Genomic DNA, 1102996 nt, shown 5'->3' with positions numbered 1-1102996 from the left:
ACGAGAATAGAAAGCGTAAAATGGGGAAACCAAGGATTCATATATAGAACTTGCTTTAAAGTCTCACTTAGCAATTAACTTTTAATGGTTAAATTCAGTTTCCAAATGAGTTCCCTCTTAAAACTTATTCAGAAACACTTGATAATAGCAGGGTAGTTCTCTTGAATCCTTGTACTGGAAAAACTGGCTGTGCAAACTATTATGATTATTTGATGACTCATTATCACTAAGACAATCTTAAGCCATTTAAATCAACAGGATTCCATTTCTTCATCAGAGAACCATCTCTAAACACATACACACACATTTACTTCTGTGTTTTCCTTTATTCCTGCAACTGAAGAGAGAATATTGTCAAAATTAACAAATGCGGAATTGTACAAGTGTAACGTTGTTCATGTGACAGAATCAAAGCCTCTCTTAAGTTCCCTTTTGGCTTTCTTTTCCCACACTTGAGATGTGTTATACTAATTTCTGCCACACCCCCCAAAACACACCCAGATACTTACTAGAATTGAGAAATCCAGGACAATGCACTGGAAAGGTGACAAGCCAAGCCAAGCTCACTGAAGAATGATTTCTAAAAGCAAAGGGCTCTGATCATCCACCAATGGGTCCCAAGTCCAGCCTGTCTCCAGGAATTTTAAAACTGAACCACTCCACAGAGATAAGATAAAGCTATCTTTTGCCCCTAAGAGACCTGTTTTTAAAATGTGGCTGGAGTTCCCATTGTGGCTCAGTGGTAACAAACCCAACTAGCATCCAGGAGGACACTGGTTCGATCCCTGGCCTCTCTCGGTGGGTTAAGTATCCAGCATTGCAAGAGCTGCAGTGTACTGTGGTATAGCTCTCAGACTTGGCTTGGATCCTGCGTGGCTGTGGCTGTGGCTGTGGTGTAGGCCAGCAGCTACAGCTCCAATTAGACCCCTAGCCTGGGAACATCCATATGCCATGAGTGCAGCCCTAACAAGACAAAAAATAAAATAAAATAAAATTAAATTAAATTAAAACAAGGCTGCAAAAATCACGGTTGCAGAGGCATTGGCCACGGTTCCAATTATCTTCTCACTGCATAATTACAGGAAATATTCTTTTTTTTTTTTTTTTTTTTTTGTCTTTTGTTGTTGTTGTTGCTATTTCTTGGGCCGCTCCCGCGGCATATGGAGGTTCCCAGGCTAGGGGTTGAATCGGAGCTGTAGCCACCGTCCTACGCCAGAGCCACAGCAACGCAGGATCCGAGCCGCGTCTGCAACCTACACCATAGCTCACGGCAACGCCGGATCCTTAACCCACTGAGCAAGGGCAGGGACCGAACCCGCAACCTCATGGTTCCTAGTCGGATTCGTTAACCACTGCACCACAACGGGAACGCCCGCATTTCTTTTTTCTGATCAGGAATATTCCACAAAAGATGAGATACGGTGTGTCTATAATTACGTTCTCTAAGTTCTATGTGAATGTCATGTGTTCACTGTAGGTTATTTTTTCCTGTTACACATATTTCAAAATAGCACAACAATGAGGACACGCAACAGTCTATATGTGTACAGATGATTCTCCTGTCTTTCTAAAACTTGTACTTCAGTTAGGACCAGTAATCTGTAATATCAAAAGCAGTACATTTTAGAAAGTCTAAAAATTAGTGCTTTGGGGGTTCTCTGGTGACCTAGCGGTTAAGCATCTGTCATTATCACTGCTGCAGTGGTTTGATCCCTGGCTTGAGAATGTCCACGTCTTGTAGAAGGGGCCAAAAAAATAAAAAATAAAAACAATTTATTAAAAAAATTAGTGCCTCAGAAATAAAGGAATTTTTCTTTTTTTTTTTTTTTTTATTTATTTTCCCACTGTACAGCAAGGGGGTCAGGTTATCCTTACATGTATACATTGCAATTACATTTTTCCCCCACCCTTTCTTCTGTTGCAACATGAGTATCTAGACATAGTTCTCAATGCTATTCAGCAGGATCTCCTTGTAAATCTATTCTAGGTTGTGTCTGATAAGCCCAAGCTCCCAATCCCTCCCACTCCCTCCCCCTCCCATCAGGCAACCACTAGTCTCTTCTCCAAGTCCATGATTTTCTTTTCTAAGGAGATGTTCATTTGTGCTGGATATTAGATTCCAGTTATAAGTGATATCATATGGTATTTGTCTTTGTCTTTCTGGCTCATTTCACTCAGTATGAGATTCTCTAGTTCCATCCATGTTGCTGCAAATGGCATGATGTCATCCTTTTTTATGGCTGAGTAGTATTCCATTGTGTATATATACCACATCTTCCGAATCCAATCATCTGTCAATGGACATTTGGATTGTTTCCATGTCCTGGCTATTGTGAATAGTGCTGCAATGAACATGCGGGTGCACGTGTCTCTTTTAAGTAGAGCTTTGTCCGGATAGATGCCCAAGAGTGGGATTGTAGGGTCATATGGAAGTTCTATGGATAGATTTCTAAGGTATCTCCAAACTGTTCTCCATAGTGGCTGTACCAGTTTACATTCCCACCAGCAGTGCAGGAGGGTTCCCTTTTCTCCACAGCCCCTCCAGCACTTGTAGGAATTTTTCTTTATGATGCCCTGTCCATCGGGACCAGACCCACCTGCTAATGTAACCACGCCCCTGGGATGATTTGGAAAATAGCTCATACTTGTGATGCTTATGAAGTCATGACTCAGGAAGTAAGGGTCTAAGCCAGAGGAGTTCTCTGAAGGAAGACAGTCCAACCGTGAAAACTCAACACAGTATAAACTGTGCTTCTCGAACATGGTGCAGTGAACTATAGAGTTCCTAGGTTTGGGGGAGTTTTTTGGCTTTTTTTTAGGGTTGCACCTGCAGCATATGGAAGTTCCCAGACTAGGGGTTGAATCAGAGCTGCAGCTGCCAGATCTACACCACCACCATGCAAATGCAGGATCTGAGCAGCATCTGTGACCTACACTACAGCTCACAGCAACGCTGGATCCCCAACCCACTGAGCGTGGCCAGGGATCAAATCCACGTCCTCATGGATGCCAGTTGGGTTTGTAACCTGCTGAGCTACAATGAGAACTCCCAGGTCCTAGATTTTTTAAATTCCTTTCTTCTCTTTCCCATTACTTTCCTTCATCTTCCTCTCTCACCCCCAATTCTGAGGAACCAGGAACCCTCATCCTTTACCCTCTGGCCCCCGCACCTTTGTTCTCCATACTTCTCCACAGCAAAAATGCCCAGAACTCAGAGGCCAGGCAGAAGCCTCCCTGGAGTGTGGAGAAGTGGAAGAGGTTGAGAGACCCACACTGATACAGTGGGAGCAGGGGAAGCCTGGAATCCTCATACGGTATCAAGGCCTGTTAGACTGTGCCCTACACACCGCCACAGGGTGTGTTTTGTGTCTATTATTACTGCTGTCATTTACTAGCTGTCTGACCTTGAGAAAAGTACTTCACATTTCTGTGCTTCCATTTCCTCTCTGAACAATTAAGATAATTAAGTTCCTATCAGAGGCTCCAGATGAGGTTTATATGGGATAGTATTTACGTGGAAAGCACTCAGAGCACGCAGGTTAGGAAGCATGGCCATCACCTTTGGGTCCTTCCACTGGACATTTCAGGTGGGATTCTGGTATTGTAAAGGGGGCCAGGGCCAGCTGGCAAGCTCCTCACGGAGCAGACCTCTATCCAGTTCTCCCGATTTACACCCTCCTCCTCTCCCAGCCCTACTATTCCCTGCCAACCCAAGCTTGGCACTTCTTTGGCACTTATCAAGCAGCACAGCTGTGACTTCCCTGACAGCCAGCTTGCGTTTATTCTGGGCAGCAGCCATGAATATGTAGACAATGTCATTCACTTTCCAGCTTCCAAAAATTTGACAAAATCTCTGGTCAGCTGATGTACCCTTCTTTGGTTATGGATTTATTTCCTCTGGTCCTTGTTTACTCTTCTACTCTTTATTCTGTCCTGGTCAGAACTGAGATTATTTAAGAGCGTCCATTCCATCTTGACTCAGAAGCTCCTCAGAATATAAAGATTTTCTTCTAGGCTTCAGGGCTACTTACGCTCATGATAGAGTCTACATGCACCACCTATAGCAGGTCTTCCAATGAAAGGAATATTCTTTAATTCTCAATTAAAGAAAAAAATTCCATCACAATATTAAGAAGGTATTAATTCTTGTCTCTTAAGTGATGAAAATCAACTTGAAATGACATACCAAGAAATAATATCATTTTACCCTTTTTCTTTTTCCCAAGAAAATTTGAGTAAACTAGCAAATGAGCAGTTACACATACAACTCAGAGAACTCTGAGAACTCTGAAGGACAAAGGATCACTGGAATCATTTTTACAGATGAGGTTATGAGACACATGGAATGATAAACCACCCAAGCTATAAACTCCTGCATAGCTAGTAAGAGCCAACGATGGGATGAGACTCAAATATGCTCTTTTTGGGAGTTCCCACTGGGGAACAGTGGGTTAAGAATCCAACTGAAGAGGCTCAGATTGCTGCAGAGGCATGGGTTCAATCCCCAGCCCAGCTTAGTGGGTTAAAGGATCTGGGGATGCCATGACTGTGATATAGGTCACCGCTGCAGCTCAGATTCAATCCCTGGCCTAGGGAACGCCCATATGTCATGGGTGCAGCCATATACACTTTTGGGATATTTCTAGGGAATAAAAACAAGTCAATTCAGCATTTGTGCTTATTGTATTAACAGGACTGTCAGAAGGAATTTGTAGCAAAAAATCAACCTACATTATTAGGACTCTATTTTTCCATTGTTTTCATTCCCTTAAGAAAGGAGAACCTATCAAATGTTGTCAGTCCTACAGTCTGGTTTTGAAGAAAAGTAATTATACTCCATAGTTACCTGTGGGACAACTGAAAGTCCTTGGCATGTTACCTCTTTGTGACATTCAACAGTAAATGGCACTGGGTGTATCCGACTGCTTATAGTGTGACCATGTAATTGTTTGGGAACTTAGAACTGCTTGTTTAAAGGGTAGGGACGCAATATAATTACAGAGTCAGAAACCTCCTCAGCTTTATCTTGGGAAATGGCATGCAATGCATTGTTAGTCTTCATATGGCATCTCAGTCAAATTCTCCATGACTCTCCAGAATTCCCTGGAATTCTCCTGCTCTGTTTATGACGTAAAGGTTCCTGTGCAAATGAATGTGAACTAACAAGGAATGAGGAGCTCTAAGCCAGAACAGGGCTGAAAGAAGCAGAACATTTTAACCAAACTCATGATGCGTTGTGTGTGTCTGTCACAAACACTTTAGGTGAAATGCTTCTGTTGATACAGAAGATTGGGTCCAGGAAATCTGTACTTTTCCTAAATGTGTATCATTAGGACCTAGTGTGTTATTATTGAGAAGAAGAAGAAAGTAGGACAGGAGAACATCCAAAGACAAGATTGCTGTATCTGAGAGTCATTGTCATGTCTAATGGGAAGCCCCAGTTACTGAATCTCTAGATATCCACTATCTTCTTGAATTAGCTGCGCTATTATTTTAGAAGATTTCAACATTACTAATGATCACTTCAAATCCAAAGACTTTTTTTTTTAATTTTGGTGTAAATAATCACCGAGGCAAGATGCTTATGGATTTATGATGAGAAACATTCACCTCAAATTTTGAAAAGCATAGAAGAAAAAGTCACAGCCAAGGACCAACTGGCCAACAGAAGCACTAAGAGAAATTTCCTCATTCTCTTCACATGTATATACAACAGAGTGAAATTAGCCTATGAGCCATGGTGGGTGGAAAAAAAAACTATCAGCTGGAAGATGAAGGATAGACAAGAGGAAAAGAAGTAGAGAAACTGCTTGTGGCCCCATGACCTGAATGGAAGAAGATGGCCTCTCAAGCAGGAAGTTGTGTCATTGAAGACAGGAGAAGGAGGAACTGCCAGCTAAACCACACTAGTGGTCCCTGGCATCTGGACCTACCAGAGAGCTCTGAGTCTGTTCCCTCTGGTGGCAGCACTGGATAAATACCATTTGATGCCTGTGTCCCCGGTAGTGGTCTTGGAGGAAGAAATTCAAGGAGTTGACTACTAGAATCCATTAAAGTTCATGCAACAATTTTTTTTTTTTTAATGCTCACCTAAAATCAACAAGACCCTTAAAACTAAGAAAAAGCAATTTTTCATTTTATCCAATATTCTTACTACTCCACTCAAAACATGTTTTTAAAATTCCCCTTCCCCAGATTTGGGGGGAAAGAAAAAATTAAAACCAAAAAACTACAAACTGGAAACAAGATTAAAACACCTGGTTTATTGGGAAAAAATTCATAAAGAAAACTGCAACTGCTTATTTTTACAACTTACAAAATAATAATTTGATGTATAAAATGAATTGGTTTTCACTGTGTAACTACAAATAGTAAAAAAATAATAATAATAATCCATGGATATATCATATTTGCCATTCAGAGAAATCCCACCTCCCTGAATTCTCCTGTTGCATGTTTTACATAAGATATTTTTACTCTGTTTCTCAAGGAAAACCAGGTTTTTGACTATATTTAAGTTTTTGCTTACAGTTGCAATCTATCAGAAGCTGTGTCTATATGATTAGAGCTGGTCAAGCCTATAATGAAAAATTCAAGCCATTTCTTCCCTTTAGGCTTTTTAGTGTTACTTTTATGACAGGAATGGCCCTCCTAATGCTGTTCTGAACAAGCTAGTCATAGCATCAGGCGTGATGACTGAGACCAGTCCATCTTTCAATCCAATCTACTCTGGTCTAGAGCATATAGACAACGAACAGCACAGAATTACTACTAGAGCATTTTACCACACCCAACCCTACAAACCACTTTAAAGGAGAACACTTCACCTTAAGATTTCACGACTTAAGGAGGCCGTTACTACTGCAACAGGCTTGGGCCAAGAAAGTATACTTTCCTAGATGTCATATCAAGTTCACGGGAAGCTTAGCCCCAAACCAATTATTCACAATGTGATTTGGAAATATGCACAAATGATATGCATTTAGGAAATGATTTTGCTTCTTTAAAGAACTGAAGGCTTGAAAAAATATTTATTTTTTGTATTTCTTTCAGAATATTTGGTCACTGAATTTTTTTTTTTTTTTTTTTTTTTAACCAATATCGCCCTTTTCTCCTTAGTCCTGAATAGACCCAGTCCATTCCATCTGAGAAAAACAGAAACCTGATCGGGTTACTTAAATCTTTGGAAGCCTTCTCATTTTTACCTTATAAATTATATGGTACATTTCATACTCATATTCTTTTACAAATGCATTATACATGGTATGGGTAGATATAAGGAAACGCTGGCATGTTAGTCACTAGGTCATTAGTTCAAAGTAAGTCTTGTTTATCACTACAAAACATATATAAAAGATGAATATGAAACTATAACACCATTTAAGAAATATTATTTTAGCATTTTGACTCTAGTTTAATAACATGAACAGTGCCCCCCAAATAGGTATTCAAGGTATTGTGGGGAAAACAGTTTTTTTCTCTGGACTCCATCTGGGCAGCAGCGATTTTCTTCTGCTCCTTTCCCACTTTAGGCAGATGTGTAGAAGTACCGGGGCTTGGCGTTGCCCAGGAGGTCATCTTCGTAGTTGGGGAGGCAACAGAAGAAGAAGGCACAGCCGATCAGGATAATTGTGGCCGCCCACCCGAAGCCATAGGCCCAGTTATAGATGTAAGTGACAGCAGTGTTGGCATGAAGGTTGAAGGTCTGGGTGTACTTCACAGGGTAAATGACCAAGGAGATGATCTGGAACACAGCTAAAGGGAAGAAAGAACAGTCCCAAAGTATGAATGCATGAATGAATGCATGCATGGTAAAGATTAACTTCCCCTCTCACAACATTTTTGCCTTAAAATAAGTGTTAAATCCACCTAAATAATGCTGATCAAAGGGGCTGGGGGAATCTGGTTAATCATGAGCCAAAAGAGATTACTGAATATTGTGTGTCAGAGATACCTGGCACTGAGCAGAATACTAAATACATGAAATACAGAAAATTAGGACATCACTCCACAGCAACTGGGTAAGCATTATATACCTACTAACAGAAGGCGTGCCAAATTGTGAGGTGCGATGGAAAGCAAGAGGACAGAGAAGAGCCTACTTTTTCATCTTTGCATTTCCTGTGCCAAAGACAGAAGATGATATTTTCAATGTGTGTGCACACACAGACACAGATGTAGGATGCCATATTGACATTCAACAACACACCATTGGAATATTCATTCAGTAAATGAATGAAGAAAGGAAACAGTGAACCTGTGATGCAAACAACCAATGGGAGAATCACCAGAAGCTTTCAAAGAATGAGGGAGTCTGAAGGAAGAATAAACAGAAAGGCAGAGATGGAGGGCGGGGTGGGGAGAGCATTCCAGGCTGGGGATATAGAAGTAAAAGAGGGGAATAATCACTTTGAAAAAGTGAAAGGGAAGATATGGGAAGAAAGCATATGTCCAAAAGATTTCTGAACTCTTTGAAATGAGTCACACTATTACAATGATTAATCATTAATATAATATTAATTACATTATATTAATATTAATGACTGATCATTAAGCGTTCACATTGCTTAAAAGTAAAAGGAGCTTTTATAAATCCACTTTGTAGTCTTTTTCAATGAACGTGCATAATTCTATAGTGCTCTAGTGAGTTTACATATGCTATGCTATGTTATGCATTTTTGTACATAGTATTTCATGTGCAGATGGCCATGACTTAAGAGTACAATCGTATTTTAGCTCTGTGACACTCAGATGCTACTCTTGGCAAAAAGGGGCCAGCTAGCTATGCTCCCAGGATATGTCAGGGAGTGTTTAGCCCTCACTGCCTCTTTTATTTTCACCATAACTTTTTTTCTACCAGCTCCACAAACACATCCTAAACTAGTTTTGTTTCCTTTTTCCCTTTTTTAATAGCTAGAAAGGTTTTTTGATGTTTCCACATCTTGATGTGCTGCTGCTATTTCCCAACTTAAAATGTTCTTCTTTAAAAAAAAAAAAAAAAAAGTTCCCCTGTGGCACAGCAGGTTAAGGATCCAGCATTATCACTGCAGGGGCTTGGGTCACTGCTGTGGCGCAGGTTCAGCCCCTGGCCTGGGAACTTCCCACATGCTCTGGGCACAGCCAAAAAGAAATGTTCTTTGACAATATATGAAGGGAAGTCTCAGTGCAGATCTTAAATATTTGTCTGCTTCTTATCTACTTTAAATGACAAACTCTGACTAGTTAAGTTCGTCATTTACTGCAAATTACTGTGTAAGACACGAAAGTAACCCTTCTCTCATATGCCTAGTAAAAGTATTTGTTATTTACCCATTTGGGTTCATCCCACATGAAGTTCTTATAATGGTTTGGATCAATTTCTATAAAATCTAAAATGTATCAGTGCTCAATTTTTCTGATGTTAACCCAATAATATATACACATCAAATTAAAAATCATCATTGCTGTGAATTACACCTTATAAACCAGGTAGGCCTTATTCAACATCATTACCCCTAAACATGTATTGCGATTTCTAGGCTTTTTATGTTTCCATTAAACACTGACCATTCTACTTGTCAAACTCTGAAGGAGAAGAGGAGAATTAAATTATAAAATGAGAACCCAGGATTAAGCAGGACTGTTCAGCTGTTTATCTATTGAAACTCACCAGAAGGACTTTTCTTTATAACAACTCCTACAACCCTTTCAGTTATAGATGGCAATCACTAGATCTTAATATTTTAATGCCAAGGTGGTCAAAAGAGTCTCACTAGGATTTTTGTTTTAACTGTGGCAAAATATACACAACACAGTATTTATCATTTTAACCACTTGCTAAGGGTATAATTCAGTGGCATTAGCTGTGTAACCATCACCACTATCTATACCTAAAACTTTATCAACATCTGTAATATGTATCCCATTAAATTACCACTGGTAACCTCTAATATACTTTCTGTCCCTGTGAATTTGCTTATTCCGGGTACTTCATATGATAGTATGATTGTATGATCATAAAATGCTTGTCCTTTTGTGACCGCCTTATCTCAGCATAATGTTTTCAGGGTCCATCCATGTTGTAGGATATGTTAAAACTTTACTCCTTTTTATGGCTGAATAATATTCCATTGTATGTGTACACTACATTTTATTTAGCTATTTGTCTGTCGATGAAGACAGGTTGTTTCCTCCTTTCGGCTGTTGTGAATAATGCTGCTACGAACATGGTATACAAATATCTGCTCAAATCCCTGCTTTTCGTTCTGTGTATATATATCTGGAAGTGAAACTGATGGGTCCTATGATATTTACAAGGATTTTTCAATGAATGTTTTAATGTCCTAGTAGTGATTTATATAGGCATCCACCTCGTCTTCTAAGACACGATAGGAAGCTATATCAAATTATTTCTTTGATAAGATCTGATAAATTTGAACTACAAAATACCAAATAAAAATGGAGATGGGATTCAACATTCTTCATATGTTTTGTGATTCCTAGGCATTTCTGATTTTAAAATATTATTTCAGGAGTTCCCATCGTGGCGCAGCAGAAACGAATCCAACTAGGAACATGAGGTTTCAGGTTCGATCCCTGGCCTCGCTCAGTGGGTTGGGGATCTGGCATTGCCACGAGCTGTGGTGTAGGTCGCAGACGTGGCTCAGATCCCGCGTTGCTGTGGCTCTGGCGTAGGCCAGCGGCTACAGCTCCGATTGGACCCCTAGTCTGGGAACCTCCACAAGCTGCAGGTGCAGCCCAAAAAAGACAAAAATATAAATAAATAAATAAATAAATAAAATGAAATAAAATATTATTCCAAGAGTCTCTTGGGGCAGGGGTGTCATGGACATGGGGTCATCTACGAGAGACAGCAGCAGGTAGACTGACAACCTTCCTCACTTGGATGGGGGGGGGGGTCTCCAACACTACCTGAGGCAAAGGAGGAAAGGGATCCAGATCTTAAAACACATCTCTCCTCTCTCACTTCTGCCTTTGGGAACACATTTTCTGAGAACAGATCAGGAACGGTATTGCCCGGGATCTTCTTTGTGGATTGGACATGACCATATGACGTCTACTGCAGATAGGAATAAAGAATCGCTGGGAGTGTCCTGGTGGTCTAGTGGCTAAGATTTGGCACTTTCACTGCTACAGCTGGGTTCAATCCCTGGTCTGAGAATGCAGATCTCACATCAAACCTCTGCATACCACAGGAAACAAACAAACAAACACAAGAATTGCAGACACACAGTCTTACCAGCCAGGGCCAGGAGGCCTCCGATCACTCGCAGGAAGACAAGCATTTGGGGTCCACAGAGGGCAAAGAAGGAGAGGATGAAACAGATCACCAGGATGATAAAGCCACAGAAGAGCATGGCAGCGGCTGCCCTTCCCCAGGCTGCAAGGAAAAAGAAACAGCAATTAAAATAAGACGGACATGCCAACTTTAAAAACAACTTATCAAAGCATCAATAGAAGTTTCTTTCCTTTTCACTACTTATATTTGGGTGGAAGGACAGTTTTTCTTTTGATGATACTTAAGACTTAAAGCATCTCCATATTTTAAGGGAAGAATAAGCAATTCATAGGTAGGACTTTTTTTTTTTTTTTTTTTTGTCTTTTTGTCTTTTCTAGGGCCGCACCCGTGGCATATGGAGGTTCCCAGGCTAGCAGTCTAGTGGGAGCTGCAGCCACCAGCCTACACGACAGCCACAGCAACGCAGGATCCGAGTTGCATCTGTGACCCACACCACAGCTCACAGCAACGCCGGATCCTTAATCCACTGAGCAAGGCCAGGGACCAAACCTGCAACCTCATGGTTGCTAGTCAGATTCGTTAACCACTGAGCCAAGAGGGAACTCCAGGGTAGGACATTATTATACTGATAGAAAGTAATGCCTTATCTCCTCAGCTTGGGGGAAAATGTTTATATTTGCCAAATGAAAGTTAAATCTCATTAAACTAGAGTTCCCACTGTGGCTCAGCAGGTTAAGGACACAATGTTGTCACCATGATGATGTGGGTTCACTCCCTGGCTTGTCTCAGTGGGTTAAGGATCCAGCATTGCCACAAGATGGCACCTTTCACCCCAGCCCAGGAACTTCCATATGATGCACGTGCAGCCATAAAAAGGAAAAAAGATTTCTCAATTACTGACACGAGCCCTAAAAACAATCAGGATGAAGTGGGAACTGAGTTCCAGGTTTGAAGATCTCTAAGGGTAGCTCCAGCTCTGGGTCACGCTGCTCTGCCCGTTGGGAACAGAAGAGCCATGACTCCCAAGCGAAGGATTCCAGCCAATAATTCTAATTGTTCAACCTGCACTGATTTGTAAATCTCTTCCCACCAACCTCTCCAAGGCAGTAATTGACACGCATGGAGTAATAGCTCTGAGACAGGTGCGGGGCTAAGAACCTTCCAAGCCTTAGCTCCCTGAATCCTCACAATAACTTTTTAAGGTTCATATTCTGTTGTCAGTTCTATTTTAGAAGTGAAGTGATAGTAGGGCTTTGAGAGTTCAAATAACCTGCCCAGAGCTACACAGCTGGCAAGCTGATATGACTTCCAGCCTGTCTGAATCTAGAACGTGACTTTTTTTAGACATAATTTAATACTAGAAAACGCATTCATTTAAAGCACACAGTTCGCTAGTTTTCACTATAGTCACAAGGTTGTATAACCATCACCACTTACAATACCAAAATTTTCAGCATTCCCCCCAAAAAAACCCCATGACCATTAACAGTCACCTCCTTCCTTCAGCTTCCAGCAACCACTAATCTACTTTCTGTCTCTGTAAATTTGTTTATTCTGGACATTTCATATACATGGAATTATTTATATACAATGTGGCCCTTGTGACTGTCTTATGCTTTCACTTCGCATGTTTCAAGGTTCACCCGTGTCGTAGCAGCATGGATTAGGACTTCATTGCTTTTTATGACCAATAATTATCCTCTTGTATGGACAGCCCACGTTATATTTATCCACTCATTCCTTAATGGATGACCAGGCACTCCTAACCAATTCTCTTGCTTGCATTTGAAAAGGAGAGTTGTGTTAGAGATGGTTTTACCCTCCTCTGACACAGCTCAGCTGGCAAACACATCCTTGCTTAATTTTTGGTTCTTGGACTGGTCAATGTTACACAAAGACAAGGGCCAGCAGAAAGAACAAGGGCTTGGGAGCCAGCTGGACCTGGTTTATACCCTGCTTCGACCGCCTATCAGCCACTGTCAGGCTGCACACGTCAGCCTTAACCAAGGCTAACATGCCTTATTTCAAGTTTATTATGAGGATGAGAACGCTCGCGTGAAAAGTTACAGAGCTATTAATTCTCCAGCTCTCAGTGTTCAAAAACGTTCTCATGTATGGCTATGCCTTTCTCCAGCACCTCAAGTTTTCATTTTATTCCACGCTCGCAAGGTTTTACACTGTCACTCAGTTCTCCACTGCATAGTTACAGCTTCAACTATTAGAGACAAACTTAATCCAGTGCCCCTGTTCCCTTCTCCAGCCCCCCATCCTCCTTCCACATTTTCCTCTAGATTTATGAATAACAGGGGCATACAGGTAAATTAAGAAGAAACATGCTCAGTTTTGTTTTTTTTTAACCTGCTCAAATCTTATGTTTTTATACAAATTACCCTTTATTGGCACTGGTCAGGATGGGGGTGTGACAGGCCATGAGTGGACCTGGTTTTATATTTATAATTTGTATTACTTTCCTCCAAGCCTTGCTCTTCCTGTGAGATCAGTGAGATTTTAGGACCAAGGTAAAATAGAAATGTTTCTTTTAAAATAGACACGGATAGAGCCAAAATAGGAAACTAAGTCCCTTTTCCTCACTTTCGCCTTATTCTTTGAGTAAGGTAACTTTCCGAAGAAGACCATGCATTGAAAAGAACATTAATTAATCAGATCATCTCAAAGTCTAGCCCACAGACCACTGGCTCAAAGTCATCAGTGATGCTTATAAAAAATACAGATTCTTACGCATCACTCCAGACATGTTGAATCCAAGCTGGAAAGGTAATGCCCAGGAATCTGCCTTTTACTAGTATTTCTTACATTTATACTAAAGTTTGAGAACTACTAAGATAGATGATTAATCCCTTTATAAAAATAGATGAATGGAGTTCCCGTCGTGGCACAGTGGTTAATGAATCCGACTAGGAACCATGAGGTTTGGGGTTCAATCCCTGGCCTTGCTCAGTGGGTTAAGGATCTGGCGTTGCCATGAGCTGTGGTGTAGGTGGCAGACGCAGCTTGGATCCCGAGTTGCTGTGGCTCTGGTGTAGTCCGGTGGCTACAACTCCGTATTAGACCCCTAACCTGGGAACCTTTATATGCTGTGGGAGCAGCCCTAGAAAAAAGGCAAAAAGACAAAAAAAAAAAAAAAGATGAAAAACAGATGCAGCATTGCCAAAAAGAAGAATATGCTTTTCAGTATGCGATCCACCATCACTATAGTCTATAGGTTTTTATGGCTACTGCCAATCATTAGATTCAATTAAATATAAAATCATTAAATTCAAATAAGCAGACATTGATTTTTTTTTTGAGTTCACAGGTTTGAAACTCTTCAATGAAAAGGCAATATAGCTGTATAAGCATGCAGAGGAATGCAAACATAATGAAAATCAATTGTATAGCAGAATGTGAATTTTCAATAAAAACAGGAAAACCATCCTAAGAAGGAGCATATTTGTAATCAAAATCTGTCAATCACAGATTAATGTTTTAAAAGTATAGCTGAATGAATTATGTATGATGTTGCCATAAAGAGTGGTATCAATCCTTTTACCTGTTTATTTGAGGAAGATTAATACAAAGTTAGATTAGTGCTACTACCATTTCCTCTGACATTACAGCTGAGGTGTAATTTCAAGTACTTGAAAGGAATTGAATGAAATAGTAAGCCAGAGTTCTCTTGTGTCCAAGTGGGTTAAGGATCCAGAACTGCCACTATAGCATCTTGGGTAGCTGCTGTGGCATGGGATCAATCCCTGGCCTGGGAGATTCCACATGCTGTGGGCATGGCTGGAAAAAAAAAAAAAAAAAAAAAGCCAATTCATCTAACCTAAAACCAACAGAAGTATGTAAATGAAAAAAGATCATTTAAAGAACTTGTCCTATGCTATGTTAAATCAACTTAATCAGCATCTTGCTTATTTAAAATGCTGAGTCTAAAGGAAATCAAAATTAAGCAACACTTTGTCTGGAGAAAGGGTGCCTTGTAAGTAGAACATGTTAAACCTGTTCCTTGCAGCATGGAAACACCCAAATTGAATCATTTAACTATCATTTAAGAGAGAAACCGTGACATGGTTTTGAAGGTTCTGACTGATGGATAACATTTGTCACATGGCAATGACTACTTTGTTGTAAGATGATGAGATGGATTCTACCAGGTCTGAACAGGGTCCTCCCAGCTTAATATTCTGCCTGAGATGGAGACCAACAGCCAGGAAGACTTACAACATGGCATTTCTCCATGACATACATTTTGAAAAACTAAGCCTATATGCTAAGTACCTTTGGTCTCCCTTAATTACCCAGGATGAGTCTATATCTACAAATTTATCCAACCCTTTGGGAACTGCCTATATTTTTATATTATACTTTGTTCTAAATTAGACCCTACTTACCAAGCCCAATGGAAAAACATCAATTTCTAAAACTTACCCTAAAGCTCTTTCTTTCATGATTCAACAGATGATCCTCAGTTCTTCAAAGGGACAGTCCATCTTCACCTATTCCGTCTGTCCTTCATTAATATTTTAACACTAACTTCTATGGCCTTTCCTAATCTTTATTTTACTGGTATTTCTTACATCCATACTAAAATGTAAGAACTAAGATGACTGATCTCCTTATAAAAACAGCCATAGCATTGTCAAAAAAGAAGCATGTAACTTTCAATATGTGACACACTGTCAACTGTAGTCTCAATTCTAAAGATTTTTTTCATGCTACTGCCAATCATTAAATTCAATTAAATATAATCATTAAATTCAAACGAGCAGAATGTGTGTGTGTGAGTGTGTGTGTATAGGGGAGTGGGGGAAGCTTCTCATTGTCAATTACCTTTCTCTGAATTAAACCACAAAAGCATGCTATACTCCAGATAAACCAAGTTTCTATATAGGAATGTTTTGTTTGTCTTTTTTGTTCCCTTAAGGGAAGCTAAATTTGATGTCTTGCATATATATATTTTTATAATTATATATATAATGTATTCTATAATTATATATATATATATAAAATGTATTCTGTCATAAGTTTATTTTCTAAGTACCACATGGAGAAATCCATGTTATCAAAGAAACCAGCAACATTATAAATCCACTTTTAAATAAGATTCATTAAAGATCCATTTAGATGAAGAAAGGCTTATCTAATTTTACCATCACTTGCAAAGATTCAACATTACATCAGCAATACAGAAGCCATTCACTGGCCACTAATGAAACTCTGAGTTTTTCCTAGGAAACATTTTTTTAAGTTTTCTGTACGAGGAAGAACACTCTAACTTTTTTTTCCAGAGATTACATACAAAAACCCAAAGTTACAAGGCAAATATAGCTAAGAAAGATCAGTAAGATCAACTGATAGGAAAAAAAGAGTAAAAATAAATAAATACCTTGAATATCAAGCTAGAAACCATAAATCAAACTTAAGCTTGGAAAAAGAAAAAAAATACTTTTATTTTAAGATAGGAAGACCATGACTAATATTGTGGATGATATTTTGGAGACTGTAATCTTTCACCCCAAATTAGTATTTCTTTTAATGGACTTGCTGCATTCTTCAACAGTTTTACACGTGGGTACCAAACATTAACCAAAACAGTCTGTGGCTCAGCCCCTTACTCAGTGCCCTGCAGACACCAAACTGTCACCCAACTAAAAGTACGGTCCCTTCCCAGAACAAAGGACTCATCTATTAACAATACAGAAAGCCCCACCTAGTGATTCTGAGATTGTGTCAGATTTCTTCCTATAGTATCTATAGCATTCTTATGTCATCCACAAGCAGAACTGAAAACTGGATAAGCCCATAATTGGAAAAATTTTTTAAAAAGATGCTATCTACAAATAAACGTCAGCATGGGTGGATGATATATTCAAAAAGACTGTTGCATATTCAATGAGGAAGTGACCTGCTGCAATATAGGCTAGAGTTTCTGAAACATAAATGTACTTATGGGAGTTCCCGTCTTGGCGCAGTGGTTAACGAATCCGACTAGGAACCATGAGGTTGCGGGTTCGGTCCCTGTCCTTGCTCAGTGGGTTAACGATCCGGCGTTGCCGTGAGCTGTGGTGTAGGCTGCAGACGCGGCTCGGATCCCGCGTTGCTGTGGCTCTGGCGTAGGCCGGTGGCTACAGCTCCGATTCGACCCCTAGCCTGGGAACCTCCATATGCCGCGGGAGCGGCCCAAGAAATAGCAAAAAAAAAAAAAAAAAAAAAAAAAAAAGACCAAAAAAAAAAATGTGCTTATGAATCACCCGGTGGTGACCTTGTTAAAATACAGATTCCAACTCAGTAGGTGGGGCCCTAGACCCTGAGTGTCCAGGACCTTCCCAGATAACGCTCATGCTGCTGGTCCACAACACATTTGCAGCAAATATCTAGAGGATGACTCGTGACAGGCCTCCAAAAAAAATCGGATATAGTTAGAAGCAACTCTGCAGAACTTTTGGAAGGCAGGCAAAGATGGGCGCAAAGGGAGAAGGATGGCAGGGTCGCTGGGGAGAGATGCCACAGTAGGTGTGAGATTCTTCACATGCTCTACATTTTCTCCTGAAACTGAGCCAGATGATAACTCCTTCCCCTTGGTTTTTACAGAACAGTGATATTCTACCCCTTTATGGTCTTGTAAAGTCCGAGTGGGGAAACCAGACTACACAGGAAGATGCGGAAGTACAGGGAATTGTATGTGAACTCAGACAACATAACCAGCATCAAATCGGGGATCGACCCTCAAATGTTTGAAAGTCTGCCCCCTGGAGGAAGGCTGGAAAGACGAATTTACAAAGAAGTACTTTTCAGCCCTGCCGTGTCAGAGAGGTACTTTTATTTATTTTTTTTTTATTACTCCATGAATTTATTACATTTATAGTTGTACAATGATCATCCCAGTCCAATTTTATAGGATTTCCATCCCACAACCCCAGTGCATCCCACCACCCCCCAAACTGTCTCCTGGGGAAACCATAAGCTTTTCAAAGTCTGTGAGTCAGTATCTGTTCTGCAAAGAATTCCATTGTGTCCTTTTTTCAGACTCCATGTCAGTGATAGCATTTGATGTTTGTACTTTTAAACAAACAGCATCATAAAGAGAACAAATTTAAGTTGCTGAACAAAGATTAGAAGCTTAGGAGTTTCCGTCGTGGCACAGCGGAAACAAATCCTACTAGGAACCATGAGGTTGCAGGTTCAATCCCTGACCTCACTCAGTGGGTTAAGGATTGGGCATTGTGGTGAGCTGTGGTATAGGTCACAGATGTGCCTCGGATCCTGCATGGCTGTGGCTGTGGCTGTGGCTGGCAGTTGTAGCTCCAATTTGACCCTTAGCCTGGGAAGCTCCATATGCCCCAGGTGCAGCCCTAAAAAGCAAAAAAAAAAAACAAAAAAACAAAGAGAAGAAGCTTAGATCAGTCATGGGTGATGTTGATGGGTCGGCTTTGGAGAAAGCTTGAGTGGGTGTGCTCTAAGCCCTCCTAACTCTAATGGCCTAGGAGTCTGTGCCCCTTTACAGGGAGAAAAGACAAGTGATGTCACTAAAAAAAGGATCTGAGGCTCTCCTGTGGTTACTGCTAAGCACAGCAAATGTGGAGTAAACTGGGCAAGATCACTGGTGCAGAGACTTCTATACTTTATAAATCAAAATATATATATTTATTATGAAAATCAGTTGAGGGGCCAACTTTTTGTTTTACTGTGTAAGAATGTGAACACATGCCTGCAAAGATTCATCTATCTACTAACGCCCAATTTCATAAAATAAGAATATATGAATACCTCACCCTGCCCCCCCAAAAGGCCACAAGAACGTAATCCCAAAATGAAATCCTTTAAATTGAATTTAGCCTCATGTAAACCTACTAACTTTGTACTTATCCTTCTCCTTTCCTGTGCATTTAAGAACCACAGGGCTAGATGATCTAAAAGTATTTCATATAATAATCTGATTCTTTGACGTATCCAAGGCTGATTTTATGCAAGAAAACATTCAGTGCCTGCTATGGTAAAAATGAGTACTTGTGAGCTGAGATCTAAGGCAAAGGCTCTCCAAGGCCGCCTCTCTGATCCCCACTGTCTTTCCTGGAGCAGAAATTCATCTCTCTTATCCCAGTAATTTATCCACAAACTTATTTCCATTCGTCTCCACCCTGAGTCAGAGCTTGCTTAGGACTTGAAATCTACATCCCTGATGCTGAAAATATCCTCTTGAGGTACACTTTCCTAAAACTGGAAAAGAAAGTGCCGGCAGTACACAAATGGTATGTGAGAGCATGGATTCAGATTTAATTTTGCATTTTATTTATACATGAAATTTGCATGATCATTTTAGTGTTTAAATGTAGATTTTTCTTTTCCTGTTTTGAGAAATGGAAACCATGATTTTTTTTTAATTCAAACAAGTATTTGTATTTATTCAGTTGTTACGATTATGTAAAAGGAAATATTCAGTGTATAATTTGGCTCATTGATGAGGAAAATGAGGTGATATGGTAATCTGAAATTCTTTAAAAAAAAACTGTTAACAACAGCGAAGAATATAACATTCTGCTTTTTACATAATTCTAAGGAACTAGTTATCTTTATTAAAAACATTGATATTATTGAGCATTATCGCCAGTACCTGCCAGGAGTAAACTACCTATGTCTTTGATACCAAAATGAACATATTAATATCATAAATATCAGGTAATAAAAGAGAGCAGAGCACTTTGTAATCAAAAGGTATACTTTCTTCATAGTTACAATGGTAAATCGCAAGGTTTATTTTCTAGTACATAGAGGAAGTTTTTAAAAAGTGGATATATACACTTAATTCTCTATATTGAGATATAATTTTAATTAGAGTCACACTTAATTCTCTATATTGAGATATAATTTTAATTAGAGTCATCCACCTTACTCCTTGTTGTGTCTGTATATACGTGGGAGTATGTGTCAACTGCTCTGAGATAAAGTATGACCTCATGTGAAGGTACTGTTTTCGGCAAGACCTAACTGAAGCTATCTGAAAATCTCAAGAGTTCAGAGACGCCTAGATAATCGTTCCATGGTGTAGGAACACACAATTTCTACACCTGTAGAGGCAAAAGTAGCCACGAGTCCAGGGCAGGAGACAGAGCAGAAGTGTAATAACCACTCCACCTCATCTCTGACTTTAAGAGCCTGGAATGGACCGCTGCTGCTGAGTTCATGGCCATTTTCTTCTTCCCACGGTCACCTAATGACAGTGACTGCGAGGTTCACGATCTGACTCTAGGGCTTGAGCAAAAGCCATGTCTAGCACATAATTCGCACTTGATTATCTTTGTAAAGGTCACAGGAATAACTAAATTGCAATGCAAAGGCCACCACCCATTTATGAAAATCAGAAAGGTAGTCCTAGATTCCTGGAGATTTACCTGGCAAACCAAACTTTGGAAAAGACTAATTTCTATATCAAACTGAAACATCAACTATATGCTGGATCCGTGTTTTCTTTACAATTAAAAAAAAAGTTAAGGCTTTAGACTCCTGTCTAATTAAAAAATTAAACTGAGAAAAAAAAACCTGCCTACTCCCTTCTATATACAAAGCACTCTATCAGCCTGAGGTTGGAAGAGCCACACCCTTGGAAGGTGAGTTCATCCTGCACCTCAAGAAAAATAGAAACTGCATTGTGTGTGTTTCCCAAGAGGGCTGTGGTCACAGCCAGAGCCTTGCAGGCCAGATCATGTCCCAGCAAAAGTGCTGATGGAGGTTCTGCCTGCATCCCTCTCCCCTCCGGCAGGGCACTAACCTTCCTAATTCATATGCTGAGGATCGCTAAATAGTCTTTGAATCTATATTATATTAGTCTTTGCAGTGAGATATGATTATCAAAGTCTGTTTAAAACCACACTTATTTTAAGCAGGCCTATGAAGTCCCATACAAGATACTGAACTCCAATGCATTTTAACCTGAAGATAGAAACAGTATTTCAAAGGAATTCCCTTCAAAAACCTAAAAGCCTTGGGGTAACACAAACCCTGTCATGCATGATGTTTGGGTTTTAAGAGAGGGAAAACAGACTTTAAGTAAACTAGGAATCCCATTTACTCCTTATACTTTGCCTCCTTTGGGGGGAAAATTCCTTGTGCGAACTTCCAAATAATTCCACAGTGGATAAAATAAAGCACCAAGCCCCCGGTACTGGGCCCCACAAATAGAGTTTGGTTCGAAGCCCTGGGCCACTTCCGGGGGTGAGGGGCAAGTCAAAAGGTCCTAGCAGAGAAAGGAAGAAAGCAAGGTCCCCTTCTTTGTCGGTTCAACACTGTTAAACTCAGGTGGTAAGGCCCCATTCAGCAGTAGGGGGCTTCAAGCTTCCGATTACGGCTCTTCCTTAAACTACCCCCCGCCCCAACCCCACCCCCACCCCCACACGTCGCGAATCACTATGGACCCCCCAGCTGTTCTTCCCAACCCCCAGGGAGCAGGAGGTGGCCACAGACCAGAGCAAGCTCCTCTCCAGCCACTTCTACTAACAACTTAGGCACTGAGGCTTCCTCCACGCTGGAAAAATAACACTCTGCAACAGATCAAATTTATCAACTCTGCTTCATTTCGCTGGCGTAGAAGCTACGTTTGCTTTTTAGATTTTCAAATCAGATTACAATAAAGTTTTCTAAACAGCAAGGCCGGGTTTCAACCAAAAAGACACTCCCTAATGAGAACTACCCTGAGGCGTTAAACACTGCATAACTGCTGAAATTATCACTGCTAAAACTTTAACCGAAAAGGCTTTTTCAAAGGACGAGCAGCTTTCTCTTAGTTCAAGTTAAACGAATATTATAGCAATATTAGGGAAGGTACGCGTTTTGAATACTTAAATTTTAATGATGAAAAAAGAACCAGAGGAGGCTGAATGGGAAGAAATTTCAGTAGATCTCCAAGAAAAGTATACTTTGTTCATTACGTCTACTCAAACTCTTTTCAAATGGCTGAAATCTTTTTTTTTTTCCTCTGTACCCACAAATCCTACGAAAAAAACATAGTTTGAACAAGGGCTGTTTTCTTCCAGTGTCGAGCCTTGATCACTCAAGGCTTTATTTTGTTCGGGTCGGATGATGAACCTAAACTCTAAAGAGATTTCTGTCGAATCGGCCATGAACCCGACTCTGTTTAGTCCCTTCTCCTGGGGCGGCTTTCGCAGGCCGCGCACTCCTAAGGCGCTGGCGCTTCCCCAGCGGCAGCCAGGAGGACTTCCCGGAGGCGGCGGCACTCACCGTAATCCATGAGACTCTGGCAGCCTTCCTCGTAGGACCCGCTGCCGCCGCCCTCCTGAGAACACTTCCACCACAGCGAGGACGTCTGGACATGGTCGCTTGACTGCAGCCAGCCGCGGCCGGCCAGCGCGATAATGTCGAAGGCAATGGCGCTGAGCAGCAGCAGGGGCAGGATCCACCTGCAGCGCTCGCAGGCCAGGCCGCAGCGCAGCATCTCGACGGTGGTGGCGCGGAGGAGAGGAACGCGCGTGGCTCGGATGCAGGCAGAGAGTGGCCCCGGAGCGCGGGGAGCGCGACAAAAGGGAAGAAGCCGCGGGGAGGCGGCTCCGGGAGGACGCGACTCCCGGCTGGCCGCGGGGGCGCGGCGCCGGCCCCACCTAGATTCCGGTGACTCAGAGCGCGCCGCCCCGACCTGCCCGGCCGGCCCAGGCGCGCGCGGGGGAGGCGGGGCCGGGCTCGGGTTACACCGGGTGGGTGAGTTAACCCTGCCCTGGAGCTGCGGGGAGCTAAGGCCAGCGGCCGCACAGCCTCGTTTTCCCCTTACTTGTGTCCTTTTCCCACCCAACGCTTTTCTTCTCAGCGCTTCAACGTGTACACATTTTAATCTGAGCCATATCAGCTAAACACTTAATCCCAAAAGTGGAATCATGGTCTGATTTTCAACTGTACTGTATTTAAGTTTCGAGCCCTTTGAGATGGGTATTCAAATTGCACCTGGGTCATTGCCGCACTCCTTTTGGATGCGTGTACCGAACCCGGGAGCGGGTCCCTGACCCTCCCCGGCAGAGGTGGGCACTTCCTGCTGGGCTCCACCTTTGTACCTTGTACCTTGGCTGCTTCAGACTCGTAACTGTTTACATCCCCGCCTTCCCTACTGTGTTGCCAGCCCTTTGACAGAAAGACCATGTTTTATTTATCAGCATATTCCTGCTGCCTAGCACCGTGTCTGGGTCTTAAGGAGGACGCAATAAGCACTTTATGCGTGAACACGCTGAAATTAACAAACGGTCATTTTGATCTTGGAAGTGCTTCTTCCCCAGATAAATTCACGTCCTGTCTGCGGCAGTCCCTACCACAGATCTCTACCTATTTAAGCCCACTTCATCTGCCTTTTTCATTTACTACTTTGAGGTTTCTCCAAATAAAAACCATATGTTAGCATGCAGCCCGCACCTAAAGTCCCGCTTGCAGTGTCCTGGCCCTGCTGTTGTCACTGCCATGAATCCTCAGGTGTGGCAGGGTGGGTGGGGTGGCAGCCGGGAGTGGCACTGAGGAAGAAACAAGTTCTCAGTGTCTGCACCACGGCCTTGGGAGAATCATAAAGAACATTCAGTGAGGGTCATATCTTACCTTGTACCTCCAAGGATTTACTCTGAATCACTCACTTTTTCTTTCTTTTTTTTTTATTGCAGATTTAAAATATTAGTTTTAGTGATTCAATACTTTTATAGCTGTTACTCCATTAAAAGTTATTATAAAACATTGGCAATATTCCCTGTGCTGTGCAATGTATGTAGCTTATTTATTTGACACATAGAAGTTTGTGCCTCTTAACTCCTTGCAGGGAGTATGTATCCCTGTCTTGCCCCTCCCTGCTTCCCTCTCCTTAGTGGTAGGTAACCCCTAGTTTGTTCTCTATGTCAGTGAGTCTGTTTCTGTTTTGTTATATTTATTTATTTATTTATGTTAATTTCACATATGTTATAGTATATAATATTTCTCTGCCTTATTTTGCTAAGCATGATAACCTGCAAGTTCATCCAAGTTGTTACAAATGGCAAAATCCATTGCCATTGGTATATATATTGTGTGATATATAGATACATATATATATCGATATATATATATATATCGCATCTTCTTTATCCATTCGTCTATTGTTTCCACATCTTGACTATTGTTAATTATGCTGCTATGAATATTGGGTGCATGTTTCTTTTCAAATTATGTTTTCATTTTCCTTGGATATAGTCCTAGGAGTGGAATTGCTGGATCATATGATAGTTCTATCTTAAGTTTTTTGAAAGGAACATCCAAACCGTTTTCTATAGTGGCTACACCAATCTACATTCTCACCAACAGTGTAGGAAGGTTCCCTTTTCTCCACATCCTTGCCAACATTTGTTATTTGTGGTCTTTTTGATGATAGCCCTTCTGACAGGTATGAGGAAATATTTCTTTGTGGGTTTGATTTGTGTTTCTCAAATGTATCTCTTCCTTTTCCCGTTAATTTAATAGGAAAGACGTGGGAGGAATTCCCTTCATGGCTCAATGATAAACAAACCCGACTGGGAACCATGAGGATGCCATTCAATCCCTGGCCTGCTCAGTGGGTTAAGGATCTGTCGTTGCTGTGGCTGTGGTGTAGGCCAGCAGCTACAGCTCAGATTTGACCCCTAGCCTGGGAACTTCCACATGCAGCGGGTGCGGCCTTAAAAAAAAAAAAGGAAAGAAGTGGGAAATACTTAGCAGTGTTTAAAATTTAGTCCCCTGTATTTCAGTTTGGTATTCTTAACAGAAACAGAATACTATTTTGGGTCTGAAGCCACTAGAAGTAATTTCCCCAGCTTTCATTTTACATAAACCAAATTTGCATATTTCTATTAAGGGCAAATATTTTCACTTTCAAAATAGCACAAGAGAGTAGTCTGCTGAGAGTTAACTGCACATGGTGTAGACTGTGTAAAGAAAATACTCTCGAGGTTTTCAAAAGTAGTGAAAAATATTTAATTAGCTGTATAATATTTGAGAGGAAAAATCAAATTCTTACAAATTAAAGTGCTGATCTTGGGCAAAACGGTTTCAGACAAATTGAGAGTTTCAGGGGTGTCACTATCTCTGAATAATTTAGGAGTAGATATAACTTCTTTCTCTTGTTTCAGTAGAGTTGAGGAAGAGAGCTCATTAATGCTGAAGTAAAAGCAAAGAAAGTAGCTCTTCAGAATTTCTGGAAGAGACCCAAACCAACCTTGGCTGAGTTCCTCGCACATGATTCCCCACCAATGGAACCAGATAGCTCTGCTTCACATCTTTCACACTGGCCGGGTGACCTTGGGCCCCTTAACTTCTTTATGCCTCACTTTCCTCATCTATAAAATGGATAGTGCTCGCCCCACTATGTTGTAATGAGTATTAAGGGCTAATGCACGTAAAATGCTCAGGATAATGCCTGCAGAGATAAAGCCACAAAAAAAGCGTCATCGAGGATGAGGAAGGTTTTCACATACGTTTTCCACTTTAATAAGATTGAAAGTGGGACTTTTCCTGTTCATGAGGAGTAAATTCTACGAATATTAAACATAAATCATGAAATTATCTTTGACAATGCATTCATTCTAGCCTTGCAGATGAAATGATGGATTATATGGATAGTAGATGGTTAAATAGTTCCCCCTACTGGATAACAGATGGATTGCAGAACATGCACCAAAATAAATTGTACCTGAAAAAAAGTTTTTATTTTTATAAATTTGGGGGGTTTAGGGTTATAAAAGCAACGACTATGACAGACAAAAATATATAAATGTATCATTTTAAAATAAGTTTTATGGAGTTCCCACTTGGTGCATGGGTTAATGATCTTGTCTCCGTGGAGGTGCTGGTTAGAAGCCCAGACTGGTGCAGTGGGTTAAAGATCTGGCATTGCCGCAGCTGTGGGGTAGGTCGCAACTCTGGCTCAGATCTAGTACCTGACCTGGGAACTTCAGATGTAGTGGTTGCAGCTGAAAAAGGAAAAAATAAAATAAAATTTAAAAGTAAATAAAGTAAAAAGTTTTACTTGGTTTATCCTCCTGTCCAAGAAAAGTCATAGTAATGATAATAGTAACAGCTAACTCCCATATGCTGGCAGTTTGCTATGTGCCAGTAAGTGTTCTCCATCTGCCTTATGAGTGTACCCTATCACCTTCATGCCCATGAGAACACTGGGGCACAGAGAAGTTAGATAGCTTTTCAGGACCGCCTCCCCCTGAGTGCACACTCCACCCTAAGCAGTTTGACACCAGAGACAGTTATGCTTACCATAGCCACTCATGAGCGTTTGGGAGATATTCCTCCAGAAGTTTCCTTCTTTCTCTGCTTTCTCTGTGCTCACAAACACCCAAGCCATTGCCAGTTCTCTTGCAAGCTGTAATGAAATGACCTCCAAGTAAGCTGCCATGTTCTCACTAATAAACTGAACTGACAGCAGCACATGAAAAGGGGTGATACAAAATCAAGTAGTCTGAGTTCTCACTGTTGCCAACTCTGTATTCCCCCCTGCTTTTTTTGTTGTTGTTGTTTTTGGTTTTTTTGCTCTTTAGGGCCCCACTCATTGCACATTGAGGTTCATTGAATAGGAGCTGTAGCCACCGGCCTATGCCACAGCTGCAGATCTTAGCCAGGTCTGCGACCTACACCACAGCTCATGGCAATGCCAGATCCTTTAGCCCATCGAGGCCAAGGATTGAACCTGGGTCCTCATGGATACTAGGCAGATTCGTTTCTGCTGAGCCACAACAGGAATTCCTCCCCTCTAATCTTTATCCAATCTCTTCTCCCTGCTTTTGCAAACTTAATTATCTCTACTCTCTCACCCCCTTGTCCTTCCTCAGTGGACCACAATCCTCTCTTCTACTCAGTGATGTGGTAGCCAAAATTTAAAAACCAAATTTCTGAAGAAAAAAACTTCTCGATATATAATATTTGCCAACTTCTGTGGTGTAGCTCCTTGCCTGTGGTTGATCTCCAGCTATCAATTTGATGTCACCAAACAGAGTGAGGAAAACTATATATAACCATCTATCTCCAGCCAGGAAGAGTACCCACTGCATTTACCCCCAATATCCTACAAAAATTGCTCTCACAAAGGTCACCAGTAAGCCATTTGCTAAATTCAGTGGATATCACTGGCCTCTTTATTCCTTTAGATACTTTGATATCTCCCTCCATGAAACTCTTCTCTCTGGGCTCCCATAAAGATGCTAAAGTCCAGTGCCCAAAGGCCACTGGGGAAAGACCTATGGTCACATTAAGTTAGATTTATTCATTCACTGCAGCAAGAGTGACTGCACACCCTGGGGATATCTCAGCGAGGGCAACCTAGTAATATGATTTAGGCTATATTGGATGATTTTGAGGAGGATTCAAGGAAGTAGGTGTTTTGTTCTGAGTTACATTATGTCAGGAAGAGATGTGTGGTGTTTTTGTTTTCTGTGTTGGAATCTGATTATGGAGTGGTCTTGCTTTTGTCTTGGTCTGCCACAACTACAGAGTAACCTTGTTTGACATTACTAGTCTGTGAAAATAGTTATGCTTAGCATTGGATCATCATGGCCTCACTATTGGTTGCTGTACCAACTACCAGCTGTCAGAGATGTGTTTTTCCTTCATACTGCTTCTCCATTGGCTCACTCCATCCATCTCTCCCTTTCGCCTTAATATGCTAGTCTTCCTCTGCCTCACCTCCATCCAGGGTTGGGTTCTCTGGGTTTCTTACCTCGTACCACTCTTCTGTTCTTTCTATACATTTTCCTGGTGTTATATCATCCACTTTCATAATTTCAAGCCCTTCCTACATACTTGTGTCTTGAAAATATACATCTCCAGGCCATACTTTTCCTCTGTACTTCAGACTTTTATACCAGCTTCCAAAAGATGGCACCACCTGGATTCTTCCTTAAACACTTTAACCTCAATCTGTAAAGAATTCGAATTGCCCTCTTTTCCCGAGACCATGAGCTTCTTTCTGTAACACTTCCACCCTCTGGGTTACCAAAATTAAAACTCCAAGGTCATCCTTGACTCTTTCTTTTATATTCAATATAAAAGAAAGATTTGCCACCTACTTTACATGCTGAATATTTCTATAGCGCAGACCCTGCTCCATCCCTGCTACTCCTGCACTGGTTTATTGGCCTTCACCGCCACAGCTACCTCCTCACTGCTCTCTCCTCCTCCAATTCTGAACACTCCCTCCGCCCTGCAATGCATCTTTCACAAGACTACTAAGATGATGCAGCTAATGGGAACATACCTTAACATAATAAAAGCCATTTATGACAAACCCACAGCCAATAAAATACTCACTGGAGAAAAAGCTGAAAAATTTCTGCTAAAATCTGGAACAAGGCAAGGATTCCCAGTCTCACCACTTTTATTCAACATAGCTTTGGAAGTCCTAGCCACAGCAATCAAACAAACAAAAGAAATAAAAAGTATCCAAGATGGAAGAGAAGAGGTAAAATTGTCACTGTATGCAGATGACATGATACTATATGTAAAAAACCTTAAGGACTCCACACAAAACTATTCCAATTGATCAACAAATTCAGCAAAGTAGCAGGATACAAGATTAACATTCAGAAATTGGATGCATTTCTGTATAATAACAATAAAATATTGGGAAAGGGATATAAAAATACAATACCTTTTATAATCACATCCCCAAAAATTAAATACTTAGGAATAAACCTGACTACACATGTGAACTATTTATATGCTGAGAACTATAATGCATTAATCAAGGAAATTAAAGCAGATTCAAAGAAATGGAAAGATATCCTGGGTTGAAAGAATTAATACTGTTAAAATGGCCATAGTACCCAAAGCAATCTACAGATTAAACACAATCCCTATCAAATTACCCATGACATTTTCCACAGAACTAGAACAAACAATCCAAAACTTATATGGAACCATAAAAGGCCCAGCATTGCCAAAGCAATCCTGAGGGGGGCGGGGGGACAAGCAGGAGGCATAACTCTCCCAGACTTCAGATGGTATTACAAAGCTGCAGTAATCAAGACAGTGTGGTACTGGCAAACAGACATATGGACCAACGGAACAAAAGAGGGAACCCAGAAATAAACCCAGACACCTAGTCAATTAATCTTCAATGAGGGAGGCAAGAATATAAAATGGGGAAAAGACAGTCTTTTCAGTAGGTGATGCTGGGAAAACTGGACAGCCGTACATACATCAATGAAACTGGACAGCCATACATACATCAATGAATACACCCTCACAGCATCCACAGAAATAAACTCAAACTGGTTTAAAGACTTAAACATAAGACAAGACACCATAAAACTCCTAGAAGAGAACATAGGCAAAACATTCTCTAACATCAATCGTGCAAATGTTTTCTTATGTCAGTCTCCTAAGGCAATAGAAACAAAAACAAAAATAAATGAATGGGACCTAATCAAACTTACAAGGTTTGCACAGCAAAGGAAACCATAAACAAACATACAAAAAAAAAAAAAAAAAACTAGGGAATGGGAGAAAATAGTTTCAAACGACGCAACTGATGAAGGCTTAATCTCTAAAATATACAAACAACTTACACAACTCAACAGCAAAAAAATACAACCCAATTGAAAAATGGGCAAAAGACCTTTATAGACATTTCTCCAAGGAAAATATACAGATGGCCAGTAGGCAGGTGAAAAAATGTTCAACATCGCTAACTAGAGAAATGCAAATCAAAACTACAATGAGGTACCACTTCACACTGGTGAAAAGGGCCATCATTATTAGTATGTCTACAAATAGCAAATGCTGGAGAGGGTGTGGAGAAAGGCAACCCTCCTTCACTGTTGGTGAGGATATAAATTGGTACAACCACTATGGAAAACAGAAGAGAGGTACCACAGAAAACTAAATATAGAACTACCATATGACCCAGCAATCCTACTCTTGGGCATTTAACCAGACAAAACTTTCCTTGAGAAAGACATATGGACCCCTATGTTCATTGCACTGTTCACAATAGCCAAGACATGGAAACAACCTAAATGTCCATCAACAGATAATGGATTAAGAAGATGTGTTATATATACACAATGGAATACTACTTAGCCATGAAAAACGACAAACTAATACCATTTGCAGCAACACAGATGAAAATAGAGGCTCTCATACTAAGTGAAGTAAGTCAGAAAGAGAAAGACAAATACCATGTGCTATCACATATCTGGAATCTAATGTGTGGCACAAATGAACCTATCTACAGAAAAGAAACAAACTCACGGACTTGGAGAAAAGACTTGTGCTTGCCAAGGGGGAGGGGGAGGGAGTGAGATGGACTGGGAGTTTGGGGTTATAAGATGCAAAGTATTGCATTTGGAGTGGATAAACAATAAGGTCCTGCTGTGTAACACAGGGAACTATATCTAGTCACTTGCGATGGAACATGATGGAGGATAATGTGAGAAAAAAGAATGTACATATTTATGTATGACTGGGTCTCTTCGCTGTGCAGCAGAAATTGACAGAACATTGTAAATAAACTATAATATAAAAAACTTTAACCCATAGTAAAAAAAGATAATGCGCTAAATGGGAACCTGACCCTGACATCACCTCACCACTTCTCCATCACCTCTGCCATCAAGAATGAGATCTCTAGGAGTTCTCATCTTTGGCTCAGCAGAAACAAATCTGACTAGCATCCATAAGGACGCAGGTTTGATCCCTGGCCTCACTCACTGGGTTAAGGATCCGGCATTGCCTTGAGCTATGGTGTAGGTCGCAGATGAACCTTGGATCTGGTGTTGCTGTGGCTGTGGCATGGGCTGGCAGCTGTAGCTCCAATTAGACCCCTAGCCTGGGAACCTCAATATGCTGCAAGTGCAGCCCTAAAAAAGCAAAAAAAAAAAAAAAAAAAAATGAGATTTCTAAAAGTGACATACAAATTCCTCCATGGTCTGGCCCCTGTGAGCCTCTCCAGCTTCAACTGTCATCTTTGCTGACCATATACTTTCTTTCTGTCTTTTTTTAAATTTCTCACATATAATTAATATTTTTGCCTTTATTTTTAATTTTATTTTTTTATTTTTTGTCTTTTTGCCTTTTCTAGGGCCACTCTCACAGCATATGGAGGTTCCCAGTCCAGAGCTGTTGCTGCCAGCCTACACCAGAGCCACAGCAATGCCAGAGCCAAGCCAAGCCACGTCTGTGACCTACACCACAGCTCACGGCAACACTGGATCCTTAACCCACTGAGCAAGGCCAGGGATCAAACCCGCAACCTCATGGTTCCTAGTTGGATTCATTAACCACTGAGCCACAATGGGAACTCCCATATTTTTGCCTTTATTTCTGATGCTATTTCTGGAATACCTTTCCTCCCAGTCCCCACCGTATTCACCTATTTAATTCCTGCTGATCTTTTAAGTTCTGCTTCCAACAACATTGTCCAAGAAAATGTCCCTAAATCTCGGTATATTCCCTATATTCCTAGCTCCGATCTAAGTTAACCATGTGCTCTTTCCTCCTGCTCCCAGAAGATCTGAAGCATACATACTAATCACATTGTTCTAAAATCATCTTTTTTGTATCCCCACTAGACCATGAAATTCTTGAGAAAATTGACCATTATCCTATTTGTCTTTGTACCGTAGCATTTTTCTTTTTAAAAAATTTGTTTGGAAGTTCCCTGGTGGTCTAGTGGTTAAGGACTCAGTGTTGTCACTGCTGTGGCTTGGGTTACTGTTATGGCTAGAGTTTTATCCCCGAGTCAGGAACTGCATGCCAAAGGCATGTTAAAAAATAAAAGCAAAATTTATTTTATTGAAGTATAGTTGTTTTACAATGTTTGTGTTAATTCTGCTGTACTGCAAAGTGATTCAGTTACACAGATATGTATACATATTCCACTTTATATTCTTCCATTATGGCTTATCAAATTACATTAAAATATAATTCCCTGGAGTTCCCGTCGTGGCGCAGTGGTTAACGAATCCGACTAGGAACCATGAGGTTGCGGGTTCAGTCCCTGCCCTTGCTCAGTGGGTTAAGGATCTGGCATTGCCGTGAGCTGTGGTGTAGGTTGCAGACGCGGCTCGGATCCCGGCGTTGCTGTGGCTCTGGCATAGGCCTGCGGCTACAGCTCCGATTTGACCCCTGGCCTGGGAACCTCCATATGCCGCGGGAGCGGCCCAAGAAATAGCTAAAAAGACCAAAAAAAAAAAAAATATATATATATATATATATAATTCCCTGATCTATATAGTAGGCTCTTTCTATTTATCCATCTTGTATATAATAGCTTGCATCTACTAATCCCAAACTCCCAATCCATCCTTCCTTCACCCTCTTTCCCCCTTGGCAACTACAAATCTGTTCTTTATGTCTGTGAGTCTGTTTCTCTTTCATAGATAAGTTCATTTGTGTCATATTTTAGATTCCACGTATAATTGACGTGCTATTTATCTTTCTCTGTCTGACTGACTTCACTTCGTATGAGAATCTCTAGGTCCATCCGTGTTGCTGCAAATGCATTATTTCTTTCTTTTATGGCTGAGCAGCATTCCACTGTATATATGTACCACATCTTCTTTATCCATTCATCTGTTGATAGACATTTGTGTTGTTTCTATGTCTTGGGTATTGTAAATAGTGTTTCTATGAACATAGGGGTATATCTTTTAGAATTATGGTTTTGTCTGAATATATGCCCAGGAATGGGCTTGCTGATCATGTGGCAACTCTATTTTTAGTTTTTTTTTGAGGAACCTCCATACTGTTTTCCATGGTGGCTATACCAATTTACTTTCCTTCCAAAAATGTAGGAGGGTTCCCTTTTCTCCACATCCTCTATCCTCTCTAGCATTTGCTATTTATAGACTTATTAATGATGGCCATTCTGCCCAGTCTGAGGTGGTATCTCCTTGCAGTTTTGATTTGCATTTTTCTAATAGTTAGTAATGATGAGCATTTTTTCATATGCCTATTGGCCATCTGTATGTCCTCTTTGGAGAAATATCCATTTATATCTTCTACTCATTTTTTGACTGTTTTTGTTATTGAGTTGTATGAGCTATCTGTATATTTTGGAAATTAAGCTCTTGTCAGTGATATCATTTGCAAATATTTTCTCCCAGTCCATAGGTTGTTTTTTCACTTTGTTTATGGTTTCCTTTGCTGTGCAAAAGCTTGTAAGTTTGATTAGATCCCATTTGTTTGTTTTTGCTTTTATATCTATTGCCTTGGGAGACTGACCTAAGAAAACACTGGTGTAATTTATATCAGAGAATGTTTTGACTATGTTCTCTTCTAGGAGCTTTCTGGTGTCAAGTTTAATATTTAAGTCTGTAAACCATTTTGAGTTTATTTTTGTGTATGGTGTGTAGAAATGTTTTAACTTCATTGATTTACATGTGGCTGTCCAACTGTTCCACCACCACTTGCTGAAGAGACTGTCTTTTCTCCATGGTATATTCTTACCTCCTTTGTTAAAGATTAATTAAACTGTGGGTTTATTTCTGGGCTCTCTGGTCTGTTCCATGTGTCTGGTTTTGTGCCAATACCATACTGTTTTGATTATTGTAGCTTTGTAGTATTGTCTGAAGTCCCCAGTGCCTTTTCCAATACAGGTGTTAAGTAATTGTTTGATGAATATATAAATGGATGAATGGCTATGTCAACAACTACCTGTGAGCCTTGTCTCTCTGAACCTCAATATAATCATTTATTTGTAGAGGTGGTTAAAAAATAAACTATAAGGGGAGTTCTGGAGTTCCCATCGTGGTGCAGTGGTTAATGAATCCAACTAGAAAGCATGAGGTTGAGTGTTCAATCTCTGGCCTTGCTCAGTGGGTTAAGGATCCAGCGTTGCTGTGAACTGTGGTGTAGGTCACAGACGCGGCTTGAATCCCACGTTGCTGTGGCTGTGGTGTAGGCCGTTGGCTACAGCTCCTATTTGACCCCTAGCCTGGGAACCTCCATATGCCATGGGAGTGGCCCTAGGAAAGGCAAAAAGACAAAAAAATAAAAATAAGGGGAGTTCTCTTCTGATGCAATGGGTTAAGGATCTGGCATTGTCATTGCAGAGGCTTGGGTTACTGCTATGGTGAGGGTTCAGTCCCTGGCCTGGGAACTTCCACATACTGTAGGCATAGCCCAAAAAAAGCCCAAAACTATAAGGAAATTTATAGTTCTAAAAGGCTATGAAAGCATAGATAAATGAAAAATTCTGAATCAAATTGAATAAAGTATATTTATTTAGAACAGTAGATGGCAGTAGAACATTGTTTTTCAGCATAGCATGTGCAAGCCTTAAAACTGACCAACTAGCTGCAGAAAAGCTTATAGTCATAGTATGATTTTAAAGTTGACTCTGTAACTTCAGTTAATAAAAGTATATCCATATTGATTCATTAAATGAGGACTTCCCTTGTGGCTCACGCCATATTGATTCATTAAATATAGCAAATGTAGCAAACTGATTAAAATGTTAATGACAGAGGAAAACGTGGGGGTTTATGGTAACTCTGTACTGTTGCAAGTTTTCTGTAAATGTGAAGTTCTAAAAAATTATTTTAGTGCCTCTATATTGCTTTATAAATAAATTTCCTCATACTAAAAAAGAAAATGAAAGCTCCAATAGCAGTCATTTTTCTCATATAAAATTAATGAAAACCCCCAAATCAATAATTAATCTTCAAATTTAAAAAATATTTTTAGGGAGTTCCTGCTGTGGCACAATAGGTTAAGAATCCAACTGTAGTGGCTTGGGTGGCTGCAGAGGTGCTGGTTTGATTCCCAGATTGACACAGCAGGTTAAGGATCCAGTGTTGTTGCAGCTGTGGCATAGGTTGCAGCGGGGGCTCAGATTCAGTCCCTGGCCCTGGAATTTCCATATGCAGTGGGTATAGCCATACATAGATAGATAGATAGATATCCAGTGTCAACTGAAAAAAAATACACAGTCTAAAAGTTGAGAATTATGTTTTATTTGGGGGCATTACTGAGGACTTAAGGCAGGGTACATCCTCTCAGATAGTCTGAGGTACTGTTCTGAAGAGGTAAAGGAGGAGCCAGAATATATATATACAAGAGTTTTTATCAACAAAACAAAGCAAAACAAAAGATTACTGATAATTTTTTTTTAATCTAAGAATATAGAAATTATTTCAAGTGTCTTCTCTGACAACAATGGCATGAAACTAGAAATCATACTACAGGAAAAGAAATGAGAAGAAACTTACTACATGGAGACTAAACAACATGCTACTAAAAAAACCAATGGGTCAATGATGAAATCAAGAAGGAAATTAAAAAATACCTTGAGACAAATGATAATGAAGATACACCCACTCAAAATCTATGGGATTCCACAAAAGCAGTGCTCAGAGGAAAATTCATAGCAATACAGGCCATCCTCAAAAAAGAAGAAAAATCTCAAATTGACAACTTAACCCAACACCTAAATGAATTAGAAAAAGAAGAACAAACAAAACCTAAAGTCAGCAGAAGGAAGGAAATCATAAAGATCAAAGAGGAAATCAATAAAATAGAGATTTAAAAAATTTGAAGAAATCAATAAAAGCAAGATCTGGTTCTTTTTTTTTTTTTTTTTTTTGTCTCTTTGTCTTTTTGCCTTTTCTAGGGTTGCTCTCATGGCATATGGAGGTTCCCAGGCTAGGGGATAATCAGAACCATAGCCACTGGCCTACACCAGAGCCACAGCAATGTGGGCTCCAAGCCGCATCTGCAACCTACACCACAGCTCACAGCAATGCCAGATCCTTAACACACTGAGCAAGGCCAGGGATCGAACCCACAACCTCATGGTTCCTAGTCGGATTCGTTAAACACTGAGCCACGACGGGAACTCCAAGAGCTGGTTCTTTGAAAAGGTAAACAAAATTGACAAACCTCTGGCTAGACTCACCAAAAAGAGGAGAGAAAGAACTCAAATAAACAAAATCAAAAATGAAAAAGGAGAAGTCACAACAGATACTACAGAAATACAAAAAACCATGAGAGAATACTATGAACAATTGTATGCCAACAAATTTGACAACCTGAAAGAAATGGACAACTTTTTAGAGACTTACAGCCTCCCAAAACTGAATCAAGAAGAAATAGATCAACTGAACAGACCGATCACTAAAAATGAAATTGAATATGTCATAAAAACACTCCCTACAAATAAAAGTCCAAGACCAGAAGGCTTCACAGGCAAATTCTACCAAACATACAAAGAGGAACTTATACTCATCCTCCTTAAACTTTTTCAAAAGGTTGAAGAAGAAGGAACACTCCAAAAGACATTCTATGATGCCACCATCACCCTAATTCCAAAACCAGAAAAGAAAACTATAGGCCAATATCTTTGATTAATATAGACACAAAAATTCTCAACAAAATTTTAGCCATGGGAATCCAACAACATATAAAAAAGATCATATACCATGACCAAGTGGGATTCATCCCAGGTGCACAAGGGTGGTTTGACATATGCAAATCAATCAATGTCAAACACCACATTAACAAAAGAAAAGTCAAAAACCACATGATCATCCCAATAGATGCAGAAAAAGCATCTGACAAAGTCCAACATCCATTCATAATAAAAAACTCTTACCAAAGTGGGTACAGAGGGAACATACATTAACATAATCAAAGCCATTTATGACAAACCCACAGCAAATATAATCCTCAATGGAGAAAAGCTGAATGCCTTTCCACTAAAATCTAGAGCAAGACAAGGATGCCCAGTCTCACCACGGTTATTCAACATAGTCCTGGAAGTCCTATCCACAGCAATCAGACAAACAATAGAAATAAAAGGCATCCAAATAGGAAGAGAAGAGGTAAAACTGTCACTGTATGCAGATATATATATATATATATATAATGTATTTCTATACTATATATAGAAAACCCTAAGGACTCAACCCAAAAACTGATTGAACTGATCAACAAATTCAGCAAAGTAGCAGGATATAAGATTAACATTCAGAAATCAGTCACATTTCTGTATAGTAACAATGAAATATTAGGAAGAAATACAAAAATACAATACCTTTTAAAATTACACCCCAAAAAATCAAATACCTTGAGATACACCAGACCAAGGAGGTAAAGGACTTATATGCTGAGAACTATAAAACTTTAATAAAGGAAATTAAAGAAGATGTAAAGAAATGAAAAGATATTCCATGCTCCTGGGTTGGAAAAATTAATATTGTAAAAATGGCTATACTACCTAAAGCAATCTACAGATTCAATACAATCCCAATTAAATTACCCATGACATTTTTCACAGAACTAGAACAAATAATCCAAAAATTTATATGGAACCACAAAAGACCCAGAATTACCAAAGCAATTCTGAAGAACAAAAACCAAACAGGAGGAACAACTCCCCCAGACTTCAGGCAATATTACAAAGCCACAGTCATCAAGACAATGTGGTATTGGTATCAAAACAGACAGACAGACCAATGGAACAGAACAGAGAAGCCAGAAATAAACCCTGACACCTATGGTCAATTAATCTTTGACAAATGAGGCAAGAACATAAAATGGGGAAAAGACAGTCTTTTCAGTAAGTCTTGCTGGGAAACCTGGACAGCTGCATGTAAATCAATGAAACTAGAACACATCCTCACACCACACACAAAAATAAACTCAAAATGGCTTAAAGACTTAAATATAAGACAAGACACCATCAAACTCCTGGAGGAGAACATAGGCAAAACATTCTCTGACATCAACCTCATGAATATTTTCTCAGGTCATTCTCCCAAAGCAACAGAAATAAGAGCAAAAATAAACCAGAGGGACCTAATCAAACTGACAAGTTTTGCACAGCAAAGGAAACCAAAAAGAAAACTTAACAGAATGGGAGAAAATAGTTTCAAATGATGCAACTGACAAGGGCTTAATCTCTAAAATATACAATCAACTTATACAATTCAACAGCAAAAAAGCCAACAACCCAATGGAAAAATGAGCAAAAGACCTGAATAGACATTTTTCCAAGGAAGATGTACAGATGGCCAACAAGCACATGAAAAAAAATGGTCAACATCATTGATTATTAGAGAAATGCAAATCAAAACTTCTATGAGATACCACCTCACACCAGTCAGAATGGCCATCATTAATAAGACCATAAATAACAAATGCTGGAGGGGGTGTGGAGAAAAGGGAAGCCTCCTGCACTGTTGGTGGGAATGTAAGCTGGTACAACCACTGTGGAGAACAGTATGGAGATACTGTAGAAATCTATACATAGAACTACCATATGACCCAGCAATCGCACTCTTGGGCATATATCTGGACAAAACTTCCCTTAAGAAAGACACATCCACCTGCATGTACATTGCAGCTCTGTTCACAATAGCCAAGACATGGAAAGAACCCAAATGTCCATCAACAGATGATTGGATTAGGAAGATGTGGTATATATACACAATGGAATACTACTTAGCCATAAAAAAGAACAAAATAATGCCATTTGCAGCAACATGGATGGAACTAGAGACTCTCATCCTGAGTGAAGTAAGTCGGAAAGAGAAAGACAAATACCATATGATATCACTTAGATCTGGGATCTAATATAAGGCATGAATGAACCTTTCCACAGAAAAGAAAATCATGGACTTGCAGAATAGACTTGGGGTTGCCAAGGGGGAGGGGGAGGGAATGGAGTGGTTGGGGAGCTTGGGGTTAATAGGTACAAAGTATTGCCTTTGGGATGGATTAGCAATGAGATCCTGCTGTGTAGCACTGAGAACTATGTCTAGTCACTTATGATGGAACATGATAATGTGCGAAAATAGAATGTGTACATGTATGTGTAACTAGGTCACCATGCTGCACAGTAGAAAAAAAAAACTGTATTGGGGAAATAACTATATATATATATATATATATATATATATATATATTTATATATAAATCTCAAGTTAATGAATTCTGAGCTTTCGTGTGTATTCAAGATGCAGGAGTCTGGGTTTAATGAAGTCATTCCTTTGACATGCACATGAAATATCTCGGGCCACTATCCTGTTCTTTCCCATTCTAAATCTCCATGGGGGGAGCTGCAGTAGCTGATGGCTTGATGTCCACAACATCCTCTACTTACTGATATGACATTCTTTGTCCAGATAACCCATCAGAAAATCTTTGGCTGCTACTTGCAAAAATATATCTCGAATCCATGCAGCTTTCCCAGTTCATTATCACTACCCTCCTTCAAACCACTACCGTTTCCCACCTGGACTATAGTACCCGCCTCCTGACTGATTTCTAACTTCCACTCTTACTCTTCCACTCTTCCATATCTTAGAGCAGCCAGAGAGGTGTTTAAAGGAACAAATCACTACCCTACCTAAGGTTTTGACAATACAACAGTACCCATGGCACCTAGATGAAAACCTACAATTTGCTGTGATCTCCAGGAGCTGGTTGGCCCCTGCTCATCCCTGTGAAAAGAATTGGTGTGGCTTTTGTCTACCGAAAGAACCCCGATACAATGTTCAATTATTGAAAAATATAAGAAAGAAATAAAAAGTCCTCAAGATCCCAATACCTACTCATAGATAAGCATACTTAATATTTTGATCGATCCCTTTCTCCTTCCTACTCTTTTTTTCCTGTATGGATACACACACACTCATACATATACATTGTATTATTTCATATACTTTGGTTTTTTCAAAATTAGGATTAAACTCTAAATACAACTTTGTATCCTTTTTTTCACTTGATAATTGAAATATGAATATTTTGAAGTTCTTGATAAACATCGTTGTGGTCAGTGGGCACAGGCTGGAAAAAGAATTTTCCAGACTCAGAGCAGAGTGAAGAAGACAAGTTTATTGAGTCAAGAAATGCTGTTAATACAGGGCTGACTTCCTGCCGATCAGGGAGAGTTGACCCTCAGCATGGGGTCGCATTTATTTCTATAATCCAGGGAAAGAGGCGAGGTCTTACATACGCCTGCTGATGTGCTGACTGGTTGGAGAAAGAGGGGTCTTTCAATACATTTGCTGATTATTTGGGGCATATAAGGCCCCTATAGGGGTGGGATGAGGAGTGAGCCACATACCTTTCCTAGTAGGAGGTAGGAAGGAGTAGGACAGGTTACTCAAGGTAGGGGAGGGGGCATTACAATGAGATGGGTGGGGAGATGATAAAGGTCTGGTAATTCTTGTCTGGACCGGAGCCTTTGAGTTCTATCTCTTTGAAGAGGCCTTCATGTCCCACACACATTGCCAAGTGACTTTGCCATTTACACTTGCCATAGCAGTATTTAACACCTGACTTGTACTGCCTTTGTGACCTTTGATTATCGCCCCTGTTTGGAACAACATTTCCATGTAATACTGCTTATGACATTCATTTCTCCAGGAAACATTTATTGAGTTCCTCTCACACACACAGCACTGTGCCAGGAAATAGTCTAGGGGTTGGGAGAGAACAGTGCCCTGTAGCCACTCCCTCGATCCTCGGGGTTGGCGGAAGATGCTGCCACCAAGTGATGCTGCTGATGCCAGTGCCCTAGCGTAGTGCGCTGTCCTGGCACAGGGCTGATGCCAGTGCCCTAGTGCAGTGCGCTGTACTAGCACAGGGCTGTGCCTGGGGCTGTGGGGCTAGAGAGGAGGGTGTACCTCTGTTGGCTCTGGAGCAATCAGCCTACTATTAAGAGTGGTAGACAGGGCTGGTTTCAGGTCTATTTTTTTCCTCTATTCCTCAATTCCAGTTCTCAAAGCCTCCTTGGTGTGCCAACATTCCAAAAGGAACTCCTTGACAGCCTTCCAGTGGGTAGGAACAACAACATTTGCTATGTTCTGAGGACTCCACTAGGTTCTATCACAAATAATGTCTCTTTAAAATCTCACAACTATCTGTGAGTTCAAAACTGTTATGCCCATTCTACAGATGAAGAAAACTGAGCTATTAATTAATCACTTTAGTAAGTGAGGGGATTCAAACTCTGATCTACTTGTGCAATGTCTGTGCCATGTCCGTCCATATCCATTCCATTGCACTAATGGCATGATCTCTGAGTTGAGCTAAAAATCGTTCTTAGGTAAGCACAGCATTTGGAACCAATAAGTAAACAGAGTTAATAAAGTGTCAGCATAGGCATATACTAGGTATAGATAATGGTTAAGTCTCAGCAGCACTTCCAAGCTTTGAAAGTCATTAAACAAAGAGAGACTAAAATACTGAGCTGAAAAAATTGTCATCTGGAACCCCAAAGTTTAACTAGAGATAATAAATGCTAACATTTATTGAGTGTTTCAAGGTATGTGGCCCTATTCTTAATATATGATAAAGAAATAAATTTCTTTATTCTCAGAACAGCTCCATGAGGTAAACACAGATAAGGATGCTGAAACACAAATTGTTTAAATTACTTATAATCACTCAGCAGCTTGGTGTTAGACCTGGGAAAAGCCCAGACTAACCTTCTTGGTCTAAAGCCTCAGCACCTAACCACTGTGCAAATAATAATAGCAACTAACCCTTCTATAATACTTGCTATGTGCCAGCCCTTATTTTAAGAACACATTAATTTCTCTTATTCTCAGACTATTATGAGGATATATATATATATATATATGTATATATATATATATATATAAACCTCAATATTACAGATGAGGAAACTGAGGCATAGCTAACTGACTTTTTGCAGGTAACACAGCTGGTAAGTGGCAGAGCTGGACTTCAAGCCCAGACATTTGGCTGCAGAATTTGCACCGTTAACTCCTAGAACTCAGTTTTAGTGTGCATATTCTTAAATGTATTGGATCACATTTGAAATTTGTAGAGCATCCCATTGTGAGTATACTGTCAGTATATATTTTAAGACTTTAGTTATGTCTGGAAAACAATTTCAGAGTTTGTGCTCTCCCCACCCCCGCCTCAGTCTCTCTCTCCCCCTCTCCTTCTTTCTCTCCCTCTCTTCTCCCTCTCTCACACAAAGATGATTATTGTGCTCCTGGGACAATCACTAAAATGCAGGTTGTAGAGTCCAGGTTTCTTTCAGCCTGGAAAATTTCCAATAAATATTCAGCTAAGATCTCAATGTGTAATACATGCCCTTAACATACACTTTTTAAAAATACATTTGCCTAGTTCCCATTATGGCACAGCAGAAGCGAACCCAACCAGTATCCATGAGGATGTGGGTTTGATCCCTGGCCTCGCTCAGTGGGTCAAGGATCCGGCGTTGCCAGGAGCTGTGGTGTAGGTCACAGATGTGGCTCTGATCCTGTGTTGCTGTGGCTGTGGTGTAGGCCAGCAGCTGCAGCTCTGATTCGACCCCTAGCCTGGGAACTTCCATATGCCACATGTACACCCTAAAGAGGAAAACAAAACCAAAAAAAAAACATTTGCAGGAGAGGGAAGAGAGTGAGAAAGCACAGACCCAGGCTGTGTAGGTTTGTATTAAAAATTACATAGACTAGCTTCTTTTTTTTTTTTTTTAATCATTTTGTGGCCACACATATGGCATATGGAAGTTCCCAGGCCACCCTACACCACAGCTACAGCAATGCCAGATCCAAGCCACATCTACAAACTACGCCATAGCTCCCAGACAATGCCGGATCCTTAACCTGCTGAGCAAGGCCAGGGATAGAACCTGCATCCTCAAGGACACTAGTCAGATTCTTAATCCGATGAGCCATAACAGGAACTCCCCAGACTTGCTTCTTTAATGAACTGAAGTCATATCAGAGTTGCATTAAAAACTACACAAACTTGGGAGTTCCCGTTGTGGTGCAGTGAAAATGAATCCAACTAGGAACCATGAGGTTTCGGGTTCGATCCCTAGCCTTACTCAGTGGGTTGAGGATCCGGCGTTGCCGTGAGCTATTGTGTAGGTCACAGACCTGCTGGGATCCCACGATGCTGTAGCTCTGGCATAGGCTGGTAGCTGTAACTCTGATTAGACCCCTAGCCTGGGAATCTCCATATGCCTCGGGTGCGGCCTGAAAAAGCAAGCAAACAAACAAAAATACACAAACTTGTTACTTTAACCAACCAAAGGGATCATCAATGTTAGGAAGACTTTGTATTTAAATTCTCCACATTTTACTCTGTTTCTGATATGGACAGTTTGTTTCATTGAGGATTTCTGTGAGTTCTTTCCTGCTTATGTTTGACAATGTGAAGTCACCCCAGCCCAGCACATAATGACCTCTCAGAGTCCACTTGGTCTTGTCTGCTGCCTCTACACAGACGTCCACGTCACCTTCCAAACTGATCTTAAAAACCCCCAAGAAAAGTTTTTATACTTCTCTGTATTCCTACAGTGTCCACTTAACCTGCCAGGTTCCATATCTCTTGATTTCAGGAATAAAACCACCAAACAATCAACTGGATCTCCATATGGACAAAGATGAGAAAGAGAAAAATATTCAATATATAAATGTTATATAATACTTAGCACCCCTAAATATTAGAGATATCTTGGTTCCCCTTTCCTTGTTTGAGGAAGAGTATTCTGCTACCATTGCTTAGTTATCTTTTTATTGGGGATGGGCATGTTTTCTGAATTTTGTTAAAAATTCAAAGTAGGGAGTTTCTGTCATGGCGCAGTGGTTAACGAATCCGACTAGGAGCCATGAGGTTGAGGGTTCGGTCCCTGCCCTTGCTCAGTGGGTTAACGATCTGGCGTTGCCGTGAGCTGTGGTGTAGGTTGCAGACACGGCTCGGATCCCGCATTGCTGTGGTTCTGGTGTAGGCCGGTGGCTGCAGCTCTGATTGGACCCCTAGCCTGGGAACCTCCATATGCCACGGGAGCAGCCCAAGAAAAGGCAAAAAGACCAAAAAAAAAGAAAAAAATTCAAAGTAGAAGTTCCATGGTGGCCTAACGGCTCAGGATTCAGGCTTATCACTACCGTAGCTCAGGTTGGATTCCTGGCCCAGAAACTTCTATGTGCTGCAGAAGCAATCCCCTCAAAAAATTCAGAGCAATATCTTTTTATGCCTGAAAAAAACTGGAAGGATGTAGAATAAGTTAATACTTTATATTTATAGGTGGTAAATTACAAGTGTGTTTTTGTCTGTCTTTTTATGGATGCACACAAGGCATATGGAAGTTCCTGGGACCGGGGGATTGAATCTGCGTTGCAGCAGCAGCTTATGCCACAACTGCAGCAACACTGGACCATTTAACCCACAGCCCTGGGCTGGGTATGGAGGCCCCACCCCACCCCTTGACAGAGACGATGCCAGACCTGTAACTTGTAGTGCCACGGTGGGAACTCCCACAAGTAATTTTTATTCTCACTTTTCAAATAAATTTATATTTTCTACAATGAAGGTACTAATTTCTTTAAGAGAAAGAAATACAAGTTCTGTGATTCCTTCTAAAGATTATTTAGGCACATACAAGTACAGGACACGCAAATGGTGTGATACAGTCATGAAGCTTGGCTTTTGTGACAATTTTTTCAATGCTTGCAGACATTGTTTTCCTTATTCACTTTTCATTATGCATCAGAATTACATGGTATAAAGAAACCACAGTTAAATCAACCATTCACCTATTGATGGGTATTTAGGTTGTTGCCAGCTTTTTGCCACAACAAAATCCTCTTGTAAGTATTCCTTGGGATAAATCTATATCAGTGGAAATAATGGGTCAAAGATGATATGCAAACTGATCAATATTAATAAATCATCCTCCCACAACGTGGCACCCATTTTTCTTTGTACTAAAAGCACATGGGAGTTCTGACAAGTGCTTGCCAACATCATGTTTTATAAATGTTGTCGTTTTTGCCAGTTGGATAAATGAAAAAATATAATATCTCTGATTTGACATTCAGCTCATTTTGAGTGAATTGGAACATGTGTGTTGGACATTTGTGTTTCTTAGTTATTTAAAATTCTACATAGCATGAAAATTAGGGTAACTGCTACTCAGAGCAGAAAATATGGAGGAGTAATTTCTCCTTTCTCTGAACTGGTGTTTAGTGCCCTAAGACCCACTGCCTTTCCAGTGTTGTTTGCTAGCTATTTCCTGGAAGATTTGAAGTCATCCTTCAGTATCCAGTAAATTGGTTCTAGGACCCCCACAGATGCCAAAATCCATGGATGCTCAAGTAGCTTATGTAAAATGGTCTAGTGCAGTCAGACCTCTGTATCTGTGGATGCAGAACCTGGGAATACGGAAAGGCAGCAATAAGTGAGGCTCGGCCTGATGTGAACCCCTTCACAAAATGACTTCACATGGCTCAAGTGATGAAGGTGGTCAAAAAGCACCAGAACTGGGTATAACCTCACCCCGTCAAGACCCATTTGCTTTCAACAAAATCCAAACTCCTTTCTGAGGCCAGAAAGCCTTGCATCATCTGACCCTCGCTGATCTTACCAACCTCACCTGCTGCCACGTTGCCTCTCCTCCCCAGGGTCCTTCCTGACCTTCTTACTGTCCCTCCAACGTCAAACACTTCACTGCCCCAAAGCCTTTGTAATTACTGTTCCCTCTGCCTGCAGCACACCTCCCTAAGCTCTTCACATGCTCAGCACACTCATCCCTCAGGCTTTACTTTATTCCCCATCTTAACGAGGCTCCTCCCACCCCAACCAATTACACTAACACATCACCTTGTTTATTTCATTAACATGATCTGTGTGTAGAGAGGCCCCAAGATGATGCTCAGACTTGATGATTCACTAGAAGGCATCACAGGGCTCGGAATAGCTCTCATAGTCACAGTTGTGGTTTATTACAGGGAAAAGATGCAGATCAAAATCAGCAAGGGAAAAAAGCACATGAGTGAAGAGCAAGAGAAGCTGGGTGCATGCTTCCAGCTCCCTTCCCAGCAGAGTTACACGGAGATGTCCTTAATTCTCCTGTAACAATGTGTGACAACATGTGTGAAGCATTACCAACCAGGGAAGTGCGCCTGAGCCAAGGTGTCCAGGGTTTTTATTGAAGGTCCGTCACATAGGCTTGCAATGTCCGTGTGGCTGACATTACTACTCAATTTCTAGCCACTTCCACCCAGAGGTCAAACTGACACAGCATGGCCCAAGGCCTCAGGCATCTGAAAACACTCTCACTAGGCAGGATATTTCGAGGGCTCAGAAATGGTCAAGGGCCCCTGAAAAGAGGAGTTTCTTTGGAACATGTAGGGTTTGAACAATCTGAGCCAGTTAAGCTAACCCTTTACAGCATTAGTCTGAAATGTCCTTGTTCATTTATTTGTTGCTTGTGGACTATCTTCCTCATTAGACGATGGATCCATGAAAGCTTAGAAAGGGCTTGTCTGTGTCCTCTTGTGCCACACACCTGGAAATTCACCCAGAACCTAGGCGAGTTGGACAATCAGGCTGAATGAATAAATGAATGAGTAAATGCAGCATTTGAAGTATTTACAAATTCCTCTTACCTAAGCTTCTTAAAGGAATTTTGTCATGCTGATACACATTGAGAGCTCAGAAGAAAGTCATAAAACATAATATTTTCACAAAGAAAAACAAGCTTCTAAAGTTAAGCCCTCATTAGCATAAAATTCTAAGCATTTTTTCAAGTAATTTTTTAATTCCATAATTATTTGACTTGGCATGAGAATTCTATCTAAATATGTCAGAGGTTTAAACAATAATTTTGGCTTTGTAATGAATCTCACTTTATTGCAGAGCCTGCCTTTCTCAAATTATAGTAATAATTCTACTATAATGTTTTCTGAAACATTTATGAATTCCTTTAACTTACATTTCAGTAGCATCTTAATCTTTTGTACTTCCTGATGTGGAAATACCCTTTTATCTGATGTCATAATTTCTTGCAATGTATTCCAGTAGAGCCAAAAAAAAAAAATCCTTCAATAAATGAAATGTTTCCAATTTAGAACATTTCTGCTTTGGAGGGAGGAGTATTTGATGATTACATCCCCTGACGCTCAGTTTTACCATCTGCTCTGCCCACTAATTATAAATGGCGGGAGAATTCACAAACAAGTAGCAGATCAAAATGATTTAAAACCCCTGTATCTGTTTCTTTCCATGTTGCTAAGAAGACATTTATGAGTATTCATGATTCAGGCACAAACCATAGAGTGGTTCTGGTCATACATGACAGAACAATTTGTTTCCTGCATTAAAGATTTCCTAAGGCTAATATGATGCTGGACTATGACTATATGGAAAAGTTCATAGCTTCTTCAGCATTAAGGCACGATAGAAAGTGAGTTATTTAAGGGGTAAAGCTTATGGTAGGGCTGATGACACAGAGATAAGTAGTTTCAACTGCATTTACTTTGCGGAAATCTGTGTTTTGAGATGAAAGGGATTCTTAGAAAAAGGAAAACAAGATGAGAGTACACTGTACACTCTAGAGATTTGTGTAATCAGAATAATACAGCCTGCTAGAACAGAATAAAACCTACTGTGAACAATAAATGTAAGCCCTAACAAAGCCACAGTCTCATGGTAAGTTGCCCTGTTTCTATTTAGTCAAGTATAGTCCTTTGCTTTAGGAAAAATGATTGTTCTACTCTTGGAAACCAGTACTGATGTAGTAGACTCTATACTAACCATAGACTTCGCTAATAATAAAAATCACCTGAGTGCCTATTAAAATCACAACTTTCTAGGCTCCATGCCTATAGAGTACGTTCCTGTAGGAAGAGGCAGGTGTGTAAAATTTATCTTCCGGGAGTTCCCGTTGTGGCGCAGTGGTTAACAAATCCGACTAGGAATCATGAGGTTGCGTGTTCGATCCCTGGCTTAGCTCAGTGGGTTAAGGATCCGGCATTGCCGTGAGCTGTGGTGTAGGTCACAGATGTGGCTTGGATCCTGCGTTGCTGTGGCTCTGGTGTAGGCCGGTGGCTACAGCTCCTATTCGACCCTAGCCTGGGAGCCTCCATATGCCACGGGAACAGCCCTAGAAATGGCAAAAAGACAAAAAGACCAAAAAAAAAAAAAAAATTTATCTTCCAAATGGCATGCTGGGCCAACAGGAAATATCCTGGACAAACTAGACCATATGGTCACTAACAGTCTGGGTGTATATTTACCAAGAATTCCATGTGATTCTTGTGGAGAGAGAGTGGGAATGCTCCCATCTCCCTCTGTTTCTTGGGACCTGTAGCACTTCTAGGAGGAGTTTCTGTCTGGAGGGAACCATCTAGACAGAAGGGCCTTTCAAGAAGAGTGAGCAAATGTTGGGGCTTACTTGCATCCCAGGGAAAGGGGCCTTTCAGCGCTAAAACCAAGTCCTGGGCAAACAGGGATCTTACCACCCTCTCATGGAGACCCAAGCAAAGCAGCCTTTCCAGAGACTTAGTGAAGGGAGAAGTCAATAGAAGGAAAAGTAGGTGACATATTGGGTCCAGCCTCCCACTGGTCTCTCTACTCAAGGCTGTTTTAATAGAAGATGGGCCAGAGGGAGTTCCCATTGTGGTCAGTGAAAACAACCTGACTGGTATCCATAAGGATGGAGGTTTGATCCCTGGCCTCACCAGTGGGTTAAGGATTCCACATTGCTGTGTGCTGTGGTATAGGTCACAGACATGGCTCAGATCTGGTGTTGCTATGGCTGTGGTATGGCAGCTGCAGCTCCGATTAGACCCTAGCCTGGAAACTTCCATGTGCCAGGGTTTGGCCCTTAAAAGACAGACAGACAGACAGACAGAAAGAAAGAAAGAGGGGCTGCAGTTCTCATGAATTAATTTAGTCCCAAGACCTCCTTGGAGGTTAGCAGGAATGGGTTACTATCTGCTCGGGCATTTTATCTCACTTAGAAGGTGATAGTTTAGTAAAACATAGGAATTGGGGTATTTGATGGACTGACACATTATCCAAACACTTTACTCTTAGCACCGGCTTCAGCGAATCCCACTCAGTTCTCCTGTCTGGCTGGATCAGGAGTTTGCAAACAACCTCCTCTCTCCCTCCCCGCTCCACTCCCAATTGACACCTGCTCTCCTCTCTGGAAGGAGTTGAATATCAGTTCTACTTTAAGACCTGTCCTGCACAGCTCAATTCCAAAACCCTCACTGCCTAATACGGAGCAGAAGAGAAAGAGAGCCTGGTGTTTGAGGGACCTCACACAACTGGGAGTTTGCATTGGGAGAGGATGGAAAAATTGCCTATTTAACAAAGGTCCCCAGAGGTCAAGGCTCCAGAGATGTGCTGGGGGCATACATAGCCAGACCACCGATGGGGATTCAGAGAGCAGTCAGAGGGAACAAGTGTGTGACTCGAGTGGTGCAGATGGGGTTTAAGGGCTCAGGAGGGGAGACATCACAAGAGCAAGAGTCAAGAGGGAGATACAGGACTTAGGCAGTGCAAGTTAAAATCAACTAGGAGCCCGTCTGCACTGCGCACATGCACCTGAGAAAGAGTTGTCAAAAAGAGCTCTTTTGCGTCACGATGGGGTGGCAGCTCTTAGCTGCTACAGACTGCACAAGCAGGGATTTCCACCCCTGCCTGGCTCCCAAGGGGCAAGAACAGCAGCAGTCACCATCTGAAATACTACATTAACTCAACAGCTTGTGTCTCATAGATTGTTGCACTTTGTAAGTCGTACTGAATGAGGCAGAGTGAACTTTCTTTTAGCCTTTCAAATGGCTTATCTGTATTTTATCCCAGATTGCAAAAGATATTCTCCTTAATGTATGGAATGAAAATGTTCACAAAATCACAGTCGATTTAACTTCTTGTAAGGACATTATAATAGCTCATTCTGACATATCTTTATGTGACTCGCAGGAAAAATAGATCAAGTCTGAGGTGTTTCTAATCATTCATATATTTATATATGCAGATGGGGTTTAAGGGCTCTTAGTCTCTCTCTATATATATATATAGACTAAGTCATGGTTTTCAGAATGGAATTTATAAGGGATTGCATTAAGCTGGCTTCTAAGATACCTAAGAAATAGGAGTTCTCCTGTGATGCCGTGGGTTAAGGATCTGGCATTGTCAATGCAGTGGCTTGGGTCACTCTGTGGCATGGTTTTGATCCTTGGCCTGGGAACTTCCACATGATATGCACGCAGCCAAAAAAAAAACCAAAAAAAAAAAAAAACAAAAACAAACAAACCCTAAGAAACAGACATTTCCTAAGACCTTTTCAGTTTTATCATGTGTGGCAATAATTTCTTCACTAAAACATTTTTGAAGGAAGGACAACTGTACGGATGTGAATTTGTATAAACTTTAGGTCCCAAGCATATTAATATTTGAGAGATGACAATAACAGAACTTTCTAGGGTGAGAACATTGGTTCAAAAAGTCAGGATTCCTGGGTTCTCATTCAGATTATCCAGTAACTAACCATGTAAACTGAAACTCTCCTAACATGCTTGTGCCTTAGAAGTCTTTTCTATAAAATAAATGTATTCAACAAAGTTCGTTGTTTCCAAAATGTGTCTTCTCGCCCCCAAACCCCGGCTGAATTTTCCTTCCAACTTTTCTCATTCCTTCTAGCTGGAAATCGCAAAAGATGATAAACAACTGTACTTGATCCCTTTCTGAGTTTCGAAATAGTTGAGTGATCAATGCCAGAGTCAGATAGATGGAGAAGAGCAAAGTGTAGGTTGGATTACTGATAGAAGCTGGGCTAGTGAAGGTAACTTGTTCTAAGTACTGCACCAATGGGCCTCCCAGGATACCCATCACTTAAGTCACTGGCCCAGCTGGGCCACCTCAGACTTTGCTACACAGATGACAGAGGATGTATGTTGTCCTGAAAAGGAAACAGGGTCCAAAGAGAAAAGAAACCCAGAAGAGTTTAACCCAAAACTTTCAGTCCCTTTTTAAAATGTACCAACCACTTAAGTCATCCTCTCACTGCAGGGAGAAGGGAGAAAGCAGAGAGAAACTGAACAGGTTCCATCCATATTTCTCCCTTTTAGGAAGTAGAATTAAGCATTTTTTAAAATGACTGTAGCTGAGAATTGCATAACTTAGTGAATATATGAAAAATCAATACATTTTACATATTAAATGAGTAAATTGCATATGAAATGTGAACCAAATCTTGATAAAACTGTTACCAAAAAACAATTATACGAAGCATATAATCTACTCTCATGAATTGATATAAATGAAATTCATTGAAAAGTCTAAGTTAATAAAGTTCACTCAATAAGAAATCATCTGGGGGAGTTCCCCTAGGGGCTCAGCTGTAATGAACCCAACTAGTATCCATGAGGACGCAGGTTTGGTTCCTGGCCTTGCTCAGTGCATTAAGAATGAGGTATTGCCGTGAGCTGTGGTCTAGGTTGCAGATGTAGCTTGGATCTGGTGTTGCTGTGCCTGTGCCGTAGGCTGGCAGCTCCAGCTCTAATTTAACTCCTAGCCTGGGAACCTCCATATTCCATGTGTGCGGCCCTAAAAAGCAAAAAAGAAAAAAGAAAAAAGAGGAAGAAATCATCTGGAGTGCTAGCAGCTGAGGATCTGGCATTGTCACTTTTGTGGCTTGGGTCACAGCTATGGTCCAGTTAGATCCCTGGCCCAGAAACTTCCACATGCCATTAGTGTGGCCAAAAAAAAAATAATAGAAGAAATAATCTCAATAGCCCTCATATTTACTAAAGACATAATAGTTAAAAATCCACAAAAAGACCAGGCCCAGACAAATTCAATTGTAAATTGAACCAAAGAAGAATTCAAGAAGAAATAATCCTAATTCTATATAAACTTTTCTAGAAAGAAGGAAAACTTGCCAACTTATTTTATGAGGGTAGCATTACCTTGATACCAAATCCAGAGAAGACATTATAATAAAACTACAGACCAATATCTTTTATGCATATAGACACAAAACCCCTTAACAAACTATTAACACATCAAATTGAACAATACATAGAAAGGATAATACATCATGATCAAAGCAGATTTATCCCAAGAATGCAGGATTAGATTAAACTTTTGAAAATCAGTCATTGTAATGTCTTATACTAAAGGCTAAAAAGAGGAATTCCCTGGTGGCACACTAAGGATCCAGAGTTGTCACTACTGTTGCTTGGGTCATAGCTGTGATGTGTTTGATTCCTGACCTCAGAACTTTTGCATGCTGTGGCCAAAAAATAAAATAAATAAATAAATTTTTCAAAGCTCAAAAGAAAAAAAAAACATGATTATTTCAATGAGCGAAAAACAAATGAAAAAAATAGAATCGCCATTTATGATAAAAATTTTAAGAATATTAGGAACAGAAGGGAGAGATCTTCCTCAATCCAAAATAGGGCATCTACACAAACCCTCGACTAACACCAATGGGGAAAAACTGAATGTATTACCCTATGATAAAGAAAAAGACAGGGATATCAGTCCTTACTTTTTTATGTGTTCAGATATGAGTATGTATGCAGCTTGAATAACTTTTCATAGGTTTTCTGATTATTTTTATTTCTTCTTATATGACCCCCTATTGCCCAATTAGGGGGTGGTACTCTTATCCATATAACACTCTCTTATTAGGGGTAGTAAATCTTCTTCATATATATTGCAAATGTTTTTCTCAGTTCATCATACAATTTTTGGTCATTTGCTTTTTAATTTTGTTTATTATTTTCAGTAGAAATAAACATTTTATAAAGTCTGAACATTATCCATCTGTTTATTGCCTTTTAATGCTTGAAATTAAGCTACGGACATTACAGAAGATTGAACTGTAATTGCTAGTCAGAATCTTCATCCTAGGAAGCCATATTTTTTCAATCTTCTCTGTAAAGTTAGGAACAAAGAGCTTACTTCAGTGAAGATGTGGCTAACCTTGATAAGAAGGTGAAGAAACTGAGTTTTCACGGCAAATGTCAACTTTGTCATTTTTTTCATGTGGTATTTAATATACATGGATCACTTTCCAATAAAAAAGCTAGGGTTCCCCTATTTTTCCAGATCAGGTATTTACCCAAGTCCTTAGAGTCAAATTATCTGCTCTACAATACCTGTCAAATGCTGCTATTTGAAAGAAGTTGTCTATACCACACGGGTGGCTCTGAAGACCACCCATGCCTTTTTATCTTGGCATCTGTAGAATTCAATATGGTTCTTGTCAAATGAATTAACAAACATTGCCAGTTAGAATAATTAGATTGAAATGTTTAGGAACTGATGTGTGCAAAGATCCCTTGACTTACAGACACTCGACTTCATGTATTATGAACTGAATGACTACTCCTCCTTGCCCACAAGTCCTCTTCTGTCACTGATACCCTCTTTTCCAAGGATATCAAGAACAGTCCCCTGCTATTGACACTCGGAGCCCTTTCCCCTCTTACTGTGGAGACCAATAGTTGCCCTTTTTAGGGCTTTTCCAAACAATGGCACCTCCACCCACTCTTCCCATTGCCAAAATCATCAGGACTTCTGAGTCTTGGGACTCATCAGTCTCAGGGCTCAGAATTGAGAGTGTGAGGTAGAGGTCAGTTCTCTCTTCCTGGAAATACTAAGAACTACATGCAGGAATAGTTCATCCCCATGATGGATTAAATGAGATTTTGTGAGTTTGGCCAAGAACATAGTCACAGCTTATAGTCAGTTCCAAGCACAGACTTATCAAAATACTTTTTGAGTTCATAGGTTGGGGTTGTCTATAGGATGAACATTAAAAGTTATAGTAATTTGAATGGCCATCATTAATAAGTCCACAAACAACAAATGTTGGAGGGGTTGAGGAGAAAAGGGAACCCTCCTGCACTGTTGGTGGGAATATAAACTGATACAGCCACCATGGAGAACAGTTTGGAGATACCTTAGAAATCTGTACATAGAACTTCCACATGACCCCGCAATCCCACTCTTGGGCATATATCTGGACAAAACTCTACTTAAAAGAGACACATGCACCCGCATGTTCATTGCAGCACTATTCACAATAGCCAGGACATGGAAACAACCCAAATGTCCATCGACAGATGATTGGATTTGGAAGATGGGGTATATATACACAATGGAATACTACTCAGCCATAAAAAAGAATGACATCATGCCATTTGCAGCAACATGGATGGAACTAGAGAATCTCATACTGAGTGAAATGAGCCAGAAAGACAAAGGCAAATACCATATGATATCACTTATAACTGGAATCTAATATCCAGCACAAATGAACATCTCAGAAAAGAAAATCATGGACTTGGAAAATAGACTTGTGGCTGCCTGATGGGAGAGGGAGGGAGTAGGAGGGGATCCGGAGCTTGGGCTTATCAGACACAACTTAGAATAGATTTACAAGGAGATCCTGCTGAGTAGCATTGAGAACTATGTCTAGATACTCATGTTGCAACAAAACAAAGGGTGGGGGAAAAATGTAATGTATACATGTAAGGATAACTTGATTCCCTTGCTGTACAGTGGGAAAATAAATTTTTTTAAAAAGTTGTAGTAATTTGATTTTTCTTTTTATTTGATACAGTATTAAATGCACATTTTATCTTTAATATTAAAACCCAGTCCAATTGTAAAGATAAAAAGAGAAGTGTTCCTTTCCAGGCCTGCCTGCAGCTAGCTCAAGGAATCTACCAGCCATAAAGGCAAGCAGAATTTATTTCCCCTTCAACATGGCTTGTCAATTCCCTTCTACATTTGTTTGTGTGTCAAAACCCCCAAGCTTCTAAGGGGACATGATCTATGCCTGTAAAACTGTATATGTAGTTCCCCTTAAATGAAAAAAATAACTGAATCACAGAGGAGAAACATTCGGCCTTTCTCACTTCTGAATTTCTTCCAAAATCTCTTTAGGGTTTGTTAAAACAGAACATTTTTGCTGTGTAAATTTTCAAGTGTGACAAAGGCAGATCAGAGGAGAGCTCTAGAGAAGAGTCTGCATTGTTTTACTGTCCCAAAGGCAATTTCATTTCTTTCTATTTCCAGGAGCAAATGTTTCTTCTCCAATAAAGCAAGGCCCAGGATTAGGGGTCTTCTCTTTCAGCACCTGTCCTGCCCCTCCAGCCTGATAGCTCCATCAGCCAGACCGCACATGCTGTTTCACCATATGTCCGGCATTCCTAGACTCTAAAGCACACCCCGAAGGGTAGTAATCAAGGGGTAGCATATTGCCACCCAGGTCATGTATGTCTGGTTGATTCTAGTGCTTTTTTCCAGCTCCCTGGACTTCCATTCCCACCCATAAGTTAGATTTGAGATTACAGAGGTGAAATCATTTTGTTTGGTTCTTGCATCCACTCCTAAGTCCCAAGAGAAAACTACTTTTCTTCCAACCACTGAATTGTTGTCTTAGTGAGTTTCTTGGAGTTAGCTAATAAAATGCAATCCCTTATCTAAAAGTATGTCTAATTCCGAGTTCCCATTGTGGCTCAGTGGAAATGAATCCGATTAGGAACCAGGAGGTTGCCGGTTCGATTCCTGGCCTCGCTCAGTGGGTCAAGGATCCCATGTTGCCATGAGCTGTGTTGCAGGTCGCAGACACAGCTTGGATCCCATGTTGCTGTGGCTGTGGCGTAGGCCGGCGGCTACAACTCTGATTAGACCCTTAGCCTGGGAACCTCCATATGCTGCAGGTGCAGCCCTAGAAAAGAAAAAAAAAAGTATGTCTAATTCCAAAAAGATTTGAAATTGTTTGTTCCCTTAGTAAATGGACAGTTAAGGTTTAAATATAAGCCAGAACAGCGCATAAAAACATAAAGACAGGTATTTCCAGACATCTAATGTAATATTATACAAGTATAATTGTTAATATAAGTATAATTGTTCACTCAAACATTGGTGTATTTTTACTGAATAACCACTGTGTGCCAGGCACCACATTAGGCACCGGGCATTCAACCATGAGCAAAACAGGCACAGTTACTGCCTGGTTCTTAAACTACTTGCACCTGGAAGAGATGGCTGAGCTGGAGAGTGATCAGCACAATGATGGCTCTGAGAGTGGGTGTAATAGCCTGAGGAGGTAGGAGGGAGAGAGAGAGAACTGTCAGAAAAAGAGAGCTAGGATGGAGGTGTGAGGTTACTCTGAGAACCAGTAAACAGAAGTACAGTTAGAAAGTACAGCTGGAATAATAGAACGACAACAGGGAAGTGCACTTTCACGGAATCCAACAAAGGAGTGTCTTTTAAAGAAAAGTAGTCAATGATGTCAAACAATATCAATAAAGAGATACAATAAAATGAAAGGGTTGCCTAAGGTGTTTAAAGAAGAGAACTGGCAGGAGGGGCAGGGCAGGAACTGGCAGTAAAACAAGCCACTTGGCAGAGGAGGCGTCGGGAGAGACATAAGACAAGGAGCCTGGAATCCCTGGCCTCCCCTCTGATCACCTGGTTCTCTTCTACTCACGTTCAGATCAAAGTTTAGATGGTGCTGCTTGGGGAAAGGCTCCCCACCCCACGTCTTGGTTAGGCGCCCCTTCTACCTGCTTCTGTAAGCAGGGTTTACCTCCCCTCATGGCCCGGCCAGATTTCTTCCTTGACTGTGAACGGCAGCCAACAACTCCAATGAACTTAAGCAGAAAGACAATTTTTCAGAAGGATATTTGGGAGTTCACAGAATTTTAATGGAAAGGCTGCAAAATGAAGCTGAGAAAACAGGACAAATCCAAAGGAGACTGAGCAGTGTGAGATACAGTGTCAAGGTCAAGTCTCCAGGTGGGGGGTAGGTTAGCCAGCCACCCCCATCTGGCTCCTTCACCAGATGCTGGGTGCCACGGCCATTGTATCACTGCAGAAATGATTTCCAAACTGTCCCCTGGCCCTTCACTTTATTAAACTGTGGGGCAAAATCATGTATATATCAAAGGAGGTATAACACGTACAGTTTAAAGAATAGAGTGGACACTTCTGCAGCTACTGCTGAGTCAGAATTCAGGAGCCCCTTGAGAAGTCTCATGATTTCTCCCTCATTTCCCAGAGCTGGATAAGTCTTGGTTTCCGGTAGGACATGCCCCTTGTTTCTTCCTCCACAATAGGTTAGCTCTTCTTGACCTTTGCTTTTTCAAATGAATTTTATTTTATTCTATTATTTTTTAATAGCATAACTTTTTTTAAAGAAATATTTGTAGAAATGCCTAATACCTGCAGTTCCTGCCATGGCGCAGCGGAAACAAATCCGACTAGGAACCATGAGGTTGCGGGTTCGATCCCTGGCCTCACTTAGTGGGTTAAGGATCTGGCATTGCCATGAGCTGAGGTGTAGTTCGCAGACACGGCTCGGATCTGGCATTGCTGTGGCTGTGGTGTAGGCTGGAGGCTTCAGCTCTGATTCAGCCCCTAGCCTGTGAACCTCCATATGCTGTGGGTGCAGCCCTAAAAAGCAGAAACAAACAAACGAACAAACAAAAAATGCCTAATACCTAGGGGGAGCTCAGTACATTCTTTGGTCTTTCTTCTCTCATCTCCTGTAGAAGTCAAATTGTGATCCTTGAATAAACGACTTAGAGTCTCAGAAAATAATACAGTTTAAGATATGCTGCGAGAGGAGAATTATTTTTCAGTGGAACATTTAGTCTCTTTTGCCCACACATTTACCAAAGCTCCCTTTAACTTCGGGAGTCTTCCAAGCATTCATCAAAAATAACAATAGAATTAGGCCAAGAGAATGGTAGCAGCATAAAGGGGAAACAAGAATCATTAAAAGTGTTATGGGTTTCAAGACTGATTTCTTTTTGATTTTGGTTGTTATAGCAATATGCATAACTAATTAAACTTAAGAAAACATTTTTCTTTAATTTGATCATAGGATATCACAAATTCCTTTTACTTTCTTTTTTTAAACTTATTTTTATTTTTTAAAATTTTCAGAGTTCCCATTGTGGTATAGAGGAAACAAATCCCACTAGTATCCATGAGGATGCAGGCTCAATCCCTGGTCTTGCTCAGTGGGTCAGGGAACCAGATCTGGCATTGCCATGAACTGTGGTGTAGGTCGCAGATGTGGCTTGGATCTGACATTGCTGTGGCTGTGGTGTAGGCCGGCAGCTATAGCTGCGATTCAACTTCTAGCCTGGGAACTTCCATATGCCGCTAGTTCGGTCCTAAAAAAAAACAAAAAACAAATAAATAAAAATTTTTCACTCATTTCTTCTATCTCCCACCCCCTGCCTCTGGCAACCACCAGTCTGTACCTATATCTGTAAGCTTGGTCATTTTAGGGTTTTCGGTTTTTTAGATCTCATAAGTGCGTGAGATCATATGGTATTTGTCTTTCTCTGCCTGACTTATTTTACTTAGGGTGATACCCTTGAGGTTCATCCATATTGTCACAAACAGCAAATTTCATTCTTTTTATGGCTGAATAATATTCCATTGTGTATACATACCACATCTTCTTTATTCTTTCATCCATTGGTAGATACTTAGGTTGTTTACATGTCTTGACTGTTGTAAACAATGCTGCGATGAACATGAGGATTCATATATCTTTTTGTATTAGTGTTTTCGTTTTCTTCAGATAACTTCCCAAAAGTGGAATTGCTGGATCATATGGTAGTTCTATTTTTACTTTCTTAAAATATATATAGATAGATAGATAGATATAATGATTTTTATTTTCTTCCATTATAGCTGGTTTACAGTGTTCTGTCAATTTTCTACTGTACAGCAAGGTGACCCAGTCACACATGCATGTATACATTCATTTTTTTCACATTATCATGCTCCATCATAAGTGACTAGACATAGTTCCCAGTGCTACACAGCAGGATCTCATTGCTACTCCATTCCAAAGGCAATAGGTTGCCAAGGGGGAGGGAATGGGATGGATTGGGAGCGTGGAGTTGGTAGTTCAATTTTTAAACTTCTAAGGAGACACTGTCCTGTTTTCCATAGAGGCTGCACCAATTTACTTTCCCATCAACAATGCACAAGGGTTACCTTTCCCCACATTCTAGTTAGCACTTATTATTTCCTGTCTTTTTGATAATAGCCATTCTAACAAGTGTAAGGTGGTTTGATTTGCATTTTCCTGATTATCAGGGATGTTGAGCATCTTTTCATCTACGTGTTAGCCATCTGTATATCTTCTTTGGAAAAAATACTCAGATCTTCTGCTTATTTTTTTATTTTTTTAATTTCATTTATTTATTTATTTATTTTAAATGAGAGTTGCAATGTTTATTTCAGGTTCTCTCTTGTTTGTCTGTTTTTGTTTTTGGGGTTTTTTTGTATTTTTTTTTTTTATTTTTTGCCACACAGGCAGTATGTGGGTATTCCTGGGCCAGGGATTGAACCTACACCATACAGTAGCAACCAGAGCCGCAGCGGTGAGAACGCAGGAGCCTCAAACCTCTGGGCCATCAGAGAATTCCCTATTTTTTTTTAAATTTTTTAAATGATTTTTATTTTTCCATTATAGCTGGTTTACAGTGTTCTGTCAATTTTCTACTATACAGCAAGGTGGCCCAGTCACGAATACACATACATTCTTTTCTCACATTATCATGCTCCATCATAAGTGACTAGATATAGTTCTTAGTGCTATACAACAGGTTCTCATTGCCTATCCATTCCAAAGGTAATAGTTTGTCTATTTTTTAATTTAATTTTTTTTCCTATTGAGTGGTATGAGTTTTTATATATATTGAATAGCAACCCCCTAGCAGATATATAATTTGCAAATTTTTTCTTCCATTCAGTAAATTATCTTTTCATTTTGTTGATATTTTCCTTTGCTGGGTCAAAGGTTTTAGCTTGATTTAGTCCTACTTTATTTTTGCTTTTGTTGCTTTTGCTTTTGGTGACAGATTTTTTTAAAAAAATCATTGCCAATATCTACTTTAAGGAGCTTACTGCCTATGTTTTCTTCTAGGAGATTTATGGCTTCAGGTCTTTTCTTATAAATTATAGTTGATTATGATGTTGTGCCAATCTTTTTGTATAGCAAAGTGACTCTGTCATATACATACATACATTCTTTTTTTTTTTTTTTTGTCTTCCCTGTGGCACATGGGGTTCCTGGGCCAAGGATCAGATCCAAGCACAGTTGTAACCTATGTTGCAGCTGTGGCAACACCAGATCCTTAACCCACTCTGCTGGGGTTGGAATTGAACCTGCATCACTTCAGAGACAACACACCAATCCTGTTGTGCCCCAGCAGGAATTCCCTTTTTTTTTTTTTTCCTCCATCGTGGTCTGTTCTAGGATATTGGATATGGTTCCCTGGGCTCTACAGTAGGACCTCATTGCTTATCCATTCTAAAAGTGATAGCTTGCATCTACTAACCCTCCACTTTCAGCCCATCCCACCCCTTCCCCCCTCCCCCTTGGCAACCACGAGTCTGTTCTCTATTTCTGTGAGTCTCTTTCAGTTTTGTAGGTAAGTTCAGTTGTGCCATATTTTAGATGCCACATGTGAGTGATCTCATATGGTATTTGTCCTTCTCTTTCTGACTTACTTCACTTGGTATGAGAATCTTTAGTTTCATCCATGTTTCTGCAAGTGGGATTATTTCACTCTTTTTTATAGCTGAGTAGTATTCCATTGTATATATGTACCACTTCTTTTTAATCTATTCATCTGTCAATGGACATCTAGGTTGTTTCCATGTCTTGGATATTGTAAATAGTGCTGCTGTGAACATAGGAGTCCATGTACCTTTTTGAATTATAGCTTTGTCCAGATATATGACCAAGAGAAGGATTGCTGGATCCTATGGCAGTTCTATATTTAGTTTTCTGAGGAACCTCTATACTGTTTTCCATAATGGTTGCACAAATTTACATCTCCACCAACAGTGTAGGAGGGTTCCCTTTTCTCCACACCCTCTCCAGCTTTTGTTATTTGTAGATTTATTAAAGAAGGCCATTCTGACCAGTGTGAGGTGGTACCTCATTGTAGTTTTGATTCGCATTTCTCTAATAATTAGTGATACTAAGCATCTTTTCTTGTACCTATTGGTCATCCATATGTCTTCTTTAGAGAAATGTCTATTTGGGTCTTCTGCCCATTTTTCAGTTGGTTATTTGTTATATTTAGTGTTGAATTATATGCATTGTTTAGCCCTTATCAATTGCATCACTTGCAACTATTTTCTCCCATTCTGTGGGTTGTCTTTTTCTGTTTATTGTTTCCTTTGCTGTGCAAAAGCTTGTAAGCTTGATTACATCCCATTGGCTTAATTTTTGTTTTTATTTCTATTACCTTCAGAGAATGGCCTAAGAAAACATTGGTATGATTTATATCAGAGAATGTTTTTCTTATGTCCTCTTTTAGCAGTTTTATGGTATCATGTATCTGTTTAAGTCTTTATGCCATTTTGAGTTTACTTTTGTGCACGATGTGAAGGTGTGTTCTAATTCCATTGATTTACATGCATCTATCCAGTTTTGCTGGCACTACTGCCTAAAAAGACTGTCTTTTTCTCAGGTTATATTCTTGCCTCCTTTGCTGAAAATTAATTAGCTGTAGGTGTTTGGGTTTATTTATGAGTTCTCTATTCTTTTCCATTGGTCCATATGTCTGTTTTTGTACCAGTACCACACTGTCTTGATTACTGTAGCTTTGTAATATTGTCTGAAGTCTGGGAGAGTTATGCCTCCTGCTTTGTTTTTCTTTTCTCAGGATTGCTTTGGCAATTCTGGGTCTTTTATGTTTCCATATAAATTTTTGGATTATTTGTACCAGTTCTGTGAAAAATGTCATGGGTAATTTGATAGGGATTACATTAAATCTGTAGATTGCATTGGGTAGTATGGCCGTTTTAACAATATTAATTCTTTCAATCCAGGAGCATGGGATATCTTTCCATTTTTTAATTCTCTTCAATTTCCTTGATTAATGTTTTATAGTTCTTAGCATATGTCTTTCACCTCCTTGGCCAGGTTTATTCTGAGATATTTAATTTTGGGGAGTGCAATTTTAAAAAGTATTTTTTTACATTCCTTTTTTGGTATTTCATTGTTAATATACAAAAATTCAACCAATTTCTGAATGTTAATCTTGTATCCTGCTACTTTGCTGAATTTGTTTATTAAATCGAGCAGTTTTTGTGCAGAGTCCTTAGGATTTTCCATACATAGTATCCTGTCATCTGCATATAGTGACAGTTTTACTTCTTCTCTTCCAATTTGGATACCTTTTATTTCTTTTTTGGGTCTGATTGCTGTGGCTAGGACTTCCAGTACTATATTGAATAAAATGGTGAGAGTGGGCATCCTTGTCCAGATTTAGCAGGAAGGCTTTCAAAGCTTTTCTCCATTATTATTATATTAGTTGTAGGCCTTTTATTATGTTGAGATATGTTCCCTCTATATCCACTTTGGTAAGAATTTTTTATCATGAATGGATGTTGGATTTTGTCAAATGCTTTTTCTGCATCTAAGACAATCACATGTTTTCTGACTTTTCTTTTGTTAATGTGGCATATGACATTGGATTGCTTTGCATATGTTGAACCATCCTTGTGAACCTGGGATGAATCCCACTTGGTCATGATGTATGATCATTTTTATATGTTGTTGGATTCAGTTGGCTAAAATTTTGTTGAGAATTTTTGGTGTCTATATTCAGCAAAGATGTTGGCTTACAATTTTCTTTTTTGGTACTAAATTTGTCTGGTTTTGGTATTAAGGTGATGGTACATTCATAGAACATCTTTGGGAGTGTTACCTCCTCTTCGGTCTTTTGGAAGAGTTTAAGAAGGATTGGTATAAGTTCTTTGTATATTTGGTAGAATTTTCCTGTGAGTGGCTTCAGGTCTTATGTTCAAATCTTCAATTCATTTTTAGTTAATTTTTGTGTATAGTGTAAGACAGTTGTTAAGTTTCATTCTTTTAAAAATGGCACTGTTCAGTTTTCCCAACATCATTTTTTGAAGAGACTGTCCTTTCCCCATTGTGTATTCTTGGCTATATTAAATTAGCTATGTGAAAAAGCTATAGTACTTAAAGCAATATGGTGTTGGCATTAAAACAGACACATAGAACAATGGAACACACTATAGAGCCCAGAAATAAACCTACATATATGTGGTCAATTATTTCACAACCAGGGAGCCAAATGAATTTTAAATTCATCCTTTTCTGCTCTACGAAAACACCTGTTGGGAATGTCACTAGAATTGCTTATTATACAGTATTTCATTTTCTTTACACAAATGAGATACATCTCTCCATTTACTTCAATCTCCTCAAAATTCTTCAATAAAGATTTGGAGTATTAGGTACAAAGGACTTACACATTTTCTTACATTTATTCCTAGATGCTTTATATTATTTTATGCAACTAATTTTTTGGGTTTTTTTTGGTTTTTTGCTGGTGAATAGAAATGCAATTGTCTTTTTATATTAATACTACATCTAGAAACCTTGCTAAAGTCTTACTGACAATTTATCTGTAGATTCCTTGTAAGTAATTCTGTCATCTAGAATAATGGTTATTTCATTTATTCCTAATTCTTGTACTTTTTTTCTTGTTTTATTGTGCTGCCTGAGATCTTTAGTCAGTAATTGGGAAAACTGAGCTGAATGGCAGCTGGTAGAGGGGATGTAATGACTAAATGCATTGGCTGGGAGCCAGCTGGCCATTTACCCTTCTGCTCACTGGCATCTCACTTGATTTTCTGGATTTGACCATAATTATATCGGGAAGTTAAAGTTTTATAGTTTAATGTATGTTAATGTAGTTTACAGTTAATTATGAAGTGAAATTTAGAAAAAAATTATTCACTGTTGTCAAAAGCAATAAGCCTTCCCATCAAGTTTTGGTTATGTATTTTTTGGATTAGGCATTTTTTGGCTTTTCAATAGTTGTGTGTGTTAATCAAACTTTTAATCAAAAGGAAATCTGAAATACCAAGGAAAAAGCATTCAGATAAAAAAAAAGACCCATTTATTTGTTAAATGCTGAATCCATATTTGAATTAAAGTTGATGCCCAAAGAAAAAACTAGTTACTAATGCTTTATTATTTAAATATATTGAAGAGTGATTATAGATTTATCACCATTTTAGAATATGATTGAAGAATTCACTGAAATTTGCAGTATAAGTAGAGTGGGTTTTTTTTTTTTTGTTTTTTTGGGTTTTTGTTTGTTTGTTTGGCTACACCTGTGGCATGTGGAATTTCCTGGTCCAGGGATGAAACCCAAGGCACAGCAGTGACAACAGCAATTCCTTAACCACTAGGCCACCAGGGAACTCCTAAGTATATTCTTATTAATAGTATCCATACCACTTACTTATTTTTGTGTGAACTAGAATTTTTTAACCAACATAACTAAAAACAGCAGGAAGGAGTTCCCACTGAAGCACAGTGGGTTAAGTATCTGGCTATAGTGGCTCAAATCGCTGCAGAGGAGCAAGTTCCATCCCCTGCCCAGTGCAGTAGGTTAAAATATCCCATGTTCTCACAGCTGAGGCATAAGTCACAGCTATGACTCAGATTTAATGCCCAGCCCAGGAACTTCCATGTGCTGTGGGTGTGGCCATAAAATTAAAAAACAACAAAACAAAACAGTGTGACATCAAAACACAAAGCACCTGTGTTGTGCATGTAACATTATCCTCATATCTCCAGCAGCCTGGACTGAATTTCCAAACAAGCAGGTGTGTCTGCAACCATGAATAAAATCATATTTAATAGTAATTTTATTTTATTTAACAGTAAGTATTGTTTTAGAAATAAAACTTCCAGTTATTTAATCTAGGTATATGTTACCTAGGTGTGTACTGGGTGGCAACGCAAAGCGCATTTTCTACGGTGAGTTGACGTTAAAAGGGGGGGGATTCTTTTAACTCTCTACTCTTACTTTCCTCCAACGTTTTGAGCCAACATTTTGAGCAGGTTGTTTATATGTGTGCTTCTACCTGCCCTTAATCCACTGCAACCAGACCTTGTCCTCATTAACCTTCTGGGGCAGGGCTCCTGACTGAATTCACACATCCATTTGCTCCTTTGCTGTGTTTGTCTTTGTCCTCTCTGTGGCCATTTACCCTGTTGCCTGGATACTACTTTTATGTCATTTTCCCACCACTTAAAAAAAAAACCCTTTGCAATCACAAAAGTAAAAATGTTCAAGGAAAAAATTAACTCACCTGTAACCCCATCACAGATAAACACTGTTAATAGCTAATGTTTATTTTCTATTTATATACATGAATGTATTTTAAAACTTATGTGTACAACCACATCAAATATTTAAATAATAAAACTGGTCTCATTTCGTGCAAAGAAGTACACAGCATTTTATGACCATCTATTTAATGTAACTGTTTAGGAGAAAGTACTTTTCATGTCATTCAGGACTCCTCTTCCACATGTGGAAGTTCCCTGGCCAGGGATTGAAATTGTGCCACAGCAGCAACCTAAGTAGATGAAGTGACAATGCCAGATCCTTACCCTGCTGCACCAGGAGAGAACTCCCTCCCACGTTAAGCTTAAGGGCTATGTAGTGTGCTGCTTTATGGATATATATATATCATGAATTATTCATCCCTTACTCAGTTGTTGGACATTTAGATAGTTTCCAATTTTTAAAAAAATAATTGAACGAGGAGTTCCTGCCATGGCTCAGCCGTAATGAACCTGATTAGTATCCATGATGATGCAGGTTCCATCCTTGGCCTCATTCAGTGGGTTAAGGATCCAGCGTTGCTGTGAGCTCTGATGTAGGTCACAGACAGAGCTCAGATCTGGTGTTGCTGTGGCTGTGGTATAGGCTGGCAGCTGCAGCTCTTATTGGCCCCCTACTCTGGGAACCTCCATGTGCTGCAGGTGTGGCCCCTAAAAGACAAAAAAAAATAAATTATTGAATGACACATTGAAATCCTTGTATAAAGAAATCTTTATCCTCTTCCATAATCACCTACTTAAGACAAACTCCTAGAAGTGGGATTGCTGGGTTGGAGCCATAACTATGCTGTACACACATCCAGAATCTTCTAGGAATGGGTACCAGTTACCCTCCCACCAGCACCGACAACACGAGAGGATCCAATTGACCAGCTCCTTATTAATACCAGGCAATAGTATTTAAAATCTCTTAGCCAATTTAATTTATAAGAAAAGCACCTTTTATTTAAAAGTTTGTGCTCGTTTGCTTGAACAGTTTTCATGGTTATAATCATTTGTATTTATTGCTCTGTGAACTGACTTCATATTGTAGCCTTTTGCTTTAAAAGGGTGCAAAAGCTTTTTAATGCTTTGTAAAAGCTTTTTTTTAACAATGCTATCAAATCACTATATCTCTGAAATGTTATACTTTTTCTACTGTATAGCTTAAGTTAATTTGTTTTTAATTATACATATGACAAATAATCTTAAAAATTAAAAAAAATAAATACATGTAAAATTAAAAGATGAGTTACTCTTTTTTCTCTTCTATCCACTCCTCAGTGTGTCCTTTGCTTTTTATTTTTCACATGGAAATTTTGACATAAAGCTTCTACATACTGAAACAGTCAAATCTGTTTACCTTTCCTTTTTGTCCACTTCTGCTTTAGAAATAACCTAATGCATTAAGAGAAGTATATTCATTTACGTTTTCTTCTAAACCTTTTATGGATCAATTCTTAAATTTAACTCTAACACATATGTAATCTGAACTTTTTTTTTTAAGCACTAGAAACCTTTCTTCAAATGATGGCTTTATGTGGTGTATGGATAGTGAGCAGCTTGGTCCCTGGGGGCTAGGACTTTACAAGCTTTGCCTCCTCAATACCATCTTTTGGACACCGTCCTGTGACACTCTTTCCTGGCTACCCTTCCGCACAACAGGTTCCTGAAGGCTGCTTCTCAGCCTCCTCTGTGGGCACTTGCTCCTCTGCCCATCATTTGAAGGTAGGAGGCCCTCCTCCCAGCTTCCTCCCTGGCATCCTGTTCTTCCCATTTTATCCGCTGTCTCCCGCCCACCTTTGCCAAATCCTAGGCATCAACAACTTTCAACACTTGATGGCTTCAAATCTTCCTTTTTCTTTTTTCTTTCTTTTTTTTTTTTTTTTGGCTTTTTGTCTTTTTGCCTTTTCTAGGGCCCAACCCAAGGCCTATGGAGGTTCCCAGGCTAGGGGTCCAAGTGGAGCTGTAGCCTCCAGCCTACACCACAGCCCAAGGCAACGCCGGATCCTCAACCTACTGAGCAAGGCCAGGGATCGAACATGCAACCTCAGGGTTCCTAGTTGGAAAAGTCAACCACTGAGCCATGAAGGGAACTCCCAAATCTTTATTTCTATTAGAGCCCTGTCCTAAGTGTCTGCCCTTAAGTAAAACGCCCTATGGGTAGCTCATTGCCATTTCAATCTGAACATGTTCAAAACTGAACTCATACACTCCCTGGCTTCCAAACTTTTCTCTTCCTCTCTTCTTTCACTTGGAGGATGGGGCTACCATCCTCCCATTTTCCCAAACAAGAAAACTGGAAGTCATCCCATTTGCTACCACCCCAGTCAGTAAATGCTACTACTTCGGCTCCTTAAATAGCTCTTGCTATATTTTCCTTTATTCCTATCCACCTACCATTGGTTTAACTCATTTCTAGATCACTGCAGAATCTTCTTACTCTTCTCCCAGCTGCCAGCTTACTCCTCTGCATTGTATCCGCCTCACTACCACTACAGTTACAGTTCTAAAGAAAAAACGAAAATGCTTAAAATCGTTCATAGCGCCCAATCAAGGCTTTCACAACAGGGGAAAAAAATGAGACTCCGAACAAGACTCCTGCTTGCCCCTCCCTTTTCTCCAACAACCATCCTAGGGTCCCCATCGGGGACTTACTGAAACACAAGTGTTCTTCCAAGATTTGAGGCCCTGCCTCACCCTGCCTTCCCCATCCGGCCGCCCACAGCCTGAGGGCTGTTCACTGCTGAAGCTCTGTCCACCCTCTGCCACCTCGGCTGCGTGGGCCCCTGCGCGCCCCCTGTTATTTGTTTTCCGATGGAAAACGATTCAGATCAATTGGGAAGGAAAAGGGAGGGGAGTAAGGTTTTGGATTCAAGAGTGTCCGTCTTTTTGATCTGGGAAGTAACAACCTCTCCGGGCTTGGTTTCCTCGTGTATATGATGGGGAGTTAACCCTACACCAGCACCCTCCGCAACACACCCAGGAGACGTGTGAAATACGTGGTCGGGCAGAATAGCAGTCTATTCACAGGTAGGGCCCGAGCCCGGCACCAAGCCGGGTACCCAGTCTGGCCTAGAAGGGCTGTTCACTGACTAGTGGGCGCCTGGACAGCGGGATGCTGCGAGCGCTTCGTCAACCGGTGATGAGGGCTCCTCGAGCCTGGGCCAGATCGCGCCAACTCCGCCCGCCCCGGAGCAGGGAGGGGGCGTGGCAGGGAGAGGGGGACAGCGACTAGGCCCCTCCCCGCCCGCTGCCCGCCGCCACCCGACGCTCTCTCGGGCCGAGCCTGGTCAACGCCCGGCCGGCTAGCCAGCCCAGCACATCCGCCTCCACCTTTCCGCGAGCCTCGGTGCCCCAGGGGCCGCCTCGGAGACCTGGGCCCAGCCGCGGCCTCCAATCCCCATCCGGCGTCGCCGTAGCCGCGCGCGGGGCGCACCTGACCCGGCGGGAGGGGCGGCGGGCGGGGCGCGGGCCTGACGTGGCCGCCGCATGGAGCGGGCGTGATTCATCAGCCGCCGTGCGCGGTGGGAGCCGGGCGAGTGCAGCGGCTGCCTAGGCACCCAGGGCCGGGCTGCGGTGGCGGCGACGTCCCCCAGCGTCCCCTCGCTGTTGGCGGCCGGCTCCCGGCGAAGGTCAAGATGGAAGAGATCCTGAGGAAGCTGCAGAAGGAAGCGTCCGGGAGCAAGTACAAAGCCATCAAAGAGAGCTGCACCTGGGCCCTGGGTAAGCGCACCGAGCGGGGCGCGGGCGTAGAGCACCTGCCGGTGGGTCCTGCTCGCCGCCGCCGCTGCCGCCGGAGGGCCGCGAGGGCAGGGGCTGCAATGGCCACTCTGCGTGGGGGCTTTCGCTGAGCATCTGTGACCAATGCAATTGCGAGAGTTGCCTCGGTGAATTGATGTGTGATGTGCGAATTTGGGTTCGGCGGTTGACATCCATCCGCCTCCCCTTCGCTCTCTTTATCTTCTCTCAAACCGTAGCGGGGAACCGCTGTCCTTCCCTTCCCGCGGCCCCTTTCTTCAGATCCGCAGCACGGTGGACGGTGGACACCCGTCTCCGAGTTAGGACCACAAGCCGGTGGGAATCCAGTGGCCTGACTACGAAGCGCCTGTGGGCAAGAGGGAAGTTAAACCGTCAACCCTGATCTCAAAACCTTGGCGAGTGTAACCAGGAAGGAATGGCTTGTTTAATTTGGTTTTCCTGATAGAGGCCAGCTTGTTAAGTATTAGCTTTCATAATTATCGTACATGAAAAATAACATACAAGTGGGATCGTGTTACCTCTGCTATTCTAGTATGGTCTACCTTTCAGACAGGTGGGATTTTAGATTTGTGAACTATGCAAGCATTGAAATAAGTTCCAGGTAGCAAATGTGTTTCCTATCAGATTCAGGTTGCAGAACTCAACCTGGGAGAAAATTGAAAGACATTCCAATTAGGCAAGAATGTGGGCAATTGAAATTGTCAGGATGTGGATGCGGAGAGATGGGGAGCATACTTTGGGTGATAGTGATGCTTTAGAAAAAGAAAAAAGAAAAAGCAAAGGCCAAGAAGAAACCCGGGGCAGCTCTGTGGGCCCCTGGCCTTGCCCAAGCCTGCCTGTGATTCCTCAGTTGCCACTCAATTAAAACAAAAAATTGAATCCCTTTCCCTCGCAACCAAAAAGCTATTAGTGCTTGTCATGACAGCCTAAAAAGAGGTAGAGAAGGGCTGTTAGCAGTTGTTTCACTAAATGGAGAATTCTGATGGTGTTTTAGGTGACTCGGTTAATATTTAGAAGGTCTGAGTCCACATATGTTAGAATGTGTGTGTACAATCATAGCCACATCATTTTTTTTTTTTTTTTAACATCTGCCTATCACAAGATTTTCTAGAATGTTGTCTAGGAAGTTTATCTTGTAGGCAGAATCAGAACTTGGCTGTTTGTTTACTGTTAGAGGGAAAAAAAATGGATCAGATGCAGAAGTGAGCAGCAAGGCTCTTAAAGCCACAGTACTATTTTTGCATTGCTATTGTCATTCAGCAGAGTGATCCTGGAGCTAGATTCCCAAATGCCTCTAATGAAGGGTCACAGATGGCTGGGTAACATAATAAAGCAGGGCGCAACCATGCTCTAAACATGCCATTTCTTGTACACGTTATTATTTTGCTGTAAGTTAAACAGATTTAGATAACAGGGAGGAAGAGCTCAATCTAGTATTTTTAATACTTGGATTTTGACACTCAGCATCTTGTTAAGTTAAAGGGCAGTGTTGCCTAGTTTAGGTCCTTAAAGCTACCGGGAAGCCTGGAGCTGAGGCAGGTAGATGATCTGAGTGGAGCCTGGAGTCCAGCCTGACTGGAAGAATAGATGTGATTCCTAGAGTGGCTGTTCTCTAGTTAGCAAGAGGTGCCGGCAGTGCGGGGAAATGGTTAAATAACAATGCAGGGTGTTCACTGTGCAGGTTGGAAGGAGTAAACCCTGAAAACAGATCAAAGAGGGGCTGAATGTGTAGTCGGGGATGTGTGTGTGGTACAGGGTGGGAGGGGGCGTGCAATTGGTGTGAGCTGCTGGGGCTTTGGAAGTAAATTTGGCTTGAGGAATGGGTAAGCTGTGGGGTTCTTCTCTTCTTCGAGAAGAGCAAAGATTTATGAAGCCCTTCCCCGTACTAAGCAGTGGGGATAGGAGATGACTAAAATGCTTCCTCCTGTAATTAGTTTCTTAGCAGGGCATATTAGAGGGAGGATGCCGCAGAAACAAAGGCACAGAGGTTTGGTTTCCTGTTTTCTTGAGCACTCCAGTTCATTTCCCACTGTTCCATCAATTTTTTTTTTTTTTATTTAAACCACAAAATACTCTTCACTCTTCAATCCCATACTTTTTTTTTTTTTTTAAATAAAGTGTTAATTCCTTAGAATGCTCTTCAGAATCTAGCCTCAACCTTCTTTCTTCCCTTTTATTTTCTGGCTGCCCCATGGCATGTGGAGTCCCTGGGGCCAGGGATCAGGGCTGAGCTGCAGTTGCAACCTACGCTGCTGTGGCAATGTCGGATCCTTAACCCACTACACCTGTCCAGGGATCGAACCTATGTCCCAGCAATCCGGAGATACTGCCGATCCCATTGGGCTCCAGCAGGAACTCCCCAGCCTTCTTTCTCATCACCCTCACAGCAAGGGTTCATGGTCTCAGTGAGCCTTGTACTTTCTTGAACATACTGTGGGCTGCAGGCATCTCTGCCTGGGCTCTGCTAGTCCTTCTGCCAGAACTTCCCTTCCAGACTCCCAAGGTCCAGCTCATATAAGACGCGCTGCCTGAGCTCCACAATTGAATCCCCTGGGCTCGGGGCACCTGCTGCCAGAGATGATGGTTGGTTGTGTGCACAGCTACTCTTCTAAGGGTGGGGTAGGGATACTTGGGAAATATAGTGGATTCAGGAGACCAATAAATAAATAAATAAATAAATAATGAATTCAACCAGACCTAAGCAAAACAGAATTTATTCACTCTGCTAACTACATATCCCTTGGAAGGCTAGGTGTGGGTGAAGTTTGGCTCAGGAATTACATACTATTTCACAAACCTTGCTCAGCTCTTTTGGGCTGATGAACATGCTCGGTGTGAGTCAGCACACTTAGCCCCTCGCAGGAGAGAGGGATCATCTCCCACAAAGACCGTCATGGGCGAGAGGGGTCATTTCCACTCTTGGTCCATCTCAGAAGAGAGAGGTCATCGCCCACTTGGACAATTATAAGAGAAAGACATCTAGGCCCTCCCAGGAGACAGGAGTCATCTCCCACTAAAACCGTCTCGGGAGAGAGAGGGAGCATCCCCTCATTTAGGCCATTACAGCGGAAAGAGGTTATTTCTCACCTGGCCCATCATGTGATCATCTCAAGAGCACGGGCCTCTTCCAATCACTCCCACCCAGTCCTTGGTGTCACTCCTTCTCTCTCTGTCCTGATGGGTTGAGTGTGTACCCCTGAACCAGTCCTCTAGCTAAGGAGTGGAATGGGGTAACTGGTTAAGGCCAAGGCTACAAGGCTCACTGAAGTCCCAGAGTCAAGGAATTTCCTCAAAACAACATTAGGGTGCTGCTCCAGAAGGCATTAGGATGCTGGTCAACAGGAACAGCAAATGTTGACAGTGTAGACATGGGCTTTTTCAGTATAGGGACTGTCCCTTATGTTCGTTTGTGGCTTCCGTACTTACATTATGAGAGGCCTGTGTCCAACACATAAATAAATCAACATGCTAATGACTTACTTGGGTTTTACGTGATACTCCTCTTTTGCTCCCGTTATGAAAGTTAGATGTGCTCATTTTACGATATTGAAAAGTATTCAAACGCTATAAAGAAAAAAATTAAAATCCACTGTAATCTCACCACCCAGAGAAAGCCCTAATTACATTTCGGAGGATTTCCCTTCTGCAAAGGGTTATCCTGGATTGTGACTTGGCTTTTAACTTTAGCATGTTCTTCTACTTTGTTATTAATATGGCTCTGAAAGTCAGTTTTCTTAATGGCTGCTTAATAACTGGCAGGGGAGGAGTTCCCATTGTGGCGCAGTGGAAACGAATCCGACTAGAAACCATGAGGACATGGGTTCGATTGCTGGCTTCACTTGATGGGTTAAAGATCTGGCATCGCTGTCAGCTGTGGTGTAGGTCGCAGATGTGGCTCTGATCCTGCGTTGCTGTGGCTGTGGTGTAGGCCGGCAGCTACAGCTCCTATTTGCTCCCTTGCCTGGGAACCTCCACATGCCGTGGGAATGACCCTAAAAAGCAAAAAAAATAAATAATTGGCAAGGGATATATGTGGCCTCTTCCTCTCTTTTGAGCTATCTAGTTTACTCTCTTGTCAGTGAGGAAATAGTCTAAGGAATAGAAAAGAACAAGGGACTGTGCCAGTTTGTGGAAAGCCTGAAAGAATAGTCTTCTCCTTTAAGGACTGGCAGGACTGGAGGCTTCGGATGTGGGAACAGCAGGATGAAATTGAATGGCAGAACGTTAGAACTGGACCCTTTTAGAAACTTCAAGTGTTTTGCATATATCAGAAGCTCCTGTAGAATGGACGTGGGAAATGGAGGTGATGAGAAAGAAAATTAGAGGCTGGAATGCTAAGTAAGGGAAAAAGGAGGATCTGTCCAACCACCACCTCTAGTCCTACCCACTTTCCATTCCCACCACAGTGTCTGTTACCTTCACAGCCAAACTTCTTCAAGAGTGAATGTAGGGAGTTCCTGTCATGGTTCAGTGGAAATGAATCCGACTAGTATCCACGAGGACACAGGTTCGATCTCTGGCCTCCCTCAGTGGGTCAGGGATCTAGCATTACCGTGAGTTGAGGTGTAGGTCACAGACACGGTTCGGATCCTGCATTGCCGTGGCTGTGGCATAGGCTGACTGCTGTAGCTCCGATTAGACCCCTAGCCTGGGATCCTCTATACGCCTTGGGTGCAGCCCTAAAAAAAGACCAAAAAAAAAAAAAAAGTGAATGTAGTGATTGCATTGAGAACTCTACCCAGTATTCTGTGATAATCTATGTGGGAAAAGATTCTTTTTTTTTTTTTAATTACTCAGTGAATTTTATTACATTTATAGGTGTACAACAATCATCACAACCAAATTTTACAGCATTTCTATCCCAAATCCTCAGTGCATCCCGCCGCCCCCCAACCTGTCTCCTTTGGAAACCATAAATTTTTCAAAGTCTGTGAGTCAGTATCTGTTCTACAAAGAAGCTCATTGTGTCCTTTTTTTAGATTCCACATGTAAGTGATAGCATCTGATGTCGGTGTCTCATTGTCTGACTGACTTCACTTAGCATGATAATTCCTAGGTCCATCCATGGTGCTGCAAATGCAGTTGTTTCTTTCCTTTTAATGGCTGAGTGATATTCCATCATGTATATGTACCACATCTTCTTTATCCACTCTTCTCTGGGTAGACATTTAGGTTGTTTCCATGTCTTGGCTATTGTATATAGTGGTGCCATGAACATTGGGTACATGTATCTTTTTGAGTCACTATTTTTCTCTGGATAGATGCCCAGGAGTGGGATTGCTGGATGAAATGGTAATTCTATTTTTAGTTTTCTGAGGATTCTCCATACTGTTTTCTACAGTGGTTGCACCAATTTACATTCTATGTAGGAGAAGATTCTGAGGGAGAAAGGATATGTGTATGTGTATGACTGGGTCACTTTGTTGTACAGCAGAAATTATCACAACCTTGTAAATCAGCTATACTTCAATAAAATTTAAAAAAAACCTAATAGTGGGACCACAAAACAAACAAACAAAAAACGAATGTAGTGATTGTGTCCACATTCTCACTTTATTTTTTTGCCTTTTCTAGGGCTACACCCATGGCATATGGAGGTTCCCAGGCTAGGGGTCTAATTGGAGCTGTAGCCACCGGCCTACGCCAGAGCCACAGCAACTCAGGATCTGAGCTGCATCTGCAACCTACACCACAGCTCACGGCAATGCCAGATCCTTAACCTACTGAGTGGGACCTGGGATCAAACCCACAACCTCATGTTTCCTAGTCAGACTCGTTAACCACTGAGCCACGACAGGAACTCCAACATATCCTCACTTTCTGCTCACCCTTCAACTCACTCTCATCTTTCTCCTCCACCTCTCAGTGAAGAATAATGTACCAAGACCTCAGTCTAACAGACCTCCTCACATCCCTCTTACCAGTCCTCTTGGTGACACTGAACCTCCTGGGAGCCCGCATGACCTTGGCTTCATGCCCACACCCTGCCTGATTTGATCCTGCCTCTTGAGCTGCTCTGTCTCCTTTGCAGCTCCAGCTCCTCCTCAGCCTAAAAGTTTGCATTTCCCAAGAGTTAGCCCAAGCCCTCTTTTCCGACTCCCAGCCCGACTGGAGTAGAACACATTCAGACCCGCAGCCCCAGTGCGGTTTCTGAGAGTGTGATGCCCACATTTGTATCCCAGGGATGGGATGGGCTCCTTGTGGCTGCTCTGTGACTGCCTTTCCCTGTTCCCTTTCTTCTAGCTCCCTGTCAGCACTTGTAGAGTTGGGCACTGTTGCACGTCCTGAGTTGAATGTAAACTTTTCTGCCTGATGAGGAAAACTACAGTGGTTTGGTTGTTCAGTGTCAAGCCCTCTTGGGAAGCAGCATCAAGTTGTCGGGACACTGGCTCTGCCCTGCCCCCTGCTGGGCCGGACTGACCCACGTGGCCCTGGAGCTGCTCCAGCACCTGCTTCTCAGGGTCCGTTTTCTCATTATCCTGTGTCATTTTAAGAACTGACATCAAGTCCTACTTCTTCCCTTGGCCGTGTGGCCACTGCACCACCGACTCTTCTGATGCATCTTTCTATTTTGCTGACTGCCTTGCTTACCCCCTCTGTTTTGCCCCGTGGACCACAGCAGGCCCAGATCCTATCATATTTTGGCCTTTTTCACTCCTGAGTCTCAGGGGTACATTTAGTGTCCACTGTTCCTCTGATCTCTTAGCAGGGTGGGGAGGGACATTTCTCCTTCCCCAATACAACGAGTTCAGATTAGCAGGGCTTCTTGACTCTATAAACAGTGAAGAGAGGAATCAGGAGTTTGAACTGAAAAACTAGAGACAAGTTGAAGTGTGTGATGTCGTGATTTATAATAACAAATGTATATTTAGTCCTGGTCCCAGTTTCTGGCTCAGAGCTCCTAAAAGCCTTGGAATTTCCAAAGGGAAGAGAGCAAGGAAGCATCATTTGTTATGTTAATGAAGTTGTTTTTGGACCGCAGCTAAGGATGGGGGCTGGTTGCCAGGAGAACCAAACTTTTCTTCGGTGCCACCCTCCTGACCTCCTCAGAGGGGAAAGGAGTTGAAGATTGAGAGGAGGTCTTGTGGACGAGCCAAAGGAGGATTTTTAAGTATGGATGACTTGCATGTAAATAATTGAGTCGACTCGTTTATAATTACAGTAATTAAAAAAAAGGAACCACCAATGAAATTTATGTATAATTTAGATTCTCGGTCTTCACATATTTATTTTTAACTTTGTAATTTTCCTTTTGCAGAAACCCTGGATGGTGTGGATACCATTGTCAAGATCCCTCCACACTTACTAAGGTAAGGAGACTGGAGTTGTGTAATATAGTGGAAGCAAAAATTGCCCACTGTGTTTTCCTGAAGGCTCAGATAACCTCAGTGGGTTATTGCCTCTTATTTGCTGACTGATGGCTTTTTCACACCCGTGAACTGGGATATTTCATGCGGTTAGCAATAATGAGAACCTGAAAACACTGATTTCTCCCTATCCTGAAGTGGGTGAAGTCAGTAATCCAAAGGAACCTGCTGTGGAAGTTAGGGATGAAAGGACAAAATTGTTCAAAAAGAGAAAGGACCAAAACCTAAGTGACCATGTGGACAGTGAGCAGTATCTGCCACTGTGGGTTAGGAAATGGCGCCCCCTCTGGAGGGAGGCAGCCCTACACCATACCGAGTGGATTTATGCTCTCTCTGGCCTCTTGGTTGGACACCTTCTCTCGAACTCTGTAGCCACTGGCAGCAGCCCTGAGAGAATGAATCCCATTTCCCCATTTCCTCAGCTCACCCTTTCCCCTCCCCGCCTCCACCATCATGAGAGAAATGCATGCCTTTTGTGGAAGATTTGGAACCAATAAGAAAGTTGTCCATGATTACACCACCTTAAGGATGACCTTTGAAAATAGCTTAAAAGATTCCCGCCATACATATTTTTACAAGTTGATATGACGTTTTATTAACAAGTGTGTTTCCTGCTTGGTTTTTTGGTCAGTACCATATGAAGAACATTTTTTAATGAGAATAAATGGTTTTCAAATTAAAATATTGCATATGCTTCCCTTGTATGGCAGCTGTAACATAAATTATTTAGAAGTTTTCTTTTTTTTTTTTCTTTTGTCTTTTTAGGGCTGCACCTGTAGCATATGAAGATTCCCAGGCTAGGGGTCTAATTGGAGCTGTTGCTGCCAGCCTACGCCAGAGCCACAGCAACGCCAGATCTGAGCCGAGTCTGCGAACTACACCACAGCTTACAGCAACGCCAGATCCTTAACCCACTGAGCAAGGCCAGGGATTGAACCCGCACCCTCATGGTTCCTAGTCAGATTCATTTCCGGTGTGCCACGACCGGAACGCCTACTTAGGAGTTTTCTTATTATTAGGTATTTGGATTGTTTCCAGATTTTTTTTGAGATTGTTAAAAACTTAGTCTTTTGTTGAGTATAGTTTCTATATTGTCAAGATACTATGATTTATTAGGTATTTTCTCTCGTTTCAAGTAGATTGAACAAGAATTATGTTTCTGTCTTTTTTAAAAATGTATTACTTCTCCTGTAGTGTCAGCTCCAGGCTTGATGTATTAGAAGAGAATTCAGCTGTTAATCAAACCAAGTGTATTTTTGTAGGTATTAAGCTTCTAGGTGGATAGACTATCTGGCAGCAACATTCTTGCCCAGAAGAGGGGTGTTCCAGCTTGATATTATTGCACACAAAGGAATGTGAAAACTCTCCAAGTGGCACCAAAACAGAGATGGTTTAAGGGAGATGATTTCCTAGTCGCCAACTTCTGTAGGTCCCCTGTCTTAAAATTACTTGCTTTGGAACTGATTTTGCCACGTTTTCTTTCTCATTTCACTTCTTACAGTCACCCCCTCCCTCTTGTCTAAGGACAGCTGTCTCCCATCCCATCCTGACTTTAATTAAGGCGTGTTGTCCTGGGTTGCAAAACTCTTCCCACCAGTAAAGGACTATGGAAATATCAGTGTCTGTACTGATAAAGGGGATGGATATAATGACCAGGGCACACATCTTTTTGCAAGTTAGTTTTTACTTCTTGGCTTTCAGCAAAATTGGAGGAGAACCGAATCTAGTTATGGGATAATAGACAAAAAGATTTTTTTGATGATAAATCTCCTTCATTCATTTCTTACTTATGTAAACAAGGTTTCTTATTGCTTACATCTTTAAACGTGAAAAAAAAGTATGTTAAACCCCACCCCCACCTTATTAGAGCACTAGAGAATATTCGTCCATAGTGTATGAACTAATTGAGGAGAAAAAGAAACAAGCCCTGTCCATTTCTTTAGAAATACAGTTCTAATAAAATTATACTTGCTGTGTTAACTATATTAACATTCTTAATATTAAGTAATTATTAGTGTTGTTTGGATGAGTTGTATGCATTATTAATGATTGCGCAAACCAGAAGAAGATGGAACATTTGTAAGCCTACGGCCACAGGAAATTTAAACAAAAATCACTTTATTCACTTTTTTTTACAAAGAAATAGGGAGATTAATAAAATCAAGTATTAAAATATGTTATAATGAGAGAAAATTCAGGGGGGGTACTAAAATGGAAATACAAGTTCGAGGAGACAAGAGAACAATGCAGCTTCTATTTACTGTTAAAGCAGAGTTTGTGTATTTTTTGATGAAGGCAGTTTTAAAAATGGTGTGGTATTTGGATTTCATTAGATGCATTTAAATGAGTGATATGTTTTCATTAAAATTTTGCTAATTCCCATATTACAGCCTTTGCAATTCAAATTATGGGTGAGAATTTAAATGTCAACTTAAGATGTGTGAAAAATGGAATTTTCCTTTTTTCTTAGTGGCTATAGGAGCAAAAATATTTGATGACACTGTTCTGAAAGTTGTTTCTCAATCCAAAGTGCTGTTGAAGCTGTGTGAGATTTTCTGTGGTTTGTGGTCTGTGATAAAAGGTCTGCCTTCACTGTGAGGGGTGAGAAGGTGATACTGATGCCAGAAGAGGCTCCTGGTACAAAAATTGGGAATGTTCATGAAAAGACAACTGGCATTTCCCAGCTCTTGGTGCATGTGTGGCCAGATGAGTTGCAGAAAATACAGTGTTAATGGGCCGAAGGACCATGTTTGAGCCCCTGTTTAACCACCGAGCTTTATTTTTGTCCATGATATTGAGATTTGTCCCAGAGCTAGCTGGCTACTTTGCACAACTGTAGAAGGTAGCCACAAAATTGGCGGGAAGGATGCTGGGTGAGAAACTGTGGATGAATGTTTTATATCAGTGTTTTTACATATCTTCACCATCACTAGAAATATAATTCAGAGTGTTTGTCTGAATGATATAGAGCTGATGATGTCATCCTGTATACAGAGGAATGTGCCTTATTCTATTCCAGATGTGCAGTGGGGTATATCAAGCGTTCTTGTACAGAGAACTGAACTCTATGAATAAGACTTAGCAGATGTGAACCTTGCATTCAAAAGTTTTATATTTCGAGAGAGGAGAATGAAGACAAGTAGCTGGAAAACAGTTAAGAAGTAGCAAGCGTTAACTTTATTGTAGAATTTTATGCAAATCAGAAGGTTTCAGGAGTTCCCGTCGTGGTGCAGTGGAAATGAATTGGACTAGGAACCATGAGGTTGTGGGTTCAATCTCTGGCCTCGTTCAGTGTGTTAAGGATCCAGTGTTGCTGTGAGCTGTGACATAGGCCAGCAGCTGTAGCTCTGATTAGACCCCCTAGCCTGGGAACCTCCATATGCTGAGGGTGCGGCCCTAAAAAAGCAAAAAAAAAAAACCCAAAAAACTGAAGGTTTCAGTTTGACTGTGATCTACAATAGCTGGGAGCCTTTTAATGCCTCTTTTAGGGTATAGGAATATGCCATAATTTGAAGAAAAATGAGCTATTGAATCAATAATAGTCTTATTGGCTGTTTCACTTTGGTGTCGGGGAGGTGATATAATGAGAAGATACACCCTAATGGACTTTCCCTCCCCTCTGTTGTGAATCAGTTTTCTTTAATCTTCTTATTCATCTTCCAGGCATTTTTAAACCCACAGGACACTTACTCTGTCTAGTCATTATATTTAACATGGCATCTTAATATTTGAGCACAATAAATCAAAAAAATTTTTTTTAATTTAAGCATTGTAAATATTTGTCTACTTTTAAGAAAGAATTTGGGCATATTAATTACTTTTCTTCAGTTGTACTTCCATTTTAATGATTCTTTTCTTGAATTGTATTTAATATATAAGAAGGCAGATTCATAAATTATTTCTTGGCATTCTCCTGATTTTGTATTCAGATTCAGTTTCCATGTCTGTTGCATAATCACCTAGAAGTGATTATTTGCAGATTTTTTTGTTGTTTCAGGTTTTGGAAAGGGCTACCTGGACTAAATCAATCTCAAATACTTTTGCTGTGCTGTTTTTCTTTTCCATTGATTGCTTTTCAAGTTAAATATATTAACATTCTGGTTAATAATTATTAATACTATTCTGGTCAATTGTGTGCATTAGTAATGATAGCTCAAACCTAACGAAAATTACAAAACAAAAAGATGACCCACAGAATGGGAGAAAATATTTGCAAATGAAGCGACTGACAAGGGATTAATCTCTAAAATTTATAAATACCTCCTGTGCTCAATACCCAAAAAACAAACAACCCCATCAGAAAATAGGCAGAATATCTAAATAGACACTTCTCCCAAGAAGACATACCGATGGCCAAAAAACACATGAAAAGATGTTCAACATTACTCATTATTAGAGGAATGCAAATCAAAGCTACTATGAGGTACCACTTTACACCAGCCAGAATGGCTGACATCAAAAAGTCTACAAACAATAAATGCTGGAGAGGGTGTGGAGAAAAGGGAACCCTGTGACACTGTGAAATGTAAATTGGTGCAACCACTTTGGAAAAAAGTATGGAGAATCCTCAGAAAACTAAAAATAGAATTACCATTTGATACAGTAATCCCACTCCTGGGCATCTATCCAGAGAAAAACCATGACTCGAAAAGATACATGTACTCCAGTGTTCATTTCAGCACTATTTACAATAGCAAGACATGGAAACAACCTAAATGTCCAACCACAGAGGAGTGGATAAAGAATGTGGTACATATACACAATGGAATATTACTCAGCCATTAAAAAGAAAGAAAGAATGGCATTTGCAGTAACATGGATGGACTAGAAATTATCATGCTAAGTGAAGTTAGTAACACAGTGAGATACCAATGTCATATGCTATAACTTACATGTGGAATCTAAAAAAAGGACACAATGAGCTTCTTTGTAGAACAGATACTGACTCACAGACTTTGAAAAACTTATGGTTTCCAAAGGAGACAGGTTGGGGGATGGGGGGATGGGAGGGGGTTGTGGGATGGAAATGCTATAAAATTTGGTTGTGATGATTGTTGTACAACTATAAATGTAATAAAATTCATTGAGTTTTTTTTTAAAGAAAGGAAAAAAGAAAAAGAAAATTGAAGCCTTTTTTTCTTTTGCCATTGATTGCTCTGAGGACTTCTTATGCAAACAGAAGTCCACATGAATGATTTTAGTGACTCTAGTGATGGGATTTGGTCATGCATAGGGAACTGTAGGGGAGAAACCCACCAGAAAACATTTCAGATGGAATTAAGGATGGAGAGAGGCATTGCTTATTTCTTCCCAGGCTTGTTCACTGAGCAAATGCCTATTCTTATTGTTGATACAGTGAGCATGAGCAGCCTTAGCAACCAGGATAGGGGTTCAGGTAGAGTGTCCAGTGAGATTCAATGTCGGGAATGGAGAAAGGTCCAGGGAACCCATCTGGTAGAATACTTCCTGAGTTTGTCAGGTGATAAATATGTGAAAATCCTTCCGCCTTCCTGGAAAAAAATGTTTTGCTTTTGATCTTGGGGGTGAAATTTCCTTATCTTCCTCCATAAGGAGCCTGGACCTCACTGCCTTTGCTCTTTTTTCACCTTTTTTATTTTTTTTTACCCACACCTGCGACATTACTGCAGCATATGGAAGTACCTGGGCCAGGGATCAAAGCCAAGCCAGAGCTGCAAGCTGTGCCACAGCTGCAGCAGCACTGGATCCTTAACCCACTGTGCCAGGCCAGGGATTGAACCAGTGCCTCCACAGAGACAAGCCAGATCATTAACCCACTGCACCACAGCAGGAACTCCATCTTCCCCCTCTTCTTTCAGATCTTGCATGTTTTCAAGGGTTGATAAAACCTGTGAATTGGTGGGCCTTTGCAGTATGCTCACACTCAAGAAAGAATCCAGCCATAGCTCAGGCTCTCCCAGGTTGGGGTTCCCATCTCTATGGCCTCCTTGTTTAACTAGCAAAAGGCAGCTTAGGATGTTTCCTTTGAATGACAGACTCTGTAGAATATCTCTGACCAAGTCAGGGGAATAGGTAGTTACTGACTCCATCATTATTTGCTGCTGGTTTTTCAACCAAGTAATCAATAAAACCTGGAAGCCACTGATTAAGAACTATTAGTAGTAAATAGTGTTAAATATTTCCTCTTCCCTGACATCTTTCTGCGTTACCTTCTCACCCCTATACCTCTTGCTTTTTCCCTATGGTTTGGGAATCAGGTGGGATAACTCAGATAACCCGATGGTTTATGGAATTTTCAGGGCTGCTGTGGGTTTTGTTATGAATATCCAGAGCTGATGTCTGTGTTTCGTGAGGCCATCACCAGCTTTCTTTCGTGAGACCCACCTGGAGTACCTCTGTGTCTCATAACTTCAGTAATATTTAGTTTCTTGCATTGAACTTCCTCTTCCATGACCCACTGTCTTTGTGTTGGCTTGGTTATGATAGGAGCTAAATCTGTCTGATGTTTTCTCTCTAAAATGTTGAGAGCTTTTATTTTATCTAACCCTATGTGTTAAAAGGAAAAGGGCTTCTGCCACTTCTATGGCCGGTTCAGTACCATGGCTGTTTGCACTCTTTGGCTCTTCTGGATTGTTCTTGACCTGCTGGCATATTTCCAGGGAATGTGCTTCCCTTTCTAATGGACTCCAGCAGGGTTCTGCTTCTGAGTCTTTGTTGGAAATGGTCAGTCCCTCTGCTGGCATCTGGCGGAATGCCCTGCCTGCTGTTTTCCCCAGTGGATGTGAAACTCCAAATTTTGGAGCCTTGAGTTTGGATGCTCTGACCTGGTTCTTTGTCCATCCGCAAGGATGGTGCTTTTCAGCCCATGCCAAGACCCACAGACCTTCAGCCTCTACCACTTTGGACATCATGGCTGAGCTGCCTGCTCTCTTAAAACTCTTCCATTGTCCCTACCAGATTCCCAAGAGGCTCACTTCCCCAGGGCTGGGACCAGGGGGAAGTGAATGAGACCAGGTTGTGCATAAACATGCCAGATCCTACCTTCCTTTACAATTTTGATATTTTGCTCATCATGGAATTTTTGCATGAATTTGGAGTTTTTAAAATGTGGTCTTAAAATATATCTTGATGACCGAGTTTCTAGTTCTCCCTTAAATTTTGTTCCCAAGGCCAATGCCTCACTCCCTCACCCTAGTTCTGGCCCTGCGATCCCCATTCTTTGAGAAAGTTCTCACGGCTGCTAAGATGATCCATATTCAAATCAAGCTTTCTTCTGCCTCCTCCAGATTCTGTAGACTGTGTGGGTCTGTCCTGCTTTTATTTTTTTTTTGTCTTTTGTCTTTTTTTTTTGTTGTTGTTGTTGTTGCTATTTCTTGGGCCGCTCCCGCGGCATATGGAGGTTCCCAGGCTAGGGGTCGAATCGGAGCTGTAGCCACCGGCCTACGCCAGAGCCACAGCAACGCGGGATCCGAGCCGCATCTGCAACCTACACCACAGCTCACGGCAACGCCGGATCGTTAACCCGCTGAGCAAGGGCAGGGACCGAACCCGCAACCTCATGGTTCCTAGTCGGATTCGTTAACCACTGCGCCACGACGGGAACTGCCGTCTGTCCTGTTTTGAGTGGAACCTCTGTGGCATTTGCCATCAGAGAAGCAAGCTCTTTCCCATGACCAAGGCCATGTTTAGCGAGAGCCCCCCTTCTAGGATACTCTCTCCCACGTGCACAATGTTTTACTGAAGGCATTTCCCAATCTCTGCTCCTCTCCCTCTGGAGATCATCTCATGTTGAAATAGAGCTTCTGCCCACCAAAGCTTAGACCAAAACAGTAGGTCTGGAAGTCTTTGGTTAGCAATCCAATGCTCCCTTTTCTATGGGACACTAAAATACTAGGGGGACATTCTGAGCTGCTCTCTTCATCAGGATTATTCACTGTGCATCTTATAACATGCCTCCTTTCTCACTTCCTCATCCTACCCATCCTTCTCTCCTTTGTGCCCTCGCTGTACTCTTCACACGATTCTGCCATGGCACTTGTCAATCAGGTTGGCAGTTGTTTAAGGGGTCTATTCTGAGACCTTGTCTTCAAGGAGTTCATATGTATAAATTACAGATCTTTTCAGCCCCTAGTTCAGTGCCCTCTATGTGTTCATAGGATGAAACTGCCAGACTCTGCCCTGTGCATCTCAGCAATCTTGAGTCCTGATCTCTTACATTTTTGGAAAACATAATATTTGGAAGAATCTGTGCCACAATGGAAATCTCAACTTTGGCAAAAGAACCTGTATTATGTCACTGACTGAAAGGGTAAGTCCCAAAGAGTAGACCACAAACCCAACACCCAATCCATTGACCTCAGCTAATTTAGTCTTTAATCCCTTACTCTCTACTCAAGCAAAGCCCTGGCTAAATCTAATGAGTATTATTAGACTGAGGTTGAGGGAGGTGGTAGTCATCAAGACCTTGATTAATTTTTTTTAAAGTCACACACATTTATTACATTTTAATTTTACGTGCATAGAGACATCACAGAAAGCAGTGAATGCCCTAAGGATTGGAGAAATGGAGAGTTTATAGACCATCTTAACAGGGAAAAGGGAGGGGGAGAATGGCCACTTATGGGAGAACAGATGATGTTTAGGAAAGATCAGTGGGCACTTAGGAAAGTGGATGGGGATATGGTGGTTGTGACAACGTCTGTGGTGTGCTGTTAACTCCTCGCCTTTTCTCCTGTGATGAGAGCCGTCTTCCCTGCATGATAAAACCCCTGGCGAGGGGATTTATGACAGTCGAGTTCTTTTTGGGGGGAAGATCTGTTTAGGCAGAAAAGGGGAATTCAGAGACAGCCCCTTCCTGCACTGGTTGCTTCTCAAATGTCTTCAGCTCAAAATAACCTTTGTGTTAGAGTGGCAAGTTTGGGGTGGGGTATTTTGACTTCCCAAACTAGTTAATGGTGGAGCTGGACTTAGCCCAAGTTGGCTATTTTATTGTTGTTTTCTCCTAAGCCCTTGCCGTTTGCTGAGAGTATTTTGGTAGTCGTTTTGTAAATGAAGAAAAAGAGGTTGTAGCTAATAGCACTCTTATGTGTTGGCACTGTTTTAAGTGCTCTATATGTATTATTTACTCCCCTGCAGCAACCCTATGTAAGACCTTCATTAATGTTCTATGCCAAAGAACAGTGACTATACAAGGGTTCAGCTCTCCCTGGGTTCCCATGAAGAGTCCTTGGCCCACCTGCAAAGCTATGCTGGCTGCGCTTTACTGCCCCCAACATGAATTTGACTTGGAGTATTTCTGTTCTAAAGAACTAAAGAATTCCCACCTCCATCCCTCTCTGACCCAGGATGTGACCTTTCTCTAAATCCAAGTAATTTACAATAGGACCGGTCCAGATGAGATTAAACTGTCCAGGGAATCCTCGAGCCATCTTGTTAAAAGGCAGCCATTGGCAACAACTGTCTTGTTGGCATTTCTCAATACCCTTTGGGAACAATCCCAGACGTTACTCCAGCCATGGCCAGGCTGCCGTTTTCCTTACCTTCTCTGTGATTCTTCAGATTCTTCAGAGCCAACCTCAGCCTAATTACTTTTCTCCTGCCAGTTGTCTTTCCCAGAAAGACTCCAACAGTCCTACTTCCCATTTGTCCTTTAAGTGTCCCCCCCACCCCATCCCCACCCTGGCTGGGCCTCCGCTCAGCCTTCTAAAGGCTTCATTTTGCCTGCCTGGTCCAGACACTTCTTTCAACTCAGATGCTGACGTGTTCCTCCTTGTTTTGATTTGGGGACCTCCTGATCTTTCATGTAGGATGGGAGCACATTCATTAGCATTTATGCTTAGTGTGAATAGCTTCCTATTCTTTGTGTGGTTTTATTTTATTGCTTTTCTGCTGCTTTTATCTCTTTTTTAGTGTTTTAGTTCTGTGCTTTGAACCCTGGAGCAGCTTCTACAAGATGTGCAAATTTTTAGTTTTTTAACTGAGGAAATAAGCATCTCCACATCAACTGAGAAGGGCTGTGTGTGATTTCAAATGGATGCATGGGTTTGGCAGGCAGTTTCAGGCTGATCATTGTTGTTTCCACCTTTCTTATGTCACAGGGAGGTACTTTCTTAGGTCATGGAAAAGTGTCATGGAGAAGTTGGAAGGGGGCTCCCCTTGCTAAGTCCTGGTGTTAGGAGGAGGGAGCAAAGGATACCTGTGTAGCATCCCCAGGCCCTGTCCTCAGCTTGTGTCAACCGAAAGGAGGATGTTAGCATAAATGCGGGACAGATGCTTCTAATGAGGCTTCTGTGTCATTCCAGGTGAATTACAAAGAGCTGTGCTTCTCCTGGATCTAAACTCATCTTGAGGGCTCATCTCTTGGTAGTTGCTGCATTTCTTCCCTACTGTGGCTGATTTCTCTTTGCAGAGTCATGCAAATGTAAGGAAGTTTTGACTCTCTTGATTTTTTTGTTTGTTCTGCATCAGGAAACAAACAAACAAAAAAGACCTGTAGGCTCAAGACACTTTAGTCTAAGCCTAGCTCCGTTTCAGTTTTTGAGAAGTCTTTATCTTGCGGAGCCATGAAAGGAAATATAGAAGGAGAGGTCGGCCTTGCCCTGGGTCAGTGGGAATCATTTAAGTGAACAAGGGCTTGCCTTGGAGTTGACCTAAACTGTTCCAGCTTCTGAGATCTAGCTTCCCCTAAACAGGTGAGCAGTTTGCCACAACGACCAGCCCGCAGGAAGAAAGTGGCATGTGGAGTAGCCCTTAAGGACTGTAAGCCAACCCTTTAGCATTCCGTCTAATGGGGGTGCTGAAATCCATGGTAGAAATCAAGGTGCCCCAAAGATCTAGTTTCTCTTTTTCCTTATCCTACTGCTGTGGGAACCAAGAGTGTTCCTGTCACATTTCAACATAGTATAAGCGATAACACTGTGTATATTTCCAAACTTAGAAACAGCTGCTTCTGTGTATCTGCCAGCCTGGAAAGTCAGTTCTAATGGTTTTTGTGTTCTAACCTCTTTAATAAGGAAGACCTACGGCTAACTCTCAATTATAAAGCTTCTTCTTGTTAATAGCCCTGGACCTAAAAGCACTTTTAAATGATGCATTCAATTAAAGCAGTGCATGACTGACGAGGCTAAGAGGTAGGGGTTATTGGGATTGAGTGATATTTTGGGGTGTGAGCAATATATTAATGACCAAAACCAACCATGGCCACTCATCCTTCCTTTAGAACAAGTACTTGATGTCTTTATTTTATGGCACTTGGCTCTAAAGAGAAGCGTTAGAAGGAAACATACACCATTTTGAAAAAGTCTAAAATTGCTTTCTTAGGTCTTTTTATTTCTTTCGAGTGAGGATTTTTGCTGTGTGGGTTATTCTGTGCATGCTTTTTATAATTAAGCTGTGTCTTACAGGCATGTTAGGTCCAAATTTCCTGCTTTAATCTCAAAGTATGCCTCTGAGAAATTGCTTATATTGAGGGGTTATAAAAATGGATTCCAAGGGACCTGAGCTCATCGATTCAGTGATGTAAATGGCTTAGAGGTGTTTGTCTCTCTCTTACTCACCCTCTAGGACCTTTCTACTGGGGACAGTGCAAAGACTCAAATGGTATTTAGTTTCTTTGGAAATCTTTGTGTATTACAAATTTCATATTTGTATTTTTTGCCCATTTATGTATAGTTGAACTGTTTATAACTCAGTAGGACTATGTAATTACACAATGCCCTGATGTATATTCTTTTCAAGTGAAGTCCAATAAATTTGACCTAGGAGAGCTCCATTTACCTGTTTTATAGTTCAGTACTGTTATGACTCTTAGCATGCTTAATTACCCGTAATTCATGTTTCTCCGACTAAATTTGAGATGCTAGAGATTAAGTTAACATTTTTCAACCTTTATTCGGTGCCAGGGACTCTGATGTGTTACCCATGCCATCTCCATCCTGCCTCCTCTTCTATGAGGTGGGGGAAGCCTTGAGGCTTGGAAAGTCTCCTTGAGCCAGCCTGGAACAGAGGCAGGACTGCTGCAGTCAGAGTTTGCCTTCTTAACCCAGGATGGAATGTTACCTCTCCCATTATGACCGTAACACAGAAGTTCAGTTTTTCTTATTTGTAGTTTGTAGGAAAGCTGAGATATAGAAGGCTGAATTTCATGCAGTAAATTATTTGGTGAAGCACCATGATTGAAAAGAACTCTTGGGAAACAAGTGGTAGTGAGCCACTGCTCATTCATGAGAACTCACTAATGTAGGAATATCAATATCTTGCAATTTCCAAGAAGCCAGAGCTTTTAAGAGAGGGAGTGTCCCATATGCAGACTGAGGGGTGAGCCATGAATTATTAGAGCTTTGGAGATTAATGTGTAGACGTGACTTTGCCAAGAAATGACCTAAATTGACTTTTCCTCTCTGTAAGATATTAGGAGACTCAAGATGAAGGAGACACTAGCCTGGGATTGATGTGTGAATACCCACTGGGAAGCCTGGGTAATTATGTAATTAAATAATTAACCCTTAGCTCTCCTTGTTTCTGCTCACTTGACTGAGAGAACAGTCTTAAGTAACGACTAAGGTGCTTTCTTTAGGGATGCTTAAGATGGGTGAACCTGCAAAATCACCAAGAGAAGACTTATGGCAGGGCTCACTTTTAGGCCTAAACTAAAGGAATGTATCTAGAATAGGTTGTGTTTTGAGTGGGAGCAGACCAAGGCTCATTTTTAATTTAATGACAACCAGGAGAACTGCTGCATTTCAGAGATTATTTTTCCCCCCTAAAATTGTAATTTCCCTATTGCTTGTTTTGTTTTGTAAGCCCCATTTTGTTTTTCTGTATTTACCAGCTGGGAGGAAAGTCCTACAGAAACAAAAGGGGTTTTGTATGCTTATTTCAGAGACCTTGCTCCAGAAGCCAGGAAACAGAGTCCAGCTGTGCCTGAGTCCTGGGGGAGGGAGGGGGAGGGAGAAGGGAGAGGCGGGGGAGGTGAGGGGCCAAGCACAGAGGCTGCCCAGGTTGAGCCAGTAGGGGCTGGCCGTAGAAGATAAGGCCAGTAGTAGAACATTTGCTGAAGAGGGGGAGGGGAGCATTCGTGTGTTTCAGAAATAGTAAAAATATAGATGTAATTTAAAGTCAGTAGGATATTTGATTAAGAAAGAAAGCCATTGTTAGTTTAAGGTGTGTGCACCCAAGCCCTCACTACAGTGGACGCCTTTATAAATATTTGTTCGTGCTAATTGCCTTGCAGTTCTGGGTCTTGAATGTCCACATCTCTGTTGGCAGCATCTGGAGCTATGATCAGTAGTAGGAAGACAGTTGGAGGGGGATCTGGGCTCTGGCGGAAGAGGCAGTGGTTGAGGGGACAGGTGGCCCGAGATTGGAGTCAGGGCCAAGGGAGCAGCCTTCTCTGCTGGGAGCATAGTGGGAAACAAGACACAAATGCTCTCCTCCAGGAGCACACCACCTGCCAAGGGGAAAGTAAACAGATCATCGTCATACACCAAGTCCGGGTCCAAGTCCTGCTTCTCTCATGTATGACCACTGGGACGCTGAGCTAGTTATTTTGCCTGGCAGCTTCTATGAATGGCGATGGACCCTGGTGAGGTGCCTTTGTTTCCCCCTTGTGATCATCAGCCAAGCAGTAGATACAGAGGAGACAGATCTGGAGGGACCCCACTGAGGCCACAGAGGCCGACTGGGTCCCCCCGCAAGGGCTCAGCATGCCCGCATGCCGCCTCCTGTGTGGGGGAGAGCCTCTCTTTTACCTTCTCCATCCTTCAGGTCTCCTCAACATCCGTGCAGAGAGCAGCTGCCAGCCCATAAGGCCTATCTCAGCACCCTCCCTGTCACTGGTATATTTTATATATATATATATATATATATATATATATATTTTCCCCCAGCTTTATTGAGATATAATTGACATATAACATTATGTAAGTTTAAGGTATAAAACATCATATAAGGTAAGTTTATACTATGAAATGATTACTGCAATAAGATTAGTTATCCTGAGACATGGAAGCAACTTACAAGTCCATCAACAGAGGACTGGATAAAGAAGATGTGATCCATATAAACAACGGAATATTGGCCATAAAAAAGAATGAAATAATACCATTTGCAACAACATGGATGGACCTAGAGATCATCATACTAAGTGAAGTCAGACAAACATCATATGACTTCACTTATGGAATCTAAAAAAAAGGGATACAAATGAACTTATTTGTGGGACAGAAATAGGCTCACAGACTTTGAAAAAGTTATGGTTACCAAAGGGGACAGGTGTGGGAGGGGATGGACTGGGGGGTTGGGATTGGCATATGCACACTGTGTGGTATATGGCATGACTGGCCAACCTGTTGTATAGCACAGAAACTGCCCAATATTCTGTGATCATCTATGTGGGGAAAGAATCTGATAGAGAATGGATGTGTGTACATGTATAACTGAATCCCTTTGTTGTACAGCAGAAATTATTACATTGTAAATCAACAATACTTCCATACCACTTTAAAAGATAATTAAAACATAAATAGGGCTGGTTATCATAGCCAACCCCTCACACAGTCACCATTGTGGGTGTCTGTGGTGAGAGTTTTAAGATTTACTCTCTTAGCAGCTTTCAGTCATGCAGCACAGGATAATGACTAATAGTCATCGTGCTGTACATTAGATGGCCAGAACCTACACATCGTGTAAGTGGAAGTTTGTACCCTTTGACCTCTTTCCCCCGTTCCCCACCCATGTCTGTTATTACCACCAATCAGTCTACTCTCTGTATTGATGTGTTCAGGGTGTCTTGAAATCTTTTTCTGACTGTTTTCACTTCGCGTAATGCCCTCAAGTCTCATCATGTTATTTGTAAATGGCAGGATTTCCTTCTTTTTGTAGCTGAGTAATTTAATTTTACATTTTGTTTGTGTGTGTGTTGTATATATATATGCAAATATATATCACTGTGAAATGGTGATTTATAATAAGAAATATATGTATATATTTTTATAGTTGACCCTTGACCAACACAAGACGGGATTGAACCTTGAGGGCCTATTCATACACAGCCATTTCACCCAGTGCGTACCACAGCACCACACGGCTGGAGGTCGGTGGAGTCCCCCAGTGGAGAACTGAAGATCTCAGGGGCCCACTGTAAAGTTATACTGGGATATTTGTCAGGGCAGGCGGTCACCATCCCAGGTGTATTTGGTCTTCATCCCATTTCCAGCCCCAGAGCTCCTAAAACTTGGAATTGCCTAAGTACTTAGAGGTTGAAAGGTGTTTTTTGTTATGTTAATGAGATGACTTTGGACGGGCACCTAAGGGTGGGGGCTGGTTGCCTGGGGAGCCAACCACTGATTAGAGGGTGTGAACTTTCAGCCCGGCTCTCCAACCTCTGCCGAGAAGAGAGGGGCTGGAAATTAAATCATTGGCCCTTGGCTGTTGAGCTGGAGCAATGAGGTCTACGTAAGGAAGCCTCCAGCAATTGGAGGGCTTCCAGGTTGGGGAAGGCGGGAGACTTGCAGAGGCTGGTGCGCTCTGCAGCGAGCGGGGCCGCTCCTTCCCACGCATCTCGCCCTAAGCATCTCTCCCATCTGGCTGTTCGTGAGTTCTGTCCTTACATAATGAGCCCGCAATCTAGTAAGTAAATAGTTTCTGAAGTTCTCGGAACTGCTCCTGCAAGTTAATCCCACCCGTTAGGAGGGTGTTCTTGGAGCGTCTGATCTGTAGCTGGTTCGTCAGAAGCACAGGTGACAACCTAGGCCAGTGACTGGCATCTGAACTGAGGAGACAGGAGGTGGTGGAGCCTGGGGGAGGGGGGGGTGAGCCTTTTGGGACTGAAAAGTGGAATTTGATGCCGTCTCCGAGTGGATAGTGTTTTGGGTTGGATTGTAGGACACCCCAAGGATGTTCCTTGTTAGAGAATTGCTTGGTGTGGGGCGGGGACGCCCCTTCCCCATTGCAATTGGGTGCAGAGTCCCCTTAATTACAGGTATTTATACATCCGTCACATTAATGCAGCAGTTCTCAGGCATTTCGGTCTCAAGACATTTTATGCTTTTAAAAACTATTGAGGACTCCAAAGGGGTCTTTTGAAGGTTTGGTTTTTTTGTTTGTTTTTTACCATATTAGACATTAAAGTAGAAATTTTAAAATATTTAATTAAAAATAGTAAGCCCTGGAACTCCTGTCATGGCTCAGTGGTTAACGAACCCGACTAAGATCCATGAGGATTCGGGTTTGATCCCTGGTCTCGCTCAGTGGGTTAAGGATCTGGCGTGGCTGTGATGTAGGCTGGCAGCTAAAGCTCCAGTTCAGCCTCTAGACTGGGAACCTCCACATGCCATGGATGGGCCCTAAAAAGACAAAAAAATAAATAAAGTAAAAAAAAAAAAAAAACCCTATCATGTTAATATAAAGACTTTAGAAGAAACGGAAACTTTCAAAACAAACTTAGGAGCAGTTTACATTTTTTGCAAATCTTTACTACCTGGCTTAATAGAAAACAGCTGGATTCTGAGCTCGCTTCTCGATTCTCGGTTCAGTCTGTTACAATCTGTTGCTTTGGTTGAAGTAGAGAAAGCAGGTCCAGCCTCTACAGGGAAGTGATTTAAAACAGGAGGGGGGAATTTTAATTACCTTTTCAAATCATTGTGGCTATTCTTTTTTGATGAGCTCCACTATGTACTCCAGAGAGATTTGAGATTGGAAAGTTGTGACCGAGTGGGCCTTCTGCAAGGGTCTCAGGTATCCAGGCTGTACTTGGAGAACCATTTCTTCCCATTTTCAACACTGGAATCCTTCATTCTTCAGTCACCAGCTCTTCCTCTTACCTGCAAACAGCAGGGGCTCCCAGCCCTGCCTCCTCTGAGAGGAGCCTTGGCCTTTGGAGGGAGCTTGCTCCCCCTTCTCCTGCCTCACAGGCCCGTGGGGTGGGTCTTGTTAGGCTTCTACCATTCTTCTGGCTGTGGAAATTACCCTCTCACAGTCCTGTGAACAATATCCTCCTTATAGGAGTCTTATCTTATATAAGATAGCAAATAAACCTGTACTTTGCAGAATCTGCAGCAAGTCATAAGTGAATGTCTCTCTGATAACATCAGCTCACAGTGTTTTGGCTGCTTGCAGCATGATTAAGGTTTTGTGTTTTTGTGTGTCGTCCTGAGTTTTAAATGGTGATTTTAGATTGGAGAACAAAGGAGCAGATAAGAATCTGGATTGGAAAAAAAAAAATCTGGATTTAAGCAAGTGTTATTTCCGATTCCTAAGAATGCAAAAAAAAATGCAAAGAGGCCCAACTGGGAATTACAAACAAATCCGCCTGAGCTGGCAAGACCTGGAAAACACCAGATCTTTAAAAGTGTTCTTTAAAATACACACTGGCATCTGAAATAGGGAACTGGAACCCTTGGTTTTCTCCGGAACAGAAACCTTTGGGTGCCTCCAACGTCATCGTGTCCCCCCCCCCCTTTCCTGCAGCCTCAACAGGAATCAGGAATTTCCTTCATTATCAGCCCTGTGCTTCAGTGGAGGCTGCCCCATTGCAGGCCTGACTTGGGCGGGCTGGCCACGCGTTTGCCGTGTCTCCCATGCATCAGAATAGAGTGTGAGAGGGTTGCTGGTTCAGTCCTGTGAAGACGAAGTTCTTCCTCTGAGACTTGTCACACTCGAATGATGCTTGCAGCAATGACAGCTGCTTTGCCTCTGTAGGGGAGCCAGCCAGGAGATAAGGCTGACACATCAAGGCTGGGTCAGCAGAAGGCTGGAAAGAACCTGGGTTCTTTACTGTGCCATAGGAGCACAGAGTTACCCCAGTCTGGAGGCAGCCTGCCTCCTTGGTTAAACCTCATAGGGAGTGGGGTTTCCTGTCACTTGCAGCTGAAGGCACCTTCACCAGTACCCTCCCTAAAGGAATCCACTTGACCCTCAGGGACCCCAGGGTAGGAGGATAGCCCTGGCGGGTGGGGCAGCTGGAACAAATCTGCAGCTGTATTGGTGGGTTCCTTTTCTTCTTTTCTGGCAGTCATTGGACCACTTTGTTGTCCCTTTTCTTTGTTCTGTAGGTTAAGCTGAAATTCTGAGTATCCCATAGAATAGGAGAGCTGAAATGTCCAGGGCATTTACGAGGTGTGGGGGCTTGGAGATGGGGCCTTGCCTTTCTTTCCCCCCCACCCCCAGGCACACAGGTGGATGTCATGGCCTTATCCCACTGCCATAAATAACCAGTTTACTTTTGCGCTTCCCCAGCAAGACCCTCAACTCCATTGTTTTAAAATTCAGGGCCCCTGGTATATATAATGTACCTGCCCCCACAATATTGAAGGCTACCAATTGTGGAGTATTGATCTATGCCAGGAATTGTACTAATGACTTTGTGCATTGTCTTATTAACCTTTATAATACAATAGGTTCTAGTCTATATTTTAATGATACAAAAACAGACTGGCGCGATAACATTTGCTCAAAGCAAACAGCTAATATATGCTAGAGGTTCAAATATAGATCTGACTTGAAATTTCTTTTTACTAATATATTCTATATTTTCAATGCATATTTGCTGAATACTTACCATTTAGATGCTTTAGAATAGGAGTGAATATTGTACCTCTCTCTTCCTTCATTTCCCCTTTCACCCTTGGAAAATGTATCGACAGAAGGCACATATTACTTGAATATTGGCTCTTCTCTAGGAATAAGCTTTATCAGAGTGTATAGGTTATGAATGCATTTGGTGGTAAGTAATGGAAAACCTGACTGGTTTAAATGAGGTGGGGCTTATTTTCCCTCGCATCGAATGGAGGTAGGCCAAAACACTAAGGTGTGTCCAGGATTCTGTTGACTTTCCATTACAGAAAAGTTGCCTTTTCCTAGCACAAAAAGGCTGTTACAGCTCCAGTCATCACATCCCCATTCAAGGCAGAAGGCAAGAAGACAAAAGGCTGAAGGGCAGTGCCCGCTAAACAGGTCTGGCCCTGTATATCAGGAAAGCAGAAGGTTTTCCAGAGCCAAGAAGAAGGCTGAAAAAGTGGGAGATGGGATTACTGGGAAAGGTTTAGACCAATCTTGACCTACCAGTTAGGGCTGACCACACTGTCAGCCAAAACAAAGTTGGAATCTAGTTTCTAAGGAGAAGCCTGCTAAAACTGCTAGGCACACATTTCCAAGAGGCAGAGGCTGATAGCATTTGAAGAGGTGATGGAAGTACCCCCATCCTCCAGATAAGACAGCTGAGACTTAAAAAGAACACAGGTGCCTGAGCCATGACGAAAGCAGAGGATTTCCTTAGATTCTACTGCTCTCCTCACTATGCCTTCCTGATATTCCCGTAAAGTGTTTTGCTTTCAAAGCCCTTTCCTATCCCCTGCTCAGTGTATCCTTCTCATCCTTGTGGAGGGGGCTGGGAAGGGCAGAACCGTCCTAGTGTCTTGTGAGTAGAAGCCACATTCCAGCGTGAGCTCAGAGACATTCCCAAGGTTTACCTTATCGATGGTTGGCCAAAATCGAAACCATGAATCTCCAGATTGGGCCAGAGTTCTTTTAACAGACTGCATTGCTGCCCATGACGCTGGGATCTTCCCTGTAGCCTTCATGCTTAGACCAGAGCGCGGGGCGGGGGGCGCACCTCCCTGCTCTGAGCTTTCAGTTGGGCAGGTCTGACGGCCTTGACTTTCTAGCAAAAAGGGCCGCAGCTCTCAAGGGAAGACTGGGTGGACCTCAGCCTGCATAGGGGCATGGGTTCCTTCTGTTCCCAGGGAGAGAGAACCTCTTGTGGCTATGAAGAGTGGCAATGAGTGAGGCCTGTAAACTTGAGTCTGAGTGTATATTTCCTGGGTTGCTTTGACCTTGTCTTTCAGCAGCAGGGTTCCTGGTCATTTTGATCTTGTTCAGTATGTTCCCGCCTTCCCAGGCTGGGACTCAGTGTGCTGAGGATGGCTTCTGACACACTGGGCCAAACACTGATGTGAACGGCATGTCCCATCGCCCTAGTAACGAGGGCATCTTCTGCAGCTGGAAGAGTCTTGACATGGAATCAGTGACTCTGAGTTTTCTGAGTGGAGGTCCTTTCATTACCTTGGAAAAGGAGCGATCCCTTTCTTTAGCTTGAAGAGTCTATGCAGTGTTTTTATTTTATCAGTCAAAATAGTCATCATAGCAGAATCATAATTACAGTGTTTCAAATATGTGAACACTTGATAAGTTGATTGACACATTGCTCGTCTACCATGTGAATATCGTTATCAGCCTTTGGGACCTTAGCTTGTTTTCACTTTTTTCTTTTATTTATTTATTTTTTTTTTTGTCTTTTTGTCTTTTTGTTGTTGTTGTTGCTATCTCTTGGGCCGCTTCCGCGGCATATGGAGGTTCCCAGGCTAGGGGTTGAATCGGAGCTGTAGCCACCGGCCTACGCCACAGCCACAGCAACGCAGGATCCGAGCCGCGTCTGCAACCTACACCACAGCTCACGGCAACGCCGGATCGTTAACCCACTGAGCAAGGGCAGGGACCGAACCCGAGACCTCATGGTTCCTAGTCGGATTCGTTAACCATTGCGCCACGACGGGAACTCCCACTTTTTTCTTTTTAGGGCCACACTCCTCCCAGGCTAGGAGTCGAATTGGAGCAGCAGCTGCCAGCTACGCCACAGCCACAGCAACGCAGGATCTGAGCCACATTTGTGACCTACACCACAGCTTGTGGTAACACCAGATCCTTAACTCATGAAAGAGGCCAAGGATCAAACCCACATCCTCACAGACACTATGTCAAGTTCTTAACCTGCTGAGCCACAATGGGAACTCCTTTTTTTTTTTTCTAAGTTTACAGTTTATTTTTAAAATTCTGAAAGACACTGCAAGTTCTAAACTTGTAGTAGCTGCTCCCACATGCACCGTCTATGTGGTCAAGAAACCAGCAGAAGAGCCCCCTTTCCAGGAAGCTTTGCAACAGCAGAGTTGTGCAGCATGGATGTTACTACAAGAAAAAATAATACATGACACATTCGTATTCATATTTTGTAATGTAAAAAAGTTCCAAAGTAGTTTCAAAGTGTCACTTGATGTTGAGGGAACTCAGATACCTACTTTTGCAAACTCTCTCAGTCTCAATTTGGATTTAAGGCATTTACAGTCAAGCCTCTTGCAATTGGCCATGCCGCATTTGTCCTTTCTGACCCCTGGATGGGGACGCATGCCAAGAATAATATCACCAGGAAGACTTAGGTGAACGCCCAGGAGAAGGAGGATCTGGACACCCCCCCCCCTTGGCTTAGTCATAGCTCAGTCCTATGCCATCCCATTTTCATGCCCTGGACGGGGATTGTTGTCAGGCAGCTCTCACTGTCTGGGTTTACTGTCATCTGGCCTTTAAAAATTTCACTTAGAGGACAGCCTGCTACTGTTTTTTCTCTTCAGTGCGTAAAAAAATTACTGGGCATTTGTTTTTCTTCTAGGGCATGTTGCATTTAGGAAGATCCCACAGTAAGAGAATCAATTAGATGTTACCTTGAGTGGAATAAAGCAGCCCATGGCTGAAGTATGGTAAATACAACTGCCTGCGAGATGACTGTGTTTAAGGCAGTTTAAAAGCAAGCTGAAAGGTAATTTCCCAAAGTTTGAAAATTTCAGCTTTGAAATTGCTATTTATGCCTGACACAAACCAACTTTTAAAAATGAATGTAATCCCAGGAAACAGTCTTGTCTTCACATCGGGTAGGGCCAGACCTGAGGCTCTTGAATGGCAGATTAATGCAGATCTTATTCAGCTGACTTCACAGGCTGGGAGAGGCAAGTATAGCGTCTATAAGGTGTTAAAGCAGGCAGCTAATAAGGAACCAAATCAACCTTTTCAGCTTTCACCCAAGACCTATTTTTAAAAAGTGCTTGCAGTGCAGAATCTATTGGGATATTCCGTTGTCAAAGAACCACAAACATATTACTGCTGGGAGAAGCTGCTGTTTGTGGGAGAATAAAATTTAGCATCACTGTTCTCTGTCTGATGCTTATTACCAAAATGAATTGCTTAAGGGGCGTTATCTCTGTACATGGTTGGCTGAAAGTGATTTTTGATGCTGATGGAGAAAAGAACTGCAGAGCTTCTAACAGGGAGCAGGGACTGTAACTTCAACATATAAAAAAGTGTCATTTCCCCCCCAGCTTTATTGAGGTGTAATTGACACATAAGCTTGTATATATTTAGAGTGTACAGTATATTGATTTGATATATGTATACATTGTGAAATGATTACCATAATCAAGTTAATTAACACATCCATCACCTCATAGTTATGGTTTTTGTGTGGGTGTTGAGAACAATTAAGATCTACTTGCTTAGCAAAATTCCGCCATACATGCAGTATTACTGAGGGTAGTCACCACACTGTACAGATCACCAGAACCAATTCAACTCATAACAAGAAGTTTGTATCCTTTGACCTCATCTCCCTGTTCCTCCTGCCTCTAGCAACCACCATTCTGTTCTTTGTTTCTCTAAGTTTGACTTTTCTAGATTCACATATAAGTGAGGTCATGGAGTATTTGTCTTTCTGCCTCTGGCTTATTTCATTTAGCCCTGTGCTCTCTAGCTTCTTCCATGTTGCTGCAAATGGCAGGATTGCCTTCCTTCTATGGCTGAGTAATATTCTATTGTGTATCTATAGCTACATAAATATCACGTTTTCTTTATCCATTCATCTACTGATAAACATTTAGGTCTCTGTAAGTTGGCTATTGTGAATAATACTGCAGTGAACGTAGGAATGCAAATATTTTTTCAAGATACTGCTTTCATTCTTTGGATATATACCCAGAGATAGGATTGCAGGAGCGGATGGGTAATTCTGTATTTGATTTTTGGAGGACTCTCCATGCTGCTAACTGTAGTGGCTGCACCAGTTTATATTCCCAGCAACAGCACATAAGTTTCCCTTTTCTCCACATTCTTGCCAATACTTATCTCTATTCATAGAGAAACAATTCTTAATTGTACTTGTCCTGAAAGAAGTGGGGATTATTGTACTGGCTGGGTTGCTTTAGGGTTCTCCATAAAGACAGCTGAAAGATGAAAATTTTGTATTGCTTGAGTTAATTTCCTGCTGTGTCTGTGCTTATTTCCATGTTGCAGATGCTTTTAACTTCCCTTTTAGCCTCTATTCCCTAGTGATGGAGAGGTACCATGTTGCTATGGAAAGAGTGTAGACTTTTGTGTCGTATAGTCCGTAATTTGAATCTGGACTTATCCAATTACCAGAACCAATTCAGCTGTCCATGGGCAAAGTGACTCTGGGGGCTTCCATGTCTTGAACTGCAAAATGGACTTGATAATGTCCATTGACCCATTTTTCATGAAGAGTAAATGAGTTAAAATTATGAAAAAGTTCCTAGCTCACAGCCTCTTCCAATGGATGGGCTCAATGAGTGATTAAAGTGAGTATTGAAGAGGTTAAATACTCAGCACACAGGCTGTAATTGGCAGAGCCTGAATTTGACCCAGATTAATTTGACTCCACATTTTTTTCCATGATGTTCTACTTTTTATCCATTCTCTGCACTGTAGCCAGAGGTCCATTTTGTAGGAAATGTCTGAGATCACATTAGTCCCTTAATTAAAAAATCTTATATTAGCTCTTCATTTTCAGTTGGCTTAAGGCCAGTGTCTCTGGCATCACATGCAAGACCCTTCCAAACCTGGCTCAGATCTACTTTGTCAAATTCATTTCTCGCCAGTCTTGTGACTTGCTGGGTCACGGTTGTTCTTGGGCTGTTCGGTGAATCCACTCTGCCTCTGCCCTCACTACCTAAGCTCTGCCTGTCCTTTCCCTCTTTACCTGGGTGGCCAAGGTCCGCACTGTCCCCCTCTGTTTCAGGGCCAAATGAATATTACGTGGTCCATGAAGACACTTGAATCTCCCTGCCCCTGTTACACTTGAATGGTTGTGTATCACTTTATTATTATTATAGTTGATGTACAGTGTTTCAAGTTCTGTTGTCTAGCAAAGTGACCCAGTCCCACGCATTTCCCTGCTGTACAGTAGGATCTCACTGGCCATCCATTCCAGATATAACAGTTTGGTTGTGTATAACTTAATACAAGGGCTTATTACCTCGTACCTGTGTGTGCAGGTTATCCCACGTCCTTTCTCTCCCTTAGACGGTGAGTTCCACGTGACAGGAGCTCTGTCTCATTCATCATTCTATGTCGAACACTTCATGCAGAGCCCGGACATCCTGTAGGCCACATAAATGTTTATTAAAATAAAAATCTTTCTTTGATCCTAAAAGTCATGTGTATGTCTCAAAAATAGGTTGTTAGCCACTGAGGAGTACAAATTTGATGTCTGACATTGGTGTTGATTGGCCAATAGACTGGTTTTCTAGGCGTTTTGACATCACGATGAAATTTCTCTCTCACAGAAATGTTGCTTTACATTTAATCCTTTCGTTTTGCTGTCATTATACGTAAGTGGTGAGAAGTCCTTATGATAAATGTAGACGTGTATTATTTGTGAGCTTTCCTAGGCCAGTGAGTTCTGAATAGAAGGTAAAGAAATCACAGTTCTGTCTCAAAGGGATGAGTTTGTTTTTCTAAGCTACCTATCTTTGGCTATCTAGACATTTCTGAATGATGTTTACACCAAAAACTTACTTTTCAAAAGGTAACTATAGATTTGCATAAGTTATCAGCACACACACACACAAAAGGATGGCGCTAAAAGGTATTTATCATGCAGCTTATTTTTTCTTCCCCCCTAAGATTTGAGAATTTGAGTTAGAAATATTGTTTATTCTGCTGGTTTATCTCTACTTGCCACTCCGTGGCAGATACTGGGCAAAGTCTTTGCTCTGCATTGCCAACTGGAGCATTTTCATGGAGGAAAAAAAAAAGAAAAATTAAGTAACAGAACGCATGTGGTTCTATGTTACAGGGAAGGGCACCATAATTCCCATAGGCATGTTTCATGCTGTTGGCATGTTCACATTTTAAGCCTGAAAGCTCGATTTGGGCGGAAAACACGTCTTAGAAAGAAGCAAAATTAAATTAAGCATACTGATTTTAGATACATATGACTACGGTAATTATATTTAAGGGTCATAAGCAAGTTTATTTTTAATCAAAAAAGCTTTAGGGAGAAAGACTTTTAGTAACTGCTTGAAAGATGCTAAGGAATGGTCTTTGGGGAGAGGGAAACTATTCCTGGAATATTGCCCAGCTTTTGAAAAAGCCTCTGTCTCTTGATTGAAGGATGAAGTTAGCACAGAGCAAATTCAGGAAGGATTAGATCAAAGGCATTACTGGAAACACAGATATTCAGGACTCTGGGACAAAGCTTTGACAGAAGGGAGTGTGTGTTTATGCACAGGGAGGAGGGGGCTAGCGTCGCTTCTCAATCTCTAAAGGTCAAATATTTATTATTGAAAGATTTAAATGTTTAACCATATAAACAATAAAGCCCAAACCATCCATGTTCCCAAAGGGCAAGAGATAGATTCTGGAAGGATTTTGAGGCATTTTTCAGCCTCCTTCCCTCCCTCCCGTCTTCACTCATTTCATTTGTGTATGTTAACTTTTGAATCAAGCGTAGGACCACAGTATGGTATATTTTCTACATTATATTCTCACTTTTAACTTCTTTGACCTAACATCTTCAAAGCATTTTCTGTCTCAATAAAAGCTTTTCAAAATATTTAAAATCATTGCTTATTATTCCATTACAGAGAGGTACCAAGATTTATTTAACTTTATATTATAAATAAAGCCACAGATAAATATTTGCACCTAAAACTCTGGTATATGTGTGATGATTTCTATAAAAAGCTTCATAGAATAGAAAACCCTAGGTCAAAGCATATTAATATATTTAAGCTCTTGAGATAAATGGATTTTTTTTTTCTTTGGTCTTTTTAGGGCCACACTCGTGGCATATCGAGGTTCCCAGGCTAGGGGTTGAATTGGAGCTACAGTTGCCAGCCTACACCACAGCCACAGCAATGCAGGATCCAAGCTGTGTCTGTGACCTACACCACAACTCACGGCAACGCCTGGTCCTTAACCCACTGAGCAAGGCCAGGGATCAAACCCAAAACCTCGTGGTTCCTAGTCGGGTTCGTTTCTGCTGAGCCGCGACGGGAACTCCAGATTTACTTATCTTTATAAGCTCAACCAACCTTTATTATTTTTTTAAACTTTATTTTTATTGATTAGCATTTCTTTTTTAATTGAAGTATAGATGATATACAGTGTTGTGTTTCAGATATAGAGCAAAGTGATTCAGTTACATGAACATATATATTCTTTTCATCTTCTGTATATTCTTGTTCATATTTTCCCCTTACGTAGGTTATTACAAGATATTGAGTATAGTTCCCTGTGCTATTCAGTAGGTCCTTGTTAATCTCTTTTATATATAGTGGTGTGTGTATGTTAATCCCAAACTCCCAATTTATCCCTCCCTCTCCTTTCCCTTTTGGCAACCATAAGTTCATTTTCTGTGTCTGTGGTTCTATTTCTATTTTTTAAACAGAAATATTTCATTCGTATCTTTTTTTAGATTCCATATCAAGTGATATATGATATTTGCCTTTGGCTTACTTCATTTTGTATGATAATGTCTGGGTCCATCCATGTTGCCCCAAATGGCATTATTCTTTTTTATGCTGAGTAATATATATATATATATATATAATATATATATGTATTTATGTCTCACATCACACACATATATGTATATTATCATTTTTATCCATTCCTCTGTCAATGGATATTTAGGTTGTTTTCATGTTTTGGCTATTTTAAATAGTGCTATTATGAACACAGGGATGCATGTAATTCTCCAGACATTTAACCAGGAGTGGAATTGCTGGGTCATATGGTAACTATTATTATTTTTGAAGGAGCCTCCATACTTAAAATAGCCTTGGTGTTAACACTTCTTAGGCATTTTCTATTTGTATGTTTGTTTATTCATTCATACATTCAGAAGGTGAATTGATGCATTTATACTTACCTCCGTCTTGACCAGAAATGATATTTGTTTTCCTCTGTTCTATAAACAATGCCAAGTACAGTGCCTTGAACATAATAGATGCTCAGTAATTATAAAAAATAAAATTCTTTTATTTCCTTTTGTTAAATCTGAAAAAAATTTTTAAAATGTTAATATTTTTCCCCAATTACGTAGAATTTATACCTTCTGATAGATGTATTAATATCAATCCTAGGTTACAGGTGAAAATACCAAGCCATTTTTAGTTATTTTCAAAGATAAATAAGTTGTGTGGACATAATGTATAGCATAGTGACGATAATAGTACCATATTATATATTTGAAAGTTTCTAAGAGAATAGATCTTCAAAGTTCTCATCACAAGAAAACATTATAACTATGTGAGGTAATGCATATTAACTAAATGTATTCACTTAGTTTGAGAATCTCTAGTTGCATCCATGTTGCTGCAAATGGCATTAGTTTGTCTTTTTTATGGCTGAGTAATATTCCATCTTAATCCATTCATCTGTTGATGGACATTTAGGTTGTTTCCATGTCTTGCTATTGTGAATAGTGCTGCAATGAACATAGGGGTGCATGTATCTTTTTCAGTGGAAGTTTTGTCTGGATATATGCCCTGCAGTGGGATTGCTGGATCATATGGTAGTTCTGTATGTAGTTTTCTGAGGCGCCTCCATACTGTTTGACATTGTGGTTGTACCAATTTACATTCCCACCAACAGTGAAGGAGGTTGTACCAATTTACATTCCCATCAACTTACAGCAGTTGATGTAAGTTCCAGAAAGGAAGAAGAGGATTCCATGTTTGAAATTTTCTGTGTATGTGCAGATTCACTCATCTTTTTGAGTTGAACATTAGGAGGAAATGCAGTGATTTTTAAAAATTTTTATTTTATTGAAATATAGTAGATTTATAGCACAGTGTTAATTTCTACTCTACAGCAAAGTGACTCAGTTTTATATATATATATATATATATATATGTTCTTTTTCATGTTTTTTATGATTTATTACAGAATATTGAATATGGTTTTCTGTGCTATACAGTAGGACCTTGTTGTTTATCCATTCTGTGTAATAATTTGTATCTGTTGGTTCTAAACTCCCAGTACTTCTCCCCTCATCCCACCCCTGGCAACCACAAGTCTATTCTCTATGAGTTTGTTTCTGTTTCAGAGGTAAGTTCATTTGTGTCATATTTTAGATTCCAAATATAAGTGATATATGTTGTTTTTCTCTTTCTGACTTCACTTAGTATGAGAATCTCTAGCATGTCCATCCATGATGCTGCAAGTGGAATTATTTCATTCTTTTTTATGGTTGAGTAGTATTCCATTATATATATACCACATCTTCACAATCCATTCATCTGTCAGTGGACATTTAGGTTGTTTCCATGTCTTGGCTATTGTGAATAGTGCTGTTGTGAACATAGGGGTGCATGTACCTTTTTGAATTATAGCTTTGTCTAGATATATGCCCAAGAGAAGGATTGCTGGATCCTATGGCAACTCGAGTTTTTTTTGAGGAATCTCCCTTCTGTCTTCCATAGTGGCTGCACCAATTTACATTCCCATCAGCAGTGTAGGAGGGTTTGCTTTTCTCCACACCCTCTCCAGCATTTGTTATTTGTAGATTTTCTAGTGATGGCCATTCTGACTGGTGTCATGTGGTACCTCATTGCAGTTTTATTTTGTAGGAAATGCTATGGTGTTCATCTTTGTGAGGCGCCAGTAACTTTGTGGCTTTACAAATACTTTCTTGGGAGTTCCTGTCGTGGTTCAGTGGTTAACAAACCTAACTAGTAACCATGAGGTTTGTAGGTTCAACCCCTGGCCTTGCTTGGTGGGTTAAGTATCTGGCGTTGCTATGGTGTAGGTTGCAGACACAGCTCGGATCCCGAGTTGCTGTAGCTGTGGCGAAGGCTGGCAGCTACAGATACGATTAGACCCCTAGCCCGGGAACTTCCATATGCCCCGGGTTCGACCCTAAAAAAAATAAAATAAAAATATTTTCTTCAGGTTTTTGTCAGTATACTGTAGAGTTATTCTATAAAAATTAATATAAATAGAAAGTATAAATACAAAGAAATTAAAGATCCCCATCCACTATCTGGACATTCTTGTTATCAGCATTCAGCCCACCTCTGATTTTCATGGCTGTGTATCTCTCTGTACCATGTGAATTTTTTTTAAAGTATATGCCTTTTATAACAAAATATAATAAGTATATGTATTTTGAAGGAAAATATGAGCATAACTGTATTAAACTATTTAGGATTCTTTTAAACATTGAATTATATATAGTTACAGATATTCAACCCTTTCTCATATACAAAAATGGCAGTTTTATATGTTCTACTTAGTAATTGTAGTAGGCTAGCTACGGCATCTTGAAATCCTACAGGGGAAATAGGATTTTTGTGTTGTTCACAGCTGTATCCTTAAGACCTATAGCAGTTTCTGAAGGCGAACCTAGTCTTGTTGTGAAATGTATAGGAAAAGGATTGATAGTGATAATTGCATTAAAATAGGAGTGAAAATGGAAATAAAATGGAAACAATTTAACTGCACCGCAGATAAATCAATTAAGGAACCAATTCAGTTCCAGTTGGCTCAGTGAGTTGGGTCTGGCAAAAGCTTAGTCAATGAAAATTCATCAGTGTTGGTGCAAACTGTTTAAAGCATCGGTATTCATACACACGAATAATAACATCCCAAGCATCACAAGAGGCTGAAAAACCTTCTGTACTCAAACTAGGAAAGGTCATGATTACTAGGAAAAGTGATAGCTGTTCTTGAACCCAGTAAGTAGCTGTGTCCAAAGGCACACTTAGCCCACTCATCCAAATGCATATACTTCTTCATATCTACACACCACCTGTCAAATATAACACATGCTTCATGAATGACCACTCACAATTAGATGATTTACTTATTTGATGCCTGTCCCATTCTTTTAACCTGGTAGACATCTGGATGGCTGTTGGTAAAGCAGTGTGACATAGCGCACAGTTGGCGGGGAACTGGGCTGGCACAGGCCTCGTGGCAGAGGCTTAGGAACAGTGGTTTTGAAGACAGATGGTCTAAATTCAGATCTCGGCTTGTCATTTACAAACATGTGACCTTGGACAGGTAATCCAATCTCCCTTTGTTTCTTTTGTCAGCAATTAAATCTCTGCATAATAAAATGAAATAGTAAATATGACCTTGTGAGTGTGGTACTTGGGACATACAGGCCACTGATGTTCAGTCAATCAGGTTATCTTGTGAAGGAATCTAGACAGTGATTGAATAAATGGCTTAGAGCATAGAATCCTAGAAATACAGCGTAAGCAGACCTCAGACATCTAAGGTATTGTGCTTCATCTCAGGCAGTGCCTCAAAGAGGAATCAACTTAAAATTCAGAAATATATTTAGTTTTACGTGAAGTTGATTTTTGTGCTCATATTGAAAGGTAATTTTTAGTAAATCCTACCTTGTCCTCTCTTCACCTACTTTAAATTCCCTTTGTTCCTTGTCATCCTCCAGCCCAGTAAAGCCAGTCTGTGAACCATGACAACAGAGATAAGGAGATATGCGCCATCCCCTTGACACGACCCCGTCACCCCCACGGGGATGGTGTCTTCCTCATGCGTTTGCAGAACTGCTGATTATTCTTCTTTAAGAAATAATGACATGTCAGGGCATGAAACCTGGGGCCGCTGATTTATTTAATTAAGTAAGAGTGAACCTGCACATGCCTGCACATAAAAAGTAATCGCTTTCTGTAACGGGAATCTTGGCTTAGGTATGTCCTTTCCTCGACGAGACAGCATCTAGAAAGATCGGAAGATGATGTATTCCAATAGAGTGTGTGCCAAGGGGACTGAGGTGTGTGCAATGTTGCATCTTCATTATAAATTTCACCCTGAGACTCAATTAACAGGCCTCTTATTCTCTTTCATTAAAATCACTTAAAAAAATTAAGGCAGCAGGGTTTTTAATGAGACCACAGAGCCAGCGGCGGTGCAATCCATTGTGCCCCATGAACTTCATTCATTTCCCACGTGTGTTTGTTTCCTGTCGGAGTCGTGACTTGAGGCTTGTGACACTGATATGGGGATGTGGTGGCTGGGGGGCTGAGAATCCTTGGATCCTAAACTATCTCTCTCTGCTTTTTCAGGGCACAGGGTAACATCACTTCAAAGCTCCTAACCCTAGTGGGAAACCCTGAGCCTAGCCAGGGAACGTGGCCCTCTTCTCTGGTGCAGACACCAAAGGTTTCCATCGTGTTGGGCATGTCCTTTCTCCTGAAGGCAGGGGCTCTTAACTTGGGCTCCATATGATGCTAGGGTCTGGGGAGCCTGTGAATTCCCTGAAATGATTTGTATGTACTTTCTAGGAAGAGGATCTTTTTGTATTCATGATCCAAAAACAGTTAAGAAACATTTACTATAGCTTTGCTCTGATCCTTTGAGACCGAAAGTATTGGAAGAAACTTGGTTCTGGGAGTCAGAAGGATTTCCATTTGAATTGTCTCCAGTGGATTTTAGCCACATAAACCTTGGGCAAGCTGCAAAACTTCTCTGAACCTCCATTTTTCTCAAATGTAAAACAAAGGTAAGAATGTCCATTTTAAGGTTGAAGTGACAGGTAGACTAAATAGAGAAATAAGAAGTAATTTTCTTTTTCTCCCTCTTTGATCCCATGAATGAAATGAAGCAATTTGTCCTATTTTGTTCCTTGTCAGATTTTTCCAGACACCCATAGCAGTGCCATGTACACAGCAGTCACTCGAATGTTGGTTGAATGGATTGTTGGATAGATGGAATGTCTTGGTTTAAGTACCTACCTGGGATCTCTCAGTATGGTACCTCAAAGCATTGACTTTCTAAGAGAAATTTTGGTGCTAAATTGGTCTTGCCAAGACCTTCCCAGGACATGTGCTCCACGGCCTGTGCAAAATCTTTCAGGATACTATGACACAATTAGATCTTCTTCTTCTCTGCTGAAAACCATGGTCTGCTAGGCCTTGGTCTGTATCAGGGCTGGGCAAACTATAGCCTGCAGGCTAAATCTGGTGTTGCCTGTTTTTGTAAATGAAGTTTTATTGGAACGTGGCCATGCTTATCGACTTACATATTGCCTCTGACTGCTTTTGTGCTATGGCAGGGTTGAGTAGTTAGCACAGAGACCATATGGTCTTCAAAGCCTAAAATATTTATCTGCCTCCTTTTGGAAAAAGTTTTGCAACCCCTGATACATATTTTCTGTCATCTTTGCTATAACTCTGTAGGCTTGGTCTAAAGATGCTCTTTTTAGACCAAAGACTGGGAAGCTGAGACTTAACGGAGTTAAGTATCTTGACTGAGACTGCACAACTTAAAATTGTGAGGGTTGGAATCCAGGCGTGTGTGATTCCACAGCCTGCCAAACACTGATGCCTCTCAATTAAACCCAAACCTAGCTTAACCAGTTTCATCTTCCAGTCCTTTCTGATGACCATAATGGGCACGGGGAGCAGATCAGAGATTCCCCTGGAGTCGTGGTGGGACCTGGCATTTGTCAGCAATCTCGTTCCAGGCTGCAGTAGACATTGTGTGAATGCACAAGTGGGTAAGAGGGTGGAATGAGGATCTCAGGGACTCCTAATGTGGATGGCAGAGCAATGTGGGAGACTGTTGTTTATGTGCAAACAAAATACTGCTCCCGGGGCCAGGGGACTCGGCGTTCCAGGAACGTCTTTGTTGATGCTGAATGTGGCATCCACTCTTGTTTGGTTGCCTTTGGTGAGAAATGTGTAATACATGTGCATTTTCAGCGCACAGCCACTCGACAGAGCCTTGCCTGCTCTGGGATATGAGACCATAAGAGTTTTTGACCTACACCCTTTCTCCCTGCTGCCAGGCCCTCATTGGCAGATCTGACTCCAAAAATTCAACACGAAAGTTCTTTCACAGTGAATTAATCCTGGTGGAAATTGGATTGTTTCAAGGGTTTACAGATGAAGTTCTGTGCTGCTTCTGTTAATACTCCATCAGCCCATTATTGCTCATTCTCACCTGACTTTCACCCTTCAGTTAATCTTTCTAAGCTGATAAACTGGTTAAACAAAATTGGGGAAATGAGCTATTCCTGCTTTAATTGACTGCATAGCAGCATTTGGCTTGAAACTGAGACAAGCTGATGATAATAATGGCGACAAAATTATAGCCACCTGACTGGAAATCACACAGTTGGGTAATTTATCCACCTGTCAAAGAATGTATTATATGAAAAATGGCTGTAATGTTAATCCATTGTTACATGAAAGTGGGTTAGTGACGGGAGAGGTGAGAAGGATTAAGAAGGCTAAGACGTCGAATGTTCTTTCTGATAGTCAGCATTTGTTCTTTGCGGCCGGCCTCAGGGGGAGTGTCTGGGACTCTGTCTCCATCTGTCATGGAGCTGCTGATGGACGATTCCATGGAAAAGCTGCAGGCTGGACAGGAAGCAATCAGAGCTATAATTAACCTTCTGTTTCATTGTGTTCTCCACCAGTGACCCTTATTTCTCTAAGGACGAAATCCTCTAGTCTTACCTTGTGGCTTTCACATTCTCTAAAGTTAATGAAATCTTTCAGTTTATGCTGAAAATATAAAAGAGATAAAAATGGGGCTGCTCTAATTTCAGTGAGGGTGGAGGAACCTGATAAGATTAAGTAACATTTCAGCTGTGGTGCCAGGGTAACTCTGCAGGGAAATAATGGGTTGATTAAAAGTCTTGGTCTCTTGTTTAATTATTTAGCATGAACGCTTCTTGCAGAAAATTACATTTCTCTTTACAGCCCTTTTGGTTTATTCCTAATATAATTTAGTGCCCAGTTATTTTTCCTTCAAGCTTCAAAATATGCAAGTAGCTCTCAAAATCAAGCTTTTTTTTTTTTTTTTTTTTTTTTGGTCTTTGACATGATGCCAGGTACTTCTCATGGGTCAACGTTGTTGACAGTTTGTATGCTTTAAAAAAATGTTTATTAAGAACTCATTACAAAATTTAGGGCTACCGGATGGAACCTAAAGGGTAAAGTCAAAAGTTATAAATGATTATTGAAAACTTTGGGGAGAAATTGATATTTCCATTTATATCGAAGAGGCAGAGTAGTGGTGGTGCCCTCACTTGCCAGATGAGGAAGAAGTGTAAGACATAGAAATCTATGAAGGTGGTGCTTCCTAATGCTGGACAACCCAGGTGTACTAAATGCAGGCAATTATATTACTTTGGGAAAAAGCAAAGCATGTTCATGGACTGGTAAGGGATTTACCATGTAAAAATTCACCAAAACAGCTGTTGGCGATTTCTGGTGTGTTTTCCCTGTAGCTCACCATCTCGCTATGCTGTTATTCCTGCACAGTTTCTTTTGCTGAGTTGTTTTCAAATGTGCATTTTCATTATTGAGCATGGTTTTGTGTATGTGTGTGGCTGTATTTGGGGGTGGATGTACATAAGGCTTGTATCACTTGACTGCCAGCCTTGCTGAGCTCACATGTTGTCCTTGTTTATGTGTTTGCCAGGGAGAAATGCCTGCTGCCTCTCCAGTTGGCTTTGGAATCCAAGAATGTGAAGCTGGCCCAGCATGCTTTGGCAGGGATACAGGTACGGTTCTCACGGATGCAGCAGGATGACAGAAATGGACAGACCTCTTTGGCAGCCAAGAGCAAATAGTTAATATTTTAAATGCCAGCTGTTTAAAGATCCAGATAGAAACTTGTTGGAACTGGGTAATCATCAGAGAGGATAACAGGATTTTCTTATATTTACTGACATCTCTCTGTGCACAGCCTTTGTCATCAGACAGTGACTCATGGAAACTCAGCTAAGCCCACACTAACGTGAAATATTTTTTGTGACATCCGACTTTGAGGAGAGTAAGGGATCCCAAGGGAGATACCTCGAGTTCTATACCAACTCAGATCTTATCTGCTTTCAACATATGTGGTTCCAGGAGTTCCTGTTGTGGTGCAGCAGGATCAGCGCGTCCTGGGAGCGCTGGGACGAGGGTTCGAACCCCAGCCCAGCACTTTGGGTTAAGGATCTGGCATTGCCGCAGCTGTGGCTTAGGTCACAACTGCAGCTCGGATCTGATCCCTGGCCCAGGAACTCCACATGCCACTGGGAAATCAAAAAATGAAAAAAAAAAAAATCCGTAGTTCTGTGTCATGAGCAATGATAGCACGCTGGAAAGATTTTGTTTTGTTTTCTGTTCTAGTCAGGTTGGTAAATGGATTAATGTGTTTTGTTTCCAGAATAAGATTGGGAAGAAAAAAGAAATTTGGTCTAATCAGAAAAGTCAGATTGTGCAAATGCATTTCCTTCCCTGAGCATTTGTTTTGTTTTACTCATGCATAATAGGTCTAATTTCAAAGGTGCAAAGGTGATGGCTATGTAACTATATTGATTTTTTTTTAAGTGGTTTGGTATCTAAGTGACAGGCACTGTGAAATTCAAGCCTGCGGGGAGTCCTTCAGTGTGCCCAAGGATTAGGGACTTTTATTGGCTGTCTTTGCACCTCAGTATGTACTATCTCATCCTTAATTCTTTAAGTTCAGAGAGGACCCTAATACCTTCTAAGAATTAATACATATGAAAGAGTAAGAAAATTATTACTATCCCCAGTGGATTGGAATTAGATAATGTATATTTCAATATGCAATAACATTACAATTTAACATTGTCAACAGTGTGGTTAAAAACTTTTAGAGGTCCCCTTGTGGCTCAGCAGGTTAAGAAACTGACATAGTATCTGTGAGGATTCGGGTTTGATCCCTGGCCTCACTAAGTGGGTTAAGGATCCAGTGTTGCCATATGCTGCAGTGTAGGTCCAAGATGTGGCTCAGATCTAGTGTTGCTGTGGCTGTGGCGTAGGTTAGCAGCTGCAGCTCCAATTCGATATCTAACCTGGGAACCTCCATATGCTGCAGGTATGTCCCCCCACCCCCCAAAAAAGTGAAAACAAAAAACTCTTTGCTTTATTCCAAAGTAATTGGGCTAACCATAAAAATGAGTGGGAGTTTGTTTTGACCTGCCACTCAGGTTCCCTCCTCTCTAGTAGTGTATAGATTTTCTGTTTAGTTACTTTTTAAAAATCTTCAGTCTTTAAGTTATAGTCCCTTGTTTTCAGAGGCTCACGTAATCAGGGGGACTTCACTGACCCAGTGGGAATTGAGTCTTCCTCTCAGCATCCCTTGTGACCCATCTCCCATTAACTTAAGGTGTTTTTGTTTGTTTTAAGAGCTTTCTAGACGTTATCACTTTAAGTAAAAACAGGTTTGTATGTAAACTAACTCCGGGCTGGCCCTGCATGCACTGCGTGATCGTCAAAATTCCCTTTTGAGAGAATATCTCGGAGATATGGTGGGATCAGTTCCAGACCACCATAATATAGCCAATATTACAATAGAGTGAACAACATGATTTTTAAAATTTTCCAGTGCATGTAAAAGTCCTGTTTACACTATACTGTAGTTTCAAGTGTGCAGTAGCACTATGTCTGAAAAATTGTACATAGCTTGATGAACAAATACTTCATTGATAAAAAATGTTCATGATCATTGAGCCTTTAGCCAGCTGTAGCAGTAACATCAAAGATCACTGATCATAGATGATCAAAACAAATAGTTATGTGAAAAATTTGAAATATTTTAAGAACTACCAAAATGTGACACAAAAGACAGGAGGTGAGCAAATTCTATTGGAAAAATGGTGCCTGTAGCCCTGATTGATACCCAGTTGGCCAACACTTTCATTTTGCGAAAAACACAGTACCTGCAAAGCACAGTAAAGTGAAGTGCAATAAAGCGAGGTATGGCTGTGTAGGCAAAATATCAGGGAGTCCTAAGAAAAAGGTTTGAAATACTGGTTTCCTGAATCTGCAGTGGCATTCAGCTAAAACAGGACGTCATTACCCTGGATGAATCAGCGTTCCAAAAATTCTTCATGCCTGCAACCCTATGCTGCACTGGACAAGGAAGAATTTGACAGGGATAAATATAAAACCTATCCTACACTGGGGTCTCAAAAGCCAACTGCCCCAGGACAGAATGGGAAAGAACAGCTTAATTGCAGCCCTTGTGAGTGAGAATTAGGGGATTCTAGGTGAGTCAGTGGAGACTGTGCTGAGCTAATTTGATCTGAGAATGGGATTAAATTTAGGCATTGCTGTTTCTTGTTCGGTTTTAGGCAATAAACACATTTAATTATAGAACTAGAATTCTAGAGGTGGGCATTGCTAGGTTTGGTGCAGGAGTTGCAGAGGGGCCACCAGAGATCCCCTTTCTTTCTTTCCCCTCTGCCATTTTTCAATTTTTATCATTTTAAAAAGACTAATTTTTTTTTTAGAGCAGTTTTAGGTTCACAATAAAGAAAGGACGCTACAGCACATGTGAAGCACCCCTCCCCATCATCAACATCATTCAGGATGGTACTTTTTTTTTTTTTCTTTTTTTCGGCGATACCCATGGCTTGTGGAAGTTCCTGGGCCAGGGACTGAACCCCTGGCACAGCAGTGACCCAAACTGCTTCAGTGACAATGCTGAATCCTTAACTGGCTACACCACCAAGGAACTCCAATCCTTTTTTTTTCTTTTCTTTTTTTTTTTTTAACCAAGGATGAGCCTACATTAACACATCATAACAAAAGCCTGTAAGTTTACCTTAGCACACACTCTTGGCTGCTCCTGCGTTTACCCTCAGACCTTTGAAGTGTCACATTCATTCTGGAGGCTACATGTTAAGGAGGAGACTGTGAAACCATATCACGCAGAGAACGTTTGATGGTGCCTGAGAAGTTTTTGCTTGGAGAAGAAGAGAGCTAGGTGGACTTCACAGCTGACTTCGGACACTTGAGAAGTTTAATCTGCTTGGGAAGGATGAGGGCATAGATGTTGGAGGCAGGAGGGTTTGGGTACAATCTCAGAATTTGATGAAATGTAAGAATTGTCCTCAAACAGAGGAGAGCTGTTCTGTGAGATGGAATAACCTCTGGGAAACTTGAGGAAAGTGACTGTCTTCTTGTTTAGGTTTTTGTGGGATTGATTTTCTGATGAAAATGTATTAAGATTTGTGGATTTCATGACTAATTCCTGAGTAAATGACAGCTCATGTCAGGAAGGACAAAGATAAATATGTGAAAAATCGAACTTGGCTGCCAGACCTTCTCCTTTCCTGTGACAAAGATACATTCACAACGGGCGCTGTGAGTGTGACCCTTGTGAGCTGCTGGATTCCCCTTGACACCTTCGTCTTCCATCCCCACCAACCAAATGACCTATATGGCTGCCATGTTAGAATCTCGCTTTGTAGAATTTAGAGTGAATTATCTAATAGCAGGAAAAAGTCTTTGCCAAAAAACGTTTGCCGAAGCAAGCTTGATGTGGTTTTCTTTTGAGTGGCACATAGCAGGAGTTCTTTCCTAGCGGCCTCCGGAGTAAAAACATTATCCTCAGCACATATTAAGATACAGCAGAATAAGGCAGCAGGGGAAAGCCTCTCTGTGATCACTGCCTTGTGCCTCTTTACAGAAGCTTCTGGCGGAAGAGAGGTTTGTATCCATGGAAACGGACTCTGATGAGAAGCAGCTGCTCAATCAGATCCTGAACGCTGTGAAGGTGACGCCTTCCCTCCACGAAGACCTGCAGGTGGAAGTGATGAAGGTTGGTTTGACGTGGCTCCCGGTTTGCGTCATTGGGACGGGAACACACACTGCCCTCCCGCCGTCATTGTTATCCTTAAAATGCCTCTGCCTTGTGGTCATTTGGAATATAGGGTTATTATCCTTGCTTATGTGTGCTCCAGAATTACCTGGATTATTGAACAGCAATGACAGCTAAGTGAAAAGGTACAACTTCAATGAATCGGTAAGGTTTTTGGCCTCATCCCGCTTATCAGATGTTGTTAGGAAATGTATTTATGACTTTTTGAGAGAATGTGTGTATGTAGCCGGCTTGGGGTAGATTTGATCATTTTGGGTTTCTGCCTGCCTGTATATGTTAAAAGAAAGCAAAGACCTAATGATGTTCTGACATATACTAGGGTTTTAGAGGAGTCCCTGTAGGAGAAGAAGGTGTAGGAGTTCCTTGGGAGCCATATCAGAATCACATCTTTATTTCCATCCTCATGTTACCTCATCCTTACCTCCTGCATTCTAATTGCTGTCTTCCTTTGGGGGATGGTGTCTCTTCTTCCCCCTTTCCCTTGTTTTCCTCCCTTGAGAATCACCATAATTAGGAGCCCCTTATACCATATAGAGGGTATTGTATTCTGTGGCAGAAAAGGAAAGAGATCTCTATCCCAGAACAGAACCTTGGGTCAAGTAGCATGGCCAGAACCCATGAACTGGCTTATTGGTAACGTGATCTGTCCATAGAGAAATGTTTAAGGGTAGTTGGTGTCGTGTGATGGCTGATTTCTTCCTGGAAGTGCACCGAACGATTTTTGTCTTCAGTAAGAAACGTCACTTATTTGTCTTCTCCATTCAGAAAAGAAAAGATCGACTTCAATCATGACATTTTCTCAAGGCCCTGGCCTCACCTTAGTCCTGTGGGTGGGTAATTTAGTGCAGCGATTAAGTGCTCAGACTTGGAAGGCATCCTGTCTGGGTTTGAAGCTTTGAATTCGCTTCCTAGTTGAACGTCCTTGGACAGCTTTCTTAACCACTCTGTGTTTTAGTCTCCTCATCTGGAGAAGAGGACTGTTGTGAGGGTTAATCAGGAATTTAGCATGGTATCTGCACAAAGCACGTGCTTTCAAAGTGTTGTGCGTTACTCCTCCTCTTCCTGAGGTTTTGGCCACCACTGTCTGTTACTACAGAGTCTTAATCTCAGTGGGTGCGTCTCAGAATGTTCTTACACACAGTAAACATTGAGAATCCCTGAGCTCACTGATTTTTAAGATCTCATCACCTTGAACTCTCTTTGCTTCTGGAACGTCCATTTCTGCCTTATTCTCTGACATACCTTGAGCATCCGTGCATTCCTAGCTGCCAAAGAATCTAGACCTGTCTTCCTTCTCTGCTACCCCTGTGCCGGCCTCAAGAGGGGCAAGGTCAGCTGCCATGTTCATCACTTTCCCGACTTTCAAGTCTAGTCTGTTGATTTTTCTTCTACCAATAGGTCTCCAAATACTGCAGGGTGAGCACTGATGTCCCACTAAGAGACACCTCACAGATTTCATATTATTCTGGAAATTCTCCCAGGAATACAGCTTTTTGCAGAATTACAGCAACTTGTATTAAAAATTAAAATGAGAAAGTACCCATTCTTCCAGGAACTGTGGAGGAGCAGGATGTTTGATGGTTGTGTCAACAGTAACACCTGTTTTGAAAACTTATACTTGCTTTCTAATTCCAGCCCAGTGGTGCCTTCTGCTAGCCTTGCTGAGGACAGGAGTTGACACATGTTAGCTCTACTGGAAGCCCTAGAAAGCCTGTCTTAATGGACTTTGTAATGACACCATAATAGACCATAGTAGTTGTAGTTAAGGTCTGGGAATAGATCAGACATTTTCAGCAAAAACAAAAATAATACTCTGGGTTGCCATTCTTCACAATTAGATTTCCCAAAGTTTTTAGATGATAAGGGCCTTTGGTACATGCAGCTTTTTTTTTTTTTTTTTTTTTTAATGAAAGTAGGGTTGATTTGCCATGTTGTGCAAGTTTCTGCTGTACAGCGAAGTGACCCCGTCATACATAGATTTCCCCTTCTTATATTATCTTACATCATGGTCTGTCCCAAGAGAGACATATTGTTATTTTTTAAAATTTAAACATTGGAATTAGGAAAAAAAAAATTTCAATGCACAGTAAACCTAGCCTTGAGCTAGGTTTTTTTGTGGGTTTGTTTTTGTTTGTTCGTTTTTTGTTTTTTTTTTTTTTTGTATACCTTTATTTTAGACAAACATTTTCAGCCAGGCAGCTAGAAAATTAATGATGAGATACCTACACTTTAGAGTTTTAGTATTATTAGCATCAAATGAAACTTGGGAGACAGTGGTGTGGTGGTGTATGATAGCCCACGGGGGGGGGGGGCCTCCATGATCATTTGCGACTTCTGGGACTTAAATTACTTGTTTGAGTGCAAAGATATATACAAGTTAAAGCATTGCGGTCTTAGAAGTAAGTTTTATAACCGTTCTCCATAAGTGGGGAATTTCTGTAGCAACTGCAGGCATCCTCGGGGGTTCACCCTTTTTTTGTTTTTTTGTTTTTGTTTTTTTACCATTTCTTGGGCCGCTGCCACAGCAGATGGAGGTTCCCAGGCTCGGGGTCTAATTGGAGCCGTAGCCACTGGCCTATGCTAGAGCCACAGCAGCGAGGGATCTGAGCCGCGTCTGCAACCTACACCACAGCTCACGGCAACACCGGATCCTTAACCCACTGAACAAGACCAGGGACTGAACCTGAAACCTCATGGTTCCTAGTAGGATTCGTTAACCACTGAGCCACGACGGGAACTCCCACCCTTTTATCTTGTGATTCTGTAGTGCTTGTTGTGACTCAAGTGAAAGTCCTTGTGCTCAGTTACCACATTTAAAATGCTTTACCACTTTTTCTCCCCAAAACTAGAGAGACAGACAGAGAGAGGGGGAGGGAGAGAATGAATTGGGTGAATCTTCAGAGGGAAAGACTGGATTCCCATTACATATATAGGAAGTGTATACTCATTTATTCTTGGTGCTTCTACATAACTCATTCTGATCATAAATTCTCTAAGGTAGGCATTACTTGTAAAAATTCTCCAGTCATTTTATAGAAATATTTTGTAGGAAGATCTTTTAAAATGAGATATGGTAGGCTCATTTTCAAACATCGTTCTGAGTATACGATTCAGAAGAGATAGAGCCACACACTGCAGCTTTTATTTATGTCTGTCCAGCCACAGCATAGTACATCTTTATAACACATCCTGAGTGCTGTTTTTGACAAAGCTGTGTTGTACATTTGACTCATATTTTGCTATCTGCTAGTGTTTATAAACATGAGAAATTGAGCCATGTCACATTCTTAGGCATGTGTAGCAACTGTATTAAATTCCTGGAGAGAAAATAATACAGTTCCCTCTTTTAGAGATTTCCCTGAGATTAAATAGAAAGTAGTTAATAATGAAACCCAACATTCTGATGGTAGTGTTCTCATTAATAAAGTCCCTAGACTTAAGGGTTAAAAAAAAAAAGTCAGTGATGCTTCTGACAAGTTAAATAGGGATGAGGTTAGACCACTTAGTCCAGGACTGCTGTTCATGCTAATACTGTCTAACAGGAGGTGGGAGAAAGGCAACTTTGATTTATGGAAATGGCCATGGAATCCAAATTAAAATTTTATCACTGAGCAAATAGAGTGACAGACTGTAGATGATCAGGAAGAAGGTTTCTCTGAAGATGCATTACCTTTGAAATGGATTAGTTGATGGCAGGGAGCCGCTTGATATTTAGGTTAAATACTTGTTTGCTTTGGTAACATTTTTCCATGGTGTGTGCCATTTCCGTAAATGCCATGCAGACTTCATAGGAGCCGGGTACCTAACTAATGACATCTCTAAGCAATTATGACCACCCCCCTTCTTTCTCATGGACAATCTTGAGTGAGGTTATTAACTGATACAGCTGGCTGAGTCTTCAAAGACTGAAGGGAATTGAGGCAGGCCTTGTGCCTCCGTAAGCGTGTTAAGAGATGTGAGCATTCTATCCAGGGGCAGGTCTGCTTTGTGGATAAGGATATGATACTGAATACTGAGCAAGCATTTAATGAACGTTCTGCTCTTGAACATCTTCTGTGCATCTTTACAGGATAGAAATGAATATTGGTGGAGCGCCTTCCATTTTCAAAGGAGAAATAACAGTGACCAATTATTTAACATTTATTAGTGTTAGATACTCTGGTAAATACAGTCAGACCAAGATCGCACAGCTAATGAAATGGCAGGACCGGTATTTGAACTGTAATTCAGCCTGGGGTCAAACCTGTGATCTTAATGGGTTACCTTGTCTTCTAAGTCCATCCTGAAGGACGTAGGTGGTGGTCATTAGCATCCCCATTTTACAGATGACGAAACAGAAAGGGTAATTCATGGGCTAATAAGGGGCAAAGCTAGGAGTGGCTCAAAGTCCTGTGTGTTTTGCATATCCTTCCACGACAGTGTATTCCCTCATTAGTTACACAAGCTAGGTTCAAATATGAAGAAAGAAAGTCTCTTTCTTTTTTTTTTTTTATTTTATTTTTTTATTTATTTTTTATTTTTATTTTTTTTTTAGAAAGTCTCTTTCTCATCAAATTAGCTCATGAGTTTGTGTATGAGAGAGAAAGAAAGGGAGAAGGAGATCGAGTTAGCTGGGGAAAGGGAGAGAGTATCATTTTCCATTGAGGCATTTTTATATTCTGTAGCCAAAGCCAACCAAACATCTACAGAAAATATAAAGGTGAATGACTCATGGAGAAGGAGCCTACTCTGGGTAGGGCTGGTAGACTTAAGCTTCGGGATTTCCATGTAGAACTATGGTCTTACAATGTATAAGCCTGGCAGTGTGCACCTTGGATGAGAATAAGAATCAGAAAAATAACAAAACAAAAACGGAGTTCCCAATGTGGCACAGTGGAAACAAACCTGACAAGTAACCCCGAGGTTTCGGATTCGATCCCTGGCTTTGTTCGGTGCCTTAAGGATCCGGTGTTGCCATGAGCTGTCGTGTAGGTCACAGATTCGACTCAGCTCAGATCCTGATTTGCTGTGGTTGTGGCATAGGCCAGCAGCTGCAGCTCCAGTTCAACCCCTAGCCTGGGAACTTCCATATGCCACAAGTGTGGCACTAAAAAGCAAAAAAACAAAAGCAAAAAAGAAAACCCAAAAGAATAACAATTAGGTCAAATGGAAAGATCATTTCTTTTTTTTTTTTTTTTTTTTTTGTCTTTTTGCTATTTCTTGGGCCGCTCCCACGGCATATGGAGGTTCCCAGGCTAGGGGTCCAATTGGAGCTGTAGCCACCGGCCTATGCCAGAGCCACAGCAACACGGGATCCGAGCCGCGTCTGCAACCTGCACCACAGCTCACGGCAACGCCGGATCCTTAACCCACTGAGCAAGGGCAGGGACCGAACCCGCAACCTCATGGTTCCTAGTCGGATTCGTTAACCACTGCGCCACGACGGGAACTCCGGAAAGATCATTTCTAAATCTCCTCTCAACAATGTTTTAATAGCAGAGTCTGATTATTTGGGTCGTTTATCCAAATGGTTAGTTTCCTATTCTAATTCTGGGCATTTGGCCTTCCCAGAATCCATTATGGAAGGAATGATCATTAGCAAAGTTTGAGGGTTAAATGGCTAAATTCTCTTGCCTTCTTATAAACAAGGAGAAATCCCTTCTTAGTCTAAAGCTACTAAAATACTTTGGAAGATTTGCAGCAATCTCTAGTATGAACAAAAAGTCCAGTGTTTGAGGAAAACTGTCTCATTAGGAACGTACTCTTATTGAGGGTTGAGCTGACAGGCTTACAGACATATTATTTCTGCCCTTAATGCAGGGAAGTGTCTAAAATATGTGGTTCTGTGAAGTAAATGGTTCTCAGATAGCCCGCCCTCTTCCTGCTGCTAAGGTCAAATGATGATGGTCTTTTTCCTTTCACGCATATTGAGAAAATTCTAAGTTTTCCTCCCAGGCTTCTTTACCCTTTGGTATGACTGCATTAGACGGGCAATAAAAACACGTGAAAAAGTTGTGGCTCAGCGGTAACAAGTCCGACTAGTATCCATGAGGACGAGGGTTCAGTCCCTGGCCTTGTTCAGTGGGTTAAGGATCCGCTATTGCCGTGAGCTGTGGTGTAGTTGGAGACTCAGATCTGGTGTTGCTGTGGCTGTGGTATAGGCCAGCAGCTACATCTCTGATTAAACCCCTAGCCTGGGAACTTCCATATGCCAAGGTGCAGCCCTGAAAAGCAAAAAAAAAAAAAAAAAAAAAAAAAGTGAAAAAGTAGAAGCAAACATTGAAAACTGAGAAATGTGATTTTTCCGTTAAATACTCTATGCATTATTTGTTGAGATGAAGATATTTTCATATTACCCATTAATTTCTTAAGCAAACACCACCCTTGCCACATGCCATGCTCTTTGAATACATTTGAGAGCTAGTCAGCTAGATATTTTTAAACTTTTCCCAATGATTTGTTATATAGAGGCCTTCAGTATTTACTGTGGATATTCTAAAGTTCCTAATAGAGTAATGAGATCCTCTAATTTCCTTTTTCTTTTTTCTTTCTTTCTTTCTTTTTTTTTTTTTTTTTTTTTTTGTGGCTGCCCCACAGCATATGGAGGTTCCTAGACTAGGGATTGAATCCAGGCCTGTGCTGTAACCTGTGCTGCAGCTGTAGCAACACCGGATCCTTTAACACACTGTGCTGAGCCAGGGATCGAACGCGCACCTCTGTAGCTGCAGTTGGGTTCTTAACTCACTGCACCACAGTGGGAACTCCTCAATCATTTATTCTACAAAGACCTGATTGCTTCGTATGTGTCAGGCCCTGTGCTAGGTGCAGAAGATCCTGTTTGTGAAGAAAACAAAACCAAACAAAATCTTTGCTTGGAGGCTAGTAATGGAGATAGAAATCAATGAAATAGGTAAATACACCTAAGCTGTAATAAATACAATGAAACAAAACCCTAGGAAACTAAATGTGTATTTATGATATGGCCTAATGGAGGGCAGATGAAGAGGCCAGAGAAGATTGTTCTTAAGTGACATTTAAAGCAATTAAAACTTAAAGCACGAGTAAGAATCCAGTAGACAGGAGGATAGGGTTGGAGAAAGGGAAGGAAGGCTATATTAGGATTCATTATAGCCAGGAAAAGGCAGAAGTTTTCTTTTCTTTTGCATTAACTTAGGTCAGTTTGGGCTGAACCCCATTATCAGAGACCCTTTTATCTTAAAGTTCGTGCCTCCACTTTGTGATCTGCAAAAGGGCTCCCCGATTCCTGCCAAAAAACGTCCACATTCCAGCCAACCGGGAAGAGGAAGGGGAAGGAAACACTTCTGCTTCTTTCCCATTGGCCAGGACTCAGTCATAGGTCATATGGCAGCAGCTGTAAGGAAGGCTGGGAAGTGTAGTCTTTATTTGGAGCAGCCATGTGCCCAGAATTCTAGTCTTGAAAGAGACAGGGATAGTGTTAAGAGAGAGCTGGCAGTCGGCCACAATCACTTATTGCACCAGCATCATCGTCTGGCTTCCTTCCCCTGCTAGAGGCAGCTGGTGCTTCATCTCCTCCAGCACCTCCGGCTGGTTGTTGCTATTGGTTTTTTTCCCCCCACTATACACTTGACTCAGAGGGGAAGGGATGATGATGTATCAGAGAGGTGTGAGGTTAGCTCAGGCTGGGGACTACCTGCCTTGGCTTATTCGGGGAAACTGCATTTGTAATTTCTCCAACTAGCCAGTCCTAAATTCTTGATTGCGGCATGGTGGAAAATTTCCCTAATTACATACTGTTAGTATTGTCTTTATTCCTTTGGTGCCTACCAGAGCATCTGGCCCATGGCTTACTAATTGCTTGCTAATTTAGTTATTGACTAATGGAGGAAATGAAACACATGGGGTAGTTTTCAGTGGCCCCACCAGGATAAATGACGAACAAAACACCTGAAGTTGTGATTATAGATAATCTGAGTTCAAAGATAAGAAAGATGGAGTTCCTGTCATGGCACGGTGGAAACGAATCCAACTAAGAACCATGAGGTTCAGATCTGGTGTTGCTGTGGCTGTGGTCTAGGCTGGCGGCTTCAGCTCTGATTAGACCCCCTATCCTGCGAACCTCCATATGCCGCGGGTGTGGCCCTAAAAAGACAGACAAAAAAACAAAAACAACAATAAGAAAGATCAACATGGATTCATACTTTAGAATTAAAGTAACCTCATACATCGTCAGATCCATCTTTTTATAGGTAAATTGGTGTGGTTCAGCTGCTTGGCTGGGTTTACACATTTGTTGATAGCAGAATTGCTTTTTCAGCCATTTGTGTTTTTCCATAAAGGCTTTGTAGCAAGGCTGGGAGTTGATCTGGTATTTGGATGTGTGGTTTTTGATAGGTGGAGAAGAAAACTGTGCATATTTCTGTTTGCAAGGCTAATGTGAGTAATATGTCTTCTGAAAAAGAGTGAAACATAATGAGAGGAAAGAAATCTCTTCTTAAAGTAGGACTTCATTGAGGAACGTTTAAGTGGTCAAGTGTGCTTGCAAGAGTGAAAGAATGGCCTGGTGTAACTGTCCTATGAAACGATCTTGTTACTTTTCTTTTCAAAATACCCAGTAGCAGAGTGGTAAGAGAGTCCTTCTCGAGCTAGAATGCCTGGTGACCTTGGGAAAGTTGTTTATCTGTGCATCAATTTTCTGATCTGTAAAATGCAAACTATATTAATATATTATTATTTTATAGTCAGTCTTTAATAAGTTAATAGAAAAGAAGTACCTAGAACAGTGCATGGTATAGCAGTCAGTGTTAGCTTTCATTTTTCATTTTCATTTTTGCACTTTCATTTTTTCATTTTCATTTACTTTTATTAGAAAAGAATAAATGTAGCATCATGATAAAAGCAACACCTCGGAACTCACTCAAATTATGGTCTAGAACACTAGAAATACCACTGCTTTATGCATTTCTTCATATCTCTTTTCTTCTTAGCCTCCTCCTATACAGTCTATAATAGGGTAATTTTTTTCTATAGTTAAGGGAGTAAAAAAGCCATGTTTATTTATGATTCCTAAAAAAGGACCTCATCATTTTTACTACTGCTGAATTGTAGCTTCTTTGCCCAAAAGAAGAATTTTGTAAATTATTATGTGTAAATTATACACCTAGATATTTTTAGGATCCTAACCATTAGCCATGATCCCACAGTCTGCAGGAAACACCCACCATTTATCTGTGCCAATAAGTTCCTTTTTTGTCCTACTAGGCGTAGTTCATATCATTTGGATATTCTAGATGAGTTTTATAATTATTAAATATTTAGCATGTAGGGAATCAAGTTGTCTTTAGCCCTTTATAAACTGTTTTGAGGGTCTTGATTGGTCATGTCTATAAGCATTGAGTATAAAACTATCAAAAGCGCCATATGTATATGGGTCTGAGATGACACACCCATTCTACAGAGGCTCAGAGGGAAAGAGGAGGTATAAAGGTGCTATCTGAAATACACAGGTGAAATCTACTTCTTAAAAATCTAGCTGTGAGATCAGGTCCAAATAAATTTGTTATAGTTAAACTAGAAAAGATAATTCATTGGACTTTTTTTTTTTTTTTTTTTTTTTTTGCCTTTTAGGGCTGCACCTGAGGCGCATGGAAGTTTCCAGGCTAGGGGGTGAGTCGGAGCTACAGCTGCTGGCCTACCCCACGGCCACAGCAACGTGGGATCCAAGCCACGCCTGCGACCTATACCACAGCTCACGGCAATGCCGGATCCCCGACCCACTAAGCAAGGCCAGGGATCAAACCTGCAAACGTTATGGATGCTGGTCAGGTTCCTTACCACTGAGCAATGACGGGAACTCTCCATTGGACTTTTTTTTTTTTTTTTTTTTTAAGACTTTATTTCATTGACTGTGAATATATTTTCATTACCAACAATATGTGAAACTTTATGGAACTAAAGGCAAAACCAAGACAAGGATTTATAATCTAATAGGGAAAAGATAAAGATATACACTGTTACCCTAATTCAAGCGAGTTGTGTACGTTGTAGCAGAAGAAAAGTTTACGGGAAAATTCAGAAGGAGAAACCACATTCAGCTGGGCAGATCACCATTTCAAGGAGGGGATCCTATTTGAGTTAGATTTTGAAAGCTGTTTGGAATTCAACTAATTCTATTGGGAGGGAGGCCATTCTTTTCTTGAAAGAAAAGTCTTGGAGATGCAAAAGCACAGGTGGAAACTGGGAATAGTGAGGAATAACAAACGCTGAGCCAGAAGGGGAGGGTGAAGCAGATTCTTCAGGGCCTGGTCAGGGGAAGCAGGTGGGAGGCCGGAGAGACTGGGGAGTCTTCAGCGTGAGCAGAAAAGTGTTCAGAGCTGAGACCATGAAGGTGCAGGGAAGGGGGAGGGTTTTCGAAGGATACTTGGGGAATCAGCAGAACCGAGGCAGAGGCACCGGTGAAATGGCTTATTGTGAAAGCCAGGTCCGTGGCCCCAGGAGGGGTGCCCTGCAGCTGAGTGCAGAAAAGGGCAGCTGAGGGCACTGAGCAGATTCCCAGCAGCTGGTGACTGGCAGTGGGGTAGGCAGGGAATGGGTGAGAAGGGGAGAATCCAAGATGATTACACAACTTGGAGCTGGAGATTCTGCTGAATGATGGGTTTCAAGGGGCTAACTTAGGGAGCGGGTGAGTGTGTATTGTCAGATATCAAAGAATTATAATAATTGAAAGGAATAATTTAAAGAAATACAAGAAGCTTCACATTACAGGCTTTCCAGAATAGGAAAAAGTTGGGAGTTGCTGTCATGGCTCAGTGGAAACAAATCTGACTAGTATCCATGAGGAGGCAGGTTCCATCCCTGTACCCACTCCATGGTTTAAGGACCCAGTGTTGCTCTGAGGTGTGGTGTAGGTCGAAGACGCAGCTTGGGTCTGACGTTGCTATGGCTCTGGCGTAGGCCGGCAGCTACAGCTCCGATTCGACCCCTAGCCTGGGAACTTCCATATGCCATGGGGGTGGCCCTAAAAAGCAAAAATAAATAATAATTTAAAAAGAAAAAGTTCTTTGTAAATCCCATCACTCTGATTTTTGTATATTTGTTCCTAGTCATATCTATTTATATGTTTACAGTCATATTCATTGTGTATCTGGGATTTTATTTCTTGCTTTTCACTTAACTATAGATTATAAGCATTTCTCACATGGCTGTATTTATCCCTTTAAAGATTTTTTTTTTTTTAAACCTTTTGGTCGCGCCCACGGCATGTGGAAGTTCCTGGGCTAGGGATTGAACCTGCACTACGGCAGTGACGTGAGCCACTGCAGTGACAGTGCCAGATTCTTAACCCACCGTACCACAAGAGACCTCATAAGGATCATTTTAATGGTTGCATATTTAAGAATTTTAGAGCAAGAAGAAGTGTTAGCTGTTTACCATAGTAAAGACTTAGTATGGTTAATGTGATTTTCATGAAATTGCATATACTGATTTCTCATGTTTATAAAATGAAATTAGGGATTGACTTGGGAGAAACATCAACTCTAGAAATACTCGTGAGATCTCTAGTTAGAGGTTAAGTGTTACGCAAGTTTGCCGAGAGAGAATTTAGAGGAGAAAGAATAAGAATAAGAACAGGTTGTTTATTTGTTTAAGTGAATTGGCTAAGTTCATTACAATTTAATATTTATGTATTTTTTTCTGTGGATCTCACTGGTATAGTATTTCCTAGAATTAGGTGCTAAGGGCACAGGCAATGCATGTAATGAATATTAAGCTTATTACTAGTGGCAAAAAATAAAGGCCGGAGAAGAACCTGAGGCAGGGCCATAAACCAATAAATAATTTGAATTGTTTTCCAAAATGGGGACTCATGAGCTCTAGAAAAATCTTCTCTTGACTTAAAAAAAAACTCAGAATAGCTATTTGCCAGAATTTGGGCAAGTTAAGCCAGAAAGTGATTTTTGTAATGACATCACCTCAGCTGAGATAAATCAGTTTAAGTCATGAGGTAGATGTTTCATGCCCTAAAATAATTTGACTCATTTTGGGGAATCCAAATAAAGATTGGGGTTGTGACTCAACCACTCATTGTTAACCCCAGTCCAAGATCCATGAATCACAGTGAAGGGTCAGTGGCTCACCCTGGGTCCCGGCTGGAAGTCCTGCATCCCAGCTGGGAGGACTTTTGGAAGCAGTGTGATGTCCAAAGTCTCATTTCTATCCACAACTGTGGTTATATGGGTTGTAAATGACCTCAGAGTAGTTCTCAGCAGGGGAGAATTGTCTCCCAGGGAATATTTGACGATTTCTGGAGACATTTTTGGTTGTCACCCTGGACAAAGGGAGGGCCGCTGCCATCTAGAGGGTTCAGGCCAGGCATGCTGCTCAACACCCTGCAGCCCACAGGACAGTCCCCATGAAAAGAGCTATTTTGAGCTGGCAGGACTTTGATCACAGTAGGAAAAGAATGCTTACCTTTGGCACCTACATTTTTAATGTAGACAACAGGGCGAATTCCTGTTGTGGCTCATCGGTAATGAACCCAAATAGTAACCATGAGGATGTGGGTTCAATCCCTGGCCTCGCTCCGTGGGTTAAGGATCCGGCGTTGCCATGAGCTGTGGTGTAGGTTGCAGACAAGGCTCAGATCTGGTGTTGCTGTGGCTGTGGCGTAGGCTGGCACCTGCAGCTCTGACTCAACCCCTAGCCTGGGAACTTCCATATGCCACACATGTGGCCCTAAAAAGCAAAAAATAAATTAAAAATAAATAAAATATTAAAAAATAAATATAGCCAATAGGAAGATGTCCTCTGAAATTCTCTGTTGACTTTGTGATACGCCACCCGCTCTCACTCTAAGGATATGTATTCTGCCCTTCTGCGTCTTCAGAAGACAGAACTGCTTTATTGTTTGTACGTGGACCGTGAGGGAAAGAACCCCTGTTTCTATTTCCTGGCCGAGGTACACTTTCCGCAGTTCACGCTCAAGGCTGCACTCCCAGGAGGTAGGTAAGCCCTGCACCCAAGAGAAGGGCATTTCAGTAGTCCCCTCCTCATCACTGAATTTTCCGTCCTGATTTTTGCTGAATTTGACAGAGTTAAGAAAAGAACTGGGCTCTTTCCAAAGCGAAGGAATCATGCAAACACATTGAAGTGTATGAATTTTCAAGGCAGTATACATGAGAGGCCAGAAGGAACGGTGTGTTACATCACAAAGCTCAATTTTCAGCCAGAACCAGAGCCCGGGTTTGAAACGCCCCTGAGGTCAAGGATTTCCAGAGGCGCTGCTCCTCTCCAAGCACCAGGAAAGACGAGGCCTTCTGTGGGCTGTACTCACATTTTGAGTTACTTTTTGGAACTATAGTAGATTGTTTGGTTTGATTTATAAACAAAATCTGATATTTGGAAAAATGAAGCTGCAGTCACCTTACGAAGCACTTATGTGTAAATTAAGACAATTTTACTTACTTTTAATTAATTAGCTTAAGAAAGAAGAAAAGAAGAATTCCATGTTCATTTCATATACCTTCCTGTCCCTCATGTGCCTTAGGGTTGGTTCATTCATTCCCCCAAGCTCACTTCTTAATGGCCTCCTTGTCATCATCCCTGGGTTTCATTCCTTAATTATAAGTGAATGACACCCAGGTTTCATATTTACATGACCTTCGCCTCCTATTTTGTGAATTTCCCACATCCTTTCACCAAATTCACCCCAGTCAGTCCATTGCCACTGGAATGACTAGATCTGTCTTTAATTTCTTCTTTTTTTGTCTTTTTGTCTTTTCTAGGGCCCCTCCCTCGGCATTTGGAGGTTCCCAGGCCAGGGGTCGAATCAGAGCTGCAGCCACCGGCCTATGCCAGAGCCACAGCAATGCGGGATCCAAGCCGCATCTGCGACCTACACCACAGCTCACGGCAATGCCGGATCCTTAACCCACTGAGCAAGGCCAGGGATTGAACCCACAACCTCACGGTTCCTAGTCGGATTCGTTAACCACTGAGCCACAACGGGAACTCCTGTCTTTAGTTTCATCTACATCATATTGTCTGCTTTATCACTCTGCTTTCCAGTTTATCTCAGTACGTCTAGTTTTACTTGCGATTTGTTGCCCTCACTGGGCCTAAAATAAGGCATGTGTGATAAGGTTCCAGCCAATGTGTTTGGCATCATCTCCATCCTCTGTCTTTATACCTCACGTCTTTCCTCATGACAGTTCCTTTCCTTGGTACATCTGTCCCTTTTCTCTGCTGTATCAGTGCTTTGGTCAAGTGTCATCTCCACTTCTCTGTCTCCCAAAGTTGGGGTGTGTTTTAACCTTCAAAATTATTATGGCGGTAGCACTTACTACAATGGGCTGTAGAGTATAGTTGTGCAGGCATTTATTTCTCCAATAGGGAGTGAGTCTTATGGTAAAGATTTTGTTTGCTTGGTATTTGTGGACCCCCCCCCAGCCCCAACCCCAGCAGATAGAACTTTGGTGAATAATGGCTTAAATTGATCTTGGGCCTGAAAAGGAGAACACCAAGGAGAGAGGAAGTGGAGCTGGGTCACGATAATGAGGATTATGGACAGTAGGAATCGGGGGCAGTGATATACAGTAGGATGAAGACTTTGAAAGATTTATGCTTTTGAATATGGATGATCTGATTTTTTTTTTTTTTTTTTTTTTTTTTGCTTAAAATGTGTCTAATCATTTACATTGGAAGGGCTGCCATGAGTTGCGTTAAATAAGACTTGTTTAATCTCTATATGAAGACAGGCTAGAAATAGAGGCCTTGCATGAATTCTTATTTTATTTATTTTTTTATTTTATTTATTTATTTGTCTTTTTACCATGTCTTGGGCCACTCCCGCGGCATATGGAGGTTCCCAGGCTAGGGGTCCAATCGGAGCTGTAGCTGCCAGCCTACGCCAGAGCCACAGCAATGTGGGATCTGAGCCGTGTCTGCGACCTACACCACAGCTGATGGCAACGCCGGATCCTTAATCCACCGAGCAAGGGCAGGGACCGAACCCGCAACCTCATGGTTCCTAGTCAGATTCTTTAACCATTGTGCCACGACGGGAACTCCGTGAATTCTTTTTTTAAAGAAAACTGTCATTTAATTGATTTTGCCTTGAATATCCTTGTGAGGTGAGATAAAGGGAGAGAGGACATAGGCAAAGCCACAGCAATTAAGTAGTCACAGGCCACAGTCACGTTAGTAACACACTTGTGTTTTAGCCCTGACATCAGAGCCCCTGCTCTGTCATGGTTATCATCAGAGGGTGGAACATGCCTGATGGCGAGACCCCAGTCAGGATGCTAAGGTGCCCTTGAGAGGGGGTTAATCTAGGGTGTTCCTGATCACAAGCACACACCTGTCATCTGGTTCATGTCATCATTTTCTGTCCACATCCCTCTCTCTCTGTCCCTAACCAGATTCTTATCGCTTGTGCCCAGTTCTTAAAATAAATCAGCTTCTCTCTCCCCTTTCCAGTCTCATCTTTATTATTGAGTGTTTCTTTCTTTACATGTTTTTAACGGAGGGGTTTTTTCTTATACATGGCCACTGTTCAGTTGTTGTTTTTTAATACTGGGGACTTTTGCTAGCCTTTGTAATGATCTTTCCCTGTTCATGGGAGGTTCTGCGCCTCTTTCCCCCATCCTCTTAGCTCATTTGTGAAGACGGTACCAGCAGGCTAGATTACAAGATGCTGCCTATCGCTCAGGTTCCTGCTGTGCAGTAATAATGTCGTCAATATGCTTTAATGACCCTGTGAGGAATGTATTTTTAATGGAATTGCCCTCAATATTTAGGTGCTCCTGTTTTCCTTGAGGCCAACGTGCTCAGAATACGAATCTAAACGTCTTACCCTTTCATTATGCAGTGGAAGTCAGACACTTTAAATTAATTTGCTGTCGCCCTAAATTTCCTGCACCCGGTCTGTGTTTTAATCCAGCGAATTAATGCTTACCAGGCACTGGGCACATTAATTGTTTCTCATTTTTGACAAGTCATCTCTGTCTGCTGCATCACCCTTACTAGACACTGGGGGCCCTTTATATGGCTTGTGAATCATGGCGGTGGGGGATGGGCACCCCATGCTTCCAGCAAAACAAACTGCATGTGCTTAAGGAGCCAGCTTCATTGATATGCTTCATTTTAAGGTTTTGTTTTGTTTTTTTTTTTTTTTTGGTCTTTTTTTGCTATTTCTTTGGGCCGCTCTCGCGGCATATGGAGGTTCCCAGGCTAGGGGTCCAATCGGAGCTGTAGCCACTGGCCTACGCCAGAGCCACAGCAACTCGGGATCCGAGCCGCGTCTGCAACCTACACCACAGCTCACGGCAATGCCGGATCGTTAACCCACTGAGCAAGGGCAGGGACCGAACCTGCAACCTCATGGTTCCTAGTCAGATTCGATAACCACTGCGCCACGACGGGAACTCCTTGTTTGTTTTTGCATAGAGCTGAGTGAGTCTTTTGATCTTAGGGACCAGGCATGAGGTATGGAGAGCCATGTTTACAAAGATCTTTTGAACAGGATCAGCATTGGCTGGGTGCAGAGACCCTCAGTTTCCTTCAGACTGTTGCTAAGAGGCCTCCCTCTACACTTGCTGGCTTCCCTCCGGCAGGGGGAGCCGAGCCTTTTCTGTTCCTTCAGAAGCTTGACTGCTAAGTACAGCAACTCAACGCCCTTCCAAGATCTCACGACAGACACCGCTCCCACTTCCTCCAGCCACTGCTGCCCCAAAGCAGCTCTTGCTCACAGAAACCTGGGTTGGTTTGGAAACTTCTTTTCAAACTTGTTCCTGGGTATGAATGCATGGAGTGATGGAAATCAGGAAGTCAATCGTTGATCCTATAAGTGAGGTTGTTAATTAGCTACTTCAGACTAATATTTGCCATTATTAGTTCCATATTATAAAGTATTGTCAGTTGCCATCTTTATTGTCAGTACCTAAAAAACCAAGAGCCCAGAAGGGCCACGTCCTCTCCCCACCTCCCCAGACCACCTCCTCCACCAGCCTCTCACACCCTCTACCTGCCTGCCATGAAACATGGCATAGAAAAAAGAACGAATTCAAGAAAGAGAAGCCATGCAAGGTAGCAGGAAATCACAGTCAGAAAGCCTCATGAGAGGAATCCTTGAGGACCAGTCAGATGCCCTGTGGATATTATTGTCTGATGGGAAGATTAGGAATGAGCAAATAAAAAAGCCATTATGAGATAGGTGCTTGCTCTGAGGTAAGTGACACAAGCAGCTGTGATCGAGGCCATTTTAGAGAGGGGTTCAGGGAGGGCCACACGCCTCCCTGAGGGGGGGAGCATTTGAGTTGAGGCCAGAAGGAGGAGCCATGTGAAGGAACGCGGGGAGAGCCAAGGACAGGAAGGTGTCAGGCAGAGGGAGCACCGAGTACAGACGCATTAGAAGACATGGCTGCTCCCCAGGCCAAATTAGGAATGGGCGACCCAGTTGTCCTCAGCTTTCATCCCTCCTTGAGTTCCAGACCGCAACCCCCAAAGATAAGTTGACAAAAGAAAGCCTTTTCCCGTGAGGCTCTGGGGTGGTTGTTCCCATAGTTCCTCTCTTTTGGCCAGCGTGGCAGTTAGAGGATTTTTATGAAGAGTCAGCTCTTGGCTGTCAGGCAACTTGAGAGTGGACCCACAATGAATTTGTCTAACCTTGTGACTAAAATTGGCAAAGATCCCCTTTTCCTTCAGGTACTCGTATATTTGCTTTCCCTGAAGTCTTGACCATTCCTAGGACTGGCCTGGCTGGTAACCAAGATTGAGCAATTAAGAGAGGCCCCTTGTGCCATCAGATAGTTGTGCCTCTTGGTGTGTGGATTAGGTGTATGTCCAGGGTCAGTGCATTTGCTGGGCTTCAATGCTCTTTTATGCGTTGGGCGGGACCAGAAGAGAAACATTCTCAGAAGGCTGCCGCACAGTGGCAGGCCGGGCTGCAGGCAGGCCATGGCTGTGGGCTTTGGGGACTGAGGAGCAGACACCAGCCAGCTTCACATCTGGGACTACCAGCAAGATAAGTTGCAGTGTTAGGGGCCAAATGGACAGAGAAGAGTCTAGCCTCTTATCGACAAAATTAGAAGCAATTCTTGAAATGTCCTGGGCTTTTATTGATCTATTCCCTAGTAGCTCTGCAAGTAGAAAGCAGAATTTTTAATGGTCTTCAAAGATCTTGTAACTGTCACTGATTCATTGTCTCTATAACTTGGAGAATAATGGAAACTAGGAATTAATATACAAGTGGCAGGCAGTGTTCTGGGGAAGTAACAGGAGGAAGAGGGAAGTGCCTATAAAAGAACATCTAATCCTATATGGATCCAGGAAAGCGATGGGAACAGGAAATTACAGTGATGCTTGGGTCTAGTAAGTCGTAGGGACGGTATTGCATAGTTGGTCAGGGCAGGGAGTCCGATGACTTGGCTTCGGATCTCAGCTCCACAATTTGTACCTGTGTGACTTTGGGCAGCTTATTTAATCATCCTGAGCTTCAGTTTTCTCATCAATAAAATGAAGCCAATAATAATGACACTTACCAGAACTGTGCAGCTGGCTGAGCCTGGCCATTCCGTTTTCCTTATTATTGGACAGACCTCCTGGAATAGTTGAGGAACTAGCCAGTCTTAACAATGGTCCTTCCTTCAGGAAGAAGGTAGCCTTTATAAGTATTCATCTCTGTTTTCTTGGGCAATGTGTGGCCACGAATTGAAGAAACATACCAACCACAGCAAAGGGCAAAAGCCTCATAAGACAGGACTGCACAAATGGCATGTGTGAAATGGAAATTTCTTTCTAAATTTTTAACCCCTTCTCTCTTCCTTCCCCCTCCACCTCTTGGTGAAAGGTTTTACTCTGCATAACCTACACCCCGACCTTTGACCTGAATGGGAGTGCAGTGCTGAAGATCGCCGAGGTGAGTGCCCGCTTTTCCCAGCCTCAAGTGCGGGCCTCAAGTGCTGCTTGTTTGTGCTGCTTGCTCACAGCTGCTTTGCTGTCATGCGGGATAGGTGTTGGGGTGGAGCTGAGCCACAGCGGTGGGGTGAGCCTTCTCGCATCATTACTGAGGGGCATCTCCACTAAGGAGGTGGTCTGTGGGAAGCAGGCTGCGTGGACCACCACTCTCCATCTGAGCGCTCTGCATGCTTTCTTTGCTTAACTTGAGGCTTTAACCATGGAAATAACAGTACTGGTTCTCCTGATTCTGCTGCACCTGGGTATCATACTTACTGTTCTTCCTAAGATTAATTGGAGAGAATTTGATTTTTTTTTTAATGGTTTTTAAGAAACCGAGTATGACATTTAGGGAGATGTGTATGGATTAAATTCCATGCCTGTCTCCTAAACCATGATGAATGCATTTTGTAGTGATCATTGGAAAACCTTCTCTTTTCCATCTGTATTGCAGCCTGGAGTAATAGGTACCTTGGGTGTTCCCAAGAGTAGGTCCAACAGAAAACTTGGCTTCCTGAATGTCTGGCATATATATGCCTGGGGCTTTTGGAAACATCATCATTCCAGAGCTGTACTTTAATCTACTTAGAATAAATTTCCTTCCATTTCTTGAAAAGAATATCTTCACCAGTTGTGTGTTTTGACATGAGTACATGTGCAGACCTCAAGGAGCCAATGATACTCTGAAATTACAGAGAAAAAGAAAGCCTAACTATCAGCAGTCATGGTTATTTTCGAACAGCATTCATCACCATTTATTGAGTGGTCCAGATACATGCTTAGCACTTCAGGCATGTTTTCTTTTTTTCTTCTTTTTCTCATCATTGTTGAGGTGTGATCAACAAATAAAATGTTTCCTGTTTGCCTATATACATACATTGTGAAATAATCACCACAATAAGCTGATTAAAATATCCATCACCTTATGTAGTTGACATTATGATTAGCATTTATATTGGCTGATACATGTGCTTTTACAGTACTGTGTAGCATTCAAGAGTGAAAATTAAGAGAAAATTATTCCAAAAGCAGTAGTTTGCATCCATTAACCCCAAGCTCCCAATCCATCCCACTCCCTCCCCCTCCCCCCAGGCAACCACAAGTCTATTCTCCAAGTCCATGATTTTCTTTTCTGTGGAAAGGTTCATTTGTGCTGTATATTAGATACCGATATAAGTGATATCATAGGATATTTGTCTTTCTCTTTCTGACTTCCTTCACTCAGTATGAGAGTCTCCAGTTCCATCCATGGTGCTGCAAATGTGCTATGTCTAGATACTTACGATGGAGCATGATAATGGGAGAACAAAGTATGTATACATGTATGTGTAACTGGGTCCCCATGCTGTAAGTAGAAAAAAAATTGTGTTGGAGAAATAACAATTAAAAAAAATGAGAAAACAACAATGATCATCCAGTTAGCGACCCTCATATCTAAAAAAAAAAAGAAAATTATTTTTGAACACATAGAACATTTTTATGGGTCTGTTAAAAGGACAAGCAGCAGATAGCTGATCCCTTACCACAGAATAAATCAGTTCTCAAATGAGTATTTATGTAGGTGGAAAGAACACTTTACCACATTGTGTGTTTCACTTTATATAGAGTAAAAGTAGAATAGCTATCAGTATTTTTAGATGAATATTAAGAGATAGCTGTGAGTGATCTTATCATTTGTAGGTCTGCTTTTTTTTTTTAACTAAAGTAAGAATACTTAACGTGAGATCTTAAACTTTTTTTCTATATTTTATTTTTTTATTACTCAAATGAATTTATCACATCTGTCATTGTATAATGATCATTACAATCCAATTTCACAGGATTTCCATCCCACAGTCCAAGCACATCCCCCCACCCCCCAAACTGTCTCCTCTGGAGACCATAAGTTTTTCAGTGTCTGTGAGTCAGCATCTGTTCTGCAAAGAAGTTCATTCTGTCCTTTTTTCAGATTCCACATGTCAGTGAAAGCATTTGATGTTGGTGTCTCATTGTATGGCTGACTTCACTTAGCATGATCATTTCTAGGTCCATCCATGTTGCTAAAAATGCTGGTATTTCTTTCCTTTTAATGGCTGAGTTATATTCCATTGTGTATATGTACCACCTCTTCTTATCCACTCCTCTGTTGATGGACATTTAGGTTGTTTCCATGTCTTGGCTATTGAAAAGAGTGCGGCAATGAACATCAGAGTACATGTCTTTCAGAGTACATGTCTTTGCGAGTCATGGTTTTCTCTGGATAGATGCCCAGGAGTGGGATTGCTGGATCAAATGGTGGTTCTATGTTTAATTTTCTGAGAAATCTCCATACTGCTTTCCACAGTGGTTGCACCAATTGACAATCCCACCAACAGTGTACTAGGGTTCCTTTTCCTCCACACCCTCTCCAGCACTTATGGTTTGTAGACTTTTGGATGATGGCCGTTCTGGCTGGTGTAAGGTGGAACCTCAGAGTGGTTTTGATGTGCATTTCTCTAATAATGAGTGATGTTGAACATCTTTTCATGTGTTTTTTGGCCATCTGTATGTCTTCTTTGGAGAACTGTCTGTTTAGATCTTCTGCCCATTTTTTGATGGGGTTGTTTGCTTTTTTGGTATGGAGCTGCAGAAGATGTTTATAAATTTTGGAGATTAATCCCTTGTCAGTCACTTCACTTGCAAAGATGTTCTTGCATTCTGTGGGTTGTCTTCTTTTTGTTTAGGGTTTCCTTTGCTGTGCAGAAACTTTTAAGTTTGATTAGGTCCCATTTGTTTTTGTTTTTATTGTTAATACTCTAAGAGGCAGATCTGAGAAGATGTTGCTGTTGTTTATGTCAGAGAGTGTTTGGCCTGTGTTTTCCTCTAAGAGTTTTATAGTGCCTAGGTGTTTCATCCATTTTGAGTTTATTTTTATACATGGTGTTAGGGAGTGTTCTCATTTCATTCTTTTCCATGTGGCTGTCCAGTTTTCCCAGCACCACTTATTGAACAAGCCATCCTTTCTCCATTGTATATCCTTGCCTCCTTTGTCATAGATGAGTTGGCTATAGGTGCGTGGGTTTAATTCTGGGCTTTCTATGCTCTTCCACTGATCTATATTTTGTCTTTGTGCCAGTACTATACAGTTTTGATGATTGTTGCTCTGTAGTATAGTCTGAAGTCTGGGAGCCTGATTCCTCCAGCTCCATTTTTCTTTTTCAGGATCTTAAACTTTTTAAGTGTAGAAGTTCCTGTCATGGCACAGTGGAAACAAATCTGACTAGGAACCATGAGGTTGTGGGTTCGATCCCTGGCCTCGTTCAGTGGGTCAAGGATCTGGCATTGACATGAGCTGTGGTATAGGTCGCAGACACGGCTCAAATCTGGCGCGGCTGTGGCTGTGGTGTAGGCCAGTGGCTACAGCTCTGATTGGACCCCTAGCCTGGAAACCTTCATATGCTGCTGGTACAACCCTAAAAAAGACGAAAGACAAAAAAAAAAACCAAACTTTTAAGTGTACAATTCAGCAATATTAACCATAGGGCAATTTTGCACAGCAGATCTCTAAAACATACTCATTTTGTATAACTGAAACTTTATACCCATTGAATAGGAGCTATACTCACTGCCCCACCACCACCCCACTGCCACCCAGCAACCACCATTCTACTCTGTTTCTCTGAGTTTGACTATTTTAGATTCCCCATGCTGGTTTGCTTTTTAAGTGACAAATACAGTTTCTGATCAGAGCAAGAAGCAGGACTGGTGCATAAAAGGCTTGTTAGTTCTGTGCCATGGGAAGGACATGAAGGGAAACGAGAGAAAGGAAATGCTTGTCTCTGCCTGGCCACCTCTTAGCCCCACCCCCTTCTGAGGAGGGGTGGGTAGAGGGACAGATTGTTGCAGGACCCTCAGGACTAGGGAGGGCCACTAAGGATCCCCGGGCTGCCTCCAAGAGAAGGATGCCTTTATCATCCTCACAGGACCAGGTTTTGAATGATAATCTGAAAGATTGAGATGTTATTCCTAAACAGGGGGCCAGCCTCATCAAGGGTGTTTCCTGAGGGTATCTGGAAGCTGGAGTAAACACTCAGCAAGCCTCTCTGGACAGGATGAAACATCAAAACACAATGGTCTCTACCAAACCCTATAAAGAGAAGATGAAACTTTGTTTTTGGAGAAAAAAAAAAAAAAAACAACAACCTCAGCCTAAGAGCCATATAAAAATAAGGGCATTCACACTCTCAGTGGTGACAGCATGGGCTCTGAGTCACACTCCTTGGCTGTAAATCCTGCCCCCTCTCAAGGTGTTGGCTTGGATCCCTCTCTGTGCTTTGTGTTGTTCTCTGTGTCAAAGCCGAGCTCACAGCACCTGTCTCCTTATCTTGTGGTGTGGTGTGCCGATTAGATAAGAGAAATAGAACCCATGTGAAGAGCTTTTAGTGCAGGTCCTGCTACATGGTAAACAATGGGTCAAGGTTGGCTGCTGCTCTTGTGGAGCTGCAGATGGCTGATGACGTCTAGACTCCCACTAAATAATGGGGGTCTGGCTGGGACCCTGAAAGGAGGTGCCATTGATGGGGCCAGCTTCCTAGGACAACAGAACAAGCTTATGCCCCATCCTGTCCACCTGTGACCCACGGAGATCCCTGAGCTGGAAAAGAGTTTAAAGCAGAACATCAGAGTGAAGGTCATGAGGCAGAGGTCAGACCATCCCAGAAACATGCGTTACCTCCCATGGCAGCTTTGACATGTTGTGCAGGATGGAAGCGTGGGACTGTGTTCTTCGGAAAGAAGGACCTGGTAAAGAGCTGAACATTTCCTCCCGTATTTGATAGTAGGGGCCTTCCCTTGACACTGTTCAGATTCCCAGAAGATGTTTTTAAGCCCTGCCTGTCCCACTGTTCTGTAAGAAGACCCTCCTAGCTCCCTATCTATGGCAGAACTTGAGGCTACAGTTTCCCCAGGCCCCACTTACATGCACCACTCTGCTCTGCTGAGTGGGCACATGGGCAGATGCTCCAGCTCAGCAGGGGGCTGGGGACCACTTTGTAAGGACCAGAGTAGCCACCACTTCAAAGTGCTTTTGCCAAAAGGTAGTGTGTGGAATCGCTTCTCCCTGACAGCTTGGACCTGGCATGGGTACCACGTTCAAAGGAATAAGAATAAGAGCTCTTCCAGCTGGCCATCCAGGGGTGGGGACATCTACATGCAGTCTGCTGAGAGAGGCAGAGTGATCCCAGGATGAGCATATGCTAGTCCAGGGGCTCCCTCTATCCAGCAGCACTGATCAAAAAGCCAGTGAGGGAGTTCCCATTGTGGCTCAGGCAGGTTACAAACCTGACTAGTATCCATGAGGACTCGGGTTCCATACCTTCCTGGCCCCGCTCAGTGGGTTAAGAATTAGGCGTTGCCGGGGAGTTCCCGTCGTGGCGCAGTGGTTAACGAATCCGACTAGGAACCATGAGGTTGCGGGTTCGGTCCCTGCCCTTGCTCAGTGGGTTAACGATCCGGCGTTGCCGTGAGCTGTGGTGTAGGTTGCAGACTCGGCTCGGATCCCGCGTTGCTGTGGCTGTGGCATAGGCCAGTGGCTACAGCTCCGATTCAACCCCTAGCCTGGGAACCTCCATATGCCACGGGAGCGGCCTAAGAAATAGAAACAACAACAACAACAAAAAAAAGACAAAAGACAAAAAAAAAAAAAAAGAATTAGGTGTTGCCATGAGCTGTGCTGTAGGTCGCAGATGTGGCTTGGATCCGCCATGGCTGTGGCTGGTGGCTGCAGCTCTGAAATGACCCCCTAGCTACTTCCATGTGCCACATGTGCAGCCCTAAAAAGCAAAAAGAAAAAGAAAAAGAAAAAGAAAAAAAGGCCAGTGAGATCATCACCCTGGAGAGTGCTGTCCTGCTGACAATAGTAGATCTTCATCCACCAGGCTTGGCTGCAGCGGGGCATACTTCCACCAGATGGGGGCTAGAGTTCTGGGCTCACTGTGGCCATTCCCTCTCAGAGTTGGTCCTTCCGAGGAGCTCGTTGTGGCAAGAGTTGGGTACATATACTCAATGACAATGGTACATAGCTGTCCCTAATTCTTTATTTTACTTTTCAGGGCCGCACCCTCAGCATATGGAAGTTCCCAGTCTAGGGCTTGAATTGGAGCTGTAGCCACTGGCCACAGCAGCACAGAATCCAAGCCATATCTGCAGCCTACACCACAGCTCATGGCAACACCGGATCCTTAACCCCCTGAGCGAGGCCAAGGATTGAACCCGAATCCTCATGGATACTCGTCAGATTCCTTTACACTGCACCACAACTCCCTGTCCCCAATTCTCACTTAGCACTTAACTCTCTGCCTGGTGCCATTCTACAAACTTTCCCTGTACTAACTCATATAATCTGCACAGCAGTACAGTGAGGCAGGAGCTCCTATTACCCATCTCTTACAGACAAGGAAACTGGGCATGGAAAGGGGTCCAGCAACTTGCCACGTCACACAGCTAGGAAGTGATGGAACCAGGAAGCAAGACTAATCCATATGACAGAGCTTTTGGTCTCTAGACCCTGTAGCATGTACTGTCATATTTTGGTTCTCAAAGGACCACTTTCAGGGCCCTTAGGCTTGCCCTTGTAGGAACTGATTGATGGTCATCCTCAAAGGGCCTACCCCTCCCCTCATCCAGATCATTCACAGGCCTGAGCACCTTGCAGACACCCTGTGTTGAAATTAAACTAAATATTGCCTTTTATCTTTAAAATGAATCATTCTGTTAAGAGACTAGCATGCCTCAGTTAACTGCCAACAGTGATTAAAGATCCGAACAAGAGACCGGCAAGGTCACATAGGTCGTTATATAAAGGCTGACTATTTTCAGTAGCTGCTTGATTAACCTTTGACTTCTCTTTACCATCCTGAAGTTAAACCCTCTCACCTATGGGATTCTTATCATTGCAAAGTATTGGAGGCCTACGTTTATGTTGGTGGTTCTCATCAAAGGCTGCACATTTGAATCACCTGGGAAGTGTTAGCAAAAACAAGAGGCCTAGAAATTCTGAGTTTTTGGTTCTTAGAGGAACCTGGACATACAAAATCTGTAAAAGGTCCCTGGTTAATTTTTACTGGAGAACAAGTTGAGAATCACTGCTCTGATAGTTACTGTTCTCTCCAACAAGCTGTGTTGTAGAACCATATTGAAAGGAATTGTTGTGCTTTAAAGCCTCACTGTGGTCCCACTATAATCAGATGCATGGCAGCACCTGGGACCTTGTTAGAAATTTAGAATCTCAGGCCCCAACCCGGACCTTTGAATAAGACTGCTTTGTAATAAGGTCCCCCATATAATTCATAAGTGTATTAAAGTTTGAGAAGCACTGTTGTTACCAAACTCAGGTCTGCTGCTTATAGCTCAGTAATCCAGTACTGGAGTTCCCTAATGGCTCAGCAGGTTAAGGATCCATCATTGTCCCTGCTGTAGCTCTAGTTATTGCTGTGGCACAGGTTTAATCCCTGGCCCAGGAACTTCTACATGCCATAAGCACAGCCAAAAAAAAAAAAAAAAAAAAAAAAAATATCCAGTACTGAGATATAAGTGTTGGGTAAAAGGAAAGATAGCTTTATTGAGGAAGCCAGCAATCCTGGGGAGAAGGCAGCCTCATGTCCCAAAGAGCCACCTCCCCACTCCCCAGATTTTGCTCAAAGATTTTAAAGGGAGAAGAAGAAAGGGCTGAAGAGGGAGTAAACTTCTATTTGCAGAGATGATTGTGTCCATCATGTGGTTCCAAGTAGATGTCATGTCTCACTTGTGATCAGAGCCATAAATCTCTGGTCAGCTCGTCCTTCTGGTTCCAACTAGAGTCTGGGGTCTACATGTTTGTGGGCATCATACAGTAAACTTATTCTATCTGGTAGGGGTTTCAGTATCTGCAAATCAGGTCAAAGGATATGGTTTGAAATATCATCTACAATCGCTTCTCGGCCTTTTGGCTAAGATCAAGTGAAATATCATCTACAGGCCTTGAGAAACTAAAGGCCCTTGATTTTGTTTAATGGCTGAACTACTATTACTTTGTCTTGCTCGACTGTTTTCCTTTTTGCTTCATTATCTCATTTCTTTGGTTAAATTTCTTCTTTGGAACATTGAGCATACTCTCAGTGGTGATCTCTAATAAGGAAGGCCTACAGGGCTAAGTTTTTCTACAAACAAGAGGCCCCTTGGGGTCCTGCTCCTTTATACTACCACAAGTAAATATTGGTATAATCACCTTAAAATAAAATTTAAAGGTAGTGTTCTGCTGGGTTTTTAGACCTAAAACCCAGGCGAGGGCTGCCATCTCTCTTTGCCATACCAGTCCAACCACCCCCACAAAGCAGGGACCCCCACATGGCAGCAGTATCCTCTCAGTGGTGATCCCCAATAAGGGCAAGATTTCGATTCTTCTAATCTCCCTTGTCTTTCATCTCTTCTCCTGCCAGATCATTTCCACATTTTCTCTTTCCCGCTTGTCATTGCCTGATACGTATTTCTTAAATGCTTTGTCAATTTAACCTTCTACAGAGCTGTCCCACTGTTGCTTTTGAATGTGTGTTTTTGACACTAAGGCCCACTGTCAACTTTTAAAAGGGTGGGAGAGATGTCTCTCACCCCAATCCATATTTATGTAATCTGGCATAAGACGAGCATGGAATAGATTTACTTGTGTGAAAAGCATAGTAGCAATTTATAAATATAAGCATATGGACTAGTAGTTAGAGATATTCGATGAAAAATGTATAGGTGATTTCAGAAAAGATAGTAGAATCATTTAAAATCATTGTTTACATCAGGGACACAGGATAGGAGTAAACATTTTTTCTTACATTGCTTTCATTTTATATTTCCTCAAATTTGCAAAATAGCTTAGAGCCTTTCAGTTTTTCCACCAACCACAGAAATTGCTTAAGAAATAACTTTTTCATAAACAGAAAGAATTAACCACAAAAGAGAGTTATACCACCACAAAAAAATAATCGTATTCTGTAGACTTAATGAAACCCAGTGATTTTGCAGGTTCTCAAGTGCTTTCCATCTGCTAATTTAGCCTTTCCAAAGTTTGCATCTCTATTTTTAGAGCAGGACATTTCAGCCTAAGATTACCACTTACCTCCTGGAAGCTTTCTTTTCTTTTTTTTTTTTTTCAATAATGATTCTTATTTTTTCCATTATAGCTGGTTTACAGTGTTCTGTCAATTTTCTACTGTACAGCAAGGTGATCTAATCACACATACATGTATACATTCTTTTTCTCACATTATTCTCCATCATGTTCCATCATAAGTGACTAGATACAATTCCCAGGGCTATACAGCAGGATCTCATTGCTTCTCCATTCCAAAGGCAATAGCTTGCATCTATTAACCCCAAATTTCCAATCCATCCCACTCCCTCCCCCTGCTTTGGCAACCACAAGTCTACCTGGAAGCCTTCTTGGTTATAGCTGAATTGCTCATAAAAATAAGTCTTTAACTTAAAACTTTTTTTTTCTATTGTCACTTTTGATATAGCTATGAAAACAATTGATAAAACACCTTAAAATAAATCATATAAAGTTCCTGTAGAAATGTTGGGAAAGAATCCAGACACTCTCTTCTTTCTTACTCTGGGCTGCACTGACTGTTACTCAAGAATAGTGTTTACTCTGAAACCTGTTGATCAGGAAATGGGATGTGTACTTAAGTATGAAAAACGAGGCAGTTTTCCCAAGGTACTGCTGAAACTATCAAAGGATCATTAAGCGCTAAAAATATAAATAAGAGGGCAGCTTTGTTGGTGTATCTAACTTTAATTTGCTCAATTAAACTGCAGTAGTGACAATTATTCCAGAATAACATCTTCCACGATGCAGGAGGAATAAGAAATGTCAACCAAATTTAGAATCGAACCGTTATGAAATATCCATCATGTGTTTTCTATTGAATTTCATGTACTATCATTACTAAAGCTCCATTTGGATACATAGGTCTCTTCATTGGTTGAAAGCTGGAGTCTTAGTATTTTTCTTGCTATTATGTCCAAACTAGCAGATATGTCCAGTGTTCCTATAGTATAGGAAAAAGCTGTGGGAGTAAAAATCTCCACTTTCTTGGGGTTAAAGAGGAGGTGGTGCCATAACCAGAAGCCCTATGAAGCTGATTGAAAGATGATGAATGATACTGTTTCTATGGTAAGATTTGGGGCATATTCTCATGCTTGCTTGGCAGCTGCTCTATGGGATTTTTCAAAGTGATTAAGCCTTGTTTGTAGATGTGTATTTGCTGGTTTGATCTTAGTCATCAGAAACTTCTTCCAAGTCTTTGACCTGTAGCATGTTATCAAGTTCAAACAGAGTCTATCTCAAAGACCTTTTTTTATTTTCTCTAAGATTTTTACTTTCAGAAACCTCCCCCTTTTTCCCCCACCATGCCCACAGCATGTGGACGTTCCCGGGTCAGGAATTGAACCTAAGCCACAGCAGTGACAATGCCACATCCTTAACCACTAGACCACCAGGGAACTCCCTTTTTTATGCCATCCATTCACCATCCCTCAATTCCAAAACAGTGGTCAATAATGGTAGCTACTGATGGTTAAGTTCCTAGGGCATGTCAATACATTGTATTTTATATACATTCTCTTTTAATCTTTACCACAACCAAGAATATATAAAGAATCTCAAAGAAAGGGAGGTATATTTGCTTGCCTAGTGATTTTAGGCCAAGAAAGCCCCCAGGTGGATGGGAGGGAGGGGTCTCTAAGGTGGAGTCTGATTGCACCCACCTCACCACATGCTTCCTTTATAAGCAACTCAGCAGGACAGCTGTTCCCACTGCCATCTGGGCTTGTTTTTTTCTACTTATAGAAAAAATACTTTTTTAGTTACCAAATCTTGGCTTTCTGTATTTCAAATATGTGCTCTTAACCTCTCTATATATTGCTTCCTGGCTACTCTCACTCTTAGAAAATGTCAATTGAATCTTGCCATATTAACATAGCAACTGACAGAAATTCTTGGGATTCTTATCCACCTTGGACCTTTACCAGGCATTTAGTTAGGGAATGCCTGCATAGTGCTTTTACATGTGAAGCACAAGTACTGATGCATTTTACTTTTTTTGTGACCATAGATTTACTTGACCATTAGGCATATGCCACTTTCTTGGGTATCTTTACGTATCGATACTCAGGTTTATCTTTTCCAAACATTATGCTACCATCAGAGGATATGGAATTTAGCAGTCAATAGTCCCACTTGTTACTCCAGGAGCTTAAAAACACTGAGGCTCAAGACCTGCGGCCAAAGATTCTGTTTCAGTGGTTCTAGTTGTCAACTAAATTATTTTTTAATTGGACTCATCTTGAAATATTCAGGGATGCTTTTTTAAAAAATTCTAATATGTTAGCATTTTTCCTGAGCCATAGCTCAAATAAAATAGTTTACAATGAAAGAGCAGATATAATCTAGAAGAAAAGTACACAGATGACTTGGTCCATTCATCTTAGAAGCATCTTATTTATCATGTTTTCTTTAAGAGGTGATGAGGGGAAAGGATAGCCCACCTAGGGGCAAGAGAACCAGCCAAGTGAGCTAGCCCATGCCTTAAGACCAGCCGAGGTTACTGGAGCTGTGGAAATCCCATTCCAAGGAGCTTCTCCACTTTTCTTTCCAGAAACTCTTTCGTTCCTTCCTCGTGGGCCTGTCTCTTTACTCACTCTGGTTTGACTGCTCTTGGGATGGGCTTTGAGCAAACCAGTCCTCTGCAAGAAATTCACCACTTTCCTTTAACCTCTGATGTGCATAGCTCTTGAAGAACTTACTGAGAATAAGGCACAGTGAGCAATGCAGAGATCTTTCTGCTTCATTTTGGGCTTGTTCATTGGGCAGAGGCTAGAGTTCTGTATACCAAGCAGAAGGCTCTGCCTGAGAAGGTGTAGGAACCAAGGGACTGAGGTGCTTTAAGCCCTTTAATATGCCAGCTGAAGCCAAGAAGAACACGGAAGAGGAAGAGGAAAGTCACAATCAGTTTTCTGTGGCTGCCTGGGCACTTTAAGAATTTCCTTGTACGTTGAGATCCAAAAGGAAACCAACAAATTTCCCTACCCAAACATGGTAATTACTTATACAGATATTTCTTAGGAATAGTAAAACAGCTTCAGTTCACTCTGGATGTATGTGTGGGTGTGCCCGGGTGTTTACATCAGCAAGTGCCTCCTGTTGCATACCCACCTGTTACTGCTGTTCACCTGGGAACAGCTGAGCCACTGAGCTGTCTTTGTGATTTGACATAAAGTTTAGATTTAAAGCGATAATCAGAATTTCCTTTGGTTCTAATGTGATCACTAAGCATTCATCATCTTCCATATATGAGACTTTTCTGCTTTCTTGCAGCTTTCTTACTCTCTGATCCTCTCTATTTTTTTCACCATAAATTGTCATCTCCATAAAATTTTTCCAATTGGAAACCCACTAGCTCTTCTCTTTGTATAGGATCATTAGTCCATACCACACACTGTTTTAGCAAAGCTGTGCCACTAACAGCATTCAGATAGGAAAGAGAAGGTAAATGCACAGTTCAACAAAGTGAAGGTTTTACGTACTTTACAAAGTTAAGCAAACTTGCACTGCAGTAGCTTCTTGAAAATTTATTATCACTTTGGACAATATGTATTGAATATCTGCTACATTCTACTATAATTTAATAGTAGTGATTCCACCATGGTTGTAACCAGGTACTGTTATTTATCAGTCTACAGACTTGGTGCTATATAAAACTTGCATTGCTTATGTACTGGCTTGCAGACTTGCGTTATCTTGTTCTTTTTCCTTCTGCTCTTGGGGTTTGTTTTGCTTCATTAACAATGTATGTTTCTGCCCTCAGTTGTGTCTAGCATGCTGTAAAGCTGGATGTCCACAAATGCATGAAATGCTCACAATGTTCTCAGGCACCTCCTCACTGCCCTGTGTCTTCGTGCGTTCCCTGGAGATCAGGGGCCTGTGGCTTTTCATAAGGTATTTGACTTGCCCTTTGAGCCTCCGGCAGAGGTGCCCAACTGAGGCTTTTTAAGAGTTCTTCTGCACCATGAAAGCAAAGGGCATGGGGAGGTGGAATTGATATTGGAAGTACGAAAAGAACAAATTGATGAGCCCCTTTCCCGGAAACTCAGCCTGACTTTTGGACCTGGTGTTCTCTGAGGTTCTCTGAGTCTTTGTGCTCATCTCAGCACTGGCCAGGGTAGAGGAAGACAGACATTCACAATGGGAGAAATCACTGGCCTTGAGTTACAGTGGTCAGGCTTATCATGGAAATCCTAGTTCTGCAAACCTTACTGATATAGCAATTTATTATTAGTATAGCAAGTATAAGAAATTTTTCTTTAGAAAACATCAGGATAGCTGATAATTTCTTTCTGGCTACCTAAAGAGAGCGATATTATCAGATGCATGGTTTTTTTTTGTTTTTTGTTTTGGTTTGGTTTGGTTTTTTGGGGTTTTGTTTTTTGTTTTTTTTGTTTGTTTGTTTGTTTGTTTTTTTTGTCTTTTTCGGTCCATACGTGCTGCATATGGAAGTTCCTAGGCTAGGGATTGAATCGGAGCTATAGCTGCCAGCCTGCAGCACAGCCACAGTAATGCCAGAGCCAAGCTGCATCTGTGACCTGCACCACAGCTTGCGGCAGCACCGGATCCTCAACCCAATGAGCAAGGCCAGGGATTGAACCTGCATCCTCATGGATACTCGTTGGGTTCTTAACCCGCTGACTCACAACGGGAATTCCTAAGCCGTTTTTTAAAGCAGGCCAAACTCACCTGCCTTTTCCCTTCATAAAATATCTCTTTTAATCAGTCATTTGCAGTTTTATACTTTTAGTATAAAACTCAACATTAAAAATGGTGGTGACTTGGGATGGAAATGCTATAAAATTGGGTTGTGATGATTGTTGTACAACTATAAGTGTAGAACAATTCATTGGGTAATTTAAAAAAATGGTGGTGACATTAGAATTCCAAGAAATGCATTGGTATTTGCAGAGTTCATCTGTTTACAGCACTGTTTGTATTGCTTCAAATCCAGTTCTTCATGTGTGCTTTCTTTCTTGGATCTTAAGTGACTGGTAGAATTTTTAAGGGAGCCTGTATATGGCTCTCAATACATGTTTCTGTTAAGTGTGTAATTCAGCTCTCAAAATAGCTACTTTTTCATTTTTAATGCTTCTAAGGCTTAAAATTCCCCCTTAAATTTATAATGTCAGAGCTTAGCGGTCTTAAAGATCAGCCAGTTATAAAAATTTCTTGGGAGAGTATAAGATTTAAGGAAAACCATTAGATCTTAAGGTATAAGTAATACAAGTGGTCCTAATTCACACTGAAGAATTTGGTTGCATCGAAGTGGAACATCAAACTCAGATTATTTTCGCAGTTTTTTGTTTGTTTGTTTTTGTCTTTTTGCTATTTCTTGGGCTGCTCCCACGGCATATGGAGGTTCCCAGGCTGGGAGTCTAATCGGAGCTGTAGCCGCCGGCCTACGCCAGAGCCACAGCAACGCGGGATCTGAGCCGCGTCTGCAACCTACACCACAGCTCACTGCAATGCCGGATCGTTAACCCACCGAGCAAGGGCAGGGACTGAATCCGCAACCTCATGGTTCCTAGTGGGATTCGTTAACCACTGCGCCACGACAGGAACTCCCCCCCCCCCTTTTTTTTTTTTATATTCACAGTTTTTAAACTGTTTCATTGTATGCAAAATTAAAAGCCTTGCAGGGTTAAAACACCCTTTTTCCTAAGTATGTATAAAGTGTACTGTTAAGGACATTATATTCCATGATTGTTTGAGAAGATGAATTTAAAACTGACATGCCCTAAATGGTAGTTTGAAAAATAAATATTTTGGAACTTACTCCTATTTTTTTTTTTTGCTCCTTTTTTTAAATAATGAATTAATCTAAGCCAACTTCCAAATATATTTTTGAGTTTTCAATGCTCATTTGAAATATTAAGCATTCAATAGGAGATAAATTAGACCATTAGAAATTATTTAGCCTGTTAATGTCACCGAAAAGGTTATCGTAATGAGGCCTGGCAGAAAGGTCTCGCTTAAGCAGTAGCAGCAGCAAAGGTTAACATTGAGATTCTCTCCCGTCTTAGTTATCAGTCATCAAATTAAATGTGTTCATTTAGGTGAGAATCTTGTATTTTCATTGTAGATAGTCTTGGAGTTATTCTTAGAAAAGTAGTTTAGGTACATTAATCCCTTTTTTTTTCTTTTTGTGGGACTAAATAAGCCTGGAAAATGGAAAGGATAGCATACCTTGTGGAGAGGAAAAAGTGGGCAGATTTAAAGCACGTGTTTATTCTTATGCTCATCCCTTTAGCTTCCAAAGAATTAGAAGTAATAAAATCTGAAAAGTCATGACATGTGACGTCATCATCATATGAGGGATTTCTTTTTTCCCTCAGACTGGGGTTTTCCATGCTCAACTAGACAGACTCGCAAGATCCAAATAGGCCACGTCTGGCATTATGTCCACTTAGCAGGGTGTAGGAGAGGGAACAGAGCATTTATCTTTCACAGGAGTCCTTGCTGCACTCCAGAGGCCAGTCTCTAGCTCTCAAATAGCAGCTTAGGAGCAAAAAGATGCGTGCCACCTCTACGGGTCCAGAGTCACCTTGGGGATCCCCAAGTTTCAACTGTGTAGGAACCAATATTCTCTAACAATCCCATGAGCTGAGCTGGCAGTTCCCTCAGAGGATGTGATCAATGACAAGTGTCAGTCACTCAAGGAAACTTCTTGCCAGGTTTGTATAGTTTGATCACAGTTTTCTGAATTCTAATTCTGAATGCAGCTTAGTAATTGGGAGATATTTTTATCCTAAACTAGGCTGCCTGGTAACATAGCTGACGTGTCCTACGCTTTTATCATGTTTTCAGAAGAACACAGCTAGAGAGTTAATCCAAGGTCAAACTTGTTTATAGAATAGGAGAAAGTGTTTTAATAATCCTTTCTCCATACTTCATTACTCGGGAGGTGATAAATTCCATTCCTGTTTTGCATGAAGAGAACTTTTCCTCATTACTTACCAGCCACTTGAGTTTGTTCTAGATAGAATTATTTGTCATATCTAAAAATATTTGTTTTCTTCTGTGATTCTCAGAATAATAAGCTTCTAAGAGTGAGAATCTTAAGGGAAATACTACTTGTCCTATATGATTAAAAGCAAATACATAGTAGGGATTTTAAAATATTTAATAGGACTCATGGATAACTAGTCCTAAATCAGGCTGACTTTCTGTTGGAAACGATTTAACATCCTCTCTGATTAATTCTAAAGCGTGTTGGTAATGAACTGATATCTACAGAGCGTGTATGTTGCTATCTTATTTCTTTACTAGGTGTGCATTGAAACATACATATGTAGCTGTCACCAGCGTAGTATAAACACTGCTGTGCGGGCAACTCTCAGTCAGATGCTGAGTGACTTGACTTTACAGTTACGACAGAGGCAGGAGAATACGGTGAGCCTCCCAGTACCCATACATTCATCCTGGTCTTGCCAGTGACTACCTGTGACTGTATGCGGAGTGTCCCACATCCTGTGTGCTCTCCCCTCCCTGGCCAGGGCTGCTTCCTACCAAAACATTAGGAAGGGCTGGCTTGGTTTAGAAGAGTATTTACTTATATAAATTACGCTCTTTAAATGTATTTCTGCCTGTTGTACTCCCAGTCTTGGAGAGTTATTTTTCCTTATGGTTTCTGTCATTTTTCTTTTTTCTTTTGTCTTTTTAGAGCTGCACTCGCAGCATATGGAGGTTCCCAGGCTAGGGGTCTAATCGGAGCTGTATCCACCAGCCTACACCAGAGCCACAGCAATGCCAAATCCGAGCTGCATCTTCGACCTACACCACAGCTCATGGCAACGCCAGATCCTTAACGCACTAAATCGAGGCCAGGAATCGGAACCTGCAACCTCATGGTTCTTAGTCGGATTCATTTCTGCTGCGCCATGATGGGAACTCCGGTTTCTGTCATTTTTCAATAATTATTTTAAAATTCACTATTCTTTTAAAATCATTTTTTTGAAAACTTCTCAGACTGAAATATTTTCTGTAAAAATATTACCATATTAATAATTTGAAATTAAGAACAATTTCTAGCAGTCAACTACACACTTTGAGGTTTGGTGTATGTGTTTCTTTCTGTGAAATGAAAGGCTGTGGCAGGAGGTCCCCTTCACCTGCTGGTGCCATCAGGGGAAAGCTGAATTTGTCTCCTCTCTGTCATCAAAGCCCACTTGGCGCTTTTGGCTCAAAACTGGAATAGATTGTTTAAAATGAGCCTTCCTGGGGAAAATGTAAATGTAATCAGCTTCCTGTATATAATATCTTTTGGGAATGTGAATGAGGAGATGATTCCTTTCAAAAATGTTATTTTATTTTTGCTTTTTAGGGTCACATTCGCAACATATGGAGGTTCCCAGGCTAGGGGTTGAATCAAACCTACAGCTGCTGGCCACAGCCACAGCAACTTGGAATCCTAGCTGCATCTGCGACCTATACCACAGCTCACAGCAATGCCGGATCCTTAACCCACTGAGCAAGGCCAGGGATTGAACCCACATCCTCATGGATAATGGTCTTGTTACCACTGAGCCACAACGGGAACTTCCAAAAAAAAAATTTTTATTTTAAATCTGCCTCTCTAATAATCCATTTTAAAATTCTTTTAAAATATGTGGGTATTCTGAAATGGACACTGTATTAGTTTTGGTTTTTTTTTTTTCAGAATAGGAAGTCTCAATTGCAATCCAAATATCTCAGAAATTAATTTTTACAGAAATTGAGTTCATGTTTAACATTTCTTTTTTTTGAACTTCAATTATTTCCCATTTTTAACTTCAGCTATTTTCTAATTTTTAGAAAATCCCACAGTTGAGTGGAACCTTAGAGATTATCTAGTCAGGCTCTTTTATTCCTCATAAAAACAGATGGGGAAGATGAAGCCCAAAGAGGTAAAATGGAAATCTAAAATTAATGAGTTTATCAATGAAAGAGTCAGAACGAAACCCCTAGTCTCCTTACTGACTCCCAGTCCAGGTTATTAATATGTCGACTGTGTTGATAAAAACAGCACTAATGTGAAGAAACAAATATTGATTTTCTTTTGGGTTTTTCGTATGTCTACAGCCCAGTTCTATTTTTAAAAATGCTTTAACTTGAGATATTTTCATTTCATTAGCTTTTTATTGAAAATGATTCCATTTTTACTAGGCTTTTGAATATGGTGGACTGGGAACATTAGTTTAAAAGAAAATCAGATCTTTAAAAAAGAGACCACTAGTAGGGGAAAAAAATGTTTTGAATGGAAATAAACCTAAGAGGTTGAAAATCCTTATGTTAAAATATGCAATCATAATTCAGCCTTGCAGAATGGCATCATGATGGGAAATACGATATTGACAATAAAGTTCTGAGATGAAGCATTTGTGGAAATTTTGTAGTTTCAAAATGATTGCAGTTAATTATTTAATACATTTTAAAATTTTTAAATAGGAGAGTTCTAGATTTTAAGTAATGTGACTCAGCTTTTTAGTTCCTCTTGCCCTTCTGTAAGAATGGTAATGGTATTATTTGTTGAGGTCTGAATAAAGCTGGAGGGTTATCTGCCTCTGACCTGTGCACTGTATGGCTGATCAGCCTTCTGGTCCTGCTCATCACTGACCATCTGGACTCACCCCAACCGGAGGCAAGATCCCAAATTAGAAGGAAAATTAGTGTTTCCTGTTAATTTCCTTTCTTTTACTCATGAGGTCCCAGGAGATGTTTTTGTGTCCCAGAAAAACAGGATTCTCAGGATGCTAACATTTGAAGCAGGGGTGATGTCTGCTAAAGGGAGACATACGTTTTGCCACCTAAGAATAAAGAATAGTTATTTATTAAAGGTATTAAAGAGGAATGGTCCCTAGGAATGGTGAGGCTCTCTCTAAAGAGGCAGGCTGTCTGTTCTCCCATGAGACACATAGCATTATCTGGGGAAGGTGTGGATAGTGCTTAGCATCACTGGAAAGACATCCTGAAGCATCTCAGATTTAGCAAGTCGTAAATACAATGGAAAGAAAATAAATCTAGAATGCCAAAAGCATTAGCATGAAATGTTATGTTCAACCTGATGTCTAGCCCCACCCCCACCCCCAACTCCCAGGATAGATTGTGCAGTTTGATTTTGTGGCCTCAAAAATCCTGAGTTATTACCAAACTTTATTATTGAATTGTTTAAACAGACAAAAGTCATTGTCAGATTGTTGTTACTATTTTTAAAAAGAAAAAAATGCCACATGTAAGTACTCGGGGAGTAGGTAGTAGTAGTTCTTCTGTCCTTAAAAATGATTCAGATGTATTTCCTCCAGAAAATACTGTTCTGTACTTAATATTTAGCCATGTGCTGAGCTCCAGGCACTGACAGAGCAGTTCTCAAAAATGCCATGGAAGCTGCTGAGCTTGCAAATTTATGAACAGAGACTAGTAGAAATATGTGCCTGTAACAAGTTTTTTTAAATTATCACCAACGCGTGATTTATATGTCTGGTAATTGACGTGAAAATGCCCTTTTCTTATCTCCCAGTGCTCAGAGGCCACCTTCCTTCTCAGCTCAGTAGTCACTGAATTCTCCCTGCAGCGGGGAGTAAGCCTTCCTACTAGTAAATGTCTTTTCCTTCCTGTTCTCCTTTCCCTCAAGGTTCTGTCTCTACCCTCATAGTTCTGGATCTACCTAGCAACAGCCTAGAGAGGCTAGTCTGGTCAGATAGTCGGAAGTTAATATGCATCTGACCAGCAAACACCTTGGACCCGTATGTCCAGGAACCTGATCCTTCTCAAAAACGTGCAGTCTGTGACCTTGGAACAAATTGTTCTTGGTGCACAGAGAACACACCTGTTTAGGCAGGTATTGCCCCAGGAAGGAAGGCTCAAGTGCACCATGGGGCTTAAATTTCCAGGGGGTGGTGGACTCTTGAATGGATTATTTTTGGAACCGATAAACGGCACTTCCAGACCTCATAGCCTTTTCTTGAGTACCATGAGTAATGGACTGCTGTCAAGAGCTGGAGGGTGTGCCTGGTAAGTTAGCAGAGCCCAGAGCTCTCAGATGATATTTGTTTCCTAGAACTTGCCATTGTTTAAGAGTAAGGGTATTTCTTGCCTGAATCTCCTAATGGTCCTGCGTGTGTCTCCCTTACCAGATAATTGAAAACCCGGACATCCCACAGGAATTCAGGAGTCAAGGTACTGGATTTGATTTTTGCATGTTCAGCTTAACAAGCAGGTGGAAGTACGCCTGCTGTGTGTTTGGTGCGCGGATGTAAAGCTGAGTCAAAGCTCTCGGGTTGGTTCACTGTTCTCCTTGGAGGTTCTGCTTAGCTCTAGTCAGCCATTGTTTCCGTCTGTTCCTACACTATGCCATCCATACCTATCCCTGTTCCAACTCTGCCAGGGAAATTAACTCTTCACACACCTGCCTATTGGGCTGGGTTTTGTAGTTACTCTGCTCTTCAGGAAGTCAGGTTTATTAATTGTTCAAGTGAGAGCTGGAATAGAGAACTGCAGAAAGCTGCTTGGTATAAAGTGCAATGGCACCTGAAGTATGTTTGTGAAATACCGATTTTTTGATATGAAAAATGAGTCATTGCACAGGGGATCCTGTGGAAGGACAGACAGCCCAGTTTAAGTAGCGGATGAAATCAAGGTAAGGATTTTGTTCTGACCCAAAGGAAAGGAAAAAATAGAGATCCACGTATAATGGACAAATATTTTGATTTCTTAAAAATGTCCGATGGTATTGTTTTCTGAAAGAGAGATGAAAAAATCAAATCATCTGATGAAAAATTGCAATACAAGTTTTCAGATTTTATTCAGTCACTTATTTATTTATTTATTTATTGTCTTTTGTCTTTTGTCTTTTTAGGGCCACACCCGAGGGATATGGAGGTTCCCAGGCTAGGGGTCTGATAGGAGCTGTTGCTGCTGGCCTACACCACAGCTACAGCAATGCCGGATCCTTAACGCACTGAGCAAGGCCAGGGATCGAACCCACAACCTCATGGTTCCTAGTCGGATTCATTTCCACTGCGCCATGACGGGAACTCCCCAGTCACTTTTTTAAATGTTAAGGAAAATCTGCTTTTCTTTCATATTTTTGCCAGTTAATCCATGGGGAGATGGAGGCGGGTAGAGAGAAAATGAAAGAGAAGGAATGAAAGGGAGAGGAAGAGGTAGCCGAACAGACAGAATTAGAAAAAAAAGTTAAAGAAATGAGGAAGAGTGATGCTTTAAGTCATTTTCTAAAGCCTGGCTCGAGCGCAGTGTTTTAATCACATCTTGCTGTGTTCTTGGGCTGCAAGTACTGAAGCATCTTTTCACCTTTTGAAGCTCTCAATGGTATGTTCCAAGATTTTCCACCTGTTTTTTCCTCTTTTGGCTTTTACAAGTCCCATAATATCTTCATTTTAATACAGGATGTTTTTATAAACTAAAAAGGAGGTCAAAATCCTCTTGATTAAGGATGCATCTTTAAAAACTATATCAGTAAAAAATTGATGGGCTCATTTGAAATTAACCCAAACTTTGAGTTTCAGAACTACTTATGGGTTTTATTTAAACTGTCTTTTTTTGTTGTTGTTGTTGTTGTTGTTGTTGTTGTTGTTGCTATTTCTTGGGCCGCTCCCGCGGCATATGGAGGTTCCCAGGCTAGGGGTGGAATCGGAGCTGTAGCCACCGGCCTACGCCAGAGCCACAGCAACGCGGGATCCGAGCTGCGTCTGCAACCTACACCACAGCTCACGGCAATGCCGGATCGTTAACCCACTGAGCAAGGGCAGGGACCGAACCCGCAACTTCATGGTTCCTAGTCAGATTCATTAACCACTGTGCCACGACGGGAACTCCTAAACTGTCTTTTATCATTTTACTTGATCATTTCTCAATGTATTTCTTGCATTTAAAATCTTAAATTCTGAGAATCAGCTATTTCTTGCTCTCCTGTCCTCTTCCAATTTGATTTTTATTTTTCTTCTTACACTCTTGCCATTTTTGCTCCATCTTCTTTGACCTGGTGGTCATTCACTCATTCATTACACATTCATCAAATACATGGCCACATTTGCATGGATCTTCATAGGTTTTTATTTTTAAAGAAGCAAGTGCTTCCACTCGTGACTTCCCTTGGCCCAACAGATCTGGAACTTTGTTCTTATCTATCCCATCTTGCCGAAGGGAAAATGAGCTTACCCACCCACGCTCATGCAGTCAGCAGGCTGTGGACCATGACTTCCCCAGATTCCACATTTCAGCCTTTTCCCAGTACACTTCAGTGCTTCTGTGGGAGCTTTGGTGTTAGATTCCAGACATGAACATGCCTGGAGGGAAATTTTTTTTTTTTCCTGATGTTGGTTATTGCTCCTTTATCAACAAAGATGATGTACCCTTAGGATGCTGGACAAATAGCTAAAACAGGTGAAGATGGTGACTAAGTTATTTTGCACCCTTTTCCTAGTTTCTTAGTTTGAAAAGCCCATCTTGCTTCCATGTTGCTGTGTTCTGTCTCTCTGGGATACAACTCAAGTCTGCTCAGAAGACCCAGAAATTCAAGAGGTCAGAATAGGGGAGATATGAATCATCTACTGGCTTAAATATGGAGAAAATTGTTATCAATTGTATAGTTTCTTAAACTAACCAAGTCTTTTTTGGTTAAGTGGGAATGGATTTTATTTATAATAAATAGTCTATTATTTCCTTTCTGGACTATCTTTTGAGTGTTTTATTTTGGAAAGGGGTGATTACATTCAGTTCACTTCTGTGACCCTTTTGGTGGCCTACGGAAGCCTCAGCCTCTGAAAATCATCTTTGCAGTCCTGGAAGTATCAAAAGCAGAAGATGGGAAGGACTGTCGAGGAAACCGTGGTGCCCCCCCACCAGTGTCTAATACCTGTAACCTCCTCTGTTTGCAGGGTCAACAGTTGAGTCCCTCTGTGATGACCTTGTCTCTGTGCTCACTGTTCTGTGTGAGAAGCTCCAAGCGTCTATCAAGTAAGTGCCCTCAACATCGGTGCTCTTATTCGCTAATGGCCTATTTCCGAAGTAACTTGTCCACAGCATCACTTAAAATTGCAGCGTACAGGGAGGATGGTTCCCCCCCACACCCCCATTGGTACTCACCTGCCATTCCTGAGAAATACATTCAGTGATTTTGGACAAGCCTATGTTACCAAATATGATTACGGATCTAATTTTCTGATGAAAAAACAGGAAAATAGTACTTTGCGAAGAAGAGTTAATCCCTTAAGCATGGAGATGAGTAAAAAGAATGTTAGCCAAGTTGATGTGAGGGCTGGTCCTCACCTGGCATGTCCCAGGTGTGGGACTCCCAATGAGTCTTCTCACTGAACAGTCGCACCTTCCTCTTCTGTCAACTGGAGACCTTGGACTGTGTTGTCTTTCTCTGTTTCATCTTATCTCCTGAGCCTGTGAGCTCACACACCTATCTTTAAAAAGAATGCGTTGCTCTGACTTTTCCATACTTGTTGTTTATTTGCATGTCAGTTTAATCAGTAGTAGTAGTTCATCTGTCATGTCCACAGCTCAGCTCTTGGTGCAGTAAGTTGATGACATGTATCTATAGTAAAGCCAAAGCATAAGAAAGCCAGGTTTTCTAAGATGAAATAAAAAGTCTCTACCAGCTACATATAGTTAACTGCAAAATTCTACAACACAGCAGGAATCTGAAGTGCCCTTTGAGTTGGGAAAGACATAAACTACTGTTTACTGTAACGACAACTTCTGATTATCCAGAAAAATTCTGCTTGTGGCATTTTATGTACATTTATGAGATGGGCACAGCATTCCAGTTTGCGGACGTGAATAAGCTTTCACACTTTTCTAGAAACACTATAAAAGTTTGCTTTTGTCATTTTTTTTTTTCATAAATTCAGGATTTTTTAAGCTAGGCTTAGAATTACTTTTAAGTTGTTGCCAAATAGTCTCTATATTGATTTATCTATCATTCCTCTGTGTCACCTGCATATTTCGAACAAACTAAGCTCAGTTTATATCAGGCACTTTAAATATTTTAGAGACCAATTTAAAATATCAATGGTAGAAACCAAAAAGAAATACGTTTAACTTCGTCCACACCCTACTGTCAAGTTTCTTGTACCCTAGAACCTTCATCGGGCTGCAGGTCTGGGCATTACGGTGCAGTGGGGCAGGGCGGGGGGAGTGGAGCGTTCGTGGAACGTGCCTGGCCACGCCTGTGCTCTGCTCAGGTCCCCTTCTTCCTGACCATGGACTGATGGAGCAGGTAGGGCTGGGACTCAGATTATCCTAACCCGAGGGCTCTAACACTAACTGTGGTGACTCCCATCTACAGGGACCCCCTGCTTCTTGATTTCCTTGGTACAGTCCCAGGTTATGCCTGTTGTGTATGATTATAATCACCCTCCTTCGCTCTCAACAATGTCCAGGCTGGAATAGGTTATATATTCACTCGGTCCATCCCGGGTTTATATCTCTTCTAGGGCTAACTCCTCCCACCCGCGCCCAGGTCCTCTCCATCGTGACAGAGCCAGCTGTTAAATCAGAGGTGGAATATGTTGCTCATCAGCTTGTTTTCTCCTAAGATACAATCATAATTTAAAACCATTGGCTCAACTGCATTATCTTTGTTAGATTACTTGAGTTAAAAATCCCTGTTCTGCCACTTAGTAGCTTACGACTTTGGGCAAAGATCTCAACCACCCTAGGCGTATGTATCCTTTAGTTAATTATTATTATCATGTTATATGATTTCATATTAATAATGTATGTTATAATAATCATAATAATTAGGCATATCAGTATATTTAATAGTAATATAATTTTAATATTAATATGCTTAATCAGTATAATATTAGTATATTATTACTTTGCATTATAATTGTTATAATAGTAATATATAATATTAGTAACATAAAATATGTTAGGCTTTTTGCAAGAATAGAATTAGAAAATTTACCTAAAAGGCTCTCAGTGCCCAGCCACTGAGGTCACCAGGAACATCTGAGGTTAGCATAACTAGGTTTATTGACATGGTCCAGCAAGGGACCAAAGGGCATTTAGTGAAAGTTGGATATTAAGAGGAATTGTTATGATGTTTGAACCTGAGTTGGGTAATTTGGGGGACGGGTTAAAGGAATTTGGGGTTCTGTTCAAAGATTGGGTACTGTTAGAAAGAGGGGGGGGAATTATAGCACTGAGCATCTTAGTTTTTATCTAGCCAACGAGAGGACCAGAGGGGAGCCAGAGTTGTCACTGGAGAAGCAGCAGGAGTCACTTAGAGGGGAGAATAATATTTGGTCATTTTTGAAATTATACAGAATTGTTTTAAAGTCTCTGTTCAGGTATGGTTGTAGATTGGCTTTCATCTTGTTCCATCACCATTTCTTTTTTAGAAGTTTATTTTTTTTTAATTTTTTTGTCTTTTTGTATGTTTAGGGCCACATCTGCGGCATATAGAGGTTCCCAGGCTATGGATCGAATTGGAGCTACAGCTGCCAGCCTACCTGACAGCCTCAGCAACACCAGATCCAAGCTGCGTCTGCGACCTACACACAGCAATGTTGGATCCTTAACCTACTGAGCGAGGCCAGGGATCGAACCTGCAACCTCATGATTTCTAGTCAGATTCATTTCCGCTGCACCACAATGGGAACTCCCTTATTCCATCACCATTGTGGAGAGTCCTCGTTGGATGTTAACATTCCATACAATTATTTATAGTCCCCAGGGGAACACCTAGCTGTCTGGTAGCAGTGAGGCAGTTCTTAGCTGTCAAAGATGCTGCTTCTGGAGTTCCCATCATGGCTCAGCAGTAACAAACCCAGCTAGTATCCATGAGGACTTGGATTCAATCTCTGAGCCTTGCTCAGCAGGTTAAGGATCTGGTGTTGCAGTGAGCTGTGGTGTAGGTCGAAGATGCAGCTTGAATCTGACATTGCTGTGGCTGTGGGGTAGGCTGGCAGCTATAGCTCCAATTCAACCCCTAGCCTTGAAACTTGCATGCGGCCCTTAAAAAAAAAAAAAAAAAAAGCTGCTTCTTGACCCACCCCACTCAGGTCTTAGCATTGCCAGGGAATAAAACAAAGACCACCAAAACTTTGAAAAATATGTTCATTACTGTACTGGCAAGAGAAAACAAATAAGCTAAACTTTTTCTTTCTAAGTGGTTTGCTAAAGGAAAACTCTAAAATTTTTAAGTGCTAGAAAAGTGCTAGTAATGGCTTATGATAATTATGCCATTGATAACTTCTAAATAGCCATCAGGGTAAGTTAGAATGAGTCTGTAGATCTGTAAATGAGACCATTGTTCACTGGTTCAGAAAGAGTCTTTAGCAAAGTCCAATATGGGCCTGCCTGGCATCTGGGTTTCAAGTTCCTGCTTCTTTAAAACCTGGATGACTCTAACATCAGCTACAGGGACTTCTATCTATGAGGCAACCGTATGTCCTGGTTTACCTTTAACAGTCCAAAGTTAGGCCTGTTGTGTAATAATAATAATAATAATAATAATAATAATAATGTCTTTTGTCTTTTTAGGGCCATTCCCACGGCATGTGGAGGTTCCCAGGCTAGGGGTCCAATTCGAGCCACAGCTGCTGGGCCTATACCACAGCCACAGCAACACCAGATCCGAGCTATATCTGCGACCTACACCACAGCTCATGGCAACGCTGGATCCTTAACTCACTGAGTGAGGCCAGGGATCGAACCCACAACCTCATAGTCAGATTCGTTTCTGCTGCTCCAAGACAGGACTCCTATTGTGTAATTACTACTAAAGATACTTGTATTGCTATCTTCTGGGAAGTACTGGTATAAGTGGAATTTTTTTTACTGCACAGCACACAATAAATAGTTGAGATAAACATGAGCTTTAAAATTGTTTGCTTTCAGAATTATCAATGCTAATTCTAGTTCATGATTGCGTTTAGGAACCCTGAATTTTTTACAACAGAAATTTGACCACAGATTTCTAGGAAAATATACATTGCACAAATGTACATCACAAGTGCATATATGTGTGCATATACATCACAATTCCCATTGTGGCTCAGTGGTAACGAACTGAACTAGGTATCCATGGGGATGGGGGTTTGATCCCTGGCCTCCTTCAGTGGGTTAAGGGTCCAGCATTGCAGCAAGCTGCAGTATAGGTTGTGGACACAGCTTCGATCTGGTGTGGCTGTGGCTGGCAGCTGTAGCTCCTATTCGACCCCTAGCCTGGGAACTTCCCTCTGCAACATATCTGGCCCAAAAAAAAAAAAAAAAAAAATGGAAGAAAAGAAAAAAGAAATTAAAGGTCATACATTTCTATCAATCACTGAAAAAAATGAAAACATTCTGAACCATATGATTCAGGGATAGGCTTTAAATGGAAAAAAAAATAATTCATGTGACACAATATGGTTTTCTAGTGTTTCTCCTTGGACATTGGATCAAAGATGCCTTTAAGCATATTGTTATAGAGCTAAATGATTTTTATAGGATTCTCATAGTCTTGCTTGGTTTTTCAGTGCAGTTTCCCTGTCACAATACTACCTCTAGAGACTGTTTACTTTGGTTATGTCCTGCCCCATCCTGATCCCACTGTCCTAAGATGGGGGTTCTATTGCCGTGGAAGCTGGGGTGCAAAAGGCTTAGTGCAGCTTCACTGGGAGTCTTTAAGTCTGTCTGGTCAGATGATGCCATGTCTTTAGCTGCTCTCACTCTGGTGGTTCTGTTAATTTCCTTGTTACATTTTCACTTCTGTATAGTTTCTTCTGATTTTACTCCCTTAACTCCTTTTATTTCTATTGGCTCAGCTTGACACCTCTCCTACATTCCGAATAGGTTCTTACTCTGAAATCACACTATGGTCTTTAATTCCTCTCAACAGTCGGTTCTAAAATCAGCGCCCACATACCTCATAGAGCTTTAGCTCCATAGAGGCATGTACTCATAACATGTTCAGGCTTTTGGGCAAATTCAGAAAATGCATTCAGGTATGCAGATTAACTCACATGCCTTGGAGATGTGGTATTAATAGAAGTCTATGTTAGGCAAGTTGAGTTATATGATGCTGTTTAAATCCAAGAATTTTTGGAAGCGTAATTGGGCTTGGGAAGATATTTATCATTCTCTCCCTATTGGTCTCCTGCCACCTTCTCCCCACTTTCTTCTCTTCCCAGTGCAGAATGTCAGAGACGAATCTGTACTGATGCATCTTGGAATTACTAAGGCAAGGCTGAGCATTCATATTGTGTATTCTGTCTTTTTTTTTTTTTTTTTTTTTTTTTTTTGCTATTTCTTGGGCCGCTCCCGCGGCATATGGAGGTTCCCAGGCTAGGGGTTGAATCAGAGCTGTAGCCACCAGCCTACGCCAGAGCCACAGCAACGCAGGATCCAAGCCTCGTCTGCAACCTACACCACAGCTCACGGCAACGCCGGATCGTTAACCCACTGAGCAAGGGCAGGGACCGAACCCGCAACCTCATGGTTCCCAGTCGGATTCACCAACCACTGCGCCACGATGGGAACTCCCATATTGTGTGTTCTAATTACATTCCACCCCCTGTGCAATTAACTCCCTCTCTCCTCTTTCTAACTAAATGTGAATCTGTATCTAAGGGGGAAAGTCAGTACAGTTGAAACAAAACAAAGTTGAAAGGACTCCAGAGAGCAAGGACGTGCCATCTTACAGCACCCTGGCCAGGTGCACCCTGGCCACCCACAAGAGTTGTTCTCTGTGAATTAAGAGTCTGGGGGGAAATCCAGAGATGAGCAGAGTGTGAGACTAGTAGGTCCTCAACCTGCCAGCCATGAAATGCTCAAACAAAAGTCTAGGCAAAATGACTCACCAGCCTCCTAAGTGGGCAGATTTTCCCTCGTGTGTTTTGAAAGAGCTGATTGGCTGCTAGGTTCTTTTCTGCCCTGTACATCCCATAGATGTGTTTGTCTACAGTCAGGCAAATAGAAGATATACACACCAGGCACACACATGTGTGCATCTAGTGAGGGGCATGGGTGGAGGGTGCTTACATTTCAAACAGCTTTCTAATGACATGACTCACGCCAGACCAGGGGCACTCATTTTTCCAGACTACAGCAGCCCACAGAAATCTGCCATATTCAGTCTCCAAGGAGACTTCTCAGGCCAGTTTCCTTGGCAATATATTCTCTCTGTCATCGAGTCTGATGCCTTGGGGTGGCCGTGTTGCCTCAGCATGCTTTGCTGCTATGTACTCGTAGGAGCCTTGACAGCTTGTCTCTTTTCTCTGGGTTTATTTCCAGTGATTTCAGAAGTTGAGACTCTTTATTGTCTATAGCTATTTTAGTTTTGGGATGTTCGACTGGCAGTTTGAAAGATAAACATCTTTTAACAAAGGGCATTTAATAATTATTTATCTTAATAATAAGTCAAGTGATTGGTCAGAAAGACCACCCACCTGGATTTTAATACGTCCTGATTTAAAAAAAAAAAAAAGGGGGGAATTCCCATCGTGGCTCAGTGGAAATGAATCTGGCAAGCATCCATGAGGAGGCAGGTTCGATCCCTGGCCTCACTGAGTAGGTTAAGGATCCTGCATTGCTGTGAGCTGTGGTGTAAGTCGCAGAAACAGCTCGGATCTCGCATTGTTGTGGCTGTGCTGTAGGCCAGAGACTACACCTCCAACTGGACCCCTAGCCTGGGAACCTCCATATGCCATGGGTGTGGCCCTTAAAATACAAATAATAATAATAATAATAATAATTTATGGTGGATTAGGCAGAAAACTTAATCCAGGTTTAAAAGTGTGCATCCCATAAAGTCATCAGGTTTTTTAAAATCTGGTTTTATTGAGGGACCCCATAATATTAATTATGAGAAAAATAATTTGTCCATTGAAAAACCATGTTGCTCTCAAAAAATAAAGAAGAAAAGCCAAATTTAAGTTAGTAAAGCATCAATCCTCTAAAAGATAGCATGGTCAATAGTCTCTTGAAAAATTTTGACCAAATATATTAGAAATTAATATCTCTGGGAAAAGCTGTGGACTTTACAGTATACCAGTAGTTGTTCATTGATGACAGTTTTCAGTTTGTTCGTTAATGGTAAGATGTCAGTAACAGGATAAACATGTGCTTGGGGGGTAAAATATCATCCATTCCATACCATGCTCAGTTTTTCAGTGAATCTAAAACTGTTTTGAAAAGAAAAGTCTATTACAGAAAAGTCACCCTAACTGTATGAGTTTGCTTGGGCTGCCATGACAAAGTACCACGAACTGAGAGGCTTAAACAACAGAAGTGTGTTGTCTCACTGATCTGGAGTCTGCAGACCATGCTGTCAGCAAAGCTGCTCCTTCTCAGGCCAGGAGGGCAGCATCTGCTCCAGGGCTTTCTCCGCAGCTGATAGACGGCCATTCTCTCCCCATGGCCCTTCACGTGTCTTCACTCCATATGCATCTCTGGGTCCGAGTTTCCCTGTTTTATCAGGATACCAGTCCTACTGGATTAGGATCCACCGAGTGACTTCACTTTAATTTGGTTACTTATGTAAAAACCCCACCTCCCAGTAAGACCACATATAAGGTACCAGGGGTGAGGGCTTCAACATGTGAATTGGAGGGGAGGGCACGAGTCAGTCCTCCCTAAAAATAAAACAAACTGCTTTGGTGATGCTTAACATTTTCCCTAGTGTTTTCTACATGTCAGCTCTTTAATTTTACCTTGACTCGGTGTGCATTTGTGCCTTGGTTCCGCCCCTCTGCAGTGACAGCCAGCAGCTGCAGCTTCTGTACCTGGAGTGCGTGCTGTCTGTGCTCAGCAGCTCCTCCGCCGCCATGCAGCTGCACAGAGGCTTCACGGACCTCATCTGGTGAGCGCGCCTCCAGTGGCGGACCCCATTCCCCCGACACCAACTCGGTGGCTGGGCTTGCTCCTTCCAGCTAAGTCTAGAGTCCCTTCCCAAGACATCCATGACCCGCTGGTCATTTCATCTGTGAGTAAATGTATTAGAGGGAAGTAAGGTAAATGCTTTGCTTATTATATGCACCACACCAAAGTGTGGAGAGGAGCCAGATAATCATTGTAACAAACTGTACCTCCCAAGGCCCCCTTGCATTTTGTTGACATCATGGGATCATGAGAGCCTCTGTTCTAAAGGCACCAGAGAGCACAGGGGAGGCAGTTGACCTTTGCCAAAACTGAACCTTATTCTCAGCCTGCCACTGCCACTTTGTCCATTCAACCTGAATACTAGTCTCTCAGTCCCAGTCAGAGATTCACGCAAATGACAGGACCCTTAGGCAGTCAGCTAGCGGCTCTGGGTTCCTGGGCTTAGCAACAGGGAGAAGTCATATGCCGTATCAGTATGATATATGTCAGAATTTTAAATTAACTTCTCAAATGAGGAGTATAAATACTTCTGTTATTTATAGCAAAATGAAACTTTATAGGATTATGAGTTCATTTTCTTCCCATAAGATAACTTCTAAGACTTCTCTTGATATTTTATTTAGTTAACCCCAGCTTGAGTTACGAGGAAAATAATCCTGTTGATATCCCCAGGAGTGATGAAGAGACATGAACACTGGGCAGAAGGTAGCCAGGAGGAGGAGCAGTAAGGAGCCCAGCTCTTACTTGTCATTTTTCTGGCACCTGGTATTTACCCTCTGGACATTATTAGTATTTTATTGATTGGCTTATAGTGAAACTTATTTTTCCTCTCATCTCTTCTCAGGAAAAACCTTTGCCCTGCTCTGATTGTGATCCTGGGGAATCCGATTCATGACAAAACCATCACCTCGGCTCACAGCAGTGGCACAAGTACCAGTGTGGAGTCGGACTCTGCGTCCCCCGGGATCTCCGACCATGGCCGGGGCTCAGGCTGCTCCTCCACGGCACCAGCCCTGAGTGGGCCGGTGGCTCGGACTATCTATTACATCGCAGCTGAGCTGGTGCGGCTGGTGGGGTCGGTGGACTCCATGAAGCCGGTGCTGCAGTCCCTCTATCACCGTGTGCTGCTTTACCCCCCAGCCCAGCACCGGGTGGAAGCCATCAAAGTAATGAAAGAGGTAGGGAGGCACTGCCACTGGCTTTTCCAGGGGGGCTGGGCAAGTGTCTTGCACACAGGAAGAACTTAGAAACTGTTTTCCAGGGGCCTGCTGGAACTTCATTGCCACCATGTGGGATTCATGAATAGGCAGCATCTTTAGCATCAGGGGCTGTATGTTGGGAGCTGGGCAAGGGGGGGGGGGGCAGGTTGATAAGTGCTCATTGAAACAAAGCCATCTGATAATTTCAGCTACATGCCTCTGAGCTTTCATCCTGGTCCCTCAGGTCCTGTCTGTGCAGATATATTTGTTTATTCACCTTGGCTAAAATTGGACTTCAAAATGATTTTACGCTCGGGCCGTGCATTATCCAACAAAGAGCTTTACTGATCTCATTGCTAAAAGGAATCCCACTGCCCCATTCCTTCTTGTGCCTCATTTCTCCCGTATGTCTGAGACAAAGGTTGTCCATCCATCCCAGTATGCTACTTCATGATTTTGAGGAGGAATTGGGGTGATTTTGAAGATGTTTCAAATAAGGATTCCTCTGCTTCCTTCTCAACCAGAAAGGAAAGTGATCAACGTATTCATATCTATGACCTTGTTCCTGAAGGTTAAATCACATTGGCCTTGGGTACCTAACACCAAAAAATCAGACTAACAAAACTCTCTTTCTGAGGACTCATTTATTTTAAGCAGTATTTGCTACTTGCCAGTTTCTAAAAAGCTTAATTTGAATTGCTTGTTGACGTTTCCATGAGGTTTGACTGTAATCAATAAGGGCAGGTTCTGACCCCCCAGCACTTCTAGAAATGAAGAAACCATCCGATGTAATTGCTGATTAAAAATATCTTTGAGCCCACAATAATAATTACCATTTTGTCTTATCTACTCAATGCTAGGCATTTCACATATATTATCTTTCATATTCATAATAACTTCATGAGGTTATATATAAACCTTCACCAATGAGGAATGTTACTTCTCCCCATCAGAGCATCAGGCAGTGGAGATCAAAGGGGCAGTTTTACTATCTAATCACTGCTAGGTTGCTGAACACAATACAGCTTTTTGTTTTGTTTTGTCTTTTTGCCATTTCTTGGGCCGCTCCCTCGGCATATGGAAGTTCCCAGGCTAGGGGTCTAATTGGAGCTGAAGCCACTGGCCTATGCTAGAGCCACAGCAGCGAGGGATCCGAGCCATGTCTGCAACCTACACCACAGCTCACGGCAACGCCGGATCGTTAACCCACTGAGCAAGGGCAGGGATCAAACCCGCAACCTCATTGTTCCTAGTTGGATTCGTTAACCACTGCGCCCCAACAGGAACTCCCAGAACACAATACAGCTTTGGAGGTGCGTGAAGCTACTTCAGCACCACCCAGACGGCCCCGCCGCCAGAGAGCAGAGCCCCCCAGACAACCGTGCTCCCCCCACCCCAGGGCCTGCCCCTTTAAAGTTTGCAGCCTGGAGGAGCCAGAATGAGCTTTCTCTGAATAAGCCACCTCTAGGAAGAGGAGGGTGGAAGGGGCCACTGGAATGCTCATCTCTGGCTCCTACATTCACCAGTTAGATCAGCCAGTCTCCCTCCACTGGAGAGAAGTGAAGGATAGGGGAAAGGACCCAGAATTTCATTCCACTAGGTGTCCCTGCCCATGGAAACATGATGCCAAGTGAAAGTTTTCCCTCCAGCAAAGAGGCTGCGACTTCAAGGGGTCACGTGATTTGCCCAGGGTCACAAAGAAAGGGATGTAAACCCCCACCGTAAGCCCATCGTCTTTGCCTACCCACACTTAGCACTGGACTTGACTTCCGTATTGCGAATATAGATGATTCTAGCATCTTCTTTCCTAGCACTGGTTCAGCTTCCCCTTTCATCTAACTCTGAATTTAGGATTTTCTCATCATAACATAATAACAATATTCCGAAGATTGCCACTTCAAAATGCAATAAAGTTTGAATAAGTACTTTGTGCATATAAAGCAATAGATAAATACTTGGTGCACTTCCTGCTACTCTAAGGAAGGGGAAGGAAGACAGAGGGAGCGAATAGCTGATCCTCACTTCTTCCTGCCTGGAGCAGTGCACCATTTGAGCTGGTCTCCTTGTCTCTTGCCTGTCTTTTTTCTTCCTCTTATTTTCCTGCACTTACGTTCATAAACTGCCACTGTTCATGTTTCCGCTCTCTAATGGCTCCTGTTGCCTCTCCCATCAAGGCTGAAATATTCTTCCCAGTTTCTAGACCCTTCTGTCATCATTCCCATTTCCCATCATTTCCCAGGATACACCCTCATTCCATCTCACTGACCCTGCTGTGTTCAGTGTCTACTTTCCTGCCTCTGTTCTTACCCCCTTGTCTGATTCCCATCGGCCACTTCCAGTTAACAGAGTTAAGTGATCACAAGAGGCTAGACCGACACTGCTGGCACTTTATATTAGCTTATTTCCAAACTCCTTGAGGAAGAAAAAGGAGTTTACCCGTTTTCCAGATGGGACACTAAGGCTCCATAAGGAGTGGTTTACTTGCCCACAGTCATTGTGAGCAGTGTGACTAAGACATGAACCCAGATGTTCTAAGTACAGCTGCCTTTGCTGTCAAAATCCTCCTCCTTCATGGCTCTGCTTTCTCAGAGCACTGATTTTGCTCTTCAATCCCATCCCACCATTTAGCCATTGATTATAATTGACTGTATGTCTCACCACACTGATTGTTTCATGGTGCCATGTGGAGCAAGCTTCTTGTCACCTTATTTTTGTATACCTTGTTTTTGTGTATTTCCCCTGGTGTCTAATACTATAGTACTTGAATCAGAATAAGTGTTTAACACATTGATTTGAGTGACAGATAAGCCTGAGGACAGCATGTCTTCCAACATATTTTGTAAGCAGTGGCATCTTTCTTTCCCCCTCAGAGTTGGCAGGCACTGGCATGGTTCCTGCCCACGGGTAGAGCCACTTGATGCCTGAATGCTAAGTAAATACTTTGCCTACAGGATATGTAGGTCTCAATGTCCTTAGTATTGCAAAGGAAATCAGTCGTGTTTTCCCCTTTTTCATAGATTTGCTAGCTTCCCAAGATCAGTTTGCAGGGCGAGCCTGGAATTGACATCAGTGCTGAGTAGCATGTCCAGGCTGTGCTGCCCCACAGAGCACAGCCCACTCTCATGGGCCACTTGGTTCTCAAAGCATCGCCTCCACTTACTGTGGCAACGTCAATAATTTGGGAAGGTTGGTAACCTAGAAACCAGAATGTGTAGGGCTTATGCACACAAAGAAAACCACTGGGCACCCCAGGATGTTTGTTTACCCTTTTGGAGTTTGAATGCTTGGTGGGTTATTTCCCTGTTCATTTGTCACTCTGCCCTGTGTGCTGTGTGCCTATTAATCAAAGCAGGACATTTTGTTCTTCAAAGTACATTTCTTTTCTGCTTCCACTTCCCATTCCATAATCACAAAGTACACCTTGCCTTTTTTCTCTCCTCCACAATTGGGCTTTAGAAGGAAGTCCTAGTCCTTATTAGACCCGTGCCACTCTCGCCACTAATACCACATCCCTCATTCCCAACGAAAGAAGCTGTGGTTAAACAGTTCTTGCTTTTTTTCAAGTACTTATTAAGAGTTCTTCAGAAGCCTAATCACTCAATCGCTTTTCCCTCCAGATTCTGAAGCACTTGAGAAATAAATACAAGATTAATGTGGAAATTAAAATGTCTTCTAATTTATTATTAGTGAAACTGGATTAGAGGATGTAATGGGATTCCAAGAGAAAGTGAGATTTCCCACTCCTTTGCCCCTAAAATGCACCTATCCCTTGAAAAAGAGATAGGACAGCTAGAGGCCCAGAGGCCTGGCCACTTCACTTGGATGCAGGTCTGGCAGGCGGGCAGACAGGCAGAGGGAGAGAGATGGGGGAGAAAGAAAGAGACTGTCTTGATCGCAGGCATTGTCACTCCTCTTTTGAGGCCAAAGAGAAAAAGTGGAAGCTTCATCTTTGTGCCTCCAATAGAGCAGAAGTGTCCAGTTTCTGGTATAAGAAAGCAATATGGAAAGAGAAAAATGTGAAACTTTTTAAAATTAATAATACCTTTTCTTGCAAGTTTAAATCACTTTGAAAATAATGGATGTAGCAATAGAATGTCTGCTTCAGTATACTTAATCTTTCCTTAAATTAATTTAACCTCATGTTGAAATTTTCTGTGCAGATGCCTACAATATGGAAAAGAAATTAGTTTGAACTGAAAAATATGAAAATTCTATATATGAAAACTTGTGAGATGCAGCCAAAGCAGTGTATAAAAGGATATTTATAGCTTCATGACTTATATCAAAAAATGGAAAGCCTAAAATTAATTTTCTAATTCTCCAACTTAAAGTAGTTGGAAAAAGAAGAGCAGATTAAATTCAAAGAAAGTAGAAAGGAGGAAAAATATGGATAAAAGCAGAAAGTAATGTGATAAAAGGCAAATATAATATAGTGAATCAATTAAGTGAAAAATAGCAGGACTCTGAAAAGACTAAGAAAATTGAACTCCTGGAAAAGCAATTGAAAAACTCTAGACTAGATAAAAACAAATGAACAGAAATAAGAATGAAAAAAGGCATATAACCATAGGTGTTTCAAATATTAAAGAAATTAAAGAAGGTATTAAGGCAACTTTAGGCTGGTACATTTTAAAACTTAAGATAAAATAGATAAATCCCTAAGAAATTACACAGCCTTTAAAAAAATTGACTCAAGAAGAAATTGAGGACCTACAGAGTCCTATAGTGTTTAAAGAAACTGAATCAGTAGTTTAAATTTTTTCCATTGAGAAAAAAGTTACTAGCCCTATACAGCTTTAGAAACAAGTTATACTAACATTCAAAGAATGGGTAGTTCTAACAATATACAATCTTTGCCAGGGAATAGAGAGTATTTCCCTATCCAGTTTTTGAAGCTAGCCAATTCAATAGCCAAGTAAGACAGAAAGATGATTAGAAAGTTAAATTACAGGCCAGTCTTATTAAAAAAAAAAAAAAACCCGAAAAACATAGCTGGAGGTGCTTTCTAGTTCTTCGCTGTAAAACATTTTGAAACTGAGGATCTCCTTTGTCTAAGCCAGTCCTGAACTGGGCAGCTGGAAACCCAGGGTGTGTTCCATGTCAAGAAGAACACCCTAGCTCAGATTGATTAAGATCTGAGTTCTAGATAGTTGGATTTCTCCTTAGACTGTACCACTCAGTAGAGAAAGCACATGTTTATTTGATGTCATGGTTCTTGTGCCTTTTTTTTTAATTTTATTTTTTATTTCTTTGTCTTTTTGGGACCTCACCCACAGCATATGGAGGTTCCAAGGCTAGGGGTCAAATCAGAGCTGTAGCCACCAGCCAACGCCACAGCCATAGCAAGGCCAGATCCGAACCAGTCTGTGACCTATGCCACAACTCATGGCAATGCCTGATCCTTAACCCACTGAGAGAGGCCAGGGATCAAACCTGCATCCTCATGGATACTAGTCAGATCATTTCCACTGAGCCATGATGGGAAGTCCCTCTTGTGCTTTTTTATGATGTTCTTTTCTTTTCTTTTTTTCCTCACTCTTAAAGCTACTTGGGAGCCCACAGCGCCTCTGTGATTTGGCAGGACCCAGCTCCACTGAACCCGAATCTAGAAAAAGATCAATTTCAAAAAGGAAATCTCATCTGGATCTTCTCAAACTGTATGATACATTTTCCTTTGGGGTCTCTATTGCTTGGTGAAGATGACTGCTTCTCTGAATATTCTTAACCTTGTTTCTAAAACCATGAAATTGTATGAATCTACATTATGTGAAACATACCATGTAATGATGTACCTGCAAGCCATAGAAGTCTTGCCTTAAATTATTACAATCATGTTAACTTACCACAGTTTCATATTGTCTTAAAAGCCAATATACAAAATAAGCAAAAATTCTTCACTAGGGTTATTTTAGGGAAAAACTTTGATTTATATAATATAGTAGCTATAGGATTCCTTTACATGTAGCATTTCTTAGGCATGTTTATTTTATTGAGGAAGGTCCATATTATCCTTTAGCCATTGTAAGTATTTTCTCTTTGGAAAACTGAACATAATACAAAAGTGAGATTGTTCTATGTCCGTCCTTGTGAAGATTATAAATTCCCATCTGAAATCGTTATTTGTATTGAAATAAACTAACCAATGGAGAGAGTGTGATTCAAGGTGGGCCCCTTTCCAGCCTAGGCATGCTTATTTCATGCATTGTTCACTTTATTTTTTGACCAGATCATTTGATTTCATGTAAATTCAAGTATCTGTTTGGAATACTATCCTGTTCATCAGTCTAACACTTCTTGTTCATTTTGGAGCATGTTTCCAGGTTTTGTGTATTGATGCCATTTTCTCTTTGGAACACTTTCAGCATCATGGATGGCATGACCGAGGCGTGCATCCGGGGCGGCATCGAAGCCTGCTATGCCGCCGTGTCTTGTGTCTGCACCTTGCTTGGGGCCTTAGATGAGCTCAGCCAGGGCAGGGGCTTGAGCGAAGGTCAGGTGCAGCTGCTGCTCCTGCGCCTCGAGGAGCTGAAGGATGGGGCTGAGTCCAGCCGCGACTCCATGGAGATCAATGAGGCAGACTTCCGCTGGCAGCGGCGAGTCCTGTCCTCAGAACACACGCCCTGGGAGTCAGGGAACGAGCGGAGCCCTGACATCAGCATCAGCGTTACCACGGACACGGGCCAGACCACTTTGGAGGGAGAGTTGGGTCAGACCACACCCGAGGACCACTCTGAAAACCACAAGAATGGCCTCAAGTCACCAGCCATCCAGGAGAGCAAGGAGACTCTGAGTAAAGTGTCCGAACCAGAAGCTGTGGACCAGCCAGATGTGGTTCAAAGGAGCCACACGGTTGCTTATCCTGATATAACCAACTTCCTGTCTGTGGACTGCAGGATGAGGTCCTATGGATCCAGGTACAGTGAGAGCAATTTCAGCGTAGACGACCAAGACCTCTCCAGGACGGAATTTGACTCCTGTGATCAGTACTCGATGGCAGCAGAAAAGGACTCGGGGAGATCCGACGTGTCGGACATTGGGTCTGACAACTGTTCTCTGGCTGATGAGGAGCAGACCCCCCGGGACTGCCTGGGCCACAGGTCCCTGCGGACCGCTGCTCTGTCTCTCAAACTACTGAAGAACCAGGAAGCCGATCAGCACAGCGCCCGGCTCTTCGTGCAGTCCCTGGAAGGCCTCCTGCCTCGCCTCCTGGCGCTGCCCAGCGTGGAAGAGGTGGACTCGGCCCTGCAGAACTTTGCCTCTACCTTCTGCTCAGGTTGGTAAATCACTTCTTCCTACCTAGTCCACGGGACTACACAGAGCATTTTGCTTAATGGGCAATGGCCAGCATGTGTAAAGTTTGAAGCCCTCAGAGCCTCTTAATGAATCTTTGGCTTTCTTATATTTAAAGAGAGCAAAGGAATGTAACTTACTGGTGGTGGTTTGTTTGAACTACGCAGCGGTCGATGGCCGGAATACCCTGAGGTTGATAGACGTGTATAGTGTGCAGTAAAGGCTAAGAGGTGACCACATTCTTGAAAGCTGCTGCTGAGTCTGTGAGTCACAAAGGGCTGCATTCTTCTATGCTTCTATACCTTTTCGTCTAAAAGTTATAGAGCACTGCTAGGATTTTGGCAGAGAAGGGAGATAAAGAATACAAGGGCTAGAGTTCCCTTTGTGGCTCAGCGGTTAAGAACCTGACATGGTGTTCATGAGGATGTGGGTTCCTTCCCTGGCCTTTCTCAGTGGGATAAGGATCCAGTGTCGCTGCGAGCTGCAGTGGAAGTCCCAGATGCCCTTGAAATGATCCTGCATTTCTGTGGCTGTGATGTAGGCCGGCAGCTGCAGCTCTGATTCAGTCCCTAGCCCTATGGCAGGTGTGGCTATAAAAAGAAAAAGAACACAGAGAAGCAGCGTTCTGCACAGGGAATAATGAGTTTAAAAACCTTTTCTTGAAAGGTACCTGTAAAGGGAGAACCCAGCTTTTCCCTTTCTATGTAGGGAAAACTCCAACTCTTCCCTACTGTGTTTCTTCTCTTTTACGAGTCACACTAAACACTGTACTTCTGACCCTTCTGGACACCAAATATGTAGAAAATCCCCCTAAAACAACAAGCAAGGACACCAGCTGGGTGTCCTACAATTTAACTCAATTCTTTTTTTAAATTTAACTTTTATTTATTTTATTACCATTTATATATATATATATGTATATATATATGTGTATATATATATACATATACATTTTTCTACTATACAGCATGGTGACCCAGTTACACTTACATGTATACATTCTTTTTTCTCACATTACATGTTCCATCATAAGTGACTAGACAGAGTTCCCAGTGTTATACAGAAGAATCCCACTGCTAATTCATCCTGAAGGCAACACTCTGCATCTATTTACCCCAAGCTCCCAGTCCCTCCCACTCCCTCCCCTTCCTCCTTGGCAACCACAAGTCTGTTCTCCAAGTCCATGATTTTCTTTCCTGTGGAAAGGTTTCTTTGTGCAGTATATTATATTCCAGATGTAAGTGATATCATATGGTATTTGTCTTTCTCTTTTTGACTTACTTCACTCAGGATGAGAGTCTCTAGTTCCATCCTGAAAATGATACTACTTTGTTCTTTTTTATGGCTGAGTAGTATTCCATTGTGTGTGTGTGTGTGTGTGTGTGTGTGTGTGTGTGTGTGTGTACACAACACATCTTCCTAATCCAATCATCTATCAGTGGATATTTGGGTTGATTCCATGTCTTGGCTATTGTGAATAGTGCTGCAATGAACACGCAGGTGCATGTGTCTTTTTTAAGGAGAGTTTTGTCTGGATATATGCCCGAGAGTGGGATTGCTGGGTCATATGGTAGTTCTATGTATAGTTTTCTAAGATATCTCCATATTGGAGTATAGTTGATTTACCATGTTGTGTTAGTTTCAGGTGTACAGCAAAGTGATTCAGTTATACATATCCATAGAGCCATTCTTTTTCAGATTCTTTACCCATGTATGTTGTTACAGACTATTGAGTAGAATTCTATGTGCTATACAGTAGGTCCTTGTATATTATCTGTTTTATATGTAATCGTATCTGTATGTTAATCCCAAACTCCTAATTTAGCCCTCCTCCCTGCTTTCCCGTTTGATAATCATAAGTTTGTTTTCAAAGTCTGTGAGTCTATTTCTGTTTTGTAAATAAATTCATTTGTATCCTTTTTTTTTTTTTTTGTCTTTTGTCTTTTTAGGGCCACACCAGTGGCATATGGAGGTTCCCAGGCTAGGGGTCGAATCAGAGCTACAGCTGCCAGCCTATGCCACAGCCACAGCAACATGGCATCTGAGCCGTGTCTGTGACCTACACCACAGCTCACAGCAACGCCAGATCCTTGACCCACTGAATGAGGCCAGGGATCGAACCCGTGACCTCATGGTTCCTAGTCAGATTTGTTTCCACTGTGCCATGATGGGAACTCCTTTTTTTTTAGATTACGCATGTAAGGAAGATCATATGATATTTGCCTTTCCCTTTCTGACTTACTTCACTTCATGTGATAATCTCTAGGTCTATCCATGTTGTTATAAATGGCATTATTTCATTCTTTATTATGGCTGAGTAATATTCCATTGTATATATGTACCACATCTTCCTTGTCCACTCCTCTGTAGATGGACATTTATGTTGCTTCCACATCTTGGCTATTGTAAATAGTGCTGCATTGAACATTGGGGTGCATGTATCTTTTTGAATTATGTTTTTCTCTAGATATACACATAGGAATGGGATTGCTGAATCATATGGTAGTTCTATATTTAGTGTTTTAAGGAACCTCCATACTGTTCTCCATTTTTATTTTTATTTATTTATTATTATTATTATTATTATTATTTGTCTTTTCTAGGCTGCACCCATGACATACGGAGGTTCCCAGGCTAGGGGTCGAATCAGAGCTGTAGCCACTGGCCTACACCACAGCCACAGCAATGCAGGATCCAAGCTGCATCTTCAACCTACACCACAGCTCACGGCAACGCCGGATCTTTAACCCACTGAGTGAGGCCAGGGATCGAACCCACAACCTCATGGTTCCTAGTTGGATTCGTTAACCACTGAGCCATGATGGTAACTCCAGTGTGTGTGTGTGTGTGTGTGTGTGTGTGTGTGTGTGTGTTATCCATTTTAAAATCAATTCTGACACTATCTACCCGATGCCAGTTGCAAACCTAGACTGTTATCTGTGTTTCTGACTGAGTGATTATAAATCAGAGTTTCCCAGGACCCTCACCTTGGGTTTTCCTAATTTCCTAGAATGAATGGTTCACAGAACTCAGGGAAACAATTATATTTTCCAGTTTATTAAAGGATATTATAAAGGATACAGATGAATGGCCAGATGAAGAGATACATAGGGTGAGGTCTGGAAAAGTCCTGAGTGCAGGAGCTTCTGTCCCCATGGAGTTGGGACGTGTCACCCTTCTGGTGTGGATGTTTCCACCAGTTGCGAAGCTCCTGAACCTCATACTGCTGGGATTTTATGGACAGTTCCTCATGTAGGCGTGATCAATTATTACCTCCATTTCCAGCCCCTCTCCCCTCTCTTAAGGATGGGGAAGTAAGGGTGGAGCCAAAAATTCTGTGCTTCCATCCAGGAGCCTACCCAGAGTCACCTCATTAAAACAAAAGCTGCTCTTACTGTTCTTATTACTTAGGAGTTTATAATAGTTGTAGGAGCCCTGGGTCATGGATGAGATCAAAGACATATTACTACAACAAGCGATGTTCCTGGTGCCCTTATCACTTAGGAAATTACAAGGGTATTAGGACCTCTGTGCCAGGAACCGAAGGCAGAGACTAATATATATATTTTCTGTTATCTCACAGTGCTACAGAAAGAAAGCAGGTAGTGGGTACAAAACCTTTATGGCAAGAATAAATGGCAGTTCCTCTTGTGGTTCAGTGATAGTGAACCCAACTAGTACTCATGAGAACATGGATTTGATCCCTGGCCTTGCTCAGTGGGTTAATGATCCAGCGTTGCTGTGAGCTGTGACATAGGTCTCAGACCCGGCTTGGATCCTGTGTTGCTGTGGCTGTGGTGTAGACCAGCAGCTCTACCTCCCATTCCACCCCTAGCCTGGGAACTTCCATATGCCACAGATGCGGCCCTAAAAAGCAAAAAAAAAAAAAAAAAAAAAAAAACAACACACACACACACAAAAGAATAAATGATTGCTTGACCCCAGGATGGTCAACTGTGCCTTCCCCTGAAATGTAAGGATCTCTTGACCCCAGAATATTGAGGTGGCTGGACCTCTCTGAGCCTGTGCTCAGGACTAGAAAGGATTGACCTTGAGGGACCAACAGGTCTGTCAAAAGCCAAGATCACCCTTGTTCTTCCACCACCGGGCCTTGAACACGTGTTTGTCATGGTGCTTCCTCCATTTATCATATTAGATAAGTTATTGTGTCCACATTTCCCATTCTAGACTTTCAGCTCCTTGAGAACTGCAAACATGTTTACCCTATTTTGATCTTCCAACAAGTAACCTCACACACATACGCAGAAAAATTCTAGCCCAGTTGCTGGAACTTGGTAGAAGCTGGCTGCCGTGTTTTTAAGACAGGTCTTATTAACTATCTTTAAGAAGCTGACCAGCTTTTCCTTAGTCAAAAAGATGAGAAATAGATACTTCGATCCAGGTTTATTTACAGAAGAAGCTTTTTTGACATGAGAATGATCTGAAGTTGTGGCCAGTGGCAGCAGAAATACAGTATTTCTAATCCTGGATTTCTCAGTAACTCTCTGACCTACCTAGTGGAAAGAAGGAGATGCACTGTCCTAACTGCACTGTCACTCTTTTGAAGGCATGAAAATGCCAATTTTTAAGGCTACCCAACATTTTTTATCAGTGTTTTTCTTTTTGAAATTAGATATAAAATAGATTTTGGATATTTGATTTGTGTAAAGAAACATACACACATACCTAAAATTCATGTTTCACCAAAACATACACACATACCTAAAATTCATGTTTCACTAGAAAAACTGTATAAATACTCTTCTTAAAAATTGTATTTCTCCCTAACATCTCTTAAAACACCATCATTAAATTGAATATGCTTTTACTGAGCATTCCTAGTGTATGTATTGTGTGTATGTCCTTCTCTTTTCTGTCTCTCTGTATTTCTCTTTTTTTTTTTCTCTCTCTCTCACACACACACATAGATACACACACACACACATACTTCTTTAGTCAATATTTATAGAGAAACCTTATGTGTTCTGTGCCAAGGATGCAAGATATACATGGTTTATTCTCAATAAATATTTATTAATGCTAGATTGATGAACTTGTTCCTTAGTCCCTAAGAATGTGGATAGTTCCTGGACTGAAGGAGTCAAGTGTAAACAGCCTGAGTTGGAAAGCCTTCACCACCCTTTAGAAGAGGGTAGGTGGGGCCTCTGAGCCTGTGCCTCTTCCCAGATGGAAGCTGATGGGAGAAGCTTGGCAGCCTGTTCTGACCAGCTTGGTGTCCCTGGTGTGCAGACTGAGGGTCCCAAAACAGCTGTGTGTCAGATCACAGAGCTGCCCTTGGTTGTAGTAATGATAGGTCATCAAGAAATGGTAAAATAGGAGTTCTCTTGTGGTACAGTGGGTTAAAGATCCGGCATTGTCACTGCAGCAGCTAGGGTTGCTGCTGTGGCGTGAGTTTGATCCCTGGCCTGGGAACTTCCATATGCCCCGGTTTCGGCCAAGGAAGGAAGGAGGGAGGGAGGAAGAGAGGAAAGGGGAGGAAGGGAGGTAGGAAGGAAGGAAGGGTAAAATTATATTTAGGTCCTTCTATTTAAAATTAAAAGTATCATACAAAATAACTCAGCAACAGAAGTTTCAGCATTTAAGTGTGTAAGATTTAGCTCTCAGATAAATTCCTGTTTATAAACATCATCCCCCAGTACCTCCAGATTAAATGAGTTGTCACCGTGGTAAGGAGTGACTTCCAAAGGCCCTGTGAGACTTAAGAAATATAATCCTAGCAAAGCTTTGCAGCAAATTTGAAGCTGAAGGAAACCTTCACATTTGTGTTTTGTTTTTAAGTCAGTGCTTATTTGTAGCATATGTGAAACAGCTCTTGTGAGAAGGTTTTACGTGGCGAGAATGTGGCCCCATGAATATTGCAGACGACTCGAATTTTAGAGGTCTGTAAAATGTCCCATCAGACCCAGTGTGTTGTGACATTACGTATAGAAATTAATACATTGAAAAGAGACTTCAGAATGTTTTGGTTGTTTCCAAACGTAGTTTTTAGTGATTGTCTGTGGCTAAGTTAGTCGTTTGTTTTTTGTTTTTTTTTTTTAATTCTCATGACATCCATGTGCTTTTACCAATTAGAAGTTGGCCTCTGTATCTGAATTACAGACCCATCACTCTGTGGTCCTGCTGTCAATAAACTGATTCTCTTCCGTCGCCACTGTGGTTTAGTGGTTTAATGGATCACGCTGACTGTCCCTTGGGGCAGCCGAAGCTTCTGGCTACTGGCCTGAGGCACGGCTCTCCCTCCCTTGGAAGTGTCACCTCCAAGGTGTAAGATGAGTGAAAGAGAAACACCTGTACCCTGTGAGGGCAGGGGGGTGGCAGATTTCCTTTGGTCACCCCAGAGAAAGGTATGAAAGCAAAACAGGAGAAGAGGAGACGAGAAAGCGTCTTTTGGAAGCATAACCCAGATATTTTACTCATTTTTTTATTCTTCTGTCAAATGCTTCAAACTTTATTTTGCCACAGACTCCCATCGAGCGTTTGTCCCTGACTTGTTAGCAGGGTCTGCCCTCCCGGCCGAGCTCAGCCTGCCTCGGCCTTTCTCAGGGGCTCTGGTCCTCAGACAACGAACACAGTTGAAACCAGCCTCTTCAGTTCCACACCATTCGAGGGAGCCGTTCCTTTGAAAGCAGTTAAAGTTCCTTCTGGTAGCGGAGTTTGAAGACATTCAGACAAATGCAGGTTTTATGAACATGCTCTTGGAGGTGAGCCATGCTAGCTGCTGCCGAAATGCCCCTGATCCTGCATAGAACAGAGTGGCATCTGTGTAAGGTGCTACCTTACGTTGGGGACCAAAATGTAAGAGCCAGCCTTGTGCAACCATTGATGGAGGGCACAGGCCCGTGGCTTTGGGATTGCTGTTCCTTAGATGAGTGGTGTTTGGTTAGGATCTTGAGACTGACTGTGACCTAGTATGAGGCTTGTTACAGCAACTTGATATTTATAAAGTACCAAATTTCATCAAGATAACATAGCTGGGGGTTCCCGTCGTGGCGCAGTGGTTAACGAATCCGACTAAGAACCATGAGGTTGCGGGTTCGGTCCCTGCCCTTGCTCAGTGGGTTAACGATCCGGCGTTGCCGTGAGCTGTGGTGTAGGTTGCAGACGCGGCTCGGATCCCGCGTTGCTGTGGCTCTGGCGTAGGCCAGTGGCTACAGCTCCGATTCGACCCCTAGCCTGGGAACCTCCATATGCCGCGGGAGTGGCCCAAAGAAATAGCAAAAAGACAAAAAAAAAAAAAAAAAAAAAAGATAACATAGCTAGTATGAATCACCGCTGTGCCAGAAATATCTATGTCTTGCCATTAAAACACACATGACTCCAGACCCCCCAGCCTGCCCAGCTGGGCAGACATTTGATCTCTGCTGGCCCTCAGGTCCCCATCCCAGGGTAAAACCAGAAGGTGGAGCTTATGTGAGATCTGGGTAGGGAGACCCTTCACTTTTCACGCCACCAGGGTGCCCCCATTGTCCCACTTCACAGGCTTTTGGAGGTGCCATCATTTCACCACCTCCCTGCCAATGTGGGGCCTAGAGTGTTCTAGCAAGGGTGGGAGCCCCCTTGCACATCCTATGTCTTCTTGGGTCCTGCCAACCCTCAAGGTGCTGCCAGGCAGCAGGAGCCACAGACCCCCAACCTCTGCCCAGCCAGGGCATCCCCTTTCTGTCTCGCTGCCTCCTTCTTCCTCTCATCACCTCCTGGGAATGGACCACGTCTGTGGAAGAAGCTCTGGCTTTGTGAATACAGAACCAGAAGGCATGTATGTTGCTGCCAGCTTCAGGTTTTGGTCCTGGGATTTAAACACCCCCAAGGGTGATGGTACAGTTGGATCTCAGTGTCTTGGTGAAATTCAGGCAGAGAACCTCAGCTCTACCACTAAAGGTTAGGTTTGTTTGTATAGAGTAGGAAACTCAAATGATTCCTTAGGAAAGAAAGATCAAATCAAGGCTGAGGTAGGCGGTCAAGGGCTCTGTGATGATCTGGGATCCCGGCCCTCCTGTCTTTCTGCTCCACCCTTGTTACCACGTGACTCTCATCCTGAGGTTTCCTCATGTACCACGATGGCTGCTGCTGCTGGAGTGGCAGGCTTCTCATCTATGTCCAAGCAAGAAGGAGTTCAAGAAGGCTGCTCTAAGGAGCTCTCTAGAAGCTCCACACAACACCTTCGACTTCATTAGCCTCTTTCAGCTACAAGGGAGACTGGGTACATTGCAACCCCAAGTATATCTGGATTCTGCTACTAAGAAAGAGAATGGTTTTGAGTAGCTACTGGGCGTTTCTAATCAGCACCATATTTTGTTTGAAAAACTGAGTATGGATTTCGAGTTATCCTTACAATAACGTCATTAGTCACTTCCATTCTCAAACATTGCCTCGAGTAGAAAGAGGTAGAATTAAAGCAACTTTGCCAGGAATTTTACGTAGACATAAATACAGATGAAACCATCAAGGTATGTTGTCAAGAGCTTAGGTTCTGGTCACGATTATCTAACTTTAAATTCCAGCTCTACCACTTACCAGCTCTGTGACCAAGGGCAAGTACTGACCCATTTTTTTTATATCAAATTCTGTATCTGTGATGTAAGTTTAGGAATATTTTCTTTATTTATCATGAGAATTAAATGAGCCAGTACCTGTGAAAGGAAGATGAGGATGCATCAAAATCTGGCTAGTGGGAGTGGCTGGAAAAGCAAACAGGAAGAGTGGGTCATCTGAATGAGTGACCTCAGAGGGAGAACTTTGGTTGGGGTGACTTGATCCAGAGTGTCACTATGGGAGTGGATATGGACAGTGTTGCCAAACTTGGCCTCTGTGCACTAATGCTGAATCAAAATCTGGAAACAGAGTTTTAGGGAAGTAGAAAAGAATAGTTGGGAGTTCCTGTCGTGGCGCAACAGAAACGAATCCAACAAGGAACCATAAGGTTGTGGGTTTGATCCATGGCCTCGCTCAGTGGGTTGAGGATCCAGTGTTGCCATGAGCTGTGGTGTAGGTCACAGACACGGCTCAAATCTGATGTTGCTGTGGCTGTGGTGTAGTCCTGCAGCTGTAGCTCCGATTGGACCCCTAGCCTAGGAACCTCCATATGCCATGGGTGTGACCCTAAAAAGCAAAAAAAGAAAAAAATAGTTTTGTTGCTTTGCCAGACAAAGGCGGGCCACAGCAGGCTGTGCCCTCAAAACTGTGTCCCACCCTGGAGGGGGTAATGAGGGGTCTTCAGTGTTCAAGGGGCAAGGAGTGGTTATTCTTCTGATTGACTGGCAGTGAGGTAACTGGGAGTCAGCATGGTCAACCTTCTGATTCCAGTCAGTCTCTGTGCTTGTGGGCAGCATACAGTTAACTTCTTCCACCTGGTGGGAGTTTCAGTCTCTGTAAAACTGCTCAAAAGACATGGGTCACAGTATTATCTATAGTCCCTGAGGAAGAACTAAAGGTCCTTGACTCTGTTGAATGGCTAAACTATTATTATTCTGACTTGCTTGACTGTTTTCCTTCCTTTCTGTGTTTTCTCACTTCTCTGCTTAAATTTATTCTTTAATGAAACGTTTTCTACAGACAAGGGGCAAACTGAGGATATGGGGAGGTTCTATCCCGGAAAGGCCCTATAGGGTCCTGCGGTTATGGTGGGAGGAGGCGGGATGGAGGGGATGACACGGTTGTCAAGGATCTAAGGGGACGTGTCGTGGATGAGTTGTCCATCCAGAGACAGGATATCGGCAGGGGTGTCAGGTGAAGAGGAGACCAGAGCCACCAGTGAATACAGGTGTGTCACATGTCACAAGTGAGGACTTGAAGAAAGAGTGGGAAATGTGGCCAGATGGCCTGAGCCTCAAAGGATGAGGATTTGTTTGCTTGTTTATTTGCTTTAATACAAGAAGAAAGAGAAGTATTCTGGAAACCAGGGCTAGGGAAGAAGTATCTTAATAAAATCCTCCAATATCCTAGCACTTGTAAAATATGAATTTTAGAGAATATAAGGCTATAAAGACAAAAAATAAACACCATCACATCATCCAGAGATTGTCTCTGAAATATCTTGCTATCTTTTCTTAGAGTCATTTTTCAGCATATAAATATGCTCATTTAGGGAGTTCCTGTTGTGGTGTAGCAAAAACAAATCTGACTAGTATCAGTGAAGATACAGGTTCTATCCCTGGTCTCACTCAGTGGGTCAGGGATCCAGCGTTGCCGTGAGCTGTGGTGTAAGAGGCAGACACGGCTCGGATCCTGAGCTGCTGTGGTGTAGGCCGGCAGCTGTAGCTCCAATTTGACCCCTAGCCTGGGAACCTCCAGATGCCACAAGTGCAGCCCTAAAAAGCAAAAAACAAAACAAAACAAAAAATCAAAATTCATTATATGTATCTATATATAAACACTAACAGTACAAACACTGTTTGTATGTATCTACATATAAACTCTAACAGTAATTCTGTTTGCCCTGCATTATCTGAGAGCTTTACGTATATTAATTCATTTAATACTCAAAACAACCCCATAGAGTTGGTAGTATTTTTTTTTATGGCCACACCCACAGCATATGGAAGTTCCTGGGCCAGGAATTAAATCTGAGCTGCAGCTGTGACCTGCACCATGCCAGATCCTTTAACCCACTGCACCAGGCCAGCGATTGAACCTGCACTTCCACAGTGACCCAAGCTGCCCCAGTCAGATTCTTAGCACACTGTGTTGCAGTGGGAACTCCTGTGTGGGTAGTGTTGTTATTCTCATTTTACAAATAAGAAAACTGAGGCACAGAGAGGTTAAGTAATAACTAACCAAAGCACACAGCTCCGAAGTGGTGATGCCAGGATCCCAGGAGGTGACCCTAAGCAGTCTGGCTCCAGAGACCACCCTCTTAATCATCACCGTACCATGTGTACTAGGGTGGAGGGCCGGAGGCATGGATGGAGGGGTGGGTAGATCGGAGATGCTGTTCAAGAGCACAGAAACCTCTAACGTTGATTTACCCTGGTGGAAAACTGACCACAGATGGAAAAACCATAGCCCAGCAAATGTGTGACAGTTTTCCAGTCCTGACAGATGGAGCCCCATAGAAACCTGGCATCTCAGTGGCTCCTGGGAATCTATACTAAGGGCACAGAAACCCAAGCAGAGATGTATATATTGAAACATATATGACCGCATTATTTCATGGAAAATATTAAATACTCTAAATGCTCCCAAATAAGGAAGAAGTTAAATGAATTAGAGTACATCTATGATGTAGCCATTTAAAATGTTTTCAAATAATATTTAATGGTATAGATAATGGTTGCAATGTAATTTTAAAAAGGATTCAAAACTAATGTTGAAATATTCTACTTAGAAGGGTGTGATTACAGATTTTCATTTTCTTCTTTGTACCTTTTCCCAAATTGCTAAAAAAAATTCTTAAAACTTCTATCAGAAAATAAAACAGTAATGTTATGTAAAAATGAGAACCATGAACTTCATTAAAGAAATGTGTTACTAGGCAAAATCATGTAATCTTATTACAAGGTTTAAAGAGTTGATAATGCCCAGAATTGCTGAGTGGGTTTAAGAGTGTTCTTAGGCACAGATGGTAGGAGGAAAAATTGGCATAAGACTATCTGGAAGATAACTTGGCTACATTTATCAAACTTATTATATCAAGACTTATAGATACCCTTGCAGTACTGTTAAAAGTGATTCCATCATTTCATCCTTTTCATAAATGAAAATACATAAATGCCCACCAATAAAGCATTAATTAAATAAATCACAGTACAACCATGCACTGGTACATGCACAGTTTTTGTTTTGTTTTGTTTTGTTTGTGTTTTTAAAGAATAAGGCCTGGAGTTCCCATCATGGCTCAGTGGTTAACGAATCCGACTAAGAACCATGAGGTTGTGGGTTCGCTCTCTGGCCTTGCTCAGTGGGTTAAGGAGCTGTGGTGTAGGTTGCAGATGTGGCTCAGATCCCGTGTTGCTGTGGCTCTGGTGTAGGCCGGCGGCTACAGCTCTGATTTGACCCCTAGCCTGGGACCCTCCATATGTCATGGGTATGGCCCTGAAAAGCAAAAAAAAAAAAAAAAAAAATTTATATTGGAGTATAGTTGATTTACGATGTTGTATTAGTTTCAGGTGTACGCAAAGTGATTCAATTATACATATACATATATCTATTCTTTTTCAGATTCTGACCTTCCTTTATACACATACATATATGTATATGTTGGGTTTTTTTTGGGGGGGGGGAGCTGTACCTTCAGCATACAGAAGTTCCCAGGCTAGGGATCGGACCTGTGCCACAGCAGTGACCAGAGCCACTACAGTGACAAGGCCAGGTCCTTAACCACTAGGCCACCAGGGAATTCCTTCTAATCTTTTTGTAAGTACATCTCAGCCCACGATTGCAAAGTACTCTTAGTAAAGGAATCTCTTAAGGCAGCTGCAAAGTTCTTACATAACTGCAAAAAAGGCAAAGGGAATGCCTAACCTTTACCCACCTTGAGTGGTTTTATTGGAATAATAGACATATTACTCCCACCAGAAAATGTTTACACTGTTCTCATATAGAGCCGAGGTCTTAAAGTTGGCTCAACTTTGAAAGCTGCTTCTGATCCATAGCCTCTTACGAGAATATTCATTAAGTTCACAGGTAGATAAGTAAACATTCTAGTTGGGAATTTGAATTTCTCTCTTATTTGACCGCTAATTTTTGAGAATTTTTACACTTCATGTAAGGGGCACATTTTTTAAATTAAAGAACAAGTTCAAGACATGCTCTGAAGGGTATATGGGTGGGTGTCATGCACATATTCACGATGGGCTCTTTCACCTACTTCCTAAATCCAGCAGAGTGTTTGCAGGAGCAAGTGTAACACTGGGGTGGACGTGGTACCAGATGAGGAGTGATTTGGGTAATTTTTGTCACCCCAAGCTGTCTGAAAGTGACCTAGGTACCAACTCTCTGGATGAATGAGGCTATCTTTAGAGCATGAGATATCATTTTTGTTTTTCCAGTTATTTTGCAGATAACACAGAAAAATAGTTGGGGGGGACTGATAACATATATAAGTTTCCTCATTTATTAACAGCTTTATTGAGATACAGTTCACATACCATGCAATGCACCCATTTAAAATGCACGATTCAGAGGATTCGGGCATATTACATCACCATTTGTTTTAGCTGCTGCAGTGAACCTTGGTGTACAAGTATCTGTGTAGATTCCTGCTTCCAGTTCTTTGGGGATTATTCCTAAGAGTGCGAGTGCTGGGTCACATGATAATTCTGTGTTTAGCTTTTCGAGGAACATTATTGCATTTAGAAAAGTTTGTACTTATATGAGTTAACTGCACAAAGCATCTTAAATGTGTTATTGCATCTATAGCATGAAATTAGATGGAATTAAAGGGGAACCTCTCTAAAAAGCTGGTGCTTGAGCAAAGCCCTAAAAGAATTGAGGTGGTAAGTCATCCAAAGGTCTTAGAAGACCCTTCTGGGGAGAGGGAAAAGCAAATGCAAAGGCCCTGAGGCAGGTCCTGGCTTGGTGAAGTCAAGGAACAGTAGGCAGGTCAGGGTTGGTTGCAGAGGACTGTGGTGGGGTCAGGTTATTTCCTATTGTGATGAGAAGCCATTGGAGAGTTTAAGCAGGAGAGTCAATTCTGCTTATTTCTAGGTAGAGAGGAGGGGTTTAAGTGATCTTACCAAAGCACCTGGTGAGTGAAACCTGAGTAGATTCACTCTCGAGCACCAGCTAGTGCATACACCTGTCCCTAAGGCTTGTCCTTGCTGGCTGTTGTTGCTTCTACAGGAATGTGTCAGGAGATGTTCCTGCCCCTCAAATTGCTTCATGGCTCTCCCACAGCCAGTCTTACCGAGCCCATTGCTTGGGGTCTCTGGATTCTCTCCCACAGGCATGATGCACTCTCCAGCATTTGACGGGAACAGCAGCCTGGGCTTGCAGATGCTGATGAACGCAGACAGCCTGTACTCAGCCGCACACTACGCCCTACTGCTCAACCTGAAGCTCTCCCACGGTGACTACTACCGGAAGCGGCCCGCCCTGGCTCCGGGCACCATGGTGAGTGTGCATTCCACCCAGCCACGTGGAACACCCTTGGATGGCCGGTGTGTCCTGGCCCGCATTGCTCTGGAATGGTTGATGCCCGCAGGGCTGTGGAGGGCAGACAGATGTGATGCACAGCAACTGTTGTGCAGTTGGCACAGCTTGGTGAGCCATAGGAGCCACCTTGCTCTAGGAGTGAAGAACCCTGTGTGCCCAGCTGTGGCTCCCTGCCACTGGCCCAGTAACTTCATCTGGTGGCATTAAACACATCTGTGAGACACATTTAAAAATGTGATCAAGACACAGAAAACAAAGTTAGGGTTTCCAAAGAGGAAAGAAGCAGGGATAAATTAGGAGTTTGGGATTAACATGTACATACTACTGTATACAAAGTAGCTAATCAACAAAGACCTACTGTATAGCAGAGGGAACAATACTCAATATTTTATAATGACCTATAAGGAAAGAATAAATATCTATGTATGTATAACTGAATCACTTTTGCTATACCCCTGAAACTAACATGTTATAAATCAACTATACTTCAATTAAAAAAAAATTTTTTAAACCCATGCTCAGCATGTTAAGTAACATCAGGAGATGCACAGAGAATGGTCCCCTTTGCTGAAAACGAAGATGCTGCTTACAAAAACCCTTCACTGGGTTTCAAAAGTACCAAGACCTACTCGAGACCCAGAGCTAAGTGTACTGATGTCAATAGCAAAGCACCTGTCATGAGATGATGGGAATGATGGGCCCTCCAGTGGCTGGCTCCCTTGCATGAGCAGATCTCTCTACAGCAGGCCCTGGTACCAGTTCCTAGGCCTGAATCCATGGAGCCGCGTGAAGGGATCAGCAATCGTTAGTTTGATAAATGATTGACACATTGTACATTTCCGAGGGTAAGTGGTGGCTTCATGAATATAAGTCAAGTATCTTGGGCCACAGATGTCCTTCAGGGCGCACATGCCAGTTCTGCTGCTGATGGGACAGGAAGAAGGAGGTGCTCTAGCAAATAGTTCTGTGCAGTTTCTAATCCTCCCACACAGCAAAGAGGAAAAGTAAAATGCAGTATCCCTATCCTTCTTCAGAGTTTCTTAAAAAAACCACATAGGAGTTCCCGTCGTGGCGCAGTGGTTAATGAATCCGCCTAGGAACCATGGAGGTTGCGGGTTCGATCCCTGGCCTTGCTCAGTGGGTTAAAGATCCGGCGTTGCCATGAGCTGTGGTGTAGGTTGTAAACGCGGCTCGGGTCCTGCGTTGCTGCGGCTCTGGCGTAGGCCAGTGGCTACAGCTCTGATTCGACCCTAGCTTGGGAAACTCCATATGCCACGGGAGCAGCCCAAGAAATGGCAAAAAGACCAAAAAAAAAAAAAAAAAAGTTAAAAAAAAAAAATAAAATAAATAAATAAATCACATAGATGAAAGGACCTTCCTGAAGTTTGGGGCTTTTCCCTCACAATTTTCCCCTCCCTTGCCACCCCTGCTGCTAATCAGCATGTTGTCTTCCCCTAAGCAGTGACTCAGAGATGGGAGGAGGTGGCGGAGGAACATGGGAGCCTGCTCATTGGCAGGGCATCGTATTCAGTCACCTTCCCTGTGCTCTTCTCTGCAGAAAGAGTTCATGAAGCAGGTCCAGACCAGCGGGGTGCTGATGGTCTTCTCCCAGACCTGGATCGAGGAGCTTTACAACCAGGTTCTCGACAGAAACATGCTGGGAGAGGCTGGCTACTGGGGCAGCCCTGAGGACAACAGCCTTCCCCTCATCACCATGCTAACCGGTCAGGGCTCCATGGCGCTCGGTGGGGTGGGAGGGCTTCTGCTTCAAAGGATTTCTCTTGTGGCGCAGCAGTTTAGTTATCTGGCATCGTCATTGCCATGGCTTGGCTTGTTGCTGTGGTGCAAGTTCGATCCCTGGCCTGGGAACATCCACCCACCTCAGGTGCAGCCCAACGAACCAAGCCAAACCAAACCAAAACCCAAAGCCCCTTCCGGAGAAGTGACAGTGTTTCAAGTAGACTTTGAAACAGCACCCACAGAGCCTCCCTGGCAGCGGGGGACAGTTTTAGGGAGGTGTCATGAATTCACCTCACAAGACCTTTCTGCCCTGTGCTCCATGTGGGCCTCTGCAGGCTGGCGCCCTGTTAGATTAGGAATTACTTAGCACCTATGTCCGTCGAGATAAAATCCTAGACCTCTTCCGGGAATATGAAGTACTGTTTGGGTGTGAAGCCCAAAATTGTTCCTAATAATTCTCATATGCTCATAGATAACCTCATATCATTCGGTGCTCCTGGGAACTCGCCAGTGATATAAAAGGATTGATTTTAAACTCGGCTTCATCCCCATTTATTTTCCATATTGGAGGGCCTCCCTTCCCTTCCCAGCTGTCCAGAGTTGAAAAGAATGCCAGGTAGATGCCCAGGATCTTTGTCTTCAGTGTCCAGAGTTTTTAAAATCCTATTTAACTATTAGAAATTTTGTATGAAAGCATAAAGAGAAGTACAGGGTGTGGTCATGAGGCAGCATGTTGGCAAAGGCAGTCATTCGTGGCTTTGCATGGCTTAGCCGTGATGCAAAAGATCAGAGAATGCTCAAAAATGTGGACTAGTCATCAGGAGCCTTAATAAACTAGATTTCCAGACTCCTATATAGGATCTGAGTTCCTGGACTGGTTTCTGGTCTAAGTGATCTCATGGCTCCTGCTGACAGGGTAAGTGGAGCACAGCCCTGTACTGACACCTTCCCTGCCTCTCTGTGGTGCCATACGTCAACTCACACAGCTCTGCATGGCTCTGCACCAGACAGGGCTCCCTGGCAGGAACAGCAATGGCCTGGGGCAGATGGTCTAGCTGGGAGGCAGAATCTGTTGTCCAAAGAATATGCTGTGCTGCCTATGGTTGGTACTGGAGGCTTTCCAAAGGTGGCAGAGTAGGCCATTGGCAAGTGGAACTCAACACTGAGAAACTAGGGGGAAGGTGCTAGTTCAGAACCGGTCAGGGAGTTAAGACCTACAGCGAGGTCTGCCCACAGCAGGCAGCATCCTGGTCATTGTCTGGCATTTGGAGTCTTGGTTCCAGAACTGGGATGGAGTTGAGGGAAGTGAGACTGGGTCCCAAGCCTTGGGATTCAGGATCACCAGACCAGTGGCCAATTTGTACTTTTTTAACCATCACGATACCATTTACATCCATGTGAAAAATAGGAACTTATAAACGTGTGCGACATGTGTTTTGCTTACTTTGAAGTAATGCTTGGTTTCCATCAGTCTCCACAAATGCCCTCAGTAAAGATTAAAGGCACTGCCCAGGGCTTCTAAGTGCCCTGGAATTTAGATGAGGGTCCTAACTATGCCAGCTTTAATTATTAAATACCACAGTTTCTGCCAAAATTAATCTCTGCATTTCTTACCTGAACCTTAATACAAAGAGTCATTCTGTAAATATAAAAATGAGCAAAAAACAGGCTAATCACAGGAGCCATATTCATCAGTCATCACTGTAAATCAGCCATGTCTTTTGTAATGGAACAGTGAGTTCAATTGTTTCATCCAAAAGGAAGTTATCTAACTTCCAGATTCCTGGTAGAAAAACATAGCCTTTTTGTAAGAATTGGACAGAATTGAGTTCTGTGACTCTTTGTAGCAAATGTTAGGTGTGAAGTGACAAGTGAATTTGAGCAGGAGTTAACCTAGAGCTGGGAAACTTCCATCTGACCTTTTCATGACGTGCACACAGAAGCAGTAACAGTGGTCTGATCACTAACACTGTACTCTGCCATTCCTCACGTCATGTTGTGTCCAAGTGTAGAACTATGGAATTTCAGCGCTTAGATAAGCTTTGCGTTACTTGAATTCATCAATCCTTTACCTACCATATGGGAAACATAACTTTGATAAATGGCAATTTCTGACGAATGTCATTAGACCAACTTGACCATAAGTCAAATTAATTTTAGTGAACCCCGTCTATTTCCACTTTAGTAGCCATATAGATTTGTCCCTGCTAACCCCCCACCCCCTGCTAGTTTTACTGAGATGTAATTGACATATAACATTAATCCAAGGTACACAATGAAATGACTTGATATATGCATATATTGTAAAATGATCATCACCGTAAGTTTAGTTAACATCCGTCACCTCCCAAAGTTATGAATTTTTTTCTCCCCGAGATGAAAACTTTAAGATCCACTCCCTTAGCAACTTAGAAGATGTGTTGCCGGAAGTCTCTGTGCTCCTCGGAGTTTCTGTAAGAATCAATGATATACTGAAATAATTTTCTAAACACCATGCAAAGAGGTCTCGTCCTGTTCTGGTAAAGGTGAAGTTATAAAGTCAAGGAATAAGCATGTTGCCTCTTCTCCCATCCCCTCTGCATGTTGCATCCAGCTACATCAGTTGCACTCAAGTACATGAGCCACAGCTCCATGGTCGCTCCTCCAATGGTTACTTGCTTTTTACTGAGGGACTTGGGGCTCAGAGAATGGAGTCCCTGGCCCAGGGCTACCAGGTTAATTAATTCAGAGGCAAGGCTAAATCGAAGCCCAGTCCTCTCAACCCCAGGCAGTCTTTTCTTGCTAACATGTTAAGAAGTGGTTCACTGAACTAATTCTATAGATGAGAGTTTTAGTAAAATCTTAAGATGAATTAGAATCCTGTATTAAGCTGGAGTTTGGTGTCATGGAAAGAGGCCTGAATGGGTGTCAGAAGACTTGCATACTAAGTCTCATTCCTTCCTTTACCAACCTCATGACCTTGGGCAGTTTACCTACTCTCAATTCTTATTTCCTCCTGGAAATAATACCTACTCTGTCTACCTATGTGGAGTTGTTGGGAAGCACTAATGAAAAAAAAAGTTACATGGAAACACTATGAAAATTTTACGATATTAGTATTATTTAAGATATTGTGCTTTGGAATCAGATTATATGATTATCCAACCAAAGAGGCTTATCCTCTTCTTAATTCTTATGAGGAAGCTCTGAAAGACAGATCCATGTTGGAGGAACCTGTACATATAAAATGCGTGAATAATGGCACTGTTTTGAATAAAAGGGAGTATTCAAAGATTAGACTATTCTAAATCATTAGATTTTCTAACAACAGGAGTGAAATTTATCTTTGATTTTCAAATAAGAAAAAAATACGCAGTAGCCTAATAGAAGAATGTTCCAGCAGTGAAAGAAAACTGTACTGAGGGAATAAAACAAAAATTGTAATATTCTGATAACAGATGGCTACATACTTGGAACAAATAAATCTAATGGCTGTTTGGGGGAGAAAAGAATATTGTGGTGGCTGTTCTTGACCAGAGTATTCTAATCAAGGATAACATTGTCCTTTTTTCCTTGACAGATATCGATGGTTTAGAGAGCAGTGCAATTGGAGGGCAGCTGATGGCCTCAGCTTCTACAGAGTCTCCTTTCACCCAGAGCAGGAGAATTGATGACTCCACAGTGGCAGGTGGTGACTTGGTCTTGAGTTTATGAATATACATCTATTGCATATGTCACCAGCAATTAAATTATTATGTGGCAGCTTTCTGTGCTGACCTAAATGAATTAAGATTTTTTTCTTGGCAGAAAAAGTAGCTAATGGAAGGTATTAGCATCATCTGGTTGCTGATACAGCATTCATTATTTATAAGCACAAAGTGAAACACAATCCAGTATAATCCATTCCATTGTCTTTCCTGTCATGGAAGTGCACACAACATATGCTCATACCGTGGTCAGAGAACCACGTGCCACTCATTATCAGGTTGTTTCTGTCTCCTAAAGGTGACCACACCCCTTCACGTTCTAGGTGTGGCATTTGCTCGCTACATTCTGGTTGGCTGCTGGAAGAACCTGATTGACACCTTGTCAACCCCCCTGACGGGCCGAATGGCGGGGAGTTCCAAAGGGCTGGCCTTTATTCTCGGAGCCGAAGGCATCAAAGAACAGAACCAAAAAGAACGCGATGCCATCTGCATGAGCCTTGATGGGCTGCGGAAAGCAGCACGCCTGAGCTGTGCTCTAGGTACCAGAAGGCATGGCATTGCTGACCTGTGACTTGAGGGTTGTCCCCGTGGAACACGTTGGGAATGGTCCTAGTGGGCAACAAGTCTTTTAAAAGTGGTTCTGGGACTTCCCCCTGTGGTACAGTAGGATTGGTGGTGTCTCTGCTGAGCCAGGACACAGGTTCAATCCCCAGCCTGCACGGTGGGCTAAAGGATCCAGCACTGTGGCAGCTGCCGTGTAGGTCACAACTGTGGCTTGGATCTGATCCCTGGCCAGGGAACTCAATATGTCCCTGTGCAGCGGAAAAAAAAGAATCAAATCAATCAATCCTATAAAGAAATTCTCCATTAAATAAGAAGTGGTTCTGCCAGGCGAATGGTTAGAGAATAGACTCGGTTAGGGGTGATTGTCTGTTTCCTCTAAAGGAGTTGCAGCTAACTGTGCGTCAGCCCTCGCCCAGATGGCAGCTGCCTCCTGTGTCCAGGAAGAGAAAGAGGAAAAGGAAATCCAGGAACCCGGCGATGCCATAGCACAAGGTAACAGCAGAAGGGCCAGAATCCACCTGGTGCTGTATATGAGGTCTGCACACACCCACACACTAGCAGACACACTAGTCCCCGCTGCATGTGTGTCACACAGCATATTACACACCACGGACGATGAGATCCCGCTGGACCACAGGCTTGGGTCAGCTTTACCTGGCTCACAATTGATCTCCCTGGAGACCAGAGACATACTGGCCCCTGGCGACTAGGAAAGTGCACTTAACTGCCAGCCGGAGGCCCACTTGGCTCAGCTATTCACGCCTCTGGCTTTGGCATTTCCCAGAGCGCACATTCGAGGACCCCTCGGGCTACCGTGGGAAAGGCAGAATGACTAGTGTTCTGAAGAGGGCAATCAAAGCAATGGAAGAATCCCTGAGAGGAGGCTAGGAGAACTTCGCTCTTGTCGGAGAAAAACCTGAGCTTTATGAACTTGGGAAAGAGTTGATTTTTAACTTGTTAAAATCAGTCAATGAAGTGACTGATTATCTAGATATAAGAGAATGGCCTTTCCAATAGCAATGGCAGATAGCAATGCAGGCAGCAAACAAGGAAAAATTGGAAGTGTGGTTCAACTTGTGCTAACAACATATCAGGTGTATAAAATAAGTAGTCACAGAAGGAGTTGGCACAGTCTTAGCCAAGAAACACAGGTTAGGTCGCTGTTCCTCAAATTTAAGTAATATAGAGGAAAGCAAAGCAACTCTCACACATCCCCAGGGTGACCTGAAAAGGGGTGTCTCACTTTTAATTCATGTGTACAACCAGAAGTTACATAAAAATACATTAAAATTCTTCAAATCTATTAAGCCAGAGCTAATATTTCAAATTATAGTCAAGAAATGGTAAGATCATTATGACATCCTTGAGACAAATGATGCTTTGCTAAAAAATCAGTTTGCCCTTTACAGCAGGAGCTTGGCATATCTTCCTCCAAAGTGTTTCTGGTTCTGGACCGTCGTCACTTAGCCTTCTAGACCCACCTTCCAGTGACCTTGACTCATGGAGGATGCTGTCCTTTGGCCTCGCTCGGCATTCTGCATTCGTTCTCATTCATTATCTGCAATTTTAAAAGTGGTGTTTGCAGATCACAAGTGTAGGTGTAGACTCAGGGAGTGAAGTGATGGGGGAATTTTCAGTCATAACGCAGTCACCATGGTGTTCAGAGTGAGTCTGCAAATGTGGGTTGTTTTAGATGATCGTTGTCATGAACGTCTAACACTAGTTAAACCTCACAGGGGACCTGCAGACTGCCAGGAATTCTTTCTTATCGTTAGTATGAGTACACAGAGGCAGAGGAAGGGTCTGGACACAGCTGGCTTGATCTGGGACTGGCACACGAAGCCCCTCCGCGCGGCAGTGACTGACCCAGATCCCAGGGTGGGGGCCCACAGGAACTGCACCTGCCAGCTCAGAACCCATCAACTTCTGAAACTGCAGAGCTGGGGCCACCAATGTCTGTGGGGGGGTCCGGGGGCTGAGTAGTTTGCAGGATGCGTCTCAGGGACCTGACATCGAGGGGCTCGATGCCAGTGACATCTCCCGTTGTCCTTATGCCCTTGCACAAGGACGCATTCTTTTCCATCCTTCCCCCCTCCCCTCTGTTGCCCTCACTTGGACTGTTCCTTTAATGAACGTCTTTCTGGTGCAGTGAAACTCAAAGTGGAGCAGAAACTGGAGCAGATCGGGAAGCTGCAGGGCGTGTGGCTGCACACGGCCCATGTCCTGTGCATGGACGCCATCCTCAGCGTAGGCCTGGAGATGGGCAGCCACAACCCGGACTGCTGGCCACACGTGTTCAGGTGCATGATGGGATTCCCCACCCCCACAGGCCTGGCTCCAGCTGCCTGGGGCTCGGGGTGGGGACGGGGGAGGTGTGGAAGCAATGGACCCTAGAACTTAAATAGATGACAGCAATTCACAGAGTTTGGATGAACTCCAAATGAGTTATTAAAAAGAGAAGAGGGAATAGGGATAAGGGCCCAAGAGAAGGTATATTTGGGGGAGCAGAGTGACAGACCTGAATTTAGGAACTTGTGAATTATCCATTGATATTGTCTCTGAGAGGCTGCTATGTTTATCCCAGGGAAGAAAAACTGGTTCTTAAATAGAGGCTGGTAGACAATCACAAAAGTTAGGTGAATACTATGCATATCTAGGAGTTCCCGTCGTGGCGCAGTGGTTAACGAATCCGACTAGGAACCATGAGGTTGCGGGTTCGGTCCCTGCCTTTGCTCAGTGGGTTAACGATCCGGCGTTGCTGTGAGCTGTGGTGTAGATTGCAGATGCGGCTCGGATCCCGCGTTGCTGTGGCTCTGGCGTAGGCCGGTGGCTACAGCTCCGATTTGACCCCTAGCCTGGGAACCTCCATATGCCGTGGGAGCGGCCCAAGAAATAGCAACAACAACAACAACAACAAAAGACAAAAGACAAAAAAAAAAAAAAAAAATACTGTGCATATCTAAAAGCTGGTCATGTGCCAGCAACGTAACCTTGCTGTGTGTTTATTAATGTCCTCTTCATTTAAAGGAAATTTGATAGCTTACATAGACACATAAATAAAGTATAAGAGGCCTGCTTTTAATTTGGCTGGACAAAGGAAAAAATGCAATAGTACATTGTCCCAAAGACAGCCAAAAAATTGGCACTTAGGTTTGTAGTATCAGAGTGAAAGGAATCTCCCAATCAGTTACATAGTTTACAGCACCTGTAAAATAAAAGTGAGAGCTCCTCAGCCCTCCTGTGACCAAGAAGAAAATCCTGCCTCCCCAGGCTCTGGCATTGGGCAGACCCCAGACAGGAAGCAGCACTGTCCACATGCAGCAGGCACAGGGCGGCCACCAGCTTTCTCACCCCTCTGTGCACATGCCCTACCCTCTCACCAACTCAGTTCAGGCCAAGCAGCGGCGAGGTGGTCAGGAGCCAGATGACTGCTCAGGCATCCAGGTCTTGCCCACGGCACTGGCCAGATCTAGGTTCTGCTTAACATGCTCCAAGCAAATACGGCCATGAGTACTGGTCAACTTTCAAAAAGGGAAGCACACATATCTTTCTAGGGCTGGAAACTCACCTCGGGAGGAGCGTATGAAAGGGTCAGGATGCAGAGTGGTTTTATGTGTAGGCAGGTGACCGCTGTTCTCCATTCTTCTCACAAGCAAAACGGGGAGTGGGGGGGACTTGAACTGCGCCTGAGCAGTTTATATGGAATCAAAAAATTACCTGAGGAGTTCCCGTCATGGCGCAGTGGAAACGAATCCAACTAGGAACCATGAGGTTGCGGGTTCGATCCCTGGCCTTGCTCAGTGGGTTAAGGATCCGGCGTTGCTGTAGCTCTGGCATAGGCTGGCGGCTACAGCTCTGATTGGACCCCTGGCCTGGGAACCTCCATGTGCCGCGGGAGCGGCCCTAGAAAAAGGCAAAAAGACAAAAAAAAAAAAAATTACCTGATTATGGAACAATAGAGTGAGTTATCCAGGACAGTTTTTACTAGTAACTGGGCTTCTTCTGGGACAAGGGATCTTCTTGGGAACAAACAGTCTGGAAGCTGGCAGCTGGACTGTATGTATTACTCCTCTCTGAGGGCACCCTAATTAGGTGACTGCCCTACTCCCCCGGCCCCCCGCAGTGGTGACTGAGAGCTCTCAGGACAAGGCCAGGCATGGCTGGACAGAACCCCTGAATGAGGGCCAGGCCGCCACAGGCACACTTATTCTAAGATCTCAAAGTAAGGAGGTGCTTCACCAGGCCTGACTAGACTAGAGAGGGGGAAAAGGACCCCTCAGGAAAACTCCCTCAAACAGCCAGAGTCCAGATAAGCTAGTCTGCTGGGCAGGAGGGACCAGGAGGTACAGCACTTTGTTACCAAGCTTTCTCTGAGGAGTCCTCCCCCCGCCCCCGACTATCTGATCCATCACAGAGTGACTGTGTATTGTGAGTAGAGAGGGAGGGAGGGAGGAAGGAGGCGGAGGGGTGGCAGTCACTAGCGGAACGGGGAACGCGGAGGAGCGGGGGGTTGGCCAGGCTCCTTTGCATCCTACCTTGGGGTCAACCAGCTGGCCCGGCTGAGCTGCCGCTTACAACCGCTCTTGTGTGATTCTGCAGGGTATGCGAGTACGTGGGCACACTGGAGCACACCCACTTCAGTGATGGCACCTCACAGCCCCCGCTGGCCATCAGCCAGCCCCAGAAGACACCCCGAGGCGGACTCATCAGGGACCCGGAGAGTGAGGGCTCGCCCCCGGAGCAGAGCCTGGAGCCAGAGAGCTCCCTGAGCGCAGCCCCTATCATCCAGCCGCTCTCCATCCAGGAGCTTGTCCGGGAAGGCAGCCGGGGCAGGGCCTCTGACTTCCGCGGGGGTGGACTCATGACTGGCAGCAGTGCCGCCAAGGTCGTGCTCACGCTCTCCACCCAGGCCGACAGGTGCGCCAGGTTCCCACTGCGCCCCTGAGCGTGTGTTCTATGCGGGCCCCACCCCATCCATCTCTCTGCTCTCAGAATTATTTCCAGGACGATTTGATTTGTTAGCTGGTCATAAAAGCCTCTTGTAATTTTTTTCAGGCACACCTCTGTCTCCCATCACACCCCACACTCAGAATGACTCTAGTCTGGTGATTAAGGCTGGAAGCTCTGCACTTACTCCATGGCTACAGGCAACTTCCCCTCCCTGGGCCCTGGTTTTTCCTCATAAAAGAGGGTCATAAAGTAGCTCCGACAGAGCAGCCATAAGGTTAGATTCATTAGTGTGCTGGAAGCAGTTAGGACAGAGCTTGGCAAATAGTGAACATTGGCTGTTTTAATGCTAATATTTTAAAACCCTACACCAGGGAGTATGATCTATTCTTAATTGATGCCCAGCAACCGCACTAGGATGGAGAGGGAGAAATCAACAGGAATTCCAACTGTTTGGTGGCCTTTCTCGATGTGGAAAGTGCTTTTGGTCCCCTTCACATGGAGCCCAGCCCACTTCACTCTCCACACTTGATGGTTGTCCCCCAGACCACCCTGAACCAGGGCAGCGAAGTTCACACTGCAGGATGGACAGCACGGGGTTAGGGGCATGGGAAGAACATGGCTGGGCTCAGAAGTCCCGAGTTCTCTCCTGGCTTTGACACCAACCAGCTGCAAGGTCGTGTCTGTGTAAATAGTTGCACCGAGACTCAGTTTCTTCATCTACTAACTCAGTGCAATAATCCCTTTTTCCTGTTTATCCATCAAGGGGGCCAGGAAAGTGTTTGGGAATCTGGAAAGTGGGGTACGGGTATCAGATGGAATGTAATATTCACTACTATTTTCTTACTAGGAAAGAGGGAAAAGAAATGATTAATGGACCCCAGAAACCAAATGGTGTTAAAATTGGAATTACAAACTACAAGAAATATATATTTGTTTTGAGAATTTGTGAATGATTAATCCACTGATTCCTGCCTTAAAACTTGTGTGCCTCATGTTACCCCTTCAGAAGGGCGTTGTTGTGGTTAAGGATCCAATGTTGTCACTGTCGTGGTCCAGATCCCTGGCCCAGGAATTTCTGCATGTCACAGGTGCAGCCAAAAAGGAGGCGGGGCATTATTCCATTTCTATTAGAGACATCCTCCCTTAGCCAGCACATGGCACCCCCCGGGGCTGCTTCCTTTGTGGTGTCACCATGGATTTGAAGGGTAGATGCCAAGATGACCCAAGAGCAGAGGGTGGCTGCCTTGCCTCCTTCCTAATGAGCCACATAAACTGATGTTTGACCCCACATTCCAAGTTCCAGGTGGCCTCTAACCCTCCTCTAAGCCCTACTACCTGTGCTCACCTCCTTCTCTCTAACTCCTTGGAGAAATGTCTATGCCCAGCAGAGTGGAAATCGAAAAGAATCTGCAGAGGCCACTGCGTTGGGGAATATTCATTATTCCAGGAGACACTTGAGCTCCGCCACATCCAGGGTACAGAGTGTTAGGAGTCAGAAGCGGGGAAGCCAGTCCTTGGGGGCATGCAGGGCGAGTTTCCTCTGCTTCTGTATCCTTCTCAGAATGGACCCCAGCGTTATGCTTATCAGTTGTAGCCCAACAAAAGCCTTGATTAATGTACTGGTTTTTCTTTGAAATACCTTATGAAATTGGAGATAATTGTAAGGATTCCATTCACAGTTACTCAGTTTCTGGAAGTGATGCTTTGCTATCTTTCAGCTTCTTGCCAAGCCTTTTATGAGCATCTGACTTGGCTGAGTGAGGTCACGGGGCTACAGAGATTTTTTTTTTTTTAAATCAGGTTCTGTGCCCTTTCAATTAAAATCTCATAGAGCAGACTTGTACTCAGTAATAATAGATAAAACACCATACACTTTATAGTGTTTACACATTTTCATTAATCGCATCTAAGAAAATTACCATAATCATTCTGCCTTAAAGACTGCTGAATTGTTTCCAAGTAACAAGTCTTTTTTGTTTCATCCAGGCTCTTCGAAGATGCTACAGACAAGTTAAACCTCACGGCTCTGGGAGGTTTTCTTTACCAGCTGAAGAAAGCATCGCAATCCCAGCTTTTCCGTTCTGTTACAGAAACAGTTGATTACTCTCTGGCAATGCCAGGTAATTCTTTCCCTGTAGAAACTGTGCCACGAGGTGCGCAAGAAACAGCCCAGATCTCTGATACCAACAGCCTGCCTGAAGACTTGAACCCACATTCCCTTCACACACAGTCACCCTGGCTAAGTTCAAGTGCAGATTTGTCATCTGGTGTTGAGACATGATCTGTTGGTTGGGGGCAAGGGAAGGTGGGGGGTAAGAGTGTTGTTCTTTGCGAATGGAAATGTTGCATGGCCACCATTGCAGGTATTGCAGCTGGGTCTGGGTTAGGCGGTTCCGCTCAGTTTTGTGCCTGTGATGTAGACATGATGTGGCTGCTCAGGGTGCAGAGAGCTTCACGTGAAGGTAGGAACGCTTCATGTCACAAGGCACAACCTGCCTTAGTCCAGTCGACTTGCAGAAGCAGCTTCTCATTCCAGAAGGTCCAGAGAGAGAAGAGTGGAAGCCACAGGAGCTTCTCACCATTCTTAAGGATGGCTCTCGGGCTGTATCCGTTTAACAGTGGGTCAGGATCGCTGTCTTCACGGGTGAGCCCAGGTGAGGGCCCTCTTGAAGGCTAACATGTGGAAGACAGAATAGAGTTGTACCGAATTGCCCAAGGATCCCACATGGGTGGCAGGTTGCTCACAAAGGCAAGTGTCCATTCATAGCCAGGGTGGTTTTGCTGTAACGGGTGCCTTGTCCCCGTGAATGCAGGTGGAGGCACAGAGCCATGCACCAGGATCACCCCATGGTGGCGGGTTGAATTGCACAACCTCTGAGGTCCCTCCCTCATGAGGAATCTGAAATTCCAAGTGTAATATGTTTGGCCTTTTGATTCTTTCTTTAGAGTCTAATTTGAGACCCATAATCCTTTCCTATGAACTTTTAATAGACTTTAAAAACCTTAGCTGTATAAAGCCAACCTCCCAGACCCAGCCGACGTCCACAGCATCTCTGAGCCCAGGGGCAACCTTCAAAGTCTTCTGCGTGGAGAAATCAGTAGGCTCTGAGCTTACAGAAAGCAATGAGCAGGGTCAGGAAGAGGCAGCAGACCCAGAAGGAAGAAGCCTTGGCTTTGGAATCCATCAGATCCCAGTTTAAATGCTGCCTTTACCACTTAGCAGCTGTGTTGTTTTAGGCACGTCAGTTCACTTTTCTGGCCTTCAGTTTTCTAGTCTGTAAATGGCAATAATTATAGTTACTTCTTAAGATTTGCTCTTATTTTTTTTTACATTTTTATTGCATTTTTTATTAAAATACATTTGGTTTACAACATTGTGCCAATTTCTGCTGTACAGCAAAGTGACTCAGTCATACATATATATATGTTCCCTTTCTTATACTATTTTTCATCATGTCTATCCTGGGAGACTAGCTATGGTTCCTTGCGCTATACAGTAGGAACGTGTTTATCCGTTCTAAATATATTAGTTTATGGGAGTTCCCCTTGTGGCTCAGCAGTAACAAATCCGACTAGTATCCGTGAGGATGCAGGTTTAATCCCTGACCCTGCTCAATGGGTTAAAGATCCAGCGTTGCAGTGAGCTGTGGTGTAGGTCGCAGATGGGGCTTGGATCCTCTGTGGATGTGGCATAGGTCAGCAGCTGCAGTTCCAATTTGACCCCGAGCCTGGGAACTTCCATTTGCAACTGGTGTGGCCCTAAAAACACAATCCATCAATGTAATAGTTTGCATCTACTAACACCTCCCCCTTGGCGACCACACATCTGTTCTCTATGCCTGTGAATCTGTTTCTGCTTTGTAGATAGGTTCATTTGTGCTACATTTTAGACGCGCCTATAAGTGATTGATATGGTATTTGTCTTTCTCTTTATGACTTCACTTAGTATAAGAATCTCTAGTTGCATAGCTTTTAAAATTAAGGAGATTAAAGACACAAAGGATCAGCGCAATGTCTGATGCAGAGTAAACATTCAGTAAATGTCAGTGGTTTTCTTTACTGTCATTTTGAAGTTTATTTGATGTGGCAAGACTAAGTAGAAAGGCAAGTTCTAGGTGGAAGAGCCTGATCATAGTCAGCATTTTGGAGGTAGGATAGGAGAAGCAAGAGCATGTAAGCAGTAAGGGAGGGAAGAAAACTCAGATGAGAGTGGCAGAGAAAGTAGTAAGAGAACAGAGGAGGCAAGGATTGTACTGAAGCAAGACTGAGCAGCTTAGATCACATGTTACTGGGCAGCAAAGGGGCCTGACCTGCTTGGCAGGGGCTTCAGAGGTGCCATCAAGGCCTGACAAAGTGGATGATGGCTGTGAAAGATAATGGTAACGACAGTAATGCTACAGCTAAGAGCGTGGGGCACATAGTCAGTGCCAAGTCTTGTGTTACATACTTTATGAAGATTATCACATTTCATCCCTGAAGTAACTTTAAGAAGTAGGTACTCTTATCCCCACTTTGAAAACTGGATCTCAGATGTAAATCTCTGGTCCATCATAACCCAGGTACTAAATGATGGAGTCAGAATTTGAGCCCAGGCAGCCTGACTCCCCAGCCCTCCTCCTTAACCACTGCGTCATTCCTCTTATCAGCAAGCATTGCCCACACTGGTTCACAGCTATAGGGAGCAGGAGAGGTAGACCCTGGTTTTGCTGAGTGAACTACCTGGTCTTTCCAGAATCCAGACTCCTTTCCTATCTTGGTGAATTCAAAGCAAATAATCCTGCTAGTCCAAGTATGGCTCTTTGATTTTTGTCCTCTCTCTATGCTTGAACAAGTCAAACTATTTCTGAGTTTGGGCTTTATGGCTATTATGGTCTTGCCTTCCTGTAGGAGAAGTTAAATCCACCCAAGACCGAAAAAGTGCCCTCCACCTGTTTCGCCTCGGGGATGCCATGCTGAGGATCGTGCGGAGCAAGTCAAGGCCCCTGCTCCACGTGATGCGCTGCTGGAGCCTGGTGGCACCGCACCTGGTGGAGGTGAGCGCCTGGGAGGTGGGAGTCCCGGAGGACTCCGGCAGCAGAGCCAGCACTGGAGTCTTCAGTCAATGTGGGGAAAGGGCCCTGTAGTCACAGCACAAGAAGGCTCCCATCACCTGGTCACAAGCTTCAGTGTTCTCTGATTATACCTTACGGCATCTAAAGAATCACCCCAGGAGTTCTCTTGTGGCTCAGCAGCCTAAAGATCTGGTGTTGTCACTGCAGTGGCTCGAGTTTGATCCTGGCTTGGGAATTTTTGCATGCCACAGTGTGGCCAAAAAGCAAAAAAAAAAAAAAAAAAAAATCACTCCAATGAGCAGCACCATCCTGGTCTCACTCTGACACCCTTTCTTTGCAGTTATATGACTCAGCTCCGTACCTCACACAAAGCTGTTCTTCATGGTTTGGTCTCAGCTTGAGTTTAGAGCTTCATTTTTATATATGGATATAACAATGTCTTTTTTTTCCTGCCAGATACTGTTCTAATGGCTCAGTGTAATCTGGGCAGTGCCCTCTAAGTAGGGGAACCATGTATCCTGGTTTTCCCCTCAGAATTAACTAGGACCCCTTTGACTCTCCAAAGGAAAGCAGTTAAGATGAAAAATTACATAGTAACCCCATCTGAGCATCTCAGAACATGATGCCTGGCTAATTCTAAGTTGATGGGAAAATTTGCTGTGATAACTGTTCTGAATAGCCCTTTAACACTTACCTGGTAGAGCTACGTCATAAAGTATTTTTTGGAAATAAATTTACTAACCTGAGAATGTTCTAATAAGGAAAGTGGGTTAAAAAAAAAACTTAGTTATGGATAAACGGTATATCACTAATCTATTATACTGCAATAAACCACCCCCCAAACCTGGTGACTTAAGACAACAACCATTTATTTAGCTCATGATCCCCTAAATCAGAAAATCTGAGCTGAGCTGGGCAGCTCTGCCAGTCTGGACCAGGCTCAGCTGATCTGAGCTGGCCTTGTGTGTGCACCTGTGGTCAGATGCTGCAAAGACTGGGGCCAACGGGTTCATGATGGTGTTGACAGGAAAGACTGGATAAATGGGCCTCTCTACATGGTGTCTCCTTCTCCAGGAGACTAGCTCTGGCTTGTTCCCAGGACATGCTTAGATTCCAAAGGAAAGCAAGAGGGAAAAGCCCGAGTCAGAATTATCTTTCAGTGCTCTACTTAAAATATTTGCTACCATTCCATTGCCCAAAGCCAGTTACGCCTCTAAACCCAGGGTCAGTGTGGGAGAGGACTACTGAAGGGCATGGATCCAAAGATGTGAGCCAGTTAAAGCTTTATTGGTGTGGCCAGCCCACACCCCTGAGGGACAATTGACTCACCCCATCTTCATGTTTGGGGCACCGCTTATAATGAGACCATGGGCAGTTTCCAGGCTGGCTTCTGGTGTCTTTATAGTCGGCATGTCCTGTACTGCCCAAGAAAACTGTCATGTGACAAGAAAAGAAATTATTAGAAACTCTTCTTTTTCCAGAAACTTCGAAGTAAAATTAGAGTTGTGTCTGATCAGTTGGTTCAACTATGTAAACTGTAATTTAGTGTGCTGTTCATTGATACTTATCCCTTGAAATCTTTTGCTTTAACAGAATCCTTGCTTCCACCTCCCTACAACAAAGTGGGTTAGGAAAACCTTCAGAAGCCAGATTCTTAGCTGCCTGCAGCCCTGATGGTGCTTGACTCTCTCATGAATTTTGCAGGCGGCCTGCCACAAGGAAAGGCATGTGTCTCAGAAGGCGGTTTCCTTCATCCATGATATACTGACGGAGGTTCTCACTGACTGGAACGAGCCACCTCATTTTCACTTTAATGAAGCACTCTTCCGACCTTTTGAGCGGATCATGCAGCTGGAGTTGTGTGATGAGGATGTCCAAGACCAGGTCAGTGTGTCATGGCAGCAGTGTGGCCTGCTTGCTCTATTGAATGCACTGACAGGCACTATTCTATGAGCACTGCGTGTTTCATCTTTCCAATAATCCTATGTGGAATCTGTGACCAAAAAAGGGGTTAAGCAGTTTAGCTAAGGTTGCATGATTAGTGATTGGTGGAACTGGGATTTGAATGAGGTAGTCTGGCTGTACTAGTCTATACCATACGGTCATACCTAACCTATGCTCTCTCGTGCGTGCGCTCTCTCTCTCTCTCTTTTTTTTTTTTTTTAAATCTTTTTTTTAATCTTTTTAGGGCCATGCCCTATGGCATATGGAAGTTCCCAGGCTAGGGGCTGAATCAGAACTATAGATGCTGGCCTACACCACAGCCACAGCAATGCCAGATCTGAGCTTCATCTGCAGTCTACACCACAGCTCATGGCAATGCTAGATCCCCAACCCACCAAGCAAGGCCAGGGATTGAACTCACATCCTTATGGATACTAGTCAAGTTCATTACTGTGGAGCCACAATGGGAACACCCCTAGCCTATGCTCTTAACCACTTGTCATACCGTCTGCTGAGAGACAAATGGTAAAGAAACTAGGTAAAGGAGTTCGCCTGTGGCACAGTGGGGTAAGAATCTGGCATTGTCACTGCAGCAGCTTGGGCCCTGGCCCAAGAATGTCCACATACTGCGGGCATGAGCAAAAAAAAAGAAAAGAAAGAAACTAGCTGGAGGCTCCATATCTATCATGATGGTGAGCTAGGAACACAGATCCTCTGTCTCTGAAATCTACTAAAAATGTTAGATAAGGGTTAAAATTTTTATTTTAAATACACTGACACACTGGCAAGAAAGTAAGAAATACTAAGATGCCCCAAACTAAGTAACAATGGGAAGCTGAAGAAGTAAGCCAAGCTCTAAGACTGGATTCGCCATGAGGGAATTTGCCATCAGGTGAAACTGAATGTCTGCATTCAATCAAAAATAATTGGCTGATTAGGAAATAACCTGTCATGAACACATAAAGAAAAGCAAACAATAAAAATAGACACACACACACCCTCCCTAACTCCCTACCAAGGATCCAGATATTGGAGTGATCAGAGACTGACTTTAAAATAACTGTGCTTATTAAGTTCTGAATTATGTTCAAAAAGATTTAAGACAGAAGGGATTTTGGCTTTGGCAGCATGAGGAAGTTCGTGAATCCTCTCCACAAAAATCAAGTACACAAAAAGAAAAAATTGTCAAAAGCAACCATTTCAGAGCTTTTGAAACTGACCAGGGGCAGACAACAAATTGAGCAGCATCTCTGCTTAAAATAGTTCTTGCCAGAACTTTGATTAAGAACAGTGGGAGCCTGTGACCTTCTTGCCGAAGCCTGAATTTATCACTCTCAAGAATAATAATTTGACCAGTGTGGGACTGACTGGGAAAATGAGCTTTTCTGCTATAAAGGACAGACTTAGTTTGGAGAAGAGCAAAAAGACCATTGGTTTGTCAACTAAAAGTGGTCAATCCTTTAGGAAGTGGACAAGAGAATACTACAGCTTTGCTAGCCTAAGGTTGCAGTGGTGAACCAGTAAGAAATGTAACTGAGTCTCTGGAAACCAGAGATTCATAGAAGGACTAGGAAAGCTCCTCAAGCATCTCTGGCTGACTGAACCATCAGCATATATAGGATAGACCACACAGATCGTATCAGAAAGTAGAAGACCAGAGAGACTAAAGAACTAGCTGAACTTTGAATATTCTCCCCAGCCTGCACACACAGATTGGTTGGCAGAGGGTGAAAGTCTTAAAGACGCAAGGTATTGGAGCAGAATCTGCCCACTTACTCAGCTGACCACTAACCTATTGCAGACATGGGGACACCACTAGAAGGTCAGGCTGAAAAATAATAAAGAAATTGAGCAGACGCATTGGTGCCTCATGCCATAGGAAGAGCAGAGACAGATTCTACAGTATAAGTCCAAGCATCTTAGTTTTTAAAAAATAAACTCAAAAATAAATCAGAATCCAGCATTGCTACAATTTTATATTATCTAAAATGTCCAATGTTTAGAAAAAAGTGAGACTTGCAAAGAAAGAAGAATGATGTATACTCAGGGGACAGACAATAAATAGAAATTGACTTAGAATGAGACCAGATGTTGGATTAGGCTAAAGCCAGGATTATTCAGACCCAAAACGTAGATTTGGAGAGTGAAGACAAACGGACAGCATCTAGAGGAGCTGGTGATCTCTACCAATGATGCCATCATGGTGAAATTACAGTGTTTAGTCAGAGAAATCCAGTGCACATGATGGGAAGATAGTTCTGTTCATTGGGTCTTGGCTCTAGTTTAGGATGTTGGATTAGGGGACAGAGACTTTAAAGAAGCTATTATAAATAGGTTCAAAGAATTAAAGGAGGAGGTCTCATCATGGTGCAGTGGAAACGAATCCAACTAGTATCCATGAGGACGTGTGTTCAATTCCTGGCCTGGCTCAGAGGACCGGGGATCCAGTGTTGCCCTGAGCTGTGGTGTGGGTCACAGTCTCGGCTCGGGTCCTGTGTTGCTGTGGTGTAGGCTGGCAGCTGGAGCTCCAATTCAACCCCTAGCCTGGGAACCTCCATATGCCATAGGTGTGGCCCTAAAAAGCAAAAAAAAAAAAAAAAAAAAAAAAAAAAAAAAAAGCAGTGCCTCAAAATAAGGAATCTTTTCTTTTTTTGAATTTTTTTAGGGTCGCACCCATGGCATATGGAGATTCCCAGGCTAGGGGTCTAATCAGAGCTGTAGCCACTGGCCTAGGCCAGAGCCACAGCAACTCGGGATCTGAGCCGTATCTGCAACCTACACCACAGCTCACGGTAACGCCGAATCCTTAACCCACTGAGCGAGGCCAGGGATTGAACCTGCAACCTCATGGTTCCTAGTCGAATTAATTAACCACTGAGCCATGACGGGAACTCCAAAATAAGGAATCTAATTAGAGAAATGGAAACTGAAATAAGGCAAATTCTTTAGACTTTAGAGTTGGACAATAACTGAAATGAAAAATCCACTAAATGGGCTTACCAGCAAGATTTGAGAAGGCAGCAGAGAGAATCAGTGTAAGACTGGTTGAACAGCTCAAAAACAATTAACATCACATATCTTATTAGTAGAATAAAGGATTGAAACCCTATGGTCATCGTAATAGACACAGAGAAAACATTTTACCAAATCCAACACCCATTTTTAATGAAACACTTTCAGGAATCAAGGAGTAGAATGGATTTCCCTAATTGGATAAAGGGCATATCTGAGAATCTTACATTAGCATCACATATAAAGGTCAAGGACTGAATGCCTTTTCCCACTAATCAGGAACAAGGCAAAGATTTCCATCTTCAGTTCAATTCAACAATATAACCTTTACTCATTGTACCAAAAATTTAAAGACATCCAGTTTTGAAAAGTGTCTTAGTTCAAGGACAGCATGGTTTTATATATAGAAAATCCTAATGAATTTATTTTTAAAATTACGGAATATTTTAGCAAGGTTACTAAATATAAAAACAACGTATTAAAATCAATTAAGGAGTTCCTGTCATGGCTCAGTGGTTAACAAATCGGACTAGGAAGCATTAATTTTCTGGTTCGATCCCCGGCCTCGCTCAGTGGGTTAAGGATCCGGCATTGCCGTGAGCTGTGGTGTAGGTTGAAGATGCAGCTCAGATCCCGAGTTGCTGTGGCTGTGGAGAAGGCCGGCAGCTACAGCTCCGATTCGACCCCTAACCTGGGAACCTCCATATGCCATGGGTGTGGCCCTAGGAAATACAAAAAAATAAAAATAAAATCAAATTCCTATATCCAAGATGTAAGTTATCAAAAATTGAAATGAAGAGAATAGTTCTATTCACAAGAGCATCAAAAATAAAATATTTAAGAATAAATGTAGCAATAGATGTTAAATATTTGTACACTGAAAGCTACAAAACCTTGCTAAGAAAAAAATAAGGAATATTCAAATAAATTATGAGCTATGTTAATTCATGGATTGAAAGACAGTATTTTTTTAATAGCAGATTTCCCCAAGTTGATGTAGAGATTCAGTGTAATTTCTATCAAAATCCCAGGAGACTTTTTCAAAGGAATTGAAAAGATGATTCTCAAATTGATATGCAAGTGTAAAGGATATAGAATAGAGAAAACACATTTGAGGAAGAAGAACAAGTTTGGAGAATTTATGGCACCTGATTTCAAAACTTCAGTGATCAACACAGTGTGGTGTTTGTGTAGGGGTAGACCTAGAGACCAATGGAACTGAATAGAAGGTATGAAATAAATTCTCGTGTTTATGGTCAATTTTTGACGAGGATGTCATTGCAATTCAGTAAAGGGACAGGAATTACTTTCGCAAATGGTGCTTGAGCATCTGCAATAAAAATGAACTTACACTCTTCCTTTTACCATACGAAAAAGAACTCAAAATGGCTCGTAGGGCTTAAATAAGAGCAAAAACTATAAATATTTCTACAAGAAAGCATAGGAGATAATCTTTGAGTCCTTGGGTCAGACAGAGATTCTTTAGAAATGACACCAACAGGATCATTAAAAAGAAAAAAATTAATGGTTTGGTCTTCATCAAAATTTCAAACTTTTGCTCTTAAAAAGACACCGTTTAAAAATAAAAATTAGGCAGTTCCTGTCGTGGCTTAGCGGAATCAAGTCTGACTAGCATCCATGAGGATGCAGGTTTGATCCCTGGCCTTGCTCAGTGGGTTAAGGATCCAATGTTGTCATGAACTGTGGTGCAGGTCACAGATGTAGTTGCTATGGCTGTGGTGTAGGCCAGTGGCGACAGATCCGATTCCACCCCTAGCCTGGGAACCTCCACATGCCGTAGCTGTGGTGCTAAAAAGAGAAAAAAAAAAAATTGAAAGAGAACCCTGGGGAAGGGGGGAGAAGGACAGACTAGGAGTTTGGGGTTAGTGGATGCAAACTATTACATTTAGAATGGATAAGCAATGAGGTCCTGCTGTATAGCACAGGGAACTATATCCAGTCTCTTGGGATAGACCATGATGGACAATAATGTAAGAAAAAGAATGTATACATATGTATGACTGCGTCACTCTTCTGTACAGCAGAAATTGGCACAACATCGTAAATCAAGTATGATTTTAAAAATTAAAAAATAAATAAGAGGCCTAAAGCTGTGAAAAAAATATTTGCAAAGCATATATCTCAGGAAGCACTTAATCTAGAATGCAGAAAGAAAACAATAATGAGAAGACAAAAACTTTGAGAACAGCAAAATATTTACAAATGGCATATGGAAAGTTGCTTAGCAACATTCATCATTAGTAAAATGCAAACTAACGATGTATGGCTGCTTATTTAGAAGGCTTTTTTTTTTTTTTTTGTCTTTTTGCTATTTCTCTGGGCCACTCCCGCGGCATATGGAGGTTCCCAGGCTAGGGGTCTAATCGGAGCTGCAGCCACTGTCCTACGCCAGAGCCACAGCAACGCGGGATCCGAGCCGCATCTGCAACCTACACCACAGCTCACGGCAACGCCGGATTGTTAACCCACTGAGCAAGGGCAGGGACCGAACCCGCGACCTCATGGTTCCTAGTCGGATTCGCTAACCACTGCGCCACGACGGGAACTCCTAGAAGGCTTTTGAGTTTGTTTAGGTCCTGATTTTTCTCTTTCACTAAAATGAACCCAGAAGTAAGGGAGCAGAGAAGCACATCATTCTGCCCAGAAATGTGCCTGGTTCTTTGAAGAAAAGGGGGTTAAGTGCCACCTCCTTTGCCCTGCAGGTCGTCACGTCCATCGGTGAGCTGGTTGAAGTGTGTTCCATCCAAATCCAGTCGGGATGGAGGCCGTTGTTCAGTGCCCTGGAAACAGTGCACAGCGGGAACAAGTCTGAGGTGAAGGAGTACCTGGTTGGTGACTACTCCATGGGTAAGCCTGGGTGTTGAGTTTGTATCTTGAAACCACTGAATTTGTCTGTTAGTTCCAAATTATAATTACTGCACTTCTAAGCTTGTGGGTGGAGTTTTAAAGATTCTGTTTATAAGATCATGTCATTACCAAAAAGAGGCAGTGTTGGAGTTCCTGCTATGGCACAGTAGGCTAAGGACCTGGTGTTGTCTCTGTGGTGGCTTGGGTTGCTGCTGAGTCACAGGTTCAATCCCCAGCCTGGCACATGTTACTGCTTCCTTTCCAATTTGGGTGCATTTTATTTCATCTCTTGCTCTGGCCAGGGTTTCAGCATTGTGTTAACTAGGAGCAGCGACAGTGAGAGGAATGTATGGTTGATTCTTGTTCTAAAACATTAGTTCTTTATGCCAAGCCTCACACTTTCAAAAGTAGTTGGACAGTAGGGAAGGCTGACATTCGGCTGTGTTTCATCTGCAGGAAATGAGCTTTCGTAGCAGGAATGCAAGTTCTGAGTTCTGCCAACAGGCTGGGAAGCCTGAACATCACCAGGCCCTGCTGTCAATGGACAAAAGGCCAAGAGACATCCATTGTTTCACTTATCCATATCTTTGTTGAGTTCATTCATAAGGCCAAAAAGAAAACTGTTAACCCACTTGCCAGCAAGAAACAGAAATGTATCCAAATGAGGGAGACTGGGTCTTGCTGGAAATGCAGCCACACAGCAGGCCCAGTGACCAGGGCCTGCATTCAGACCTGCATTCAGAGACCCACCATAAGGACTCCTTGGACTCAGCATATACTTATGCCAAGATTTACCCCACAGCTCAGATTTGTTGCATGGCTTACAGCCAAGATTTATCAGGGCATCAGAGTAAGGACAAGCCAGATTATAAGGGGAAAACACAGAATCCCTGAGCAGGCTTCCCTGAGCTCTCACCCGCCCATGAGGGGGTCCCACTGAGCACTCTTCCTCCAGCAGGGAAAATGCAGCAATGTGTGTCTGACCACAGGTCTTTGTGCCCAGGGAAGCCTATTAGGGACCCAGCTGAGGGCTGGTCACTTAGGTACCCTCTGCCTAGCACGCACCAAAATCCATACTCCCTAAAAAAAAAGCAGGTGTTCCTATAAAACCATATTGTTTGCACCAACAGTCCAGATCTAGTTAACTATTGCCTGGGAATATTCTGAGCCAATTTCCCAAACTCAAGCCAAGGGCCAATCTTGCAAGCAGGCCTCAAGTCTTCTATGTTAACTCTTTTTAGCAAAGGTATGAATAAATTAGTATGTACCATCAGGGGGGTATCTAAACCTTCCCTCCCCTATAATCATGTGTGCAGGAGAATTCCAGAGGCCCACATGTTTCACTGCCCTAAACATTGCCTCAGTCCTGCATTCAGCTGGCTTTGCACTCATCCCTCTGCCAAGCTCTCTTCATAGCCTTCCTACAGCTCCCCCTGCAGGCAAAGCTGAGAAGGACACCATGGGAGCCAAGCCGAAAGACCCTTACTTTTCTCCAAATAGATCTTTTTTAAGGCTCTGTGGAAGATGTTGGGAGTATGGGTTACCTGAAGGGTAAAGACTTAACTTTTTTAAAAACCTATAATCTTCCCCCCTCAGGAAAAGGCCAGGCTCCGGTGTTTGATGTATTTGAAGCTTTTCTCAATACCGACAACATCCAGGTCTTTGCTAATGCAGCCACTAGTTACATCATGTGCCTTATGAAGTTTGTCAAAGGACTCGGTAAGTAGAGCCCTCCTTTCATACCTCCCGACCTATGGGGACCCTTTCCTGTATGGCTTTGTGGGGACTGGCTGCAGTAGGCAAGCAGGCATCCTGGGATAGAAGTAGATGATGCTGGGCTCTATGCTCAGAGCACCAAGCTTACCGCAGACACAGCTTGGATTCTGTCCAGGGCTGATATTTTTCATTGTGTTCATGGAGTAGTTTTTCACAAAGAATATTTTCAAGGTATATATTAGTTTACTCCATCTTCTTTTTGAATCTTAAAATATTCAATATCATATTTAGTCATTGCCTTTAGGCAGGAAACTGCTATCCTGTGTCACATAGTCAGCAACCTGAGTTTGAATTCCCAGCTCTTAGGCAAAAATTAAGGCCACCTCCCAGACCTTACTGATGATAAGATGTATTTTGAAAGTATACCTGTCACTCTTCTTTGAGGCCTCGTGTGTCTCAGGAACTACCTAGCTGGTTTTAGGCTTGGTTTAGGAATCCTTTAACACAGGAGAGTCCTGGGGTACATCATGGCCCACTGGGGCAGATGTTTGTATAGCACAGGTTATCTGGGCTGAAATGAAGGGAGTGGCAATAGTTAAGCCAAAAGTTTAAAAGGAACTCAAGTTTTGAGAGTTTCACCCTGAAATGCTCTGCGATCTGGAAGCTTGAGAACCTTTTAAATAGAGAAAACAGAGGTTTATAATATTCTTTTGTATTCTTGCTAAATAACTGACAATTTCTTTGTAAAAGAAAACTGGACACAGTGAAGTTAGGCGACTTTACTCATGTTCCCCTTATGTTGGAGCAGGAATAAAACACAAGTTTCAAGATGGAGGCTGGAGACCACAGGTCTGATTCTAAACCATCCATGTTATTTTCTGTTGTTCTATCTGCCCTGGGAAATAGAGGGCTGAGCTGAGGGGTAACCATGGAAACCCCTTACTTATCAAATTTACATACTAGTCTTCAGAGGAACATTTCTTTTGAAAGATGGAGTAAGATTTTATTCTTTTTAATCTCTGTTCCACAGCAAAATAATTTAGTATCTTAATCATAAGAATACCTTAAAGGAAGTTCCCCTTTGAGGCTCAGTGAGTTAAGAACCCGACATAGGCTCTCTGAAGATGTGGGTTTGATCCTTGGCTTGTTCAGTGGATTAAGGATCCGGCGTTGCTGTGGCTGTGATGTAGGCCAGCAGCTGTAGCTTCAATTCGACCCCCAGCCTGGAAACTTCCATATCCCACGGGTGTAGCTGTAAAAAAGAAAAAGAGTAACTTAAAGTATGAATCTCTACATTAGATCGTAAAAAAAAAAAGAAAGAAAAAAATCCAGTCCTTTGGAGTTCCCCTGTGGCACAGTGGGTTTAGGACCTGGCACTGTCAGCACAGTGTCTTGGGTCACTGCTCTGGCACAGGTCTGATCCCTGGAACTTCCATATGTTACAGAAATGGCAAAAAAAAAAAATTCAGTCCTTGTTTAGAAAAAGACTCTTCCACTGTGTTTCTCCTTTACTCTCTCAACTACTACCTCACTCACAACTGTTCTGACACCAGATGTGTGGGGCTTATGCCACACCGAGCAGCTCTCTGTGACAGCAGCTCCGTGTCCTACTAGTCAGTTCAGTGCCGGCACTAACCAGAGTTAGCGCAGACCCCACAGGTTAAGATGGGCCCCCTTTCTAAGACCAATTACAAGTAGTAGGTTCCCATGACACCCCCACTCCTTGGATTCAATTGTTAGAACAGCTCACAGAACTCAGGGAAATGCTTACATGTACAACAATAGGTGATGATAAAGAATCCAGATGAACAGCCAAAGTGATACATAGCATGAGGTCGAGGGAGTGCCAAACCCAGGAATCTTTGTCCCCATTGAGTTGGGTACCCCCTCCTCCCAGCATGTAATCGTGTTCACTAACCCAGAAGATCTCCACACACTGTACTTTGGGGATTTTTTTTTTTACAGAGGCTTCATCCTGTAGGTATGATCAATCACTGACTCAGTTTCCAGCCCCTCTCTTCTTCCTGAAACACAGGGGGGACAGTGCTGAAACTCCCGAACCTCTTATGGCATGACTAGCCCCCATCCAGCTCACCAAGCGTTGCCTCATTAGAGCAAAAAGACCATTGCCCAGGAAATGGCCAGAGTTTTAGGAACGGAGTTGAAGACCAAATATCGGAACAAAAGATGCCCCTAATATTCTTATCACTTAGGAAATTACAGGGGTTTTAGGAGCCCTGTGCCAGGACCAGGGGCAGAGAGCAAAATATGATTTTCTATTATTTCCCTGTCTTATGTTTTATTTAAGCACCATTATGATTGGTACCCTATTGTTCAGTGCCTGCTGTGTGGGCGTAGTAGCCTGTCTGCACTGTGAGGTACACAGATAAATAAAACATGTTTCCTGCCCAAGAGAGGCTCTCAGCCTCTTCTGGAAAACAGACATAAATCAAGAATCCCAATTCAGTAAGATGAATGCTTTCTTAGAGGCTAGTAAAAAAAAAAGAAAAGAAAAGAAAAAAGAAAAAGCCATTTAAGCTGAAATGAATAGGCAGCTGAGATGGGGTGTTTGGGAGTGGGGGCCCATCCAGACTTCAAAAGGGAGGTGACATTTGAATTTTGTGGGGGAAGCTTTAGGTTTACTTTTCTAAGAGTAGGGTGCATTGGAGGGACCCACCAAGTAGAGTTACTGGCTGATGAGTTGGAAAGAAAAGAAGGGGCCAGGCTGTGAAGGGCCCTGCATGCCACATCAGGGAATCTAGAATGTGTGGGGAAGGTTTGTAAGCTAAAGAGTGGTGCGTCAGATGTGACATTAGAAACAACTCTGGCAGGCTCGTGTCCCTGCAGGTGAGGACAAGAGGCTGCCATCAGGGACCAGTGCTGCGGTAGTTTGGGGGAGAGCGGAGAGGATGGAACTTGAGCCATTGTAGAGGTGGGATTGATCGGGCTTGCACTGCTCTGATGCGGGCCCTGGGAGAGGAGAAGATGCCCCACCTCTCAAGTTTCATACCAGGATCGAGGTCACCCAGACTTAGGCTACCGAAAAGGACTGAAGGAGAGGAAAAAGTAGTGAATTCTATCTTTGGACCTTTGGACATGTTAAGTCACTGTGAAATATCCAGGTGGAGATGCTTAGCAGTATCTTAAAAATGTTAAAATTTGAGATTTTATCTTGCAGAGAGAGTTGCCGAATTACCAGGGCACAGTTGAGGATATTTAAAACAGATTCTATTTTTTCTGTGTATTATAAGGTGGAGTTATTTTTATGTGGCTTGGTGTGGACAGGAACACCGGAGCCTCAAGGATAGCCTCACTGGCTGTGTCCTGCTGGCTCCAGGGGGCACCATGTGCCCAGCCTTTGATGTGGAACACAGCAGCCTCAGTAAAAAACTTGGGCACCCTTACTGTGATGAACAGGATAGGAAATGGATGTATTTTTTCATTCCCAGCTGGTGGTTTCAACGTGAATTTGAACTGCTCAGTGTTTTTATGGTGGAAAGTATATTCATCTAAACCAGGGGTTGGCAAACTATGGCCCACAAGCCGATGACCACCCACTCATAGTTTTCATACATAAAGTTTTATTGAAACACAGCCATGGTCCTTTGTCTATGGCTGTTTTTGTGCTACAATGACAACGTTGAGAAGTTGCAACACAGGGAGTGTGACCTGCAAAGCCTAAAATAGTTACCATCCGGCCCTATAATATAAAAGTTTGCCAGACCCTGATCTAAAACATAACAAATGGTTATCTTTTATCTTCTTTTCTAAGGAGAAGCATGCCTCTTTGTCTTCTAAATTTTAACTAATGCCTAGTAATTATGTCTGTTTACCCACAAGGGAGGATGCAAGTTGCTACAATTGTAGACAGAAACAATCACAGTACTGTGAGGTGATTTTATTAAAAGTGTAGAAGTAGGTTCTTTACATGAGAAGAAAAATGATACTTCTCAACTACTATTCACCTATAGACTGTCTAGATGCCCTCTACAGATCTGTTAAATTACTAGGTATATACCCAAAAAGTGGAAGTCACTTCAGTTCAATGTCAGTAGTCTGCATTCTCAAACCCCAGATGTTTCAGATCTTCCAGAGCCTTCACTTTATCATCACTGCTTAGTGCTGAGCCCTGGCCGCAAAGGAGGTCCTTTTCCATAAAGAGGGAAGCTAGTTTTTCACTCCCACCGAGCACATGGCTGGTCTCCAGGGTCTTCCTCTGCCATCAAAGCTTCATAAGTCAGGCCATCAACAGCAGAGCCCAGGACAGTGAGTCACAATGAATTGCCCAGGGATAAAAATACCATCCACCCACTGAAAGTATGGTGGTAGGATATGGAAAACGTATTCATTATTTAGTGAAACAGGAAGTTACCAAACAGTATTTTCAATAAGATAAGATGTATAGTCTGATCCCAACTGGATTTAGCATGTATATGTGTGGGGGGAAATTCGAAGGGGTTTTCCTCCGGGTTGTACAATTTGGAGTCATGTTTCTTTTCTACCTTAGTGGACATTTGGAGAACTGATGGCTATGACTAAGTGGGTCTTCTGTTCTAAGGGGATAAACAAGGGAACTTTTGTCTCTGTCTCCCCCACCAGGGGAGGTGGACTGCAAAGAGATTGGAGACTGTGTCCCAGGACCAGGAGCCACGTCCCCAGACCTGTGCCTCCCCGCCCTGGATTATCTCAGGCGCTGTTCTCAGGTACCCAGACCCCGACACCGCCCCCCCCCCGAAGATGCTTGTAAAACATGCACAGATGTCTTTTGCTGAAACCCAAGAGAAATACTTCCTGCTGTCTCTGAGGAGGTTGGGGCTTAGGTTTGGAGTATAAAGTTGGGTCCCCCACCCCCTTCTACAAAGCAGAGAAAGTAGTAAAAATGTTCTAGAACACACAATTGGATTTTGAGACCCCTGATACCTCTTGTTTATATTCCAATGCACAAGCTACCATAATTTCGGTATTGTGTGAGACTAAAAGGTCATGCGCAATCTTCCTACTGGTACCAAAACGTGGACAGTGGGCTGCACACAGCGAAGAGACAAAAAACAAGTAAAAAGGGTGTATGTAGGGAGTTCCTGTTGTGGCGCAGCAGAAACAAATCCGACTAGTATCCATGAGGACACGGATTTCATCCCTGGCCCCGATCAGTGGGTTGGGGATTTGGCATTGCCATGAGCTGTGGTGTAGGCAGCAGATGCAGCTTGGATCCCATGTTGCTGTGGTTGTGGTGCAGGCCGGCAGCTGTAACTCTTGATTCAACCCCTAGCCTGGGAACTTCCATATACCACGGGTGCAGCCCTAAAAAGACAACAACAAAAAGGTCTAGTGAAGAAATCCAATGAAACATCACCTGTCAATGTCAACAGTGACCTTCCTTGTGCTACATCCAGTGACTCTGTCCTTATCCGTGTCACATGGCAGAGGAACAAGATGGTGCACCCTCCTCAAAGCCCTTTCTCCTCTAGGCTTCAGTGACACCCATTCTCCTTAGCTTCCCCCTGTCTTCTAAGGCTGTTTTCCTGGGCCTCCTCTTGTCTGTCTGTAGCCACTCCCTCAGTGACCGTGGTGATAGCATTAAGCCCCACAGCTTTGGAAAGGATGCATGGCCCTGACTTCCTCCTGCAGCAGCCTCCACAAGGCCTGACCCCCTCCCTTTCCAGCCTCAGATCCTTCCCTCTTACTCTCTGTCCCTCAGACACACCTACCTGTTGCTGTTCCAGGCTGTTGCTGTTCCTCCCGCCTGGCGTTTTCTCTCCTTACGTCTCTGTCTGACTCCTCCTCCTCCAGATCCCATCTGAAACATCACCTCCTCAGAGAGACCAGGGCTTGGGTATCTACCAGCTCCCAGCCAACTTGCCCCACCCACCCAGGTCACTCTTACTTAGGACCACCTGTCTAATTTTTCCTGTAACATTTATGTCAGAAATGTTATTCATTATTTGCGAAAGGAGTGTGTCTATAAAAGGCACAGGACAGGATTTTTGTCTGTCTCACGCACAGCTGTTTCCCTAGTTTCTAAAATAGTGCACAGGGCACAGCAGGCGCAATTCTAATCCATGAAGATACAAGGCTCCTTGGGAGTTTGTCCCAGTAAGATCCCGGGGAGATGAGGCTGTAGCAGTGAGATGGGCGTAAAGAGCCCAGGGCAGCCTGTTGGCTCTGCTTCTCACACCTTCGTTTCACCCACCCTGCCCTCGGCGTTGAGTCGGGGAAGGGGAATTAGAGTCTGCTGTCTCATTTGCCTACAGATCTTTTCTTAACAATCCCCATAATGCACCTTCCCCCATAGGCAAAATTCCTTGACATTTCATGGTTCCCTTTTCAGGCTGATAAAAGTTTCTAAAACTCCTCTGCAATTGTGATGCTGAAAAAGTAGCCCCTGAGTCTTCTCCCCCTACCTTCCCATTACCGTTGAAAGCTGTTCCATCTGCTTCATGGGTTAAATACTTCTTAGGAGCTGCCTTTTGAATCCACGTCATGACCAAGTTTAAAACTTTCATACAGTGGGAGCTTTTCTGGCTTTTCTCTTTACCTTCTCTTACTGGCCTACAGTTTTATTGTTATTGAATACTCAGAGTGAAGCTTTTTCCAATACATAATTGCAATTTGGTATTTTCTTTATTTAGCTACTAGCCAAAATCTACAAAATGCCCTTGAAGCCAATATTCCTTAGTGGACGACTTGCTAGTTTGCCCCGAAGACTTCAGGAGCAGTCTGCGAGCAGTGAGGATGGAATGGAATCAGTCCTGTCTGATTTTGATGATGACACTGGTAAGTTAATTGATTGGGCTAAACCATGTTATTTGCTATGTGTGTATGCCCAGAAGCCTAAGCCATGAATTAAGCACATATAGGCCATGAGTGATCATCCATTTATGTTGTAATCATTTATAATTCTTACAGAACAAGCCTACCTGAAGTTTCTGTGGACTCTCCAAAAACATTTTACAATTGGTGTCTCTAAACTCATCTTTTTTTAGATGGATGCCTCCATCTAAAACCAGTGTGGTTTTGAAGATTCCACTAAATATAGTTTCTAACTTTGAATTTTCTTGAATTTAGCAAATTAGATTGTGGTTGCGTTTGGTGCCTTGGTACTTAAATTGGCTGGTAATTGTCTTTAATACCCTCTAGGAAACACAATCATTATATAATTACTTCCTGCAGGACTATTTGGTTAGAGACTGGGGAAATTAAGCCCTTACTGAAGAGAGAACCTGTTTGTGACTAGTGAAAACTGAAGCCTCATTAAAAAAATGCATTTAAAGAACATGTTTCAGGTTACTTCCTGTGTAATTTCCTGTGGATTCAAGTTCAATCTAGTAACTTTTGATAATTTTCAGATGGACTAAATCATGTTCATGTTTGCTATCTTCTGATTCAGACAACCCTGTCCTACTTCTAGACCTAGAAATGGAACTTATATCCTTAAAGCTGGGCAGAGGTGTTGCAAACCCTTGCAAAAGGACTTTGGGGTTAAGGATTTTTAACATGTTTTTTTTTGTTTGTTTTTAATTATTCTATTTTATTTTTCTGATACAAATTCATTTATGAAGATAGCTAGACAGTTTCCAGTTTTCTGTAGGGATTATAAGCAATAAAACTTTACTAATTCAGACTGGTTGCTAGGAAAAACTGTAGATAAGAATAAGTATCTAATGTAGAGAACAATTAAATACTAGAAATTGGCTAGATGTTGCCTAATAGAGGTTTCATTTTAATGATTAGATAAGAATAATTTTACTTAGCATCTTAAATCCCTAATCCAGATAATTATAAGCAGAAGCTAATGCTGCTTAAATATATAATATAGTCTTTAAAACAGTTGTAAACAGGAGTTCCCTGTTGTGGCACAGTGGAAATGAATCTGACCAGGAACCACAAGGTTGCCGATTCAATCCCTGGCCTCCCTCAGCAGGTCAAGGATCTGTCATTGCCATGAGCTGTAGTGTAGGTTGCAGACGTGGCTCAGATCCTGCATTGCTATGGCTCTGGTGTAGGCCGGCAGCCGGAGCTCTGATTCAACCCCTAGCCTGAGAACCTCCACATGCTGCAGGTGTGGCCCTAAAAAGACAGAAAAAAACAAAACAAAAAAACAAAAAACAGTTGTAAACAGCTTGTATATGTAAGAGTGAGCATTGCCTTCCCGTTTGCGCAAATCACTAATCTATTTTTTTTTTTTTTTTTGTAGGCAGCCTATGTCTCATGTGTAGAGTTTAAGCAAGCATCTAAGGTTTCCCACAATATAAATTCACTAAGCGCTTTCAAGTTACATGTGAAACACAGCTAGATCAGAGAAAAGAATACAAGCAAAAGCTTTAAGTTAGTATTAAAAATTGCTTCTCACCATTAATATACTTAGATATTCCTCTGGTTTCCAAAGCCAAATAACTACTTTTCCACTTCTATGGAAATTTCAAACATAACATAAAACTAGACATAATGATATAATGACCCTTTATGTACCCATCACCCAGCTTCAACTATTATTAACTTATGGCCAATCTCCTACATGTCTACACACATGGACGTGCACACATGTACCCTTGCTCTCCCGGTCTCCCTCTCCCCCTCCCCACTTCCTCCTTTCCATATTATTTTAAAGCAACTCCTAGACATTGTAGCATTTCATCTGTAAAGGCTTCAGTAGGTGTTCTTTGAAGACAACAAATATAACCATGATGTTCTTGTCACACCCCCCAAAATTAATAATCTGTAATAATATCAAATATTCATTGTGTTAAATGTCCCCATTTTCTTATAAATATCAGTTGATTTTCAGGATTCATGTAAGATCTACACTACAGGCTTGGCTGCTCTCTCGCAAGTCCTTTTCAATCGATGGATTTTCTTCTCCAATTCTTTTACTCCTTTGCAGTTTACTTGTTAAAGAAATTGTCGTGTAGAGTTTTCCATTTGGCTGTTAATTGGTTGCACCCCCTATAGTGCTATGTAACATGTTTTTCTGTCCTCGCATTTTCTGAAAATTAGCTTTTCTACACTTGTTTATATTTTGAGGTTCCTGAGGATTTCTTTCACCTAGTTTTACTATATTTCTTGTCTATGACTTTGGTTATGCCTCCTATTAATGGAGCTATTCAAAACTGAGAAGGTAGGTTTTTTAATGGTAGTATTTTAAAACTGCCGTCTTCTGATAGTTTTCTTTTGTAAGAAAACTCGAGATATTTAAATTAAAATGTAGTGTGGGCTATTTTGTGTATTCCCCTCTAGATACTTTTGTACCTCCACAAACAAAATATGGTATATACATACAATGGAATATAATTCATCCATGAAAAGTAATGAAGTTATGACACATGCTACAACATGGATGTACCTTGAAAACACTGTGCGAAGTGAAATAGACCAGACACAAAAAGACAAATGCTTTTATGAGTCTGCTTATATGAAATATCTAGAATAGGCAAATTGATAGAAAATAGAAGTTATCAGGGGCTGGAGTGAGGGGAGAATGCAGAGCTGTTGCTTAACAAAATTTCTATTGGAGGCAATTAAAATGTTTTGAACATTGATGATAATGATGGTTGCACAACATTGTGTATGTAATTAATACCACTGAATTACACATATAAAAATGGTTAAACTGATAATCTTATTTATAATAAAATAATAAAATGTAATATAATTAAATAATTTTAAAGGTGATGGAACAAAAAGGATATTATTACTTTGCTACCATCAACTCCCAAGAAAGCTAACAATTATTTCATATAGTGGAATATACATACCCTATCATCTTCTTCCTGAAGGAAAATAAGGAAGAAATTTAAACAGTTTTTTTTCCCTTTGACTCTGTCAGACTGTGTCAATCATAATTTGTCCATGCTTATAGGCACCGAGGGCTGTCTTACATCTATATAGCACTTACTGGTTTATAGAAGTCTTTTACATACAGTGTTTCGTTTGATCTTGCGATGGGTCTGTGTTATGTTTGAGTGAATTTCACAGAGGTGTGATTTGGTCTCTAGGTCTGATAGAAGTCTGGATCATCCTACTGGAGCAGCTAACGGCAGCTGTGTCCAACTGTCCACGCCAGCACCAACCACCAACCTTGGATTTACTCTTCGAGCTGTTGAGAGATGTTACCAAAACACCTGGTAAATATTTCTATGTCTATCTTTTAGGGGAGTTGTTGTGCATAGAAATTTTTTCAAGAAGGTATTGCTGTGAGTGTATACCTGTTGCAGGGCTATAACCCTGGACCACATAATAGATGCTTGATACATGTTGGTTGAAGTTTACAACATGACCTCGTATTGTTTACCGGTTTCTCGCCAGTCCATTTATAAATAATGGGTGGTGGCCAGTTAGTTAAATGTGTAGAACCCCAGAGTATTCAGTCCAAGGCTGTGGTATCAATGTCTCCTTGAGCCAATAGACTTTGTTCTGTTCCATGGTGGATCTCACATCTCTTTGCCCCGGGGCTGTCAGCAGGGCTCACTAAGTCTACCACTGTCATGAACCAACCGCTTAGAGGTAGAGATAGTATTAAGACAGCAACATCTTGTGGGTTCCTGCTGTGGCTCAGTGGAAATGAACCCAAGTAGTATCCATGAGGATGCAGCTTTGATCCCTGGCACCACTCAGTGGCTAAGGATCCAAGAGCTGAGATGTATGGGTCACAGACGCAACTCGGACCTGGCGTTGCTGTGGCTGTGGCATAGGCTGGCAGCTGCAGCTCTGATTCAAACCCTAGCACAGGAACTTCCATATGCTGCACCTGCAGCCCTGAAAAGAAAAAGAAAAAAGAGTAACGTCTTAAGGCTCATGGGTGATTAGATTTGGGGAAAGACATTTAATGATTTCTCTGATCCTACAGGGGAAAGATGGCCCTTAGGAATTTATTTCTTTTTCTGAATTAATCAAGGTTAGCATTCACACTTAACTCATCCAAATTTTCCCAAGATCAAAGAAATTTTCACTCATGCAAATTTTTCCAAGATCAAAGAAATTTTCACTCACCCAAATTTTCCCAAGATCAAAGAAATGTTTTATAGAAGTTTTAGTTTTCACTAACAGAATCAGAACCACAAATGAAACCACTAGTTAATTCCATAGTAATAAAAGGAGTTTTGTATTCAGCATAAACTGATGAAGACTTGGTGATACTGTTTTAAGATCCACAGCAAAATTTATTTTAGAATTTTTTTCAGGAAAACCATTATAGTTACTTCTACACATTAAAAAATTAAAGGCTTTCTAAGAATAAGCAGGTATTTTATAGAATATATTATATGCCACTTTTTCTAAATCTCTCTTACTAGTCATTACCATTTTCTGCTACTAAGTGTGTATGAACAGCATTTAGCCCAATAATTCTACTCCTAGAAATTTGTCAAAGGAAATGAATGGTAATGAAGATAAAAATCTAAATACAATGATGTTTGCTGAAGCATACTGAATACCAAAAAAATTATGAACACCCTAAATGGGTTAAGTAAATTATGGTAAAAACATGTAAATATTCTATAGGCATTAAAATGAATATTTGTGAATAATATTTAATGACATGAATAATTTGTTTGTTTGTATGTCTTTTTAGGGCTGCACCCACAGCATATGGAGGTTCCCAGGCGAGGGGTCTAATCGGATCTGTAGCCGCCGGCCACAGCCACAGCCACGTGGGATCCGAGACACGTATGTGACTCACACCACAGCTCACAGCAACGCCAGATCCTTAACCCACCAAGCAAGGCCAGGGATTGAACCCGCAACCTCTTGGTTCCTAGTCAGATTCGTTAACCACTGCGCCATGACGGGAACTCCATGAATAATTGTTTATAAGGCATTTTGTTAAAAATACATAGTGTAGAGTAAAATCTCAACTTGATGAGCATTTATAAATATACGCACACTCTTATATATATTCAAAAAGTACTAGAAGGAAATACATTAAAGTATTGTTTTCTTCTTTGTGTTCTCATGTGTTTTCTGTGTTTATTATTAAAAGGATATCTTGCTTTCATAATCAGAATTTTTTTAATCTATCCACATTTCCACATAGATTTTTATTATGCCATTGTTCATAAAGCAAAATACAGAAGCTCCTTAAATGCCCATCAGTAAGGGAATGGGTAAGTAAATGAATGCATATACAGTTTGAATTGTTTGGAACAGTAAGTGGTAATAAAAATGAAGAGTATCTAAATGTGCTGGCACAGAATGATTTTTAACACATACTGTTAAGGGAAAAAAATCAACATGCAGACCAAGGTTTACGTTAACCTATTTATAAACAGTAATAACAAACAATTAAAACTATATTTGTCTATGTTTCATATAAATATATGTACTTACAGTCTTACATTCTAAAGGATCTTTTCTTTTTGGCTTTTTAGGGCTACCCTGCAGCATATGGAAGCTCCCAGGCTACGGGCTGAATCAGAGCTACGGCTTCCTGTCTACCCTACACCCACAGCAACACTGAGATCTAAGCTGCGTCTGCAACCTAAACCATAGCTCATGGCAACGATGACTCCTCAACCCAGGGAGGAGCAAGGCCAGGGATCGAACCTGAATCCTCATGGATACTAGTCAGATTCATTTCCACTGCACCATAAGGGGAACTCCCTAAAGGGTGTTTTCTTATATGCATATATGTATCTGTATGTTTATATCTGGCGACTAAGAAATTGATCAAGTGATACTTTAGCTTTATCAGTACTATTTGAATCTTCAGTGGGTATATTTATATTATAGCTTGCATAATTAAAATCATGCAGAGGAGTTCCCATCGTGGCACAGTGGTTAACGCATCCGACTAGGAACCATGAGGTTGCGGGTTCAATCCCTGGCCTTGCTCAGCGGGTTAAGGATCTGGCGTTGCTGTGAGCTGTGGTGTAGGTTGCTGACGAGGCTCAGATCCCGAGTTGCTGTGACTGGGGTGTAGGCTGGCGGCTACAGCTCCGATTAGACCCCTAGCCTGTGAACTTCCATATGCCCCGGGAGCGGCCCTAGAAATGGCAAAAAGACAAAAAAAAAAAAAAAAAAAAAAAAAAAAAGAGCTTTTGGAGTTCCCGTCGTGGCGCAGTGGTTAACGAATCCGACTAGGAACCATGAGGTTGCGGGTTCGGTCCCTGCCCTTGCTCAGTGGGTTAAGGATCCGGCGTTGCCGTGAGCTGTGGTGTAGGTCGAAGACGCGGCTCGGATCCCGCGTTGCTGTGGCTCTGGTGTAGGCCGGTGGCTACAGCTCCGATTCCACCCCCAGCCTGGGAACCTCCATATGCCGTGGGAGTCGGCCCAAGAAATAGCGAAAAGACAAAAAAAAAATAAAATCATGCAGAAACAAAAAAGAAAAATGTCACCAAAGACCATACATTCCCCAATCGGTGATAAATTCTTTCCTTACTCTTCTCAGAAAATGGGGAGCTCCTTCGAAAGAGATGGGCAGTGCCCAGTGACGGCAGAGAGCTTCCTTTTTGTTGCAGGAGAGGTGCTGAGATCCCAGTTCTAATGCTGACTTTCCTTTTTCAGGACCAGGATTTGGTATCTATGCAGTTGTACACCTTCTCCTTCCTGTGATGTCCCTTTGGCTCCGCCGAAGCCATAAAGACCATTCTTACTGGGACGTGGCCTCTGCTAACTTCAAGCACGCCATTGGTCTGTCCTGTGAGCTGGTGGTGGAGCACATTCAGAGCTTTATCCACTCAGGTATCTATGGTAACAGAGCAGCTGCATGCTGAGTGATTCTTTAGTGGACAGCATCATTGCCTAAAAGTGCTTAGTAAATACCTAATGCAAGTACCAGGGCATGATTTTTGTCCTGGGAATTATTCAAATAGAATTACAGGGTCAGTATCAGCCTTCTAATAGCAGCTTGTCAGAAAAAAAATTAGAACCCATATGTCCGCTACAAAATTATCAATACTTACAGCACATGCGTGCCTAAAAATAAAACACCTAGTAAGGTCTAGGGTATCTATGCATCAGAAGAGGGGAGGCAAGTTCAAGTATATAATAAATTTAAAAAGGAAAAATACCCCTATAGCTTAGGGATGAAGGAGGGGGTGTAGCCCATTGTATGCTGCCTCTGGGGAGGCTAAATTGAGGGTGTAGGGTTTTAGAAAAGGCTCAAATTATGGACAAGAAGTTATTTAACAGATTAAGGCTGAAGAGAGGGGTCTTAATGTCTGCGCACTTTGCAAAAGATTTGCAAGTGTAGGGTGGATAGTCTGTTGAAGGCAGCAGATGGAGAGGGACCTGGAGGTGAAATATGTCAGCCGTGGTACTGGGGTAGAGCAACATTTGTGAAATATAGATTCCTGTTCATGATTCTTTCCATGGGGAGATTGGAAATTTGAGAGCAGAAGTCTTGCTGCTAGCCCTAGAGGTTATAAAGGGAAAGGTTAAAGAAACTAATGAAACTAATGAAAATTTGACCTCAAGGGAGAGTTAAAAAGCAAAGATAAGAAATGGGGTCTCACTAAGCTTAGTAAGGACCGTTTGCCCTGCAACAAACACACCAATTGAGAAAGAAATGTATGTTTCCACATGCAAGTGCAGACACCACCCCTAGGGGGAGACGTTCCCTTCCGGGTCAGGGTTTTACACAACCTGGGACCATTGAGGATGCTCCTGAGAACTGGTTCTGTGGTATCACAAGGACTTTGTGAAAAAGAATACTAATGTATCCCTTGAATTGAACAGAATGTGATTTTTGGAGGACTTATTTTCTTTACTCTGGGGACAGTATACAGACTGAAGCCCCAATGAAAGTGTTTGAGAAGTAGCAGTACTAGAAGATTTTTTGTTTACTAAGAGCATTTAATTCAAATTCATTGAACTGTCAGCAGTCAGGAAAGTTAGTTTTATCTTTTTTTAAGAATTAAAATTTTGTACTAGCTAGTATTCAAATTATATAATATTATATATTCTATTCTGCTTCAGTAGATGAATTACATACTTTGAAAAGTGGACATTAACACATAAAAGTAAGCCATGCATTTCATCTTGATATATCTAGAAATAAAGGAAACAAGCTAAAATTAGGTAAAATCCAAGAAAATTTTCATTGTAATGGGTGTTTTATTCAGGGTATTTTATTTTGTTGTTGTTGTTACAGGCATTTCCCCCAATGTCCTCTTCCTTTTCCCCAGATACTTATATATATTTTTCTGTCACTCTGACTTTCCTCTTTTGCTGTACATGCCATTTCAGCCATTCCTTTGCAATACAGTTGAGTGCAGTCTCACTCTGTTTTCCCTGCAGACATCAGGTATGAGGGCATGATCAACACCATGCTGAAGGAACTCTTTGAGTTGCTGGTGGCGTGTGTGGCCAAGCCCACAGAAACCATCTCCCGAGTGGGTTGCTCATGTATTAGGTGAGAAAAAGCTTCCCTGGCTCTCTACACAACTGAAGTTTTTATTATGAGAGCCAAGGGAATTAAATTCTTTTGCAGTAGCCATCCACTTTTTGTAAATAAAAATGACTGTGTTCCTAATTCTTCATTTCACTCCATCAGCAAATACTTTGTTTTTATTGAAATTTAGTTCATTTACAGTTGTGTTGGTTTGTGGTGTACATACTGCAAGATATTAAAAATAGTTCCCTAGGAGTTGCCGTGGTGGCGCAGTGGTTAACGAATCAGACTAGGAACCATGACGTTGAGGGTTTGATCCCTGGCCTTGCCCAGTGGGTTAAGGATCCGGTGTTGCTGTGAGCTGTGCCGTAGGTTGCAGACACGGCTCAGATCCCGCATTGCTGTGGCTCTGGCGTAGGCCAGTGACTACAGCTCTGATTCGACCCCTAGCCTGGGAACCTCCATATGCCGTGGGAAGTAGCCCGCAAAAAGACAAAAAAAAAAAAAAATAGTTCCCTAGGCTATACAGAAGGACCTTGTTGTTTATTTTATATAAGAGTGTCTTACTCATGTAAGCATGACATTGTTGATACTGGCATTAGGTCCCTTTTGTTTATTTCTGTTTTTATTTTCATTACTCTAGGAGGTGGATCTGAAAAGATATTCCTGTGGTTTACATCAAAGAGTGTTCTGCCTGTGTTTTCCTTTAAGAGCTTCATAGTATCTGGTTTTACATTTTATAGTATCTGGTCTTTAATCTATTTTGAGTTTGTTTTTGTATATGGTATTAGAGAGTGTTCTAATTTCATTCTTTTACATGTACCTGTTCAGTTTTCCAAGCACCACTTATTGAAGAGACTTTCTTTTCTCTGTTGTATGTTCTTGCCTCCTTTGTCACAGATTAGTTGACCATGGGTGCTAACTGTGGATTTATTTCTGGCTTTCTATCCTGTTTCATTGATCTGTATTTCTGTTTTTGTGTCAGTACCATACTGTTTTGATGGCTGTAGCTTTGTAGTATAGTCTGAAGTCAGGGAGCCCGATACCTCCAGCTCTGTTTTTCTTTCTTGGGATCACTTGGGCTATTTGCGGTCTTTTTTGTTTTCATAAAAATTAAAAAAAAAATGTGTGCTAGTTCTTTGAAAAATACCATTGGTAATTTAATAGGGATTGCACTGAATCTGTAGATTGCCTTGGAGAGTACATTTTGACAATATTGCTTCTTCCAAGCCAAGAACGTGTTATATCTTTCCATCTATTTGTGTCATCTTCAATTTCTTTCAACAACATCTTATAGTTTTCTGAATACAATCTTTTGCCTCTTTAGGTAGGTTTATTCCTAGGTATTTTATTCTTTTTGATGCCATGGTAAATGGGATTGTTTCCTTAATTTCTCTTTATGATTTTTTTATTGTTAGTGTGTAGAAATGTGAGAGATTTTTGTATTTTTGTATCCTTCAACTTTACTGAATTCCTTGATGAGCTCTAATTGTTTTCTTGATAGTGTCTTTGGTATTTTCTAGGTATAATATCATGCCATCTGCAAACAGTGACAGTTTTACTTCTTCTTTTCAAATTTGGATTCCTTTTATTTATTTTTCTGATTGCTGTGACTAGGACTTCCAAAATTATGTTGAATAAAAGTGGTGAGAGTGGACATCTTTGTCTTGTTCCTGACCTTAGCAGTAGTTTAGCTTTTCACTGTTGAGAATGATATTAGATGGGGGTTTGTCATATGTGGCCTTTATTTTGACAAGGAGATTCCCTCTATGCCCACTTTCTGGAAGGTTTTTTTTATTATAAATGGGTGTTGGATTTTGGTCAAAAGCTTTCTCTGCATCTATTGAGATGATCATATGGTTTTTATTTTTCCATTTGTTCATGTGGTGTATCATACTGATTGATTTGCAGATATTGAAAAATCCTTGCATCCCTGGGTAGTATCATGTTAAGGGTTTTTGCATCTATATTCATCAGTCATATTGGCCTGTAATTTTCTTTTGTTTTATCTTAATCTGGTTTTGATATTAGGGTGATAGTGGTCTCGTAGAATTACTTCGGGAATGTTCCTTCTTCTGCAATCTTTTGGAATAGTTTCAGAAGGATAGGTGTTAATGCTTCTCTGGAAGTTTGATAGAATTCACCTGTGAAGCCATCCAGTTCTTTTGTTTGTTGGAAGTTTTTTAATCCATTTGTAATTTCAGTGCTTGTGATTGGTCTGTTGATATTTTCTATTTCTTCCTTGGCCAGTTTCAGAAAAGTGTATCTTTCTAAGAATTTGTCCATTTCTTCTAAATTGTGCATTTGTTTGCCATATAGTTGCTTATAGTAGTCTCTTGTAATCTTTTGTATTTCTGTGGTGCCAGTTGTAACTTCTCCTTTTTCATTTCTAATTTTATTGATTTGAGCCCTCTTCCTTTTTTTCTTGATGAATTTGGCTAAAAGTTTATCAATTTTGTTGATCTTTTCATAGAACCAGCTTTTAGTTTCATTGAACTTTTCTGTTTTCTTCATCTCTATTTCATTTATTTCCACTCTGATCTTTATGATTTCTTGCCTTCTACCAACTCTGGGTTTTGTTTGTTCTTCTTTCTGTAGTTGCTTTAGCTACGAGGTTAGATTGTTTGAGATTTTTCTTGTTTTTTAAGGTAAGCTTGTATTGCTACAAACTTCTCCCTTAGGACTGCTTTTGCTGCATCCCATAGGTTTTGGCCATAGTGTTTTAATTTTTATCTGCCTCTAGGTATTTTTTATTTCCTCTTTGATTTCATCATTGAAATCATGAAGTAGTTGCTTAGTAGCATACTGTTTAGTGTCCACGTGTTTTTTGTTGGATTGGTTTTGGGCGGGGGGGCTTTTATGGGGATTTTTTGGCAGCTTTTTTCCTGCAGTTGATTTCTAGTCTTAGATTGCTAAGATGTTTGATATGATTTCAATATTCTTGAATTTACTGAGGCTTGATTTGTGGCCTAGCATGTGATCTATCCTGGAGAATGTTCCATGTGCACTGGAGAAGAATGTGTATGTGTATTCTGATGCTTTCAAGTGGAATGTTCTAGAAATATCAATTAAGTCCATGTGGTCTAATGTGTCATTTAATGCCCATATTTCCTTACTGATTTTCTGTCTGAATGATCTGTCCAGTGTTTTAAGTGGGGTGTTAAAGTCCCTTACTATTATTGTGTCATTGTCAATGTCTCCTTTTATGACTGCTAGCAGTTGCCTTATATATTGAAATGTACCTATGTTGGGTGTATATATAATTACAATTGTTATATCTTCTTCTTAGATTGATCCTTTGATCATTATGTAATGTCCTTCTTTGTCTCTTGTAACTGTCTTTTTCTTTTTTCTTTTTTTCTTTTTAGGGCTGCGCACATGGCATATGGAAGTTCCCAGGCTAGGTGTTGAATCAGAGCTTCAGCTGCCGGCCTACACCACAGCCACAGCAATGCCAGATCCAAGCCGCATCTGTGACCTATACCATGCTCATGACAATGCTGGATCCTTAACCCACTGAGCAAGGCCAGGGATTGAACCTGCATCCTTATGGATACTAGTCAGATTTGTTTCTGCTGAGCCACAGTGGGAACTCCCAACTGTCTTTATTTTAAAGTTTATTTTGTCTGATATGAATATTGTTACCCCAGCTTTCTTTTGACTTGCCTAGAATAACTTTTTCCATCCTCTCACGTTCAGTCTATATGTGTTCTTATATCTGAAGTGAGTCTCTTGTAGACAGCATGTATATGGGTCTTGTTTTTATATCCATTCAACCAGTCTGTGTCTTTTGGTTGGAGTGTTTAATTCATTAACATTTAAGGTAATTATGTATGATCTTATTGCCATTTTGTTAATTGTTTTGGATTAGGGGGGTTTTTGTTATTTTTTTGTTTCAGTCTTTTTTTTTTTTTTTTCCTTCCTTCCTGTGTTTTAGTTTCTTATGGTTTGATGACTATCTTTAGTGTTGTCTTTGGATTTTTCTTTTTTGTGTGTGTATCTATTGTAGATTTTTGGTTTGTGGTTGCCATGAGGTTTTGATATAGCAGTCTATATATGCACAATACACACAAGATTGTTTTAGGTTGCTGGTCTCTTAATTTCAAATGCCTTTCCAAAATCCTGCAATCATATTCTCCTCTTCTCAAGATTGTTGCTTTCAATATCATATTTGTATATAGGTGTTTCCTATATTTACTCTGTTATATAGGAGCTGCCCAGGTGATACAACCAAGGTCCCTACTCTCAGGGAACATATGGCCTATTGTAAAGTACAGGACAGTGTCGTGGGAAAAGTGATCATAGTAAGGAGGAACTCGAAATGCCATGAAAAGAACAAGAGTCTTGGGGAGTAGGGCAGTCAGCAGGAGTTCTTTGTGGTAATGATACTTGCTCAGTTCTCCAAAACGAGGGAAGCTTCTGACAGGTGGGGACTTTGTAAGCAGAACAGCATGAACAAATACATGAAGATAAGAATTACAAGAGGGGTGAGTTCCCGTTGTGGTGCAGCAGAAACAAATCCGACTAGGAGCCATGAAGTTGCGGGTTTGATCCCTGGCCTTGCTCAGTGGGTTGAGGATCCGGCATTGCCATGAGCTGTGGTGTAGGTCACAGATGTGGCTCAGATCTGGCATTGCTGTTTCTCTGGTGTAGGCCAGCAGCTGTAGCTCCCCTTTGACCCCTAGCCTGGGAACCTCCATATGCCGCAAGTACAGCCCTAAAAAGCAAAAATGAAAAAAAAGAAAATTAAAAATAATAAATAAAAAAGAATTACAAGAGGGTTTTATTTTGCTAGGTGTAAAGGAGTAGTGGGAAAATGGCTAGAATGGGCAAATCAATATAAAATATATACAGTCTTGCAGGCAAGCCCAAGTTGAAACATTGGCCTATTTATAATGGGGATCCATTGATATTTTTATCCCAAATGGGTTTGGAAATAGTATTAGGACAGTGGAATGCCAGATGGACTGAAGGCAAGAGAGAGAAAAGACAGCAAGATTTGCAAAGAAACTACAGATTAATCTAGGCGTGTGTTGAGAAGGGCCTGCAGTTTGTGGCAATAAAATATATGGATTTAAGTCTTCCTCGTTTCTCCTGGCAGGTACGTCCTTGTCACAGCGGGCCCCGTGTTCACTGAGGAGATGTGGCGGCTGGCCTGCTGTGCCCTGCAGGATGCCTTCTCAGCCACACTCAAGCCAGTGAAGGTAAGCTGCCTGGAGGAGAGCCCAGAGCACCTCCAGCCTGCCTCAGCTCCCTGGTGCCTCCTCAGGTAGGCCTCTGGACTCTGTCTCCGTCCTCCTAGGGGATGTTAAAATCTTACAGAGGGTGAGAACCAGGTTGTAGGATCAGTATCGTATCCCACACACAGTGACAATGTGAGGTCCAAGACACTCTCAGGAGCCATGAAGCTGCACCCACTGAACAACTGCTGTGCTTCTCCCTAGGATCTTCTGGGTTGCTTCCACAGTGGCACTGAGAGCTTTAGCGGGGAAGGCTGCCAGGTGAGGGTGGCAGCCCCATCCTCCTCCCCCAGTGCTGAAGCGGAGTACTGGCGCATCCGAGCCATGGCTCAGCAGGTAAGGGCAGAGGCTTTTGATCCCAGGGGCTCTGGAAGCTTCATCTATGGCTGGGGGTCCTTCCCGAATGTCTTGCATCACCAAACTGCCTTTCATGCTCTTAGGAACATATACCTCCTGGCTTTGACCTTTGGCCAATGCCAGTCTTTACCAGAAATCGATAGCATTGTGGTCCCCTCCCATCTCTTGCTTGTTGCTTCCTTCAGCACCCTAATCAAATAGAATCCTTTTCCACCTGGCCACTAAACCTCACTCAGAACCTTATTTGCTTGCACTACTTATAAATGTTTGCTGAAATATTGTTGTTAATGCTAGACTATGAATGCCTAAGGATGACAAACTTATTTCATTTCTTATCTTTCATACAGAGCACAGAGCTTAACATTTACAAGTTGCTTGATGAATTTGAGTTGAATGTTAACTAACCAGTCAAATTAAAATGTACTTATCAGAGTTCCCATTGTGGCTCAGCAGGTTAAGAGCCTGATATAGTGTCCATGAGGATGTGGGTTTGATCTCTGGCCTTGCTCAGTGGGTTAAAGATCTGGTGTTGCCACAAGCTATAGTGTATGTTGTAGATGCAACTTGGATGCGGTGTTCTGTGGCTGTGGTGTAGACCAGCAGCTGCAGTTCCGATTCAACCCTTAGCCCCAGGAACGTCCATATGCCACAGGTGCAGCTGTAAAAAGAAAAAGGATTTGTTTATGTAGGAGACACCATGTACACAAGTCAGAAGTCACAAAAGTTGTTTGTAATCTGCTGAGTTAGGAGCTGAGAAGACATTCTGTATATTTACCTTGGTATTCCTAGAGCGGGGCATATAGAAGGCACTTTTTTGGCCATTTCTTGGGCCGCTCCCGCGGCACAGGGAGGTTCCCAGGCTAGGGGTCTAATCGGAGCTGTAGCCACCGACCTACGCCAGAGCCACAGCAATGCGGGATCTGAGCCGCGTCTGCAACCTACACCACAGCTCACGGCAACGCCGGATCGTTAACCCACTGAGCAAGGGCAGGGACCAAACCCGCAACCTTATGGTTCCTAGTCGGATTTGTTAACCACTGCGCCACGACGAGAACTCCTAGAAGGCACTTTTTAAATGTTTGTTGAGTCAATGAATCACCAAATCACAGAAGGTCTTTCAGCTTTAGCACAGGCTACAGATATGCCCTTAAACACGTAAGCGACCTGTCAGTCTGCCTCTAAGAAAACCTGCAGGGGGCTTTCATCAGCACCACCCCTAAAATTCACACATATTCATAACAGTGCTATTCATAATAGGGGGGAAATGGACTAAATTCCCAACCACCCATCAATTGACTGGCTAAACACTATCATGCAATAGCAACAGACATATTTGACCATTTTTTTCATATGCAGAAGATAATCAGCATATATATGTGTATGTGGTAGGTATTGAAGATATTAAGCAATTTTTATAAATGTATATGCACAGGCAGAAATATGCACTAGCAAAATGAAGTGAGTTTGGGTCGCTCTTCACAGTCTCCATTTCTCTACAAAATCTATTTAAATTCTTTTTTTTGTTGTTGTTGTTGTTGTTGTTATTGTTGCTATTTCTTGGGCCGCTCCTGTGGCATATGGAGGTTCCCAGGCTAGGGGTCTAATCGGAGCTGTAGCCACCGGCCTACGCCAGAGCCACAGCAACGCGGGATCCGAGCCGTGTCTGCAACCTACACCACAGCTCACGGCAACGCCAGATCGTTAACCCACGGAGCAAGGGCAGGGACCGAACCTGCAACCTCATGGTTCCCAGTCAGATTCGTTAACCACTGTGCCACGACGGGAGCTCCTATTTAAATTCTTAATAGAATTTCCCCTTAGCACACTGATAACCCGGGATGCTCTGACTATTAACATAAAGAACTCAATCAAGTTCATGGTGTCACTTGAGAAGTTTCCTACCAAGTCTGGCTTCCAAAGGGCTTTCCCCAGCTCTCCTCAAAGACAAGAACCTGGAGTTCCCATCGTGGCTCAGTGGTTAAGGAATCCGACTAGGAACCATGAGGTTGCGGGTTCAATCCCTGGCCTTGCTCATTGAGTTAAAGATCCAGCATTGCCGTGAGCTGTGGTGTAGGTCGCAGACTTGGCTCAGATCCCACATTGCTGTGGCTCTGGCGTAGGCCAGCAGCTACAGCTCCGATTAGACCCCTAGCCTGGGAACCTCCATATGCCATGGGAGCGACCCTAGAAAAGGCAGAAAAAAAGAAAAAAAAAAAGACAAAAACAAACAAACAGAAAAAGAACCTCCCACCTTCAGCCTCTCACATCATCTGCTGAGCACACTCCTAACATTGCAGGACATGATGGTTCTGCTTTTCTGAAAGGAGCAAGCACGCCCCTTCCCTCAGCACAGTGGTGGTGGATAGCTCCCTGCAGCAGTAAGTCTGGCAGGAACCATAGCACAGAAGGCAACAGGCTGGTCCTCGGAAGGGCTGGCTTCTCCAAGCAGGAAGCCATCACAGCTGGCTGGATGAGGAATTTCCCCCTGCGCAGCCATGCCACCCCCCACTGAGAACACGAGAACAGAATTCTGTTCTGACATGGCTTGCTAATGGAGTCCAAGGCAGAGAACATTTTAGTGAATCTTTTTTTTTTTTTTTTTTTTTTTTTTTTGGTCCACACCTGCAGCATGTGAAGGGTCCGAGGCTAGCAGTCAAATCAGAGCTATAGCTGCTGGCCTAGTCCACAGACATAGCCTCTCGGGATCCGAGCTTCATCTGCGACCTACACCACAGCTCACGGCAACACTGGATCCTTAACCCACTGAGTGAGGCCAGGGATCAAGCCTGCATCCTCACAGATGCTAGTCTGATTCATTACCGCTAAGCCACCACAGGAACTCCGAATCTTTTGTTTCTTAATATTCCTCTTTTTTCTTTAGTCCCAAACCTTCCTCCTATATTTTCTCTTCCTACACCCCAGTATTCAATTATCTGATAATTCAACAAGATTTGGAAAAGAAAAGCTCCTTAAAAATACACATATTTCTAAAGGGAGGTTGGGAAGAGATGTTAAATCATGTCAGATAAAATCTTTCAGATCGGAATTCAGGAAGTCATTGCTCTTCTAAGTCACCCCTCTCGGGGTCTGATAGAGTAGCACGACCGCATTCGAAGTCCTGACAGACGTCCCGGTTAATTCCCCTGCATTGGCTACAACAGGAACCAAATAGATGTCTAAAACAGAGAAGATCTTTTACAAACATAGCACCTTTTTAATTAACCTTAATGAATATTAAATGTCAGTCCTTGCCATTGGGAGCATAATGACTTATCAGAGAAGCAGTCCAGCAGCCAAGATTTATTGGATATTCTGAATATTTGCTCTTCTCTTCTAATGCTTTGCCTATGTTAATGCACACATTAATTCATGTAATTCTCTCAACAAACATACTGGGTAGGAAACCTTTACCAACCTTGTTTTAGGGGTGAGAAAATGAGTCGAAAGAGTAAGCAACTTGCTGGAGGGCCAGCCAACTGATCCCTGGCAGAGGCGGTTGGGGATGGTAGTGCTCTAACTGTGCCTTTGTGTCCTGTGCAGGTGTTTATGTTGGACACCCAGTGCTCACCAAAGACTCCAAACAACTTCGATCATGCTCAGTCTTGTCAACTTATTATTGAACTGCCTCCTGATGAGAAGCCAAACGGACACACCAAGAAAAGGTATGCGGCTAAGCTTAAACATGGAGGCTGCTTGTAAATAGGAAAGTCCATTTATTTCTTATCTATTTTTTATTTTTGTCTTTTTGCCATTTCTAGGGCTGCTTCTACAGCATATGGAAGTTCCCACGCTGGGGTCGAATCAGAGCTGTAGCCACCAGCCTGTGCCAGAGCCACAGCAACGTGGGATCCAAGCCGCACCTGCAACCTATACCACAGCTCTTGGCAACGCCGGATCCTTAACCCACTGGGCAAGGCCAGGGATCAAACTCGCAACCTCAAGGTTCCTAGTTGGATTCGTTAACCACTGAGCCACGACAGGAACTCCCAGAAAGTCCATTTATTCCCAGTGCTTGCTCATTATAATTCAGTCTTCAGCCAAAAATACTGAAAACAATTATGGAGTCACTTAGCAGAGATTTTCACATAAAATTGGTAGCCTTTTAAACAAATTTCCCACATTTCACATGTATTAGTTTGCATGGGCTACCATACAAAAATACCATAGACTGGGTGGCTTAAATAACAGGACTTTAATTTCTCACAGTTCCAGAGGCTGGAAGTCCAAGATCAAGGCATTGGCAGTATTGGTTTCTTCTGAGGCCTCTCTCCTTGGCTTGTAGATGAGTGTCTGCTCTCTGTGTCTTCACATGGTCTTTTCTCTGTGTATGTCTTTGTCCAAATTTCCTTCTCTCATAAAGACTCAAGTCAATGGATTACGGCCCATCCTAATGTTCTCATTTTAACCAAATTATTTCTTTAAAGATCTTTTTTCCAAGTATGAGTTTGGGGAGGATGCAACTCAATGTATCTATAGCATCATACATATTATAATCCTTTTTTCAAAAAATAACTTGAGGCATGATTCATATTGTTTCAGGGAGAAATACATCAGCTTCTCAGGAGCCATATAGCTATTAGGATACAGAAAGATCTGTGCCATGCCACAAGAAACTTGCCTTTTTCAATGCTGTCATCCTGCCTGAAAACCATTGTTCCTAGAGTTTAAGGTGGAGGCAGTGACTGAAAGTTCCCATGTTTAAGCTTCTGACACACTAATAGGAATGATGATAGGTATTTGAGCACCACATAAGAAGTACAGGGGATAGATAACCCACTTCCAACTGTCCGTGAGGAAACATCCAGGGAGGATGTGAAAGTGTGAGAGTGGGAATCAGGTCTGTCTGAGCACAATGCCTGTATCCTTGAGCATTTCCATTGTAAAGAGAGAGTGGGATTGTTTTCACAGCTTGATACACCTATTGGTGTGAGATTTCCAGGTACCGATTTTTGTAGTCCAGTGTGTATGATACATACAGAAGACTATGTAGGTTTAAAAGTTAAAAAGCATGAATAGTCACTGAAATAACTATGAGCCTGCCCCTGAACTTCAGAAGGAGTGCTTGACCAACATCCCACAAGCTTCTCACCAATTCATTGCCCTTCTTCCCTCCACTGATGGGTCCTCGTCTTTCAGTGTTGGTCATTTTTATTTCTTTTGGTACCAGTGATTTTGCACTCCTCTCTACAGCTTTGAGCATTGATCTGTTTTTGAATTTCAGTTCTTTTCTTACCCGTTTTCCTTTTTTTATATTTGTAATCTTTCCAGCCAATTATTCTTGCTGAAATAATTTTTGAAATAAAAGTAGGAGAAAAGGTGGGAAAGGAATAAATAGGCTGAATTCACATTATCAATAAAACATAGGATCACCTCATATTCCTGTTGGTTTAAAGGTTTGAAACGGTTATGATTTAAAAATTTACCACCATAGTTCCATCAGTTTACATGGTACTTTGAATAGACAGTTACCCCTGCAAATACAGTAAAACAGGAAAAGCATGTTAAGTTCTTTAGAAGAAGCCACTATGCCTAAAAAAAATCCCCTGAAATTCTTTTAAGTATTTTTGCGTTCTTGGATTTGACTCATTTACAGGGGCAATACTCAACTTAGCACAGAAAAGTAGTGGAAGATGAGTTAGACACAGCAAAATTTGTGTGTCTGCTGATCAGGTGCATCCTCAGAGGTCACATTGAAATCACCCTTGGAAAAAAAGACTAGAACTAAAACCAGATTACAACATTTCAATGTTTAAATGTAAAATGTTGCAACATTTAAATGTAAAAGAAATCTGGGGAGTTCCCGTGGTGGCTCAGTGGTTAATGAATCCAAATAAGAACCATGAGGTTGCGGGTTCGAACCCTGGCCTTGCTCAGTGGGTTAAGGATCTGGCATTGCCATGAGCTGTGGTGTAAGTCACAGATGTGGCTCGGATCCCGTGTTGCTGTGACTCTGGCATAGGCCAGCGGCTACAGCTCTGATTCGACCCCTAGCCTGGGAACCTCTATATGCCGCGGGAGCGACCCAAGAAATGGCAAAAAAAAAAAAAAAAAAAAAAGCCCTATATCTGATACTGACATTAGCATGTTTTAAATCAGCCACTTAAGCACTTAACTCTCAATGATCCAGTCTGGAGGCTTGCTTGCCTATGCACTTTGCATCAGAAGCAGAGAGGAAAGCTAAGTTTCTTCACTGAAAGGTCCCTTTCTTAAAGGGTAAGGGTTGAAACACTTGGGTAAAACAAATTGAAAAATTGTTGATTTTCATCTATTTCTTACCTTTCTTGCTTCCTGTCAACACTGATGATGAAGAGTTTGCAGATCTATAGTTATTTCACTTTTTCGGTATCTTTCTGAAAGTTTGATCTCTTTAGTATTTCTGCTTCTTCCCTTTTGTTTTCCTACTGCTGTGTTATTTGGCTTGAACCTAAAGTAAGGAGGGTTTTCTGTTTTCTTTTACATACACAAGTAGCAATTTTATATCCTAAAGCATCAAAGGGAATATCTTAATTGAGAAGATGCTCCATGGTTCAGACATGGCTTTGACCAGCCCTCTCTTTAGGCTTTCCATTTCTCAGGGAAGGTAACAAAAAATAGCCTTCTGAGCTAGGCTGCTTATGCCTTCGGAAATCACTCCCCTGGTTGTGCTTCCTGCTACAGGAGTCCAGGCTGCCAATGCAATGGGGTTGATGTGTTTCCTCCAGGCAGTTGTCTGTTCAGGTGCCTGCACTTAGAACTAATCTGGTTTTTGTTGTTTTGGAGACATAACTGAGTGCGACTCTAACCAGACATTTGCCCCGGGGACAAGAAGATGAAGAAGGCATGACCCCGTCCCTTGAGGACTTTACGGTGTAGTGGGGATCCCAGAGCAGTGATGGGATTTCCCTTCTTCATTAGGGTCCTGTTGTTGGGGACATGAAACACACTAGACCAAATGGGTGGTCTTTACAGCCTGCTTCTTCAAAAGAATGCATATTCAGGAGTTCCCGTTGTGGCTCAGAGGTTAGCAAACCTGATTAGCATCCATGAGGATGGGGGTTCAATCTCTGGCCTTGTTCAGTGGGTTAAGGACCCAGCATTGCCATGAGCTATGGTACAGGTTGCAGACACAGCTCGGATCCCACATTGCTGTGGCTCTGGCATAGGCCAGCAGCTGTAGTTCTGATTCGACTCCTAGCCTGGGAACCACCATATGCCACGGGTGCAGCCCTAAAAATAAATAAATAAAAATTTTAAAATGAATGCATAGTCAGGTCTCCTAATAACTTAACTTGTAAGTTCCTTCTTTGGTAGGGAAGTTGGGGGAGGGGGTGAAACAGGGATGTTATTATTTAGTGGGTTCAGAGTTTTTGTTTGAGGTGATGAAAAAGTTCTACAAATAGATAGTGGTGATGGTTACACAACATGATAACATATCCATGCTACCAAATTGAACTTTTAAAAGTGGTTAAAATAGTAACTTTGTGTTATATATATTTTACCATAAAAAAAGTTGCTTAAGTTATTTATTAGAAGGGGTTACTCTTCATGAGTGGCAATTCTTTGTACTTATTCCATTTTTGCTGAAAGTACAGTATTTTCCCTGAGATACCACTGCATGAAAGGCTAGGTCAGTCTTTAAAACAATGTGCGAGAAGATTTTTGTTCTTTTCTGCTAAAGACTTTCCCTGCTAGTTATAAAAGTAATTTTCATGGACTTTTGAACTCAGTAGTGTGAATGAGTTGTCATAATCTTGTAATGATCCGGTTGTGGGAATAGCTTGCCACATCATGGCATAAGCTATTTTCATGAAATTCTAAGAGCAATGAAAAGAATGGGAAACCATAAATCCAAAACCACACTGGTAAATCAAAATACTGAAATTGGAATTGAAAATGTTTTCTTTGTACAAGAATCCAACCAAACAAAAGGAGTCAAATCACCAAATATTTGAGTATTCATGTTTAATGCTTCTTTATCAGGAGTGGGCCCCAGTTGGGAAGTTGTCACCACTAGTGGGTGCACCTGCTTCTCAACCAGATCTGGCCAGATGTCTAGGGAGCATTTGCCCTCCTCCAAAGGTACTGAGAGAATGCTGCTTTCTCTCCTAGGTTTGTTTTAGAAGGCTGTGGATTAAATTATCAGTTTCTGTCTTTGAAAATGTTAGCCTCTAAAGTTAAAACTTCAGTGTTCGGATCTCCTCTGTCTTATAAAACACTAACAGTTTTATATACATGCACCTAAAGCATTAACATTTAATCCTGGAAAACTGGTTTGGTGCCTACAAACCAACTTTAGTAAAATTCTACAAGCTTTGGGTATAAGAAAAAATGGCAATTAAAATTAGTATAATTCAATGGCTAAAAAGATGTTCAACATCACTAATTAATAGAGAAATGCAAATCAAAACTTCGATGAGGTATGACTTCACACCAGTCAAAATGCTCATCATCAAAAACTGCAAACAATAAATGCTGGAATGTGTGTGAAGGAAAGGGAACCCTCCTACACCATTGGTGGGAATGTAAATTGGTGCAACCACAAGGAGAACAATGTAAGTTTCCTTAAAAAACTAAAAATAGGAGTTCCCATCATGGCTCAGTGGTTAACAATTCCGACTGGGAACGACGAGGTTTCGGGTTCAATCCCTGGCCTTGCTCAGTGGGTTAAGGATCCGGCGTTGCCATGAGCTGTGCTGTAGGTTGCAGACACGGCTCAGATCCTGTATTGCTGTGGCTCTGGTGTAGGCTGGGGGCTACAGCTCCGATTCGACCCCTAGCCTGGGAACCTCCATATGCCGTGGGAGCGGCCTAGAAATGGCAAAAATACAAAAAAAAAAAAAAAAAAAAAACCTAAAAATAGAACTACCATATGATCCAGCACTCCCACTCCAGGGCATATATCCAATGAAAACTATACTTTGAAAAGATACACACATCCTAATGTTCATTGCAGCACTATTTACAATTCCCAAGACATGGAAACAACTTAAATGTCCATCAGCAGAGGAGTGGAAAAAGACGACGTGGTATTTTATAAAATGGAATATTACTCAGCCATAGCAAAGAATTACAATAATGCCATTTGCAGTAACATGAATGGATCTAGAGATTATCATACTAAGTGAAGTAAGTCAGAGAATATGAGATCACTTATATGTGGAATCTAATAAAAAATGATACAAAAGAACTTATTCACAAAACAGAAACAGACTTAAAGATACCAAAACCAAACTTATGGTTACCGAAAGGGAAACATTGAGGGGAGGGATAAATTAGGAGTTTGGGATTAACATATCCACACTACTATATATAAAATAGATAAGTAACAAAGACCTACTGTCTAGCACAAGGTAATCTACTTAATACTCTGTAATAATCTACATGGGAAAAGAAATGGATATAAGTATATGCATAACTGATTTACTTTGTTGTACACCTGAAACTAATATAACATTGTAAGTCAACTATATGCCAGTAATTTTTTAAAGTAAAAAATAATATAATTCAATGGAAATTGTTGCTTTCCTGATTTATTTTATTGCTCATAACTATTTTATTGCCTATGTTAAAAATTTTTGTAAAACCATTCTATTTATTTCCTGTCTCATTGAGAATTAACTCACTATTGTAACATTAATTCTATAGCTCCTCAATTTGTTCTATAGCTCCTAGATTTTAAAAAGTGTCAAGAATTCCATTAATCATGATTAAACTTGTTACCATATAATGCCCCAAGAAGTTTGTCTCTTTCAAAGAAAGACATTGAAATAGAAATAGTTCAGTTTGTAATTAGGCCTGGTAGTTTTGTTTGTGTAAGGTCTGAACTGCTGCAGGCAGCAGGCTACTAATCATGCCTTTCTTTTCATTTGAAGTGTTTCATTCAGGGAAATTGTGGTGAGTTTACTATCCCATCAAGTGTTACTCCAGAACTTGTATGATATCTTGTTAGAAGAGTTTGTCAAAGGTCCCTCTCCTGGGGAGGAGAAGATGCAGGTGCCAGAACCCAAGCTGGCCGGCTTCCTCAGATACATCTCCATGCAGAACCTGGCCGTCATATTTGACCTGCTGCTGGACTCCTACAGGACAGCCCGAGAGTTTGACACCAGCCCCGGGCTGAAGTGCCTGCTGAAGAAAGTGTCTGGCATAGGGGGTGCTGCCAACCTCTACCGCCAGTCTGCCATGAGTTTTAATATTTATTTCCACGCGCTGGTCTGCGCTGTTCTCAGCAATCAGGAAACCATCACTGCAGAGCAAGTCAAGAAGGTGCTTTTCGAGGATGATGAGAGGAGCACAGATTCCTCGCAGCAGTGTTCATCGGAAGATGAAGACATTTTTGAGGAGACCGCCCAGGTGAGCCCCCCAAGAGGCAAGGAGAAGAGGCAATGGAGGGCCCGGCTGCCCTCACTCAGTGTCCAGCCCATTAGCAACGCGGACTGGGTGTGGCTGGTCAAGAGGCTTCACAAGCTGTGCATGGAGCTGTGTAATAACTACATCCAGATGCACTTGGACCTGGAAAACAGCATGGAGGAGGCGCCGATCTTCAAGAGCGACCCCTTCTTCATCCTTCCCTCCTTCCAGTCGGAGTCGTCCACCCCGTCCACCGGCGGCTTCTCGGGGAAAGACACGCCCTCCGAGGACGACCGCAGTCAGAACCGGGATCACGCAGGTGAACCCCTGAGCCTAAGGGGGCCCAGCGGGGAGATGCTGCTGCTGCCCCCGAGCCCCAAGGTGGAGAAGAAGGACCACAGCCGAAAGAAGGAGTGGTGGGAGAATGCCGGCAACAAAATCTACACCATGGCAGCTGACAAGACCATCTCTAAGTTGATGACCGAGTACAAGAAGAGGAAACAGCAGCATAACCTATCCGCCTTCCCCAAAGAGGTCAAGGTAGAGAAGAAGGGAGAGCCACTGGGTCCCAGGGGCCAAGGCTCCCCGCTGCTGCAGCGGCCCCAGCACCTGATGGACCAGGGGCAGATGCGGCACTCCTTCAGCGCTGGCCCCGAGCTGCTGCGCCAGGAGAAGAGGCCCCGCTCAGGCTCCACCGGCAGCTCCCGCAGTGTCTCTGCGAGGGACGCCGAAGCCCAGATCCAGGTGGGTTCCCGCCGGAGGAGGAGGCAAGGTGCGGTACCCGGCCATGCAGGAGGGAGGCTGGGTACCTGTGATGCACCTGTCCCCTTCACGGAGCACAGCATGTCCTAAGCCTCCAAAGCCGTGGACTGCCTGACCATAAGATGTACAATCTGTCAGTGTAGCAGCGTAAAACTAAAAATCTTATTCTCAGATAATTTCAGGAATTTTTTATGGGTTAAATACTATTGAGAATTAAGAGCCCACCTGTGTAAACAAAATGATGCCAAAACTTAGAAAACGGATGGGCTTTAAGTCCTGAGTTTATCATTTGAAGATAGCACCAAAGCAATTCTGTAGTTGTGAAGAATTATGCAAAGGGAAAAGGCAAAGCGCATGAACTGTGGTTATGCCGGTGAATTGCCTTTCTAGCCCATCCTGGGCACACAAAAATGATCATTTTTCAAAGTATTCTTATTCCTTTATATATTCAATATTTACAATTATATGATACATCCCAAAAATGAGCTTGAGAAGTAAAGAACAGTGGCGCTGTTTCGTTCAATTTAAGAAGAGATGAGATGGGAAAAGGGAAATAGAGAGGGACCTAGATGTGGAGAGTTCCTTTAAAAAAAAATTATCTTAAATTGTAGACTCCTGGAGTTCCCGTCGTGGCGCAGTGGTTGACAAATCCGACTAGGAACCATGAGGTTGCGGGTTCGGTCCCTGCCCTTGCTCAGTGGGTTAATGATCCGGCATTGCCGTGAGCTGTGGTGTAGGTTGCAGACACGGCTCGGATCCCGCGTTGCTGCGGCTCTGGCGTAGGCCGGTGGCTACAGCTCCGATTCAACCCCTAGCCTGGGAACCTCCATATGCCGCGGGAGCAGCCCAAGAAATAGCAACAACAACAACAACAACAACAACAAAAGACAAAAAAAAAAAAAAAATTGTAGACTCCTGTCGCTGGCAAAAGCTAGGAGCTCTTAGGTGTGAGGATTCTGGGACCCCAAACAGGAGTATATTCTTAGAGTGAACACAAAACTTGGAATTAGTATGAATCTTGCAAGATCCTTTTCTTCACTTCTGACGTATCTTGAACATAGAACTATCTTGAACTAAAGTTCAGAATTTGGAATCCACAAAAATCATCTTAGATGAGATTTGCAAAAGCATCCATCCAAACTGGGATATAGGGTTATTCTTTAGAAGAAGAACTTGAAAATAACAAATTTCAATCGTTTTTTCATGTCTTGGAGATTTTCTTACAATTTTAAAACTTTCCTTAAATTAAGGTAGACCTTATCCTAAATTAAGGTAGACCTATTCCAAGTTTTTGAGGCATTATAGAGTGTCATATGGCCTATGAGAAGGCACGAGAGTTTTTTGAAATCTGAAGAATAAGATTTGTGTATTTTGTAAAGGCTGACAATGAGATATTCCTAAAGTTATATGATCCTCTACTATTCCTTATATATATAAACTTAAACTGATGTTTTCTTGTGAGAGGACATTAAATTAGTAAAGACTGGAATTCCCATCGTGGCACAGCAGAAACAAATCCGACTAGGAACCATGAGGTTGCAGGTTCGATCCCTGGCCTCACTTAGCGGGTTAAGGACCCTGCATTGTTATAAGCTGTGGTGTAGGCCACAGAGGTGGCTTTTATCCCTCATTGCTGTGGCTCTGGAATAGGCCGGCAGCTACAGCTCCAATTAGACCCCTAGCCTGGGAACCTCCATATGCCATGGGTGCGGCCCTAAAAGGACAAAAAAAAACAAAAAAAAAATTAGTGAAGCCTAATTTATTGAAACCTAAAGTCTGAGAAAACTCATTTGCAGATTGGCACTTAAGAGTACCAATGAAACCACTGGAGAAAACTGCGACTTCTCTTCATTCCTTTCTCTTAGGCATGGACCAACATGGTGCTAACAGTTCTCAATCAGATTCAGATCCTTCCAGACCAGACCTTCACAGCCCTCCAGCCAGCAGTGTTCCCGTGCATCAGCCAGCTGACCTGTCACGTGACTGACATCAGAGTTCGCCAGGCGGTGAGGGAATGGCTCGGCAGAGTGGGCCGTGTCTATGACATCATTGTGTAGAAGACTCGCGTTCCATTCGCAAGGGAGTACACTAGGAGAGTTAGAGTGTGTCTGCCAATCCAGCTGATAGCGTTTTCCCCACCACCAGCCCCAGTATCTCAGAGAACTTTCGAGGTCTCTCCCTAACTAACCCACATCGAGGCCATTCTGGATACGAAGGTTGTATCTGGATGATGCAAGCGATACTCTAATTTCGCACATAATTTCGGAAGAGTCTGCATTCCTTGACACATTTCTAAATCTTGTTTATTTCCCAGTGCTTTTGCCTGCAATGTTATCCCCAACTGGGTCACGTTCAAGGACCACTCCTTCAAAAACACTATGTTGATCCATCCTTTTTTAAAAATGCAATTGCTAAAGAAATATCTGCTGGTAAGTCAAGCTGATGTACATGTAGACATCTCGTACCAGGCGTTATTAATTGGAGGAGGATTTATACTCTGATTATGAGTTTGGCAGAGAAGGAAAGAGTTGGAAAAATGTATTCTTGGGTGTCGTAATCAAGAAAGAGATGAGTTGCTTCCTCTGTGAAATATTCCAGAATATTTCAAAGTTGTTCCTGAGTTGTCAAGGTATTCTGGTTGGTATTCACCAACTTCCTTGTGTAAGGTACTGTTGTGCCTTCATTTCCCTACTTTTAAAGGAAGGAAATTCTTTCCTGTCAGGGCTCTAAGTCTGAGGCATGGCAGCCTTTGACACAAAGTGCCCGATAGTATTGGCTGATACAGATAGTGCCAAAAGACGTAAGACTGGCCACCCTGGCTGTCCCATTAGTCTTTGCTTTTGCTTCCAAGGCAAAAAATGAAAAGGGAAAGAAAAAAATGGTGCCTTAGTTCCTTGTTCCACAGACATTTCTACGCTCCACAATTATCTGAACCATAAAGTATAACATTGGGTTTTTAAGTAAACAAAACAACTGGTTTTATATCCACACTCTTGGAAGAAAGGAACTCAAGAGTTCGCTGTCCAGTGAGCAGACTTCTCAGGGAAGGGGGCAGGAAGTGGGGGGTGGGTATGGAGACAGCTGGAATGGGTGGGAAAGGGGGATGATGATGAAATCATTTTAAATTTGAAAATATTAGACAACAATCATATGAAATTATGGTGTTATTCATACACACTCTAATCTCAGAAGAAAATAAAACTACAGGAGAAAAGGATACAGAATGAAGTTTAAGAAATGAAGTTTTTCAGTTTAAAATATTTCTCCTCTCTGGCAAGTAGATTTGCCCTCTGTTTGAGTCTTTTGTTCAAGCCACTATTTTAAATGGACATTTCTTTTTCTAATTATTACTAGAAAATACATTTGGAGTCTTTACCTTATTTACAGTAGATTTAATATTTCTTATAATAATGATTGAAACTCCTCCATCAATCCTACTTGTACACATTCTAGAAAGTTAGTTGCTGAAATATACATTATAAGTTTCCCAGTTCCTTAAAATTATTCATAATTGAAAATGTTATCCTTAAAACGTCAGCTCTTCAGTGGGGAAGTAAGGATTTGAACATGACAGCTTTATTCAGTGCTGGTTTTGTAAACTTTGTCTTCCTTGAGAATATGTAACTATCTACAAAAAGGAAGACAGGGCTGCTTTATTTAGGCACTCTAAAAGAACAAACCTATCATTCACTATGCCATTTAGAGATCACCATAGAATTCAGAAGACATTTTTCCAGTTTCACAAAATACTCTTTGCGGAATGTAAGTTTAGAAACTGATCAACTATTTGAGCTCACCAAGCAATGAATTGTTGGAATAGCAATGAATTATTTTGACTTTTGACTTATTATATTTTGTAAGTAGAATTGAAAGTTGGGTACTTTTTTTTTTTTTGAAAATGGTACACCATGGTGTACACCCTGGTAATTTTGTTTCTTATTGTAGCTTATTGGAAATCCATTTCCTTGTGAGCCTGTGAGTGTCTACAATTTATGGGAGGAGTTAGGGAGCCTCAGCAAAGCAGAGTATTATCAAAGCAGAGTAATTATGAAATGTTTATATTATCAAATCAGAGTAATTATGAAATGTTTATATCTAGCAACTTTTTATAAAGTATAAAAATTCAAAGAAGCCAGTCTTAATTTATGAATGTCAAGTCCTAGAAGTTGTTAACTGTTTAGAAGTCAGAATTCATTCTCTGACAAGATTCTCTGTGATGGGATCCATGACTAGGTTATGAAAGTAAGTTTTTCTCACACTGTATCCAAACACTGCTCTAGGACCATCCTAATTATAGGTCCCAAGAATAAAAGATGAGAGAATGAATGTATATCATTCTTTACCTGCAAGAGAGTTTATAAGGGGGGTTTGGTCCCTTCCCATCATCTTTTCTATAGACCACCCCCCAGGCCCACATTCTTGAGCCCACCTCCATTCCCAACACGTCTGTGTGCCACATCCATTCTGATTTCAACTGGAAAATCAGCAAAGTCACAGTAATCCTTCCCAGAGATATTTGCAGGTTTCAAAAAGGACATTGCTTGATGCAAATGATTTCCAAGGAATAGTACTTCAGGTCACAGTGAAGTCAGTCAGCTTTTCCCAGGGGTGGAGAAGAAAGGGAGGTAATTAAAAACCCTTAGCAGAAGCATGGCCCCTCCCCAGATGGCCTGTCAGCCCCTCATTGTGTCTCTGTTTCTGCCTTTCCCTTTTTCTTTCACTTCCTTCCATGGTCTCTCAAAGACCAAGGTCAAGACAGCCTTTGTAGTTAGAACAGTTTATAGCACATATTTTCGTATCTAAACAGAATAAGATTTTACACATTGCTTTTAGTTGCCTGTATTTACTGCCAAAAGTGTGTTACCCTAAGGTTGACACATTTATTCTCTTTCTCATATTTTGGTAAATTGTTCATCTTTACCAAAGTGAAGAAGCACCTGGAAAACTCAAAGTGCAAAAGAATTCCTGACCGAACAGCCCTGTCAAGGACGCCACAATCGATAGCAGATTTCTCCTTGTCATTGAAGTCCTTAGATTTGTTGGAGGGCTAATAAATTGTTCACAGGACGCCTCCTATCCGCCACAGCTCCTGCCCTGCTTTTAGAGATGCTTAGGCTGCCTTTTTCTAGCCCATCGTCGTCTTTCCCCTTACTGTTTTCCTGCCTTCTCCATCATCACAAAACTTGGGCACCTTTTACCATTTTTAGGCTATTTCAGTGGCTGACCAAGGCAGAGTCTAACATACATAACAGCGCAGACTAAAGCAAACATGACAAAATGTTAATATAATTCAAAAGTACCTTTAAATGGAAACTTCTTGGTACAGTGATCACTATGATTCTTTGTTGTTCTTGTTGTTTTTAGGAGAGGGCTTATACAGAGTCAGTTGAGGAAGTCAAATGGCCTTAACTGTAAGAAGGTAATGCAGTTATATAATAGATACTTTTTTGTTTGGGCCATGCCCATGGCATGCAGAAGTTCCCAGGCCAGGGATCAAACCTGAGCCACCGCACTGACAACATCAAATCCTTAACTGCTTGGCCACCAGGGAACTCCTTTAATAGATATTTTTGACTTCCCCAAATATATCACAGTATTCCTCATGTAGAAAGAAAATTTTTATATTGTTCTCAGAAGGAAAAATCCTTTCATATCAGTCCCATCAAACTAAACAAAATGAAAAGCTCTGTTTAGAAATGATAACAATAGCAAGAGGTTACAAACAGCAAGGGAGAGGTGACATCATTGAGTGCCTCTGAGAATGTGAACCTTTATCTATTTCACCAGATTTAATCCCCACAGTAACCTTGTGAAACAGGCACTGCTATCCTCATTTTTGCAGATGAGGATGGAGACCCAGGCAAGTTCAGAAACTTGCCCAAGAGAACCAATAAATGGCAAAGTTGGTTGCAAAAGAGGTGTTCCGTCATGCAAAGGCCAGGCTCTCTGTATAATACCATGGTCCCATGGTCTAAGTACATAGAGTAAAAGCTAATGTTTCAAGGAATTAAACAGTCAAATGAGTTGGAAATATTTCATTGATGTCTCTATCTATGATGTTATAGGGATTATTCAGATTTCTAAAAAAAGATAGTTTCTAGGCCTAGCAAGATCATGTATAACATAATGTTTTGTGTTCGAAAATAAAACTAAATTTTAATCCTAAAGCAGATCCTCAGTGGTAATTTAAAAAACTCACCAAATTAGGTGGAAGCGATGGAACAGTATTGTCCATGGCCAGCTGTTTATACAGAAAAATGTGAGAGTCTGTGTCTGAAATGACGGGAACGATCAATTGGTTGACATTTCACAATTACCACTTAATCACTCAGAATAAAGTGCCCTGTAGCCAACAGTGCCTCTCTGCTTACTTCTCTAGGAAGTGTATAGGAATAAATTGTTGGTCATCATCAAACTTTGGGAATATGCAAAACAAATGACCATCTTTTAAAAGGCACATTCTCTGAAAAGGAAGCAACTGGTCAGACAAATGGCTTAAAGATGCAGGTACTGAGGGCATCAGGTCAGTATCCATAGTAACCATGTGCCGTAAGGCCTAAATATTTCTTCTTGCTTTATACACAAGGAAACAGGCAGAAGGAAAATCCAACACGTTGCTTTAAATGGATGACAGAACTTCCATCTGGTTGGGTACCATTTAGGGAGATATAGTGTGGCCTTAAAAAAAAGCAAAGACTTATTTTTAAGCACTTTTTATTGGATATATGAGCCTGTTATATGGCAAGATCTATGAAACTGAGTAAAGAACCATATATAATTATGCCTCATCCCCCACAAAATGTGTTCTCCTCATTCACTAGTGGAGCAGTCTAGAAAAAATTTGTCTCTGTCTTTCTGTGAGATCTCTTTTCTCTGGCTGTATTATAATATGTGTATTTGATGTGGAAGTAACTAATAATGAAGGTTTTGGATTATAACACCATCTAAATTTCCAAAACATAATGAATACTTCAGGGAAGATAGACCAAAAAACAAACAAACAAACAATTATTCTCTAGGATAGTATAGGTGAAATTCACTTGAGAACAATGCCTAATTTCCTTTAAAAAGAGTGGTACTAGTTATTAGTTGAAGAACCACTACCACATACTCGCACCCTACAAAAATCTTTCCCCTCTATCTTTGTGTAATAATGCAAGGGGCGGGGGGGGTCCCAAGAAGAAGAGACTGGTTGGCCATCTTAGTGACAAAACTACAGTCAGCTGCTGGTAAATGCCATCCAACTGTGGTCCTTCCAGCCTTTTCAAGCACCAAGAATTGTTTGTACAGTTAATTCCTATCTTGAAGGTTCAAGTAGTGGTTGTCTAGTATCTTTTGACTTTAAAACTTTGGACTTTTGACTTTAAAGTGGTTCTCAAACTTTAGCACACATCAGAATCATCTGGAGGGCTTGTTAAGACATAGGTAGCTGGGCCAATGCCCGGAGTGTCTGACTCATTAAGCCTAGAAATTTGCATTTCTAACAAGGTCCCGGATGAGACCAGTGCTGCTGGTCTGGGGACCATATTTGGAGAACCACTGCCTGGAAAAGGTTTCCAACTACTCCTTTTAAAATCAGCCTGACTTATCAAGCACTAGAGAAAAACTGAACTTCACCTTGAGCAGACAACTTGGAATTGGATTCTCTGCAACATTCCTGTTCAATCTTCCCCATTTCCAGGTTTATCATGCCAACAGTTGATTTTTACAAGCTAGAAGACAATGAATGTATAAGTTCTATGGAACAGTGAGATCAGTGTAAGCGTCTCGTCTTTGTATTTATAAACCTTAACTTGATGGATGACCTTTTGTATCATGTTGATCCTTCGACTTGTACTGAGGTGATTTTAAACTTAAGTATGTAGTGTTTTAATTTCTTCTGTCCATACGGTTTTAATGAGATGTTTCCATGTTGATTCCATTACAGCCTTGGCTCCTGGCTTCCAGAAATTTGAGTAGTTGCTCACTTGCCAGTAGTTTTATGTCCCTCATTAGTCACCAAAATATCAGCACACCAAGATAATATACTACTTGATGTGCCTTCATCTTTCATGTAACTGGTGAAAATTAATATTCTAATTTCCTGCATATCTGTAAAGAGTCTACCAATTGGCTTCATGGGAATTTGCAAGCTGAACCAACTCCCTTCTGAGCAGTACACGTGCCTATTTTAAGGATGTTTCAGTACATGAGTTGTGTTTGTGCACCTGTCTACAGAATTAAGACCATGTACATTTTCTCATCTTCCCAATGATGAGAAAAATGTGAAAGTGCATCAGTATGCTTTGGGAAATCATGTTAAATATAGATGGGGCCTTGGTTTATCTCTTAAATCTTTATATTCAGTTAATTATTATCTTTGAAAATTCTTTTTCCATTAAAAAATGAAAAGTATTACCATTGAGGTAATAATTTGAGAAAAAAATTAAGTACCTTAAAATCCTCTCCCTTGTATAAATTATATTGATTTTTATTGATTTCTAAGTTTCTCTAAAGACTTCTGCTTAAGTAATCTTCACATTATTTAAATTAAATGGTTGTATGAATAGCAAGTAATGACTAGAATTAGATAAGAAAGCATACATATCAGTATTAATGATGTCAAGGATTCGAGTCCTTGCCTCTGTAGGTGGACATAAGTGAAGCTTTTCTACTTCAGTTTTATTTTCCATAGTCATTTTTGGAAATTATATGTGCATTTGTTCTTTTAATAACTGATGTTGAATTAAATTTTTAAAATTAATCCCTAGGAATAATTTATTTTCATTTTACCAACTGGTGCCAAAAAGGGGAGGGAGGAATCTAAAAGCCAATCTTTTCAACTAACACATAAAATATGTTTTCTCTTAAAGATGGGAAGCTCACTGCCTTGGCTCTCCCAGCCACCAGTGGCCACCACAGCTGCCTCATGCCTAAAGGCAGGCTCCTTTTATGTTCCTCCTTCTACAAGTCTTTCATCTGATTTTTGTTAGAAGTGCTTCTCTCTAATAAAAATTAGTTTCCCGCCAAATGGGCAAAACTGGACAAAAATGAATGCTTTTGATATTTTGGGTTTCACTTCCGTTGAAGCCATGTGGCAGAATTTCCAGGTTTGGCATGAGCCAGGCAGGAGCAGGTGCCTAGAGGGAAAGGCTGGTTTGTATGGTTTTGTTTCTTTGTTTTGAGTGGATGACTAGTCAGGGCGGGGGGAGAGGTGGGGAGCTCAGAACGAGAAGTTCATTGCCCTAATCGTGCCAGAAGACTATGATTCAAGATGATTTTCCTGCTGTTCTCAGAGAAATAGGCTTAATTAGATTACAGCTCCCCTGCTGCCATCTCCCAGACTAAATAAAGCCAAGGGGTGGTTAGGGTCCTTTTATTCTTTCTTGTATTATGCCAAAGACTAGACTTGTTTTCATGGAGAATTATAAATAAAGGAAGCTTGGTATAGCCATAATGATTTGAGTCAGTATACCATCTTACCCACAGAATGCAAAAGTCATCCTTGCAACCCCATTCACCAGGAGCCTTGAAGCATTTTGTTTACTCCAAAGGACTTGTCAAGCAAGTACAGTTTTTGTTTTGCCTTCTTCTCTAGTCAGTTTAGTCACATTTCTTTTTCATAAACGAAAACCAACCTTCTTTATATGTTGATCCAGCTATTTGATTTGATATAATCTGTCTGTTGTTTAACAGGTTCCTGTAAGCAAGCTTGCAAGTGAATTTTGTGTACATTTTATCTGAGGTGAAAATGAAAATTCTAAAGAGAAAGTATTTTAAAAGATATTGTATTTATGTTGCTTGTGTTGTAGAATAAAAATTCATATGCATTAAAAATCTGATGTGTGAAATAATTTTCTTTACTGAATAAATATATCAACAGAATTATATAAATATCCTGTTTACAGAATTCAGCTAAATGAACTAGGTTTCTTTCCTTGGCATGTTTTCACTCTGAAGAAATGCCTCTTCCAATTCTATCACAAAGAGACAGTCCCTGTTATCAATTTGGTGAATGTCTAGAAAATACACTTGAAAAATATATACTACAGTATATTATATACGTGTTATACTATATCATATATAATAGTATGTATATCAACTACATACATACCATTGGTTCCTTTTTTAAAAAGAGGGCTATTTTACAGTATTATTTTGATGTTTTTCTTGATGGATATCAAATTCATATTATCAGTAGCTACTGATATAACTTATTTGTTTAAAAAACTAAATGAATGTGTTACCTTGTTCACAACCAAATCCCGAAACTAATAGGAATAGTGTTACTAAAAGGTAATATTGAAAAGAAATAGAACCACTTTTAACTTTATTACAGTATCAGATGTCAGTCTTTAAACTGGCTCTTTCAAAAATTTATTTACAGTATAAGCCTAGGAATCATTATGCCCAAATTGTGGAAAACTGCTATTTGGCCACTAGAGGGATAAAAGCCGTACTAAATGGATGGTATCTGTGTATATGATCATTCTGTCCTACACTCTGGTAATCTCACCATTGTACCCCTAAAACTCCTTCACTTCCCCTATGAGAGCACAATAAAACTAAAACAGACACTAATGTACTTTGCATAAGGACACCACCAACAAAGGGCCAACCATGTTCGTGGGTAGAGACAGCTGTGCCAGAGTAGAGAAGGCCTTGGACCTTAGCCAGGAAACTTGAGTTCGCATCCTAAGCTATGCCCCTGCCCAAAAGTAGCAAGAGCAGACAACACTTGCGTGAAGAACTCAAGTTTCCTGCTCTGTAAAATGAACATAAACTCTTATCTCAAAGGGCTGTTTCAAGAAAATATGAAAGCCCCAGTGCTGCAGTACTTTGTAAATGCTAATACTTAATAAATACTAACTACTATGTATTAGAGAATACCCCATTTCATAACCAGCCCCACTATTTTGCAAGATGATTTATTCTTGAGATCTAATATGTGTACATATCCTTGACATTCACATCCATGAATGCACTACAAGACAGGAAGCTTAATATTTCGTGCCATTTTATATGAGGAGGTCAGCAGCTCAGATGCAAATGTCTTTAACCAAATATTTTGGAAATGAATTCTAGGTCAACAATTTTTCCATTATTCATATCTGATAATAAATGTAATATGTGCATAAATCTATATGTATTTTTAAGGTATTTCTTTACAAATTTGATATGCTTCAACTATTGGGCTTATGATCAAAACTTGTCTTATGATTTATCTTTGATAAATATTTCATAGCACTCATTAGAAAATTCACTTTCCCATCCAGCTTAAAGATAGGTTCAATATGCAAGCAAAAATAAAAATTGAAGTGTAATGCAATATTGTGGCTTTCACATATTGACCAACATTATATTATCTCGAGGCTTTGGGAGAGTACCTAAGCATGGCTTTTATCTATCTCTTGTTTGTTTTTATTTATTGATTCCCAGTTACAATAGCAAGTCATTTGTGCCCTGAGTCTGTCCTGCTAACTTAATCTGGTTGCACAAAATATTTTGTTGTCAGAGAAACAAACTATCCCATTTAATGATCTCATCCAAACTCAGATTGTATCAGCATAATTAAATCCTAGAGAAATTAATAAGCCATTTCCAAATCATAAAAAAGTGCTATTTTAACATGCAGGGATCAGATTTATATCAGTTTAGAGCAGAGAACTTATATATTGAACTGTAATTGATTTTGCTATGGTTTCTTAGTCTTCCTTACATCAGTATATTAATTACTTGCTATATTGAGCTTGTGTTGTAACCAGTGCAAATGATGTAAGGAAGTAAAACACCCTTCTGTCAGTCTCTCCAGCAGAGAGGACATTAAAGAAAATAAACTAGATGTTAAATACTGGGATGCGGAAGGCTGCATTATAACTTAACTTGAAAAAAATGGGTATGGAAGTTAATTTAACAATTAAAAAGGAAAATATACTGTTATCTATATTGTAGCTAAAAGTTCAGCATTCTAAGGTTTGTTTTCATCTGCTGCTAAGATGGCCATCAGATAGTAAATATTCATGGATTTTCTAATAATAACTTGTAAAAACATTCTAACATACTAGAATAGATTCGTTTTTGAAGTACAACTATTACAAACCTCTTGGATAAAAACCATTCAGAAATGGGTTTCTTAGAAAACAGTGTAGCTGATATCTATTCAAGTAGATAGTTGGCTAGGGGTTCACTGTTTCAGGGGAGGGATATGATGGGGCAAAATGACCAAAAAAAAAAAAAAATGCCTTTGAGTTTCTCTGGCTCTTATATTCAAAGAGAGAATGTGTGTGGGTGTATGTATATGTGTGTGTTTGTGGATTTTGAGGGAAGGGTGTTAGGGGAAGGGAGAGTGTAGACAAACTCTCTAGGGTAGAGGGAAAAGAATTCCCTTTAACTAGAACTGACCCCAGGCTGGAAAGAAGAGGAAAAAGAGGTTTAATGGCAGAAAGGCTGCAGGTCAGGGAGGACCCCTGCACTGGTAAGACTCCAAGAACCCATAAAAACAGAGTCCTGTGAGGTATTCCTTGGTTGCAGTCTGGCCAGATAGCCTGGGGGGAAAGTCCCAGTCTCTGGGCATGGCACAGAGTAGCAGAAAGAACTCCACACCCCAACTCATACCGTAGAAGTGGCAGAGTGATCAGCCATCCTGGAAGAATGGAGGATCAGAACACTTTTAAGAGGAAAATAACGAAAATTGAAATTTGATATGTGAAGTTGTAGACGGAGATTTACGCCAGCTTTTGTAGTGAGTAATCTAAAATTACCACATATCTGCTTTTAATTTTATGGCCACACCTATGGTATATGGAAGTTCCCAGGCCAGAGACTGAATCCAAGCAACATCTGCATTCTACACCTTAGCTGTGGCAACACTGGGTCCTTTAACCCACTGTGCTGGGCCAGGGATCAAACCCACACCTCTTTAGCAACTGAGCCACTGCAGTCAGATTCTTAAGCCACCGTTCTACAGCAGGAATTCACAGCATATCTGGTTTTGCAAGATAAAATTGGGGTGGTGGGACCCCTACAGAAACACAGTTATTTCCAAGGAAGTGCCAAGAGAGTTGGCAACTGACTAGACCTCCCAAGTCCAATGTTGTTGGCCCTTGCAGCATCTGGAAGGTTTTCTGCCCATTTGGGGAGCAAAGCTGCCTCATCAGATCATCTTCCACTATAGACCCAAACCCTCTCCTCTCAGATGCATGAGCTGTTTTGACAAAATGGAGTTTGGTTCCTCCCACTGGAGACCCTATATGCTGCAGGAAAATCAAATGTGCCCACCACCACCACCACTTGATTCCATAGCCTCCCTTCTTCTTGATTCTGGGTAAACTTGGGCATCTCACCTCCCCTTTTGGCAGAGGCTCCAATAGTCCCACTTCGTGTTTTAGCTGACCAGCAAAGACACCTCCCTCTCTGAACTCAGCCAAATTCAGTCTTAAAACTGTAAATTATGTCTTTGCAGAATCTTTATAAGGAACATAACAGGATGAAACCTTACTGAGCAACACAACCTCTATCAAAAACATACCTCCCCTCACCTACGACTGCTACTTACACACCTGTACTAGCTCAGCTACCCTGGACAGTCTCAATTGGTAACGTACATAAGAACCATTCAATTGATTGTTGAACTTGCAAGGTATCCAGGCCTTACCTCAGAAATTCTCACAGAATAGTGGAGGGCTCAGGGATCTGCATTTTGACATGTTTGCAAAAGGATTCTGATAGCCTCTGGATCACTCTTCAAAAGTTATTTGATAGATGAATAGATTAAGAAGATGTGGTACATAATATACAATGGAATATTAGCCATTGAAAGGACAAAATAATGCCATTTGCAGCAATATGTATGGAACTAGAAATTTTCATATCAAGCGAAGTAAGTCAGAAAGAGAAAGACAAAAACCATACTATATCATTTATGTGTAGAATCTAAAATATGGCACAAAGATTCTATCTACAAAACAGAAACAGATCATGGACATGGAGAGCAGACTTGTGTTTGTCGGGGTGAGAGGGGAGAGAAGGGGATGGACAGGGAGTTTGCGGTTGGCAGATATAAACTATTACATTAAGAATGGAGAAGCAATGAAGTCCTACTATATGGCACAGGGCACTGTGTCCATCTCTTGGGTTAGAACATGACAGAATATTTTTAAAAAGAATATAATATATATATGGCTGGGTCACTGCTGTACAGAAATTAAAGGAAGACTGTAAATCAACTATAATAAAATTTTTTAAAGTTATTCTACGTTTAGTCTCATTCTGAGAATCTAGTTTTAAGAATCTGATACATAATCTGACCTAAAATTAAAAGGCTGTAAGTTTGGCCCCTCAATGGAATAGTGTAGGTGGAGGCCTAGCAGTGGTTTATTCAAGCATTCAACTCCCCAGGTAGATTCAATTTAGAGTGGAGATCTGTAACTTGGGATATGCAAAGAATTAACAGATTCATAAACAAGGAAGGGGAACGTTATAACCTTATTTTTACTAACTTCTTACTGAAATTTATCATGTCCTTCAATTTGGAATGTGGGCAACCAACTTCAGGTGATGGCAGGTACAGTGACTTGCTACCTACAAAGTCACAGATCTTTTCCTACTGCAGCTCCCTCCAAATTCTCATATTGGGAAGCACTGGAGTTGCCATTAGAACCACTGCTAGATCTTGTTACTTAATGTGTTAAGGGGAGGTTATATACATATATTACTGTTTCAACGCTTGAGCAATTTTTTTTTTTTGTCTTTTTTTTTTTTGCTATTTCTTTGGGCTGCTCCCACAGCATATGGAGGTTCCCAGGCTAGGGGTCGAATCAGAGCTGTAGCCACCGGCCTACGCCAGAGCCACAGCAATGTGGGATCCGAGCTGCGTCTGCAACCTACACCACAGCTCATGGCAACGCCGGATCGTTAACCCACTGAGCAAGGGCAGGGACCGAACCTGCAACCTCATGGTTCCTAGTCGGATTCATTAACCACTGCGCCACGACGGGAACTCCGCTTGAGTATTTTGATAACTACATTAGTTTCCTTCATATTAAAATGTATTTTACTGTATGCATTTAAAGCCACTTAAAATATTTAAAACTCCTTCCTAATTCCTTCTAGGAAGGATAAATCCTGTCCTAGGATTATCATGAAGAAGGATGTCTGTACATCTACGGTCAACTCATTGAGTTACGTTGGGGACAGGTACCTTTTCTCTTCTGTCACCTTATATTCTAACAGAATCACCTGGGAATCAGGAGCCCTAACTCCCAGTCCTACATCAACGCAATGTATTTGTAAGCAAGTTACTTTATCTCTTTGAGTCTCATCCCCTCATTTCCCAAGTGACACACTCAGGAAGTGATGGCCAACATCCATTACAATATAAATAACTCAGTTTCCCTGGACAAAATTCAGACAGCAAGGCAGCTCCTATAAATTCTCACAAAGGCTCCTGCTTTTAGAAGTATTCAAGTGAGGAATAGTGGGCACAGATTTTTTTTCCTACTAAGAAGTATCATCCTGCTGTAAAGTTTACTAAAAATATAGTTCTCTATGTATTCATGAATTTCATCCACTTTTTAAAATTCCTGTTGGTTTGGGTTTTGAAACAGTGTTTTAAAAAACATTGTTATAAAAAAACATTTGAAGCATTGTTTTAAAAAATGTTAACATTTAAAAATGGAAAAATTCAATGTTTTAATGTCAGGATTGGCCCTTTAAAAGAAATACTAGTCTCATGTAAATATTTTAAATTGTTTTGAATTACAAATATTTCAAAAATTAAAATAAAGCGAACAATGTTTAAAGATGAAACGGGTGCAGTATAAATTAAAAGAATGAATTTTAAATTCTGATCCAGATTCAGCACCATATTAATGAATAGACTAATGCTTAGATGTCTGGCACCAACGTGACTGCTAATTACTAAGCTAATATTCATTCTGAAATATTCAACAACTAATATTGTCAATGACTTTACTAAGGAAACCTGATGGCTAAGTGGTCAAACCCTTTGTCTTCATGATCCCATGTAATTAGTCAACAGACTATGAAATAAATCTAGGAGAATTTTGCCTATAACACCAACAATGGGCCAACCAGGTTTGACTATTTTAATCATTTCTTCATTCATTATTTTCATCTCTTAAATGCATTTACGGACCACTGAAGTAAGCTATTTTCTTAAGAAAGGTGAGACTAAGAGGACAGAATGTTCCAGAGGAATAGAAGTCTCTGCTTCTCCATGTTTAAAAATACCATAGAAAGGACATTTCCCGCCTGAACCGAGCATGGTGGGGAACCCAAACAAGATCCTAAAACCTTATCCTCACTATCTCGGTACACAGACTGTGTGAGACAATATACTTACAATATATCCTCTCATTCTCACCAAAACACCACAAGGTAAAGTTTCTCAGATCACATTTCACAGGTGGAAAGTTAAGGCTCTGAGAAGAGGAAGAGGGCATCAGTTGCTGAAGGGCACAGGGCTAGCAACTGGCAGAGCCAGAATTAAACCCAGATCAGTCTGACCACAAAGCCACACCCTCTCCAACATAACACTGGGCCCTGGGGTGAAAGTGAAATTAACCATCAGGATGAAACCCTGCTCCGTGCAGCATCTCCCACCTCAGTCAGCTGCAATCACCCACACACTTAAATTTCAAACCTTTAAAAATTCTGTGTTCTCAAAATCATTGTATTATACTAGTCCTCATGATAAGAGACAGCCTGGTGTCATGACCATGAGAAACAATAAATCCATCTGCTATAAAAATAAGCACAAAATACACTGGATGGCTGTATTCAACCCAACAATCTAGAATTTGCTAAAGGATAACTTGGAGAGCTAATATTCAAGACCTTAAAGGTCATTTTAAATATCCACAGCTTTTAGAATTTCTGATTCTATTCCTGCATTAGGGTATGCTATCGAGAAGCAATATATTTAGACGAAATTATCTCAGCTTCCTTTAGAAATGCCTTCACTGAATTAAGATTTAATGTTATGCCCACAGCTTTTAAAGAGGGTCAATATGAGAAATCACCAATTTTGCTTCCATAAATCTATATTAATAGCAGGTACCCAGTACATTATTCATTTGTTTTCTTATATAAGGAACCATGAGGCCCGTTTTTCCAGAATTCAAAACCAGTGTCTTTGATAACAATTATTTGATCTTGCGTTAGATATTGACTTTTCAAGTAGTGGGTACTTACTGGTTTTTGTTTTTACCTTAGCTTCCAGGAAACTCAGAGCTAACTTCAGGCTTACGTAGAGAAGGGTGTTTGAAGAGTAAGGGAAGGGAAAACCACTGACCCCCCGTTACTTACTGCATTTCTTAACTCAGCTTATTTACTCTTTACCACAGTTTGACAAAATACTTTCAATTCATATTGTCTTATGGCAAGAAAACTGTGCTGAGATAACTTTCCTAAGCCTTTCCAGCTAGAAAAGAGTCAGAATTCAAGCCCAGGTCTGATTCAAAGTTCAACTCTTCTAACCACATGGGAAGAATTGTTTCCCTCTTATCCTCTGACAGCGTCCATCCCCCGTCCTTTAGTTTTGTATTGTTTTTAATTTATGAACAAGCTTAAAGCCTTTTGGGAAACAAGTAATATATAAATCACATGTAAATAAAGTATTGCTTCAAGAAATATATGATCTTAGCTAACTCTGTGATGTAACTGAAACTATGCCCTGTGGGGTTAAGAAACCTATCCTGAAATCATGCCCCATATCCTGCCTTCACAGCCCAAGCTCATCTTAATTATTTTTTGAGAACTTAAGTGTCTCCTACAGATAACACCTCAGGTGACATGAAGTCACTGTATTAATGGGGAGACTCAAACTGTTTTCCAAAAACATGGAGTCAGCTCTTGTCCAGTTTGAGCCAGCTACGTGGTTTGGACCACTGACCCTAAAACTTAGCTTGTGTAGGTTGTCTGATGAATGACCTTTGACATCAGAGGTCCCCAAACACCACCATCAGATCATGCTAAGCACCTCTATTATTTTTCTTTTTACAGCCTCACCCGCGGCATATGGAAGTTCCTAGGCTAGGGGTCGAATTGGAGCTGTGACTGCCAGCCTGCACCACAACCACAGCAACGCCAGATCTGAGCCATGTCTGCAACATACACCAGATCCTTAACCCACTGCGTAAGGCCAGGGATCAAACCAATATCCTCACAGACACTGTGTTGGGTTCTTAACCCTCTGAACCTCAACAGGAACTCCAACTGCCTCATTTTCAACATGCACACGAGGAAGAAGCTTATAACCCAGATACAATTAAGCACAACACCAATTACCTCACCCTTTCCCTATCTCCAATCACCTGGCCCCATGCCTAAGACCACTGTGCTTATTTATTCCATAAATATCTCACGCCCCTCACCTTCAGGGGGGCAGCTATGAGCTCTCTTCTCCATTCTCCCCACTTGGTTGCTTTGAGAATAAACCATTTCTCTGCTGCAAACCTTGGCATCTCAGTGCTTGACCTCCTACGCATCAGGAAAACAACCCTGATTTGGTAATATAACAAGCATACTTTCCTACAGATTCTCTTAATATAAGAGCCATACCAGACACCCGAGTTTCTGGTCCATACTAGCCAGATACCATTCAATGCACAACCCAGAAAGTCTAAATCAGGTGGGCCTCACCCTCACCTGGGCCCATCAGCACCCTTGGGAGGAGGGAAGTTCTGTGGGGTTTCCAGTCTCTAGAACATACAGTTGAAACCAAAAGCCAAGAAGAGAATTGTGACCCAGTATCTCTGAGTTAAATTTCTATTGTTTGTCAGTGCTCCTTTAACAACAGAAATATCATTTCCTGCCATCACAGTAGCTAACCTTCAGCACTTACTAAATATGAAGCATTTTATGTCAATTATTTCATCTAATCCTCAGGACAGTTCTGAGCGAGACATTATCCCTCCTTTACTGAAGGAGGAAGTGAAGCTTAAAGAAATTACCTATTCACCCTAAAACATTAGGGTTTAAACAGTAGAAGTAGGATTCAAACCAGTCTGGCCCCAGAGATTGTGTCTTTTACTACTGGCCTATAGGCCTATTCATAAATCTATCAGAGTAAAATAACTGAAAACTGTATCCAAATAGTATTTATATGTAAATTTTTAAAATTTATATTAATCGAAACTAGGCAAAATTCAGTAGGGTATAGTAATTGATTATTCTCATAATGGCACTGGAAGTTCTTGATACTTTTCAAATCAGCAACAAATTAAAGTTTCTATTAAATAGTCTATGCTATGCTTAGATCCAAAATCTAATGTTAAAAAGCCTTGAGTTAGTGCTATACAGCGTGTGTATGTGCCCCCGCCCCCAAATTCATGTGTTGAAACCTATTCCCAATGTTATAGTGCTTGGAGGTGGGGTTTGGGGGAGGTGATGAGGTTATAAGTGTGGAACCTTCATGAATGGGATCAGAACCCTTATAAAAGAGACCCCAAAATTCTGCCTGACCCCTTCCACCATGTGAAGACACAGCAAGAAAATGGCTGTCTATGAACCAGGAATGAAGCCTCCAGTGCCTTAATCTTGGACTTTCCAGGCTCCAGACTGTAAGAAAAAGCTCCTATGGCTTATGAGCCAGCCACCCTGTGGTATTCTGTTATAGCTGCCTGAGCAGGCTAGGATGGTTATCTTCTAGATTTGGGTTGCTCTTCATCCAAATATGGTCAAGATCTGCAACTGCTCTCTTATAATAAACTCCCTTTCTAGGCAACTCCCTCACCTTAAACAAAACTAGTTTTTCCTTGATAACCCCACACTTCTGAAAGTCAGGCTGGAATAAATATAGGACAATGCCAGCCTCCCCGCCAATTTTTTTCACACCATTGCTCTGACTCTTATCAACCCCCCTCCTTTGAAACTGATGGTCCACTTCGTTCTGCATGTTGTAATCATCTTTCTCTCCTAGCAATAAATGATTATTCCATTTTCAGTCCCAGGATTGGGAATATATATCTTTGTATGAATATACACTTTCGTATATCTTGGGTAAATGCCTAGTAGTGGCAGTGATGGATCTTAGGGTAAATGTAGGTTTCACTTTTTAAAAACCTACGAAAATTTTTTCCAAAGTGGTGATACTGTTCTGCACACCTACCAGCTAGTGTAAGATTTCTAGTTGCTCCATATTCCTACCAAAATCGGTGTTATAGGGGGAATTTAACTCTTTTTCATCTCATCCATTCTAGGGGGATATGTGGTGACACCTCATAGTTTTGAGTTTCCCTATTGATTATAATGTGGAAGATATTTTCATGTGCTTATTTTCCATTTTTATCTCTTTTGGCAAAATAATTGCTCAAATCTTTTACTTAAATTATGTGTCTTCTTATTGAGCTGTAACTATTCTTTTTATATCATGGATACAGTCCTTTATCAGATATGGGTTTTGTAAATCAGTCTGATTCTTATCTTTTCATTTTCTTAACAGTAAATTTTGAAAAGCCAGAGATTTAATTTTAATGAAATCACATTTGCTATTTTTTATTTTTTACAGTTCATGACTTTTGTATCTTAGATAAGAAATCTTTGCTTAGCCTAAGTTCACACGCACAAAAATTGTCTTGTGTTTTTAGCAGGTTTTTTTTTTTTTTTTGCTATCATTCTTAAAATCAATGATCCATTTTTTGTTTTGTAGTTTTTCTATGTGATATTAAAGAAAGCACTGAGTTTTATTTCATTGTATATGGATATCAAAATGTTCCAGTACCATTTGTTGAAAAGAAGATTCTTTCCTTATGAATTCATCTTGGAACCATTACAAAAAATCAGGAGACCATATATTGTGGATTGATTTCTAGACTCTTTTCTTTTCAAGTGATCTCTATGTTTATGCTTATACTGTATGCCACCAACAGGGTTACTCTACCTTTAGAGTAAGTGTTAGAGTAAGACTTGAGAGAAAGTAAGCCTTTGAAGTAAATCATCCAACTTTTTTCCCCAAAAAATCACTATGGCTATTTCAAGACTTTCATTTCCATGTAAATTTTAGAAAATCTTATCAATTTCCTCAAAAACTCTCCTGGAATTTGGGTTGAGGTTACATTGAATTTATAGATCAATTGGGGGATGACTGACATCTTAACAATATTTATTCTTCTGATGCATAAATATAGCATATCTCTACTTTTTGTCTTTAAGTTTTCTTAGCACTTTGTGTATAATTCTTGCACATACTTTATTAAATGTATCCCTAAGTATTTTGTTTTTTATGCTATTTGTTTCAACTTCCAACAGCTTTTGCTCGTATATAGAAATACAACTAATTTTTCTATATTGAATTTATATACTATGACCTTGCTAAAGTCACTTACTCTTTCTTATAGCTCTGGTAAATTTTATAGAATATTCCTATGCAGACAATCTTATCATCTGAGAGTAAAAGTAATTTTATTCCTCTCTGCTAATCTTTATACCTTTTATTTTACCGGCCTTAATGTGTTGGATTTAGTTTCTAGTAAGATGTTGAATGAGAGTGACGAAAGGAAGCATCTTTGCCTCTTTTCTGAGCTTAGAAGGAAAGCAATATCTTTCACTATTAAGTATATGTTAGCCATTCTTCATCCAATTGAGAAAGTTCTCTTTCATTCCCAGTTTGCTGAAATGTTTCTCATGGGTGATTTCTGAAGATTGTCAGTTTTTTCTGCATCTGTTAAGGTTATCGTGTGATTTTTTTTTTTTTTTTTTTTTTTTTGTCTTTTTTGCCATTTCTTGGGCCGCTCCCGCGGCATATGGAGGTTCCCAGGTTAGGGGTCGAATCAGAGCTGCAGCCACCGGCCTATGCCAGAGCCACAGCAACGCAGGATCCAAGCCGCATCTGCAACCTACACCACGCTCACGGCAACGCTGGATCCTTAACCCACTGAGTAAAGCCAGGGATCAAACCTGCAACCTCATGGTTCCTAGTCAGATTCGTTAACCACTGAGCCATTACGGGAACTCCGTGATTTTTTTTTTTTTTTATGTCAGTTAATAGAGTGAAAAACATGCTTAGTTTTCTAATGTTAATCCAACCTTAAATTCCTGGGATAAGCTCTATTTGGCCATTGCATTAGTCTTCTGGAACTGCCATAACAAAATGTCTCAGACTGGATGGCTTAAACAACAGAAATTTATTCTCTCACATTTTGGAGGTTACAATCCAAGATCAAGGTGCTAGCATGGTTGGTTTCTAATGGGATCTCTCTTTCTGGCTGGCAGACAGACAACTCTTCTTGCTGAGTCCTCACATGGTCTTTCCTCTGTCCATGTGCAGAGAGAGATCTCTAATGTCTCTCCCTTTTCTTGTAAGGACACCTGTCCTGTAGGATTAGGGCCCCACCTTTATGGCCTCATTTAATCTTCGTTATCTCTTTAATGGTCTTGTCTCCAACTACAGTTACATTGAAGGTTAGGGCTTTGACCTATGAATTTGAGGAGGGCACAGTTCAGTCTGTAATGGTCATGATATCTTATTCCTATATTCCTATCATATATTGCTATTTTTAATTTGCTAACTTTTTTTGTTTGTCTTTTTAGGGCTGTACCCACAGCATATGGAGGTTCCCAGGCTAGGGGTCCAATCGGAGCTGTAGCCACCAGCCTACACTAGAGCCACAGCAATGCGGGATCCAAGCCGTGTCTGTGACCTACACCAAGGCTCACAGCAATGCCGGATCCTTAACCCACTGAGCAAGGCTAGGGATTGAATCTGCATCCTCATGGATGCTAGTTGGGTTCATTAACTTCTGAGCCATGGCGAGACTCCTAATTTGCTAACTTTTTAAGGATTGTTGCATTTATATTCATAAGCAATATTAATATATAGTTTTCTTATAATGCCTTTGATTTTGGTATCAAGGTGATGCCCCATAGCATGAACTGTGAAGTATTTCTATTTTCTGTAAGGCTTTTTGTAGATTTGGTGGGTTTTTTTTTTTTTTTTTTTTTTTTTTTTCCTTAAATGTTTAGTAGAATTCACCAATGAATACATCCAGGACTGGAGTTTTCTTTTGGGTAAAGTTTTAAGCTAGAAATTTCATTTCTTTAATAGATATGGGTTATTCGGGTTATCTTTTTCTTCTTTCATGCAACAGCTTCATTGAGTTTCATATATGCTATCATTCACATGTTTAAAGTGTACAATTCAATGGAGTTTTTAGATTCAAGGAGATGTATAACTATTGCTACAGTAAATTTTAGAACATTTCATTACCTCCAAAGGAAACTTTATAATTTTTAGCAGTCACTGCCCTCCAACTGCCCTAAGTAACTACTAATCTACATTGTGTCTCTCTAGAATTGCCTATTCTGGACATTTCACATACATGGAATACATATAATATATGGTGTTTTATAACTGATTTTTTTTACTTATCATTATGTTTTCAAGACATCTCTATTACAGCATGTAGCAGTACTTCATTGTTTATGGCTGAATTATACTCCATTGTATGAACACATTTTTTTTTATCATTCATCAGTTGATGGATATTAGTTTCTACCATTTGGTTATTATGAATAATACTGCTATAAACATTTGTATATAAATTTTCATTTCTCTTGCATGGATACCTAGGATTGTAATTGCTGGATTACTTGATATATATTTCTTCTTGAGTGAGCTTTGTTAGGAATTTATTACTTTCGTTTAAGTTGTCAAATTTATTGGTCTGAAATTTTTCATAATATTTCCTTATTTTTTTCAATAACTGTAACAAGAGAGTTACCATTGTGGTGCAGTGGTTAACAAATCTGACTAGGAACCATGAGGTTGTGGGTTCAATCCCTGGCCTTGCTCAGTGGGTTAAGGATCCAGCGTTGCTGTGAGCTGTGGTGTAAGTTGCAGATGTGGCTTGGATCCTGCATTGCTGTGGCTTTGGCATAGGCCGGGGGCTACAGCTCCGATTGGACCCCTAGCCTGGTAACCTCCATATACCACAGGAGCAGCCCTAGAAATGGCAAAAAGACAAAAAAAAAAAAAAATCTGTAACAACATTCCCATCATTCCTAAAATGAGCAATTTTTATCTTTTCTTTTTGTTTCTTGATCAGTCTGGTCTAATATTAACAGCTTTTATCATTTCCTCTCAAATAACCCTCTTAATTTCATCCATTTTATTTTTTAAAATTTCTGCTACTATCTTTATTATTTTTCTCCCCATTGCTTACTTTGTGTTTAACTTACTGCTTTAAGTTTCTTAAGGTGGCATTCAGTTTGAAATACTTAAATCTTGTGTTATGGAAAAGCATGTTGTTTACCCATTATTAGAGAAACGCAAATCAAAATTACAATGAGGTACCACCTCACACTGGTCAGAATGGCTATCACTAATAAGATTACAAATAACTGAATGCTGGAAAGGGTGTGGAGAAAAGGGAACTCTTCCACACGGTAGGTGGGAACGTAAATTGGTACAACCACTATGAAAACAGTATGGAGGTTCCTCAGAAAACTAAATATAGAACTACTGTATCATCCAGAAATCCTACTCCTGGGAATATATCCAGACAAAACCTTCATTCAAAAAGATATATGCACTCCTATGTTCACTGCAGCACTATTCACAATAGCCAAGACTTGGAAACAACCTAAATGTCCATGAAAAGATGACTGGATTAAGAAGATGTGGTACATATACAGAATGGAATACTACTCAGCCATAAAAAAGAACAAAATAATGCCATTTGCAACAACAAGGATGGAACTAGAGATTCTCATACTAAGTCAGTCAGAAAGAGAAAGACAGATACTATATGATATTGCTTATATGTGAAATTTAAAATATGGCACAGATGAACCTATCTACAGAACAGAAACAGACTCACAGACATGGACAGCAGACTTGTGGTTGCCAAAGGGAAGGGGGATGGAGTGGGAGGGACTGGGAGTTTGGGGTTAATAGATGCAAATTCTTACATAAGAATGATTAGGCAATGTGGTCCTGCTATATAGCACAGGGAACTATATCCAAACACTTGTGATGGAACATGATGAAAGATAATATGAAAATAAGAATATATATATATATATACACACACACATATATATGTGTGTGACTCAGTTACATATATAACTGAGTCACTTTTCCATACAGAAGAAATGAACAGAACAATGTACATCAACTGTAATAGAAAAAAAAAACTTTAAAAACCAAGCATGTGTTATTTAATTTCTAAATATTTGCAACTTTTTCCAGATATTTTTCTGTTCTGTTGATTTCCATTTCTATTGATTTTCAATTTAAATCCCAGTGAACATTATTTTAACCCTTTTCCATTTGTTAAGAATTTTTATGGCCCAAAATATGGTTTGTATTATTGACTACAATATACTCATGTGTTCCATGTATACCTGAAAAGAATGCCCATTCTACTGTTGTTGTGTGGAATGTTTTATCAATATTAACTAAGTCAGTTAAACTGAAAGGGACAGTTAAAATCTCTCCAATTGTAATTGTGCATTTGTCTATTTCTTTTAATTTCTTCTATTTTGCTTCATATATGAAGCTCGGTTGTTAGGTACATATATTTAGGATTGTTATATCATTTTAACAAATTGGCCCCTAGCCCCTCTATTAATATTAAATGTCTTCTTAAATCCCTGTTAATATTACTTGTACTGATAGATTTTTCTGATGTTAATATAAACAATATTAATCATTTGGTTAATGATTACATGATATATTTTTTCTGTTCTTTTCCATCCAGTCTATTAAAATACGGAACATCACTTTAAAAGATGCTCAACATCATTAATTATTAGAGAAATGCAAATCACAACTACAATGAGGTATCACATCACATCAGTCAGAATGTTCATCATCAAAAAGTCTACAAGCCATAAATCCTAAAGAGGGTGTGGAGAAAAGGGAACGCTCCTACACTGTTGGTGGGAATGCAAACTGGTACATCCACTATGGCAAATAGTGTGGAGGTTCCTTAAAAAAAAAAAAAAAAAAAAACTAAAAATAGAGTTACTATATAATCCAGCAATTCCACTCCTGGGCAAATATCCAGAGAAAATTCTAATTTGAAAAGATACATGCAACCCAGTGTTCATTGCAGCACTATTTACAGTAGCCAAGATATGGAAGCAACCTAAATGTCCACCAGCAGATAAATGGACAAAGATGTGGTATATATACATTATATATACAGTATTACTCAGCCATAAAAAAGAACAAAACAATGCCATTTGTAGCAACATGGATGGACCTAGATATCACTTATATGTGGAATCTAACTTTTTAAATGATACAAAAGAACTTAATTACAAAATAGATACAGACTCAGATTTCAAAATCAAACTTATGGTAACTACAGGAGAAATGGGGGGGTAAATTGGGAGTTTGGGATTAACATATACACACTATATATAAAATAAATAATCAACAAGGACCTACTGTATAGCACAGGGAACCCTCAATAGTCTGTAATAGATTATATAGGAAAAAAGTCTGAAAGAAAATGGATATATATATGTGTGTGTGTGTGTGTGTGTGTGTGTACTTCACTTTGTTGTACATATGAAACTAACACAATATAAATCAACTACAATAAATATAAGAAATAAATAAATTGAATTTTTTGGAGAAAGCTTACCATAGCAGCCAATAGATTAGGTAAAAACAGAAGCCTGTGGGAAAGTTGCTCTCAGAGAAGACCGAGAAACAACAACCAGTTAGACTGGAGGAGAACAGTGTTACAAAGTCGAGTAAATGAGCACTTTAGGAAGAGAAGTTTCTGCAAGAACAAGTAGAATGAAGACTGGAAAGAGTCCACAGCAATTGGAAGGTTTTGATGACCTTCATTAGATCCCATTTGAGGGCAAGAGTGAGAGATGTAGCCACATAGTATAGAGAGAAAGGAAGACAGGAAAAATGACCTTTTAAAAATTGTGGAGGTAGAAATATTATCTTGAAGATGGAGGAATAGAAGGACTGGAGCTCAACTTCTCTCCTAAAAACAACAAAATTCACAACTAAAAGCTGAGCAATCTCCACCCGAATGGACCTGAAACCTTAAAAAAGATACCCTACTCCAGAGAAAAAGAGGAGGCCACATCAAGAGGTAGGAGGGGTGATTTCATGATATAAACAACCCCATACCTCCTGGGTGGGAAGCTCCACAGACTGAAAACTAACTGGTTCACAGAGACTCACCTACAGGAGTGAGAGTTCTGAGCCACACATCAAACCCTCACATGCAGGGATCTGGCACTGGGAGAAAGAGCCCCTGGAGCATCTGGCATTGAAGGCCAGTGGGACTTGTGTGCAGGAGCTCCACAGGACTGGGGGAAATGGAGACCCCATTCTTAAAAGGCACACATGGACTTTCACGTGCACTGGATCCCAGAGCAGAGCGAGGTCTCCATAGGAATCTGGGTCAAACCTGACTGCAGTTCTTGGAGGACCTCCTGGGAAAACAGGGGTGAATGTGGCTTGTTATGAGGGACAGACATTGAAAGCAAAGCTCTCGGGAATATTCAGCAGCATGCCTTTCTCTGGAGGTGGCCATTTTAGGAAAATCTGGCCCTGCCCATCAGTCAGCTGCTGAGAAGCCCCAGGGCAAACAACAATCCAGGTGGGATCACAGCCCCACCCCTCAGTAAACAGGCTACCTAAAGACCCCTCAGGCACACAGCTGCCTCTAATCCCACTAAGCCCCACCCACCAGAGGGATTAGAATCAGCCCCACCTACCAGTGGGCATCAGCCCCTCCCATCAGGAAGCCTAGAGCAAGCCCCCATACAGACTTCAGCCACAAGGAGGGCAGACACCAGAAGTAAGAGAGGTTACAATCCTATTATCTGTAAAAAGGTCACCACACCAAAAACCTATAAAAATGAAAAGACAGAGAACTATAACTCAGATGAGGGAGAAAGGAAAAATCCCAGAAAATCAGCTAAGCAATGAGGAGATTCTTAGCCTCCAGGAAAAAGACTTTAGATTGTTGATGCTGACGTTGATGCAAGACATTGGAAATAAACTGGAGGCAAAGATGGATAACTTACAGGAAACACTGACCAAAGAGATACAAGATATAAAACTTAAACAAGAAGAGATGCAAAATACAATAACTGAAATAAAAAATTCACTAGAAGCAGCTAACAGCAGAATACAGGAGGCAGAAGAATGAATAAGCAAGGTGGTCGAGGACAGATTAGTGGAAATTACAGATGCAGAACAGAAAAGAGAAAAAAAGATTGAAAACAAATGCAGAGTCTCAGAGAACTCTGGGACAACGTTAAACACACCAACATCCATATAATGGGGTGCCAGAAGGAGAAGAGAGAGAGAAGGGGAGAGAAAAAATATTCCAAGAGATAATAGCCAAAAACTTCTCTAACATGGGAAAGGAACCACTCACTCAAATCCAGCAAGCACAACGAGTATCATATAAAATAAACCCAAGGAGGAATACACCCAGACACATATTAATCCAACTGACCAAAATTAAAGACAAAGAGAAAATCTTGAAAGCAGCTAGGGAAAAGAAACAAGTAACATACAAGGGAACCCCGATAAGGTTATTGGCAGATTTTTCAGCAGAAACTCTGCAGGCCAGAAGGGAGTGGCATGATATACTTCACGTGATGAAAGGAAAAACCTCCAACCAAGAATACTCTACCCAGCAAGGCTCTCATTCAGATTTGAAGGAGAAATCAAAACCTTCACAGATAAGCAAAAGCTAAGAGAATTCAGCAACACTAAACCAGCCTTACAATAAATACTAAAGGAAATTCTCTAGGCAGAAAAGAAAAGACAGCAACAGGAAACAAAAATTTCACAAATGACAAGGCTCACCAGTAAAGGTATATATACAGCAAAGATGCGAAATCATCCATGCACAAATACCACCAAAATCAGAAATCATGAGAAGAGGTAGGTACAAATGCAAGACACTGGAGATGAACTTTCAGTTAAGAGAACAACAACTTAAAACAACCTCATATACATATAGACTCATATCAAAACTTCAGAATAACTGCAAACCAAAAATCTACAATTGATACCCAAACAAGGAATCTCTGGAGAAGAAATATATCTCATAGTAAATAAGTGCATAATCCATCATGAAGGGGGTCATTTGACACCATTCTTGGAATGCTGAAGTCTTCTTACATCTGATTCTGATTTCCTCTCCATCAAAGAATTTATGATAATTATAATTAAATAGTGAAACTGTATAATTAAATAATACAGTTCTACAATTGTATTATTAACAAACATTTCTCTCCATGGTACAATGTAAGGTCTATAATGTCTTGTTTATCACATCACCTAGAATGGTATAATGCCTATATTGGAGAATCAATAAGATGTAACAAATTGTGAGGACATATTTATATAGTTACACTGTTTTTTAACCAATTTATGCATTTTGTATTTTACTTATTTTCAGAGGGTGTATTATTTTTGTTATTCTTACCAGTTAAGTTATTCTTTTTATTATGCTATATAAAATATTTAATGGTATATAAGGCTTTCTTCTTTATAAATTTTAGTTGCATAATATACACAATTTTAATATAATGCTAATTTTTAAAGAAAAATTGAAATGTAATAGATAATACTAAATAGTAAAGATGAAAGCCATACAAAATGGGATAAAGTATAGAATAAATTTCCTAGTTGTCTCAGCATATCTTCCATTCTACTTCTCCAGAGGGAGTCACTTGATCTGTTTCTTAAGATCCATGATATAATAATCTGTGTGAAAGTAACTGTATTTAAATATATGTATTTTTTTAAAAAAATAAAATTTCACAAATAAATAAATAAAATAAAAATTGTGGAGGTAAGGAGGGCAAGAAGGAATAGGGTCAAAGAAAACAAAGGTTTTTTGTTTTGTTCATTTCAAAATGGGAGATAATCTAAAGCTTATGGAGTTGAGGAAAATCATTTGAAAGAGAGAGTTTAGATAGTCACTATCTGCTAGGGATGGGTGCAGGGTGGATGTGACAGCCTGCGGTATGAGAGAAGACAGGATGGGGTGTGTGTGTGTGTGTGTGTGTGTGTGTGTGTGTGTGTGTGTCGCGAGCACGCACACACATGACTGCCTGAGAGGGAAGAGGGAGAGAGGGAGGGAGATAGGGAGGGAAGAGACAAGGGTGGGGGAGAGTGAGACAGTTGGAGAAAGAACAGGATCCCATGAAGGAGGAGATGATAGGATGATAGGTTGGAGGTGGACCTGAGCAGACAAAACTTATTTTGAACAAAAGGGACAGCTTTCTATAGCACCAACCCCCACAACAGTGGATGAAAAAAGATGAGGAAAGGTGATAAAAATAGGACACAGTCTTGCTTAATAGTCATTTTGGAGAGAATAAACGAGCCTAAGGGAAAAGGCGGGGGTGGGGGTTGGCAAAGGATTTAAAGAGAGTGGTGAATGTTTGGAAGGAGAAAAAAAAATTGATTACATATCTCTTGCAGAACACTGGTCTTCACCTCTATATTAGACTTAGATACCCTCCCTAGGGGTTCCAATTCCTCTTGAGCATACAGCTGCCCAAACGTTTCACATTGACCTCTAACTATTCATTTGTTTGTCTGTCTCCTACAGAATTACAAGCTTCTTTGGGCATGGACTGTTTTATATGTACTGTTTAATAGATACCCAGTAGAAATACTTGCTCAATAAATGCAAAATGTATTAGATAGAATTTAATAGATATCCAGTAGAAATATTTGCTCAATAAATGACAAAAACATTGTCAAGTAGTAAAAAATCTCTATCACTCGCCTGATGGTTAATTCAGAATCTGAGGCCCTGAACTTAGACTCCACCATCAAAGTATCCTCCAAACTCTAGTATTCTGTAATTAAGTAAATGAGGGATAGAGTTTCAAATTTCAATTCAGTATTAACTATTTATTGTAACAATGATTTACAAATCTACCTGCAAGGAAAACTACCAGCAGGCATCTTAAAAATATGTGTGAAGTATAAGCAAAATATATAAAGACAAGAAACTGGAATGTAAGATCTAGCAAGCTTTTTAGTTACAAATACTACTTTTTAAGGAATGAGGTGTAAAATGGGAATACAGATTAAAGTTAGCATTTCAAGACTGATGGCCCCAAATTAAATCAACAGAATCCCAACTGTATGTCAAAGAGGAGACTGTTAAATAATGCACATTTCAATTCAAAGGCTTTCATCTGGATAAATTGGACCATGAACTTACTATTAATGCCTTGGCCCTCTGTATTTCAACAGCAATTCTAAATCACTTAGCTTAATTACTGGGAAACTACACAGCATATACCACAACCAAGAACAACACCTATCCTTTTATTATTGATACCATCAACCATCTCTCACATCCTCTCTCCAAAAAAAAAAAAAAAATTAAGATTTTACTTACATATTTTAACAAATATGTACCCCAAAATAGTTCTTAGAAACATGTCTAATAGTGAGACATGTCATATTATACTTATGGGAATTTCCATGGTTAGAAAGCACACTGGTTTTATGACACAAAGGATTTTTTCCATTGTTCTAACACCAGTTCTTTGTGAAATACTGGACAAGTCACAAAACTTCAGTTTCCTCACCTATAAAATGAAGGTGCTGAACTAGAACAGCATTGCTCAAGGAATGTTCATTGGAAGACTAGATCTGAAAATAAGTCCCCCACCCCCAAAAAAGTTTCATGGTCAAATAAGATTAAGAAATGCTCTATCCTATAGCAATGTGCATCAGAATACTCATGAATCTTACAGGTGGGGTGAGGTGAAGCTGAAACCAGAGCAGAGAGCAGCAAGGTAGACTTGCCTCTATCATCATGGAATTATAAGACTGAGCCAAGGGCTTCCAACAGAGTGGACAAGCTGGATTTTCAACTCCCTCATTTAATCCTGAATACTCAAGTGCAGCTAGAGTGATTCCAAGATGGTGCTGGCCCCGTAAGTACTAAATGAAAATCATCTCTAGGGAAAGTATCTTCAATTTAGTATCTCAGGATTCCCACAGAGCCGAGTTCAACAAAATATGACCTCGCAATTTTAGAAGATACCAAACGCGTAAGGACAAAAACAAACAAACAAATAAATAAATAATCCACTTTCAGTCTCCTAAGAGAGATTAGGCAAAAATAATGACTTTGACTTTAAAGGACTCAGATAGTTAAATGAGGAGATATAGAAATGAAGTTATAAAAAAAATTTAAAGAAATAATAGGTGCCCCCAAAATAAAGTATTTTAGAAATGACTATAAAAACTTATCAACTGCTTTTGAGGGGGGAAAAAAAAACTAAAGCATCTAGAAATGAAAAAAAAAAAAAACTAAAGCATCTAGAAATGAAAAATATCAGATGTGTTTCACAGCTGATAAAACTTGATGGAGGAGAGAATTACTAATCAGCTGAAAACACAAAGCACAAAGAAATGCAACATGAAAAGAGAGGTTAAGAAGTGTTGAGGAAAATTTCTATACAGAAATCTATTGCATTTCTATACACTAACAAAAAAGATAAGAAAGAGAAATTAAGGAAATAATCTCATTGCCCATTTCATCAAAAAGAATAAAATACCTAAGAATAACCTACCTAAGAAGGTAAAAGAAATGTATTCCAAAAGCTATAAGAAGTTAATAAAAAAAATTGAAGATGACACAAACAGAAAGATACACAGTGTTCTTGGATTGGAAGAATCGATATCAGTAAAATAACTATACTACCCAAGCAACCTTCAAATTCAATGCAATGCCTATCAAATTACCAATGTCATTTTTCACAGAACTAGAAAAAAAAAAGGTAAAAATTTGTATGGAAGCACAAAAGATCCTAAATAGCCAAAATAATATTGAGGAAGAAGAACTGGGCTGGAAGAATCATGCTTACTGGCTTCAGACTATACTACAAAGCTACAGTCATCAAAACTGTATGGTACTGGCACAAAGGCAGACACATAGATCAGTGGGATAGGATAGAAAGCCCCAAAATAAAACCATGAACTTACAGTCAATTAATCTATGACAAAGGAGGCAAGGATATACAATGATGAAAAGATAGTCTCAATAAGTGGTACTGGGAAAACTGGACAACTACATGTAAAAGAATGAAATTATATTTCTATATGGTGTTAGAGAATGTTCTAAACTCAAAATGGATTGGATACATAAAAGTAAGACCAGATACCATAGAACTCCTAGAGGAAAATATAGGCAGAACACTGACATAAATTGCAGCAATTTTTTTGATCCATCCTAGAGTAAAGAAAATAAAAATTTAAAAATGGGACCTAATTAAATTTCAAATCTTTTGCACAGCAAAGGAAACTAGCAACAAAATGAAAATCCAATGTTACCAACAAGGAGTTAGTTTCCAAAATACGCAAACAGCTCACAGAGCTTAATGTAAAATAATAGTAATAATAATAACCTAATCAAAAACTGGCAGAAGATCTAAGTAGCTGTTTCTCCAAAGAAGACATCCAGATAATAAACAGGTACATGAAAAGATACTCAATATTGCTAATTCTTAGAGAAATGAAAATTAAAACTACAATGAGTATCACCTCACATCAGTCAGAATGGCCATCATCAAAAAGTCTACAAATAATAACTCCTGGAGAGGGTGTGGAGAAAAAGGAACCCTTCTACACTATTGGTGGGAGTGTAGATCGGTACAGTTACTATGAAGAACAGTGTGGAGGCTACTCAGAAAACTAAATACATAACTATCATAGGATCCAACAAGCCCACTCCTGGAAAAATACCCAGAGAAAACTCTTAATTTGAAAAGATACATGCAACCCAATGTTCACCGCAGCACTATTTACAATAGCCAAGATGTGGAAGCAACCTAAATGTCTGTCAACAGATGAATAGGCAAAAATATGATGGATATATATGTATACAAACACACACACACATATATACACACTATATTACTCGGCCATAAAAAAATGCCATTTGCAACAACATAGATGGAACTAGAGGTCATCACATTAAGTGAAGTCAGATAAAGATAAATATCCCTTATTATCACTTAAATGTAGAATTTTAAAAAATGATACAAATGAACTTACAAAACAGAAATAGACTCACATAGAAAATAAACTTATGGTTATCTAAGGGGATGGTGGGGGAAAGATAAATTAGGATTTGGGGATTAACATACATATCACTATATATATATAATAAACAAGGACCTACTGTATAGGACACAAACTATATTCAATATCTTATAATAACTTATAAAGGAAAATAATATGTATATCTTATAATCTATAAAGGAAAATAACATGTATATATAACTGAATAACTTTGCTGTATACCTACACATCATTATCAATTAACTATACTTAAATTTTAAAACTGGTTTTAAAAAAAGACATCGAGGAGAGAATAAAAAGGTGTAATTTATTTATTTTAAAATAACAAAAAATATATTTTATTAAAACATAAGATTTACAGAAGTTTCCAGACAAGCCATACAAAATGGACAAGATTTTGGGAGGATTCTACACTTGACAGCAAAGTCACGGTGTTGTTAGTGAGGGCTGTGATGTTTGTTTCATGTTCCCATTTGGGTTCAAACAAACTTGTCCATCTACAGTGTCTAAATAAAGTTAGACTTGGCTAGAGAAGTGGTTAGCTTCTTTTAACTAATGCTATTAGATCACCATAAAAAGGGGAGGAAGACCCCATAAAATTAAATCTATCTCCCTCCCTCAAAGAATAAAGAAAAACACCCACCCCAGTGCAGCTAACCCTAACAACTACTTTGTTTCACAGTGCTTTATGCTTAAACCATGATGGGAGAAATGAATACATGCAGAGAGGGGCCACTGCTTTTAAACATTGCACAACAATCTGATGATACTTTTAGCCTCTGCTCATGCTTTACAACAGCGAACCAGGTTAAGACCTAGATTTGCTAATGTGCATTTAATCACCAAAGGGATGAAGCTATCTGGGCTTTTATCCTATAATTCTTCTTAGACTGTGTCCATTAAATGCAAACAAAAAGTGAAGAAGTCTTGGCTGAACAGGAGAAGTGATGCACACTGGATGATCAGAGGGATTTAAACATTATTCATGGCATATAGTCTAGTCCATGCTCTAGCTGTTTCTATGGCTTGGGCTTTGTTGGTCTTCCACTGCTTCGCTACATCATATGCTAGTGGATCATCTGGATTGGGATCACCTAACAAAGCCTGGATGGATAGCAGAACTGTGCGGATCTGCAGTGCTGGGGACCAGTTTTCTTTCAAAATATCTAAACATATTCTTCCCAACTTGTCTATATTAGGATGATAAATTTTGGTCACGAAACGTGCTTTAGGAGGTTTTATTGGGTACTCTTCTGGCACAAAGAGTTCAAGTTTAAAAGTCCCTCCCTCAAAAGGGGAATCCTGGGGGCCATCAATGACCACATGAAAATAATGGGCGTTGGTCTCATCTGGTTCTGCTTTAATGCCAGGAATTGGTTCTTTCAGCAACCACTGGGTTTCCTTCTTAATCCTGAAGGGCAAACGGGCCATCTTGTCGGATCCCAAGTTTGGGTCTGGTCTTGTCCTAAAATATATTTAATAACAATCTCAAAGGGAATGAAAGAGGATAGGGAGAAAAGACGGTGGGCTAGGAGGACCTTGAGCATGCCTCCTCCCATGAGAACAACAAAATCATAACTAACTGCTGAAGAGCCCTTAATAAAAACAAAAGAAAACAACAACAACAAAACAAAAAAAACCTAGAACCCATCAAAAAAGATAATCTATATCCAAAGACAAAGGAGCCCATAAAATTAAACTACCCCCCCAAAAAATAAAGTAAAAACACCCACACCTGTGCAGCTAAATCTGGAAATATTTGCTAAGAGAACCTATCTCAACAATGAGAGTAAAATAAAAGTATTTTGTGTTTTTGAAAGAGTGATTTATTCCTTCTTGAAAGGAAAATAATTAATGATTGTTATGGGAAAATATGATGCAAGAACAGTAAGCCAATGGAGTTCCCATCGTGGCTCAGAATAAATAAATCTTACTATTATCCACGAGGAAACAGGTTTGATCTCTGGCCTCGCCCAGTGGGTTAAGGATCTGGTGTTGCCGTGAGCTGTGGTGTAGGTCGCAGATGAGGGCTGGATCTGGTGTTGCTGTTGCTGTGGCTGTGGTGTAGGCCTGTCGCTAGGCTCCATTTCAACCCATAGACTGGGAACCTTCATATCACATGGGTGTGGCCCTAAAAAGACAAAAAAAAAAAAAAAAAGTATGCCAAGAAATTTGTAAATATATAGGTAAACCTAAACAAGAATTACCTGACGCAACAGTGTTTTCTTTTCAGACTTAAAAAACAAAGGGAACTTTATGTGCTAATGAGCCACAAAAAGACATGGAGGAACTTTAAAGACATGGAGGAATTTTCCAAGTGACAGCAGCCAATCCAATTTGAAAGGCCTATACATTGTGTGATTCCAACTGTGTGACATTCTGGAAAAAGGTAAACTATGGAAATAGTAAAAGATCAGTGGTTTCCAGGGATTGGGGAGGGGAGGGAGGAATAGGCAGAGCACAGGGGATTTTTAGGGCAGTGACACCATTATTTAATACGATAATGTAATGACAGATACATGTCATTATACATTTGTCAAAACCCATAGAACATTCAACAGAGTAAATCCTAATGTTAAACTGCAAACTCTAGCAGCTCATTGATATCGTTAATATCAGCTCATTGATTATATCAAGTATGTCACACTAATGTAAGATGTTAAACATAGGGGAAATTAGAGGTGGGGTCAAAAGATATATGGGAACTGTACTTTTTGCTCAATTTTTTCTGAAAACCTAAAGTTTTAAGTTAATCCCCTCCCTCCCACCCCATCCAAAGTCTCTTAATGTAAAAGAAAATAACAGAGTTAAATATCGGATCGTTTAAGTTAGGAGCAAAGATAGGGCTGAGCTGATCCAAGTTCTTTGTATTATTTAAAAAATGATTAAGATCTGATTAAAATACTCAGAACCATAAAAAAATTTGTTCTGTTTTTTATTTTTATTGTCTTTTTTTTTTTTTTTTTTTTTTTTTGCCATTTCTTGGGCCGCTCGCACGGTATATGGAGGTTCCCAGGCTAGGGTTTGAATCGGAGCTGCAGCCTCTGGCCTACGCCACAGCCACAGCAACGCGGGATCTGAGCCGCGTCTGCAACCTACACCACAGCTCACGGCAACACCAGATCCTTAACCCACTAAGCAAGGCCAGGGATTGAACCCGCAACCTCATGGTTCCTAGTCAGATTCGTTAACCACTGAGCCACAATGGGAACTCCTGTTTGTTTTTTAAGTCTGAAAATAAAAATCAACAATAGAGAACAGTTTTGGTTCTTTTTTTTTTTTTCCTCTTTACTTTTTTAACTTTGCTATACACATGGAACTAACACAACATTTTAAGTCAACTGCACTCCAGTAAAATTTATTTAAAAAAATAAAGGATATCAATGATTCCAATAAATTAAAAACCATAAAGTTGACCAATTTATAGAAAAGTTAAAAAATCTGGATATGTAACACATTACCAAGGTTCTAAGAGTCAGAGATACACAAAAAGGTGTAATTAGAGAAATGTTGCTCCCTCTTATCCCTATTGTCACATTCTCATTCATCCATCCATAGAGGTTTCCTCATCTTTTTTTTTACAATGGCATCATATGCCTTTGTAGGGACACATCGTAATTTATTCAACCATTCTCCTATATATAGGCATTGATGTTGTTTCAAATCCTATCATTTCTCCTACATCCAAAAAGAAAATTAGTTTCTATTGTTATTCAAGAGCTGATTACCCAGCATTTAAGTCTCTTATGTCCTTTATTATTCCTTTAAACTTTTATTTTTTCCTCTCGGTTAAAAATCACAGAAGAAAGGGCAAGATCAGGAAGAAAATGTAAATAGATCATGTATAAGCTTTCCTGGGAATCTGTTGCCTTAGTAGCACTCTGGGGAAAATAGTAGGCTGGCCATGCTCAGCCTTCTTTGTTATCTAAACTTGGCTTCACAGACAGATGTATCCAGACCTGCCTCCTGGAACTGCATATTCTTCGAAAACTTTGGAATTTTTTTCCCCAAGATTGTTTAAAGCAAGCCTCAAACTTTCCAATCTGCAAAATTAGGAACAATTCTTATAATTTAGAGTGATTGTAAGAAAAATAGATAATGACAACATATGACAATTTAAGTAGCAAATAATGGGGTTCTTCCACCCGATCTAACCCAGTCTTTGTCATATATATATGAATATATGAATAAAGAAATAAATTACGCATAGACAAATTACATGAGAATGTTTAACTGTATCTACCTACTAGTTCCTCTTTTAAATTCATCAATTTGATTTCTAGACATTTGTGATCATTATTCTAAGTATGCCTAGACTTTCCTTGGTTCCATGCACAGAAAACCAAAGGCCAAATATTTGAAAATATTCAAGTTCATACCTAGAGAATACAGTAAGCTTATAAATTTCATATCCTGCTACCTGATTTTTCTGAAGAATGAGATTTTTAAAAATATTGTTCCCCTGTAGATAAAAACTTTTAAATATTTGATTGCAAAAGAAGAAAATTTTCTGGGGTAATAGAAATGTTTCATATCTTGTTTTAGGTGGTGATTACAGGAGTGAATAAAAATGAAATAAAATTCATCAAACTAAACATATGCGATCTTTGTGTTCTGTTTCATACTATTCCTTCATAAAAAGTTTTTAAAAATCTTCTGTTCAAACCTCCATTTCCATAAGTGCTCGTATTCAACAGGGACCTGCTGTATGGCACAGAGAACTCTACCCAGTATTCTGTGATCATCTATATGGGAAAGGAATCTGGCAAAGAAGGGGTGTGTGTGTATGCGTGACTCAGTCACTTTGTTGTACATCAGAAATGATCACAGCATTGTAAATCAACTGCACTTCAACAAAACTTAAAAAAACCCTGCGTGTCAATAATTTCTTTTTTTAACTGTCACATTTGGTTGGTTTAAAAAAAGTCATTCTAGGAGTTCCTTTTGTGGCTCAGGCAGCAATAAAACCGACCAGTATCCATGAAGACGTGGGTTCAATCCCTGCCCTCGCTCAGAGGGTTAAAGATCTGGTGTTGCTATGAGCTGTGATGTAGGTCACAGACTTGGCTTGGATTTGGCATTGCTGTAGCTGTGGCATAGGCGAGCAGCTATAGTTCTGATTCAACCCCTAGACTGGGAAACTCCATATGCCCATGGGTGCTGCCCTAAAAAGACCAAAAAAATAAAATAAATAAATAAGTCATTCTAGGAGTTGCTGCTGAGGAGTAGTAATGGGATCTGCAGCATCTCTGCAGTGCCAGATGCAGGTTTGATCCTTGACCCAGAACAGGGTTAAAGGATCCTGAGTTGCTGCAGTTCAACACAGGTCACCACTGGGCCTTAGATCTGATCCCTGGCCTGAGAACTCCATATGCCATGGGGTTGGGGGGCGGGGGGGGGGTCATTCTGGGGCAGCTTTCTTTTCTAGTGCATATTGTTAGTGGGTTTAATCAAACTCTTTACATCTTTCCTTCCAGACTATCAGGGCCAATGCCAACAAAAGCCAAAGCCAGATCTGCTGACCTTTAGGTGAACCCGTGGGTCTCCATGGACTTGGATGCAGGCAGAGTGATTCGTCACAGTGCTGCCTGCCATCCTCTGATTAGGTTTTCAGTCATCCTAATCAAATATAAGCTTATTTAATTCTTATAATAACATCTTGAGAAAGTACACTGACCAGTTTGCTAAAATTCAAACGTATTCTCTAGTTGAAAAAATAAATGTGAAAAAAACCTACCATTCTACAGGCATCTTTAGTTCATTTCAACCTTCCCTGACCTTCAGTTTTCAAGGACTTTTTCTCTGTTACTGACCCATAAGACAAAATGTCTAACATAACAAAGTCAAACTCCCCTATCTCCTCAACCAGGAGAATCAGAAAACCTAGACATACTGGTAGTGCTTGAAAATAAAAATAAGAAATTAACAATGTTGAGATCAAGAGAAGTAAGAAAAACAGAGCAATCAAATGCCAATTTTTAAAAAGAGAGAGAAGGAAAAGAATTAAGTAGAATGTAAAACACTTCTCTCCTCCATTCTAAAATGCTTAGAGAAGTTTAAGAGGTAGCTAATAAAATTTTCAGACTAACTGTAGTCCGTGTTTGTAATTAACATCAAGCTATAAAATCCTAAATAGAAAAATCTTAGCTAAAAGCCCAATTAAATAATAAGAAGTGTTCTGCCTTTTAGTGTAGAGGAAAAAAAAAAATCCTCACTATGGAAGCCTAAAAAAAAAAGGATATTAGTTGAAAATTACACAGGTGTAACTTTCTAGAGTTGAAATGCTATAGCATTTCTGTAAGCAGTTACAGCAAATTCAGTCATTGGCTCTACAGGCTAAGCACATCTCCCTAAGGTGGAAGTCACACCAGAGATCATTATTTCATACCACTCTTCAGTGAGTCTTCTCTGAGTCAAATTTCCTAACTTTTTTTTTTTTTTTTTTTTTTTTTTTGCTGTTTGCTTTTTAGGGTCGCACCTGCGGCACATGAGAGAAGTTCCCAGGCTAGGGGTGGAATCAGATCTGCAGCTGTCAGCCTACAGCACAGCCACAGCAACAATGGATCCAAGCTGTGTCTGTAACCCACACCACAGCTCACGGCAACGCCGGAACCTCAGTGCCAGGGATCGAACCCTCATCTTCATGGATCCTCATCTGGTTTGTTAACTGCTGAGCCATGACGGGAACTCCCCCTAATTTATTTTTGAAATAATACAAAGTTGACTTACGTAAGTAATATTGGAATAACTAACGTCCTGAGGGAATGCAGAGAAAATTGTAGTGCATTCTTCATTTGAGTGGAGGGCAGGAAATTGCAGAATATTAAAACAGGACATCTTTTACATGGGCCTTCAAAGATGGACAAATCTTAGAAACTATTTTGTCTTGCTTGTATAACACATTCATGAAAAATTACAAAATGTTCATTAGCAAAAAGAAGAACCCTAATCCCCTAAAAAGCAACTCATAATCCCACTAAGTGGAAAAATTATTATTGTTAGTGCTTGAATTTTTTTCTATAAACAGAGACATAAAAATTTGTTAACAAACAGGCAATTTTCTGACAAGTTCCTCTTAATATGTGGTAAGCATGTTTACATCTTTCTGGAAGGTATTTTCAGGTGATGTTATCTCTTTATATCTGTATATCTGAATTTTTTAATTAGCATTTTCTGGAATTTTTTTACCTCCAGGTGTTCGTATTATAGACATCTAAGGCGTGTTAAAACATCTTTTGACAATATATACATCTTTGAATAGTCATCATTTTTTAAATTATCATTGATTTACAATGTTGTGCCAGTTTCTTCTGTACAGCAAAGTGACTCAAAAAGTATAGAACGCTTCATGAATTTGTATGTCAACCTTGCATAGGGGCCATGCTAATCTTTGTATCATTCCAATTTTAGTATATGTGCTGCCAAAGCAAGTACCACATTATTCCTTTGAAAAAATTCATAGAAGTAGAATCGTTGATATACCAATGTGTTCTTTTCTCTATCATCTATTGACTTGCTGTTTTGCTGTATAACTCTTGACTCTACTTCGTCCAACTACTGCATCATTTCTTTGATCCACTTTCAAGCAAAAATAACACAAGAGTTGTTTATATTCACCACATACAAATTCTTCTCCTTCCCTGTTTCCCTTATGACCATTCCAATCAGGCTGTTCTTCAACCACTCCTCCAAAACTGCTCTTGTCCATACAACCAAGGACACTCCTTCCCTCTATTTTGTTACATCCTGTAGTAAATCCCATCCATCATCTTACTTGATCATATAGTAACTGTTTGAGACAGATAACCATTCCCTCCTTCTAGAACCATTTTCCTCCCTTGGATTCCATCTCATCACACACTCTTGGTTTCTCTTCTACTGCACTGCCCACTCACTCTGCCTACCTATCCTAATGATGCTCATTCTCTTGATGATCTCATTACGTCTCAGAATTTTAAACACCATCTCCCTGCCAATGAGGTCTAACTACTGTCTGTGGTCTAGTTCTCACTCCTCAACTCCAAAATCAAATACCCGAACTCATACACAGTGCAAACTTAATCGTGCCCAAAATTCAACTCCAGACTTTTACTTGTCTTGCTTACAACCAAAAACAACCTGCCCTTCCAGGCTTCCCCCTGCAGTGGCCATCCTTCCTGTTACTCAAGCCTAAAACAGAATCTTTCTTGATCTTTTTTCAACTTTATACCACCTTCAGTTCAAGAAATCTTGTTGACTCTCTCCCTAAACTCTCTCTAGAATCTCACCACCTCCACTCCTACTGCTCTTGTGCATTATTTCCTCTCGCAAATTATTCAAAGAGCCCCAAATGGTCTCCCTGCTTTTGCCTTTAATCCTCCTATCTCTTTCCAACACAAGAGGCTGAGTGATTCATTTAAAATGGAATTCGGAAATTGTCTTTCCTCTGCTCAAAATGCATGGTGCCTCCATTTTATTCAGAGTAAAAGTCAAAATTCCCACAAAGCTTTATGAGCCCTGCACCCTGTACAGCCCAGCCAACTGCCATATATCCTTCCTGACACTGTCTTCTACTTTTTTCTTGACTCACAGCTCCAGCTACACTAACCTACTAGCCATTCTGAGAATTTATCAGACGTGTGACTGCCTCAGGGCCTTTGCACTGGCTATTCCATTAATCTGCAGTGCTCTTCCCTCTGAAACCTTCATGGCTCAGTCCCTTGAATCCTTCACCTTTTTACACAAATATCACTTTCCCTGTGAGATCCTAATTGACTTCACCCTTTTAAAATGCTTCCCCCTAGATGTGCTTGGGCTATGGGATGGAAATCCTATGAAATCAGATTGTTATGATCATTATACAACTACAGATGTGATAAATTCATTTGAGTAATAAAAACTAAAAAAAAAAAAGACTGCATTCTGAATTTGGCAGACATGGGTTCCATTCCCTATCCAGACTGTTACTTACTATACAAATTGATCTAGTTTATGAATTACACTGAGCATTGATTTCCTAAGCATTAAATTAAAAAAAAAATGCTTCCCCCTAGAGTTTCCCTGTGGTGCAGTGGGTTAAGAGTCCAACTGCAGTGGCTCAGGTTGCTATGGAGGCATAGGTTAAATCCACAGCCCAGCAGAGTGGGTTAAAGATCTGACATTGCTGCAGCTAGCCAGGGAATTTCCATAAGCCATGGGTGTGGCCATTAAAAAAAAAAAAAAAAATTGCCTGGAGTTCCCATCATGGCGCAGTGGTTAACGAAACTGACTAGGATCCATGAGGTTTCGGGTTCGATTCCTGGCCTCACTCAGTAGGTTAAGGATCCGGCGTTGCTGTGAGCTGTACTGTGGGTCACAGACACGGCTCAGATCCTGCGTTGCTGCAGCCTCTGGCCTATGCCAGAGGCTGCAGCTCCAATTCGACCCCTAGCCTGGGAATCTCCACATGCCGCAAGAGCGGCCTAGAAATGGCAAAAAGACCAAAAAAAAAAAAAAAAAAAAAAAAAGCCTCCCCTTTCAGCGTTTACTCTGTTCCTTCTGTTTTTCTCCACAGCATTTATTATCCCCCCCTTTTCTTAGGGCCACCCACGAGGTATATCCATGTTCCCAGACTAGGGGTCGAACTGGAACTATTGCCGCCAGCCTACACCACAGCCACAGCAATGCCAGATCCAAGCCGTGTCTGCGACCTACACCACAGCTCACAGAAATGCTGGATCCTTAACCTTCTGTGCGAAGCCAGGGATTGAACCCAAGTCCTCATGAATACTAGTCAGGTTCATTAACCACTGAGCCATGATGGGAACTCCAGGATTTTTCACCTTTAGATGTATTATATATCTTTTGTATACTGTTTCTCTTGGTCCCCAAAAATGTATCCAGAAGAGTAGGAATTTTTGTATGATTCGTTCAATGCTGGAGGAGGGTCAACATTACAGGTGCACATTTAGTGCTTTTGATTCGGATTCCAATCTGCTTCTTAAGAAATCAAAGTGTTAAGTAAGTCGGTAAGATGGAGAAGGAATCAAGGCGTCATAGTTCTGGCAAAGCCACTGACATGTAAAAAAAACCAAATGGTGTGCTGTCTGCTCGGTGCTCCTGATACAGGAGTGACTTAAAATAGGAACACATCAATGGAACAAGACACCGTGTTAACCAAAAGCACAAAAAAAAAAAAAAAAAAAAAAAAAATCAACTTACTCCACAGTAAGAAAGGACAGGATAAAATGACAAAGGCGTCCCTCACTAGAATACCCACTGAGACACCGGGAAAGTTCGTGAAAAGTTTATCACAGGTAAGTTTGAGAAAGCATCAAAGTGTATTGGGGAGGGCAGCTGTCTTTGAAAAAGTAATGAAAATTATGGATCCTCCCAAGAAAAATTAGATATCTCTCAAAGTTTAGAGAGTTCACTCTCTCCCCAAAACCTATCCATAGACCACCAGGGGCCAGAGATTGAGAATCCTAATTAAGAAAAAATATCCCACTTAAATATTAGCTCAGTGTCATAACAGTCACTTGAATGAAAATGATATCTGGATAAGAACACGGGTGACAGCAACACTGAGCTGTAATTTTTGAGTAAATACTTGAAGTTTACTAAAAGAAAGAGTATCCGACTGTCATCTCTTAAATATTCAATTCTCAATAAATATGTAGAATTAAACATCCTAAAGTTACCTCAGTGAATGTTTAAATGGAAAGTTTCTTATTTTTAAGCTTGATATAAATAATCATATAAAGTTTCACAAGGTAATCAGAAGGAAGACTATGTAAGTATCGGTAATTTGACTTTAAAAAAAAAAAAAATTGAAACCAGCAAACATTCCCTCCAAGCAATCTGAGCTAGTGTCTCTCTGGCTTCTGTACAATTTAATCATTAGCATCTTTCATCTAAATAATTCACCAAAATGTTATTAATGAGTCTTGCTTCTCTACCAAATACCCCTTCTCTGTGTATCATAGAATCCAGAAATAATTAAAGGAAATTCAGTTTGAGTAGTTTTTCTTGCTCAGCTGGATCTCTGGAGAGGGATGTGGTAAGAGAAGGGAGAGGGTCTTATTTACATCTAAATACAAACAGGTCTTTATTCACCAAGACCATTCCGGCACTGTAATAACGCTAATGCAGAGAACTCCTCTGTCTGAAATCTAGCTCATAGCTGATATCTGATGCCAATCAATTCTTATAGCGATAAAGGCCACAAAAGCAGATGCAGAGGCACAGAATCTAAATACACTCAGTCCTGAGAGGTTCCTCTGGTTGGTTTCTTTTCCCTGTTGACACTCCTCAGGGAACAAATTTACCAACAGCCATCAGCGGAACACACCCAAGCTGGATGCAGGCCAAGAACAAGCAGTGTTGCTGAAGTCTGGGCAGCGAGGTGGCAGGGTGACCGGTGCATCCCTTGGATGAAAACATGCGAGGACTGTTGGGCAGCAGCTGGAGGGAGTTTGGCCATGCTGGCAGGGGGACATACGAGTGGTTAACCAGCGAACCAAGCCTACCTCTTCCGGAAACTCAGCTGCAGGTCTGTACCTAATACCTTATGCCTTTTCTTCCCCAACATACCTTTATTAGCTTTGAAGCCAACAGTGCCTGTATTTTCAGGAAAATTTAGTGGCAACATTTTGCATTATGGGTGTATCAAAAACATGAATTCACTGACTGGCATGTGGTCTAAAGAAGGAATTTGAAAGTTGGATTCTTTTGACAATGATCAATTCAAGTCAAACTTGCCACAAATATATTCTAAGGATACTTGATGTATCAAAAAGAGAGCATCTGAAGCTAGGAGTTAACAAATTTTTGTGCCTTAGTATTACAACTTTGTCCTTTGCTCAATGAGCAATATCTACACTTTAAAAAAAAAATTAAAGAAGATAAGGAGACTTCTTTTGGTTCTCCAGCTCTTTCAAAGAGTTAGCATAAGCCAAGGCTCTTTTAGGAGGGGTAGCAGCGGGTCAAGGAGGACTTGCCTCTAAGAAATACAGCAGCTGCTTTGCTTTGTCTAAGAAATCACCAAAGAAGTCTCAATCTGAGGCAGCATTAAGGAAGAGTATTTGTAGATACCTAAAAACTCCGAATTAATCTTATGATCAGCAGGGAAATGACTGATACTCCTTTCCACTAGCAAGAGGGAAATATACCCATTTTCCTGTTTTCTGGAAAACCAAGTGGTATTAAATGCTTTAAAACCACTTTTCAGTTAAAAAAAAAAAAAACTATCACACACGTATTACTTATTAAAAACTATATATCACACATATATAATGATATATCCTTCAGCAGTTACACTTTCAATTGGGTATTTCTTTAAAGTATTCCCTGAACAGCAAAGTCCTTGAGTCAATATACACATCAGAGAAATAGTAAAGATTTAAATACTGCTTTGACAGTATTGAACAAATTAGAATACATGACTAAAAAAGACATCCTTTCTACATTAAAAAAATCCAAAACAATTTGAATATACCATGAATTATTAAACAAACAAATTAAGGATACAATCATAAATTTGTTCTGTAACTGCATTCTCTTAACTAGGAAAAAAAAAAGAGAGTTCTTTATGTTAAGAAATTGTCCTAATCTACTGTATTAGGTATTTTAGTGCCACTTGATATCTGAACAAATGTAACTGAACAAATGGAAGAACTGATTACAGAAGGGAACCATAGCATCTCTCCTTTCACAGATTTTTGCAGCTAACACCATTAATGGCATAGTTGGTAAACAAGAAGGTCTAATTCATAAAAACTTTAAAATAGAACACTAAGTATCTTTATGTTCTATGCATATTGAATCTATAGAGTATAACAGAGTATTTAAATTTTGATGTCCAAAACTGTTTAGGAACTATTATCATCCACGTTACTAAAGGAGCATGAAGGAAAACAAATTAATGCAAAATGGCCCATGTTTATCAAGGTTGAAGGGTGATTAAGTATGAAGAGCTAATGGATTTAACATTTTAAATGATTCATCTAGTGGGAGAAAATAAACAGTTCAATTGCTTTCTGAGTCCGACTTGACTTTTTAATAATTGTAATAAATTTATGAGTTCTTCTATTCTTATAGCTTAATACCGTTCTTGTTACATCACAACAGATTTTAAATACGTCTGATAAATTTGATTATGTGTGAGAAAACAAAGAATTCATAGTTCATTGATTCATTAAATTCTCCTGCCAACCCTCCAAAAAAGATGTTCTTATTCTCATTTCATAGAGAAGAAAACCCTGGCCCAGAGGGGGCTAGTGAATGACTCATGATCACGCAGGTATCAGAAGGTCATGTTGTAATTCAAGGCCAGAGCTGTCAAACCTCAAAGACCATGCTCTGCTGCCCAAGAAAATCTTTAATTTTATGCACTTTAAAGCTACAAAATCTTAACTCATATCTTACCAAAGACAAAATATCTCACGGTGTAACTATTAAATAAACCATCTAATTTCGAGTCAAAATAACAAACATGTTGCTAATTCTTTAGCAATCAAAAAAGATTACACAAACAACATTAGATAAGCCAGGCTCTTAATAGGTCAAAGCAGCACAAAGCAGCAAAACATTTGTTCTCCCCACCAAAATCACGGCAGAAACCTCAGCATTCATTACGTTTTATTTTAAATTCATAGATTTAATATGCTGTTTTTTAAAAAAACACAATTATAGCACTTCCTGTTGTAGCACGGCAGAAACGAATCCAACTAATATCCATGAGATTCCGGGTTTGAACCCTGGCCTTGCTCGGTGGGTTAAGGATCTGGTGAGCTGTGGTGTAGGTCCCAAACAAGGCTTGGATTCGGCACTGCTGTGGCTGTGGTATAGGCCAGCTGCAACAGCTCCAATTCAACTCCTAGCCTGGGAACAACCATATACCTCAGGGGTGGCCCTAGAAAGACAAAACAAAGCAAAAAGCCACAATTAAAAAGCTTCACACTTCTTTCTTTTCCTCTATAGTAGTGGACACTAACAATCACAGGTGTTGTTGCATGTTCTCTATAACAGAAAGGATTTTTAGCTTTTCATTTTTTCTAGTAGCTTTATTTAAAGCCATGTCTATGCAATTTGGAACAGAAATTTTTTTTAATTTTTTTTCATATGGCTCCTCTACTTTGCTGTTGAAATATCACTTCATGCCTATTACCATATTTACTCCATTGAGAACTATCATTACTCTTATGAGCTGATACTATAAAATCAGTACTTTTTAAGCTGCTTGAAAATTTATCTGCAATTCTTTTTCTTGAGAGAGTTGAAAATTTCTATATCATCCTGCAAATATTGCAAAAAAAAAATTGAGGAAATTTCAAAATCTAATCCTCACAAGTTTCAGTTATCAAATCAGATTTCAAATGTTATTTACATATGACATGAACACATAATGATGTCATATTTTACTCCAGAATTAAAGAAGCTCCATATGATCCCTCTGCAGCAATAAAACATTATTGGTCTAATTCTAAATTTAAGAAGTACATAAATAGTAAGTTCATGCAAAGAATAAGTGATGGACCTACCAGCTAAAACATATTCTAATATTTTGACTTCAGTGGAAATATTATAGGGTATCATTGTGTATTTTTGACATTCTGCATTTCATATTCTATCAAGTAAGTGCACTTCATGCGGGCTCAAGCTCATTGGCATAAGTGAATGATTAGTAATTTTTAGAGCAAGTAAATTATGATAAGAATACAAGAAGAAGACAAAGGCCAGCCTTAGAAATGCAGGGGTCTTCTGTCCCCATCTTCTAACCCAAGTTCGTTCCCTGACTCCAGGGTGGCCAGAAGATAAGTTCCAGCAGGGAAGATGTGGAGCCCTTCCTGTGCATCCTTCTTCCAGCTACCACCCTACTCTTTCTGGCCTTTCTGCTGCTTTTCCTGTACCGCCACTGCAGGGCCACTCGGCTCCAGGGACAGGTCTCTGGCTTTGACCTCCCAGAGCATCCGCCTGCAGAAGAGGTGACTGACCTCCTGCCCGGCTTATCCTGGAGCATCGAACAGAACTTCCCTTACTCCCCTCTGCCCCGCGAGGCCACCCTCCTCTCAGCGTCCTTGCCGCCCTCCTATGAAGAGGCCACCAGGAACATCCCTAGGGAGGATGCTCTGGATGGGAGCCCTCAGTATGAAGAGGCTTCACCTGGACCGGAAAAGCAAATATAAACTGCTCTTGAAAACCTTTTAGAACACTGCTCCCAGCCCTGCATCGAGTGGACCTGAGAAAGGGGACAAGGGCATCTCGACCCAAGAAGCTGCTATTCACTGGTGGAGGCCTGGATGAATGGGACACTTTTTGGGGGGGGGAGGCATAACAAATGTGAATCTTGTCAACCCATTTTCAAGTTCTTTCAGGGAAAGATCTCCCCAGGTTTTTCTAAGGAAGATTGGGCTCTTCCATTACATGCAACATCCCTGAGAAACAAGAAAGTTCTATGTGAGTTGAGGAGGGGAAAAAGAATTACTAGTGAGTGTAGGAACTAGCTCTGAAGAGAAAGCCAACAGAAAAAATATTGAAAAGCCAAAGATAACTTCTTTTACCGCCAAATAAAACTTTTCTTCCTACCCAAGTTGTTCAGGGCCTCATCATATTATTTCTGTGTGAAGATGCATAGAGAGTTCTAAAAGGAGGAAAAAATACCTCTGGAACTGCAGTGGTCAATGGTTGTGATAAATAATGGCGAAATAATGGTGAAATATGTTCTAATATTAATAATGAAAGAATGGACATTTGCAAACATTTTAGTTTTAAAAAAAAAACAAATCTCTCCAAAATTGTCTCCTATGTAGTGCTGCTCTTGCTTACCTTCTGAGCTGACTCCTAGAATGAGAGGGTCTGGTTTAGTTATGAGGGAGTGTCTCAGTCTAGAACAGACTGTGTTGTGGCAGGACAGAGTAGCTGCTCTGACCCATGATCATGGGGACACTGTGACAATGTGTGCCTTTACCAAGCAGCAGAAACAGTAGAAATCAGTTGAACATTGAAAAATAATGGTCAAAATCTTGACTCACATGGTAAGAGAAACAGAGATGAGCTCTAACAGGGATCTTATAAATCATACAGTTCAAACTCTTGCTTTGCAGATGTCAAAACTAGAGCCGACTGGTCCAATGTTAAATACCTCCCAGGAGGCAGAGCTGGAACCAGAAGCATGGCCTCTGTGTCTTGGGCCAGAGCACTTTTCATGGTACCAGATGGTGTTCCAAGAAAATTAAAAATGTGGAATTTCAGTCCCCACTCCTGACCGGGGGTCAAGGCTCACAATAGGATGGGCACAGCTGAGTTTGGGATAGATACGGATCTCCCTCCATGATTTTCAAATAGGCAGGTAGAGGTGGGTCGTGTACCACTTGGAGGTATGTCAGGATACCCATGGGGCTGGGGAGGGGCAGGAGGTGACATTCATGGTTCTTCAACTCTTTAGGTCCTTAATTTTGGAGGGAAAACTACTTTTACTATTTCCAGAGTACAACCTGCAAAACGAAACAATCTTTTGATAGTTCAAAATGAAAAGAAAAAAGTGATGACTCTTTTTAAACCTTTTTTGACATGGACATTTTTATGCTACACACACAACGTGGTACAGGTTTAGAAAAAGAACAAAGTAAGCCAAAATCGGATACATTCCTTTTTAAATGTAATCTGAAGGGAGTAATAGAAATGTCTTTGAAGGCTGAAGCAAAATGTAACCTACTTGAGTGAAAAATCAATAAGCTATCTTTCAGGAAAATTGTACTCAACAATTGTCTAATGGTCTTTTAAAGGAAGTAAATAAACAAATGGAAATGAGGAGTTTAGGAGACAGCCGCCTTATTTTTTTTAATCCTAACAATCTAGTTCTGTGTGAGACTTTTTTTTTTTTTTGCCCCACTGCCATTTCTTCCTCTTCCTTTGCTATCAGAACCCTGATTTGATTCTGGGATCCTGGGGCCACCTGTGAAAGGCAGACCAGATCCTGAAGCCAAGGCAAGCATCATGATAGGTAATCATGGTAATCTCAATTCCTTCACCAGGGCCTGATTTGGTCCTTGAGACTTAAGGGGAGATTTACATAGGAGGAGGGCCTTGGTCTAAAAATAGACTGCCCCACATTCAAAATAAATTCAAGGAAGGAATTATTCTTTGTTTTTTTTGGATGTTGTGAGTCTGCATGTGATGCCCAGGGCTACTACAGCCATCTTGCCACCATGAGGCAAGACATCAGGCAGGACTAATATTGAGGATAGTAGAATGAAAGATGGAAAACATCTGGGCTGATGACATTTTCAAATAACAATAGCCCTGCAATTCTCTCTATTTTAATGAGATAATACCTTTCCTACTGTTGAAAGCCTTTTAAGCCATGCTTGTTACTCATAGATAAAAGCATCTCAATGGCCACAACTTCAGAGCCTAATAAGGAAATGCATTGCCATGTTTAAAAATGTTCTGATAAACTGACTTAAAATAAGTAGTCAGTTCTGGGATTCATTGAAGATATTATCAGTGATGTAACTAAGGAAACATTTTCTCTTTTGGAACCAAATTGAAGCAGTGAAGAAAATAAACCATTAACTAGGAACTGCCAAACAACAGTCCCTAGGCCAAATCCCACTTGCAGACTGTTATCGTAAATCCTGTAAGACAAAACCAATCTGTACTTTTTTTTTTTGTTCTTCCTAGGGCTGCGCTCGCAGCATATGGAGGTTCCCAGGCTAGGGGTTGAATCAGAGCTACAGCTGCTGGTTTACACCACAGCCACAGCAATGTCAGATCTGTGCCGTGTCTGAGACCTACACCACAGCTCATGGCAACGCCGAATCCTTAACCCACAGAGCAAGGCCAGGGATCCTCATGGATCCTAGTCAGGTTTGTTAACTGCCAAGTCACAACGGGAACTCCTATATTTTTTAATAGTTGAAAAAAAACATCAAATGAATAAGAATATTTCATGACACATGAAAAGTATATGAATTAGAATTTTGGTCTCTAGAAAGGAAGTTGTTAGAGCATAGCCATGCCCATTTGCCTGTGGCGGCTACATGAGAGCTGAGTAATTACAGTAGAGAATATATGATCTTCAAATGATCTTCAAAGCCTAAAATATTTACTCTCCGCTCCTTAAAGAAAAGTTTTGCTGACCATTGCTACAGACCAATGGACTTACCTCAAATTGCATGGTAGAATTACTCAAGGAACTTTCAGAAATACTGATACCAGGACCCATCTAGACCAATTAAATAGAAATAGAGCCAGTGAATCTATTACAAAGGCAAGGCTGAAAGCCATTTCTCTACGTAATGTGAGTGCATACAATACAAGTGAGCTTCAACCTGGACAGATTTAATAGGTTTAGAGAAAACGAAATAAATCTAGCTTCGAACCATCATTTATAACCCCAAATTCTCTGCCATCAGCCTAAGTTTCACCTGTCACCAATTCAATTCACAAAGCACAAAGCGGTGTTTGCAACCAGAATGTTAGAAACAACAGTGTAAACAGTACATCCTTGTTTAAATGTTGACCCAACTGGCACACATGGGTGGTACTGGTTGTTAGCACTCCAAGACAGAGTGGGAGTGGAATTGAAGAAAAACAAACAGAGGAAAGAACTAGACTGTTAACAGCTAAAAAGTATTTGGGGAAACAATTATAGCCCAAAAGGATTAACGGAAGGGAATAATATAGCAACAATGACCAGAATGTAGACGTTTTCACTAAATTCTACACTGGATCAGAAAATATCACTCAGGTATCATTTTATAAAAAGGAAAAGGGGTGCAGTTCCTGGTCTGGCCTGGAAGGAGCTTGAAAGTCATTCCTCCATTCTAAAAACAAGAAAAAGCCGAACAAACTGAAAAATCACCCACTCTTAAATCCATGAGAGAACGAAGGTCTCAGGGCAAATCTCGGGCCCTCACATTAGAGAGACAGGGAGACACAGAAAATCACAACTTACCAGAGCGGAAACCCACAAGCAGAAACCTCCTCAGGAACCAGTGCCGCAGTCAGGAAAGCTGAACTGTATTTGACAGGTGGCTGGAGCCGCAGAGTAGACAAATCGGAGAATTAAATATTCCAGAGGAATCCACACTTTGTGAGCTTTGCCTCTAGGAGCCCTACTAGACTCTCACAGTGGAGATCTGAGAGGAAAATCTTCTTGTGTTTCCTGAAGAAGGAGCCGAAGAGGAACCACCTTGAAATGTGCCAGAGCACTCACTTCTTAACAAGGTCCGCCTGCAGGAGAAGCTATTTTCTAGGGCCTAACCTGCTGGGATTTTATCTGTGCCTAACTGACCTAGGGGAAGGGAAATGCCCAGCCCCAGCTGGCTCTATTCTTACACTGGGGAAGCGAAATACGCAACTCCTGCTCCTCTAGGCATCTTGTTCCAATTAAGGGGGGGGAGTGGGGCAAAAAAAAAAAAAAACCCACAACAACAGAGAAGCACGTGTGACGTTCACAGCCCAGCAGCACAGGCTCATCAAAAGACTGACACCTAATCATAAAACTATAAAACATTTTCCCTTCCCCCACACCTAACCACCACATCATTAAAGGCCTATTTACTGCAGTTCCTTTTACTCAGTACAAGTCCATCTTTCAAGAAAAACTTGTAAGGCATACTAAAAGGCAAAAGACAGACACCATTTGAAGAGCCAGAGCAATGTTCAATCCCTGGCCCAGGAACATCCACATGCTGTAGGTGTGACCAAATGCATGCATATATAAATAAAGACATACGTAAATTAAAAATAAAGGCATGGAGAAAGATATGCCATGCTAACACCAGTCAAAAAAATTCAGGAGTAACTCTACTAATTTTAGACAGAGCAGACTTCAGAGCAATAAAAGTTATCAGAGATATAGAGGAGCATTACATAATAATAAAGTGGAATAGATTCAGATATGGCAAGAATGTTGTTAGAATTATTACACCAGGAATGTAAAATAAATATGATGAATATGCAAAGGGCTAATGGAAAAAATAGACAACATGCAAGAACAGATGGGCAATGTCTGCAGAGAGATGGAAATTCTTAGAAAGTACCAAAAAGAAATGCTGGAACCAAAACACTGTAACAGAAATAAAAAAATGCATTTGATGGGCTAATCAGTAGGCTGGACACAGCTGAGGAAAGAATTTCTGAGCTTAAGGAAATGTTAATAGAAACTTCCAAAACAGAGATGCAAAGAGGGAAAAAAAAAATGGAAAAAAAACCCAAAAGATAATATCTAAGAACTGTGAGACAACTATAAAAAAGTGTTACATATGTATAATGGGAATACCAGGAAGAGAAAGTAATAGGAGAAATATTTGAAGCAATAAGGACAGCAATTTTCTTTAAATTAATGTAAAATGCTAATGTCAGAGACATCAATCATGAATAGTTCCAAAAAACACTACACCTAGGCATATCATATTCAAACTACAGAAGATCAAAAATAAAGAAAAATCTCGAAAGAAGCCAGAGGAGAGGAAAAAAGCCTTACTTATAGTAGAGCAAAGATGAAAATTACATGCAACTTCTCAGAAACCATGGAAGTGGAGCAGAGTGAAATTTAAAGTGTTCAGAAGGGGAAAAAAAATCAACCTGAATTCTGTACCCTACAAAATTATTCTTCAAAAGTGAAAGATAAATTTAGACTTTCTCATACAAACAAAAACTGAGAGAATTTGTTTCCAAAAGACATACCTTGAAAGAAATGTTCAAAGAGATTCTTCAGAGAGAAGGAAAATGATACAGGTCAGAAACCTGAATAAGAAACGAAGAGGGGAGTTCCCGTTGTGGCTCAGTGGTTAACGAATCCGACTGGGAACCATGAGGTTGCGGGTTCGGTCCCTGCCCTTGCTCAGTGGGTTGACGATCCGGCATTGCCGTGAGCTGTGGTGTGGGTTGCAGATGCGGCTCGGATCCCGTGTTGCTGTGGCTCTGGCGTAGGCCGGTGGCTATAGCTCCGATTTGACCCCTAGCCTGGGAACCTCCATATGCCGCGGGTGCGGCCCAAGAAATAGCAACAACAACAACAACAAAAAGACAAAAAAAAAGAAATGAAGAGGATTAGAGAAGGAATAAGTGGAAGTAAAATAAAACCTCCTCATTTTTCCTAATTAATTTACCAGATAACAGTTTGTTCAAAATAATAATAGCAAAAATATGTTTGATTATAGTTTATGTTTAAGTGAAATGAATGAAGCAATGACCACAAGGAAGAGAAGGGAGGAGGGAAAAATTAAGACTATTTTATTATTGTAAGGTACTTGAACTACCCATGAATAAGTATAGTGTTTTTGAAAGGGAACTTAGATTAATTGTAAATGTATGGTGCAAATGCTAGGGAAACCACTTTTAAAAGTTAAAAAAAAAAAAGTATAATGGATATGATAAGAAACAAGAGAAAATGAAATGCTATAAATGCTTAATTAAACCACAAAGGCAGGAAAAGGGTGGAAGACAAAAAGAGAAAAAAAGAACAAGGGCAATGAATAGAAGACAGAAAAAAAATTATATAGATTTAATCAACAAATCAATAATCATCTAAAACTTTAGTGGTCTAAATACACCAAATAAAAGACATATTGTCAGAGTGGATTTTAAAAAAAGACCCAATTACATTTTGTCTACAAGAAACCCGCTAAAAACATAAATACAACAGATGAATGGATTAAGAAGATGTGGTATATATACAAAATGGAATACTACTCAGCCATAAAAACAGAACAAAATAATTCGATCTGCAGCAATATGGATGGAACTAGAGACTCTCATACTAAGTGAAGTTAATCAGAAAGAAAAAGACAAATACCATATGCTATCACTTGTATTTGAAATCTAATATATGGCGCAAATGAACATTTCTATGGTAAAGAAACAAACTCATGGACTTGGAGAACAGACTTGTGGGTGTCAAGGGGGAGGGGGAGGGAGTGGGATGGATTGGGAGTTTGGGGTTAGTAGATGCAAACTATTGCATTTGGAGTATATAAACAATGAGATCCTGCTCTATAGCATAGGGAGCTATATCTAGTCACTTGTGATGGAACATGATGGAGGATAATGTGAGAAAAAGAAAGTGTGTGTGTGTATATACATGAATGACTAGGTCATTTTGCTGTACAGCTGAAATTGACAGAACCCTGTAAATCAACTATAACAGAAAAAATAAAAATACATTTAAAAAAACCCATGAATACATGCAATTCCCTAGGGGCTCAGTGGGCTAAGGATCCAGCATTGTCACTTCTGTGACTTAGGTCATAGCTCTAGCATGGGTTCAATCCCTGGCCCAGGAACATCCACATGCTGTAGGTGTGACCAAATGCATGCATATATAAATAAAGACATACGTAAATTAAAAATAAAGGCATGGAGAAAGATATGCCATGCTAACACCAGTCAAAAAAATTCAGGAGTAACTCTACTAATTTTAGAGCAGACTTCAGAGCAATAAAAGTTATCATAGATATAGAGGAGCATTACATAATAATAAAGTGGTCAATTCTCCAAGAAGATATAATAATCCATAATGTACATATACCTAACAACCAAACGTCAACATATGTGAGGCAAAAACTGAATGAACTACAAGAGAAACTGCTGAATCTACTATTAACAGTTGGACACTAAAATATCCCTCTATCAGAAACAGACAGATCGAGAAAGAAGAAAAATCAGTAAGAACATAGTTGAATTGAACAGCATCATTAATCAACTGGCTAGAGTAGACTTCTACAGACCGCTTCATCCAACAAGAGCAGAATATACATTTTTTTTCAAACTCATGTGGGACAATCACCAAGATAGACTGCATTCTTGGCCACAAAATATACAGTAACATATTTAAGATAATAGAAGTCACACAATGTTTGCTCTCAAGACCACAGTGGAATTAAACCAAAAATCAGTAACAGAAAAATAGCTTGAATATCCCCCAATACTTGGAGCTTAAACAGCACACTTCTAAATAACACATGGGTCAAGATGAAATCTCAATATAAAGTTGAAAATATTTTAAACTATATTAAAAGGAAAAGACAACTTATCAAAAGTCGTAGATGAAGAAAAAACAAAGCTTAGAGAAAAATTTATAGTGTTGAATGCATACGTTAGAAAAGAAGAAAATCAATAATCTAAGTTTCCACCTTACAAAACTAGAAGAGCATTCAACTATACTTTAATAAAAAATAATTGATACTCAAAAAAAGAAAAAGAAAAAGAAGAGCAATTCAAATCCAAAGCCAGCAGATGAAATTATAAAAAAGTAGGGAACAAATAAATGCAAATGAAAACAGGAAATCAGTGAGTTCATTGATTAGCTTCATTGATTGTAACAAATGTACCATTCTGACATGGTGTGTTGATAGCAGGAAAGTTTACCTTTAAAGAGAGTGGAAATAGAAACTCTCTGTACTTGCTGCTCAACATTGCTGTGACCCTAAAACTGCTCTAAAAAGTAAAGTTTTTTTTAAAGGGAAAGGAAATAATAGGTTATGTAAAAAATTATTTTCTAAATATTTTCATAGCAAGAAGTGATTCATTACAGACTTGTTGTTGCCAAGGGGAAGGTGGGAGGGAGTGGGATGGATTGGGAGTTTGGGGTTAGTAGCTGCAACCTATTACATTCAGAATAGATAAGCAATGAGGTTCTACTGTATAGCACAGGGAACTCTATCCAATCTCTTGGGACAGAACATTATGGAAGATAATATGAGAAAAAGAATGTATATATATGTAAGACTGGGTCACTTTGCTGTGCAGCAGAAATCAACTCAACATTATAAATCAACTATACTTTAATTTTAATAAAAAATAAGTGATTCATGCACTATAGTATATACATCTAACACATACATGTCTATACACACATAGTATGCATTTGTTTTATTTATGTATATGTAAATACTATATATACAGTTACATATGTAGAGGGTTTGTTTGTTTTTGGCTATTCCCTTGGCATGTGGAAATTCCTGGGTCAGAGACTGAGCCTACGCCACTGCAGTAACCTGAACCGCAGCAGTGACAACACTGGATCCTTAAGCTACTTCACTACAAGGGAACTCCCAGAGACTGTTTTTAAAAACATGTTAAGTGCATATCAAGAGGTGAAGTTTTTCTTGAATTACTCCAGATAATCCTCAGTATTCTTTCACCCTTCCAGTATTAGAATAAAGCATGATAGGCATCAGCAAAATTTTAAATCCCACTGTATACTCAGTGCAGTGCAAGACCTTGCAATATGGAGTAAAAACATATCCTTGTCTCTAATACCCCAAAGTTTTCAGACAATACACATAGTTGGATGTTCTGAGGAGCCAATATTAGCATTCATCTTCTCCATTTGGATTCTGAACAAGATGAGGCAAAAGTTAAGTATTCTGAAGAATATTTGGTTCTAAATATTTCTTGGTTTTAAATTATCCATTATTTACTCCTTTACCACATTAATAAGACCTGCTTCAGAGGGTTGTTGGTTGGGTCCAATATTGAAACACACGTCTGCCATAAGGGCCGAGTAAAGTCCACTCCTTTCTGTATTTATCATCCCACACAACACATCACATGTGCACACTCTCTTGTAGGGAAACGAAGACATCAGGGCCCACCTGTCCATCAGCCTCACCAGACACCATGCCCGGAGCTCACATTATTCTTAGGGGCCCACAAAAACATTTTCATTTCTTTTAAAATCAGACTTGAAAAAATTAACTTTAGGGGGTCAGAGATGATACTCATATTTATACCAACAGAGTCATAAAACATAATAGTTGTATTTCTCTACAGAGGAAGGGCCTCACCAAGGCAAAAGTGCCTGGGGCCACCGCAGTCATAATGCAGACCTGAGAGGGAGACAAGCCCATCTCAGTGCTAGCCAAATTCAGGCAAGGAAACAAAAGAAATCTGAATTTTTTTCAGAGGAAAGACAAACTGGTTCTCTCTCTCCTCCCCTACACATGTCCAGTGGTTCTAGCCACACCTGCCTCCCTCTCTCCTTCCATTTAGTTAATGTCACATAACAACCAAGTGAACTCAATAAGTTTTCTCTTATAGGCAGAAAGTACAAGCACACAACACATGTGTGTTCCATGCACAGGGGACCAGGTGAGTTCAAAGGACCAATTTTGGTTCTTAAAGAAATGGTCCAGAGTTTTTATTCACTAAAGACCAAATAACATCCTGCATGTTTAGCCAGATACAACATGCAGAGCCCTAGGGTAAGAGATAACCAGGCATTACTCTTGGTTTTTTTGTTTGTTTTGTCTTTTTGCTATTTCTTGGGCCGCTCCCGCAGCATATGGAGGTTCCCAGACCAGGGGTCGAATCGGAGCTGTAGCCACCGGCCTACGCCAGAGCCACAGCAACGCGGGATCCGAGCTGCGTCTGCAACCTACACCACAGCTCACGGCAACGCCGGATCGTTAACCCACTGAGCAAGGGCAGGGATCGAACCCGCAACCTCATGGTTCCTAGTCGGATTCGTTAACCACTGCGCCACGACGGGAACTCCAAGGCATTACTCTTGGAATCCTCAAAATTATACGAGGTGGATATCATCCATTTGTACAAATGAAGAAATAGATTCAAAAATGCTGAATCATGTGCCCCAGGTCACCAGAAAGTGGGAGAGTTGGGGTGGAAAGCCAGACTCTTAATCCTTGAAGGAAGCTCCTGCTTTTGACCTGAGGGGGTGGCTTTATATGTTGAAGAACATAGGCTGCAGAACTTGTGACTATGGCGGGACTGAAACAATCACAGGCCCAGAAATGGATGTCCACTTCCTGTTCACTGATATTTAAAAAAAAATATTTCTACACTAACACTCTCACAAGTAGAATGAACTGTGTACTGCGGCATTGCTTTGAGCATCCTGTACTACAAAGGCAGGTCCAACAGAATTCTAGCTGTGAATGCAGCATGAGTGGAGTCCAACCTGTCTCTACCTCATCCTTTATGTTCTCAGGTCCAGAGAAGCTAATGTCAACTCAGCAAATGATATTCCATTTGTGCAATCAACATGAACCTGGAAAAACAAACTCCATATTTCTAAACATTAAGTAAATAAATAATAAAAACCAAACTAAAACAAAAATTATATATATTTAAATATGAATTTATATTAATATAAACCTATATTTATATAAATATAAATTTACAAATATATAGTAAAAATGCATAAAATAATGTAATTTGCAAATAATCTTTGTTAAGTAGAAATACAAGCCAGGGACCAGAAGCATCCACCCCAGGGCCAGGCAAGGCAGAATGGGTGTGAGACCCTAAAAGAGATTCCGATTGGATGGAAGATTGGGAAGTTCATCTAAATAAATATTCTTCAAAGCATGGTTCATGAAATGGTACTGGCTCACGAACTGTTTGTTGCCAGTCTGAGATAAGATAAATAGAGAAATTTGACAGCGTTTAGAAATATCATAGGAATGCAGCATTTTTACAAAATCCGCGTACATGATCAGTGAACTCATCTCACTGAACATGGTATAGACTAATTAAATTATTGTTGAATTTGTGGGTTAAGAAGCATATAGTGAGCTAAATAGAGTCTTGGGCAGTAAAATTACATACTGGTTTATGACGAACTAGTTTTTTTTCTTTGTTTGACAGGGAGTTGCACCTGCAGCATAGGGAAGTTCCCAGGGTAGGGGTTGAATCAGAGCTGTAGCTGCTGGTCTACGCAGGCACAGCAACGCAGGATCCAAGCCATGTCTACAACCTACAGCACGCTAGATCCCAGACCCACTGAGCGAGGCCAGGGATCGAACTTGCATCTTCATGGATACTAGTTGGCTTTGTTTCTGCTGCGCCATGACGGGAACCCCATTTTTTTTTTTTTTTTTAAGGAAGAGGGTCCCTCATCACAGATAGTTTGAGAAGCACTAATCTAGAAGATGATATGTGCCAGGACTTACTGCTAAACTTTTCCTTCATCTTGGAGTCAATCATTTTTTTTCCCTGCCACAGCTGTAGCAACGCCAGATCCTTAACCCACTGCTCCAGGCCAGGGATCGAACCCGCAAATTCCGCAGAGACAAGCCAGGTCCTTAACCCACTGAGCCACAGTGGAAACTCCCTTGGAGTCAGTTCTAAATCTGCCACTGACCTCTTCCATGCTTGAGACTTATTCTGAACATTCAGACCCAAACAGCTCAGGTAAGGAACTGCCTGGGAGACCGTATGCAGGGTCTACTGACAGGCTGAGAACTGACTGGCTCACAGGTCTATGTTCATGATTGGGGCAGAGCAGCTCCTCTTCTCAGAGTGGGAGCACTGAAACATTGTAGCACCTCTGTTCTTAAAAGTCATCAGGGCTAGGAGTCCAATTCCTACCAATTCTTTTATTTGTCTTAAAAAATAATGTAATGATTTATGGCAACATCAAAAATCCCATACACAAGGGTTTAAGGGAACATCCTAGCTGTCCTTAGTTTTTAGAAAATGGTCCTTCATTAAGTGATCTATTAGAAACATTTCCTCTTAGCTACATCAAAGATTTAGTTTCTTTTAAGAGCTTTTTGAGAACATGAGCTACCCAGTGCGGTGTATTTGGTTGTCTACTTTTGCTTCAAAGCATGAACCTTTTAAAATCACTCTGGATATCCCTCTTTGTTTTTATAAACACTCATCACAGTCTCAGAAGTTATATCAGCCTCACATTGATGAGAACTGATGCTTTAATTTTTAAAGACATTCTCAGCTTTAGACCTTGGCTTTTTCCTCAGCCCCACATTTAATAAATGTTATCTTCATTTTCTGTGGCCCATGAGAAAGGTGGTTCACAGGTGCTTCTAAAAACACTCAATCACAATCTACGTGTCTGATAAATTCTGGCTGGTGTTCATTCAACATTTATCAAGCAATTATGTGTCAGGCACTGGGCAAAGTGTTTAATGTAAACGGGGCTTCATGGGTTGTTTTGTGTCTAAATAATGGATGAGTATTAAAATTCTCACCAAAACTAAAGGAGAAATCAGGCAAAATAAAAGATTACATTTTCCGCTAGAATACTAAGTTGCTACCCGTTTTACAGTTATCATATTTGAGATAGTGGTAACTATAAAAATGTCAAATGTTTAATTACATTGTGGGTACAAGAATGGCCTCAGAGTAAACCATGACCTAACTGTAAAATATGCGAAAACTAGGACCAAATTTTATACATTTCCGTAACACCTACTACCACGCTATGCATAGATTATATATATGTGCATATTTAAATAATTATAATACAGAAATATATATTATATATATATGTAAATAAACTGTTTCAGTTATTTTTCCTGAAAAAACAAATATACCTCCAACTGCATGGCACAAAAAATTTTATTATGCTCACAGTTTCCGTGGGTAACACTTGTGTATTCTCTATGATATCTGGGGCCTCAGCTTGGAAGAATGGAGGATGTCTGGAAGTGACTCAATGGCAGGGGGCTAGAGTCATCTGCATCCTTGGTCAGTCGCATGTGTGGTGGTTGATGTCAGCTATCAGCTAGGACCCTATATGTAGCTCTCTATGGAGCTGCTTGGGCTTCCCTTCAGCATGGCTGTTGGATTTCTAAGAGTAAGTGTCCTTAGAACTCAGCGAAGTCTTTAATGACCTAGCCTGAGAAGTCACAGTGGGCCCAGGTTCAGGGAAAGAGAGCAGGGAACTTCGTTTCTCAATGGGAGATGTCAAAATCACATTATAAGAACAGCATATTGGATGGGAGATAATGTTGAAATTACCTTTGGGAAATAAAATCTCCCACAAGTATGGAATAATCAACCAATGACTACATGATATCAGCGATCGGCATTAGCAGTTCTCTCAAGTATTTGAATTCTTTGGGAACAGTGTGTGATTGCATCTTCACACCCTCTTAAAATCAGTTAAGGCCCAATGACTTGCTTTGGTCAATGAAATATGGGTGGAAGTGTCTTCTGTAACAGTGCAGGAAGCATTTACAGTCAGTCCTCATTATTCATAGATTCCATATTTGCAAATTCACCTACTTGCTGATCTATATTTTTAACTCCCAAATCAATACAGTACTTTCTTGATTGCACGTGGACATGTGTGTGCGTGTGTGCATGTGTAGAATGGCAAAAAAGCTGAGCTGCTCATTCTCCGTGGAGGTCACACAAGGCTAAGCTCTGCCTTCGAGTTTCAGGTCTCATATAGTAAATGAGTGTCCTTTCCACAGTTTATTTCGTGCCACATTTTTGTGTTTTTGTTGGTGATTTTGCTCATTTATTTACTTATTTAGTCTTTTTAAGTCTGCACCTGGAGCACATGGAAGTTCCCATACTAGGGGTTGAATCGGAGCTACAGCTTCTGGCTTACACCACAGCCACAGCAACGCCAGATCCCAGTGGCATCTGTGACCTACACCTCAGCTCATGGCAACACTGGATCCTTAACCCACTGAGCCGGGCCAGGGATCAAACCCATGTCCTCATGGATACTAGTTAGATTCGTTACCACTGAGCCCACTACAGGAACTCTCTGATTTTTCTCTTTTAAATGCCCCTGACCCCGCCAAGCATAGTGCTAAAGTGCTGCCTGGTGCTCCTAAGTGCAAGAACGCTGTGATGTGCCTTTCAGATATATGTTCTATAAAATGTATTAAGGTATAAGTTACAGTGTTGTTTGTTGTGAGTTCAAAGTTAATGAATTAACAGTATTTATAGTAAATGAGTAATCATCATAAAATAATACACAGAAACCAAGGCTGTACTGGAGTTCCCATTGTGGCTCAGCAGAAACGAACCCGACTAGCATCCATGAGGATGCGGGTTCCATCCCCAGCCCTGCTCAGTGGGTTAAGGATCCGGCGTTGCCATGAGCAGTGGTGTAGGTCACAAACGCCACTCAGATTTGGTATTGCTGTGGCTGTGGTGTAGGCTGGCTGCTGCAGCTCTGATTTGACCCCCTAGCCTGGGAACCTCCACATGCTACACACTTGGCCCTAAAAAAAAAAAAAAAACCAAGGTTATATATTGATCAATTGATGAAAATGTTGCAGCCAGAGGCTCACAGGAATTTAAGTCTGTATATCCTCTAGAATCAATGGTTCACTATTTACTAGTGACCTTATAGAACAGCTGCTGTGAATACTGAGAACCGCCTGGAATTTCTGCTGCAGGAGTCTCTCACATTCTTCCTCTGTGGGGGTGAACTTGGAAGCATCTTGGAGGCCACGCTGCACCATCACATATATGTAAAGCTTAAACAAAATATCTTCAAAATGTCACATAAATGCTTGTTAAATATGAGCTAATAGAAGGAAAAAAATTCTTAAGAAAATTATTTTGCCATGAGTGTAAATCTTGAGGTTTCTGAATTTCATTGAGTTTGTTTTGATATTCTATTAGTTTGAAATAAATCCTTTTCTTTCCTGCCTTCTGTTCTTTTATATGATTAATTAGCACCCTGTAAATATAGATGATTCAGCTTAGTCACCTGCTGTTATCTTCATTAATTGTATGTTCCACATCCTATAAAATGAATGTCTCCAAATTTAGCTTCACTTTTACTACAAATAAAATGCTCCTCCCCTCAAAAGGCATTGATAACTACAAAAGGTACACTACAGATGAAAAGAAAAACAGATTTCTTAAGCCATAATGTAAATAACTTCCTTTTCCCCTTAAAAAAAAAAAAAACCTTCTGTGAAGTAAAATTATATTCTCAACTTGGCAAAGTTACCTAAGCAAGGGATCACATCTGTTACATAAGTTAAAATAAACAGGCTATTTTTACAAAGTCAGAATTTATTATTTAGCCTTCACTAAATAATTCAAATTTAGCTCAGCACGGTAATAGATTTGCTATAAACATTAGAAAATGTCAAGTATCTGCAGGCCACTGCACACCTGTTTGGTCCTGGAAGGGAAAGGAAAAGAGAAGACATCAATTGCTTTAAAAGTTCTAAGTCTGGGAGTTCCCGTCGTGGCGCAGTGGTTAACGAACCCGACTAGGAACCATGAGGTTGCGGGTTCGATCCCTGCCCTTGTTCAGTGGGTTAACGATCCGGCGTTGCCGTGAGCTGTGGTATAGGTTGCAGACGCAGCTCGGATCCCGCGTTGCTGTGGCTCTGGCACAGGCTGGTGGCTACAGCTCCGATTCAACCCCTAGCCTGGGAACCTCCATATGCCGCGGGAGTGGCCCAAGAAATAGCAACAACAACAACAACAAAAAAAAAAAAAAAAAAAAAAGAAGAAGAAGAAAAGAAAAAAAAGAAAAAAGTTCTAAGTCTGGAGTTCCCGTTGGCTCAATGGTTAAGGAATCAATGGTTAAGGAATCCAACTAGGAACCATGAGGTTGCAGGTTCGATCCCTGGCCTTGCCCAGTGGGTTAAGGATCTGGCATTGCTGTGAGCTGTGGTGCAGGTCGCAGATGTGGCTCGGATCCCGAGTTGCTGTGGCTGTGGTGTAGGCCAGCAGCTGTAGTTCCAATTCGACCCCTACCCTGGGAACCTCCATATGCTGCTGGTGTGGCCCCAGAAAAGACCAAAAAAAATTAAAAAATAAAAGCCCTAGGTCCATTCAACAGGATATTCTTTGGCAATGAAAAGGAATGAAGTAATGATACATGCTATAATATGGAGGATGCCTGGAAATAAAATAAGCCAGTCACCAAAGTCACATATAACTCCATTTAAATGAAATGTCCAGAATTGGCAAATCCATAGAGACAGAAAGTGAATTAGTGATTGCCAGGGGCTGGGAGGTTGGAAGTTACTGCTAAATTGTACAAGGCTTCTTTGTGGACTGATGGAATGCTCCAGAATTAGATGGTGATGATGGTTGTATAAATATTCATTTAGGGAGTATACTAAAAAAGCAATGAGTTGTACTTTAAAATGGACGTTTATCTTATGTGATTACACATCAAAACAAAAACTTTTTAAAGCATTAGTCACACCCACTGGAGTAGCTATAATAAAAAAGCCAGATAATAAGTGTTGGGAAGAACGTGGAGAAACAGAATGCTCATACCCCACTAGTGAAAACCTAAAATTGTGCAGCCACTTTAAAAAACAGTCTGGGTTGGGAGTTCTTTTGTGGCACAGTCCATTAGGGATCTGGCATTGTCACTGAGTGGTTTGGGTCACCACTGCTGTGGTGCAGATTTGATCCCTGGCCCAGGAACTTCCACATGCCACAAGCATGGCAAAAAAAATAAAAATAAAATAAAATAACTCAAAAATTAAAAAAAAAAAAGAAGCCTGGCAATTACTCAGAAAATGAAACATGGAGTTTGCATTTGACCCAGCAATTCCATGCCTAGGTATTTACCCAAGAGAAATGAAAACATATGTCTGCACAAAAACCTGTACAAGAATGTGTATAGCAGCATTGCTGTTTACAGTAGTCAAAAGTTTGAAATAATCCAAATGTCCACCAAATGATGAATGAATCAATAAAATGTTTCTCTAACTGAATATTTTTCAGCCATTAAAAGGAATAAAGTACCTACTCATGCTACGTGAATGAACCTTGAAAACGTTTTGCCATAAAGCATTCCATTTGCTATGGTCTGCATGTTTGTGTGCCACCAAATTCATATGTTGAAATCCTGAAACCTAGTGTGATGCCATTAGGAAGCAGGGCCTTTGGAAGCGATTAGGTCATGAGGGTGGACAGCTCATGAGTGGATGTGTGCCCTTATAAAAGAGACCAGAGCGGAGTTTCTGCTGTGTGCAGTGGGTTAAGGATCTGGCATTGCTGCAGCTGTGGCATAGGTCATAGCCGTGACTCAGATTCAATCCCTGGCCCAGGGAACTTCCCTGTGCTGCAAAAAAAAAAAAGAGAGAGAGAGACCAGAGAAAAGCTCCCTTGCCCCTTCCATATGAGGGTAGCAGGAAGAGGGCCCTCATCTGCCCTCTTGTTGGCACCCTCATCTCAGACTTCCAGCTTCCAGAACCGTGAGAAATAAACTTCTGTTGCTTATAAGCTACCCGGTCTGAAGATTTTTTGTTATAGCAGCCCCAGTGTAGTCAGCCACTGTATGATCCCATTTATAGGGAAGGTTGAAAATAGGAACAAAGAGCAGATTAGCCAGTTGCCTAGGACTGGGGGATGGAGAATTGAAGAGTGATGGCTAAAGGGGTTTCAATAGGGTTTCTGGGGGGGGAGGGGTTGGAGGGATGATGATGGTGTCCTAAAATTCATTGTACTGATGGTTGCACAACTATGAATATACACTAAAAACCATTGAATGGTATACCGTGTATGAGTGAATTACATGACATATGAATGTTTTTCAATAATTGTCTTACAAAAACTTTTACCATCACTGGCCACCTCTTCCTGTTCCCTCTCTTCTTCTCTCTCTCCCTCCCCACCTTCCTCACCTGGTAGGTCTGGCAGGATGACTCAGGGGTTTGGAGGGCATTTCAGGGTGGGGAGGTGGGAAAGGACAAGAAACCAGGATAGTTGAAAATTTTCTCCAAGTGTGACTGTGGCCCCACCCACTTCTTTCCCCTAGGATCCCTGACGGCTGTTGGGGACCGAAGCAGCTGTCTAGGTGCGAGTGGGGTCACTCGCCCCTGGCTGGATCCCGGGATCCAACCCTCGCAGGGAGCCCTCCACACACAGGGGTGCAGACTGGGACAGCCAAGGTCAGAGTCTGAAGAAGTGTACTCCCACCCCAGCCCCACTTCCTGCCAACTTCGCTGAGGTCACTCATGAGGATGGGCCTCGATCACATGCCTCCCAAGGAGTGGACCCGGCAGCAGAACCGGCTCCCCGCGCGGGTGGGGTTGCGGGAGAGGTTCCTGGACCGGTTACACCAGAAACCCCATCAACCAGCTGCTTTGTCCGCCTCCGCCCCCGGCTCCCACAGTGGACGCCTTTTTAAAACAAGTGCGGGGCGGGAAGGACCCCCAAAGAAAGCCGGGCAAGACGGATCCTACCATCCTGTCTCAGAGGGAACGCATACCAGAGTGGCCAGCTGGAGCTGCCCGGGGTCGGGATCGCGGTCGCAGCGCCCCCTCCCGGCCCAGGCCTGGCAGTGTCCCACGGACACGGGGATCCCGCACTGCGGGGAGGGGGGCCGCGCCTCTGCAGGGCGGGGACTGGGGGACACGCAGGCGGGGCGGCCCGGAGTGGCCCAGGCGCGGCCTCTGTCCCGGCGCAGCTCACCAGGCTCTTCTCCTGGAGTGTCGGCGCCGCCCATGGCCGAAGTGCTGGATCCGGACCCCAGGACAGCCGAGTGCTCGGAGGCCCCGGCAGTGGAGACGCCGGGCTGGGAGGCCCCGGAGGACACTGGCCCCCAGGTAGGCTCCGTCGCGGAGCGCGGAGGATGCCGGCCGGACCGCGGGGAGGAGAGCGCGCGGCCGTCCTCTGGCTGATTTGCGATGAGGCCGGAAGGTCCCGTAGAGTTATTTAAGTAAAAACTATAGTTTTTAGAATGATATGAGTCCCATCCCTGCACAAACGGGAAAATGCGTCGGTGAGCCATGACCTAGGTACTGGCTACAATTCAATTTCTTTTCTTTGAGGTTTAAACAAACAAACAAACAAACAAAAATCGATCTTGTCCCAGAACCCGCGGTGGGACCTCTGGTCGGAGATGGCAGAACAGCGGCCTGTTTTAACCTGAGCTGAGCCGACTCCCCGCTCCCCTGCAGGTGGGGCGAGGCCTCCTGTATCTCCAACTGGGGAGTGCGGGGGAGGGGCCGTGCCCGGAGCTAAGAAGCCAGAACCTCAGGCGGGACCCCAGGGGCACAGCCCCTGGGCGGGCCGTCCCAGGTGGACCCGGGATTAAGGCACCTGTACTGTTGCATCTCACGCTGTACCTTCTTAGACTGGCTTCCGCAACTTTTTCCTGTTCCATCTTAGCCCGGAAGTTATGAGATCCGCCACTATGGACCGGCCAAGTGGGTCAGCACTTCAGTGGAGTCTACGGACTGGGATTCAGCCATCCAGACTGGCTTTACCCGGCTGAATAGCTACATTCAAGGCAAAAACGAGAAGGGTGAAGGCAATTTACCTTGTAATTATATATACTATATTGTGGTTCGGTCCTCTGGCTCATTGAGTTTTCGTTTATTAAAGAAGTATCTTTTAGAATGGAAAAATAACCAGATCATCACTTAATGGTTGAAGACAAGGACTCTTAGCAGCCTCTAGAGGAGAGCAGTACTCAGCAGTGCTTTTCTGCCCCTGTTCTCCTTGTCCTTGATTCTGCTGGCTCAACTGGGCCTCTGTGTAACTCAACTTAAGGCCTTTGCATGCTAATGCTTTGAGATGATTTGGTGACTGGTAGGGTAAGAGACATCAGGAGGTAGGAAGGTATAGGAACACAAGACTCAGAGTCTCAAGATACATCTTCTGGTCTGGTTCTGAGGCTGTTTATATTTTAACAGGTCACTTAGTGAATGGGTCCTCAGTTTCTGAATTGTAAAAATAATGATCTGGTCTAAGTGATCTCTCATTTTCCCTTCTATCCCTAAGACTATGGAATTTATTAATGAAAAATATTAATAGTACAGAAAGTGTTCAGTGTGGCCAGTGGGTAGTTGTCATTTTGGCCTTTTTTTTTTTTTTAAGATGAAAATTATCTTAAAAGTATTTGTGGCAACAGAATAAAGTAAATCAAGAAACTCCGATTAAAAAATAATAAATATTGGGAGTTCCCGTCGTGGCTCAGTGGTTAAGGAATCCGACTAGGAACCATGAGGTTGCGGGTTCCATCCCTGGCCTCGCTCAGTGGGTTAAGGATCTGGCATTGCCGTGAGCTGTGGTGTAGGTTGCAGACTCGGCTCAGATCCCAAGTTGCTGTGGCTCTGGCGTAGGCCTGCAGCTGTAGCTGTAATTAGACCCCCAGCCTGGGAGCCTCCATATGCCTCGGGTGCCGCCCTAGAAAAGGCAAAAAAAAAAAAAATTAGGTGAAGATTTTAAATGTAGTCTAAATCTGCTTTCACAGTGTCCTTTGCATTTCAATCTATATGTTTTGTGGCACAGAGATGAAAATCAAGATGACAGCTCCAGTGACAAGCTACGTGGAGCCGGGTTCAGGTCCTTTTAGCGAGTCTACCATTACCATTTCCCTGTATATCCCATCTGAACAGCAATCTGATCCGCCCAGGCCTACAGAGTCAAATGTCTTCATTGAAGACAGAGCTGAAATGACGGTGTTTGTACGGTAAGTGGTAGATAATTTATAGCCCTGCTGACTGCTGATTTTACTTGCCAGCACTTGGAGTTTAGCTCCTCTGCAATTTAGCTTCTATGCCTTTCACCCTTCCTTAAAAACAGGTCTCATGCCTTTTGTTGTGTTTTCCTAGTGCCTTAGTTTTATGTTACTATGGATCTGTTGCAAGAAATAACTCATTAAATGAGGAGTCTGTTGCTTACCTGCAACAAATAAGACATAATACAAATTATACTCCCCCCCAAAAGCATAAGATTGTCCTTGTTTGCCATCTAGTTAACTCTGAACAAAAATGCCTTAAAACACTGCATGCATGGGACCCCTCCTCCCCACTGCTAGGTTCTGAGACCCCAAGCTCTTGCCTTTGCTCCCTGAGCCAAAAGGATGGTAGCTGCTTCCTGCAGTTCCTGCCTCTGTTGGTTTCCCGGGTTCTTTTCAGTTTTTCAGACCTCTGATGCCTGTTCAACTCATTCTTTATATTAAATTTTCCCTGTTGGTATTTTTAAAAAACCTCCCCCAGTATATAAGATAATAGTCTCATATTAGAGTTCCCTTTATTCCTTTTTCACGCTCTCTGCACTACTAACCTGTTAGACTCCGTCCCTCTGTCTCTGTTTCCTCAGCTCTCACGTACCTGCCCTACCGGTACAACCCCAGGCACCTGCGCTCCCTCTTTGAAGCTGCCTCTGTCACCCTGACCCTCAGCAGTGCACTTGCACCTGTCACTCAAGGGCAGTGCCTTCGTGCGATCCATGTTTACCCTGTAACTCTCAGAAGGTCACTTGTGTCATTCCTCTCCTGGTTCTCTCCCTCCAGTGGCGCCACATCCACTCTCCACTCCCGAGGTCACTGCCGATGCCTGTTACTGACCCTCCCGTCATAGCAGACTTGCTCTAGGCCATCTGTTCATGCCGATTCAACTCCCTCTCAAATTTAGTGTCTCCAGCCTTGATTTCCCTGCCTGCTGGGCATCTCCACGTGGCGACTGGAACAGGGGATCAAAGTCAACAGCTCTGAAAATGAGCCTTCCCCCAGGTCCCAAACTCTCTGACCTTGCAGTGCCTGTTTCAGTAAAAAGGCCTCTTCAGCCTGACAGACTCCCCAGCAAGGACCTCTGAGACCCTATCAGCGCACTCTTCCCTGACAGCCAGTCCCCAGACCCAGCCCATTTGCCTCAGGAATGGTCCTGATTCTGCTCCCTTTCTCCCTGCTGTTACTTCCTAGGGCTCTCACCTTACAGGTGCCACAGCTAAGTCAGCTTTGCTACCCCAGTACTTGGCACAGGCCTGACCCTCACCAGATACTCTGACACTTAGCAATCTCAGGTCCCCCTGACCTACTGCACCCGTGGCAGGCGGAAGTTCCTAGGATTGAACCCGAGCCACAACAGTAACCCAGGCCACAGCAGTGACCACACTGAGTCCTTAACTGTCAGGCCACCAGGGAACTCCTCAATCTTGAATCTTAACAGTTTTGCTTCAAGAGCCTCCCAGCTGCTCTCTCCACCCACCAGCCCTCTTCTGTCCCCCACCCTCCACTCTGGAACCCCTGATCTCCCTTACAACAATAGCAACTGCACGTAATAGCAACTGTTACTGCATTAAAAAATCTCTGTCAGGGAGTTCCCTTCATGGCTCAGCAGTTAACGAACCTGACTAGGATCCATGAGGATGTGGGTTCAATCCCTGGCCTCGCTCAGTGGGTTAGGGATCCGGTGTTACCATGAGCAGTGGTGTAGGTCACAGATGCAGCTTGCATCTGGCATCGGCAGTGACCTCGGGAGTGGGCCGGTGGCTACAGCTCTGATTAGACCCCTAGCCTGGGAACCTCCATATGCAGCAGGTGCAGCCCTAAAAAGACAAAAAGACTAAAAAATAAAATAGAATAAAATAAAAATCTCTGTTCCTCTTGCTTCAGAGCGACATTGAAACTGTTCACAGTGTACACGATGCCTTCATAACCTGGCCCCAACCTGTCTCCCTGACCACTGTGCTCCCCCACCTGCCCCCTTGGTGAACAGGCCACTTCTTCCACATCTCTTTACTTTTGACCTCAGACAAGTTCTTCATATTTCCCTTGCCGAAATCTCCGCAGCTGTAAAATGTGTATAATCATAGTACCTACCTATCTCACAGAAGTGCCACGAGGATCTAATGAGTTGATTTACCTAAAATACTTAGAATGTGAGCCTGATAGGACTAGCGCCCTCTTCCTTCTCTTCCTGGAGAGCCCATTTTCATCCTTGAGGACTTAGATCAAATGGCACCTTGTCTGTGATGCTTTCCTCCTTTTCTCCAGTCAGCCAGCCACTCAGTCTTGTTATTCTAAATTCTAAAGACCTAATTATAGACTGCAACTGCCTCAAGAATATGGCCACATGTTGCTCTGCCCGTCTCCTTCGGCTCCTGGTGAAGCAGGTGTGTCAGGGGTGGGGTAGGCTCCTGAGTAAAGTCATGGATAAATCATTGCAGAACACTGTGTATTCAGGGGACAAAAGAGGATTTGTAGGTAGGAGGCTCAAGATTTGATTTTGTTTTATTTTTTTGCCACCCCATGGCATGTCGAGTTCCTGGACCAGGGATCAGATCTGAGCTGTAGCTGTGGCAACACTGGATCCTTTAACTTGCTGTGCCTGAGCAGGGACTGGACCTGCCCCCATGGTGCTGCAGAGACACCACTGATCCTGTTGCACCACAGCAGGAACTCCTCAAGATTTAATTTTAATGAAGAAGTGAGATCTGAAACAATTCCCTTTAGGCAGAACATATTAAAAGCTGGCTATTCCTTAAGGAAATAAATGATACATTTAAGAGCCAAAATATCTCTTAACACGTCATTCAGAATTATCATTTTCAGTGAACGTACTGAAAATTACAAACAGTTTTACAGGGTTAGGGTTAGGTTACCAAGTTGTCGTCAACGTTTTATTTTATATACGCGTGCATATGTAGATTCCTCTACTCATTCAACTAGGATTTAAAATATACTGCAGGAGTTCCATTGTGGTGCAGCAGAAACAAATCCGACTAGTATCCATGAGGAGGCAGGTTCGACCCCTGGCCTTGCTCAGTGGGTTAAGGATCTGGTGTTGCCGTGAGCTGTGGTGTAGGTTGCAGACAGGGCTCGGATTCCACATTGCTGTGGCTGTGGCATAGGCCAGTGGCTGTAGCTCCAATTTGACCCCTAGCCTGGGAACTTGGGAACTTTATAGGTGTGGCCCTAAAAAGCAAAAAAAAAAAAAAAAAAAAAAAAAAAGGTGCTGCATGCCAGGGATGACCAGATGCCTGGTAGACATTGTTGAATAGAACAGGCATGGCCTGTATCCTTGAAAGCTTACATCTTATCAGAAAAATGGCAGAAATGATCTTTTCCATTGGCACATTGATAATAAAACTTATGCTGGAGTTCCCGTTGTAGCTCAGTGGTTAAGGAATCCGACTAGGAACCATGAGGTTGCGGGTTCGATCCCTGCCCTTGCTCAGTGGGTTAAGGATCCGGTGTTGCCGTGAGCTGTGGTGTGGGCCGAAGATGCGGCTCAGATCCCACATTGCTGTGGCTTTGGCATAGGCCGGTGGCTACAGCTCCAGTTCGACCCCTAGCCTGGGAACTTCCATATGCCTCGGGAGCAGCCCTAGAAAAGGCAAAAAGAAAAAAAGAAAAAAACTTATGCTAAAGAAGGCACATTAGATATATTTTTGTTTCTGTTTTTCCTATTCTTAACCTTCAAATTAACCATGTTTAGGAGTTCCCACTATGGTGAGCTGGTTAAGGATCCAGCATTGTCTATGCAGTGGCTTAGTCACTGCTGAGGCCCGGGTTCAATCCCTGGCCAGGGGAAATTCCATATGCCATGGATGTGGCCAAAAAATAATTCACCATTATTTACACAACAGCTACCCATCCAGGTCAGCGTGCTGTCATGATTGAATCTCCGGATAGCTTTGTTTATGTACATTAAAACCTATACTTAAAGTTTTTTTCCCCATGTTTTATTCAGATACTTTAACAGTCTTTTCTTCCCCATCCCCATCGTAACCTCCTAACTGGCTCCTTCTCTCCAATCTAGTTCTCAACTCACTGCCTAAATTCTCATCCAGGTCTGATCAAGTTACTTTCTGTTCAGCATCCTTTGGAATAATCTCAAAAGGCCTTAGGATGATATACAGGGTTCTTCCTTCTGGCTCCGACTCACCTTTCTGACCTCATTTTCTGCCTCACTAGGAAACTGCTTTGTATTGAGGGACTTTTGTTCTTCTCTTGTTCCTCCGCTTTCTCTGCCCGGCAAAACCAGCATCCCTTCCAGACCCACCTGAGAGACACACCTGACCTCCCAGGTCATCCTATCCTCAGTGCTCCCGAGCACTTTGATTCCATCTCTGTTGAAGCTCTTCTCGGACTGCATAGAGAGAGGTGCCAAAATGCCCATCTCTTCCCTTAGACTGTAAGTTCATAAGGTCAAAACTACATTATATTCATCTGTGATACACCGCCTGCCTTTTTTCCCAAGGAGGAAAAAGAGAAGGAAAATGCTAGAAAATGGAAATTCTGGGAGAGGCTGCTAAGGGGGTTTCATGGTGGTCCCCTGACCAGGAGCATCACATCATCAAGGAGAGTTTTAGAAATGTAGACGCTCAGGCCCCACCCCAGACCTCCTGAATCTGCTTTTCCAGGTGACACCCAAGCATATTAGAGTCTGAGAAATACCATGTTAGAGCATGAGATGGTGTAAATTCCACATCTGCCCAACAGATGGGACGCATGCCTCCTCCCGGGTTCCCCCACCCCTGCCTTGCCTGGGAATCGGAGGCAGGAAGGGTCAGTTCAGCTGCCGAGAGGGAGCAGCGTTGAGGCTGTGCTCCATCCAGGATCCGTTTCATCCAGCCCCTGCTTTTCTTCTTCGACTGACTTTTGCCTCAGTGTTAAAATCATTGCTGGTCATTTCCTGTCTCCCTTGTAGGTCTTTCGATGGATTCTCTAGTGCCCAAAAGAACCAAGAACAACTCTTGACATTAGCAAGCGTGCTGAGGGAAGAAGGAAAAGTTTTCGATGAAAAGGTTTACTACACTGCAGGCTACAGCAGTCCTTTCGAATTGCTGGATAGAAATAATGAAGTGTGGTTGATTCAGAAAAATGAACCCTCCAAAGAAACGGAATGAGAAAATGAGGGCAAGTCCATTGCCAGGGGCAAAACTTCTGTTTAACATAGACATCAACATTACCTGTAAGCAAACTGTGTCTGGTTTTTCTTTTTCTTTTTTTTTTTTTTTTGTTGTTGTTGTCTTTTTGCCTTTTCTAGGGCCCCTCCCTTGGCATATGGAGGTTCCCAGGCTAGGGATGGAATTGGAGCTACAGCTGCCGGCATACATCACGGCCACAGCAACTCGGGATCCGAGCCGCATCTTCGACCTACACCACAGCTCACAGTAATGCCGGATCCTTAGCCTACTGAGCGAGGCCAGAGATCGAACTCGCAGCTTCATGCTTCCTAGTCAGATTCGTTAACCACTGAGCCACGACGGGAGCTCTTGTGTCTGGTTTTTCTACCTGAGAGCACCACTGTGAATTGAGCTTATTTCCACGGTGCCTTTTTCATCCTTGATGCTTCAGATACACAGATAACAGGGGACACAATTCTTTAAACATGGAAATTGGCCTTTATTTCTATGAGGCTCCAGGGAAACGTCCTGTTACTTCCTCTTTCTTCACTTTATCACATTCATGTTGTCTTATTTCTCCTTGGCTTTGTGTCAGTTGGATGTTACCTCCTCCAGATATTATTGATAAAAATGTTAAAGTTTATCCTGTGTGGAACTACTAGGCTGTCAAGCCTGGAGAGGTGAAATTTGGTTAGAAACAAAAATCAAATTTCTGTTGTGGCCGCCACTGGTACTTTCTTTGAGAGCCCCTTTCCCTCTCTGCCCACTGCCCTCACTACACAAGAAAAACTCACACAGTTCCCAAAGTGCTGATAATAGTTCATGACAAAGAATACACTTGTGAAGTTAGGGACTTCCTGTTTTATTTTGATCCTCAAGAAAGGCTTGTTTTTCCCAAAAGAAATGTATATAAACATAGAATTTTTAAATTCATTTGAATTTTTTAAGTAGGCAGTATTTCTGGAGGTCATATAAAAATGATTCAGGGAGTTCCCATAGTGGCTCAGCGTAATGAACCCTACTGGTATATCCATGAGGATGCAGGTTCAATCCCTGGCCTCACTCAATGGATTAGGGATCCGGCATTGCTGTGAGCTGCAGTGTGGGTCGCAGACGCAGCTTGGATCTGGCATGGCTGTGGCTGGCAGCTCCAAGTCAACCACTAGCCTGGGAACTTCCATATGCTGTATGTGCAGCCCTAAAAAGCAAAAAAAAAAAAAAAAAAAAAAAAAGAGAGAGAGAGAGAGAGAGACTCATTATTCAAAGTGTGGGTTGCTGCAAAAGCAAGGAGGTTGGAATCCTGACCTCATTACTGGAAAGCAACCATCCCGGAGAGGACAATGTCACATCCAGATACCTGGAAGCCTCTCATGGGAAGATCACAGCTTTACTGTGAGCTTCCAGGGGGATGATGTTGTAGGCATGAAGGAGAGCAGGTTGGAGCTCAGTAACTTCCCAATAGGTAAAGCTGCCCACAAATGACATTACTTTCATTCCCATTATTGTACGCATTCAGGCAGGGGCCATGTGATCACTTATATGGGAGACTTGAATATCCAGCGGATGAAAGGATGAGGCCAGATGATGCTCAAGGTCCCTTCAGCCCCAATATTAGATGATATCTCTTAACACTAGTCTCCCTAACCTGGATACAGTAGACCAACATACCTTATTAATGGTTTCCATAGCTAACCATTTATGGATTGTCTTCTAGATGCACTATTTCATGTAAATTCCCACAGTCAACCCTGTATGAGACCTTGTATTGTCATTTGACAGATTAAGTCATGAGGCACAGAGATGTTAGGTAACTTGTCCCAGAGGCAGCTGTAAGGACAGAGGCCGATTCCAGCCCAGGCAATGGGGCACCCACTGGCAGTCAGTGTTCGGGAGTGTAGCTTTCTCAGGCCATCAGTGGCTGGGACTGTGTGGAGGTGTTCTTGCTGCATGTCGTGCATGCAGAATAAACATGATCATGACCTCAGAAGTACCTTCTTAGACTGTAATTGGGGTACAAAACAAGCTGTATTTCCAGTTTTGAAATTAGTATATGGATCTACATTTTAAAATCTCAGACAATCACTTTCCAAAAGTATTTGCTTACATGGAGTATTTTTTGATCCTTTGCATGTTTGTGTTTGCCAAAAATAAATTTCTTTTCTAGCTCATTCACTGAAACCAACTGTAGGTCACCTTCTAGTCCTCCCACTGATGAATGTCCACAGTACTAACGTTTACTGGTTTAAGGTAAATATTTGTATATTTATTCCACAGCTCTGTATAAAAGAGGCATCTCTTATGCAATGAATTCCATTTTAGATGAGAAAAGGATATTTCTGATTGCCAAAATTTAATTGTAATTTGCAACACATTCAATAAAAAAAGCAATATTGGAGTTCCCACAATGGGAACCTCAGAGCTAATGAACCCGACTAGTATCCATGAGGATGCAGGTTTGATTTCTCGCCTCGCTCAGCAGGTTAAGGATCCAGTGTTGCCATGAGCTGTGGTGTAGGTCACAGATTCAGCTCAGGCTGCATTGCTGTGGCTATGGTTTAGGCCAGCAGCTGCAGGTCCCATTCAATTCCTAGCCTGGGAACTTCCATATGCCTCAGGTACAGCCCTAAAAAACAAAAACAAAGCAATATTATACTATTCAGATCCAGGGTATCCTATTTTCTCCTCCTGGTCCATAAATCGCAAACTGAAATATTTTTAGCCTGAAATCAATCAATGCAGAGACTATTTCTCACAGTCATGGGTCAATTATTTTAATTTTGCAGCTGACGTGGACTACAAAATATCCCTCAACATTTCTATTGAGATTTTTCTTATCGATAGGAAGTTCACATCTAGATTTCTTTCTGAGGCTAAACATTCCGCCTTTCCTGTTGCTCTAAGTTGTGCTCCATCAATTTGCCCTTCCTTCATCTCAGGCTCTCCCTTCCCACCTGCACCAATCATAGGCTGGGTCTGCCTGATGCTCCACATTCCCCAAAACAAAATTCTGGTTCCCCCAGACCCTTACAAGGACAGCAATTCCCATCTCGCCCCTGCCTTCATTATCCAGTTCCTCTGTAAAGAGTTGTCCAGAGGCTTCCCTGGAGCTCTAGGTTTCGAGGAGGTTTTTCAGAGACATGGTGCACATGTCAATCTGTCATATGTTTTTTACGGTCTGAAAACGATTCACTTAAACTCAGTGCATTCATTCGTTCCTTTCCAGTCATCACTTAACCCTCTCCAAATCTTGCTCTTCCCTCTACATGGTCCACTGAAATATCATTTATTTTCTTTCTAGGGACACACATGTGACATATGGAAGTTCCCAGGCTAAGGGTCAAATCAGAGCTACAATTGCCAGCCTACACCACAGCCACAGCAATGCAGGATCCAAGCTGCACCTGCGCCCTACACCGCAGCTCACGCCGGATCCTTAACCCACGGAGCAAAGCTAGGGATTGAACCTGCATCCTCATGGATGCTAATCAGGTTCATTACCACTGAACTCCATCATTCATTTTCATTCATTCTTCAAGAAGTCATTGTGGAATCCCTCCTGTGTTGCAGGCTCTGCTCTCTGTCCAGGGGCCGGGATGTGGTGATGGGCAGAAATGCTCCCCTGTCAATGACTGTAACCATCAAGCCAACCACATCTCCCACCCTCTAGTTAGTCCTCCTTCCAGCTGAGAATAGCGGTGAGCAGGACAGGGCCCCTGTCCTCGTGGACTGGAGAGTGAGAGAGCGCAAATACCAGTGAGGCAGGGGGACAAGCTGGCGGGTGGCTGGGTGGAGTGCAGTGGCCATCACATGGGGGGGGTGAGTCCTTCATGAGGAAGAGACAGGCTAAATGATGAGAATGATGAGAAGGAGCCACTCAGGGACAGCCTGGAGGTGGGGTAAGGGGATTGTTGGGAACAGAGGTGGCCGTGTCCAAGAAGAGGCCACCCTCAGGATAGAGAACAAAGCTGCGAATACCGCTCGCGGAACAGGGAGCACCGTGCTTGCAAGACACTGTCTCTCTGGACAAGGAAAACTGCTGACGCCTACAGGGTTTCAGGAAGCATAGAGTGCAGGATTAGCGGCCTTTCAGAATCACTCAGGAATGGGTGGAGCTTTAGTTGCAGAGGGGCAGTTACCAGAATGAGGCCACTGCTGATGCGTGTTATTTGGGAGCCTGGCTTAGGGGCGAGGTTACTTGTGGGAAGCTGGCATCGATGCGAAGTTGCTATCAACCATTCCTGGTACTTATTTGGTATTGTGGCCAAAGAATGGCCTTATCTTTCCTGGGATTTGGAGTTGCAGCAGGCAAGCACAGGGAGGTGTGCCATTCGGATCCACCTTCAGGAAAGGACCGCAGTCCACCTGTGCAGCCTGTGGTTAGCTGGTTTCTCCAGCGGTTGCCTTCTTCAGGATCAACTGCAGATTTTGATCGAAGGAGACACTATTTTCAGGGGTACCGAGCCTACAATGGAGCAAGGCAGTGGGAGGTGATGGCATGCTTTTTTTCTAGTATCTTCCAGCCAAAGACTGAACAAGGGGTGGCACAAGGACCTAGGCATTTCTGTCTAACTTGGGACCCTTCGCATAAACAGCTTTTGCTCCAGAGCTCCCTGGCAGGCTGGTCAGATGTGTGTTATAGTCTGACAGCTTCCCTGCCCAAGGTATGGTGACATCTTTTGTACTCCCAACTCTGTCTCAGCATCAAATGGGCACAACTTGTATCAGAATGGCCCCAAGATCATGGGCCGTAAGACAGCCTTTTGGGATGAGGTCATTCACTGCCTGGCTGGTTAAGAAGCCCCCATCCCTATGGACAGCTCCTTGCACAAGGAGGCTGTCTAGTCAATAAGAATTTAGAAAGAACGGCATCCTGGGGTGCGATGACCGGTGAATGATTCAGGTGTTTCAAACATAAGGGGTGGGGTGGATAATGAGTACAAGGACAGTAGACTTGAATGGTTATTATTGAGTTGGGTTGCTGTCCCACAGGGGGATAATGAAATGTTGAGGTCACTTAACAGAGTGTGACTTAAAACTAAGTGTGAGGGCCAGAGCCTCTTTGATAACTTGCTAAGAAGTCCTCACCTCACACAGAAGGCAAGCACAGGATTGGATGGTAAAAGTAACGACCGCTAACAGATGCTCGACCAAGCCCGATCTGCCCATGTCAAGGTCCAAACCTGGAACAGGAAATGGGGCTATTTAAGGGATGCCCCGAACAGGTTTTTGAACATTCTGGGCCTGCAGAAGAGGCCCACCCTTCCTCCACTAAGAGTAAAAGTACCCTCTCTCCCTCCCCCCACTCTGACTTGAGGAAAGAATATAGACGTCTTTTCCCCATAACGTAACCGGTGGTCCTAGGAGGTGTCCCCATCCCATCCTGGCCACCAGGTATCTACCCAAGGTTGTCACCATATAACCTGGCAGAGGCCAGGCTGGGCCTGATGAAGGAATAAATGGCCAATGTGCCAAAGCTACTGCATAGCCTAACCAACACGTACTGACAGGGGCCAGGAAGGTACCTTGGGACTAGGCTCGGAAGGTGCTTGGTCAGAAGTGCCAGAACATAAGACTGGATAAGAGAAAGTTTACTGACTTGGGAATATTGCTGAAGATACAGCATTGAACACTGTGAGTAAAGCTCCAGGAGATAGAGCAAATGCAATGCTTTGGGGATGCTCCTGGAAGCCTGAAAAATAGTGACAGACCTGTTGAAATGCCTGAACTGCTGGGAGAGGTAACAGAGGAAGGAATGAAAGGTCTCGTGGAAGGGGGCATGCAAGGGTACGTATATCATGTGAGGCAAGACATAATCCCTCAGAGGATTTTTGGCCTAGTCTGTTCAGGCTGCTATAACAGAACCCCATGGACTAGGTGGCTTAAACAACAGAAATTTATTTCTCACATTTCTGGAGGCTGGGAAGTCCAAGATCAAGGTGCTGGCTGGGTCAGTGCCTGGTGAGAACCCACTTCCTGGCTTGTACACAGCCGTCTTCTTTCTGTACTTCCTGCACCTTGTCATGTAGAGAGGGAGAGGGACCTTTGGTATCTTTCTCTCCTTGTAAGCACACTAATCCCATCTCGGAGGCTCTGCCCACTCTCATGACCTCACCTAAACCTAATTATCTCCCAAAGGCCCCTCTCCAAACATCATCACTTGGGATCAATGGCTTCATCATATGAATTTTGGAAGGACATAATTTCATCCATAAAAATTGTGTTCCATGGGAAGGCTCAGAGGACCCACCATTACCAAGGCCAGAGGGAAGGCACTGGGGAGGGAGGCATGGGCATCACCAAGGGTTCAGCGGAGGCTCTCCTCTGCAGTCTGGCCTGGCTGGCAAGGTTGGGGTGAGACTTGGTTTGCTGACAGCAATGTGGGCGACGACAAGATCTTGCAGTGCCCAGGTGGCGGTGCTAACCACAAAAGCCAGGGTATGTTAATTATATTAAACACAAAGGTCAAAATGGCAGCCAAGGGACCCCAACCTGTAAGGTGTCACAAAGGTAGTTAATAGGACATGGCATCCCAGAGTTCCCACTGCAGCGCAGGGGGTTAAGATTCTCACTACAGTGGCTCAGGTCACCGAGGAGGTAGAGGTCCAATCCCTAGCTTGGTGCAGTGGGTTAAAGGATCCAGTGCTGTCGCAGCTGTGGCATAGGTTGAAGCTGCAGCTCATGGCCTAGGAACTTCCACAGGCCTCTGCTATGGCTATAAATAAATAAATAAATAAATAAATAAAGAATATGGCATCCCTAGGGACAAAACAGAGAGGGTAAGCAATAATGGTAATTCTTTTTTTTTTTTTTTTTAAGGGCCACACCTGCGGCATATGGAGGTTCTCAGGCTAGGGGTCCAATAGGAACTACAGCTCTCGGCCTATGCCAGAGCCACAGCAACACCAGATCCGAGACTCATCTGCGACCTACACCACAGCTCACAGCAACGTCGGATCCTTAACCCACTAAGCGAGGCCAGGGATCGAACCAGCAACCTCATAGTTCCTAGTCGGATTTGTTTCCACTGAGCCACAATGGGAACTCCCTGGTAATTCTTTATATATAATTAAGAGAGCAAGAATGGATAAGCAAGGGGCTGGGATCAATTCCTCCCCACCGAAAAATTGCAAAAACTACAATCTCTTGCCATTTCCAGACCCAAAACTCATTGATTGACGAGATGACCGGGTCCTTAGGGCAACGTTACTGCAGTATATCAGCAAGTCTATACAGTAATGATTCCCCTAGTATTTTTCTAAAGGGTCCTATGGCCATTTACTCAGGTGGCTACACACTGGAGAAAGGAAAACATCCAGATATATCATGATTCGAGTTGACATTTCATACCCAGAAACTTAGGGTATTCTTAAGCTCCCCCTCCCGTTTTAAAGTGAGAGCATTCGGAGATTAGAAAAGAAATGGAGTTCTAGTCAAAGTTTGACTTATGGTGGGTTCGCTGGGTCTGCAAGCCCTTCCTCTGTTATTTCCCCAATCCCTGAATATATAATCAAGAGTGACATACCTGGCAAGTAAGATGACCCCACACTGATTCCTTGACCCTGGAGGAAAGAGTGTAAGTCTCTTAACCCCAGTTTCCCTCAATGAGGGTGGTAAGTAAAAGCAGTATTCCCTTGAGCAGTGCTTTTTAAAGCTCCCCAGATGACCATCCATTTCTGGCCATGATGGTGAAACAGGAGGCAGAGAAAGTCCAAGCACAAGATCGTGATCTCTGAGAGAAGGGATGGAAAGGGGAGCCCAGTGAGTGTTCAAACTTATGGCTTGGACGTCATTTCCAAGCAGCAAAGTGGGGCGGGGGGTCGTGGAGCAAACAGAGGCCAGTGGTCTAACCCAGTGGAGGAGACAGGGTTTAGCATCAGGGGATGCCAAGGAGAGAAGGAAGAAACGCACAGAACTCTGCAGATCTTCAGTGAGCCCCCTTGAGTCTTTGGCCAAGTTCAAATGTGTGAAGGTGTAAGGAGACAATCCCCATGCCAAGGAATGAACACTGGGAAGCAGTAGAACAAATGAGTCATAGATCACATTGGCGCCGGGCACAGCCTTTCTTCCTGCTGGCAAGAGTGGAAATAAGTCACAATGCAGAAGGCATCAGGTAGAGTTTTCCCAAGGGTATTACATTAGTAGTGAGGTTAAATTTTCTCTAAACCAAAGGCTTCTTTGGACCTCCCCTAACAAAGTTTAAAAGGAAGCCTTGAAAGTGTTCAACTGATTCCAAAAGACTTGGCTGTGCACCTGAATAAAGCCTAATACTATCTAAAGCAATACAGTACAAACTATCAAAAGCAATCTAACATTCATAGTTCTTTTTTTTTTTTTTTTTTTTTTTATCTTTTTGCTATTTCTTGGGCCGCTCCTGCGGCATATGGAGGTTCCCAGGCCAGGGGTCGAATCGGAGCCGTAGCCACCGGCCTACGCCAGAGCCACAGCAACGCGGGATCCGAGCCACGTCTGCAACCTACACCACAGCTCACGGCAACGCCGGATCGTTAACCCCCTGAGCAAGGGCAGGGACCGAACCCGCAACCTCATGGTTCCTAGTCGGATTCGTTAACCACTGCGCCACGATGGGAACTCCCAACATTCACAGTTCTAAACATCCAATTAAAAAAAAAAATCATTGGAGGAGTGTCCGTCGTGGCTCAGTGGTTAAGGAATCCGGCTAGGAACCATGAGGTTGCGGGTTCGGTCCCTGCCCTTGCTCAGTGGGTTAACGATCCGGCGTTGCCGTGAGCTGTGGTGTAGGTTGCAGACGCGGCTCGGACCCCACGTTGCTGTGGCTCTGGCGAAGGCTGGCGGCTACAGCTCCGATTAGACCCCTGGCCTGGGAACCTCTGTATGCCATGGGAGTGGCCCAAGAAAATGGCAAAAAGACAGAAAAAAAAATCATTGGAAAAAATATTCAAAGAAATAGAAGAATACGACCTATAATTGGGGGGGGGGAATCAATCATTAGAAACAGACCCAGAAGTGACAGATATGAAGGAAACAGCAAATTGGACAGTGTGATCTGGTAGATCCTACGGTATTGAAAGTGTCAATAGTAAAGAAAAATGCAGTATGAAATTTATGATAAGACCCAATGGGAGAATCATGGAGTTCCAGTCATGGCTCAGTGGTTAACGAATCCGACTAGGAACCATGAGGTTTTGGGTTTGATCCCTGGCCTCGCTCAGTGGGTTAAGGATCTGGTGTTGCCATAAGCTGTGGTGTGGGTTGCAGACGCGGCTCGGATCCTGAGTTGCTGTAGCTGTGGTGTAGGCCAGCAGTTACAGCTCCGATTAGTCCCCTAGCCTGGGAACCTCCATGTGCCGCAGGTATAGACCTAGAAAAGGCAAAAAGACAAAAAACACAAAAACAAAAACAAAAACACAAAACCCATAAAACAAAAAAACCCCATGGGAGAATCACAACGCAGGTCCCTAGGGTCCTAAAGCAGGACTTTTTGAAGCACAGGAGAAAATTACCTGCTTTTAGAACAGCATCTTCTGGAGTGCTACTATGCCCTGGCAGAGAAGGAACCATGAGACACCAAGTGATGATATATCCAGTACTGCCCATCTTGGCTAGGTCCTATCAGACCCACCATGCCCTAAGGTCTGTGGAACCAGCAGTAGGCTGTTCTATCATGGGATGGAAATGATACCTCTAGGAGCAAGCACGAGCAGGACCAGAGCACACAGCAAGCCCCTGTGAGCAGGCAGCCCATCCCCATGTCATCACGGTTGCACCCACACCCCTCCCTCCCTGTGGTTGTTTGGACCTGTAAGATCAGCTAAAGTAGGACAGGGACTTGGGTTTGGTTCATCCATGAGTTGGTTTATGACGTAGGGACAAGCTGGAGATGGACAGCAGCTGCATTACACCCTCACTCAGGGGTGACACTGAAAGACAGAATTAAGGAAAAAAAAAAAAAAAAAAACAGCTCCTCTCTTTCTGCCAAAAAAGGGCAGAATTTTTGGTCGTGGACCTGGTCATTCACTTTGTGAGGGAGAAAATTTTAAATATATATGGACTTGCGGCAGTGGCAAATGGCTTGGCCAACTGGTTAGGAGTTTGGAGAGAAAAGGAAGGAATAGAACTGAGACAAGGAGGTCCGGAGATAGAGGCATGTGAATGGACATATGGGAACAGGCACAGAACCTGAAAAACTTCGTGTCACATGTTATCATGAGAAAGTAACCACCGGAAGAGGCACTAAATAACCACGTAGACGAAATGACTTTGCCTGTTGGTATTAGCTTTTGTTGGCACCTGCCCTGAGGCTGGTACAATGAACACAAATATAGCAGTGGCAGTGGTTGCAGATGAAGGTTATGCGTGCCCCCCCGCCCCCCGCCAGGAATATGGACTCCCACTTACCAAGGCCAAACTAGATAATGCTAACTCTGAAAGTTCAACCTGCCAGCAATACATATGAATGCTGAGACCCTGGTAAGTCTGTGAGAAGACCAACTGGTCATTTGATACCAAATTAAGTATAAGAGATTCATTTGTTCCTGGAATGGCCAACTGTTCATTGGCACAAGGGTGGAGAGCTATTGTAGGTATGGTTTTCTCTCCTGCTCATGGAGCCTTGACCAGCACCACAACCTAGAAATTTACAAAATCTCTCATCCATTGGCATGGATTTGCTGACGATCTAATTCAAGGTCTAAACATCATAACATCCAATCAGGGATGGTTAGCCTATGGTCATAGGATCCACTGGTCCTCTCGTATACTGTACCACCTAGAAGCTGCTGGCCTGACAGACTCAGAATGATCTGCTTTAGTGCATGGCTGGAGGCAATACCCTGCCAAGATGGGGCACCACCTCCCAGACACAGTAACTTACTAAATCAGAGAACATATAAGGTGCTGTGTCTACAATAGGAAGGACACATGCATCTGGGAATCAAAGGGTAGCAGAGGAGTGACCCCATTTATCAAAGTCACTCCCAATGAATCATTGAGGGACTCGGGGTTTTCTAACCTAAGACTCTAGGCTCTGTAGAGCCAGAGGTGCTTGTTCTCAAAGGGGTACCCTCTCCACTGGCAGCACAGCAAGAGTTCCATTGAACTTCAACCTACTGCTGTCAGCTGGGCACTTTAGTCTCTTTGTGTCCAGGGACCAGTTGGCAAGAATAGTCACCATCTTGTCAGGGGTAACTGATCTTGAATTGTAGGCAAGCCTACTGTTACATGATGTGCAGAACTAGAGGACCTACTTGGGGCAAACTTTGTATTCATTACCCAATTGGACAAGTGCAGCCACCCTGGCTCCCAGATCTCAGAAGCCTCTGGAATAACAGCTTGGTTCATACTATCAGGAAAGCCACCAAGTCCAGCAGAGGTGACAGCTTAGGGTGAACAAAGTTTAGCGTGGAAGAGGGGGAGGAGGAGTACCAGTTGTGGCCTGGAGACTATTTGCAGGAAGGTGCTATAATGGGTGCCACCAAACTCTTCTAAGTCCCCCCTCAGGAAGATAAATTCAGCAGAGCCCTGGAGGAGTTTCTCTCTGTGTGTTTATGGGGAAGTGGATCCACACAGTGCAGGGGGTGGACTGTGGCAGGCATGGAGATGTGCCATGTAGGTCCCCCTTCATGAAAAGACTTGTCATCCAGCTGCAAGATGTGTGCTTAGCCGACAGCCTCCAACTGTTGGCTTCATCAGGGTCCACCTTAGCTTTTAAGCTGAGGCCAAGACAGGGAGGGTAGGTGGCCAGTACCCAGGGGAGACTGAGGGCATAATTTTCTCGGGGTGGCCTCTTGCCAAGACCAGGCAAGACAGGTAAAGGATCTAGCTGTTTCTGTTCAACACGGGCCTCTTTTGATAAGTGCTTTTCCCCAGAGTCCCTAGACTGATCAGTTTGCAGTGCTAGCTCTCCCTGCTCCATCATCCTTCCTCCCTTTCTTTCCTTTGGGCAGGAAAGTAGGGTTTATGGGTGGGCAGGTGTAAGAAAGGGACAGTGCCAAGGCTCTCTTGAGTGCAGGGCCATTTTTCTGTGTGGGGTATTTGACCCCACAGCCATCTGAGGTAAGCTGCTTTTCTGCTACCATGTTTTCAAATTCATCCTTGTTGAACTTGGTAAATCTCCACTTCTTGGAGATGTGTATCTTCTGGCGGCCAGGGAACTTGAACTTGGCCCTGCAAAGGGCCTCGATCACATACTCCTTGTTCTGCAGCTTGGTGTGGATGGACATTATGACTTGGCCAGTGTGGACCCTGGCCACCATGCCCTGGGCTTTCCAAGGGCACTGCACATACCTATCTGGAGCCTGGATTGGGGACAGCATGCCAGTCATGAATGTCCACTGAAAAGGACTGTCTCCAAAGTGCCTTAGGGCAACCTATACAGGAAACAGGCTGCATATACTAAAGGAGGCTGCTGTTTGCAGCCAGTGCACACCCTTTATCTCCCAAATGTACTAGAGTATCTACTTCCTGAGGAATCTAAACCAGCATAGAAATACTGGCACTTTCTTTATGGTGGTTAAAGTAAAGCCTCTAAGGCCAGAAGTAGCATCTGTCAAGGGATAGAAGGGAGAACGAGGCTAATCTTTTGAGTGAGGGTAATTGTAGCAGATGTTAAAGGCCTTACAGGCTACAGAGTTAGATGCCTATTCCAATTACAACACCTGGTCTTTGGAGGGTTTCAAGCGGGGGAGTGCTATGAGTTCTTTGTAGAAGTTGCTTTGGAAGGTGAATTCAGGGTGGTGAAAGAGGCACAGTAAAGACAGGAAGACCAGCTGGGAGGCTTGTGCAGTAGTCTGGTAGAAAGAATAGTTTGGACCTGAGGGGAGGTAGTAGAACTGGAGAGAAGAGATTCATAGTATATTTTGACAATATGGTTGACACAACTTTCTGTTGGTTTAAATGTAGGGTGAAAAGAGAAGCCACAAGGATGAGCTTAGCTGTTGTGTGAATAGTAATGCCCACTGATAAAGTTTTGCATATTATTTAAAACACCTCCAAATGCAGATTCTGAGTAGGCAATTGATACACTACTCTGGACTGCATGGATGAAGTCAGGACAGGAGACACTCAGCAATGACCAGTATATATGATATTAACGTGATGCTGTGGGATTAGATGTAGTCACCAAAGGAGAGTGGAGCTTGAGAACAAGGGTAAGAACCAAGCCAGGTCACATCATTCCCCTTCCTAAAAACCTTGTTTCCCAACACTACAAAACAAGATCCAGATTACTTAGGATGACATCCCAGGCCTACATTCTTGCCAAGGATGACCTTTCCAGTCTCATGTCTCACTGTTTTCCTGGAGACTTCCATTTCCTCTAAACACTTAGCTTCTGTGCCTCTGCCCATGCTACCCTCTCTACTTGGAATGTCTTTTGTTTGCCAGCTTCCCCTGCTTCTCAAAGTCTACATCTGCACAGTCTCTCAGCACAGGTTCATCACAGCCAATGCCTCTGTAATCTTCCTCTGAGAGCTCTCACCCAACAGCAAAGCAGGTGACAAATGACTTACCCAGTGGGTGGAGGCAGACAGCCCAGGGCAGGTGCGGTGACTCTAAATGTTATCAATGGGCCAGGCTCTTTTCTCCTCTGCCTTCCATAATACCCTTCAACAGGTGGCTTCCATCCTTGTTGGTGCCTCAAAGGTTGCAAGAGCACTGTTCCTCCTCCAGCCTCCCATCCGTTCTAGGGATAAAAGGGGGAAGGGGATGGCACCTATAAAGAAAGCAACTTTACAGGAAACTTCCAGACTACCGTTCACGACTCACTGGCTAAAACTGTGCCATGTGGCTGTGGCTCACAGACCAAAACTGTGCCTCCTGCATATGGTGGGGGGTGGGAGGATCTTGGGTTTTATTCGTTGGTGCACTGCCAGCCTGAGCCAATTTCAGGAGTTCTGCTGGTAAAGGAGAACTCATGTGGCAGGGAAGGGGGTGCCCAGCAGTCTTTGCCCAGGTTCTTCCTTTTCATCAACTGTGACACTGATATATGCTTTATAGGATAATTCGCTGTATGTCTTTTCCACCAGGTTTGAACCCCTTAAATGATCTCGCATCCACATTTTTCTATCTTGGAACTCCCGCATCCTTCCCTAGCATGTGAGAAGTATCTGATACAGGGCTTTTTTCATTGCTGAACAAATGACAACAGATTGCAGTAGTCCTTGTTCTATGAGTAGAGGTGGCCTGGGTCAATGGTAGTTCAAAGCAGCTCATTAAAATAAACTATGCTATAGTAACTGAGGAGCTTAAACCAGACCTCAAGAATCAGGTCCATGTTTCATCCCAACAATGTCCTAGTATCTGCAAAAGTAAATTATCCTATTGTGTCCATGTCATGATGGAATCTCTGCAATATAAACAATTATTCAAATTCAATTCATCTGCTGAAAACACATTAAGGCAGAGCCGGTAAAGCCAGTCCTGTGCTTCCCCCGTCCCCTCGGAATGCCCACCCTAGAGCGGGATGTGGTTGGTGGATGGGAAATAAGATCGAGATACAAAAATGCCTCCTTTCCTTTTTTTGTCATTGCAATCCCCTCAATACGCTCCCATCCCCACATAAGAACTAACAGTTTCAATCAACACTCTTCAGAAATAGGAGGCAGAAATCAGATGAAAGTTGAGGCTGCTTTCAACCAACAGCCCAAAATGGTCATTTGTTTCTCTCTCAACGTTTAGAAAAAAATAACGTGGAGATAGCCTAGACCTGGGGCTTCCATCTTTGACATCTGGCACTTAGAAGTCTCAGGGTGTAAGGAAGAATCATCAAGTCTGCCCTCATTGAGTTAAATACGATACGGTCCATTACCAGTAGCCAGCCCCACAGAGGAATAAGCGGCAAAGCTAAAGATGCCAAATATATCAGGGATGAGTGTAGAGTCTCGTCTCCCTACATTTCACACGTTCTGTGAAAAGCTGTCACATCTCTCCACGTGTCACATCACCTGAACTCTCAGTCAGTACATTATTGGGATTTTATTTGAAATTCTACAGGACACTATTTAGAACTGCTTTTCCGTCTGTCCTTTTAGGTGGCACCATCCAAAGTGTCTGTGATGTTCTATCTCCTCTCTCTTGGGTCCCCGCCTCCCACAGGCACCTTCTGGTTGTCACTGCTGTTCTGTTTATTTACAGCAAAGACAGTTCTGAACAAGAAGCCCTATCTCACTGTTCAAAAATGCATGTACAAACAACAAAAAAGGTTCAAATATTTATAATTATTTTATTCAAAGCAAATTTAAAAACCTTTATTCTTTCCTTTTAAAGTGGGGATTTTTTTAAAAAAAAGTTTTATAATTAGTTTTGAGGGTGCTTATCTTACCTTCAACATAAATGACTTTTATATATTAAATTTGATTTCTGATATCCACATACATTCTAATCTTTTTTAGGTAGCTATGAGGAGATTTCATAGTCCAAGGCCAACACCACTTTTCTGAAATTTAGAAGAAAAAAAAAGACTCTTGTACCCAATGTAGCAGACACTTGCTCCAAGTGGTAGAAAGTCCTTCTGCCCTTGGCCAAACATCAGGTCTTGATTTCTGGTTGTGTGAAAAGATGTGTTTTGCTCTCTTCAGAGAATGGAAGAAGTCAATTCTTTAGGTTTGTTTTTGTTTCAAAGACGTGTCTAAAATAGGTATCTAATGTTTTATTGTATAAACCTTGTGATGACGGGACCTGTGCTGTGCAGTCCAACTTTGAGACGGTATTTTCTTACCAGAAAAGATGACAATTGGCACCCGTATTATATTTAGGCCAGTAAGCTCAGCATTTTCATCTGAGGTTCTTCTGATAAGACAAGGCTCTGATTTTATTTAACCAACAAATAAAGGAGTCTATGTACAGCTGGGAGGAACTGGAGGATGAGGGTCGTAAGAATATCACATAAAAAATAAATACTTTACACACTTTTCTTCCATGTCTAAAGTGTTAAAATTCTAACTGGAGAAGATTAGAAGGTAATTAGCCAACTCAATTCTTTATAAAAAAATATAAAAACACACAAACCAAATGATGCAAAAAAACTTTTTAATCTAAAAACTCATTTCCCAGGGCTAATTAATAGCCAGCCCTGCCAATTTGTATCAGTTTATTTGACTATTAAGAGCTATTCAGCACTTTCTTCAAAGTAAGATAATATATAATAGATTTTCATAAACCTTTCTAAATGAGGACATGATACTGCAGGCAGTTCAAGGAAAAATAGTCGTAAAATTTTCTTTGGTGTAACCAAAAGGATATCTGAAAGTTAGCAAATGTTGACATTTCAAGTGATAAGAAATTGCCAAGTGGAAGTTTAAACTCTGGTTTAAAAAAAAACAAAACAAACAAACAAACAAAAACAGTTGTAAAAGGAAAGGCTCCACCCACAGTTCTGTAGTGCAAGTTTAAAAATTTAATTCTGAAAAATAGTTGTATTTACTAAGCAGGAAACAAACCCCAGCAGTGTATCACTTACTCCTCTTCCTGGCTCTCGCCTGTTACCCTCTCTGTCTGTGCGCCATCACTTCCGCTTTCCAAGGAGGTCTCAGCTGCTTCTCAAGGAGGAAAGTCATTAAAAAATTACCCACGTTTCTACAAATCAGGCTAAAAGTTGTGTGTCTGTGGCTGCATAGCAGCAGACTCCCAGTTACAGCGTTGCCACTTCCACGTGCCTGTCATTTTTACAAAAAAGAAACAAAGCCTTTTTTCCCCAGAAAAAAAAGTACCTGAACCAGTTAGTCACTTAGCCCTTTCCCAGCTCTGCGGATTAACCAAGGGGGTAGGGGTAAGGGGTAGGGGGTGGGGACTGCCCTGGAAAGCACACCAGTGCACATCCCCACGTGTTCTGCACGCTCAGAACCAGCAAATTACCACCTCTTTCTTAGAAATAAAGGTTCTCTCTCTTCTTCTGGAACTCACTCGTTTCCATGAACATAATACTTTTAAAGCAACGACCATCTAGTCCAGAAGACCCCCATACTCCACTTAGCTTAACGCTGTCTCTCCTATTTCTGTACATGCTGCTTGTGTATTTTTTTTTTAACATAAACTGTTTCAAATGCACACACACACACACACACACACACACACACATCCCTCCACACACACCCAGCATTTAGGGAAAAAAAAAAAAAATCTTCCCCAGGAAGCACTTTCAGAAGTTAAGCTTCTACTTGCTTTTAAGCCACAGGACAAGTGCCAAGCCCTCTCTTTGCGCTGCAGGGCTGGCAGTGCCTGGGCCCTGGCACAGACGCTGAGCTAGACCCACGGACGAGGCGGGGAGGGGGGCCTGTCAGGCTTCCTAGAGCGATGTGCTGCCCATCTGCCCACATCACCTGGGCGATTCCTCTTCTTGCCCTTAACTCTCTCCCCTCAGAGGCCCACCATGCTGTTCTGATGGATCCCCGCCCTCGGCACCGGCCGGCCCTTCCGCGGGACCCGGAGCCGGCGCCCCAGCACAGAGCAGGCTGTGCTCATCCACGTCGTCCCCGGCCAGTCCATCCAGCGAACATTCCCTCGTGGTGCCCGGGGCCCGGAGAGCCCTGCTGTCTACAGACTCTGTGGCTTCCCCTTCGCCCTCTGAGATGACGGTCATGGGGCTGCTCTGGATCCGGTTCCGCACGCTGTACCTGCTGCTGGCGGCGGAGGGCGGCGTTCGACTGCGGCCGTACCTGGGGCCAGAAAAGGACAGACTCCGAGGCATCAAGCCTTCGTTCTTGGCCCACTCCTCCGGGGCCCTTCGGTTCTTGTTCGGGGAGCAGCTTGACGGGCTCTCGGGGGTGTCTGGTGAAGGCTCGGACCTTGACCTCTGGAATCTAGGATCTGTGTTCTTGAGCATCTCCGCCGCGGACATGCGGGCGCTGGTGTCTGTCCGGCTCCCCTTTTTCAGCAGAAGAGCTTTGAAGTTGTCACTGCTGGTGCTGCTCTTCCGGACGCTCCTCTGAATCGATCCCACTTGTTTCTGGGAGGCCAGGCTGGGGGCAGCGCCAGTGGGTGTCACTGGCGGGGAGGGAGAATGGTTTCGGGAGTGATCATCATCTGAGTCTTTGCGGCCAAGGACTTTCCTCTTAGACCTGAGATTTAGTGACATTAAGATAAAGATTAATTTCCAGTGGGTCAGCCACAGCCACCCTGCTTCTCCTACTGCATGTTTAGGTCACTATCTATTATTTTCACTACAGAAAGTTCCAAACACCCAGGCGAAAAGAATAGTTCATTGTATTAGTTCATGTGTGCCCATGACCCAACTAAGTAGTTATTAACTCACGGTCACCGCCTCCCCCGTTTACTGGATTATTTTGAAACAAATCTCAAGCATCATATTTTCTTACTTTGGATAGGACCATTTCCAAAATTTTTAATAATTGCTATTTCTTAACTTTTCTGTATTGGACTGATCCTCAGTGAATTTTACGGTGCGAGTCATCTTTTCTTTCTACACTTCTTGTTGGGTGCCAGACTTGAATGGCCTAACAGGTAAGCCAGCTTCTAGAATGTTCCCTATGATGAGACAGGCCCCCCGCCTCAGGTTCTGGAACAACTCTGTAACTTTACATTCTGAGTCATTCTAGAATTTGACATAAAACTACCCTCTCCTGGCTCTGACTGGACTATATGTCAACTCCTAGAAAGCCACCTTTCCAGAAAACAAGAGTAGACCTTCCACGCCAGATCCTGTTTCCTGACTGACTTCAGAGACTCTCTAACTGATCAGGGAAACGTGAGGCAGGTGGGAGAGCGTGAAAGAGGAGGAGGGCCTTCAGGGCAAATAAAACTCTCTGGGGGGCATATTTCTTGTCCTCAGTCTCTAAGAACCTCCGTGTTCAATCTGTTTTCTGCTGAGAGTGAATCAGAGAAAAGAAAGCAGATGAGCCCATCGGCCCCTTGCTGGTTTCTTCATAACAACAGCTCAGTGTGTGGGAATCTCTCAGCTCAGTGCAAGTGGACTTGCTTTAAGGAAACTTGACATAGTTAATAAAACAAAGATGTGGCTATACCTCCTTTTCTGCTATAAAATTCTAGAACAGGCAACAGGCAAAGGTTGAGAGGGTCCTATCCGAACATGGAGATTAAGAGTTGAATCTGAGCAACTTCTGGCTTGTGACTTTGGCTAGTCACTCATCTATGCCACACCTTAGTTTTCATGCTTGTAAAATGCAGATGATGGTATCAGCCTCACAGGTTCGTGAGGACTCAATGAGATGAAGGACCTCTGGAGTCGCACAGACCCGGGTTAACCCACTGCTAAAGCTTCCTTACTCTGTGACGTGGGGCAAGTTCAAATTTCTGACTCCGTTTCCTCTCTGGAAAGGGGAAAAATTACAGTAGAGAGCTCATAGTTTATCAATAAAGAGAAATGCAATAACAGTCATAAAGTGTCAGGCATACAGTAGGTGCTTAACAAATGCTTGAGTGTCATTTAGAGGAAAATAAATTCTCCCTTCCTGCTTCAGGGCTGTTTTTACATGCTCTGCACAGCATGGCACAGGAGAAGATGCGCCCATGACAGCTGCCTAGGGCTTGGGGCTCCCAGGGTCATCTCCATGCTTCTGCCCAAAAAGAAGCCACCAAAATGGAAGACAGGAAGTGGCAAAAACCCAGTCAAGAGGCTGAAGGGTGACCACAACTAACATGGTACCTTTTGGGGCTGCAGAGACTGGCCTGTGATACTTTTGTTCACGGTCTGGCTCTGCCATCCACAAGAGCAGGGCTCCAGAGAAAGTTCCTGACCGACTGGCAAAAACCACAGAAACAATGTAGTCTGACCGGAGAAGGTAATTAAGGTCAAGAGAGTGAAGTCACACAGCTTCATACAAGCAGGACCTGATGGCATATCTTTCCAAGTATGTCACGTGACCCCACAATTTCTACTAGCTGTTTCCCAAAGGCAGTTCTGCTCATCTCATTCTTGCAGGTTTTGGTTTGTGCTACAATTTTTTTGTTTGACCTTTAAATGGAGAGGTTGTGCCCGAGATCCACAGAACAAGCCACAGCTTTGCTTGATTAAAGCTACGGCCTTTAATTGTAGATTTAGAATGGGCAGGTAATGAAAATGTATTAAAAATACTGTTGTTTCTCAAGAGTAAGTGCCCCTTAAAATGAGAATTAAATATATGAATTCTCTGCATATAGGTATGTACACACACACACACGCACACACCCATCCTCTATTTCTCTCTCTTTCTTCCTCTCTCTATTATATATTTAATCTAAATGGGGTAATTTTAATGAGGCATAAGTACAGAATATAAGGTTATTCCAAACAACAAGCATTAAGGCAGCTACTTTATTTTGAACAGGGAAGTGGCATATGCAAGGGAGAGTCCCCCTAGCATGCCAGCTCATCCCCTATGTGCTCCCCACCCCAGTGTTTCGAGAGAAAAATGTCTTCTCTCTGGCCAGTCCTGTCATGTGCTGTCAGCCGTCCATGCAAGGCAGATATGGCCTTGACAGGCATCTGCTTAAAGTCCAAGGTCCAGATATATACTGGGGTGGGGAGGGAGTGTGTGTGTGTGTGTCTCCCTCTCCCTCCCTCTCTCTCTCTCTCTGCGCATATATATATATATATATATATATAGAGAGAGAGAGAGAGAGAGAGAGAGAGAGAGAAGGAGTATGTGTGTATTTCTAAGGAAGAAGGCTATAAAAAGTGCTTAAACAGTTAACATTGGCTTAAAAACTAATTACTTCAATAAATATAAAAACTTCACACTTCAACTGGTGTCCCACATTTTCCATCTGGCTTTAAATCTGAAGTGAATTCATTTGCATTACAAAATTCGAAAGCTGTGTTTCAACTTAGATGTTCTTTATTTTAAATTATTAGGTTAGGTACTGAAGAATATAAAATAAAGCCCTAAAAATTACAGACTTTAGATGAATTCCTATTAGGTCTGCTAATACAGTATCACTCTATATTTAGCATACACACACACACACACACACACACACACACACACACACACTAAAAATTAGCCTGCGTCTGTGTTCTCTTTCTGCTGTCCATACTCTATTTGGTCTTTATCATTCATACACAGAACAATAGAGATTGGCCAATTTCTGTGTCTGCAATAGATATAACTCCCTAGGAGAAGGAACCTCAAATTTTTCAGTGCCTTAAGAATGTTGCCAAAATAAAATATAGGAAAGATCTTTGGCATATTTGTAGGAAAACATGTAGTAATTTGGCCTCATAACAGTTGAGTTTCTCTCTGAGACCAAGCAAGTATTTAGCAGACAAAGCAACCAGCAACACATCTCTCTGGACGTTATTATGTATATATTTGCCTGCATATTTAGCAACCCAGTGCATCCTATACCAAATGAAAGATATTGAACCTTGGAAGAATTTTCCTAGAGTTTCATTTAATGCAAAAAATAATTATTGAGAATTTATTAGGTGTCCAGCATGATCTGAGTTATAGAAACATCTGTGTAAACCTCTAGAAACACCACTGAAGTTGGTTTCAAAGGATGTGGCATTTTTCATTTCCCTGTTTGGAGGAATAATTTGATAACTAGCTACCTTTTTATTTCTAATGAGAATGAAGAGACCAGTCAGATAACGCTAAAGAGGCAGTTTTTAGGATCTATTCGAACATTGTATCAGTACTGGAGCCGAGAGGTATGGAACATAATTTTTTTTTTTTTTTTTTTTTTGTCTTTTGCCATCTCTAGGGCCACTCCCTCGGCACATGGAGGTTCCCAGGCTAGGGGTCCAATCGGAGCTGTAGCCCCTCGCCTACGCCACAGCCACATGGGATCTGAGCCGCGTCTGCAACCTACACCACAGCTCACAGCAACGCCGGATCCTTAACCCACTGAGCAAGGCCAGGGATCGAACCCGCAACCTCATGGTTCCTAGTCGGATTCGTTAACCACTGAGCCACAATGGGAACTTCCCATAATTCCTGACAAACACTTTAATGTACCAGCTTGGTTAACCCCCCCTAAGTTAGAGGTTTACTGCATGAGTAATCTCAGGTAGGGGCTGCACAGCCTATGCTTTCCAGGTCATGCAATACTGACTTTTCAGTTAGATTCCAAGAACTGGAGAAATACTCCTGACACAAGGTCACTCACAAAGAGAATTGAATGATTCTCATTATAGGATGTTTATTTTCAAGAGGGCAAAAAAAAGGGACCTTGATTCAGGGCAATATAAGGTCTTGGCAGCATAGGAACATTCATAAGATTTATCTGAAAATACTGTGGTAAAGAATTCTAGAAGGAAGCAAAGCGTTTACTATAATACATAGTTTAAAGTATTTGCATGTATATAATCTCATCCATTTTTACAATGACATTGTTGTGGGAATACTCGGCTATTTATAGCCAGAAAAATGAGGCAATAAGTAAAACATTGGTGCTAAATCATACTCACTTTTCAAGGTGATCACATGTAAAAAGTGCAACAGTTCAGACAGTTATTTTGAAAAATTACTCTACCTTTTTTTGTAAACACAGTAATTTCTGATGCCAGTAGATGGCACTAGCAGTATACAGTAATGAGCAAATTTAATTTTTCACTCCTGCTTTAAAGAGATGTACTTTTATTGCAACACTTAAGTAGCCAAAGAAATTACACTATAAAACCCTAGCTTTTCTATAAAATGAAAATAATAATAGCATAAAATAAAACACTCTTAGGAAAGAAGTTCTGTAGAGCTAGTCTGTGCAGCTCAAGTCCACAGAACACAGCATTCCTCACCATGGACGGGACCATTGGCTGCGCGGACCCAACTCTTGTACCCTGTACCCTGCCATGAGTGACACAGCATTTCTTGCTAGCAAGGGCAGGGCCAACCAAAAGGTAGCATCACACTGAGCCTCTGTCCCGCACATCATCATAAAAATCAGTGGAGCAAAGAAAAACAGAAATAAAAACAGAAATAAAAAGGTAGAAATAAAATGGTCAACAGAAATAAAAACATAGAAATAGAATTTAAAACATTAATAATTGAGTTAATGAAACCTAGTTGGGTTAGAGAAAAAACCTCGAGAAAAGAAACTACGTTTGGCAAGGGGGACTTACAAAGCAGATTCAGATAAGAGGAAAGGAGTTTTGGGATACCTGTGAATAGCTGCAAAAAGGTCTTCCGTGGTCCGGGGTCTACTGGGGATCATCACCTCATCACTCCCGTCTTCCTTAAGGAAGTCAGAGGCCTCTGGCGAAGGGCTGGCTGTGTCAGCCTCCGGCACCCCAGCTATGGAGAAGCAAGCAGGCAGACTGACTTGAATTTCATTCTCTAGCCAAGCTCCCAAATACGCTTCCCTGCCATGCCCGACAACGTGAGAGCCGCAGGGAGAGGCAGTGGGGTCTAGAGTTTGATATTTTACAAAGATGGGGGAAATGACACCAGCGTGACTTTTCTGTTAAAGTCTAGACAGACCTCCAACTCAATCTCTCGAAAATTTTGCTGTAACATTTTTTTGCAGCTCTCGGGGAGATTACTCACTGCTATTTAATAATACCCAGCCTGCTGCTGACCACCCCACCCCTTCGACTTTCTGCCCTTCTGTAAGCTCTACCCTTAGATCTAGACTAACAAAAAAATTCTTCTTATAAATTGCCAAGTTGGTAATTTAAGTGTGAGGCAGCCCGGGAAGCCCACATACAGCTGCCTTGAACGTGAACATGTACCAGCCCTTTCGGCTTCAGCTGCATATGGTCGGAGAGGAACAAGAGAAAACCAGACTCACGTCTTGGGTCCTGCAGGGAGGAACAGCTCTCCACGGTGTCCCCTGTGCCTGGCTCCTCCTGCGCAAGGGCTGGTGAGGCATCGGGCTGTACCATGGGGACATTGGATTCCACTCCGTCGGCGGACTTGGATCCTGTAGCTCCTCCTGCAAGAACCGAGCTGCCAGAGTTGGTATCATCGGAACCAGCCTCGGCTATACAACTCTCTCGTGCCTCTTCTCTCGTGGGGCTGGGCAATGCTTCGCTCTTATTCTCTGCAGGCTCCGCCGTGAAATCTCTCTGCGGAGGTGGCACCACGAGGAACAGTTTGGGCTTCTTGGAAATGGGGGGCGGCTTCCTGCTGGGCGATGGACCGGGGGGTTCGTGGGGCGGGGTGGTCCCGGCCTCTGCCTCTGCCTCCCCAGCGCGGTCCGGGCTGTGGCTCGGGAGGCCACGCTCGGCTACACTGTCCTGGTGACCCTGAGTCGAGCTCTTGGCAGGAGTCGAGAGCGAGCTAGTAGCAGAGGCAGGCTGACTTTCACTCTCCATTTCATTTATGCTATTTCGGGATTTCAGGAAAGCAGATGGCTTTAAACGATACTGGGGAACAACCAGAGTTCGTTTTTCCTGAGATGCGCGTTCATGTATCAGTGCTACCTCGGTTCCTGAGTTCTTCTTCACTGGCCTCAACTGCACCATCTGCAATGCTTCCGTGGTGATCAGGGGCATGGGGGGTCTATTGCCCTCCTCCTTGGTGGAAGGCAATCGGCAGACCTCCCGGGAGGGCTCTGGCTGGCCAGACCTTTTGAAAGAAGGCTTGGCATCTTTCATCAATTTGGGGTCAAGGGGTGGGGCTGGCGGGGGCAGCGAGGAGGGTAAGGCAGGTGGAGGAGGTGGCAGAGGAGATGAATCCAGAAGAAGGGGACTGAGTGCTGCGGGGGGCGGAGGAAAGCAGGCGTCGGTGGGGGGGCAGAAGGGAGTGAGAACTTCGGGTGGTGGAGGGGGGAAGAGGGGAGAGCGAGGCAGAGGGGAGCCCTGGGAGGAATCGGCTAAAGGAGGAGGGGGAGGGAGGAAAGGAGACCTGTCGGATGAAAGAGAGGGGAGAGGAGCAGCAGCCAGGGGAGATGCCAGCACCGAATCCAGCTTCTTCAGAGTTCCACTCCCTTCCGTGGAAGTATTCGAGGAAAGAGACGTGGAGGAGGAGGAGATGGATACTGAAGACACCAGAGAGGACTTCCTTTCTGGCACCTTGGGCTTGGGCTTCCCCTTCCCATTGGCTGGTGACACTGATTTTAAAAACACAGGCACAGGGGTGAGAGCTGTGGGTGTGTTCGACTGGCTGGAATACCCACTGGATGGAGACGTGACTCTGTGCGACTTCTCCGGCGATGTGATCTTTGGTTTGACTGCGCCACCGGGCACTGGGGGTACAGCGATCCTGGACCCCTCTGGGGGATGGCGGCCTGGCCCATTTCCGGGTGCCACCGGGGTACTGGCTGACCCCGCCCCGCTCCCGCCTCGGTTCCCCGGGTCTTCCTGCACGCCCGTGTAGTCAATGTAGTAACCCCACGGGTCTGTGTACTCGGACTTGACGCTGCTCGTGTCGCTCTGGGCCGGCGTCACCCCGCACAGGGAGTAGACATTGGGGGTGGTGGCCGAGGTCAGGCTGCTGCCCGCGCTCACTGTGCTCTGGCTGCGGGACCGAGGCAACCAGGGCTCTTCGAAGTCACTACAGGGGCTCTGGGAGGGCGAGCTGCCGCCCTTGCCCGGGAGGTTCAGCTGCAGCGAATGCTGGAGGGAGGCGATCAGGCTCTCGTTTAGCACCTGCCCGTTGGACTGGACACTTTTCTTGGGTACCCTGCGCAGAGAGTCCGTCCGAGAGGGTGGGAGGGGGGGCTTCTTCGCTTTCTTCAAAGAGATGTTTCGCGAAAGGGTCTTGTCTTGGCCGTTTGACCGGTCCGCTTGGTTCTTCTGTGCTCTTCCATCAAAAACATTGACCACACTGTGCCTGGGGTTCCCGAAGCCATCGCTGCTATTGCACAGATTCCCAGACCCGTGTGCAGAGTCGGTGTGCAGCGGGGAGTAGTAGCCGTCGTGGTCCTCTGAATACACAGACCTGGCATCATCTCTGTTAGACGTCTGGTCCAAACTGCAGCTGCTCAGGTTACTCACAGGAGTGGAGCAACCAGGCGTTGCCAAATGTGGCTTCAGCGGGGAGGCACGCCCATTACCCGAGGCAGTGGATTCCCAGAGCTCTGCACCGCGCCCCCCGCCGCCAGAATAACTGGACTCACTCTTGCCGTCCTCATCCTGGGGGTGCTTGGGGAAACTCAGGTCGGTTCTGCAATTATAGGCCAGGGCCTGGGACCCATTCTCCCGATTTGCTGGTGAATTTAGAGTGACTGCAGAATCACAGAGGGACAGCAGCGTGGCTGCACTGGAGGAATGGGGATCTGAGGCCTGTGAAACAACGTTGGAGTGCCCCTCATTCCAGTTGCCACTGGGAGAAGGATGGCCGTCTTTATGCCTGGAGAGGAGGTGGTCTCTGGATTTGATCTTTGTGTAGGAGGAGGTGCTGCTAATCTTATGGTCCAGCTGCCCTGAGCTCTGAGCAGTGTGAATCACAATGATCTCCGAAGAGGAGGAGAGCGTGGCATTTGGGATGATGCTGGTGGAGTAGGTCGAGTGAGGAGAAACCACACACGCCGGGCTCATGACAGTTTCACCCTCAAAGTGCCTCAGTTCCTGGGACTTGGGCCTCAGTGGGGTTCCAGTCCTTGAGGGACCTCCTGAATGTCCTAAGTCATCGTGTACTTGCGGGTGACCCCGCTGGTAGGGGAACGTGCTGTCGGTGTCCTCTGCCGGACCCAGGGCGCCCAGCTGTGGCTCCAGGCGCTGAAGGCTTGCCCTCACTCCCGAGCGGGGAAGACTGTGGAAACCTGTATCACTGTTGAGGCGAGAAGGGAACACGATGCCCGCAGAGTCGCTCAGCACCGACATGTTCCCAGAGGAGCCGGAGAAGTGGCTCATCTGGGCGGCGATGCCCTGCCCCTTCTGCGCCCTGATTCTTCTCATCGAAGGTGGTACGACTTTGATGTCATCCGTCTGGCAGCTAGAATCCCTGGTTTCTGAGCGCTGCCCAGCAGACCTTCCGAGCGTAGAGCAGTGGTCTGGGGTGTACACTGAGTGGCCACCAATATCATCTTGGCCAGTGCCTCCCGAAGCTGGAGATAAAGCAGAAAGAGGCTTGTCACCTAAAAATACAACTCAGTATGTTAGGGTATCACCTTGATCCCTCGCCCCCTCTTATATGTAAAAGAAAAAAATTCTTTTCTATTTGGCCTAGTTTCTTTTTTCCTATTAGCACCTAAGTGAGAGTGTAAGTAATTATGGATAGCTCCTAAGATGAACTTCCTTGTTATGAATTTCACGTACTTCTCGTCATTTATACTTCAGATCCTCCTATACATTAAGTGCTACAGGTGGAATTCTCAATTATTCCTTTATTTATGTATTTATCTTTGTCTTTTGTCTTTTTAGGGCTGTACCCACAGCATATGGAGGTTCCCAGGCTAGGGGTCAAATTGGAGCTACAGCTGCCAGCCTACACCACAGCCACAGCAATGCCAGATCAGAGCCACGTCTGTGGCCTAAACCACAGCTCACAGCAACGCCGGATCCTTAACTCTCTGAGCAAGACCAGGGATGGAACCCGCAGTCTCATGGTTCTTAGTAGGATTCATTTCTGCTGTGCCACTATGGGAACTCCAGTTACTCCCTTTGAGATCAAGGCTGAGTGCTCCTTGGAAGGTTTACTTTTCTTTTTTCTTTCATTTTTCTTTCTAGGGCTGCATCTGCAGCATATGGAGGTTCCTAGGCTAGGGGTCAAATTGGAGCTACAGCTGCCAGCCTACACCACAGCCACAGCAATGCGGGATCTAAGCCGTGTCTGCAACCTATACCACAGTTCATGGCAACACCAGATCCTTAACCCACTGAATGAGGTCAGGGATGGAACTCGCAACCTCATGGATATTAGTCCGGCTCATTACTGCTGGGCCACAATGGGAACTCCCAAGATTTACTTTTCCTACCTCCTTCTGGTAAAGATTTGAGGGTAGCCTCTCCCCTACCAGGTGACTGACTGCACAGAACATCTGTCAGGCAGTGATTTTCTTTCCCAAAGACAGATCAAGGTAGCAGTTCAAGAGTAGGGCTACCGAGATGCCATCATGAGGGATACGGGTATAAAACAGTGTTAATTACATTAACTTTTATGTCAGAAGGAAATCCTAAGAAAAAGAAATGATTTACAGGCCCATCTGTGTTTCAAACATTTCATTATCCATCTTAAGCCATAATCATCTGTCTGTTGGTGACATTCAAAATTCAATAGCAATCTGTTGTGTTCTGGTGGGGAAAAGGCAGCAGGAACGGATCCAGTGAACATTTTCTCAGATTAGGATTATTCATTTCTTGGAGCTTTGCAACCAAACAGAAAGAATAATATGCTCAAAAAAAGAAGAAGAAGAAGAAACATGAGGCAGGGTGAACAGAGAGGGAGGGAAGTGGACGAGAAACCTCCTTAAGCATAGGAAAAGATTTTATTTGTCTTTTTTTTTTTTTTTTTTTTTTTTTTTTTTAGGAAAAGATTTTAAACTACCTATGAAAGAATAGAGGCTTAAAAAGAAAGAAGTCAAGAACTTACCCAAAGTATACAGAGAAAAAAAATTCAACCCATGCAGAGTAATCATTGGGACAAATTAAATCTTGAAAAATAGTAGCCAAACCATAATTATTTCTATGTTGTTATCATCCAACAAGGACCCAGTGGCCTCCCTGTTCACATGAGCGAGGACACTGGTGATGACAGGATTCTTGGGATCTCCCTCCCCACCCCCACTTACATTAGCTGTCACATGGCACCCAGCCCGGACTGGGTAGAGCAGCTCATCCAAACACCAAAGCCTACTGTGAAAATGGCAGCATGATCTTGTAGCAACGGCACAGGAGATGTTACCCCGCGAGGGAGGCTCCTCAGCACGAAGCCCTTTCCTTCACAGTGATGATGATGAATCATTTTTGTACGTGTACCTTGGGCCAAAAGGATCTATTTCTTCCTCCTCCCTCTGCTGAGTACACTTACTGCGTGCGTGCACACGCTCGCACACTCACACTTGCATGTGCACAGAAAGAGGGGAAGTGGGCAAAAGGGCAGGAACAGAAGAAGAATGCACTTCAAGGAAAGAAAAACAGAAACTGCACATTTTGGCAGTTCAGTATTTTAGAAGGTAGGAGACTGATTTGGAGGACTTTATCAGTTTGCACCAGTTCAATTCCAGAAGTTCGAGATACCTTATGCCATTCCAAGATGGATTTTGTTTGTTTGTTTTTGGTTTTTTTTAGGGCTGCACCCATGGCATATGGAGGTTCCCAGGCTAGGGGTCGAATCAGAGCTGTAGCTGCTGGCCTACACCACAGCCACAGCAACACAGGAGCCAAGCTGCCTCTGCGACCTACACCACAGCTCACGGCAACACCAGATCCTTAACCCACTGAGCAAGGCCAGGGGTCGAACCTGTGTGCTCATGGATGCTAGTCAGATTCCTTTCCACCGAGCTAAGATAAGAACTTCCCAAGATGGATTTTAATTCTTTTGCTTTCAAAACTGTAGTAGTTTCCACATAGGGCCAGTGGTCAATCTTTAAATGTCTTTTTAAGAGCCATAAACAAAATTGTGATTCTTTCAGGTAACAATTTTGCATGTGAAACCACTCTAGGTGGGACTATAGCCATTTCTTCACCACCTCCAGCCCAATTTTTTTTTTAATTTAAAAAATTAAAATAACAATGAATTTTAAAGACCTTTAAAAAATATAAAAAACCCTCATATTATTTATCACAGGGACCACCAAAATTCTATTCCCAAAACATATCCTCCAATATTTCCACAACGTTAAAAAGTGTGACATTATTACAGGACACACATATATGCTATCTTGATTAAATAACAAGAACAAATTACAAATATAGACCACTCACGTGCTACTAAAAATCTTGACAAAATTTACCTGATTTTAAAATAATTGTATTTTTCTTTCACTTATTATAGTAAAAGGGACGACCAATTTTTAAATAAAAAATGATAGAACTCTACAAGTTAGTTTTAATGTAATAAAAAATGATAGAAATCTACAAGCTAGTTTTACTTAAGGTTTAGTGTATGAATTTTCAAAAAGTGTTGACAAGTCTAAAGTAATGTTCTTAGTAGAAACCAACAAAAATTATTCAGAAGAAAATTATTTTAAAAAGAACTTTTCTGCTTGGGAATACATATTGGGATAAGTTCCAGAAGTACCCAACTATTCAAATATAATTATATACCAAGAAAATAATCCTATCCAAGAGAGGAAACCTCATAACAGGCTGTTCAAATGTGATTCTATGCATGCTTAAGATGAGAGTAAAGAAAAAATTAGAAATTTAGTCTGATTTTTTTTAAATGGAAGGCAACAAATTATATACCATAATATGCTTTAAACAGAAAAACACACCTTGATTTTAAAGCATTACATACTGGCTTGTCTCTAGAGTCCACTACAGATTTTCAAGTAAAAGCTGTATAAAATTAAGCACAATTAACTCTCTAATTCTAGAAGCATCTCAGGTTGATTGTAAAAATCCAAAGCCCCAGTAACCTGGGAAGTGTTTAGTGGGCAGGTTGCATCTTTCCTAGTGAAAGTCTTTCTTTCCTTTTTCGTCTTTTTAGGGCCACACCCACGGCATACGGAGGTTCCCAGGCTAGAGGTCCAATCGGAGCTGTAACCGACGGCCTACGCCGGAGCCACAGCAACTAGGGATCTGAGCTGCATCTGCAGCCTGCACCACAGCTCATGGCAATACAGGATCCTTAACCCACTGAGCAAGGCCAGAGATCAAACCTCATGGATACCAGTAGGGTTCGTTAATCGCTGAGCCATGATGGGAAGTCTTTTTTTTTTTTTTTTTTGCCTTTTCTAGGGCCACACTTGCAGCATATGGAGGTTCCCAGGCTAGGGGTCGAATCAGAGCTGTAGCTGCTGGCCTACACCACAGCCACAGCAACGCAGGATCCCAGCTGTGTCTGCGACCTACACCACACAGCTCATGGCAATGCTAGATCCTTAACCCACTGAGCAAGGCAAGGGATTGAACCCACAACCTCATGGTTCCTAGTCAGATTCATTAACCACTGAGCCACGACAGGAACTCCAATTTCTTTTTTTTTTTTTTTTTTGGTTTTTCCTAGGGCCATACCCGTGGCATATGGAAGTTCCCAGGCCAGGGGTCCAATCTCCAAGTCTTTCTTTTATAGATAATCATATCCTTAAAAAATTTAATTTGTTTGATTCAGCCATCCTTCCCTATGCTCTATATCTAAAGAACACTACTTTTTGTTTTGTTTTGTTTTTGCTTTTGCCTTTTAGGGCCACATCAACGGCATATGGAAGTTCCCAGGCTAGGGGTCAAATTAGAGCTACAGCTGCCAGCCTAAACCACAGCCCATGGCAACACTGGATCCTTAACCCACTAAGTGATGCCAGGGATCGAAGCTGCATCCTCATGGATCCTAGTCAGGTTCGTTAACCGCTGAGCCACAAAGGGAACTCTCTAAAGAAGACTAATTCTTAAAGAAAATATGAAGCATCTTTTTTTTTTTTTTTTTTTTTAATGGAAGTTCTCAGGCTAGGGGTCCAATAGGAGTTGTAGCTGTCCCATGCCATATGCCTATGCCATAGCCAGGGCAACCTTGGATCCTTAACCCACTGAGCAAGGCCAGGAATTGAACCTGCATCCTCATGGACATTATGTCAGGCTCTTAACCTGCTGAGCCACAACAGGAACTCCAAAGTGTCTATTTTTGATAATCATTTGTTAGGTAATACAAAGATTTCAAATCAGACACCTTATAAGGACAAAATATTAGGAGAAAGGGCAAGGTCAACCATTACCCAAATGAATGAATAAAGAAAAGATATGATCTAGGAGTTCCCATCGAGGCTCAGCAGTTTACAAACTCGACTAGTATCCATGAGGACACGGGTTCAATCCCTGGCTTTGCTCAGTAGGTTAAGGATCTGGCGTTGCCGTGAGCTGTCGTGTAGGTTGCAGATGTGGCTAGGATCTGAGGTTGCTGTGGCTCTGGTGTAGGTCAGCAGCTATAGTTCCGATTTGACCCCTAGCCTGGGAACCTCCATAGGCCCTGGATGCAGCCCTAAAAAGACCAAAAAAAAAAAAAAAAAAAAAAAAAAAAGATATGATCCAATTTTTTGGCTGAATGTTACTGTAATCTAATGTCACTTTCCCTTAGTCTATGCACTAATCCTTCTAACTAGCCTATCTATACTAATGTAATGTTGGAATGGTCGTCTGCCCTTAAAACACAAACAGAAACAAACAAAAAAAGTAGCTCTTAGATACAGCTGTCTCAGTTAACCTCCAGGGGTGATGCAGGTCATGTAATCAATGGTGCAATGACATCAACTTCATTAAGAAGTAAGAAATTAGCCCATAAATATCTACTAAATATCTGGCAACACTCACAACACAGATGGTGTGGGGAAAACTGTTTTCTTTCCTCCCGCGGCAGTGGTGTTGCTATGTTATAGGCAAAAGAGAAATGAACATGGGCCCCAGAGACTCAATTACTGGTTTTAAACATATTAAAATTATAGAAGATATGATTTACCTAGCTGGTCAGATTATTTCAGTAGGGTCAAAGAGGCACCTGAGTTACTGGCTCCATATTGGTTGGCTGAGTAATGAAAAAGTGATAAAAGTTCATAACTTGGAGGTTCTAGAAATCATATTATAGATAGATGGATAGATAATTCATATTGAATACTTATGTGTATATCTTTATCTGGGCTAAACTATTCTTACACTCTTTGCACAAAGCCATCCAAACCTGCCCATTTTGGTTGGGAAGCCACTTAAAATGTAGCCTACCTGGAAACATCAAGCTTGTTATCTTACAAAGAGCTGTCTTTAAAGTTGCTTTTCTAGGTTAAGGCACATCTTCTGAAAGAGCAGTTAAAATAGAAATGTTATCTGAGTGCTGTAAGAAATTAGCCCATAAATATCTACTAAACATACTAGTACATGTTATTTTTTCTCAGTTAGCTGTCACCTAAAGAAGAGAGAGAGGAATAAAAAAGAAAACAGGTCTGAAAGAATTGAAAGAATGGGATACAGGAGACGTGGCCCACTAAAGGAAGCAGATGAGGGTATGAACAGAGGCAAACTTTATATAAATTCTGTGGGTGCAAGCTTGTGTTTGTTGGTAATACACCCCGTGTTATGGTGTATAAGATAAGATATGGTGTATGGTGGATAAGATGAGCCCTGCTGGTCCGCTGGATCACTGGAGCTTCCTAGAGCAGAGGAAAAGCATTGCTATTCTTGTCCCATTCTTGCTACAGTCTGGAAGGCAGAGGGCACATACTGTAGAACTGGATGACAGCAAGAGAGAAAATGTGCCTTCCCTCCCTAAGACACGGCATTTAGGCAAGGGTGTTAGGGAAAAACACATAGGAATGATGACTGCAGCACCCGGAAGCTAAAATGCAACCTCAGAATGCTACAACACATATCACTCTTGCCAGGGTAAACTCATTTTGACTAAAAGCCCTAACAGGCAAGTTTAGAAACCATGATTTAGAGTTTCTAGAGTTCGGGCCCCAAGGGTAAACACAAGTAAAAACATCTGATGAAATATTTTTAAGGAAGTAAGTCCACACATTGGCCAAAGAGAAAAAGGCAATTTTCAAGATAGGCAGTATTAAGTTCAATACAATAATTATAATAGCAGCTATTGTGTTGAGAGCAGCACCAGACGGCAAGTGCTTCACCTGTTGTGTTCATGACATCTGAAAACAACCCAACCCCATAAGCTAGGTTTGATTAACATCATTGACCCCAGTTTTTGAAAGAAAAAGTAGACTCAGAGAGGTGAGGCAACCAGCCTGAGGCTACCCAGAGAGTAAGGGGCAGAGATGGGATTCAAACCCAAGCAGCCTGGCACTGGGGTCCCTGCTCTTGACCCTGTTGCTTTGGCAGACGTTCCTGATGGCCGTGAACAAACAGGGAGAGGACATGAATCGAGGAAGAAAGGAGAGGATTATCCAAAGCATACATAAAGGTAAGCAAAACAAAAGGGATGAGTAAGGAAGTAAACCACCTGCTCCACCAGCCAAGAGATTTGTGTTGTTGTTTTCTGTTTTGAATCACAGGTTGAAAAGTGCTGATTCAAAAAGCTAAGAAACTGTTTCACCAGAAGTACCAGTAAGGCACGATCCAACCTAAACGACCATCTTTTATTGTACTGGTAATTACTAATTATGCTACACTGCTGTCTCTCTGATGACAAAAATGCCACTGATATTGTCAGTATAACTACTGAAGTTCACGCTCATAATGTGAAGTTCTAGGATGAGTTTTTGGTTTTATGAAACCTTAAGCTCTAAATTAAAAGTAAATTGACTTGCGGAAATGCCCACTGTTCAAGGGACACAGAGATGATGTAAACATATATTTCTATCATCCCGGTTCATTGTTTTCATATATGCTCTTCCTCTTACCTGCTCAGCAAAATTCAATAAACCATCTGCATGGGATATTCAGATTTGTACCCAATGCCTTGTTCAGGAAAGAAGCTGGCTCTCGGTGGCACCAAAAGGCTATCAGAATGTATCGGTTTCCTAAGCACCACCCACGAGGTTAGCCAAGTCATGGTGAGCAGCAAGGAGGGGCAACAGAATACAGTTCTGATGAGCCATACCTAGCTCCTTCTGTATGCTGTCAGGGACGCCTGTAATAGTCTTTCTCCTTTTGACTTTCTTCGGTCGTCTTACCAGAGTGTCTGTGTAAATTAGAGACCGCCGGAGGCTGGCCTGGCGATCGAAATTCTCCCCTAATGGAGAGTAGCAGAACAAGCAAAGCAATGTTATTTTCAAGCAAGCCGACACCATGCACTTTCTTCCAGAAGCTTGTTGTAAAATGGTAAGGAGGTATTAATAATGATGTTAGCCAGTCATACGATGATGAATGGATGCTGAAGGGCAAAAAAGGAAGGAGAGCACATTATCATCATAAGGCTGTTTTCCATTTTTTTATGTGTGGGTTCTTTTGAAGGAAGCACCTTGGGCTCCTTCTCAAATGAGCTGGGCTGGCAAATGCAAACCGGTGAATAACACACCGGAAGAGTGATTTTGTATTATTTTTAAAATGGAGCATTTTGGAAGTGTTTCACAGAAGTTCTCTGGTCACCAAAATCATGCTCCATGTCAGTGTGTATGCGGGGCCAATGATGAATAGATTTGATTCACCTGGTCCCCTCCAGAGACCAAGGTCCTGTCCTATGTGATGAAACAAATAATTTAATCAGGAATTCTTGGATGGAGACTTTTTTCTTCAATCAAGGAGGCCAATAACTTGGATAGACTACAGTTATTGCTGTGGTGTGAGATACAACGAATATGAAAAAGAAAAGGCCTTATAATGATAAAGTACTTCTATCACAATGAGACCCAGTAGCACCGCTGTTGTTAAAGCTGAACTACTTCTGTCTCTTAGTCCCTTTTTAAAGTTGATCTGAATTCAGACATTTCAGGTATGTCACAGTCAAACTCAGAATGCCACATCCACAGGACGTTTTTTTTCTTTCTCGCGTGTAAGCTGTGTGATGAACACACTGTGGAAAACCATAAAATTGCTAACATATCAGTTGATTGGGCTGCTTTAAAGTATTGGTAGTTAAATGGTTCTCTTGAAAAAGAGACTTAAAAAGCAGTTCTCTACACACAAAATATATACGTTCATGTTGTAAAAGAAGTATAAAAATTATTCACTCTTTTTAGCAATGTTGATGCACTTTCAAAGTGGGTATGTTGTGAATAATTTATATTCTATTTTAATACAAATAAATTGTGAATGGAACCAATAAGGTGCTATTTCTATTTTAATAGAAATAAATTGCGAATGGAACTGATAAGGTGCAACAGAGGATAAAAGATGTGAATGATCAAACCACATTTCATCTACAAAGCAACAAAATAGAAAAATGTTCGCAAACTTGAAAATGCTTGTACTTTGTTCCTAATGGAGAAAAACAGAAGTGATTTAGAGAAGATCCTGAAACACCAGAAAGTACCATCACTCTGATAAATGGGTCTCTATATAAAATGGCACACATGGCGTTTGTAAGGGGCAGGCCAGGACTTCACTGGTCCATTAGCTCCTTGCAGCAGAGGAAAAACATTTTCTTACAGCAAAAGCCATTAAGAGTGGACAAAATATTAATAGATAGTTGCATGTAGTTGCCAGTTTTGCTGCCTAAACCTAAAGATAAACCACCCAAGTTCCGAGGAAATTAAGAAACAAACCATGAGGATGAACGTTTAAGACAGACACCATTGATGGTGCCAAACACTGTCTCTCCCAGCGTGACCTCAAAGGACTGTCTCCCCTGCTGGAATATACATTTTTGGAGGCTAGGCTCCTGATCACGTGCCTTAGCATTGCCTGTGGCATTCTGCTAATGCCTGACAGAAAGTAGTTATTCGGTAAATATCTACTGAATTGAGAGGAACTGAATTGTTCCCTTCATTGAAAAGTGTCGTTAGTCAGTCATGATTACGACTTAGAAATCAATTTAGCTAGCTCAAACATCGGTACAAAGGCAGCTTGTAAGAAGGGTAAAAGTATGTTTACCCACTCTATTTATCTTCCGAGTGGAAGAGCTGTTATCCCACACAGCAGTTTATGGAACATATTCATGTGCACATTTCATTTTAAATATTTTTCCCCCTTAACTTTTAGAACATGATGGAGTCCCCAGAGAACTATGGCTAAAGGGATTAAATCGATTTTCAAGCCAGCAGCTCATTGTACTAATGTGCTACCTCTTTGCCTGGCGAGCATCTCTCTGGATTGGAAATGATATATTTACCGGCATTCTTCCCTCTGCTGAACTATACTGAAAACCAAATGGAAGGTCAATGTTCACCCAAATAAACAAGCACATGACAATTCCCTACAGGAAACTACATTTTTATCTCAAAAATACTCTATGGCTTTAGAAACATATCATTTAAAGAGAAGGAAGCTGTATAACCTATGCCAATTCAACCACTAAAAGTAAACAGTTTAAACTAATGCTTCTTTATACCAGAATATTAGAAAAACTATTTCTTTATGAAATATGTGTGTGTATATGATCCAGAAAATGGATCAATATGTAATTAGGTATATTTGCTTTCCACATTTTTGAAAATGTTAATCACTCAATTAAAAGTATACTTCATTTTGTCCTAACTCATATTGCTCATTTCTTTCTTGTCATTCACCTTTCCTGTCCGGCATTTTCAAGCCCTCTTGTTAAAGTATATGTAATTCATATCTACTTAGTCATCAAACAGGAGAGAATTAAGCTCAAGGAGATCGATACTGTCTGCTGCTGTGACACTGCATTTCATCACAAATTATTTTTTATTCCCCAAACTCTAGTTACTCTGTTTTAAATTTCCTAATCTCGCAATAATGTACTTTACCCTAATTCCATTAAGGATTGTCACATTTCATAGCAGCATCTTATAACATTATTTCTGAGGCATTTTATCATGTATAATGGAATTATGTTTCTGCTGCATTTAATCAATCAAATAGTGCAATGCATTTTCTTGTAAAAAATAGGCATCCATGTATTTCACTGAGCAATGAACATTATACTTTGTTCTGAAACACAGCTACTAATGAAAATAATCTTGAAAAAATATGATATAGGTGAATAAGAATCACACTCACAAAAATCAGCAATGTTATTTGCAAAAAAAATGGAATAAAATGCCATGTTATTCCTTTAAGGTTTAAGTATAGTAAATGTGGAAAAATGCAGATGGAATTTAAAATAAATTATGTACTTATTTATTCAATTTCTCTGGAGTTCAAAATAGAGTTTTAAATGTAATCTCAAAACATCCTATAAGATTTTAAACAATTCTCCAATAACTATCAAAATGTTTTTAGTTCCTTACAAGTTCACCAATGCCATGGCAAAAGCTTCCTAACAGTAATCAAGAGTAGTAGCCTCAGAAACACAGCAAGAGTGTTGTTATGTATTTTCATTCTGATTTTTAATGAAAACTTATCTTTATTGGTCACTGATTTTTTTTTAAGGTTCTGACCCTATAGGCCAGGCACTGTATAGACTAATTAATTATATGACTATCAGTAATCTATTTCTCTTGAACACATAGTCTAATGGCTAAAGCTATTAACTATTCTGCATTTGGTATACTCCCAACTGACCTATCTTCTCTTCAGGCTATGAAGCAGAAAAATTCTGCTATCTTTTAATTGTTCTTCTAAGTTTGTAATATAGCAGCTTTGAGTTTTATGTACCTTGTGGTCACCTTAATAATCAATGATTAGAATCTCATGTTTGGCAATTAATATTCATACTTCAGCTTAATGTAACATGTTCTAAAAATTTTATACTCAGAAGGAATGGCTTTTTATTGATGATTGTAGACTTCAAATTATGGAGCTCGAGATACAATTTTACCATCCTATTAAGTTTTTAAAAATATATTCAGTTATTCATTTACTTGATATTTTTATTTCAAGTAGTTTTCCCCTTTTTTCTATTTGAGGGAGCAAGAAGGTAAAATCTATCATTCAGAAATACCATAAAACTCTTATTTCTTCACTTTTATCAATTTGAATTAAAATACCCCTTTAGAAGGGAAACCTCATTTTTTCCTACCCGAGATCACATTGAGGAGATATTCCTATAGAGCCAAAATAGTTTTAAAAGGCAATTCAATTAAAAGACATACTTGAGATGAATGGCTAGACCGCTAAGTTCTTTGACATCAACCTTTGGTGACAGAGTCTTCTAATCTAAAAGCAATAGATATTTGACAGGCACACACATACATATTTTGGTATTGCCTTCATTAAACAAAGAGCAGGAAGTCAGACCACAGCCATTTACCTCTGATGTACAAATGACATGCCAAGAGCATATAACAAACAAAATGCAATAGCCATTCTTTCTCCCGGAACACTGGGAACCTGTGCAGAGCAAAGCATACCAGTTATGTTAATAGGAACCACATCAGCCTGGACGGTTTGGGCCTGCTGTCGCATCTTCTCTTCCGGTGTTGGCAAGGGAAGTGACTTGGTCCAGTTGGTTTGAGTGTTAAGGTCAGAGAAGTCACTTGAGGTTGGCGTTTTAGGTCTCCTGGTGGATATAAGTCTTTCCTCTTCCAACGAAGAGATAGAACACTGCAGGGGAAAAAGGTGAGAGGAAGCTATAGTGTGTAAATGTTGGCAGAAGCATTTAAAAATACATTTAAAAAAAATTGATCCCATTTAGGAACAGAAACAATGGTTTGCCAGAGAACTGCTCACCATCCTGAAATGACCCATGATATATATGATTCACAGAGGCCTTAGCCTCTAAGTCCTGAGGCCTGCAAATGGTTTTGCTGATCCACAAAATCTTTTAAGTTTTTCCTGTTTTTCTTCTCTATTTACTGTGATCAGAAAGCTTGTGGATTTTGTTTAACAGTAGAAGCCCAGAGAAATATCATGAGTGTAGCCATCAGTTTCTGTTTTTATTAAAATTTGGTTTTGCTGAAAGGAATTTCTAGCCTCAATCTCGTTTCCCTTAGGCTCTGACCCCAAGGAACATTTTGAAAATGACAGAGCTGTTGTTATTCGACTATCTGTGCTCTTTGGAAATTATTTATATGGGAAAAAAATCAGTGTGAAATTGTTAAATTATAAGAAGCTGCTCCGAGCCTTATCAGAATCCCATGAAAACATTTCTAGCAGTGCCTGTTTTGATACAGATTAACATCCTAACTGGGAAACCCTCCTTAATGCCTTTCTCTAAAAAGTGTAAGCAAGAAAGTTGTTTTGGCAAGCATTTTATGATGCACTTCACCCTGGCTCCAGCAGCTGGTTCTATGACATGGAATTGCCAAGAACTCAAAAGAAATGTGACGGGCTCAGGAAATAACAACAACAACAAAAGAGTAATTGACTTTTGTTGGGAAATGGCAGTTTATAATCATAATAGACACATAAGAACTGTTCTTCAAGTTGAAAGCATTTCAACTAGCTACCACCTAAGGCACTTAAGACAAATCTTACTTAAGAATGAAAAATCAACAAACATTCTCAAGGGAATAATATGATTAGCACCCAGGTCAATTCAATAACCCCCAACCACACAGCCCCCCAAAAGGTAATTGCTATCTTGACTCCTAACACCCAAGCTTCATTTGCCTGTATTTGAATTTTCTCTAAGGGGAATCATATTACATTTTCTCTTTTGTTACTTACTTCTTTCATTTAACATTGTTAAGATTTATCTGTCTTATTTCTCCAAAGAAGATATACAGATGGCCAACAAGCACATGAAAAAAATGCTCAACATCACTGATTATTAGAGAAATTCAAATCAAAACTACCATGGGGTAACACCTCACACCTGTCAGAATGGCCATCATTAATAAGACCACAAATAACAAATGCTGGAGAGGTGTGGAGAAAAGGGAACCCTTCTGCACTGTTGGTGGGAATGTAAATTGGTACAACCACTATGGAGAATCAGTATGAAGATACCTTAGAAAACTATACATAGAACTACCCTATGACCCAGAAATCCCACTCTTGGGCATATATTCGGACAAAACTTCCCTTGAAAAAGACACATGCACCCAAATGTTCACTGCAGCACTATTCACAACAGCCCAGACATGGAAACAACCTAAATGTTCATCAACAGATGAATGGATTAAGAAGATGTGGTATATATACATAGGAATGGAATACTACTCAGCCATAAAAAAGAACAAAATAATGCCATTTGCAGCAACATGGTTGGAACTAGAGACTCTCATACTAAGTGAAGTAAGTCAGAAAGAGAAAGACAAATACCATATGATTTCACTTATATCTAGAATCTAATATATGGCACAAATGAACCTTTCCACAGAAAAGAAAATCATGGACATGGAGAACAGACTTGTGGTTGCCAAGGAGGAGTGGGAGGGAGTGGGATGGATTGGGAATTTGGGGTTAATAGATGCAAACTATTGCCTTTGGAATGGATAAGCAATGAGATCCTGCTGTGTAGCACTGGGAACTACGTCTAGTCACTTATGATGGAGCATGATAATGTGAGAAGAAAGAATGTATATATGCATGTGTAACTGGGTCACCTTGCTGTATAGTGGAAAATTGACAGAACACTGTAAACCAGCTATAATGGACAAAATAAAAATCATTACATATGAAAAAAAAAAGACTTCTCATAAAAAAAAATTTATCTGCCTTTAAAAAGCATGTGTTGGAGTTCCCATCATGGCTCAGAGGTAACAAACCCGACAAGTACCCATGAGAATTCAGGTTTGATTCCCTGGCCTTGCTCAGGGGGTTAAGGATCTGGCCGTGAGCTGTGGTGTAGGTCACAGATCCTGCATTGTTGTGGTGTAGGCCAGCAGCTTCAGCTCTGATTTGACGCTTAGCCTAGGAATTTCTATATGCTGTGGGTTTGGCCCTAAAAAGACAAAATAAAACAAAATGAAATAAAATTTTAAAAAAGCATGTGTTGACATCCTTCTGGATTTAATGCAAATTTCTGGGAGGACATCAGTAGGACATCTATAGATATGCATCAATTAGATATCTCAAACAGTTAGAAGAATACTGCCTTGTCTGTTCACTGCTATTGAATCAAACTTCCTACAAAATATCTGCATTTACTGTAGAACTACCAGCACTCCACAAATCTCCACAAGAGCTAATGAAAACGGCGTGGTATGGGTATAGGGTCCTAGGCTAAGAATCCAAAGACTTGAGTCTATCCACTTTATAATTTACAGTCAAATGATCTTGAAGCTGTTCCTAAATGTTGAAGTTTCTTTCTTTTGCTATAAAATAGGGCTATACTCCCTACTTTCCACATCCCACTGGGAGGTCCTCGGGAACCTAAAGAAATGACAGCTATGAAAAAGGTATTGTGGAAATAGAAATATAAATTATAGGAACAGACATCTCAATATCTGAGATTTTATGTTATCAGCACATAAAACATATAAAATGATAATCTAATTCCTTTGCCACCTAAGGAAAATGTGAAATGTTTGTAATTAAACTGACAAATAAATGTACTCAATTTATAATGAGCATATGTTACTGACATCTTATTATGATACTTAATTGCACTGTATCTTTTCATGTTTGATCTGATACCAATTAAAATGGTCACAACTCCTGCAGATCTTTGAAAGGCTCTCAAAGGAATTTTTTTTTTAATTTTTTTGGTCTTTTTGTCTTTTTAGGGCTGCCTCCATGGCATATGGAGGTGCAAGCTAGGGGTCCAATCGGAGCTGTAGCTGCTGGCCTGCACCACAGTCACAGCCACATAGGATCTGAGCCGTGTCTTCAACCTACACCACAGCTCACAGCAATGCTGGATCCTTAACCCACTGAGCAAAACCAGGGATCAAACCCACGTCCTCATGGATGTTAGTAGGGTTCGTTAACTGCTGAGCCACGACGGGGAACTCCAAAGGAATTTTTGACTCAGCATCAGCAACAGGAGCAGCTATATCATACTAATGTAAATCAATCATTTCTACCAGTGTTTGCAGCTGTGACACTCCATTGTTTGACTGAAAATACATAGTATCTACCCTTACATTGCAGATACACACACACACATAAATTAGAATTAATTTTATTTGAGAATTGCATGATAGTTTGTGTAAAGGTCACATGCCTGAAGTTGAATCTCAATTTAGTAAATTAGAAGGTTACTTCAATTTTCTAACAACTTTGAAATAGAGCACAAATTTCAAAGGCAATAAGAAGCAAATCATAATCAAAAGGTTTAAAAGGAAGGAAAGTAAAGCTTCAGCTTGATGGAGAATAAACAGCACAGCGACACCCCACAGAGAGGGTTCCCTTTTCTGAGTGACGTCTGCCAGGGAAATGGAGAAGCACTGCTCTGTGGTCTGTATTCATCTCAAAGGGACATATCAGCCTTGTAACCTGCTTTTCTTTTAGTTGCCTGAGAGTGTCAGAATTGATAACTATCACAATGAGACAGTACTTCGATTTAGCCTCATTGCCATGGGATGATCACCAGGGACCACTCCAGTTTGCCTATTTTATAAAGTGCTCCCTTCATTCGCAAGAAAACTTCCCAGCCAAGCAGGGCACAGATAAAGTTATATGCAAATGTGACTGTCATATATTGCCACAATCTACTAAAGAAAAATAAAAAACTGTGATAGTACCATTTCCAGAATGATCTGACTCCCATGCCTCTCAGTATTTATAAATACAGCAGGGGGGAGTTCCCGTCGTGGCTCAGTAGTTAACGAATCCAACTAGGAACCATGAGGTTGTGGGTTTGATCCCTGGCTCAGTGGGTTAAGGATCGGATGTTGTGAGCTGTGGTATAGGTCGCAGATGCGGCTCGGATCTGGCGTTACTGGGGCTGTGGTGTAGGCTGGCAGCTATAGCTCCAATTAGACCCCTAGCCTGGGAACCTCCATATGCCATTGGTATGGCCCTAGAAAAGACAAAAAGACAAAAAAAAAAGACAAAAAAAAAAAAAATACAATAGAGGCACAGGAACCCCTGTACATTGCAGTGGCAGAAGCCATCCTAGTTACTCCATTGAGATGGATAGTATAATATTCTGGATTATTATTCCATCCTCTTAACTGGTCTCCATGCTTCTGACCTTGTTGTCTACCCTCCCCTTCTCCCTCCCTGACTTAATAGTCTATTGCTCAACACAGATGCCAGAGGGACACTTTTAAAATATAAGTCAGTTTTGCTCCTCAGCATCCTTACTATGATCTGCAAGACCCTACCTGATATGGGAACTAGTTCACTGCTACCTCTGACCTCATCTCCTAATATTTGATCCCTTATTTATTTTACTCCCACCCCACCATCCTCCACCATCTAGTTCCTTATAAAAACCAAGCACACTCGTGCCTCAGGGCCTTTGCACTTTCTGTTTCTACCACCTGCAATGCTCTTTTCTTAGATAGCCTCACAGATAGCAACTTCTTATTCTTCAGGCCTTTATTCCAGAGTCCCGTTTTTGTTGAGGTCTTATCTGTTCACTCTACTTAAAATTTCAACTCCTCCCCAATATTTTATATCCCACCTCTCTGCTTTCTTTTTTCTCTTCAGTATGTGTCACCAGTGTGTGTGTGTGTATGTGTATACACAATACACTTTAGTGTGTGTATATATATATATACACACATACACTAGTAATATATGTATATACATATATCATATGTACCACTAGTATGTATCACTAGTGTGTGTATACACACACACACACACATATATACTTTAGTTATTTATCTCTCCCACAAGAATGTAAGTTTCAGGAGGCTTTATATCAGAATTGCATAGAGAGCTATCTTGCAATTTTAGCTAAAAAGGGCTTACCATTTAATAACTACTCTACTCAATGTCTTGCTCTGGGTTACAGGCTTTCTAAGAATTGTCTCCTCTTTTAATCTTTACAGCATTAGTCTCATTTTATAAGCAAGGAAATGGAGTAAAGGTAACTTTTCTTTTGGAAAGTTCACAAGTGGGCAACTGAGATTAGAATACACACCTGCCCCCAAAGCCTTGGCTGTTAAACAGTGTAAAATAACAACTTGGTGATATTTGCAATAAATTACTAGGTTTTCTAATCTAAGAATGAAATCTTCATTTATATCTCTGAGTAAGAACAAAAACTTTAAAAAATAATAAAGCCAGCAGTGTGGTGTAGTGGATGGAACACTATATCCTGGAGTGAAAAAAAGTATCATTTTAGTGGCTTTGGAATTTCCTAGTTGTGGGTTTTGAGCAACTCAAGCTCTCTGCGTTGAGCACAGAATAACTTTGTTGCTGTGCTTCATGTTAAGGGATTCCTTAGTACAAGGTGAATTTTTTTTTTTTAATATTGAGTTTAATGTTCACTAACACCCCATACGCTTGTCCTAAATAGACAGTCAAATGAAATTTAAGAAAGCACATTTCCTTGTGTCAAATTGCTTCATTTAGAAAGGGAGATCACCTGCCATCGCAGCAGTTGTTTGGAGGATTCTGGATGCTGTAAGACCTACATTTCAGACACCACTAGGTCCTGTCTGGAAATCAGACAAGCTCCCACCAGATGGTTGGTGGGGCCTGAAACATGGTATCTTTGGCAGACGGCCAAGTACCAAAAAGTGGGCTTAACTGTGAAACACATTTGCCCAGACTTTTTTTCTTTAATCTGCTATGCTTTTAAAAATTAGAAAATCTAATTATAGCCAAACCTATACTTAGCATTCATTTAGCAATTATTACATAAAAATAGACAGAGAACAGATGAAACTATATAGAATGCCATTTAAGAGGAAACCCACATACGTTCCAGTCCTTTTTACAGGACACTTGGTCTATGGTATTTTTCTCTCCAGAATTAAATCTTTCTTGGGTTGACTTGTTCATTTTTTTTTTTTTTAAAGATACTAGATAGTTTTATAAGGTGCTTAAATTTTTGCCGTAATTTTTGGCTATAAGCATCTTCTACCTTCAATATCCTTAGACACAAGAAATCCTGACTTAAATCTCTTCTCTACTCATTCCTCCCCCTACCCCATAACCAACAACAAAAACTACGGCTAATGGTGTTTTGGGGTCATTCAGTGAAGCACAGTTCATGGCCCATCCAGGAAGTGGTTTCCACATCCACATCACTAAATAATTTCAATTGTTCCTTCTCTCCTATTCAGCATATTACCACAAACCTAGACTCTTCATCAAGGGCTCTCAACTTTCATTAAAATATTTTGGGTTTAAACTATCCTATATTATGTGAACATAAATGTTCAAAGTGATAATGTAATTTCTTGCTTTTAATGACTTTTTATTATAATAAATCATACCTACAAAGTATGTAACATAATAAATATTTAAGAACCAATAAGTGCTGGAGAGGGTGTGGAGAAAAAGGAACCCTAGTACACTGTTGGTGGGAATGTAAATTGGTACCACCACTGTGGAAAACAGTATGGAGATTCCTCAGAAAATTAAATATAGAATTACCATTTGATCCAGCAATCCCACTCCTGGGCGCCTATCCAGAGAAAACCATGACTCTCAAAGACACATGTACTCCGATGTTCATTGCAGCACTCTTTTCAATAGCTAAGACATGGAAACAACCTAAATGTCCATCGACAGAGAAGTGGATAAGAAGAGGTGGTACATATACACAATGGAATATTACTCAGCCATTAAAAGGAACGAAATACCAGCATTTTTAGCAACATGGATGGACCTCGAAATTATCATGCTAAGTAAAGTCAGTCATACAATGAGATACCAACATCAAATGCTTTCACTGACATGTGGAATCTGAAAAAAGGACAGACTGAACTTCTTTGCAGAACAGATACTGACTCACAGACTTTGAAAAACTTATGGTCTCTGAAGGAGACAGTTCGGGGGGTGGGGGGATACGCTGGGGTTGTGGGATGGAAACCCTATAAAATTGGATTGTGATGATTATTCTACAACTATAAATGTAATAAATTCATTCAGTGATAAAGATTTAAAAAAAAAAAAACAAACCATTACCCAACTCACGACTTAAAAATATTACCAATAACTGCACCTACCCCCATACTCTTCTGTGCTCCCCTTAAGGTAACCACTCTCCTAAATTCTGTGTTAAAATCATTCCCTTACGTTTTATAATATGTGTGTATAAACAGGTATAAATTACATATTTAGACCTGCTGTGACTTTATAAAAATGGTACCACTCTCTTTGTAATGCTATTTACTTACCATTATGTTTCTAAGACATATCTATGTTGTTGTGTGACCTAGAGTTAATCCATTTTGTTGACGTATACATCCCATTCCAATAGCATTTATTTATCCATTCTTTAATTGATGGATGATGGGATGTAAAGGGTGTTCTTTTCATTATCTCAACAATTCAAAACTCCCTTAGGTGAGCAGTTAGGAAGAAAGAGCTATGGCGAAAGCTTAATTCCCCATGCAGTAACTGTCTGCGGGAAAACAGAGGTTCCAGAGACGTAGATCTGGATTTAAACAGCTCACTTTTGCGGATGAAGGATGTGTTCACTATTTTGATTGTGGTGATGGTCCTAGGTATGTATATGTATGTCAAAACTTATTAAATTGTACATTTTTTTTGGCCACACCCATAGCATATGGAAGTTCCCAGGCCACGGATCAAATCCAAACCGCAACTGTAACCTGCACCACGGCTGCAGCAACACTGAATTCCAACCCACTGTTCCAGGCAAGGGATCAAACGCCCACCTCCTTAGCAACCCGAACTGCCACAGTGGGACCTTTAACCTGCTGTGTCACAGTGGGAACTCCAAAGTACACTGTATTTTTTTTTAACCTTATTTTTTGGTCTTTTTAGGGCCATACTCGTGGCACGTGGAAGTTTCCGAGCTAGAGGTCGAATTGTAGCTGTAGCTGCCTCCTAGGCCACAGCCATGCACGATCCAAGCCACATCTGCAACCTACACCACAGCTCACAGCAACGCAGGACCCTTAACCCACTGAGTGAGGCCAGGGATCGAACCTGCGTCCTCATGGATACTAGTCGGGTTCATTACCACTGAGCCACGACGGGAACTCCCAAATTGTACATTTTAAATATGTGTAGATTATTTTATATAAATTGTGCCTCATCATGCTCTTTTTAAAAAGAGAGAGAACTCAGTTTCAGGATTTAAAAGCTATGTGATCATAAGCAAGTGGTGTGATCTCTCCAAAATCCATCTGTGATATGGGCACAATCCAGCTCCCTAGCGCGGCTGTAGGAAATATTAGACTCACAGAGAGCCCTGAGCTTTTCCAGGTGCCAGGCGCTTGGCTCCAGGCTGGGGATTTGAGGGATCAAAGCAACAGGGATGCCGTCCCCCTGCTAGAGAGATAGGCAGATGTGAACAGAGCCTCATTCCAGTGGAATGGGAAGTGTGTAACAAGACAAACCCAGCAAGTTACTAGAGACATGCTCACCATGCGAATGCATAGAGGCCTGGAAATGACAGACCCCAACCTTCTCACCCTGCCTGAAAAGGCACAGGGTAACAAGTGCCACAAATTGAAGAGCAGTGAGCACATGGAGCCAGCAAAACTCCTCTGTGCTTGCACTGTGTCCTGAAATCACTCACCCAGAGACACCCAGTAAGAAACAACTGTATCTGGAATCGTCATAAATGTTTTCCAGTTGGTAACCTATGCTAGGCCAGGGGCTCTGTCTGCATACTGAGACCAAGCAGGACTTAAATGGCTTGTGAAAAAAAATAACATGAATGAATGAATGCCAGACAAGTCAAAGATAGAATGAAAAATGTCAGCAGCAGGCATAAGGTGAAAGAATTTGGTAATTAAGTCATCTCACCCTTTTCTTTCACCAGCTGGTGCAATGAAAATAGAGTATAAAGTGAGAGGCCCTGGGTTCATGTCCTCCCGGACGCATTCTGGCTACGTGATCTCGTGAAAGAATTTCATACATCCAAGTCTCAGCTTCCAGATTATTAACATGATAGTAATAATTATTAAAATACCTATTTCATGGGAGTTCTTGTGAAAACGTGGCATAATTTGCAAAAAAAAAAAAGTTCTGAAAGTACTTAAGTTTAATTCTCAAGTATTTCTCTATCAGTATAAAGTTAGTACCACTATGATCACTGATAGTTCTACATGTGGGTAACTTATGAAAACACAACCCTTAGAAAGTTTTTAGTAATTGCTGAAACCTCTCAAATTCATTGCTTTGGGTAGGAAATTCTATGTGGGTGGAATAAAAGACTTAGAATGACTGAACTAATGGCCAAGTTTTCATAAAACCAGACATATGTCTATTGAGTTCATTTCTTTGAAGTCTGGTTTGAAAAACCAAGCAGTTTAAAGACAGTTGCCGTCATCATTTGCGCATATACCACGTGCCAGGCACCATGCTAACATTACAAATGTTAATTCACTTCAACCTCACCACCATCCTCAAGGTGGGTAAGGTAATCATGTAATTTACGATCAAAACCAGCACGCCTTTGAGAGTGAAAGGGGTGCTTCTGATAAGTACACAGCAGCTGTAAACCAGGACTGTCCTGGGCAAAACCAGAACACGTGGTTCATGACTCTTTACAGGTGAGGAAACAGACACTCGCAAAGAGAAGCAATTTGCCAAGGTGACTGGCTTCAACAGGTGGAAAGCCTTCCCCAGACCAGTGCTACCAAGCAGCACCTTGTACGAGCCTCCTACACATGCAGGTACAGAGTAAAGCTGCTGTCTTTTTGGGTCTCCAAAGTCCTCCCCTGCAACTGAAACATCTCTTATCAGGAAAGACACAAACAGAACTCCCGAGATGCCGGTTCTGAGTAAAACAGAAACTAGCCAAGAAAATTTCAGTTTCTATCAATTAAAGCCAATCATTTACTGTCATAATCCCAGTCTTATTTATCTTGTTTGGGGGTGAACTTTACACAGGAGATTGAGTAACTCATGATGGATATCCTTTCTGCTGAGACAATGGGGCCTCTATGAATGTTTCCCTGATTCAGTGAATGGGTCATCACACATAACCTCCAACAATGGCAGGTGGAGAAATGCCCTCTCAGCTCCCAGGAGGTAGTCTGTCATCTACAACTGAATTTCCTGCAAATACCTGAATAACTAGTATCTGGTACACACTGCAAACTGAAAGAACCAAAAAAAACCAAGACTAGAACAGTATTAAAGCAGCGACTTACTTGTGGTTTTCACAGTCAAATTAAAAGGTAGTTTATGAGATTTCTGAACCCTTTCGCAGACAGCATTTTTTATGTCCCCATGTTTGATATGTAGATGATATACATAACATGTATAGCTGGAAATATTTCAATTTCTTTTCTTGCTACACTACATCACTATTTTGAAAGATATATACATATATATCTCCATATATACATATATATATGGATATCATTAGCAAAATAGCTTTCATCACACCATAAACACAAGTCCTGCTTGGGAAATGTTTTGCATTAGGATAATTATTCCGGAGTGATTAGCCAGAATAAATAACCAGACTGAATGTCCCCTAGGTTCTCTCTCTGTTTTAGCATATATGTTCTCAACCTCTGCCTTATTAGCAATTCTCATTTTAGGAGAGTGCTTCTATCCTAAACACATAATAGATGCTTAATTATTTGTTGAATGAAAATTAGATGCTTTTCATTTTAATTTTCACTTTCTTTTTTAATGGCTGCACCTGTGGCATATAGAAGTTCCTAGGCTAGGGATCAAATTGGAGTTGCAGCTGCAGGCCTACACCACAGCCACTGCAACGCTGGATCCAAGCCATATCTGCAATCCACACCATGGCTTGCAGCAGTGTCGGATACTTAACCCATTGAGCAAGGCCAGGGATTGAACCCGCCTCCTCATTTATGGACACTGTGTCGGATTTTTAAACTGCTGAACCACAAGGGGAACTGCAATTCGGTGCAAGTTTTGAAAAAATTTCTCTTCCCCCCACATTTTTTTTTTTTTTTTGGCTGCACCCAAGGCATGTGGAAGTTCCTGGACCAGGGATCGAACCCTGCCATAGCAGTGACTGGCGCTGATGCAGTGACAACCCTGGATCCTTAACTTGCTGTGCCACAGGAGAACTCTCAAATTTCTCTTTTATTTTACATGGAAATCAGTCTGTTAATATTCCCCGTTTAGAAGTTCTATTGGAGTCAGGAGTTCCTGTTGTGGCTCAGCAGAAACAAATCTGACTAGCATTCATGAGGGCGCAGGTTCAATACCTGGCCTCTCAGTGGGTTAAAGGATTTGGCACTGCCAAGAGCTGTGGTGTAGGCCGACAGCTACAGCTCCTGATTTGACCCCTAACTTGGGAACCTCCATATGCTAGGGGTGCGGCCCTAAAAAAAAGTAAAAGAAAAAAAAAAGTTCTAGAGTCAGATTTGATGCTTTAATTAAATTAGAAAATGAGTTTCAACATTAGCTTTATATCTTCCATTAAACAAAAGACGACATATTGGATTTTTGCTCCTAATCATAAAATCTTCCACTTAAAAAATATTAGTGATTTCCTATTAGCTACACAATAAAAGCTAACTCTTAAACAACAAGGTCTTAATGTACAGCACAGGCAACCATGGGCAATGTCCTGAGATAAACCATAATGGAAAAGAATATTAAAAAATGTGTATATGTATAAATGACTCACCTTGCTGTACAGCAGAAATGAACGTAAAACACTGTAAATCAACTACAGTTGAAAAAAAAACCTAACTCCTTTCCTTTTACTTGTAACTTCTTTCACTCGGCATTGTAAAGCCAAGTAACTTCTTTTAGTTGGCATTGCTCCTCTGTAATCTTACCTGAGACTTCCTCCACCACCACCCCTGTTACCACTTTTGGTGAAGTCAATATCAACACAGCTGTTCCATCTAACACTTGCTCCAATCCTTCACAACCTTCCCTCCAATGTGCCCCAGCCACCCACCCTCAGGGACATCCACAGGACTCAGCTGCTACATTAATACCTGGATTGAAGTTTTGGAGGTGGTTCAGTAGTTGTTACTCCTACAGAATTTGCTGAAAGTGTGAGAAAAAGAAAAGAATCAAGAATGTGCCCAATAGTTTTGACTTACGCAACTGGTAGAATGGAGGTGTGATTTACTGAGATGGGGAAAACTGCAAGAAGTAGGTATCTGGGGGGATGAAGGATGTAAGGATTGTTTATTTGGATTTGGCTAAGTTTGAGGTAGCTCTCAGACATTAAGAGGAGATGAGTGGTAAGCAGGTAAGTGTATGCGCGTGGATTAGAGACATACATTTAGAAAACTTCAATGCTTAGAATTTAAAGTCATGGGACTCAATGAAATCACCCAAAGAGGGAGTCTTCACTGAAGAGCAGAAGTATAAGTCTGAGCCCTATGGTTCCAGCAACAATTCAATGTTTAAAAGAACTTCCAATGAATGACAGAGAAGCAATGGCTAATGAGAAAGGAGGAAAGCCAGGACTGTGCGGTGTCATGAAAGCCATGTACAAAAAGTGCTTTAGATAGAAAAGAATAATAAATTATTTCCAATGCTGCCAAAAGGCTGAATACGAGGAGGTCTGAGATTAACTGGCAAGGGAGAGGCGATGGGGGGCTTAACCCAAGTGGTTTCAGTAATGTGCTAGAAATATAGGTTTGTTTGGAGGGGGTTCAAAGGAGATTGCACAGAAAAGCAATCTGGACAGTTCTTTGAGAAGTTCTGTTATAAAGAAGAACTGAAAACTGGCAGAATTTGGAAGAGGACAAAAGGTCAAAGGAGGGTTTCTTCAAGATGAAAGAAAATATAGCATGCTTGGCTAAGGAAGGTTATGATGCAATAAAAAGAGAAAATCGACTTCTCCAGGAAATTGGCAGGAGAGGGGTCAGCAGAGTTGAATGTGTGTGCAAACAAGTGAATATAATGGTAGCCCATGTAACATAAACTGGGAAAGAATGACATTACATGAAGAAGGTAGGGTCAATGGATTAGAATTCCTTGTGGGGTCAAATATTTTTTGTAATGCAATTCTTCTAGAGGGATTAAGCTGGGACAATAATATGACTCTTTTTCTTTTCTTTCTTTCTTTTTTTCTTTTTAGAGCCACACCCATGGTATATGGAAGTTCCCAGCCTAGGGGTCAAACCAGAGCTACAGCTGCTGGCCTACACTACAGCCACAGCAACACAGGATCCGGACCTCGTCTGTGACCTATACCATGCTCACGGCAATGCCGGTTCCTTAATCTACTGAGTGGGGGCAGGGGATCAAACCCGCATCCTCATGGATGCAAGTCAGATTCATTTATGATGTGCCACAACAGGAATTCCCTGATTTTCTGTTCCTCAAACTGCACTAAGTTCTGTAGGATCCATTTTCAAAATAAACCTAGAATCTCCACCACTTTGTCACATTAGGGTCCCGTCCCTAACATCTATCTCCTGCCAGCACTATGGCAATAGCCTGTTGACTTGCCTCTACTTTCATTTTCAATTCCCTATGGCTTTATCCTCATTCAGTGGCCACAGCAACTACATTCAGTAGTAAATCAGGTCATGCTACTTTCCTCCTCAAGGGTGAGGATTTTTCTTCTTTGCTTCATTGTTGACACTGCCAGCACCTAGCATATTCTCTGGCACAAGGTAGATATTTAGTAACTACCTGTTTTAAAAATGAATTATAGGAGTTCCCATGGTGGCGCAGTGGTTAACGAATCCAACTAGGAACCATGAGGTTGCGGGTTTGGTCCCTGGCCTTTCTCAGTGGGTTAAGGATCCGGTGTTGCCGTGAGCTGTGGTGTAGGCTGCAGACACGGCACAGGTCCTGCGTTATTGTAGCTCTGGCGTAGGCCGGTGGCTACAGTTCCGATTTGACCCCTGCCTGGGAACTTCCATATGCCGAGGGAGCGGCCCAAGAAATGGCAAAAAGACAAAAAAAAAAGATTTATAATTCTCTGTTTAAAGTAGTGAGGTGATGGATGTCTTAATCTGATTGTGATGGTCATGTCACAAAGCTCACATACATCAAACCATCACATAATTTGATGTGTCAACTGCACAGCAATAAAGCTGAAAAAATTAATCAAAACTCTCACCATGTAATTCATCTTCTGATTTTAATTTTCCTTACTCATGCCAACAAAAGAAAAGTAAGCTTTTAAGATTGCAGACCAGATCAATTCTGAAAGAGGTGCTTTTTTGATTATAATAAAAGAGCTTCTTTGTATAGATCTTCCTCAGCTTATGATGGGACTTCGTCTGATAAACCCATCATAAGTTGAAAACATCCTAAGTAAAAAATGTATGTAATACACTAACCTACCAAACATTGTGGCTTACTCCAGCGTACCTTAAACATGCTCAGAACACTGAACATCAGCCTGCAGTTAGGCAAAATCATCTACTACAAAGCCTATTTTATAATAAAGTGTTTAATAGCTCATGCAATTTATTGAATACTATATTAAAATCAATATATGGATTATGTTCCTTTAATGAATTCCTTGGATCCTCAACTTATTTATTTACTTATTGGGGTGGCGGGGGGTACACCCACGGTAACTAGGTGGAAGCTCCTAGGCCAGAGATTGAGCCTACGCCACAGCAGTGACCATACTGGATCCTTAACCAGTAAGCCACCAGGGAACTTCCATGAACTAACTTCCATTAGATTAATTTCAGACTTAGAGAAAAGCGGCAAAGAGAGTATTGAGAATTCCTTATGTACCTTTCACCCAGTTTTCCCTAATATTCACATGCTACATAGTGATGGTACATGTGCCAAAACTAAGAAATTAACATGGGATAATTCTATTAACTAAAAAATAGACTTTATTCTGATTTCATTAATTTTTCCAATTCATGTCCTTTTTCTGTTCTGGGATCTAATCCAGGAGCCACACTGAATGTAAAAGGCTTACCGTTTGGAGTTCGTGTGTGGCACAGCGGAAACGAAACCGACTAGGAACCATGAGGTTGCAGGTCCGATCCCTGGCCTCGCCTAGTGGGTTAAGGATCCGGCGTTGCTGTGGCTCTGGCGTAGGCTGGCAGCTGTAGCTCTGATTAGACCCCTAGCCTGGGGACCTCCATATGCCACAGGTTCGGCCCTGAAAAGATAAAAGACAATAAAAATAAAAACAAAAGGCTGACCTTTTGATCTGTTTCTTCATCCTCATCTTGATAGTCATCACAGAGTGGACCAGAGTTGGCTGCGAAGGTGGGTCCCTGGGAGTAGTACTGAGAACTCCGGTAGCCATCACGCCGCAACTTGTCACATTCTGTAGGGGTACAGGCCAGGGAGGGGAGAAAGGACATTAAGAACCAGAATTTGCTTATTCCCCTCTTTTTTACGTTTTCTAGTAATATTTCTGCAAGTACAATAAGATTTCAAAATGATGATGATAATGATGATAAAAGAACTGTGAATTAGTAAAGCAGCTACACACACTACATGCCATATTAATATACTTTAAAGGGCTTACCTTGACACCTCACCACAACCATCTGAGTCAACCTTAGGATAATTAAATTATTTGCTTTGTAATGTTATGCAAGTAAGCCTTGGACTCAGAATTTGAACCAGAGTTTTACTTACTCGAATTTTTGACACATAACAATTGATTACGTAATCCCACATCAAAAAAACACAAGCAATTCTCATGCCAGCCTTGTTTTTTAGACTCATCAGCTGGAAATAACAAGAGAAATCATGGATTCCAATGCCCTCATTTCGTTTTTACTTTTCAATTTAACTTTAGATGCCAACCGGCCTATAATCACTGTGGGGAGTGGAGCACGAAGCCGGGTGGCAGTCTGCAATGTCTTCCATTCCCAGAGGGAGGCCTGGCATCTTGTGTGAAGGTAAGTAGCAGCCCTGGGTCATAGGGGGCCTGGGGCCCTATGAGGGGGACAAGTACAGCAAGAAGAATTCTAATGGTTTTTTTGTGTTGTTTTGTTTTGTCTTTTTAGGCTGCAGGTGCAGCATATGGAAGTTCCCAGGCTAAGGGTCGCACTGGAGCTGCAGCTGACAGTCTAGGCCACAGCTACAGCAACATGGGATCCGAGCTATGTCTGCACCCTACACCGCAGCCCACGGCAATGCCGGATCCTTAACCCACTGAGTGAGGCCAGGGATCGAACCTGCATCCTCATGGATACTAGTAGGGTTCATTACCACTGAGCCACAACAAGAACTCCCTAATGGCTTTTTAAAGCCCCAAGAGCTCTCCTATTACCCAGACACCTCAGAGGAGCATTTGTCTTGCAAAAGGATTCCCAGAGGATATCCTTTAAATATCCAGCTTGCTAAAGGAGGGTTTGGTTTTGGAAAAGTTTCCTCTGGCACAGTTTTGCAAAACTATGCACCTAGTGTAGCTTCAGAGTTTCCTTCCAACGCTAGGATCTATGCTGCTTCTTCTTCAAAGAGGAAATGAGTAGTCACTTTAATGTAGGGATGAAAATTCTGCAACCAGAGAATAAAACAGCACTCTCCTTTCACCTCACAGTGGGAATGGAGAAAGTTTCCAATCCAGAAATAGAAATCATTTTTTAAAATAGATTTTAATTTTTTAAAAAATCCCATGGAAATAGTCAATGGACTCTTTTAGAATGCCAAACTAAAGTGCTTAGGTCGTCATAAGACAGCTAAATACTGCTACTTCAGGTGGTTCTAGGCTACATAATGTGTGGGCTGGGCTGGCAACCACTGCTAATAATGGGGAAAAAATTTTTAAAAATTTCTGAAACTTCCAGAAGACATATTTTTTTAAAGGAGCACTTACTGATATTAGTTTAACCCTTTTCAGTGAGAAATATTTTCACATTTTCTCCAATATTTGACAATTTCTATATAAAAATAAATAGTACAATCAGACTCTATGCTCTCATTCTACAGAGATGTTACCTAAAACATAGTGACTAGTTTTCAAATGGTGTTCTGTGCAGAGATCTGGGATTCTGTAAGAATTTGATTTGATCTTACTTTAAAGCTAAGATAAAAAATAACACTCAATTCCAGAGTTCTACATGTCATAAACTTGTATTGCTAAGTTAACTTTTCCATAGTCCTATAAAACTGAAGTCTCCTAAGGGTTCAGGGTGAACCCTGTAAAACAAACCAATAAAAACCATTACCACTTGCAGCTACTTATCACGTAATTCAGGGCTTTCAAATAGTTGCCAAACAAAACAAAATAGAAAGTGAGGGCCAAGGCCCTTTTAGACTAAGTCCTTTTCTTGTTAAAAATAGTCCTTTTCTCCTCATTCATTGACCTTATGATAAGTCTGAAATTATAAAATTTTATAACATAAAAAACCTATTTTAGGTATCAGGTACCATGTAAGAGTGTGTTTGAAAAAGATTCCTCTGCAAGGCACGGGTGGGCTAGATCATCTGTAAGGGTGATATTGGTTCTGATATTCTTGGCAATCATACTAAAAATATCCAAACGCAATCATCAAAAAGACGAGTGTTGGCAAGGATGTGAAGAAAGGTGGACCCCATGCTATATGGGTTGAAATGTAAATTGGTGCAGCCATTATGGAAAACAGTATGGAGGTTCCTCAAGAAATTTAAAAATAGGAGTTCCCGTCGTGGCGCAGCAGAAATGAATCCGACTAGGAACCATAAGGTTGCAGGTTCGATCCCTGGCCTCGCACAGTGGGTTACGGATCCAGCGTTGCTGTGAGCTGTGGTGTAGGTCGGCAGCTACAGCTCTGATTAGACCCCTAGCCTGGGAACCTCCATAGGCTGAGGGTGCGGCCCTAGAAAAGGCAAAAAGACCAAAAAAAAAAAATTTAGAAATAGAACTGGCATGTGATCCAGCAATTCCACTTCTAGGTATTTAACTGAAGAAAACAAAAACACTAATTCAAAAAGATAAACGTGGAGTTCCCGTCGTGGCGCAGTGGTTAACGAATTCGACTAGGAACCATGAGGTTGCGGGTTCAATCCCTGCCCTTGCTCAGTGGGTTAACGATCCGGCGTTGCCGTGAGCTGTGGTGTAGGTTGCAGACTCGGCTCGGATCCCGCGTTGCTGTGGCCCTGGCGTAGGCCACAGGCTACAGCTCCAATTCGACCCCTAGCCTGGGAACCTCCATATGCTGCGGGAACAGCCCAAAGAAATAGCAAAAAAAAAAAAAAAAAAAAAAAAAAGATAAATGTACTCCAGTGTTCACTCTAGCATTATTTCCAATAACAAAGATAAAGAAGTAACCTAAGTGTCCATCCATAAATAGATGAGTGGATAGAGAAGATGTAGTGTATGTATATAAACACACACACACACACACACACACGGGAATATTGCTCAAAGATAAAAAACAATGAAATCTTGTCATTTCCAACAACATGAATGGATCTAGAAGGTATTACACGAAGTGAAATATATCAGACAAAGACAAATACTATAATACTACATGTGGAATCTAAGAAACAAAACAAGCAAACCAGAAACAGGCTTATCGATACAGAGAGCAAAGGGGCAGTTGCCAGAGGGGAGGGTAGTGGACATTAGGCAAAATATGTGAAGGCGATTAAGAGATACAAACTTTCATTTATAAAATTAGTAAGTCACAGAGATGGAATACAGCCTAAGGAATAGAGTCAAGGACACTGTAATAATTTCGTGTGGTGGCAGATAGTTACTAGATTTATCATGATCATTTCATAACGTATCTAAATGTCAAACCAGTTTGTTGTACACCTGAAAGGATACTGTGTGTCAATGATACTTCAATTTAAGATTTTAAATTAATTAAAATTATTAAATTTAACTATTATTACAAATTCAAAAATTTAAATAGCCAAATGATTTGACACGTTAAACCTTCAAAGATCAAGATATTGCAAAATTATTATCCATACATTAAAAGCAACACAGGCTGGCAATTAATTAGTATTTCCAGTGTACACCACTTTTTAAACCTACTTGAAAGACAATGCCCTTTTTTCCCACTGTGATTAAGTTTATGCCACAAAAATGCTTAAATAGTAGTATAACAAACAGTAGCATATCAAATGAAACACGATGCTGGGTCTAAGATTAAACCAGGCCAAACGAATTTAGGGCAGACATCCAATTTTTTTTACTCTTATCAAATTTCTGCAATCTAGTAAACTCATCAAATTCCATTGTCATTTATTTTATTCCAACTCTAGGGGAAATCTAGGAAAATTTCCTCTTGTCAAGGTGCAACGGCTCTCAGTTTTTAAAACTAAGGCTTTGTTCATTAAAAACTGAGTTTACTGTCTGTGGAGTGTACTAGCCATCGTGAATCAACAAAGACTTCTCAAACACTAAACTGATGGTGACAGCAAGCAAAGCATAATTTAAAGCCAGGTTATGCCAGGAACCACCAGTGGGAAATAAGATACTTAATGTAATCAAAGCTCTATCTTTAACACATACTCCTCTTGCAACAGAAATTTAGAGTAAAACCAGGCTATTGTTCCCACAGTATTGCTCAGATAAAGGTGTCACTGTTCGCTCTGTCCTCTGGTTTCCCAGCCACGAATTTCCTCCTCCCTTTCATGTCAAACTATTTTCTTTCGTGCAAGAACAATGGACAAGCATCTCCTGGTAGACCAAAGTTTGAAATATAGAAGCAGAAAAAATGTCATTAAACTAGATGGTTATCTCAGCATCTCGTGAATTCAATACTGTTCTGTCCTCCAAACCTTCACATATTAAACTATTCTTTAGACTTGCTCTTTTAATATTTTAGATATATTGAGAGAGCCTGCTGCAAGATGATTTAAAGAGTTATCTTCAAAATCATTTTCTCTACTGCAAGAACTTGATGAATTTCCACTCTCTATGTTTTGCTCCTAAATGCATTATATCAGTGACAGTGAGCTAGAACATACAGCAGTTGCAGACAGTTCCAAACTCTCCGTGGCTTAGCATAATGAGAAGATTCGTTCCTGCACATTCTCCCAGTCCAGGCAGAGCTAGCAGTGGGCTGTGGGGTGGACCAGGCAGAGGGAAGACCATCCTCAAGTTATGTGTGGATCGTCACACAGCTACACTAGGAGAGCGTGCTGCGTTTCACACTGGCTCTTGGAACTTCTGCCAGAAGCGACCAGGGTCTACTGCCCTCTGATTTCTTTGGACAAAACAAGCCACATGGCCAAACCTAATTTCAGAAGGGACAAGGAAGGGCAACTCTACCTCATAAGCAAAGGGGGAAATAAGATTCTCCCAAATCAGCTCTAGTGACGCTTCCAAACAGAGGGAGAACACTGGGTCTATGATGCCCAGGTTCTTGTCACCCATTCTCCCCACACTTACTAAGTGTTCATTTCCAATCCTTCTTGACTGAGGTTGAGACGCCTTCAGTGTGGACTTGGCAGTGAAAAGCTGCCCTTCTGTGTGTTAGTCACAGGAGGTTAACCATGGGGAGGAGCCACACAGAGGAGCAGCTGAGGGTCTGGAATCCAGACAAACCAGGCACCGCTACCTCCGCGTTGAGACCCAGGGGGACAGCATTTTAACCTCCTGGAAAGGTGCTCCACCTCGAAGGTTGGCACAATGCTCCTTCTGGGAAGCAGTCATGAGACTCAGTCAACAAATATTCCCAAGTGCTCAGCCCTCTAAGGCAAGAGACTAGGTCAGGGTGTGCCAGGACTTTGCCCAGGACCCTCCACCGGGAGGGTGCTCCCCCAAAGGGCATTGCTGTCAGAATTTACCATGTAAACCGTTAACTACCTCAAACTCTTCCACTTTTAAAAGCCAGCAAGCAATTCCAAGACTTGCTTGGCTACACAGTTCTTTAAGATTTAACAGTTTTACCAAGCTGTTGGCTACATCTTTCCCAAAACATCATGAGATGGAATTTCTTTTCCTAAGTGAGTACGACACTCATAAGGGGATTCTCTTCCTGTCACTGGTCTGAACATTTATTTCTAACTCCTCTCCAACCACAATAGAGCACAAATACCTGAAAGGATCTAACTACAACATTTATAAAGTTGTCACCTAATCAGTTTCATGTAACATGAAACCTTATACTGGAAGAGTATCTGCCAGGTGCTTGGTAAATGTATTTGATATATTGTAACTGCTAAAGCAAGGGGAGAAAAGGAACAAGGTTCTTTGATCTGAAAGTATGTGTTTGGTTGACCTTGCCTGGGAAAAGAGGTGCTGAAGGCCTAACCTCTGGTACTTCTGAACGTGACCTTATTTGGAAGTAGTCTTTCCAGGTGCAATCATGTTAAAATGAGATCATCACGGTGGACCCTAATCCAATATGACTGACGTCCTTATGAGAAAACCGAGATACCGGGACCACTTGAAGACATAGAGACATGCGGAAGATACCATGTGATGACAGAGGCAGAAGTTGGAGTTACACCGCCAGGAGCCAGAGACCACCTGGATGACCAGAAGCTGGATAACGGCAAAGAGGGGTAGGCTGAAGGGAGCATGGCCCTGTCAACACCTTCATTGCAGACTTCTGGGCTCCAGAACTGTAAGGCGATATCTCTCTTGCTTTAAATCACCCACATTGTGGTACTGTGTCGTTGGCAGCCCTAGGAAATTAACACAGTGTAGAACCAGGAGATGCTAAGATGTGGACGATATAAAAATCTTCAAAGAAATGGGGCAAGGGGGTGCTTTTGGCAGGAACCTTAGCACATCATGGAAAGAAGCTATGACAGGAAATGGGTAGCTGGAGATGTCTCTTTGGCTACTGAAAAGCTGTGCCACTCTAGGCAAGAGACATCTGCCAGCCTCAGGACCAATCTCTAAGACCTCAAGAAAAGTTACCCTTTGTAGCGGGGAAAGGCAAGATGTGAAAACAACTCTCATCGGACATACAGAAACTACTGCATAGTAATAATATTAACTTGGATTGAGGGGCCCCTACTAATGAGCCACTGTTCTAAGCACTTTCCATACAGCAAATCATTTACTCTTCACAATGACCCTAAGACATGAAGATAATAATTATCCACATTTTACATACAAAAACCTTGAGACACAAAAACTTGCTCCCAGAGTTCCCTCATGGCTCAGCAGGTTAAGGATCTGGCATTTTCACTGCTGTGGCTCTGGTTACTGCTGTGGCACAGGTTCGATCCCTGGCCTGGGGACTTCCACATGCCACAGGCATGGCCCAAAAAAAGAAAAACAAAACTTGCTCCAAGTGGTGAAGCCCCTTTTAGAATCTGGGTGCTCTGGCCCCAAAGCTGGTGTTCTTTCCTGAGAGTAACAACTTACTAATGATGGGAAGGGACCCTCCTCCACCTCTCTCTGCAGAATTATGTAGAAAAGAACATTAACTTTCATCTAGCAAAGAAATACATTCACTTTTGGGTGCCTTTAAACCTTTTCCTAGAAAGAAAAGATGTTAAACTACTTCTATTATAGTTTTTCCCCTATGCTTAGATTTCTATAACAACAACAAAAATATGAGTATAAAATGAAAACGTTCATCTTAAAGAATGCTGGCATTTAGGGTCTACTAAAATTAAAATTAGAGATAGACTCTTGGTAGGTAAAAATACTATATATCTCATATGGGTAATGAAAATATTAGCAGATTCAACATTAAGATGAAAAAGAAAATCCTTTGATTCTTTCCAGAAATTACTTTATCAATTCATGAATTTAAATTAATTATACATAGTAATATATAATGTATCTTACCATCACCAGTTTCTAAACCCTCTTACAGATGATGGCATCCAGGGTCTACTGGCCAGCAGTGGCAGCCACCACGCTTGCAGGGAACCCAACTCACTATGCTACTTTAAGACAGTTTAATTAAAATGCCACCCCGGAGTTCCCGTCGTGGCGCAGTGGTTAACGAATCCGACTAGGAACCATGAGGTTGCGGGTTTGGTCCCTGCCCTTGCTCAGCGGGTTAACGATCCGGCGTTGCCGTGAGCTGTGGTGTAGGTTGCAGACGCGGCTCGGATCCCAGCATTGCTGTGGCTCTGGCATAGGCCGGTGGCTACAGCTCCGATTCGACCCCTAGACTGAGAACCTCCATATGCCGCGGGAGCGGCCCAAGAAATAGCAACAACAACAAAAGACAAAAGACAAAAATAAATAAATAAATAAATAAAATAAAATAAAATAAAATGCCACCCCCCCTTTGAGGGGTACTTCAAATTCTCTTTCCCACAAAGCCTTCCCTAGTTACCCCAACCTTCTATGCTAGCCTGCACCCTTCAATATTATAAACCAGAGGATCTAATGCACACTTCATTAGATCCTCTGCTGCGCCTCACACAGTATAAAGGTTCAGCTGATGTTTTCAGTGGAAGAATAGCAAAGAAAAGGGTTAAGAAGGTATAGTAGCAATTACTGCCAAAAAGGCAGGATCACAGTTAGAAGAAGTCATTAGCCCCTAAGACAAGTCTCTTTTCTCAGTTTCTTCTGTTTCAGGATGCTAGAGCAAAGCATCCCCACCCCACATTTATCTGCTAAATCACAAATGTTTATGAAGCATCTACCACCTGCCAAGTGCTGTTACAGGCAGAGGGGATTCTACAGTGAACAGAACAATCAAAACGTCCTGTCTTTATAGAGCTTGTGCTCTAAGAGGATGCAGACAACAAACAGAAAAAGAAGAGTCAACTACACAGCATAGGATGGAAGATCCTAAGTGCTAAGAGAATGAAGCAAGGAAGGGCATAGGAAGTGGTGTGGAGGCAGGCCTCTCCGGATGAAGAGAGAAAGAGAAAGAGCTGGAGGGAAAAGTGATCTGGGCTGAGAGAAGAGGAAGGACAGCAGGAGATGGTTAAATTTTGATTAGGGCCTTGGAGGTTCCTGTAAAGACTCAGGAGGGTAGCCTCTGGAGACTTCCAGCAGGGAAGTGACATAATCTCATTTGCACTAAACATCTTCTCCCTGTCTGTTTCCTTCCTGGAGATGCTAGGACTCAGCCTAACAGTACTCAAATGAATTCCAAATAAACCACAAGCATCTTAATGTTACCTGTACAAGGAAAAAGTAAATCACCTAGTGATTCTAGTAAAAATACATCAGCATTTTACCATTCATTGGTATAATTCATAATTGATTTTTTCATATTTATAATTCCATGAGAGAAAGCATATGATGCAGTGAAGTTTCCTGAATTTACTATAATAATTTTAAAGTGTACTCTTAGAGACAAAGTTTTTAAATTAAATAAATGCTAATTCTGACTTGCTTAAATGAAAGACAGAAGGAAAAGGAGGAGACAGAAGAGACAGAATTGGATGCAAAGCGGGAATAAAGAAGGATGTGTATTCTATTCCTTAAAGGAAATGACATGGTAGGATGAGTGGGGGCCAAAAGGGAAAAGGTGAGGTTTGCTGACTTGTCAGCTTGTCTAAGTGAGAAGAGAAAGGACAATAAAGGAAGTATTTAAAAATAAGCACTGTTGCATTAAAAGCCAGAAGGATCAGTTAAGAAGACTATTTTTGTCATTTTTCAGCTTGTATGGATAGTGGTGGGATTTACACGTATGAACTGTTAGGAAAGTTTTGAAACATTTAGGTTAAGTAGCACAATGATGGTACTTCCCAACAATACAACATTTTAAACATACAATACAACATTTTAAACATACAATTTGAATGTGGTTTCTTTTTAACAGTATTAAATCTTTCATAATCCTCCTCCTATAATTCAAGGTCATTAACAATTGGGAGGACTCCAGTTCCAAAGTTAATTATAAACAATGGTCATGATGTACTGCTTCAGTGAGAATGTCCTACGATGAGCCACAGTCTAAAAAACTTTCTTTTCAGATCAGTGATTTTTAAATCACTGACACTTAATAAATGCATTATTTTCTAAACTGAAAGCCCTTGGCCATCATTACTTGATTTGTGTTTAAAATATGTCTATGGAGAGTTCCCGTCATGGCTCAGTGGTTAACGAATCCGACTAGGAACCATGAGGTTGCGGGCTCGATCCCTGGCCTTGCTCAGTGGGTTAAGGATCCGGCATTGCTGTGAGCTGTGCTGTAGGTCACAGACATGGCTTGGATCCCACATTGCTGCTCCGATTAGACCCCTAGCCTGGGAACCTCCATATGCCGCAGGAGCGGCCCTCAAAAAAAAAAGACAGAAAATAAATAAATAAATAAAATATATCTACGGGAATTGAAGGAAAGCAAATATTATACCTCTCTCATGGTATAATTGAGTTTTCAAGTAACCAGCACATAGTAAAACTTACTGCACTTAAATATTACGCTTTGTAAACATTAGGGAACTTATTATCATAATGAAAATCAAACTAAAAATGCATTTTAAAATAGAAAGGATTTACCTTCTAGTACATTAACATTTTAGATTTGGCAGTCCTGAACCAGGGAAAGAAATCATACTGATACTGCAGTAAAGATTCTGCCTGGAGTTCCCTGGCTCAGTAGGTTAAGAATCTGGCATTGTCACTGCTATAGCTCTAGTTACAGCTGTGGCGTAGGTTTAACCCCTGGCCCAGGAACTTCTGCGTGCCATGGGTGCAGGAAAAAAAAAAAAAAAAAAGATTCTGCCTTGCCAATGATGTATATTGGACTTTCTAAAATTACATTTAGATTTTTCCATAAATTCTTCAAAACAGCTGTACTTCAATCTATTTAAGTTGTATTCAAGAATCAACAAATTAGAATATTATAAAGAGACTATAAATGGTCAAATGGGAGTTCTCTGTGGCTCAGTGGGTTAAGAAACTGACACTGTTTCTCTGAGAATTTGGGTTTGATTCTTGGGACTTGCTCAGTGGGTTAAGGATGTGTGGTAAATCTTGCAGATGCAGCTCAGATCCTTTGTTGCCATGGCTGTGGCATAGGCTGGCAGCTGCAGCTCTGATTCGACCCCCAGCCAGGGAACTCTCATGTGCCGCAGGTAAGGCCATAAAAAGGAAAAAAAGAAAAAGAAAAAAAAAGGTCAAAACATTTTAAGTTAGTTACCTGCAGCATATCAAGTGAGTTGAAAAGCTGTGTTAAAGACATCATGGATTTAATACTGATATTTTCAATGGATATTGCCCTAGATAATCTGATAGCAATTTTAAATAACAGATTCCAAATAAATATGCCCTTTTGGTTTAGTATTACATTAATGAGTCATTCCTTTCTCCTCTTTCCTCTTAAGAGTAAGAGTTTTGTTTTTTTGTTTCATTTTGATTTGTTTTTGGCTTTTTTGGCCACACCTCAGGCATGCAGAAGTTCCTGGGCTAGGGATCAAACTCTCACCACAGCAGTGACCTGAGCCAGTGCACTGACAATGCTGGATCCTTAACCCTCTGAGCCAGAAGAGAACCCTAAGAGTTTGTATGTAGTTAATACATGAATACTTACAATGATATAAAAGCATATTATATATGAAGGATTAAATACAAATTTATCTTCCTATAAATTCATATTTAAGTCCATAAGACAACTTCTTAATCAATCATCATGTCAATGATACTTTGCATCCATAGTACCATAAAATACAAAAGGATAAGGAGAAAATATACAGCTTTAATGATTGAGTCCAATCTCTCTAATAGTTCTTAAAGTCAGTATTTCCTCTCTTCATGGTTCAAATAAGACAAAATGTTCTGGGTGCTAGAGTATAACTTGTTTAACTGCAGGTAAGAGACAGAGGGTCAATCAGAAAACATGCCAACAATCACCCACGTTTAAAGGAAAAGGAAGCTTCTTGGAAGGGGAGGAGGTCAGTTTGTTGGAGTAACCTTCTACTAACAGCAGGGGCATGAATGGTGGCAGCAGTCAAGAGCTCAGACTGTGTATTCGAATCTGAGCCAGCAAAGAATGAGCTAGTAAGGCAGCAGAGATGCATCTCAACTCTCAAGGTGCTTACAGTTTAACTGACTGATAAACAAGTTAACATGACAATTTGTGGGGTAGTGGTTCTCCCATTTAAGGGGCATCAGAAGCCCCTGGGGGCTTGTTAATCACATGCCTGGGCCCACTGGGGGTGGGGAGGGGTGCTGATCCAGGGGGTATGGAGTGGAGCCTAAGAACTTTCACATCTAGAAAGCTCCCAGGGGATACTCCTGCTGCTGGTCTGGAAGCTACACTAAGAGAAAACTGTTTCAAAGGAAAGGTAAGGAGCCACAGAGAAGCAGAAACAAAATTACAGGTGATTGACGTGAATCCATTAATCCATTTGGGGCGGGACTGAAAGGAAGAGTCCTGCACCAAGAGGAGGGAAAGCTGAGGCTCCTGGAGAAGGAAAGAGAATTTCCATAGTTTGAGGTTTCCTACATATTGCAAGTGAGAAACGATAAAAGACCCAAGGGGAAAAGAGGGTTAAGCTGGTTTCTTGTATTACATCACAAATGATCCACATTTACCAACAGAGTAATTTGAGAAGAAACCAGGAAACAAAGGACAAAGAAGACTTCAGCTGGTAAGACCCCCGGCTCTGCGGAAGGTGGAGAATACTCTATCTGCTCCCTACTTTTGGTTCCTGAAGAATACTGTTGTGCTTCAGAACGAGCGTTAAGTTTGCTGTCCAAGTACTGTACATGTCAGGATTCCCTTAAAATGCTTGGAGGGTTCTTGCTTTTATTGTAACGAGCCCCACTTTCAGCTCAGCTCGGAAGAAAGCTTCCTGATTCAGGCTGCTTCCACCTCTTCCCAGGTTCCTGTGGTCATCGCCACCCAGTATCATGCTTCACCCCTGATCCCTCTAACTGTGAACTTTCAACACGGAACCAGGCTGAACCCTTTAAAAACTATGAGTCAGGTTATGTCACTCCTGAGCTCAATTCTCTCCCGTGGCTTCCCAGGCTCTGAGGGCAAAACGCCAATGTCCTTGTAAGGGTGTCTAAACTGGACATGATTTACCCAGTGTGGGTAGCCAGCAGGGGCTCAGAGAGCTCATGAAATCAGTACTTGCAAGGGTGCTGTGATTACAGGACAGAGGGCCAGCCCTGTCCCTCATCCAGGTGCATTTTATCCTTGACCACATTTTCTATCTTAATTAGCCCAAGGCATGTCACCTGCCTCCCTAGCTTGTATATGAGCCATGTCATCAGTGTTTATTAAACACAACTGAGGGGTATGAGCTGGCGCCAACATCAACACAGAATTTAATGAGGGGGAGTCAATCTCTTAGTTCAAGAAATAAGAAGACGAGTGTATCAGGCTATTCAATCCAAGAAAACTGGTCTCAGTAGAACTTCAAGAACATGGACCAAATCCAGCATTAAAAAACTAACTGCATCTTGGGCAATTCCCAAAAGATGTCCAGTCAGATAGAACAGATGTCACAGCAGACCTTCATCTTTCAGAGACAGCTTCCAGAAGAGTTTGGGGAAGGAATAAGATGGAAGAAAGATGGTGAGGAAGCCTGCCTTTGAAGGATGGGTTTTGCCAAAGAAGAGGGAAAAATGGCAAAGCTGACTGCTGAATTCATATGTCCAGAACGTGTCTTAGCACTATTCCAAACGACCTCTCATATAAATCTGCTTAGTGTGTTTGGGGACATGAAGTGGTCAGGACGGGGAAGGTGGAATACCAGGAGAGAAAATACACCATTACTTGTGTCATCAGCTTCAGCCACACAGGAAATGAATCTAACATATTACAAGGCACTGAAAAGAGTCTTTTCCCTCCGTATCCTGGGACCAGTAGCCCTCACTGATGTTAAACTCCATGGGCAATTTACACAGAAGGGCAGAAAAAAAAAAAAAAAAAAGCCCTTCTCATTGATAGTCTCCCTCTATAGTTAATTCCTATTAGAGTGGAATAAAAACATTTAGGAATTTAATATTAAAATTTATACCACTGGATAGAACTGTTAGGTTTATTTTTCATTGCAAACCATAGAAAGAACTATTCTTCAAATGTTATCTGTCATGGCAGAGAAACCTTTTTTTTTCCTCTTTTTTTTCTTTTTCTTTTTAGTGCCGCGTCTGCGGCATATGGAAGTCCCCAGGCTGGGATTCTAATCAGAGCTGCAGCTGCAGGCCTATGCCATAGCCATAGCCACAGCCACACCAGATCAGATAGGAGCAGCATCTGTGACTTGTGCCCCGGCCCGGGCCCATGCTGGCTCCTTAACCCATTGAGCCACAATGGGAAATCCAGAAAACTGCTTTTTAACATTTCTTCTCTTCTCAGACCCAAATTCATTTAAGGAGACTTGAAGAACTACATCTGCTTTAAATTACAGTGAAAGCTTTTGGATACCCAGACTTAACATGAGGGGGCTGTGAGTTTGCACTGTCTATGCAAGCACCACCAGAGCCCAGCCAGACTGGAGGTGATTTCATCTCACTTCAGAAGGGAAAAGCCCATCACCCACAGTCTCGGAGCATCACCAAGGTTCCTCCATATCAGATAGCCGGCAAAGATTCTAAACCACCACCAGGGACTCCAGGTGTACAGGGAATGATAACAGACCTTATCCAGAGTATCTTCAATGTAGCATTTTTAGGCTGCACTGGGCATATTAAGGCAACCACTCAAGTTACTTTATCAGGAATTAAAATGGAATCGCTGAAACAGCAGAATGGCCATGGACACAAAAATAAAACAAAAAGCCTTTTGTTTAAATGATCCACAGGGCTTTGTTAAGACCTGGATCATTTGAATGACTCTTTGCTTTTCTATCTTTTGTGTGTTGCTTACCATTTACAAAGGGGAGGGGGGGACATGTCTCTTTTACCTGCAGAAAAAGAAATGCTGGTTCCCTTTTCTGGCTCTTGCACCTGACTGTCCTCTCACAGGTTACCCACCCTTTCAGGGCTACCACACGCAGAGTACTTAGTATTATAAAACATTTTGTGCAGCATCAAATCCAACAAGTTAAACTGCCCTTTTTGGTATATATCATTCCATTGTATTAATTCCTTGTTTTTGTCTTTGCTCTTCTCTTTTCTCAATGGAGAATTTAATCCATTGTTTTATCAAGTTGGGCAACTTACCTTAAGGACAAAAATTCCAAAAGAAGTCTAATGAAATACCAAACATGAAAAAAAAAGTCTTTTATAACATTACCGTTTGCCTTTGAAAAGTCAGCCTAATTAAATTCATAAGCACTGAACAGGAGAACTCCAAATGAAGGCATCCTTCTCACCAAAGAATTAACAACATAGTGGGGGCCACACGTCTATCAAGACTTCCTAATGAACACCTTTAATGTTTTCTTTTTGCTCCATTTATTTATTTTTTATTTATTATTATTTTTTTGTCTTTTGTCTTTTTAGGGCTGCACCCGTGGCACATGGAGGTTCCCAGGCTAGGGGTCTAATCAGAGCTACAGCTGCCAGCCTACGCTAGAGCCACAGCAACACCAGATCTGAGCCACGTCTGTGACCTACACCACAACTCATGGCAACACCAGATCCTTAACCCATGGAGCGAGGCCAGGGATCAAACCCGCATCCTCACAGACACTATGTTGGGTTCTTAAGCTGCTAAGCCACAACGGGAACTCCTGCACCCATGTTTTAAGTGGCTCTAGTTTTTAAAACTACTTCTAGGAGTTCCCGTCGTGGCGCAGTGGTTAACGAATCCTACTAGGAACCATGAGGTTGCGGGTTCGATCCCTGCCCTTGCTTAGTGGGTTAACGATCCGGCGTTGCCGTGAGCTGTGGTGTAGGTCGCAGATGCGGCTCGGATCCAGTGTTGCTATGGCTCTGGCGTAGGCTGGCAGCTACAGCTCCAATTGGACCCCTAGCCTGGGAAACTCCATATGCCGCGGGAGCGGCCCAAGAAATAGCAAAAAGACCAAAAAAAAAAAAAAAAAAAACTACTTCTAGCTGCTGCCACCTCAAAATACTGTCCTTTTTCTCTGCCTTGTTGACATCATTTACTCTATTTCTTCAAAAAAAAAAAAAATTACTTGTATTATTTTTCTGCTTATGAAAGTAATTCTTATGAAATCTGGCTTCTTAAATCCAAAGACCTCCTTGAAACTGCACTTTTGTTGGTCACCAATGACCACTGACCACGTCAGGAGCCTTTCTTCCAACTGCCCATCCCGGCTCCCCATGAAGACTGCCTGCCTCCGTTTACTCTCTTCTTCCCCAGCTTCTCTTTTCCTGACTTCTCTGTTCCTGGCCCCTGAAATTGAGGAGATTTCCAGGCTCCAGCTTCCCCGCTCCTCTCCCTGCGCACTCCAGCTCCAATCGCCTCAGCCCCATCTCCTCACCAGTTATTCCCTGGCTGTGAGTGATCTTCCTTGTGAGTTCAAGATGACTTTTCCAGGACAAGCCGTATTTACAGTCTCACATGTTTTCTTACAAATGACAAGAAAACGTCCTGCTCCAAGGGTCCTGCTGCCAGGTGGGGGGATAAATGTGTGAACCCAATTACACAGCGTGTCATAAGCAGTTTAAAGGAGGGGTGGCAGACTCTGTGCGGCTATGTGCAAAAGCGGCTATGAGATGCCCAGGTCTGTGCTGAGGAGCCCAGGAAAGCCTTGTGGAAACCCGGGCATCCACCAGATGACCCTGACAAGGGGAACAGGAGTTGGCAGGGTGTGAGGGAGTGCAGTTTAGAAGGGAGAGGAAGTGGACTGGGCCACGCAGTGGAGAGAAAGGGAAGGCAAGACAAGCCAGCATTCCAGTGGAAGGACTTTATCCTTACCTGTGAAAGTGCAAGATAAAGAATTTGGGTGGAGGAGAAGCATGAGGGAGAAATTGGCAGGTGAGGCTGGACTTACAGGGGTGAGATCAGGAAGGTTCTCAGATGCTAAGAAGGGTAAGGTTTTATACTGTTGGTGATAGGAAGCCAGTAAAGATTTTTTAATGAATGAGAGGCATGATCAGATTTATGTTTTAAAGACAACACCCAGGGACAAGGGTGAGGCTCCATGATAGCACCTTTATCAGCCCTGTGAGTTATTCATACACTTGTCTCTCTGACTAGGTTTAAACCAGGAAAGCCACCATGTCATTTCTCTCTGATGCTGCGGCAACACCCAGCCCAGTGCCTCACTTGCTGGATGTGCTTAAGAAATTCTTCTGTCAACACAAATTTAGATTTTAGGCAATTCGGTTTGTCAGGACTTGTTTTCAGCCATAAATTATATCTTTGTGTTAATAATCTTCACACATTTCACCCTTAAACAGGCCAATCAGAATTTTGGAGCATCGGAGTTCCCATCGTGGCACAGCGGAAACGAATCCAACATGGAACCATGAGGTTGCGGGTTCGATCCCTGGCCTCGCTCAGTGGGTTAAGGATCCGGTGTTGCTGTGAGCTGTGGTGTAGGTTGTAGACGTGGCTCGGATCTGGCATTGCTGGTGTAGGCTGGCGGCTACAGCTCCAATTAGACCCCTAGCCTGGGAACCTCCATGTGCCTCGAGTACGGCCCTAAAAAGACAAAAAAAAAAAAAAAAACAAAAGAATTTTGGAGCTTAGAAAGGAACTTAGAGATCAAAATTTTTTTACAGAGGGGGAAGGCAAGCACAAAAATGGGATATGACTGTCTAGTGTCTCACAGGCTACTGAAAGCACTGGAAGTAGAATTCTGGTCTCCCATCTCATTTTTCAGAATGGTTAATGACCAGAGAACAAGAGGTCAAGGCTGCTGCGGTTTAGGAAAGATGAGATAATTACATATCCTACCTCTGCTCAGCGGCTCTTCCAAAGTAACAAACCACCCCTCCCCACAGCCCTCAATTCTATGCCTACTCTTGCTTAAACTAGAAAATAAGGGAGTTGCCATTGTGGCTCAGCGGTAATGAACCCTACTGGTACCATGAGGACACGGGTTCCATCTCTGGCCTCACTCAGAGCTGTGGTGTAGGTCACAGACGCATCTCAGATCCCATGTTGCTGTGTCTGTGGGGTAGGCCGGCAGCTGCAGCTCCAATTCGACCTCTAGCCTGAGAACTTCCATATGCCGCTGGTGTGGCCCTAAAAAGACGAGAAAAAAGAAAGGAAGTTAAGAAGGATATGAGTATGTGTATAATTCAATCACTTTGTTGTACAGCAGAAACTATCACAACATTGTAAATCCACTATACTTCAACAAAACTTAAAAAAATGAAAAATAAGTTAAAATTCTCTAAGAATAAGTCTAAGTAATTTAATGTTCCTTACTTATAAAAAAATTAAAGATAAACTTTCTGGACTTTTTTAAGTCCACGGAGGTACAACTGACCTATGAGAGCCCTAAAAATACACACTAAATGCTGTTAGGATGAAACGACGGCTACAGATTTTCATCATTCATGATATCTCATGATGAAGCTTTCTTTCTTTATTTCTCTTAAACACGAATTTTAGTGAAATCAGGGATAAGTAGAGAGGTCTTCATGAGCAACAAGGAAGCCATTAATTTTAGGCATCCATGAGCTATTTTGCATTTCCCGAGTTAACCTACTGGCGAAACCAAATCTGCCTTGAGCCTTTGGATTCCCAGAGTGAGGCCTGTCCCAGGGACCTTTCTGGAAGTTGAGGGCAGCTGAGAAGGCATGAGAGAGAGGGCCTGGGATGATGTGAGATCAAAACAGGCCAGCATGGACTGGGCAAGAAACCCGATTTGGAGTCTTGGCAGAGCCATATATAAGCGGCAAAGTAGCCGTTAACTAATCACTTAACTCTGACAGGCCCGGTTTACTTATAGCTACTAAATGAAAAGGGAATTCCTTTTTTTTTTTTTTTTTTCCCTGTCTTTTTGCTTTTTCCAGGGCCACTCCTACGGCATATGGAGGTTCCCAGGCTAGGGGTCTAATCAGAGCTGTAGCCACTGGCCTAGGCCAGAGCCACAGCAACTCGGGATCCCAGCCGTGTCTATGACCTACACCACAGCTCACGGCAACGCCGGATCCTTAACTCACTGAGCAAGGCCAAGGATCAAAACCGCAACCTCATGGTTCCTAGTCGGATTCGTTAACCATTCGTTAACCATTGAGCCATGACAGGAACTCCTGAAAAGGGAAATTCTTAACCAGTGGACTAGGAAGGGCCCTCTGGCTCAGCATCCTGGGCAGCTTTCAGAGATCGATGGGGAGTAGGGCCAAAGGCATCTTGCTCATGTGGATGAAATGAACCCCAGTGTCAAATGTCTGTGGCTGTTACTGTCATCTGACGAGTCCCCTTGTTCTGTTCCTCTCTCCCTCTTCCCCACTGCATATCCCTGGAGCATAATGGCCAGGAGGGAAAAGTGCCAGCTAAAGCATGACAGCCATTTGGAAACCAAGGGCTGAAAATTCTATCTGTATTCCATTGCACTTAAATCGAAATGCACCCTGTGGAGTTCCCGTCGTGGTTCAGTCGTTAACGACCCCGACCAGTATCCATGAGGATTCGGGTTCAATTCCTGGCCTCGCTCAGTGGATTAAGGATGCAGTGTTGCCATGGGCTGTGGTGTAGGTGGCAGACGTGGTTCGGAGCTGGTGTTGCTGTGGCTGTGGTGTAGGCCGGCGGCTGCAGCTCCAATTCCACCCCTAGCTTGGGAGCCTCCATGTGCTGCGGATGTGGCCCTAAAAAAAAAAAAAAAAAAAAACAGAAATAGGGTTAACGATCCGGCGTTGCCGTGAGCTGTGGTGTAGGTTGCAGACGCAGCTCGGATCCCGAGTTGCTGTGGCTCTGGCGTAGGCCAGCAGCTACAGCTCCGATTCGACCCCTAGCCTGGGAACCTCCATATGCCGCGGGAGCAGCCCAAGAAATGGCAAAAAGGCAAAAAAAAAAAAGGAAATAGACATTATAATCTTCATTTTATGGGTGAGAAAACAAGTTCAATGTTAAAGAAACGAACTCAAAATTAAATTATATATTCCTGGTGCACAATAAAGATACGGACCTAGGTATGACCCATGCACATTTTATGAAATCTGCACTTTTTCTATTAGAAAGCAAGCACAAAAAGTTTCTGGAGTTTAGGTCATAGTCTGTTTTTTGATCAAGGTAATAGCTTACAAAGATTTTTGATTTATTAAACTGTACGTGTTTAATGTATTTGTCTGTGTTCTATGTCTTAGTTTTAAAAAGTGACAGATGTCTCTCTTGAGGTGGCGATCAGATGTATTGTTGAGAGAGAGAGAGGGAGAGAGAGGTCTCAGCCAGCATCCCCAAGGCCATGCTTAGAAAGGCATCTTCCAGACAGTCCTGTGCAAAGTGCCACAGGACCCCTGAGCGGAGAATCCAGAGCTGAACCAATGCAGACGGATGGCACCACCAAGCCCCCGAACCAAATCCAGAGAGACCCCACAGCCTTTCCCAGAACAGACTTATGTGTCCAAGTCAAAATGGAACTAGCAGGTGGTTTCTCGACAATGAAAGGTAGACACGGCAACACTTAGACCAAGTCTGTGTGTCAAGAACTGTCAGAGGAGCCTGGCTGCAACTACTTGGAGACCATGTCCTTAATTTTAAGGAAGGTATACCATTTTTTAATGTGAAACAGGTTGGCCTGCCCCTCCCGCCATCACCACACACACTTGCTTTAACTCACTTGGTACAGTCATTTTCCTCAGTCCCTACCCCTCCAGACACAATCAACATAACCTCCGACACTGGAACTGACACAGGCCAGATCTACCATTCCTCCCTGTGCTCTCACTTCTAATTTTAGAGCCACTGAGTGGGCCAACCTGCCAGAATACGTTTCTTCAGGAAAGAGCTGTGACTAGACAACATTTCTGATACCAGCAACAACTGTTCTGTGAACTATCGGGCTGGAGTACACAGATGCAGTGACCAAACTGCCTGTTAAACACACTGTGAGAAATTGTTTCTCTCTCTCCCAATTTGGGCTTTTAGAGGATGAAGCCTTCAAAATAACGTCTTTGTTCTAGCCTTTAATCATCTTATGATTGCTGAAGGAGGCCTCCAGGTTGTAAAGAAGTAAAATCTGAAGCTTTCACTGCGTCCAAGCAAGCCCAACCTACCCTTCAAATCCTCTCTTCCCACAGAACTGTGGCCCTTTTAATATAGTTGAAAACTATCCAGATAAAAATTTAGCGAGATAAAGGTTACTCATCATCACAACTAACTGTGAAGTTCATGAAGGGTCCAAACAACTAGGGAGATTACAAGGGCACAATTCTTTGGCAAGGTGGGTAAAAAGCTGAGTGAGGTGTTCCCTTGTGGTACAGCAGGTTAAGGACCTGGCCTTCACTGCAGCAGCTCAGGTCACTGCTGTGGCATGAGTTTGATCCCTGACCCAGGACCTTCCACTTGCTGCAGCCACGGAAAAGGGGAAAAAAAAAAAAAAGAATTCTTTATGGAGAATGGGATCTATCTTCAGAAATTCACTATTTATTACAGACCAGATGTCTTGTTGATCCAAACATCAAAATACCCTAATACTCTTTTTAAATCTCAGTACCTATTTGTATTGTTGCTAGCATAAATCATTCCCTAAATCTCCAGTAACTGAATAAATCAATAGGACCAAATCATTTGATCTAAGAGAAAATTCTATCAAATTCTCCAGGAGTTCCCCTTGTGGCTCAGTGGGTTAAGAACTTGACACAGTGTCTTCTAGGATGTGGGTTCAATCCCTGGCCTCGATCAGTGGGTTAAGGATCCAGCATTGCCACAAGCTGTGGCGTAGTTGCAGATGTGGCTCGGATCTGGTGTTGCTATGGCTGTGGTGTAGGCTGGCAGTAGCAGCTCCAATTCGACCCCTAGCCTGGAAACTTCCATATGCCACAAGTGCTGCCCTTAAAAAACAAACAAACAAAAAGTTCCCCGGAGACTAGCCACAACAACAAATACAAACGATCTCTGCTTTATGCGGACCAGAATGGAAGCCGCCTGCTCTAGGCACTGCACAGGCCATCTGAAACACTATGAAAGCCCATCTCCTCTCCATTGGGGAACAAGAGGGTGGGGGTCTCCCAGTGCTTTTCTGGCTGCCTGCCCCCCGCCCCATGTGCGCAGTGTACCTCCGTTACTACTTTGTTTACTTCTGCCTTGTGTCAGTTCTTTAAAGGTGGGGACCCACAACTTCTTGTCTATTCATCTAAAGGTTCCTGGCATAGCACAGAATTGATTCTCAAGTATGGATTAGGTTGTATCTATTATCCACCTTTATGTAACTAAAGCTTAGCTTTTTCATAAAAACATTTTCAGTAAACCCATGCCTTCCTCAACCATTCTACTGACCAGTAAGCATTTCTGTATTACTTCAACGTGAGCAAATATTCACAACACTTGATTATTAATTTACTGGTACCCACTGTACCATTTCCCTCTGTATTTTACGATCTTCCAAAGGGGAACTGGGCTCCCCACAAAACCTGACAGAACAGTTCAGACAATGAGCATTTAATGATCATGAAGAAGCACCAACATGTTTCACATAAAAAGATAGTATTTCTTCCTTTCAAACTATAGACAAGGAAGGTCACAGTAAGAATAAAAAGAGGAACAAAATGGATTACTCATTATGAATAATGACATACCTTTCTATATTTTTAACCAAAGGATGTTGAGGTCACATTAACTTAGGCTGATAATCTTATATAACATCATACTTTAATCCTGCCATATTCAGGGACTGGATTTTTTTCTTTTTTCCATCTTCACTGATAATGAGGCAGTCAATTCTTTGCACTCAGGCTGTGTTTATTTCAGGTTGCTACCATGATGTAGGGGAAGTGGTATGTGAAGTTCTGTACATGTGATTAAAAGTAAATAAATGGAGAACAAAAGAACTCAGATGTTCTTTCTCAACCACTGTTCTTCAAATAATCAGTTATCTAAATGGGCACATTTAAACCCAGCCTTTAAAAGTTGAGCTCTAAGAATTTTCCAAACTTATTAATTTTATTGCTAGTAAATCCCTTCAATGAACCATTACAGAGCATTTAAGCATTCACCAAAGTATTTCCCTTTTCAAAATGAAATCTAAGTGTAGGCAAAGGCAGTGGTGATGATATTTCATAGGTATCTACTGAAGAGCCCCAAAGAAAATGAATTCAGAAAAATCTATATACAGATGTTCAGTGTTCTAAGGGAGGAAAAGAGAAGCTCAGATCTGGTACCTGAAAATACATGAAAGAGGTCGTGAACCTGGAGAGTGATCAACAAATGCTGGGCCTGAATATTCAAACTCACACATACCTTCCGAAAGCTTCCTCTACAAGCCAGACCATGCAGTGCTCTGTCTTCAGAAATGTTAACAATGGCACTGCCTCAGGGGTTTGTCCTGGGAACCATGCCATTTAATATTCTTATTCTTTGGTGGAGGAAGGTGAGCTCCAAGTAGAGAAGCTCTCAAGTTTTACTAAAGACAAATTGCTAGGAACCGAAGGGATCTACAAGAATATTTGGTTAGATTTAGGGACATGATGAAGGCAACAAAGGTCAAAGGTTGACTACAAGGCCATACAGAAGAGCCCAACTAATGTGATTCTTCTCATTTAAGCTTCCTGTCATTAAATGCATAGGTTACTCAAGCTAAATGGAAAAGGGAGCGCAAAAATGTCCTGGTTGCCAAACAGTGCAATACCAAGACTATAAGATATAGAAGCCATAAGATACATATGAGATCAAAGTCTTACTATAAAAGATTAAAAGAAGAAAAAACAGGGTTATGATCAAAAATGTTTGTATAGTTCTGTTCAGAATACGTGAGTCTACTCATAGCTCTTCCTTCTCTCTCTAACCAGAGATTATCTGTTTTCTTTAATTCTAATAGAGCAATTTTTGGCACCTCTCAAGTATCTTTCACATTGTGATCTGCACTCTAGGTATAAGTATATATTCCTCAAGAGCTGAGATCCTGCTTGTGCATTCTGCATTTCTACCAGAATAGCAGATTTCTAACAAATGGCTATGAAAGGCAGCAGTTAAGAACATAAGCTCCACAGCCTGAGATGGTCCAGGTTTAAATCTTGGTTCTTCCACTAAGACTGAGATCTTAGGCAAGTGTCTAACATCTGTGTCTCTGTGTTTTCATCTGTAAAACTAGAACAGTAATGGTTTGCAGTAGGATTATCGTCAAGATGAAATGACGTTCAGATGTGCACTGGTGTAGGACAGGACTTGATATACAGCTAAGTGTTTAATAAATGTTAGCTAGTAATCATAATAGACATAGTAACAGTATGTTAATAAGTGAATTACTTAACAGATGACTGATATACAAGTAAAAACTATCATAAAAATTAGAGGGGGGAGTTCTCTTCATGGCCCAGCACAAAAGAACCTGACTGGTATCCATGAGGATGTGAGTTTGATCCCTGTCCTTGCTCAGGGGGTTAAGGATCCAGCATTGCCATGAGCTGTGGTGTAGGTCGAAGACATGGCTCAGATCTAGTGTTGCTGTGGCTCTGGTATAGGCTGGCAGCTGTAGCTCCGAGTTGATCCCTAGCCCGGGAACTTCCATATGCCTCAGATTCGGCTCTAAAAAGCAAACAAGCAAATAAATAAATAAAATTATAAAGGCAATGGCACAATCTCCCATATCAGCAGAGGTTTATTTGGACTCAGTTAGAACTGGTGGTTTAAAAATGCTAAAGGGTTTCTAACTCTGAGTGTGCTCTTTGAGGATAGGTTTGCATATCTGTAAATAGGCAGCTGTCTACAGAGACCAGAACATAGTAGGTACGTATGAGGTCATGAGTATTCGTGATATCTCATAAAGACACAGTATACTATACGTTCACTATACATGGTCTTCTGTTCAAAGAGCAACCAAATCTGTGCTTTCAATTCTAACAGTCAGTAATCCAAGAACATCAAGCTTGCAGGGCACCATCTTACCCCGCAAAACTGATTTGAGGTTGAGCTTGGCTTGGCGGTGCAGGTCCTCTACGCAAGGGGGTCTCGTGGTGGGAAGGAATACATTCTCCTGCTGGTGCCAGGGGGCAGTGTAGTGGACCGTCCATCGGCTCTCCTCATCTAGGTTGGAAACAGCTATAGAAAGAAGAGAGAATACATTCAGATGTCAAATTAAATGTGCTCCCTCAAGATGGGTTCTTGGTACTAACACATCCATAGGTAAGGACCACCAAAGGAAAAATGGAGCAAATTCTAAATAAGATTCAACCTTAGACTGCAGGGGGTCCTTACCACTGTGGGTTGTGTTTGCTCAGTTAATTGCTTCCCAGCCCTTTAGGCTCCCCCTCTACGTCAATCTTAGAAAAAGATTGACAAAACTGATAAAGACCTCCAATTCCTGCTGAACTCAGCCATGACAAATATTTATTACACAACTGTACTAGGTCATTGCATTAGTAAATATTAGACCGTCAAAACAGAAACAAATTTGTACTAAGAAGTTGGGATCAATTCTTTCCCCTCTACAGCGTTATTTTAAAACATCACTGTTATAAACTCAATTAAATTTTAAAAAACTAAGCATAAACATTCAATATAATACATTTAAATAGTGTATCTAATTAAATTAGAAATCCATTTGTGCTACAAAATTTTCTCTGTATGTCTTGCTTTCATTGAATACTTTTATATTAAAATATTTTTAGAAATTCCAATGCAATTGACTTTTCCCAATATAGTCCAATTTAACTGGGTTTTCCCAACACAAAAGAGATGAGGATAGCAGAGGGGAAAATAATAGGTATGCTAAATCTCTAGATGATTTTCCTTTATCCTTCTAGGCCTTGGGATGGCTTTGCTATTTCATTTTTCCTGACAACACAACCTAAGACAGGGTACCAATGGATCCCCAAATGAAGCTGATGGCCCCAAACAAATTCATCAACTTTTTTTTCTTTTTTTTTTGTCTTTTTTGCCTTTTCTAGGGCCGCTTCCGCGGCATATGGAGGTTCCCAGGCCAGGGGTCGAATCGGAGCTGTAGCCGCCTGCCTATGCCAGAGCCATAGCCACCGGCCTAAGCCAGAGCCACAGCAACACTGGATCCGAGCCGCATCTGCGACCTACACTACAGCTCACGGCAACGCTGGATCGTTAACCCACTGAGCAAGGGCAGGGATCAAACCCGCAACCTCATGGTTCCTAGTTGGATTCGTTAACCACTGTGCCACAACAGGAACTCCATCAACAACTTTTTAATACTTTCTATATAACTGTGTAGAAGAGACTACAGAAGTTTAAGAGAAGGACATTGTGCTGAGGCATTTCCTGGGGGTGACAAGTCTAACACCTATACAACAGCAGACCCTGGAATTGTGAGTCCAGAGCAAGTCTTCTCCTAACTCTGACCAATGAGTACGGGCATACTCATTTCTACAGCATATGTCCCTGAAAATGAGACCAGAAAGTAGATTCTCAAAACAAAATAAATAGGAGTTCCCATTGTGGCCCAGCAGTAACAAGCCCAACCTGAGCCTTTTTCCCATGAGGGCGCAGGTTCGATTCCTTGCCTAGCTCAGTGGGTTAAGGATCCGGTGTTGCCTCAAGCTGCACTGTAGGTCACAGACACAGCCCAAATCTGGCATTGCTGTGGCTATGGTATAAGCCAGTGGCTGCAGCTCTGATTCAACCCCTAGCCTGGGAACTTCCATATGCTGCGGATGCAGCACTAAAATAAATAAATAAAAACATCAAAATAAAATGAAAAGGGATGCATGAACTACTGAACCTTTCTATTTGAACATGTTTATAATTAACTCAATGTACTGAATAGCACAGCTATAATGGCTGTTGTAAAGATCAAATGAACTAATGTATATAAAGTCTTAGCATATAAAATAGCTCATGTAAAAAATGGTTGCTGCAAGAGCAGTGAAATTATTTGAAAGGAGTCCCTGGCTTGAACCATTCGCTGAAGAGGAACTTGGCCTTTCTCAGAGCCCCTGTGAACCTGAGCCACCCCATATACCATGGGTGACGTCAGCCATCACCCATATTCTCTACAGCTACTGAGTCTACTACCCAGCCTTTAAATAATTCGTTTCTTTCTTTCTTCTTCTTCTTCTTTTTTTTTTAACAGTCACACCCATGGCTTAAGGAAGTCCCCAGGCTAGGGAGTGAACCCGAGGTCCAATCCTTTAACACACTAGGGGTGGGGATCAAACCGGTACCTTTCCAGCAACTGGAGCTGGTGTAGTCAGATTCTTAACCCACTGTGCCACAGCAGGAACTTCTTTTTTAAAAAAATTACATTTCTTAAATCATCTCACCTCCAGTTTTAAGATGAATTAGTACTAGGGATGTAATATACAACAAGATGAACACAATTAAAACTCTTCTATGAATATATAAGAGAGTAAATCCTGAGAATTCTCATCACAAGGAAAATTTTTTCTTTCATTTTGTATCTATATGAGATGATAAATGGTCACTGAACTTACTGTGAGAATCATCTCATGTTGTATGCAAGTCAAATCATTATGTGGTATACCTTAAATGTGTATAGTGCTGGAGTTGCCGTTGTGGCGCAGTGGTTAACGAATCCAACAAGGAACTGTGAGGTTGAGGGTTCGATCCCTGGCCTCGCTCAGTGGGTTAAGGATCCGGTGTTGCTTTGAGCTGTGGGGTAGGTCGCAGACACGGCTCGGATCTGGCGTGGCTGTGGCTGTGGTGTAGGCTGGTGGCTAGAGCTCCAATTAGACCCCTAGCCTGGGAACCCCATATGCCGCAGGAGCGGCCCTATAAAAGGCAAAAAGACAAACAAAAAACAAAAAGCAAAAAACTGTATACTGCTACACGTTAATTACATCTCAATAAAACCAGACAAAATTTTTAAAAATCATCCCACTTTCTCCATAAATTGCTATATGGGAAAATAAACATTGAGAACTAGACATTATGTTAAAAAACAGAAATGTCCTGTGTGCTTTCTGCTTTTAATGTTTGCTGAAAGCAGCATGTAAATTAGGCACCTGGCACTTCACACAACCTCTGTTGAACAAATGTTTTGCATTTGCATAGAAATATCAATCTTTTTTTCTGGCTGCACCCACGGCATTCGGAAGTTCCCAGGCTAAGGATGGACTTTGAGTCACAGCAGCGACCTGTGCCATGGCAGAGATACCGGGTCCTTAACTTGCTGAACCACCAGGAAACTCCTAATACTATCAACCTTAATATATAAAATCCACTGAGACCTGATTTAGCTCTTAGTTGTCTGAGAATCTTGTATAGAGTGGAATTCATCATACGTGCCCCCAAGAGTAACCTAGCTATAGGTAATTGCAATGTTTTGTGCTGATGTCCATTCATTTGAAAGACTGAATTACCATACTTTATAGTGGAAAATACTGAGAACTGAAACTGTACTATTTGTCAATCGTAATTCAAATCCAAGTAATAGTATCTGAGTCCGTGTAATCGCACCATCAGCCCCACCGCACAGCAACCAACTGGCTCCAAGGAAAGAACAGTTGTCCCTCCCCTGGTGTCTCTCACTCCTGCCAGGGCCGATGTTCAGTCTATCTCAAGGCAGCCTTCGACCAAGGGGAACTACAGAAATGAACCCAAGTGCTGTTCTTTCTCCAAAGCTTTTCTTACCAAAGCTTCTACCCATGGCACATTTATCCAGTTTAAATCCATGGATCCAAAAACAAACGTAAAATAAAATAAACCAACAACTGTGTAAAAACACAACTGCGTATTTATAAAAATTGTACTTTTCAAAGAATGAAGAAGCACCTGGATTACAGAAATTTAAGCCTATGGTAAGTACACAATGAAGCCACACCACGAAGTCTGTGTACTTTACCATGACTGATCCGTCTAGACAGTCTGTCCTTGAGCTCTTCCGTACTGAACAGAGAATGCCAAGGAGTTTTAGAGGATCATCTCCACCGAAAGTATGTGATGTGTTACACAGAGGCTCCCCATATATTTAGCCAAAGAATCAAAAAACCATACACTGTACAGCAGGGGAGACATAAATACAAGTTTTTGTCTTTTTTTAAAATCCCCCCTTCTTCAAAGGACCTCTCTTGAGAAGCACAAAAGAAGTAAATTTATCCAAAATCCCAACCGTAAATAAATAAGACATGCTAAAAATCACATAATTCTGCCCTAGAGTTACAAAAGTCTAAGGTATTTGAGCAACTCCTATAGAATGGAATTTTAACTCATGCCAATTACGCTGTTTCATACTCTTAATTCCGTCACTCAAAAGGAGGTAGGAGTACAGAAAACACACGCACACTCGCTAGAGTGGGGAGAAAAGAAACTACTTACTTTTCTTCTTAAAAAGTTTAATTAAAGACTTGATCTTTGTATTAATGAAGACCACCATTTCCAGGATTTCTACATAAGGCTCACAAATTTGAATCACGTTAAAAGTTCAGTCCCACAGGCAGGTGGCAAGCAGCATGCTTCTGCTCCAGAGTCTAACTTTCTTCCTCTGGTCCTGAATCCTTAGACATCTGCCCCGGCTGATGTAACTCTGAGGCTGAACTTATGGTCAGGGAGTTACAAGCCATTAACAGTTCTTGAACCTGAACAGCTCCCACAGAAACCTAATCTTTAAGATTAGGCTGAGAGCCGCCAGTGGCAGAAAGAGAGAGAAAGCCAATCACAGTTCTTATTTGCATGATAGCCACATCAGTCTTTCTGTCGTGGTGCTCAATTATTCAGTTTTCTCTCCAACAAATCAGAAGTTTCTCCTCTCCAGAGTCCACAAAAATGGTGCAGTTTTTCCTTTACAGAAGTTGGGGTGAAGCAAATGTGTCCCCTATTTTCACTGGGCCACCAGGAACATCCAGATCTTTTTACTGGAGCCGACAAATCTTAGAGCAAGTCTGTGTTGATTCTTTGACTCTCCAGTCAGGCATTTGAATTGATTTAAGGGGAAAAAAGAGCCAAACTATTGTTTCTCCGACCACGCCCCCAGGCTCTGCTCCCACACCAAAGGAACAAGTTTGCAAGCACTAAAACTTCACAATAGAATCTCCATGGTGCTGTAAATGATGACTCGGTTGCATTTTCGTGCAAATTAGTACGCCCTGTCTTCTCACCCAGTTTTTTTTTTTTTTTTTTCCCTTGCTGGTGATTGAGAATAACATTGTCGTTGTTCCAAAGGGTGATCTTGTTGGCATTTAGCTGCCACAACTTTCCCACACCGCCACCCCCCCCAAAAAAACCCTCAACTTTTCACACTCCAAAGGAGAAATTAGATAAAGTACCCTAATCATTTAAATCTATATTTTAAATCTAATTACCATCCAAGTGCCAGGTTATAAAAATTCCACATCAAACACCCTCCACCCCAAGGGAGAAGAGTCATTTGAAACAAACCTTATTTGAGTTTCTCTTTAATTTGAATATACTGTACCGAGCGCTGGTTCTTTTGCACATTTGCAATTAGCCACAGAGAACTGGGGAAACACAAACAAAGGAGAATCTACACTCCAGGATAAAGAGACAGGAACAAAAAGGAAAAGAACACAGATCAGGAAGTACTATGAAAAGGGACAAAGGAAAAGAATGCTCTCCACATCTCTCCCCATTCCACTTCATGGCAAAACAGTTTCTGAAACACGTTAGACAACCTTTTATTTCATAGCTTTGGGCCAGACTTACAACTGAATGGAAAAATGCAATAACCCACTAATTCAAAACATTTAGTTTATAACAAAAGCTCTTAGTCAAAGAATAAAGTTTATATAAGGGGCTCCCTCTAGGGAAAGCTTTGGAATGATCCTTCCTCAAATCATCATTCCCCCCTCCCCTTAATCTTATTTTTTAAACAACAAAAGCGGAAAAAAAAAAAAAGAAAAAAGAAAGAAAGAAAACAGATATATTATCCTGTCACCATACATATTATCACTGATTTCCAATTTGGGTTCTTTCGTCCCATCCATAGCTTTATTTAAAAGTAATTACATGGCCAGATGGCAAACGAGAAACAACTGAGGGTCTGAGTTAAATTGCACAGCTGCCGGAAACGAGTGTGCAAAGTTCCCCTTAGGAAAACACATTCATAAGCACGAGTGACCTTGCTCTACTTCAAGAGCTGCCCCTCACCCCACTGCACCTGAGACAGGTAGTAGTGGAGCAGTGCTTCTGCACAGAAACCCTCCCGTTCAATTCACAACCCACAGGTTTCTGAAGCTGAATGTCCCCAGGCATACGTCCAGGTGGACCGGGCGGAGAGTCTTTCCGGGTACAATAATGGCACTGGAACATGGATTCGTTCATTTACCTTTTGGTAAATACTGAGCACGTACTAAATGCCACTCACCTGAGATGCCCGCCCTCTTGCAGCTTACATTTTCTGATAGTAAACTATAATTGTATGGTATATTAGAAGGTGATAAATACAGTGACAAAAGAAAAAGCTAGACAGGATAAAAAGGGCTTTGGGGGTGGCAAGGCGGCCAGGTTGTAGAATTAAACAGGAGTCAGGGTAGAGTTCATTTTAAAAAGGCGAGCTTTGTGTCAAAACTTGAAGGAGGCGGTGGCAATAAAACCGTCTGTACACGGGAGTTCCCGTTGTGGTGCAGCGGAAATGAACGCGACTAGCATCCATGAAGATGTGGGTTCGATCCCTAGCCTTACTCAGTGGGTTAAGGATCCAGCATTCCCGTGCGCGGCAGTGTAAGTCACAGACAAGACTCAGATCCTGTGTTGCTTCGGTGTATGCCGGCAGCAGTAGCTTCAATTTGACCCCTAACTGGGAACTTCCACATGCTGCAGGTGCAGACCTAAATAACAAAACAAAACCAAAGGAAAAAAAAAACTCATATGTAAATCACTATTCATTAAAAGTACCATGAAATATTACGAAGAAAAATATGCTCTATTATCAATGGAATAATCCTCGTGGCTTATCCTGGTCCAGAATGTTGAAATTCTATTATCACTACTATTATATAAATATTGGGTATCTTTTTCATAAAATTTCAACATTTCCACTTAAGCTTTCACTGAAATAAAACCTTATTTCTAAGCAACACTTATGTCATCTGATTATTTCTACGGTTATCTATTTCCCAGGAATAGGTATACAACGTATCAGCAAAGAGACAGAAGAATATTTTGCAAAATAATACATATTCTAAAACAGTAACTATGCATTTATGGTCTACCAGTCAGCAATTTTACATCAAGCACTTAATGGCTGCCTTGTGTTAGGCATCTGAGTTAAAAGTAAATCCAGCACAGTCACTGCCTTTCTCAGGAAGGTCACAGTCCAGTGGGGATGACACACCCAAACAGATAAATAATAAAATAACAGGTAAGAACAGGGGGAAAGATAAGACCATGATGTCAGCTGGAAAGAGGACAAAGGGCATGTAGCTCATTTTTAAATTTTTTTTTTTTTTTTTTTTTTTTTATGGCAGCACTTGTGGCATATGGAAGTTCCCAGGCTTAGGGTCAAATTGGAGCTGCAGCTGCCAGCCTACACCACAGCCACAACAATGCCAGATCTGAGCCACGTCTGCCACCTACACCACAGCTCACAGCATTGCCGGGTCCTTAACCCACTGAGTGAGGCCAGGGATCGAACCTCCGTCCTTCTAGATACTAGTCGGATTCATTTCCACTGAGCCATGATGGGAACTTCCTAAATGTATTTTTTATAAACTAGCCTTTAATTTGCATTTAGGAAATATTGTCATGGTATTATTGATCCCTGGAGAAGAATCAAGAAATTCAAACATGTTTAGTCACGGGTAGACACTGAAGTTTTTTTAAAAATTGGTTTCTAGGGAGTTCCCGTCGTGGCACAGTGGTTAACGAATCCGACTAGGAACCATGAGGTTGCGGCTTCGGTCCCTGCCCTTGCTCAGTGGGTTGACGATCTGGCGTTGCCGTGAGCTGTGGTGTAGGTTGCAGACCCGGCTCGGATTCCGCATTGCTGTGGCTCTGGCGTAGGCTGGGGGCTACAGCTCTGATTCGACCCCTAGCCTGGGAACCTCCATATGCCGCGGGAGCAGCCCAAGAAATAGCAAAAAGACACAAAAAAATAAATAAATAAATAAAAATTGGTTTCTAGCATTACCTAGGCTTTATGCATATGATTTTATATTTCATACACTTTTGTCTAAACTACAGTCTGCTCCCTACCAAAAGTTTCGTTTCCATCTGTGAGCGTATAATTGACCCTCTTTACCCATTTGTCCTCCTTTCCACTAACTGCTACTCTGTTCTCCCTATCTATGTGTTTGTTTTTCCCCATTTATTTGATTTAGATTCTACATACAACCAAAACCATAATTTGGCTTTCTCCATGTAACTTAGTTCATGTAGCATGATGCTCTCAAGGTCCATCCATGTTGTTGCCACTGGCAAGACTTCATCTTTTTGTATAGCTGGCTAGAATTCTATTATATATGTGTACATACCTCATCTTCTTTATCCATCCATCTATAACGGGCACTTAGTGATGTCAGAAACACTTGACAACCACATGCAAAAGAATGACACTAGACCATTATCTCACATCAGACACAAAAGCCAACTCCAAATGGATTAAAAACCGGAATGTAAGAAACCCTAAAACTCTCAAAAGAAAATAGGCAGGATGCCCTCTGGCATCAGCCTCAGCCATAGCTTTCTGCCTATGTCTCCTTGCGCCCTCCTGTGAAAGACAAAGAGCTGTTGGGGGACAGAGAAGAGGGGACTAAGAGGTAAAGCACAGTTGTCCTGGGACCCACGGAGATGGGCTAATGCTTCGGTGAAGCTTAGGGGAGAGGGATGTGGGGAAGGGAGGAGGAGAGAGAGGCCTCCGGCCTACCCTGAAGGGCGCTGCTGGTCAGAAGGGGTGGAGTTCAGTTGGTGGACTAGGGAGACACCGAAGGAGTTTGAGAGAGGAAGCTGAACGCCCAGCGTGGCACCAGAAAAGGATCGCTGGTGTGGGCGAAGAGCGTGTTTGAGTGGAACTGACTGGAGGTTGATGGAGAAAGACGGTGGCGACCCGGTGCAGCAAATCACACCGACGATGAGGAGGCCAGAATCAATTCTCACGGAGGGTTCGTTTTCTACGACCCCCTGGTCTTAAGCAGCTGCTCTTTACCACTGGGTGGTATGTTTCTGGAACCATTCTATACCTAAACAAATGGAATTAAACCTTGGCTAGGAATAAAGTGGACCCTCTTACCACTCATGCTTTCATCTGTAGTACACCTTAAAATATACCCTGTTTAGTTTTATTATGGAAAAAAGAGTATGTGTGTAACCCTAAAAGCTTCCTAAGAGCAGAGCTGTCTAAGGACTCAGGAGAGGCCTCCTTCCTCCTCGAACCCCTCCCCTTCCCATCCCTGTTTACACAAAGCCTCAGGCCCTCGGTGCGGTAAATGAAGTTAGGGCATGAAAGTCTTTATTTTGAATCTAAAACTTTCACAAATGCTGTTAAAGAAGTATTTAGTGAAAAGGAACATTTTCAAATACTAAACACAGGAGTCATCAGCAGAAATGAGTCATGATTATGTCATATAACATATAAACACATTTTGAATTACACAAAATTTGAGTACCTGATTAATTGAAAATGGTCTATAAAAATCAATAGATAGACCAATATATAGGGGGAAAGTCAGATATAATGGTATTCTTGTCAGAGCTCTGAATTCTTTTTTTTCTCTCTCTCTCTTTTTTTTTTTTTTTTTTGGTCTTTTTGCCCTTTCTAGGGCCGCCCCTGCAGCATGTGGAGATTCCCAGGCTAGGAGTCTAATTGGAGCTGTTGCTGCTGGCCTATGCCAGAGCCACAGCAACTCGGGATCCAAGCCGCGTAGGCAACTTACACCACAGCTCACGGCAATGCCAGATCCTTAACCCACTGAGTAAGGCCAAGGATTGAACCTGAAACCTCATGGTTCCTAGTCAGATTTGTTAACCACTGTGCCAAGACAGGAGGAGCTCCAGAGCTCTGAATTCTAAATGACAATTTTAAGCACTTCTCAAAGGAGTTCTAGCTCTTGAAAACAGTAAATTCCTCAGCCCAGCCTCATCTACAAGTGGTGCTTTTAATGACTGTTGATTTATTTTAGGCTATTTTTAAAAATCAAGCTTAACATCTGAGATAGATGATTATACATGACTAAGTTAATTTAGGTGCACTTATTATCTTCATGCATGGTCGAAATACTTGAAATACAATGCTTAAATCCACAGACACACCCATTCATTCTTATGCTTTCCAAACTCATTGGATTAAAAAAAAAAACAGAGCAGAAAGTATCCACAGGACCACAGGCCTATAAAATAAAATGTAGACACTCAGTAGTAAGAGATTTTAGAAATGTATAAAAAGTAATTATCAACATAATCTCTCTAATAAGCTTTCATAATAATACTTTAGTAATAGATAGCGATAGCTTAGGTCTAGCCTCTATTAAGGAACAAAGTCTTCCTGTAACTTTAACTTTTGAAAGAATTATATTTCATGTTTTTTAATAAATAACTTTCACATTGAGAGCAATTATACACAGTCTGTAATTCTTATCTACAAAAATAGTTGTCATTATTGAAGCTGCAAATCAAATGAATAACACAGGCAGATGAATTAGCACAATCAATAAATGTACAAATAAGAGAATAAATTTTAAAAATAGGACTGCCAAATAAAATACAGCATGCCCAGATAAAATTTCACAAAATTTTACAATTAAGAGATTCTTTTTTTAAATCTACAGTTAAATTCATTTGTAAATACCCCTGTAATTTATGACATTAAAAAGTAGCTTTAAGTATTGGACAGAGCAGATGAAAAATATATATTATTCAAGAAAAATTGAATTGACTATAGCTTCTTGCTGTTTGGCATTTAATTGATTAAAAACTGAAAGATGAGTTGGTCACTTTGACTAAAGAACCTATCTCTTATTTTTCAAATCAGGCATTTTTCTTATAATTACTACTCTCCCTCTTGTAGTAATCTAAGCTCTAAGACTCCTTCTTTGATTTACTTGTCAGTTTTAAGAGCCATCACTGAAGAGCTGCCACGTTGGAGCAACTGCACGACGGAAGGATCAGCCACCCCTCTAATCCAGCACCACTAATGGGACAACCCATATCATCTGGTCTCTGGTGTGATGGAACACCAAGTGTAAACACCACCTGGTAAATTCAGGTTCAACATTTTTTGACAAGTTAAATTCTTCCCATTTACGGAGTTCCTGTTGTGGTGCAGTGGAACCAAATCCGACTAGGAACCATGAGGTTGCAGGTTGGATCCCTGGCCTCGATCAGTGGGTTAAGGATCTGGTGTTACCGTGAGCTGTGTTTCGGCTCGGATCTGGCGTGGCTGTGGCTCTGGCACAGGCCAGAGGCTACAGCTCTGATTAGACCCCTAGCCTGGGAATCTCCATATGCCTCCATATGCGGGTGTGCCCTGAAAATACAAAAAGACAAAAAAAAAAAAAAAAAAAAAAAAAAAATTCTTCACATTTATAGGAAACACAAGAGCTAAAACTAGAGGAAAAAATAAAGACCATCACTCGAACATGGAACACTGTGCTGGTGTAGCCTCTCTAGTCAATCAATTAAACAATAATAACAATAAAGGGAATGCGCCAGATTTAAAAGAGATTTATGGAACAGCACAACCAGATGTATGATCCTGGAGAGGATGCTAGCTTTGGACAAACCAGCTTTAAAGAAAGGCCTTTCAGACAAAGGGGGAAATTCAAATATACACTGGGTATAGTCATGCTTTTTATAGTTGAATAGTAAGATTAAACGCACACGCGCGTGGGCGCACACACGCACACACTAAAGGTAATGCTGTAGAGATTCTGTCCCAGAAAGAAAACATGTCTCTGATGTCAGATGTTCACGAAGAACTATTTAACTGTCCTGAACCATGTTATTTCACAAAAGTGTGTTAAAAATCACCAATATTCCAGAACTTCATTGGTACAACAGTCTTTTCTTTCTTCTGCTCTGCTTGTGGATTAATCTTTAATGGAGAATCACATGGCATGTTGAAGACAGGACAAATGGAAATCTCTCTTCTCATCAATATCTGGTTGGGGGAGAGGCTGGGGGTAGAAAGGGAAACCTTAAGAGATGATCATGTGTCAATTCTTTAGAAGGAACTTGATCTGGCATCCACTTTGCCTGTTGATTTTGAGGCTAGGAAATACCCTGTATTCTGCATGTGTTGAAGCTAAAGCCTTCCACTGTGGATCCTAGTTAATAATTTAATCTAAAACCATTGCTACCATCTGCTCAGTCAATTTCAAACCGTCTGCTATCACTGTTTAGTTCCGTCAAGTCACAATATTCATGTGACAAATGCTGAACAAATGAAAGGCGAGGCAGACAGAAAGCATGCTACGAAAAAAGAAACCCCCATCAAAAGGTCCAGAACACAAAGGGATCCCTGCTGACTGAGCATTCAAAGCTCAGCCCTGCCTGCAGGGATGGAAGGCCGCAATGTCTCTCGAATGCTGGAAATGTGACAATCCAGGGACTGCCCTGAGATGAGGACACAAGGTGAGGCAAACAGGCAGGGCCCTGAGACTGGAAACACTGGTGGGTAGGGATACAGCAAGGGCAAGTTGAAAAAGGGGTCCTAGAAGGTTAGGGTGGAAAAGAGCCCTAAAGAGCACCCATCCACTCATTTTACAAAATAAGTGACCAGTAATAAATCACAGAGGGACCTAGCAGCTGAGCTAATTAATTAATTCTCCTTCCTGTGCTCCAGTTTTCAATACATCAGCCACCCTGCCTTCAAGGCAGAGGGCTGATGGGGCGGGTCTCCAACCACCCACACTAGTTTCTCCCTCTGGGCCTCAGCTATTCTTACTGGGGAGGGCGAGGGGGGTAGTAGTGGTGCTTGATCCCTGACTTAACCACCCGGCATGCCTCCATTCATTTTTAAGTTATAATTCAACCATTAACCTTCCTTAAGAAGCATTCCTTGACAGAGCTTTCAAAACTCTTTATTTCAAAACTCTATGTCATTTTACTTCAAAGATAACTTCCTCCTTAGAGTTCCAGTTGTGGCTCAGTGGTTAAGGAATCCGACTAGGAACCATGAGGTTGCGGGTTCGATCCCTGGCCTTGCTCAGTGGGTTAAGGATCAGGCATTGCCATGAGCTGTGCTGTAGGTTGCAGACGCAGCTCAGATCCCGCATTGCTGTGGCTCTGGTGTAGGCCGGTGGCTACAGCTCCAATTCGACTTCTATATGCTGCGGGAGCGACCCAAGAAATGGCAAAAAGACCAAAAAAAAAAAAAGAAAGAAACCCACAAAACAAACAAAAAAAAACAAAGTAACTTCCTCCAAAGTGAACTATGTCTGTCTAGTGGAAGGAGAATAAACAACTTCACTATCTTTAAGCCTCTTATATTTGAACCAATTATTTATTCTTCACATGATGTAAAGCTCTAATCCATCCACCTGAGTGTCTTGATTCATCTAACTCATTTTATTCAGCCTATATTAGGTATGCAAAGGCTCATTTCAGAAGAGAAATAATATATATGAATATCAATTAGTTTACCTTTCCCAATACATTCAAAACATATTTTCTGAATGCATATTAAGGGTCTACCACATCTTAGAAATGAGAATAATTTTCAATCACTTGGAAAATAAAATACATTTTCTGTGCCATTCATATAGAAGTTCCCAGGCTAGGGGTCAAATTGGAGCTACAGCTGCCACCCACAGCCACAGCCACAAGCCATAGTAAACGCAGGATCCTTAACCTATTAAGCAAGGCCAAGGATCAAACCCATATCCTCATGGATACTAGTTAGGTTCTTAACCCAATAAGCCACAACAGAAACTCCCAGTTATATCCTTTTACAACAAAAATAATTTAAAAGGAAATAAATTTTAAAATTTGAAAAGAGAAAAAAAAATCAATGCAACCTTCCTTCTAAATCTTCAGGGAAGAAAAAAAAATTTCATTGTGGCATGAAAAGCCAATGATGATCTTGGAGAGCTAATTTAAGACAGTCATGTGATTAGCTAAGGCACTCTCTTGTACTTTTTAAATTGGACAATGGTAACAAGGACCTGCTTATTTGATGGTGTTACAAAACCTACAAAGAATCTACACTTGAGAAGAATTTTCCACCTAGAAAATAACTGAGCACAAAGGATACTTCCTAATTAAGACTATCTGGGAAAACTGACAAAGTCATAGGTTGCCACCTACAGGGGGACACTGTCTGCTCAATGAGACACTGGTCCAGGGAAATGTTTCCTGCTGCCGTCTCTTGACAGAAGAGCTTGGAGAAAGGAGCTCTGGTTTAACACACTCTCATTCATGGTCAAGTCTCAAAAGAATGCAATACCCTCATCTTCTTCCACGAAATAGAGACCACGCTCTATGATCACTGAGCCCTTTTCTGAACCTCGGTTTAAATAAAGTTGATCTCAGGCCTCCAGGAGATGCATGAATATTCATAAACTTCTTTGCATCTGCAACCAAGCTCAGGTTAAGGAAGCACCCCTGCGTGACATAAAGCATTTCTGAAATCAATAAGGGGGCAGTTACATGTGAATAACTAGGGCTAAGGAAAGAGATCCACATCAATTTATAACCAAAAGGTAAAATCTTAGAACAAAAGAATCCAAAGACGCATGTTTGCATTTGGAGAGAAGATGACTCGAACCATACTGTCCACGAACACAAAAAATTCTTCATTTAATTTAAAACAAACAAGGGGGTTAAGGATGTGGCGTTGCCATGAGCTGTGGTGTAGGTCGCAGACACGGCTTGGATCCCGAGTTGCTGTGGCTATGGCGTAGGTCGGTGGCTACAGCTCTGATTAGACCCCTAACCTGGGAACCCCCATATGCCGAGGGAGCAGCCCTAGAAAAGACAAAAAATAAAATAAAATAAAATAAAATAAAATAAAATAAAATAAAATAAAATAAAATAAAATATAAATATAAATAAAAATAAAACAAACAAGGGAAAACCAGATTTATCATTGTGTAACTTCTTCCCAATTAAGAACCAATAAGTATGGAGATTTAAAGAATCCCTCGAGCTTATTATTTAGCAAGCAATGAATCCATTAACTGTTCAGTTTTCTTCTACTTCTGGTGATTTCTTATACTGTCTCACATATGGTTAAGATGAAGGCTACAATTAATAAGCTGGTGTGATCAACTGCTTTTGTTTTGAGACCAGCTGGTTCACATGCAAAAGGATAATTAGACAAATTAAGACAGACTGCTTTGGTTTGCTGATGAACTGACAGCAATACTTTCAGTTAAATGTCTCCAACTGTATTTGGTTTTCTAATAACGGCAAAAATTGATTTAGGCGAGGATAATGTTTATTTGATTAGTGTTACATTTTAGCTTTAAAAATTTACATTGTCCTAAACTACTGAACAGCAGAATAATTCTTCAGAGGAAACCGTAGCTCCTTTTAAGGCATGGGTACTACAAAAGCTTTGTCATTATGGCCGAGGTGTCATGGCAGGAGCAAAGGAAGGTCAGCCTGGCACAAAATGACATTCAGTATTAGACTGCAGGGTGCAGGACTTTAAGTCAGGTAGTCACAGATTTTGGAAATGAATAAAACTTTCCTATAAATCAATTCTTCATATACTTTACTAATTTTTCTTTTTGTTAGATAAAACTTTAAATAAGTAAACAACAAATGACAGCAAAGGACAAGAATAAAAATATTGATTATTGTATGGAGACACACATCCAGTATCTCCAGGTTCTAGTAACCTGGTATTACTATAGCAAGGGCTTCACAACGTGGATTTACGAATCGACATCCCAGATGCTTGTGGGCATTCCCTGGCACCAGGGGGCAATGCGATTGGACACAGCTTGAAGGGAAGGGAAGCAGGCTGACTGCAGAGCCAGCATCATTAGGCCAACATGGAATCTGAGAAAAATCAATGGTAATCAAAACGATAATGCTAATACTGGGTGACGGCTGGCCAAGGGCTTTGTAAAAATGATATGTTTAGCTCTTCCTCATTAGCAACACGGTGATTCTCTTTGTATCTTTTTAAAAATTATTTAAAATTATTATTATTATTATTTTTGTCATTTTAGGGCCACACTGGCAGCATATGGAGGTTCCCAGGCTAGGGGTCGAGTTGGAGCTGTAGCCGCCAGCCCACGCCACAGCCACAGCCACACAGAATCCAAGATGCATCCACTACCTACACCACAGCTCACGGCAAAGCCGGATCCTTAACCTGCTGAGTGAGGGCAGGGATCAAACCTGCATCCTCATGGATACTAGTCAGATTTGATTCTGCAGAGCCACAACAGGAACTCCAGTTCTTCACATCTTAACAAATATAATAATAGTAGGAAGGATTAAGGTCAACAGTCTTCTTTATGTGCCTACCAATATTTTCAATCCATAGCCAAAAATGTAAAGCTTGGAATTATAAAGACAGGTGTGGATATTTCATAATTTGGTTCACTGCTTTGTGTGTGTGTTTCACTAAAGAAAAAAAGGCCTAGGAGTTCCCATCGTGGTGCAGTGGTTAACAAATCCGACTAGGAACCATGAGGTTGCGGGTTCGGTCCCTGCCCTTGCTCAGTGGCTTAACGATCCGGCGTTGCCGTGAGCTGTGGTGTAGGTTGCAGACGCGGCTCGGGTCCCGAGTTGCTGTGGCTCTGGCGTAGGCCGGTGGCTACAGCTCTGATTCGACCCCTAGCCTGGGAATCTCCGTATGCCGCAGGAGCGGCCCAAGAAATAGCAAAAAAGACAAAAAAAAAAGTCCGAGGGAGTAGAAATCACTATAGGAATTTGGTAATGAAGTCAGAGGAAATCTCTGTTTCCCTCAAACAAAATAAAAAGAAAAGAGAGATATTTAGGGGGAAAATAAAACAGCAAAGTCTTTACAATACCCAACAGTTTTCCCAAACCTCTCTCAAATTGTACAGCAGCCTCCGAAAACTGAGCTACATCCATTTGTATCACCTTATCTGAAAAACTCATCTCTACGTGAGGAGAACATCCACACACGTCATCATATGATAAAACAAGCTCAAATGAAGCTACCACAGTCAACTTTCATCAGCAAACTGTATTTAATTAAGTACACATTTAGGCTAGCAAGGAAGGTCCTAAAATAAGGGCACTTTTCAGTACTTGCCTTGAAGTTCCTGTACAATCAGCTTTAATGTGACTGGAATGTAATTATTTTACTATAACTGCTTTCTGAAGAGAAATCCCAAACACATTCCATTGGACAGAGGAATCAGCCATAGGCTCCAGACAATATATTACACTCCTTATCAAAAGACACCCCAGGGAACCTCTGGAGAGCTGGTTCCAGCAGGACGCCCCATGTGGAAACAGGCTAAAATTCACTTTTCTCAGTAACCTCCCTCTTCTTCATCTTGTCAATACAATCACAACCACCCATCAACAACAATCAGTCTATATTCTGAATTTTCTAACATCACTCAAATGGTTTAACATCACCACTCCCTCCCCCACCCCAACGGCCTCTTCTTTCTGCAGCTGCTGCATGCTACAAATAGCTTCTTGTACAATTTGACTTAGAATGCACCCCAAACTAGACATGTTGAATGGCAACGTGAATGCTTCATTCAGAGAGCACTAAAATGTGTAGAATGTCCTAAAAGCATCACAGTGGCCAAGGGAATCCTTTGGAAGTCTTGGGGCCGAGGGCTGCTTTCAGCAGCAGCCTGCAAATTCTCAGGTCTATGCAAAACAGCGGGCGATGGGGTTCAGAAGATTCCCACCATGATCAAAGGAGGACGAGTTATTTCCCCTCAGCCTGCCCTGTCCACACAGGCTTTCTTAAAGGTGCTTCCATTCCCCACAGTTAATCTGTTTCTCTTCCTGCTTTCCTAATAAAATGTACTTAACGCTCAATCTATTCCTGCTCTAGCATCAATTATCCACTCTTAGATTAGTTCAAATAGTTTTTGGAGTTCCAGTTTGTGGAGCTCACAGGATAGGCGGCATCTCTGCAGGGTGGGGACTCAGGTTCAAACCCCTGCCCAGTGCAGTGGATCAAAGTATATAGGGTCACCATGGCTACAGCATAGGTCAAAAACTGCAGCTCAGATCTGATCCCTGATCTGGAAACTCCATATGCCATGGGGTGGCCGAAAAAGAAGAAAAAAAAAAAGTTTTGAAGTTGTTTGACTATTCTACACATGGCAAAGCCCACTCAGATATTTTTGGAAGCTCCTGGTGGGTCAGGGCCAAATCCATGCAGATCTCTAGTCTAGAGCCAACCTTGATGCCCGACAAAGCCAGATGCTTGGGAACTCAATACAGCGTTACAACACGTAACATTCATGAGCACATTCAAAGAAAGGGGGTTATCACCCATCTTTATGGACCAGGTAAGAGAGGCAAAGGCCCAGAGAATTTAAAAGCATCTGTCTAGAGTGTCATTAACTGCCTAACCTCTACAAAAATTGCCCCTAAGAAGTAGCTTGCAAATAGAAGACAAAAATTCCCACACAGATAATGGTTATTTTCATTTCATTACACAAATCGTTTTTTGAAAGGCTTCCCTGGGTGTCAAAATCGGAATTTATCTTCTTGAATATCAAGGATATCAGCAACCAGGTGATGACTGGAGCTGATGGGCAATGGGGAGGAGGTAAAGGAAACAACCCTTTTTTGGCTGCTACTAAAAATAAGAGCCAGAAGAACAAGTGGATGAGTTTTTACTTGCTCCTTTCCCATCGCACTCTAGGTCTCAGATTAATTGCCATTTCTTCAGGAAATCAAATCCTTTTCGACCCTCTGATTCCATTAATATCTCCTATTAATCACTCTCACAGAGACCTGGACTTTTCTTTCAGAGCCCTAGCTCTTGTTTCAGTGCAGTGATTTGTTTAATGACCTTATGTCTCACTGGACACAGGATCTAGACTATAGAGCAGAGGCCATGGCTCAGTGGGTCGCAGGGTCTAGACGGCAAACAGCAGATCAGATACACAGTATGCATGCAATTAATATTAGCTTGTTGAAAGAATGAGTTACAGGAAGAAAAGAAATAGTTTAAAGCAAATGAGCTCTAGCTTTATTTTATGGCATTAAAAAATAACTAATGTTCCCTGGTGGCCTAGCGGTTAAGGATTTGGTGTTGTCACTGCGGTGGCTCAGGTTCAATCCTTAGCCTGGGAACTTCCGCATGCCTCCGTCACAGTCAAAAAATAGTAACAGCTAATGTTAAAGTATCAGTATTGGTAGAGCGCTTTTAACTACAGACAAAAATCTATTGCAAAAAAAAAAAAAATACTTCACTCTTTTCCAGCCTGTTTTTTGTTTTGTTTTGTTTTGTTGGGATATTTGTTTGTTTGTTTTAATTTTATGGCTGCACTTGAGGCTTATGGAGGTTCCTGGGTTGGGGACTGAATTGGAGCTGCAGCTGCAGCAATGCTGGATCCTTTAACCCACTGCACTAGGCCGGGGATGGCACTAGGCCGGGGATGGAACCAGCATCTCTGCCCTGACCCATGCTGCTGTCAGGTTCTTAACACACTGCACCACAGCAGGAACTCCCAGCCTGGTCTCCTTTTATTAAAGATCCTAAGCATTACTTGAGGCACTGGAAACCCCAAGATGAAGACAATTTTTCCACAAAGGCTTCCTTGACCCTTTTATCTCCGGCGACCTCTCCTCAGCCCCCACCCCAGAGTGCATGACCCATTCCTTTGTGGTTACATTCTCCCACTGGGACCTTCCCTGCCTGAGGACGAATTACGCCTTTATTGACTTTGGAGATACATTAAGTTTGCTGACTAAATGACGAAATGAATCTCTGCCTTATTTGTAAGGAATTTCTGTTGAATGGAAGAAGACCTTAATAAAATGGCAACAATACACATTTTAAAATAGAGGGTGACCGCTAATGGGGGCCAGGAGGAAATGATACCCAGGGAAACGTGACAAAGCAGGATGACATGTGAGCTAGACCTGCACGGCTTTGCTAGATAGAGAAGGATATGAAACACATTCCAACTAGACAAAGGAACGAGAGCAAAGGCATGAAGAAGGGAGCCAGTGATCCAAGTGCTGGGAACCTTGAGTCACGTGGACAGCAGATGGTGCGCGTTGCCTCTGACAGCCCCAGTCCAACCACCCTGTACAGCGCACTGTGTGTGGGTGGCCAGGAGCTGGAAACCCCATTTCCCAGACTCCCTTACACCTGACCTCCTGGTTTGCCAAGGCGGTGCACCTGAACTCGGCTGAGGACTGGAGTCCACACCCCTGGGCTTTCAGGAGTGGTAACAGAAGTCTCAGTGTCCAGCCCCTGCTCTCGTGGAGATGGCAGGCAGGACCAGTGGTGCTTAGTTTGCGGGTAAGGAATATAGGAGAAGCAACTGTGGTCTCAGAGGCAAAACCTAATCGCGGCAGAGAGAACGGGTCCCTTGCTGAGCCAGTTCTAAGGTGACTGCTTCAGCTTGGACCTGTTCGGCAAGGTTTCCCAGTGATCTTTACACCCTGTGTTAAATCCCCCTCTGCCTACATTGCTGTCTGCCACTGAACCTGCCAGAGACAACCTGCTGACCCAGTGGGTGAGAAAGCAGAATTCCTAGGGGCAGCAGTGGGAATACGGCGGGAAAGTAAGTCAGGACCAGTTGAGAAGAACCTTGCCTGTCAAATCAAAGATGTTAGATTTTAGTCAGTCAGTAATGATTGGACATCAAAAGTTTTCATGTAAGATGGTGATCCTGTGTTTTAGAAACATTTTAGAGACAGAAAAACGCATTGAGAAAGTAGGCAAATTCTGTAAAACCAAGGTAAACCAATGTTGATTGAAGAAGGAATAAAGGTAAATAATCTGTGTTCCTTATTTTAGTGTTTTTTGCCCACGCCTGACCTTTGGCTGTATCCTAACACTGCCTGCCTCTCTTAAGTTCTTATCTATTCCAGGTAGGACACCAAGAGTCTGGGGGATAGGTTATAGTCACCTACTGACTCAGGTTAGCCTTTAATCTCACCGACCTCTCTCTTTCTTTTTCTTTTTTATGGTCACAACCATGGCATATGGAAGTTCCCAGGCTAGGGGTTGAATTGGTGCAGCAGCAGAGGCCTAGGCCACAGCCACAGCAACACTGGATCCATGCCCTATCTGCAACCTACACCACAGCTCATCCTTAACCCCTGAGTGAGGCCAAGGATCAAACCCACATTCTCATGGATACTATGTTGGATTCTTAACCTGTTGAGCCACAACAGGAACTCCACCAATCTCCCTTTTAATTTCATATTGTTGGACAATTTTAAATAAATATTTTAGTTCCTGACTACTTGCTACCTTGACAAACTGATTTTAAGAGTCGGGTTTGCATAAACTGTATGGTCATGATCAAAGCCCCAAAATGATGACCAATAGGCACATAAAAAGATGTTCAATATCGTCAATTATTAGAGAAATGCAGATCAAAACTATAATGAGTTATCACTTCACACCAAGTCAGAATGGCCATCATCAGAAAGTCTACAAATAATAAATGCTGGAGAGGGTGTAGAGAAAAGGGAACCCTCCTATACTGTCGGTGGGAAGATAAACTAATGCAGCCACTACAGAGAACAGTAGGGAGTTTCCTTAAAAAAAACTAAAAGTAAGAGTTACCACATGATCCAGTAATCCCACTCCTAGTTATCTATCTGAAGAAAACCATTACTTGGAAAAGATACCCCAATGTTCATAGTAGCTCTATTTACAATATCCAAGACACAAAAGCAACATATCCATCATCAGATGAATGGATAAAGATATCGTGTATATATCTATATCTATATCTATCTGTCTATATATATATATATATATATATATAGTGGAATATTACTCAGCCATAAAAAAGAATGAAATAATGCTATTTGCAGCAACATGGACGAACCTTAGATTACTAAGTGAAGTTAAGGCAGACAGTGAAAGACAAATATCATGATATCATATATATGTGGGATCTTTAAAAAAAAAAGAGGATATAAATGAACTTATTCACAAAACAGAAATAGACTCACAGACACAGAAGACAAACTTACAGTTACCAAAGAGGAAAGGGGTGGGGAAATAAATTAGGAGTTTGGGATTAGCAGATACAAACTACTATATATAAAATAGATAAAAACAAGGTCTTACTATATAATACAGAGAACAATATTAATATTTTGTAATAAACTGTAATAGAAAAGAAAAAGTAATCTCATTCTTAAAAGTTTATAAATTAAAAATAATAGTTTTTGTATTTATATTTAAAATGCTAAAATAAATAAATAAATAAAATGCTGTTTTTTCCCCTCAATATTAATTACATACAACTTTGAAATACTGTACCAATTCTGATAAAGATTACACAAGAAAAACTAGCTACTCTCAGTGTGTTTAGGGAAAGAACATCAGATAATTGAAACAAGACAGCCAGTACTTTGTTAAAGCAGCTATGAAGGCAATGCCAGAACCCCTAGATGCATACAGAATCTAATTGCTACATTAAGCTTAAAGGAATTAATGAGAAATATTAAGGAGCTTTCAGAATCTCCAGGTGGCCAGTGGATAAGTTTACACACTACACAGTCAGGACTGTTACAATGAAACCTGCGTATCATCATTTGTAAGCAGTGATTATGTACAAGGGTCAACAGAAGCCAGTGTCAAAGAGCAGGAGATCAATGCTGCTGGGCTTGCCAGTAGATCCAACAGCCTACACAGCTGTTGCCTGGGATTCCTCAGTTTGACATCTAAATTCAACGAGTGGCCACGGTCTGAGTGACAGAGTCTGGGTCATATACTAGTACCCTAGCTGAAAAGGAGTCTGGGAAGTGGAGGTCTCAGCTTAGCTAACATGATAGGAGAGGAAGTCAGACAGGGAGTGACATGGAGCTGGATGAACTGGCGACAGAACCTGCTATAGGTTTATCTGGCCAAGTTCTTGACGAAGAACAATTTACTAATCAGCTCCAAAATCAATTGGAATTTGTAGCCTTCTATATCTGTTTTTTATTCAAATCCAGAAATATCATCATTTACATCTGAACTTCCTGAATCAAAAGCAGAGAAAAGTTAAAGAATTCTTTTACTCCAACTGTGTCAGTGGCTCACTAGTAGTATCCAACACAGCCACATACTGACTATATAAACTCAACACAACTCAGGATTGGTTTCTTTCCATAGACTCCCTTTCTGGAGAACTTAAGAAGTAAATTACAGCAGATTTTTTAAAAGGCATGCTCAAATTCACCCTACCTAAGAAAAATAATGGCAATAGAGGTAGGGTGGGAGGTTCAAAGAAATGATTTTCAAGAAACCAGAATATTGGTTGTTGCAATCTGACTACACAAATTAAAAGAGCAAGTTCAATAAAACTCACATTTGCAATTACTTTATGTAATTAAAATTGGAAGAAAAACAATAGAAACAATGTTAGAAAAGTTTATGTTTGGGCTTAATTCTCTATGTACCATGTGTTCTTATGAAGAATGAATAATCTTAGCAATGATACAGTAACTCTGATACTTACACATTTTACTTTATTTATTTATTTATTTTTGGCCATGCTCATGGTATGTGGAAGTTTCCAGGCCAGGGATGGAACCCACAGCACAGCAGTGACCAAAGCCATGGCAGTGACAACACCAGATCCTTAACCCACTGAGCCACCAGGGAACCCTGATATTTACACATTTAAAAATGACACTAAAGGAGTTCTCTGGTGGATCAGTGGGTTAAGGATCTGGCGTTGCCACTGCTGTGGCTTGGGTTGCTGCTCTGGGGTGGGTTCAATCCCTCACCGAGGAACTTCATGCTGTGGGTGCAGCAAAAAAAATAGCTAAAATAAAATAAAATGCCACTGAAGAATAAAACACTCCATAGGTGATCATTTATTGAGAAAACAGAATTTTCCTCACAAATTTTTCACACTGCACAAATAAGCTTTCTCTGAATGAGGTAGGAAAAAAAATGCTTTACCATGTGTATAGTAATATCTTCAATAGTATTTTTTCAAGGCATAATAGAATGTGAATAGCAATAATAGAAAGTGAGTCTTTTAAAACAGTCCTATTCTGCTTTCTGGTATTCCTTTTGGCAAAATGGTGACCTCATAAAAGTCTTTATTTTATTTTATTTTTTGGTCTTTTTGCCTTTTCTTGAGCTGCTCCCGAGGCATATGGAGGTTCCCAGGCTAGGGGTCGAATCGGAGCTGTAGCCGCTGGCCTACGCCAGAGCCTCAGCAACACGGGATCTGAGCCGCGTCTGCAACCCACACCACAGCTCACTGCAACGCTGGATCCTTAACCCACTGAGCAAGGGCAGGGACCGAACCCGAAACCTCATGGTTCCCAGTCGGATTCGTTAACCACTGAGCCACGATAGGAACTCCTGTCATTTGTTTCTTGATAAGACTTTTATGAGAGAGTTCCCGTCGTGGCACAGTGGCTAACAAATCCGACTAGGAACCATGAGGTTGCAGGTTCGATCCCTGGCCTTGCTCAGTGGGTTAAGGATCCAGTGTTGCCGTGAGCTGTGGTGTGGGTCGCAGACTCAGCTCGGATCCCGCCTTGCTGTGGCTCTGGCGTAGGCCGGCAGCTACAGCTCCGATTCGACTCCTAGCCTGGGAATCTCCATATGCCGCAGGAGCAGCCCTAGAAAAAGACAAAAAAAAAAAAAAAGAAAAAAGAAAAAAGAAAGAAAGAAACAAATGACAATCAAATGGAATTTCTATGTAGCTCATAACTCAAAAATATTTATTTCTTCATAAACATCCTGATATTATAATAATAAAAGCATGAAATATTAATGTTCTCAGTTTTTTAAAAATCAGAGAAATAGCATCTTGGATGAAGAAAGTAATTTACTGCCATCTCGACACATGAACAATTTAATTTTGCAAGGCAAGTGTGACATGTCTACGACATGTTTTTTTAATTGTCCATGATACACAGTCCCCATCAGAAGAACAGCAGGGAACAGGGGAACTTTCGTGAACAGTCTTTTGAAACAAGCACAGTGTTTGCAGGTCATTGTCTGGTGCTAGTTTTTCTCCACAGTTGAGAAAGGACACTTTGCCACACACAATTAGGGATCTCTAATAGGATGTCTGGAGAAAGACCCAAAACACTTACGTTAGCCATATTTCTTATTCCCTCCATGTCAGGATTCAGAGAGGGCCGATCAGCAACTCTATGCTTCACTTTTATATTACTGATATATTTGGTCTCTAAAAAAGAAACATGCCAGAGCCCTCTCTACAAGGGTTAAGTTGTAACCCTCCACAGTTGCTGACCGACAGTGCCCCCTGAGAGGAAATTAAGAGGATAACAGGATGAGGTCCTCTGAGCTTTGGACAAGTGTGCCCCTTAGATAGTTAGGTGCAATGCCTCAGAAAGAATTTTAATGACCCTAGATCCTTGCATCTTCCCATACATTGAAAAGCATGAAAATCATTCACTTGATATCGATTCCTTGTGATTAGCCATAACCATTTACCAAGATGGATGCTTGTCTACACAGTCTTCCTAGCCAAAAACCACATAGACAGTGGCTTCTCCCCTGCCTCTTCAGAGCAGTTTCCTCAAAGGTACTGAGCAGCTGTCTCCTGAGCTATTAGTCCTCAGTAAGATCCTGAATAAAGCTCACAATTCTTGATGTTGAGAGGTTTTTTTTTGTTGTTGTTGTTGACAACAGAGCCTGAATGAGAAGTTGGCCAACTGCATACTGAATTCTAGTTTGGGGAACAAATACATGAGCTTTAACCAGATCTTTCTGACCCCTGTGTGGTGACAGTGTATGAGCTACAAGAAGTAGGAAGCTATTGTCACGAACTAGTGCTGAAAAAAGAGAGAAACAGGTGGATTCAAGATGGATACCTAGGAGGCAGAACAGAAAGATTAGATGTGGGACCGAAAGAGCAAGAGGAATCAAAGATAACTACAGTTTTTTTTTGTGAACGGTGCCTTGGGGGGAGGCTAGCGCTGTCGTTTATTGAGAAAGGGAAACTTGGAGGGGCTAGAGATGAAAAGCAACTTGGAAATGAACAAGTTTCATTTCCAAGGAGAAGATCTGGGAAAAGAAGGCAGGTAGAAAAGAGAACAGAGGATTAAACCTGAAGACTCTTGGTCAGAGAGAAAAAGAGGGAGCCAAGAAGGGGCGAATGAAGTAGGTTCCTGAAATCTTAGGGAGGAAACTGTCTCAAGGGAGGAAATAAGTCATCGTCAACTCCACAGAATATGCTACCAAGGGAGGGACAGCACTGTGGGCACCGCTTCTGGTGGTGAGGAAGCTGTCAGTACCTCTGGGGAGGATGCCCGGCGGAGGACCAGGAACCCAGATCCAGATACCCGGACAAGTGAATAGGAGGTGGGAAAGCCGGGCAATCAGACAGAGACCACCTGCTTTTTTTTTTCTTTTTACGGCCACACCTGCAGGCCTATGCCACAGACACAGCCACACTGGATCTGAGCCTCATCTGTGACCCACACCTTAACCCATGGAGCGAAGCAATACCAGATCCTTAACCCATGGAGTGAGGCCAGGGATTGAACCGCATCCTCACAGAGACAACGTCATGTATAAGAGCCAAAGAGAAATGTGGTTGAAAGGGTCTTGAAAAGATTGGTGCATAGAGCAGCTGGGCTGGCTCCAAAGTGGTGGACACGAGAGTAGCCTTCGGCTGAGGATGATCATTTCTCGTCTTCACCTTGCTGGGTGAGACCTGGAACCTTACTGTCTCTGGGCCTTGGTTTTTTCATATCTGCAAGGATAGGATCACACTAGTTGAGCTCCAAATTCTATTTGGGGCACAAACTTAGGTGCTATCGATAGATAAAGGACAGGATGCTCCTGGCCTATCAGAAATAGCAAAGATTCAGTCCCATGCACTCTCTATAATGCACTCCACGAGAAGACATAAAATCATGGATATACTTTTGTTGAAAAATAAAGACAAAATAAAAATGGAAGTGGCTGATACATGAGGGAATGGAGGAAAGTTCTAAGGATAACTTAAATGTTGGGAAAATATCTGGAGATCCACTCAGGAAGTCTTTTAGGAAAAAAAAAAAGATTTGAAAATGATTACAAGATTAAAAACAAATTTAATATGTGCTCTCGGGTCATAATGTTAAAACATTATATTTTGACATACCCAGTCCCCACCTCTCTTCCTTCTTACACACGCCACTTCCCTGTCCTCTCTTCTTTGATCCAGAACAACTGCCATATATCAACAAATCCCAGTGGGTTTGCCATTTCTCTCCAATTTTTATTATAAGCCATTTCACTAACTATGTTCCTTTGTATTGCTCCTGGAGTCAAGAGTTTGATTTTTTGTTTGTTTGTTTTCTAGGGCTACTCCCTCGGCATGTGGAGGTTCCCAAGCTAGGGGTCGAATCGGAGCTATAGCGGCCAGCCTACGACAGAGCCACAGCAACGCGGGATCCGAGCCAAGTCTGCGACCCACACCACAGCTCGCAGCAACGCTGGATCCTTAACCCACTGAGAAAGGCCAGGGATCGAACCTGCAACCTCATGGTTCCTAGTCGGATTCGTTAGCCACTGAGCCACGATGGGAACTCCCTGATTTTTACTCTTTTTTTGTTTAAAAATAAAAACTTGTAAGTTTACTCATTTTCCTCTGCTTGCAGTTTTGGCTACATCTCATCAGTTCTGAAATGTAACCTTCTATCACTCCTTTCAAAAGAATTTACCTTTGTATTTACCCCCTTTTCCCTCTATTTTTTTCACTGCAATACCAATAAATTTTAAAATAACTTGACACAGGGTCTTAATTTGAATAAAATCCATCTTGATAATATCCATAAAACTTTGTCGATCCTGGTCCTGTTTTGAAATCTCCCCAGCATCTACCCTGCTTCTTTACTCTTAAAGATATGCCTTTAAAAGGTTACACACCCTGTCATGTGTGTAACATTAGCTTCTTTGTCTTTGCTTTGCAGTGTTTAAACAAGAAAGCAAATTGAGCCAGCTGTACAAGCAGCACACAAATCAATGTTGTCTCTCTCTTCAGGCTCCTCCTTTTTATCCTATTGACATATGAGGTCAAGACCAGCACTGTGAGGCTGCACTGGATTTTGTACAGATAAGGATTTCTTTCATAGTTACATATTTTAGAAACTAAAGTTATGTGCAGAGGAAACAAAAACGAAACAACGCAACACGAAAACCCATATAGACATTTAGATGACTGTTCTAATGTTGCTCACAAACAGGCTGACACAGTGAGGCAGGAAAGGCAAAAGTGCAACAACAACAAAAAGTTCCTGTTCTGTTTCAGATCTGAAGTGACAAAAGAGTAATAAGGCTTCTAGCCTTGTCGCACCATGAGAACAAATCCCCTCGCTTTCATTGGTGAATAGCAGCTGAATTTATGGCCCCTGTTACTGGCGAGGCTGAGTGCAGCGGGATTACTGTGCTCAGACACTTGCTGAAAGCATTTGCATATGAACAGTAAAAAGAAGTGGGTACCAATCTACCAACCAAAACACCCAAAGTGAAAAGATCCTCTTTGGCTTTGCAGCGTCACAAACATCGGTTAGATGAGCAGAGGCTCTGCACTATTTAACACACATAAGACAGAAAGAAGAATGGCAGTTAAGAGTCATCGGGTCTAGCCAGGTTCCAGTCACGCTGTACATGCATCATCCCACGTAAAGTGTGTGAAAAGTCTCAAGAGTTAGGGAATTACCATCTGTATGTCAGAGGTGAAAGAGCTGAGACAGGCGGGTAAGTGACTCGCACCCTGCCACGTAATTCCACTGGCAGAGCTGAAGTCGTCAGTGATTAGATAGCTCCACATAAGAGCCTGTGGACTGGATGCTAGACTTTTCTCCTGATTTATTCCTCCGATATTCCTCCTCTGAGGTTTGTGGGCCATTTTCCAGTTTATACTTTGTAATTTACTGGGAACTAGTAAATTGTACACATAAGACTCAGATGAGAGGATCAGGGAAAGAAAGCAAGTTATTTGACATAATTACAAGGCTGTGTAAGTAAATATAATGTCAGATGATTATATTATAAGCCTTAAAATCAAGATTTTGTTTCTGATATTATTTTAAAAAATACATTCCTAATACTCAGAGAAAAATCTGGAGTCATAGAGAAGTAAAAAAGGGTGGTGGCCTGGAGAGAAAAAAAAACCCAAAAGTTTCCATTCGGAAGAAAGGGGTGCAGAGTTCCCACTGTGGCTCAGCGGGTTAAGAGCCCGATGTGGTCTCTATGAGGACGCAGGTTCAACCCCTTGCCTAGTAGCTTCGGTTGGACCCCTAGCCCAGTAACTTCCATATACCACAGATGCGGCAGCCTTTAAAAAAAAAAAAAGAAGAAGAAGAAGAAGAAGAAAGGGATGAAAACATATTTAGAAGAGAAAACAAAAAAGGTAAGCAGATCTGGGTTAACAAGTGTGCCAAGTGTTAGCACCAAGAAAGAAAGAAAATGGAGAGTGAATTCTGGAGCCAGCCAGTTCTTTGAGTACCACTGGGCAGGAGGTTTGCTTTCATACTAAGTAAATGTTTCTTTTGAAAAAATAAATATGCAGAGACAAAGTGAAGAGACCAGCTTAGTAAAGCAAGGAAACATAGACACCATCTGATGAAATGAATGCATGGAAGCCCAAATGAAGCTCTCGTTTCCAAAGCCAAAATTATATCTCAAATTCATTATACATATTCGACAACCAAAGCAAGCGGGTGGTGGGGGGGGGAGAACCACCCTCCCCCCCCAAAAAAAAACAACAAACAAAAGAAACTTTTGTCAAGTTTTTAAACATTGTGGGCAGTGCTGGTCCATCAAGGTAGTAACTCCTTCTATTCAATTTTCATTCCTCAACTTGTCATTCAAAAAACTGCCTATAAGGTTGTTATTTCATGATCTGTCCTTTAGAAAGGCGTAGGCAGCAGTCACTTAATTTCTACAAAGGTGAGTCAATAGTAGGTCTATCAACTCTGTTTTTTTGTTCTTTTTAGGGCCGCACCTGCGGCACATGGAAGTTCCCAGGCTAGGGATCCAAATCGGGGCTGCAGCTGCCAACCTACACCACAGCCACAGCAACATCAGATCTGAGCCATGTCTGCGACCTATGGTGCACCTTGCGGCAACTCAGGATCCTTAACCCACTGAGTTAAGGATCCTCATGGAGATTGTGTCGGGTTCTTAACCTGCTGAACCACAATGAGAACGCCAACCCTGTTAATTTCTGACTCTGCAATTATCATCCCACATAGACACAACTGTTCTCTCTTGATACCCAAATCAACTGTTTCAATATTTAATACAGACAAATTCACTACATAACAAAGCATGGCGCAGACTTAAGTCTTGGCCTGTCCTGTACATCACAAATAAAATGAATGGCTTTTAGAACTGCAATATGAGAGTACGGTGTTTCTTAAATGAAGTCAAAATCAAATCCTCTCTCTTTTCCTTAACAAAAGATTAGTTTATTTCAAGCATTTGGGGCTTGAGGGGGCCTTTGACAGAGAATGGCTCTTACAAAGTCAGTATTAGAAAAAAAAACATGCTAAAAGGAAGAAAACATCTCAAATATCCTACTTCTACACAACATTTGGAAAAACTGAGAATGAGCCTTTGATACTGTACTACCAAAAACAATCTTCATTCCTCGATTTATTATTGTTAACCTTTCCTGCACAAAGTCAGCACATAATAATGTAAGATCCCCTGGTTGATTTTTCCACTGCAGCCCTTAGAAGTCTAAGACACACTCAGGGGCAGGCTTCAGGTCAACTATGATGTTCCAGAGGTCAGGGACAGATCTGGGATCAGCCAGAAATAAAGACCCCTCACAGCTGTCAGAAAGAATGCTTAATTTTAGTGTTTGTCAAACATAGTCCATTCAATGTTAAGTCCTCCTAACAGAAATCTTCCCAAACTAAGAAGCTCCCATGCCCCGGCCCCATTTTTTGTTTTGTTTCACTGGTGTAGCAGTTTTCTATGCTGTTGTAACAAAACATCATGAATTCAACACCTTAAAACAATGCCCACTTATTTATCTCACAACTGTACATGTCTGAAGTCCAGCGGGCTTGGTTGGGTTCTCTGCTTAGGGTCTCAGAAGACCTAAACCAAGATGTCAGCTGGCGTGGGCTCTTACTTGGAGGCTGGAGAGGAATATCTGCTTCTGAGTTCATTGAGGCTTCTGGCTGAATTCAGTTCCTTCTCCAGGTTTCCTAGGGGCTCCCTCCATCTTCAAGGCAGCATCAGCCCATGGAATCTCTCCCTCTTCCCCTTGGCCAGCAGCTCTGCTCTTAAAGGCTCACGTGATTACATTAGGCCCACCTAGCTAAGCCACACTAATCTCCCTTGCTTACGATCACTGAGTAGTAACCTTAATTACACCTGCCAAGTCCTCTCTGCCGTGTAGTGTGACATACGGACAGGCAAGGCGCCAGGTGATAAACACCACGGAGACCACAGTCTATCACAGTTGGCAAAGCAGAGAAACAGTTTCCATGATTTGAATTTCTCAATTCCAGAAAACGCACACATACCATTTTTACCTTGAAAATCAATTACGGATCCATCATTGAACTGCCTGTCACTACTTCACTTGAATAGGTTAATATGTTTAGTTTGCACTGCATCCCTAGTCCTGAACATCTGGCTTTGGCTGACAACATGCACGTTATTTACTCCCACAGCATTTAGTGGTACTGCATCCCAGACATGGTTTCCCCAGGTAAAATCCAAATTATTTAGTGGGGTTTTTTGTTTGTTTTTTTTTGGGGGGGGAGCATAGTTACCTCTTCCCAGACAAATCATCTTACTTGTGAAATTCGTAGTCCATTTTAACCCCTTAGAAATTATTTAAACAGAACTTCTTAGAAATTAAAGAGAACAGCTAGAATGAGCCTTGGTATCCCACGTGTGAACAGTTTATAATTTTATACAAGGACAGGGTAATATTTTCTATTTTCCTTTTAATTCTAAAACAGATGATATACCAGACTTTCCCTCATATTTTTGAAGATGTTCATGAATTAATTCGACCAACCTTTTGGGCATCAAGGTTAATGACTTACACACATGCCCTGACTTCTAGGTGCCTACTGCCTCACACAAGAAAACAGACAGATTGGAGCTCCCACTGTGGCTCAGCTGGTTATGAACCCAACTAATATCCATGAGGATGTGGGTTTGATCCCTAGCCTCGCTCAGTGGGTTAAGGATCCCGCGTTGCCATGAGTTGTGGTGTAGGTCACAGATGCAGCTCGGATCCTGTGCTGCTGTGGCTGTGGTGTAGGCCAGCAGCTGCAGCTCCAATTCTACCCCTAGCCTGGGAACTTCCATATGCCGGGGTTCCTTAAAAAGCAAAAAACAAACAAGCAAAACAGACAGCTGTATGAGAATGTGAGAAGGAGCACCAAGTGGGGGAGGGCGGGAGTGGGAGGGTTAAAAAACCAGCTTTAAAATGTTAATGATGGAGAGCTTCCAAGAGGAGGGAGCATATGAACTGAGTCCTATTGGACCAATGTAAACGTTAGGTAGAAGTAACAAGGACAAAGAGATACTCCTCTAAGCTGAGGGTCCTGGCACATGCAAAGAAAGATGAGCAAAAGTAGTGAATACAGATGTGGGAAGAGACTAGTGAGAATTGAGGCTGAAGAGGAAAAACACGATGAGGTCTGTTGACATTCTGGTTAGAGTTTGGAGTAGGGGATTTGAGAGCAATTAGCCTAGAATCAGAAAATTAGGAGCCCGATAAACCAATAACACCATGAAATGCTAACAGTCATCACACTAAGGCAGCGCTGGCCCAGGGGGCGGGGGATGAAGAGGAGCGATGGGTTGTTCTCTCGTGGCACAGCAGGTTAAGGATCTGGCATTGTCACTGCAGTGGCTTGAGTCACTGCTGCGGTGTGTCTTTGACCCCTGCGCCCAGGAACTTCTACATGTCATGGGCACAGTTTCCACCGCCTACCCACTCACAAAAAAAAGAGGACAGATGGGTTCTAGAACATATTAAAAAGGCGGGATTGACAGGAAGTGTAGGTGAATGAAAAAGGGATAAGCAAAGAGGATTGCCAGTTTCCCTGCTAACATTCCAGGACTTTATCTCATTTGATTCCCATAAAAGTATCCCATCCAGTAGGCAGGGCAGCCACTTGTATTTATGAGATGTGGAAAATGGCTTACAGTGATTAAGTGGCTTCCTCGGGGGTCAGGATAGACAGACTCAGGATGAGAAACTGATTCCTAGGTTAAGAGTCTTTCTGTTTCACAAGCACTTTCCTTGTAGTTAATCACATCATGCAGATTTCAGGCTCCCCTTCCTGAATGTACATTTGAGTAAGATCTCAATTGGTCATTAAAATCATGGGTCTACCATTTTCATTCTATTAAGCTGAAAACACTACCTATAGGTAGTGACTACCGGTTTTAATAACTGTGATAGTTCACAGAGGTAAAGGAGAAGAAATAAAGTCCTTAAAGCAGCTAAGCACTCAATCACTCAACAGATATTAATAGAGCACCTCTAAGGACACTCTGATGTAAGGTCCTGAATAATGAGCAGCTTGTTCTCATAGCACCTAAGTTGGACAGAAAAAAACACAGTGACCAAATTGTAAGCATATTTTCCAAGAAAATGGGGAACAAATGCTGTAATAGAAATAGGATGAAATACACAGGAACCCTAGAAAATAATCCAGGGGATCTGAAAACTTAGAATAAGGAATAGGAATATAGAAATATTTACATAGCTATAAAAAGGAAGAACTCCCATATTTAAATGTCTTGCTAAGAGAAAATAATCTTATATTTCTGAAGATAGTTTTATCACTTTTCTTTCTTTTTTTTTTTTTTTTTGTCTACCTACAGTCAACTGCCCATTCACTGGACTCTGCATTGGAGTGTTTTGAGTTTGTTTGGCTTTATTTTTTTCCCCAGCTGAAAACTCAAGAGGGAAGAAAGTGCTTAAAGGCTGTGTTTCTCCTTGGTGACTAAATCCTCATCCTTTAAGTGTAACCACTTTAGGACGGTGCTTAAGAGGAGAACCGGCCATCTCCCTGATGGTGACCTGCCACTTCAAAGACCTGGAAGGTACCTGGGAAGCATATCTCCCTCCCCAGCACCACAAAGTCTAGACTCATTTGTTCTGAATGTTTGAATTTCTAGAAACACATTAACCTTTCTCCTCCTCTATAATCAGCTTCCCCTTCTTACGAGCCATTAATGATTGAAATTGTTGCATTAGGCTTTTCTATCAGGTTGAAAATAAAACTTTGGAAGTTAAAAGATCTTTCTTGCTCTGCTTATTGCCTTCATATTGTCAGTCCCGTTGGAGTTACAAAAATCCACTTTTCTGTTTGAAGTTATCCTCAGAAGAGTCTGCTTGCTTTCATGGAGAGTGATGGCTGAAGTTCTTTTCAACTGAACTAGATTAAATATTACACTTCATTGCTTTAAGCACAAATACCACCTCCAAGTTTTTCTTGGTCAAGTTAATAGGACAAGCCCTCAGGGAGCTTAGACTCTAGTAGGAAAGCCAGGGCACCTATCACGGCCACACACACACATACATATACACACATGCAGAGGACGTGGTTTCCCTTCCAGAGAACATGCAAATCCTATGAGTGGGGTCAGAGCCTGCCCTCCTTTTTAATAATGCCACGAAAGAGTAAAATATTCAGCACTTATCATGACAGGACTTTTTTACATTCCTTTTAACAAACCAAAGCTCAGCCAAACAAATATATGCATAAGAATGAAAACTGAGCTGCTTATTAAACATTTCAGTTAGTTTCCTCATATGGACAGGCTTTCTACTGTTTAGTTCTAACAATCCCTATCCAAAAAAAAAAAGTCATGGGAATCAATTTTCCAAAATTCCAACAGCAACTCTCTTATCCAACTTATAAAAACTGAAGGTACATCTCAGTAGCTGCATTAAATCCACAGATGGCTACATTTGATGATAAAATCAGACAGAATGGGAGATCTTCATTCCCATCACAGGGAAGAGGAAGGCATCTCATTAAAGACCACACCTGCCATGAGCATCAGATGACAGGACTTTGACTCACCTGGGGCTGTGGTTTTGGCCTGGAAACTATACTTCCCTTTTCCACCAGACTAAAGTATCTGACACAGCTACAAGTTCTATAGCTTAGAAAACCACCTTTCTCCTCTATGGTTTAGTTTTGGCCTGTGACTGATGTTCCCCAAATAAAGGGAAATTGCCATGGCATTTTGAGCAAAGGAGTAGCATGAGCTCGCTTGTGTTTTCAAAGGTCCACTCTGGCCACTGGGTTGAAAAGAGGCTGTCAAGAGAAGCTGGGACAGCAGCCCAGGTAAGCCAGGTCAGGAGCTGGTAGTGGAGGCATTGAGAGATAGTCAGAGCCCAGAAATGATTGTTTAAATTGAGTCAATAGGATTTTCTGACATAATGAGGCAGGTATGGTACGTTGGGGTTAAGACAGAAAGAGAAAACATATATGACTTGAAGGTTTATGGTCTACTCAACTGGAAAAATGGATTTGCCACCTATGGAGATGAGGAAGGCTGCAGTGGAAGAGATGTGGGGCAAAGGTGGGAGGGGGGAGAGCAGGAGTGCATGAAGGCCATTAGATGTCCAGTTGGAAATGTGCAGTCAACAGCTAGATATTCATATTTGAAATTTAGGGAAGAGGTCTCAGATGAAGATAGAGGTTTGGGAGTTATCAGTAGACTGGATTCCCTTTCTGGAAGCAGCAAAGGTTTCCTGATACCTACTAGAGAATTCTTCTAGAATTCTCATTATGCGGTGAGAGGAGCACTCTTCTGGCAGGGAAGCCTATTCTCTCATTTCTCTATAGGACATCCCTTTAGCCTGACCTAATTTCAAACATCAGAGAGTTGCTCGGGGCCAGTATCAAGTGGGAGACAGAGAAAGGTAGCTGCTCCTCATGCACAAGAGCATGAAGGTCACTTTCCAATGGTGAAATGAGGGAAAGGGAAAAAAAAAAATCAAAGAAAAATCTAGTCAAATGCTGCCCAAAACGGTGGTCTGAAAGAGCCTTTTGGTTATGTCATGTGCCAAAGGAAGCTCATCTATTTTAGGGGGCTCCTTTTTTCCCCGAGTTCACAGGCACTTTATCTTTTGCAGATAACACGCCAACAATGGATCTATTCAACGATCTCATGAAGGTGAGTGAGAGGCGGGGAGCAACTAAGACAAAACTCATATGTAGCCAAATTTGATAACATAAGCCAAAAAGCATATAAGTAAAAATTTGTAACATCTGCCGTACCAACACCAACTTTCTGCGGGAAGCAGAAAAGGCACTGGACCTTTAAGCTTTAGATGTTCTCAGTGGGTGACAGAAGAGGAGCTGTCTCTGTCCTCATCTTAAAATCCCAAACCTAAAGCGATGGCAGATATCAAACTAATGTTTTACCTCCTCTTAACCCATGTTCTCAATCATGCTTAAAGCCATCAAAAAATCACTCATCTGCATTCCACCCTTTTGGCATTTATGGACTCTGCATTGTTGGAAGGGGTGGGTGGACTTACAATATCATCTTTCAAATGTGCTAATGCTTTTGAGACTTCCATCGAAATTTACTGACCATTCAGTTAGACAACTCTTACCCTCACTAACCTACTCTCTCTGAGGTGGAAAATGGGCCGGTTACCAATGGAAGAAGCAATTGAGTGAAAAGAGAAATACCTAGATGATTAAGGACAGCTCGTTACCAATTCCTCAGCAGTCAACCTGAAAAACCATTTCCACCGATAAAGGATAAAATTACCTCATCCATTTGTTCTTCTCGTCTAGAAATGAAGAGATTCTTTTCTGAATATAAAGCAATTTTATAAAAGGCACCGTGTGAGCAGTCCAAATCTTGTTTTAAATTTTTATCAAGTATTTGTTCTGCCAGGAAACATTTCCAAAAAGGAATGGTTTCTGTCTCGACTGCTATGGGAGCAAACACTTCCGCTGGGGCAGTCAGAACTGAGGCAGGACATTCTCCCTGGCTTCCACGGCTTTCAAAATATTTGTGTTGCTACAATGCTCATTTGCCAGTATATGTGACTTATGATATTTCATATTCATCTGGGTGTATTTATACAACTGTGATTCCAGAAAACTTTACAAAAGTTGGTGTAAATATGTTGCAATGAAACAACTAGAAGTATATCTGCCTTTCTCACTATATAATTACACCGTATTCCCAAATTGTACAAATTAGTCTTTACTTTTACAAGCTCAGGATAAGTCTAATCAGTAACTCTGTGAAGCATTTAGGTCACATGTAAATAACATTACTACATACTTGTGAGAAAATGTCCAGCCTCTTATGCAAGTTACTATTTAATCCTCCATCTTTTGTCAGATAGATGCTACTTTTCACAGCTAAGGAGATCTTTACTTAAGCTTTTATTATTAATGGACAGAGCTAGGATTTCTTGAATCTTCTTCACTAACCTGTTAACATTCTGTTCTGTTATCTGTGTCATCATTAGCAGGGAAACCCTTTTAAAAATTATCGCAACCCTGTAAATCAACTATACTTCAATAAAACATTTTAAAATGAAAAGAAAAATTCCTGGTTACAATTTAGCCGTAAAAGCAAATAAACAATTTAAAATAAACACCCACCATTATTCTTTAAAAAAAAAAAAAAAAACAACTCTCCAGTTTTGCTCTGCTCTAGAAATCAGTCTTGGGGAAAGAGGAACCCCCTAAAGCAGCCACAAGCAGTGGCACCTTTTTAATGGACAGGAGAGCAGCTGGCAAGGTCTTGGGTGTCAAGGAGACCTGGGCCTGGGAGGAGCCCAGGAGCATCGAAGATGAACACTTCCCTGGGGTGAAGGGTGCCTGGCACATGGTAAGTGCCCACCAATATCTGATGAATAAATAGTAACACCCCAAATTCTGGGGAAACATTTTGGTCGGACGTGATGAACCTCAAAGGTATTTCAGAATATCAACAGATTCAAGATGATTCTAGATATATAAATTAGGCATCTTGGAATAATATTGGCCTTTTTGGCATAACACTAGGTATTTTCTTAGGTGCTAGGTGCTTCTGCTTTGTGCTCTCACTCTCGCTCTCTCTCCCTCGCCATACCCCATACCCGTGGCATATGGAAGTTCCTCAGCCAGGGATCGAACAGGGCTGGGGATTGAACCCGCACCTCTGCAGAAATTGGAGCTGCTACAAAGACAACACCAGACCCTTAACCTGCTGCACCACAGTGGGAACTCCATGCTTTATTTTCTCTTGCCATCCCACCTCACTGGCATGTTCTAGGGCCGCCTTTTCCTTTGCTAAGGAACTTTTTTCTCTTGGAAAACAGAAGCCACTCTACTTTCAACTTCTTCATTTCCCCAACTCTGGAATCTCCTGGCCCCTGCCGCCTCCTTAACCAACCTGGGCACCCTCTGGCTTCCCTCTCCTAAGAACATCCCCTGGGGAAGTCAGTCCTTCCTTCCCTCCTCCACAAGGACATGGGAGAGCAGAGGCGCGCGTCATGACGTTCACTCTAAAAGTTTCCAAAGCTGGCACCGTTTCCCTCAGTGAAATAAGACCATAAAGAGCACAGATGTCCTCTTATGGTCATCAGAGGAGGGAAGTTTTCTCTTTTGTTTCCAAATGCTCTCTTGCCAGATTTCTCAAGAACAAACATGTAATATATAAATCTGACCTCTGAAAACCATTCTCCACTTACATATAAATTCACTTAAACTATATTCCACCTCCTGGTTCCTAAAGCTCAGTTTATGCTATTTATACCTTTTGTTATATGAAGATATTCAATGAAGTGGCAATGAGAGCTCACATTTCTCTTATCATGCAAGCCCTCCCCCCACCCCAATGAAACTCTTGCTCAAGTCAGCATGGCCTTTTGTCTCAGTGGCTCTCAGTATTATCCACATTTTGACAGTAACAACAATAAAAATTCTAAACCCAATCTAAGTTAACAAGACCTGATTAATATGACATTATCAGCAGATGAAGCATGAGCATTACTAATATGATACCTAATGGTTTGTCACTATACCTCTGCCTGTCAATTGAGGACTTCAATTTCAAATTCAATTGCTATGTATGATTTCATAAAACAATACACATTTTTAAAATTTAAGAACATCCATCGTCCTATCTTGCATCCCCAATATTTTAATCATGAAAAAGCTATTAATTGCTTAAAGGCCCTATTTTCTTCTGATGTTTAAAAGAGAAAAATACATACTCCTGCATACCTCTGTGCCCGGCTGACACTTGTGACGTGACGTCCTGAGCGGTAAACTGGCTTTATCGCACTGGTCCATCTGCCTTTGTCTATTAACTATCACCTTTACTAACACGTAACACGTGTGCAGATTACCGATCACACCTTCATAACCAGAGGGAGTTCAATCCAGTTTAGGCATAATATAGCTCCCCCTATGGACAATCAGAGGAAGATAAGAGGAGGAAAGGGAAAAACTAGAAAAAAGAGGCACAGAAATCAGCAAATAAAGCAAGAATAGTTAAAAGGGGACAAGAGACACTCAAATGGAGAATGTAACGGAAACCTCTGCCGATGCTTTTGGTAATTCAAGTCATTCGATTCAGTTCCATCAAATCACCAGAGCCCCATCCTTGCATGCTCCACAAACAAGCCGATTGAGGGGCCTGAGTGCTTCAGGCAGCAAAACCCTGTTAACTGCTCTTTCATTCCTTAAGGATAGCGTCTCCTAGTTTTTATTATATCATCTACTCAGCAAGATGATCTGCCTTCTACTGCAACCAATTTAGCAAGATTTTGACTAGTAGTGGAAGGAAAAAAGAGAACTGGAAAGCTTAATAAAGTTTTCAAGGAAAGACAAAGAAAATAAAGGGCTAGCTTTGTTTGGTTTATTAAATTTCAAGGGCTTTGCCCGCCAGTTTGAACAATGCATATCAGCAGTGTGCTTACTAAAAGTGCTACTTTAAATTGTGTGGATTGAGCAAATGTGAATTCCCCTTGGTAGCTCTAGGTTATTGACTAGCAATTATATGCAATTTTTAAATGAAAGGAGGGAGGAAGAATAAGAAAGGTTTGTAGGACTATGGTCCCAAAGGCTGCTGCTAATTTAAGCAAAACCCAAAATCTAAGTGCATGATAATAAAATGTCCAGATTAACACAGATGCAGTATTCCCAGGGTCACTTTGCATTTTGATTATCCAACTCGGTTAAAATGATGCTCAGAATCCAATAGTAAAATACGATCAACTTTGCTCAATGCTTACTTGACAGTTTATTACTAAATTGTCTAGTAGAAGGGGTGGGGGAACCTTCCAGAGCAACTGGTTGCTTGCTAGCTAACTTGAAAAAGCACTTGTTTCGGCACAGAAATAACAAATCTGTTTCTGATTCCAGACATTATTTTCCAAATGCTGCCAAGAAAAGAATCTAAGGAATTCTTTTACATGCACAACATACACGAGACAACTGGAAAGCAGCCTGTGATCTGCTCTAGGGTGCGCGAGGAGGAAGGACAGAACTGATTCTAGGATGAACTGCCCTCTTGGGAGCAGAAGTACATGCCTGACATAGTTCCTAGCTGTAATCTCCAGCATAACTCTGCTATTATTAGACAAACTGAAGGCTTTCCTAAATCTGTAACCTGTGAAGCAGAAAAGGGTACAGACAGGACCCCACCATGCTGAGTATGCAGGCAGCTGGGATACACCCACTCCACAGAAGCCACCACGTTTCCCATCCATGAAACTCGATTTTTACATTCCAGACGGCATATAAGGTGAGAGAAAGCGAAAGAATCTTATCCAACACCAAAGCCAGGTTTCAATCTCTGGAGAGAATGCTGACCAGGTAAAACCCAGTATTAAACTCAGAAACTTAAGATCCATGATGCTGACAAAACATACTGAAATTACTCTTAGCCCACAAAAGGATGGAAGTATTAATTTCTTCCATAATAAGAGTGAGGATATTTTTTAAATAATACCTTATTTTTTTAATATTTTTTTTTTTTTTTGGTCTTTTGAGGGCCAAACCCACGGCATATGGAGGTTCCCAGGCTAGGGGTCGAATCGGAACTACAGCTGCCGGCCTACTCTACAGTCACAGCACTTGGGATCCAAGCTGTGTCTGTGACATGTACCACAGCTCACGGCAACGCCGGGTCCTCAACCCACCGAGCAAGGCCAGGGATCGAACCCGCAACCTCATGGTTCCTAGTCGTATTCATTTCCACTGCATCAGGATGGGGATTCCCCTTGGGTTTTTTTTTTTTGTTTTTTTTTTTTTTAACCCAACTACACAGGAGTATCCTCCTTTCACACAGAAGTACTCTGCTTTCACTTTTTTTTTTTTTGTCTTTCTGTCCTTTCAGGGCTGTACCTGCGGCATATGGAGGTTCCTAGGCTAGGGATCCAATTGGAGCTGTAGCTGCCGGCCTACACCATGGCCACAGCACCTCAGGATTCGAGCCATGTCTGTGAACTGTACCACAGCTCATGGCAATGCCGGATCCTACTTAACCCACTGAGGGAGGCCAGAGATCAAACCCGCATCCTCACGGATGTTGGTCAGTTCATTAACCACTGAACCACGACGGGAACTCCTGTTTTCACATTTTAAAAATTAAGTAGCAATCCAGCCAATGATCCAAAAGTACGTAATTTGGCATGCATCACTTTTGTTATATTAATAAGGGAGAGATTAAGCTACAGAATCCACTTTGGAGAGAAAAAGATAATAGGAGAATTCTGCGAGACTGAGTCATCCAACAGCCTGAGCTATCTAATGCAACTGTTTAAATTTTTGGCTCACACTGAGTTGAGTGCAGCAAACTAAGTTCAGTTTTGCTTTTTGTTTTTTCCCTTCTCAGCAGGATTAGAGTCCATGCAGGAAACCAGATAGGAAATAAAAAGGCAACATTTTCTTTTGCATGAGTGATCATAGTGGGTACCGGTTCAACTCTTCTACCCACACATACCAACTTGTCTTAAACTTGCAACACTACACATATCAAACACATCATCAAAGCAGCTACACTGGACAGTCATTCTCACAGCTCTCCATTAAAAACACCTCCTCTAAGGCTACCCTCAGTCACTATGCATAGTCCCTTCTAATGGGGTGACTCGTGTCCCCCAAAATCCATGTCCACTGGGAACCTCAGAATTTCCTTATTTGGAAACAGTCTTCGCAGATGTAATCAGTTAAGGTGAGGTCGTGTATTGGATTAGGGTGGGCCTAAATCTCAAACAGGTGTCCTTATAAGGGCAGAGTCACAGAGAGACACAGAGGGAAGAAGGCCATGTGAAGACAGAGGCAGAGGTGCTGCCACAAGCAATGAAATACCCGAGGCCACCAGAAGCTGGAAGAGGCAAGGAAAGGGTCTGCCCTAGAGACTTCAGAGGGAGCAAGACCCTGCCCATTCCTGGACACGGACTCTAGCTTCCAGAACTGTGAGAGAAGACATTTCTGTTTTAAGCCACTCCCTTCATGGTAATTTGTTACAGCAGCTCTAGGAAACTAATACAAACTTGTCTACCAACGAAGCTCTGCTTACCAGTCTACAATAAGATCACTATAGGAAATGAAATTAAATGTTTAAGAACTTTATTCCAGCGGTTTGACATTGTGGTGATATCCCACAGTGGGTGATTTTATGTTTTACAAAATATCTGTCTGTGATGATTGGAAATTAAAAGAAAAAATAGTCTTCACAGTTAGAGATGCACTGAAAAGATAATTAATATTTATGAAGATGAAGCTGGTGCCCTGTAATTAAGACATTTGCATGTTCTGCATCTCAGAGACACTTAATTATGTTCCATGCAGATTTATTTATTTGTTTGTTGTCTTTTTGCCTTTTCTAGGGCCGCTCCCTCAGCATATGGAGGTTCCCCAGCTAGGGGTCTAATGGGAGCTGTGGCCGCCAACCTACACCAGAGCCACAGCACCGTGGGATCCGAGCTGCATCTTCGACCTACACCACAGCTCATGGCAACGCCAGATCCCCAACCCACTGAGCAAGGCCAGGGATCGAACCTGCAACCTCATGGTTCCTAGTCAGATTCGTTAACCACTGAGCCACGACAGGAACTCCTCCATGCAGATTTAGAAGTAAAAATATTTTATTCTAATTTTTTTAATAAAAAATCTATGAATAGTATACAATAAATGCATGATAGTTTCCTGTTAATTATATTATTCAAGTAGCTGGAAATTTACTTCCCAGACTACTGATTAGACAGTGAAGGAACAACACACCACGACTTGGCCAAGGGCAGGGACCTTGCAGAACTTGAGAGGACATCGTCACAGAGACAGGCACTCAGATGTTCCACAGAGAAAACCAGCACAGGCCGGGTGAATGTGCCAACACCAAGAGTTGAGAGTGACTAGCTATATGAGCTATTATAGTCAACAGCAGAGGCAAAGATGGCACTCTGCTTCAAGAAGGCACTTTTTCTAACACCAAGGTGACCAAAAGCTGAGTAGATGCGACTTCAGGAAAAAAAATAGTCTCAATGGAGAAAAGGAAACCCTGCATCCATGTGGATGGCTGTGTGGTATGTTTCCTTTAAAAATTAAAATAAATACAGGGAGTTTCCATCATGACTCAGTGGTTAACAAATCCAACTAGGAACCATGAGGTCGAGGGTTCGATCCCCGGCCTCGCTCGGTGGGTTAAGGATCCGGTGTTGTTGTGGCTCTGGTGTAGGCTGGCGGCCACAGCTCTGATTAGACCCCTAGCCTGGGAAACATCCATATGCCCCGGGTACAGCCCTAGGAAAGGCAAAAAGACAAAAAATAAAAATAAATAAATAAATAAAAGAAATACACAGGAACATGGTTTAGTCAAAAGAAAGGCAAGCATGTTTTCTTCAGCATCTATGCTAATCATAACCACAGATTCAACAGCTCCTAGGACCTCAGCTAGCCACAGAAACAGGCCAATTAATGAAATCCTCTGAAAAAGCCTCCAGCAGAGGGAAACACAAGTGCAGTAAGAAGACAAAGCATCACAAGCAGCCCTTAATATTCCTGTGTCTAATCTCACTTGCCATGATTTTATCGTGCATTGGCCTCACATGTAGGACAGAAGGCCACCTAAAAATCATTATTGTCAATCAAGAGGCTATAAATCACAGGGAGAGAGCAGGATGTCAACCGTTGTCCCGGCCGCTGGGAGATCAGAAAGTGGGTTTTAAAAGGGATTTTGGATTCCTGATTAGAACACACACTTCAGCATAAGAGCATGCAGTTGTCATCACATGCCGTTCACTTGACTTGCTAAAATTTCCTAAGTTACCATGGAAACTAAAAGTCCATGAAAGTGATAGATTCTTTAATAAAGTGAAATTACTGTTATGGGAATGGGTGGAGGCAAAAGCAGAAGTCATGGCCTGCAACAACGCCACACCTGCATTCAATTAAAAATCCTAAACCGGAAGCCATCATTAGATCATAATGATTTCAGCTGTGGCAATTACACTACGTTAGCAAGCACCTTCATCCAATAACACTGAATTTTGGCTCTTCACAGTTACCTTTTTTCCCCCCAAGTAAACAACTTTTTGAGGAACAGTATCAGGAGAGCCCATAACTCATTTCATCTAAAATTAATTTTCAGAAATATTCACATTCACTTCAGCTGATGGAGCTCCTTAGAAATCTATTGCAACCGGATACTCTCTAGAGCAAGAATTAGTTGAATTCTTGGGGAGAGAAAGATGTCATTTCTGTTTTAACCCATCAACCTTATCCAATTTGTACCAACCATATTATCAAATATTCCAAACTCAAAGTTTAATGTTAAAGACTTCGGTGTTTTAAAGGTGCCAAGTTAGGGTTAAAACTGTAAAAGGCTGAGACTAGAGAACCCTAGTCTAGACCTCATTAATAGAGGACAAAGGAGCAATCAGCAAAGCGAGCCAGAGCCCCTTTATTTCCAAAAATTGAAAAGCTGTCAAGAATTTCACATCAACAGAATGACATACACTGAAAGATATGAACAAAATAGTCTACTCCAGTTCCAAGGAAATTCATTTTAACTCTCCCATTCTAAAAGTCTCTGGAAAAACATGTTCTCAAATGCTTAATTACATTATGACAAGAGTTGGAAGACAAATAATTGCCTAAGAAAAATACTCTCTAATCAGGGAAACACAACATAATTCATTTATTCACCATCTTCCAGCGCCTCCCAAAGTACTATAATCCATACACACACACAGCTACTAGAACAAGAAGTGTGTTCTAATATAAATTTAATTTCATTCCTGAATTCACACATTAAAGCTTAAAGCAATAAATCATTTCTCCCTTTCTATTCACTTTAATCCTTTACACAAGCGACTCATCACAGGCAAACCTCTCTATCAGGACTCACACTACAAGTGTAACCATTTCCACTTAAATCATTAAGTGCCTTTCATTCAGTCTAGACTTTTAATTACTTTTATCTATCACAAAACTCATCAAAACAGAGAGCTATCCTTTTTGTCTAAAAGAAAATTCCATATCCCCAGCAGGAGGTCTTTCTTCCTGTTTGCAACCAAAAAGGAACAATGACTTTTTCACTTTCATACTTAACAAAACTCCCTCAAACTTTGATTTCAAAGGAACTCGAACTGTGGTTTAGAGTCTGATGCCAACTGACCAGGGTTTTTTCCTAACTACAACTTCACCATCCAAGTGGACCCAAAGCCCCCTCACCTTTCAGGCAGAACATGGTGAAGCCGTCCCATGGAGAGGCCGGGGCTCTGCGGGCCAGTGCAGCCTGCAGCGCTAGGCACAGCTGTCTCCCAGCCCACCTCCCCAGCCTCACTGCCAGAGAGCGGGGCTGTCAGCCAGCGCCTGTGATTACAGGAAGCCACTGCCCAATCCCCAGCTTTCTGGGCTGAGCTGCTGACACCTCCCTATCTTTCATGCGTAGTTTCACACCCTAGAATTGGCCAGGATCCTCGGGCACGGGGGGCGAGCCCATTTGTTTGTCTTCTCTCTCAGCCTTTCCCATTTCAGCAGATGGAGCACCTCATGTGATCAACAACACAAAAAAGAAATCACTCGATTCGGTTTAACTGTTTGCTATTAATGATCATGACTATTCTTGCACTGCATTATTTTCCTTTGCTAGTTAACACTAACTTTTTTCTGATATGGAACAACTCATATACTGATATAGAAACAGCACTGAACATTATGATACGAAGTCGTGCACACAGCTGCCTGGGTCTACATAAATGGGTGGCTTATCTGCGAATTGCTCAAAACAGTGCCAAAGAGTAAAACATGATGAAAGCGGCGACTGTCATTATTATTACTACGACGACGACCACTATTAATATACTTTGTGTGTTAGGATAAAAACGGGAAAGGTGTTACACTTCCATTTTTCAGATGAGGAAACAAAGATTAGTAGACTTAAGTTGGCATCAGAGTATGTGAATTTCTAACTACTGCAGCCACAAGCAGAGCAGTGCATATCACCCCCTCCACGAGGAAGAGCTAAATTCACTCTGACAAGTTCAAGCTTTACTGTAAACTAACACAGGTTAAAAAGTGAAAGAAGGAACTTTATTGCAGATCTGGAGAGACACAGTCTACAGATGTGGCCAGGGGAAGCACCCTGTCTGAACGCGCTGTCTGAACCCTTGAGTGGCCCCCCAGCCCTCGGAGACTTTCGAGTCTCCTGGTCACAGGAAGTGGCCATTGTTCACTAGGCTCATTGCTGTGAACAGGTCTTCCTTTTGACTCCACAGGATACAGGAAACTGACTCACAGAACTAATCTATCTGTCTGTCTGTGTCCTATGGTGCTTGCTGCAGCCCGGGCTGCCTGCTATGGATGCTCTGAATCTTGGCTTTCAACACTCGGTTCAGTACAGCCTAGTTGTGTTTCTGCTCCTCATCTTCCAGTATCACCGGCAGGGCTGGGTTAAGCAGTTCCCCTACCATGAGAAAGTCACTGTACTAGTTGCTATGATCACAGAGAAATAGAAGAGGTTCCCAGCCAAAAGGTAGTTTGGAAGGAAAAGAAAACTGCATGTGGAATAACAAACAGTGACTGGAACTCTCAGAAGTGGAAGGAACGTTATAGCTCATCTCACTGGGGACCAGTTCAGAGATGAGGGGATTTGACCAACTAGCGGCTGCCTCAAGATCAAAGCCAAACCACCTGACTTGCCTCTGCCGTATCATCATGTGGCCACTCCACAGACGGTTGGAGTCATTCCTTATTCTTTCCTATCTCAAGTGGTCTTCCATGCAGTGTATGAATTGCAAAGACATTCCTGAAAGTATTCTTGTGGGTAGGACTCAACTTTTCCAACAGCACACAGAGGCCACGCTCACGGCATGTTAAAGTTTCCAGGCTAGGGGTTAAACTCACGCCATAGCAGTTACCCATACCACTGCAGTGACAATGCTGGATCTCTAACCCTCTGTGTCACAAGCGAATTTCATGGGTTAAGGATTCCGAACATAGGTTAGTACACAGGGTTTGGAGTGATGGCATGCTTTTAACAGTACTCTCTGAATACTCACAGTTAAACGTTTTAATATAGAGGCAACCTGATATGCTAGAAAGAACACTGAATTGGAGAGGAAAGAGAACATGCCTGCAGCAGCATCTGTAGGCTTATCTAGATGGTTTTTGAGCAGTTCGTGACCTGTATAGGTACGGATTGAGGGTGGGGTCTAAATTAACTCTAAGATTCTACCCTTCTAACCTACCCCATTAATTTTTTTGCTGTGATATATATAGATAGATATGTATATTAATATAATATAAATGGGTGTTTTAGGTGCATTATGTCAGAAAAAAGACAATTTTTGCCTTCATATTATTTAATGCAAGAGATAAGTAGGTAAATAACTGTAATACTATGTGATAAGTTATGTAACAGAAGGGTAGCTTCTTGCCTATGACCATCTAATCAAGCTAGTCTTGCTAACTAGGTTAAAACATCTAGAAGTTCATGTCATAGACTGAACAGTCACCTTCCCCCCCCCCAGATTCCTGTCTACTCAGAACCTCAGGATGTCACCTTAATTGGGAAGAGGGTCTTCACAGACACATAAGATAAGGATCCAGATGAGATGATACTGGATTAGGGTGGTGTTAAGGGCAATACAGTGTCCTAATAAGAGATTTAAAAAAGGCCACATGGAGAAGGGCATGTGAAGATGGAGGCAAAGATTAAAGCGGCCACAAGGCAAGGAAGGCCCAGAAGCATCAGAAGCTGGAAGAGGCAAGATTATCATTTAAAAAAAGACATCCTTTGTTTTCACCACTGAACAACTGTGTGTTTGAAAAATAAAACATGAAAAGGGGAGTTCCCATTGTGGCTAAGCAGGTTAAGAACCCAACTAGTATCCATAAGGATACAGGTTCAATCCCTGGCCTCGCTCAGTGGATTAAGGATCCAGCATTGCCATGAGCTATGATGTAGGCCTGCAGCTGCAGCTGCAGCTCTGATTCAGCCTCTAGCCTGGGAACTTCCATACCCCAAGGGTGTGGCCCTAAAAAGACAAAAAAAAAAAAAAAAAAAGAAAGAAAAGAAGAGGCACACTGCTCAAACAAGGAAAAAATACTAAGAACTACTCATTATTTATTATCTGGGGGTGAGGGTAGAGGGAAGAGAGAAAAGAGATTAAGGGGTACACATTTTCAGTTACAGAATCAATGAGTCACAGGGAGTTCTCGTGGTAGCACAGTGGAAACAAACCCAACTGGTATCCATGAACATGTGGGTTTGATCCCTGGCCTCACTCAGTGGGTTAAGGATCTGGTGTTAACATGAGCTGTGGTGTAGGTTGCAGACACGGCTCAGATCCCACACTGCCGTGGCTGTGGTGTAGGCCAGCAGCTATAGCTCCAATTCAAGGCCTAGCCTGGGAACCCCCATGTGCCATGGGTGCGGCCTTAAAAAGCAAAAAAAAAAAAAAAAAAAAAAATCAATGAGTCACAGGTATGAAATGTACAGTGTGGGAAATACAGTCAACAATTATGTAATAACTTTGTATGGTCACAGATGACAACTTGACTTACCATGGTGATCATTTTGAAATGGATAAAAATATCAAATCCCTATGTTGTATCCAGGAACTAACATAGCTTGTAGGTAGGTCCCTAATACTTCAAAAACAAGCAGACAAACCTATAGAAAAAGAGATCAGATTTGTGGTTACCAGAGATGGGGGGAAGTGGGGGGAGGTGGAATTGGATGCAAGTGGTCAAAAGGTACAAACTTCCAGTTATAAGAAAAAGTAGGGATGTAATATACCACGAGAGAGAAAATTAACGCTGCTGTATGTGAATACGAAAGCTGTCGAGAGTAAATCCTATGAGTGCTCATCACAAGGAAAAAACAGCTTTTTTCTATTTCCTTAATTTTTGATCTCTATGAGATGATGGATGTTCACGAAACTTATTGTGGGAATCATTTCATCACGTATGTAAATCAAACCATTATGTTGTACATCACTGCTGTATGTCAATTACATCTCAATTAAAAAAGAAGGAAAAAACCTATTATCTACCACCCTGGATCATTGCTAGTGAAATTCAAAAGTCAGTCCCTAGGAAGCCTTTGTGAGGGGAGCAGGCCAGCGATGATGCTTGCTCACAGAATTTACAGCCCTCTGGACAGAACAAAGGTCCTACCTTTGCCAACCATGACCTTAGAGCCCCAACCACTTTTCTCCCTTGTAGGATTACCACATCCTGCATCATGTTAAAGTTTAACATTATTGTCTAGGCCAGAGGGAGTGGTGGCCACACAAACAGCCAAAAATGTTTAGATACTCATGCCTTCCAAACCACTGCAGTAACTACTTCATTTGCCTGCTAAAAACAATTTGGGTTTCAAAAAATAGTGGGGATGTGGGTAAATTAGGAGTTAATTTGCATAATGCATTTAACGAGGAGTCTAGATGGACTCAAAATCCTACTTTGTTCTTGGCAAAACAAAAAACAAAATTATATAAGAAAAACAGGCAAACCATCTTTTTTCCTTATGGCATCCTGATTTTCTTTTTTTTTTCAAGTGTAGTTAATTTACAATGCTGTGTTAATTTCTGCTATACAGCAAAATGATTCAGTTAGACAGAAACACACACTTCTACACATTCTTTTTTATATTCTTTTCCACTATGGTTTATCACAGGATATTAAATATAGTTCCCTGTGCTATACAGTAGGGGTGTGTTCTTTATGCATTCTCTATCATATCAGTTTGCATCTGCTAACCCCAAACTCCTATTCCATCCCTCCTCGACCTCCATCCCCCTTGGCAAGCACAAGTCTGTTCTCTTATGTCTGTGAGTCAATTTCTATTCTGTAGATAGGTTCCTTTGTGTCATATTTTAGACTCCACATATAAGTGATATCATATGGTATTTCTTTTTCTTTCTGACTTACTTCACCTGGTATAATAATCTCTAGCTCCATCCATGTTGCTGCAAATGGCATTACTTCATTCTTTTTTATGGCTGAGTAGCATTCCATTGTGTGCATCTATGAGTGTGTGTATGGATAGACAGACAGATATACACACCTTCTTCATACATATGTGTGCGTGTGTATATACACAGATAGAGATACACCACATCTTTTTATCCATCCATCTGCTGATGGACACATTTCAGTTGTTTCCATGTCTTGGCTGTTGTGAACAGTGCTGCTATGAACACTGAAGTGCATGTATATTTTCGAATTCTAGTTTTCTCTGGATATATGCCCACGAGTGGGATTACTGGATCATATGGCAACTCTATTTTCAGTTGAGGAATTTCCACACTCTTTTCCATAGAGGCTACACCAACTCATATACCCACCAACAGTGTAGGAGGGTTCCCTTTTCTCTACACCCTGTCTAGCATTTATTATCTGTAGTTTTTTAAATGGATATCATGGCCAGTGTGAGGTGGTACCTCACTGTAGTTTTGATTTGCATTTCTCTAAGAATTAACAATGTTGAACATCTTTTCATGTGCCTGTTGGCCTCAGTATATGCAACCTGATTTTGACTCTTATCAAAAAAGTTGGATAAAGATGGAAAAACCCTTTTCCATACCCATTTGAGCGTTTGTTTCAAATCAACTAGAAAGGTATTCAATCAGGTATGGCTTATTTCCATACCTATATCTTTAGGCATATCTCAGTGCTCTCAAAGTCAGAGGAGACTGAAAACAGATTCCCAGTCACCAGTGCTCCCATTCCCCTATGCTGCCAGAGACTAAAGATGCTGAAACCCTTTGATACTCTGTGTGTGTGTGTAATTTATTTCCTTTTATTTATTTAGTTAGTTATGTTTGGCTGAACCCATGACATATGGAAGTTCCTGGGCCAGGGACTGAATCCAAGCCACAGCTGCAACCTATGCCACAGCTACAGCAATGCCAGGTACTTAACCCACTGTGCCACAGTAGGAACTCTAATGCTGTTTATATTAGAATGATCAGAGAAGAAGCCATTCTGGTGGCCAAGGCTGAATGGCACCATCTGAACATCTTACCAAAGTGTCAATCATTCCCACTTTATCCACTGCTCCAGAATACTTCCGTTCTTACCAATATTCTGAGCTTCGCAGAAAAGAGAGGGACTCGGGCTAGATTTTTCTATGTATTTATTACTACCATAGACCCAAGAGAAAGAAAGGAAAACATGATAGCATTGTAACTTCAAACTGGCTGGTTTAAAGCTACTTCTGGCTATAGTGCCCCAGTCTGGCCACCACTGGAGGCAGCGCTGGTTCACCATAGGGAAATCTGGAACATAGGACTTTGTTCTAGACACTTCCTCCTCCTATCATCTGACCCTGTATCCTGTTTGATTCTTCTGCACTCTGCAGCCAGGGCTGACACGCTTGATCCCAAGGGCAACCTGCATCTTCTCTGCAGTCACTTTTTTCACAGGAGATGTCTGAATCCTGGCTTGTTGAAGAGATAGGTTACTTTATGCTGAACACAAACCAACCACGAAGCTCCAAGTCACCCTGCAAATACTGCACTGGAGCTCTTCTATGGCCTCTGGCCTTAAGTAGCCTCACTTGTGTCACTGAATTTCCTCCTGGAATCATGGAAGTTCGGCTCTAATTGGCCATTTTAAAATACGCTTTCCCAGAGTTCCCGTCGTGGCTCAGTGGTTAACGAATCCAACTAGGAACCATGAGGTTGCAGGTTCGATCCCTGCCATTGCTCAGTGGGTTAAGGATCCGGCGTTGCTGTGAGCTGTGGTGTAGGTTGCAGACACGGCTTGGATCCCGTGTTGCTGTGGTTCTGGCGTAGGCCAGTGGCTACAGCTCCAATTAGCCCCCTAACCTGGGAACTCCCTATGCCATGGGAGTGGCCCTAGAAAAGGCAAAAAGACAAAAATAAATAAATAAATAATAAATAAATAAAATAAAATGTTCTCCTGAGCCAGTTCTTAGAGTTATTTCATTTTTTTTTTTTTCCTTTAGACCCAAGTCTAGACTTCTTGACATCACAACCAAGAAGGAAGCCTTCGTTTGGTTCCTTATCATGAAATTTGTCCCAAATCTCATTCGTTGTACCCTTGCTCTCCTAACACCCAAGTGCTTTGATTTTTTTTCTTTTTCTTTTACTGTTTCTTTTCTTTTCTTTTTTTTTTTTTTTTCTTTAGAGAACCCTTGGGCCCCTCTGGCTCGACATTTCCAGGCAATGTAATAGGGTCCAACATGACCTGGGCTCTCAGCTTAGATAATCTCACAGCCTCTCCTGACCTCTTTTGGATGTGCAGAGTGGCCTAGACTCCACTGCTGTCCCCTGGGCTCAGTCTACCCCACTTAGCAGCCAGGTATACCTCCTGGGCAACAGCAGCAGGAAAGAGACTGTGCTGTGAAATCTGCTCTGTTCATCCAGCCTGGCGGAGCTTCGGAAGGTAGTGCCTATGGCAAGATGTCTCTTCCAGTAACAAACCTCCTTTATAACTTCGATAGCAGTTTCTTTTTTCTAAGTCTGACCTGTTAATCCACCTTCATACCTACCACATCTCTCAAAAGAGCTCCAACTGCTCCATTCTCTCCCTTGGGGTGTGGCGGTTGGTGGTGGTGAGGATTATGTTTCCACTTATGTAAAAAACACAAGAAAAAAATCCCAGGGAGTTCCCACCGTGGTTCAGCAGTTAACAAATCTGACTAGCATCCATGATGATGCAGGTTTGATCCCTGGCCTTGCTTAAGGATCCAGTGTTGCCATGAGCTGGGGTGTAGGTCACAGATGCAGCTTGGATCCTGTCGCTGTGGCTGTGGTGGAGGCCAGCAGCTACATCTGCGACTCAGCCTCTAGCCTGGGAACCTCCATATGCCAGAGGTGTGGCCCTAAAAAACAAACAAACAAACAAATAAACCCCAAACTCTTCATCTAGCAACAAAGGCCCTTTTGGATTTAAACTCAAATTCTTTTCCCCAAATTTTCTGGCCAATATGCCTTGAAGCTGCCCCATCAGCAGGCTTTGTTTCTTATTCCATATGCTCTCATACCTGCACTGCCCTTGATCAGACTGTTACTTTCTTTGCCTGGAATACAGCACCCACTCCCACAGCCTGTTTTTTATTTCTCTTGACCATGCTCCTCTCCCCCAGCTTTATTTATGTGGATGGGACAGTGTCACAATTCTGTCTGCCCACCTAAAATCAGAGTTCCTCAAAATAAGGACTTGCTCACTCACACGGAACCTCTGATGCCTTGTGAGGTGCCTGAAACGCAAGAAATGATCAGTGCTTATAACCTAAACCAGAATTATTATCATTTCACTATTTCATCCGAAAGCAAATAGTGGATATCTAGCCAATAGCATGACGATTCTTATGAAGAGACATAAAAATATTCAACGTCTTCCTTAAAATTAAATAACTAGATACTATTTCCCCAAACAAAACTGTGCGAAAATTCATTCATTCATTCATTTACTGAATAGGTAAATTTACAGTAGGTAAATCATCGCTCTTTAAAGATTAACAGTCCAAAGAGACCTCATTTTCAAACCCACATACACAGATACCACACTCTCTCAAGGCGAGCTGGCCAGAACAAACGCTGAAGGCAGTTTTTCCTTTCTCATTCAGCCTAAATTAAATGTTTGAAGGATGAGGGAAGTGGAAAAGGAAAAAAAAAGAATTTCTCTGGAAGCATGCATATAAGAATGTTGAAGTCAGTGTATCCAGCTGGAGGGAGGACACCAAAAGATGTCATAAGCATGACCCCAGATCCCATTGCTTAGTCAATTTATAATGGATTGTATTACAGGAGAAAAACAAAACCCCTAGAGCCTAAATTTCATCCTCTTACACTTTGCCACTGTCTGTATCCCTAATACATGCATATTATATTCTGGAGAGTCTAAGTTCAAGAGCATTAAAGTAACCTCATACCTTCCATGCTGTGTATTTCAGCCATGTGCTTGCTGAGGGACTGACTCCCCAAACACACATATCAATGGCACCCTCTCCCCCCAAACCAACTAACCTAAAATACAGAGGTCATTTGTATCATTTTCTCTTAAGCATCCGGAGTAATCGAAGTTAAAACAACAACAAAACTTTCACTATAGAAACAGGTGCAACTCTTCTACCCACAAAATCGCCATCCTAAACCATTCTAAAGAAAAGTCAGGGAATTCTCTGATGGCCTAGCGGGTTGAGGCTCCTGCGTTCTCACCGCTGTGGCTCTGGTTGCTGCTGTGCAGCATAGGTTCAATCCCTGGCCCAGGAATTCCCACATACTGCCTGTGTGGCAAAAAAGAAAAAAAAAATACAAAAAAAAAAAAAAAAAAAAAGAGAGAGAGAGAGAGAGAACCTGAAATAAACGTTGCAACTCTCATTTAAAAAAAAAAAAAGAAAGAAAGAAAAGAAAAGTCAGATTACTAATCAGAAGTATTCAAGATCGTGTGCCAGCCAACCAGGAGGAACACCAGTTCTGCCACAATTTTCTTGTTAATAAAACAGAAGTCCATAACCTAAGAGAGTAACTGGACTATAATTACTTAATTACTTTTAATCATCAAGCAAAAAAGACAAAAATTAAAAGATACAGAGTCAAAATGCCCAGGCTCCTGATAATTTCTGCATAGATAACTGAATATTCTAATATTTAAGTTACTTAAGGTTCATAAATTTAAAATATTTTATTTTTGATTTATAAAATATTTGAAAAGCTCAAAGCTCTGTATAAAGAACTAAAGAATTTCCATTTTTAAAAAAGGGTGTTTATTTCTAAAATAACCACATTCTCCAAATTTTGGACCCACTTAAACATTGGGGACAACGATTAAAGGAAAGAGTAAACCATTTCCCTTTCAACTGCCAAGTCTTCTGAGAAGTCAGGCACTTTGAAACTTTAGGAATAGAGAGCTATTTCAGGACCTGTAGGATTTACAACAATAATGGTTTGAGGAAACCGCAGCATTGAGGCTCCTTCAGTCTTTTTCCCTGTCCTTAGGAGTTTAAAAATAAGCAAGAAAATGGTTCTTCCAATTGGCAGACCAATTTCAGGGTGGCGTCTTGCCACAGTGCCTGATAATCACAGAGTTACAAGATCCACAGAGAACAGAGCATCCCACAGAAACAGCTCTTTTCTGATCCACCTCTTGGATCATGACAAATGGATCTGAGCCTTTTCCTTTTTTACTTTTGTTTTACCTTTTCCTCTCTCCCTTCCTGCCCTCCTTCTCTACCCCCCTCCCCCTCCTCCTTCCCTCCAGCCCTTCCCTTCTGCCTCTTCTCTGACTTTAATATCAGTAAAGTGCTAAGAGAAGTCACCTTACAATTCTGTTGATAGAAATAGCTGGCATTTACTTTGTGGTCTATTTTTAGTTAATGCATCTCTGCAAATTCAGCTATTAACTATAACAAAAATCTACCTACCAGCCTCTCCAGAGGAAAAAACATACATGCCAAGTACAGAATACTAAGTTGACAGGTTTTAAAATGCACTTATTTCTTTGGAGGCAGGTGTAGTCTGACGGCTCTATTAAGTTATTCAACTGTCTCTGAGGACTTCGGGGCAGACAAAGGAAAGGCTGCAGCCTGGGTCCCTTGGGATTTTCTGTTTGTTTGGGGGGGGGGGTTGTTTTCCTTCAATTCTTTGAAAGCTGAATGAATTCTGCTTTTGTAAGTAGAGTAAAAGTGACACAGGAGTGCCAGTTTTGGGGGTTGACGCTCTCCTTCTCCTGCCTGTGCCATCATCTGTAAGTTTCTTGTCTTCGGCGCATCTATTTCAAAAACTTTCCCTGTGACACAGAGTGGGTGAAGAGCTTCCAAAACCTGCTCTGTAAGGTCAGCAAAAGAATCTGTCATTTGACTCTCACGGGGCAGTCAGGGATGTCAAAATTAAACAAAGTGAAAGAAAGGAACACAGTCTCAATACCCTTTAAAGAGGAGAAAGGAACATAAGATCATAGCTTAACTGGGCTGCTCTTGGTTGTGAGGTCTTAAAGCAAGTGAACTCACCTCCCTGGATCCTCGCTTTTCGTTCATCTGTCACACAAGGTTACCTCGGAGTTCCTTCCAGCCCTAACAAAGTAGCTTCGTTTTTTAAGGTAACTCTCCTTGGATCCCTTCATAACTCCAATTTAAGGTCTGCATACAAATATTCACTAAAATGCTCTCAAACGGCACTGAGAGAAGAAAATACGTAGTCACTGCTTCCATAAGTTCTCTCTTGAAAGAGTTGCTAAAGTTGGTTTCTCTAGGTTTACACAACAGTCAGAAGTCCTCAAAATTTCATTTTATCCAGGAGTTCCTGTCGTGGCGCAGTGGTTAACGAATCCGACTAGGAACCATGAGGTTGCGGATTCGATCCCTGCCCTTGCTCAGTGGGTTGGGGATCCGGCGTTGCCGTGAGCTGTGGTGTAGGTTGCAGACTCGGCTCGGATCCCGCGTTGCTGAGGCTCTGGCGTAGGCAGGTGGCTACGGCTCCGATTCGACCCCTGGCCTGGGAAGCTCCATATGCTGCGGGAGCGGCCCAAGAAATAGCAAAAAAAAAAAAACAAACAAACAAACAAACAAACAAAAAAATCACTTTATCCAAAAAGAAGGCCAGATTTACAATTGTCACCATCTCTGAGACTTTAAAGATACAACACAGAGTAACTAGTTGGATATCAAAGCTTTTGATATCAGAGTGAGCACCTTTTATTATCTCTCTCAGGTTTGGAAAATGAGAGGAAGGATAACAATCCTCTTTGAAACTGTTACTTTCCCCTAAGCTTTGTTTCTTGGGTCACAGAAACAAAGGGGGGGGGGCAGTTCTTTTTAATGTCTCTCTTTTCAGTGTATTCAAATTGCCTCCAAACATTTTTGCAGCTCTCCTCTGCATACACCAAAATACTCACTGAGCAACTACTGTGAGCCTAGGAGGCAAAATGAGGACTATTTCAACAGACTAGTATTAAAAGGTCCTATTAGCTCTGCGTATTAGGATATTAGTAGTTTATTTAAAAATTCAGAGAAAAGGCAGAGACAAATCAGCCTTTTCAGTCACATTTTATATAATTTCCCTTTGCACTCATGAGGATCAAATGTCACGTAAGTGTTTGGCCAAAAATATTTAGTGGAGTAGAATTGATTTCAGGTAATAGAAATGTCTTATCATCACCATTTTTTGACTTTTTAATAAGCAGATGATGTGAAGAAAGCTATGAAATTGAAGAGATGGAGATGCAATTTCAATCACTGGAAACACAAGAAAATATATTTGGTGTCCAACTATCAGTTGGGGGGGTGGGGAGAAGAGAGGAGTGAGAAAGTTATTAGGGAAAATGGTTAATGATGAAACCAAAGCTTAAAAGCTTTGCTTGCTTGTTAAGTGAAACAATGCAGTAATCCTACTTGGAAACTCCAAGTGATTTTATAGATGTGTTTAAAATTTAACGTTTACAAAAAGAACTAGGATGCCCAAATATAGTCACAATTCTATAACATTAATGCAAACATGTGCTTAATTTAGCTGTAGTAAAAAGAAAAGCCAACAGAAGATAAACATGTAAAAAAATCATATTTACATATCACAGAACATCTCACTTTTTTTTCTTTTTTCTTTTTTTTTCCTTTTTAAGGCTGCACTCGCAGCATATGGAGGTTCCCAAGCTAGGGGGTCCATTCAGAGCTACAGCTGCCGGCCTATACCATAGCCACGGCAACGCCAGATCCAGCCATGTCTGCGACCTACAACACAGCTCACGGCAATGCCAGATCCTTAACCCACCAAGCAAGGCCAGGGATCGAACCCGCAACCTCAAGGTTCCTAGTCAGATTCGTTTCCACTGCTCCACAACAGGAACTCCAGAACATTTCACTTATTAAAAGATCACTTTTCTGGAGTTCCCATTGTGGCGCAGTGGTTAACGAATCCAACTAGGAACCATGAGGTTGTGGGTTCAATCCTTGCCCTTGCTTAGTGGGTTAAGGATCCAGCGTTGCCATGAGCTGCGGTGTAGGTCGCAGATGCGGCTCGGATCCCGCGTTGCTGTGGCTCTGGCGTAGGCTGGTGGCTACAGCTCCAATTGGACCCCTAGCCTGGGAATCTCCATATGCTGCCGGAGCAGCCCTAGAAAAAGCAAAAAGACAAAAAAAAAAAAAAAAAAAAAAAAAAAAAAAAAAAAAAAATCACTTTTCTGAAAAATGTGACCAAGATGCAAGGAGCCGAAATGGTCTCTGACCAGATAGCAATACTGACATGATTATGGCTTCGGATCTGATTTTCTGGTCAATAGTGCTGTAATAAACTGGATTGCCCGGACCCTCCACAAAGGGTAATATACTAGAAACACTAGAGCAGAGAGTGGTGGGGACAAGAGGCAGGCACAACAAAGGTGAAAAGAGAAAGCTCACAGCCTCACAAAAAAGTGGAATAAGGAGCAGGCAGTGGAGACCCACCTCATGCCAAAGCAAAGATCCTTACAACCACCAGGGTGTCACCAGGTTTTACAGGTTCAATGACTATTCACAGTGACACCAAGGCATCAAAACACGCTTCAGCTGTTCTCTGAGGACTTCGCCGAGAATCTACATGGTGTCACGCAGAGGAAGGATTCATTATTACGAATCCAACTACACCATTCCTTATTACCTCCAAAGCTTCAGGCAAGTCACTTAATCTCTCAGGCACAGCTTTTTCACCACCAAAGAGTGAGAAAGTGCCATCTCACAGGACTGTCAGAACGATGAAATGAGACCATACAGGAAAGAGTACTAGTAAACAGATGCCATCTGCAGAGCAAACTTCAGAAAGATGTTCATAAAAAAAAAAAAAGGTGGAACTGTTTTAGAATTGTACAAGATGAATGAAGCAAGCTTCTGTTATATAGAAATACAAATAATAAAAGACATCTTCCTCTTAACCTTTCACATAAGCTAACATGTAGTCCATATGAACACAATTTAGAAAAGTATCTCTAACCACAATGATCAGGGTTTTTTGTGTTTGTTTGTTTGCTTGTTTTTTTACAAATAACTTTATGTTTCAAAGAAAATGCAGCTTTTTTTCCAGTTCAGACACAGGATCTCTGATACACACAGTCTAGGGTCCCTCAATATGAAAGTAAAGTTAAACGGACTGAACTTCTCAACTAATTTTCCTCTATGGGGGATGGACAGCAGGCCGGTAAGCATAATGACAGAGAAATCTCCAGATTAGGGCAAAAATTCATCAGACTTTGCTATTCAGGAGCTTTCCCTTGGGCCGACTAGCAGGTGCATGGAGCCCCAGGGTGCACTAACAGGTTCTGCAAGGCTATGCGCCAGCAGGGAGCAAGGTCACTGATGGGCCGAACAAGCTCGGCCCTGCCTGTGAGTTTTTTTTTTTTTTTTGGTTTTTTGTAGTTTTTTTTGTTTTTGTTTTTTTTTTTTTTGCTATTTCTTGGGCCGCTCCTGCGGCATATGGAGGTTCCCAGGCTAGGGGTCTAATCGGAGCTGTAGCCACTGGCCTACGCCAGAGCCACAGCAACACCAGATCCGAGTCGCATCTGTGACCTACACCAGAGCTCACAGCAATGCCGGATCATTAACCCACTGAGCAAGGGCAGGGACCGAACCCGCAACCTCATGGTTCCTAGTCGGATTCGTTAACCACTGCGCCACGACGGGAACTCCCTGCCTGTGAGTTTTCAAGCCCTTCCCCTTATCCATCAGTGTGGCCCTGGGCTGGGGGCGCAGAGGGAAATCTGGAAGGGGACTTAGAGGGTAAGTGAATGCTTAGGTGCTCTTTGGCATTAGTCAGTTCTCGAACCAGGTGGTTTTCCAAGGTGCACCACTAATCTGCATTGCGTCTCAAGATACCTCTGGTGTTCAAGGCCTTTTTACAACAGTGAAGTGACAATGGACTCTCTTCCATCATAATTTGTGAGGGAGCTACCTGGTACATAGCATAATAAAACCCTACCAACAGAAGTGGAAATCTACTGAAAGCATTATTTGGCATTATGCGAAGGTGGTGATCTAACAGGGAGTGATGAAATCAATCTAGTGGGTCAGGACTGACATTTTCTGTCTAATAAAACAGAAAACAGAGTATCGCATGTAGCCATGCAGTAAAGGGAAGTAGTTTCACAAAGCTTCTGTTTCATTTTGTGTGTGTGTGTGTGTGTGTGAATGTATGTGTGTGTGTATGTGCGTTGCGTAGACTAGGAACAAATATAAAGTGTATTTGTTATTCTGGAAACAGGCAAAACTTCTGAAAGTCACTAATGTAACTGTAATTAAACTTCTCAGACACTGAAAAACTCAAAATATTCACATCATAGATCTGCTGTAGAAGACTCTTTCTCCCATTCCAAACAAGCATTTATTGGAGAGAAACTTAAATCAACTGTCTCAGAATCTAGAGGACAATTTATCAATTGAGGTTTGTGTTTGTTTTTCTTTTCTTTCTTTTTTTCTTTGTCTTTTTGTCTTTTTAGGGCCGCACCCACAGCATATGGAGGTTCCCAGGCTAGGGGTCTAATCAGACCTGCAGCTGCCGGCCTACACCACAGCTCACGGCAACGCCAGATCCTTAACCCACTGAGCGAGGCCAGGGATAGAACCTGCAACCTCATGGTTCCTAGCCAGATTCGTTTCTGCTGTGCCACTATAGGAACTCCTCTTTCTTTTTTTTTTTTTAATGGACGTTTCCAGGTTAAAGGCTGAATCAGAGCTGCTGCTGCCGGCCTACACCACAGCTACAGCCATGCCAGATCTGAGCCACATCTTCAACCTACAGCACAGCTCACGGCAACATCGAATCCTTAACCCACTGAGTGCGGCCGGGGATGGAATCTATGCCCTCATGAATACTACTAGTCGAGTTCATTACCTCTGAGCCACAACGGGTACTCCCCAACTGAGTTTTTGTTCAGACCTTGATTAGCTGGAATTGAAACATGATTTGCAAGATTTCTAAACTCAGTTACATAATTTTCCCCTGGTTCCAATGCCATGAGTACAGAGATCCACTGGCTAAACCAGGACATACCGCACCCAGTGTGATGGAAGTAACCAAGGTCTGATGATCCAAAGGAAAGTTGAAAGAGAGCAATCTCAGTCTCTCCACCAGCTTCCTTGGCGTACGAGAACATCCCCAAATGCAACAGGCCATCTCAGAAATTGCTTACAGATCAAACAGAACTGGGGTCCTTAGAAGAGACCAACATTCAGACAGTCACACTTAAGGACAAAGAATTGGACGTGAAAAGCCAGCAAGAAAAAAAAAAAAAAAGACTTGAACAATCTCTTTATAGTAGGAATAGAGTGTGTGATTAACTCTTGACTAAAATTACAGTGAAATCAAAGTTCTTTTTCCAGGAAGTCAAAGTACTCTATGTACTTTTCATTGGAGATAACAAATTATGTAAATAAATAACCACCAGTCGAGATGACTACAGCAACCAAGCCAAGAACCAGCCACAACCACCCACCAAGGTAAGTTCACAATTGTCTTCTGCATGCTTTGTAAAAGAATACCCAGCCATGCAAGACTGAAGCAACACACACCTGTGTTCAGGTGGGAATTCTGGTTTATCTCAAAATGCGATCCAGAAACAGCGGATACCCAGCTTCTTCTTCAGCTGAGGCGTTTCTAGTTACAAAGTGAAAGAGAACCTTCGGGAACAGAGGCAAAAGAATTGTATCAATAATAAAATATATTTACTCTCACTTTCTCCTTTTAGAATTTACTGAGAAAACAAAAATCAAGTGACATGGTGTGTGTTGAAATCTCAACTGCCAGTGCCCTTAAAAGGGAAGTTGTTGAGTCCAAAACCCCCAAATGCCCTTAGTGATTTCAACGCCATTTCATTCCTCTTTCTGAAAAATTATACTTGGTTCCCTGCTTCACCAGATCTAAGTTCCTCTGCCCAGTTTTCAGTGCTAATGATCGAATCCTTCCTTGCTTATCAAAACAGCTATTATTTTTATTGAGTACTGAGGGTATCCAGACAATATTTATTAAATGAGTTCATTCATATAATGTGTCATTAATAGCATTTAGCTATGGCAAATATCCATTAAATCAGCTATTATTAATACTTCGGGGAGGCTTGACTGATTTAGACATGACTTTCAATTTAGTATTTTAATCATCTCAGGATGTGTCATAAAACCTGAGATATAAATTACTTGAAAATTACGTAAAGGAAGTGATAGCTTCCATTTGGGTTGCCCAGGTTACACAAGTACTTTAAAAGCAATGATTTCTACTGAAAATTCTACAGACTAGTACACATATTCTATCAAGACGTCTTCTGACTCATTGACTGTTGATAGTGAAGAGACTGCCAACCCCAGGGAGAGTACCATGAAATACAGCCAGATCTAATCTGTAGGCTGATACAGTATCCACAAAACACATCCTCGTTTATGCAATAAACAAGCTGCACATGCTGCCCTTATGTATGATGAATAGGTATTAGCCCACTTTACAGAAATAAAAGCTAGAGCTTAAAGAGATGATGTGACTTGTTCCACGTCACACAGTTGCTTAGCAAGGGACAGAAGCAAAACATCCAGATCACCTGACCTAGAGCTCTTTGCACTCTTCATTCTCTTCAACTAAACTTCACTGAACACTTAATATGGGCCAGACCAAATCAGGGTTAGCAGGTGCACACTATTACATTTAGAATGGATACGCAATGAGGTCCCACTGCAGCACAGGGAACCGTGTCCAATCTCTTGGGATAGAACATGATGGGGGGTGATATGAGAAAAAGAATGAGTGCGCATGTATGATGGGGTCACTTTGCTGTACAGCAGAAATTGGCACAACACTGTAAATCGACTATACCAAAAAAAAAAAAAAAGACCAAAAATATTACTGAAGGTATTACTGAGGTTCATTTCTGGTTTGAGAAGACAGGCAGGACTGAGAGTACATACAGGAAGTATGTAGTATATTAGCTAGAAAGTGCCTCCAAGTAAAACAGAGACAGGGATAGGAGGGTGAGGACAAAGGTAAGAGGCGGCAGTTTTACACAGAGTCCCTGTTGATTTTGGAGACAAGACCTGAAAGAAACGAGAGAGGGTCAGAATCATGTGCACAGCTGGGTTTCCAGGTGTTGGGGTGAAAAGGCAGCAAGGAAGAGTTCCTGGTGGCCTAGCAGTTAAGGATTCAGCATGGTCATTGCTATGGCTCAGGTTCAATCTCGGGCCCAGGAACATCCACATGCTACAGGTGCAGCCAAAAAATAAAACTTATTGAAAATAAAAAATAAAAGCAGCAAGGAGCGTAGTCTGACTTAGTGGAGAGTGGGGGGGGGAGCACAGGTGATGAGGTTGGGGAGTCAGTGGGGTGTGGGAGGCTGATCACGTAGGGCCTTACAGAACACTATAGAGACCTGGGTTATTAAACTGTCTGAGAAGGATTTTAAGCAGTGAAGTTACACGGCTTGACTTGTGTTTGATGTTTTATAGGGTCGCTGCGGTTGCTGCTTTAAGATCAGCCTGTTTTGGGGCAGGGTCAGGGAGAGCAAGAGCGAAGGCAGGCAAACCAAACTGCATAGCGCTGGGCTGCTCTCCTGATCAGGCAGAGCCACATCAACCCACACTGCATCCCTGTTCACCACAACAGCTTTACTCATGGTCAAAACAGCCAGGATCAAATGCTTATACCAGGTTTTGATTCCTGCACAGTTTAAGTGGAGCAATAGGAGACTACAGACTGCCACCAGAAGGATGTTCTCACAGACTGCACCCTCTCTTTTGCTACACTCAGAAAAGTTGAGAGTGGGAGGCACTTGTAAGATTACACTCACCAGTATAATTGAAAAAGCAAGCATACAGTGCTATCTACAACCCGCCACGCATTAAGCAAATTCGGAGAGTACCGTTTGGCCAGTGGACCTAGGCAAACAGCATTATTAACAGTGTCACAGTAGAGTTCCCTTCACCCAGTGAGCAACCCTTTATTGAGCACTTAGCCTTGAGGATAAAAAGATAAGACTTGGTCTCTGTCTTAAAAGGAAGAATTCATAGTCTAGCTCAAGATACAGACCAGTAAACAAATAAGTACAACCCAGTGCATGATAAACACAATTAGAGAGGTCTGTAGAAGGTGGAGAAATAATACAGAGAAGGGAGGAATCAGCTCTGTCCTCTGAGGGGTCAGGGAAGACTTCACAGAGTTTTAAAATGAGTCCAGAAGGTTAGGCAGGAAATCAGCCAGCAGAGGAGGGGGGCTGGAGCACCTGACTCAGGGACTGGGAACGGGAGGGAGTGGGAGGCGAGGGTTCTGGAGCAGTGAAAGAGCTACAGGTCTGATCGCAATTTCTGGAGTTAAAACAGAGAGAGGATGAAGTGGGGGTCAGATCGAGGGGGGTTTCGTGCTACTTAAATGATAAGGACTTCATTCCATGCGCACGGGGAGCCACAGAAGAGGGACCCCGTTAGACAGCATCCCCCCTTTACCCTCGGGGGTTATGTTCCAAGACCAAGACCTCCAGTGGGTGCCTGAAGCAGAGGATAGTACCAAATGCTATATACACTATGTCTTTTTCCCATACATACATAACTGTGAGGCACCTTAATTACAAAATAGGCACAATAAGAGATTGACAGCAATAACTAACAACAAAACAGAATAATTATAACACCCTACTATAATAAAAGTTACGTGGATTTCGTCTCTTTCAAAACATCTTATTGTACAAATTTAAGGCCCTTTCCACCTTAACACTTAACCCACACTGTGGCAGTAACTTTTACAGTTTGAGGTGTGACAGCAAAATTTTTTTTTTTTTGGTCTTTTTGCTATTTCTTGGGCCGCTTCCGCGGCATATGGAGATTCCCAGGCTAGGGGTCTAATCGGAGCTGTAGCCACCGGCCTACGCCAGAGCCACAGCAACGTGGGATCCGAGCCGCGTCTGCAACCTACACCACAGCTCACGGCAACGCCGGATCGTTAACCCACTGAGCAAGGCCAGGGATCGAACCCGCAACCTCATGGTTCCTAGTCGGATTCGTTAACCACTGCGCCACGACGGGAACTCCTGACAGCAAAATTAGCACAAATTTCTTTCTCCTTCTTCACAATTTCACAGATAGAAGATTCCTTCTTACCACAGATTTTAACTTTAGTATATGGTTTGTTTGGGTTTTTTTTTCCCTTTCCTTATTAAATGGAGAAGTTTGCCTTCGCACTTAAAGGAAACACAGCTTCCCTTTGGCAGAATCACTACTCTTGCACTTAGGGGGCCAGTATTAAGTAAAACGAGGGCTACTAGACCATAAGGTGACAGTGATCTGTTAAACAACATCAGGCTACCAAGTGACTAAGGCACAGGACATGCTGGACAGAGGGATGATTCATGTCCTTGCAGGACAAGGCAGGATGGCAGGAGAGTTCATCATGCTGTTCAGGATGGCATACAATTTAAGACAGCAGTCATTTCGAGAATTTTCCACTTAATATTTTGATACAACAGTTGACCTCTAGTAACTGACACCGTGGAAAGTGAAGACATGGGTATGGGCATGTGAGGGGGTGGGGGGAGTGTTGTAGTTGTATTTTAGGAAGATCGCTCTGATGATAGTGTAGACTCAAGAATAACTCACAGGTGGACAAGCATGAACATAACAAGAGCAGAAAACCACTCAGAAGGCTGGGCAAGAGCTGATGGAGATGGGGGTGGGGGTTCCTGCTGTGGCTCATCAGGTTAAGAACCTGACATAGTGTCCGGGAGGATGCAAGTTCAATCCCTGGCTTCGCTCAGTAGGATAAGGATCTGGTGTTGCCACAAGCTACAACGTGGGATCAGAGATGTGGTGTGGATCCTGAGTTGCTGTGGCTGTGGCATAGGCCTGCCCCTGCAGCTCTGATTTGATTTCTAGCCCGGGAACTTCCATATGCTGCAGGTTTGGCTATAAAAAGGGAAAAAAAGAGCTGATGAGGGCTAGAACCACAGTGAGGATGGACAGATGTCTTGGAGACACAACAGGACTTGAGATAAAACTGATAGGACCAGAGCTAACTGAAGCATTTGACAGGAAATACTGTGGTTTTAAAAAAAAAAAAAATGCAGAGCTCCCATCATGGCACAGTGGAAACGAATCTGACTAGAAATCTTGAGGCTGCGGGTTCGATCCCTGGCCTCACTCAATGGGTTAAGAATCCGGTGTTGCCATGAGCTGTGGTGTAGATCGCAGACGCAGCTCAGATCTGGTATTGCTGTGTCTGTGGCGTAGGCCAGTAGCTGTACCTCTGATTGGACCCCTAGCCTGGGAATTTCCATATGCCACGGGTGAGGCCATAAAAAGAAAAAAAAAAAATCTTTAATTTGATAGAAAATATTACAACCTCCAAATCCCTGAAACTACATGGAAATATAATACTTTCCCTGAATATAATACAATATGATATATAATACATAATGATATACATATAATATAAACTGCAAGACCTACAAAAGTCAATCCTAATTAATATGCAGTGTCTTCTAAAATAACTGTTTGCAAAGAACAATTTTAAAAAAGTTTTCAAAACATGGAAAAGACATTACCATGGAAAAGAACACAGGTCATTGTCAACTGTACTGCAATTTAAAAATTAATTGGAGTTCCCATCGTGGCACAGTGGTTAACAAATCCAACTAGGAACCATGAGGTTGCGGGTTCGATCCCTGGCCTTGCTCAGTGGGTTAAGGATCTGGCATTGCCGTGGGCTGTGGTGTAGGTTGCAGACGCAGCTGGGATCCCACGTTGCTGTGGCTGCAGTGTAGGCCGGCAGCTGCAGCTCTGATTAGACCACTAGCTTGGGAACCTCCATGTGCCACGGGAGCAACCCTAGAAAAAGACAAAAAGACAAAAAATAAAATAAAATAAAAATTACTTGTTTAATTTTTAAAGAAAAAAGAAAACACAAGTTACACACTTCTAAACCCAAACTTTAATGGTAAGCTCCTTCCTTAATTACTCTACAATATTTCTAATAATCTAAATATATTTCTAATTCTCAAAACAAATCTGCACACTTTTACAAGTAAAGGAAGAGTATTAGATAAAATATTGCTTTTATAAAACTCCATCAATTTAATAACAAATACAATCATGTATGCAATAAAACAAGGCAGTGAGACCACAGAGATGCCCAATGTCAAAAGAAAAAATAATCCAAGGTTAATAAAGGGCAGTCTCAATGAACCAGATAAAATATCAAGTGGCACTCTCTGTTTGTCTCTTTCACAGAATGTCAACTTCAGTAGAAAGTAAGAAGGAAAACATTACGTTCTCTCGCTGAGAATATTCTGCTTATCTTTTTCATTAAGACACCAAGATCAACCCCATTTAGCTATTTAATCCAATGTACATAGTGACCCTCGGAATAAATATTATTTAGTTTATTCTCAAATTTAGGGTGCTTTGTGACAATATTTGCCAGTATTTTTTAGGTCTTTTTAATTCCATGAAGGAAGTGTTCTTAAAGCTCATAATGTTAAAGATTTGATGATCAAAAATAATTACAGCTGTTTACACAGAAACAGGATTTGACCTTGCTGCTTTGGGTCTGCCATGCCATTTTTCTCCATTTTAATATCTGAAGTCACTGCTAATCTAATTATGCACAAGGATTCTGTTTTCTGCAACTATTTCATTAGAGAGGACTTTGGAATGAAACTATTTTAAATACAGCCCACTCCCACATTCAACAATTGATTTTCTAGTGTATGGATTATTCATTACCCTCGAGGTAAGCCATTCTCTGATCAGTTTTGTAGTTCCTGGGAAGGGAGGGAATTGAAATTCAAATGATTCAAATTTTGTAATGTTATTAATACAGACGGTAATGTCCAGAAGAAGAGAATGAAAGCATTGTTTAAACTAGGCTCTGCATGTCAATTACCCAATCTGTTGACCTGCCAATATTAGGATCATCAATCATGCCTCTGCCCAGCTGAAGGCAGAACTGAGGCTCCAGCAAAACATGCTCTGCTCAGTGAAAGGATACCCCATTATGATTCCTCCTCTTTTGGTTTTATTTGACAAGAGAAGAGGAAGTGAGCAAGATAGCGGAAATACAGACCGAATTCTACTGGTCATTAGTTTCCCTCAAGGACCTTCCATAGTGCTGGAAACAAAACAGGAGCTCATTAAATACTGCTTGAATCAATCCAACAGACAGGAGATGAGGCAAACCATGAAAATGCTCCAGATAAAGTACCTTCTCAGCTAAGCCATTCATTTTACACTTTTCCACAATTATCCTGCATTTCCCCTTTAATTCTCCCTTCAGTGTCTCATCTGCTTCTCCACTGATATCTGAACTCCATGAATTCAGGGCCTGTGTGCTATGTTTCTTCGTATCCCACACGTGGTACTCAGTGAGAATTCCTTCTAAATGCTCTCACAACTTCACGTGAAAAGCAACATCTTGTCTCATCTCTGACTGACTTCCATCTTTTTAACTACATGGGCATCTAGCAAATCAGCTCATGAATCACTAAATGTAATATTCAAAAGGACACTGATTCACACCCTTGATTTTTATGGCTAATTAAGTTGAAACATCATCTGCTATTACAGTGGGTCACATCATACTAAGAACAGAAGGACTGAGCACTGCTGTCAATTCATTTTTACCTTCCAAAGTACACGTCAATACAAGAAAGCCTTGACACTTGCCTTTCTGCTGGAGCAAGAGAAAGCACGCAGGTCCTTACTTGTGATTGCCTTGGACACATCAGTATGTATCTTCTAGTTACTTTTAGACTCAGGAATTTTATCTTTAGCTTCTTGATTATAAACCTATGGGTCTATATACTGATAGAGATCCATAAGGGTAACCACTTACTTTATTTTGATGTTAAGGATAAACAATCTAGCATGGAGATTCATTATAAAAAGAACTTCTAAAACCAAACTTGAAAGAACTGTTTTCTAAAATGAATGTGCATCTTAGTCAACATACTGTCCAAGAGAAGGGATTCAGTGGGCTAATTGTGCAAAGCAATGCAACCTGGAGGTGGTGGCACTTTGGCCTTGCAGCAGCTGCTGGATGGAAAGGACAAAGCCTTCCTGGACACCCCATCAGACCGAGGTCCCTTGGGGGATGGGGGTGGGGTGAGAACATGGACAGGACCACTGAAGCGAGGTTGACTTGTTAAGCTACACTGCCCTACCTCTGGCTGTCACTGCCTGATTGTAGTGTATGTATGTGGGGGAAGAAGACAGACACAGGTTTTTAGAAATGTGTGCATATCAAAAAATGTTAATATAAGGTCGGGAGGGGGTTGGAGAGCAGACTGAAAAGAAAGTGGATTTGAACGCATGTGGTCTGGGCAGACAGATATACAAGGAAATTAAGATGCTACACAATCCCCGTCAGACCAATATGTCTTTAATGCATATTTATTTGCAAACAAGTCCTAATAAGGCCACTGGGCATTCTTAGCACTGATTGATAATCTTTGTTAGACGTTTAGCTTATTTGATGCTCCTAAACAAAAAAAACAAATGCCAATCCTGTATTACTTTTCTGAAAGATTTTTCCTCTTTTGATCCGTAAGTGTAAACAAATGTCATTCTGTATTTCTCCATAGGAAAGAATTATGTGGAATAAAGATCAACTGTTCTAATGCCCCTGAGGCAACATGTCAAAGTTGGGAGCCAGTTTTCCTTTGCAAGTCAAATAGGAAAACAGAATCTGAGACCATGAATTCTGATCTCTAGGCAGCTTTTTTTTAAGGATTTTCCCCTAACAACACACGTCAAAAGTGATATTATCCATGTCCAATTACTTCTAAAAACCATATAAATTTACAAACTGTATTATGGCATCATTTACCTTCATGAGGCTACTGTATTCCGTAGGATAGTAAGGGATAAAGGGCACAATCTTTTGTACTGTTACATAAACAAGTCCTCCCTCCTTTATGAGTTGCCCCCGTTCTTTTCAATGACTTCTTTATTTTTCACAAGTCAAGTGTACAGTATTTGCTTCATTTCCCAACGAAAACTAATCCATGCAAATTCACAGCCTCTTTCCCTTTAATGTTAATTTAGAGGGAGCATCTACGACATCCTAAAGCCACGTGCTCACAAGTATACAATCTTTAACAGAAACTTGACGGCGGCTGATTTAAAACAAAACAAGTCATAAAAAACCAACCTCTGGCAGAGGCCAAAGGAATTAAAACTACACCCGCTCCTGACCACAGCACGACTGTATCCACCCTTCGAACATTACAACCCACACATTTACCAAAACCACAGCTTATTCCTGATTTAGAAAAGTAAAGTTCATGGACTTACTAAACTACACAACTCCAGCCAGAAAGCACAAATGCCTGTTCTACGCCTGGTGATTACACACCATCTGAACTGAAAACCGGCATGTTTCAGCTCAGTATCAGCAGACCACTGTGGACCACCTTCTGGACATAATAAACACCTGACATCTTCAAAGAGCATTAACTAGTCCGTCTAGTGCTGCAGTTTAACAGACAAGAGCAAATGGCTAAAGGTCCTCCATGAAGAAGGGTGCGTTTAATTCTCAGTCCAGAGGATATAATTACTGTCCCCCAAAGCACATATTTACTTAGTTGAGTCTCCCACATTTCAGCAGCTCTGTTTCCCCCAAAGAAGGGGAACGACAGGTCCCTGAAAGGTTTCAGCGCGGTTTCTCTTGGCAAGGGAAGAATGTGATAAACAGGGAAAACACAATCACGCGGAATGTCTGGACAGAGGAGGTTCCTTTGTAAGGCTTAAAGAGCACTCCCCCACTGGGGCTGTGCCACCACCGAATGGAGAAACCATTTTGGAGCCTGACGATTCCGTCTCCCCAGTAAACATTCCAAGAGGAGGACCTCAGAAATTCTAGGTATAAAACAGGAATGTGTTAAAAAATATTGAAATATATCCCTCTCTTCCACCAGGACTGATATTTTTCTTCCCCTTAAAGAGGGCAAAACATGCGAAACTTTAGAACAGAGACCAGCAATGATCTGAAAAGGAACTTGAAAGAAATCCAAAAACTCCTTTTAGCCACTAGATAAAGGGCCAGCACTTTGTGTTCACCTCCTCGATGTCACCCCAACACCTGTTTAACTCAAGCATTTGTGTAATTCAGTCTTAAAGAAGTATGCAAAAAGACTATCCACGAGTCCCAAAGTTTTCTCAGTGCACTGTCTCAGAAAAGAGCTGCGTGTCCTCATTTGCAATTGTTGTAAAGAGTAGATTCCTCCTAGGATGCTGGTTTACCCTTGAACTTTTCACAAGTCACATGAGTGCGTGGATCTGATGAGGGGGGAGAGGGAGCTGAGGACAAATAACAGCTATTTTATCCTTCTTAGAAGGACTAGAGCTCAAGTGGCATCTAGTTGGAGGAGCACCTTTGCTTTAGACAAGTAAACAAATGAGTGACACTGAATTTCAGTACACAAACACACGAAAACTCCTCATGGAGCCAAAAATCGTGAAGGGAGATCAATGATAGAAACAAAGAAATCTACATAGCAAATGTCTAAAAATGGTTAAATATATATATATATATAAAAGTCAAGTCACCTTTTCTGGGCTGGGTTCTGTAGGTCCAGTTGTCATCATCTGCCTCCACCTGCTGCCTGCAAGCCGAGAGCTCCCCATCACTGCGGAACAGCCTCTTTGTCTGCCTGGACAAGGAGGAGAAACTGATCCAACTCACAGCACGTGAGAGGGAACCTGGATTTGACTTGAGTCTGAAGGAACCTGAAGAGCCTTCCTTTTTCATCTTCTTTCACATCAAAATCCGCTATAGACAAAGGACAGTCCAGTGCACAAAAAGCTCGATTTTTTCAAATTGTTCCAGGCCCTCTCAGTGAACCTGCTCCTTCCCACTATTCAGACAACATTGAGAGTCAGGGAGAGCATTCTGCAAGAAGATTCCTTCTATGTCACTCAGTTATAAAGAAGAGGAAAATGAGAGGTTAAGAAACAAAAAAAAAAAATTTTTTTTTTTACCCTAGCCACATTGTGGTACTTGGTTTTGAGATCAAGAATATCCACAGTTCCCTCCAAAAATAAAATAAAATAACTCAAAGTATAAGTTTAAAAAGGAAGCAGGGTGCTCATTTCAGGAACACTTGTCAGGGCTTGGCGAAGAACAGGACCAAGGCACTCCAACCCTTTGGTGAGTCCCTAGCATCCCGCACTGCAATCCTACTCCTGTCCCAGGCATCTTTCCCCACAAGGGCAGCAAGCCAGCCGTCTGCTGCAGACAGAAGGAACTCGTCAGCCTGGAGAAAAAGATTCAGCTTCAACCTAGGCGCCTGGTTTAAAGTTCACCCACACAGGTGACTTGCAAGAAATCAAAGAGTGGGACTCACTTGTCCCAGCTCAGCGCAGAATCATAAACCGCCCACTTGTCCTTTTTCCCCGTCTGTGCCTGGCTCAGGAGCCACAGGACTCCACAAACAATAAAACATGCTGCGTGGCTATCGCTTGGATTACAGAGCAAGCGCTCCTGTGAAAGATGATAGGCTTTCCCGACACTGAAGCCACCTCATTGGAGACGGAAAACCCCGCCTCCCCGCAGTCAACACTTCAGAGGCAGCTCAAACTTCCTAACTCCAGCAAAGCTACGGAAATGCAGGTCTGTGCAGAATCCAGACTTCTGGAAATGTAAGAAAGAACAACCCAAAGCTTGATTAATTATCATCAGATCACACTTCTGAAAGTGAGATCTTGACAAGGAGTTTTCAAAGATTAGAAGCACAGCCAAGATTCCTAGGCGGGCTCAGGAACATCATCACCTAAACAAATGTATTTCCAAAGAGAATCTAACTGACTCAGCTATTACGTCACGGCCAGCGAAGGTGAAAGGCAGCCGTTTTTACACCTGTCATTGCCTTTCCACCGCCCGTCTTCTACCAGCAGCCAGAGCAGGGGGCTGGGGAGTTGCTTCTGCCTCCCCACCCCTCCCCACCAGCAGCCCCCTCCCCTGGGGGGTGGGGTCATTCCTCCCTAGCTTTGAATGACTAGCCTATCACAGAGAACCATAATCAGAGAGCTATGCTAATGACAATTAGCTGCAGGCTCTAGCCCTTTGTAAACCCTTAATCAAGGCATGCAAGATAACTAGAGCCACATGCTGGAATGCATCTGGGTGCATTTCATCGAAGGCCGACATAATTCCATGGTCCTGGGGGTGTTAAAAGTTTCTGCAACTTTCCATCATAGAGACTTGGGTCAGTATCTTCTCCCCAAAGTGTCACTAAGAGTGAGGCTAATATGCAACAAGGAGAGAACTGGGTCCATCTCACTCTCCTGTACTCGGCATTGAGCAAATATATTACAGGCAACAAACTGCAATAGAAATTAAACTTTGATTAAAAACTATAAGAGCAGGATTTTGCAGCAGACATCGACTGCAATTCACTGAGATTGTAAGAAAAGGGCTCTACACGCTCACCAGGACTGCAGCATTTACAGAAGAAAAACAGAGCAGCTGCCAAGTGTTCCTTGGATGGACAGCTCATACTACCATGGAAACCACAGAGAACAGGCATGAGGACTAAAGGGCAAAGCTCCAAAAGAGTCCAGGTTGCAAAAACAAGGGCCTGTGTCAAAGCTCAAAGTGACCTCAAGAGATCATACAGTTTAAACCCCTCGATTTATCACAGGAGAAATTTGGGTCCAGGGAACATGGGAGAAATTTGGGTCCAGGGAACAAATGTGACCCCCACTGTCACACAGAGGAGTGATACCTCTTCTCTGATCACAGTAAGGGCCAAAATGATATAATTACATATAGCACCAGAGGCTGATATCGAAGTTCAAATATCCAATATTCTTTCTGAGTTAAAGACACTTTGAGAAACTCAAAATATAAAAGTTTAAAAAAACAGTGCCAAAAAAAAAAAAAATCCCAAATGCTGCTTAGCATTTCAGAGATTCGCCCCTGACATCCAGGTTATGCATTCCCTAAGGATCCAGAGACCCCAAACAAGGTACAGAGTGGTCTCCCCAGTGATGTCCACCTCCTACATCAAAATTACAGTTCTTTCTGAATCAAAGTTACAGTTTTCATTTAGAAATATCTAAGCCCCAAAATAAACCTTGTGCGTTCTTTATATTCAGGAAGTGCTGTGGAAGGTTCTTCCCGGCCCCGCTTCCTCAGACTGTGCACCCGGACACATACAAGAGCAGAGATGAACTGGTGTTAATAGTAACTGGTCTGTTTCCCTCCAATCCCTCCTCTTCCTACACATGTCTGGGAAAGAGCCGATGGGAGGAGCTAGAGGACCACTCACTGCCAAGCCACCAAGAAGGAAAATGGGTCCACTCGGGGAGCAGATTCATGACTCTCCCACCGTCGGTACACACTTAGGCTGGACTTCCGAGAAACTTAATGGGTTTCCCATTATTCACAAGACCCATGGCTATGTTTGCATATAACCAATTCTTCATCTACTTAGCTATTCTGTGTTTCTGTTATTATATTGGGCCTTTATTATTAATATCTTCACTTACGTAAAAGAAGGTCAAATAAAGTAACTACTTTCACAACTGGATCAGAGTTCCCCTGTGACCAAGATAAAATATAAGGGCTTAAATCAGCTTTGGAGGAAATATTTATATTTTAACTATCCATGTTAGGTAGGTACTCCAATTAGCTTAGGAAAACCCAAGTGAACTGCTTAAAATGCTATTACACTCATTCAAACTCTATTTATTAAACAACTATGATGAACAAGAGCCATTCACATCTAAACCCCTGCCTCTAGCATTGGCATCACGGCTACTTTATGCCATGCACGTCACATACACGACTGCTAATTTTCACAATTAACCCTCCAATGAAAAGCATACAAGTTTGAAAGCATAACCTGTTTCTTCAAATAGCTTCAGCCATAATCTTCAATGTAATAATACATCTTACTCTAACCGCTTTTTCCAAGAAAATCTACAATAGAATACACTCTTCCCAGACCTTTTCAGCAGACACGCAGAACAGATTTTATCTATATTCCTTACTGTGCAGGGTTTTCCCATCGCCCCCCTTCACTGTCAGGCTGTCAAAGTGAAAGCCTGTCATCTTCACATGTGCCAATAACTGTTCCCTTCCTACCATTTTGCCCCTGCTGAGCTTCAGGCATCAGAAAATTTGATAAATAATCTTGCTTACATTAGACGTTTCATGGGACTCGAGTGCTCACAGAATGAAACACGCAGCTTTAGTAGAAGGGCTTTGTCACGGCTGACTCCCGGCCAGCACCCCTGTCCTTTTACTTTCGAGATGGATAACGACTCCCAGGTGGACCTATACCAGGTTGTGATTTATTGCCTCTTCTCCATTAAGATCTTAGCACTTCAGCCTGATGAGAAATTTACCCAATGCTACCGACAAATGGACAAGAAAGTACTCTATTTCAGGAATGATTGAAGTAATATATTAAAGAAAAGTTAACTATAAAAACTGGGAGGCACCAGAAGAACGTCCTAAGGGAAGTTGCAGAATCATTTTCTTTGAGAATTCCTTAAGTCGAATACCCATTGGTTTGGAAAGATTTTTATTCCTACCAAGAGTCAAAGGGATAGATTGAACATGTTTGGAAATTCCTTGCCAAAAGACACAATATTTCATGTTTCGAGATATGCTGACAGCCATTAAGAGGAGTTTAGCTCACATGGAAGTTTTTGACTTAATAAAAATTGTTAAACATGACAGGATTTAGGATTAGACAAACCTCTCCACCCACTCAGGCGTGTAATTGCTCCCCTTGCCATCTGTGTAAAATGCCAGCCAAGACTGGGAACTAATTTCAAGTGCCATCAGTTTTTTGGCCTCAAAGGCCACAAAGGAGCACTATGGCTTTTAATTTCCACATGTACCTTTTCTGCCCTGACCCTCCCCTTCAAACCTGGAAGGAAAAATAGGAGCGGCAGAGCCGTGACATCAGAAACCAGTGGAGAACAGTGCTGTATGATTAGAGCTGGTGGGATTGGTGGCTTGGCTGGGAGTGGGGCACACAAGCAGAAGGCTTCTGAACAGAGACAGAGGTTACAAGAAAAAATATACGCTGCAGTGAAAAGAGTCACCCTGAAATGTGTCATGTTCTGAAGCAGCCCCAACCTGTTAGGAGCAGTGAAGTATGTACCCGATCAGATTACCCTGTGAGTCACCCAGGCGACCCACAGGGACCTTCAGCTTCTAAGACAGGGTGCAGTTTTTCCAACTGTCATCTCTCATAAATAATTGAAAAGTAGATTTAAATGCAAACTTTCTATGAGGTAATTTGTACACACTAATAATGAAAGCTTATCTCAACATCTAGAAGTAAACAGTTTGAGCCAGACATTTATAATTCACAACAACAAAAAAACCCATATTGCCCCCAGGGCTACAGCCAACCAAGCCCAGAGTGCACTAGCTCCTCCTTCCTCGTCCACCTCCCACCCCGTAAAGAATTAAGCAACTGAGTTACTCAAGAAGGAAGTCCTAGAAGATGACACACTGCCAGTTAACCATTCAGAGACAGCCTGTTTTCAGGGTTCCCCCCCCATCCTACTACTGCTTCAATATTTAATAGAAAGCAAAGCACTGCTTTTCATAAGCTCCAGCTTTAAAAGTCAGAATAGGTCCCTTTCGAAGGAATGAATAGTGTTTCCCTCAAATGGAAAGATGCAACGTAAACATTTGTACTTTCGGATCATCACAAGCCTAAATCCCGTTTTTCAATGTCTTCGTGCAGTAAAGGACTCCTGAGCAGCTCTGACACTAAGGCTTAGCCGCACTGGTCCCATGGGATCACTTGAAACAGGAGCAATATGGCAGCACATTACGGCTCTCAACCCCCTGGGGTGTGGCCCACTGCAAGAGAGCAAGAGCTGTCCCTGGCCAGGAGCTGTCACCGACGGATACTGTCACTGACATGCACTATGGACTATTAGGGGCTTGGCGAGCAGTCCATAGCCAAGAATGCCAACTTCGCCCCAACCTTAACCAAGACAATGTCCCCATCCGAGACATTCACGAGACACTCCTCTAAAACTGAACACTGACTTTGAAAGTCTTCTGATAGAAGAAGACCAAGGATGAACTTACTCTGAAATTGAAAACAAGTACCAAATTTAAAAAAAAAAGTGTTAACCATGATCTCCTTTGTACTTCACGCCTCTCCTATGGCCTCTCCAGATCCCTGTAACTATTAGTATTTTTTCTTCCTATTCAACCAGTTCTTCACAAACTTTGTCGTGCATATAAATCATAGAAAATCTTATTAAAACGCTGAATCTGATTTAAGTCTGGAATGGGGCCTGAAATTCCAAATTCCTGAAAGCACCCAGGTAGGGCCCTGGACCACCTTTGAATACGTACGATACTAGACTAGAAGGCTCCCTAAAAGCAAGGGTCTCATCATTTTGCCATGCTGTGTATTTAGTTTCAAGTCTACAGCAAAGTGATTGGGATGTATATATATATATATATGCTTTTCCTTTGCAGGTTATTACAAGAAACTGAGTATACCTTCCTGTGCGATAAGGGATCTCACTATTTGACCTCCATGTCCTTTACAGTACCAAACACATAGCCAGCATTGTTTCAGGTCAAAGAGATTAGATCTTCATAACTAAATTCCAATCCTTTGGCATGAAACTACAAAAAGCAAAAGTAAATTTTTTTTTTTAAGGGCCACATCTGGGGTACATGGAAGTTTCCAGGCCTAGGGGTCGAACTGGAGCTATAGCTGCCGGCAACGCCAGATCCAAGCTGTGTCTTGTGACCTACACCAGAGCTCACAGCAACACCGGATCCTCAACCCACTGAGCGGGGCCAGGGATCAAACCTTCGTTCTCATGGATACTAGTCAGGTTTGTTACCACTGAGCCACAACGGGAACTCTGCAACAGTAAAACTTTTGAAACTGACAAAAAATACATATAATCTGAATTAAAGGGTTAATAATAATTTCTATTATTCATAGTTACACTGTTTCACTTTGAGAAGAAGGAGTATCATTAGCTGCTAGGCTGTATGCTTTATTCTTAATTTGCTGGGACATCTGCACTGCTTGCTTCATCCAATGAAACTCCAGAATTCGCTGGTCCAACCTAGAACCCGGAACAATCAACAAGGAGCCAAAATCAGAAAGGCAGCCCACAGCCCACGTGGTAATCCATGCAAAGAGGCTAGGACCGCCTGGGTTCCAACAGGTAAATTCAGTTGCTCTGTGGCAGTGGAAAATTTCTATGTCAGTTTTTCCTGGTACATAAGAAAAGGAATTTTTCAGTCAACCTAAGTGACCTTCCAAAATGTTGATTCTATTTGGCTTATCTTTAAAAGTATAGTCACTGTGGCTCTATAGAGCACACTGAATATATCTGCTTTTTAAGTATTTTATCAATTCAGCCATTTCCTTTACTACACTACTATTCCATGCTAAACGTGTTAAACATTGCTGATACCAGCACTGAGTTCATGGAACCAGACAAACCTGTGAGAAATAAATGAGAAATTCAAACTTTTTTTTTTTAAGTGTTCTGAAAACAGTGAGCAAACAGTGGCAATGCCCACTTTCAATAACACTGTTCCAAGCCAGATCATTATCTGCCAGCTTCATAAATAAGTGTAGAGTCAGAATGAAGAAATCACAAACTTTCATGTTAGTTTCTTACCTCTAACAAAAACCCCTGTGAAATATATGTTATATATATTTTACAGATATAGACACTGAGGATGAAGGTGATAAAGTAACTTGCCTAAGGCCCCTCCCCACCTTGAGTTCCTAGGTAGCAGAGATTTGAACCTAGGTCTATCCAACTTCCAAACCATGACCTTCCCTCCAGCCATGCTGACAGCCACAGCACTCGAGCCTCAGAGGTGCCCCCTCAAAGTGGTCCTCCACGGGCCAGCTCACAGCATCCTTGAAGCCCCTGGGCCCTTGACCCTTGTGTGCTTCATCTGCCAAAACACTTCTCATCTTTTTCACCTGCTTAACTTTTACCCCCCTCCCGCCTCCGCTTCAAAATTTCTGCCAGCGGAAATAAACAAGCATTTCTTGGGCACTATAGCAGTACTATAGTGCTACTGCTGCATAAGAAAGCACCCGGAACTCAGTGGCCTAAAACAACAATCATTTAGGATTTCTCATGAGTCTGTGGGTCAGCTGGAGGCCAGCTAACCTGGGCTGTCCTCGGCTTGGGGTGGCTCTACTCCAAGACGGCTGCCCCAGTCTTCCTGAGACTGAGAAACATTCTAGCACATGGAACTTGTTTTAAAATGGGGGCAAAAAATTTAGATAAATAAATAAATAAATAAAATGCGGGCAACCCCAGGCATGCCAGGATGGTTGGTCACCCTAGGGGTAACCTGTAGTGTTTTTCCTCCCCCTCTGAGGACCAGCAGGCCAGTCCAGGCTTACCTGTCTCCTGGCAATGGCACCAGGGGGCACAGCTCAACCATACCAGGTTCTTCACAGCACAGCTGCCAACACCCCATTGGCCAAAGCAAGTCATGTGGCCAAGCCACCATGGTTGGGGCCGAGCAATATACTCCACTCACCTGAGCAAGCAGGGGAGGGTGTGCCTATTGTTGAATCTCCTCTACCACAGCATCTGCTGGGCACGTTATTGATGGGTGAAAGACTCCTAGGGATTAGACTGCGTGAGCTGCCTATCACATTCCTGTCACACCCCACGAAGAAGACGCTGCCCTTATGCCAACACATCTGAATCATGCACTTGCCACTGAAGACTAGAAGCTGCCCAGACAGGAAAGCCAAGGTGTATACATTACCTGGCATACAGTAAGGACTAAATCAACACTTGTTAACCTAAACTGGTCAATTACCTGCTTTTTATCATCACATTCAACTCGCTCCTGTTAAATGTACTCCAGTTTCTTTACTGGACTGTCTTTGTTATTCTCCCACACAGAATACTGGATTCCATGCAGGGGTCAGCAAACTTTTGTAAAGAGCCAGAGGGTAAAAACTTTAGGCTTTGCCAGCTCTATGGTCTCTATCAGCCATTGTGAGAAGAAAAAAAAGGGGTGGGGAGGGCAACCAGACAATATGTAAACAAATCAGGGTGGCTGGTTTCAATAAAGCTTTATTTATAAAAACTAGTGGTGGGCCATATTTGGTTCACAGACAACAGCTTGCTGACTCTGGATTATACCAAAAAGCAGCAATGGCACCCTGAGTTGTGTGGACCGCACAAGCATAGGTAGTTCAAACCAACCTTTCCCAAGATGTGTTCCTTAGGACACCTATATCAGGATAATTTGAGTGGGGCGAGTCAGGAGGCCAGAAGGGCTTGTTAAAATGTGCATTCCTAGGAGTTCCCTTTGTGGTTCAGCAGTTAACGAACCCAACTAGGATCTATGAGGATGCGGGTTCGACCCCTGGCCTTGCTCAGTGGGTTAAGGAGCTGGCGTTGCCGTGAGCTGTGGTGCAGGTGGCAGACTCAGCTCGCCTCTGGTTGTGGCTGTGTAGGCTGCGTATGCAGCTCCCAATTCAACTCCTAGCCTGGGAACCTCCATATGCCGCGTGTGTGGCCCTAAAAAGCAAGAAAAAAAAAGTGCATTCTTAAATCCTATTTAGTTCCCACCTCTGGAGAGGAACCTGGGAATCCACATTTAAATGAGTCTTATGCATATTACAATTTGAAAATCACTAGTTTCAACACCATTACACTACAATTCAAGTAAATGTGCAGAATTCAAACCTCTACTCATAATTTCACTAAAAATGCATAAACATATCAGTATGGATATAATACCAATTGAATACAAAACAGACTAGGATGACACACTGAAAAATTATTAATGTATTACACATAGGATATAACAAATTTTTAATTTTTTTTTATTTTGGTGAGTCTATTTTTCCATAATTTGTATGCTAAACATATGCTATAAATATTGTAATCATGCAATATTTAATTTTCATTTAGAATGACTTTAAACATCAAGGAAAAGAGAAAAATCACAGATTTAGCAGTTAACATATGGCTGTATTTGCTTGAATTTTTAAAAAATAAAGTGGTACGGAATAATTTCCCTGCTCTCCCCAGTCTCAGAGTGGTAACCAGCATTCTAAATTTGGTGGGTATCATTTCCAAACATTTTTCACACTTTTTTCACATACCAGGGAGGTCATCAACAAGACATAGCACTGTTTTGTGTGTTAAGGCTTCATAAATTACACTTTTAAAATTAACGTTTCAACAGTCATTTTTACAAAATAGCTCATATTAAATTTTTTTCCATTCACTCTGCAACCAAAGGTATGGCAGGTAAAGGTACCAGGGACCTGGTAGGTCTCATGAACTGACTCATCTGCTCCATTTCCTACCAGCTTGTTTGGGTAATTAAAGGAACATGTCACACAGCAGGATGTCTAAAAAGTGATCTGTAAGCTTCTACGCTCCATGTGCAAATTTGCTTAAGGGCATGGCCTTATGTATTTTCTCCCATATACTGTGTCTATTAAAATTTCACTTGTCACATAAGTGTTTTCTTAAAAAGCTTGACAAATTACAGCTTTCTGCAACACATGAAGAAACAAAGAATATCTTTACATGTCGTTCTCTTCATTCAGCTCAACAAGTTTTACAGTCATCAAAATCTCCAAATAGAAAGGCGTTTTAGAGACAGGGCATCCCATCTGATGATGACAACTTCAGTCATCACTGTACCATCACACTTGTCAGAGTCAAGTAATAAGCTCAATTTGATAAGGAGAAATTAACAAACAAGCGGGCTAAGAGACACTTAAGACATTCAGAAATTTGAAACCCTCGGTCCCCAGGGTCAAAATGAATGTGTTAAATCCAGAGAATTTTTGTTCCTATAACACGCTTCTCTAAGAAAACGCCATCAAAAAGAACTTCAAAGAAGGATGACGTACTTCTAAAAAACAAACATTAGACCCCTGCCACTGATGGAGGGCTGGAGTGGGCTGACGGAGACTGGCTGGCACAAGTGAAGGCATTAGTTAGAGAGATTCCGCCTTCTGCTCCCTCCTCCCAGCTAGCCGCCCAGGCTTCTCCCAGAAACACTGGGACAACCAGGACAGGGCTGCCTCCAAAAAGCCCCCAAGTGAGCAATGCCCACAGTTCTCATTCCTGTGCTCAACCCACAGCAAGACAAAGACACCAGGGACCCTGAAAACTAAATGGGGAGATGCTGACATCATTAGTACTCCGTAATTGGTAGGCGATTTACAGCAGCAGCAGCAGTTCAGGGGGAACCAGCTGGTAAGGGCAGAAGCAGGAGGTTAAGATTGCAGCTGCATATATAGGGAGGGGATGAGGCACCGAAATGGAGGGTCAGACTCCCATCAGAGAAAAGAACCAAGCACACAAGCCTCACCTGCAAAGACAAAAATTCTTAAGGAACATGGTACTTGTGTCATTTCCATAGTTGCTAAGCCCATTTCTCTTCCCAAATGATGTGATGCACTGAACAGTTTGAAGAAAAGTGTGAAGTCCTGACAGGTTTAAAGGACTTAATACAAAAATAGCACAGGTGTAGCTATTACCTCATAAGTAATGACAGTTATTTTAAAAAGCTAAAAAATAAACCTCCAAATGTTCATCACCACCCCCCAACACACTCACACACTCTCAAAATGTGTTTCAACATTTCTAAAGTTTACTTTGCTGATAATATTCCCAGGGGAATAATAAGAATGTTTTACAAAAGATGACTCTGATGTTCGCCCATGGTTGACAATCAGGGCACTAACACAGCTTCAGCTGGGCCTGAACCATCCTGCGTCTCTCCGAGCAGTGTGTGGCCATCAAACATTTGGTCTGTGTAAGGTATGCCCCTACCCCCGATTAAGAACCACCCATCTTTGAGAAAGTTTACATTTTGTTTACAGATAGAGCTAAGTTAAGTATTACTTCTGTGTTTCAACTGATAATATTTAAAGGAAAGATAAAATGAAGACGCCTGCCATTTTTCCAATTCTAACTTTTTTTTTTTGGTCTTTTTAGGGTCGCACTTATGGATGTTCCCAGGCTAAGGGTCAATTTGGAGCTGCAGCTGCCGGCCTGCACCACAGCCACAGCAGCACTGGATCCAAGCTGTGTCTGCAACCTACACCACAGCTCATGGCAATGCCAGATCCTCAACCCATGAGCAAGGTCAGCAATGGAACCCAGGTTCTAATGGATACTAGTCGGGTTCATTCACCACTGAGCCATGATGGGAACTCTCCCCAATTTTAACTTTTTAAAATGTTTAAAAGAGTATCAAGAGTTCCCATCATGGAGCAACGGAAACAAGTCCGACCAGGAACCATGCGGTCAAGAGTTCCATCCCTGGCTTTGCTCAAGTGTGTTAAAGATACGGCGTTGCCATGAGCTGTGGTGTAGGCCAGTGGCTACAGCTCAAAGTAGCCCCCTAGCCTGGGAACCTCCATATGCCACGGATGTGGCCCTAAAAAGACAAAAAGACAAAAAAATAAAAATTAAAAATAAATTAAGAGTATCAAATGCAAGGTATAAATTAGCGTCCTCAGAAGCTTCTTAAGTAACAATGGTGTCAATGGGGTGGGGGGGTGGGGAGCCTCCCTCTGAAGAACCAAGATCAGACACTGCCTTTCACAGCTGCCAGGAAACTAAGTCATACACTCAGGCTGACTGAGTTACAGAAGCTTGGGACCAAAGGAGATCTTAGAGGTCATCCTATTAGACACTTTCATTTACAGATGAGGAAACAAAGAATCTGAGGGGTTGCGGGTGACACGCTAGCCACATGGCGCCAAGCATTAAATCTAAGTAGTTTACCTCTGTGTGGCCCAGCCCTGACCAGGAATCCACAGCATTTTTAGAAATTAATTGTCAGGTCATTGACAAAGTTGGGACCCAGAGCCAGGCACAGTTTTATAAAATAATGATGATGATGATGGTGATGCAGATGCAACTACACTGAAGAATTTATATATTGATCCTGGAGAGGTTGATTCAATTTTCCAAGATCAAACTTCTCCAGTCCTCTGCGGCCTGAATTCCAACTGTCTTCACTGCGGCTTTGAATTTCCGGAATTTGTCCACAGAACAGACATGAGGCCTAAAAAACATTCTTTCTGGGATTAACACAGGTAACTGATCTCTCAGAATGTGTTGTTATTAGTATCTTAACACCTGGACTGGAAAAAAGCCTCCAGAGAGAAAAGGAAATTAACTTTGTCAGATTTGCAACATTGAGTGTAAAAGGTTTTACTTAGAGCAGATGGCCTTCTTAGAAATAAGACATTTTGCCTCCCTATGCGCCACTGAAAATCACGTTTGAAATCTTGAGGATGGAGCCACCTTCTAAACACAACATGGTGTGCCCATGGTTGACCAGCAGGTGGCAGAACAGAACAACCCATCTTCTAAAAGCCCCAGGCTGTCAGAGGCTTGGGTAGATTCAGGGATGGAGTTATTGTATTCAAACACTGGCCAAGAGTGGGTTAGGGGAGTTCCCCTCGTGGCTCAGTGGTTAATGACTCCAACTAGGAATGAAGAGGTTGCGGGTTTGATCTCTGACCTTGCTCAGTGGGTTAAGGATCTGGCATTGCCATGAGCTGTGGTGTAGGTCATAGACGTGGCTCGGATCTGGCTATGTTGCTGTGGCTGTGATGTAGGCCGGCAGCTACAGCTCCGATTAGACCCCTAGCCTGGGAATCTCCATATGCCGAGGGAGCGGCCCTAGAAAAGGCCAAAAAAAAAAAAAAAAAAAAAAAAAAGTGGGTTAGGAACCAGCAAAGAATCCTGCATAAATCTCAAATCCTGAGAGTATCTTCTAAAGCTAGCCAAGTTTCCATTCACTTCCATAACCTATTTCAGACGCATCTTTTGTACTTACACAGGCCAGATGCGTGAGGAGCTACAGAAGAAATAGAACAGAGGATGTCATCCAGCCTTTGGGACACCCCCATGTCCATATCAGTGTTTCCCAAACTTGCCTGCTCATCAGCATGCCAATGGGGGGGGGGTGATTATTAAATTACTCTGTGGCCCCACCCCAGAGACAGAATCTCCGGAGAAAGGACTAGGGAAGCTCGGTGGGGAGGGAGTGCTTGTCGGACAAGCTGCCTTCCTCTCGCTCTGATCCCCTCTACTTCAAAGGACAAAATGCCCCCCCAACCCTGCCTCGCACACTCTGCTTCTCAGCACACATTCTGTTGAGTCGGGACAGTTTGCCCCCACCCCAGCCCTCACTGCCCCTTGAGGGCTGCAACTTGGCCCTCACGCTCGTGCTAGTCCCTAACACCTCGTAAACAGAGAAAACAGCCCGACCACAAGTTGGATCGCCCACCTCCACCCGGCCCCCATCTTTCTGCAGAATTTCTATGCTTATTCTGCACGTTGCCCCAGTTCTTCCAAACCATTAAGTTTTCCTTTAAGCCTTACTCTCACCTTCATACCCAAACTTAAGGATAACCTCCCTTAAATGAAAGTCAAGTTGTCCCTCTACCTTTCTCACTTCCACCCCTAAGGAAAATTCCAGCAGCTTCCAGCTCGGCTCGATCCAGGTGTGCTTCACGTTGCCTCTGCACCCTGCCACATCTGCCCTGAGCTTGTCAAATGCTGCCCAAAAGCCATCATTGCTAATCTAGCCCAAGCTTCTCGGACTTCAATTCAGATCCCCTCGACAGAGTCCAACCCGCCCCCTTCTAGGCTCAGCTTAGCGCCCCTTCCTCTGGCACATCATTTTGACCTTCCAAAGTGGCTGTTTATTTACACACACACACATGTACACGCACATGTGCACACACATGCCTCCAAGAACTCACAGGGCACCCATAAGCTGGGCATATGCGATTTCTTAGTTTGCCTCCAGGAACTGACGTCTCCCCCACACTACCCCTTCTCCTGTCCACAATTTCTTGAGAAGAAAATTCTAACTCTGGGGGTGTTCAGTAAAAATTTACTGAATAGATCATGTAAGAAGCAAGGTTTGATCATTTTTCTCCCCCACCCCCAAGATAAGCTGGAACAGATATTTGGAGCTGGATTCCAATCTTGATTTCAGCTCATACTTAATGACAATGTCATCAATTGCAAGCCTCTCTGAACCTGGTTCCCCACTGAAAACAATAATACCGCCACCTAGTGGGGTTAGGAGTCAAGCACTAAGCACTGTAGGAGGCCCCCCATATGTATAAGGAAATAATCATTGTCAGGAATATCTTTTTGTGGAGAATTTGCAAAAGATAATCAGAAAAAAATAGGTAAGAGGCTACTAATACGAGTTTATCAAAAACACAAACACCATAGTTTAGGCAGCAGGAAAAAAAGGGGGATAAAATTACAGAAAACTTCAAATATGATTTAACTTGAAAGCTGCCATTTGAAAATATTTGGGGGTCTTTTTTGTGCAATTATTTCATGAAAATTAATGTATCCTCATGGCCATAATAAAGGCAAAGAGAATTACTCATGACCCTTAAAATACTGTGCTAGCCCCCCCAAAAAACATTAAATAAGCCGGATTATCACTTTTAAAGAATACATAGGTAGTTTCTAACAGACATAGCATTGACATTTCAATGTACCTGACAATCTAGCCCACATGAAAGAAAATCATTAAATGAAAATAATAGAACACAAGATTATTTTTCTTTTCTTTTTCTTTTTTTGCTTTTTGCTTCTTAGGGCTGTACCTGTGGTATATGGAGGCTAGGAGTCGAATCAGAGCTGCAATGCTGACCACATCCACAGCAACTTAGATCTAAGCCTCGTCTGTGACCTACACCCACAGCTCACTGGATCCCCAACCCACTGAGCAAGGCCAGGGATCGAACCCACATCCTCAGGGATACTGGCTGGATTCATTACCTCTGAGCCACAACAGGAACTCCAAGATTGCTTTATACAATAGTGACTACGCAAAAAAAACATGTAGCAAGAACTTGGAGGGTGTCAGGTATGCAGGATGCTATTTCTTAATGAAAATGTCTGTGGATATATTTCAGTAGGGTGTTCTAAATATATTTTTAAAACATGGTGAGGCACATTGAACAGGGTAGCTAGGGGCTATTTTACAGCTTTTTAAAAGAAATCCTGACAGATCAAAGCTTTTGTCTGTAGATAATAATGAACCTTTATCTGAGAGTATCACATATGCATCATTCTATGTGCCAAATGCCACAGCCTCAGGAAACCAGCTGCCCGCAGCCTTGTAAATCAAAGTTTATTCGCTTCCTCATTTTCTGTCATGAACTCCCTAGTCATACGCTGTCACAGCAATTCACTTCACATTTTAAAAATAAAGGTTTGTTTCATGGAGCCTTGATGAGTCCCATCTGAAAACCATTAAAAACATCCACACCCACTTCCACACAAACCAGAAAATCCGTAGAATTCAGACTCATTAAGTCTGGAAGCTGGAAATGATCCTAGCAACAAATAATTTACACTTCCCATTATGGACAGAAAGAAAGTAGAGAGGTCTGGTGATCTGGCCACTGTCATTCGAAGCAGTCAACTGGGCACTGCTGGGACCAGAACCCTGGTTTCCTATTCCCTCTGGGTTCTCCCTGCTTCACCACGCCTCGGGTCTGGCTCTGAAGTTAGTGAATCCCCCTTGATACTCTCCAAGCCTGTCAGTGAGTCATGTTTCCGTTTCCACACGCTGTTCCAAGTGGCCTTTAGGAGCACAGAGTTCATTCATTCACCGTAACTCGTACAGAGAGGACCGGCACACTCAGCAGTTTTGACTCACACGCCACCTTCAAATCGGTGAAGCCAATGGCCAACTAAATCTAAAAAGAAAAAGAAATCTAACTCTTGGCACTTAAAATACTTCCTTTCAACCTACTGTAAAACAACAGCCTATTTAGGAGATGAAAAGTGAGTCACTGCTTTCATCCAGCAGACAGGCTCCCCAGGCACAAACTCATGCACATTATAACATTATACTTCATGGGGCCTTTTAAATATTTACTTGTTAGCAGTATTCTTCCTTTCAGGTCAAAGATTATAGTACTTAGCAACACAAAGAAAGCAGAGGGATATAGTTATGAATTAGTAAACTGCTTTGCCAAGCCTTCCATTTGTTAATTCAGTCCAACTTCAAAGAGGAGTTTAAAAAGAGGTTCAGCTGTCAGAAATTAACCCTCAGAAAATTACTGAATCAAAAAGTGACTTGGCCAGTCTTTCCCAAACTGCTGTTAAGGAAAGAAATGCTCAGTTGTAGGTACAGAAGCATAAAGCCTCTTCCTATGCAAGTAAGTTTGCTCAACTCAAAGTTTCGAGATGTATGTGTATGTGAGAGAGAACCACAGGATTTTCCCAGCCTTTGATATGCTAATGAACGAAGTACATTTCCAAGGATGGGGTAAGAGGGGATTTCAGTTTATTTGATCATTTTTATTATCTGAAGGGGGGCAGTAGGGATTAAAATTTGAGAAAACACCCTGCCCTGGTTCTTCCTTTCCAGCAACAGAGTGGAGAAAGGGCTTTTCTAATAGCACCATATATTCTTCTTCTTCAGTGGCATAGACTCTGATTCACAGCTATTTCAGGAGAAGGTCAAAGTCTGTCAAGTCAGAGGGGAATGGGGAGGAGGAGCCCATACAGAGCTAAATCCCTGAGAGCTTAATTTCTCCTGGCCCCCAGCGTGGCCAGTTCCTTTGGGCTTCCAAAATCGAAACGGCCCTCTGGCTCTCAGTGAAAACAGCCTCGTTACCTGTTCCTGCGGCCTGACTCCAAGTGGCCGTGCACTTTCCCTGAACTCTTTGATGTGCCTGCTCAAGTCTGTTTCAATGGGCTTTCACCATGGCTGTACATCAGAATCACCTAGGGAGCTTTTAACTCTACAGATGTACGGGCTCAATGCCAGGTCTACAGAATCCAACATGATTCCCAAAGAGCAGCAGCCGGAGCCGAAAACCACTGTTCTGCTTCCTACAAAGTTGAAGTCGATAGGCAAAGGACTGATGGTGCATGGACCGAACACTGAGCACACTGACATTAATAAGTGAAGGGCTTCATAGCAAGATTTTCATCAGTCCCCAAGTTTACAAATCGACGGCATTCACAGGTGGCCTTTTTTCTTTTCTGGGCTATTTTCACAAAGAAATAAACAGGTGTTACTTTGAGAGGAGTAGGTGCTTAAAACAAAGCCATCCAGGAGCAGAAGGCTGTGGCTGGTTCACATGAGTGAAGTCCCTGCTCCCCACACAGCCCACCCAAGACACGACCCTAACTGGGGACTCATTTCATCACATGTCTTGAACCTTTGGAGACCACCTGAGAAAGTCAGTACCAGGAGTGTTCGCTAAGCTAAAGCCAAGACTACTGTGTGCTACACAGCACAGCAAATCCACCTCTAGAGGGAGCTTCATAAGTGGCTCCATCACTGACATGAGACAGAAAGTGACTGTGAAAACCAGTTTTCTTCCAAAAGCATGTTCACTCAGCCTACCTAACACACGGAGTCTCTAAGCAGAGTATGAAAGAAAAGGGAATAGACCTAAGAAGGGGCAAGCAAGTTAAAATTAAAGGTATCTGTCTATCATTCTGTATTTTAAAGGACCAACTAACTTTAATATAATAGGGGATCCTGGAAACGAATATAAAAAGAATGTTTCCTTGCAGAACTTCCTTAATCAGCAGAAAAGGTTGATACACACATTCAATGGGTAGAAATAGTCCAGCACAAAGAGAGTTGAGAAATAGTTAGGAAACAAAAACCATGAGTCCTGATAGACATGACATAAAAGAAAATGAGGGGTCCAGAGGCTGCCAAGGCTCCGGGCTGCCGCTCCATCTTTGATATGCACCTGCTGCAGAATGTGTAACTGACAAAGGTAGTGCCAAGATAGCCCATCTTTCTCCTCATTTTTAATAGCAAGACGGCATTTCCGGCTCTCTTCTCTCTTTAACACTGCCTTCTTTACAACCCTAAGAAGAAAAAAAAAATTTTAAAAAGGCCATAAACTTCTCTTTGAAAGATTAAACCAAACATAGTACCTCTTCCTTTGCAGCTCTCATGCAAAGCCAATTCTCTGGCAAAGATCTCAACATCTTCAGGTATTCCAGGGTCAGTCTAACGTAGGCAAGAGAAAAGGACCTAGGAGTCAGAATCTATCTATGCTGCCTGACCAGTGGAGTCATCAGCCTGGATAAGTTGTTGAAACTCTCTGGGCATCAAAACTATACAACGAACAGATTAAATTACCACGCCGAGGGCCCCCCAGCTCTAAGCCTAGAGTGCCCCAATATGCCAGCATTGACTCTACTTTGCAGTTCCAGACAAACAATACTACATCTCAACTACTGTTAAACTACAACGGGAGGCCTCTGGGGTCATGTGGAAACAATTTCTTAAACGAAAGCATTTTCATCAAATACATGAGAAGCACTTAATAAATCTAAAAACAGACTAAAAGGATTGTGTGGACAACTCAAAGCAGGAGTTTGATGGCTAAGTGGATTGCTAAACTATCATGACATACCTCAAAGCCAGTGAAGACACAGAACAGTGTTTCACTTGTTAACGTTTTAGATTATTGAGGTGATACACTTGGCAAAATATCCAAGGTTCTTGAAACAATCTGCAGCACCACAAAAGGACACCCCAAAGACTCTGCTGCAATTAATTTAGCAAAGCTGCTTTAATAAGGTTGTGTACATTTTCAGGTTTACACCCATTTCCCATCTAGATCCAATGGAGGTGGGGGCAGGGGAGACAGACATCCACGGACAGACTCTCAGAGCTTCAGTGAAATGAGATAACCCTTTAAAACAGTTTCCAGAGGTGGCAGCAGCAGCAAATTACTCCTACCTTGCATGAGTTAAGCTCAATCCAAAGACATCTCTCAAGGAAAGTTTCAAGTGCACAGGATTCCTACCTTGCAATCAAAAGTTAAGACCTGGAGTTCCGATTGTGGCTCAGAGGGTTGAGAACCTGACACAATGTCCCTGAGGACTCAGGTTTGATCCCTGGCCTCGCCCAGTGGGTTTAGGATCTGGGGTTGCCACAAGCTGCACCATATGTGGCATATGTGGCTCGGATCTGACATGGCTGTGGCTGTGGAGTAGGCCGACAACTGCAGTTCTGTTCAACCCCTAGCCCAGGAACTTCCATACGCCATAGGTATGGCCATAAAAAGAAAAAAAAAAAAAAAAATTAAGCCCTCCCAATATCAAGTACAACACAAAAACCTAACATGTCATACTTTCAGCAGGTCCTAGGTAATGACATTCCTTTTTCATGTTCTTTTAGTATTAACATTGGCCCTCTTGCTTCCTTTAGTGGCAGCTTCATTTAAGACGGCCCAGAAATAAACATTATGATCCATTAAAGTACAAAAAGAAGGACAAACCAACTCTCCATGAAACTGTTCAACAAGCAGAAGACATCTGCAGGTTAAAAGGCAGCTAAGCATATGCACTCCCCTGTATGCATGTTATCTTCCAACTACAAGTTCAAAATAAACCAATAAAATGTAACACGGTTCTCTTGTGCAGCATAAGCCTTGTACCAATTTGACAAAGTTAACACTTAAATAGAAGGTTATCTATTAGGCTTTCCACCAGGTCATCTTGGGTTAAAAATAAGATAACGAAGAGCAATACAGATTTGAAATCCAAAGCCAAGGGAAAATGGACATCATTTCTAATAATGTGAAAAATCTAATGTAACAATTACATTAAGATTCCCTATTAGTTTTCCAACTCTAGATAAACAAAACAGTGTTTGTTTTTTATTGAGCTAGTGAATCATTGATTGAGTACCTAAAATCTTCTATGTAGACCTTTATCTCCTACTTTTCCTGCTTTAAATGGAAATGAAATAATACATCGAATTAACAAGGTTTTTTTTAAATTAATTTATTTTTCCACTGTACAGCATGGGGGCCAAGATATACTTACATGTATACATTTTCTTTTCCACCCTTTGTTCTGTTGCAATATAAGTATCTAGACATAGTTTTCAATGCTACAGCAGGATCTCATTATAAATCCATTCCAAGTTGTATCCGATAACCCCAAGCTCCCAATCCCTTCCACTCCCTCCCTCTCCCCCCAGGTGGCCACAAGTCTATTCTCCAAGTCCATGATTTTCTTTTCTGTGGAAATGTTCATTTGTGCTGTATATTAGATTCCAGTTATAAGTGATATCATATGGTATTTGTCTTTGTCTTTCTGACATTTCACTCAGTATGAGAGTCTCTAGTTCCATCCATGTTGGTATAAATGGCATTATGTCATTCTTTTTATGGCTGAGTAATATTCCATTGTAGAATTAATAAGTTTTTATTGAGGACCACTGTGTACAGTGTAACTACAAAGGATACAGGATCAGTAAGATGTGGTTGGGTCCGTGGTCAGGAAGGCAGAGGAATGTGAGTCAGTAGACATTACTGCAATTAACAATATACAACTTTTCAATTTGTGTATCATTGGTTTTATTTTACACATACCCTTTGATACATGCAAGAAAAGATGGCTCATGTATTAATATTAAACTTATGTTTTGGCTTATCCAGTGGAGAACAATTTTAGTTCATTAATTTCTTTCCTTTCATCTCTTGATATCCTTTTTTTTTTTTAAAGTCAGGTATCTTTCACTCTACCCTATTCAGTTTTTTCTGCATTAATTGTTAACTTTCTCATCTCCCAATCTACATTCAAACTCATGCCTTTCTGGCTTTCTTTCTTTTTTTTTTTTTTTTTTTTTGTCTCTTCTATGGTCTTACCTGCGGCATATGGAGGTTCCCAGACTAGGGGTCCAATTGGAGCTGTAGCCTCCAGCCTACACCACAGCCACAGCAATGTGGGATCCAAGCTGCATCTGTGACCTACACCACAGCTCACGGCAACGCTGGATCCTCAACCCACTGAGTGAGGCCAGGGATCGAACCCGCAACCTCAGCGTTCCTAGTCGGATTCGTTAACCACTGAGCCACAATGGGAACTCCCCTTCTGGCTTTCTGGCACATATCTAGGTCAGTTAACTCTTCTCTTAGGAGTGACCTTTATTATATTACTGACCTTTGTTGAAAGTGCTCGCCTTGCATTCCGTTACCTGTTTTTTTTGTTTCCAGATTGCTACCCGAGTGAATCTAATTTCTGCTATTATTTCATTTACACAATTAACCCTGGACCAGTTTCATTCCAAACCAAACAGGACCTCTGTGCCTCTTATTACTATTTACAATTTTATTTTATTAAACTAGTATTGTTCGTTTAATTCAATAATGTAGTATGCTTGCCAAATCCCATCTTAAAAATTCCAGGAGATGGCCTGAATTCCTTTTCCGTATTTTTTATATTTAGCTGCCACTTCGAATTCCCTTTATTTTTTTGGCGGGGGGTGGGGGGAGGAGGCAGCGGTGGACATGAGGAATCCAGTGGGTGCGGATTCAGACAGACCTAGATTCCTTTACTGGCTCGATGCCATACCTAGAGTATGAATTTGAGGTACACAGAAAGATTTAACCTACCTAACTTTCTCACTAAAGTCAAAGGGTTAAATTAGGTAATTTATACAGAGCATTCAGCCAGACACTCTGTGTGCCTCAAACACCTCATAATAGGTGTCTAGGTAGCACGTCTTTGGAAGAATACGGATTTCCCTCTTTGAGTGGGAATATTCCTTCTGTCCTGTCTTCCTCCTGAGCAGTCGCTTTCTTCCCCTTTTGTAATCTTAAAGGAACCATTATGTTGTTGTCTCATTTGCTTTTGTTCTTAGGGGTTTTGTTTGTTGTTTGTTTGTTTGGCTGCACCCTAGGCATATGGAAGCCCCCCGGCCGGGGACTGAACCCACACCACAGAAGAGACACAAACCACTGCAGTGACAACGCCGTATCCTTAACCTGCTGCACCACAAAGGGACACCTTCATTTTTTTCAATGTATGGTTCTTGCCTCAATGTGCAGCACCACAACTTCACAAATTTAGTATCCACAGTGCTGATAAATGTTTGATAAATATTTATTGAGTCTGTTTAAAGCCAACTGCTATATCAGATGGCCACTTCTTTGTCAGTCTTTTTTGCTGACCCTTCTCCTCTGGTTGCCCCTCAAATGATGACGATGTCCCATTAATGGCCCTTTCTAGGACTCTCTCTGGTGATGTCTTCCAGTGAACGTGACTTCGAACAATGTAACATATGACAAGGACTCGACACTCCAGTTACCACGCCCGGCTGCTTTCCTGGCAATCTTCATCTAACTATCTTGAAGGCCCCCAAACTCAGCTCTTCCAAATCAGAACTTACAGTTCTTCCTCAAACAGAAGGTTAATACCTTCTAACTGGTTAATACTAAACCCATGAGCCCTGTCACCTAAGATGACATTCAAAGTTCAACATGGATTCCTCACTTTTCTTTCTTTGAATCTCTTTAATCCATGTCCTTAATTCAGGTCCCAATTAAAAGAACAGGTCTATACAGTGCCTTAGTTCAGGTTGCTATAACAAAAGTGTCATAGATTGAGTGGCTGAAAACAGGCAGATCTGATGTCTGGTGAGAACCTGCTCCCTTGGTTGCAGATGGTGGTCTTCTTGCTGAACCCTCACAGGGCAGAGAATGGAGAGGAAGCAAGTTCTCCTGTCTCTTCTTTTTTTTCTTTTGTTTTTTTTTTTGGGGGGGGGGTTTGTTTGGTTGTTTTGGGTTTTTTTAATTGCTTTTTGCTTTTTAGGGCTGCACCTGAGGCATATGGAGGTTCCCAGGCTAGGGGTCAAATTGGAGCTACAGCTGCCGCTATGCCACAGCCACAGCCACAGCAACATCAGATCCGAGTCGCATCTGTGGCCTACACCACAGCTCACGGCAATGCCAGATCCTTAACCCACTCAGCAAGGCCAGGGATCGAACTTGCATCCTCAGGGATGCTACTCAGATTTGTTTCCGATTCGCCATGATGGGAACTCCTCTCCTGTCTCTTCTTAAAAGAGCACTAATCTCATGCATGAGGGGTCTGCCCTCATGACCTAAGCATCCCCAAAGTTCCCATCTCTAAAACCATCACAATGGGAGTTAGGACTTCAACATATAAATTGTGGGGGCGGCAGCGGCAGTGGGAGGGGGGGCAGGATACAAACATTCAATCGATAACATATAGTAACAAATACCCTGAAAAAAGCCATTATCTATTTGCTCCTTTCCACCTTTCCCTCCAGTACCTCATGATTCTATCACAGTGGGCTTCTAATGGCTTCCTGCTTCCTTTTTTTTTCTTTTTATGGCTGCACCTGCAGCATATGGAAGTTCCCAGGCTGGAGGTCGAATCAGAACCACAGTTGCAGCTACAGGCCTCCTCGACAGCCATAGCAATGCCAGATCCAAGCTGCATCTGCGACCTACACCACAGCTTGCAGCAACACTGGATCCTTAACCCACTGAGTGAGGCCAGGGATTGAATTCACATCCTCACAGAGACAACATTGGGTTCTTAACCCACTGAGCCACAATGGTAACTCTGCTGCTTCCTCCTTCTACTCCATCTCCAGCAACAGTTTCACAAAACCTACAAAATATCCAGTTCCTTCGAGGAGCAAACTACAATGCCTGTCTCAATTTGGTTCTCCATTAGTTAGCATCCTTTGGCTACAAACAACAGCAACCAGCATAAACAAACTTAAGAGGAAGGTATTAGAAGGCCAGAATGGCAGCTCACAGAAACCAACAGACTACAAGTGGTCTCCAGGGAACACTAGAAATGACATGTCAGGCATCCATACAACTCTTTCTCTCCACATCTTGAGTGTGTCTTTTTTTTTCTTTTTTTTTTTTTCCTATTTTTAGGGCTGCACTCATGGCATACGGAGGTTCCCAGGCTAGTGGTCAAATCACACCTACAGGCCAGCCTACACCACAGCCACATCAACGCCAGATCTGAGCTGTGTCTGCGACCTACACCACAGCTCATGGCATTGCCGGATTCTTAACCCACTGAGTGAGGCCAGGGATCGAACCGGCAACCTCATGGTTCCTAGTTGGATTTGTTTCCACTGCGCCACAACAGGAACTCCTATATTGACTTTTTAAAATTGTGTGTCTAAACAGGTTACACTGTGTGTCTAAACGCTAAATGGGAAGAAATTCCCATTTCAAGATGGGATACCACAAAATACTGGTTAGATCAGTGAGAGGCACTGATCTAAAGATGTCCTAACACTTCGGGGCTGCCGCCTGCCTGCCCCAGCTCTTTCTGCTAATGATTCCTAAAAGAGTGAGCAGAGGGCAAAACTCTCTTCCACCAAAGATCATTTGTCTTTCTTCTAAGTATTCCTTTAAAAACACCTCAGCATGGACCCCTCTTCCACAGTAGTCACAGATTCTGATTTGCCCAAAGAAACTAAAATGATGGTAGCTTTTCCTAGCAGTGGGGTAGAAGAAACTGTATGATTCTGCCCAGTGCTGAATCCTGCCTCTGTTCCTCCTAGGCTGGCAGCATCCTCACACCTAAGCACCATAATGAAGATGAAATTACAGCAAATGACCTTCTGGACATTCCTTTTTAATTCAGGTCACTCTCATGTTTTCCATCATGAGATTGCAAAAGGAGTCAAAGTTCAGAGCTCAAAGCCCCACTTTCCATCAAGATCATCAGCAAATCACCTGTTCTCAATGTGTTGAAGTTTATCCAGCTGTAAAATTAGGAGCCAATTTGTTACTTCCCGGACACAGGGACATATTATAACCTAAGAAAACATCTGAGCTCCCTAAGTATTATGAATTCTGATATATACCTTTTCAAAACAAATTGTACATAATATGCTGTTTTATGGTAAGCTGTACAATATAAAAGAGATTTGAAACTCTTTAGAGTCTTTTTTATCCCCCTTGTAAATATATACAGGAATGACAGTGCTAAAGAAATTAGAATTGGCTTATCTAACTAAGTGTGTAACCCAGATACCCTAGAAACCTCCAGTTTCTCTTTGAATGCTTGAGATACCTTGAGATTATCAAATGACAGATGTGCAGTTTGGTCCAATCTGATCTCAAGGCAAGGTCTCAGGTTGGGTTAGGTTCGTACCTGTAGAAGGGCTAGAAAGTAACTTTCCAATGTCACTTTCATGTCCTTCTTGTCGATTGGTACCAAAAGAATCCAGAATATAATGCTCTGGATGCTCAGATGAAGAAAAGAGCAAGTTTAAAATGAAGCAGTACAGAAGTGTTTTGATGTTCTCTCACTCACTTCTTTCAACTTAGCAATGCCAACTGCAAAAATTGTTTATTAGCAATATAAAGAGTCATTAAACTCTAAATTGCTAAGTAACAAAAATCTAAGAAATTTCTTTCCAAATAAATGTGTTTAAACTTTAACTTACATTTTTAATCAAAAGAGAACATCACTAAGCAAAATCAAATGCAATCCATGCTCCTTGTCTCATACATTATAGTAATTTTTTTTTTCTTTTTAAGGCCACACCTGCAGCATATGGAAGTTCCCAGACTAGTGGTCCAATCAGAGCTGCAGCTGCTGGCCTAAACCACAGACACAGCAACACTGTGGGATCCAAGCCACATCTGTGACCTACACCACAGCTCATGGCAACACCAGATCCTTATTAACCCACTGAGCAAGGCCAGGGATGGAACCCAAATCCTCATGGATACTAGTCGGGTTTGTTACCCTTGAGCCATGATGGGAACTCCTATTACAGTAAATTTTTAAATTTAAAATGGAAAAATAATTTTTTGGCACGTTTATCAATCCAGACTTTTATTTGAGATTTTCTTAAAGTTTTTAGTAAAGAGAGAATTTAGACACTTAGATTTAATATCCTCATTAGAATTTATATGTTTGGCAATTACGGGGATCAAAAGCTTTAATTTGTGAGGGAGGAAATTTGTTTTACAGTAATCCAAACCTTCAATATTTCAAAGTGTTCTTTAGAAAATTCATCTCACAAAAATGGCCACTTCATTCTGTAACATGATATATCTGCATGTATCAATACTGTGTATCAGAATATACTATCTGGAGTTCCCTAGTGGCACAGCAGGTTAAGATGCACCATTGTGACTACAATGGCTTAGGTCGCTGCTGTGGTACAGGTTCAATCCCTGCCTTGGAAATTTACATATGCTGCAGGTGCGACCAAAAAAGAAAAAGAATATCTACTGGGAAATGGCTGCCTCCATTTCTAAATCAGTTTTTACCCATCTAAGAGCATTTTTTCATGAAGATTATGAAAGCATTGAATCCAACAGAAAAAAAAAAAAAGGATTCTATTCCAATATTATGTGCCTTTATTTACCTTTTGAGAGATTAAATGTACAGGACAGAATTTGGATTAACCAGAAAGGAATGACTATAAATCTGGTTGTACCATAAATCTAAATCATTTACCCTGAAGCTCTGATCTAGAGTAAACCGCACCAGGATTGTTGGGCATCTTGTGATTTTATTCCTTGACCTGATTTTAACTCTTTCACTCTAACATAGCAACCATATTTGTTGTTATTTTAAAAATCTGCTTAGTTATACTTTCCAGTTTTCTGTATACGCTATCTCAAGCTAAACCAACAGCTACGTCGTTAAGGAAATGTCAAACATTCTCAGTAATCTGTTGGAAAACCCTTTAACCTTTTGTTACGCATTCAGTTTCATCCTTGGATGTGTTGCTATTGCCTAACTGCACCTATCATGCAGAAAACGCATGTCAGAGGAATACTGCTCTTTTAAAAAAGTACTCTTTGGTCAAACTAAAATGACTAATACTGACCACAGGAGCTTTTCCTAAATTATGCAATAGCACTACAAAAACTCAGGAATTCATTTGTTTAAATAACAAAAACCAAAACTAAGGTTAAAGAAGAAGGAAATGTACATGCTTAACTTTTTCCTAAGACCACCTATCAGATTACAAACCCTATAGCACAATAAGTGTATCACAATGAGACCATGCATGTATTGAAAAACAGTTAACTAAGAATTAAGTTAGAATTTTTTTTAAGATGTGAAGATAAAGCATCAAGTTTACTTTTCAAAACCTGTTATTTTGAAATCATTCTCCATTTACAAGAAGGTACAAAGAAATGGTCAGGGAAGTCCCATGCACCCCCTCCCCAAATTACTATCTTACATGACTGTAGTACAATATCCAAACAAGGAAACTGACAATGGTACAATCCATACATCTTAATTCAGATCTCACTTGTTATATATGGACTCCAGCGTGTATGCATGTAGCTTGATGCAATTTTACCACATGTTACTTTGCACAACCACCATCACGGTCAATGTCACATCATCATAAGACTCCCTCATGCTACTCCTTCAGAGTCACATCTACCCCATCCCCAACCCCTGGCAACCACTGATCTATTCTCCATCTATACAGTTATGTTATTTCATGAATGATACATAAAGGGAATCATCAGCATATTTCTTTTTGAGCTTGGATTTTTTTTTTTCCCTACACATAATTTCCTTGCAGTTCATCTAAATTGGTTTTCTGTATCAATTGATCATTCCTCTTCATTACTGAGTATTATTCCACAGGACAGATATATCACAGTTTGTCCATCCTTTGAAGAGCATTTGGGTACCTTCTAGTTTGGGGCTATTACAAATAAAGCTGCTAATGACATTCATGCATAAGTTTTCATCTTTCTGATACATATGTGTAAGAGCTTAGCACAACAGTTAGATCATATGGCAAATCCATTTTTAGTTTTAAATAGAAATGCGAAATTATTTTCCAGAGTTTCTGTACCAGCTGTGAAGGAATGTGCCAGTTTTTCCACATCCTCACTAGCACTTGGTGTTATTTTTCATTTCAGCTATTCTGAATGGTACGGAGTGATATTTCATTATGGTTTTAATTTGCATGTCTCTAATGGCTAATGATGTTGAACATCTTTTTCATATGCTTATTTGCCGTCTCTATATGCTCCTCAGCGAAATGTCTGTGTATATCGTTGCCTAGTCCTGGTCCTGAAGATTTTCTCCCATGTTTTTTTACCTACAAGTTTTGTAGTTTTATGTTTAACTAAGTCTATGATCCACTTTGAGTTAATTTTTGTATAAGGTGCAAGGCTTAGGTCAAGGTTCATTTTTTTGCCTATGGATGTCCAGCTGCTCCAACATCATTTATTAAGCATAACTGTATGGATCTATTTCTGAATTCTCTATTCTGTTCCACTGATCTATTGTCTACTCATCTCCATTAATACAATGTCCCGACTACTACAGCTACATAGTAGACCTCAACTTCAACAAGAGTGAGTGCTCCCATTTTATTTTTATTTTCCAAAGTTGTTTTGGCTATTCTATGGTCTTTCACTTTCCACATGAGTTTTAGAATAAGTTTGTCTATTTACATACAAAAAAATTATTGAGAATTTGATAAGAATTACCTTAAATTTGAGATCAATTTGGAGAAATACTGACATCTTTAATATGGTGAATCTTCCAATCCATGAACACGGTATGTCTCTCTAGGTATTCACATCTTCTTTGATTTCCTTCATTAGCATTTTATAATTTTTACCATAATAAATCCCATATATGTTTATATTTATTATTTCATTTTCTTCAGAGCAAATAAGAATATTGCATTTTTAATTTAAGTTTCCATAGAAATGCAAATGATTTTTGCATGTTAATAGAAAAAAATTTGGCCAGCCCACAGCATATGGAAGTTCCTGGGCCAGGGATGAAACCATGCCATCGCAATGACCCAAGCTGCTACAGTGACAATGCTGGATCTTTGACGTGCTGCACAAGAGAATACCTAGAATTATTTTTAAATGTTTATTCAATCTAATTTTCGATTTTGCCCAACAATTGGGGCTTTATCATTTTTCATGAGTAACACAGTGAAGAGAATGTACCTGGAACTGAATATGGGTTGCTTTTTGTACTTTTCATCATAAGTATGCAGAAATGTTTAGAATTACATTCTCATCACCAGATGCATTAAGAGTCCATGCATTCAGGACACCATTGTGCTATGAGGAATTAAAGCAGAATTCCTTCCGAGACTTCATAAATCAACAATGAACACCATCACGGGCAAGCACGTGAAGCACTCAAAGAGAAATCTCTCCAAAGAAGGAAATTGCCAATATAAACAAAAATTAATTTAGCTCAAGCTTTATTTGCTAGCCTCAGTTTCTTTCTTCTTCTTCTTTTTTTTTTTTTTGCATAAGTTCCCGGGTCAGGGATCAAACCCACACCACAGAGGTGACAATGCTGGATACTTAACCCACTGCATCACCAGGGAATTCCTCAGTTTCCTTTTATGGAAAAAAAAGATGCCATACATTCCCCAAATCAGTTAAACAACTGGGCAAAATAAACTATTAGTTTTAAGCTTTTAAAATGAAATAGTTTGTTAAGAATAACATTTTACCTACCTCTAGAGGAACTCACTTGAGAATTTTAAGCATTTTACAAACAAAACATCACTCAAGGCTCTAGCCCCCAGGATTCTGAGATCAATGTAAATATTTCTTGTGCATCCCTGGGAAGGCACTATGAAGTTTTGTAGGACCTGCACAGAAGAACCAGTGCTTACGTGAGAAGGTCTTTCACCAAGCAATTATTGGACATCTACTGTGTGCCAGACCTCACACTAGGTGCTAAGGAACAAATGTGAATGACCTCAGCCCTTGTCCTCAAGTGGCCCATGATCTAAAGTGGAGAGGCTGATTTAAAAGTTACTATCATAAATTCTTACAGATATAACAAGACTGATTTCAGTCCCAAATTCCCTTCTCTCATTTCAAATCTCTAATTCTAAGAACATCTCACCCCTTTCAAATGGGAATACATCCTATACTCTCAATGCTACTACAAAGCATAACTATAGTTTCAGGGCAATGTGGTTCGATATAAATTCCAAATCAACTTTAATTTTTCTTTGGAGAGGAAAAACACACACCTGTACCAAACCCATACAGAAGAGAGACCTTGTAAAATACCCCATGAATTTTAAGCTTACCTGGAACTAATTTAAAAGACCACACAGATTCTGAATAGCAGAGATGTGTAGGCAAGTTGGGCCCTTGAAATGAAGGGGCTGAAGTTTTGCAAAGAAGACTAAGCAGGAGCTAACTGCATTCAGGATTTTTTTTTTTTAATTTTTATTTTTTTTAGGGCCACAGTGGCGGCATATGGAGGTTCCCAAGCTATGGGTTGAATCGGAGCTGTAGCTGTCGGACTACACCAGAGCTACAGCAACACAGGATCTGAGCTGTGTCTGCATGACCTACCCCACAGCTCACGGCAACACCAGATCCTTAACCCACCAACCAAGGCCAGGGATTGAACCCATGTCATCACGGATACCAGCCGGGTTTGTTAACCGCTGAGCCACATTGGGAACTCCAGGATTTTCTCTTATGTTGAAATTTCTTCTTGAAATCCAAGCAAGATAAGTAATCATCCAAAATAGCAGTTTGTAACCTCTGAAAATCTCATAAACACTAGAGATATTTTCTACAGAAAGCACTTATATACACAAATGTTACTCCTGAAATCCATGGACTTTGGGTTAAGAATCCCAGCTCTACAGCACAGAAACAAAGGCGAGACTCTTTCCAGCTAACCCCTTGCAGAAGGGCGCATCTCCATTAGTGCACACCTAGGATAATGCCTGGCATAAAGAACTCCATAGATATCCGGTCAATGAATGAATGATGTTATTTGTGCTATGGCTTAATTGTGGCAAGCTGTTTTAAATCTAAAGAAAATATCTGATTTCCTTAATATGAATTTTACTGATACATCCTGTTTACCTATTTTTATTTTCACTTTTTTAATTAAGAAAAAATTTTTTTGGCTGAACTCAGAGCATAGAGAAGCTCCTGGACCAGGGATCAAAGCTGCACCACAGCAGTGACAACACCAGATCCTTAACCTGCTGTGCCACCAAGGAACTCTCTCTTTACCTTTTTAAAAAATTATTATTTTTTTCTTTTTAGGGTCACACCTGTGGCATATGGAAGGTCCTGGGCTAGGGGGTGAATCAGAGCTGCAGCTGCCAGCCTACGCCACAGCCACAGCAATGCCAGATCCGAGCCACGTCTGTGACCTACACCGAAGCTTGTGGCCACTGAGTGAAGCCAGGGATTGAACCAGCACCCTTATGGATACTAGTCGGGTTCTTAACTAGCTGAACCACAATGAGAATTGCCTACCTTTAAATTAAAGAAAAAAAAAAAAACTTATTATTTTGAAATAATTACAGACTCACAAGAAATTGCAAAAATCGTGAGACTGGTGTAGCCCTCATCCAGCCTCCCTCAGTGACATCTTACAAAACAACAGTGCCTTATCAGAAGCAGGAAACTGATTGACAGCAGTTAACAACTTGACCTAACTTGGATTTCATGATTTTTTGCACATGTTCCCCTCATTACCTTTTTACGTAAACAAATAATATAAACACTCACATTTTCACCTGAAAACAGTTTGCCAAAATTCAAATATTACAGCAGTCAAAAATAGAACAGATTTCTCTCAGCTGTAAGTATCTAACAAGGAACCGCTGAGCAGAAAAAAAGACAAAGGTGTGAGTTCGCTCAGCACTGTTCCCAGCTCCATGCACCCTGTCTCCCCACTATGACTTTATTTTCTGACCTGAAGGGTATTTTTAAGACATTAAGCACAACCATATAAGCAAAATTGCCACCAACGTGGGGTGTCATATAACCAAAATCATTTTGCTTCCAGAGAGGAGACTCAACACCATCTTCATCTAATTAAGTTTCTATACTATTAAGGGCCTGCCCACTGTGCTGAAAGAAGCTGCTTGCGGTGCTGAGAGGAAAAGGGCCAGAACCCTTGAGCTGCCAGCGAGCAGGGCAGATGTGCAGCAACTCATGTGGAGAGTATATGAGTTCTGGAGCCAGAAATTTGAGGGGGTTTACCATATCTTTCAATTCTTTTTTTTTTTTTTTTTTTTTTTTTTTTTTTTTGTCTTTTTGCCATTTCTAGGGCCGCTCCCGTGGCATATGGAGGTTCCCAGGCTAGGGATCCAATCGGAGCTGTAGGCACCAGCCTACACCACAGCCACAGCAACGTGGGATCCAAGCCGCATATGCGACCTGCACCACAGCTCACGGCAACGCCAGATCCTCAACCCACTGAGCAAGGCCAAGGATCGAACCCACAACCTCATGGTTCCTAGTTGGATTCACCAACCATGACAGGAACTCCATGACTGCAAGTCTTTATCATGGTCTCCTAGCCCCCTGCTGCAAACCTTCACACACACACACACACACATACACACACACACAGAGCACCTATGTCCACTCCTGACCACCAGCCTGGAGAGTGACACTCTGCCCCTTCCTCCTTCCCCTCCCCTTTTGCAACCCAAATACTCCACTCTCCATAAAGAAGGAACTATTACTTGCATCTCATTCCCATCTGCTACAGACTATGATTAATTAACACCCTTCATTATAAAATCTCAACACAACAAAGTGAGACAAAGTCCCAGTGTCCCTCATGACGGATGTTTTAAACATCTATGCATGTAACAAGGCTACAGAATCATCTACTTACTCAGCACACTGCCCACATCACTCCAGGGCTGGGACCAAATCTTCTTTGTATGCCAGCCACACAAGGCCGTCCATGATAAAAGGGTCCCATCCACTCCACTTCATAGGTCTCTTGCCACCAGCCACCTAGCATCGTGTCCCCAGTGTCTATATCCCCCTGCACACATCAGGCTGCGCTCTGTGACTCACAATGCTCCTGCTCACCTGTGCTCCTTCCTTAATCAGCTCCAATAGGACCCTCTCAAAAAGGAGGTGCCCCAGAGTTGGGTGCAATGTCTCCAGGGCTACCACAGGCCCCGTGCACCTGCCTGAAAGCTCCATTCTGTTTAGTAATGATTCCCTCTTCTTTATCTCACTCTTCCATCTCATTAAGAACAGTACCTTATTAAACTTTGTCTCTCTAGAAATGAGCACACACCATGACTGACAGCATTCGAGCAACAAATCCATCCATTCATGAATTCAAGCCACAGTGTTAACACCGAACAGAGAGAGGTATCAGCCACGGTCTCTCTCTTACAAATTTCTGACATCACTGCAGGGCACATTACTCCTAAATACACTGTCATCTGATAAACCAACCAAGAGAAAAAGAATGCATTCATTATACATCAGTCCTGAAACAGATCAAAGACAAAAACATGTCATCTGGCCCATGAGCAAAAAAGCAAGGAATCTTGCAGCAATATGATTTTCAATTTGCATAAATTGTGCAAGTTTCTTTGAAGTCGAGTGAGAGTAAGGTAGAATACAATCAAGTTTAAAATTTTGACACTCTGACTCTTTCTTCAGTGTACAAAAGCTTGGGGAATTCAAGAAGAAGAAGTTGCTTTGCACAAACAAAAGCAAATGCCTCATCAGTGTGAGAAATGTCAGTGGTCCCAACAGCAGAGTAGTTTCTCGTGTGCCTCCCTTCATCCCACAGGACTTTAAAGTTAAATGCTGAGCCCTTTTAGAAGGACAACTACTCAAAGAGAACATAGTAGGGAGACCAAATGGATGCTTTGCAATGTCTTAACTCATGCCTACCATGAAATCAAAAGTCCCATGAGCTAGGTTCCAACAGTCAGTGACTATGAGGGGAGGCAGATGCCTCTCTGGGACCCAGAGGCACCACTCCCTTTGAGGTCCTCTGAGGAGATGTGGTGGTGTTACCTGAGCATCCTAAGAGAAGGGCCCCCCATCCCAGCCCCGCCATGCTGGATGCTGACCTTCAACCCTGCCAGCCTCACTCATGTCCAGCCACAGGGCAGAGCGGCAGCCACTCAGCAGGGAAATCTGTTCTACAACAGTGAGCCCCAACAAAAGAATTCTAGACCAAGACACTGCTTTGTTCAAGCACATATTTTTGTTCACAGGAGCAGAAATTGTATTAGAGGAAGTCTTTTGTTGTTTGAAACGTGCTAACATGTCTGTCAGAAAATCATGAAAACTACTCTAAATGACATGTTTTTCATACCAAGTTAATTTCTGAAATAAAGGAGATCCATTTTCAACAACAAAGGGTCTCAAGATTTTTAAACCTGAGCACCAATAATCCAAACACCAAAGCTATAATTCACACATGCAACAAAATTTTAACAGTTGGTCTTTTAAAAAAAATTAGCTCATTTTCAGGCTCCATATGCACAAGTTACCTTAAACTGGTAAGAACTGAACATTTTATACATGTTTCAATGCAATACTTATCCAAGAATTCCTGCTTTCTCTATAAAACAGGCATGGTTATAATGTGATAGGTCTGTAGCCCAAATTCATTCTTGAGCCTATTAGGTTTGATAAGACTTTTTACCCATACTGAAACTCTACTAACTTTCCATTTTATTTCAGTTAATGTTCCATAAAGAAAATTCCTGCTCTACTTACTACAAATGAGAAACTGCAGTCACTACTTGGAACATAGATGATTGGCAAAAAAAAAATAAACCCTGCAATTTTTAAGGCAAATAACGGTGCTAGGTACATCATAATAAACAAGGTCAGTAAAAGATTGAGACTAACCCCTCCTTCCAGGGGATTAGGAAGAAACCTTAAACACAGAAAAGATATTTACATGATAGGAACATTTTGTTCATACCCACTGTTTCACGCATCTACTCTGTCAGAGGCTGGAAGATGCTGGGCATATAAAGAGAAACACTAGTTTTCAGGATACTCACAAGCCATGAAACTGTATGCAAACTGACATGCACACATGCAATTTTCTTATAGGGAGAATAAAACTTAACAAAAGGGTGCACCATCACCAAAAGATGAAGAATTGCTGATACAGACAATACATGGTGGAGAGTTGCCAAGGAATATGTTACTTCCAAATAAAGTGTTACCAAGAAATGTTACTTTCCAAATAAGAAAAGAGGATTTTCCATAGGCCTCAGAGGGGGCAGAGCTTCACAGGCCAAAGCTAAGAGAAATGGTGTAGAGTGTTGGGAAAGGGAACTGGGGACCAAAACTGTGGCACAGCATCATTCCAGCAAGAACGTCGGACACTGCAGTGGCTGCTCAGGCAAGCTGGAAACACATCACCGAGGGCAACACACAGTCTAAGAATCAGACCACCAGGGCTCAAGTGCCACCGCTGTACAACCTTGACATATGGTATCACCTAGTCCTGACGTAGGTATGAAGATTAAATGAGATAATGAACATAAACAGTGCTAAGCACAGCCCCTGGCAGCCAGCAAGGCTCCACAGCGATCCCTGGAATGCTGACCACCATCACTGCTGTTTGACCCAATGCCACTCCCCTAGGAAAGTCCATCTAAAGGAGAGGTGGGCTCAAGGGCAGGACGCATTGTAGGCTCCTGGCATCACAGCACACTTCTCCCTTGTATCTGACCTGAGGATTTACCAGGACACTCTCAGCTTTCCTCCCCTTATCACCTCCACCTGCTTCAACTTGGCTGCTAAGAGAAGGGTTGGCTGTTTGCCCCCACAGGACTCTACCAACTCCTCCTTCCAAAGTGTCCCAAATTTTTGAACCAACTACAACTGGAGAATAGAGACAAATTAGGTCTAGAGGCTATGTTGGCTAGGCATTCAGTACCAAACACTAGAAACACAACTTAAAAGACATAAACAAAAAGTGATGTGTCCAGGGACAGATGGTTCAAAAGATGTGACAGCAAAACTCTCATCCCAGCTCCACTTTCCTCTGTGTTCATTCCATCCTGTCTCTTGATTGCTTCAGCCTAAGACCTGTGGCTGATTCCCGCTGGCTGATAACTCTGTCCAGGCCTGGGGAGAGTGCCCACACTTAACTCAGCTGCACGAGCAGTCACAAAAACCAAAAATAAAGTGGGAAGTCTCCCAAAAGAAACTAAAAGTGTAATGAACAGAAAACATAGGGAATGCATGCTAGACAGGCACAAATAACACATATCTGTCAAAGGAACATATGATTATATTCATGCCTTCAGGAAGCATCATGATTCTTGGCATTATATTCCCATCTGTTTATTTGAATCTATTAGAACTGTTCTGGCTAAAGTTGACCAAAGAAAAACAAAAAACAAAAAACCTAAAAGATGTCTCAATCAAAAAGATAATTTGTTATGTGACTACAAAGACTGCATTAGGAGATAAATCATGGCTGGTCTAATGAACAAATCATGAAAATCATTTCCTCCTAAGCCTAATATCCGACATTCCAGTTACTCTTGGGGGTAAAGATGGCCATGTGCCCCAGTGCTCGACATGAGCCAGTCTGCTGAGAGGCATCTGCTTCCTGCTAAATGGGAGCCCCTTTGTCCTAAAGTTGCGACAGCCAAGAAGTAACAAGCATAAAGCGGCAGTTAGCATAAGGAAAGTAGATAAGCTTGAGCCTTAATAACATCACTGGGAAGCTGAGCCAAGAAAAATGAGAATAAATCCCTACATCAGCTGCTTCAATTCAATCCTGTTACTTGCAGCTGAGAGCAATCCTAACTGGTCTGGCAGACCAGGGACCCAAGTTCTTTTCACCTTTCCTTACCATGATGTTCTTATCAAAAGAGGGAGACAACTGTTGTAAGTGTCACAATGAGAAGAAATACATGTCAAGTAAAGAGGAAATGCTCTCCAGAAGTCCTTTAGCAGGTGTCTTGGCATATCTTGTGGGCCAGAACTACATCATATGCTTATACCTCAATTCAAGTGGTAAGGAAAATGGTATTTCAATGTTTTACTCCTGAAATGGGATCACTTTCTGAAGGAAAACAAAGTTTCTACTAATAAGAAAAGTATAAGGTGAACAGATGCTTCTTAGGCAACTCACAATGCCAATTATCATAGCAATTACTAGATAGCATTTTAATATTACTTTTCATACATACATACATGTCTCACAAAAGGGGAGAAACAAGGGTGACAACTTCTCAGTGTATTTTTGCTGCTTCAGTGGGATAAAAGCGAGTTAATATTTACCATCTAAAAGCATTATTTTTTGAATTTTTTAAAAAACTTTATTACATTTATAATTGTAAAGTGATCATCACAACCCAACTTTATTGCATTTCCACCCCAAACCCCCAGCGCATGTCCCCACCCCCCAACCTGTCTCATTTGGAAACCATAAGTTTTTCAAAGTCTGTGAGTCAGGATCTGTGCTTCAAAGAAGTTCACTGTGTCCTTTTTTTAGATTCCACATGTAAGTGATAGCATATGATGTTGGTGTCTCACTGTCTGACTGACTACACTTAGCATGATAATTTCGAGGTCCATCCATGTTGCTGCAAATGCTGTTATTTCTTTCCTTTTAATGGCTGAGTAATGTTCCATTGTGTATATGTACCACATCTTCTTGATTCACTCCTCTGTCGATGGATATTTAGGTTGTTTCCATGTCTTGGCTATTGTATATAGTGCTGCAAAAAGCATTATTAAATACATATGAGTACTAAGAATAGCCCCAGAAAATGTCATATAATAAAAATGTATACAAAAGCTAACCATTAAAGGCTGTTTAAAAACATGGAAAAGAAGTGCCACATAAAAAGTATGTTGAAACGCTCATACACTGCTGCTAAGAGGGTACATTAGTACAGCCACTTTAGAAGGCAATTTGGAAGTACCTACTAAAATTTTAAGTGCCACATACTCCATGCCTCAAATATTTTACTTCTCAGTATATATCCTGGAAAAATACTCACACATGTACACAGGAAGACAAATACAAGAACTGCATCATAGTCTGTAATACCAAAAAACAAAGCCCAAAACAAAAACATTGGCAACAACCTAGATGCAACCACAGAGGAATGATTAAAACTATGGTTTTAGTTAAAATACAGAATATTATAAGCAATGAATGAGAATGAGACAAGTACAAATGTACTCATGTATAATAATCTTCAAGATGTGTTGTTCTGGTCATCAAGAAGTCATCTAAGAGAGTATAACTTAATTATTCCAACCACTAAAAAGAAATGATAATTATGTACTGCAACAGAGGTACTAATTATCACTAAAATAGCAGTGATACTACAATATACACAAATGTATAAAAAAACTTTGTACACATTAAATTTATACAATGTTATGTGTCAAATATACTTCAATTAAAAAAGGATATATTTGGAAGTTCCCGCTGTGGTGCAGTGGGTTAAAATCCTTGAGTAGCTGCGGAGGTGCAGGTTTGATCCTTGGCCCGGCACAGTAGGTTAAAGGATGTGACATTGCTGCAACTGTGGCTCAGATTCAGTCCCTGGTCTGGGAACTTTCATGAGCCATGGGTATGGCCATTTAAAAAAAAAAAAAAAAAAGATATATTCTGGTAACAGCAGCAAGTCGTATGATGCAAATTATAATAGTTTATGCAATTATAAGGGTAATTTCCATAAGTAAATACAAATACATAGAAAAAAGTCTGGAAAGATATGACGGAGTGAAAACGCTGGTTACCTCTGAGAAGGGTACTAGGAAAAGTGCTTAAGGAGAACCGCAAAGTTTGAACATTTTATTATGATAAAGTTCCTAGATACAAAAATGTATGTAATTCAATAGACACACTAGTCTTTCAACCAGCTTCCTTTATTTATTCATTCATTTATTTATTTATTTATTTATTTACTTATTTACTGTCTTTATGCCTTTTCTAGAGCTGCTCCCGTGGCACATGGAGGTTCCCAGGCTAGGGGTCTAATTGGAGATGCAGCCACCGGCCCACACCAGAGCCACAGCAATGCGGGATCTGAGCCGTGTCTGCGACCTACACCACAGCTCACGGCAACGCCAGATCCTTAACCCACTGAGCAAGGGCAGGGATCGAACCCACAACCTCGTGATTCCTAGTCGGATTCCTTAACCACTGCACCATGACAGGAACTTCCCGTCTTCCTTTTTAATTTGTCCGACACACAAGCATCCTCTTTCACTTGTGGACCTCAAGTTTATATTCCCTCTACTAAATGAGCTGGTTTGCAGAATTTACATAGCACTAAACAAATTAAATATACACTTTGAAAAAATTAACTTGCTGATCCACTGCATTTATAAACCACTTGACTGAGTGGGGGGGCGGAAACAAATCTCTTTTTTGAAGGTGAGGGCACTGGTGATATAGCTCCTTGAGTTTCAGCCAGATTGCAGTGCGTTTATACCTTCATAAGGAGCTGTCCTTAAACGCGTTTGCACTGGCTCTCTGTAGAGAGCTAATGGAGTTAGAAGCAGATTTAGAGTAAATCCTGAGAAACCACCACACCAGCCTCCGCCTCCACCCCCTTTTTTTCCCTAATGGATGGTTTACCAATTCTGAAGGGAAAGTGATGCTGTTGCAAACAGGTATGGAAAGCTGCTTAAATACTGGCTGGTATTAGGCTTTTAATGAAATGCAGGCCAAAATATTGGCTATTAATGAAAGAGCCTATAATGAAGCCCAAGACTAAGTTTTAAGTAGCTGTTCCCATGCTAACAAGTCTTTCATGATCTGATTGAGCTGGAGTTTTAGACAATGCTATCTGGCCTCTTGCCCCCAAGTTCAGAACTACTGACTGATGTATGCCATGAGCAAGTCACTCCGGTGACAGACACTTCGGAGAGGAAACACCATGCCTGGGTCCAAGAGTGTGAGCCAAGCTTTCCCCTGCTGACAAATTCAGGCAGAGGCTCTTTTTCCATTTCATCAATGCTCACCATGGGAATGGAATGCCAATAAAACCGAGGAAGAATGTAGGCCCAAGAATTTGACTAGAGGAGGAAAAAGTACAGCAAGCAGAGAGCTGGACACGGGGAAATTCCCCAAGGCCTGCTACCTGCGCACCGCCCTGCCTCCCCGGGGATGACCAGGCTGTCCTGCAGCCTGTCTTCAGTGCTGGTGGGGCCACCAGACAGCCACTGCTCCCAGGTGCTCCCCCTGCCCCACAGCACCCTGGAATTTGTGGGCAACAGAATAGAGGGAAATTATCCAATAAGACCACTGAAGTCCCCAGAAAGTGATCACAGAGGGGAGAGGAGAAAGGCTGAGAAAGCAGGAGAAAGGCGGGAATGGGGCAGTGCCAGGTTCACGTCTGCTCTGAGATTGCTGGGACACGGACGCCGCTTCACTTTAGAAATCACCCTCCAGGAGTTCCCGTCATGGCCTGGTGGTAACAAACCTGACTGGTATCCATGAGGATGCAGGCTCGATCCCTGGCCCCGCTCAGTGGGTTAAGGATCTGGCATTGCCGTGAGCTTCATCACAGGTCGCAGAGGAGGCTCAGATCTGGCATTGTTGTGGCTGTGGTGTAGGCTGGCAGCTATAGCTCTGATTCGATCCCTAGCCTGGGAACTTCCATGTGCCGCGTGTGTGGCCCTAAAAAGACCAAAAAAAAAAAAAAAAAACCCAAAACAAACCCACTTCCTTTCCTCCCTTATAGATAAAAGGACTATTTTGGCCAACAGGATATAAGCGGAAATTGATGGATGAGGCTTCTGGGAAATCTCTTTCTAAGATGAGGCCATTCAGCTGGTGCTTACCCTTTGCCCTTCCTCTTCTTCCTGTCTGGAACCTAAGACAGATGCTGGAAATGAGGCAGCCATCTTATGACTGCGAGGCGACAAAGACCCACAACTAAGGATAATGGGGTACAAATACTAGAGTCTGCTATCAGCCCTGGGACACCTACTTCTGAACTTCTCATTAGAGGAGGAAAGCAAACACCCATGTATATTAATCACCATCATTTGGGACATGTGGCTGAACGGTGACAAGTGAAGCAAGTGCTTGCTAAACAACAGGACTTGTTCTGAAGTTACTCACTGAATCCTCTCAATAATCCTACAAAGCAGTTACTATCTGCATCAGCATTTTCACCTGAGGAGACTGGGACACAGCCAGTGTGTCCGTAATACATTCTAGGGTCATAAACCTAGTAAACAGCAGAGCTGGGATCTGAGTTCAGGCAGAATAGCTCCAGGGCTCTGAGAAAGAGCAGGAACACGCATCCCTCCAGGATATGGAAGCCTCAGGCTCAAGGGCTCACGGGGCTGCTGCCTATGGGAGCCAGGTCAGTGCCACCCTTCCACAGCTTCTCCACCCAGGAGGAGAGCCTTCCCGCCCAAGCTGCCCTCCAGGCAGCAATCAGACAGAAATCTATGGTTTGTATAATTCACATCCTCCTACTATAGTGTTTAAAATGATGCCTTCCAGCCCCTCCTTGTCAGTGTAGCTATCTTCTTGGCGAAAGTCACAGACATACTTCTGTAGCTACAAAGACAGTCAAGTTTTATATGAATGGAGGTGCCTAGCTTAAGAAACCACTCTTTGATATGGAAATAACTCAAGCAAGCCAGACAAGTAAATGTGTAAGTACATAAATCCAAGCAATTTTAAGAATAATAGGAAGAGGAACACGCAAATTCAAACTAATGCCCACTGACTTGAAGAGCAATGCTCAAGGTTATGCCAATACCATGACTTCTGGCTATGGCTCCACTGACATGGAAGCAGGCTTAGTACACTATTTCCAAACACCTGCTCTAATCAAAGGTACCAAAGTCCTAGAAATAATAAATCTGAAGTCTAATCTGTTATTTTTTTGAAGCAGAGCAAATAACAAATAGAACCTACTATATAGTGGAAATCTACCCAATAGCTTGTAATAACCCATATGGGAAAAAAGAATGGCTATATTTACATGTATGACTGATCTGCTTTGCTGTACACCTGAAACCAATACAACATTGTAAGTCAACTATACTCCAATAAAATAAAAAAAAATTTTTAAAAAGAATGCTCACTTTACTGAGCAGCAAATCTCAAAGCAGGAGCAGCACAGGCCAATTCCTGCTATTACCACGTCCCTAGTGAAATAGGTGGGAGGGAGGGAAAGAGAAGGAAAGGGAAGAAAGAAGAGGCAGAGAGAGCAGAGGCGAGGAGAACGTTCACTCAGGGCACCTTGCCACTCCAAGTATCTGGGTCGGCGTTTAGCAAGTGCAGGGGTGCCCTGCAAGTCAGGATTAACCAGAGCAGAGGGCCCACTCAACAACCTGAAACCAAGGGAAGAGGCCCAGAACAGGTCCTGCTAGGTCTTTGGAATTTGTGAAACCAATCTACATCCCCTCTCCTCCCACCAGGGCTAAAGCAATGGGAGGAAACTTTCCAGGAAAACAGCCTTGTCAGCGAGAACCAGGTCAAAAACACAATGAACTCCAGCCACACCAGTCACTGTTCTGAGGGCTGGTCCAGTCTGGGGAGCAGAGGTGAATATTTCCATCACTCATCAAGCCATAGCCAAAAGGAAGTGTCCTTTGAGCTCTCTGGGAGGGTCAGGGCAGGACCAGGAGGCCCCAGCCCTGCTCTCCTAGGGGCAACAGGGACGCAGAAGTGACCCAAAATGCAGCACTGCTCTTTGTGAGGTTACCATCTGTTTGGGAAGATAAATTACCTCGCTCACAGAAAGCAAGAAGCAAAGCAAAAAAGGCTGTAATTAAATGCAAAAGTGGGAAGGCAATTCAGATACTATAGTGACAGATACTATAGTGACTAGGGGAGAGGAGGAAGGCTAGAGCCTACAGAGGAAGAGGTGACCACAGTCCATGATGAGACTCATGCATAATGGAAACTGGTGGCTAATCGGAGCAGGAAAGGGGATGTGTTCAGGCAGTGGGAAGAGGCAGAGGTAACATGCATATGAAGTCCGGTCAGTGTCCTGGCTTGTTGCAAGAAGAACTTCACAGGAAAAGAGATAAACTGCAAACTCCCACCCTAATGAAATCCATTTGCCTCCCAGACTCACTGGCAAGGTTAATCAATTGCCTCTCCATCTCTTTTTCTATTTCTTCCACCCTTCCCATCCACAAGCCACCATCTCCATTAGCAGACATCAAGTTCATCTTTCATTCGCTCCTCCATCTATTAAATCTATCCCTCCCTCCCCCTCTCCTTCTGCTATTCACTATTTGTTCATCGAGGAACCACTGTTCTCTAGGAAATGAGTCTGACATGTCAAGAACAGTTAAGAAGAAAAAGTCATGGGAGTTTCCATTTGGCTCAGCGGTAACCAATCTGACTAGGATCCATGAGGATGCAGGTTCGATCCCTGGTCTCACTCAGTGGCTTAAGGATCTGGCGTTGCTCTGAGCTGTGGTACAGGTTGAAGATGCAGCTCAGATCCTGCACGGCTGTGGCTGTGGCATGGGACAGCAGCTACAGCTCCAATTCAACCCCCTAGCCTGGGAACTTCCATACGCTGCAGCTGCAGCCCTAAAAACACAAAATAAAATAAAAGAGCAAGAGAAAGTCATGTATGCAAAACAAATAGAGAATGAAAAACAGAACAACAACAAAAATAGGATACCAGATAGCTCTCAGCTAAGCTTGACAGAGCTTCCAAGGATGGCACCCGAGCACATGACTCCCGAGCAACACGGAGGTTTATAAACGCTCTTGCGGTCTGATCTGAACACAGCCCCATGTTGTTCAAACTGCCGCGAGCCCAGTAGGGCACATGCAGTGACACGCAAGGTGATGACAGCTTCATGCTCACACTCGAGGCTGTCACTGCTGCAGTTTGACCCTGGCCACCAAACATTTCTAATGCTTGCTTTGTGCCCACTTGAGTTTTGACTAAAACTCTGCAGAGGCAGAGCTAATGAGAAGTTTCAAAAATGGAAAACACCCATTAGCAAATTCATTAGTTAGGAGTACTTGGCTACTTTCATATAGATACGATTTGGTATGCCATTACTGAACGTGTATTAATTTACAGAAACTTGTAGCGGAGAATGCTCCCTGAAGGGCAAAGCCATGCAAACATTCCTAGTTAATGCCAAAGAAGAAACACCTAGGATTTCCTAATCAAGACCAAGCATCAGCCGCACAGGCAGAGTTTGCTGAGAGCTGTGTGACCAGGCACGGACCCCTGCCCTTGATTCACCACGACGAGAGTGATGCTCAGACACATCCACTTTGGAAAGGCTCCTCCAACTGGTTTCGACACACAGTTAAAACCTGGTTTACACCACAGTCTTCCTGACTTACAACACTCTGGGCAATCAATCTGTAGGGCCCTCATTAGTAGCTGTGTTCAGGTCTCGTCCTATTCAAAAGAGGAAGCACTTCTGTTTTTTTTTGTTTTTTTTCTTTTTGCCATTGCTTGGGCCGCTCCCACGGCATATGGAGGTTCCCAGGCTAGGGGTCGAATCGGAGCTGTAGCCGCCAGCCTACGCCAGAGCCACAGCAACACCAGATCCGAGCCACGTCTGCAATCTACACACAGCTCACGGCAACGCCAGATCCTTAACCCACTGGGCGAGGACAGGGATCAAACTGGCAACCTCATGGTTCCTAGTCAGATTCGTTAACCACTGAGCCATGACGGGAACTCCCCGGAAGCACTTTTCAAATACAACTATACTGAGAGGAAAACGCTGATTGAAAGCCTCATTTTCTGATTGGCAGTTTAGATCATGGCAGAAAAACCACTCGCCAGATTAATGTGACAACCAGCCAGTCACAAAATCAACTTTTTGTTCCTTTTCTTTTTAGGGCCACACCTAATGGCATGTGGAGGTTCCCAAGCATAGGGGTCAAATGGGAGCTGCCAGATACACCACAGCCACAGCAATGTGGGATGTGTGACCTACACTACAGCTCACAGTAACGCCGGATCCTTAACCCACTGGGCGAGGCCAGGGATCAAACTGCGTCCTCATGGATACTAACTGGGCTTGTTACCCCTGAGCCATGATGGGAACCCCACAAAATCAATTTTTAATAATTTTAACTATTGTACTATGGAAACTAATATTAATAGTGTAAATCAACTATACCTCAATAATGAATCAATATATGAGGGAAAGAAGGGAGGGAGGGAGGAAGGCAGGCGGGCAGGCAGGCAGACAGGAGGGCTGGAGGGAGGAAAGAAGGAATGATGAAGGAAGGAAGGAGGGAGACACAAGGGACCACATATTTGGACTTAGATGAAATAACCAGAAAAGACAACTGTGTAGTAACAAAGGGTAGACTGGTGGTTTGCCAGAGCCCAGAAATGGAATAAGACCCAACTGTAAATGGGCATGAGGACCTTGCTGGAGGGTGGGGGGGATGAAAATATTCTAGAACAGATGATGGTAGCATTATCGCTGAGTAAAGTTACTTAAAATTACTGAATTGTACACTCGGAAATGGGTGACATGTAAAATGTACTTCAATAAAATTTCCTTTTTAAAAAAATTTACTTGCAATATTCATAAGAGGAAGGTAAATCACTCCTCCTTCTTTCTTCTGCCTCTACAGAACCTCATGCTCTTCTAGAACACTTAAATGAGAGAAAAAGAACCTGCACCAGAGCAATCTGACAGCAAGAGCACCCACCCCAGTCACATGCAGATGGAACAGGAAGCCTGTATGACACCTGGCAGAGCTGAAAATAAGCATCTGCTGAATCTAATTTGTAATGCTTGATATTTAAAAATACATCTGCACAATATCATATGTCAATTATGTCTCCATAAGCTGAAGGGACTTTCTTAAATAAATTATAAAAAAAACATACAGCTCATCACCTAAGAATGTTCCCATGTCATGAGCCATTGCCTCATCCCCTGGAACTGGGTGTCAGGAGCTCCTGGCTCTTCCTCTGCAGCGTCCACGTCTATGAGAGTGAGGAGGAGGAGGAAACAGGTGATTGCAAATAATAAAATAAAAACTGTGTAAAATAACAAAAGGTCCACTGAAATTTACCCAAGACAAGGGCCTATTTGTAGGGGAAGAATATCATACTTAATGTGATACTAAAAGCTCATTTAATTAGAAGTAGAACAAAATTCACTAACTCTGGCAGTTATGGGAGGGATGACTGCCTGCTGTTTCTCATACTGACCATTCCCACCTACTGAAAGGACCTGCCAAAGATATCCACGACGTGTGGTTACATGATAAAGCAAGTTCAAGCAGTGTCTACAGTGCTTGTTTTCCATGGAGCTTTTAAAAAGGGGGGGGGGTTCCTTTTGTGGCTCAGCAGTTAACGAACCTGACTAGGATCCATGAGGATGTAGGTTCAATCCCTGGCCTCACTCAGTGGGTTAAGGATCCTGGTGTTGCCGTGAACTGTGGTGTAGGTCGCAGATGTGGCTCAGATCCTGCATTGCTGTGACTGTGGTGTAGGCCAGCAACTGTAGTTCCAATTCGGCCCATAGCCTGGGAACTTCCATATGCCACAGGTGCAGCCCTAAAAAAAAGAAAAGGGAAAAAAAAAAAAAAAAAAAAGAGGGGAGAAACATCCAGAAACTTGGGATCCATGAGGCTCTGAAATTATATATTCCCCTTCTTCTAGGGAAGGGATAGGGTCCGCAGCTTTTCTGTAGGACATTCATCAGTTATGTTCAAGCCCAGAAAACGGTCCACTATCCCCAAAAGTTTAGCAACTATTTCTTTAGGAAGAAACTAAAAGTATAAAGGCACTGACAAAAATAAAAACCATATCTCACTCCAGAGAATGAGCTGATCTGAAAATATACTAGTACAAGGTGCATGAATGGATGATACCAATGCAAGACAAATTCATGGGCCAAGAAAATCAGGGAGAGCAGAAAGGTTTGAGAAACTGAACAATATCAACCAAAGTCACAGAAATAAATGATTTTTTAATTTCTAAGAATTTGAAGGAGACTAGTACATGATTAAGAAGCAATCTTCAAGTTAAAGCCATCCAAACAAAAACAAAACAACCATAACCTGGTGGTCAAGTTTTTAAACCGCATTAAAAAAATTAAAAAATACATAAATAAACAAGATACTCTGTAGTACCTGCCAAGAAAGAAGATGAAATAACATTTAAGATGAAAAGAAAAATAATCCTTCAGATTTAGGTGATGAGAAAAAAAGAGCTTGAAAGAAAATATGCACAAAGGAAATTATCACCACAGGCCCAGAACTGAGGCAAAACCCTCAGTTTGTTTGAAGACAGAAGAAAGTACTTCATGACCTAAAAGATCTGTAACGATTTGTCAACAGGACCAACATCTGAGAAGATTCCCAAAAAAAGCCACAGAGTAGAAAGAGTTTATGCAGGAGATTCATGACCCCCCCAAAAGAATTTAATGTTAGCAAGATGGTGTAACTGTTTATAACATTGGTTGATTGTTTTGAGAAAGGCAAGGGGGAGACACCAGAACTTTACAAAGAAATCCATTACTATAATGACAGAATATGACTAACTCAAAAAGCTAAACTCTACATCTGTTCTAGAAAAAAGATCAGGATGATGGTCACTAATACATACAAAAATTCAAACAATTTTACTACAAAAGCAAGGGAAAAATGGAAATAGAAGCATTTCTTTTTGTCTATAATGCTAATCAGAAAGCATGGTGCAGCACAAACCTCTGACCTTAGAACTGATAGACTTTTGAACTGTGAAGGGAGAGGATTCTAGAATTTTAAAAAGCATATAATATTCCCAATTATAGCTCTAGCAGCGTATGGCAATGCTGACTAGTATTTAAGCTGGGAAATAGCTCAGAGGCCAGAGACAGACTGGTAGCTCTCCCAAGTGCGCCCTCTTCACAACCCTGTGAGCCAGGCGCTAATATTCAAATCCCATCCAATGTGTTGGGTACTAAGAGCGGAAGTAGCGATGAGAGACAGGAGACCTAAGGACAATTCCACCTGCCCTTCTCCCCTACCTGAGCCACAGCTGGGGAGGAGAGATGGGGAGCTGCCCTTCCCAATGCATTCCAACTAACCTCCCAGGAGCTAGTCTGGGAGACAGAGCAGAGAGGGACAGCGTGTCAAAAGGACCAGGCCATAAAAAAAAAAAAAAAAAAAAAGGACCAGGCCAAAAGAGCACCAACATGAGCGGCCTCGACTCTGCTTTTTCCTAGCATCACTGCTGATACATTCACATCTGAGTTAAGAAATCTGAAGAAGACTGAATCCTGAATAAAGAGATTGTTGAGAAGGGTTAATTATAGTACCAAGGGTACACAAATCAAATATAGGAAAATTCAAAGCTATCTATACAGAGAAAGCACATATCATTATCTTCCAATTTAGCTCCACAGAAAATTAAAGCCCATCTCAGAAGGGTGAAAGAAAAGACGATCAGGATAGTGGAGAGGGTTCCCTGGTAGTCTAGCAGATAAAGATCTGGTGTTGTCATTGCTGTGGCTCGGGTTACCGTGTGGCACCGTGGGTTGGATCCCTGGCCCAGGACCTTTCGCATGCTACAGACACAACCAAACACCACCACCAAAACCACCACCAGGACAGTAGCAAAAAACACAAATTACATCCCAATTACATCTGGTAGTTTATCTTGTGAATCATCTCAAATGCAAAAGAAAACATTAATAGAATAAACTTCCTATTTGTTAAAGTACCATTGAATTTTTTATTTTTAGTGTAACTGATCACCTATCAAAAAATGCACACAGGGAGTTCTCTGATGGCCTAGCGGGTTGAGGCTCCTGCGTTCTCACTGCTGTGGCTCTGGTTGCTGCTGTGCGGCGTAGGTTCAATCCCTGGCCCAGGAATTCCCACATACTACCTGTGTGGCAAAAAAGAAAAAAACAAACAAACAAAAAAAAACAAGAGCAAACCTGAAATAAGCGTTGCAACTCTCATTTAAAAAAAAGCACACAGACCAAAAATGAGGGAATCTTTTCAGGTGTACCCAGTGTGTATAAAACCTACAGTCATGTCACACCAAGGCCATGCTTCAGAGCAGCCCCAGCAAGGTGGCAGCCCTTCTCCTATGAGGCATGTGACTTGGGGAACTGTGTCCAGTGTCTGAATGCCTCAGCTTCTTTCTCTGTCAAATGAGAATAATGCCGGCTAACTTGCAGGGATCCTGTAAAGAGTAAATGAGATAAAATATGTAAAAGCAACTACCAAAGTGTATAGTGAGCACCTCAAACATGCCAGCTATTAGGGAATCTGACAAAGAGCCTCAAGTGCATTAAAGCAATCTATTTTGAAATGTTCTGGTCTAGCCAGCAAATATGTAAATATATATGAAAAATTAGCAGCAATGTAAACAAAAGGGAGAAAGCTGGGATGACATGGCAGAGAATTACAGGAGTAACTTAAGACTTGAAAGGTCCCTGTCAGAACAGGCCAGCTCAAGCAGACAATGAAATTAGCCTGGGATAACCTAACTGCCACATAGTGGTGAATGAATTAAAAAATAAATAAATAGAATACACTTGTTTCCAACTCTACCTAATCACTTACGAAAATGGATCTAAGTCAGAGATTTGGCCAATATTAGCAGTTATTATGACAAAATTAGATTTTTTTTAAATGTCTTATGAAGTGTTCAAATACATGCAAACCAAAAACTAAAGTATCTTAAAGTCTAAATAAACCTGCGAAGAAATTCTGAATAAAATATTTTTCAGTGGATGAGATATCAAAATGCAAAGAAAGCTGCTAAACAGTACAAAGGAGAGTTCACTGCTCTACAACTAAGTGCTTAAATTGGTCACAAAATTAAAAGAAAAAAGGGGAGTTCCCATTGTGGCTCAGCTGGTTATGAACCCAACTAGTATCCATGAGGATGCAGGTTCAATCCCTGGCTTTGCTCAATGGGTTAAGGATCTGGCATTGCCATGAGCTGTGATGTCGGTTGCAGATGCAGCTTGGATCCCACATTGCTGTGGCTGTGGCCAGCAGCTGAAGCTCCAATTTGACCCCTAGCCTGGGAACTTCCATATGCCACAGGCGCAGCCCTAAAAAAAGAGGAAAAAAAAAAAAAAAGTTTTTCATCATTGAATATATGCTGTTAGCTGGGGGACTGTCACATACAGCCTTTACTATGTAGAGTTAGGTCCCCTCTATGACCACTTGGAGAGTTTTTATCATAAATGGGTGTTGAATTTTGCCAAAAGAATTTTCTGTGTCTATTGAATAGATGATCATATGGTTTTTATTCTTTGTTAATTTGATGTATCACACTGATTGATTTGTGAACTGTGAAAAATCCTTAGATCCCTGGGATAAACCCTTTTAATGTATTGATGGATTTGCTTTCTAGTATTTTGTTGAAGATTTTTGCATCTAAGTTCATCAGTGATACTGACCTCTAATTTTCCCTTTTTTGTCATATCTTTGTCTGGTTTCAGTATCAGGGTGATGGTGGCCTCATAGAATGAGTGGAATTTTTTGGAAGAGTTTTAGAAAGACAGGTGTTAATGCTTCTCTAAGTGTTTGACAGAATTCACCTGTGAAGCCATCTGGTCCTGGACTTTTGTTTGTTGGAAGTTTTTATTTATTTATTTATTTATGTCTTTTTATCTTTTCTAGGGCCACACCCACAGCATATAGAGGTTCCCAGGCTAGGGGTCCAAGTGGAGCTGTAGCCACCAGCCTACACCAGAGCCACTGCAACACGGGATCCGAGCCGTGTCTGCGACCTACACCACAGCTCACAGCAACGCCGGATCCTTAACCCACTGAGCAAGGACAGGGATCGAGCCCGCAACCTCATGGTTCATAGTCGGATTCGTTAAACACTGAGCCACAATGGAACTCCTGTTGGAGGTTTTTAAATCATAGTTTCAATTTCAGTACCTGTGATTTTCTATTTCTTTCTTGGTCAATTTTGGAAGGTTGTACCATTCTAAGAATTTTTCCATTTCTTCTAGGTTGTCCATTTTACTGGCATATAGTTGCATATAGTCTTTGTATTTCTATGGTGTCAGCTATAACTTCTTTCTCATTTTGAATTTTATTGACTTGAGCCCTCTCCTTTTTTTTTCCTTGATGAGTCTAGCTAAAGGTTTATCAATTTTATCTTTTCAAAGAACTAGCTTTGAAGAATGAAACTAGAACATTCTCTAACACCATATACAAAAATAAACTCAAAATGGATTAAAGATCTAAATGTAAGACCAGATACTATAAAACCCTTAGAGGAAAACAGAGGCAGAACACTCTTTGACATAAACTGCACAATATCTTTTTGGATCCACCTCCTACAGTAATGAAAATAAACAAATGGGACCTAATAAAACTTAAAAACTTTTGTACAGCAAAGAAAACCACAAACAAAATGAAAAAAACAACCCACAGAATGGGAGAAAATATTTGCAAACAAAGCAACTGACAACGGATTAATCTCCTAAATATGCAAACAGCTCATGCAGCTCAATGTCAAAAAAACAAAAAACCCAATCAAAAAATGGGCAGATCTAAATAGACATTTCTCCAAAGACAGATGGCCAAAAAGCACATGAAAACATGTTCAACACGGTAATTATTAGAGAAATGCAAATCAAAACTACAATGAGTTATCACCTCACACCAGTCAGAACGGCCATCATCAAAAAGTCTACAAAATAGGAGTTCCTGTCATGGCTCAGTGGTTAACGAATCCGACTAGGAACCATGAGGTTTCGGGTTCAATCCCTGGCCTTGCTCAGTGGGTTAAGGATCCAGCATTGCTGTGAGCTGTGGCTGTAGGTTGCAGACCCAGCTCGGATCCCACGTTGCTGTGGCTCTGGTATAGGCCAGCAGCTACAAGCTCTGATTAGACCCCTAGCCTGGGAACCTCCACATGCTGCACTAGAAAAGACAAAAAGACAAAAAAAAAAAAAGAGTTTACAAAATAATAGGAGTTCCCACTGTGACACAACAGCTTAAGGATTTGGCATTGCTGTTAATGTGGTGTAAGTTGCAGCTGTGGTTCAGATTTGCTCCCTGGCCTGGGAACTTCCATATGCTGGGTGTGTGGCCAAAAAAAAAAAAAAAAAAGTCTACCAACAATAAATGCTGAAGAGGGTATGGAGAAAAGGACTCTCCTACACTGTTGGTGGGAATATAGTAAATCACTATGGAAAGTAATATGGAGGAGGAGTTCCCGTCGTGGTGCAGTGGTTAACGAATCCGACTAGGAACCATGAGGTTGCGGGTTCGGTCCCTGCCCTTGCTCAGTGGGTTAACGATCCGGCGTTGCCGTGAGCTGTGGTGTAGGTTGCAGACGCGGCTTGGATCCCGCGTTGCTGTGGCTCTGGCGAAGGCCGGTGGCTACAGCTCCGATTCAACCCCTAGCCTGGGAACCTCCATATGCCGCAGGAGCAGCCCAAGAAATAGCAACAACAACAACAACAAAAAGACAAAAGACAAAAAAAAAAAAAAAAAAACAAAGAAAATAATATGGAGGTTCCTCTAAAACTAAAAATAGAACTATCAAATGATTCAGCAATCCCAATCTTAGGCATATATCTGGAGAAAATCATAATTTGGAAAGATTCATGTACCCCAATGTTCATTGCAGCACTATTTATAACACCCAAGACATGGAAGTAACCTAAATGTCCATCTACGGAGAACTGGATAAAGAAGATGTGGTACATACATACAGTGGAATATTACTCAGCCATAAAAAGGAATTACATAATGCCATTTGCAGCAACGTGGATGGACCTAGAGGTTATCATACTAAGTGAAGTAAGTTAGAGAAAAACAAATGTCATATGATATCACTTACATGTGGAATCTTAAAAAATGATACAAATGAATTTATTTAAAACAGAAACAAGACTCCCAGAATTTGGAAACAAACTTATAGTTACCAAGGGGAATGGGGGGTGGTGGGTAGGGAAAACTGGGAGTTTGGGATTAACATATAAACACTACCATATATAAAATAGATGATCAATAAGGACCTACCGTATAGCATACAGAACTCTACTCAATATTCCATAATAACCTAGATAGGAAAAGAATCTGAAAAAAATATATGTATATGTATAACTGAATCACTTTGCTGTACACCTGAAACAAACCACTGTAAATCAACTATACTCCAAAATGAAATAAAAATTAAATTTTAAAAAAAGTCAGAAAAAAATTTTTTTAAAGAAAAGCATAATAAATCAAGTCTCTTAATGAAGAACTTAGGGAACAAATTAACAAGCCAAAATAAAATTAGAAAAGGCAAACTTGGGAGTTCCCGTCGTGGCGCAGTGGTTAATGAATCTGACTAGGAACCATGAGGTTGCGGGTTCGGTCCCTGCCCTTGCTCAGTGGGTTAACGATCCGGCGTTGCCGTGAGCTGTGGTGTAGGTTGCAGACTCGGCTCGGATCCCGCGTTGCTGTGGCTCTGGTGTAGGCCAGCGGCTACAGCTCCGATTAGACCCCTAGCCTGGGAACCTCCATATGCCACGGAAGCGGCCCAAAGAAATAGCAAAAAGACAAAAAAAGAAAAAAGAAAAAGAAAAGGCAAACTTGATAAAGAAACAAACTAGAGAAGGAAAATAAAATGAAATTGATAACCAAAGTAGATGATTCTTTTGAAAATGAAAAAAATCAATGCATAAAGTTAATAGATTTTTAAACTATGACGAATGGATAAAACTCTAAAAAAGTCTGTGAGTAGGAAATACATGAATAAATTTGACAAAGGTAAAGAAAATCTGTATTTAAAAAGGAGAATTTTCAAATTTTAACAAAATGCCATTTCCTAAGCCAGATTCAAGTGAAGGAACTGGAAAAATGTGACAATCTTTCAAAAAAATCATTATTGTAATTAAGGTGACCACACAGTATGATGTTTAAAGTTCTAATTTGTCAGTCCTAGTGTTCCACCAGTATAATTTAGCAGACCCTGTTCTACTTTTAATTCATAAATATATTATATTCCTATAATTATTCTACCTATAAAAATTATACAAAGATGAAATGGTAACTTACTCTAAGAGGAAATATTATTTTGATTCCAAATATTGCAAGAAAGAGGAATAAGCCACATTCAGTTCAAACACAGACCCAGAAACTCAATAGGATTTTTACAGAAGAAATATCATGATTTCGCATCCTAACAGGGGAGATTCCACATCATACGGATTTATCTTAGTAAATGGCAAGAAGGCTATAAACATAAGTCTTTCCAAATACAAACCTTTTTGAAGGGAAATAGTGATTCACTGAAGCAAGTGTCTGAAAGTGCTAATGAACAGGAGTTTCCATCATGGCTCAGTGTAACAAACCCAACTAGTATCCATGAGGATGCCAGTTGGATCCCAGGCCCTTGCTCAGTGGGTTAAGGATCTGGCCTTGCTGTGGTTGTGGTACAGACCTGCAGCTACAGCTCCAATTCGACCCCTAGCCTGGGAACTTGCATATGCCACATATGAAGGCCTAAAAAGCAAATAAACAAAAATAAAAGTAAAAAATAAAATTGCTAATGAACATACGCTTAAAACCAAGAATCAACCCCCCTGCCTATGGGAGAAATACTGTGGGCCAAATTAAATTAAAACAAAAAACAAAAACCAGCAACAAGGTGAGGACGTCATGCGTAACCACTCCTGCTTAAAATGAACTACTGCCTCCAAATCATGTAAATAGAGAAGAGAGAGAATTTTATGGCACTGCTTACTTCATGAGTTGTTTGGAGGATTTAGTGAATTAGTCAGGAACCTGCTCATCACCAGGCCTGGCCCAGTGGAAATGGTCAAGAATAAACTATCAAGGATGGGGGACCAACAGAGGCAGCAGGGAAGCTGGGGACGCCACAGAGGAGAGGTGCACACGTAAATGAGGGTGAACAATTACACTGGTTCTCATACTGGGGGGAGGAGGTCTGAAGAGTGCATATTAATTTACTATTAAATAAATAAAAGGGGGCAAGCATGGAACAATGACAAGAATCTGTCATAAATCAAGATCTATGATTGATCTAATTGCACATACATGAGTTCCAGAAGGGGAAAAAAAGACTTAGCCATATTAATAATTCCAGGAAAACAAATTAAATTTCCTAGTCAGGGAGTTCCTGTTGTGGCTCAGTAGTGATGAACCTGACTAGTATCCATGAGGATGCATGCAGGTTCCATCCCTGGCCTCACTCGGTGGTTTAAGGATCCCATGTTGCTGTGGCTGTGATGTAGGCTGGCAGCTGTAGCTCCGATTTGACCCCTAGCCTGGGAACTTCTATATGTCGAGGGAGGGGCCATAAAAAGACAAAAAAAAGCACGAAACATCTATTGATTACTCATGAGCCCCCAGGGGCGTCACATTTCTGCAAGGAAGAGCACAGCCACATGGGAGCCACCACTAGGTAGTGCTCACTTGGCAGTGGAAGGACAGGGCAGGGATCGGGGACAGACAGGGTAGGTAACACTACAGTGACTTCCAAGCGCTGAGCAGAAAGGGAGAGTTCAGGGAAAGAGGGAGCAGGTGTGAAACAGGACGGAAACAGCCAGGGGTTTTCAGGGAGTTACTTCTAGAAAAGAGCAGTGAATGATGAGAAGCCACCAAGGAATTTCAACAGCTGTGGAATCTGAATTTACAGGCAGGTGGATGTGAGGGTGAGCAGATGAGAATGAGTGCTGAAGACCAGGTAAGAGGCCCTTGCAGTCACCTAGTGCAGAGAAAACGAAGGCTGGACTGGTGCAGTGAAGTGTGGGTGGCAGGGAAATGGATGTCTTCAGGGGCAGGCAGGTAAAGGGCTGGAGGCGGCAAGCAGACTCTGGGTGTGCTGCAGCCTGCAGCGCCCTTGTGGGCTTTGGTCCTCCACGGTGTGCTCTTCAACAGCCTACGAGCCCAACCTGCTACCACGATCATTGAGATTATGGAGGAGGGACAACCTTTGGACGTTACTAATGATTGACTGGATGGGAGATGGTGGGAGAGATGGCGGAGTCTAGGACAGTATGTCTCAAACTTTAAATGTGCACGGAATTATCTACCGCGCTTATGAAAATGCAGATTCGAACTCAGCAGGCCTGGAGTAGGGTGGTGCCTCTGCATTTCTAAGCTCAGGTGACACTGATGCTTGCTGGCCACAGACCACACTGAGAGAAGTGAGGTTCTGGGAGGAAGAAGAGAAGGAGGGGCGGCCCGGCTGTGAGAGTTCACTGTACAACACAAGGAGGCATGAGTCTGGTGCATGAGTCTGGAACTAAGAGTTGAGAGTAAGTCCTACGAGTACGAAATACAGGATGGATGAAATTATATGACCCAGGGAAACCATGTAATGTCATGGCAGAACATCAGCTACTCCGTTTAGCCTGAGTGTAATTAATAGCATTGGGGGGAGTTCCCACGGTGGCACAGTGGGTTAAGAACTTGACCACAGCGGCTCAGGTCGCTGCAGAGACGTGGGCTCCATCCCCAGCCCAGGCCCAATTAAAGGGTCCAGCATTGCCACAGCCGTAGCATAGGTCGAAGGCATGATTTGGATCCAATCCCTGGCCCAGGAACTTCCATACGCAAAAAATAGTGCTCAGAAACCCAGTGCTGAGTGACACTCAGATTCCAAGAAGGCTCGCTCTGCTCACAAACGGCGTCCTCTCCCATTTTTCCTACCTGGATTGAGCAAAATCGAACCCTAACATTTCTTCCTCCTGCAAATGAATTTAAATATTTCCAAAGACCCTGAATGGCAGCAGACGGGACATCTGCAAAAACTCTGTCAGGTCCTTGGAAAGATTCCCTCCTGAGAACCAAATTTCTTCAATATCTGTACCTGTCTCTACTGCTCTGAATTACAGGTTTTCCTCAAGTTCTGTCAGGGAAGTAAGGAATAAACACCCAGAAAAATGAACTGTTAACTCCGCAAATAGAAGTTCAGGTAACCATGTGTCCCAGATGTGGCTTTTTTCAGAGTTCCCGTCTTTTTCACACTTCACATCTAGACCGTCTCCCCTGACGCACCCCTCGCGCCGTAACTGCCCTGAGTCCCCAGAGGAGTTCTCTTCTCTCTCTAGACTCTGGAGAGTCAGGCCGTGCCATAAACACAGTGTAAGCTCCAACACGTCTGCTGAGTGAATGCTGTTTCCTTACCCTAGCTTTTCTCTATGGAAAATTACTGTTGAGGGGTGTTTTTCTCCTGCCTTCAGCATCCGTTCAGCTTCGTGACCCTGCATGGAGGCATTAGCGGCTACAACAAGCCATTGTTAGAATCAAGAACAGGCAGGAGGCTGTCTCCAGGCAGTCTGGTTTTAACTGATGAAATGATCCCTGGCTCTGAGGTGTCCAAATCAGTCCATGTGCCTTCTTAGCCAACAAATTACTGCTGATCTGGGAAAGAAACATCTGGAAACAAGCATGCAGCCCTGCCTGATCAGTCCACTTAATTTAATCTAAAGACTATTACTCAATTTTTAGAATCAACTCTTTTAGGAGGGATGTTAATGCACAAAACTCTCTTCCTCTTAGGGTCAAAATCCCAAAAGAGCTACTGTCATTTTCTCACAGGTGGTATTTATGGATGGGTTGATTCTATAGCGCATAAATTTTGCTAAATCACCAGACATACCAGACACACCCGAGAAGTGCCATTGGGATTGAGGGCACATTAAACCACTACCCTGGGTCGTTTTTTGCAATAAGATGTTTGCTGGGGTTTCAGCATCAGCTTCTCTTCTCTGTGACCCTAGCAAGGGAGGAACTTCTTGAAAAAAATACTTTTCTTTCTCCTACTTCATTCAACAACCTGGGAAGACAAGGGGCAGCCAGGTATACTGAGTGCACCAGTGTGTCTGTTTGTGTGTGTGTGTGAGAGAGAGAGAGAGAGACAGAGAGACAGAGAGACAGAGACAGAGAGAGACAGAGACAGAGAGAGACAGAAACAGAGAGAGACAGAAACAGAGACAGAAGCAAACAGAAGTCAGTGGAGCATCCCTGCTCCTGGCTCTATCTCCTACTCTCCATTCCCAGCAATTTGAGTCCATGTCATAAACATTCCCTCTCTGCCCCTGTGGAGCTATTAGGATTTTTCCTGGCCCTTTTAGTCCATTATCTCAATTTTCCTCTCTGGATGTGTGCTTTGCTCACCCCTAGAATGACAAATAAGTAGCAATGTTACCTGAGAGAGAAAAAAAAAAATCCACCAAGAGTAACTGAATTCTTACACACTAATGATACAGGCCGGGGGAGGGGGGAAACTTTAAAAATTACCACACAGTAATCATGTCCAAAGTTTTTTTAAATAAACAAATAATTTGAAATTTAAGAGGTTTTTTTTCTTTTTAATAATAACAGTATGTACAGTCAAGCCTCCGTATCCAGGGGTTCTACACGTGTGGGAGTCAATCAACCACAGATTAGAAATATTCAGGGGAAAAAAATTTCAGGAAGTCCTAAAAAGTGAAACTTGAACTTGCCATGCTGGCAACGATTTACATACCATTTACATTATTACTAGGTATTACAAGTAACCCAGAGATGACTAAAGTGTGGATGTTCATAGGCTACATGCAAATATTATACCATTTCATATAGAGGACTCAAGCATCCACAGATTTTGGTATCTCTGAGAGCCTGGAACCAATGCCCTCACAGTCATCCTAAGGGATGACTTTCATGGGGAAATTGAGGCAAGAATAAAGAAACAGCTTGCTCCTGAAAGAAAATTTAAAACTGAGTTAAGTCTTCAAAGTAGGAATTGAACATTGCATTAAAGACTTTGTTACTGATTCATTAACTGCCACACAGAATTTCAATATTCAACTCAAATTTATGCCTCCCTCAAGTTACAAAATTTCTAAACAGGGGAATGAGAACAGGAAGGACCCACTCCCCCATTTCCCATGTTAATCAGACATTATTTCCCATTCTATGTTCCTAGGATGAAACTCAGATTCCCCAATACGCTCCTTATATCCTTCTACTTTCAGCAACGTAATTAGGCATTTCTATAGCTTTCTTTTATTTTGTAAAAAAAAAAAAAAAAAAAAAAAATGACAAATGACATCATCACATGTAAAACTACATTAAAAAGTAAAATAATTAAATGAAACAATGTTTCCTAGCCAGTCTTCACTCTACTCAAAGTGGTATTTTTTTTCTGAATAACGTCACAGGTTCCGCCCAAATTAAAAATACAGTAATTGTGTGCATATATGTATATATATATACCCACTAAAATTTCACTTAAATAATGGTAAAAGTCATATACATGTTTCATATATAAACTTTATCATAAAGATACAACAAAAATACTCTTACCAAAGAATCAAGCAACTGTGCCCATTAAGGATTATGGCAAACTACAGTAAGTTAATACTAAAAAAACTTAAAGAAAACCTAAATATTCAACAATAGGGAAATGGGTAAATTATGGTACATACATAGAATATTATGTTTTCACTAACAATTACAATTAAAAAAAAATGAGGAAATGTTCATGATAATAGTATTTTAAGAAAAAAAAAAAAAAAAAACAGGGGAGTTCCCATCGCGGCTCAGGGTTAATGATTCCGACTAGGAACCATGAGATTGCGGGTTCGATCCCTGGCCTTGCTCAGTGGGTTAAGGATCCGGTGTTGCTGTGAGCTGTGGTGTAGGTCACAGATGCAGCTTGGATCCTGCGTTGCTGTGGCTCTGGCGTAGGCCAGAGGCTGCAGCTCTGATTAGACTCCTAGCCTAGAAACCTCCATACACCTCGAGTTCGGCCCTAGAAAAAAGAAAAAAAAAGGAAAACAGAATATCAAAATATAACAGCTATACATAAAGGTATATACACATATAAATCTCAACTGCTCTTTGAGATCTTAAAGTTCCCATTATGGCTCAGTGGGTTAAGAACCTGACATAGCATCTGTGATGATGCGGGTTCAATCCCTGGCCTCACTCAGTGGGTTAAGGATCCAACATGCTGCAAGCTGTGGCGTACGTCACAGATGTGGCTCAGATCTGGCATGGCTGTGGCCATAGGCTGCCAGTTGCAGCACCAATTCAACCCCTAGTCTGGAAATTTCCATATGCCACAGATGCAGCCAGAAAAAGAAAAGAAAGTCAAAATTAGTATTAGAAAAAGGGCAAGACCTAAGAGGATATACCAACTCCATACGGCAGGTTGCTGTATTTTCCAAATTTTCAGCATTAGCAAATACCGTTTAGATGATCAAATAAACATTTTTATTGATGACCATCACATTTAATAATCAAGACTAAACAAAACATTATTGTACGTCATATACACATCCTTACTCCATCACTACTTCTGACAATCTAAATTTCCGCTGCACATAAAATACTTGAAACAATATGAAGTTTATCTTCTACCTTCCCCATAAACACTTGCTATTTCTTTTCCTTCTAGGGGCAATATTAGGATTAATGTGATGTGGATAAGTAAGTCTTCTCTATTCAACATTTCTTCCTGCAAAAAATATCAATCTAATGTCAAACCTGTTCCAAAAAGAATAAGACCATAAAATTCTACATCTAGAATATTCAATTCTTTACCCATGACATTTTTCACAGAACTAGAACAAACAACCCAAAAATTTATATGGAACAACAAAAGACCCAGAATCGCCAAAGCAATCCTGAGAAACAAAAACCAAGCAGGAGGCATAACTCTCCCAGACTTCAAGAAATACTACAAAGCCACAGTCATAGAATATTCAATTCAAACTATACTCCCTGTGCATTCTGTCAATTTCTGTAGTTCAATATAACCCAGAAAACTATCTTTTACCCTATATTTTATGTCTGAATAATTAATATACCAAAAGCTGGGTTGGTATATACCAGTTCCTAAATCTATTCTCCTTTGCACATGAAAACTAGGTCTAGAATGGCAACTCCCCTATTTGCTTCCTCTGGGTTCTCTACACAAGAGATGTAAAAAGTAATAATGGTAATAATAGTAAGTTATACCAACACAGCCCACTGTATACCATCTTAGACCACAACATAGTAGTGGTTTGACTATTAATATAGCTGATTTTATTAGGACAAAGTATCTCTCACATATATACACACACATGCATACACTATATACTTATAAATTGAGTGCTTCATGAGAGAAGAAAAAAAATTTTAATTTTCATAATATTTACCAGAATATATCAGTAGTATAATAGATATAAGATATTCATTGATGAGTTCTATAAGTTATTTAAAATATTTTTGTCCAGAGTTCCCGTCGTGGCTCAGTAGTTAATGAATCTGACTAGGAACCCCGGGGTTGCAGGTTTGATCCCTGGCCTCAGTGGGTTAAGGATCTGGTGTTGCCGTGAGCTGTGGTGTAGATTGCAGAAGCGGCTCAGATCCCACGTTGCTGTGGCTCTGGCCTAGGCCGGCAGCTACAGCTCCAATTAGAACCCCAGCCTGGGAACCTCCATATGCTGCAGAAGTGGCCCTAGAAATGGTGAAAAGACAAAAAAAATAAAATATTTTTGTCAACATATTTCATCTGGAAAAACTTAGTTAAGTTTATGTATATATAAAACACACACATATATATCCATAAAATATACACATCCAATCACTTATTATGAAAAATATAATAAAAAATATAACATTTCCTATCTCTAGCCTTGATATGTGTATCTAGTAAAGGAATGTAATGTTTGGCATCACAAAACAGCAAAGACAGTTTGAGCTGCTATATGAACTGATGACTTAGAGCTTTATCTGCACCCTTTGTAATACTACATCTTACACCAGTTAGGTTGCTTCCCCATTTCAATATTTTAATTTACCCTAAGCACCCCCAAGAAGAAGCATTCACTGTACAAATCAAAATACTGATTTTGGATTCTTTTGAAATATTATTTTGAATTATTTAAATTCAATTACTTATTTCTGTGTGATTAAAGCATGCTCCTTCATTCTTTTTCCACATTAGCCTTTGATCGAGACTAGAAGTCATTTGAAGCCACACTGATTAGCACCAATGGTTATTGCAAAAACTGAATAACTCCACATATTTGGGCACTTAGTAAATATTTATGGGATAAATTGACACTGAATAAACACAACATTTTTATCTAACACTGACAGGTTTGCGAAGAAAACATTAGACATGTCATTACGGAGCTCACCACTTCCAGTCACCCCACATCAGCCTGAGAGCCACTATCAGAATTCTAGGAATAAAACACAGTTCTCTTCCAGGGCTGCAACTTCGAAAAAAAAGTGTGCAATGCTGAAATAATCTTAAGAAGCTCCACTGCGGCATATATGAATATGGAGTTTCCACCGTGGCCCAGTGGAAACGAATCTGGTATCCATGAGGACGTATGTTTGATCCCTGGCCTCGCTCAGTGGGTTAGGGATCTGGTGTTGCCATGAACTTTGATGTAGGTTGCAGACCCGGCTCAGATCTGGCCTTGCTGTGGCCAGCAGCTACAGCTCCGATTAGACCGTTAGCCTGGAAACAGCCATATGCTGCAGGTTCGGCCCTAAAAAGACAACAAAAGGAAAAAAGAAAATGGCAAAGGGGAAAAAAAGAATATTCTGCTCATAACATGACCATATAAAGTCAGCATCAAAGGGGAGATAATGGTTTCTACCTCCCTCCCATGAGCCCTGCCCAGAAGCTCCTACAGTGAGGGACAATTGATGGGGTAGCAAGGAATCTTCTTTAATTATTTCAATGAAGGCCAAATCCCATTATGACTTAAAAGTATCAAATTTATTCGTTGATCAATAATTTTTGTATCAATGTTACAGTGCATTAAAGAGAAGCAACTGCCAGTTTCTGCTTTTTGGTCTTTTTGTTTTTAACGCACAGATTTAGTTGTGGAGGCATTTGTAGTAAAAGGATTTACTAAATTACATTACAAAAGCATGTGCGGCAATAGGATTTCGTTCTAACCTTGTAGGAAGCCTAAAATCTTAATAAGCAAACAGATAGCAATTAGAAATTGATTTCTATGGAAGCGGCTTCATTAAAAAAGTAGTGTAGTCTACAGACATAGAGAAGAGACTTATGGTTGCCAGGGGGCAAGGGGCGGGGAGGGATGGACTGGGAGTTTGGGAATTAGCAGATGCAAACTATTATATACAGAATGGATAAAAAACAAGGTCCTACTGCATAACACAGGGAGCTATATTCAATAACCTGTGATAAACCATAATGGAAAAAGAATGTAAATATATGTATAACTAAATCCTTTTGGTTGTATAGTAGAAATTAATACAATATTGTAAATCAACTATATTTCAATAACATAATTTTTTAAAGTAGTATATCCTTCATTATCTGCAAATCAATCAATGTAATACACCACATTAACAAACTGAAGAATAAAACCATATGGTCATCTCAATATATGCAGAAAAAGATTTTGACAAAATTCAACGTTCATTTATGATAAAAACTCTCCAGGAAGTGGACATAGAGAGAATTTACCTCAACATAATAAAGGCTATATATGACAAACCCCCAGCTAACATCATTCTCAGTGGTGAAAAGCTAAAAGCATTTCTGCTAAGGTCAGGAATAAGACAAGGATGTCTACTCTCACCACTTGTATTCAACATAGTTTTGGAAGTCCTAGCTACAACAATAAGAGAAGATAAAGAAATAAAAGGAATCTGGAAGAGCTCCCGTCATGACACAGCGGAAACGAATCCAACTAGGAACCATGAGGTTGCAGGTTCGATCCCTGGCCTCGCTCAGTGGGTTAAGGATCTGGCGTTGCCGTGAGCTGTGGTGTAGATTGCAGACGTGGCTCAGATCCCGCGTTGCTGTGGCTCTGGTGTAGGTCGGTGGCTACAGCTCCAATTCGACCCCTAGCCTGGGAACCTCCATATGCCTCGGAAGTGGCCCTGAAAAGACAAAAGACAAAAAAAAAGAATCCAAATAGGAAAAGAAGTAAAACTCTCACTGTTTGCAGATGACATGATACTATGCATAGAAAATCCTAAGGATACTACCAGAAAACTTCTAGAGTTCATCAACGAATTTGGTGAAGTTACAGGATGCAAAATACACACCAAAAATTCTCTTGCATTTCTATACTCTAAGAATGAAAGATCAAAATGAGAAATTAAGGAAACAACCCCATTTACCATTGTATCAAAAGGAATAAAAAGTAGTATAGTCTGGAAAAGCAATGATTCTTTAATTATGTATTTTTTAGATATTCTTCAATAGAACACTATAATTTTCTCCTGAAAAAAAAAATTCTATTGAAAGAGTCTACAATGCAAAACCTTGTAAACTATGTATGTTGATTACTCTTTTCAAAGCTATCTATGAAAGAAATAAGAGTATCCTTGGATGAGGAGCTAAATGTATTTTCCAATATACTGGAAAGGAAACTACTTCTGAAGTTATACAGTGTCCACTTTTACGATCAATCACAGGGCTGACAGAAATTCTTCAACAATTTAATATTTGCTAACCTGTGTACAGATGCTTGAGCTAAGAAATGCTATATTTGACCTGATTCATTATTTTCAAAAAGTAAAGTATATTTACGGTAAAGGAGGCAGAAAAGTTAAGTCCTACTTGAATCTACATCAAAAGGAAAAAAAACAAAAAACCTTCCTATTTAAGTGGATTGAAAGCCTTAAGCATTCAACTGACTTGAGAAAATGAAACTTGGTTACACTACTTCTGGGGACATTTGCATCTTTCCTCAGAAAGCCCTCATAGAACCTTTCATTGCACTAACTTCCAGCCTTTTGCTGCCTTCTCAGTCACTATGGATCAAGCTGAATATTAATGAGTAAAAGCAGCCGGAATATAGGACGCCCAGCCAAGAACACTAGGACAGACAAGAAAAGAGCTCACTATTTTCAAGAAAACATCTTTGAAGAGTTCTGGGCTCCCAGAAGTCAGGCCAAAACAGAGAGAAACTGCCTTTGGATAAGGATAAATAAGTTTGAGCTTTGCCCATAGGGGATAGTGAAAGACTTTTCTGCTCCTTTTGTACCATCTGGTTTAATAAAGTTAAATCTGGGTTACAGCAGATTCATACTCACATCAGGATTACTTGTCTAGAGAGGAGATACAACAAAATACACAGTTTGTAATTAGGAACTTAAAGGAAATTTATTATTTTTTAATGGCCATCTGGAAATTCTGTCAAATTATTTCTTCCTTCCATCTACTCCTGGGAGTAATTAAGGATATTCTCTGAAACTATCTGCAGGATAAAAAGCATTATCTAAAAACTTGAGCATTTGGGATAAGTATATTTCATTCATCACAAAATAAGTAATTGCTATATAATCAACTGCTTAAAATATTGATGTATACAAACTTCTCAACCCTATGTTTAAATTAACTTTTTAATTTTATCTACTTTTTTTTAAAAATATAGCCCTTTGTCCAGAATGCTATACTTCATCACATATGTCTGAGGAAGTTATTGCCAACACTTCAGAGTTGTTGTCAGCAAGACCATTATTCTCAAATAGCCCTATACTTGAACATTCTGTGTCACCAGGCAAATTTCCCCCTTCTTATTCTCTAAAGGTGTTACTGTCTACATCAAGTATCTATAAGGGGTGTATATATGTGTAAGTGTGTATAAGTGTGTTTTACTATGTTATAGCATTTTTTTTTTTTTTTTGGTCTTTTTGCCATTTCTTGGACCGCTCCCACGGCATATGGAGGTTCCAAGGCTAGGGGTTGAATCGGAGCTGTAGCCACCGACCTACACCAGAGCCACAGCAACGCGGGATCTGAGCCACGTCTGCGACCTACATCACAGCTCATGGCAACGCCGGATCCTTAACCCACTGAGCGAGGCCAGGGACGGAACCTGCAACCTCGTGGTTCCTAGTTGGATTCGTTTACCACTGCGCCACGACAGGAACTCCCTGTTATAGCATTTTAATGTTTGTCTGCTCTACATCCTCTGTTATACAGAAAAGGAAATTCTCAGGCCCAAAGGTTCCTCTGCAACTCAAAGTAGCATAGCTGATAAGTGAAAGGAATCTAGTACTCATTTAGGCTAGAGCAACTTACTCTACAATATCTCAGTATTTTAATGGCACCTATCAAAATGCCTAGGATGTAATAGGCATGTTAAAAATACTTAGTGGTTAATAAAACCAAGCCACCTTCCATCTTGCGCCCATCCAAGCCCATGGGCTAATAATACATTAAGAGTGAACTCTCCAAACATATACAAACCATCAGCTTTGCTAACACCAACAGACAATGTTTCTAATAGGTAAGCGATGCTTCCAAAAATACTGCAGACCTCTTTTAAAGTAGAATTGAAAAGTAAAGGAAAAATAAAACATTTCTCCATCTATCCCAAACCCAATCTCAGCTAAGGACCATTCTTGTTCCTCTTATTTGAAAGAAAATAGAGGCAGTCATGAGAACACCTTCTGTCTCCACCATGCCCATCCAAACTACCCACAACCATCTTCCCCCAAATACACTCACCTCATCCTTCCCCTCACCCTTAAAAAATTGTGTCCCAGAGTTCCCTTTGGGACTCAGTGGTTAATGAACCTGACTGGGATCCATGAAGATGCGTGTCCAACCTCTGGCCTCACTCTGTGGGTTAAGGATGTGGGCATTGCCATGAGCTGTGGTGTAGGTCCCAGATACAGCTCGGATCCCGAGTTGCTGTAGTTGTGGTGTAGGACTGCAACGGTAGTGCCAATTCAACCCCTAGCCTGGGAACTTCCATATGTTGTGGGTGCAGCCCTAAAAAGCAAAAAAAAAAAAAAAAAAAAAAAAAAAAAAAAAAAAAAATTAAGTGTCCCTTATTCGTGGCCACATTCTGTAGCGTGTGAAGATACAGAGCCCCTTCCCATAATTATCCAAAAAGATAACCCCTCACTCTCTGCTCCCACCTCCTCAGGGAGGGTGGGCCCTCACTTCCTCACTCTCTACTATCTCATCAACCTCTATGAATATTTAAAGGCTTCTTTCGCATGAAAAACAATTTAATGGAATTATAGCTAAGCTTCTTTTTTTTTATTTTTAGCTTCAGAAAGGTTTTTTTTTTTTATTTTGTCTTTTTATTTTTTTATTACATTTTTCCACCCCCAGCCACTGTACAGCATGGGGACCCAGTTACACATACATGTATACGTAATTTTTTCTCCCATTGTCATGTTGCATTGTAAGTATCTAGACATAGTTCTATCATGGACTTGGAAAATAGCTAAGCTTCTTGATAAGCAGTCTAACGCAATGCCAACACCATCTTACCTATGTTCCCTCAGCTGACTACAATTTCGACCTCTATTCCCTTTGGGACTTTCCACTCCACGGACCACTCACTCTTCTCTTTCCTGAAACTCCTCCCACAGCTGTATTAACGAGTCTACTCGTCTGCTAGGTGTTCTCAGTCTACTTTTGGATATCAATTTCCTGTGGCTAACCCTGAAATTAAGTTGTCCCTAGAGCCCACACTCTGCCTTTTTCTTACTATAAGTTCTCACTGAGCAATCTCAATACCACCATAGCTGAATTCAAGGACAACCTGTTCCCTGAATGATTCCAAATCAAATTCCCAGCTCAAATGTCCTGGCTCTTGGCTCCATTCTAATAGATACACACAAAGGTTCTTCAAGTAATAAATTTATTCATTTTTCTCTCAAAATACCCCCAGTTCCCTGAACATGCAATGTGCTTACATCTCTGAGAGCTTGGTATGTTTCCTCCTCCCCTAGGACGACCTGTACCTGACTAGCTACAGGAAGATGACAGTCTTTTTTTTTTTTTTTTTTCCATGACATTCTTAACCCCATTCTCATTCATCTGCCCACCACCACAGAGACTTTTTTTAAAGACACTTTTCCAGCCTCTCTTGCAGCTAGGGATAGAGAAGTAACTCAGTTTTTGTCAACAACACATAGAAGTCTTCTAGGAGGCAAGGCTCTTCTGGGAAAGAAAAAAAAATTTCCTAGAAGAGAAAAGGAAACACAAGACAGAGGTTCTCGCTAGCTGCCTGGCCTCTAGCCCTCTCCCCAGTATCCTGCCTTTATACGGTTCTATAAAGAAAGAATGTCTAAAGCAGTGGTTTCCTAGAATTATTGCTTGAGTTGCTATAAACAAAAAGGCAATATGAGATAATATTCCTAATCATATAGCTGCCAAAGGACTTATAACCAGAATATATAAAAGACTTCTACCACTCAATAATCAGAAGACAAACAACATAATAAAAATGGGCAGAAAGTTTGGACAGGCTCTCCCCAAAGGGACATACACAAATAGCCAGTAAGTAGATGACAAGGTAGTCAACCTCGAGGAAGTGAAAATTCAAACTACAATGAGGTAGATCTCCACACATAATAAAAAGGTTAAATTAAAAACAATGATAATATCAAGTGTTAGCAGGGATGGATAGCAACTAAAACTTTCATACATTCCAACCACTTTGGAAAAATGTGTGGCAGTTTCTTACAAAGTTAGGCATACACCAATCCTTTGATCAACCAGTCCCCACTTGTAGGTATTCACTCAAGAGAAATGAAACTATGTTCACCCAAAGATTTATATAGAAATGTTCTCAGCAACTTTACTCATAATAGTCCAGAACTGGAAATAATCCAAATGTCCATCAACAGGAGAATGGATAAGCAAACTTAAGTATGCTCAAACAATGGGATACTACTCAGCAATAAAAAGGATGAGCACTGGTATTTGCAACAGCATGGATGACTCTCAAAGATGTCACATTTAGTGAATGAGGCCAAACCCAAAAGCATATGTATAATACGACCCCATGTATACAAAGTTCAAATTTAACATATGATGACAGAATAACAGGTGGCTCCCATGGAGGGTTGAGGGTTGTTGGCTGGAAAAGGGTACAGGGAAGCTCAGGGAAGTTTTGGGGTCATGAATATTCTTTATCTTAAATTGGATTTGGATTATTCATAAATACACATTTATAAAGACTCATCAAATTGTACATCAAGGTCTGCGTATTTCCATGTTTGTACCTTAGACCTTAATAAAAGGTAAATTTTAAAAAGCAAAAAAAAAAACAAAAAACAAAAAAAAAAGGAAATGAGGCAAATACCAAGTTCCAGGTGCTGGACAGTTACCTGTGACTCAAGATGTAAAGAAACCACATTAGCTGACTCGTGGTGCCTCTTTTTCCATTTCGTCCTATCCTATCCCATCCCTTTTCTTTTCTTTTTTTCATTTTTATGTCAGAGAAAGCAAAAGTGGTTATAAATTACTTGAAAAGTTTTGTTTTTTTTTCCCCTATCAATCTCCAAAAATCTGAAGCGTTAACAAATTCCATGTTCTCTAACATTTCATGTCAGACTACAAGAAGAAATAAAAAACAAGGTATCGTGTTTTACATTTATTCCAAATGATTATGTTTTTAAATAGTTCTTCAGATTGACAGTGTTTTACATTTATTGAAAATTGATTGTTTTTAAATAGTTTTTTTAGACTGACATCTGACTAAATTTCCCTTATAAACCATACTATATTGCACTCCCTAATTCATACCAAAAAATCAATTTAGAAAAACTAGGAGCTCAGAAAATCTAACCATACAAGTATTGACTGACTAGTTAGCACTTGGCTAGACACTTTTACAGAATACCTAATTCTACAAAGGATGTATTTTCTCCTCAAGACATAAGACTAAAATGGGCAATTAATATTTTACAAAATACATTCTCAAATATGATGTTTTACTATTTTTTTCCTTTTTACAGCCACACTCCTTATAATGTATGCTCTTTTAGGAGACTTTAAATGATTGTGTTTTAAGATAATTTTCAACAGGTAAGTGGTTATTTTGCAGGGGGAGAGGGTCTAAAGAATTCCTCAGACCACCATTCTGCTTCCTTTTCTTAATACCTTTATTTTTAGGTTGGCTTTTTTTTTTATTTCTGCCTGCTTTAGCTTTTTAAACTTCTACGCTACTCTCTGTAAGACTGGTTATTTTGGGGGTTGGGGGGGGGCGCTGCACCTGTGGCATAAGGAAGTTCCTGGGCTAGGGGTCAAATAGGAGCTGCAGCTGCTGGCCTACACCACAGCCACAGTAACACAGATCTGAGCTGCATCTGTGACCTATGCTGCAGCTTGAGGCAACACCGGATCCATCCCCTACTGAGCAAGGCCAGGGATCAAACCCACATCCTTACAGACATGATGTTGGTTCCTAACCTACTAAGCCACAACAGGAACTTCTGCTATTTTACACATCCAAAAAAAAAAAATTTTTTTTTAATCACTGAACTTGGAGTCAGAAAGAGACCTGGCAGAGTATGCAGAACTTGAATATACCCATACAAAACAGGCTTGACTTAAGGGAGAGAAGATGAGGAAGAACGACGTGAGCAGAAAGAATGGGACACACAAAAAACTTCAATTTAGGAACAAAGACGAAATACACAGGGTTGTGCATAGTCTCCACTGGTTTAGGAATCATGGAAAATTAAGCTGAATAAGGACACAAGAGAATCCCAGACTATAGTGAATCATGAAGTTTAGGCAATGAACTTGAGACCTGGAAACAGAGAGCCAATGTAAATGTTTTAGGAAAATAAAAGAAGGGATACAGAGAGGTTTTAGGAAACTTATTCTAGCAAGAGTGTAGAATGTAGAATAGAAGGGAGGGTGGAGCGGAGAGGGAGTAATTAGTGGGGAAATCCAAAAGGAGGTTGAGCGCAAGGAGATAAGGGCTGTGGGCCGGCGAGGAAAAAAATAATAAAAGGGAAATGCAAGAGTTCAAAGAAAGACGCTATAATTAAAGGGTAATCGTTCTCAAAGTATTTTACTCTCAGATTCTTTTAAACATTGGATCTGCTTCATAAACGTACTCATCAAACACTTAAGTGGTTATTTTCAAAAGGCTGACGAACAGGGTAGGGACAGGTAAGCTTAACACAGTAGGTAGAAGACAGGTCAGAGATGAAAGCAACTCAAGCCAAAACAATAGCAAGTAAATGAGATGATTTTTTTTTTTAATTAATAGCAGCTACAATTTATAGGGGCCCACTAGACTGGGCATTCTGCAGACACCATCTTCATTCCTCATAATTCTGAAGATATCATTAGTTCCATTTTTTATAAATGGGAAAATTGAGTCTCACAGAATGTAGTAGTTAACCTGAATAAGGGTGCATCTTTAAAACTGGTGGGGCCAATACTCCAACCGATACTCATTTATGTATGTTTAAAAACATATTAATTGCATAAGATGGAGATATGCCTATATTTGGCACCTAGTCAATCCCTGGCACACAGTATGCCCTAAATAATATCAAAATTTTTAAAAAATAAAATCAAAATGATGCTGTAATTAGGTACCATTTTAGCAGATCACTTACTTTTCTTTTCTTTTTTTTTTGTCTTTTCTGGGGCAATACCTGCGGCATATGGAAGTTCCCAGGCTAGGGGTCTAATCAGAGCTGTAGCCGTCAGCCTACACCACAGCCACAGCAACGTGAAATCTGAGCCACGTCTGCAGCCTACACTACAGCTCATGGCAACACCAGATCCTTAACTCACTGAGCAAGGCCAGGGATTGAACCTGCAACCTCATGATTCCTAGTCGGATTCGTTAACAACTGAACCACGATGGGAACTCCAGAATCACTTACATTTTTAATAAGAGATAAAACATTTTTCAAGTTTATATGTATTAGTTGTTTAAAAAAGAAATCAAGACAGTAAAAAATTCTCAAAAAACACTTATTTTCTTACTGTAATTTTCAGTAAAAAGCAGTTTATTCCGAAGTGCCAAACAGTCAGTTTAAAAATCCATCTGGACCAAAAAGCTGGGAAATGTGTTAATACACAAATAAAACAACGTTTCTAAAAGGGAGACACAAGCACTGCTGTTATTATTACTGCTACTAATTCAAAATCTGATTTTGATTTGGAGGAGCAGAAGCTATGAGACAAGGAAGTAAAGTGGTGGGCAAAACAAAGATGAGACAAAAGATAAATTATTACTTTCTAAATAAAAAAACTAACCTAGGAGTTCCCGTCGTGGCACAGCGGAAATGAATCCGACTAGGAACCACGAAGTTGTGGGTTCAATCCCTGGCTTCGCTCAGTGGGTTAAGGATCCAGCACTGCCATGAGCTGTGGTGTAGGTCACAGACTCGGCTTGGATCCTGAATTGCTGTGGCTGTGGTGTAGGCCAGTAGCTACAGCTCCAACTGGACCCCTAGCCTGGGAACCTCCCCATGCTGCGGGTGCGGCCCTAGAAAAAGGCAAAAAAAAAAAAAAAAAAAAAAAAAAAAAAAGACGAAAAACAGAAACAAAAAACACTAATTTAAAAATTGATATATTTTCTATATAAATATATAAATATTAAAATTTATCTTCCAGTTTAAAATTCTGGTTCTAGTATATACAGAGTACTTACTATGTATAGGCACAGATGTAAGGAATTTTACATATTTCAACTCCTTTCATTCTAATTCACTGATTTATATGGTCTAATTCACTGATTTATGGATACAAGGTCAATAGTTTCGAGCCCTAAACATCTAAAAGGCCTCTGGGGCCAGATCAGGAATTCCAGAACAACAGTTACCTGTCACTAAGGCACAGTATGATTTACATAGGGCCCCAAAACCATTAAGGACAAATGAAATGTTTCAAGGTCCTATCTTATTAAGTGGTTCTATTCTAGTAATTTCTCTTTTTGGTGTCATTTTATGATTTAATGATAGGATAATCGAATGACCATTTCCAGTAAGGTTCACAAATGCCAGCATGACCCAGCAGCAGTCTGGACCAAGTTTAATCCTCAAAGCACTCCTCAGAAGCAGCAGGCAGCCTGCATTCTGCTCTGGCCCTTCCCTACCCATCTCCTGCCTTCCCTACCCTTCCTTCTGCCAGGAAGCCTCTCCTACCGCATCTTCCAGACTCACTCCCTCATCTTCTCCAGCTTTGCTTAAAAGTCATCTTCTTAAAGAGGCTTCTCAGCCTAGTAAAAATTATAACCCACTCTCTCTCCTTGATATCCATGACCCTGCTTTATTGTTTCCATAGCACTCACCACCTTATAACCTTCTGTAATATCTCCTTTTTGCTCTTATTTTCATTGTCTGCTCCCATACTGCAGTGTAGATTTTCCCCAGAGTGGGAATTTTGGTCTTTTTGTTCACAGAGGTACCTCAAGAATTTAAGACGTATCTGGCATAAAATAAGCGTTTAACATATATTACTTAAATTTTTAAAAATTGAATGAAATGGAGTATGATATATTCTGAGCAAAAAGATGAACCTAAAACTAAAATGCCTTTCTGTTCCTTCAGGTGGGGGGAAATTTTAAACATAAGCAACTAACACAGAATCTTAGTAAAGTTTCCAAGAACCTAAAATTTTTCTCTTGTCATATAATTATAGGAATAAAAAGCCTTTCCAAAGCATCCTTCTTACTCAAGCATCTTCCAACTCAGCAATTCCAGAAACATTGAAACATTCTTAACATTCCACATAAATCCCTTGTTACACAGGTTTTCAACAGGGAATTATAACAAAATCAACTGCACCAATATTTTTAACCCCTAACTCCAAATAATGTCTTGTGAGAATTAGAAACGGCATATTAAAAAGACTCAGAATATTATAGATATTTGAATTTAAAAAACATTATCACAATGGCTTACAGAATTAGAAAAAAACAATCAGTGACTCTCCACTGAAGAAGAAGTGGGAAAATGAGACTTCTTTAACATAATCTGCCAATTCGCAACTGTTGGTATGCTACCTAGACCAGTAACTCCTGGGGGAAGGAAAGGTGACTAAAAAGCTAAATTCGCTAAATGAATGCAAAAAATAATTTGAGTGTAAATGCAAAAAATAGCTTAGAAATGCTAAGATCTGTCCTAGATTTTGGGGTTTAGAGTCTTGGGCAAATAAGACATGATTCTACCTTCATGAAGCTTACAATTTTGAAAGAAAACCTGTCCCTATAAAATTACTTTTACACAATCACACAGATTAATCCCAAGAGGGAGGGAACACTGGTGTATTCAAATGTAAACTATCTGAGGCTATTAAGAATCTTAATTAAAATGGAGCATACTAAGCCTGCAAGAAAAAAAAAATTATGAAACAGGAGAATGCTTTGATGTGAATGTTGTCCTTCTTATGTCAAAATAGTGATCGCTGGTTTTACAAAATATCTGTGATGAAAGAGTGAGATCTTGGCTCATCGTCTGCATCCACCAGGGAGCAGCATTCAAGTGTCAGCCTTTCCTTTCTGTACTAATCACTCAAGAATAGTGAGTCACCCAAGGACCAGTGCTGGTTACCAAAATGAATATATTTTGTTCTGTAGTTTCCTGTCCCAGGGGCAAAAATACAAAACAAAACAAAACGAAAAATGGAACAACGTACAGCACAAAATATTCAACTCAAGGCATTATGCCAGGAAAGCAATAGAAAGTTTTCTACTTGAGCCAAAGGCCTCTTGGTTTCTTTTAAAAATTTAAATCGTGACAATTATCTTGATGTTCCTTGATGAATCAGATCTGTCTAAGGAACAAAAGCTTGCTCAGGAGTTCTGTGTACTTTGAGGAATAATTATTTCCTAAGCTTATTCACTTTTTTAAGAAAGCAGCTTACAGACACATTTAGAAGCTAGCGTGCTTGAGTGAAAACATTTGTAATCAGTCAACCTACAGAGGCATTTAGCTTGAACCATCAATTGAAAAAGAAAAAGGATTCTGAGAGGAAAAGGAACTTAGAAACACATCCCATTCAAAAAAAAAATTTATAATGTTCTTACATTTCTCTTCCAACCTTGTGGTCTAAATTGCTGCCAAAATTTTCAAGGTCATCACTATTTTATAGAACTCATATTTAACACCACCAATGAATGACATTCAAATCTCTCCAATGGCTATTTTATTCTTTCCCTTTTGATGTAACTATATTAGTAAATAGCACATAATACACTAATAAAACTAGTTTAATAAGCAATAATATATTTTACTTTTCCAGCTTGTGAACACAAATTTTTGCTAAGTACCTATTATGATACATTTTTCGGGAGTTCCTGTTTTGGCTCAGTGGAAACGAATCCAACTAGTATCCATGAGGATGTGGGTTTGATCCCTGGCCTCGCTTCAGTGGGTCAAGGATCCAGCATTGCTGTGAGCTGTGCTATATTGATCCCTGGCCTTGCTTCAGTGGGTCAAGGATCCAGCATTGCTGTGAGCTGTGCTGTAGGCTGGCAGCTACAGTTCTGATTCAACCCCTAGCCTGGGAACTTCCATATGCTGTGGGTGCGGCCCTAAAAAAAGACAAAAAAATTGTTTTATTTGCTCATCTAGGCCTGGCACAGCTGGGCAACTCTTCAGCTCACCTCTTGGGTCATCACAGGAAGCTTCATTGAGCGGGAGGGGACCAGCCATGACATTGGAAGGGCAGGGCCTCTTTTTCTCCAGTAGTAGTTCTAAGGCCTCTCTCCACCCATGTGCCCTCACCATTAGGGTAACTGAACTTCTTAGATATAATTACTGGGACTCTTTTTGTGTGTGTGTGTCTTTTTTTAGAGCCACACCCCCAGCATATGGAGCTGAAGCTGCCCGCCTAAACCATAGCCACAGCAACTCAGGATCCGAGCCACATCTGTGACCTACACCACAGTTCACGGCAACGCCAGATCTTTAACCCACTGAGCAAGGCCAGGGGTCAAACCTGCATCCTCGTGGATGCTAGTTGGATTCGTTTCCACTGAGTCACAATAGGAACTCCTTTTTTTTTTTGCTTTTTTTAAAATTTAATTTTATTGGAGTATATAGTTGACTTACAGTGTATTAGTTTCAGGTGTACAGCAAAGTGAATCAGTCATACATATAAATATAGCCATTCTTTTTTCCCATATAGGTTATTACAAACTATTGAGTAGATTTTCTTGTGCTATTGAGCAGGTTCTCATTAATCACCTATTTTGTACAGTAGTGTATATGTTATTCCCACCCTCCCAATTCTTCCTCCCCCCAATGGGTTCACCTATGATAACCATAAGATTAGTTTTGAAATCTGTGAGTTGGCCTCTGTTTTCCGGGGAAGGTTTGGTTGTTTTGTTCTTTTTTCTTTTTTGGGTGCACCTGTGGCATATGCAAGTTCCAGAGTCAGGGATCAAACTCAAGCCGGAGCAACACTATATGCCATAGCTGCAGCAACCTTAACCCACTATGCCAGGCTGGGGCTCAGACCTGTGCCTCCACAGAGACAAGCTGGATCATTAACCCACTGTGCCACAGTGGGAACTCCTCAGTTTTTTAATTAAGTTCTTTTGCATCTTTTTTATCAGGTTCCACATGTAAGTGATATTACTGGGACTTCTTAAAGCTTAGGTCTAGCGCTAATATTAGCGTCATCTCCACTGATTCTGTCAGCTAATATCTCAGACCAAACCCACATTCAGAAGGAAGACCCCACACCAAGATGTAAATACTGGGAGGAAAAGTTTATTGGAGCTCCCCAATGTAATGACCATAAGGGCAATTTATATTCCACCTTTCAAACTTATACTGTATTTCTTTAGGGCCATGGAAGAGGCAAGAATTTAAAAAAAAAAAAAAAGTTTTCAGGTAAAGTAATTGAAAGGGAGGTACTAGATGAGACTTGTAGAAGGGGTAGAAGGTAAGAGAAATGTAATCAACCCCAAAATAGCCTAACTGAACAAAACTGTTGTAAAAATTGTGCCTTAATATATTGCAGGGTTGTTTTTTTTTTAATCGTTAAACTAGCTTATTGGAAAATAAGGAGTTGCCTATAGAAGCTTTGTCAGCCACTGCGTATTACGTATTACATAATCCTCGAGAAGATGAACAAAGAGAATGACACACAAGGTCATTACAGGAGTGTATACACTACACCCTCACCAGGAATCAGGATGATGGTCAGGCTAACAAGCAGGGTCATTACACAGACAATAGCAGGCAGTGGCTCAACCTCTACATCCCAAGCTCCACACAGACCACTACAGCCTGGCGTGGGTTCTGTTAAGTTTCTTCTGGGCCCTCACTGGAAAGGGACTAGGGAATACCCTCGTTCTACAGGCCATTTTTATGCAGCAGCTTTACTTCCTCAAATCAATGAAGCCATTGAAACTCTATGGATCTTCCATTAATGAGACTTATATATGATATAGATCTTTATTTCCTTCCATAAGGCCACTGGAAGAAACCACAGAATTCTGAGAGGTTTTGGGTGGGTCTTGCTTGATAAGAACAAGTTAGGTTTATTTGTTAATTGCTTTGGATTGCCTCATATTTTGATAGCATTCCACAAAACTTGTTTGTAAGCCTTAACTACACATGCCTACCAACTTAATGTCATATTTAATATTTTCAAAGAAAAAAATCATATAAATTAAAACTGACATTTATTGGCATTTCCTTAGTTTTTTTCTGAAGGTCGACTGGTCTTTTTATTATTTAAATTTGGGAGGCCATCTTAGAAAAAGAAGAGAAAAAGTTAAGTCATTGAATAGCACAAATAATACTATTTGAAGAAACTCACAAAAGATGTTTTCCCAAATTGAACATATGGAGCATAATATGTTATGACATTAGTTTTCCTTTTTATTTCTAAACATCTACTAAAATGACTTTATTTCTGCAATATGCAAGATCCTTTCATCAAGCCAAATGGTCGAATTAGCATTTACATCATTTTAAATTATGACACCAAGTTAACAAAATAGAAGCGCTAAAGTAGAAACAATAAAACATTAACACTCACATCACCTAAACCTTGTCTTCTCTTTCTGGATGCTGCAGCTTCTTTAGATGAAACGCGAATGGATTTTCAAGGAGGAGAAAGAGCAATACCATGGTTCTGTAAAATAACTGTAAATTCATCTCAAGAATCTTCTAACAAAGTCCCATAAATGCTTGACAGGAATCTCTGTCATTATATTCACCACTGACAAAGTACTTAACATAAGCAAACTTCCTGTTAAGTCAGTAGGAGATGCTGATCCACAATCACAGTAGGTATCAGATGCCTTGGGGCCACTGAGCAAAAACTGAGATGGACAGAGAAACTCATGCTTTGCTCCTAGGATGTCATCCCATAGACAGGATTAGAGTGAATAAGAATATGTATAAAATCATTTAAAATTTTTCTGGGGGTGTTAAAAGGTTTTAACCAAATTTAAAGTTACACAATAAGTATACTCAATGTCATCACCACCTCTTCACGCTTCATATTAACAAGACAGAAGAGTAGTACCCAGTGATAGTCATGTGGTGGTCGATAGTCGTTAAAGAACATTCACTTCCATCTTCTTTGGTGTGTGAAACAAGATTTATTATCTAATGTTTATTATTTGCCAAAAATGTATTAGCAATACCTCATAAAATTTGACAGTAGTTAATATATGACTATATCCCAGAACTTTAAACACGCAGTTTTCTAACGTCACTGTTTACGAATCCAGAAAGTAAGATTATAAGTTTCCATTAATCATTTTTTATAAGGATGCAATTACTGAATAAGAATAGTTCAAGTAAAAACATCAGAACTGTCAGAACTGGTTGAGGCAAAGTAAATGAAAGATAGAAGCACTTAGGAAACATACAGCACAGCACAAAAGAGTGATCATCAGGGGTTCCCCTCGTGACGCAGTGGAAATGAATCCGACGGGGAACCATGGTTCAAGGGATTGAACCATGAGGCAGGTTCAATCCCTAGCCTCACTCAGTGGCTTAAGGATCCAGCGTTACCGTGAGCTAAGGTGTAGGTTGCAGACGAGGCTCGGATCTGGTGCTGCTGTGGCTCTGGTGTAGGCTGGCAGCAACAGCTCCAATGTGACCGCTAGCCTGGGAACTTCCATATGCCATGGGCATGGCCCTAAAAAAAAGACAAAAGACAAAAAATAAAAAGAGTCATCATCATCATCATTCTCCAAAGGATGGAAAATACCCAATTATAAAAGGAAAGAAACACGAAAGTGTGGGCAGAGTTTCTAACAGAAAGGCCATTGTTTACCCATAAGTCTCACGCCTTAGAAATAGGAACACCTGCCAGGTAATTAAATACACCCACATGCAGAAATGTTCCATTGCTTTTTTTTTTTTAATTTTAATTACCATCATTTATTATAATCACTAACAAGTAATTTTCTAAGCAACATAAGATCAGCATTGAAATTGAAGTAAGCTAAACAGTCAAAATCTGTTCAAGTCACCACCCTTGGCTACACGTGTACTGATTCAAGGACAAGACTATTGAGCGTCAAGATTTCCTCTGCATTTTCTTGCCTATGTAGCAAAGCAGCTCCTGCAGTCAAGGGCAGCCACTACACTGGAACACTGATAAATTATACTGCTCAGTGAAACTAAGTTTAGTAGGGTGTAACCCATCATTTCTTCACCTGCACCCAAGCCAATTTGGCTTTCCACACCCATTATATCTCCATGTCCAATTAAGTGACATTTATCTTTAAGCCTTTAAGCCCCTCTAAGAGCCTTGGTCCTTAACTTTTAGCAAAGTATTGGTACTATTGGAAATTTATGTCTTTAATGCCACAAAGAAAATATGAAACTTCTTCCTCAGTCAGGAAAGAAAGAAACTGTTTCGAATAAATTTTTAAAGCTGAGATTCTCCATACCAGAAATGCTCAACTCACAGCGATATTAAACACAAACATATTCAAAACACACACTAAAAATACATGTTCAAGAAGCTTTAAGAAGCATGTCTTACCTTTCCTATATATGAGACACTCTAATGTTTTCTACTCTTTTTTTATACTGCTCATGAGCCCTAATTTGGTTTTACCAACCCACTAATTGGGCACTAATTTGAAAAACACAGCTCCTTCTATTCAAATACCAATTTATAATTCTTCATAAAAATCACAGTATTGGTATGACACTGCCAGCAGATGAGACAAAAAAAGACACTCCAAAGAGGTAACCGACTAGTGAATAGGCCCATTTCTGAAACATGAATGAGATAAGCAACAAGATATCCAGAGCAGGTGAGCAGCAACCTCACTTCTGGAAAAGCAAACCTGATGTTTGTTACCACATTGAAAGGACTCTGTAACAGAAGCTTGGACAGGAAAATGGAAACTTAAACATGATTTTACTTTTTCTCATTATGTAGGCATGACATTTTAACTGATAATATCTCCAGTTGAAAAGGATGCAAGAGAACATGTGTGCTGTTATTAGGACTGTAATTTTGTACAGCAGTTTGGGAGAGCGACTGGGAGCATATAACTAAATTTTGAACACACATCCCCTCTTGACTCAGCAATTCTAATAATGTGTGTCAGGCTCTTACAGGTGCACAGACACATTATACGTAAAAAGACACTGACCAGAGGGGAGGAAAGACTCATTCATGGTATAATCACAGTTTTTAATTATATGAAGAAATGAGAAAAAGACAAGCTATTTCCATATCACTGTTTCTCAACGGGATGCCACTGGCGGTCTGGGTGGGATACTTTGTCATAAAAGGCCCTCACATATTCAAAAATATCCCCTAGGGGAGGGTGGCACGATCTTTGATTGAGAGAAACCACTATTCCAGGTGTACTGTAAAGAATCAAAGAAAGATGTTACGAGAAAAAAAAAAAGCAAGCAAGCTGCAGAACCATACATACAGTTTGACTCTAACTATATGAAATGAAAATAAATCAGCCCCATTGGTGTGTGTGTGCTCTGAATGTAGTCAATTCAGGGACCTGTGAAGGGATTTCTAAATCCTGCTTTATGAGCCCTGATACTGTTTGATTTTAAAAGAAAAAGAATTTCTTTATGAACACATGGTTTAATTTTATTGGGTAAACAATACTTTATGTGGGGATGCTAAACTCCATAAGATATTTCACAGTGGCTACTTTGAGAGCTAGGATTGGGTACCACCTTGGAATGATCTATAAAACAGGGAGGGAAAGAGAATAAGAGGAATGAATATGTTTCTAGTAACATCTTGAGTCATAAAAGTCACTTTCCTATTAAAGTGTTAAGATCTTTCTTTAATAAGTTAATTAAACATACATAAAAAGAATTAAAACATAGAACTTGAACAACATTACTTGAGTTTTAAGTTCACACTGTCACCCTCTTCCCACAATACATGTAAAAATATGACCTCTGACCTCCACATCCAGCTCGTATTTCATGCTCCTTTTATTCAGGTCAGCAGCTGGTCCACCCACCTGCCCCACCCGACGGAAGCTCTGTGAGGCCAGGGGCCAGATTCAATCCATTGGTCACTCTCCACTCTCCCTTGAAAGGCTGCTTGTCAGTAAGAGGTTGTTTTTGTTTGGTTTGTTTTTCGTTTTTGTTTAATCTGTGAAACAAACACCTGGCTTGGCATGATTTTTAACTAGTTTATAGTGTTGAGACAAGTGAGAGGAAAATGGACCATATTCAAGAGCAAGAGTTGAACACAAAATTACTATCAGTCATTCTTTCCTACTATAAGGAATTTAAGTTTTTTCTATTTTAGTAACTTTGAAACTAAAAGAACTAAGCAAAGGCCACATGATATACTATCATTTTATGTGAGGAATTAATCAAAAGGATTACATGCAAATAAAATCAGCAGAATAATAACAGTACTCCGCAGCACACACTGCAGTGCCCAGAAGATTGGGTTCTCCTCTCTCTTCCTTTTTTTCTTTCTTTCTTTCTTTTTTTTTGGGGGGGGAGGGCAGTGCCCAAGGCATGTGGAAGTTCCTGAGCCAGGGATCAAACCTGTGGTGCCACAGCAGCGACCTAAGCTGGTGCAGTGATGCTGGACCCTCAACCCACTGCACCACAAGAGAACTCCCCAAGTCCTCTCTCTTATTAACACAACACCAACTACCTTCCAGGGCAGCCACGTGCACAGATGAAAACACAAGAGCCCCCCGCCCCGCCCCCCAGCAGCTGATGGCAGACATACACAGTTCTTGTCAAGGTGATACAGGCTGAAGTCACCAGAAGGATTACCTCCCTGAAAATTTTCATAACTAAGATGCCCTCCCCCAAAACAGTAAGAGCCTGGTCCTTAACAGCACTGGTGCAGCTGTGTGAACCCAGACTGCCGAGCAGCTCGACCTCCTGTTACCTAAGGAAAATGAACGTCTGTCTAGCCCAGTGCAGAGCTTTTCAGTTGCAGCCAAAAACGTTCCCAGTGATATACTGTCTATGCGGGTGGAAACAAGCAACACACTCAGGGCTGAATCCTGTTGCTGAGCCCACGAGCGGACCTAGAAAAATACGGAAGCTCAGATGTAGGGGATAAAACCACACACAGATGAGGAGGGAGTGCTGACAAAGCTGCCCACCGCATGTCATGATGATGCACTCAGGGCACTGGGGAGCCGCTTCCACCTCTCACCCCTAAACACAGGCAGCATTCTGGTACTTTTCCAGACTGGTACACACCAAGGCTTCTCCTCTTTTGGCAACTTCTTTTGGAGCTGAAACTTTCTGGAGCGCATTAGTAGCACACCCTAATTAGGCAGCTAGGAAAACATTATTAAGAAACCCAAGGCAGGTTCTCAACACCACAAACTGTTCTAAGACAACCCTGAGGAAAACGTTATGTTTTAACTACCCATTGCCACATTTATCAGCTGCAATAACCAATTCTCTTTACAGAGGATTTCGGCCCCACTTACTGTTGCTTCAATCTGTATGTGTTGTCCTCCACCCCCTAAACACACACACACAGACACACGCTCTTATATTTCAACTCACAGATGCTATTCTGCTACTTGAATTGGATTTCCACGCTGACCATACTCACGCATAACTGGGCAATCACACTCACAAAGGAGTCACTCTGAGAAGGCTGTCTGCTTTACAGCCAAAACAGCAACAGGAAAGTACCTATATCAAGGTGGCTGAAAATATCAACACACATTTTGCTGTATCAGAAAACCAGAGTGAACAATATTGTGATTATTGGGTTGTTGTTTTTTTTTTTTTAATTACATTTAAATGATCTATCCTGTAATTTTTCAAAGAAATTCATATACATTGTCAGAAAACTTTTTTTTTGGGGGGCGGGGGTCTTTTTATGGCCGTACCTGTGGCATATGGAAGTTCCCATGCTAGGGGTCAAACTGGAGCTGCAGCTACTGGCCTACATCACAGCCACAGCAACTTGGGCTCTGAGCCGTTTCTGCCACCTACCCCACAGCTCATGGCAACGCCGGATCCTTAACCCATTGAGGGAGGCCAGGGATCGATCCCACATTCTCAGGGATACTAGTAGGGTTCATTTCCGCTGAGCCACCACAGGAACTCCCTCAGAAAACTTTTATAAGCAAATTATCAGAGGCCTTCAATGACATTAGAAACTCAGGGCCAAAGATTTTTCCTCATAAAGAGGTTTTTTAAGAAAAATCACTCCACCCAACGAGAGCCAATGGCCATGCATGTTAGTTCCTGGCATAATATCAGGACTTAAACTAATGTTTACTTTTTTTAAATATAAATTATCCAACATGAGAAAATTTAGATTTCTTTCTCATATCTGTACTGTAAAGAGATTTAACTTTTATTACATTTGCTAACAGCAGTAGAGAAAGATAAGAAACACCAAGGTTGATCCACTCTGTCTCTATAAAAGAATGTCTTTCATTTCTGTGTAGAAGTTGGAAGTTTCTAAAATGTCCCTGAACTATCTGGAAAATGAACTAAATCTATGTGAGGAAAAAGTCTATAAATAATTTCAAGGAGAAAACTGAAAAAAAAAAAACGTTTTAAGATTATATTTGGAGTTCCCACCGTGGCACAGTGGGTTAAGAATCTGACTGCAACAACTTAGGTCGCTGTGGAGGCGTGGGTTCAATCCCTGGCCTGGGAACTTCTATATGCCATAGGTGCGACCATTAAAAAAGAAAAAAAAAGTTTAATAAGATTATATTTGGAATTTTTTTTTAAATACTTGAACCTATCATTTAAGAAAGAGCATCTGATAAAGAAAGTATAAGGTGATCTTGGCAAAAATCTTCTGTTATCTATAGTCATCTCCAAACCCAAGCTTCTAGCTATCTATGATTGAGTTCAACTTTAAATTGGAATTAAAGGAATTTTAAGTTAAGTTGACAAAATCTACTTTAAGGACAAGAGGAATGCATGGGGCCAACAGAACTATTGTTTCTTTTACTTGTTTTCATCTTTAAAATTATTTTATTTTTTAATTAAAGTACAGTTGATTTATACCGTCATGTTAGTTTCATGTGTATAGCAGTGATTCGGTTATACATATTTATCTATTCTTTACCAGATTCTTTTCCTTTATAGGTTACTACAAGATAACTGAATATAGTTCCCTGTGCTGTATAGGTCCTTATTGCTTATCTATTTTATATATAGTAGTGGTGTATCTGTTAATCCCAACCTCCTAATTTCTCCCTCCCCCACTTTCCTCTTTGGTAACCAAATACCACAGCTTCTCTATCCATTTCTCTGCCAATGGACATTTAGGTTTCTATTATTTTTACAGCAGTTGTACCCTTGTTCTCACATACATACTATGTCTACAGCTGTACTCAAAACGAGACAGGGCTGGAGAATGTACTCAACATTTAATCAATTGACAAAGGGCAAGAGAACAGGAAAGCGGCTTGAGACATTTGCTCTAATTCGTAACTTTTACCTTCCAAGACCACTCTCCTACTTCTCCTGACAACTGACGAAAGTATAAATAAATTTAATACATTTCTGAGTGGTGGCTGTGAAGGAGAGTTATTTCTCTACAACCATAGAAAAGCCAAGATAATCCTGGGCATCTCCTACCAAATTATGGATCTGAAGTTAAGAGAATGATGCTCTTCCATCTAACGGTTGACTCACTGAAGAGCAACAATTACAAAAACACCCAGTATCAAAAATACTTCATGCAGTTCCCTTGTAGTGCAGCAGGTTGGGGATCCAGCATTGTCAGGGCAAGGCTTAAGTCACTGCTGTGGCTCGGGTTGGATTCCTGGCCTGGGAACTTTCGCATGCCACAGGCACAGCCAAAAAAAAAAAAATATATTTGTGGAGTTCCCATCATGGCGCAGTGGTTAACAAATCCGACTAGGAACCATGAGGTTTCGGGTTTGATCCCTGCCCTTGCTCAGTGGGTTAAGGATCCGGCGTTACCATGAGCTGTGGTCTAGGTCGCAGACTCGGCTCGGATCCCGCATTGCTGTGGCTCTGGCATAGGCCGGCGGCTATGGCTCTGATTAGATCCCTAGCCTGGGAACATCCATATGCTGCGGGAGCGGCTCAAGAAAAGGCAAAAAGACAAAAAAAAAAAAAAAAATTTGTTCAAAAAATACTTCATGACATTTTAACTTATTACGTTAATTGTATATAATCCTAAATCAGGCAAGGACATAAGAAGTTAATTAAGAGAGAGTTATTTTCCCCTCTCACACCCTTGCTAAAATACATAAATCATATAATATTCTTCTTTCATATAAAACCTCACATTTTCATTATTCTTTTGCTGACTCAAAATACCTACATCTTTTGTAAAAAGTCTGCATGACTGAAGACCTGGACACCAGGGGATTTTACATGGCAGTTTTAATTCCAACTAGCAGTGGGGACCACACCTTCGTAATCTCCTCCTGCAGTAGCACACTCAGGAGCAACACTGTGTTTTTAAATCATTTGCACATTTTTTACATTTCCTCTGCCTCTTAATCAGGCTCTGCTGGAACATCTAAGGCTTCAGTGATCTAACTTGAGGCTGAGTACAGACAATTTCAGACTGATGCGTCTCTGTACTTCTATTTGAATGTGTAAAGGATCAAATGCATCAAATGCATACACTTGATTATACAAAAATACTTCTTTTCTTTTTTTTTTTGTCTTTTTAGGGCCACACATGCGACACATGGCTAGGGGTTGAATCTGAACTGGCCATTTCTTGGGCCACTGTGGAGGCATATGGAGGTTCCCAGGCTAGGGGTTGAATCGGAGCTGTAGCCACCGGCCTACGCCAGAGCCACAGCAACGCAGGATCCGTGCCGTGTCTGCAACCTACACCACAGCTCACAGCAACGCCAGATCCTTAACCCACTGAGCAAGGCCGGGATCGAACCTGCAACCTCATGGTTCCTAGTCGGATTCGTTAACCACTGCACCACTACGGGAACTCCCCATGTCGGATTCTTAACCCACTGAGTAAGGCCAGGGATCGAACCCACGTCCTCATGGATACTAGTCAGGTTCGTTAACCACTGAGCCACCTCAGGAGCTCCTGCAGAAATCTTTCTTTATAAAAGTACTTCTTCCTTGAACTCTGGGAAAGAAAAATATAGATCCCTAACCAAAGGCACAGAGAGGCCTATTTATTCAGTTCCACATACCCCCTTAATTTATAAATACCATGGGAGCTACTTTAAACTTACATGGATAAGTTTATTTTCCATGTATTTTCAAAATTCCAATAATTGTTTAATGATGTTTAATCAAAAAGTAAAAACAGTTAAATACCAGAAAATTTAAATTTCATTTCTCATATCACAGATTCATCTTTTATTATATTTGTTAATTGCAGCAAACAGAGATAAGAAACACTAGGACTGATCTTATAAAACCATGTCTTAATTTTCTGGCTAGAAATATGAAGTTTCTAGAATGTCCCTGAGCTTCGCGGAGAAAGAATTTAATCTAAGTAAAAGAAAGAGTCTTGAATAATTTCAATGAGAAAACAAATTTATTCCTACAATAAACATTTTCAAAAACTGATCTTAGAATAATATTCCTTTACGTTAAATAATGTAGCTTTATGAACAACAACAAAAACTGGAGTAACTACCATAGCCTTTATAGAATTTTTTTCTGTTCTAAAAGTTTTCTAGATTATCGCTAATATTACAAGAGTAGTTTAACTGTAATCCATGTGAGAATTCAATTCAACTTGAAGCTACACTATTATTCTTTTAACATTGCTTGCCAGAAACACATATAAGATACTGAGATGTTGTCATCCTGGTCTTTGGGAAAGCATTACTTTTATCTGCTAGTTACGTCATAGTTTGGGATTTTATGACAACATAAATGATTTGATGTGCTACACTCCATCCCCTCAGGACTGCGGCTGGGGATAATCCTTGGTCTTACAGACGATATTAAGGTTCCTTTAAAGAAGATTCATAGTCAATTGACTTGCCTCCTCCCATCCTTTCTCATTTCAAACAAACAAGTGAGTCACTCATGAATGCTGCAAGACTGGCTACTCATAGTTTGGATGCTTGAGCATTTTGTTCAAACAAGCATGGATATATGATGACTATTAATTTACCCAGGTAGAACCACTAATAGGCTTAACAGGCTGAACGAGATCTTAGGCAGAATATTCAAGACTTAAGAAAAAGCAACCTGCTCTAGAAGGGAAAAAAAAAAGAAACCCAACCAAGTCACACAGTCACATACTTGTATGTGTTTTAAGAACACCTTTCATGGAACTCGCCTACATCACTGGAATTAATATATGTTGGTAAAACACCTCTGGAGGGCACTTAGGTAACATACACCAAAAACCTCCTTTAAAAATGAGGCTGGCTACTGGCGACCCAGGGATTCTACTTCTGACAATTCATTCTTGGGAAATAACAGTCAAGTATAAGAAGATGCATGTGCAAATATGTGTACTGAGCAGATGTTTAAAATAGGAAGAAGAAAGAACAAGAAGGAGGAGGAGGAAGAGGAAGCGGAAAGAGGGGGAAGAGGCGGGTAAGAGAGATACATGTCCAATAATAAGGGGATTAAGTAACATATATTTCCCTGCAGTGGAATACACAGGTATTACACAGGTATTAGAAATACTATGCAGGTATTAAAAATAAGGTACAGTTGGAATTTTCTTGTGGCTCAGCAGGTTAAGGATCCAGCATTGTCACTGTAGTGGCTCAAGTCACTGCTGTGGCGCAAACTCGATCCCTGGCCTGGAAACCTCCCCAGGCCCCTGGTGCAGCCAAAAAAAGGGGGAAAAAATGTATAGTTAGTAATAGCAAACAGTTTCCGTTGTGACTCAGCCAGGCTAAGGACCCAAAGTTGTCTCTTTGAGGATTCGGGTTTGATCCCTGGCCTGGCTCAGTGGGTTAAGGATCCAGCATTGCCATAAACTGTGGTTTAGGTCACAGATGAGGCTTGGATCTGGTGTTGCCATGGCTGTGGTGTAGGCCTCAGCTGCATCTCCAATTCAATCCCAGCCCAGAAACTTCCAAATACCTCAGGTGCGGCTATTAAAAGGAAAAAAATAAAATAAAATAACAGCGAAATGTCACAATATGTTCCCTTAAAAAAAGCAAGCTAGAGTTCCCATCATGGCTCAGTGGTAACGAACCCAGCTAGGATCCATAAGGATGCGGGGTTCAATCCCTGGCCTCACTCAGTGGGCAAGGGATCTGGTGTTGCCATGAGTTGTGGTGTAGGTCGCAGACACAGCTCAGATCTAGCCTTGCTTCGGCTGTAGTGGAGGCTGGCAGCTGCAGCTCTGATTCGACCCCTAGCCTGGGAACCTCCATATGCCTTGGGCATGGCCCTAAAAAGAAAAAAAGAAAAGTTAACAAAACAGCATATACACCATGCTTTCATTGCGTAAGTCTGAGCATATTAGACATTCTAGGTTAATCTATTTTTAAAATGTTTTCTGTGGGTGATGTGGTTATAAGCATTTCTTTCCCTTTTTTGATGCATCTATGTCTCCTTGAAAGTATCTCTAAGAAATTTTTTTTTCTTTTTAGGGCCACACCCATGGCATATGGAAATTCCCAGGCTAGGGGTCAAATCAGAGTTACAGCTGCTGGCTTACGCCACAGCAACTCTTGATCCAAGCCACATCTGTGAACCTATACTGCAGCTCACAGCAACACTGGATCCTTAACCACTGAGTGAGGCCAGGGATTGAACCCACATCCTCATAGATATTAGTCAGGCTTGTAACCCACTGAGGCACAATGGGAACTTCCAAAGAAATATTTTAAAGCCCAGCTTTATTTGGCCATGATTGATGAAGGCATGAATAGTCATAACTGAATAAATATTTGATAAATTGAAAAAGAAATACTGATTGGATATTGTGACCATGATACATTTCATGCCTGCCATCCAATACTAGACTATAATCCAGAAAATGCTGCCAATGTGCTTGCCAGCCTCTCTGGTTCTTTTTGGTCACATGTCTTCCCATTTTAGTGCTTCTCCTTTTGAGGTCTTTCTAATACCAGTCAGAGCTAAACGCTTTCACTTAATAGACACACAGTGACAAATTCTTATGTGCCCACTAGGCTGGCTACCCAAGCTACACAAGCTAGTAGGAGCAAGTTGCAGGAAGCATGCAGGATTCATTTGGGGAAACAAGCACACAGGCCAACAATTAAAGTAATGTGATGACCAAGAGGGGTGCACACGGGTACCAACTGAGCAAGAGGAGAACCGGACACTGTCTGAGAATGGAGAACTGTCTGCAAAGGACTCAAAAATCCCGGGGAAAGCTAAATGCTGGAGAACAAGCTCAGTAAACAGAAAATACAACTTAACTCTAGTTATTCTGAAATCTGTATTAGAGTTCTCCAAAGAAAAAGAACCAATAGGATATGTGTATATGTATGTAACATGGGACGGGGGTGGATGTCCATCCATCCATCTATCCAGAGAGAGACATTTATTTTAAGAAACAGGTTCATGGTAGTTGCAGGGCTGGCAGGTCTGAAATCTGCAGGGCAGGCTGGAGACCCCAGGAAGAGCTGTCTGGAGGCAGAATTGCCTCTTCCTGGGGGTGTGCGGGCAGGAGCACAAAGCGCTCTTAAGACCTTCAACTGATAGAATGAGACCCTGTAAACACACGATGGAGTGAAACCAGCTGTACTCCAAGTCGACTGATTTAAATGTTGATCACATCTGAAAAAATACCTCCACAGCAACCTCTCGACTGGTGTTTGACCAAACACCTGAGCACCACAGCCTGGCCAAGGTGACACATGAAATTAACCATCACAAAAACCAATTTAGAAAAGTGAAATAAGAAACAGATACAATATAATAAGCAGTTCTTCAGCCCTCCATCTTCACTTCATCGACCTTCCACCTGCCCTCTTCTCTCACCTAACTTCTGTCTTCATTTCTCAGTCCTGGTGTCTATGGCCCTGCCTGTGAGAGGAGGAGGGCTTTCAGAAACCCTTGGCCTCTGTGCCATACCACACGGAGAGTGACTTAAGGTACAAACAACACAGAATCTAATTCTTGCAATGTTTTATTCCTGTGGCTTCAACTACAACCTCCACACAGTTTAAACCCAAAATCCATGCCAACCATACTCTGCTGAACATCCTTCTGCAGCTCAAACTCTACTGGTCCAAAAGCTAACAAGACTGTCCAACAGAACCAGTTCCTCCTTCCTGGCTTTACCACACATGGAGCAGCATCACCATGCTACAGGTCACCTACTCTTCAAACCTGCTCCGCAGGCTTGTCCTGTGTCCCTTACCACCCATGCCTAACATAGCGCCCAGCATGTCAGACTGTGCAAGCAGTTGAATGAATAAATGGCTGTTGGATGTCAGTTACCATTCTGATAAATTCTATTTCAAAATATGTCTCTTTTCTTTTTCTATTATCACCACACCAATACAACAACCCAGACCATTCTAACCTTATCCTTATTTGTTAGTTTTATCCTTATTTTCCATTCCTATCTCAGTTTTCTATTTCACCTCATACAACACTTAATCTCCTTAATGAGAGGTACAACCCTATCACCTCTCTTGCAAACACCATTAGTTCTGCCACTGACCACTGAACTCAACACTAAGATTTACTTTTTTTTTCTTTTTCTTTTTTTTGGTCTTTTCTAGGGCCACACCCATGTCACATGGAGGTTCCCAGGCTGGGGGTCTAATCGGAGCTGTAGCCGCCGGCCTATGCCAGAGCCACAGCAACACAGGATCCAAGCCACGTCTGCGACCTACACCACAGCTCACGGCAACACCAGATCCTTAACCCACTGAGCGAGGCCAGGGATCGAACTCACAACCTCATGGTTCCTAGTCGGATTCGTTAACCACTGAGCCATGACGGGAACTCCAAGTTTTTCTACCTGGTGACCAAGGCTCACCCAATTAAAGGCCCAGGCTCTCTCTGCAGTTATCCCCACCACTGTATCCAATCATGTGTTTAACATACAGTGTCTAGCTGGGGATGAAATGATATGCACAACAGTGCCAGCTCTCAAGGCACCAGCTCCTCAAGCACACACACAGTAAAGACGGAACATGATGTAACTTGCAGATGCTGTGAGAGAGGTAGGTGCAAGGTGATGAGAGCACATGATAGACTGGAGAGGCGCAGAGGGATGGGGAGCAGCACAAAACATTGCTGAAATGCCACCCCCTTGGAAAAGTCAGTAGATTTCTCGAGGATGACAAACTGTGGGAAAGGCCATGAAGTCAAAAACAGCAGCAATTATAATTTGGGGGAGTGAAAGTCAACAATGAATCAAAATACATTTATTTAAAGATTCAGGAAAATCATCTAGTTTAAACACAATTCAAATGCCACATCTAGTATAATATCTGATTATAAAACAAGGAGATGAATTACACACACACACACACACACACACACACACACACCAGGAACTGCTAGATTCAGATCAATACTACTTCTTATTTCCAGTTTTTGGCTGCACCCGTGGCATATGGAAGTTCCCAGGCCAGGGATGGAAGAATCCAAGCCGCATCTTTGACCTATGCCACATCTGTGGCAATGGCAAAACTGGATCATTAACCCACTGTGCCACAGTGGGAACTCCTATCATCTTTTGAATTAATGATCTTAAGACATTTATTCCAGAGAGAAGTCTGGGAACTCTCACTCTATGTCAAAATTTTCAATAGCTGAATAGCTTGAATACACACCTTATCCCTAGATTTCTTGCCATATAACTTTGCCAGAAATGAAATCCAGGTTCCTCAAACGACAGCATCACAATAATGACAGATATCGTCAATACTGCTACACAATGAGGCAGGTACAGGATTTTTACTGAATCGTAGCTTTGGTAAAAAACTTGAGGAGTTTCCATCGTGGCTCAGTGGTAACGAACTCGACTAGTATCCATGAGGATGCAGGTTTGATCTCTGGTCTCACTCACTGGGTTAAGGATCAGCATTGCCATGAGCAGTGGTGTAGGTCACAGACATGGTCAGATCCTGCATTGCTCTGGCTGTGGTGTAGGCCAGCAGCTACAGCTCTGATTCGACCCCTAGCCTGGGAACTTCCACATGCCATGGGCATTGCCCTAAAAAGACACAAAGACCAAAAAAAAAAAAGGCAAAAACTGAAAAACCCAAATGTCTATGAATAGGAGGATGACAACACAATGTGATAGGAGACTGAAGGACAGACACCAAAATGCTGACCTGATTAACTCTGAAGAGGCAGGTAGGACTAGTGAGTGTGGGCAATAAAATTCTGTAACACTGGAGTCTTTTCAACGACAACTTAATCATACAACTAAGACATGAACACAAACCAAAAATATAAATGTGCTAACAGATTCCAGATCCGGTATCTTAAAAAAAAATCAACAATTTTTTAGCAACACCAATAACAGCGGATGAAACATACACTCTCTCAACATGACTATTACGAAAAGAATGCTTTCACTGAAATGTATAGAATAATATTTTTGTCAGGTTTTTAAAAAAATATCCAATTACATTTTTCTATTTGCAACCATTAGTGTTCCAGAGCTGTGTTCCATGGGGAAACTGGGCCCCTCATTACCACTGCTGTCAACAGCCCTTTAAAGACGGCAATTCCTTAGCCAAGGCAAAGAACTACAAGTGCAACCCTAGACAGAACTCTAGATGCAAGCAAAAGCAGATGAAGCCCCATTCCTGGACTTAATTAATAGCACAAAACCAAAGGAGGATTTTAAAATGCCTATTCCAGGGCTGCTCCAGAGTTCAAAGTCCAATAATAGCCTACAACATCAACTCCTTACTTGAAAGCTTTTTGTAGGACAGTAAAAAGTATATTCTATCATACAACAATGTTCTTCTTACTGAAACTAAAGAATATTTCTACAACTGGTCAAAGGGGGTTAAAGGAAGGAAAGAATCAAAAACAATGAAGTGACTTCTGGCATAGCCTAAAAAAAAAAAACAGAGTGAAACAATGGAAAACTTCAACACTAAGAATTGCTTTCTTGGGAGTTCCCGTCGTGGCGCAGTGGTTAACGAATCCTACTAGGAACCATGAGGTTGTGGGTTCGGTCCCTGCCCTTGCTCAGTGGGTTAAGGATCCGGCTTTGCCATGACCTGTGGTGTAGGTTGCAGACGCGGCTCGGATCCCACGTTGCTGTGGCTCTGGCGTAGGCTGGTGGCTACGGCTCCGATTCCACCCCTAGCCTGGGAACCTCCATATGCCACGGGAGCGGCCCAAGAAATAGCAACAACAACAACAAAAGACAAAAAAAAAAAAAAAAAAGAATTGCTTTCTTGTCTGCATCAAAATTTTGGATTTTCATGTTTTACCATCAAGTGAGATAATGCAAAAATCATCTAAATAAAGCCTCTGTTCTGCTGTACATAAAAAATTAAGGAGGATAGCATGACCATCACTCAACACAACATCATTTCTCTTGGAAAGAACCGAATGGAAATGCACGTACTTGAGACATCATTCTAAAGAACAGGGAAAGAAAAGGAGGATAAAATGTCAATGTTTGGTCAACCACAATGTTTTCGGTTCTCTTCTAGAATTTCATTCACTCACCAAATCCCAAGTTTGTCAAAATACAAAGCAGCTAACAGAAAGAATTTCAAACCCTTTAACTGCCTGTTCAAGGAATGTATCTTTATTTTGTTCATTATCTTCTCCACTTTCATATCCTTTCTACCCTCTCATGAACATGAATTTAGAAAGGGCAGTATCAAATGAAGTATTGATAACTGGAAAATATTTGTGATATTCAAATCCTTTTGTTAGGCACCAACTGCCAACAGTAGTTACTCCTTGGGGAACAAGACTGTGAAAAAGAGCATTACATATAGAGTTCTGTAATTTTCATAGTTAATATTTAACTCTTCCTCTTAAATCAGAACAACATATTCTGATACATGTTACACACTGTGTGAAAAACTTAGGCTCACTGAGAAAGTACTCATTCTAATGGACACATATGCCAAATAGTAAACCAGCATGGACAGTCTCAACGTTAAGCAAGGAAACTCCCCTGTCTACCCCAATAGAGAAATGTCAGCTGCATTCAGTGACCAAAGTCATATTCTATGATGAAATCACCAGAAATTCTTATCCTATTTGTCCATTCCATCAGATGTCAATTCATAGCATCCCACTGTGTGAAGATGCTTAGGAATTTAAAAACAAACAAACAAAAAACCCTCTTTCTTTACTTTGGATTCTAGAGATCATGTAATCTGGTTCACCTATATTTCAAATGAGGAAACTGCAGCCTAGAGAGGTGACATAACTTACCCAAGTGTCACAGTGTCAAGTATTAGAATGTAAAACCTTCAGGATTCCAACGCTCTTCCAACTTCACGTACTGATATTGCATCTGGACCTCTGAGCATCTGTGAGTGTGTGCCCACAAAGAACCTTAACCTGCATAAGGCAGCTCCCATTCTTGAGAAATCAGTATTTCTGCTGGACTTTAGAGACAGATAACGTGAAAAGCAAGCAATTTTCTAATTTTTATTATTATTTAAATAGAAAAGAGAGACACTTGGAAAGAAAGGGATTTTTTTTTTTTTTTTTTTTTTTTGTCTTTTTGCTATTTCGTGGGCGCTCTCGCGGAATATGGAGGTTCCCAGGCTAGGGGTCGAATCGGAGCTATAGCTGCCAGCCTATGCCAGAGCCACAGCAACGCAGGATCCGAGCCGCGTCTGTGACCTACACCACAGCTCACGGCAACGCCGGATCGTTAACCCACTGAGCAAGGGCAGGGATCGAACCCGCAACCTCATCTTTCCTAGTCGGATTCGTTAACCACTGCGCCACGACGGGAACTCCGGAAAGGGATTTTTAACTTGGCCCAGAAATATATTTTATAGACATAGAGAGGAAAGGGGAGATCCATCTAGGATAGAATATAACTAGGAGCCTCATTCGCATATTCAGCTCAGCACAGACACCATGAGCTGGGGCCCTGACCAATCAGAGCAGATGTCAGTCAAACAAGGGCTTGGGGATGGGGAGTGGTGGGACAATTAACACCAAGAGAAAACAGGAGACAAATGTAGGGTTATTAGGATGAATAAAAGTGTTAAATCTTTATAAGACTTTCAGCTTGAAAAAATTTTAATAAGATTTATCTCCTCTGATCATCACCTACCTCTGGAAGCTGGACATTACAATATTCCTACGTTGAAGAAAAGGAAACCAGGACAAGTGAAGGGACTCAGCCCAGGGCACTCAGTCAGCAAAGGGAGCGAACTATGAAGCCCATCTCTTGACCACAGGCAGCCACGTATTAGATTAGACAGTGCTTTATATGTCAAGATGTTAGACTTTATTTTATAGGAAATGAGTTTTCAACCAAGGATACAACATAAAGACTTTTAGGACATTTCCTTATGGTGCAGCAGGTTAAGGATCCGACGTTGTCACTGCTGAGGCTCTGGTTACCGCTGTGGCATGGGTTCCACACCTAGCCTGGGAACTTCTGCATGCCATTGGTACAGCCAAAAAAAAAAAAAACCCCAATGTTCATCTGGGAGACAAGAGAATTTGATGAACTAAGGAATGACTGAAGAGGAAAGAAAGAGTCTTAGAAGACTACTGAAAGAGTGACTACTGAAAAATGACAAGGCGTGAGAAGGACGGTAATGGGACCTGTATATGCCTGTGATATTATGATATAAAAAAACAGATCTATTTGGTCTTTGTTCTTGCTCCTGGCAGAGAGCTTCCAGGACCTTTGGAGTTTCCAAAGTGACAGAGGTAACAAAAGTGTCTTTTGATATCCAAAGCTAACCCCTTTCAACCATTCCTGAATTTACCCTAAAGGTAGGGGCTGGAACCAACCCTGTGATTAGAAGGTTGAAACTTTCAGCTCCACCTCACTCTCCTCACTCCCAATTCATCCCCTCCCCCTAAGGAAGACAGGGGGACTGGTTAATGATGGTCCCCATTAACGGTGACCAATGATTTCATGAATCATGCCTACATAATAAAACCTCCATTAAAAACCCTAAATGGAAGTCCCCATTTGTGGCTAAGCAGAAATGAACCTGACTAGTATCCATGAGAATGCAAGTTTGATCCCTGGCCTTGCTCAGTGGGTTAGGGATGTGGCATTGCTATGAGCTGTGGTTGTAGGTCGCAGACATGGCTCGGATCCCTAGCTGCTGTGGCTGTGATATAGGTGGGTGGCTGTACCTCCGATTCGACCCCTACAAGGGAACTTCCATATGCTGCACATGTAGCCCTAAAAAGCAAAAAAAAAAAAGGCCAAAAAAAACCCCACCTAAATAACAAAATTCAGAGAGCTAATGGCTGGTGAATACATCTATGTGGCAGGAGGACGGCACCCTCCAACACCATGGGTACAGAAGCTCCTGTGCCGAGGACCCTTCCAATCTTACCCTGTGCACCTCTTCGGCTGGCTGGCCATCGCTATCCTTTATGATACCCTTTATCATAGACCAAGAAACATAAGGAAGACTTTCCCTGAATTCTGGGAGCTTATAGGCACCTGAGGAGGGGGTTGTGGAAACCCCTGATTTATAGCCTGTTGGTCAGAAATACAGGCGATGACCTGGGACTTGTCTAAGCTGTGGGTGGCATTCTTGTGGGCCTGAGTCCTTTACCCATGGGAGCTGAGCTGTTCCACATAGTTAACATCAGAATTGCTCAGTGTAAGATAAAAACCTACACATTTGGTGTCAGAAGTACTGGGAGTGGTATTCTAGTCTTGGTAGTGATATGGCAAGTCTGCAGATAACCATTCGGGGGTTTTCTCCCTTTCATCATCCCTCGGTTGAGTGCCCACTCTACCCAGAAGACATCACAGCCTTGAAAGAGAAAATCAGAGAACCAGAAGACCCAGCTTCTGTCTCTCCTCCAGGGACCTGTCAAGTTTTTCCAAATAAGGCATCTCATTTAAGAATGGTTTGAGGAATTACCATCATGGCTCAGTGGAAACAAATCTGACTAGTATCCATGAGAAGGCAGGTTTGATCCCCGGCCTCGCTCAGTGGGTTAAGGATCCGGCGTTGCCGAGATCTGTGGTGCAGGTTGGATCTGGTGTTGCTGTGACTGTGGCATAGGTGGATGGCCACAGCTCCGATTTGACCCTTTGTATCCTGGGAACCTCCATAAGCCACGGGTGTGGCCCTAAAAAAACAAAACAAACAAACAAAAAGAATGGTTCAAGGCTCACTAGGATCACTACCACAGGCTGTTAATCCAGCCCCTGTGCACAATGCTACTTTTATGGCCCTTCCAGGAACACGGTGGTCCTGTGATTCATACAACAAAATGAGAGAGATTTTACTCACAAAGAAAATGTTCACTGGTTGGCTAAGAAACGGAGGAAACAGAAAAGTCAAAGCTGATCTTGAAGTTCTGGTCTGACCGCCAGATGAATTGTGGTTTTCCCAACAGAACAGGGAAGGTGGAGGAAGTCTCAGGGGAAAGGTGCCCTGCTTGAGAAGGCAGGAAAACACACACATAAAAATGCCCAGGGGCTCTAGGCAAAGCATCAAATCTAGGTCTCTCTTAAAGCCCCACCAAAACTAGAGCCAAAAAAGACTTTAAGAAGATGGAGAAAATGGGAAAGCAGTAGCAAGAAAACCCTGGAATCTGACAAACAGAAGGGTGAACAGAACCAGACTGGTGACTCGACAAGGCCAATCCTGAAGAGCTGACCGGGGGCGGGGTGGGGTGGGGTGGGGGGGTGGAGAAGCTAAGGGACCTACACTATATATATACCACAGGGTTCTCACAGCTCAGGCAGGCACTGGTGGTAGGTAACAAGCACTGCTGGAAGTAGAGGTGAACTGATTTTCTTGGGAAGGGGAAGGGGTACAGCTGAAACGAGGAGAGGAGTGGTTGAAAATCACTTAAGTAGTCTGCACCCTACATCCCACCATCTCTCTCTCCAAGCCACTGGTGACCACACTTTACCTGCCCTGGCCAGAGACTGGAGGTTAATTCTCAGCAGAGGCTAATACTAAAGGTTTACAGTTGAGAACCTACCAAAAGCAAAGGCATTAAAAGATACAAGTGAAATGCCCAGACTCCAGCCTTCTTTCCACATAGTCTCTGGAAAGCAGAGCCAGACCTTACCCCTCCAGCTAAGAGATTAGAAGAGTTGTCTCTGGAGAATCTGACCAGCCTATGATGACCTAAAGTTACTGACAGCAGGGGTTCCCCCACAAAACCTGCCCACTCAGCTGACAAGCTCTGTCTGAACTCAGATCCTCCAGTCAGCTTTTTCATTCTCCTGTGTGTAAATGAACAGACAACCAGACAGCTCATGGAAAAAAAAAAAATGGCTAAAATAAAAAAGAGACCAAAAGAAGAAAAAACAAATGAACAAACAAAAAACACCAACTTGAAAGAAACGCTATTCACGGCGAATAAAACTAAAAACTTATTAATGTTTTCAAAGACATGAGGAGAGAATAAATCAATGAACTAAGAAAGAAACACTTAGAAGAGAAAAAAAAAAAAGAGCTCTTAGAAATTAAAAACCTTATAGCAGAAATGAAAAGCTCAATAGAAGAACTGGAAAAGAAAGAATAAGAAATATCCCAGAAAGTAAAACAAAACAGTGAAAGGGAAAAGGACAGAGAAAAGACAAAGCTTGAGGATCAGCCCAGATCTAACCTCTGAAAATATAAAGGAGAGAAAAGATTGAGAGGAAATTAAGAATTAATTCACAATTTCGTTTTCAGAACTAAAGCAAAAAATTTCCTAGATTCAAAGAGCTCCTCGAGTACCCAACAATATTAATGAAAACACACACGAACCCCAAAGGACGTCTCTGTAAAATTCCGGAACAGTGGGATTAAAGAGTTGACCCTAAAATCTTTTAGAGAGGAAAAAAAAGTTACACACGTAGGATCAGGAATCAGAAGTTACACACAAAGAATCAGGAATCAGAATGTCTTCAACACAACACTGAAAACTAAAGACTAGAACCAAAAAAGCAATGGCTTCAAAGTAGAAGTAAAAGATTTTAACCTAGAATTCCTTTCCAGCAAAACTATTAATCAAATGAAAGAGTTGACATGCAAAAAAATCTGCCTGTACTACAGTCTTTCCTGAAGCCGGGAGAGGCTGAGCTCCACCCAAATGAAGGGGTAAACCAAGAAGAAAGTATTATAAGAGAGACATCAATTGGAAGAGAGAGGAAATCTCTAGGATGACAGTGAAAGAGATCACAAACTGACAGTTGCACAGCAGACGTAGAGAAAAATCCATCCAGATTAGATTAGATCAGAAAGCTCTGAAACTTCTTCAGAAAAGATAAAATTGATGAAATTGATAGACTTCTTCAGGTAAAAAGAAGATACTGAGAGGGTACAGTTTGCAGTTAAGATTACAACACACACAGCAGAGAGGACCATCACTAATGTCAGGGAAAACAGAAGGCATAAAGGGAAGGTAATCATGTTTGATGACATGGCTCTGCTGTGAATAGTGTATGCTGTCATGACACTGTCAACAGAAGTTCCAGTGGTGGCTCACTGGTTAACAAACCCGACTAGGAACCACAAGGTTGCGGGTTCGACCCCTGGCCTCACTCAGTGGGTTAAGGATCTGGCGTTGCCGTGGGCTGTGATGTAGGTTGCAGATGTGGTTCGGATATGGTGTTGCTGTGGCTCTGGTGTAGGCTGGCAGCTATAGCTCCAATTGGACCCCTAGTCTGGGAACCTCCATATGCCACAGGTGCGGCCCTAAAAAGACAAAAGACAAAAAATAATAATAATAATACTGTCAACACTGAATGCTGAACTGAACAAAATGACAAGTGTAGAGAGGATGTGGGGGTAGGACGTATACGTGTGTGGGGGTGTTGGATGGAGGGAAGGAAAAGAGCTAAATCCTCACCTGGAGACGTGAATAGATAACAAAAAACCATGATGTCGCAAGACCAGCACACTGTTTAGAGATATGGGAGTAAACAGCTAAAAGAAGGTGAATGACTACGAATGTCCATGGGTTTTTTTCACCTGAACCGATCCCCGCTGCCCATTTCCACAGCCTAGAAGCCAGCTCGTCATCAAAGGATCTGAACCCACCATGAAGGGAATCACCCAAATCTGTACAGCAGTAAGGAAAAGTCAAAGGAGGTAGTTTAACAATCCCCTAGCAGTTGCATCCTCTTTTTTTTTTTTTTTCCTTCCCCCTTTTTTTTGCTTTTGGGGCCACATGTGCGGCATACGGAGGTTCCCAGGCTAGGGGCTGAAACAGAGCTGGAGCTGCTGGTCCACACCACAGCTACAGCAATGCCAGATCCGAGCCACATCTGCAGCCTACACCACAGCTCACGGCAATGGCAGATCCTTAACCCACTGAGCAAGGCCAGGGATCAAACCCACATCCTCATGGATGCTAGTCAGATTTGTTTCCACTGAGCCACAATGGGAACTCTGCAGTTACATCCTTGAATGCTGAGGACAATACATTACCTCAAGGTGCTCTTGGCCAATAAAGAATTTTATCACTGCCTCCTCGTGATTTTCTTTGCCCTTCACAGGTATTCCTCTGACCATCCACCACTTAACAATATTTAAAAATTAAACCATTTAATTATTATCTCTAACCCAGGGAAATAAAAATCCAAAGTAGATTAACAGGATACTTCAGCTATGTCTAGGTCTCCAGTGCCACCTGAAAGGTGATATGGTCTATTTCTAATACAAAATGGTTACGACAAAAATATCAAAGGGACATCACAGGTAATTCAGAAGCCTTTCAAATTCTTCCTGAAACAGATCTTCACCATGGCTCAACTTACAGTGCTACATTATGACTCTCAAAACATGAAATATATTCCTTTTCAAGGACTTAGTATAGTAAAACTATGTCTAGATTATTCCTAGAATCTCTTCTCTATTAGCCCAAATAATTAAGAATAAACTAAATATGCCACTTTGGTTGGAATTTTGCTGTAAAAACTATATATTTCCTAATTCTGCTAAATATTAAATTTTGGCTAGTCATGTGTTTTCAATGAGAAAGCCTGAGAAATCTGCAAAGTGATTTCCCAGGAGAGACACTATTTCACTAGAAAAAAAGGATTATTGTTATTTGGTCCTGCCCCCTTAATATACACAGACATTTATGCAGCTAAGATTTAAGTCACTAGAACAGTTTCCCAGACTCAGCATTTTTTTACCTCTTCTTCTCTTTCTCTCTTCATTTTTATAGCTACAAAGGAAACTGTCAAGATTCATTTCTGGCTGCAGAGATGGGGAAGCCCAGTTCCACATAACACAATCATTGCACAGTTCTAAAAGCTCTTCATTGAATTTTTTTCAAAGTTCAAGTTAAAAAACAGAAGTTCGTTTTCACTTTAGAAATCAAACTTGAAAGAAAAATGTGACCTCCCAGAGTTTAGTTCCTTCCAAGGAACTCCCTCAAGAACATAAATTGTTAAGACATGGCCACTTGGGGAAAACATTTTCAAGTCTTGTTTGACATGCGGAGCTGCATGGGACTTGACAGGAATAATTTTTTTAACAAGCTCAAGTCTGTCTTTCTTTACATGTTCAACATGATTCAAAAACATGTACTTTACCAAAAGCTTGTTGGAGTCTATAAACTACTCAGATCCTTTTACAGAGAATGCAGAGTGAAGTGCAAAGGATCTTTAATGCTTTACATACTGTTTATTTTAAAGAACACACAAGCTTTGACCAGAATCAAATGTAAATGCATGCTCACATAAAACTGAAGTAAAAGCAAAACGAATAATTATTATTATAATAACTGGGCCTTTAAAACTGATGAAACTTCTGACCCTTATCCATTTAACTCTCCTAGAAAAAAATTTAAGAGAGGCACTAGAGGCAACCTACTTACAAACACTTGGACTTAAATGCCCGGCATACAGTTGCCAGTTGTGCCCACCCCGTTAATCTCCAGGCTGCTGGTGGTTTCACCATCCCGGACGGGGCCTGGAACTCTCAGCTTTCATGAGGACCCATGGCCAAGATCCTGCTACACAAGACCTAAAATGTGCTCAGTCCCATACACCTGGCACCCTGGAAACCACCCTATGCTCCGCTTCCAAAGCCTCCTACTCACACGTCCTGCTACACAAAATCAGAAAGCCTACCTCGGCAAAAAAGGAATTTGGAGGCTCATTTAAATCATCCATGCTACAGATGAGGCTAGGGTCACCCAGCTTAGGGAAAGGGTTGGGAGGACAGAAGAATGTGAACTTGTATCCTGGTTGTCATTTATAATCCATTTTCCCACAGCAATTTCTCACGTGATGAATAGACCCCATGGCACTATAGGTCTGCGTATCTATATTTCAGGGTGAACAGGCTCGGGAGGGGGCGGGGGTGCCCTGTGCCTGATCCTGCTTCGGAAATACAGTTAATAAGAGGAAATATATTACAAGTTCAAAACAACTTACAAATGAACTTTTGTAACTTGACAGGTTTCTAAATTAGAGATCCCATGTGTAATAATACCAACTCACTGGAAGGCAACAAACCAAAATACCTAACTTGATTTTATCTGCTCTTAGTTTGAAAAGAGGAAAATGACATCAAAACACACTCACATCAAAATGTAATTAAAACACCATTTTTAGAGAACATGCTGAATAAAGTTAATTCAATATTCTAGACCTTCAGAACTGAATTATCATGATATCAAAAACAATGATCCTTAAGTCCCACAATTAACCCCCTTATCAAACCTAACTACCAGCTCTCTAGAAAACTCAATTAATTAGAACACAAGCACATTCATTATGAAACTTGTACTCTATTAGAGTCCAATCAAATAAGTAAGTGCAATCCTTTATTCCAATGTCTTAAATTCTGGAATACACTCAGAAAAAAGTAATAAAAAGTTTTTAAAAATATATCGATCACCAGTCCATGGTACCTATCAACTAATATTTATTATTTGTTATGGGCTAGGCACTGTTCTATAGATCTCATTTTATCCGCACATAAACAATTAACACAATGCCCATTTTACCAAAGGAAAAACATAAGCAAGGAGACGTTAACTGATTTATTCAAGGTCATACAGCCTATCTCTTTACTATGCTTTGCAGCCACTATCAAACTGCTTCAATTATCTCTGACCCCTCTAAATTACAGTAGACTATACTGTATCGGATAGATTACATAAATAAGAAAGTAACCAACTGAAAAGCTGAATTATATTGGGTAAAAGCAAAATAAGATCCCACTGCCAGCAACAGAACACCATCTACTAGATATAGTCCTGCTTGTGTGTTGTTCTCATGTTTATTCAAACGTGTACATCCCATCCACGAGTAAAATCTCCCATGGCCGCCTCAAGTTTTCCTAGTCACGTTTTTTAGGAGGCACTCACTAAACTATCGAAATGGGGATTTTACGTAATCAGTATTTAGAAAGAATAATCCTCTCCCCTCGGATTTTGTTTAGAAAGTGTGTCCCTACCCTGTGATTGTGGTGAGTCACCTCCCTGCTCTCTAGATGCTGTTTAAAGTGCCTGGGAAAGGGAAAATCAGAGAGGCTGCCCTTGGCCCTGAGGAGGATGGACAGGCCTAGGAGGCAGGTTATTCATCTCCAAATAGTGAAGGCCAGCTAGCAAGTGTTTGGCCAAAACACAGATTGGCAGGATTCGAAGATGCTTAGTTGTATGGTAATGAAGCATGCTTCAGACCCAAAGTGCCCTGGACCAAAGGCAGAAGCTCTGTAAACAACCTTCTGGGAATGCAGTATTGTTGGCCCCAGTCCCTGCCCAAGCACAGCACAGGCTACAGGTCTCCGAGGAGAGTCACTCCTCTGGCCCTAGGCCAGCAGATCCTGCAGAGGGCGGTTCTCAAACTCCAGCATCAGAACCACCTGGAAGGCTGTTAACAGCAGACTGCTGAGCCCACCCACACTGATTCTGATTTAGTAGGTCTGGGGTGGGGCCAAGATTTTGCATTTCTAGCAAGTTCCCAGGAGATGCTGATGCTGCTGGCCCAGGGAATCACACTCTGAGAACTGCTGATTTAAGTTAATGATTATGGGACCCAATTCTCAAGGCCGCAGCTGCCAGCAAACAGCGCGTGGTGAAAGGTATTTTCCAATAGTACAGGTAAACGTGGAGTTCCCATCATGGCTCAGTGGTTAACAAACCCGAGCAGTATTCATGAGGACACGGGTTCGATCCCTGGCCATGCTCATTGGGTTAAGGATCCGGCATTGCCATGAGTTGTGGTTTAGCCCGGATCCCGCGTCACTGGCTGTGGTGTAGGCCAGTGGCTGTAGCTCTGACTCGACCCCCTAGCCTGGGAACCTCCAAACGCCGAGGGTGCAGCCCTAAAAAAAAAAAAAAAAAAAAAAAGACAAAGACAAAAATACAGGTAAACGTGCTAAAGATAAATGTGCTAGAGAGTGGAGAATCAACCAGCTAGTCTCAGCACTGCTTCTTCTCCTTCACAAGTAAACTAAGCCATTTCCCTGAGGTATAAGCTTGAGATAGCATATTATAGTGTCACCATACTTAAAGATAGCAAGCTCTGAGACAGAAGGAAAGGAGAGCATCTGCCCCTCTAACATAGCACTAGATCAAAAGAAGCCAGAAATTGAATTTGTTCTTATATTACCTCTCTTCTGACACTGAGCATGAATGTCTGGCAGAGGAAAAGAGGCCAGAAGATGGGAAGCATTAACAAAATGACTTTGTATTTGGAGACTAGAGTACCTTTCATCAGTGAAGTTCAAAGAACTAAACTTCATTACTTCTCTACAGATTCACCACAGCACTGTCACCTGGGCTGCTAATTCACCTCCACAGAGCACACCACTGAGCTAGTGGCACAATGACTGAAAATAACCAGAATAAAACAGAAAAGACTTATCACCCCCTAGCCAAATTCAGCAAATTTTTCAATGTTAAAGTGAACTTAAAAAGTTCATAAAAATTTACTAAAAGTACTCAAATAAAATGTTTGAACACATCACTCACCTCAACAAGCACTTCTCAGATCTGTGACCTAGGGTAAATTGCTTTACCTCTCTGTGCTGCTCAGTAAAATCAGTAAAGCGGGGGTCGAAAATGTCTCTCTCCACAGTTTTTTATGAGGATTAATGAAATGGGCCCATAGTAAGTATCCTACAAATATTAGCTACAAATGTTATCCCATAAATGTTACCGTAAATACTTATTATTAAACAGACCTTGCAATTTGCAAGCAATATATTTAGACTATGTGAAGAACACTAATGGCACTCAAAGACACGTCTCCCACCCACTTCACACCTTCATCCCCTGCCACCACTGTCATGCATGAATTTACCCTGTCTCTATTTTTCCATAGACTTAATTTTTTAACTAAGCCAATCAACATCTGCAACAAAAAGAACTAGGTTAATCCTCCCCTTCCCCCAAAACAAGAAAGGCAGTTGCAAGAGATAGTTGGCAGACCTTTGTTTGTAAATCTTGCTGAGCTAAATCTAAACAGACCCCATATGTTGCCAAGACCAGGCACCCGCCAAGGTGAGAAATCTCGAGACAGATGTCTAACTGCCATTTTGGTGAAGGGAAAAGGGAAAAGTTTATTTGTTTTTTAAGAGAAAAAGAGAAATGTAACTGCAGAGGAAAAACAGCAACATAATATTTATTAGTACAACAGGAATGCTGCCCAACTAAAGAACCAATAAAGAAGGCAGGAGACAATTATCTTTTGACTCAAAGATCTGTTTGCTGTAAAGATACAGAGAACTGTCATTGCGGGCAAGCATCTTAGACATAAGATACGCTGGATTTTTCCAGCAGACAGGGTAACAGCAAAGTCTTAGCAATCCATTGGACTGATGGACAGAACTCCAACCATCATTCCCTAGACATGGCTCATGAGTGCAATTGACAGGCTCACAAATAATTAAACACAGAGAGACACGGAGAAGAAATCCTAGGAAGCACGAGGAGATTTAAAAAAAAAAAAAAAAAAAAATCCTGCCTGCTTGATAACTCTTGTGTGAACACTCAGGCCCCTGGGAACATCATAAGGACTTGACTTGGGAGGCAAAGCAAAGTAGAAGCTTGTCAGAAAGGTACACCCAACACTTCTGTTTAAAATAGCCTCTGGGAGTTCCTGTTGTGGCTCAGTGGAAACGATTCTGACTAGCATCCATGAGGACACAGGTTCGATCCCTGGCCTCACTCACTGGGTTAAGCACCCAGCATTGCCGTGAGCTGTGGTGTAGGTTGCAGATGAGGCTTGGATCCTGTGTTGCTGTGGCTGTGATGTAGGCCAGCAGCTACAGCTCCAATTCGACCCCTAGCCTGGAAACCTCCATGTGCCACAGATTCAGTCCTAAAAAGACAAAAAATAAAACAGCCTCTGGATGTCAAAGTCTGGCGGGGGGGAGTTCTCACAACAGAAGCTAGGTTTTAGAAGAGGAGAATGAAGAATTATATACAGAGATCGATGCCTCCCGTCCTGTTAAAAACACTGTACTTATAGATAGGGCCATACATATATATGAGCAAAAAAAAAAAAAAACCAAAAAACAAAAACCAGGAAACGGACAGTATCTAGGTTGTGATTCTTTTTCTTCATTTTTTAAATTTTTTTTCTTCATTATAGTCTCTATAATTTCACAGGTTTGACACATATGATGAATACACATTAATTTTATAGTTAGAACTATTTGATGACATACTTTGTAAGACTGAAAGCTTTTTAATGTACTTTTATTGACACAAAACTACACAGTAGGCTATGTAATGCCATGATTAAGTTTCTGAGTCGACACTCATGAATAATGCTTTAGTTAGTCATTTCTATATTGATTCAGAACCAACCTTTGGTCTTAACCAGATCAACAACCTGGAAAAAAATTACTCAAATGCCCACAGTTGTTTCACTCAAATGTCTGTGAGGGTGACTCTATACGATACTCTGCAAAGTAGTTAAAACGAACCCAATGAAATTCAAATACCAAGCACATCTCCTGATCAAATGCATTTATTTAGCTAATGACAAGTCACTATCTCAGAGAAAAACATTCCACACTAAAATTCAAACACAGCCCCATATCAGTAATAGTCTCCCCCCAGGTCAGGAAGTAGTTCACACTCAGCATGCAGGATACCAGATTAATAAGCAGAAAATGCTTTTTAACGTTTTCAATGTTAATTAATTGTTAATTAATCTTACTTTTCCCAAATCAACTGCATTCTCTGACCCACCCCAAAAAGTTAACTGATTTCAAATAAAAAAGAAACCGGTTTCAAATGCATACGGAAAAATAATGAAAATTAATTACTTTTGATCATATATGTGAATAAAGAAAGGCAATAACAAAAATTACATATATAGCAAATGGAAAGAAAATAACATAAATTCGTATTTTTATGTCTGCATGAAGAAATTCTGGAAGAATACAGAGAAACTAGGGGAGTTCCCATAGTGGCTCAGTGGAAACAAATCTGACTAGCATCCATGAGGATGCAGTGGCCTCGTTCAGTGGGTTAAGGATCTGGCGTTGCTATGAGCTGTGGTGTAGGTCACACATGGCTCCGATCTGACGTTGCTTGTGGCTGTGGAGTAGGCTGGCAGCTACAGCTTTAATTCAACCCCTAGCCCGGGACCTCCATATGCTGTGGGTGTGGCCCTAAAAAGCAAAAAGAAAAAGAAAAAAAGAAAAAAGAATACAGAGAAACATTAAAGTGGTTATTCTAGTGGAGGGAGGGGAGTATAAAGCAGATAGGGGACAGAAGCAGGAGTGACACTTTTCAGTGCATAACTTTATATATTTTTAACAACAATCTAAATGTACTGCCTAGCCAGTAAATTAAATGAAAAGTTATGCTAAGATTATTTGGGCTACATCATGATTTTGCACCAACCCTAGCCTGCATATAATGTAAAGAATTCCAGCTATGGAGGCAGGAGTTGCCACCAGCTAGTTAAGTACAGCTGGAACATCCTGAGAGATGCAGGGCAGCACCCTTGTCTAGAAGCACCCAGACCATCAGCTGGGACCCAACAGCCCAACGGTAGTTCTCAGATGCCAGCATAAGCAGCCATAAGGTATTCACAGCATCGCCCCTGATTAACTCAATTTCCTTTGCTACACATCGTGCTCTCTGAGCCCTCAGAACATTTTATCAGATGTCTAAAATGGCCATACAGAAAGCCCCCATTGTATTTTACCACGTGTTATTGCAACTTTAATTAGCCAGTGACTACACAGTCTTCCACACAATACTTTCCCAGCTTTTAATCAAAAGGGGGTAAAAAGTAAAGAACAACAGAGGGTTTCCCTGCAGGAATAACCTAAAACAGTTGTTTGTCCTCCCAAAGCAAGACAATGCTTTTCCATGTGAGGAGCAATTTCTTATGAAAATTAAGTGAAAATCATCAGATGAGTAAGTGAAAATAAAAGAATACTGACAAGAGAAAATATCCACCGTCCCATAGGAAAAAAAAAAAAAAAAAAAATCTTATTCCAGAAGGATTTACGTTTATGTTTTAGACAAAATATGCCATAAACACTTAAAATGAGTCTTTTACATGTGTAGGAATGCCACAGTCCCACAAACTTATGGGCAGGTGTTATAGGTTCGCTTCCAAAAATCCAATTTCAACCAGTAATTTGTAATTCAGAACAGATTTTTCTCCTAGAAATAATGTTATCAATAATGGTTAGTGCTACTCCTTCATAGTCACTTACATATCGAATCACTGACGTGACACAGTAAAGAACCTGAAGAAGGACCCTGTCCCCCTTGTCCCCGTCACAGCTCAGCGCCAGCAGAAAAACTGAAGATGCACACTTTCTGAATGGAGGGCTACCCCACCTTCTTCAATGGACCAGACTCCTCCCACACAACACAGACTGGTGTTTCCAAAACTGGGTTAAGCAGCATCACCTGGGGGTACTTGGCAGCCTGGCGTGTTCCTGGCCTCACCCCAGACCTGCTGATTCAGAATCTCCAGAATCTCCGGGAATCTGTTTTTAAACAGGGCCAGGGTGCAGCTGATGATTCAGAAAGTGTGGGAAACACGAGATGAAGGAAAGAGTGCTACTGACTGCTCTGCGCCCAGGATGCCCAGGGGAGGTCCAGGTCTGAGCAGGGGCCCTCAGGCTCTGAGTGTGGCTGTGAAGTCACGTAGGAGCCGGGCTTAGGCTCTGACAGCGCCGGGTGGCTGAGGGAAAGGGGACGCTTTCAGGGCTAGGACCCTCGTGGGAGCTGAGCAGGGTCTGCACTTTCTACAGAGAGAGGGGAGGTCTTGGAGGAGAAGTGGGCTCTGCATAAAGGCCCCAAAGGGCTCACTCCCCCACCCCAACCCTGGAAGCCAAACCCCTGTGAAGCCCAAAGAAACCACCACCCTTCACACATTCCCATCAGGAACTACATGCACTTGAAGATCCTGGGCAGAACCTTCTGGTTTTCAAAGGGGCAGTATCTCTGTGTTTATCTCTGCCACGAGCTTCATCTTCTGGGCTTCAGCAAGCAGCCAAGACAAACTGGGCCACCTGGAGTAGGAGAGGGACACCCGTGTATACGCGGACCCCAACTCTGCCATCACTGTCATCAAAGCCCCAACAGCAAAGGTTAGATACACGTGTGCGCTGTACCAGGCACCGAGCTAAGGACTTCAGAGGCACTTCTCAAATTTCTTGGCCATCTGCTAGTAGTTTGAGAGGTTTCAAAACAAAAAGAGAAGGAAAAAAGAGAAGACCAAAAGAGTTAGGGTTTTTTCTTTTTTTTTTTTCCCCTCAGCTATTTGACAGGCTTTTGCAATACCTCTTGGCATCAATTTTCCTCATCCGATACAGAATGTCATGATTTGGGGCGAGATGGTACCACAAAATGGTTAGTCAGGCTCTGGACACAAGTCTGCCTGGGTTCAAACCCCAGCTCCGTCGCTTACTAGCTCCATTGCCAATGTGGCAAATTACTTGTGCCTTAGCTGCATGATCTGTCCAACAGGAATAATAACAGTACCCACCTCATGGAGCTGTTGGACAAGGTCTGGCCTGTGGCCTTTGACATTAACTATCCTCATTATCAGGCAAAACAAAACCACCAAAAAGTCCAATACCAGGAACCGGAATTGTGCTGCTGCCTAGCTACTGCTATCACTACTGTCTTGTTTTTCCTTTTTTTTTTTTTTTTTTTTTTTTGCTTTTTTTGTTAGAGTGATGCTACATGCTTTCACAGATATGTGATTTCATTCACAAGGAAAAGAACCAAGGCTGGGACCTCCAGAAGCACCCTCATTCAAAACCAGAAACTCCATCCCTTTTGCTACCTTTGTCTAAAATGCTACTAAGGCGGCATTTCTAAGAAGTGCAGACCATAAGTGTAACGGGTGAAAGTAAGATGGCCATCAGCACCATCTGTTGACTTTGAACTTCAAATCTTGCAAAATTAATTCATTCCAGGATATAAACCAATTTGAGGAGACACAGAGTTAAATAATTTACTAGGTGCTAGTGAGAGGCAAACCATTTTATTTTATACTTGAAACGTGATTTTTAAAAGATTTCAAAATGATAACCAGAGGAAAACACTGTTATTTTTCTTTTTCTTTTTTTTTCTTTTTTTTTTTTTTTCGGTCTTTCTAGGGCTGCACCTGCAACCTACACCAGGGCGGCATATGGAGGTTCCCAGGCTAGGGGTCTAATCGGAGCTGTAGACGCTGGCCTACGCCAGAGCCACAGCAACGCCAGATCCAAGCAGCATCTGCAACCTACCTCAGCTCACGGTAACACCGGATTCTTAACCCACTGAGTAAGGCCAGGGATGGAATCGAAACCTCATGGTTCTTAGTCGGACTCGTTAACCACTGAGCCATAACGGGAACTCCTGTTATTTTTCTGTTTCTAAATTTCCTACCAAATTATTAAGACTCTCAAAGATGTTTCTCTCATCATGTAAGTTTTTTTCATTTGCTAGTCCTAATCCTAAAACGACAGGTGAAATTTTAATATTGGCTATTCCTCTAACACAGAGGAAAATTAGATAATTACTAAATACATCATTTCAACCTAAACGTAGGTAGCTTTTTAAACCAAGTAATTACACTTTCAATACCCAGGAGTCAGAGTAGATTGATGTTTTGGCTCGAGCAATATATGCTCATACTTTTTCAAAAATAACTCTATTTTTTTAGAAATCTAACATATGGCAAATGCATTTAAGCAACAATTTTCCTTCCGTAATGATGTTAGCAATTTGCAAAGATGAAGTGGAAGCTAGGACTGTGGGCAGGGTATACATAAATTTGAAACAAGTACCTGCCTGATCTGTTTGGAAAATGACTAACCCCTCAAGACTGAAGCTCCATGCATTCCATGTGGGTAAAACAGGAGTTGAAAGTGTCCATACGGTCCTAAAAAAGTGTACTTCAGATGCAAAGTTTTTTTTAATCCCTAACCATAAGAATCAAAGAGAAATTATTGATCAAAGTTGTATTTACAAGGTTATCTGAGATATTACTGTTATCAAACAGTAACCCCTCATTGGAATCACAAATCATCAAAATCAGAAAGGCCCCTAGGGGTTAATTTAGTCAAAGTCTCTCTTTTACAGGGGAGGAAATCAGATGAGGAAACTAAGGCCTGGAGCTTTGGAATAAATTGCTACAAATCTATGTCAGAAATGGCAGAGGTTAACCCAGATCCCAGCCTCCCAATTTACAATCTAATGAGCTTTCCAGTCAATTTCAATGCTCCTCCCAGGGCTCTAGGAACACAGTGGGGCACTTGTTAAACAGAAGGAGACTCTGCCTCAACTGCTTTGGAAGGGTCTGGGTATCTGTAACTTTAAGGAGAGTTGCAGGCAGTTCTTAAGGTCAGACAAGTATGGAAACACCGTTTCTTCTCACACCTCCTCCTTAACCTCAGGGGCAACCTGGCTGCTCTGCTGTAAGTTTCTATTAATACATTTAGGGACCATCCAGGGATCAGAAGTGGGTGGAGACATATATTTATCTAACTTATTTTTTTTAACTCTGTGTCTCCTCAAATTGGTTTATATCCTGGAATGAATAATTTCCACACCAACATCCTCCCTAGTATGTGGTATGTTTCAGTGAAAGCAAGTCTAATGCCAATTTCACCAGAAATACAAACATTTATCAGCAGGCAGGAACAAAAACAATCATTCAAACTGTTCTGGAAAGTGCAGTGAAGTCTCTGTCTTCCCAACTCTGACAAGCACCCTGCCTAAAAGGTTCATTCTGAAGAAGCAAAGATATCTGACCTCAGGACCAGCCAACCCTCTGGTTGGGTCTGGGGTTACTGGTTGTTGTGAGAACAACAGAGCCTGACACCTAAAGACCCTACCTAATACAGACACTACAAACCCATACCTTTACACAAAAAAATAGCGCCCAATCTTTCTGGCAACCAGCTATCTGAAACACCATTTATCTCATCTATAAAGATTGTATGCACAGGCTGAGCGCCACACCAACTCCATGGAAGCAGAGTTAACAACATACACTAAGGCGTGAATGGTGCCCCTTATGGTTGTGCAACACAACAAACCTCCCTGAACTGAGAACACTTCTAGAATCTAAGGGGAAGAGAAATCTGCTTTTCTGGAACTAAGAAAAAAAAGCCAGCGAATCATCTTTTTTAGCATCCTATTTCCACAATTACATTTCAGTCACTCAGGAAGTATTTTGAAGGTGAAGTTTGGGACGAGAAATCGGAAGGCTCAGTGTCTGTCTCAGGATACCTCTTACTGGTTCCAGAACTTCCACTCCTTTGTCCATAAAACGGATATAATACAACCTGGTCTTCCTACTTCACAAAGCTTTGAATCAAATAATGAATGTGAAAAACATTCTTTCAATTAGAAAAGTGCCATATAATACAGTGTTATTATTAATTATAACAAGAAATAAATCACACCGGATTTAAACATAAAACAGGGCTGTTAGGCTGAGTGTCTACTGATTTCTGCATAGCAAAGTCCATTTTGATTGTTTTTGACTACTTACAGAGTGGAGATCTAACTACCCACATTTCTGGCCCCCTCACTATTTTCAACGGGAACTTATTTTGTCAGCAAAAATTAATGAAGTTTGACTTTTATAGGAAGCATACTGGTGGTTAAGCTCACAACCTTAGAGAGGTAGAAAGTTTATTTTCTTGTCTGTTTTTAAAGTAATTGTCTTATTCATGTAGATTTGCAGCAGTCAGCTCAGCAGGCCCTCCTGAAGGTTTCTGAAGTTATTCTTCCTGACACAGACCACTAAGAAACTAAATACTAGTTTGGTTCAAATATTGATTGAGCTCTCGCATTTCCAGCCACTGTTTTAAACTTTGGAGGAAGAGCCATCCTTGACCCCAGCAGCTCGCTATCTAGCCAGGGGAGCAGAAATGAACAGAGGATTAGAAATCAATAGCCTACATTGGTAAACGCAACGGTGGAGGTACAGAACAGATGCCCATACTAGATGCCAGGAGGGCCCTCCCTCCAATTTGGGGGTGGCAGGGAAACCATCAGGGTAGTCTTTAAGGATAAGCAGGAGGAAAAGAGTAATGTATGTTCTCCCCCATTATGACAAAAATTATTTTGGATGACTACCTAGGAGATTTTGAGGAATGGCAAACTCCATGAAATATTTCTCAGAATCATTGAGGGTGGGCTGACCCAAAGGACGAAAATGCTGTTTCTGTGTTGGAAAGATAAAGCGTATTCGTTTTCTAAACAGCTCCACTCACACCCTTGATTATGGCAGAGACCCACCAGGCACACTCTGCCACTGCACTCACTCCACCTTCTGAACTGCTCAGCTCTGCTACTTGCTCCTTGGGAGACTCACTAAAAGGTTTATCTGCCAAGAAGGATGAAATTACGGGTCATCGTTATCCTTGGTACTGTTTATGGAATGTACCTCAACTTTGTTGCCCAATCCCGTGTGACCCTAAGAGGGCAGTGGGACAGCTGGAGAGCCAATCAGAAGGTGTGGGCTCCAGGCCCCACTGCTTAAACTGGGGTGAATCACTAAAATTCTCTTGGACTCCTCTCGTGTTAAGAGCTAAGGAAATAGATGGCCTTTACCGTCAGTTTCAAGTCTAAAAGTCTAGGCATCCGCTCTAACGGGACATGGTATTCTTCAGACCTGCCTAAAAAGAGCCCCCAGTGACTTCAAAAGGTAGTTTTTACGCAAGAATATGGACATTACAGGAGAACAGGACATTTTATAAAAAGAATCCTAACACAGTCTAAGTAAGAGGAATGCATAAGGTGTTTCATTGCTTTGTAGCATATAAAAAAGTTAAGCGTGTGAGGGAGAAAAACCACAAAAACCCATGTCTTTAGAGTTCAGCTTTCTTCTTTACATGGATACTTCTACTCTCAGACATAATTATATTCAATAAAAGCCTTCCTTCTCCATCATAAAAAAACAAAATGATGAGCCAGGTTTTCCAGTAGGAAATCAAAGCCAAAAATTCGAAGAAACTTGTGAAAGGTTTTGAAAAGATTTAATTCGGTCACTAAATAGAACCACCTAATTAATTCAGGGAATTTGGGGGATTTCGGTTGCAAACCTGAGCTCCGGGTACATGTGTACGCAAAGACAGAAAAGTGATATGTTTAAATGTAAAAAAAGAGCTGCAAAAAGAGTTCTCGACCTTCAGGGAGTTTTTCTTTGTCTTTCAGTTCCCACAATGGATCAGTTCACCTGACAGATCCGCCTCATCACAGCGTTCCTCAAGGGCGAAACTCTCCTTCCCCTACACAGACACTACACAGAAAAGGCACACAAGCAACTAGTGATTAGTGAGATGACCATGACATTCCACTATGAAAGTACATCCTGATGCATGAGATCATTATTCACATTAAGTAGATATATTCTGCTTATGTCCAACAACTTTATGAGACCGCTTGGATTTTCTTTTCCCCTCTGTGACTATTTTGGGGGGCGGGGAGTGGGAGGAACTCTCCCGGCTTGAGAACTGCCCACAATTTATAAGGATGTGCTGACAGCAATATCAAAGAGATGTACTGTAAAATGTAAAACCATCATATGGTATTTTCACAACTTGGAGAAAGATGTATTATAGCAAACAATCTCACTGGTATTAAAGTGCTAAAAACTTGAACTCTTCCAGTTGTGAGGTAATAAAATATAGCTAAGCTTTCCTAGCAAAGAGCGGGGAAAAACTGAAAACCAGCTACTCAAGATTGCATACGGAGCGATGCTAAGGAGAGAAAGAATTTCATCCAGAGCTGCTGAAATCCAGGCGTGTGTTACACCACCATCTCCCCTCCAGCCTGCAATCCATCAACCATCTCCACCTTACTCTTCACACTTAAGATTATGATCAAGTCTATGTACTAAAGGGGGAAAGACCAAACAGACATTACACTGAAAGTGTCCCTGCTTTGAACCAGCAGGAGATTCCAGTTACTTCACTGGAACTGGTTAAGCGGCTGAAATGAAATGGGTGCTAGGAGAGATCACCACGTCAGGACAGAGACTTGATTTTCAGGGTTGGAGGAGATCAGACGAAGACGAATGAGATTCTGAGTTTTAGTACAAGGTCAAGGCCCCCGGAATTACAAAAAGCTGGTGGGTCAGTGAGGGGGCCTGTGTGTTGGGAAGCGGCAAAAACTAGCGCCAAAAAAGAAAACCCTGAACTAATTTGTTAGTAGGTAAATGCACTCAGAGCGGTGACGAGCAGCCCCAACGCTCGCTGAGATCCTCAGAGTTTCACAAACCGACCCTCCTGAAATCTCAAGGGCTTGGATCCCTCGTAAGTCCTTATCTACTATATGGTACCCTAGTTTCCCGAACAGGCTACCTGCCCCTGACCCTTTTCCCACGACCTTGGCTCCTCCTCGGCCTACAGCGCCCCCGGGGCTCCTCTCAGCCTCCCACACAGACAGACAGAAGGACCGGACAGTGCGGCGGGGGCCAACCCAATTCCCCCACTCCATCAGGACGCCCACTCCACCCAGGCGGCCAGGAACCCCCGGAACCCGAAAACCGCAGAGCGCCGCACTCGCCCGCCACCTGTGCGGCCGCCAGGTCTCGGGTCAGACCGTCCCTACCCGAACGCCCGACCCTCGCGCGGGCCCGGGGCTCTGCGCGGCTGCCCGAGAGCCGGCCGGGGGCCGCCAGGGGGCGGGAGGGAGCAGCCGGCCGGGCGCCTCCCCGCCTCGTTCCCCTCCCCCGAGCCGCCCGCCACTCACGGATTTTCACTCGGCGGTGGTCGAGGCGCGCGGCGGCGGCGTGCAGGGCGTCGAGGCGGCGGTGCAGCGCGGCGGTGCGGCGGCCCAGGGCGGCCGCCTGGCCCTCGAGCTCGCCGAAGATGTCCCCGGCGCAGCGCGACAGGTCGGCCAGCTGCGCCAGCAGGCAGACCAGAGCTTGTGAGCTGACCTGCTCCAGCGAGCGGAAGAGCGGCGCGCCCGCCGCCCCGGCCGCCTCGGGCCGGCGCAGCCGCGCGGGCTCCACGGTCCTCTGGTGGAAGGGCATGGCGGGGCCGGGCGGCGCTCAGTCCGGCCCCCGGCGCCGCGGGGCGCGAGTCCGCATCCAACACAAAGAACAGTCCGGGCGGCGGCGGGGCGCCGAGGGGCAGCCGGGTGGCTGCGGCCGGGACGGACCGACGGGCGGGCGGCGAGACGGAGGAGCGGCGGCTGCCCGGGGAGCCGCGGGGAGGGTTCGGAAGGGTCCGAGCGGCGGCCGCCTGGCGCCCGGCGGCGTCCTTCCCGCCGCCGGGGTTCCCGGGCCGCGCGGCGAGAGGAAGTTCGAGGAGCAGCTCCCGGGCGGGGGGCGCGGCGGCGAGCGGAGACGAGAGTCCCGCTGAAGTTTGCAGGGAGGCAGGAAAGAGCCGGCGGCTCCTTCCCTCCCTCCCGATTGGAGAGGGAGGAGGAAGCGGGGGAAGTGCCGCCGACACCGGGCGAGAGGGAGGGGAGGCGAAAGAAAGGAAAAGGGGAGGAGAAAAGGGCCGGCCCGGGGAACCACCTGCGGCTCCCGCGGCCGCCGCGCCCAGCGCCCGCGGGGAGGTGGTGGCCCAGAGGCTCGGCGCACCCTGGCGGGGCGGGCACGGCCTCCCGGTCGGGGGCTCCCTTGTCTCCGCCCCACTCCCCTCCAAAGTCCCCCGGTCCCTTGCGGTGGGGCCGAGCCCGTGCCCATCCTCTGGCCCGGTGTGGGGAGGGGTGGGGCGTTACGGGGGCCGCCAGCCGGGCTCCCGCCGCTCGCCTGCGCTCCTGCTCGCCGGACCGGGGTCAGCGCGCCCCACCCCCTGGAGACGCCCCATGGGTCCCCCTGGGCTCTCGCGATCCCCTTCTGGAAAGCGGCCAAGGCTTCCAGGCCGCTTCGGTGTATGTGAAGAGAGGACATCGTTAAATCGCTCAGTAGCTGACCAAGAGTGCGCACGTCTCAGTTGAGGGGCGGGAAGAACTTTTGAAAACTTCTTTTTGGAGGGGGCTTCAAATGAGTTTTTCTTAGCATTATGGCTTCTCCTGCCCCTTCCCCCCCATCTAGAAAGATCCTAATGTGCCAAATCTGGGTTCTTCCCCCAAGCACGTGAGTGTGTGAGAGTGTTTGTGTGTGGGTAAAAGGGGGGGGGGGTGTCGCAGAACCCGGAACCCTGAATGCAGCGCCTGGAAGACGTTTAAACTAAACGCTATTGAGATCAATAGCTTGGTCATGGGACACCCCACTAACTCAAACCTTCTGGTTAGAAGTATCTGAGGAGACTGAGTCCAATATCCTGAAGCTAAAATCTCACTGGCCTCATCGCTATGTTTGCTCAGCAAAGGAATCTTGGTTCTTTGGTTTCTGCCCCCCAAGTGACCCGAATTGCTGTGCTGTTGGGTTGCATTTTGGGAATCAGTCTCCTAGAGCTGTGCTGATTGTACTAAAAAGTGGATTCCCTCCCTCTGGGAGACGGAGAAATGCAAGACAAACAGGCCTGAGAGAAAGTAGACAGAAATGGGTTTGGGTCTTTCCCGTTATACAACTGATCATTTTTCGCAATATGGGCGAATAATAGTCTCATAATCACTCGCTCCAAACACCTTCTGGTTGTTATGAAGCACACAGAAACTACTGCCCATGAAAAAAAAAAAATGCTTTAAATTTATGATGCACAGTATAAACATCAAGTATTATAAAAGTGTGCCATTCCCTCAAGTATTTGTTGAGCATCGGTGTGTGAGGCACTGGCTAGAAATAAGGTAACATGCAAAGCTGGCTCCATCAGGGGGCTCCCAGTACAGTGGACCACAAAAAAAATTCTGAACTCACAAACCATACAATTCACCATTTAAAGTGTACAATTCAGTGCTTTCTAGTATATTCAGTGTCATGCAAACATCACAATTTCAAACATTTTTAATCAACTCCTCCCCCCCCACTCCCAAAATACAGTTCTCTTTGGCACTCACTCATCTGTTTATTTCTATGTATCTGCCTCTTCTAGACATTTCATATAAAGGATATCACACAATATGTGCCCCTCTGTGTCTATATTCTTTTCATTAGCATAATGTTCCCCAGCTTCATGTTATACCTTCTATCAGTACAGTGTATCAGTTCCTTTTACAGCTGAGTAATGCTCCATTGCATGGATATACCACATCTGTCTATCCATTCATCCATTGATGGACATTTGGGCTTCCACTTTGGAGCTATTATGAATACTGCTGTTATGCACATTTAGGTATAAGTTTCTTTGTGGATACAGGGTTTTCATTTCTATCCACTCCTATCCACCTAGGAGTAGATGTACCATGAGTCACATGGTAATTGTTTTTAACTTTTGGGGGAACGGCCAGACTATTTTGCAAAGCACCATTTAACATTCCCACAGCAATGTATCAGGGTTCCAGTTTATCCACATCCCCATCAATATTTGATATTATCTTTTAATTCAAGCCATCCTAATAGCTACGAAGTGGTATCTCAGAGTGGTTTTGACTTATCTTTCCCTGAAAGCTAATGACTTTGAGCATTTTTTCATGTCCTTGTTAGCCATTTGTTTCTCTTCTTTGGAATAAGATACATTTGGGGAAATGTCTGGTCAGAAATTTTGCCCATTTTTTTTTAAAACTCTGGATTGTCTTTTCATTAAGGAACAAAAAGAAGGAACAGGTCTTAAGAGTTCCTGCTGTGGAACAGGGAGATAAGAATCCGGCTGAAAAAAAAAAAAGAAAAGAAAAGAAATAATCCAACCGAAGCAGCTCAGGTCGCTGTAGAGGTGCAGGTGTGATCCCCAGCCCTGTGAAGTGGGTTAAAGGATCTGGCGTTGCCACAGCTGCAATATAGATCACAGCTGTGGCTCGGATTCAGTCCCTGGCCCAGGAACTTCCACATGCCGTGGGTGCTGCCATAAAGAAAGAAAGGAAAAAAAAAAAAAAAAAAAAAAAAAAAAAAGGAATAGTTCTTTGTGTAGCCTAGATACATGTCCTTTCTCATGTATAACATTTACTTACTAATTGCTTCAGCAGACTGCTGTGGTTAAGCATTGTTCATTAGTTTATGCATTCATCCTTCTCATCCCTTGAGACTGTCTTCATGGTCTGAAAAGAAGTATGGTTTAATCACATAAACTAATACAAAGGGAGCAAGGACATTTTTGTAAATTTGTAATCCTGAGGCAATGTGAACAGAATTTTTTAATAAAATGATTTCACTATCCCAGAAGCTGAATGTAAGCAGAACATTGAATAAACAGAATTCATGGAGTGCACCCATAAAAGCAACTCAATTTTTGTCGCCTATCACCCTATTAAGAGTTAGTTCAATGAATATAGTTCTTCCTCTTCTACCCACTGACAACTCAGGAACTCCTATAATTGTTTTGTTCTCTCTCAGGTCACTGAAAATCCTGCCATTGTTTTGAGATAAGACATACTCTAATTTCAATAATTAAAATCTTGCCCCTTCTGCATCAGGACTTTCTGTGGGCAGAAGTCAAGGCAAAGGGCTTTGCCTTACTCCATCTCACCCTCCCCAGCCAGCTTGTGAACAATGAGGGGAGAGAAGAGCAGAGGGTGGCAGAAAAGTTTGTACTGGACCCATATCCTAACGAAAGGGCATCACACCATATGTCCTAAGCTAATAGATGACTTTAAGGGTGGATAAGCAGAGCTAAGGTCCAAGTAGGGGAATAGCCTCAGGCAGGGGGCAGGAGAAGAAAGGAGCAGGGGGCAGGAGAAGAACAGAAGGACACCTGAGTAGTGGCTTTCACCAATCCCAAGGGTAGTGGGGCTTAAGACTGAAAAGGGGGCCAATCCAAGCAGGTAGAGGGGTCACCTACTGGCAAGTTTCAAAAAAGCAATTCCATTATGACAGTGGGGGCAGAAGCCAGATTTCAGTCATGTGGATAGAACTGGAATGTTCACAGAGAAAACTGCCACAGAAAGTTCAAAACTGATTAGAAGAAACATTTATAATGATCAAAACATGTTTCTCTCTTTGAGGAAAACCTAGTGGGCCATCCTCCCTCTTTTTGACCAGGATGTCCAGGCTCTTGAGATAAATCATAATTCTGCACTATCCTGTTTTGACAGTGATTGTCCGGTGTGACCCAGCTCAAAGCCAACGAATTTGAAGAGGAAGCGGAAGGCCTCAAGAGATAAGATGAGAGGAGAAAGGGAACAGCTCTCATCCTCACCTCAGATCAGACCCCTGCCCCCCTGCCTCTGGACGCACTCAGGTGCTGATAGAATGTCTGGAACTGCAGCAGGATCTTGAGACCAGGAGAAGCAGCCCAGAAGAATGAAAGCCATACACAAATACTGAACTTACCCCATAAGGATGACTCCACGTGCACGTAAGGGGTAAATCCTTGTGGTCTGAGGACCAAGAAAATTAGCATCACTTGGATCTTGTTAGAAATACGAAATCTCAGGCCCCACTCCAGACTGGCTGAACACCCAGTTTAGCAAGCTCCCCAGATGATTCAGTTGTGTTTTACAGTTTGAGAAGCTCTAGCTCAAACTCCTGTTGGTTGGATTTTTCTGATACTTCAGTTGAATATTTTGGAACTTGTGAGCGGAAAAAAGTAGTGAGTGATCAAAGGATTGAAGATTCTGAAGAGAATTAAGTGAATATGGAAGGATGAGACCAAGAATGCAAATAAAGTTGCCAGATGGCCTGGGTCTCCATGAGGAGAGAGCAGAAATCACCCATTCAGAGTAAATATAAGAAAGAGGAAATGGTGGGGAGTTTCTTAGCAACTCAGGTGGGGAATATCAGAAATCCTGCATGACAGCTCATCAGGGGAGTTGGACAGCTTGAATAAGAGGTCCATGGATCTAACTTTTCCTGCACTCTAAAAGCCCCAGAACTGAGAGAGCAGACAGCTTCAAATTAACCCAGTGGGAACTTAGGGGGACCAAGGTCACAATTAAGGTCATCACTGAAAGGCTGACCATGGAGCACGTGGTGGATTAAAGACTGTGGTGGACAAACACAAGTAAACCACTTGAGTTCAGTGGGGAGAGTTTCAAGCATGCAGTCCTGGGAAGGAAGGCCTAAGAGAATGTTCAGTAGTGGCAGTAGAGGAATATCAGGAAAAAAAAAAAAAAAAAATATATATATATATATATATACACACACACACATAGGCAAGAATGTGGTGATTAGAGAAGGGGGCACCAAATGTGAAATCTCAGCGATAGAACAATGACTTAGGGTTATGTAAATTGAAAAAAAAAAGAAATATTCTTAATGATAAAGGAAAGCAAACTGCATCAACCAGAGGATGTACAGTTGATGGGGTTTGGGGGTTTATTTGTTTGTTTTTGCTTTTTAGGGCCACACTTAAGGCATATGGAAGTTCCCAGGCTAGGGGTGGAATCGGAACTGCAGCTGCCTGCCTATACCCTAGCCACAGCAATGCAGGATCCAAGCTGCATCTGCGACCTACACCACAGCAACATCAGATCGTTAATGCACGAAGCGAGGCCAGGGATTAAACCTGCATCTTCACCAGTACTAGTCAGGTTCATTATCACTGAGCCACAATGGGAACTCTGATGTATTCTTGATAATTGTCCAAAAAGTAAAGACAAAAATCTACCTTTAATGGAAAAAAAAATTCACCCCACTTGAAACAAAAGATTTTTATAATGCTCAATACATATTTTTTTTTCTTATAGTACTTAGTAAATCTTATCAAAAGTGACTCGAACTTGAAATGATAATGGATATGGGCCTTCACCTCAAGGCTTATGATAAAAATTGGTATTAACAAATTAGTCTCCTCAAGCTGCCATAACAAATTACAATGGATAGCTTAAAACAACAGACATTTACTGTCTCACAGTTCTGGCAAATATGAAACCAAGGTGTCAGCAGGGCCCTGCTCCCTCTGAAAACTGTCAAAAAGAATCCCGTCTTGCCTCTTCTAGTTTCTGGTATTTGCCAACACTCTTTGGTGTTCCTTGACTTAGGGGTGGAGGCACATTCCACTCTCTGCCTCCAGTGTCACATGGCCATACTCTCCCATGTGTCATCCCTGTCTCTGCGTCTGCCCTCTCCTTACAAGGACAGTCATATTGAATTAAGCCCCCTGGTCCCCACTCCAGTAAGGCCTCATCTTGACTTATTACATCTGCCAAGATCCTACTTCCAAGTAAGGTCACATTCTGAGCTACTGAGGGATAGGACTTCAACAAACCTTTTTAAAGGACACAATTCAACCGATAATACCGTGAGGTGACAAAAATAACTTGGTTTTGGTTTAAACATTTAGATCAAACCACCTTAATACCTAAATTACTAAAGGCAAAAAGCAATGGCATATTAAACTCCCAAGTCCTGGTTCAGAACCTTTCTGGGTAAGGCAGGTGTTGTTGGGAAAGGGTAACAGGATAGAAACAGTAGGTGAGGCTGGCTGGTGTTCTGGACACCGGTCACAGCACCCTTGTTGGTTATTCCTGTGTGGCCATCACCCCCCTCCTCCATTCATAAATTCAGCAAAGGGAGTTCCCATTGTGGCTTTAGTGGGTTACGGACCCAACATAGTCTCCTGAAGATGTGGGTTCGATCCCTTGCCTCGCTCAGTGGGTTAAGGATCTGACATTGCCGCAAGCTGCAGATGTGGCTCAGATCCAGTGTTGCCATGGCTGTGGCATAGGCTCCCACTGCAGCTTGATTCAACCCCTAGCCTGGGAACTTCCATATGCCACATGTGTGGCCATAAAAAGGAAAAAAAAAAAAAAATTCAGCAAGGGATCAGTGTCTGCCCTTGACTCTCAATCTCTGCTCAACAGTCAACAAGAACTGGCAAAGCAGAAAGGGGCCCTGAGGTCCAAGGCTACATTTGTATAGGAAACCGTGACTCGCCCTTTGCATTCACACTTTTCCATTATTTTTCCTGAAGAGAGAATAACGAGAAATCTTATTAAATCAATCCCAGGACCAAAGTGGTAGAAGTTTATATACTTTGTAAAGACTCCAAAAAATAAAATCAGAAAGTAAAATCAGAAGTCCTGCTTGTGTGTACAGTATTTTCCAACTCTTTGATATATAGTACAAATTGTTATTGTATTGAAAGTCTAATGGTTGATACATTGTTAGTATCATCTTACCCAGTAGGGAAAAAAAGCAACAAATTATCATAATGTGAAAAAATACAACAGGCGCTGTGGGGTGTAGCATGTAACATTCTGTCCAGGAAATACTGTAGTTTAAATGCAGGATTTGCCAAGTGATAGAAACTTCTGTCTAGTCAGTCTGGAGATGTCTATTAACCCAGAAGACTCTTTTTTGCTTTTAAAAGACACCAGTAGGCAAGTGGTAATTTTCCCCAAATTATAAAATGACACTGGTCTTTGATTAGCCAGAGAGATCGTCTTCATATGCAAATCTGATTATGGTCCTCAGCTGAGAACTTGTTCAAAGCTTTTTCTAATGCTTTTAGGATTATCTTAATCACGGGGGTAAAGCCTAAAGGTGTGGTCCTGCCCTTCTCTCCAGCCTCTATTTCCTGCCTCCACCCTCCCCACCAACTGAAGTCAGGCCAAACAGGCTCCATGTTTTCTTCAGTTAAAATCATCTCTCCTTCCTCTTCCCACCCTCTATTTTCTTCATAGTTACCTGGGCTCCCCTTTCAGATGTTCACTCACATGTCACTTCCTTGACAAAACCTGCCCTCACCTCGGCAGCCAGATGGGGTCTCCTCATTATAGGGACTGGACTTCTCTTTTTTGAACATATGAGGATTTGCATTTATATATTTATGTCATTTTAAAATTAATATCTGTATTAGAGCTCTGAAAGGAACAAATCAACTCAGATGATTCAATTAAGAGAATTTAATAAAGAGATGATGTAGCAGAAATGTGAGCAGGTTAAGAGAGGCAACAATGGATGCTGAGACCTCCAAGGACCAGCAGTAGAGGGAAGCCTTTGGGCCCCCTTGGTTTGAGGGGTGTAAGGAGAGCACCATCTTGATCTCCCCTCCAGGATTGACCTTATCCACAGCAGCTGGGAGTATTGGTGGCCAGCAGGTATTAGCCAAATCCCTCTCTGGGACCTGTCCTCCACAAAAAGGAACTTCCACACTGAAGACATGCCCTTCCCTTTGGAGTTCCCTTGTGGCACAGTGGGTTAAGGATCTGGTGTTGTCACTGCAGCAGCTTGGGTGGCTGCTGTGGTGTGGGTTCAATCCCTGGCCCAGGAAACTTCCACATGCCATGGGTGCAGCCAAAACAACAACCAACCAACAAACAAATAAAAACAAAAGACATTCTCTTCCCCAGGGGCAACACATCCAATGATCTGGATGGCATGAAAGTCCAGCTCACTTGCCCAGTCATCTCAGCAGACCTCCTACAGGCAAAGTGTCAGAGTTTGTTTTCCATAGAACTGATTTGGAAAAAAAAGCCAAGGGGAAGGAAGTGTTATCCGAGCTCTGTACGAGAGGTGCCAGGAAGAAGGAGGTCATCTGTAAACCCAAAGTACATTCAAGGGCAAAAATGCAGCCCTTGAGCAGGGACAGAGTGGGGAAGAAATACCCCAACCTCTCCTCTCCCCCCTTTCAACCTCTTGTCTATACTTCCCATTGGTAGGAAGCTAGCCCAACATCCAGATCAGATAATGTATGTGGGGGGCAGAAGGGAGCAGACACAAATGGAGATCAGTCAGATTAGCCCACCGGTTTTGCCCCTCGGCATCCATTTGTGCTCGTCCCTCAAATGAAGAAACATGTGGGAAACACCCCTAGCTGCTGTCAGCCACAGGGTAATATCAATTCAGTCACATTCTGAGCAGGACCTAAACTGTCTGGTTAGCTAACTTCAGAATCTCACATGGAGTAGCAGGAGAGGGGGAGGCTAAAGAAAAAATAAAATAGCCTAAATTAGTTATGCACCCACCTCTATAACTACTCTTGGGGTCTAAGCTGATAGCCATAACTCCCTTCTTCTACTATCCACCCCATATTCTCTTTACTCTTGATCAGCACCTGCTGGGTAAAGCAAACTTTTATTCTTGCATGATTTGAGTCCTGAGGACAACAATCTCCATTAATTGTTTTCTGTGGCAGCAATCAAATTTTTCCTTAGTAAGCAGCTACAAGAGGAAAGACCAAATAACCAAGAGGGTCTTCCTGCTTCCAGCTTAGTGGAACTATGGCTCTATTCTCTAGCAGAACAGGCATTTTCCTCTTTGTGAACAAGGACTTCGAATGAGAAGCCAGCTGCCAAGGGATATGGAGAGATGCTCAGGCATGAGGATGGAGGAGGGGATAGATAGCAAACAGAAAATAATCAGCACAGTGAGAAGAAATAGAAATGGCTGCGCCAAGGAAAGCATGGGTCAGGAGGAGTTTGCCAACCAGGTAAGATATAAAAGAAACCAAAAAAAAAAAAAAAAAAAAAAAAAGAGTTCCCGTCGTGGCGCAGTGGTTAACGAATCCGACTAGGAACCATGAGGTTGCAGGTTCGATCCCTGCCCTTGCTCAGTGGGTTAACGATCCGGCATTGCCGCGAGCTGTGGTGTAGGTCGCAGACTCGGCTCGGATCCCAAGTTGCTGTGGCTCTGGCGTAGGCTGGTGGCTACAGCTCCGATTCGACCCCTAGCCTGGGAACCTCCATATGCCACGGGAGAAAATGGCAAAAAGACAAAAAAAAAAAAAAAAGAAACCATAGATGAGTTGTGAATACGATGAGTTAAAAATAATTATATCCATTGACAGATGATCCAGGCAACATCCAACAAGTAGTTAGAACCTAATGCTCAAGTGAAGAGAAGAGGCTGGGAAACACACTTGGGAGATGTTCAAGGGGTGATAAGGGAAGCTCAGGAAATGAATGAGATTTATCGAGTCAACAAAGATGGATGGACCAGCCTCCTGGAGACTTCCAGAGAGCCATCTTCATCCTTACAACACTGCTGTGTGATAAGAAAGACTGTCTCGGAGTTCCTGTCGTGTCGCAGTGGTTAACGAATCCGACTAGGAACCATGAGGTTGTGGGTTGGGTCCCTGCCCTTGCTCAGTGGGTTAATGATCCGGCGTTGCCGTGAGCTGTGGTGTAGGTTGCAGACGCGGCTCGGATCCCACATTGCTGTGGCTCTGGCATAGGCCAGTGGCTACAACTCCGATTCAACCCCTAGCCTGGGAACCTCCATATGCCGCAGGAGCCGCCCAAAGAAATAGCAAAAAGACAAAAAAAAAAAAAGAAAGACTGTCTCCATTTTTTGACATGAACAAACAGGTTTAAAAAAAATGAAATAACTTTCTCGAAATCGTGCAGAGGCAAGGAGCCTTGGTTTCTAGGAATCTGGCCAAGGGAGGGAGAAGAGACAGGGAGCTGCACTTCTGAGCACCTCTTATGTACCAGGGATTGTGCCTGGCGTTTTGTGCACAGTGTGTCACTGAATCCCCATGGAATCTGAAGGTCAGTTTTATTGCACCCACTTTATACATGAGGCAGCTGAGAAGCTCAATGACATTAAGTACCTTGTCCAAGAGCACAAAGCTAGAAATCAACAGAGTTGGAGACCAAACCCAGGTCAGGCACCAGGATGCCTAATTGTCCAACTATGTCACTCTACAAGGGGGCCCAGAATACATTTAACTGATGAGAAAAGAAATAAGATCCAGAAAAATAGAAAAGAGTTCCTCAAATAAGCCTGAGATGATCCAAAAATAACCTCGTATCTCTGAAGTCAAGGAAGGGGAGGCTTTTCCCTGGAGAGGATATAATATCATGGAAACACAGTGGATTTCACTAGTTCCATAAATGCTACAAACTGGCTCTGAGACCCTACGCCAGTCTCTTAGTTTATCTGGGCCACTACTTCCTCATGACAAACAGTACAGAGGCTTCTCCTCTACCTACAGAGTTGCCTGTATACACACGCATCACTTCCTCAGTCTCCAGGATGCTCTACCTGTTTGTGCTTAGGAAGGATACATCTGTTCCTGCATCTCTGACACCTTGCTCCTTCCCTCACCCCCTTTAAAAAAGTTTGATCTCTCTTTCTCCATTTGCCACTTGAACCTTTAAAACACATTCAAATCTTCTCTTGTGGTGCATCAGGCTAAGGATCTGGCATTGCCACTGTAGCGGTTCTCGGATTCAGTCCCTGAACTGGGATCTTCCACATACCAAGAGCACAGCCAAAAATAGATGAATAAGTAAAAAGAAAATAAAATGAAATAGAACACTTAAATCTCTCATTAAAAGATGAAAACCTACCCCTTCATCCTGATTTGCCCTATAATTAGCCACCCTCTCTCTCTTTCCCTTCATAGTCAAGCTTCTAGACTAGTTTGTGTTTAAGGTCTCCAGGTTCACAAACCAAGTCAGTACAATCTGCTTTGTCATCCATCCTTCCTTTGAAATGGCTCTGCTGGTGTCACCCTTGACCTCATGCTTGCTTTGGCCCTTGACTCTATGCTGCATCTCCCAGTTTTTGACCATTTCCATTCTTGAAACTATTCCCAGGTTTCTTCCACACTCCTCCTTTTTACTCACCCTATGTCATATTTTCCTAACTTGGAGGGGGGGCTAAAAGCTATGAGCGCATTCTTCAAAAAATGCACATATGCAGGAAATGTGGTTTTTATCCTTCTGAACCTCTAAAGGCAAACACATTGGTCCTTAAGGAGTTCATGTCCCTCAGTTCCTTGAGGCCTCCAGAGGGACTCAACTCTGCCTATGACGTTAGTTATTGCTTCAGCGCCCAATGCTTCATCTTTCACGAGGTCTCACATCTCAGCTCTCACCACTGCCCAGAGGCCTGGCTCTGGGATAGGTAGTTCACCTCTCATATCTGTGTTCCTCTGTAAAGCAGACATAAAAGGATGGTCCTTATATGGTTGCTGTAAGACCCACATGAGTTTCAACCCCTAAAATGCTGAGACACTGCCTGGTACGTAGTTTTGTTGGTAGTTAAATGCTTGTTTGTTGTGTAACTAGATCTCAACTTCTTTCCTTCCTCCCTCCCTCCCTCCCTTCCCTCCCTTCTTCCTTTTCCCCTCCTCTTCCTCCCTCTCCTCCTCCCCCTCCTTCTCCTCCTTCTCTCTCCCTCTCTCCTTCTCTTTCTCTTCCTCCCTCCCTGCCCCAAATCCATTTGCTCTAAAATGATATCAGACATTTCAAACTGGAAAGTCTCATATAAGTGTCTAAAACAGCTCATTCACTCCACCACCCAAACCTGCTCTTCTTTTAACATTTCTTATACCTGGACTACTCCTTACAAGATGTCACAGAGTCCTCCTTCCAGAATGACAGCCATCTATCGATCAACATTTTGAGGATAAGACGTTCAACTAGCTACCATTCTGCTGCACAAATTATATCCCTCCATCTTGTCTATAGGATATCACAGGGGTCTTTCAAAGGCTTTACTGAAATCATGTGGCCGTTCTTCTGTACTACAAGTAACCATCTCAAGAAGGAATGAAGGAACTCAGAGAGAGAAAGCAGCTATAGAAAATGAAATAAAGCAAATAGCCTTTAAAACATCAACCAGAGCAGTTAAAATTAATTCTTTATGGTTACTCAACTACAATATATGAATTTTACAAAAACAGGTAAAAGAAAACCTGAATCAGAATCAAGGAAGAAATATTTCTCTTAGCCATTTTTAATATTTTATTGAGAAACAATCAGAAGCATCAGTATTATATACTACATAGTATTTTTATCTTGTTGCTTGCATATTTATACTCTGGTGAACTATCCAGTAAACTGCTGCAGGTTCTTTCCATAGAATGGATTACTCCCTGCATTGCTGTATTTATCCAGTGGCTTTTTTAAAACTCAGCTGGGCTTCATCAACTGACAATACAAGAAACAGCTTATAAACCTGTTATTTTTGTTTGCTCTGAACAGTTTACTACAGCTTCACTTGGGAAGTTCTTTTTAAAACTTATGTTAGGAAAAGCATTGATTCCCAGAAGAAATGAATATATTTCTCTCTAGAGTTAATTCTAAAGATTTTAACCAGCCATAGGTCCTTTTTAGGTTTCTATGAACTTTAAGACTAATCTATTGTCCAAACATAAAATCTGTACTGTGCCTTCCTGGCCAGGCTATAGGTGTTCTATTTGCACCCAGTCCCACCACCACAATTATTAACTTTCTACTCTATTTTCCATGACCCTACTTTTAAAAAAAAATCCTATTTAATTATTTTTACATGTGTACCTATTGAGCTGCCTCAAATCCTTGGCTGAAAAATATGAGATGTGCATTATATTTAAATTAATTATGAATTATTTAATATGGGTGCCATAATTCCCAATTAATCCCTATAACTATTTTTATTTAAAAAATTTATCCTTCCAGTTTAATAGGGACATAATGGATGTACAGCAGTGTATATGTTTAATGATTCGACTTACATATATCATGAAATGATGACCACAATAGGTTTGGTGAACATTCATCATCTCATATAGATACAAAGTTAAAGAAATAGAAAAAAACATATTTTCCTTGTGATACAAACTCTTAGGATTTACTCTCTTAACAACTTTCATATAGAGCATCCAGAGCCAGATTAATTATATTTATCATATTGTACATCACATCCCCAGTACTTAGGTGGAAGCTGGTAACTTCCCTCTTATTATTTTTAATGTTCTAAGGTTGTAAATGTACTTTATGCATTACCAAGGGCAGGTATCTGAACCAAGTCAGCCTACCTGGCAACAGCAGTGACCACCCTGCTGTCCAGACTGGGTGTGGCAAATCATCTCATCCACACAGCAGGCCTCTCTCTCTTTTCCAGTGTCCATGCTCCAAATGTGGTGTCATAAGATGATGAGGTGGGTTAGATGAATTTATTTTTCAATAAATTCATATTATTTTCCTTCTCCCATTTCCAATGGAGGATCCTAATTTTTTGCCTCTTTTCTCTCCTTCCTCCCTCATCTGGCCATTTAATTATTTCATTCTTCATGTTCAAAAAGAAGAAATGGGAAAAACCTGAACAAATATTAGGCTATTAAAACTCTGTACCTGAGACAAGAAAAAATTGAGAGAGCAATTCCCTATAGTCAAAATGGAAAGTTAAGGCCATTCGTCAGGAAGCTTTGAAGAAGAAAAAAAAGTTTCTTCTGGAATTATCTATAGAGGTTGCTTGTTTCCTATATGCAGTAAATATCTAAATCGTCCACTTTTTTTTTTTTTTTTTTTTTTTGGCTGCACTTGCAGCACATGGAATTTTCCAGGCTAGGGGTCGAATCAGAGCTACAGCTGCCAACCTATACCACAGCCACAGCAACACAGGATTCAAGCCCCATCTGCAACCTACATTGCAGCACAGGGTAATGCTGTATCCTTAACCCACTGAGCAGCACCAGGAATCAAACCTGCATTCTCATGGATACTAGTCAGGTTTATTACTGCTGAGCCACAATGGGAACTCATGTCCCCTTCTTTTTAAGTATGGAAATCTAAGAAGCATGGTCAGTAAAAGTGTTCTTTCCCTGTGGTGGAGAAATTATTTTAAGTTTAGGCTCCTTGATTTACTCTGCTTTTGTTTTGTTTTCAACTTCTACTTAAACTTAATATATTAATATAACAATCTTTGAAAGAGAATTATGTAAATATAAGCAAGGTATAATTTTCTTACTTAAGTCTCCAGAAGAAAAATCTACACCAAGGGAAAAAAATACTTTCAGATATATATATAAAATCCTTTGTTTCTGTTCTTCTCACATCTTGTAAAAGAGCTATTCTGGTTATTTCTTTTAAAAAATGCAGAATCTTAGTATTTTTAATTGTATCATGTTTCAATAAATAGACATGATAAAGGAAAACTCTCAATAACAGAATAATTCATCATCTTGTGCAGGTAATTGATTATCTGTAATATTAACCACGCCCACGGATCAAAACCAAAGTGCTTTTTCATAAATTTGGTAAAATGGAGCATTCTCAGAAATTTTCACAATAATATGTATTTAGTCAGAGGTGAATTTACTGTGAGGGTAACAAGGCTGAAGCCTCGGGGCTCCCCACTTGGTTTTTTCTTGGCCTTGTGAAGGGACCTTACCAATGTGTTCACAGGATCACATATTTTTGTAAAGTTTGCAGAAGTCAATTATTTGGCATTCTTTTTTCTTAAAGAGGGACTCCAATATTGCATAAGCTTTGGGCTGCATAAAACCTGGATTTATGCCTCATCTCTATGGAAAACATTCTAGCAGTCTATTTTTTTCCAAAGTAAACTAACTACAGCAAACTGGCTCTCTTCTATAACTGCATAAGACTGAGAAAAAAATGTGTATCTACTTGGGTCTTTGTTTTTTCTTTTTGCCGTTTTTAGGGCCACAGCTGCAGCATATATGAAGTTCCTGGGCTAGGGGTCAAATCAGAGCTGCAGCTGCCAGCCTACACCACAGCCACAGCAATAGCAATGCCAGATCCAAGCCTCATCTGCAACCTACATACCACAGCTCATGGCAACACTGGATCCTTAACCCACTGAGCGAGGCCAGGGTTCAAACCTGCATCCTCATGGATACTAGTCAAGTTCATTTCTGGTGAGCCACAATGGGAACTCCTACTTGGGTCATTTATATTAAACTATTTTAAAAGTAATATGGAAATATAATTTCAAAAATGCCCTTTTTGATATTCAACTAAGTCTAACTGTAATTTAAATAATTAGCTTTTAACTTCTATTACTAATTTAGCCACAACTCACACTTCCTATAAACCAGAACTTGGCAATAATTCAATGTACAATTACAATTTCCTAGACATGACCAGGTTTTTTTAAGATTTGTGCCAATAAAAAGTTGAAATAATGTCTCCCCCAGCATTTTCCTTTCTAGAAAAAACACATTAAAAAAAAAACTGAACATGTAAAAAAATGAAATTAGAATACTTCCTAATGCCATACACAAAAATGAACTCAAAGTGGATTAAAGACCTAAATACAAGACTGGATACTATATATTTTTTCATTTTTTTGACTTTTTGTTTTTTTAGGGCTGCACCCACGGCATATGGAGGTTCCTAGGCTAGGGGTCGAATCAGGGCTATAGCTGCTGGCCTACACCACAGCCACAGCAACGAGGATCCAAGCCACATCTGCAACCTATGCAACACCAGATCCTTAACCCACTGAGTGAGGCCAGGGATCAAACCTGCAACTTCATGGTTCCTAGTCGGATTTGTTTCCACTGCGCCATGATGGGAACTCCGAGACTGGATACTATAAAACCATTAGAGGAAAACATAGGCCTAACACTCTCCAACATAAACTACAGCAACATCTTTTCAGATCCACCTCCTAGAGTAATGACAATAAAAACAAAAATAAACAAATGGGACCTAATTAAACTCAAAAGTTTCTGCACAGCAAAGGAAACTCTAAACAAAATGAAAAGACAACCCACAGAATGGGAGAAAATATTTGCAAATGAAGGGACTGACAAGGGATTAATCTCTGAAATTTATAAATGCCTCTTGCTGCTCAATACCAAAAAAAAAAAAAAAAAAAAAATCAAGAAATGGGCAGAAGATCTAAACAGACAATTCTCCAAAGAAGAAATACAGATGACCAAAAACCACACAAAAAATTATTAGAGAAATGCAAATCAGAACTACCATGAGGTACCACCTTACACTGACCAGAATAGCCATCATTAAAAAGTCTACAAACAATAAATGCTGGGAGTTCCTGTCATGGTTCAGTAGTTAATGAACCTGACTAGCATCCATGAGGGTGTGGGTTTGGTCCCTGGCCTTGCTCAGTGAGTTAAGGATCTGGCGATGCTGTGAGCTGTGGTATAGGTCACAGATGCAGCTCAGATCCTGAATTGCAGTGGCTCTGGCGTAGGCTGGTGGCTAGAGCTCCGATTTGACCCCTAGCCTGGGAACTTCCATATGACACTGGTACGGCCCTAAAAGACAACAAATAAATAAATAAATATGCTGTAGAGGATGTGGAGAAAAGTACACTGTTGGTGGGAATGTAAATTGGTACAACCACTGTGGAAAACAGTATAGGGATTCCTCAGAAAACTAAAAATAGAATCACCATTTGATCCAGCAATCCCACTCCTGGGCGTCTATCCAGAGAAAATCATGACTTGAGAAGATACATGTACTCCAATGTTCATTGCAGTACTATATACAATAGCCAAGACATGGAAGCAACCTAAATGTCCATCGACAGAGGAGTGGGCTAAAGAAGATGTGGTACATATACACAAACGAATATCAGCCGTTAAAAGGAAAGAAATAATGGCATTTGCAGCAACACGGATGACCTAGAAATTATCGTGCTAAGTGAAGTTAGAAAGTGATAGCTACATCATATGCTATCACTTACATGTGAAATCTAAAAATAAAAACGATACAATGAACTTCTTTGCAGAACAGATACTGACTCAGAGACTTTGAAGAACTTACGGCTTCCAAAGGAGACAGGTTGAAGGGTAGGGGGATGTGCTGGGGGTTTGGGACGGAAATGCTATAAAATTGAGTTGTGATGATCCTTGTACAACTATAAATGTAACAAAATTCACTGAGTTAAAAAAATCGAACATGAAAAATTACATGTCCATTATAACCTATTCATGAAGAAACTAATGTTTTATCTAATCAAGACATTTACAGAATATAAATGTCTTTCATCACAGAACACTCTGTCGTTTAAATTCAGCAATTATAGGAGTTCCCATCGTGGCTTAGTGGTTAACGAACCCGACTGGTTTCCATAAGGATGCAGGTTCAATCCCTGGCCTCACTCAGTGGGTTAAGGATCTGGCATTGCCATGAGCTGTGGTATAGGTTGCAGACACGGCTTGGATCCTACATTGCTGTGGCTGTGGTGTAGGCTGGGGGCTAAGGCTCCGATTAGACCCCTAGCCTGGGAACCTCCATACACTGCAGGTGCAGCCCTATAAAGACAACAGACAACAAAAATAAATAAAATAAATTCAGCAACTATAATCCTAAACTATGCATGCTAATCTTACCCTCAAGGTTGTTAGAGAGAAAGGTAATTCATAAGACAGCTCAGTACCCTAAACCACCTAGATTATTGTGGGCCATAGGTAACACCTCAAATTATTAACTGAGAAACAAAGAGGCAGTCAAAGGGAAATGGAGAGTACACTCCTGATCAAGTCATAATTTTATTCCTTGTAGCTTGTCTCTCTGAGCCATCAAGTGGCCCGATTATGCATGATCTGTAGCTTCCAAATGGTTCCTCGAGGTGTGTTGTAGACATCCAGCTCAAGCTCAGAAGGCCACCCAATACAGAGCTCTGAAGCTCTCATAAGTTCCACCCACAGTAGGTGCTCACCCTAAATATCTGTTGGTAACGTGCCTTAAAGATGATGGCAGGCCAGGACCGACTAGCTATTACTCAGGTGACCTTGGCCATAGTCCACACCTGGTCCAACTTCCATGCCCCCTCCACAAAGCCACTTAGACCTGAATTGTAGTCCTGATACTTGGGTCAAAATAAAGGGTTCAGTGATGTGTTTGACCTTGTGAGTGAAGAGACTAGATCAAGGCCAAGTGTTTCAACTTGAAGGTGGGAGCGGGGAAGAAAGCTGACAATACCAGAAAGCATCCTGATATTAGAGTTAAAACAGTGACTTATTTGAAAGCTACTGCCGTCTTCAAGGTACTTACTATGAGCTGGGCATACTGCCAAGGACAGGACATTACCTCATTTAAATAACGGCAAATAGGAATTCCTACTGTGGCTCAGTGGTAATGAAACTGACTAGTATCCATGAGGATGCAGCTTCGATCCCGGGCCCCACTCAGTGGGTTAAGGATCTGGTGCTGCCATGAGCTGTGGTGTAGGTGACAGATGCAACTCGAATCTGGCATTTGCTGTGGCTGTGGCATAGGCCGGCAGCCGAAGCTCCGATTCGCCCCCTAGTCTGGGAACTTCCATACACCGAGGGTGCAGCCCTAAAAAGAAAAAAAAAGAAAAGAAGAAGAAAAACTACAAACAGGCCTGTGAAGGTTTTATTATCACTGCCATTTTACAGGTAAGGAAATAGATTTGAATACCCAGTGCATGAAGGAGAGACTCTGGATTTAAATTCAGCCTTTTTTTATATATATAGAAGTTCCAAGGCTAGGAATTGAATCGGAGCTGCAGCTACCAACCTACACCAAAGCCATAGCAACGCAGGACTGAAGCTGCATCTGCAACATACACCACAGTACACGACAACGCCTGCCCACCGAGCAGGGCCAGGGATCGAACACACATCCTCATGGACTCTAGTCTAGTCAGGTTCATTACCACTGAGCCACCACAGGAACTCCCAAATTCAGCCTGTTTGATTCAAGAGTTTGGATTTGAAAACATTATGCCAATGTTTCCCAAAGTCTGATGCAGAATTTCTTGCAGTCTGTGATAGGAATTTACTTGGTGCATAGACGCTTGCTTCATTTAAGCATTGAGAAAGTGATGTTCTCTTGAAGGTTTTTCAATCTTTTATTTTTTATCTTTTTGGTATTTGAATTTTTTTTAATGATTTGTATTTTTTCCATTATAGTAGGTTTACAGTGTTCTGCCAATTTCCTACTGTACAGCAAAGTGACCCAGTCACACATACATATATACATTCTTTTTCTCACATTTTCCTCCATCGTGCTCCATCCTAAGTGACTAGATACAGTTCCCAGTGCTATGCAGCAGGGGTTTTCAATCTTTTCCTAGCAAGAAGAAAGGCTCCTTTGGTGTTGAACTGTCAACACCTCTTAAACCCTTGCTAGTCTCCTTTTGTAAACAATGAGACCAAGCCACAGGCTCAGCCTTGAGCAGGCTGTGGTATCTAGCTGGAATTTGACAAGCATTTTCATAACATTTGTTTTCATATATTTTAAAAACATTTTTAAATAGAATCTTATTTCTGTTAGCATTTATTTATTTATTTATTTATTTGTTTATTTGTTTATTTATTGGCCATGGCATGCAGCGGCTTGATGTGGGATCTCAGTTCCCAGATCCAGGTGAACCAGGACCACGGTGGTGAAAGTGCTGAGTCCTAACCATTAGGCTGCCAGGGAATGCCCTCACATAGTTTATATTTATGGAATATGATGTGGGTTTTTTACCATAGAGTAAAACAAATTTTTCTTTTTCAGTAAATATATTTAAATAGTGAGCATATTTAAAGAAAACATTAAGCAAATGCGGTAAGGCTTATGGTTAGTTTATCTCCCTAGTCATCCCACCAAACACCAACCTAGGCATTGCTGTGAAGGTATTTTGTAGATGGGACCAAAGTCCATAATCACTGGGTTTTAAGTAAGGAAGATTATCCTAGAGTATCTGAGGGGCCCTATGTAATCACAAGGGTCTTTAAAAAGAAAGAAGGAGGCAAGAGAGTCAGAGAAAGAGATGTGAGGACAGAAGCAGAGATCAGGGTGGTGCCGTCACAAGCCAAGCAATGTGAGCAGCCACCAGAAGGAGAAAAAGGTAGGGGAGTGGGTTCCCTTCTAAAGTCTCCCGAAGATGCAGCTCTGCGGACACTCTGACATCAGCCTAGTAAAACTGATTTTGTACTTGCAACCTCCAGAACTGCAAGAAAGTAAATTTGTATAGTTTTAAGCCACTAAGTTGTGGTACATTGTTACAGTGGCAACAGGAAAAGTAATACATTAGTTTGTGATGTTTGCTTGGCCACAAATGAGAGTAAGCCAGATGGTACTGGGTTATAACACCTGCCTAGAACCCAAGGGTCAGACTGCTTGTGAAACACTTCAGAGAGAATAGTGCTCTTCTCCCTAAATCTTGAAATATGTTCATTTATGCTTGTTAAATGTTATTGGTGCACAGTAGGTCTCAGTGCACACCTGGGAAGTGGATGGATGATGGATGGTGAGGGAGAGGGAGCGAACTCTTCCCCTGTGAAGATGCTCTCTTCTGCAAGGCCTGTGTCTGCCAAGGGAGGATGGCCACTTGCCTCAATAAGAAAAGGAAAAAGGTGCCTGGGTCACCATTAGGAAGCAGTCTTAGGACTGAAGCTTTTCCATTTGTAAATGAACCGCTCTGCAGATATCAACTTCCAAGACTTTTGATACTCTGCCCTTTTTGTGGTGGTGAATCTCTTAACCATCTTTAGGTTTGATTGCCCAGTGGCTATAAGCCTTTGATACAGAATTTGTCTAGAAATTGTTCTCCTTCCTGATTTACAACTTCTCATTTAACCTAAACCTCTTATTTTGTTCTAATCTCTGCTTCATTATCTAGCTGCTGGTTTCCTTTTTGTCTGGCCCTTCAATTGTTATTTGAACCTTATGACATTACTCAAGCATGAAGTTTAACCCATTTCAAGCATTGACTTCTGGTTACGCTACTATACCTTTTTATCTGGGCTTCAAAGATTTTTCACTTTTTATTTTTATGTAGTATAGACTCAAATTATTTTTAATGGCATTTTAAAATAATTCATGCAAGTTTTAAAAAAATACATAGTACAAAAATATTGAACTCATCTTGAACTGCAGTTCCCTTCTCCAGAGGCAGCTGTTTGTGTGTGTGTGTGTATATGTGTGTGTGCGTGTGTATGAGTGAGAGAGAGAAAGAGAGAGAGAATTTTTCCAGATAAATTTGATGCACATGCAAGGCTATATTTGTATCTGTATTCTTTAACAGCTGTAGCATTCTGTACACTGTTCTACACTTTGCTTCTTTTTTTAACTTAAAAACATGTAATATTTATTAGGGTTGTTGTAAGGGTTAATCAGTTAATCCTTAATTCATCCCTGGCACTAAATGAGTTTGTTAAATAAAATACATACCTTTGTTTAAAACAAAATTTCTAAGACTCTAAAGGATATTATTTAAAATCAGCACACCCCATCATTAATTCTTATTTCAAATTCTTTTAAAAAGAGACACATGCACCCGCATGTTCATTGCAGCACTATTCACAATAGCCAGGACATGGAAACAACCCAAATGTCCATCGACAGATGATTGGATTCGGAAGAGGTGGTATATATACACAATGGAATACTACTCAGCCATAAAAAAGAATGACATAATGCCATTTGCAGCAACATGGATGGAGCTAGAGAATCTCATACTGAGTGAAATGAGCCAGAAAGACAAAGACAAATACCATATGATATCACTTATAACTGGAATCTAATATCCAGCACAAATGAACATCTCCTTAGAAAAGAAAATCATGGACTTGGAGAAGAGACTTGTGGCTGCCTGATGGGAGGGGGAGGGAGTGGGAGGGATCGGGAGCTTGGGCTTATCAGACACAACTTAGAATAGATTTACAAGGAGATCCTGCTGAATAGCATTGAGAACTTTGTCTAGATACTCATATTGCAACAGAAGAAAGGGTGGGGGAAAAAATGTAATTGTAATGTATACATGTAAGGATAACCTGAACCCCTTGCTGTACAGTGGGAAAAAAAAATTCTTTTAAAATAATACACAATAAACATGTTTTATACCCCTATAATCAGTATAAACTTGCAATCTTGATTTTTTTTTAAAAATGGTTTATGTACTGCTTGTCATTAATGACTCAGCCTATAAAATTGTAACTTTATATATTCCAAAATGCATATGTCATAGTTTGTATAATCTGTTCCCTGATGTTGAGAATTTGTATTGCATATAAAGTTTTGCTATAAGATATAGCACTATTAAAATAAAAGAATCTTAAAATGAGCAGGGGTCCTTAGAATCACATTTCCTTAATATAGATATGTCCTTTGACATTCCATATCACCCAGCTTCTGCTTTGAACCCATCTTGTGAAATTCACCACTTCACAGAGGAGCACATTCTATCTTTCCATTTTTAACTTTCTAATATAAAGTTCTGTATTTTTTATTTATTTTTTATTTTTTGGCAGAACTTACAGCATGTGGAAATTCCTAGGCCAAGGAATTGAACCTGCACAATAGCAGGGATCCAAGCCTCTATAATGACAATGCTGGGTCCTTAACCCACTGCACCACAAGGGAGCTCCCTAAGTTCTGTATCTTTAACTCCATATCTTGCCCTTATCCAGGCCTCATGCTACACTTCCTTGCATTTCCCATCCAGGCTCTAGATCTGAAGTCAAGACTCTCATCCTGTGCCCTAATCCAGAGGCACCCAGAATTAAGGAATGACATGAAAATTTAAAATAAAATTTCCAGTTCTAGTGGAATATCTTCTAAAAGGGTTTACATGGAGTTCCCGTCGTGGCGCAGTGGTTAACGAATCTGACTAGGAACCGTGAGGTTGCGGGTTCGGTCCCTGTCCTTGCTCAGTGGTTAACGATCCGGCGTTGCCATGAGCTGTGGTGCAGGTCACAGACGTGGCTCGGATCCTGTGTTGCTGTGGCTCTGGCGTAGGCTGGCAGCTACAGCTCCGATTCGACCCCTAGCCTGGGAACCTCCATATGCCGCAGGAGCGGCCCACGAAATGGCAAAAAGACAAAAAAAAATTTTTTTTAAATAAAAAGGTTTATAATACTCTTAATTTTGATGCTTTTATATTCTTATAAAATGTTGAAAAATTACATTTGCTAGCTAAGCAAATGTAAAACAATGCTATATATTTATTTCTGATAGGTACTGTGGACAAACTGGATAAAAATTTGCTCAGTATATATTTTCAAATTATATTCACTTATTAGACTAATACTGAGTAATCCAACTGGCAAAATAATCATTGTCACTGAGCTATGTCAACCTTTTAGACTGAATTTCTTTTTTTGTTGTCCTATTTATTTATTTATTGTTGTCTTATTTATTTATTTATTTATTGGCCACATCTGCGACATATGGAGGTTCCCAGACTAGGAGTCAAATTGGAGCTGCAGCTGCCAGTCATAGCCACAGCCACAACAATGTGAGATCCAAGCAGCATCTGTGATCTACGTCACAGCTCATAGCAACTCTGGATCCTTAACCCACTGAACAAAGGCAGGGATAGACCCCTCATCCTCATGGATACTAGTCAGGCTCGTTAATAGCTGAGCCACCACGGGAACTCCTAGACTGAATTTCTAACACCTAGTCAGATTAACCAACCACCTGCTGCTCTACTAAACAAAGTTCCATAAAGAACCGGAAGCTGGAGTTCCTGTCATGGCTCAGCTGAAACAAATCTGACTAGTATCCATGAGGAAGTGGTTTGATCCCTTGCCTCACTCAGTGGGTTAGGGATCCGGCGTTGCCATGAGCTGTGGTGTAGGTTGCAGATGCAGCTTGGATCTGGCATTTCTGTGGCTGTGGTGTAGGTCAGCAGCTGTAGCTGCAATTGAACCCTTGGTCTGGGAACTTCCATATGTCAGGGGTGTGGCCCTGAAAAACAAAAACAAAAAAGACCTGGAAGCTGTTAGCTGATGGCTCAGACAAATGTGTTACAAAGGTACTACAATATATCAGAAAGTTGTGAAAACTAGACATTGTTTCTCTGTTTTAACCACAAACTTCATATTTTATTGAGACATATAAATGTTGAAAGAATTCATCACCAGCAGACCCATGTTTTAAGAAATATTACATAAAGGAAGTCATCCAGGCAAAAGAAAATACATACCAGATGGAAATATGGATCTAAACAAAGGAATAAAGAGCACTGGAAACACTAACGACATGCATAAATTATAGGATTTTTTCCCTCATTATTTAAATATTTTAAAATAACTAAATGTTTAACAAATACAATAATATTTTATAGACTTAATAATATATGTATAATTAAAGTGTATGACATGAATAGCATAAAGGTTGGGAGGGGAGAAATGGAAATATAGTCTTTTAAGTTATTTTAAAAATGTGAAATGATACAATATCACTTGAACTTGAATATCTAACTTGTGATAAGTTAGAAGTGTATGTTATAAACTCAAAAGCAATCATAAAAATAACAATAGCTTACAGGCCAAGGATAAAATGGAATAGGAAATAATACTCAATTGAACCTTAAAATGTAAAAGGAAAAAGAGGAAATATGGAACAAAGAACAGATGAAACAAATGGAAAATAAAGCACAAGATGATAGACTTAAACCAAGCATATCAATAATCATATTTTTTTTGTCTTTTTTTTTTGTTGTCTTTTTTGTTGTTGTTGTTGTTGTTGTTGCTATTTCTTGGGCCGCTCCCGCGGCATATGGAGATTCCCAGGCTAGGGGTTGAATCAGAGCTGTAGCCACTGGCCTACGCCAGAGCCACAGCAACGTGGGATCCGAGCCGCGTCTGCAACCTACACCACAGCTCACGGCAACGCCGGATCGTTAACCCACTGAGCAAGGCCAGGGACCGAACCTGCAACCTCATGGTTCCTAGTCAGATTCGTTAACCACTGTGCCACGACAGGAACTCCTCAATAATCATATTAAATGTAAACAGTCCAAATATTTCAAAAATAGGCAGAGATTGTCAGGTTGGATTTTTTTAAAAAACAAAATAAGAGCCAACTTTATGCTGCCTACCAGAAAGTACTTTAAATCTTATTAGGGAAAATGAAGGTCATTTTATAATGATAAAGAATTCAGTTTATCTAGAGGACATGCCATCATAAATGTTTATGCTCTTAGTACCAGAGTTTCAAAATACATGAAACCAAAACTGACAGAACTGCATGGTGAAATAAACAAACCACAATTATATCTAGACATTTCTATTATCCCTCTCTCAATAATTAATAATAAAAGTGGACAGAAAGTCCAGAAAGATACAGAGTGGAACAGCACTATCAATTTGATTTAACTGACATTTATAGAATTCTTCAACAGCAGCAGAAAATATAATTTTTCAATTGCACATGCAGCATTTACATAGACTATATTCATGGCCACAAAAAAGAGTCCATAAATTTTAAAGATTCAAGTCGTCCTCAAATATTTGGAAACAAAAGGCCATACTTCTAAATAATCCATAGGTAAAAGAAGGGAAACTGGGAAGTATTTTTAACTGAATGCAAAAGGGAAACTGGAAAGTATTTTTAACTGAATGCAAATTAAAACAATTCAGTTAAAGTATTTTTAACTGAATACAAATTAAAACACAATGGAAATGTATAGTACTAAACACTTACATTAGAAAAAAAAGAAAAGGTAGCAAAAATCACTGATCCATCTTCCACTTTAAGGAATTAGAAAAAAGAAAGCAAATGAAAACCAGCGTAAGCAGAAGGAAATAATTAAGAAGAAATAAAGGAAACAAAAAACATGAAAACAATAGAGAATATCAATGAAATTAATATACAAAAGTCTTCTATATTTCTATATATTGGCAACGATCAATTGGATATTGAAATTTAAAAAAAATTAACAACAGCATCAAAAACAAAATACTTTGGGATAAATCTGAGAAAATATGTACAAGACTTCTATACTAAAATCACTATATTATACACCTGTAACTTATATAATATTGAACAGCAACTATACTTCAATTAGCAAAAAAAAAAGATACACCATTAAACATAGTCTCAAGAAAAAGAACTAGACAAAAATATAATGATGTAGTTAAGTATGCCTCTGTAAAAATTGAATCAAAAGAATCTGAACAGTAAAAAGACTTGCTTAAAACCATTTTGTTTAAGACAAAAAGGGGGACAGGCTGTTCCCAAGTGGCTCAGTGGGTTAAGGATCCAGCACTGTCACTTCAGTGGCTTGTATTGCTGTTGTGGCATGGGTTCGATCCCTGGCCCAGGAACTTCCGCATGCTTTGGTTGTGACCAAAAACAAACAAATAAATAAAACTGCAGAACACTGCTAAGAGAAGTTAAAGGAGACCTAAATAAATGGAGAGATATCTTGTCATGGGTCAATTTACATTGTTAAGATGCCAATTCTCCAAATATTCATCTATGAATTCAATGCAGTCTACTCAAAATCCCAGCAAGTGATACATGCTACCACATGAATGACTCTTGCAGTTATTGTGCTAAGTAAAAGAAGACAGGCACAAAAGAGCAAAGATTGAATGATTTCATTTACATGAAATGTTCATAAGCGGCAAATCCACAGCAACAGAAAATAGATTAGTGGATATTAGGAGCTGGTGGGAGAGTAAAGGGGAGTGATTGCTAATGGGTATGAGGTTTCTCTGGGCAGGGGTGATAGAAATCTTCTGGATTAAAAAGTGACACACAACTTATACACTTCAGAATGACTAAAACGGTAAATTTTGTGTGATGTGAATTTTATCCCAATTAAAAAAAATCTACTTAGTAAAATCCTGACAGGCATTTTTGTAGTAATCAACACATTAATTCTAATTTTCTTTTCTTTTTTTTTTTTTAGCTGTGCCCAAGGAATGTGGAAATTCCAGACCAGGGATCAAACCTACATCACAGCAGTGACAACTGCCAGATCCTTAATCACCAGGCCAGCAGAGAATTCCGACAAACTGATTCAAAATTTCATATGGAGGAGTTTCCTGGTGGCTCAGCAGGTTGAGGACACGGCATGGTCATTGCTATGGCTCTGGTTATTGCTTCGGCAAGGGTTCCATCCCTGCTCCAGGAACTCTTGTGTGCAGCAGACAAGGCCAAAAACAAAAACAAAAAAACAAAGGGGACTTGACATAGCCAAAACAACTATAAAAAAGTAGACCAAGATTAGAAGGCTAACTCTACCTGTTTCAATGCTTACTATAAAGGTACAACGTTCAAGATAATGTGGTATTAAAGACAGACAAATAAATCAATAGAACAGAATAGAGACTGCAGAAATAGATCCACACATAAATAGACAACTGCTTTTTAAAAAAGGCGCAAAGAAAAAAAATGTTCAAAAGACAATTTAGTGAAGAAAGGATCATCTACTCAACAAATGGTGCTGGAATAATCAGATATCCACATACAAAAATAATAATATTAGTAGTAGGAATAATAATAATAAAACTTTCATCCATACCAACCACCATATACAAAAATTAACTCAAAATTAATAATTGGCCTAAATGTAAAACCTAAAACTACAAAGCTTCTAGAAGTTAACATGAGACAAAATCTTTCTCACCCTGGGTTTGGCAAAGATTTCTTACATACAACACTGAAATCACAACTTATAAAAGAAAAATATTAGTAAGTTGGATTTAATCAAAATTTAAAATGTCTGTTCCTTAAGGATACTGTTAAGAGACTTAGAAGACAAGCCATGGATTGGGGGAAAATATTGGCAAAGTACACGTCTAGCAAAGGACTTGTTACCAGAATACAAAGAACTCTCAAAGAAAGAAGTTGCTCTGCAGTAAAGGAGTGAAAATGAGAAGCAAAATGAGTGTGTTTTGGCCTCAAGTGCAGTCGTTCTGAGATACAGCTTTGACTGAGGCCTTCCACACAGTTGGCTGTATGAGTCAATAAGCTGTCCTTTCTGTCTGACTTTCCTGTTCCTTGCAACCAAAAACACATCCTTAATATGAGTCATTTAGAGGAATCAAAGTATGAGAGAGGGAAACTGGAAGGAGGAATGTAAGAATGATGTTCTATAAGAGCAAACGTTGAGAAACAAGATTTGGTGTGGTCACAAGGAGCCAGGGGTATATGGCCATGCACGTGACTATGGGTTCACTCAACTGTCTAATGAAAAATTTAAAGCAGGCATATTTCAACTCAAGAAATCAACTGCTAGATATCTATCCTAATGAAACACTGGCACATGTGCACAAGGAAAAGTGTTAAAGGATATTCACTACAACTTCACTGTAATCATCAACAATTAGAAACAACTAAACTGTCTACCAGAAGAAGAATATTAAAACAATCCATTGTAGATCTGTATCATGGAATATGCTGCCAGCTTAAAAAAATAAGATGGATCCATAATGTACTAAGATGGAAAAGAGCTCAGAGACAAGCTGTCATGTGAAATGAGCAAATTGCATTCTTTGGAACATTTCGGCCTAAAAAATGAATTGTACAGTGAGTTCCCGTCATGGGTCAGTAGTTAATGAATCTGACTAGTAAGCATGAGGTTGCAGGTTTGATCCCTGGCCTTGCTCAGTGGGTTAACGATCCGGCGTTGCCGTGAGCTGTGGTGTAGGTTGCAGACGCAGCTCAGATCCCGCATGGCTGTGGCTCTGGCGTACGCCGGTGGCTACAGCTCCTATTCAGCCCCTAGCCTGGGAATCTCCATATGCCACGGGAGCGGCCCAAGAAATGGCAAAAAGACCAAAAAAAAAAAAGAAAGAAAGAAATGTACAAAGCAAACCTCTATATTTCTTTTTTCTTTTTTTTTTTTTTTTTGGTCTTTTTTTGCTATTTCTTGGGCCGCTCCCACGGCATATGGAGGTTCCCAGGTTAGGGGCTGAATTGGAGCTGCAGCTGCCGGCCTACGGCACAGCCACAGCAATGCCAGATACGAGCCATGTCTGTGACCTACACCACAGCTCATGGAAACGCCGGATCCTTAACCCACTGAGCAAGGCCAGGGATCGAACCCACAACCTCATGCTTACTAGTCAGGTTCATTAACCACTGTGCCACGATGGGAACTCCTTGTTTTTTTAATAATACTAGTTTTGTTTAAATGTATTTATCAGTTTGCCTATTTTGTTTTAAGTTTTCTCACATGAATAAATTCATGAGAACTTGTTTAAAACAAATGAAAGAATATGAATAAATTTTACTGAGCATAAATAATTTACTAGCAATTATGTAAAACAGGCAAGGTCCCTACCAAACAGAAATGGCTAAATGTACAAAATTTTAGGGTCAATATATGAGGGGCCTCAGTACATAACTTCCAATAATAAAATGAATAAACTATACTAAGAAAGAGAACATTTTTAAAGGGCCACATAGGATAGGATATAAGGAACATAAGAATGTTTTATATTTAATAATAGAATATCTGATTTTCTAATAGATTTTTTTAAAAACATTCACCTATAGGTTTCTTGTTGGAAACTCAGTGTATTTTCCCATGGAAAAATGTTTGGATTTTCTAGTTAAGTCACAATTTTTTCTCTTTTTAGAGCCACACCCCCAGCATATGTAAGTTCCTAGGCTAGGGGCTGAACTGGAACAGCAGCTGCCAACCTACCCCACAGCAGCTGCCAACCTACCCCACAACCACAGTAATGCTGAATCCGAGCCACATCTTCTACCTACACCGAAGTTCACAGCAATGCTGAATCTTTAACCCACTGAGGGAGGTCGAGAATCGAACAAGCATCCTCATGGATATTAGCTGGGTTTGTTACCACTGAACCACAATGGGAATGCCTAAGTCAAAAAATTTGTTGAATCAATGTTCTTTGATAGAAAGCCTCGGAAATACTCTGGAAATGAAGACAAAAATTTATTGAACACTATGGAGACACTCACAGAAACTAAAAAGCCATGAAACTTCTGCCCTCGGGAAGAACAAGAGCCAAGGTGGCTCTCAGATCTAGGCTCTGATGGGTAGCTGAGCCGTCAGTCTTGCTTGGAAATCAGAATCTTGAATCACATAATACAAAGACACAAAAGCAATAGCAAGCCCTCAAGTCTTCTGTTTTAGCCTCCTAGACACCCAACAAAGCCCATGCAGGTCTCGAGAATTTTGAGGTTCTGAAGACTTTCTGACCTGACATTCCAGCTGTCTTTCTTACTATGTGACTTTGAACAAGTTATTTAACTATAACCATCTTCAACTGTAAACACAGTGATAAAACTGTAGAGTTTTTGAAAGGATTAAGTTATAATACATCCAAAATTATTAACCTAGAGTACACATTCAATTATCATTGGCTATTATTATTTCCTAGTCATAAAACAGAAATACATCAAAATGTTAAGTATTCATAATAGTGGATATATGATGGGTTCTTCTCTCCTTTTGTGAAGTTTCTCTAATGAGAGCATTTTATTCTAACTGTAGAAAGAAATTTGTTTTAATCTGAGTTGCAATAACCTGACAATTAGAATTACAGTAGGATCTGCTGTTCGAATTAGATATTTTTTATGAGTGATCAACAATGTTTAGTCATCTTTAGTAGAGTGTAAAAACCACAGTGTGAAATTTTACCCAAGGAAGTTAATAAATTTTCTGCTTCCAAAGGAAAAAAATACATTTCTTTAACTGGAACTGTCTTAGTTCGATAGACTCAAATGAATTTCTTGTTCACTTGTACAGCTCATTGTTTGCTCTTTTTTTCATATATTCATTATTTGTGATGGTTCTGTCTTGGCCTTGGACAAATAAACACCAGAATATTTAAAAATACTGAACTGTCCGTCCTGGCAAGAAATACATCCCAAACAACTTGAACTGAAAGGTCACAAGATGTTTCCCTTCATTTTGTCATTTGATCTTAGATATGCTGCTCTCAAAACACAAGCTACAATAAGTAGCTATTTAGAGACAAGACAGCCCAAATCTATCATTTAAAAGAGGAAATAAGTGGTGAGGACATAGCATTCTTAAACTAGAGCTTCTGGACTGAAAACTTTTTTTGTTTGCTTAAGATAATCCCACATGACAAGGAATCCGTGAGAGAAAAGCCTCCAATCAGTGTTGGCAGATATTGCAAGCTGGCTTCCTGACCACCCGCTTCGCTACCATTCAGCCTCCTCTACTAAGATGCAGGTTGGAAAGAGAGATTCTTGCTTCTCTATACTTGTCCCTCCTATTGAAGTGGGGTGGCCATGTGATCCCCTCCTGACCTTTGTTTGAGGTTTCCAGAAAAACTTTTTAAAAGACTGCGCTGGCAACTTCCCTTACACTTTGCTCTTCCTTCTTCCTCTTTATTCATACTTAAAACTAACATGATGCCTGAAGTAAAGCTATCTTTCATACTCGAAAATGAGAGCCACACAAAGACATTGCTAAGCCACCATCCCTGCTCTGGAAACTTGCCCCCAGATATCTTGTTGCTTGAGGCAAATAAATCCCTTACAAGTTTCAGCCTCTCTTTCTTGAGTTTTCAGTTGCTTGCAGGCAAACACATTTACACCCGATAAAAGTAATACACCAAGGAAAATAGATTACTCTCTGACATTAGTTACTTATTTTTTCAGAGACTATAAAGAATCTAAGAAAAGATGTTTTTATCAAATTGTATGAGGAATGCCTGAGGAGTTCGATTTACATGATAAGCAATGTAAATTTTACATTCCTGAGTTTATTAGCAGAATCAACTTAGCAGGGGGTGGGGGGGAAGGAAAGTTAACATTAAAAAAATTTTTTTTCATGGGATTCCTTCTGTGGCACAGTGGGTTAAGAATCCAACTGCAACAGTTAAGGTTGTTGCCCAGGTGTGGGTTCAATCCCCAGGCCACTGGATCTGGTATTGCCACAACTGTGGCATAGGTCACAGCAGCAGTTGGGATTCAGTCCATGGCCCAGAAGCTTCTGTATGCTGCAGGTGAGGCCATAAAAAAGAAAAATTTCATTTTCATGGAGAATGACTATATAAAGAGAACATCAGTGAAATTCTGGCGTGTGAATATACAATGCAGTCAGACTTTGCAGTTATATTTTCCTAAAGCAATTTAAAACATTCTTCACTATTAAGTTGAAATATCACAACATAACAATTATATTACATTTTTCATTCTGTGGCTGGGGTGGGGTAGGTGAAGTAACTTGGGGCAACTCTCAGAACCAAAGAGTTACCAAAGAGAACTTGACCACTCCCTTCCCCAAGCCCCCACCCATGAGATGATGTGAATTTTGGAGATAGCCCTTGGTTATTTGTCTCATTTTTATCATCAAAATGCTGTAATTGGACCTTAAGCTGCAAAAAAATGTCTGCTATCTAGATTAGGTCAGTCTGCTCAAAAGGGAAGACTTTTGAGCTATGAACAAGGTTTAGCTGCCATGAAAGTCTCAGTACCCACCTGTAGGACATACATTTGAAGATCTCTGGAGTTCTTATCCCCATGGGATGAAGTTTGGGTTGGTCATTACATGCATAATTTAAGGCACAGACTTTCCTTGGGGTGAATCGGGGGTTACACTGCAGGGGAATAAATGGAGGGAAAAAAAAGACCATGTAAGTCCGCCTGCACCCCATCACATTTAAGTCACAGCTGCTGTGCTTTAGGCACCTCTACTTAAGGGGCTTTGGAGTAAGTTTTCATTTGCAGCAAGTTTACATTGCTTTAAAAAAAAAAAAAAACATTAAATGGGTTAAAATATATCCCAGTGCCATTACAAATGCAAATATATTACTTGGGAGAGGTCACATTAATTCATCAGCCCCCATACATGCTAAAACCTAGCTGCGCTATACGTCAGAGAAGTAGAGCAGTCTGGAACTATTCATTTGACCCTCAAGTGGCTAATTCTTCCATTACATTCATTAAGAACCAGTGCAATCCATGAACCTATATTCACACCCCAACAAATGTCTCATCAATCACTTAATCATTTCATAAATGTACGCAAGCCAAGTACTCTACTCTATAATAATGGAGCCACCACCTCACTAGGTGTTATAAACATATATGAAGCAGCTAGAAGCACAGAAAACCCCTGATGCCTGCTATTCTGAGCACCTAGTACGTCAACCTATGGAGCAATGGAATAATAATCAGATATTTTTCCAAGTTCTACATTTAGCTCTGTTGAGGTCTTCTGGATCTCTTTCAGGTCTTACTGCTAAACTTAGAACAGCTATTTTGGGGACAATATAGTTTTATTTCCAAATCTGAGCCCTTTTCCAGTTTTTATTGCCCATCCTGCCTCATCAGGGCATAGAGACTTGAGAGAGAGGTCATCGAGCTCTTTCGAGGGAAATGCATATTTGTTATTCCCATAGTTTCTGCCTGATATTTATCTCCTGCTCAGTGAGCGGGGCCAGACAAGAAAGAAACCACAAATATGTCTGCCCCTTAGGCCCAGAACAGAGCCAGGCCATCTTTTCTCATAAGCTCCGAGCTCTGAGAGTGAAGTCATGGACCGGGAAGAAAGCAAACCCTCTTTAAATTGTGCAGGGGCAGAGGGAAGATGACTCAGCACAGGAGAAAGAGTATGTGGATGCCTTTGTTCCTCCAGAATGGTGGCCCTATTGTGTTCCTCCTGTCTTTGATGTTCCCTTTAATGCCTTTAATGCCGAGCAGAGCGATGTGAGATCAGGGGGTGGCGGAGCTCTGGTTAACATGCGCTTTCAAGGCCTGCTCTAGATTCATCCTTCCCTCCTAGAAGTCTTGGAACGCTCTCTATTCTTTTCTGTAACTCTCATTTGGCAGCATTTAATTTTCCTGTAAATAGCTTTTCTCCCTAGGTAGATTATAAATTCTTTGAGGATAGGATGGAAAGATTAGTAGCAGATTGTAAAGCCAACAAGCACTAGATAAATGTTTATAATTGATAATCAAGGAAAGAACTCTGTAATCTGGGGGAAGTATTTGATGAAAGAGATAACTCCTGCCTGGGTTGGAAGGAATTTGGAAGCCTTCTTCTAAATCAAGAGATGTCATGATAGAACGTCTGGAGGCTTCACCAGACTAGGAAAGTGAGTCTACAAGCACGAGAAAAACAAGGCACCACCAGAAGAGGAAATGGATTTGGAGAATAGGGGTAAGGTCAGCACTGCAGACACAGCAGGGACAACCACAAGGAGAAATTCCAGCAAGGAGGAGTCAGCGTGTCAACTCAAGCTGAAGATTGGGAAGCGTCTAGTGGGCAGATTCACATTTGAACTATTTGTTGGGGTTTCTTATGCGGCACTGGGGAATAGCCACTGTAGGACTTTTGGACCACTGCGATTTATCTGTTGCAAAACATATGTACATAGTTGTTGTTTCTTTATCTTTAAATAAAACTTGGTTTTACTACACTGCAATTATTGCACTTGCAAGTGGAGTTCAAGCCAGTTTACGACACTATCCAAAAGACAGTTTTCTCGGGGTTTGGCTCATGCCAAAGAACATGATTTTGGAGTCAAAAAACTCTGACATTTAAACTTTCTGAGCCTAGTTTCCTCTTTTCTGAAATGAGACCATTTCTCATCTTAACAAGTCTTTGCTTCTAGCACCTTACCAGGCATATAGCAGACACTTCATGAATATTAGTTTCCTTCCTTTCTTTATGCCGTAAGTATATCTGGCAAGATGATTATAACTTAAGACATTAGTGCATGTTTAAGCTATAATAAATGTTTCCTGTAAGAAAGCAAAGGAAATAGCCTGAACTTTCAGAATCATTGAAAAAAACCCAAGAAGGCATTTAATTACTTCAGTCTTGCTCTTCTCTTAAGCGGATGACCTATTGTAAAAAGCAAACTATCAATTAAGTTCTTTTTGTTTTATGATGTATTCAGTTTTCATAAAATTAACTCTGAGAATTAATTTACTTCCTCTAAGAAGGAAATCATCTTTCAAGGAGCACTTAGTCTTTTTACTACCTTTCTCACGCATTATGATCCTTCTATATCTATATCATACACAATTTTAATTTTAACCGCTTTTCTAAAAGTAATTTTAAATAGCGTTTTCACTAGGTGATATTTATAAGCTTGAAAACTAGTAGATTTTGCCTGTGTTGGTACATATTTCTTTCCTTTTTTTTTTGGTCTTTTTAGGGCCACCCCTACAGCATACAGAAGTTCTCATGCTCGGGGTTGAACTGGAGGTGTAACTGCCGGCCTACACCACAGCCACAGCAACGCGGGATCTGAGCCACATCTTCGACCTACGCCACAGTTCACGCGTCACCAGATCCCTGACCCACTGAGCGAGAAAAGCCAGGGATCGAACCCATGTCCTCATGGATACTAGTCAGGTTTATTTCCGCTGAGCCATGATGGGAACTCCCTGTGTTGGTACACATTTCTAACTATCCATTTAGCTGTTCTTCTAGGGACTCTTAGCACATCAAAGGGATATGTAAATAATTTTAAAAACAAACCTAAGGAAAACCACAACCAACAATTAGTCCTAATAAGAGCAAACACAAACTTATCACTTTCCTATACATAACATTAGAAACTTTTTTTTTTTAGTACAGTCAACAGACCAATGAAGTTGCAGGATATTAATTATATATACATCATTATATTAAAAAAGAAAATGCTTATTCATGTACAAGTTACTACCTGTTGATCAGTAATATTCATTAGTAAATAAGAAAGCAATGTACTTCAAGCAACAAATACCTATTAGGCAAACCTTACGTGCCCAACGCTATGCTAGGTCCTACAAATCTGGCTGTGAATGAGACCCCTGATGTCTTACTAGTTACACTATATTTAAGGATCCATCAAACAATAGAATTATGTACATTTTTATTTTTTATCACATTTAAACACAAAATTAAATCTTAATACATTCTAAAATACTAATTTCATTATAAAAATAAATCAACAAAGCAGTCACAAGGTTGAGCCAAATGGAAACTCCGCTTTACAGCTAATGGATTTATGACCATTAAGCTATACGGAAACTATTCTCTTCCTTCAAAATCCAAACTAGCTATAGAAAGCCCTCTCACTCCCACAGGGCATATTAGCAATAGAAATTGAGATCAGAGGGTTGGAGGAGCAGAGACAGAGTTCATATAAAGTGAAGCCATATGTACTAGATTGCATTATTGTTCACAATTCTCCTCTCCATCCCTCAGCCATGTAAACCTACATCACTTAGGCTGTGTTTCTTCACTCTGCCGATGCTATGCCATGTAACTTGCTCTGGTCAATAAGATGTCAGTGGACATGACATGCACAAAGGACTTAAACATCCTTGCATTCTCTGGCTCAGACTTTAGCACTTCTGTGATCACCATGAAAAGGCATGCTCCGGCTAGCTGCTGCCCTTCAGTCTGGGCCCCAGAGTAAGACACACAGGCAATCCTACACTTGACCTAAAGCCAAAAGCCAAGACAAGCTGACCTGCGGCCTCAAGCAGAAGTACCTCTGCTTACCTACAGGCCTGTGAGCAAGAATATGAATGCTTCCTATTAAAGCCACAGTGTTTTTGAGATCTTTGCAGGATTTCTGGAGCGATGAGTAACTAATATACTGGTTAAAATAAGTCTAGCACAAGTACAGATTATGGTATTCCAACTGAAAAGCAGTATGAAGACTTTATGCAATTGTAGACAAAGAGACTCTGACAAATTGTGCAATTGGTTTAAAATCCCTAACAGAAGTAATACACCACATCAAAGAAAGGAGTCATGGAACACAAGTGCATTTAGTGGAAGGTGCAGAAACAGGGCCACAAATGAATGAAGCAGGTTTAGACATCACAGGCTTGTCAACTTACTGAGAGTTAGCATGTCCCAATGGCTACTTAACACAATCACCGCAGCTAAATTTGTCTCATTAAAAGCACAAGGCTTTATTTTCTATTCATGGTTGAAAAATATTTTCATAGATCAAAGACTTCATCTTAGGTAATTTAATAAAATGAAACTTGACTTTGATATCAATATAATTTGAAAGGCAAGCCTATGCTCTTTGTTTTACAACTGAGGAAAGCAGAGGCTGACTTATAATGTAAATTATGCATTTGTACCAAGAGAAGACTGAATGCTGTCACAGCAAGTTCTGTGAATGAAGGTTTTGCAATAGTTCAAATAGAGAAAAGCAATGAAGAAATGATTCATTACATAGCACACACCTTATGTGTAGGACACAAAGGCAGGAGAACTCCAAACAACTCACAACATATTGGCCAATGCCATATTCACACTGGGAAAAGAAACTCAGTTTTAGTAAAACAATAGTGTCTATAACATTGTTGGTTTGAACTTTTCTGGTTTGGTAATTAGATTGGCATCTAATTAAAAAAAAATTTTTGCTGTATTATCATAATAAACATTATAGAGATAAAAGGCTTTGCCTCAGTTAGTATCTCATTGTGAGTGACAGAGAACCCAAACTCAAACGCACTTAAATAGGAAAGAACATTTATTTACTTGTGTAGCGGAAAAACCTTGGGGTTGTTTAGTGTCATGAGTGGCTTAATCCAGGAGCTCCAAAAAATGTAATCAAAATTCAGTTTCTCTTAGTTTCTTGGCTCAGCCTTCTGCTGTGTCAGCTTCATTCTTAAGATTCATGTGGTAGCCTCTGGCATCTCTAGGCTTACAATCAAGTCCTTATTGCTACAAGTTTCTGTGGAAAGACGGAAAGGAGATCCCATACAACTACAGTATTCACTCTGGTTGAACCAATCACTATAGCCAAGACCGTATCTCCTGTAGCACAACCTGAAGCAGAGAGACTGACCATTTTCAATCAGAGCTGAAGGTGGGAAAAAGATTCCCCAAATGAAATTAGGGTTCCCATAGCAAAACAAGGGGGTAGCTTTGGGTGGACAAGAAACACCAAGCATCTTCCTTAGCAGAAGTTGGCATACTATGTGCCAAGTGTGTCCCACTGCCTGTTTTATTGTTTTTGTTTCTCCTTTTTAGCCCATATCCACGGCATATGGAAGTTCCCAGGCTAGGGGTTGAATCAGAGCTGCAGCTGCCAGCCTACCCCAGGGCAACAGCAATGCATGATCCAAGCTGCATCTGTGACCTACATTACAGCAATGCCAGATCCTTGACCCACTGAGCAAGGCCAGGGATCAAACCCACATCCTCATGGACACTATGTCAGGTTCTTAACCCAGCCACAATGGGAACTCTGCACTGCCTGACAAAGAATAGTTTTCTCCATTTTTAAATAGTTGGAGGGAAAAAAATCAAAAGAAGAATATTTCATGACATGTGAAAATTACATGAGGTTCAAATTTCATTGTCCCCATATATTGGGAGACAGCCACATTCATTCATTTTATGTACTGTCTACAACTGCTTTCTTGCTATAATAGTTACAACAGAAATGACATAGCCCACAAAGCTATGTCAAAAAAGCCTAAAATATTTACTATCTGAGCTTTAAAGAAAAACTTTGCCAACTCTTGCTCCATAGGTTTATACCTACAGCTTTTTTTTAAAGCTTTTTATTTTATTTTATTGGCCCACTTGCTACATGTGGAAGTTCCCAGGCCAGGGACTGAATTTGCACCACAGCAGTGACCCAAGCCACTGCAGTGATAACACCAGAACTTTAACCTATTTTTCTGCAAGAGAATTCCCTACACCTATAGTTATTTTATTTTATTTTATTTTTTGTCTTCTGTTTTTTTAGGGCCACACCTGCGACATATGCAGGTTCCCAGGCTAGGGGTCTAATCGGAGCTGTTACTGCCGGCCCACGCCACAGCCACAGTAACGCCAGATCTAAGCTGCATCTGCAGCCTACACCACAACTCACGGCAACGCCAGATCCTTAACCCACTGAGCAACACCAGAGATGGAACCCAAAACCTCATGGTTCCTAGTCGGATTCGTTTCCGCTGTGCCACGACGGGAACTCCCTTTTTTTTATATATATATAGTTATTTTAATGCATTATTGTTACAATGATTTAAGTAGAGCACACTCAGATTGGAGACCTTCAGTTTCATTCAGAGGATACTGAATAACAAGATGTAACACCAATCAGTATTTCAGTTAAATAGAAGACTTTGAAATGGACATTGCCCAGAAAATGAGGACTCTGATAGTGACAAGTAAGTGCTGAAATGCCCCTGTGACATCACCTCCAAATGGTCATCCCATTGAACACAGGCGGTGCTGTGTGGGAGAACTGGGTCTCATCAAGTGAGGCATTTGGTCTGCAAGGGAAGAAGAGTATGACTGCCTGGCAGCCAAGCTTTAAATTGTTCTGGATATGCAAGTTACATGTCTCCCACATCCACTTCCAAAGGAAAGGAAAATCACACTTTTTTTTTTTTTCAAAGGAAATCACATTTTCCATAACCCTACTGATGACCCAGCTCTAAGCACTACACCCAGGGGTGGTCAGTCCACAGCCCTGCCAGTGGCCGAAGAACATTGAAAGCCCTCAGAAATGAGCTGGGATATGTTTCCTGTAGCTTCCATAACAAATTACTACAAACTGGAAGAGTTAAAACAACAGAAATTTATTCTCTCACAGTTCTAGGGGCCAGAGTCTGTTGATGTTGGCAGGGCTGGTTCACTCTGGAGGCTCTGATGGAGAATCCATGCTATACCTCTCACCTGGCTTCAGATGGCTGACAATTCTTGGTATCCCTTGGCTTGTGCTGCCCTCTAACCTCTGCCTCCATCTTCACATGGCCTTTCCCTCCCTGTGACTCTAGTTCTTTTCCTTTGTTGTTTCTGAGAAGGACACTAGGGATTGGTTTCAGGTTCACCTTATTCTAGGATGGTCTCATCTTGATATCCATGCTTAGTTACATCTGCAAAAACCCTTATTCCACATAAGGTCACATTCTGAGGTTCTGAATGGACATGAATTGGGGGGGGTCACTATTCAACCCACTACATCTGGGTCTAATAAGATCAGGAATTTTAAATGGCAGAGTATAGATGAGGCCACAAATATTGGGAGCCAAAGTTTCAAAGATGTCTTAGGAGGAGCCAAGAGCAAATCAAACCTATAAGCAAGCCGAAGGTGGTAAAAATCAGAAATTATAGATACAGAAGAAACTATGAGGAAGAGAAAAGGTACAAAATAGACTGTAAGGAAGCCAGATGGGTGCAGAAAAAGAGGCAAAAATAAATAAATAAATAAATAACAGAGATCAAGATGGCTAGACTCACGTTAAATACCAGAGTTCTCATAACACTGTTACCAAACATAATTGTCCCTGTACTGCCTTAGACATGGTCCAGTTTCTGAAGATGTCTACAGGTCTTGAGTTCCTTTTTTTTTTTTTTTGTCTTTTTGTCTCTTTAGGGCCACACTCGAGGTATATGGAGGTTCCCAGGCTAGGGGTCCAATAGGAGCTGCAGCCGCCAGCCTACAGCACAGCCACAACAACACGGGATGTGTGACCTACACCACAGCTCAGGGCAATGCCAGATCCTTAACCCACTGAGTGAGGCCAGGGATTGAACCTGCATCCTCATGGATACCAGCTGGGTTCCTTAACTGCTGAGCCATGATGGGAATTCCTTGAGTGCCAATTATATTTTTGTAACAATCACAATTACTAAACTTTGCTGAGAGATGTCTCTTTTACTTACATAAAGAGCTTAGTATCTTGAGTATATTTAAGATAAATGCTGAGTACAATTTATGTGGTACATGTTCACAGTGAGGTGAACATGAATCTAGCTGTTGTATTCTAATGAATCTCTTTGCTTTATTTCTAAAAACTCTTGAGTTACAGAACTCCTTCAGGTAATTATAAAACGTATCTGTGTCAGAATGGGAGAAAACCTTTGCAGGTGAATCAACTGACAAGGGATTGATCTCCAAAATTTATAAACACCTTCTGCAGCCCCATACCAAGAAAACAAACAACCCCATCAAAAAATGGGTGGAAGATCTAAACCGACAGTTCTCCAAAGAAGACATACAGATGGCCAAAAAACACATGAAAAGATGTTCAACATCACTCATTATTAGAGAAATGCACATCAAAACCACTCTGAGGTACCACCTTACCCCAGCCAGAATGGCCATCATCCAAAAGTCTACAAACCATAAGTGCTGGAGAGGGTGTGGAGGAAAAGGAACCCTAGTACACTGTTGGTAGGATTGTCAATTGGTGCAACCACTGTGGAAAGCAGTATGGAGATTCCTCAGAAAACTAAACATAGAACTACCATTTGATCCAGCAATCCCACTCCTGGGCATCTATCCAGAGAAAACCATGACTCGTGAAGACACATGTACTCCGGTGTTCATTGCAGCACTCTTTTCAGTAGCCTAGACATGGAAACAACCTAAATGTCCATCGACAGATGAGTGGATCCAGAAGAGGTGGTACATATACACAATGGAATATTACTCAGCCATTAAAAGGAACGTTTGAAATACCAGCATTTTTAGCAACATGGATGGACCTAGAGATTATCATGCTAAGTGACGTCAGCCATACAGTGAGACACCAACATCAACTGCTTTCACTGACATGTGGAATCTGAAAAAAGGACAGACTGAACTTCTTTGCAGAATAGATGCTGACTCGCAGACATTGAAAAACTTATGGTCTCCAGAGGAGACATTTTGAGGGGTTGGGGGATGTGCTTGTGTTGTGGGATGGAAATCCTGTGAAACTGGATTGTGATAATCACTATACAACTACAGATGTGGTAAATTCATTTGAGTAACTTAAAAAAGAGAGAGAAAAGAAAAAACAAACGCATATCTGTGTCAGATATACCCAGCTGATAATTGTAATCAAAATATGATTGTCAACAGTCATTGTGGCCTGTGGATTAGTCAGCTTTTACTAGTAAGACTGCAGTAACAATCTCCAAGTCATAGTGGCTTAGAAAATAAAAGATTATTTCTCATTCACATTGCTTATTAGCCATGGGTTGATGGCAATTCTTCTTCTGCCACATGTTTCTTCCTTAATATCTGGAACATTCCAGTCTCATTAACAGAAGGAATAGAGAAGGTTGGCAAAAACACACAGTGATAATTTGCACTTCTATTTAGATATAATAAGTCATATCTGCTCATATGTCATTGGCCAAAACAAGCCACATGGCCAAGACCAACAGGCCCTGGAAGTTATAATGGCCAGGGATAAATAACCCTCTTGTAGGCAGAGAAATTATTTAGAATAATAATAAAATCTACAAGTTTACCATGTAAAATGTATCAAATAGAGAAATGTATTAATATATCAATATGCTCTTTTCTAAATGACATGCAACCTTTTATGAAAGCACATTGAAAACTGTAACATAATATATATTTTTATATTTAATCATGCATATATATTATATATAAACTATAATTATCATGATTATCAAGCATGCATAAGAAACTATCCTAGGCAACATGAAGGTTTATATATTACATACATAAAAGTTGTTTCTCTTAGAACCCAAAGAAGTACCTGTTTTCATAGCATACATGTTAGTTTTAAAGCATTACATACATATGTAAAATAGTAATGGATGAACTAGCCAGTAGAAAATTCCAGAAACAGTACCATAACTACATACACAGACACAATTTAGTTTTTGAAAAAAAAATCATTTTAAATCAATAGGAAGAAAATAGATTATTCAATAATTGATGACTTTTTTTTTTTTCTTTTTTAGGGCCATACCTGTGGCATATGAAAGTTTCCAGGCTAGGGGTTGAATCAGAGCTACAGCTTCTGGCCTACACCACAGCCACAGCAACATGGGATCTGACCTACACCACAGCGCACGGCAATACCTCACCCCCAACCCACTGACTGAGGCCAAGTATCAAACCTGCATTCTCATGAATACTAGTTGGATTCATTTCTGCTGCACCACAACAGGAAATCCCTGATGGCCATTTTTTAAAGTTAGGTCTTTATAACTTACACCTAAACAGACTGCAGGTAGATTAAATACTTGAATTTTTTTAAAACCATAAAATTATTGGAAGAAAATGTAAAACAGGAGTTCTCAAACCTGACTAGTACCCATGAGGACTTGAGTTCAATTCCTGGCCTCACTCAGTGGGTTAATGATCTGGCATTGCCGCAAACTGTGGTGTAGGTCACAGACGCTGCTCGGATCCTGCATTGCTGTGCCTATGGTGTGGACTGGCAGCTGTAGCTCTAATTTGATCCCTAGCCTGGGAACCTCCATATGCCACAGGTGTAGCCCTAGAAGGACCCTCCCAAAAAAGAAAATATAAAATATGTGTTTATATAATCATGGGGTGGATAAAGGCTTCCTTAGCATTACACCAAAGATAGAAATCATAAGGTTTTTTTTTCATTTATTTATTTATTTTTAATGAATTTATCACATCTGTAGTTGTATAGTGATTATCACAATCCAGTTTCACAGGATTTCCATCCCACAACACAAGCACATCCCCCAACCCCTCAAAATGTCTCCTCTGGAGACCATAAGTTTTTCAATGTCTGCGAGTCAGCATCTATTCTGCAAAGAAGTTCAGTCTGTCCTTTTTTCAGATTCCACATGTCAGTGAAAGCAGTTGATGTTGGTGTCTCACTGTATGGCTGACGTCACTTAGCATGATAATCTCTAGGTCCATCCATGTTGCTAAAAATGCTGGTATTTCAAACGTTCCTTTTAATGGCTGAGTAATATTCCATTGTGTATATGTACCACCTCTTCTGGATCCACTCATCTGTCGATGGACATTTAGGTTGTTTCCATGTCTAGGCTACTGAAAAGAGTGCTGCAATGAACACCGGAGTACATGTGTCTTCACGAGTCATGGTTTTCTCTGGATAGATGCCCAGGAGTGGGATTGCTGGATCAAATGGTAGTTCTATGTTTAGTTTTCTGAGGAATCTCCATACTGCTTTCCACAGTGGTTGCACCAATTGACAATCCTACCAACAGTGTACTAGGGTTCCTTTTCCTCCACACCCTCTCCAGCACTTATGGTTTGTAGACTTTTGGATGATGGCCATTCTGGCTGGGGTAAGGTGGTACCTCAGAGTGGTTTTGATGTGCATTTCTCTAATAATGAGTGATGTTGAACATCTTTTCATGTGTTTTTTGGCCATCTGTATGTCTTCTTTGGAGAACTGTCGGTTTAGATCTTCCACCCATTTTTTGATGGGGTTGTTTGTTTTCTTGGTATGGGGCTGCAGAAGGTGTTTATAAATTTTGGAGATCAATCCCTTGTCAGTCGATTCACTTGCAAAGATTTTCTCCCATTCTGTGGGTTGTCTTTTCGTTTTGTTTAGGGTTTCCTTTGCTGTGCAGAAACTTTTAAGTTTAATTAGGTCCCACTTATTTATTTTTGTTTTTATTGTCGTTACTCTAAGAGGTGGATCTGAGAAGATGTTGCTGTTGTTTATGTCAGAGAGTGTTTGGCCTATGTTTTCCTCTAAGAGTTTTGATAGATTTGACTGATATAGTAAATACCTCAAAAGTTGGTCCCCTCCAAAAGGGAGTCTACTTATGCAAAAGCCAAAAACCCTGCCCCATACTAGATGCACAGGACTCATTTTTAGCAACTATGTTGGAACCACATGATTCTGCTCCACTGGCTCAAATATGTCAGATCAGCAGTAGACACCTGACCAATCCAAACCGATCAAAATGAATTTCAGGGAATTTGAACTTGGAACAAAAGAGCTTTTGGCCCAGTCTGGTTGCCATATTGAAAAGGGAACATGTAATACACAAAAGACACGGTCATTTTCCACTCACCCCATATTTGTGAGTCAAACAAAGCTCTACTGCCAGGAGCTAAAAATGAAGCAGATGTACAAAGAAGAGCAGATACGCATAGAGTACTTAATGGGATTTAAAATACTTGATTTCAGATATATTTGATACCAGCTGTATTGTGACCCTTGGGGTATATAAATATATGCATTGGAAATCTTATGTGTATGTCTCTTTTTCTCACATTTGATTGTGATACAACTAATTTCACACAAGCTTCATCTCTTTTTCAGCATCTCACCTCAAAAGTAGACAGCACACTCTTGCTTCCTGCACAGGGTTTCTTGGGCACTGTGCTATAGGACAATGTGGGAGCCCATCGGTACTGACACAACACACTCAGCAGTGCAAACCAGCAGGGTGGGAAATACTTCTCACCTTGTCCCTTCAAGAGAGGTCTGCAGATGGGCTCAGCAGGAAAAGCACCAATCTCCTTTATTAACAAGGCAGCCCAGTGTTGCCTTTCTCTACTTCTTAAGTTCACTATCCTTCGTCTCTTCTTGCTGCTTCCTTGAATCATATCCCAAATAAACTACTTTCATGCAAGCCTAGAGACTCTGCTCTTAGGGAAACCCAGAATAAGCAAGTTGATACCAGAAGTAGCCATAGAAAGAAAAGCCTCAAGACAGGATTCTAAACCTGGATCATCCACTGGTCATGCAGCAAAAAGAACCCTATTGTTGATAGTATGTGAGATGGTTATAATCTCTGGTTAACAGTGGCTTCACAAATTGCAATTATCCATGTTGGACTGCAATGTGGTAGAGGTAGAAGGCACAGCATGGGTTATGTGGTACTCTGGGATTGGAACATATGGCAATAGTAATTATAAGAATTATAGAATGGTTTGGCTGCTGTTAACTGCTTTGAAAGCCTTGATAAAAGAAAATAACATATTCATGTCACCCACTATAATGCAAAGCCCAGTATAAAAATAAAAAGCCTTCAAAGTCAGTGTCTTTTACATAATTGATGCTGGATCCACTGGATAGCTATTCAGAAAAGGTGAACTTTGACCTCTACTTCATACCATACCCCCAAATTAATTCTAGATGGATCATGGACCTAAATGTAAATAGTAAAAAAAAATAAAGCCTCGAGAAGAAAACAGAGGAGAGCATATTCATGACCTTGGGGTTAAAGAGAACATAAAGAGCACTAACTATAAGACTGATAAATGGGACTTCACTAAAACTACGAACTTCTGTTCATCAAAAGACATCTTTAAGAGAGTTAAAAGGCAAGCCAAGGACCTGGAGCATGTATTCAACAATATACTTAGATTCAGAATACCTAAAGAGTTCTTGAAAATCAATAAGAAAAAAAAGAAATTCATATAGCAGGATCTTTAAAAACTGCCTCCATGTGGTATATATACACAGTGGAATACTATTTAGCCATAAAAAGAATGAAACAATGCCATTTGCAGCAGCAAGGATGGACCTAGATGTTATCATATTAAGTGGAGTAAGTCAGAGCAAGACAAATATCATATGGTATCACTTACATGTAGAATCTAAAAAATGATACAACTGAACTTATTTACAAAATGGAAACAGACTCACAGACTTCAAAACCAAACTTATGGTCACCAAAGGGGAAAGGTTGGGGGAGAGATAAATTAGGAGTTTGGGATTCACATATACATACTATCAGATATAAAATAGATAATCAACAGGAACCTACTTTATAGCACAGGGAACTCTAATTGGCATTCTGTAATTATCTGAAGTAATCTGCTCCAACCTGTTTATTAAGCAATTCAGAGAGCTGCCAGCTTTGAGGGGGGCCTAGAGGAAGAGACTGTGCATCCACAATTTTTTGTTTTTGGGCCACCCCGCAGTATATGGAGTTCCTGGGCCAGGGCCAAGCTACAGTTCTGACCTAAGCTGCAGCTGCACCAGTGCCAGATTCTTACCACACTGTGTTGGGCCACACGCTGAACCTGCGTCTCAGCGCTCTCAAGATGCCGCCAATCCCATTGCGCCACAGCAGGAACTTCTGCACCCGCAATTTAAGCCATTCAAGTCATATGCTAAGTGAGAACTAATGATGGTAGAGGCATCCTTGATATTTAAGGATTTAAGGATATCAAGGATTGCTGGAGAACTTCAGTAGGAGAGCTGCAACTCAGACCTGAGGATTCTAGTGGAAAGCAATGCCTTTGGTGGCAGAGAACTACCTGTCATTTGAAAAGCAGCTCCTGGTGTACTGCTAGGCCCCAGTAGAGGCCAAGATCCTGTCATGGGACATCAAGTGACCAGTGTTACCTACCATCATGAATTAAAGATTAGAAGATCCATTAAACCATCATTTCAGATGGGTGTAGCAGTAACCCATCATAAAAGGTAAGTGGGACATACAAGATAAGGTCCAGCATATCCCCAGACTCAAGTAAATTACATAAACAGGTGGTCCAAGTTCCCATATCTCCTACTTTTATTGCACCAATGCCTCACTTTGCACCTATGACCAAATATGGAGGATGATAAAATGCAGGCTTGGTAGTCAGACAGGTTCACTCACTATGTTGGCACGAGCCAAAATGGAATGCTTGTACACACAACTCCACCTAGGACCAGCCCAGAAAGATGGCGGTAAAGGGAAATCCTCCCAGATGAAGAGCTAACATGTGCTAGTGAAATCTAGCATTTTCTTTGAATATGTGTGTAAACAAACCTCACTAATAGTGATATAATCTGTGACACTGGAATGAGTTGAAATCATAAATGTTTTCATTTCTCACCATTATTTATGGCTAGTATTATTTTGAAATTGCCTGGTTATTAGTTATCACATATTGAATTCATTAATAAAGAAGCATACCTTTTGTGATCCCATGTATTTTGTTTTATGCATTTAAAAACATATTTTGAGAAGAGTCCACTGGTTTGACCAGACTGCTACAGAGGTCATGACCCCAATATGGTTGAGATCACTGTCCCAAAGACACTCACCTGTGTCTATGGGCATATACATGGATAGTCACAGAGCTGGTGGCAAGCTAAACACCCATCATTAGAACGGATACATTAAATGCTGTGGTTTTGGTCTATGGAGTACTATAGACACACATACTAAAACACAAATTCATCTCTAAAATCACAGCTTGAGTGAAAATGAAAAGGGACCAGCAAGATCCATAGCACAGTGTAATTCAGGAAAACTTAAAATAGTCGCACACAAAATAACACTATATATATATATATTTCTCTATCTACATGGTTAAAGAATAAATACATACTCAATTATATATATTTCTGACATCACACTTTGGAGTAGGAGCCCAGAGCCTGGGGTAGGTAGAACAGTAAGATTGAAGAAGGAGGATGATGGAAACTAGGAAAAAATAACTCAAACGTAAGAAGGACCTTAGGGCATTCCCATCGTGGCTCAGTGGTTAATGAATCCGACTAGGAACCATGAGGTTTCGGGTTCCATCCCTGGCCTCGCTCAGTGGGTTAAGGATCCGACACTGCCGTGAGCTGTGGTGTAAGTCACAGACGCAGCTCGGATCTGGCATTGCTGTGGCTCTGGCATAGGCTGGCAGCTACAGCTCCGATTGGACCCCTAGCCTGGGAACCTCCATATGCTGCAGGTGTGGCCCTAGAAAAGACAAAAAGACAAAAAAAAAAAAAAAAAAAAAAAAGAAGAAGAAGAAGGACCTTAAATGAAAGAGTGATAAAGGAGTGCCAAGAACCAAGCAATCTGTATAGTTTCATCCCTCTGATTCAAGGTCAAACTTGATTCAAACTGATTCAAGCCAAAAAATCCCACCATGAACAAGACACAAAGGCAAAGAAAAACTGGGGAAAATAAATAATTATTTAAAAAATAAGGCAAAACGTCATGTCTTTAATATGTAAGAAGTTTTCTGTTTTTGTTTTTTGGGTTTTTTGTTTTTGTTTTTTTGTATTTTCTGGGGCCACTCCCGAGGCATATGAAAGAAAGTTCCCAGGCTAGGGGTCTAATCGGAGCTGTAGCCACTGGCCTACGCCAGAGCCACAGCAACGCGGGATCTGAGCCGTGTCTGCAACCTACACCACAGCTCAGAGCAACGCCGGATCGTTAACCCACTGAGCAAGGCCAGGGATAGAACCTACAACCTCATGCTTACTAGTCGGATTCGTTAACCACTGAACCACAATGGGAACTCCTTTGTTTTTGTTTTTTGTTTTATGGAGGTTCCCAGGCTAGGGGTCAAACTGGAGCTGTAGCCACTGGCCTATGCCACAACCATAGCCACGCAGTACCTGAGCCACAACCATGACCTACACCACAGCTCATGGCAACACCAGATCCTTAACCCACTGAGTGAGGCCATGGATCAAACCTGCATCCTCATGGATGTTAGTCAGATTCATTTCCACTGAGCCACGACAGGAACTCCTGTAAGTTTTTTATCAATTAATATGGAAAATAGATTTTTAAATGGACGAAAAAAGAAACAGGCAATTTTAAAGACTTCAAATATAGAAAAAGGAAATATTTAAACTCATAAATAATGCAAAGTAAAATATCTAGGATTGTCAAGGAAGGAGTATATCTAACCTGCTGCTAATGGGGAAGAGAAAGGTGGCACAAAGTTTCTAAAGGGAAACCTGGCATATGTTTAAAATTCCACAAAAATCTGCTCTAAAAGCCTGCAAATCCATGGCATGGCATTTTTACATTTAGAAACATATCTTAAGGAAATAACAAAAGTACACAGATATGTGGTTACCTAGATGTTTACTGTAGCATTGTTTCTCACAACTGAAATATGGGGGGAGAAAGGTGATTAGATTTTGGCAAAGTAAATTGTAATATCTTCATATTATGGAATGGGATGATGTCACTGAAGTAGTACCAATAAGATGGGAATACAGTTAAAATATAGCATAGGGAGTTCCCACTGTGGCACAGCAGGTTAAGGATCCAGCATTGTCTCTGAGGCATTTGGGTTCAATCCTCGGCTGGGTGCAGTAGATTAAGAATCCAGTGTTGCTGCAGCTGTGGTGTAGGTCACAGCCATGGCTCAGATTCCAGCTCCTGCTCAGAATTAATCCCTTGCCCCAGAATTCCATATGCATGAGTGTGGCCAAAAAGAGAAAGAAAAGGAAAAAATATATATGGTATAGAAGACAAACACATAAAATTTATGTAGTATGAATCAGTTTGTGATTTAACATTTATATAGCATTTTTCATCATAAAAGGTTCACATTTAGGAAAGGAATTTGGAAAACAAAATCAAAGAACATAAAAGCCACCCAGAATTTCACCACCAGATATATTCATTGTTTATACTTTAATGGATGTTATGTGGATAAGAATCTAATGTAAACAAATAGAATATAAACATGTTCTTTGGGCCCTCAAATGTCAAATTTAATTTCTAATCCAAATGTTCATGAGTAAATCCTGCGCATATTATTTCCCTTTTCTGATGAACTACTGCTACACCCATCTGAACTAATAACTCAGAAAAGCTGAGAGATGCCAATTGGTAAACTTTCCAAATTCTGATCAGGGAACAAATCTGATTGGAAAGAGGTAGAAAAAAATGAATGGAATACGAGCCACCGTAGTTAACACTTTTTTAAAATTTTTACCTAAGCACCACAGGCCTGATGTATGAAGGATTTTATGATAAACCACTAGGACTGCACCAGTTAAAATTCAAAGTTTGGGCTGTGGAGAACAGCTGCCTAGGGTTGAATCACTGCCCCATATATTCAAGCTCTATGTTATTGGGCAACTTAATGTCTCTGTTCCCCAGTTTCCTCAGAATGGGGATGATAACAGGCCCCACTTATGGAGTGGTAAGGTGAAATGGAATAATACATGTAAAGCACTTAGACGTGCACCTGACTTCCTTTTAAATTTTTTTTAAGGAGTTCCCGTTGTGACTCAGTGGTTAGCAAATCCAACTAGGAACCATGAGGTTGTGGCTTCGATCCCTGGCCTCACAGATATTCTTTTGGGTTATTTATTTATTTATTTATTTATTTATTTTAAAATGAGAGTTGCAATATTTATTTCAGGTTTCTCTTGGTTCTGTTTTTTTAATTTTTTCTTTTTTGCCACACAGGCAGCATGCCCAAGTTCCCAGGCCAAAGACTGAAACTGCACCGCACAGCAGCGACCAGAGATCTGGTGGTGAGAACACAAGAGCCTTAATTAACACACTAGGCCATCAGAGAACTCCTTATATTGGGTTCTTAACTCACTAAGCCACAATGGGAACTTCTATACCTGGCTGTTATTAAACACACTGGAAATGTTAACTACTGGCTTTTCCAGCAATGCCATGCCAGTGCAGCCATGGAAGCACTTTGACTTGGCAGGGGTGGGACCTCAGCTACAGCATGTAGAAGTTCCCAGGCCAGGGATCAAACCTGAACCACAACAGTAACTTGAGCCACAGTGGTGACAACACTGAGTCCTTAGCCACAAGGCCAATAGGGAACACCGTGGAAGCACATTTTTAAACAGCAATCTGAAGCCCTTTGCTCGCATCACGTGCACTGAATAAATGACTGTTTAGGAGGCAGCCACAAGTTATGTCCTCCCCTTCAAGTTCAGGAGAGCTGTTTAATATCAGCATAAACACCCATGACCTCTACCAGAACTAGTAAAGCTGAGAAAGACAGCCCTGTGAATAGAGCCTATGTGTGTAGATGTGACACCTATAAATCAGTATGTAGTTTTTTGGCAATATTTTATTGGGAATTCTGTTCTTTTTTTTTTTTTTTTTTTTTTTTTTTAGGGCCACACCTGTGGCATATGGAAGTTGCTGGTCTAGGGGTCGATTCAGAGCTGCAGCTGACAGCCTATACCACAGCCAGATATCTGTGACTTATGCTGAAGCCTGCAGCAATGCCAGCTCCTCAACCCACTGAGCAAGGCCAGGGATCAAACCTGCATCCTCATGGACACTATGTTGGGTTCTTAACCTACTGAGCCACAACAGGAACTCCATGGGAATTCCATATACCTAACTTCATATTTGAAAGGTTTAATGCAGCTGTAGTATTCTGGTTATTCTAAAAGGTTTAACCTTCTGGAATTGAAGGGATGGGATTAAGTCAGCTACATTCATTTTAGTTTATCTAAATGCCTGATGATTATTGATCATTAAATGCCTAAGCGCCAGTGTGACTTAGGAGACTTTGAGCCCCAAGTTCCTTTCCTTAGATTGTAAAGGAAACGTTCTAGAGTCCTTATCAAGTTTGATCCTTTAGAGATAGAAACAGTAAGAGGCTACTTCTTGTAACTCAATTCTGATCCATTCGTTCTCTCTCAATTACAGTCTCGGGTAGAAAATGCTGATAATTTAAATGATGTTTAATTTCTTCATTGTCTCCCATCTCCTACTGACTTCTATTCATCTCAATGCATTTATAAATTCTAGATTAGGAGTTACTAGCAAGATTTTCTAGGCATTGTTAAGTTAATAATAAATACAACTTGTGGCAACAAAAACTATGCCATTAAAACATAAACTAATTTAACTACAATAGAGAGTATTACTTTTTCAAATATCATAATTATGAATAATGCTTTAATGAAAGGAATCAGTGAATAATTTTAAAGTAATCAACCAAGACACTAATATGAGAGATAACTAAGGACATGAGAAAAAAACACTAAATCATTTAACTTAAATGCCTCTAACTCCACATCTATATTAAAGAAAAATAATTTTATGATAAATTAACTAATGAACAAACAAGAGTGATGATTTGGTTTGTTGCACTGTAAAATATTTGTTTTGGTATTTTATCATCATCTTGTAAACCCTCTCTTTTATGTAATAAAATTGATCAATTATTTTCCTCTGCTGATGGAATTAGCTACTAAGAGATTCATCATAGATCACAAAAAGATCCAAATTATAAAGTTAATTTTAATACTATAGCACTTCTTACTCCAGGAACTTGTCTGGGTCTTTTTATTTCTCTTCATCATGTCCCAGTGATGATCACTCTCTTTTTTATCCTATTGTCCGACTTGGTCAGCCTAGACTGGAAGATAGTAAGGGCATTCCCACAACCCAGAGGGGTTAAGTGGTCACTGGGAGGGATGATGAAGCCCTTGCGAAGAACATAGAGAAATTCTTAGATGTGCAGGATACTCTAAATGGCATCACCTTGAGGAGACTGCTCTACTGAAAATTGAAAAATTTAATAATTTTAGGAGTCTGATGAATTACCATTTGGCCTCACAAACATTTATCCTTTTTTCAGACTCTACTAAATGAGTCAATCTTGCAAAACTAGAAAACAATGCTAAAAATATTTAATATAAAAATATAGATTCCTGGTTAGAGGATATCCTGGGAAAACAGGGGTGAATGTGGCTTTTTGTGAGGGGTGGACATTGAAGGCAAAGCTTTCAGGAATATTCAGCAGCATGTGTTTCTCTGGAGGTGGCCATTTTGGGAAAATCTGGCCCCACCTGTCAGTCAGTGCTGAGAAGCCCAAGGGCAAAAAATAATCCAGGTGGGATCAGAGCCCTGCCCTTCAGTAAACAGGCTATCTAAAGACCCCTCAGGCACAGAGTCACCTCTAATCCCATCCAGAGACTAAGTCTCACCCACCAGAGGGATTAGAATCAGCTCCACCTACCAGTGGGCATCAGCCCCTCCCATCAGGAAGCCTACAGCAAGCCCCCATACAGACTTCAGCCACAAGGGGGGTAGACACCGGAAGTAAGAGAGGCTACAACTCCTGTATCTGTAAAAAGGTCACCACACCAAAAACCTATAAAAATGAAAAGACAGAGAACTATAACTCAGATGAGGGAGAAAGGAAAAACTCCAGAAAAATCAGCTAAGTGATGAGGAGATACTCAGCCTCCAGGAAAAAGACTTTAGACTGTTGATGCTGAAGATGATGCAAGACATTGGAAATAAACTGGAGACAAAGATGGATAACTTACAGGAAACACTGAGCAAAGAGATACAAGATATAAAACTTAAACAAGAAGAGATGCAAAATACAGTAACTGAAATAAAAAATTCACTAGAAGCAGCTAACAGCAGAATACAGGAGGCAGAAGAATGAATAAGCGAGGTGGAGGACAGATAAGTGGAAATCACAGATGCAGAACAGAAAAGAGAAAAAAGATTGAAAACAAATGAAGAGAGTCTCAGAGAACTCTGGGACAACATCAAATGCACCAACATCCATATAATGGGGTGCCAGAAGGAGAAGAGAGAGAGAAGGGGACAGAAAAAATATTCCAAGAGATAATAGCCAAAAACTTCCCTAACATGGGAAAGGAACCACTCACTCAAATCCAGCAAGTATCATATAAAATAAACCCAAGGAGGAATACACCCAGACACATATTAATCCAACTGACCAAAATTAAAGACAAAGAGAAAATCTTGAAAGCAGCTAGGGAAAAGAAACAAGTAACATACAATGGAACCCCAAAAAGGCTATCAGCAGATTTTTCAGCAGAAACTCTGCAAGCCAGAAGGGAATGGCATGCTATACTTCACGTGATGAAAGGAAAAAACCTCCAACCAAGAATACTCTACCCAGCAAGGCTCTCATTCAGATTTGAAGGCGAAATCAAAACCTTCACAGATAAGCAAAAGCTAAGAGAATTCAGCAACATTAAACCAGCCTTACAACAAATACTAAAGGAAATTCTCTAGGCAGAAAAGAAAAGACAGCAACAGGAAACAAAAAGTCCACAAATGACAAGGCTCACCAGTAAAGGTATATATACAGCAAAGATACGAAATCATCCATGCACAAATACCACCAAAATCAGAAATCATGAGAAGAGGTAGGTACAAATGCAGGACACTGGAGATGAACTTTCAGTTAAGAGAACAACAACTTAAAACAACCTCATATACATATAGACTCATATCAAAACTTCAGAATAACTGCAAACCAAAAATCTGCAATTGATACCCAAACAAGGAAACTCTGGAGAAGAAATATATCTCATAGTAAATAAGTGCATAACCCACCATGAAGGGGGTCATTTGACATCGTTCTTGGAATGCTGAAGTCTTCTTACATCTAATTCTGATTTCCTCTCCATCAAAGAATTTATGATAATTATAATTAAATAATGCAACTGTATAATTAAATAATACAGTTCTACAATTGTATTATTAATAAACATTTCTCTCCATGGTACAATGTAAGGTCTATAATGTCTTGTTTATCACATCACCTAGAATGGTGTAATCCCTATATTGAAGAATCAATAAGATGTAACAAATTGTGAGGACATATTTATATAGTTACACTGTTTTTTAACCAATTTATGCATTTTGTATTTTACTTATTTTCATAAGGTGTATTATTTTTGTTATTCTTACCAGTTAAGTTATTCTTTTTATTATGCTATATAAAATATTTAATGGTATATAAGGCTTTCTTTATAAATTTTAGTTGCATAATATATACAATTTTAATATAATGCTAATTTTTAAAGAAAATTGAAATGTAATAGATAATACTAAATAGTAAATATGAAAGCCATACAAAATAGGATAAAGTATAGAATAAATTTCTTAGTTGTCTCAGCTTATTTTCGATTCCAATTCTCCAGAGGGAGACACTTAATCTGTTTCTTCAGATCCATGATATAATAATCTGTGTGAATGTAATTGTGTTTAAATATATGTATTTTATTCTGAAAAAAAAAAATTTTTTTTTCAAAAAAAAAAAAATACAGATTCCTGGAGTTCCCGTCATGGCTCAGTGGTTACAGAATCTGACTAGCATCCATGAGAATGAAGGTTCTAATCTTGGCCTTACTCAGTGGGTTAAGGATCCAGCATTGCCATGAGCTATGTTGCAGACTGCAGATGAGACTTGGATCCTGTGTTGCTGTGGCTGTGGCAGAGGCTGGCAGCTACAGCTCCAATTTGACCCCTAGCCTGGGAACCTCCATATGCTGTGGGTGCAGCCCTAAAAAGCAAAAAATAAAATAAAATTTAAAAAATACAGATTCCAGGAGTTCTCATTGTGGCTCAGCAAGTTAAGGGTTCAGTGTTGCCTCTGTGAGGACTTGGGTTCAATTCCTGGCCTTGCTCAGTGAATTAAGGATAGGCTACAGCTGCAGCTCCAATTTGACCCCCTGGCCCAGAAACTTCCACATGTCACAGGTGCAGTCAAAAAAATTAGGAAAAAAAAAAAAGAAAGATTTCTTTTCTTTTTGTGTAACGTCTTCTTCCAGTGTCAAACTGAAACAACAATATCAATCATTATGGCTATATAATACATTTATAAGTGACATCAAGATTTAGGAAGATCAAAGTTGTAGAAAAGGGGAGAAAGTCATGGTTTTATAACTTTGACTCCAAAGTATGTGGGAAGAAAAGAAGAATATTTCTGGCAGCTCAGATAAGGCCACAAGTATAAGATGGCATTGACTGAAAGAAAAAGCTCTGGAAATCACAGATACATCTAATTATTTTAAAAAGCTGTGATATGGGAATATTTAATAGCATTACAGCTTAAAGAACCATCAGGTGATCCTCCCTTTCAGAGTTGGTAAAATAAATCCCCAGCCGGCACACTTGTTATTTGAGGAAAACAGCAGGATCCTGTTTACTGTCTTTTGGTCTAGTATAGATTTCTCTGCTTCCTGGTCCGAAGCCCACATTAATAGAGCCACACCTTTCAGTTACATAATGCACACAGGTCACTGGCCCAGAGGATGCAATTGCATCCAGTGGTGGTGAAAACCTGTTCTCTCCTTCGCATGGATTCCCTTGTCAGATCACATCCCCTATTTCTTTCAGGCAGTAACTTAAGAGTCTGGGTATTGGAAAATATAAATAAGACTCATACAATATGGAGTCTGTTGATTAAAATTGTCGTTTTTATCTGGCGTTGGCACTGCAGCAGGTGGAGTCGTGCTGTGGCATGGGTTAGATCCCTGGCCACACACTGTGGGGCGTGGCCAAAAATAAAATATTGTCCTTTTCCCCCAGAATGTGGGACTATTGACAACAATTTCCTCATTCTTATTACCTTACTTATCTATATTTTTGAGTTTTCTATAATAAATATCAATTTGTAATTCAGGAAAACAAGTGTAAAAGGTAACTGTAATGGGTATTATACTAATAAGTGAGGAAATTATTGGAGTACATTCAAGGAAATTTTCATTTAAGACATTTAAATTGCAGAATTATTTTACTCGAGTTAATTCTGAGGGGCAACAAAGTGGAGAGGCGGGTTCTAGGATTCCCTAGAACTAGGTAAAAATCCTCGTCGTGCTACTGACTAGTTGTGACTTTAGGTAGGCTGTTTAATACATTTTATCCTCAACATCCTCATTTTAAAACTGGGGTTAAAATACTTATCTGTCTCATAAGTTTGTTAAAAGGATTAGATGAGACTGCATGTAAATCTGTACGTAATAGATTTTAGCTACTAAAATTATTTGTGTTGTTTGACTATTTTCATTCTCACAATGATAGTATCACCACCACTGTTAAGCTCTTGAGAGGGGTTCAGAAAGGCATTCCAGCCCAGGGAACAGACGTGTGAGAGCAGAGTTACAGAAGTGCCTCCAAGGACAGAGAAAGGCAGGCAGGGACAGAGGAAAGGGGTGTGGATATTCTAGAGCCAGCTCACCCAGCCCAGAGTTTGTTCCTTATCTTTAGCTCTGTGGACAGAAGCCGTCTATTTAGCCATATATAAACATATATGTGTGTTATTACATATACTTTATATATATTATATACATATTTTTAAATTGTGTTTCTTATAGTAGCTTCACCTTTTATGCCAGTTAGACTCGCCTTCCTCCCCCACCCCATGCTCCCAAACCATTCCACTCCTCTCTCTCTGTTATTCATTATTTATAATGTGACACTGTAATCACTTGTTTACAATCCTGCATCTCCAGTTAGACAGGAGCTCCCGTAGCCTCTGTGCTCTACATCACGCTATCTTCCCAAGAGGCAGAAAATCCTTAATACATATTCAGTGAGTGAATAGCTACATTTTCTCAGGACAAGAAAGAAACCGCGATAGAGGACGCAACCCATGGTAGGTATGTTTTTATAAGGAGGAAAAGAAGAAACCAAGAACTGAATGATTAGAAGGAGAAAGAGGATGAAAGGAAAGACAGAGCAAAAGCCTGGCAGCTGCAGTGCTGGGGCCCTCTCCAGGCACAATGACTTGACAGCTTTGACCAGGATAACCCGGGAGGCCAGTCTTAATACACCACTCTATTTAGAAAGTACACTCCATACCAAAAAAACAAACAACCCCATCAAAAAATGGGCGGAAGATCTAAACAGACAGTTCTCCAAAGAAGACATACAGATGGCCAAAAAACACATGAAAAGATGTTCCACATCACTCATTATTAGAGAAATGCACATCAAAACCACTCTGAGGTACCACCTTACACCAGCCAGAATGGCCATCATCCAAAAGTCTACAAACCATAAGTGCTGGAGAGCGTGTGGAGGAAAAGGAACCCTAGTACACTGTTGGTGGGATTGTCAATTGGTGCAACCACTGTGGAAAGCAGTATGGAGATTCCTCAGAAAACTAAACATAGAACTACCATTTGATCCAGCAATCCCACTCCTGGGCATCTATCCAGAGAAAACCATGACTCGTGAAGACACATGTACTCCGGTGTTCATTGCAGCACTCTTTTCAGTAGCCTAGACATGGAAACAACCTAAATGTCCATCGACAGATGAGTGGATCCAGAAGAGGTGGTACATATATACAATGGAATATTACTCAGCCATCAAAAAGAACGAAATACCAGCATTTTTAGCAACGTGGATGGACCTAGAAACTATCATGCTAAGTGACGTCAGCCATACAATGAGACACCAACATCAAATGCTTTCACTGACATGTGGAATCTGAAAAAAGGACAGACGGAACTTCTTTGCAGAATAGATGCTGACTCACAGACAATTAAAAACTTATGGTCTCTGGAGGAGACAGTTTGGGGGGTTGGGGATGTGCTTGGGTTGTGGGATGGAAATCCTGTGAAATCAGATTGTTATGATCATTATACAACTACAGATGTGATAAATTCATTTGAGTAATAAAATAAATGAAAAAAAAAAAGAAAGTACAAGCACTGCATACGTCAATATGGAACAAAATCCAAAATATATTAGGTGAAAAGCAAAAGTGATAGGATTTCCCGTTTTAGTGCAGCGGTAACAAACCTGATTAGCATTCATAAGGATGGGGGTTCGGTCCCTGACCTCACTCAGTGGGTTAAGGATCCAGCATTGCTGTGAGCTGCGGTGTAGGTCACAGATGTGGCTCGAATCCAGGGTTGTTGTGGCTGTGGTGTAGGCCAGCAACTGCAGCTCTGATTCAGCCCCTAGCCCCAGGAACTTCTATATGCTGTGGGTATGGCCCGAAAAAGAAAAAGTGACAGAACAACACGCATATCCTAAGAGGTGTGTGACTACAGGTGTGTATACACATACAGCTGTTTGTACAGTTCATACACGTGAGATGAGACCACTAATAAGGCTGTCTGGAAGACAGAAATCCTTTTCATCATAAAACTGTTATTACCTCTTATTTTATTTTTTATTATTGTCTACTTAGGGCTGCACCCGCAGCATGTGGAGGTTTCCAGGCTAGGGGTCGAATTGAAGCTGTAGCTGCCAGCCTACACCACAGCCACAGCCACAGCGACGCAGGATCAGAGCACAATCTGTAAACTACACCACAGCTCACGGCAATGCCAGATCCTTAATCCACTGAGTGAGGCCAGGGATTGAACCCGCATCCTCATAGATACTAGTTGGGCTTGTTAACCACTGAGTCACGACGGGGACTCCAATTAGCTTTTATTTTAATATCACATACATATATTGTCTACTCAAATTTATTTATTTATTTATTTATTTTTATTTGAGGGCTGCACCCATGGCATATGAAATTTCCTGGGCCGGTGATCTAACCTGTGCCACATCAGTGACCCAAGCTGCTGCAATAAGAATGCCAGACCTTAATCCATTTTACTGCAAGGGAACTCCTCAAAACTTCTTTCTTTTTTTTTTTTTTCTTTCTTGGCCATCCCATGGCATATGGAGTTTTCTGGGTCAGGGATCATATTCAGGCCACAGTTGCCACAGTTGCAGCAACGCCAGATCCTCAACCCATTGTGCTGGACTGGGGACTAATCCTGCGTCCCAGTGCTTCAGAGATGCCCCTAACCACCTTTTACCACAGTGGGAACTTCCTCAACATTTATTTTTAAAGGGACCTACAAAGTGAAATTTTAGATTACATTTCTAAGTTAACTTTTGAAAAAGGAAGCCATATGCAAGCAAGGAAAAAGGTCTGGGTTGATATATAGTAAAACGTGAATGGCATAGCCATTGTCTGTGGGTATTTTTAATTTTCTCCTTCTCTAGTCTTTCCTGTCTCGATTTTCCACCTTTGCCAGTTCCTCTTTTCCCAGAGGTCAGGCTTTAGGAGTTTTCTCTCTGCATTCTCTTGGTTCTCTCATCAGGTCTCATGGCTTTAGATACCAACTATAGGCTGAACAAATTTATACACCCAGGCTAGATCTCCAGACTTAAATATATAATTGTTTAGCCAACCCTTCCACCTGAACATCTTAAACATCATCTCAAACAGAACATATCTCAAAATGAACTTGTGCCTTCCCTGGCTTCCAACACACAAGTCTTCCCATCTCTTTATTTATTTATTTTTTATGATTTATTTATTTGTTTGTTTGTTTTGTCTTTTTTGCCTTTTCTAGGACCGCAGCTGAGGCACATGGAGGTTCCCAGGCTAGGGGTCTAATCAGAGCTGTAGCCAGGGATCAAACCTGCAACCTCATGGTTCCTACTTGGATTCGTTAACCACTGAGCCACGACGGGAACTCCCCATCTCTCTCTCTCTCTCTCTCTCTCTCTCTCTTTTTTTTTTTCTTTTTCGGCCACCGTATGGAGTTCCCTCCCAGGCCAGAGATCAGATCCGAGCTGTTGTTGCGACCTAAGCCATAGTTGTGGCAATACCCACTGTGTCTGGCCAGGGATTGCACCTGCGTCCCAGCACTCCCAAAAGGCCACCCAACTTGCTGCACCACAGCAGGAACTCCAAGTTTTTCCATCTTAGTTTAGGGCAAATCCTTCCTTGCAGTTGCTCAGGTCAAAAACTTAGAGAGATTCTTGACTCATTTTCTCACACCTTGAATCCAACCTCTCAGGAAACCTTGTTAGTTTTACTTCAAGAGGGATCTAGGTTTTGACCACTTCCCGTCTCCTTCCCAGCGGCCGTCCAGGGCCAGGCACCGTCATCGCTCACATGGATCACCTCAATGGTCTCCAAACTGTCTCTCTGCTTCTCTTTACAGCTATGGTCTATGCCCAACAGCAGCCTGAAGCAGCAGGCTATCAAAATGGAGGCTGATCCTCTCACACTTCTGCTTAAAACTCTCCAGATGCTTCATTTCTCAGAGGGAAAAAACCCAAACCCTAAAAATGGCCCACGAGGCCCCACATAATCTGCCACTCCTTCCCACCTTCCCACCCACACAACCCTACCTCTCTCACCTCTCCACTTCCTGCCCTTTCCTGTGCTCATCCCTCTCCAGCCAGCTCATCTCCTAAATGGTCTTTACACACCAAGCACCCACACCCATCATTGTTGTGCTGGTCTTACCCCAGATATTCTCCAAGTCTTTGCTCAAAACCCACCTGCTCAGTTAGGCCTTCCCAGTCCTCCCTATCCAAAAGTGGGACTGCCCCCCACAACCCTATTCTATTTTCCCAAATATATTTTTTTTCCTCATAATACTTATCCTTTCTACTCTATTATAGTTATTTTTATAATCTGCCATGCTTACATTTGAATACAAGCTCCATGAAAATAAGGATCTTTGTCTATTGTTCACTGGGCCTGGAAAAAATATCTGACAAATAGTACATGCTCAATAACATGTTGAATACATATGTTTGTCTTATTTGTGTAATAAAGAATAATTTTAAAATAAAATTTATTCAAATGAACGAAGGCTATAGGTATCTATGTATTCATAATTGAAAGCTTTTAATAAACAGTATATTTTGGGAGTTCCCATTTGTGGCGCAGTAGAAAATGAATCAGATTAGGAACCGAGAGGTTGCAGGTTTGATCCCTGGCCTTGTTCAGTGGGTTAAGGATCTGGCGTTGCTGTGAGCTGTGGTGTAGATTGCAGACGTGGCTCAGATCTGGCGTTGCTGTAACTGTGGTGCAGGCTGGCAGCTACAGCTCCGATTAGACTCCTAGCCTGGGAACCTCCAGATGCCGTGGGTACGGCCCTAAAAAGACAAAAAGACAAAAAAATAAATAAATAATTTAAAAATCAACAGTATATTATATTTTGCTTTTAGTAAACCTTTCATTGTTGTTATATTAGGAAAAATATTTCTATATTTTCCTATTTATCAGGACTGAGGTAGATTTTATTTTATTTTCACTACAGGGAAAAAAAGCAATCCATTTTATTTCTGTGGTTGCATTTTCTATGGCAGGCAGCACTGCAAGAGGAAAGAGCGATAGCAATTAGGGCTAAACAGCAGGGGCGTTTACCTCCACTGCTCCACACACGCCTTTACCTCGCAGAACCTCCTTTTCCACATCTGTGAAATGGGGATGATCCCTGCCTCACAGAGCTAGGAAGATTAAATAGGGTCAGTGCTAATATTTGCTGGGAGCTTATGCCACACAGAGGGCTATATATCATGCCTGTTTTCCCAGCTTAGGAAACAGGGGCCAAAGGTTATCCAACCAGTCGGGTAGCAAGGTCAGAGGGCTGTTTCCCAAACAGTAAGTTCAGGATTCTTTCCCGTCCACGTTCCTATTCCTTATCTCTTTGGGAGAGGATAGAGGGTGGACAGAGTGACTAGGGACAACTAAGTGGGCCCTGAGTCTTAACTCTTCCTTTAGCACAGCTCAGCCAAGGCCTTGGGGATGTGCACTATTGCCATATGGTGCATGAACCTCCTCGGGGTATCACAAATCCGAGCGAGTCAGGGAGAATTAACAAGAATTTGGGGCACCTTCTGTCCCACCTCTTTCCTCTCCATGTTGATAATTTTGCAAAATTGAATGCTTCTGCTTTTGATTTTTCTTTTCAGGTCTCCGCTCAGTTATTTCCACACCTGAATTTCTCTCCCATACTTACCTGCATGCGCGCCTTAATCCTCTCCCGCCTTTTATTAACTCTCACCCAGTTACCTCAGGTCAGTCTTCTTTCTGACACTCTTTGTTGCATCTGTAAACTCCAAAACAGTTCCACTCTGGTTGATAAGCACAGAAGGAGTATTTGAAATGTATCTAAATGATGGGAAAGACCAGCTTTTCACTTTGAACTCTTCTAGGCTTAGTGAACAATTTGGTGGCCTACCCTAGCTGGGGATCAGATGACCCTTTCCGAATCTTCTCCAAGGGTTCACTGACCTCTGTATTTAAACCAATGGAGCTGTGGTGTACAGTGCTTAAAGTGGCTGTGGGCTGGCCCAAGTCCCAGTTCTATGAGTTAGTAGCTGCGTGACTTTGGGCAGCTATTTAACCCTTAACCCACTTTCTTCATCTGCAATGTGGGATCATAACAAAATCTACTTCCTAGGGTTACTGTGGGGATTAGATGGGTTTGATTCATTTAAATCACTTAGAATGGCTTCTGGGACAGAGTAAGAGTGAAATAAACATGCATTGCTGATACTTCCTCAAACACAAATATTTTGAGAATTTTTTTTTTTATTCTTTACTCTTTAAATTACTGTTAGTATAACAACTTTTAAAAAATCTTTTTAGGAGTTCCCGTCGTGGCGCAGTGGTTAACGAATCCGACTAGGAACCATGAGGTTGCGGGGTTCGGTCCCTGCCCTTGCTCAGTGGGTTAAGGATCCGGCGTTGCCGTGAGCTGTGGTGTAGGTTGCAGACGCGGCTCGGATCCCGCGTTGCTGTGGCTCTGGCGTAGGCCGGTGGCTACGGCTCCGATTTGACCCCTAGCCTGGGAACCTCCATATGCCGCGGGAGCGGCCCAAGAAATAGCAACAACAACAACAACAAAAGACAAAAAAAAAAAAAAAAAAGCAAAAAAATCTTTTTAACTAAAAATTCAGTGGTTCGGTCACATAATTAAATACACTTTTATTAAGTAACTTGAAGAGCTACCACCCATAAAACTGTTTCTATGGAAAGCTTATTATTATTATTGTTATTATTTAGGGCTGCACCTGTGGCATATGGAAGTTCCCAGGCCAGGGGACAAATTGGAGTTGCAGCTTCCAGCCTACACCACAGCCATAGCCATGGCAACACGGGCTCCAAACAGCATCTGTGACCTACACTGCAGCTTGTGGGAACACTGGATAATTTTTTTTTTTTTTTGGTCTTTTTGCCTTTTCTAGGGCTGCTCCTGCGGCATATGGAGGTTCCCAGGCCAGGGGTCTACTTGGAGCTGTAGACGCCAGCGGACGCCTCCGCCACAGCAACGCAGGATCTGAGCCGCGTCTGCGATCTACACCACAGCTCACCGCAGTGCCGGATCCTTAACCCACTGAGCAAGGCCAGGGATTGAACCCACATCTTCATGGATAATACTCAGGTTCTTAATCTGCTGAGCCACAGGAGGAACCCCTGGAAAGCTTATTTTACTTTATTATTTATTTATTTATTGCTTTTTAGGGCTGCACCCACGGCATGTGGAGGTTCCCATGCTAGGGGTTGAATAGCAGCTACAGCCGCCTGCCTACACCAGATCTGAGCCGCAACTGCGACCTACACCACAGCTCATGGCAACGAAGGATCCTTAACCCACTGAGCGAGGCCAGGGATCAAGCCTGCATCCTCATAGTTCCTAGTCGGATTCGTTTCCACTGCGCCAAGACAGGAACTCCCAGAAAGCTTATTTTAAATTCAGAAATATTTGGACTTCCCTTGCGGTATAGTGGGTAAAGGATCCAGTGATGTCACTGCATCGGCTTGGGTTGCTGCTGTGGCGCAAGCTCTATCCCTGGTCTAGGAACTTCCACGTGCCACAGGCATGGCCAAAAAAAACCCCAAACAAACAAACAAAAAAAAACAAATATTTACAAATGGCATTTTGAAGACTATTTTATCTAGACTATAGGGACTGCTTATATTAAAAATGCAAATGTACATAAAACTGTGGTATATGACTGAATCTACAAGAAAATTCTTTGCTTTTTTGAAACACAACTTATTTCTAAGTAATTCACCTCTTGTTGACATAGGTGCTATGAATCAGATATCTCTGAAAAATAGAAATGGGGGGTGATGGGGTCTAGAATCTCACTTCTTCATGGTTTGGCTTTTCTACCAGACTCACAACTGCTATAAAATACCGCATTTGTATAAAATCACCGCTTTGGGTAGAACATCTGCACTTACTCGAGGGGTCAGTTTCCTGAGGATAAGTTACTGAGCTGAGGAACTCTGATCCATATGGGTAGAGTACAAAGACTCATAATGAGGAAGCCAAGCCTCCCAAGCTACTTCCTTTTCATCTCTCCAAATAAGAAAGCACTATTGCTTCCTGCAGACCTGGGGAGTTCTGTATATTTTGGAATTAATGACAACAACAAAATATTTGTTGGTAAGACTGTCAGATTTAGCAAAGCAAAATATAGGATGACCAGTTAGACTTGATTTTCAAATAAACAAGTACTTTTTTAGTCCTAAATATTGCATGGGACATTCTTATGTGAAGTATTCTTTGTTTATTTGAAATTCAAGTTTAGCTGATCATCCTGTATTTAATCTGTTCACCTTATTTATTGGGAGATGAATTATCTCCAGTCATATTACTGCTTCCTCTCCCTCTCTCTCCCTCCCTCTCTCTCTCTCTCTCTCTCTCTCTCTCTCTCACACACACACACACACACACACACACACACACACACACACGTTTCCATACTGTAAAGGAATACATGTGTTTCATAAGCAAAGTATAGTAATTTGTATCTACCTTCAAGGTTTTGGAAACAGCTTGCATTAGAGAACTACCAGTAATTCTAATTTGTGTTGACATTGGAGAAGAAACCTATAATTTCATGTCAGTATATTTTAGTTCTTATTTTGGCTCTGTACAATTACAAAAATAAGCTACAGAATTGTCGAATTCATTTGCTTTCGCAAAAGAAGCTGGGCTCAATTTAATATGAGATAATACTGCCACCTGGAGGCCACAGGTAGATATGACTAAGAATCAGTGTTTCTCATTCGTGAATGAGTAATCTGAGTTATGGTGATAATTGATTTAATTAATATTGCCATTCTGCACTTGTCATGACATAAATCCAGTTTTTTCACTTATTCACTCATGTTGTGAACACTTTCTAGGTTTCTATTGTATGCCAGACACTGTGCTAGATCTTGGGACTATAAAGTTGAATCAAACCTAGTTGCTTCTGGAGTTCCTGTTGTGGCTCAGCAGATTAAGAATCTGACTAGAATCTATGAGGATGTGGGTTCAATTCCTGGTCTCACTCAGTGGGTTAAAGGAGCTGGCACTGCTGTGAGCTGTGGCATAGGTCGCAGATGCTGCTTGGATTTTGCATTGCTGTGGCTGTGGCATCTGCAGCTCTGATTAGACCCCAAGCCTGGGAACTTCCATATGCCACACATGTGGCCCTAAAAAAAAAAAAAAAAGAAAAAGAAAAAAGGAAAAAAAATCTAGTTCCTTCCTTTGGGTAGCTAACAGACTAGTAGGAGAGACCAGCAGATTACCAGGTGTCATCCCAGGTAATCTTTCCCTTTAAGGTTAAAATGAAATTAATATAAACCTCCAATCTTCACTAAGGCGGAAAACTGATGTCTCTCCTTCCTTCTAAGATCATAGAGGGAACTGTGGCTTATAATTCTCCCATTTCCCTTGGACTCAAAGTTCCTGCTTCATCTGACAGACACAGTTCAGTTTAGGGACTACTTCACTGTACCGCGCATACCGTCCTTGTTCTCCACCAAATCTTCTACAGATGCAGAAAATGCTTCTCCCTTGATTTCCATAGTGACTGATTTATACAAAGCTTCGGGCTTATGGGGATTTACTTTGATGGTTGGAAGCATGGAGGACATGTATGTGTTCTGTGTCCGTTGTGTGTGTATGTGAGAGAGGGAGAGAGAGGGAGATAGAAAGAGCCATGCTAACAATTACAAATTGAATAATTGACTTCCTTGCTCTTTTTTTTTTTTTTTTGTCTTTTGTCTTTTTGGGGCCACAGCCGCTGCATATGGAGGTTTCCAGGCCAGGGATTGAATCCACATCCTCATTGATGCTGGTTGGGTTCATTAACCACTGAGCCACAACAGGAACTCCAACTTCCTGGCTCCTTTTAAAGTCCTTCTTCCCACCACTGTGATTCTCCTTTCTCTCCACTCCCCCCTTTTTTTGCTATTAGCAACATTTCTCAACCCCTACCCTCTACCACCGGAAACAATTTTTCCCGTTTTATTATACAGAACAATTCAACTTTCTCAATTTCATATCCCTAAACGCAGCCTCCCATCCACCTGTGCATATCCAACTCCCATTATTGTATCACAGCACACATGGGCTGTCTACCTAGAGCCTCAGCCCTTTTCTTGATACCATATAAAGATTTACATCCCCATTGACAGGAATTACGGTGACTCTTTAAAGGACAGAGTGGTAGTAGTTTAAGATTTAGGTAACATTTTAAAATTTCCTTGTAGATAGGCACATAAATCTGGAAGCCATTCTTACTCTTTAGTCCTTCCCTCCCTCCTTCCTCTTTTACTGCTCTTCTATAAGCTGTCTCTACAGGTATTTTCTAGCAATCTTGTGGCACTCCATGATAACACTGCTACTTGAATTAAAACTCAACAAAAAGAGATAAAGCTGATGAAAAGGCTTGCTAGTCCATGGTATACTTTGTTTTCTGGCTAAGCCTATAACACAGGGCATCTTCTAGAGCTGGAGTGTTTCCAGGACAAGAACTTGGAGAAAGGCTATTGAAAGGATGACTCATCCTCATATCTTGCTGATAACCATTCTCTAATTCTACTAACTACTCCAGGCCTTTAAAAGGAAGTGTGAATAAAACATTCGATTAAAACATTAATTTTGGGAGTCCCCACTGTGGCTCAGTGGTTAACGAATCTGACTAGGAACCATGAGGTTGCGGGTTCCATCCCTGGCCTTGCTCCGTGGGTTAAGGATCCGGCGTTGCCGTGAGCTGTGGTGTAGGTCGCAGACGAGGCTAGGATCCCGTGTTGCTGTGGTTCTGGTGTAGGCTGGCGGCTACAGCTCTGATTAGACCCCTAGACTGGAAACCTCCATATGCTGTGGGTGCAGCCCTAGAAAAAGGTAAAAAGACCAAAAAAAAGAAAAAGAAAAAGAAAAAACATTAATTCTATAGAATCACAAACTGACTATCCCAAATATTAAGTTTTCAAAATAACTACTCAGGCAACAATTTCCCTAAGCTTCAGGATTAGTTTCTTCATTAGACCCCTTGGTCCAAAGGCTTGGGTACCAAACACATCTCCTAGCTACATAAAAAAGAGCACCTGTCTGGGCATTAGTGATGTCATTTGATTGGCATTATGACTAGGCCTACATCTGTGTACTTGGGGGTTTAAAGAATGATTAAATGACTCACTTTACTTCCAGAAATAAAATCAGATAGCTTCATTCATTCAAAATACATACATTCACAGAGCACCTTCCTTATGTTCTTTGTAATGTGCAATGCAATGTGCTTAAGATACAAGAATCAAATAAAACATAATATCAGCCCTCAAGGAACTTAAAGCCTATTGAGGAAGACAAATTAATCAAAGACCATTCATGTGAGAATCTTGCAAATGGCTAAGTCTGTATGTAACTTTTCAGGTCTGTTGTTTACCTTTTGTTTGTTTTTTCCAAAGCACTTAGAGGTAAAATACAATTACAAGGCTCTCGTGTTTATTTTAGAGCCCTTTCACTAATGCCCAAGATATACATCTTAGAGTAGACAAGAAATCCAGACCATCCCATTGACGGGCATTCTTTCAGTTCCATGAATATGGCAAGCTCATTTCTGCTTCAAGGCTTTTTTACTAGCTGTTTCCTGACCCAGGCATGCAAAGAAGCATTGAGTCTGAACAATCTTGGCCTAGGTTTCTGGTATGAAAGGAAAAAGAGATGGAGAAACACTTAGCAAATGATGGAGAGACTCCCAAGTTTAAAAATCAAAAATCAAAATTCTCTTCCCTAGAAGAAACACAAGGGACAACAAGTGGGTGATTCTTTTCCAGGAACTCAGAGTACCTATTTGATTTGGGTTGTGATACCAGCCTTTTCCTTTAGAGTGTAACTTCAAGGGGAAAGATGATTCATGTTTGTTTGTTGTCTTTTTTAGGGCTGCACCATAGCACATGGAAGTTCCCAGGCTAGGGGCTGAGTCGGAGCTACAGCTGTGGCCTTCGCCACAGCCACAGCAATGCCAGGTCTGAGCTGCATCTGCAACCTACACCAAAGCTCATGGCAACACCAGATCCTTAACCAACTGAGCAAAGCCAGGGATCGAACCCTTGTCCTCATGGATGCTAGTCGGGTTCATTACAGCTGAGTCATGACAGGACTCAGATAATTCATGCTTTTAATTCAATAAGTGAGGATATACAACAGTGACTTCCAAACCTATGCACCACCTGAGGGCCTTCCACAAAAACATTCCTGATTCAATAAAATATGAAAAAAAATCATGGCACTTATAATTCTAATGGAAATTTGAACACTGAGTGCATATTTAATGGTAGAGTAATTACTGATGTTTTAAGAATAATAGTGATATTGTGGTAAAGTTTTAAAAAGTCTTTTAGTGATCCATACTGAAACAGCATGGTTTCCGTGAGGTCTGGGATTTGCTTCAATGTATCACTGAAGAGGGGACAATGTTGCAGAAGGGGTATAAACTAAACAAGATTGGCCATGAGTGAATAGCTAGATGATGGGCACATGGGATTCATTATACTGTTCTGTCTTCTTTGGGATATGTTTGAAATTTTCCATAAGAAAAATATTCTCCAAAACATACTCTAGAGTATGTTAATAGGGGAGGAGGGGAGTGATCTTGTTGATCACAGCTCATATCCTGGGAATATATACTCTCTTTAGGAGCAAAGTATCCGATTGATTTACACAAAGTGCATTTAACAACCCAAAGCAGAATTTTTGCAGTACGAAGGAAAATCTAATGTCTCAAAGTACAAAATTTCTTTCAATTCTAAATTTCAAATAAAATAAACCACATTCCATGAGGATGCAGGTTTGATCCCTGTCCTTGCTGTGGGTTAAGGATCTGGCGTTGCCGTGAGCTATGGAGTAAGTTGTAGATGCAGCTCGGATGCTGTGATGCTGTGTCTGTGGTGTAAGCCAGCAGCTATAGCTCTGATTCGACCCCTAGCCTGGGAACCTCCATATGCTATAGGTGTGGCCCTAAACAGGAAAATAAATACATCAATCAATCAATCAATCACATTAGAAATTGTACCTCTATGACTCTACCTCATGTCACTCTGTCCCCAAGTCAGTACAATCCAGCCACATCGACCCCTTGCTTCCTCAAACATGCCAAGCTCTTTTGTGCTTAAAGGCCATGGTTTAGCCATGTGCTTTGTCAAAGAACGCTCTTCCCCTAGATTATCCCATGGCTGGCTTCTTCATTCATATCTCAACTTCCCCAGTGTTGCCTCTTCAGGAGGGCCTTCCCTGGCACTCCATCTTCAGTACCCTCACCCCTTACAATAACTCCCTACGACCTTTAGCTCCTATTTCAGAGCACTTATCACCAAGTGAAACTGCCTTATTTGTCTACTAATTTACTGTCTGTCTCCTTTATTAGGAATATAAGATCTCTGACCGTGGAGCTCTTGTCCATCTTGTTCATGGATGCCCCCTGACCCTTACGTCAGTGTCTGGCCAAAACAGGGACTCAGGACAGAACTTTGAATACATGAACTATGTACATTTGGAAGGGTACCTTCTTGCACCCCTACATTATATCAGGTACTGCAAATGCAAATATCCCAGAGCTCAGATGGGTGCTAAGTGCACTGGGCCTTAGAGAAAAATGGAGACCACCTGAACTGGTCTGAAGGAGGCAGCCGCTCTTGAGCTTGACCTACTACTGCCAGGCTACAGGGAAGATCTAGAGTAGTCAGATCTTCCCGCTACTGGGATGCCAAATAGATGAGATGACATCCATTTTTCATTTCTTCACTTTTTTGCTTTTCACTTTTATGGCTGCACCAGCAACATATGGAAGTTCCCAGACTAGGGGTCGAATTGGAGCTGCAGGTTCAGACCTATGCCACAGCCACCGCAATACCGGATCCAAGCTGTATCTGGGACCCATGCCACAGCTTGCAGCAATGTAGGATCCTTACCCCACTGATCGAGGCCAGGGATCGAGCCCATATCCTCAAAGAAACAACGCTGGGTCCTTAACCCACTGAGCTACAATGGGAACTCCTAATCTCTTCACTTTCAATTGTTAGCAACTAATTTGAAAAAAATTTAAATAGCATGTGAATCACCAGTTTGCAAGCTCTGCTTATCCAGATCAGACAATTCAGAGAAGAGTTAAGAGATACTGAGAAAAGATATTGAGAAGATTGCACCCAAGAGTATTGTTTGTAATGGTGAAAAATGGGAAACAACCTAAATATCCATCACTACGGGAATTCTCAAATAATGTGTGGTAAGCCTATTTGATTAGAATACTATATAGTTAAGACAAGTGAAGTCTAGCCATCTGTATCAGTGTGCATAGATCTCAAAAACATAGAACTGGGTGAGAAGGCAAGTTGTAGATCAATACACAAAACATAATAGCATAAAACTTCAAAAGTTCAAAGTTATTCTATATATAGTTTACAAATACTTAGTAATAATGAAAGTATACGAACCTAGATTAGCAAAATGCATTTCAAACATAAGACCAGAGTTGCCCCTCCGAAGGAGAGTGGCATTGAAAATAGGTGGCACCTACTTTATTCAAATAACCTATTTCTTTCATTTAAAGATATAAAATGACAAAATGTAACATCCGTTCATTCTGGACAGTGGGTGAGTGAATGTTTACTCTGTTTTTCTTTTTAAAACATTTCAGAATTTTAAAATATGGAAAGGGTGGCAGTAGAAGAACATATACTAGAAACCAAGGCAACTGCGTTCGTCTTTGCTCTGCCTCTTTGGCATTAATATAACCTCTAATACTGTTTCCTCATTAGCAAATGAGGAGAAAGTATGTGGTTCTCTCCAGTCTCTTCAATCTGTCAGTGAACCTAAAACTTTCCACCCGCAACCCGGATACAGGAAAGGCTAGCCAAACTAGGGAATGATACATGGATTCTCCCCCCGTTAGGAAAGTTCGATCTCTCTCAAACGTCAATTACTTCTCCAGAGGCGGTACGTGTAGTGAAGTGTCTTGGCGACAGAGAGACCTGGATTTATTAGCAGTTCTGACTTTCAGAGTCCTCACTTCTAAAACGGGTATTTCTCACACCCAGCTTATAGATTGTAGTGAGATAACTTCTTTCAAGGGCCTAAACGGTACCTATATAGCAGCAGTAAGAGAATTTCATTTAGGGGCTCTGCATCGGGATCGCTAAACAGAATCAGTTTTTCACGCTGGCTTCCAAGACAAAAGTAGGTTACCTTGCCAAATGCCGGCGATGTGTCAGAAACTCTCCGGGATAGTTGCTATGGCGACACTCTGGTTCCGCCTCCAAACTTGCTCGAACAGCATTCTGGGAGTTGTAGTGCGTGGACGCTGATACACACCGAGGGGATGGGGCAACTTCCGGAAAGGGTACTGCACTTCCGGTTTTTGCCTCCACCACCGCCCCTCACGCTCACTTCTTGTGGGCCACAGACCCCAAAATAAAAGCCAAGCTATGGGTTCTCCTTTCCAAGCTCGCCAAAGGTACAGCTGAAGGCGGGACATGGGAAGCAATGCGGTCCCAGGGGCGGAAACGAGAGCGGCATTGGCGGAACAGGAAAAGGCCAGGCTCGCGCCTAGGGCACGGAGGCTCCGCCTCCTAACGTCACTTCCGTAAACAAAGCTCACTGTGGAGGCGCGAGGTCCGGGATGTGACCCCAGCTCAAGCTGCGGCGGTAGCATTGGCGGCTGCAGCTGCGGCGGTGGCTTCGGAGGCCCCGGAGTCTTTGCAAGCTGAGGAAGAGGACCCCGATCCCCTTCTTCCTGAGGTATGAAGTGGAAGCACAGCCACTCCCTCAGTGTCCACCTGTAAGCCCCTTCCCCGATCCACTCTAGCCATTACTGAATTCTAGGGGGCGAAGGGTGGTTTCAGCTCCGCTCCTTGGGGGAGGGAAATAAGGTAATGTACAGAGGGATTCCTGGCGGTCCTGCCTGGGGGTTGTGAATTCCTGCCTCAAACTAATGTGTGAGTTAGACTACAAGCAGTTTATGAAGGCCTTCTCTGAAACGTTCCTTGTTGCTTGGTATGCAAGAAGGATTTCGGTGCTCTTGTGCTAGTAATGTTACCTTACCAAAAAAGAAAAAAAAAGGGGGGGGGGTTATTTTTAAGCACTGGCCCTTCAAAACATCTTAGTTTAGAATGGTTTATTTGCATTGCTTTACCTTCTGTTTTGTTTTTTTTTCTCTTTTTGTATCACCAACTGTGTATAAGCATCATTAAATTTAAAGACCAATGTGTTTATATCTATCATAAATTTATACAGATCCTTGCCTTTCTGCAGAATGGATATCCCATCTTCTCTATTTAGTTATTTTAACATTTATTTTGCATGCTGAAACAACTCCAAAATGTCTGTTCTGTTACTAAAAATGCTTCTAAAAGGAAAAATTGTTAGCCAGGATTTAAGCGGATTTACTTTTGTTATCTGAAATTATAGACTGGTCAATAGAGCCTTTCCTTTACAACCTTTGGTTCTTTGGAGGTATCCTAGCTCTAGTTTTGATTGTCTAGAGTTAGCCTAAGCCAGTGGTTTAAATAACAGTGCTAGTTGCACTGAGTCCAGGCAATGGCAGAAAAATCTGTTTTCATTAAAATTCTCAAGTAATTACTTTAGGAGTGACATCAATGAATTTGAGTCTTTTTTCAAGGGTCATAGCATGATTAAATTCAACACAACATACAATAAGAGGTCTAATGTACCTAAGGCACTTTATAGTCTGATAAGGTGAAGAGCCATATAAATTTCTCATCTTATGATACATGCAGAAATATAATTTAATATTTGTGCATAAATAAAAAAGAAATGTGGAAGGATATTGTTATTATTATTATTATTATTATTATTTTTTTTTTTTTTTTGCCTTTTCTAGGGCCGTTCCCACTGCATATGGAGGTTCCCAGGCTAGGGGTCTAATCAGAGCTGTAGCCAAAGGCCTACGCCAGAGCCACAGCAACGTGGGATCCGAGCCGAGTCTGCAACCTACACCACAGATCACAGCAACGCTGGATCCTTAACCCACTGAGCAAGGCCAGGGATGGAACCCACAACCTCATGGTTCCTAGTCAAATTCGTTAACCACTGAGCCACAATGGGAACTCCTGGAAGGATATTTTTAGATGGATGGCCGTAAGAGAAATAAAGCTGGTTAAATTAAGGGACAGTACTGGATAAATAGAAGCCTTTACAAATATCCGCCAAGAGTAACTTCATAGTGTAACTTTTTTGATGTTGGCAAAATAAAACACATATAATAAAGTTTCATGTTTCCTGGGAAAAGGGTGGAGAAAGTAAATTCAAAATAGTCATGGAGCATGTTTAACTTTACATACATAACTTCACTTGACCAAGGAACTAGAATCAGTATTATCTCTGGCCAGAAACTGTTTCTGCTTAGTAGTTGAAATAAGGTTTCTAGTCCCTAGTTAAAATGAAGATACACTGTCAGTTATGCACCTGTTTGAATCTAGTTGGTTTTTCAAAGAATACACATTAGAAGGGAGACCTAAAGGCCACCTAAAGCTTGAGTCAGGCTGGGTCTATCACGTGGATGGTTTGTTTAGTGTTTATTATGTGTTGTTCTCCTTCTATAATAATGTAGGTATTTTGAAGGCAGGGACTTTGTCTTGTTCAATACCATCGTCCCAATGCCCAGAATTGTTCCTGACATGTGGAAGAAAGTAAATATTTGTGGGATGAATGAATAAAGAAAATGGTGAAAAAAGTTTTTGTCTAACAGGCAGCTTTGCTTAGGGCTTCTGTGTATATAGTCCTATAGATTCAACTTAAGGGATCCTTATTCTAACTTCCTCTAATGACCTCTGAAATCTTGATCCTCTTTCAGTCCATGAAGTGGGCTTTCGAACCTCCTTCATTTTGGCATATTGCAACTATGTGTATGATTTTGCTGTCTTTCCTTAGGTCATAAGAAGCTGGCCTTGGTGCAATAAGGAACTTAAAACAATGGAGGAGCGCAAAGTGAAGAGGAGGAGTCCTAAGTCTTTTAGTGCCCACTCTACTCAGGTTGTTAATGCCAAAAAAAATGCCATTCCAGTTAGTAAAAGCACAGGGTTTTCAAATCCTGCATCCCAGTCAACTTCACAGCGACCAAAGTTAAAAAGGTGAATTCTTTTCTTTCACTTTATCTTAGCAAAATGCTACTAAAATGCATACTAAGTTCTTTAATTCCTCTAACATTTTTTTTTCTCTTGGCTTTACTTTTAAAACAATCAAGCCACATAGTATGTGGTTTAAAAAATTTTTTTGAGGAGTTCCCGACGTGGCGCAGTGGTTAACGAATCCGACTAGGAACCATGAGGTTGCGGGTTCGGTCCCTGCCCTTGCTCAGTGGGTTAAGGATCCGGCGTTGCCGTGAGCTGTGGTGTAGGTTGCAGACGCGGCTCGGATCCTGCGTTGCTGTGGCTCTGGCCTAGGCCGGTGGCTACGGCTCCGATTTGACCCCTAGCCTGGGAACCTCCATATGCCGCGGAAGCGGCCCAAGAAATAGCAACAACAACAACAACAAAAGACAAAAAAAAAAAAAATTTTTTTTGAAGATAACAATGTAAGAGATTAGAAAATGCAAAATGAATGATTGGTTTTAAGGCCCCTACTTTGTCTCATATTAAAATACCCAGAGAGGGAAAAAAAAAAGTTGGGGGAGTTTCCGTTGTGGCTCAGCAGAAATGAACCCGACTAGCATCCATGAGGATGCCGGTTTGATCCTTGGCCTCGCTCAGGGGGTTAAGAATCCGGCATTGCCTAGGAATGTGGTGTGGGTCACAGACAAGACTCAGATCTGGCATTGCTGTGGCTGTGGTGTAGGCCAGCAGCTGCAGCTCTGATTCAGTCCCTAGCCTGTAAACTTCATATGCTATAGCTGCAGCCCTTAAAAAAAAAAAAAAAAAACACACAGAGCAAGAAAACTTGTAGACAGAGTTGATGAGCTAGCCAAATATGGAAAAGAGATATAATAGTTGTTTTTTAAAAGCTGAGTGTTTGTGCTTTGGTAGTTTTATTTTTAAAAAGAGTGAATTCATTGTTTTAGTAGAAATTATTTGTATTTATTGTAACTATTTAAACACAGGAAGAGTTCAAAGAAGAAAGAAAAGAGCACTAAAATCCCACACCTAGAAGTAATCATTATTAATATTTGGTGAACATCATTTGTCTTAAGCTTTAAAGGAAACTGGGGGGCAAGTTTAAATGTGTTGTCTTACTGCTGCATGTATGTATTTTATAGTATTAGATATTTGAAAAGCAGGATAATATCTTTAGAGAAAAAGCATTTCATAATCTCAGTCCTCTAGATACTTATGATTAAATAAACTTCCAATTACAAGCTTATCATGAGAATCGGTTAAGGAAGATGCTGTAAGCATCTGTAGCCACGAGTTTACACAAAAAACAAGATTGCTGCCTTGATGACCTCACACTCTCTCTGAGAGACAAAAGGGACATAGCCAGAGACACTTGGAAAAGAACCTTCTAGTAAGGACTAGATGAAAAACACCACAAATTCTGAGGGTTTTTTTTGAATACATTATCAGATTGAAAAGGGGTTCTTTTGGTTTCTGGCTTGAGATTACTGGTTTTATTTAGTATTGATTTTATTCTAATAATCTTATTTTTAAGGGAAATTCCATTTAATTCACTAATTTTGCTTAATCTAGAACAGCCTGAAAAACTATAGTTCTCTCTTTTTAAAGTTTTTGGCTGTGCCTTTGTCATGCAGAAGTTCCCGGGGCCAGGGATCAAAGCTGGGCCATAGCAAGGATGGAAATCAGATCCTTAACCCACTGCACCACAGGAGAACTGCAGTTAATTTTTCACTGCATCCTTTTTACAGAGTGATGAAAGAAAAGGCCAAACCTCAGGGTGGAGAAGGCAAAGGCGCTCAGTCAACCCCGATCCAACACTCCTTTCTCACCGATGTCTCCGATGTCCAGGAGATGGAGAGGGGGCTCCTCAGCCTTTTGAATGACTTCCATTCTGGAAAACTCCAAGCGTTTGGTAATCCATAGATGTTTCTCTCTACTTTTTTTCTTTTCAAGATGTTTGCATCCTATTTTCTGCATACATTTTGCAATTCCTTTCTAAAGTGTCATTTTCTTTTATTTAGGGTAAAAAGAGTCCGGAGGCATAAAACACAATCATCCTGGATTTCATTTGTCACAGAATTTTTTTTTTTTTTTTTTTTTTTTGCTTTTGAGGGCAGTACCTGTGGCACATGGAAGTTCCCAGGCTTTCCTATCCCTTCCCTTCCCCCTTTATTCCCTCTGCTTCCCCCTAACTCAACCAGTTAACCATACACACACACACACACACACAAATATTTTTGTTTTTGTTGTTTTATACAAATAGTAACTTGTCAGTGTCTTGCTTTCTAACTAAGCAATGTCTCACTAAACTCTCTGTCACTTGGTATAGTTTCAATGCTTTTTTTTAAATAGTTACATAATCTCCAAGTTATGAATAGACAAATTCAGCCATTTCTCTGTGGAAAGGCATTTACTTTGTCTCCAGTTTGGAACTAAACTCAGTGGTGTGGTGAACATCATTTTAATATATCCTTATGTGGATGTTTTTATTTCTTTGGGATGGCTTCCCAGGAGTGGGAGTCCTGGGTCAATGCATATATGTAATTTTAATTTCAATCAAAGTATCCAGATGGCTTTTCAAAAAAGCTATCATAAGTCTAGTTTTCCTGAGTTATTTGTCTATCTATCTATTTATTTATGTCATTTTAGGGCCGCACCTGCAGCATGTGGAAGTTCCCAGGCTAGGGGTTGCATCTGAGTTGCAGGTGCCGGCCTACACCACAGCCACAGCAACACCAGTTCTGAACCACATCTGCAACCTGCACTGAAGCTCATGGCAATGCCAGATCCTTAACCCACTGAGCGAAGCCAGGGATCAAACCCACATCCTCATTGATACTAGTTGGCTTTGTTACCGCTGAGCCACAATAGGAACTCCCTCATGAGTAATTTATGAAAGAACTCTTTTCCCTGAATGCACACCAGCAATGGGTATTACCAGTCTTTTTTTTTTTTTTTGCCTGTCTTTTGATAGAAAGTGAGATTTCTTTTATTAATGTTGAATTTTTGAATATCCATGAATGTTTGTTGAGCAGTTGGATTTCTCTTTTTCAAGACCTTTACTCAATTTTCTATTTGGTTGTTTATCCTTTGTTGTTGTTGTCATTTTTATTTACTAAGAGCCCATTTTGTATTTTTAGGTGCTAACCCTCTGGCCTTTGTATTTTTTTTTTCATTTTTTACCATTTTTTAGTGTGTCTGTGGATTATACTTAACCTTGTAAAAGTTTTTAATTTTTTAAAAATAAATTTTATTGGACTATAGTTGACTTATAAAGTTGTGTTAGTTTCAGGTGTACAGCAAAGTAAATCAGTTATATATATATCCATTCTTTTTCAGATTCTTTTCCCATGTAGGCTATTACACAATATTGAGTGGATTTCCCTGTGCTATACAGTAGGTCCTTGTTACCTGTCTATTTTGTATGTAGTCGTGTGTATGTGTCAATCCCAAACCCCTAATTTATTCCTTCTGCACCTCATTTCCCCTTTGGTAACCATGAATTTGGTTTCAAAATCTTTGAGTCTGTTTCTGTTCTGTAAGTTATTTTCTATCACTTTTTTTTAGATTTCACATACTAGTGATCTCATATATTTGTTTTTGGTGGGCTTTTTTGGATTCTTTTTTTTTTTAATTTTTTTTCATTATAGCTGGTTTACAGTGTTCTATTTTCTACTGTACAGCATGTTGACCCAGTTACACATACATGTATAGATTCATCAGAAGTGATTAGACATTGTTCCCAGGGCCATACAGCAGGATCTCATTGCCCATCCATTCCAAAGGCAACAGTCTGCATCTATTAACCCCAGACTCCCAGTCCATCCCACTCCCTTCCTCTCCCCCTTGGCAACCACAAGTCTGTTCTCCAAGTCCATGATTTTCTTTTCTGTGGAAAGGTCCCTTTGTGCTATATATTAGATTCCAGATATAAGTGATATCATATGGTATTTGCCTTTCTCTTTCTGACTTACTTCACTCAGTAGGAGAGTCTCTAGTTACATCCTCATATGATATTTGTGCTTGTCAGACTTACTTCACTTAATATGATAATCTCTAGGTCCATCCATGTTGCTGAAAATGACATTATTTCATTCTTGTTTTGCAGCTGAGTAATATTTCATTGTATAGTTGTACCACATCTTCTTCATCTGACCCTCTATTGGACATTTAGTTGCTAAAAATTTTTAATTTTTGGATATTCAAATATTCTTTTTTTTAAATAGTTTCTGGGTTTCTAGTCATGCTTATACTATTATTTGAAAAGAAGACATTTAAAAACACATATTTGGAGTTCCCATTGTGGCTCAGCAGAAACGAATCTGACTAGTATCCCTGAGGACATAGGTTTGATCCCTGGCCTGCTCAGTGGATTAAGGATCCAGCATTGCTGTGAGCTGTGGTGTAGGTTGCAGTTGGGGCTCGGATTTGGCTTTGCTGTGGCTGTGGCGCAGACCAGTGGCTACAGCTCCGATTCAACCCCTAGTCTGGGAACCTCCATATGCTGTAGGTGTGGCCCTAAAAAGAAAAAATAAAATAAAATAAAAAAATGAAAACGTATTTATTTCAAAAGGTTTCTTTCTCTTTTTTTTTTTGGCCGTGGATGTGGAAGTTCCTGGGCCAGGGATTGAACCTGAGCTATAGCAGCAACTAGAGCCACAGCAGTGACAACACCATATCTTTAACCTGCTGTGTCACAAGGGAATTCCCACAAAGATATTTTATGATATCCCTTCCTCCTTGCTTTACCCCATCCCTGTAAGGTGATCTTTAGAATAACTTCACTTTCCCCCTCCTCCTTTCTCACCCTTGAGATATAATCCTTGGATCACTTTTACTTTTTCACTTTCTCCCTAACACCCTTCCTGCCCTAACTCTTAAGTGACTTTATATTCTTGGATCAAAGTCTCTGTTATTTGATGGTTTGCTCTTCATAAGCATTGCAGATGAGAAGTTGATTGCCAGTTGGATTCTTTCTTATGAAGTAATTTTTTTCAGTCTTGAAAGATTTTTTTTCTTTATTCTTAAAGTTTTAAGCATTAACCAGAATATGCTTATGACTGTATCACCCCTGCTGGGAATCAGTGAGCCCGTCATATCTGCCAACTCATCTTTCGTCTCAGGGTACATTTCTTCCTTTGGTCATTTATTTCTCCTCCATCTGTTCCTTTTTATCCTTTTGGAGATTCTGTTGTTCTCATGTTAGGTGACCTTGACCTATCCCCTGAATCTCTTCTCTTTTCCTTTATGATGTCTACCTCTATATTTTTACTCCATATTGTTTTCCTCTCTAAATATGTCTTTATGTGTGTGTGTGTGCGCGCGTATGTATCTCGTGTTATTCTTCCACTTGAACTCCCAGGTTACTAATTGTTGAAAAACATTAAAATAGAGGAAGTGAGATATTTTTACTTTGAAGAAAGGATGATTTTGAAAGAACTGTTGCTAGCTTCAAAATTATTAGTAGTTCTTTTTTTTTTTTTTTTGTCTTTTTGCTATTTCTTGGGCCGCTCCTGCGTCATATGGAGGTTCCCAGGCTAGGGGTTGAATCGGAGCTGTAGCCCCTGGCCTACGCCAGAGCCACAGCAACGCAGGATCCCAGCCTCATCTGCGACCTACACCACAGCTCACGGCAATGCCGGATCGTTAACCCACTGAGCAAGGGCAGGGATCGAACCCGCAACCTCATGGTGCCTAGTCGGATTCGTTAACTACTGCGCCACGACAGGAACTCCCAAAATTATTAGTAGTTCTTAATGTAACATAGTTTATGAAGCTGGTGAGAGGAGATACAGTACAGTTTCATATTGCTTCAAGCTATGTACTTTAGCTGAAATATATTATACCTTGAGAAAATCAGCTTTTTAGAAAATAAATGATAATATTAAGAGGTGGTAGAGGCTGTACTTAAACTGAAGGAAAGTATATATTATCTATCTATCTATCTATCTATATATATATATATATTAGTTACTCTGGGCAGATAATGCTCCCTCAGAGGACTCTAGTCAATAAGTGATGTAATATTTAGTCAATAAGTAATGACCTATCCTTTAGCAATAAATTGTCTTCCACTACTATGTATATGTTGTGTTTCTCATGTTTCATTACATTCTTCATGCTTTATAAATATTTTTGTTTACGTTTGCAAGAGAAGGAATACATGGTTGGTAAAATGATTCATGGTTGAAATTCTTATAGGAACTCTTAATTTCATTTGAATTATTATAAAATGTTGGGTTACTCAATTCTTTTTTTTTTTTTTTTTCTTTTTTCTTTTTAGGGCCACACTTCTGGCATATGGAGGTTCGCAGGCTAGGGGTCGAATCAGAGCTGTAGCACTGGCCTATGCCAGAGCCACAGAAGCACCAGATCCGAGCCACATCTGCAAATCACACCGCAGCTCACAGCAACGCCAGATCCTTAACCCACTGAGCGAGGCCAGGGATCGAACCTGCAACCTCAAGGTTTCTAGTTGGATTCATTTCCACTGAGCCATGACGGGAACTCTGGGTTACTCAATTCTAATGGAAGTTTTCAACTGGTATGCAAATAATGTTAACACTTCTATATATGACATTACTATTGAATTTTTTTTTTTACCACCTAAGGGGTGATTTTATTTAAACAGTTTTTTCTATGTGATTTTTTAATACCCATGATCTTTTTTTGGTTTGTCATCGTTTCCCTGGCCAGAAAGTTGATATATAATTTTATGTAGAAAATATACAGTTATTAGCAATGTAATTTACAAAAGAAAGAAAACTAATTTCTTTTAAGCACCTAGAATTTAGAAGTTTTTCCTCAAGACAGTCAGTTTGGCCTATCCTAATCTCTATTGATGTTCTGGAATGTTCCCCCAGGAAATGAATGTTCCATTGAACAGATGGAACATGTTCGGGGAATGCAAGAGAAATTAGCTCGCTTGAATTTGGAGCTCTATGGAGAGTTAGAGGAACTTCCTGAGGATAAGAGAAAAGCAGCCAGTGACTCCAATCTCGATAGGCTTCTGTCTGATGTGAGTACAGTCCTCTTTCTTTACTTTTTCTCGATAGAAATTTTTATTGAGATAAAATTCACCATTGTAACCACTTTAAAGTATTACAATTTAGTGATTTTTAGTATATTCACAATGTTGGGCAGATATCACCACTGTCTAATCTCCACACGTTTCATCACTCCGCAAAGAAACCCTGGTCCTCTTGGTTCTCCCCTCCCCCTTCCCCTAGCAACCACCAATCTATAGATTTGTCCATTCTGGACATTTCATAGAAATGGAATCATAAAGTATCTGGCTTTTTACTTCTGGATTCTTTCACTTAGTGTAATGTTTTCAAGTTCCATCCATGTTCTTTTCTTAGAAGACATATGTTCAGAGGAAATTGTATTTACATTTAGCATATTTTCTGAGATACTGGTAAATCTAAAATATTTGCTTCTGGACATTGATAAAATATTAAAATATAGAAGACAGTATGTCAGAAGACCCTGGCATGATTAATACATTTTGCATTATTTGGCTGATGGTAGTTACTTACACCGTGTTTGGTATTGATGGTAATTTAGTGGGTTACCATGTGTATTTACTTGCTAGGGTGGCCATAACAAACTACCACACACTGGGTGGCTCAAGCAACAGAAATTTATCTTCTCACAGTTCTGGAGGCTGAGAGCTGGAAATCAGGGTGTCAGCAGGGTTGGGTCCTTGGCCATCTTCGTGTTCACATCGTATTCTCCATCCCTGTGTGGGTGCCTATGCCCACAGGTCCTCTTTTGTCAGGACACTAATCATATTGGATTAGGGTCCATCCTGATGATTTCACTTTAACGTAATTCCTTCTTTTCAGAACCTATCTCCAAATATAGTCACATGCTGAAGTATTAGGGGTTAGGACTAAAATTTATGAATTTGGGAGGACACAGTTCACCCATAAGATCATATATAATCCTTATACTGAAAAAGTGTTCATTAAGTTTGCCTCTTTATTGTATTTTATTTTATTTGCTTTTTAGGGCTATATTCATGGCACATGGAAGTTCCTAGGCTAGGGGTCTAATCGCAGCTACAGCTGCTGGCCTATGTCACAGACACAGCAGCGCCAGATCCGAGCCGTGTCTGTGACCTACACCACAGCTCACAGCAACGCCAGATCCTTAATCCACTGAGCAAGGCCAGGGATTGAACCTGCAACCTCATGGTTCCTAGTTGGATTCATTTCTGCTGCACCACAATGGGAACTCCCAAATTTGCCTTTTTAAATCTTTTTTGGAACAAAAATAAAAAAGTTGAATTCAACATGCTTTAGTTTCAGATTTCATAGTCACCAGCAGCAGAAATGGTTACTTTCTGTTGCTTTTCTCTAACTTTTGTATAAGTAAATGTGAGAGAAATTGTATGCCTGTACTTTTACAATTTCAAACCTACACTTTCGTGATTGCAGTGTGTGTTGAAAACTGAATTTGAAACCAGAAAGCCCTTGTTTAGTCCAGGATCTACATAGAGTTGTATAATTTGGGGCAGTTTAGTTTTGATGTAACTCAGGTTTTCCTCTTTGTAAAATAGGGGTGGTTAATTTTACCTCATACTAAAACTGAGTATCATGTGAAATCTTTTTGTAATTCATAATGTTTTTAAAGATTTCAGTCATTAAAATGGCAGCTTTTTTCTTTTAAAAACTATTAGAGATGACTATAATTAAGCATTATTTTTGTATAAGTGAATCTCCCTTGTCTGAAAATTTTTAGAAAGGTTTTTCTATAATATTTTGCCTTTTTTTTTTGGTTTTTTTTTAGGGCCACACTTGTGGCATATGCAGGTTCCCAGGCTAGGGATCAAATTGGAGCTGCAACCAGTGGCCTACGCCACAGTCACAGCAATGCCAGATCTGAGCCGCGTCTGTGACCTATACCATAGCTCACAGCAATACGGGATCCGTAACCTATTGAGCAAGGCCAGGGATTGAACCTGTGTCCTCATAGATACCAGTCAGATTGTTTCCGCTGAGCCATGACGGGAACTCCAATATTTTGCTTTTTCATTTAAGGAAAGCTTAAATGAGAAATCATTTATTTAATAATGCATGGAAACAATTACTTATGATATTTATCTTATAAAAATAAATTTATTTCTTTGTGTTACAGCTAGAAGAATTGAATTCTTCGATGTATCCTTTGCTTAACATCAACATGAAAAGTTTACAGATTATAATTTTTGGTGAATAGTCCCAATCAGGTGAAGAAATCTATTTACTGGGGCCATCTTTTTTTTCCCTTTGGTTTGTAAATGGAATTTCCTAGTTGTATGCTGATTTGTGTGTGTGTGTGTGTTTTGTTTTGTATTGTTTTTGAAATTTTAAGACAAATTTTTTAGAAAGTTTTAACCAAGTGAATTAAGGATTAAGCTAGTTGCCATATTAATTATTTCAAATCTTAGATTCTTAAGCTAAATGGAAGTTGGATAGCAGAAATAATGTCCTATATTAAATTTAATATTATTATATACAGTATTTGATTTTATTTATTTATCTATTTTGTCTTTTTGCCCTTCCTAGGGCTGCTCCCTCAGCATATGGAGGTTCCCAGGCTAGGGGTCGAATCGGAGCTGTAGCTGCCAGCCTACACCACAGCCACAGCAACTTGGGATCCGAGCCGCGTCTTCAACTTACACCACAGCTCACGGCAACGCCGGATCCTTAACCCAGTGAGCGAGGCCAGGGACCCGAAACCTCATGGTTCCTAGTTAGATTCATTAGCCACTGTGCCACGACAGGAACTCCAATATACAGTATTTTAGATGTATGTGTTTTGTAGGATTAGCTTAAAGGAGATCACCAAGGCACAGATTAAATATTCAGATTTTGACATTTCGATTTAGAGCAATTATTTCAGGAACTTTTCAAAATGTATTTTTGAACATAGCAATAGGCACAATGTGAGATGTCTAAGGACAGTAAGAAATCCTGCCTATAAAATACAAGTAAGACAGGTATGAGAGGTAAGACATCTGTGAGAGTTAAGACAGCTCTTTGAACCAAATAATGAGGTAGTAAAAAGAATACGGGTTATAGAGTCAAGAGATTTGATTTTTTAAATTTGGTTCTACATTTTATTTATTTATTTATTTTTTGGTCTTTTTGCTATTTCTTGGGCCGCTCCCGTGGCATGTGGAGGTTCCCAGGCTAGGGGTCCAATCGGAGCTGTAGCCACTGGCCTGCGCCAGAGCCACAGCAACACGGGATCTGAGCCGCGTCTGCAACCTACACCGCAGCTCACGGCAACGCCGGATCCTTAACCCGCTGAGCAAGGGCAGGAACCGAACCCGCAACCTCATGGTTCCTAATCGGATTCGTTAACCACTGCGCCACGACGGGAACTCCTGGTTCTACATTTTGTTAATGTAACCTTGCACAGATTGTTTAAAAGCTCAGTGTGTCCTCTGTAATCTAGGTTAATTGCTGCATGAAATTTTCATATATATATACTAGTATATATGAAAATTTCCCAACCATGTAGCATATAAAAATTACTATTATTGCTATAATATATACTGTTATTAACTGTTGAACTGTATAGTAACAACAGTGAAAAATAGGAAGCTATATACAAATCCGGTAATAGTAATTAATAGTTAACCTTTTCAAATACCTGCTGTTTGCCCAGCATCGTATGAAGGATTCGACATACATTATCTCATTTGGTCCTACCCTTGAAAGTAAGTGGTATTATACTCACAGCGCTACTAAGAAAATACAGTTTTGAGAACCACATAAATGGTAGGGAGACATTAATAGAGAATGTCATTGCCAAGAGAGACTTTACTATGGGGGTAAGATATGAGTTAATGAGGGGGCTTTTTTAAGGTGTAGTTCCTGGTTCTTTCCTCTGTATTCATTTTAAGTTTATATTCTATACTTTCTATTCTGCTTATGACACTTATGTAATCCCTATCCTCTTAGCTGAGTTCTTGTTAAACATTTGGACTTACTTGTTTCACACTTTCCTCAATTCAGCCCCCACAGTTAAAGAGGGTACGGTGGTGGAATACAGGAACATGGGCTTTGGATTGCATTTTTTTCAAATCTTAGTAAGCAGCTGTGTAACCTGGAGCAAAGTCTGGCAACTCTAGTTTTCTCATCTGTAATAAATTTTCTCTCTGGAGTTCCCATCGTGGCTCAGCGGAAACAAATCTGACTAGGAACCATGAGGTTTGGGGTTCCATCTCTGGCCTTGCTTAGTGGGTTAGGGATCCAGCATTGCCATGAGCTATGGTGTAGGTCTCAGACATGGCTCGGATCTGGTGCTGCTGTGGCTGTGGCATAGGCTGGCAGCTGTAGCTCCCATTCAACCCTAGCCTGGGAACCTCCATATGCCACGGGTGCAGTCCTAAAAAGCAAGGGAAAAAAAAATGTTCTCTCTGTGCTCATACTTTCCCCTTCTAATTTTCCTTTCTGCCCTCAGTGCCTCTGTTATTTTAATCATCAAGATTATTTTAAAATCCCTTCTGTTACTATGGCAGCCATTGCTAATCTGTAATGGCACTGTCTGCCATTTAGCCTGGACAGGGACATGAAATCATTTGCCATTTAATAATTACAATCAGTTGCCAGGCATTATCAGTTCTGTTTTGTATTCTTCCTATATTCTCTACCCTCGTCACCTGATTCCATAATCTTTCAAATTTCTGTTCTCTAGAAAGTTTAGAGCTGCACTGTTCAATATGGCAGCCACTAGCCAAGTCACTACTGACTAATATGGATTGAAATGGGCTATAAGTATATTGTGCAATCTGATCTCAGAGATTTAGAATGAAAAGAATGCAAAGTATCTTAATATTTTTATAATGATTACATGTTGAAGTGATAATTTCCCAATTAGTATAAATAAAACCTATTTTAAAATGATATCTGGACCTTACATTATATTTCTGTTGGACAGTACTGCTATAGACTTTAGACATTGCCACTAAATTACTCTTCCTAAAACATGACTTTGATTTTGCCATTCCTGTTTTTTTTTTTTTGCGCCTTTTTAAGACCTCACCTGTGGCATATGAAGGCCTACACCACAGCAACACTAGATCCAAGCCACATCTGCGACCTATACCACAGCTCACAGCAACACAGGATCAAAAGTGCATCCTCATGGATGCTAGTCAGATTCATTTCCACTGAGCCACGATGGGAACTCCTTGCCGTTCCTGTTTCTTACTAAGTTTTTGTTTTTGTTTTTGTTTTGTTTTTTACCACGTCAGACTTTTTAAAGTCTCTCAATAATTTGATCACACCCTATACATCCTGTTTTATTTTTCATTCCTACCAAGTTGGCTCTCTGGATGTCTAAAAGCAGTCTGGATGCCCAAGTTCATGCTCACCTTAAGGCCCTTGTTCAGGTTGTACTTTCTACCTAGAGTTGCTCTGGCCTCCTTCTCCTTATCAAGCTGACTACTTCCATAGAGCATTTTGCTTGGACCTCAGACTAGCATTTTGCCTTATGTCATTATCTGTTGTTTTTATATGTGTTAAGTCTCAGCCTTCCAACTGAACAAGAATATCTTTGATGGCAGAGCTCATGTCTGTACATTTTTGCAAACCTCGGCCATACATGTATTTCTAGCATTTAGTTGTCCTCAATATATCCAGATCATTGTTTGACTTGAGTCTTGAAAAATAGGTGGTAATTGGATCATATAGATGAAAGAGGAAAATAAAAGGCATTTATTAGACAGGAAGAGAATAAAATATGCAAGAACTCCATCCTATTTCCAGTCTTCTTGAAGGATAATGCAGAGGATTATAGGAAAGATTTTAGAGCTCTGGTGATTTCCTTTTATTCCTTTGAACTTTTACAAGGAAATTATCTTCCCAGGGATGGTAAATTGGTGTTTTCTCAAATGAATTTTTTAATCCACCAAGCTTTCATATTGCCTCTAATCAGCTTCATGCCATGCAAATGATTCTTGCTGCATAAAAATAATTCTGTGCGCTATTAGAATCTGGAACATAGTCTTGATTCAGTGATTTTTTTTTAAGTCTTCAAATTCTAGACATAGTAAATTACTTCACTACATTTAAAGTTTGCCTTACTACATCCAAGTTTCTCGGTAGCAGCGTAGGCACTTTCCCTTTAAACATGTTTCCTTTTTTTTTTTTTTAAATCTGTCTTTTAGCTCTTGAATGTAATTTCTAGGAATGTAAAAGGAGTACCCATTAGAGAATGAAAATCTTCTTAACTGACGAATTCAGACAGAAACTACATTTGGCAGATGCTCAAGATGTTCCAAACACTTCTACCAGCTAAAATGAAGTGCACTTGCTTTCTCGTGGTTTGAAGAAAAGCAGCATCCTTTACTTTCCAGCTGAATCCAGTAGCAGAATCATCTTCCACAATAAGGAATTAAAGTAATCAAAGTGCAAGTGCAGTGATTGCTTTCACATGCTGCTTTTAGTTAACGTGCCATAATTCACCGTAACTGGAGGCCTAGGCCTTGTTGAAGGCTTAATCAGGAAATGTGATACAGAGCTTTTGCTGCTATGCTTTATATTGTTGCCTTATGGGGTTATACTTGAAATGTGTTGTGCTAAATGTTGATAGGGCTGAAGGATCTATCCTTCCTGAGCTCACCAAACTTATTCCACTGTTGGTCCCAAGTTGATGGTGCACAGGCTTTTCGTGGCAGCCCAGCTTCAGTTTACAGTAGACAATCAATAGACACGCCTGGCGTGTTTTCCAACGGCCAGTGACAATAAAATGTTTAATGATTATTTGCGAAATTTGCTATTTTTAATAAAGTGATTGTTTTAAATTCATCTCTTTGTCTGTTTTGGAGTAACCTATAACCTTCAATCTGGGAATACAAGGGTTCAGTCCTCAAGGGTAAACTATGTTTAGAAAATTGGAGGTTCTTGCAATCATGCACCTTGTACACATTAAATATTGTAATGAAAAGAGCATGGGCTTTTTTTTTTTTTTTTCCTTCTTCTTTTTAGGCCCGCACAACTGTTATATGTAAGTTCCCGGGCTAGGGATCAAATTGGAGCTGCAGCTGTAGGCCACAGCCACAGCTACACCAGATCCTTTACCCGCTGAAGGAGGCCAGGGATCAGACTGCATCCTCACAGACACTGTGTCAGCTAAGCCACAACGGGAGCTCCCAGGCATGGGCTTTGACCTTACTTAGACCTTGGTATGAACCCCCACGCTGCTCCTTAGCTTTGGGTTCATGTGTGTTTATTCACTTCTGTTGTAATTTTTGTTTTTCAGTTGGGAAAAGGTTAATAACCAACTTGTACTGGTGGTTATGAGGAGGACGTTTAAAAGTACACATATGGTGCTTGGCTGACATGAGCTAATGTTCAGCAAACAGTAGTTTATTAACATTAGCTTTTAAACGGCTTTATTGAAATGATTCATATGCCATAAAATTCACCCTTTTTAAAGCATTCAATTCAGTGATGTAGATTCAGAGTTGTGCATCCATCACCATGATTTAATTCTGGAATGTCTTCATCACCTTAGAAAGAAACTCATCAGCTGTCACTCCCTATCTCCCAAACCCCTCAGCCCTTGGCAACAATAATCTACTTCCTGTTTCTATGGATTTGCCTATTCTGGACATTTTCTACCAATGGAATCATATAATACATGGTCTTCTGTGACTGGCTTCTTAGTATAATGTTTTCAAGGTTTCAGGGTTCATCCATGTATCAGACTTTTTTTCCTGGCCAAATTACATTCCACTGTATGGATAGACCACCTTTTGTTTATCCATTTGTAGCTCAATTGCCTTCACCTTTGTAGAATAGGCCCATACTTCTTCCTCCTTATTTCCAGGCCACAGAAATAAGCACCCAATTGGAGATGAACGATGGGGACCCATTGAACACTATTTTTTAAAATCTCAATTTTTGTAATTTTTGGCATTCTGTATTCAAAGAAGTTTGATTAGTTTGTCTAATCAGTCTTTTTAATACCCCTTTTAAAAATGAAAACCACCAGAACATTAAATGCAACCTTCAAAACTTTTCTCTTAGGTTGAGCGAATAGGGAGTCCTGAAAAAAAAAAAAAAAAAAAAAAAAAAAACCTTCTAGGGTCTGACAGCAAAAGGTAAATTTGCCACTTGATACGTTTTTTTTGGATGGGTCCTGAGACAGTACAGCAAAAGCTGTTTCCCCATGGATTAGCTGCAGGGCAGCAGATTGACCTTGTTTATTCAGTTGGTTCCTTTGTCCTTTGTGTCAAGAACCCCATGTGGGTCCTAGGTAACAAGTTTTTAGTGTATCTAATTAGTATCCTTTCACACTACTTAAACATGTGTTAAAGACAACAGAAGAAAAAATGAGGTGCTTAGAATAAAACCTTATTAGAATAAAATATTATATAGATGTTGCATATTTATTACAGAAAAATTTTAATTACAGATGACTTTTAAAAAGTACTACCAGAGTTCCCATCATGGTGCACTGGGTTAGGAATCCGACTACAAGCAGGTGGGGTTCAATCCCTGGCCTGGGAACTTCCTTATGCCGCAAGTGCAGGCATTTAAAAAAAAAAAGTTCCTGTCGTGGCTCAGAGGCTAATGAACCTAACTAATATTCATGAGGCCGCGGGTTTGATCACTGGCCTCGATCAGTGGGTTAAGGATCCGGCATTGCCGTGAGCCATGGGGTAGGTCACAGACACCGCTTGGATCTGGCATTGCTGTGGTGTAGGCCTGCAGCTGCAGCTCTGATTTGACCCCTAGCCTGGGAACCTCCATATGCCCCGGGTGGGGCCTAAAAAATAATTTTTTTTTTTTTAAAAAAAGGATACTACCAGAGCAAATCATTTTAAACATCTGTTTACATACTTATAGACTTCTTAGATGTTTATTTACAAAAATTAGGTAGTACTATCCATATGGTTTCCTAACCTGCTTTTCCTGTTGTGAACATCCTTCCTTGGCAGTAACTATTCATCTTTTTAAAAGAAAAAAATTTACAAGATTCACAATAAATACTTAAAAGGTATTTTGACCAGAACCATTAGAAACTAAGAAGGACTGTTTTGGTTTTGGTACATCCTGTGTAATGTGAAAATTGGCAGTAATAAGTATTAAAATACTCTGAAGATCTGCTGAGGAAACCCCCCATCTTTCCCATCACACAGTCTTAAAACTGCTGGCTTTCTTTGAGACCAACCAAACGTTGGCTTCAGGATCCCCGTCTCTTCTTGGGGTCTGGCCCCTCAGTTCCGCGTCTTCTAGGTCTTATTGGGCTCCCAATGAGGCGCCGGATCCTTTGGGAGACTCCGTGGAGGGTGATAAAGGAGCGTAAACGCGGGCCAAGCTAGAAACTGGTGCAACCATGGAGAGGGGGGCGTGGTCCGCCGGGCTTCTGGGGCCTCCAGCCGGGAAGGTGGGGTCGCCAAGCATCCCTCCCGCACCTCAGGCCGAGGCGTGGGTACTGCCCGCCGGCTGCGTGGGGCAGGGCCGTGTTGTCCGGTGTCCATAGAGACGGCGCGCTGCGGCCCCGCCCCCTCCCCGAGCTGCAGCCTGGGTTCTGCTTTCAAGGCGCAACGCAGTCCCACGAGGAGGCTGTGCCTGGAGCCTGGTCTCTCCGCCACTTCCCAGAGGTAAAGCTCTTGACTTCTGGGCCACACAGCTGTTGCTTGGGGCCGTCGGGGCCCAACGACTGGGCGCTTTAGTTCCCCTTGCGGCCTGGGGAAGACCCTCAGCAGCGCCCTCGCCGGGCATCTCCTCGGTGACCTTGGAAAACCTGTGCCCTGAAGTGGCGCTTGGGAAAAACAAAACTATCCCTGTCTGGGGTCAGGTTCGAATTGGGCAGTGGCCAGCAAACTCTTATCTCCTGCACAGCACTCATTTGAGATAGAAACAAAGCACTGATTTTCGTAGGATTCCGAACTGGCTCCTGCTAGTGTTCACCCTCTTCCTACTGGGGAGCCTGAAAGGTGGGGAGCAGGATGGGGGTGGGGAGAAATACAAAGACTACTGCAAATGCAGGTCGTGGTTAGAATGCAAAGCTCTTAATATGCTAAGGAGTTCCCAACGTGGCGCAGCGGAAATGAATCCGACTGGGAACCATGAGGTTGCGGGTTCGATCCCTGGCCCCACTCAATGGGTTAAGGATTCGGCTCCAATTAGACCTCTAAAAAATATGCTAAGATTTGATGAATAAGATTATATATGATCAAATCTTACACTTAAAATCACAGTGTTTATAAATATCCTTTTAAAAGTACTCATACTCTGCTTGTTAATAAATCTTGCCATGTATGAGAATAGATCATCAGGAAGTCACATTTATTTGAGTGCAGCACAACCCATGCATAAGTTTTCAGGCCCATCTTGACATTTGTGCACCTCAGGAAGCTCAAAAATCATGCTCTAAAAAAAGTTATTTCCATGAAAGAAAGTAGGGCTTGGGACTTGAAAGTTTTAGAACAATAAATAATTGGTTGTTTTTCTTGATTGAATTTAAATGGTATAGTTGCTTCTTGTTATAATTTTAATTTTATAGCTGTAAATGTATCAGTGAACAAATCCAGCATTTGATTACACCCAATTTGGTCTCACAGGTATGGTATTTGCTTTCCCCTCCTGTGCTATTCATAGGGCAGATTTCCTCAAAGCATGCTATTACTTTATTTATTATTTATGTGTGCATTTAATAAAAGTTATATACCAGTTTATGTTTATTTTTATTTATTTATTTTTGTTTTTTTAGGGCTGCACCCCGTGGCATATGGAGGTTCCCAGGCTGGGGGTCAAATTGGAGCTACAGCTGCCAGCCTATGCCACAGCCACAGCAACGCTGAATCCTTAATCCACTGAGCAAAGCCAGTGATGGATCTTGAGTCCTCATGGATACTAGTTGGGATCATTACTGCTGAGCCGTGATGGGAACTCCCCAAGTTTATGTTTAAAATGTCATATTTTCATGTGCCCTGAATATATGATATTTAACTGAAGTTGTCTATATTTCTATTTTTTCCCTACTCTCACTTTTCCTGTACTCTATTTTTATGCAGTCTTTAGAACCATACAACTTCAGAGGAGGCATATTTAAGGAATTAAATTTTAGGTAAGAAAGTAAATGAATCATTGTACAACTTAGGGTGTGCACTGTAGAAGTGCTCAAATGTAGATACCTTTGTGGCCGAGAACAGTGTTTGTTTCCAGTTTCCACTCCAAGTCAGTGTCTAGGACAGTGGTGCAAACTAATGTACATTCCTCCCGCTGGGTAGCCAATCACCTGCGGAAACACAGTTAATGACAACATGGTTCGGATTTGTCCCAGGGATGATTTCTCTCTCTGTCTGGACCGGCAGTTGCCCAGCCCTCTCACCCCTTCATCTGGCATCAGCCATCACATACCAGGTGCACCGCCCCTTTTCCCCTAAGCAGGGAGGTGCCAGTGTCAGTTGCCAAGTTGCTCATTAGCATGTCAGATGTAAAGAATAGTCAGTCATGGAATAGAAATTGTTTTTCCAAATGAACCCATCGCAGTCCTTTACCCAATTCAAGTCTCACTGACACTTGAGGAACAATCCAGTATAATTTTTAAACTTGATAGCCAGTTACTATCTGTGTGACCTTGGATGGTTTTCTTTACCCTGTTCTTCTCTGCTGCAAACTCCCAGGGTGAATGTGAGACATAAAGGACCTCGTGTATGGGAAGAATGACTTACGAACACAGTGCCAGTCAGAGTAGCTACTCAAAAAACTTTAGGATGTCAAATATAGCATTTATTACAAGTCCCCCTCCACACTTCGAATTTGCTACTTAATGTGTTGGCTCCAGTGACACATGAGAAGCACCACAGGTTGAGGTCTCCTATTTTATTCCCTTTTTGCACCAAACTTGAGAAATATTTGAGCCCTTGTTTTACAGAATGTGTCACCCATGCTGGACTTTATTTTCTTTTTCTTTTTTTGGCTTTTTAGGGCCACAACTGTGGCATATGAAAATTCCCAGACCAGGGGTCACATCAGAGCTACAGCTGCCAGCCTACGCCACAGCAACACCATATCCAAGCCACGTCTGTGACCTACATCTCAGCTCGAGGCAACACCAGATCCTTAACCCACTGAGCGAGGCCAGGGATTGAACCCACATCCTCATGGATACTAGTTGGATTCATTACCTCTGAGCCACAATGGGACTTTAAATTCAGTGGAAAACTGGGCTGTAAGTGAAGCAGCAGCAGGAATTTTCTCTCCCAAGACTGACACACTACTTTTCATAAGAACGAGAGAGATCCTAAGTGTCAAGGAAGAACTTTGTGGTATAGCATTTGGACTTGGAGAAAAGACACCAAGAAAAGACAAAAAATGGATGAGAAAATTTGATGCTGTACACTTAGATTTTGAGTCTCCTTTAGTATTAGAAGACATTGTAACTGCCATATTGTAAACTTAATTCACCATAAGTATTCTTGCCCTAGAGTGAAATCTCATCTCAAATAACTACACTTTGTTCCAGTTTGCTGATGTCATGAAAGAATAATCTGTCTGATCTACATATGAATTCAATTTTTTTGTCTTTTGTCTTTTTTTAGGGACACACCCATGGCATATGGAGGTTCCCAGGCTAGGGGTCTAATCAGAGCTACAGCTGCCAGCCTACGCCAGAGCCACAGCAACGCCAGATCTGAGCTGCGTCTTCGACCTACACCACAGCTCACGGCAACACCGGATCCTTAACCCACTGAGTGAGGCCAGGGATCGAACCCACAAAACCTCGTGGTTCCTAGTCAGATTCGTTTCTGCTGTTCCATGACGGGAACTCCATGAATTCAATTTTAATCTTATTTTTACCATCTAACTCATAGGACATAATAAATTACTGATAAAGAGATCACATCGGTTGATAAATTATTATCAGTTGTGATGCAGCTGTCAAATCCTAATAATCAGAGAAGGAGTTTGGCCTTTTCTTAGCTACCAACTTTTCTTTCAGGCCTTGAGTTTAGAAAATTGGTAGATGTGAACAATTACTCATTTATTCACTCAGCAAGTACCTGCCAAGGTCCTACCTGTTGGCAGGCTCCCAATGACCCCAGCTTCCTGGTTTTCATGCCCTTATGAATCTCTTCCCCTTCAGTGTGGGCTGGACTTGTTTCTAATGCAAGGGTTGCCAAACTTTTTCTGTAAAAGGCCAGGCAGTAAATATTTTTGGCTTTGGGGCCACATGTTTTCCCTTCCAGAGACTCAATTCTGCTTTTGTACTATAAAATCAACCACAGACAATTTGTAAATAAATGAGATTAGCTGTCTTCCCATAAACAATTTACAAAAATGGGCAGTGGGCCAAATGTGGCCTGCTGGCCATGTTTGCTGACCCCTGCTCCGACTAATCAAAAAGAGATGGTGTATTACTGCTGAGGTTTGTTAGCTAGCTTCGTCTTGCCTGCCCTCTCTTGCCCTCTTGCTTGCTCACTTGGGTGGAAGCCAGCTACCATTCTGTGAGCTAAGATGTGGAGAAGCCCACACGGGAGGGAAGCCTCCAGCCAACAGCCTGCAAGGAACTGAGGCCCTCATTCCAACAGTCTGTGCTGAACTGAATCTTGCCAACATCGCAAGCTTGGAAGTGGATCCTTGTCCAGTCCAGCTTTGGGATGACCAAAACCCCAGTGGACACTTGGATTGTGATAGACCCTGAGCCAGAGGACTTAGTTAAGCCATGCCTGACCCCTGACTCACAGAAACGGTGAGAGAATAAATGTCATGTCGTTTAAGCAACTAAGTTTTGGGACTGTTTATGACACAGCATTATATAACCACTGTGATGCCCACATCAGACAACCAATGCACATCATGATAGGCTTCTACAGCAACGAACAAGGGAACTGCTGCATACGATGCCTTCCTCTTGGAGAGGGAGTGTGAACATCAACATACTAAATTGCCAAAACATCCTACACAAAAGAAAGAGTTGTAATTTTGTTCAATCTTTTCCCAGGAATAGTTAACCACGAATCCTGTTTTTCTGGGAAATACCAACACTATCTTAGGGAGCTCCTATTGGGAGGGATTTAAAATGCTAGACCATGAAAAGAAATCCTTCCATTTAAAGAAATAGTGATTGGCAGCATGCCATCTCTCCCTAGGTCAAATAACTAGTCAGTAAAGTAAGATACTCCTCTAAGAGAATGAATATAACCCTGTGGAAAATTCTATCCATGGCTGCTGTATTTATGTCTATATATGATGTACTGTACTCGCATGGTTAAACCCACCAGCAAAGATAGCAACTATTCTTTCTTTAATGTTCTCCTCATTTTGTAACTCCATAACCCCTTACCACAGGGGATAATAATAATTTTGAGAACTTGCTAAATAAAAATCCCTTATGTTGGCCCTTGAGGAGATTTCACATAACAACAGCTGGGCATCTTATGAAACTAAGGATTTGTTTTGACTTAATGTTGATTCAGAGGGAGGTATTTAATTTTCCATACTGCCGTGAGGTTTTCATCCGAACAATGCATTATTGTGCTGTAGTTGGCCAAGACACATCACTGCCTTGCTTCACACACAAGGAAACTGAGGCTCAGAGATGAAATTACTGGTAAAGTTTCAATCAGAGGGATTTGGAGCGGGAATCCAGATTTGGTGCCCACCATGTCATGCTGCCCTTCTGAGATATTTCTAAAACTGTTCCTGTCTGCGTGCCTTTCCAAGATACTCACTTTTTGAATGTGCTTCTGTCTCATCGAAGTGTAATAAGAACAGAGGCACCGTCCTCAGATTCCTCTGACTTGCCCATAAAGTTTCTTCAGCTACTCCAGGCTGAAGAAATTCACATTGTTTCCTCTCTTCTTGGAATTTATAGCAACAGAGCGTTGCTTAGAAACTTCAGCGTTTCTGATGGATGCTTGAATCTCAGCTAGAATTTCACTGAGAAGCACGCAATTTGCGTTTTAATGTCTTCTGTAATGGACATAACCTCCTGGGACAGCTAATGCTGCTGGAGTGATTCTTTCACCACTTAGATTGAGCCAAAATCCATCTCTCTGACCTCATCCATTGTTCCTAATTTTGTCTTCTGGGCATTCACAAACCATGTGTAATTGATTTTATATATAAAAAGCCTCCAGATACTGATGTGTGTGTGTTACAGTGTAAGAAAGGAGTCCAACTGCTTTTCTCTTTTTAAAATAGACACTCTGCTTTCTATAAATGAAACAATCTCCCTCTTCCTCTTTGATTTGTCACCTAAGAAGTGCCCATGTGTACATGAATCTATTTTGCACTTTCTCTTCTGCTTCCCTGATTGTCTCTATGCTAAAATCATGTCATCTTATTTCTGCAGCTTTGTAATGTCTTTTTTATATTAATTTTTTATTGAATTATGGTTGATTTACAATATTATATTAGTTTCAGGTGTATAGCATAGCGATTCAGTAGTTATATAGATTATACTCCAATAAAAGTCATTTCAAGGTAATAGTTGTAATTTCCTGTGCTATACAGTATATTCTTGGTTTTTTAAAAGTATAGTTGATTTACAAAATTGTGTTAGTTTCAAGTGTACAGCAATGTGATTCAGTCATATATATATATATGAAATATATATATTCAGGTTCTTTTCCATTGTAGATTACTACAAAACATTGAATATAGTTCCTTGTGCTATATAGTAAGTTGTTGTTTATCTATCCATCTATCTATCTATATATATATATAGTAGTGTGTATATGTTAATTCCAAAGTCCCATTCCCCCCCCATAATAAGTCTTGATATCTAGAAACACATGTCTCTCCCTTGCTCTTCCACACTGTCTGGACTACTTTAACCCTTTCAATTTCCATAAATATTTTAGAATCAGCTTTTAAAGTTGCACACCTCATGCACATACAATATCTCTTTGAGATTATTTTGAGATTGCATGGAATCTGTAGATCAATTTGAGAGAATTCATCTCTTCACTTTTCTGAATCTATAATACATGAATCAAACACATCTCCATTTATTTAGGCTTTTAAAATGTTTTTCACCAAAGTCTTCTAATTACATTTATAAAGTTGTACTTTTGTTTTTTGCCTAGGTACTTCATAGTTTTTGATATTATTATTTTAAAACATTTTAATTGAGGAGTTCCCATTGTGGCTCAGCCGTAACAAACCCAACTAGTATACATGAGGACACAGGTTTGATCCCTGGCCCCACTCAGTGGGTTAAGGATCTGGAATTGCCTGAGCTGCAGTGTAGGTCACAGACATGGCTCAGATCTGGCATTGTTGTGGCTGTGGCTTAGGTCAGCAGCTGTAACTCAGATTGGACCCCTATCTTAGGAATTTACGTACTCCATGGGTGTGGCCCTAAAAAAAATCTTAATTGAAATAGAAGATATAGAAACACACGCAAGTTGTAATTGTAGTACTCAACAAATTATGAAGTAGCTTACCCAGACTCCCACCACCAGATCACCTCTCATATCCCTTCTGGTCATTACCTTCTCTTTACTCCGCAAAGAGAACCGCTATCCTGACTTCTAACACTATAGTGCAGAACTTTGTAGAAATGAAAGCATACAAAATGTGTTATTTTGTTTCTAGCTTCTTTCACTTAATGTCTTATGTGTGTGATTTGAGTGTACTGTTTGTTGCTGTAGTTTGCAACAGCCTGTTTGTGGATCTATAGCAGTCTATGGCATGAATGTATGACAATATTTTTTTATCCATTCAACTGTTGATGGATGCTTGGGTTGTTTCCAGTTTGGAGCCCTCCAACTCAGCTATGAATATTCTTGTGGCTATTTTTGGTCCACATGTGCATGTTTCTCTGTTGGGTCAAGTGTATACATATGTTCAACTTTGAGAAACTGGAGCTTAGGTGGAACTGGAATACCCAAGATGGCTTCATTCACACATCTGATGCTTTGACTGGGATGGCTGAAACCGCTAGGGACTTGTTCAAACTCTGTCTTTCTATGTGGTCTCTCCTCATTCAGTAATCTAGTCCAAGCTTATTTACATGGCAACTAGATCCCAAGAGAGCAAAAAGAAGAACTTCAAGTCCTAGGGCCCAGGACCAGAAGTCAGATATCATCACTTCCACAACATCCTTTTGGTTAAAAGAAGGCAGTGTTAGTGCGGATTCATGGGGAGCAAGGGCAGTGAGACTCACTCCACTTCTTGATGTGAGAACTGGGATGGGAGCAATTATTCCTTGCCATATGTACAGACAATATACCACATTCCACCCTCTGGGAATAGTTCACATGCCTTTCACAAGCAGAATATATTTACACCATCCCAAGACACCAGGGTCTCATCCAATATGGTATCAGGCTAGAATCCAGTCTCTTGTGATCTGTAGCAGGCCCAGTTGCAAGGGAGGCTCCTTGTGTGTGGCTCCTCTTTATCTGGAGTGCTGTGAATTTAGCTGTCTCCCAGACACCCAGATTGCACTGGTGAAACACGAAAAGGAGCAGTCTTTCCTATTCACAAAGTTGAGAAACAGAAGGGACATAACAGTTGCTAACAGAGAGCAATTCCAAATTCAACCAGGCCAGTTGCCCTGATTATTCCCTGATTATGGGCCACGTCTACTCCTTGGGAGTGGTCTCCTAGTCCACTCTCAGCTTCTCTTGGCTTTGCCCTGACTCTTGGCTCTGTCTTCTGACCACCTATCCTTTTCAATAAGAAATGATCTGTGGTTGTTGCTGCAAAGCCTTCTCAGCCTGCTTCTGGCCAAGAGAAATTTGGAGGCTCAGAGACTATTTTCTCTTTTATTTCAAGCTGGTTATGTTAACACCAGAACGATCTTCTGGACAACTTTGTGGGCTTTCTGTGTATCTAATTATAATTCATTCTATTAAACAAAAGCTATATCCACAAATCTCTTGCTACTGTTTTTCAACATCATTGCTGTATGCTTTAAGTTATGTTTTGGCAATACGCCACTTCCAGGTACCAATTTTTCTATCAGTTTTTATTGTTGAATAACACACCACTCCAAAATTGAGTCAAAATTGTGGTTTAAAACAATAGTTTTTTATTATTTCTTATGATTCTGAGGGCCAATTGGGCTCAAATGTAAATGATGTTTTTACACCATGTGACACTGACTAGAATTCTCCTTTCTCCACTGTTCTGAGCTCCGCTAGGGTTATAAATCAAGTGTCCATATGTGGGTAAGTCTGTTTTTGGACTTACTGGTTTGTCTTCTTATACTAATATCTCATACTCTATTTACACTAACTTTATAATAAATAAGTCCTGGTATCATGTAGAGTCTTACCACTTTATTCCTTTTAAAATTGTCTTTGCTATTATTGACCCTTTGCATTTTCATGCACATTTCATCATTAGTCTGTCAAACACATCTACACACACCTCACCCTGCTGAGTTTTGATTTAGACTGTATTCGGTAATAGATTAATTTGATAGAACCAACATCTACACAGATGTATACTCTTACCTAGATCTTTAGAAATTTCTCTTGATAAATTTTTTGGTATTCTGTGTGGAATTTCTGTACTTCTGATTTTAAGAAGTTATTATAAATGATATATAGTTGGTAAAAATTGTTGTTAGTATACAGAAATACAGATTTTTTTATGCTGACCTTGTATATAGCAACCTTTCTCAGCTTATGCATTAAATCTGACAATTTGTCTTTAAATTCTTTCATATTTTCCACATACAATTATACCACTAATAAATAATGACAGACTTTCCTTTTCAATTACTGTAATTAATCTTGCTTTATTACATTGGACAGAAATCCAATATTGAATAAAGATGGTAGTGGCAATTATAGGGGAAGTTTCAACATTTTACTACTAAGTTTAATGTTTGTCAGTTTCTTGTAATATGTCCTAATTTGGATTAGGAAGTTTCTTCTAGGTTGCTAAGATTTTTGTTGTTGTTGTTATGAATGGGAGTTGAAGCTTATCAAATCACTTTTTGTATCTACTGAGATTTTCATTTGGTTTTCTCCTTTATTAATGATGAGCAGTGCATTGATTTTGTAATATCAAACAAAATTTACATTCTAAGAATAAATCCAATTTGGTGGTGATGTATTAATTTTTTATATACTGTTGTTTTGGTGTTCTAATATTTTGATTAGGAATTTTGCATCTTTATTTATGGTAATAACACTATAATATTCCTCTCTTGTAAGGTCCTTGATGAATTTTGGTATTTAAGTTTATACTGACTTCATAGAAGGACTTGGAAATAATTTCCACTTTTTCTATTCTCTAGAGTAATTTTAATGTTTTTTTCTTCCTTAAATGTTTGGTAGATACAAATATTGGCTCCAGGAGTAGGGTGCTACCATATTAACATCAAAATATTCCATAATATGTTCCATTAACATTCAGTCTGGCAGCATGAAATTGTTATTGGAGACTTAGTTAGCAATCCATGTTGCCAAAAACATTTGTAAAACTATAATCTAGAATAGTTTAAAGGGTATGATATATGCCTAATGAGCTTGTACTTTATGCAAAGAGTTAGAAAATGACTATTAAGTATTAGGATGAATCTATTACTATTGGCTGCATTTGCCAAGGTACTACAAGAATTAAAGAAGCTCAGAAAATATTTGGCTGGTTGGCAAGCAGGAATGAAAAAGAATTTAGAGACAACCAAGAAACTCAGGTATTTGCAAGCTTGGGAGATGTAACTGATTCACATGTTCAACTAGTAAAGAAGCAACAGAGGAGCCCTTTGAACAACAAAGGCTGCTTAAAACTCTGCCTAGTAGTAAGGATCAAGTCAAGAGTTTGGCTATAATATCATTGTTAGGATCTCTGTATGGAATAAGATAGTATTTCATAGTTGGGAAAATAGCTCAAGAGAGGGAGACTTAGGGTTTGGCTCTTCCTTAGGAAAGTCTGATAGGCTCCAAGCACCTGCAATTAAATTTAGAAAGATAAAAAGAGTGACAAGTCTCTCAACGATTGTGGCAGATAACTCTGTCTGGAATCAAATAAAGAACTTGAGATAGATATTGAGATAGTGATATTATCAAAGGAATCACCTACATGGTCTAAAAGAGAATGTGATTGTTTGAAACTAAAAATGATAATTGGGCCTCAGCCTTCTACAGCAGGATCTCAGAATTACCGTGGATGAATTATTTTACAAATGGGAATATTTATTGTAGCTACCCTTTTCGTGTTCTACCACTATATATATTGTGTGTCGGGGCTAGCACCAGGTAACTATCTTTTTAGTTCAGAGATCTCTAGATCAAAAACAGGTATATCTGGGTCTCTTGATATTATTATGAAACATTTCTGTCTCCTGGAAACTAAGCTAAAAATACTGATGAGATGGAACTTTGGGGTTGTCTGCTTTAGGGAGTGGATGAATGTGTTCTGCATGCAAGAAAGGAAGGGAACTGATCCAAAGGGTGAACTGTGGTAGATTGTGTTACTGTTTGTGCTCTTGTATAATCATCTCCCCTTGATTGTGGGCTGACTTAGCACTTGATTTTACCCAATAGAATAGAGCAAAAGTGATGGGTTACCACTTCTGAGGTTAGGTTACAAAGAGACTTGGCTTCCCTCTTGTGTGTCCTCTCTTGCTTTTTCATTTGCTTACTCTGATGGAAGCCAGCTGCCATGTGAACTACCCTAAGGAGAAGCCCATGTGCCAAGGAAGGCAAAGCAGACCTTTAGCCAATAGCCAGTGAGAACTGAGGCCTTTCTAGCCAAGAGTGAATCCTGGCCACAACTACATGAATGAGCTTCAAATCCTTCCGGTGAGACCAAGGTCCTGGCCAACTCTTTTTTTTTTTTTTTAATTACTTAATGAATTTTATTACATTTATAGATATACAACAATCATCACAACCAAATCTGGCCAACTCTTGATTGCAGCCTATGGGAGACCTTGAAACAGAGGTACCTTATATAGACCAAACCATGCCTCCTCCTCCCCAAATTGACATGTTGAAGACCTAGCCCCCAATGGGACTATATTTGGAGATGGAGTCTAGGATTGGGATCAAATGGCAGAGGAATAAGACATGGTGCCCACTCTCTCCCCCAAACACATTAAAAAACAAAAACAAAAACCTACAGGTAGAACAATTCACACAGAACATCTGCTGAATGCTGGCAGAAGACCTTAAACCTCCCGAAAAGGCAAGAAACCCACCACATAACTGGAGATAGAGTCTATAAAGAGGTAATAAAAGTTAAATGAGGTTGTAAGGTCAGGGGTCTTAATCCAATATGACTGGTGTCCTTATAAGAAGAGGAAGAGCTACCAGAGCATAACCCTACCCTGGATCTACGTGGGCTCAGAAAGAAGGCCTTGTGAGAACAGAGCAGAAAGGCTGCTGTCTGCAAAACAGGAAGAGAGGCCTCGGCCGAAACAGCTCTGATGGCATGTTGATCTTGGACTTTCAGCCTCCAGAGCTGTGAGAACACAAATCTCTGTTGTTCAGGCCACCCAGCCCGTGGGATTTGGTAGTGGCAGCACTAGGAGACAAGACCAACGGTTCTGTACCCCACTGGGTCATGCCCAGATTCCTGACCCTCAGGAACTTTGAGATAAGGATAAACATCTGTTGTTTTGAGCTGTTAAATTTGGAGGCAATTTGCTATGCAATAGATCATTAATATATTAGCCTGTTTTTTCCTCTACATCCTCTTTGACTTATGTCCTCAAAAGCTGGGCAATCAGGGTGCCCTCTTTGAGCCCCTCAGATTCCCACAGAAAGGGAATGTCAGTATTCATGGCTGATAAAGAATCATTCCAATTTCTGAGTCATTTTCCCAGCAAAGTAAAAAAAAAAAAACAAAAAAAACAAAAACGCTCTGGTTTGGATTCACATTTGAGTGCAAGTAGTTAAGGAGAGAACAATTGTAATGAACTCCCTGTGTATGTTTTTGTTTGTTTGTTTGTTTTGTCTTTTGGCCTTTTAGAGCTGCATCCTCGGCATATAGAGATTCCCAGGCTAGGGGTCTAATCGGAGTTGTTGCCGCTGGCCTACACCACAGCCACAGCAACATCAGATCTGAGCCACATCTGCGACCTACACCACAGCTCACAGCAGTGCCGGATCCTTAACCCACTGGGCGAGGCCAGGGATTGAACCTGCAACCTCATGGTTCCTAGTTGGATTTGTTTCCACTACGCCACGACGGGAACTCCTCCCTGTGTATATTTATATGGATATATAGATATAGATATAGATATAGATATAGGATAGGTATATCTATAGATATATATGAATTGCTCTAATTATATCTATTTACATATATTGCTTCCTGTCTATTTACCTATATAAATGAATTGCTCTAATTCTATTATACCTATAATGACAACATTAATATACTGATGTTCTAGTGATCTTAATTAAACATCTATTGAAATGAACCTCTAGTTTCTAGGACTGGAAGAGAATAACTTGCTGAGATGTCAGCTGGGCCTTCCCCCAGGGAAAGCCTGGAAATGGAGAGCTTCCACACAAGGTTCAGTGCATGGACACCTTTTAGCAACAAGTCATTAAATCGACAGGTGAGTCACATGCTCTAGAATAAAACAAGGTGAATTTTACCGTGATATACTGGGTCTCATGTTGCCCTATTTAAAATAAATGCTTGCAAAGAACTTCGTTTTTGACTCCCTTTAAACAAAAATAAACCTACAGCTACCTGCTCCAAAGACAATCTCTTCTCACCTCAGTCCACACCTCCAGTCTTATGGAAGGGCCTTCACTTTTGCTCTGTCTACACTTCTGGAGACAAAATAGAAACCTCCAGGACACACCCTGGTTGCTGTAAGAGGGAGGAGACAAGAGAAGGTGCTTTGGGTGGTGGTTTGGTATGGAGAGTGTTGCTGTGGAGAGGTGCTGTGGTGTGGAGAGTGTGTTTTTTTAATTCTCTCTTCCCTCCTGTGCCACCTGCATAGTTCACTGGGGTCTGGGGCCGCCCTCCTTTGAAAGGCAATGTGGGAAGCATTCACTGAGTGTCCAGGCAGCTCTGCCAGACCTTTATGGAGAAGGCTACCTGGTCTTCAGAGCTCGTGTATGGTTCAGGCCCATTCACAGGGGAAGGATCCCAGACAGGCTGGGACCAAAGTCAGATTGGTAATGAAGACAGTGAGTTTATATATGCCATTGGAGCCAAGCTGGACTGAAATCCTGGTTTTAGGGGGTTGCTGGTCCTAGTGTATGTCTTTCCTGGAGACTCTCCTAAAAATGGCTATTCGGTAAGATTTACTCTCATTTTGGTGGGTGCTAAGAAGACAACGGCTGCGGGATGGTAAAAATCATACCTACCTCAGCTGGCTCTGTTTTTCACAATTAAACAAGTAGGTTGTGCGTGTTTTCAAGATGCAATGTTTGGGATCTGTTTCCCTAGGCCACGCTGTCAGCTTAGGTAGAAACAAGAGAGAGGATTCATTTCCTTGTGGGGCCCCCCTGTAATTATAGCCCCACCAGGCTTTCCCATCGGCCCACCCAGCAAGCCTGGGCTCGTCTGCATCCCTGGATAAAAGCAGTTTAAGCCGAAGGGAGAGACCCTTCCTGCATATGTGAAAGTGCTTTGTGAACTGTAACGTGCAATACAAATATTAGCTGTGAGGTTGTTAGGTTGCCTACAGATTGCTTAGCAACTAACAATATATTGAACTACAAAGGACAATTTCATCTCCCCCCTCTCCCCCTTACAGCTTTTTCAGGAAAGAGTTGCTCTTATAAGTCATTGGTTTGACCTCTGGACCAATAAGCAACGTCAAGAATTCTTATGCACGATTTTCTTACGATGCAGCAAATCACAGTTAAGGTAAATGTAGCCTAATAATGTCATTATCTTAAAGAAAACAAAGTATCATAAAATGTTCATACAACCTTTAAGAGTTTTTTTTTTTCTCCTTAGAGAAAAACAAAGGAACTGCTATTCTAAGGTTTATAAACAATCTTTTCTAGTGCTTCTACCTCTTTGAGGGTGAAATGGAGCCTTCATACCATAGTGGGATGTTTAGTTTTTGCAAAAAGTTATAAATAGCTTTAGCCATGATTTTGTTGTTGTTGTTGAGATGCTCCATAGAGATTTATTACATTACAAATACATCACTGGCCCTGAGACACCCAGGGCTCAGACCCATGTGGCCACCACCTCTGAACCCAGAATACATGGAAGCAGCAGCAACTGAATTGCCAGTTCAGGTCTTGGCCTCCCTGGCCTTCCTGGTAAACTCCTATGCATTCTTCAACACCTTGCTCAAATGTAGCAGTGAATGTTTAACATTCTCTCAGTATATTTAATTCTCCTTAGAACTATCAGACAGAAAAGACACTTCAGGTAAATATATGATACACAGGTAGGTACTCTGAAGTGTTTGTTACATGAATGAATTGATCCAAAAAAATTTGAAAAATGACAAAGACAGCAACATTTAGGAATGTGGGCAAGACTTGTATGGCAGTGGGCACCGAATGCCAGTAAGTCCTGATTCTTATTCCCCTGCATCCTATTATGTCTGTAATTTACTTTCAAATACTGGAGAAGGAAAGATGAAATGGCTGAACCAAAGAGATTGGGCAGGGCGAGGTATAAGAAAGAGTGAGAGGCAGGTACTGTAAACTAAAATTTACATGGCTGGCGTGACATGTGAAAGTGTTAGTTGAAATTACATCCAGGGACAACTAGTGTTCTGATCAGGAGTTAGTTCTCTAGGGGAGGTTAGCTGGCACTGTGCTGGAAAGGTCAAAATGTCTAAGTTATTACCAGATACTTTGCTAATTAGCAAATGTCCGATATTAGTTATTATCAGAACAACTAGTGGCTGGTTAACTTGCCAGATGAATGCTAGAAATGGCCTGTCTTTGGTGAAATTAAAGGTATTCAGATATGTGGCCTAAGCAAAATATTCCAGAGAGCCCCCTAGCGTGCCTGGACCTGGTTGAAGAATCCAGCCAGGCTGGTAGGCACTTATAAAGGATGGTTTCCCAGGTTTCACCTCCAAATAAATGGCCTTGTCGGACCAGGAGATTTCTGATAGCCTGAGGCATGTTAATAAGAACAGAATCCTGTTTCTGGAACATTGTCTTTCCTCAACTGACTGAACATTTTGCCCTAAGGGCAGAGAGCTTGGATTTTGTCAAAGCTACAGAAGAGACTGTATAAGGTACTTTGGGCTTATTTACTAAAGTTCATTCAGTGAACCTCCAGGTAGAGCATCATTTGGTGTCACTTTCACTAGAACCTGGTGGTGAGATTGGGAGAACAGGCTGACCTTCAGACTTCTTAGGTAGTTACCAAAAAGCATGTGAATGTTGCCTAAGACCGAACTGGCTAATTTTAGTTTACAGTACCTGCCTCCCACTCTTTCTTACACCTCGCCCTGCCTATCTCTTTGGGTCAGCCATTTCATCTTACCTTCTCCATTGGCAGCTTTCTTTTGCATCCATGGGCTCATGCTGGATTGTCTCTGATGGAGTCACCTAGCCACTGGAAGGAGAGATCGTCAGGCTGCATTGAAAAAGGCTGCAAAGACAGGCCACAAAGAGACTCTTCATTCAGTGCTTAAAAATCTGGGGAGAAGCAGAAAAATGTTTATGATAGTCAGTGGCTAGGTTGTACTCCAAGTTTGCAGCTTTCAAGATGAGAAATAGCAGACCAAACGCCGAGATCCATCAGGTTCTAGTCTCATGTATCACAAACTGAGCAATTTTAGTTGTGACCACTGGAGGGCATTAGTGATCTTGTGGTGTATTTTGAGGCTCAGTAACATTAGGCTGGACATTTCTCCCCGCCTGGAAACTGCATCCATCCATTGTCTGGTACCTGAATTCTTCTTTCTATGGAAAAACAATATGAAACTATCCTGTTCAGTGATATTACTTTGCTTTGTTTGACAGAGCTGTGTTTCTGCAGAGGTGTATGTATTTCATGGTTCTGTAAAACTGTTATTACATGTTCCGGGCTACTGATTTCAGGGGAAGTTGTATGTCAATTTCTGGTCTCTGGGTTTGGTATCCTGAAACCAGGATCTTTAATTTGCAGTGATGGTTTTTGTTGCTGAATATCAATCAGCTCATTCCCCTAAAGTTTGGATGAAGTCTTTCTTCTTCTCCTTCCTCCCCAGCTTTTCTGGTCAGCCAATTCTTCCCTCTTACTGACATCTGAAGACACTGCCGTGCAGATGGTCTAAATCCAATTTGAGCTATCTAGATTTTAATTAAATCTAAAAGCCCAACTCATTTTCATTTTTAGCCTAAAGTTAATGCAATAAATTTTATCTTTTTTCCTATTTTTTTTTCTTTTTATGGCCACACCTGTGGCATACAGAAGTTTTGGGCTAGGGGGTCTATTCGGAGATGCAGCTGCCAGCCTAAGCAGCAGCCACAGCAACACTGGATCCAAGCCATATCAGCAACCTATGCTGCAATTTGCAGCAACATCAGATCTTTAACCCACTGAGTAAGGCCAGGGATTGGACCTGCATCCTCATAGGTACTAGTTGGGTTCCTGACCTGCTGAGCCACAATGGGAACTCCCAGTGCAATAAATTTTAAAAGCGTCTTTATTGCGATATAATTCACATACAATAAAATTCACCCATTTAAAGGGCACAATTCAGTGGTTTTTGTACATTCATAGAATTGTGCAATCATCATTACAATCTAGGTTTATTTTCATTGCCCACAAGAGAAGCCCCCCATCCATTAGCAATCATCCCCATCCCACCCCCCAGCCCTGTGCAACTTTCTCTATAAATTTGCATATTCAGGACTTTTCATATAAATGGACTTTTCATACAATATGTGGCCTTTTATGAATGGCTACTTTCATGCATTATAATGTTCTCAAGTTTCATCTATTTTATAGCATGTATCAATACTTTCCTTTTTATTGCTGAATAATATTCCGTAGTATGGGTATGCCATATTTTATTTACCCATTCATTGGTTGATGGAAATTTGGAGTGTTTCCACATCTTGGCTCCTGGCTGCCTACAGCATACGGAGTTCCCTGCCCAGGGATCAGATCTGAGCTAAAATTGCAACCTATGCCACAGCTGCAGCAATATCAGATCTTTTAACCCACTCTGCCAGGCTGGGGATCAAACCTGCGTCCTGCCAATGCAGAGATGCAGCCAATCCTGATGTGCCACAGTGGGAACTCCAAAACACTTTTAACTATTAATTGTTCCTTCTGAATTATATATTTACTCCTACAGTCCCTCTTCCCCCATGACTGTGAATAAGTTTGTGAATAAATGAGAGAATTTAGCATTATTTTAATGGCTGAAGTCCTTGTATGTAAGTTCAGCTGTATTTGTGCAATACCTGTTTTCAAGGAGGGGAAGCCATTGTTTTAGATGCTTTGTTTCATAATTTCTGTATGACTTTCTTTTAATTCAGGCAGTTATCAAACTTAAACAGGCTATTGCAGGATTGGTCAGAAATGTGTTGTCACGGTTTTCATTGAAAGTTTCCACTTAATGTCTACGAGATATATTAAAATATTTAAGATTTTTCTGTCCTAATAACTCCATATTGTTAAGATTTTAGAAGATTTCTCAAATGTAGTTTTATGATATTTAAGACATATTTAAGATTTTTCTGTCCTAATAATAATTCCATATTGTTAAGATTTTAGAAGATTTCTTAAATATAGTTTTATGATATTTAAGACATTTTTCAAAGGTTCACCTTCTTACATCTTCCCTCTGGCAAGTTCTCCCTCAACTTAAATGTCACCTCCCCAGGAAGCCTTTCCTGCTCTTTTTTTTTTCACCCCCATAATTTTCCCAAACCATTCTCATGGCATTTCCTCCAAAGTATTATGCCTCTATGCCCGCATGTCTGACGATTTCCAGGGGTGTTGTTCCCCCGCCCCTTGACTAGGCTGACCTTTCCTGTGACTCCTTAAAGGAAACTGGGCTGTTTGTGTCTGTCACACTTGGAGAAACCTCTGAGAAGTCTGGCTCAGTCTCCTAGTCACACTGGTGGGACCGGTTTCAAATTGCTTCTGTTCAGAGGCAGGTAATGCCTCCTACAAAAAAGGCCTTTCATTCTGGGGCCGGAGCTGTTCAAACCTGTAGCTTTTCGTGGTGGGTGGGGCAGCATTCATGACTCATGTAACCGCATTCCCAAGAGATGGAGTGTGTGTGTGTGTGTGTGTGTGTGTGTGTGTGTGTAGAAGGTGAGGGAGATCATGACCAGTCAAGGGTTAGCTCTGGTCACTCATCTCCATCAGTCACCTGGAAATGGGGTTGGAAGGCAGAAAAATGTACCAACCAATATACATTTAAAAGCGAACACCCCTGTTCTCGTTTCAGTCCACCCACCCAGTCTTCCCAAGCAGCCCTGGGGCGACTCAGTTGTAATCAGTGAGGAAATCTGGCGCACACATTTTTCACTGACAACATCCTTCTAGACTGAGTTTAATGCGGAGCAGCTACATCACGCTAAGTTTGAAAGGAGGATATTTCTGTGTGGAGGTGGTGGACAGGAGGGGCCATATTCCGGGACACAGTGTTTTCTAGATAACCAAGACAGGCCTAGAAAGATGGGTCAGCCTGACTCTTCCCTCCCCTCAGCCCATATTCTAGACATCTTTCGGTCCTTTCACATAGATCAGATGGCTGTGGGCAACCACATGAAATCCTAGCATTTGTTGTTGGCAGGGGTGGGGGATGTAGGGCGTGGATGAGGCTCAGAAAGAAAATCTTTGAGTTTAAATGGAAAGAAGAGGAGTTCCTGTTGTGGCTCAGTGGTAAAGAACCTGACTAGTATCCATGAGGACGTAGGTTCAATCCCTGGCCTCGCTCAGTGGGTTAAGGATTCGGTGTTGTGAGCTGTGGTGTAGGTTACAGACATGGCTCGGATCTGGTGTTGCTGTGGCTGTAGTGTAGGCTGGCAGCTACAGCTCCTGATTCAACCCCTAGCCTGGGAACTCCATATGCCGCAGTCCAATAAATAAATAAATAAATGGAAAGGAGAAACTAAACCCCAAAGCTGTGTTACTGGGTGGGGGTGGGGCCAGGGGGAGAGCGGGTGGTGGGAAGGTCATTGGCTTACATTAGGCAAAGCCCCTGCACTTGAGGTTCTCAGTTCCCATTTTGTAAGTGATGCCACTCTCCCTTTGTAATGTTTCACTTCTCTTTAGAGCACGTAGCTCCACCTGCCATTATGCTATATGCGGTCACGCTTAGTTTTTTACTGTCTGCCTGGTTCACTCCAAGGGGGCTACTTGAGGGCAGGGATTTTTCTGGTAAATTTTTCTGTTCTGAGCACTTACAGCAATACCAGGTACACTGTAGCCATTCGGTAAGTGCCTGCTGATTGTATGAAGATGTATGAAATGCTCCTACTTACAATGATAACTAAAGGATAATCAAAAAAATTCCTTTGGTAGCTCTCTAGGAGGAAGGTACTTTTCCAGATGTTACGAGTTTTAGAATACAGGATATTACTAATACTTGGCTTCATTCAAAACTTTTCATTAATTTAAGACTTCTATAAAGCAATTCCAAAAGGAATTATGCATAGTAATAATACCCAAGGGGTGCCATGTGGCATACCTCCAGGGGGTGCTATTTTGCACTGTCATCTGTGTGACTGGCACCTCTTAAGGTTGTTTCATTCACAACTTCCCAAATGTAGCAGCCCCGGTGATACACTACCAGCCATTTACAGAGGACGTGATGTTCACCTCCAGATCTACCAGGTCGTCTTTTTTTACCCTCTTGTGGGAAGAGGCGAATCCACAGATAATTCATTGGAAAATGGAGACAAGATTTTAAGAGACCATTGTTTCTATTCTGTATTTAAAAATCTCTTTAGGAAATTTCTAGGAGGGTTGATGGCAGAAGAAGAATGGACGTGGCTTCCCGTGAGGCCTAAACAGGCTCGAGCATCTTAGAAACAGGAGGAGGATGCTCTTACACAGTAGGTGCTCAGTGAATGTCTGTCACCTTCCCTCCTGCCATCTCTATATATTCTTTTGATGTCATCATCAGAAGGCTTTCAAGTGCAAATTACAGAAATGGAAACCAAATCAGCCTAAAACAAAAAGCGAATTTATTGACTTAAGATTTGTCCAGCTTTAGGCTGGGCTAGATCCTCAGATTCAAACAATGTTACCAGAGCTTGCCCTCTCTCTCCTTTCTCTCAGCGCTGCTTCCTATATGTGTTGCATCAAGCTAAAAAGGTAAGCGCAAGACCCTTATGAGGAAATTGGAAATTTGTATTAAAGGATAGCAGGGAAAAAAAAAAAAACCCTGGATAAGTAGATGTGCTATGTTTAAAGATGCCAGTTCTCTCCAAGTTAATCTTTAGCATTGAATTATTCAGTTCCAGTACAGATCTCTACATAGGATTTTCTTATGGATTTTGAAAAATGAATACTAAAGCTAATGTGGAAGAGAAAATGGACTACAATGGCTGCGAAAAATTTAAAGAGAAGAGATAGTAAGAGTTGCACCACCAGATATTAAAACCAGTTTCATCCATTTAAGAAATACCCTTGAATAGTATCACAAGGGTAAAGGGAGCAATAACTGAGATAAGTGCTTCATCTGAAGGAAAGAGAAAGGGCAGACGTCAGTAAGGTTGGGTAGATCAGAAGCTTGGGTAGCGGGAGATCCTTCCTCTTCTTGTGTTAGTTCCTGTTTAGTGGCCCAGACACTGACCATCACCCGCCTGCCCACGCCATTCCTTACTTCCTCTTCATCTTCCTGACAAAGTCCTTTTCTCCCCCGGTATCATGTGCTTCAGGGGTGGCTGGTCACCCTGTCCCCCCAAGAGTGAGTCAGAGTTGGCCAGAATCATGGTCATTCCATCAGGTTTAGGAAAGGGCGTGGGGATATGAATTCTGCCCAAGGGAACACAAGAGAGTGGCTGCTAGGGTTTCTAGGAGAGTTTTCATCCTCCTCAAAGGGACTTAAAAAGGAACTTGAGGAAAGTTCTGCCTTATTGCCCATGATCTCTACTCAGAGAGGCAGTCATCTGGGAACCACCCCAGGGGGCAAGCTTGAAGACCAAAGCAACCTACTGAGCAGACAAAGGGGGAAGAGAGAAAATCCTTGGCCTTCGCTGACACTGAGTTCTTAAATTCACTAACCCTGAAGCTGCCCTGGTTTTCCTTATTTAAGAAAAGTGAGGAGTTCCCATCGTGGTGCAGTGGTTAACAAATCCGATTAGGAACCATGAGGTTGCGGGTTCGATCCCTGGCCTTGCTCGGTGGGTTAAGGATCCAGCGTTGCTGTGAGCTGTGGTGTAGGTCGCAGACGCAGCTCGGATGCCGTGTTACTGTGGCTCTGGTGTAGGCCGGTGTCTACAACTCAGATTAGACCCCTAGCCTGGGAACTTCCCTATGCTGCGGGAGTGACCCCAGAAAAGGCAAAAAAGAAAAAGAAAAAAGACAAGGAAGAAAAAGAGGTTTTAAGATGGTCCATAATAGTTTATTTATCTAATTGTCACTTCTCTGGTCATATCAGCTCTCCAGAATCTAGCTGAGAACCAGGTAGATTTGGAAAAACACAAAGCGTTTAGCAGTCAAACTGATGTCTTTACACATAGGAGAGAAACTTTCAGGCCCTCCTACAGAGTCTGAGTATTTAATTAATTCAGGGCTTCAAATAGGGCTATACACTGTCCTAAGGACACCATACATGTATTCAACACTTTGTACTTGACTTTTGCATCAGCATCAGGATCTGCTAGGCTGCCTCTTCTACCAATGAGAAGTCAAGTTCACCAGTGTTAAGAAGGGTGAGCCCATCAGAGACACTTGAAGTTTGTAAAAACACAAACCATGAATCTCACCCAAGACATTTTGGCTCAACACACCATGGGGAATGTGAGAAGCTGTTTTTACTAAGTTCCCAAGGTGATTTGGTACACAGCCAAGGGCAAGGAACAAGTCCTAGGTGACCCAAAAGCCCCAAGGCTTTTTCCACCACTCATCTACTCCTTCTTAGAGACAGGAACACAGACCATAAGAGTGTCCTGTGCCTTCTACTCTCTCTCTCTCTTTTTTTCCTTTTTAGTGCCACACCTGCAACATATGGAAGCTTCCAGGATAGGGGTCAAATCAGAGCTGCAGCTTCTGGCCTGCACCACAGCCACAGCAATGCCAGATCCAAACCACATCTGCAGCCTGTACCACAGCTGGCAGTAACACCGGATCCTTAGCCACTGAGTGGGGCCATGGATTGAACCCACATCCTCATACTAGGTGGGTTCTTAACCCACGGAGCCACAACAGGAAGTCCCTTCTATTCTCAATTAACAAAACAAAGTTGTTTGTTCAGGTGCTACAGGTTTTTCATCTTTCACTTGTGATACTTCTTAATGGTTTTAGAATGTGTCATTGTAGGTAACCTGAAACTTGACACAAATAATAAAGGAAATATTTTATTCTCATATAATCTGGAAAAATCCAGAGCAGCTGAAGCTCCATCCAGAGGTCCAATAGTAAAACCAACTTGTTTCTTTCCTCCCCTTGGCTTCACCTTCAGCCAACATGGCTTCATTATTATGGTTCCTCACTTGTGTCCAGGAGGAAAAAATGTTGTTGGTTTCACTCTCATTGGACTAGTTTGGGTCCATGCCCACTTCTGCCAATTGCTGTGACCATGGGATTGATCCATGGATATTGAATTAACCTTGATCATGTGCTTTTTGGAGTCAGGGATGGAGTCAGCTCCCATAGAACCACATGGACTGCCAAATAGGAACTGATTTTATTTCACCCAAAGAAGGGGAAATCAAGGATGAATACCAAAAGCTAAAGTCTATTTACCCAACATTCAACAAATACTTACTGAGCATCTACTGTGTGCCATGCATAGTTCTGGGTGCATAGGATTGAACACTAAACAGAGTATAAAAGACCCCTGCCCTCTGAAGTTCCTATTTTAGTAGACTAAAACTTGTCTTAAAATGGGAAATGGGGTATGTCCATGCATCTCACTGGATATTTGACAGTAAAACATAGCACCACCATAAATATCTGGGGGTGTATCGCATGTCACAGACGAACGAGCAGTGTGGTAGATTGAATGATGGCCTGCAAATATGCCCACGTTCTAACCCTGGAACCCAGGAATGTTATCTCGTATGGTAAAGGGACTTTGCAGATGTGATCAAGGATTTGTCATGGATTATCCTGCATCACTGGGACTCGAGATAATTGCAGTGGTCCTTTTAAGGGATGCAGGAGACATCAGAGTCGGAAGAGAAGATGAAGTGACAGTGGGGGAGATGGTGAGATTTGAAGATCCTATGCTTCTGCCTTTGAAGATATAGGGGACATGAACCAAGGAATTCAGACAGCCACTAGAACCTGAAAAAGGCAAGGGAACAAATTCTCCTTTCAGAGCTTCCAGAACAAAAGAGCCCTGCCAACACCTTGACTGTAGCCCAGTGAAACTGATTTCAGACTTGTGATCTCCAGAACTCAGAGCATGCATTTGTACTGCTTTAAGCCACGAAATTGGTGGTAATTTGTTATAATGAACAGGAAAAATTTATTATGTTCTATTCTTTTTTCCAACTTTTTTTTCATTATTTATTCTAATTTACACTTATCTATTTACCCTCTGCTAAGTTACAAGCACCACACCAGGGTGCTGGGAACAGAGCAGCAAACAAGACAGCCACCATGCCTTTTTCTTATGGGGCTTACAGTCCAGTGAAAGGGAAAGATTTTAAAATGGTAAGGAAATCCAAAAAAGGATTAGGTTTGAGGGTCGGCAAGAATGGAAACACAAAAATAGTGCTTAGGTTATACTACAGTGCACATCAAGGTAAGGACACAGGTGGTGGCAGAGGATATGAGATGGCGCTAGGTAGGTAAGGCTCAGTGAGTGACAGCAGCCTCCTACAAGGAAGTGTTTTGGGGGCAGGTATGGTCAGCCTGCTGGGAAGGTGAGGGACTCTGGCAGTACCCCAGAAAGATCACCCTACAATCCCACTAATGTCACCTTATATGGTTAACTCTACTGTTGCACAAATAGCTTTTTACTAGCCATGTGACTTGGATCTACCATACTGCTTCCAGAGGAAGTTTCTTTCTCCTCCCTGGGGACCATATTGCTTCACTGGTTGCAAGTCATATAATAATAAGAATCACACAAGGGACGTTATACTGCACTCATATAGCAATGTCAAGTTCATATACATGCATTATCCTATATGTTCCACAACCCAAGGGCAGGCTTGGCCAACCCAAAAGATATTAAGGAAATAGCTATGGTTGTGCTAAGTGGCACAGGAAAGGTAACAGGGTCCTCACCTTGTCCAGGGCATCAGGGAAGTCCTCCCTGAGGACTTGACATTTAGGCTGGAATCTGAAGGATGTATAGGAGAAAGACAAGCCAAGACTTGGAGAATATGTGGTCCACTTGGAGGGGACGGCTTGTGCGAAAGCCTTGGGTCTTTTTTGTCATCCAATAGTAAAACAGGCTTTTGTAGAAGTATTAAAAAATGTGCATAAGCCAAAAAAAGGAAAATACCAATCACCCATAATTGCACCACCTAAGTGTAAGCTTCTAATTTTTTATGCTTATATGAATCCACTTAACTATTTATGAATCAGAATAGACAAATTATTTTTAAATCTTGAAAAAAAAACCCCTTCAGTCACCCCCTATTATCTCTACACCCACACCCAGCTTTGCTCTCGCATTTACTTAAGGCTCTGACACATAGTTCTGCATTTTCTATACACCCCAATCCCAGTCATTATTCCGTGCAACACTGGCTTCCATGTGGAAACCCACCTAACAAGACCCTTACCTGCCAGAGGGTGTTTGTAAAGCCATCAGACAAGACGAGGGGATGCCACCTAGGAGGCAAGGACCTCTGCCAAATCCACTGGGCCCTCTCTAAGCCACCTTTCCAAGCTGCTTCCCCAGTCATTTCATCACAATTTTGGCAGCTTCTTTCTACTTCTTATCAAAAATTTCAGAGCAGAGAATTAGATTCAAGTCCCATATTACTAAGCCTTGTTATTTTTGCAGAGCACACATTGTGCATTCAGTAGCACACTGCGAAGCATTATCATGAATTATTTAAATGAAGCTATCCTTGTCACAACAAATGAGCAAAAGCACATTTTGTTCATTGTCTCCTTACATGTTGTTATTTCTTTTCACAGATTTCTTACTTTGCAACATTAACTAAAATGCAATGAGCCACAATGTCATTATTGCAAACTATCCTCGTTCTCTGCTCCTCATATATTGATTTTCTTTCTTTTTTTTTTTTATGTGACTAGAGCAGTTTCTTTCCTTCTTGCTTATGATTCATTATACTTGAATGTGTCCTTGTAGCAGCACAGACTTGGAACAAATATAAAACACATGTAATTAAGGTTTACTTTAAAAAGTAACTCAGGCTCAATTCTCTTTTGCTTTGCTGGGATGGAAGAGTAGATGATGTGGGGGATGGAGACAAGACTCCAAAGACACTGAGACTCATCTTGGAAAGGAGGCTGAAAACATTTCTGTTTTATATCTTATTTTATTAGTCAGTTTGAGGATTCCAAATGAGAGCAAACTTGCTCTCAAGGGCCAGTGAAATAATTCTGAAGCCTACATCAGAGGAGGAGTTCAGGGATCCATGGGGATTAACTGTTCTTGGCGGTGTTGTCACAAATCTCATTCAGTTTGAAGGTTAATCTCTATCAATACTGAGAAGATCCCTAAAGGACACCTCTGTCTGTTGATACTCGTTGCTGCCGGTACATACCCAACTCTGTTCTTTCTCCTCCTGCTTACGCCCCACCCCCACCCTTTCCCCAGACTGCCATGCCAACAGGTGCATTTTAAGCCAGTCTGTTTTGTCTCCGGTTGTAACAAAGCTTCCAGGACAGGGATCAAGAAAAGTAAGTGACTTAAAGTCAGGGGAGTAGAAACCTACAAAAATAATAGGCAGTCCTTAAATCTTGGAACTGAAGCAGGTAGCTGCTTCTTAAAAAAAAAAAATTATAATGATTTTTAACTTAGAGGAAAGCTGCAAAAATAGTTCACATAATTCCTTTAAACTTTTCACCTGGATTCTTCAATTGTTAAGATTTTACCATTTTTGCCTGATCATTCTGCATATGTGAGAGTGAACTGTGAACATAATGCTCCACTAACCCTAAGCATTTCCATATATCCTAAGTATGTTTCTTTTTTTTTTTTTGCCTTTTTTTGTTGTTGTTGTTGCTATTTCTTGGGCCGCTCCCATGGCATATGGAGGTTCCCAGGCTAGGGGTTGAATCCGAGCTGTAGCCACTGGCCTACGCCAGAGCCACAGCAACGCGGGATCCGAGCCGCGTCTGCAACCTACACCACAGCTCACGGCAACGCTGGATCCTTAACCCACTGAGCAAGGGCAGGAACCGAACCCGCAACCTCATGGTTCCTAGTCGGATTCGTTAACCACTGCGCCAGGACGGGAACTCCTAAGTATGTTTCTTAAAAACAAGCACTCTGCTGAAAGATCACAGTACATCCTCCAAAATCAGGACATCAGCATTGATTCAGCACTCCCAACCAATGCACAGACAACATTCAACTTTCCTGATTGTTCCAAAGATGCCCTTTACAACTGTCCTTTCCTTCTCAGACCAAAGTCCAGTCCAGGATCACCTGTTGTATTTAGTTTTCATGCCTCTATATTGATGGACCTTCAATGTGGAGCAATTCCTCAGTTTTTCCTTGTCTTTTCTTACTTGACACTTTTGAAGAACACAAATCTGCTACTTGGTTGAATGACCCTCAATTTGTGTTCAGGATCTTGATTTTACCATGTGGCTAAGATGGTTAATTATTAATTATTTTATAATTATTAATTAGCAAGTAACTCAAAATTATTTGACCAATTAGTTTTAAATTAATTAGAAAGTATTTGAATCTAAGTATCTTTTTCTTCTCAAATTTTCATCCGCTAGTTTTAGCATCCATTGATGATTCTTCTCCGTAGCTCTTCTCACTATGATAGCTGCCAAGTGGTGGTTTTCTCACTTCTTCTTTTTAAGTTTTATTGAACTGTAGTTGATTTACAATGTTGTGATAATGATTTTCTTATTTCTTAATTCCTTCTACATGTATTAATTGGTGTTCTATTGCAATGTAGAACTTTTCCTTCTCCTAAGACTTATAAATGAGGCTCCTGTTAAGCCAGCAGTGTGGTAAATTCATGGTCAAGACTGTCTCTGAGTCTAAGGAATATTCAATAACCTGTTTATGAGGGCAATTAAGGTCTTTTTCTCTTTTTTTTTTTTGTCCCTAATTGGAGGTGCCATTTTCATTTCACATGGAAGCTTTCTGAGGTTTGACCCACTCTATGGGACTTTAGGTCAGAGAAGACCCATTGCAGGATGAAATGTTCAGAGTCATGGATTTTTGCTTTCAGTGAGTTAATGTGTCCATTAGAACCCAGCAATAGGGCAGCAGTAGCCACCTAGCAGTCTTGTAGTCTCAGTGGGCTTAAGTAAAGGAATTATGATAGGTTCTTATTACCAAAGTTTCCAATCAGCTGTGAAATGAGTCACAGATATTTGTAATTCTGCTGAGTTTGGAGGAAAGTAGGGAGTTTCAGGGAAGAGCTTGGTTTATTGATACCTGGATTTCTATCTGGTGGCTAGAGACTATAGCAGATGCTCACTGCTAATCTGTAAAGAGAAAAATCAGGTATTAAAAATCTATTTTTATGTAGTTGTTAGCTGCAGGGCCAGCAGTTCATCCTTCATGGGGCATGAATTTTCTCTTTGATCTAAAGTCCATACAGCCTTATGATCACTTTAGTAGGGTCTTGGATTTTGTATTCATTCAAGATCTATCTGCGTTGAGGTGGCATGCTTGTAAGAAATTTTCTTGATGGATAGCATATAAGAAAGTTTTCTTTGTGGATGTCATATTAAGAAATTATTGAATTTGTTAAGATATGATGGAAGTTTTTTTTTTTTTTTTGTCTTTTTGCCATTTCTTGGCCTGCTCCCTCAGCATATGGAGGTTCCCAGGCTGGGGGTCGAATCAGAGCCATAGCCGCTGGCCTTCGCCAGAGCCACAGCAACGCTGGATCTGAGCCGCATTTGCAAACTACACCACAGCTCACAGCAATGTCAGATCCTTAACCAACTGAGAAAGGCCGGGGATTGAACCCACAACCTCATTGTTCCTAGTCAGATTCGTTAACCACTGTGCCACGACGGAAACTCCTGATGGAAGTATTATATACAGTATATGTTTAAAATTTTTTTCTTATTATTTAGTGATACTGAAATATTTATGGATGAAATTACATGATGTCTTGCATTTGCTTTAAAATAATATGGGCATGAAGGTGGAAGAAGAAGGGTATATAGCAGAAACTATATTGGCTACAGGATGATAATTATTTAAATTAATGGGGTCATAATAGTATTATAAATATTAATGTGAGATAGACATTTTCAAATAAAAGGAAACTGACAAAATTTGTTGTCAGAAGACCTGCAGTAAAGAAATGCTAAAGGAAGTTCTTCAGGCTAAGGAAATTGGTACAAGATGGGAAACTTGGATTTATAAGCAAAAACAGTGTATTATGGGGTTTATAACATAAGTAGATGAAGTAGAGATAACAAAAGCACAAAGGATGGTAAGAATGATATTGTTGCACTGATCTTTAATTTCAATGAATATTAACTCTAGGTAGACTATGAAAAATTAAAGATGCATATCATACTTCCTAGCAACAAATTAAAAGAGTACTGCAAAGATATCCTAAAAAGCCAATAACAGAATTAAAATGGAATACAAAAACATATATTAACTCAAACCAAGGCAGGAAAGGAGAAATTGTAAGTTTCATAAAACAGATGGGATAACCAAACAACAAATTAAAAAAAAAATTGAGACTTGGCCTCAACTATAACGATGATTATATTAAATGTAAGCAGAATAAACCCTCAAAAAAAGGCAATGGTTGTCAAATGAGCTTTAAAAAAAACTCACTGTATACTCACTGCAAGGGATACACTTTCAATATAAAGGCACTGATTCGTAAAGTATAAGGATAGGAAAAGATACACTATGCAAATATTAAGCATATAAATGTAGGATGGCAATATTAATATCAGACAAAATTGACTTCAAGGCAAGAAATATTAACAGAGAGATAGAGGAATGTTTTATAATGAGAAAAGTAATAATTCATCAAGAAGTTATAACAATTACAAGTTTTTATGTACCAAATAACAGTTTCAAATTACGCAAAACAAAAACTGAATAGAACAACTTAAATAATAACTGAATAGAATAAGCTAGAGAATAACTAAAAAAAAAATCACTAAGAGCATAGAAGATCTGAGCAATCTTCTCAGCCACCTTGAATATTTATAGAAAACTACACATAATGATTTTCAAATGTATGTTCTTTTTATGAGCAAAGTAACATTTATCAAGATACATCATTTCCTGGTCCACAAAATAAGATTCAATACATTTCAAAATTTTGGGACTCTTATTAAGCATTTTTTTTAACAACAATGCAATAAATTTGGGAATTGATAAAAATAAAAGAACTAGAAAATCCCCAAATATTTAGAAATTAATGTCACTTATAAATAACCTATGGTCAAAGAAGAAATCACAAGGGAAATTAGAAAATATTTCAAGTTGAATGACAAGAAAAATAGAAACTAAGTGTGTGGGATACAGCAAAAGCACAGCTTAGAGGGAAATTATGCAAATGCTTGCTAGAGAAAAAAAAAGGGGGTTTAAAATTAACAATCTAAATTCCGGAGTTCCCGTCGTGGCGCAGTGGTTAACGAATCCGACTAGGAACCATGAGGTCGCGGGTTCGGTCCCTGCCCTTGCTCAGTGGGTTAAGGATCCAGCGTTGCCGTGAGCTGTGGTGTAGGTTGCAGACGCGGCTCGGATCCCGCGTTGCTGTGGCTCTGGCGTAGGCCGGTGGCTACAGCTCGGATTCAACCCCTAACCTGGGAACCTCCATATGCCATGGGAGCGGCCCAAGAAATGGCAAAAAGACAAAACAAACAAACAAAAAAAAAAAAATCTAAATTCCCACCTTAAGAAACTAGGGGAAAAATAGCAAATTATACCCAAAGTAAGTAGAAGAAATGATGAAGAGTGAAAATCAATAAAATAGACAATGGACAAACAATAGAGAAAAATCTATGAAAACAAAAGCTGGTTTGTTACAAATAGCAATAAAATCAATGAACTCCTAGCAAGACTAACCAAGGAAAAAAAGAAAGAAAACATAAATTAGTAATATCAGGAATGAAAAAAGGGATGTTGTTACAATCCTATAAACATCCTTAAAAAAGGGAAATTATCAACTATTTTATACTAATACATTCAATGATTTAAGTAGTTGATTTATAGATTGTACATAATGGTATATGAATTGAGAGTTTACTGCTTCTTTTCCAATACATATACCTTTTATTATTTTTTTCTTTCCCTATTGAACTGACTAGGACCTCTATTCCATGTTAAATTGAAGAAGTGAGCCTAGACAATCTTGTTTTGTTAGGTATAAATTTTTCACTATTTCACCACAATGAGGCTATAGGTTTTCATTCTAACTGCATTGGAAAGTGATTGTAGGGTTTTACTTTTTTTTTTGGGCCACACCTGCAGCATATGGAAGTTTCCAAGCTAGGAGTCTAATTGGAGCTGCAGCTGCTGTCCTATGCCATAGCCAGAGCAATGCCAGATCTGCTCACAGGAAGGCCAGATCCTTCACCCGCTGAACAGGGCCAGGGATCGAACCTGCATCCTCATGGATACTAGTCGGGTTTGTTACTGCTGAGCCACAATGGGAACTCCTCTAATTTGCATTTTTAAAACCACTTGGGCTGCTTTGTGGAGAATGGAGTCTGGAAGACTGGAGTGGAAGCAGGAAGGCAATCAGGTGGTGGTTGCAATTGCCCAGAAGAGAGGTGGAGGTGCCCTGAATAGAGCGAAAGCAGTGGAGTTGGGGAGAAGTAGCTGGACTGAGGAACATACTTGGAGATAAATATTTGTAGAGCTGACCGGCCTTGCTGATTTATTAAATTTGGGTAAAGGAAAAGGCGAAAAAACACAGATTTATATCTTAAACAACTGTTTCAGATTTTTTTCCTGTGGATTTTTGATGTGCGTTTTTATTCATCTTCCTCTTTAGAGGCGTTCTCTTGTGGTACAGTGGATTAAGGATCTGGTGGCTCAGGTCGCTGCTGTGGTGTGGGTTTGGCCCATAGCCCAGGAACTTCCACATACTGCAGGCATGACCAGATAAATAAATGAATAAATAAAACCTTCCTCTTTAGAATGGATCATTGAAAGTGGATACAGTATTCTTAAAGATCTAGCCTTATGTTACTTAGGATTTAATTTTTAATAGGTAGAACCTTAGAGAAAGAGCAGTGACCAATATTTATACGGGATTTTTAATCAATTTTAGATATTAGTGTTCTGAACTAAGTTTCTGTATTTTTCTTTTTAGGATCGTCCAAGACTGGTTTTCAGAAAGGATGCAAGTGGCCAAAGTGGATTTCTCGACAGTGTTACCACGCTTCATTTCTCTATATATCTTTTCCTTTCTAAATCCGAAAGATTTATGTGCAGCTGCCCAAGTCAGCTGGCCCTGGAAGTTTTTAACTGAACAGGTTTACTATTTGTCACTTCCTAGAAGTGGGGACCGAATACAATTGTCATCTGTAATGAGGCAAATGGGGTAGCTCCCTTCCCTGAAGATAATAATTGAGGGTATCTGAACAGTAATTTACCCTTAAGAGAAAAAAATGGGGATTAATTAAATACAAGTCATTTATTTTGTAAGTCAGGGTATATACACTATTTTAATAATTCATGTAATTTTAATAATCTTTAAATATTCAGCTTAGTATTTAGAAAATAATTTGTCTTGGTTAAGGAGTCTGATGTTTTGTGAAAAATTATTTAAGTTTTGGTTTTTACAGGATGTTATTTTATTCATGACAACACACCTCAAAAGTTGCTATACAACCACAGCTTTGATCCCTCTTTGGCTAACATCTGTTGAAGAATATAAACCTAGACCTTCTACCTCCTCTGCTGTCAATTCTCCCTCTGACCTGCTTGTCTCCTCGTTTTCTTTTAAAAGATGTAACGAAATGTAATGTAGACCTACTTTAAATAGAAGTCAATAATTCATCCTTTGACTTGCACAAACTTTCCAGGATGGGCTTGTGTTGAGATTCTGTTCTCACAATACCTGGCTTCAGTGGAGCGGCCACATGCAAAAGCCACTGCGAGCCATGGATCTAGAATCCAGGCTTAGTGTTTTTACAGTATATTGTTTCCTCTTTAGACCTTCAACCTTTCTGTGTCCTTCTATTCAAGGAACATGTCTTGCTAACCGAATATGGTAGTGGTGGTGTTTTAACATTTGACCATCTTTGCCTTTTAGCTGGCATAATTTAGTCTGTTTACATTTATGTGAACACTGATGTATTTGGGCTTAAGCCCACTAATTTACTATTTTTATTTATTATTTTATATTTTGTTTTTCTCCTTGTCTTCTTTTAGGATTACCTTAAATGTTTTTTAGTTTAATTATAAATTCTTTTGCAGTTCTTTCATAGCTACCATAGAGATTATAGCACTTATCCTAGGGTTATTTTAACACCAGTGAGATAATGCACGATGTGCAGAACTCTTTTACTTCATTTGCTTCCCCAGTTTCTATGCCTTTTTGTCAAATATTCTAATGTTACACATATACATATATATATGACACACACACACCTCACAAGGCTTCACTACCCTTGTTTTATGTAGTCAATATTTATTTATGAGTAACCAGTTTTTCTGTTGTTCTTCATACCTTCCTGCATCTCTGAGTTTCCTTTTGGTACCACTTTTCTTCTAAATTCTCTTCAATATTTCTTTTAGTGCAGGTTGCTGCTGACAGATTCTCTTAGTTTTTGTCTGAAATATCTTTATTTCACTTTCAAATTTGAAGGATAGTTTCACTGGGAATTTGAACTCTGTGTTGGCAATTAATTTTTTATAAAAATTTGAAAATTTTTCCATTGTTCTCTGGTTTTTATACCTTTTTTTGAGAAGTAGGGAGATTTATTGTTGTTTCTTTAAATTTAGTATTTGTTTTCTCCAGATACTGTTAGGATTTTTTTCTCTGTCTTTTGTTTTCTGCCATATTATTATAATGTACCTAGAGGTGTGTGTGTGTGTGTATCCAGCTTTGTATTTTGCACTTATTTTTATTTTATTTTATTTTTTTTGGAGGGTATATTAATTTTTATCTTTTTAAAACAAATGTGAAATATAAACAACAAATCGTTACATTTAAATCATCATCATCATCCAAGAATACTCACAACCCACCTTACCGATTTCAATGGTATTTTTAAGTTCCCAGGCCAGGGATTGAATCTGTGCCACAACAGCAACCGGAGCCGCTGCAGTGACAATGCCAGATCCTAACCCACTGCACCAAAATGGAGCTCCTAAGCCACTCTTGTACCCCTTCCACTACATCCTTCTTCCTTCTACTCCCTCATTTTTTTGTTTTTAATTATTTTCCCACTGTACAGCAAGGGGGTCAGGTCATCCTTAGATGTATACATTGCAGTTACAGTTTTTTCCCCCACCCTTTCTTCTGTTGCGACATGAGTATCTAGACATAGTTCTCAATGCTATTCAGCAGGATCTCCTTGTAAATCTATTCTAGGTTGTGTCTGATAAGCCCTGCACTTATTTTTAAATTGGGGATTTAATGTCTTTTATCAGTTTTGCAAAGTTCTCAGATGCTGTCTCTTCATGTATTGCTCTAAGGTTCAATACATTAGATTGGTTTACCATGTTCTGTAAGTTTCATAGTCTCTTATGTGTCTTTTCCATAATGTTGGCCTTCAGTGTTTCAGTCTGGATTTTTCTTCTGGCCTAGCTTTCAGCTTTATTAATGATCTTTTTAGTTGGATTCTTACTTGCTCTTAAACTGGTCCATTGAGTTCTAAATTTCAGTTATATTTTTTGGTTCTAGAATGTTGATTTGATTACTTTGCCAAAGTTTTCCACCCAGCCATTTAATTTCCTAGACATATTAATTATAGGATTTTTTTTTTAAAGTTCACATCAGATAATTACAACTTTTGGATCTCCCGAGGGTCTCTATTTACTAAAAAACAAAAGAAGAAACAAACAATCTTTGCCTTTTTATGTACCTGATATTTTTGGTTGAGTACCAAATATTGAGTATAAAAATTGATGTAATGATCTGAGACTCTGGATAATGTTATCTTCCTCCAGGGAGAATTTGCTTTTGCTTCTGGCATTTGCTTAGGCTGTAGGAATAAATCACTTAAATCCAATCAGAGAATGAGATATTTCAAAGCTGGCTTCAGTCTAATTCCTTATTATCCTTACTGAAAAGGAAATCAGCTGAAAGCCTTGTGTCATTATCAGGACTCTTCCCCATAGTGGGCCCTGAATTTAAATTTGTTTCTTCTCTGCCCTGTGAGATTGCCTAAAATGCTTAATAGCTTCTAAGCCTTTCAGTCATAAATTTCTGCTCTGCTTCTCAGCCTAAGCCTTACCTTGGAACTATCAAGTGCCTTGAAATTAAAAGTGAGGCCAAATCAGGTTATTTATTACCTCTCTGGGTTTCCCTTTCCTTTGGGATCTTGGCTGTATGAGTCCTACTGCATCAGTAGCTCAAATAACTGTTTTAAGAGTATTTTGTCTAGGTATTTGATTAGATGAAACCTCATGAAATTTGCTGTTTTCATATACCAAAACTGGTTGCACACTGGCAATATCATATGGGTCAATCAGAGTTGTTCCCATGGGAAAACTGGTCTGAAACAAACCATCACACCATTGCTAGAAGAATCCTCAGAATCCGGGGTTAAAGTAACCAGCTTGCTATGAGAGTATTGGGGAAGTATACAAAGATGACTGATAATATATATGTCTACCAGAGAATATCTTTCCTATAGAGTAAGGTATGCTTATTTCTCAGAGTCAAACTTATTTGTTTGCTTTAACCTGCAGCATATGGAAGTTCCCCAGGTGTCCTCGTGGATACTAATTGGATTCGTTTCTGCTGTGCCACAATGGGAACTCCACTCAGAGTTAAGTTTAGATGTCAAGTCACCTGCACTAGAAATCTCAGAGTGGAGTTCCTGTAGTGGCTCAGTGGTAACAAACTTGACTGAAATGAAACACAGAAGGAAAGAAACAAAGAAAGAAACAAAGAAACAAAGAAAGACATCTCAGAGTAATAAGAAATAATTCTCTGTGTACCTGAAAATATTATTACTAGGAAACTGTCCTTGCAACTCATCTGTCTCATTTCTTTTTCTGAAGGACTGCTTATGGATGCCCAAATGCATTAAGTTTGGATGGTTTCTGCCCTATACTCCAGCAGAGAATGAATATGGTGCCTGGAAGCACCATTACATTGCTTGTGTGTCCAACCTAGACTGGCTAACCCCTAGGGAAGCTGCTGCTGTTTATGGAACCCTGAATGAACCCAAAACAGAAGATGAGGAGGTACAGGAGAGGCAGAGAGAAAAACACCTAAGGAAAATAATTTGGGAGAAAATTGCGCTACGTAAAAGTGAGTGGCATTTTCAAACATTACACATTAGCCGAGTGCTGTAGAAACCAACCGATTTACAAACAGATTCCCACAGAGGAGGATAGTGATGTCTTTCTGAAATAGCCTCTAGGTGGCCTTTTCTAAATGAAAGCTCTTTTGTTCTTCACTGTATATTTCAAGTTAGTTAGGCAAACAACAGGATTTCTGATGAAATAGGTAAGGTCAAATATCAGTGCATCCATAAGACCAAAGACAAAAAGAAGGAAGATGAACACAGGTAAAGGCAGATGAACAGGTTCAGGATAATTCAAAAGAATTGGGATTGGTGGAAAAGGAAGATAAATGAAAATGGAAACAGAAGCAGGAAGAATGACTTTTTTTTTTTTTCATGAGATACACTTTCAGCCAAGCCTTTTGATTTGCACAACGTGTAAAGGTAATCAGCAAATCTGATTTTCCCGTCTTTTTTTTCACTGACTCACCCTCTTGTGAAAGGGTAACAAATGGGAAGTTACATGAAGCCAAGAAGAAGGGCAAAAATGGATGCGAAGCCTAGAAATTGATGAACTGGTTTCTAACAAGAAAAGTGTTACTTGTCCTCTGAGCTTTGTTTCTTGACCTGAAGTGAATGGTAACTTGTAGCCACAGAGCAGAAAGGATAAGAGAACCAAATGGAGTCTATAAAAATGGCTATAATTACTGCCATTTGGAATACTGCCCTGGTACAGCTTTATTTTTGATGCCTTTATCTGCGGCGACTTGGCTGGGGGAGGCATGAAGTAGACAGCCCAGACTGCTGCTGTTTGTTTTTCAGAGGAGTTGTTCAAAGTTCGACCCCCTTGGGTGAGTGGAACACGCTGCTCTAGATTATTCAAATCCAAATGCCAACCACGTCTCTCCCAGACCATGAGGGACCAAGTGGGATTACAGGAAACTCTGGAGAAACAGCTTGTTTTGGCATCTTTAGAAGCTTTGCCCAAGCGGTAAGCAAACCTCCCTGTATGGGAGGCTCAGGACCATCCCATGATACCAGGAATCCATTCTAGAATAATTTCGCTAACCCCAGGGATCTAGTGTAAGTATATGGTGCATATCCTATGAAATAGCAATAGAAATAGTTCCTTAGTCTTCAAGAACAGTGGTCTTTAACATGCTTCTGAAGAGGGAAATACATACCATTCAAACTTTACATTTCAAATATCCTTAACCCTACAAAGAGGCTATCCTGTTGATATAGCATATTTTCTTTCCTTTTTTTTTCTTTCTCTGGGCTGCCCTGTGGCATAGGGAGTTCCAGAGCCAGGGACCAGATCCGAGCCAAAGTTTCAATCTACACTGCATAGGGCAGCGCCAGATCCTTTACCGCACTGTGTCCCAGGGCTGCAGAGGCGTGACCCATCCCACTGCACCACAGCGGGAACTCACAGATGTGGCACATTTTCTCTGTAACGTTACTGAGCAAAAACAACATTTTTTCCAGAAATTTTTTTCATGCTAAGCATATCTGAATGGTGATGGGGGTGGGGTGGCCATAGAGAGAATGGACGTTACTTGGAAAACCATGAGGCCCAGATGATTAAGGACATTTAAAATCCCTTGGCTGCTCCTTGTATAAATGTTGTTTTGTGTCCTTAAGTGTGTCACTACCTTGGTTTTAAGTGTTCCACAAAAGTAAATTCCGAGAGCCCTTTCTGGTATAACATGGATGCAGCAGGAGAGGCCCAGAGGGCAGCTTTGACCCCACCAGTCCCTGAAAACTGCAAGGAGAGACTAAGGTGCTGAGGCCACCTGCCTTGTACCTGAGAACTGATGCCCAGAGGACACACTGGTGCTCACTTATCAAAACCAAGTTCAGGGAAAATCAAACGTTCACTTATCTCCCCTCTCTTCCTATAGAAGCAATGTTTCTGGATGCCACTCCTATCCTTCATTTTCAAAGAAAAATTGGTGTGGAGTTTATAAAAATGATGGCAGCTCTTCACATGTGCTCCAGCCCCACCTCATATTAATATCGTCTCGGATTCCTGCATATGAGGTACACACTGGTGTTGGGAGGCCAGCCCTTTACCAGATTGGGTTTTCATCTCCCCTAGAAGATGTATGACAATCTTTTGGCCACCAAGTTTGTGAAAATGATTCATCTCTTAAAAGGAAAGTGGTCTAAGTGGAAATTTACAGACCCAAAAGAGCTATAAAAAATAACCATAAATCTAAATTTTTTTTAAAGCACAAAAGGCCTAAACTGCCTTGCATTTAGTAGGTATCCAATAATTTTTTTCCAACAAACTTTATATTTATTTATTTATTTTTGCTATTTTGGGGCTGCACCCACAGCATATGGAGGCCCCCAGGCTAAGGGTCTAATCGGAGCTACAGCTACCTACCTACACCACAGCCACAGCAATGCGGGATCCAAGCCACAGCTCATGGCAACAGCAGATCCTTAACCCACTGAGCAAGGCCAAGGATCGAACCTGCAACCTCATGGTTCCTAGTTGGATTCATTTCTGCTGTACCACGACGGGAACTCCCCAACAAACTTTACTGAATCAAATCTGTTGTATTTAATCCATAAAAGAGGGACATGATACAAATTATTTTAAAATTTCTTTGGAATGACCAAGGAATTTAATATTATCGTGTACCTACCATCACTCAAAAAAAGGTCAGGAAATCCTATTTTGTGATCTGATTAATGAGGGTGCCATTAAATGAAAATATGTTCTTTCTCTAATTAGTCTATATATTTTTAATTTTAATATGAAGAAAAATGAAGCACAAAGAAGGCATAGGAAACATTTATATATATGAATATGTATATATGTGTACATATATATGCATTAATACACACATAGGGACATAGGTAAGGGATGGCATTAGTAGATTATACTCACTGGCTTACATAGAAAGTTTTTGTAAAAAAAATTCTTGTTTGCAACAAAATGGTTGCTTTTAAAATAGGAAATCACTTCTTTCTGAGTAGCTAGGAATTGATTTTGCTCATTTACAACTGGGAGTTCCCGTCGTGGCACAGTGGAAATGAATCCAACTAGGAACCATGACGTTGCGTGTTCAATCCCTGGCCTCATGGGTTAAGGATCTGATGTTGCTATGAGCTGTGGTGTAGGTTGCTGATGCAGCTCAGATCCCGAGTTGCTGTGGTGTAGGCTCACAGCTGTAGCTCTTATTTGACTCCTAGCCTGGGAACCTCCATATACTGCTGGTGCGGCCCTAAAAAGCAAAATAAATAAATAAAAAATAAAATAGATTGTTTACAACTGGTTAGCTTAATGAAAGCAAGGTTGGAAGTCAGAACTTTGATCTCCACATGGGCCATTGACAGCTTTTTTTTTTTTTTTGTCTTTTGTTGTTGTTGCTATTTCTTGGGCCACTCCTGCAGCATATGGAGGTTCCCAGGCTAGGGGTTGAATCGGAGCTGTAGCCACCGGCCTACGCCAGAGCCACAGCAACTCGGGATCCGAGCCGCGTCTGCAACCTACACCACAGCTCACGGCAACGCCGGATCGTTAACCCACTGAGCAAGGGCAGGGACCGAACCCGCAACCTCATGGTTCCTAGTCGGATTCGTTAACCACTGCGCCACGACGGGAACTCCAACAGCTTTTCTAATGTTTAAAAATGCATCATACTGAGCACAGAGAATATGTGGTGACAGAGTATGGGTGAATAAACTGGTATAAGTCCATTCTCCCAATAATAATGTCTTCTTTACATAAGACCATGCTGTGATTACTTATTTGACTATGAATGTAATAGGGATTTAGGTAAAAAGCAGAGTGTAACCATATGGTAGTTCTCTATTCAGTTGAACTGTGCCCTCCAGAAGGTAACATGAGGTTTTGGGAAAACCCAGCAGCTCCAGTGACTTTCCAACTTGCTGCTAATGAATTGACTTTATCACAACGAGAAAATCATTTGATTGTTGAATTCAAAGAACAGTGGTTTTATTATCTAAGTGGGAAATACTTATCAGTAGTGATAATTCAAAAAGTCATGATTAAGAGGAAAACAAAATCTATTTAAGAAGTCCATTGCAAAATAGTATGATTGCAATTTTATTTTTAAAAAGTTGTATATATGTCTCTGTGCATGGGTGTGTACAAAGATAAAGAAGCTGGAGGAAAATACTTTGCTGGTATTTCTGAGTAGTGGAGTTAAAAAATGCATTTAAAATTTCCCTCTTGAAGTAGAAAAGAAATGAAATAATTTAAAAAGAGACTGATGAAAGGGAAAGCTTATCTTCCTCCATAATTTCTGAAGAAATAGACTTTAAAAATCACAGCAGATTACATATTCACTGTCTTTATTAATAGATATTCTAAAATGATGGGCTTTGGTTCCTACAGCTCTGGTTTGTTTTCCAGATGGTGGTGAGCAGTGTCAGAACAGGCATCATTTCTGTGGTGTATGACTACAGCAGCCTAACCTTGGAAAGCCTACTTTATCTCACAGAGAAAGCTTTGGATGGGCAGAAGGTACAGAGTATGGGAATATTTAGTGATGGAAACAGCAGAGAAATCAACTTACTCCAAGGTAAGACAGGGGCTTGGAAAGGACAACCTACTTTGCACTGATGCAGGGTTTGTCCATATGTATGGCCTTCAGAATGCTTTGTTTGTTTATCTATTAATTTATTTTAGGGCCACACCAGTGGCATGTGGAAGTTCCCAGGCTAGGGGTCAAATTGGAACTGTAGCTGCTGGCCTACACCACAGCCACAGCAATGCCATATTCAAGCTGCCTCTGTGACCTACACCACAGCTCACAGCAATCCAGATCCCAACCCACTGAGGCCATGGATTGAACCTGCATCCCCATTGTTACTAGTCAGATTCATTTCTGCTGCATCACAATGGGAACTCCTGCAAATATCTTTTTGAGATTCAGCTTTCATTTCCTTTGGATGTACACTTAAAAGTGGAATTGTTGGATCATATGGTAATTCTCTTTTTAATTTTTTGAGGAAACTTCATACTATTTTCCTTAGTGGCTACACCACTTTCCAATCCCACCAACAGTGCACGGGATTCTAATTTTTTCATATCATCACCAACACTTGTTTTTTTCTGCTATCTTTTTTAATAGTATCTATCCTAATGTGTATGAGGTGATATCCATTATAACTTAGTTTGCATTTCTTTGATGATTCGTGATGTTGAACATCTTTTTATATGCTTGTTTGCCATTTGTATATCTTCTTTAGAGAAATGTCTGTTCAAGTTTTTTGCTATTTTTTAATCGGGTTGATTTTTTTGTTGTTGTTGTTATTGAGTTATAGGTGTTCTTTATATGGTCTGGCTCCTAATCCCATATAAATGTTTTGCAAATATTTTCTCACATTCTGTAGGCTGCCTTTCACTCTGTTCATTATGTTCTTTTTTTTTTTTCTTTAGCTCAATTTATTGTAAGTTCATTATGTTCTGTGATGCACAAAAGAAATTTTAAGTTTGATGAAAGTGAAACAATTTTAACAGCAGCAAATACCATGATCCATGCACTGGTGTGCACTACCCATATTCATATTTCCAAATGGCTTATACTACAAAGGAAAGGATTGGCCAAAATTAACTTGCCATGGGCCATCTTTAAAACATTTCAATGATTACCCTTTTGAGGAGCAAGAAGATAATGAATGTTATAGAAATAAACTTTTGTTTTGTTTTTTTTTGGCTGTATGCACAGATGTGGAAGTTCCTGTGCCAAGGATAGAACCTGAGCCACAGCAGTGACTACGCCAAATCCTTAACCACTAGGCCACCAGGGAACTCTAAACTCTTAGTTTCTATTCTTCCTCATTCTATAACTTGCAACCTTCCATGCTTATATGTCTGCAATAGGTCTTAAGTTTTAGTTTTAACAACATGAAATCTTCCGTCTTTGTGAAATAAGGGAAGAGAGGAAATAGGTGGTAGAGGATCCAGCTGGCAGGAAACTCACAAATGGTAGAAGGAATACAGGTCTTCTTCAACTTATGATATGGTTACATCCCAATAAAATATATTCAACTTAACAATGGGTTTAAGTTGAAGTACACCGAATACACATAACCTAGTAAACATCACAGGATAAACATGCTCGGAACGCTTACATTAGCAAATAATTGGGCAAAATCATCTAACACAAAATCTGTTTTGTAATAAAGTGTTGAATATCTCATGTAACTTATTGAATACTGCTCTGAGTGTGAAAAACAGAACAGTTGTGTAGACACAGAGGGTTGTAAGTATACTGATTGTTTACCCTCGTGTTCAGGTAGCTGACTGGGCGCTGAGACTCATTGTCAATGTCCAGCCTCAGGAGAGAGCATCAGACCACATCCTGCTAGCCCCAGAAAACACTGAAATTCAAAGTACGGTTTCTATTGAATATGTATCAGTTTCCTACAATTATAAAGTCAAAAACATCTTATGCCGAACCGGCATTACGTTGGGGACCATCTGTACCTGTACCATTGATCAAACTTCATCTTTGTAGCTGGAACTCTGCATATGCGGAATGGCTGCGGTGAATTTTATCATTAGCAAAAATGAACTGCTTTTGCTTTCACTTTACCTTATTTTTGGCTTTTCTTCTTTAGTTTACTTGTGCCTGGGGCAAGTTGTGCTCCAAATTCAATTTTATATAGCCTTCAAAAGTGAAGCACAGCTGCTATTAGCTTGGGGTTTAAATTTACACTGAATCACACCATGGCTCTTCTCTAAAGTGGGGAGCAGGTGTCAATCTCAAGGTCACACTGTGGTGGCGCGTTCACCTGTGGGGTGGAGGAGTCTGTCAGGCTTTCCTGGTTTCAGCCTTCTTCTCTGGAGGAGAAAGTTTTCTAAACTCTTGCCTTTGCCCTATTTTCATTTTTTAAAGCAAGCGTAAAATACCAAAATACCTCAGAAAGCTAAAGTTTCCTTCTGTATATTTGTACTGTTTCCCCAAAAGCTTTGCCTGAACAACAACAAAAAATGAAACCTCTCAGTCCAGTCCCTGGGAAAGATTCTTCCATTGTGTATCTAGACCTCTCAGCACCAAAGAGTCAATGTCAGGATGCTGGCACCCCACTTTGTTTTCTTTCCTAACTGGCACTTATGAAAGCAGAGTCTCCGGGACTCCTTTAGAGATGGGTCCAGACACACACAGATTAGCTGAATCGTCCACGCAGTTCCCAGGAAGTGAGGGGTACAGCGATATTTCCCATCCAATTTTTTATTGTTGTTGTTACACCCGCAGTGTATGGAAGTTCCCAGGCCAGGGACTGAATCCCAGCCACAGTTGCAGCAACACTAGATCCTTTACCCCACTGAGAGGAGCGGGCAATTGAACACTTGCCTCCACAGCAACCAGAGCCGCTGCAGTCAATTCTCAACCCACTGCACCACAGTGGAAACTCCCGAAGGACTTATTTTTTGACTGGCAATTTCGGGAAACATTTCCACTTTGGAACTTTGTTGAAATCCCAGGACATAACTGGCCTTCCATCCTCTGCCCTGCTGTGAACCTGGTAGCTCTCTGCCGCCCAGTGGAGGCAGAAATGCGACATCCTAAATCCAAGAGCTCAGTGTCCAGTGAATCCAGAGGACACTGTGGCCATGGTGGAGTCCAGTGGTATGTCCTGTAGCCCTAATGTGGGGGCAGCACTGAAGCCAAGATGCCCTGCAGGTCTTGGTCTTACAAGATGTTGATTTTTTGAACTGTTACATTTTCACAAACTGCTCAGAGTTCCTCTTAAACTAACATGACATTTTGATTTTTCCCCCCCTTAGGCTACAAAGTTGGTATTAAAAATTTATTGAGGCCTGAAGTGAGAGACTTCTGGGAGAAACTAGGAAGCTATGTGGCCCCTGAAGAAGCAGGGGGTCACGTGGATGTCTTTGTACCACTTGGAGCCTCAGGTCAGCTTTGAGAGGTAGTGGGCAGACCTACTTTGGTGTGGTATTTTGTGGATTTATAAAATGCCCTCAGTTCAAGTGACTCCGTCATATTTTTCTTTCTTTTTCTCTTTATACTTCACATATGCAGGGACTTAGGGGGAAAGGGCAACAGAGTTAATGGGCAAAGTAACCCATCCCTAAAGAAATAGTCACTAATCAACTATAATGGAAAACATTAAATCTTAAAAATAAAATCACAGGAGTTCCTGCTGTGGCACAGCAGAAATGAATCCACCTAGTGTCCATGAAGATGCAGGTTTGATCCCTGGCCTCGCTCAGTGGGTGGGGATCTGGTGTTGCCATGAGCTGTTGTGTAGGTCGCAGATGCGGCTCAGATCCCTGCGTTGCTGTGGCTGTGGTGTAGGCTGGCAGCTGCAGCTCCAATCTGACCCCTAGCCTGGGAACTTCTATATGCCATCGGTGCAGCCCTAAAAAAAAAAGTCACTATTGGCAAAAGCCAGCTGGGGACATTATTTCTGATTCTTCTGGAAAACACAGTAAAATCAGCCTCTACAGTACAGGTGAAAGTTTTTTTCTTTTTTTTTTATTTTTTATTTTTCCCAGTCATATGTATATATATATTTTTTCTTTTTCTCACATTATCCTCCATTATGTTCCATCACAAGTGACTGGATATAGTTCCCTGTGCTATACAGCAGGACCTCATTGCTTATCCATTCCAAATGGAATAGTTTGCATCTATTAATCCCAGACTCCCAGTCCATCCCACTCCCTCCCCCTCCCCCTCCCCCTCGGTGACCACAAGCCTGTTCTCCAAGTCCATGAGTTTCTTTTCTGTAGAAAGGTTCATTTGTGCCATATATTAGATTCCAGGTGTAAGTGATATCATAGGGTATTTGTCTTTCTCTGTCTGACTTCACTTAATATGAGTCTCTAGCTCCATCCATGTTGTTGCAAATGGCATTATTTTGTTCTTTTTTATGGCTGAGTATTATTCCATTGTGTATATATACCACATCTTAATCCATTCATCTGTCAATAGACATTAGGGTTGTTCCCATATCTTGGTTTTTGTGAATAGTGCTGCAGTGAATATATAGGTGCATGTGTCTTTTTTTAAAGAAAGTTTTGTCCAGATACATGCCCAAGAATGGGACTGCTGGGTGCAAGTTTCTGATCACCATAGAAACCATAGTGAGTCAGTCTGAGAAAATGTTCTCTGCTGTGTTCTCAACCTGGAAAAAGTGGGCAAGAACTTGGGGCCCAGAGATCTGAACTTGAATCTCACTCTTATCACTTCAGCTCCATGGCCTTGGCCCAGTTTATGGATCTGTTTCCTCAAATAAAAGTTAGGATAATAGTACTTTACCTCTGGGACTTCTGAGTATTGAAACAATTACTTAAATTGAATAAAATACTTAAGTATTAAGAGTATTAAAAAATAGTAAAGTACTTCATAAAGATGAGTGTGGTTACCGATACTTTTAAGTGCCTGCCTGTCTGGTATCAGCCATATTTAACAGATACCTGTTAAATAAGACCTTTGCATTCATGGATTTATCAGCTATGGGTTTTTTTGTTTTGTTTTTTATTGCTGCTATTCTTTAACCAAGCAGAGCAGGGAGACGGAGTGTGAAATTAAAGTTTCTCAAACAGTTTCTTGCTACCCATTCCTGAGGGAACTGTGAATTTTAAAGTTCTTAATCCTCAGATTTCACTGGACTATTCAATACATACAAAGCAGGACCCTGGCAGGCTTCCACCAGGCAAGGGAAAAAACAAGAATTGGAAGGGGTTGAACAGAAAACAAATTACAAATTATTGTAAAAAAATTTTTCTTTTACACAAGTTATTACAATTATGTAACCTCAGCCATTTTAGAAAATAGGCACCGAAAAATTTAGGAGGAAATAGAGCAAGATAGTAACAGCATCCATTTCTAGATGTATTTTTCAAATTTTCTACTTTTAAAGTCAGTTTGAAAAGAGGAGGTTACAAAGATTATGGATGGTGTGATCCCAGTGTTTAGAGCCTGTGTATGTGGGGGTGACGGTGTGGGGGGGGGGTGGAAGGATGTATACCAGCATGCTAACAATAGTTGGGTAAGACGGGTGAGTTTCCCCTTCCCTTTTTTTTTTTTAGCAATTAGATACATAATTTTATTGCTACTAAAATTATAAAATCTTGGAAGAATCCACCAAAGAATACATATTCAACACAAGTGAAAATAAATGTCATACATATAATTAGACCTAGGGTAAATATAGGTCAATAGTCAGGATGTTTCAGACAATTATAAAACATTGAGCAATGCAGTTACAATGCATGAATGAAAATCCTTGGCACATAAAGAAAGGGACATAGGTCTCTCTGAGGAGGATAAAACATCTTGAGAGCAACCAAAGGGAATTAGACCCTGCTCCTAAGGACAAAAACAATGCATGTAACTGAGGAAATGATGGATGAGACAGTAGCCTTGCTATGTCCATAGAATAATGCATACTATGTTTCAACTTGTCACATACAATGGTTCATAAGGTAGTATTTTACATTACAAAGTGAAGGTTTCAGAACTCAGACACTTGTAGATCAGAGAAGAAAATTTAAAATTTAAAACCAAACAGGTACGTGTACACATGCGGGATCCTTTCTTCCCTTTTCTTTGCCTCAACTTTCTGTTGTGAACTAGTATTACTTTAATAATGAAAGCAAGACAACATTTTTAGTAGGGAAAAAAAGAATGTGAGAAACTACTGAAAGGCCGAGAGAATAAGGACAAAAGGAAAAGAACAACAGGTTTGGTGACACAAAAATCATCTTAAGTGAAACTTAATAGTCCTTAAAATAGATTTTCCACTGCCATTCTGGACTCCAAAGTCATCCCTGAATTTCTTATCAATTTCCACTTGGATGAACCACCAAACTCCTGGTTCAGTCAGAAGACACTGGCTTTTCAGGCAAAAATCTTCCACCACTTCAGGCATTTGCTCCTAAACTCGTCAGCCCTGGCAGCTGTATCACCTCTGAAATCCTGATCTCAAGCATCTGTCTGTCTGAGAACCACTTTCAAACTATGTCCTCAAATATTCCCACTCTGTCCTTCTCTGCCTGAAGATCTTCAATCCACACACTCCCCCTCTTTCCCTCTCTATGGCCTTGCCTTAGACCTCGGCTGCTCCCTCGTTAAACCTGCATTGAACGATTGGTCATTACCGTTACCCTCCTGCAAAGAATCTGAACTTCTGTTACTTTTTCTCCAGTGCTGGTTAAAACACCACCATCTGCATAAGCTATGCAGCCGGGGAGACCGTTGGAAAGAGAAACACAACTGTTCTGACCGAACTTTAATGGCATAAATATCACATGGGGTCCCACCACCCCAGCAGTCCCCCTGCTTTACCATTTGGTAAATTGCACTCTGAGATGACTTAGGTCATGCCTCCTCCTATTTAGTCATTCTGTCAATAACCCTCTCACTTGTTCCTTTTACTTTTTACTTCCCCAAGGAAACTCCTTGATTTACTTCCCATCACCTACCCACCACCTCCCCCACCCTACCTTCATTCCGTCTTCCCTTCTGTTATGATGGAAGAAGCACTCCTGCTCAAATCGAAGATCAACCACTCCGCGTGGAAGCTGTATCCCATCGCCTTTCACCTTCCCCAGACTTCATTCCTATACTCAGACCCCCTCCCACAGCCTCAATCCTCTCCTTTATTGGGTTATTCCTATCAAATGAAGAACACCTGTAGTAGCTCCTCCCTCTCCTTCCCCCTCCTAAAAAGAGACCTTAAACTTGCTCTCACCATTTTTTTTTTTTTTTGGTCTTTTTAGGGTCCCACCCACAGCATGTGGAAGTTCCCACGCTCGGGGTCGAATTAGAGCTGCAGCTGCTGGCCTCCACCACAGTCACAGCAATGCCGGGTCTGAGCCGTGTCTGCAACCTACACTGCAGCTCACGTCAATGCCAGATCCTGAACCCACTGAGTGAGTCCAGGGATCGAACCGGTATCCTCATGGATACTAGTCGGGCTCATTACTGCTGATCCACGTGGAAACTCCTCTCTCACCAATTTTTGAGTTGACTATACCAGTGGTTCTCAAAATTTGTGTCTGTATTTGACTCACCTAGGGGTGTTGTAGCCTTTCACATTCAGGAGGTCTGGTGTGGGGGCTGAGACTTTGTATGTCTAACAAGTTCCAGGTGGACCCGATGCTGCTGATCCCAAAGCCACACATGGAGAGTCATCCGCTGGCTGACTGCCTCCACCCTCCTCACCTCTCAGTTACTCCTCAAGCTCCTCCAAGTGGTCTCCCTGTACTGAAGCCACTTTGGGGAGACTATAAGTGACTCCCATGTGGCCAAATCCTGTGGTCCCTTCTCCGCCCTCACCTCGCCTTGACTCCTCAGTGGCGTTTGAGGCAGATGACCACTCCTCGAGACTCTCTTCTTTGCTTGGTTTCCCTAATCCCACCCTCTCCTTGTTTTCCTCCGACCTCAGTGGCCTCTTCTCAGTCTCTTTTGCTGGCTCCTCCTCCTCTGGGAGACCTCAAAATGAATGCTGGGCTTAATCCCTGGCTCCCTTCTTTTCCATGACTACACTCTTAGGAAGTCCCATCTATTCTACGACTCTGAATTCAGTCTGTAGGCTGAAGACTCCCCAGTTTTTTGACCCTGAAATCGCTGAGCTGCAGGCTCATATCTAGCTTTTATGTGGGTGTTTAGTTTGCGTGGTGAATAGGCATCTCAGTGTTCACACACCTGAAACAAACTCTTGATTGCCTCCCAGCACAAGCCAGCTCCTTCCCCAGGATTCCTCACTTAAGATAGCCTCACTCACCTGTTACTGCATAAGCCAGAAACCTAAAGCTTAGCTCTCTCTTTTTTTTTTTTTGCATTTCTTTAAAATTTTAAATGGCTTTATTAAGGTACAGTTGATATACAGTATTTAAAATGTGTAGTTTGATAAATTTTGACATGTCACACCATGTGACATCATAAAACATTCGAGATAACGAACATATTTATCATGCCCAAGTTTCGTCTTGCCACTTTGCAATTTCTCTCTCCACTTCTCCACTCCAAACTGAGGTCACCACTGATCTTGTGATATGTTTGTTTGCATTGTATAGAATTTTCCATAATTGGAATCATACAGAGTGCATTCTTTTTTTTGGTCAGGATTCCTTCACTGCAAATAATTAGATTCATCAACTTCATGCTGGTATCAGTGGTTCATTCCTTTTTACTGTTGGGAATGATTATATTGTACAGATATACCACAATTTGTTTATCCATTAACCTGTTGATAGATATTTGAGTTCTTTTTAGGTTTTGGCATTTAGAAGTGAAGCTGCTGAGAACACATCCTTTCATTTCTCTTGGTGGAATGACAGGGTCATATGATAGGTGTATGTTTAACTTAAAAACAAACAAACAAAAACCAGCTCAACTGTTTTCCAAAGCGGTTGTACCATTTTATATTACCACTAGCAGTAGATGAGAACTCCAGCTGCCCAACACTCCTGAGTCAGTTTTCTTATTTGAGCCATTCAAGTGGCTATGTAGTGGTACCTCCTTGTGGTTTTAATTTGCATTTTTCTCTAATGATTACTGATGCTAAGCATCTTTCCATGTGCTTATTTTTATTCCTTGGTGAAGTGTCTGTACAAATCTTTGCTTATTGTAAAAATTAGGGCTTTCATTTTTACTGAGAGATCTTTGAATACTCTGGAAAAGTGATTTGCAAATATTTTATCCTAGTTTATGCTTATCTTTTCCTTCTCTGAACAGTTTCTTTTGAAAACAAGAAATTTTAAATTTTTTTTTTATTTTCCCATTGTACAGCAAGGGGGTCAGGTTATCCTTATATGTATACATTACAGTTACAGTTTTTCCCCCACCCTTTCTTCTGTTGCAACATGAGTATCTAAATTTTAATAAAGTCAAATTTATCAATCTTTTATAAATCATGCTTTTGATGTCTTAAAATTCTTTTTTTTTTTTTGTCTTTTTGTTGTTGTTGTTGTTATTGTTGCTATCTCTTGGGCCGCTTCCACGGCATATGGAGGTTCCCAGGCTAGGGGTTGAATCGGAGCTGTAGCCACTGGCCTACGCCAGAGCCACAGCAACGTGGGATCCGAGCCGCGTCTGCAACCTACACCACAGCAACGCGGGATCCGAGCCGCGTCTGCAACCTACACCACAGCTCATGGCAACACCGGATCGTTAACCCGCTGAGCAAGGGCAGGGACCGAACCCGCGACCTCATGGTTCCTAGTCGGATTCGTTAACCACTGCGCCACGACGGGAACTCCTGATGTCTTAAAATTCTTGACCTAACCTTTACCTAAAAGTTGCTTCTATGTTTTCTCCTAAATTGTTTATAGTCTTAAGTTTGACATTCAGATTTGTGATCCATCTCATTTATTTATTTATTTTTAAATAGAATTCAAGGTACAAACTGAAGTTTGTTTTTTGTTTTTTGTTTTTTTAATACATGTGGCTATCAAATTGTTTCAGCACCATTCGTTGTAAAGACCATCCTTTCCCAGTGGCTTTCATTTACATTTTTGTAAAATTAATTTATATATGTGGAGGTACACTTATTGACTCTCTTCGATTTCACTGATCTATTTGTTGGTGAAAACATTAGACACCAGTGAGTGACATCCCAACCTTTCAGCCACTGCCACCTTGTTGTAGGCAACTGAAGCAATTTGGAGTGACCATTTATTCCTGGATCACTAAGAATTAAAATATATTGCCCAATATGTTAGTTTCATTTGAAGTGTTTTAATCTATATGCTGTGTCACTGAGGAAGGGATGAAATTAATGCTAAAACATGACCGCTGTATTCCATCGTGTGTTTAACAGTTTTAAGTGTAATCTCTTACAATGAGACTCCTCCTTTGAGTCAGACTGCTTTAGAAAATATATGCAGACTTTTCTCTGTCTTTGGCCTGAGTATTCCAAATTTTAAAAGAAGCACCAGGTCAACCTTCACACCTCTTTCTCCGCCCTGTTGTCAGTCCTCATGAACTAAGTGTCTGGACTTCAGTGCTTAGGGCCGAACTGTAAAGTGTTGATGGATTTTTCCACGAGGGATTTGAACTGAAGACAAGCCCTACAAGGGGCCTTTCTTGGCCAGCTCATTAGCGCTCTTAAGGAATACTTAACTGTTCATGGTAAAACCTGTGAGTAAACTAATGAAAGTATTTTTGGCTGTGCAGAGGCAGGAATAGAAGTTCTTTCTCAGCTGTCTCAACTAACTGGCACGTTATTTACCGCCCCTGCTGGGATTGCAACCGGCTCATACCAACACAGTAAGTGTATATGGGTGCTGACAGGTCCCAATAACACCTACCAACTCCAGGATCACCAAGGACAAAATACAGCTAATAACTCGGGTTCTGGCGAAGTCGATTACTGCCTTTCATGCCTCTGAAGGAAGGCTGTCTTGTCCCAAACTAGGTCATTTCTCATCACTCAGTCATTTGCTTACAAGGGGATTATTTTTACAAATATTTGCTTCAAACTATCATTTGCAAAACTCTGTTGAAAACATCAGCTTTAACAGTTAAACAAAGATGTAGAGTAACTGATCCAGGGGAATAAGTACAAAGAACAGTTTTTCTTAGTAAAACATAATAAATGCACTTTCATTTGGAAAAATGTAATGCAGCTACAAAGAGAGAGTGAAGGGGCTGGCTCAAGTTCTATTTCAATAGCATTATCTGAGAGGAAAAGGAGATAAAATACACCTGAAAGCAAAGTTCCATTTTGATACTAAAGCTGCAACTATTGGATCCAAATCTGACATTGGCTGATGCATGAGAGAGTCAAATTGCTTTGCTACCATAATGCTAATCCTTTTCCCTTTTAAAACTCCCTCACTTCTTATAAAACATGATGCAGAAACTATATAAAGCATTACCTCTGTAATCCCGAATGCCAAGGGTCTTTCAAGGCTGATGAAAGCTGGCATGATTGGAAAACTTGCGGGGGGGGGGGGGAGATTCGATGTAGATACAACAAAAACCACATTGACCTAATATAGTTTTGTAGCAGAAGGCTCCTGTTAATTTTAGTTTATATAGCAACATCACCAAATGAGGGCATATTTGGCCCTGGGCAGAGACGAATCAGCCTCACAAAGATAGTAGGTTGCAGAAACTCATCTTTATAACATAGGTTTTCTTCCTTTTCTCCTCCTCTGTCTCCTCTCACTCCTGTCCATCCTCCCTCTCCCACTCTTCTTCTCCTTCTAAAAGAACATGTGATAAATACTTGCACATTTGTTAGCAAAAATGGATGAAGAACAACCAATCTATCCATTTAGGACAGAAAATCAAATTTCACTTGGCCAAGGTATTCAGTCATTGATCTTCAAGGAGAGAAACTTTCCGAAGCACCCAACACCATCATGTAGACATACATAGAGACAGCAACTTGACATGAAGTAAGAAAGATAGGGGATTGGCTGCCATGAGAATGACTTTGGATGACATGATGGATGACATGATGGGGAAACCAGGCAGAATGGGGTGTTCCCGTATTTTTAGTTTTAGGATGAAAACATTAAATAGTATATTCCTACTTGGATGTCTAATCTGCTTTCTGACACAAAAATCCTGCAGCTATTTAATTTTGATTTCAAATACAGTATCACATGTTCACCTTACCTATCAGAATAGAGAAGCATTTAAAGTTATTCACTGAATCCTATTTGAATTTCTAATTTTACCTTTGAAAGCAGACTATGGGTGTCTCCCTTCCTTCCTTCCTCTCTTTCTTTCTTCCTTCCTCCCTTCCTCCCTCCTTCCCTCCCTCCCCCTTTTCTTCCTCCCTTCTTTCCTTCCTTCCTTCCTCTTTTTCTTTCTTTCTTTCTAGGGCTGCACTATAGCATATGGAAGTTTCCGGGTTAGGGGTTGAATCCAATCTATAGCTGCCAGCCTACACCACAGCCACTGCAACGCCAGATCTGAGCTGTATCTGCAACAGCTCTTGGCAACTCTGGATCCTTAACCGAGCAAGGCCAGGGATTGAACCCCAGTCCTCGTGGATAATAGTTGTGTTCGTTATCCCTGAGCCATGGCAGGAACTCCATATCCTAGTCTTCTAATGAGAAAGGATGATAAGCAAGAGATAAATACAATTAAGGGTTGGGGGTTTTTTGTACTATAACTGAGAAGAATTCTTTCCTCTGAGCTTAAGTCTGCGATAATAAATGGAGAAAATAATGTCAGTTCTTAGTGACTGGCTGGGACGACCGTGGGAAAGGGCGCCCCCTTCCATCTATTTCAGCGAAGCAAAGCTGCAGGCATGGTCCAACCTCACCGACTTTCTGGAAGACACCTTGAAATCAGTAAGGAAACAATTAAGTCCTCTCTTCAAGGACTTGAAGAAGAATATCAGTGGCAGGATGATAGGTAAGAAGTCCTTGCTACTTCTGTGGCAGATTAACTATGAAGCTTGTTACACATCCAGAGTAAACGCAAGTTTAGGAATGCACAAGTGGATTAAAGTTCATTGGTAAAACTTTATTCTCTTTGTTCTTCATATCTCTTTTCAAATGTCATGAATTTCCACCATGAGCAAATTTATTCATCTACAAAATGCTGAAGCTAGTGTTTGGTTTCAAATGTTACCATCTTATCAATTCTAAATCAGCCTATTATTTACCTAGATAAAATCTGTTGTTTGCTAAACCAGAGAGCTCTATCCCTTCCCCGTATAATTTGCTCTAAAAGTTAAGCATCTGCATCCCAATTAACCATCTCCTAGACCACAGAATCCTTTACTTAAATTGTTCTATAATTAAGTTCAACTTATTTTCTGTCTAAAATATTTAATTTGGAATCCAAGCCATGTCTCTGACCTAAATCACTGCTCATAACAATGCTGGATCCTTAACCCACTGAGCAGGTCAAGGGATCAAATCCACATCCTCATGGATACTCGTTGGTTTCATTTCTGCTGAGCCGTGATGTGAACTCCAAGAATTTTTGATAGAGTTCAGAATCGAAACTTTATAAGGTTTATTTTCACATTTTTTCCCTGGTCCAATTTACAGATTTCATTCAATACCAGCTTTGTCAGGGTGGGTACTACATTTAGATGCTTTTACTCATTTTATATTTTATCTTAGTAGATAATCCTCCTCGAATAATAGAATTTTTATTCTCTGCATTTTTTCACTAACAAGCAACTTAGAGGACTGCATTTTCCTCTTGATCACATCTCCTACATAAATTAATTACAGTGCATATGACCTTCTATTTACAGGGCAATTTATATTTGACACCATGGGTATGGCTCACATTCTGAATAACCAAGAAATTGCACAAGCTCTGGCAGATGGATTGACAGAACTTTCACAAGAAAATTCTGTAAGTGTTCCTTTGAATAAAACAAACTATGAAAACCCCAATTTATAAATAAATTTTTAGTTTGCACTTATTATTTTCTTTTACCAGTTTATCCTTTTGGGATACAATTCCTCAGAGAAATTGCATCCGTTTACAAAAAAAAAGTCACTGAGATTCCAAACCCAAGATGTATTAGCTATTCAAAATAGACATATAGGAAAATCTTCCTGGTTATTTAAAGTCGGTTACACAATGCACTGTTTTCTGTCTTGTGATTAATTTCAGTCAGAAGTAACTTAAAAAAAACACATTTAGTGGGTTTATATTTCACATAAACATTATTCTACAGTTAACAACAATTATGGCAGAAAAACTGAGAAAGTGTGAAACCAGATATAAAAAGATGAAGGCCAGAGTTCCCTTGTGGTACATCAGGTTAAGGATCCAGTGTTGTCATTGCAGCAGCTGGGGTTTCTGCTGTGGTGTGTGTTCAGTCCTTGGCCTGGGAACTTCCACATGCCACAGGCACAGCCAAAAAAAAAAGACAAAAGGTAGGGGAAGCTAGTTAGGAAGGGAAAGAGAACGCCAAGAGAACAGAAGCAAATCGGAGATTTGGTTGGGGATAAGCATGAGGAAAGCCTGAAGATGCATTTTCATCAGAAGCAAATCTTGAATGCTTTTCCAGAAGTCACTCCACATACCAGGACCCAGGGAGGAGGGGCAGTGTACAGAACATACTCTGCCCTGAGACCATAGCAAGGGTATAGGAAAATAAAACCCAGTCAGCCCTACATATCTGTGCGTTCCACACCCATGGGTTCTGCATCCTCAGAGTCCAACATGTTGAAAATATCCGGGAAAAAAATTCCAGAAAGTTCCACAAGGAAAACTTGAATTTGGCCTGAGAGCTATTTACATTGTACTAGGTACTGTAAGTAACTGAGAGATGATTTAAAGTATATGGGAGGATGCTCTAGGTTATATGCAAGTGCTGCACACCATTTTACACAAGAGACTTGAGTATCCAAGAATTTTGGTCTCTGCAGACGTCCTGAGCCAGTCACCCATGGATACAAAGGGACAATTGTATGCAGTGCTCAGTTCAGGGGCAGCTGAGACAAGGACAGGAATAGGGATGGCATTAACACACCTGATGCTTTATAAGGTCTCTAGTTTTCCAAGGAAAAATTCTCACATCCTTCCCTCCCACTGTAGTAACTCTATTTTGGGTGATTTTAATAGCATCTCTGGACACTCTGTCCCGACCTATTGTGGTTTCCGCTCGGCTTCCTGGGTTAGCCCCAGACATCGCTGGGGTTAGCGGACCCGTGTGGAGCCTGAGGAGTTCCGGGAAGCCATGTTTTTCTTCTCTGACGACTCAGCATCTCAGCGCACTGGCCGGCCCCTCGGCCATCCCAGTAATACAGGCCCAGGGGAAATTTGCTGATAATATAATCAGGGATGATCCAGGGGCCCTGAAATGCTCTGCATGTCTCCAAACACCAAGGAATTATTAAACGTGTAGGTTCGTGGTACTTATTACCACTGAATTATTTTAAAATAACCTCGTGTGATATAATTTCGGTGGTGCCCAAACCTACAGCTTGCGGGGGGGGAACCAAATTAGGGAGTCTCACCGGGTGTTCTCCCAGGAATTGCGCTGCTGGGGCCTCTCCCCCAGGCCTCCTCCAAGACAACAGAGTCGTCCTGTCCCCTTTCCTCATTTGGCTAAGAGGCTGAAGTGGGGGCCACTTCAGTTTGGATGATCTTGAGACCCTCCCACAAGACCTTGGCATGCTAAGTGGAGTGTGACAAGAGCTGAGAACCAAGATTAGCTAGAAAGCCCCTGGGACTGACTTGAATTGAATAATAGCTACTTTGTTTTCCGGACTTGTCAATTAATTAGGTAAGAAGTTGAAAACTCTACTAAAAATGTGTTCCCTTTTTTGCTGCACTTTGGCTGACCTGAATTTTAAATATGAATTCTTTTTTTGCGGGGGGGGGGTGAATTTTTCAGGACAAACCTCTGGAATTTTTGTCGTATTTTCTGCTGAAGAAATGTAATAAAAAGAGCAAAGATTTTGAAGGAAATATTATCCTAACAAAACATGACCCAAGGGCAACGTGCAGTTTATTCATAAAGGTAAAGTTGATGCCATTGCGCTACTGCAGAGGTAGACAAACGTGCTTAAGAAGTTCATCAACAATAATGATAATGACAGTTCTGCCTGGAAAGCTTTCAACTTGTAGTTTCTCCTAAGAACTTCATTTTCACAGATTATTATTAAAAAAGGTATTTTTTAGTTTCATAATGTAACATTTACCCTCTTAAAAGCACATGTGGCACCATGCTCATGGGAGTTTGGCTGTTGGGGGGAGAACTGGACACTTGCATTCTGCATGCCATTTATTCAGAGGAGGCCTGAGATAACCCCAAAAAGATTTTTTTTTTTCCTTCATTTGCAGTCCAGGAAACTTTTTTTGTGAAACTAAAATCAGTTGCTTTTTTTTTTTTCTAAGTTGAGACTCAAATTCATAAAAGAAAAAAAAAAGTGGATTTGAAGTTCTTTAGGCAAGAAAAAATTTCACAAGTACTATATTCAGAATCCATACATTCTCCGTTAAGCAAAATACTCAGGATTCAGGAAACACTGAAAACTGCATTGTCATTCAGAGAGCTGATTTCTATGAAAATGCCATTTTATGCCCATTGAAAAATCACCTGTCTTTGATGACTGAAGCCTTGGGATACAGCCCCCAACACAAAGTCACATGACTGTTAGTAGGAGTAGACTTGTAAGGCCCCCCTAGCAGGTAAATCATGTGTGGCCCTATTAACGAGATTTCTGGGTCTTTGTCAAGCAGCTATAGAGGACAGCACAGTGAGGGGTGGCAAACGAGGAGGGTGGCTGGTGGCAGCGTCTCCTCTGCCAAGCTGCCCCAAACTTGCTCAGCAGAATCAAAGGTATATAGACCTGGGCAGTCACAAATGGGGAGGCAAAAGAAATGGCCAACAGAACCCAGTGGAGCAGTGGTGAAGCACTTAGGCTCAGGTGGGGTGCCCATTAGCCCAGAGAAGCCAGCTGGCTGCATGCAGTTCGGGGACCAGGGTCTTATACAAAGGCTTCAGGTAGTCATGAGGGATGCTTGCAGGTACAAAAGAAAAGTTCATTTTTGCCTGAGTAGAGTAAAGTCAAAGGAGTCTTGGTAACAAATTGGTGTTTTTCTTCCAGTTTCAGTCCTAGATATCAGGGGGTTTGCCATGGGTAGTTTTATCTTTGACTAGACAGGGCAGCAGCAGTGACCATTAATCCTCATTAGCTCTTAATACAAACATGGGACCACTGTTCCATTGCTGGGGTGAACCCTGGGATGCTACAGGCAGCAGGGCGGCTATTTTTTTTTAAATACACTAAATTATAGGGAAGCCACAAGAACAACTAACAAGGAAAATGAAGAAAGAATGAGCCATATTTAGGCTGGTGCCATCTTGAGCTCAGCCTGTCCCCCTCTAATGCCTTAATAAATCTCCCTTGCTTTACAAAAAAAAAAAAAAAAAAAAAAGCCATATTTAAACATGGCAACTGATCTAGAAATGGCATATGATGACACATTTTCTTTAGCTGAAAAAAGAGGTGAATTTTATAAAGTGCAGTGAGATTTTTCTTCTGGCATCTTAAAAGCAAGCTAACTTATTTGCCCTCCGCATACAAGTGACAGAGCAGAGCTGAGGCAGAGGCCCAAATCCCAGGCACAGTGTGGGATCCCTAAGTCTACGAGGAGCTGCTCAATAGCAGGATCTCTCCCCTGACTCCAGGGGAAAAGGGAGCTGTCCTGAATTTAGTGTCTCAAGTATAATCAGTTCCTAGGAAGCAAAGGTTATTATTTTTTTTAACATAAAATTTGAGAGAGCATCACATTTATCAAGTGCTTAATTCATTGTGTCCAGGGAACACTGTGGTTAGGGCTGAAGGCAGAAGCTACTGAGATCCTCCTGTTGAGCTTAGCACCGACAGGACATTTAGACACCCCAGGGCCTGCTTCCAAATAACCCGCCTGCATTTAACCCTCAGGAGAGAAATGTTACAGAAGACAATCCTCAGGATGCAAAATCAAGTCTCAGCAAAAATGACCCAAATTTTGAGTTGGTGGTTAAGCTGGTAAGCCAATTCATTACATAATGAGAATTTTCTATTTATTTTGCTCCTGACCAAAACAAAACAAAACAAGTCAGCCTTTATTCTGATGAATTCTTTTATTTTCTTGAACGTTTCCCTTGGGGGAGGGGAACCCCAACTATACATAACTGGGGGAAAATCCAGCCAGTGGATTTTTTTTTTTTTTTTTTTTGTCTTTTGTCCTTTTATGGCTGCACCCCTAGCATATGGAGGTTCCCAGGCTAGGGGTCTAATCGGAGCTGTTGCTGCAGGCCTACACCACAGCCACAGCAATGCCAGATCTGAGCCACAACTGCGACCTACACAAGGCCGGATCCTTTACCCACGGACAGAGGCCAGGGATCAAACCCGCAACCTCGTGGTTCCTAGTCGGATTTGTTTCCTCTGTGCCAGGATGGGAACTCCGGATTTTTTTTTTAATAAGTCCTGGCCTAAAAAGAAGCTGAGTTAAGAGGTTGGAGGTGTAACATCTCCAGGGCAAGAGCCCTCTCTGGGCTACTCCACATTTTTCTAATAAGACACGAGGTTGGCATTTAAGAAAATGACACAGACATGAAAGTTCATAGTTTTTAACTTACCTACCATCTATGGTCTGCCTTCAAACGCTGAGTGTAATCAATAAATTTTAGGTTTCTGCCTCGCCCTCTAGGAAAGGTAGTGTGTGGAAGGACGTGGACCGTCAGAGGATTGGTCCTGCGCTGCCTGCCACAATGCACAGCGCGTGCGTGCTGACGGTGCTGCTGCCCCGTGTGTCCACATTTATGATCCTGTTTCATCCTCGGAATTCTGAAAGGCAGATGTTAGAACCCACATTTTGCGGAGGAGGAGGTCAAGTCTGACAACTTAAAATGATTTTCCTAAGGTTAGACAGCAGGCAGAGAAAGAATCCTGAATCCTCGAATCCTGCGGCGCGGAGCTCCCCCGCCCCAGGCTCTTTGCCAGGCGCACAGCACCATGGGCCAGTCCGCCTGTGTGCACAGAGCATCGGCAACCCTCCTGGCCGGCTTCACGCACACCCTGCCCATCCCCAGGATGCACTGTGGAGGAGGGTACTTATATAGTGCAGTGATACTATATTGCCATAGCCTGACTATTGGCAATAATAATAAATGGTTTTAAGATAATAACTGGACATTTTGACACCTGAAATCTTAAGTCAAAATGATAATAAATATTAGATAAAATTCAATATTTTAAAAATAAGTAAATACACATAAAAATATAATACGGGCTATAAGACAACTGCCAAATGAGAGATACAGATGTATTTTTTTAACTTCTCAGATATGTCTAAATAGGCATTCTGTACAGACCACGTGATTGAAAGGTTAAACTTAACCAAGAACCGTGTGTTATAGTGTTTCAGCCAGAATACATTTTCTAATTTTTCTCTTAAATCACCTTTACATTTTAATTTTAGTTCATGAAATTATGGTTGACCTATTTCAGGTGAGGATCACATGGTGTGACATGCTAGTATTGCCATATTTTATTTGGGGCAGTGTAGGGCATACAAAGGACTGGAAGGAAAAGAGGAAATTGTGTTCTAAGAGCTTTAGTTGTTCTAGGCTCAAATACAAAGACATTCAATTTAAAAGATTTGATGTTGTAATTGCTTTCTATTGTAAAGATACTAATTTTACAACTTTTTCAAAGTACAAACATAAGGAAAAGAATTACCTAGTCCCAGTAAGGAAAATTAATTTCTCCATACAAAAACCTGGCACACTTAATATCAGGGTGGGAGTTCCTTACGCCAGTGTATGGCTTTCCCCTCTGCGTTAAAAAATAAAACAGGCCTTCGACATATAGATAACATAGAACATCTGGCAACCTAACTAAGCAGGAGAGATAGGTCCACAGGTGCTTCTTCCTAGTTACAGAAAGAAGAGTATGAGTTTCAGTATTTCATGACACACAGTGAGAACTCAAGTGACTGTTAGTTGATGATGAGAGGCCTAGCTCATTTCTGTTCTGTGTCTGCGGGATAACCAACAAAACACCCCTGGCGAAAAGAGAAAGGAAAGCAAAAAGTGGGCAACCCAGGCAAGACTGTCTTTCATCACCATAGAGCCAACAGCTAGTACCTGACACAGGATACCTATTTGGATATAGAGATGGATAAAAGTCAAATCTCAGTCTGCCCGCCTCAGGATCCAAGAGTCAGAGTCCCATCTCTGCTATGGCATTAGGCTGGCTGGACGTGAGGGCCTATTCGGTTGATAATGGGAACACGCAATGGCCAGCAGTGTCCTTCCCTCTCCCCTCTCCAGAGTCCCTTCAACCTGCATATCACAAGCCAGAAAGGGGCAATCTCAGAGTGACTGCCTGACTGCTCAACACATCATTTCTCTGTCTCCTTTGACTGTCAGCTTTTCTGAGGCTGTAAACCTGGAAAGAGTCCTTATGCTTTTCCTCCGAGCTCTTAATGGTGTTCTGCAGGAGAGAAAGCTCCAGCTGGACTTGGCCGAAAAGCGAACAAGCGTCGTCAGGGAGCTCTTACAGAGTGAGAGAAAATATGTGCAGATGCTAGAAATTGTGAGAGATGTTTACGCAAAGCCACTGAGAGCAGCACTGTCATCAAACAGAGCAATCCTAAGCGCTGCAAATATCCAGATCATTTTCTCTGATATTCTGAGGATTTTATGTCTTAACAGGTAAACTCTAAATAGGTATTTTTTGAAATATTCATTCTGCAGTAGGAGGAACCCACACTTAGTTATTTCAAAAAGCTATACAGGGGAGTTCCTGTTGAGGCTCAGTGGGTTAAGAACCCAACTAGTATCCATGAGGACACAGGTTTGATCCCTGGCCTTGCTCAGTGGGTTACAGATCCGACATTACTGTAAGCTGCAGTGTAGGTCGCAGATGCAGCTTGGATGCAGTGACTACCGCTGGTAGTGTATGCCAGCAGCTGTGGCTCCCATTCAACCCCTAGCCTGGGAACTTCCATATGCCACAGATGTGGTCATAAAAAAAAAAGAAAAGAAAAAAAAGCTATACAGGGGCTTAGTCATTCTCTGTCCTTCTTGGGGACTCTGCCTGATCATCTCACAGAAGAGAGAAGCTTCTTGACATTGGGCTGTGACCTCTAGTGATGCTTTTTGGGGCATATCCCTGCCTCGACTCACAGCTACAGTACAAGGAGGAGAGTCCAGGGCCTGAGATTCTATATTTATAAATACACCCTTTACCCAAAAGACAATGGAAAGGGGAGCCATATGGAGCTGTCCTTAGTCAGCAGTGTTTAGTTGAGCAATGGGAAAGGAAGTGGAGGATATTAATGGGACCATGTCACTAGAACACTTTGCTTAGAGAACCTGAGGCTGGGGGTCAGTTTAATAACTATGTGGGGTTGTTTTTTTTGCTTTTTTTTTTTTTTTTGCCTTTTCTAGGGCCACTTCCTGTGGCATGTGGAGGTTCCCAGGCTAGGGGTCTAATTGGAGCTGAAGCTGCCAGCCTACACCACAGCTCACGGCAACGCCGATCCTTAAGCCACTGAGCAAGGCCAGGGATTGAACCCACAACCTTATGGTTCCTAGTCAGATTCGTTAACCACTGAGCCACGACGGGAACTCCAACAGTATGTGATTTGAGTATAGAACAGTTGAGAGAGAAAAGTGATTGTTTGGATTGGAAATAAAGTAAGACAAACTGAGCTTGCGCTTCTCTGCCAGTCACTCTGGGTAACTTAGAACAAGTCCCTTAGCTCAGGGGTGTCCCAGGTCCTATCAAATGAACTTGGCCTCTCTGGGTTTTCAAGGTCCGTGCTGGCTAAATGAGGGATAACCTTGGCTCCACGGCATTCAGCCCTTGAAGGGGGTCAAGTGTTCTCCTCGGGGGGTTGAAAGAAACTGTCCCCTGGGGCAAAGTGGGAAGGGGACAGTCAGGGGAGGCCAGCCTTGCGTCCTGACTCAAGGCATTAGGATGAAGAGGTGGGATTCCACCAGAGTGAACCACTTCCTCCCTTCCCATCTCCTCCTTCCTGCCGACTCTGTACGGCTCCTTGTCAAGGTGAAAGGATTTGACAAAAGCCCTGCCCTAAATGACTGACCACTATTTTATTTTTCAAGTTTAGTGGTTATCACTGGCCAATAGTTCATGGCCACGTTTTTCTCATATTGCAGGCACTTTCTAGAGGACCTCAGAGACAGACTACAGGAATGGGGCCCCGCTCACTGCGTGGGAGATATATTCATAAAGTTTGGAAGCCAGTTGAACACATATACCAATTTCTTCAACAATTACCCTGTGGTTCTGAAAACTATTGAAAAGGTAAAAGATTGAGTTATCATGCAGGCATTCAGTAGACCTTCCGAGCGTGAAAGGAAGCTTCACACATAATCCAAAGGACTGGAATGAATAGGAAAGATGTCTCTACTCTCAGCTTCTAGATCTCCTCCTCTGGTTTACTGTGAGCTCCTTGAGGAATGGGCACCCTGGCTTATCTCATGTTGTACCATTAGGGGCTTGCACAGGACCCCGCAGGGCCCAGGAACCTGTTGTGGGACTGAACTAATCTTCATGCAAATTGCCAGACTCCTACCTGCTCGTTGCCCTGGGGCTTGGTTACAGGAACAAGGCTCACAGTCAGGCGGGAGCAGGACCGTGAGCTGCGTTTCCACGCTGCCCCTGCAGTCCCGCCACCACAGCTTGGCAAGTGCAGCTCACAGAGAAAAGGAATTCATAATCCATAGGTTGAGCTAAAGACACTCACTGGGCGAAATCTCGCTATGAGATAGGGAATTTCTTTGCCTTAACGTTGCTTAGAGATGCATTATAAACAACTGTCCTTGTTGCGACTCATGCCTTGCATAGTCTGAGCAGGAATACTCAGTTCCTATCTGTACCCTTGCTGCTCTTTTGGGATCTCCTTTGATGGCAGTAGGTAGGACGCCTCTTTCTTCCCTCTTCAGTTTACTTGAAAGGTAGTAGAGGTGCCTTGTGACATGGCGGTGCACTTTGGCCCATGTCTACTGTCCCCCTTGTGGCTGTATCTGCCTGTCTGTACTGAGGCCCTAAAGGGAGGGCCTGCGCTGGGAGGTCTCTGGAAGACTCCTGACCTCAGACATTTTAACTTATCACATCCTTCCTACCCCACCCAGGGAATTTAAAGACAACTCAAGTATGTGACTGCTGCATGAATAAGGCAATGTCATAGAACTGACCTTTAGGACAAGAATCGGAACAAAATATCACGTATCATAGACATATTGGTACCAAAACTTTTATAGTTATGGCTGATTATATATCTTTACAGCATGGGGGTGCATATAAATAAGTGCTATTAATATTATCAAAATCAGTGAATTTTTGATTTCTAGAATTAGCATGACTGACATCTGAGAAAAATGAGGTAAATTCCTGGGTGTACTAATAGTGATAAATATTACATTTACAAGCAGATTGGTTAAAAATTTGTCACTGCTGTGGCTTGGGTTACATCCCTGACCTGGGAACTTCCATAAGCTGCTGGTATGGCCAAAACAAAACAAAACCCCCAAACCCCCAAAACCAGATGTTAAGTACAGTGGAGCACCTTCCTACTGTTACTATGAAAAACATGATTTGTAGCAGTATTGTAGGTGAACCCATTAATAGTCTCTTACCATAAGGAAAGAACATTTACTGTGTGACAGGCACTTTCTGAATAGGACTTTTGCCCCCTCACCATAAGAATTAGATATGATATCCAAGAGAGGCTCAGAGAAGTTAAGTAACTTGACAACATCATATAAAGTTAGATTTAAATTAGAATTCGAATTCTAATCCCGGCCTACCTCCATGCGGATCCATTTTCATTTTTCTGTACTGATTTAAGTTTGGTGAATTGGGTTAGGTTTATGGTATAACTGATACCCTGTACTTCATATATTAGTAAGCCCCTGTAGTATTAATAATATTTTCATTAGAGGTAGCTGTTGCCCCTTTGCTTTGAGCGCTTCACAGATCATGCTTGGCTGGTGGGATAGAACAATTTACACCTGTCTTATAGAGTTTTGACACTATAATGCTCACCTTTAGTGCCGAGAAGTGATACCAGCATTCCGAGCTTTCCTGAAGAGGCATGATAAGACGGTGGCTACCAAAATGTTGAGGTGAGTTCTGAGGGCAAGCATGGCTGGGGCACCCCAAGGACGGCGATTCTCTGGCCGTCAGAAAGAGACCAGCGTTGCCTTCTCTGTGCCTCACATAGCCTTCCAGAGCTGCTTTTGCACCCGTCCCGGAGGTTTGAAGAATATATGCACCTTCTCTATGCGCTGAGGCTTCACACGCCTGCAGAACACGTTGACCGTGGGGACTTGACCACTGCAATTGACCAAATCAGAAAATACAAAGGTTACATAGAGCAGGTTTGTTGCTAATAAAAGTCTGTGTCTTTTTAAAACGTTTAATGCTTTTGTGGTCATCCAGCTCAAAGATCCTGAAATCTCTGAGTTCTTTACCTCAAGGTCTCTCATCCTTTTAATGCAAAATCATGGTGTTAGTGATTTTGAGCACTGAGGGCTTCTATTCTAAGTCAAACAATGTGAGGCAGAACATTCTCGGATAGCTGTGTAAGTGCCATGAAACCTTTATTAATATAAAAGTTTAAAGAATGAAATATTTGGATTGATTTTTCTAGATAATTAAAAGAAAAAAAAAGGAAATTCTTTGTTTCTGAAAATACTCCTTCATGTATTAATTAGCTTTCCTGCTTAAGTAAGTACAGCAATCACAAAATTTATTCTCTGCAAGAATTAAGCATCTTGGAGTATAGTACTATTATTCTGAAAATATCATTGTGATGTACTTACCGCAAGGGAATTCTGGGCTGAAACTCAACTGATAACATATTATACTCAGAAGATACTTTTGAGCACTGCCATTTCCATTTGCCACTTTTTTTAAAACATTGGGTACATGAAATTGAGATTCCTATTATAGTTTATGAAAATATCGTGCTCTTATCAAGTGCCATAAAGTGTTTTTAATATATTTTTATGGATAAAAATATCACAATTTTGACTTGCCTAAAATCACTTTGTTTTCCAGATGAAGCAAAACATCAATATGAAAGATCAGCTGTCAGACATACAGAGCATCATCTGGGGATGCCCTGTACGTATTCTGATGCACTTGCTACGTCTTATGCTCGTGAATTATAACCTCAAGCTGTTGACACAAGGAGATGTACAGATTTTGATTCAGCTAACACCTGCTGAATGTCTGCTGTGTGCCAGGTGCTGCCAAGCTCTCACAGTTCACATCCTTGTTATCTGCAAGGATGCTAGATGAGAAGAGGCACAAGTGGGGTTGACCTTATCCCATAATTCTCTGTGGTCCTAGCATCTTGCTTGGCACCTCTGTGATCATGGCCCCCTTTGAGGAATGGGGCCCGTCTTTATTATTTTATATCTCCTTGCACATAGTATCGTGTGCGGGATCCTGCACACTGTGGACATCTGTAAAAAATCCTGGAAGTCTTCTGTTGGTTATTGTTACCTATAGAATATCATCTGGTTCCATTCTACCTTCCCTCTTTAAAAAAAATTTTTTTTATTATAGTTGATTTACAGTGTTTTATTAATGTCTGCTGTATAGCAGAGTGATCCGTTATACATTTATAGACGTTCTTTTTTTGTCTACCTTCCCTCCTACTGCCTTGCCTACTACCTTGTGATCAAACCACACAGATGTTCTTTCTTTCTTTCTCTCTCTCTCTCTGTCTCTTTTTCTTTCTTTCTCTCTCTCTCTCTCTCTCTCTCTTTCTTTCTTTCTTTCTTTCTCTTTTTAGGGCCGCACTAGCAGCATATGGAGTTCCCAGGCTAGGGGTCTAATCGGAGCTGTAGCTGCTGGCCTACACTAGAGCCACAGCAGTGCGGGATCTGAGCTGTGTCTTTGACCTACACTACAGCTCATGGCAGCACCGGATCTTTAATCCACTGAGTGAGGCCAGGGATCGAACCCATGTCCTCATGGATGCTAGTCAGGTTCACCAACCGCTGGGCCACGATGGGAACCCCCATTCACTTCCTTTTCTTGATAGATCCCTTCTTACCCACCCTACCCCCATTTTATTGTTAATACTATGAGAATTTATAATAAAACAATAATTTCAATAGTTTAAAAAATTAGCACCTTCGAATATAGTTTTTACCGTTGATTCTGTGCTTTTTCTAAAGAAAGCCTGTTTAATAAACAAGGAAAACACTCATTTTCTTTTTCATAATTGAACTGAGTTCTACTCAACAGTTACATCTATGTGTAAAATGGTTCTGGAGTGGTGGGACTTATTTTCTAAAAATTTATATGTTTCTAATTTTGTTTTTGATTTCATAGACTCTATCGGAAGTAAACAGATATCTGATTAGGGTCCAAGATGTAGCCCAACTTCAGTGCTGTGATGAGGAAATAAGTTTCTCTTTAAGGTAAACATTTAACTGCCTATGGGTGTGACGGGTTTTCTTATCTTGTACCCAACATCCACCATGTCTGTCATACTGTAATTTTGAGATAAATCTTGTGTTCAAGTGACAAGTTACACACACACTCCTCTCTGAGACGAAGGAAGCTGATTTAGTACCTTACTTGCTTGCCAGGTGGCTAGTGGGCAGAATGGAAGAAAATAAATTGTCTTTTCCGGGACCACCAACTCCACAGAAATAGGAATTCCAAAGTTTGGTGACTTTCCTACTGAGAGGAGAGCCCAGTGTTGTGGGCTATCACACCAATGATTGGTTGAACTCTAAGAGAGGACCAGTTTATTATCCACAGATAGTTATCGAGGTCAGTATTCAAAAGCCTCACTGTGAGAGCACCATAATATTGAGGTCTCACAAATCTAGTTTGCACAGTGCTCACAGCAGTGTAAGAACTACTGTAATATGAGGTGCTAATTGCCATAAGCTCCTTTAGAATAAGGATAGGCAAACTTTTTCTGTAAAGGATCAGATAGTATTCTAGGTCTTTCTTGCCAAATGATCTCTGTGGCAACTATGTAACTTTGCTGTTGTAGCACAAAAGCAGCTACATAAATATATAATCAATAATACAATCTTCATAAACAATACGTAAGTGGAGGAGTGTAGCTGTGTTCCAGTAAAACTTCATTTACAAAAGCAATTTTTTTTTTTTTTTTAGCATCATACCTGTGACATATGGAGGTTCCCAGCCTAGGGGTCAAATCAGAGCTGCAGCTGAGGCCTACACCACGACCACAGTAACAGTGGCTCTGAACCACATCTGTGACCCACACTGCAGCTTGCAGCAATGCTGGATCCTTAATCCACTGAGCAAGGCCAAGGATCAAACCCACATCCTCACAGAAACATAAAGTCCTTAACCTGCTGAGCCATAATGGGAACTCCCAATATAATTGTTACCTTAGTTCCTAAGAAAGATGTTTTGTTTTTTGTTGTTGTTCTCTGGATTCTTTCAAAATCTTATCTTTGATTTTCTTTGTATTTGAATGTAATATGTATAGATTCTGGAGGATTTATCTTTCTTGGTGTTCTCTAAACTCCCTGGACCTATGGTTTAATGTTTACCAATAATTCTGACATTTGTTAAAAATTGTTACTTTAGCTCTCCTTTGTTTCATTCTCTTGCTTCTACCTCTGATCTTCCCGTTAGACATATATACACCTCTTGTAATTGTCCACATTTTTTTGGATATTCTGTTCCTTTCGTTTTCACTCTTTTTTCCTTCCTTCTGTTGAGGTATCCTCAGGCTCGCTGAGCCTCTTGTTGGCTATGTTCAGTCTGCTGATGAGCCCATCACAAGCGTTATTCATTTCAATTATGGTGTTTTTGATTGCTAGAATTTCCTTTTAATTCTTTCTTGGAATTTCCATCTCTGTTTATCTTACCCATCTGTACTTGCATACTGTCCATTTTTTCCATTTGAGTCCCTAACTTATTATTGTTGTTTTAAACTCCTTGGTCTGGTAATCTCAAAGACATTCCTGCCATATCTGAGTCTGGTTCCGATGCTCGCCCTTCTTATCAGACTGTGTTTTCCTGCCTCTTAGTATGCCTTATAATATTTTGTTGGAAGATAGACATGATGTATTGTGTAAAAGGAACTGAGGTAAATAGGTCTTTAGTGTGACCTAGATGTTAGCCTATATTTATTACTTGTTGTAGCTCTGGTGTCAGATGCTAAACGTTTTTGTTTCCCGTTGTCATTGGGTTTCCCTAGGGATCCCTTATATAGAATTTGAACCTTGCAGTTATTTTCAGCTATAATGCCTTGTTCTTACAAGGAGTCCTACTGATGTGGTAGTAAGATGTGAGGGGAAAGGAAGAGCTAAATGTCCTATGATTAAGTCTCTGTTTCTTAGTAAGACTATGCTGCTGGGCCATGACCTTTATAAGTGTCTATCAGCTTTTTTTTTTTTTTTTTTTTTTGTCACCTTTAAGATAAGACAGGAAGCTGGAATTGGGTATTTCCCTTTCCTCATGTTGGTTAGGTTATGGTAAAACTATTTCCCTTGAGGGCAGGCCTTAAGTAGACTGGAACTCTCTGGGCATGGTTACTTTCTCTCTTCCCATGGGAAGAATGAAGGGATTTTTCTTAGGCCTCACGATGAGAACCTGGTACGGCTCCTGGAAGTAAAACTCATGCAAGGGGGCGTGAGGGGTGGGCTAAGGCAAGGTCTCCAGATATTTGTAACCTTTTGAACTAGTTCATATTCAATCTCTAGCAATTAGTCAATTACCCTGTAAATATTCTCCAGGAGGCAGTTTCTGCTTCCAATAAGTTGCGATTCTACGGATCAGCTTGTCTCTCTAGCTTTTGGGGTGCTACTTTGTGACCTCACTTCTCTGATGGGTCTAAGAAGAGTTGTTGATTCTGAGTTTTCAGCTTCCTTATTGTTTTAAGGATGAAAGTGATGACTCCCAAGCTCTTGACATGTCTGACCAGAAACGAAATGCCAATTATTGGAGTTCCCGTCGTGGTGCAGTGGTTAACGAATCCGACAGGAACCATGAGGTTGCGGGTTCGGTCCCTGCCCTTGCTCAGTGGGTTAACGATCCGGCGTTGCCCTGAGCTGCGGTGTAGGTTGCAGACGCGGCTCGGATCCTGTGTTGCTGTGGCTCTGGTGTACGCTGGCAGCTACAGCTCCAATTAGACCCCTAGCCTGGGAACCTCCATATGCCACGGGAGCGGCCCAAAGAAATAGTAAAAAGACAAAAAAAAAAAAAAAAAAGAAATGTCAGTTATTAGAATTTAAACTTCTGCTTTAGTACTTGGACAACAGTACATTTGAGAGTCTTGAGGAAAGCGGGGGAATACTAAATTATTTTACACTCTATGAGGTACATTTATATTTAAGTAGGCACTATCTCAGTGATTTGCCAAGAGATAAATATAATTTTACATTAACATTTGAAATTAAGTAAATGCAAAAAGGTTTATATTCTAAACATTATCACAGAATGTTTAGCCTGCAACCTTGTTTTTTGTCACTTTAGGAAGTCACATGAAATCCAAGAAATGACATTCCCACAATTTTCATCAGGGATTTCTACTTAGAGGGAAATCTGCTTATATCAGTGCATACAGTGCCAACTCACATGACTCTAAGGCTTCATAGTTCACCATGTATTTTAACTTCTTTCATTTTATATAATCTTGACAACCACTAAGTGAGGAAGGTAGGAATGGAATCTGGACTTGTCTGAGGTGACAGAACTAGTAAGTGCTGGTTTAGAGTTCAGAACCAGGTCTCAGTGTTCTATACGCTGATTAGACCAGCATGTGGAAAGATGAACTGAGCCTTCCTCATAAAATACTCACCAACACAGGAAAAGACGAAAACTCTCATTGAAAAAGATACACGTACCCCAGTGTTCATAGCAGCACTATTTACAATATCCAAGGCATGGAAGCAACATAAATGTCTATCAACAGAGGAATAGGTAAAGATGGGCTACATATATACAATGGAATATTACTCAGCCATAAAAATGACGTAATGCTATTTGCAGCAAGATGGATGGATCTAGAAGTTATCATACTAAGTGAAGTACGTCACAGAAAGACAAATATCTTAGGACATCACTTATATGTGGGATCTAAAATAATGATACAAATGAACTTATTGACAAAACAAAGACTCACAGACTTCAAAAACACTAATGGTTACCAAAGAGGGAAGGGCGGGGAGGGATAGGAGGGATAAATTAGGAATTTAGAATTAACGGATACCCACTACTATATATAAAATAGGTAATAACAAGGACCTACTGTATAGCACGGGGAACAGTATTCAATATCTCATAATAATCTATAGGGGAAAAGAATCTGAAAAAATATATATTTGTATATATATTAAACTGAATCACTTTGCTGTACAGCTGAAACACTGTAAATCAACTATACTTCTATTTTTTTAAAAAAAGCTCACCAACATAGCCACAAGTCCTAAACAAATCACAAAAAACAAGAGTGGTGACACAGAAAGAACAAGTAAATGTGCCATAAGTGAAAGAGTTTGCTTTGGGGTAGAGATGAAGTCATCAAATCACTTTAGAGCTAGGAAATCTGGAGGCATTTGTCCCTCTGGAAATAGCTCACAGAGTTTGGGGCATGTTAAGCTTTATAATATTATTATGTACTTTGGAACTCTTATATTGTTGGTTTTTTTTTTCCAGAAATACCAATTTTCATCTATAACTTTAAGCTTGGTGGCATTTTTGTTGTTTTCCTAATGGGATCTCGCCAAAGGTACAATAGTGGAGCCTTCTAGGATTAGTGAATAGAGGCCAAAATCTAGTCTTGAATCACCAAATGGAGCTATCCACTTTTCAGACCTCAAGTCCTTTTGAGGAAAAACACTACTATACTGCTAAAAACGCACACTATAATTTTTCCTTTTAGCCTTACCCAAAGGGACCTACAGTCATTTACCATGGCAGCTGCACACTGGGGAGACTGGACTCTGGCTCAGATTGACTTTTATCCTGGCAATCAAAAAGTCATTATGATCCACTAGTCAGAATGTGGATGATGGGGGTAGGTGATAAACAGTTTTGGTTCAGGCTCAGGCAGCTTGCAGAACCAACAGTACTGTTGTCTGTTTACGCTAAAGGTTGTGCTCTGAAAATTCCATTCAGTGTTTTATGTATTTATGGAAGCTGAGTACTTTGTCTCCTGGTTTGGCTAATGCAGTAATTAAACAACAAAACACTTCTAGAATGGTGTAAGAATTTAAACTATGGTAGAACTGTTCCATTTTGCTGAGTCACTGAGCCTATTTGTGAATAAGCAAAGAAATCCTATCCAAGTTCAAGGAAAGAAAAAAAAAATCCACCCTTGGAGTTAGTTCTTTTGAATGTGAGCAGCAGCAGTTTTCTAAAACCCTAGTAGAATGCAGAGTTTCCATTTCAGTTGCTCCATTATGTCAATATGAAAGGCAAAGTTATTTGGTTTTGCATATGGAGAATTATTATGTTTTTTAAAAAAGGTCCTGGTGCTTTTCACCTTTGGATGATAATTGTTGGAGATCTCTGGGGGTGGGGGTGGCTTTTGGAAAACTTTTTTTTTTCTAGGTAACACTCATTTATATATATTTTAAATAGCACTTTCATAATCAGATTAAAATAATAAAAACCTCTTTGTGTGTTTATCTTTCCCTGCTCTGGTCTTCAGATTACAAGTGGCCCCATCTCCAAGCTCAAGTTAACGTGCCTCCTGGTTCCCTACTCTGGGCCATCCAGGGCCATCCACCCACCTAACCAAGTGGGTCACAAAACTGGAATTCTCTTTCATTTAGCTGTACTTTCAATGTTTTCCCTTCCAAAGGAAAAAAAGTGAACATCTGTTTATCAAAGCAAACACCTCTTTCAAAACTACTTCTTCAAAGCACCCTTGTAGACACATTCCCTGGTAATTCAGATAGAACAGCAAAGTTTTATTACAGCTTTAAACATTTTTCTAAATTGATATGATGATTTGGAGTTCCCCTTGGTGCAGTGGGTTAAGGATCTGGCATTGTCACTGCAGCGGCTTGGGAAACTGCTGTGGCTCAGGTTCAATACCTGGCCTGAAGTTCCACATGCCATAGGCACAGCCAAAAAATAAAATAACGAAGTAAAAAAAAAAAAATAAATAAATGGTATGGTGATTCTTATCAGTAATGGGGTAAAAATAATGCCAAAAAGGGGCAAGAATACTGGTGGATTTCTTTTGCCTATTTGAAGTGGCCATTGACCGCAAACAACCAGCACACCGATTTAAAATGCACCCCATCTTTCTTGCTTCTCTTCACTGTCATCCCTAGTTTCATTTGTTCCATTATTCTCAGAATAACCTATCAGCTTGATCTAGAGCATTATTTCTTTCAAAGACAATTCCTGATATAAATATGAAGCATCCCACTCCTAGCCTAAATCATAACCAGAGATGGGAAGAAAAAGTTTGAAAGGAAGTTGGCTCTAAAGGTTGGGCGACCACTGCATTGCTCTCTCTCCACGCACCTAACATGACCTGTATTTCCTAACACTCTCAGAAGAGCTGAACCTGAAGTATAGTATTCCTTAAAAATGTTTAACCCCCCTGACCTAGTCCTATGCCTAGCTCACAGGCATGACTAATAAATGACTTAAGTGCCTCATTACTCAGTGTGGTCTGCAGAACCAGGGAGCTGTTAGAAATGCAGAATTTCAGACTAGTCTAGCTCTACTGAATCAAATTTTCATTTTAACAAACTCTTTGGGTAATTCAGATGCACGTTATAGTTGATACTATGTACAAGTCAGAGCCAGTATAATGTAGATTCTAAATATGAATTATCACGGCTCCTATGGAGAACAGTCTGGAAGTCTTTGAGAAATATATTTACCATTTGGCTAATCAATCCTACTCTTGACAGAAATAATAGTACATGTAAGGAATTTGTTCATATATAAGGAATCCAGTTTATCTCAACATGGCTCACAGTGGCAATAAAGAAAGAACAAATTAAGGAGGAAAGGGTGAGGGAGAAAGACCTGAGCCTGTAAGGAAAGCAAACATCCATTAAAAGGGGAACACTCATCAAATGAGGACGAGCAGGCTATATAATATGATGGTCTATCGATGCTACTGCTATCTAGCCATTAAAAGAACTTCAAGTGATTTCCCTTGCTGAGAAAAGCAGGAAAAAAGTATGGATAATACTGCCATTTTTTTGTAAAAACAATGGCAACCTACCTGTACACAGATGTATAGAGAGGGGCATATGTGAGGGACTACCTGAGCAAGCTTTTTTTCAAGTGTAAAGATAACATACAAGTCTGGTAACGTGGGTGACCTGAGGGGAGGGGTGGATGAACCAAACAAAAAAAGTGAAACAGAAGAACGGTATACTAAAAAACTGATAGTATATACTTTTTTTTTTTTAGCATTTGTGTAAAACTTTGAGATCTAAATCAATAATTTAAAAATTAAAGATTAAAAAATAAGAGAATTTCTCTGAATAAGGCAGTAAACTGATTTGCTTCCTTAGAGAAACTTCCTAAAAGTTGCTTAATGCTTCTAAGAGAAAAACATTTTTAGCTATCCTCTGCTGAAAGAATGAGCTTGCTGTACTCAGCCACTCCTGGGGGCGGGGCTCTCCCAAGCTCCTCGCTGGCACATCACTGGATGCTCTGTCGAGGATGTAAAACTCCTACCAGAGTACAGTGAAACCTACTGAATGCTGTGACCTGGCTCCACCAACTGAGAAGCAAGTTGATAAACATGCCTACAGCTCACCATGGTAGCAACCTCAGTGAAAATGAAGACTTACTTAATTCGAGTTTTTCATACTTATCATTTCCCTCCAATCAAAATTTAAAATTTTCTATTTCCTACTTAGTAATTATACATCTTTTCCCTGATTTCTACTTACACCACCTTGCGCCTTACTGATTCTCATGGTTTTCTCTAACCCAACCTATTAGAGATGAAACCAAACCAGATGAAAATGGATACCTGTCCAATGGCTAAGCTCAATCCATTCCCCCAGGAAACTTGAGCCCCCCCCCCCCCACCAACTTGACTGGTCTGAGACTGAAGAGGGTCTATGTTATACCAGGAGAAAACTATGCAGAGAGCTTCAATAAGCCATTCAAAATGCCTGAGGAGGGGAAAAACCTTGGCTATCAGCTTCTCAGCGTAGAGATGGTGAACTGTTAACAATGTACGTATGCATGCACATGTAAAACTTTTAAAACTGCTCCTGCTTTTTAACCCAGGCTCTATGAACATACCCGTGATCTCAGTCTTTTCCTCTTCAATGATGCACTGCTTGTTTCCAGTCGGGGCACATCTCACACTCCATTTGAAAGGACTTCAAAATCAACCTACCGGTTCATTGCATCTGTGGCCCTTCATAGGTTACTCATAGAAGATATTCCAGATTCTAAATGTAAGTATTCTTTTCCTTCCAAGAGTTAAATTTCTTTAGAAAGCTAAACCTCATTAGCTATTAAAATAGAAAGGCAGGAAGAAGACTGGAATTTTCTAGTTTGCCAATAATTTCCCCCAAATTTTCAGGATTTCATTAATATAAATTTTCACTTACCTCTGGAACAGCAAAACAAAGGAATGCTGGCATCATCAGACACACACACTAGACATTAGGAAAACAGCTTTAGAAAACACAAAGGGAGACATAAGCCTATATACCATTGTGAGCTGGAATCCTTAGGTACTACTCTATTTTGCTTATAGATGTTACAGTTTGGAGTTTCATCTATTACTTTTCCATTCTACAAGGACTACGTGATTATTACAGGTCTGACTGTACTTTTTCTTCTGTAAGTTCATATTTTGAGAGTCCTATAAAAGATTGATTTGCAAGTGATGTTTAGTAACAAACATTTCATTTATAACACTCCAATAGAAATGTTACAAAAAGAAATGCTACTTAAACTTACTGTACCTATTTTTAGTTTTTATCTTACTATTTAAAAAAAGATCCATATCTCTTTCTTATATTTGTTATGCCAAACCCCTCTCATTCTAATATTTTTCACTGCATGTGAAGGCAGGACTTAAGGTTAAAGCTAGAACCAAGATCTCAGAGAAGGAACTAATCTAAACAGACTGCTTTCCATTAGCTTCAGCCCCTTTAAAGTCTGAGCATAAGAAAAAAAGAACACTTAATGTGGGAATAAATGTTTCCACCTAGAAGACAAACTCAGTTAAAAAGGGTTAGTTACCCATAACCACTGGGTATGGTTAGAGTTCACGGATGTCACCATTCATCTCTCCTTAATCAGCTAGGCTTTAGGTCACAACATAATGTAAGCGAAGAGTGAGCATTCAATGTCAACCCCTATCAGTTTTGAAAAGTAATTGCTAATTATAATTAAGCAATCAGGAGTTCCCGTCGTGGCGCAGTGGTTAATGAATCCGACTAGGAACCATGAGGTTGCGGGTTCAGTCCCTGCCCTTGCTCAGTGGGTTAACGATCCGGCATTGCCATGAGCTGTGGTGCAGCTTGCAGACGCGGCTCGGATCATGCGTTGCTGTGGCTCTGGCGTAGGCTGGCAGCTACAGCTCCGATTAGACCCCTAGCCTGGGAACCTCCATATGCCACGGGAGCGGCCCAAGAAATAGCAAAAAGACAAAAAAAAAAAAAAAAAAAAAAAAAAAGCAATCATAGGAGTTCCTGTTGTGGCTTAGCAGTAATGAACCCCACTAGTATCCATGAGAATGTGGGTTTGAGCCCTGGCCTTGCTCAGTAGGCTCAGGATCTGGCTGTGCCTTGAGCTGTGGTGTAGGTCACAGACACGGCTCAGATCTGGCATTGCTAAGTGTAGGCTGGCAGCTGCAGCTCTGATTCAACCTGGGAACCTCCATATGCCACAGGTGCGGCCCTGAAAAAAAATTTAAACAATTATTAAGACAATTATTTTAGACTACCATATATTTGAATTATTCAGTAACTTAGGTAGTTATATTCTCAGCTGGATTTGTATTTCTTTGAATCACTTTTAAATTTTCAAAAAATTCTTCAAGAGGACTTTGGTCAGTTATTGATTTTTATTTTTTATTTTTTTCCTTTTTTTTTTTTTTGTCTTTTTGCCATTTCTTGGGCCGCTCCTGCGGCATATGGAGGTTCCCAGGCTAGGGGTCAATTGGAGCTGTAGCTGCCAGCCTACACCAGAGTTATTGAATTTTAAAACATTTTCTCCTTTTGTTTGTTATCTACAAGGATTAATTTGTGTACCTCAAATTTTTTTTTGCAGATATCAGGAATGCATTTATTCTTCAAGGTCCAAAACATGAGTGGATTTGTGCTACCGAAGTTGAGGATGATAAATTCCTATGGTTGTCAGTACTCCAAAATGCCATCAAAAGTAGTATAGAAAAGTAAGCTTGGACTTAGAATGTCAAGGGTGCCGATCTGCCCGGCAAAGACAGACAGCATGTATTTCTGTTCCAGAAGATGCAGTAAGAAGAATAATTATTTCTCCCACGGATGATGGGAGGATGGACTAGGATTACCCATAAAGTTCCTCCTAATTTTATACTTTATCATCTATGATCATTTATGTGAAAGGAACAATTTGAATACAAACTTTTGAGCCACGTATTTTGGTAGTTATTTTTCATGGACAGTATTATTTAATTTGATTGACAAAACCTAAGACAGAATAAGGATACTGGGTAAAGTTTTGTATTATGATCAAATAAAAAATGAAATAATAATAAAGAGTGCTTCTTAAATGATCAGTCTAGAGAAATGTTTTAATCTGTTGGTGATTTACTGAACATCTTTATCATTTTCATGAAATAGTTATTGATTTTAAAAAATATGTGTAAGAAATATAAATGGTAATGTACTAAAAAACTTGTCACCTAATATCCTTAATATAAATATACTCCTCCAGAGAGCATTAAAAATATTACCACTATGAAGTACTAAAAAGTTTTCTGTACTTTTTAAGGGTTCATTTGTTGCAAAATTAAATTCTTAGATCTTTCAAATAAAAAGATTTAAAAATGTATTACACTGCTAAAATAGAAGGCTGTTGGGGGGGCTGGGGGAGGAAACTTTTAAAAAACAAAAATAAAAACAAAACTTTCCTGTAATGGAATTTTGCTGAGTAAAAAATAAAACAAATCAAGACAATTCTGTTTTAAAACAGAGAAAAAGAAGAGTACCCTGGTGGCTCAGTGGGTTAAGGATTTAGCATCATCACTGCTGTGGTTCAGGTTGCTGTTGTGGTACAGGTTTGATTCCTCGCCTAGGAACTGCATGCCATGGCATGGCCAAAAGAAAATTTTTTATTTTTATTTTTTGTCTTTTTAGGGCTGCATACTCAGCAAATGGAAGTTCCCAGGGTAGGGGTTGAATCAGCTGTAGCTGATGAGCTATGCCACAACCACAGCAAGGTGGGATCCGAGCCACGTCTATGACCCACATCACAGCTCACGGCAATGCCGGATCCTTAGCCCACTGAATGAGGTCAGGGATTGAACCTGTGTCCTCATGGATACTAGTTGGGTTTGTTACTGCTGAGCCACAACAGGAACTCCAAAGAAATTTTTAAAAAATAATTCTTAAAAATTTAACTTGTTAAAAATTGTACAAGAGTTAAAATACTGTTTTATTAGTGTAAAATCACACTTTTGATTCTTTTGATATATCCATGCAGCTTAACATCTATGATTCCACAAACAGAATAAACCATGAAAGGAGTATCTGCTGTTAGTTAGCAATAAATGCAAATTTACAAATGTAATCAAAATGTAAATATATAACACAAAACAAATTCTGAGACACGACATCATCCTCAATAGGGCACACTTAAACCCTTTGTTAACAGGAAAAACTTATCTATGGCAAAAGAATGGGTGATAAGATAGCTAAAAGTAAACTAGAAATCGTAAGGAATTTCCACTTGTTCTGTAAATAATTGAGGTCCTCAGAAGTTTTAAAAATATTATGTGAAAAAACTTGCAAAGACTGATGAGTATAAACTTCTAATTCAGAGTTAAGTGCATAAATCATGCAAAAGTGGTGATGTTTGTAAGCTGGATAGTACTTATTTTGTTTGTGGTATCAACACTTTCCCCTTGCTTCTAGGGGACAAAGTCCTGTCTTCATGGTTATTTCATAAGTTTACATGACTGCTGCTAAATTAAAATCTTACACAAAAGTTTAAGTCACAGGTGAAACAGATCAACTTTTCACAACGGAAACATAAAATCTGACCCCCAGGTTGACACGGAAAAAGTCTGAAAGTACCATATGACTCTTGAAGAACTGGATTACTACAGAGCTTAGGGTTAAAGGACGCCTTATCTAAAATAGTGCTTTCACATGAAAAATCTAATTAGAAACTCATTTTAAAGATTTTTACAAACCAATATGGGTGCTTTATGTTAAGTATTAAACCTAAAAAATTGACAGTTTATTTTATTTTGTCTCCTTTTGCAAACTTCTGAGTCTGTGCTTGAGATGTAAATGAGAAGCCTAATCAGTGTGAGGTTTTGGCCACATAAGCATAATGGGCCCATTTTAGGTATGTATTCCTAAATGTTACGGCATAACGAGGGCGGGCTCTGTCAACAAACACAATACACCCTCCAGAAAAAGTCATCCTGACCTTTTTATTGTTGAAATTAAAAAATAAAAGATACTTAAATACATTGGTGGACATATAGGGCAAAACAGAATCATAAAATTTAATGCTGAATTTAAGCAGTGAACTGAATGTCTGGGTCTCCAAATTGGCTTTGAACCCAAAACCGCTTAAAAATGGGTATGTTCACAGTTAACGGCAATTGGCTTAGAGGTGAGAGAATGGTCGAAGTTGTTCCAGTTGAACTTCCAGGGAAATTCTCTCCTCAAGGACATCCTGAAAAAGATGCAAAGCTAAGTTATGCTTCAGCATATACAAAAATGAAGGCACATCTAACAATAGCTCTGCATTGACAGAAAATTTAAATTTGTTAAGATGAGAATGGGACAGCTGCTCATATTTTAAAAGGATATTTCACTTTAGAAACATAATCATATCTTACATGTATATAATATATGCATGAATTTTGCATAAAGCCTCTCCCTTGCAGTAACTGCAGATGGATGAATCTATTAACGTAGATTCTTTCCCCTGGTGATTATATCTGGTCATTACAACTCTTGAACCTCATTTTGAGTTTTGGTTTCACAAAGAATAAATGTATTTCAAATCAGAATTTCTGATTGCTGTTGATTCTGAGCAGTCTTTTCAGATAGCCAACAACTTCCAATTCATCCACTTTCCTTTTTTTTCTCTATCACACTGATCGAATCATGTTTAACCAGAACTACTTTCCTATTTTTCCAGAGATAATGAACCCACAAACTGACTTTTAAAATAGCTCCCGTATACATTTCTATGGTTTCCCCTAGTTCTTCAGAGCAACATGCATTAACAAAATTTCCATCTTCAAGGTATGGTACTAGCAAGCTTGTCATTATTAGTTTTACATTCTTCCTTTACAATGGGCCAATTTCATAATCATAAAATAGCTACAAATTATTTTGTTTGATCAAAAAGTTATATAAATATTACATTTTTAATATTTATCAAATGCCTAACTTGTGCTAGGTTTTGGGTATAAAGACAACATGGTTACAGGTCTGTCTAGGACAGTCCCAGTTTATCTCTCATGTCCTGGCCTAAATATTAACACATTCTCTCCCTCTTTTCTCTCAGAAGTATCATAGTTTGACCAATATATGTTTGTCACCCTAAACACAAATAAATGATTTACCCTCACTGAGTTATGTTTAAGTACGACAGAGCGACAAATGTGACACAGATGTGGACAATGTGATACACGCTAGGTAAGGGATATGAACAGAATGTTATGGGACTGCACTAACTCTATTCATTTTACATTTCCATGGACTCATTTTTGTGGTTTAAAACCTTGCTACCCAAAATTGGGGCCAGAGTCCAGCAGCATCTTCATCACCTGGAAGCTTATTAGAAATTGCAGAATTCTCAAGACCCACACCATACCTGACATGGTCAGAACTTGCATTTTAACATGCCCTCAAATTAAGTACATACACTCTAAGGTTTGAGAACCCTTGTTTTACAAGATGTGAATGCTTAATAATTTGGAGAACCATAATTAATTCTGGCTGTTAATTTTATTTGTAGGGATTTAAAGAAATCATGGTTAGCCATAAAAAGTAAGAAAAACAAACCCATTCCTCTCAAGCATAGATGACAGGAGTGCAGGAGGACACAATGGCCCTAAGCACCATTTCTATTTAAGGGGCGTCTTTTCTTTTCCATCTTAGAGATGGTCTGAATTGCCCCCATTCCTCTTCTTCTTTAGCCCCATTTAAGTCCCTTTAATAGAATCTGGTTGTCTTTGATAAAAGGATGAACTAACAATACTCAAATTATTTTATAATTAAATTGTAGAGAACCACATATATGATATTAGAGGTACCTGAGGTCACAATGGATTTCATTATGAAAGTTAAGGATCCTTAAAGGAAAATGATGCCTCGTATATGTGTAAGATAAGGCAGTCATACAAGGCAATCATACCAGAATTGAGTATAGACAATTCTTTCTAATATTAAAAGACTTAAAGGTGTATAAAACACTTTAGATACAAACTTCTCTTGCTACATGGAAAGTTTCATACTAGCATAAGAATTGTTGGATCACCTCTAAGTTCTCGTTCAACTCTGAGAGGCTTTGAGTCCATGGAACTTCTTAAATAAAGATTCAGAAACTACATTACCTTTAATTGTTGCTGCAATTCACTATTCAATCTGGCCAAAACTGTGTTGGTTTCCTTATTGCGTCTAATTGATGCCTGAATAGCTTTCTTATCTTTCCCAACAGACCTGAGAAGATAAAGAGCAAAAAAACCCATAACCTTTATTTTTACCTTAAATTCTCTTCCCTCTTCCCTGATCTGTCTCTAAGCAGAACGCAGAGGGCGCATCTTCACCTTGTTAGCACAGCTCAACCTCGACTGTTCAGTGTTAATGGTCAACCAAAAGTATCTAAGCTTTAGGAGAGGCTTGTTTTCTGTTGTTACTTTTTTTTTTTTTTTTTTTTTTTTTTGGTCTTTTTGCCTTTTCCAGGGCTGCTTCCCGCAGCATATGGAGGTTCCCAGGCTAGGGGTCTAATCGGAACTGTAGCCGCTGGCTTACACCACAGCCACAGCTATACGGGATCCGAGCCGTGTCGGTGACCCATACCACAGGTCATGGCAAAGCCAGATCCTTAACCCACTGAGCAAGGCCAGGGATTGAACCGCAACCTCACGGTTCCTAGTCGGATTCGTTAACCACTGAGCCACGACGGGAACTCCTGTTGTTACTATTTTAATGGTTATTATTCTGAAGAATCATCTGAGTTTAAGTCAGTCTAGAGCAGTCATTAACTAACTTTTCTGTAAATGGCCAGATAGTAAACATTTTAGGCTTTGTGGGCCATACTATTTTTGGTGAATATTCTCGTTTCTTTTCTTGCTTGCTTGCTTCTCTTTTCTACAAAAATGTAAAAGCCCGTACTTATTTAGCTCATGGGCCTTACAAATACAGGCCATGGGCTGACTTTAGTCCATGAGCCCTGGTATGCTGATTCCTGGTCTAGAAACATCAATGTGTACTATAATTAAAAAAAAAAAAATCTGTCCTAGGGTTTCCAATAGGGTGTTAAAATGAACTGGAATTGTACTTAATAATAGAAGAAAAAAGTGAGAAGAATATTCTGCCTACTCATAAGTGAGAAACTCTTGAAGAGGAACAGTTAAGAACCTCTTCTCAACTATAGGATTAGTCTGACCACAGTTTCTTTCAGTTTGATATTTTTCATTTTGCCATGCTTTTTGTTCTAGTAATTAAATGTATTTAGGAATGGCTCTGATTACCTAGGAATAGAAGGTTGTGATGCAAGAACAGCAGCTAGGACACCTGTCTTTTGTGTATGCTCATCAATTTCTGGCCTTAATTCATCTTCTGATTTTAATCTTCTTCGAACAGGTTTAGGTGGTGGAGCAAGAGGTGTTGTACCTTTGCTCTAGAAGACAAGAATTTCATTCATAATGAGCATTTCTTGAGGACATTCACAGTTACTTTGCCAACATCATATGCTTTAATCTGTTCATTCTACAAAAATTAAGAGTCACTCGTCCTGCTTTAAAACAATTTATATATTTGTGGCAGGCAAAAGTTAAATTATAATTTGGAAAGGATGTTCCTAGTAACATCATAATTATAAAGGTACCTACTAGACAATTGTTTTAAAAGAGTGACATAAACTCCTTGAGGCCCAAATTCTGACTTAAGGCTATAATATTCATTTTAACAAACATGATACCTGCTCAAAACATAATTGTCCAATAACTATAAAAGGGAGGCTCCAGAACTATGCATCCCTTATCACCATAGGATTGCTTACTCGAAAATCCTAAGATATATTATCTTAATGAGTAAAAAAATTTACAAAGTAGAAAGCTAGGCAATTCTTTAAAAACCCATCACTAAGATGCACAATAATTATAACTCTTGAAGATGAGTAGATGTATTTATTGGAAACTGTAAATCTGTCCTCCACAGAATCAAAACAGTATTTTGCTATTTACCATAATCTGATATGACCTATTAGTAAAAAAAAATAAGAGACCACCGCCATCTCTTTAAGTGCTATTTTTAATTTGCTGCCATTAGCTGACAAAAGTAAAATTCACTATTTAAAAAACATAGAATTATTAATGTAATAAAAAATAAAGTGTCCAGAAAGTAGAATTTAAGCACTTTCAGAAACACATGCTGTTTTACTAATTATTGGGGATATCTCAAGGATAACAGAAAAAAAATTACCAAAATTTTTCTCTCAACAGGAAGTATTCTGATAACTGTAACTTACTTTGACATGCAAATAACAGATAAGAAGGACTGCTATAGATAGAAGGATGGAGACATAGAGCAAGTATATTAACGCAGTGTAAAATATATATATTCTTCTATTTCTTTAATTCTGGATTTATATGAGATGACAGATATTCACTAAACATACTATAATAGTCATTCATGATGTATGCAAATCAAATCATTATGCTATATATCTTAAACTTATATAGTGCTATATGTCAATTATATCTCAATACAACTATATGAAAGATATAGTAAATATTAATGGTACAATCAAGATGTGGGTTTACTGTTGTACAGTGTAAAATTCTTTCACCTTTTCTGTATGTTTAAAAATTCTCACAGTAAAACACTGGCAAAATTATTAAGACAGTTAAAGAAAAAGAGCAGAGTATAACATTAACCTTAGAGGGCTGATAACTCTTCCTTATTATACTCAGAACTGCAATAAAATAAACTGCATATGATAAACACAAAAGTTCTACCTCATATAATTTGGAAGAATCTGACCACCTGTGGCATGCATTAACATAGATGATAGACTATCATCTAGAATTTTTAAACAGCAAATCTTTTTTTTTTTTTTTTTTTGCCTTTTAAGGGCCACACCTGCGGCATATAGAAATTTCCAGGCTAGGGGTCGAAATGATGCTGTAGCTGCTGACCTATGTCACAGCTACAGCAATGTGGGATTTGAGCAGCCATCTACACCACAGCCCACAGCAACAACGGATCCTTAACCAACTAAGCAAGGCCAGGGATCGAACCCATGCCCTCATGGATACTAGTGGGGTTTGTTACCACTGAGCCACAACAGGAACTCCTAAACAGGCAAATTTTGTTCTGAGATAGACTAAACATATTACAGCTAAAGGCAGTGAATGGATTAGATGATCTCTAACTTTATTTCTGAGATTATCAAGTTATTTCATATAACTTTTGTATGTATGAAATGATCAATACTAAAAAAAAAAGAGTTTGGTATATACCACATTGGCGGGAGCAATAGCAGCTGTCTTTTCTTCAATTTTACTATCTGTTTTGGCAACTCGAAGGGAACTTGCAGGATCAGAAGCTTTTTCAACCTAGAGATGAATTTATTATTATTATTATAAGTTATATATAATAAACATATGCACAAATACATGTAACAAATCAGAGAATAAAGTATTTATAAAATATTCATTTTGACAAAGAAATTGGAGCAGAAGATGAGAAGGAATTTGAGAATATCTTGTAAAATGATCATTCTCTACTACCGAAGGGCAGAGAGGGGAGGTACCAGATCTCTGAGGGGGTAGGGACAGCTGAGGATCTGGCACTGTCTGGGGAGTTCTTTGGGTTGGGGGAGGGAAGCATCCATCCCAGGGGAGTGAGGAGCAGTACCCCGTGCACACCTGTATTCCCCAGAGACCCACCCTGCCTTCCTGGAGGTGCAGCCCATTCCCCTAGCGGCCTCAGGCCAGGCAGGAATTTAAGAGGATTGAAGTGGCTAGTATAAACTAGTAGAAAAGTTTCCACAGGTCAAATCTATAAGAAACCTTTGTCTAAATTATGCCAGTCAAATAAGCAGATTTTTAGATCTGTTAGATAAGCTCAGTGTAAGCTGAGACAATCAGTTGTTCCTCCAGCTCCACATTTACACTTAGGACAAGGATCCCTAGAGAAGTTCCTGCTACCAGAACTAGAGTCTCTAAGAACACTGTCTACAAAAATTAAATATTGACATCCTACAGTCTGCAAGTCTATCTAACTAAAGTGACTTACACTCTCATACGATCTTCACCAAATCACATAATCAAATGCTTAGCATTAAGATGCAATCCCACAGAGTGACTCATTCTCATACAAACTGGTAATCATAGCTTCTTACTATACGGAAATCTTCATCAAATTTCACAGATGCTTAGTGTTAAGATGCAACTCCCAGAACAGTATTTTCACCAGGACTAGACGGTTCTGTTGGCGTCTTTTCATGTGACAGCTACCCTTTACCCAGATTTTGATTCCGAGCAAGTATTTTACTGCAACCAGCAGGTATCTGAGGCCAATAAGAAACTGAGAAGCACTGACCTAGGGAATATAAATTCTCTAAAAGAAGGAGCATCAGATATTTTACTCACTGATGTCGTCTATATTATCTCTTTTATATGCTCCTCTTTTTAAAAACCGCCTATGAACATGATATGGGAAAATTCTCAAAAGAATCTTGAAAACTAACCAAGACCTCTGGATGTTTCTCAGCTTCATCACCCTGTTCTTCATTTACATTTGATGCAGCAAATACTTCAAACTGGCTGAAATCTGCAAAATTTGGTTGTTCTGGTATCTGCTGAGGTGAGGTACTGGTGTGAGTTATCAGGCCATCAGCATCCACTGGGCGATGCACAACGGGACCAGGAGCCTATATGATGGTTCAGAATAGAGGGGCACAGATTTAATTTGTGTTCAATGTCACAGAGTAGCCTTTTTTTTTTTTTTTTTTTGAAAATTTACTATAAGGATGCTCTGTTTTATTATCTGAAAATCCAGGGAGGAGAGCTACAGTAACATTTAGCTCTAAAAAACCTTAAGTGAAATGCTAAGATACTGAAAAAATTTAAACCTCCAACAGAAAAGATACTTTTACAATATTCTTACTGCCAAGAAAGTACATCAAAGTAGAGGGAAAGGTCTGGCCCTAACTTCTGATTCTTCCCTCGCATCTATTTTATTCTATTCCTTGCATCCATTTTTTTTCTGAATTGGGCCAATCCATAAACATTTGTTCTTTAAAAAAGTTATTTTTAAAAATGTTTCAGGAGTTCCCATCATGGCTCAGTGGAAATGAATCTGACTAGTACCCATGAGGATGCAGGTTCAATTCCTGGTCTTGTTCAGTGGGTTAATCCAGAGTTGCCATGAGCTGTGGTGCAGGTCACAGATGCAGCTCAAATCCCCAGTTGCTGTGGCTGTGGTGTAGGGCAGCGGCTAAAGCTCTGATTCAACCCCTAGCCTGGGAACCTCTGTATGCCATAGGTGCTGCCTCAAAAAGACAAAAAACAAAACAACAACAAAAGTTTCCTTATGTTTCTAAAAAGATTGTTTTTAAAATGTAAAGCAGTGCTCTGGAGCTGCCCTCGTGGCTCAGTGGTTAATGAATCCAACTAGGAACCATGACGTTGCGGGTTCGATCCCTGGCCTCGTTCAGTGTGTTAAGGATCTGGTGATGCTGTGAGCTGTGATGTAAGTTGCAGACGTGGCTTGGATCCCGAGTTGCTGTGGCTCTGGGGTAGGCCGATGGCTACAGCTCCGATTCGACCCCTAGCCTGGGAACCTCCATATGCTGCAGGGGCGGGCCTACAAAAGACAAAAAAAAAAAAAAAAAAAAAAAGTAAAGCAGTGCTCTAACTAGTCTCTGACACTCCAGTGTGCTTTCCCTCAGTTCGTCCTCCACTCCTTGGCCAGATCAATTCTTCTAAAACCTTCAATCGAAAAATAAACTTATTGAATATTTACTTTGATCAAACACTACAGATATAATAGTGAACAAGCAAATAAGGTCCATGCCCTAATAAAGCTGAGAGTCTAGTGCCTAAGAGGTAAGTAAACAAAGGAATTAAAATACAGTGTGAGAAGTTCTATGCAAAGGAGTAGAGATGCTACAGAAATAAGTCTGAAGTTTCTTTCTTTCTTTTTTTTTTTTGTCTTTTGTCTTTGTTGTTGTTGTTGTTGTTGCTATTTCTTGGGCCGCTCCCACGGCATATGGAGGTTCCCAGGCTAGGGGTCAATCGGAGCTGTAGCCACCGGCCTACGCCAGAGCCACAGCAATGCGGGATCCGAGCCACGTCTGCAACCTACACCACAGCTCATGGCAACGCCAGATCGTTAATCCACTGAGCAAGGGCAGGGACCGAACCCGCAACCTCATGGTTCCTAGTCGGATTCGTTAACCACTGCGCCACGACGGGAACTCCTGAAGTTTCTTATCCTTGCTTACTCTTTAAAAATTCCCTGTATCTTTTAAAAATTCTTCCTTCTTAGTATAATATAGGAAATGCTCTGTCCTTTCCCACCTCTTCAATTTCCTTTGCCATCTCTCTAGTTGTACTGAACTCAATGGTTTTTCCCTGAAGAAAATGCCAGGCTTACTTACTGTGGATGCCTTTCTGGTGGTAATGCCCTCTCTCCCCAAGAAACAGCATTTTATCTTTCAAGTCTATGCTCAAGTCTAACTACCTTCATTTCCTTAGTCCTTTTCCATGTGATCCCTGACTTTACTAGCTAGGAAAGCTGTGCCAAAGCATTTTACAAATATGTCTACTGCAGCACCTCTATGATTGTTGTTTACAGATTTGTCTTTCCCACTTGAGACAAGAGACCAACTCATTATCCAGTACATGTACTTCTGTTGGCACGTTAGATAAAATAAATACTGGAATATTCAGTATTCAATATTTCAGTATCTTTGATGATTAGGAAACCATCTTTTAACCTGCAAATAACCAATTTCATTGTAAGAATCTAATTCAGAAAAATCAACCAAATTCATCATGTAAAAAGGTCAGTCACATAAAACTAAGCTAGAATGCAGACTCTATCTCAGAACATACTAGTTTTATGCAGACGAAAATAACGTCAACCAAGGAGGGGGGCAGAAGTCATCTAACACTTCCTTCATCTAACACATTCAGGGGGATGCAGCGAGGTCACTCTGAGTCCTCTGCTAGATCCAGGACATACATGGACTTCTCCTATCTCTCAATCCATTGTGCTTCGCACTAAAGCCTCCTTTGTCAAGACGTTATCATTTGGTTCACTTTTAAGCTTCTTCAAAAAATAAATCATTAGAATTCTTATCTTCTAAAATAAGACCTGGCTTCCCTGAATTAAATGTACATTAAGAATAATAATTATGAAATCCTCCACCTTCAAAATAATTCTAGAATTGAATCGAATATCTAACAGACAAATTGATAGAGGGGACTATAACAACTGATGTTTAATAATGAATACCTACGAGAATTACCTGTGAGGGCTGTGGTCTGGGAGGCACTGCAGGAGGTTGGGCAACAACTCCAGCCTGTTGCTGTCCTGTGTGAACACATAGTCTTCTTTTTAGTAAATATATACTTACTTTCCTAGTAGAACAGACAGGCTGAACGTGATCAAATGATAAAGATTTCTAAGACCTCAGTTCTTCTCTTGTTCTATCGCCTGAGGCATTCTTGACTTCTTGCTCCCTGTTCCCACAACGCTATTCATTTTTTGGTTTGCTTCCCATATTTCTGACTGCTCTTTAGCTATCAAACACGAAGACTTCCAAGTTTTCTCTTTTCATTTAATGCTCCAGTCTATCATTTCTATGTAAACGATTCTCAAATAATACATCAATCTTTCTTGGCCCACAAGTCCAATGGCCTGTTGATTATTTCCCTTTCTTAGACATTCCAAACTCATAACATCCAAAACAGAACACTGTCACCCTCTGTTCTTCTAAAATTTCTAGTGGCATCTTTCAGGGTCTCATCTTTATCATTTGAACTCAAAAATATTTTATTTTATTTATTTATTTTTTGTCTTTCTGCTATTGCTTGGGCCGCTCCCGCGGCATATGGAGGTTCCCAGGCTAGGGGTCTCACTGGAGCTGTAGCCACTGGCCTACGCCAGAGCCACAGCAACGTGGGATCCAAGCCGTGTCTGCCACCTACACCACAGCTCACGGCAACACCGGATCCTTAACCCACTGAGCAAGGCCAGGGATCGAACCCGCAACCTCATGGTTCCTAGTCGGATTTGTTAACCACTGCGCCACGATGGGAACTCCAAACTCAAACATATTTTAGCTAAGTCATTAAAGAGAAGAAATTCCCTCTCATCTGCTATTTTTTCAATTCAAAATTTTTCTTCAATCAAAAAAATAAGATATATAAAGAGAAAATAAAGTACAATACAGTGTACCTTTTTAACTTTATATTAAAAAACTTGGTATCTTTAATTTAATATAGCATATATTATGGTTCTCTAACCCCTACCTGTGGTGACTGAAAAGGTCCGATTCATATCTAAAGATGATGATCTAGAATGAGAGGGCTGAGGCCTTGGAGGGGGAGGTGGTGGTGCAGTGTTATCAGGCGACGTTCCTGACTGAGACCTGCAAAATTCCCCATTACAATGGTTGTGCTATTGGTATTGGAACTTTTCTTTTCAAGATTTCAAACTTAGCTAAGCAGCAAAGGATTTTATTGGTGTGACATTTTCAACAGATGATATACAGTATCATAATAAACCAAAGAGTACTGCCTATGACGTGCATTCAACTAGTGTTTAATATGGCAAATAAACTTTATAAAGTATAATTATACCTATAACATTTCAAAAAAATAAGTTATTAACATGAATTGAAGATAAACTTCTAATGTAGTGTAATGTTTTCACATTCAGTTAAAAGTAATATTAGCCCAAAAAACTATTTTCATAAAAGAGAAACTCTACTTTAGATATGGTTAGCTTTCAACTTAAAGTCTGATAAGCAGAGGTAGAATCCAGCTCAACTATGTGAAGTGCCCATTCCTGTGTTACCAAAGGCCACCTCATTTTATAGGTGATTACACTCATGCTCAATTCTCTCTCAAGATTCACTAATTGGCCAGTGAAGTCTTCCATATTCTGAAAAGAGTCTTAAAGATTCTGGAAGTCTGATCCTCATAGGAATAAAAAGTAGACTACAATCCAAAATGATGAGAACTCAGATATATGAAGAAGCAGCCTTTTGACTATGTGAGCTCTTGGGAAGCTCGCCAGGTATGTGGTGAAAGGATCTTATAATGTGTGAAAAGCAGGGGAGAAAATGCTTCTGTCCTATGAAGTTTGGAGTGGACGTGAAGCCCTTGCAGTTAGATCCCTTGACAACCTCACCCTGCTCTCACCTGTTCTTGTTTGTGCCTGAAGTCACATGCAGTGCAGATCTTTAGGGTGGATGGGTAGCCCAACACTGGTCTGTGCTTCCAGATGACATTTTAAAACACTGAATTCCTTTGGTAATTGCCCTTAAAGCTATAAAAGGAAATCTGCACATGTCTTAATTAAGGAGATTCTCACTGCTGAGCTACAAAAAGGACTGTATTCTTGCTACTGCCAAGAAATTATCAGCTCTTTTTAAACCTTCCAGAGAATACCAAGAAGACATAATGGTTCCTTTTGTTTTCCTATTAAAGTTTGTTATTTCCCTTTTAAACAAATCAACAGGTAACCTAACAACCTTTAGAGAAGTGAAGAAATAAAACAGAGAGAAAAATAATCTACACTTGACTTTAAATAAAACAAGGTATTTTAATATGCTTTTTATTGACAGAAACACTGACCTTTGGCGAGTTACATTGTTCCCAATCTGTTCTGGATCCGAAGTAAAAGAATCTGAACTACTGTAACCATCTGCTGATAAATGGGATATATACTATTTGTTAGTAATAACCATTTTTTCACTTTTTACCAAATGTATCCTAAACAAATATAACTAAAATTACTGTTTCAAATTAGAGATATTCAAAGATTGGCTAACAGGTTGACATTTCATCACAGTGTTATTGACTGTAAAAAATTAAATATAATCTTAAATAAATCATGACCTAATTATACAACAAAATCTATACACAGAGAACAGTTACAATCTAAAAAAAATTAGTATTTAATGACAGAAAACTAGTCAAAATTAGTAAGTTACATGGATGAAGGGTACAAAATAGTACATATATTACAATTTCATTTCATATAAAAATATAGCATGCACAGAATGAGGATTAAGGTTGACAATGAATGCTAATCATGGTTATCTGTGTAAGAGTGAGATTATGAATAATTTTCATTTTCTTATTTTTGTTTATTACACTTAAGCACAGTGTGAATGATTTTGTAATACAAAATTAATTTTTAAAGAACTAGAAATATTTTAAGTAAAAAAATAATTTAAAAATTGCTAATGTAAAATTTTTTTAATTTGATAAGGGAATAAAATGTGCTTAGACAATAAAATTTATAAAATTACTATTTTAAATTTCCTCCAAGTCTCACAAGAGAGCAGAGAATCTCAAAAGCAGACTAACAGTTGTGACGCAATAAAGAAATTTTAAAATAGAAACTCCAGGAATAATTTGAAAAAATGCTACTACATAATTTTCAAGAGTTATACATTGATGGGACTGGTTGTTTGGTTTAGTTTCATTTCAGAATGTATCCTTTTCCTTTTTCTTGTCAAATCACTGAGAAATTCATTTAATTGGTACAAGCTCTTCCCCCATAAACCTCCTGTCACAGATTCCTCAATTCCCAGTTGCTCTGGCATAAAATCTCTTGAATCACCCTTGACTCCTCTCTGTCTCACACTCTATATCACAAAGGTAAGCAAATCCTGTGGCATTTTCCTATAAAAATCTATCCAGAATCTGACCATTTCTCAGCACTTCTACTGCTACCATTCTAGGCCAAGCCAGCATCTTCTCTTGCCTGTATTATCATAACTGTCTCCTAAAATGGTCTTGCCCTGTTTCAACTCTTGCCTTTTTCTGGCCTATTACCAATACAGCAGCCAGAATGATCCTGTTAAAAAGGAAGGTCAGATTATGTCACTCCTCCATCCAAACTTTCTATGGGGAGGGGGGGTTGGGCTGGGTGTTTGGGATGGAAATGCTACAAAATTGGGTTGCGATGATAATTGCAAACTATAAATGTAATAAATTTCATTGGGTAATTAAAAAAAAATAAAGTGTGTCTCTTAAAGAGAGCATAAAAAAAAAGCCTTTCTAATGGCTTTTCATCTTACACAGTAAAAGTCAGTCTTACACTGCTCCCAAGTTGCTATTCTCCCACTTGCCACATCTGCCTGCCAAATTTACTAACTACTTCTATTCCAGGTGTTTGCTTGCTATTCCCAGAAGAAGTAAATAAGGCACCTTTCCAAAACCCGGTCTTCATATTTACTGTTCCGTGTGTCTTAAACATCCTTCCTTCAGATGCTGACAGAGTAGGATCCCTAGTCTCCTTCAAGTTTTAACTCAAATGTCACCTTTTGGTAAGACCTTCTTTGATCGCCTTATTTAAACTGTCACTCCCTCTCTCCTTTCACAACTTTATTTTTTCCCAGGGTGTTAATTACCTCCTAAGATATGAGTTACTTTTTCCCCCCTTTTCTTCTTATCTCCTCTATAGAATGTAAAGTCATAGATTTTTTTGTTTTGTTTTGTTTACTAATGAATCTTCAGTGTCAAGAACAGAGCCTGGCACACAACATTCCATTAACACTGGGTGAATGAATGAATATAAACACAATTTCTTGTGAGAAAGAAAGGAGCTAGTGGGGAAGAGCCAATGTACTAAATCTGGCTAAGCAAGAGGGATGGCAAACAGGAGGTCTGCCTTAAAATGGGTTTGGTGGCAGTGGCAACCATTTATTCATATAGGGAGTACGGTGTTTATAAGATTGAGTATTCTCTACATTATTCAATGAAGACAACATTAAATGGCTATATATTTGAATTATTCAGACTCTAAATCCAGACTTAATAAACTTCAAATGGGAGAAGTAATGCTATCTCTCACTTACCTACAGTATTTCCAGAAGCAAATTTCACTGATGAATTTATCTTATTTTCTTCTGAAAGGTCAGATGTTTTCACAAGCAATGGGCTAGTGGGATTAGTATGATCTAGGAGAGAATTAATAGGTACAAATACAAGATACAGCTATCTGAATTAATAAATTAATAAACTTCAGAATTCAAGGTAAGACTTTGTTTCAATACTCCAAAGAAGTAGCAGGTAAATCTATGAAATATGAGATAAAATATTTCTACCAGAATAAATATAAACTTTTTACATATAATTTTGTTTTCTGCCACAATGGAAAATATAATCAAAAAGTCAATCTGCATGTTCACACTTTGTTAATTTTATCCCTGTAGGGCAGTTAAACAAAACACCACATAAATAACTAAAATAAGTAATTTATGTTGTTGACTTAAATATAAAACAAATCTCCCTTTAAGAAACCTAACACATTTGATTTAAGATGAGGAGAAACTTCAAAAGAGTTCAAGCAAAATGTATAATTTCAAAACCAAAATTCATCTTAATACGTATCTCTTCAGTTAAAATTTGAACATACTTCAAATGTAAATTCGCAACAATGATCATAAAAGCTCAAAGGATATTAGAAAAGCCATATTTTCCAAATGTCTTTAACTTGCTTTTATTTTTAAATATTGTAATATAATTTTAAAAATGTATATAAGTACAAACCCCACAATAAATACATAATTGTAGAAGTACTATGTTAAAAAAATAAACTATTAACAAAAGAAATCTGAGCTCAAACAGAATGATTACTTGTGTCCTCCAGTTTGATGCTAATCTAAAAAACAATCCAGCAACAGCTTCCTTACCACTGCTAGTTCTTTTAAGTTCCATTTCCTGCATGTGGATTTTGCTTGGAGTCATACGAATAGGAACTGGATGAACAATAGCAGTATCCTACAGATAAACAGGAGGAAATACAGAATCTGTATTAAAAATGCCGAGCAGATACCATAAAATAATCAAAACTAACAGCACTTTTTGTGGAGTTTCTCATTCACACTAAGGCAAGCATGAAAATTAATTTTTTAATTAAAAGTTTTAGAATTATATTTAAAAAATCAAGTTTACTGTATATGTCTACTAATCTGGTTTCTCTTATAAAAAGCACATTTTAACTTTGAGTGATTAAAGATTTGAAGAAAAGACTAATCTTATAAAAATACAATTCAAGATGATATTCAAAGGCAAAATGTCAAATGATCTGACAAAATTATACAAATCCGAATCTTTGAGGTTAAGATTTCACACTATTTCATGAGAATCCAAAGACTAAGTAACCAAATGAAGTCATTTTCACTAAACTCCTCAAGAAAATTTGACACTTTTCTTTTTCAGAGATAAAACAATGTTAATGAGGTGCCTGTCATATTGTTAACAGTAGGCACAGTATGTACATTCTGTAGGTTAGTTCTATAGAATTATTTAAAATTCATGCATAAAACTTCCACAAAGGAACTCATTTTGTAAGAGATGGGATAAGTAAGATCCAACTCTAACATTAATACTTTCCTTAAACTTTTTCATGACTGTTCTACATCTGATAATCCTAAATTTAAGTCATGAGTGGCAGGTGCAGTTAGAGGAGTAAAGGAACTGATAGAATAGACTTTTGAAAAGACTGAAAAGCTATAAGGCAAGGAAGAGAGGATGAAGACAAACTGCAGCCTCTCCCAAAAGGAAGGAGAAAAGGCCTATCTGGGTACCTGGGTAGGCCTGGCCCTAGGAGCTGAGACCCCAGCGGAGGAAGGAGAATGAGAGTAAGCATTTGGCTTAAGAGAGAAGCTGAAAAACTATTACAGGAGCTCAATTCCTTACAAGGATTTAGCTCATATTTTGTATGTACTGCTGCTAAAGACTGAACTTGAGATCCTTAAAATTTGAACAACTGACTAGCAATGAGTTTAAATTTGTAATTTAATGTGAAGGATAATAACCTTTCTTCTTTTTATAAAATTTTTTTATTAGCGTATAGCTGATTTACCATGTTGTGCCAATTTCTGCTATACAGCAAAGTGACCCGGTCATACACATACATATATTCCCTTTCTTTTTTTTTTTTTTTTTTTTTTTTTTTTGTCTTTTTGCTATTTCTTGGGCTGCTCCTGCAACATATGGAGGTTCCCAGGCTAGGGGTTGAATTGGAGCTGTAGGCACTGGCCTACACCACAGCCACAGCAATGCGGGGATCCGAGCCATGTCTGCAACCTATACCATAGCTCAAGGCAATGCTGGATCCCTAACCCACTGAGTAAGGCCAGGGATCGAACCTGCAACCTCATGGTTCCTACTCGGATTCATTAACCACTAAGCCATGACGGGAACTCCCATATATTCCCTTTCTTATATTATCTTCCAACATGATAGATCCCAAGAGACTGGTCCTATGCAGTAGGACCTCATTGCTTACTAAGTAACAGTTTCTATCTACTAACTCCAAACTCCCAGTCCAGGATGATGACCTTTTGGACACTGTTTTGAGATGTATGAACAAAATATCTCTGTTAGAGAAAGTGAAGTTCTAGCATACCATGTCCAGTTTGGTAGGTCTCTTAGCTTACCCTCATAATCTCTAAATTCAAACCATTTATAACAAATGAATTCTTTACTACAATTATACGGGTAAATCCATTTACAGTAATTTCCTGTCCCAACGCCAGTGAGATTCTGGACAGGGTTCACGTATTATCTTATCAACCTGAACTAACATTTCCCCTACAATTCTAAAATTACAGTTATAAAGATGAACATAGTAAATGGATAAAAAATTAGATTTCTCACGTAACAATGAGTCATCATGCTCAGGAAATTATTAACAATATACTCAAGATGTTGTTTGTTAGGTTTACAGTTATAAAAAATGGCTTTAACAATAACTTTATTTTCTTGGAGTTCCCGTCATGGCACAGTGGTTAACGAATCCAACTAGAAACCATGAGGTTGCAGGTTCGGTCCCTGCCCTTTTGCTCAGTGGGTTAACGATCTGGCGTTGCCACCGTGAGGTGTGGCATAGGTTGCAGACGCGGCTCGGATCCCACACTGCTGTGGCTCTGGTGTAGGCCAGGGGCTACAGCTCCGATGAGACCCCTAGCCTGGGAACCTCCATATGCCGGGGGAGCAGCCCAAAGAAATAGCAAGAAGACAAGAAAAAAAAAAAGAATAACTTTATTTTCTTAACTTACAATTTTAATAGCAGAAATAGCTGCTATGAGAATCAAAATTTAACATTAGGCAGGATTAAAGGAGAAAGCATGATAGTTCATGAAACATTAAGTTCTTATTCCAAAACCAAAACTAGGAAAAAAACAAGCAAGGACAAGTTAATAGGTGCTTTAAAACATAATACTGATCTAAAATATATTTTGTGTGTATGTGTATAAAATCACATTAATAAAACTTAAGAACTATTAAGTAGTTGTTTCATATATTTACAATACAATAAAGGGAAGTCACAATAATTACTCCAAGAAAATAAAATTGTGAAGTCTATTCATTCTCTAAATAATTTGCAGAAGTTTTCTATACTAGCAAATAAATTTTCTACTACATGCTTTAGTCATACAACTACTGGTTGCTATAAGCCTGTAATTGCTTTAATCCAGTGGATCCTGCTACTAGCAGGACAAAGCAATTCCTGGAAGCTTTACACAGATGACCAGGTCTAACACCTTAGCCTAGTGGTTCAGAAAGCCCATTTTTTTTTTTAACTCTTTTTATGGCCACACCTGCAGTATAAGTCCCAGGCCAGGGGTCCAACTGGAGCTGCAGCTGCTGGTCTATGCCACAGCTACAGCCACAGCCACACTGGATCTGTGACCTACACCAGAGCTTGCAGCAATGCTGGATCCTTAACCTGTTGAGTGAGGCCAGGGACTGAACCTTCATCCTCGCAGACACTATGTCGGCTTCTTGACCTGCTGTGCCACAATGGGAACTCCTAGAAGCTGCATTTGTGACTGTGATGTGCAGTAAGATAAGAAGCTTTAACTTTAAGCATTTCAACACCCAAATGAAGAAACAGAAATGCCGATAATCCTGAGTCCTCAGTCACGAGATGCCAAAGTAACACTTTTTTCTGCTCCAAATTAGGATCCCCAAATTTAAGAATAGAGAAAGATGTATGAAGACTGATTGGCAAGCTCTGCCTACTTTCTTCAACCTATTCAAATCACCCAAAGCCTCTAGGAATCTCATTCCTAATCACTCATGGCACATTTGTATCATCTATTTGGATACTTGATTTTATATAATTTAGCATTTCACTAAATACTCTACTGTGCTCATATATCTGTATTTCTACTTGCCTTAAATTCTATTTTCCTGTCTGAATCCCTCCCTGCCTTTCTATTGCTGTGTCACTTAGTTCCAGATGCTCACCATCTCACTCTCTCTTGAGCTCATCAATCCTCCACATTGTTGCCCGAGAGATCTTCCCCAGCTACCTCATTGGCACCCCGTCTTACCATGGTACTTCTTGTTAGCGCCCAGTGTCTGTGAGGTTAAGGTCAGATCCTTGGTCTAGCATACAAAGATTTTCCCAGTCAGATTTCAACCACATTCTTGGGCCCCCTTCATGCCCTCATACACATCTATCCTATACTGTCACAACACTGAATTGATTCTGCTGATGATATTCTCTCTGCTTGGAATGTCCTTGTCCACTTCTACCAGTTCAGTTTCACTCAAAACTCAGCAAATATATGTAACCTCTTTTGTGAAAATGTTCCCAAACACACTGGGCTGAGTTAGCCCACGTTCTCTGTCCAGTTTTGTTCATGGCCATATATGATTATTACCACAATCAACTATATTCTAACCATCAACTTATAATGATTAGGCTGTGGTCTACTTAAGACTGAATTTTTTTTTTTTTTGACATTTTTGTATTGCTCAAGAATATTACAGGCATCTGGAAAGCGGCTCTACCAAACTAGGTGAGCTGGCTGGGCATAATCAGTAATCAAACCAACTCCCTTTTCATACCCTGAGTGACTTGAACATTCCACAGAGCTCAGGATCAGACATAAATCATAGCAAAGACTAGTGCATTGCACTGCTCATCAGTCTAGAATTTCCTAGCAGAAACAAATTCTACCAGAAGCTATTAACTGATAAGCAGTTCAACAAAAGTAATCAAGTTTCTGGATATATATCAGAAACTCAATTTTATAACAATTCTGGGAGCCTAATAATTAACCATCCCAATTTACATGTGAGATCACTGCACCATGCGACAGCTGTCTCTAAGTGCTAGAGGGCAGTCTGGAGCTCTTCCACAGATGTAAACTTTATTGATCAACTTTATTGATCAACTCTAATGATCAAATTTTGGCTTTTAAAAATTATTCCATTAAATATTTCCAACACTATAAGATATATTAAATTCATAATAGAACTGCAGTGTTCTTTTTCTCCCATGTGATTCTCTTCTAATATGAATGGACCTTATTTACTATAATCCTTATTTGCAAAGGATCATACGGGATTGTGGCTACAGGCCATGTTCTGTAAGCAGGCAATATGTGAGGGAAGAATTAAAGCAAGGTGAAGAAACTCAGATTCTCACTGAGAATAGGGCATTGTGCTTGCTGAAAGTTTAAAGTGAGATAACTAGTTGGGGAACAAAGTTTATATTAAAATTTGCCACCATGAAAGAAAAAAAAGGTATTTCTAGGTATCAGATTATAAATATTTAAGACTGCCAACTTGATAAAATTTTGAGGTCTAAATTCAAGTTTAAAATGTCAATTAACCATTTAAAATTTTCCTTCCTAGAGCTTCCTGCTATACCAGAAATAACCAAAAAAAAAAAAAAAACCAAAAACCAAAACCCCCCCTCCCCCCCGTTTGAACAACATCAAAACTAGAATTCACAAATTTGGGTATTATTTTCAAGAAGTTAGAAGAACATCACTGTTACTAAGTTAACTACTTCCCTGCATTTCCTGCCAGTCAGGAATTGATTTATTTTGCCTCTGAGTTCTAGATTTTTACATTTAATGTTCTTTCCTGGCCAAGCAAAAATCACAATACTATGAATTATTATTTTTAATCTCTCTTAAAGGTTAGAGAATAAAAGAGAATATCTTTATAGCTATATCATTCTCTACAAAATACTTTTATTAAGAATTTTCAATAAAATTAACTTGACTGTGTAAGGAAATAAGAATAATATGGAGAAACAAAACTCAGAGCTTAAGTAAAACTTTTTTTAGTTCACGGCACCTGTCACTTTCCAAGGGACCTTAATTACAACTGCTAATAAGCAGCAAACAATTGTTGTGTCGCTTTTTTCTCTTCATTTTTCAAAGACTAAAATCAAAGATTAATGTTCTCAAAGTACTAGGAAAAGAGAACCCAAAGGCACAGATAATCTACATATTAATTGGTCCCTGAATAATGAACAGATTATAAAAGACACAACACATATATTACATTTGAATTCAATATAACAGTATTCTTTATTTCAAAAAGATATAAATCCTTTAAAACTACTAAACATACCAAAGATCCATTCATTTAAAATGTTGAAGATGTACTATTATCTTAGTGCCACTTCTCCCAAATCCACATTAAATAAGAAGACTATTTTCACATTTAATTAATAAATGCTGGCTGCCTTTGATCAAACATACAAAAGGAATGCCTTGTATCTCTCTCTTCGTTCTTTCCACTGAACTCATTTTTTAACATCCTACCTTTACACTCTTCTGCCCTTCCGACTTACTTTTTGAAAGGTGCTTACTAGTATGTCATTTTCTTTATAAGAAAAAAATAAACAAGAAAAAGCAGGAGTGAACAGTGACAAGAAGGATTAAAAGCTAAAGTTTTGAAGTTTTCAAATAACTTGAGGGACAGGTGGGGCATGTATAAAGGTCAATCTATGGTGATAGAATTTGTTTTAAATCAGGAGGTGAACTTTGTAGCATTTTCAAAGCAACAACACACTGAACCACAGGAAGACAAGACAGAGGCTCCTCTGCACAATGGGAATCTTTGACCAACAACTCTGTATTGTTTTGCTGAGCTTAATTCTCTTGTAACAGAACTCAACATGGTGGTTATATCAAAACTGTACCATCTAAACTGTTAAAAGATGACACTGAATATTTACATACATAGTACATATTACATGATGTGTAAGCATACAAATGAAATAATATTTACTGTCATTACAATGAAATAAGCACTATATGTTTAATAAAACACACACTCATTAGCAAATGAAAACAAGGTCAACTAAATCAATTGTCACAAAATGCCTCTTTAGACACATATACCAAATCTTAAAAGTTTCTCTCACTAAAATAACTAGAAAATACAAAGAATGATTTTTAAAAAATGTTCTTTCCACCATTAAGCACACAAAAATTGAAAAGCCTGCTACCACTTCCCTCTAGCACTCCACTGAATCATGCATATCAGCTAAAAACCATAACGAATGGAAATTTGGGTTAATAAAATTAATTTCAAACAAGCAAGCTAAGTGATTGACTTACAGGATCAGCTGGTGCAATGTTAGAATCAAATTGGGTCAGAGTTTGTGAGCTTGAAGAGCGTTCACTAAATGTCTCCCACTGCTGAACAGACAGAGGAGAGACAAGTCAGCATGATGAGAAAGATGGAGTAAAAGATCACTGGAGAAGATTTAGCAAAGTAATTCAGAGGTTGCACTGCAAGTTGTGTTTTGTAGGCCTGACAAATTCCCTAAGTTCCATTTTTCCATAAACTTTTAAACTTAACTATGCTGGGTCATCTTGTAGTTAAAGTGAGCAGCTTCACAATCAAATGTACAGTAGCTATTGCAATCTCTATGGAAGAGATTCAAATCCTTACAGAATTCAAACTCAAAACACAATAAAGGAACAGAGTATAAATGTGACAAAATTAAAAAGTAAAGGGGTTTGTTTTGACTGGAGAAAGAATAACTTCAAATTCTTTTAAAATCCAAATGTTAATGCATTGGTTTGGCTATGCTAATGAATCCTGAGTACCAAATTTTGGTCAAAACAAAGCAAGTCAGTGTGACTTGCCAGTGCGACCCCTGAAAGATGATTCTATTATGTACGTGCACATATTACATATAGATGTATATATATGTATAGATATTAAATAAAATATAATTGAGATAAAATGCGAAGATTTCTGGAATTAACACATGTTTGAGCTTATGTCAATCTATAGCAAGTCAACCCCTGCAATCAGCATTACGAACAGGGCCATGCCAGATCACAAGACAGAACTGCTCATCAGGCACCCGCCTCCAACCCCATGCTAGAAAAATTAGAATGCGGCCACAATGAAAGCAAATCAAGCAACTGAGTATGTTATATATAGAAGATGCTACTCTTCTAAAAGAGGTACACAAATATCATACCTCAAATTAGGTGGTGTGATAGGTGATTTTTTTTTTTTTTTTTAATCTTTTTGCCTTTTCTAGGACTGCTCCCTTGGCATATGGAGGTTCCCAGGCTAGGGGTCTAATTGGAGCTGTAGCCACCGGCCTATGCCAGAGCCACAGCAACACGGGATCCGAGCCACGTCTGCAACCTACACCACAGTCATGGCAACGCCGGATCATTAACCCACTGAGCAAGGCCAGGGATCAAATCCGCAACCTCATGGTTCCTAGTTGGATTTGCTAACCACTGAGCCACGACGGGAGCTGTGATACGTGATTATTAATTTTAGTAAATTACATTTGATCTTAGCAATAAATAACATGATTTTTATATCAAAATCATTAACATTATTATTAAAATTTGATTCTAAAGAATTTTCAGTTATACTCTGAAGGAAAAACACCTGCACATATACAATATATACACACGAATGTTTACACATAGACATCTCACCCATTAACCAAAATCCTCTTTTTATATACACTATGGAAAAGTATGCATTTTGATGCTTCAAAGTTCAACTTAATATTTAAAATAGTGATATTCAATTTGAGAAGACATATAAGGAAATTAAATATTAGCAAATGAACACATTAATAAAAATTATCTACTCAAATGGCTAATGTAATCCACAGTAATTCACTTTTTTTCACTTTCAAGGAAGTGATGAACCAAATTTGTTAATACAATTAGTTTCTTCAATAATTATTGTTGCATAGGTATAGAAGGAATTTTTAAAATCCTAATTATCTAACTGTGGAGAAAAGCTAAAATGCAGAATATTTTTTTCCAAAAAGAAGACATTTATTTACCTATTGGCGGCATGAGATTTTACTTGGTTTCCCAAGACTATGTAAGTTATTTGGAGAGCAGAGAAACACTCTTATCTTTGTTAACTTTAACATAATGGCTAAGAGTACAGGCTCTGGAAGTAGACTACTAGAATTCTACTTATGCTGTACATCTTAGGCAAGTAATTTAACCTCCCTGTGTTCCAGTTTCACCATCTCTAACATGAGATTAATAATGCCTGCATCACAGGATTGTTAGAAAGATGTAAAGAGTTAGTATATGTAAAAAGCTTTTTGAACAGAATTGGCATATCAAAAGTGCTCAATAAATGTTAGGGATTATTATTAGTGTTATTATTATTTATCCCCTACAATGCCTCATCCACATTTACAGGTGCTGAATAAATATTTGTTGAAAGGATATTAGTACTTTGAGGTAAAAAATTAAAATATAAATTCCAATTATAAGTAGATTTTTTAAATAAACATCATTAAAATATGTCAAAAATCAATGTTAGTTTTCACACATTTTGATTTGCTACACATAGTAAAAAAAAAAATCACTGTTAACAAATACTACAAAATGAAACTTGCTAAGTATATTTTAAAAAGGAAAATGCAACTGCTTAAATCAGATTTGAAGGGGATTTCCATTCCTCCTCTTTAATGATCACATGCAATTTTATTTGGAATGAAGGTGGGCTTTAGATTTGAGATTCTGTAGAAAGAATTGCTTTTACTTTTGAACTGATATCAGTAAAAATATTTTTAATTTGATATTGCTTAGATAAATGACTGAAGTGAATAAATGCAGCAAAAACAGTGGTTTCAAAAACACTGACCCTATTCTCTATAAAGTCTCTCCACTACTAAATTTCAAGGCTTAAATTTCCTCCTAGAAAAACACTCACACAAAAGGTTTGACATCTGACAGCATGCTGTTTGGTATGTCATAATGTCTGAGAAGGTATCTGTGACTATGTCATATAACAGCAGCAAGGACTTTAAAACTGCCAGTTACTTCTCTGTTTTCCGACTGTCCAAAATTAACTAGTGTCTCTTAAACCAAGTACTTTTCAGGCTTTAAAAGCATGAAAAGCATAGAAGCTTAGAGTTCCTTCCTGAAAGTCAACAAACTTTTTTATTATCACTCTAAAAGTGACAGAAAAACTGTAAGAAAAAAACATTAAGTTGTTCACAAAGCAAACTGCTCTAACAGGCTGAGCCATAGTTTTAATTGGAGTTCTACAGAGCATCAGGTTTAACAGAGGGGCCTCAGGAGGTGTACTGGAGAGGCAGGGCCTCGGGTCCTCTTCCCTCACTCTAATCAGAGTGGCCTTACTTTCACTGTCTTCTGTAATGGAGTTCCACAGTCATGGGGGAGGAAGGAATGCATTTTTCTCAAATTCTGTTTTGCATGTTATGCTGGATCTTACATAACATGATCTTTATATAAAGTGGTCTTTAACTGCTGCATTTAATAAGGTTAAATCATTCCATTTTATATTAAATAAAATAAATTATTATGAATTGCTTGGGCTATGGAAAAAACTGTATCATGTGGAAAGCTGGATTAGTGGCCTCTATACCACTTCCAATATTGAGTTTCCAAATTTGTTATCTCAGGCTTTGCTTACAGGAATGAGAAGGTAGTGTGACAGTGCAGGTGCGCTAGCTGACTGAATACCAAAGCACTTGTGTTCAAACCTCAGCCCTTGTCCCTCACTGGCTATTTTGTCCAAGACATTCACCATTTTGATATTAAGACTGAGTGTCTGCCTCGTCTTAACTCACAAGGTTTTAGTAGGAATGAATGGTGGAAACTAAACGATAGTACATAATATATGAAAAAATATTCTGAAAACCTCAAAGAGTCATATAATTACAAACATCTATCACAGCCACATTTGATATGGTCCCTCAACTATGCATGCACACAGAAGGAGCTATATGCTGAAATTACTCTGCTTAGAACTTCTTACCTTAAAAAAGTTAATGTTAGTGAAAGAAAAGGGAAGCTTTGCTAACCTCACTGCTCTGATTCAGCTCAGGCCAAGTCTGGTTTAGTGATGGCATTGATGGCGACTTGCTTGGAGGTGCTTCTGCAGGAGAGCCTGAATAACCTACCTCACCTGGCTGATCTCCAACGTCTGCAATTTAAAAATAGAGAAATTCTCTATAAACAATGTATTTTAGTTTAGGAATATTTACTCATTAAAAAAAATGAATAGAGAATTTTTCACAAGTAGTAATTTATATTCTGAACTTCTTTTCCTCATTTTCCCAAAACAAACATTTTAACAATCAGACAATAAAGTGATATTTACTCTGGCTACTTACTGTCTACCTGAAACCAGAGTTTTCCATGAAAATGAAATCTAGTTACAAATAAATAGAAAAAAGGTAATGAATATAAGAATGCAATAGGGCACATGCTTTGAATCCTTTTCTAATAGGGATGGATTTGTACCACTTTCCAAAGTGTATTCCATGGAGTAATCAGTAAGGTATTTTTTTTTTTTAATTAGGTATTCTGCTCAAATAAATATGAGAATACCGTACTTCCTATTGGTGTGTCCTCACACATATTTGCATATCAAAGACTTGTCTTGTCTCAGAGCAAATAAACTTTATTTAAATCAGTTTATCCCAAACACAAACCTTTTTTCAATCAGATAAAAATCCCTCAATGTTTCCTTGGCACATACTTTGGGATCTGCTAATTTATGCTAATTCACTGGCATTTTCTCTACAAATCTTCCTCCTTACCAAGAAGCAGCATATATTTGCAAGGTAGACAGCAAGAAGTGAGGAAGATTCCAGGCATGAGCAAAAAGCAAAGTCAATGAGCCCACATGAAACAAACTTTTATCATTAGCCTCACTAGCATTTATAGACAACTGATAGAGTTATAAATCCATGACACACTTTCAAAGTGGTTTTTAGTGTTGTGGTATCAAACTCTACTTTCAATTAGTTAAGGCCTCATTTAAACTCTCTTAAACTGTGATTTAAAAACAGAATAAACTGTGATTTAAAAACAGAAGGAATTTCAATGGTACTAAATTCTCATTCCAATTTTGCCACGTTTGACACAGTTTTGAACATAATCCCGGTCTGAAAGTCATTATTAATTGCCAAATTAATGGGGAGAACCTAATCTGCTTAGAACCTGTATCAAAAATAGGATTCTAATATCAGTCATTATCTCATTGTTTCACCATGGGCAAGTTGAACAAAACTGCACCTGAGTTTCTCCATCAGAAACAAAGACATTAGCCGTAAAACGTTAGTGTTACACTTCAAATTCCTACATAGCAGCTATATAACTTAGCAATGTATAGGTTCTAACCTTCCAATCTATTCATTAGTAAATCCTTCACCTTTTAGCGCCTAATACAGGACCTAATACATACAAGGCATTCATTTACTGAATGAGTTACTTTTTGTGTTATTCATTTTAACTCATTATCCTTTACTGTTATTTTCCTAGAACCTAAATTAACTACTGATACTTTGAAAAGTTCTCAAAATTCTTCTTCACTGTTACATCACTATCTCAAAATACTTCCTTTTGACTCACTCTGACATTATTTTATAGTCATATCACATTATAAGTTCTAATTTGTAGTCTAATTTTATCATACTTTGATAAATTTTTGTTTTCTAAGATCAAAAATTGTTGCTATTTTTCTTAATTCTATTCCTTTCTCAATAAAGGCATGAGAGTGTATGAAACAGTAAGAGGCAGAAATGCTTCAGATAATGTTCTATCAAGACCTCTTAACACAGAGCTCTTAGGAAAGTGAATGAAAAAATAACTATTGATAAATAGTAGCAGCAAATTCCTTGTGAGGATAGCTCGTAGTTTTTGGTATGAACAAAAATTGTGGACTATTTTCCCCCATGGTAACAAAGGGAAAGGGAGTTAAGGAAAGAAGGATAATGGCTACAGATATGACAGTTTACTGGAAGGGAAACTCTGTTAGAAGGATGGTAAATGAAGAAATGTCTTTAAAAGATCCCCAAAAGCAGATACTAAAGAAGAGAAAGCTAGAATAAAAATAGTATTAACTATAGGATGATTAATTTTCCAAAGAGCCTATTTAAAAGTCACACTAGGAGTACCCATCGTGGCGCAGTGGTTAACGAATCCGACTGGGAACCATGAGGTTGCGGTTCAATCCCTGCCCTTGCTCAGTGGGTTAACAATCCAGCGTTGCTGTGAGCTGTGGTGTAGGTCACAGACGTGGTTCGGGTCCTGCATTGCTGTGGCTCTCGCGTAGGCTGGCAGCTACAGCTCCGATTGGACCCCTAGCCAGGGAACCTCCATATGCTGTGTGAGTCGGCCCAAGAAATGGCAAAAAGACAAAAAAAAAAAAAAAAAAAAGGCCACACTATATTATTTCTTAAGTTTCAAAAGTCATCTTAGGGCAACGGGGACCCTGACTGGACTGTCCAGACCTCTGTTATCCTGTCAGTCTTCTACTGATAAATTTAGGGTAGAGTGTATGCCACCCCCACTGCAGGAAGTTATGGTTTAGGATGGATTCTGGATACCAGTGGGTGCAGCCCTTCGAGGCTGCGAAATGAAGTATTATTCAAAATAATCATGCTTCATAATCATTCCAATACAGTTATTTTCCTGGAGTAATAGTTCTTAAATTGTCAACCATGGACTGCTGGGAGTCCCCATGACTCTGTTAGGGAGGCCTAAAAAGTCAAAATTATTTTAATAATAGTGATAATGCTTTTTTTTCCTGTGTTGGCCTATGCGCTGATGGTGCGAAAGCAATGGTGGGTAAAACTCCTAGCTTATTGGCAAGAATCACGGCAGTGGCACCTAAATGTACCAGCAGTCACTGTATTCTTCACCACCACACATTCCAGTTAAAATAAATAAAAATAAATCAATAAATATGCATGGCAAAGAACGTTCAAAATTAAGCAGTAAAAATTATTACTTTTATTAAATCTCATCCCTGGAAACACATTTTTAAAATTCTCTGTGTGGCAAAATGGGAAATACATACAAAGCACTTCTCCATATCAAAGTGTAATTGTTGCCTCAATGGTTGTCTACTTGTGTTATTCAGTTGTCAGCTGGACAAGTCCCTTTTTTCATGGAACACCACTTTTCTCGAAAGAACAGCTGATAAACTGTAATTATTCAGACATGCTAGGTAGGGATGTTCTCAGAAATGAGTTAAGTGATCCTATCCCTTCAAGGAAAATAGCTATTTTCAAAATTTGTTACTAATGACAAAGTTCAAGCTTTTAAATGACAATTAGAAATATGGAAAATGGGTATCCATGTCTACTAGCTCAAGCGCTTCCCAGTACTAAAAATACTTCTTTAATAAGACAGGTTGTAATGTTAACAAATAAGCTTTTTGATAATTTATAATAAAATGTCCCAACATCTAAAACATCTGCGAAATTTAACAAACTGATATTTTATAAATAATCAATGTACTATGTTACAAACCCATACATGGGTAAAAGAGTCATTCAAATACAAGAGAGATCTACAGATTTTAATGTAATAGTACAAACAAACAATTCATTAATATATGTTTCAGTTTTCAAACTGCAATTAACCTTTAAGAAATTACCATTGTTTGAGTTTTGGTGTAGTACTAATAGTAATAACCATAATTATCCAAACAATTATGCTCCATAATTATTCTGATACAGTTATTTTCCTGGAGTGATATGTACAGTAATATCCATAATTATCTGAAAGTAGTTCTCCCTTTTACTATGTGAGGCCAAATTTTCTTCATGTACTAAGGATTGGCAACCTTTTCTTTTTTCCTTTTTAGGACCGCACCTGCGGCATAAGGAAGTTCCTGGGCCAGGGGTTGACTCGGAGCTGCAGCTACTGGCCTATGCCACAGCCACAGATCCCAGCCGCCTCTGCGACCTATGCCGCATCTTACAGCAATACCTCACCGAGTGAGGCCAGAATCCACATCCTCATGGACGCCATGTCAGGTTCTTAACCCACTGAGCCAAAATGAGAACTCCTGGAAATCTTTTTTTAACAAAGGGCCAGATAGTAAATATTTTAGGCTCTGCAGGCTATAAGGTCACCGTTGCAACTACTTAACTCTCCTTCTACAATGCCAAAGCAACCCATGGGCAATTCACAAATGAATGGGTTTGGCTGCGTTCCAATAAAATTTTATTTATGGATGCTGAAATTCTAATTTCATATAATTTTCATCTGTGATAAAAATACTATTCCTTTTTCCTCAATGATTAAAAAGAAAAACAAAAAATACTCTTTGCTTGCAGGCTATACAAAAGCAGTCAGCAGACTAGATCTGGCCTCAGGGCTAAGTGTGCCAACCCCTGATACCACAAAGAAAGTAACGAACCCATCAGACCGAATGCAGAAGGCAGCTAGATGAGAATTTGTCTTCTATCAAGCCAGATATTAAAGAGATTTGTAAAACTGTAAAACAATGCCACTCCTTTACAAATTTTTTATTTTGGAGAATATAGTTATTTTCCTAAAAAGTCTATGTTAATAGGTATGGGGTTTATTATTATTATCTTAAAACAAAGCAGTAAGAGTATTTAAAAAATTTATCAGTTTTAATTTCCAATAGGGTAACTATTGATAGAGCTAATCTACAAAAACAAAGGCTCTTTGTGCCCCCCCCCCAATTTTAAGACCTTTATATGTGGTCTAAGACTAAAACTCTTGAAAAAAAATCACTGTCCTAGAAAATTCAAAAATTATCTCTGGAATAAATTAGCAAAATTACATACTGCTTCTTTCCTGTTTCATATACAAAACAACAAAGGAGAGTAGAAAAAGAGCAAATTATCTATGTTCTAGAAAATAACAGTCATGAGTCTGAAGAGCGGTATTAGGTCTGTAAATAAACTGCACCTCCTTCAACCTGGCTCCTTATAAATACTCCAACAAAGAGCTTCATGGCCACCCACAAAGTTAGTCTTTAAGACTGTATCCTTATGGAGGCAGGGGTATAGTTTTACTCTTACCTGGTGCAGTGTTCCAACCTAGCCTCCTGCTGGAACACTGTGTCAACCCTGCCTCCCTCCTGAGGGTTCTGCTCTGCCCCTGACATCATCAGAGCATCAGGGCTGAAAAAGAAGAGCATGAGCCTAAATTATTTGTTAAAGTCAAACCCAAAAGGGCTTTTATGCAGAGTATTTCCACGTATAAAAGCGTGTCTGGAAGACACAACCCAGTATGATCATACTGATGTAGCCAATCTACATTTAAAAGTTAGTAATGATTAATATTAAAAGTGCAAACCTTATTTTCAGGATTGCACTAGAAAATAAAAACACTCTCAATAGTTTTCATCCTTTTAGCCTCCCTAGACTCTGATTCAGGTCAGTTTACCTACTGAACAACCTTTCTTAAACAACATCAGTTTTATTCTAGGTTTATAACCTAACCACTCCAAATTTCTCTGATTTTCTTAGTATTACATTCAACATACTAAAAAATTGTTTCAAAAATGACTGCCAGCTACTGTTAATCTTATAGAAATATATACACTCCCTAAAGTCCTATCATTTAAAGCTTATTTTCCTTTCAGATAGCAAAACAAATCCAGGAAGAATTCTTCAATCATGAAGGTTCAGGGTTCTAATCTCATTTAATAGCTTCATCTAAGGAAAGTAACTATAACTTTTATTTGCCTGAGATGTGAATATTATTCTTATAAGAAAAACATTTAAAATTTTTTAAAAAGTTTGGAAAAATTTTAAGTCTGCAAGGAAAACTATAGATGGTATCTTCTGCATTCACACTTAAAAAAAGGGATATGCAATACAAACACATGAAGAAATTTAAGATTTAATTTAAGGTATGCTTTGTCTTGAATCATATGGATCAAAAAAGTATGCTCTATTTTCAAAATTAATTCCACTTCTTCCCAATACTCCACAAAATGGAAATTTAGTAAGCAGACCTTAAGAAGGACTATGTAGAAGTCTTCAGTTTTAAATTAAAACCAAAGATTTTTTAAAAGCAGAAGTAAACCATGTCCAGCAAGATTTAAAAGAAATAAGACATTCATCCCATGTACTAATTAAACTGTACCTGTTGACCTTTTTTTTGCAGTACCATCGACACTTTATAGCAAATACTATTTGACTCAGCTATTATACTTCAAAGAATATTACCTACAGATATATAGGTTTCCCTTAATCTAAGGATAGCTAAAAATGGAAAAAGCCCATTTAAAGTTAATCCACTTAAAATAAGGACTAAAATTTCATAAAGACAAAAAAAAAAACAAAAAACAAAAAAACCCAAAAAACTTAACAGGGCTTTGTCATCAAAACTCACACAGAAAATGAGTATAAAGAATAAAGAATGTTAAAATTTTTGTGTGAAATTTGGTGGCAAAATTAATAAAAGCACAAATTCAGTCAGTGAACATTTACTGAGGCCCATAAGTAAGTACAGTAAATAAAGAGTATTGAGCAAGAAGACAAGGTTCTCATTTATTTCCAGAGTTCTCTTCCTAACAGAGCAAGACAGACATCCTTCACTTTACTTTGACTTTCACAACATAGTTGTAAAAAAAAAAAAAAAAAGCTCATTTCTGCAAAAAATAATTAAGGGTATCATTAAATATTCCCAAGGACTATTTATACTATTTACTGACATTTATACCATTATCTTTTAGAGCCCCTATTGTGCCATCCTTCAAGTATCACTAGCCTTGTTTGTCAATATTTTTGCAAGGAATTTGAGGAGTTCTAATTATTTTGTCCAATTTCATTGAATGGTGCATCTCTGAGAATATCTGCAACTGTACGCATTCATCAATACCCCACAAAATGAAAATAAATGACAGCAGTGTTAAGAATGTATATGTATGTGTATGTGTACACAAGGGGAGCTTGAGAAGTAATTCTTTAATATAAAGTTGATGATGAATATTAGTGCCTGTTTTCATTATTTTTCCTCTGCAACTAAAGGCACTTGGACAGTAAATTTTCCAAAATAAAGATTTGAGGTACTCTGTACAAAATACATAAAAAGATATGTACTTTTTTTTTTTTTTTTTTTTGGCAGCACCTTTTAAAAGGTAAAGCCAGGAAACTACTGGAAAATTCCATCAATAAGGGGCTGGTTAAATTAAGGAAGAACCATCAAGTATGGTAAAGAATGTGACAGCTCTATTAAGTGAAAAAGAGCAGAGCTGTTTTAGAAAACATGTTTTAGAAAAAAAGCAAGGGTGTAAAATATAACTGCACTTGCGTAAAAAACCAGATAGACGCATGTGTTACTTCTGTAGGCTTTTAAATGTTAAAATTACCCGGATGAACACAAGAGAAACTCCTAACAGTAATTAACTTGCATCAGGCTAGTCTCAAGTATGGATTTTTGGCAAACTATTCATAAATAAGTCTCTGGCTTTTAAAGATATTCATGTTAAAAGTTATCACTAGAAGACTGGGGATCTACATTATGAACCATATCAACAATGAAACGTGTGTTCAAATTTACTGTGTAAGCAGCAAGTATGGAGGAGAACACAGAGTAGTAAACAATTTTCTTTCCCTCTCTGAGCAGCTCAACCAGATACTATGATGTGCTTATGTGAGCAATGTAGAGTGGTGACAGGAAATAGTTCTTAAAAACAAGTGGTTCAGCCATTTAGTCATTTCAAAATGTGAACGCCTACTCAATCTGCATTCTGCTAGGTGCTGAAATATAACGAACAAGACTGATCTGGTTATGACCTGCCCAAGTTCTAATCTAGTTTAAGAGAAAGAAATTTACCAAATAATCACAAAAAGATATATATAATTGCAACTGTGCTACAAGAAGATTCTTTAGAGATTGAGTTTATGATGTACAACTCGACATATTTGGTTTTTTCTTTAAGATCCATTGTGGTAGGCTAGCAGGACACGTAATCTTTTTTTTTTTTTTTTTTTTAACGGAAGATAACTATTCCTCGAAGATGATCACTCTTTTTTGAATTTAGCTTCAGAAAGCTGTTTCCATAGATGAATTTTTGTATACTTTCGTAAGACAACGAAGGTCAGGTTTCCCTTTTTATTTACTCTAGCTGTTAAGTTCAGTGATGTTCAATGTTAAAAATTTTAATTCAAGTCAACATAATACTTCTACCTATGATCTTTAGTTGTCTGTTCTATCTGATAATTAATCTCATAAATCTGTTCAAATGACTTTGGAAAAAATACATATATATCCCACCCATACTGGCATGCTTACAAAAAGCTTAGTTTGGGAGTTCCCGTCATGGTGCAATGGTTAACGAATCCACTAGGAACCATGAGGTTACGGGTTCGATCCCTGGCCTCGCTCAGTGGGTTAAGGATCCCGCGTTGCTATGAGCTGTGGTGTAGATCGCAGACCCAGCTCGGATCCCACGTAGCTGTGGCTCTGGCGTAGGCCGGCGGCTACAGCTCCAATTAGACCCCTAGCCTGGGAACCTCCATATGTCATGAGAGCGGCCCAAGAAATGGCAAAAAGACAAAAAAAAAAAAAGCTTAGTTTGTTACTTTGAGCAACTGTAACTCAAGTCACCAATATTCGTCATCTATTTTTCTGTAAGGTATTTAAATTATAAATATAGAATACTTGTGGAGCTAATATTTTAATATGTCCCAACATCACAAGCTTCAGATAACAAACGACTGTTATTTTCCAAAGGTAGAAATGTTAAAAAAAAAAAATCCTACTTTAAAAATGGCACACATTTAGCATAATTTACTCAATAATCATTTACTGAGCAACTTAGTACATACTTGCCAAGAAGTAGGTCCTGAGATCACGACAATGAATATGATACATTCCTGTTTTTTAAGGAGCTCAAGAGTGTAGCGGTAGAAAGGGGGAAAAGAAAGAACTGGATTCAGTGCAATGTGTGCCAAAATGAACAGCCTGTAGGATATGCTATGAAGAAATCAGGGAAGACAGAAACCACCTTTGCCTGTAACTCCAAAGGCTCCACAGAAGGGATGTTTAGAAAAGTTCCCAGGTCAGCCAAAAGAAAGCATTTGGATATTTCTCCTTCAACTGGGAACTTCTAAAATCACAGCTATGTTAAAATGGTTTTTAAGGATACTGATTGATTCATAGTATTTACGTAACAATTTCCATATTTGAAGGGCTTTGTGTCGTATGCCTCTCAGGCCTAAGATAGGTAGGAGAAAAAAGATTAAATGGTTCTTTCTACCTCAAAACAGAACTCCAAGTTTAATATTTATAAGCAGGCAAAGCAGATTTTAATCTAATATTGTGTGATCAAAATATTTACAATAACTTTGATTGGGAAAACATATAATACTATGTTAGACGTGGAAAAAACTCAGTCTTTGATACATTTAAAATTATAGTTAGAGCAAAAGCGTATAGATACACGCAGGCAGAAAACGCAGAGCATCTCTGTGTTAAGGTATGAAAAGACAAATGCCTAGGAAAGAACACCTCGAATCGTCAGCCTTAAAAATCTCATCAGCAGATCAGGATTACAAAGAGCCAGATTTTATTTAAATTAAAGAAAGAAAGAAAAAGACTCTACTGACTCTATGCAAAAACCAGATTCACCTATCTGAATCCAATAGGATAACAAGATGACAAGTCTCTAGAAAATGACATACAACAGAATAAGCTTGACTTATTTCTTGTATTAGTATGCTATCAGTTTTTTTAAAATTAAAGTCACAGAAAAACCCTACATACAAGGCCAAATTTACAAATCACTGATACAATCCGATTATAGCTACCACTGTGTCCCTTTTGGCTGCTATCAAATAAGCTAAATAAAGAAGTTATTTTTGCTTATTTCTTTATTAGGTAAACCAAAGAACTCTAAAGCAAAATTATCTAACAAAAATACTTAGCTTTTAGCTCTTTGGAGGATAAGTGATGCCAAATGACTACCTGAAATGACTAGGAAAATCCTACAATCCTCATAGTATAATGTTTCTAAAAAAATGTAAACAACAGTAAATTACTTCATCAACCTATTGGTTGATAAAAAGTCAATATACAATTCAGGTCTTGAAGTATGAATGGCATCAAATCCACATTTCAGGTGGAGAAACACAAGAGAAAAAAAAAAATTAGCAGTGAGAACTTGCCCAAGGTCATAGGAGTAATTAGCAAAACTAAAAGCACATTCGGATTCTTAACTCTAAGGAGACTATTCTTTTCATGATGGTAAAGACGTGTATAAGGTTCTCTCCACATAATTTAGATAAGAAAGTCAGATCATTAGCATTCCTCAGTTAAACAGACCCTGCCCTTTTAAGAGCCAAATTCTGGGAGTTCCCACTGTGGTGCAACGCAACAGTAACGACCTCATTCAGGAGGATGCAGGTTTGATTCCTGCTTTTGATCAGTGGGTTAAGGAAACTGTTTTGGGGATGTGGTATAGGCTGGGAGCTGCAGTTCCAATTTGACCCCTAGCCGGGGAACTTCAATACGCCATGGGTAGGGCCCTAAAAAGACCAAAAAAAAAGCCAATTTTGCTTCAACTTCTTTTAAAAAGTATAAACTTCTTTCTATCACAATACACAAGAGAGTTTAGGTATGAAAAATGAAAATAATTTAAGTTTAATTAGACTCATTAGGAATTTAATATTAGATTTCCTTTTATTCATTCAGAATGTGAGAGAAACATACTACTTTTTTAACCCTCATGTTCTTGTTTCCTTTTAAAGAAAACTACTAGTAAATAGAGCATTTACAAAACCATTCTTGTCTTTTTTTGTCTTTTTAGGCTCATAGCCATGGCATATGGAGATTTCCAGGCTAGGGGTTCAATCGGAGCTGTAGCCGTCTGCCTATGCCACAGCCACAGCAACTTGGGATCTGAGCCGCGTCTGTGACCTACACCACAGCTCACAGCAACGCTGGATCCTTAACCTACTGAGCAAGGCCAAGGATCGAATAAACCTGGGTTCTCAAGGATGCTAGTTGGGTTCGTTGACTGCTAAGCCACGATGAGAATTCCTATAAAAACATTCTTATAAAAGATAAAAGCCAGCATTACCTACAACCAAACAAAAATATCCCAGATTTCTTCAGAGTCTAAATCAAAGAGCTTGGCTTTTTAAAGGAAAATGCTTGTGGATTGCAAAGTCTAATGATAAACCAATCATTTCTTTCAACAAATTAAGATGCATTAAATGGAAAAATGTTGATAATGAAGACAGGATACTTTACCCACTTCAATCTGTAATACAATTAAAGACAACAAAATAACAAGACACTGGGCAATGCTCTTCACATCTCTGCAAGTCACAACTGTGAAGTGAAATGGTGGCACACAGTCCTTCATCTCTTTGTCTAAAGTTTACTAACTAAGCTAAACGATTAATTCAAATTCAGCCTATACATCCCATTTTGATGGCAACTACGTGCTCCTGATGAAATGTCTAAGCTCTTAAAGTAAATTTTAACATCTGTCTTGATCGTGCAGAATCAAGGGTTATGGAGGCATGCAATCAGGTCTCTTCAGCTCCTAATCTCACCTGCTGAATCTTCCAAATCAATGAGCTTGGGCATTAAGCTTTCAGGGAGTTTTTCTGGTAAGTCATAGCCATTCTTCCTAGCAACTACCAGATGAAATGCAGCACAAAACTCATCCAGTGTCAAGGCTCCATCTTTATCAAAGTCTGAGAGTTCCCTAGAAGACAAACTTAAAATTAGTATAATCATGTTCTGCTTTGGCTCATTTCAGGTCTCACAAAGAAGAGAAATCCTTTCCTAAAAAGTAACAATAAATAATTTTAAAAATTCCATAGATGGAAAGATGTATAATAAAACAAATACAGCAAACTGTTAACTGTAGGCAGTGAGCAAAGGGGTGTTCAAGGCACAATTCTTTAAGCTTTACTATATGCTTTAAATTCTCATAATAAAATGCTGAAAACAGCCCCAAGAGAGTTACCAAAAAAAAAAAAAAAACCTTTAATCCATATGCATTTTTAGTAATAGGTTTTAGTTAAAACCAGGCTTAGTTAATAAGTCACCAAAATTTTTAAAAATTTAGTTTTTACTGTTATCCAAGTTCTACATGTGTGCACTTTAAAACATCCAATAGAATTACAAGGCTTTATACAAACAAATAGCAGCCCCACCCTGATGTTCTTTCATTTCCTGGATACAGAAGCAATCATTTTTATTTATTACCTTAAACTACACATAGATATTTCTAGTTTTTGATTTTTCAGTTTTAGACATTATCTACCTACCTCCTACCATAGCATTCTATGCTTATACTAAAAACCATACTAACAAAACAATTTAGAACATAGAGAAATATATTGCTATAAAGTATAAATAACATTTGTTTATATGATAATTATTTTTTAAAAGTAATTTGTGATTGTAATTTGTTTTAATGGCTAATTTCAACTACACAGCACCTATCCTGAGTCTTAGTCTATATTTAAATGGGAGCGAAGCACATCCTTAAGCTCATGCCTTGCTATGGGACTTATACTAAACTTGTTAAAAACCAAATGAGGTAAGCAAAACCATGTATGAGCAAACTAGCTGCTATTCCACACATTCTGCTTTCAACAAGAAACAGGTGATATAGCTTAAAGAATTTTAGCACATTTTAAGGAACTACTATAGTATTATTTATTTCTTTTCCAGAGAGAGAAAAGTCAGTTACTATAAGGCAGTACCCAGTTCTTTGAGAATATTCCTGAACTAATTACCCGAATAGCTCTAATAGTTTATTCTTTAAAAGTTCAAAAATTCATCTGCTGGACATTCCTCTGAAACAACCCACATTACCGAACTAATGATATACCCACACTTACCAAATATGAGAAAGTTCAAGAATAGGAAGTTTTGATTTTGTAAAAAACTCTTTAGCTGCAGATCCTGAAATATTAAAACAGTGTTGTTTAATGTTATTCTGAAGTTAAAACCCCAGGAATAAAATGTGAGATAATAGTCTTAAGACTTTTCACTGAGGAAAAGGTAATCTTAACATGTGTATATGTCATGTTTTTGGCTTCAAGTGATTATAAATGTTTTAGAAACAATCTGAGAATTAATTTATCTTTTATAATCTCTGACCAATAAAACCATGTCTTTGAGATTATGAAATTGAGACTCTGTCCTAGCCCATCGAGAAGAATTTGTTTTTAACAACTCACCTGGAATAAATCCGTTAAGATCAGGCTGAATGGTTTTAAACTGATTTACATAATACTGTCTTTGTTCATCTGTTATTTTCCAGGGATCATCATAACTACTGGATTGCCTACGAATTTCATTGGCAGTTGTAGCTGATGCTACAGTTCGTACTGTTGTCTGGTCCTGTAATGAAACATTTTTTCCTCAGTACAGTATCTATCTATACGATTATATGGACCAAGATTGCTAAGTTACTTATCTTTGAAAGTAAAACTGACTCTGTTGTGGAGTTTAAAAAATTTAAAAAGTCTTCACAAACTCATCAACAAACCATATAAACTCTAACCATATTTATATAGGTTATTAAATGTTTTTTCACAATGATTATATAAATGTGTAGAATGATAGCAATGTGTAAGCAACAGAAAATCATGTAAAATGTGCTAAGAAAGCCAAGCAAATATATTCCTAGATGAAGAAACTTTTCAAAACTTCACTATGGAATTAGCAAGAAAATCAGCCGAAACTTTCAGTGAAACATTCCAATGAAAATAGACTTGAAGTAAAGGCACAGAGCAGAGTTCTGTTCTGTTGCTATTGTTGTTTTTAATAAAAGTGAATTTGCAGCAGCAAAATATAAAAACAATGACTGCAGCAATACTCCGAATGAAGCAAATAAAAATGCAATACCAATAAAATGTCACACCTGGACAGAAGCAGGATGCATGGTTAAAAGAGTACTGGTTGGTGGAGTATCTGCAAAACTGACCCAATTTTCTTGAGGTGGAGGAGGAGAATGCCCTGACCACACTGCATCACCAGTAGAAGAACCTGAAAGCAGAATAGGTAAACATGCTGACTCACTTTTGGAGGAAAAAAAAAAAAAAAAATAGTTACCAGGTTTGGTTTTTTTTTTTTTTTTTTTGCTTTATATGGGCCACACTCACACCATATGGAAGTTCACAGGCTACAGGCTGAATCGGAGCTGCAGCTGCCGGCCTAACCACAGCCACAGCAAAGCCAGATCTGAGCCACATCTGCAACCTAAGCTGCAGTTTATGACAGGCCCTAATCCTTAAAACAATGAGAGAGGCCAGAGATCAAACCCGCATTCTCATGGATATTAGTCAGGTTATTAACCCACTGAGCCACAATGGGAACTTCAAGAGTTACCAGGTTTTTAATGAGAACAAATCATCATACACATATAAAAATTTTCTTTTAAACTCTAACTCTGAAGAAATGCAAACAAATTTCCAAAGTGGGATCCTTTCTGTCAATTTAAAATTATGCCTCATTTGGTATAATAACAAATTTATTGCTGTAACAAGCAATATAGTGACAGAATCATTTTTACAACAAAGTGTACTTCCCTTCACTAATGTATACACTTGGGAATATATACTCTAGGAAGTAATTACTTATTCATCTTACCTTCAGAGAATCTGATGTCAGTAAACTTTTGTCTAAGCATCATAGATATAAGTAAAGGCAATTAACACTCTTCAAAGTGATGTATCTAACTTAGAATTTTTCATAGTTGGCCTCTGTTTCTATTTAAGGCACTTAACTTATAATTAGAAATTGACTTGGAGGCAACTCTTAAAGGAACATTATCAGATTTCCTTCAATTTATATTTATAACCCTTAATAAATGCTAATTTTAAAGAATTACTAAATACCTGACTGTGCCTCACCAAAGGGAGACCAAAACGGCCCAGGTCCTGCAAGAGGCCTCTCACTATTTCCCCCACTAGGATGACGGTTATGCTTCCTCCACGTGTGTGGAGAAGTTGGCGGCGACTGCTGTGGCGAGACTACCGGGGATGCAGGTTCCTAGAAAGAACACCATCATTTTAAAATAAAGTGACATCTTCATTACTAAGACACTCAATACATGTTTTAGTGTAAGCATCCACATAGGATGATGACTTTTTCATGCACATGATTACCTGCTGATCCGCAGACACACGAGGCTGGACAGGATCATGGCTTATGGATCCCTTTTTCACTTGCCCCCGGCCAGGTGGGGGGGGAATTACACCAGAATAAGACCCTTGATTTTCAGAATCTGAAGAATATGAGGCTGTATGACGAGATTCTTGTTCATTTTTCGAGGCAACAAATCTTGGCAGAGGAAGGTCTTTTACTGTTAACCACAAAAATAATTATTACTTTAAAATAAAAAAGAGTATATATATTAAAAACTGAAATAAGAGATGGATTTGCTATTAGAAAGAACTTTTGCAAAAACTGATACAGAAACAACAGACACAAAATGTTCATCACTGCTAAATTCAGATCATCTCCTTTAGACTGTTTAGAGACACTCCAGCCTAGGAAGAAGCAGTAATACCAAACTGCCCTTCTAAGCACATCTGGCCCTATTGGTATTCTGTATTTATTTCATCTCATAACCACACTGACCTTGCAAAGTCCCCATTTTATAGATACAACAAACTGAGACTCCAAGATGCCAAAGTCAGTGACAGTAACTGATAGTTAGGATCTGGACCTGGGTCAGCCTGCCCTGAAGCTCAGGCTGTTTCTATTCACATTGCTTCCCTAAAGGAAGATGTGAGAGCTCAAAGCAAAACAAGAACATGAAGTTTGAGACTAGATTAATCTAGGTATTTTCATTGCAGCAATTCCTGAAAACATCTTATTGTTCACCTACCAAGGATCTACCCACTTTAGCTTGACACTCGTGCAGACAGATATTCTACATTCAATTTTAAATAGAGAAGAAAGATAAAAAACTGAGAATTTTTCTGCATACTTTCAGACTAGAACAATATAGCAGCAGAATCATTTTTAGAAGAAAGTATACTTCTTCCTACCACCATTACCTGCATTTCTCTTTAGAATCTCCACAGTAAGAAGGGAAAATATGCTTATTCAGTATTTATGTAAAGGAATTAAAAGTTACTTGAAAAGAAAGTAAACTCTCAACTCTAGAACAATGATGTGTGGCAAACCAGAGCTCCACAACGAAAATCTCTGGATGACTAATAAACTGAGCTGGTACTTAAAACCATTTTATAAAAAGTCTAATAATACTGGAGTTCCTGTCATGGCTCAGTGGTTAACAAATCCAACCAGGAACCAGGAGGTTGCAGGTTCGATCCCTGGCCTTGCTCAGTGGGTTAAGGATCCGGCGTTGCCATGAGCAGGTTGCAGACACAGCTCGGATTCCGCACTCCTGTGGCTCTGGCGTAGGCCGGTGGCTACAGCTCCGATTAGACCCCTAGCCTAGGAACCTCCATATCCTGTGGGAGTGGCCCAAGAAATGGCAAAAACAAAACAAAAGTCTAATATTACAGAAAGTCTCAAGCTTTCCCTCTCTTCCCATAAAAACCAAAGAACTCTGCATTTAAGTGCCTACCTTTATAGAATTTCCATCTACTTAGGCATCAATGAATCTCCAAAGAGAAAAACAAACTATCTTAGGTGATACTTGTAAGGCAGTCAAATGTTTGTATTTAGGTTTTATTTTGCCAATATTTTAATACTAGCTCTATCAACCAAAGTTTTGGTTAACTAATACTTTCTAATTTCAAATGGAGCTTCTGTAGCTTTTCCAAGTAGAAAAACACAAAGTATATCAATTTTTAGTAAATTATTTTTAAAATCACTATTTTAAGTTTTTATACTACCATCAAATAATATGACATACATACATGCCATAATAGATTTAAGATAGACGTATTTTTCTAATATTCACAGATGAAAAAAAGCATGGTAGTGAGAATAAACTCATCACATTTAAGGTCACAAATGCCACTGAAATATCAGAAAGACTCATCGGTTCTACTGACTTTACTTCACTTGTGATTAGAAGTTCACTGTCATCTGAGTTACTAATATATTCCAATGTTTACCTGTATTTATACTTTCCACTCTTAAAGGGAAGCCAGACTGGGCAACAGCTACAAGTTTCAATGCAATATAGAACTGACTTCTTCCAAAATAACCAAGTCTTGTTGCACCACAAAGCTCCATAATCTATAAAAGAACACAATGTTAACATTAAGAATTATGACAACAATTCTCCACCTAAGCAGTTATCTGACTTCTGTTTATAGCATCTTCAAAATACATAGCTGACATATGGTATATTACTCTCAACTGATGACCAACTTTCTCAAGCTTCAGGTTTATATGTTTGAAAATAAAAAGGAACTGACCATACAATAAGATTATCATTTTCCAACTTATTAAAATTCATATGATGAGCAATTATACCTTATTAGAATAACTTTTTTCGGAGTTCCCGTTGTGGCTCAGTGAAAACAAATTTGGATAGCATCCATGAAGAAGCAGGTTCGATCCCTGGCCTCGCTCAGTGGGTGAAGGATCTGGTGTTGTTGTGAGCTGTGGTGCAGGTCGCAGACGATGTTTGGATATGGCGTTGCTGTGGCTGTGGTGTAGGCCAGCAGCTACAGCTGTGATTTGACCCCTCGCCTGGGAACCCCATATGCCGCAGGTACAGCCCTAAAAAAATAACAAAGAATAACTTTTTTCTTATAATCATATCTTTTAGAAACAAATGTATCATCCACTCTCCTTTAAAAACTTTGTACACACAACAGGGACAAAAGTTTTTGCAACTAATAGATTATTATGCAGCCATTTAAAGTAGTAGTCATAAAATGACATATTAAGTGGGATGAGGAATGATACATTAATTTTAACCAAATAAACACAAAATTTAAAATAACCAGATATATAAAAATTGTTAGATGAGTTTAAGAGGAGGGTTTTTTTTTCTCTTATTTTTCAGATTATATTTAACACGATAATACCACTTTTCTTTAAAACAACAATTTTTACTTGATTTTTTTTTTTTAAGTATGAATGCTTTCAAAGATCATTCTAGCCATTCAATAAATATTTCTAGGCTGGCTTCTACAAGTACTAGCCTAGAAAAGAGAATTTTAGGTTACAAGATTAATTTATAACCCCCAAAGCTGGAGTAATATATACTATACAGACATCATAAAGTATTCTTAAAATAAGCACTAAGTGTTCTTGCCTTCTAAAAAATTCAAATTCTTGTGGAAAGAGCATATTCAGTATATTTTCTTTTTCCCAACAGAGTCAAAGGAAGATTAAGGTACTTGAGATACTGTGGTACTAAATCTGAAGTAAGGAATTTACTAGAATTGCAAAAAAGCATCTTTCAATGGTTCAGCAACATATAACAACAATACCATTTGTTCACAAGCACAAGGAAAGAAGAATCAATTTTGCTATGATCAGCACAGGATAAAGTTCTTGTTTCTGCCACTAAGAGGCATCATTTCTGTGTAAATCTAAAAGGACAAGGAGGCTAAAAAGGCAGGTTTACATTAAGGGAACTATGAGGGACTTCCTGTTGTGGCTCAGTGGAAATGAGGTTTGGGGTTCGATCCCTGGCCTCGCTCAGTGGGTTAAGGATCTGGCGTTTGCCGTGAACTGTGGCTTAGGTCACAGATGCGGCTCAGATCTGATGTTGCTGTGGCTGTGGTGTAGGCCAGCAGCTGTAGCTCTGATTGAACCCCTAGCCTGGGAACCTCCATAAGCCCTGGGTGTGGCTCTAAAACAAACAAAAAATTTTCTTCACTATTCTCGTGTTATTCTCTCAGACAATCTTTAGAATCATTTTACCAAAATAAATCAAGATTTTAACTGCGACAGCTATTCATGTACAGTCTGGTTCCTGACTTTAACAAGACCACTTCAGTGCTTTATCATTAAGAGCCATGCTGGCTAACACTCTGCAACACCTGTGTTAAGAAGCTATTCAAACTGACCAGCTTTTGCACAGCAAAGGAAGCCAAAAAGAAAACAAAAAGACAACTTACAAAATGGGAGAAAAGAGTTTCAAATGATGCAACTGACAAGGGCTTAATCTATAAAATATACAAGCAACTTAAACAACTCAACAGCAAAAAAGGCAACAACCCAATGCAAAAATGGGCAAAAGACCTGAATAGACTGTTCTCCAAGGACGATATACAGATGGCCAATAAGCACATGAAAAAATGCTCAACATCCCTGATTATTAGAGAAATGCAAATCAAAACTACCGTGAGATACCACCTCACACATTAGTAAGTCCACAGATAACAAACGCTGGAGCAGATGTGGAGAAAAGGGAACCCTCCTGCACTGTTGGTGGGAATGTAAGCTGGTACAACCACTATGGAGAACAGCATGGAGATCTATACATAGAACTACCATATGACCCAGCATATATCAGACAAAACTTTCCTTAAAAAAGACACATGTACCCGCATGTTTACTGCAGCACTATTCACAATAGCCAAGACATGGAAACAACCTAAATGTCCATGACAGACTACTGGATTAGAAAGATGTGGTATATATACACAATGGAATACTAATCAGCCATAAAAAAAGAACAAAATAATGCCATTTGCAGCAACATGGATGGAACTGGAGACTCTCATCCTGAGTGAAGTGAGTCAAAAAGAGAAAGACAAGTACCATATGATATCACTTGTATCTGGAATCTAATACATAGCACAAAGAAACCTTTCCACAGAAAAGAAAATCATGGACTTGGAGAATAGACTTGTGGTTGTCTAGGGGGAGGGGGAGGGGGAGGGAGTGGGATGGACTGGGAGCTTGGGGTTAATAGATGCAAACTATTGCTTTTGGAATAGTTTAGCAAATGAGATCCTGCTGTGTAGCACTGGAACCATGTCTAGTCACTTATGACAGAGCGTGATAATGGGAGAAAAAAGAATGTATACATGTATGTGTAACAGGGTCACCATGCTGTACAGTAGAAAAAAAATTGTATTGGGGAAGTAACAATAAAAAAAAAGAAGCTGTTCAGCTAGTTCCATTATTCTAAGAGTTTTGTTTCGGGCTTTATGCTTTCAAAAACTATAGATAAATGGTAATTTTGTGTGCATTTTGGAGCAGAAAACTAAAATATGAAAATTTTTCTTTGGTCTTACTAATATTAATAATTCTATAACTAGAGTTCCTAGTAATAGAACTCTACTAACATCAAAATGCTATGTTCCTAGTAAGTGTTCCTAGTAACAGTAACATCAAACCATCCTTTGGGAGTTCCTGTTGTACCTCAGTGGTAACAAACCCTACTGGTATTCATGAGGACATGGGCTGGATCCCTGGCCTCACTCAGTGGGTTAAGGATCTGATGTTGCCTTGAGCTGTGGTATAGGTCGCAGGTGCGGCTCAGATCCCGAGTTGCTATGGCTGTAGTGTAGGCTGGCAGCTACAGGTCCAATTAGACCCCTAGCCTGGGAACTTCCATATGCCATGAGTGAGGCCCTAAAAAGACAAAACAAACAAAAAAACCATCCTTTGATCCCTGAAATGAATTCCATTCAGTCATGGTGGAATAACTTTTTCAAATATAAAAATTTAACCATAATCTTAAAATGACTAATCTTTTTAAAGAAAGCTCTACCTGCAAGGTTTGGAACTGGTGCTATGTTGGCTTTGTAAACACAAATAGATTACTTTTTTCCTGCTCTGAAATACTTTAAATAGATTAATGATCCTTAAAGATTTGAAAGAAAATTCACCTGTGACACAGGCCTGGTAGTATCTCTGATCAATGCCTCGGTGTCTTCCATGTTATCTGGAATAAACTAGATTTTCTATCTCTAAATCATTTGATAATTTCCTCAAAAGTCATTTACTGCTTCCCAACTTTGAAATTTATCATCAGTTTAGTATTATTCAAAGTAGTCTCACACTTTTAATTGTCTCTCTATGGCAATTTTCCCTTAATCTAAATTATCCGTATTTGTGTGTAAGCTCACACAGATGCCTGGATCGTGAGAACCACTTAGAGCCCTTATTAGGACACAGATTCCCAGACCCCTTCCATGAGATGCTAACTCACCTAGGAAACCCAGGGCCAGCAAGTGACTGCTGGTATACTACTGATAGTTACTGAAAATTATTAAGCCTTCTTTTCTTACCATTAGAAAATTTACATGCTCATGGTAAAATAATTAAAATAGGACTTGGGATACAGAATTAGAAGTTTCTACATCTGATTCTTATGTTCTAATTTTTTTCTACATACATAAAAACACATACACATTTACTTCCTTCACACTTTTCACATGTGTAGGGTCATACCGTTATTTGATTTTTCCACATAATGTTAAACAAAGAACTTAAAAAAAATTTTTTAAAGAGAGAACTTTTTTAAAGCAGCATATATAAGTCTCTCGACTTTTTTTACATAGCAATCTACTGCATGGATATTCCTATTACAAATTAATCAATCCCTTACTGATGAACATTTAGGTCTTTCCAGTTTTTACTACAAATAATGGCATAAAATTCACGTGATGCATCTTTCTGCAACTTCACGATTGCAGAACAAATTTCTAGAAATAGAATATGCTTTAAAATGTAACACGACTAAGTACTATAACTGTGAATGACTGCTATTCTTTCTGATCAGCATAGAATCTTAGCCACCTGGTCTGAAACAAGAGACATAAAAGTTTTCATTAATTTTATTGGCTTCACAAAGGATATCAGATTGACCTCTTTTCTGAATGCTCTGTTTCATAATACTTAGAAAAAAGCCACTAACTTCTAGGAAGAAAAGATAAAACTACACTGTAGTTTAATACCTACAGAGATTCCTGTGGTTGAGGATTCATTTTACATCATTCACATTGTGCTTGAGTGAGTTATACACCCTTACTGTGCCTCAGTTTCCTCATATGTAAACTGAAGAGAAAAATACACTATCTCATATAGGTGCTGTGAATATTCAATGAGACTGTATTGACTAGAGCATTGAAAACAGTGTCTGGTCCACAAATATCACTATTACCACATTTTACTTACTACCCTGATCATAATGTACAGTATTAAGTCAGGGACTTCAGAGACTGAATCATTCTTGAAAACCACATTTTGCTGAGAGCTGAAAACTAATGCCTTTAAGAACTAAAGTGGGTTTTATTATAATTTTTGATGAAAAGTCTAAGATATAGGATGCTTTCATGCCTTCAGAAATACTTTGAACTTTTGGTTTAAGACAACACACTAAGCACAGAAATGTACCTCCTCTCCTTTCAGAAATTTCATTAAAATGTTAGTAAGTGAATAAACTGATAAAAATAAATGAGAGGCAAAGGGGAACAACAAACTGACAGAAAGTTTAAGAACAATTTAGCAGTTAGAAAGCAGATGGAGTCATACCTAATGAAGTAGGGAGGAAGAAATTAGTGCCAAGAATACCCATGGAGAGGAGTTCTTGTTGAAGCTCAGTGGGATAAGGATCTGGCATTGCCACGAGCTGTGGCATAGGTCACAGACGCAGCTTGGATCTGGCATTGCTGTGGTGTTGGCCTGCAGCTGCAGTTCCAACTCAACCCCGAGCCCAGGAACATTCCATATGCCATAGGTATGGCTATAAAAAGAAAAAAAGAAGAATACCCACAGAGAAGAACTGATTGCCCTGCAAAATCCAGGGACTCATCCAGAGATGCTAGGTATGACCGACAGTGAGACTGGGAGAGATGAAACTCCCTATCCTTACAGCTGCTCACGGAATATTAAATTTTGCTAAGTAAAAACAAACAAAAAACTGTAAGTTATCGCTCTAAAAAAATGAAATGTCAGGGAAGTAGCAGGACAACTGATATAGACAGGAGTTGTTGCCCCAAAGAAAAGCTTCTGTTTCTAGCATTTAGCAACCCAATGAAGAGTAGCATCTGACCCATTCCTCCTCAAGTGAGGCAGCCTTTTGAGGTGTTATGACCAAATACACAGGGCTCAGTTTTTCTACTGCCTCAAAGATCAATAAGCAACTGAGGAAAACTTACAAAATAGAAGAGAAATGCCAAATTTACAAATGGAAAAAATAAAAGGAGTTCCCGTCGCGGCGCAGTGGTTAACTAATCTGACTAGGAACCATGAGGTTGCAGGTTCGATCCCTGCCCTTGCTCAGTGGGTTAACGATCCGGCGTTGTCGTGAGCTGTGGTGTAGGTCGCAGACACGGCTCAGATCCCGTGTTGTTGTGGCTCTGGCGTAGGCTGGCAGCTACAGCTCCGATTAGACCCCTAGCCTGGGAACCTCCATATGCAGCGGGAGTGGCCCTAGAAAAGGCAAAAAGACAAAAAAAATAAAAGAATGGATATGAGGGCAAACAGTACAAGAACAAAAAGAAAAGGCAGTTGAGAAGGTAAAAGAATGTAATCATAGTACAATGCCTGGATCTGCAGTAAAAATATTTATATTGTCATAATGTAAATAATTTTTTATTTTCAATTTTTAATTTAATCTAAAATCAAAACATTAAACAAGATATGGTTATAAAACAAGATGCAAATATTATCAATATTAAATATGCAAAAGTACTGCTAGTAAGTTGAGAGAGAAAAAAAGAATAAGAAGATGAAGGGAGAAAGTCATGGGCCTCTGGTTCCTGGTCTAGCATGTAAGAAGCTTGGAAGTAAGAAGCTTGGAAATCAACATTCCATCTGGACAAGCAAAAAGCTTCGCAAACCCAAAAAAAAGAAAAGAAAAAAAAAATCAAGAATTCTTCTTAGATCTGTAAGAGAACAGAGGTCATAGAACAAACTGCTGCTTCCAAAATTGGACGCCAAGGAAAGGCAAATACAGAGAATCACAACTTACTGGAAGAGAAACTGATCAGCATCAATTTCCTCAAAACCAGTACCAGAGAAGGGAAGACTAGATTGTAATTGATGAGCTGCTGTATGCTTAATGTGTACAGTACTGTGAGGTTCACCCCCAGGAGGAACCTCTACCAGGTTCTCACAGTGAATATGAGAAAGAAACCCCTTTGTGCTTCTGGCAGGAAGGAGGGGAAAAGGAACCATCTTGAAATTCACCAGAGCATTCTGGACTTAACAAGGACTGTCCTCAGGAGAAACTATTTAACTATTTTATTTAGGTTTTATCAGAGCCTAACTGACCTGGGAGAAGGGAAATGCCCAATCTAAGAGGGGTGAGGGGATATGGGTGGGATTGCAAAGCAACTGTGAAGTTCACAGGCCAGAGGCAGAGGGTCACTGAGAGACTGAGACATAATCATAAGACTACAGAATGCTTCACCTCCTCTCCTACTTCACTACAACATTACTAAAGATGTATTTATGGAAGTTCATTAACCCAGTGCATGTCAGGCTATCAAGAAAAAAATTGCAAGACATACTAAAAGGCACCCCCCCCAACACTTCAAAGAAACAAAGCAAGCATTAGAATCAGTCTCAGATATGGCAGGGATGTTGGAATTACCACCCCAGAAATTTAAAACAACCATGATTAGTATGCGAAAGGCTCTAATGGATAAAGTAGATAGCATGCAAGAACAAATGGGCAGTATAGGTAGAGAGATGGGGAAAAAAAAGCTAGCTATCTAAAACACTATGAAAGAAACGAAGAATGCCTCTGATAAGTTTATTAGTAGACTGGACATGACTGAGGATAGAATCTTTGAGATTCAGGATTTCTCAAAAGGACCTCTAAAACTGAAAAGCAAAGAGGAAAAAACAGAAGAGTCAAAAGTTGTGGGACAACTACAAATGGTATGACACACATAAAATAAGAAGACAAGGAGAACAAAGAAAGAACAGAAGAAAGATTTGAAACAATAATAACAAAAAATTTCCCCCACATTAATACCAGATACTAAACTAGGAAGCTAAAAGAACACAAAGCAGCATAAGTGCCAAAAAAATTACACATAGGCCCTTTACAAACGTTAACTCAAAATCTAAATGTAACATTAACCATAAATCTAAATGTAAATACAAAATTATAGAACTCCTAGAAGATAACCTCTGTATTCAGGACCCTTACGAAAAAGTGGAATATTCTTTTTCCAACTAATAACACTGTTAACAGAGCTTTTCTTATTTATTTATTATTTTTTTTCTTTTTACAACACCTGTGGCACATGGACATTCCCCAGGTTAGGGGCTGAATCAGAGTTACAGCCGCTAGCCTGTGCCATAGCGTGTGGTCATGCCAGATTCTTAAACCGCTGAGCAAGGCCAGGGATCAAACCACATCCTCATGAAAACTACACTGGGGTGCTTAACCTGCTGAGCCACAATGGGAACTCCTGTTTCATTTTAATAATTTGTGACTTTTTCCTTGTTGCCTTCTTTGGTTTAAGTGGGACTGAGTCAGTGGACAAGCTGACTGTTTTTGTTGGCTTAAAAGCCTTGGCAGTTTTGTCTACTTAAATGCACAATACTGGCTACCAAGTCAGGCTAACTTTTACTGCCCCACTAACTTGTTGGACTAGTCCCCACACCTCTCTGTGACTCTTTAGTTTTACTAACATGGGAATACTTGTACTGCAGATTCACATTTACTAGAGAAATTAAAGAAAGCAGGGAACCATTGTACTGAGTACCTATTAGGAAGACTGTTTACTTGTTATCCCACTTAATACTCAGAACGATCCTCTAATGTTGGCTACCATTACGCTCAGTTCATAGGAAAGGAAACAGGCTAATAAGTGGCAGAGCCAGATTCAAAACCAAATTAGTCTGAGTCGAAAGCCTCTCTGTCCCCAGGTGTCTTCAAGGCATAGCTAATCACAACTCTTCACACTGGCATGTTTATGGGGCAGAAGTTCCAAAAAGTAAGCCAAAGAACACCGGTCAAGTTAAAGAATCTGTAGTTGAATAAATTAATATATTAGAGGTTCCCTGGAGATTTCACAAAGCATTTTTAGCATCTAAGAGGCACTAAAAACACTACAGTCTAGAAACAAACTTCTTTTTGGCTTAGTATCTATTAAAATGCTACAGAACTAGTGGTCCATAGATTAGATGCTCTGTATAATACACTTTGGGAATCAATGTTATAAGACTCATTTTCTAACTCTTAGGTATCCAGATTCCTTATACATGCTTAAAAAAATTACTGAATGCAACTGTCCAGGTTTCCCAGCAATGCTTGCTGGGACTTTCTTTTTCCCATTTTATGTTCTTGCCTCCCTTGTCAAAGATTAATTGACCATAGGTGTCAGGGTTTATTTCCAGGTTCTCTATTCTGTTCCATTGGTCTGTCTGTCTGTTTTGATACCAGTACCACAGTGTTTTGATGACTGTGGCTTTGCAATATTTTTTGAAGTCTGGGAGAGTTATACCTCTGGCTTGGTTTTTGTTTCTCAGGATTGCTTTGGCGATTCTGGGTCTTTTGTGGTTCCATATAAATGTTTGGATTGTTTGTTCTAGTTCTGTGAAAAATGTCATGGGTAATTTGATAGGGATTGCATTAAATCTGTAGATTGCTTTGGGTAGGATGGCCATTTTTTACAATATTGATTTTTCCAATCCATGAACATGGAATATCTTTCCATTTCTTTACATCTTCTTTGATTTCTTTGATTAAAGTTTTATAGTTCTCAGCATATAAGTCCTTTACCTCCTTGGTCAGGTGTATTTCGAGGTATTTGATTTTGTGAGGTGCAATTTTAAAAGGTATTGTATTTTTGTATTCCTTTTCTAATATTTCATTGCTGGTATACAGAAATGAGACTGACTTCTGAATGTTAATTTTATAGCCTGCTACTTTGCTGAATTTATTAATAGTTCAAGGAGTTTTGGGATTGAGTCCTTAGGGTTTTCTAGGTATAGTATCATGTCATCTGCGTACAGTGACAGTTTTATCTCTTCTCCTCCTATATGGATACCTTTTATTCCTTTTGTTTGTCTAATTGCTGTGGCTAGGACTTCCAAAATGATGTTGAATAGCAGTGGTGAGAGTGGGCATCCCTGTCTTGTTCCAGATTTGAGTGAGAAGGCTTTCAGTTTTTCCCCATTGAGGATTATATTTGCTGTGGGTTTATCATAAATGGCTTTGATCATGTTCAGGAATGTTCCCTCTATACCCACTTTGGCAAGGGTCTTGATCATGAATGGATGTTGGACTTTGCCAAATGCTTTTTCTGCGTCTATTGAGATGATCATATGATTTTTGACTTTTCTTTTGTTAATGTGGTGTATGACCTTGATTGATTTGCGTATGTTGAACCATCCTTGTGAACCTGGGATGAACCCTACCTGGTCACGGTGTATGATTTTTTTTGATATGTTGTTGGATTCAGCTGGCTAAGATTTTGTTGAGAATTTTTGCATCTATATTCATCAAAGATATTAGCCAATAGTTTGCTTTTTTGGTGGTATCTTTGTCTGGTTTTGGAATTAGGGTGATGGTGGCATCATCCTCACACCATGCACAAAAATAAACTCAAAATGGCTGAAAGACTTAAATATACGACAGGACACCATCAAACTCCTAGAAGAGAACATAGGCAAAACACTCTTTGACATCAACATCATGAATATTTTCTCAGGTCAGTCTCCCAAAGCAATAGAAATTAGAGCAAAAATAAACCCATGGGACCTCATCAAACTGAAAAGCTTTTGCACAGCAAAGGAAACCAAAAAGAAAACAAAAAGACAACTTACAGAATGGGAGAAAAGAATTTCAAATGATGCAACGGACAAGGGCTTAATCTCTAGAATATATAAACAACTTATACAACTCAACAGCAAAAAAGCCAATCAACCAATGGAAAAATGGGCAAAAGACCTGAATAGACTGTTCTCCAAGGAAGATATACAGATGGCCAGCAAACACATGAAAAAATGCTCAACATCGCTGATTATAAGAGAAATGCAAATCAAAACAACCATGAGATACCACCTCACACCAGTCAGAATGACCTTCATTAATAAGTCCACAAATAACAAGTGCTGGAGGGGTTGTGGAAAAAAGGGAACCCTCCTGCACTGGTGGTGGGAATGTAAACTGGTACAGCCACTATGGAGAACAGTTTGGAGATACCTTAGAAATCTATACATAGAACTTCCATATGACCCCGCAATCCCACTCTTGGGCATCTATCCGGACAAAACTCTACTTAAAAGAGACACGTGCACCCGCATGTTCATTGCAGCATTATTCACAATAGCCAGGACATGGAAACAACCCAAATGTCCATCGACAGATGATTGGATTCGGAAGAGGTGGTATATATACACAATGGAATACTACTCAGCCATAAAAAAGAATGACATAATGCCATTTGCGCAACATGGATGGAACTAGAGAATCTCATACTGATGAAATGAGTCAGAAAGAGAAAGACAAATACCATATGATATCACTTATAACTGGAATCTAATATCCAGCACAAATGAACATCTCCACAGAAAAGAAAATCATGGACTTGGAAAGTAGACTTGTGGCTGCCTGATGGGAGAGGGAGGGAGTGGGAGGGATCGGGAGCTTGGGCTTATCAGACACAACTTAGAATAGATTTACAAGGAGATCTTGCTGAGTAGCATTGAGAACTATGTCTAGATACTCATATTGCAACAGAACAAAAGGTGGGGGAAGAAATGTACACATGTAAGGATAACTTGACCCTCTTGCTGTACAGTGGGGAAAAAAATAAATTAACAAAAAAAAAATTACTGAAGATTCCCTCAAAGTTTTGTGTGTTTTTTGTTTTGTTTTTTGTCTTTTTAGGGCTGCACCCATGGGATATAGAGGTTCCCAGGCTAGAGGTCGAATTGGAGCTGTAGCTGCTGGCCTACACCACAGCCACAGAAACTCGGGATCTGAGCCAAGTCTCAGGATCCTACACCACAGCTCATGGCAACGCCAGATCCTTAACCCACTGGGCAAAGCCAAGGATCGAACCCGTGTACTCATGGCTATTAATCAGGTTCTTTATCTGCTGAACCACGATGGGAACTTCCCCTCAAAGTTTTTGTGAGTTATAGTTATGAATACTGACCATATTAGAATTTAAATTGGGAAATTATAAAAACATCTATAATTTATTTAAAAACAATAATCATCCTATTATGTGTAATATAAAATTTTATGAAAGTATTTTCTAAAATTAAAAAAATGAGTGAGAATAGTACACTGATTTATACATATACAAATTTCCTTAATGTCCAGCTTAGGAGAAGATTAATATCTGCTTCTATATTTGATTCACTGTAATATGTTGCTTTGTTCAAAATATAAAAGGACACATCCACTTCATACAGATAATGTGTTAGAAAACAAAGGACAACAGACTTTTCAGATAAATTTGATATCATTTTTTGATACCACACCAAACAAAACTCAACAAGTGGAAGCTGCTTAAAAGTTAGCAGCAGTTTAGAGCTCGAGGCCACATTAATACACTTTTTGTACACTCTTAAACATCCACTGCTGTATCTGGTGCATTGCACCCCACACTGGTCATGTGTAAAATATTGGTTCACTGAGTCAGGCAGATCTTTCAAATATTGACACATTATTTACAAAATATTGGAAAATTACATCAGTTAATATTACCACTGGTTTCATTAGAAAGTCATTAAATACTGGGAGGCAGTCAAGCACACAGTTGCAGATTAATTTTCCAAATTCCTACTTTTTGCAAGAAAACTTGAATTTTATATCATTAGTCACAAACAGCATTAGTTGTTTTCCTTTAAGTGATAGGCATACTTTGTTCATTTTCAAGAAAATCTCTGCCCAATACTCAAGTAAGCTATTCCTTCAAGAAAAATGGTGTTCCAGGAGTTCCCTGGTGGTCTAATGCCTAGGATTTGGTGCTTTCACTGCTGCAGCTCAGGTACAGTCTCTGGTCTGGGAACTGAGACCCTACATCAATCTGCTGCATACTGTGGCCAAAAAAGAAAAAAAAAAAAGAGAAATAGTGTTCCATGAAAAAAAAAGCTCACAACTCAAACAATAAAATAAGCACTTTTCCTCAAGACAATCACCACTCCTCAGTATGCAGCAAATGTTGCTTTATGCATACTTACCATTTCATTACATAAAATACTAAAAAGATACGTGCTAAGGGTAATGATTTAATAAAAAAAAATTTACCCTACGCACAGAACAGTCTTAAGTGAAACTGGTTTCTTTCCTGCACAGCAACAAAGAATACAATACTATTAGCTTGGTGACACTGCAGTCCTTAGTGCTAAGGAGTCAGTTTTATCCACCACTTCTTCTGCATTATCAATGCAAATGTCAATACAGGAAAAAAAGAAAAAAAAATGAGGGGAGGTCAACATCTTCTTATTATTATAAAAATATTTGACCTCACAGACCAGGGGTCTGCAGACCAAACTTTGAGAAATGCTATTACAGAGCACAATCTCCATATACGAGTGATAGGACTTCTTGCTTAATGCCAGTGCTATATACTCCCTATCCTAGAACCGTCACTGAAAACACAATGTCTACAGTTGCCAGCAAGAACCATAAATCAGTGAAACTGGCCAGATGGGGGGGATGTAGTGAGCTAAGGTGAGCAGGTGTGGTGGAAGCAGCTTCTATTCAGCTCTAGCTAACTGCTGCAACATAACATCTGTCAAATGCCATCTTCGGATTTTTCTAAAGCTGGAAATCTGGAATATTCTATGATATGTTCTCATTTTTAAGTGCTAATGTAGACTTATATAATTTTTTAAAAAATGCAGATCAACAACAACAGCAAAAAACACTTGTACCACCTATTTACGCATTCTGTCTTAGAGGGTATTCTATAGTTACTAAAAGAAAAATGGCATAAAATAAGCAGCAAAAACTACAATAATGTTCCTTCAGGTTGTCCCGGAAGCAGGGTAGAAAAAGGTGAGACCAAGTTTCATGAAAAATAATCATATATACAGGCATTATTATATACTAACCTATCCTACTTACATGATGGTCCTAGAGTGTTTCAGCTGTCTTAGATTCTGGAGGCTCCCCCCCCGCCCCCCGCCAAAGTTATTCTCAGCTCATTAATTAATCATTATGTAATGGCTTTATATAATACTTCATTATCCAGCAAGCGACTTAAGGTACTGAGACAACTGAAGAGTAACCTGGGGAAATTAATTCAAAGAAAATGCACCATATCATCCTTCACTGGTGTGTCAAGTCCAGTCCTCACACACACATACCCACAGTATAACTATTACAAGAATTCCCAAACACCCCCTCCTCCATTCCTTCAATAAGTCAAGACTGCTCCTGCTTCAAGGACTTTGCACTTTCTGTATCCTCAGTTTGTTTGCCCCCTAGATCTTTGCTTGGCTAACTTCCTCTGTCATTCAGTATCAGCTCAAAGTTCAATCTCAGAGTTCCTTCCTTGAGTATCCCAATGTTTACTTATTGTCAACATCTCCCAAAAGAATGAGACTCCAAAAAAAAAGCACGCTATCAAAATGTTTGTTGGTGGATAAATGAATGAATGGATGAATGAAATATTTTTGAAACAACTTTGCCAGTCTTTTTCTGCAGCAGTCCTAGACACACTACCAGATTAACAACCCTAGACTGTAGCTCCAAAAAATGGTTATTATATTTAAAGAACAAACTCATTTGTCTAGCACTCAAAACTCTATAACATAGCCCAAACTTCCTTCCCAGTCCTACTTTGGACAACTTAGACTGGGTTCTCCTACCTCCACATTTTTGCTCTTTTCTCTCATGAGATCACCCTCTAACCTATGTTCCCTATTAAAATTACATCTTTCCGGAGTTTCCGTCGTGGCTCAGTGGTTAATGAATCCGAATACGAACCATGAGGTTTTGGGTTTGATCCCTGGCCTCACTCAGTGGGTTAAGGATCCGGCGTTGCCATGAGCTGTGGTGTAGGTCGAAGACTCAGCTCGGAACCCACGTTGCTGTGGCTCTGCCGTAGGCTGGTGGCTACAGCTCTGATCAGACCCCCAGCCTGGGAACCTCCATATGCCGCAGGAGCAGCCCAAGAAATGGCAAAAAAAGACTAAATAAATAAATGAAATTACACTTTTCCTTCACCATCCACCCTAAGAACCTTCTCCTTCAACATTTTCTATCCTTTCTACTCCATAAGCAAGTGAATTTTTCTTTCCTTGTATGACTACCCCAATGTCTACCATTTGAGTTACTGGAGTTATCTGTGTAATTATGTTAACTATACCACACACACCTTACACTTCCTCCCTTCATTAAGCTTCTTGGGGGCAGAAACTATGACTTAGTCATACTGGGACCCACTGAAAGATCTGGCATACATTTTGCCATGGTAGGCACTTAGTGCTGAAGGGAACAGCTCCCCCATGGTGCCCACATCCTCCTGATTTACCAATTCATTCTGTTAGTCTCATCTGAATTAAATCTTTCTTGTTCGGGAAAATCATTTTTACTATTTCTTTAAAAATTAGGTATTTTCAAAGTTCCAACTGTGGCACAGTGGGTTTAGAATACAACTGCAGTGGCTCAGGTCATTGCTGAGGCACAGGTGTGACTCCCAGCCTGACCTCAGTGCATTGCCACAGCTGTGATGTAGAATTCAACTCCTGCCCCAGGAACTCCCATATGCCACAACTGTGGCAAATAATAATAGTAATAATAATAATAATAATAACAAACAGTTTACTTTGTCTAACATAGTTTGGATTATACATGATCCATGCACACTTGTATATCATCTTTGAGGCAGTACACCATAGCAAACAGAAAAAGTCAAGAAAAAAATAGTCAATGGCAAAGAAGCTAGGGGCATACATCAAAGCCCAGTCATTATAAGACTTAATTTCCTTTAAAATACTGCTGTCAACACAGAGTATGTGTAGCTTGTTTCTAAGCTATATGGACACATTAATCTCTAGTATTCTCCTTTGTTACAAAAACATTTTACTTTAAATACTTTTTTAGCACAGTCCAACAAATAAAGAGGGTAACTCATCCATTAGTGCACTCATGAAACCTTTCTGCATTCCCAAACGACTCTAGCTGTCACTTTGTGACCAACCGCACTGCCAATTCCCTACTAAACTCAGGTCTAAAGTGAAATGCAATCTTACCAACCCTTTCGAGATACTTAGTTGTTGTACTAGGGCAAATATCTAATCTCGCTTTCACTATATTACTTCCTTATCCGATACCTTTAATGAATGGCTATGCTTCCATAACTCAAATGATTTTTGATTACAAGCCTGCAGTTCAAGACCACATGGCTTCTTTGCTTTCTTCTGCTATGATTTTATCTTAGCATTTACATAAATAAGCAGGCATTTAAAAATTTTTTTCTTCCTTATACCCTCATGCATAACTTTCATTTCACATTTCAGTCATTTTCTATCTCAGTTAAAAATGAGTTCTCCAAGTCTTTCCCCAACATTATGTCCTTAGATATTTAAAAAAAAAAAAATTGCTGACAATGGCACATTATCTCACAGATCACCTCAAAAATAAATACTTTAGCTAAATAGCAATATCAGACTTTTCTTGAGCCCTTACTCTCTATCAGGGGCTAAAATATCAGATAAGTACTAAGTAATTATTAATCTAATCTTCTTTCTACACTGCGAGTATTTGCAGAAGGTATATTCTTCAATATAAAGAAAAACTACAAATGTCTTTAACTTTTCAACAGAAAAAGTTCAAATATATTTTACATGTTCTTTTCCCCTTACTAATATTATCATTGCAATTTATCAAAGAACATACTTATAACAATATAGATTACTGCTACAGGACCTAGAAGCTTAATATTGGGAAGACAGATTTTATTCTGTCTGCTAAAAAAGGAACCATAAAGAATGTATTGAGTTAAATAATTAACATAAAAGAGGACAGAAGTAGATTTTAAAGGTTTAGGAGGTCTTGACTTGAATTTCTGAATAATGTAGGTAATTAAAGAAAATTCCTCTTAGCAATATCTGATTCCCAATTCTTTAACTATAATTTTACTTGCTTTGGGCAATATAAGCTCCCTTTGACAGTCTACTATGATAAAAGCAATACATACAGACCAATAAATATTTTACTGCTTATCATTAGCCTCACAGTCATTAATTACCTAAATAAACACTTCTGACAGCATCAAATGCAAGGACTCTGATATGAAAAATTATACAACTGTCTGTAAATTTATTGGTTATTCAAGTCCAATTAAAATAATTCTTCCAATGAGGTCCTGCTGTAGAGCACAAGGAACTATATCCAATCACTTGTGATAGAACATGACAGATGCTAACATGAGAAGATTGTATATGTATGTATGACTAGGTCACTTGGCTGTATAGCAGAAATTGAAAGAACACTGTAAATCAATAATACTTTAAGTTAAAAATGCCTAGAAAAAAATGGTGGTAACTTTTAAAAAGTAATAATTCTTTTGCATTATCTATGTGAATTAAAAACATGAAATATAGAATAAAGTTAATAAAATATAAAAACAATAAAAATGCAAAAGTGATCTGAAAAATTCCACAAATCATGTAAAACTTAAGCTTACTTAAGCAGTATTTGTCTTTAAAAAATATTACTGAGGCACAGAGATACTCTAGCAAAATAAATCTGGCCAGTAAGCTATACCTAGGGTGACCATAAAATTTACATCCAACCTGAGATGTTTACAAGAGTGAAAGGGAGCTCTATTTATAATTATGCCTGGACAAGAAGCATAAGCCAGAATCAGGTCAAGCAAACCCAGACTTTAACTGCCCTTCTAAAACATCTGTAAAGATAAAGGATGCCGTTTAACCAATAAGATGCAGAAAGTGACAGAAAAAGCCTACACTTATAATAAGCTGTTTCCTGACAATATGCCATATTAATATTAACCTAATTAAGCAGTAATATTTTTCAGGAAACAGTTACTAGTAACCAAATTTCCCTGTTTTCTCACATGGAGACTAGACTATTCCAGAGCTACAGCAACTCTTCAAAATTTTAAAAATAATAACAAAAGTTAAACATTTAAATACTATGAGCCATGTATCATTACAAGCACTTTATAAATTAGCTCTTTAGTCTTCATAACAGAAACTTTTATCCATGAAAGACTGAGATGTAATCCCTATTTTACAGACGAGAGGACTAAAGCACAGGGGAAAAGTAACCCACCACGGTCAAAGGAAGGGCAGAAGCAGAGGATTCCAGGGCATGTTCTGTCTACCACACTATGTTACCACCACTGCTCCTTTACTGGGTAGGCCTGGGAGCACACGGAATAGAGTGGAGCTCTAAAGTGTCTGCTGTGAGTAGAGTCAGCGTGAACAAGGTTAAGCACCTGTAATTTCTTGTACATATTCTTTACCTCTGGCTAGCGTCAACCAAACTTGGGCCTGGGAAATTTCTATTATTTATGACAAAGAGAAACTCATTTGTCTCACTCTTAGGACAGTGTTCTGACCTGTGCTATTGTAGGTTATTACAGGGTGAGGATGACGAGAATAATGATTATGGTAATAGTTAACATCAATGGTGTATACACAATGTGTCAGGTACTGTTCCAAGCTGAGTAACATATTAACTAATATAATCATCCTAACGACCTTACAAGGTAGGTACTTTTTTGAACTGAGAAAACTAATATACTGGTGAGCTTGCTCAAGGATACACAGCAAATAAAAGAACTTGGAATGAAACCCATGCTTTTAACCAGTCCATTATTTCATAAGGTATCATGTTTTGCCAGTGATAAATTCATATAATAATTTGTATTATACCAGAGTTCTACTATGTTACATTATATAGCAAGAACTGTTAGTTTTGGAGGGTAAGTCACAGGATCAAGTTTTGATGATTACTTGCTATGTGAATATAAGTAAATTACATAATTTATCTCAAGTTTCCTCTTAAAGGAATCCTCCTGGATTCTACCTCTAAGATGCCTTGTAATGCAAATATTACTTCTGTGAATGAAAATTTCATATCAAGTCTGTAACCATAACACAAATTCCCGTGACAACAACTAATTTTCAAAAATCTATTTCTGCCAAAATACCAGACATAGATTATTAGTTACGTGCCCCCTCTTAAAAATGATACATATTTAAATATACATTTAAATATGAATTGCTATGATGAGTAAAAATATAAGGAGTTAAATTCACTGTGTTGGGGAGGAATAATTAAGTCACTTGCTAAACTCGTCCTGTAAATCTAGCTCCAAAGGAACAATATCTGGTGTGAAATTTAAGCATCAGTAGAGTGTTTTTGTTTTGTAAATAAGTGTTTTATCATATTTTTGTGTTAAATATTTGATTATGAAAAACTTTTTGCACTATATAATTTTTATTGTGTCTTAGGATCTATCTTCTCCTCTATAGGAAGAAAAGCAATTAATTACTCAAGAAAAATAGGAAAATGACTTTACCTGCCACATTTGTTTTTAATACCAACATTTAAGGAACATAACCCACAGAATAAAAAACAAATACTACTTGTCCTGAAACCAGCTGTATCTTACAAAACAGATAAAAACTGAAGTACAAAAATAGTAGGAAATATAATCATTCAAATAAAATGAATCCATGGTACTGCCTTTAAAAAAAATGCTGGTAAATTATACATATCAGGTGGGATCGTAAATTGGTGCAACCACTGTGGAAAGCAGTATGGAGATTCCTCAGAAAACTAAACATAGAACTACTATTTGATCCAGCAATCCCACTCCTGGGCATCTATCCAGAGAAAACCATGACTCGCAAAGACACATGTACTCCAATGTTCATTGCAGCACTATTTACAATAGCCAAGACATGGAAAAACCTAAATGTCCATTGACAGAGGAGTGGATCCAGAAGATGTGGTACATATACACAATGGAATATTACTCAGCCATCAAAAAGAACGAAATACCAGCATTTTTAGCAACATGGATGGACCTAGAAACTATCATGCTAAGTGAAGTCAGCCATACAGTGAGACACCAACATCAAATGCTTTCACTGACATGTGGAATCTGAAAAAAGGACAGACAGAACTTCTTTGCAGAACAGATGCTGAATCAGACATTGAAAAACTTATGGTCTCCGGAGGAGACAGTTTGGGGGGTGGGGAGATGTGCTTGGGCTGTGGGATGGAAATCCTGTGAAATCAGATTGTTACGATCATTATACAACTACAGATGTGATAAATTCATTTGAGTAATAAAAATATATATATATATATAAAATAAATTATACATATCAATATAAAATGTTTTATGGCATTTTACTCAAATGGAATAAAATTTTACTCATGGAAAATGCCACAACATACAGAAGTTCATGATGATTCAACATCAGACCTGCTCAGTCCTTTGGGGCTTATCAATCTTCAAGTTTCATTAACTGCATGCTGCAATGATTGTAGAGTATCAGTGGCTCAGAGTAGTTTTGCTAAAGACCTTTTTATTCTTCCTTGCTGGTTTACAATGATCCTAGTACCAAGATGCTTTACATTTAGTAGATGCTTAATGAACTTACCATATATCACAGAACACTTTCTATCCCCAATTCAGGATGGTAAGGACAAAGGAAAAAAAAAAAAAAAGCTTAGGGATCTTCCAAAAAGCTACATCCTCTCTAAGGAAATAATAATGATAACAGCTAATAGCACTACCCCAAATACCAGGCACTATACGATTCTAGGTATTTTACAAGTTAGTTTAATCCTCAAAACAGTCTTACACAGGTGCTAAATTATTCTCAATATGAAGATGAAAAAACTAATGCCCAGAGAAACTAAGGCCCAGAACAGTGAAATACTTGCTAAAGGCTAAGAAATACTAAGAATTAAACTGCATCTTTAAGATTCTATCAAAGATTTTCGGTCTACTAAAAGAGGAAATAAACAATAAACAAATTAACAAAATTGACAATAAAAAGCTACAATTTATCGAGTGGTATACTAGTACTTAATTTAAGACAATCCTCAAACAATCTAAAAAGTAGGCATTGTTATATTCATTTTATTAAATCAAAAGAGTGAGGCAAAGAGAAAAGTCCTTGCCCAAGGTCACAGACTAGAAATCAGCAGGGCCAAGTTTGAACCCAGCTTTGTGAAACTCCAAGGCCTGGCTTTTCCCATTATGCCAGTGTTTCCCACACTTCAGATACCTGTACATATACCACCTTCACAAGCTCTGCTAGGTCCACGGGCCACTTGTGCTACTATGTGCTTAGTAATTCTTCTTTAAATCAAGATACTTTTTAAAAACTTAAATTTACTTTAGAAGGAACATATCACTAAATAGGTGAAAATTAAGTTATCATTTGAAATACATAGAAAGTAACAAAAACAATAATAAACTTGATGAAAACACAACTGTTATTTAATTTCAGCCAAATATCACCACCTGCAAAATACGCTGTGGCTCTCTCAAAGCCTACATGTTCTTTATTAAGAAAGTTACCTGTGTTAGAAAGGTGTTAAAAACTTAGCAGTAACTGAAACTTTCTCCTCAATCAGATTTGAAAAGCAAATGAGAAGGAATAGTTTTCTCTTCCTGTGCTTTCACATCTGTTGGGTACATGCCCCACACTTTGGGAAACAAATCATAAGGATACCCTACTGCCGCCCCTTAATTCAAGTATGCAGGTACGTCTGCAGTCTTTCTGGCACTCACAGCATTTTAGAGAATGCTCTAACAGAAAAAGGAGGCAGACTGTTAGAATTAGCAGCATTACAGAAAAGCCTCAGCCTCATCAAAATGTTCTCTCAAGATCGCACAATGATCAAAGTACATAGTGGGCCCTGGGAGGCACATAAAGTTCTAACACACATTCCTCTGCTCTTTATACATCAAAATAGTTGGTGTCTTGAACACAAGTTTCGCCATTTGATGGAGGTGGATTTGTCAAGCATGTAGCCCTCCTGAGCCACAGGTTTCTCAGCTATAAAACAAATAACACCTGTTCTTAGTTTAAAATTAAACGTATGTCACATAACTCAATGCCTGACCCGTAATTGGTGCTATAATTAATATCTGTTTCTGTAAAAATCAGAGAAAGACTACTATGGGTTGGAAATATTTATTAAGGAAAAAACCCAGATGCCTGATGTGAATCTTAAAGAATGGACAGGTTTGGGGTAAGTCAAAACAAGATGAGCATTCTAACTTGAAAGGAGTGGCAACAGGTCAAAGCAGAAACTGTAGTGATGGCTAGGTAGTAAACTGGACCAAGCTAGGTGGGGAGGGTTCTAAATGCCAGACTAACCTTTACTGAGCATTTCTCAAGAGTGTCATGTAAGTTTTTGGAAATTCATGTATTTGTTCTTTAGCAATTACAGAAAAGCTAGTTAAGATCTAGGAGGCTACTGCAGTAGATTAGCAATAAGGTGGTCAGAGCTCAGAAAGTATCTAATGCAGAGGACAGAAAAGGATGATTAGCTGAGACTCTTCCAAGAAAGAAAATCTGAAGAACTCTGTAGGCTGACCATTAAGAGTCAAAGCTGACTCTACACAAGACAAAGAGACACAGTAAGAAGACAAAATGCTAAAGTCATATAATAACAATAATAGTTATATACATCACAGCAAACAAAGAAGAGACAATATCCACCAACAAGTAATTCAGTGTCAACTGCAAGGGAGGCTGTAAAACAGAGTAAGAAGTAAGGAAAGATTACTGGATTTGGTGACTAGGATAAAGGCGAACTTTATGAACACCTTTTTTTTTTTTTTTTTTTAAGGGGTGGGGTGAGGGGAATAGAAAAGTTCAATTAGTAGTACAGGCAGTAGAGAAGAAATCTGAATCACTCGTTATTTGATAGTAAAAGGAAGAAGAAAAATAGGAAGGCAGCTAGATGGGTGTGCAGGGTGAAATGAATAACACAGGAAGTAAAAAGGAACACTATGTAGAAAATAAGCATGAGGCAATACAAATAGTAACTATGACAATTCCGTTTTTGCCATTTGTTAGGTGTAAGGAGATAACACTTAAGTTTGGATTCACTCCAGAAACAAGTCTTAGGGGGATCTACACAAATGTGACTAGGGAAGTGAAAGATTTCTATTTCTAGGGGTTTAAAGCTGTGGGTAGGAAGAGAAAATCTAACCATGAACTCCCTTCCTGTGGCTATTAAATCCTTAGCTTCCTGAAGGCAGGCACAGAATACAAGGTTTAAGATTTTTAGATTTGGAAGGTTTAACATCAACAGTTTCTACCATCCCTGTGAGTTTAAATTGACCATAACAAGCATGGTCCATTACAGTATAACCTGTAACTGACTTGGTACAAATCTCAATGACCTGTGCTAGGGAATGTGCTATAGGCGCATCATGGGAGTGGTCCAACAACCTCCCTGTAAATGGATCTGTGGTCTTCTCTTTCTAGCCAGGTACACTGGCACTGGGCAGAAGCTGTATAAAGACAAAATATACTATAGTGCCAAGATGGCCAGATTCCGCCACCATATTATTTGCCAATATACTCCTAGTTGTGTTTCTTCTTAAACTCCTTACATTCTGTTATAAAAAAGGCATAAGGGGAAAAAACGTTCTGAAAGGGAGAAGGGGCAACTGGCAACATTGGTCAGCCAGAGCAGCAAGGTCAAAACTCAGAGAGCTCTGCGCTATTTGTTCCTGTTCTTGCCACCTCCTCTTCTCATGCCCAGAATGCTGACTGTGGTGGGGAGAGAGTATCCATAGCGCCAGCACTGGAACTTCCAAGGCTGCGAGCTTCACCACCCCCACTTTTTACTTCCCTGGGTGAGGAGCCCAGAACTGCCTTAATTAATTCATCATCACAATCACGTCTAGGGATGCACAATAATAACAGAGCTAAGGAACTGCTTTCTCTAAAAACTTGGCTCTGTTTTCTAAATATCTACTATGTGCTTTTACTGCTCTAGAGAATCCTGAGGTCATGAAAGAAACCAAGCCTGAATTTTATTCACAGTTTCCTTACAACATTGTTAGGATGTAAATTTACTGGAAAAACAATTAAGCAATGATATAAATGAAAAAAAGCAGTTAACAGTGCAAAACACATACAAAGGGATATAGCTAGGAGGCCAATGAGAGTCTCAGAGTGAGGGTAAGGCTGTTCAAATTAGATTTCCAAAGCATACAAAAAGCTAAGTCACCTTTCTGCAAAGAGAGGAGGACTGAAGCATGGAAGCTGAAGAAGGGCACTGCAGATGAAGCAAATAACGTGATTAAAAAAAAAAAAACCTACACAAAGAACAAGTAACTGTGTAAGAAACAGAAAACAGATTTACTAGGTTAGAACACAAAGTCCACATCAGAAGAATACAGAAACAAGATTGTGAGATGTGGGAGTGAGTTGGTTGATAATTTTAAGGCTGGGTAGGCATGACTACTCAGATTTGATATGCTGTCCCCATTGCCATGCATTTTATGAGAATTCTATGCTTTCCTCCAAGAGTCAGAAGAATGCTATGCTTTCTTCCAAAGGAGTCATTTAACATTAAATGAGGAATTATTGACCTGTTTCCTTATTTAGATTACTTATTTACCACTATTTGCTCACTGTGACGTTCGAGAATTAGAAATTATACCTTTCAAACAAAAAACAGAAACAGATCATGGCCAAGAAGAGCAGACTTGGGCTTCCTGGGGTGGGGGGGTGATGGATGGGCATTTTGGGGTTTTGGGAGATGCAAACTGTTATATGTGGAACGGATGGGCAATAGGATCCTACTGTACAGCATAGGGAAATGTGTATGATTGGGTCACTTTGTTGTACAACAGAATTTGAGGAAACATTATAAATCAACTATACTTTAATAACAATAAAATAAAAAATAAAAAAGAAATTATACCTCTGAAAGGCAGAGAATATTATGTGAGTTTACTACTACTAAAGTGAACTATATCTTTAAAAATAAAAAATTAAAAGAACAGCCTTGAGGTACAATACCTTAAAGAAAAGTTGTTAATATGCATGTTCACTATATCCGACTAAAGTCACCTGAACAACCACGAAAGTATTAGCTAGCGTAAAAGATAAACACAATCAAGTCTCAGAGGTTCCATATTGTTCAAAAAGGCTCCTTCCTTGTCATTTGGAATAGTTTTAAGTGGTATGACAAAATGAAGATGTTAGGTTCTGATGAGGAGTGAAGCCCTGAAACACCAATTACACAATCCAGTAAGATCTGGGTATCTATCACAAGCACAGCGCTCCCAGGAAAACAAATAAGGATAAGCTAACACTTGTCTTCAAACTGCCTGTCACCAATCAAGGGTAATATACACCCTTGAAATAGGAAGCTAAAAGTACTAGTTGTATTCAAGTACAAACATACAGAACAGTGTGAGAAGATTACAGAAAGGGGGTTATCTGGTTGCGAGGATTAGAAGAAAGTTCAAAGAAGTAGGATGTTAAACCGTTAACAGGTATTTTATAATGTTTTTTGAATTATTATTTTCAATACCTTTCTAATTCCATGAAAAACAATACAATATTGTCTTTAACGATCATCATCATTTTCCTTGATGATGATTCAGATCACTTAGATAAATATTACCTCTGGAATAAAAATTTTGAAGGAAACCAAAGGACTATAAAAAATTAGTTTACAAATATCTCAATATAGAGAACTTATCAAGAGAAGAATTTGCTCTGGAACTTAAAACCTCAACAACAGTGTAGAGACTGTAAAAGAAAAATCAAGTATGAATTAGTCAAAAGTCTACATTAGAAAATATTTTGGAAAGGGTAATGTATTAACTTGTTAGGAAGCCATTTGACTTCCACAAATGCCTCCATGAAACCCAATCTGAGTTTGGTGGCATGCGAAAGACTGCTCTTTCCGTGATGCTCTCCTGCCTCCTTTCTCTGCCCCTTTCCCTCCTAAGCCTCAGAGGCAGCTACGACCTCAGGCTTCCTTTTGCTCTCCGTTCTTTCACTCTTCACACTACAAATTCATTCTGGCTGATTTTATTCATACCGGAAGGTATGAACTGCCATTCCTATGGTAAGGTGATCCAAACCACATTACCATGAGCTTTGACCCAAGTTTCAGTCCACTGGAGAAGCAGATCCTCATTAAAGTCAAACAAATTGAACTTCCTAGAGGAGATACTGACTATGCTTTAGTGGACGTAAGTATTCTTTTTAACCATCTTTTAGAGTATTATTTGCCCCTTTAACTTTTACATAAAAAGTTTAAAAATCTATCCCTTTACTTTAATAAAATTAATAGTTTACTTAGCAAACTGCTGAAAATAATCAGTGGTAGTATCTAAGTAAATGCAGCAAAAGGATTTATTTTTGAAGTTTTGCTTTGCTTTTTTTTTTAAGGGCCTCACCCGCAGCATATGGAGGTTTCCAGGCTAGGGGTCAAAATTGGAGCTACAACTGCCGGCCTACACCACAGCCACGGCAACACAGGATCCAAGCAGGATCTGCGACCTACACCACAGCTCATAGCAACACCAGATCCCTGACCCACTGAGTGAGGCCAGGGATCAAACCTGCAACCTCATGGTTCCTAGTCGGATTCGTTTCCGCTGCGCTACAATGGGAATTCCCTATTTTTGAAGTTTTATTTACCAAACTGTTCCAAGGCATACTGCTGAAAGACAGGTGTAAACAGGACTTGTTAGAACTTTTAGATTCTAGCAGGACTCACAGCAGTACTGGGACTCCACAGGCTGGTGTGGGGCCCTCAATGTGACTTGTAAATGTCAAACAAAAATTTTTCTTCATATTGTTACTTGCACTTTATTCATTTTATTTCTAAGAAATACTGTGATTAGAAAGAGGTTATTGGAGTTCCCATCGTGGCACAGTGGTTAACGAATCTGACTAGGAACCACGAGGTTGCAGGTCTGATCCCTGGCCTTGCTCAGTGAGTTAAGGATACAGTGTTGCCGTGAGCTGTGGTGTAGGTTGCAGCCGTGGCGTTGCTGTGGCTGTGGTGTAGGCCGGCGGCTATACCTCCAATTAGACCCCTAGCCTGGGAACCTCCATTTGCCACAGGAGCAGCCCTAGAAAAGGTAAAAAGACGAAAAAAAGGGGGGGGTTATTTCCTTATTTTTAGATGTTGGTTCATTTTCTGACCACCTGTATTTTAAGGGTCTCATATTGGAGAATATGAGCTCAGATACCCCCCCTTTTTTTCCAAACAAATTTAACGAAGAAATTTGGGAATTTAGAATATTTGTGAGATATGTTAGAGGGTAAAGATATTGAGCATGGAAATGGAATAATAAGTAATCATATAATATTTAGAAAGTAGAGCATAGTGGTTAAAAAAAAATAGGACTACTTAAATCTCAGCTCTACCATTTACTGGCTGTGTGTGACCTTGGAGAAGTTACTTTGCCTTTTCTTTATCTTCATTTTTAAAAGCAAGGAGAATAAGCTGTACTTACTCACTTTATAACACTTAGAATTAAATAAAGTAATGTTTGTAAAGGGGTGCAAACAGTACCTAGCATATCATAGGCACTACACCAGCATTTGTTATTACCATTATTATTTGAATTGGGTGCAATACATATTTAAGTTACGGACAAGCAAACATACTACTGGAAAGGAAAAAAAAAAAAAAAGGATAAATCCACGCTCACTCCTTCAACACTGAACAAATATTAACTACCAACAATGTGCCAGAGATAAAATCATGAACCAAATAGGAACAGTGACCCCTCCTAGGTCCTTGGACCTAGGAGAAACTTTTCCAGAAGGGCAGGAACCGTGTTTCTTTCATTCACCTCTGCACCCTCTGTGCCCTGGTGCATACCGTGATGCATAAATTATAGGTGTTTAATAGTATTTGTTCAGTGATGAATGATGCAATTACAGGATACTAAATAGAAAAAAGCATTCTGTACATATGGAAAGCAGAATTCAATAGCACCATCCCTGAAGAAATGGTACAGCAACGCCACAGGATAACTCACCCTCAAGAAATTTATCCACAAATCTTCAAGAATGTACCAATTCCTGAGTATCATAAGGGCACCCAATGTCTTATTAATAAAACGGGGATAACATTATCTGGCAGGCTTATATTACAAAGATTAAAAGACACCTGTGTTAAATGAGAACCACAAAACTGCAATGTGATGCTGATGGCAAAGGGTAAGCTAACCTCTTCTAATTCTGAGTCTTATAATAACTTGGCTAAATGCAATCACTTTGCTTTGGAGGTTGCTTGCAAACAGCTAAAACCTTTCACTTTAAATGTGTGGGTTTTGGGTTTAATATCCAAGATTTAATTCTTTGGAGGCTGGACTAAGTTCAGGTAAAGAGACGTTACACTTTCTCATCCACCCTGCCTTCCTATTACTTTCAAGATAGTTCCAGAAAAAAATCTGAGGTCCTAAATGAGAATACCTAAATCTACACACAAAAGGTGCAATTTACCATTTACTCTGAAAGAACATTTCAAATACAATAAGTTAAACATTCCTCATTTCTAGTGAATGGCCTCATTCAGAAACCAGCCCAAGTATGTACAAGCTTCTAAAGCCACCTAGTCGCTACTCTCAAGTTTTCAAATGCCCACTGAACCTTGCTGCTCAGACGGAATGAATACGACATCTCAGCATACCCAAATTCAGCCCACAGCCTCCAACAAAAAAACTAGACCCCCCTCCTCACTTCTTTATCTGTTAATGGTTATCACCACTCTACAAGCGATGGAGGCTCAAAGCCTCAGAAATATCCTTTATTTGTCCTTTGGTAGTAAACTTTGCTCCAGGAGGACAAATCTTCTAATTACACAATTAAAGGGAAAAGCATAAGGCATTACTGACAGGATCAAAGGATTGGGGGCAGTGTATTAAGTTCGGTGCAACAAAAACAACAATAGGTATAAAGCTAGGTTTGAACAATAGATTTTTTTTTTTTACTACTGTTAAAGACAAGATACTACAAATTATGAGTTTTCCTCAATAGAGCAGAGTTTGGGTGAATGAACTTCTCTGATCACCCTTTAAGAACAAGGCACCATGCTAGATATTTACACGTCACTGCAGCACTACAAAACCTTCAGATTTGGTATCATCCTTAGTCTGCAGATGAGAAAATGGGAGTCTTCAAGAGAGGTTAAGTTTCTCGCTCAGAGCAAAAAAGTTAATAAGCACTGAGGTGGAGATTCAAAACAGATTGTGACAATGTCACATTCCTAAGTCTATGCAACTTTGACCATACTCACTACTTGCTGATGCAGAAAACTATAAGAGTGTTGTAATAACTTTTCTGTAATATATAATTAACTGCTTTAGAAAAAAATATGAATTCTTAAAATCAACTATTAATAATATATAGTATCAATAAACACTCTATAGTTTAAACAGTCAAACCTCTGATTGTTCTAGTCACAAATGAGACATCAAGAAAAATCCGGAGTTCCCGTCGAGGCTCAGTGGTTAACGAATCCGACTAAGAACCGTGAGGTTGGGGGTTCGATCCATGGCCTTGCTCAGTGGGTTAGGGATCTGGTGTTGCCGTAAGCTGTGGTGTAGATCACAGATGCGGCTCGGATCCCACACTGCTGTGGCTCTGGTATGGCTGGCGGCTACAGCTCTGATTCAACTCCTGGCCTGGAACCTCGGAACCTCCATATATGCCACAGAAGTGGCCCAAGAAATGGCAAAAAAAAAAACAAAAAAAACAAAAAAAACAATACTCTTGAATAGTTTCTGGACAATAATTTCTTTTTTTAAGGAAACAGATATTTATTTCTATTTTCATATACAATGATAGACATAATCCACAGACAAGAAGAAATAAAATCCCTCTTAGATCACCACTCTTAGCAACTACTTTTTATCCCAAGAAGCACATCAATATAATGTGGATTATGCCCAAGATCTATCTCCTTATACAAACTCAGATTGGACACAGCAATTCAGAGATACAAAGACAACAAATCAGTGCCTCTAAGTAACAGGAGCTTTTAGCTTGTGCAGAGTCATGAGAGTGACAGTGATTATGTCAATAAATGAAAGCAACCAGAAGTGGTCCTATAGGTTGTAAATATTATTTCATTAAAATTATTACTTACTGGGCATGATTATTTCAAACTCAGATCATTTTTGAGGTATTACATTTTTGTCATTTTCCATAAAATTAATTAAGATATCTGAGTTAGGAGTTCCCTGATGGCCTAGCAGTTAAGGATCTGGTGGTGTCATTCCTATGGATTGGGTTCAATCCGTTATCTGATTAAATATATTTAAATCATGGAGTTCCCGTCATGGCACAGTGGAAAAGAACCATGAGGTGGCAGGTTCAACCCCTGGCTTCAATCAGTGGGTTATGGATCTGGCATTTTGGTGAGCTGTGGTGTAGGCCGTAGATGAGGCTTGGATCCGGCATGGCTGTGGCTGTGGCCAGCAACTGTAGTTCTGATTAGACCCCTAGCCTGGGAACCTTCATATGCCACAGGTGCGGCCCTAAAAAGCAAAAACAAACAAACAAAATATATATATACACAAATATAAATATATATAAATAAATAAACATATATATATAATAATCATCACACTACCCCAAGTCAATAGATGGAAATGGGTTTCTATTTATTCTAAATCACAATTTTTTCAATCCCTTCCTAAATCTATCGAATAATACACTTACAAAACAAGCTAATACAATAAGGCATGCAGAGCTAGCACAAAGAAAGCAGTGAATAAATGTAAGCCAGAATTATTATTTAAATACCGGTGCCTCAGGCAAATATACCCAGCTGTAATGAATTTTCATGTGGCACTCTCTTCCATACATAAATCTATCAATATATCACCTTTCATATGATATTCAAAAATGTAAAGCCATTACTAAATGCCAGATTACACTGTTATGTTGAGGTTTTAATTAAAAATTATATAGACAGCACAAAGGTTCCTTTATTCTCTACCATATTCAATTCACATTCTTCAAGATGACTATACTTGCATTCCCCTCACCTCCCAAACTGTTATTAAATGTTATTAAAGTTTTAATTTATAGCTTTGAGGTATAATTTATATATCACAAAATTCAACCACAGTAAGTATACATGTAATTCACTGAGTTTTAAGAAAATTTATAGAGTTGCGCATGATCACTGTAATCCAATTTTAGAACTTTTCTATCACCCCAAAAGTCTTCCTCCAGAGTGTTTCCACTCCTGCCCTGACCTCAGCTATCCACTGTTCTGCTTTCTGTATAAACTTGCCTTTTCTAGACATTTCATAAATGCAACCACACAATATGTACTCTTTTGTGTTTGGCTTCTGTCACTTCCCATGTTTTTGACATTTATCTTTGATGTGGCATTTACCAGTAATTGGTTCCTTTTTATTACAGAATAGTATTCCATTGTATAGATATACCATATTTTGTTTTGCATCATTTGAGAGACATTTGGATTGCTTTCCAATTGTTGACTATTGTGAATCATGCTGCTTTAATGGACATTTACAATTCCTTCTATGTATAAGTTTTCACTTCTATTGGGTAGATGCCTAAGAGTGGATACTGCTGGCTCACACGGCAACCATATGTTTAACTTTTTAAGAAACAGCCAAACTTCCAAAATGGCTCTACCACATACATTTCTAAGAGTAATGTACAAGGACTCCAGTTTCTCCACAATAACAATACTACATAATGTCAGTCTTTTTAATTACAGCCATTTAAGTGGGTTTGTGACAATATATCATTGGAACTTAGTTTGCATTTCCTTAATGACTAACTATGTTGAATATCATTTCATATTCTTATTGGTCATTCAAAATATCTCCTTTGGTGAAATACCTATTAACGTCGTTTGCCCATTTTTTAATTGCGTTTTTTCTTTATAGCTGAATTGTAAGATTTCTTTATATACTTTAGATTCATCGCCTTTACCAAGTTTGTAATATGTAACTACTTTCTGCTAGGCTGTGGCTTGTCTTTATTCTCTTAAGTATCTTGTGAAGTATAAAAAGTTTTAAAACTTCATTAAAGAAGTACAGTTTATCGGTTTTTTCTTTTATGATTCATGTTTTTGGTGTCGAATCTGAGAACTCTGCCTAAAACAAGGTCACAAAGACTTTCTCCTATGTAATCATTTAGAATTTTTATAGCTTTAGGTTTTACAATTACAAATTTACAACATTTACGATTTGAGATAATTTTATGTATGGTGTGAAATATATAAAACAATATGTCTAAATCCATTTTTTTTAGGAGTTCCTCTTATGGCTAAGTGGTAACAAACCCAACTAGTATTCATGAGGATGCGAGTTTGATCCCTGGCCTTGCTCAGGGTGTCAAGGATCCAGCACTGCCTTGAGCTATGGTGTAGGTCACAGATGCAACTTGGATCTGGCATTGCTGTGGCTGTGGTGTAGGCAGGCAGCTGCAGCTCTGATTCACCCGTAGCCTGGGAATTTCCATATACTGTGGGTGTGGCCCTAAAAAGCAAAAAGAAAAAAAAAATCCATTTTTTTTAAACACAGAGATATCCAATTGTCCCAGCACCATCTGGTGTAAAGACTATCCTGTCCTCACTGAACTGTCCTGGCACTTTTTCAAAAACAAACTGATAATAAATATAAGGGTTAGGAGTTCCCACCATGGTGCAGTGGGTCAAGAATCTGACTGCAGCAGCTGGGGTCACTGCAGAGGTGTGCTACAACTCTGATTTGACCCCTAGCCCTGGAACTTCCATATGCCACCTTGGTGCTTTTTTTTTTTTGTAAGTTTATTCTTAAGTATTTATATTTTTGATTCACAGTAGTGAATAATTTTTTCTTTCTTTCTTATTTAGATTGTTCCTATTAAACTGTTAATCTTGCCTCAGTTAGCAGAAGAAGAGGCCATTAGGATAACAACACCCTAATTCCCCTCCACCAAAGCTATATACCTACTTTCCTCTATATTCACATGTTCTTTCCTCCTTTTAAAACTAGAAGTTATCAGTTTCTATCAAACCTGTGCAGTCAGGATCCTAGACCGTTCCTGATTTCTCAAGGACTTCTCATCTTCCTTCCTCATCTCATTAACCCTAACAACTAAAATCATGCTGCAGTACTTCTTATATTCAAAAAGCAAAAAAAGACTTCCTTTACATCCTCATTCTTCTGTTCTGGCCCTGTGTTTCCTTTAACTTCTTTAAAAAGGTATCTATACATCCGATTTCTAGTTCCTGGGCCACTGTGTATCCCTCGAGTCACTCAAGTCTGGCTTCCATCTTTACCAGTATATGAAACTGGTTCATTACAGTCAGTGATGCCCTTTAGGTTGCCAAATCCAACAGCCATATTTCTGCCCATATCTTCTCAACCTCTTGGCCAAACTCAATAGGTAACTATCCTTTTCTTGAAATACTTGAATTACTTAGTATCCATGATATGATCCAATAATCATTCTCAATTTCCCTACAACCACTTGGGCTGTCCTTTCTTAGCCTCCTTCCTAGAAGCCTTCTGAGTTTACCCAATTTAGAAATGTTCAGCGTTCTCAGAGTTCTGTTTCTAACCAATCCTTTCCTCTCTACAGTCTCCAGTGATTTCACCTATTTTCATGGCTTTGAATGTTACTAACACACTGATAATCTTCAAATTGACATCTCCAAACCAAATATCTCTGAGCTCCTCTTGATTATTAATGCTTTTTGATAGAGGCCTACTTAACAATCTCAAAAGGCTTCTGAGAACTTAAGACTGACAAAAGAAAACTCTTGAATTCACCATTGCACCTCCAACAAAATAAAAACAAAAACCCTTAAAACCCATTCCTCTCCCAACCACTCAACAATGGTCATTTCCAGCAACATCTCTGAGTTCTCCCCCGCCTTATATTCCATATTCAATCCACTTTTGTGTCCTCCTGTTTCGACCATCTACAAACATCTCAAATGTGTCCACTGCTCTCCAGCCTACTGCTACCTCACTAATCTAAGCCGTCATTGCCTCCTACCTGAATTACTGGATGTCCATTGGCCAATCTGTTTTTGCTTGTCCCAGGATTCTCTACGCAGCAGGGAAACCTTTGACAAATGTAATTCAGAGGGCAACACTCCCCTGAATTAAAACTTTCAGTCCTTTGTAATTCAAACTCCATATCCTTGTACACAGGGCTCCACAGCATGAGGTCCCTGCCACACTCTCCCCTCTGGCTCACAAGGCTCCAGCCGTTCATCTCTTCAAACACTCTGAGCTCTTCAAGTGCTGTTCAGACCCTTCGCATGTTGGTTCCCTTATGCGAAACACCTCATTCTCCCTCTCTTACCCATCCATGTCTCAAGAGAGCCCTTCCCTGACATCTAAGTAGGTCCTCATGGTCTCCCATGATTCTCTATTGACTGCACCCAGTTCTTTTCATTTTTCACATAACTACAAGTTATAATTCATGAGGGAGGTGAAGATTTCTGAGTTTTCACCACTGCATATACACTCCAAATATAAACGGTAGCTACGAAAAAAGTATTTACTAAAAATAACACAAAACTGATGATTTAAGAAAGAACTATGTATTTCCCAAATCTACCTGCTTTTCCTTAAAACTGTCTTCATCTAGAGGTCCATAGGATGAGCATGACTAGGTTGGGGGAAGGCTGAAACTTTGAATTATATATAAACTCTGTGTAACTGTTTTCTAAGCAGTGTTCATCCACTATGTGAACCAGAATCCAAGGGAATCAAACAGAGGTTTGAAGGAAATACAATCTCCTAAGTTTTGGCTTCATCATTTAACATGACAGACTCAAATTCAACATAGAGTCAATCCTTAAAACAAAATGAAGAGATGTGGGTTTTTTCTTAAAGGCTTTTGAGCTAATTCATCAAATTGCAACAAAATCTGGTATACGATCTGAACTTAAAGATTTCTGGGAGTTCCTGATGTGGCGCAGTGGAAAGGAATCTGACTAGGAACCATGAGGTTGCAGGTTTGATCCCTGGCCTTGCTCAGTGGGTTAAGGATCCGGCGTTGAGCTGTGGTATAGGTCGCAGACTCAGCTTGGATCTGGTGTTGCTGTGGCTGTGGCATAGGCCAGGAGCTGTAGCTCCGATTAGACCCCTAGCCTGGGAACCTCCATATGCTGCGAGTGCGGCCCTAAAAAGCAAAAAAAAAAAAAAAAAAAAAAAAGATTTCTGAACCAATGTTATTATTACATTCTGATTTTTATGTCAAGCCTATACATGCAACCCATCAGACATAAATTCCTTACACAGAGTCAGAGGGGAAACACAAATCAAGAAAGACTACAGAAAATGAAACATACCCGCAGAAAGCATCAGGAACACCAAGTCCAATCTCCCATTTCAAATTCTCACTGGCCAGATACCTTGAAGAACTAAGTACTAATGGACCTTACAACCCTTTCATTGGTTCCCTCAGTTCACCAGTTCCCTGGTATACATAATCACTTCAGCATTTTAGGCAAGATTCTCCTCTTCAAACCTCCCTAAGTGTGTAAAAGAAATCAATTCCAACCCTAAGTGTGTAAAGAAATCAATTCCAGCTTGGAAAGAGTTTATCAATTAATTTCAAATCTGTCTGGCTACCTGTTTTAAGGATATGCCTGGTTAGAGTGGCCATTTCCACACTGTGACCTCTCCTTTGAAAAATCCAATCCAGGGAGTTCCCGCTGTGGCTCAGGGGATTAAGACCCAGACACAATGTCTGTGAGGATGTGGGTTTGAACTCTGGTCTCACTCAGTGGGTTAAGGATCGTGTGTTGCTACAAGCTGCATAGGTTACAGATGCAGCTCAGATTCCATGTGCTGCTGTTGCTCTGATGTAGGCCTGCAGCTGCAGCTCCCATTCGACCCTTAGTCTGGGAACTTCCATATGCCTCAAGTGCAGCCCTAAAAATAAAGAAAAGGAAAAAGAAAAAGAAAAATCAATCTAATAATGTCCATGGCGAGAATTAAAATCCTAAAATCCAGGCATTAGGTGATGTGCTCAAGGTCAGGACTGGAACTTGCCTGCCAAGTTTAGTCCTCCTTACATCAACTTCTCACACTCTTACAGCTCTGTCAAAATGCCTAGTTTGAATTCTCAAGATACTAAGACTTTAACTCTAGGCTACTGGGTAAAAGAAGAAAAAGAAAAAAGTTAAAAGTACAATGTGACATAGGAAAGAAAAAAATCTTAAGTAAATATGACACTACAGAAAGGCATTAAGCTTTTTTTTTTTTTTTTTTTTTGTCTTTTTAGGGCCGCACCCACAGCATATGGAGGCTCCCAGTCTAGGGGTCTAATCGGAGCTGTAGCTGCCGGCCTACACCACAGCCACAGCAATGCCAGATCCGAGCCACGTCTGCGACCTACACCACAGCTCATGGCAATGCCGGATCCTTAACCCAATGAGCGAGCCCAGGGTTTGAACCCGCAACCTCATGGTTCCTAGTCGGATTCATTTCCACTTAGCCATGACAGGAACTCCAGAAAAGCATTAAGTTTGACTTCTTTCACAAAGTTTGTGAACTGTGTAAAGTGTCTGTTTAAGGCAAGATTATTTTTATAGTTTTTTATAATTATTTTAGTGATTACAAATGAAAAATTATTCTATAATAACAAATCTAACATTTAATTTTCAATCATAACTTTCAGTTAACTTATGACATTTATAATTTTCAATGCATAAATGAGGCACTGCTTCCCTATTTTAATCCTATCACTAATGAGAAGATATAATTCAACAAATTTGAAGAGAAAGACAAAATGGTTTGTTTTTTTATCACCTTTCCCCCGTTAAATTAATGTGTTATTCAAATATATTAGCCTAGATAGAAAATAATGCTCAACACAAATAAACTAAAAGATTTTCTCAGCCTGGTTAATAGAGTACATTGCTTATAACCTTTAATAAAAGAACAGTTAGTTCTAGAGTCTCTTATCAAGGTATTATGCATTCAAAGTCTGTTATGAAGTTCTGAAACATTTCCCAAAGCAGAAGTTTTAAGTAAAAGCTAAAGAAGCATACTAATTACTGTGGTAAAAAGTATACTTTCCCTAATGTTTCAAAAATAAAATAATTCTGGAAAAGATTATTTTTAAGCCACTGAGTATTTTCTTGCTCACCAGAGAGAAAAATTCCTCATGATAAATCCTAGGAGCCAGACTTTTTTCTCCCTAGTCCTGTTCCTCTCTGGTATGGAGCATAATTCTATAAAACTTTGGCTCATTCACTTTGTCTATTAACACAATGTCCCCCCCAAACAAACCCTTAAACTCAGAAGACGTTTTATTCTGCTATTCCAAAACAAGTGTGGTAAACATATCTTAAGACATTTGACAACTGTAGTTACATAAAACCCAGGATACCAACTACAAGAATCTTCCTACTCTGAAGTGGCTGTACTTCCAGATATCATCATACATACAATTATTTACTCTGCAAAGTGTGAAACCCATATCTAACTCAAAATAAAATAATTTAAAATCTCTGGAGTTCCCGTGGTGGCGCAGTGGTTGACAAATCCGACTGGGAACCATGAGGTTGCGGGTTCGATCCCTGCCCTTGCTCAGTGGGTTAGGGATCCAGTGCTACTGTGAGCTGTGGTGTGGTCGCGGATGCGGCTCGGATCCCGCGTTGCTGTGGCTCTGGAGTAGGCTGGTGGCTACGGCTCCGATTAGACCCCTAGCCTGGGAGCCTCCATGTGCCGCGAGAGCAGCCCAAGAAATGGCAAAAGACAAAAAAAAAAAAAAAAAAATCTCTAATCTTCATAGGAACTATGGGCAAACCAATCACAGGAACAGCAAAAAGAAACAGCTGGGAGGTGGCAAGGAATAATGGCAAAGGAGAGGTACTCTATTCACTAACTAGTTCTTTAACTTCTCTGCCTATCAAGTTCCTAGTTAATAAACAAGAACAATACACACTTCACAGGGTTGTTGTGAGGATCAAATGAGTTCTTGCATGAAAATGATCTGCCCAGTAAAAGAACATAATAGGCACTCAATAAATGCCAGCTCCTTCTGCCTTCAGTTCTGGGCCCTCTGTTCTTTGTTCTCTATTCTCATTCCCCCAGATGACTCAGCCTTCTCATGACTTTTATTAAGAAATGCTGAAAACGACTACATCCGTCAAAGCCCTGATGTGTATATGCATGCCTACGCGGTGTGAGAAGCTGTCTGGCCACCACCCAGGATACGCAGGTGAGAAAAGCAGAGGAGACACCCCAAATACCTGAATTTCACTGTACTTCACTAGAGGTACAAAAATCACACATTTCCAACCATCTCCTGGAGACAGGCATTGCCATCCTGAAATCAAGCTCATCATTTTCTCTTTAAAAATCAGACCCTCTTCCGGCCGGCCCTTTTTCTAATTGTTGAGTGCTGTCCAACAGAGAATATCTCCTGCCCTACTCTCCTCTAAGTATCACCAGGTAACGCAGGGCTACCTTCAAAAATCTCTATTGTATCTTCAGCCTCATTTTCTGTCCCACTGTCACCACCAGAGTCCAGATTAGGTTTTCTTAGTCTCGGCACAACTGACATTTTGGGCCAGATGATTCTTTGCTGTGAGGGCTGCCCCGTGCTTTGCGGGCTGTTCAGCAGCATCTCTTGTCTCTATCCTCCCAAGTTATGACAACCAAAAATATCTCCAAATGCCTCCTGTGGGGCAAAATCACTCTCCTCGTGGTCTGCCCTACTCCCACATTTGAGTTCCATGGCCTGATTCCCCCACTTCATCTATGCATTAGAGGATCAGTTTCCAAACTCGTCTCCAGTTTCTTCCCTCTACTTCCAGTTGCTCTGATCTCCTAAGGGCCTCCTACAGCACTGCTTTTATGAGTCATTTCTCTTAAATCTACAACTCCCTGTTACTACCTTCACAATTAGTTCAAAGCTCTCCACCCAGCCTCGATAATCTGGCCTCAATTAAACATTATCCCACAGAGCACCTCACATTGCAGCTACCCAGCAGAACTTCAATAAAGCAGACCTGTTCATCCAGCCCCTGCTTTTCTATCCTACTGCTGTCACCCTGGTCTGGGTGCCCAGTACCCAGCTTCCATTCCAACCACTGCTGGAGCCTCGTTCCACAGACTCTACTCTCCTCCTCGCTCAGAGTCAAAAACTATCAGTGAGTCTCCACTGCCCAAAGAAATATGCAATTTGCCTGTTCTCTAGAATCTCTCCTAATGTGGTCTCTTTCTAAGTTTCATTATGCCCAAAACATACTCTAGCTTCTATCTGCTAGTCCTTGAAAAGGCTCCTTTCTACACTTTCCACCTTTGGCCATGTTTTTTCCCTTCCTGGATGTCCTCTTCATCTCTCACGCCAATGTTAAGGTCCATCTGAATTAAGTCAAGAGGCCTTTCCTGATCGTACCCTCCTTTACAGTCTCTTAGAGCATTCACAGTCTGCTTTATGCGACATGTATATTCCTGTTGTTTACAAGGTCCTTGAGAGCTTCTTACTTTTGATGCTCTTCAAAGCCTAGCCCAGTGTTAACAACTCAGAGTTAAATGTGAGTCGCCCCAAATGTTTTCCACCTAGGAGGCAAGGGAGGGCTGTGTTTTGGGACAATCCCAAGCTCCCATAAGGGAATTAATTCCATAGTCCTCTTCTGTCCCACATTTTACATCTTAGGCCAATTTCTAAGTAAAACGGCTTCAAGGCACCCAGAATGCTATAAGAATTCTGCTTCAGGAAGTTCCGACAGTTTCCAACTTGTAACTGAATCCTGAATATTTATGCTACTTAAGTTCTCTCCATACAAAGGCAATACAAATTTCTTTTTGAGTGTTAATAAAATTGAGCACAATATGAAAATAACTTGGACTGGATTAAATATATTTCAAGCAAAGATTAATTAATGCTAATTTGTATCCTAAAGTTTTCACGCACCATTAAAAATTTGAAAGTCAGTTTATTTCAGATCTACCACTCCAAAGACATAAGCTAAATAGAACATGGGAGGTTTCCTCTTAATTTTAGTTTTTAAATGGTTTGAAAGTATTTCTACAAAAAGAGCAATATCACTAATGAGCATATTCTGACTAGGCCTATTCCTATAAGCCTAGATGCAAAGCCATATGGGGAGCCTGTAGTACCCACACGACCACCACCTGTATCAGCAGGGGTCAGCAACTAAAGCCTGATTTTGTGTGCCCTTGAGCTAAGAAAGATTTTTATACTTTTAAAGGGCTGTAAAAACAAAAACAAAGAAGAATATTTGTGACAGAGACCTTATGTGGCCAGCAAAACCTAAAATAGTCAGTTTGTCTCTTTTTGGCAGAATGAATTTGCCACTGACTTCTAGCAGATGGTACAAGACACCCAACTTTTCCTCCCCAAATATTAAAAAAGCAATGTAAAACATACAAGATTATGCAAAACGACAGAATTCATTAAACTTAGTCACAGCTAATGCACAGGTAACCTGTAAAACAGAGGCCTACGTGGACATTTTTATATTTCCCAGAACTTTTGTTAGAAGGAACTTGACCCTCATTCTAAGCACACTGCTGCTTGAAGAGTGAAAGTGCCTGGCCCAAAGTCACACTGGTTGACAGGGTGAGGTCAAAGACCAGGCCTGAAAACTGATTCAGTGCTTTCTATGGTACATGGCATCGTACCCATGCACATGGCTGTACATTTTGGATATTTGTATAACTGGCTTGGTTCATTATAAAGACGAAAGTTTAAAACCTGTTCTTCATGCCATGTTCAGACACACTCTTACTAGCAGCCATGAATCATTAAACAGAACAGCATCAATGCTCACCACATATGTTAGATAGGAACTTCTAGGAAGCCTTCTCCTTTAAAAGCAGACGTGATGAAGAAAGCTTAAGACTTACTCTGCTTGTTCCTCTGATGCTACAGATTGAGGCAAATATGCACCTTTGACTTCCAGTTGCTCAATGCTTATCTTCCAACCCAATCCACAAGTTCCACCAAATGCTATGGAATGCCAATGGGAAAACCATCCAGTTTACATCAGCCACGCATCCTATAGTTAAAGTTCTTTTCATATCTGAAGCAAACTACTAGCTGAAAGTTCAAATTTTTTAATCTTCCTAAGAATTTAACTGCCTTAAAAAAAAAAAAAAAAGCTTTTTCGATTCCTGAGTCTATAAAAACGACTTTATCGTGTCTGCTCGGCTAATTCAAGAATTAAAAAACATTTTGCCTACACTGATAACTTCACCGCAATGTAGGATCCTAAGAGCTACATATACACTACCAAGACCTAGGATTCAAAGACATGGTAACAATCCAAGATCCTGCATCTGAAGTTGCTTTTCCAGTGCTGAAAAACAGATTCTAAGGGACAACCGAGAGATACACGACTTAGGCGCTTCAGAGATAATACACAGACCCTCCCCCCCCACTGTATATTTGCTTGACTTTTGTCCTCGAGGAGCGACCCCCTCCCCCTCGCGAATCCCGGCCGCCCGGGCACCTGCGGCCCCGGCCCGCAGCGGAGGAGCCGGGGGGAACCTGCCCACCATTCGCCCTTCTGGAAACAGTGCCCACTCCCACCCCGCGGAAGCAAGAGGCTGGAGGCCCGAGCCGCCGAGAGGCGACCCCTCGGCCGTCCGCCGACCCCCGGACGCGGCAGGAAGGGAGGGCGGTGGCGTTACCTGGAGGACCACGTCGTTGGGTAGCTGCGCGGCCCGGAACAGCTCCAGCACCCGCCCGTTGGCCGCCACCTTCTTGGTGCTCTCGATGTCGCAGTAGGAGAAGAGATCCGAGTAGTATTTCTGCTCCGCATCGCTGAGCGTTAAACCTTCCATCTTCGCCTCCGCTCACGGCCGCCCCGCCCCGCATGCAACACCCGGGGCCCGGCCCCGCGACCCCGGGATGACGGCTGCGCGTCGCCCGGCCTCCTCCTCCTCGCCTCCCGAAGCAGCGGAAAGCCCCGGCCTCGCGCGCGCGGGGGGCGTCGGAGCTGCAGGGCTGGGAGGTCGCGGGAAGGGGGCCCGGCTGAGCTCGGCGCGCCGCCGCCTACGAGGCCCCGCGCAGTCCCGGGCTCGGCGCGTCGCGCGGCTCCCGCTCCGCCTCAGCGGCCGCGAGGAGAACGCGGGGAAGGAGGCGGGGGCCGCGGCGGCGCGAGGCGCGAGCGGACTCCGCCCCCGCCGCGGGTTCGAGTCTCCCCGGCTCCCCGCCGCTTCCCCCCACCCCCCAGACTTCCCGCCTCGCCTTCCCCTTCCGTCCACGCCCCCGGAGCGGCAGCACTTCCCAGAAAAGTTGTGGGGCTTCTAGTCTAAAGTTTCGGGGGCTCTAGGCTGAGCGCGGCAGCCGCTCCGCCTCCCTCCGCCGCCATTTACTGCGCCCCGGCCCGGCCCCCGACGCGACCGCACCGACACTGACAGCGGCGGCCCCGCTCCAGACCCGGATGTGAGGCCGGGAGGAGAGAGCGCGAGAGGGAGAGAGCAACACCCACCGGGCTGGCTCGGCCGCTCCCGGGAGAGGGGGCCGCAGCGCCCCCTGGTGGCTGGAGCCCCGCGGCGGAGCGGCCGTCGGCGCGGCGGGCTGGAGGAGCTGGGACCCCTGCGAGCTGGTCTGCGGTCTGCGGCTGGGGGCGGGAAGGGGGGGAACAGCGCGCAGCGCATTCAGACCAGGAGAACTCAGATACAAAGCTGCAGTTTGGATTGTTTTCAAAGCTTTTGGCACTAACTGTTAATAAACATTGACTGAAAGGGGAAAACTGTTAAGGTTATTGTTATTGTTCTGTTGTACCCTTTGAGGTCAATTAATAATTGAGGATCAGTTCAATATTTCTATATGTTTTGAAGGGCTATGAGCATCTATTCCATCTGAGAACTCTCATCGTGTAGACACCACTACAGAGACCTAACTTCCACTCTTGCTCCAAGCCAAACTTGCTGAATAGAGGAGGAAGTTGGGGAAATTTTTCTCTCTGGACAAGGTGGTTCTGGCCACCAAGAATTTCTCCTGCCACCCCTAATTTCCTCCTTTCTGAAGATCATGTGACTGCACTGTTCTCTGCTGCACCCATAAGAGAGGTAATTCTCGAGATACCTTAAATAGAATATCTTAACAAGAGTTTATCCTTGGAAGTTCCCGTTTTGGCTCAGCGGTAATGAGCTCCACTAGTATCCATGAGGATGCGGATTTGATCCCTGGCCTCGCTCACTGGGTTAAGGATCCGTGTTACTCTAAGTTGTGGTATAGGTCGCAGATGTGGCTGGGATCTGGCATTGCTATGGCCGGCAGCTATAGTTCCCATACTAGCCAGGAACTTCCATATGCTGCAAAATGCAGCCCCTAAAAAGCAAAAAAAAAAAAAAAAAAAAAAAAGAGTTTATCCTTAGCAAATAGGAAATATTTCAAAAACAGCAGCTAGTACAGAATTAGATTTTTCAGTTTTGGTTTTCATTTTGTCTTCTACACATTACTCCCCAGAGAGAGGTACTGGTCTTACAAAGGGCCCAAGAAAGAAAATTATGACAGATTTACAGTCTTTTTTTTTTTTTTTTTTTTTTTTTAACGGTCACACCTGCAGCATATGGAAGTTCCCAGGCTAGGGGTCTAACGCTAGCTGCAGCTGAGGCCTACCCCACAGGTTGCAGCAAAGTGAGATGGTTAACCCACTAAGGCCAGGGAGCCACCCTGCATCCTCACAGAGACAATGTCAGGTCCTTAACCTGCCACAGCAGGAACTCCCAGATCTACAATCCTTTATCTGGAATTCCAAAATTCAGAGAACAGTGAAAACCCAAAGGTTTTTTGTAGCACTTTGGCAGCAAAACCTTCCCTGCCTCTTTTGGAGGCAAAATCTCAACTCAACTCACATGAGGCTAAGTCTTTATACATATATATATATAGTCTTTATATGTGCCACTTAGTGTCAATATTTGTTCCTTTTACTCCAGGCTTTAATGGAGTATATATACACATTATATAATATTAATATATACAGTAATAAGTATTTATTACCTTGTTTTTATTATTATTATTAAAAATAGGGATTGTGGAGCTGTATTTGAATAGTATCATTTTATATACTTACATATCATGCCATTAATCTCGTTTCTCTATCTATCTCTAAAACTTTAAATTTGCCACAACAATAACTCACATATCTCTACAAGACAGCTGCTAGAGATGATCAGAGACCCACAGCTGGCCTGTCTTCCACAAGTGTAAAAGGGAGGCCTGCATGATGTAGGAAATGACTCAGTTGTTTTCAGCATCTTTTTCTCCACCACCTTTCCTAGGCCCTGAGGCTCTTTCCTGCCCCAAGGCCTTTGCTCCTGCCACGTGAAATGCTCTTCCCACAAACCTTTGCGTAGCTTGTTCTGGCACACCTCAGGTCCCTGTTTGTAGAGCAGAAGTTCAGAGAGAACTTCCCTCAACACCTGATCTAAAGTAGCCCCCCCACCACACTCTAACTCCTTATCTGAATTATTTTTCCTTATAGCGCATTTCACTACATTAACATATATACTTGTTTACTTTTTTTTTTTTTTTTTAAGGCTGCTTCGGCATAGGGGCATTCCTATGGGATTGAAACCAAGCCACAGCTGCAGTGCAACCTTTAACCCACTGCACCAGACTGGGGATGGAACCTGCACCTCCGCAGCAACCTGTGATCTATGCAGAGCCTACACAGGTTTATAGTTGGGTTCTTAACCCATTGTGCCACAGCAGGAACTCCTGTTTACATTTTTAAATTGGGATACTATTGACATACAATGTTTACATGGAGGTAGAAAAAGAATCCTGAATGTTAGTGTTTGTTAGGAGCCCTGACTCTGTATAAAATTGCCTCCAAACACATACAGATTCCCCATGGAGACAGGAGCTCAAGAAACCCAAAAGACTTGCATGAAGGGGAGACCATCCCTCCTACCCACAACTGAATACTGGGTTGGTTTTGTGCTGGAGGGTTTAACAGTTTCACAAATGAAAGGGATTCTTCTCTACATCTGTCACTTAAATTTATATTTTCAGGTATAAAGGAAAAAATGATTTAACATACAGGCCCTTTAGTTCAAGTCTAACTTCTTTTCTAAACATTTCTAGATACATCAATTTCTTAAAGTGACATCATGAGAAAGCCATTTCAAAACAGATGGCCTGTATTATATAGCTACAAATTTAAAGATGCTGATCTTCAGGTAAGATCAAATAGTCGATTCTTGCTCGCAAATATCAACTGTTCAACTGGAAACTTCTCGTCAACTTTTAAAAATAAATTAAATGCAATAAAATTCTTATTTTCTGCTATTTAGGTTCTGTGAGTTTTGAAAAATGCAAAATCATGATGCAGAACCATTCTGTGATTCTCCCCTAAAATTCCTTTGTGCTTCCCCTTTGTACTAATTCTGCCCTCTACCCTTAGTCCCTGGCAACCACCAATTTGTTTTCTGTTTCTATACCTTTGCCTATTCCAGTTTGTCATGTAAATGGAATTACGTGGTAGGCAGCCTTTGGAATGTGATTTTTTTTTCATATAGCTTAAGGCATTTGAGATTCTTCCATTATCTTCCTTGTATAGTGGTTCATTCTTAAATTGTTAAGTGCTATTCTGTTATATAGATGATTATATTTTGTTCATCCATTCACTAGCTGAAGGAATTTTGGGGTTGCTTCTAAATGTTACGGGACTATTAATAAAGACACTGTAAATGCGTGTATGGGTTTTTACATAAACTTAAGCCTTCATTTTTTTTCCTTAGGGATTGTTGGGTCACATGGTAATCATATGTTTAACTTTAAAAGAAACTGCCAAAATGTTTTCCAAAATAGTTGTACCATTTTGCATTCCTATCACCAATGTATAGAATTTTGATTTCTCTACATCCTCAGAAACCATTCTAATGTGTATATAATGGTATCTCATTGATTTTTAACTTGCTCCCCCCCATGACAAATGATATTGAGCATCTTTTCATGTGCATGTGCATATTTGCCATCTGAATATCTTCTTTGGTAAACTGTCTGTTCAAAGCTTTTCCCATCTTATATTGGATTACTTATTTTCTTATTGTGTTTCAAAAATTCTTTATATATTTTTGGTACAAGCTCTTTGTCAGATACATGACTTGCAAGTATTTTTTGCAGTCTGTGGTTTGCCTTTCTATCCTCTTTTGCAGAACATAACTGTTATAATTTGGGAGTTCCCGTCGTGGCGCAGTGGTTAACGAATCCGACTAGGAACCATGAGGTTGCGGGTTCGGTCCCTGAGCTTGCTCGGTGGGTTAACGATCCGGCGTTGCCGTGAGCTGTGGTGTAGGTTGCAGACGCAGCTCGGATCCTGCGTTGCTGTGGCTCTGGCGTAGGCCGGTGGCTACAGCTCCGATTCGACCCCTAGCCTGGGAACCTCCATATGCCGAGGGAGCGGCCCAAAGAAATAGCAAAAAGACAAAACAACAACAACAACAACAACAACAAAAAAAAAAAAACAACAAAAAAAAACATAACTGTTATAATTTGGTTTAAATCCATCTCAGGGGTGAAAGACATTAGTGAGGGGAAATCCACTGGAGAGAGTTTTAGTTGGCGCACCGGGTCATTCACTTTCTATTAGAGAATATACATTAAACCCTCGGGCAATGACAAATGATTGGGCTAGGAGAGCAGAGGCTTGGAAGGAGACAGTTTGGAAGATTAGGAAAGAGGAAGTCTGGGAGGAAATCATATGGTTGAACCTACGGGAAGGGGCATGAAGTGTGAATATCTTGATATCGTGTATTCACATCCCTCAGAAAGCATCCGATATGGAGGAGGCATAAGACTTCCAAGTAGAAGAAATAACTTGGCCAATTGATATCAGACAATCAGCCACCCCGATATTGTTAGCACATTGGCCCAGGAAATGAAAAACTATTGTGGGAGCAACGGAAACTCTATATGACCCCCACATCCTGGGTTCCACTTGCTAAGGCCAAATGTCCAACCACTAGCAACAGCTGATTTCAGCTCAGCTCAGCTTGTTATCAGCTCAACACCAAGTTCAATTCTTTTTTTTTTTTTTTTTTTGCTTTTTTTGCTTTTTAGGGTTGCACCTTTGGCATATGGAAGTTCCCAGGCTATGGGGTCATATCAGAGCTGCAACTGCCAGCCACAGCAATGCAGGATCCAAGCCACGCCTGCGACCTACACCACAGCTCACAGCAACACCAGAACCTTAACTCAGTGAGTAGGGCCAGGGATTGAATCCACATCCTCATGGATACCAGTCGGGTTCGTAACTCACTGAGCCTCCGTGGGAACTCCCCAAGTTCAATTCTTGATGCAACATCACCCCTTGAGGAGACTAGTCATGCATTTGGTGACATATTTATTTATCTTTATAGGAATCAAACATTTCCTGTGCATAAGTTTGCTTTCCTGTCCACAGTGCTTCAACTAGCACCACTGTCTAAGTGTTGAGTGTTTTTATCACCAGCCTATAAGCTGTATAACTTCATTTCAGATCAAGAGACCCCTTTATAGCAATAGAAGTGCATTAGTAGACACATGACCATGGGACCCAGTGGACTGCTCACATACCACATTATCAGGACGCTACTGAACTCAAAGAGTAGACAATGGCCCTTTGAAGATGCAGCCAATGTGTCAGCATGGAAATGATATTCTGTGAAGATGGGACCCCATACTCCAGGACACAGCATACACCCTGAATTAACAACCCTGTATGTTACTCTGTCCCAGCAGGTAGACTCTATGAGACAGAGAATCAAGGGATGAAAGTAAAACTGGCCCCACTTATCTTTGCCCTCAGTGACCCACTTGGGGGAGTTTTCACCTCCTGTTCCCTCAACTCTAGGTTTTGAATCTTTGAGGGTCCTGGTTCTCACAGCAGATTGCTTCCACTAGGAGGCTTATTATTAGTCCCATTAAACTTTATGCTGTAAATTATATTCCGTCACTTGGGGTTCCTTGTGCCAATAGATTAGTAGGGAACAAAAACTCAACATACTAGAGGGTAATTGAACCTATTCATTGGGAGGTCATAGTACTTATTTTATTTTACTTTATTTTTATTTTTTATTTTTTTTGTCTTTTTAGGGCTGCACTCGCAGCATGTGGAGGTTCCCAGGCTAGGGGTCTAATCGGAGCTATAGCTGCCGGCCTATATACACCACAGCCACAACAACACCAGATCCAAGATGCATCTATGACCTACACCACAGCTCACGGCAACGCTGGATCCTTAACCCACTGAGTGAGGCCAGGGATCAAACCCTCAACCTCATGGTTCCTAGTCGGATTCGTTTCTGCTGCACCATGACAGACACTCCATAGTACTTATTTTACAAATCAAGGCAGGAAAGAATATGTTTTACACCTAGAAGATCCACTGGGGTGTTGGTCTCCCCTGCTTAGTTTGGGTGGTAAATGGACAAGTGTAATTGCCATGGTTTGAAAAAGGCTTGGCAACAAGGGACTCGGATCACTCAGTAATGAGGGACTATGTTACCCCATAAGGTAAGCACCTGGAACAGCAAAAGTGTTAGCTGAGCGTGAGGGGATGTTTTACTTCTCATTACTCTTCTCTGCTTCTTTCCCTACTAAAGTAGAGAGGGAACAATGAATCTTGGATGTGGCCGTGAAATGAGCTGCAATTGTGGCAAATATAGTTCACTAACAATCCTTTTGTAAAATTTTCCAGGAAATGAGAGCCACCAGAGTTCTAGGGCAGTTGTTCCCATATCAGGTAAATATATTACGTGAAGGAGGTGGATCTGAGAGGTGTGAGTAAGGACTCTGGAGGTTGCTATGGGCCCCCCAGATCACTGCCCACTTCGTCTAGGACTGAGGCCCCCGTTCTTCCAGCTGTTGGGAATACTGAAATGTCAGGGGATCGTGCCTGAATCCTCGCCAGGAATTGCCTTTGGGAGAAGGAACTTGCCTTACCCGAAGTTACACCCCTGCCCCAGAGGCAGCCCACATCCAATGACTGGTCAGTGGATAAAGGAGACGAAAGATCCCTGCATTGTTTAGGAACGACTCGGAAGAACCATCTCAGTTCCAGAGTCCTTCCAGGGATTAGATGGGGCCTCTTGTGTTAGCTCATGGCAGTTCTCCCTCTGCCCAGTCATGGGCTTTCTTCGCTTTGTATGGGTGTTATTCCTGACAAAGTGTTACCAGTGAACTTCCTGTACACAATCTTCTGTTCAGTGGGCTTCCTGGGGAAAATCCAACTCAACCACCCACACGCTGTGCTCCTACGAAGTAAGCTAGTTAGTGCCTACCAATCTGTTGCACTTCATACTGTAATTGTTACAGTTGGATTAAATATCACATAAACAAATGTATTAGGAAAACAGACAGTTTTTGTTTCTATGGAAACCAAGAACAATACTTTGGAAAGATGTGACGACAGCAAATTCTAAGAAAAGTGGCTGTTGAGTTAGATGTGGAACTTGTGAAGAAAAACTTGAAGTTGTAAAAAACAACACAGTATCTATGGGTTGGGCACACAAGATATTCAACGTGTACTTCTTGGTTTTTGATGCAGTGCTTAGAGTGGAATATAGTTTCTTACCTGTAATCAAAATTTCTGTTTTCTTTTTAATTTTGAAAATCTATTATTTTTGTAAAAATATACATACTCACTGGAAAAACAAAATAACTCAGAAAAGAACAAAGAAAAAAATTACCTGGAATTCTGACATCTGCAAGCAACATCTATCAACATTTGGATGAATATTTTTCTTGATATCATTTATTTAAAATCCACACAAAAAAGATAGGCATACAACATCAAATAAAGGGATGCATTTTATAATGTGTGTGTATGTATGTACACACATATTATATTTTATAAATTATGTTATGCATATACATTACAAATATATAATTGTAAGGATCAATGAATGCCTTATATGTTGCTATATATTTTGACTGCATTTTGTATATATTCTATCCATGTATTATGTGCCTACTTCTTTATAATATCTTTTGTAGCAGGTCTTTTTCACTCAACTATAGATTGTACCTATAAATGAGTTGTTCTTTTTTTAAACTTAATATCAATCTTTTTTATTTCTTTTTCCCTTTTGGAATTATCAGTGTAAATGATGTATAATCAGGTTAACTTAAAAAAACACACTCCAGAAACTACAGGAGGCAATCTTACACTGTCTTATCAATGGGATCATTTTCATTACCTAACTAGGAGGGAATTATAAAATGATTATTTTTTTAGATGTTGCAGTTGAGGTTTAATAATGAGATAGAAAATGCCAGATAAACATAAGATCTCATAGGAGCATGAAGTTCATCAGGAGCAAAGGCATAGAAATCCATACAAAATTGTTGATACAGCAAAAGTTAATCAACTCTTTATATAAATTCTCAAGAACAACCAAAAACAAAAAAGCACTTTTCTCCAAATAAAAATAAAACCAATAAATATTTATTACTTACTCTATACAAGGCAGATTTCCCCCATTTCCTTTGTAAACATTCTCTATTTAGTGTGCTTTTAATGTTCTGCATTTTTTTTCTGTCTTTTTAGGACTGCACCTGCGGCATATGGAGGTTCCCAGGCTAGGGGTGGAATCAGAGCTGTAGCCGCTGGCCTACACCAAAGCCACAGCAATGCCAGATCTGAGCTGCATCTGTGACCTACCCCCCAGCTCACCGCAACGCTGGATCCTTAACCCACTGAGCGAGGCTAGGGATCGAACCCGCAACCTCATGGTTCCTAGTCGGATTCGTTTCCGATGGGAACTCCATGATATTCTGAATTTTTAACATGGCCCTATTCTTTAAAATACTGAAGCATGCAGAGGTACTTGTAAAAAATACTAAATGTGTGTTGCTTGTCATTAGTAGTGTTCTCTAAAGCAAAAAGTTTGCACTTGGGCAAGATCATCTCCCAACACTACAACTTTTTTTTTACTCTTTTGTTTGTTTTTTGCTTTTTTTTAAGGCCGCACCTGTTCCCAGGCTAGGGGTCACATTGGAGCTACAGCCTATGCCACAGCCACAGCAACGCAGGATCCGAGCCACATCTGCGACCTATGCCGAAGTTCATGGCAACCCCAGATCCTTAAACCACTGAGTGAGGCCAGGGATCAAACCTGCACCCTCATGGATACTAGTCGGGTTTGTTACCACTGAGCCACAATGGGAACAATTACAGTTTTTTTTTTTTCATTTCTTAAAGTTTTATTGAAGTGTAGTTGATTTACAGTGCAATATTTTATTTTTTTAAAGTTTAATTGAAGTATAGTTGATTTGCTATGTTGTGGTAATTTCTGCTGTGCAACAAGTGATTCAGTTAGTCATGTATACACAATCATTCTTTTCCCATAGAGACCATCTCAGACTATTGGGTAGAGTTCCCTGTGCTATACAGTAGGTTTCCATTGGCCAATCATTCCATATATCATAATCAAACACCACAATTTTTAAAACTAGTAATTTAATAAAAATAAAGCCATGTGTCTTTTTTTTCCCTACATCTATAATATTTATTAGTATCTGTTAACTCCTATCGCCCTGCCATGACAATTTTTTACAGTGTTATGGGTTCCATAACTTTTCATAACAGTGCTTGAGAGTTAGAGTTTTCCGCTTCATGAAGTATTTTTCCATTTTGATCCTATGTCACACTTTGCTATTGTCGATATTTCATTTTCCAAGGTTATCTCTGTACAATCTTAAAAGTTAAAAATGTATAAAGTGAAAATGAATATAAATCTTAATGGCTACAGCAATAGGAAGGTATCGGGTTGTAATGAAAACAGATAATCCTCATTTGAGGTAAAATAGGTTTGAAGCCTAATTCTGGCAATCATTAGCTGTGTCATCCAGGGGAAGTTTAACCTCTCCTAGTTTCAGTGTCCTCTGTAGCATCGGCAGCTTTATCTGGCCAACATAAGAACAAGAAAGAATGTCTATAAAGGTGGTTATTTAATTGGTGTTTAACAACTGGCAGCTACTATCAGTGACAAACATGATCAATTAAAATCTGATTATACCTGTTCTTTGCTCAAATAATTCAAACAACCAGGGGAGAGACATTTTACTAAGATATAGGAGTTCCCATCATGGCTCAGAGGTTAACGAACCCCACTAGCATCCATGAGGTTGCAGGTTTGATCCCTGGCCTCGCTCAGTGGGTTAAAGATTCACGTTGCTGTGAGCTGTGGTGTAGGTTGCAGATGTGGCTTGGATCCTGCCTTGCTGTGGCTCTGGCGTAGGCCGGCAGCTATGGCTCTGATTGGACCCCTAGCCTGGGAACTTCCATATGCCATGGGTGCGGCCCTAAAAAAACCAAAAAAAAAAAAAAAAAAAAAAAAAGATATAAATAATTATTTACAACATGTGATCGTCAGCTCTAATATCCATTTCCTTCTAGTCTTTCAGTTGTTACTATACTGTAAACCCTCTGGACAAAGAAAAACTGATGTGTCTAGTGCTTTGGGTACATTCAACAAATTTGACAGCTTGTAAGCATCTAGTGCTTAAAATCTACTTATCCTTTTTTAAAAAATGTAGTGGGATCAAACATTTAAACACTAGGAGTTCCCACTGTGGTGCAAGGGGATCAGCAGTGTCTCTGGAGCACTCCAGGCATTGCCATACCTGCAGCGTAGGTCACAAATGCAGCTCAGATCTGATCCTGCCCTGGGAACTCCATATGCCATGGGGTGGCCATGGGTGGCTTTTTTATTTTCTCCAATAAGTATAGTCTTCATCAGTAGCAGCATGGGATTGAACTTAATTTTTTTTTTTTTCTCTTTTTGCCTTTTCTTGAGCTGCTCCCTTGGCACATGGAGGTTCCCAGGCTAGGGATCGAATCGGAGCTGTAGCTGCCAGCCTACGCCAGAGCCACAGCAACATGGGATCTGAGCCACGTCTGCGACCTACACCACAGAGCACGGCAATGCTGGATTCTTAACTCACTGAGCAAGGCCAGGAATCGAACCCGCAACCTCAGGGTTCCTAGTCGGATTCGTTAACCACTGAGCCACAACAGGAACTCCGGATTGAACTTAATTTTGTCAGTTATCATATCTCAGAATCTTTCTGTTAAAGTGTAATCATTGAAGTAATTCAGTCTCTTTTGCATAAATGCCCAGTCTTTCATAGTTGTTCTTCTTTTCCCTGTTTTCCTTCCAGATGTCATGTGGGTATGTGAGGGTGGATGCGATCAACCTTCATGGTTTCTTGACTATGAGAGAGAAAAGACCTTAAATCTACAGGCAGGAGCCCTTGTGCTTGTCCTCTGTTTTCACTGCAAAGTAGCTAATGTGACCTGGTCCCTAAGTCTATGTTGAGGTATCCTCAGAATTAGTCAAGTCTTTTGGTCCATCAGGCTGGTATCATGAAACCACTTGTATACTTTAACCTCTAATCATTGAGTCTTTGTATTTGGTGGCTTCTGTCATACTCCAGCCCTGCCATTAGTACTTCCACTGGTCCATACAGGAATTTGGGGTAGGGGTGTGGTTCTTAGAATTGAGAATTGAATCTAGGCAAGTGGTTTGGTTATCTATTGCTGCATAACACATGATCCAAATTGAGCAGCAGAAAACCACAAAACCCCTGGTTTTTGTGGGTCAAGGATTTGGGGAGGACTCAGGTATGCAGGTATCTTTTATGGTATCTAGTGTATGCAGTCATCGGATGGCTTGACTGGGCTGGATGTCCACGATGGCTGATTCATGTGGGTAGCAATTAATGCTGACGGTTGTCTGGGAACTCATCAGGAGCTATCCCCTGGAGCATCTCCTGGCCTCTCCATTTGCTTGGACTTCTTACAGCACAGTGGTAGGTTTTAAGAGAGAGCATCTAAAGAGCAAGCATTCCAGGGAGTTCCCGTCGTGGCGCAGTGGTTAACGAATCCGACTAGGAACCATGAGGTTGCGGGTTCAGTCTCTGCCCTTGCTCAGTGGGTTAACGATCCGGCGTTGTCGTGAGCTGTGGTGTAGGTCGCAGACACGGCTCAGATCCCGTGTTGTTGTGGCTCTGGCGTAGGCCGGTGGCTACAGCTCCGATTCGACCCCTAGTCTGGGAACTTCCAAATGCCGCGGGAGCGGCCCAAGAAATGGCCAAAAAAAAAAAAAAAAAAAAGAGCAAGCATTCCAAGAGATCAAGGCAGAAATTACGTAAGAGCATTTCAATGCATTCTGTTGACATAGGTGAGTCATGAAGGCCAGTATAGATTTAATAAAATGAGAATTATACTCCATCTTTTGATGGAAGGATCCGCTGTTTTTCATTATAATGAATAAGTCACAAAATGATTTGCCTTTTTAAACCATATATATTATAAATGACAAAAAATGAAAACAATTAACCAGGGGGTTTACTTTAGACTGGATTTCTCTGTCAATCAATCTAACATCTTTCTGTTGCTGGCATTGTACTATTGCCCTTTCCTATCAATATGTTTAGGTCTCAAAATTAACTCCATGGTCTTTTTCTATTTACCATGGGAATGATTCACTTATAAAACCTTTTGACATTTGTGGGTGGTGTTTCTTTGCTGACTTTATCAGTTTCTACCTAGCTTATTGGCCTATTCAGTTTTTCTTTTTCTTGCTGAATAACAATTTTTTTTCTCAGAAATTTTTCCATTGCATTAGACTTTTAAACTGACATAAATCTTTTTTAATGTACCTTTTGTGGAGTTCCCCTGTGGAACAGTAGGTTAAGGACCTGACATTGTCACTGTAGTAGCTTGTGTCACTGCTGTGGCGCAGGTTCAATCCCTGGGCCGAGAATTTCCACCCACTGTGGATGTGGCCAAAAAATAATAATAATAAAATTTTAAATGAAAATAATGTACCTTTTATTTTAAAGACAGGACATAATTAAGTTTCAGGATAGAAGGATAGTTTAACTACTTTCTTGACTTATTTAAAAATAGATTTATACTGTCTTTAAAATTTGTTTTTAAAATTCTTTTTTTTTGCTTTTTTTAGGGCCACACTCTTGGCATATGGAAGTTCCCAGGCTAGAGGTCCAATCAAGTGCCAGCTGCCTATACCAGAGCCACAGCAATGTGGGATCCAAGCCACGTCTGCAACTATACCACAGCTCATAGCAATGCTGGATCCTTAACTCACCGAGCGAAGCCAGGTATCGAACCCATGTCCTCATGTATACTAGTCAGGTTCATTAACCACTGAGCCACAATGGGAACTCCTTGTTTTTAAAATTCTCATTGTGAAAATGTGCTGCTTAAATAGTAGCAAGGCTGATTTTACCAACGTAAGTTTATTTCAGGTAAGAGCTATTAAATTAATGGTACGCTACTTTCTTTAGCATATAATAGAGAAACCCATAAAGGGCCATCCAACAAGAAGTCAATAAGCTCATTGAGATGCAGTCTCAGCGATCCCAGGATTCACAATATCCATGTTTCCTGGATCAATGCTTTGATTTAAAAACAGAAAACTATTCACCAAAGTACTCAATCAACCAGCTCATTCACTCAAAGAGAATAATTTTCAAAGGATTATTTACTAGAAATGCAGTCATTCAGGTAATCACTAGAAAAGAAAAATAAGAAAAAATCAAAAAAGTGAGTTAAGGAGTCAAAAACCATAGTTTCCCTGAAATTGCCTGATAACCAAAATGAAGTTTCCTTTTGATTGGTGAGTTTGGCTTAGTGTTTGTTGTTTATGGTTGTATTTGTAGAATTTGGAACCCTTAAAAAGACAAATAGTTGGGAGTTCAGTGCAAACAAACACAACTAGTATCCGTGTGGACAAGGGTTTGATCCCTGGCCAGGTTAAGGATCCTGCGTTGCCTTGAGCTGTGGTGTAGGTTGCAGTTGTGACTTGGATCCTGTGTTGTTGTAGCTGTGGTGTAGGCTGGCAGCTGCAGCTCTGGTTAAACCCCTAGTCTGGGAACTTCCATATGTTAGGGGATGCCCTAAAAAGACAAACAAAACAAAAACAAATAATTGCTTTAATTTTCTACCTTACTCTGCAGGCCAGTCTATCCCCCTAACCCAAGATATGCTCCCCAGTTAGCCAGGTAGTCTCAAGTGACCAGGCTGAGAAGTAGTTACAGTGAATTTGTTGTAAGAGTGCTTATGAAAAATTAATTTCCCCAAATTTAAATCACATTCTCTTCTTTTATGGATAGAATCCCCCACTAACAAATTAATTAAACTTTTTCCTCCTCGCCCCATCCTATTTTCCTTTGCTCCCTTCTCTTTCTGCCCCCATCCTGCCCCACCTTCATTCATCAGTGGTTTTTTGTTGTTGTTGTTGTTGTTTTTTTTTTTTTTTTGTCTTTTGTCTTTTGTCATTTTAGGGTTACACCAGAGGCATGGGGAAATTTTCAGGCTAGGGGTCGAATCAGAGCTGTAGCCACTGGCCTACACCACAGCCACAGCAACATCAGATCCAAGCGGTGTCTTTGATCTACACCACAGCTTATGGCAACGCCTTATCCTTAATCCACTGAGCAAGGCCAGAGATCGAACCCGTGTCCTCATGGATACTACTCGGGTTCGTTAACCACTGAGCCACAACGGGAACTCCCATTCATTCATCAGTTATTAAATACATACTCTATGTCAGGCATTGTGCTAAGTTTGAGAATTTGGTGAAAAACATTTTTTGCCTTTGTATAGGTAAGAAGCTAGTGAATGTGACATTACTATGAGACAACTGGTAATGATAATACAATGTAGTGCAGGCCTAAGAGAGAGAAAGAAAGAGAATACTCCTAGAATATATAGAACAGTTTCCCTACATAGACCTGGAGTGGTGAGAAGTCCATGTACCCTTTTGCTGTTGACCCTTCCTTAAGGAGAGAATTGTAGGATGATGATCAATAATTTCACAAATAGAACAGGACATGTGAGTGCTAACAAGATTAAAGTGATGACATGTCCGATTAGGTCTTCAGAGATGGGCAAACTGAGAATGGAACTAGAGGTGATGTTGAAGGCAAAAGTAAGCGAAAGATAATGAGAAAAGGGGAGAGGAAAATGAAAGCGTTCCACAAGAGGAATAAGTTCTAGTGATCTGCTATGGAACAGAGTGTAGACCCATGACAATCCTGTATCATACCCTTGAGAATTTGTTAAGTGAGTAGAACGCATGCAATACATCTAAAAAAACAACAGCAATACCCCCACAATACAAACCCTCGTGTTGACCAGGCTGAATTTTAAAGGAGAGTGATGCCTGGTTCTCCATACCAGCCAGACCCCATCAAATACTTGATGTGTTTCCTTGTGTAATTTCTAACCTGTTGCCTTTATCGTTTTGAAGAAAAGTGGTTTATTTTAGAAATAAGACTAACATTTGATGTTTCCAAATACACTCTAATTGGATCAACTAGAGTGATTTTAAAGAAGTTGTTTGATGCGATGAGCTTTGGAATGGAAAAACTACCACTTACTTTATTTTTACACCTTGGTGCTTTATTTACTTCCCTTACATTGGCTTCCATTTTTTACGATCTTCATTGGTAACACATTCATTTAATGTTCTAGTATATCTCAAACCTTCCAAAGGTTTGAGTTGTCTGATTTGTGTAGGGCTTTTTAAGACATGCCAGGGGCTTTGCATGTACATATAAATTCCTGTCCTAAAACTAGTCTGGTAAGTTTCATTCATTTCAAGCAAATATTAGGCACCTACCATGGGCTCATAATTCTACTAGATGCTGAGAACAGCAAGTTGAATAACCTGATCATTGTCATTGAGGAATTTATAGTCCAGTGGAGGAGAGACGTATGTGCTGCTCAACAATTTCTTTTCTGTCCCCTGTGTTGTACACACACACACACATACACACACACACACACAAAGTATATGTACAACGCAGCCCCAATTTATACATACCTCCCCCACATCTGAGTCTCAAGTTGGCTTTGTCTCTAGTTTGAGAAGTTCTGGTTCTCCTCTAATGGCCTTTGATCCCCTTTCATGTGAACATTTTGCAGTAGCTTGTGAAATTTCAGCCTGCTTACTATGAAAGCTTTGTTTTCCCCTGCTTGTCTGTACTGGAAAGCTGGAATGCAAACATTTCACCTCATTTCCAGGGAGGATTTGGAGTTAAGCTCTCCCTGCTCTCAAAGAGAGTTAAATTTGCAGGTTTTAATTAACAAATGACTTTCTAAATCAAGACTTATTGTGAAAATGCCATAGGAGAAGGCGGCAACATAAAGGGAGATAACGCTTCTGAGAAGAGGGAAGCAGGAGAGAAGGGGTTTTCCAATGAGAGGGGCTGATCAGAGGGCCCCTTGGGAGCCTGGAGGTTGATCCTAGAGAAGCAATCTAGAAAGCTTTAGGCTGTTGCTCCAGAAAAGCAGGGTGAACAGGAAGGACGACAAAGAGGAGGGGCCCTGTCTGAAGGCCTAGTGGTTATAAATCTCAGAATCCCTGAGTTCACCGGAGGAGCCCCTTGGGTGGGAACAGGGCCCAAGCCAGCCATTCTCTGTGCCCACCCTGAGTACTGCCCAGCAGAGTGAAGCCCACTCAGGCGTACTCCACATGTCTTTAGCCAAATGGACCCTCGTCCACTCTTGCAAAGACCCCGAATATCCACACATCCTGGAGAAAACGGCAAAAGCTTTACTTTGAGTTGGCGTGAGGGGGAAAGGGGAAGTGCCCCCATACTTGATTAAGGGTGGAACCGAAGGAGTTAAAAATCAGCCTGCACTAACATGAGCACTGACCTCGCTCTTCCCCTGCTTTCCCACAGGCTGTCTAAGCTGGGCTCACCCACACAGTCATTTGCCACCAACCTCTTTTCGGTCCTCGTAGCAAGCCGTTAAATGAAAATTATAAATGTCAATTAATATTCTAGAAAAAATTTCAGGGAAAAACATGTATTTCTCTCCCTTTATACAACACTCTACTACCTTCGACTCTGCTTTGCTTGCAGTCTGCCTTTTCTCTGAACTTGACCTTCAGAGCAGACCCCAGATTTGGTGCGCCTAATACTTTCAGTGCTTTGGAATTTGGCTCATGTGCATGATTTTGACCTTTCCTTTCAAGGAGAGCTCAATTTTCCTGCTCCTACAGCGTCGGTGTCTCCTGCCCTACATGGAACCCTGGTCAATGCCTGCCCTTTGGCCAAGGCCCTAATCAGGCTACTTTCTCCCCTCATCTCACTGAACTAAATAGAGAAGATTCAGACCCTATTCCTGAACCTTAGGGCCAAGTCCAGGTTATTGTTACCACTGCCCTGTTTCTAATGAATCCTACCTGTAAGGTCCTTCTGTCAAGTTCCTTTGAGTTACCATGCTAATTTGTAGCTTTCTGGCAATTTCAGAGAGAGGACTTGTATTCTGCTCTGAAGGTAGAAAAGCAGGCCCTGGGTAAGCTCCTGTGTCAGGTAACTGTGAGAGCTCAGACCTATGGTCTCAAGACACACTGGTACTTGTCCTTTTTGAGCAGCTGATATGGTTCAAAAGGAACCCTCTGTACCACCTAAAATGTCTCATCCAGCCAGTGGGAAGAAGGCCCCGGGGGTGCCTATCACCCACACAAGGTTAAATTACAGGTTAACTTGTTTATACCTAACTAGAAAATTGAGTTACCATATCTGTGCAAGATCAGAAATTCCTACTGGGACAACATGGCAATTTTCTTCAGCTCCCTGTGTCCCTACAAAATGCAAGTCATCAAAAGGCACCCATTTTCTTATCTTGAAACTAGGCTGTGACACAGACATCCTAGCCATCAGTTCCAGAGGAGACTGCCTCACTTAACCCTAGACACGGTACCTCCCAAGGCCTGGAAAAAACAAACTCCATCACTTAAGCCTACTGTGCATAATAATAATGATTACTATTTGTTGAATGATTGCTTGAGGTAAGTAAGCTTTACGGTGACTCTATAAAGAAAATGTTATTATTCCAATTTTATGTATGAAGGATCTAGGTCTTAGCGAGATGGAGCCAAGCATACACATGAAGTGATAGAAGTGGGATTCCATCCACAGTTTGCTGAGCACCAAAGTATGTGCTTTGGTGTTTTTACCACTCTTGGATGAGGACACCAGCTTCACCGGACCCATTTTTTTTTTTCTAGTGAAAAAGAACTTTTTGATAACAAAAAATTGGAAAGCAGAAAAAAGTTACGATAAACATTTAGTTTGAAATTTAGTTTACTCTTTTTTTTATGGCCACACTTATGGCATATGGAAGTTTCCATGCTAGGTGTAGAATTGGAGCTCATAGCCATGGCAAGGCTGGACCTGAGCCTCATCTGCAACCTACACCTCAGCTCGGGGCAATGCCAGATACTTAACACACTGAGCAAGCCAGGGATCAAATCCTCATCCTCAAGACACTATGTTGGGGTCTTAACCCTCTGAGCTACAACGGGAACTCTGAAATTCAGCTTATTCTATAAAAGGAATAAAGACATATATAATTTATGTATCCTAAAATAATAATATATAAATTATAAAATAACACCATAAATCATTAGACTTAACAAGTATGATAAAAGTTATTTAAATGGTGTAGATTCACTGGGACCATAAAATGAATTGATACCACACAGCAAATTTGGGGTGTTTTTAGGAGTACATGTCATTTAGCAGTGGCTTATTAGAAAATGATAAGCCTGAAATAAAATTAATGCAAATATATAATGATACACACTAAACAAAAAAACCTGTACATAATTTAAAGTAATTTATAATTCATCGTAAACATATTTAGCAATAAATTTATGATAATTAAAGAGCAGAATAACAGTAACTGAAAACAGGAATTACCACAAGACATGCTGATGTTTCACCGTAAAGAAAACAGCCTTCTTGGAGTTCCCGTCGTGGCTCCATGGTTAACGAATCTGACTAGGAACCATGAGGTTGCGGGTTCAATCCCTGGCCTTGCTCAGTGGGTTAAGGGTTCAACGCTGCCGTGAGCTGTGGTGTAGGTCACAGACACGGCTCGCTCAGATCCTGCATTGCTGTGGCTGTGGTGTAGGCTGTGGCTACAGCTCCAATTAGACCCCTAGCCTGGGAACCTCCATATGCTGTGGGTGTGGCCCTAGAAAAAAGACAGAAAAAAAAAAAAAAAGAAAGAAAGAAAACAGCCTTCCTAATATGGCCAAATTCCAGTGCTTTTCTTGTGGAAATACAAGTGTGTGCTTTGACGCATAGTATGGGAATCATTATTCTTAATGGTAGGTCTTTCTAATCTCAAATTTTACCGCAGTGATGGCTGCCTCCCCCGTGTATATGTAAGGCCTCTCTACCTTTAATTGGTTTGAAAATAATAATTGGACTAATAGTTGAAAATAAGAGCTGTGTTAAGCAAGCTACCAGAAGCTCTCCATTCATGGGGAGATAGAAAAACAATTACAAACAGAAGCTTCCAAAGATCATTGCAAAGTACGGAAAAGGGAGCATTTGATAAGGGACTTACACATTTTCAGCTGAGGCATTATCTTGCGGGTATTTCCTCAACAGAAAAAAAGTTTCTAGATATCAGACCAAAAACCCTGTTAGGGAAAAGAGCAACCTATCAAGTCATAGTCAGTACCGAATAATTACATGTTTTAAAAATATATATATATGTGTGTATACATATATATACAAAATAGGTGTTTAAATAAATGTTTATTTGATGATTATAATTACCAATGACAAAATATTAGTATTAAAGTCTTGCATGGGGGGTTCCCCTTGTGGCTCAGCAGGTTAAGAACCCAAGTAGTATCCATGATGCTGCAGGTTCAATCCCTGGCCTCGCTTGGTGGGTTAAGGATCCAGCGTTGCCACAAACTGTGGTGTGGGTAGCAGTTGAGACTTGGATCTGGCATTGCTGTGGCTGTGGTGTAGGCCAGCAGCTGCAGCTCCAATTCAAAACCTAGCCTGGGAACTTCCATATGCTGCCAGTGCGGCCCTAAAAAAAAAAGGCAAAAACCCCATCTTGCATGACCGTAACATACCTACTCATCTTTGTTTTCTCTCATGAACTTGAATTCCTATCAATGTGCCAAGAATTAGAGAATCTCTAGGGTAATCCCCATTGTTTTGTCTTTATTTCTGTGATTTTTTTTTTGTCTTTTTGCTATTTCTCGGGCCGCTCCCGCGGCATATGGAGGTTCCCAGGCTAGGGGTCTAATCGGAGCTGTAGCCACCAGCCTACACCAGAGCCACAGTAACACGGCATCTGCAACCTACACCACAGCTCATGGCAACGCCAGATCGTTAACCCACTGAGCAAGGGCAGGGACCGAACCCGCAACCTCATGGTTCTTAGTCGGATTTGTTAACCACTGCGCCACGACGGGAACTCCTATTTCTGTGATTATTAAAGCCACTTTGTGAAAACCAATATGGTTTTGCAAATACAGCAATCCATTTGTAAACTGTGGATGCTCTATGCGGATAATTAATCTAACTTTTTGTACAGTGACAGTTCTTACTGTGTAATAATATTGACATTTCAAAGACAGTCTTCTGTATACTTAGTAATTATTAGCCCTTCTTCCTGTTATGTGTCACAGTTGGAGGAGCACCCTGAACCCACCAAACTATTCAGAAAAGAAATGCATGTAGAAACATCTGGATGTTTGCATTTTTAAATTAAAAACTAAATGTTTAAGTGACATAATCTATCAAACTCAATCAGACTTTGTAAGCCTGTGGAAGTAATTAGCCATTTTAAGGAAATTTGTGGCAATAAAAACCATGTTCTGAGTTCCTAAGAAATCAATGAAAACATTGGAATTAGTTCTGGGGAAAAAAAAATCCTCTTTTATCAAAGAATTCTTATGGTTTATTTAGAAGATTCCAAACAGTTTTAATCAATATTGCTATAAGATCAAGAAATAAGAAAATGTGGTATATGTGCCTTCCCCACAAATTTTTGTTGTTTTATTCCTCAATTAAACATATAAAACAACTGCCAAAAACTCTTTAAAGATTTATTCTTATAGACAGATCTTTTCAATTTATGTTGACAAAACAGCAAACCACATTTCTCCTTTCTCTGAAGAGTTAATAAATATGTACTATGAATGCTTACTAATAACTGATAGCTAAAATGTAGCTATTATAAAGAATTTTATATGCAATTAATAATATTAAAATTCACGTTAAAATTCACATCATATTAGCCAAGATATGGAGGCAACCTAAGTGTCCATCCACAGGGGAATGGGTAAAGAAAATGTATATATACATAATATATTAATCAGCCTCAAAAAGGATGAAGTTCTGGAGTGCCCATCTGGCACAGCAGAAATGAATCTGACTAGGAACATGAGGTTGCGGGTTCCACCACTGTCCTTGCTCAGGGGGTTAAGGATCCGGCGTTGCAGTGAGCTGTGGTGTAGTTCGCAGACATGGCTCCGATCTGGCATTGCTGTGGCTCTGGCAAAGGCTGGCAGCTGTAGGCCTATTAGACCCCTAGCCTGGGAACCTCCATAGGCCATGAGTGTGGCCTTAAAAAGAAAAAAAAGAAAGAAAAAAGCAAAAGACAAAAAAAAAAAAAGATGAAGTTCTGCATTTGCAATGACAAGGATGGGCCTAGAGGAGGGTATTATGCTCAGTGAAATAAGTCACACAGAGAAAGACAAATACTCTTCGTTATCACTTATGTGTGTAATATAAAACAAAAAACAAATATACATATATATTTGTTATATATATGTGTAAAACAAAATAGAAATAGACTCAGAGATAAAGAGAACAGACTAGTGCTTACCACTGGGAGAGAGAAAGGGAGAGGAGCAAAATAGTGGTAGGGGATTAAACGGTACAAGCTATTTATGCATAAAATAAATAAGCAATAAGGATATACTGTGCAGCACAGGGAAATATAGCCCATCATTTTGTAATAACTTTAAATGGAGTGTAATCTATAAAAATATTGAATCACTATATTATACTCCTGAAACCAATGTAATGTCATAAATCAACTATACTTCAATAAAAATAAATACATCAAATTTTAACCTCACATCATGTTGTAAATGATAATATCTATGAAAATTTGATTGTTGTGATTACTTGCCACTCTATCCTATTAAAAATGCATTCAACTAATTTTTACATATTTTAATGGCTTATTTTAATTGAAAATAGTCCAGAGGTACTGATATTGGCAGAGGTACTAGACATTAACCTCACATTAAAAAGGCAGTGGAAATAGAATATAAATGCTGGTAATTATATGTACTCGATACACACTTTTTAAAAAAAATATTACCTCTTCCCTAGAAACTTGTTTAAATTTTGGTGAAGATGAAAAAGATATTCAGTCTACAATGACTAAGATAATTGGTTTACACATCTACTCTTTCACATTAAATAGCTCTGAGGACTCAGGAGGTTGGAAAGTCAACCTTCAAGTCCACTCAACTAAACAATTGTTGAGCGCCCACTCCCTGCCAGGCATGATGCCAAGAATTGCAAAGAATCCAAAATGAATAAGACACTGTCCACCCTCAAGAACTTTACAGTCTACTAAAAGGAAATGGCTAGGGCACAAGTTCCATACAAATTTAAATAAATGTGTTATTTAGAACAATAGACCACAGCAAATTTTGCCTTCGTAGGAGAATTGTCATAACATATCACTGAGAAAATAAATAGCTGTAAACTTACTTTCACTGATAGATTAGTAAGTGGTGGAGACAAAGAAGAAAAAAAAAAAAAGAAGAAGAAGAAAAAAAGAAAAAAGGGTGGGGGGAGGAGGCAAATTCTAAATCTTCTGCCAGGTCTTCCAAGCAGCTCAAGGGTCAAAGAGGAAGGTTCTTTTTTCAGCAGAGCACATTAATTAGACTTTGGAGTTTGGACCAGAAAGCTAACTGCCCTACACAATAAAGGAGGGAACTGGAGGTTCTCGGCCAGAGAAGCAGGGCCTTAGGAAGCAGGCAGAGAGATGTGAGTACAGTGTCTGGCAGTAGATAGGGTGGCTGGCACTGTGGGGAGAGGGGCCAGTGAGCAATTCCAGAGGTAGGGCAGTGAGGGGACTTGTAAACCGGGTGTTTCGTATTCCATTATAAACTGTTTGCTTTGCTTTAATGTGCCTTGCTTTCATCCTTAAGCCTTTGGTAAAGTTTGCCTTTCATCACAAATGCCAAAAGTTAGTTTTGGGGAGGAGGAGGGAAGGAGTTAGTGTGAAGGGTGAGTTAAAGAAATGGAGCTTTTCCATGTCCATTTTGGGTAGAATGGCTAAACACTCAAAATTCTCGAGATATAATTAGGGTCAGAAAACTCAGAACCACAGGAAAGCAGAACAGACACTCTGAGAACCGCAAAAATATAAGGAAGAGCATTGGTCTTCTAGAGAATTAGAGTAGGAACCTCGAATTCATTTTATTAAATTTAAAAGATTACGGCGATGTTGGCATTTCATAAGGTGACATAATACAACTGTCCTATAAAATGTTCAAAGTGCTGAAGGACTGGCTTCTGGCTCTAATGCTTCCCTTCCATCCACAGTCCTGGATCCAATGGCAATATCTGTTGCTGTTCTTGCATTGGGTCCAGAGTAGAATAAGGAGATGGGATGAAGACAGTTTCTGTTCTGTAAATGGTTATGTAGTGTTTTTTGTGCTAGGTGTACAACCTTACAGCTTCTCTCTTTTACCTAAAACCTCCAGGTCAGAGCTCTGACTCTGACCTGCTTCAGTTGTGCTCCTTTTGGACTCAGCCTTAGAACATGACTTCCTTTCCAAGAGACTATGGGTTGACCTTGTTGCCTGCCTTTTGCTTGCACCCTTAAATCCTCTCTGAGCATCCCACTTCTTCCAGATCTCCAGCAGCCTAGAGCCACTTATTCTCCCTTAGTGGGTCATGAGCATGACCAAGGGGACTGGTGACAAGGCCAAGTGCTATGGAGAGCTGCAGGGGACCAGTTGAGACTCATTAGTGACCTTAGACTAGAGAGGGTAGTTTTAGCAAAATGGTGAAGGCAAAAGCCATATCATAGGTAGTGAAGTAAACATTTATAAAGAGGGTGATAAGAGCTAGAAGCAGCAAGTTTAAAGCGTTTTTTGAAGAAATTTGTTGAGCAAAAGAGAAAACAGAAGCTCAAATGGGCAATAGGATTGAAGGAGGAACGTGAATAAATCAAAGGGTTTATCAGGATTGTGGAAAGAGAAAAATGCTCCAACAGAGACCTTTAAAGAAGGAAATCCTCTGTTAATATTTCTAGGGACACTTGCGTTTTGGGAAGGGACTTTTCTACCATGCAGGCAAGTTTCATTTTGCCTGGATAGTGTGTTAAAAGCATTTCAATGAATTGCCTCATTTTTAAAAAATAAATGCCTCATTCTTTAAAAAAGATTTAAAGAAATATTCAGATTTCTATCTTATCTTAAAAAATGGTAAGACATCTGAATTTGCAATGTCTTTTTTTTTTTTTTTTTTTTTTTTGTCTTTTTGCCATTTCTTGGGCCGCTCCCGCGGCACATGGAGTTTCCCAGGCTAGGGGTCTAATCGGAGCTGTAGCTGCCGGCCTACGCCAGAGCCACAGCAACGCAGGATCCAAGCCGCATCTGCGGCCTACACCACAGCTCATGGCAACGCCGGATCATTAACTCATTGAGCAAGGGCAGGGATCAAACCCGCAACCTCATGGTTCCTAGTTGGATTCATTAACCACTGCACCACCACGGGAACTCCTGAATTTGCAATGTCTTTTAAAGCAATCTATACTGATTGAAATTCTAGGCATAAATTATGGAGGTAGAGGAGCTATTTGGGGGGAAAAGACCTTCCTGAGCACCCCTCAATTCTGATAATATTGCAGGTCCCTAGCTTGCCTAGGGATCAGATTGCCCTCTGCTCATCCTGGGAAAGTGCCCCTACCAGAGACATTACGAGTGAAGGAAACTGGGCAGAGACCAAAGCAGACACTTTATACACTGCAGGATGGACTAAAAAGACATCAATGAACTTTAGCTGAAAAGTTCTGTAGCTAAAAAGCGGCAGAAATCCCTTGGAATTCCCTGGAGCAACTGCTGCCCCGAACTTTCCCTGACAGCTGGCTTCAAGCTTGTCCAGACTGAGGGTTCTCAACCTTAACCATACATGAGAATTACTCTGTGACCTTAAAATACAGACATTCTAGAGATTATGATGGTTTTGGTGGGTCCTGGGCACTGCATCTTAAAGGTTGGCAGGTGATTCTAATATGTAGCCGGACTAACTCCCACTGTCAAGCTTTAACCCCTTCCATTCCAGGCCTTCTGTCTCCCTTGGACAATAGCTTGGACACTTGGACTAGAAACTGTATTTCTTAGTGCCCACCTTGACACCTGATTCCACTGGGATCATCATAGCTGCCTGCCTGGCTGCTCTTTGCACATGGTACTTAGCCCCTCCTGATTGAGTTCAGTGATCTTGAAATTTTAACTTTCAGTTGGCAACACTGACCTGTTGGCCCAGACTCAATAACGGATAATGTAGCCTCTCTTTTGCTGGAGCTGCAACCAAGACTCAGGAAAAACAAAGTGGAAGAACTGAAAACCAAGAACAAATCTACAAAAGAGAAGAGTGAAATATGGGTAGGGTGACCGATTGTCCTAAGTTGACTGGACAGTCCCAGATTTTACTTTGATGAATCATTTTTGAGTAAGAATTTAGGTTTCTTGTTGGAAAAGCCAAGGGCCTAGAATAGAGGTGATTTGTAAATTTTTTAGTTGGTGGGTTGGAAGTGGGGGAAGAAATGCAAAAATAAATAGTAGTTATCATCTCAGTAAGACAATAATTTTCCAGATTTTGTTGATTGTTTTTTAAACCATCTCTAACAGCTCTGTCCAAAGAACTTTCTGGAGACATAGATATGTTCTGTGCTACCCAATACATTAGCCATTAACCACTTGTGGCAACTGAGCATTTGGCATGAGGTTACTATGTGACTAAGGGTCTGAATTTTTAATGCTATTTCATCTCAATTAATTTAAATATAAATGAAATTATCTGTAGGGGTTTAGTAGCTACTTATTGTACAAGGCTTTATTTTTATTCTACTATAGAGTTACTGTTGTCTAAAGTAGACGTATTTGGGGGTGAGTTTTCTGCCACACATCCTTTGTAGAGAAAAAAGAGTCCTGCTGTATTGGACACAGCAGATTTAACCAAGGGTAATAGTCAATCCAAACTGGGCTAATTAGATTTTTTCTTTCAAGAATCTGGAATTAAGATTCTAAAAGCCTGTATCCGTTTGGCGACAGTGAGCTGCACAAGCAGAGTTGATGCTAGAGGCTGTGCCTTGGAGTCTCAAAGCCATATGCAACCTGAAGTTGTTTTGGAGTGGAGACTAAAAACTTTGTAAGGGTGGGGCAGAGGAAGGAAAGAGAAGAAATCACTTCAAGGGAGTGGTGGACATAATTCCTGAGCTTTGTTGAACTCCATTGTTTCGAAGTTGGATGTTAGAGAAGATGGGAAAAAAGAGACAGAGAGAGAGAAAGATATGGAGGAAAGGGAAGAAAATAGAAAAAAATTAAGAAATATATCTTAATGTGAGTTCAAGAAATGGTGGTGATATATAGTGTCTAATAAGATAATTCAGAAGAGTCTTGTTCTTCAGTGGATACAGAATGGTCCTCTTTCACATGGCAAGTTTGTTCTCTTTGACTAGTCTTTGAGAAAGAGGCATATAAGTCTCAGCACATGACGTTTTTCAAAAAATATTTGTTGAATGAATGGATGAGAAATGGGAAAATGCAGCATCTTTCCAGAGGAGTCATTTTAACTGTTCTGGGCAAGAGGTTTCTTCAACCAAACCATCTTCGATTGTTTTCTGGTTTGGTTTTTAATTACTGATTTTTTATGTCTTCTCTTTCCATTGTTTCTTTTTCAGAAAAATTTTTTAATCGACGAATAATTTACATGCCATGAGATTTGCCACTTTGAGGTGTGCAATTCAGTGGGTTTTAGTGTATTCACATGGCTGTGCGATTTTTTCCTCACTAATTCCAGGGTATTTTTCATCACCAAAAAGGAACTCCATGCCCACTAGCCCTATTGGTTCCTCTCCCTAATCTCTAGCAGCCAAGAATCCATCAATCCATCTGCGTTTTGATCTGCATTTGCCTGCCCTGGACACACAACTCCTGGGTATAGAACTAGGAGTGGATTGCTGAGTCAAAGAATGTAAAATGTATTTTTAACTTTTTGAGGAACTGCTAAACTGTTTTCCACAGAGATTGTAACATTCGTTTTACATTCCCACCAGCAACATCTGCATCCTCACTAAACTTGTTTTCCTTTTTTAAAAAATTATAGCTATCCTTCTGGGTGTGAAGTGGTATTTTACTGTGTTTTTGATTTGGATTTCCTTGGTGACAAATGATGTGGAACATCTTTCATGTGTTCATTGGCTACTTGCAGATCTCCTTTGGCAAAATGTCTATTAAATTATTTGCCCAGTTTTAAATCAGATTTTTAGTCTTTTCATAGTTGAGTTGTAAGAGTTCTTTATATTTCTGGGACATGAGATGTTTGTCACATGATTTGCAAAAAAAAATTCTTCCATTCTGTGGGTTACTTTTCACTTTCTAAAATGGTGTTGTTTGTTTGTTTGTTTATTATCTTTTTAGGGCTGCACCTGAGGCATATGGAAGTTCCCAGGCTAGGGGCTGAATCAGAGCTTCCAGCTAGGGGTCGAATCAGAGCTGCAGCTGCCAACCTATACCACAGCTCATGCCAATGACGGATCCTAATCCCACTGAGCGAGGCCAGGGATCAAACCTGCATCCTCTTGGGTACTAGTAGGGTTCATTTCCACTGAGCTACAGTGGGAAGTCCTGGATGGTGTCTTTTAAAACATAGACATTTTGGAGTTCCTTCATGGCTCAGCAGGTTAAGGATCTGGCATTTTCACTGCTGTGGCTCTGGTTGCAGCTGTGGCATGGGTTCAACCATGAACTTCTGGAGGCCAAAAAATAAAATAAAAATAAAGCACAGGCATACTCAATTTTGGTGAAACCCAGTTTATTTTTCCTTTGATTGCTTGTAACTGTGGTGTCACAGCTAAGAAAATGTTGCTCAATTCAAGGTCATAAAGATTTACACTAATGTTTTCTTCTTATAATTTCTGCTCTCACATTTAGGTCTTTGACCCATTTTAAGTTTTTGTGTATGACGTGAGAGATCGAGATCCAATTAGCTTTTTCCCTTGTGGAGATCCAGTGTCCTAGCACGATTTGTTAAAAATACCGTTTTCTCAGAGTTCCTGCTGGGGCTCAGTGGTAAAGAACCCTACTAGTATACATGAGGATGCAGGTTTGATCCCTGGCCTCGCTCCCTGGTGTTGCTGTAAGCTGTGGTATAGGCTGCAGATGCGGCTCGGATCTGCTGGGGCTATGCTGTAGTTTGGCAGCTGCAGCTCCAATTCGACCCCTAGCCTGGGAACTTCCATATGCTGCAGGTGTGGCCCTAAGAAGCAAAAAAATAAAATAAAATAAAATAAAAAACCTCCACAAAAACCTAACCCATTTTCTTTCCATTGAATAGCCATGGCTCTCTTGTCAAAAATCAATTGATTACAGATGAATGGGTTTATTTCTGCACTGTCAATTCTATTCCCTTTTCCACATGTCTGTCTGTATGCTTATATATCTATCCTACAGAACCATTTACTATAACTTTATAGTAATCTTTGAAATCGGGGAATGTAAATACTCCCACTTTGTTCTCTCTCTCTCTCTCTTTTTTTTATAGCTGCATCCACAGCATATGGAAGTTCCCAGGCCAGAGATAAATCTGAGCTGCAGCTTGGACCTATGCCACAGCTGTGTCAACACCAGATCCCTAACCCTGCACCAGGCTGGGGATCCAACCCTTGTCACAGAGACAATGCTGGATCATTAACCCAATACACCACAGCAGGAACCTCTTTATTCTTCTTTTTCAAGACTGTTTTAGTTATTTTAGATCCCTTTCATTTCCATATGAATTTTAGGATCAGTTTGTCAATTTCGGCCAGAAAGGATGTTAGAATTTTGATAGGAGCGGCATTAAATCTGTAAATCATTTGGGGGACTATTGCCATCTTCACAATATAAGCCTTCCATTTTATGAATTTGGGATGTCTGTCCATTTATTTGGGTTTATAATTGTTTTCTTTCAATAATATTTTGTACAGGTGTATGCACTTCTTTAGTTAAACTTATTCCTAGGTATTTTATTCTTTTGATTTTATTGTAAATAGAATGGGCTTCTTAATTTCATTTTCAGATTGCTCATTGCTAGTATATAGAAAAAATAGAAATCTAACTGATTTTTGTATATTGATATTATATCCTGCAACCTTGCTGAACTAATTTATTGGCTCTATTAGCTTTTTTGCAGATTCCTTAGCAGACATCCTTGTCTTGCTCCTGATCTTCGGGGGAATGCTTTTAGTTTTTCATCATTGACTATGATGTTAGCTAGGAGTTTTTCATATGTACTCGCTGTGAGCTTAGGGAAATTCCCTTCTACTCCTAGTTTGTTGAGTGTTTTTAATCATGGCAGGGCATTAGATTTTGTCAAATGTTTTTTCTGCATCTATTGAGATGGTGATGATGTGGATTTTTCCTTTATTTTATTAATATAGTGTATTACATTAATTTTCATTTGTTGAAACAACTTAATACTCCTCGAGTAAATATCACTTGCTCATGGTATATAATACTTTGATTTTTCTCAGCCATGCCCTTGGCACATGGAAGTCCCCAAGCCAGGGACTGAACTCACACCACAGCAGTAACCAGAGCCACAGCAGTGACAATGCCAGAGCCTTAGCCTGCTGAGCCACCAGGGAACTCCTATTCTTTTTCCATTATTTCTTGAGAGCACAGATTTTACTTTTACTTTGTTGTATCACCCAAAGCACTCAAATTGTATTACAACTGGATCAAAAATTAGTGCCCAAGATATGCAATAATCATTATTATAAGTATAACCACCAACGTTAGTATGAGCACAAGGTATGACAGGGTGAACTAGAATGACAGATCCAAATGATAAACTTCATTTTAAGAAATAAGATAGAAATTAGAGACTAGTGGCCATAGGGGATTATTAAATTTCATAATATTTAATTTTTTAAAGCATTTATTTATTTTGTCTTTTTAGGGCTGCACCTGCAGCATAGGAAAGTTTCCAGGCTAGGGGTCGAATCAGAGCTGCAGCTGCAGGCCTATGCCACAGCAACAGCAATGCCACATCCCAAGCTGCATCCATGACCTATGCCATAGTGGGCAATGCTGCATCCTTAACCCACTGTGCAAGGCCAGAGATTGAACCCGCATCCTCAAGGACACTATATCAGCTTCTTAACCTGCTGAGCCACAATGAGAACCTCATGATATTTTTAAAATAATCCTTACAGTCCTGGAATAAGACTTCTTTAGTCAAGATCCTCTCTCTTTTTTTTTCAGAAAATGTTTTACTAAAAAAACAACATAGCCACAGGGGAAAATTTATCTTAATTGGCCAGATTGATGAATTCGCAAAGCAAATCACCAGTACATAGATAAAGAAGGAGAATATTATCAACACTACATAAGGTTCCCTTCATATCCCAACTCAATTACTATTTCCCCCAATCCAACAAGGATAACCACTCCCCTAACTTATAATAGCATTGATTAGTTTTGCCTATTTTTAAACCTTTATATAAAGCCAGTAATAGGCTCATTTTACTCAACAGTGTATTTGTGAGATTCGTCCATATCAATCCATGCAGAAGGTCATTCCTTCTCCTTGGTATATAATTTCCATTATATGAATATACCACAATTTATTAATCCATCCTAATGTTACTGGGCATTTGGGTAGCTCTAGTTTAGAAATATTAACAGTGCCGTCATGAATACTCAGTGAATATTTTGTACCTGTCTCTTGGTTGATCTGTGTACCTTTTCTATTGATTTATACTCAGGATAGAATTGTTGTCCTAAAATTCCTTTACAAAGAATTTTTTCTATTCATTACAAGGGAGACGATTGTATTTTTTTTTTTTTTTTTTTTTTTTTTTTTTTTTTTTTTGTCTCTTGTCTTTTGTCTTTTTGTTTTTGTTATTGCTATCTCTCCTTCCGGCATATGGAGTTAGCTAGGTCAAATCGACTGTAACCCTACGCAGAGCACAGCAACCGGATCGAGCCGCGTCTGCACCTACACCACAGCTCACCAACGCCGATCGTAACCACTGAGCAAGGAACGAACGCAACTCATGTTCTAGTCGATTCGTTAACCACTGCACCACACGGAATCCGATTGTATTTCTTAAATGAACTTTAAATAGAATGTTATTATTTTCCTTATTATAGGAACATGTACTTTCTTAAGTAAAACTATTAACCTACGTGTCATGCTTTATTCTGGGGTTATCTGTAGCTACACCAACCAGTACAGTAGTCATTAGAAATGTAGAGCTATTGAGCATCTGAAATGTGCTCTAAGAGTAAAATACACAATAGACTTTGAAAACTTAGTACAAAACAAAGAATGTGTAATATCTCATTAGTAATTTAAAAATATTCATTACCAGTTGTAATGATAGTATTTTAGATATACTGGGTTAAACAAAACATATCATTAAAATTAATTTCATAGGTTTCTTTTTTTAATGTGGCTCCTGGAAAATGTTAAATTACAGAAGTGGCTCACAGCTATATTTTCACTAAACAGTTCTGGTCTATACTATGTAATTAAATAAATGGATAAATTGTCTTAAAATTTTATATGTACATAACTGAAAGTTCTTTTTGACAAAGATGATGCTTTAGGGTACATTGTACCCTCCAGTACTGGTGCATTGTTGCTGGTTCATGATTGATGGTTAATAAACACTTCTGAACTGTTAGCTAAACTTTATTTTCTCATTTTTTTTTTAGGTTAAAATTCTGCATGGTCTAGCCACATGATGATAATATTCCTAAAAGAATATTAATAGGAACTTTTACTTGCTCAAAGTAACTTTCTTTCCCTTCCTTCCTTCCTTCTTTCCTTTTCTTTCTCTTCCTTCCTTCTTTCCTTTTCTTTCCCTTTCTTTCTTTCTTTCTTTCTTTCTTCTTTCTTTCTTTCTTTCTTTCTTTCTTTCTTTCTTTCCCATTGGCAGAGTACTGTGGAACACTAAGTAGTTATAAAGAAGTGGCACACATGGACTGATTATTCATTTCATTGCATATTATCTGAAGAACTGTGATCACTACTACAAACCAGACTAGGCAGGTTCTACTGAGAGAATTGCTCAATATCTTTTTCCTGAATGATAATTTTGGCATTATGTAGACTTTGAAAAATAAAAAGTATTACTTTTCAGCTTTAGTGAGAAAAAAATAGGCCTCCAAAGGATCTTGGAATCACTAAACTTCACGTGACATGAGAAACCTTGAGGAATCAGACCTTTGTTGAAGAATAACTTTTTGGTGGTAGGGAACAGAGACTCATTCAAAGGCATACCCAAAGTGATAGGTGTTTATTGTGAAAGGTAACACAATTTGGGAAATGGCAGGATCCAGTGTGGCCCTAGGAACCTGGATACTCATATCCTCCTGGGGAAAGGTCTTTGTTGTTCTTAAGATAATACTGGGTCTCAGCCTCCCTTAGAGTCACTTCTACTTCTTCCGCCTCCACTCTTGTTTTAGTTCATCTTTGGTTTTTGCTTACTGCAATGTTTTGCTTTGCTGAGGCCCATTTGCTCTACTCTTAGCTAGGTCTCCTCAGTTTCAGCCTTTCTTTTTGATTTTTTTTTTTCTTTTTACACTGCATCTGCAGCATATGGAAGTTCTCTGCCAGGAGTCTAATCAGAACTGCAGCTGGAGCCTACGCAACACCTCATCCCAGACGTGTCTGTGATCTTAGGGTCAGACTGAGGCAACGATGGACCCTTAAACCACCCAGCGAGCAAGGCCAGGGAATTCAACCTGCATTCTTGCAGCATGGGATTCTCAGTCCTCTGAGCTACAAGGGAAACTCCTAGACTTTCTTATCAGATAGCTCTTCCTCTGCATTCTTTCCTTTCAATTTCCTGGGGAGAATCTGATTGGCTTATCTAATGATCAAGTCCCTGTTTGGTGAGGACTATTCACTCCAGGTCACCTCCCAGGGTGATAACCGGTTTATGGACTATGTCTCGGGTCACATGACTACTCTTAATCTGTTCATCCTGTGGCAGCAGTGGTTGGGCGGGGGAGGGAACTTTTGAAAGTTATTTTTGAAAGCTTTGTCCTAGGAATATTGGGTCACTTCTCTCCGCAGGGCCTGTTTCTTTTTTGAAGGGACAACAGGTACAGCAAGCATATCACGCGTGCATGGGCGCGCGCGCGTGCGCGCACACACACACACACACACACACACACTGATTTAAATGTGATGTCAGAATAAAATGATTGAATTATGTGGTTAAATGTAGGAAATACTGGAATAAAGAGGGGTAGAAATCTCTCTCTCTCTCTCTATTTTTTAGGGCCGCTCCCGCGGCATATGGAGGTTCCCAGGCTAGGGGTCTAATCGGAGCTGTAGTCACCAGCCTGCGCCTGAGCCACAGCAACACGGGATCCGAGCCGCGTCTGTGACCTACACCACAGCTCATCGCAACGCCGAATCCTTAACCCACTGAGTAAGGCCAGGGATGGAACCCTCAACCTCATGGTTTCTAGTCAGATTCGTTAACCACTGCGCCACGACGGGAACTCCTAGAAATCTATATTGACCCAAGGTCAAGAATTAGCTTTGTCCAAGTAAAGTTTATTTGCAGTAGAACAAATTGGTTTTCAAAAATGCGTTTTCTTTTGCAAATCAGATCATCCTGCTGTCATGTCTGTTGTTTTCTGAAGGCCTCTGCTCCTGGCTTACAGAATCAATGGCACTTTCCTCCTTGGAGACCTCAGCATTCAGCTCGTTGGGGGCGCTTTACTTCTTCTGTTAAGAGAGAAGTGCTGGCAGGAAGTCAACGTCCAGGATCAGATGCGAGGGGTGTAGAGGAAGGGTGGCGGTTCTTGAAGCCCTGGGTGCGTTTAGAAGCCTCCCGGCGCTCCACCACCTGTCTGGAGTCAGCCCCCTTCTCGGGCGTCTCTCGGAGTTTCCTCCCCATAGGCTTGTTCCTGGGAGTGTGGGCGGCCCCATTCCTGAGCGCTGAAACTCTCTCCCCCCACTCTCCACCCCCCGCCCTGCACACCAGCCTTTCTATTTGCCTCAGTCACTTCCTTCCTCAGCCTCTTCCTCCCCAGTTCGCACCTGCGCGCCTCCAGTTTTTCCTTAGAAAAGAAAAGGAGGTGAAGAGGTGAGTGATTGCCTGGGGAAGATGTGGCCAGGTAGAAAGGATGGGCGGGGGTAGCTGGTGGAAGCCAAGCAGCCGACGGGAGCTGCGGTGGAGAGCCGAGTCAGCGAGGGGGCTAAGGCGCCTGGAGGTTGTAACTGGCTTTGGGCGGAGCGGGTGCGGGGACCGGGTGGGCGCGCCGCCGCGCCCCCCACCTCTCCAGCCGACTTCCGCACTCGGCTCACGTGACTTTTTGCCGGCTGGGGGCGGACCGGGCTGCGGGCAGTGCTGTGAAGATTTCTACCAAGCATCGTGTCTGCTTCGCACTTGGGGTGCCAGTTCCACCGAGCGGGGCGGGGACCGCCTGGGGGTAAGACAGGCTACCCCCGGGAATTTCGTGGCTTCAGGGCAACGGACTCTGCGGCGCTTGCGGCGGGCGCAGATCTCTGTGCTCCCGGTTATATGTGCGGGGTAGGTGTAGTGAGGGGACACTGGTCACTCAGAGCCCCGGTTGGGGTTCATTTTCGTCGCCCGGTTGGGCGCTCTCTCTCCCGGCGCGCCAGGGCGCACCGACCACAGAGGAGTGGGAGCCGGCACTGGCGCGGGACTCGCGGAGACAAAGGCTTCCGGGATGCGGCCCTTCCCGAGGAGGCCACCCCGGAGCCCGCCGTGCGTCCCAGAGCAGAGACCCGAGCCCTGAGCTCCCGAGCTCTGCTCTGGAAGCTGTGGTGACCATGTGATGGCCTGCTGGTGACAGGGTCTTGGGACCCTTCCGGACAAGCTCCCGAACTTGCCTCAGGGATGACCAAATATGGAGTGTGTGCGCGCCAGCTAGGAGGCAGGAAGGAACCTAGTCATCCTTTGACCCGCACCAGCTGCTAGCCAGGGGTGGCAACGGAGGGCTGGGAAACGGTGGCCAGCCCTCTTATGGAGAGGTGGCTCCTGATTTCCAGATGATCCCTCTCCGGTAGACTTATTCCCTGAATTAGAATATTATTCCCTAATTCGCTAACATTAGAAAATCTCCAGGTATTGCTTCTAAACTTAAAACAAAAAACAACAGCAACAACAACAAAACCTCAACCAAACACACAAAACCTATAGGAGGGTGCTTAAATATATTTTTAAGTGCACGTTGATGAGGGAGCATTTCAGCATATGGCCCAGTCCTCCCACATTCTGCTTTCTTTGTGATTCCCACGCACAATGCCTAATTGGATTCTGTCACAATTAGAGGGCCCACTAGCATCTGTCATCCCTTTCCCTTGAGTCTCCCATTGAGCGGCCCTTTCTTTCACTTAGACTTGCTCTGCCTGTGGCTTCTCATTGTTCTTGCTCCTTAACCCCAGTCCCAGGCTTCTGTCCTTATAAAATATCATAGGCCTTCCAAGGATTGTGCAACAGAGTATTTTATGCTTCTTTGTCCTCATTAAATATTCAAATAAAGAAACAAACCATGCCAAATTATGTATGCTAGCAATACTTTCTAAGCCTGTTATTTTCCTACTTGGAAGGGCCAATGCAGGGAGCCTTTCTTGCTTTGTAAGTATTCTGCCTTAATAAGTACCCAGCATGTAATATTTCACATAAATACGACTTACTGTTCATTTAGTGCAGTTTACATAATTACCAGCAAAAAAAAAAAAAAAAAAAAGAACCAAAATGATGAGATAGAAAGAGCATTTAATTGTGGGAAGCCCCTCTGAGTCATTTCCATCGTCCATAAAATGGGAATAACTAATGCTTTGCAAGGTTCTTAGGTTTACCCAAGTTTACACAGATGAGCCTCAGGTGTAATCAATTACGAGGAAATTCTGGTTGCCTTCCCTTAAAATTGGATGAACTTACATCTGCTTAATATGATGCACGTATTCACACTACTTAAGGGTGGGATTTCCTCTTTGAGTCTCATTATTAAAGGAGAACTATGTCCGAAGTGTGTGGCTGAAAGGAGTAGAAAACGAGAAACATTCAGGGTGGGAGGAAATCAAAGCATCTGAGAACTGGAGAGAGAGGACTGTAATCCCCTTAGACATGTCCCTTTCTCTTTTGTCCAGTGTGGGCTAATTTCCTCATCAACCCTCACAGAGCCATACTGCTTCTGCCAGCTTTATTTGTTTTTAGACACTTGACTTGTTAGTTTTTTCTCACATGGCTTCTAAATCTTTCTGTTCTGTTTATCTGTCCTACCCAATAAAGCAACAAAAAATAAGACTGTTCACATAAGTACATAAAAGGAGATTTAGCTTTTATTTTTAAAATGTTATTGTTTATTTATTTTTTAATTTTTTTTTTTTTTTTTTAGGGCTGCACCTGCGGCATATGGAGGTTCCCAGGCTAGGGGTCAAATTGGAGCTACAGCTGCTGGCCTGTGCCACAGCCACAGCAACGTGGGATCCGAGCCTCAACTGTAACCTACACCACAACTCACAGTAATACCAGGTCCCTGACCCACTGAATGAGGTCAGGGATCGAACTTGCATTTGCATCCTCATGCATACTAGTTGGATTTGTTTTTGCTGCGTCACAATGAGAACTCCTCTTTTTAAATTTTTTGTTTATTTTTTTTAGGGCAGCACCTGCAGCATGTGGAAGTTCCCCATACAGCCTAGGAACTCAGGATCTAAGATCCACTGAGCAAGGCCAGGGACCAAACCTGCATCTTCATGGATACTAGTCAGGTTCTTATCCTGCTGGGCCACAATGGGTACTTCTAATTTAAAAAAAATAGCAGCAGGTCTTCTCTAAGATAATTTTTTTTTTCTACTGTACCTCATAACTTTAAATGTCAAGATTCTTTATAGAGTGCAAGTGATAGAAACTCAATTGAACCAGCTCAGGCAAAACCAGGATTGATTGGTTCTTCTAACTACAAAGTCCAGGATTGGCATTCCTAGTGTGATGTAGTGGCGTAAGGATCCAGTGTTATCTCTAGTGGCTCTGGTCACTGTTCAGGCATGGATTTGATCCCCAGCCCCGAGCAATGGGTTAAGGATCCGGTGTTGCCACAACTGCAGTGTAGGTCACAGCTACAGCTCAGATTTGATTCCTGGCCTGGGAACTTCCATAAGGAAGTCCAAGGTTATATACATATACAGGTTTAGTCATTGTTACGTGGCTGGATCTTTCTGTGTTAGCTTTATTCCTGGCAGGCTCTTTTCACATGGTAGCCATTTACATAGGGGCCATAAAGTTACACCTTAGAACCCAGTAGGGGTGAGTGTCATTTTACTAATAGTTCTGGCAAAATTCTTGGTCTGACTCACTGTTCAGAATGGGATCACCTATCCTATGCCCCAAAACAATTATTCTGACTTTGAACCACTCCTGCAGTCTAGGATGAAGCTCTACCCAAGAAACATGAGTTTAGAGTAAGGAAAAAAAGGCTCTATGCAAACAAAAACTAGACTGCTGGTGCCAGAAGGGAGAAAGGGTGCTGAGTAGGAAAATATGACAGCTATCCACCACACTGACATTAACAGGATTTTTCTTACCATTATTCTCATGGCATGTCTTTCAATTGTGTCCTCTGGGTATATTTTAGCTTTTTAGTCTCTCTCAAACTCGATCTTGAATTGAATATAATACTATAAATAATAATTTCCCCAACACTAAGTTCCCCCATTTGAACACTATAATTTTTGATATTGGATTTTATGTAGGTGCATTAACCTAAGATGTCACATTTTACTGCAATACAAGCTTCTTCAATTGTAAGATTTATACAAAAGTGTAGCAGATGGTAGCGATGCTTTAAGTTACTGGATGTTAGAAATCTGGGGCCCCGGAGTTCCCCTCGTGGCGCAGTGGTTAACGAATCCGACTAGGAACCATGAGGTTGCGGGTTCAATCCCTGCCCTTGCTCAGTGGGTTAACAATCCGGCGTTGCCGTGAGCTGTGGTGTAGGTCGCAGACGTGGCTTGGATCCCTCGTTGCTGTGGCTCTGGCGTAGGCTGGCAGCTACAGCTCCGATTCGACCCCTAGCCTGGGAACCTCCATATGCCGAGGGAGCGGCCCTAGAAATGGCAAAAAGACAAAAAAAAAAAAAAAAAAAAAGAAAGAAAGAAATCTGGGGCCCCAATCAATATCATTTAAACATAGATATGGAGTTCCCGTCGTGGCTCAGCAGTTAATGAATCTGACTAGCATCCACAAGGATGCAGGTTCGATCCCTGGCCTTGCTCAGTGGGTTAAGGATCCAGCATTGCCGTGAGCTGTGGTGTAGGTCACAGACACAGCTTGGATCTGGCGTTGCTGTGGCTATGGTGCAGGCCAGCAGCTACAGCTCCGATTCAGCCCCTAGCCTGGGAATCTCCATGTGCTACAGGTGCGGCCCTAAAAAAAAATATATATATATATATATAAAACATAGATATAATTCGTTTGTAAAAAGCTACCAGGAATTGGTTACAATCTGTCTGAATACAGTTGTTTCTTTCAAATCATCACCACTAAAGTAAACCATTCACACAAACCCACTCTTCTGGTCCTTTATTTGATTTGGACAACTTATGATTTGAAAACAGACAATTGATGGCCAGCTACTCATGCTTTCTGACCCTCATGTTGCTGTTTTAATTGTAAAATTACTTCCTTCTTATGGAAACTCCTTCTTCCTTTACTTCTCTGTTGGGTTTCTCTGTTCCAGCTCTACCTGTTCTTTCCTAGTTCTTCTCGTTGTCTCCTCCCACTTTCTTTAGGTGTTTGCCAGCCACCCCCGCTTTTTCCTCTCTCTGAGTATGCATCCTCCCTCCCAGAGCCCCTCTCAAAATTCCTCATTTGAATCTGCAGCTCCATGGGGACAACTCCCACAGGTCCCATTCCCTTCCTTCTCCTGCCTTTGCTCATTTTTAGGTCTGCAAACCAGTTTTTTCTTGAACTCCTGCTCTTGGTGCCATACATGGTCCAGCAGGGAGCATGACGTCAGATCCCACAAAGGAGCTCATCTTCTAGTGGTAAAAGCCCAGAAGCTGGTCATTCAATCAAGTGAAATGATGAGGGTGCACAGTGCTGTAGGAACACGCATGGGGGAGCTCTTCTACTGCAGGCTTTCAGGGAGGGCTTCCTGGAGGAGGTTGTATCTCACCTGGGACTGGATGGGTGGAAGTTAGCCCCAAGAAAGAGAAATAGCCAGAGTCTGGGTTGAAGAAATAGTGCACGCGAAGGCTGGAGTGAGAGAGTGAGGGGCATTTGAGGGATAAAAAGAAGCCCGCTGTAGCTGCAGCCTGGGGTTCAAGAGGGTAGATTTGAGGTGGTTGGAATGGTGGACGGAGCCCAGCCCACAGGGGACCTCACGAGCCAAGGGATGTCTCATGGCTTCAGTTAGTCCTGCATTCCTCCTTGTCCAAAAATAAATGGTCTTCACCAGAGGCTCGTCATTGCAGTCAGATTGTATTGGGCCCTGCTGGAGTGGGGCACAATGCCCTGCCTCTAACCCGGAAGTTGGCATTGCACTGACCTATGGTATTAAAATGGTCTTTGATCCACCTGGACCTGCCTTCCTCACTACACTGCAGGCTCTCAGAGGGGAGGGGTTGTGTCGGTCTATCCTGGCTCCTCCAACTCCTAGGTTAGGGCCTGTCCCAAGTGTGCTGCATTTGGGGTTTGTTTTGGTTTTGTTTTTTTTTGCTTCTGTCCTTTTGCATATATTCTTCTCTGTGCCTAGAATATCCATTCCTAACTATCTGCTTGCCACTCCTTCCCAGTGGCCTCTATGAAACCTTCTGTGGCTTCCTCCTGCTGCCATAATGCCTTGGACCCATTGCTCAGAGGGCTAGTCAGAGTTCCTGCTATGGCCTCACAGTGGGTTAAGAATACGACTGCAGCAGCTGGGTGTCACTGAGATGTTGGGTGTGCCCTGCACAGTGGGTTAAAGGATCTTGCATTGCTGCAGCTGCCAAGTAGGTCGCAGCTGCAGCTGGGATTCAATTCGTGGCTGAGGAACTTCCATATGCCCCTTGAACCCCCATTAAAAAAAAAAAAAAAAAAAGAATTTTTGTCACATTGTTATTCAGGCCTTTCTCAGCTTATGGACAGTGAGTTCCCTGAAGACAGGTCCTATGTCACTCACTTTTGTATTTTTGATGCTGAGCAGAGCAAGGGCTTAGAGTTAATAGGAGATGGCTTCATTCTTCCCAGTAGACTGTATAGAATAAGAGTGAGGTCAGCCCAGAGGGGCAGTTATAAAGATTGGGGGAAATGGAGGTACTTTAGGGCCAGGTATATTATGCAGTTATTTTTAGGAAGAGGGACATGATAAATAAATAGTGACAAATGCTACAGGAAAAGAGAAAAGACCTTTTGATTTGACAAGATGTGCTTAATGGAATGTAGAAATTGTAGTAAAGCAGATTTATTTTTTTTCTCCTCAGGCAGCAATGAATGTGGATCACGAGGTTAACCTCTTGGTGGAGGAAATTCACCGTCTGGGTTCAAAAAGTAAGTATTATAACACAGATACAGTATTTCTTCTGACTTTGCCTTACCGTAGGTAGGACTGACTTTTTTTTTTTTTTTTTTTTTTTTTGTCTTTTTGCTATTTCTTGGGCCGCTCCCGCGGCATATGGAGGTTCCCAGGCTAGGGGTCGAATCGGAGCTGTAGCCTCCGGCCTACACCAGAGCCACAGCAACGCTGGATCCGAGCCGCGTCTGCAACCTACACTACAGCTCATCGCAATGCCGGATCGTTAACCCGCTGAGCAAGGGCAGGGATTGAACCCGCAACCTCATAGTTCCCAGTTGGATCCGTTAACCACTGCGCCACGACGGAAACTCCGGACTGACTTTTTTGGTTGACGCCCATAGAGGGCTCACCCAGGGTTTCAGCCCCTGCTGTCAGCCCCAGGTGATATCTGGCCTCAGCCATGTGATCTGGAGACATAGCTGTTGGGGGTATTGTGACTCTGATACAAAGAATGGTTAGGATATTTCATTATCCTTTGAATGGAAAAAAAAAAAAAATTTCTGTGCTTCTTTAATCTGGCTACACTGAAGTCTTGTAATTGGATCACATTCATATGTTTATTTGTCATACTATTAGCGTTCTTTTTTTTTAAATTTTTTTTTTTAGGGCTGCTCTTCTGGCATATGGAGGTTCCCAGGCTAAGGGTCAAATTGGAGGTGTAGCTGCTGGCCTACACCACAGCCACAGCAAGGTCAGATCCGAGCCGTGTCTATGACCTACACCACAGCTCATGGCAACACCAGATCCTTAACCCAATGAGCGAGGCCAGGGATCAAACTTGCATCCTCATGGATACTGGTCGAGTTTGTTACAGCTGAGTCATGACAAAAACTCCCTTAACAATCATTTTTTTCTGTTTTACTCTGCCACTGTTGCAAATTCCCAGATGACTAGGGACTCAGATTGAAAGTATAATAAATTGTCTTTTTTCCTCCAAATTTTTGAGTTTTGTATAATCAGCTATTTATATACATACATTTAACTAAAAGAACTCATCCTTTAGGTAGCTTTTTTTATTTTTAAGTCAACTTTTCCTTCGGCAGCACAGCAGCTGTGGAAAAATTCGTGACGTAAAACTGGTAGTATTAGTGTCCTTTTCCTAAGTTGTAATGAAAGCAAATATTATGCTTATAGCTGTAAATATTTCATACATCTCAGACCAGACATGTAAGAGTTTGGGGAGCATTTTGAAAACTGTAAGAGCAATAGGCATATTTAACAACAACTAGGGTAATGGAATCCAAAGTTTAAAAATTATATCATGTAAATGAAAAACGATTTTGAAAAGTACCTTATAGGAGTTGTCTTGTCATTATAACTTGATTCTTCTTACTTACAGCTCTGTTATGTATGACTCACAAATCATTTGAAATAACAAGAGGTACTTAGAAAATCCCATCAAGCCATTAGTATCAAATGTCCCCTGTACTGGTTTTCTACTGCTGATGTAACATTGCTACAAGCTTTGTGACATATAGCTACACATTTAATATCTTAATGGTTGTGTAAGGTGGGAATCATCTTGGTCTATTTGGGCCGCTATAGCAAAATATCCCAGACTGGGTGGCTTATAAACAGCAGAAATGTATTGCTCATAATTCTAGAGGCTGGAAGTTCAAGAGCAGGGTACCAACATGGTCGGGTTGGAGTCCTCTTCCAGGCCACAGACTTCTTGTATCTTCACATGGTGAAAAGGACTAGGGCTCTTTGCAAGCGTTTTATCTCTCTCTCTCATTGTGCATACAATGGTGTATAAGTTGTGTAAGTTTCATGTGATACACTACAGCAAGCTCACCGCCAAAAGGTGGATGGATGGATGGAGTCCATACAGTTGATCTCCTTTACCCATTTTGCCTCCCCCTTCTCCCCTCCTTCCCCACTCTTTCCCTTCTGGTAACCACTACTCCGTTCTCTGTATTTACGTGCTTGTTTTTGTTTGGTTTGGCTTGTTCAATTATTTGGGAGTTCTGTTTATTTTTATATTTTGCAGATGAGCGAAATCCTATAGTATTTGTTTTCTCTGACTTATTTCACTTAAAAATAATACCCTCAACGTCCCTGTTGTCACAAATGACAGAGTTTCATCCTTTTTTATTGATGAAATCTTGCAGCCTCTTTTATTAGACATTAATCTTTATGACTCATGACTGTACATCCTTACACCCCCATGAGTTTAGCGCCTCTCAAAGGCCCCCACCTGCTAATATCATCACCTTGCTGGGTTAGAGTTTCCACTAACCCAACCATAGCCATTCAGACCATAGCAGAGTCTGATAAAGGTCTCCTGAGCTAAAATCAAGGTGTTGGCAGGGTGCGTGCCTTTCTGGAGACTCTAGAGAATTTCCTAGGCTGCTTCTAGCTTCCAGAGGCAGTCTGCATTCCTTGGATGATGGTTCCCTTTCTCCATCCACAACTTGTTGGGTCCTCACATCACATCACTCTAATCAAACAAATGAAAACCTTTCCTAACCCCATTCTTCTCCCACCCACTTCACCACATTCACCTCTTGGAAGGTTAGTGCATCTTATTTTCAGTAGTCATGCTCCTACCTATAATCATCATTTCTATGTTCTCAGTTTCTCCTGAGTTCTCTGAGGTCATGTCCCTCTTGGGAGTAGTACTGTTGTTTGGATGGTTAAAGATAGAAAGATGTATATCCAAAGATTTGTAGGGTTTTCTGCTCTCTTAGATCTTTCTTGACATCAGCTTAATGTTTACTGGTCAGAGTCAATTGCATTTAAAAATCTAACCTCTATATCCCTAGCTCAGTGTTATTACTCTACTAAGGCAAACTGAACCTGCACTTCAAAAAATGAGCAGCTTTACAAACCAGATGACTGCAAAGTAATTATCATAACTTCTATAAGGATGAAAATACTTTGAGTGTTGCAGCTTCACCAGGTCTCCTTCACTTACCTGTTCCTTGTAATAGATGACTTATTGAGTTGGAAAGCATCTATGAAGATAGAGTATCTACTGACAGATGATGGTTAATTATTTAGGTTGTGTCAAATAATTCTGACTAATTTAAATTATGATTTAAATTAATCATACTTAGACTAATCTAAATATGATGGATTAGCTGAAGTTGGAAATTGATGAATTTAATTTTATCTATTTCTTTTAAAATAGAGTTTTTAAAATTTTATTTTTCATCCAGTTGAAAGAACTAAGTGGATAAAGATCTTTTGGAGATTTAAATTCTTTCATTGGACAAATATTTCTTTTTTTTTTTTTTTTTTGGACAAATATTTCTTGAGTGCTGCCTTTGTGTTCAAGTGCTGGAGGTGGAAAATAAATAAAATTCCAGCCCAGCCCTCGTGGGTCTCTTAAGTAGTGAGGGAACAGATAGATGAACTGGAAGCGTGTGTCGGGAAGTAGTTAAAAGCGTATGCTCTGAAGTCAGACTCTGGAATGAATTCTAGTGCTTCTCTTCATTCTTGCGTGTGACCTTGGGCACATTTCTCTCTTTTTTGCTTTCTTTCTCCTTTTTTTTTTTTCTTTTTTTTTTTTTTTTGTCTTTTTGCCATTTTTGGGCCGCTCCCGCAGCATATGGAGGTTCCCAGGCTAGGGGTCTAATCGGAGCTGTACCACCGGCCTACGCCAGAGCTGCAGCAACACAGGATCCGAGCCACATCTGCAACCTACACCACAACTCACAGCAACGCCGAATGTTAACCCACTGAGCAAGGCCAGGGATTGAACCCACAACCTCATGGTTCCTAGTCAGATTCGTTAACCACTGTGCCACGACAGCAACACAGGATCCGAGCCACATCTGCAACCTACACCACAGCTCACAGCAACGCTGGATGTTAACCCACTGAGCAAGGCCAGGGATTGAACCTACAACCTCATGGTTCCTAGTCAGATTCGTTAACCACTGCGCCACCACAGGAACTCCTTCTTTTCTTTTTTTTTGCTTTTAGGGCCTCCTGTGGCATATGGAGGTTCCCAGGTTAGGGGTCTAATCAGAGCTACAGCTGCGGCCTACACCACTGTCACAACAACACCAGATCCGAGCCGCATCTGCAACCTATACCACAGCTCACAGTAACGCTGTATCCTTAACCCACTGAGCGAGGCCAGGTATCAAACCCTCAACCTCCTGGTTCCTAGTGGGATTTGTTTCTGCTGTGCCATGATGAGAACTCCTTGGGCCCATTTCTAAACAGTTCTGTGCTTTGGTTTCCTTATTTGTCTAGTAATACTACTCTCTTTCAATGAGTATTGAAGATACTTGTTCTTCACACTTTAAAATCTCTATAATGAGGATGTATTTATCATCCACAGTGTGCTGTTGTTAAATTGGCAGTTGAATTGGAACATAAAATAGTGGTGCTTCTTGCAGTCATTTGTGTCTTATCTTCAACAAATTATTGAGTTTAGTGACTGTAAAATGCATTGAATGGTTCTGGGAAGGTAGCAAGTCCTCAGTAAAGTTAGCTATTATTACGATAATGGGTGGTGAGTGCTCTGATTGATATATACTCAGTGTCATAAGAAGAGCTCTTGACTGAAGGAATCACAGAGGACTTCTCAGAGAAAGTGACATTTGAGTCTCCATTTTTGAAGGAAAAAAATTTAGCTAGGTAAAGGGTCTGGAATGTTGGGCAGTTGGCTCAACATGGCAGAATTACCAGGGGAGGTGTCTCCTGTCACCTTGGTAACAGCAAGTCCCTCATTTTGACTGGATCACAAGGTGCATGGAACCATATGGTGGAGACCAGGTGAGAGATGTGTTCAAGGGCCAGAGGAAGGAGAGTCTTACTCACTTTATTTCAGAGGTGATAGGGAGCCACTGAAAGATGAAAGTAGAAGTGTATCAGTTAAGTTTGCACCTTACAAAGTTTCTTCCTGTATTGGGGTAAAAATGGAGAAGGGAGGCTGGTAAGTAGTCTTGCTGTTATGCATGTGAGCATCAATTTGGGCCTGAACAATGGAATTATTGTCTGTGGAGAGAAGAGGCTATAAGACCCAAAAATACAAAGAAAGTGGCATCACATGGACTTTTGTCAAATTGAGAGGTGAGTGGGCAGGAGAACCCGAGATTACAGCCAGGTTGCTGCCTTTGGTGTCTTTGAAAAAACTTAACCTCAGTTGAGAATTTACCATAAGCTGGGCACTTCAAAAAAGACTTTACAAGAGTCTGTCTTTTAGTCCTTGCATGACCCTGTGAGGGGTATTTTTAACCTCATCTTATGGATGAAGTAACTGCAGCTCAGAAAGCTTGATGGACCTGCCAAGTTACCCAGTAGCTCCACTGATTTCTGTAATGAGTGAGAGATTCTTACTGCAAACAGAGCTCGTGCTGCTGGAAGTTAAAAATCAAACAGGTACATCTTTGCTTTCCAGGCCAAGGTAGTCAGGTTCTCTGTTTTCCTTTCCAAACTTATTTCCTCCCTCTCTCCTCTTAGATGGTTCACTTGAGGCGAGTGAATTACTGTTCCCCTAGCCACTTACTTGTTTCACCGTGCCTATGGCTTGGCACATTCCCCTAGGTCTCACTGAGAACTGAACCAACAGTCACTGATCAAGTGCTTGGCATGTGCTTTGTGCTTTACGACTGAGTCCTCAACTACCCTGTGTGGAAGATATTAAGATCCCCATTTTACAGATGAGGAAACTGAGGCTTTTGGAGCTTACTCAAGTTTTAAGGCCAAACAGGCAGATGGCCACGATTTCAACTGAGGACTGTTAGGTTTTGAAAGAAGGTCCGTGTTGTGTTCCCTTTAAAGTTGAGAACAGATACTGCCCTTCGTGAAGTCTTCCTTCTGTTCTAGGAACTGAGATCATCTTGCTCTTGACATCCAGTCACGTATTGCTCTGTACTGTTGCTTTACCTGTTGTGTGTGCTTATTTCCTTGTGGCGATGGAAGCTGTGTCTATGACAGCTAGAAAGTGACTCTGGACTTCCTTCTCTCTGCCTCTAGTGCCAGCACAGTGCTGTACCCATAGTAGGAGTTTACTGAGGTCGGAAGCCCTGGCAGGCAGTGCAGGAACTCAAGAACCCTTGTCACTGTGATGACCATCTTCTTTGCAGGGGGTGCAGCTTTTTGAGGGGAGAACTCAGAGCAGTGTGGTAGGATGCGGTCAAGGGTTCTGCCAGGTAGATGGAGGGATTCAGCAACAGTGGGGAGGTGTCCTAGGTTATCTTAGAGATTTCAGCTGATTGACTTTTAACCAAAGATCCATTTTTGTGTACCTTAATTTTTTTTTTTTTTTCTCTTTTGCCATTTCTTGGGCCGCTCCCACGGCATATGGAGGTTCCCAGGCTAGGGGTTGAATTGGAACTGTAGCTGCCGACCTACACCAGAGCCACAGCAACACGGGATCCGAGCCACGTCTGCAACCTATACCACAAGCTCACGGCAATGCCAGATTGTTAACCCACTGAGCAAGGGCAGGGACCGAACCCGCAACCTCATGGTTCCTAGTCGGATTTGCTAACCACTGAGCCATGACGGGAACTGCCTGTACCTTAATTTTAAAAAGACTTTATTTTTTGGAAAAATTAAGAGGAAGGTACAGAGAGTTCCTACCTACCTCCTGCCCTCACACATGCATAGTCTCCCCCTTAGCAACATCCCCCACTAGAATGGTACCTTTGTTATGGGTGATGACACTGCATTGCCACATCATTTTCACCCAGAGTTCATGGATTACATTTCACTCTTGGTGTTGCTCATTCTGTGGTTTGGACTAGTGTGTAATGACATGTCTTCGTCCTTATAGTATCATACAAGGTATCCTCACTGCCTTTATCTCTGCCTCTTCATCTTCACCCATCCTAACCACCAGAAACCACTGATCTTTTTACTTAGTTTTACCTTTCGCCATAGTTTTGCCTTTTCCAGAATATCCCATAGTTTGAACCATAAGCATGTAGCTTTTTCAGATTGTCTTCTTTCTCTTTGTAATACATATTTATGCTTCCTTCATGCCTTTTCATGGCTTGATAGCTCATTTCTTTTTAGTTACCTTATTTTTAACTCCTGTACTAAAAACTAGCCTTCAAACTAGATCTTCTAGGGATCCTAGCAAATACAAATTTCTTCATTTTTTAAGGTTACCACTAGCTCCCTGGGGGTTCTAAGCATGTTCAGGATACACTTTGAGAACACTGCTCCCGACCTGGGATTTCTCTTGTAGTTTTATTGATTAACAACTAACAGGAGTTCCTGCCGCGGCACGGTGGAAACGAATCCAACTAGGAACCATGAGGTTTTGGGTTCGATCCCTGGCCTCGCTCAGTGGGTTAAGGATCTGGCGTTGCATGAGCTGTGGTGTAGGTTGGCAGCTATAGCTCTGATTCGACCCCTAGACTGGGAACCTCCATATGCTGGGAGTATGGCCCCAAAAGCCAACAAAAAAAGGGAAACATCTAACATAACAAAGAGAATTGAATTTAGACAGAGAGGATTGCCCCCACTATAGTAGCTCAGTAACAGTTCACTTCTTATTCAGTTTCTTGGTTCTCTTCCATGCTCAGATGATACTAAGCTAGGCAATGTACTGCACATTGCTTTATTCCATTACTTTTTGAATCTGGCAAGGGTTACACTGAATTTTTGACCGTTGACTGTTAGATTTACTCTTGGTTACCTATGGTTAGATGTCTTTTGGGGTTAGTAGATACAAACTATTACATCTAGAATGGATAAGCAATGAGGTCCTGCTGTATAGCACAGAGAACTATTTCCAATCGCTTGGGGTAATTTGATAGATGATAATATAGTAAAAGAATGTATATTATGTATAACTGGGTCACTTTGCTGTACAGCAGAAATTGATAGAACATTGTAATCAAGTATAATAAAATTTTTTAATTAAAAAAAAATCGTGTGGATTGGCCATACATGGTGGCAAAAAACAATTTTTGCATTGGCTAATGTTGTGCTTTTTTCAAATTAGATGCCGATGGAAAATTAAGTGTGAAATTTGGGGTCCTATTCCGAGATGACAAATGTGCCAACCTCTTTGAAGCATTGGTAGGAACTCTCAAAGCTGCGAAACGAAGGAAATCATTACATACCCAGGAGAGCTACTTTTGCAAGGTGTTCATGATGATGTTGCATTATATTGCTGCAAGATTAATGTGGTTTGCATAGCTTTGTTTATTGGTTTTTGTTTGTTTCTGCTAAACTGGAAATATTATGTCAAAGGACAAACACACGAGCATACTTAGTGTATTTTTGTAGAACTTTGTAACAAAAGGAGACTCATTTTAGAAGTCTGTCCTTTTTTATATCTTGAAAGCAATCTTATGTATTACACTGTAAGACAAACAAAACCTATTCTTTTCTCAGGAATCTGGTTGGGAAATGTAGGCAGTGAGGCTTTTTGGTGCAGGTACAAGAGTGTTTCATAAATCATTCTTAGACAATTTCTACAGATACTTGACATTCTGTGAATCACGAAGCAAACTTGAAGACCAGCTCCCACAAGGAATATAACGTTTATGTAATAAAAACATGGAACTCTCTTAACATTGCCTTATTGCCTTATTTTGTCATTGAGATTTATGGGCCTTGCAAATTGAGTTTTTGCATCAAGATGGGTAACTGCGGTAAAACAATTTGAAGAAAAATCCTCTAAAAATTCTACAGAATTTAAAAGTAGGATGGTTAGTGTTATGATGGGACCCTAGAATGTTGACTTTGATGCCTATCCCTGGATTAGGGGCCATCCAAAAAATATAACCTAAAAACTTTACTTTCTACTGGATTGGTTAGATCCACCTGAAAAATACAGGATCTTTATAATTGAGTGTTGCAGCTTCTAGTATAGAACTGAAAATGATACAGAATCTCAAGGAGGATAAAACCAGTGAAAGGCCTGATGGTTGGAGAGGTATAGAGCAGGCAGAATTCGCAGGATTGGAGCTGATTATATCCAGAGTGGAAAAGTTGGGATGGGTGAGGGTGATATCAAGGTAAGGCAAGGGACATCAATTAGCAAGGTATGATCTGTGAAAGGTAGGAATTCCGGTTGACTGGAATGTTAGGGAGAGAGGTGATTCAGATTAGCTAATTAGAGTGGAAACTGGGAACCAGGAAGAGAAGTTTGCACAAAAATTTGGACAGGGATGTTCCATGAAGAAGTGATGTTTGGTGAGGGTAGCTGGGCCACTGTAACAAGATGGACTGTAGAGGTTACAGATGTAGTCAGACAAGCCAGTTAAAACACTACTCAAGAATCTCATGGGTTTGGTGATAAAGCAAAGACAGAGGAAGGATGGACTCCAAGCACACTTAAAGGAAACTAATTCTCTGTTATTAGCACATTTCTACTGTGATAGACCCTAACAGTATTCACTGGCATTCATAGTCATTGCCAACATTTATTGGCATCTATTATCCTAATCTTCATGTAACCCAGTGAGGTAGGTACTATAGTTCTCCATTTTATTTTATTTTTTTTTTGTTTTTTTTGCCGTTTCTTGGGCTGATCCATGATATGGAGGTTCCCAGCTAGGGGTCTATCCGAGCTTAGTGGCCTATCCCAGCCAAGCATGGGATCTGAGCCATCTGTGATCACACCACGCTATGCACCGGATCTACCCACTGAGAAGCAGGGATCAACAGCACCTCTGGTTTTGTCGATTTGTTACCCTGCCCATGGGCTCCGTATTCCATTTTATAGACAGGTAGAGGCACAGAAGTTAAACACTTATCCGTTCATTCAAATGGAGTCAGATTGAAGTTTGTCATCAACTGAGTCAGGATGTTGGCTTCAGCTGTTGGTCCAGGCTCACATGTTTTTATATTGCTTCCTTTGTCTGATGCCTTTTTTTTTTTTTTTTTTTTTTTTTTTTTTTGTCTTTTTCCTTTTAGATCTTCCCCGGTATATCCAGCTAGGGTCTATCGGCTGTAGCTGGCCTAGCGGCCCAGACAGGTCCGCTGGTCTGTACCTACACTACGCTCAGGCAACGCGGATCCTTAACCACTGAGCAGCAGATCGACCGCAACCTCATGTCCCTAGTCGGATTCGTTACACTGTGCCACACGGAATCCTCTGATCCTTCTTTGGTGCATTCTGTTTCTAGTCTAACAGGTTTCCTGTCTATAGGTGGGAGGATGCCTGCTGGTAGTTACAATTCACCTGCTCTTAGATTAAGAGCCCTAGTGAAGAGAGAATTTATTATATCTAATTATGAATTCTAGAGAGGAACTCTGGCTCCACTTACAGCATAATTACCCTTTGACCAATAACATTTGCCAGAGGGATGCGATACTTTGAATGGCTTGGGTCATATGCTTGTTTCTAAGTGAGGGTTGTGTGGGATACTATGCTTCATAGCTCTCCTCAAATAGGAAAGGGGTAATTCCTCAAAGAGAATTCTGGGTACATGGGAACAACACAGGTTGGCTATAGCAACAAGAGACTTTTTGAAAGATGAATTCATAGACCCATGTATGTGGTAGAAAACAAAGATTAAAGAGAGAAATGGTCCAGAACCACTACCGTGTGGCCTCTGTAGCTGAGAGATTAGTTCGTTAGCAGAAACAGGGAAATTGGATGGGGCAGGAGGTCTGGTCTTGGGGAGAGTTACATTTGGATGTGGTGAACTTGAGGTGTTTGGCATGCAATGCGTAGTAAGCAGGTAAAGATTTGGTTCTGGACTCAGGTGAAGGGTCAGGAGTATCAGTAGAGACCTGAGAATTATGGTTCAAGATTGATTTTTGCTTCTCAATTTTGATATGTATGGATAATTCTGCCTCATTATCTTTAAGTTAAAATGTAATTATTAAGCATTTAGAAAACACAAACACATACATTTGACAGGCTTTGTAAACGTCTGGGCTGAGAAATTGAAGCAATTTTTAAAGGAAAGCAATCTGGGAAACTCGTGTGTCGGATGAAATTTTTTTTGAAAAGAGGTTGACCTCATAATCAAAGACTTCCTTCAAAAAATCTTCAGAAGTTGAAATAGTTACTTCATTGGTCACTTTTTTAGTGTCTCTTAATGAGTATCACTGCCATTTCAAAATTTCAAACCCACATGATTTCTAATTTGAGAACTATCTTCCATAGAAAGTATATTCATGGGATTATTTAGTTATTTTAAAAAAATTAACAGAGCAGCATTCCACTGACATCCATGGCACAGTTTTATATATTTTCTTTTCTTTCAAAATGGTCATTTCCTTTTTTTTCTCATTTTTTTATTACTCAAATGAATTTATCACATCTGTAGTTGTATAAGGATCATAACAATCTGATGTCATTTCCTTTTTAACAATTTCATATATGGATAGTTTTCTCTTACTTGGATCATGGCCTTAAAATTCAAAATCATAGATTTGCTTTCTTAAACCAGATGCACAGTGAAAACAATCTTTCTTGGCCCCAAATTGCATTCCAGTTAATCATCTCAGTAATGAATGCCACTGGCTATAGGTGGATGAGAATTAGAAGTTATAAACAATTGTATACAAGCATTTCTTCATTCATGCCACAAAAATGTATAACATCTACTTTGTTCAAGTCACTGTGCTAAGCATTAAGGATAATTAAGTAAACATAATTATTCTCACAGAGAAACAAATAATTTTCACAATATGTATTAATATAGAAGAAGCTATGGGTAAATAATTTAGCGATACGGGTGTAAAATTGACGAATTGTTCCAAGGTGAACTGGGATGAAGTAAAGTTTGTTTTAAAGTAGGAGAATGACCTAGATGGACTTTACTAGTGAGGTGGTTACTGCCTATAAAGGTAAAGAAAGGCAATCCACTTAAGGGAAGGAAGGGAAGAGGAATATTAAGAGCTGAGGCTAGAAAGGGTTGGGAAATTACTCCAAACTCTTGAGGTAAAAGAAAACAGCTCTAAGTGTATGTCTTTTTTTTTTTTTTTGGTCTTTTTGCGATTTCTAGGGCCGCTCCCATGGCATATGGAGGTTCCCAGGCTAGGGTCGAATCAGAGCTGTAGCTGCCAGCCTACGCCAGAGCCACAGCAACGTGGGATCCGAGCCACATCTGCGACCTACACTACAGCTCACGGCAACGCTGGATCCTTAACCCACTGAGCAAGGCCAGGGATCGAACCCACAACCTCATGGTTCCTATTCAGATTCGTTAACCACTGCGCCACGATGGGAACTTCTAAGTGTATGTCTTGATAATCGTGAATTACAAAGAACTATTAAACACTTACATGAAATAATTTGATAAGTACCACTAATTATGAAGTAATTTTAATTTGTAGGACCCATAACAATGCTATTTTGTATATTGAGATTATAGAAACGATCTATAATTATAGTTTATCAGAGTGAATGACTCATAAGTAAAAAATTGATTAACATTACTTCTTGTGCAAACTCAAATTTCCTTAAGTTTCCATCGTAGAAAAGCCAAGTACTCTTTTGTGTGCTGGAGGCACACTTTAAAAATAAGGTACAGAAATGCTGATTTGAGGAATTTGTCCTAAGTGAACACTCACATCCCGGATTTTGCTGGCGTCTGAGCTGCTTCCTAGGGTTCCAGACAACAAGGGGGAAAAAAGGCCTGTGGACTGACAGACAAAATGCAAATATATATGATGGCAAAGGAACAAGTCTGCTTTTCTGTGTGGCACATGGCATTGACCTCATAAGTCTATAGCCTCATATATTTAGAAAAAGTCAAGAGAATGGCATGTACCTTTATTTATCATCAGGCAATCTGGGAGTTTCTTCTTCCTTAGCAGAAGATATAAAGAACTTTCAAAGAAAGCTCACTCCACTGGAGGCTTTTATGACATTTTATCTGGAGGATGATTTTATCTGGAAGATGATTTTGTATGAAAACCCCTCTCTTGTCGTTTTCTTCTCTAGCAGTCTCAACAAAGTTTTCTTAAGTTTTTTTTTTCCCCCCTGTAGTTCTCCTTTTAGTGACTGTGGTGGTGAGACACTTTGGGTTGGAAGGAGTGAGATTCTTTGGTGGGTAACAGGGATTAACTGTCAGCAGGCATACAGGGCAATTAGGAAGATAGAGTAACACACTGAAATCCGAGCTGGGGAAATGCTCAGAAGGCAGGGCTTCTGGAGGTGAGGGAGGCCTAACCAGAGAGCGTCAGACTGGCTTTTGTAGCTTTTTCAACATCTAAATGCTCTGGAGATTCTGAGTGAATAAGTGGGGATGGGCACCCATGCCTTTCCACAAAGTACCCTCTCCCGGGCTGGTTCTGATGGGCCGCGTGGGAATCACTCCTCCTTAGAGCTTCTTTGTCAGCTGTGTTCCAGGATCCATTTCTTTCTGTCTGCTTCTCTCCTGCTTCCAGTTTGCTTCCTCATACCCTATGTTTTCTCTAATTCACAGCTTCCACCGAAGCGTTAGTTTGCTCCCTCATGCCTTTGGTTTATTAGTGTCAGTTCTTGCTGCTGGCTGTCTCATATGCTGAATGTTTGTATGTCTAAATGAAAATGCTTAATATAAAAGAGTTTGAGGAAATCTCCTATGGATCAGGGGTTAATGGATCTGGCATTGTCACTCTAGCAGCTGAGGTCTTCCTGTGGCTTGGGTTCTGTCTCTGGCCCAGGAAGTTCAGCATGCTATGCATGCAGCCAAAAAAAAAAAAAAAGAAAAATCGATAGCACAGTTTGTCCTTATGGGGCCAGACCACCTCATAGGTCATGGGCCATTTTAAGGATTGATTTGGTCAATTGCCCACCCCTGATCCAGTCAGTTATGGCTGCAAATGGGAGCAGGGCAGGCACAGAGCATAGAGTTGCTGCTACGTATGGGTCTGTGATCTAAGCCACCTTAGTTGTGCCTGTGGATCTGGCAGGCAGTGTGATAGTGTGGTTACACTCTGACCACTTCCTCAGAGTTGGGACCTGAGGACCTCAAGGTCTACCAGCTCAGCACACAGATGGTCAGCCAGTGCCCCTAATTCCAGTCACGGATCTCATTCCTGCCATAAGGGTTCCGTGGAAGTGCTGAGTTCTGAGCCTCTCTGGGCCCTGTGGTAGTGGGTGGCTCTGTCAGAGATGCTTAGGGAGCAGCTTTATCAAGTCTATTATTCCATCTGCTTTCCAACCTCTGAACAATTATTGATGTTGCCCATCAGTTTTGTCTTCTCTCACATTCTCTTTGTCCTTGTAAATGTGCGGCTTTCTTCATTTTTTTGCTGCAATTAAGAAGAGATACAGGAGTCAAAGAATGTCAAAGAGCTGTTAATTCACCATTATTTAGGAGGAAAATCTCTCCCTTTCTTTTATGCCTAAACTATTTTCTCTAATACTTTTGCTCTAAGACTACCAGATCATAAATGTAAGAGAGCAAGTTCATTTTTAGCTCTACTTTGTCCTCACCTGTGCTGGCGACCAATTTTGTGTGTATTTTTGGTTTTTTTTTTTTTTTGGCTGCAGGTGTGGCATGTGGAATTTCTCTAGCCAGGGATGGAACCCGTGCCACAGCAGTGACCGAGTCACTGCAGTGGCAATGCTGGATCCTTAATCTTCTGTGCCATGAGGAACTTCCCAGAGGCCACTGTTTTGTCAGTTTGCCAGCATATTAATATCTCTAGCCCTCTCAAGGCAAGCTTTTCCTGATTCTTGCTGTTTTTGAACCCTTCATCCTCTAGATCATCCAGACAGGAGGAGGAAAGTAGGTGTGGTAGTACCAGGAGAAGCCCAGAAAGATCTTATTCCTGGGACTGTGGGATTTAGGCCATTGGGGATTACAATCCAGGCTCATCATATTTTATTTCATGTGAATGTGTTCTGAAGAAATAGAAAAAGAGGGAGTTCCCGTCGTGGCGCAGTGGTTAACAAATCCGACTAGGAACCATGAGGTTGCGGGTTCGATCCCTGCCCTTGTTCAGTGGGTTAACAATCCGGCATTGCCATGAGCTGTGGTGTTGGTTGCAGACACGGCTCGGATCCCGCGTTGCTGTGGCTCTGGCGTAGGCCGGTGGCTACAGCTCCGATTCAACCCCTAGCCTGGGAACCTCCATGTGCCGCGGGAGCGGCCCAAGAAATAGCAACAACAACAACAACAAAAAGACAAAAAGACAAAAAAAAAAAAAAAAAAAAGATTGAACAGAAATAGAAAAAGAGGAGGTGGGGATAGAACATCATACAGTAAATGGTAGACCCTGCAAAACTACAAAAGGGAGTAGGAAACATAAGATAATTATTTGGGTGCAGATTACAGTATTTATTGGAATAACTTTAATTGCTGTGCAATTCAATAACAATTATGTGTCTTATTAAATAAGTACCAAATTAACTTTGTGGAATGCATTCTTTGATTAGAATAGTAAACAGTCTATACATGTATTCAATATTTATTGTGTGTTGATGTTGTAATCAGCAGAGGAAGAGAGAGCTGATAACTGGCTGTAAGGAGAGGCAAAGGGTATTCACATCCACATCTAGAGCCCATGATAAAAGTGAGGTGTTTTTTGGAGCTGGAGTCTATCACTGCGTTCAGGACTCTACCATTGCAGCCAGGAGGCATTAGGCAAATCGAAGAACTAGATCCTTGGCTTGGGCTGGTGGGGAAATGTAATAACCTCTAAGCCTTGGTCTTTCCTCATCTGTAATATGGGAGGAATGATAATAACACCATCCAACCATTAGGATTGATATGAAGACTAAATGTCTGAAATACAGTGTAAATCTTCCTCACCTTATGAAGTTACATTTGATAAAGCCATCATAAATTGAAAATATTCTAAGTTGAAGATGTATTTAATACATCTAATTGGTTGAACACCATAGCTTAGCCAAGCCTACCTTAAATGTGCTCAGAACATTTACATTAGCCTACGATTGGGCAAAATCATCTAACACAAAGCCTATTTTGTTATAAAGTGTTGAATATCTCATGTAATTTATTGAATACTGAACTGAAAATGAAAAACAGAATGGTTGTGAGGGTATAGAATGGTTGTAAGCATATGGGTTGTTTAAGGCTCATGATTGTGAGGCTGACAAGGAGCTGAGGCTGACCAGGAGCTGGGGCTGCCTGCCACTGCCCTGCCTCACAGGAGAGGATTATGCTACATATTGCTGGCCTGGGAACAGATAAAAATTCAAAGTACGGTTTCCACTGAATTCCTATTGCTTTCACACCACCCTAAAGTCAAAAAATCTAAAGTCAAACCATCATTAAATTGGGAACCATTTAGAATTGCTTAATAAATATTAGTTGTTCCTATTATTATTTCGGCAGGGACTTTGTCTGTCGTTGGGGCTGTAATTGTTATCATAGTTTGTTTTATGCAGTACTAAAAATAACCTGAGCATCAAGGATGACTCTGGCAAACAGGAAGTAGCCATGGTCAAGGTTTCACTGCATCAGAATTCAAAGGGAGGTAAAATAAGTCTTAGTGGAGTTCCCATTGTGGCTCAGTGGTAATGAACCCAACTAGTATCCATGAGGAGGCAGGTTGGACCCCTGCCTTCACACAGTGGATTAAGGATCCGGCACTGTGGTGAGCTGCAATGCAGGTCACAGATGCAGCTTGGATCTGGTGTTGCAGTGGCTGTGGTGTAGGCCGTCAGCTACAGCTCCAATTTGACGCCTAGCCTGGGAACTTCCATATGCCATGGGTGCAGCCCTTAAAAAAAAAAAAATGTCTTAGGACTAAAGCCAGAGACAAATTTTAAAATGATCTTTTTTCTTTAGTGGATTTTTGTTTGACGGTCAAATCTCCACTTTCCATCATTCACCACACCTTCATCTATCCTATGGAGACTTTGTCTTTTTGTTCAGTGATGAATCTCCAGTACTAGAACAGTGCTAGCACATAATAGGTACTTAATAAATAGCTCTTAAATGTGTGGATGAATAAAAGAATGATGGATGGATGGATGAATAAATTTAGCAGAAGAGGTTGGTTGCTGTTTTGAGTATCAGAAGTGTGCTCATGTATCATGGTCACTTATAGCTTAAAATAATAAGAAAGAAGATGGGTTGGCAGTTACAGTTCTTTGATTTGGCAGTGTGCTATAGTTTTTTTAAGTCAGTGTTTTGGCAGCTTTTATTATACAGTGTTTGGATGATAAATGAGTACTTTCTTACAGAAAGGTAGCACATGGCTCCTGTATTTTATGAAATAACAAATCCTTCATTTCAATGCCAGATTTTTAGAATATGTTTCATAATTAGAGAGATTAAAATGAGCCTTTGCAAGGCCGCCAAAACCGAAATGTTTTGGGATGAATCCAGAACAACCCAGTCTTAGGTTTGTGCATATTTGGGACTTAGAGTCTTACATACCCAAGAGCTTGTGATGCAGGGGCCAGAAAGGGTGGCAGCTGTTTTCCCAGAGAGTTGTGGCCGATAGAAGCTTCCATTATAAAGAGTCCTGGCTGATGACATTTCAAAGGTAGTTAAAGAACAAGAGTAGGGAATGGTAAAGTTGGGTAAAAACTGATAAGCTTTTATTTGGAAATGACAATGGGTTTGGGAGTTTGAAGAAGCATCAAGGTTGAGAGAAGGAAGGACAAAGATTGAAGTACACAGTAGAGTAAGAAAGGGGAGCTTCAGGAGTGGAAATGGGGCAGAGACTGCACTAGAGGGGGAACAGGGCAGCAAATAACCTAAAAGATCAGGTGCTCTTATATTCTAGGTTGTCACCATGATTTTCAAAATAGGGTCCATTGAAAAGTCTGTTTGGGAGCACAAAACTGATCTAAACATGCTGGATATTTCTTTGGTGCTTAGAGGCAAGTGACTTTCATTTTACTTAGGGCGACAAGATGTTCCTAGTAATATACTAAGAAAGCCAAGTGTTGCTAAACTTCGCTATTTGTAAGCTAAAATTAATGTACTGGTAGAGGTGACAAATCACCTAACTCAGCAGCAGCCTGCCAACAAGTCTTGTTGGAACTCAGTGCTGTCCACGTTGTCAAGCTTGTATTGCGTATGCACGTGGTGGTGGTTGGAATGCCCATTCTTTTGAAGGGGGTGCTTTGTTTAATGGTGTATCATCAGTGTTTTATTGAGTTGATTATAATTTCCAATTGCTGCCATTCTGATTATTAAGCGAATATGAATTTAACATCATTATTATAAATGTGTTGGTTGATTGGGACTTTCGCATATGTTGACCCACATTTGAGGCAATGGCATTTTTGGTCCTTAATTCTCCCTAAAACTAGACCTTGAGATATGAATAACCTACACTCTATTGCTACGGTAATATGTAAAACTTACAATATGTGCTTATAGAGCAATAGTTTATCAATTCTTTCTCCTATTGGAGAACGAGACTAGTTGGTGACACTTGAGGTCATTTTTCTTACTTAAATTCAACCAGCCATGGATTGTGTAGTACTGTACTATTTCTATTAAAAATATCTGCATGTAACTGGACCCATGCAGTTCAAACTCCTGTCATTCAAGGGTTAACTGTATTGCTATTCCAGACTTGCCTACTCCCTGCTCTGTTAGAATGTCTTACAAGACTTGACTCAACCCAAATCTAAATGGCACATGAGAAAGGAAGGACCAGAAGGCTGGAAATGAAGGTCTGAGATCCAGAATGATTCTCTGAGCGGGGTCAGCTGTCTTCAGTGGCTTCATAGGCAGTGTCTCATGCAGCAGAAGAGAGAGAGAAAGGGAAAGAATGGAAAAAGGTTCCCCAAAACACCTTACCTCTCTTTTAGGATCTACCAAAGTCCAAGACAACTTTCCACTTGGGGCTAAATAATAAGATGAAAACTGAAGAACACCAAGAGACAAGGAGCCATGAATGGGTTTCTTCTCCTCTTATTTACCATCAAATCAAATGTTAAAATGTTCAAGTATAACCTACATGGCTTTCAGCCCTCAGCCCAAAGTGAAATGCTTTGAGAGGCTGAACACCAGGTAGGTAGAGCTCAATGAAAGAGGGCAGACATATGGTGCTTGTGCACACCTAGGCAGCTGTTCCAGCAAAGAAGACAAGCTTGTACCCTGATAGCACCTCCCCTGGAGTAGAAAGTATGGACCCATGTGACATCCATTGTAATTTTTCTTTGAGACACAAATGATGCTGTTTCTTTCCAATTTATTTATAGAATAAATAGCACATAGCAAAAGAACAAGAAGGATTTCTTTCAAAAGAGTTTTTAAGTAAGAGATTTGCAGGTGAAGTATTTTCTCTTTCATGAGTACAGGCTGTCTCCAGGGAAGGTGTGAAGGGAACTTGGCATACCGCTTTTACAAACAGGGGTCACAGCCCATCTGGGAGGAAAAATAAGGTTGCAGTGTTGCCAGAAACCTCCGGCCTCAATTAGGAGATTTCCCGGAGAAGCCCCCTGTGTCCTTCCCAAGGGTCTCTCTGAACATTCTCATCTACCAAGCAATTTCCCTCTCCCACATACTAGAACAGAAACCCCAACAAGGCAGCATTTTATTTAGAGTCACATCCTCGGTGCTTGAAACAGTACCTGGCATGTAGTAGGTGCTCAATAAATACTTGTTGACTAGATGAGCAAATGACCTTCACCTCGGATGAAGGGGATAGTGATAGTAACATCTATTAAGCTCTTACTCTGTATTTAGCAGTGTACTAAGCACTTCACATTATTTTATTTAATCTTGATGCCCATGAAGTAGGTATTAAGAATAATAATATTCTTATTCTCACTTTGTATTCTGAGGATAAGGGAATCTAGTAACTTCCTAACGATGCTCAGCCAGGAAGTAACATAACTGGGAGTCCGAGCTCTCTGTCCACTCTTCTATGTTGTCCTGGAGAAATTTACAGTCTAGTTAGGAAGACAAAGTAAATGCGTGCGAAATATTTCATCTTGAAGTTGCCTCACTTAGAGCTTCTATTTTTCCATTCAGGGCCTCTGAATTACCTGGAGATCTCTCGGTAAAATGCAGATTATGTGTCAGTGGGTCTGGAGTGAAGCACAGGATACTGCAGATCTGACAAGCTCCCAGGTGATGCCAGTACTGCTGGCCCCGACTATGTTTTGAGAAACAAGGCTCTGTCTCCCCTTCCCCCTCACTGTCCCAGGCACTGCTGTTTTGAGAGGCCCCTCTGGTGCAGGGCAGTATTTCTCAAGGATCTTTTATGAAGTGACTCCTATCTTCCAAGTTCTTAACTATACCCATGGAACAGGGAACTACTCTTAATTCAGAAGTTTTGATTAAATAGATTCACTATAAATATTAGTTCTAAATTTTATTGATTTTTTTTCTAGAATATATGCTAAAGGGCATAAGTCTTATGTGTACAGCTCCATGTGTGTTTACACAGACAGATAACAACTATCCATATTAGGATACAAAACATTTCCACCTCTAAAAGCCTCCTTATGCCCCTTCCCAGATATCACTCCCTCAGATAACCACTGTTTTATGCCTATCACCATAGATCAGTTTGCCTGTTCTTGAACTCATAGAGGTGGAATTGTACTGCATGTATCCTTTTGCATCTGCTGTCTTTGCTCATCACAGGATCTGAGCTATTCATCCATGTTGTTGTACATAGCAGTAGTAGTTTGTTCTTTTTTTATTAATGTGTAGCATTCCGTTATATAAATATACCACAATTTATTTCTCCATTTTATGGTTGATAGAAATTAAGGCTGTTTACATTTTGATGATGAAGAATAAAACTTGCGAGCTGCGGTGTAGGTCGCAGATGAAGCTCGGATCTAGTATTGCTACGGCTGTGGCATGGGCCGGCAGCTGTAGCTCCGACTTGGCCTCTGGCCTGGGAACTTCCATATGCTGTTGGTGTGGCCCTAAAAAGAAAAGAAAAGAAAAAAAAAGAATAAAACTTGCACTTATCATTTGGGGGGTATATACAGAGGAGCAGAATTACTGGACTGTAGAGTAGGCATAAATCTAGCTTTTGAACTATGATTATTTATAAAAAGGAATTTCTGCTATGGGCTAGAGGTGCAAGTTATCTTTTCCAAGTGCATGTAAAAGCATAGTTATTAATTTTTATCCATGTGCCACTCAAAATTATTTCATATATGCTATTTTGAAAAACATGGGTAAAGCAGAAAAAAAGACCAAGGCTTTGGAATGAGACACTTCTGGGTTGGACTCTTGGTTTAGCTGCTTACTGTAGCTGTGTGCTCATGGTCAAATAATTTATATGATTTGAGACAGTTTATGGTCTCTGAGTCTCATATTAATGAATTGTATCTTTGTGTTAATGGTGTGGATGAATCTTACAGAGATAAAAGCTGAGGAAATGAAGCTGGAGCCCAAAGAGTACACATTCGTATGCTTCCATTTATATAGAGTAAAAAATAAGCAAAATGAATCTTTGTTATTGGAAGTCAGGCTAGTGGTTACTTTTGAGAGGAAGTAGTGATTGGAAGAAGGCCCAAAGGGCACTTTCTGGGGAGCTGGAAATGTATTAATCTTGATCTGCATAGTGGTCACAACCCCGCCGCCACATAGACATGCATAGACATGCCAGCATATTTATATATACATGTATACAACATAATACTTGGGGTGCTTTTGGGGTGCTGGTCAAATTCTGTTTCTTGATCTAGGTGCTGGCTACCCAAGTGTGCTCAGATTGTGAAAACTTATTAGGCTGCATATGTAATATGTGCTCTAGAGATGCTGTCCTTCTTTGTAAAAATGGGGATAATAATGAAAATAATGACTACTTTAAAGTTTTGTTGAATGAAGTATAAAAGTACCTGCTCAGTCATATTAGTTCCTTTGCTCTTATTTCCCTGTAGTCTAAGGGGAACAGCCAAAGGAAAAATGAGAAGTTATGATACAACATGAAAACATCCACATTATGAAGTACTAACTTTAATATATTCATATTTATCAGAGATAAAAGCCTTATAGTAAAAAAAAATACTGTAAACTATTAGGGTATAACTAATGAACAGGTGAGAGAGAGGATTTACAAGAAGTGTACTTTCTAAACTCATAGATGGGCATCTTATCAGTTAGGCTATCCCAAAGAAAGAAAATCAATAGGATATATATCCATGTATATATAGAGAGATAATTTTATTTTAATGAATTGGCTTATGGGATTTTGGAGACTAGTAAGTCTGAAATTTGTAAGGCAGGCCAGCAGGGTGGAAACTCAAGCAGGATTTCTACGTTATAGTCTTTTTTTTTTTTTTTTTTTTAAATGTCTAAAAGCCTTTTCTAGGGCTTTTTTTTTTGGTCTTTTTGCCTTTCCTAGGGCAGCTTCCCACGTCATATGGAGGTTCCCAGGCTAGGGGTCGAATCGGAGCTATAGCCACAAGCCTACGCCAGAGCCACAGCAACACGGGATCTGAGCCGAGTCTGCGACCTACACCACAGCTCACAGCAACACCGGATCCTTAACCCACTGAGCAAGGCCAGGGATCGAACCTGCAACCTCATGGTTCCTAGTTGGATTCGTTAACCACTGCGCCACGGTGGGAACTCCTCTATGTTATAGTCTTGAGGCAGAATTCCTTCTCTGGGTAATATCAGTCTTTGCTCTTAAGGCCTTTAACGGATTAGATGAGGCCCACCCACATCATGGAGGGTAATCTTTACTTAAAGTCAATTGATTATAAATGTTTATCATATCTAAAAAATACATTCACAGCAACATCTACCCTAGTGTTTGGGTACCATAGTCCAGACAAGTTGGCACATAAAATTAACCATCACAGCATCTCTAAATCCTGTTTAAAGTTGACAGTCAGTTATGCACTCTGCTTAAATGGCCCCTGACTAAATATTTAGTGAGAGCACATTAATCTTCTTGTAGATATTCATATCTATTCCAAGTGATGTATGATCTTATGGTTTAATGTTGCGTGAGTCACAGGCAATGACACTAATCTTGGCTGGGGTATCTTAGTTATAAAGGAGATTAGATATCTGTCTTCTATCAGGAACATCAGATAGTTAGCAAGGCTCTCAGGAATTCTCCGTAATCTTGTCAAATCATATCCCCTAGAAAACCCTCTCCCATTAAAATACTGGATGTAATGGCACCTTTCAACCAGTGAAGGGGTCGCGTTCCAAAAGCTTATTGCTTTTTGTTGCTGGAAGTTTAAACAGGTTTTTCTCCCAAATAATGTTATAAATGGTGGCTGTTATGTTTCCAGGCTCCCAGGAAAACCTAGATAGCTATTATCTCCGTTTATGTAATTTTAGCAATTCCTCCAGGTGATTAGTTTCACAATTAATTTCCACATTTCCTATTCCCCTTTCTTAGACCTCCTGCGAGTGTCAGGAAATGAGTGATAAGGTATGCCTGCCGCGAAGTTCCGCAGAGAAGTTCAAGGGACAGAAAAAAATGTTTAATTGACAAATGACCCTCGAGCTTACATCTGCCGTCAGAAGTAGTTCATTTTGATCTATATGTTCAAAAACAATTAGAAGCAGTTATTGACATTTAAAAATCAAGAGATTTATCAAAAAACACAGATTTCTGCATTTTCCTGAAAAACAAAACACAACAAAACCAATCTGGTAATACTAGGTCAAGATTAGGACACCTCAAATATTGATGGGAATAAAGTAACAGTAGCCCCTGACATGTGCTCCCCTGCTCACCAGAGGACTTCACTGCTAGTTACCAGCATGGCTCCATCATAGATGCACTCTGTGACACCTTGCCGGGGGCTGTCACAGATCCAGCATCTGTCAGTTGGGCTTTACCACCTCTGTTTCTTTCTCTTCCGGTCTGCCAAGTGGATACAGCCTGCACAGCTCTACACAGGCTGCCCAAATCCTTTTCCAGGGCTGGAGGAAGAGGCTTAAACTCTTAAACCTTTGGAGGTGGCGAGTGGGGGAGAGAGAGGCTCACGGTCTTTCCTTCCCTTCCTTACCCATCTGCCTCCTTTTTTATCTTGTCTGCATTTCTTTTCCCTCCCTCCCTCCCTCTCTCCCTCTCTGTCCTTACCATCACCCTGGCAGCCAGTTTTCTCCCCAACAATTCTGGGAGCACTGGTCTTCCCTCTGGTGCCAGGATGGGATGGGAATGGGGGCAGGGCATTTAGAGCAGAGACCCTGTGGTGCAGAGGCTGACTGGCATAGCTGGAAGAGGTAAGCTAGGACCATTTTCCTCTTCTTTTCCAGCCCCTTCTCTTTGTAGTCACTCCTCTTCTTAAAGAAGTTGAATAGGAAGATGGGTTTAGCAAGAGAAGTTTCTCTCTTTTGACTCCCACCCGACCTGGACCCCTCTATCTATCCACTCTATCTATCTACTCCTTTCTACTTCGCCTTCCTGTTCCCCCCACTGTAGAAACAGTCCAGCACATCTTGCCCGGCCAGGCACCTGGTCTGGTTTCAAAGCGTGGGGCATGGGGAGGGGAGGGCTGATACGTTGGAGTAGAGGCTAAGTAGGGCTGTGTTTGCTGGGGAGAATGGATAGCAGCACAGAGGACACACTGAGCTGTGGCCATCTCTGGTGGGAAGAGGGCAGAAAGATACGTTCTGTGCCACCTTGAAAGGCGAGCCCTTTCTGAAGCAACTTCACTAGACTCATTTTCTGTTACGTGCTGAGGGGTAAAGGAAGAGGTCTTTCCTTTACATATTTACGTCACATTCCTGGAGCACTGTGCCCTGGCCCCCTATGCAGGTGTGTTGCAATTAAGTGGATTATATGATCATTAAAAATAAATGTTCAACAAAGCTAAGGAAATAGGTTCTCAAGTCCAGTCTTCTTTCCTTATGTGCATATCATCACCAGCGTTTCTAGCGTTGTAGAAAGGGCCTTTAAAAAGAGTTACTAATCACTATATAGGATAGGGAAACAAAGACTGGCCAGATGTTTCAAACACAGTCTTATTTTAATATAGTCAAACATAAATCTGGGCACCATTATCTCTTCTCGACTTTGAGTACATAATCAACACATGCAGCATGTTGATGCCTGTATCATGATGATTAAATGGACAATTCACATTGTCAGCATTCAATTAGCATTCTCAAATGTTTATTAAATGCTGACATATTGATGGAGTTATGATTAGACGCTATATAAAACAAATTAATCAGAAAGGTAAACACCCAGGCACTATTCAAAGTAAACAATAATGCTAATAAGACACATAAATAATGACATTAATCTGATAGGCATGGCATTTTGAGAAATGACTGGGTTCATTCCATTTTACCACTAGCTTCTGTGGAAATATTAATTTCATCAAAGCCACGTCAGCTACAACAGGATTGAATTTTTAACTGTATTTCTGTAAAAATACTATATTTGGAGATATATATGTGTGTGTGTGTGTGTACATATGTAAGCCTATGTATTTTAGTAAGGGAGGGGTGGATTCAGGAAAGCCTTTAAGAGGGATGCAAGTTGAGTGTTAAAAGTAAGCAGATGTCTGCCTCGATAACATGAGGGACAAAGGTTATTTTAGGGGAAAGAGGAAAGAGAGAAAACATCTAAAAACAATGAACAACTTAGTATAGCTCAGTTTGCCTGGAATGCAGGATGGAAGAGGCATAGTCAAGAATTAATCTAACAAGTCGAGCAAGAGTCAGATCATATTCTAGGACCTAGTGTTTCATTTGAAGATGTTGATGCTTCATTCTATAGCAAACAGAGGCTATTTAAAGCTTCGGTGGCAAGCGGAGGCTCTAATAAGAAAACATTGCTGCTAGAGAAAAGGACCAACCACAAGGAAAGGGTTCAAACTAAAGCAGTGGTTATAGGAACAAAGAAAATGGAAATGATTGCGATGTTAGGGAGATAAAATAATTACGGCTTGGGCACCAGGTGGATATGGGGTGTGAGGGAAAAGAAGCCTCGGAGAATGATCCAGTTTTCTGGGTTGGTTAGGATGTCAGGATTGTATTTGGCTAAGAAAGCTGGCAAGGCAGCCTACTGCTGTTCTGCAGACTGTGATTTGGGAAGGTCCGTAGGCCCCTCCTACTTTGGGTCCAGCTTTCTTAGTGTGGGCCTTCACCCTTGTATTCTCATCCTGTTACTGTGAGAAGCGTGTGCTATTTCCAGTATCACATCTGTGGTCCAGGCTGGTTGGAGAAGGGGGGCCAAGGAGAAAAGGCTGAGCCTGCCCCATTTTAAAGATCTTCCCTGGATGTTCCATCCCTGTCATGATAATATGCATCATCCAGAACTAGTCTGTATAGCCACCCTTAGTTGCAGGGGAGTTTTTAAGCTGGGTATATTGCCACTCTGAGCTAAACAGCGGTTCTGTTACTGACGAATGGATATTAGATGAATAGCAGAAGCATTTTCTATAGGTGATTAGGTAGATGTTGGTTTCCTGAGACAGGAAATAGAGAATGAGTAGCAGGCCTGAGGGAAAGACAGTGAGTTCAGTTTTGGATGTGTTGTGTTTGAGGGGCTGTGAGTCATCCAGTTGTGATGATATTCAGCTGACATCTGAAAATCATGAAGAAGCTTGACTGGTGGTAATTTTGGGAATCCTTAGCTTGTAAATGGCAGTTGGCCTTTCTCAGCATAATAATAATTGTTACTGATTATATGCCCGGTTCCTTTAGGTGTCAAAGCAGATTGGTTATTTGGTTCCTAATCATAGTAGTCTTCAAACCGGGGTACTTCCGGGCATAGAAGATTTTCCAAGGGGCATCTGAGCATACATTGTTTGTTGTTTGTCTTTTTGCCATTTCTAGGGCTGCTCTCACAGCATATGGAGGTTCCCAGGCTAGGGGTCTAATTGGAGCTGTAGCCGATGGCCTATACCAGAGCCACAGCAATGCGGGATCCGAGCCACATCTGCAACCTACACCACAGCTCATGGCAATGTTGGATCCTTAACCCACTGAGCGAGGCCAGGCATTGAACCCAAAACCTCAGGGTTCCTAGTCAGATTCGTTAACCACTGAGCCGCGACGGGAACTCCCGAGCATATGTGGTTTTAAGGGATCAGCATCTAGGTTCTCAGTTCCCATACACACTCTTACTTGAAATTGATCAGCCTGGGAACTGGCTGCTGTGTTTATGAAGTTTCTTCCTACTTATATCTCCTTTTCCAGAAGTCCTCTTCCCCCTGGGAAGAGAAAAATATGCTTCCATTCAGCTGGAATTTCATGTTACATCACTTAATTACAAATATATTATAAGAAATAGCATTATTTTCTTGTTTCACAATTTATTGTTAAAAGTGAAAACAATGCTATTGCCTCTGCATAATTTAAATCTTTGCTATTCTTAGCAATCTGTTTTATAAGATATGCTTCATAATTTATTTCTTATTTTCATCATATTTTTTAAAAAATCTATATTAATACATTTACTTGAGAACTGAAGTCATGGTTATTCTGAAGAGAGTAATTTTTTTTTTTTTTTGTCTTTTTGCCATTTCTTGGGCTGCTCCCACAGCATATGGAGGTTCCCAGGCTAGGGGTCTAATCGGAGCCATAGCCACCAGCCTACACCAGAGCCACAGCAATGTTGGATTCGTTAACCACTGAGCCACAACGGGAACTCCAAGAGTAATTCTTATATGACTGCTTTCACCATGTTGGTTAGAGGGTGAACAATTTCCACAAATTCAGTGAGATAAATCTGTTGTTTTAGATCATCAAAATTTTGACAAAAAAATATACATGTGATGAGATGAAAATAATTATATGAAAAACTATGACTAGGCAAAGTCATTATAATAAAGAATTTTAATTTTGTCAACCCCTTTTGGATATATCTTATTTTAGAAAGTACCTCTAAGTCAAAAGTAACATGTATAATTAGTAGTCATTTGATAAGTCTTGGCAAAGCTTCCCTGGTGAAAGAAAGACTAATAACTGGATAAAAATTCTGTTACAAGCCAGGTAGTTTCTAATTCTTTTCTTCCAACAAAATTGAAGGCAAGCCTAATCAAGTTGTCATTTGATAGAACACTAAAGAGATTTTTTTATAACAAATCACTAGGTGATTTTTAACATAAAAAAACTTAGAATGAGTTCAAAGAATCAAGTAACTATGTCTCAGCAAAACCTTTCTATTCCCATATATTTATTTGTATATCCATATCCATATTGTGTGTGTGTATATGTATATATATATGTGTGTGTGTGTGTGTGTATGTGTCTCCCATATAAGCAAGATTTCTTAGTACCTACATTTATAAAGTGAAAAATGGGAATAAAAATTATACCAAATCTTTATATTAGTAGTAATATTCATAGATGGATAAATGAACTAACTTTAAAAACACACCCTCACTCATTAAGAGATTCATTTGCAGTGAAGAAATTCTTTGAAGTTTAATAATTATCTATGTAAAGTGTCAGCATTTTTTTTTTCTTGATCAACTGTGTACTAGTAATTGCAGTGAAGAAAATTTTAACATTTAGGGAATTATAGGTGCATAAAGCAAAAAGTTTTCAATTTATATATACATTTGCTTTGTAGTTAATATAATATGGTGATCTAGAAAAGACTCAAGCATATAATGATGTTTGATATGGACAAATTTATGTGGGAGAAGTTGAATGGACTTAGCAAGGAACAAAGTAAAATTTCTGACTGCTAAATGGAATTTCTTATTCATATTTTTTAAAAGCAGCGGTGTATTGGTATCAAGCTGCTAGGGTTTTTGAAGTCCATTGGCTACTTTTAAGAGCCTGAGGTAACGGTGCCATGCATCAATATTTAATGCACACTAGAAATTATATTCTTTGCAACTCTTAAACCTTATGATAACAAGTCCTCCTGGAATCACATTTTAAAATGTGAAGAGGTACAAAATTTTATGCAACACAAAAGGTTTTTAGGTTGTGGAGCAAACTTTGATTTGAATATCACGACTATAACCCATTGCTATTCATGGAGGCTTGGTCCTTCAGACCCTCCTGGGCTCTGGGCCCTGGTAGGTTGGCCATGTACAAGACACACCCGTTTTCTGTGCTGGGCCCCTCCTCCAGAGGTAGGGTTAGTGTCCAGGAGCCATGCTTTTTCTAGGATAAGGTATATTGTGAAGAGCTCTTTTGGGGCTCCTTGAGAACTTGTCCTGGAGGCATTCTGAGGCTGAAGAGTGGCTGATCAACTGGGACTTCATCCCTCAAGGAGGTCTAGAGGTCTAAGTCCTCTGGTGAAATTGAAGACTTTCTGTGATGTTCAAGAGCAAGAGAACAGGTAGGGAAGAGCTTGTACAGGTGTCTATGGAAGCTAATTCAGGGATTCCGAAAACAGACCCTGGCAGTCATCCCCGGAGGCTTTGATGTCTGAATAAGCACCATAACACTGTCTGGCACAACTGATTTCTTCAAAAGAGAAGGAAAGAAATGCTTTCCATGTATAAGAAAATATGGAGAATATTAGGAGAAGCATCATGTTCAACTCACCAAAATTAAATGTTATCACTTTATTACATTTGCTTCAGCCTTTTCCCAATTAATTTCTAACTTTATCAGAAATATATTGCAAGTTTTTTATCTTAGGAAAACTTAGTACTTTGATGTGAAATAGATTCTAAAAAAAGGAATACGTGGGTTGTTCCTTGTATCCTTGAAACTTTTCACAATGAGTTTCTAGTCCTTGATTGTATGGGATTCATAATAACAGCCAATTGAATACTGCTGTTTCCTCACTCTAACCAAGTGATCCTTGAAGTCCTTGAAGTATGCTTGTACTCAAGAAACTCCTTTCCAGGTTAGCAGTTCAAATCCAGTTTAAGCTCATAAAAGTGGCTGCAAAATGATTGCTATTTATGATGTTCACTGACATTGTAAAAGCCATCATTGAAGTAATTTAAAATTTTGTCTGATTCCAAAATTTTATGATGAGCTCTATGCACTGATACAGACAATGACACATTTATTGTTAAATTAAGAGGGAGAGTGGGTGTTATGTTGAGTGTTCTGGGCCACACGTAGCCCAGTTCTCGTCCCTACTTTGCATCCTCTTAGGACTGATGTGTTCAGTATGTGTTGTGGTGTTCTGCCAGTGCTGTGATAAGAGGATACCATTCAACTAGAACCAGAGAATTTCATATTTGCGTTTATGACCTATAGGAAGAAATACATTTTGGGGGGTGTCATGGCATCCAGTGGCTTGATGTGGGATCTCAGTTCTCAGACCAGGGATTGAACTCAAGTTGCAGTGGTGAAAATACCCGGTCCTAACCACTATACAACTAGAGCACTCCCAGAAATACACTTTTTATTGATCCAGTACACACACACATACATATGCAAACACAAATATATGCATACATATCCTACTGGGTTGAACAGTGTCCCCCTAAATTCATGTTCAGATGGAATTTCAGAATGTGACCTGATTTGGAAAGAGCTTTGTGGCAGATGTACTAAGTTAAGATGAGGTCATATTGTGTTAGGCTGGGCCCTTAATCTGATAGGACTGGTGTTCTTGTAAGAAGAGAAGAGACACAGAGACTGAGACATACACAGGCAAGAAAGCTGTGTGAAGACAGGGATGGAAATTGGAGTTATACAGCTACAAGTCAAGGAAGACCAAGAATTGCCAGAAACCACTAGAAGGTGGAAGAGACAAGGAAGAATTCTCCCCTAGAGGCCTCAGAGGGAACATAGCTGTGCCAACATCACAAAATAGGTGGTGTTATACTAGGAAACTCTATCTATCTATCTATCTATCTATCTATCTATCTATCTATCTATCTATGTATCTATCTATCTATCTACCTACCAACACAATGGTTTTTTTTGTTTTGTTTTGTTTTGTTTTTGGTCTTTTTTTTGGCATTTCTTGGGCCGCTCCCGCGGCACATGGAGGTTCCCAGGCTAGGGGTCTAATCGGAGCTGTAGCCACCAGCCTATGCCAGAGCCACAGCAACGCAGGATCCGAGCCGCGTCTGCCACCTACACCACAGCTCACGGCAACTCCGGATCGTTAACCCACTGAGCAAGGCCAGGTATCGAATCCGCAACCTCATGGTTCCTAGTCAGATTCGTTAACCACTGCGCCACGACGGGAACTCCCCCAACACAATGTTTTCACAAATTAATGCTCACCTATGTGATATGCAATGCACTCTGATATTTCATTTTTTTGGTACAGTCATTATATTTTGTTGTTGTTAGGATTAGGCTATGGTTATGTTGATTTCATTAGGATCCTAGCCTTCCTTCAATAAATCTACAGGATAGAAAGCATTGAACTAGATACTCCTAAAGGGAAGAGAGGACATAATGTATTGGAAAATGCCTAGAGTGTTTAATAATTAATGCAAGGAAAAAAAAGGCACCATGGTCAGTTGCATTACATTATTATATTAATTAAAAGTCCCCCAAAGAGTTGAAAGTTTAATGTGCTCCCAGAAGTGTGGCTAGTTCTCTGCCCTGATTCAGTGGCTCCACCTAGAACACAAGTAGGAAATCAATTTTTCTGTCCAACTCAGAGGCACCCAAAACTACAAGGGTGGCTAATAAGAGCCATATGTAACTGTACATCTTTAAATTTTAAAATGAGAGGGACTGGAGTTCCTACTGTGGCACAACAGGATCAGCAGAGTCTTGGGAACACTGGGATACAGGTTTGATCCCTAGCCTGGCACAGTGGGTGAAGGATCTGATGTTGCCGCAGCTGCAGCTTAGATCACAGCTGCAGGTTGGATCTGATCCCTGGCCCAGGAACTCCATATGCCTTGGGTGGGGGTGTGGGGAAAAAAAAAGAAAAGAAAAAATAAAGTGAGAGGGACTGATTTTCAGCTAGGTCCCACCAGTTACTAGATCAGTGACTTTAGGAGAAGTTAATATATATCTCTGAACTGAACTTTTCTCATCTGAGAAGTACTGAGAAAACCATGTATAGTGTTAGGCATAGAGAAAGTACTCAAAATTTGTGGGCTGTCTTCTGTTACCTATTTATACTAAAGTGTTCAGAGACGGAGTCAACAGAAACATCACAAGGACGCCAGAACCTGAAAAGAGAGAGGAGGAGATGGAAATAAAGATGCCTTAGGATCACCACAGATGCCCCAGGAAAACAAGCTCTCAAGTAGTGTTAACACTTGGATATCATTATATGTGGTTGTAATTTCTAGTCTGGCGAGATTTTACCATTGGTTCAGGTAGTCCTTAACTTTTGTATTTGTTTCTACCATCCTCAATAAGTGTGTTCTCCTTCCCAAAGCTGCTCATTTCCCAGACAGCAGAAAGGGGGACAGAGCAGGAGAGCACATATGCCTTCCTTCGAGGGGGGCCGGCGGGGAGGCACCACTCTGAAGAGACATACATCTCTTTTATCTACCTCCCATTGGCCAGAATTTAGTAATATGATGGCACCAAACTGTAAGGGCTGCTGAGAGGTATATTTCATGCTTTGGCAGTCATACGGCCCCTGGAATTTGGGAGTTCTATCATTAAAGGGAAAAAATGGATTCTGTGGACATTTGGTCTATGCCACTGTTCTCCCCTCTCACTTTCCGAATATGCCTACTCTTCTTCCTGGACACTGAACACCTTCACTCCTTCCCCAAAGGAGAGAATTCAAACTCACTTCCAGTTACTACAACCAGCATGAAGTTCAAGAGCTCTGGATGATGTGCAGTGTCTTTAGTTGGGCTGGAAATGGAGCACTTGGTTTGTTGGCCCACAAATGAATAGAGAAGTGTATCTCCCTCCACCTGTGCTCAAAATACAATGGAGAAGTAGAAACAAGGTAACTTCAATAAATGTTCTTGTTTGGAAAAGAGGACAGGAAGCACTTGGTGGTCATTGGTCAATGGGAGTCACGAATTCTTGCTGGGTGGGAATTGTGAAAACTTGAGCCCTAGTGATGAAGTGAGATTCTTGATTAGATCCTGGATCTGCTCCCTGGGGAAAGTAACTGTGCCCCGTGGTCCCTGGCTTTGCTCTCTTGGTCATTAGCCTCCCTGACTGCATCTGAGGGGAGCATTGGAGAGTGAAGACAGCTTTGATAGCTGTATCTGTTGATGCACAATCAATGATATGGCTCTGATGCCCAGGAGACGTACTCTTCCTGAGATTGCCACCAGAGCCATGAATTCAAGAATGCAGCTTTGCCCTCTATGTGCCAGTGGCCAGGAAGCTGGAATCAAGACATCGTCTTTGCTGTTTCAACTGCTCTTGACACTTAAGATGCTGAGAACAGGCCCTGGAATGCTACTGTAGAGAAAAGTAACCAAAACATGGCAGGAATATGGCCTCTGCCTCATATCTGCCTCCTATTTCTCACAAGATTGCATGTACTTGACAGAATGCAACTCTCATCTAGCTTGGGCTGCAGGGAGTTTTGGAAAGAATGTTTTCAGGTTTCCAGTCTTTCCATCCAGAAGGAGATAGGTTGCATGTTGAGTTACCAACCCACAGTATCCATCACAAGGGTTCTAACAGAGTGTGTTTACTTAGATTAGGAAGTTCCCTGTGAGTTCCAATGATATTAATTTAGATCTCGGTGCACAGGTAGAAGGCCTGAAGGCCTATAACTTGAGGGGATGGGGATGGTGTCTGGAAAATTTCAGAGCCTTTTTCTTCATAAAAAGGAATTTTTGTGAATGTCAGTGTGCAGTGGTAGGTGCTCCCAAGACCTCTGTCAAGAGCAGGCCGTACAGATTGTGCCCACACAATTCTCAAGGCCAGCCCTGGATTGATGAAATGGGAGCAGGATTAAAGAGGCCCTATCGCTTTACCATCAGATTAAGGACAAATTAGGGCTTCTTGAACCTCCTCTGGCCCTGCACAGGTCATTTGCCGCTTTCCAGATAAATGGCAGGTTGACAAGATGGATGTGCCAAGTTCTGGTTTTGTAGCCTTAATAACAGCATCTCCATGGAACAAATATAGTATCGAGATTGCTGTTGCTACTGCCACTGCTACGATGACTCACTATTGATGCTATTATTAACACTACAACCCTCTTTCCAATGAAATCTGGGTGAAATGGTTGCTGTTTGTCACTCTGAAGTGGCAATACACCAAATGGCAATTTTGCAGGTTGCAAGATGGTAAAACTGAATTCAACTTCCTTATCATGGACACTTGTTTTGGACAGTTAATCCAAGGGATTATCTGGCTCATGTGCTGTTTGATTCTCATGAACCATATTTCAATAATGAAGACAGAGCTGATCATTAGTACTATAGCTTAAGGATTTTTCCTGTAACTTGATAAAGCTACATAATAGGCTATATATAACAAAATCGCCAGCCTATTTTTAAGCCTGCGATGTCACAACAAACAAAATAGCACAGATCATGCACACTTTTCATATATCCAGGTCCATCTGTCAATTTGAATCTGACTCTATTTGTAATCTGAAAATGCAGATGATGAGTAAAGAAAGTTTTAAGGAGATTATTTCACGAGAGAAAAAAAGACAAGTCCCCTCCAGGGGTCAGAAAAGAGAAAAGAAAGGTGTCCCTTCTGCTATTAAATAAATGAAATGTGCTGAGTCTTAGCAGTTGTGACATTACCGTTCATAGTGGAGGCGCTACCTAGGGGAATCTGATGGGATAGGAGGGTGCTAGGATGGAGAAGGACTTCCTCACTCTCTCTCTCTCTCTCTGGTTCTCTATTTCTGTCTCGGTCTCTCTCTCACACACACAGACACGCTACACAGGCAGTTTTATCTTTACCTAGTTTTGGGAGGCAATGCTACTTGAAAGTTAAGTTTGGACTTTGGAGTCAAGCTCCATGGTGGCCTAGTTCTGCTAAAGTTATTTACCTCCTCTGAGCCTGCTAACTGGAAATGATTATGATCATACTAGCCTCTTAGTATTTTTGAGGGGGTAAACGAGAGAATGTCTGTGAGATGCTTAAAGCAGAGCGTGGCACAGAGTAAATTATCATTAAACAAAGCTATTTCTTTTCTTCTTCTTTTTTTCTTTTTTTGTCTTTTTGCCTTCTCTAGGGCCGCTCCCTCGGCATATGGAGGTTCCCAGGTTAGGGGTCTAATCGGAGCTGTAGCCACCAGCCTACACCACAGCCACAGCAACGCAGGATCTGAGCTGCATCTACAACATAGCTCACGGCAACACCGGATCGTTAACCCACTGAGCAAGGCCAGGGATCGAATCCGCAACCTCATGGTTCCTAGTCGGATTTGTTAACCACTGCGCCACAGCAGGAACTCCTTCTTTTCTTCTCAGAGAAGAATTACAAACCATAGTGTCAAATTATAATGGACAGGATTTATATTTATTTATTTATTTATTTGTCTTTTTAAGACTGCACCCATGGCATATGGAAGTTCCCAGGCTAGGGATTGAATCAGAGCTGTAGTTGCTGGCCTATGCCATAGCCACAGCAACACCAGATCCAAGCCGCCTCTGCAACCTACACCATAGCTCACAGCAATGCTAGATCCTTAACCCACTGAGCAAGGCCAGGGATCCAACCCTCCTCCTCGTGGATACTAGTCAGGTTACCAGTTGTGGTTGGTTCATCAGATATGGTTCCACTAGCTGAGCCACAATGGGAACTCCCTTTTTTTTAATATTTAAATTTTTAAAAATTTATTTATTTATTTTTCCGCCGAACAGCCTGGGGCCAAGTTACACTTACATGCATACATTTTTTTTCCCACCCTTTGTTCTGTTGCAATATAAGTATCTAAACTAATATTTAAATTTTTAAAGGGTTCATTTCTGGAGGAAATAACATGAAGGGTAAACATGTTCCACTATGTTATTATCAGAGCACTTATACATATCTCATGATAATGTAACAAGAAAATGGTGTTCACTATCGGCCCTAAAGTTTAAGTCTATATTTTGTAGTTAACCTCAACCCTTAAAGAGAAGCATTGGCTCTTTTAGTCTACTCTCTCTATGTTAAAAATATTAAAAGATGCATTGAATACTTTACAATGTTATGATAAATATGCATAGCCTATATGCAAGGGGGCAGAGCAGGAAAAAGTAGAAGTTTTTAAGTATTGAAAAGGGCTCTCTGCAGGGATAGTGGTTGGAGGACTGGTTGCAAGATCTGCATATTAAGTAAAAGTCTTTTTGTTTCTTGCCCTGAAGCTGTGGAAGAAGAGAGATCCTTTCAAAGGAGATCCAGGAAGCAACTATAGAGAAAGGAGTACTCTATTCCTAAGGAACTTAATCCTTCCAACCAAAAATCACAGATTTGGGAGAAATAGCCCTTCCCAGGACCCAAGACTCTGGAAGACAAAGGAGCATTGAAAGCTGAGAAGTTGCATGGCCCCTAGCAGCACCCTGGGAAAGAGCAGAGGCTGGTGGGAAGGATGGACCAGAGGTTGAGGAGGGCCAGAAGGAGGTTACTGTGCTTGCAGTCTTTCAGCCAAGGCACATTCTGTTGGAAGGTTGTCTTTGGGAACTGGTGAGCAGAGAGAAATCACAGTTTTGAGAAGGCAGAGCAAAGGGCAAGGAATCTCAGATCAAACCAGGAGGCTTACTTTCTGCACCTCACACAGAGGGCCTTGCACTCAGGGATAGGTTTAGTATAGAGTGTGAATGGACTTGAAAGCCAACTGCAATAGGAAGTACAAGATAAAAACATTGAAGTAACTGCAGTGGCCTGAGAAAAGGCAAAAAGTCTGAGGAAATCTGAGAAAAATCTTGCCAAGTCATGACTTCCACACAAGACAAAGTAGGAGTTCTCTTGCGGCCTAGGGGGTTAAGGATCAGGCATTATCACTACAGAGGCTCAGGTTGCTACTGTGGCAGAGATTCGATCTCTGGCCCAGGGAACTTTTGCATACCATGGATGCAGCCAAAAAAAAAAAAAAAAAAAAAAAAGACAGAGTAATCTGGCCAGGTCAAGTTTAGAATCCAGGAGAGGGAAAGGATCATGATTAGGACTGAGGCTGTGTCCACACTCACCTGTGACTGGACCTGCTCACCAGTCCTTTGATTAGAAAGCATGTGGTAGCTCCTGTGTACTACTCTTTTTTTTTTTTTTTTCTTTTTTGGTGGTATCTTTTTTTTTGTATTTTTTATGAATTGATTACATTTATGGTTGTACAATGATCATCATAATCCAATTTTATAGGATTTCCAACCCACAACCCCAGCGCATCCCCCCACCCTCCAAACTGTCTCCTTTGGAAACTGTAAGTTTTTCAAAATCTCTGAGTCAGTATCTGTTCTACAAAGAAGTTCAGTCTGTCGTTTTTTCAGATTTCACATGTCAGTGAAAGCATTTGATGTTGGTGTCTCATTGTATGGCTGACTTCACTTGGCATGATAATTTCTAGGTCCATCCACGTTGCTAAAAATGCTGGTATTTCATTCCTTTTAATGGCTGAGTAATATTCCATTGTGTATATGTACCACCTCTTCTTGATCCACTCCTCTGTCCATGGACATTTAGGTTGTTTCCATGTCTTGGCTATTGAAAAGAGTGTGGCAATGAACATCAGAGTACATGTGTCTTTGTGAGTCATGGTTTTCTCTGGATGGACACCCAGGAGTGGGTATTGCTGGATCAAAATGTAATCCTATTTTTAGTTTTCTGAGGAATCTCCATACTGTTTTCCACAGTGGTTGCACCAATTTACAATCCCACCAACAGTGTACTAGGGTTCCTTTTTCTCCACACCCTCTCCAGCACTTACGGTTTGTAGTCTTTTAGATGGTGGCCATTCTGGTTGGTGTAAGGTAGTACCTCATAATGTTTTTGATTTGCATTTCTCTAATGATGAGTGATGTTGAACATCTCTTCATGTGTTTTTTGGCCATCTGTATGTCTTCTTTGGAGAACTTTCTGTTTAGATCTTCTGCCCATTTTTTGATGGGGTTGTTTGTTTTTTTGGTGTGGAGCTGCAGAAGGTGTTTATAAATTTCGGAGATGAATCCCTTGTCAGCCGATTCATTTGCAAATATTTTCTCTGATTCTGTGGGTTGTCTTTTCATTTTGTTTAAGGTTTCCTTTTCTGTGCAGAAACTTTTAAGTTCGATTAGGTCCAATTTGTTTATTTTTGTTTTTACTGTTGTTACTCTAAGAGGTGGATCTGAGAAGATGTTGCTGTCATTTATGTCGGAGAGTGTTTGGCCTATGTTTTCCTCTAAGAGTTTTGTAGTCTCTGGTCTTATATCTAGGTCTTTCATCCATTTGGAGTTTATTTTTGTATATGGTGTTAGGGAGTGTTGTAATTTCATTCTTTTCCATGTGGCTGTCCAGTTTTCCCAGCACCACTTATTGAACAGGCTGTCTTTCCTCCATTGTATATTCTTGCCTCCTTTGTCATAGATGAGTTGGCTGTAGGTGCATGGGTTTAATTCTGGGCTTTCCATCCTGTTCCACTGATCTATATTTCTGTCTTTGTGCCAGTACCATACAGTTTTTTTTGTTTTCGTTTTTTTTTTTTTGGTGTTTTTGCTATTTCTTGGGCCGCTCCTGTGGCATATGGAGGTTCCCAGGCTAGGGGTCGAATCAGAGGTGTAGCCGCTGGCCTACACCAGAGCCACAGCAATGCAGGATCCGAGCCACATCTGCAACTTACACCACAGCTCACGGCAATGCCGGATCCTTAACCCACTGAGCAAGGGCAGGGATTGAACCCGCAACCTCATGGTTCCTAGTCGGATTCGTTAACTACTGCACCATGACGGGAACTCCAAGAACCATACAGTTTTGATGACTGTTGCTTCGTAGTATAGCCTGAAGTCCAGGAGCCTGATTCCTCCAGTTCAATTTTTCATTTTCAGCATGTCTTTGGCTATTCTGGGTCTTTTCTGCTTCCAAACAAACTTCAAAATATTTTGTTCAAGTTCTGTGAAAAATGAACCACTCGTTCAAATCCAGGAAGTGCAACAAGTACCATATAAAATAAATCCTGTGTACTACTCTTTACTCAATCACAAAACACAAATATATCCCTGGGTTAAAAACTTGGCACGTGTCTAGTGTATCCTGGATTCCTCTCAATTAATCTCTTTATGTTCTCAGTTCTCAAGATAAAGAATCATATTCAGATGTTTCAGTAATATCAATTTCATTCAGAGGAAGCTGAATCAAAGTAAACAATAAACTTCATTGGGTTGAGATGACCCCCTGCTTGGAAAGTAGCACATGCAATTGTAATCATAATAAGAGCACATGTTTTGGAGTCAGTGAGTTCCAGGCCTGAGACCATTTTCTAGTAGCAGTTAGAGCTCTGGACATATTTTTAACCCCTTGGACTGATATTAATTCCTCATGTGCAAAATGGAGACTATGATGGCAAATTTGCAGGGTTGTTTGAATTTTTTTTTTTTTTTTTTTGCTTTTTAGAGCTGCATCCAAGGCATATGGAAGGCTAGGGGTCAAATCGGAGCTACAGCTGCTGGCCTACACCACAGCCACAGCAATGCAGGATCCAGGCTGCAACTGTGACCTACACCACATCTCACAGCATCTCTGGATCCTTAACCCACTGACTGAGGCCAGGGATCGAACCCGCATCCTCATAGATACTAGTCAACTTCCTTACTACTGAGCTGCAATGGGAACTCCACCCTGTGGATGATTCTGATTAGGCCTTGGTGGCCCTCCAGGGAGACAGTGTGGCCTAGGTACAGAACCTGAGAGTGGCCTCTTATGCTCAAATACAGTCCCATTGAACCTTCTAGAGCCAATCTCTGTGGTATTCCAATATCCTCCAGGGCCAACTGAGGACAGGTAGACTTTACTCAAAGTTCTACTCTATGTTTATTTTCTTACTTGCTCATTTCTCTTTTCCCAACTTAAATGTAAGACTTATGAGAACAGGGACATTGAATTATGCAATCCTGTGTCCCCAGTACCTAGAACAGAACCTGGCACAATATGTAAATGTTCCTCTGAGGATCACACTGGATTATTTCTGAGACTTGTATCCCAGGGGCTGTAATTAGTCAAGTCTCTTTTGGCAAAAGTGACAGGAACCCCAAGCTAATAGCTTAGGTAAGAAGGAAATTTGTTAGCTGATATAACCAAGAGGCCCAAGATCTGGATCCATGGCCTCGCACGAAGTAATCAGGATCCTATACTACTGCTTTCCTCTGTGTTGGTATCAGTTTGAGATCAGTATTTGTATGCAGCAAGCTTATTGGGGAGCGTCAGCCTGAGGAAAGTAAAGAAAGCCTTGGTCAAAGGGAAAGCAGCTGATGGGGAGTGTTGGAGCTGGGTGATCCTTCAGAGTTGTCTGGTTTGGAGGAAAGGGCCTAGATAACCACCCCCACCCCCATTATTCAGTCATCAGCTCAGGTGGTTCTGTTTGGCTGAGGACAATGCAGGGAGAGCAAATCCACTGAGAGCCATCAGCTGCCAATTTTGCAAGCCATTGGAAAAATGAGTGTGCCAGTTTTGAAGGTGTGATCTTTGTGTACCCAGCTGGTTGACCTCAGATTCAATATTGGCTTAGGAATCTGAATTTTAACATCTACATGAGGCCAAAGATATTCTTGGATGTCTGTTTTGAACATGGATCTGTCATTCTGTAAGAGATAATTTCTCTCTCACTCATTTTTTTCCTCTAGAGAATGATTTCCCCAAACCCTGAGAATTGCTGACATCCTTTGTTGCCTTGACTTTCTAACTAGGATTTTAATGTGTTTTCTGGCATCACACAAATTCATTTTTTTTTACTTATTCAAGTTTATAAAATTTCATATTTTGTTTTTCTTAGCTTAGTCTAAAAACTTTTTTGTTTTTAATAACTCATGAGCATCATGTTAATGATTTAGTAGCATATGTTCTATGAGTTTATCAATAGTTATTTAAAATAATTTCTTCATAATTGGACATTTAAATTATTTTCAGTTTTTTATGCTTATAAATAAATAACACTATAATAACTTTTGTGCATGTCTGTTTGCATTTCAAGTTATTTCTTAGGATAGATTTCTACCAGTAAAATAACTGGATCATAGAATATGGACATTTTTATCCACATTATTTTTTAAAAATTGCAAATGTAGTGATTGCTTATTATAAAGTATTCATGAAATTCAAGAGATTTAGCTTATTCTTTTCTATTAAGAAATATAACACCCTTCCCAAACAAATAAACCATCTCTTATTGCAATCATCTGGATTTTTATTTCCTAATGATTATTGCTGTGCTTCTATTACCTTAGAAATTCTTTCTTACTATTTATTTATTTTTTTCACTTTTCAAAAAAAATTTATTGAAGTATAGTTGATTTACAAAGTTGTGATAATTTCTGCTGTATGACAGAGATTCATTTATACATGTACATACATCCATTCCCTTTCACATTCTTTTCCCACATAGATTATCACAGAATATTTTTTTTTTACAGAATAAAATACATATATTTAAACACAATTACATTCAGACAGATTATTATATCATGGATCTTAAGAAACAGATTAAGTGTCTCCCTCTGGAGAAGTGGGATGGAAAATATGCTGAGACAACTAGGAAATTTATTCTATGCTTTATCCTATTTTGTATGGCTTTCATCTTTACTATTTAGTATTATCTATTACATTTCAATTTTTCTTTGAAAATTAGCATTATATTAAAATTGTGTATATTATGCAACTAAAATTTATAAAGAAGAAAGCCTATATACCATTAAATATTTTACATAGCATAATAAAAAGAATAACTTAACTGGTAAGAATAACAAAAATAATACACCCTCTGAAAATAAGTAAAATACAAAATGCATAAATTGGTTAAAAAACAGTGTAGCTATATAAATATGTCCTCACAATTCGTTACATCTTATTGATTCTTCAATATAGGGATTACACCATTCTAGATGATGTGATAAACAAGACATTATAGGCCTTACATTGTACCATGGAGATAAATGGTTATTAATAACACAATTGTAGAACTGTATTATTTAATTGTACAGTTTCATTAATTATAATTATCATAAATTCTTTGATGGAGAGGAAATCAGAATCAGATCTAAGAAGACTTCAGCATTCCAAGAACAATGTCAAATGACCCCCTTCATGATGGATTATGCACTTATTTACTATGAGATATATTTCTTTTCCAGAGATTCCTTGTTTGGGTATCAATTGTAGATTTTTGGTTTGATATAAGAGTCTATATGTATATGAGATTGTTTTAAGTTGATGGTCTCTTAATTGAAAGTTCATCTCCAGTGTCCTACATTTGTACCCACCTCTTCTCATGATTTCTGATTTTGGTGGTATAATTGTGCATGGATGATTTCATATTTTTACTGTATATATACCTTTACTGGTGAGCCTTGTCATTTGTGGAATTTTTGTTTCCTGTTGCTGTCTTTTCTTTTCTGCCTAGAGAAGTTCCTTTAGTAGTTGTTGTAAGGCTGGTTTAGTGTTGCTGAATTCTCTTAGCTTCTGCTTATCTGTGGAGCTTTTGATTTCTCCTTCAAATCTGAAGGAGAGCCTTGCTGGGTAAAGTAATCTTGGTTGGAGGTTTTTCCCTTTCATCACGTTAAATATGTCATGCCATTCCCTTCTGGCTTGCAGAGTTTCTGCTGAAAAATCTGCTGATAACCTTATTGGGGATCCCTTGTATGTTACTTGTTTCTTTTCCCTAGCTGCTTTCAAGATTTTCTCTTTGTCTTTAATTTTGGTCAGTTTGATTAGTATGTGTCTTGGTGTATTCCTCCTTGGGTTTATTTTATATGATACTCGTTGTGCTTGCTGGATTTGAGTGAGTGGTTCCTTTCCCATGTTAGGGAAGTTTTCAGCTATTATCTCTTGGAATATTTTTTCTGTCCCCTTCTCTCTCTCTTCTCCTTCTGGCACCTCTATAACATGGATGTTGGTGCATTTGATGTTGTCCCATAGTTCTCTGAGACTCTCTTCATTTGTTTTCAATCTTTTTTCTCTTTTCTGTTCTGCATCTGTAATTTCCACTAATCTATCCTCTACCAGCTTGCTTATTCGTTCTTCTGCCTCCTGATTCTGCTGTTGGCTGCTTCTAGTGAATTTTTTATTTCAGTTATTGTATTTTGCATCTCTTCTTGTTTAAGTTTTACATCTTGTATCTCTTTGCTCAGTGTTTCCTGTAAGTTATCCATCTTTGCCTCCAGTTTATTTCCAATGTCTTGCATCAACTTCAGCATCAACAGTCTAAAGTCTTTTTCCTGGAGGCTAAGAATCTCCTCATTGCTTAGCTGATTTTCTGGAGTTTTTCCTTTCTCCCTCATCTGAGTTATAGTTCTCTGTCTTTTCATTTTTATAGGTTTTTGGTGTGGTGACCTTTTTACAGATACAAGACTTGTAGCCTCTCTTACTTCTGGTGTCTACCCCCCTTGTGGCTGAAGTCTGTGTGGGGGCTTGCTGTAGGCTTCCTGATGGGATGGGCTGATGCCTGCCCTCTGGTAGGTGGAGCTGATTCCTATCCCTCTGGTGGGTGGGGCTTTGTCTCTAGATGGGATTAGAGGTGGCTCTGTGCCTGGGGGGGGGGGCTTTAGGCAGCCTGTTTACTGAGAGGTGGGGCTGTGATCCCACTTGTATTGTTTTTTGCCCTGAGGCTTCTCATCACTGAGAGTGGGGCCAGATTTTGCCAAAATGGCCACCTCCACAGAAAGGCATGCTGCTGGGGAATATGCCCAAGAGATCTGCTTCCAATGTCCTTCCCTCACAACAAGCCACATTCACCCCTGTTTTCCCAGGAGGTCCTCCAAGAATTGCAGTCAGGTTTGACCCAGATTCCTAAGGAGCCTCTGTTTTGCCCTGGGACCCAGTGCACGTGAAAACCTGTGTGCACCTTTTAAGAATGGGGTCTCCATTTCCCCCAGTCCCGTGGAGCTTCTGCACACAAGCCCCACTGGCCTTCAATGCCAGATGCTCCAGGGGCTCTTTCTCCCAGTGCCAGATCCCCACACATGGGAGTTGATGTGGGGCTCAGAACTCTCACTCCTGTAGGTGAGTCTCTATGAACCAGTTAGTTTTTAGTCTGTGGAGCTTCCCACCTGGGATGTATGGGGTTGTTTATATCATGAAATCGCCCCTCCTACCTCTTGATGTGGCCTCCTTTTTTCTTCTGAAGTAGGGTATCTTTTTTAAGGTTTCAGGTCCATTTGGGTGGAGATTGCTCAGCTTTTGTTGTGAATTTTGTTGTTTTTAGGAGAGAAGTCGAGCTCTAGTCCCTCTATTCCGCCATCTTAATCCTCTCTCTGCTCTTCTTTCTTACTATTTATATTTACTATTGAAATCACATTTTTTTTTTGTCTTTTTGACATTTCTCAGGCTACTCCAGTGACATATGGAGGTCCCCAGGCTAGGGGTCCAATCAGAGCCATAGCCACCAGCCTACGCCAGAGCCACATCAATGCAGGATCCGAGCCGTGTCTGCGACCTACACCACAGGTCACAGCAACACCGAATCCTTAACCCACTGAGCAAGGGCAGGGATCGAACCTGCAACCTCCTGGTTCCTAGTCAGATTTGTTAACCACTGCGCCATGACAGGAAGTCCTGAAATCACATTATTGACAAGACTTTCAACTTAACTCTAAGTTTTATAAATTTCACTGCACCCAGTTTTACTTCTTCCTTTTCTGGGAATATCTCTTCTTTACTCACTCAATTCACAAGGTCACAGTTGGAGCGACCATATGCTTATACATGACTTTGTCAGTTAAGTTACAGTTGATCCTATCAGTAGTGGACCTCTGACTCAAATTAGGATATGAATTCCATTGCCTGAGAAACTTAGAGTTGTGTTAGGAGGTTCAAGCCTCAATTTGACCGTTTGACTTCTCTCTTAAGTGAAGGGGTTATAAATTCATTTCTCACCACGTAGAACAGATTGTGATAAATAAAATTTGTAATGCTTTCTTGCATTCACAAAGAATAATGAGAAATTCCTAAATGCCAAAGACTGAGAGGGGTAAAAGCACAAGGTAAAACTATGACAGCCCCAGACTGAGATGTTAGCAGATTCTGTACCAACTTAACAATCTGAATTTTAATGTCTGCATAATGACCAAAGATATTCCTGACAAATTATTTTGTACATTGTTCTCTCATGATCTGTTTATTCTTGTGCCAATTCAAGTATAATTAGATATATTTTAATAGTTGGAAAGTCTGGTTTCTTCATAGTACCATTGATTTTCTTTTTTAAATGTTAAACTCACTTGTTTTCTCTAGCTAAAAATCAGAAGCATATTAAGATTCTACTCCAAATTCCATTACAATGGAGATTGAGATGGCAATAAATCTATAAACTAATTTGAAATTATTAATACCTTGGTAACAGCTGGGCTTTCTACCTAGTTATATGATGTGTCTCATTTATTTGTTTCAAGTTTTGGAAACATGTTCAGAGAGTTGAGTTAAATGCGCTCATTGTCTTTGGTTTGTTCAAGGATATTCTCTCATGCATTTTTTTTTTTTTTTTTTTTTTTTTTTTTGCTTTTTAGAGCTGCACCCATGGCATATGGAAGTTCCCAGGCTAGGGGTTGAATTGATCTGCAGCTGCTGGCCTATACCACAGCCTCAGCAATGCCAGATACAAGCCACATCTGAGACCTCTATCACAGCTCATGGCAGCTCCGTGTCCCTGACCCACTGAGCGAGGCCAGGGATCAAACCCACATCCTCATGGATACTAGTCAGTTCACCACGATGGGAACTGCCTTCTCTCATGTATCTTTAATCACTCTTCATTTCTGAAAAATCCATCTGCCGCTAAAGAGAATAAAGCTGATCTACAGAGAAAGGCCAAAAGAGAGATGGACACAGGGCAGTGATGCTCTTCCTGGGTCTCAGGTGCTGTTTTCAGTTGCAGAGGCCCAAGCACATCACTACTCCTGGACTCACTACCAGACAACCTCTAAAGTGCATGTCAAATCCTTTCAGTCTTGCCTGTCTCTGGAATCTTTGAACAATTGTTTAAAACAACAAGTGAGTAGCTCTGGGTGAGCTCTAACTTCCCGCATAGGCACAACCAGACAGGGCCTGCTGCATGTCTATGGTTCTTGACTCTCACTTCCCTCCTCTCACTTCCTTCCTTCAGCTTCCCTTTTGGTCTTGAAGTATGAGAAAATTAAGAATCTCTGTGGTGCCCATTTATGACAGTACAACCCAGAAGTGTACAAAAATCAACTCCTTGTGGGGCAAACCATTGTTCAACAGAGTCAGGAGCCATTGCATAGACTGTCCTGATATTCAATATTTCATACTCCTGGAAAATAGATACTCCTGATAAATCATTCTTCAGACACAAGGGGGTTACCAGTTGGGTAACATACCCTTGCATTGATTCTCCCTCATTCCCTTCTCTGCTTCCTTTCCCCTTACTTCTTCCTAGGCTTGCATGCAAGAGAGAATAAAAGTGGGGGTTTTTTGTTTAAAAATTTTATTTATCAAAGTATAGTTGATTTACAATGTTGTGTTAATTTCTGGTGTATAGTACAGTGATTTGGATATATATACATATTGTCTATATATTCTTTTTCAGATTCTTTTCCATTATAGTTTATTACAAAATATTGACTCTAGTTCCCTGTGCTATACAGTAGGTTCTTGTTATTTATCTACTTTACATATAGTAGTGTGTATGTGTTAATCCCAAACCTTTAATTTATCCCTCCACCCTTTGGTAACTTAAGTTTGTTTTCTATGTCTGTGAGTTTGTTTCTGTTTTGTAAATAAGTTCATTTGTATCGTTTTTTTAGATTACATATATAAGTGATATCATATTATATTTATTTTTGTCTAACTTACTTTACTTAATATAATAAGCTCTAGGTCCATCCATGGTGCTACAAATGGCATTATTTCATTCTCTTTCATGGCTGAGTAATATTCCAATATATATCTTCATTCATCTGTCAATGGACATTCAGGTTGCTTCCATCTCTTGGCTACTGTAAATAACACTGCTAGGAACATTGGGGTACCTGGGTCTTTTCAAATAAGAGTTTTCTCTGGGTATATGCCCAGGAGCTAATAAAATGTTTTGAATATAAGAGATTTATTAGGGTGTAATGCTTGGGAAAAATAAAAGAGAAAGAAGAAGGACTGGTCAAGGAGAATATTTGGATCACAGTATAGATCTGATATTTATGAAACTAAAGGGGTGAGGTTGCCATCTGACAGATTGAACCAAGACTTGACTAGTCCAGCAACTTTGTCTAAAACAAAGTTGCCTACTGGAGGAATCCCACATTGGGCAGAAATGGCTAGTCCCAGGACCTGCCATGTGTGTTCATTGGCTGGGAACTACCTCGGAAGGGTAAGGGCTCTGCTGATAAGCTAAGGTAGATCCTAAAGTCACCAACAGCTGGAGGCTGTCCGCTGCTAACTGCGCTCCAGGCAGCTGAAGAAAGAATGGAGCAGCTGGCTAACTCCCTGAGTCTTTTTAGATTTACCCTGCTTCATACTTAGCAGGCACTTTTTTTTTTTTTTTTTTTTTGGTCTTTTTGCCATTTCTTGGGCCGCTCCCGCGGCATATGGAGGTTCCCAGGCTAGGGATCTAATCGGAGCTGTAGCCACTGGCCTACGCCAGAGCCACAGCAACACGGGATCCGAGCTGCATCTGCAACCTACACCACAGCTCACAGCAATGCCGGATCCTTAACCCACTGAGCAAGGGCAGGGATCGAACCCGCAACCTCATGGTTCCTAGTCGGATTCGTTAACCACTGCACCACAACAGGAACTCCAGCAGGCCCTTTTTGTATAATGATTCCATATTTCAGCTCAGGGAAATCATTTTATATTTATTTTATTACACATTTCTTTCTACTCTTGGTGTTTGTTACTTTTGAACACCTCTTACTCTACTATATTATTAATTTTTGTATAACTTTTCTATCATTTTCATCAATCTTTTAAATCTATATTGAAAAAGATGTCCTCAACTTTACCTTCTTTTTCCTACATTACTTGGTTTCTTCTGGGTTAAGTTTTCTCTATGTTCTTTTGACCTATTCTTTACATACCTCAAATGTCTGGTGGTCTCTATGTTTATAATAAGGAATATGGTTGATCATTCAGGATGTCTGCTTAGGTTTGCCCAGCAGTTGTGAATGTCTCTTTCCATGGCAGACTGTCCCCAAAATAGAAGAGCTGATTGTAGGGTTCTCTGTAGGTTTCTGCCAATGCTAGCCTTCTCTTTAAGTATCATAAGAGCCTTTGGAGGGAATCAGGCAGTTGGGCTTACAACATCAACTGTCAGATGAAGCAGACTTCATTTAGGGGCCAAGATAGGGTGGGAAATGTCCACTGAATTTCTTGCCTGAATGCGAAAGTCTTCCATGTGAGTTGCATGGGTTCAAAGCAGGCTTATTTCGTGTTTTTCTTTGGCCCATGAGACAAAATCTTACTTAACTTAGAAAGTTGTTATTCTAGGGGCAAATATCTCCAGCATTAAGAAGAAGAGATACATGTAGAGGAGTCTTGCCTAGACGTTCCAAGTTTTTAATTAATTGTCTTGATGATTGCTCCGTGATTTCTTCTAGTCCACTACCCCGTCTTACTTTGAGCTTGGAGTTCTATTAGTGTTCCACTAGTTTCTCGGAGAGTAGCATACTTCTCCAATTCAATTTCTATTTTGTGTTGTACATCCTTATTCTAGTTTCTTTGTCAGTTTGATTTTATTTACTCTCTCCCAGAAGTTCTTTAAACTTTTTGGACAACTAATGGTACTCTCATGTATTCTTTTCCATATATTTTTAATAGAATTCAGTGGGATATGGGATAAAATGATGATAAAATGCACTCAGTCTGCCATCTTAACTTAGAAGTTCAGGTATTTAAGATCTTTCTAAGTGTGTGTATATGTATTTATAAAAATGTACATTATACATACGTATGTGTACATAACTTCTTTCTTTTTTTGTCTTTCTTTTTCTTTTTTCTTTTTTTCCTTTTCTAGGGCCGCTCCTGCAGCATATGGAGGTTCCCAGGCTAGGGGTCTAATCAGAGCTGCAGCCACTGGCCTACGCCAGAGCCACAGCAACGCGGGATCTGAGCCGTGTCTGTGACCCACACCACAGCTCACGGGCAACACCGGATCGTTAACCCACTGAGCAAGGCCAGGGATCGAACCCGCAACCACATGGTTCCTAGTCGGATTCGTTAACCACTGCGCCACGACAGGAACTCCACATAACTTCTTTCTATAAAGATTTCACAAACTTATATTTCCATTAGCTAAGTATTAGTGTAATATTTCACCATAGTATCTCCACAAAAGGATTTACTTATTTATTTATTTGCTTTTTAGAGCTACACCTGCAGCATATGGAAGTCCCCAGGCTAGGACTTCAATTGGACCTGCAGCTGCCAGCCTGTACCACAGCCATATGGGATCCAAGCTATATCTGTGACCTACACCACAGCTCACAGCAGTACCAGCTCCTTAACCCACTAAGTGAGACCAGTGATTGAACCTCCATCCTTATGGATCCTAAGCAGGTTCATAACCCACTGAGCCACAATAGGAACACCACAAAAGAATTTTATTAAACAAATAAAACATTTAATTTCATAGATCTTTGTTAAAAATGTGCAGTCATTTCTAGTAAGGTGAAACTTTTAACTTTCTACTATGTAAAAATACAAATACAAAAGAAAAGTGCTCATTACCCAGCTGTAACAATTTTTAACGATTTCAGTGACCAAGGTACAACATTTTGTTAAATATATAATAACTACCATATTTTTTCCTTGTGAGTGGTCAGTTTAATTCTTCTAATTGCTACTTGTCTTTGGGGATTTTGGTGTTTTTCTTTAGGAAAATTATGACCTTAGAAATTAAGGTTATTTCCCTTTTGTCAAAATCATTGCAAATATATTCTTCCTTTCATTCTCTATTTTGTCATACTGAATTTAAATTTTTGTTTGTTTGGTGGCCTTGCTATGGTTTTTAAACTTTTTAAATGAACTTTCCAGTACTACCTACTAAAAAAAATTTAACGTAGTCTTTATTTTGGAACAATATTGCAGGCAAGCAAAAACATCTACTTTTTTTCCTGGATTTTAAAACTTCTCAGCAACATTTGATAGGAAGTTTATTGCTGCATTATCATTATAAAAATGGACTATTTTGATATTATTATATAATCTTATAGATTTGAATAGAACAAATGTAGACTTACCTAAAATTTGCAGATACTAAAGTGTTCCCATAAATCTCATAGCCAGCTTTCCCTAATAGTACCATCTTATGTTAATATAGTACATTCCTCAAAGTGACTAAGATAATCCTGATACACTATAATTAACAAAATTCCATATTTGATTCAGATTTCCTTAGTTTTTATTTAATATCCTTCTTCTATTCCAGGATTCCACCTAGAATATTACATGACATTTGGTCATTATGTTGCCTGATGCTCCACCTGTCTGTGATAGTTTCTTAGAATTTCCTTGTTTTTAGTGATCTTGAAAGATTTGAGAACAGGTCAGAAGTTTTATAGAAGGCTCCTCTATTGGGATTTGTCTGGTGTTTTTCTCGTGATTAGACTGGGAATATAGGTTTTGGGGAGGAAAGCTATTTAAAATGAAGCAGGGAATGAGAAAGAAGTAGACAGACAGACACACACACATGAAAAGAGAATCAACAGTTTAAAAAAAATTTCCTATTAACAAAACTAAACATCATAAAGCCAATATGGTTTTGTAAGCAAGTTCACTGAATATGGAAGCAGCAGAACAGGTAATTTTTATTTGATGCATGAAATTGCAAAGAACAGTTAAGTAGGGACAATCCCCCAATTCATGTTATGAGAACAATGTATACTTGAATCTAAGGACTGAACAAGAAAGGAAAACTATTGGTTAATTTTACCTGGAGACGCAGGCACAAGGGCAGTTGGATGAGAGTGGTTTGAATACGTCTTTGACTCTTCCAGCAGGGTGGGCCCACTGATAGTATCCATCCCCTTGGTAGCTTCTTTCCAATGATTGAGTTTTATTTGAGCGTGTGGGATTAGGTCCTAATCTGAGAATGTTAATGATGCTCTTTAGTTTCACAATGTGGAGAGTCAAGTTGATACCTCTTATGCATTGAACTATGTCACTTCTTCAAAATATGTTGAAGTCCTAGTCTCCAGTACCTGTGAATATGACCTTATTTGGAAATGGGGTCTTTGCATATAATCAAGTTGAGATCATAACCTAGTAAGACTGATGTTCTTATTCTCTGGGGCGAAATTTGGACATGGACAAAGTCACACAAGGAGAATACCAAGTGAAGAAAGAAGGTGAGAGGGATGTATCCACAAGCTGCATACCACCCCAAGGTAGGAGAGATGCATGGAGCAGATTCTCCCTCAGAGACTGCAGAAAGATCCAACACCTCAATTTTGGACTTCTAGCCTCCAAAACTATGAGACAATATACTTATGTTTTATTAAGCCACTAGTTTGTGGTACTTAGTTATGACCACACTAGGAAACTGATACATTACCTGGAACTTTAGTTCCGTGACAAGATGAAATTACTTACTCCATGACATGTTAGGTTTGGGGCCAAGATGGTATAAAGATCTTCCTGGTCTTCCTGGTTCCCATTCCTCTGTTAAGTTGGTGGTTTCCCAGATACCCATGCCTAAGAGTGGAAATAGTTGTCCAGCCTGCTATTAGAGTATTTATATTCTTGGGGTTTTTTTGGGGGGGTTATTTGTTTTTTTAGGGCTCATCTGAGGCATATGGAGGTTCCTGGGCTAGGGGTCAAATCAGAGCTCTCTACCTGTTGGCCTATGCCACAGCCACAGCAATGTCAGATCCGAGCTGCATCTTCGACCTACACCACAGCTCACAGCAATGCCAGATACTTAACCCATTGAGCATCCTCATGGATACTAGTCAGATTTGTTTCTGCTGAGCCATGATGGGAACTCCTGCTATTGGAGTATTTTATGGACACCATCAGGTGAAGGCATTGTATAGGATTCTACTACCTCCCACCAATAGTTATCTATTGGGTGGATGGATGTCTAATGGGAAATGACTGATTAAGAGCTAAGAAAAGAAAAAAAGGTCATGGAGGTCTCCTCTGGGCTTGAGAGAGGTCTGGCTGGCACCCAAGACTTTCATCTCCGTACCCATGCAATTTGGAGAAAGTAGAACAGTGATCCTCAACTGTGCAGTGTAAAGGTGGGACAGATACTCTCTTAACCATGATGGGTGTCAGAATTTCCAAGAATGGGTGGGCTATGATACATATTTCTGAAAAGTGTGTCAGCACGTTAGAGAACAGCTCATGGGAACCCATGTAAAAATTCAGCTGTGATAACTTTAAAATGTTAAACCTTTTAAATCCAACATCTACTTTTGATAAACCTATACACACTCCTACAAGTCTATTTGAAATTTCAAAATAAATGGAAAAGTAACTTCCTATGAATCTATAATTATTTTAAAATGAAAAGCTAAAAAGATGGAACAATCACATGTATTAGTTTTTAAGGGCTGCCATTACAGAGTACTACAAACTGGGTGGCTTAAAACAGCAAATCCATTATCTTGCAGTTCTAGAGGCTAGAAGTCCAAGATCAAGCAGGTTTGACTTCTTTTGAGGGAGAATATGTTCCATACCTCTCACTTGGTTTCTAATTGTTTTCTGGCAATCATTGGTATTTCCGGACTTGCAGATGCATCATGCTGATTTCTGCCTTCATTTTCCTATGGCATTCACCCTGTGTTACTATCTCTGTGTCCAGATTTCTCCTTTTTTATGAGAATATAGTCATATTGGACTAGAGTCCACCCTAATGACCTCATCTTGACTTGATCATCTGCAAAGACCCCATTTCCAAATAAGATCAACTTTGCAGATACTGGGGATTAAGAATTCAACATGCTTTGTGGGGAGGGGGCACAATTCAACCCATAGCAGAGTATATGAGCTTTTTATGTTTATCAAAAGTAGGTATTGGTTTCAAAGTTGAGAACTGCAGAGTTAAATGGTGTAGCCACCATAGCTGACTTTTTATATTGGTTACCTTGAGATATTCCCTAACTTGCTGAAATGTATCACAGCCTTTAAACTCTTGCTATAGCACTCCTATTGCCTTCCCCATCCCCAATGACCCCCCAAAGTTAGCAGATCAGAGTGTTCAGAGATCTCACTGGGGAAGCTTCCTGTCAGTAAGTTTGGGCTTCCCAGATGAGCAATACTCAAGAGTAAAAAACTAAGTTTATTACTGCAGGAGAAAAAAATTAATTACCTTTATTTAAAAAAAAAACATGAATTATGCTAGTAACAACCCCCCCAACACATACACACACGACACAGACACACACACACAGACACACACACACAGGTGCTTACACACAATGCAAGGCTGAATCTGCTGCAGAAGAGTTTTCACAAACGGGACAGTAAGGAACACAAGGCGTGTTCACAAGCTGCAAGGAGGATCCCGATGAACAGAAAAGAGGTCCTGTACAACCTGGCCATGAGCTCCTTACTAGCCAGCCTCATCTAGAGTCCTCTGCTCTCTGCTCGAACTCCTCCTGTGTGCAGGTTTGTTCCTTCTCATTAATCCTTCACGTAACCCACTGTTTATTGCCTTCATGATATTTATTTTTCATTTTTTAATTATAACTTTAAATTTGTTTACCTGATTATCAATAGTTTTCTCCTGTTAAACCCTGTGAGAGGAAGAAATAGCCTGGCCTGTTCAGCATCAAGCACATAGTACGGCCTCAGTATTTGCTAAATGAATGAATGGGTAAATCAATGAATTTACAATTGAGGGGTAGTGGCCTCAAAGACAAACTGACTGTTTCCATATTGTTCAAGGTCAGATCTATGCCACTCCCATAGATCCTTTAATAAGATGCATATCTTATGCCATGTTTCCTCCTGAAGATGATAAGGACGCTCTGCCTTGTCTTGCTACCTAACGATATATGATGGTAAATGCTTGCTCTTGAAGCTACAGCTGCTGATCTCTAAGTGTTGATTGCATTGTCCCCAAGGAAAGATAATACAGGGAGTTTGTGCTTGATTTTCAAGCAATTCTCATTAAAGTTTTGATCTCAGAGTTCCCATTGTGGCACAGTGGTTAATGAATCTGACTAGGAACCATGAGGCTGCAGGTTTGATCCCTGGCCTTGCTTAGCGGGTTAAGGATCCAGCGTTGTGGTGAGCTGTGGTGTAGGTTACAGATGCAGCTCGGATCCCATGTTGCTGTGGCTGTGGTGTAGGCCGACAGCTACAGCTCCAATTGGACCCCTAGCCTGGAAACCTCCATGTGCCTCGGGAGTGGCCCTAGAAAAGACAAAAAAAAAAAAAAAAAAAAAATTCAATCTCAATGAATTAGCCAGTGAATAGTTTCTTTGTATATCTCACAAACTATCCATATTTGGCTCCACTCTCTCCTGGAAACAAAAGTAATCTTTAAAATAGGATGAGAAATATTTTATAATTTTAAAAGAGGAACTAGGTATAACTCTAAAGGTATTATTAGATTTTAAAGTTAAGTGGAAATGTTTTCTTGAAATACAATCCTTTCTTTCCCCCGTGGGATCATCATAGGCTCCTTAGAGTTATCCATTATGTTTGGGAATATTGGGAAATTTTAAATGATCTCAGAGATATCTTTCATTGAATGGGGTCAGGGTAACATTTGGCCTGCTGAAAATAAGAAGTAGAAGTCACTAGTAGTACATTTCCATTCAAATAAAGATAACATGTGGTAGGAAGGAAGACTGAAGAGAATAATCCTTGGGTCTCAATATTTCTAAACCTCTGAGAGCAGACTCAGGATTAAATGGATACAGTGATAAATATAGGGCACGTCTAAATCCCTGACCTAATCTTGGATCTGCTATTCTTATAATAAAATTATACTCCATTCTCTTTCAAATTTCTCCTTAAGCCTCATCTCCTTTAAAAGCCTTCCCAGACTAATACCAGTGGATGCTTCTTGTGGTATTTATCTCCACAATCACTTTAACACAAGCAAAAATGTTCACTCTCAAGAAGAGAAAGTATTGAACTGTCCTCTGTTCAGCTTCCATTCTCCAAATTTTCCACAGACACACCTCAATACCCCCTCAGTCAATGGCTCTCTGTCCTGGCTACACATTAGAATGATCCAGGGACCTTTAAAGAAGTTCTTTTTAAGAAGTTAAGAATGGAGTTCCCATTGTGGCTCAGCAGAAACAAATCCGACTAGCATCCATGAGGACATGGGTTTGACCTCTGGCCTTGCTTAGTTGGTTAACAATCCAGCGCTACTGTGAGCTATGGTGTAGGCTGCTGAAGCTGCCAGGATCCTGCATGGCTATGCCTGTGGAGTAGGCTGGCAGCTGCAGCTCCGATTTGACCCCTAGCCTGGGAACCTCCACGTGCTGTGGGCGTGGCCGCAAAAAAGAATAAAAAAAAAAAAAAGAAAGAAAAAGTTAAGAATGCACAGTAGTGTATAGGGACTGGATGGTCGGTCAATGGGGAACTGATGTATAGCACAGGGAGCTCTACTCAATATTCTGTGATAACCTATATGTGAAAAGGATTTGAAAAAGACTGGATATGTGCACATGTATAACTGAATCACTTTGTTGTGTAGGAGAAGTTAATAAACATTATAAATTGACTATACTTCAATGTAACTTTTAAAAAAAGAAGTTCTTTTTAAGAAGCTTAAGAAAATTTAATTTGGAAGCTCTTTGCCAGGCTAATTAAATCATAATCTTTGAGGGTGAGGCTCAGCTTATTTTATTTTTTAAAATTTCAGGTCATCTTAATATTGGCCTAAGGATGAAACTCTGTCTTGCACAAAGCAGGACTCTCACATACTATTTGCCTATATTTAAGTATGTATTTGTTTCTCGCTTTGTTGTATGTGTATCTCATAGGATTATAGTTTTAATTTTAAAACTAATAGGTCATCTTTTCCAATTTATTTTTTATTTTTGGAAATCTCCTACAAAGGACCTGGCTTACTCAGTCTATGAATGGAGAACCATTTGAAAATTTTCAAGATTTACTAAGCTCAAGATGTTTGTAAGATAACTATTTATTTATATATTTAGGCCATACCTGTGGCATGTGGAAGTTCCCAGCCGGGGATGAAACTGCGCCACAGCAGCCACCCAAGCCACAGTAGTGACAGCACTGGATCCTTAACAGCTAGGCCACTAGGGAACTGCCTGGAAGGTAACTGTTTAGAGAGCAAATGCAAGGGTCTCTTTTATTTGGAATAGCAGACCAAAGTGAGCCCACAGATCAGTGGAAGAGTAATGTTGTACTGGACATGCCTGGGCTCTGATGTCATGAGAAGTCAAGTTTGGCTCCTGGGATGCTGGGCCAGTCTTAGCTCTTTCTCCCTGGGCCTGCTTCCTTATTTGCAATCATGTGGAAAGTAATGCCTCAAGGCTTGTTTTGAGGATGAAGTTGGACAGATATTTATGAAAGTGTAAGATATACAGTTAAATTATTTTAACAGTTGTAAAATTGTGAGAACTTTCTTTCACTTATCTTAAAAGGGTAAAGAGAAAAAGCACTATTATGCATTTCAATAGATATTTCTTTATTCTGACAATTCTAATGATTTTTAAATATCTCAAAGATTCCCAGCATATTCTGGCTTAATTTGACCATTTGGTTTCAAAAAATGTATAACTCAGTCTATTATACTCTTTGAAGAATGTGATAGAAAATTATGTTCCATTGTTGCTTAAAGGAATTTAGCATAGTAGTAATCTATGAGAGAACCTCTAATCTCTAGTATTTAAAACATATGCCTTTCAAAATTTGCTTTGAAGAAGAAAAAAATTACTTGGAGTTCCCCTTGTGGCTAAGTGGTAACAAACCTGACTAGTATCCATGAGGATGCGGGCTTGATCCCTGGTCTCACACAGTGGGTTGATGATCCACAGTTGCCATGAGTCATGATGTAGGTCACAGACACCACCTGGATCCCACATTGCTGTGGCTGTGGCGTAGCCCAGCAGCTTCAGCTCTAATTCAATCCCTAGCCTGGGAACTTCCATATGCCACAGATGTGGCTTGAAAAAGACCAAAAAAAAAAAAAAAAAAAAAAAGAAGTGAACAAATCTCTTTTATGAAGTTATGGTTATAAATACCCAAAGAATATAGAAGACATGGTGATTTAGCTATCACAAATTAGGAAGGAGGGTGTGTGTGTGTGTGTGTGTGTGTGTGTGTGTGTGTGTGTGTCCAGATAGTCTTCTTTCAGTTTGAGCCTGGAGGAAAGCAAATATCAAAGCACTTTTCTATTGTGCCCGGGAGGAGAAGTACCAGGGCCTCCTATCAGTGGAAGAAAAACAAGAGAAGATAAGATCTTAACTAGAGTAATGAGGGCAAGCACTTACTTTTTAACCTCAGACTCAGGGGAAGTGGTAGTGTTTCATGGTGTTGTTTGCAAAGTCTGATGTTCTGCCTGAGGCTGGAGCACTGCAGATGTCTCCCAAGGCCTCTCTGATTATAAGTGACAATTTCAACCTTTTTAAAAATAAAATGACAAGAAATGCCATCTTTAATGTTTTCAAGAAAAAAAATTCTTAGAAAAATTATTTCCCTATGTCTCCTATTCCCAAAGCCTTTCACTTGGTTGATTTCAGGCTGGGGAAATTCCAGAATTTGGAACAACTTAGGAAATTCAGTGATCACTGTTGAGTCTAGTTAGAGAAAGTATCACATTGTAGCTGGGGGTGACATACTTTCAGATCTTAAATATACATACCGTGTACCTTGAATGTAAGTTAGAAATAATGGGTTATGCTATTTACTTTAATCAAAAACGCATTGTTAGATATAAAAGTATGTATCTTATTTCATCTCACTTAACTTACTACTCTTTGGACCTAGGTTATCTTAAATTGTCACTCAATCTCCTTAGGGCTTCTCTACAAATTATATAACACAGCATCTTCCAGAGAGCAAAACTATGATCAATGGGGAGAAATTATAAGGATGCAGTATTCACGTTGACATACAAAGAAACTTTCTGGGAATCAAAAATGTCCAACAATGTAGTAGGCTGCCTTAGCTCACTGTCACAGGAAGAGTTCAAGTTAAGGCTAAATAACCAAGCAAGTCAGTCTGAGGCTAAATGATCATCTGCTTCAGGATGTTATAGAAGGAATTCCAGGTCTCAACAAAAGGTTGAATTGCAAAGTCTCCTACCAATGTAAGATGTTATGATTTTGGATCAAATAGTTTGATGCAGAATACTTTGGTTTCTGCCACCGTTCTGATTTTTTAGATGATGATTCAATTCATCATTTATGAATAAGGCACTAACTTAAAAGTAAGAGAATGTAGGAGTTCCTGTTGTGGCTCAGCAGGTTAAGAACCTGACTACCATCCATTAGGATGTGGGTTCGATCCCTGGCCTTGCTTAGTGGGTTAAAGAAACCTGCCACAAGCTGCGGTGTAGGTAGCAGATGTGGCTTGGATCTGTTGTTGCTGTGGCTGTGGTGTAGGCCAGTGCCTATGGCTCTGATTCTACCCCTAGCCTGGGAACCTCCATATGCCACAGGTGCGGCCTTAAAAGGAAAAAAAAGTGAGAGAATGTAGAGTATGGCATATTTGTAAGCTGGAGCCCCTCGCTATTGGGGGGGAGGGGGAGTCCTTTGATAAGTTTGTTAGTTTTTAAGACCAAAATATCACCCATCCCAATTGTCCTGGATTCCTTTTACATGTATTCCTTTGGTCCTCTTACATCTTACCTGCCCATGTGTTCTTCTGTTTCATGGTTTACCTATTCATTATGTTCAATTATACCTGATTAAAGGGTACTTTCATGGTGGATTGATTTCCACTGCAGAATCAAGTGAAACCACAAACATCATTTCACCAATAACCTTTGCAACCTGTGCTCTGTACTACTGCAGACATTAGGATGGCCAAAAAAGGTCTATCACTGGTGCTTTGGGTGAAAAATATAGTGCATAAGATATAATTTATTTCTTTTAATGTATTAGAATCTATTTCAAAGCTGATAGAAAAATTTATTCCTTACCAAAAAGGGAGAGGCTGCAGATAAAATAGAGTTCTCCTCCCCAGGGCCTGGGTATTGCACATGTTGGGACAACAGCTGGCATGGGGATATTAATAGACGGCCATTGTCCTTGCACCTGGCTGGGGACCACAGTCTGAGTCTAAAACCAGAGCAGCTGCAGAGGTTCTTGTCAGATTTTTCTGAGCCAAAGAAGTGAGAAAACTATCATTTTAGAAATATGTAACATACTGGCCTTCATGAAATACCTCCAATACTCAGGAAGAATAAATGAAGTATATAGTAAAATGAAATTGTTTTGAACAGTCTCCAAACTATTTAGTCTAGTTTTCTATTATCTTGAGACCATTGATTGTAAAGAAAAACAACATAGGAGAGGTATTAGGAGAAAGAGGAAAATGTGGGGCCAGGCACTGGTATCTGTATATGTACAAATGCTGTTGTGAGTAAAATAGGATATGGTTATGAAAAATGAAAAAGAGCATGAAAAAGCTTATTTTGAGGGAAAGTAAAATTAAACTTGTATGGAAGACTTATTATACTCCAGATTAAAAAATGCTGCTGAATTGCTTCCACTCCCTTTCCATCTCTCCTTTTCCCTTTTATTCCATCCTCTTCTACTTCCCTTTTCCTTCTCTCTTTTGCTTTCAAAGATTTCCTAAACATTATTCAGCCAGTCTAGAAAGTTGAGGAGAAAGCAGACCTAATATATCTGCCACCGCACTCTGGGATTTTGTCTTCATAAATAACTCAAAAGATAAATTAGCACAAATCCAAAGGGTCCGTGTGATGGGAATTGAGGGGTGAGAGTCCCGAGACCAGCTCAGCAGGATGGGGCTGAAGAACAGGTGCTGTGGAACTTAAGGAAAAAAAGTTAACATAAAACCAGACACAGAGACATTTATCTTAAGTAAAGGTGGGAACCGGGGAACTCAAGGTCTCAGGGACCAAGAGCACCACCTCAAGAAACCACACTGCTTTTATTGTCTCTTGAGGATTACGTCAAGTGAAAAGGGGGTTGTAGGTGCAGGATATAGGGTTTTTTTTTTATTATTATTTTATAAGTTCTTTTATTATTTTAAAAGTCACTTAGCTGGTAGATGGTTAAACTTTTACTCTAAACTTTAGGCATTCAAGAATCATTAGCATTTGAGTTAGCTATCTATGCATAGGATTTCAGAAAATCCTCACTGTGCTTCCGAAAACAGCATGCCTATTTGCAGCAACCCTGCGTGCCTAGGTTTGCACCTTGGTTCTCTCTGCTAATGCATATTCTGCTAACGACCACTCATAAACCACTTGACCATGAGGTTCCTCTTTCTCTTATTCTTTAGAGGACATATCATGCTTTTGCAAATGGCGTGCCAATCTGCACAGGTCCCGCCGTGCCTAGACCAATGTATTATGTCCTCATTCAGCTGACCCCTCGAATAACCCATGCCTTTTGGTCTTTGTTCTTAAGCTTAAGTCATTTACCATCACCGTGACTGTTTCTCAAGCAGGAAGACGGGACAAAGTAAGGAAGGACAAGATGGAGTTTTCAGCAAAGAGGCTAAGAAAATATTATAAAAACATGTCTCGCAACATGAGAGGGATCGCGCGCTGCTGGAAGTCAGGGAAGAAGGTCACGCAGCAGAAAGGCAGTGGCAAAATCAAAAGGAAGGAGGTCTGCTTGTAAAAGGCGGTGGAGGCAGAATCCATAGAATCTGGACACTTGATGGATGAAGTGGGAGAGTGAGGTGGAGACAAAGACAGGTGCAGCCTTTCAGGGATTTTTACTGGTTCTTCAGTTAGAAAAACAGCGGATGAGTATACCTGTCCTCTCCAGGCTGCCTCGGTTCTTGTTCCACTCTGGATGTGAAGCATCAAGCACAGCTATTGGTCCCCCCCAAGGAAAATCCACTCCATCAGCCAGTGGTGACTGGCTGGTATTTTACGTGAGGTTGTATATGTGCTATGTGAGTATCACATATCAGGGTGGATGGTTAGAGGACAAACTATTTTCTTGTATGAGGCGGGTCTCCTCCCTCAAATCTTTCTGCCCCATATCTCCTCCCTTCCTTCCCCCAGTTGATGTGTCTCCTGCTCCCTGTCTTTCCTCTTCCCTCCCTTTCCACCTCCAGCTTCCTGTCCTTGGTTTTGTCTCCACCCACCTTTCCAATCTCTTCTGTATAGAAATAGATCGCACCCCAACGCCTCCTCACCCTCCACTTAATACTGTTTTCAAGTGTCTGTAGTACTGAGGACGACTTCATTAGTGCTCAGCAAACAAAAGATCCTTAAACTGAAAGATCCACCCTTTATGAAAAAGCTTACTTTGAGAGGAAATAAAGTTATGCTTGTATGGAAGACCGATTATATACCCTAGATAAAAAGATGCTACTGAATTTCTTCCATTGGTGGCCGATGGGTTTGACATACTTGGTTTTTGTTTCTGTCATACACACAAAGTGTTGTCACCCTTTTGTATCTAAAGCACTGCTGGTTGAAGATCTTAAATATCGGTTTGCAATCTCAGCAGCTAAGCACAGGTACTCGAAGAGAGTGAGAATAATCAGTGCAAATGGCTCCCAGTGCGCACTGACCCGTGGTGGGCTAGTAGGTTTCTCATCTGTGCCAGTTGTTCTCATTTGGTGCATTTTTATCTGTGGAGATTTAACTTCATTCTTCATTATCTGGTGTTACCCCAGTCACTGTGCTCTGGAGGCCCTTCTGCCACTCACTTGCCAGGTTCACCCAGGCTGCCCTGTACCTGTTGATGAGGAAGCGAGACATGGTTGAAAGAGATATTAGAAAATGCTACTTCCCTCTCACACTTGTTTGAATACTGAAGAAAAATACCACCTTTATAAAACCAACTGTAGACACATATTACATTTTCGTTCTTTCAAGACAGTCATGTCACCCCTTTTTATAGAATGCATTAGAAATTTAAGACTCTGATATCATATGTGTGGATTCTTTTATGTTAATAACTTCCTTTTCTGTTGCTCTTTCTTTTTTCTATTATTAGGCAGAAAGATAACTCCTGACCATATTAATTTTTTTTAAATGCAGTTTAGCATAGAATCAGAACTAATCTCCCAAGAACTCCTTTTGTTCTGTGGTCTTGGTTATCTGAGGGAGCCTACTATAAACTTAATACAACTCTAAACTCTCACTGATTTTTTGGGCACCACGCCTCATGTTGGTAGACTTTTTTTCTCAATGTATTAATCATTACATTTAATATTAAACATGAGCCAAGATATATAAACTACAAATAAAATAAGAAATTTTCAATTAAAAGTGTGTTTTGATTTTTTTTTTTTTTTTTTGTCTTTTTATGTTTTTAGGGCCTCACCTGTGGCATATGGAGATTCCCAGGCTAGGGGTCGAATCAGAGCTGTAGCTGCCGGCCTATATGCCACAGCAACACCAGATCTGAGCCGCATCTGCGACCTATACCACAGCTCACAGCAATGTCGGATCCTTAACCTGCTGAGCGAGGCCAGGGATCCAACCCAAAAACTTATGGTTCCTAGTCGGATTCATTAACCACTGCACCATGACAGGAACTCTGTGTTTTGATTTTTTAATGTGAACTTTCCTATGATGAGAACACCCTTTTGAAACAATATTTCATGATAGTGAAAATTTGAGTTTTAAGAAGGTTAGGTGTTTGCAACAAAAATTGCATATTTCCTTTGGAAACATAATAGAAGTTCCCAGAATCCCTCCTCAAGGATGATGTCTGCACCAACCTTGAATAATAAAATTGCGGTTATGTCCTCTCTGTTCTCCCATAACACTTTAGGTGTATTTCTGTCCCATTATAATGATTTTTTTTCTGCTTAAACAAAGCCCTGTAAAATTGCATTTACTGAGCTAGACTTTGATGATAAGCCATCAGCCCCCACTGAGATGTGCTGTGAGGAACAGCCCCGCTCTTTTACGATAAGCGTATTACTGAGGATGTTCTTCAGGATACCAGCAGTACTGCATTTATTTGTAGGATCCTTGAGGGTTTGTTGGTTTGGCCTTATATCAAGACTAGTGATATTTTTCCTGAGCAGTCAGTTTGCTCTTATCTGGTGGAACCTATGGTTTGTATAACTGATCATGCTTCTTCTTTTACAGAGACTGCTAAAAAGCTAAGAGTCAAATTCCTGGTGGATCCCTAGCAAATACACATAAGCCTTTATTGTATTTATTTTGTGTCTCAGTCCAGCTCTGTTTTACGGTCCCATCATTGCTTTCCCTTTGTCTTATCTTCCTTGTTTTCTCCTAATATATCTCATTTTCTTATGTTGCACATCTCTTTGTTCTCTGTCAGTCCTTTTGAAGAAAGGCGTGAAAATAAAGACATATCTGCATCTTTCCTTACAAGGTTCTGAGCTCTTTGACTCTGGACTGGGATTGTTTCTTTATTACTGCGCTTGGGTTTGGCACAGACCTTCATTGCATGCTCAGTAAATATTCTGAAAATAAACCAAATGAAATTGCCATTATAAATCAACTATATGCTAATTTAAAAATTTAAAAAAAAAGAGAGAAATTGCCATTAAAAAATGGAAAAGAATCATCTGGTAATTTGATCTCTGCCAGTTTTCTCTTCTCTCTGTAAGACGAAGGAAAAATACTGTGAATCAAATTATCACCTGTAGACGAGACGGCAGAAAACATTGCATATGTGAGTCAAGGAAAAATAAATGAATTAAATCCAAAATTCCTTCATTTAGCCTGTTCGTGCTCTGGCCATGGTTCTCTCATTACTTTTAAATGAAAGGTGCTTGCTTATTCATTTGTTACAGAACTTTGCATAAAATTGGTACCAGAAAAATCCATGTTGAGGTAAATGTATTTCTCTGGATGCTAGGTTGGGAAACAGTCAACTAGAATGCTGGGCAGGGAACGTCTGGCACTTCTTTTATCTCATACTGAAACCTAAGAATGTCTTCTGAAACCATTGAATCCAGAGTTGTTAACTTAAATCCAGAGTTGGTACAAAAGACATCTAGATTACAGCGTTTCTTAATGGTAAAATGCCCAATGATACTTAGAATGTAATTAATTTCTTTTCTTGAAAAAAAAAACCAATATAGTAAATATTAAATTCTTTTTTACTCCTGTGGACTTTCCCAGAATGGAATGTGCTACTGATTTATTTATTTGTGTGAATTTACTGAGATTCACAGTATCAATCCAAACAGAATAAGATATTGATAAGATTGCCTTTCTTTAAGATCAAAGATTTTTGTCTTTAGGTCATATGATTTCTTCCTTCAAAATGCCTGTCGTGTACATTCTTTCCTCTGGGTTCCCCTGTTCACCTTAAAATCCCAAACTCTCATGATCTCATCCCCAAAATGATACAATAGATTTTCCTCTGGCTTCGGAGTCACTGCTTTTTATCTTATCAGTCTCAAATGTTTGTCAAATTATTCTTCCAAAAATACTGTTTTATCCTATTTTTTTAATCTAGTAACTTGCAATAACTTCTGATACCCACACAAATCAACTTCAGACTCCTGCACAGAAAACATTGCTTCTCAGTCTTCTCCCATTCTGGCTTCCAGCTGTGTACACCAGAGTGCGCCCTCTTGCAATCTTAGCATCTGCATAGGTCCCTGGTTTTGACTGTCCCTTTAAGGTACCCGTATGTGCACACAACAGGAAGTAGGGTGTGGTTTGTTCTTGGATGAGACTAAAGTTGTGTGCTGAAAACAGTTTATCCTTGACCTAGAACTAGTGCTGCTTTTAGAAAGAAAAAAATCTTATTTACATTTTAAAAGTAGAAAGTTAAATAGCATTTTAAAGTTAAAAGGAGGATGTTTAAATAGCAACAGTGAATATAAACTTTAAATCATCCTGCTAATAAAAATAATAATAGCTATTAGTTATTGAGAGCTTGCTATGTGCTAGGCACTACACAAACATTATCTAATTCCGAAATAGATACCATTATTTTCCCTGTTTCACAAGTATTTGCCCAAGGTCACACAGCTGGTAAGCCAAAACTGAAACCTAGAAAGTTTGGCTCTATGCATAAAACTATAATAACTCTTAATAGAACCTAAATCCAGTGTCCACGCTAAAACCTGAGAAATGGCTGCTCTAGGAAATAAAAAATGTTACCCCTGCTTCACTTTTGCCTGGCTCCTCCAGTTACTGTTCAAAGGTTTCATTTCACAAAGAAAACCCACAGTTTAGGGAAGGTAATGTTTTATTCCAAATGAGACCATTTGCCCCAATACTACAGATTTGAGAGTGTTGTGGGACTACTTTGAAGTGGAGTCCCTGCCTTGATCCTCTGAGGGAGCCTCTTGACTAAACCCAATTTGACAATTTTAATGGAGTCAAAAATGGCACAGCCAGAAAGAGTATACAGTCAATGTCCTGGCATTTAAAGGAGAAGTTTCCAATGCAAATATGATCACAAACAGTATACAGGTAGAGAGCCCTGACTAGTGGTCAACAGAGTACAAGAAAGCCATTTCTAGAATTGAGAAGAAAAAAAGGCATTGTACGTGCAATATTTCCTCAATTGCCTGCCTGTGTAAACAATTCTGTGAGTCAGTTGTCACACCTTTTTCTAGGCTTGAGTTTAGTGGCTTATGTTGGTAGCCTAAACTTGGCCATGGTAGTGAAACAGGAGGGAAGGGGGCAGGGACAACCCTTAACAAGTGACATAGCTACTGAGGATGCAACAAACACTGGTTAGATTTTTTTTTAGGTCCAAGATGGTGGAAGGTTGGACTTCTGGTAGATCTTGAGCCTCATTATGTGCTCTTTGAAATACATTAGCATGCTAACTGACACACCTGCAGGCACCTTTGATGGCCGACCATAAAAGGCCAAAAAGTGGGCTGTGGCCCAATTTCTGGAAATCCCTGCCCCCTCCCTGAAATAGTTGGAATTACCCTCCCACTCGCTAGCCTGTGAAATTACTCAGCCATAAAATCTCACCACTGGTTGGAGTTCCCTTCATGGCACAGTAGAAACGTATCTGACTAGGAACCATGAGGTGGCAGGTTTGATCCCTGGCTTCATTGCCATGAGCTGTGGTGTAGGTCACAGACAAGGCTCAGATCTGGCATTGCTGTGGCTGTTATATAGGCTGGCAGTGGCAGCTCCGATTTGACCTCTAGCCTGGGAACCTCCGTATGCTACAGGTGTGGCCCTAAAAAGTATCAACAACAACAACAACAAAAACACCCTTGCCTTGGATGCAACCATTTCATGAAACTTGTTAATGATGCTGAGACAGTGGGACTCAGTGGGACTACTGTAGTGGGGTTTGTAGTAGGGGAGAGAGATTGGGCTCAACTCCAAATATCACAAGAAAAAGTAAGAATTTATAGCCAAGGAGCAGGGTAGGGGGTTCAGTGAATGGAAAATTGCTGAGAGGAAATCTCAGGGATAGGGTGATTCTGGCTGACCTAACTGAAGGCGGGCCAGGGTGATAAAATATCAGGAGTGGGATATTTTTGATGAACTGACTAAGCAAGATTCCTACTAAAACTGGATTAAGCAGACCAAGAACAGAGCCCAAGATTAGGGCCTAATCAACAAGAGGACTCTGAGAAGTCTGATTCAAGTTGGGTCAAGAAAAGAGGCTTTGTCACCTTCTCCATATGGGCCCTCATCATTCCACAGTGTAGCTCAAGCTCTTTCACAGCACAGTGGCTGCCTCTGAGAGAGTGGGAGCAAAAGCTAGGATGGAATCTAGAGCTACAGCATGTTTGCTGCATTTTTAGTAGGTCAAGCAAGTCCCAAGGTAGGGGCAGACTCAAGGGGATGGGAAATAGACTCCACCATCCGAAGAGAGGAGGAGCAAACTTGTGGCCATCTTTAGTCCATGTAGTACCATATTTACATTTAAGTACTCAGGATGAATATTTTGCAGAAGGAAAGGAATTTTGTGTGTGTGTGTGTGTGTGTGTGTGTGTGTGTGTGTGTGTGTGTGTGTGTGTGTGTGTGTTTATGTGTTTTTGCCATTTTCTTGGGCTGCTCCTGCAGCATATGGAGGTTCCCAGGCTAGGGGTCGAATCAGAGCTGTAGCCGCTGGCCTACATCACAGCCACAGCAACACAGGATCCGAGCCACGTCTGCGATCTACACCACACACAGCTCAGGACAACGCCAGATCCTTAACCCACTGAGCAAGGCCAGGGATCGAATCCGCAACCTCATGGTTCCTAGACAGATTCGTTAACCACTGAGTCACGAGAGGAACTCCAGAAAGGAAATCTTGAGAGAGAATTCTTTTCAACATCAATCAAAATTGGAGTTCCTGTCGTGGCGCAGTGGTTAACGAATCCAATTAGGAACCATGAGGTTGTGGGTTCGGTCCCTGCCCTTGCTCAGTGGGTTAATGATCCAGCGTTGCCGTGAGCTGTGGTGTAGGTCGCAGATGCGGCTCGGATCCCGCGTTGCTGTGGTTCTGGTGTAGGCTGGCGGCTACAGCTCCGATTGGACCCATAGCCTGGGAACCTTCATATGCTGCGGGAGCGGCCCTAGAAATGGCAAAAAGACAAGAAAGAAAGAAAGGAAAGAAAGAAAGAAAAAGAAAGATATTTCCCAGGATGTTTTCTGAAGAACTGATTGTTTACAAGGGATCCAGTGTCTACATTTTCACTTGAATTTTCACCATTTCATCTGTTCACTTGAATGCTAATATTTGGGAGTAGGTACTTTTTGCTCTAAGGCAGTATTTCCCAAGCAAGTATTTAGCAAAACTCTAGTTTCACAGGATGATCGTGGGTATTACATGTAAAGGAATTTATAGGTAATATAAACTTGGGAAATTCTAAGTTAGGAGTAAGCAGATTTCTCTACTATTGGACTTCTTAGGGTCTTTATTATCCTAATGTATATATGACATTAAAATGCACAGTGTTTCCTAGACTTATTTAGCCATAGAAGTAGAGGCACATCTTACATAACTAGTGTTCCTCAGGATACCCTTGGTAGAAATTGTTCTAAGTGGAAATAAAGGAGGAAGAGGAATCCTGAGAGAGAATTCTATTTAAGATCAATCAAAATTAACTCCAGAAACAAGCATAGCAGTGGCTTTAGCACTTAAAAAAAAAGATGTCCTTGAAGCAGGCACTCAGAACCGATAATGTACTAACAATAATATACTATACAGTGTTTGTTCTAAACATCAATAGTGTTTTGAATGCAGATGACTGAAAGAGTTTAAACAGAAACTGTTTTGCAAAAGTTTTTTTTGTTTGTTTGTTTTTCTGGCCATGCCCACATCATGCAGCAGTTCCTGGGCTAGGGATTGAACCTGTGCCACAGCAGCAACCCACACCACGGGACTGACAATGCCAGATCCTTAACCCACTGAGCCACCAGGGAACTCTTGCAAAAGTTATTTTAAATTCATGAGATTTAGTCATCAATGATTGATTTGTTGACACAGTAATTTAAAAAGAAAAAACCAGGACAAGTTTGTACATTTTCTCACTCTTTTTGTCATGTTGACAAATGACAATTATTTATATTTATGGTATACAGAGACCAATGTTTGGATAGATGTATACATTATGAAATGATTTCCACAATCCATCCTTCTTATCTTATAAACTAAACTTGGAGCCCTTAGGAATTAGAATTTGGGTTGCAAGCAATATAATAACAAACTTGTGGGCACCTTGTATAATGGTTTTCAATGACCCCCATCTCCTGGTATCCATGTCCTTGTATAATCCTCTTCTCCCAGAGTGTGGGCTGAACCTAGCGACTTGCTTCTAAGGCAGAGAGCACAGCAAAAGTGATAGATGTAGAGGTTAGGCTACAAAAGACTGGTTTCTCTCTTGTCCATCCTCTCTTGCTCTCTCTCTCACTTAGATAAAGCCACTGTCCTAAGTGGAGGCCCAGATGATAAGGAGTTGAAGGAGGGCCTCAGGTCAGCAGCCGTGAGGAAATGGATCCTGCCAACAACCTCAGGAGTGAGTTTGGAAATCAGATCCTCCACTGATAGACCTTTGACTTGACAGGACTGCATCTCTGCTGATACTTGGACTACAGCCTTATGAAAGACTCAGCCTGAGGGCCAGCTAAGCCATGCTTAGGCTCCTGATGCAGAAACTGTGAGATAATGCATGTTTTGTTCTGAGCTTCTTAATCTTAGTATAACTTGGTAAGCAGCAATAGACAAGCAGTGCAGTTTAAAAGAGGTATTTAGAGGAGTTCCTGCTGTGCTCAGGACCAATGAACCCAACTAGTATCCATTAGGATGTGGGTTTGATCCCTGGCCTTGCTCAGTGGGTTAAGGATCCAGCGTTGCCATGAGCTGTGACATAGTTCACAGAAAAGGCTTGGATCTGGCGTTGCTTTGGCGGTGGTGTAGGCTGGCAGCTGCAGCTCAGATTCAACCCCTAGCCTAGGAACTTTCATATGCCACAGATGTGGCCCTAAAAATCAATCAATCAATAAATAATTTAAAACGTTGAAGAGGTATTTAGAGAAGAGCAATGCTGTACTAAGTCAAATCCTGCAGACAGCTGAAGGAAAGACTAAAGCACTGCAGTGAAATCGTGCTTTAGAGTGGCAGCATGGAAAAATACTGACTTAATTAGGAAGAAACACGGAGGATCTTGAAGATGAAATCTAGGTGATAAGAGTCTTTGAATTTTCAGTGCCACTTCCAGATGAGACATATCAGAAATACAAGGTGTATAAATTATAACTGCATAGTCACTGCCATTGCTGAAGAAGATACTGCTATCATATGGCTCCTTGTTATACTTAGCTAGCCTCAAAGAGAAACACCTCTTTGGTTTAAATATTAAGCTAGCTACCAGGAAAGGATGTTATGTCTACCAAGAACATAATAATGCTGTTTTAGAAGGTTCTTTTTGTCCCTCTTTAGGTCTGGTTTCCTTTTATGTGTTCTTCTATATGTTCTTTTTTTCTTCCTTTTTTTTTTTTTGTTTTTTGTTTTTTGTTTTTTGTTTTGGCTGTGCCCATGGCATGTGGAAGTTTCTGGGTCAGGACTTGGACCTGCACCACAGCAGTAACACCACCAGATCCCTAATCCACAAGGCCACCAGGGAATGCCCATATATGTTCTTTTATTCCACACATATGTGTTGAACACTTAGTATATGCTAGGCTCTGTTTTAGGCACCGAAGATTCAACAGAGAAATCCTCACCCTCTTGAAATCCACATTCTAGTGAGGATAGACAGTAAACAAAGTAAATAAACATTAAAATATATCGTATAGTAATAAAAATGAAAAAACAGGTAGCATAGTAATTAAGTACCATTTGGGAAAACGAAAGCAAGGAAAGTAAAGGGGGGGGCGGGTGAGTTCTAGCTTTCTTACCAGTTATCTGGACTATAACCAGCTGTGAGTTCACTGCCACATTGGGCCCATTGTGATCTATTTTCCAAGTCTACTCAACAAACACCAGAGTCTCTACGGCTTCCTTTGTCCCCTTTGTATGCTGTATATTTATTCTTGCTTTCATGACTTTTTGTTTTTTAATGAATTAATTTATTTTTATTTTTATTTCTTTTCTTTTTTGGCCGCCCTGTGGCATATGGAGTTCCTGGGTCAGGGATCGAATCTGAGCTGGAGTTGTGACCTATACCATAGCTGTGGCAATGCCAGATCCTTAACTCACTGTGCTGGGCCGGGGATTGAACCCATGTCCTTGCTGCTGCAGAGACACCATCGATCCCATTGTGCCACAGTGGGAACTCCCAATCCTTTTAAAAAGGCTGGTCTTCAAGGCTTTCCCATGAAGCTTTCTTTGACAGTTCTAGCCTCTGCTAATCCCTCTATTTCCTGGGGACTTGAAGGGGCCACCCACCCTCCGAAACAAAGATAGCAACAACATACAATCTACCTATCTTTTTTGCTTTCTTTACATTCAGGTTAATAGCTGATTACTTCCATCCATCCATCCATTTATTTATTTATTTATTTATTGCCACACCTGCAGCATATGGAAGTTCCCAGGCTAGGGGTCGAATCAAAGCTGCAGCTGCAGCCTACACCACAGCCATAGCAACGCAAGATCTGAACTGCCTCTGTGACCTACACCACAACTCATGACAATGCCAGATCCTTAACCCACTGAGTGAGGCCAGGGATCGTATTTCATCCTCTCAGACGCTATGTCAGGTTCTTAATCTGCTGAACCGCAACGGCAACTCCTGATTAATTTTACTTATTTAATATATGTTTATTGTATGTCACCCCATTCCCCCTTTAGAATTTCAGGTTTTTGAATTTGCTTTGTTTTTGAATATGCATAGAACCTGCAAGCAAAGCACTCTTGGTGGTAGGTTCATTGGAAGAAATATAAAAAATGAAAGATATGGTGTCTGTCTACAGAGAATTTAAAATATACTTGAGAGAAAATGCTCTCCCTGTGGTGAGAAGACAGTGAAAAAATAGCCTGTATAAAATCAAATACTTCATAGTATGGTATGGCAAGTGGCTTTCAGATTTTTTTTTTTTTTTTTTGGTTTGCACCCATGATGAGAAATAGTCTTTACATCATGACTCAGCATGTATGTGTGTGTATACTAAATTTTACAAAATAACATGTAGGTGGAGTTCCTGTTATGGCGCCGTGGTGAATGAATCCAACCAGGAATAATGAGGTTGCAGGTTCGATCCCTTGCCTCGCTCAGCAGGTTAAGGATCTGGCATTGCCGTGAGCTGTGGTGTAGGTCGCAGAGGTGGCTCGGATCCTGCGTTGCTGTGGCTCTGGTGTAGGCTGGTAGCTACAGCTCTGATTAGCCCCCTAGCCTGGGAACCTCTATGTGCCATGGATGCAGCCCTGGGGAAAAAAAAAAAAAAAGTATGTTTCACAGAACAATACTTAATTTCTGTAGGCAATGTATTCTGACATTTTCTGTTCTGTTCCAGTTTTCAAAAAATCCTGATAGAAACTGTGTGTGAAAAACATGTTGCCTGCCATATTAGTAAACAAAGGATTTTGCAGCCATCAAGCCATCAGTTTACAGCCTCTCTGCCCCCAGGATGAACCCTGAAGAAACTCAGGATGGAAATAGGATGCCCACCATCAAGCAGTCAACCCCTGCAGCCACTCCCCAGTGAAGGATGCTAAGGAGACAGGATAAGAAAGCACAGGATACTGGCCCCCGATGGCTGAGGTATGTATAAAGGAATGATTTCAATGAACCCAGAATTTTGCACCTTCCCATGAAAGAAAAGCACTAAATTCATTAGCTTGAGATGTCCAGTTTCAATTAAGAATAATCATTTAATGTTCTGGCTACCCAGACTTCATTGCAGAAATTCCTATATATCCTGGCTCCTCCCTTACCTCTTCGGAGCCGTGCCCTAGAGCTATCTGAGAGGCTGCATCCCGGGCTTAAGTCTTCAGTTTTGTCCACCAGATAAAATGTAATTCTCCATTTTTAGTCTAGTTTTTTTTTTTTTTTTTAAACAAAACCCTCTGAATTAATTTCACAGTCTGTCAAGAGAATACGACCCACAGTTTGGAAAACATTGCTGGAGCCAGGTGGTGAGCACATGGAGGTGGAAAGTAAAAGAGAGAGTATGGAGTGGCATGAATCCAGGGAAGTCTGTCTTGGAAAAAGACTGTACTTAATCTGTTTCTTCAAAGGAGCATCCTGTTTAGATTATTGGGGTCCAGGATGATGCTCAGTGTTGATGCTGAGTTGGGACAACAGTATGAGCAAAGAAGACACTGAAGAGGAGGAGTGAGCAGCAAGTTCAGGGGTCATTAAGAGAGAATTCTGGTTTTTCAAATGACTGCTTTTGTAGATTATGGAAATAAGTGTACAAGTCAAACTAGAGGCTTGAAAAGAGATTTTTGAGGGTACATGTTTGAGAAAAACACTAATGTTGATAACTGGGAATAGTCTAATGGAAGAGCAAATCAAGGACATTTAACAACCATATTATTATTTGCATTAGTATTCCATTTTTATCAACGTTTTTTGTAATCACAATTATCATTACTCCTCAAAGTAAGCCTTTGGCAGAAGAGAAGTTATTTCCAGAGGAAGAAACTGATACAAAGAGATAACATACATTGTTCAAGGTATAATTCCTTGAAGTGACTTCAGTAGATCGTGTCAATTCTGGCCCAAAGGAATTAATTCACCCTAGGAGTTCAGCAGATAGACACAAATTTTAAACAAAAAAATGAAACAAATCAAGAACATTGAAACAATAACCACTTATTCCCATCCAGCTCTAAAGATTAGTTTGTCCCTTTTCTCAAGGGTGTAAATTGTTTACTTTTGATGACCTTGATCTGTTGCTTTAATTTTGCAAAGAACTGGGTGTTGGAGTGAGTGATGAAATTTGGGGGGAAGGAAACCTTGGGTAGAGGTACAATTTTTTGTGAAGTTTATTTCAGAGCACATGAGTTAATCAGGAAAATTAAAGAAAGAGAAGCCATATGTGGATATGATTGAGATAGAGTAGGACAATTACACAGGTAGTTGTAGAAGTTCCAGTAGGGGACCATAGAGGACAACCTAGGGAACTTTGGGAGACCATTGTAAGTTAATGATCACTCAAGAAAGCTATCAGAATGTTGTGCAGCTAAGCAGCCTTGCTTAACTATAAAACCATAAATAAAAGCACAAGATATGTGCCAGGTCATTAAGTGAAAGATAAAATGAGGCCTGCATTCAGTTTAGCAAGATACTGATCCTTAGGACCAAGGACAGGAATTTAAGGGAAAGATGACATTCCAAAACAGGAGACCCTCATTATACGGAAACCTGAAATGATTCAACATATGCTGGCACATGTTACCACCCTTCTGCTGATTTGAATAAGCACCATGACAGTCCTCGTTTGACATCATAGGGTCAATTTACCTGATATGAAGGAGGAGCTAATGATGTAAGCCTGATGTCTACTTGCAAAATGAGGAAGAAGGCAGTCTTTTCTGACTTCCCCACTTTTCTTGGATTGTAAAAATGTAGTCCACCTAATGCTCAGGACAGAGCCTCCTTGCCTGACTGCTTGCATCCCTCACAAGCATCCTATCTTAATAAATCTATTTCTTACCTATCACTTTGCCTCTTGCTGAATTCCTTTTGCGCTGAGACACAAAGAACATGAGCCTCAGTAAGTCCAGACACCAGGTGAGTGATTCTAATTAAAAAAAAAAAAAAAAAAAAAAAAGCAGGTTGAAGTCCCTACTTTGGCTGGCTGGCTTCAAGCCCCAGAACATGGGTTCAAGTTCCAGTCTGGAGATGGGCTGGGTTTGAGTCAGAGATGTTTCGGTTTCAGATCCCTAGAGCACAGTGGCTTTCTCAGTTTCCTAAAGCTCTTCATGCTCCCTCTGGAAGCATCTGAGGGGAAGGCTTTGTGTCATCTCTGCCTTCTTTTACTCTTTAGGCTGTTCTCTTTCTTTTTCTTCCTTCCTCCCTCCCACCCTCCCTCTCTCTCTTTCCTTCAGAAATGCTGGTGAAAAGGGCTAGAACAGCAGGATTCCTGTGAAATTCCACACGTTGTATGGAAATAGAAAACGGAATCCTTTAACCATACCTAAATTTTATTTTTAACATCTTGATTTTAGTATATTTTTTTGGTAGCAATAAAATCGGAACTGTGGCCTGTGTGACAAATTTGACTAAGGCTGAAAACAAGCAAGGTTGAGCATTAAAGAAGTGGCTCAGCTTCTTCCTCCTTTTCATTTCGTTTCAGTTTGAATGAGAAGGAGGTAGCTCACACAATGAGCAAGAACAGCAACTGGCTGGGAGTCTGTGTGCTTTGAGCCAATTGTGATATTTTTGTGGGAAAGTTTCCAATTCTAAAGTCTCAGTTCTGTAGAGGTGGGAGGCAGCTGGTGTGAATGTCTGTCTGCAGGGTACATGCTCGATTACTGAGATCCAATATGGCATGACAGCAATGTGCTTATTCAAGAAAATCATTATCTCGATGTTTCTGTACTTCAATCTAAATCTTCTTCATCTTCGCCACTTATTAAAAAAAAAAAAAGGCAAAGAAAAAAAAAGGAAAGCCAAAGCCAGAGTCACCAAAATATTATGACACCGCTCTAGGGAGAGATATCATAATGAAATTAATCTATGTCCAATGGGCCACATTAACTCACTGTCTTCCTCCACAGCTCTACCATCCTCCCCCTGAAGTCTCCATTTAATTAACTACCACCATCCTTTCCTCCAGTGTTCAGAATTTCTTGACTTATCTCTCTCCTTCATCCCTCACATCCAAGTGGCCACCAAATCCTGCTGCATCTACCTTTAATGCAATTGTCCATTTACTTATTCATGTGTTTGTCCTGCGTTTATTAAATACCCACCGTACTCCATGCACTGTGTTAGGCGCCAAGGATACCATGCCACCTAAGACAGTTTCTGCCATCGTAGAGCTTATAGTCTTGTGGAGGCCTAGACGAGATAAGTAAACAGACAAATTCAATACTGTGTGTGCAAGCTCTTGCAGGGGGTAAGGTGCAGGGAGCCCATGGGAACCAATCTAGCTTTGGGTTGTCAGCGAAGACTTCCTAGAAAACTGATGGCTTAGTTGACACTTTAAGCTTCAGAAAAATGTAGCCCGAAGAAGAGTGCTTTAGACATTCTCATTTAACAAAATTTTATTGAACACTAACTGTGAGTCAGGCTTTATTCTAGACTCTGCAGAGTCAGAAAGATAGACAAACCTGGCTATCCTAATGCTTAGGGGAGTTGAGATGGGGAAGGAAGAGATATAAAAATATAGGCACAAAATATCTATTGTAACTGTGAATATGGCACTGTAAAGGGTTACTTTCCTGTAAAAAAAAAAAAAAAATTAAGGAATTAAAAGATTCGTCACTGTCCTCCTGAAAAGTCCAACCAGCAATTGCTCCTGAGTGTCTAGTGCTCTTCCTTGCAGTTCCAGGCTCTGCTGTGGACTCTGCAATGAATGCCCAGAGTTCCCCATCAGAATCTCCCCATTAGGTGAGGACAGGGAGGGAAGTCCCTGCCTGACTCTTTATGCTTCAGAACACACCCCAAGAGTCTTTGCTGGAGTGCTGGGCTAGTTAAGGGAGATCATACTATACAGGAGAACTGTAAATTGTCAACTAACACAGTGTTCCCTCCATAGTTCATGGGGAAAGAATTTATACGTCCAACAAATATATGCTAGCTGTCCTTTGAGGTGCCCAAGACAGATAAAATCTCCCACCTATAGAGCTTTCTTCTCCCACCTATGGAGCTTTCATTTGAGTGAGAAGGTGATAGGAAATAATGTACATTGACAATGTAATTAGAGACGAGTGAGGAAAATAAACAGGGTGATGCTTCTGATAACTCTTCTGCAGAGGGGTCTCAGTTATATCATCCTGAAGGAAGTGATGTGTTTAAGCTGGGACCTGAGGAAGGAGCTAGTCTTGGAAAAGGCAGAAAAAGAGATCATATGAAACTTTTCCCAGGTTCCCTGTCCAAGTCACTGTCTTGTCACAGGTGTCACCTTCTAATCTCCACCTGCTCATAGCAGTGGCCACTTATCTTTCAGGACAACTCAGTCCTATCCACAGGGACTGAATTTCCCTCCCAGGCAAGGTCTGCTTCTTAGTCACAGTCAACGTTTAGTTTCATCCCTGAATGCTGGGTCTTGTTTGAATGGGCTGTTTTACCACTAGGCTGCTTTGGCCTTCCATTCAGGGATTCTGCTGTTCTTCCCCATTGTCTAGGAATTCGACCCTATTTCTTTGTTACTGAATCTAAGATTGTTTTTAATGGCAAACCGTTTTGATGGATGATTAATCCGAAATCCTTTATTTTCCAGTTTTTTTCTGGTCACCTGCCTATTTTTTCCAGTACCATATTGTTCTAAGCCTCAATTGCATGAAGGTCAGGAGGCCATCTAGTAGCTTTAGACGCCCCCAAATTGGCAATGGGGCCCATTTCAGGAAAGGGAGTCCGTAGAGGCCCTCGAGTGTGGGCGCCCAGATGACGTCACTTGAAGGTGGCTGGCTCTGTGCGGGGCGTGACGTCATGCGGGCGGGCTCGGCCGCCGTGAGGTCACCTGGTGGGCGCGGCCAGGCCGAATCCCCAGTGTCGTCACGGGCAGGGGCGGGGCCAGAGCGTGTCAGCGAAGCCGAATCAAAACAAGCCCGAGACCCGCCTTTTCCCTCCGGCTCTGGAGCGTCTCGCTCGCGCTCCGAGCCCGCGGCGCCCGCGCGGCTGCGAGCCTCGAGTGGCTGCGTCCCGGCTCCAGGAAGCCGGGGAGGGCGCGGCGGCCGGGATGGCGCGGCGCGGGCCGCGCGACTGGACGGGAGCCTGAGGAGCCGCCGGCCCGCGCCCTCGGTCCTCGGCCTCCCGGCACCGCGGGGAGCCGCCTTCGCCGCTGCGGGGCACCTGGACGCTCGCGAGATGCCCAACCCCAAAAACAGTAAAGGCGGCCGCAAAAACAAGCGCGCCAACAGCAGCGGGGACGAGCAGGAAAATGGAGCCGGGGCCCTGGCAGCGGCGGGCGCGGCGGCCGGGGGGGCCCTGGCGGCAGCGGCCGGCTGCGGAGCGGCCGCTGCTGGCGCGCCGGGCACCGTGGGCGCCGCGGGCGCGGGAGGCGCGGGGCCGGGCGCCGCCAACGCCGCAGCCGCCGCGGGGGCTGCAGCCGCCGGAGAAGCCAAGAACGGTAAGACGGGGCCGGCGGTGCGAGCGCCAACTTCCTCCCCGACGGGGACGGCGCGGCGGTGGGGCCCTGGGTGGCGCGGGCGATGCGTGGACAATGCGAGAGTCAGGAAGTGCTCACCCCGCCCCTCCGCCCCGCCGCGGCTGCCCCTTCCCGGTCCCCACGCCCGGCGGTGGCGATCGATCGGCGGCCACAGGTCAGTGTCCGCGGGGCGCACGAATCGCGCGCCCCGGGCAGCCTGAGTCGCAGACCCGGAGGGGCGCCCGGGTGCCGGACTGAGGCGCCGTACCCCTCGGGCCCTGCCCATCGTGCCCGCGCTGGCAAAGCCATGTGTGTGCCCCGGGCTGGGGGTAAGAAAGAAGGAAGGAAGTGCCCAAGTTGAGAAGAATGATCCGATTGAAAACTTAGGCACCAGTTCATTTTTCCCTGCGCTCCCCTCACCCACCCGCCTTCCCCACCCACCGAATGAAGAAGAGCTTCAAATCCCTGCAAATCGAGGCTTGCTGTGTCGATTGCCACAGGTGAAGAGGCCCCGAGACATTTTTACTGTAGGGTGTGTGTGTGCGTGCGTGTGTGTGTGTGTGTGTGTGTGTCGCTGGGTGGGGGTGCTCTTTAATTCTCTTGCTCACTTGAGGAAGGAAGAGAATCTGAACTTGACTTCCGTTCTCAGCCCGGGAGTTTAAAAAAAAAAAAATCATCCTCTGGTTAATTCTGCTTCGCATTTTCAGAAGGAAGCCTAATAATCTTAGGTTGTGCCTGAATGCACCTTTTAAAGGGGCACTTAAGGAGTAGAGAAGATGTGACAGGGTTGTTGTTGTCACTGCAGAGACTTGGTTTTAGTTATAGGGTGCTGAACAAACATTTTCAGACTTGGACAGTTCTTTGAGTTCCTCAGGTCAGGCAGTTTTTCAGGGTTGGGGATACAGGGGTATTTCAATAAGGGGAGATTAGGTTCTTTATATCTGGCTTTTAACATATAATCAGCTTTTAAAGCCATTCTTTATGTAACTTAATTTTTTAAACAGGTTACCTGCACTACTTAGAAGAACCCCACAGTGGTCTGAACATGGAGACATGGAGATTGAAGTGTAGCCTATTAGAAACAGAACCTTAGGCCCCATTGGCTGTATCTCTGCAGTTTTGAAATAGGAAGTCCCCCCCTCACCCTCCAGGAACAAATTTATGTCATTTGTGAATTGTTGAAAACACTGCTTTGGGCCAGACCGTCTTTTCCACAGTCTTTTGTGTACCTTGTACTGAACTTCATTTTGGTATTGATGTGGCAGAGGGGAAAGAAGACAGACAGACTTCTGGCTCAGCTGTTTAGAGTTTTGTCATCTTGGGAAGGACCGCTTTTCTGAACCTCAATTTCCGTACTTGTAAAATTGGAAACAAGGATTACGCTGATTGTATTGATTCCCTCACAGGGTTTCGTGAGGCTCAGAGTGCCCTCCCCACCCCAGTCCCCAGTTCTTGTTTTAAAGGCTTGTTACGTTTGTGACAAGCTTAGTAAAGTTTCTCAAGGAAAGTGATTAGTGAATGATAGTTGCCGTTCTCTCATTCAGAAGATATTAAGCATTTACCGTTTTACAGGTACTGGGTTAAGTGGGTTTTTTTGTTTGTTTTTTTTTGTTTTTGTTTTTGTTCTGTCTTCTTGCTATTTCTTTGGGCCACTCCCGCGGCCTATGGAGGTTCCCAGGCTAGGGGTCGAAGCGGAGCTGTAGCCACTGACCTATGCCAGAGCCACAGCAACTCGGGATCCTAGCCTCGTCTGCAACCTACACCACAGCTCACGGCAACGCCGGATCGTTAACCCACTGAGCAAGGGCAGGGACCGAACCCGCAACCTCATGGTTCCTAGTCGGATTTGTTAACTATTGTGCCACGACGGGAACTCCTGGGTTAAGCATTGAAGGAGAGGTGGCGGTGGAGAAAGAGGACATCATGTCTTCATGGAGCCTGCATTCCTGGTGGTGGTTCTGGCTTACCTGCTGTTTTCTGTCTGGGTGGAAGCTTCCAGGTAACTGTTTCCATTTCTTCCTTCTCTGGAAGATGACACCACTTTAAGGTGGTGGGAAGAAATATTGTTCTTAGACTGGTGGTTTCTCCTCATTTGTAAACATGAAGCTGTGGCAATGGCGCCCCTATTACAGCTCTCCTCTGAAGTGGCAGACTCAGGTATATCTAGCAGTTCTGTGTTTATCTGTAAGAAGCTATGTATTTCTGGGGTTTGGAGCTTGTTTTATTACATGACTGGGTGGAAAAAGAGAAGAAATGGGCCAGACATTGCCATAATCATGGTTAGAGAAGTTACAAACTTAAATTCAGCAGTGAATTTTATGACACCAAATTCTTGGTTCTGCCATTGTGTGAAGTCTCAATGAATGATCCACCTTAATTTGAAGGCCGTTTTACTGCCATTGATGATAACGTGAATGATGAAGCCTCCTGTGTGCAAAATTGATAAATAAAGAAATTACAGTTTGTTTTCTTTCATTTAGAGTGGTGCTTTGTAATGTAGGATGGGAGAGGTGGCATTGGTGATTTTTTTCTTTTTTTGGCTTTTTAGGGCCGCACCCGCAGCATATGGGGGTTCCCAGGCTAGGGGTCGAATTGGAGCTATAGTTGCCAGGCCTAGGCCACAACTACAGCAACGTGGAATCAGAGCCGCATCTGCAATCTTCACCACAGCTCACACAGTGCCGAATCCTTAACACACTGAGCAAGGCCAGGGATCAAAGCTGCATCCTGATGGATACTAGTCAGCTTTGTTAACCACTGAAACAACGGGAACTCTGTCATTGGTGAATTTTTTTTTTTTTTTTTTTTTTTTTTTGGTCTTTTTGCTATTTCCTGGGCCGCTCCCCTGGGCGTATGGAGGTTCCCAGGCTAGGGGTCGAAGCGGAGCTGTAGCCCACCGGCCTACACCAGAACCATAGCAACGCAGGATCCGACCTACACCACAGTTCACACAACTCACGGCAACGCCGGATCGTTAACCCACTGAGCAAGGCCAGGGATTGAACCCGCAACCTCATGGTTCCTAGTCGGATTAGTTAACCACTGCGCCATGACGGGAATTCCATTGGTGAATTTTTAAAGAAAGGGTTAACTGGTACAAATTCTCAGAATCAACTGATAAGGCCCAATTATTTTCAGCTTTAAAAATGTCATTAATTGAACTCTAAAAGTATTTTTAAGCATATTCCAATATTTTATTTATTTGTGACATTAGATTTTATGATTGTGAATGTAACACACCAAACAGTTATTTCAAGGGTATAGTAAATTTACATTCTATTAAATTTTTAAATGGTTTCTTCTCCCCGTTCAAGTCAATTTTGACCTACATCTGCAAGCATGCAAGCTTAATGACTTCACCTAAGTTAATAGTATTTATTTGTAGTTGTTTGGTGTTTATGGAATGGTTTTATGTTTTATGGTTCTTGGGCAGCATGGACGACAGAGAAGGGTAATATTAGTTCCTAGTTGTTCACTGTTAGTCAGTAGTTATAAATAACTGCTGAGTCTAAAAAAAAAAGATTTACTGGTTAGGGACAGCTTGGGGAAGCCATGGCATGGTTGTAGTCGAAGAAGTTGAACTAGTTGCAGTTGTGCCTCTTTGAGTAAGTTGAATATTAATTCTAAGGACTTTGTTCCCCTAATAAGAAATTTATTGGTACATTTTTAGATACTTGTTTAAGAAGCTTTTTTTTGTGGGAATTGGAATAAAACATGAGGAAATGCCATCCTCTTCCTACATAGTAAATATCTGTCTGTACATGTTGCAGCATTTTGATTATAGGTGGACAAGATTTTCAGTCATTATTTTTAAGATCTAGTGATCATGTCTAGTAGAGTATTACTACATAGTTTCATTCTGGAATTCTGGTTCCATTAGGCCACTGCTTTTTACTTAAGGCCTAAAAATATATAAACCTTTGGTCATACCGTCTACTTTTTAATGGGCCTGGATCCCAAGTCCTTTTTACAAATTCCTGACTTATGGATGACCATGGTTCACCCCTCCACTCATTCCTGACTGCCACCAGAGCCCCTGGACTGCTGAGTTTGCCTTCATTCATTCAACAGCATTTTTTAGTAGATGGAGTTAGTTTACCCAGTGACTGGCCTTGCATTCAGTAGATCTGGCTCCTCAAATTACTTGCCAAATGATCAATCTGGGGCAAGTCTCTGGGCTTCTCAGACTCAGTTTCTACATATTTAAAATGAGGTTATAGTTCCTACTCATACATCTGTAGTAAGATAGCCATCTCTGTTAACATGCTATTACAAACTTATGCATATATAAAAACAGTGCCTGACTTATGTATTATGAACTTACTAAGGGTTAGCCCCTTAGATTCTGGAAATAGTCTTTGAGATAAAGATGTACCTGCTGGAAGTTTACTGGAGGTGTTCTTGGCATCGTTACTAGTGGGGGAGTGAGGGAAGCAGGAGTAGCACAGGGAGGAGTTGACCAGTGATGCAGTGATAACCAGGAGCTCTGGAGCTGGGATGGTCCTGCAGTTATCTTTCCTTGAGGCTTGAGGGAGCGCCTTAAAAGGCTTCTTCACCTCCATTGACTGGTCATGTGGACATGTGCTGTCCGAAGGAAGAGGGAATGGCCCTGGGGGTGGCACCTCTTAGCTGGAGAGCCCCTGTGGAGAGGAACCCAGCTGAGAGCCTTCAGCTCAGAGTGAAGGAAAGTCTTATTCCCCTAACACTGGTTTCTTCACTTAGACCTTGAGTGCCATTAACCTAAAATGCAGGTGTGGGATAAATAGTTCTAAATCTTCATGGACCAGGCTGGGAGTTAATTAACCTTAATTATATAGTAACATTGTTTTGATGGAAAATGTGATCTGAATTTCATACATCTGCTTACAAGTAGATTTTTGGAGTGCCACCTCTTCCCCATAAACATGAATTGTATTTTTCATGTATTTAGGCCACCAAACTTGTTTTTTTTTTTTTTTTTTTTTTTTGCTTTTTAGGGCCACACCTGAGGTATATGAAAGTTCCCAGGCTAGGGGTTGAATCGGAGCTACAGCTGCTGGCTTACACCACAGCCACAGCAGTGTGGTATCTGAGCCGTGTCTGCAACCTACACCATGGCTTATGGCAATGCTGGATCCTTAACCCACTGAACAAGGCCAGGGATTGAACCTGCAACCTCGTGGTTCCTAGTCGGATTTGTTTCTGCTACTCCACAATGGAAACTCCTCCAAACACTTTTTATAACCCCAGGTTTGTAGTATACTATAAATAGTTTTTTTTTTTAGGTGTTTACTTGAATGCTTACTACATTTAAATTACCTATATCCATCAGAAGGAAAATGAAGAATGTTTGCCTGCTGTTTATTTTCCAAACCAAGGAATATTTATTGAGGGTCTAAGGTATGTGGAGCATTGTTGTCATCTTGTAATTTTCTTGCCGTATCTAGAAGTTATTTTTTTGTCATGTCTTGAAAAATATCTGCTACTTTTGGATCTTGTCTTTTGAAATCCACTTTTGTAATGGGGATTGATGGAAAATATTGCCTAGTCCATTGAAGAGTCATCTTTTGTACTTTGTATATTATAGTAAGAATTATTCCAAGCTCTGCTAATGGTGTTTTATGCACAGTGCTTACTGTTCTTTTTACTTGTTATAGGACCTGAACTTAACTTCTAGAAACCAAATCTTCAATGTCAGGTCCCATAAGTCAGAGAATATATATCATTCCATAGTGGATTGAAAACAGGAGATAAAGTGGGAAATAGCTTACAGCTTAATCCTTCTGTGAATTTACCTCCGGCTTTTTGCTATACCAATTTAAAGTGTTTGAAGGCATAAAAATGAAATTTCTAGGGGAAAAAATCTGTCATGATTGATTTTGATCACCAGCTCTTTAACATTTTTAAGGGATTGATTTAATAAGAAATTTTTGTTACTTCATTATTTTACCAATAATAAAATGGGAAATGTGAAAAAAAATTTAAAGTAGGTAGGCAGAGTTCTCTTTGACTAGAACGTTAAGCCTATAATTCTGCCACTTAGATCACCATTGTTAACTTTTTTTTTCTTTTCTTTTTATGGCCGCACCTGTGGCATGTGGAAGTTCCCAAGCTAGGTGTCTAATTGGAGCTGCAGCTGCAGGCCTACACCACAGCCATAGCAATGCCAAATCTGAGCCAAATCTGCAGCCTACGTTGCAGCTTGTGGCAACGCAAAATCCTAACCCACTGAGTGAGGCCAGGGATTGAACCTGGATCCTCACGGACACTATGTTGAGTTCTTAACCCATAGAGCCATAATGGGAACTCCACCATTATTAATATTTTGATGTATATTCTTATAGCCTTTTAAGTTTTTTTCTTACAGACTTTTAAAAGTACATATACAGTTTTTGGAAAAAAGGGGGGATCAGATTATATATTTTATAATCTGCTTTTTACATGTATAATGTTTTGATGACATTTTAGTAGAGCAGTAGATACAGGTGCATCACTTTTTTATTAAAGTATAGTTGATTTACAGTGTTGTTCATCACTGTTTTTTGTTTTTTTGTTTTTTGCTTTTTAGGGCCGCACCCGAGGCATATGGAGGTTCTCAGGCTAGGGGACTAATTGGAGCTACAGCTGACAGCCTACACCACAGCCATAGCATTCGGGATCCGAGCCACTTCTGTGACCTACGCCACAGCTCACGGCAACGCCAGATCTTTAAGCCACTGAGTGAGGGCAAGGATTGAACCTGCAACTTCATGGTTCCTAGTCAGATTCACTTCTGCTGCACCACAACGGGAACTCCTTCATCACTGGTTTTTTTTTTTTTTTTTTTTTGCATTCCCCCCCCCCAAACTGTCTCCTTTTGGAAACCATAAGTTTTTCAAAGTCTGTGAGTCAGTATCTATGCTGCAAAGAAGTTCATTGTGTCCTTTTTTCAGATCCCACATGTCAGTGAAAGCATTTGATGTTGGTGTCTCATTGCATGGCTGACTTCACTTAGCATGATAATTTCTAGGTCCATCCATGTTGCTAAAAATGCTGGTATTTCGTTCCTTTTAATGGCTGAGTAATATTCCATTGTGTATATGTACCACATCTTCTTGAACCACTCCTCTGTTGATGGACATTTAGGTTGTTTCCATGTCTTGGCTATTGAAAAGAGTGCGGCAATGAACATCGGAGTACATGTGTCTTTTCGAGTCATGGTTTTCTCTGGATAGATGCTCGGGAGTGGGATTGCTGGATCAAAATGTAATCCTATTTTTAGTTTTCTGAGGAATCTCCATACTGTTTTCCAGAGTGGTTGCACCAATTTACATTCCCACCAACAGTGTACTAGGGTTCCTTTTTCTCCACACCCTCTCCAGCACTTACTGTTTATAGATTTTTTGGATGGTGGCCATTCTGGCTGGTGTAAGGTGGTACCTCATAGTAGTTTTGACTTGCATTTCTCTAATGGTGAGTGATGTTGAACATCTCTTCATGTGTTTTTTGGCCATCTGTATTTTTTTTTCCCTTCATCACTGTTTTTAATGATTGCATAATATGCCATCATACATCTGCATCTCAGATAAGCTCATCATTCTGCAGTTGTTTGATTTTTAGGTTCTTATTTGTACATCTCTGGGCGTTACTCATTTACTTCCTTAGGATAAATTCTTACTTGTGGACTTGCTATGTCAAAGGATATGACTTTGAATACATGACGACAGGTTGACCTATGGAAAGGTTATACCATTTTGACTTCACTGTGGTCAGTGCCTTTTACCCACAGCTTCTCCAGTCCCTAGTTCTTGTTATTTTAAAGGTATGCTGGAGAATTGTTGATACCCCCAAATGCATCTACAGTAGGAGGGCCCATTTGGATCAAGAGCCTAGAGTAGTTGCTGCCACGCTTAGGGTGATTTTCTAAGGCAGCATTTATTTCTCCTGGGGACTTCTGTGCTCTTTAGTGATTTAGTGGTTAGCAAGGGTTAAACAAAATACTTAATAGTGGTGAATGATATTTTTGCAGCTGGTGATAGTGAAGATGAAGGCACAGCCCTTTGGAATTCTGTCTGTGCCATTATTCTAATCTTCAGAAGTAAGTCCTGGAATTTTTAAAGTTTTGGTTAAAGAGCATTCTCTTTGAACAGACCTGGGTGAAAACCTAGGTTCCACAACTTATTAGTAAAGTGATTTTGGGGCAAGTAATTTAAACTCTCTCAGACTCCGTTTTCTAAATGCAACTCTTGGAGTGTTTTTGAAGATTAGCAAAAACAGGGAGTTCCCGTTGTGACTCAGTGGTAATGAACTTGACTTGTATCCCTAAGAACATGCGTTCAATCCCTGGTCTTGTTCAGTGGGTTAAGGATCTGGCACTTCTGTAAGCTGTGGTGTAGGTCACAGACATGGCTCGGATCTGGCATTTTGCTGTGGCATAGGCCAGTGGCTACAGCTCACGATTCAACCCCTAGACTGGGAACTTCCATATGCCTCAGGTGTGGTCCTATGGGGGGGAAAAAAAAAAAGACAAAAGATTAAGAAAAACAATGTATGTGAAAGATCTTGGCATGGGCCTGGCAGATGGGCACTGTCAACAATATCTTTTATAAGTTTTGTGATTTGCTCAATTGTATCCAGTAACAAAACTTGTTAAATTATTATGCTGTTGAGAACAGACACTGAGAGACAGTATGATGATGGTGAAGGGTCTGTAGATAAGAATATCAAAAAAGACTGTGGTATCATACAATGTTTTATTCAAGCATTGATTTAACTAAACATGATTTCCTATTCTTCCCACATCATCCCTCTCTGTTCATAATTTACCTAGAAAATGCTGATGATTTAACCAAAAGAAAAAAGTGAAGTGTGAAAATGGTTTCCTCTTCCTTTCTTCATTGATTTATTTATCCCTTGCACATGTATTGAGCTCCTGCTATTTGTCAGGCACTGTCTTGGACTCTGGGATTACAAGGACAGAAGAATTAGGCCCAGGAAGCATATGGTCTAGTTGGGAGTCTTTATAGAAATAAATGCAAGTACGTTATTACTACACAAGGGCGGCTATGGAATAAAGAGGAGCTTGTGAAGTGGTCAAATGCTGGGTTAGACAGATGAGGATTGTATCTGAGGAGATGGGGAAATGAACTGAACACATGGAAGTGAGGAATAGCTGAAAAGGACGGTGGACTCAGGGTGTTCTTGAGAGATCAGCCAGGATTTAATATTATTGAGAATTAAACGAAAGACCTGTCCTCTCTCTAGGCAACAACTAGAAATTTAATTCATTAGCTTTGGGTTCATTTGTTGTTCTTTCACTCCTTTGTCCATCTATGTACTCATGTATTTACTAAACATTTATTATGTGCCTACTGTCTTCTGTGACTACAAGTGTGACACTGAATTATGTTTGGAGGCCTCCAAATCCACATCCCTGCATACTGAGGTGCAGCTGGGACAGAGACCTGTAAACACTGGGAACCCTGGTAGTGTGCTGTGGGTGCCCAGCGGGGAAGAAAAAAACAGTTTGTTTCCTGGAAGAGGGGACATTTGAGCTGAGTCTTGGCAGGAAGAGAAGCAGTTAGCTCTGAAAGCAGAGGCAGGATGTGTCAAACAGGAGGAGGTGGGAAAGTGCCTTGAGTTGGGGTTGCTGCCAGGAGTTTGTGGCTGGTTTGAGGTATGGTGGTAGGACATGAGACTGGAAAGGGAGTGGGCCCAGACAGTCAAATCTAGATGCATTGTAGCCAGTGTAGAACATCTCTAAGATTTGTAAGCAAAGACATGGTCAGCTGAGCCTGCAGAGGGGGAGAGTCATAGGTTGTGGGCAAGCTTGAGAAGTTAGTTATTGTATACTTTAACAGAATGGGTATCTTCTGGCAATCTTGATACAGCTATTCAAGGTTTGGTGGTCCAACCTGCCGCAGACCACTGAGTGTGTTTTTTCAGTAAAACAGTGGGCACACTGTACACCTGCTTTCCTGCACAGCAGGATGAGAGTGTCACAGCACCCAAGGATGCTGTGTAGAAAGTCTGTCTTAATTGTGGGCACCAGCCTCCTGGTGCTTTGCGAGCCACAGGAGGTTAGCTAAGTGTCAAGGGAGGGCTTGGGGCCATCTGAGTGGACTTTCTCCGGAGGGAGAGACCCTATAATTTATTTTTCATATCTTGGTAGAAAGTGTATATATCTGTGTCACATTGGACTAATCATCTTGGTTTGTCATTTTATTTTTATCATCATCGAATCAGTTTTAAAACAATGAACTCTAGTGAAGGAGGGATGTCATTTTTTTGTACAAAGTCACTGTGTGTGTGTTTTAAATCTCTGTTTCAGAAAGCTTTCAGTTCTCAGTGGTTAATGAAATAGTAACTTTATTTAATCAATAGGATGTTTTAGCTTGATTGTACTTGAGAGGTTTTCATAAACTGGCAAAAAATGGGTGGTGTTTCTAATACTTAATAATTATATGTTCTAACTTATCAGAAATAGAAAGGGAAAACAAATTATTTCTGCTAAATTATGCTTAGAGGATAATGCTTGAAAATAATCTAAGAATTAGAAACAAGAAAGATATAAAGAGGAGGTTTAAAGTGAGGGAAGAAGAAAACTTTAAAAAGAGTATTAAATTGTTAATTATATAATTGCTTAGATTGTAATTAATAAGAATGTTAGCATGGTTCTCAAATGCACTCATAATGCAGTGTATTTCTTGATTTAAATTTTCAGGGAAGAAAACTTTCCCTCTACTCTCAGGTTCATCAATTTGGGGTTTGCACATTAAACTGATAAAAGTCAGATAAGCAAGAGAAAAGACAGATTTACTCACAGAAAAAAAAAAATGACCTAAAGGGGTGGTTAGAATTTGCGCTTATACACCGTCTTAATAGGAGATGGGGAGAAGGAGAAACGGCACCTATAGGGAAACAAATAACTTTTTGAAAAGATAAATGGACCCTTAGAGAATAGATGGGTGATATGACAGTTTTGTGACAATATCTGTTTAGGTATAGTTGGAGAATTATCCCTGGTGGTAAAAATCAGTCTTCCCTAGCTTGTTTTCTGGGAGGGAATTTATGACAATTGAGTTTTTTTGAGAGGCTCTGCTAAGAGATTTCAGGAACTCAAATGCTCTCAGCTGAAAATCATTTTTAGGCCACAGTGGCGTATTCTGGACCCTTCAAATTATGTTGTAGTTCAGCTTACCCCCATAATAGTACTTAACAGATAGATGGCAAAAGATAGTATCATAATTTGATATTTCTATTTTTATTTTTCCTTTTTATTTTAATTTAATTTATTATTATCTTTTTTCTTTTTATGGCCATACCTGTGGCATATGGAGTTCCCAGGCCAGGGGCTGAATTGGAGCTGCAGCTACAGGCCTACCCCACAGCCATAGCAACTCTAGATCTGAGCTGCATCTGTGACCTACACTGCAACTTGTGGCAATGCTGGATCCTTAACCCAGCGAGTAAGGCCAGAGATTGAACCCGAATCTTCATAGAGACAACATTGGGTCTTTAACCTACTGAGCCACAATGGAATCTCCTATTTTTTGTTTTAGTGGAAATTTGTTGGAAATAGATGGTCTTAAGGCATATGCGTTTATAAAACTGATAGGATGAATTCAGGCAAAAGTTTCGAGTTGCTCCTATAAGTAAGGGAGATGTTTGTCAAAATTAAAGTGGACGTTTTTCCCAGTGGTAAGCATACATTTGATACTTTAGATCATGTCTCTTCAAATTATAAAAGCATCTTAGGAGAGACTTTTGACACTAATATTGAAACTAAATCACAGACTCTGTTTTAAATTTCTAAACAAGTGCTCCTAAATGTGGTGATTAGTTCAATATAGTATTCAGTAGAACTGTATTACAACATAACTTCTTATTAAAGTAACACATTACCAGTTATGCCCGACAGTGTCTGAGCACAAATGGAGACTAGGGAACGGACAGAATCAAGGTCTGGCTATTTTTGATTGGCAGCAGGTGTAGTCTGTAATCTGAGAGGCTGAGCCTGGATGGTTGGTGACAGTTGGTAACGAATAGACACAGCAGAAGCCACCGAGGGAACCCGGCATTGAGAAGCGTCCTTTCGTGGTAGAGGCAGAAACGTGCACATCTAATTAATACACATGGTGGCTCCAAGAATTCTTCCAGATGGCTTTCACTTCCTCATATCTGTTCGTATTGGGCAGTACTTAAAATTTAGAGTAGCATTAACCCTGTAAGGATATGGTTCCTCCATATTAGGCCTTTAGTTTAAGAAGTGCCAATGATGTGCTGCGGTTCAGGAGCAAATTAGGTTATGATTCCTGGGTGGTAGGTGTGTTGAGGCTGCAGAACCCGTAGAATCCACAGAAAGGAGAGGCAGCCATTGCCAGTGACAGGAACAATGGATACAACTCCCTTTATGGACTGTTGACTGGGAGCCGGTGAGACACCTGCAGTCTGCAGCCCACATTGGAGGACAGGACACTATGCTCCAGGGATGGCCTCCTTCCCTTCTTGCAAAAAAGCTGCACATGTGTTGGAGAGATATCCCTGACCTGATGCTGCAGTTGGATCCCACATGATCCTGGGTCCATCTTGACTGATAACATGCACATGGGCATGAATGAAGAACAAGTTTTTAAGTAGGGATCTTAAATTTAGTATGAAACATTAAGGAAGCACTAGGGCCATTTAAATTACCTTGAAAAGGCCTCAAGCTGATCATCCTGATGCTTGAATTGAAATTAAATTTGTTAAACAAGAAAACACTTGACCAAGGAAACACTTAGCTTACACATTGTACACTTGTGTTGGTCTGATCCTTCTCATTATGACAGAAGGACTTCCTGGTCTTGGGATTGTAGAGACGCTGAAAATCTGAACTGACACTTCCTATTCTTATTGGATCACGGATCCTAGCGAGGATGTGATCTTCTTTAGACTAAGGTTCTAGAAGTGGGATCACTGATCAGCAGGCATGTGATTTTCAAAGCTTTAAAATATGTTGCCAAACCACTCTGAAGAAAGAGTTTACCTATTTGCACTAACCCTGGCCCTGCATGGAGTTCTCCTTCCTACATACTTCTCCACATGGTTTTTTTTGTTTGTTTGTTTTAGGGCTGCACCCACAACATATGGAAGTTCCCAGGCTGGGGGTCAAATTGTAGCTGCGACTGTCGGCCTCCATCACAGCCACAGCAATGCCAGATCCAAGCCATGTCTGTGACCTACATCACAGCTCACGGCAATGCCGGATCCTTCACCCACTGATCAAGGCCGTGATCGAACCCATGTCCTCATGAATATTAGTTGGGTTTGTACTGCTGAGCCACAATGGGAACTCCTCGACTAGGATTTTGATAACTGTTTTCATCTTTGCCAGTCAGATAGATGAAAAATCATATCTGACTGTAATTTTTATTTCCATTTGTTGGATTATGAGCTAAGTGAATGTCTTTTAATATGTGTACTGCTCACATGTGTTTTTTCCCTGTTTGTACTTTTTGTCCATTTTATTAATGGCATATTTGTATCCTCATTGATTTGCACAAAGTCTTTGTATATTCAGGATAGTTTTTATTTTTGGCTGCACCTGCAGCATGTGGAAGTTCCTGGGCCACGATTGAATCTGAGCTGCAGCTGTGACCGATGCCACAGCTATGGCAATGCCAGATTCCTTAACCTGCTGTACCAGGCCAGGGATCTAATCCACACCACAACAGGAACAATGCCAGATCTTAACTTGCTGTGCCACAGAGGGAACTCTGTCAGGATTCTTTTTGACAATGTTTTTCCCCTGGCTAATTGTTTATCTTTTTGCCTTATTTAAGGTATTCTCCCTGCTTAGAAATATTACAGTTTTGTATGATCACAGAACATCCATATAGAGATAGAACCTCTGTATAAAGGTGGAGGAGAGTGGGACAAATTGTTGGTGAACTCTTTGTGGGAAAAGTGGCCTTTGGATATCTGCCCACAGTAAGGGTCTTACATTTGTGAGGTTCTGTTTCCTTTTTGTGTTTAATTTGCAAGGCTCTGTTTCACAGAATTTGTTGCAGCTCCAGCCGCCTTCCCTGACCTCCTCCTCCTGGGCACGCCTGTCCAGTTGACAGCTGAGCTCCCGTGGGCAACACCTGTCATTTCTTGTACATTCCTGAAATCCCCTGCAGTTTTTATTCCAGCCAGTTCCAAGGATTTGAAACTTGTAGATAAAGGCTTATTATTTACTTACTGCTTCTCAAGAATCAAGCTACAAACTGGGCCTCTTAAGGCTAAATTGCATATAACTTCCTTGTGTTAATAAACTTAAATGCTGAATCATAGGAAAGTTGTCATTTTTCTCATTCTGGCACTTGCACTGAAATTACATTTATATGTTAATAAAATGAGACCATGGTACTCAATTGAACAGAGTTTATTTGCACCCTGTGCCACACGCTGATCAGTCGGCCCTGTGCTTCTCAAATGTCTGTGACTTAGAAGAGGTTCCCAAACGCATTTGCTTGTTTTAAAGAATGTGAGATTTGAGAGACACAGGTCATAGCCTGAGGTCTGCCATTTTGCAATGCCAGTGAACCATTCTGAGCTCAACTATTCTTATTTGTGGAAAGCCTGGATAGCATAATATTGTTTGTGGCTTTTTGCAAACAAACTGTAGAGTGGATTGAAAAAACAAATGGTTCTGTCATGATTTGGGGTTTTTAGTGTTTTCTAGTTGAATTTTTTGTTGATTGTCATGTGGTTGTGTGGCTACTTCCCTTAGTGATGAACTCATGCTCCAGTTTGTTGGAAGAACCCAGGGCCAACCTGGGCTTTGCTTCACAGAGTTTCTAGCTGATGTTACTCTTTGAAAATCCTTATTCTGTTTCCTTGGAGGAGCCTTTAGTTCCTCTAAGGTTCAGGTCTGGGAGCTCTTGCCGTGTGGATTTTACCCAGAGAATCTGCAGTGCTCATCTGCTGGTCTCAGGGCAAGCCCAACCTCTTGAGTGAGCTCTTCTAGAATTTCTGACCCCACAGTGAGGAAGAACTGTGGAGGCTGAAGCCTGGAGGAGGGTTCTGTCACCAGCCTGAGCATAGCTGATTTGTGGATTGTTTGTTGTGATCTGTGATTTGTGGATCGTTTGTTGTTATCTCTCCCTAGGTTCCAGTAGAAGTGCAGACTAGACTGTGATTTTAACCATTTGATTAACAGAGCCTTGCTTTTGACCCGTTGTACTGCGTGATTTACACTGGTGTGCCTGTGTTTGTAATCACACCTTCTTTAGTTTGTATCTCTATTCACTTCAGACCTTTCTGCTCTCTGCTCTTTACCTGCCTCTAGGGTCCTATGGAGTGGGCGTTTGTGTTGTAAAAGCTTTTGCAATGCCTAAGTATGACTTTCAGTTGTTTCTTTACTTCCCTTTCAGGTTTTTCTTTTTTCTTTTTATGGCTGCAGCATGTGGAAATTCTGAGACCAGGGATTGAATTCAAGTCACAGCTGCGACCTGAGTCACAGCTGTGGCAATAATGCTGCATCCTTTTACCCACTGCCCTGGGCGGGAGCGAACCTTCACCTCTGTAGCTGAATTCTTCACCCACTGTGCCACAGCAGGAACTCTAGATTTTGCATTTTAAATGAAGTTAAAGAATTGTGAATATACCAACTGTATTACGGATTTTATCAAGATGATTTCTATAGGCATGTGATACTTGTTTTGTATCTGTTTCTGTGTGTTTACGTAAATGCATGGATATTTTATTAAATCATTGATTTTCTTGGATTTGGTTGATTAAAGAGGCCTCTGCTTTGACATGTTCAGATTAGAAAATTTTGACTTTGGAATAAATCAGTTTTCATCATAATTTATTTATTTATGTTTATTTTATTAAGGTATAGTTGATTTACAATGTGCCAATTTCTGCTGATTATTTATTTTTTGTCTTTTTTTGCCTTTTTTTAGGGCCGCACCTGTGGCATATGGAGGTTCTCAGGCTAGGGATCTAATTGGAGCTATAGCTGCTGGCCTACGCCAGAGCCACAGCAATGCCAGATTTGAACTGCATCTGCAACCTACACCACAGCTCACAGCAACACTGGATCCTTAACCCGCTGAGCGAGGCCAGGGATCGAACCTGCAACCTCATGGTTCCTAATAGATTTGTTTCTGCTGCGCTATGATGGGAACTCCCTGGTAATTTATTTTTTAATGTTCCACGAGATATGTCATTTAAAGATGACTTCAGAAATATTTTAAAGAATTAATTTGAAATGTTTTTCTCTTGACAGATTTGGAGATACTGTTTAGAATTCATATGGAATATAATCATATGTACATTTGTATATATTTATATATTTTAATAGAATTATATTTAATTTGACAAATTCTCTTATGACAAAAGAGAAGTTTATAGATATTTTTACAACTGGTAACTTTTACAAATCGTATTTTTTCCTCTAGTTTAGAAATGAATAGTTTTGAGTCTTTGAAAATAGTTATACTATAAAATTATATCTGTGTTCCACAAAAGTTAGTAATTGGAAAAGGAATGAATGTCTAGTCATAATGCCATCATTGGCTTGATGTATTGTTGGGGTCTAAACTTTGAGCTTCCTATGGAGTACAAGTACTGTTCTTGTAATAGTACAAGTCAAATTATAGCAGCTGTGTTGAGTGTGTATATGTGGTGAACTATTGGGTTTGGATGTAGGCATGATTTATTTTTGAGTCGAGTTTTCATTTTTCCTGAAATATGTGTAAGACTTAGACACACCCTCTCCTTTGACAAGTCTTTCCTTGTTGCAACAGATTCTATAACTTGCTAGTTGGTTGCTGATGCAGTATTTCAGAAATAGGCTGAGCAGGATGGCCCCTGGGGCAAGGGCTTTGTCTTTTCTCCCTGGATTGCCTCAGAGTGGGATTGCACCACAGTGGAGGGATTGCTATAAAGCATTTTGTCAGGTTATTCTGAAGGGAAGATGGGGAGCTGAAAGAGTATATTGTTCAGGATTTAAGGATTAGTTTGGGGTATGGACAAAGTAGAGGAGTGAATTTAACTACATTGTGCTGGGGGGGTTATTGATTTAAATACAATTGTAGCATTAAAATCATCTTGGGAGTTGGCATGTTAACCCAAACATGGTTGAGGCAAGGTAGGTTGAGCTTCTGTTTCTCAATGTCAGTGCTTTTTCTGGTACCTGATTCTATAGTCTCCATACTGATAGAAGGCTGCTGCTTTACATTCTTTGCAAGGAAAGTTGCTTTATTCTCATTAAATGACAAGTAAGCTTTCTCTCATGGCTTTTTTTTTTTTTCCTCTTTTTAAGATTAACAGTTCTATTAGCTAGAGTAGATTTACCTCATTGCCTATCTTTGTTTTTAAGGAGTGCAAATATTGGAATGCTTTATGTTGTGATTGAATTTAAGAACTTGAATTTTTTTTTTTTAAAAGAACTTGAATTTTTTAACTTGACTTTGCGTAGACCTAGTTTTGAGTAATTCTGAGGATTAACGTGGGCATTGACCATTGTGAATAAGCTTTTGTATAACCAGATCATAGTAAGTAGTTTTATAATTCTGAATGAGACACTCTTCCAAATTATACAACTGCTTATTTACTACGATCTTAGTTACGCAAAGTATTGGTCACTACCTCTCCTTATAAACTACCTCCGTGCTTGGTATTGATCGGTGTGCAGTATGTGTGGGAATGGAGCAGGAAAGACCTCTTGCTGGCTGAATGACTTTGAGCAGTTCACTCCTGCAGGCTTAAGAAGTGTTTGTAGAATCTGAACTAAGGGATATTTGTATTCCGTTCTTTGGTATTTGTAAGAAACATTCAGGGAAAACTATGAAACCATTATTTTCATCCTGATATTCATTCTAAACTAGGTGTATTTTGGGTCCATTGTCCTTTGAGGTCTTGACCTCTGTTAGACAAGGAAAATAATGAATTTTCTACTTTATACTCATTATTGGTACAAATTTACTACTGATATCAGTGTTGGAGATAGAATGGAAATAAAAAATAATTAAGAAAGAAGCCTGTAGCTTTGCATTTAGTTTGAACTTGAGGCTGATTAGGCTTGTGAGTTTTGATTAAAGGTATGAAAAGAGACTCTGGGAGAGTAAACTGTGAATATATTGAGAGAATGTTAAACACCCAAGTTGTTAAATATAATTGAAGAGCACATTGTTTTTGTTTGTTTGGTTTTTCCTCTTTTGGTTGAGGGGAACATGAGGCTTCCATGTTTATTTGGATAGAGTGGTTTGCCTGAGTAAAAGCCTTGAGTTTAAACCCTACTTAAAGCATTAAAAAACATGTTTAACTGAGTGTAATCTCTTTGTACTCACCTTGCTGCCTTCTTTGGAACAGTCTCACACACTAAAATAACAAAAGGGAGGGTAAACAAAACAGAGATTAAGACAGATATGCTTATGTGAGCTTTACTATAGCTCCTAGATTAATTATAACAAGTTGACAAAATATTTTTTAAGTATTAGCTTCCATTTATGAACAGACTTAGTGTCTTTTAAAATTTTTTAGTGGAGAAATTTCTCAAAATATTTGAGAAACTTTATTTAAAAACCTTTTAAATTTTCACTTAAAAATACCAGTCAAGAAATTTTTTTTAAATGATTTTATTTTTTCCATTATAGTTGGTTTACAGTGTTCTGTCAGTTTTCTGCTGTACATTAAAGTGACCCAGTCATATATTTATATATATATACATATATGTTATTTTTCTCACATTATCCTCCATCAAGCTTCATCATAAGTGACTAGATATAATTCCCAGTAAAGAAATGGTTTTAAACCCCTAGTGAGTTTGAGGTCTGGTATGGGCATCAGTGGTCCACATTCACTCCTTTCTTTCTTTTCTTTTATTTTTTTCTTTTTATGGCCGCACCTGTGACATATGGAAGTTCCCAGGTTAGGGGTTGAATCAGAGCTGCAGCTGCCAGCCTACACCACAGCCACACTGGATCCAAGCTACATCTATGACCTATACCGCAGCTTGTGGCAACATCAGATCCTTAACCCACTGAACAAGGCCAGGGATTGAACGTGCATCCTCACAGAAACTATGTCAGGTTCTTAACCTGCTGAGCCCCAATGGGAACTCCCACTCCTTCTCTTCTAATCTACTCTCTGTGCTGCCCCACAGGGAGGGATCACGGGTAAAGCAGAGGCTTCGCACACGCACATGGGCCGGTGGGTGATCAAGTGGAAGATCCAGCCTGGGGCCTAATTGTGGAGCTCCTTGAACATGTCCAAAGGACTTAGAGCCTCACTTTGGGAGTTTCTGAGATTCCTAAATGTGTGTATGATGTCATCATAGTGTAATTTTCAGAAGGCTGATTTGAAGGTGGTGATAAAACTTCTTGGCTTGTTTATCCCCTAAATGAATATGAAAATACTAAGTCCCTCTTGTAGATTAATGTAGTCACACCCAGTTTTTTTAAAAAAACGTTTAAATAAATGCAGAGGATACAGTTTCCAGTTTATTTTAAATGTCGTTTAGGTGTATTTAAACAGAATCTAGGAGTTCCCTTGTGGCACAGTGGGTTAAGGATCTGGCACTGTCACTGCAGTGGCTCTGGTTGTTGCTGTGGCACAGTTCAGTCCCTACCCTGGGAATTTCCACATGCTGAGGGCATAGTCAAAAACAAACAAAACAAAACCAGAATCCAAATATCATGTCAACTTGATAACTATTATCAGCCATTTAAAAGATAACAGTCAGAAATCTTACATTTTTTTATTTTTAAAATCTTACCCAGAAGCTGTATGAGCTGATGATATCGTCCTGTTTGAAAGTCTCTTATTGATTATGCTATCATTTTTCTATAACAAAAATATGTATATATACTTACATTTATATTAAGCATTTCTGGAATGTCAGAAGAAGGCCCTCTAGAAGTCTCCTCCATGAAAGCAGTGAGAACACTGGCCAAAATTATCAAAATCAGGTTTTCAGAATTCTAGAAATTAACCAAAGTCTTGCAATAATTCAAGGAAAATGAATTATAATAAGAACAGTGACTTTTGTCATTTTTAACTCGCTCTATTCGCACTCCCCCTCTGTAGCTCTCTGGTAACTTTAAGACATGCAGCCTAATAATCACTTGGGTGGAGTTGGGGGAACAGGTTTGGAGTTTCCTCAAAGCCCTGGCCTCTGAGAATTGTCACCATTTGACCTGTCTGGAAGGTCCCTGGTAAAGGCTCACTGACAGGACTGGTCTTTATCTGACCTGGCTCAGAGATAACCCAGTATTAAAAGCCTCTTCTTAGGATGTTTGCTGAAAACACTCAGTAGCAATTGTTTATCACTGCAGCTGCCTGTAGCAGTGATACCAGTCTGAGGAAACAAGGGATGGGCCAAAAAACTTTAAAAGACTGTGTTGGAAGTGGCATGTCCGTAAGGGGCTTTGAGAAGCTGTGATATATTCCTGGTGCTCTAGAAGACTGAGCACATGGGCATGGCTCTGAGCATACCTGCAAGAGACCTTGGGAGGCCCTCATTCTCCCCTTTGGCTGACCGGGAGGCTCTACACAAGCAGAAAGTAAAGGCTAAGTAGAGTCATAAACTGTTGAAGCATAGAAGCCTTGCCTAACACACACACACACAGAGTCCCTTGACAAAGGATGGAACATTTACTGGTTCAGGGCATTTAAGGAAGTCTCTGTCCAGTTATTAGCTCATCACTAAGCTATGTGAGTAGAAACTTTAGTGGCTATACATGATGAAAAAATAGAGACTTTACAGAATTAGTCCAGGAGAGTCAGTAAATAAACATCCAGCAGCAACAATAACAGCAGCATATCCTGCAAGGAGAAAGAATCTGATTATCAGAATTGTTGCTCTATGTTATTTAAAGTGTCCAGTTCTCAAAAGCATAAGATACTCAAAGACCTAGAAAAATGTGGTTTATGATCTTATTCACCACTTGTAGCTCCTGGGCATGTACTGGGCATGTTAACAGGTGTTTAAACACATTTGAATTGACCATAATTAGCTGATTTTTTTCAGAGACCCCATCTATTTTTTTTCTCTCCCGTAGTGAGTGTTTAATCCCAAGACAAACGCTGATATCTTTATTATGTCTCCTAGGAGAGGGTCTTTATTAAAAGAAGCCACATATTTGCCCAAATGAGTGTTAGTGTCTTGGAAAATTTGAAGGATTTTTCTTTAGGCAGCTATTTATAATAAACCTGCTAAGAAAACTGCCTTATTTGAAGACCAGATTACTTTGAAATGTTTCCTATATGAAGTTTATATATCTATAGTTTGTGTTTTAGGGAAGTTAGTGCTACAGTTTGAGTTATATTTGAGAATATAACTATTGTACCATTTAGCAGATATCCAGATATCTAATAAACTGTAGTCAGATACTCATATTATCCTATATTTGACTTATTTATTTATTTATTTATATTTATTTATTTAGTCTTTTTGTCTTTTTCTAGGGCCGCACCCACGGCATATGGAGTTCCCAGGCTAGGGGTTCAATCTGAGCTGTAGCCGCCAGCCTACGCCAGAGCCACAGCAATGCCAGATCTGAGCCTCATCTGCGACCTACAGCGCAGCTCACGGCAACACTGGATCCTTAACCCACTGAGTAAGGCCAGGGATCAAACCCGCAACCTCATGGTTCCTAGTCGGATTCGTTAACCACTGAGCCACGATGAGAACTCCCTATATTTGACTTCTTTATTGTAGATTCAGAAGATTTTAGTGTGTCAGACCTAGTCACCTGGGGTTAGGTCTGCTTAACAGGACATGCTGATTAAAAAAAAAAATCTGTCCTCAAGACCATAATATTTGCAGATGACAGACTTTTACTGTTTTCATGATCAGTTGTGGTGATGGAAGAAATTCAGAGTTGCTGTGTACTGTATTGATGTTCCCTGATTCATTCTAGGAGCAGGAGTAAACTGGAAATGCTGATGTCATCACATCTGCGCACAGAGTGTTATCAGTATATCCTGGTTCCAAATACTCATTTGTGTCTATTTTTCCTCATTATTTTTTACCACAGTATCTATAAAAGAGATGAAGCAGACCTGCTGGACCCGCAAGCTTCAAAACCTCGTGTCACTGCAAGGAAAGGATTCTAACAGAGTTTGCATTGATGCCAAGCACGGAGGCAAGGGCTGATTAGTATCTTAGAGAATGTGGTCAGAATTCCAGAAGCTGATGACAGATTCCTGCCATGGCTGATGCTGAGCTGGCCAGTATTCAGAGTGACACAAGATAGGGCAACCCATAAAGCAAACAGTTGTTTGCTGGCAATTGTAATTGTCGAAATGACTGGCGTTCACAATGGATACGAAGGTTGTAATTTAACTGTTAAAGGACTTGGTTAGCAAAAGCTTAATTCCCTTTTAAGGTCTAGGTTGGGTTTATAATAAATTGAAGGCCCTTGTTTTCTACTTTTTGTTTCATAGTTTTCTGTTTGCAAATCTATAAGAACATAAAAAGCAGTTTTCCTGTAAAAGAGCAATGTGCGTTTTCTGTACTAGAGCAAGTGAAAGTAAAATGTAAGGGTCTTTTGCTGTTGTTCACTGTGGAAATACTATTGCATCTAGAGTAGACATATGTGTATATACATGTGCATGTGTATGAAATTGTATTGATAAGCTGACATCTGTTTATTCATAGATATGCTCAGTGCACATATATATGAGTATGTGTGTTATTTCAGTTGGCACCAGTTATGTACTTATTTTCTTATAATTCCTATATGAGTACATGATTGCTTTACCAATGAATATGACTTTTTCTCATTATTAAAATGAGTTGTGATAATTGATAATGCTAGGTGACTACAATACTCTGTTATTCTTGTTATTAAGTTTTCACGTTGGCATTTTTAAGTAGCCATCCTAAGAAGACGGAATTGGTTGGACTCTTGTAGCTGTCAGTAGTGATGTGACCCTGCAGCAGGTTCAGATTGTGTGGCCACACCTGTAACACTTGCCATTTGTCAGTTCATTGCTCTTTCCTCTGCCTCTCCCCTTAGAGCTTGTCTCTGCAGTGAACATGGGACTGTCCTTTTCATATTTGTCAGAAATGAATTCCTGGCTTTGCTAAGTGAGGGAAGAGAAGGGAGGGGAGGTAAAGAGGTTGCTGTTGAGTAGAGCTAAGTGGAGACAAGACTGGGCCCACATGAGGACGTGGGCGCCTGGAGGAGTCTAGGCTTTGTTGGGTTAGAGCCTGGAAGAGTGGACCGACCCCCCAAGCCCTGGAAGAAGACAAGGCAGGATGGAGCTGGAAGGAGTCTGAGCCCACTTACACTATGCCTCAGTTTCACCAGTGAGGTTGGGAGCGGGTAATGAGGGGGGCACCTATGTGGACCAGGTGGGACAAAGAGGACGGAGGGGTGGGGTTGGTTTGCAGAGCTTTGAGTGGCAGGAGCCAACCCCAGGTGTGCCTGAGAGAAGAGCTGAGAGAGAAGCCAGGAGGGATGGGAGCATGTAGAGGCCTGGGCATGAATAGCAGAGGGTGAAGCTGAGGGCACTGAGCCCAGAGGAACTGGGTGAGAGGCATGGGCTGAATGAGCAGAGTGGCCCCAGGACTGAGCGCTTGTGCTATGTGTGCTTCCCAGGAGTGGGGCACAGGCAGGGTGGAGAGGGCAGCCTTCCTGAAGGTGCTGTGCTTGTGGGGCTCCTCAGGCCAGTGGGTGAGAGGCCTCCCCTCTCACTTTGCACCCTTCTCTGGCCGACTTTAGAAAGTAAAGAAGGAGGGGAGTACCTGTGACCCCTGTCAAGTCCAACTTTGATATAGGTTAGTCAAAACTCTTTTGAACATTATGAGACAAGGTGGTGAATGGGTTTTTGTTTTAATCATTTATAGCCTCCTTTTTCCAAAAATAAAGTGGCTTTTACAAATATGTGCAATACTGTAAGAAGTAATAAATGAGAATATTAGTAATAGGGATGATGCTTTAGGAAAAATAGTGAACATCTTGAGACATTATAAGAGGTAGATCACAGACGTGGCTCTCAGATTTCTAGCACACAGAGGGAAGAGGCAAGAAGCAGTGGTCTCCCCTACAGTGTCCATCAGATTAAAAAATAAAACCAGCCACTTAGAAGATATTATGAAGTACTGAGCAAGGTCCATGACAATATCCTTTCATAAAATTAGAGTTCCCATTGTGGCTCAGCAGTAACAAACCCAATAGTATCCATGAGGATGCAGGTTCGATCCCTGGCCCTGCTCAGTTGGTTAAGGATCTGGTGTTGCCATGAGCTGTGGTGTAGGTTGAAGATGTGGCTCGGATCTAGCGTTGTGCTGGCTGTGGCGTAAGCCAGCAGCTGCAGCTCCAATTCCACCCCTAGCCTGGGAACTTCCACATGCCGCAGATGCAGCCCTACAAGTAAATACATAGAAAAGAATAGAATAGGGTATATATTAGGCTTGCTCATGTCATTAAATGCAGTCTGTCTAGGGGATGAAACAGTGGGGTCCAGGTAACCAGCTCAGTGACGCCTGGCTTAACTAAGGGATCACTTTTATCTAGCACAGGGATCACCATCCAAAGGTCTCCAGGGTCCTGGCATGTGGATAAGTGTACGAGTGGGGCTGGAGTGGAGGCCTGGATAACCTAAAAGGCATTTACACTTCATAACAAAACCCCTTGTACTGGTTTGATAAGACACTGCAGTCCAGACCACCTCACTGAAGCTCTGATCTAGAGGAATGTGTGGACATCATCTGTGAAATCTTTCTTCTTCTTATTGATTTATTTTTTATTAAAGTTTAATTCATTTACAATGTTGTGCCAATTTCTGCTGTGTAGCAAAGTGACTCGGTCATAAGTATATAAACATTCTTTTTTTGTTAAGATTTTTATTTTTTCTGTTATAGTTGATTTATGTTCTGTCAATTTCTTCTGTGCAGCAAAGTGACCCAGTCATTCATATATATATATATGTATATATATATATATATGCACATGCATTCTTTTTTATATTATTTTCCATCATGATATATCCCAGGAGTATCATCTATGAAATTTTTTCTTAAAAATTGTTTCTCTCAGCTTCGCTTTTGGAAGATGTTGAGTAGCAATGAGCTGTGGATCATATTCTCTGACAGGTACCTGGTCTGCAGATGTCCCTTGTTGCCAGTCACCATGCAGCCATGTGTTTTACCTGTTGGACAGACTAGCGGGGACATGAAGGCATTGTCTTTTCAGCTGAGGCCACTGGGGACCCACAGGCAAGGGGAGAGGCCAAGTTCACTGTGGCCTTTGGTCTCTAGGTACCGTTGTAGGTGCCCCAAGAGAGAAGTAGGACAACATTTTGGGGATGCTGTACTTATGACTTAGATGGTAAATGGCAATTACATATAAAAATATCATTTAGGAGTTTTGATCCTGGCCTTATTTTGAATATTTGTTCAGTCAGAGGGGAAGCCATTGGTAAAGATAGTCAAATCAGATCCTGTAGTGTTTCAGGGAAGCAAGGAAAATGCTTTAAAATTGGATTATAGTGCTGGATGATGGCATGATGTTTTTTCTGGGGTCTAACTGTGGGAGATTTTAATAGCTGGGTGGGGAGTTCCCGTCGTGGCGCAGTGGTTAACGAATCCGACTAGGAACCATGAGGTTGCGGGTTTGATCCCTGCCCTAGCTAAGTGGGTTAAGGATCCGGCGTTGCCGTGAGCTGTGTAGGTCGCAGACGCCGCGGGAGCGGCCCAAAAAATGGCAAAAAGACCAAAAAAAAAAAAAAAATAGCTGGGTGGTTTCTATGTGGTTATATGTATGCACGCATGCACACACATGCACTCGTGCAGGTACTCGTGTACTTTACCTGGTATTCTCATTCTATGGTATTGTGGTTTGGTTCCAAGAGCTCCTGGACCAACCTTTCCTTCAGGGTGAGTACTCACAGTACATGAAATGCTTGGGTGCTGGGTAGTTTTCTGCGATCTAGCACTCCCAAGATCCAAATCTCCAAGCAGGAGGAAAGGCAGCCTCCTAATTTATTTCCTGGTACAGTGTGATCCCATTATATGCAAATTGAATTATGCAAATTTCAACTAATGACACATAAATAATAATAAAATCTTCATATTATGTGCAAAATTTCAACAGACACATTCGCCCAGATTATGCATCAAGCGTTCTCATATTTTCAAAGCCAGCAGATCAACTGAATTATAAAAATGCTTTGTTACCCAATGTCATTATCTCTTTTTCGAAAGAGAAATACCTGCTAACCTTTGGCAATATTATGTGAACTCTTGTTTGTTATAGAACTTATTCACAGATTTTGGTGACACTTGTGTTATTATTTTAAAATCAGCTTTTTTTTTTTTTTTTTTTTTGTCTTTTTGCCATTTGTTGGGCCGCTCCCACGGCATATGGAGGATCCCAGGCTAGGGTTCGAATCGGAGCTGTAGCTGCCAGCCTGTGCCAGAGCCACAGCAACGCAGGATCCGAGCCGCGTCTGCAACCTACACCACAGCTCACGGCAACGCCGGATCGTTAACCCACTGAGCAAGGGCAGGGATCGAACCCGCAACCTCATGGTTCCTAGTCGGATTCGTTAACCACTGCGCCACGACGGGAACTCCTAAAATCAACTTTTAATTTAAATCTTTATTATAGCTTTCACCAATGCTAATGCTGGTGCTGAAAAAACATCCTGAAAATCTGTAGCTTTGGAACAGAAATGTGATAAAACACTGATATGCCATACTGTCAATTTATGAGGTACAACTGAGAAATATTAGAGATAATACTGATAGTAAAAGGCATCGGTAAAGCAAAAATACAGCACAACTACTGCAGATTTATGTGTTCTGAGGATGTTTTCTCCATACTGTACCCCTAGACTGTGGGGTAATCAGTCTTGAATTATGTAAGTTCTTCAGGAACACATCCCATGAATCAAATGCAGCCATGGTTTCTAAATCCCTGTTACCTAGGCTTGGAAAAGCTCACTTAGGTTAAAAAATATATATAGCAAGGTACTTATTTATTTGACACTGAGTAGAAGTTTTTTGTTGTTGTTCGTTTTGTTTTGTCTTTTTAGGGCTACACCCGTGGTATAGGGAGGTTCCCAGGCTAGGGGTTGAATTAGAGCTATAGCTGTTGGCCTACACCAGAGCCACAGCAACATCAGACCCGACCCTCATCTGCGACCTGCACCACAGCTCACAGCAATGCCGGATCCTTAACCCACTGAGCAAGGCCAGGGATTAAACCTGTGTCCTCATGGATAACAGTCAGGCTCATTAGCCACTGAGCCACAACGGGAACTCCCTGAGTAGAAGATCTTTAAGGGATTAGAAGAAGTGCATTTTCCTGCTATTTCTTTAAAGTTTGTCTGTAAATATTTAGTGAAGTATTTTATGCATTCTACCCTACTTGTTTGCTCTGGGGAAATAGTACTTTTCTTGCCCTTATTTACATGTAGAGAAAGAAGGATGGCACTTCCTGGTTGCAGCTTTGCTCAAACGCATTCAAGGTCCTTTGGTTTTTACATCAAGTAACGTAAAGTGATAGGGCTTTTAATAATAATTGCTTATATTTAAATGGTGCTCATTATATGCCAGGCACTGTTCAAACACCTTAATGTCTCCTTTGATTCTCATGGGAACGCTTTGAGGGTAGGTACTTTCTCTTATTTTTCCATTTTACAGGTAAGAAGATAGAAGTACAGGCAGTTTACGTGTCTAGTCACAGATCTTAAAATTAGTGAGTTTTTGAGCTGAGAGTCAATCCAGGCTGGCTGGCTACCTTGCGTCCAAATCCTCAGCCCCATGCTCTGTGGCCTCGGAAAGCTTGGAGCTGAGGATCCTCTGGTCAGAAGGGTATAAGCTAAGGGGAACTTGCTCAGTAAACAAGGGGATGTGTTCCCATGTACGAGGAATTACTGTGTGGAACAGATCCATATCACATAATAGTTGTTCAGAAACCCTAAAGTTTGCATTTGGTACCTGGAGAGTGAAGGAGGGTGGAATAGATTATGGTTGGAGGAAGTGAGGGTGCGGGCCAGGCTCTGCCCCAGGAGAGAACCCTGGGCTGAGTCTAGAACGGCTGTGGAGGCTCAGTGGAGCTGAGTCCTCCCCTTTCCCTCCTCCAGATGGCCCAATCCTAAATCGGATTGGGCCATCCTTGCCTTCAACAAGACATTTATTAGAAATACGATACGATTTTCACAGCAGTGGGTTTATAAGGATGACTGTGACAAAGTCCCCACCTTAGTCTCTGCTAGAAAGCATCGGATAACTTCAAAATACCCTCCACACTTCTCCGCCCCACCAATCTCCCCACGTGCTTGTGGTACTTGAATCTATTTTAAGAGCAATGAAAACATCAAATTTAACAGTTAAGAAGATGAAAATGCCTGTGTTGGGTTTGAGGGGTTCAGGAGCTTTGGGTTTGTTGGGCAGCCAGTGTAAATGATGACTGTCAGATCCTTCCCTTTTAATAGGTGAGGGAGCGCTAAGGCCTGAGGGGAAGGAGGGTCCTGGGATGAGAAGGCGGGGCAGAGTATAGGCTGCCCAAACGACATCACTCAACCTCATTATCTCATTGTCCAGACTTGAAACTACTTAAGATTTTTGCCCAGAATGAGGTGAGCCCTGGTTATTTTCGCTTGGGCAGGGAGAAATAGAAGCTGAGTACTGAATATTTGATGATGAAGCTATAGAAACAGGTACTGGAGGATTCATAGACATTTTTTAAAACCATGCTGATTTTGTATTTTCTCATTTTGCTTGCTAGTCAAGCTATTACAGCTCAAACTAATGTCCCAAAGTGTGTGTGTAACACGCCCTCACTGAAAGTAGGATTCCCTACTCCCCACTTCCCGTAAAGCTTCAGTTGTATCAGATCAGTCTGTATGCCATTTATACCTTTGTGGAACTGTTTTGTTTTGTCTTTTTGCCATTTCTGGGCTGCTCCCGCTCCGTGGCATATGGGAGGTTCCCAGGCTAGGGGTCTAATCGGAGCTGTAGCCACCGGCCTACGCCAGAGCCACAGCAACGCGGGATCTGAGCCGCGTCTGCGGACCTATACCACAGCTCACTACACAACAGCTCACGGCAACGCCGGATCATTAACCCACTGAGCAAGGCCAGGGATTGAACCCGCAACCTCATGGTTCCTAGTCGGATTCGTTAACCACTGTGCCACTACAGGAACTCCTTGTTTTTGTTTTTGTTTGCTTTTTAGGGCTATACCCACTTCATATGGAGATTCCCAGGCTAGGGGTCGAATCAGAGCTGTAGTTGCCGGCCTATGCCATAGCTGCAGCAACAGTAACGCCAGATCCAAGCCGTGCCTGCTACCTATACCACAGCTCATGGCAACGCTGGATCCTTAACACCCTGAGCAAGGCCAGGGATCAAACCGGAAACCTCATGGTTCCTAGTTGGATTCGTTTCCGCTGCACCACAATGGGAACTCTGGGATGGTTATTCTTAAGAACTAGGAGTTTTATAATAAGTAGAGACAGTTTTCAGGAAACAATCAAATACATTTCTGTAATATGGCTAATTTGTTGTGTGTGTGATTTTGAGTTGTCACCAGCACTGTTTCTTAGAGTTAAAAAACCATTTCCTGTTCGTTTTAGTTAATTGTGAAACCTAGGAAATTGAAAAAGAGGTGTGACACTATTCATTTCTTTACTTTCTAAATACCTGTCATACATCAAAAAACATTAGAAAAAGTAGGAAGCATATTGAAGCAGTTTGCATTTAGTTGGGAAGCCAGATACACAGGTATAAAGTATGGTAGAGGCAGCATAAAAGAGTTTCTGTGGAACTTTACAGTTTACAAAGTGCTTCCACATATATTTGAGGTGAGTGAGTGCAAGCATTTTTATCTTCACTTTACAGAAAAGGAAACTGCTGCATGTCAAACAGCTAGTAGCAGAACTTGCACCCAAACCCCTCTCAGCTGCCTTTCCAATCAGATCTTGAAGGAAATCATGTCTTTGGGTGTAGAGGCATACCCTCCACAGCTTTATTAAAGGCCTGTGTAGATATAAAAGCCCTGTTTCCAAGGCTTACCTATTACTCTTTCCTCAGAGCCCCACCCTCAGGCTGGAGGCCTGTAACAGAGTGAGATGTCTTTTGCACATGGTATTTGGTATTAAACAAGCCCTCGACTTTGTGTTTGTCTTTGAGGCCTGACCACAAGGCTGCATCAAAGTGGCTGCCATGTGAACTAGCAGGGCTGACAGGTTGGAGTGCAGACTCTTGTCTTGCAGGGGAGCAGGTGGGAACGGTTGTGATGATGATGGGCAGTGTTAAAAGGACAGGGGCTTGGAGCTCTGCTACCTCCTCTGCATGTGTGATCCAGGCATATGCTTCTGTTAGTGCTCTTAGCAATACTTGCCAGTCTTCCAGCTCCAAAGACCTGATACGTAGGAATGATACATTGGAGGTTTTGTGAAAAGCTAAAGATAGGATTTTTTTCCTTCTTAGTCTACCTTTCTTTAATGTGAAAATACTTTTAAAAGCAGTGTGATGTCAATCTCAGCATTTAAAACTTAAATTTTTGGCTATTATGAATGCCAAGGTACTGCTAGGTCATTTTTAAAATTTGATTTCCTTAGTCTTGGGTTAATACCACTTTGGTTATTGCCATTCATTACATTTCAGAGTTCAAGGCTGTCCTCTGAGGGGCTGAAGATAAAAGCAACTGAACTTTGTTTAATTGACTAATTAACATTTTAAAGGCATTAAAGGTCACAGCCCAGGTGGTTGCAGTTAATTTACCGAGTTTCCGGGCTACTCTTCTACTTTTCAGAGTGCATCCCTACATTTAGGTCTTTCTGCCTAGCATTACAGCCCTCTCTCTTTTCCTTCTGCTCTGCTTGTCCTGTGTGGGTTTCGTGTGCTAGCGTTATTTTTTAATGCAACTTGATTCGCCACTGGATGTGTGCAATGCCTGAGCCCAGTGGTGCCAGGAATACAAAGATGAGTAATGGGCATCCTCTCCTGAGTCGTCACCTGGTGGGGACCCCAGTGGGGATGCAGGTAAGGTTCAGAACCTTCCTGGGGGTGGGGAGGCCAGAATGCAAGGGAAGAGGAGAGTCCTAGGGAAACTGGTGTCTAGAGGTGGGCCTTGGAGAATGGAAGGAAGGGGAGGAGGTTTACTATGTACTCGCAGGCCCTGCTCTAAGCACCTTCTGTGTATTAGTATATTTCATCCTTATAAGAACCAAGTAAGGGAGTTCCCGTAGTGGCGCAGTGGTTAACGAATCCGACTAGGAACCATGAGGTTGCGGGTTCGATCCCTGCCCTTGCTTAGTGGGTTAAGGATCCAGCATTGCCGTGAGCTGTGGTGTAGGTTGCAGACGTGGCTCAGATCCCGCGTTGCTGTGGCTGTGGCGTAGGCTGGTGGCTACAGCTCCGATTCGACCCCTAGCCTGGGAACCTCCATGTGCCACGGGAGCGGCCCAAAAATAGCAAAAAGACAAAAAAAAAAAAAAAAAAAAAAAAAAAAGAAAGAACCAAGTAAGGAACATTCAGTTGTTATCTGCATTTTATACAGAAGAGGCTGACACAAAGAGAAGTGGAGCAACTTGTCCAAGAGCACACGGCTCACCAGTGGTATTGCTGGGATTCTAACCCGGGCAGTCTGGTTGCAGAGTCCATGCTGTGAATTGCTCTACTGGGCGGTTGGGGTTTGGACAAATGAAGATGAAGGGTTGTTGCTCCCAGGAGGTAGATGGGGAAGCCATGATCACAGAGGTGGACGAGTTGGTTCAGGCTGCTGCGGGGCTCAGGCCCTGGGTCTCTCTCCCCTGCATCACTGCAGCTTCCCTCCCACCCCCAGTCTCCTTGCTGCCAGCCAGGGCCTGGGGCAGGGGGCAGGGGCGTGTGTGTGAGGGTGGCGATTCTAAAACACAACTCCGACTGAGGGGCTCTGTGGCTCACAGTCTTCATCTAGCTTCTCAGCTATGACAGTTCAAGTCTGACGTGAGCTTGGGGTGTGGAACCTTCATGATCAAGCCCAGTGTTTTCCACTGGGAGTAATACTGCCCTCCAAAGGGGCCTTCTGAAAATGGTCTAGATGTCAAAGTAACCAGAATCCAGTGGAATCCCAAATCTTCATACCTCCTATTCTTAAGAAATGGTTCTACCCTGTGTCACCAAGTTTTACTTCCTTCTGAGAACTTGTGTGGCCTCTTAGATGCCCTATGGTTAAATAGCGTGGAGATATCTTGGTGTTCCTGCTTTCTGTCCTCATAGCTTAAGGAGAATTGTTCCTTCATTTTCCTTCATGGCCTGGCAGTGTAATTCTGTGGGTATCAACAATTAGTTTGAGCAAATACCTCACCCTTAGGTATCAGACTGTTCTAGAAGAGCACTAGGGATGGGGAAAGTCTGTTTTCTCTGTGATAAAGAGTTTTGAGGGCCCTTTTGGAGCTACCTCCTGAACTGGTTGGTTAAGTAACTGCATCATAGTTCCTAGCTCACTGGAGTGATTCATTTTTAAGAGTCTTGAAACCGCCTGTCGTTACACCCACGGCTCAGGAAGACCTCATACTACACTGAAGTACAGCTAATTGTACTGTGAAGGATTTGGACTTTTTGAAGCTTATCGGTATTTTTTTTGTTTAGCAGATTAAAAAAAAAAAACCCAAAATAAATTTCCTTGTCACAACGTTGCTCCAGAAGAAAACCATAAATGTTTTTTAATCCTGTCTGGGGTTATTCCAGTAGTGGAAATCTCCATACCAGAAAAGTCCTTCTTTTGGTGTGAATGGACTAAGATGGGATGGTAGCTTTGACCTCACATTTGGTGTGGGCTAGAATCCCACATGCTGCGTGCTGAATCCTCTCTCTCTCTGTGCTTCTCCCCAGAAGCCCCTTGTGCCACGCCCCTGATCTGCAGCTTTGGGAGGCCGGTTGACCTGGAGAAGGACGACTACCAGAAGGTGGTGTGCAACAACGAGCATTGTCCCTACAGCACCTGGATGCACCTGCAGTGTTTCTATGAGTGGGAGAGCAGTATCCTGGTGCAGTTCAACTGCATTGGCCGGGCCCGCAGCTGGAATGAGAAGCAGTGCCGCCAGAACATGTGGACTAAGAAGGGCTATGACCTGGCCTTCCGCTTCTGCTCCTGCCGCTGCGGCCAGGGCCACTTGAAGAAGGACACGGACTGGTACCAGGTGAAGCGGATGCAGGATGAGAAAAAGAAGAAGTCGGGCTCAGAGAAGAACACGGGGAGGCCCCCTGGCGAGCCAGTGGAGGAGGCCAAAAAGTGCCGGCCACCCGCCAAACCTCAGAAGGGCTTGGCCCACGACCTCCCGCGCCGGCACTCCATGGACCGGCAGAACTCGCAGGAGAAGGGCGGCGGGGCGGCCTACGGGGCGCGCTCCCCCTGTGGCTCCCCGGGCCAGTCCCCACCCACCGGCTACTCCATCCTCTCCCCTGCGCACTTCAGCGGCCCCCGATCGTCCAGGTACCTTGGGGAGTTCCTGAAGAACGCCATCCACCTGGAGCCTCACAAAAAGGCCCTGGCGGGCGGCCACGTGTTCAGAAACGCGCACTTTGATTACAGTCCAGCAGGGTTGTCAGTGCACAGGGGGGGCCACTTCGACGCCCCCGTGCAGTTCCTGCGGCGCCTGGACCTGTCCGAGCTCCTCACTCACATCCCCCGCCATAAGCTGAACACTTTCCACGTGCGGATGGAGGACGATGCCCAGATGGGCCAGGGCGAGGATCTGCGGAAGTTCATCCTCGCAGCCCTCAGCGCCAGCCACAGAAACATGGTGAACTGTGCCCTGTGCCACCGGGCGCTCCCGGTGTTCGAGCAGTTCCCGCTGGTGGATGGAACTCTGTTCTTAAGCCCCTCGAGACACGATGAGATCGAATACGATGTTCCCTGTCACCTTCAAGGTACAGGTGTTCATTCACCTTGCCTGTTTTCTGTTTGTGAGAAGTGAGAAGCGAACAAGAAGGGATGGCTCTGTTGGGGCTTAATTGTAACTGGCGGTGTGTTTTTGTCTTAGTTAAGAGTAGCTAACATTTGAATATTTCATCTGTGGCCAGTAAGGTGGTGGAGGTGGTGGCCTTTACTCTGATGTCACTGTATCAAGTACAGTTGTTCCGGTGGGTAATTTTATGTTTTTGTCTTGATGTAATTTGAAGAGAGAATTCCTGATGTATAGTTTTTCATGATTAGGAGGAAATTTAGAGAAGGAATTGCCTTGAAATGTTTTACTTGCTGTAAAATATTTGCCTTTGAAACCTGTGTTAATGTGCCCAGCCAGCTGTGTATTCTCTGATCTTTGTAAATATAATACAGTGAGGAAAAGGAGGGTTAGTGGTGGTTTAAGATTAGTCGAATTAATCTTGAAATTTCTGAAAGAGGAGCCTTTCTTGATAGCAGCAAAAAGAAAATGAAGGGTTATCGAAAGCTCAGATATTACCCTGGTGATGAGGGGTGTGAAGCTTATTAATGCTGTGAATGACACACAAAGACTTGGGCATTTCAGCCATAAATTGAGTAACAGGGAAATCTGTCAGTTCATGTAAAGCTTTTGAATTTATGCAAAGATGGGATGCATGACATGTAACTTGTTTATAACTTTAAAAGTGTGCTAAAAAAGCCTGTAGTAAAAATGATACATCCCATATATCTCCTTCCCACCAACCTCTGCTGGCTCATTTCCCGGGCACTTTATTCTCCAATTTTAGATATTCCTATTGATTTAAAGCGGTTGACTATGCTTTGTTTCATCTTCCCCTTTCCCTCAGGATACTATATCACAATTCTTAGTTAAATCCTTAATGATTTTTCTGTTATGATTGTGTAAATATTGTTGAGCCAAGAACTATAGATATATTCCCTAGACAGAGTACCATATAGTCTAGGACACCTTTTGTTTTTATCAAAGTTAATAATTGCTTCACATTTTCATTTGCATAGCCTTTTTTGAAGCTTTGGCTGATGGTTCTAACACTTCAGCAGCTCTACAAACCACCTTTCAAAAATATTTCCATATGCCTATTAGATGTTTTATGAACTTTTCTTTTTGAAATTTCTCTCATGGAGCCTTTCATCTTCTTGTTCCTTTGCATCCTGGTGCACTCAGTACCTCCTGTGCCTACATATTGGTTTTTCTAGGAATTCCTGTATCTCTTTTCTATTTTTACCTTCTGTTTCTGGATACCATACTTCCTTTTTTCTTGGTTGATTTTCTTAATTTATTAAGAAGCATCCCAATATTTTATTTTTATTTTTCTGCTATCATATTTATAATTTCTGAAAGCTCTTTGTAATAGTGTCCTATTCTTGTTTCCTGGATACAATTTTCTGTTTTATCTTTCTCAGCAGGGAAAGGGAGCTGAATTTGCAAGGAGTAGTCTCATTCATTTTTGAGAATTTCACCTAATCCCCTGTATCTTTTAGCTCTTGTTATAGAGCAACCACTCTAAAACTTAGTGGTTTGAAACAGTAATGATTTATAACTTCTCGGAATTCTCTGGGTTGGTTTGGTTAGGATGGCCTCTCACATACGTCTAGCACTTTGCAGATTGGTTGGCACTGGGAATCTTCAGCTAGAATGGCTTATCGCTGCTTCTATATTCTTTCATCTGCCAGTAGACTAGGCTGAGCTTTCCACATGGTGTTCTCAGGGTGACATTAAAGACGGTGCGAACAGGAGCTGCATGGCCTCTCTATCAAGGCTAAAGCTTGGGACTAACATCCCTTCTGTCACATTCTGTTCTTCAAAGTAAGTGGTTAGACTCGCCCAGATTCAGGGGATAATTTGACAGACTCTCGATGGAAAAAGTTGCATAGAATGTATGGTTATTAAGTAATTTCTTATACTCCACTCTTTCTCTTTCAGCACCTCATCTCACCCTCCCCTGTTCTTTTGTCTAGTTTCAGAGTTAAACCATTTACTATTTCTCTGTCTAATTTCTGACCTTATAGTTTGTTTCAGGGTTGCAGGTACCTCATAGTTTCATGGAAGATGGAATTTGTGTGTTTTATTACTTACCATTTATATTGTATGGGGATAATTTAGAGGGAGGTAGATGGAAACATCTTTACTTCACCATTTTAAGACTGGAAATATTCTTTATGAAGATAAATGGGGGTACAAGGGTACTGGTGCATGAGAGTAGAGCTGTTCCTTTCCTATTCATATCAAACAAATTCTTTCCATTTAATCCTATCACCAGCCAGTCAAACATATAAATCGTGTGCTTGTCCTAGGTACTGTCACTTTTTACCACTCATCAATTTATGTTAGGATGTAAGATACTTTTACAAAAATGTAGCTAGCTTTACTATGCACTGGTACCACTTGTAGAGCTGGTGTCACCTGGACAGTATGTACATGAAGCATCCTAAAATTTACCAGGGAGGAAGGGGCCACTTTGGCCTCGGCAGTTAAAGGAGGTAATGTGAGGCAGATGTCAAGCGACAGACTGGATTTGGGTAAGTAGAAGGTCTGACTCCGTCAGGGGGTTGTTGATGGGAGTAATGTGAGCAAAGGAGTGGTGGTTCAAAGAAAAAGGTCAGGAGACAGCGAGAGAACCGAAGAGAACCATCTGGTCAGAGCAGAGGTTCTAGAGTAGAAAATGAGTAATGTGGGTGGAGAACAGATTGTAGGTGTCCTTTCAAGCCATGGCAAAGAACTTTGCCATGTTTATGAATTGAAGGGTTTAACTTTTTCAAAGCCAGTGATTGCTTGGGGGAAATGTTTGAAAGGGGCAGAACTTGTACAGTTGTAATTTAAATCTCTATTCCAGATACAAGGAGAAAAGAGACAGCTGGGTTGTGATGGTAGGAATTGAAAGGTAGGAATATCTGTAAGAGATTATTTTAAAGGAAAAATTACACCTTTGGAGCCAGCTTGACTGGAGGGGATGAAGATGTGTTCTTAATTGGCTCACTTTGGCTCTGGACCAGGTAAATAGCATTGTTACAAACAGGAGTGAGAAAGTTGCGGGAAGGACCTGATCTTAGAGGAAAAAGGATGAGATGCTGGGGCTTGAAGGGATATATTGGGTTTCCAGAGACGCTGGGACTTTTGTGTGGAAATGTCTCTTACAAGAGCTTTTAGAAATAAACATTAGGATGAACACTGGAGCTGATTTTATAATGCTAGTGGTTAGTAGAATGGAAGAGCTCTTGAATGGAGAGAAAAGAGAAAGAAAACAAGCGTATATGACAGAGCCCAGGACCAGATCTTGAGGGTACCCATCAGTGAGTGGATGGAGAAAGGTGAAAATCAGGTTGGCCTGAGAACCGTGTGTGTATATGCGTGTGTACTTGTGTACATCTACGTGCATGCACATCCACAGATAAAATAATAGATGTGTTAGGAGTACATTACAAAGGTCTTGAGAGTGTTTTATCAGTACTAGACGAGTCAGTGTCACAAGTGGGGCCTTGACATGTGTCCTGTGTTTTTATTGCTACATCTTGAAGAACTCCATGCAGCCTTTTTTTTTTTTTTTAAATAGCAAGCCAGTGTCAATCATTTCTTCCATCACAGAGTTTCAACCATGTGTTCCTTAAGGTATTTTCAAGTACAGTAGTAAGGCCGTGTTCCAGGCCACAGGATTCCAGCGTGTTGATTACACGCTGCTGAAATAATATGTTATTTCCAGTGGTGGACTATGTGGATTGTCACTCCCTTGCCCTGCCCTTTCCCCTCACTGACTTCTCCAGCCTCCAGCTCTAGCCTCTCTTCTCTTCCTCTCTTTTCCATAAGATGTGTTTGGTTTTAATAACTTTTTAAGATTGATCAAATTAGGAATTTGTTTTGGTGCTTCTTTACTACTTAGAACCACAGGTGACTGTTCTCTCAGGAATCTACTCTTTGTTTAAATTCACAACCCTAGAATTAGAAATTTTAAATTATCTGTATTTAGGACAATATATAACGATAACAGAAACAAATCTAGAGATTCAATCCAGGCCAGGAATTCCCAGGAGGTAGCCTAGAGGTTAAGAGTCAGACATAAAAATTTAAGTCTGGACTTTGATACTTATTATCTTTTTTAACTTGGGCAAGCTACTCCAGCTGTCTGAGTTTCAGTTCCTTCTATCTGAAGTGGGAAAAGCAATAATGCCTATGTTACAGGGTTGTTGTGAGGGATTCACCTAGCCTCCCAGCACACTGCCAGACCCTTGGTAAGCAGTCAGTAAACGCTCCCGGTCAGCTTCATCATCATGGTCATTACTACTAACATTTGACTTCTCTGTCTGTCCCTGACCCCACCCTTCCTAGCAGCCACCTGGGTGTCTTTGAATGTTTGGGAATTGCTGTAAGTAAGTCTGGGAGTGAAATTGAAAATGAAGCGTTTTCCAGTGGCTCCTATGTATTGAATTGACATCCTAAAATGCCTCAGGGCATGACGTGTGAGATCTTTTTATCTTTAGTGCCGTATAGCAGAGGTGGGCCTTAATGCAAGAAGCTCTTGTCACCCTTCTCATTTTTGGCTTAGGTCCCCAAGGTTATAATGGCTTTGGCTGTTAACATATTACATCCATTCATACAACATACAATCATGGAGTGCTTTCCACATTCCAGATGCTGTGCTAGACCCTGAGCCCTCGAGGATGAATAAGACATAGTTCCTACCCTCAGGGAGGGAGAGTCTTGTAAGCACAAGGAATGAAAGTTTTCCCTTTAAGTACCATATACCCCTTTCCAATGTATAAGGAGCAGGCTGGCTGGTCCTTAACCACTGAAAAGATAAAGAGCAGGGTCTGGCTGAGGACAGTGAGCAGCACATTCTGAGTAAGAAGCCACGTAGGAGATGTGTTCTCCGGATGGTAATTTTGAGCACAGTGGAGCACCCTGATGCCCACAAAGAGAGCAGCATTGCTGCTATTATATATTGCCCAGGCAGATCCTGGACTTTCCAATACTTTTTCCAATTTGGACCTGAATTCTTCTGTATAAAGTAGGATGACATCTTTCACAAGCATTACATATTGATAAATGATGGAGGAATGGGCTTGTGACTTTCAAGAGCCCAGCAAATAACATGACATTGAAGTCCTTTGGGGAAAAAAAAAAAAAAAAAAAAACACAAGATATAATTCTGGCTCCTAAATTGGATGTGGTGATGACTGAGCAATTTTGGAGACAAGAACAGTTAACATAGTAATTTTGGCTGTGGTATAATTCTGGGCAACCGATACCAAGACAGACTTTGGATTTTTTTATGAAAGGACTTGTCAATGGACAAGAGCTCATAAGTACAGACCAACATGGCTGGTTCATATGCTGCATTAGACCTGAAAGCAGGCTGGTTTTGAGCATCTGTGGTTGGTCATTTGAGTTTGGATGTCTGTGTTATAAACCTGACAGCACTTTTCAGAAAAGTGAATTGAAGCAAGTATTTAACAAGATTAAACTTAAAGTACCTGTCCCATTGACAGTAGTTAGTAATTCATCATTATTCTAAAAGGACAAATTGGGGACATATGATATCGATTTTGCTCTTTATGTTTATTCAGCTGATAAAGTATTTGCTTATAAGTAATAAATGAGTCATTGTGTTAATCCCCTTTAAAGACAGAAGGTGATTTCTTTGACAGCCACTCTCAGCATCGTGTCTTCTGTGCACAGGGAGGCTCATGCACCTGTATGCGGTGTGTGTGGACTGCCTGGAAGGGGTTCACAAGATCATCTGCATCAAGTGTAAGTCACGGTGGGACGGCAGCTGGCACCAGCTGGGCACCATGTACACCTATGACATCCTGGCCGCCTCTCCATGCTGTCAGGTTGGTATTGACCCCACAGAACGAGCAGCGGGTGATATTAGGCTTCTTCCCCCCGGTGAAGATAGAGGAGTTAGAGGCACCACTGCAGTTAGGCCAGAGGAGGTGTGAGGGTGTGTGTGGAGTGAGCAGCCCCAAAGCTCCCCAAAGTGCAGCAGTGACGGTTGATTTACTATAGGTGGTATAGCTGTGGGTAATACTATGCAGTCATTAAAAGCGATACTGTAGAGTAATATATAATTATATGGGAACAATTTTCAATATTTTAAGTCAAAAAAGTAGGTTTTAGGAGTTCCCGTTGTGGCTCAGTGGTTAACGAATCTGACTAGGAACCATGAGGTTGAAGGTTCAATCCCTGGCCAGTGGGTTAAGGATCCAGCGTTGCCATGAGCTGTGGTGTAAGTTGCAGACACAGCTCGGATCCCTCATTGCTGTGGCTGTGGTATAGGCTGGCAGCTACAGCTCGGGTTAGACCACTAGCCTGGGAACCTCCATGTGCTACGGGTACGGCCCTAGAAAAGCCAAAAAAAAAAAAAAAAAAAAAAAAAAAAAAGACAAAAAAGGTTTTAAATGGCAGAATAGTATCCTTCCATTTGTAAAAATAAAAAAAAAAGTGAACATGAAAAAGAATCTGCTAGCCTCGGAGTTCCTGTCATGGCTCAGTGGTTAACGAATCCGACTAGGAACCATGGGGTTGCGGGTTTGATCCCTGGCCTTGCTAAGTGGGCTAAGGAATTGGCGTTGCCATGAGCTGTGGTGTGGGTCACAGACGCAGCTCGGGTCCCGAGTTGCTGTGGCTCCTATTCGACCCCTAGCCTGGGAACCTCTAAATGCGGCAGGAGCAACCCAAGAAATGGCAAAAAAAAAAAAACAAAAACCAAAAAAACAACAAAAAAAAGAATCTGCTAGCCTCTTATCAGAAGTTGTCTCTGATGGTGGGGTATTGAATGGTTCCTTTAGTTTTCTTTTTGCTTACTTATGTTTTCTAGTGTTTTGTATGATTAGCATATAATAATTTCTAGTAAAAAAATTATTTAAAAGGAAAGAGAAAATTTCACTTTAATAGACAGGATTTTCTTTTTGTTTCCTTTCTGTGGGACAGTGCAGTTTCCCAGGAACTGCCTGTCTTGTAAGATGTTTGAGGTTGACATGAAAGATTTGTAATCCTTAAAGCTCTGCTAAGGGGAGGCATTTTCTTATGCTAAGAGAGCATCTGAAAGTTAGCTGTCATGAGGAAAACATATTTAATAAGTTCATAGAAACACAGGGGACAAAACAAAATCCTTAGAAGTATCTTGTTTTATTTCCAGGTGCTTGGGAAAGGAAAACACTTGTCATGTAATTCTTTGATATTCATGAATAGGAGAGAGGTTTTCCTTCCTTGTTCAGTGACTAATCCTTTACTTCATTAGTTTATTACTTAGTTTTGTATCTTTAGCAATATGGTTTGATTTTTGTAATGAGAATATCCTTACTCTTAGCAGTTTATTCAGAAGATAAGCCGTGTTGGTTGAATTAAAAGGTTGGCAGAGTCAGTATTTCAGCTATGCTGTGTGTGTACTAGTAATCTTAGAAGAGAAATATGGTCACGGGAGATCTAAATAGCCATCCATAGCTTGTTGTTTGATTCCAGATAGGATTGACTCCTTTTATGCTATTCTAATACACAGACCACATTTCCATTTTAAAACTTAGTCTTGGAAATGAGATATCAGTCTTTTAGTTATTCACCATAACATTTTATAATACCTCTCATGCCTTGATGCCAGCTCTTGAGATGAGAGAAACCAGAGGAAGGGGCTCCTCTCTCCCCCACACACCAGAGGGGGTTATCTTTTAAAGAAATAAGGAAGTGAAAGAATGTTTGGGCCTGTAATTCATAGAGTGTTAGCACTGGAAAGGATGGGAGTGGGGAAGGGGAGCCTAGTCCAGTCCTCTTATTTTCTGCACATGGTAGAGGCCTAAATAATTAGAATGTCTTACTCAGGTCTACCCACACGTGTCCCAGCCTGTCCACAACCTGTCACTCCCAGTCTGATGCTCTTTCTTTTCTACTTCACCACTAAAAAGCAGTGGGGTTATTTCCTCATCTTCAGAGAGAAAGCAGAATGGTATCCTACCTCACCCAGCCTGTTATTCACTGTTTTTTTCTTCCTTAAAATGATTTAAGCCCCAGATAGTTCTTTCCTGGTTCCCTACTGAAATGGAAAACCCGTTTACTTGTTTTGGGCTTAAGTAAAAGTCAACTAACTATATTCGCTTAAAAGGTACAAGTGTTAGATACTACTAAGGCATCAAGGAGTATCTTCCAATAACACTTGGAGTCAAAAATAAGCAAGAATTAGTTATTGGAACAGAATAACAGGTTAAAGAGAAGGGTTTGCTTGGAATCTCACTTTTAATATTGCTCAGAGAGATTAGTCAGTTAAAAGGGAGTTTAGGAGTTCCCATGGTGGCTCAGTGGAAATGAATCCGACTAGGAGCCATGAGATTGAGGGTTCAATCCTTGGCCTTGCTCATTGGGATCCAGCGTTGCCGTGAGCTGTGGTATAGGTTACAGACGTGGCTCAGATCCCATTGCTGTAGGCTGGCAGCTGTAGCTCCGATTCAACCCCTAGCCTGAGAACCTCCATATGCTGCAGGTGCAGCTCTAAAAAGCAAAAAAAAAAAGGGGGGGGGGCGGGGAGTTTATCTCAGGTTAAGAAAGGTGGTCCATCTGGTGGCTAAGAGGATGGGCTCTGGAGTAAGCTACTCTGGTTCAAATATTGGCCTTTCTGCTTCCTAACTATGTGATCTTGGACATGTTGCTTTGTCGCATGTGCCTCAGTTTCATCATCTAAAATCGGAATTCCCATTGAGGCTTAGCGGGTTAAGAACACGACATAGTGTCCACGAGGATGTGGGTTCGATCCCTGGCCTCACTGCAAGTTTTGGCTCGGACCCCATGTTACTGTGGCTGTGGTATAGTAACTCTGATTTGAGCCCTAGCCTGGGAACCTCCATAGGCTGCAGGTGTGGCCCTAAAAAAAAAAGAAAAACAATTCACGTACTGTTACCTACCTCATAGGAGTGTTTTGAGGACAACATGAAACTATTCTTTTACCTTTTCAGAATCTAAATCGAGAGTCTGTAGTATTATAATTTCTGGTTATTCACTAAAGTCCTTCAACCTGTTGCCGGAAACCTGTGCTGTAAGAGGAAGGGCATGAAGGATGATACAGTGTGCTCCTAAAGGAGTTCAAGGAGCTGCAGGATAAACATGGCCCTTCTTCTTGGAACCTTAATTTTACTAGAATATTTCAGGGAAATTTTATTTTTACTTCAAAATAAACAGAAGTGTAGTAAAGTACAGAATGAAATATGTATATGAATTTTAAAAATAAACGCAAAAAATCTTTAAAGAAATTTCGTGCAGGTTTGGATGAGGAAAGTCAGCCTTAGCCACTTTTTAAAACGGGGTGGGCGGAGATTTCCGATTGGTAGGGGAACTTTAATGGAGAAATTCCAGCAGTAGTATGAGCTGAGAATTTTCTTCTACCAGTAGGTGTAACTACTAGCGATGCCTCATGTCGGGAGAGAAATGAGAAGACGGTAATTTTTCAGACTGGTGGGAGAACATCTGGGTCTTTATCTCATGCTTATCTGATGCCCTGCCTACCCCGTTTGGGGTAATGAAAGAGACACTTTACTCACCTCTCAATGGGTTTCCAGGCGTGGCAGTCCGCGATCTGTTGGTGTGACTCTGGCGGTGCTGTGGGGAAGGTGTTGCTGCTCACTGCATCTTGTGCTTCCACCCCAGGCCCGCCTGAACTGCAAGCACTGCGGGAAGCCGGTGATCGACGTGCGGATCGGGATGCAGTACTTCTCCGAGTACAGCAACGTCCAGCAGTGTCCACACTGTGGCAACCTGGACTACCATTTCGTGAAGCCATTTTCCTCCTTCAAAGTTCTCGAAGCTTATTGATGAAAGCTTTGCTTTAGTAATAGCTATTTTATTGATATTATTACTTTATTACATATCTTTTCTAGGGAAGCCTTCTGTGACATTAATTTCTTTTCTAATTTAAAGGAGAGTTCCTTTGTGTGTGTGTGCCACCAAAAGGGGGCTGCCCCTTGCCCCCCCTTGACTCCCAAGTGTTAGTCTGTGGTCATGACCAGAGCCCAGCTGGGTGCTCCTTGAGCTTGGGGGAGCGGTTCACTATCACTAAGAGTCTCTCAGGCAGCTTTTAAAGTGGTGGGGAGGATGGGGCGAATTTAGGAAAGGGATTATGTGGTCATAAACTGAGAGCACTGTAGGAGTTGGGAAGAAACTCTTACTAAAATGTTAACTATCTAAAGACCCACTTTTAGATCTTCTCTGGGCCTTGGGAGAAACATGTGACAAGTGAATGTATGTCTGTGCCTGGAGAGCTGATGGTATAATAGTTTACCTTGGCTTAGCGTTCGTTCGGCAGCGCACACTGACCTGCAGTTTCCCTTCACTGACAGATTACTGCAAAGTGGACATGAGCCCTGATTCTCTCCCTGTTGTATTTTAGCAGCCAGTTTTCATACTGAAAATAATATCCAAATTATAAGACATGTGAAGGCTGTTGGTATTGTGCATATTTTTAGGTAAGCTGACCTTTAACAAAAAGAATCTGCTAAATGAATTTGGAAATGATGAATACCAACTCAAGAGGGCAGAAAGGCAGAATCCTGTCATTTGAATTGTGAATTTGAAGTTGGTCAAACAGGCTCTTAAGGGAAATCCATGAATGACATGATTTGGGTGGTACTGGTTTTTATATATAGGTCATGCTGTCTAAGTGCCATTTGATGCCAGATCCTTCTCACAGATAAATCTCACAGCTACAGACCCTGGCTGGTAAGTTTCAGAACCAATCGTTGTCACACTTAATCTTCCCCCCAAATTGCTTATGGCTGCTTTTTACCCATTTAATGCTGAGTTTCCAAAATCAAAGATTTGACCCTAAGAAGGAAACAAAAAAAATATTTTTGAGGCTATGAGGAAAATAATAATTTTGATGTTTCTTTTTAAAGTCTTTTTCTTATTTTGAAAAATCATTGATTATAATGTGTAACAGTATGTTTGAAAATAGATTATTCTGAAGATCTCCATGATACCTTTCCACTGGTTTTTGAAAAAGGTGATAATTTATAGAACTTGATTAATTACAACATTGAGCTTTCCAAAGTACAGCCTCTGTTCATTAGTTCATTTTAGACGGACACCCCCATACCTTACAGATCTGAAATTGAAATATGATTTCTCAAAAATGAATTTGATAATTTCAAGTGTGACATGCATATATGCTAAAAGAATGCTAAAAATATTATCCTTTTATGGGAAGCTAAATTTGGGAGTATGTGAGCATTTTAATGTACACCATTTTTTTCCCCTCAGAAAACAGTTGTTTTTTTCCTCTCAGAAATGTGTAGGCATTATTGCAAGTGAGTTTCAGTTCTGCTACGTGGAGTATTTGATGTTTTATTTGAAAGAATACAGCACTAAAGAACTGATAGATTGACCAATTATTCATCTTTTAGTTTGGATGATTATAATTCAGCTGACCACATCTAGTTTGATGTTTGATGATCTGAAAAATATTTCACAGTGGTGAGAAATGCTCAAAGGCTGTACGACGCAGAAAATTGTTATTGGTCTGACAGTACTTGATGCAACAAGAAGGGGCCTATAGTACGTAGCCCTTGAAAATCTGTCTTTAATACGCAAAGCTGTAACTGAATTAGCTGTTTCCCTATTGATTCTCTTTTGTATCCAGGTATAAAAATTGGTGAATTTCTCTTCAGAGTACCATTGGATTTTATTTCTGAGTTTAAAATGAATAGTAAAATATTTGTAATGCTGTTCTTAAACCCACCTAAATTTCTAAAGAGAAACCTGCTTATATTGTTGCTCTGAAGCTTCACATTTACGTCCAGATCACATTCTGCAAGCTCCTCAGCCTAAAACTGCTGCAAGTGTAGTGTCTGATGCATTCAGTATTTTCTTCTTATGTCATTTTCTACTGAGAAATAAGTATGATGCGATTTCAGTGTAATTGAGAAAAAAAATTTGCTTTTGGCTTTTATTTTGAGGATTAAGTTAGGAATCTATGGATGCTGAGGTTATATAAAAGGAGAAGCATAGGTATCCTATCTGAGACTATCTGTTGCTGTTAAGGTATCTCATTCTTGTCTAAAATGGGAAATTTGGCTGATTTGAGAATAAAATATAGTTGAGTATACAACCATGTGAAGAATAAATCTTATTTTGGAATCTGCTGGCCTTAATGTTTCTCTACACTTTCTCAAAGTACTTTGCTCTGAGTACCTGGATGGGAATTGGAATATATCAAAAAAGATGATTAGTTTTGTTGTGGGTTAGATATTAAAGGATATTTTGTTGTCCCAAAGATACATTTTCTGGTTCTGTGATAGTGCTCAAAAACATGAACCCACTCACGATGACTAATAAGTAATTTTTATCTACTTTAACTTGTTTTATCATTTATTTTTAAGAGTTATGCCTTGAACAAATAAATCACCTGCTTTAGTTTATTGGGAAGACTTTTTCTGATCATCTCATCATCTTGTCTTCAGGTCAACTCAGTTCTTCACTCTCTTCTGGTTGCAGCTGAAGCAGTTGATATACTGGATTTACACCTTAAAAGATAGGACATTGGCTGTGAAGTTAGGGAATGGGGGGAATTAATCCTATAAAGAACTTTCCCAGACAGTCTTTAATTTCTAATTTTTTGTAGAAGAAGCTCATTCATTTTCAGACGTATTTTCATACATTTTTTGGGGGGGAGGAATTAACTCATCAGAAAATAATATCATTAAGTTTTTTAATCTTAAAAGCTAACAGATAAACTGACACATAACTTATTGGATCACCCAAACTAATTTGCAGAAATCTTTTGTTTTGTCCTGTAAGACCAATGCTTAACATGCAGTCTCTCCTCCTGTGCCCAGATCAGTAACTCCACTTTGCTTTTCTCTTTAGTCTCCTGATAGCAGCTATTGGGTAATTTCATTTGGAGGTTGGGGAGGAGGTGAGGAGAAAATGCTCTTGTTCAGTGGTTTGGTTCCTATAAAAGGATGCTGCCTAACCCAGCTCATCTCTATGTCCTGTTGACTTTATTATTATTCCAGGTAATTGAAAGAAAATATAATGGATGGGCATCATTAACACCAGCTCAAAAGTATATTCTTGTCTGTAAAGATTTCTTGTCAAAATGTCTTGGATTGCACTTTTGTTGAGGGAAGACTGTGTAAATAGTTAAAGAATGTTGATAAAATTGAAACATTTGGTTATGGAATTGTGTGGTGTTAGAAGGTTTCTGTTTGTGAAAATGTATGTATTAAAAATAATAAAATTTCAGAAACTAACCTTGTATTCTCTCTTAGTGTGTCACTTCATTTTTTGTTGGGATTCCAGGTTTATGAGTTTGGGATTATTCAATCAGAAAAGACATTAGAGGAAACTTTCAGAGGGTTTGATCACTATTCAGGTAGCCATTTCAAAGTTGCTATTGCAGCAAATAAAAGCTATGGACCTTTTATGCTATTTGAAAATGATGTGTCACATGTGAATTCCCATTGCAACAAAATAAGCATTCTGTGTAACAGTTCTTTCTGTGTGGCTAGTCCACCATTATTGTTCTGGTGATAAGAAAGTCTGTTGACTAGATAGATAATTCTACTCTATAGTTTCTTGTGGTTGCTTTTTCTAGGCCTATAACTATTTTCATAATGATTATATAAGAGAGAGTAGCTTCTCTTTAAATATCCTTGTCCTCTTCATTTCAGATATCATTCTCCACCAATGAATTGAAATCCATAAAATCTTTAGAACACAGGATAAGATGTAGAAACGTGGGTGAGGAAAGAGTCTCCAGTGGACTCAAACCCTGTCTTACCACTATTTACTACAGACATCTGAGGCATAAGTTTTATTTAAAGCCTTAAGGACTTGGGATATTGTGATTTCTACTAGTGTAATTTGTGCCAATGAAATTCCTTTGTGGTTGTAAGGAAAATGCAATTCTCACTATGGTAGAAAGAAAAAACCAAGTTAAACAATGATTATTAAGAATTAAGTTTAATGAAAGAAAATTCTCTTTTGTTCTTAGTAGTTTCCATTTCTTTAAATCTTGCTTATACTGTTTTGACTTAAATTCAGCCGCAATTAGGTTGCTAATTACATAGGCTGTTTCTCAAGTAAAGAGTTAAATTTTGGGAGAAAAAAAGCTTTTCTTGAGCTTTTGTTATTTTCATGTTCTTCCAGCTATCAACACCAGGGATAAACCTTATGTAATGAAAGTGAAATATCTTTGAAAATAGTAAAGTGTTGTACAAATGTATTAGGAATAATGTTTTTTTTTTTTTTTTTTTGGCTGCACCTGCAGCATATGGAAGTTCCCAGGCCAGGAATAGAACCCATGCCACAGCAGTGACCTGAGCCTCAGCAGTGACAATGCCAGATCCTTAACCCACTGAGCAACCAGGGAACTCTGAAATAATGTATTTTTAGAGAATACTTTTCTTCCAATGGCAACCTTTAGCATTGTGTTAATTACTTTATATAAGCTGGATTTGGAAATAAAAATAAAGCACTATGCTTTATGGCATTCTATAAAAACACTGATTACATTTGTCAGTGTCCAGATAGAATCTGCCCCCTTAGCACCATTTCCTGGTAATGGACACCATGCCAAGTAGTTCTCATATACTTGTTTGAAAATTTAGATCATATCTTCAAGTTTGGAACTGTCTAATTACATTCCTCATAAGCTTAAAAGTAGAAAACTCGTAACCTTCACAGTCATAGCGATACCAGAATTTACAGCAAGGACTGTTTTTCACTGCATTCACAATGTGTGTATGTGTGTGTGTATTTTAATTGCAATACATTTGATTTACAGAACTATATTAGTTTCAAATACACAACATGATAATTCTGTGTTTTTAATAGATTACCCTCCATTTAAAATTACTGTAAAATATGGGCTGTATTCCCTGTGCTATATAATATATTCTTGTAGCTTATTTATTTTATACATAGTGATTTGTACTTCTTAATCCCTTCCCCCATCGTGTCCCTTCCCCCTTCCCTGGTAAGCACTAGTTTATGCTCTGTTTTGTTATGTTCATTCATTTTCTTAAATCATATTGACTACTGTACTCATTTTAGAGATAAACCAAGGCCCAGATAACTTAAATCTACATAAATAAATTCATGTAGTTGATGGTTAACTTGGAATTAAGACTAGATTCCCTCCCCAGTCCTCAAAATGACATCAATGCATGCGTACTTTATTTTCAGTTGAGAGAGAACTTTGGATTTGTTTTGACAAAGTGCAGGATTTGAAAGGTACAGTAGCCCTCATTTCAGCAGCACTGGTGCTAAAACGGAAGTGATTCTGAGAGGCCTTGCTTACTAGGCCTCCTGCATAAGGGTGACGGGCACATTTGAAAACATCCCCTGTTTTAGAAAGAAGAAAACAGAGGGGAACACTTTTGATTTCAGAAAGGAAGAAATAATGTTTGAAATCAATAACTGTACCTTTTATCTGATTTTTTGTGCATTCATTTGTTGATGTCTGTTCCCTTTTGTTAACATCAGTCATGGCTTGAGGAGAACTGAGTGAGTATAAGGTGACATTTTAACAGTCTACACTAAGAATCCATTTTATTCAGTTTGGGATTTGACTTTGAGATGCTTCTGGATTCAAAATGTCAAGCTGTTGGATTTGATAGCTTTGGTCTATCCAATGGGGGCGGAGTTTTCCTTTTTGACTGAATTTTCAAACAGTTGCTCTTGGTGGGTTTCATTTTCAATTTCTGTTTTGTCTGAAGCTCTGGTTTTTCAAACTTTTTTGAGTTGCTGCCTGATCACTATTTATTTGTGTTCCACACGACTTTAAGGGGGAAAAGTGCCAGCTACATGTTTGAGAGAATTAACAATTATCATGTTGTAGGGATTATCTCTTGAGCTATTTAATGAGATTTCTAGTTATTGCAAAACCATGGGTTGGGAACCAGTGCCTTACACTTTCTTGTTATTTTCTCTGCATTAACAAATCACATATTTTTCTGAAGCTCTGATGACCACAGCAAGAGGCTGACGAAGAAAGTAAAGCCAGGCGAAGCCCCTAGACTAATTTGTCTGAAGCTCCAGAACTCCATGGCTTTGAGAGTGGTTTGGGCAGAGGGTAAAATGGTCGCAGTCCTGGGGGCTACTGTGAATATTTCAAATAGCTTAATGGAGATCATAATGTTGCCCACCACAGGATGGCACAGGACATCTAAAAGATCAGTTTATTTTTGGCAAGAGTTATAGCAACCTTAGTTATCTCACATTGCTCAGAAACACTGGCAGTAGCTTATGCCTTTGATGTATAATATATGAGAATATGAATTAATTAATACCTTCTAATGCTATTTATTTTACAGACATAACCTTTCAAAACAAGATAGGCTCGTATTAGGTAGGGTGCTATCTTTGGTGATGGCAGAGTTGGGCAATGCCATTTTTTAAAAAAGTCTGCTTTTCTTAATCCTTTTCCTTTCACCTGTTGTGATGCCTTTGATTTATTTTTTTTATACCTGCCCATCTCTTTCCTACCTTGTCTTTTTCCTGTTGCATCAAATTTCTTAACCATTGGAATATGGTATTGAAAAAAAAAAAAAAAACGGACAAAACTAGACATGAGTTGGTTGGTAAATCAAAAAAGTTATTTTAAAAAAAATGGATTCCTACAACTGGCACAGAGATAGACAAGCTGATCAATGGAAGGATAGAGCCCAGAAGTAAACCACACTTAACATGCATGATTAGTTTTTGACAAAGGTGTAAAAAGAATTCAGTGAAGAGAGGATAATATAACGAATGGAGCTGGACATTTTGATAATCATATGTGAAAAATAAAAGAGCCAACCAAACCTGGATCTATACTCATACCTTATTCAAAAAATCAATTGCAGACTGTTACCTTTGGAATGGATTAGCAATGAGATCCTACTGTGTAGCACTGGGAACTATGTCTGGTCACTTATGGTGGAGCATGATAATGTGAGAAAAAAGAATGTATACATGTACGTGTGGGTCACCATGCTGTACAGTAGAAAATTGACAGAACACTGCAAACCAACTATAATGGAACAAAATAAAAATCATTACATAAAAAAAAGAAAACAAAGTGGATCATAGCTATAAATGTAAAATCTAAAAATGGACAAATTGGATTTTATTAAAATTAAGAACTCTGCAAAAGACATTGTTAAGCAAATGAAAAGATAAGCTTTCAAAGACTAGAAGAAAAGGACTTGTATCCAGAAAATTATGAAGAACTCGTAAATGTAGTAAGGAAACAAATGATCCACTTTTAAAAAGTGCAAAATACTTGAACACTTCGCCAAAAAAAATAAAATAAAAACGACAAACAAGATAACATTATTAGTCATTAGGGAAATGAAAGCTAAAACCACAATGAAATACCACTATACACACGTTGGAATGAATTAAAAAAAAAAAAGGACTGAGAATACCAATTGCTGGCAAAGATGTGAGGAAACACTCATGTTGCTGATGGGAAACAGTTTGGCACTTTCTTAAAAAGTTAAACATATGCCTGTTCTGTGTTCCAGCCGTTCCACTTCTATGTGCTTGCCTGAAAGAAATGAAAGCCTTTCCACACGAAGACTTGTTTATGAATGCTTATGGCAGCTTTATTTGTAATAGCTCCAAATGTAAACAACACAACTGTCCATCAACAGCAGGAAGGATGAACAAAATGTGGGATATATATATGATAGAATACTACACAGCCATAAAAAGGAACCAACTATTGATACATGCAGTGTGGATGAGCATCAAAATAATTATAATAAAAAGAAAGAAGGTGGGACAGGAGTACATACTATATGATTCCATTTATGTGAAACTTTAGAAAATGCAAATGAACCTAATTAACAGATCAATTGCCTGGGGATGGGTGAAGGAATATTAATTGGGGGAGGAGAAAAAAATGATTACAAAGGGGCATGAGGAAACTTTTTGGGATGACAGATATGTTCATAATCTGGATTATGATGATGGTTTCACATATATGCCAAAATTTACTATACAATTTAAATATGTGTAGTTTATTATGTTAATTATATGTCCATAAAGCTGAAAAATCCCCATCCCATGACTTACATACCATAAACGTTTTATTTACATTTAAATAAGGAATATGCATTAATTGAACAGATTTGGTTCCTTTCTTTTTGTGTGTGATTTCTGCAGTTGTAGGACCATGCTGCCTTTTTTGCAAATTCTCCTTTTGTGATGCATTCTCTATGAGAAACAATACAAGTATACCATCTTGCTAGACTTCAGGGGTTTGTCCCCTAATCTTTCACTGTATTATCTCTTATGTTTAACTCAGCAGTGTTTTGTGTGTATATTTTGTCCTATCATTCCAAAGCATCCTACTTACTGGAATAGTATTTTCTTTATGTAATTATTTGTCATTGGTTTATGTACTAGTTTTATTAAATTACCTAATGGCATTGCCAAGTATAAGGTAAAAACAAGTTTGAGAACAAAAAGGACAAACTTTTGGTAAGCACACAGCTTTGCTGGGGGAAATTGTATGTGCCCTGCCTTACAGAAGCTACAGCCATTAGCATCCATAGTACTGAGGTCATTCATTGCAAAATTTTCTTTGGCTACAACCGTGCATGTGGAAGTTCCCATGCCAGGGATTGAAACCATGGTACAGTTACACCTGTGCCACAGCTGCAGGAGTGCCAGATCCTTAACCCACTTCACCACACAGGAATTTCCCATCAGAGTGAAGTTTTACAAGATGAATTCAGAGTCAGTGCATTTGCTGGATTGGCTTAGGAAAGGCTGTTTTAGGAAGATTCTACTGCTCAAGCTTGCAAATACTGACTTTCCTCAGCTGCAAAAATTAAGTCTCTGCCTGAGGGGAGGGATACTATTAGGGTTTAAGAGAAGAAATGCAAAGTGCTTAGTACAAAAAAGTGTTTTAACACTTACCATGGCATGCAGTAAATGTTCAAAATGTACCTTATGATCACCTATGTTATTTCGGAAATCACTCTTAGACTATTAGGGCAGGAAAGACCTTAGAGATTGACTCAACCCATTTATTTTACAGATGAAAATGGCTCAACAACACACAGCAAGTAGGACTGAAGGTCATGCACATCACCAAGTTGGTAATGCTAAGGATGCTTCCCAGGAGACTTCTTCCTAAGAGGGTCCTGAAAATCTGGAGAGTTCTCTAAAACCAGGGGAGGAATTGCAGACCTTATGTCAGACTCATGAAAGAGCTGCTTTTGAGAGAAGTCTTACTTGTTCAGAGGCTGATGATCTTCAATAGCTCTGTACATTAAAAAAAAAAAAAAAGTTTGCTGAATTCTGCTTTTGAAGTGTCGGTACTCCTTCATACAGCTGAGATCAGTGGGTGTGTGAAGCGAGGTCAAACCTGGCATCAGGCAGTGAGGTAAGAAGTGGGTGAGAAGGTTGTGGGACTAATAAACAGATGAAATCTGATTTAGGAAGTGGGTTGGAAATTTTGTGAAATTCATATTGTTGTTGTTTTCCCACTAGTGGTTAGCTTCAAAATGTGATCTATGGTTTGGGGGGTTGAGAAATGATCCATTTCTTTCTGTTCATGGTGAACACAAACAGTAGCCAGTTTGTGTTATAGTGATTGTATTTTACTTCTGAAGCATGCCCACGAAGGCTGCCATCCATGCTACTGAGCACCACTTGCAAATGATAACACTTGGGATGTGATAGAATCAGACCATGGTCACTCCGTGTTGGCCAGGACAATGCCCTTCAGTGTTGATGTTTGCTTATCCTGGTCCAATCCAGACTGAGGGATCAAGGTTGTGAGATGCACCTCCTGAAAAGCTGCATGATCCTTCACCCCTGATGATCACCAGAACTTGCTCAGCTAGCCAGGGCCAATGCCCCCGTCTCGGAGGCAGGAAGTCTGGGTTGGAATTGCGCCTTACACACTCTGACACATCATTTAACCTTTCAGATCATGCTTTTGTAACAGCAGGAAAACACAAATAGCAACTTTTCCCTCTGAGATTTAATAGCTTCATCATTTTCTAAACTCTTTAATGAGAAACAGACACAAGAGGTTATTAAAGTGAGCACATCAGTGATGATTCCATTTGTTTCTACCTAGAAAAAAAATAGCACATATCCCAGATGCCTGTACTTTTCATGTTAAACAGCTATGACTATCTGAAACTAGCCTTTCACACATCATGTTTGACATGTTAAATGCTAGTCAATTTGCATTTACTGAGCATGTATTACGTGCAGTAGTAGGATCCAGAAGAAGTCCTGATTATTTGTTCAGAGGATGAGCACTTCAACAGCTATGAACATCTTTTTAAAATGGCTGAATTCTACTTTTTGAAGTGGTGGCATTCTGTGAGAGGCGACGAGACTCCTTGGGGTATATACACCTAAAATACTTCATGGTGAAATACTTCAGGCTGAGAATTGCTGTGTTCATCAGTGACCTACCCTTAAACTGAAATGAAATTGTAAATGTAGATCTTTTTTAAACTAATGAATTGAAGTTCTAAAAAAGCACTTATAAGTTTTGTGTTTTTCAATTAAGAAGAATTTTATTAAAATGAAAACATTCTGAAAGGGAAATTTCACTCCTGGCATGTCTCTCATTTATATCTTTGTCAGGTTTATTAATGCATATGTAGCACTTTGTGTGCAGGGAAGCAAGAAATTTTTGAAGAATTGTGTTGGCATCACAATCATTTTCCAGATGTCTTTAATCTGGTGTTGATGTACGTGGGATATTGGCTGTGGTTCTTATTATATATTGGCTGTGGTTCTTATTATTTTGAAGTTGGGGATTTTAACATTAAGCATTTATAAGATGTTCAGTGTAAGAAGTACTAAGGTTTTATTATAGCTTTCAGGGTAAAAACATTACAAAGAAGGTGACAGGCATATTCTATTTCTGTTAGTAAAAACTTCATGATTTCTCTTAAAGCTGATGTGCATATTTGGATTTGAATCAGTTTAAACTTTTAAGAAAATATCTCTAGCAAATGTCTAAGCTATGAAGAAAGTGTATTTAAAATCGCTACATTCTAAAATTCCAAACATGATTTTATCTAAGAAGAATAATGTTTAAGATAGTCAGGTTGAAGTTTTCTCTTTTAGAACTGCCTCTGTTTTACGACTGGAGCGAGTACTTTGGCACTTTTAGTTTTCTTGATTTACATATAATATTAATTAACAAGATACTAATGATGAGTGTAAAGATTTCAAAATTTATAATTAAACCCAAAAGAAAGTAAATCAGAAAGGTCTTGAATGATCTGCCTGTGGAGATGTGCTCATTTTTGAAAGCATAATACAGCCTCTGCAGCTGTTGAGGGGTGCGGGAACTGAGAGGGCAGAGCCAAATGAAAACAGTCTTATAGGATTGCAGTGTCAGCATTTAGGAAGGAGGCTGTTGTCATAAAGTTGCTCAGATGTGGGGAACAGAGAAGATGCTAGACTATTGGGCTCTGGAAAGCATGTGATGGACTTCATGTAGGTACCACTCTAATGATGCTGTCCTCAAGGGCAGTGCCTATGTTTTCAACATTTTGTATTCCTAATACCTAGTACAGAGCCTCACCCATTAGCAAAATGAGCAATTGAATGTACTGGCAGCTCTGCATACCAGAGACATGAAGGAGCTGGTTGTGGGAGAATTCAGAGAGTTTTTCTTTTCACCTTTTATACCATAGTATACATTATCCTATGTTTCCTGGTTTTGTGTTTTTGCAGCCTGCTCCTTTGGGGATTCCTTTCAGAAAATCAAATATCAAAATATTAAAAGGAAATAAATACCCAGGTCATAAGAACTGACTTCTATTCTGAGCCACTGGTAAAAATCACTTCATCTCTCACATGTTTGGAATAAAGGTGATCATGTTTATGATTATTTAAATAGTTAAGATTTAAAAAATTAGAGAATCTCAGAAATAGAAGACACCTTAAAATTCCTCGTTCTCAGCCTGCTTACTGTATAGAAAGGAAAGCAGATACAATGTTGTTGACAATCTAGGCCTTCCGAGCTGTGCCATCCAGGCCAGTAGCCACTAGCCACATGTGGCCATCCAAATTAAATTTTAAAATGTTTAAATTAAAAATCCACTTCCTAAGTTGCACTAGCTATTTTTCAAGTTCTAGATAGCCATGCATGGCTAATGACTATAGTATTGGGCAGTGCCACATTTGGAGAAAGTTCAGTTGGACTGTGCTGGATTATAGCTTTTCATCATAACTCTTTCAACCCTTCATGAACAGGTTCTGGATGATTGGCCCCTAACACTGTATCATATATTTTAATAAAAACTTTAAAAGTGGAAACAGCGTATGAAAGGTTTTGTTACTTATTGTGCATTTTTGATTCTCCTAGGAGGAAAGTGAACCCAGGAGACTCATGGAGTATGTGTAGTTCAGACATCAACCGTCTTAAGTGAGCAATCACAGGGCCATGTTCCCACGATGGAATGGAAACCAGCTTTTGGCTCTTACCTGCATCCTATAAAACACCAAGGTCAGTTTCAGTGAAAATAACTGCCTAATGCTGGCCTGTTTCGCAGCCCTTCTTAATTAAGCCTCTTCTATGAGTAGCTAAGCGAACACCTACATGAGTTTTTAATTATCTATTATTAATGACTTTTTTGAGTTGATAATGTCATATGAGCCTTCCTCAGACTTAATCCAAGATGATTTTTCTTTGTTGAGTGGTTCTGATAGATCACAGTACAAATGGATTATTCTCAGTAACAGCAAAATAAGCGAAGGCTGAATCTTGGTTTTTACTCCTGGTTTATTTATTCAACTAATTGACATTTGAGAAATCCTCTAAAGTCACAGATCTTGTAGATATACTTGATTGTTTAATGTCAGCTGAGGGCTGAAACTGAGGGCATTGAGGCAAATAAAATCCTGGGGTACAGTCTGGGATCAGAAAGTCAGCTCTTTAAAGCTCTTAATCAAATATCACATTATTATTTTTTTTTTTTTTTTGCCTTTTCTAGGGCTGCTCCCGTAGCATATGGAGGTTCCCAGGCTAGGTGTCTAATTGGAGCTGTAGCTGCCGGCCTACGCCAGAGCCACAGCAACGTAGGATCCAAGCTGCGTCTGTGACCCACACACCACAGCTCACGGCAACGCCGGATTTTTAACCCACTGAGCGAGGCCAGGGATCAAACCTGCAACCTCATGGTTCCTAGTCGGATTTGTTAACCACTGAGCCACGACAGGAACTCCAAATATCACATTCTTATGAAGCCTAGACCTCCCTATTTTAATTGCAACCCTTCTGGCATCCCAGATTTCCTTTTTCCTACACTGTTTTTCAGTAGCAGCCATCACCTTTGTCTCATGCTTATTGTTTATTTTCTCTGTTTCCACTAAAATCTTAGTCCCTTAAGGGCACGCGTTTTTTGGGGGGCGGGGGCGGCAGGTGTCTATTTCACTGGTGCAGGTGCTCAGAGTAGTTATTGAATGAATGAGTGAATAGATGACCGTGGTCACAAAGAGTGATAATTGTCATTTGATCACCACATTAAAATTATTGTGAACTCCACCAGTGACCTCCATATATTAAAGCCAGTGGTCATTTTTCAGTCCTCACTGTACTTAAATTATGAGCATTTAATAGCGTGATCACTTCCTCTCTCAGGATACCACACCACAGGTTTCAGTCTCTCCTCCTACCTTATGGGCCAGTTCCTTCTCAGTCTCTCCTGACCTGGCTCTTCTTCATCTCCCCCATCTCTTAACCAAGAGGTACCCAGTGCTCAGTCTTGGACCCTCTTCTCTGTTTTGTCTCTACTCATTGTCTTGGTGGTCTCATCCTGATTCCTGACTTTAAATGCCCATCATATAGTGAGGATGCCTACATTTAAACATTTAGTTTAGTTTAAACTAAACCATTTAGAGTTTTAGTTTCTCTAAACTCTAGGCTGTATTAATTCAAAAACAAATGACCCCCAGATTTCAGTGGCTTACACTGACAAACATTATTTCTTGCTCATGGATTTGCAGTTTAACTGTATCTCAGCTCCAGGCTACCGGTTGGGTTGAGATTTCTTCCTTGTTCCATAGATGGATCTTCTCTGCCTGTCTTCTCGTTCTAGGTACCAGGCTGAAGGTACCACCTCTGCCTGGCCTGGGCTATTCTCTTGGACAGAGAGCAGGAACAAAGGGGTAGCTGGAGATTTTCGGTGCCTCTAAACATGGCATATATCCCATTTACTCTCATACTCTTGGCCAGAGAAAGTCATGCGGCTAAGACCAAAGTCAATAACGTAGGAAAGTATACTCCATACGTTGAAAGGGAGAGAATGATGTTGAACAGTGCAGTCAAGCAGAATGTCAGACACTTCAGGCTTCATGTGTGGCTCCCTGAGTTCTGAACCTGTTCCTCCTGCATCCTTCCGCATTTTAGTTACTGACAACTATAGTTGCTTAGACCAAGATCCTTGGGATCATGCTAGACTCTTCTTTATCATAGTCTATATCCAGTATTTTAGAAATTCCTGTCAACTCAGCCATCAGAATATGTTTAGAATCCAAACACTTCACACAGCCTGGGGCCGCTGCTTCGTACCAGTCACCATCTTTTGCTCAGCTCATTGCAATAGACTTCCATTCCCTCTGACTGCTTTTGCCTTGCCCTCTCAGTGCTTTTTCAGCATAACAGCCCTGCTTGAAACTGTGGAATGTTTCTCCTTTTCTCTCAGAGTAAAACTCGAAATCCTGAAAATGGCCAATAGGAAACTACATGGTCTGGCTCCCAGTTACTTCTCTAAGTGCATGTGTTACTGTCCTTCCCTTACTTAACTTTCAGCGATGTCTCCTTGAGATGTGTCTAAAATACCAATGTGTTTCTACTTGTATTAGTTTTCCATTATGGATTTAATAAATGACCACAAAGTTGGTGGCTTCAAGCAACACAAGTGTATTATCTTACAGTTCTGTAGGTCTGAAGTCTGACACAGGTCCCCCTGGGCGAAAATCAAGGTGTTGGCTGGGCTGCATTCCTTTCTGGGGGCTCCAGAAGAGAATCTGTTTCCTTGCCCTTACAGCTTCTCTGGGCCACTCCCTCCGTTTTCAAAGTCTGCAGTGGTGAATTGAGTTCTTTTAACATTGCATCACTTGAACATCGTTTTCTTCCTTTCTTTCTTCCCTCCTTCCTTCCTGCCTCTTCCTTTCTTTCGTTCTATATGTTTCAGTCTTTTTAAAAAAAATTTTATTGGGGTAGAGTTAATGTACAATATTGTGTTAGTTTCAGGTAGACTCAGACATCATTTTATAACTTCCTCTTCCACTTCTAAGGACCTTTGTGAGTACGTTGGGGCCACCCAATAATTCAGAATAATCTCCCTGTTTTCAGGCTGGTTAGTTAGCAACCTTGATTACATCTGTACCCTTAATTCCCCCTTGCTATGTAACGTATTCGCAGGTTCAGGGGATTAGGACATAGATGTGTGTGTGTGTGTGTGTGTGTGTGTGTAGGGGAGGAGGGTTGTTATTTCCACCACCATACCCCTCAGGGAACTGCCTCTTCTACCTGTTGCTGTCCTCTGCCTGTAACACTCTCCTCTCAGTTACCCGCAGATCATGCTCTCTCCTAGGGGTTTACTCATGTGTTTTCTCTCAGGGAGGTCTCCTCTGACTGTTGAAAATTACAACCATACCTAACATTCTTTCCCCTTTCCAGCTTTATTTTTCATTGAGGCACTTATGACCAACCAACATACGGTGTATTGTATTTATGTGTCTCATTTAGTGTCTGTTTTCCCTACTAGAATATAAGCCCCATAAAAAGAGATTTTTTTTGTCTATTTTGTGTGCCACTATATCTCAGCATCTAGAACAGTAGCTGGCACACAGTAAGCACTCAGTAAATATTCGTTGAGTGAAGGAATGAAGAGTTTTCATCTTTCATCAGTTGGATGGGGGGTTGGTTATAATCAACTAAGGGCATCAGTCAATCACTAATCGACTCACATGCCTTGAGAATTACATGACTAGGAAGATGTAAAGCAAATGGTCTCTGTAGTCTAGGAAGGTTCTGAATCATAGGAACCTTTGGAAACTAAGCAGTCTTAGGTTATAAAATCAGTGTATGAAGTAAGAAAATTTCCCCTCAAAAGACTCATGCCATATCTCTGACTCCATCTCTGGAAGTCTTTCTTCAGTCAATGTGTGAGGAGGGCCTTTCTTTACTAGAAACGCATGGTTTTATGCTGGGCCGTAACATCCCTAAAATCCTACATACATTCTCCAGCCTGCCTGGTAAGTGATTGGGTTTAGTTTTCCTTTTCTCTGTTGACAAGGATTTATTGTGTGAGGGCTGTTCTAGTCCAGCCTAGTGTATGAGGCTTAGTGCTTCAATTCCTGTCTTGCCAGTATTCTTCTTGTAACTCCTTGGAACCAGGCTGGCAAACTCCAAGCCCAGTCCAGACCACCTTGTCTATGCCTCATGTGGCCTGGGCAGCAGCAGGAGAGCTCTCCCCATGCATCTGGGGACATTTCACCTTCCTAGTCACCATCCAGGCTGGTCTACAGTCGTGTGCTCTTTTCATTAGTTTCCCTTCCCTATTCTTCATGGCAGGTCTTATTTCTATTTTTTAACCCTCCTCTCTGTTCTCTCACACCTGTCCCACACCAGCCTCCACTCCTCATTCCCAGGTGCCAACCTTGCCTTGTCTTAAACAAATGAAAAAAACTCAACTCTTTGTCATTACATTACCAAACTTCACTACCTTTATCTTTATTCCTTTTTTTTAAATCTTTAAACAGTTGTCCTTTTCCTCTCTAATGTTAATATTCTTTATCTGTTTCCTTCTACTCTGAGAATCACAGAGATCTCATTCCCAAATCTTCCACACCTCCCCCTCTACTGACTTGTTATCTATCTATCCATCTATCCATCTATTTATCTATCATCTATCTGTCTACCTATCTACTATCTATCTATCTGTCATCTTATCTATCCATCTGAGTGAAGGAAGAAATAGAAAATGGAAAACATGACCCCCTTCTCAAATTGGCTAACTCAGATGCTTTGGGATAGATAGTACAGAGCCACCTGAGAGAGAGCCTTATGCTGGTTCAAGAGCTAAAAGCACCAGAGAAATCAAATGCTTCCTACTCAGAGCAAATTACCCTTTCTTAATTACCATGCCCCACCACCTCCTGTAGTGCCCACACTGCAACCATTGCTTCTTTTCCCAACCACTGGATCATTAACCCACTGCACCACAAGGGAACTCCTCATTATTTTCTTTTGATTGAAATGGCAATATATAAAATTTCCATTGGAGAGTTTCTCAATTGTGTCTAGTTGCATAGCACAGCTTAGAAACCTGTGTGAGACTGACTTTATCAGTAATATAACAAGCAAAGATCATGTCCATGTGTAGTTTTTATCTGGACTAACCCAGGACCATCTTATTGATGCACATTGTGTGTCCTCTGGTTTAATGGAAATAGTCCTAGTCTTCTCAGAAACCTTGATAAAGTCTCCCACAGTTGTACAAATTGGACATTTTAGGAATTTCAAACTTTAAACAACCATTTGCTTCCTGTTCTATTTTATTTTTATTTTGGTTAATGCAGCAGTACTTGAACAAGTGAACTTTGATCTTTCTTTTTAAAATTATACAAAATTTTATGTGTATGTACATATAGCTCTTCAAACCCATAGCTTTCACTACATTCCAGGGGATGATCTCCATGTAGAACTTATAAAACTGCAGGTTGATGTTTCTTGAGTGCTTTATATTGTTAATTTAAAATCTTAAATGTTCTTCCCTGAAATTTATATTTACCTTCAGTTCCTAGTCTTTCTCTCTCTCCCCACTTGCAGCCTAATTCAAAGAATTGTCCAGATTTTCTGTCCTTAGCACTTCAATGACTGCAAATTTCACTTCCACCTTTACCAATTCAGGGAAATTGCTCTAATTATGGAAGCCAATGTACCATTACTGCTAAATACAATAAATGCTTTCCTTCCTTAGCTTAACCTCTGGGCAGCACTTGAGGAAGCTACCCACTCCTTTTCTCCTGAAACATTTTCTTCCCTTGGTTTCCATGACAATCAAAGCACTCTCCTGATTTTCTTTCTTCCTCTCTGGATGATTTGCAGTCATTCTCTACCCATCTCTTAAGTCTTCTACTCTTTTACAGAGAAGAGAGAGAAATTGCAGGACAGTCTGACAACTCTCTACAAAGACATCCTCATCCACTAATATTTCCTTTCTTTATTGTTCTAATTTTCTCATACAGAGGCTACATCCAGTTGACAGACTACTGATGGTAGTTTGAGGCCACTGCCTAAGAAAGTTCTGCAAAGACAGTCCATCTTCACTCTTTAGAATATGGGGTTGCTTTATGCCTTATTTATGCTCTATCTTGGGACTTTAGGTGAAATTGGGGCAACAGGCAAAAACCCTCAATGTCCTATCATTTTTTAAATATTCTCATTCAAATACAAACTTTTTAATTCTAAACTATTCTTTGTTCTAATCTCTGTTTGACAAGCTAGACAGCTTGTGGAAACAAAGTTTTCATTAATATCTTAGTTTTTACATTATTCTTGATGGACATGGGAAAGTGCCCTTGACCAAGTAAATTGCTAACCGAGGAATAGTATTAAATATTTCCAAGAGTCAGGATGGGCTCAAAAACAAATCAGAGTAGAATGAACTCATCATATTTCTGAAAAGGTTGCTAGACAGGTAGTTGAGGGCAGTGTTTACAGACATTGCAAGTATATGTTTCAATGAGACTTGACAAAACTCTCATGAAATTCTTGTGAACATGATAAAACCAAGGACAATTGTGACTGAATGGTGGTGTGCAAAACGTAGACTATTATCTGATGTCTAAGTGGAGAAAATTTCTAATCGTGTTCTCTGTGTGTGTGTGTGTGTGCACGTGCACACGTGTTTCCTTTGTATAGAATGCAGTCTAATCGTAGGTGAGTGTGGGCAGTGGAACCAGACATTCCTGGGTTTAGATGAGGAGATGTATGGAGTGTAGAATAGAGATTACCAGAGTGCATAGCAGAACTCCTGATCCTAAGTAAACCCTCAGTAAATATTAGCTACACTTATTCCTGGTATATCTTTAGATGTACTTTGTAAAGATGTAGCAAGTATGCTTAGCCAAATAATTTATAAACTGGTTTCTCCCTTGCTTCTGCAGAGAAGTCCTCTCAGAGCTGCAGAGAGGCTGTCTCCCAGGCTATAGTCCTCAACGAGACTCAGAATAAAATTTAAACTCACAGCTTGTATGTTGTATGCTTTTCTTTAAGTTGACAACTAGAATGATCATGAGGAGACATTTGTCAAAGATAAATATAAAATATGTGCAGAGGTCCCCAAAGCCAATTACATCTTGTATGATGGAGATGATATACTTATTGAGAACACTGAGTTCAGTATGGATTAGGATGTGGTGCAGATGTGGAATCTGGAACTATGATCTCCACAATGTATCCATTTAACATACTGAGCTATGTAAAATAAAATTAAAATTTCAGTTCCTCAGTTTCAGGAACCACATTTCAAGCACTTACTAGCCCAGGGTGGCTGGTGGATACGGAGTAAAACAATGCAACCGCAGAACATTTCTGTCATGGCAGAAAGTTGTGCTGGACAATGCTGGTCTAGAGTGCAGGCCATGGTCATGTCTTTCTATACGACACTGGCCCTGCCACATCAAGGAGGTGGTTATACTGGATGTGAGTAACACGTTTCAGAGGGACATAGACCGAATGCAGCATTTCAGATGAGAGAGCCTGGAAAATGAAGGAAATAAAAATCATGTCACACAAGGCATGTTGAAAGACTTGGGTGATTAGCTAGGAGAAGAGACAGTGCCTCTTCTATGCTGAACTTCAAGGGCAACATGAGGAAGAGGAATTAAATGCCCTCATGGCTCAAGGGGTAAACGAAAGACCAATTAGTAGACGTTAAAGAAGCAGGAATTGTTATGCTGTGCATACCCAACAATTTGGAGAGGTTCTAGAGTCAGATGGCCTATGTTCAAATCCTGCCCTGAATCTTCCTTTTGGGCAGGTAACTTACCCTCCCTAAGCCCCATTTCTCTCATCTGTCAAATAGGATCATATTACTATCTTCCTCACAGCATTATTGAGGAGAATAAAACATATACATGCAATGGAATATCTAACAAGCTAGCTGTGGTCTTTTTTTTGCGGGGGGGTGGTGGTGGTGGGGGCAGGCCCTTTTTGAGGCCATGCCTGCCCCATATGGAGGTACCCTGGCTAAGGGTCTAATTGGAGCTACAGCTGCCAGCCTACACCACAGCCACAGCAACGCTCATCTGAGCCACATCTGTGACCTACACCACAGTTCAAGGCCAGATCCTTAACCTATTGAGTGAGTCCAGGGATCAAGCCTGCATCCGCATGGATACTAATCGGGTTTGTTAACCACTGAGCCATGACTGGAACGCGAAGTTTGCTGTAATTATGATGCTATATTCTGGCCAACATAAGGAATAATCATCTAGACACTGAATGAGCTGCTTTGGAGTTATACGCTCCCATTGCTGGAAGTGTTTAATATGATGATGACTTTTTGGCATGGAGTATAGAGGGCACTTGAAGTTCTGAGAAAGAGGTTGAATTAGCCTTCTAAGTTTCCTTCCTTCCTATATAAGCATGAATGGTTATTTTATCTTGTTTTGTTTCATTTCATCCAAGCCTTCAGCATTTTTGATTTGGTCAGATGCCAGTTCACAGATCCTTGCTGACCTTGAGGGAGAGGGATGGAGGGAAGGAGATGTGAAGAAGGCTGAGCCTTGCCTCTGGGTTCTGTCCAGTATCTACCGGTCTGTGTTCCTTTAAAAGGGACTGGATAGGCTATAAGGCCATGCTCATAACAGTGCAGGTGTTCTGGCAAGAATGAGGGTGAGAGTGGCCTCCGAGTTTTGTGGACAGTTCTGAGAGATGTCTAGGGTCGTGTGTTCCTGTCCTCCCAGCAACTCACCTAGTCGTTAAAATGGATTTGTAGCTGCTCTAAGTGCCCGCTTTGAACTGAATTATAGGAATTAAGGAATAAGGCATATAAGAAATGTTATCAGGTCAGCAGCTGAATGACTGGAGGGAAACATGTTTTCCTTTTTTTTTTTCTAGGGCCGCTTCCTGCGGCATATGGAGGATCCCAGGCTAGGGGTCTAATCGGAGCTGTAGCCGCTGGCCTACACCACAGACACAGCAATGAGGGATCTGAGCTGTGTCTGTGACCTACACCACAGCTCATGGCAACACCGGATCCTTAATCCACTGAGCGAGGCCAGGGGTCGAACCCACAATCTCGTGGTTCCTAGTCAGATTCGTTAACCACTGCGCCACAACGGGAACTCCGGGAAACATGTTTTCAAAACGACTTTGGGGGAGTTCCCGTCGTGGCGCAGTGGAAACAAATCCAACTAGGAACCATGAGGTTGAGGGTTCGATCCCTGGCCTCACTCAGTGGGTTAAAGATCCAGCATTGCTGTGAGCTATGGTGTAGGTCGCAGATGTGGCTCAGATCTGCTGTGGCTGTGGCTGTGGCATAGGCCTGTGGCCACTGCTCCAATTGGACCCCTGGCCTGGGAACTTCCACATGCCGTGGGTGTGGCCCTAAAGAGACAAAAAAAAAAAAAAAAAAAAAAAAAAAACAACCCAGAAAACACCAAAAACTACTTTGCAAAGAGACTTGCACAAAGAAATGGGTTGGGATGGATGGAAAACAAGATTGATTCTTTATGGGTAATAAAATATGAGCTAATATATATATTTAATATGCAATACTTAAGTTATTGCCTACTTGAACTGTATTCAAAAATGAAATCAGAGGAGATGATAGGAGTTCCTACTGTGGCACAGTCAGTTAAGGATCCAGCATTGCTACAGCTCTGATGTAGGTTGCAGCTGTGGTTCGGATTCAGTCCCTGGCCTGGGAACTTCATATGACACAGGTGAGGCCAAAAAAATAAATGAAGAAAATGAAATAAAATCATAGTAAAATATCAGAAACTTTAGCAGGAACTCAAATATAATTTTCACAGTAGTAGCTTAAGAAATTTTAACTTAGTTTGTGTTGTATACTGAATTCTCCCTTAAACCTGTGTATCTTGCATCAAACGTAACACTTCTTTGCCTATTTCCTATCATTTATGTTTACCTGGTCTTTTCCTAGAGGAGGAGGCTCACCTGTCCAGCCCACTAGAATATGCTTGAATGATGGCTATGCACAGCAGCTGAATCACCAGGATCTCTCAGTAGGGAAGAGCATGCCCCCAACCCTGCCCAGGATGCTCAGTTTCTGCTGCTCAGCTTAAAAAGTGTGACCACGTCACTGCGTTGACTTCTTGACTTGATACGTTGTTTATTGATCATTGTTGGAAATGTGCTATTAGCAGATGTAGAATTTATGAGTATGGGGAAAGGATTTAGCATTTTGAGAGTTGTCCTGGCAAAATTTTCTGAGAGGCAGGCCAAGAGGATGCTTAGGGCATCTGCAAAGCAGTTATTTTGAGAACAACATTCCAAATATGTTATTTGTTATTTGGTGACTCAAAAAGCAAAGCAAAACAAAACAGTAAAGAAGTCATTATGACTTCTTAATCTAGGCTTAGTGACAGAGGTGACAGAACCAGGGAAAGATGGAAAACCCAGATCCCCTAAATTCCTTACTTTGAGATACAGTCTCTGTGGAGTAAATTGTGTTTAGTTTCCTTGAATGTGTTTGTCAGTTGTGGCATGCAGATGTAGGTTTATCATCTTTCTGTTGTTGGTCTAATGTAGATCATTCATCCGTCCTTAATGCCTCACCCAGCATTTGGTTCAGGGTAAAGCCCTTAATAACTGTGTTCTGAAGTTCCCACTGTCGGGGAAGGGGATCGATGGCATTTCGGGAGCCTGGGATGCAGGTTCAATCCCCCACCTGTCACAGTGTGTTAAAGATCCCGAGTTGCCTTGCCTTGGCTTGGCTTGCGACTACAGCTCGGATCTGACCCCTAGTCTGGGAACTCCATATGCTCTGGGGAGGCCAAAGGGAAAAAAACAAAACAAAAACCCATGTTCTATGTCAAACTCTGGAGTTGCTGACTTGTCCACATCTCACTTAAGTGGAATATAGCCTGGATCCCAACTGCAGTTTGGTTTCGTTTGTTCAGAGCAAAATAAACTTCCTTGAGATGTTTTCAGCCTGATCGTGGTAAACAGTAACGTTGGCAGAAGAGGAGGCCTCCTTAATCCCTGTACAAAGGTGGTTTTCATGCCTGTTGCTGGGTGACAAGCTGGCAGCGATGCCAGCTAGCCTGCATTGCTTCAGCAGGTGGCGCTCCTGCTCTCTGTGTGGAAGCCGGCAGCAGTGCATTGGCTCTGGGTTTGGGCAGGCAGGAATGCAGATCAACTCATAGCAGCTTCTTGGGCAAGCAGCAGCACAAACCCATTATCAGTGTGGTGGCAGCTGCTAACGACTGTCTCTCCTTGCAGTCAGTTTCAGAGTAAAGGCCTTTGGAATCTGTCTGTGAGGCTGCGGATGGCAAGAAGCAAAGCTACTGTCTAAAAAAGCAGGTTAGGAATCTGTTATCTGGTACCCCGCAGACGGTCTGGGAGCAGATTGGAGGCTAAGATTAGACTCCAGGCAGGCTCTTCCCTCCTGTAACTCTGGTCTGGATAATCTCATGAAAATGGCCAGCTTTCTGAAGCCACATCTTGGAACCAAGTTAGTGAAAAATCAAGAATATCTTGAAACAGCGACAGGATTATATTTTTATACCTATGGGCTGGCTTCTCCTGGTCGGTCTTGATTTCCAACCTTTCGTCTTATTGCTGATGTAAGAGCATTAGCCTTTGTCAGACAGTGCCTCCCTCTACTTGGGGTATAGAAAATATGGTCACAGTAATTTCCCACCATTGTCTGACAGCTGAGTCTCAAGCAGTGTTATGGACTGAATGTTTGTGTTCCCCTTAAATTCCTATGTTGAAATTCTAGTCCCCAATGTGATGGTATTAAGAGGTGGGGCCCTTGAGGGGTGATTAGGTCATAAGGGTGGAGCCTCATGAATAGGATTAATGACCTTGGAAAACAGGCTCCAGAGAACTTTCTCACCCTTTATACCACAGGAGGACACAGTGCAAAGATGGCCATCTATAAGCCAGGAAGGGTGTTCTCATCAGACATCGAATCTGCCAGCACCTTGATCTTGGACTTCCCAGCCTCCAGAACTGGGAGATATAAATTTCTATTGTTTCTAAGCCACTGAGTCTATGATATTTTGCTATAGGAGCCCGGATGGACCAAGGCAATCAATACTGTGCCCCCTCTTTCTCTCTAATTCAAACTTAAACTCTTATACACATAGTGCTGGGAAACCATGAGCCATTGAGATTTGGTTTTCTCTGGTCTCTTTGTTTATGGGGTGAATATCTGCCACACTAGCAAATCCTTGTCCACTTTGAAGAGAGAGACAGTAGCTGTGTCTTTTTAAACTTTAAGTAGATATGAAGCAACTTCTCAGAGAGATGAATCCATGTGTGGATCATCTCATTTGTGTCTGATGAATGCCTGGCAAATATTCCACCACCACTCCTCTCTAGGGTAGACATTATTAATTTATTATGGCACACTTTCCTGCTGGACCAGTTGTGGCCTCAGACTCTTTGGCACGTGGGATAAAACTTATTTATCTGGTTTCAACCATGGTTGAGCTTTAATGTTTTCATTGTATTAGGTAATGATAAAGGTCGACTCTTAGCTGAAACAACAAAACAGATCCCTTATTGTTGGTTCTCTAAGGAAACAGAAACCCTAAAGGAAGCCATAGGGAATCATTTAATTTTAGAGCTCAAAGAAAATGTGATGAATGTCCAGAATCTCAAGAAAATGAAGTTGTTGCTCAAAAGACAAACTGGGTGGGAAGTCTCCTTCTCGTGAGGGTTGAATCTCTTGTTGCAGGGTAACCTTTCCTCCAAGAACAACTAGAGAAGATGCAGAAAACACATAGGGTATCTGTTTGAAGGCACTGGAGTGCTGCCCAGATAGCAAACATTTAAAGGGATAAGGTCCTTAAGAAAAGGGAAAAAAACAGAGAAATGAGGTGATATTCAGACTGGTTTTCTTCCTCAAGGCACTTGCAAATATCCAAGCTGTGGCTGGCAGGCTGGGAAGCTAAACAAACTTCCTGTAGATTTATGGGGCATCAAGAACAAAAGTTGGCATCAGTGATTTAAGGCCTTGGCAAACACTCAGGCTTTTGGATGGGCCCCTCAAATTACTATATCATAGGAAATAGAAAGCTCTTTACAAAGTCAGAAACTCAGCTTCAAATTAATTTTTGATTGGTAGGGTAATCTGCTCCCAGTTAACTGCCTGTTGGACACAAAAATAAACTCCCTTCAGGAAGATAACACTATCCGAAGCTTCAAATTATCTTGAAAAATTTTAACAGAAGATTCCCTGCATTCAGACAAAAATCAACTAGTATACCTCAAGGCAAAAATCACTGAAAACTAAGGGGAGAAATCACTCAAGAGATTTGAATATTGCACTTATCAAGCATGGGAAGTTAAAATAATTGTGATTATTATGTTCGAGAATTGAAATGATGAGATAGAAATTGCACTGGAAACTAAAGGAAATCTGATTGGATATTTAGAGTTGAAAAATGAATATCTAAAATGAGGAATGCAATGGATTTGTTTCACAATGGCTTAGATATAGTTGAAGAAAGAGATGACAAACTGAAAGACGAATCAGGGGAAAGTAGAAAGGGATTAGATGGAGTTAAAATGGGCTGGGACCAGACACAAAAGAATATTTTTATAAAGTAAAAAACTACCACCACCACCACCACCAGCACACATACACACCCAGAAGCAGCACAAATCCCTGTTGTTACACATCAGGAAGGTTGTTCCCGCTGGAGAGCAAGTGTGGTGGGGAGTGATGGAGAAGGGGAGTGGGAGAACTTCTAGGCTGCTTGACTATGTTTTATGTGTTGATCTAGGTGGTGGGTTACATAAAAGAATTCACATTGTGCAAGTTTATTATTTTTGCAACAAAGAGGTTTTCAAGATATGTTGAGAAAATAGAGACATGAGATTTTAAAAACATTTTGGTATAAGTTCAATGATTATTATTATAAACTATTCTTTTTGGTGTACCCTACTTAAGCTATTTCAGCTTCTCCTTTTCCTTTCTCAGAGGTCTCTGAATACAGATGGCAGCAACCCAACTCACACCCTTCTCCCCAACAAAAAAGGAAGCATTTGATCTAAAAAGAGCAACTGGATTCAAGGGTTCAGATATGGTTATCAGGATTAGGTCTCTCTTCTCTCATCTTACAACTCCACTCACTTCATCTTGACTCTGTTGTGCATGAAGACTATCTCCACGTGGTAGGCAGAATTCTGGCAAAAAGAACCAATAATTGGATTACACTGGACCCTTCCTGGGAGACTTAGACACATTGGATTCCAGGGGCTTTAATGCCCACAAACCCCAAGATAATGTAAGAGTAAAAGCAGTGTGATTGCCGTAAAGCAAATGCAACTTCATGGCATGTCAAATAGCCTCCTGGCCTTCTTTCAGGCAGATTGTAGTCCAGAAGCCCCTCCACTCCGTGGAAATTCTGGCGCTGCTGCTGTCTGTGAACTACTGTATGGAGTGTTATACTGCTTCAGGCTCACCCCTGAGGCCAGGAATGGATGAGGGGCCTAAGGCTCTGTGATTTGTGGCCCCATCCAGTCTCTGGGTATCAGACACAGGAGGAAAGGATGTGGACAGGCAAGAGCCATGTGTCCACTCTTTGCCAAATAATTTTTATTTTTGCACATTAAAAAGGGGATAATGCATACTGCCAAGTTGCTCTTGAAAAGAACTACAAGTGGACAAGAAAAAGACAGACACCCAATATTGTACCCATAGGCTATGAGTGTACCCATTTGCTTCATCCTTACCAATACACGATATTATCATTATTTATATTTTTGTCAGTCTAATGAACAAAAGCGATAGTATCTCATTGCTTTACTTTTCACTGGCCTCGTGTTTTGGTCATTTGCATTTCTTCTATGAACTGCACATCCTATCCTGTGCCGCTGGTGTACAAACGGGGGATGGGCACACAGTGAGGGTGATCATCTCAGTCAGAAAAGACAACTTTGCCACTGATGCTCTTCCAGATTGTTGTGTATGATGGTGATAAAAAGAAGACCGGCTTGTAATTGGTTTTTAATTCTCTATTGACAATTCCCCCTGCCCCTCATCACCAGCACCTAGGTAGGGTGTTGCAACACCCGATGTCTTTCCTACCTTCTTCATGTCTTTTCTTATTGCTTTGTATTGTTTCTATTTATATTCTGGGCATTAATGCTTTTTTTTTTTTTTTGTCTTTTTAGGGCTGCACCTGCAGCATATGTAAGTTTCCAGGCTAGGGGTCAAATCAAAGCTGTAGTTGCCAGCCACAGCCACAGCCACAGCTACACCAGATCCGAGCCTCATCTGTGACTTACAATGCAGCTCACACAGCAATGCTGGATCCTTAACCCACTGAGCAGGGCCGGGAGTCGAACCTGAGTCCTCATGGATACTAGTCGGGTTTGTGACTGCTGAGCCATGACGGGAATCCCATTAATGCTTTGTTTTTACTGTGGCTATCTTTCCCCGTTCTGTTCTGGTCTTTTAATTTTATTTATGGTTAGTTGTTTTGTTCCCTTTCACTTTTGAAGAGGATCAGTTAACTTGTATGGTAGGCAATTAGTTTGTTATTAAAAACTCTCACTCTCCTTCTTCTGGGCATTGTTTTAAATTACTCCCAGATGAATTGGGAGACTTCTGGATCAGTTTTCCAATAGTGGACAAGGGAGCAACCAGATGGTCCAGCTATGATGCACAGCTCGTCAGTACTAGATATTTTGGGGAGATGAATTGTATCACAGCAAAAAAAAAATAAAAATAAAAATAAAAAAAAATCTCTGTGCAAAAGGATGAGTCATGGGCATGACTGATTGGCTGGTAGCATTTGCAGTCAACTCTGGTTTGTTACCTTCTAACTCACTGATTAAAGCATAAATGCGTTGGACACTTTCTCTTTAGCTTTTAGTTCAGAGAACGTTCTTCTTCTTCTTCTTCTTCTTCTTTTTTTTTTTTTTTTGTCTTTTTAGGGCTACACCCATGGCATATGGAGGTTCCTAGGTTGGGGTCAAATTGGAGCTGTAGCTGCTGGCCTATGTCACAGCCACAGCAATTCCAGATCTGAGCCACATCTGTGACCTACCCCACAGCTCACAATAATGCTGGATCCTTAACCCACTGAACGAGGCCAGGGATCAAACCAGCAGCCTCATGGATGCTAGTCAGATTTGTTTCTACCAAGCTACAACAGGAACCCCCAGAGAAACATTCTTGATATTCTGGGTGTTGGTTTCAGCTAGATGATGGTTTAGCAAAGACAGAGGAGAGCATAACTCTGCCTCCAAGGAGGCCACCTTTGTTAAAAAGAGTGACTATGTGAGAAACTCCTTTTCACTTAGAAAGATCAGAATAAAGTTAGCCTTTTCGATGCCACTGCTCTTGTTGCTTGCTCAAGCTGTGATTAGTCTGTATGAATTTCTCCACACATATCCATAGCCTTGCCTGAGGTTGGGAGCTGTGAGTCAGTGGTGGCTGTCACCTTGGGCTGGTGGTATGTACAGTTATTTCATGAATTGCTGCCACTACCACTTACAGCTTCACCCACCTACCTGTTTGTTCAGAAGCAGATCATCAGCCAAAAAAGAATGAGCCCTGTGACACTGCAAGCAAAAAAAGGATTAGCTATGCAAACAAAAGTCTGCAACACAATCCAATCCTGTGGAAAACAAGCTAGCCACAGGCCTAAAACTACATCTGAAGTATTTCACCTTTTCAGTTCCTAGCCCCATCATGCACATGCCGTAAACTCATGCACAACTACATACTTAGACTCATGTCAACTTCTTTTTTTTTTTTTTTTTTTTTTGTCTTTTTGCCGTTTCTTGGGCCACTCCTGCGGCATATGGAGGTTCCCAGGCTAGGGGTCGAATCGGAGCTGTCGCCACTGGCCTACGCCAGAGCCACAGCAACGCGGGATCCGAGCCACGTCTGCAACTTATACCACAGTGCACGGCAACACCGGATCCTTAACCCACTGAGCAAGGCCAGGGATCGAACCTGAAACCTCATGGTTCCTAGTCGGATTCGATAACCACTGCGTCACGACGGGAACTCCTCATGTCAACTTCTTATGCACACTTACAGTCACATACAGTTACAAACATTCACATAGAACTACATATGTACACTACACCATCACAAAACTACACACATTCACTGGCATGTGTTACACACAAATCCTCATACATGCCCTTACACACAAGTACACAGGCACACACATGAATAACCACACATTTCATATAATCCCCCTTCTCTACCACACACATACTTTCCCATCTGGAGATTTGGGTAGCATTTGTATTAAAAATGCTCTTAGAGGTCTCCCTCCTGCTCTTTGGCTGCTGAAACTTGTGGGGCAAGCAGTGGGAAGAATCCTTAGGCCTGAGTCTGATGACCAGGACCTCTGATCCTGAGCAGATAGGGTCAAGGTGTGGGTGGTCCTGAAATCCTTGGTTTAGCCTTGTGTCATTGCCAACCCAGGGGCCACAGAACCTCGCACATAGAAGGACTGCAATATTTATTGAAAAAGTCGAAGGATATTTGATTTACCCCTTAATCCTTTCTTTGTCTAAACTTTAAAATTAAAAACAAATTTTTTTAAAGTTTTTTTTGTCTTTTCAGGGCCACATCCACGGCATATGGAGGTTCCCAGGCTAGGAGTCCAATCGGAGCTACAGCTGCCGGCCTACGACAGATCTGAGCCATGTCTGCAACCTACACCACAGCTCACGGCAATGCCAGATCCTCAACCCACTGAGTGAGGCCAGGGATTGAACCTGCAATCTCATGATTCCTGGTCGGATTCCTTTCTGCTGCGCCACAACAGGAACTCCAAAACCAATTTTTTATTGGAGTAATTTTTTGTCTCTTTCCCCCTTCTAACTTCTAATAGACATACACAAGATGCTTGATGCGCAGGTCTCTTAGACTAAAACCCTTCCTTTAGAGTGGAAAACCCATATAACACCTTTTGAGAATTTAATCAGAAATGTTAAAAGCCTCAGATACCATCTAGTCGAAGGCTTTCATTTTATAGATGAGTGAACTGAGGCCTGGAGATCTTAAGTGATTTCTCCAAAGTCACCCAGTGGGTTGGCAGCAGAACAGGGTCAATGGACTCCTCAGCCTGATTCCTGGACTGGTGCTATCCTACACTTTTCACTTTGGCTAGACTCAAGTGACTTTATTCCAGAGAATAACTCCTTCATCAGAATGTTCAGAAAACAGATCGTATATGTAATATAGAGTATGTTACAGTAGTCCATGAGGAGTGACACTAGTTTGGGTAGAGCATTTGCTGTGTTCTAATAAATCTTGCCTATGATATGACACTGGTAGTACACCAATATAACATGTTTAACCTTGTGACTTCAGATGCGATGCATTGTACTATTTCTAAATTTGAACTCTGACTTTCTTAGTATGTGGGATCTCTGAATACTCCGTGGATGGTTGCATCTGCCTAGTAGATACTAGCGCAATCTCAGGTTCCCAGAGGTTTTTAGTCTTACTCTGTTTAGTAGGTATGACATAGCTAATGCTAGTGATCATCATTTCGTTAAAGCAAAAACAAACAAACAAACAAACCACTCTCTCATTAACTTTGAAGAGATTAGATTTGTTTTCAAATATTGACCTTTATTTAGCCAATGAAATGATTCATGGTATTATATGTTTGTTGTCACTTCATAAACTGGAGTTTGACTGTTTCTTATTTTGCTATTTAAGGCGTTCGTATGTCTCTAGAGTTAGTTTTTGATTTATTTATTGATTTTTTTTTTTTTGAGCTGTGTTAAGTTTCGACATCTCACTCTAGCCCGTGTCTAGTAGGTTGGCTTGGACACAGATGTGTCTGGTGGAATGCTAAGAGCATTACATGGCATAACTTTTTCAAACAATGTATGAGTGTGCTGTGCATTTGTATTTGCATAGTGATGCTTATTCTATAAATAATACAGTGTGTTTCCATGAAAACCTATAAAATTTGAATACACAGAGTGAACACACAAACCTGGAAGCTGTTAATAGCTATTACTCTCGCTTGAACTACGTGCCCTCCCCCAAAGACAAATGTACACAGTGTTTAATAAAAAAGATAACATAAAATACACTATGAAGCCTTCCCATTGTGGTTCCGCAGGTTAAGAACCCCACTAGTATCCATGAGGATTCTGGCTTGATCCCTGGTCCCGATCAGTGAGTTAAGGATCGGCATTGCTGCAAGCTGTGGCTCAGATCTTGTATTGGTGTGACTGTGGTGTAGGCCGGCAACTGCAGCTCCGATTCAAACCCTAGCCTGGGAACATTCACATGCGTCTGGTGTGGCCCTAAAAAAAAGCAAAAAAAAAACAAAACCGAAAAAAACCCCCACTATGATACAGTGAATGCTGACAGTGGTTATTAAGGCAATGGAATTATGGGCAAAAATTCTCTTTTCTCTATTTTCTAAATGTTCTATCATGTAATTTTATTATATTAATACTAAAAAGAATACATTTATTATTTTAAAAGAAAGGCAAATAAGAAAGGCAATAACACAACACTGAGAAACACGTTTGTGAAAATTACCCCACGTTGAAGTTATGGTGTGGACGTGTGTGCATGTCATTATGGTTCTTTTTGTTTCTTGTCATCCTGCTTTCACAAAAGGGGCCACCAATTTCTCTGCCGCTTCCATTATTGCTCTTAATAGTCTTAAAGTTTTATCTTTTTATTTTTTTCTTTTATACAATAGCTTTTCTCTCTCCCTCTTCCTTCCCCTCTCTTAACATATGTCTTCTTGCTTTGCTTCTTATGGTGGTTTTGTGTTATTTGAGATAAGATGTCATCCATTGACCGTTAGTTATGAAATAATGATCTTTACACCTAGGCATGTTTGAGGTACTTGAACATTATGATAGGTCACTTTAAAAAATTCAAAGTATAAAATATAGCCAATATTTTATAATAACTGTAAATGGAAAGTAACCTTTAAAAATTGTATAAAATTGTATAAATTTTAGATTTAATAAAAATTAATTTTGGGTTAGATCTTAAGATATATAAACAGTCCATTCAAAAAATATGTCTATATTTTAAATAAATAAACAAATAAATAATAAATCAAATGGGATTGATATTGCTGCTAACAGAAAGCTGAGGCTCTAAAAATCCAGGAGGAAGGAACAGCATTCAAATTTTGCCAAGCTTAATTGTAGTGTGAAGTAATTTACCTCATTTCTTATCTCCTGGTAGAGTAAAACAGCTTCTTTGAATAGTTTTTATGCCATGGAGCTATGAATTTGTAGATTTCCCTTGCCAGTTAAATGCTTCTATCAAATATCCTTATTCATACAGGAAATGAGTCCCTTTTTAAAAAATTTTTTCTTTTTTTTCTTTTTTAGGGCCGCACCCATGGCATATGGAGGTTCCCAGGCCAGGGGTCGAATCAGAGATACAGTTGTCGGCCTATACCACAACCACAGCAACTCAGGATCTGAGCTGTGTCTCTGAACTATACCACAGTTCATGGGAAATGCTAGAGCCACTGAGTGAGGCAGGGATCAAACCTGCAACCTCACGGTTCCTAGTTGGATTCGTTTCTTCTGTGCCATGACAGGAACTCCAGAAACGATTCTTTTTTATACTCTGTCCTTGTCAGGAAATATAATACTAAATATTCTTTGAAAGTATAGATGTAAAGACTCACCTGTAAGAGCAGAATTAAATCTTTGTCAGATTTTATACGTGTGTGTATGTGTGTGTGTGTGTGTGTGTGTGTGTGTGTACATTCACACACAATATGCATCAGCAACTAGCATTTGTAGAACTTCTTTCAGTGGATACCATCAAAGAGACTCGACTTCACATATTGAGGATACAACTTAACAGTTTTGAGAATAACCTTCATTTACTATCCTTTATGAATGTTTCTATTCTCACAGAGGCTCTAGTGGTTGATCTAAGGATAACTTTAATTTTCAGGTTCAGAAACATAAATTATTTAAACCTTGTGAAAATTTAACCCATATACTCTACCTGCCTCTTACTTCCTAAATCCTACTTGGCAGTTTATGATGGGAATGAATTTTAGAGACCAGAATCATCACTTTTATTTCATAACTTCTTTTTGTGAATTCTTTACATTTTAATTACTTTTATTTTTTCTAAATATTGGATTTAAGTAGTGGTTAGAGAAGAGGCTAAGGTAATTTTCTTAAAATGATTTCTTTCATAATGATCTCTTGGTCTTGGTGAAAAGCAGCCTCATTTTTGCAACAAACATAGTATTTTTATTATTTCAAAAAAAAGGAAATATTTTAAAAATGTGTTATCTACAACATAGAAAAAGGAGCAAAAACAGCTTTAAGGGCGGGGTTTAATCTTTTTTTTTTTTTCTTTTTTAGGGCCACACTGAGGCATATGGTAGTTCCCAGGCTAGGGGTCAAATCGGAGCTACAGCTGCTTGCCTAGGCCTGCACCACAGCCACAGCAACGTGGGATCCGAGCCTCATCTGTGACCTACATCACAGCTCATGGCAATACGGGGTCCTTAACCCACTGGGTGAGGCCAGGGGGTGAACCCGCATCCTCATGGATCCTAGTCGGGTTGGTTAACCGCTGAGCTACGAAGCTAACTCCAGGGTTTAATTTTTTTTCCATTCTAGCTAAGCATACCTCTTCTCCAAGCATATTAGGAAATGCTATGTTTAAGACCCCTCCCCCACCCCCCATCCCCCCATGAAGATGGGTTGGGAAGGGTTGGGAAGAGGGAATAAGCAAAAGTCAGAACAGTGGGCCTTTTCTGGTCCTGTTAGAATTCTTGAAGCAGTTAGAGGAACCAGGTAGAGGCAGGAGAATGAGCTAAGACCTGCAATACTCTCTCCTTTACTCCTCAGAATATTTCTGAGAGGACACATGGCAGAGAAGCCTGTGGAAACATGATCTCAGGGAGACTGGCACTGAAGTGTGATAGGTCTGTGGAAGCTGACGGCCAGGCAGAGGAGTGTGGGTTCTGCTCTCTCCTTAGGCCTGTTCTCTCTCTCGATCTTCCTTCCCTTTCTCTCCCTCTCTTTGAAAATCTTACCCCAAGATTTTCAAAGTGGTCATTCCATGTTCATTTTACTCAGAGACCAAAGTTCAGCCAAGAGAACATAACCATAATCTTTGTTAGGTATTGCTGAAACATAGAAGTGACAAGAGTAAAAATAAATGTAAATGAAAATTAAAAAACAAAACACTACAAGAGCATATGGGAAGAGAGATGACTTTTTAATAAATACATAAATTATAATTATTTAATTTAGAAAACACCAACAACTCCAGTGTTTCTGGAAAGTAGACTTAGCATCTCTAAAAATAGCTACATGAACTTGCTAAAGAACAGAAATTCCTTATTCTTTTGGGTCTTATGAGTTATTGTTATAAATGCTAAGGACAAATTCTAGCACAAAGGACTATAATGAAACATTCTTTGAATATTAAAATAATTCCTCCAAAACCTATATTAAGCCTTACAAATTTCAAGCAAGTTATTGTATCTGAAACTCTGCTCAAGATATACACCATAGTGAGTAATGTGTTGCTATGAAAGCTTTTTGGACCAAAAAAAAAAATGACCTCTGGGAATTAGAATATTTGATTTACTGGATTTTGGCTCCTCTCCTGCCTGTTTCTCTTGCTAAGCATCCAGACTGTGATTATCTAATCTTACTCCATTCTTGGAAGTTTAGTCCCTGTAAATAATGGGAAAGGAGACCCTCCTGGTTTGTACTAGGGCATATTTGGCTGTGAATTAAATGAAGGTTTAAATCTCTAAGATTTCCAGTTAATGTTGAATTTGGCTGGATACCCTGTAGTTATAATAGCTTAAGCCTTTAAAAATACATGGGTTTTGAAATAATGATATGCATTTTTTCCCTGATTTTCTTCCTGACAAGCATTTTGTTATTACCCTCACCGTCGACTTCAAACAAATTTAAGCAATTTACAATTCTTATAGCATATGGTTGCTGCCCACGAGCACTTCGTGTGCTTTAGCAGACAGCCACATGCAACACTGAAGAATGATTTCTTGGATGAGTACTAGAGAATCATGCTTTTATCCATTTTTCTACTTGAGTTCAACTTTTAAGGTAGGTTTGGATTAGATTTTTTTCCCCCTCCCTCCTTCCCTTCCTCTATCCCTTTCCCCTCCTCCTTCTCTTCCTTCCTAAGTCTTTGTTGCAGTCTCTCTTTATTCTAGATAGAGTAATTCATGCTGTCAATATTATTAGAGACTCAGGTATTTCTAGCTTTTGCATCTCCTGAATCCTCACCTATTTTTTCAAGTCATTTTCAGTAGGGATGAATCTGCCCTTTGCTTTGTACTTTTGGCTGTACAGAATTCATCAAAACAGAAAATGTGTTGGTTTGTAAGCCTCATCACTCATATTAAAACCCTGTGTGGATTTCTGTTTTTGGAAAAATAATATCTTTTCCTTAGCCATAATTGAGATGAGGGCTGAGGGTAATTTCCTGCTGTGAAATAGAGGGTTGGAAAGAAGGAGCAGAAGCTTTGAGAATATAGGCTACGGCAGTAACAGCAAAAGGTGATGGGGAACCCTCTGATAGACAACAGGGAATCAAGGGAAGAGTTGGCAGGGCCAGGTAAATAAATATGCTATCTCGAGATCTCTGTAGCTCAAGAGGTGAGGGACCAGAGCACAGCCTTTCAGACTGAGGTCCTTAATCCTTCCATCCCCTAGCTCCCTTCCCCACTTCCAACCCCTTCCTTGCAGGAAGCCAAGAGTGAGCTGACTCACCACTTGAGGGGGTTGCAAGGCAAAGGGCTGAGTTGTGCAGGTGAAACAGCTGGAAGTGGTGAGCCATCTACTGCTGTGATTATCCCCCGCCCCCTTAGAGCCTCTTGTGGCCACCTTTGTGTCTATGCGCTCTGTACAGCCCTTCAATCTAACCTAACTTCTGTCCTGCCACTTAATCCATTTATTGAATTTATTGACCTACCATTGTTATTGTTACCCAATATTACATGGCCTAAATACTTGTGTTCTGAAACAAATTCACAGAGCATTAGTCTACTGTAGTCTCAAGTGCAAGTAAGAGATAATCTTTTTGATAAGCATCTAAATATTTTGCATGAGAGAAATACAAAGAGATGAGAGAAATGTATGTGTAATATATATACTTGCATATATGTGTATAAAATATACACATACATATGCAAATGGATATATTATATATGTAATGTTTAAATGGAACCTGGTCATCCACTACTTACTATGGAACTCATTAAACTATACAGAAATAAATAAAGCATTACATTTTCAGTATTTATATATTGTAGTGGAAATCTTTAAATACCAAATTTTACTGTTGATTAGGAAACTGAATTAAGTATCATCATAATGGCAAATTAATATACAGTTGCTACTCGGATTTTTTGTTGCCATTTGGGAAAATTATACCATCAACCAGTACTAAATAGAAAAACTCCAAATCAGTTACAAATTGAGAACAAATAACAAAGGCTGATTGTACTCTACTTAACATTTAAAATGTCTTGATCTGATTAAGTCTCTTCCATTAGATGTCTCTAGCTCTTAATGCCTTTTTCAGGTGAAAGATGGAAAGTCAAGAAGAGCCTCTGAAGGCAGACGAGGCTTAATCTACTCCTTCCAGATTGGTGTCGGCCACTTCTGGCCCCTGGGGCAGGGCCGTATCCCCTCCTGGCAGCCCCTCAGCGGTTGGCACGTGCTCACCTGCAGCGGGAGGTGGAGCAGGATGGTCGGCCTCCATCACCTGGAGCGAGGCCTCAGCGAGCGGCTCCAGCGCCTGACCGGAAGCTGCTGCCTGCGGCTTCCGGGGCTGCAGATCCACCTGTGCTTCGGTCGGGAGCCGGAAGCTTTGGGCCTCTGCTCCTGACTCAGCTGGGGGACTCCTGGCCCTGAGGGGAGGTTCGGCTTCATGTCCTCCCGCGGTCTCAGCCTGAGGCCTTGGTGGAGGCAGGGGACTCTCTGAAAGGCCTCGAGGGCTCAGGGGGGCTTGTTCCGGCTCCTTGAGGGTCGTGCTGCCGCCCTCTGGAGGACCGCCGACTTCTGCTGGGATTTCTTTAGACCCGTCGACGGTTGACTCTGGACGATGAATGACCATGAAGGCCGCAGCCAGATTCTGCACGGCATTGTGAACCCTATTGGCTTCCTCTGCAGCGGCATCAACCTCTTCACTCACAAAGGTATTTGACTCTAGCTCCTCGTCTGAGGTGTGCTGACTTTGGTCGTCTTTTTCAGGCATTTTCGCTTCTCTGATTTTCTTGTAGAGTTCATTTCTCTCTTCTTGTAAAGCTCGGCAGAGGTTTTCTAGCCTTCCGATTTTCATCACGAAGCATTCGTATTCTTTAGCTCTCAATGTTTTCTGTGATTTAAACACGCACACGCACATTAAATGACACAAAAAACAAAATGGCAAGGATGCCCTCTGCAATTTATCAGGCTCTGACCGCAAGGGGTTGGCTGGACGGGGACTTGGTCAGGGACATCACTCTTGCCCTGTGTTGGAGTCTTTGGGTAGAATTTTAATTCACATATTCTTTAGGAAAGAAAGATAGTTTCAGTCTGAGGCTTCTAAAATCTTAAAATGTATTTTCTGCTTTTAAGACTTAGAAGGCATAAGCAGAAGCTTGTGGCAAAATGATTGAGATGGACTGGGACTTGGCCGTCAGCAGTGCCTTAACTGTTCAAGAGATAAATTGCTATATGCTAATCAAGCAACTGTTTGATTTATGTTTATGAATAATAAGCACATCTCTTTGGAATTGGTTGCAGTTTGGGATGAATTGTTAGAACAGTAATTATAAGTGGAGAAACTCACCATGCACTCATTCGTGATGCTGCTTAAACTGTTCATTTCTCCTTTTCTCTAGAAATGTTGGTGTGTTAGTGCATGAAATTGTTCCTAATCATCTTACTCCTTCACCCCTGCCTTTGTGCTATTATGTACCTTTTAAGACTTTTTCCCCCACTTGTTTACTGGAGAGATCTTCACCTGTAAGCCCTGCCTCTCAGGTCAAGGGCCATGTATCTTTGCCTTCATAGTCTCAAAACCTCCAGAGCCTGAAAGAATATCAGTATTTAAATGACTGTTGGAGGAATTAAGCAATTTATCTCTGTATCTGTCTATAAAATAACATATACTTTGGGTGCTTGGGCTGGTGTTTTTCTCACTGTGTTTGAATCAACTAATTAATTTACTCTGTGCCTGTTATGCATTAGGCACAAGGGAAATTCAAGCACAGCTAAAACATTCATCTAGCAGGTGTGGTGCTGCTTTGGAATCAACAAGTAGGCATATGACTTAGGGTTAAAATGCTCTTAATGAGTCTTTTGTGGTAATTACTTTTATTGCAATATCATATATAGCACATTCCAGAAAAATTCATCTCTTTTTCAAAGGTACTCATTTGTGCTATTAGGCCATAGTTGCTTTCTGAGTATAAATGTATTGACTAGTCAGGGGAAGAAGAGCAAGGGGAAAAGCTTCCTCACCTCTTCAATCATGTCCAACAGAGCTTTGTTACAGTTCTCAAACCGGGCTTTCCACGTGGCTGTTTCTTTTTCCAGCTTCTTCATTTTCTTAGTGGTCTATAGAAATTAGAATGTTTTAATGTTAATCCTGATTAGTTAATATATCAAAGAAACTGTCGGTGCCATATGTGATGTCAGGAAAAGTTCTTTTGTTACCAGCTACTGAAGGAAACAAAAATTCAATACCAAGGAATGAAGAATGAGTGGAGAGAGTCATGATTTATTTCTGAATCATCTGGGTCAGTGGTGAACAAATTTATTTGCATCAGAGCCAATTCAGGAGAAAGGGAACTACTTAGGGCCTTCCTGTTTTGTCATGCTTTTTCTTTTGTTTAAAATAAAAATAGCTTTATTGAGTCCCAAGAATAAACTTGAAATTTAAGTTATTTACTTTATTGAATAGAAGACTATTAGTGAGAAAGTTGGCCTGGCTTTTTAGCCATTAAAATGTTGATAATATCTGGGCATATCTGAGAAGTGTCCACACAAAGGCAGCTTTCTATTTTCTCAGTCTTTACATTTGTAGAATGCAGTAGGATTTACAGAAAGTGATTACATGCGTTATTCATTTCGTTCTTTTTTTTTTTTTTTTTTTTTTTTTTTTTTTTTTTGTCTTTTGAGGGCTGCACCTGTGGCATATGGAGGTTCCCAGGCTAGGGGTCTAATTGGAGCTGTAGCCGCCGGCTTACACCACAGCCACAGCAATACCAGATCCGAGCCGTGTCTGTGAGCTGCACTACAGCTCACCACAGTGCCAGATCCTTAACCCAGTGAGCGAGGCCAGGGATTGAACCCACAACCTCATGGTTCCTAGTCGATTCATTTCTGCTGTGCCACGATGGGAACTCTCATTTCATTCTTGAAACAATTCCCTAAGGAAAGTTCTGTTTTCACCTCTATAAATGGGGAAACTAAGGCTCAGGAAGGTGGAATAATATTCAGGTGACTCAGCAGAAGAGGGGGCCTGGAGTCCTTTCACTTAAAGCAACATGTATGGAGTGCCTGCTTGTCACCAGGCAGGGGCTAGGTGTAGGGCATACAGAAGTGAATAAAAGGTAGCCTGGCTTTTTCGTGACTGAAACTGTTCCTAGTTAGAGGATCTCCTTTCTTTTTGGATAAAGTGAAGGATAAGGCATGTGTTTATTTAGGTGCATTTACCCTGGATGAGCCACACTTGGGCACTTGCTACTTCGGGCCAGACTGCCTGAGGCTGGGTCTCTCCACTTGGAGGCCAGAGGCTGGCCCCAGGCTGTTGGCCCCTGGGCTCTGTAGAGAAGCTATGTGAGCCTTGGATACTTTTTTATTTTGATAATTTTTAAAATGAAGTTAGTAGTTTATAAACCATTAAAAGTTATCACCTCCTTTAGGAATTTGATGAAATCTATGGGACTACACTTAAACCTAAAGAAATACGCATATCAAATTTTTTTTTTTTGGTAATTCTAAGGTCTTACTGCTAAAAGTCTATGAAGCCTCAGATTAAAAACTCCTGCTGTAATATCTATTTCAGTCTTAAAACTATGTATCTTGGAATAAATAGCATTTTTCCTACCTTAGTATTTATTTCAAATTAAAACTATGATTAAATTTTTAAAAATGGAATTGGAAAGCTGTAACTTTTTTAAAAAAAATCTTTTCTTGTTTTTTTTATGGTAGAAACAGCTTTAAAAAAATGATTTTTTTTTTTTTTTTTGTCTTTTAGGGCTGCACCTGTGGCATATGGAGGTTCCCAGTGTAGGGGGTCCAATCCAAGCTGTAGCTGTCAGCCTATGCCACAGCCACAGAAATGCAGGATCTTTAACCCACTGAGTAAGGCCAGGGATCGAACCCAAGTCCTCATGGATACTAGTCGGGTTCGTTAACTCCTGAGCCACAACTGGAACTCCTAAAAACAAAAATTTAAGAAATTAAGAGGTTCCTTTAATATTGTATCAACTTCTAAATTTATTTTTATTAAAATTTTTATTAAAGTATAGTTGATTTACGGTGTTGTGCCAATATCTGTCTAAAGCAAAGTGACTCAGTTACACACACATACACATATATACACGTTATTTTTTATATTCTTTTCCATCATGGTCTATCTCAGGAGATTGGATATAGTTCCCTGTATTATATAGTAGGACCTTGTTTATCCATTCTAACTGCAATAATTTGCATCAACTAGCCCCAAACTCCCAGTCCATTCCTTTTCCCCACCCCCTACCCTTTGCAACCACAAGTCTGTTCTGTATGTCCGTGGTTCTGGGAAAGCTGTAGCCGTTAAAAAAGTGTTCGCCTATTAAGTTTACTCATGAGTTGTGAAATTTATCATATTGTTTTTGAAAATTTTTTAAAAGGTATGCTTTCTACCCTTAAAAGGGTTAATGTCAATGACTTTCAGAAACACTGATGCTGATTTTGTTTTGGAAAACACTAAATTGAACAAAATTTAAAATAAACATTGTATCTAATAATATTAGCATCTGATATTAGTAAAGTACTTTAAAAAAGTTTAAAACCCTTAAAATACATTAACTTATTTGAACTTCACAATCTTGTGACATAGGCAAGGGAAATAGTGTCTTAATATATAGATGAGAGAAATTAACTTGGGGAAAGTGAATTGTTCTCCAATACTTGATGAGTAAGAACACACAAAGAATTTGAATTTAAACTCCCATCTTCTCTTTCAAAGCTCTGTCAATTATATCATATTCCATACCTTCTGAGAAGGATCCTTTGAAATGGTATTTTCTGCTTTAACATTCTACTCTTGCATATTTATATGAAAGTTGTTTTTGTTAACCTTTAGAAGATTGCTTTTTTATTTTAGCATAAAGAATGTAATGTTAAATTGCTAGCTCTTATCTTTTTTTTTTTTAATTTAAAACTCCCTTCATGGATTAGAAAAAGAAAATATTTTTCCTCAGAGTGAAAATGTATCCTAGTGTTTTTGGACTCTTCCTAAGATTAATTCACCACATACTTAACCAATTAAAAAATACAGCCCAAATCTCATTTGCTTGTATAAACATTTCATTACTTCATAGACTCTCCTGAGATATCTTAGCAAGACAAAAATGAACTCAAAGGAAAATTCCTTTCAAAATAGAAAATGTTGGAGTTCCCGTCGTGGCTCAGTGGTTAACGAATCCAACTAGGAACCAGGAGGTTTCGGGTTTGATCCCTGGCCTTGCTCAGTGGGTTAAAGATCTGGCCTTTCTGTGAGCTGTGGTGTAGGTCACAGATGTGGCTTGGATACCACATTGCTGTGGCTCTGGCCTAGGGATCTGTTTAGATCCCTAGCCTGGGAACCTCCATATGCCACGGGTGTGGCCCTAGAAAAGACAAAAAGGCAAAAAAAAAAAAAAACCCCAAAAATAGAAAATGTCAGTATTTCATGGGGGATTAGCAATACTTACTTTATCCATTTCCTGTTTGAAAGTGGCAAACACCTCATTGCTTTTTGTCAGTGTGCTCTGAAACTCTTCAAACCTTCCAGAGTAGAGAGTAAGCTGTAAACAGGGAAAGAGTAGATCTATTTTAGAGCTTCTTTCAGAATGCTTCCACAACAAAACAAGTCATTGTTTATTATTTGAGAAAATGATTTAAGGGAATTCTCAATACCATATTAGTGATATGTTCAATTATTTTATTTACTGTGAGATCAGCCTCAGTCAGTGAGTATGATTGAAATACTTTTTTTTTTTTTTTTTTTTTTTTGTCTTTTTGCCATTTCTAGGGCAGCTTCGTTAACCACTGAGCCACGATGAGAACTCCTGAAATACTTCTTTATGGAGTTCCTGTCATGGCGCAGTGGAAAGAATCCGACTAGGACCCATGAGGTTGCGGGTTTGATCCCTGGCCTTGCTCAGTGGGTTAAGGATCCGGCATTGCTGTGAGCTTTGGTGTAGGTCACAGATGAGGCTTGGATCCAGTGTTGCTGTGGCATAGGCTGGCAGCTATAGCTCTGATTCTACTCTTAGCCTGGGAAGCTCCATGTGCCCTGGGTGTGGCCCCACAAAAAACAAACAAAACTTCTCTAAAGAAAAATGAAATAATAAAATGACAGTATATTTTCATATTTTTACCATTTCATTATATCATAACTTTCATTATATCATAACATTTATTGAACACTGAACATATTCATTGACATTATGTACATTTAACCTGTAGCTCCTGTTTTTTTTTTTTTTTTTGTCTTTTTTGTTGTTGTTGTTATTGTTGCTATTTCTTGGGCCGCTGCCGCGTCATATGGAGGTTCCCAGGCCAGGGGTTGAATCGGAGCTGTAGCCACTGGCCTACGCCAGAGCCACAGCAACGCGGGATCCGAGCCGTGTCTGCAACCTACACCACAGCTCACGGCAACGCCAGATCATCAACCCACTGAGCAAGGGCAGGGATCGAACCCGCAACCTATGGTTCCTAGTCGGATTCGTTAACCACTGCGCCACGACGGGAACTCCTGTAGCTCCTGTTTTTGAGAGGCCTGCACTCCTGATAAGAAGACCATCCCAAAGACAGTTTGGTTATAGGACAGTGAATACAAAGTACCAAGTCAGTTAAATACTGATCAAAGAAGGAGGTGAGCATGGCAGGTGATCATATGAGCCGCATTTTTGTGAAGAAGGTGAGCCTTCAACTTGGTCTTAAAGGATGAGAATGTAGACAAATGAAAACAAGTGATAAAGGAAATATGGGCCAGACATGGACTCGGATGGCTGTCATTATGCAGGTTGTGCCATTATAAGCAATTGCCATTTCCCTTTTCGACATTGTGGTTTTGTATATTTATGAATACAGCATTTTAGTTGATAGCAGTTAAATGTCTCTTTTCATAAAAATCAGTTTACCAATTTTTAATAGATGGAAATAATGAGCTTGAGGAAGAAATGCCTCTTTCTAATTTGCACAAGAAAGACATCCTGTGGGATAGCATGGGAATATAGAGAAGAGCCTTTGTATCTCTCTATTCTTAATTTTAAGGCTTGTATTTGGAGTAGGACTAGGGCAGGATAGGGAAGGAGAGCTGTATTAATACTTATTGTTAGTGACAGTTATATAATAATAAAATCTTGCATTTAAGAATTTTAGGATAGCATGTTTTGAGTGAATGGAGATTTAATATGGATGATTCATGTTTATTCATGTGGAAAGTTCCATTTTCAAATATGACTTTGATATTCTTGAGTGTCTGGAACAGCCTCAAGCCTCAAGTCCACCAGTTGACTGGTGGTACCTGTGAGACTGTCCTTTCAAAAGCAGAAAAGATTGAGCAACTCAAAGTCAGTAGGTTGGAGAGGTCCCTGTCTTGGTAATGGGAGTTGGGAATCCCACAACCCCTAGAACCCAGAAAATGTGCTTATCTAGAATGGCTCCCTCTCAAATGATTCAGAACAGCTGAGGTTTTACAACAAAATAGCATGAAACCTTTTCAATAGGAAACAGGTTTTCCAGTGGAGAGTTAAACAACAGCTGACCATCACTTTGAAATCAATCATTAGCACCATGAGTATGTGTTAAAACTTAGGGTGCCTCTAGTGGCCTAAAATTTGTTTCTCATGATTCCTTGGCAAACAGGTTAAAGAAGACTGAATAAAGTGGCATCAGGGAATTTATGGCTAGGAACGTATCCTAGGGTTTTACACACATGGTGTGTAAGACGGTACAGCTGACTCTTGACCAATCAGGGGGTTGGGGTGCTGATCCTCTATGAAGTAGAAAATCTGTGTATAATTTATAGCTGGCCCTCTGTACTTCTGGTTCCTCGTATCTGCAGTTCCCAATCTGCTCATTTAGTCAGCCTCAGATACTGCAGGAATATAGTATTTATTTACTTTATTTTTATTTCTTTTTAGGACCACACCTGGGGCATATACAAGTTTGCAAGCTAGGGGTTGAATTGGAGCTGCCATTGTAGGCCTATGCCACAGCCATAGCAATGTCAGATCTGAGCTGCATCTGTGACCTTGTGGCATTTCTGGATTCTTAACCTACTAAGCGAGGCCAGGTATCAAACCTGAATCCTCACGGACATTATGTCCGATTCTTAACATGCTGAACCACAATGGGAACTCTATTTACTATGAACTCCATGTATAATTAGATAAGTACAGTTCATATTGTTTGAGGGTCAGCTGTACTTATTATGTGTGATGTACTCTTGACATATTCTATTTAATTGTTTCATATTCTCCCAAAGTACTGGCTGGGATCCACTGACTTGGTTTGAGGGTGCATGAATAAGTCAAGTCCCACAGTTTGAGAGTAAGTCCCTGTGGGACTGGTTAGCTATACTGCATGTGGTCTAGTGGTCTAGGGTGGGAATCACTACCTCCAGCTGGTCCTATTCTCCATTCATTTGCATTTTTGGCTAAGCCTCCTGTGAACTTCTTACTTTCTTCCCTCTCTTTTTCTGACTTTTCAGTAATTCCTGCAGAGTTACAGGGGATTTGTAGATATGGTCTCCTGAGCTGGTCCTCCCAAGCCCTCCCTTGCAGCCCTGTCGTTGCAGGCTACCAACAGGAGGGGAAGGAATGGGCATGTATGTGGCCCATTTCACTGGTGCAGCCTTGACAGTATCAGTGGGAACAACCACACCCACTCCACCAGCTCTCTCCCCATTCTTTGGCCAAAATGTTCTTTTGGTGTATACATTGGGCTGGTTTTCTTTCCCTTCGCCATGTTTTCTTGTGGCATGGAGAAGACAGATACACCACAGTCCCAAGGAGTAGAGTCTCACTTCATTACCACGTCTAGCCTTTGTCTAGTGACTGTCAACTTTTTCTTCTTTAATTTTAAACTGAGTAAAATACGCATAACATAAAATTTCCACCTTAACCATTTCAAGTGTATAGTTCAGTATTAAGTGTATTCACATTGTTGTGCACCAACTTCTAGAATTTTTCATTGTGCAAAACTGAAATTGTGCCTGTTAAACCATAGCTCTCCATGTCTTCCTTCTAGTCACCATTTTTAATATTCTACTTTTCTTTCTATATGACCTCTTTGTCATAGGTGGCAAAACCTGTATGGACTGTACTTTTCTCAGGTAACCAACACTGACACTCTGTTTACACTAACTAAAAATGTTTACTTTATGGATATTTGTTTAGTCATATTTTCCCTTTCACTTTTATGCTGACATTACGTGTCTTTGATGTGTCATATTCCCTCTTTCACTTTGGTATTTCAGAGAAACATGGAAGGGATATCCAGATGTCGCTCTCAGTACTCCTACCAGAGGCAGAAATAGAAACGCACTATTCCAGGGTTGGTAACAACAACAGTTGCCCCAACATTTCACTTTTAAAGGGCTGAGTGGTACACACATTCTTGTAACTTGAGCACAAATTTTAATTACAAACATTTGTAGCATCTATGAAATGGAACTGTGTCCAGGAATTGTTTTAACCAACTTGTGAGATTTGGACTGGGAACAAGTCCAATTATAGTAGTAGTTGCAGAGGAATCTCCTCCCATTCTATATAGATAAGGTGAGGTCTTCTGAGATTGAAGGCTATGATTACTTGTCTTTAGCAGTTGACTTACTGATCTTTCCCCTTGGGTAGGATTTTGTGTCTGCACTGCTGTGTTGTGTTGGTATTGCTGACTTTCCACATCTACTACCATCTTCATCCTTATCGATCCAGTGAACACTCAATTTGTAGCCACAGTTGTATCCCATTGATCATCTCTGACATTTACTCTATTGCCTTGGTTTGTATAATTGAAAACCAGACATCTCTTCCCTAAGTGACAATCATGCCCCAGATTGGCATGCTGTTGTCTTATGACTGAAAATGAAATGACCATCTAGGAAAATGCAATCTGTCCTTGATATTTCCTTTGCTCAGACATAGAAGTGGGGACTAAGACCTCCCTCTCCTACTATCCTACTCTTTTAATTGTTGAACCAAAGGAAGTGTTTGAGTGCTTTGCAAAATCAACTGTGATAGACTTTGTTTTTCAGTGTTCAAAGGTTTTAAGAAAAAAAACACTGGTATTTGTCAAGGGGAACTTGTTTAAACCTTACTACATGTGGAAATTCAGGGCCTCTATATTCTTACTGAAGATTAAGTAATTACTGAAATTTTGAAAATGCCTTGAAGACGAAAGAGATACAAGGGAGGGTCTTTGCAGAGAGAGCTGTGCCATGGAAAACAAGATGATAGAGGAAGCAGTGTTAACTCAATTTAGGGTCACACTTCTTTAGCTCTAGAAATTATCTAAATTTGTGAACCAGAGCTGCACAGGGTCTTGAGATCATCTTTCCCATGGTTCTTACACTTTTTGGCAACAAAAGACTCCTTTTGTCTCATATGTCATTATGTGGACCTTTACCTATGAAATAATACTAATATTAGCTCATATACTAATTAATTATTAGCATTTTAATTAATATTATTGTTATTACTAGGTTGTGGCTTTAATTAGGGTGAGATTTTTGATTCTCTAATTGATTACTATAAAACCTAGAATGATGCCTAGTACTTAGTAGAAGTTCAATAAATATTAGTTGAATTAATTATACTACTGTGAGTCAGGCACCGAGTTAAGCGCTTTGCATGCGTAACTTGAAAACAAACTGCATATATTATATATTCATTAACTCATTTTCCTTTTATAAATTTAAACATATGAATAACTGCCATCCCTGCCTCTGAGCAAAAGCTGATATAATTTCAAAAACAACTACATTTTAGACAATAGCTGCTGCCTTATGTATTGTTATGTTTTGGAAATACTGAAAAGTATGTAAAGGCCTCCAGAGTTTGGAGGACTCCAGCTTGGAATCACTGATCTCTTCATTTAGCATAGAGGAGATTGCTTGTAATAGATGATGTGAACAATGGATGGCTTCAAGTACTGTCTGTTGTACTGCTCAAGGCTCTGTGCTGGAAATGGGGCAGACATACAGCCAGAAGCCCTGATTCTCTGGACTCCTCTCCAGATAGTGAGATCACACCTCCTTCCCCTGCTGTGTGCTTCTGGTTAGAGAATTGCCATTGCCTGCCTCCCACCCCACACCATGATATGACGGGTTCTATGGCTGCCTTAAGGATGATCTTGAGTTGGTAACCTTAGAGTTTAGTCTTTTAACTGAGTCCTTCGATTCTGTTAATAGTGAAAAAATTATTTTGAATTTCTCTGTAATTAACATTTAAAAACTATTTTGATATATTTAGTGGAGGAAAGAATTCATTATTGCATTTGGTACACACATTGGAAAAGTATGCTTTAGGAAGGTTAGATATCAGAATGTTATCTATGTTTTTGTCAATGCAGTACGTTAATTTGTGATTTTAAGTTTGTCGTTTTTCTTATTTCCTTTTTAAAAAATGACCAAGTATTCATTGAACTTGTTCATTCACACAGTGAATAATTGTTTTTAATGAACAAATATTTAGCAGTCAGCACATAAACGTTTACAAGTGAATTATTCAAATCTTACAGTGATGCTGCCCAGTTTGGAAGGCTTCTGATTCTCTCACCTTCTGTGAATTTGCTCTGTGTGATTTTACAGTCCATTTTGCAATTGGGCATTTCTCCTGGCAGGAGAGCTAGAGCCCCTCTGTGGCCCAGCCCTTGGCAGGGTGGCTCTCCTGGAACCTGACAAGGAATATTTGCCAAAAGGGACAGAGCCCCAAGGGCAATGGAAAGATGGATATGTCTGGCTTTCCTCCAGAGCCAGCTGTTCCTTGAGGTTTTATTTTTGAGCCCGAATAATAAATTCCCATAGTCTAATCAAATACACACATAACATCTCAAAGCCAGATCAAAATGGTTTCTGAGTTGTCTGCCATTTCTAATCCTTCTCCATTGTCAAGGCCAATTTTCTGATAACCACAAAAACTTGAGTGCTGACTTTATTTTTCTAATTTCCTTTTATTATAAATAATATCAAACAAATAATGACATTTTCAATAATGACTATTATAGATGGTCCAGCCGGACAGTTTACATTTCATCCTTACCTTGATAGGCTAATGGGGGAGGAGAGAGAGGGGACATATAAACAGACAGGTGAGGACCCAGCCATCAGCTTATTCTGGTTGACCCTTATCTATATGTCAACAAGCCTTTTGACTAGAAGTTGTTGGTACAGAGCATTTATTTTTCTTAGATATAATGTTGTGGTTTTATTTGTGCTTAACGATAGTAAGTATGAAGTTATTCTTCATTTCCAACTCCTGTCACCTTTTTCCCCTGCCACATAGAAGGCCTTGTGCAGACTACCTTTGGTTCACAGCAATGAGAGCAAACCCATGCATTGTTGCCCCCCTTTTGCTCCCTGCACTTCACCTGAGCCTGCAGGACTGTCTCTTGTTCCTTCAGCACTTTGGCCTGAAGTTTCCACTCTGCTGCCTGGTTCAGCAACTGTGAGAAAAGAGAATGCATGGAAAGACTGTCAGATTGTCTTTTAAGCTATCATTTGTAGTAATTTGTGTATAAACATAATAACTTGCTAATTAATCCTCTTAAGTAATTTTGGGGGAACGTTGTAAGGAATCTAAGAAGGATAAGATAACAACTATCTTTAGATAATAGCAATCTAAAAAATTGCATTCTCGGAGTTCCCGTCGTGGCGCAGTGGTTAACGAATCCAACTAGGAACCATGAGGTTGAGGGTTTGATCCCTGGCCTTGCTCAGTAGGTTAAGGATCCGGCATTGCCGTGAGCTGTGGTGTAGGTTGCAGACATGGCTCGGATGCCGTGTTACTGTGGCTCTGGTGTAGGCTGTGGCTCTGGTGTACAGCTCTGATTCGACCCCTAGCCTGGGAACCTCCATATTCCGTGGGAGCGGCCTAAGAAATGGCAAAAAGACAAAAAAGAAAAAAAAAAGTTGGATTCTCAACAAAAAATCAGTGATTCTAAAGGAAAAAGAAAAAAAGTCTCTAACTCAAGCATGAATCACCTAAAATTCAACCTCCCACCAAATTCTGGAACCTTAGCAATCCTGCCCAAGCATCATTCAGCCTCTGCTTGAACATTTCTAGAATATCCCCACCTGGGCCATGGCTGTGAGCAACTATTCCTTTATATTAAACCCAGTAATTCTTTCATATTAGAGCCTTGTTCTCCACCATAGCATGCATCAGAATCTCTTTGGGGGCATGTTAAAATGCAGATTCTTCTCAGATAATGTAATGAGTATACAGAATGAGTATAAAGGATGTAGGAAATATATAATGTGATTAGAATCTATACCTAAAGCAAATACCCAAGCTGGTTTAGATGTTGGTGGTCCATGGATTATGTTGTGAGAAACAGCTGGTTAGAAATTTGACCTGTTATTCTAAGTCCTGTATAAAGTTTGCAAAAGAAGTCTCATCCCTCTTCTATAGAAGGCAACCCTTCAGATATAGCGAAGGTCCTCATATCAAACATGATTAGAACTGGAACTGATGGGTTAAACTGAAAATGTTATTTATGTGTAAAAGTGACACACACATTTAAAACATGTTATTTTAACTTAAGATGTATGTTCATTTATTTATAAATTTTGATGTTGGGTTAATCTTTAGATGTTTTGGATATGGATCTTCTGATTGGAATTTAGAGGGTTTTTGCCAGTTTTTGTTTTTATAAAAATTATATCTATAAAATGTCATATATAAGATTTATAATTTTTTTATTTTTTATTTTTTATTGTCTTTTTGCCATTTCTAGGGCCGCTCCTGCGGCATATGGAGGTTCCCAGGCTAGGGGTCTAATCAGAGCTATAGCCACCGGCCTATGCCAGAGCCACAGCAACGCGGGATCTGAGCTTCGTCTGCAACCTACACCACAGCTCACGGCAACACTGGATCCTTAACCCACTGAGCAAGGCCAGGGATCGGACCTGCAACCTCATGGTTCCTAGTCGGATTCATTAACCACTGAGCCACGATGGGAACTCCCAGATTTATAATTTTTTTTTTAAACAGTAGTGCTGGACCCTAAAGACCTAAGATATTTGGAAAGCAGCTTGATTGGATAATTCTCTAGAGTTTTACAGTTTTCTTTAGGTCTTGTTTTATAATTTTCTTTAGGTCTTGTATAGCTTCTCACATCTAACTTGACAGTTGTTCTTTTGCTGTTTGCCTACATCTAGTCTTTCAAAGCATCAAGCATGGTTTTCATAGAGATAACTCTTTCTTTTCACATTGTATTTTATCAGTTTATGTATCATTCTCTTGATTTACATGATGCAAAACCAAGGATGACTGGAAAGAAAAGGTTTGGGAGCAAAGACTCCATTCTTGGTAAGCACCATCTTACTTAAGTTGGACAACCATGTGTGACTTTTCCAGAGTGGTTAACTAGCTACAGGAGTTAACCTGCTATGGAACTGTCAGCGTGGTTACACAGAATGGTGAACATCATGGATAGCCTGGTTAGTCAGATGGTCATCAGTTAAGTTTCTATTTTATTTCAAGACAGGCTGATATAATTTTTTTCCTTTTTATTTATCCCTATGGTTTAACAAAAAAAAAAAAAAAAAAAAAAAGGTCAGTTTTGGGAACCAGAATGAAAAACAATGAAATCATTATTTAAAAAAACTTGAAGGCTTCTTTTTTCTTATCCAAGTTAGTCTTGACCTTTCCATTTATAACAGGGGGTTATACATGTTCCTCTATGCCTCCTAGCGAGCAGTGAAGATCAGTTATTATTGAAGTGCAGCTAACTCATTGTATGAGAGGGCTGAAGCAGCTGTGGATTAGAAGATCTGCAGAGCCCCCTCTGGCCATCTGAGCTGTGTGGCAGCAAAGTACATGGCCAGCCCCTGCTTTACACTCAGGGGCCCTGTTGTGATGGGTGGTCCCTGACAAAGAGGGAGGAAGGAGGCTGCTTGTTCTGCTTGGGATGAAGGAACCACCCAATACCCTCAGCCCTGATTTGATATTTCATCACTTTCAAAAAGAAGTGTCAGAGTTGGAACCCAGGTAAGTGACCACCTTTGAAGAACTAAGGGTGACTGTCTTTCTTTGATTCATATCTGCTGTTTTGCTAAATCAGGGTAGGAAAAGAGAGTAGCATGCTAGCAATTTGGTAAGGTTGAGTCACTCTGTGTTTGCCCCCCAGTCTCTTTCACATGAATCTTTGCCTAGCTGTTCCTCTGTCAGGTCTCATATATTAAATATCAATGGTACTGATACTCTGTAGGAATATATTCTGTAGGATGCCAAGCTGGTTTCAGCATCAGGACCTTTGTCTCTGCTACAGATACTGCTTCTGGAGACCTTCTCTCTGACTTCTTCTCATCAGGCAGGGCACAGCAGTCTAAAGTAAGTCCCCTCGATTTCTCTTTATTTTTGTAGTAGCACTTATTATTTGAAATTATCCTTCCTTATTCCTTTGCTTGTTTATTGTGCATCTCTTCCCAGTTAGACTCTAGTCTCCATGCTGGGATGTGGCCTTCTATATTGTTCACTGCTACACCCCAGGACCAGGAATGGTGCTTTGCTTATAACAGGTGCTGGAAAAAGGTTTGTTGAATGTATGCATAAATATTTTATGCAAAAAACAGCATGGGGGAGTTCCTGTTATGGCTCAGTGGGTTACAAACCCGACTAGTATCCATGAGGATGCGGGTTCGATCCTTGGCCTCGCTCAGTGGGTTAAAGATCTGGTGTTGCTGTAAGCTGTGGTATAGGTCACAGATGTGGCTCAGATCCTGCATTGGTGTGGCTGTGGTGTAGGTCAGCAGCTATAGCTCAGATTCAACCCCTAGTCAGGGAACTTCCACATGCCCCTGAGTGTGGCCCTAAAAAGGAAACAAACAGTGTGGGTACAGGGCCTCCTACCGGGCTGGCCAGTTTCATTCTCCAGGGAAGCTCAGGCTCTTTCTCCATCAGCCTAGTGCTCTATGACCTTTGTCAAAAACCATATCCTCAGCGGTTCTCTGACCCTGAGGCAGACCAGACATGCACATAGACGCAGGTGATAAGTACATATTCCTTCTCGCGTTTGTGCCGTTCCTCTGCTTCCTTCATCATTTCCTGTGCCTGCTCAAGTTTTGCATCCACCAGCTTCTGCTGCAGTTCTCTGTGTTTAAATATTTTGTCCAGATGCTAAGGAAAAATAAAGTGCACATATCAAGCTTGACTTTTTATTGGTACTGAAAAATGTAAAATAAAAAAAGTAATGTTGACATAAACACATGTTCTCTGGATTTTAAGATTATAAAAAAGAGAGGAATAAATGCACTGGCATCACTTATGATTTTATATAAAAGCCATTAATTGGCAGAGTCCCCTGCATTTTGCATTACACAATAGTGAATGCAAAAGGTGAAGGTTCAGCAATGCTAACTCCAAAAGGTCCCAAAGTATTTTCCTAAATTTGGTAACTGTTAGATATGATGCTAGTTATTATGCTAAACAGCACAGACAGTGATGTGTATTGCAAGGACTATAGCACTGTCACTCAGTATTTTGGCTCTTTCTCTGAATATAAAACCACTTTTAATCACAACATCAATTCAGTTTACTATGGTGAATTCTCCTCTGGTGTTGGCCTCAAAGCTTGTGAGGAAGCCCTGAGGTGATATCCTGTGGCCCTGGATCTGGGACTGAAGAAGGAGAGCCCTGATTTCACCCCTGTTACTCTGGTAGGCAAGACAAGGCCAAGGGGCACAGATGAATTAATATGCAAGTGTGCTACTGCTTCCTCCACACCTTTTGACCTCTTGTCTACCTTGGTGAAGAAAAACTTCCACCTCTACCTCAGTGAGAATTTCTTGGTCATTAGGAGGTCCCCTTGGCGAGGACTTGTGGAATTCTATCCTTGGGTCTTACCTGGAACCAGTCCTCAGGAATATACAACTAGTCCACTAGGCCATTCCCACCTGAGGTTTCTCTGAAGAGTATGGACATTTTATTTTTAGCTCCTTCCCTTTTGTTTTCTCCTGAACCTCCATTCTGGAGCAGGATCAATCTTCATGTCAAGATAAAATGGTAGCATGGCATTATAGTTCACCCTGAGGAATTTCTTAATTTACCTAGCTGCTACTGCTACCTACTATCGGCTCAGATTATTTTCTTGATAAAATCTTAGCGTATTGTCAACAGAGCTACTTTGATGACAGTGTATTAAATTTTAAGGCAGAGATTTAAAATTTGGGTGGGATGAAAAAAGGATATGAAATATTTAAATCTGTAGTCTTAAAACCTATTAAATATAAAAATATAATTTTGGAATAAGAAAAATTATTATTATAGTTCCCCTGATGTAAACTACTGATAGCAAAACTCTTTTGGCTTTTGTGACTATGGATAAATGATTTAACCTCGTAGCCTCTGCTTCCCATTTATCAAATGTGTATAAGTGCATAAGATTGTTGAGACAATTAAATGACATGTTGTATATATAGTACTTAGCACATTGTCTGGCACAAATGAAGCATAAATAATAATATCATCCTTACTGTAATTATATATAATAGTATATGTATATGTACTATTGTGGGCTATATACGATTCAGGCTTTTAATTTAGATGACATGGTAATTTTTAAGAGGGATGTTGAGGTATTTCCTGGCTCTGTAGTAAGGGTTTTAAAAATGCTGAAAAATACTGTTTTCAAGGATAACTGTGCACATGGCCCCCCACTTTCTACTTATTGCCTTTGCTTTGCAGTGATTCCAGTTTTGAAGAAATTCTGTATGATTTTGAGCCAGGTATTTGTAATACCATCTGTTTTAGTTTTGGCTAGTAAAAGAAATCCAATCCTAATCAATCTAGAGGGTTGTCTATAACTTTGTTGTTAACCAAGTTCCCCACCTTCACAACCCAGATCCAGATCAATATGTAATTCTTCCAAGTTGTTTGATATGGTTCTCACCTCCTCTCTGAGCTCATACTGATCAATGATGCTTTTCAGTTTCTCTGCGAGCTCTGTGTTTTCCTGACAGAGCTTCATATTTCGCTCACTCTGTTGCTCAATCTGGGCCTGGATATCCGTCAGGGTGCTTTGGAAATGACTTGTGATCTCTTTCCTTTTCTCTTCTTCCTCACGTGCTCGCTGAAGTGTTTCCTCCTGTGGATAGAAAGAAATCTCCTATGTTATGCTGGTTCATAAGTACCCCAGGGTTACAGAACTCAGTATTTGGTCAATGAAAGGAGATTAGTATGCAGGGAGATTAGTATATAGAATGTTTTCCCTCAGTTCTCTAGAGGTAACATTGCTCAGATCCCAGGTAAATATTTGAGCAGAGGTTTCAGTTGTGAATACATGGTCACTCAGCAGGTGCAGCAAGGGGTTTGAATTTGACAGTTGGTGATGAATAGGCTTGTTTAAAGATGAGGAGTCTACTGTTCAGTGAATAAACTACAGCGATTTCTAACAAATCTGCAGTCCTTAGGTTTTGATCTCTTGGCGTGAACTAGAAAAAGGGCCACTGAGTTTTACTGATTGATGGGACAGATCATGTGTTCCCTTGGTTTGGTATAGGAAGAAGAACAGTAGATCTTAGGTTCCTCTGTAAAATGATGGCATATTAATCATGTGATTGTATTCTCAAGTTTTGTAAATATAAGCAAACAATATAAACTTTTTCTTGGCTAAAAAAAAAAAAGGCTTTCATCAAAATTCTTGAAAAGGAAACTAAGATAACCATAGATGAAATACAGCAGTTCAAGAATGTAAAAGGAAATCTTAGAAGATATGCTGGATGTTTTATTTCTTAAGAAACAGTCATCCCACATGTCACATAGGGTAAGTGAAGTGTTCAAGGTAAGTTTTGAATTTGAAAGCATTATTACATTTCAGATCTTCTTTAAAATGAAACATCTAATTTTCCCCCTTCTGCTTTATTAATATTTAGAAATTGAGAATTAACTTTTATATCATTTCTGTTCTCTTTTGTCTAAAAACTCCCCCTTCATTGCTAACTAACAATGTACCCAAATTTCCCCCATATCTATATTGAGAATTATTTGCTTTGTGCTTATTCCTCTCATTGTTTTAGAAGAAAAGGGTTTAATCTTGCTACATCATACCAAAGATAGAGACACTGCTGACAAGTGATACAGACATTTCAGAATTCCTTTCAGTTCTGATTAATTGTTATTATGAAAGCTTGCTTCATTGTTGGCAAGTAAAATTATACTGCATTTAGTTGCCTCCCAAGATCAAATTATGTAACGGGATTTTTAAAAAGAAGTACCAATTGAAACAGAAGTAATTGTGCAGAGCTTTATTATGGTAGTAGAATAATGTGATCAAAATAAAAACTGATGCTGAAAATACATGCTCTGAAAATATTTTAATTTATCATTAGGTGTCCCCCTTTTTCTACAATATTAACATATTTTCTGACTCTAATATGACTCCTGATATCAGAATCATAATTTACTTCTAGTATAAACATTTAATGAATAGAAATTTCTTAGGGATATTGTAGAAGAAATATGCACTATCTAATACGAAGAAATTAACTATCAGAGATATTATTTCCCTGAATTTAGTATGTTAACACTTACTATATGTATTTCATTAAAAGTGATTATGGCCACCTATTAAGAGGAATTGAATATACATATGATAGTGATTGTCTCTTTATTGCTCCTGATTAGCTTATAACCTTCTAGTTATAGTCCATGGTATGAAGGCCATTTGCAGTTATAGCTATTCTATTCATGAATGAATGAGTAAATAAAAGGACTGTTACATGCTACCAGAACATTGGCTAGAGAAAGAAGGTATGGCTGATAGATATGGCATTAAACACAAACATGGTACCCAATCCTGACCCACAGAATGGAATCTTGCATTTTATATTGCATAGTTTTTCAATGAGAGAAAAACATATCTACTGTAATCTTATAAAATTTGAGTCCTTTGATAAAGAAAATGCAATCATTTGGACAATGTCTGAGATAAAATTTTATCATTCAAAAGTCAAAGTGAAAATTAATAATGCAAAGAGATTAAGGGACAAAAACTGAAATTCCTAAGAGAACAGCTTTGTGACATCTTTGTGCATCTTAGAACCAGTACTATTCCTGGCACATAATCCATAGGTATTCAGGAAATGTTTATATAATGAATCAGTAAATTATTAATTTACATATACGAACAGTTTGGACTGGATGATTTCTATAGTATTTTCCACTGTAAAGTTTTTTGATATTCTGATAACAAATTCTACTTATTTCATTACTAAAATCATGTGCCTGAGACACCAGTTTCTTACAGGGCACTTCTTTTTCAGTATAATTTGAGGCTCAGATTTGTTGTTTCAAATATATGTAGTACTTTGTGAAGTAAACTCAGACTTTTATTGGTATTTTTCTAAATTATCTTAAATTATAAGGTTTTAATGGAGTTTTTTTTGACTCATTGAATAAGCAGTTTTAAGAAGGAATAGTAAAAATTAAAATTTATGGTGGTGGAAAGAAGCTGGTGTATATTCTTTTTCTATATCTTCTCAAGCTCTTAGCATGTGAATTTTTGTTGTAGGCATACTTGGGTAATTCACTAGCATGGCCAAGAAGCTCATTCTGCACTGACCCTTTTGCAAATAACAACTATAAACTCTGGACAAAATGCAAGAAACAACTACCTAAAGACACTGGAGAGAAATTATTTCAAGTGTCTTCTCTGAGGAAGTCAAAAGGGAAATTAAAAAATAGCTCGAAGCAAATGACGGGAGTTCCTGTCTTGGCTCAGGGGTAGCAAACCCAACTAGGATCCATGAGGATGTGGGTTTGATCCCTGGCCTCACTCAGTGGGTTAAGGATCCGGCATTACCAGGAGCTGTGGTGTAGGTCCCAGACGCAGCTCGAATATTGCGTTGCTGTGCCTGTGGTGTAGGTTGGCAGCTGTAGCTCTGATTCAGCATTTAACCTGGGAACTTCCATATGCTTTGGTTGTGGCCCTAAACAAAGAAAAAAAAAAAAGAAAGAAAAACCTTGAGACAGAGGATAATGAAAACACAACTATTCAAAATCTATTGGGATGCTGCAAAAGCAGTGCTTAGAGGGAAGTTCATAGCAATACAGGCTGTCCTCAAAAAAGAAGAAAACTCTCAAACTGACAACCAACCACATAAAAGAATTAGAAAAAGAGGAACAAACAAAACCTAAAGTCAGCAGAAGGAAGGAAATCATAAACATCAGGAAGAAAAATCAATAAAACAGAGACAAAAAACAACAATAAAACCAAGAGCAGATTCTTTGAAAGGGTAAGCAAATTGACAAACCTTTGGCCAGACTTGCCAAGAAGAGGAGAGAACTCAGATACACAAAATAAGAAATGAAAAAGGAAAAATCTCAATGGATACTGCAGAAATACAAAAAAACCCTAAGAGAATACTATGAACAATTATATGGCAAGAAATTTGACAACCTGAAAGAAACGGACAACTTTATAGACAGCCTGCCAAAACTGAATCAAGAAAAAAATAGATCATTTGAACTGATCCATCACTAGAAATAAAGTTGAGTATGTAATAGAAATACTCCCTACAAACAAAAATCCAGGACCAGGTGGCTTCACAGGCAAATTTTACCAAACATACAAAGAAGAACTTATACCCACCCTTCTTAAATTTTTCAAAAAGGTTGTAGAAGAAGGAACACTCTCAAAGACATTCTGTGAAGCCACCATCACCCTAATACCAAAACCAGACAAGGATACTACCAAAAAAGAAAATTGTAGACCAATATCTTTGTTGAATATAGATGCAAAAATTCTCAACAAAATTTTAGCCAACCAAATCCAACAACATATAAAAATGATCATATACCATGACCAAGTAGGATTCATCCCAGGTTCACAAAGATGGTTCAACATACGCAAATTGATCAGTGTCATACACCACATTAACAAAAGAAAAATAAAAAATCACATGATCGGAGTTCCCATCGTGGCACAGTGGTTAACGAATCTGACTAGGAACCATGAGGTTGCGGGTTTGGTCCTTGCCCTTGCTTAGTGGGTTAATGATCTGGCGTTGCCGTGAGCTGTGGTGTAGGTTGCAGACATGGCTCGGATGCCGTGTTACTGTGGCTCTGGTGTAGGCCTGTGGCTACAGCTCTGATTCGACCCCTAGCCTGGGAACCTCCATATGCCGTGGGAGCAGCCCAAGAAATAACAAAAAGACAAAAAAAAAAAAAAAATCACATGATCATCTCAATAGAAGCAGAAAAAGCATTTGACAAAATCCAACATCCATTCATGATAAAAACTCTTACTCAAGTGAGTTTAGAGGGAACATACCTTAACATTATCAAAGCCATTTGTAACAAACCCATAGCCAATATAATACTCAATGGAGAGAAGCTGAAAGCCTTCCCATTAAAATCTGGAACAAGGCAAGGATGCCCACTCTCACTACTTTTATTCAGCATAGTATTGGAAGGCCTGGCCACAGCATTCAGACAAACAAAGGAAAAAAGGTATCAAAATTGGAAGAGAAGATGTAAAATTGTAACTCTATCCAGACGACATGGTACTATGCATAGAAAACCCTGAGGACGCCACATAAAAACTGCTCGAACTGATCAATGAATTCAGCAAAGCAGTAGGGTACAGGATTAACATTCAGAAATCAGTTGCATTTTTGCATACCAATAATGAAATATTAGAAAAAGAATATGCAAATACAATAATTTTAAAATTGCACCCCCCAAAATTAAATATCTAGGAATAAACCTGACCAAAGAGGAGAAAGACTAATATGCTGAGAACTATAAAACCTTAATCAAGGAAATTAAAGAGGATGCAAAGAAATGGAAAGATATTCCATGCTCCTGGGTTGGAAAAATTAATATTGTAAAAATGGCCAAAGAAATCTACAGATTCAATGCAATCCCTATCAAATTACCCATGACATTTTTCACAGAATTGGAACAAACAATTCAAAAATTTCTATGGAACCATAAAAGACACAGAAATGCCAAAGCAATTCTGAGGAACGAAAACCAAGCAGCACTCTCCCAGACCTCAGACAGTATTACAAAGCTACAATAATCAAGACAGTGTGGTACTGGTACAAAAACAGACATATGGACCAATGGAACAGAGTAGAGAACCCAGAAATAAACCCAGACACCTCTGGTCAGATAATCTTCAACACAGGAGGCAAGAATATAAAATTGGAAAAAAGACAGTCTTTTCAGTAAGTGGTGCTAGGAAAATTGGACACCTGCATGTAAATCAGTGAAACTAGAACCACCCTTACACCATGCACAAAAATAAACTCAAAATGGCTTAAAGACATTAAACATAAGACACCATAAAACTTCTAGAAGAGAACATAGGCAAAACATCCTCTGAAATCAACTGTACAAATGTTTTCTTTTTTATTACTCAATGAATTTATTACATTTATGGTTGTACAATGATCATCACAATCCAATTTTATAGGATTTCCATCCCACACCACCGGCACATCCCCCACCCTCCAAACTGTCTCCTTTAGAGACCATAACTTTTTCAAAGTCTGTGAGTCAGTATCTATGCTGCGAAGAAGTTCAGTCTGTCCTTTTATCAGATTCCACATGTCAGTGAAAGCATTTGATGTTGGTGTCTCATTGCATGGCTGACTTCACTTAGCATGATAATTTCTAGGTCCATTCACATTGCTAAAAATTCTGAATTTCGTTCCTTTGAATGGCTGGGTAATATTCCATTGTGTATATATACCACATCTCTTGATCCACTCCTCTGTTGGTGGACATTTAGGTTGTTTCCATGTCTTGGCTATTGAAAAGAGTGTGGCAATGAACATCGGAGTACATGTGTCTTTGCGAGTTATGCTTTTCTCTGGATAGATGCCCAGGAATGGGACTGCTGGATCAAATGGTAGTTCTATTTTTAGTTTTCTGAGGAATCTCCATACTGATTTCCAGAGTGGTTGCACCAATTTATAATCCCACCAACAGTGTACTAGGGTTCCTTTTCTCTACACCCTCTCCTGCACTTCTTGTTTGTAGACTTTTTGATGATGGCCATTCTGGCTGGTGTAAGGTGGTACCTCAGAGTGGTTTTGATTTGCATTTCTCTAATGATGAGTGATGTGGAACATCTTTTCATGTGTTTTTTTGGCCATCTGTATATCTTCTTTGGAGAGTTGTCTGTTTATATCTTCTGCCCATTTTTTGATTTTTTTTTTGTTTTTTTGGTATGGGGCTGCAGAAGGTATTTATAAATTTTGGAGATGAATCCCTTGTCAGTCGATTCATTTGCAAATATTTTCTCTGATTCTGTGGATTGTCCTTTCATTTTGTTTAGGGTTTCCTTTGCTGTGCAGAAATGTTTGTTTGATTAGGTCTCATTTGTTTATTTTTGTTTTTATTGTCAATACTCTAAGAGGTGGATCTGAGATGTTGCTGTTGTTTATGTCAGAGATTGTTTGGCCTATGTTTTCCTCTAAGAATTTTGTAGTGTCTGGTCTTATATCTAGGTCTTTCATCCATTTGGAGTTTATTTTTGTGTATGGTGTTAGGAAGTGTTCTAATTTCATTCTTTTCCATGTGGCTGTCCAGTTTTCCCAGCACCACTTATTGAACAGGCTATCTTTTCTACATTGTATATTCTTGCCTCCTTTGTCATAGATTAGTTAGCTGTAGGTGTGTGGGTTTAATTCTGGGCTTTCCATCCTGTTCCACTGATCTATATTTCTGTCTTTGTGCCAGTACCATACGGTTTTGATGGCTTCGTAGTATAGTCTGAAGTCCGGGTGCCTGATTCCTCCAGCTCCATTTTTTTTTTTTTCAGAATGTCTTTGGCTATTCTGGGTCTTTTGTGCTTCCAAACAAACTTTAAAATATTTTGTCTGAGTTCTGTGAAAAATGTCCTTGGTAATTTGATAGGGATTGCATTGAATCTGTAGATTGCTTTAGGTAGTATAGTCATTTTGATAATGTTAACTCTTCCAATCCAAGAGCATGGTATATCTTTCCATCTATTTGTGTCATCTTTGATTTCTTTCATCAGTGTCTTATAGTTTTTAGAGTACAGGTCTTTTATCTCTTTAGGTAGGTTTACTCCTAGGTATTTTATTCTTTTGGATGCGACGGTAAACGTGATTGCTTCCCTAATTTCTCTTTCTGATCTTTAATTGTTAGTGTATAGAATGCCATCGATTTCTGTGTATTAATTTTGTATTCTGCGACTTTGCCAAATTCATGGATGAGCTCTAACAGTTTTCTGGTAGAATCTTTAGGATTCTCTAGGTATGGTATCATGTCATCTGCAAATAGTGATAGTTTTACTTCTTAATTTCCAATTTGGATTCCTTTTTATCTCTTTTACTTCTCTGATTGCTGTGGCTAGGACTTCCAGAACTATGTTGAAGAGTAGTGGCGAGAACAGACATCCTTGTCTTGTTCGTGATCTCAGTGGGAATTCTTTGAGCTTTTCACCATTGAGAATGATGTTTGCTGTGGGTTTGTCATATATGGCCTTTATTATGTTGAGGTAGGTTCCATGTATGCCCACCTTCTGAAGGGTTTTTATCGGAAATGGGTGTTGGATTTTGTCAAAGGCTTTTTCTGCGTCTATTGAGAGGGTCATATGGTTTTTATTCTTCAGTTTGTTAATGTGGTGTATCACACTGATGGATTTGTGGATATTGAAGAACACTGGCATCCCTGGGATAAATCCCACTTGATCATGGTGTACAATCCTTTTAATGTATTGTTGGATGCGGTTTGCTAGTATTTTGTTGAGGATTTTTGCATCTATGTTCATCGGTGAAGTTGGCCTGTAGTTTTCTTTTTTTGTGGTATCTTTGCCTGGTTTTGGTATCAGGGTGATGGTGGCCTCATAAAATGAGTTTGGGAGTACCCCTTCCTCTGCAATTTTTTGAAATAGTTTCAGAAGGAGAGGTGTTAGCTCTTCTCTAAATGTTTGATAGAATTCTCCTGTGAAGCCATCTGGTCCTGGACTTTTGTTTGTTGGAAGTTTTTAAATCACAGTTTCAGTTTCAGTTCTTGTGATTAGTCTGTTCATCCTTTCCGTTTCATCCTAGTTTAGTCTTGGAAGATTGTACTTTTCTAAGAATTTGTCCATTTCTTCTAGGTTTTCTGTTCTATTGGCATATAGTTGCATATAGTAGTCTCTTATGATCCTTTGTATTTCTGTGATGTCCATTGTTACTTCCTCTTTTTCATTTCTAATTTTATTAATTTGAGTCCTCTTTTTTTCTTGATAAGTCTGGCTAGAGGTTTATCAATTTTGTTGATCTTTTCAAAGAACCAGCTTTTTGTTTCATTTATCTTTTCCATGGTTTTCTTCATTCTATTTCATTGATTTCTGCTCTGATCTTTATGATTTCTTTCCTTCTACTGACTTTAGGTCTTGTCTGTTCTTCTCTCTCAAGCTGCTTTAGATGTAAAATTAGGTTGTTAACTTGAGCTTTTTCTTGTTTCCTGAGGTGGGCTTTTATTGCTGTAAACTTTCCTCTTAGAACGGCTTTTGCTACATCCCATAGGTTTTGGAGTGTCGTATCTTTGCTGTCATTTACTTCTAGGTATTTTTTAATTTCATATTTGATTTCTTCAGTGATCCATTGGTTGTTTAGTAGCATGTTGTTGAGTCCCCACCTGTCTGTGTTTTTTTGCAGTTTTTTTCCTGTTGACTTCCAGTCGTTCAGTGTTGTGGTCAGAAAAGATGCTCGATATGATTTCAGTTTTCTTAAAGTTACCAAGGTGGGATTTGTAGCCCAGGATGTGATCAGTCTTAGAGAATGTTCCATGTGCACTTGAGAAGAATGTGTATTCTGTTGCTTTGGATGGAATGTCCTATAAATATGTATTCAGTCCATCTGGTTCAATGCTTCATTCAGGGCCTGTGTTTCCTTATTGATTTTTCTGTCTGGTTGATCTGTCCATTGCTGTGAGTGGGGTGTTAAAGCCCCCCACTATGATTGTGTTATTGTCAATTTGTCCTTTTAAGGTTGTTAGCAGTTGTCTTATATATTGTGGTGAACCTATGTTGGGTGTGTAGATATTTAAAATTGTTGTATCTTCTTCTTGGATTGATCCTTTGATCATTATGTAATGACCTTCTTTGTCCCTTAAAATATTCTTCATTTTAAAGTCTCTTTTGTCTGATATGAGTATTGCTACTCCAGCTTTCTTTTGATTCCTGTTTGCATGAAATATTTTCTTCCATCCTCTCACTTTCAATTTGTATGTGTCCCTAGAAATGTAGTGGGTCTCTTGAAGACAGCATATATATCGGTCTTGTTTTTGTATCCATTCAGCCAGTCTATGTCTTTTGGTTGGGGTGTTTAGTCCATTAACATTTAAGGTAATTATTGATATGTATGTTCTTATTGCCATTTTATTAACTGTTTTGGATTTTTGTTGCTCTTTTTTCTTCCCTTCTTCTCTTGTTCTCTCCTCTTGTGGTTTGATGACTGTCTTTAGTGTTGTATTTGATTTGATTTTTCTTATTTGTTTGTGTATCAATTGTAGATTTTTGGTTTGCAGTTATTCTGAAGTTTTGATATAAGAGTCTATATATATATGAGATTGTTTTACGTTGTTGGTCTCTTAATTGCAAGTTCATGTCCAGTGTCCTGCATTTGTACCCACCTCTTCTCATGATTTCTGATTTTGGTGGCATAATTGTGCATGGATGATTTCATATCTTTACTGTATATATACCTTTACTGGTGAGCCTTGTCATTTGTGGAATTTTTGTTTCCTGTTGCTGTCTTTTCTTTTCTGCCTAGAGAAGTTCCTTTAGTAGTTGTTGTAAGGCTGGGTTAGTGTTGCTGAATTCTCTTAGCTTCTGCTTATCTGTGGAGCTTTTGATTTCTCCTTCAGATCTGAGTGAGAGCCTTGCTGGGTAAAGTAATCTTGGTTGGAAGTTTTTCCCTTTCATCATGTTAAGTATATCATGCCACTCCCTTCTGGCCTGCAGAGTTTCTGTTGAAAAAACTGCCGATAGCCTTTTCGGGGTTTCCTTGTATGTTACTTGTTTCTTTTCCCTAGCTGCTTTCAAGATTTTCTCTTTGTCTTTAATTTTGGTCAGTTGGATTAATATGTGTCTTGGTGTATTCCTCCTTGGGTTTATTTTATATGGTACTCGTTGTGCTTCCTGGATTTGAGTGGGTGGTTTCTTTCCCATGTTAGGGAAGTTTTCGGCTATTATCTCTTGGAATATTTTTTCTGTCCCCTTCTCTCTCTCTTCTCCTTCTGGCACCCCATTATATGGATGTTTGTGCATTTAACGTTGTCCCAGAGTTCTCTGAGACTCTCTTCATTTGTTTTCAATCTTTTTTCTCTTTTCTGTTCTGCATCTGTAATTTCCTCTAATCTGTCCTCCACCTCGCTTGTTCATTCTTCTGCCTCCTGTATTCTGCCGTTGGCTGCTTCTAGTGAATTTTTTATTTCAGTTATTGTATTTTGCATCTCTTCTTGTTTAAGTTTTATATCTTGTATCTCTTTGCTCTGTGTTTCCTGTAAGTTATCTGTCTTTGCCTCCAGTTTATTTCCAATGTCTTGCATCAACTTCAGCATCAACAGTCTAAAGTCTTTTTCCTGGAGGCTGAGAATCTCCTGATTACTTAGCTGATTTTCTGGGTTTTTCTTTCTCCCTCATCTGAGTTAGAGTTCTCTGTCTTTTCATTTTTATAGGTTTTTGGTGAGGTGCCCTTTTCACAGATGGTAGAGTTGTAGGCTCTCTTACTTCTGGTGTCTACCCCCCTTGTGGCTGAAGTCTGTGTGGGGGCTTGCTCTAGGCTTCCTGATGGGAGGGACTGATGCCTTCCCACCTGCAGGTGGAGCTGATTCCTATCCCTCTGGTGGGTGGGGCTTTGTCTCTGGATGGGATCAGAGGCACCTGTGTGTGGTGGGGGGAGGGTCTTTAGGCAGCCTGTTTACTGAGAGGTGGGGCTGTGATCCCACTTGTATTGTTGTTTGCCCTGGGATTTCTCAGCACTGCGAGTGGGGCCAGATTTTGCCAAAATGGCCACCTCCACAGAAAGGCACGCTGCTGGGGAATATGCCCGAGAGCTTTGCTTCCAACGTCCTTCCCTCACAACAAGCCACATTCACCCCTGTTTTCCCAGGAGGTCCTCCAAGAATTGCAGTCAGGTTTGACCCAGATTCCTATGGAGACTTTGCTTTGCCCTGGGACCCAGTGCATGTGAAAGTTTGTGTGTGCCTTTTAAGACTTGGGTCTCCATTTTCCCCAGTCCTGTGGAACTCCTGCACACAAGCCCCACTGGCCTTCAATGCCAGATGCTCCAGGGGCTCTTTCTCCCAGTGCCAGATCCCCACACATGGGAGTTGATGTGGGGCTCAGAACTCTCACTCCTGGAGGTGAGCCTCTGTGAAACCATTACTTTCCAGTCTGTGGGGCTTCCCACTCGGGAGGTATAGAGTTGCTTATATCAGGTAATCGCCCCTCCTACCTCTTGATGTGGCCTCCTCTTTGTCTTCTGGGTTAGGATATCTTTTTGAAGGTTTCCGGTCCATTCGGTTGAAGATTGCTCACCCTTTAGTTGTGAATTTTGTTGTTTTTAGGAGAGAAGTTGAGCTCTAGTCCTTCTATTCCACCATCTTAATCCCATCTCCAAGATAAACTCTCAAGATGCATTCATATAAGCATTTTTCCCCCTGAGGAATCTTCTACTAGGCATTGGTCCAGGAATGGCTGGAGTTTCTGTGTGTCAGGAATGCAGGAGTGGCTTAGTTGGGTGCTTCTGGCTCAGGGGGTCTCAAGAGACTGCAGCTAAGAGGTCTGCCAGGATTCTGTCACCCGAAGGATGACTAGGCTAGAGAATCTCATCCATGCTCATTCATGTACAGAGGGCTGGAAGCCTCATTTTCTCACCACCTGGGCCTCTCCTTAGGGCTGCTTATGACATGGCCACCTGTGTTTGGACTCACTGAGGTTTGGGTTCTTCATGTCTCCACACAAAAGAAATTTAGCGAGAGACAAGGTGATAGGCAATAAATAGATTTATTATGATAGGACACTTGTGAGAGATGCAAGCGGGCAGGCATGGAAGCTCTGTAGAAATGTTTTCTTAGGTCAATCTCCCAAAGCAGTAGAAATAAAAACAAAAATAAACCAGTGGGACCAATCAAACTTATGAGCTTTAGCACAGCAAAGGAAACCATAAACAAAACAAAAAGACAACTCATGGAATGGGAGAAAATAGTTTCAAATGATACAACTGACAAGGGCTTAATCTTTAAAATATACAAACAACTCCTACAACTCAACAGCAAAAAAACCAACAATCTAATTGAAAAATGGGCAGAAGACCTGAATAGACATTTCTCCAAAGAAGCCATACACATGGCCAACAGACACATGAAAAAAATGCTCAACTGCACTAATTATCAGAGAAATGCAAATCAGAATCGCAGTGAGGTACCACCTCACACTGGTCAGAATGGCCAGCATTAGTAAGTATGCAAATAACAAATGCTGGAGAGGTTGTGGAGAAAATGGTACCTTCCTTCACTGTTGGTGGGAATGTAAATTGGTTCATCCACTATGGGAAACAGTATGTAGGGACCTTAGAAAACTAAATATAGAGCTACTGTGTGATCCAACAATCCCATTCCTGGGCATATATCCAGACAAAACTTTCATTGAAAAAGATACACGCACCTGTATGTTTATTGCAGCACTATTCGCAATAGCCAAGACATGGAAGCAACTTAAATGTCCATTGACAGATGAATGGATAAAGAAGATGTGGTACATATACACAATGGAATATTACTCAGCCATAAAAAAGAACAAAATAATACCATTTGCAACATCATGGATGGATCCAGAGACTCTCATACTAAGTGAGGTAAGTCAGAAAGAGAAAGACAATGCCATATGATATCACTTATATCTGGAACCCAATTAACAGCATAAATGAAATATATCTACAGAAAAGAAACAAACTCATGGACATGGAGAACAGACTTGTGGTTTCCAAGTGGGAGGAGGAGAGAGTGGGATGGACTTGGAATTTGCAGTTAGTAGATACAAACAATGAGATCCTGCTGTATAGCACAGGGAACTGTATCTAATTATTTGTGATAGAACCTGGTGGAGGATAATGTGAAAAAAAAAAGAATATGTAAATGTATAACTGGTCACCTTGCTATACAGCAGAAATTGACAGAATATTATAAATCAACTATAATAAAAATAGTAAAAAAAATGTAGACACTGGAGAGTTAAACCACATCAGGAAAATTTTAGAGGGAAGTCAAAACCTGAGGAATGGTATATTTTAAGTTTCCCATTTTTAGCTTGAGGGAAAACTGCAATTGACAGCTTCATGGAGTGGGCAAAACTGTCATAGAAAACCTACCATCTTTCTGATCTGAAGAATAAAATTACAGAATTTCGGGCACCTACAGCTAGCTACTGGAAGGTGAGGGGAAATTCTCAGGAAAGATAGAATCAGAGAAAGAGAGCCCTAAACTCTGTAAATAAACTCTGCCCAAATCTTTGGCTAATCCTGAACCATATGTCAGACTCAAAGCAATGTACTTACGGAAAAAAAGAATGAACTAAAATTAGAGCTGCTACACAAGAGAGAGTTTGTAGTTTGATTCTAACCAAGTTAATTGTCTGCCTTAAAAAAAATGATATTTCTTCAAGGAGTATAGTAGAATCCATATTCTCTACGACATAACAGCCACAGCATCCAGGATATACTCTACATGACTTGACATTTGAAGAACCAAGAAAATGTGACCCATTCTCAAAAGAAAAGATAACCAGACGAGACCTATTCCATAACCACACGATGTGGAATTAATAGACGAGAATTTTAAGGAGTTTCCATCTGGCTCAGAAGTTAATGAACCCAACTAACATCTATGAGGATGCAGGTTTGATCTCTGGCCTCACTCAGTGGGTTAAGGATCTGGCATTGCTATGAGCTGTGGTGTAGGTCTCAGACAAGGCTTGGATCTGGCATTGCTGTGACTTTGGCATAGGTTTGTGGCTACAGCTCCAATTGGACCCCTAGCCTGAGAACCTCCATATGCCACGGGTGTGGCCTTAAAAAGACAAAAAAAAAAAAAAAAGAATTTTAAAACAGGTATTATTAACTATGCTCATTGATGCAAAGGAAAATATCTTAATAAATGGAAAGATAGAAACTCTCAGAAGAGAAAAATAATATAAGAACAAAATGGAAATTCTAGAGTTAAATATTATAAAATATAAAATTTATCAATCACTGGGTGGACTTAGGGCAGGATAGAGATGACAGAGGAAAGAGAAAAATAGAAAATGTATTGTTGAGGAACATGAAGAGAGACTCGACTTGTGGGACAATACCAAAAAGTCTAACCTAACCTACATGGAATTAGAATTTTTGAAGGAGAAGAGAGAATGGGGTGGAGAAAATATTTGAAGAAATAATTGCTGAAACTTCCCCAAATCTGATGAAAGACCTAAATATATATGGAGCTCAGCAAATCAGAAGTAGGATAAACATGAAGAAAAGCACACCAAGGCATAAAGCAGTCAAAGTTCTGAAAGCCAAAAATCCATAGAAAATCCTTAGAAGTAGCCAGATATAAATGACATATCACATACAGTGGAATAACAATTCAAATTGTTGTTGATTTTCTTCAGAAATTATGGAGGCTAGAATACAGAATCTATAAAAGATTGAGTAAGGAAAAAAAGGGGGAGTTCCCATTGTGGCACAGTGGAAACAAATCTAACTAGTATCCATGAGGATGTGGGTTCCATCCATGGCTTTGCTCGGTGGGTCAGGGAATCCAGCATTTCCATGTGCTGCAGTGTAAGTTGCAGGCGCAGTTCAGATCCTGCATTGCTGTGGCTGTGGTGTAGGCTGGCAGCTGTAGCTGCAATTTGACCCCTAGCCTGGGAACTTCTTTTTTTTTTTTTCTTTTTAAAAAAAGCACGTTTTTTGTTTTTTATTTATTTATTTATTTATTTTGTCTTTTGTCCTTTTTTTGTTGTTGTTGTTGCTATTTCTTGGGCCGCTCCTGCGGCATATGGAGGTTCCCAGGCCAGGGGTTGAATCGGAGCTGTAGCCACCGGCCTACGCCAGAGCCACAGCAACGCGGGATCTGAGCCGCGTCTGCAACCTACACCACAGCTCACGGCAACGCCGGATCGTTAACCCACTGAGCAAGGGCAGGGACCGAACCCGCAACCTCATGGTTCCTAGTCGGATTCGTTAACCACTGCGCCACAACGGGAACTCCTAGCCTGGGAACTTCTATATGCCATGGATGTATCCCTAAAAAGCAAAAAAAAAAAAAAAAAAAAAAGGAAACAGATCTTGTCAACCCTAAATTCTATATCCAGTGAATATAGCCTTAAATCATAAAAACAAAATAAAGACATTTTAATAATAAAAAGTAGATAAGAGTATTGACCTGTGCTATAAGAAATACTAAAGCTCTTCAGGCTGGAGAAAATGACACCAGACAGAAATGTAAAGTTTCAGAAGGAATAAAAATCATCAGTCATGATAAATAGCTGGGTGAAAATAAAAGCTACTAAGGAAGGTCCAGGGATCAACCCACATCTTCATGGATACTGGTTGTGTTCCTAACCCACTGAGCCACAAAGGGAATTCCTTTAAGTTAAATATTTGTTTAAAGTAAAAATTATAATGTCTCAGGGGTTTTATAAATGTATGTAAATGTTGAGATGGGGGACAGTAAATGGACCTATTTATTTGTAATATTTTTATATACTATATGAAGTGATACAGTATTCCAGGTAGACTGAAAAGTTAAGAATATAGAGTAATCACAGAGCAACCTAAAAATAGGAAGAAATATAATTAAAAATCCAAGAGATAAAAATTTTAAAATATTCAAACAATCCAAAGGAAGGCAGGAAAAAAACAGAAGAAAAGAAAACAGAGGTGACCAATAGTAAATAAAAATAAAATGGAAGACTGTATTCACCCTCTCAAATAATTATGTTATATGTTGATGGACTGTTACTCCAATTAAGTGGCAGACATCATAAGAATTAAAAGCAAGGTCCATCTATATACTGTCTATAAGAGATGCACTTTAAATATAAAAACCCAGGTTGAAAATAAGTAAATGGAAAGAGCTATACCATGCAAGCAATAAGAGTAAGAAAACTGGAGTGATTATATTGCTATTAGGTAATGTAGATATTCATAGTGATAAAATTGTCAATTTATCAAGGAGACAAAATTATGTATATGTTGTATGTATATGTTGTATATGTACATTATACTAATGCTTCAAAATATATGAAGCAAAAATTGACATAATTAAAAGATGTAGCCAGTTTCACAATTACAGTAGGAGATTTTTAACACCCATCCTTCAGTGATTGATAGAACAAGACAAAAATTTAGTAAAGACCCAAATGATCTAGAGCTATTCATTGCTTATGCAACGTTATACCTGATTTCTGAGAAACATTCTTTGCAAGTACATTTAGTATATTCACCAAGCTAGACCATATAAAATTGGCTATAAAAATTAAACACTTGTAAATAACCCATGAGTCAAAGAAGCAATCAGAAGGGAAATTAGAAAATATTTTGAATTCGAATCCTGATTTTGACACTTAAAATATGCATGACCTTAGGCAAGTGATTTGGATTGCTGAGTCTCAGTTTGTTGGAGTGGATAAGCAATGAGATCCTGCTGTATATACAGGGAACTGTTTCTAGTCACTTGTGATGGAACATGATGGAGGCTAATGTGAGAAAAAGAATGTATGTATATGTATGACTGGGTCACTTTGCTGTATAGCAGAAATTGGCAGAACACTATAAATCAAATATAAAAAATAAAAAAAAAACAAGCTAAAAAATTTAAAAAATAAAAGGGAGATGCTTCCCTGATAAGGTTGTAGTAAGGATTGGATAAAATGACCTAGGTAATGCACTTAATGCAAGTCCTGGCATAATCTGCTTAATTCCATTATCCAAAACAGGAAGCCATTGCTGAGGGTGTGTGGGTATACCTACAGGGTCTCCTGCCACTTCCATCATTTCATCTTTGAATGTCATCCAAGGAGACGAAGCTACCTCATTTCATCTACATCATTAAAAGAGATTTAATTTTTATCTCCTTACTATACAACACTACAGAAAGCCAGGAGATTTATATAAACACAGAGCGCTATTACTTGGTTGCGTGTCTTAAGTTGAGGGTGATGCTTCCATGCCCATCTCACCCGGGTTTCAATTGTCTCAGTGAATTGATTAAAGAGATGCCACCAGAAGCCCATCTCCAACAACTCCTGAGAGTTTAGGTTTCATCACATTGGCCACTCGTTTCCCAGGTATCAAAAAACAATTCTGAAATATGAAGAGCTATTATCCTATTCGTCTTCCTAACTCCATTGTACAAACTCAGTAATGATCTTAATCTTTGTGTTTCTTAAAGTATCTCCTTATAAGTACATGTAATGAAAACTGTCTCATGGGAATATTACTATCTAATTAATTCTTATTTGTCAAAAGCTTTAAGATCTTCAGCTGAAAAGGGGATTTTGGATGCATGTAGTATTATCTTGGAGAGCCCTGCATCCTGCTTCATTGAATGTAGCTAGTGTCTGTGTGTAATCAAATTAACCACACTGCTAGAGGCTTACGCTGTAATTAATGAAACTCATGCAGACTGAATGAAGTGATCAGTCTATTATTTTTAGATTGAATAATTAAACTCGAAGAGCTTCAGTGTTTTTTCAAGTAGCTCTTTTTTTCAGATGACTACTGACATTTTAGCTCTCAATTTTGCCTTATCCTATCAATTAACTTTGTGTCAATTTATTTCATGTCATGCATGTTTCTTATACAAAAACTTTGAATTTTTATCAATTTGTATTTTAAAGAGTAGAACTAAGGCCTATCTTAAAAAAAAAATAACAAACAGAACAAAACACACTCAACATAAGGAAGGTAAGAGGAATGGCACGCATTTTAACTAAAGGTCTGCTCACATCAGTTACTACGGGGGCATCTTACGTATGTGACCTCATTTAATTTTTCCATGACCTCATAGCAGAGTTGGTATAATCCACATTTTAAGGATGAGGTAACAAGCTCAGGAGGTAAAATAATTTCTCGAAGGTCACTGGTAAGCAAATGGCAGGGCTAGTATTTCAACCCATGTCTCTTTGATTCTAAAACTCTCACTCTTACCTTGAATAGCAGAAGCCTGTGCCTACAAAAGCATGCAGGAAAGGGTGTTATGCAGGGCCTTGGTGGCACATACCTTCAGTGTCTTGTTGTGTCTCTGCAGCTCCCGGCACAGGCTCTCCAGTTTGCTTCGAGCAAGGATAGCTCTGCTGTGTTCACTTTGTAACTGGTCCTTTTCTTTTTGGATCTGTACTTGTTTCTTTTGTAGAAGTTTTAACTTCTTTTGCTCAGTTCGATGTTCATCCAGCTAGACATCAGGGTACACATATGAGAGAAAATGGCAGGGATCTCTTGAGTTGATAGAAGTGGAGCAAAAGAGGAAATGTTTAAAGACCACTCTATAGTTGTTCGGAAAATTTTTTGCTATTATCATTGTTCCTCTGGAATCAAATGAACTTCATAAATATTACCTTCTCAGTACTTGTAAGTATGATTTTAAGAGCATAACATGCAAAGGTTTTCCCTTCATCATAATTATTGATTTATTTTACTCTGATCTTCTTTTTGGTGGTCTAGAAATAGTTTTAGTTTTCTTGAGTCCTATCTAATGATGCCAGTCAATATAGAAAGGCACGTCTCAGAATTCATGATAATGCTTTGCATTAGGAAATTGGTCAATGGTGTGTCTGCTTGATTTACATTTAGTTCTCACAATTATTTCCCAAAACGAGCTTTAGTAACACTTTTTAAAAATAGGAAAGTGAAAAGCCAGTTCCTGGTAAACAGCAGTTGAAGTCTCTGGTTTATAAGGAAGGGGGAGAGGAGAATGTACCCCTTGACTGCTTAAGCATTGATGATTTGATGATTTCAGCATTGATGATTTCAGAAATAGCCACTGCACAGCTCAACAGCCTCCACCTCAAGTATCTGTATCAAGCCTTGCTCCCCGCCCACCCCCACCTGCACCCTCCATGCTTATGCCAAATAAATCATGACACTTGTTTCTGCTGAGCACAGGTGGGCCTCTTCTCATGCTCCTCCAGCAGCCACAGGCACAGTACCAGGGTGGCGTGGAAAATGAAGTCGAGGGACCCCTGGCCTTTCTATCTCAGGAGGCTGAAGTTCTGGGATAAGGCTGCCAGGTTAAATGTTGTGAATTAAATTTGAATTTCAGATAAGTAAGGAATATGTTTTTAGTAACAGTATACCCAAAGTACTGCATGGGATGTAAATTTGACTAAAAAAATTTTGCTGGTTTACCTGAAATGCAGTTAATTGGGCATTTGGTATTTTTGTCTGGTAAATTTGGAAACAGATTTTTATGAAATTCTCATTGGAGTTGGGGTAGTTTGGGGTTGAACCCTCCAGAGACTGGTATACTAGGAGTGTGGATCTCAGATTGACAATCAGGGTGACCATGAGTAAGCAGGAGCCCCTTTTTCCAGAGCCATTTCTTCTGCTGGACTTAGTTCCCTTAGAGCCTGAATGGTGTGTAAGTCAGGTGCGTATTCATCCTAATAATGATCTTGTTGGCTAACGAAGAGAAAAAGACCTGGGAACCCCTGGGTATTTATGGACCCCAGGTTCTCCTGGTGCCTCACAGAGCCAGATACAAATGCATATGCACAACGTGGGTCCTGACAGGTGACTCAGTTACCCTGTCTTGAAAAAGCATTTGCTTTTTCTGAACTAGATGAACAGAACTGTCACACTTTCTTCAGTTCACATCTTATTTTAATCCTTTCCTGTTTCCCTTGTACCACTGTGAAATGTCCATGATAAGCCTTTGCCAGATTAAGCTGGGAATAGTCATATGCTATATTCTATCTTCATACTTAAGGACAATTTTTAGTTATTGGTGCGAATTAGCATCAAGGAAAACTAGGCCCATGTTACAATAAATGTTGATTGAAATTGGTTATCCTTCTTGAGATTCAAATGGAAAATCAGTGATATTTTATTGTTCATTTCTCATGCTAACCTCATTTTGCACCATAATTATCAGATGGGGGTGAAACATCTCATGCTTGTGTTTGGACTATAAGTGATCTCTTGTCCTTTCTTGACATTTATATATTGTTTTTATTGTTTTTGCATTTTGGTTTAGACTTTACCTTTGAAAGACTAAACCATCTGTCAGAGTTTCTCAGTCTTAGCACTGTTGGCATTTGGGGCCAGATAATTCTTTGTTACGGGGGCTATCCTGTGCATTATAGACTGTTTAGCAGTATCTCTTGCCCCTACCCACTAGATGCAACCAGTACCTCCAAATGTCACATCCAAAATATCTCCGGACAGACATTGCCTTTTGTTCCATGGTTGACAAAACTAACCCTTTTTGGGGGGACACTGCCCTTTGTGGACTTATTTGAGCATCAAGAGGATGATAGCATACATGTGTTTCATAAGTTGGAAGAGATGATTTAGTCTTACTTATTGATCATTTAACATTCTAGTTTTATTGCAAGATCATGCACATTTGAAATATTTCTAGGTCTATCTTGCTTTACTCTAAATAAAGCCCTTTAACCTTCTGACAGTTTTTTTAAGATGTGGTAGTTTTTTTCAAATACTTCAGATTTGTGTAAATGTAGGTGGGGTTTCCTAATGAAAGCAAACGTATTGCAACTGAGTCAACATCAGTTAAATGCTGGTTTTGTGGTTTAATAATGCATTCAGACATGGATCTCCTGTACAATTCTAATAGGCATATAGGATTTTTATCTGAAATTTTTCTTGTTCTTTCTTTTTTTCTTAAGTTAAAAAGGTAAAATTAATGCCAAGCACTAAATTAGAATAGTATTAGTAATATTGTCATAAGTACTTTAAAATGAGGGAATTTGCAAAAAATACTTCTTCTAGGTCATTTCTTAGTTTAGTCATGAGGTATCTTTATTTATTAATGAATTTATCTTTTAATGATGCAATGATTGATGATATAGGACTTTGAATCTGTAAGGATGAGTGAGCTGGAGTGGGAGTTTGATTCACAGCTTTGAATTTAATGATTTATTCTATGTTAACACTTACATTTCAGATACTCCTTATATTAATATCCAAACCAGTGGCAGGGAAATAGGTTTTAGTCTCCAAGTAAAAAATTAAAATTATTTGTAGTTTTTCCTTTCTAAAAAGGTATGTAGGGGTTTTGGGGTCAGTTGTTTCAGATTCATTTTTTCTAGAACAACCTTTGTTTAAAAGTTCATTGTAGGAGATGATATAAATGCCAAAGTATAGTAGGGCATACTATACTTGAGTAGGGTCTCTGGAAAAATAACCTCTTGACTGCTTGGCTAGGAATGAACAACCTTGTCTCATGAAGAAAATTTTGGGGAGTTCCCATCTTGGCACAGTGGAAGCAAATCTGACTAGGAACCATGGGGTTGCGGTTCGATCCCTGGCCTCTCTTGGTGGGTTAAGGCTCTGGTGTTGCTGTGAGCTGTGGTGTAGGTCACAGACGAGGCTCGGATCTGGTGTTGCTGTAGCTCTGGTGTAGGCTGGCAGCTGCAGTTCTGATTAGACCCCTAGCCTAGAAACCTCCATATGCTGCAGGTGTGGCCCTAAAAAGACAAAAGACAAAAAAAAAAAAAAAAATTGGAGGTAGACCGAGTGATTGATTCTTTTCTGATATACTGCTGAGGGACTACAGAACTGTAAATAGCTCTCTGTACTAGTCTAGAATCTTCCCAGTTCATCAAACTATGGAACATGGCACTAGAAACTAAAAATGAATGGCCTTGGTGTGCGTAAGTAAATGGAAGGGGAAAGGGAAATCAATGTAATAATTACTAGAAAGAGCAAAAATGGATATGTGAGAATGGGGGCCAGATTTGGGGGAAAAATATTATTTTTGACACCTACCTTCTTATGGCGCTGAAATTGTTTATGAGTAGTTAACTGTCAATGTTAAACAAGTTGCAGTAAAATTGGTATACTAATACTTTATAAATTTCTTTTATTCTTTTGGAGAGCAATATGGCCATTTAAAGAAAAAAGCATTTATACTGCTTGATTTAGTAATTCCAATTCTGGAACTTTTCCCCCAGGATCGTAAAAGAGAAGGTACAAATCTCATGCATGATGATGTTCACTGCAGCAACATTTGGCAAAACAAACAGTAGAAGGAATCTAAATGTCCCAAAGTTAAGGAACCGATACATAAAGCCAATTAATGGAAAATGATGTAGCTTTGACGAAATAGAATTATCAGTCATATAAGCCAAAAAACCAGATACTAAATTATATGTACTTAATTGATGGTAGTGATACAAAAGCTATCTCTGCATGTATAGAAGAACTGGAAAAGAAGACAGCTAAATCAAAGTTTGTGTTTTAGATTATAGGATTAGAGGTTTTTTTACTTGTGTATTCAGCATTTCCCTTTCATCATTGAAATGTGGATTGTGTGATTTAAAAATAATTTAAAAGAATTGCTGCAGAGTTGAGCAATCACCAGTCATCCAGAGTTTCAGAATTCTGAACCAGAACTCTGGTTCTGTTGCATGACAATTCAACATAACAGGATGCATCAAAGTACAAGAAAGGAAAAACAAATAGAGATCATGGGACTAACATCAGAGTGAAAAAGAAAGAAAACAAGTCACTTATTAAAGTTTACTCCATCATTGGGGATAAGATGCAATTAGAGACCTGAAGGGGTTGTGGGCCTGAATCTTACTCGGTTTTGGAGACCTTCTTTTATTTATTTATTTATTTGTTTGTTTGTTTGTTTGTCTTTTTGCCATTTCTTGGGCCGTTCCCATGGAATATGGAGGTTCCCAGGCTAGGGGTCGAATCGAGCTGTAGCTGCCAGCCTACACCAGAGCCACAGCAACGTGGGATCCGAGCCGCGTCTGTGATCTACACCACAGCTCATGGCAATGCTGGATCGTTAACCCACTGAGCAAGGGCAGGGATCGAACCCGCAACCTCATGGTTCCTAGTCGGATTCGTTAACCACTGCACCGCGATGGGAACTCCCTGGAGACCTTCTTTTAAAAAGAAAAAAAGAAAAAGAAAAAGAAAAAAAGATAATTATGCAGACTGTTGCCTTTGGAATGGATTAGCAATGGGATCCTGCTGCATGGCACTGGAAACTATAGTCACTTATGATGGAGCATGATAATGTGAGAAAAAAGAATGCATACATGTCTGTGTAACTGGGTCACCATGCTGTACAGTAGAAAGTCAACAGAACACTGTAAACTAGCTATAATGAAAAAAATAAAAATCACTATATATATATAGTGATATTTATAAAAAATAATTATGTCCAGGGCCTCAGAGGGGCCCATGCAGGTGAGACGCTCTATCTTTAGGGGCAGTTCAACCTACTGCCTAGAGGAATTGTTTTGTGTGGATGTGGGCTTGAGTTTCATTCTGCCGTTACTGCTGTCACTGCTTTTGTAAGTTAGTAAAAAAAAAAAAAAAAAAAAAAAAAAAAAAGTTTAGGAAAAGAAATAGAACTGAGAGAGAGGAGCATTGCCTAGCTTCATTGAAAGGACATCACCTCTTTGCAGCAGGCCTTGCTCATGCCTGGTAGTGCACAAGCCTCAGGTGTAACTCCTTTAGCCAGTTTTTTTTTTTTTTTTTTTTTTTTTTTTTTTTTTTTTTTTGTGAGGGTTCATTGAAACCTGGGTGCTGCCTTCACTGAACCTTCCTGGTTCTTCCACCTGGTCCACTGTAAGTGTACTGGTGAGGAGATAATCCACTTCGTGATTCTCTGACGTCTGGAAGGGGCTCCCCTTCCTGCGAGTGGCCCTGACTTACTGAGAGAGATTGCATGGGGAGGACCTATACCCGGAAACAAAACAGTCCACTTCAGATACTTTGCCGCTGTGGGGGACCAGGAGAAGAACGCAGATCAAAGAGAATGAATGAATGAATGAATGAATGAGCATGCATCACAAACTGAGGGGTGGGATTAACTCAACCCTCTGCCTTCCTGAGGGGACCACCCTCAAAAAACTTGCACACAAGAACCTGATAAAAATTTGCCTTTATGTTGAGTGTATTTCTGTTATTGCAAAACCAAAAAGAACTTTAAAATATTGACCAATTTTAATTATAATTAACTTGAAATTTGTGGAATTTTAATTCTCTCTTCCATCCCCCAAATGATGCACGTAATTGAAGGTAGAGTGGACTCTAGCTCCATCCTTTTTCTTCCTTTTGCTCTTGTTCCTCAGTTTTTCTGCTTTATTTTCCTTTCATTTAAAAAATTCTGCCTTATGCTTTCTGACATTGGCTTGTTTGAGGTAACCAGCCATGATCTATAATGATATACCTGAAAAACTAACAGCCTCCTTTTCTCAGCTCTAACCAGAGCTTGAATCTGACAAAAAGGCCTAATTAAAGAACTTACCAATTCAGCATACTTCTTGAATAAAAAATCAAGCTTTTCCTCAGATGTTGGCAACTTGTTTAGATTTTGCATTAGTAGGTTGGCTTCTTTCCCTTAAAAGAAAACAAAACCATGAAATCATTTTTAAAAAGTGTTGAATTTGAAGTCGGATGAAAAGGGCTGTAATCTTAGGTTGACCATTTGTTAGCTACTATCCAGCCTTGGCCAAGCCACTTAACCTATCTGAGCCGCAGATATTATTATTGTTTTTTCCTGTAAGAAGGGGTGATACCTACCTTGCAGAATAAGTGAGGATTAGCTGAGAAGTTTGTGAAAATGTGTGGTACAGTGTCAGGCTCATGGCAGATTTTCAGTAAATGTCTGATATAAGAATAGTCCTCAAACTTTCATCCAAAGAATCTGTTCTTGTTACTAAACATTTCAAGGAATTTGTAATTTTCTAAGGAATATTTTGTAAATATTCAAAAGGATCAAAAACATGACTTTATGAAGGGATAAATCATCCATATCCTCATGTTAATTAATTGAAAAAAGAAGCAAAGCAGCTCATCCAAATATCCAATTACCATGAAACAGCCACAGGAGTACATGGAGCTGTTAAAATACCAGCCCAAAGCAGACAAACCTTTAGATAGTTTAGTCTGACCTTTTTGTTTGTTTATTTACTTTTGTACTCTTAGCATCTCTTTCTTCTGATTTGTAGGGGAACCCATTCCATGACTTTTGGTGGGAATGACTCTGATCATATTTCCTAACAAGTAGGAATAAAGTCAATATAGAGAGAAAATGGATCCAAGACGTTCAGGGCCTTTTCCATAGGCCTTTTTGTGTCTCTCTGGTTACAGGTTTATCTTCCCAGGGTCTTCTCTTCTCCCACTTAGGCCTTAATCTCTGCTGGCAGTTTCATTTTCTGTTCCCAGTTGGAGTTTACACTACATTTAAAAACTCATCTATCTGTTCATGATTTTTTGATGATGAGCCTCAGATTCTTTCTTTTCTTTCTCCATTGTTCTTCCTTTTGTCTTCTTCAGCTCAAATGCCTAGTTAGCCTTTCTCTGGTACTTGGAAATCTTGTCTTTCAGTATCCACTGGGCTGAGGATTGGGAGGCAGAAGCGGGACCCTGAGACCTCTATGTACCACCAGATATATCTTTGCAGACAGTTAGTAAAGGTAGAGCAGTTTCCCTATCCTCACCTACCTGTGACAGCCACCCTGTCTAATCAGAATAGGAAGTCACACCATACGCTAGAGCCATGTTTCCCGATATAAGTCTGCTTAAGAATATTAGCAACTTTGGAGTTCCTGCTGTGGTGCAGTGGGTTAATGATTCAGCTTGTAGCTGCTCTGTGGCATTGCTGGTTCCATCCCCATCCTAGTGCAGTGGGTTAAGGATCCAGCTTGTCTCCGTGGCATTGCTGGTTCCATCCCCAGCCTGGTGCAATGGGTTAAGGATCTGGCATTGCTGCAGCCTGTGGTGTAGGTCACAGAAGCAGCTCAAATTTGATCCCTGGCCTGGGAATTTACATATGCTGTGGGTGCAGCCAAAAAAGAAAAATTAACAATTTTAATAGTCTCCCCCAAGAACAGGCATTTCTCCTTTGCTGGAATTTTTGCCTTCATTCTGGAGAAGCAGATATATCATGGAATTAGGTTGCCAAATGAAATACAAGACATTAGACACACTTGTACTAAAAAATTACCCTTTGTTTATCAGATATTTGAAGTTCCCTGGGTACCTTGTATTTTCATTCGATATGTCTGGTAACTAATGGCATCAAGTGATTTTAGATCTAATAGAAAACAGACTGGTGGTTGCCAAAGGGGAGGGGGTGGGATGACTAGGAGTTTTGGATTAGTAGATACAAACTATTACATTTAGAATGGATAAACAATAAGGTCCTACTGTATAGCACAGGGAGCTATATCCAACCTCTAGGGATAGACCATGATTGAAAATAGTATAAAAAAAAAGAATGTAGGGAGTTCCCGTTGTGGCGCAGTGGTTAACGAATCCGGCTAGGAACCATGAGGTTGCGGGTTCGATCCCTGCCCTTGCTCAGTGGGTTAACGATCCGGCGTTGCCGTGAGCTGTGGTGTAGGTTGCAGACGCGGCTCGGATCCCACGTTGCTGTGGCTCTGGCATAGGCTGGTGGCTACAGTTCCGATTCGACCCCTAGCCTGGGAACCTCCATATGCCGCAGGAGCGGCCCAAGAAATAGCTAAAAAAGAAAAAAAAAAAATGTATATATATATGTATGACTGAGTCACTTTGCTGTATAGCAGAAATCGGTACAACATTGTAAATCAACTACACTTTAATAAAAAAAAAAAATTAGGTCTAGAAGTAACTTCAGAGAGCAGCCAGACTTAATTTTATAGGTTAATAATCAAAAGCCCAGAGAAGTCCAGAGTTACATAATTAATACTGGCAGAGCCAAGGCTTGAATCCAGGGTTTGTCTACTTGCTCTAAATCATTCCACTCCCAAGTGAAATTTTGATGCCAGAGAAACCTAGAAAAATAAAAGGAAACTTTTTTTGAAAAAAAAAAAAAAATGACCTCATTCCTAACAGCTGGTTTCATCTGTCTTTGCCCAGTGAGTCAGTTCAGATTAGAGAGATGGCCTGAGATGGGGAGAAGATGGGTGTGTGTAGTGCTGCACCAGCAGTCCAGTTACAGCCTTTGCCGTAATGTGCTGCCTTTATACTGATGATCTCTGCTGCCCTACCCCCACCTGGCTTGGGCTTCAGTTATTCGTGTAGCTGCAAGGACGGATTTGTGTTGGTCAGTCAAGCACCTCATCCTTATCTTTAGTCTGTGGAAGGTACTCATACGATCACTACTGTCCTGAGTGAAGAGTGTCATCTGTGGGAGTTGCTGTTGTGGCTCAGTGGGTTAAGGATCAGGCCTTGCCGCTGTGGCATAGGTTACAGATACAGCTCAGATCTGGTGTTGCCATGGCTGTGGTGTAGGCCTACAGCTGCAGCTCTGACTTGACCCCTAGCCCAGGAACTTTCATATGCCACAGGTGTGGCCATTAAAAAAAAAAGTGTCATCTGTTAAAGGCTAGAGACTGTACTATTGGTCAGATCAGGCCTAGGACCCCACCCAGTGTTTGGCCCAGGGCAAGTGTTTAGTAATCTTAGTGATAATGGAAAAAAAACGAAGCCTACCCCTGCGCAGTAATACCATGTAAATCAAGTAAACATTGTCTGAAAGACAACTTTGTGGTCAACTACAGGAAAGACAGGTCTTACTCTCACCTGTGACATTTAGTGTATGTTGAGCATACCTCTCTAAGTGAGTACTGACATGTTAAACCATAATGTGTCTTGTTTGTAGAAGACAGAAACACTTGAGTGAGTCCATTGGGTCTCTCTTCTCTCCTTTTTGTTTTATTTATGAAATGTTTGTTTGCTTTTAACTGTTATACTCACTGAGGTCTCTTTCTGCTCTCATTTTCAGTTATTTTGTATCGAAGTTTAGCATTCAGATGTATCATTATACCCTTCAAAAAGGATTTCTCTCAACAACAACAAAAAAAATCCAAGAAATTGGAGACAGGCATTTGCAGAATCCATAGCTTTGTAACATCAGAGAGCTTAGTTTTTAAACTTCCATTGGTTTTTTTTTTTAGACTAGACTGCTGTGTGGGATTATCGTGGAGGAAGGGAATAGGCAGAGACTTGCTCATCTTTTAAGAAAGGCTGTAATTACAATTCTACAGAAATGGGTCATTTGGTGACAGTGTCAGACACAAGAGGAAAAATAAACTCTGTGTTTAAACTGCTAGTAACTTCTTGGCTATAACTATAAAGAAAGCTTTCTTTAAAAGAAAAAACTTTAAGAGCTTAATAGTGGGGAGATTATTCCAGAGAAAACAAAATAAAGCAAAACCTTGTAATAAAAAAAGAAACCTGTCAGAAAGAGCAATAAGAATTAAATATATCCATTCTCAACTTGGGTCAGAAGAGACTATTAATCATTTTGCTTAAGACATGTTTTTCTCTCCCATTACATTTGTCTAAATCCTCCTCTCCTTTCAGGATCTGGCCTAAGTTTTAGCTTACCTATGAATCTACTCAGGAACCTTTAAGTCTCTGCAGATTCCTCTTTCTTCTAAATTCTTCTGGTCTCCTACCATCTCTTACAGAAAATTTAGCATTTGTATCAAAGCAACAGTTTTTCCTCTCAGAGTAAAACTAGAAATCAAGCTAAATGGATAAAACAGACCATTTAGGAGGTTGACTGTTTTAAAGCAGAGTAAGTAAATGAGCTAAAAGATTCTAGAAAACCAATGTGCAGTCAAGGTACCCCTCAGAAGGTAGAACTCAAATTCACCTGTAACTGGAAAGATGAAGCTCACTAACTGAGATATGGCTAAGTTAAATGCTCCTCAACCAACATACTGATTATTTTTATATATCTTTGGTCTTGTAATATTAGTGACTTAAGGCCTGTCCCTTTCTTTATGACTAATCTCGCAAACATCAATTAGTTGAGTAACTCCCCCCGCCCCCAGACTTTAAAACTGTCTAGGCTTTAATTTCTCTGTCTATAAAATTAGTGGGTTGACCAGATGGATTCTGAGCTCAGACTGGACCTGCAGCTCCCCTTTGTTTTATTCTTGGTTTATACTTCAAATGTATGATTTCCTACTCAATCAGTTATCAGCCATATCGGAAGGCATACTATATTTTATCATTGTCATGTGCTTATTACTATGTGCAGCCCACATAATATTGGCAGAGAAGAGATTAATAAGACGCCTGTGAGCTGGAGGATGGGTTGGGGAAGCAAGGGGGATACTTGGGTTTTAACAGGATGTGTCATGGTCTGTTTTTGTTTCTTTCAGTTCAGTGTCAAGGTGAAAATGATTCTGCCAACTGAAGAGATTTAAAATATTCCTCCAACTGCTGTGGTATACAGTGTGTTGATTGTGGGAGGATATACAGCACATAAAGGAAATATAAATCCTGAGTTCTTGGGTTGTAGAGACATTTTCCAGATATTCAAAGATGTTCTGAGAAAGAAAGGTGTTTTTGTTTCAATAGGTTTAGAAAATGTTGTAAACTATTCCTATCACTGTTAGAGATTTTCATTGTTGTATTTATTAAAGGTCAGGGAGTTCTGGCAGTTAGGAAACTAAATTGTTCTGAAATTTCAAATATCCCAGAGTATACACCTTGGAAAATTTGGGGTTAGAGAGTCAGAACATTTCAGATTCTCAAAAATATCAATAAAGCAAATGTCTGATAAACATACAATAATTAAAGACTCATCTTTGATCAAATACCTAAGTAAAGATTAAGTAAAGGTATATCTGCAGGTATGGATTGAAAGACATACTAAAATTCTATAAAAGCTCCAAATAGATTCTAAAAGAAGACCATAGCTGACACTGTATATTTTCTTCCAAAAGGGTGAAAGAAGCACTTTCTGAAACATCAGATCCACTGCTTCCACAATCTGTATCAAAATTACTCAGGGTGCCTTGGCCCCAGTCCAGACCTACCAACTCTGAATCTCTGTGCTCAGGAACAGCATTTTTGACAAATTCTCTATTTGATTCCAGTGCATAGTTAGGTTTGAAGTCATTGGTCTAGATGATAGTATAGCACCATTTAATTGATAAATACCCAAGAAGCCTGTTAAAGCCACTTGCAGATAATTGAAATGATGTTTAAAATGGTGGTAACATTTAAATTAGCCTAAAAATGTGTTTTAACTCATAATGTAGCTAAAATAGTACAACACTTAGTAGAATATATGGATGGTGTTTGGAGAAACGGCATGAAAGAGCCAGCAGCTTATACACATGTAATTAGAGTGGACTCATCTGGGCACTCTGATCATAAACACTGGTTCTGATAAATAACATTCAGATGAACTTTGGTAATTTACAGGTAGTGGCAGAACTAGTTGTGAAATTTTTTTCTCTAATTTTTTTGATTATATATTTTTTGCTTATTTGGTAAGTATGAGGTTAATACAGATTTTGAAATAACTCACGGAAGACAGAGTAGAAATCAAAATTGGTCACCTTTAACTTTTCCCTTGTTTTCTTCATACCCATTTCTCCATTATGACACACAAATTGCTATACAGAAATAGTTTTAGACTGATAAAGCTAAACGACTTTTCTGGTTAGGAACACTTGAAATCATTCACCTCTGGAGTGTAATTTTGTATCTTTTTTTTTTTTGGTCTTTTTAGGGCTGCACCTGCAGCATATGGAGGTTCCCAAGCTAGGGGTTAGATCGGAGCTGTAGCGGCTGACCTACGTCACAGCCACAGCATCATGGGATCCAAGCCTCGTCTGTGACCTACACCGCAGCTCATGGCAAACCGGTTCCTTAGCCCACTCAGTGAGGTCAGGGATCAAACCTGCGTCCTCATGGATGCTAGTCATATTTCCACTGAGCCATGAGCCTAATTTTGTATCACTTTATGGACAGTTTAACAATGACTAGTACAAAAGGATATTGCTGAAATGCCTTGGATAGAGAAGGAAGAATAGCTCTGTAACATAGAGCAATTTTATTCTTTCTCAAAGTTGCAAAACACTAGAGTGATCCCAGTCTTTGGAACGTGGTAGTATCTTGGGTAGTCTTTAATTCTAGATGGGTCAGGTAGCTTTTTGAATGTGTCTTTTAGCCCTTCTTCAAAGCACTGCCAGCAGTGGTTTCAGGCATCATAGTGAGGTCCTATGCCAGTATAGACATACTTTTGGGTTTACACATGACCTTACTGGAGTGTGAAAGCAGTTCTGACTCTGATGCCCATGGTCTTTCACTCTGCCACACTGTCTTCCAGAAATGAGTAGGATGTGATCACAGCCTCAGTAGATTCTCCCTCCAGCTTGGAGGCAGGTTTATGAACACATGATTGCTGCTGAAAATTTAATGGAGAACTATAGAAGGTGATGCTAACTCTACCTGGGCAGGTCAGGGAATGTATCACATAGGCACAATAGGAGGTGATGTTTGTAGTCAGTGTTCTGGTGAAATTCACCAGGAAAGAGAGGCAGAGGGATGCTCATATGTGCAGTAATATGCTTTCACTCATAGCTGAAAAATGAAATCTCATACCCCTCTTTCACAGACATTTTTTGGTCTAACCAGTCTCCCATGCTCTCCTAACAATTTTTCTGTGCCTGTTCTAGCACTTACCCTATATAAGAATTAGTGTACATGCTTGTTTTTCTCTCCAGACCTAGAGCCCCTTAACCAAAGACTTTTTTTTATCTTTGCGCATCTCATAAAAACTAGGCATAAGTAAATGTTTGTTGAACCTATGAACTACCGAGAGTAAAAGTATCTTCTGTAATTTTCAACATTCTATAATTAATACATTTCTGAATAGTTTTGTTAAATTAAAAATGTTTTATGTATGTAGTAATGGAACATACTACTAAGTGATCTAATGGACAATCATTTTATATACAAAACTATCCATGTATTTGTATTTTGTTTAAATCTAAATTCTACTAGCTTTGCTTTAAACATTTTCCCTTTCATTCATTAATTCTCTTATTCATCCTTACAACAAATATTCATTGAGCACCTAGTATATGCTTACCACTGTTCTAGACACTAGGCATCCAGTGATATCCAAATGTGCACACAGTCCCTGCCTGTGAGATAGTGAGGTAGTGTGGAAGAGGTGCTTTAACCAAATAAACGTAAAAATAAATGTGTGCCCTCAAATGCTGATAAATGCCAGGAAGGAAAGATACGTGGTACAATAGAAATAGAAGAGAGGGAGACTTTAGGGTGGGACTAGGAAAATGCCATTTCACTTGTGAGCTAAATGATGAGTTAAGTGCCCAAATGGAGAATGGGGAGGGATTTCTAGGTAGAGGAAATAGGATGGATTTGGGCCCTGTGAGGGGTGGAGCATGGCATGTTCAAAGAACTGAAAGAGAAGATTAGAATGACTAGCTACTAGACAGTAGTTGTCATGGTGGTGATAGAGGCAGAGTGTTCAGGAAGGAGATGTTGTGGGGTAAATTGATGGGAGATAAAACTGGAGAGAAGGTTTGAGTTAGACCATTCAGGCCTGGAAGTCCATGTTAGGAAATCTGGTCTTTATCCTAAGAGCAATGGGAAGCCACAGGCAACAGAGGGTAGGTGGATAATGTGCTGAAAAGTTCACTTTGGTTCTTTTGAATGGAAAGTGGCTGGGAGAAAGTACAATAAGAGATGTAGGGAGATCCTGAAGGAATTGTAGTAAAATCCCAGTATGGAATATGGGTCTTAGCAAAGATTGGAGGAGGTGTCCCTTTTTAGGAATAATTTAAAGAAAAGTCATGCATTAGAATGTAACTACTTGCCTAATCCTTTTAGAATTTTCTTTTCCAATTTTTGCTCTTTATTGCTGACAGGCTCTTTGGCTGTGAGGGGCTCTCCAGAAGCTACAGGTTCTCTCTCCATCTCGTCAGTGGCCTCCTCATAGTCCCTGTCCTCATTGTCAGGTGGTTCTGTGTTCTCAGGCTGCTCCGTGGCTGTGGTGGCACCCTCTTTCCCTGCCGTGCCAGCAGCAGATCCGTACATGCTGATGATGTCTTCCAGTTGTCGGTTCAGCTCTTCAGAGATATCATGGGCTCCCTGTTCAGCCTGCACACCTGCCTTCTCCTCTGGAGGTGGGAGGGGAGTTGAGGAATCCTGATCACCTTGTTTCTCCAGGCCATTTTGACTGGTTAATGCTGAGGTGTTCCCTGGAGGTGTTGACTCTGGGTCCCCAGACAGCTGTGCAGACTGACTAGTCTCCATACTGGGAGTGGTATCTGGTGGTAAGCACAGCCAGGTTGAGGTAATTAACGCGGTTATAGATAAACGGTAAGGCTATCCCCACAAACGCACCTACTAAGTACAGTTTCTAATAGAGAATGAATGTACTTCTACAGACCGTTGATACTGCATTGAGTTGGATAGGAACAGTGAGAAGCATCTTTCCAAAATGAGTCATACAATTATCATATTGTATGATGTGGTTTTTGTCTTTAAATTCCAATAGTATCTCCTATTACTGACATTAATGGTGTAATTCAAGATATGGTTTTTCATGATCATACTTGTCATTTTGCTTAGAATAGCCAATTTATGTTATCTTTCTCTTGTATAATTCTATGTAGACCTACAGTTATTGGAAATACATGGATATATACATTTAATGTTTTTTTGCCTTTTTTTTTTTTAAGGGCCACACCCACCACATATGGAAGTTCCCAGGCTAGGGGTTGAATTAGAGCTGTAGCTGCCGGCCTGCGCCACAGCCATAGCAACACGGGATCCGAGCTGTGTCTGTGACCTATACCATAGCTCATGGCAATGCCAGATTCTTAACCCACTGAGTGAGGCCTCATGGATACTAGTCAGGTTCTTTACCACTGAGCCACAATGGGAACTCACATTTAATGTTTAAATTTAAATTGGTGCTTTTTTCCCCAAAGTTAAAACATTTGATATGAGCCACTGACCTTACTACAATCATTCATAATAATATTAAAAATTCTACTTTAATTCATATTGATTAATATGAGTACATTAATATAAATGAATTATACTAGATACAGAAAATATTTGCTTTTCTGGTATTTTCCTTTTACCAGATGAGGAACATGTAGTTATCAATCAGAAAAACACTTTTTTTTTTTTTTTTTTTGTCTTTTTGCTATTTCTTTGGGCCGCTCCCGCGGCATATGGAGGTTCCCAGGCTAGGGGTCGAATCGGAGCTGTAGCCACCGGCCTACGCCAGAGCCACAGCAACGCGGGATCCGAGCCGCGTCTGCAACCTACACCACAGCGTCTGCAACCTACACCACAGCTCACGGCAACGGCAACGCCGGATCGTTAACCCACTGAGCAGGGGCAGGGACCGAACCCGCAACCTCATGATTCCTAGTCGGATTCGTTAACCACTGCGCCACGACGGGAACTCCTGAAAAACACTTTTTTTTTTTAAGGTTCAAACCGGCACCATTTTTGGAGTAAGATAGAATGAGGAAAGCTATGAATTAACAAATGAGCTTGTGTGGAAACATGGTGATGCTCATAATAATAATTTCTTGACTTTCTATACTTTTTTCCAATATGAAAACTGGCTTTCTTTTAGGAAAAATAACCCAAACAGATTACAACTTTCTCTTCTCAGTCAAGAAGCTCTAGGATAACAATAATTTTTAAGAAGCAGAAATATCTAAAGTACAAGGAGGGAGTGAACTAGGGGCATTTATCCAGGAATAATATGGGCTCTTTGGAAATAGGGGGTGAGAGATGGGCTGAGTCAAGCATTCGAGGGTTTCTGGCTGTCACCATTTCTAGGTTTGCAAGACATTTGGCTTAGGCCTAAGTTATGGTGCATTTTATTTGTAAATAGTATTTAATGGTGATCCCGCTAATTAGCAGCATAAAATTATGACAGAGTCCTCGAGTTCCCGTTGTGGCGCAGCAGAAACAATCTGACTAAGAACCATGAGGTTGCAGGTTCGATCCCTGGCCTCGCTCAGTGGGTTAAGGATCTGGCGTTGCTGTGAGCTGTGGTGTAGGTTGCAGACGTAGCTCGGATCCTGTGTTGCTGTGGCTGTGGCATAGGCTGGCAGCTGTAGCTCCAATTGAACTCCTAGCCTGGGAGCCTCCATATGCCAGGGGTGCAGCCCTAAAAAAAAGACAGAAGACAAAAAAAAAAAAAATTATGACAGAGTCTTAATAATGCACAGGTTTGCTGTTGTGGTGGGATGAACATAAAAACAAAAATATATTGCTCCATGCATTGCACAGCTTCTTCCTTGCCTTCTCAGGGCAGGCACTATCAAATGTTTGAACATTTTCAAGAACGGCAAATTCAGTGTACAGACATTGCCATCCACATGTGGCCCTCACCAAGTTATCATTAACTTCGAAAGAAGTATTTTTTTCTCTCCTCCATTTTAATTCACCACCTTTATTATGAAATGATGCAGTAAACAGCTTCCTTGTCCTCATCACTGGATTCTCTATCCTGACCCCTGCTTGTTGGGCACACTCATCTATATATAACTTGTGTTTCCCCTGAACTTGGAGAAAGACACGGCACCTGCTGTCCAGCCAGAAGTTATTTTAAGCTCTTCTAAAAGGAGCCATGGCCTTTAGCACTTCGTCTTTGAAAGTCAAGGGAAGAGAATACTTTCTAAATCAAATTGAAAACAGTAAACATTTACTGGTTTAGATCCATGTGTGAGTTTTAAAGTGTTAGGGAGGCTTCTGAGAGATAAAATAAAATCCGAAGTAAACCAAACTTCATAGCAATAAATTTAAAACCAACTGTCCATAGAAGTTTTAATGTGGTTAGTCTAAATGCAAGTGTTCTGTCTGTAGATTTGATTTATTCTTCATCAGAGGCCATAATCAGTGATTTTTTTTTTTTGTATTAAGTTCATGGATCTCCTTTAAACTCATACTCCTCATTTACTTTAAAACAGAATAACTGAATCATTGTAAACCATAGGACGACTCAATTCCTAAAAGTAGCCTCAAGACAAATCCACAGGGGTAAAAAACAAGTCAGAGAACTGTTATTTTAAATTGTCTCTTTCTCAATTAATTTTACAGCAAGAAATTACTTCTAAATTTTATCTTCTATAAAGTTTACTGGCCATCTGTGTCTCCCTTGAGAGAAAGTTTTTCACTTGTCCTGGCAGTCCTAGCAGATTACCACACACTTAGCCCTTCCTGAGCAACACATTTAAATGGTAAATAAAACAATGGAAAGTTCTTCAACAGTTCACTAGCAGTCTCAAAGTTGCAAGTTTCAAACACCACAAACCGCACCCTACATCTTACAGGGCTTGTGGGAGTGTTTGTCATACTTACCAGAAGGCCAGGCACTAAGCAGAAAGAGAAAGAAGAGGCAAGAGGCAGCAAAAGCCAGTCAGAGCAGCAGCAACAGCAGGAGACAGGCGTGCTGGCTGTGTTCTTAAAAGGGAGAGAGAAACTAAACACACACACACACACACACATATCAAGGCAGGAGGGGGAAGGGAAGGAACACCCTGTGACACAGCAAAAGAGAAATATACCCAAGCCTCCGTAGCAGTCTTCTGGGCAAATGTCTTAGAAAAGAGAAGCACCTGGGAGATCTTATCAGGTTCCATGATTTGTCGTTTAAAAAACGTAAACTCTCAGTACATAGCCCCTTTGTGAACAAAAATTTTCAGCATTGTTCTTCAGGGCAGAGATCGTTTTTTCTTATTTCTTGGTTTATTTCCAGTATAGCCTATGATTCATCATCTTTTTCCCACCTTCTTATGCTAACTTAATTAGTGTCAAATTTCTTATAGGAATCATGGAAAAAGAAAAACAATGGCATAACAAAAAGGAGATGTTAGAAACACTTTAATTTTGATGTTTGGTTTACTTGTAAAATTTGAAATAAAAATTTAGATGGCTCTTTGGAACTGGGTTTAATTCCATCTTTGTGTATGTGCTAGTTGGTGTGACCTCAGACCCTAGCTCTTACTCAGGTAACTGCCTTCACATCTCAGATATGCCCTGGGGAAAGCAGTTGCTTTTTCTTCTTTAGTTGCAGGCTTTCTAACCTTCCACAGTGGCTTTTCCAAGTCTTTCCCACCTTCTCAAGTCCTCAATCTCTTTCTTAATTCTCCTCAGAAAAATAACTTCTTCTTCATTTACTATAAAATGCCTTTTTCTCTTAACCTACATCCATTCCATTTTCTTCTGTTTCTGGAGATTGTGTTCCCACGCTATTCCAAAGTGGATTCCTCCATCAGAGTTTCTGCTCTTGGGACTGGCTGGGCATATTGATGTCCTTGTGGTAGGCAGATCATGCCACCAGAAAGACTTCCACACCTGATCCCAGGGACCTGCGAATGCATTACTTTACCTGTGAAAGAGACTTGGCAGATCTTGAGATAGGGAGATTATTCAGAATTATTTGGGTGGGTCCCATGTAATCACAAGGGTCCTTACAATTGAAAGAAGGAAGCGGGAGGGTCAGAATCAGAAAAGAAGAGTTGATGATCCAAGCAGAGGTCAGAGTGATGGAGGGCCACAAGCCAAGGGATGTGGGGAATCTCTAGAAGCTAGGAAAGGAAGACGAGGAAGCAGATTGTTCTTAAGATCCTACAGAAGCAATGCAGTTCTGCTGACACCTGATTTTGGCCCAGTGAAACTCATTGTGGATTTCTGAGCTCCAGAACTGTAAAATAATAAATCTGTGTTGCTTTTAAGCCACAAGATTTGTGATTTGTGGTAAATTGTAGTAGTAGCAAAAGGTAACTAAAATATCTCTTACCCAAACTTTTTCCCACCCTTTTCTCTGAGGTCAGGGGAGGCATAAGCTGAATAGATGGATAGATGATTACCCAGTAAGTGGAGGTCGGGATAAAGAAATTCTGGAGAAGGCAGTGAAGCTGTTTACTGCATCATTTGATAACAGAGTGGCGAATTAAAATGGGTGAGAGAAAAAAGTACTTCCTTTATTTTTTTTTTTGGGGGGGGGTCTTTTTTTTTTTTTTTTAGGGCCACCACACCCATAGCATGCGGAGGTTCCCAGGCTAGGGGTCCAATTGGAGCTACAGCTGCTGGCCTATGCCACAGCCACAGCAATGCGGGATGAGAAACACATCTTCGACCAACACCACAACTCATGGCAACGCCCAATCCTTAACCCACTGAGTGAGGCCAGGGATCGAATCTTTGACAACTTCATGGTTCCCAGCCAGATTCATTTCTGCTGCGCCATGACAGGAACTCCAAAAAAGTACTTCCTTTAAAGTTAGTGAGTACTTGATAAGGGCCATAGTGAATGATATTCTGTTTCGGATTGTAGCAAACCAACCCAGAGAGATCTGTCTGTAAATACAAATAATAAGTCAGTTCTTCTCAAGTTTAAGTAATGTACAGTTTCTTTTAACAGAAAAAAATTTTTTTTTTTTGCTGCACCCACGGCATGCAGAAGTTCCCAGGCCAGGGATTGAACTTGAGCTACAGCAGTAACCCAAGCCACAGCAGTCATAATGCTGAGTCCTTAACCACTAGGACACCAGGGAACTCCCAGAGTAACTTAATGTTGAAATTAAAGGAAGAAAAAGAGCTCACCATGATTGAAACAAATTATTTTATTATTATTTGTACCAATATGTACTAATATAAAAATAGGTATAGGAGTTCCCACAGTGGCACAGTAGGTTAAGAATCTGACTGTGGTGGTTTGGGTTCAATCCCCAGCCTGGTGCAATGGGTTAAAGGATCCAGTGTTGCCACAGCTGTGGCATAGGTTGCAGCTGCAACTTGGATTCAATCCCTGGCCCAGGTATTTGCATATGCCACAGGTGTGGCCATTAAAAAAAAGGTATAAACTTCTGATACTTAGCTATTATATCATACATTTAATATATTTTAAAAATACATTATTTAAAAAACACTACAAAACCAATAAATACAATTCAAACTAAGATTACTTTTGTGTGACAGATAGTATTTTGCTGAACCCAAATTGCTACTTGCAACATGAATATGGTACTGACTACTGGGACATTTGAGTTTATGGCATTTTTCTACAGGGTACTTTGTGAAATGACTCAATTTCTTCAACATTTGGTCCATTCACATTACTACATAAGTTTCATTCATATGACTTGCCTAGTTGCAATTGGACTTTCTTTGATATTAACGCATTATTTACTGCTCTCACTTCTCTGCATTTATTGAAATAGTGCTGCTTGAAGCTTACTCGACTAGAAGCTGCTGCAGTCAGATTCTTAACCCCTGTACCACAGCAGGAACTCCCAGACTCTGCATCTAATTCCATTTCAGTTATTTCCTCCACTGAAATCTTGAACTCCTCAAAGTCATATATGAGGATTGGAATCAACTTCTAAATTCCCATGAATATTGATATTTTGACCTCTTCTCATGAATCATGAATGTTCTTAAAGGCATCTAGAATGGTGAATCCTTTTCAGAAAGTTTTCAGTTTACTTTGCCCAGATCCATCAGAGGATCATTATCTACGGCAGCTTTAGTCTTATAAAATTTCTTAAAATTTGAAAAAACTCCTTGACCTATGGACTGCAGAATGGATGTTGTGTTAGCAGGCATGAAAACAACACTAATCTCATAGTACATCTCCATTAGGGCTCTTTGATAACTGGATGCATTGTCAGTGAACAGTAATGTTTTGAAAAGAATCTTCTTTTTCCTGGGTAGTAGGTTTCAACAGTTGGCTTAAAATGTTCAGTAAACAGATGTGCTGTCATCCAGGCTTTGTTATTCCACTGATAGAGCATAGACAGAGTAGAATTAGCATAATTCTTAAGGGTCCTAGGATTTTTGGAATGGTAAATGAGCATTGGCTTCAGCTTCTCCTCCTAGCCAGAGAGTCAGCTTATCCTTTGAAGCTTTGAAGCCAGGCGTTGACTCTTCTCTAGCTGTGAAAGTTCTCGATGGCATCTTCTTCCAAAATAAGGCTGTTTTGTACACACTGAAAATCTATTTAGTTTAGCCACCTTCATTAATCATCTTAGCTAGTCTTCTAGATAACTTGCTGTAGCTTCTACATTAGCAGTTGCTGCTTCATCTTGCACTGTTATGTTATAGAGATGGCTTCTTTCCTTAAACCTCATGAACCAACCTCTGATAGATTCAGACATTTCTTCTATAGCTTTCTTACCTCTCTCAGTCTTCATGGAATCAAAGAGAGTTAGGGCCTTGCTCTGGGCTAGTCTTTGGCTTAGGGGGATGTTGTGGCTGGTTTGGTCTTTTATTCAGACCACTAAAACTTTCTCCATATCAGCAATAATGATGTTTTGCTTTCTTATCATTCATATGTTTGCTGGAGTAGCACTTTTAATTTCCATTAAGAACTTTACATTCATATCTTGGCTAGGTTGTATATGCGGCTTAGCTTTTGGACTATCCTGGCTTTCAACATGACTTCCTCACTAAGCTTAGTCATTTCTAACTTTTGATATAAAATGAGGAATATATGACTCTTCCTTTCACTTGGACACTTTAGGCCATTGTAGAGTTATTAATTGACCTGATTTTAGTATTGTGATGTTTCAGGGAATAGAGAGGCCTGAGGAGAGGGAAAAATACAGGAAATTAGCTGCTCAATAGAGCAGTCAGAACACACACAACATTTATTGATTAGGTTCCCCATCTTATAATGGGCTTGGTTTGTGATATGCCAACAAATTTCAGTAATAACATTGAAGATCACTAGTCACATGACACCATAAGAAATATAACAGAAATGAAAAAGTTTGAAATATTTTGAGAATTACAAAACTGTGACACAGAGACATAAAGTGAGCAAATGCTTTGGAAAAAATGGCACCAAGAGACTCGCTAGATGCAGGGTTACCGCAGACCTTTAATTTGTTAAAAAAAAAAAAAAAAGGCATTATCTATGAAGCACAGTAAAGCAAAGCTCAGTAAAACGAGCTATGCCTGTATGTATTTAATTACAATTAAAATGAATACAACACACTAACTAGTGGCTCCAAAGAATCTACCTATAACCTGCTAAAGGCCCAGAGAGCTAGAGTAGGTAACTAAAAAGACAAATTAATAAATTTGTCTTTAATATATTTATAATTTATTTAATAAATTTGTCTTTAATAATTAAAAACAAATTAATAAAGCTCAGTGCTTTATTTTATTTTACTTTTTTAGGCCGCACCTGTGGCATATGGAGGTTCCCAGGCTAGGGGTCTAATTGGAGCTGTAGCCACTGGCCTACACCACAGCCACAGCAACTCAGGATCTGAGACTCATCTGCGACCTACACCACAGCTCACGGCAATGCTGGATCCTTAACCTACTGAGCAAGGCCAGGGATCGAACCTGCGTCCTCATGGATCCTAGTCAGATTCCTTTCCACTGAGCCACAATAGGAACTCTGTCAGTGCCTTATTTTAAAATCAACCTTTGAGCTGCTATATGTAAATATTACAAGAAAATAGGTAAGTCAAATGATGCTAAAAAGCTTATCACAAGAAACAGTATTCCTTTGTTCTCCTACTACCCCTTCCTCTGACTTTGTTGTGCTCCCCATTTTCCCCAGGTAAAAACAAACAAAGGGAGTTCCCGTCGTGGCACAGGGGCTAATGAATCCGACTAGGAACCATGAGGTTGCGGGTTCGGTCCCTGCCCTTGCTCAGTGGGTTAACGATCCGGCGTTGCTGTGAGCTGTGTGTAGATTGCAGACGTGGCTCGGAGCCCGCGTTGCTGTGGCTCTGGCGTAGGCCGGTGGCTACAGCTCCGATTCGACCCCTAGCCTGGGAACCTCCATATGCCGCGGGAGCGGCCCAAGAAATGGCAAAAAGACAAAAACAAAACGAAACAAACAAACAAACACCCCAAATTATTGCAGACGTTGTTTCTGTGATTTATTTTCTCATTGGTGAATAAGATGTCAATAGTGCTTTCTGTCAGCTTGTCGATTTTTGACATTACCTATTTTCCCTCATAATGACAGATGAAGATTTAAATTACTTATACTCCTTTTCCTTTCCTTATTTCTCAAGAAAATTACATCTCAATTTTTAATTCCTATTCTGTCTTTTCAGTTTTGAAATAAAGTTCACTGCTAAGTCGGGTAGAACACTATAATTACAGTTTCCATTCTTTTACAACTGGAGTTAATGGTTAACTTTTCTTTTTACTTAGTATTGAGAACACTGTCTTCCCAACCTGTGTAAGAAACTCTGTAAAATACCTCTTTATGCAGTTTCCCCCAAGATCGAATCCGTCAGAATACATTCTGGTATTTCCTTGGAGCTATCATTTCTGCATATAGATACCCTCAGAACCTTGACTTCCTGCTCTGGTCTGTTTGGTGGCTTTCTTGGTCTGTTGCCCGGCTGTGGTCCTAGCACTTCCCCAGCTGTCATCCTGGGAATTCCCTTTACCTCTCTCTTGTTTCCTGATTTCCATTCTTCCTCTTTCTTGGTTTACTTCCTTGTTTAGTGAAACATGTTTTCTGTTGGCTTCCTGAGAAAACATGTATGAGAGACTTTGTATGTCTCAAATGCCTTTATGTTACCCTTGTACTTACTTAATTGATAGTTTGGCTAGATGTAAACCTTTTTACAAAATTTAAAAAAATTATTTTGATGAAACTTTTTACATCTGTATCAAAGTTTTTAAGGCGTTATTCCCTTGTCTTTTGGTTTTCTTTTTTTTTTTTTCCTTAAAATTTTATTCCTAGTCCTTTGTATGACCAATTTCTTTTTTTCCTCTTTGGAACCTTTCAGAATCTTCTCTTTATCTTTACTTTTCTGAAGTTTCCCAATAAAACTTGATGTAGGCTTTTTTTCATTTATTGTGTTGGGTGCTTAACAGCTTTTTAAATCTGGAGACTCATGTTTTTAACCTCCTTCCTATTTTATAATTTGTTTCTCACCTTCTCCTCCTCTGGGCCTCATATTCCTGAGTCTGGAACATTTTTGGTTAAGTTTCTCCAGGAAACAATTCTCGGGTATCTTGAAAAGGTGGAGAAAGGTTACTGGACTTTGTGGAGTTGGGGACTCTAGGGTTTGATTGTTCTCCTAAGTAAAAAACCAAATATAAAACCCAACCAAAAAAAAAAAAAAAACTAGCCGTGAAATAATCCTACTATAGGCCCCTGCCTTACTACTACTTCTGATAGTATTACCACTTGCTGAATATTAACTTTAAATTCTTTAGTCTTTTGAGAATTTACCAGCCAAATTATCTTGCTTTTCACTTTCTCACTACCTTTCCTGTGGACACAGAGTCCCATTTCTGTCAAGCACACTTTTTCTGTTGGATCATTTACTGTTAAGTCTCGTGTTCTAGTCCTCATTCACTATGGTTTGGACTTTATGGATTCAATTCTTATGGTTTCATTGATGTTAGAGTTTCTATTTATGTTTCTTATTCTTGTTTGATAGTGAATTTTAAAGGAGAAAACATTCATTAAAAAATCTTTAAAATGTAATCTTGGATTCAGGAAGATTTGTTTAACCATTTTAATGGTCCAGCAATGAAATGAACTATCTTCCAAAATAAGAAGCTTCAGTTTTGTAAATACCCAATACAGCCTAGTTGTTCTTTCTTTTAATGACACTGAGAAAGAAATTTCTGCATGGTGGGGGCAGAGGGGGAGGATTAGATTAAATGCCTCACTGAAGAGCTCTTTCAAATATAAGAATTTATGAATTATATTATTTTTCTACCATAGGCTTAGGGAAAGCAGAAATCATACAATAATTAAGGTTATAAGCCTGAAAATCAGGCAGCTTCCATATGAATTCCAGTTCTGACTTTTACTTAGGCTTTATTTTAATTTCTTCAGCTTCAATTGCCTACTCTGCAAAATGGGACTACCTATTTTATATGATCGATTTGAGACTAACACAGTAAATATGATCTATATAATGACACTAATCTTAACTAATTCCAATAATGATATGTTAAAGTCAAGCCTATGAAATG

At 40.8% G+C, this 1102996-nt stretch overlaps 12 protein-coding genes across 32 annotated transcripts; 7 read left to right on the top strand and 5 right to left on the bottom strand.

The window, feature by feature from the left end:
- On the bottom strand, nucleotides 7074-22866 carry PERP (PERP, TP53 apoptosis effector). Its single transcript, NM_001244825.1, is given in 3 exon segments — nucleotides 7074-7755; nucleotides 11240-11380; nucleotides 22475-22866. Coding segments are annotated over 3 exon segments (582 nt in total). The 5' UTR covers nucleotides 22689-22866; the 3' UTR covers nucleotides 7074-7528.
- ARFGEF3 (ARFGEF family member 3) lies at nucleotides 67249-254783 on the top strand. Of its 6 annotated transcripts, XM_021087436.1 has the most exons (34): nucleotides 68367-68906; nucleotides 76201-76252; nucleotides 110810-110891; nucleotides 114815-114946; nucleotides 133812-133880; nucleotides 150279-150401; nucleotides 154121-154163; nucleotides 156884-156962; nucleotides 164701-164805; nucleotides 165670-166003; nucleotides 171569-171681; nucleotides 172387-173297; nucleotides 187218-187384; nucleotides 188985-189150; nucleotides 192726-192833; nucleotides 193176-193391; nucleotides 193798-193908; nucleotides 195566-195716; nucleotides 198016-198333; nucleotides 200353-200486; nucleotides 203254-203399; nucleotides 205122-205301; nucleotides 211097-211241; nucleotides 212838-212960; nucleotides 217557-217660; nucleotides 219587-219731; nucleotides 222950-223078; nucleotides 226455-226631; nucleotides 228189-228303; nucleotides 233384-233486; nucleotides 233727-233858; nucleotides 237420-237541; nucleotides 243731-244949; nucleotides 246833-254783. In XM_021087436.1, exons 1-34 carry the CDS (start codon nucleotides 68822-68824, stop codon nucleotides 247022-247024), a joined length of 6531 nt encoding a protein of 2176 aa, XP_020943095.1. In that variant the 5' UTR covers nucleotides 68367-68821; the 3' UTR covers nucleotides 247025-254783. The 6 variants fall into 6 exon arrangements, with proteins under 6 accessions (XP_020943100.1, XP_020943095.1, XP_020943105.1 ...); XM_021087441.1 differs by lacking the exon at nucleotides 150279-150401 and having other exon boundaries at nucleotides 67249-68906; XM_021087446.1 differs by lacking the exons at nucleotides 68367-68906; nucleotides 76201-76252 and adding an exon at nucleotides 90705-91915.
- On the bottom strand, nucleotides 279333-298312 carry LOC100154647 (ubiquitin-conjugating enzyme E2 N-like). Its single transcript, XM_013992526.2, has 2 exons — nucleotides 297941-298312; nucleotides 279333-280489 (listed from the first exon to the last, which is right to left on the bottom strand). Exon 2 carries the CDS (start codon nucleotides 280453-280455, stop codon nucleotides 279997-279999), a length of 459 nt encoding a protein of 152 aa, XP_013847980.1. The 5' UTR covers nucleotides 280456-280489; nucleotides 297941-298312; the 3' UTR covers nucleotides 279333-279996.
- On the top strand, nucleotides 312739-322470 carry HEBP2 (heme binding protein 2). 2 transcript variants are annotated; one of them, XM_005659178.3, is made up of 4 exons: nucleotides 312739-313256; nucleotides 313822-313963; nucleotides 314947-315127; nucleotides 320094-322470. In XM_005659178.3, exons 1-4 carry the CDS (start codon nucleotides 313155-313157, stop codon nucleotides 320290-320292), a joined length of 624 nt encoding a protein of 207 aa, XP_005659235.2. In that variant the 5' UTR covers nucleotides 312739-313154; the 3' UTR covers nucleotides 320293-322470. The 2 variants fall into 2 exon arrangements, with proteins under 2 accessions (XP_005659235.2, XP_001928597.3); XM_001928562.5 differs by having other exon boundaries at nucleotides 312750-313256; nucleotides 313822-313957.
- Nucleotides 336014-660566, bottom strand: NHSL1 (NHS like 1). Of its 8 annotated transcripts, none has more exons than XM_005659173.3 (8): nucleotides 471200-477346; nucleotides 399217-399369; nucleotides 374731-374858; nucleotides 359065-359257; nucleotides 354750-354881; nucleotides 343954-347154; nucleotides 343325-343457; nucleotides 336014-338324 (listed from the first exon to the last, which is right to left on the bottom strand). In XM_005659173.3, the coding sequence occupies exons 1-8, from the start codon at nucleotides 471399-471401 to the stop codon at nucleotides 337610-337612; spliced, it is 4857 nt and encodes a 1618-aa protein (XP_005659230.1). In that variant the 5' UTR covers nucleotides 471402-477346; the 3' UTR covers nucleotides 336014-337609. The 8 variants fall into 8 exon arrangements, with proteins under 8 accessions (XP_005659230.1, XP_020943065.1, XP_020943053.1 ...); XM_021087406.1 differs by lacking the exon at nucleotides 354750-354881 and adding an exon at nucleotides 461198-461305 and having other exon boundaries at nucleotides 471200-471254; XM_021087394.1 differs by lacking the exon at nucleotides 471200-477346 and adding an exon at nucleotides 444922-447609.
- Nucleotides 660843-677123, top strand: CCDC28A (coiled-coil domain containing 28A). The gene is given in 6 exon segments (NM_001244669.1): nucleotides 660843-660988; nucleotides 663140-663339; nucleotides 665067-665230; nucleotides 670182-670336; nucleotides 672460-672482; nucleotides 676560-677123. Coding segments are annotated over 5 exon segments (555 nt in total). The 5' UTR covers nucleotides 660843-660988; nucleotides 663140-663181; the 3' UTR covers nucleotides 676615-677123.
- Nucleotides 679831-757165, top strand: ECT2L (epithelial cell transforming 2 like). Of its 2 annotated transcripts, XM_013992524.2 has the most exons (22): nucleotides 679831-679927; nucleotides 692675-692808; nucleotides 693964-694076; nucleotides 711734-711896; nucleotides 715600-715852; nucleotides 716649-716817; nucleotides 717731-717869; nucleotides 720220-720388; nucleotides 723604-723732; nucleotides 730967-731059; nucleotides 732983-733165; nucleotides 734022-734125; nucleotides 736122-736247; nucleotides 738178-738264; nucleotides 740725-740939; nucleotides 742410-742557; nucleotides 744307-744380; nucleotides 744479-744635; nucleotides 745318-745383; nucleotides 746605-746693; nucleotides 754489-754661; nucleotides 756490-757165. In XM_013992524.2, exons 2-22 carry the CDS (start codon nucleotides 692707-692709, stop codon nucleotides 756615-756617), a joined length of 2880 nt encoding a protein of 959 aa, XP_013847978.1. In that variant the 5' UTR covers nucleotides 679831-679927; nucleotides 692675-692706; the 3' UTR covers nucleotides 756618-757165. The 2 variants fall into 2 exon arrangements, with proteins under 2 accessions (XP_013847978.1, XP_020943031.1); XM_021087372.1 differs by lacking the exons at nucleotides 730967-731059; nucleotides 732983-733165.
- Nucleotides 758836-842837, bottom strand: REPS1 (RALBP1 associated Eps domain containing 1). Of its 6 annotated transcripts, none has more exons than XM_005659169.3 (20): nucleotides 842358-842837; nucleotides 800961-801084; nucleotides 799032-799228; nucleotides 798762-798915; nucleotides 797786-797910; nucleotides 797100-797262; nucleotides 796758-796821; nucleotides 795456-795610; nucleotides 783972-784093; nucleotides 780250-780330; nucleotides 773560-773647; nucleotides 772723-772824; nucleotides 770489-770561; nucleotides 769160-769278; nucleotides 768154-768218; nucleotides 765367-765549; nucleotides 764135-764230; nucleotides 762143-762291; nucleotides 761003-761108; nucleotides 758836-759108 (listed from the first exon to the last, which is right to left on the bottom strand). In XM_005659169.3, exons 1-20 carry the CDS (start codon nucleotides 842508-842510, stop codon nucleotides 759040-759042), a joined length of 2388 nt encoding a protein of 795 aa, XP_005659226.2. In that variant the 5' UTR covers nucleotides 842511-842837; the 3' UTR covers nucleotides 758836-759039. The 6 variants fall into 6 exon arrangements, with proteins under 6 accessions (XP_005659226.2, XP_005659227.2, XP_020942997.1 ...); XM_005659170.3 differs by having other exon boundaries at nucleotides 770489-770558; XM_021087338.1 differs by having other exon boundaries at nucleotides 780250-780327.
- Nucleotides 876281-878507, top strand: LOC110259990. Its single transcript, XM_021087318.1, has one exon. The coding sequence runs from the start codon at nucleotides 876918-876920 to the stop codon at nucleotides 877326-877328; it is 411 nt and encodes a 136-aa protein (XP_020942977.1). The 5' UTR covers nucleotides 876281-876917; the 3' UTR covers nucleotides 877329-878507.
- On the top strand, nucleotides 877104-891806 carry ABRACL (ABRA C-terminal like). Its single transcript, XM_003353196.4, is given in 5 exon segments — nucleotides 877104-877223; nucleotides 883225-883291; nucleotides 891232-891339; nucleotides 891342-891389; nucleotides 891392-891806. Coding segments are annotated over 4 exon segments (240 nt in total). The 5' UTR covers nucleotides 877104-877223; nucleotides 883225-883230; the 3' UTR covers nucleotides 891415-891806.
- On the top strand, nucleotides 960037-1007672 carry HECA (hdc homolog, cell cycle regulator). Its single transcript, XM_021087304.1, has 4 exons — nucleotides 960037-960590; nucleotides 993379-994416; nucleotides 1000122-1000276; nucleotides 1004073-1007672. The coding sequence occupies exons 1-4, from the start codon at nucleotides 960329-960331 to the stop codon at nucleotides 1004235-1004237; spliced, it is 1620 nt and encodes a 539-aa protein (XP_020942963.1). The 5' UTR covers nucleotides 960037-960328; the 3' UTR covers nucleotides 1004238-1007672.
- Nucleotides 1038817-1095518, bottom strand: TXLNB (taxilin beta). 2 transcript variants are annotated; one of them, XM_003121175.6, is made up of 10 exons: nucleotides 1095383-1095517; nucleotides 1091866-1092318; nucleotides 1083531-1083622; nucleotides 1077303-1077473; nucleotides 1058959-1059153; nucleotides 1057068-1057187; nucleotides 1053436-1053510; nucleotides 1046550-1046642; nucleotides 1043107-1043202; nucleotides 1038817-1041976 (listed from the first exon to the last, which is right to left on the bottom strand). In XM_003121175.6, exons 2-10 carry the CDS (start codon nucleotides 1092302-1092304, stop codon nucleotides 1041227-1041229), a joined length of 2031 nt encoding a protein of 676 aa, XP_003121223.2. In that variant the 5' UTR covers nucleotides 1092305-1092318; nucleotides 1095383-1095517; the 3' UTR covers nucleotides 1038817-1041226. The 2 variants fall into 2 exon arrangements, with proteins under 2 accessions (XP_003121223.2, XP_020942957.1); XM_021087298.1 differs by lacking the exon at nucleotides 1057068-1057187 and having other exon boundaries at nucleotides 1095383-1095518.

Source organism: Sus scrofa, chromosome 1 (genome assembly GCF_000003025.6).
Source record: "Sus scrofa isolate TJ Tabasco breed Duroc chromosome 1, Sscrofa11.1, whole genome shotgun sequence".
Lineage (NCBI taxonomy): Eukaryota > Metazoa > Chordata > Mammalia > Artiodactyla > Suidae > Sus > Sus scrofa.
This window is presented reverse-complemented; position numbering and strand designations above follow the sequence as displayed.

Excerpts from the sequence above, each read along its gene's own strand:
- ARFGEF3 (XM_021087436.1), top strand. The coding sequence starts at position 68,822 with ATGGAAGAGATCCTGAGGAAGCTGCAGAAGGAAGCGTCCGGGAGCAAG. Across the intron at positions 193,909-195,565 it reads CGGCGATGCCATAGCACAAG|TGAAACTCAAAGTGGAGCAG; the intron begins GTAACAGCAGAA and ends TTTCTGGTGCAG. Across the intron at positions 195,717-198,015 it reads TGCTGGCCACACGTGTTCAG|GGTATGCGAGTACGTGGGCA; the intron begins GTGCATGATGGG and ends GTGATTCTGCAG.
- LOC100154647 (XM_013992526.2), bottom strand. The coding sequence starts at position 280,455 with ATGGCCCGTTTGCCCTTCAGGATTAAGAAGGAAACCCAGTGGTTGCTG.
- HEBP2 (XM_005659178.3), top strand. The coding sequence starts at position 313,155 with ATGGCCGAAGTGCTGGATCCGGACCCCAGGACAGCCGAGTGCTCGGAG. Across the intron at positions 313,964-314,946 it reads CAAAAACGAGAAGGGTGAAG|AGATGAAAATCAAGATGACA; the intron begins GCAATTTACCTT and ends TTTGTGGCACAG. Across the intron at positions 315,128-320,093 it reads GAAATGACGGTGTTTGTACG|GTCTTTCGATGGATTCTCTA; the intron begins GTAAGTGGTAGA and ends TCTCCCTTGTAG.
- NHSL1 (XM_005659173.3), bottom strand. The coding sequence starts at position 471,401 with ATGAAAAAGGAAGGCTCTTCAGGTTCCTTCAGACTCAAGTCAAATCCA. Across the intron at positions 374,859-399,216 it reads CCTCAAATCAGTTTTGCGGG|AATGTGACAAGTTGCGGCGT; the intron begins GTAAGATGGTGC and ends GTACCCCTACAG. Across the intron at positions 354,882-359,064 it reads GGTTCCTATTAACATAACTG|GGGAGAATTTCGATCGCCAG; the intron begins GTATGCTTTGCT and ends ACTCTCCATTAG.
- ECT2L (XM_013992524.2), top strand. The coding sequence starts at position 692,707 with ATGTCAGCTGGGCCTTCCCCCAGGGAAAGCCTGGAAATGGAGAGCTTC. Across the intron at positions 738,265-740,724 it reads TTGAGTTGGTGGTTAAGCTG|GAGAGAAAGCTCCAGCTGGA; the intron begins GTAAGCCAATTC and ends GGTGTTCTGCAG. Across the intron at positions 746,694-754,488 it reads GAAATAAGTTTCTCTTTAAG|GCTCTATGAACATACCCGTG; the intron begins GTAAACATTTAA and ends TTTTTAACCCAG.
- REPS1 (XM_005659169.3), bottom strand. The coding sequence starts at position 842,510 with ATGGAAGGTTTAACGCTCAGCGATGCGGAGCAGAAATACTACTCGGAT. Across the intron at positions 780,331-783,971 it reads AGCTGAATCAGAGCAGTGAG|CAGTGGGAGACATTTAGTGA; the intron begins GTTAGCAAAGCT and ends CTGTCTGTTCAG. Across the intron at positions 770,562-772,722 it reads TGCTTCTGGAAATACTGTAG|CAGATGGTTACAGTAGTTCA; the intron begins GTAAGTGAGAGA and ends CCCATTTATCAG.
- LOC110259990 (XM_021087318.1), top strand. The coding sequence starts at position 876,918 with ATGGGCGGGGGTAGCTGGTGGAAGCCAAGCAGCCGACGGGAGCTGCGG.
- HECA (XM_021087304.1), top strand. The coding sequence starts at position 960,329 with ATGCCCAACCCCAAAAACAGTAAAGGCGGCCGCAAAAACAAGCGCGCC. Across the intron at positions 994,417-1,000,121 it reads TGTTCCCTGTCACCTTCAAG|GGAGGCTCATGCACCTGTAT; the intron begins GTACAGGTGTTC and ends TTCTGTGCACAG. Across the intron at positions 1,000,277-1,004,072 it reads CCGCCTCTCCATGCTGTCAG|GCCCGCCTGAACTGCAAGCA; the intron begins GTTGGTATTGAC and ends CTTCCACCCCAG.
- TXLNB (XM_003121175.6), bottom strand. The coding sequence starts at position 1,092,304 with ATGGAGACTAGTCAGTCTGCACAGCTGTCTGGGGACCCAGAGTCAACA. Across the intron at positions 1,057,188-1,058,958 it reads AGTATGAGCTCAGAGAGGAG|CATCTGGACAAAATATTTAA; the intron begins GTGAGAACCATA and ends ATTTTTCCTTAG. Across the intron at positions 1,041,977-1,043,106 it reads TGTTGGACATGATTGAAGAG|AAAACATTGAGAGCTAAAGA; the intron begins GTGAGGAAGCTT and ends TTTAAATCACAG.